The sequence below is a fragment of the Pongo abelii genome, chromosome 13 (genome assembly GCF_028885655.2).
Source record: "Pongo abelii isolate AG06213 chromosome 13, NHGRI_mPonAbe1-v2.0_pri, whole genome shotgun sequence".
NCBI classification, from domain to species: Eukaryota; Metazoa; Chordata; class Mammalia; order Primates; family Hominidae; genus Pongo; species Pongo abelii.
Window position 1 is genome coordinate 58,716,093 of NC_071998.2, and position 1,106,055 is coordinate 59,822,147.

General features: G+C 41.5%; 8 protein-coding genes, 5 long non-coding RNA genes, 1 other non-coding gene and 4 pseudogenes across 29 annotated transcripts; 9 read left to right on the plus strand and 9 right to left on the minus strand.

Moving 5' to 3' along the window:
- Positions 1-2,460: 2,460 nt before the first annotated feature.
- LOC112134965 (uncharacterized) lies at positions 2,461-64,425 on the minus strand. Of its 2 annotated transcripts, XR_008509708.2 has the most exons (6): positions 64,254-64,425; positions 14,727-14,820; positions 10,137-10,325; positions 8,870-9,023; positions 7,192-7,307; positions 2,461-3,391 (listed from the first exon to the last, which is right to left on the minus strand). It is a non-coding gene; the product is annotated as an uncharacterized LOC112134965 (long non-coding RNA). The 2 variants fall into 2 exon arrangements; XR_008509707.2 differs by lacking the exon at positions 14,727-14,820 and having other exon boundaries at positions 2,465-3,391.
- On the plus strand, positions 15,650-193,990 carry PGM5 (phosphoglucomutase 5). Its single transcript, XM_024252660.3, has 11 exons — positions 15,650-16,598; positions 36,171-36,333; positions 42,322-42,468; positions 45,375-45,500; positions 49,433-49,623; positions 50,218-50,372; positions 121,498-121,613; positions 139,459-139,594; positions 143,607-143,790; positions 159,284-159,418; positions 192,411-193,990. The coding sequence occupies exons 1-11, from the start codon at positions 16,338-16,340 to the stop codon at positions 192,498-192,500; spliced, it is 1,704 nt and encodes a 567-aa protein (XP_024108428.2). The 5' UTR covers positions 15,650-16,337; the 3' UTR covers positions 192,501-193,990.
- Positions 193,991-197,857: 3,867 nt separating this feature from the next.
- TMEM252 (transmembrane protein 252) lies at positions 197,858-203,735 on the minus strand. Its single transcript, NM_001133698.2, is given in 2 exon segments — positions 197,858-200,333; positions 203,389-203,735. Coding segments are annotated over 2 exon segments (513 nt in total). The 5' UTR covers positions 203,667-203,735; the 3' UTR covers positions 197,858-200,098.
- A 91-nt stretch (positions 203,736-203,826) lies between these two features.
- On the plus strand, positions 203,827-313,653 carry LOC134759777 (uncharacterized). Its single transcript, XR_010136519.1, has 5 exons — positions 203,827-204,082; positions 205,228-205,488; positions 294,885-295,091; positions 302,284-302,505; positions 312,809-313,653. It is a non-coding gene; the product is annotated as an uncharacterized LOC134759777 (long non-coding RNA).
- LOC100434038 (dermatan-sulfate epimerase-like) lies at positions 270,772-273,695 on the plus strand (annotated as a pseudogene).
- A 10,658-nt stretch (positions 313,654-324,311) lies between the features above and the next one.
- LOC129047731 (uncharacterized) lies at positions 324,312-327,010 on the plus strand. Its single transcript, XR_008509494.2, has 3 exons — positions 324,312-324,506; positions 325,521-325,720; positions 326,136-327,010. It is a non-coding gene; the product is annotated as an uncharacterized LOC129047731 (long non-coding RNA).
- Positions 327,011-379,106: 52,096 nt separating this feature from the next.
- PIP5K1B (phosphatidylinositol-4-phosphate 5-kinase type 1 beta) lies at positions 379,107-689,381 on the plus strand. 4 transcript variants are annotated; one of them, XM_054520016.2, is made up of 16 exons: positions 379,107-379,549; positions 417,427-417,583; positions 493,413-493,497; positions 497,556-497,624; positions 539,105-539,235; positions 551,935-552,052; positions 564,149-564,301; positions 569,530-569,829; positions 598,331-598,542; positions 600,285-600,368; positions 600,487-600,535; positions 604,104-604,188; positions 615,693-615,848; positions 621,733-621,877; positions 670,928-671,045; positions 688,652-689,381. In XM_054520016.2, exons 4-16 carry the CDS (start codon positions 497,556-497,558, stop codon positions 688,652-688,654), a joined length of 1,623 nt encoding a protein of 540 aa, XP_054375991.1. In that variant the 5' UTR covers positions 379,107-379,549; positions 417,427-417,583; positions 493,413-493,497; the 3' UTR covers positions 688,655-689,381. The 4 variants fall into 4 exon arrangements, with proteins under 4 accessions (XP_054375991.1, XP_063570308.1, XP_054375989.2 ...); XM_063714238.1 differs by lacking the exons at positions 379,107-379,549; positions 417,427-417,583 and adding an exon at positions 457,548-457,646; XM_054520013.2 differs by lacking the exons at positions 379,107-379,549; positions 417,427-417,583; positions 493,413-493,497; positions 497,556-497,624 and adding an exon at positions 509,408-509,611.
- Positions 454,999-457,611, plus strand: PABIR1 (PP2A Aalpha (PPP2R1A) and B55A (PPP2R2A) interacting phosphatase regulator 1). Its single transcript, XM_003780579.5, has one exon. The coding sequence runs from the start codon at positions 455,025-455,027 to the stop codon at positions 456,015-456,017; it is 993 nt and encodes a 330-aa protein (XP_003780627.1). The 5' UTR covers positions 454,999-455,024; the 3' UTR covers positions 456,018-457,611.
- LOC100433302 (AP-3 complex subunit mu-2-like) lies at positions 463,309-464,645 on the minus strand (annotated as a pseudogene).
- LOC112135089 (U6 spliceosomal RNA) lies at positions 616,675-616,781 on the minus strand. Its single transcript, XR_002916387.1, has one exon. It is a non-coding gene; the product is annotated as a U6 spliceosomal RNA (small nuclear RNA).
- Positions 651,056-719,455, minus strand: LOC134759776 (uncharacterized). The gene is made up of 2 exons (XR_010136518.1): positions 718,925-719,455; positions 651,056-652,720 (listed from the first exon to the last, which is right to left on the minus strand). It is a non-coding gene; the product is annotated as an uncharacterized LOC134759776 (long non-coding RNA).
- On the minus strand, positions 690,011-693,688 carry PRKACG (protein kinase cAMP-activated catalytic subunit gamma). The gene has a single exon (XM_003777385.5). It carries the CDS (start codon positions 693,613-693,615, stop codon positions 692,560-692,562), a length of 1,056 nt encoding a protein of 351 aa, XP_003777433.1. The 5' UTR covers positions 693,616-693,688; the 3' UTR covers positions 690,011-692,559.
- LOC100437834 (cyclic AMP-dependent transcription factor ATF-4-like) lies at positions 709,576-710,641 on the minus strand (annotated as a pseudogene).
- On the minus strand, positions 710,882-711,777 carry LOC134759775 (endophilin-A2-like; annotated as a pseudogene).
- On the plus strand, positions 719,184-799,678 carry FXN (frataxin). Of its 3 annotated transcripts, XR_008509709.2 has the most exons (7): positions 719,211-719,375; positions 729,690-729,787; positions 735,976-736,096; positions 747,457-747,554; positions 755,435-755,653; positions 793,598-793,709; positions 799,138-799,678. XR_008509709.2 is itself a non-coding variant. In XM_054520019.2 (5 exons), the coding sequence occupies exons 1-5, from the start codon at positions 719,211-719,213 to the stop codon at positions 755,583-755,585; spliced, it is 633 nt and encodes a 210-aa protein (XP_054375994.2). In that variant the 5' UTR covers positions 719,184-719,210; the 3' UTR covers positions 755,586-755,925. The 3 variants fall into 3 exon arrangements, 2 of the variants coding, with proteins under 2 accessions (XP_054375994.2, XP_024108604.2); XM_054520019.2 differs by lacking the exons at positions 793,598-793,709; positions 799,138-799,678 and having other exon boundaries at positions 719,184-719,375; positions 755,435-755,925; XM_024252836.3 differs by lacking the exons at positions 719,211-719,375; positions 793,598-793,709; positions 799,138-799,678 and adding an exon at positions 720,087-720,265 and having other exon boundaries at positions 755,435-757,361.
- On the plus strand, positions 755,543-942,979 carry TJP2 (tight junction protein 2). Of its 9 annotated transcripts, XM_063714236.1 has the most exons (26): positions 755,543-755,653; positions 782,624-782,840; positions 793,595-793,709; positions 841,708-841,828; positions 898,614-898,667; positions 902,378-902,502; positions 904,281-904,383; positions 906,993-907,590; positions 912,531-912,634; positions 913,245-913,398; positions 914,969-915,077; positions 915,185-915,318; positions 916,415-916,481; positions 917,306-917,456; positions 921,631-921,739; positions 922,880-923,090; positions 923,800-923,987; positions 924,747-924,842; positions 926,005-926,084; positions 927,112-927,322; positions 934,449-934,549; positions 935,776-935,988; positions 937,132-937,242; positions 938,797-939,126; positions 940,593-940,678; positions 941,996-942,979. In XM_063714236.1, the coding sequence occupies exons 2-26, from the start codon at positions 782,729-782,731 to the stop codon at positions 942,159-942,161; spliced, it is 3,849 nt and encodes a 1,282-aa protein (XP_063570306.1). In that variant the 5' UTR covers positions 755,543-755,653; positions 782,624-782,728; the 3' UTR covers positions 942,162-942,979. The 9 variants fall into 9 exon arrangements, with proteins under 9 accessions (XP_063570306.1, XP_054375984.2, XP_024108593.3 ...); XM_054520009.2 differs by lacking the exon at positions 755,543-755,653 and having other exon boundaries at positions 793,598-793,709; XM_024252825.3 differs by lacking the exons at positions 755,543-755,653; positions 937,132-937,242.
- A 41,856-nt stretch (positions 942,980-984,835) lies between these two features.
- Positions 984,836-995,258, minus strand: LOC129047863 (uncharacterized). The gene is made up of 3 exons (XR_008509712.2): positions 995,022-995,258; positions 993,103-993,244; positions 984,836-985,019 (listed from the first exon to the last, which is right to left on the minus strand). It is a non-coding gene; the product is annotated as an uncharacterized LOC129047863 (long non-coding RNA).
- Positions 995,259-1,014,271: 19,013 nt separating this feature from the next.
- On the plus strand, positions 1,014,272-1,080,869 carry ENTREP1 (endosomal transmembrane epsin interactor 1). Of its 2 annotated transcripts, XM_063714239.1 has the most exons (12): positions 1,014,721-1,014,908; positions 1,025,189-1,025,245; positions 1,059,937-1,060,047; positions 1,064,181-1,064,309; positions 1,065,812-1,065,919; positions 1,066,053-1,066,186; positions 1,072,075-1,072,204; positions 1,072,392-1,072,470; positions 1,074,200-1,074,352; positions 1,076,013-1,076,093; positions 1,076,574-1,076,866; positions 1,080,015-1,080,869. In XM_063714239.1, exons 1-12 carry the CDS (start codon positions 1,014,825-1,014,827, stop codon positions 1,080,216-1,080,218), a joined length of 1,563 nt encoding a protein of 520 aa, XP_063570309.1. In that variant the 5' UTR covers positions 1,014,721-1,014,824; the 3' UTR covers positions 1,080,219-1,080,869. The 2 variants fall into 2 exon arrangements, with proteins under 2 accessions (XP_024108088.1, XP_063570309.1); XM_024252320.3 differs by lacking the exon at positions 1,076,013-1,076,093 and having other exon boundaries at positions 1,014,272-1,014,908.
- The last annotated feature ends 25,186 nt before the right edge of the window (positions 1,080,870-1,106,055 follow it).

Here is a 1,106,055-nt window from a genome sequence, read left to right on the forward strand (position 1 = left end):
GATGAGCCAGAAGGCTCCATTCCGACAGCTTCTAATGGAGAAGCTACATTTACTGGACATGGGGAAAATTGCTGGGCTCTAAGGACTGTGCTCATTTCTTGAACTAGATAAATGGTCTTGGTGTAGCATAACACCAAAACTTCTTGTCTCAGCCCGTAAGGACAGAATTCAATGAGCCTGAAAAGGAAGTCAGTGACTCCGACTCAACAAAGAATGTTCTGTGATTCCTAAAGAAGGATGCAAGAGTGTGGCACAATTCAACCATAGTCTGTGGTCCCGTGCCTCTGCCTTAACATGAGCGGGATTTCCCAGCTGGTCATTTTCTTCTTATCTAAGACCTTGGGACAAATTACTTGACCTCCTCTGGGCTTCAGTACTCCTACTCATCAAATTACAGGACTGGGCAGTCGTTAGGCTCTCTTTAGGCATCATATTTTAGTTTCTGTGATTTTAAATTTGAGAAGGGGTGTCTAAGGGAGAATACATAGGGGAGGGGGAAAGGCTTATTAAAAGTGTAGTTAGACACTGAATTTTTAAGAATTGCATTTTGTAATAATACCTTTACCTAATCAGGACTGATAATCTTACCTGATGATAGCACCTGGAGGAATGGCTGCATTAAAAAATAAAAATGAAATAAAACAAGACCTTATTTGAACTTAGCAATAATGCTGATTGCTCTTTTTGATTTGAGGAGGTTATAGCTGTCGTAAATGCTTGAATTGGGTCTGCCCAGGCAAAATGGAGTCAAGAGTCCATGTCTGATGAATTGTAACAATGTAGACAATAAAAAGAGTTGCTTAAACTGCCCCTCTTTTACCAAAACACATTTACAAATGAAAGAACAACATTTCCATTTAAAAAAAATTTTTTTTGAGATGAAGTCTTGCTTTGTCACCCAGAGTGGAGTGCAGTGGTGCGATCTTGGCTCACTGCAAACTTTGCCTCCCAGGTTCAAGTGATTCTCCTGCCTCATCCTCCCGAGTAGCTGGGACTACAGGCGCCCACCACCATTCCTAGCTAATTTTTGTATTTTTAGTAGAGATAGGGTTTCACCATGTTGGCCAGGCTGGTCTCAAACTCCTGACCCCAAGTGATCCGCCGACCTCGGCCTCTGAAAGTGCTGGGATTACAGGCGTGAGCCAACACGCCTGGCCAAAAAATTTCCATTTTTAATTGCAGGGTCTGGGGAATTAAAATGCATCCATAATTTCTTGCATCTCTCCACTCGGGATTGCATGAATGCAGAGGGATGGGGAGGACTTCTTGAGGCAAGTATCCCCCTCTTGTCACCTGCCATCTGGAGAGAGAGGGCTGTGATTTATCTCACTTTAATCAGGAAGGACCCAATGGGAGGATGGAGAGGTCTGATGGCTTTGTTGCTCCATGTGGGAAAGAAACGGACAGAGTGAATTTGTGTATGATCCCTAAGGAGAAAGCGTCTTTGTGCTATATTTCTTTTTGACCTAGAGCCCCTGAAAGCAAGCTAGTTACAAGTTGAAATAGGCCGTTTCTAAAGTGTGATTTTGTTTGTGTATGGGCCTTGATTACAAAGGGGAAAAAAAAACCGCTTAATTTACATACACCAGATGTAGTGCAGGATCCCCCGGGCTATCTTTTCAGGTATCAGGAAACTTTGATGAAAGTCACTTGTCTCATCTAGGAGTCATTTCATATTGTTTAGCAGAGCCTGATATTAACATTTCCTTCCAACCGTTTACTGGAATCTGTGTGTTCCCTTCAAGTGATGCATACCAGGTGCACAGGCTTCCTGCCACTGTCATCCTAATCTTTCCGTGCAGACAGGAGCAGAGGGGAGAGCGCTGAGCCAGGCCCCAGCTTGCTTTTCTTTCCTGACTCAGCCCGGCTCCGCTGCACTTCTCAACTCTTGCTGTAGGTGGTGCTATTTGACCATTTTCTTCATGTGAACCTCCACTAGGTAATATAAATTCATTCGGAGGATGACCTGATATCAAAAAAATATTCCTTTTGATTAGTAGAATCAACTTATTTCTTCACACGATACTCTTCCCACTGAGACACATGGAGACAATTCTGACTCCAGGTTTGCAACATTGAGATTTCTCTCAGATGCAATTAAAAAAAAAAAGCATTTTGAATGGCACAGTGATGCCTGGTGCATGATCATGTTTGTCTGCTCAAACATAAAAGGGAAACTGGTGGGTTTGAGGATGCCCAGCAGCACGACAGCTGCCAATGTAAATGAGCGGTGTGGGGGGGGGGCGGGGGGGACTACTAACTTCAGAATATGAGCTGATCGTTTATATGTTTTAAAAAAAAAAAAAAAAAGTCAAAAGGGAGCCCAGGATGGTGCAGGAAAAAGGAGAAGGGAGGATTTTCCTTGCAGCTAATCGGGAGAGTTCAAAAGGGCTGATTACATGTGTGAAAGCCTTAAGTTATTTTTTTAAAAAATGTGAAAGTTTGCATGTATGTATGTATGTATAGTTTCGTGTATTACCATTATTATTGCAATCAGCAAATGGATTTACTTCCTTTATCTCGTGGGCTCCTTCCTACTCACTTCTGGCAGCCCTTTTTCCTTTCTCCTTCATCCCAGAACACCAAAGAACAGATGCGCTTCCTAACCCTGGCTCCAGGGGACTTTATACAATGTAAACAGTGCATCTCTAAAGTGGTTCACTGCTTAGAGAACTTGTGTCCCATTTTAAAACTGTGACTCCTTTATATTTTGCAGTGCTTATTTTAATAAGAGACATTGGACTTGTGACTTATTTTTCATGGAGGAGTGAGCTTAATGGCTGAAAGTAATCGATAAACTTGTTTTTCCTCTGATGCCATCAGCCAAGGTCCTATGGCAATAATAAGAGGATGACACTGGTCTGGCAACACTTCCATAGCATATTTGGACCATTTTTTCCCCCAGAATGCACATGCAATAGCTTTGGTTTGGTAAGAGAGAGATGGTGTACTTGGTTTCCTTCTGTCACACTTTTGGTGAAATGAATTAGACTTTTAAATCAGGAAATTCAGCGAGATGAGTTAGATTTTCACACAAGAGCAGTGGAGGACTTCCAGCTGGTTGGGGGAATGATACGGAAATATCTTGCTAAATCAGGGTCTGGTGGAATGCTGCTCCCCTGGCAGGCTCCTCTTCACAGGGAGCAATCTGTAGGTTGCTTATAGAACAGAATGAGCAGGAGGCATAGCATGGTCTTGCTCGTGGGAAGACCCGGTGTTCAGATGTTTGTCATTAGGAACTGGGTGTGGGCTTTTCCAAGTTAAACTGAAGCAGCAGTTCTATTAGGAAGAGTCTCCCAGATCAGCATCTTCTGTTTCTGGATACTCTCCCTTTGAAAAGCCAGATTTCAGCAAAAAGCTTTGCTAATGGTGAAATTGCACAATTGAAACCCTATGGGAGCAATGGGAAAGATGGAGAAAGAGGTGGTTATATCATGTACTTCAACAGTTTATTTAGAGGCTGTTGACATTAGAATAACAAGCCAAGACAAACAAGAATACTCATTTTGGATGAAAATATTGTCTTTTCATGTTATTGTAGATAGCTGAGTCCTAAGACTTATACAGAAACACACTTTCCTAATGAGTGGCTGATTTTTCTGGTTGTGCAAGTAATATCCAAATTATTATACAAATTTTTGGCTCAGGAGCAAACATTGTATTACATATTGAGCTAATCACTTGCCCTTTCTAAGGTAAGCCTTTACCTCTGCTTTCCCTTCATCTTGTCATTTCTGTTTGTTGGGTACAGGTTTCCTGTTGGTTCTTTCTATTGGCTCCGATGTAACATGAATGAAGTTCTTAACATCCTTTCAGACATAAACACAACTTAGCTCATTGTTTCTGAGTTCATATAGAGGTTTTCTTGCCCCTGAGACTTTCATGTCAGACAGCTGGATGTTGCTGTGTTCAAGGCTCTATATGTTGATTTTGTATCCTACAACTTTACTGATTTCACCTATCAGTTCAGTTCTAACAGTTTTCAAATTTTATTTATTTGTTTTTGTTTTTTAAATATTGTATGTTTCATTTTAGAGTCAGGAGGGTAGATGTACAGGTTTCTTACACAGGTATATTGCTGGTGCTGAGGTTTGGGCTTCTAATGATCCCACCGCCCAAGCAGTGAGCATAGTACTCCATAGGTAGTTTTTCAACCCTTGCTCCCACCATCCTTCCCTCCCACCTTTGGAATCCCCAATGTCTGTTGTTCCCTTCTTTGTGTTGAGTGCTAACCTTTTTTTAGTGAAGTTTGTAGGGTTTTCTATATGTAACAAGATCATGCTGTCAGCAGAGACAATTTCACTTCTTCCTTTCCTATTAGGATGCCTTTTATTTCTTTCTTTTGCCTAATTACCCTGAGAAGTGGTGTCCGTGGGCATCCTTGCCTTGTTCCTGATGGCAGAGGAAAAGTTTCAACTTTTCACCATTGATTATGGTGTTAGCTATGGGTTTGTCATATATGGCCTTTATTTTGTTGGGATACAGTCCCTCAATACGTGATCTGTTGGGTGGTTTTTTTTTAACCATGAAAGGGTTTCGAATTTTGTCAAAAGCTTTTTCTATATCTATTGAGATGGCCATATAGTTTCTATCCTTTATTTTTCTAATATGGTATATTATATGTATTGATTTGCTTATGTTGAACCATGACATGATCATGGTGAATGATTCTTTCAATGTGCTGTTGAATTTGGTTTGCTAGGATTTTGTTGAGGATTTTTGCATCTATGTTGATCAAGGATACTGGCCTGTAATTTTCCTTTCTTGTAGTGTTCTTGTCTGGCTTTGGAATCAGGGTAATGCTGGCCTTGTAAGATGAGTTTGGAAGTATTCCCTCCACTTCAGCTTTTTGGAAGAGTTTGAGAAGGACTGGTATTAGTTCTTCTTAAAATATTTGGTAGAATTAATCTGGGAAGCCATCTGGTTTTGGATTTTTCATTGATAGGAGACATTTTCTTACTGATTCAGCCTCCTTACTTGCTATTAGTCTGTTCAGATTTTCAAATTTCTTCATGAGTCAATCTTGGTAGGTTTTATGTGTCTGGGAATTTATCTATTTCTTCTAGATGATCCAGCTGGTTAGTGTGTAATTATACCTAGCAGTTTCTTAGGATCCTTTGTATTTCTGTGATATTGGCTATGATGTTTCATCTTTCATTTCTGATTTTTTGCTATATTGAAAACATGAGGCATAGCAGGTAGGGGGCACTGGTCAGTACTTGGGGTATAAACTGGCAGATGTTAAGGTGGGTGATTCTGGTTAACTCAGAAACCCCGAAGTCCCGTGTGGAAGAATTAACTGCCTGTACTCTCCTAGTAATGTATATCCTTGGTCAAAAAAAGACCCAGCTGAGAATGTTGGATGAAGGGACCAAATCAATATTCATCATTATATTGAAAACAAGTCAGATTGGCTGTGGTCTTTTGACAGCAGGTCAGTGTCTAAGTCTATTAGAACAAAGTTAGGGCAGGTTCAAGAGAGAATCCTGAGATCGGTATTCTTTGTTCCATCCAACCTTGCCTTTCAGTTTCTTCTCCCCATGCCTCCAGGATGTCCCTGCACAGCCCATAGGGCCCCCTCCTTCAGTACCTTGCCTTACGAAGGGGAGAAAATGAGTTTTCCAATGTTAGCATATATTTAGCCTTCCAAGATTTCTATTTCTATTTTAGGGGAGCTCTAGGAAAACAGCAGATGACTCTAAATCCCCAGGTAAAAATCTGAAATGGTGGAATTTCATATGACCAGGAGACATATTTTGGGGCAAGTGGGCTTTTCACAATCAGCTGGACATGAAGGCATCTGCTTCTTCTATGCCTAAAATATTCCTTCAATTTAGTAGTTTAATTCCTCTTCCTCTTTTTCAAATTTCAAGACAATACATGTAGTGACTGAACAATTTGAATCCAAGTTTCACTATTTAACTGCCAGTGTGACCTTGGGCGAGTCACTTAATCTTTTCAAGGCTCAATTTCATCATGTAAAGTAGAATTACAAAAAATCCCTGACTTACAATATTTTGACTTATGATTTTTCAACTTTAAGATAGTTTGAAGGCAATACACATTCAGCAGAAGCTGTACTTTGAATACCCATACAACCATTCTGTTTTCCACTTTCAGTACAGTATTCATTACATTACATGAGATATTCAAAGCCCACTTTATTATAAAATGGGCTTTCTGTTAGATGATTTTGCCTAACTGTAGGTTAATGTGAGTGTTTAAGGTAGGCCAAGCTAAGCTATGATGTTTAGTAGATTAAGTGTATTAAATGCATTTTCAGCTTACAATATTTTCGTAAGTTTATTGGAATATAACCCCGTTATAAATTGAGGGGTATTTGTAATAATGATATCTCTTCAAGGAGACTTTATGAGCCTCTCATAGGAAAATGCATACACAGATGCATATAAATATGCAATCTTTCTTTTCCATACATATGATATTCTTTAAGGATATTCAAAAATCTGGAAACAGTTGCCTCCAGGGAGATAAATGGTGGTGGGTTGGGAAACTTTTAACTGTATACGCTTTTGTACCTTTTGCATTTTGAATCAGATGAATGTATAATCTACATAAAATATTAAGATTAAAACATCACCGAATAACTTATCAGGAGTTTGGTAAACATAAAGGAAGGCCACCTATGGTGGCTGTATTTTATTCAGTGTTGGTCACTGTTGGGCACTTCCTAGAGCTTATTTCATTTCATCCTCACAAGTGCTGTAGGAGGAAGGGGCCCCAGAGGGATTCATGGTTAGAATAGCAGAGTGGGAACATTTGGCAGCTATATTCTGTGTAGGTGATAGCTTTAAAAATATTTTTGTTATAAAATGTTTCAAACATACAAAAAATATAGAGAAGCAGTTTTCTATAGTTATTAAATGTTCTTAATGGGTAGTCATATAAATTATCATCCAAAGTGGGATATTCTTGAGAGAAAAAGGAGGTTCTATTTATAACTATGGTGGGATAACAAACTTAAGATGAACAGCTCTAGACAAACTGGGTTGTATGGTCCCTGGAAAACAAGGATTACTGTAAATGTGAGTCCCACCTTGTGCTTCTTCCTGGCCCACGTTCTTTCTGTCCCACCAAGAAAATATGATCTTGATACAGATGTTCATTGTGTCAAGGCAACCATGGCAACCATGATCTAGATACATTGTTCAAGTTTTATGCTGATCCTACCTATATATGTCTCAGGAACTTTCCAGAGATTCCTTTGAGTGCTTCTAAATTTTGCATAAACGGTATGTTGTCCCTTGTCTCTTTTTTAAACCAGTAAGCCATTTTCCCTTCTTTTCCTGGAAAATTAAAGGAACAAGGACCAGGAAATAACAATGTATTAGCTAAGGTTCTGTTGATTGAAAGCAACAGAACCTAATTCTGGCTAGCTTAAACCATGCTAGGATTTAATGAAGAATACTGCAGAATCTTAGATATCTTATGACTGGGAAAGAAGTGGTTCAGGCAGTTCCTGGGATGTCAGCAACAGGTAGCTGTCAATTAACTGCCCCCACACCACCCACTGCTGCCATCATCAATATAGCACACCACAATGGCTCCCAGCCTCTGTGTGTCTGGGTTCCGGTGTTCAAATTCTAGAGACAGCAAGAGAAATCCCATTGAGTCAGGGATCCTTTCCTGGGTCACCCTCCCTGCATATGGTCAGAAATGCAGGATTATGTAGTAAAGACACAGCTACTGAGGGCCCACTTCACTGTATTGGGACCATTTGCAGGGGAGGCAAAATTGTGAGCTACGCACTTAAAGAGGTGATAACCATAAGTTTGCAGGAAAAAAAATTGGAGAAGAGAAGGATAACACTATGCTACGATTTCTTCTGAAAATGGACAAAGGGAATAGCATTTCCATTTGGAAATTCTCTCCTGGCATTTCAATATTTATGGATTCTGAATTCTGAGAAAAATCAGTTGAGAAATTAGGAAAATGGGAAGGAACATTCTAATTTTCCTGTGAGAATTACAGCTTAATAGTCAGTATAGAGAACTTACTGGCTTGAAGAAATGCACTGCCTTCAAGTCAAGCAAGATGAGGAAGCGCTGACATGTGGAGATGAAAGTTAAGGTGAACAGGACAGGAGCAGTAAAGGAGCCTCAGTCAGAATTTCTTGTTATCTGTTGCTGTGTTATAAGTGTGTGTTCATGGCCTTGTCCACTGCTAACAGTGAACCATTTCTGCAAATAAACCTTAATGTGTTCATAGACATAGTATATGTTTTACAAATCCTATGAGAGGTGTTCTAAGAAATGCCAAGTTTTAGAAACAAAATATGCCCTTAAATCGGCAATTTTGACAGTTGCTTCTTTCTAGTGCTGTTCTTCTTGCCAGGAGATCAGAATGTTACGTTATTTAAATAGTATTGGAGGGGATGATTGATGCCTTGTTTAACAGTGTCATGTAAACAATGATTAAAGCATTAAGTATTTGTGGTGTTACCTTTCGATCTTTAAAGGACTTTTCTTTAGCATTTTTTTTGTGATAATATTCATTTCTTTTTAATGTTTTTCTCTATTAATGCTATTGGATTTTATAATCTTGTTACAATATGTTGGCTCATAATAATTATAATAATAAATCATCATTTGTTATCATATCTTTTTAAAACAGAAGACTACTAAAACTTTTCATATAATCCTGTTACAGAAAAAACGACTATTTCTTGTTATTATAGTCACTTATTATTTTTCAAAAACTTGTTAAGTGAAGTGTTATGAAAATCACATGAATCTGGGAATTCCCAAGCATTCTCAGAAATTCTATTTCCTTGTTCCCAAATCCCAGTGATTAATATCTGCCAGGAGTCGGAAAACAGTGAAAGGAAGTAACATCCTATGTTGGATACCTGGTAGGGTTAGTGAAGAAACGTTATTGCTGAGCTCTGTGTTACGCTCATGAATGATGCCATTGAGGAAGTCACATTTGTTGAAAGGAATGCAGATACACAAAGAGTTTTGCTGCTGTCTGTTGGATAAGAACACCCCGGTCGATTTCAGCTCCTATTGTAAGTTAGAAAAATCAATCCAATGATAAATGAAAAGTGACCAGTGTACTGGGAAATAACTTATTTTTTGGTTTCAGAGGAAATTTTAGAAACAGTGCAAGTGAAATGTAAAAACAAACTATGAATAGGTTCATGAATTTCCCTCTGAAGCTGATAGCCGTATTTTAGCAGATGGAACTCCTACCATTAGCCCAACTCTTGGGTTGAAACAGTATGTCCAGGAAACCCTATGTTAAAACGCAATGTGTTGGGGATATTGTTCCTCTATTTGCTTGAGTTAATTTCCAAATTAGTGTACTCTCGCTTAGCTGTGCTCTGGGGGAATGAACAAAAGATTGGTAAACTCTGATGGAGAACACTGGTCAGGCAGGGCACATAGAATCCCTGGGGATGGTGGTTCCTGATAAATGAGAGAGGAGGACCTGAGCCAGGCTTGGGCTGGGTTGGAGGAACATGAAGATGGGATCTACTCACAACCCCCAAAACTGAGGGGTCCTGATAACACATTATTTCACCCTCAGCCATGCAAATTCATTATTTTTATGGATAAAATAGCTTTAAAAAACTAATTTACATTGGAATGTTAAACTATTTATATAGAGATTAGAAATATTTATATAGAGATTATTGGGAATCTCCTCCTAAAGCCCAAACATAAAAACTACCAAAAAAAAAAAAATTTCGTGTAGGCTAAGATTGCAAATGACTGATGGAATGTAATTTAAATTAAACATGGAAAATATATTTCCTCTTTAATAAAGATCTAAATTCTATTCTTTTTAGGAGGCTTCAGAAATGAAATTCAACTATTAAAAAAAGTATAGAGAAGCCTTTAGAAAATAAACTTTTCTTTTGCTGTATTATAAAATAAAGAACTTTGATGAGAATAGTTCTAAAGTTTTTAATAATCGATTACACTGATGTTTCTAGGTATTGTGGGAAACACCTAGAAATTAAATCTTCATCTTTGGCAGATCAGAGGCCTATTATTTTTAGGTAAAACAATTAAAATCTGCTTTTAATAAATCACAGATTTTGCAAGTTAGCCATTAATAGTAAGTGCTTTTCAAAGTTGGGCTCAATACATGAAAAAGCCAGAAAAACATACCTGCATTAGTTTTGCCCATCAACTTCTTATGCTGGCCTCAGGAGATTTATTAACAGCATTCAATATTTTAGGTAGGCTGGATGTGGTGGCTCAAGCCTGTAATCCCAGCACTTTGGGAGGCTGAGGTGGGAGGATGGCTTGAGGCCAAGAGTTCGAGACCAGCCTGGTCAACACAGCCCCTACGTCTCTCTGAAAAGAAAAAAAAAATTTAGGTATCCTGTGGCTACCTCCAAAAACAAACTCCAGAGGAATTGAATTTTTTTTTAATTTGTTTCATGTGTTGGGATAATGGATTCTTTTGCAGTTACTTACAAAGAATTTAGGGGTCAGTAAAAATATTTTTTCATCCTTAATAACACGAATTCTCTAATTTGTATGTGATATAATGCTAGCTGTTGTGCCAAAAGGGTTACATAGACATAATCCATGCCCATTTTCAAAGATAATACTAATATAGAGAATAAGAATCATTATTATTGTAGTAATTATTATTTTAGTAATAGTAATGATCATAACAATTACATCAAACACTTATTAAACCCTTATTATGTGACAGGTACTGTGTAAGCAATTTCCACATATTAGCTCTTTAAATGTGATCACCAACCCCATGAGGTAGGTAGCATTACGTCCATTTTATAGATGCAGAAACTGAGCTTTGAAGAGGGAAAGCAACTTGCCCAAGGCCATGCAGGCAGTCACTGATAAGGGTGGGAAGCAAGAAGTTGAAGTCTGAGATGTAAGTTCACAGACACAAGTACACAAACACATACAAGATACTCGTATGACATGTGGGGTTGCTTGAAATATGTAATTGACTTTCCCCAGCACCAGAAAGTGTTTGGACAGATTTCAAAGGGATCTAGCACTTCCTTAGAGGACTGCCCTGTGACATTTTTCCGTGTGCTTTTCTACCTCTTGTCCTATACTTTTGGCATTTCTTCTGCTCTTAGAGGCAATGAGTCAACAGCATATTTTTAGCACCTCCTGTGTGCATAGAAGTGGCCTCTGACTCAATGGGAGTGTATAACTACCATGGGCCAAATCAACATGCTTTCCTGTCAGCCAGGGGAGTATAGAAGAACACGCTCCCCTGATTCCAACAGAACTTGCTGCCACTCTGATGTCTTCATTGTAAGGCCTCTAAATGAATGTTCAAGAAATTCATGTTAAAGGCACGTGTCATATGTGTAACTTGTAAACATTTGTGTACTTGTCTCTGTGTCCTTACACCTGAGGCTTCAACTCTTGTTTTTACCTTTATCAATGACTACCTGTGTGCTGTGTGGCTTTGGACCAATTGCTCTCCCTCTCTAAAGCTCAGTTTCTGCATCTGTAAAATGGATATAATGCCATATATACATAGATATAGATATACATACACAAATATATGTACACATATATTTGTGTGTATATACATACATATAATATATATGTATGTATATACATATATATGTGTGTATATACATATATAATATACAAACTGAAATATGTAGTTATATAAATATTTCAGTTTAAGTCTCAAAAATCACTGGAGGGTATTTTTATAATACCCTTCAGCAATTTTACCTGCTGCCTTTGCACATTCTGGTGAATTTCTAAATGGAAGTCTGATAGAGATTAATCTTTTAATGTATCATAAATAAAAAGGAAAATCACAGAATGATGTAGCTGGAGAGGACCCTGGGGATCTAAAGTGTTTCATGAAAGATTAATGTCCTTAATCTGTTTGTAAGTATTTTGGAAAAATCCTCCATGGTCAAATAAAACTTGGCAATGTTGGATTAAAGTTAAATAGGTTTTTTTTCTGCAGAACTTCACAGTCTTTAATATGCTAATGTGTTTTGTGAATCTACAAGAAATGAAGTATTTCAATACTTATTTTACCCAGATTCTCATTTTGGGACAGGCTGGTCAAGCTGAGTCAGCTAGTGTATTCTCTAGATGGAGATGATGGCTGATGCCTTTTTGAGAGCAAGAGAGTCCCCAGGGGAAGCAAGGATATATCAGTTGCTCCTATTTCATACCAAGGATCCTCAGTCTTTAGAGGCTCAGAGAAGGCTGAAAGGCTACTCTAGGCTATCAGGGCTACCATTCATTGTGACCCAGGCTACAGAGAAGCTTTGAGCTCAGTGCAAAGGAGTGACCAGCCCTTGAGAATCAGGAACATTTATTTATTCCTGACCTAGTCCACTGAGGACATACAAGGAGTGGGGAAGGGGAGTGTCACCAGCTGTGGTTACAAGCTAGTCTGATTCTCTTTCACTAAGAAAATTGGTCCCTGTGAGTTTAGGTTGGGAAGCACCAGGTTAAAAAACTTTTAGGCCAGGAGTGGTGGCCACTGTACTCCAGCCTGGGTGACAGAGTGAGAATCTGTCTTAAAAAAAAAAAAGTTAATTGATGTCTTCTATTGAAGACCTCTCAGAACTTTTAATACGAAAGTGTGCATTGTGAAGAATGGCAGTAGAGTATACAGGAGTTTTAAAAGCTACTTGGTCATGAAACTCTTGCTTTGTGCAGGATTTGAGGGGCACTAACATTCTGAGGAAAATATTTTGGGAAACATTGATCTAATCCAAACTTCTCATTTTACCAGCAAACAACTGTGGGGCCCTCTAAGTTTCCTTTCTCCATCATTGTGACAAATTCATTGGAATTAATTCAATTAAACCTGGGGTCAGCTTTGAAGAGATTTATTTAGCAGGTAAATCTGTTTTGTACATTTTGAGGGAATTCTGAGTTTCCATAGTCAAAAACCATAGATCAATTTAACCAACCTTTATGGAATATCACCTATGGCCCAAAGACCCTTTAGCTACAGTGATGGTCTACAAAAATATAAACTGTAATTCTTGCAATACAGGAGATTAGTAATAATGGTAAATATAATGATGATGACACCATGAATAGCTAACATTTATTGAATGCCTTTCTATTAGGCACTTTATTAAGTATTTTAATCCTCCCAACAATTTATGTGGTAGGGATTATAATAATTCCCATTTTATAGTGAGGACGCTGAGGTTAGGAAATTATCCTAACCTAAACGTTAGGTATAAGCATGAATAGAAAGGTGTTATCAGCCTATAAGACATTCCTTTATGAGTGATACAAAGTGCTATATAAATTCAGAGAAAAGAAAAACAGTTTTAGAAAGCCTTAATCAGTGAGTGTGAAGCCCAGTTACTGTTTGGTTGCCCATCTGTCCTCCCTCTGGGGATCAGCACCCCCTTACTTTGGAAGAATTGTTTTCCTTTTCACTGTAAGGTTCTTTCTGGCTATGTGGTGGGGCACATTGCCTCAAACTAGCCCTGTTCCAGTCTTTGAGAACTTTGAAATTGGAACCAAGGGAAGAGGATTGCCTCTCGAATGGTAATTCTCTAAAATCTAGTCTGAGGTGCTGGTGCCTAGTCCCTGGGTCTGTGGAAGGAGCTGGGGTGTGAGAGGGGAGAATGATGTTGATGTCAATAAAGAGGCAGGTGCTAGGAGCAGAAAGATGGAGGCCTGGAGGGTTTCTGGGCATCTCTGAGGCTTAGGGTTTGGATCATTGTCTTCGTTACTGGAACAAAGGATTTACCATACCTGCTCTTCTGGGAATGAAACTGTCCTGCTTTGCAAAATAAAATGTCATTAGAAAGAGATCTTAAAAACCCCACACCATAGAGAGGTGCACAGATCCCTAGAAGTGTTAAGGTTCTGTCTGTTGGGTGCTAAGCCAAGACTCTTAAGTACGTTCTAAAGAGAAACTGGTGTGTGTAGGCTGTGCACTCCCAGGGAGATAAAAAGTTAGGAACTTTATGGGTTGGGCTTGGTGGCTCACACCTGTAATCCCAGCACTGCGGGAGGCTAAAGCGGGCGGATTGCTTGAGCTGAGGGGTTCGAGACCAGCCTAGGCAACATGGTGAAACCCCATGTCTACAAAAACTACAAAAATTAGCTGGGCGTGGTGGCATGTACCTGTAGGCAGGAGGATCGCTTGAGCCCAAGAGGGAGAGGGTGCAGTGAGCCATGATTGTGCCACTGCACTCCACCTGGTTGACAGGAACTTTATGGGGAATGGGATCTTGGAGACTGAGTAGAGACTAGAGGAAAAAAACAAAAAACAAAAAACTACCTCCCCGACTTGCCACACTATTCTTTTAAGAAAATGTTAATTGACAAATTAAAATTGTATGTATTTACGGGGGTATAATGTGATGTTATGATATATGTATACATTGTGGAATAATGAAATCCAGAGAATTAATAGATTCATCACCTCAAAACCTATCTTTTTTGTGGTGAGAACATTTGAAATTTATTGTCTTAGCAATTTTGAAATACGCAATACTTCATTGTTAACTACAGTCACCATGCTGTGCTGTAGATCTCAACAAAATATATCCTTCCTGTCTCAACTAAAACATTGTACTCTTTGACATTTCCCCATTCCTCTCACCCCTCCAAAAACACCCATTCTTTATGTTGAAGAGAATGGCTAAAAAGTCCCAGCACGTTTCAGCTGATGGCTTCAGTGGTTTTCCCATCACACTTCAATGTTATTAATAAAAAGGGGAGGGGCAATACATAATTCGGACAGGCTGAAAGTACCATTGTAACCACTTTCTTGACTTCACAGAAAAAGTCCTCTTGTTTTCATCTGTAACATGGGAACTGCATGAATACCATTCTTCTTTTCTTCAGCCTCCAAAGAAAAAACAGATGCAAAGCCTTTTATCAATTGCAAAACAGTATACAATGTGTGTTATTACTCACAGTTGTCTTACAGTGACCAAACACTTTATAAGCCTGTGGCAAGTCAGCCTTAGTCTCAGGAAGTGGACAATATTTGGGGAAGGAGAAGCAGCAGGATATTTCAGGACAGTAGCCATGGTGGGTCCAAAAATTCCTTGAGAGAAATGGGAGATAGAACTTTCTTCCTGCTTTGGGTTTTATCCTGTTAGTCTTTTCTCTCTTCACTCTTATTTTCTATGGAGAATTTGCTGGTTTTGGAGTTTTGGTGCGTTTTATGGAGAGGAGGCAGAAAATCTTTAGCTCCAGCAGAATGAAAAGATACATGCAAAGGAACCTAGCACAGTATCTGGTACCCAGTTCTCCTTTAACTTGGCTTTATTCATTCACTCCTGGTAGGGCATTAATAAGGGCTTTAGCCCCCTCCTATTGAAAATGATTAATTCAGGGAAGAGTTCAGACAGTGTGGACAAATACAGTGTAGGACAAGCCTGTTTCTAAGGCAGGAGCTGGGTAGGGAGGGTGAGAAGGGCGAGAAGAATAGGGAAATATGTGTCGTCTGTGTTGCTGCTGTTGCAACCACCACAACAAACAAACAAGTGGGAAAAAAAAAAGAATTGTCCATACCGGAAAGTGTGCTGTTTTGGAAGAGGCTGGGGAAAGTGTGGATGGCTCTAGTGGGTCCTGTTGGATTGAAGTCTGACAGTGGTGATTCCCTTCAACAAATGGTCGGGGTGGGAGGGTACACACACACACACACACACACACACACACACCCCCCCCACACGCAGCGCCCAGCCTCCGATTTCAGCGCTGGCAGGAGATAACCATTCTCAGCTCGCCTTTCCAGGGTTATTTTTGGCTGGGGCTGTTCGCTGATGGCAAAAGGTTTCAGCCCCCTCCCAAATCCCTCCCCGTCCTTGTTCTAAAGAGAAACTGGTGCGTGTAGGCTGCGCACTCCCAGGGAGACAGGGAGAGGGGCCGGGAGCCGGAGAGGAACCCGGACTCTGCCCAAAGTCTCGCCGCCCGCCGGCTGTTTTCTGGCGGAGGGTGTGCCCCGGAGGGCGGTGATCGCTGGGGAAGGCTGGGGCCAGGCGCGGGTGGAGGCGTCACCGGGGTCGGGCTAGCAGGCCCTGGAATCCGGCTTTCGGGACACCCCGAAAGTGAGTCCAACTTGGGGAGAAACTGAGGGCACCTCGGGCGGTCTGGCAGCAGAGAAGGTGGGCGGGAGAAAACTTTATAGGAAGGCAGAAGCAATCTCTGCTGAGGGAGTCAGCGAGCGGCCGCGCGGAGAGGAGGGGCGGGCGGTCCCCAGCCGGGCGGGTGCAGGGCGCAGGGCGCCGACCTGCTGGAGAGGGGGCCCGGGCGCGAGGCGGAGTCCCGGCGCGCAGCCAGGCTGGTGGGGGCCCCCGGCAGGCTGCAGATTCCCTCCGGCTCCGGGAGCCGCAGCAGGACCGGCCAGGAGGCGCCATGGAGGGGAGCCCCATCCCGGTGCTGACAGTGCCCACCGCGCCCTACGAGGACCAGCGGCCGGCCGGCGGCGGGGGTCTGCGGCGACCCACCGGCCTCTTCGAGGGCCAGCGCAACTACCTGCCCAACTTTATCCAGAGCGTGCTGTCGTCCATCGACCTGCGCGACCGTCAGGGCTGCACCATGGTGGTGGGCAGCGACGGCAGGTACTTTAGCAGGACGGCCATCGAGATCGTGGTGCAGATGGCCGCGGCCAACGGGGTGAGTGTCTGGATGCCCCTCGCTTCCCGCCGCGCCGCCGCCATGCCCTCTCCTAGCCCTTGTCCCCCTACTGTCTCCGGGCCCAGTTGGGAGGCCCCTGCCCGGCCCCGGCTCTGCTACCTCACTCTCGCGTCCTCACGCTCCAGCGCCCCACTCCCGCCGCGCTCGCAGCCTCCCCGGCGCACCCGGACACCGGGTTCTATTAGTACCCACCGCCCCCAAAAGCCTTGAGGGGTCTCCGTCGTTCCTGGAGCCACTCCGGGCGCCCTGGACTCTTCTCCGACTCTGCGCACATCCCGCACCTGCTCATTTTTCTTTCGGACATTCTCTTGCCCGGCCCTGTGGATTCCAAGGCAGCTCCCAGTTTTCCATATTGTTCCCAACGCGTTCACTGCCCACCGTCCCCACACAAACTTCTTTCGCAGGCTCACAACATAGTCCTTCTGCCTCGTGCCCTTTTTGCAATAATCTGCCAATCCCCTAAGTCTTAGCTCTGCCTATTTAACAGTAGTGGTGTCTCAGAACGAACACACACACACACACACACACACACACACACACACACACACACACGACCCCTGACATATTTGGCAAGAGTAGGCCCTGAGGTTTTTAATATTTTGGTTCTTTAACCCAGTGGAATTACTGAATGATTTATTTAATTAGGGTAGGGATGGAGTGGATCAATTTGTTTGATGCTAAACAGCCTGAGCTCGCAGTTCCCAGGAGGCATACCTCTAAATGGTCTGAAATGAGATTTGCAGTGGTTTTCTTAATGCAATTCCCAACTTCTCTCCAAATGCCTTTTGGCATTTGACAACATTTCATGCCTCTTCCCCTTTCGGTTTTCATCCTTGTTTTCTCTCCCTTCTCCCACGACCTTGGGAGTCTTCTTCTGCAATCCAGATTCTCAGACTTAGGGTTTTTCTCCCTCTGCCCCTTTCCTCTCTGTCCTATAACTAGAAGGACCTTTTGGCATAGCCCCATATCCCAGTTTCCTCTTTCCCAGGTCCGGCAGCATCTCAAGGACATCTACAAGAGGGATACCTAATTTCAGGGGTCACTGAATTATCTGTGGGAAACATCGTCTAAAAAAAGTAATTTCATCCTTATTCATGCAACCAGACCCACACTCATAGAACTTTTCTTTAAGGGAAGTGTCTTGCAGGTGTATAAATGAGTGTTAACATCTTTAAAAGCGAAACTGAACAATTCCCTGGCATTTGAATTCCCTCCTTCCTTCCCAACCCTCTCCTTTTCATTTTCTCATTTATTATTAAAAACATTTTTAAAGAATCTCCATGCTTCATATTTATCTACTATAATTCCTCCTTCTCAGTGTTTAAGGGATGGGGAAAGAGGATTTTTTAAAAAACATAATAAAAAGCAATTGGGAGAAACAGGGCCAGTGGTGTTGGGGTGGGTGGTGGAATTGTGATTTTTGACTCCAGTAGACAATGATGCTGGATATATGGGGTTTGATTTCTCTCTGGCTCCTCACTTGGGATTGATGAAGTTTGGCTAGAATCAGGGAGTTGAAGAGAGGTTGACAAAAGGTCTCTTTCACTCTTCTCTGACAGGCTGTTCCCGTGGAGTGATGGAGAATAATGAGCCTTGGGAGAGCTATGGGAGCTCTCATACTCCTTCCCGGGCCAATTTTTTAGGGAGTGAGAGAAACATGGCCTGTCCAATACTTGCTGTGGGTCAGGATATTTTTGAAGCTACAGTTGTTGATTTGCATGGGAAAATTATTATGTCTTATTATTTTTTGGCCCACTTTACCATAAGGACTCTCAGCTTCTTACTTCAATGGGTCTTCTATGACAAACACGCTTTATTAACTCTAAGAGTGGAATTTATTTTAGCAGATAATTAGCACAGGTCAATGTATGCTTAAAATAGTGTCAGATTTAACCTACTAGCTGTTATAAAGGACAGATAACAAATTAAAATCCACATAGAGGCATCAACTCTTAAATAATCTGAAAGTACTGCTTCTAAGAGGGGTGGGCATGGGTGAAGGGAATGGTGGACATGTTTCAGAATTTCAAACAGCCAACTTTAACCAACCTTTTCCTCATTTTGTTCACCTTCTTGGGGGCTTATGCTAAAGTGAAGTGAGTAGCCATAAGGCTGGCTTCAGGAGAAAGGTGGTCTAAAAGGACTGGATAATTATAAGCAAAATTGGTCTTGAATGATTGAAAATTGATGAGAATGTGCTTGTCTCCTGATTTGGCATGCTGAGTTAGACTCAGGAATACTGAACTTGGATTCCAAAGGCTTTGGTCTTTTTTGATATCCTATTGGATAGTCATAAACAAGCTAGAAAAATAGAAAACTAGAATTTATTTTCTTTGAACTGACAAATCTGACCAGTGGGCTGCATTCTCTATATCTGTAAAATCTAGGTTTTGATTGAAAAAGTTAATTTTACAAAGCAATTTTGTTTTTTTAAATTAAATTTCTTTTTTTTTTTTTTGAGACAGGGTCTCACTTTGTTGCCCAGGCTGGAGTGCAATGGCACAGTCTTGGCTCACTGTAGCCTTGACCTCCCCAGATTCAGGTGATCTTCCTACCTCAGCCTCCTGAGTAGCTGGGGCTATAGGTGCACGCCACCACGCACAGCTGATTTTTGTGTTTTTACTACTCATAGGGTTTCTCTGTGTTGCCCAGTCTAGTCTCAAACTCCTGATCTCAAGAGATCTGCCTGCCTTGGTCTCCTAAAGTGTCATGAACCACCATGCCCAGCCTACAAAGCAATGTTCTAGGAAAAACTACAGTTACTCTTTGATTATGTAATTGCTGGAGGAGAAGAAAAACATGGAATTTCTAAAATGATGAACTATATTACTTATATTTTAATATCTCATGAAGTTTGAAATAGACATTTCAAACATAAACATGTATAAAAATTTTTATAAATTAAAAATATAAAATTAAAAACATTATAAAATTATTATTTTATTATAAAATTATTATAGAATCAAAAAACATTATAAATTTAAGCAACTTTTTAAAAAATTTATTTTGGGATTTCCCATGGAGTGATGGAGAATAATGAGCCTTGGGAGAGCTATGGCAGCTCTCGTACTCCTTCCTGGGCCAACTTTTTTAGGAAGTGGAAGAAACATACCCTGTTCAATGTTTATTGTGGGTCAGGATATTTTTGAAGCTATAGTTGTTGATTTGCTTCAAACTTTAAAAAATTTATTATAAAATTATGGGATGTAAAAAAATTTATTATAAAACTATGAAATTTTCAAACTTTCAGAAAAGCAGAGAGATGAGATTAATGGCACTCATAGATAAACACAGAACATAGATTGTAAACATTTTGCTATATTAGTGTCATGATTTTTTTTGCTTGTGTTTGAAAGTATATTAAAGAAAATGATATTTTACCCCTAAATTTTTCAGTACAGATTTCTAAAAAATAACATTTTCCTGTATAGTTACAAAATCATCTTTTCAAACAAAATAAAAAATGGTTTTTTAATATCATTTATTACCCAGTCCACATTCAGATTTCCTCAATTATTATGAAATGTCCTTTTATTTTTTGAGACAAAGTCTTGCTCTTTCACACAGCCTGAAGTGCAGTGAAACAATCATAGCTCATTGCAGCCTCAAACTCCTGGGCTGAAGCGATCCTCCTGCCTCAGCTTCCTGAGTAGCTAGGACTATAGGTGCACACCACCATGCCCAGCTAATTTATTGTTTTTGTAGAGATGGGGGTCTCACTACATTGCCCAGGCTGGTCTCAAACTCCTGGCCTCAAGTGATCCTTCCAGCTTGGTCTCCCTGAAATGTCTTTTGTGGCTGGTTTGTTCAAATTAGTTTCTTCTAATCAAGGGACACACATTGGGTTTGATTATTTAGCTCAAGACTTTTTTAACCTAGAAAATACCCTCACTCTTTTGTTTATGTATTTATTTAATGAAATTGGCTTGTTGAAAAACTAGTCAGTTGTCCTGTAGAATATTTCCTCTTCTGGAATTTTCTAGTTCCTTTTTATGGTGTCATTTAACTTTTCACTCTGTTTTCTGTTTTTTTGTGGTTAACTGGAAGTTAGTTCTAAAAGCTTTTAGGCCTGCTATAACAAAATACCAAAAACTGGATGACTTATAAAGAACAGAAATTTATTTCTCACAGTTCTAGAGACTAGCAAGTTTAAGATCAAGATGCCCGCAGTTTTGATATCTGGTTAGGACCAACTTTCTGGTTCATAGATTGGCCTTCTTTCTGGGCCCTCACATAGTGGGAGAGACTAGCTAGCTCTCTGGGGCCTTTTTTATAAGGGCACTAATTCCAATTATGAGGGCTCTGTCCTTATGACCTAATGACCCCCTAAATGCCCCACCTTTTAATACCAGCACCTTTGGGGTTAGGATGTCAACATATTAATTTTGGGAAGACATACACATTCAGCCCATTGCAAGGTTTAGTTAGATTCAGGTTCAACTTCTTTTTTTAAAGAATATTTCATAGGCAATAATGTGTATTCACATCCCATCATTAGTGATGCTGAGAGATCCCAAGGTTAGGGCGATCACTGCCTATCTCCTCTGTTATATTCCCCCTTGGGTCAAGCCAGTAGTCTGTGATGTGAACTTTGTACCATGTGTATATTCAGTTATATTCTGTATCAATAGTTACTTGATTGTTTTAGCATTTATTAATGATCCTTGCTTGAGTTGATTATTTCATTAGGGGTTTCAAAATGGTGAATTTCTAATTCTCTAATTCTATCTACATGTTTTAGCTGGCATTTTTCTATAAGCAGACCATTTTCTTCACAACTGGGTTGTTTGGCTACCCTGAAACATAGTTCCTTCTGGGAAGGCAGAACTTATGTTTATTTCTGTCTTTTAAAAATTACTGGTGTTTGGAGTGAAGATTTGGTGAGTTGACTACCTCCACAGGTGACAAATGAATTTTGTTTTGTCTCACTTTTGCTTTTTTGAATATCACTGTGGATGCTTGGATTTTTATATTTAATTTGAATGGATTAGGGAATAAATGAGAAGATAGTTTTTATCTGTTTCTGTAGTTTTTATGTGGCTATGTGAACTTACATTTAAAAATTCCCAGAAATATTTTAATTCCTCTTTAAAGATATAAACTATGTCAAACTATAAAGCAAAAGAAAAACCAATCATGTGAAGAGTAAATAGTATCCTTTAAATGAATTGTGGTTAAGCTTAGTTTGTAACTAATTACTTTTTTATTTTCTTTCTATTTTTATCTGCTTCAGAGCCTCTTCAGCGGTTTAGATCTTCTATGTGTCAAATTATTCTAATCTCTTAAAAAGTTGAAGAGCTAAAATACAACACAATGACTACAGGAATGCCTTTGTCCTTTTCTGGGTGGGTACACCTAAGGCAACTTCTTTTTCTCTTTTTTGTTCTCTTCTTCTTTCTTATTCTTAAATCACCTTCAATATTGGACAGATGACAGCACTGTGCCTGCCTCAAGATGTTTCTAACTTTTTCTTTTTCTTTTTTTTTTTTTTTGAGACGGAGTCTTGCTCTGTCACCCAGGCTAGAGTGCAGTGGCACGATCTCGGCTCACTACAACTTCTGCCTCCTGGGTTCTAGTGATTCTCCCAACTCAGCCTCCTGAGTAGCTGGGGTTACAGGTGTGCACCACCACACCGGGCTAATTTTTTGTACTTTTACTAGAGACGGGGTTTCACCACGTTGGCCAGGCTGGTCTTGAACTCCTGACCTCAAGGGATCCGCCTGCCTTGGCCTCCCAAAGTGCTGGGATTACAGGTGTGAGCCACTGCGCCTGGCCATTTGTGACTTTTTCTAAAGTCTTCTTTCTCTGGAGATGACATTATATAATAGTACTGTTCAATAGAAGTTTCTTTGATGATGGAACTGTTCTATAATCTGCATTGTCCCAGCCACTAGCCATATGTGACTACTGAACACTTGAAATGTGGCTAGAGCAACTGAAGAACTGAATTTTGCATTTTACTTAATTTTAACTAATTAAAATAGAAATGCAAATAACCATAAGTGGTTAGTAGCTACCATACTGGACAGCAAAGATCTATAATTCAGCATTTAAAATCGGTTTTGTTTTGTTTTCAAAAATGGAGTCAGACTGTTACAACCCAAAAGAACTATAGGTTAAATTAAGGTAAATCACCAAATACTACATACACATTTGGGAAATCCAAACCAGATTTTTTCATGTGATAACCACACCCTCTTTTGACTTTAGCCTTGGAGGAAATGGAGTATGGCAGAAAAAACCCTGTATCAGCAGCTGGAAGACTCACCTTCTTTTCCTAGCTCTGCCATATATTGACCAAAAGAGTCAAAGTCCATTCAGATGGTTGAGGGGCCTTGGAATTTTGTTTTTGGTTTTCACATACAAGTTGGAGGGCAGATGCGTTAGCCACTTGAAATACCCAGAAACCACTTGTTTCCTCATCTAAAAATCAGGTATGACATGATCATTTAATTATCCTGGAAATCAGATGAAGCACTGCATATGAAAGCACTTTGTAACATCGATAGCACTGGGAAATGTAAAGACCTTTTACTGAAATATAAAGGCGTATGGTCAACTGAATATATCTCAGATAATTATGATTTGACTGTATGTATTGAATATAACCTGTAGTGGGCCCCTTGGTAAACAACTTACAGTTTTGTTGCAAGTTTTAGCCAGGAGAAAATTTATTTGTTGACTAGTCATGCCCTATATTGGCCACATGATGAGCAGCAATGATATTAACACACAGTGCACCTTGCAGAATTCAAGAATGTCTCAGTGTCTTGTGAACTAGGAAGCTGAAATGCAGTGGTATGCAGAAGGCTGACTCAGTCGGAGCCTTGGGAGTGTCCTCCAGATAGATGTTTGTGCACGTTGTATTTGATTCCAGTTGGCCATGAAAAGCTGGTTGCTCTAAAGAATGAGAATATACTTGGTTTTGCATTTACTAGAACTATCTGGGGAACAAATCTGGGGGTGGAAGAAAGAAGGGAGGGAGTGAAACCTGTGCTTCAATACCTAGGGCTTCTTTCCTGGAATGGATCTGAGAATCTGGGATTGGGTGGCTAATATCTCATCTCTAGAAGGGAGAAAGAACTGGGCGGTGATTGCTTTGTATTTTCTACTGGAGTTCACTACAGAATAGGTGAATGGAATGGGCTGCTATGATCCAGACATTAGGGAGGACAGGTTTGTGATACATTAGAAAATTTGAATGAGCCCTTCTATGATTCTCTCTTCCCTCTTTCTGCTTCCCTTTCTGAATCCCCATCCCCAAGTTGTGGAATTAGCAAATCTATCATGTGAGCAATAGCAAACTTACGGGAGCCCTTGGCTCCATCTATCTCCCTGTTTGTGTCAGTTCATTCTGGATGCTTTTAGTCTGTGGTCTTCATTCACTCTTTTTATGGGGAAGTAAAGGAGTGGGAGAGGTTGTGAGAACAGCTGGGTCCTCCCAGTTGCTGGGGTGGTTATTTTAAGCTTTGTTTAATGTGTCCAGAGACCCAGATGGCATTTTTAACTAAGCTGCTTTATTAAATCTTGTGATAAAGCATAGTGATGTTTATTGAAAACGCAGACACACATCAGCAACATTATGCGTGAAACTTGCTCTAAGAATTTTCTATAAAACATCTGTTCTCTTTGAGCCTTTTGTGAACTCTGGAAGTTTGCTAGTTTCTATACAGACTTGAGGACGAGAAGTTGGAACCCGCTTTTGGAGATGTCCAAGCATAGGTATTGGAGTCATTAATCCTAACCCTCTCAGTTTTAAGGCCCCGGATACCCTTCTGTTAGACAACAGTAACATGAGCAAGCACTGTAATAACATTTAAACAAGATTATTTGGAAATAATGGACAAGAAAAATTAGTATAAACTTTTCAGGGATTTTAAAATTAAAGATAAAAAGCTAGGGCTTCAATGACCTGTGTTAGCCTATAGCCTTAAGAGTCAATTTGCAAACACTCAAGATTTGGCCAATATGCCTCTACCACTTCTACTTAACAGTCAAAGGGAAATTTTTAGATTCTTTCATCTGATTTGACTCTCTTAGTTACGAATAAGAGGATATCTAGAATATATATGTGACTTGTTAAAATGAAAATCCACCTTCTCTGAGTCTTCAAATATCTTTCATATCTTACATTTTTAGTGACATCAACTTTTGAAGTCATGTCCGTAGTTGTATGAAAAGAAAAATTTCAGGAACATTCAACCTCAAAAGTTCTTTTTCTTTGTCTGAAGTCGTAGAAGCATTTGACTTTTACTTTCTCTTTTTAAGTTTGTACTAGTAGGTATTTTGTATAAATATAATATTTAATTATTGCCTTTGTATTGTTTTTCTCTAGTAAACATCCTGGTTTTTAGCTATCAATATGTAGTTTTACATTTAGGGATTCCTAATGGAAAGAGAAAGGAATCTGAAATCAGAGGACAAGAATTTATTCTACTTGACAAAACACATGCAAAATACTGGAAGGAGAGTTTTACAACAAATATTTAATATCTATGACATGTAAAAAGGTTTTCCAAATCAAGAAAATTCCAACAATTCAATACAAATATCATCAATAATAACACATGAACAGGTGGCCAACCTTATTAATAACCAGAGAAATATAAATTAAAACAATCCATCAACTTGTAAAAAAGATGAAATTACCCAGAGTTGGTGTTGGTGATGGAAAATTGTCATGTTTGTATACTGTTCATAGAAGTTAAATTGACACAACTTTTTGGTCAGGCAATTTGGAAGTATATATCTAAATTAATAGAGTAGTTTTCTAATAACCTGGGAATCTCTTAATCTAAGAATCTATACTGTAGATTTTTCTAGAACAAATGTACAAACATCTACAGTGAGTAGATGTACCCATGTACCCATGTACAGTGAGTACAAGGGTACTCACTGCAGCATTTTGCTAAGGAAAAACTCAGAAAAAATCTGTATGTTCAACAGAGAACAGGTACATAATTTATGACACAACCACACAATATACACCACTAAAATAAAGGATATAAATTTATATGTAGTATGAAAAAGATGTGAATGATCGCTTGTTGGTGAAAAACAGCAATGACTGGAATATTGTGTGTAATGTAATCCTGCTTTTCTGTATATAATGTAGGCATAGAAAATAGGATTGGAAGGACATACTCTAGTGAACAGTGGATATAGCTTGGGTGGAGGGAGTGTATAATGGGGAAGGAGAGTCCCTTTTCCTATCTATTCCATATACATCTCTGGATTTAAAAGATCATACATGCATATGCATTACCTTCAAAATTAAAACAATAAAGACAAAAGTAGAAGCTTTGGATTTGAATCATGATACTACTGTTTGCAACTTATATGACCGTGGGGAAGTCGCCTAGCCTCCTGGGGTTTATTTCCTCATTTATAAAAATAGGGAAAGTAATAATACTTGTCTACATATCTTCTAGGGTTGTTAGGAGGATTGAATGTGATAATGGGTTACAGCATTATGAATTATTTATTCATGTAACACAATTATTATAAAAATAGTTTGCTCTGATTAAAATAAAAGAAGGACGAGTTCATGTGTGTTTTTCAGTCCCAGTAGCTTTAACCAGAAAGCGCCTGCTGATGTGGTGATCACAGTTGCTTTGGTGCAGCTTCCTCTTGACTTTTGGCATTTCTCCATGCTGCTAGCTAAGGCTGAGGTGGCGACTGCTGAAGGTGTGATCTCCTCCCCCTCCCAGCACACATTTGTGTGCGTACTCACACTCATGCACACACACACACACGCACACTCTATCACAGTACATGAGGTGGCAGCAGCTGCTCCGGCATAGACTTTCACACAACATAAAGGACTTTTTTGGTGTGATCTGTGCATTATTTCCTGTTAAGCATGAGCTGAGTCAGTGCCATGCTTTTCCATTTGAAACCTTTCTGAGGCTCAGGCTGTGTTAAGAGCAAACCCTCTCCCCTCCATGCCCACCCCATGGCCCTCTACTGAAGCCAGATCTTAATCTGCTCATTTCATGAGGATTTTCAAACCGAATGGACTGGGCCATGTGAGAGATTACTGAAAGGAACAGACCAAGCAGAGGCTAAGAGCCTCCACGCTAATCTGCTGAGTCGTCTGAAAATGCACAGCTGCGGGAGCTCACGGTGCTTTAAAGTACCTTGGCAGGATGTTTGTCAGGGGGCCTGTTCCTGCAGCCCTGCTGAATGTTTGGTTAGGAGGCATAATCTTTTTTTGGACAGGATCTCCCAAATGTAAAGTGATAAATGCTAATGTGGAATATAGTACAGAAGATCCAGCTTGGGTGTCATAAATAACAATAAATTGTTTAATCTTGCTGAGTTGTAAATCTATGATTACCAGAGGTCTTTAGTTCACTGGAACATAGTATGGGGGCAGGGGCACTTAGCAAATAGGCAGTTATTATTTTCCAACCAGACAGAAACTGGTCTGATGGAATTTATCTAAAAATGCATACACATGTATTTTAATTAATTGTGACAATTACTCAGAGAAAACACATGGCCCTAAAGAGGCTGAGGGGTTTTTTTGTTCTACCTATAAATGTATATGTATATTCACTTATATTCTACCTATGTATAAGTAAGAGAAAGAGTTTTTGTTTTGGGGATATATATTTATACGTATCTATATAGATAGATATACACATACTTAATTTCTGTCTACCTATTAAGGTGCGGTGCCAGATGGAAAGTATTTTTAAGCATTTAGATAGTTTATTCTATAGCATATGTGTGCATATAGCCCCCCCATAAAGCTTTGTCTCTTTTCTGGATATATTTAACAAGAGGCTAGAACAGAGTCTAAAATATCAGAAATGTTTGAACATTCCATAGAAAAGAAGGAGGTGTTTCCAAATGACCTATGTTTTTATGGCAATAAATAGAACTTGTGCTGCGTTGGATGGGTCAGGAGTAAGGAATATAAACAGTGTAAGTATGACTATTCCAGGCAGAAATCTACCTTGTAAGAACAGCTTTGTGCGGTGAGCTCAACAACATTGATCAGTTAGCAGTCCGGTTCAGTACAACATTGATCAGGTAGCAGGCCGGTTCGGCAGTGCCAATCGGAGACACAGATGGGGACAATCAAAGAAGATGCAGGTTAGGACAAGGATGCAGACATGTACCTGTCACTACCATAGACTTCAACAGCTTCTTAGTGAGCAGGTTTATGATTAAAGAAGAAAGACATCGTTGATATGTAAGCATGTTACAATTAATTTGCTGTTTAGTTATTGGCAAACTACATCCAGTTTTTAGTTTTTAGGTTTTTTTTTTTTTCTTTTTTCTTTTTTGAAACAGGTTCTTGTTCTGTCATCCAGGCTGGAGTGCAGTCGTTATCCAAGCTCACTGCAGCCTTAAACTCCTGGGCTCAATGGATCCTCCCACCTCAGCCTCCCAAGAAGCTGGGACTACAGGTGCATGCCACCATGGCCACCTAATTTTTCTTATTTTTTGTAGAGATGAGGTTTTGCCATATTGCCCAGGCTGCTCTTGAGCTCCTGGCTTCAAGCCATCCTCCTGTCTTGGTTTCCCAAAGTGCTGGGACTATAGGTGTGACTCACCATGTCTGGCCTACGTCCAGTTTAATTTATACTACAGTGTTGGTTTAGTCCTCAAACATGTTTTTGTTTTACATATAAAAATTTGAGGTAAAAGAACATTTTTACATTGGTGAATAATGGTACATTTAAATAATGGACAACTGTATCCATTAAAATCATGTTGTGGAAGAATATTCAGTGACATGGAAAGATTGACTCAAGGGCAAGTGAAATGTGTCAAGAGTCTGTTAGGTACTAGACACTGTAAACCGGGTCTTGGCTGTGTTACTTCCTTACATCCTCCATCATGTGATCTTTTAGATAACAAAACCGAGATGCATAGGGATTTGGGATCTTGCTCAAAGTCACTCAGGCAGTAGGTGGCAAAGTCAATTCTTACATTCTTTCCCATTGAACACCAAAATCTCAGCTTACCTCAGGGCACTCAACTCTGCTTTCTTGACCCAGACCCAGGTAGACCCAATGGACACTTGTAGTTCTTATCCTGGGATCCAGCTGGGGTGGTCACCTCATAAAATGGCAACAAGCGGGACCCTTTCTTGTTCTAGTGAGTCAGACTCTATACCTTAAAGATTTCAGAGCACTTCCTGTGTACCGAAATTGCCTCATTACCAGGAAGGACATACTTCCAATTTTCACCACCTCCATTTTGCATCCGAGGAAGATTAGATTTCTTGATCTTCTCAATGAAATCTTGAGAAATGGGTGGGCCGATTGAAGAACAGAACTTGGGCCACACTTCTAGATGCCTGTGACTTTTCTGCACTTATTTAGATATTAGGAATTGATTATGAAATCCATGGTGGTTTGATGCTAATGAACGCTCATCTATCTCTCCAGCATGTGTGTAAAGACTTCCAGAGGCACAGGAAGTTGAGGATGAGCTCTCTTATTTCCATCTGCTCTCCATGTAACAAATCATATAACTGCACAATTATCCAAATGCAAATGAAGGAGTCCCTTGATGTTTGGATAACCACATTCATGCCTTGAGTTTGTTATTTCTTGAAATTGCCCTTATCCGTCTCCTGTTTACCCATGGACAACACTACTTAAGGGCTGGCACTCTGCAACCCATGGCAGCTTGGCTTTGGGGTTCCTTCCAGTGTTTTGTTTTTGTTTTTAACTGAGAAGACAGGAAACAGGCATCCTTGTGTATATGGCTTGCCACAGCCCTTCATAGATGGACATAGTGGAGGCTGTGTGGTCCTGGAGAACACTTCCTCTGTGAAGCATCAAGGAAGTTTCTGTTCATTCTGTCTTCACTCTCTCCAATTCACTTGGGGAGTGATAGGGATTATAACACAGTGAGCAGAGCATATTGGGGAATGTCATGCTTAATTTTCTTTTCTTTTTTTTTTTCTTAAATGGCATTTAAAGCTAAAAAAGAATCACAAAGGGTAAGTCTGATTTAAGACAGTTCACACATGAAAGAAATCCTGCTTTCATGCGTGTTATGTCACAGGAAAAACTCATTTAAGAGTCAACATTCTGCACCTACTCCGAAATTTTAGCCTGAGGGTTTAAATGTTACCTCGCTGCTGTCTAGGACTTTAATTTGAGCTAATTAGAAACGGAACTCATACTAAAACTAATTTAGGAAAGAAGCTGTTGATGTTCTGAAGAAAAACAGCTGTCAGAAATAAGATCATTAAAAAACCGTAGTTGTATGTGGCACAAAATGTAAAGGAATAGAAGTGCTGGGAGAAAGCTTTTATAGAATAACATTTTATCTTTCTTGGGACACTGGTCTAAGGCATGTGAAAGGGCATATTGATTCCCTTGGCACCTGCTATGCTCATTTGTGGGTGAAAAAGCCCAGTGACATAATTTAGGTGAGGTTTAAGGCTTGATGGGAGGCATTGGTGCCGTTAGAAGGATGGAAACAAAGTGTTCTTAAGTAACGGCATCATGGGAAATGATAATTGCACACTCCTTTTTACTATGTCTTGGTTTCCCCAAGCATTTAGAAGTCATGGCTGGGTAGGAACAAATTTATCCTGAGTCTGTCTGTGTGTTTGGGAATGCATATGCCTCACAGATGTGTCTGCAGGGGTCTGTGTGATAATGTTCGTATATGTGATAGATGTGGACCCTGGGAGCTGTATCTGTGTGCCTCCTATGTACGTGTGTGTGAGTGACAGTGGACTAGGGTCCACTTTGCCCCCTTTTCCGCGTGGGAGTTGAAGGAAATACCCCTTAATGGCAGTAACATCCACTTCTTTGTGTCTATTCTAGTAAGTACAAAGTGCTGCAACTTCCATGATGGAAGTGGCCCAAATTAACCAATCTACCACCAGGTAGCTGGCTGATCATTTGGGGAATGGTACCGTAAGGAGACTCAGTGTTGGTCCCTGCTGCTGGTAGGGTAGGTGCTCTGCAGTGGCCATAGCCAGGTCAGCCTTGGTGAGTGAAATTCCATATTGTTGAGCCCATGCATAGCCTTCATCCCGGCCATCACGGCCATGGTATTAGAGCATTCTTGAGTTGCTATAAAGAAATACCTGAGGCTGGGTAATTTATAAAGAAAAGAAGTTTCCTCAGCTCATGTTTCTGAAGGCTGTACAAGCCTGGTGCCGGCATCTCCTTGGCTTCTGATGAGGCCTCAGGAGCTTTTATGCATGGCGGATGACAAAGTGGGAGCAGCCATATCACACAGCAAGAGTGGGAACAAGAGAACAAAAGAGAAGGTGCCACATACTTTTAAATAAGCAGATCTCATGTAAACTCAGAGCGAGAACACACTTATCATCAAGGGCATGGCGCTAAACCATTCATGAGGGATTCGCCCCCATGATCCAAACACCTCTCACTGGGCCCCACCTCCAACACTGGGGATTACATTTCAACATGAGATTTGGAGGAGACAAACATCTAAACCATATCAGCCACTTTGCTGATGAGCCCATTGGACAATGGCAGGAATGGCTGGGGGAAAGACACTCATTGACATCCACAGAACTGGTCATCCTATTATTAAAATCCTCCTCTGCCTAGGTCACCATTTGGTGAGTGTCCATATGGGACACAAATATCTTCACAATTTTCCATGTCTTACCTTAGAAGCCCCATCACCCTCTCTTTCACATCTCCTCCAGTACTTATCCCTCAGATGATAGGACAATGTCCAGCCCTCTTCTCTCTGGTATTGATGGGTTAATGAGCAGATCTCACATAGGTAAAATTTCCAGATATCTAGAATTTAATCTTCTGTTAATTCTCCAATTATAACTAAAGTATTTCAGGTTGAAACTTTATTCAAGTGTAATTACTCACTTTAACCTTCTTAAACAGAATGTATATTACCTTTTCAAAAATAACTGAAATTTAATAAGATAAAAATTTGTCTATAATTGCTCCTACTTAATAACTTTACATGTTTATTTCTGCATTTTTCTAAGTCCTTGCCCCAAAGTGGACATAATTTTATACTGTAATAGCATAAAATAATTTTGCATTTGACATTTTTGATTTGGCATTAAACTATTGTTTATGTTTCTTTCGCTACTGCTTAAGAAAATGTGGTTGGTTGTAATAAATAAATCTGAAATGTAGGCAATTTTTATCACCTTAAAAACAATAGAATGTTATTTCTCACTCGCACAATAGTCCAATGAGGATGTCCCCGGTGGGCAAAGACTCTTGTCTACCAAATGGGATGGGGACCCAGATTCCTTCCCTCTTGTGACTCTGGCATTGCCTAGAGCCACACGATTACCTGTACTGAATCTGTAGAAAGAGAAATAAGCAGTGCAGAGATGATATGTCTGTTTTCTGATATCCTCAGCCTAGAAGAAACACACATTACTTCTGTTCTCATTCTCATACTAGTTTATCAGCCATTGTCCAAATGCACCATGTGGCCACACCTAGATGCAAGGGTGGGTTGGAAAATGTAGCCCCTGGCTGGGCAGCTGTTCCTCAGCATTGACTTTGTGCTGTGGAAGGGCTTCTTAAGTTTTTGTGGACTGCTATCCCAGTCTGTCACCACTATACAATCTTCATAATTTTCCCTGTAAATGGCTGAGAGAAAATTTTGAACAAAAGTTACAAACATTTTTCAGATTCTTGATTCTCCAGACTTATTACTTGAGGGCAGTGACTAAATTATATTCAGTTCTGTATCAGAAGGTTCTTCCATATTGCCGGTTTAATGGTAGATAATAAAATGAGTTGAATGACTACATAAATTTTAGCAAGAGCATATGGAAAATAATTTGTCATGACTTTGGGTAATACTATAGGTGTAATTATTGTCCTTTCTCTTTCCTGACTTGATTAATAGCACCACTATCCATTAAGTTATTAAAGGTAGAAAGCTGAGATTATTCTTGACTCCTTTTCTCACTGGTCCAGTATTAGTTATTTATTGCAGTGTAAGAAATTACCACGAAACTTAGTGGCTTAGTTGGGCTTGATGGGGGCTGGAGGATCCACTGCAAGATGGCTCAGTCACTTGGTTGGCAAGGTGGTGCTGGCTGTTAGCCTCCCATCTGATCCTCCTCTTTCCGCTCCTGCCACTTTTCAAGGTATTTTTTCCAGAGCAGCCATTCATCATTCATTTATTTTTTCCCATTAATTAATTCAACAGATATTTATTGTATACTTACCATATGCCAGATTTGTTCTAGGTTCTTGGAATATAGCAGTGAAAAAACAAAAAGTCCTCGGATCTTATATACAGTGGGGAAATAAACATATAATGTAGAAAATTAGATGGTAATATGTGTGAGCACATATATTTATTATTTCTCATCATTTCTATGAGACAGGAGATGGGTATTCTGGCTTGGGTACTCACATGAGGTCACAGTTACATGTTGGTATTGATTTGGTAATATGAAGGCTTGGCAGGGGCTGGAGGATCCACTGTGAGATGGCTCAGTCCCTTGGCTGGAAAGTTGGTGCTGGCTATTGTTGGCAGGCCTTGCTTCCTCTTCATAGGGCTTCTTGAGTGTCTTCATGACATGGTGGCTGGCCTCTCCCAAAATAAGCAGTCCAAGAGAGCAGGGCAGAGGTGTCCATGCCATTTATGGCCTCACCATGGAAGTCACACACAATCACTTCTGCAATATATAGTGATTACCCAGATCTGCATCGTTCAGTGTGGGAGGGGACCAAAAAAAGGCACAAATGCCAAAAGGCAAGGACCATTGGGGCCATTTTGGAGGCTATTTACCACAGCCCCTCTCTTCCATATTCCAGTCCACCTGCATATTCTGTTCATCCTCCTTCCAAAAATGTATCTCAAACCAAATGACTAATTTTCATTTCTGTTGGCTCTAGCCTGGTCCAAGACTCTAACAACACTTGACTTGAAGAGTCTCCCATCTGATATTCTTCTTTCTGCTCTTGCCCCCCTTCAAGGTATTTCTCCCAGAGAAGCCATTCATCATTCCTTCATTATTCCCCATTCATTAATTCAACAAATATTTATTGTACGCTTACCACATGCTAGATTTATTTTAGGTTCTTGGGCTATAGCAGTGAAAAAAAGTCCTTGGGCTTTACACACAGTGTGAAAATAAATAATATGGAAAATGTTAGATGGAAATATATGTGATCCAGAAAATTATAGCAGGGTGAAGGAAATAGGAAACAATAGAAAAGTTAGGGACTTCTGGCTATAGTATTATATAGGGCTGTCAAGGGTGCTATCTCTGATTAGCTTACATTCAAACAGAAACCCAAAAGACAGTAGAGGGCAGGTACGTTAATATCTGGGCAAGCATTCTAAGCAGAGGAAAAAGAAAATGCAAGGGTCCTGAGGCAGGACCATGTTTGGTGTGTTTGAGGAATAGCTGTTCTTTCTGTTCTGTTGTGGCTGGAACAGAAGAGGGAGGGCGGGTGGGTGATGGAGAATGGTAGGTGATGGAGGTCAGATTATGTAGGGCCTTGTAGACTACAATGAAGACTTTGGCTTTGTTTTGTGTTGGTGGGGGACAAGGAAAGCTATTGGAATGTTTTAGTGACTTGATGTGACTTACTTTTTAATAGGACCATTTGGGCTGCTCAGCCCATGATATTTAAAAATGCAGTCAGGTCACTTTCACTGTTTAAAACCTTTCGATGGATTCCGGTTGTACTTAGAATAAAATCTAAGCTCCCTTAGCTATTATTATTATATTATTATTAAAATTGACATCCTTTATTCTCTATTACAGCAGTCGAATTCCTTCCTAATATGTACCTCACTAGTAACTATTATTATTATTGCTTATTTGTTTGTAGTCTGTCTCCTCTACTTGAAAATATATAGCCTGGGGATCTTGTGGATTTCCATACTAAATCATCCCCAGGCCACTTTGCTTTTGAGCTGTGTGAGTGTGTGTGTGTGTGTGTGTGTGTGTGTGTGTGTGTGTGTTTTGATCTCTTCTGTATCTTTTTTTCCCCTGATCTTGCTAATTGTTATATTTGGTCAGTGACTGACCTCTAGCAATGATGGTGCCAGGGCAACTTTGCTGTTGAACTGTATGTTAAAGTTTGTTTTGGCTTGTGGGTTATATCAGTACTTATCAAATGAATTATCTGGGAAGAGAGGAGAGGATCTTATTAAAATACAGGTTCTTATTCGGTAGGCCTTGGGTGGGCCTTGAGGTTCATTCTTTCTTTCTTTTCTTTCTTTCTTTCTTTCTTTCTTTCTTTCTTTCTTTCTTTCTTTCTCTTTCTTTCCTTCCTTCCTTCCTTCTTTCTTCCTTCCTTCCTTCCTTCTTTCCTTTCTTTCTTTCAGACAGAGTCTCGCTCTGTAGCCCAGGCTGAAGTGCAGTGGCGCCATCTTGGCTCACTGCAACCTCTGCCTCCCAGGTTCAAGCAATTCTCCCACCTCAGCCTCCGGAGTAGCTGGGACTACAGGCGTGCACCACCATGCTCAGCTAATTTTTGTATTTTTAGTAGAAATAGGGTTTCACCACGTTGGCCAGGCTGGTCTCAAACTCTGGACCTCAGGTGATCTACCCACCTCAGCCTCCCAAAGTGCTGGGATTCAGGTGGCGCCACCACGCCCAGCTGAGGTTCTGCATTTCTATCAAGCTTGCAGGTGATGCCCATGCTGCCAGCCCTTTGAGTAACAAGCGGGCTTTATTACCAAGCTTGGCTGAACATTGGAATCATCTGTGGAGCTTTAAAACTACTAATGCTTGGCTCTTGACCCCAGAGATTGCAATATAATCAGTCTAGAATGCAGTCTGAGTACTGGGATTTTAAAAAGCTTCATAAATGATTCTATTTTGTAGAAATATTGAGAACTACTAGATTGGATGATATTGAATCCAATTTTAAAACAAGGTGTAGCAATAAATGTTCTTCAGCGCTGTGTTGCTGACTTTTTAAAAAGTCAGTTTTGTAGCTCTAGAAAGAATCTGGCTGCATCCATGGATGACCTCCAGATCTCTGCTTAGCATGACTGGGTAATTTCTCCAATGTCTCCAGCACATGCTGTCACTTAACAGCAGAAAGAGAATTCCTACTTTCAGGAGAACAGTCATTCCTGAAGATTACAGTTAAAATATGCCTACAGATGATGGGGTTGTAGTAAATCAGTCCCCTTGCTCTCTGAGCTTGTTCTAAGTTACAGGAAGCAGAAGAAGCAGAGAAGCACTCCATTTCTTTTTTCTTGTAATCTCTAGCGTGTTCATATGCATAGTTTCTGAGTCAGTAGCAAACTAAGAACTTCTTGTGTGATTCAAGCTAACCCCCCGATTATCAGAAGCAGATGTTTCAAACTACTGAAGATCAATGAGGCATATCCTATTTACAGGTTAATAATTGACTACTAGATGCAGGTGCACCAAATGGTCTTAGAGACATTAGATAGGAGAGACAATGTCAGTGCTCCCCCTACCCTGCCTCCCCTAATCTAAAGCCTACTCTGTTTCTTTTATCAAGTGATTGGCTGTATGTTAACAGAGCCTGGGGCACTTTCCTGTTGAAATGCCTTTAATCCCAAGCAACTGGATTGATTTCTTTTTTTTTTTGGATGGTTTAGATTGGACGACTGATTATTGGACAGAATGGCATCTTGTCAACACCTGCGGTCTCCTGCATTATCAGGAAGATCAAGGCAGCTGGTGGAATCATTCTAACAGCCAGCCACTGCCCTGGAGGACCAGGGGGAGAGTTTGGAGTGAAGTTTAATGTTGCCAATGGAGGTATGTGGTTCAGAATATGCCTTAATAATCACAATTTCTTTCCTCTTATATTATTATAGTCTCACAGTGACCCTTTGGTGATAGACAAGCAAGGTGAAGAGGACCTGGCTCAGAAAAATTTAGTGAGGTGCCCAAGGTGATCCAACAAAGAAGTGGTATGATGGGCTCATGAACCCATTTGGGTGGTCTCTTGGTCCCCTGTACTCTTCAGCATAAACTATTGAATAGTTGATGCTTATCTGGTATGGAAGGACTCTGAATTTTAAAATTAAAACATACCCTGAAGGTCATTGTCTAAATGACAATGACCCTCATTTTACACATGAACAAATCAAAGGCCTGAGAGGCTGAGTTACTGCTGAAGGCCGCAGGGTTGATCAGGGTCAGATTAATAATTTTTAGCCCAAATCCTGGGCTCTCTTTTTCCTACAGTGTTGACTTTCTCTCAAAATCATAGAATTATTTCACTTTTTCTTATATTTACAGCAATTTATAGTTTGGGGGTCCTTAGTGGAGGGGGTGGGATATATGTATAGGGGTAAATTTCTTTTAAAAATTGAACACACAAAAAAATAGGGAGAATAAGAAATAGATAACATGTACCCATTATCTTGTTTTTCTATTTTGCTTATCTCTTTTTTCTGAAGAATTTTAAAGCAAATTACAGCATGAGAACATTTCACACCCAAATATTTTTGTATGCGTCTCTTAAAAAGAAAGACACATTGCTGCATGACCGTGCTAACACACCTAACAATAATAACATTAATTCTCCAATATCACCTGAAAACTAATCTGTAGTCAAATTTTTCAATAATCCCCAAAATATTATTATTTATAGCTGTTTTATTCAAATCAGGATACATCTAAGGATGCCATGCATTTGCTTGGCAAGTCTCTTAAATCTCTTTTAATCTAGAACACTGAGTTTGCATGAATGTGGGTAGGAGCCAAATTTTAACCAGCAACAGTTACCATTATAAATTATTCCTCATCCCAGGCAAAGCAGTGCATTCTGAAGGGAAAACTTATTATCTATCCCTCCTTGCAGATGTTTTACACGTTATCCAAACAAGAAAGTGTATTCATGTTGAATATTTAAAAAACAATATTGTAACCACAAAGCAGAAAACTAAACCACCCAACCACAAAGGTAGACAACAATAGAGGAAGAAGAGAACAAATTATCTACAAAGTAACCAGAAAACAATTAGCAAAATGGCAGGAGTAAGTCTTTAACTATCAATAATAACCTTGCTGGTACATGGGTTAAACTCTCCAATCAAAAGATATAGAATGGCTGAGTGGATCAACAACAAGATCCAACTAGATGCTGCCTACAAGAGACCCATTTTTAAACTTTAAGAATAGGCATATACTGAAAGTAAAGGGATAGAAGGAGATATTCCATGAAAACAGTTATCAAAAGAGAACAGGGATGCCTATACTTATATCAGATAAAACAGACTTCCAGTAAAAAGCTGTTCCAAGAAACAAAGAAGGTCATGATTTAATGATAAAGAGGTCAACTTATCAAGAGGACATAACAATTGTAAATATATATGCATCCAACATTGAAGCACTTAAATATGTAAAGCAAATATTAGTGGACATGAAGGAAGAGATATACAGCAATATAACAATAATAGGGGACTTCAGTACCCCACTTGCAACAACGGAGAGATCAACCAGACAAAAAGTTAACAAGACGACACTAAATTTGAACTATACTTCAGACCAAATGGACCTACCAGACCTATATTCATCCAACAACAGCAGAATATACATTCTTCTCTAGCATATGTAGAACATTCTCTGGGATAGACCATATGTTAGGCCACAAAATAAATCTTAACAAATTCAAAAAGATTGAAATCATGTCTAGTATTGTTTCCAACCACAATGGTATGAAGCTAAAAATCAATAACAGGAGGAATCTTGGAAAATTTACAAATATATGGAAATTAAACAACATGCTTATGATGAACTAATGGGTCAAAGAATAAATCAAGAGGGAAATTTAAAAATATTTTGAGATTAATGACAATGGAAACACAATGTATCAAAACCTACAGTATGTGGCAAAGTCAGTTCTAAGAGAGAAGTTTATAGCAATAAATGCCTACATTAAAAAAGGAAAAAGATCTAAATAAGTAGACTAACATTATGCCCCAAGGAGCTAAAGAAAGAACAAATTAAACCCAAAGTGAGCAAAAGGAAGGAAATAATGAAGATCAGAACAGAAGCAAATAAAATGTAGTATAGAAAAACTATAGAAAATATAAATAAAATCAAAAGTTGGTTCTTTGAAAAAATAAAATCTACAAACTCCTAGCTAGATTCACTAAAAAAAAGCAGACTCAAATAAATAAAATCAGAAATGAAAGTGGAGACATTGCAATAGATACCTCAGAAATAAAAATGGTCATAAGGGATTATTATGAACAATTTTATGCCAACAAGTTGGAGGACCTAGAGGAAATGGATAAATTTCTAGAAAAACTAACCCATCAAGATTGAATTGGGAAGAAACAGAAAGTTTGAACACTCCAACAACAAATAAAGAAATTGAAGAAGTGATTAAAAACTTTCCAAAATAGAAAAGCCTAGGACCAAATGGCTTCATGGCTGAATTTTATCAAACATTCAAAGAGTAATTATTACCAACACTTCTTAGACTCTTCCAAAAATTAGAGCTACAGGGAATGCTTCCAAACACATTTTATGAGGCCAGCATCACCTTGATACCTAAAGCCAGACAAACATATTGTAAGAAAATAAAACCACGGGTCAATATCTCTGATAAATATTGACGAAAACCAAATTCAACAACACATCAAAGAAATTATGAATCATGACCAAGTGGGATTTATCCCTGACATGCAAGACTGGCTAAACAGAATGAAAGATAAAACCCACATGATCATCTCAATTGGTGCAGGAAAGGCATTTTACAAAGTTCAGCATTCTTTCTTAACAAAAACTCTTAACACTTTAGGTATAGAAGGAAAGAAACCCACAGCTAACATCATAATCAATTGGGGACAATGGAAAACTTTTCCACAATTTAGTACATGACAGGGATGCCCACTCTTGCTATTTCTATTCAACATAGTTTTGGAAGTACTAGCAAGAGCAATCAGACAAGAAAAATAAATAAAAGTCATCCAAATTGGAAAGGAGAAAGTAAAATAATCTCTATTTACAGATGATGTGTTCCTATATATAGAAAATTCTAAAGATTCTACACACGCACACACACACACACAAATTTTTAGAACTAATAAATGAATTCAGTAAGTTGCAGGATACAAAATCAACATACAAACATCAGTAGCATTTCTATACATAAATAATGACCCAGCTGAAAATAATCAAGAAAACAATGCCATTTATGATAGCATCAAAAAAATACTTAGGAATAAATTTAACCAAGGGGTGAAAGTATACTGAAAACTATAAAACATTGATTGAATAAGACACAAATAAATAGATATCCTGTGCTCACTGATCATGGATCAAAAACATTAATATTATTAAAACATTCATACTACCAAAAACAATATACAGATTTAACACAACCCTTATCAAAATTTCAATAACATTCTTCATGGAAATAGAAAAGCAATACTAAAATTTGTATGGAGCCACAAAAAACCAAAGCAATGCTGAGGAAAAAAAACTTGGAGGTACCACACTTGCTGATTTAAAATTATGTGACAAAACTAAAGCCAAAACTGTGTGATACTGGCATAAAAACAGAAACATAAACCAATGGAACAGAATAGAGAGCCCAGAAATAAATCAAGACATATATAGTCAACTAATTTTAGACCAGGGCACCAAGGGGACATAATGGCGAAAGAAAAAAACCTCTTCAATAAATGGTGCCTGGGAAAACAAAAATGTAAAAGAATGAAATTGGACCCTTATCTTATACTATACACAGAAATAAACTCAAAATGAATAAAAGAACTAAATATAAGATCTGAAACCATAAAAATCCTAGAAGAGAACATAGGAAAAAGTTATTTGACATTGGCCTTGGCAATGATTTCTTGGATATCACATCAAAAGCTCAGGCTACAAAAGCAAAAACAAATAAATGGGACTACCTCAAATTAAAAAGCTTTTTAGCTTTTCCATTTTTCATTTATTTATTTTATGCACTTTAAAATCTCTGGGTATTCTTTTTTAGCATTTTAAAATTTATTTTTATATGAGTGCCTGTAGATTTGCTGTATCATTTAAAAAACAATTATTTTAATATATATTATAATTGTACATATTTTTGGTGTGCATATGATGAAAGTCATTGGAGTGGAAGATATCAAGGAACTTGGAAATTGAAAAGGAATTCAGAAGTTGTTGATGAACTCTGAAGTTATCAGCATGGATGGTTGAATGGCATCATAGACGACTATCTAGAGAGACAGTACTTGCTTTACTTTTGGAAATCAGTGTGCTTTCACATTAAAACTCAAGGACTTGAAAATGATGGACACAGCCAAAGAATACAGTATGGTGCCTGGGGTGTAGGGAGTGGAGGGAGATATTCATGCATTCTATAATCTGGCAAGCATAAAATAATGCAAAAACGAAACAAGACTACCTATTCTTTAAGTTTTGTGAAGGGTAAAAAATGGAAAGGAGTGAAGCAAAGGGCTATGTTTATTTCTTTGAGGTCTTCACTTTTCCCACACAACAAGAAAATTGTTGGTAAAATCTTCTGGGCTGTCTTCTCTCCCACTTACTAGAATAGGACTATTGCTATTCTTTTTTACGAGCATTTATTGGGATACGGTGATGGTGCTACACTCTAAGGCAGCGCTGTCCAACAGAAAAATATTGTGAGTCACATACATACTTTATATTTTTAGTAGTCACATTAAAAAAGTGAAAAGAAACAAGTGAAATTCACATTGTATTTTATTTAAACTATTATATCTAAAATATTATTATACCATGTCATCAATATAAAAATTATTAATGCAATCGATTGCATTTTCTACTAACTCTTCAAAATTTGGTGTGCGTTTACAATTGCAGCACACCTCAACTTAACTAGCCACATTTTAAGTGCTCAACAGCTAAGTGTGACTAGTAACTACTGTATTGGACAATGCAGTTCTAAGCATTGAGATATTTTAAAAATCAAGAAACAATTTTTGTTCAGTAGAAACTTACAGTATAGTTGACAAGTAAGATTCATACAGAAAGCTAGCTATACATCTAGCAATCATTTATACTTTAGATCTTTCAATCTGCTTATTTGTTTCTCAACCTTGTTGAAAAAAAAAAATCTGAAATGGCTTGCATTAAGATATACAAGGTGAAAAAAAAAAAAAAAAAGCAAAACCCCAAAAGGTGAACAAGTATTGATTTCATGTTCAATTTATTTAAAGTCTAATACTACTTGTCAATTTGGCCTTCTGAGGAAATGCATCATATATTTTTAGTTGAGCTTCATTTTAGAAGTGACTAGAGATTGTGAGTTGGGGAAAATAATTAACTTACCCTGCTAAGCTCACACATCAATTACGCAGCAGAGCTGGGAATGGAAAGCATAGTTTCCTCTTCTAGATGCACTGGGGAAGCTGCATGTAAATCTGGAATCCCTCACTTCTGTCAAATGCATATCCTGTTTGTGTCTCATATCCTGAATAAAGCTGATTACGTAACCAGGTTTCCCTGGCAGGTGTGAAACTATTTTTAGGAAAGATGTGTCATTGCTTAGAAGTGGATTAAAACAAACAAACAAACATATGGGTTGTTAGTCTATATAGAACAGGTGAGGCTGATCAAATTTCCCCCATAGTGGATGAGTACAGTATAAGAAATATCAAGGCTAATCGAACTGTGAACCATTGATCATTGTTTAGAGAACAAATGAATCTTTCTCTGCCTGGTGGAGGAGGATGGTAACATTTCACTGTTTGAAACTCATGAGACTTTTAAAAACATGTATTTTTGGTGTTCAAATTTTAGGTCCTGCACCCGATGTTGTCTCAGACAAAATCTACCAAATCAGCAAAACGATTGAGGAATATGCTATATGTCCTGATCTCCGAATCGACCTATCTCGACTAGGAAGACAAGAATTTGACCTAGAGAACAAATTCAAACCATTCAGAGGTAACAGAGCTTTTATTTTGAAGAAGTCAGCGTAACTATGTGGATGGGGCTGACTGGTTTCTATAGGGAAGTACACTCGTGAAAATTATTGCATTGTTAATCTCAGGGGTGACTCTTGATAAATGTGTGTAAACTTAATATGGTGTAGAGAGAAGACATGAGAGCAGCCAAGATATTCAGAGCTGGAAACTTTCAAAAACCACTTCCCAAACTCGATATCATTTTCAACATAGGAAAAGTGTTATGGTTGACTTCATTATAGCATTCCAAAAATAGGCTGTGAGTTGCCAAAACTTGTCTAAGCAATTAAGGTGAAGATGCTGGAATGCCTTAGCTAGTTAAGAAGAAACCTAACAAGTCAATGGGTTATTAAATTTCTCATGAAAGGTAGGAGTTTCTTTTCCAAGCCATAACCAAGCTTGGAATAATTATGCATCGGCTTATTGAATGCATAATTATTGATCACCTGCCCTATACCGAGCACCGTGTCAGGAGATTTTACAAAGGAATTCAGTAACTACCAAATATATTTAGGCAAGTGATTCAAAAATTAAAGAACCAAAATGAGATTGTCAAAAATATTATCTTATATTGTAAAGCAAATATAACTTCTACAGTATTCAGAAGATAGCTTTTTATTTTATAGATTAATTTTAGACCATATGATGACGTTAATAACATGTATGTATACAACATTTTCCCCCTATATTTTATCATATTGCTTTTTCCTAGAAGGCATAGAATAGCAATAGATTTAACATGTTTTACTTTTTTAGTGCTTCTATAAGCTTGAATGCAGTTTGTGTTAAGATGGTATCCTCATTTTAGAAGTAATTTAACTTAGCCCAAAAGAGGAAATACCTGGTTTGTGTCCATGTGATATTTTAGGGACAGAGAAAAGATTAAAATGGATTGTGTGGGGGTCACAGTATTTGCCCAATGTTACCAAATCTTTCTTGAGAAGTTTTGAGTCAGTTGTTTGCTTAGGTAATGAGCAGAAATTTACAGAGAGCCATGATACTCACTGGAAGCAACAATGCCTGCTTTTGCTAATCTAGCTGGGAGAATGCATAGGCATATGTGTGCACACGCATGGGATGGCTGGACAATTGAAGGCAAGGGGTACATTATATTAAGCAAAATGATTTCAATATGCTGATTACATATGGTTGGAAGGACTAGGCTTATTTTTGGCATCTTCACAATTTTTATAGTTGTCCAAGAGACCTGAATCTTCGTGAGCTCTCATTCAGGCTCATTGCTGCAGCCACATTGCTAGTTGAATGAGTTTTCTAAAAATGTTACTGATACAAGGAGATGGGTAGAGGGATTCCCTGGCTTCCAAGAATTTGGAGATAATTGTTTGGGATAATTTATGTGCTGTATTCTTGCTGGTTTAAGTGTTGAGGAAAGCTTGAGTTAATTAGAAACAAATAATTCCTTTGCATTTCACTTTAGTGTCAAGAGCATGAACTATATGATGTGAACTTTCAGTTTTTACTGACTTCTTGTTTCCTCGTTTTTCACGTTTGTTTGGTACTGTGTGTTATCTATTGTAAATACCAAATGTATTTAGGCAAGTGGTTCAAGAATTGAAGAGCCAAAATGAAATTGTCAAAAACATTATCCTATAATGTAGAGTGAGTAAAACTTCCAAAGTACTCAGGGCATAACCTTTTGTCTTACAGATTAATTTTTTATGGTGGTAAAATATATATAACAAAATTTACCATTTTAACCATTGTTAGGTGTACACTTTATACAGATTAATGTTTAATTACTTTATAGAATATTATGCTCCTCATGTAAAAAGATAGTTTAAAAGTATCCATGTTACAAATATAATTTTATTTGAATGAACACATAGATTACATTGACTTAAGTGCAAGAAAATATATTTTTAGATATGTATTTGATCAGATGAAGGGATAATATTATATGGCATATTAAAATCTCATCCATTAAATATCACACCTGGATTTACTAAAAATTATTGAAAGTGGATTGGTAATGTCTTCCGTGCAAGTTTAAAAGTATTTCAGGGTTTCAAAGTAGTATGTATTTGAAAAATCTGAAAACAATACACGTAATTTTCAAAATTTAGCTATGAATTTTAAAAAGCAGGGCTCCTGGACAAATTTTAGCACCTAAAGAATTGATTTACTACTTCTTGGAAAAGTACTTTCTGAGCATTAATTATATACTGATTGACAAGTATGAGCTTTTTGGTATGTCACATAAATGAATAAAACTTTTTGGATTCCTGGTTACTGGGTGGTGCTAGATACTGGAAAGCATTTGTGTTTAATGAGAATTTCTAGATATTTGCCATTCACTTGGAAACTGGGTGCTAGATTGGGCATGAATGAGATTTCACACAAACCCAGGAATATATTCATCACCAATTCTGCACTTGAATCTGGTAGGCACAATGGCATTTGGAAAATAGGCGTCACTACTCAGGTCACTTGCTGATTTGTTTCATACCAGCTGAGTCAGTCTTTGGCCAGCCCCCACAAGAAAGGCAACTGGATATGCTAAAATGCCTCTAAACATTGAGATGTGTGCTGTGTGCATTTTTTTGGGAGGGGAAGTGGCAGCAGGAGTAACAGGGCACATTTTTATCTTAATTTATTCTTGTGGTTGATTTTTTCCTTGCAAAGAAGAATTTATAACTTGGTATCATTTATACCCATTGAGCACCTGAAAAGTTTGTAGTCTCTTGATTGTGCCCTGATTTGTGATTTTTGTCAACAAATGGGCACTTCGCTTCCCACATCATGTGTAGGGATATGATGGGCTTGTGACCAGAATTTCATGCTGTTAAGGTAGTGATTCTTTTTATGCTTCCAAGTATTTTTCATGGGTACAGTCAATGACATTTTCCTTTGTTTTTCTATCTTTAGTGGAGATAGTGGACCCAGTGGATATCTATCTTAACCTCCTTCGGACCATCTTTGACTTTCATGCCATCAAGAGTTTGCTGACTGGGCCCAGCCAACTGAAGATTCGCGTTGACGCAATGCATGGAGGTAAGCCTGTGATTTTCTCCAAATCACTGGGCAGGAAATATTGAGACCTCTACACCTGTTGGTTCAGAGGTTAAGAGGAAAGTTGGATTCATAGATATTCACACAACATGTGTATGTTCAGATATTTGGAATGCTCTGGAAAACTTCAGGACCCTTATTTCTGTCTTTGGATGTGAATGAAAACAAAAGTTGAACAAATGGGTTTGAGGCTATGCATGTTCGAGTGTGGAGTATAGTAAAACTGTTATTTATTTGATCATACGCATGGCATAGTTTAAACAGTCAAATAAATAGTTCAAGATTTATTATGAAAAAAATCTGTACCCAACTTCTATCTTCCCCCAATTTGTTACCTTCCAGAGTTAAATTTTTCAATTTTTTCAGCTGTTACTTTTTTGTATTTATCTCCCTATCATTAAATATTATGAATATACAGACCCTTGTTGATTTTTCAGTTTTGAGCATTACTGAATTCATACTACAGGAACTGGAGCTGCAGCTCTTTTTCACCCTCTCCACCTACCACCCACCTCTCCACCCACAGTTTCCACCCACCAGTTAGGGAATCCTAGCATGCTTCCCTAATTATATCATCAGTTTGGTAAGATCATTATCTGTTGTTTACATTACCACAACACTGCTGAGCCATGCAATATGCTATAATTATATTTCCTTTACAGTACAACTTTTTGATTTCCTTGGAAACAGCAATTATCTTGTTGTCTCATTCCTTGCTTTTAATCAAGTATATTTACCACTCTTAATCCTCAAGCTCTCCCCCAGTGTCTAAATCTTCCTTCACTTCATTTTCCTGGAGACTTTGATCTCCCCACTCTCCACTGGTTGCTCTCTGAGCATGCTGTCATCATGAAATCTCCCTTTATCACCATGGTAGTAATTCTTTTTACACATCTCTTATGTTAAATGTCCTGTTCCCTGATTTCTTTGTCTGACACCTTGATTTACTCGTACATTTTGGAGGAACACATTCTCCAGGAACTCAGTGAGAGAAAGCTCATGGTAGGTAAATATTTTGTGTATTGTATATCTGAAAAGGCCTTTTATTCTACACTTGCTCTTGATTTTGACTGATACGGAAATCTAAGTTGGATATTACTTTTCTTCAGAAGTTTGAGGGCATTGCTCTACTGTGTTATAGCTATTACATTAAACTTGAGAAATCCAGTGCTATTTTGATTTTTAATCCATTGTCTTTCCTTTTTCTTCTCTGGAAGCTTTTAGGACCTTTGACTTATCTTCAGTGTTCCTCTGTTTTACAATAATGGATCTTAGTGTGGGACTCTATCTTTATTATGTTGGACACCTGATGGACCCTTTCAGTCTGAACAGTTGTGCCCTTTAATTCTGGAAAAGTTTTTGAATTACTATTTAGTAACCATCCTGGTTATTGTTACTAATGAATTGATCCTATAATTATTCTATTTCACCTTCTCCTCCCCAGTTTTTCATCTCTTTATTTTATTCTACTGTCTGGGAAATTTCCTTGACTTTATCTTCCAGTCCTTTAGTTCTACCATTATATTTTTAATTTCTCAAAACTTTTGTTTGTATTTTCCAAAGATTCTCTCTTGTAAAAACACATCCTAGTTATGTTTCATGGATACCATATCTTTTTAAACTTAGGTTTACTGAGGTATAATTTATACACAGTGAAACTCACTCCTGGTAGGTATACAGTTTGGTAAGACTTGACCAACATATACAGTCATGTAACCACTATCACAATCAAGATTGAATATTTCCGTCACCCCAAAGAGTTTTTTTGCAGCCCTTTGTACTCAAACCTCTCCCCTTATCCCCAGCCCCTGGCAACCACTCATCTGCTTTCTGCCCCCATAGTTTTGCATTTTCCAGAAAGTTATATAAATGGAAGCATACAATATGTCACCTTTTGCTTCAAGCTTCTTTCACTCAGCATAATAATTTTGATATACATTCTTGGTGTTGCATGTATCAGTAGTTGTTCCTTTTACTGCTGAGTACAATTTTATTGTGTTGTCGATATGCCACAATTTGTTTATCCATTCACTGGTTAATGAAAATTAGGTTTCTTTTTCTTCTAGTTGTTGGCTATTATAAAGAAAGATACTGTGAACATCCGTGAACAAGTCTCTACGTTTTCATTTGTCTTGGGTAAACAGCTAGGAATGGGATTGCTGAGTCATATGATACGTGTATGTTTACCTTTATAAGAAATGGCCAAATCATTTTCCAAAATACCTGTTCCATTTGCACCACTGGCAATGTATGAGGGCTCCTGTTTATCTGTATCTTCACCAATACTTGGTACTGTCAGTCTTTTCCATTTTAGCCATTCTACTCTATCTTGTTAATCTCTATTAGGATATTACTGATATATTTTAAAAAGTTTTCTTCTCCCTGTATAATTTTTGTTTCCTCCAGGTTTCTCTTTACTTTTTGTTTATTTTCACCTCATCTCAAATACATTCCTCAAAATTTTGGTGATCCTTGGCTTTCTGGCATATTTAAGAATGAGGCAGAAAAATCTGCTGGGAGCTCTGAGCCTGCTGTGGGTCTTCTCCATGGGCCTTACTCTAAGGGCTTCTGGCTAGGCTATTCTGTTCTTTCTTGTTGAGCTGATCGTATTCCTCAGGAAAAGAACTTTCAGGTTCTTGCCTTAGTATTATCTGGCCTACAGGGAAGACAGCTTTGCTTTTTTTCCAAATAGTATGAGCAATATTTCTGGGTTTCAGCCTTATTACCTGGTTTATACTGTATGTCCATCTTTGAATCAATTGCTCTGGCTAGGAGATGGAGGACGCTGATTGGGCAGACCTAGGTCACCTCCTTAGCCTTGGGGAGGTGGAATTTAGCCATACCCAGACCCCAAGGGAAGGGAGTTTTTCTCCAATAGAAATCCCAAATGTTGTATCCAGAGGAAGAGGAAATGTGTGCTGGGCAGGCACAATCAAGAGATGTTCACTATTGGAGGATTGTGTGTTGCATTGGTGGAAAATAAGTGGAAAGCAATATCTTTCAGATATTTCAGCTAGGAGGATTACATGCTGTTCCCCAAATGTGCTTTATGTTCTACCTCAGGCTCTGTTCCCTTGCTCATAATGTTCCTTCTGTTTAGATGGGCTTCCCAGTCCAAACCCAAACGCTTGCCACCTTTGTATTATTCCTTCAAGTTCCACCAGAAATGCTGCTTCTTCCTTGAAGCCTTATGTGTGGTTATTGCTTCTCTGAAGCCATTGGATATAATTATTTCATCAATGTGCATTGTTTAGTCTTACCACTGCAGTCATTCATCTGCAGCTTTGACTCATCCCACTACTAGATTACAAGCCCAGGAATGTAGAAACTATGTGCTTTGCATCCCTTCAATATGATCCCTTCATTTCCCAGCAGAGCAGCTCCATGTTACGTACTCCATAATGTTCATTGAACTGGAAAATACTATTCCTTGGCATGTATTTTGGTAAAATGTGCTTGTTTTTATATGCTTCAGTGGTTTACAGTGTTTAATTATATACTTGGCAGAGTCCAAATGATTGCAGAGACAAAGAACATTGCTAGAGCCCTTTAATGCTTTTGCATATATTCAGCTAAAGCTTTTAATACATGAAAAGCAACAGGCAATGAATCATTATTACGTAGCTGATTTCTTTCTGGCAACCTTTTAGAAAAGTTTCGGGCGAAAAAATTTATGTAACTAGGTGATTGAATACATCTTCTGTATTCCTACCACAGTAACTGGCACATAGTAGATGCTCAAATAGTAGTTCAAGCAAATATTGATCTATATTGTGTCTTTAAAAAGATTGTAAATTTGTAAATTTGTATTTTTCTTCTGGGTTATTAAATGGTGTTTCCTGTACTATTCAGAACAAAATACTCTGGGGAGACGGTTCTGCAAATATTTAATATTGCTGTGTATCTATTTTTAGTTATGGGACCTTATGTGAGAAAAGTTCTGTGTGATGAGCTGGGGGCCCCAGCCAATTCTGCAATAAACTGTGTTCCCCTGGAAGACTTTGGAGGGCAGCACCCCGACCCAAACCTGACCTATGCAACGACTCTTCTGGAAGCAATGAAAGGAGGAGAATATGGATTTGGAGCTGCATTTGATGCTGATGGGGTAAGTAGGAAAGCTCTCTGTCTGCTGACCCTTTGACCATATAATGAGCCATGAATTGGAAAGCAGAGAATTAATGAACACATCTGGAGCTAACATGTATGGGACATGTGTGCTCTAACTGGCTCTGCATCTGCCCTTCTGTTTAATGACTAAGTATTGCAATTAAATAGCGATTACTTTCCTTGGTTCCAGATTTACTTTGTGGCGTACAAAGGTTGTTTATTTAAAAATATATATTATTCAATAAATCTTTATTTATGGCTGGTGTTGTTGAAAACACCAAGTTAAGAAATCAGCCATTTCTGCAAGAACCAGTGTTCTCTATTATGTTTGGGAGAAAGAAAGAATTAAGTATTTGGGGGCTTCTAAAGCTTGAGCCACATTTCAACAGGTGGAACATATTCCTGGTGTGTCAAGATTCTGGGCCCTTGGTACTCAGAGATTTAGAAGAATGTTTCCCATGTTCTCTTTGGCCTCATTCAAGTTGTTAGATTGTTAAATATAAGATGGCAGTAAAGTGGATTGTGATGATTATGGGAATGGGCTGCTAGCAGATGCTTCTGTCCGATCATTTTTACGCATTCCTTCCTACAGGACCGTTATATGATCCTAGGCCAAAATGGCTTCTTTGTGAGCCCTTCTGACTCCCTGGCCATCATTGCTGCCAACCTCTCTTGCATTCCATATTTCCGTCAGATGGGGGTCCGCGGGTTTGGGAGGAGTATGCCAACCAGCATGGCCCTGGACAGGTAAGCAAGGATGTCACCGTGAAAAACTTTATGGTAGACCTTTGGTGTCGATGTCTCCTTTGTTGGTTGCTGGCGCTTATTCTCCCCTGCTCCATTTGGGAATGTGTTGAAAGCATGGGAACACAGTGTAGTGTACTGGGTAGAAGGTGGAGAATCAGGTGGCCTGAGCTTAATTCTTGGTTCTGCCACTTACTAGCTGTGGGAATTTAGGAGACTTATTTAGTCTCTGTGCCTCAGTTTTCTTATCTGTAAAATGTGGATAATAATAGTGGTATCTTTATATGGATTGTCATGAAGTACAAATGAGGTGCTTCAAGTAGAACATTTAACATGGTGCCTGGTACATAGTAAATACTACATAAATGTTTAGCAACAAAACTTATTAACCTGAAAGTATGTATGTATAAGTGAGGGGGAAAAAGAATGGGTTTTGAGGTCAGATTATATTATGTTCAAATGCTAACTTATAGCCTTATTAGCACTGTACAAATAGAAAAATGATACTTCATAGGTATATTGTAAGAATGAAATGAGACAGTGCATGGAAAATACCCAACAAGAGATTCACTCAGTAGGGCTCTAACTAACCCTATTAGGTTTCATTCTTCTTGCTCTATCCATCCCTCTTGTCTATCGCCCTATATTATAAAACATTGAATTTCAGAGTCTGACATTTTCAACCAGCACGTGTTATTATAGAAACAGTATATGTGCCTGGTGGAAAGTTAGAAAACACAAATAAGAAAATGTAAACATCATATCCCCTTCCTTGGGTTACCTATGTTAATAGAAAAACTTATATTCCTTACTGTATCTCTTTCTATATATATACATTATACACATATATAATTAAAATACATAATATAATATACATAATATATATACATATATAATTTATTTGCCTGTGATAATACCAAAGATATCAAAAAGTACATTGCTTGTAACCTGCTTTTTCTTTTCCATCAACAATTGCCAACTACCAATTAATAAATTTTGGCCAGGCGTGGCGACTCACACCTGTAATCCTAGAGCTTTGAGTGGCTGAGGTGGGAGGATACTTGAGGCCAGGAATTCAAGACCAGCCTGGGCAACAGAGCAAAACCCTGTCTCTACAAAAAATTTTCTTTAATCAACCAGGTGTAGTGGCATGTTCCTGTAGTCCCACACCAAATGTTGATTAGGATAGGAAGCAACCAGAACTTTCATACATTGCAAACAAAAGTGTAGAATGGAAGACAGTTTGGCAGTTTCTTGTAAAATGGAGCCTACATCTGACCAACATTCCATTCCTAAATATTTACCCAAAAATAATGGAGATGTGTCCACAAAAGACCTGTATAATAATATACATAGTTGTATGATTCATAATAGCTAATAACTGGAAACAATACAAATGTCCATCAACAGGAGATTGCAAAAATAAATTGTGATATATTTATATATTCGTATACTACACAATAACAAGAAGGAATGAAATACTGACACATGCAGTGGGTGTGGATGAATAAAAAAATATATATTAAATGATAAAAAGCCAGTAACAAACAAATACATAATATATAATTCCATTTCTGTGAAGTTTCAAAACAGGTAAACATATATGTAGCAATAGAAATTATGACAATGTTACCCTATGCGGGGTAGGAAGAAGGCACCGGGAAACATTCTGAGGTGATGGGAATGTTCTGTGGCTTAATCTGGGTGGTGGTTACATGGATATACACACCGTTCAAAACTCATCGAATTGTACCCATCAGATGCCTTTCACTGTATATAAATTTTACCTTATGAATGAATCAACACCATGAGAAAATAGCCACAAAATCCAGAAAATGATATTCTATGGGACAAATTAGCTAGGTATGATGACACATGCCTGTAATCCCAGCTACTTGGGAGACTGAGGCAGGAAAATCGCTTGAACCCAGGAGGCAGAGGTTGCAGTGAGCCGATACCACGCCATTGCACTCCAGCCTGGGCAACAAGAGAACAAGAGTGAAACTCCGTCTCAAAAAAAAAAAAAAAAAAAAAAAAAATACTGAAGGGCCATAACACACGGTTCTAAACGAGATACTACATTGGGCAAACCATTAAAAAAAGACATTCTGGAGACACTGAGGGAAAATTTCAGTATGATCTTAGTTTCAGATGACATAAAAATTATTTATTTGTTTATTTTAGAGAAAGGGTCTCACTCTGTTGCCCAGGCTGGAGTGAAGTGGTACCATCATAGTTCACTGTAACCTTCAGCTGCTGGGCTCAAGCAATCCTCCCAACTCAGCCTCCTGAGTAGCTAGGACTACACATATGCCATCATACCCAGTTAATTTTAAAAACATTTTTTGTAGAAATGAGATCTTGCTATGTTGCCTAGGCTGGTCTCAAACTCCTGGCCTCAAGTGATCCCCCTCCTTCAGCCTCCCAAAGTGCTGGGGTTATGGGCATGAGCCACTGAACCTGGCTACTTTTAGTATTCTTATTAGTATCTTTTGATGAGCAGAAGTTTTAAATTTTGATGAAGTCCAGTTTATTTTTTCTTATAATTAATGGATTATACGATTATTATCTATGTCTTTGTCAACTACAAGAAATTTTTGCTTAGTCCAAGGTCAGAGAGATATTTTCTCTATATTTTCTTCTAGAGTCATTGCAGTTTTAACTTTTACATTTATGTCTAGAATGATTTTGAATTAATTTTTGAGCATGGTATAAGGTAGGGGTCGAGGTTCACTTATTTCCCTTATCCAGTTTTTCCAATCCCATTTTTAAAAAAGAATTTTCTTTCCCCTGAATAGCCTTGGTACCATTATTAAAAATCTGTTGACCATATATATGTAGATCTGTTTCAGGATTCTCTATTCTATACCACTGATCTTCTTGTTGATTCGTATGTAAATATTACACTGAAATTAGGTGAGCTTCCCAACATGTTTTTCTTCTTTGTCAAATTAAAGGGAAATTATGTATTCTAGGTCCTCTGCATTTTATTTCATTTTAGAACCAACATCTCAATTTCTACCGCAGCCTACTGGGATTTTGACTGGGATTATGTTGAATCTATAGAGCCATTTGGGGAGAATAGTATTTTAATAATCTTGAATCTTCCAATCCATGAATGTGGTATATCTCTCTATTTAGGTTTTCTTTAATTTCTCTTACATGTATTTCGTAATTTTTAATGTGCAGATCTTATACAATTTTTGTTAAATTTATTTCTGAGTATTTTCTTTATTTTGACGTTATTATAAATGTTTTATGAATTTAATTTTCCAATTATTTGCTGCTAGTATTTTTTTGTAAATTGACCTTATATTCTTCACTAGAGGGGAGAAGAATCACCTACCTTTTGGATGCCTCCCACTCTACTTGTCTCCCTGAGGTGATATGGACCTTAAGTCCATGATGGTGAACTAAACTCAGTTTAAAATTCTTGCCTAGCGGCACCAAAGAGTGGTATATGATTCCATGTTTTCTCCCATTTACCTTTGCCTACACCCTTCCTTAAAAAAAAAGACTACATAGAATTGTAGGGAACAAAGCAAAAATGGGACCATTTCTAGAAATTGAGAACTCAGAGTCATATAGGATCCTGAGTGGTATGTAGGGTATTTAATAATATGGGAGTATATTTAACCCTTCCACTTATACAGAATCTTATAATTTAGAAATAATTTGTAACATATCATCTCACTTGATTTTTGCAATGATTTTGTGAGGTAATTGAGATATGCATTACTGTCCTCATATTAAAGATGTTGAACCAATGATCAGAGAGCTTAAGTGACTTGTACAAGGTCGCACAGTGAATTAGAAATTGACTCAGGATTTGAAACTAGGTTTTCTGATAATAGGGTACTACTGTATCTGCCCAATAACTATAATTGGATCAAAAGGGTCCCTGATAATATTGAGAATATTGTCCCCTGTGGGCTAGCAAATAACCTTCCAAACCATGGCTAGGGGAGGCTGGTTTTACTCTGACAACAAAAACCATTTGTCCTTGTTTCTTGTGGAAATTTCCCAGTAGTTCTTGATTTCACTTTACCCCCCTTCTCAATAAATCTCTGTTTCAGTCAGAAACCAGAGGCCTTGCTTAGAAATTTCACAAAGGACCTGTTCTGATATGTAAGTGACCATTTAAAAGGATTATTCATGCTTGCTGGTTGGGATTCAGAATTCTGTGGGGCTCTGACGTGGCGATTTGTTCTGGGTATTTGATCTGTTGTGTAGGTCCCAGGTGGATTCTCGTGATGGACACTTTATAAGCTTCTTTCCTCCTAGGTAAAATCAATGCAGCTTCAAAATTTTGACCTTGACAGTGGTTTCCCATATAGCTTATTTTTTTTTAATTAGTAAAATTATAGGAATGTGCCCATAAATGCCAGGCCCTGGAAAAATAACAACTGAGGACACAGTTGAGACCCATTAAATGACACACTTGCCTAAACTCCTGGGATTTCAGAATAAGGGGAGGCCTGTACCCTTGAGGCTGATGAATTATTCAGACAAACTTTCATTGTTCGCAGATAATTGTGGTTCCCCAAGGGAAGATTTTCAGTGTCTTTAATTTCTACTCTTACAGTGTCACTAAAACAAGGATTCCATTTAGCCCAGAATAATACAGTTTCAGCCTTGAAAATGGCATTCTTTTGGGGCTTTGTCATTCTGAATGTGTCTGATTTGTGGTTGCAGATGAATCTGTGTTGCTGAAACATTTTGGTTCAAATGATTTCAGAAGTAAAACACATTGAAAATATGTTTGTGGCCTGAGGTCCGTCTCCACCCCATGTAGAGGTATTAAATAATCCTTTGTGTCATCATCCTTCAATAATATTTATGAAGCACCCATCTGTGCTTGGGGCTGTGCCGAATTCTGTGCAAAACAAGGCAAACACACGCAGACTCAAGCCCTATTCACTAGACATATTTACAATCTCAAACAAGGCTAGCATCCTTGAATACATCCCAAGAAGCCAGATCTAAAAAGTATGTTTTGACTATGAAAAAGGCCATCCAAGGTCCACCACCCATAAACAGGGTGGTGAATGGATTAGTGCTCATCTACCCTCTATTTGCTCTTATGCCACCCCTATGGTTCACCATTTATCCACTCAAGAAATATTTATTAAGGACCTCCTATGTCCTAGACATGGTCTCCATGGTGGTGCTTTCAGTCTAATGGGGAAGACAAAGAAAACAAGTAAGGAAAACATACGGAAACACAAATTGTAACACAGGCTAGTGGAAATGAACTTGGTGCAGTACTCATTGGTGGGTATGGAGCATCTTGCTTAGATAGGAGATCCAGGGAAGGACTCTTGGAGGAGATTAGGCATAGGACCAAAGATCAGAAACAGGTATCTGGACCTGACTGTGATGCTGGGATTAGAAATGACACCCACACATGTGAAAACACTTATTCCTCAGAAGGTAGTCTACAGCTATTTGTTGCCAATCCCCAATCTAAAATATGTACTATAGCTTCATCTTGAACATACTCAGCTGATCATTGGAATCCAGACAGTGTTAATCCTGCAAGTATGCAAGTATCTACTGATCTCTGGTGACCTCGATTCTTACCGCGTCCTTTAGATCTGTGCTGTTTCATCTCCCAGATCGGTCATGATGGATGACAGTGGTGGAAGAGATAGTGATGTGAGCTTATATCTAATTACTCAGTCTCCCATACATTGCTTCTGCTGTAGAATGATGGGAATTATTTTGATTTAGCAGATAAATATGTTCAAATGTAACCTATATTAACATAAAAGAAAAAAAGAAGAAAGCCCTTTATCCTGTAAGTTATTGCCCTGAAACTCTGTATAGCTGATTCAGTTAGGATCAAGGCAGAAAAGAGATGGCACCCTCAAAAAGGGCTTACTAAAGAGAATTTAGTAATTGTAACTTAATAACCTGGTCTAAGGAATGGATGAGATTAAGGAAACCAAAAAACGCAAGAAGGAATGGGGAGGTACCTTAGCATCAGCAATAGCAGGAAGCTGTTAACATCCCTAGGACTAAGAAGGGTCCAGGGGAGAGGTCAGGGTGACCACAGCCTAGTGAGGTCTGGAGTTGTGAAAAGTGGGCTGTCAGACAAGAGCTGAACTTGCCAGGGGGGAGAAATATCCCAACTTGTCTCTTCTCACCCTCCAACCTCCTGCTGGTGCCTCCTGTAACCAAACCACACTGGAAGCCAGAGGGCAGCCTATGGAGTTCTGCCTCCTGGGGAAGAGAACAGGGCATTTGATGAAGTGGGGACTTTGGGGTAGAAGGGGACAAAAAGCCACCAGCATAAATGGCACAATGGCCCATCTTTTTGCTAATTTCTACTTGCTTATCTCCTAGTCTCATCCTCTTCCCTCTTTTTTGGACCTCAGGCATAGAGAGTCGAGTTAATCATGCTCATCTTTGAACAATCCTTTAATAATTGGTCTGATTGAAGGCTCATTTCTTACTACTTTAAAAAAGATAATGCATTTCTTTTCTCTCTGTTTGACTGCCCCACCATAGACAACCACAAAAAATGTGTTTATTGGGTTTTGTGTGTATATTTTTTGCATATATTTTTATTTAATGTGACTAATACTATTTAAGAGATTGTATTTGATTTCTTACTTTTTTTCCACTAAGGACCACACTTTAAGATCCTCTTGATGGCTGTACATCCATCTAGGGTGTTGCTTCTAACTGCTGCTTATTTGTCCATGAGTGCATCCATGATATTTTGCCTCTTGATTCCCTCACCAATGAACACTCAGACTGCTTCTCACTTCCTATCACAGTGAATACTGCTGCACAGGCACCCTGTGGAGATGTGTGAGAATCTCTTCAACACGCGTATTCAGAAGCAGAATTGTTGGGCCGGAGGTGGTGTCTATACTTAATTCAGTCAATTTTGACCAAATACTGTCAGATTGCACTCCAGAATGCCCATCTCTTGCCTGCTTCTCCAACCAGTCTCAAAGTTCCTGCATCTTCAAATCTAGGCCAACACTTTATGTTGTCTAACTTTCTAATTTTTATCCAGTAGACTAGAGAGTAACATACCATTGCAATTTTAATTTTTCATGTCTCACATTACTAATGAGCTTGATCATCTCTTCATACACTTGAGAAATTTGGGAGTTTCCTTTTCTATTAATTGCCTATTCCTGTCCTTTGACCATTTTTTTTATTCTATTTAGGTTTCTTCTTTTTAGTCTGATGAATTTGCAGAAGTTCCTTGGATGATCTAGATACTAGACCCATTGTCAGTTTTAGGCACTTCTAATTTTCATCTTTTATCTTTAGACAAAATTTTACTCCTGCGTTTGATAGCGAAATTGATATCAGTAGACAGATCTGTTATAGACAACTCAAATTTAACATGTATAAATAGCAACTTTTCTAATTTTTCCTGAAAATTGTTTTTCCTGTGTTTAGTCTCTGCATGAGTCACCTATTATCTAAATAATAAACCTTGGAATAATCCCTCATTCCAGATGTACCACTAATCACTGGGTTTTGTTAGAGGGATCCCTTAAATGTTTTTAGATCATTATTTCTTCTCCATTCCTACTTTTCCTTTTCTACTTTAGGTTCTCATTATCTTTTGCTTGGACTATTGTAATAGTCAATAAACTGTTCCCACTTCCTCTAGACTTCCTCTTCTTCATTTCCTCTTCTGTGCTGTCCCAAGGGCGATTGTTCTAAAGCAGAAAGTTGTGCATTTTCCTCCCTTGTTTAAAATGGGTTGGTGGGCTTTGAATGCCTGCAGGAGATTCCATCTCCTGATTATACAACATGCATAATCTCCTGATTATAGAACACGCCTAATTCTCCTGATTATAAACACTTCAATCCTGCAGACATTCTTATCCTACACTCTAAATATGTCATGCTGCTTACAGTTCCCCAAATTCGATGCCCTCACATTTCTGTGCCTTTGCATGCACTTCTGTCCCTGAAATGTATTCTCTTTGCCCCACCTCATTCCACTTTGTTCTTCTTTATTTTTTATGGCTTGAGTCAAGCATCCCCTTCTCAGTAAGTCCTTTGATACCATGTTCCCTCCATCCCAATAGATATTTCAAAAAGTTAACTACTATGAGCTATCAACATGCTTCTTTTGACTTTTGTACAAAGAGACATTTGGTGATACTATCTGTTGATTGCAAAGAAAAATATACCCGAATAATAAGAAGAAAATGAATGGTGCATAATGACCCAATCTCCTTTGGGTATAATAAAACTATGCCTGATTTGTAGTTTTCATTTACATTTAGGTGAGTTTGTAATGAGTTGGATTTTTAGTAATGATATGTGGATACTGACACTCTTAGCAAATACAGCTTAATCAATGTGAGATGAAAGGAAGCAACTGCATTGTAGTTATTTCCTAGTCGATAATGAAAAACTCCCCACAGCCTGAACATAAGCACAAGGTTGTTTATTCCTTGCCCTGGCAAATTGAATGAGGACTGGATTCATTACCAAGGCATTTACAAGATGCATAATGTGGCCTTCCTTTACAGTTTGTGTGTTGACCTACTGGAAAGGATGCTGAGACTGGTTCAAGTCTGTAATTGTGTGTTTCTAAGAGTTGGTGTCTAATGGGAAATTGATCTCAGGCCTGTAGTTAGTAAAGAGCATTTATGTATTAACTGGCTAGAGTGAGAGGAATACATTGTTAACACTTAAGACTATAAACTGTAGGAGATTTGGAGATAGTGACTAAATCCTCTTGGAAATGCTGGATACATCATCTTTTATTCAATTTTTCTGAGCCATCTTGGGTTTCTGCTATCTGAGTTAGTCAGAAAAACACTTAGATGAATGTTAAGTAACCCAAGTGCTAAAATATATAGTCGTCATCACTCTCCCATGAGAACTGAAAGACGAACCTTTTTTGGAAGTCAGCTCTCTTTTATCTGCTGTATTTGTGAGGACTCTTTGACACTCAGATTCTGTCTCGGGAAGGTCATTGTCATTGTTTAGGGTGTCAAGCAGCCTATTGTCAGCCCTCCCACCGATGTGGCCCTTCTTGGTCTAAACAAGTCACTTTGACCAGTGGTGGATGGATCCAATACTGAAAGAAGCTCCTTAGAATCGCCCTGTCTGATTAGAGATTCAAGGCTACTTTAAACTGGGGTTTCAATGCCATCCAGTCTCAGTGCCACCCAGTCTCGAACATGTGGCATGCTGTTGTTCTCCAAGGGGAACATTAACTTCATGGCCTGCCTTTGTAATCTCAATTTTGGTCTTCGGAGGCTACATTTGGTTAAATAACCTCTCTCTTTTATTCCTTGTGACTTAAAATATTTATTCAATTTAAAAATCAATCCCATTGATTACTGCAAAGAGGCATGACGTATATGTTTTGAGCTGATAAAAATGTTCCATATCTTGATTACAGTGGTAGTTACACAGCTATATATATATATATAAATACATATATGTGTGTGTGTGTGTGTATATATATATTTGTCAAGGCTCATGAAACTGTACACTTAGAAGTGATGAATTTTGGCTGGGTGCAGTGGCTCACGCCTATAATCCCAGCACTTTGGGAGGCTGAGGCAGGCGGATGACTTGAGGTCAGGAGTTCAAGACCAGCCTGGCTAACATGGCGAAGCCCCTGTCTCTACTAAAAATGCAAAAATTAGCTGGGTGTGGTGGCGCAGGCTTGTAATCCCAGCTACTTGGGAGGCTGAGGCATGAGAATCGCTTAAACCTGGGAGGCAGAGCTTGCAGTGAGCTGAGATCTTGCCACTGCACTCCAGCCTGGGCGACAGGGTGAGACACCTTCTCAAAAAAAAAAAAAAGAAGTATTGAATTTTATTTTATATAAACTATACCTTGATAAAGGTGATAAAAATAATCAAACTCTATTTATTTAAAAATAAAACAAAGTATCTCTCTTGGAACTTCTTTTCTGACTAGGGGCAAGAATCATTGCTCTCTTTGAATGACTCTAGTTCCCAGCATAGAGGTGTGTATTTACTAGACCACCAATAAACATTGGTTAGGTTCAGGTGAATTGAGTTGTCTCTGGAATCACTGTCTACTGCTTTCCTTTTTGTTTGAACCAGGACATAAATATATGGCCTGCAATCTTGTCTTTGGAAAAGACATAACTTACAGAGTTGGAGGTTCTCAGATATCAGAGTCATTAGTCAAATTTATTGGTGATATAAAAGATATAAGGAAGATAGTTTAGCCCAGCCTAACTCTCAGTCATATGCTTTGTCAAGCCACCAGAGAAGTTTGGTGCTTGACAACGTTTTAAAATGAAGGAGGATAATGTTAAGTCATCTTAGGCCTGAAGGTACTTCTGGAGTGAAAGAGCATTGCAGTTCTTGTGTGTGCTTCATATTTCAAAATGTATTTTGTAGCTCTCCCCACCAAAAAAGTTTTAAAATGGATTTTAGCTTCAACTTTCTAGGGTAGTGTTGAGCTGGGTCTATTGAAATACTGCTTAAATGCTTGCTAAATATCACTGATTTCACTTTACCTGTCATGCTGAGGGAAAGATAGTATCTAAGATAGATGTACAGGGTGAATCAAGATGCTACCTGAAAGTTTTGTGTGCTCAGGAAAGCATTTTTATTTACAAGTGAACTCTATTACAGCAGAGATCACCAACCCCAGGCCACATAGCAGGTGAGTGAGCATTACTGCGTGAGCGCCACCTCCTGTCAGATCGGTGGCAGCATTAGATTCTCATAGGAGAGCAAATCCTACTGTGAACTGTGCATGTGAGGAGTCTAGGTTGCATGCTCCTTATGAGAATCTAATGCCTGATGATCTGTCACTGTCTCCCATCATCTCCAGTTGGGAACCATCTAGTTTCAGGAAAACAAGCTCAGGGCTCCCACTGATTTTACATTATGGTGTGTTGTATAATTATTTCAGTATATATTACAACGTAATAATAATAGAAATAAAGTGCACAATAAATGGAATGCTCTCGAATCATCCCCAAATCATCCCCCTCCCCCAGTCTGTGGATAAATTGTCTTCCACAAAACTGGTTCCTGGTGCCAAAAAGGTTGGGGACTGCTATGTTATATAGTATGTTGTTTGATTGTCATACAACCTTCAGAAGTATTTGAGGCAGGCACTATTATTGACATTGTATTTACAGAAAAATATGATGATGAGATGTTAACTAATTGCCCAAGGTCAGACAGAATAAATTAGTCAATATTGGTACCAGATTATCTGGCTCAAACCTCATAATCTCTTCACTATTCCTTATTTGTGAGGGCAGGAAAAGTTCTGATTATACTCCGAGTGAAAGTCATTCGTGTGGGTTGGTGTCGGGGTAGGGGTGGGGGTAGGGAGAGAGACCTGTATTACCCCCAAGGTGGTAGATGACATCAGATAAGCAGAATTAATTTCAACCCAATATGTCTGTAATTTTGACGTTGAGCATCACTACTGTTTAGTAAAACTCTGAAAGAAGCAGTCCTGGCTTTAACTTAAGACTTCCAGGAAAATGTTGACCATAGTTCAAGGTAAGGTTGGAAATTTACATCTTTGCCTCAGGATCTGCCTGAAGATCATCAGCAGCAGCTGCACTAAAAAGTATTTATTAGGCTTCAGCAGCTTTTCTCCCTTATATTCTGGGTAAAGTGGGTTAAGCAGGTATGATTCCTTCTAGAGGTTGTTTTGTTTTGTTTTGTTTTGTTTTGTTTTGGAGATGAAGTCTTGCTGTGTTGCCCAGGCTGGAGTGCAGTGGTGCAGTCTCGGCTCACTGCAACCTCTGCCTCCTGGGTTGAAGCAATTCTCATGCCTCAGCCTCCCCAGTAGCTGGGATTACAGGCATGTGACACAATGCCTGGCTAATTTTTTTGTATTTTTACTAGAGACAGGGTTTTGCCATGTTGGCCAGGCTGGTTTTTAACTCCTGGCCTCAAGTGATCCAGCCACCTTGGCCTCCCAAAGTGCTGGGATTAGAGGTGTGAGCTACTGCGCCCAGCCTAAGTTTTAAATCTGAGATAGACAACACTGATGACCAGAAACATAAAAGATATCGATTAAGTACAATGAGATCCTCTAGTAAATAATGTGTTAGCAATTGGATATGATATGCCTGAGCCTAGGAAAAAATGAAAACAAATCTTGTCAGCCCTATCTATATGCCCTACACAGGTGAGGGTGGAATCCAGACCTGGGAATCCAGTCATCTCGTCTCTGATCAGGTTGCTGCCTGACAATTAAATTTGTCATTTGGAGTTCCAAGTTCTTTTAGAGTCCCTGATGGCATTGGTGCTTTATATTCTGGTATGAGGGAAAACTCCTTGTAAGTTGATGCCTGTATTTAAGAATGCAAGATCCACCAGGACTCACAGAGAGATCATATCACTTGGGATCTTTGTGCAGCAAATTAGAGAAAACTAGCTGAAATGGGGCCTAAATAGCAAAAGGAATGTGTTGGCCCACATAACTGAAGTAGATTGGCCTCAGGTGAACTGTGATCCAGCAGCTCACATGATACTACCATTTGACCTGGTATTCCCTCTTGTCTGCTCTGCCTTAGATGGTATCACTCTTATGCCTAGGCTCTGAGCCTCTGACTGTCTGGTCCAGGTAGCAAGTGTTTGCAGGATTTCTAGACCCCATGCTCTTACACCAGCTTGTCTATGAAGATAGAAGACAAAGCTTCTCTTTCCAAGAAGAAACTGAAAACATCACCTCAAGTCTTGACTTTGGCTGGGGTTTGTACTTTCTCTGACTCATTGATTCTCTGGGGCTATAGACGATGGGATAGACTGACAGTCTTAAGCCTCCTTCCCCTCATTAGGTAGAGCTAGGAAGAGGGTCATTCCTTCCCAAACTAAATGACTGAGAACGGATACATTTGTCCTCCAAAGCAAGACCTTTCTTTTTTCCTTCCAGAAAGAGTAACTGCAGTAATTAGGATCCAATTGATGGCAAAGGGGTATTATCTAGGTGAGTCCATTGGGGTGCAGTTCTGGAGGGGAATTCAGGACCTTCTTCTTACCTCCTCCTACCCCTGCAAATACTCTGAGACTCACTAATAACTGACAGTGGTACTCAAACTGGAACAGTGGTTCTTGCCTCTGACCTTTGCATGTGCTCAAGTAGTCATCTGTCCTTCTTTCTCATCCTCCCTTCTTTATCCCTTTCTTCCTTCTTCCCACCCTTTCCCTCCATCTCTATTCCTCCCTCCTTCCCTTCCCTTCTCCTTCCCTTCTCCTTCCCCTCTCCCTCCTTCCTTCCTTCCTTCTTTCCTTCCTTCCTTCCTTCCTTCCTTCCTTCCTTTCTTATCTTCCCTTCCTCCCCACCTTGCCTACCTCTCACATTTCCATTTTCCGAAAAACCTTTTTTAGACCCTTTTGTGTGCCAAGCACACTGTGTGGTACTGGATATTCCTGATGGAGCTCATCTTCCCTTCCATGTTCCATTTTCCTTTAGCAAACTTCACCGCCAACAAAATGTGTTAATATTCTCTATGTAAGGTGTTCTGCTAGATTCAGGGAGGTCCGTGGCTTCAGCGTGAATCTCAAGGATAGAGCTGGGGAGTGTTTTTAAATCATGATGACATTGTTCATAAAGATTGTCTCACAAAGATTCTACTACCTATATTTTGGGGTGGGAGGGAGAGAGAGGGAACGTAGTTTAAGAAAAGCAAGCATTTATGTCTGCCAGTGTACTCAAATGAGCTCATGTACGAAGTGGGACATGGAACTCGCTGACCTTTATTGTCCTCTGTATTCAGACTACCTGCGGTTGAATTCTAACTCCTCTGCCTTCTGACTTTATGACCTTGGACTGTTTACCTAACTTCTCAGGGTGTCTTAGTCTATTTTTGGTTTCTTATAACAGAATACCTGAAACTTGGTAATTTATGAAGAAAAGGAATTCATTTCTTACAGTTATGGAGGCTGAGAAGTCCAAGGTCCAGGGCCATAACAGGTGAGAGCCTTCTTGCTGGCAAGGACTCTGCAGAGTCCCAAGGTAGGACAGGGGATGAGGGGGCCGAGCATGCTAGCTCAGGTCTCTCTTCCTCTTATAAAGCCACCAGACCCACTCCCGTGGTAACTCATTAATCCACTAATCCATGAATGAGTTAATCCATTCATGAGGTCAGAGTCCTTGTGACCCAATCCCTTCTTAAAGCCCCCACCTCTCGATACTGCCACACTAGGGATGAAGTTTCAACAGAAATTTTGAAGGGGATAAACATTCAAACCATAGCACGGGGTCTCGTACTGAGGATTAAATTAGGTAATTTATATATATATATAGTGCTTAGAGCAGTGCCAGTCCACAGTATGTGTTCAATGAAGTTAGCTATTATTGTCATGGCGATGGGGCTTTATGGATAAGAGAGTGAAGTGTAGGCAGTGGATTCTCATGAGTAGTCTCCCGTGCTTCCGCATTAAGGACTAAATGTTGGCCAGTGGCTGTGCTCAGGCCCCGTCTTCCACATGTGGATGCTAGTGAGGCAGGGGTGCTTTCTTGCTGTGTATATTCACATTTCAGAGTCTATCAGAGCTTCCGGAGGACTCTGCTGTATGAACCTCAGATATCTCTATTTTATTGTTTTTCAGATTACTTTGTAAATAATTATTGTTAATTTTCTTTAGCTTTTTCAAAATATGTATTAATATATTGAGCCTTTCAGTTAGTGACCTAGGAATAGACCTACGTTTTTTTGGGGTGGGGAAGGGGTCTGTCTGTTGCCTAGGCTGGAGGGCAGTGGCACAATCACAGCTCACTACGATGAACTTCCAGGCTCAAGTGATCCTCCCACCTCAGCCTCCCAAGTAGCTGGGAACACAGACATGCACCACCCTACCTGGCTAATTTTTTATTTTTATTTTTTGTAGAGACAAGGTCTCACTACACTGCCTAGGCTGGTCTCAAACTCCTGGACTCAAGCAATCCTCCTGCCTCGGCCTCTCAAAGTGCTGGGATTATAGGCATGAGCCACCATGCCCAGCCCCTATTGCCTTTTGATCCATACTTTTTGATTAATATCCTCTAAAACACGTGAAAATTCATTGTTCCCTCTGTTAGGTGCTTCCATAGAACACATATAGGACCCTAGAAGTCCCATCTCTTTGGAAAAATTATCTTTCTGGGAAAATACAGAGTTTCTTTTATAACACATCTGTGTCTCTGAATGCTGGCCAAAAGCCTCAAACCCCCAAACAGACCTGAAATGTTTATCCCTACCACTACTTCTGATAATAGGGGTTTGACTCTGTATTGCCCACACATCCCATTAAAACATATAATGTGACTTGTGTGCATATTGTAAGCATTTGTTCATTTTATAACCTGTTTAGTAGTTCAGTCAAAAGCAACAAAAGTGAAATAAGAGAAACATCCTGAGCAAAAGAATTGCTCTTTGACATACCTGTGCACCGGCATGAGAGGACAGAGGAGAGATTTGTGAAAGTGGACTTCTTTGTTACTAATATAACACTGGCTACTTTCTTTAACAATTAACATCTCAACCCCAATTTATCATTATTATGGCTGTTTTTTTGCTTTTATAATGACTTCAGAAAAATTCATAACATCGTCTGGAGTCCCTTTATCTGCAAAGCCATTAGTCAATTTCACTGGTACTCTAGGGAGAGACTTGGGAAGTAAAAGGTGGACATTTCCCCCCAAATGGGGTTTCTTTACATGACTCTTATCAAATCAGGTGGGTGTTAGGAGCATGAGAAATGTGAGAGTGAAGAAATGTGAAATGTGAGATTTGGATAAGGTCGTTTGGATTTAAAGAGGAAATTTCCATCAAGGGCCAACTGCTAGAGGAGATCACAGAGCAGAGGCTGGGGTGTGGCTGCAGGTAGGCATGCCATTGAGCCAAGGTGGGCTGACTCGAGGAAGAGCTCAAGCAGATGCTTTAGAACAAAGCAAAAAAATGTGAGTGTGTGACTGAGGTGGTACATCTGACTTTGCCACTGATTCTCATCACTTCTCAGGGCCTCACTTTCCCCATCTAGAAGGGCTGGGATAGTGGCTGTTCTGCAAAGAGCCCCCAGGGGCCACACTGTGTCTAGCTCATAGCTCTGCCTCCCTAGTAGGATGCAGCCCTTGTCCTCAGGGTTCCAGGCAGTGGGAGCTCCGGCCACTGTGCCCATATTTAGGCAGCAACTAGAGAGAGGATGAAGAAGAAGGGCAAAGGACCACACTATCTTTTAAGGAGATTCATGGAAGTGGATAGTTCACACTTTTGCATATATCCTAAGTGGCCAGGACTTAGTGATGTGGCCACACATAGCTCCAAGGGAAGTTGAGAAATGGAGTCTTCATTCTGAATGGCCACGAGCATGGCTAAAAACGAGGGGTTGTCTTATTAAGATAGAAGGGGATGAGAGTTATAGAGGGACAACTAGCTGTCTGTACTGTGGGTTTAGATGATCCTACACATTCAGTGTAGAATATTGCAGTCTTTGAAGATATAAAATATCTTTAATATTTGATTGCTAATTTTTTTCTTTAGACTAAAGAATTTAGATGCTGACATAAACTATGATGATGATATTTTTGATGATGGTGCTAAGGAGGATGATGATGAGGAGGAGGAGGATGAGGAGGAGAGGAGGAATATCTGCCAGAGAAAATACTCCAGGGTGTAGGATATAACAATTTACAACCCAATGAGAAAAGTATTTTTCCCATTTTACAAATAAGTAAATTGATGCTCGGAGTGGGCAAACCTCTGAGGCCAAACCAGGTCTTACCTGTGGAGTCATGATATAGCCACAAAGATTGGGAACAAGGTTTTTGGGAAGCAATGTGGCTCTCTGTTGCAAGTAACAAAAACTGAATTCCAAATGACATAAACAATAAGGAAAAAGTTACATCTCGTATTAAAATGTCTAGAAAGGGCAGCAGCAGAGGTGGGTAATTCATTGCCTCAGCAATGTCTTCAAGGAACCAGGTTCTATCATTCTCAGGATGTGGTCTTTGACCTTGATAAGATTTCCTCATGGAAAGGCCCCAGCAGTGTGAGCTATTACCCTCACATACGATGTGGTCTTATGGCAGAAAAGAGACTGCCTACTGTTTATGTGTCTTTTTAAAGTCAGGGAAACTTTTCCAGAAGTCCTCCTGTGCCATATTTGTCCTATTTTGTGTAAATTCACCTTTGCTGAGGACTAGGTACCTGAATAAAGTCATGATTCTCTTAATATGAAAAGCAGTGGGAATGATTTTGGGTGGGCAACTGTCAACACCTCTAATTCATTCATAGGTTATTTGCCCATTAGCCGGGTGTGCCTGTAGTCCCAACTACCCCAGAGGCTGAGGCTGGAGGATTGCTTGAGCCCAGGAGTTCAAGACCACCCTCAGCAACATAGAGACATACAGAGACCCTATCTCTTTAAAAAGTATATACAAATATATATATAAATATATATGTACACACACACACACACATATATGGGGTGTGTGTATGTATTAAATATATAATATGTGTGTGTGTGTATATATATATATATGATTTTCCCAATATTTAAGGACAATCTAGAATTCTAGAATTATGAATATTTCCCTGAAAATGTCATTACTTTTGGATGTCACTTGCTTATTACAACTTACTCACTTGCTTATCAATAAACATTTATTGAAAACCTTCTCTGGGTCAGATAGTGTATGAATAATGAAATTCATGCTTACTGTCAAAAAACATTTTATGATTTAGTGACAGAGTCAGATATCCTCAGCAACATTTACAATACAATGCATGGAATGCCACAATAGAGGCAATGAGGATGCTTAGAGGAAACCACTTACGTTGGCCTGGGGAATCGGAACTTGTGGCTGTAATAAAGCTTTCTTCTCTTAGATTATGAATGTTGCTCATGGGGAGCACTTAAATGAGCTCCCTGAGAACAGGGACCACAACTTCTTTGTTTTTATTTTTTAGTCTGAGTGTAGTGCTTTGACTATAGCAGTTGATCAATGTGGTGAGCAGACAAGGTAGCTTCCCTGCGTTACAGCTAGTAGTGGTGTTTGCTGGACTTCAGCAGGTCTTTATAAATTCAAAGCCCAGGCTCTCTAACACCATACATAGCACTTTGTTACTCACAATGAATGGTTTGCTACAGAATGCTTTCTCTTTTCTAATCTGCTTCTTGTCTGATTGTCATGCAACTTGAATGGGATAATAAATGTAAAGTAATTAGCATAGGAGAAGCACTCAGTGACTATTACCTGCTATTGTCACTTTATAATGTAGTCTGCATTATTTTTCTTCCTTTATTTAAATCTTCAACTTTGCTGAATTGCTTATTGAAGAAAATGCTGTCTCTAAACATAACATTACCGGCAGCTGGAAGTGAAACTTACACATTATGCTTCATGGTATCTGAGAGTCATGAAGTTTACAAAGACATTTCTGGTCTTATTCTGATAAATATCACATGCTAGTATTTCCTACATTCCCATTTACTCAGTATTCCTTACTTCCTAAAGGAAGGAAAAGCGCTGTCGAACAGTTGTCAAATTTTCTTCACAAGCAGCTTGGTTTTCCTTAATGGATGAAATCACCCTTCGTTGATGGATCCATTTGCACAGGAATTTCTAGATCATCTCAGGGCTCACACTCTGGGTCCTACCTCCTGCTCTGCTACAAACAGTTAGGTATCTTTATGCATCAGTATACAGCTGGCCATAGCGGCCCTGTGTCAGAAATTATATTTCCTCTAATTGGCTAAAGGGACCATTTTCTTAATAGTTTCTTTTACACATTCTGGAACACAGTATTCCAGAGCATGTTAATTGTTTAGAGATAATGGACCTAACAAATAGAATGGTGCGGTTAAGGAGAAATCCAGTTGCATGGAGGTCTTTGGTCTTTTGTGTGGCTTGAAGAGGTTGAGGATGCTGATGTGTTCTTTGGGAAGAGATTCACAGTTGACAGGAAACATCTGCTTTAATTTGCTCCAACATCAACAAGATCGATGTGGTAGGAAACCTGTTGTTACTGTGTGAGTTCCATTTATCAAGCCTGGGCTTGGCCCAAAATCAGGGCTATTTGGACAGGTACCACAATGGGTCAAAATATGGACATAACAAAGCAGCATTAGTCGAGAGTATCGTGTGGCTGTTTCTCTATTTAAAGGGAGTCATGTTCCTTCTATACCTGCCTGGCTATCTTCATTTCTTTCTATGTCTTTCTCTTTATGTTTTTCTTTCTCAGCACATTTCCATTCAGGGCCTCAATTACGAGTGCAACAGTTCTCACCCTAAATTCTGCCTCCATATCCTCTCTCCTGGGTAAGAAAGGCTCCCAGTGATGGCGACTCTCAATGGAGGGGGATTCTCCCCAAGGGTTTCCCAAATATTTTTAGAAGCAGCTATGCAAACACACAGACTCACACATGCTAGTACTCACCAAACCTTGGAGATTATCCACTACACCTAAGGTATACCTGCCTCTTCTGGTTAACCTTCAGAATCACTTACCTAGAATTAATTAAAGATGCTCTTACCTTCAGGAAAACTGCCTTGGTTTTCATTATTTGGAAAAGTAAAGTTTGTATCTGACACTTAAAATATGCCTCTGGAGAACTCAAAGAATTCAAAGCATTCTTATATCAGTGCATCTGTGATACTAATCTTTTAGAAAATTATTACACTGCTAATAAAATGTGAAGTGTGGATTCATGCCACTGAGCTCAGGTTATTGCTGCCGCTATTTTTGAAATGCTAGTGCCCATGATGTCTGATGCAGGAGCTCATCTCTTAACAAAACAACACAGCTGTATACAGAAAAAATAAGGTCCTTTTTCACCCATTCTGGTGTAGGTAGATCAATCAATTAAAAGAAATTGCAAAGGCTATATATGCTATGGTTTGGATGTTTGTCCTCTCCAAACCTCATGTTGAAATATGATTCCCAGTATTGAAGGTGGGGCCTAATGGGAGGTGTTTCGATCATGAGGACAGATCCCTCATGAATAAATTAATTCCATCTCTTGGAGGGGAGTTCTTACTCAGTTCCCACGAGAGCTGGTTGTCACAAAGAGCTGGTACCTCCCCACCTTCTTGCTTCCTCTCTCTCCATGTGATCTCTGCATGTGCCAGCTCTCCTTAACCTTCTACCATGAGTGGACACAGCCTGAGGGCCTCACCAGAAGCTGAGCAGATGCTGGCACCAGGCTTCCCGTATAGCCCGCAGAACCATGAGCTAAATAGACCTCTTTTCTTAATAAATTACCCAGTCTCAGGTATTCCTTTATAGCCACACAAAATGGACTAAGACACCGTATCACTGGAGTCCACTCAGACTACCAGGTGAGATAAATCCAGGAGCTTCCAGGTTCTTTGTTCTTGATTCTGGCAATGGGTCCAAATAAAAGACAATGAAGGGATATGCTATTGGCTACTTTGGCATTTCGTCTTCCTGCTTCGTACCTAATGACCTGAATGCACATGTGCTCCTGATGTCAGTCTCCCCACTGTGAACAAACTCTCCTTTCTCTTTACCAACCTCCTCTGCCCTGGTCAGGCTGGTGACCACACTGCTCTGGGCCAGATACTGTGCCCAGTACAGAGAGGAGGTGCACAAGGAAATGATAAGGCACATCTCTGCTTTGGAGAATCTCATTGCCGAAGAAGACATATAGACAAGTAAACCAGTTACAGAAATAATGGTTAAGGTACACTGGTGGTACGAAGAAGGGAGGAATCAGTTTTGCCTAAGATTGGAGGATGCTGGGCAAAAAAGGCTTCAGAGAGGAGGAGGTATTTGGAGAGTGCATTGAAGGTTGAATAGAAGGTTTAGAGAATCAGAATTTGCCTAGTGGACAGAAAGAAAAATTGAAAGGCAGTGGACGGCCATCAGTAGAAGGGTGTGAGGCACAAGTTACTGAGGTACATGAAGAGACTGACAGTCATGATCATTATGAAGCATTTGTTGAAGGGTCGCAGAGGTACACATAAGTATACCAATGGTAATGCTGCTGGAAGGGTAGCCAGGGGACTGGAGGAAAGAAGGCACCATGTTATGTGCTGGGACCTCATTCATTCTTCATGTCATAAGGGGCCAATTCTTCTCTGGACCTTTCCACATTCCATGCAAAGTCTGTCTGGCTTCTGTCCATTTACTTTCTGGTCATTCAAGGCCTAGCACTGTCCAGTGTCCAGTTGCTCCTCACATGCAGATGGAAAACCTGGGCCAGGTCAAAGTCTGAAGACCTACAGAACTGGGCAGAGCTCTGGGCAGTGTGGATCTGCCCACACCTCTCAGAGAGAGGAACTGAGGTGGTTGTTCTGAGAGGCAGTGAGCAGGGAGACCCCAAAGCCCAAGGCTGGCAGGATCCAGCAGGGCAGAGGCCAGCAGGGGAATTCAGGGAAGAGCCTCAGGGCTGACAATGGGGACACCTGACTACAGTCAAGGGGATTCAAAGCACGGCCTGGAACCTGGAGGAATCCCCTGGAACATGGACACAGAAATGTGGACAGCTGAAGCCATGACCTTGACCACAGGTAGGGAGCTTGCAGTTAGGGACAGGAGCCAACTTTACTTAGACATAACTCAAATTCATTTCATTTCTGAAGGAAATGAAATTTCCTTCATTTTCACCTGGTTGGAATTTATTCCTCTCTCCTTAATGGTGCATAGCACCTTGTTTATTTATGCTTTGAGTAATTGTAATATGCCTTGTTTTATAGTATTTTTATACATTTCTATTTCAACTCTTGATTATAAATTTGTTAAGGCAGGGAATATCTATCTATCTGTCTATCTATCTATCTGTCTATCTATCTATCTATCTATCTATCTATCATCTACACACACTAATGGTATTTTAGCTATAGCATACATAAATACATAGGTACATTTTGTTGAATTGAAATTAATTGAATTAATCCCATCCTCTTTCAGAATAGAAATTCTGTTTTCTGGGAGCTAGAAACTATTGTGAGAGATGTTAGTATTGCTGAAATTTAAAAGGGGCTGTCCAGTTCAGTTGTGGCCTGGTGTGTACTGAATGACATCCAAATTCTAAGTCAGTGGAATTGCTATCAGATCTGAAATAAATTAGCCATGCTCGTGAGAAGATGTAGAGAGTGAGGAATTCCTTACACAAATGCTCTGCTTATCTGATTATTGGTTAGCCAGTGATTTCCTGTCATCCACAAAAAAAGATGAAATAGTAAGAGAAAAGTAAATACTAGGTGAAGTGCTTTGAGCCAAAGGGAGTCCATATAAGAAGTGATGGATGGCTCTGTTGGGATTCCAGCAGTAGTGCATGATGATGTTGGTGTATAAATACGTCAGCTCCTTTAACCCTCAGGGGGACCCTGAGGCATGTGTTTTTCATGGGCCCCTAGTGTGCTCATGCGGGATTAAGTTTCAGTTGCCTACTGTGGTAATTGGCTTGAGAAGCCTATCTTTATTAATTTTCTTCTCTTCCTTGTCTTATTTTTCTTCTCCCCTACCTGTGTTCTTCTCATTCCCTTCCTCCCTACAAAATAAACTATGTGAGTTTGAATTCTTGTTTCAGGATTCAAGTTTGCTCCTGGGGAACCAAATTAAGACTAAAGAATATGTATTCTCTTTCTTCTCATTTGGTGTTGAGACATTTTAAAGCCTCAACAATTTTCCCTATATAAGCAGTTCCAATTATTTGTGCCTGACTTATAAAAAGTAGGTAATGAGAAAATTAAGGCTTGCAGACAAATCTTACACAATTGCAGCAGAATATCTCAGAAATGTGCCCAATTCTTGGGCTTTGTTTGGTCTCTTTAAGCGGGCAACCTCAAAGAGGTGTTTCTAGCTTTTGTGATTATGTGTGATTTTGTTATTTTACAGCCTACTGCTGTGGAACTCTATTGAGAAAAGACACTGATAAAGCTAATGAAATATACATCTGCTACAAAGAAAATTTTATCTCAAAAATGCTATTTCCTCTTCAGCTCTGAATGTTGACAGATTTTTTTTCCTAACGGGGTTCAGTAGGTTGGCTGGAAAGCCAAGATCAAATACCAATGGGAGGTGTGAAGACTGGCCAGCCCACGTTCAACAAGTTCACCATCCAGTTGCTAAGTTCTCCATGCTGATAAGACAAACACTCTCTGAATCAGATACGGGCCTACTGGTATCTTTAGGACCATCTGCAGCACAGCTAGGTAAAGTAGGCACAATTTTTAAGTTAGGTTTTGCAGAAGGTCCCATGAAACAGGGTTTCCTTGTCAAAATACAGTGAGACATAATGACAGAGCCATATTTGGAGGTCCGTTCATTGACAATGGGTTATGCCTTCAGCTTTCAGGCTGATACTGCTGAGAAGCATATGTGATTAGCCCCAAGAAGCTCTTTACTGCCCCCTAGATCCCTGTCAAATCCAGGAGATCTTGAGCTGTACTTCCCCTGGGCCTGGGGCACGTGTGAAATGCTTGTGTTGTATCTTCATTAGTGGAAATTTTTTATCAATTACCCTGGATGATCCATGTCATGGAACATTGAGCTGTGTATCCTTTCATTTCCATCATTCAGGGTGATATTCAAAATATAGGATAGGCATTTTTAACCGCAAAGTATATTGAGAAGTAAAATTAATGTTGGAGATTAGTACATTACACACCTCATCAAGCAGGAAGAGACAAGAAAGCATATAAATGCGACACAATTCTGGGGCAACTCCTGTCTTCAAAACTTATTTGCTTCAGCTGTAGCCACTAAGCCCTTACTCCTTTTCCTGCCTGTCTTGAAAGATTGTTCTATGCGGCCACCCAGATTTCTTGGGATTGGATGCTAGACCTTGGAGGAAGTCAGGAAAAGCTTTCTAGCTCTGCCTCAGTTGGACCATGTTTCTCCCCTGTCTCTGGTTTCTTGGGCTACTTTGATTTCACTTTCTGTGTTATGGAAACCTCTGGCAGTAACTGTTCCCTGTGTGCCTTACGCTTCACTTGAGATGCACAATTGCCAAAACCCTCTCTGATACCACCAGGGAGCAGCGAACTTAATTCTTCTGTCTTTGATCTCTCTCTTTTTTTGCAGTTTCTCCCCTGACAAAAGGCAGAGCTGTTTTGGGGGCCACCAAGGGCCATTCTCTCCACTTTGTCCTTCAATATATCACATCCCCGTATGTCTTCCTATAGTCACCTGCTGGCATGATTCTATTTTGTTTGCTGAATTTGACTAAAGGTGTCTTGAGCTTAGGGGTCATATCGGCCTGCCCACAAAAGTGTCCCATTTCACTGGGCAAATCAACTAGAATGCTGTTGTATTTACTCTGTGGACTCAGGAAGGGATCCTCTGGGAATTAGCCCCATGGGGTTTCTGTCACCTCCCATTCTACTTTGGCTTAGACAAGGTATCTGAGTTCAGAACCCGACTCTGTTCCTGCGCTCAGCTTTACAGACAACAAGTGGTATTATTTTTAGCCTGCAGACCTTTTAGTTAACATCCTGCTGCATTGAGGGTGTGAGAGAGAAGTGCTTTGGAAATCAGACTCTGTTACTGATAGCTTGTCCTAAACTGAAAAGGCGATAGGAGAAAGGATGCTTTGTGTTCAAGCAGAAGAAATCTCCGATGCTGCAGTTGCTGCTGCAGCCTTCCCCTGTGTTTCTCACCTTGCCGCGGCCTGCTGTTTGGCAGGATGACTTGCTGCCGCACTTGACTGGCTGCGCTGTGGTTTCTGTGCCTGTAATGGTTCCTTCTGAATGCCCTCTGAGCCCTGGGGGTCTTATCAGCTGGCTGCGGCGGGAGTGGGAGATGAACAGCTCCCTTGTCAAGCCCCCCTTCTCCTTCTCCTGGGAACCCCTGCCAGGTCACCAGCCTAAACCCCCTCTAGCACCCCATGGCCTCTTGCTTGGGGTGTCAGAGTCAGAGAGAGTAAGGAGGTGTTGGGAGATGAAGTTCAGAGGGTAAAATGATACAGCAGGAGGAAACAGGCTTATGTGAGCTTTATAGTCCTGAAAAAGAGAATGTGGTAAGGATCAGGTGGCCCGTTTCAAAAGGGCTGGAACTTTTACTTAATACTTTACAAGGTGCGCCCCTGCCCCAACGTATAGGTGGAAATAAACCTCTGCTTTAAAATCTCAACAGAAAAATCAGATCAAAGAAATCTGGTGAAATACCTTTGATTAAATGTAACACACAATTGATCTCAATTCCATAGCTGATTATTAATTTTTAATTAGGAGTGAGATACAGGCACCATGATGTGTAGATTTCGTTGTCTGAGAAAGAAGATGAATAGAAGATAATATGTTTTAACTTTTTTTTTCCACCAAGTTTTAAAGTTCTAAGATTGCTGGCAATTTTCAATGAATATATGGGGTCTCCATCACTGGCCATTTTATGGGCAAAACAGAAAAACACAAATAGGTTTAATACTGAGCTGCCAGCCCTTATCTTTGCTTCTCCTCCTCCATTTCCACTAGTCAGGTGTCTAGAAAAGAAGGGCATCCTGGTTGGGAGGAATTGGTTGTGGGGAGGATTTGGCCATGATCAGAGTAGGCATTGCTTCAGACCGAGCTGGGGCATTTTAAAACTGAGGCAGAAGAAGCCATACTTCAGGGGTCCGGCGGAAGAAAGTAGGACTAGGCTGGCTCCACAATTCCTCTGCTGATCCTCTCAGAGACTTAGCTTTGCTTAGAAGCATTCCCTGGTAACCAGTATCTATTGCTGTCTTTACTTCGCATTTAAATGCCCCCAGTCTGGCAATGTCAGTTATCTCAGAGCCAAGACAGAACAATTCTGTGGTAGAAATCAAAGAATTTTCAGTGTAACATCTAGGGCAGGATTTGTGCCTCTTTTGCAGTGGATGGCCTTTTCCCCTCTTGACAGAATTCTGTTAGAGCCTCACATTGTTGAGATATCCCCCTCATCTCCATTCTGCAGAGTGTTAATGCTGCTGGAAGACTGTCTGTTAAAATCAGATTCCCATCAGGCTTTGAATGCTTCCTACCAAATGGCATAGCTGCCTTTGATCTGTAGTCTCACTTAAGGAAGCTTTTCAAGTACATGGAAAATGTCTTGACCCCAGTGTTTGGACCTGTCACTGCTTGCACACCAAATCAAGGTATCATCAAGCTGAAAATGTACACCTAGAGGAATTCCTGCTGTTTAATGGGCTCAGCCATTCCTGCTGTATTGATGGTAGTCTCAGCTCAGCCCTCCCTCTGGGGGCTCTGAAGACTCTAGAGTTATGTTCCTCCCAGCAACAAACCTCTGAGGCTTGGTGTGGCTCAAAGACAAAGTCAGAGCTGCTTTGTCATCTGTGATTTTGTGGGTTGGAGGAGTAGTCAGAAATAGGTCACATCTGAAGAAAAATTCTCTACTTGTGATCTTGAGTACATCTGAAGGAAACTGACCCCTTTGAATTCATGAAGTAGGATGCAAGGTTCATATTATCTATGAGGACTGTAAAAATGGCTCCACTGACCTTGAGCTTATTCACTCACAATGCATGCCAGTTAGATATGGGTATTTATCATGCTGTATTTTAGGAATATTACATCAAATGTGGAAATACGGAGGCACATGGTAAGCTGTCGTGTACTATACAAATGATCATTGTGATGACGTTTTCTTAAAATGGGTTATATGAAGTATAAAGAATTGAGAGGCTGACTATTGCCAGTAATTAGTTTAGTATAGCCTTGTTTATTAGTCTATGGCCAGATGTGGTACCTTAGAGCCTATAGATCTTACTGTGCACACCCATGACCTTCAGATGTTCATTGGGAGACACAACATAGAGCCTGGACTTGGTGCTTGAGGAATCTGGGATGTCATACCTGACTCTTCGATGCATTATTTGGATACCTTAATCTCTCCAAATTTCCTTGTTTATAAAATGATGACGTAAATGCCTCAGTTGCCTCATGTAGTGGTTATGAAAGCTAAAATAAAAATGCACAGATGGTTTTGAATGTGCTTTGGGACAGTGGAGTGTTATAGAAGTGTAAGGTGTTATGATGATCATAGATGTAACTCGGGATGTATGCTTTGTCCATGGATGGTTTCTTATCTGAAAGGAAAAGCTGATGAAAGCTAGGTCAACGAATGATGTGTGATGAGTATATGTGTGCATATGCACACGTGGACATGCAGGTGCACATGTCCATGTCAGGGTACATAGTGTTACAAAGGGGAGACGAGGTGTGTACTGATCATTTTCACATTTGCACTCTGCCCTGTTCACTGATCTTCCCCTAATCTGCCCTGTATCTCCAGGAGTTCCACTGCATAGGCCTCTGCCTAGGGCCTGCTTCTTCTCTCACCTCTGGTGGCTGGCTGGGTCCTGTTAGGTGGCTCCAGCCTCAGGGGCTACAGCAGTTTCCTGATGTTGTTTATCTATAGGTGGTCTCTCTTCTGTTTGGTGTCTGAGCTCTTCCATCTTCTGGGCAACGGATTCTCCGTATTAAATTCCTTCTGTTTGAAATACTTAGAGCTGGCCAGGCATGGTGGCTCACGCTGGTAATCCCAGCATTTGGGGAGGCTGAGGGAGGCAGATCACCTGAGGTCAGGAGTTCAAGACCAGCCTGGCCAACATGGAGAAACCTGTCTTTACTAAAAATACAAAAATTAGTCAGGCGTGGTGGTGCGTGCCTGTAATCCCAGCTACTCGGGAGGCTGAGGCGGAGAATCACTTGAACCCGGGAGGCGGAGGTTGCAGTGAGCAGAGATCATACCACTGTACTCCAGCCTGGGTGACAGAGTGAGACTCCGTCTCAAAAACAAAACAAAACAAAACAGAAATACTTAGAGCTGATTCTGCTTTCCTGACTGGCCCCTGACTGATTCCAGATGCTTACTTTGTAGATGGATACTAGATTAAGACATGCATAGTACAATTTGTAGAGAAGAAAGATAATATAGAATCTAACTTTATACTGTTTATAAGAGACATGTCTAAAAAATGTGATTCAAAATGGTTTAAAATTAAAAATTAGGCAAATATATAAAAAACGAAGAGAAAAAAACAAAAATCAAGGTAATAAAATGTTTAAGCAATGAAGATCACTTTTATTTATTTTAAATAACTATCATAAATGTTTATGTATTGAATGACAGCATCAGAATATATAAATAAATAATTTTTAAATGTAAAAAAAAATTTAGAAGCTATATAGTAAGAGACTTTACTGTAATTTTCCTAACTTTTGATAGACCAAGTAGCCAAGTAGGAGGAACAATCTCAACAATAAAATAATAATTTATTGACCTGAAAAAACATTTAGTAGCATTGATTGGCTCGAAACTATCTATGTGGGGGGTTTGCCTGGGAACTCCATTTGCATAGCAAACACTCAGTTTTTATTCATGTTGAGTTATATTATTGGGAGGAACTGAAGGAGATTACTGTTGGGGCTAATGTCCCCATCCCCTACCTCTTGGTAACAAAACTGACCCTCAAGAGTCACTCTTTGTGTGGTGTTTTTTTTGTTTTGTTTTGTTTTTTTGAGAGAGGTTTCACTATGTTGCCCAGGATGGTCTCAAACTCCTAGGCTCAAGTGATCCTCCTGCCTCAGCCTCCCAAAATTCTGGAATTATAAGTGTGAGCCACCTAGCCGGGCCCGGTGTACTTTCTTCCCCATTCATTTAGAAAAGTAAGAAGGCGTATTGTTGTTGAGGTAATTAAAACAAATTAATTAGCACAACAATAAGAAAATAAGTAATATGATAAAAGCAGTCTGCAAGGGCATAATTAAAAAAATTTTTTTCCCATAGGTTATTGGGAAACAGGTGGTGTTTGGTTACACGAGTAAGTTCTTTAGTGGTGATCTGTGAGATTTTGGTGCACCCATCACCTGAGCAGTATACAGTGCATGCTATTTGCAGTCTTTTGTCTCTCATCCCCTTCCCACCCTTTCCCCCTGCGTCCCCAAAGTTCATTGTGCCATTCTTATGCCTTTGCATCCTCATAGCTTAGCTCCCACTTAGAAGTGAGAATATACCATGTTTGGTTTCCCATTCCTGAATTACTTCACTTAGAGTAATAGTCTCCAGTCTCATCCAGGTCCCTGCAAATGCCATTAATTCATTCCTTTTTATGGCTGCGTAGTATTCCATTGTATATATATACCACAGTTTCTTTATCCACTCATCGATTGATGGGCATTTGGGTTGGTTCCATGTTTTTCCTATTGTGAATTGTGCTGCTATAAACATGCATGTGCAAGTATCTTTTTCGTATAATGACTTCTTTTCCTCTGAGTGGACACCCAGTAGTGGGATTGCTGGATCAAATGGTAGTTCTACTTTTAGTTCTTTGAGGAATCTCCACACTGTTTTCCATAGTGGCTGTACTAGTTTACATTCCCACCAGCAGTGTAGAAGTGTTCCCTGTTCACCACATCCATACAAACATCTACTATACTTTTTGATTTTTGGATTATGGCCATTCTGCAAGGGCAAAAATTTAAAAGAACACACAAGAACCTGAATGTGAAAGAGTAAATGGTGGTGAGGCTCCTTTGAAGGGAGAGTGCTCTGAGGAGCAGAACTGAAAAGCTTGGTGTTGAGAATAGCATGCAGAGCTGACATTAGGTTCAATCAGGTTGTTTCTCTTCCCCTGGAATGGCAGCCTTTGGGAAATAACCCCAAGAGCACAAAATCTCTTTCTCTCTCTCTCTCTCTCTCTCTGTCTGTCTCTGTCTCTCTCTCTCTGCCTCCCTCTTTCTCTCTTTCTTTTGGGGGCTGAGGCCCTTGAAGACCCTTTGCAATTCCATAAATAGTCAGAGACATCCCTCAAATACTACACCATGTTCCTCTGCATGGGAAAAGTGTGGTTGCACATACACGTAACTCCATTCCCTCCCCTCCTTTCCTCCTTGCAATGGAAGGAGCAGGAAGTGGACAAGCAAACAGGACAGTATTAGAGAAACAGAATGTACCTAAATAGGGAAGACTGGGCTGAATTTGAGGAGGCTGAGTTTTACTTCCAAACCCACCCTGATTCACTACTGCTGTATCTCTTGACAAAATAAGTAGACATGGTCTGTGGCCGATTTTCTTCTAACTTCATCTCAGAACTCCTCTCTCCTCTCTATGCATATCTGCCCTCCACAAGCCTCAGACTTCATGATGAACGAGGAAGGTAAAGCATCTGGAAATGTTTCCTATGAAGAGCTGCTGAAAAAGCCTGAGATGTTGTTTAGTGTAGAAGAGACTCAACTTTGAATTTCCCACAAAGTGTTTCATGGAACACCCTTTGTCTTAGTCTGTTCCAGCTGCTGTCACAAAATAACACAGACAGTGTGGCTTATGAACAACAGAAATTTTATTTCTCACAGTACTGAAAGCTGAGAAGTCCAAAATCAAGGAGCTGGTGTACTGGGTGTCTGGTGAGGGCCTGCTTCCTGGTCTATACATGGTTTCTTCTTGCTGTGTCCTCACATTGTGGAAGGGGCAAGGAAGCTCTCAGGGGCTTCTTTTATAAGGGGTCTAATCTCATTCACAAGGGATTTGCCCTTGGGATCTAATCACCCCCTAAATGTCCCACCTCCTAAAATCATATTATTGATAACTAGGTTTCAACATGTGAATTTTGGGTCAACCAAAGCTATAGCACTACTCACGAGAAATGTTAATGGGTGTTCTTAAACAAGGCAGAAGGGTTCCATGGACAAAATAAATTTGGAAAAGGATGAAATAAATATAAAGCAAGTCTCTTAACTTCTTCGCTTTTCATAGCCTTTGACAGGTGGTTGTGATTCTCCAGTAAGGAATACAGAATGCAGCATTTCCCAAACATATTTGAGCAATGAACTACCATCCCAGGTGCACCTATTAATGTCTCTTAGGGAACTAGTGGGAGGTTGCACTGTTTGATTTTAAAGAACGCTTGCAAAACCTGACACCATGACTTCAAGTTGTCCTTATTAGTTAGGCGTGTCTTCTGAGGTCCGAAATTGACCTTCTTCTTCCTTTCTCTGAAATTCATATAAGTATATGATTAAACAAATTTCTACTAAGACAAATTTGGTATAATCCTCTAGCTCTTCATTTGCTATTCATTGTTTTAAAAGTTTCTTATTTGAAATAAACAATTTATTAGATAATTATAATAGGAGATCATCTTTTTTGAGGGCTTTTCTGTATGCTCTTTCTAGTATAAGTCACCTCTTTCTCTTTTACTGTTCCTTGGCAAGCAAAAAGACAAGTTTAGGAACAAGCCAGAGTTATCAAAACTTCTACAGGAGTGAGGAAAAAAAAGAGCAAGAGGAACGCAGGAGAGGCAACTCCCTTGATGACATGGTAGAAGCATCCAAGCTGCTGAATTGTTTTCAAAAGACGGCAGGCAAGGCCCACAGTGAAAGCATCCCATCTGGTTGTCCAATCCACCATGAAAGGGGTCGAGAGTGGTAAGGATTAGAGTATAGGGGATTCCCAGGAGCTATTGCTGGTGATGGAGGGATGTGGAGACTTTCCATTGTTTATGTACATTGGAGAAGATTGACTTGAAATTTCACAAATATATATCTTATCTTATATTCCTTGATGTACATAATGGAGAAAAAAAACCCAAGAGAGCACTCCAAGAGGAGTTTGGGTTTGGATCAAATCCTATCCTAAGCATTATCCTATTTTGGAGTTGAGATACCTAAATTTTAGAAATATTTTTAATCCAGAATAGGTCACATGCTAAATATTCTGGGTAAATGGTGTTTATTTGTTCATTGTTTTTTTTCTTGGCATGTGGAAGAGAAACCATCTTGAATCAATTGTGTTCATTGGCCAAACAGTATAATAATAATTTGTTAAATTTTACTGATTAATGATGCAAAGTCTTGACTTTCACTGTAAGTAAACTCAGGACACAAAAAGCACTAAGGGATGCCCAAAGTGGTTTTCTATAATTTAAATAGAAATAAATTTGTATTGGAAGTACACTAGATTTCACATTTCACATCCTTTTAGTTTTAGATTTAAAAAAAAGAGAAATACTTTCTGACTTCTCAGCTAAGATTTTTATAGTGGTAGTGGTTATTGATATTTGGTGTGTTAAACCTCTTTATGCTGCTTTAGCTATATGTTTTTAAAACTGACTTTACTGTCAAAAGCACTTGAAATTTAAAAAGTATGTTCACGATTAAAAACTTGCAGAAGTTGCCCAGCAACTATTTTCATTCCCCAGAGGCAGAGAGTATAATGGAAAGGAGGAATTTGGGGTGAGATGTCTTTCTTGTGTTTAAATTCTCTACTCTGAACTTGGACAAGTCATTTATCTTCCTAAATCCCAATTCCTCATGTATTTTTTAAAAAAAGAGGATGTCACAATCCTACTGCCTATTTTCCAGGGTTATTGTGAGTATCCAGTAAGGAAAATATATAAAAGACTCTTATAACCTTCAGGTTTCTTACACATGCATATAATTGTTTTTAGCACATTTCTGATCTTTGTTCATATGTATATATGGTTTCAATCACAGGACCCTATACATATTTGTGTTCCACTTTTCATATCTAATGTTGTAGTTGTGCCGTAATTTACTAGCCCTTTCCCTATTGATGGACATTTAAATGGTTTACAGTTGTTCCCTATTATAGTAGTGCAGTAATAAACATATTTGTACATTTAGGCTTTTGTCTTTCTCTCTTTATTTTTTTTTTTGGCCAATTTCTCTGGGACTAGTTCCAGAAGGGAGGTTATGGAGTCAAAGTGAATGACCATTTTTTTAACTAACCTGTCTTTTGAGCTTTTCACTTCATCCAAATATCTTTCCCTTGGTAACTTTCCTAGGATGTCACAGAGCACTCAAATGCCTTCTCGAAGGCAGCCAGAAAGATTCAGAATCTACATTTGGTGGCTGTATTTCCATTTTCAGGCTCTTTCAGAACCACTTGCCTGTGAGGCCTCCCCTAGACTGCAAGGCCCTTCAGGACAAGATTGTGCCTTAATCATCTTTGCATCCTAGTATGGCCTGGCTTGTCACAAGAACTCAGTGAGTGATTATTCAATGGAACTAGACTGAGCAGAAGGCTAATACACGATAGGCTCCTTATGGTCACCTGACTTGCCAAAGCATTCATTCATCAAAGAGTTTTTAACAATGTCAGGCACTGGTGCTAGAAACTGGAGACAGAGAGGCAAATGTGACACAGGTGGCCTCATCAGCCTAGCAAGCAGAGCCCCCCTGGCAGTGGAAGAGCTTAGTCTTGAATCTGAGAATTCCTTGAGAAGGGGTCCAAGGGTGGAGTTGACCTTGGCCAATGTAATGTGATTGCAGGGAAGGCCCTTGCTCTGCCTAAATATTTTAATCATCTACCCCTTAATATCAGTCATTCTGTAACACAGATCTTGTTACAGAGATTGAGGTGACAGAAGGGGCCTCTGCAATGTTATTTGACAACCATATCCTGTGTCAAAGAACCTCAAGCTATGTTGTCTGAGCCAGGATGTGAGAACAGAGTTCCTTGACACAGCAGGGTTAGGGAGGGTTTCCAAATCCCCTCTGGAGCAGAAAATCCCTGTTTGATCCTATCGAGCATCATAAGGCCACCTGCTGTGGGCATGAATGCTGGGGAGGGTGGGGTCTCCGGCCAACTCAGGAAAGATCTGAGTTCTGGGCTTTTCACTTGTGTATAAATAAATGTGTCTAAACATTATATGCTTCCCATTTGCCTATTGCTGGAAAATTTGATAAAGGGTGCAGAAATTGAGCAAATAGTTCTGCAAGGGGGTGTAGAAAGTTTTCCTTGGCCTCAGACTCTGGGCTGTCTTGCAACTAGTTCCTTGGAAGTCTGTGTAATTTACTTAAGGCTGGATGAAAACTAATCCTAGGTTTTCCATGATGCCTCTGGTAGTGCTGGCTTAGCTTGAACTCTGTGGGCAGAGATTGTCAAAGAGGCAGCTCTGCTCTAAATTTCTTGTTATTGTTCTCTGTGGAAACTCACAGAGAACTCTGATAAGTTTCTGAGACCCTAGGTTGTTTTATGTTGAACACTGCACTATTGAGTAAAGACTTGGAGTTCTCTTTATGAGTTAGAATGTTGTGGCTTTCCTTTTATAATGCTCTGTAAAGAGCTCTCCAAATTTGGCTAAAAATTTATACACTTTATGGCTATCCATTGTGGTACAACCATATGTTCAGTTTAGAACAAATAAACACACTTAAACTTATAAACAGATGAAACTCAGTTTGGTAATATTTATAATTTGTTCTAATTTGACCAGAAAAGTATTATGTGCCCAAGCCTGTCACTTAGTCAATGGTCATCTCTGGGACTGAGCACTGTTTCTGTGTTTCAGACAGAAACATTAATGATTTGTGAGTTTTAAATGTCCCCAGGGAGACGGCTCTAGCACTGTTGTGTTGCATGGGATATTGGAGGCAATTTCATATGTGCACATATAGTTAGAGGTTTGCGAGGTGTTTATTTTTTGGCTACCTGTAGATGGTTTCATTATCCCAAATTTGTATTGATGAGCAAATTCAAACTTTTTCATTTCAGTTCCTACTTAAAAAGCGCCTGTGTCTGTTTTTTTCTTTGCCTCTGTTAACTGGCTCTGAGGTAGGCATCCTAATGCCTGTTTCCCCTGAGCCAAGATCACATCTTGTGTTTCAGCTGCAAGCTAATAGCCTGTCAGGAGTATGGAAATATATATCTGAGGTTTGTGATTCTGCATGGAATCAGGATTTCCAGGAGTGCCTGTTGGAGAACACTCTGCTCTGTGCTTCTCATGTCTTAATGTTGGTTCTTAATGTTAATTCAAACCAGCTGTGGGAGACCCAGTTGTTCCTAGAAGTTGCTATCTCTATCTTTCACATTCTGCAATTTTATATGCACATACATTCTATGAAACTTCATGAAATTTCTATGAGTATTTGTGTTTTGGAGAATGCTCCTTATAACTCTGATTTCATGCAAAAAGTTACTGCCACATAAATGGGGAGGTGATATCAATTATGCAGTACTGGATTCAAACATCAACTGTGTTACTTACTAGTTGGGTGAGCTTGGAAAAATCTCTTAACCTTTATGTCCTTCGCTTTCTTGATCTGCAAAATGAAGATGAAAATGATCTTGGTTTGGAGTCTTCTAGTGGTCTACAGTATATGGATGAAACACTTTTAGGGTCTGCTCCAGTTACAGTACCAGGTTATAAGGATTGTACCGTCTTGTTTTAAAAATTATACAAAGTTAAACTCTGAAGCACTTAGAACAGGTCTAGCACATAATAAACTTTTAGTATGCATTAGTTACTACTATTACCATAAAAATCACAAGAAAATATTAATTCTCTGCTTCTGATATTGGACTCTAATTAAATCTGATGTATGCCTACTGTGGGAAGCTCACTTTTTTTCTGCATTGCTAGAGCAATAAATACAATTAAATGTTAAAAAAAATCATCAACCAACCAACCAATCAACAAAAAATCCAATCCAGATTCTAAAGCAGGAGAATGTCAATCATATTCACCACTAACACAAATTTCACAAAACACAAGCTTATATCAAAGAGTCAATTCAAACTTCCAATTTAATACTCTCCCTTCAGGAAGTGCTCATTACTCTTACAGCCTTCAAAAGACAGAAACTCCCCACCTGACCATGGTCTTTGTCAATGTTTTTGGAAGCTAAATGAAATAAATATGTTTTAGAATGAAATATGGGGTGACAAATATCCCCCTCTGCAATTTTTCATTGATTCCTACCAATTGCAGCATCTTGGATTAAGAAGCATTCCTTCTATTTGTCCTGACATCTGGAGAACAGGCCACAGATTTTCTCAGGCCTCCATCCTGGAGTTTAACAGCTATCACTATGTGGAAATCCTTCTTAGAGATAATCTCCACTGTTGCGATTTACGACAGTTTTCTTCTTAGCCATTCTTCCGTGCTCATCCTTTGAACGACAGCCATGTATGAACTTGAACCTCACAGTCCTCTGTCGCACAGGGAAGAATGCCAGTGATCTTGAATAAGACTCAGTTTTTGTGTTGCTGGAAGGAAGAACAGTATCTAGGTATCTGAGGTTGGTTTTGTTTCCTTTATTTTCTCAACATCTTTGAGCTTTGTTTGAAATGCAAAACCTAATTTTAAAAATTCTGCTGTTGGATATATCATTTGAAATGTAGAAATACTCTGAAAAAATAAACATAATTGAAATAGCTTTCAACAATTAATAATTTTAAAAATACATGGTTTCCTTTGTCTTCTCTATGGTTTTGAAATTTAACAATGGGATATTTGTCATCATTCTGCAGGTTGGGTTTTTCAGTCCAGCGTAGAGTGATTGTTTCTGTTTTTATTTTATTTCTAAATTTTTATGCCTGCAGTGGATGTGCATGAGCTATGGCCTTGGGGCCTAAACAGCTCTGGGTCTCATGGAGAGACAAATGAGTGCATTTCATTCTTTCCCTTTCCACAATGTTTATTCTGTTAAAGTAAACTCAACTTATGGATGTATCATTGGTTGTAATTATACCATTCACATGAAAGGTAAATAATTTCAAGTAAAATTAGAATGGCATTTTTGTAAATCCTTGTACTTTCCTCACTGACTTTCAAATTTTCCTCTTTCCTAATTTCATCCTAATTTTCTCCAGGCCCAAAGACATTAAACGCATCCATCAACTTTTCTGGAATTGGGTTTCTCTGGATACCGTTTCTAATTTGGAGGCTTGCAGCCATTTTTTTCCAAGTGTAAAAATGGCTTCAACTTTCCATAGTAAAGGAAATCTCAGATTTCCTCTTCCATACCCCTAAGTATATGCATTTTAATTTTCCATGTCTTGTCACTGTTATGATAAAAAAGAACAACAGGGTTTGAAAACTTTCAGTGATTGTAATTTTCTAGTTAGAAGTTTATTTTGTTACATGGTTCTTTCTTTGAATCTCAGCTGTCTTTTGTAATTAGAGTATTCATCGTAATATGCATCAACTATTTATATTTTCTCAATAAATAGTCCTTAGCAACCAATTTTGTACCTTGGTCTCTTTAAAGACAGTCATACAGGTATCATACCCACCTTTTCCTCTAGAATATCTTATAACCTGAATAAATCCTAGGCCTTATGTCACCAAGTTTCAGGGCAGTGTAACATTCAAAGAAACAACCAAAAGCAAATGAAACTCTAACTTTTGCTTGCAGTCCTCAGAACACATTAAAAGAGATTCAATTTACAGATCCTAGCCACATCGTCTAAGGTTCCCCCAACTCCACTTCCTCACTGTCACAGCCCATCTGGAGCCCTTGTTCTCCACTGCCTCCTTCCCACTACTCGCCAACACTGTCCACTTTTCTTTGCCTCTTGTATTCTGTTTTTCTAGTCCTGCCTCTTTCTTCGCATTCTCCTGTTTCTGTATCACAGGAACCCAGGAGTCAAGTTGGGGTAGACAAAGAAGAGAAGCTGATCAGGCAAAGACAAAGTTATCTTTACTGGGAAGTGGAGGCCTTGAGGGTTCAGAGTGAGGCTGCAAATACTCTGGTAGTAATATTTTTTTGTAATATTACTGTCACCAAAGCATTTTTGCAAAGAACACCAGGATTTAATGCAGCTATTAAAGTTCTTAGTTTACTTTGTTGAACTTTCCAAAAGAGGCAACCTGTCCACAGTTCTGAAAGCTGTGGCAATGGAGTATGCCCTCAGAGAAACCTCAGGAGATAAAATCACAGTCTTCTTCTAGAATGATCTTATAACAGCTAGAAGGGCAAAATACACTTTTAAGAGTTGGAGTCTATTCCATCTTATAAGGATGGGGGATTTATTAGGACTCTGTGCCAAGATTTTCCAGAATTTCTCTCTAGGAGTAGCTAAAGGAGGGAGCTGTCTGAGAGGGGATTGCTGGGGAGAATGAAACTTGGGTTTGAATAGCACTTCATGTCAGATGGAAAGAACATCATTTCTCACAGCAAAGTATTAGGGGTGGGGGTGGGGGTGGGTGATCAATATCAATGCAGTATCAAAACCTCAGCCCTCCAATCTACTCCTGGAAGCTCCCACTGCTCATGTGTGAGATGTTTGCAGACCAGGAGCCTTTCTTGCATTTATGCCTCAGGAAATGGGTCGTTTTATAATTCTTGTGGGGTTCTTTTTGTGGTGTTGTTTTTGGTTTTTAAAAAATCCCTCTTCCTATACAGAATCACTATTAACAGTGGTATGTGACTTTTCAGACATTGTATGTGCATACATTCACACACACACCTTTATGTTGTTTTTTATTTATTTGTTTTAATTTTTTAATTTTTTTTTTTTTTGAGACCAAGTCTTGCTCTGTTGCCCAGGCTGGAGTGTAGTGGTACCATCTCAGGTCACTGCAACCTCTGCCTCCTGGGTTCCAGCAATTCTCCTGTCTCAGCATCCCAAGTAGCTGGATGACACAGGCAAGCGCCACCACACCCAGCTAATTTTTGTATTTTTTGTAGAGACAGGGTTTTGCCATGTTGGCCAGGCTGATCTTGAAGTCATGGCCTCAAGTGATTGGCCCACTTCAGCCTCTGAAAGTGGTGAGATTACAGGCGTGAGCCATTGTGCCTGACCATGTTTTTAAACAAAAAAAAAATTGAGGTTATATTTACACTTTGATCTGAAATTTGCTTTTTTCAATTTACAGTTTGTCATGAATATCCATGTCAGAATATTTAAATGTACCTTTTTTTTTTTTTTTTTGAGACAGTCTCTCACTCTGTCACCCAGGCTGGAGTGCAGTGGTGCAATCTCGGCTCCCTGCAACCTCTGCCTCCTGGGTTCAAGCCATACTCCTGTCTCATCTTCCCGAGTAGCTGGGATTACAGGTGCCTGCCACCACACCTGGCTAATTTTTGGTATTCTTAGTAGAAATGGGGTTTCTCCATGTTGGCCAGGCTGGTATCGAACTCCTGACCTCAGGTGATCCGCTCGCCTTGACCTACCAAAGTGCTGGGATTAAAGGCATGAACCACTGTGCCTGGCCTAAATGAACCGTATTTTTTTAAACAGTTATTTTATTCCATTGTACAATGATGGAATCTTATACACAATAATTCCCCTATTGTTCAATATATAGATTGCTTCCAATTTTGCACTGTATATACAATACTGCAGTGAATACCCTGCTATGTATGTTTTTGACACACTTGCCTTCGTGTTTCTATACCATTGATTTCTAAACTTGTAGTTTCTAGGTCAAAGAGTGTGCTTTCAAATTTTTAATTGCTGATGCTACAACCCCCCTTCCTCCCCAAAGTTAAAAACCCTTTGTCCCAAAAGTCAGGGGGCTTAATCTGGATTCTGTTGCTGTTTAGTTGTTCATGTTGGGCAAGCTACTTCTTCACATCTCTGTGAAATGAGGAAAGTGGAACAGAAGATGACCTCTGTGTTCCAATGTCCCACGAGTCTTTACCTTTACAAATTGATTTGCCCAATTTCAGAGAATTATTTAGGGCTGTTTCAAACCAATATGAAAATCTGCTCTTTAAAAGATTGTTGAGAGCAGAGCTAATTTTTTTTTCTGATTAAGCTTTGATTAGTAAACAAATCCATTAACCTCCTATAGGATTATTTCGACATATTAAAGCTGTGACTTTTTCTTTCACAGTTTTTTGAAAGCTGAGAGCCACCACTGAGCAAACTCCCATTTAGGCCAGATTTTGTTTTATTTTGTCCAGTTCGAATCAGTTTGATTGCTGTGTGTTTATGCATGATCTTAAATGTTCCCCAGTACTGGGACAGGGCACATTTGACCTGTTGGCCGATGAACAGATTTGGTTTTAATCAAGTTCCAAGTCAGATAACAGCACTCATGTGATAGTGATCTTTCACTTAAAGGCCATGTTTTGTTCATGGAACCTTGTAAAAATCAAATACATAAATAAAATAAAGAGGTCAGGAAAGATGGCTTGGTTTCTTTCAACCTACTGCTTATTGAAGACTCAGGGCCAAAAGAAAAGGAAAGTAGAATGATAGGGATTTTGTTATTTACTGTACTTAACTGAATAAGTCTGCAGATGTCTGGAACTATCCTGTATAAAACATCCTATTCACCAGTTCCTAAGAGACCCTCAAGGAGACAATTCGAGTTTAACGCATAAAATATCAAAGTGGGCCGGGCGCGGTGGCTCACGCCTATAATCCCAGCACTTTGGGAGGCAGAGGCGGATGGATCACTTGAGGTCAGGAGTTTGAGACCAGCCTGGCCAACATGGTGAAACCCTGTCTCTACTAAAAATACAAAAATTAGCTGTGCGTGGTGGTGGGTGCCTGTAACCCCAGCTACTTGGGAGGCTGAGGCAGGAAAATGGCTTGAACCCAAGAGGCAGAGGTTGCAGTGAGCCAAGATTGTGCCACTGCAGTCCAGCCTGGGCAATGGAGTGAGACTCCGTCTCAAAAAAAAAAAAAAGAAAAAGAAAAAAATGTCAAAGTGAAGATTTGAAATCTGTTCACAGCAATACAGATATGGTTGAGAATTTTGCATTGATAGGGTACTTTGAGGTCCACTCTGCAAAATATTATTTGTAAATTATTTTGTTTGCTAGTTAGCCAAAGGTGTGAAACCTGGTGTTAAAATTGTGATCTTGGCTTGGTGCGGTGGCTCACGCTTCTAATCCCAATACTTTGGGAGGCTGAGGCAAGTGGATCACCTGAGGTCAGGAGTTTCAGACCAGCCTGGCCAACATGGCAAAACCCATCTCTACTAAAAACACAAAACTTAGCTGGGTGTGGTGGCAGGCGCCTGTAATCCCAGCTACTCAGGAGGCTGAGGCAGAAGAATCGCTTAAACCTGGGAGTCGGAGATCGCACCACTGCGCTCCAGACTGAGAGACAGCAAGACTCCGTCTCAAAAAAAAAAAAAAAACTGTGATCTTTCTGTGATGTAGGGTCCTGACTAGAGTGACTACTGCACATCACAAATAAATTATTCCTACTTATAGTTAAGATGCCAAAGACTGGTGTTAATTTGATTTTTAAATAAATTGGAATTAATTAAAAATTATCTTAAAGTCACTCAGAAACACTTGCATCCTAAGTGGGAGAGAAAGTGATGGCCATTCTCCTGATAAGTCCTGCCTGCCTCCAGGCCTTTGCTCAAGCTGTTTCCTCTACTAGGAGTGCTGTTCTCACAGCTGGTTCCTATTCTTCCTTCAGTTCTTGGGTTCTGTGCCACCTGCTTAGAGAGGCCTTCCTTGAGCACACCACCTAAGGAGAGCCCCTCCCTTTTATTCTTTATCTCAGTCTCATTTCCTTTATAGCCCATGCACATTTAATTTTATTAATTTTCTGCATGTGTTTAGTTTTTAGAACTTTAACAGCTTTATTGAGATATAATTCACACACCATACAGTTTGCACATTTAAAGTATACAATTTAATAGTTTTTAGTATATTCACAGATACGTGCAACTATCATCATAATGGTTGGCAATTTTCATTGGGTCAAAAAGAAATCCTATACCCTTTAGCTATCACCCCATCATACACCCATCACCTCTCCATCCCTAAGCAACCACAAATCTACTTTCTGTCTCTGTAGATTTCCCTTTTCCAGACTTTCATATAAATAAAATCATATACTATGAGGTCTTTTGTATCTGGTTTCTTTAACTTAGCCTCATGTTTTTAATGTTCATCAGTGTTGTAGCATGTATCAGAACTTTATCCCTTTTTATGGCTTAATAATATTTCACCATATGGTTATAGTGTGTTTTGTTTATCCATTTGTCCATTGATGGACATTTGGGTTGTTTACACTTTTTGTCTGTTATGAATAATGCTGCTGTAAGAATTTGTGTACAAGTTTTTATGTGAACATGTGTTTTCTTTTCTCTGTATCCTGTATCTAAAAGTGGGCTTGCTGAGTTGCTTATACATATTTTTGGATGTCTCATTTACTAGGGTAGAAACTCCATAAGAACAGGGACCACATCTGCCTTGTCACTCTTACTGCCACAGTACCTAGCATTCTGCCTTACAAAATAGGTGATTTGTTAGTAACTTGGTGAACTTTTCGGTAAACTAACATGCATTGCACCTGCCAGACATCTGGCATGGTGCTGGATGCCTATATTAGATATGGCCTGAAGGAGTTACTGTGCCAGAAATGTCAGCCCCAGCACCAACATCCTCACACTTACTAAGGGGACTAGCCCTGAGACCCACCTGCCTATTTCACACCTCATAACTTAGCTCCTACAGCAAAACTTCACCCTTGAGCCATAACAGATTAGCCCAAAGGTGGGCAACCAGCACAAATGTAGCCTATTACAAACTAGTCAGTGTCCTCTGAGGTACAGCAAAAAGCTCTACCCAAACAGGGAATTACCAAGCCTATCATATCTTGTTTTTAATAATCTTGAACCTAGTCATTTGAATATATAAGAAGTAGGTAAGACTTAGCGGGAGTAGTTTACAGGTCATCGGTGGAGGGAAGCTGGTAGGTCAAGATGATCGTGGAAGTTATACACAACCAGAATGATGAGAAAGCAGGACCCGGAAGATAAAAAATGTACTTATAGAATGAAGACGAGCAGCCAGAGAGAAGGAGTATCTGGGTCAAGGTGATGACAAGCCAATGACAAACTGTATACACTCCTTAGATTCTGAACAACATGAGGCTTTTTCGCTTTCTGAGACCTGGTTGTTTAGCATTTCCTGTATGTCTTTGAAGGCTTGGCCTCATGATTGAAATTTCTATGTCCTCATTGCCAAGTGTATTTGTACCAACCACTTCATCTCACAAAATCCTGCCCTATTATTCAAGGTTACTTGAGTTGAGGCTTTGTTCCTTGCAACCAGAAAAGCTGATTTTAAAAATTTCAATATTAACTACATTTTACAGAAGATGAAACCAGAGCTCAAGATCATGTTTTAGTAAAGTGAAGGTTGTGGAATTCAGAACCAGATTTATCTGACTCCAAGGTCCAAGCTTTTTACCCTCTACCATCCACCCAGATGTATTTCCTGACTCATTCAGGAGTTTAACTTTAGTTGTGATAGCAATATGCTCCCATCAGCTAAGTGAACCAGCTTGGAAATAAGTGTATTAATGAATTTCTTCACTAAAATTTAAAAATGCCTTTGTATTTATGCATAGCTAACTCTTGAGTTTCCATTATTGACAATAATTAAGAACTGGTTTGTATATGAAAATGTGTTTGTACCATACATTTGGCTTCATTATCTCCATCAGTTCACATCACTTTGAAATTAAAATCAAATGAGATCATGACACATACCTGTCAGTGACATGAAAATTAAAAATTCTTGGCAATATAGATTAATGATCACTTTTGAGATTTTTCTCTCTTTTACTAATTTTCTCCTCTTGTTTTATTACATCTGGGTACTTATCGAAGGAAGAGACTCTGATAGAGGATATTGCTAGTGGAGAAAAGGAAGCTTGGCAACTTCCATGAAATGATGTGCCTTAAAGAGGAAGGAATTTACAGTAATGCCTCAGGGAGCCCAATGCTTAGGCAACAGTCTACAAGTTGGTGAATATCTCTTTCAGATTGGTGTTGTGCTTTACACGATACTGCATTACAAAGTTGCTAAACAACAAATGGTTTTTCTACAGATAGGGGATCTCTAGGCATCTCAAGGATAGGAATCAATTTTTCAAAGGGACATACACACACACACTCACACACACACACACACACACACTCACACATTTTACCCACACATGCATGTACTGTATATACACACCCACAATACTTTGTAGAAATGCTGCCAGTATCTGTCTAGACTAAAAGTAGTAAACATTCTCTGCAGTTTTATTTTTGAATTATGTTGCTAACCTTTAAAAATGGGGATATTTCATATAAAAATCCAAGTTGTTGTGGTATTATTGAAAAATTGCAGTTCTGGCAGTACTGGGCCTACATTTCCCTATAGCAATATTTGTCTGAAGCTGAGTGGAGGCTGTTCCTAACAGCCACACAGGCTGTCTAGTTCATCATTGTCCCCATAATTCTCTGTTGTCATATATCCAGCTGGCTGCTTTACCACACATCACGTGCTTGACCCATGGAGACATTTACTCTCTGATTAAGAACCCAAAGTTTCTGGCCGAGCGAGGTGGCTCACGCCTGTAATCCCAGCACTGTGGGAGGCTGAGGTGGGCGGATCGCCTGAGCTCGGGAGTTCAAAACCAGCTTGGGCAACATGGTGAAACCCTGTCTCTACTAAAAACACAAAAAATTAGCCGAGCATAGTGGCACACACCTGTAGTCCCAGCTACTCGGGAGGCTGAGGCAGGAGAATCGCTTGAACCCGGGAGGTAGAGGTTGCAGCGAGCTGAGATCACACCACTGCACTCCAGCCTGGGCGACAGAGAGAGACTCTGTCAGAAAAAAAAAAAAAAAAAGATGGAATCTGAGCAGTTGAAAGTAATCTGTAGCTGTTTGACCATATTTTGAGACATGGCTGTCAACCTCAGATGTGTATCAACATTTCCTGTGGAGCTTTCCAAAAATCTACGTTTTATCTCCCACTTCCCAGCTCCCCTTTCAGATTCAGTAGGTCTACAGTGGAGTCAGGGAATCTGAATGTTGAAAAAGCTTCCCATTTAGTTCTGATTTGGAGTAAGATGGAGTAAGCACACTTCATCCACGATCTTCCCCATTGTATGCAGCTATAAAGTCTAGGCAAGATGTACAAAACAAGCTATTTGAGGACTCTGAAAAAGTAAATAATAGTAGCTAGATTGGAGAAGAAGACCAGAATTTAAGACACCAGTGAATTGATGATGAGTTTCTCTTTTGTCTGTGTCCGGTATCCTTTCACTTGAACCCAACATAGCCTGCAACCTGGAAGCAGGCATGAGTGCAGACAGGGAGAACTCCAGGAAAGTCCTCTAGTTCTGTTTCGAGGAACTTAACAGTCAGAGATATAGTCTCTGTGTGTATGTTGGGGGAGGAGGGAGAGATTCCTCATTTTTCATTTTGTTTTTTTCCCTTTCTCTTCTTTACTCTCTGTGCCATAGCTCCCAAACAATCCACGATGGCCAAAAAGAGCCTAAAACTTGGAGGGAGGAAAGCCTTCATTGCCACTTGAAGAAGTGGTGGTCCCAAGAGACTAGGGAGAAACACTGTTGCCTCTTTTTTCTTCTATGTTTTCCTACTCATTAACCCCATTTCTTTCAAAACATGGGCAGGCTGAGCATGGTGGCTCATGCCTGAAGTCCCAACACTTTGGGAGGCTGACATGGGAGGATTACTTGAGCCCAGGAGTTCAAGGCCAGCCTAGGCAACAAAGTGAGGCCCTGTCTCTGCAAAAAAACTAAAAAAATTAGCCAGGCATGGTGGCACACACCTGTGATCCCAGCTACTTGGGAGGCTGTGTTGGGAGGATTGCTTGAACACAGGAGGGTCAAGGCTGCAGTGAACTGTGTTCATGCCACTGCACTCCAGCCTGGGCAACAGGGCAAGATGCTGTTTCAATATATAAATATATATATCTTTATAAGTCTGCCTATATGTATAAATATATATAATATATAAATATATAATATAATATATATAAATATATATGTAAAATATATATACATTTACTCTGTTCTGCCATATACTCTCCATGTCTGCCCATATATATGAGTGTATATATATATTATATATATATATGACAGCTGTTTCTCAGAAGATGGTCAAACAGCTACAGATTACCCACAACAGCTCAGAGTCTACCCCAGCTCATTCTAATATTTTATATAAAATATTAGACATGAACATATATATATACATATATACACGTGTATATATAATACACACACACACACATATATATACACACACACATATATATATAAAATATTAGACATGGAACGTGTGTGGCAGAACAGAGTAAATAAAGCCCCAACTTTATTTCTGGTCAGAGAACAAAAAGAGTCCCAGGGAAGCCGAAAATTATCAGGGATATCAAGAAAGAGGGTGAAGTTAGGGAAAATGACTTTTAAAGTTTTGTAGAAACTCCTGGGCTCACCTCTGATCTGGGCATGAATAGATCTGACCCTAAACAGTATATATAAAACTTGAGAACTAAACTGCACTGCAAAGTCTTTGAAAACTGAAATCATGTTGGGTCAGTTTACCAAGAAGATCCAACGGTCCTAAATGTATATGCTCCTATTAGGATAACTTTAAAGTACATAAGCAAAAATGGACAGAACAGAAAAGAGAAATAGACAAATCCATAATTATAGTTGAAGACATCAACAGTCTTCTGTGAGAAACTGACAGAACAGACAGAAACAGATCTGATGGAAAATCAGTAAGATAAGGAAGTACTGAACACCATCTATTAACTAGATTTAATTTACATTTATAGAACACTCCAACCAACAGCAGAATATATACTTTTTTCAAGTGCATGGAGCATCCACCCAGGTAGACCACATCCTGGGTCATTAAAACAAACAAACAAACAAACTAAATGTAAAAGAATGGAAACCATGCAAAGTATGTTCCCTGACCATAATAGAATTAGACTAAAATTTAATAACAGAAAGATAACAACGACATCTGTAAATGCTTGGAAGGTAAACAATATGCTTCTAAATAATCCATCAAAGAAAAAGTTTCAAGGGTTATTGTAGATGTTCTTTATTTGGCTGAAGAAGTTACCTTTTATTCATAGTTTGAATGGATGTTGAAATTTTGTCAAATGATACTTTGAACTAAATTAAATATATTTTAAATGAAATGAAAATGAAAATACATCAAAATTTGTAGGATGCAGGTAAAACATTGCTTAGAAGGGAAATTCTTTAATATAAGCATTAAGAGCTTATATTTATAAGAGAAAGGTTTCACATCAATAAACTATGCTTCTACTTTAATAATGTAGAGAAAAGAGAATAAATAAACCGAAGAAAGGAATGGATAAAGATAAAAGTAGAAATCAATGATAATGAAAACAGGGAAACAGTTTAAAACACCAATAGAAACAAAAGCTGGTTCTTTGGAAAAGTAAATAAAATTGATAAACCTTTAGCAAGACCAACAGAGATGAAAAGAGAGAAGATACAAATTATAAACATCAGGAGTAAGAATACTACTATAGACCGTTTAGACTTTAAAATAATACTAAGAGGACGCTACAGACAACTCTTCATGAATAAATTCAACAACTTAGATGAAATGGGCCAATTCCTTGAAAAATACAAATTATCAACACTCACCCAACATGAAGTAATTTGAATATTTCCATGACTATTAAAGAAATTGACTTCATAGTTTAAAACCTTCCAAAAAGTCCTAGTGCAAATAAATATATTGGTGAATTATTCCAAACATTAAAAAAATACTAAATAATATTTTCCAGAAAAAGGAAGAAGATAGAAAATTCCCAACACATTTTATGAGGCTAGCATTACCTGACACTAAAACTAGACAAAGATAGAATTTTTAAAAAAGAAAAATATAAACTGATATTCCATAAATATAGATGTAAAAATCATTAACAAAATATTAACACAATATATCTAGCAATATATAAAAAGAAAAATCAGTGGGATTTACTGGGAAAGTGAGGCTGATTTAATGTTTAAAAATCAATCAATACAATCTACTTTATCAGCAGTTTAAGGAGAAAGACCACATTATTACATCAATTGAGGCACAAGATAATTTGACAAAATTTCAACATCCATTCAAACTAGGAAAAAAAGGTAACTTCTTCAAACAAATAAAAAGCATCTACAATAACCTTACAGCTAAAATAATATTTAATAGTAAAAGACTGAACACCTTTCCCCTAAGATCAGGAACAAGACAAGGATATCCACTTTCACCACTGTTATTCAATATTGCACCAGCAGACCCAGCCAATGCAATAAGGCAAGAAAAGGAATTAAGAGGCATATAGGGTGAAAAGGAAAAAGTAAAATGGTTTCTATTCATAAATAACGTAATTGTCTACATAGAAAATCCAAAGTAATACACACACAAAAAAACTCCTAGAACTAATAAAGAAAGGTCAGAGGATACAAAGTCAATACTTAGAAGTCAATTTTATTTTTATATACTATCAATGTTCAGTTGGAAACAATTGAAAAAAGCAATACTATTTAGATTGCTCAAACATTAAATACTTAGCTGTAAATTTATTAAAACACATACATGATCTATATGCTGAAAACTATAAAACATTAATGAAAAAAAGGTCTAAGAATACCTAGAAGGAGAGACATACAATGTTCATGGTCAACATAGTAAAGATGTCATTTATTTATAAATTGATTTATAGATTTAATGCAATTCCAATAAAAATTTCCACAGGATTTTGGTAGATATAAACAAACTGGTTCTAAATTTGTATTGAAAGGCAAAGGAACTAGAAGAGGCAGAACAATTTTCAAAAAGAAGAAAGCTACAGGAATCACACTTTATTTTTTTCTTTTTTTTGAGACAGCGTTTTGCTCTTGTTACTGGGGCTGGAGTGCAATGGCACCATCTTGGATCACTGCAACCTCCACCTCCCAGGTTCAAGTGATCCTCCTGCCTCAGCAGGAGCCACCACCATGCCCAGCTAATTTTTGTATTTTTAATAGAGATGAGGTTTCACCATGTTGGCCAGGCTGGTGTTGAACTCCTGACCTCAGGTGATCTGTCCACCTCGGCCTCCCAAAGTGCTGGGAGGAATCACACTTTATAATTAACAGAAAGCAATGTGTTATTAGCAAAGGCAGAGATAATGAAGCAGAATAGAGAGTCCAGAAATACACCTAAATAAATGTGGCTGACTGACTTTTGACAATGGTGCTAAAGCAATTCATAGGAGAAGATATAATCTTTTCAACATATTTAAAGAGTTAAAACAGTTAACCCAATTAGAATTATATAAAATGTTTGAACAGATACTTCACCAAAGAGGATATATGGGTGTCAAATAAGAACATGAAAATGTGTTCAACACCATTAACCATTAGAAGATGCAAATAAAACTGTGATGAGATACTGCTACATAACAATTAGAATTGCTAAAATAAAAATTACTGCTAATACCTTAGTGTTGATGAGGATGCACATCATCTAGAGCTGTCATATAGTACTGATGGAAATGCCAAATGGGCCACTCTGGAAAGCAGTTTGTCAATTGCTTATAAAACTAAACAGATGCTTACGATATGACCCTGTACTCCCACTCTTATTCTATAGCTACAGAATTAAAACTGTACACAAATATTTATAGCAGCTCTATTCATAATAGCCCCCAAAATGGAAACAACCCAAAGTCCTTCAACAGGTGAATAATAAACTGTGATATATCTATACAATGGACTACTACTCAGCAATTAAACAGAAGTACTGATACACACAACTTGGATGCATCTCAGATGATTTTGCTGAATGAAAGGAGCCCAACTCAAAATGTCACGTACTGTATGATCCCATTTGTATTATGCTCAAAAAGACAAAATTATGGAGACAAAAACAAAGCAGTAGCTGCCAGGGGCTAGGGATGGAGGGAGGTGTGTGACTTCATGAGGGAGTTTCTGTGGTTGATGGAAATGTTATGTTTCCTGATTGTTGTGCTAGTTCCATAAATCTACACATGTCAAAATTTATAAAACAGAACACAGCAAAAAGTCCATTTCACTGTAGGTTAATTTAAAACCTTAAAATACATTTTAAAGCTTCCCTCTTAATCCTAATGTGCTGTGCAGCTTGCATACCACTTCTCTGGAGCAACTACCAATGCTAGACCTCTTTATCAACTCTCCTCCAAAAAGTTAGAACTTATTTTGGAGAATCACAGTAAATGGCAAGTAACTTGCAGCAGAAGATAGACAGTCATTTCAAAGCAAGAGCAGTAGAGAGTCTGAGAGTCCTTTGTCCTGCCAAGTCAAACAGAAAACATAAATATTTGTATAGCTTTGTAACAAAAGAGCAATATGGGTTTTGGCAGAAAGACCTCTTAATGGCATTTAAGACTTTAAAGTAAGGGAGCCCTGCTCCTATTATGTGGAAATTGCATGCAGATGTAGTGTACATCAGGGATCAGGGTCCTGTCTGAGGGAGACAACATTAAAGGTAAAACCCAGACTGACAAGGAGGGCAATCTGTCTACTTGTGCAGATATAGTGGAGCCCATTTGCTTTTTGGCACTGGATCTTGACAAGATTGCATACATTACTTAGAAGAGTCTCTCTCTTTCTCTTTTTTTTTTGGATCACTTTGCAGTTGTGAGTTCATGACTTTCTATTTTCAGCTGCACAGATAGCCTTTTAGTTCAAAGATGGGGTGTTTTGGGATCAAAGACAGAAATATTGAGCTATTTGGAATAAGTAGAGTGGTGGGCATTGAGGGAGACTGGGATTTCCAGTACTGCCTCATCCCCACCCATCCAACTGCAAGTCTTACATCCTCTCTGCTTCCAAAAGGGAGATATTTAACCCTAACTTCTCTTTCCATAGGATTCAGTCAAATGCCAGTGCATATGGTTATGATATAAGGAAATGGGTCAAGTAGAATTATTGGGGTGCTAGTAGCAAGACCAATTTTAGATTACTTAAAAAGAATGCAATGGAAGGATAAGGAGTAACCCAGAATCAATGAAAAAGCTGGTCTCAAAAATAGTAGGAACCTAGGTGGTGGGAATTATGTATGGGCAATCTCTCCAGAAAATGGTCTTCCAGATCAAGGAAGAAATGACATACATTTCCCCCATTCTCACTTCACTCAAGATTCAGCATTTTCTTAGTATGAGTTGAGTCGCATGCCCACTCTTTGGCCAGGCAAGAGGAGATCACCTTGAGTGACATACACTGGGGAGGGGAAAAGTTGTACAAAAGTAAACCAGTGGTCTCTTGTCTTCAGCAGGGGTTGGGTATTTGAAAGGCAGAAACAACAGCTTTCAGATGACCATGGTGGGTTATTCTACATTTTAAACTAAACACCCCTGGAGGGTGTGCAGATAGGCATAGAAGGGGTACAGGAAGGAGTGGAGAGGGTGGTGGGTATTATGGCAGAAAGCAATAGTTTTGGAACTAGACCTGGACCAGAACTCCCACAGGGATTGGCCTTCAGCTGGCATTAAGACCCCAGGGCAAGTCGTTTACTCTGCCTGGAGCTTTGCTTTCTTCATCTAAAGATTGAAGAGGCTGAACTAGCTGTCCCCTAATATCTGTTTTTGTTACAAATCTTAAGAAATATGTACTTTGGGTCTAGGGCCATAACTTAATTTCTTAGTTGAGTATAAAACTGTGTTAAACGCAATAGGATTTTTTTTAGTGCCTATAGCAGTGGTCTTCAAATGTTAGAGTGCGTAAGAATCTTATCAGGATTAGATAGGTGGAAAAAAAAAAAAATCCCTTGTAAAATGCAGATTCCAGGGCCCCATCCCCAGAGATTCTGAACCATCCTTTCTGAATAGAACCCAAGAATCTGCATTTTAAACAAGATTGTCAGGTAATTCCAATGCAGCTGATCAAAGCTAAAGACCTGCATACCATCTGTTTGATTCCCAGTCCCCAGAAGGAAACCCCATCCGTTGGAGCTGCAAGCACTTAGAAAATGTTTAAAGTTGAACAACTGGACATACCCTTTGAAAGCTCCCTCCTAGGCTCCCTAGATAGTGTGAGGATGCTTGGAATACAGCAGACACCAGGGTAGCCAGGGGCTCCACTGCCTGCATATTGGGACACAACATGGAGATCTTGCATTCTCTCCTTACACTTGCTCACTCACTCTGACTCAAGTGTAGCCATTCAATAAACCCAAAGGGTAGAGAGTCTGCTGTGAGTACCTTGCGAGTTTTCCTTATTGTTCTGATCGTATGAAGACCTTAAATAGAACCTTTTCAAATTCTATGTATTTGGGCTCAGCAGTGCCTGCTTCAGTAAATTTCTGGTTTTAAGAAGTTTAACCTCCAGGCTAAACATTTATAGTAAACTCCTCTTATTTGGGGAGTTACACTGAAGGGAGTGTTGTCCATTGTTTTCTTAAGTGTAGTTATTTGTGCTCTACCATGTATCTGGGGATCTCCAAGTGCCTTTTAAAAGTAATCAGTTTCACATCAAGGTGTTTCTTACATACATGTGGTTTACAAATGGTGAAGGAATATTTTTTATGTGTATAAAATGCCTGAGTCTTTCCCTGTCCACTACCTTGTATGATGCTCCATTAAAAAGTAGCATGGATGCCAAGCGTTCCTTGGCTTTTTGAGGCAGGATAGGAGAGTTTGGTCATTTGGCCCAGTATGTCCTTCCAAATATATCCAGAGGCCTGACCAAATGAAAGTGAATTATAACAAGGGTGAAAGTAATTTAAATAATGTCACAACTTATACTCGGTTACATCCAAGAAAACCAGTTGTGTATTAAACAAAACCAATAAATAGTAATTTTAAAAGTAATAATTCTAGGAGGACATTACCACAATGTTTGAAATAACTATGGATATTATATGGTTTACAATGTGCAACAGACTTTCCCGTACATTCTCATTTCATACACCCTCTTGTCTTCGTTGGGTCCAGCCTTAGGATAGAGAGTGAATGGGGAAACTTGGTCTATAGCCTCTAACAACATGGCCAAGGCACATTAGGGAGAAAAACTCTCTGTAGAGGACTGATCCCCTATTTCTTTCTGTGTTCTGTGTAAAATGAAGTTGTTGTCTCTGTTCAGACGCCTGATTGGTTGTGTACGTGCTATGCGTGTATCTGTGTGTATATGTGTTTAATGGGGAAACGAAGGCTAGGAAAGGAGGGAGATAGATTTATGAAGGATGAAGTCTACAGGTTTTTATTCCTGCTTTATTTTTCACTTTCTGTAACACTGGGATGGAGAAGCTCTGCATATACTTTGGCTTCATGAAATGTCGACATTCAACAGAGGAATAAAAGTGTTTATTCTCTAGAGTTAAAAAGAAACTCAACTCATCAAGTGTGTGTTCTGTTCCACTTGGTCTCATAAGTCATTTGCCAGCAAGATGAGCTTTATATCGTCTCTCTGGTAAAACATCCTCCCATCTCCTGATCGGCATTCCTCCACTCCTTTGCTTCATAAATTAGAAGGGAGGATGCCATTGTAATACTTGACCATATAAGGGGGAAGAGTGGCCCAGCTCTTCTTTAGCTCTGCCCTCCTGTCAGAACTGTATACACTCTGGAGGCCTTTTAAGGGAACGTGGTGCGTGCAGGGAAAACATCCCAAGGCAGCCCATCCATTTTCTTTGCTACTGCAGAGTTGGTGCCTGCAAGCTCTGTGTGACTCTGAAGCATAAATCACAAGGGGTTGCTGGTGCCAAGCTGGAGGGAGGAAAATGTCTGAGGATCATGCTCACTGCCAAATGCAGCCGACCTCTTAGTTTTCACTAAAATCCCATCTCACCACTGGCCTTCTGACTTTCAGTGAAAATTTCACAGCTTGCACATTCTGACATTACTTGTACTTGCCTCCCTGTTGTGAATTATAATGATGGCTGCGGAGAAGCAACCACTGCCTTTTTAAGGTTTCGGTTTATCCTTCCTGCGCTGTACCATTCATTTCTGTATAGTGAGGCTCGAGTTTGGAGAGAGAGAGAGAGAGCTGGCTTTGAACCACAGGGCTTTTTTGTACTAGTTCTGAGGCCTTGGACAAATCATATAACCTCTCTGAGTCTCAATATCCTCTATTAAGAATGGGGAGGATGAAGGTGATAACATCCTTTAATAGGGTTTAGCACAATGCCTAATACATAGTAAATGCTGAAATGTTAGCTGTTATTATTATTATTATTACTGCTAGAAGAAGGCTATAGTTTTGGTCTTTGCAGCAAGTATTTCCTACAGTTCCACTATTTCAATCCAGCACACTTTTTATAAACAATTTTTTTATAGGCAAAACATATCCAGAAATACCCATAGAGGTCCCTAAGAACGTCTTGGTATGACTCAGTGTACAGAGAATGGGTTCTGGAATTGGGCAGGACAGGGCCTGACTCCCTGCCCAGCCACTTACCAGTTCGTAGCTTTGGACAAACTATTTAATCTCTTGGTAATTCAGTTTTCCAGTTAGTAGTCTGAGGATACTGGTTGTTTAAATACAGGCATTTGGGTTGCCAGGGGCAGAAACAAATTAAATTGGAGCAAAGAAAAAGAAAGGGTTTATTGCAAACCTATAGAGATTTCACTGAAATAAACTGTGGTTTATTTTACAAGATGGGGAAGAGGGAAGAGGAAAAGGGGCTTTGAGGGGAGGAGACGCTTCTACTTGTAGGCAAATAGGTTGTCTTTTCCAGTAGCTTCTAATCCTAGACTCACTTCCTTCTTTGAAATCCACCTTTTTGAAGTATATTTCCCAGTAAACAAAAGTCTGCAGGAGAGGCTAAAATCACAGAAATGTGACAGTATGTGTCCTCCAAATGTATGAACCCTCTGTTCTGGGACAGGTCTAGCAGTAGCAATGCTCTTCCCAGGGCACCCAGGTAGCCGAGTCACCCAGGGAGGGGTTGTTTGGGGAGACACTTAGGGAAGGCTGCGTGTAGCCTCTCTTGAGACCCCTGCACCTTCATGCACAGGCCTGTTCCCACTTAGAGGCTTCCACCCAGCACCCAAGAGTCATGCTAATTTCATTAACAAACCTGCATTAACCAGGACCTCCCTTCTCTTCTCAGTTAGCTCAGGGGTTCTCAAACTCTTTTTCTGTGCGCAGCCAAAGTCCACTTGCAGCAGGAGCACCACTTGCTACCTGCAGTGATTTTCAAAGCAGCTGGGGCTCTGTATATTAGAATCTCTTCACTTCTGAGTTTTTGATAATCCTTCTTACACCCATTGGTATGTAGCCCGGAGATCATTGTTCAATCAATAGACACCCCTCAAGCCCTGTTCATTGCCAGATCCTGAACTGAGTGGATATTCAGAGAAAAACACAACCCTTGTCCTCCTGAAGCTGCTAGAGATGCATGCGGGGGACAGCATAGTGTGAAAGGTGTTATGGCAGAAATGCTCTAGGTGCTATGGGACAGCAGATTGTGGGCTGATTGTGTCTCTCTGGGGAACCCCAGGAAGGACCTCTCATTCTAGACTTCTTCATCCACTTGGGCTACTATAGCAAAGTACCATAGACTGAGTGGCTTATAAACAACAGAAATGCATTTCTCACAGTTCTGAAGCTGGGAAGTCCAAGACCAAGGACCCAGCAGATTCAATGTATTGCAAGGGCCTGCTTCCTGGTTCATAGATGGCTGTCTTTTTGCTGTATCCTCATGTGGCAGAAGGGTGGAGGGAGCTCTCTGGAGTCTCTAATGTAAGGGCACTAATGCCATTTATGCGGGCTTCACCCTCATGAACTAATCACCTCCCAAAGGCCCTATACCACCTAATAATATCACGTTGGGGGTTAAGATTTAACATATGAATTTGGAGTGGACACAGATCTTTAGTCTATAGCCCTGGGGCTCTAGCGGTGCTTCCCAGAAGCTGAGACTGAAAGGACAGTTAAGACTCAGCTAGCCGAGGTGAGGGAAGCAGCATCACCAAGTTCTGGAGGGCAAAAAGCATGGCTTGTCTGGGAATTGCAAGCCTTTGGAGTCCCTGGAAAGTAAAATTGAGGGGTATTTCCTCAAGAGAGGAGAGATTCTTTTCCTCAAGGTGAACTTCAGCTATGGGTGCCCTCTGATGGGGACCCCATGGTCAGAGAGCTTTCAACTTACACAAGCACCTTCCCCTACCCAAGGTAAAGATTTCTGCCTGTTAATTGATAGCTGCATTTATGGAGTGTTTATCATGTGTCACAACTACCCCCATCTCTGCCTATGAGCACATGAAGGCTTGTAGAAAAGCAGTGACTTACCCAAGTCCCCAAAGCTAGTGAAAGGTGGGCATCAGGATATGAACCCAGGTTTGTCTACCCAAGGAGCCAGAGCTTGTTTCACTCTACTGCACAGCCTCTTTAATCTTAGATGCAGGAACTGAGGATAAGAGAGGATAAATGACTGGCTTACAAGTGTCACAGAATTAATAGTGTAAGAGCGGAACTTCAAACCCCAGTCTGTCAGATTTTAAATCCAGTGAGATGCTTACAGCTATGGGGGTAGGGTGGGGAGGACAGTTGCTTTGCTTACATTTAAGAGAGATGTCCAGGGGAGGCAAGAGTTGGACCTCAGCCTGCTGGGGTTTGACTAGTATAGTCAGCATGCTCACATGGTAGACTGTCATACCAGCACCAATGTTCAATGTCAGTTCAAGTGTGAACCCCTTTTGAGGACCTCTTAAACACTGTATAATACGTGCATCAAAATTCAGCTATTAAAATTGTGAATAGATATATACAATTGCGTATGTTAATTGATCATTGTCATTTGCGTAGTTTGTCTTAACTATTTTAAACTTGCCTAAAAACAAGAATCTCTAGAAATAAAAAATAAGAACAAAAACAAAAACAAAACAAACAAAAAAACCACTACTTTTAAGTACTGACACCTGGGATCTAACCAAGACCTGTAACCCAGAATATTCTAGCAAAGAGGCCTAGGAATTTGCATTTTTAATTAGCACCCCAGGTGGTTCTTATTATGAAGAAAGTGTGAAAAACTTTAACCTCTTCCAAAGGTGAATGATTAAGTACCACCAACTCCCCCAACTCAGAATGTTTTACAGCTTGCCAAAAAGCGGGGGAAACGCTGTCGAAGCTTGTTTGCTAGGTTAGGCCTTTAAGGCCACTATCTGGGAATTCCATATGTGTAATCATACTGTAAGTTTAATAAAAGTTTACATCATATGAAGTCAATTTGCTTCTTTTATTTGGATTGGATATGCACATTTGGTTTCATGAGGGGGGAAAAATCCACTGTCATATTTCATCCAGCTAGAAAATACGTTATAAGTGAAAGATCATTTCTTTTTTCTGACTCTTGGAACATTGTTTCAAGATTTTCAGAGAAACTCAGTCAATAGCTTAGTGCTGGGTTAGTGTGCTGGAATTGCATGTGTCTGTATCTCATATTCCAAATCTGCATAATTAACCGCATTGGAAATTGACAGAGAAAATGTGAGCTGACTGAGAGAATTCTGGGATGGAATGTTCAGAAATAAATTTATAGAACCTTATGAAAGTAAAAACAAGATATGCAGAATGTTGTAGGAATGGTGGAGGATTCTTCCTGAAACCTTATTGTGCAAGAGATAACCTAAGGTCCTGATGAGTTTAACTATCCTTCTGTGTCCCCAAAATACACAGCCACCTACCCACTCGAACATCCATACACAAACACATACAAGCATACACACACACACACACACACATGCATTTTATCCCTCATTGGCACTTTCAACCCCTTGCCTAGGACTCTTGATATTCATGAACCTACTTAAAGACCTGAAAACAATTATAAGCTCCAAAATGAAGACATCCGCAATGCCAACATAATTAACTGCGTAATTGAATATATATAAAATACCACATGTTGTCACTTTATTCTTAAATTTAATATTCAAGAAATCACCATAACACTTCAGAATAATTTGTAGGATATATTTTCTTCTTTTGAAAGGTTTCTGGAGTGTGCATGAGCAATATCATTGCCAATAGTTAATTAAATGAATGACTTGTAGCCTCATCATTTCAAAAGCAAAATTATAAAAATTCTTTCAATTTCTTTTGGAGCAAAAGTGGATTTTTATGTGAGATGTGGATATATTTTAATAGTTTTGGTATGATTTGGGATGGGGCCTCATAAACACAGATTCACAGAGTTTACCACCACTGAATGCTTTTGCACAGGGCACACAATTGGAAAAAATAAAATATGCCATTCAAAGTTGGGTCTTCAACAGCTCAAAGATGGTGAAAAGCTTTCAGGGCCTCTCTCCATTGTGTGACTGTCTCTGAAGGGTGTAGTCCACTTCCTGCTACACCAGAAATGTCCTTAGGGAACTTGAGGGCAGTAGGTTCTACTCTGCCTGAATTCAGGTGAGGCCAATGGTGAGCTGCTGCATCCAGTTGCATAGGATGTGCACTGTGTAAGGGCACCACATACCAAGGGGGCATTATTCCCATTGCAAACACCCTACACTTGAATATTTATTATGACAGCGCTTCAGCAGATGGCATTAAAGTGTTCTGTTCTGAGAAACTCAGTGTGCTACAATACTCTTTAATAGCCGTAAATTACTGGACCTTGAAGAAGGGATACCTTTAGCACAAAAGGCACAGCTTGGGCTTCAGCCCTGGCCTGACAGAGAGAGAGGTATTCCTCCTGCTACACTCACCTTTATCTCCCTCCACTGTAGGCTGTGGGATTTTGACCTAAAGGGACTGCTCACCACCCCCTTGCCCCACCACAACACTGTGCCCCTGAAGCAGTTCCAAGCTCAGAAGTCCTGGAGTCTTCCATTTGCTTTTCTACCAGCCCTTTGCCCTTCTACCACCAGCAGGCTTGCTTGTTTTCTGGCAGTTAGTCCCTGAAGTAAAAGCTCCCTGCCCTTCTCTTAGTAGGAAGTTTCTCCTAAGCACCAAGAGCCGCTACACAGAATAGAACCACACAGACCAACATGGCCCTTCCCTCAGTCTCCAGAGAAGGGGGGAGGGTCAGTTAAGTGGCCTTCTCATCTCCCTGGGGAGTCTCTGCTTCTCCAGTTGATCTCAGACACTGCCTGTTCTCACCAACCTATTTCGGTCTCTGTCTCCCATAGATGACTAGGACCTCTGAGAGAGGATGGGTCTCAGTGCAGGTAGCACTGCACGGGTGATCCTGAATGCAAACAGCTGCTCTTCCCATCTCCTTACTCTTCCCCTACCACCTCCCCTGGATCTGAACCCCAGAACCAGACTGCTCAGGGGAACAGAGAACACGTCACTCAGATACCAAACAGACTTACTGTCAGCCACATTCACTACCCATGCCTCCAGCTGTCCCCACTAGGCTAGTCCCAGAGTGGATGCTAAGGCAGGGCTGCCCTTCCCTGCTGAGTTCAGAGCTTAGTGCAAGTTAGGACCTGGAGGAGGGGTATCTCTGCTTCCAAGGCATCACCTTCCAACATCTCCTTTCTCAAGGCTTTTTGGACAAGGCATCTTGCTGGGAATCCTTGATGTGAGTTAAGAGCATTTGACATAGTCCTTCTTCTCCCTTGCTCTTCAAAAGTGTTCAGTGGCAGTAAATTCCCTTGGACCCCACCACTATCATAGTCTTATAAAGAAAATATTGGTTGGTAAATCTTGGCCAGTGTTTTCCCATGTGCGCTGAATGAAACCACCAACCCCACAAGGTACTCTGTGTAAATGTGAGAAATGCATACTCTACCCTCTTTGTGAAGTTTTACAATGAAATGAGCATTTGGTTTTGAAACATCCTGCCAAAGTAGAGAGTCCACTTTTACCATAGTCTCTTACCTTTTCATAATAAATTTACAGCACTGGACTTGGTGAATTAACATATAAGGGTATTAACCTTTTTAGCCAACCCTTTGTATGTAATTCCTTTGGAAGTTCATCCATCATCACTTAATTTTATCTTAAACTTTCTGGTTTTGTTTTGTTTTTTGAGACAGGGTCTTGCTGCTGCCCAGGCTGGAGTACAGTGGCATGATTATAGCTAACTGCAGCCTTGAACTCCTGGGCTCAAGCAATCCTCCCATCTCAGCCTCCCAAGTAAATGAGACTACAGGTGCACACCACCACAGCTGGCTAATTTTAGTATTTTTTCTTTTTTTGAGCCAGGAGTTTTGCCCAGGGTGGTCTCAAACTCCTGGACTCAAGCTGTCCCCCCTCCTTGGCCTCCCAAAGTGTTGGGATTATAGGCATGAACATGCTGTAATCTCCCTCCTTATCTCAAACTTTCAATCATCCCATGTATTTGCTTCCACTGGTATTTTAAGACCAAGTTCTGGAATCATCTTTATACTAATGTAGAAGGAGTCTGTGTTCTGATGGGCCCCATGAAGTTTGCATGAAATGAACAAGTGTCTTTAAGCACTTACCTTCAAGAGACCCACGGATTAGAGAAGGAGTTAGGTGTCCCAGCATCTAATGCAATATCCTGTGCTGAGTGTCTAACTCCTGGGGTTTGCAGTGGCAGTACAAAGAGAGGACTGGCCAGATAAACCTGGAAAGTAAGGAAGCGGCCTAAGTCCAGGAGGGGATGAATGAAGAGTGTACTGGTGTCTTTCATTTTCCTTCAAGACCTCCACTCCATCTCTTTCTCTCTGCTCCCCGTCCTGTAGACTGACCTATAGGGACTATCAAAAGACACCCCCACCCTTCCCTCCAGATTTTAGTTGGGCTTGGGCAATTGGGAGCACTGCAGTTACTAGACAGAAGGAGGAGAATGCAAGCAGGGATTTCTTTCTCCCCCTATAGGATTTCCATAGGCTGGAAACGTGACTCTTCTGAAGGTCAAGGTTCCTGCCAGGCAGCCCTATCCACACAGATCTGTCCCTGGATTTCAGTAATGAATCTAGGGATGGGATGCTGGTAGCCCTGATGTTACTTGCCCTCTCCACTAGCCACACCTGTGTAAACAGTGCCTGTATTAAACTCTCAAATTACTCAGTTTTGAGTGTGCCATCAATTCTGTTGGAGATCTCACTGATACAAGGAGTATCCCTACCTAAGTGAACGATGTGTGCAAAGAACTGAAGTGGCCTGGTGCTTGAAGGGGGCTCCATCTCAAAAATAGTTTGTTATGGCAGGAGGATGCAGCAGTAGCAGAGTTCATGAGGCAGATCACTCTTGCCAATGCCCACGGAGTGCTCTGGGGGTCCAGGGCTCCCAGGCCTCATCGCATTTAGTCCCCACTGAGTAAGGAGATGTATTATCATTCCATTTTGTAGGTAAAGGATCCAGGCTTATGGAGGTTAAGTAACTTGGCCAAGGTCGCACTGCAAGAAGGGGTGGAGCTGCATGGGGACTGAGAGTTCCTACTCTCCTCTGTGCTAAGACGTTAAACTTGATTCCACAGGCAGCGCATATTTGCCTGTCTTTCCTGCTCACTCAGCCTTAGCTTTTGCTGTAAAACTCTCACTTCCCACAAAAGAACATTGACCTTTTCAATATTCCCTTTCCTCGTAACTGTGTCATTAAACTGAAGTGTTTCTTTAAAAGACAACATTAGAGCAGAATTAGTATGGCATGACCTTTCCTTATGCTTCCTGATAAAATTAAACCCAAACCTGAGTGACCAAAGGAAACCCTGGGAAGGTAAATGCAGACTTGAAGATGGTTCCTTTCAGGCAGGGTGGCTGCCTGTGCATCCCTTGATATATGCTTGTCTTCTCGGAACCATGCAGAGAGAGCTGCCTGTGACCTGATTTGGCTTCATAGGAAACAGCAACCTGCGTCATCCATTGGGTCACAGATCAGAGTTACATGATGAAATGAAACAGGTGGAATGTGGTGTTCAATCCATGGTATTCCGAACCCACCATGGACAGCTGACACTCACATTCCCAAAGGGAAAGCAAAGGTTTGCATGTTGCCCTGCTCAGGGCATCTCCGCCTGGAATCGGTAGAGTTTTGGCCCGGAGAGATATTAATCTACTGTCCAAAAAACAGGAACTCTCTAAAGAGAGCCGAAAATAAGAACCATACCCAGGACCGATGAATTCTTTTCTGTGATATTGGTGGACAGGTTAGCGGGAGAAAAGGAAGGGGAAATGTTCATAGTACACAAAATATAAACACCATCTCTTAGTTAAAAAAAAAAAAAACAAAACAGGAAAGGTTTTGAGTTCTATTCATGTAAATAAAAGGCACTAAGAATCTTGGGAAATGCCCAGGCTAATTAATTACAGTCGGCTGCAGGAGCGTGCACAGACTTGCCTTCTGCCATCAGAGGCATAGTTATCGGGGAGGGTAGATCTTCCAAGTTCCTCCACAGCCCTGGTGGCATTGGTGGGTTCTGGCTGCTTCTCTGAGCCAGGTGGTGGTGTGTCTCTTCATTTAGTCTCATTAATTCTTCAGTGTTGCAGATATCTGAAACCTGTTATTAAAGAGTTGGAATGATATCCCACTAGGTTTGCAATATGGACTATTGATGAAGAAACAGTAATTGGAATAGCAGGGGTCTGAGATAATATTGCAAGACAGAGGTACATACAATTTCTTTTTTGTGGCTCTTTTGCATTCTATAATTTGGTGGCCTTGGACTACGGCTGTTTGTCGCTGTAGAAATAAACTACAGCTTGTCTAGTGCCTTTCTGATGGATAATAGGTTGCTTCTGATTTAGCTCTATTTCTCTTTCACATATAGTGTGGTAATAAACATCCTTGAACCTCATCTTCTTGTGTGCATGTGTTCGAGTTTCTCTAGGAAAGATACCAGAGAGGGGTTTGCTGGATTCTAGGGCATGATCAAGTCTACTAGGAATTCTCCAATAACTCTGAGTGTGAAGTGAGTGTACCAACTTATAATCTTGCTGCCTTTTTTTTTTCGTTTCTGTTTTCCCATGATACTTCACCAACATTTGGTATTAGATTTTTTCTTTTTTTTTTCTTTTTTCTTTTTTTTTTGGTGGGGGCGGGGGGGACAGAGTCTCGCTGTGTCACCCAGGCTGGAGTACAGTGGCGAGATCTTGGCTCACTGCAATCTCCGCCTCCCAGGTTCACACCGTTCTCCTGCCTCAGCCTCCCGAGTAGCTGGGACTACAGGTGCCCACCACCACGCCTGGCTAATTTTTTTTTTTTTGTATTTTTAGTAGAAATGGGGTTTCACCCCATCAGCCAGGATGGTCTGGATCTCCTGACCTCATCAGCCGCCTGTCTTGGCCTCCCAAAGTGCTGGGATTACATGCAAAAGCCACTGTGCCCTGTCCTTTTTTTTTTTTTTTTTCTTGAGACAGAATATTACTCTGTCGTCCAGGCTGGAGTACAATGGTGCAATCTCGGCTCACTGCAGCCTCCACTTCCCGGGTTCAAGTGATTCTTCTGCCTCAACCTCCCAAGTAGCTGGGATTACAGGAGCCCACCACCACGCCTGGCTAATTTTTTGTATTTTTAGTAGAAATGGGGTTTTGCCATCTTGGCCAGGCTGGTTTTGAACTCCTGAACTCAGGTGATCTACCCTCCTCGGCCTCCCAAAGTGCTGTGATTACAGGCGTGAGCCATGTGCCCAGTCTCTTTTTTTCTTATTTGGCTAATGTGATGCATGTGACATGATACCTGGCTGTTATTTTAATTTTCATTTCCCTGATTTAGTATATATTTTCATATTGGCCAATCAGTCTTCTTCCTCTGTGACTTGCTTAGGTCATCTGAGTTTTTCTTATCAGTTTGTAGGACTTCTTCATTTAGATTAGCCATTAATCCTTTGATTTTATGCATTGCAACTATCTTCTCTCAATCTATGGCTTACTTCGTTTTTTTTAGTGTCTTTGACAAATAGAAATTTTATAATTTTTAATGTGATTACGTTTATCTATCTTTTTCTTATATTTAGACCCAACTTGTAGAATATTCTGCCCATTCTTTATTCCCCCCTCATAGAACATGGGACAGACAATGAGGTCCCTGTGGCCTTGCTGAAACAGAATCCAATATGAAATACCACAGCAAGGAACAGGTATTTGCTTTGGGAACACTGATAATGCCATTGTATTTCAGTGGATACCCATGCCTCATAGAATTACTCTGTTACTCATAAAGTAGTGAAGCAGCATTATACAAATACTAGTCTTCTCTGTTCTTTCTTCTTCTTTTAGAGCGAGTATCCATTTATAGTTGCCATTTATAGTATCCATTTAATAGTATCCATTTATAGTATCCATTTAACGTCCAGTGCCTAGATGTGTCCTTTCCCTCATGTCTTATGACATAGATTCAATAAGATTTCTATAATACTATCTAAGAAAACCTGCTAATTGGATATAGAAAAGAGAACAAACAAAAATAGTTAAAGAAACATAAAAAGCTTTGTTTTACAGAAGTGCTTTATCTCCTGGGTTGGAGCTGTCATGTCAGTGATTACCACTTTTAGTTTATAGGAGTGAATGAACTGATTTTAAATCTTCCAAGAGTATTGTATAAGTCATTTTTTTTAAAGCTTCAACAAGAGGTCTGTATAACTTGGAAAATACAAAGCAAAACAAAAAGATAAGAAGATGATTCATGTTTTGCTAGTCTGGGAACAATCTCATGGAAGCCTGAAGGATATCTGACAATTAGCTCTTGACTATCTCTCAACTTAGCTGGAGCACTTGAGACTTAAAATTCCCCAGCCGTAGACCCTTGGCAATGTATTTTCTTTGAAAATAACCAGAGCCAGGAACAGCTTACATTAAAGTGCTCAAGCATCAAGGCTGTAAATACAGACACTTGTTAATTCCCCAGATGTAGGGGTCCAGATTACTTAACAGTTGAAGAGAGTGAACCTGTGGTAGTTTCAATTTTACATATTTTTTCTTGGATCTTTGGTCAATTTCCTAAAGCCAAGTTTTTTTTCTTTCAATTAAAGTCAGGATTTTCAGAAATCTGCCTGCCTATGTTGCCTAACAAAATTTAGGATCTAACTGGGAAGAGTCCTCTTCTTTTCCCCATGACACTTACCTAAAATGAAAGTGGAGAAGCTTCTAGGTAAAGCGGCAAAGGCCCACGGGGTTGGGGTCCCCCTTTATTTGTTTTATAATTGGTCAAACTCTAGAAGTTTAGAGATACTATGAGACATGCAGTTATCTTTTGCTTTTTCTTTTAAATATTCTTTAAATGATATATTTAGTTCCCTTTGGGTTAAGTGAAAGTTCCAGTACTAAGAGCAGTGATAATATTGCAACTCTGTAGGCCATTTTGCAAAATTATATACTATCCCATTTGAACCTTACAACCTCTCTGATAAGACAGGCAAGGAAGGATTTATTTAATATGTGGATTTTGAGGTTTAGACCAGGCTGAAATAATGGAGGCCCCAGGATTGAATAGCACTCTGCTAAAATTTATATATATGGTTGAAAAACTTTTGTAGTTATCTTATTATGATAGCCTCATGTTTTATGTTCATTTTATTAATACCTGAAAGTGTGAGTTGTTCCATCCAAAAAATGGGTTTAGGAGTAGATTCTAAGATTGCTATTAGAAAACCAGGTTTAGCTGAACTCTGCCTCATTCATATATGAACCAGGTAGGCTTTCTTAAAAAGGCTTTTAAAGTGCAAACTCATATAAGCCTTTTACCATAGAGCAGCCCCAGCCAGCAGTGCTAGACATCAAAGAAGGGATCTGGGAGTGAACTCATCGATGTGAAAATATTGAAGAGCTAACTTGAGAGCTGTTGTGTTAAATGTCTGTTAGACATTAACCAGCATATCCAGGATGCTATTAAACTCCATCTTCAGTAGTTTGTTTCTTGGGATTGTGTAAACATCACTAATTCAAACATGCACTTAGTCGTAAACACTGCAGAGAGCTTTTTCTTTTAAATAACCTTTTAATTGAAGTGTAATGGACATACAGAAAAGGCACAACTCATACATGTTTACTTCAAGGAATTTTTCACCAAATGAACACACGCATGTAACTATCATCTGGATCAAGAAACAGAATAGCAACTGAAGCTTCCTTGTTCCCCAATCTGATCATTTATTCTCTCTCCTCCTGAGACATAACCACTATTCTGACTTTTCCCATCAATGATGAGTTTTGTCTATTTTTGAATGATACATAAATGAAATCATAGAGTGTCTATTCCTCTGGGTCTGGCTTATTTTACTCCATGTCACGAGTATGACATTCATTCTTATTGTTTCATCTAATGGCAGGCAGTTCATTTTTGTCGTCCTATGGTACTCCTTTGTGTGAATATACCACATTGAATAAATACACCACAGTTGGTACTAATTTGCATCCCTTCAACAGTACGTTAGGGCTCCACATCTTTACCAGCACTTGGCCATACCACTCTTTCCAACTAGTCTTGTGGATACATAGTAATATTTCACTGTGGTTTTAATTTGCATTTCCCTGATCTCTAGCGATGTTGAGCATCTTTTCATATGCTAATTGTTATTTGAATATGCTCTTTTGTAAAGTGCCTGTTCAAAACTTTTGCCTATTTTTTTAAGGTTATTTGCCTTTAAAAAAAAAACTTATTTATAAGAGTTTTTAAAATATAAACTGCATGTAAGTCCTTTGTTAGATACATATGATGCAAATATCTTTTTCTAATCTGTGTATTTGAGGGTCTTAAAAGGGGTCTGAGAGTTCAGTGTGTAGAAAATGGTACCATGGGCCCTTCTTAGCTCTTAAGAAAGTGGACATTTGAAGATAGAGGAAAGGAAGAGAGACCTGGATCTTGTGCTCTTTAAATCTATCACAACTTTCTTGAAGTAGGATTCCAAGAGCAGCTGGATATGCCTCACACACTTGACATGATCAGTCTGTGTTTATTTGGCTACTCTCTTGCAAGGTAAACAAAGAGTCATCAATATATGATATTCCGGTAGACTCTTATCATACATAATGATATAGTGCTTTGGGTTAATAAATATTTGAATACCTACTATGAGCAAGCACTGGCCAGGACACTGGAGGCGCAAAGGTGGATATGTCAGCACCCCTATGCTTAGTGAGCTTTCAGGGCACTTTTAAGGTACTTTTGTATCTACCATCCTGTTTGATCACATAAAGGTAGGGTGACCATCAGACTGGTCAGATAAAAATAATGTATCCTTTTGCTCCTCAAACCTTTGAGAATCATTTAGTCACTGCCCCTCATTCTGTAAGATCTGTCTTTCTAAGATATGCCTTTGCCACATCCTAATAGCCCCACTAATTCATACCTGGAGAAATTCTCTTTTCTCAAGGTGACTAATTTAGATAAAGCATGCAGAAATGACTTTGTATTTTAAAGAAAGCTACAAGAGTCAAAGACCATAAAATAGATTTACTTAGTCCCCTGCTATTTAACAACCCTTTTAACAACTCCTTAAATAATATTTATTAGTCACCTGAAATCATATAGCATTTATTGAGGGCAAGTCTGGAGAGGCACTGTTTTATTCTAGACATTGAAGTAGCCATGAAGACATATAAGATGCAATTCCTGCCCTCATGGAAGTTCTAGCACATTGGTGGTGGTGATAGTGTTTGTGTGTGGAGGGAAAGTGTTCAGTAAGCACACAGCATATTCAAGGACAATGTGAACATAAAGACCCATACCACGGAAGCTCCGCAGCAGGAAGGGTCACGTTGGATTGATTTCAGTGATGAGGAAAGGACTATATTCATTAAGATAGTGTCGCTGCTACTATAAAAATATCCCCAAGATGTATAACCGCTCAAACACATAAAAAGGTGTTTTCAATCCCCTAAAGTTAAAAACAGGTGTTCCTGATTCATAGTTGACTCTGTTCCAAATGGTGATTCAGAGATCCAGGTCCTCCCCTCTCGTGGGTCAGCCGCCTTCAACACATGGCTTTTAAGATGGCTGGGCTTGTCCACATCAAGCTGGCAGAACGAGAAAGAACATGGAAAATGAAAAGATCTTATAACCAGATCTGAAAGAGGAGTTCCATTGCCTAGAACTTGAGTTTCATTGGCTAGAACTCAGTCACATGGCCACAGCTAATTTCAAGGGAGGTTGAGAACTACAGTCCACCTGTGTGTCTGAAAAGATGAAATGGATTGTTGACCACGTAGCAGTCTTTGCCACGGGCTTTGTTATGGTCTGGATGTTTTTGTCGCTTTCAATATTAATGTTGGAACTTCAATCCCTCCAAAATTCAGGTGTTGCCAATGTGATAGTATTCAGAGATAGGGCCTTTAAGAGGTGTTCAGGCCAGGAGGGCTCCTTCCTCATTAATGGCATTAAGACCCTTATAAAAAAGCCTTTACACAGCATTTGGCTAGCTTTTCCTGCTGCCTTTGCCATGTGCAGCAAGAAGGCCTTCACCACACCAGATGCTGGTGCCTTGATCTCAGACTTCCTAACCTCTAGAACTGTGGGAAATAAATTTCTATTTTTTATAAATTATCTAGTATCAGCTATCCCATTATAAGGGCACAAAATGGAATAACAGGCTTTATGCTGGAAAAGCATTTAAGGTAGGTCTTCAGGCAACTTGAAGTATTCTGACAGACATGGGAAAGGAGATTAATCCAGGAAAAATGAATAGCATAAAAAAGGACTGGGCAGTATACAACAACAAAATTTAAGGGCATATTTGGAAAAATAGGAAATCATTCATCTTGTTAGCAGCATAGAACACATAGGGAGTAGTATGGGAGAAACCGTTGGAAAGTTAGGTTGATGCAATTTCCAACCTACGTCACGTTTTAGGAGGTTTTAAAATTCAGACTAAAGAGTTATATCCAGCATAGTTTTCAGGCTTTCTCACTTGCAGGAAAAATGTGGCCCAGGTTACTTTCCTTTTTTTCCCTTCACACTCTGGCCTTTCCTAGGAAGTGAGTTTTCATGTTTATCTCCCCCACACAATGGCAAGCAGTTAGGGAGAAGGGTTCAGCCCCTCAGCATGGGCAGCTTCGTTTTCAGCTTTTGTACTAGAGAATTTCGGAGATTCCAGGGGACTTCTGCCAAAAACCCATCTAACGCATGCTATCTGCTGAATGCTGTGTTTGGGATGAATCCCAAGTTCAGGAGAGGGAGGAGAGAGGGAAATTCCTTTTTGACCCTAGAACACAATTAACTCATACCCAAGATCCTGGAATTTGATTACCCATATTGTTATTTTGGCTTGGATAGCTGCAACTGTGGCTCATAGTTATAAAAGTATCCGGTCCTTTAAAATCCAGCCACAGCTTTCAGCTTGATGACCTCCTGACTGATTAATTGGAAAGGGTGGGAGCTGGGGAAATCCTTTTCCCTCCCTTCAGACCTGCCAACTTGGCTTTGAACCTACAAGAATGTTTTGGTCAGAGAACATACATCCCCACACCCCGTACCCTCCCTCTCACCCTCACCTCTGCCCCATGTTGTTCATTTTATTTGTTATCCATATGCATTCATCTTTGTTGAATTAACTTTGACCCAGGCTTGACTACATGCTGCCCCAGAAGGCTTCTGTGTGACTTATTCTCTCTTCCTTGAGTTTCTGATGATGAAATTCATGTTATTCTGACCTTCTATAGCCTTCTGACCATGAAAATAATGTTATTATAAAGGTAAATGAAAATTTACCTTTGCTGTATAGTTTGTGGGTGGTTTCTTTCATTGTTCCTACCAGAATGTAAGCATGATTCTATATCTTTCTTAAACCAGTGAAAAAGAGAGAAGACAGAATATTTGAAGTAACAGCTGACCACCTGAAAAGTGCTTTTCAACGCAAACTGGAAGAGGCAGCCCACAGTTTTTCAGACCTGAGCACATTCATTGTATTTGGGGTTTGTGAAAAGGGAGGTGTTCACCTTCCCATGGCAAGAGTTTCTAGATGTTTTTTTTTTCCTTTAGTTGGCCACAAAGCCAACCTAAAGGAATCATTACTACGTGGCGTATTTTATCCTGTGTTTGTCTTTCTTCCTCTTCTTTCTCAAGACCCTCATTGATCCCACTCTATGGTCATCCTCTGCACTCACAGCCTTCAAATAACTAAATCTTGCTGTTCGTAGGCATTTGGTGTTTTTCTCTTTCAGTTGCTAGCATTGGGGAAGATGAAACTCTTCAGGCCAATGTCTGTGGTACCAGCTCATTCCCTAGCCTGCTTTGAGATCTACATCCCTCATGAAGCACTAAGACATTTGAAGAGACAGGACGGTGTAATGGAATGGAACATGAGGAGAAATTAAGCAGATCTGGGTCCCAATTCTAGCACTGCCCCTTACCTCTGTGAAACTTTGAACAAAAACTTGACTTCTCTGAGCCTGAAACTTGACAGCATTGATAAGTTTTGGCTGTTTTTTAATTTTATCTAAGTGGAACAATACAGTATATATACCTTTGTTACTGATTTCTTTTACTTAATACAGATGCTCTTTGACTTAAGATGGCATTGCATCCTGATAAACCCATCTTAAGTCAAAAATATTGTTAAGTCAAAAATGCATTTAATTCTGGCAACACAGCAGACAGTCTCTGATGTATGATGGTTCAACTTAAGAATTTTGACTTTATGATGGTGCAAAAGTAATAGCCATTCAGTAGAAACCACAACCCCACCATAAGTCATAGGAGCTCCTCAACTTATGATGGGATTGTATCTGGATAAACCAATCATAAAGGGGAAAAATTGTAAGTCAAACCATCATAAGCCAGATCCTGTCTGGGTTATATTTATGAGATTCATTCAAATTGTTGCATGCAGCAATAGTTTGCACAATAGGATTTATGGTATTACATTGTATATCACAAATTATTTGTCCATTCTACTTTGATGGACATTTGGATTGTTTCAGTTATTACAAATTGTGATTCTATGATCATTCTTATAAAATCTTATATATACAACCCTGTTGAGCAACATCGCACACTGGGTTCCCCAGGAAGCAGCTCTAAGAGATATTTGCTTTCAGGAAGTTTATTCCTTTCTGCCTTTAAGATCAAAGTTGCATTCAAGATCAAAACTTATAGGAGAGTGAGGAAGGAGGATTGAACACAGAGAAATTGGATTGAAATACAGTCACAACAAAGGCCTCAGCCAACCTGTGGGGAGCTCTGGAGCTGAAATGGTCCTCTAGAGTTGTGCAAAATTGGGGCAAGGAGGCCAGGTCTTTATATATCCCTTTATACCAGTCATTGCATGTGGATTAACCCAGGCATGGGAACATGATTTGGGGTGACACATGTCTCTTTGGCAGAGAATAGGGGCCACATCTGCGAGCTGTCAGCAATTAGCATTCCTAGTAGCTGGTAGAATGCATATTTTTATCCTAAAATGTCTAAAGTGTGTGAGTGTGTGCACGCGTGTGTCTAAGGGGGAGCAGGTGGGTGGGTGGGGGTAAATCTGAGCAGCACATCACGGTGTCCGCTACATGTCATTAGTAATTTCTAGGAATTGAATTTCTGGTTCATAGGATATGGGTAAGTTCATCTTTAGTAGATACTGTTAAACAATATGCCCAAGTGTTTGTGCCCAAATACCCTCTTAATTTAGATTCTGATATCCCCACATGGACTCTTTCCAAAAAGATAAAGAAAAATGTATAGAAGTGAAACAAATATAAAAAATATCCTGTATATTAACTTAATATTTTCTGTATGGTGGAGGAAGCAAAATTGAGAACCACTGAAATGGGTTGTTTATTATTTTCTAACTTACGGCTTGATATCCTGAAATCTGTCAACACTACCCAAGTGGTTCTGAAATCTAGCTATGGATTTAGTAGATCCTAAAGACTTCCTACTGTGCTGAGAAAAAAACAGAAAATGAAATATATGAATTGACTTTTCTCAAATTTCATTTTTCAGAGTGGCCAAATCAATGAAGGTGCCTGTATATGAGACCCCAGCTGGATGGAGATTCTTCTCGAATCTGATGGACTCAGGACGGTGCAATCTGTGTGGAGAAGAGAGCTTTGGCACTGGTAGGCTTTGTTGGGTTGATATTACTGCGGAGTTGTATTACAAACCTTACAAAAAAGGTTGATATTACAGCCTTTTGTGATCTCAGTTTGGAGATCTGTGAACTTTCTGTGAATTACAGAGGGACAGTTAAGTAGAGGCAAAAAATCAGAGAAACCTAGTAGAGTATGTGCTGTGATATGCTTACCTCTTTTGTCCATTTTGTTTCTTCTTTTTAGAAATTTCTCTTTCTTTAAAAATTTCTATTATGGAAATCTTTAAAGTGTATAAGAGTAGAGAGAATATCGCATTGAATCCCCATGTTCCTGTCACTCCCATTTCAACCACCATAAACTTGTGGTCAATCTTCCTTTATCTCTACCCTCATCTGCAGGGAAACGCTCCTCCCTGATAATTGTGAAGCAATCCTCTGTAGCTTATTGTTTTATCCATAAGCATTTCAAGATGAATCTTTAAATATGAGGACTCTTGTTCAGAAAAACCACATAACCACAGTACCATTATCACACCTAAAATGTTAAAAACATTTTCTTTTTGTACATACTTTAAATACGTCATCCAGTTGTTTTCTGGCTTGCATCATGTCCAAGAAGTCGGATTTAATTTTTATGTTTATTCCTCTATGTAAAGTACTCTATGTAAAGTACCCCCCAATCTCCTGCCTTTGGCTGACTTCAATATTTTTTAATCTTTGATTTTCAAAAGTCTAATCATATTAATAATGTGTCTAGGGGTGTATGCATGCATGTGTTTAACCCTATGTGGGATTCTCTTGAATTCTTGGTTCTGTTGTTTGTTGTTGTTCATTAATTTTAGGAAATGCTCAGCTATTATTTTTTCAAATATTTCTCCTTCCCCATTCTTCATCTGTTGTCCTTCTGAGGCTCCAATTACACATGTGTTAGATAATTTGTGATGACAAATGAGCTCTTACATTCATTGTTCTGATTTATTTCTCCCTTTTTTTCTTCTTGTGTTTCAGTTTAGATCATCTCTATTGGAACATCTTTAAGTTCACTGATTCTTTCCTTAGCTGTGTCCAATCTGCTGATGAGCCTGTTGAAGGAATTCTTCTTCTCTGATACTGTGTGGTTTTTTTTTTTTAGCATTTCTCTTTGACTCTTTTAAAATAGTTTTCAGCTCTCTGAAATTCCCCATCTGTTTATGTAATTGTTTATCTTTTTCATTAGATCATTTAACATATTAGACATGGTTGTTTTAAACACCCTGTCTGATAGTTCCAATCTCTGGTTCATCTCTGACTTTGGTTCAGCTGATTGCTTTATCTCTTGACAATGGTTTGGGTTTTCCTGTTTTTTGTAGATCTCATAAATTTTTATTGAATGCTGAATAATATGTGGATAAGAACAGTAGATATTCAGGTCAATTGTATTTGTGCCTAGAAATGGGTACAACCCTTTTTTGGGGCAATTAGTGTGGAAGGTTAAGTTAACCTAGTCAAGCGGTGATCTGGGTTTGGGTTTTACTGTTTCTGTTTTAACCTTCAGTGTACCACAGGCTTCAAATTCCCCCAGCAGTGGCATATTTTTACTGGGTACTGGAGAGGTTTTTAAGTGTTCCTGTTTCACCCTCAGTTTTCAGTGGTGACTGCAAGTCTGTAACACGAAATACAATTCTATCTCCAGACTCTTAAACCTTCCCTGGTAGCAGAGACCTCTGACTAGTATTGGTGCAGGATTCTGAGCACAAGGTTTCCTACCCTCTCCCCAGAGGAAGAAGAATTTGTACTTTTGCCCGTCTCTCAGAGACAATAGATCTCTTTCTGGACCTGGGGATGAGAAGGTTTTTAGCGTGTACACCTAGGAACGTAAAGCATTTGTTTCATATAAGAGAAGGGTTTGGGGGAGCAGAAGGGCTTCATCCTTGTCTCCCAGTGGCAGCTGATCATCACTTGCATACCTCTACCGCCAAGTTTCCTTCTTTGTTCCTAATTTTTTGTGAGGACCCAGTGGAAATCTGTGGAAAAGAACTTGAAAATGTGCCCCTTGTATCTGGAGCCCCAGGTGATTTTAAAGTAATGTGAAAGCGTATACTAGGCCTTTAAGAATTTTTTAAACTCTTACATGATTTCTTATTATCTGGTTTTTATGGCAGCCTCCTCTTTCTCCTGTGCTTTGCCAAAGCTGAGAGAATTTTCAGGATCTGTCTCTCCTTGGAGTGGCTTCTCTTTGGAATTCACTTGACTGTGTGGTCATCTCAGATCTCTTGAGTTCAAGAAAACTTACCATGTTTGAGATTTCCTGGCCTTTTACCATTGCTAGGATGGGAATAGCTTTCTCTTACTGCTTTGCATATCCTAAAGAGAAGTACACAAGTGGAACTCTAAAAGTAATTTCTTAATAATTTCCTGTATTCTCATTTTCCCCCTCCCCGTTAACAGTTTGTTCTAATTGGATCTAAAAGATCTTACACTGTAATTGGCTGATATGTCTCTTAAGTCTCTTTTAATCTACATTTCTCTTCTTTACATTTTGCCCTTATTATTTATTCATTGAAGAAACTGGGTCATATTTCCTATAGAGCTTTAAAATTGCTTTGATTTTGGTGCTGCTGTCCTAATTTTCCTTTCTAATTTGCTTAATGTTTATATGAAGAGAAGCTATTGATTAATATGCTTTTTCTCTGGTTTGCAACTTCCTTAGTTGCAATTATAGTAATTATTAATATAATTATCATATTAATTGTGGTGGATTTTTTCCAAAAACTCTATATTCTCTTGGGATTTTAAAATATATAATCATATAATCTATGAATAAAATATTTTTTGTGTTTTTCCCCTAAAATCTACAACCCACCCTCCCTTCCTTCCTTCCTTCCTTCCTTCCTTTATTGGCTCAGGTGCACATGTGAATATTTGTTACATAAGCAAACTCATGTCACAGGAGTTTGTGGTACAGATTATTTCATCACCCAGGAATTAAGCCCAGTACCTAATAATTGTCTTTTCTGCTCCTCTCTTTCCTCCCACCCTACTCCTCAAGTAGACCCCAGTGTCTGTTGTTTCCTTCTTTGTGTTCATAAGTTCTCATCATTTAGCTCCCACTTATAACTGAGAACATGCATACACCCTTTATTTCATATTCTTATCTTATTTCACTAGCTATCGTCTTCAAAATAATAAGTAATAAAAAGTTAATAATTTTAGTGGCATTAGATTTAGTATTAATATTTTACCATCTGCTTTGATAATTGCTTTTTAATATTGGTAAAATCTTTATCATGCTTATATAGACTATTGTTCCCATTCCTATTTACTTAGAGTCTTATTAGAAATGACTGCTGGATTTATCAGGTACCTTGTCAGAATCTAGTGATATATTAATATATTTTTTCTTTTTTGTTATATGAATATAGTGAAGTATCATAATTGGTTTCCTGGTATTAACTCATATGTGAATTTCTGAGAATAAATCCTATGGGTCATACTTAAACAGATTATAACAAATTCACTCTAAATGATCATAATGAGTATTTCAAGTCATGTTGGGCTTCATGAAGGAATTTTTCCTGGGATATTTTCTCTTACATGAATCAGTTGGACCCTACTAACACTACAATTAATAGTACACGAGAGATGTCACACATCTTTGTTTCCTAGGACAAAAAGAGACCATATCAAGCTTTCTCAAGTACTACTGTCTGAACTCAGGATATGCAGGTGGTAGTTCTGCTTGGGACAGCCAAAACTAGTATACCCTTTCTCTGCTGGGGCCCTAACAAATAGAGTGATTTCCTTCCTCTTTGGTGTGCTTAGACCAGTGACTATAACTCAAAAAATTAGAAATTATATATTGTATACAATAATTCTGCCACTAGTTAGTCAAATAAATCTAGCAACTGGAATGAAAACTGGTAAGTACAGGTTATCCCTTTTCTCTGTCTTTATAAGCATTTATTAAGTGTTTACAATATATTATAGACTTTTAGTTTCCAATTAAAGGGATAAACATTCCATGTGTAAGCCATGTTACTCTTTTAGTAATAAATATTTGCCTATTTCAATTCAATAAACATTTATTCAGTGCTGACAGAGTACCAGGCATTGTGTTGGATGGTGTGTAGAATACAAAATGCTCAACACTACACCCTTCAGAATTTCTGAGCACTTTAGGGCACATAAGAAAGACGCACTTGGGAGGCGAAAGAGGGAGGATCACTTGAGCCCAGGAGTTTAGGACCAGCCTGGGCAACAAAGTGAGACCCCATCTCTACAGAAAATAAAAAAAATTAGCCAGGCGGTGGCATGTGCATGTAGTCCCAGCTACTTGGGAGGCTGAGGAAGAAGAATCTCTTGAACCCAGGAGTTCCAGGCTGCAGTGAGCTATGATGAGCCATGCCACTCCAGTCTGGGTGACACAGCAAGACACAGTCTAAAAAACAAAAAAAGAAACAACAAACGAAAGAGAGATGCGTAGATAGTTGCTCTACAAAGCATAAACTTTGAAGCACCGCAGTTGAGGAGTAGAAAATGTGCTATGGGAGATGATGACAAAAGGAGAAAGTGCTTTTGGGCTGCAGGTTTAAAGCACACTTTATGAGAGATGGAAGTTAAACGACTGCTTACAGAAGGGTTGGGGCAGCGGAAGTACAAATAGAGAGGAAAGAGCAAGGTCTTGCCAGATGGAGGGAGTGATGTCAAGGAAGGAATAGAGGTAGGAGAGCAGGGAATGTGGGGATGTGTTCATTTCATGTAGTAAAGATACTGTTTTTGAAATGTTCCTGTGTGCATATAAATATGCATATGTGCTTGTATGGGTATAGTAAGCTGCATGGAAAAATGTGTTTATTGTAGGTCATAGTCAAAAAAGTCTAAAAAAGACTGGTTCTATAGCAGAGGTCAGCAAACTTTTTCCATAAAGGGCCAGATAGTAAATATTTTAGGCTTTGGGGGCCAAGAGGCCACAGAGATCTGTGTCACAATTACTCAAATCTGCCATTGTAGCACAAAAGCAATTATAGGCAATACATAAGCGAAGGAGCAAGCTTGTGTTTGAATAAAACGTGAATTACAAAAAATTAAGTCCAGAATTGGCCCATGAGCTGTAGTTTGCTGACCTTTGATGTATAGGGTAGGATAGGGGAGGAAGTTTCAAAAAGCAGTATTGGAAATACATGTGAGGGGCCAATTCTTGAAGCCCTTTGCCTGTGCATCTTGGATATTGGGACTTGAGCCAACTGGGAATAGGATGTCACATTCTGCGTGGTGGGAGGTCAGCTTACAGACACTGCAGCAAGCTTTGTGTTTAAATAGCTATGCCAATTGCAACATGTAGGCTGGACTGGAAGAAAATTTTAAAAGCCTCTCACTTTATAGTTATCTACCATTTTCCTTTAAAGGAGCACAAGAGAGTTTTCAGTGTATAAGGCTTTAAAATACTGCCTTCTCTGCCATTCTGCAGGTTACAGTGACTTTAGGCTGGGTTTGACAGGTAAGATAAAGCCCCGGAGCCCAGGACATGGTTAAATGACTCATTCAGTGCCCATGGAGCTTGGAGAAGTTCTCCACTTGAATTAAATTACAATGGAAAAGGCTGGGTGTGGTGGCCCATGTAATCCCAACACTTTGGCCCTGTAATCCCAACACTTTGGGAGGCGGAGGTGGGCAGATCACTTGAGGTCAGGAGTTTGAGACCAGCCTGGCCAACACGATGAAACCCCATCTCTACTAAAAATACAAATATTAGCCGGGTGTGGTGGCAGACGCCTGTAATCTCAGCTACTTGGGAATCTGAGGCAGGAGAATCACTTGAACCTGGGAGGCAGAGGTTGCAGTGAGCTGAGATCGCACCACTGCACTCCAGCCTGGGAGACAGAGTGAGACTCTGGCAAAAAAAAAAAAAAAAAAAAAATTTACAATGGAACTAAAAGACAAGGCCCCTGCCCTAAAGTGTATGCCACTTTCCACTGTGCTAATCAGTCTCTCCCATGAAAACAATGACTAATTCTCTCTCTCCCACACTCAGCAGTAAATGCCCCATAGAAAGTATGAAGGAATTAGGCCACTCAGCCCTGGAAGCAGAAAGTGGCTTTATTCTGCTCTCTGAGCTTCCTTACTGCCCTGAGCTGGCTGTGGCAGGATCACAAGGGAAGGTTGTTAAAAATGCAGATTTTCCACCCCACCCCGACTTTGAATCCCTGGCAATGTGGAGCCTGAGAACCTGCATTTTAAATACAGATCCTCAAGTAATTTCCATGTGCAACCAGGAATAGAAAACATTGCTTAAGGGAAAACCAGTAGTTTTGCTTTTCATGAGAATTAGTAGCAAGAATGTGCCTGGGATGCCACACCAGGTTTGGACCTGGCAGTACAAAGGCACAGGAATGTAAGGCTGACACCCCACATTCGAGACCCTTGCCTACTCCTTACAGACAAGCCATGTGGCCTCTCTGACCCTCATTCATAACCTGTAAAAGTCAGCTGATAATAGGAGCTCCCTAAGGATATGGTTTTCAGAATTAAATGAGCTAACTACAGGAGGAGAGATGGAAGATTGTAGCCTCAGTACAGGGGAGAAACTTCTAAAACTGATCCAAGCTTTCTCAACTGAAGGCCTTTTCCAGCATCTCTGGGTCATGAAGCTGAGTACCAACCAGAAATGTGTAGGTTCATGCCAAGAAAGCTTCAAAATATGGATCTGCCTCAGGCTGAGAATGCTAAGCTTTTGTCCAAGGATAGTCAAAAGAAGAAAGATATATCCTGAGTGAAAATTTCCCTTGCCAGCATCTTGAGCTCTCAGAACTTGCCAAGGTCATAAGCTAGTGATAGGTGTCAGTGCTGGGACTTCTCTCCCTTGGAAAGCTCCAGGTCCTGGAAAATAGGAAACCTGCATTTCTTGCTCTATCGAAGAACCAAGGTCATTTAAGAAGCCAAGTCGTCTTTTGTGCTGGGACCAGGTATTCACCCACTTCCTGGGAAGGGTCTCAGAAAACTGCTTCACAAGGGAAAAGGAGAACGTTTTGTCAATCCTCAGACTTAAATAGAAGAAGATTGTTCATCTAAATGGCATTCTGGCTACTCCTCTAAAGTTCCAAATTTGAAGGAATCTGGGCTTGTTTCCATACACAAAAAGGATGTGTTAAAACAGTAACACTAAGATCTGATAAAACAAAAACTTTGACGTTTTGGGGGGCATTTGTTGAAAATGTTCTATTGGTTTCCATCATTGTCATTAGTTTTCTAAGTAGTCATACCATTTTGAGAATATATAAATTGTCACAGCCCAGAGCTGTGTTAATACTCACAGGTAATACTGAAGAATCGTTCTGTTTGTGAATGCCTGGAAGATCTCTAAACTTGGCTACCATCTTCAGTATTATTATTATTATTACTTTGGAGATGGAGTCTTGCTCTGTCACCCAGGCTGGAGGGCAGCGGCACTATCTCAGCTCACTGCAACCTCTGCTTCCTGGGTTCAGGTGATTCTCATGCCTCAGCCTCCCAAGTAGCAGGACCACAGGCGTGTGCCATCACTCCCTGGCTAATATTTGTATTTTTAGGAGAGACCGGATTTCGCCATATTGGCCAGGCTGCTCTAAAACTCCTGGCCTCAAGTGATCCGCCCACCTTGGCCTCCCAGAGTGCTGGGATTGCAGGCATGAACCACCATGCTGGCCACTATTACTTTTTACTATGTGTTCTTTAAAAACTAATGTCAATAGTCATACAAATTTGCCAACTAAAATCAAGTGATGTAACAATGTTTATTATTTCCAAGAAAGTACTCTGTTGAGTCTTTCACAAAAATAATAGTGTATTTAAAAAAAAAAAAAATGAGCACTTAGTATGTACCTTTTGTATGTATTCATCTCTTTCTAGAAATTTGGAATTGAATCCAGAGCTGCTGGCATTAGCATGAGTTGTCCATACTTGTCACACCAAATTTTTCCACTGTGAACTCTGAAGTACAGCCTGGTGCTCTTGAAGTTGACTGTTTTCATATGTGCCCAATTTCTAGCACAAGAAGAGGCCCTGAGTGTGTATGTATTCTGTGTCACAAGGACTCCTGAGTATCTTTCCAGTCTTTTGAGGTTTGCTGGATGCTTCCATGCATGGATTCCATGCCGATATTGTAAATGCCCTGAAGACAGGGCCCATGTCTATCTTGCTCAGCTCTATTTCTTTGATAAATGGTAGGCCCTGAGTAAATGCTTGTAGGATGGGTGGAAAGATGGGAGAAGGGAAGGAAGGTTGGAAAGATGAAAGGAAGATAGGTGGGTGGAAGGAAGGTACAAAGAATTTTCATTTTGATATCTCTTCCTTGTATTATTAGCAGTTATCTTTTTGTCATTCTTAAATGGATGTATTTCTGAAGATCTGGGTATTTGGGTATCCCAAGATTTGGGAAGATTTATAAAACAAAATCACACAAATATAGACCATTTGGAAAGGGATGGGGAGAGATGTTATGAATGATAACAAAATTAGAATTATATAAAATATAATTTTTAAATATTTTTCAATCATCATAATTATTAGCACAAACTAATAGCTAACAACATGCTTCTAGGGAGATCTCCCTTCCTGAAACTAGTGTTAATAAACAGATTTTAAATTATTTATAATTTATTGTATTAACTTGTTTATTTCTTATGCCTGTAGTTGTTGACAATAACAGAAATAACCATGTTCAACAGTGGGCTAGGTTCCAGCTTTAGTGATCTTTTGTATGCAGCAAATTCTTACTGACTTTAGCATAGTCATTTTGTGCTCTGTTGTCTTATGGTTTATGTTATCATTCTCCAGTTACTTTGCGAATGAGCACTTTATTTCCCCTGAGAGTTGTAGAGTTTGTAACATGTTTAGGGCCATGCCTCTTTCTTCATTTATATTTCACATATGAATGATGTATATCCTAACTGAAGATTGGGTTCACAGTAGTGCTGTTGCACAAATACTGAGTAAGTTTAACTGTCTCTTATTTATACAATTATTACATTTACTATTTTATATTCCTCAAAAGGTAAAATACAGGAAAACTTTAGTCCATTCCCTATCTGGATGGTTATTCCCTCTACATTTGTCTGTTTTCACATCTGCCGACTCTAGTCTCTAGGAGAGAGAAAGAGGCCACATATCCATGCATTTCAGATTACTGAGGTCCCACTGCACTTCTTTTTCTTATTTGTGGCCAGTGTGTATAAATTTGGCTGGGTCGCAGATGTGCGGTGTGGAGGCCGTGATGACAGCATTATCAGTGCTAGATGAGCAGTTTCTCTGTGGGGCTATTTGAAACAGGCTGAGTGCATGTGTGCAGTTCAATCTAGGCTGGGCCAGAGCACAGAGGTGCTATGATTGACATCCCCGTGAGCCTTCTTATAAAGCCAGAAAATTGCAACTCCCTTCTGGGTCCTCTGTGAATGATCAACCCCTGTGCCGGGAAACAGAACTCTCACTTAGCATTGGAAGAATGTCTCCATCACTAAGATCCTTTTCTTGGAGTCTCAATGGTCCCAGTTCCATTGATCCTTCTATTAATCCTCCAAGCTAATGAAAAGTGGTAAGAGGGAGTGTTGTGTGACACTTAAGGGTGGAGCAGAAACAAAGGAATGGGGCTTCTGAAACCACATCTGTACTGACCAGAGTATCCTGGGACTGACTGGGAGTCCTGGGACATCATGGCCGTTAGTCAGAGACTGAAGACTTCCAAACAGACTAAGGGGTTCTTTTCCCAGTAAGGCACTTTTAACAAGGAGAACTGTCCCTTGGGATTTAAATACAATCCCTAAAGTTGTGCTTCGAGGCTTCCCAATCTGCATTCTAGGAGACTACTGGTTGCTAGGTGGCCCCAGTGAGAACACAGTACAGTGACTAGAAGTGACAGGTCTTCAACCTTAAAAGCCACTGGAGAGATTTTTGATTCAGTGTATGACCCGTCAAGGAATAATTCTTAAACTGGGTATGGTGGTTTGTGCCTATGTGGGAGGCTGAGGCAGGAGGATTGCCTGAGGCCAGGAGTTCAAGGCCAGCCTGGGCAACACAAAAAGACCCTGTCTCTTAAAAAGAAAAAAAAAAAAAAGAAAGACTGGGTGTGGTGGCTCATGCCTGTAATCCCAGCACTTTGGGAGGCCAAGGTGGGTGAACTCCTGAGGTCAGGAGTTCAAGACCAGCCTGGCCAACATGGGGAAACCTTGTCTCTATTAACAATACAAAAATTAGCCGGACGTGGTGGTGGGTGCCTGTAATCCCAGCTACTCGGGAGGTTGAGGCAGGAGAATCCCTTGAACCCACGAGGTGGAAGTTGTGATGAACCAAGATCGTGCCACTGCACTCCAGCCTGGGTGACAGGGTAAGACTCCATCTCAAAAAAAAGGACAATTCTTAGAGTCCTATTGTTCCTATCTGCCTTGATGACAAAAAAAAAAAAAATGAGTTGGGATGTATGAGTTAGGAGCATGCTGGTATGCTCTGTGAGGGAAGCGTGTCAGCTGGCTGGCCATGATATGGTTAATGTGCTCCCTGCTCTGGGTTGGATGGCTTGATGCCTCCTAAGTGATAGACACAATTCCTAATGCCTCCTGTACTTTATTTTAGAGTCTTCTTCACAATGATGGTATAGAGACCCTAATGACCCCATTTTATTGATGAAGTCATTGAGGTTTAGGGAGGAATGTCAAGCTGCTGGCCAAAGTCACACTGGCTGAGCCACAATTCAAACCCAACCTTGCTGGCTTCACAGTGTCTGCTGCTGATGTTTTCAGGTCATGTTGATGAGTCATTTCCCACCCTCCCCAACCCCCTCTTGGTTATTCTTTTGGATGAAAGTAGAAGGAATGCCAGGGGACTTGGGAGAATGGTCTCATGTAAACAGCATGGCATGAGAAGTTAAGGGACCCAGCTTCCATTTTGACTCCCCCTCTCTTAGACAAATAGCTTAGCTTCTCTGTGACTCAATTTCCTCACTGCGAGACAACTTTGTTTGAGGGGATGATCTGTAGGTTTCTTCCATTATGATATTTCAGCTTGCTTCTAACTAGCTACCCTTAGTGAGGAGCAAATCTGATGAATTATATGCACTACATACTAGAGAGGCATTCATTTATTCATTCAGGGAACATTTACCGCACACCTTCTATGAGCCAGCCCAGGGTAGAATGAGGAGTAATTTCAGACACAGGCCCTTCCCTCAGGGAGTTTAGAGGGTGTTGCTATGGTCAGGATATCAGCCTTGTGTGAAACACTATTTATTATTATTTTACTTATTAAATGTGTTGTGACATAGAATTATTCACTGGGAGCCACATTGCCTACAGCACGGGATGTGTCCTTTGCTGCTGTCTGACTCTTCTGCGCTTGCACCTGGCTCTGACTGACTTACATGCAGGAGAGCTTTGTTCTCTAACTGATGAACATTAGGTACATTTAAGAACATTTTTTTAAGCATAGAAAGGTGACTTTTTTTTTCAGTGAGGCTTGCTTTTTTGCCTGATGCCAAAGATCTGAACATAAGTGGTTTGAGAAATGAAAATCAATCTACCTATCAATCAGTCTACCGATCGATCGATCTCCATCACAATTCTGTAGCATGTTCTCAAATCTCAGATCCACCCAAAAAGAGTGATCCCACTTTAACCTCATAACACCACTATTTTTCAAAGACAAATCTTTGTCTTGAGTAACTGAAAAAAGGATGAGAATGCTGCAAATTAATGAAAACCATTTCTAAGTGAAAAAAGGTGAACTGGAGAAATAAAGGGAAAATTTGCAGCTTGTCCTTTAGAAAGCCTGCCCCAGCTCTCATCACATAGGATGCTTTACCTGCTTTCTTGCAACTCCTGAGGGCCACAGCATTGCTGGGATAATCCAATGGCAGTTAAGTCCATAGGCTTTGGAGCCAAATTGCCCAGCTTGGAACCTTCTTTTTACCAGTTAATAGCTGTGTGGCCTCATAGAAATGACCTAAGCTCAATCTCTTATTTGTAAAAGGGGGCTATCAAATTGTGGAAATTAAATAACAGATGCATAAAATCCTCTAGCACAGTGCCTGGTGCCTTGCTGCTTTCTTCTTAGAATGGAATTATCCTCCTTGTAATTGTGCTTCAAAAATAATCAGGAACCTCTTTGAGTGAGCGGCCTTTCTTATTGTGTGACCAACAATCCTGGTTTGTCCAGGACTGAGAAGTTTCATGGGATGTGGGATTTTATGTGCTAATTTCATGGGATGTGGGATTTTATGTGCTAAAAGTGGGAAAATCCCATGCAAACCAGGATAAGTTGGTCACTCCAAAGCTGGCAAAGTCCTCAGTTTTCCAGATGAAAATGGCAAGGAGAAATCTTGACACTGAAACTGACTCCATTGAGAACCCCCAATGTGAGCAAGGCCAGGGCCGTGCATTAAATGAGAGACCAATGGCTGCTTTCCCTTAGCACCACATTCAAGCAAAAAGAGGCAGAGGCCTAACTCACTACCCCCAGGTATTCTGCCCCAAACATGAGACTGCATACGGTGCCTTTCTGCTGAAGCGAGTGACTCTCAAGCCCGGCTGCCTGTGAAAATCACCCAAGGAGTTTTTTAAAAAGAAATACCAATGCCTGGGCGCCATCATTAAAAGTTTTTATTTTATTGGCTCAGGGTGAGACCTGAGCATTTGTATTTTTTTTAAATCTCCTTAGGTGATTCTAATGTGCAGTGCAGGGTTGAAAATTGCTAACCTATGTTACAACTTGGAGTTGGCAACAGGTGCAAATTGACTTATATTTTTCCTAATTGACAAATTTAGAATTTCCTTATGTGAGTTTCAGCTGTAATGGCTTGATCTGTTAGTAACGCATGGGATGCTTTATTGAGCTGATGTGTCCACACTGGTTTTTCCATGTGAAGAAAACATCTTTGGGATGATTGAGCATTCTCTTTATTTTTCCCTTTTCTTTTGTGAGGACAATATACTTATTAGTGTCCTGCCTAGCTCAAGTAGCATGGTTTTGAAGATTGAGAAAATTCAAAGTTTAATTTGGGTGGAGGGGGAACAGTGATATTTCTCTAGAAAAAAAAAGGCCTTCTTTTTTTGTACCAGTTTTTGCTGGAGTCATGGCAGAGAAGAGCTGAGCGCCCTCCTTCTGGTATGTGGGTGGAGATGGCTGCTTCTCAGGGCTGCTCAGAGTAAGATTGCATGGGCTTTGGGCTGGGCTAGGTTGGATGAGAAAGGCAAGGTGAGTGGTACTTACAGCTTTGGAAATATGGGTACATTCTCCCTGCAATGTCCTGAGCCAGGGAGCAAGCTTCAGAAATTGTGCTGGTGTTATTCAGTGCTAAAAAGACACTCACTCTCAAGCCATAAAAAGACATGAAGCAACCATAAATGAGTATTATTAAGCAAAAGAAGACAATAGAAAAAATACATACTAGATGAGCCCAACTATATGACTCTAGAAAAGGCATGTTTTAAATGTGAATTTCTATGCACCATTGACAACTTTCTTTACTTTATTTTTATTTATTTATTTTTTTGAGACGGAGTTTCACTCTTGTTGCCCAGGCTGGAGTGCAGTGGTGTGATCTCAGCTCACTGCAACCTCTACCTTCTGAGTTCAAACGATTCTCTTGTCTCGGCTTCCCAAATAGCTGGGATTGCATGGATGTGTCTACCACCATGCCCGGCTAATTTTTTTTTCTTTTCTTTTTTTTTTTTTTTTTTTTTTGTATTTTTAGTAGAGACGAGGTTTCACCATGTTGGCCAGGCTGGTCTCGAACTCCTGACCTCAGGTGATTCCCCCACCTTGGCCTTCCAAAGTGCTGTGATTACAGGTGTGAGCCACCATGCCCAGCCAACAACTTTAAAAATTTATTTTTTTCTTATGTAATGATACATTGTTATTGTGAAAATATTTAAAAGGAAAGAGAGGAAAAACATCTGCAGTTCTACCACTTCAGAGATAATAACCATGTTAAGAGTTTGGTGTATATTCTTCTGTTTACTTGTGTACACACATATATACATATCTATATTTTTTATAAAAATATACTGAATATTCTTTTTTAGTGAAAGGATACAATGTTTTCTATTTAAGTGATGAGTACACTAAAAGTCACTAGGCAATATATCCATGTAATAAAACTGGACTTGTACCTCCTGAAACTATAAAAATAAAATAAAAGGAGAAGAATTGAATAAACATGGTTTTCTGTGTTACTAAAAATTCTCATTTGATTTATTTTGTCTACCCACAAGGTTTTGAATGAATTTTGTTCAATGATCCTATTGTTCAACAATTAAGCCTGGGCAACATAGTGAGACCCCGTCTCTAAAAACGTAAATAAATAAATTAGCCAGGCGTAGTGGTGTGCACCTAGAGTCCCAGCTACTTGAGAGGCTGAAGTGGGAGGATCACTTGAGCTTGGGAGGTCGAGGCTGCAGTGAGCCATGATCAAACCCCTGCACTCCAGCCTGGGTGACAGAGCAAGACCCTGTCTCAGAAAAATCAAAACAATATTTTTGCAATTTTTCTTTATTCTCTTATCTACTTCATTGAATGTCCTATGACTTAAGGTTAAGAAACAAAATAGCTGTGTTGAAAGCTGCATGATATTTTTAAAGACTATTGATCATTATTGCCAAGTTAACTCTTCCCCTGTCAAACCTTCGCTAACCTGACGGGCCCCAGATGGTATCCCATTTTACACACTTTTCTTTGACCACAGTGAGGGTGAACATTGTTCCAATGTTGACTATTATTATTTTCCTCTGAAAATTGCATGCTTGTGCCCTTTCATGCCATTGTCCATTGAGGTTTCTCTTTCTCTTATTGACCTATGAAAACATTAAAAAATATCCAGCCTATTATCCGTGTCATGTATATAGTGTGAACATTTCTACTCCCATTTTTACTCTGTTTATAGTGGGGTTTTAGAAAACCATTTGATATCTTTGTGCTTTCTGGAATTTCTTGTTTAATCTGCCTGTCACTGATACAGCATTAGCGTTCACTTGCCTGAAAGGCCTTTTAAAAGGAGAGTTATAGCCCCCAAATCCACTCCAAAGTACACTATAACCATCCAGTGGAAACATCTGTGTAATTGAAGCATCATTAATGTCTCTGTCCCAAAGTTGAAGAACTATAAAGGGCATTGTTAATTTTACTTCATCATCAGCCCCTTATTAATCTTGGCAAATGTTTAACTTGTAGGCAAGGATGTCCAAGCCAACTCACAATTTACTATGCAATTGGCTACAAATGTTGAGGTGGGTTTTTTTGTTTATCCAACTAAAAGAACTTTATGTCCCTCTAGCACTAAATTATGACATCTTATCTCACAGATTTAACAGCATCTAATGGTTGTATCTCTAGGTAATGTAATCCAGCTGGAGTTCGAAGGTATGCAAAGCCCATGTTTTAGAACAAAAGGGTATTTTTCCCTAGCCAGTAAATAAAAGTGATTTTTTTTCAGCTGTAAAAGGACAAAAGGTTTTGAAGTGATCCCACTGGGCAGGATTTCCTAAACTTGTTTTTTGGCAGTTGGCCATGGAGCTAACTCAGTCTTCCAAACTTCTTCCATTTTTGTAGCAGTGTAAAGAATTCACTGCATGAGGCTAAAGACACTTCATGGTGTGGTGATTAATGCCCAGGGTCCTGTTAACCCAGAGGCAACCACAACTGGACATCCAACAGTGCCATTAGCAGACCCTTGATCAGTGTGTAGGAAGAACTAAAAATCTGACCGTTTTTCTTATTGATTTTAGTACCTTAACAGCCCCCATCAGGTTTGCATGTTTTCCTTATTGAGAAAAAAAAGTTTAACATTTAACACCATAAATGTCACCAGTACGGTAAATGGTCTGTAGCTTTAGTTAGAAGTTGTCAAAGATGTTTGACTTAAGTATTGTTTGATCCCATTTTCAGGGGTTAAACAGCTCTGTGGCATTGGGTCTCCCTTGTTGGTTTTCCATGTATGTTTTATAGTTCTGAAACCCAAGAACACTGTTGTCCATTCTCATTGCCCTGCTGCAAGAAGGTCCACCCCATGGACCCAGTCCTGTTTCTTAAGACATTACTATTGCTAGAGTTAGAGCATAAAATTACATGAATAACCAAGAACAATTTCTGAAAGCATGTATTGAGGAATCAGCACCTTGCAGTAATTCACACAGCTTTATTAAAATTACCAACAACAAGATCAACAGCAAAAATGTGTGCTATCCCAGTCACTGTTCTAAACATCTGGGCATATTTAGTTGCTTAATCCTGACAGTAACCCCATGGGGTAGGGGCTGTTATTGTCCACAGATTACAGATGAGTACCGCAAACAAAGGTAAATGGCTGAGCCAGGATTAGAACATGAGAAATCTAACTCTAGAGCTTGTCCTCTTAACTTGATTAAGTTGATACAACAACAATGCCACAAAATTGGTGATGGGGTCCCCATTTTACAAATGAGAAGCTGAGGCTCAGGGGAATTAATGACTTTGTAATAACTTTCCACACATCTGTGAAGTAGCAGTTTGGCTTAAGCCCTAATCTAAAGCTTTCCCCAGGATACCACACGTCTCGTACCACAACACATTTCTTTACATTCAGGGCTTTATTCACTTCAGAGAGAGCTTATAACTGGCTAACAGACAGATACCCAAATGGGTCTGTGACACACTCTTCTGTGTTCTCATTGCACAGGAAGCTGGCCACTTAGACTGCAGTCTTCATTTGTGTGCCTGATGCAATAATAACTGCCTCTAACTCTTTCTATATGAATAGCAGTGGGATTTAGCTTCTCTATTCATTCCTGCCTCAGGAACTTTGCTTTTTCTGTGCCCTAGCTTGGAATACATCATCCCCAGATCTTGGCATGTCTGACTTCTTCTCAGGGGTTAGCTCAGATGCCATTGCCTCAGTGGGGGCAGACCCTAACTATCTGTATTAATCTCCTAGGGCTGTCATAACAAATCACCACCAACTGGGTGGCTTAAAGCAGTAGAAATGTATTCTCTTATAGTTCTGGAGGCCAGAAGTCTAAAACCAAGGTGTTGGCAGGACCACGCTTCCTTGGAAGGCTGTAGAGGAGGATTCCCCTTGCCTCTTTGAGTTTCTGGTGGCTCCACACGTTCCATGACTTGTGGCGGCATAACTGTAATCTCTGCCTCCGTCTGCACATAGCTTGCCCCTCTGTATTTCTCCTCTTCTGTGTCTTCTCCTCTTCTTATAAGAACGTTTATCATTGGATTTAGGTGCTACCTGGATAATCCAGATGAGATTGAGATAATCTCACCTCAAGATTCCTAACTTAATTGTATCTGCAAAGAGCATTTCCCAAAATAAGGTCACATTCACAGGTTCCAGGTGGACACATCTGTTGGGTCGGGGGACCACCAGCCAACCTTAGGTCAAGCAGCTTTTGGTGCTGTTGTGCTCTGTGACATCATCACCTCTTTATTTTCTTCAAAGCACTTGTCCTTATTTGATGCATCTTGTTCTCTTATCTACTTTTCTTTGCCTGTCTCCACCTAACTCCATCTACTTGGATTCAAACTTTATGAGTAAAGAACTATCTTGTTCACTGCTTTACCCCAAGACGTAGAACAATGCTTGATATATTATAGGGGTCACTAAATATTTACTGAATAAATGAATAATCTCATTGGGCTAATGAGATGTCAACTTGACTCTCTGATCCCTTCAGAAATTTCCAAGTTTTATTTTTTGTTACTATTTTATTTGAATTTCAGTTGCATATTTTTCAGAAATGCAAATGTATTAGGAGACATATATTTAACATAATGGGTAAATGATCCAATTATTTCTACATAACATTCAATTGCTGACTGGTCTTCTTAATTCATTTAGCTTTTGCTTTGCTCCCAGATATGAATCCTCAGCAGAATTTTTCTTTCACATTTAGGCTCTGACCACCTCCGAGAGAAGGATGGCCTGTGGGCTGTCTTGGTCTGGCTCTCCATTATTGCTGCCCGGAAGCAGAGTGTGGAGGAAATTGTTCGAGATCACTGGGCCAAATTTGGCCGCCACTACTATTGCAGGTGAGGAGAAGGGGAAGGGTCTCTGTATGGACCCTGAAGAACTACTCCTAGAACAGGTTTCTAAAACTGATGGGCTAGAACCTTAAAAAGGAGGCATCTTCCCAGAAGATCTGAGGAACACAGAGGCTGGAGCTGAATCACCTCTTATAGATAGTTGGGGGTGGTGTCAAAGGTTACCAAGCTGGAAGGCACCAATTTCCTTTCCCCTGGTGACATCACTCTTTAATCTTTTCATCAATGCCTATAAGGTAGGTGGCCCTGTCAAGAGGAACTCTGAACTGCAGAGCTTTGAAAAGTTATTTGGTAACTATAATGGCTGTGAGAGTCGTGCAGTCAAACCAGAGGCATTTCTTGTTGGTTTTCCATCCATATTTATCAAGTAAAAAAGGCAGACACAGAAGCTGTGACAGGTTGGAGTGCTTTCGTAATCCTCTCTCTACCTCTGTCTTACCTCCTCACCAATAATCAGATTCAGTGTCCAAGATGCCTGAGCTGGCACCCTTTGAAGGAGCCTCATGGTTCAAGAGCCCCAGATATTGTTAAAGTTTTGTCCTCATGAAAAGAGGTACAGGCCGGGTGTGATGGCTCACGCCTGTAATCCCAGCACTTTGGGAGGCCGAGGCAGGTGGATCACCTGAGGTCAGGAGTTTGAGACCAGGCTGACCAACATGGTGAAACTCTGTCTCTACTAAAAATACAAAAATTAGTTGGGTTTGGTGGTGCACACCTGTAGCTACTTGGGAGGCTGAGGCAGGAGAATCGCTTGAACCTGGGAGGCGGAAGTTGCCGTGAGTGGAGATCGTGCCACGGCACTACAGCCTGGGCAACAGAGTGAGACTCCATCTCAAAAAAAAAAAAAACAAAAAACAAAACAAAACAAAACAAAAAAACAGGGAAAAAGAAGTACAGAAAAGGAAACCATTATTTTGGAAGGAAGAAAAGGAAAGATCAGTGGGTAGGAGCTTAGGGTTGGGGTCTATATCATTTTCCTGTCGTTTAAGTAAATGAAAGTAAGAGTATCCTGGAAGTGTGGTTACTTGCTAGGAGTGTGAACCTAGGTATGCTAGATATGTGTACATAACAAGAACCAAGCCGTGGGTTAGGAGGAGGGAGTAGGAAACGATGTTAACTGTAAAGAACTTGGAGGTGGGGCAAGGGCATCCTTGGGTAGTCTCAGAGACTCTGTATTAAAAGCAGAAAGATTGTGACTCATTTTGCTTTGTTTATGAATAGTTAACTACTTTGAATGTTTGGTTGTGTTTCAAGAGCTTAAGGGACAGAAAGAGAGCTTTAGACTTTCCTTATAAGGTGATTATTTCTTCTGTTAAGAAGCCTTTTACTTAGATATGTATCAGAGAATAAGGAAGCCCATGATTGTACTCGTTAAAATCAAAGAGATTGCAACCTTCTGGGAGATGTAGACAACAACAACATCATATTCTTAGTTCCCATTTAGTCAAGAAAGCTGGGGATGTGATAGCTGGCAAAACACCTCAAATTATTCAGTGTGTCATAAAAAATGAATTCTCAGGACAGGTAGAAACTTGGTTTACTCATTATTTCTAACAAGTACCAAAACCCCCTGATTCGTGTGTGTTTTTTTCCCCTGGCATACCAAGAGTTAATTGGCACATGACATTCTTCTATTGCATGAAGCTGTTCCAAAAAGTCCAGCCTGACAGAATATATTATGATTGACAACCTCTGGCCTAGTGAGATCGCTTTGAGTCAGAGATGTGTTCCTCATAATTTGTGGAATGATTATCTAGGTTTCTGCTGGTGTCTTGAATAATCGGTGTTATGGTAACTGTATTTATAATGTAGTTTATTTTTTGTGGCCAAGAGCTTACATGATAATTACTTCTTCATAACAAATACCATATTAGAGAATAATATGTGATACAGATTTAATTTCTTCTAGGACATTGAGTTATGTTTCAGATTTCTTTCCAAAAAGATCACAGAGATAAAGAAAAAGGGAGGAGAAAATACATAGAATGAAAGGTAAACATTTCCTTCATCCCCCAGCAAATGGCAAATTAAAAGGTGCTTGTGAAATGTAATTATTCCTAGCTTGGCAATTTTCTTGGCAGGCTGAAAATAATAAAACAATTTCACTTTAACTAATACTGAGCCTGAATATCTGAGAAAATCTTCCAGATTATTTTTCTTGTGCGAGTAGACCCCAGAAGGAATCCTCCATTTAAAGGTTTTTTCCTTGAAAGTGTGTTGTTATTGGTGGTGGTCAGACGGGGATTTGGGGGTGGAAGGCAGTGCTAGATCCTGCTTGTATATGAAGGTGAACGTTTGGGCAAATGGATCTGATGATTCTCAACCCTAGACTGAACGTGATCTATCATATTAGTGGATTTTTTTCAACTCCTGAATCTCTTTCTATCTCCTGCTAGACTCTCTTCTCCTGTCTTCCTGCCCCTTTCTCCTTGCTTGGGTCTCTACCTTCTCCAAATGTCTACCTTTAAAGTGACTGCAGTCTCAGAATATATGCACTGCTGAAAAAGAATGTTCTGAGGGAGTTCCTTTTTTTCCCTCTGAGGCTGAGAAAACAACATCTTGTGTAGGAGGAAGAGAATAAAAGAAAGGGATATAGATGCAGGGGACCCATTGCTAGACATGGTATTATTCCATATTTTGCATCTTGGCTAATATGCTGATGTTTACTGGATGTCTTAAAGATCTTAAGTGGAAAAAAGTAGTAACAACTATTCAGAGCTTCCTTCTTCCAGTTCACTCTGAGAACTCACATCCTTTCTCTATGTTACAGGAAGCCCAAATGTAAGATCCTCCAAGTGACTTGGGTGCAGCTGCCCCTCCTATGGCTTCCTTCTCAAACAGACACTCCTAGGTGTGCCATTAGGTCTCAGCCAAGACCATCTGACATTGTAAAATGTAGTTTATTTATGGTGGTGATGGCAAATAAAAGTTGTTAACTGTTTTTAAGCACCAGTGCCTGGCACTGTGCCAACTCTTGGTATACATCATCATATTTTGAACCCCACAATGACAAATGCAATTGGTATTATTTTTAGTCTTTTATTTATTTTTTTTTCTAATTGACTTCCAGCGCCATTGTTACATTTAATACTCTTGGCTAGGAGGACTTTTTTGAATGGAACAATTGTGACATTTCTTCCAAGTTTCCAAGAGTTCTATAGCATGCTCAGTTCCCCTTCTCGCTTTCTTTTTACCTTCCTTGTTTTTTCTCTCTTTCCTTCCTTCCTTTCCTTTCTCCCATTTTTCATTCCATTCTACTTACATAGAACTTACTATGTACCAGAAATAGCAGAGAACAAGACAGCTCCTGGAGCTCACGTTCTGGTGGCCAAAGACAGACAATGAATAGGTAAACAAATATACAAACAAGATACATACAGTTTGGGATAACTACCAAAAGAAAATATGAAGGGTGATGAGAGAAGAAGACAGAGTGGGGAAGCTGCCTCAGATAGATGGTCACAGAAGGTCACATTCTAATGGTGACAATGGGTTTGAAAATGGAAGGAAAGAATGAGCCTGATATTTGAAGAGCTGGCAGAAGAACGTACAAGGTAGAGGGAACACACAGCAAGTGCAAGGGCCCAGAGGCAGGAAAGGGTGCAATGTCAGTGCACACTGGAGAAGAGGCCAGTGTGGCTGGAGCCAGTGAACAAGGATAAAAAGACAGAACAAAGTCGAGTCAAAGAGGTGGGCAAGGGCAGATCCCACAGTGCCTGACAGACCAAGGTTAAAGTGTTGACTTTTCTTCTCAATGTGATGGGAATTTATAGAGGGATTTAATAGAAAGAAAGTGGCATGATTTGATTTTTACAAGATTACTCTGGCCACTGTATGGGGAATGGATTGTAAGGGTCAGATGGAAGAGGGGAAATGAGTTGAAGGTGCATTTCTGTGCTGTCCTTCCCTGGAAATAGAACCAATGATTAGATAACTGTAAGTGGGCCACCAAGTTGCTGGTTCTCTGATTAGGTTTCTGTTCCTCCTGTGTCCTCACCAGGTTTGACTATGAGGGGTTGGATCCCAAGACGACATATTATATCATGAGGGACCTGGAGGCCCTGGTCACAGACAAATCCTTCATTGGCCAGCAGTTTGCTGTGGGGAGCCATGTCTACAGTGTGGCGAAGACGGATAGCTTTGAATACGTGGACCCTGTGGATGGCACTGTGACCAAGAAACAGGTACTTGCTAGGAAATCACTAAGATGGGTTATCAGGCAGAACCAGTGGCCAAAATGTCCTAGAACTGGAGAGGTCCTTGGGGATGATCTAAGGTGACCTCATTTTACAGATGAGAACTGTGCAGCCAGGAAAGAGGGAAGCCCTTGATGAAGGACACCTAACAAGTTAGTGCACACGGTAGATTAGAACATGGGCCTTCTGTGGCCAGGCACAGTGGCTCATACTTGTTATCCCAGCATTTTGGGAGGCCAAGGTGGGAGGATCACTTTTGAGCTCAGGAGTTCAAGACCAGCGTGGGCAACAAAGTGAGACCCCCATCTCTACAAAAAAAAAAAAAAAAAAAAAAAATAGCTGGGCATGGTGGCACACAGTTGTAGTCCCAGCCACTTAGGAGGCTGAGGTGGGAGGATTGCTTGAGCCCAAGAGGTCAAGTCTGCAGTGACTCATGATCACACCATTGCACTTCAGCATGGGAGACAGAGTGAGACCATGTCTCAAACACACACACACACACACACACACACACACACACAAAACAAACAAACAAAAAACAAAAAAAAGAACTTGGGTACTCTATGTCCAGTATTCATTCCACTTGGTAATGGATAGACCAATATGTCAAATAAATACAGACCCAACATTTCCTTCTGAGATGTTTGTAGCCTGCAGGTGCTCATACGTGGTGGCCATTATTGGTGACGGATTCAGAAAAGTTACCAAGAACTAAAGATCCCTGTCCTTGGGGCCCCAGTGAGTCAGTCCTTGGAAATGTGAAGTCAGGAGCTCAGCTGGCATCTTTGAGCCCCTGTGCCCTGGATAGGTCTTTTCCAGTTTTGGACCACATTCCCACTTCCATTTTACAAACTTTTCTTAGATCCAAGTCTCATTTTGATGCAGAATTCAAGAGATATAAAATAATGTGCCTTTTAAAGTATCCTTGGGATATTTTTGCTCACCGACAAGGAAGGCTTGGAAACCATTCCTTCAAGGGAATGGTCTAATCCGCATTCAGTTATGGATTTTATCTACTTGCAAGAAGCTTGTCTGTTGAGCTTATTTGTTTTGCTGTTAATGCAGTATTCCTCTACCTTATATCTTCCTCAGTGTACTCAGTGCTTGGATACCTTTTCCTTAGATTTTCTTTAACTGTTCACATCAGGCCAATTCTACAACTGGATCTTAAGTTCATCTATTTATTTCATTTCCCCTCCCCCTCCATAACTCTGACCGTTGGTTTTCATTTTTACACTGGAATGTGTTTGATAGGGTTTGGCTGTGTCCCCACCCAAATCTCATCTTGAACTGTAGCTCCCATAATCCCCACATGTCATGGGAGGGACTGGGTGGGAGGTAATTGAATCATGGGGGTGGGTTTTTCCTGTGCAGTCTTGTGGTAGTGAATAAGTCTCATGAGATCTGATGTTTTTATAAAGGGCACTTCCCCTGCACATGCTTTCTTGCCTGCTGCCATGTAAGATGTGTCTTTGCTCCTCCCTCACCTTCCACCATTATTGCGAGTCCGTTAAACCTCTTTTCCGTTATAAATTACCCAGTCTTTGGTAATTCTTCATAGCAGTATGAAAATGGACTAATACAGTATTGATTTACCCCAACCTCTTCTACACTCTTCTATCTGAGCTCAAATGTAGCTATAAATAGATACATGCTGCCAGGATCTGCTCTTGGGAATTTTTCTGGTAAAGAAAGAAGGAAGTTTTTTGTTCCTTTTCCCAGATTCCAGGACCCAGGTGATATCTTCATTGGCTGGTGGTCCTGAGACACACTAGAGCTTCTCTGCACGTCTGGGTTTAGCTCGAGGGGGGTGATGAAAGACCAGTTACTTAATACTTAGCATCATCCCCATTGTTGGCAAGTTACAGATGGTTCCTTTGCCACCGTTGGTCCTGTTGGATAGAGGTGGAATCCCTGCATAGCAGTGCTGTTGAGACCCTCTCAGGATGTCAACATGCATCAGCATTCAGCCCCAGGGATAGTTGAGTCTGGTGCACACTTTAGGTAACATAGTGCAAAATAAGCATACTTTTCAAACTATAGAATCTGAAAGACATATTTGAATTTAAATAAACTAGTATTCTAAAATAGCCATTAAGTACCTTGGTGCATTCATTCAGTGGATATTTACTGAGAGCCTACCAAATGCATAATTTGCTTTTTTTTCATGGTACAGTTTTAAAATATAAATATATAGTATCTTTATTGATATATAATTCATATACCAGATGGTTCTCTCATTTAAAGGGCACACTTCAACAGTTTCTAGTATATTTACAGAGTTGTGCAGTTATCACCACAACCAATTCAGAACACTTTCATCACCCCAGAAAAGAAATGTTGTGCTCTTTAGCTGTCATCTTCCTTCCAACACCCCTCCAACCCCCAGCCCCTGGAAACCCCTGATCTTTCTGTCTCTATGGATTTGCCTATTTGGGACATTTTGTATAAATGGAATCATATAATATATGGTCCTTTATGACTAGCTTCTTTCACTTATTGTAATATTTTCAGGGTTCATCCACTTTGTACCATATATCAGTACTTATTCCTTTTATTACCAAGTAATATTCTATCACATGGATGTACCACAGTTTGTTTATCCATCCATTTGTTGTTGGACATGTGAGGTATTTCCACTTTTTGACTATAATGCTGCTATGGACATCCATCTACAAGTTTTTGTGCAGAGATAGGTTTTCAATTCTCCTGGGTACATACTTAGGAGTGGAATTGCTGGGTCAAATGGTATCTCTATGTTTAACCCTTAAAGAAACTGCCATATGGTCTTCATAAGCAATTGCACCACTTGACATTCCTGCCAACAGTATATGAGGGTTCCAGTTTCTCCACACCTTTGCTAACCCTTGTTATTATGTCTTTGTGATTTAAAAATACTGTTATTTTAAAACAACCTACTATATTATGGATTATTTTTAAATTAAGATAGAAGGAGATTTTATTTCTATAAGGATAAACAGAACTATATCTCTCTGTTAGCAAAGCTCAGAGGAGACATAATACTGCCAAGTGTCTTCTTCCTACAGAAGGCAGGTTGTTGTGGTTCTCTTGTGTTGGAGTCAGATAGACACAAGATTGAAAGCTTGCTTTGTCACTGCCTAGATTTGTGATTTTAGGCATATTATTTAACTTCTTTGAACCTCATCTTGAGGGGAGGAGCTAGTGATAATTATCACACATGCATCATGGGGAAAGTTTGAAGAGAAAGTCATGTGAAGCCTCAGGTACAGCAGCGAGTACCTAATTGATGCTCAAAAATATCAGTTCCCTCCCCCTGACCAGAATCCTTAATTTGATTGAGTATCGGTTCAAGAAAAGGATACAACTATTCTCTCTCTCTCTCTCTGTCACACACACATACACACACACACACTTACACAAATCAGGTGTATATTTTTAAAAGTAATAATCAGTGTGCCCTAGGGTTAGAAAATGCTCACCCAACTCTTCTATTTATTCTATTTTAAAAGTACTTTGCAGCAAAATTTGAGGCTCAGATTGATGATCCCAAGGTAGTGGCAGATTCCCAGTTGTCTCTTGTTTGGGTTAAATTCTATTTACTTAAAAAAAAGTAGATAGCAGAAATAATTTTCAACAATGAATTGTTAAAATTTGTGCTGTTCCTGTTTTATCCAGAAATTCTCTTCAAGTGCAGCTTTCTGCTCCAGAGCACCCAAGGCAACCTTGGTGCCACTGCAAATCATGTGAGCAATGGTTGGGTGTGCAGGCTTGAAGTCAGAAAGTTTTGGGTTTGAGCCTCAACTCTGCCACCTCCCTGCTGGGTTATCTTAGGCAAGCTATTCAACCCCCCTACACCTGCCTTTTTAAAATCTGTGAAATAGGAATAATAATTGTGGCTGTCTCATATAAGCGTTTGGGAGAATTAAGTGAGATGACACTTATAAAATCCTGGCACGTAACAAATGATAACAATTGGTTAAACAAAATTATTTATGTTTAAAAAAAAGCATCCTTGGGAAAGACTGTAGCATTGAATGAACCAGATATGATAGGAAAAGCAGAGAAAAAACACACGATTTTGCAGTGTCACATAAAGATCTGAGAAGGCCCCTTCAGTTTCTAAGTCATCTGGGAATTGATTCAAACTCACATTTCTCCCCCTCTCCCATCCCCCAGCACACACACTCTGCTTCAGAAAGCGAAAGGTTTTTTAAGGCAGCTTGGTCTCCTTTATGTCCTTGACCTGAGGTCAGAGTCAGGAAATCAACCATGGAAAAAAATGCTGTTTCACAAACATCTCCAGAGATAAAGTAGAAATGCTTCTCCATCCAAAATGAAATTAAAATCCTGTTCTGGTGATAACCACCCCACTACTGCCAACCCTGCTGCTGTGGAAATGTTGAGTGAAGTCTATCCTGCCTGGCTCTATGGGACCATTCAAGGAGGAAGAAGGAAACCCTGAAGTTCTCAACCCCTGACATGATTTCCCAGGGACCTCCCTGGCCTCAATGTGGCATGTTTGGTTTCATGGGATTTACTATGGCTGCCTCCAAGTGTCTGATGCGTATGTGACCTTGGATGTCAAGAGAAAAATTGATGTGTGCTTTCCACTATACAGGGCCCAAGAGAGACTGTTTGATTTAGAAAGCATTTTCATGAGGCATGGTTCAACAACTGCAGTTCTTCCTTCTATCTTCATGAGGATACGTCACTGTTTTCAAGTGAAATCTAGTCACATGAATGACTGACTGATGCTATTTTCTTCAAGTATGAGTGGAAAAAAATAAGCCTATAGCTACAATGAGAATAGGGGAGCACTTTGATCAAATGGCTAAGTGGTTAAAGAAGTTCCCAGTTCATGCCTTCTAAAGAGATAGGAGAGAGAGGAGTGTGTGATTCATGTGGGTTGCAGGGTGAGCCACTCTTTCTTCAGGGGCGACTTCATTGTGCAAACATCGAGGGTTTCCATCCATCATGCTAGGTGAGCTCTTTCTTCCCTTCACCATCGATACCCCAAAGAATATTATCAAGATTGTCTCTTACTATGATCTTTTCTCCATCTCTAACATGTGGCCTAAGTCCCGGAATCTCCACTCAGTGCCACAGTTGTGAGGCTCCCCAGCTCTGATAGAAGGAATACTCCAATCCTGGCATTGTGAGTGAAGGACAGTGTGACAGAAATGTCTCCACACTGAGAGACAGCATATTTCCACTATGGTGGGTATCAGTCCAGAACCATGACCTATATTTTGAAAACTGGCTTTGAAATGAGAAACCTTGACACTTCAGGAGCAAAATTTAAGCAACTGAGTCTCTTTTTATGACTCATCAAAATCCTATGTTGTTGTCGTTGTTGTTTTCTTTTTTCTTTTTCTTTTCTTTTTTTTTTTTTTAGACAGAGTCTGGCTCTGTCGCCCAGACTGGAGTGCAGTGGTGTGATCTTGGCTCACTGCGACCTCTGCCTCCCGGGTTCAAGCAATTCTTGTGCCTCAGCCTCTTGACTAGCTGGGACTACAGGCGTGCACCACCATGCCTGGCTAATTTTTTTGTATCTTTAGTAGAGACAGGGTTTCACCATGTTGGCCAGTCTGATCTCAAACTCCTGACCTCAAGTGATCCACCCACCTCAGCCTCCCAAACCAACTCCTATATTTCTAACAAGCTCAAAAATCATGAAACTCTTCCAGTGCTGAAGTCATTTGCAAGTAACAGTTCAGCCGATGGTTAAAAAGCTGATGTAAATAAATGCATACCAGTTAGGTGATGTGGAAAACCAAATCCAATTTGATTATGTCAGGCTAACTCTGAGCTGATTAATACCTCTTCAAGTTAAGCAGGCTGTGTGGAAACATTTTGATGTTGTCCTTAACCTGGAAAAAAAGAACCATTTGAATTTAGTTCAGAGAAAAAGCACACTTTGAAGACTGATTTTGAAGTCAGTTTTCTTTTAGAGTTGTTATTTTAATTTGCAAGAAGGTGTCTGCTCTTTTTAAATTTCAGTATTTAGAAATAGTAAATTGGCAATCTCAAAGTCACATTTTATTTCCAGCATGTGGTGTTTTAATATGTACCTTGATGCAACAAACCCCTGGTCAGCAAATATGAAGAAGCTCACTAAGGTGTTGTCCCCAGCACTGTATAAAAGCAACTGAATCATATCAGCTGGAGAATCTGAAGCTTTAAGATTGAGTTCTTCTCTCTTCAGAGTTAGCTAGTCATCTTTCAACTTCAACTTTTTGTTTTTGTTTTTTGTTGTTGTTTTGTTTTTTGTTTTTTGAGACAGTCTCGCTCTGTCACCCAGGCTGGAGTGCAGTGGCGTGATCTTGGCTCACTGCAACACTGCAACCTCTACCTCCTGGGTTCAAGAGATTCTCCTGCCTCAGCCCCCCGAGTAGCTGAGATTACAGGCATGCGCCACCACACACAGCTAATTTTTGTATTTTTAGTAAAGACAAGGTTTCACCATGTTGATCAGGCTGGTCTCAAACTCCTGACCTCAGGTGATCTGCCTGCCTCAGGCACCCAAAGTACTGGGATTACAGGCGTGAGCCACTGCGCCTGACCTCAACTTCAACTTTGATCACATTCTAATCAATGAACTAACTGAGAGACTGTAATTGTAACAATTTATCATTGTCCCTTTTGCTGAAGTGCCATTTGCTGGAGTATGGTTTGCACATCTGGAAGTAGAGCCTCAAATCATTGTAGTCACACTGATTAACCCACCTATAGAATTTAGTTAAATCTGAAAGTTGGCGTACTCACAAATAGCCCTTCTACATTGAGTCACAGAAATGTTTAAGTGAATGGGCTATTATCACATTTAGTTTATTGTGATTCGATGTGGGTTAAAAAAAAAACCCCTTTTTCTTTGAAAATTGTGATGTTGAAAAGAATCTCTGCAATAAACATATATTCCTTTCCTAACTTAGTCCAATATGGTGAAGATTGTTAAAGGCTGATTCATTTACATCTTCATGTATTCAGTGACTATTTACCAAACACCTACCAGACGCCAGTCAGCTCATTGGCACCAAGGATACAACAGTATTCAGGACAGTTGAGATTCCTGTCTGCTGCTTAAAATCCAGCAGGGACAATAAATTGATATTAAACTTTAATTACTGTAGAGTTTGTTGAACAGATGAAGAACTTATTTGGTGTGCATAGCAGGGGAAACTAGACTAGGGCTCTAGAAAGTTCTCCATAGAGAGGTGATATCTAAGTTGTACCCTGAAGAATGGGTAGAAGGCAGCCCAGGTGAAACCATTTTATCAGACTCTGTGTTTTTCTTCAGTCCAATGTGGTTGTTATACGGTTGTTTAGCTCTCCAGATAAAGAGCTAAGATTTCCTATAGGCATTCTCAATGGGATGCTACAATAACTGTGATTAGGATTCTCAACTTCAGTGCTCACTCTACAACACTGTAGTTGGGGAAAATAAAGACAGTCGGGCTCTGTATTGCACTATGCCTTGTGCTAGGACACTTTGAAAACCATAGATTTAAAACAATAATTTCTACTAGCCACTTTTCCTGTGATTTTCCTATTTGTCCTCTGAAGGCCAAACACATATTCAGTACTTTATAATGACCTGTCAGCTGATTTGAAAATAAAATGGGAAGCTGGGTGCAATGGCTCATGCCTGTAGTCCCAGCTACTTGGGAGGCTGAGACAGGAGGATTGCTTGAGTCCAGGAGTCCAAGACCACCCTGGACAACACAGAGAGACCTCATCTCAAATTTTAAAAAAAGCAAGAAAGAAAATAGAATGAGGGAGACCCTGTTTCTGGTTAGTCGGGAAGTTCTCATCTCCCTGTTTCTGGTTAACTGGAGTTTTGTTATAAAGAATTACCTTCTCCTGGCATAAGTTGATTGCTTTAGAACTATTGTCTAAAGTGTCAGTGTAAAATTGTCCTAAAATGTGTAGCAAGCGTGTAAGCATTCTCGAATGGCAACACAGTTACTTTCTATTGGAATACTAATATCTCTGTGTTGTCAGGTGGGTGAACTTCACCAGGAAATATAAATATAAAACAGAAAAGCTGCAAACGATCACAGGAACTAAGGGAGAAAGCTTTGCTGTTGTCTGGGTAAAGTGTGCCTGAATCCAAAATATCCCAGAACTGGGGTGGATATTGTGTGAACAGGGATCAGCAGTCATTGGCCAAAGAAATGGGGAAATAGAACGTGCATGATTTTGTTCCGTTGTTCCAGTTTTGAGAGTTGGAATTTGGATGAGGAATAGCTTTCAAGTCTTCGCCCTCCAGCAGCCCTCTCATCACCTAGTGTGGCTTTTCTAGGTGGGTGCTTTAAAAGAGCATGTAAGGAGTCACTTGACCTTGATTTCCCCAGATAGTTCTTTGCAATTGTTAGCACCCAAGTGGCCTGGTTGGTTTTTAAAAAAGGCTGGGTGAGAACTGCTCCCAAGAGCAGGGCAGCTGAGTATGGCTCTGCAGTCAGCACACTGCACAAAGGTACCCAGCCTAACGGGGAAGGAGAAGCTGAAGTCCAAGCCAGCCAAAGGAAGGACGGTTTTCTGCAATTTATCCATGCTAGGGGGAGAGGGGGGCACCTGTTTTTAACTCACACGAAAGCACTATATGGAGTAACTGCTACCTTGCTCAACCACTTTTGAACTCATGCTCACAGCTAACTCTATGAATTAAACAAAGAAAAATGGGTAACTCTAGGTGGGTTTTTTTTAGTGTGTGTGGAAATATACATCTGTTCAATCCAAATCTCCTGCTTTCTAGGCTGCATGCCCACTTCTACAAAATATGGTTCAGATGTTACAAAGCAGTATCTTCACCTTGATGCTTTCCAGATAAATCGTTGTGATTTCCTGTGGGAGATAAGATCTGAGTTAGGCTCGCAGAGTCTCTCTCTTCCAAGGCTGTCCTGTCTCCAGGTTCACATGCCTGGTATGGCCAACTGACTATATATGCGACACTATACCAGATTGCAGGGCCATATGCTGTTTTCCCCTGGAATTTATCCCAAGTCAGTATTTGATTAGATTGGATGCTGCCAAATAACTGTTGGTAATGTACAGTTCACCCTTCCCTGCCTGGCTGCAACATGTCCTACAGTCTCCACTCTAATATCTGGCAGTTCTGTGTGTATTTAGCAACTTACAGATTTCCCTGTATTGATTTACACAAGGGTTTATTTTTTAAATTTAAAAAAAAACAGTAAAAACCCTAACATTTATTTATCAAACGTTTATCAGATACCTACTCTACATAAGGCTCTGTGTCAGCTTTGGGAAAAACACAAAACATAAGATATTGTTCAGATATTTCGCATGAGAAACAATGTATGAATATCAGTAGTTGCACATGGTTCAACCTCAGATGGTAAGCCTAGAGTCAGAAGACCTAAATGGAAGTAAATGAAGCTCCTCCACTTACTGAATACGTTACCTTGAGCAAGTGTTTTAACTTCTCTCTTTTCAATAAAAAGAGAGATTGGCAAGAATGACTCTAAGATCCTTCTTTCAGGATGTTAAGGGTCTAAATTGACCAATTATGAAAGAGTAAGCCAGTTCAATAAGAGGTGCAGATAATATGAATGGCGAGAGACCCATGAGTTTAGTAGTGATTTCAGAGGGCAGAGTACAGTTAAAATTAATCTTAATTCTGCCTAATTTAAAAATAAATAAGTATGCACCATCACATCACAAACCATCAACTTTTAATGAAAATGGTGCTATGCCCTAAGTTTTCCAACCTTCCATATTTTGCAAATGATTACTAAATCCCTCATGCATAGCACCATTTTGATTAAAAGTTTAGCATAAGAATAATATTTATATAATGATAATTTTCAAAGCAGTTCTCATACATTTTCTGATCTGACACTCACAACAACCCAATAAGCTAGGCTGTATTATTTTTCATCTGCTTTTTAGGAAACTAAGGCTTAGAGAGCTTAAGTGACTCAAGACCACCAGCTAAAAAGTGACCAAGCCAGCATTCTAGCCTGAGTTTATCCAGTTGCTATTCTTGTATCATTTCCAAACTGACTCTTCATAAACAGTAAATCAAAGAGGGGGCAAATCCAGCGAGAAAAAGAGATGCTACAGTGATAACTGGAAGCACACTGGAGGATTTTTGTGTGGAGATAGCTGCATATGGACAAGGGATATGAAATCTTTTATCAATCATTCTTCACTGGGACAAAACCAAGGTGAGCAGAACTCCACTGTCATCATTAAAGCTCACAACCACAGGCACTGAAAAGTAAGGAAAACACTAAGCTGGAACTGAAGTGCTCTTTTGATACCCACCCTCCTCCCCACCACATGATTAACATTGTCTTCTAATAAAGGAGAGCATATTTTTCCCTTTTTTGAGTGTGTGGCTATGTGTCATCCTGCATATTCCGGCTACTCTAGCTGCTGTGGCTAGAGAGATATCATGAATTCTTTCACAGTTGCTCCGGGAATTCCTTCAAAGATTGTGCTAAAAAAATAAAATAAAATAATGTCAGATGGTTCAAAAGGTGGTTCTGCTGCTGACAAGGCCCCAGGGGGAAGGTTTCAGGACTCAGTGGCATGAAGTTGTTTTATTAGCCTCACTGTGTTAACAGCCCTCCTACGATCCCAGCCCAGTGACAGCCTATGTATGAAACCTTAAATCCTAAAGGGACCTTCCTTATAACGGACATATAGCACAGTCCAGTCACTTGATAGATGAGGCAAGTGATCCAGAAAAAAGAGGTTATTGCAATTAGTTACTGCACATTAGAATCACCCAGAGAGCTTTTAAAATCCTAATTCCCAAGTAACACCCCAAAAGAATTAAATCACAATGTTTGAGGTGAGAGCCAGGCACCACCATTTTTTAAAGACCTCCCACTGATTCCAATATGTAGCAGTTTGCAATTAATGAGCTAATGGTTTGCCTAAGGTCATACATCTGGGGACAAGAACCCACCATGGTTCAACTCCACTGTTTTTAGCCAAAACTGGCCCTTGTCTTAAGACATCTTGAGAAATGGCAGAGGAGCAAACAGTCAAGCCCTGCCATGATGATGCTATGCCAGGCACTTTCTATGTATGTTTATCTTTTGCAACCATTCTTCAAGGTAGATACATCAGCTCTAGTTCACCATGAAGAATGTGCATGTGTTTTCATGTAGCCTGTGGATCCTTGCTAAATGCGAAGGCAGGCTCTCTGAGACTGCCTCGGGGGACTGCAGTGGCGCTCACTTTAGTTGTCGAACATGCAGTGACATTCATTCGACAAGTGTTTATGGAAGGTCTACGGTGTGCCAGGCATTGTCCTAGGCTATGTGGATAAAATGATGATGAACAAGATATATAAGGCTCTGTCGTCCCAGAGCTTGTTAGCTAATGAAGAAGCCAAAGTCATAACTCAGCAAGTCCAAAATTTTAAGGTTAACACTGCGGTGGAAACTTGTTTTATTCATTTTCACTGAGCCTTGTTTCTTCAAGACTTGTGGCGGCAAAAATACACATAATGAAGTTGTTACAATATAAATAAGAAACATAAATCAAGACTAGGGAATATATAAGTAAAAGTAGAGTCAAGAACAGAAGAAGAAAAATTTATAGTCATGCAAGTCATAAGGACCCACTTGGGCTGAACCTCAAATTTGGCATTAAGTATCCTGGCAGCCATATCGAAAAGGGAAATGTGGTTAGTTACAAAGTTCTTATTGTCAGAAAGAAAAAGAATACAAGTTCCTTAGGGAAGGAAAGGCTTTCCTATTACTTGGCTCTTGAAGGAATGTCTCAGGCAGAGCTTCATACAGCCTCTAACAATATTCCTACTAGTGACTACAAAAGTAGATTTTATAAGACATAGCTTGTAGCATCCTGCAATAAAAGTGAGAACATAAAACTAAAGTGCAATTTAATACATTCATTTATTTTAGGAGTAGGTGGTGAGAGGTAAGTCGATTTGAGCCAAATACAGGTTCAGATGAACCTATGACTAGAAGCTGGAACACCAGGGAATGGAGGGATTTTATATCCTTATAACAGTCTTCATAAACATAATGTCTCTCTACTGAGATTTTGATAATTCAAATGGTTATATTTTCTATTTTCTCCTGTAGGGATAAAGGGCAAGTATTCTATGTTGTGAATAATGTAATGCCTTATACCAGGGGTCAGCAAACATTTTCTGTAACGGACTAGGTAGTAAATATTTTACACCTTGGGGGCTAGATGGTCTCTGCCACAACTATTCATCTCTGCCACTGCAGCACAAAAGCAGCCATAGACAAGATATAAATGAATGGACATGACTGTGCCCCAATACAGCTTGTTTCATAAAAGTAGGTGGCAGATCAACTTCTTACCTACAGGCTACATAGTGCCAACCCCTAGTATAACCTAAAAAATAAATGCAATTATTGGTATTCTTTCACTGAAATTCAGGAACAATTGGAAACTTTGCAAGTCTTGGTCAGTGGTAACTTTGGCTTCATAGTTTAAATGCTATTGGGCGATGACACATGATGGAAAGAACATGGCTCATGTCTGGGTTGCAAATTCATTAAGTTCGTTGAAAGAACATGCAGATCCCAAAGCAATCCAATACAGCTATTCACACATAAAAGGGGCCCTCAGCAGACATGGTGCTGGGATTGTTGCAGCACAGAACTAGGCTGGCTCTAAAGAAACCCTTACATTCCATGTGGAGAAGGAGAATTAATGATGTTCCTCACCTGGAATGGTCTTGAAAAGCAACATGGATTCTCAGTTAAGATCTCATGGTTAGTTTCCTAGGAAAGAGGGAAGATGCTGGACCATTTCCAGTAGGCTGATGCATGCTATTCACATCTTTATCATCTTTCCAAGTGAGAAATCTATTCCAGGCTACCAGACACAGGTTCTAACAATCTTCTAGGCATGTAGCATGTAGTACAGTCAAAGACATTATAATTAACCTCAGGGGAAAACAATAACATTATTTCATTTTTAAAAGGCTTAGTTATGAGCAGATAACACATGTTTATAGTTTGTTATGACCTGAATTCTTAAATTTCCCCTCATTGGCCAAAAATGAATCTGAGAGGTTAATTGTTTAATGGGAGGTACTTTAAAGGGTTGAGTCTAGGGGCTCTTCAGAAGAGGTAATCCCAAGTGACTTGGAATCTGCAACAGGTGGGTTAGGACCTCATCCTTAGATATTGCTTTAACCAATTTATGGGTAAGCCATAGTTCTGAGCAGAGTCATGTAGTCACGCGCCCCATATGTAGTGACAATGGGAATGTAGGCTTAAACGTACATAACAGCTTCAAAAGAGTTTGTAAAAACAAGGCTGTGAATATTAATATAATTGTGAGACCTTTGGGGATTTATCATAGGTTTGAACATAATTTGAATTACAGTGATTTGTAGACAGTCAGTAATTGCTTCACTTGCTCCATTTGGAATTTTGTAACTATTCACTTCTCCAGCAGCATAAGGTGGTTAAGAAGACAGTTTCTGTTCATTGTAAAAAACTACTCCAGCCTTAAGGAGGACTATTATTGTGTCTTTATATTCATATACCCAGGATTTAGCACAGTGCCTAATCCATAAGGGCCACTCTAAAATGTTTGCCCAATGAATAAATCCTGGATAATATCATCCTGTCTGCAAAGCCAGTATTACAGAGTGATTGGTTGCCAGTAGGGGAGATAGCTCCCTTTTGTTACACAAATTGTGGCAGACATTGAACCACTCCAAAAGAAACTAAAGCTTTTTATTTGGGGATTGAAACAAAAAAGCCTACAAAACTTGAAAAAAGCAGAAAGACACTCAGATGGAACCATAGTGTCCCCCAGCAGGTATCACCAGATGGGGGTGGGGGTAAATAATTGCAGTCACATATGCAGCAGGTATATATATTTTTACTAATGGCTTATTCTTAAACAGGACTTGAGGCCAGAGAAATTTCAAGGATAAATTGCTTTGGGAGAATGCCTGATATCAATGTCTCCTGAGACATATAAGTTTTCCAAAATAACAAGTCACCAGATATATTATTTTGTTCCCTCCTCTTCCTTCCCCTGGCCCCTGCCAATATGCTTATTTACAACAGTTACCTTATCAGTTGTCTTAGGAGAACACATTTCCTTCAACAGAAGTCATAGTATCATCTTATGGTCATAATTTTACAATATCCCTGCCTCTACTGAGAAGAGATACATAGCAAATGGAGATGTGCTGAGCCAATGAGGAATTAATCCTAGGCAGCACTAGTAGGTGTGGCCACAGCTCTGGCCCCACCCCACTCTGGTGGTCAGGCCAAAGAAGAAGTCGGGTAAGAAGTGTGAAAGGAAATTCAATCTTGGACCCCCAAACTCATTAAGCCACAGGGAAAATTCAAGCTGGGAACTGGGTCACGCAAACCTGCCTCCCCCTTTTGGTTCCTAAATAAGATGGAAAAGCTACATGATGAAAAGCTACAAGGTGAAAAGCTACATGCCTCCCCCATATTTTGCCCACAGGGGAATTCCCAGTGAGCTGCTAGATCTTTACTCTAAAGGTGTTTCTATTAAAATTTCACCATGGCAATATAAATTGATAGTTTATAGGTGCAGTCATCCCTGGCCCACCAGACACAAATGCATATCTGATTGTTCCCCTGGCCCAGTTTTGTCTGTTATCTTATATAAAATGCAGATTCCCTGCAATTTTCCTCTGCCTCATTTGTCTGTGTCATCTTGTGTTAAAAAAAAATGCAGATTCACTGAGCCAGACAAAGGCATGAATGACTCTTTTTCCCTACCCACCTCTTACATGAAAATTGTGTACTTCTCAATATCCTGCTCTTTCCCCTTTAAATTTGGAGCCTTCAAAATCATCTTTGGAGAAAGGCATAGACCTGTCTCCTAGGTGTGCATCCTTAACTTTGGCAAATAAACCTTCTAAAAATAATTGAGACTTGTCATTTTTCTCGATTGACAGAAGAAAAGACAAAGCCAAGAGGATGGCAGTGTACTTGGCTGCCCCCAGAGCCTCGCTGAGGCTCCAGCCCTGGGCACTTCACTGGAGGGTTCCCTTGCCAGCAGAGGAAACTGCAGCCTAACCTCATGCTGGGGTAACCTTAATATGGGCAATCCGTCTTACTGTAATAGATAAATTGCCTACTTCCACTTCGTCCACAGATTTACAAGGGACAAACTTTGGCCCTAGGAATATTTATTGAATATCATTTCATCCTTGTGACTTCCACTTCTTTCTGATTCCCATATCACCAGCCCAAGAGAACTTGAGTGTCTGTTCACAGCTTTGCTCCTAACTCTTTCCCCACATTAACCACAAAGCAACGGAAATAGAATAAAGAGACAAATGGGTAACTCTAAGTAGGTTCATCACATTCATTACATTTCCTGTATCCAGAGCCAATATAAATGGTCTTGATTCTGATTGTGTTGAGGTATAAAAACATGCTGATTTCTATGGCAGGTATTAATGATTATTACTTCTGTATTCATTTGCTCACTGCTCCATTCTGGATGTTCTCGGTCTCAGGGCCTAAGGATCATTTTCTCGGATGCGTCACGCCTCATCTTCCGGCTCAGTTCCTCCAGTGGTGTGCGGGCCACCCTCAGACTCTACGCAGAGAGCTACGAGAGGGACCCCAGCGGCCATGACCAGGAGCCACAGGTACAGAAACAGCTGTGCTCCCAGCAGTGTGTCTCGCAGCTCCTGGCAAATTTAGAGAGCTCCATGGGCCTTTAGTGGGGCTACTTTACCCCCTGGAAAGGTACATGATAATTTCAGCTGGAGGACAAGCTCAGGGCAACTCCAAGCAAGTTTAATTCGTTCATTACAGTGTTTGAAACAGAAAAATTGCTCTCTCGCATCTATCTGTAATCCATTTAGACCAGCATCTGCCAAACAACTGTCCTCTCTTGACTGTTGAGTGGTTTGCTAATTGGGGTAAAGAAAAGGCACCTTTTATAGACAAGGAAATTTAGCATTAGAGTCAAACTGGGGAAACTATCAGAGCCTTGACTATGCTTATGTAAATTTTGAATCTCCAGACATTTGGACCATGATCTTGAGGTGCCAATACAGATGGGATTTGTCTCTGAGATTGCTACATTGTCCACTCTGAGAGGAGAGGATATGGGTGGCCTTTTAAGTTAAGGAAGCACATTGACAAGGCTAGGCCAGACTGTGTTTGGCAAAGTCTCCTCATGTTTTCAACAATAAGGCTAATTAAGAACTCAGAAAAATCATAAATAACACAACCATAAGCCTCTCCACTCCCACATTCATTAAAGCTCCAGGCAACATTAATTAATACCAGAAATGACCCACTTTAATGTTGGGTACTTCAAGCTATACAGCTGGCTGCTCCTGTCTTCTTGGTGTCTTCAATCTAGGTTTTGAAGCAAGGTCCTTGATGAAATGATTTTTTGAGATGAAAACATTGGTTCTACCTGCCATACTTCCTTTGTGGAAAAGTAAAGAAACAGAGAAATACTCACTGCTACTCATTTTAGAGGTGCTCAGAATTTCTAGCTATAATTTGCCCTGATGGAGTAAGATACCTGGCAGGGTTTTCTTTCTTTGTCAGTAGTTTAGTGGATTTTTTGTTTTGTTTTGTTTTTTGTTTGTTTGTTTGTTGTTGTTTTTTTCATGGTCTGTTTCTTTGGAGAGTCTCAAAGAACTTGGCAATAATGGGCGCTACAGATCCTTACACCTGACCCTACAGCCAGGAGATCTGTCTGAAGTAAAATCATCCTAGATGGGACAGGAGAGGCTGGAGGAGGCTGAGAGCTGTTCTCAGGGTTACCAGGAGCATGAGTGGGCAAAGCACGTGGCCAGCATGAAGCCCTTGGCTCTTCCTCTCAGGATCATAGCCTTTCCATGCAGGGGATGGGCCACACTCTGCCAAAATAATTGGTTAGTGAGTACATTTCGCCCAAGATAGTACCAAGTCATGCAAGAATTTGAGGCTTACCCTGTCTTTCCGAATAAAACACTATTCTACATCTCATGTTGGGGAGGGAGAATAAAGCAGGGGAGCCTAAAAGTCCAGAGCTACGTACAGGGTGAGGAATGATATTCCTGGCCTCACCAACTCTGACTCACTCTGACTCCAGGCTATTTTTTCCTCAACATTCTTTTCCCTGTTTGCACAGGGTAAGTGGCTGTGATATTTGCTTATTTTTATTTACCTTCCGCACTGGACTGAGACCAGGCCATTAGACAAGTGTCACAACAATCCTATACACACATGAGTCTCTCCCTGAGGCAGTCCACAAAAGCAGTGCTTTTTTTTTTTTTTTTCTTTTCCCAAGGCTTCCTTTGAAGCTGAAAGCCTCCATCGGCCTGCTCTTAGAAGGTCGTTTGAGTAAAGGAAACATAAGTCATGCTGGTTTTGGTCCCCATGAATGCACATTTCTCATCCTGTTGGTGGAAAGAATTTGCCACTTTGAAGGGTTGGCGAATCCCTTCACTGACGTTGCTGTTGGAATTGCTGATTTCCCCTCCCTTCTCCTCAGAAGCAAGAGTTTTCCTAGACCTGGCTCGATGGGCCCCCGAGTATGTAGCACATGATCTAGCTAAAAGTTTTACATTAAAATAGAACTCCTTGTTAAAATACCATACATCATTCACTCACCAACTTAAGCCCTATTGCATAATATATTTGAGTCAGGATATAACATGGAGTAAGATTTTAAAAGAAATCTAACCACCTAGGGGAAAGCAAGAAGATTCTCTCAGCAGGCCAACCTGTCTTAATTACTGCTGAACTCTACCTAAGCCTTTAAGTTGGAGCATTTTGGGGGCTTCTTACAGGGTTGCTTTCCAGGACCACCTGCTTCTGCCTTCTAAAAAGCCTTTGATTCACTGTGAACAGAGATCAAAGTAAGATGTACTCCTGAAGCTGCTAGTGTTATTCCTGATCAGGGCCTGACTGGAAAGACCTGCTTGTGTTGCTTTCTCAGCTACCAAAAGAACCCCTTCCACCTTCTCTAATCTGCAGAGATTCCATTGCTAATCTTGTGCCAATTCAACAGGTAGTTTTTAATGTTTTACCCACTCTAACCCAATAGCCACCTACACTTAAATTATTTTGCAAGAGAACAGAGAGTTCCCTTCAACTGGCTTGTTAGTATCTGGCTATTTTACTTTGCCCATGGATAGTTTCTTTTCCAGACATTTTGAACACATGTGAACAGAGCATGTTTTAAACATTTACACTGATTGCCTTGCAGACATACTCATAACAATCCTAGTGATGCAACTAGGAAAACTTGTGATATAATCTATATGCATTTAGACCATACTCTCACATGTAGATTTTCCATTTGCATCCTTTTGTAGAACAGTGATTATGCTATTTGTTTTAAGTTAATATCAAATAATTTCTTATTTACATCAAAAATATTTTTTAAAAATTATATCCATATGTGCCTACGAATTGGTGGTAAGGAGAGGACGGGCTGGGGAGGGCCCTGATGAGACGGGCAGGTGCTTGCCCTGATCCCACTCTGTACCCTTGGTAAATCAGGAAGGAAAGCTTCCAAAGGCCTGTTGCTGGAAGACTACCTAGTTTTTTAAAATACAAGTTTATTTTAATTTTACCAGCAATCAGTAGGCCTTCAATGAGCCCTCAAACCAGCTGGTAATCATTTGGAAAAAGGAATGAGCCAAAAGGGTTTAAAATCACAGGTAACCAGAAACAGTACAATTGTTTCCATTTTCTTTCCCATCCAATTTATTAGCAGGGCTGCTAAATTAGCTTCTCATTGACCTTCTTCCCTTGTCCCTTTCAGCCTGTGGGTGGAGTAGTTAAGGAACAATAGAAGATCCAAAAGGAAAAGGAAGGAGAAGTTTTGTTAAGGGCTAGGAAAATCACAGACTGATAATCAGCCTGTGGCTAATCAACCCTCGGCTTTAGTACTTTCAGGGCAGAATGCAGTCACACCCGATCTCATCCCAGTCCTTGGGAGGGGCCTGATTTTCCCCCAGTCTTCCTGAAAATTGAGGAATTTAAGTATTTGGTTTTTTGTTTTTTGTTTTTTTTTTGAGACGGAGTCTCACTCTGTGGCCCAGGTTGGAGTGCAGTGGCATGATCTCAGCTCACTGTAACCTCCACCTCTTGGATTCAAGGGATTCTCCTGCCTCAGCCCCCCGAGTAGCGGGGATTACAGGTGACCGCCACCATCCCTGGCTGCTTTTGTATTTTTAGTAAGGACAGGGTTTCACCATGTTGGCCAGGCTGGTCTCAAACTCCTGACCTCAAGTGATCCACCCGCCTCAGCCTCCCAAAGTGCTGAGATTACAGGTGTGAACCACCACATCCGGCTTTAAGTATGTATTTTTGATAAGCTGTACCTAGAAGGCTTTAACAACTAATACCTAAGCACCAGGTCCCTCATATTTATTCACCTGTCAAACCAAAGGTCATCTGTCATTTTGTTCTACCTGTTCTTAATAAGACTTTGTAATCCAGAAATAAAGTATAGAGCCATTTTGTTTTACATAGGGAGAACATATGATTTGTCATCTAAACCAGAATACAGATGCTCCTAGATTTACAACAGGGTTACACCCCAGTAAACCCATCGTAAGTTGAAAATGCATTGAATACACCTAGCCTGCGGAACATCACAGCTTAGCTTAGCCTACCTTGAACAAACTCAGAACACTTACATTAACCTATGGTTGGGGAAGATCACCTAACACAAACCCCATTTTATAATAAAGTGTTGAATATCTCATGAAATGGATTGAATACTGTACTGAAAGTGAAAAAATCGGTGGATGGGGACTCACAGTGTGGTTTCTACTGAATGTGTATTGCTTTCACACCATCATAAGGCTGAAAAATCATTAAGTCGAACCAGCAAAAGTTGGGGATCAGTACTTTTGTGAGCGAAAGATAATAATTGTAGTTATGTTTAGATTGTCCCCAATAAACCAGGAGACATGATTACTCTAGCTACTGGCCTGCATCCTCTCTTAGAACCGCATATCTCTCTGGAGATGGCTTTCTAAGAAAACTAGCAATGAAACCTGGAAGGAAAGAGGGAACATACAGAAATGAGAAGAGTCAGTTCAGAGGTTCTCAGCCCAGGCAGGCTGCACATCAGAACCACTCAGGCAGCTTGGTGAAAGTACCCATGCTTCGGCCCCAGTCCTAGAGATTCTACTTTAATTGTTTTGAGGTGGGACCTGTAGTTTTAAAAAAATTTCCCAGATGATATTAATTAGACAAGTGTATCTCAAACTAATTACTGGCCAATCACCTTGGGAATGTGTTAAAATGTGGATTCTGACTCAGGTATGAGGAGGGCCAGAGATTTTGCATTTCTAACAAGCTCCCAGGCAATACTGTGCTGCTGGTCCAGGAGCCACCCATTGAATAGCAAAGAGCTAGGTGAACTGTGAAGTGCCAGCAGCAGGACCTTGAATTCTTTAAAACTGTAGAATGAGGAGCACCTGTTTTTAATACCGTTCCACACATCGATCTCTGTCTTCTGGACTTCTATTTCTGTTGCTTATTGGATTCCACCTGAATGTCTTATAGACATCACCAACTTGACGTGTGCAACACTGAATTCCCGCCAGCCTCCTGTGCACTCCTCCAAAACAAACTCCAGCATCCTGCTTCTTTCATTCTTCTCCATCTCAGTAAATGGCAGTTCCTAAAACATGTTAGACCACCTCATAGCTCTGATAAAATCCTCCCCTCCACCTCATTTAAAGAAGAGCCCAAACCCTTACCATGATCTTGAATGACATACTGGAAATGGCCCCCTTCTCCCTCTGACCTCATTTCCTATCTCTTTTCCCGCTTCTTTCTCCACTCCAACCACTGTTCGGTGAACATGACGAGAACGCTCTGCCTCGTGTTATTTACGATGGCTGTTCCCTCTGCCTGAAATGTTTTTCCTTCTGACTTCTGCATAGCTTGTCTCCTTACTTCTCAGTAAGGGTGTCCCTGGCCACCTAATATAAAATAGCCCTCACATGCAGGTACTTCTTACCTCCCTACCCTGCTTTGCTTTCTCCGTGGCATTTATCCTCATCATATATATATATTTATTTTATTTTATTGTCTGTCTCCACCCAGTAGAATGGAAGCACCAGGAGGCTGGGACTTTGTCAGATTAGTTCCCTGTATCCCCAGTGCACCTGGTACATGGTAAATGCCCAACGCAGTTTTGCCAAATTATCGCAGTATTGACCATTAATTACTTTGGAATTTCTCAGCCCAATTATATCATACAGGAAGCTGAAATATTCTGTACTCAGGATGAATGTTGGTGCTATCATCAGGTTTCCTCCTATGACTGAGGTTTTGAATAAAATAAATGCCATTTTTAAGGTCCCTACAATATGCAGGCTCCGTTCTAAATACATCCTTTATCTTATTCATCATTCCAGTGACCCCATGGCAGAATTATCCTGCTTTTGCAGGAAAGGAAACTGAGTCAGGAAGCAATTCAGATTCATGGAGTGGGTAGTTTCTGGATTGGAGGTTTAAACTAAGTCTTTCTTATAACAAAATCCACATTATCCATGTTAACGTTGAAGGCCCAGAAGAGAATTTCTTCTTATTTGTGCTTGAGTCCAAGGCTACCTCTGGAGCCTCAGTTCAGTGTTATTGAGAGGTTTTTTCCTCAGATCAATCAATTACATGATTCTCTGACACCAACTGGGTGCAACAGTTCTATTCAAGTCAGTTCTGACATTATCTGGATTTAGCACAGACCCCACAAGTTAAGGGCTCAGTCTCACAAGATTTCTCCTACTAGGAATGCCAGCTGCAAATGGGGTGCACAGGCTACCCACATTTTTGCCTTGTCAACTACAAATTTAGGGTTTTCTACAACCTCCCTTCAGATTTAATAATTCACTAGAATGACTCACTGACCTCAGGAAAGTGCTTCGCTTAGCATTACTGGTTTATTATAAAGGCTAGAACCCAGGACCAGCCAAATGGAAGAAATGCATAGGGCCAGGTGTGGAGAAGGAGTGTGGAGCTTCCATGCCTTCTCTGGGTAAGACAGCCTCCAGCACCTTGATGTGTTCACCAGCCTGGAAGCTCTTCAAACCCTGTTGTTGAAGGGTTCTTACAGAGTTTTCACTAGGTAATTATGGTTGATTAAATCATTGGCCCTTGGTGGTTGGATTTGGTCTCCAGCCCTGCTCCCCTCCCTATAGGTCACGGGGTGGGGCTGAACGTTCTAACCCTCTAACCACCTGTTTGGTTCCTCTGGCAGCCAGCCCTTCACCTGAAACTATGTTGGGGCCCACCAAGAGTCACTCATTAGCATAAAGTCTGCTGTGGCTGAAATAATAACAAAGACTCCTATCATTCAGGAAGTTCCAAAGGTGTTAGGAGCTCTGTGCCAGAAATTGAGGACAAACACCAAATGTATTTGTTATTCCACACTGTTAAAAGAAGTTTAGCCTAAAGCTGCCTCCTTACATAATTTAAGTTTGGCCTAAAGGTTTTTCCATACATAGTGAACTATGACCTAACCGGATGTGTAAACAGACTGTAACCTACTCTTGTGACAAGTAGCTGAGTCCCAGCCAATCACAGTGGCTGAGTTTCAGCCAATTACAGGCGGCCACTTTTTCCAAATGTGTTCAAATAAGGCAAAAACTGAGCTGTAACCAATCCAGCTGTTTCTGGACCTCACTTCTGCTTTCTGTACTTCACTTTTCTTTTTCTGTTCATAAATGTTATCTGACCTCGTGGCAGCTCCGAGTTGCTCTGAACCTATCTGGTTCTGAAGGCTGCCTGATTCAAGAATCGTCCTTTGCTCAGTTAAACTCTTAAGTTTAACTTGTTTAAGGTTTTTCCTTTAACAACAGTTATAAAAGTGAATAGTGTCTTAAAAACAACCAGTTTTCTGTACTAATTTTGAATTAGCAATGAATAGGATTTAGAAACATTATGAAAATAATAATGTTCTAAATACATATTGGATATCTTTTCTAGTTCATAAGGGATCTAGAGTGAGTAGTCAAAAATGTGGAGAATAAAGTAGAAATGGTTATAATACATATGATGTGAAAGAGAAACAGAATGGAGTTCAGAAGTGATGCAAATCCGCATTCACTTTCATGACAAGATAAAGATTTTTGTATATGATATGTGTGTACATGCATGTGAGTATGAGAGCATGATTTGGGGATCATACTAGGTATATATGATTTAAATAGCTAAAAGTTGTGCCTCGGTCCTGGTTTTGGGTCAAGTTTGGATTACACTTTATAGCCCCCCAAACCCTGAAAAAAAATTATATTTCCTCTGCTTACTTTCCCATATGCAGTTAAAAATGAAAACAAATTCAGCTTTAAAAGTAAATAAAAACATGTTGTTATTTAAAAAGAAAACCTGAGCAAGGATATATTAATAGCCATATATATGAGGGAAAACATGAGGAAATACCTCATTTTATTTTTCTCCTCAGAATTTGGTCGGTATTGCTGCACTTTGGAACTATGGGGGAGGGCAAAGTGTTGAAGAGAGAGTTTAGAAGAGAAACACTTGGTGAAGAGTTGGGCTCTAAACTCTATGACCAAGTTAAGGAGCTGGCTCATTCCGCTTAGACGCGAGGCGTGACTTGGAGGTCTTCAGGAATTTAAGGAATAATGTGAGGCGGGAAAGATGACCAGCTGTTCTCCATAACTAATGAATATGTAATTTGAGGAAATAAACTCAAGCTGAACTGGAAGGGATTCAAGTTGACTGTTAGAACAATTTCTCAACTTCCAAGACTCCTGCCCAATTAGGATGGCTGGTTTGTGCTTTTCTAAGTCTCTTTGCCTACATATATTCAAATAATTTTAAAATAGGGGCAACAGTAGAAAGTATTGAGCAGGATAATGTCTCAAAGTATGTGTCAGCCTTAAAATTTTAGTTCTGTAATTATAATTTTTTTTTTTTTAAAAAAGAAACAAGAAACAAGTTCTGGTCAAGTGGGTTAGATTTCCCTCTAGTGGTGTAGAAAGGAATTTAGCATGGCTGTGTTTTCATAACTGGCTCTTGGGGCGGAATTAAACTTGGAAAGATGCAAAGATGTATAGGTTTTTTTCTATTTCTACTTAGATGAGTACTTTCTGGAAAGGCAGACAAAATGCCAGGGCAAACAGTCCTTCTTTTTCTCCCTTAGATATTGAAATCTGGACTCATACTTTGCCGTTACTACATATTGTTTTCTCTGGAGCTGAGAACACTCCTGGGAGGGTTGGTCATCTGATGGCATGTGAAAAACTCCCTTGGTTGGGAATCTGGGAGATTCCCTCAGGGCCTAGTGTCTATCAGGGCTTTTTACAGTTTTGATGACAATAAGCCTTTTTATTGGCCAAACATTGTGATCATATCTCCTTTCAAGGTACTGAGTATGCGAAGCCCTGTGTATGCACTCTCCACACGGTCTAGGACTTGTGGGAAACTGGACTGCCACCGTGAACCACTCACGTTAATCCCACAGACGGAGCCCATCTCAAATCTCTCTTTACGGCAATATATACAAAAGAGGCCCTTAATTCCAAATCTTGCAAGAATATCGGCATTGCCAGCTTATCCCAAGAACCAGTGGTCTTAAGAACAGAACACTGAAGAGCCAAAAGGCATGCCTTGATCCTGGCTTTGGGTCAAGTTTGGATTACAGTTTAGAAAGCCTGGACCCTAAAAAAAAATTATATTTCTCTACTTTCTTATATGTCATTTAAAATAAAAAACAAAATTAGCTTTAAAAATAAATACAAGGAAACCTAAAAACGTTTTGATTTTTTTCCTTATAATGCTATTCTAATTTCCAAAATATTAAATATCAACTTCTTACCAAAATATCTTTTGTTTTGGTGCCGGTTTTACCGTGTCTAAAGCACATGCTTAACCAGCTATTGGTTAACCCAGTGAGGTTTATATCCACAAATCACTGAGTCTTGCTGGATCTTGTTTACTCAGCCTGAAAAAGGAGCATGAATGAATTTGCAGCAGTCACACAAGTCCGGAGGTCACTGGTCATCACTTCTCTTGCCAGATGAATGGGTTTGACAGGCTGTGTCCAGCACAATCTGCCTTTCCCAGCAGCCTTTTTGTTCCAGCCCAGATGCACAGCACAACCACATTTCCGTGCCTTTCAGGAGAAACCTACCCAGGTCTCATGAACTGGTGGTGATTCAGGTTTTCTCTGAAGTGGTGTCCTTCCTTGGCATACAGTAAATAATTTGCTTTGCTTATATAATAAATAAGAGTGTATCTTAACAAATGGGGACTGACAGTGAACCTGGAGGTTGGCTGTGGCCTTCAGAAGGAAGCTCTGGACTAGTGTGTGCAATTAGCCAGCATCTGGAGGCAGCTTTTCCTGGGCTTCCCAACACGGTCATGTTTCATTCACATGGGGAATACAGGATCTGAGCTGTCAAGGGGAGAATGTGGCTGTTTTTGCTCTCCTGTCTACTCTTGGCTGAATTTAAGTTTGATGCCCTAATCCCAGAATGAGAACTCCTGTTCAAGATGCAGGTGAGGGAGTTTCCCATCCCTTGTTTTTGACTCCCAGGAATGCTGGCAGGCCTGACAAACTCCAGGGAGGAGCATCTCAATGCCAGAATGCTTAGGCCTTGGGCAGGAGGGAAAGCTGTTAAAGGTTTATACAATTCTGGTGTCGTGTTTGCGTTTTTGGTTTTATTTTTGAGCCTTTTTGTTGGTACAAATCATCACTTGAGGCATACTTTGACAGGTTGGGCCTGTGTACTATACCATCATGATATGAGATGGAAGGTAGATGAGGCTGAGAGAGTGGCTTGAAATGTAGACTTCATTATTATTCAGGTATGGGGAGGCCAACAGATGATGAGATGACTGCCATTGAAGAGATAGTTTGTTACTCACAGTTCCCAAGAGGAGGGGGCACAACACGCCACACAGGGCCACACAGGGAAGCACCAGGGTCGGACAGGAGGCAGCATGAGCAAAGGGAAAATGTGGGTAAAGCCTTTTTGGAGATTCTGTGGGAAAGGTAAGGTAAAGCATGATGAGCAGGTTTAGGATTAGCTTGTTTGAATAATTTCAGCAGGCTCTGGGGCATAGGGACTGTCCCTAATTGGCTGGTACCTAGCCTTGGGGTGGTTAGGGCAGAGAAATAGTGGCCCAAGTGTGAGAGCCCTGTGAGGGTCTGAGAAAGGAAGTGTTTGGTTTGCACCTGAAAGGCAAGCTCCAGGGTGTGTTGTTTGCTGTCTCTAAGAATTAGCTAACCCTGGGAAGAACAAAACCTTCCAGAGTCAGCCAGGCCCCAAGATGTCAAAGCATTAGAATAAAAACACCAGCTTAACAGCCAGAGGAAAAGATAAAACCACTATCACTTTCTCAGGTGGGTAAAATTGTTAGGGAGCACCCCAACAAGATTTTGCTTTTCTCACATACCATCAAAGCTGGATGGTACAAAGGTTGGGCTTTGAAATCAATATATATTTTTTTTTTTTTGAGACAGAGTCTCGCTCTGTTGCCCAGGCTGGAGTGAAGTGGTGCAATCTCAGCTCACTGCAAGCTCCGCCTCCTGGGTTCACGCCCTTCTCCTGCCTCAGCCTCCCAAGTAGCTGGGACTACACGCACCCGCCACCACACCCGGCTAAATTTTTGTATTTTTTAGTAGAGATGGGCTTTCACCATGTTATTCAGGATGGTCTCAATCTCCTGACCTCATGATCCGCCCACCTCAGCCTCCCAAAGTGCTGGGATTACAGGCGTGAGCCACTGCGCCTGGCCGAAATCAGTTATTTTTGTTTTGAGTTCTAGTTCTGCCATTTTCCAGTTTTGTGATCTTGGGCAACTTAATTTCTCTATCAGTCAAATTGAGATAGATGTACTTCTTATTTTATATTGTTGTAATAATTAAATCAGATAATTCATATATGCAAAAAGGTTTGCACAATGCCTGTGTAAATCAAAGAAAATGACCAAGATGAGTCTCAATCGTTTTAGAGGTTTATTTTGCCAGGGTTAAAGGTCATGGCCTGTGACACAGCCTCAGGAGGTCCTGATGACATGTGCCCAGGGTGGTTGGGTTACACTTGGTTTTATACATTTTAGGGAGATAGAAGTTACAGGCAAAGACACAAGCAACACATGTAAAATATACATTGGCTTGGCCCAGAAAAGCAGGGCATGTCAAAGAAGGGGAGGCTTCCAGGTCATAGGTGGATTCAAAGATTTTCTGATTGGCAATTGGTTGAAAAAGTTAAGCTTTGTCTGAAGAGGTAAAGTCAGTATAAACAAATGCTTGAGTTAAGATAAAGAAAGTTGTGGAAGCTGAGGTTCTTGTTATGTGGATAAAGCCTCTAAGTAGCAGGCTTCAGAGAGAATAGATGGTAAATATCTCTTATTAGACCTCAAAAGGTGTCAGACTCTCCAGAAAAGATCTAGCCAGGGAAGGGGATTCTCTACAAAAGGCCAGTTTCCCCCACAAAAGATGGCTTTGTAGAGCCATTCCAAATTATGTCAAAGAAATATATTTTGGGGTAAAATGCTTTGATTTCCTTCAGTGCCTGTTATCTGTCATCTGATGCTATATCAGGGTCAGGTTGGAATTTGGTATCTTACTGCTACAAAGAGTCTGTTCTGTCAGTCCTAGAATCTCTAAATATCAACACCTAAAATCCAGAGAGGAGGATATATTGAGGCATATGCTACCCCCTTTTCCTGTCATGGCCTGAACTAGTTTTCTGCCATTTTCCAGTTTTGTGATCTTGGACAACTTAATTTCCTTTGGGGCAATGATTGGGGGCAGGGAGGAGATGTCCATTCTGTCAGTTTGAGGCTTAGAATTATATTTTTGGTTTATACCTGACATGTGAATAAATGTTCAATAAATGTTGATTGTCATTAATGTTATTGTTTTTGCCTTTTCTTTTTTTCTTTTTTAGATGGAGTCTCGCTCTGTCACGAGGCTGGAGTGCAGTGGTGCAATCTCAGCTCACTGCAACCTCTGCCTCCCAGGTTCAAGCAATTCTCCTGCTCAGCTTCCCGAGTAGCTGGGACTACAGGCATGCGTCACCATGCCTGGCTAATTTTTGTATTTTTAGTAGAGAAGAGGTTTCACCACCATTATTTTTATTAATAATGGTATTGACTCGTTTTCTTATCACATGAGGATAAAAGATTCCCAGATTACTTAGCAATTTGTTTTATAATGCAATTGACTTGTCCTTTTCCCTCCCATTAACATCTCAGAGACCAAACTGGATCTATGAGAAATGTCCCAAAAGAACTGACAGCTTCTAAAAACCTAGGTCGTCTCTGAGAGCTCCCAGGGCTCTCATGACATGGCATTTTAGATGTACCACGCTTTGTCAGAAGGTTCAAGGATGAAGTGGAGTTTCTCTACTTGTCTCTCCATTCATGGAACAAATTCACTGCCCTCCTGGCTTGGAGTAAGAGGTAGTGAGTAGGGGTTGTCAATGATTTCATTTCATCCAAATAATGTGCAATCTGTTGGTTGTTCCAAACTCTTTTACCAGAGAGAAAGGGCTTGAGCACTGGAGTGGGTGTGTGATGAAAGGCAGGTTCATTGAAGAAGGGTTGCCTGAAGTTTCTTTGACTAGCCAGGAGGCATGTGCTCTCTGGCTTCAAGGTGTTAAACAGAAAAACTGGTCCCTAGGAGCAGGAGTCAAGTTTTTTCTGAATAGGCCCAGAGAGTAAATAGTTTAGACTTTGCTAGCTGTATTAGTTTGCTAGGGCTGATGTGACAAAGTACCACAAACTGGGTGGCTTACAAAACAAGAACTTGTTTCTCATTCTGGAGGTTAGAAGTCTGAGATGAGTGTATTGACAGAGCTGGTTCCCTCTGAGGACTGTGAGGGAAGGATCTGTTGATCTGTTCCACACCTCTCTTTTTGGCTTGTAGATGGCTGTCTTTTCCCTGTATCTCTTCATATCATCTTCCTTCTTGTGTGTCTCTGGGTCCAAATTTCCCCTTTTAATAAGGACACCAGTCATATTGGATTAGAGCTCACCCTAATCATCTCATTTTAACATGAGTACCTCTGTAAAGGCCCCGTCTTAAAATAATGTCACATTCTGAGGTATTGGCAATTAGGACCTCAACATATGCATTTATGGAAGACAAATTCAACCCATAACATTAGTCGTATGGTCTGTGTTACAACTTCTCAACTGCCACTGTTGCACAAAAGCTGCCACAGGTAATACATAAATGAATTAGTGAAGCTATATTCCAATAAAACTATAGGCACTGTAATTGACTTAAGATAATTTTAACATGTCACAAAATCTTATTTTTTCCCCCAACCATTAAACATAAAAAGCATTTTTATGGCTGTACCAAAACCAGGTGGTGGCCTGGGTTTGGCCTAAGGACTGTAATTTGTTGACCCTTGCCTTATAGGTTTCTGAATATGACACATTGTCTACAATTTCTGATTACATTCAGTACAGCATGTATCAACATGAGTTTGGCTAAACCATACACACTGTAAATTTCAAAATTACATTTGTATTTGTGTATATTTGTATACATAGATGAATTGTGAAGTTTTAGGGAAAAAAATATCAAATCTCTCTGGAAATCTCCAGCATTAGGCTTCTGAGATTGAACTCCATAGCTTTTGATTGCAACCAAACATGAAAGGGAAATGATTATGTTTGTATTCATGAAATCAAATTCCTTTTTCAGGTCTTTTGTTTCTTGTCAGAAGGGTTCTTCGTTTTTCTTTTTAAAACAATTGCTTACACATGATTTTCAGAAGAGCAGCACTATGTCAGAAGAAAAGGGAAAAACGTTAAGAGATGAATGGGATGAAAAAAGAAAAATATGAATATGAGCCCTGGTGAATTCTTACAAAGAAAGGGAAGCAAACACGTGACATTCAGTAGTGACCCCAAGCCAGGGAGTGCTGTGACATTGCATGCCCGTGTGAATGGGGCTTCCAGGAGCTGATAACAAGGTTCTAGTGCATTTCAGTGACATTAACAGTGATCCTCAAACCCAGTCTCCAAGGAACCTCACCCCATTTCCCTAGGAAGTAGCAATTCTGTTGTTTTTGTTCTTTCTTTCTTTGCTTTTAATTATATTCTTGGGAATTACAGTCAGGACAGTGTGGTGTTTAACAAAAGCTAAGATACTTTGATGATATACTAAGATTTCCCAGTTATACATTTTATACTGTCTTTGACCATGTAAGTGTTTCTATATTGTTGAATCAAGCCGCTGGCTCTGACTCATATCAGCCCATGTTTTTCAGAATTTGCAGTCATTATGAATTCACTTTCCTTTTAATGGATAAGATTTTATAAAAAGTTTAAAAGAAAGTATGTTTACACTGTTTTTAACAGCTCTTTATACTTTTGCTACACGAAAGGTAGTTCTTGGACCAGCAGCATCAACATCACCTGGTTGCTACTTAGAAATGCAGAATCTCAGGCCCCAACCCAGATCTACTGACTCAGATTCTGCATTTTAACAAGTTCCTCAGGTGATTCACGTTCACATTAAAGTTTGAGAAGTCCTAATGCTGGGCGTGGTGGCATTAGCCTATAAAGTGCCATCTACTCAGGAGGCTGAGGTGGGGAGGATCCCTTGTGCTTACGAGTTGAAGACCAGCATGGGCAACTTAAGGAGTCCCTGTCTCTAAAAAGAGAAAACTGATGCTGGCTGTGGTGGCTTACACCTCCAATCCCAGCACTTTGGGAGGTTGAGACGGGTGAATCACCTGAGGTCAGGAGTTCAAGACCAGCCTGGCCAACATGGTGAAACCCCTTCTCTACTAAAAATATAAAAATTGGCCGGGCATGGTGGCAGGTGCCTGTAATCCCAGCTACTCAGGAGGCTGAGGCAGGAGAATCGCTTGAACCTGGGAGACGGTGGAGGTTGTGGTGAACCAAGATTGCACCACTGCACTCCAGCTTGGGTGACAGAGTGAGACTCCATCTCAAAAAACAAGCAAACAAACAAACAACAACAACAAAAAAAAAACTGGAGGAAAAAAAGGGCGAGAAGTCCTGTGATGGATGACCTTTGAGATCCTTATTTCCACCTCTGCTTAGCAGGACTGACATTGTCTCCAGACCAGATAAACCCTCTGATGCCAAACTAAATAGGATGCATTTATAGGGGTGCCTGGCCTCTATTTCTTCCTCATTTAGGAAAATCATAAAGCATGCAGAAAATAACCCAGACAAATGTGCCAAGATCCTTGAAGACTTGTTCCTGCTTCTCAGGTCAATTAACAAAAAAAGAAACAAGAAAATTAGTTTCAATTTGCATCTCCATAGAAACCCTTTCTCAATATCAACTCAGCAGTGTTAGACAGTTTTCTTCACACAATTATACTAGTTGAGCTGAGAGATTCAAAATAACTGTGGATGAAGTAAAGAAAATTCTAATCTGATTTTTGCCAAGGCACAAAGCCTTGCTAAAATTGTGGGTAGACAGTCTAGCATACTTCAATTACTAGGAAAAGATCAATTATTTAAAACCCTTTAAATATGTTAGGTTAAATGGCAGCTGAGTGTAAAGGCAAAGGCCATAAAAGAACATGTTCCTTTGTCAAAACTGCATTCATAAAGTGTGCATTAACCGTCCATTAATTTCACTAATAGTCTTTCTATTGTGGGGAAGAGTCTCTCCTCATTTACAGGGCTCATTTCCATGTTTTTAGTGCCTGGTGTTAATGACTGTCCCACTACTGCCTCCTCCATAACACTCAGGTGGCTCTCATGGCAGAAGTTCTCTTCTAGTTTGCTTCTGCTACTCAACTCTGCCACTCAGCTTTGCTCAGTGTGGAAGTCCTTGCTAACTTCTTTAGAATCTGATACACCCTTAAGGAATGTGTTCCAAAAGCTGTGATGTCTGTTCCTTCTGTTGTCAACATTGCCTTATGCAACCACAATCTGATTGTATTCTCTCTGGCTGGATATATATGGCCTGGTGCACATAAACAAAAATGCAGGCAAGCTTTCCCCCACTGGGTGTGTCACTGACCCTCTTGCTGACACAGAGAGATGTTGCCTCTGATTTGAGTGGCTTTCTCACTCCAAGAGCTGGGAACACCCCAACATTCTTAATCTCTTTTTATTTTATCTTTTATCAAAAAGATAACATGAACTTTATTTTATGGGCAAATAAACTTAAGCTAGAAGGATTGTTGACTATCTACCAAAGGTCAGCTTATTGGGACTGGTATGCGGGTCCACTCATCTGTAGCCTACTTTTCTATTAATAGCAAGTCAGGCTTCTGGCTTCAATGATGATAATAATGGTAATAATAACAATAATAGTGTTCATCAGCATGTATCAAGTGCTTGCCCTGTATGGGGGCTAGGCAGAATGCTATGTGTTTTGTGTGTGTTATATCTCATTCTCACCACAATCCAATGCTATAGGTAGTCATGCTATCCATCCATGTTTTACAAATAAGAAAACTTTGGCCCTGAGAATTTGAACAATCTACTGTTTCTAAACAGTGTCGCTGGTATTTGAACCTAGATTCGGGCCTCAGGGCCCAAGACCTTAACTAAGGTCCTTATTATGCGCCATCGAAAAATATGGGGGTGCTCACCCACCTATAAAAAGTAAATTGGAGTAGACCAGCATTCCCATCTTCAATCTGGCGTAGTTAACACACCTCAATCCGTCCTCTAAGAATGTTCTAGAGGCAGTTCTCAAGCCCCACAATTCCAGACTAGTAGGAAGTGTGGTCTCTCTTTCAGTCCTCCTATTCCCTTTTATGTCCTCAAATCCTTTCCCAAGGGCTACCCCTTTCTTAGAAGCCTGTACCCTCTGGAAGCTGGAGAATGCCACTGTGCTGCTTGTAACTGGTTACCTCAAGTAGGCTGTGGGGTGGCAGTTATGGGAAGTACAGAGAGACTGTGAACTCTTCTCCCAGAGAAGCAGCATCACCACCTGGGGTGAACCTCACCATGGGTGGGCCTGAGAGGAGGTAGTGGGGTTGGCCTCCACCATTTGGCCACTGAAGGTCCCTGCCTGGGCCTTGGCAGTCCCTCAACATGGGAAGGGAAAGAGCGCACACTCTCAGGGCTCCACTCAGCCAGGAGTTCTCCTTGCCAAAGTGGGCCTGGGGTCTCAGCCTCTTTGCTTTGTGACGTCCCTCGCACAGCTGCTTTGCCAGCTCTGGTGTGCTCCTAGGAGGGCTGGGTTGAGTGGAAACAGTTCCTGGATTTCGTGTTTATATAGTTCTGTTTTTTTGTTTTGTTTTGTTTTGTTTTTTGGGTTTTTTTTTTGAGACGGAGTTTCGCTCTTGTTGCCCAGGCTGGAGTGCAATGGCGCGGTCTCGGCTCACTGCAACCTCCGCCTCCCGGGTTCAAACAATTCTCCTGCCTCAGCTTCCTGAGAAGCTGGGACTACAGGCATGCACCACCACGCCTGGCTAATTTTTTGTTTTTGTTTTTGTTTTTGTTTTAATAGAGACGGGGTTTCTCCATATTGGTCAGACTGGCCTCAAATTCCCGACTTCAGGTGATCCGCCCGCCTCGGCCTCCAAAAGTGCTGGGATTACAGGCCTGAGCCACTGCGCCTAGCCTAGTTCTGTGTTGTAGTCATGAGCAGTTGAGTCCATGCTGAGAGTTTGCATCTCAGGGCATAGGCATAATAGGGGACAGGGAGGACTGCAGTACCTTTACTCCCCAAATGGTTGCTGGACTCCTTATGCAAATCTGCCAGCCCTCTGCTGAAGTCTTCAAGGCCCTCATAATACAAAGATCTCTATTTCAGAAAAAGAGAAAATTTAAATTAGAATGCCCCAGATTCCTGGATATGTAACTATCCAGGTAAAATTTATACTTATTAATATTAAAATTATTTCACTGCCTCTAGTCCACTATTGCTTGTTCAGTGGTGGCAAATTCAGTCACCCACCAACACAGGCAGTAAGTCCTAGATTGGGGCCAGTTTAAGACAATAGAGCATAGTGGGCACTCTGGTGATGCTCAGCTGTCTTTAATTATTGCATTGTTAATATGTGAGCTCAAGGTTGCCAGGTTTTCTGATTTTAAAAGAAGCAAGATATCTGGACTTTCAAATGAAATTTGATTTTTAAATATTGTCAGGAAAATGATTACAAAGCAACACAAATCCCATATGAAGGACTTCTAACTTTTAGTAGTGCTGGACTAGGTGATTCAAATTAACCTTCCCTCTGAAAAGAGCTGAAAGAAATATATTAAAGCATCTTATTAAAAGCATGGTTGACCAATGACCTAATAAAACAGTAACAAGAACAGGAAAAGAGTTGGCACTCAGGGAAATGAGCCAAAGCTGTTTCTGTCCTAGGGAATTTGTCTATCTAGGAGAGGTACTAAAGAAGAGGTGCTTTTGATGACTGGCACAGGGTAAAGGTGACCGGCATCAGGTCCAGGTGGAGGAGGATCTGGTCTATTACAATCTGCCTCTGCTAACCAGGAGACTAACCAAAGAGGCAGCAAAGAGGCAGACCTGTGTGGCATTTTCGTGTGGCCAAAAGAAACGTGGTTAGTTAAGTACACATCAAAAGCAGAGATCCTGGCTTAACAACCCCTGCTCTAGGTTGTAAACTTGAAGAAGACCATTCCAAAGGTGGTATACAGACTGTACTCCAGAGGATTATAAATCCATGGCTCTGATCTTCTGGCTCCCTCAGGAGTCTCATGAAAGGAAATGAAGGAAACTAACAATATTCCAGGTCTCCAGTTATTTCTATAAGCAATTTTTCAAACAAAATGGGCACCAAACAATAAAAGATTATAAAGCACTTGGATACACAAAGCAACACGTACCAGAATCAACAGAAACAACATACCACAGAAAAAGACCTATAGATACTGGAATTTATTCAATATACACTGTAAAATAGTTATTTTCACTATGTTCATGGAAATAAAGCACTGAATGTAAAAACATCAGCAAATAATTGAAAACTATAAAAATATATCAAGATGTTGAGATTAAAGAGCTAAGAAAGATAACTAAAATTAAGAACATAAATGGATTTAACAGGAGCTGAAGAATATCAGTGAACTTAAAATATTTCAGAAGAAACTATGCATCTGATTTTTCAGTTTGGTCCTTATGATTTGCAGAACAAAGAATATAAGATTGCTGCCTTTAGAAGATGAAAGATAATATTCAGAAAAATACAGAATAGAGGGTAAGAGACACAAAGGATACAGTGAGAAGTGCTGACATAATTTAGTTGGAGTCTCAAAAGAGGAGAGACTTGGATATAGGCAACACTGGAAAAAATGATGGGTGAAGATTTCCTAGAACCAATGAAGGAGGTCAGCCCACTGGTTCTAGAAGGCCAAGCAGGATATATAAAAATAAATTCACATCTAGACACATCAGGCTAAAATTGCAGAAAATCAAAGGCAAAGAATAGTTTGATTGACAACTAATTTTTCTATATCAACACTAAAAATAAGGAGACTGACAGCTTAGAATTCTTAATCTAGTGAAACTTTCCTTCTAAAATGAAAGCAAAATAAAGACATCTTCAGATAAACAAAAGCTGGGAGAATATCTACACAAAAAGAAATTCTCAAGGATATTCTTCAGGAAGAAGGAAAATTATTCCAGATGGATATTTGGAATAAAATGCAGCAAGGAATAAAAGAAATGTTAAAAATAGGAGTTGGTATAAATGAACATTGGCTGTATAAAATATTAATAATAATGTGCTGAAATATGTATATTAATTAATATGATGGAGAATTAAATTATACAACCACAATAACTAAACACCATAAGCATAATTGTAGTTAAGGTAAGATCCTTGAATATATTAGAAGAAAATAAAGGTATAGATAAATATTAGACTTTGATAGGTCAAGGATTCATGTAGTTTCTAGGTAACAATTTAAAAAAAATAGAAGAAAATTACATAACTTCTTAAGAGAGGAAAACATAGGAACTTTAAAAAATCAAGAAAGAAAAACAGCTAGGTCAAGTAAAAAGCACATAAGGTGGTAGATTTAAACTTGAATTTATTGGTTATTACTTTAAATATAAGTGAACTAACTGCTGTAGGAAAAAGACAACGTAATGGTGGTTCATACCTGTAATCCCAGCATTTTCAGAGGCCAAGGTGGTAGGATTGCTTAAGCCCAAGAGTTTGAGACCAGCCTGGGCAACATAAGAAGACCTTGTCTTTACAAAAAATAAATAAAGAAATAAAATTAGCCAGGTGTGATGGTGTGCACTTGTAGTCCTAGCTAATTGGGAGGCTGAGGTGAGAGGATTGCTCAAGCCTGGGAAATTGACGATGCAGTCAGCCATGATCATACCACTGCGCTCCAGCTTAAGTGACAGTGAGACCCTGTTTCAAAAAAAAAGACAACTATAAGGTCATTGTAAAAGATAAAAGATACATCTTTTATACATAAAAATATAGAAAGTTTGAAAGTTAAAAGATGGAAAAAGATATACAAATGATAACCTAAAAACTAGCTCTATTATTTCAGATAAAATAGACTTTAAGGTCAAAAGCATTGCTAAAGATAAAGAGAGACTCTTCAAACTGATAAAAGAGTTAAATCCCCCAGGAAGACACAGTAGTTTTAAATTTATAAAGAAAAAAAAAAAGAGGGAGAGAGAGATGAAAATGTAAGAAGAAAATAAATTCACAATTGCCCTTGAGTATTTTAGCACCCCTCTCAGTAATTATTAGAATAAGTATACAATTAGTAAGAACATAGAATATTTAAACAACTTAGTTAGCACACCTGACTTAATAGACATATATAGATACTACACCACGCAACATCAACTCAACGTGTAAATTCTTTTCATGCCACAGGGGACACGTATAAAAATTACCTATATGCTGAGGAATGAAAGAATACAGAGTATTATAAGGGCAACTGAATTCGAAAATGAAAACAAAATTGACACAAAAAAAGCATTTGATAAAATGTATCATCTCTTCATGATAAAAATTCTGTGAATAGGAATCAAAGGGAAGTCCTTTAATATCATAAAAAGGTATTGCTAAAGAAAAAACCTGGACGTAGGCTTTATGTGCTGACAGTATGCTAACAAGGGAGTATGCCATCAAGTCGTTTTTGATGGGTTCATTTAGAACTCAAATAGGCTTTGTCTTCAGAAGGACAAGCATCAGTTTTACATATAATTAGAGTATGTTAAATTTTTTTGCATTTCCCTGTGATTGTTATATTTCATAATCCTTAAAAAGGTAATTTTCAAATAGTATGCCTGGAAACAGGGAAACTTTTGGCATTAAGACAAATATATTTATAAACTTTCAGAAAATGAAAACTTTTCCCTCAGTATAAGGGCAGTCTAGGTAGTGAGATACAACCTAGCTTTGAGGTTAAAAATCACAGTACTGAGTAGGTTCAGAGCTCAGCTTTGCCACTTGATTGCCATGTGACTGCACAAGTTATGTAATGCGTCCAAGCCTCAGTTTCCTTATCTGTAAAATGAGAATAGTACCACCTACCTCATAGACTATTTAGAGATTAATTCAATACGTGAATTTGGAATAGCGCTTGGCACATTTTGGGTATTCAGTGCCAGCTATTACAAAATTACTAAAGAATCCAAACTTAGAATCCAAGGCACAAACTATATAAAATGGCAGTGAGGACTGAGAACACTGATCGTGGCTTCCGAAGTCTTTTGGAGAACAAAGGGAGGAAAAGGAGGAAAATGGATAATGGAGAGAGTCCTTTGAGTAACAAACTGGAGAGGCACAGGCCCTTTTGTTTTTTTAACCTGGGTTTCAATCTTGAAGTTTTATTTCTGCTAATCATTTGGTAAAGGCAGAGGAGATCCTAATTTCCCTTTGAACTAGCAAGCGTATTCCATGTGAAAGAAACCTGGAAGCCTAGTGTGGATATACCCAATGAAGAGAAATGTGAAGACATGTGAGGGACATTTGGGAGGGATGGGGATCTGAACCAATTAGTAATTCCCCATCCTTTTGCAATGTTTTGGTGGCAGAAGGTGAGGGAAGAGGTGGAAAGAAAGAAAGAAGAGAGGAACAGGGAAACCGTGCCCAGGGAAACAGTCTTAACAATTTAAACTGTCAACTCTTGCAGGTAGGTTTGTAGTATTCAGCAGCACAGTGAAAGGGCTCAGAGATTGTGCCTAAAGCCTCTCAGCTGCTCCCACAGACAGCAGCCAGTGCTCTTGCTCTCTCCCCTTCTCCATCCCCACAGGGCATGGAGCCAATTAGAGCTCACATTTGAATAAGAATATTGGGCCTGGCACAGTGGCTCACACCTGTAATCCCAGCACTTTGGGAGGCCAAGACAGGTGAGGTCTGGAGTTCAAGGCCGGCCTGGCCCACATGGAGAAATCCTGTCTTTACTAAAAATACAAAAATTAGCTGGGTGTGGTGGTGTGCACCTGTAATCCCAGCTGCTCAGGAGGCTGAGGCAGTAAAATTGCTTGAACCCAGGAGGCAGAGGTTGCAGTGAGCCAAGATCGCACCACTGCACTCCAGCCTGAGTGACAGAGTGAAACTCTGTCTCAAAAAAAAAAAAAAAAAATCAGCTTCATGACTCTTCTATCTTATTTTGGATTTGCAATCTAAATGCCTTCACTTCCTAAAGTCCCAAATCAATTGCACACGTGGGGAGGGTGGTGGAGAAGGAGGCCAAGCCTCCCTGGCCAGTCTGGTTTCTGTCAGGCAGGTCACTGCATTCCCAAAATGCTAGCTTAGTTTCACTTTGATGGGCCTCTTTGGGAGTATTTCATCTACTTCTGTCTTGGAACAGCTTTTTTCCTCCTCAGAAGAAAACTCCTGAGAAGAACTATTTTTCTGAAATTGACAAGATAGATTGATTCTCTCAGGGTTGGGCTCTAAATCCAGGTTTATCTATAGTCATTTATCATATTGTCTATTTTGGCTAATTTTAGGTCCATTCAGGATCAAGAGAGACAAGTAGGCTTATGACATGAAAAGGGGATTAAAGTTAGGATGGGGGTTGTATGTATTAAAATAAGGATCAACATGTCTACAATGTTTAGCATTTTCATTTAATTTTATTAGCAAAAATGTATTTGACTTCATTTTCAGTGATAATTTCTATTCTATAGGCTTCCAAAATGGATTTAAAATAGCTAGTCATCTTAGTTACCTAGAACCTGGGCTACTGTAAACATGCAGCATTTAGCCTTTAGGGTAAAATAGCATTTAGGGTACTTCTGTGCAGATTAGGAAAAGGCCCCCCACCATAGGTGAGCACAGGACAAAGGGCTGGTGGACAGCCTCTTTGTGAGAACGAAGGCCCCTTCCTCCCAGAAGAGGCAGACCCTTGCCAGGACTCCTGCTTGGCTAGAGGAGCTTGGGATGAATTCCCACTCCCCCTCCCTGGCATCCTGGTGGGCAGGGTTTCTTATAAAGTGGCCTTGTACTTGGCTCTCTCTGTTACATTGCACGGATGTTGAGGATTTGAAGGGCAATGTAATCAGAACCTGTCTCCAACACTGAGTTGTGTTGGAAATGAAGCCAGAGGGTGACTCCAGGTTTATCATCATAACAGGTAGGAATTGTTCCATGACTTTTGGGATGTGAGGGATGTCACATTGCTGTATTGTACAAATCAAACCATTTATAGCTCACCACCCCCTATGTGAATAGACAGGAAGCTCAGTAGTGATCCTGTGGGGCTCCTTTCCCTTTTCCAGATGGTCGAAGACAGTCCAGAGGAATGGAAGGCACAGGAGGCCTCATGCTGCCCTGGGGAAGAGAGTGGGTCTCTATGGTTGCCATTGCGATGGGGTTCCTTGCTGCTCAGCCATGCCACCTCTGATTGTTGACCCCCCGCCCACCTGTCTGCTATGCTGCTTTCGGCATGGGCATAGAGTTTTTTTCCTGGTGGTCCTTGTCACTGCCTGCAGGCCAGCCTCCTCCTAGTGCCTCCTTTCCTCTTGGATGCGGTACTGCATCCAAGAAGACTCAGGTTCACACCATTTCCAGAATGCACAATTCTTTTCCCTTCACCACATTCCTGGATTGGCAGCTTTCTTTTTCTTTTAGCTCTGGAATTATTAAGCCACCACCCCAGCCCCTTCTTCACGTTGCCATTCAGTGGCTCAGCTGGAACCACCCAAGTGCCTATTAAGCCTTCCCAGGCAGGTATGAGGAGCACAAAGGCCTGGACCCTTACTCAGATTGATGGGGAGGCACATAGGGGATGGGTGGCTAGCTTCATCTCTTCCTCGTGAATTGGGATGAATCTTGTGGATGAAGGCGGCACAAAGAGCAAGGTGGTTTCTCAGTAGATCACCCCAGTGCCTTCAACACCCAATAGCTCACTTTTGACAGAATATTCCAAACCCACCAATTATTATTTTGAGCATCTCCTATGGGCAAGATACGTGTGGTGAAGGAAACAAAGACTTTGAAGAAAAACTTTACCTCCCAGTAGCTTAGACTTTAGTTGAAGTGTGGTGAAGGAAGCAAAAAGCTCCCCAGCAAATACCTATAATTCAAGAAGAAGAAAAAAACCACAGGAATTTATTATAGAGAGGGGTCCAGGGAATGGAGAGGTCCTGCTTGTGTGGGGTAGGGGTGTTCAGAGAGATTTCATGGAGGTGGCCTTGAGGGAGGGTGAGATTTTAAAATCATTCTAAACTCAAAGAACAATGCATTAAAAAGTGCAAGAGAGAGAAAGTGAAAGGAGGGGCTGCTTCAGGCTGGGAGATCACAGCTTAATGGGGGTGGGCAGATGGGAGAAGGAGCAGGCAGGGGATTGGGGAGGAAGAGTGGAGAGGAAGGGTATACTCATTCCCTGTGGCTGCTGTAACAGATTACACAGACTGGGTGGTTGAAAACAACAGAAAGTTATTCTCTCATGCTCAGGAGGACAGGAGTGTGAAACCAAGGAGTGGGCAGGGCTACACTCCCTTTGGAGGCCCTAGGAGAGAATCCCTCCCTTACCTCTTGCAGCTTCTGGGGGCTGCAGGCATTCAGCGGCTTGTGGCCACATCACTGCTGCCTCTGCCTGCACCTTCACGTGGCCTTCTCCTCTCTCTGGGTGCATATGATCTCCCTCTGACTCTCTCTTATAAGAATAGTTTCAATTGCATGTAGGGCTCACTGAATAATCCAGGATAATGTTCGCATTGCAAGTTCCTTAACCACATCTGCAAAACCCCTGTTTTTCCCCAAATAAGGTAATATTTGTAGAGTTGGGGAAGTAGGACCTGATATCTTTAGGGGACCATTATTCTGCCTAACACAGAGGGTAAAATCTAAATGTCAAGAGCCTGACAGCCAGGCTGAGAGTGGCTGACCACAGCCTTGGTGAAGCCATCTGAGCCTTTTACATCAGGGGCTCACATGAACAAGTCTCTTGTAAAAAGAAGCTCTCTCTGATGAAACTGAGAACAGATAGCAGACTCATCCAAGCTCGGGATGGTGGGGTACTGTGTTAAGGAAACAATGGGGATGAGAATGAGGAAGTAGATGGGGAGAAATAGAATCAGAGGGTTTGGCAACTGCTTGGATGTACAGGAAAGGGAGAAGGATCCACCAAGGAGTACTTCCAGCTGAGCAGATTGAGGGCTCAGAGGGATCTGCTCCTAGCAGGAAAGAGAAGGTGGCACCATGGACTGGCATGGCTAGGAAGTTAATTTTGGTTTGCAAGATGTTACATTTCATAAGAAAAAAAGCTTTTGGGTTTGTTGGCGGTAGAATACTGCACCATGATGATACCTCAAAACAATCTAAGAGAAACATTTTGAGTGTTTATCTTATTAATTGTGGTTTTATTTTAATTTGCTTAAAATTTTTTATTTTAATACGCAAAGAGACCAAAGTTAGCTCAAGAAAGCCAAGAGTAGGGTCTGTCACATGTCCAAATCTCAGAGACTAGACCTGGAGTACAGTTACCACCTCAGTCCTTCCTAGTGGGAGGTAATGGATCTTTAGAGATAATTGGGAGTCATGCTATTGTTTACTGTCTACCAACTCCTTTATTATTTCCTTCTGCTCTCTTTAATTCTTCTCCTGGTTTCACCCTGCTTTCTTATAATTTTTTGTCATCTTTCTCAGAGTCTCTGCTTTCTCATAATCCAGGATTACCATGGAGTCTTATGCCCTCATGGTTAATTAATTATAACCTCGTGATTTAGTTCCCACTACTAACTGTCCGTTCTTTTATTACTTACAGTTCAAATCCCCGAGGCAAATAATCTGCTAGGCTAGGTGAAGTTTTTGCCCCAGGCTGTATTGTAGGTTGCTAGCCAGCCTCTGGATTGGCTGCCTGTAGGTCAGACAGCCACTTCTGGTCCAATCAGCTGCAGCCAGGGAGTGGGATCATGTGATGCAAACAATGCAGCCTGGGTTTGGGCTGGAGCAAAGCATTTGACAGGCACAATAATTAGCGTGCCTTAGAGCAGTGGTCCTCAGAGTGTGGCTCCTGGACCAATAGCATCCTGGGAAGCTGTTGGAACTGTCAGTTCTTGGGCCCCAACCTAGACCCCTTGAATCAGACACTCAGGATGAGGGGTGCTGCAGTCTCCACTTTAAAAGACCCACCAGGGGATACTGGTGCATGTTCAAGTTCAAGAACCACTCCCTTAGACTATGCAAAAGCATATTGACTAAAAATGAATGTTTGCATGAAATCTGGAGAGAAATCCTGGCATTCAGGTTTAGCAGGTTTTAAACAAAGTGGGAGTGTTGTTAGTTGATCCTAGGGATCAGGAGAAAGTAGCATTTGTTATAAATCTCTGTTTTATGGATGCCAGAATGTCAGTATATTCTGTTGTTGGATGACCTACCTGCATTCTCTGGTTTGTATTGCCTGCCCTGAAAGATGAACTATGGTAATTATCGTCATCCACACCTATTCACTCTCCACCCGTGGCTCCAATCCTTTCCCGACTGTACAAATGCACATTCCTCATAGAGACCAGCCCAGCACTAGGTTCCCTCCACAGATTCCGACAAATCTTGCTTGATAAGTGATTATGATTCTGGTTAGGGTATTGTTTTCCTCCGAAAAATCGGTTAACTATTTACTTTGAGTCTTGTGACATTCAGATCATTTACATCCCTCCTGTCTTTTGCTTGTCCCAGATAAGAAGTTCAGTTTGTTAGGGTTTTTTTTTTTTTTTTTTTATTGGATCTAATTTACATGAAAGTGGATTATAACAATGACATAAAGCAAAAGAGAAGATGGGAGAGAAAGTAAAAAGAGAAACTCTGTCTTTCCAGGGAGTATGGACAAGTTAAAATCTAATCTAGGATTTATGTGGGCTAGGATTAATGTGAGGTTAACTGGGTGCAAAATTTAAGTGGGCGTGGATGCCAAAATACTCAGTAATCAAGATAAATATCATAGTGCAATTTTAAAAAAATCAAAATCAATGTCCAAAAAATTCATGATAAACATAGTGTCAAAACTTTAAATAGAGAAAGGATCCAATTCCCCCTGTAGCCTGTCTACATTAGTGGACAGCAAACATCCAGAAAACCCTGCAAGGTGGCAGAAGATGCCATCTTGAAAGGATGCGTGGCCTGCTTGGTTTGGAGCAAGATAAGTGTTCACTGCTTCCTGCTCTTGACTGTAGAAGAAATATGTTAGGCACTCTAAAAAACACTGGAATTAGAAAAAACAATGCTATACTCTAACATAATTGATTAAAGTCTCTATTAATTTATTTCCTTTATTCACAAAGGGTTATTTTGGAGTTTCCAGGACATTCACATAACCCACATAACTGAGAACACCTCTTCTCCCACTGTCTGCCTGGTTTTGGTCAGGGAGGAAGACTGGTCAGTCCTACCCAACTCCTCATCTGATGTGGGACTCATCTGGTCCAATAGGGTGGCAATCCCATGATTTCCCTGCTCCTCCCCATTCAGTGCATTTTGTCTTTCTCTCTTTGTCCTTGTCACTCTCAGATCTTATATGCAGAACCGTATGATGGAAAGTGCAGTAGAGGAGGCCACTCTATGTTCTTATCCCAGCTCAGCCACCAAACAGATGTGTGACCGTGGGTCAATCCTGTGTTGCACTGGGCTTTAGTGTCTTCATCTGTGCCATGAAGAAATCAAATGACACCAATCCACATTCCTCTCTGCTTTTGAAATTCTGTGCTTCCAGCTCCATGTTAGAAAACTCACATCCACAGTTCATAACCTCTCTTTTTGCTCCTCGTTCCAACGGCCTCTCCAATTGCCTCAGGAAAATTAACTCCCACCCACCATGAGGCGTGGTCAATGATATGAGAGAAATGTTTGGGGCTTACGTGTATCAGAGGTGTGATTTCTAAAGAAAAACATGAGTAAAAACCCAGCACTGTTGACCCTCCCACATGCACACGATGTCCTCCAGGAATGCCCACAGGAGTCTCTATTTGCCTCATCATCTTTTCGTCAAATATATCATTCATTTACTCCACAAAGGTGTATTGAGTATCTCCTAAGCAGTAGATACTTTCCTCAGCCCTGAATAAGACAAAGTTTCTGCCCTCATGATGTGGCCTCTCATTCTAGCACGTATATACTGTCATGCACGGCCTAGTGATATCTCTGTCAACAACAGACCACATATTCCATGGTGGCCCCATAGGATTGGAATGGAGCGTGTATAGAAACCTGATACACGGCACTTGATATTGATGTTGTGAATCAAGTAGGGGAAATGATTGATATTTAGTGATGGTGCTGGGACATTTTGTTGCCCATATGAAAAACAATATCTAAATAAAAAGATATATACCATCTAGGTTTGTGTAAGTACACTCTATAATATTTGCACAAGGATGAAATTGCCTAACGATGCATTTCTCAGAATGTATCCCCATCATTAAGTGATACATGACTGTTTAATTTATACACTCAGGGAAGAAAAATATATTAGTTTATTAGTCTTAAAAATGGGATCTTGCCGGGCGCGGTGGCTCACGCCTGTTATCACAGCACTGTGGGAGGCCGAGGCGGGCAGATCACGAGGTCAGGAGATCGAGACCATCCTGGCTAACACGGTGAAACCTCATCTCTACTAAAAATACAAAAAATTACCCGGGCATGGTGGCAGGCACCTGTAGTCCCAGCTACTCAGGAGGCTGAGACAGGAGAATGGCGTGAACCCGGGAGGCAGAGCTTGCAGTGAGCCAAGATCGCGCCACTGCACTCCAGCCTGGGCGACAGAGTGAGACTCCTTCTCAAAAAAAAAAAAAAAAAAACCGAGCTTAACTTGAAGTTTCCTTTCCACAAAGCTGGCAAAAAATTCAAACTTGGGTATTTTTAGGGACTTCTTCCCAGGCCTTCCTGGGGTCATAGAAAATCTAAAGAAGTTCTGTGGTTCCTGGAAAGTGGCTGAAAAGACTGAACATCAGTGAGGTGGTTATCAGTGATGTGCTTCTTCCCAAACACTCATATTTCCCTGAAGGCAGATGACTCCACGGCGTCTGTGCTGGATTTGCCCAGGGCTCTCGGCTCAGGATGGGAGTCCTCATATTTAGGAGTTTCCTCATGTGGCATTTTCTTCCCTTTAGCTTGCATAAGCACCACGGAAGCCCTCTTCTCTGACATGAACAGAAGAAGGGACAAGTGCTTGGTTGATGAATCCAGAAAGAGAGTTAAGTAGGTCCACTATACACACAGATATCCTATTACATTTGTATCATAAAACATATAAATGTAAATGCATTTGCCAGTATATTGATTTTGGCCCAAGACCTTTTCTTTAATATGAGCATACTGTTTGCCATTGTGATCCTCTTTCTTCAAAAGATTCCCACTCATAATTCATCATCTATAATATCTGTCTTTGATTCCTGTATATTACAGTGGGAACTTAAGGACAATTGTGAAGCAACCTGAAAAAATAATTCTTCTACAATTTTAAAATTTCTCCCTAATATTTTGTAGTATCTCACCCACATCTAATTTGACAGGATTAGCTAATCACCATTATCGGTTCTTTCCAAAACACTCAACTTAATTTTCATAGAAAAAAAGTCTTCTTATTTGCATTCACATTTCATTGGTTTACATATAATTAAATTGCATAGTCTCAATAATCTGTACAATAGGCATTAACATATTGGGAACAAACTTAACTGACTCCTGATAAACACAGAACTCAACTGCTGAAGGTAGAAGTAGGTGAGCGTATTAGAAAGTGATCTATCGGTCACGGACATCTAGTGAGCTATGGACGTGAGTCAGGATGTTTTACTGAAGAAGTGGAAAGCACGCGTTAGTTTGTAGAGTTAAGTAGAGATCAGAAAAGAGAACTTCTCTGGTGTTTACAGTATTTGTTAAAACTTGCTTCCCCATCCTTTTGGCAATAGGTACCACCACTTAAAGATGTGGAGTCAAAAAATCTTGAAATTTACAATAATGTAGAACCAAATATGTTTTAATCCTTTAGTTCTGTAAGTTTCTAATTCATTTTCATTGCATTTTCTTAAAATAATAGGATAGTATATGTTTATCTTTATTCGCCCTCTAAAACCTCAGCTAAAGTGATTGAGTTTAACTTCACTCTCTTTTTCTGTCTGAGTTTAACTTCTTTGATAGGTGTTAATGAAGAATTACATAACCAAAAAGGGGGAGCAGGAAAGAGGGAAGAGAAGACAGGAAGAGGAGCAAAAGCTAATAATTGAATTTCTGTACCAAATGGGCACTTTGCTCCTAAAGAATAGAGATCCCTCTATCTTGGCATCACATGGGATATGTCCTGGCAAAATGTGCCAGTGTAAAATGTTTCTGGGCACCAACAGGGTTATTAAGAGGAAAAGAATCCCTTCTGTTTTTACGAATCAAGATGATCAACATGGAACCAGAGGAAAGTGCCACTTTCTTGTGTTCTAGATTTTCATTTTTCTTCCAGCTTCCAGGAATCTATGTGAGCTTGTCCATCTAGCCATCTTCATAGAGTAAGATAATTTAATACACGTAACCATAAATTGCTGCCAGATCAATATTTCCAAAGCACAGCTGTGATGTCACCTTTCAGCCCAAAACACTTCAATGCCTCCCCTTGCCTAATGAATTAAAACCTTACACCTCACCCTAGCATTTAGGTCCCTCCCAACAAGACTGGCTCACATCTCTCAGGATTCTTTTGTATCTACATGCCACTCAGGACACAATGGATTGCTTGTGCTGTCTTGTACCTTGTGCATTTCCTTGTATTCCTGTTGTGTGGACTGGAATGTGTGCACTCCCTTCATGCATGGGAATAGGTTAGGGCCCACAAGGAACTGAATTCCTCTCCCCCTCCCAAAATGCAAGCCTTCTTTTCCTGAATTACAGTATTTTTGTTTCTTCCATTATCCTAATATTACCCAAACTTCTTTTCTATCAGTATCTCTATATTAGTAGGTGTCTTTATTTTTTATTTTAGTTTTATTTTTTCTTTTTAGAGACAGTCAGGGTCTCACTTTGTCACCCAGGTTGAAATGCAGTTATGCAATCATAGTTCACTGTAACCTTGAACTTCCGGGCTCAAGCCATCCTCCCATCTCAGCCTACCGAGTAGCTAGGACTATAGGCACACACCACTGCACTCAGCTAATTTTTATTTTTTGTAGAGATGGGGTCTATGTTGTTCAGGCTGGTATTAAACTCCTGGCTCAAGTGATCCTCTGCCTCAGCCTTCCAAAGTATTGGGATTACAGGCATGAGCCACCACGCATGGCCAATATTTGTCTTTAAATTGACTCACTTTGTTTTTACCTCAATCTACTTATTTATTATAAAAGTACTCTACATGGAAAAAACAATACCACTTGATAAATATAAGCATATCCTGAACGTGAATTCAATAAAAACATTCAGTGACATTACATTCTAGCTGGGTAACTCTTGCCTGAGGCATGCACTATCTGGTTAAAGTGTTAAAGATTGGCAGCAAACAGAGTTTCTCCTTGATGAAATCACAAGGATTGAAGAAGAATGGAAAATAGACTGATTTTCTCACTGTTTTATTAGCAATACCATATCCATGCACCACTGAAAATCATTGTGAGTGTTGCATGCTCCACACCTCGGAAAACAATGCCTCAATCCCATGAAACAATAAGAAAGAAATGAGTCTTCCTCCTTCTCATGTCCTTCACCTTCCCAAGAACCTATTCCTTAGGCTTCTAAAGCATGCCCACCTCCTCCAGGGAACCCACTGAGGTGTCTCATAAGCCCAGTGTTATGTGATGGGAAGGCATGATCAGTGATTTCTGCAACATTGGCCAATGAATTGGTCTGTCATTTCAGAAACATCAGGATTGTAGGTTCTTTAAATCCATGGACCTAGGATGAAGAATGAGCTTTTATTCTCGTGTGTGTGTGTGTGTGTGTGTGTGTGTGTGTGTGGTGAGGATGAGGGTGTAGCAGCAGAAGACTGGAGTTTTTCTGAACTCCCTTAATTCACAATGCTGTCTTCATACAGTGCTCTCATGTTTGGTAGTTGGGTTGTACGTTTTCCTATTATAGATAGATTTCTTTTGAAGCTGGTTAAGACTTTGGAGATTACCTTCTCCCCCTACTCTCCTGCCCTGCCCATTCCAACTTCCATTGGTGGAGGAGGAAGCAAATGTCCTGCTCATGAAGACTGCCTGTAAACAGTGAATTGGAATCTGAGTCCAGATGCTTAGGGTAGAAATCCATCAGAATGCCCCAAAATGTAACTGACTTGAGTTGTTCACAGACTTTCCTTTTCCTTTTGCAGGCAGTGCTGAGCCCTCTCATAGCCATCGCACTGAAAATATCCCAGATTCATGAGAGAACTGGCCGGAGGGGACCCACTGTCATCACCTGAATAGAGGAAAGATCACTCACCAGGGCCAAAGAGAGTGCTCAGCGGGAGATGCTTCACTGATGCTTTCTTGCTACCTGTTTGTGCCTCTTATGACTTTGGAAAAACAAAAGATATTTTGCTTTTGGGGGATAGAGGGTGGGTGGGAAAAGAAAAAAAATCCGCTTGGTTTTGGTTTTGTCCTATTCCTCCAAATGCAGCAGGGCCTTTAGTTGTCTGTTAAAGCTGCACTATAATTTGGTATCTACATTTTATCACACAAAGGAACCTCCCCTTTTGACAACGACTGGCCTAGGCAGCTGTTAATCACAACATTTGTGCATCACTGGTGCCAAGTGAGAGAATGTTCTAAAATCACAAGAGAGAACAGTGCCAGAATGAAACTGACCCTAAGTCCCAGGTGCCCCTGGGCAGGCAGAAGGAGACCCTCCCAGCATGGAGGAGGGTTTAGCTTTTCATCCTAGGTCAGGTCTACAATGGGGGAAGGTTTTATTATAGAACTCCCAACAGCCCACCTCACCCCTGCCACCCACCTGATGGCCCTGCCTCCCCCATCCCATCCCCAACATCCCTGTACCACCTTCTCTCACATCTTCTAAAGCTTTCTACAAATCACAATGGTGCACTTCCAACAAAATATATCAATAGGTGTTTTCCTCTCTTATTTTGTAAATAATATTATTTTAGCTATTAAGCTGGATACCTTCTTTCAAATTCAGCCATTCAGTTGTAAAGCTGGGAAGAAGTTTCTTGACAAGACTCTGCAATTAAATGCTTAAAATTTGGGGAGATCCTTCCTTGATTACATCAAGTATGTTGGTACATGGGTTTATACAAGTTCCTCTTGAGAAGACAAAAAGACCACCATGTGTGAGAGCTCTTTGACTTTGCCAATAGGGGCCTATCTTAATGCACTTGTTTGGACACAGTTCTGATCTTATTTGTAATGCCCGCAAAAGGAGAGGATGAAATGCTGTAAAAGTAGGAAATGAAGTGGAAGCTGGAAGAAAATGTAATTGGTGGTACAGCTATGGGCCGGATGGTGGAGGGGAGGGTGGGGACCCCTGCCGGCAAGCAGAGTGTCACAGCTGGCTTTCCTCACTTGGGAAAAGGGTACTGCCGGTCTAGCAGCCTCCTCTGTACTCAGCCAGGACACCCGGCACGTGGGACCTGTTTGCGTCTGTTTTGCTTCCTTGGGAACGGCACAGTCACTCACCCTGCCATTTGCGGAAATGACCTGGTGCACTTTGACTGTTAAGCAATGCGTTATTGCTGTAGTCAAGGTTAGTGCAAGCAAGGAAACATTCCCAGTAAGGTATTTGTTTCCATTTTCTATCTGTGCTTCTGTCAGAAACTTGCTAGGATATTTAGTGGCCAATAAAAAAGGAATTCCTAATTTCAACCTTTTCCAAGGATTGTGGGTTTTTACTTATTTGTTTGTCTCGCCAGTTGAGAAACTCCAGTACTGGTCACCTATCGTGATAAATCTGCCTTTCAGAAAACCTACAAGGGCTGTTTTTCACTAGAGACATGTATTAAATGGAACAGAAAAGGTAAGTTACTCAAAATTGCCTTTGGGAGTCAGCAGAAACCGAAATGGCATCTAGACCTCCACTGTAACTGTCTTCATTTCAAAATAATAGGAAGGTGGCTTTAAGCTGAGATTCTAAAACAAAAAAAACCATTTCAAGATTGATCACCAATGGAATCAAATTCATGTTACAGCTTTGGTTCTCAGGTTCTTGTCTCATGAGTGGACATCCATGCTAGCCATCCATGTGTTCATTAATCACGGATGTCTTGGTTGGGACGCTCAGATGTATTCTTAGGTGTATCAGCTCTAGGTAAGAAAATATTTATTTTCTCAAGTTGCTGAAATTTTAATGATCTCTAACTTGTAAGTTCAAATGTAAGTTAGTCCTTACATAAAAATTATATTTCTTTATTTTGATATGGAGTCATGCATGGACAGTAGCCCAAATATATATTTACCCATCAGTCCATCCATTCATCCATCTATCTGTTCATTCATTCATTCAGTGAACATTGGTTGAGCAACTCCTCTAGGCAGAGTTCTGTTTTAGATGGGGCAGAGAAATGGATAAAACATTATTCCTGATCTTATAAGTTTATAATTTGGGACTAGGAGGCTATGACAAACATACACAAATAATCAGTTAGACAAAAATGTTACAAGAGGCACAAATAATGTGCTGTGGGACTACACAGAGAGGGGCAATAGACTCAGAGACGGTGGCACGAGAGTGGTTTCCCCTAGAGTTTCTTGGGACTTGTAAGCATTTATAGAATTTTACCAAGGATGAGTGAAGTCAGAAGACAGACTAGGAGATGAGGGTTAGGATGGCTGGAGAGGAGACTTGCTTGGGGTCTCCTGAGGAGTTGGCTTGGACGTATGGGATTGAAGCAGGCACAGGGTTGTGAATGTCAGGCAGAGCAAAGCCTTGGGCCCAGCCACCGGAAGAAGCAGCTGCATAGCTGCCTATTTTGACAGAGTTTTTTTCAGCTATGTTGTCAAGGGAAGGTCTTTTGGTGGGTCTAGGACACAGTCATTCTCTGGAACCTGCTCTGATTCACATTGCCAAGATGTTATTTCTGCCTTACTTGAAATCCAGACTTCTCTTGCCGAACTATATGTGTATGTCCTCTTGCCTAATTCTCGGGAGAGGAGAGAGGCAGGAAGTCACTGTTCCCCATATAATGTTCTTTATGTTCTTAAAGATGAAGCTCTAGGCTGGGCGTGGTGGCTCACACCTGTTATCCCAGCACTTTGGGAGGCCGAGGTGGGTGGATCACTTGAGGTCAGGAGTTTGAGACCAGCCTGGCCAACATAGTGAAACATTGTCTCTACCAAAAGACAAAAATTAGCCAGACATGGTGGTGCATGCTTGTAATCCCAGCTACCCGGGAGGCTGAGGCAGGCAAATAGCTTGAACTCAGGAGGTGGAGGTTGCTGTGAGCCAAAATGGAGCAGTGTGCACTCCAGCATGGGCAACAGAGCAAGACTCTATTTAAAAAAAAAAAAAAAAAGAGCTGTAGCCACTGTAGCCACTGATTTTTGAGAGTAAATGACTTAGCTAGGTGCAGTGGCTCGGGCCTGTAATCCCATCACTTTGGGAGGCTGAGGTGGGCGGATCACAAGATCAGGAGTTCGAGACCAGTCTGGCCAACATAGTGAAACCCTGTCTCTACTAAAAATACAAAAAATTAACTGGGTGTGGTGGTGTGCGCCTGTAATCCCAGCTACTCGGGAGGCTGAGGCAGGAGAATTGCGTGAACTCGGGAGGCGGCAGTAAGCCAAGATCGTGCCATTGCACTCCAGCCCAGGTGACAATGTGAGACTCTGTCTCAAAAAAAAAAAAAAAAAAAAAGTAAATGACTTTAAAGGCCCCAAATTTCAATTTCATGGGAACTGCAAGAGTCAATCATAGAGGAAACTATGGATAGAGTGTGGCAACTGCCAGGGCAACGCTGGTGATCTGCTGTTACAGAGGGGTTCACTCATTATACCACGTGTCTGCAGAAAAATGGCAAGCAACACTATGCATCACATGCTGGTTTTCAACCAGGGCGGGTGTTTGGAAATGTGTGTGTATTTGCTAGAGAGGCATTTAGTGGCAGTAGTAGGAAACCAAACACACTAAATATCCTTTCAGGTGTCAGCCAATCCCCCAGAACAAAAATTTGTTTTGCGTCACCCAGGAATCTTGAGTTTATTAAATGTCCTTGAAAATGGATAGGCAGTCATTATTAAAATGAGATCATTTGTCAACATTTACTGATCTAAGTGCAGCATACATCCACACTATTTGCGGGACAAATTGTGTTGCATGACGTTATAGGTGGAAGGGCTTGCAGATGGCATGCAGGCTTTCTGCACAGGAAGTCGAAGCTTGATGCACGGTCTCATGGATCATTGTAAGGCATGGGATTTACTTTGACGTTCAGATGGGTGTAGGGAATTTGAAAAGCACCTGCAGGAGCTGGTAATGACATAACTGTGTGACTCCATTCCATTGCTGGATCACGCACTAGATACTCTCAAAACATGTGGACACTGAAATCCCAGACACCTGTCTTAAGCAGCTTTCCATCCCTGAGTATAGAAGGGTCTGAGAAACGGTGTGCCTTTGGAAATAATGTAACTGCCAGTAAATCAGTCTTTGACCCTTTGACAGTTACAAACAGCAAGAGATTATCTGAAGCAGCAGAGCTTAGCAGAATGCCTATTCTACTCCAACCAGTTGGAGTCCTTACTAGAAGAAATAGCTCATGCAGTTGACAGCCCGCTTGGTATGTGAGTCAGCCTAGGTTGTCATGGAACCTTATAGAATATGGAGAAGATATAGATTATAAGTCCATGTCTTTATCATCTTTCCATGCCTATCTGCACCTAATATGTGCCCTGCAATGTAGGTGAGCTAGAGCAATGCCTCACCAAAGAAAGTATATTTAAATAGAATCTTAAATGATAGATAGGCGTGTCAGTAAAAGCACTGCTAAGGTTTTGCATGGAGGGTCGAAAATGAACACAGTACATCTCAGATATGCAAAAGATGCAGTATAACTTAATCTATAATTGAGGATAACTGACCTTATCCTCACCTTCTGGAGTGGTGCTAAGGCCTACTCAAACTTTCTGCTCAAAGGGACATTATGAGATTACAATACTGGAGGGCCTTCAACCCTGAGAACTTCCCTTCCCCATTGACATATGAACCTACCATCCCCAGTTGAGAGAAGAGACTGAGCAAAGACTCTTTGTAGTGGGGATTTTTCTCTTTTCACTTTCTCATGTTGCATGTGCTCTCCCTGTCATTCATGGAATTGCAGTTTCCAATCCATGACCATAAATTTTATAAACTTCAGAAGGAAGAGCAGAGGCAGTATCTATTTATCTTGAGTGAATCCTCTAGGGGATGACTACTATATTATTAATTATTATGAACCACAATCGGATACTTTTGTCTGATTTGTCCAGTGGATTTTAATTGCTGGGTCTCTTGAATGTAGAATTTGCTTTGTGTTCTACCCTTGTTCTTGACACATGATTCAGAGTACATATGCAGTCACTCTGTGGAACCTGCTCTGATTCACATTGCCAAGATATTATTTCTGCCTTACATGAAATGTTAAAAAAAAATCAACAAATAACTATTGGTATTTTATTTTCAAAAAGACACACCCAGGTTATTTTCCAAATCAGCAGTTAGAGTTCAGTAATGTTTGGGTTTGCAGAAAGATCAACTCATTCTGACACTGTGTTAAACCAGAGAATAATACTTTGACTTATGGTCTTTTATTGATTTTTTTTCTGATGCAAAAAAAAAAAAGGCAAAAGAGAAATTTAAGTACAAAATTTATTGCGGTAAAGAGATTAAAACTATTTCTTATGGAAACCAAAATCAACGTTTGTTTCACTTGACTACCAGTAGTTGGAAAAACTATCTATTACAAATGCAAACTCTGGACAAAAGACTAATGATGGTCCTTGTTCAAGTCAGTGAATGTGCTCAGACCACCAGGGAGAATTTCAGGATAACTGTCTTAGTAGAGGGATAGAAAGAGATGACAAGAGAGGAATAATAAATTACATTACTAATAAATGATCACTTCCTTATTGGACAACCATGAGTGACCTTCATATCTTTGTGCCCTCAATGCCAAGGATTCAAATAACAGATTCCCAAATTCATGCTTCATGGACAAGGATTTCCTTTTATGAAGCTTCTTATGCATTTGTCAGGTTATACTTAATCTATGCACTCAGCAATGATGGAGAAGATGAGGCCACAGAGGAGGCTCCATCCCATCTTGACCACCCTCTTCCTCTTTGAATGATCTACATCCTTCTCACCAACTGTCTAAAGCCCTTCCTGTGCCCATTCACCAAGGGCCGTCTCCGTTGGGAATCATTCTTCATCATCCATATAATGATCAGGGGGAAACTCTGCAATGAGGCAAGGGACCAGTTTCTAGGCAGAAAACCTGGAAGACATTTTACGTATTTTAAAAGAAGCCGATTAACCCTAAAGCAATCTCTGCCACTTCTCCAAGGGCTTTAAGATATTGCAGTAACCCTGGGGCTCCATTTTCTGTTACAGCCCATTTTCTGAAGGGAGAGAGAAATCCAAACTGTCTCCTAGAAGGAGAGAAGTTAGACAGGGCTACCTAGCTCAAAAGTGTGAAGTCAGTCAATCCTCCCATGTTCCTCTAGGGACCCTTCTCCACCCTCCTAGAAGTCATTGTGTTATTGGAAAAGTTTCTTAACTCCTCACAATCTCAGTTTTATGCATATGTAAAATGGGAATAATCATAGTGCCTGTCTCTTAAAGATGGAATGAGGGCTAACATGCATGGAAAGCTCATGGCACAGAGCCTGCCATATAACAGGCATTCCACAACTGTGAAGCCAGCATGAATGCCTCACTTGATAGAGGAGAAAACTGAGGCCCGGAGAGATGAAGATTCTTGGCCCAAGTTCAAAAGCATCAGGCTGCATCTCTCTCTACCACCCTGCAACCAGACTTGTCCTCTTGTATTTAAAAAAACAATAAAATATAATAAAGTTGAGGAGAAACCATTGGATTTAAAAATGAATGCCCTAAGTCTAAAAGTCAAGATCTGTATCTTGAGACACAAGAAATTTCCTATTAATGATGAACATACATCATTAGAGTTTCTTATCTTTCAAATTCTAGAGATTTATATGGGGATTCTTTGAATTACATACAAATATTTTTAACCTTTATAAGATTTATATCAAGTAGTATATTAATACCATCTATGGCCGGTACAAATTCTACCCTACACCCCAGAATTCCATGTATTATGAATTAAGTATTCTGTCTATTCCATTTGGGTCTATAAGCAATCTTATCATGTCTATTTGTTTAAGGGCCTCTTTTAAGAGACAGCTCATTTAATATTTTGTGTTTGAACCATCTTGAAGGCAAATATTACAGTCATTTTCCTTTTACATAGAAAAAATACACATCATGAAAATAAAATAATACAAAATAACATTCATGGGTTCCGAGGGCATATCTCCCAGGATGTGAAGTACTGCCTCACTGTGGTAGTATGGTCAGCTGGAGGTAACTAGGAAACAAGCTAACAAAACAAAAGGCTGAACAATCAATAAATTAAACAACAAACCTTCCCTTTGAGATTACTAGGTGATATAGAACAGGAAGGCGTGTGGCTGTCCTGACAACCAGCATCTATTCCTCCCTGGCTGGAGTTGAGGTGATGGGAGGGAAATTGAGTGAGAGCAGAAAGAATCTCTGTAAGCAGAGCTCTCAGAGTAACACCTTTGGGGACCCAAGGCCTGCTGGGGTTAAGATTAGTGTGAATCCTCTGAAATGTCTGCTTGGTGTTGGCCACACCCTTCCAGGGCCTCTGGCCTGCCCTGCCCTGGCATGGCCAATTATGTCTGGAATTCAGGGCTGTCATCCCCTCCCCAAGCTCTCGTGTGGGGTCCCTGGTGTGGCTTTTCCTCCCACAGTCCCTCGTTTGCCTTTATTATCAGTAGCTGCTCCCCACAGCGGTGGCATCATGAGTGCTGGAGAGCTTTCTCTGCCTCAGCACTCTTGGCCTCGCCTCTGGGCGTCCTCTGAGATTGCTGTCACCACCAGGCTGGCTATGGACTCTCTATAAGATGGTGGGGCCTCTGGGTGGGAGTCATTTCCATCCTGGAATTCCAGGCCCGTCTCTGTATATAGAGGTGGAGGAATGCCAGAGGCCTCTCTCTCTGCAGGACAGCTTTGCTTTTCCACCTCAAGGCTCTCTTCATAAGCTGGAGGGTAAAAGTCTGGCCTAGGGGACAAAACAGCACAAACATGCATGCGTTATTTAGGCATTAATGCCAAAGAGGCAGACGGCTGCCTCTCTCAGCTCAAATTGTGCGAAGCTAAACTGTTAAGAAACATGGATTTCTGAAACAGATGTACTTCTTCCTGGCATCACCAGTTTTTTAAAAATGTGCTGCTCTTCCAAAAGAACCTTTTTATCAGCCGCAGGATGCCTGCCTCTAGTCACATTTTTTTCCCAGTGGGTTATGCCAAGCTATTTCTTCTCTATTGCTCACTCACTCATGGAAGCAGGGCCATTCAGTGTGAGATCCTTGTCAACATCAGAGGAGGTGGGGCCTTTGGATAGGGAACTTCTCTCTACCGAGTACTTAGTCCATCCACATCCTTGCTCCCTTTCTCGCATGGCATCGTCCCCTCAATTGCACTCACTTTCTCTGATCATCACAGCCAACAAAATAATGAATGAAAACCAACTCTGTGCTGATCCCTGAACTATACCAGATGCCATGTCTCTATCCTAACACCCTTTCAAGACTCAGTAGCTAGTTTCAAAGAAAACATACAAACATATTCATTTCTCAAATGATATCAACTGACAACTTTACGCAGATTTCAGTTGCAGCCCTTTCTATGCCAGTAGGCTAAAGCAGCCATTCGTTCGGGGGCTGATGTACTCATTGGTCATCTTGCCCAGCATTTCTAATTGCTAAATCCTCCTGGCTTCTCCATCATGAATGAATTTGGGGGAGGGGGAGAGGGGAGGAAGAGAGACCGATGAGCTCGGCTGAGTTGTGTATTTATAGAGTGATCCTTCCAGTGCCTACAGGGAGTGTTTATGGTGTGTAACCACAACAGAACAGGGACTGCCATTTGTAGCCACAACTCCATTCCAAATGTTACCAGGCCCAAAGCCAGTAGCTGAAGAAGCTGTCTACTGTAAGGCATAAATCTCAGCCTTCACTCAGAATAGCCAAGGCTGAGTCATGGGGCACATGTGTAAAGGCATTTTACACAGAAAGGTGAGCTGTTCCCTGGAGTGATTTGAAAGGTTCCAGGATGACTGCTGCCTGCCCCAAATCCCAGCTAACTCTCCCAACCCCACCCTCCTTCAACTGCCAGCCACATTCCCAGTCCCCTGAATTCCATCATCGGAGACCCATTTGCTTTGATATCTCAACCTGGGTATCCATTTTGAGTGCAAATGCTTCGGAGAAATGTGACTTCCCAGGCTGACTTGCCAGCCATTCTGCGTGGGATGAGCATCTAATTACATGCAGCGAGAAGAGGCAGTAAAATGGGGGTGTCACGATGTCCATAATTTACTTTCAAACATTTCAGTATACTGTAATATTATGCAGTGTTAGTCAATTTAAGCTATATCCTAAAGGCAATCAGTTACATTTATCAGAAATTCACTCTAGAGGTAGTCCTCTAACATTTATACAAAAAGAAATCATCACCCTAGAGGCATCTTCTACAATCACTTCATTTCTCTTAATTTTTAATCAAACCCAGAAACTCTGCTGGTTAGTATAACATTGGAAATAAGTTTTGGTTTTCATAATTATTATCTTATTAATTAGCATAAAGGATGCCAAAAGTGGACCCTCATGGGTAAGATTACTTATATTCAAGATACATGGAGTAGCTAAAATATTTTAGATACTTTCTACTCTTGCACGAAGAGGGCAAAATAACTTATAGTCTTGTAGCCTGTATCTTGAGAATGATGCCTAGGGTGTTATCCCTAAATGGTCCTGTGGCTAGCCAAGAATTAGGAGGTTTCTTGTTGTCTGATACTGACTATAAGATTAACCGAATCTTTTTTTTCTTGTGGTAAAATATATATGACATAAAATTTACTGTTTTTAAGTGTATAGTTCAGTGGCACTAAATACACTCATATTGCTCTACAACCGTCACCTTAAAACTCTCTACTCATTAAACAATAGGTCCCCAGTCTCTCCTTCCACCAGCCCCTGGGACCACTGTTCTACTTTCTGTGTCAATGAATTTGTCTATGCTAGGTACTCATGTAAGTGGAATCATATAATATTTGCCCTTTGTAACTGACTTGTTTCACTTAGCATAATGTTTTCAACTTCATCCAAGGGGTGGCATGTGCCAGGATTTCCTTCCTTTTTAAGGCTAATATTCCATTGCATGTATATACCACATTTTATCTATTCACCTGTTGATGGACATTTGGGCTGTGTCCACCTTTGGGCTATTGTGAATAAATGTTGCTACAAGCATTGGTGTACAAACATCCATTTGAATCCCTGCTTTCAGTTCCTTTGTGTATAAACTCAGAATGCAGAATTGCTGGATCAAATGGTAATTCAATATTTAATGTATAGAGGAATCTCCACACTGTTTTCCACAGTGGTTGCACCATTTTAACATTCCCACCAGCAATGCACAGGGTTCCAATTTATTGACATCCTCACCAACACTAGCTGTTTGGTTTTGTTTTTTGATGATAACTATCCTAATGTATGAGATGGTGAGAAAGAATGAATCTTGCCTCTAGAATATTATCACCTTCCCCTGAAGGAATGTTTTATGCAAGGTGAGATCACAACACCTAAAAGGACAGTAAACTGGGACTTCTCTGAGCTCACAGAGATTCCAGGACTCATTTTATGCCTGCTTCCTCATTTGTTGTGAGGCAGAATTTGGTCTGGGACTTGCTTTCCTTAGAACCTTATAGCCAGGTTATGGGAAGTAACTAACCATCACCTGCTACTAATTAATGACAGCTGCCATGATATAACAAAAGAGCCGGGGTTTCTAAATTGGCTTAGGTGGGTTTTCACTGGGGGTGGTGGTAGGGTTTCTCTGAGATGAGTTGCCCCTACGTCATGGTTTTCCCCAGAGATGGCGCCATTCTTCCTTATAACAACCCCAGAGTAATTCCCTGACAATAAAGCTTTGGTTCTAGACAGACAGCCCATGGGACATGTAAGTCGCTCCATAGTAGGATCAGAAATTAGTCAGATGTTACACAACTCAGCCCATCTCAGCCCTTCTTGGTCCCTCTGCCTGTCAGCACGTACCTGTCTACTGTGGCCACGGACAGGGCCCCATGAGCAAGGTGTTGTCGGAGCATGTGCCTCAACACGCCTTTGCTTTCAGTCACCTGGCGGTAGTTGCTCCAGAAAATTCCACTCAGAAGGATCACAAACCCCAGAGGCAGAAGCAAATAGGCAGCAATCAGGCTCCCCTGACAGTCGAATATGGAGCCCCAGGAAATGAAGAAGGCCCCCAGGCAGACCATCAGGAAACCCATCAGGAGGGCAAGAGCACAGAGAATGAGGCCAGTTCTGTTCTGCATCCTTGCACCTTAGGAACCCAGCACCCTGACCCTGCCGCTCCTCTGCTTCCCTGCTTGCTCCAAGAGAATGAGCTCATTAGCCAGCTTGCAGCTTTATATGCTCTGGGACCCACTGGCCTTTGGACAATTAAATGAAACAGGCACTTAGAAGCTATTCATTAACCATTGAAAGTAAGTGTAATATCCTTGGAGAATTAGCCAAAAAACATAGCATTGTATACTGCAGGCAGGAGTGGCTTCGTGTAGCTGTTTTGCTCTTCAGAGTTGGGTGGGACACTCAGCTGTTCCCAGTTATTTGAACGTACGGCTCTCCTTTGATTAAAAGGCGCTGGTCTCTTAGTCCCCATGGAGGGCAATTCCCCACTAAAAGCTGGAGAAGTTAGCATTCTTTAAAGAATGATCTTCTTTGAGGTTTGGTAAGAAATCCCTTCTTGATTCCTTCTCCCTTTCTCTGTACTAAAAAGGCATTTCTTTAATGCTGTTAACATGTTTGTCTTGCCTCCCTCAATGAATCCCCACTTATTGCCCCCACACTATGATACTGGCATAATTCCAAGACAAAAGTTCAGAATGTGAACTCCGTGATTCCTGCTCTGTTGACAAGATGAAGAGCTTGAGTGGGAGGGGAAGGAGAGTGCTGGAGAAAAGGACTATAATAGACAGAGCCTCGGGAATTTGGGGGGATTTTGGGACTGTAATTCCTGCAATGTTTCCCCCTTTCATAAAGTACATATGAAATAGAATTCGTTTTAGAGGATGCTGCTAAAAATGTTCCCTGTCCTCTCCTCCACACCTCTGCTCTATGTAGCATTGCCTCAAAAAATCTTTCCGGAACCAGCCTTCTGTTTCCTGGCTGGAATTTGTTTTCTTTAGCTTGACTGTCTTTGATTGTGGATAGCTTATTTCAGACTTGCTTTATGCCCTGGCTCTGCCCTTTTTTATTTGATATTGTGGCACGTCTCTGCCAAAAGTCTCCTTCCCATAGGAACCCTGGGTTGCTTTTACTCAAGATAGCTTATCTTCAGTTCCTCTTTGCTGCTGTTCCACTCCACTACTCCATTACCATTATTTCCCATTTACTTTCCCAATGAGAGAAGCAGTTTTTTGTGCCATGCCCTAGTAATCCCTCATACAACCTTTAGTCTCACACCCACCATCTCCTTAGCTCTACCTTCATGTTAGGGCTGGGAGACATGGATATTAGAGAGGTAGACACTCTGGATCAAAAACTATATAAGGCACTTCTCCATTCCAACCTTTAGCCTTTACCTTTCTTAGCTTCAATTTCAACCTTGAACTACCTTGATCTTCTAGACTTGATATTGTCTTTGCAATCTTAAAACAGCTCTTATTCCCTCCTTCCCCAAACCGTGAGATGGAAGATTTCTAAGATGATCCCTAAGGATCCCACCTCCTGATATTCATGTCCTTGTGTAAGTAATCCTCTCCCCTGGGTGTAGGCTGGACCTAGTGACTTCATTCTAATCAATAGAATATGGTAATGGTGATAGGAAGTTACTTCCATGGAGGCTACACAAGATTGTGGTTTTCATCTTTCTAGCAGACTCTATTGCCCTCTTGGCTTGCACCCTTTGAAGAAGGAAGCTGCCATATTGGAGAGGCCCATGAGGCAAGGAATTGAGGGCAGGTTCTGGCCAACAGTCACTGAAGAACTGAGGCCCTTAGTCCATCAGCCCATGAGGAACTGCATCCTGTCAATGACCACGTGAGCTTGGAATCAAATCCTCATCCCACTGAGCCTTGAGATGACTCTACTCCCAAGGGTCACCTTGACTCAGTGACCCTGAAGTAGAGGACCCAGGTAAGTCATACTCGGATTCCTGACCCACAGAAACTGTGAGATAAAATGTTTCAGCCAGGATCCTGGATGCCACAAGATGGCAAGAGCCATAATTAATGAATGCATTATGATCAAATCATTTCATATATATGGATGTGACTATTTTAACAAATAAAAGAGGTCAAAAGTTTAAAAAAATGTATATTTTAAAAATATGCTAAGTTTTGTGGCAATTTTTTAGACAGCAGTAGATAATTAAAAAAATTCTCTTAGGACTTTGAAAATCAGAAGAGACAATCAATGTTAAGTATTTATCACAGTACCTGGCACAGAGAGTGCCCTGTGAAGGTTATATATAATCACCCTCACCAATGTTGTTATTTTCATTGCTGTTACAATTCCAAAAATCTGTGGAAGACCCAGGACCCCCAGCTGAAAGGTCTGCACTAGGAATTGGGTCCCAGGAACAGGTAGATGGTAAAGCTTCAGGATAATGTTAAGAATCAGGTGATGGAGGAACAGTACTCTCAATCGGAGCACCCATCAGACAGTTGGGCTTCTCTGTTTTAGACAAAAATGTAGGCAGAAATTAGACTGGGGATTATGACAAGTCAGGCCTCATTCTTGTGATCACATCAACACATGAGTAAATAAGTTTCTCTATACTTTTTCCTCCTCCATGCCAATAAAGTACACTAGAACCATTGCCTTATAGTTTGCCAGATGGTTTCTTCCCCTCCAATGCCCTTTGAGGAGGCTCCTGTCATTCCACAGCAGTGTTGTGGTGGTGGTGGTGGTGGTATGTTTTTGGTGAGAAATTAGGTATGGAAGAGCAAAATCCAGGAAGTGGCGGCAGGCTGGAAGGACTCAGTCCCTTTACATAAAATTTATGTGAAATTAAGAATAGTTCCTGGGCTCAAGGTATTTGAGGAATTTATTTTGGGCATCAAGGGGAAAGGGCTGGGAATATTTGCAGCATCTGTGGGAAGTAGACGAGAAAAGGAAAAAAAATCAATATGGAAATATGAAGTATCACAGGGAACCATATTTCTCCTTCAAAATGACTAAGAAATACTAATGAATACCACACAGTCCCTCTGTGCAATAAAACTGTACCTGAAATACCTCCTAAATCTGTACAAATAAAATAAACAAATTTAAAAGGCAAAAGAAAGAGAAATACTGGTGAAGTTGAGGTTATTTTGTATGTTTATGTTTATTATTAAATATACGTTACTAAATAATTATAATTTTTTAACTGTGACTCTGCTTCAGTTCCTCTTTTTGCCCATCATAAAATTTTATTATAAGTAATTAAAACTTTACTCGCTGGTAAGAAATTACCAATGCTTAAAATGGTAATTTTAATTATAAGAAAATTTAGGTTGAAAAGATAGTGTGTTCCCTCGCATTGTCAAATAATATACAATGCTGCAGATAAAAACAGAGATCAGCATAGTTTTTAGGAACTATGCTTCACCCTCAAATTTATTTGTATACCTGGAAATTCAGTTGCCATCATCAAGCTTAGGTTAATTGATTATAAACTGGTTAACACAATTGAGCATCATAGCATCTTGAGACAGTTCTAGTCTGCAAACATAAGCCACCAGCGTACTTTACAGTAATAACACGAAACCAACATCATACTGTAAGCAAAAGATGCTAAGTTATCATGTGTTATTATGAAGAGTTATTATGAAGGTTGTCATTGTTGTGCATACTTTCTTTTTTTCTGAAAATATTTGATCTTTACTTTTTATGTGCTTTGTAATATGTGCTATGAGTGTAGCCATATATATATGGAGATTATATATTAAGCTATATCTGTATCAGGGGTATGTGCCCACTTTTTAAACTTTTAAGTTCAGAGGTACATGTGCAATTTTGTTATATAGGTAAACTTGTGTCATGGGGGTTTGTTGTACAGATTATTTCATCACCCACGTATTAAGCCTAGTTCCCATTGATTATTTTTCCTGATCCTCTCCCACCTCCCACCCTCTACCCTCCAATAGGACCCAGTGTCTGTTGGTCCCTTCTTTGTGTCCATGTGTTTTGATCATTTAGCTCCCACTTATAAATGGGAACATGTAGTAAATACGTTTTCTGTTCCTGTGTTAGTTTGATGATAATGGCCTCCAGCTCCACCCACATCCATGCAAAGGACATGATCTTGTTCTTTCTTATGGCTCCATAGTATTCCATGGTGTATATGTACCACATTTTCTTTATCCAGCCTATTATTGATGGGCATTTAGGTTGATTCCATGTCTTTGCTATTGTGAATAGTACTGCAAAGAACATATGTGTGCATGTGTCTTTATGATAGAATGATTTATATTCCCTTGGGTATATATCCAGTAATGGGATTGCTGGACTGAATGGCATTTCTGTCTTCAGGTCTTTGAGGAATCACCACAATGTCTTCCACAATGGCTGAACTAATTTACACTCCCACCAACAGTGTATAAGCATTCCTTTTTCTCCACAACCTTGCCAGTATCTGTTATTTTTGACTTTTAACAATAGCCATTCTGACTGGTGTTAGATAGTATCTCATTGTGGTTTTGATTTGCATTTCTCTAATGATCAGTGATGTTGAGATTTTTTCATATGATTGTTGGTTGCATGAATGTCTTCTTTCTGCTTCAGTTCTAAACCACATGGATCACTGCTGTATAAGCATTATTCCCCTTTTGTGCCTCAAAAATGACCAAGAATCACTAAAACCAATTACTTTTAATTTTAAACAATTTTTATTACTTGCAGTTTCCCTCCTATTTATGTTGCAGTATGCCCTTTTTCCCCACACTCACTAGTAGTAATAACATTTTTGAAAAAAAGAAATGAAAGCAGATGTACACTTGCTTTACTCACAGTGAAACAGCACAGACGTGGAGAGAAAGCATCTTGTTCATCAGCCATCTTGAAGGTGTAGAAGAAACTCAAGCAGAAGAGCAGTTGTGATAACAGAAGAGAAAATCAGGCCACATTCTCAGGGCTGGGGCAAAATAAAAAGAATGTAACAAAGAGGCAGTCGAACACTAAGTTGCCTTGAAGAGTCGTTTCAGGAGACCTTTGCCCCTTTACCTGAGCTGTATCCTATCTTCTGGATCTGCCTTCTCTCCCATGCCAACTTTTCCATTTTCTCCCCCTTGCCACTACTCAGCACTGATTATGGGAGTAAGGGGCCATTTAAAGGTGGGAATACTGCAGAATAAAGAGACTGATGATTCACCGAAGTTCACAGACAGTATGGAACTGATGGGAAAATGGATACGCTGGAGGGGTATGGTTCACACCTCTAGAGAGAAAAGTTCTGGGATGCAGTGGAGGCCAAGCCAAAGTCCCCCATCACTGTTTCCATCTCCTTCTCAAGAGATCCACCAAGGAAATGATACCTTGCTTTTAAACTAGTCTATTTGCTTATTATTCTTCCTCTTAAAAATTCACCCATCAGGCTGGGCGTGGTGGCTCACGCCTGTAATCCCAGCACTTTGGGAGGCCAAGATGGGTGGATCATGAAATCAGGAGATAGAGACCACCCTGGCTAACACGGTGAAACCCCGTCTCTACTAAAAATACAAAAAACATTAGCCGGGCGTGGTGGCGGGCACCTGTAGTCCCAGCTACTCAGGAGGCTGAGGCAGGAGAATGGCATGAACCCGGGAGGCGGAGCTTGCAGTGAGCTGAGATCGCACTACTGCACTCTAGCCTGGGCGACTGAGAGAGACTCCGTCTCAAAAAAAAGACAAAAAAACAAACAAAAAAAACACCAATCAGCAGAAGTGTCTGACATGGTAGTAAGCAACAACATGTTATTTGGTTGACAGCCAAATTATCTTAAACCATAATCACTCTTTCAACACTGTTCCTTTGAGCATGACAGATCCATGAGGATTGTTCTGAACACTGAGTGCCTTACCTTGCACATCAGAGCCCCCAAAACCTCACCCTTCTTTCAGTCTCCGGTGCAATACACAAATACCTTAGAACTTCTCACAGCCCTATGCACTCTAGTTTCTGTTTACCAGGCACATGGGCCAATACCCTTGTTTCGAAAACAGGAAGAGTATTGCTGTGAATGAGAAGTCAGTGGGGACTTTGGAAGGAAACTAATGGTGTGTAGAAGCTGTTGCATAGGAGGGACATGGGGCCAAGAGCTGAGGCAGACTGGCCAGATTTCAGAAGGTCACTTTGGTTTAGGAAGTGAGGCTTTGTGGGAGGTAGGGAAGGTGCGTATATGCGTAGCAAGAGATGTCAGCCCTGCCTGATTTCACGGTGGTGATTACTGAGTGATTTCTGGATTAGCCTTTCACACTTGAGGGTTCATTGAGCACTGGCCACTTCCTCCTCTTTCCCATTCTTGTTTTCTTTGCTTTTGAAACTTTCCACCCACCCCTCCTCTTCCCCCACTCAGGAGAAGATTTATATGAAGGCATTTTTTTGGTTGGCAAAGAACAGCTTCTCACAAAGTGCACGGCTCAGTAAGGTAAGCTGATGTGAGGAGCAGCACGTGAGGCCCCACTCACCCTGGGCAGAACCTAGTGGGTCTCTGGGCCCGGGGACTCTGTGGAGACCAGGACTAGGTGGAACTATGGGGCAGTTGCCTAGAGTGCAAAATTTGTTGGGGGTTATCGGGGGTGGGGAGGGTGGAACTTAGTAATCAAGACAAATCATATTTTCCAGCAATGTTTTAAAAAATCTAATTGGCAGAATATGGCTCATGGGGCAGCAGCCTGTTTCTGTAAATAAAGTTGTGGTGAGGAAATTTGGTCCTGTCTATTGGCCAAACAGAAAGATAAATTTTGTTCTAGAGGGAGGTCAATTTAATCCACAAATAAGCCAGAACAAATTTAATTTCTTTGGGGATCCTTGGAAAACTGAAAAGACCACACTTCCATGGCCACTTTGGATCAGATCAGAAGCCTCAAGCCAGGGCAGAATCTGACTGCCTGCATTGACACCACCTGGCATGATGGGCAGGGACTTGTAAATATGAAGCAGTTTCTGTGCCCACTTTATGAAATTCTCTGTAATATTCTGTTTCCCTTTTCTCCACTTCCTAGTTTGAATACTCTTGAATAACTTAAGTGATAGCAAAATATGTGTTGCTCAAAGATTTAGTAGAACTCACTCATAAAACCACTGGGTCCAAGACCTTTTTTCTCTTACTTTTTTTTCCCTTGTAATTTTTTATTGACTGCTAGGTACTGTGTGTAGGACAGTAGAGACTGAGATAAATAGTAGATATGCCATGCCTGAACATGGGCACAACTCTGCCATTGCTCACCTCTCGGTGTAGGGAGTTGAGCGAATCTAGTCAAGATTTGGGCTGAGTTTGGGTTTTGTTGTTATTATGGTTCCCTTCAGTGCGCTACTGGCTTCAAATTCCTCTGGTATTAACTGGTGCTTGGGGTGAGGGATGGCTTGCTGAAGGGTTTTTCTTAATGTTCCTCCTCTATCCTCAACTTTAGACCTTCACTGAGCACTCACACCTGAGAGGGGTGGGTCTTCATACTCTTGCCTATTTTTTCAGCAGCAGACTATGCTTATTACCTGGTGCTTGCTAGCTGGGTGGTAGGGGGAGGGGGTTTCTCTGTTGTCTTGATCCACCTTAGTCTTATGCAGGCCTTAAGATCCTGGTGTTGGAGACTGGGGCTTTCTCAGTGAACCTACTCTTTGTCCAGCATTAGTTTCCTCTAACAATCTGACCTCAGGATAGTTCCCTGATCCTCCCTTACAGAGGGCTTTTTCTTTTCACTTTTTCCAGCCACATGGGTTTCACCTGTGCCCTGGGGGAAGGAGGGTTTGCCACCTCCCGACTCTAGCAGCTTAACAGAGTCCAGCTGGGGCTTGACACTTTCCTGCAGCAGCTGGGTGGAGATCCATTGGAGAAGAGCCCAGAAGTGGGTGCAAACCCCCATCATGTCTACAGCTCCTAGTGTTTCTGTTCTCCCACATTAGCCCACATTTGGCATCTAACAATTAGTTAAAAACTTCAGCTGAATTATTCTGTCTTGTATGACATTTGTGTCTCTTATACCAGGACTCTGTCATAGGAGAGCCAGGGCTTGTGTCCCAGCTTCCATTGGAGGCTCCTGTCTTTCCTTAAATTGAAGCTATTCACTTGCCCTGTAACCTCAGCTCCCTAATGGAGTCAAGAAACATTATGATTTTGTAGGTTATCAGGCATTTTCTGGTTGTTAGATGAGAGCAATACTCTTTCAGGCTTTCTAACTCCTGGGCAGAAAGGGGGATATCCTTGGCACCATTTCTTTATGGTAAACTTCAATTAGTTTTTCAAATTCTCCTAAAGGTTTTAAGGTTATCTCCTCCTGAAGTCAATTTTTATAATTTACAATTTCCTAAAAAACATTCCACTTATATGCCTACAAATTCTGTTCACACACACACACACACAACATTCACTTATAATATATGGTTATAATATTATATGCAGTATTCAATTATAATTTTAAAGTCTCATCTGATTTTCTAGGTATGTCACCTTTCCAATTCTTAACATTGCTATTTGTGTTTTTATTCCTTTTTTCTTTTTTTGATGAGACTAGCCATAGCTATTTCATTAGATTTTTCAAAACTACTTGTTCACGTATTGATCTAAGAGTCACCATTTGGTTTTATAATCATTCAGACTTTTTTTAAAGAAAGATTTTATTTTGTTTATAAATTTGTATTTCATAATTTTCTGAAGTTACCATCAATAATTCCTCTAGTGTACTTCGAATTTTTTGTCATTTTGGGGTAGTATCTTCAGTAAATCAGGCCTTTTTAAATGATTCTATTAGTTTTATGATTCATCAGTTTTTGCTTTAATCTTTAACAACTTCATTAGTCTACTTTTAATGACTGTTTTGTCATCCTTTCTGCAGTATGCTTAATTTATCTCCAATCTTGTTTTCAAATAAATATAATTAGTGCCACCCATTTGTGTCACTTTGACCCAAATCACACACATTTTTATAGGCCATGCTCTCATTGTCAGTCATTTCCAAATAATAAGTAATTTCACCTAATATAAAAATGAGCAAAATATATAAACATATAAGTGATTTTAAAAGAAGTAGAAAATAGCCCTTAAACAATTAAAATATGTTCAACCCCACTTATAATAAGGAAAGTACTAAAATACAATTTCTTGCCTATCAGATCAGCAAAAATCTCAGTATGACAACACACTCTGTTGGCAAGGCTGCAGGGCAAAGACACTCAAATATCGCAGATGGGAATACAACAGCTAGGAAACTTACATTTGCATTTTTCTTTCTGACCCAGAAATCACACTTCTGGAAATATATTCCAAAGATACATTGGCAAAAATAAAACATTTTAGATGTGCAGATTTACTTATTGCAACAGCATTGTTTATAATTACGTAAGACTGGAAACACTCAAATGGCCATGAATAAGGGCCCAGTTGAATAAACTAAGGTACATTCACATGTCAGAATGCTATTCAGTTGTAAAAAGGAATGAGTAATATCTCTATATTACTAGGGTATACTGATAAGATAACAAATCAAATAACAAAGTTTATAGTATAAAAAAAGGAGGGGATACAAATATGTATGAATATATGTCAATATTTTCAAAAAGAAACAATGAGAGTATCAAATAAAATTAATTTTTATAATGATTACCTTTAGAAGGAGGGAGGGAACAGGGTAGGAAGGATACAGGTGGAAGACAGATTTATCTGAATGTGTCTTTAAAATAGTTATAACATTGGAACTATATGCATATTTTACATAATTAAAAACCAAATTAAATCAAAACTAAAAAGCAAAGCAGTCCTTAAAATGTTTCTTTAAAAAAGGTAACAAATGAACCTAACTTCTTAACAGTTTGATTGCTTGCCATAAAAAAAATATTCTAAGTAAATTTAAATTGCAGTATTTTCACTCAGTGGGAAAGACTCTAGTGTAAAACAATACAAAAACAAAATCTACAAATAAATCCTAATATGCATTCAGTAGTCTTATGGATAGTAAGAATATGGGGTATTGTAATCCTAGCATTGTGGGAGGCCAAAGCAGGCAGATCACTTGAGTCCAAGAGATCGAGACCAGCCTGGGCAACATGGCAAAACCCTATCTGTACAAAAAAATACAAAAATCAGCCAGGCATGGTGGCGTGCCTGTAGTCCCAGGTACTCAGGGTTGGTAGGCTGGGGACGGGCTTGCTGAGGGAGGTCAAGCCTGCAATGAGCCATTATCATGCCACTGCACTCCAGCCTGGGCAGCAGAGTCCCCTTCCTTACAAACCCTTTAGGTAGACATAGGAGCTTCTGGAACTCTCTTTATCTCTTTGCACTGTGTCCTGAAAGAGTCAGACCCAATATTCCAGCTCACTAATTTAATACTCATTTGCATCCATTTGGATTTTCAGCCCGATTTTTAAAGTAACAGTGATTATATTTTCAATAATCCAGAAATCCAATTCTTTTTCTATTTTATGGCTGTGACAGTCATCCCAGTGAATGAAAGTTCTGATTATGGGAGCCATAATCCTCTAGAGTGTTGGGGTAGAAGCTGGCAGGTGTTCAGGTAGATGATGTTGATGTGAGGGGGTTTCTCTCCCCAGCATAAGTGGTCTGGGAACTTCTCACATCAGAAGCAGCTAATGGTTTCCTTTTCTTCCCACCACTCCTGCCACGCCTTGTTGTATATGTAGAGTTACTCAACTCTGCTCTGCTTCTCTGTCTAGAGTCAGCCCTTTTGATAGGAAACTCCCGAAGTTCACTGTTTAAAGCAGTTACTGAGGCTTTAACCAGAAAGGAAACACCACTCTTGCCAAAAATGCAGCACGTGAGAGTGATAGGAAGATCATAACAGGGCAGGCAATTCATAATGCAATCTTTCGATTTTATTTTTTATTTTTCTTGAGACAAGGTCTTGCTCTGTCACTCAGGCTGGAGTGCAGTGGCATGGTCACAGCTTACTTCAGCCTCAACTTCTCTGGGTTCAAGCAATCCTTCTGCCTCAGCCTCCCAAGTAGCTGGGACCACAGGCGCACACCACCATACCCAGCTAATTTTTGAATTGTGCGTGTGTGTGTATGTGTGTGTGTGTTTATAGTAGAGACAGGGTTTCGCCATGTTGCCCAGGCTGGTCTTAAACTTCTGAGCTCAAGTGATCCTCCCACCTCAGCCTCCCAAAGTGCTGGGATTACAGGCATGAGCAACCACGCCTGGCCCATAATGCAATCTTTTAATTTATTGATCAGATAATTACTGACAAGTCCCCTCCCTGCACTGTACGAATTAACCCTGAGCTTGAAATTTCTCTAGAACATTAGTGCACAAAACAGCCCTGACCTTTGCAGTAATCTCCTTCTAGTCTTTTTCTGCTTTGATTTCTTTGTCAATCAATTCTTTGGTCTGTATTCCAGGAAATCTTCAGAATTTCTGATCTTTGATTGTAACTTTTCTTCTTTGGTATTTTAATGGAATTTGAAGTCGGTGGGGGGAAGTAGACTGATGTGCTCAGTCTGCCAATTCGATCCCCCATTTTTTTCTGAGTGTATAAGGATATGAGTGGGTATTGTTTACAAAATTAGGATCACGTTGTATACATAATTTTGTATTTTGCTTTTTTACTATAATGACATGTGTTTTTTGAAAACACTATTTTCAATGATTATATTTTGAATGAGTCTTCACTGTTTATCATACTGAAGTATAATTACTGATATTCTTTTATTTCTTCCACACTAAATAATAAGGTCCTTGAGAAGAGAGAAAATGTCAGCACTGTAGATCCTTAAGACGAATTGAAATTTCTGGCTTGTAGTAGTTCCATAAGTCTTCATGATTCAATCTGATTTTTTTTTTTTTCAGTTAAATAGGTGAGGACCAAGGCAGAGACTTAGAGACGGGATGGATGGGAAAAAAGGGAGTAAGTTTGACTTGCTCATTCCTGTCTTTTGATTTTATTCCCGCTTTCCTTTTTTGCTGCTATTACAGAAACAGAATCCTTAGTTGAATTGGAAAATATGGTTGTTGAGATTTTCCTCCCCCTTATTAGAGCCCTAGAGACAAGAACCTATCTTTGGAACACAATGTTTCTTTCAGCGCATGTCACAATGTGTATAAAGTATTTCTGAGGGGATGTGTTTCTAAGTTAAAGGTATTCTAAGAAGTATAAAGATGGTGCTGATCTACCCAAGTTGCTATTTACTGCCTCAGAAAGATGAGTCATGCCCTGCTTATGTTGAGGGACTGAAGTAACGACTTCTCATAGCCAGGAGTATAATCAAGTCGTGAACATCCATAACAGTAACTATAAACTCTTATGGGATTGTGGCATTAGACGGTTAGAAACCTCTGTTTAAGTGTTTTGGGATGACTAGTTCACTGCACTTGAACAAGTGTTGGAAATCCAAATAAAAAGGCAAAACATTATCCTCACATAGATTTATCATCAAGCTCACATTTTTTTAAAGTTTTACAAATATAATTGAGTGCCTCAAAAACAGATGATTCCCATTTTCTAGCCACAAAAGCTTAAAAATAAATCCTGGGTCTTATTTTTATCTCTTTCTTTTTTTTTTTTTCAATGCATCTGTTTATTTAATGTGAGTCACTAATGCCTAGCCCAAGAAGAAGCTGAATAATTCATGACCAATATCTCTGAATGAAACTTAGACATAAATTATTATATCTTCATATACATATATAATGCTCATTATCTTTTTAAAAATCAATAGGGGCCCACATTTATTTAGTTTTTGAAAAATGGGTAGAAGAAGGAAGGAGGGAGAAAATTGCTGCTGATCTATAGGAAAGAATAGCAGGGAATATCTTGGTTTAAACTGAACTATGTACAGTTTCTCATGTTTTTCACTTTTCACATGGTCCAATATGAAAAATACACCTAAAACAATCATAATAATTATGTGCCAAGTACCACCATGTACCAGGCAATTTTACTTTTGCTATCTTTAATTATCACAACAATATTGCAGTGTAGATAAGTTCACTCTAAGACTGAAGGATGCTGAGTCCTAAGAGTATCAGTGACCTCCTTGAGGTCATTTACAGCCACTTTGCAAACCCATCCCTACGGGCTCTATGTCCTACACTCTTCATCTTACATCACAATGTCTCTCTTCACGGCTGATTTTAACATTTGCAATTTTACTTAATACATTTACAATTGATGATAAAATTATTAATTCCTGCTTCTAATAGATTTGCAAAATATTTTAGACTCACAGTATTTATCAAACACCTGTCATTTACAAGTGTATGAATCAGGATGGGCTAGGATTTGCTTTGTAGCAAACAACCTCATATCTCCATGGTTTTAAATGACAAAAATGTGTTCCTTGTTCTCTCACAGAGTCCATCATAGGTCAGCTAAATCTTTGCTCTAAGTTGACCTTTTCTTCACTTTAGGATGCAGCTGAGGGAGTAGCTATTTTCCTAAACATGAATAGTCACAACAGCCAAGAGAATAGATGACACTGAAAGGTCTTGCATTGACAATTAAAATTTTGGCCCACAGGTTTCACACATCGCTTTGTTATAACTCATTAGCAATAACTGGCCACAGGTCCCCAACCAACCACAGGGGACCAAGAAGTGTAAATCTACTGTAGGCCCAGAAGATTCAAATAGCTAGAAATATTTGGTGGGCACCATTAATTCTACCTCACCAGGAATGTAAGTAAGTGCTCGAGGGAACACAAAGAATAAGATATGCTCTTTGTCCTTTGAAAACTTACCGTGAGCCGTGCAAACAAGCAACCACAATGCAAAGCAGGTAAGAGTGAAACTGTCGTAAAAGCATCATGTTCAAGGAAGACAGAGGAAAGAATGATTAATTTAAAATGGTGAGATTCCAGAATCCCTTGCAGAGAATACTACAGATGCACTCCTAAAGTTTAAAGAGTTTTAAAGCATCAAAAGGTATTTTAGGGAGAAAAGTACTTAAACTAAGGGAACTGCATGAAAGGATCTGGTGAGTTCAAGGCAAAGATGAGTAGACTGATGGGACAGGACCAGCAGGTAAATGAGACTAGGAATGAAACGAGAGACTGAAAAGTCATCTGGGGACAGAGTATAAAAGTCTGAATGCCACACAAGAAAACAGTGCCCTTTATATTGAAATTGCTACATTTTATTAGAGCTAAATCAGAAATGTTGTCTCAAATTGATTAATGTTTCCATCTTGACACATTTATGTTTTTTTAGAAGAATGTGTTCTCATGTTAAGTAGAGTAAAATAACAAGATTGTCAGAACAGAGTATCTGGTACATAACAGGTAATCAATAAATATGAATGAATGTATGGGTAGGAAGAAAGTCAAGGAAGGCATTATATGTTAATCCTTTCATAATTTATCAAATTCTGAGTATGCACAACTGATTTTTTTAAATAAAGAAAGAGCAAATATTACTGAAGAGAACTGGTTGGGTGATGCCTCAGTAAAATGTTATCTAATTCTACGTGTTTAATTACTTCTCTTTCTTCCTTTCTTGAGCCTCAGGTATGTGAATGATTTTAACATTCCCTCTTAGGTTTGGTCCTCCCATTCTCTAAGCAAATTTGTTCTTCTCTGAAAATTTCCTAGGCTCTCTGTGTGTCTCTTAAAGCCTGAGAGCCTCAAACACTGGAGAGAACTTCCTGCATGTGAGCTTATTCTGATACTTAATATTTTCTGGGGCCTCGGGGTGAGGGTTGCCTCACAGTCCCTGTGTATAGAAGTTCTAATCTAGAGCATGCAATCTTGTGTACTAAGTAAAAGGAGCTATACTAAAAAATAAAAAAAATTAAAAACAAGCCAACAAAACCCCTAAACCCCACCTAGAGTTGTTAAATACAGAACTTTTCAGCAGCCAAGTGACCTTGTCAGACCTTGGCTAGAATTTCATGCCTCCCAGGAACAGGGTAATTGAAAGGAACAATGCTGATGGCTTGGGCTAGTCACAGCTGGAAGGTTGCTGCCTTTACACTAAGACCCTGTTCTGCCTCCTTCTGTGGAAAATGAAAGAGGACTTGTTAATGGAGCAAAACCTTGCAAAGCATGTGTGGTGCTGTGGGATTTGTGATGGAAGTACAAGTGGGAGAAAGAATGGACAAACAGCAGGGTGACCTGAGTCAACATAGCAGACACCATGGGCCCCCTTGCCGTCTAGGCCAGGGCTTCTCACACATGGCCACATGGATCATTTGGGGAATCCCAAGAAAGTGCAGACTGATTCAGCAGGAAGGGGGTAGACCTGGAAATTCTGCAACTCTGACAAGCTTCCACGTGATGCTGATGCTTCCTAGGCCACACTTTAAGTAGCAAGGAGTACAGTCAACAGCTTCCCCTTCCCAAGGAAGCTAACTCCTTCTTGTTATGAGAGCCTTAAGGTTCAGGTGTTCACCCTGCCGTGTGCTCAGGCAGCGTCACCCCTTCCCAGCCCCACAGAGCGAGGACTTTAATCAGCCTGAGCCAAGTGTGGTCATTCCACTCTTTTTGCCAGTTACTGGCTTGGACCTAGTTGTGTGACCAATCTTGGTGAATGAAACAAAAGGGAAGGTTGATGGGAGCTTTTAGAAAGAGCTTCCTTAGTCTACTGGAGCCCCAGGTAAAGACTTACTGCTCCTCTGTTTGGAAGTTACCTGGCTATCCTCAGAGCTGCTGTATTCATCTTACAAAATGTAAGGAGAGACCTTGCTGGTCCCTGGGTTCTTTCTGCTCACCTCTCCATTGCAGCCTCACTATCTTCTTCCAGGCACCGCCTTCTCTAGTTGACCCTACACAATAGACTTCCTCAGAGATCTACTTTGGCCCCTTTTTTTCTTCTCATTCTGCATTCCCTAAATTAGACGTTTCGAACTATGCGTAGCCACTCATTGATGGGTCACTAAATCAATGTGGAAGGTTGTCACCAGCATTAGGAGAAAGAATAGCATATGATTGAACATCACATATGGCCAGATTAAGAACTGTTCCGGCTAACCTTCATTTACAGAGTGTGCATGTATAATGCAAAACACATTTTACATTGTAGATCCCCTTCAAAAAAGCTAGGGAGCCACAGGCACCTGTGACCTCATTTATTTGTATGACTCTCAAATCTCTATCTCTGCTTCTACTTCTAGCTCTATCTGTATGTCTCCTATATCTATCTGTCAGTTCCAAGCTCATGTCTTCAACTATCTACTCAACATGTCCACTCAGAAAGCTCAGAGCAATTCAAAATCAAAGCCAGACTCACCATCGTCCCCTTCAAGCCTGCCCCCATCCTCATGCCACTGCCCACTCCAAACCTCCTTCTCCTGTGTTTCTTGCATTAGGAAAGGACACTACCATCTACCCAAACTAATGAGACAAGAACACTGGGAGTCATTCTTGGCCCTTCCCAGTCCTTCACATCCAACATTCTCTGTCTCCACATGCTGTTTATTTCACTCCCATTCACCTTTCCAAAAGGTAATTTTGAGATACCTTTTACCCCTCTCCACTACACGCTACCATCCTAATCTAAACCACTGTCATCCCACTTCTGGACAAGGACATTCGCTTCCTTAACTTGCCTCCTCATGTCATCTCTTCCTTCTTTCCAATTCTTTCTTCCCTCTGCAGACAGAGGGACCTATTAGCCATGTCACTTCCCTATTTAAATATAAGAGGAAATTGCAATAACCTGTCATGGAACTGGATGTGGTGGCTCATGCCTGTAATCCCAGCACTTTGGGAGGCCTAGATGGGAGGATCACTTGGGTCCAGGAACTCAAGACCAGCCTGGGTAATTGGCGAAACCCCAAAATTCAAAAATTAGCCAGGCATGGTGGCACGCCTATAGTTTCAGCTTCTCGGGAGGCTGAGGTGGAAGGATCACTTGAGCCCAGGGGGCAGAGGTTACAGTGAGCTGAGATCGCGCCACTGCACTCCATCCTGGGCGATAAAGCCAGATCCTGTCTCAAAAAATACATTTTAAAAAACCTGTCATGGAAGGCCCTTTGTAAAGGTCCCTGACTGTCTCCCTTGCCTAGCCCTCACTGCTTCCTGTCTGGGGCTGCTCACAGCTTTTCATACGTGCCACACTCTCTCATGGCTGGGACTTTGGAGGTGCTTCTCTTTCTAGGAACTCTCTTCTCCCCTCATCTCTTCATGTATCCAACTCCCCCTTATTCACTGAAGTCTCAGAAGGCTGTTACCTCCTTAGGGAGGTCTTCCTTGGCTCCTGAATAAGATTAAGTCCTCCCAGAATAACACACAAAACAACTGTAAGTATTTATTTGTTCTACGGTCTTGATTCCATATGAAACTACAAGCCCCGTCGAGGCAAGCACTCTGTCTCCTCTCTTCACCTGGGTACTCACAGCTCCAAGCCCAGGATCTGGTACTCAGCAATGATGGCATCATTATTTATTGAATAGACAGATGAAGGAAGCTGTGTCAAAGATACTTCTTAAATAATTATGGTGACCATTGCAATTTTATATCTTTAAAAGGATACCTGATTGTCTAAAAGTGGACTGTTGCCATTTGAAATATTCTGGACCTATTTAGCAGTCCAAATGACTGTGAACTCCAGCTGAAGTTCACGTGTTGAGCAGAAGCATGTGTTCACTAGGGGTCTGGTTTTACCACTCATCTGAGAGTAATGTCCTGGCAAATCCAATCTTTAAAGTGGTTCACCCTCAGTCTGACTTCACTATATCGCTGTTCATCAGAATACACATTTATAGATGTGACTTAGTGACACCTAGAATAGTGTGATCCGTTCTCACACTTCTTTGTGTTAATTTGTGTGTCTCTTCCACTCTCAGGCCAATGCCAAGTCTATAAATAGGCAGGAGATAACAAGGCTGCTGGTTTCTGATAATAGAGGCCTCACGTATTTTTCATATCCTTCAAATATTATTCCTCAATATGTCCCCAGGGAGAGATACTACAATAATCCCCTTGGCCTTGGCCTTGGCCTCTCTTTGAAGTTGAAAGTTAAAATGCATTTTCTCTGGTTGCTTTTAAGTAACATAGTTAAATATTACAGTGTGGTTGACCCCTGCCTCCCAACTGCTACCCTTTTGACGTGATTCCGGCTTGTGCTGACCGTCCTGCTGAGCACACAAGCATGGGTGAGCTGCCGAGGCAGGTAGCAGGGAAAGGGACACGTTACACTTTAATAAAAAAGCAATTTCACTTTCCCGGAAGAGTTACCTTGGGACACGTGATGGAGGTTCATGTACTGCATCCTATAGAAATGTCAAAGGCTAAACCTCAGCCTGCATTCATCTTCTCTTCCACACCAACCAGTGCGGTAGACAATGGAAGTACAGACTCCTTCCTGCTGTAGCTGGTCCTCTTTCCTAGCTAGGCTGGGTAGGTGTCAGAAGGAGATGAAGTGTGGTCTCCCTGCCATGAGCTGGGACTCTGGAAGCATCTCTATCCCTTGTCACCCAGTGCTACTCAGCAGGAAGGGAGCACAGGCCATGTTGCTATTGTCCCATGCCAGAGACCAGACGCAGATGGAAAAGGCACTCATCCCCTATTAGGCCATGGAGGGCCTCTGCTGGTGGAGCAAGTTCAAGTTGCATTCAGATAAAGTCCCTGGCAGTATTTCCCCTGCTGTCTTCATTTAGGCCTTTGGGTGCCAGAAAAGGCTGAGATGACTGCTGCGTCTTCTTGGCTTTGGGGAATGACACGTGCTGAAGTTCATAGAAAAGCTCCGAGGAAGTCATTGTGCTCTTAATGACCACTCTGCTTCTAGGTACTGTTTGCTTCACCTCCATTTAATATACCTTGTAGACTCTCCCAGTTATTCTCCCTTCCTCTTCACTTTGCTTTTACTCTTTGACCCTCATTCCTTTCCTCCCTCTTTCCGGTTGAACATGTTTTGGTGAACTTGATAGCGTTTGTATTTCTTTACTTATTTCATGTATAAGAGCAATGCTTTGTACATCAAACAAAGCAGGCTTGGCTTAGATTGGGTTCCTTGGAAACAGCCTCTGAGATAGAGAATTGCATGCAGAGTTGACTGGGGGTGCTTTAGGGAGCTGCACCAGTAAGGAAGTGAAGAAGGCAGAATTGGGTAAGGGGAGAAGCCGATCTACAAAGGGGCTGCCACCCAGAGGCTTAACCAATCCTGCAGAGAGTTCTGGAGCTAGACGGTCCTCCATAGGTGTACCAAATTGAAGCTAGGGGCCTAGCCTTTCCTTCCCTGCGTCAGCCAGCCATTGGTCACTGGCTCACCCTTGGGAAGGAATTTATTCTTGGACAAGGTATTTGCCTTCCGTTGGGGGGGAAGTTCTCAGTGAAAATGTGGAGCTGAGACTCAGGCCTTTGAGGAGGGGGAGCCCCCTGACAGTGGCTGGTACTTTCGAAGTGGCACAATAAGGCTGGTTCTGGGAGTGTGAAGGAAAGCAGGAAACAGAAACCAGCTGTTGCTTCCAGGGAGAAAGTAAGTACCGGGGTCATGCTGGTGGGTCTGGCAACCACGTACGAAGCTGTAAGTCCCTTCTCCCACAAACCTGCCACCCGGTCTCTCTCTGGTGCCCCCTGTTGGCAGAATCGAACACAAAGGCCCCAGCGTTTTGGAGCAGCATGTAGGAGGGTAGACAGTCGCTTCATCACCAGCCTGTCTGCAATTCTGCATCCACGTGCCTGCATGGTAATACCTGGCAGGAGCTGCACATGAGCTGCCTTTTGAGAAAGGGTCACATGCCCTTGAGTTCACTAGGTCCCCACCCAGCTGCTGTCTTACTCATCAACCTTTCCAACCAGGCCCTTGTTTGTTACCCTTGCGGAGGGGGAGGGGGGCGAAAAAAAACTGCTTCCCTCAAAAGGATCCAAATCATTTTTTGAGAAGGGTTCCAGGAATCAGTATGAACACAGGAATTCATGCTCAAAACTTTCATCACAGCTAACATAACTTCATGATGTTTTTTCCTGCCAGAACTAACTGACTCTTCCTCCTGTCTTCTTGAGCAAGCCACAGGCACCCCACCCAGCCCCCTTGCTGAGGGAAGTTTGGGGGTTTGGCATTGTGTTGCACCCCTCAGGGCTGGGTTTTTGACCTATCACTCAGCCTCCCGCGTTGTTTCCGCCCTCCTTCCCTTCCACTTTGGAGAGGCTGGGCTGCAGAGGCCAGGTCACTTTCCACAGCACACAGCTCAGCAAGCGCTGTCTCATGGAGTAAAAATTCTCTTGAGATAGACCAAAGCGCCAATTACAATTATTTTCTCTTTGTATGGATTTGTTTCTTGGAGTATGGTTGTAATCAGAGCTTGGCAAGAAAGTCATGTTCTTCTATTTTTTTAAGAAAGGCTACAAACATTTTAGCAAATTAATAGATAGCACTGAAGCCAATAATAATTTTGTAAATTAAGATCCTGGGGCCAAGATCATGGAAATATGGATTATAGGTCTCTAATGTCTCCCAGAAGATGAACAGATTTCTTACGTCGACAGCCCTAAAAGCATCTTTGCCTTGTTACTGTTGTCACTGCTGAATGTGTATTGTCACTCCCACCCACCTCTCCTCTGTTGGTCTTCTAGAACAAAATAAGTACAAGTGAGAGCCCAGATATAAAACACAGAGCTAAGATACCCAGCATACACTTTTGTCTGCCCCCACAAAGCGACCGTTAATCATAATGACTTACTGAGCACTTACTATGTGGCAGGCTACAGCTATATGTTGTATCTGAACCTCTGAAGTTGTTTGCATTTTCAGATAGAAAACAGAGGTGAGGTTCAGGGCAGTTAGATGACACAGAACAAAGAAAGGACAAAAACAGATTTGGAAACCTCTCATTCATTATGATTATGTTAAGGAGAAAGTCTTACTCTGGTATTAATATATATTTTTATTTTATTTTGTTCCTTTACTTTGTTTTGTATTTATATTTTGGATTTGATATTTTTAACACCCCTGCAACACTAGCCCTTCTCCACTGCCCCCCTTCCTCCCTTCCTCTTAACAAAAAGAGAGCCAAGCTATAATTTATTATTATTTTTTTTTTTTTGAGACAGGTTCTCTTTCTGCTGCCCAGGCTGCAGGACAGTGGCAGGATCACAGCTCACCTCAGCCTCAACCTCCTGGGCTCAAGTGATCCTCCTGCCTCAGCCTCCTGAGTAGCTGGGACTATAGGCGTGTGCTACCACATCTGTCTACTTTTTAATCTTTTGTAGAGATGGGGTCTCACTAGGTTACCCAGGCTGATCTCAAACTCCTCAGCTCAAGCAATCCTCCTGCCTCAGCCTCCCAAAGTGTTGAGATTACCAGCTTGAGCCACCATGCCCAACCTCAAGCTAGCATTTATATCATTGTTTTTCATTATTTGTATCCATTTCATAGTTATCTCCTATATATGACCAGTGATACTGATTTTCCTTTTACAGTAGAGACATGACATTCCATTTTAAAATAAACTTAAGTTAAAAAAACCAAGTCAGCTGGGCACAGTGGCTCATGCCTGTAATCTCAGCACTTTGGGAAGCCAAGGTGGCTGGATCACTTGAGCTCAAGAGTTCGAGACCAGCCTGGGCAACATGGCAAAACCCCATCTCCACAAAAAAATACAAAGATTAGCTGGGTGTGGTGGCGCACATCTGCCATCACAGCTACTTGGGAGGCAGAAGTGGGAGAATCACCTGAGCCCAGGAGGTCAAGGCTGCAGTGAGCTACGATTGCACCACTACCTTCCAGCCTGGAAGACAGAGTGAGACCCCATCAAAAACAAAAAACAAACCAAACAAACAAAAACAGAGTCAAGTTCTAAAATAATAAATAAGTACCTAATAGCCAAAGTGGTACTTGGCTGGGCAAATAATGTGAAAGTATGACCTTGCATAACGTTTCTGAACATCTCTGTGCCTCAGTTTCCCCCGGATAAGAATGGTACCTACCTCACAAGGTGGTTGTGAGGATTAACCGTGTTGACCTATCCCGAAGGCATAAAGCAGTACCTAGGACACAGTCAGCACTACATGAGTGTTAACCAGTGTTGTTCTTATGCAAATGCATGAATTCAGTTCTTGTGTGCCCTGGGAAAGACCAGCTGGTAAAAGCAAAGACAACCAGGGCATCAGACTTCTAAATGTAGATATATTGGTAGAGGCTTTGCCTAGCTTCATACTGCTTTGTAAAACTGCAGAGTTTAAGGGGAAATTTTACTGTGATGTATAGTCATTAACATGCAGTCTTTCTTTTTTAGTAATCAATTGTGTTTGTTACTATAAGAAACTTAAAATCTTTGAAGTACTCTATTTCTAACAAGCTTCCCTGCCACCTCCTCCCCACGTGTCTACAGGAAATTGAGAACAGTACGCAAATTGCAGAGATTGCTTCAATAATCATTTACTAGGTACAAAGCTTAAATTTTAAAAGTCCAGGGACTTTTAGATCATGCATTTTACTCACATGGATTATAATTATGATGAGATAAAACTTTGATGGTATCTTCTAAAACACACAAATTTCTGGAAATGCAATGTGGAATCAATGTGTCAAAGAAAACCTTTGAAAGAGTTTCTGGGGCTTATTTTTGTGTTATCATGGGGTTTTCATAAGAATAAACTTTAAACAACCCAACATCCCAACCCAATTTTGAAGGAGAAACTTGGTATGCGGTGTTGGTCATCAGAGACTGAAATGCAACTTCCCTGGGGTCTCAGGTGTGAGATATTTGGTGTACAAAGCATTACTAAGTCCCTGGTATAGAAAGCAAATGAGCATTCTCCCTGATATTTAAGGTACAAAGATCCCAAAAGGGCATGGAAGAGAAAGTATACAATCTAGGTCTGGATTGTTTATTTAGGGAACAATGGAAACAGTGAGATTGTTGAGGATTATGTAGTCTCCTGTCCGGCAGCAGCAGCATCAGCTGGGAATTTGTTTAAAAGGCAAATTCTCAGGTTCCACTCTAGAGCCACTGAATCACAAACTGTGAGTTGGGCCAGGCACAGTGGCCCATGCCTGTAATCCCAGCACGCTGGGAGGCCGAAGAGGGCGGATCACCTGAGGTCGGGAGTTCAAGACCAGCCTGGCCAACATGGCAAAACCCCATCTCTACTAAAAATGCAAAAAATTAGCTGGGCATGGTGGCGGGCACCTGTAGTCCCAGCTACTTGGGAGGCTGAGGCACAAGAATCGCTTTAACCCAGAAGGCAGAGGTTGCGGTGAGCCTAGATTGCACCACTGCACTCCAGCCTGGGCGACAGAGTGATACTCCCATCTAAAGAAAAAAAACAAAAACAAAAAAACTGGTCTGGGAGTTGGTCCCAGCCATCTGTATGTTAGCAAGCCTTCCAGGGCATTCTGTAATGTTGTAGAACCACCAGTTTAGGGGAAAGACATTGCATCTGTCTAAAAGTAATTGTTATACGGTGCCCACAGACACAAGTAAATGTAGAATGATCATTAGCTCCTTTTTTCATCTTCCCTTTGCATCCTGAGGAACATAAATACAATAGCCTTCTAGGTCAAAGAAGGACAATTTTGCTCTACTGACTCCAAGTTCTCCTTTGTTTTTGAAACAGAGTCTCACTCTGTCACCCAGGCTGGAGTGCAGTGGCACAATCTTGGCTCACTGCAACTTCCGCCTCCTGGGTTCAAGCAATTCTCATGCCTCAGCCTCCTGAGTAGCTGGGATTACAGGCATGTGCCACCATGCCTGGCTAATGTTTTTTGTATTTTTAGTAGAGACGGGGGTTTCACCATGTTGGCGAGGCTGGTCTTAAACTCTTGGCCTCCAGTAATCCACCTGCCTCGGCTTCCCAAAGTGCTGGGATTACACGTGTGAGCCACTGTGACCGGCTGACCCCAAGTTCTTTAGGGCAACCAGGGCTTTTCTGGTGGCCAAGGCTTGACTCACAGAGAGCAAAGAATAAGAAACATTCTGATTCTTATTTTAGCACCTCAAGACATAGCAACCCAAGATGTGGAGTCTGATGCAGATGGGTGCTCTCTGAAAAGATGAGTCATTCTATCACGGTCCATGACACATAACCTGGACAATTCAGAATGGGAAAGGGGTGCAGCTGGAAGACAAGCGAGGAGAGAGAGGATAGTGGTGGGGGGGTCACTTGCTTTGGTGAGGCTATTTGTCAGGAAGCCGGGCTGGGGGCCTAATCAGTGTGGCCGTATTCTCTCTCTTTATGGCTCTGCAACCTGTTCATTGGATGAACCTGGCTTTGTCCCTTCCCACCTCTGGGTATTAATATATTAAGAAAACAAATTACAGCCCAATCCCACAAAGGCTAGGGACCCTGCCTTTCTTCTTCTTCATTGTGTCCCCAGAGCCTAGCAGATTGCCTGCTACATAATTGATAAATATTAGAAAAAAATCAGTGAGGCTGGAGGTAGAGTTTGTTCTCAAGGTGAGAGGTAGGGCAGGATTTCCTCCCTTAAGTAACCAGGCAGGAAAAGAACAGAGTGTCACTCCTTACAGGGTACCATGGTCAAACCAAGGAAATCAGGATTAATTTGAAAGTCCAAAAGGAAGTAGCACAGATGAAAACTGGATATAGTCAGAGGTCAGGACTTGGGCAGAGGTGAACTTAAATGGGATCAAAGAAAGGAAATGAGGTAAAGATAGCCCTGCTGTCCACAAATTGCCCCATGCATAAGTACATTAAGTTGGCGTAAAGCTATGTTAACTAATATTCAACAAATATTTATTCAGTCCCTATTATGTGACAGGTACTATTCTAAGAGGCACTTGCAATTCTGCAGTAAACAAAACAAACAAAAATCTCTACAGCCAGGAAGTAGAGAGCACTGACCCCAAAGGGAATACTAATAATAGCTATTTGATGATTTAATAATGGTAATAAATAATTGCTTACCAGGTGCCAGGCATTGTCATCGTTATCATACATAGACCACCCAATCTGTTGATGTGGAAGTAAGTTCTATGCTTACGCTAACTTGTACTTGTCCAAAGGCCTTTCTTCTTCAGACCATCACCTGTGGGTGCAGAAACCATAGGAGGAAGTAAGGTCTGAACTTACAACCTGGGATATTACATTTCAATTTCGTTCTGGCCGGGCACCATGGCTCACGCCTGTAATCCCAGCACGTTGGGAGGCTGAGGCAGGCAGATGACAAGGTCAGGAGTTCAAGACCAGGAGTTCTAGCCAATACGGTAAAACCCCGTCTCTACTAAAAATACAATAATTAGCCAGGCATGGTAGCAGGCGCCTGTAGTCCCAGCTACTTGTGAGGCTGAGACAGGAGAATCGCTTGAACCTGGGAGGCAGAGGTTGCAGTGAGCTGAGATCACGCCACTGCACTCTAGCCTGGGCAACAGAGTGAGACTCCGTCTCAAAAAAAAAAAAAAATTGGTTCTAACAAGTAGGCAAGTCACCTCATGACTTATATCACTGGTTACTGAAAGATTGAGTAACAAGATTGCAGTTAATGAAATAATATGAGGCTTTTGATGGGTGTTTATATGAATAGTAGGTAAAGAAAATGGTTTTAAGAGAATGAGCATCAAAAGTCTTTCTCTAAAATCCTTTGTGGCATGTTGTCAGAGGAACATTAATAATGAACTATTCTAGGAATCCTCTCGACAATGCTTTCACAAAAACATAGTATCACTCAACTGACATGGGTTTAGTTAAAAATTCCAGCCAGATGATGATTATTAAAAAAGAAAATCCTTACCAGTTAGACATGCATGTAGACCCTTGAGTGTGTTTTTAAAAAGATAGATACATACAAACATTAGATATATAAAGATGTATATTCCAGCCAGAAGTGCCTGTAAGACAACAGTACTCCTAAACATAAAGTAAGTTATTTAGAAATTTTCAGATTTGACAAGGGGTTTTATTGTTTGCCTCATATACTTTATACACATAGAACTTGCTATGTTAAAAAGCCCTAATTCAATAACTTCAATTGTGTATTACTCAATGCCTTTCCATGTATTAATATTTCTGGGGCTGTCCCTGGTGAATGATTGTGTATGGAAGAGAATAAACTATTTGGTTAAGACCCCAGCCTCGGGAGGCAAGTTGCCAATGCTTAATTTCTGGCTCCATCACTTACTGGCTGTCTGGCAGGTTATTTAACTTCTCCATGCCTCGTTTTCCCTATCTGTAAAAGGGGGTACTAATAATGTGTCATAGGGTGGTTAAGAGGTTTCAATGTGCTTATAAAATGCCTGGAAAAGTCTCTGGCACATCATAAGTTCTGTGTGAGGTGCTGATGTTTTTCTGCTTCTGCAAGTGTGCCCTGCCTGTCCTTTGCCTCCTCAGCTGGGCCTACACTGCTGCTCTTCCCTTCTGAAGCTCACCGTCTTCCATCCTCAGATCCCCTCTTTCATGGTGCTGCTGACATCTCTTCCACCCAACCTCACCTCCCATAATTCCCCACCCCTCAGAAGAGCCAAGCTCTGCCATTGCACGTGGAGGTAGAAACTAGAGAGACAGCACCAAAAAATAACTTCCCTCCTTGACATAGGCCCACATCCATTTTAGGGTGGGTTCCTGAGCTGGCTTATGACATGGTGCTGGCATCTTCCCTGTAACCAGAGTCAGTTCTGCCCAACCACCCACTCCAGGCCTCCCCACGCCTCAGACCCTAGCTCCAGGAAAAAGGACCATGTTTTCCCCTCACCCTAGGCTAAGGCCCACCACAGTTCATTTCTTGCCTTTGGATTGACCTCTTCCTAGGATGGCTGGGAATAAGAGCTTCCCTTCCCTTAAGGACAAGCCCCACTCCACCCACAGGGCTGTGGGACAGATCTGAGGCTCAACAAGATGATCCCATTAGAGTCCGATTTAGGGATTGCTGGGAAGTGCAGTCATCACTGCCAGTGGGCTCCCACCAAGCACACTGTGCTCAATTCAGATCCTACTCAGGCAGCTTCTCTTTATCGAGGTTTCCACAAATCCTGGGGTCCAGTCTCACCCAGGGTCACCTTGAGCCAGTGGAGTCTGGGATTCTGAGAGGTCCAGGTGGTGATCTAGGGTTCAGTTTCCTGCTCTGTCAAGGACTATTTTAGCTATGTTACACTTTAGGAAGAATTTGTGAGTCCCTCTGGGAACTTAACTCTATTTATAACATTGTTTCTATGGGAAAGAGTGTTCCAAGTGGCAATCAATTTAAAACGGAATGCTTAGTACACAGCCTTTTCATCGCTGGGGGACTGCTGGTACTTTTTCTTCACATGTAGAGATTATATTGAAGTTTCAAAACAAATCTAGTATAAACAAGTAGAGCAAGGAAAAAGCAGGTGTTGCTTCTTGTATTTTTTAGGAGACATTTTAAAAGTTGAAGTTTTTTAAGAAAAAAGTTTATTTCACAGGGTAACATTTATTGAGCATTTACTGTTTACCAGCTACTAAATTAAAGACAGAGTCTGTGTAATCTCATTTAATCCTCACAGTAAAGCTCTATGGAGGTGTGATAAAGAATCACTGGCATTTTTGATGTTTAGCCAATGAAAGCTTTCAAACCCCACCAGACCCTCCCACTTCTGCCCCACATCTGGGCAAGCTGATGAAAGAGCACAGGTCTGCCCTCCTGGGGTGCTGGTGGGACATTCAATCCATGTAAACCCAGCTGCAAGAGTGAAGCTTCACCCAGCCCCACTCTCCCACCTCCACAAAACCCCAAAGCCAGCCTCCATTTCCCACTCCCTTAAACCATTCTTGGACCTCTCGGAAGCTCACTTTACTTCCCCCCAAAAGCCTTACTGTGTGAAATATAAAGCTTTTCACACCTTCTGTGTGTGTGTGTGTGTGTGTGTGTGTGTGTGTCATCATTAGTCCCAACATCCAAGCCAAATCTTCGGTGAGGGCTCGGTCCATCTTCTCTGCATGAGGTGACTATAGTAGGTGAGTATAGTAGTCTCTGTTTTACAGATGAGGAAACTGAGGCTCAGAGAGATTAAGTTGCTTGCCAACTAGATAATAGTATCATCTTAACCACTCTGCTCTTTCTTTACTTCAGCTCAGATGCTTCTTGCCTTTTGAAAATCAGCGAAGGAACTTACATTGAGGGCTTTTACCTCTTGCTAATACTCAACACCTACTGATTATCTACCCTGAGCTAAGCTTTTTTCATGAATTAACTCATGTTATTCTGTTTTTTTTCTTTGAGACGGAGTCTCACCCTTGTTTCCCAGGCTGGAGTGCAATGGCGCCATCTCGGCTCACTGCACCCTCTGCCTCCCGGGTTCAAGCAATTCTCCAGCCTCAGCCTCCCGAGTAGCTGGGATGACAGGCATGCACCACCATGTCCAGCTAATTTTATATTTTTAGTAGAGACGGGGTTTCACCATGTTGGTCAGGTTGGTCTCAAACTCCTGACCTCGGGTGATCTGCCCACCTCAGCCTCCCAAAGTGCTGGGATTACAGGCATGAGCCACCATGCCCAGTTAACTTATGTTATTCTTTTAATAACTCTATGAGCTAAATACCATTGTCAGTCCCATTTTTATAGATGAGGAAACCAAGAAACAGCAAAGTTCAACAACTAATACAGGGTCACCCTGCTAATAAATAGCGGAACCGGGATTTAAACACAGACTGTCTGCTCAGAACACGTTCTCTTGGCCATAGGGCTATAATACTTCTTATATAGTGCACAAGTAAAGCTGATAATTCACCCAGTTTTTAAGGATTGTGGTTTGACCACTGCTTAATTGGACAGCAGTTGTTTAAAGAAAGAAATCCTATATTAATGACACGTTTACTGGTTTCATTATATCTTGTATAGTGTTCTTATGTTATTCATATGTAGTTTACTCAATACAGCAAATGTCTATAAAGAAAAGGCAATGCTTCAGTTTCTCTGATATCTTCCTCCCCACCCGACTCCCAATAACTAGGACATTGCTTTTTAGGCAATGGGAACCCAACAAATGTCGTCTGAATGGCTTAAAATCAGTAGGTGTTGCAGAATGAAACCCCACAATTTCACCTTTGCCGTAGATACTACACTACACATCATTACAAAGAGGCCAGGGCTTTCCAACAATTGCCATGGAAACTGTCTAGAATTCCTGTTCCCTGTCTCATGCCATCTGTTTGACTAAAGGTATAACAAGGAAAATAATAATCTGTAATTTCTCATAGCAAAGTTCCCCAAATTCACAAAGACAGAGTATTTTTTTAACCACCTGCTTTCCCTTCAGGCTTTTCAGCAACTTCTGTGCAGCTAATACATAAAATTGTGTAACATTTATGAGGGCTGGTTCACCATATATGGTTTCTAGCTCTGAAAACTCAGTTATGTGGAAGGCTAGAATTAAACAACATCAAAAAACAAAAACAAACAAACAAAAAAACCATGATAACTCAAATGGAATCTTCATGATGAGTTACAGGACTGACAGTGGAAACAAATGTTGAAAGTAGTCTCTTATTTCTGTCTGGATACCAAAGGCAAAGCTTGCTGCTTTTCAGTTTGGCCCTGATTGTGTCTCTGTCAAATACCTTGGGCAAATAGATTTAAAATCTGCCCACGAACAAAGTTAGCTTAATAATGGCTTCCATGCAGAGCTGTCAGAAGATAAAAGAGCTCTATAAAGGATTCTGAGGAATAAAACTTTATGGAACTTAGTGTCATATATGACCATTCCTTTGAGGAAATACATCAAAGGTAGAGATGAAGTGTTTGAGCTGGAAGGCACTTCATTCAGTTCAGTGGTTTTGAATCTATGCTCCATGGAGCCCCTGGGTTTCCTCTGATTTCCCTCTGCAGCTGCCAGAGGTAAGAGGTTAGTAGAGTGAATGTCTGGAGTCACCAGCCCAACTTCCACTGACCACCCCTGCGTGTATTTGATTTTCTTTTGAAGATTCTCATAAAATTTATTTTAACAAAGGACTCTGTATTAGTCTCTTCTCATGTTGCTGATAAAGACATACCTGAGATTGGGTAATTTATAAAGAAAAAGAGGTTTAATGGACTCACAGTTCCATGTGGCTGGGGAGGCCTCACAGTCATGGTGGAAGGCGAAGAGGAGAAAAGTCAGGTCTTACATGGTGGCAGGCAAGAGAGAGAATGAAAGCCAAGCGAAAGGGGAAACCCTTTATAAAATCATCAGATCTTGTGAGACTTATTCACTATCACATGAACAGTATGAGGGAAACTGTCCCCATGATTCAGTTATCTCCCACCGGGTCCTTCCCACAACATGTCAGAATTATGGGAGCTACAATTCACGATGAGATTTGGGTGGGAACACAGAGCCAAACTGTATCAGACTTCATGGCTTAACAATACTTTAATAAGATTCTGAGATAATCCAGCTCCCTCATTTTGTAGACGAAGAGTTTCAGTGATTTGCTAAGGCCTCGGAGATACTCAGAGATGTGGCTGGGACTAGACAGGTGGTCTGGCTTCCCAATCTACTATTCTCTCAGTGGTCTTTAGGCTGGAAATAAATTGCTACTACACACCTGCAACTCAGGGACAGAGCGCTGAACGATTTCTTCAAGAGACAGAATTCTGAACTTCTTCCCAGTCCTTGGAACATCATTCTCCTGTCTCTTAACTTCTTGCTTCTCTGATTATATTTTTATCTGGCCAATTGGATTTTCTGCCTAGCATAACTTTTCCAACAACAACCTGTTTGCTCCCCAGGTAGATAACTGATAAATGTTTATATCCTAAAAAACTCCAGTGCAATATGTCCTTGGAGGGAAAACGCCCTCTGAGGCATATCAGTAAGGTACTGGATCTTGATGTCCCCAAGAAATGGTACTATGAAAGTTGCCCACTTCAAAGAAGATGTGATTTTTATTTACAGAGTGGAAAAATCATGAATGGGTCTCTGACAAAAGTTAAATAACGAGAATTATTGTATTATTAGTAATAACTTTTCATCAAGGTCCCCCGGAGAAAATAGTAATAATAGTAACAACAATAATAAAGGTGAAAAGTCCATGTTGCCTTTGTTAAATAGAAGCATCTCTGATCACAGCATTGGAACTGGAACTGGAACTGGAAAGGACCATGCAGACCAGTTCTCCTTCAAGAGAATTCATAATTTCCAGTAGGAACCATTATCATCATCCTCAATACTGCTACCATTTCTTGAGCACTTGCTATGGACCAGCCAACTGTGCTAAGTACTTCACAAGCACTGTCATTTAATCTCTGTAACCATTCCAGGCGTTATTATTCTCCCCATTCTACAGATATGAAAACTGAGGTTCAGAAAGTTTAAATCAGGGTCATGGCCTTGTACAACTACAGGGAACATTATTTACTTTGTTTTCTATGTAAATGGAACCTTCTGGAGCACAATGCAGCAGCCTTGGTTTAAGTGACTCCCAATTTCCCAGAACTGGTAAATGACAAATTCAGGAATCACCTCCAGGCCTGTCTGAAGCCAAAAGCCCCGTTCTGATCACTACACAAGCCCCTGCTTCAGAAATCCATATGTGTGCTCGCACTCTGGAGTCTTATATTGATGATGATGAGTTAAGAAGAAATTCGGTTGGCTGTTGTATTAGTCCGTTCGCATGTTGCTATAAAGATATACCTAAGACTGGATACTTTAAAAAAAAAAAAAAAAAGGCGGTTTAATCAGCTAATGGGTTCTGCGGGCTGTACAGGCTTCTGCTTCTGGGGAGGCCTCAGGAAACTTACAACCATGTCAGAAGGTAAAGAGGAAGCAAGCACATCTTCACATGGCCAGCAGAAGAGAGAGAGAGAGAAGTGGGGGGCCAGTGCTACACACTTTCAAACAACCAGATATGCTAAGAACTCTATCACAAGAACAGCAGGGGGAAGTCTGCCCCAATGATTCAATCACTTCCCACCAGGCCCCTCCTCCAACACTGGGAATTACAATTTGACATGAGATTTGGGTGGGGACGCAGAGCCAAACCATGTTAGCTGTTAAGTGGTGAGCATGACTTGAACTCAAGACAAATGCCCAAGAAGACTTGATTCGAACTGGTTTTCTATTTGTTTAGACATCAAGTGTTAGCTTCATAAGGTATAATTTTTTTAACTGTATTTTGAAATAATTTCAAACTTACAGAAAATTCACACCAATAGTAAGGAGCTCCCAAATACCTGTTACCCAAATCCACCAATTATTAACATTTTGCTGCCTTTGCTTTCTCTCTCTCTTTCTCTCTTTCTGTGGTGTGCGTCTGTGTGCGCATGCGTATGTGTGTGTGTGTGTGTGTGTCTGTCTGTTTGTGTGTGTGTGTGTGTGTTTGCGTATTTGGGAATTACATCCTGAATATATACATATATACACATATGGAATTTTTAGTGATCCTTGAGGTATGCTCCCTATGAACCAGCATTGCCTTGGTACTTGTTAGAAATGCAGATTACTCAGTCCCACCTCAGATGCACTGAATCAGAAACTTTAGGGGGTGGCACCCAGCAATCTGTGTTTTAACAGTCCTCCAGGCGATTCTGAAGCTCACCCATTTGAGAACCATTGTCCTATTAAAGAATACTTGGGAGAAGATTGTTCTGAGCAATAGGACAATACTATTATTTTAATATTTAATATTTTACATTAATGCCATTTTCTCATAAAAGGAGAGAAGTTGGGAAAAGCTGGGAAGTGTACTTTAGTTTTTCTGGGGGGTTGAGCATGACATAAAAGAATCATTGTTGGATTTTTCATCATCCCTGAACTAATTCATATAAAGAGACTCTATAGGCTAAGCTAAGTTTTAGGACTTAGTGTTCTAATTAAAGATTTAAATATGACTTTCCAAATTATTGGCTGGAATGGATTCATTTCTGTGAACCTAATCCCTTTGCAAGTGTCTAAAGCTTGCTGCTCACATTCATACAAAAAACTTACAGAAATACAAATACAGTCATTACAGAGAAGCTTACTGATTATGTAAATCGCCATGTCCACCAAAGTCGTTTAATATAATTTTCAGAGGGTGAGAGCCTGAACTGAATATATCCTTTCTAGAAAGCTGCTTAACAAGGTTGTCAAACATTGAGGTAACTGATAAAATCATCAACCACATAAAATTTCATTAGTCTTTACAATTACAAAATCAAATTTCTCCCTTTAAATAAGTGATGTGGGGTTTTATAACATGCAAAGTGAAGAAGACTCCCAGCTTCAAAGTGTGCCTGTGTGTATTCTCAAGTGTAGCCTGTCTCCCACAATAGGTTGACATAGTTACCAATAATTATTTCTTTCTGTAACCTGAGTCAGTTGCCAGCCATATAAAATGGGCTGATCATAACTGTGTCTAGAGGGAAGGGGATACATTTCTAAAAGAACACTGAACAATATTTCTCTGGGATTTTAAAGTCTGGATACCTCTCTATGAAGTAGTGCCTTGGGGGAGATTTCTTCTTAGTTAACATGACAATTAAGTCAAATTACAATAAACAAATATTCAAAGTCTAGATGCTTCATTTATTTAAGTCAATTTTTAAAAATATAAGAAGAAGAAAAGCAACTGGGAGGAGGGCAGTCTCTTGAAATCTTTTGAAATGAAACTAACTTGTATTTAGAATTGTGTAGGGAGGAGAGAAGGAGGTTTAGTATTCATTTTCTGGGGCTTATAAGCTGTGGAATCTTCACAGTATTTATATTTATTCTAAAACATCAAAGAGCCCTGTCTCACAACATCTCAGACAACAAAAATGGGAGAACAAATGAACCAAGGACACATCCTAATATATTCTGGGATGTTTACTCCCCCTACAGGCAAATCAATCTTTTGAAAACTATCTTTAATAATATCCTTGTAATTTTTACACTATGTTTCTTCCTTCCAGCAGCCCTAGCCATTATTTATAAGTCTTCTAACTTCTGTCTCCTACTACTCTCTATCCCATGTAGCTCTCTCTGTTTAGCATTTATTTTTATATTTGTCAACTCCTTTATCCTCTCTCCCAACTGTAAATGCCAAATCCAGCATTTGAAGGAATGCTCTACATCAAATCACATTTCTGATGAATGAACAGTGAAAATTTAACAATACGACTTTTATGACAATGTGATAGCAAGTGCCCTGAACTTGGGTGTCCAGAAACCTGAATTCGAGTTTGGGTTTGGCCACTAATTAGTTTGTAACCTTGGGTTCATTGTCCTTATCTATAAAATAACATGGTTGAAGTAAAATGAACTAGAAAATACCCTTGACCAACTCAACTTCTATATCTTTTCACATTATATTTAATATCTCAAGTGCTGCAAATCTAAGTTCTTTTTTTTTTCTTTTTTTTGAGAAGGAGTTTCACTCTTGTTGCCCAGGCTGGAGTACATTGGCACAATCTCAGCTCACTGCAACCTCTGCCTCCCAGGTTCAAGCGATTCTCCTGCGTCAGCCTCCTGAGTAGCTGGGATTACAGGTGCATGCCACTACACCTGGCTATTTTTTTTTTTTTTTTTTGGTTTGGGTTTGTTTTTTTTTTTTTTTTTTTTGGTATTTTTAGTAGAGATGAGGTTTCACCATGTTGGCCAGGCTGGTCTCAAACTCCTGACCTCACGTGATCCACGCACCTCAGCCTCCCAAGGTGCTGGGATTACAGGCATGAGCCACCGTGCCTGGCCTTGCAAATGTTAAGTTCTAAAAAGTTAAATGAATAAGAGTTGAAAAGGAAATCAACATTGTTAAAGCAAAATATACCAGAAACAGTGCTGAGTTGATGTCCCTGGATCATCTTATGTGTATAATCTTTACAACAACTGTGCAAGATGATTGGTTTTATCTCCATTTGTATACATAGAATTTCAGAGGCGGGTAAATAATTTCCCAAGATTACATGGTTCAAAATGGCAAATCTGTCATTTGAACGACTTGGGTTTTCGATCAAAGAGTTTCGAGTCTGTAGTTACAATTTACTCACTAATTGGACTTCTACTTATTGGACTTCTACAAATTGCCCTGGGTGAGTTTGTCTGTAAGTATATGTGTTTATACACATGTAATACTTAAAGACAGTTTGGATAGTAGGATCAAGTGTTTTTAGATAGTGAGGAAATTAACACAGAAGACAAGTAACTTAGTCAAGTATTAATTTTCTGGTAGTAGAATCAAGAATGAAAGGATTTTTAATTTTTATGGGTTCATACCAGGTGTATATGTTTATGGGGTATGAAATACTTGGACACAGGAATGCAATGCATACTCACATCATGGAAAATGAGATACTCATCCACTCAAGCGTTTATCCTGTGTTGCAAACAATCCAACGATTCTCTCTCAGTTATTTTAAAATGTACAATTAAACTATTTTGACTGTAAAATACTAGGTATTATTCATTCTTTCACACTATTTTTTGTACCCATTGTGCTATAAAATACTAGGTATTATTCATTCTCTCAAACTACTTTGTGTAACCATTAACCATCACCACCTCCTCCTGACCCCACGCTACCAGGAAGGACAGGATTTTTCATAAGGCGATTTTGGAGTTTCAGAAGTCAGAGTTCACAGTAGGTATTGGAGAAGCTACACAGCCATAAACTGTCTTCTAAGGAAAATGGCAAAATGCATACTGAGTTAAGCTTTAAAAAAATCAGATAGGGCCGGGCGCAGTGGCTCATGCCTGTAATCCTAGCACTTTGGGAGGCTGAGGCAGGCACATCAGTTGAAGTAAGGAGTTCAGAACTACCCTGGCCAAAATGGTGAAACCCCATCTGTACTAAAAATATTTTAAAAAATTAGCCAGGTGTGGTGGCAGGTGCCTGTAATCCCAGCTACTTGGGAGGCTGAGGCAGGAGAATTGCTTGAACCCAGGAGGCAGAGGTTGCAGTGAGCCAAGATCATGCCACTGCACTCCAGCCTAGGTGACAAAGCAAGACTCTCTCAAAAAAAAAAAAATTTCAGATAGTTATTTAAAAAGTTGTAAATGTTTGGTGTCATGTGAGATGCCTATTGAGGGATGTGCGGGTGGCATCCCTGCCTGAGATCCTCTCCTCTTTAAGAGCCATGCATATGTACTGGGATCATTTAAAGGAGAAAATCTTCTATTTTTTAAGAGTGTCAGAAGTGCAGATTTCACGCCTGCCAACAGAAGGTGCCATCAAAAAAAGACAGTGGAGATGGAGCTGCTCCTAATGGAAGACTGTCAGATGATGAAACTCACCTCCCATTTCCCATAGACCTCTGTCTTTGCTAGACAATGGAGGTTGCCAGTTGGTCAATCAAGTAAGCAACCCCTTGCTACTGGGTCAACCAGTCAGTGTTCTATTCTTGCAGGCAAGAAACATCCTGGGTAAAATGCCCATAGCTAGTGACTCATAGGCATTCAATATCTGATTATTTAATTAATACTGTTTTTAGAAATTTAAAAATAATAACTGCGAATGCCAACAGCTTTCGGGCTCTGCAGCAAACCAGTGGAGGCATCTGGGACTTTCTTTTTCAACTGTTCTCGTTGGGGCTGAGACTATCATCAAGAAGTACCAAATAAACATATTTTCAAAAATCGATGTTATTTTTAGATTCTTTGGATCCTTGTTTTTGGCATTAGCAGCAGGAAGAAACCTTGTGTTTTGAAACGTGTCTTTTCTAATTGTGCTGTTATACACACAGTTGGACAAAATGTCTAGTTTCCTTTGAGAGAGAACCATCAGCATAAACAAAGATGGTAAAACAGCTTCTTTCTTTTTTGTCATTATTCCTGTTCACTGAAGAGAAAGGATGGTCTACCTCAGAGGTTACACACTGGTGGCCTGTGGTTAGCATTTAGACTGGAGATGTATTTTGTTTGACCAGCACACTGTTAAAGCAAGCAAACAAACAAATGCAATTTAAAAAAGGCAAACAAACCCTGATGTTGAATGCCTTTTCAGGAGGTCTGATGGTCATCAGGCTTTTGCAATTTCTGTTTCTTGTATGACTCTTGTAGGTATTTTATTATGCAGCCCTGGGTCTGCTGAGAGCAATGTATACACAGCCAATTGTTTTTCTCTCATAATGAAGAATACTGATTGAGTGGTGGTAGAGGGTGGTTAAGGGAGTCAGCAGAAACCTGCAGGTAATCTACCTAAAATCATGACTCCTCCCTCACCGAGTTTCCACCTGCAACTATATTCTTTCTGTAGAAGACTTTGGCTAGCGGGGGGTTGCAGCCCACTTTACAGGACAGGCTACCCCCAGGGAGGAGGAGCTGTCACAGGATGGGTCCGTTGTAAGGACATTAATTAGACCATGGTTCTAGGGCATGATGGACGGGGAGGAGCGAAGCTCTGAGCCCCCTCAAAGGAAGTTTCTCTTTGGGTCCTTTGATCCTTTGATTGGTGCAATGAGGTGAGTCTGCACAGGGCCTCTAAAGGGCTTGTTGCTGCAGGCTTCACCAAGCAGCCTTTGTTGGCAATGGGAAATATTCCCCAAGGTCAGAAGCAGTGACTTCATCCACATTTAGAAATCAGAAGGTGAGAATTGACTCAAATGCTTGTGGCTTTCCTACTCAGTTCAATATTTTGGAACATGTACAAAATTTCTTTCTAGAAAGTTCCTCAAACTTTTAGCACACAGAATGGCTCTAATTCACTACTAATCCATCCTTTTTACCACAGATGTTTACACTCATTTTCTTAGGACCAGAGATTCCATCACATGTTTTTAATCCCCTGCCCCTGACCCCATAGCACTCTCCCCAAACGCAGAGCAAGGCAAACCATAGGGCCTAATAAGTGGTTAATGGGTTGAGTTCATTTTCAGTTCCTTTTATTTCACACTTATAGGTTGGGCTATGAAAATGTCAAACTTCCCTTGGTGATAGCATATTACTACTAGTGGTTGAAGCTCAGAAATAATAATAGTCTGGATTAACTGTACATTTTCAAACCATAGAAACCAGCTCAAGTTTGTGGTCAGGGCTTCTATTTCTGCTTCCTTTAAAGGGTGTGACAAGGGTTAGATGAGTTCTGGTCTTAATCCTTTTAATTCAATGTGCACCTGTCCACTGCAAGGACACGTGAAGCATACAGACCTTCTGGATTCAAATATGGCAGAAAGGAAATGGCCGGTGCTCCCTTCTGGAACATCACACACTGCAGCATCTCAGCCTTCCAGAGTGCCTTTATTCCATTCTCAACCCTGGGACCATAGTTGAGAATCAGAATGTACTATTTTTTTTTCCTTGTTTGTTTTTAAGACTTCAAAACACACAAGATTTTCATAACAATATCTGTATACCAGAATATTATTTTAGGGTATAATTTCTGTAATAATGTTTGCCAATTGTTGATTGTCTAGACTGGATAAATGGAGTGATATGTGATTATCCCTTGTATTCACATATATTTCTACTACATTACCATCTATGTTGAAGGTCCTTTAACAAAGACATAAGAAAGAAAAGTATTGACTGGTCACTGTGGCTCACACCTGTAATCCCAGCACTTTGGGAGGCCGAGGCAGGTGGATTACCTGAGGTCAGGAGTTTGAGACCAGCCTGACCAACATGGTGAAACTCCATCTCTACTAAAAATACAAAAAAAAAAAAAAAAAATAGCCAAGCATGGTGGTGCGTGCCTGTAATCCCAGCTACTAGGGAGGCTAATGCAGGAGAATCGCTTGAATCCAGGAGGTGGAGGTTGTGGTGAGCTGAGATCGCACCACTGTACTGTAGCCTGGGCGACAGAGTGAGACTCTATCTCAAAAAAAAAAAAAAAAAAAAAAAAAAAAAAATGGATTATTTGAACATTGTCACTTCAAGTAGGCAAACTTATAAAATTTCTACCAAGTAGTCCTACATATTTGAATTAAACACCCTGAATGAAGGTCATTCTGGTTTTAATGTTTACTCCTTCCCCTGGGCCAATGGGTGATGAGTACCTCTCTGCTCATGAGTGACAAGGACAGAGCTATCATGTTATTCTGAGTTTCTGAATTTTCATTTATATGTCTATGCCTTCTCTTCATCATCATGCAGGAAATTTACTGCCATAAAAATTATTTTTTGTAGACTCTTTATTACTGCTGCCGATGTGCCTGCTCCTCACAGAGATATCTAACATTGATCTCTTCTTCCTGCCTCCTCCATGCTGTACTCATGATCACCTTCTCAAGCTGCCAGAGGACCTCCAGGGTCCTAGCTCCTCTTTGGTCACCTACTTATTAGTGCAGGCCTGGGGTTCTCTTGTCCACTTGGATGCTAGGTTCATGACCTTACTGATGACATTTTTCTCTCTCTCATATTACACTTGTCATGCACTGGGTATTCCATTTCTTTAGAAGTTCTGACTCTGGCAACAGACTCAGTCCTGCTGTCTCAGCCATGAGAGGGTCTATTGCCCTAACGCCAGTGTGATGGTTAGTTTTATGTGTCAACTTGACTAGGCTAAGAGATGCCCAGATAGCTGGTAAACATTATTTCTGGGTTGTCTGTCATGGTGTTTCTGGAAGAGATTAGCATTTGAATCATAAACTGAGTAGAGAAGACCCACCCTCATCAATGTGGGTAATACCATCTAACCTATCCAGGGCCCAAACAGAACAAAAAGGTGAGAGAGGCAAATTCACACTCTTGAAATGTGAAAGGTATGATTTACTGAGGAAATGCTTCCTGGAGACAGGGACATTCATCTCCTGCCCTTGGACATCAGAGCTCCAGGTTCTTAAGCCTTCAGCCTCGGAGACTTCTATGAGCAGCCCCTCAGCTTCTCAGGTCTTTGGACTCAGGCCGAATTATACCGCTGGCTCTCCTGGGTCTCTCATTTGCAGATGGCATATCATGGACTTCTCAGCTTCCATAATCCCATGAGCCACTTTCCATAATGAATATTTTCTTGTATCTCTTTGTTATTTTTTATTTTTTGAGACAGGGTCCCACTCTGTCACCGAGGCTGGAGTGCAGTGGCGCAATCTCAGCTCACAGCAACCTCTGCCTCCCAGGCTCAAGCGATCGTCCCATCTCAGCCTCTCAAGTAGCTGGGACTACAGTCATGCACCACCATGTGTGGCTAATTTTTTGTAAAGATAGGGTTTCTCCATGTTGCTCAGGATGGTTTTGAACTCCTGGTCTCAAGTGATCTGCCCACCTTGGCCTCCCAAAGTGCTGGGATTACAAGCATGAGCCACCACACCCAGCCCATATCTCTTTATATATATCCTGTTGGTTTTGTTTCTCTGGAGAATTCTGACAGATACACCCAGTGGCCTAAATAAGGAAAAATTAGCTTTCTAGGTGAGCAATATTTCTTTAACAAAAGGTAGTCAATAGAACATTGGGCAATTGGGATGTAAATACACATAATATAAAACAAAAAAGTAATGCCCTATGTGTTAAAATTAGATTTTGGGGGCCAGGCATGGTGGCTGCCTGTAATCCTAGCACTTTAGGAGGCCGAGGCAGGCGGATCATTTGAGGTCAGGAGTTTGATACCAGCCTGGCCAATATGGCAAAATCCTGTCTGTACTAAAAAATACAAAAATTAGCTGGGCATAGTGGCATGCACCTGAAATTCCAGCTACTCAGGAGGCTGAGGCATGAGAATCACTTGAGCCCAGGAGGTGGAGATTGTAGTGAGCTGAGATCGCACCACTGCACTCCAGCCTGGGTAACAGAGCAAGACTCTGTATCAGAAAAAAAAAAAAAAAAAAAAAAAATCAGATTTTTCTATATAAAGAAACTTTTGGGGGTCTTCATTCATGAATTCACTTTTTGATGAGAGCTTTGGGAGACACCATTGAAACCTTCCCAGATCTCACTCCCCCTTGGTTCTGTGTGCCCACCACACCCCAGCTTCTGTGGGCTCTGCAGCTAACTACTTGCAGCTTTGCCCTCTTTCAGAGATTTGACTGTGGCTACTGAAGCTACTTTGTCCATTTAGAGAGTTGAAGTGCCTGGGAGTTTATGACCCACCTTAGGGTACCTGGTCTCTGCCACCATTGATGGACGGATGTTGTGGGAGGGGACATTCAGAATGCCAGCTAAGGCTGGGTGCAGTGGCTCATGCCTGTATTCCCAGCACTTTGGGAGGTCAAGGTGGGTAAATCACGTGAGGTTAGGAGTTCGAGACCAGCCTGGCCAACACGGTGAAACCCTGTCTCTACAAAAATACAAACATTAGCTGGACATGATGGCAGATGCCTGTAATCCCAGCTACCCAGGAGGCTGAGGTGGGACAATTGCTTGAACCCGGGAGGTGGAGATTGCAGTGAGCCAAGATCAGGCCACTGCTCTCCAGCCTAGGCAACAGAGCGAGACTCCATGTCAAAAAACAAATAAACAACAACAACAACAAAAAAAAAAAACCAGCTATGCCTCAGTGTGCCCCATGGGATCAGGCTGAGACTGGGACTTTCTCCTGGCATTGCTCCATTGCTTGGCTTCTTCCTCTACTCCACCCTGCCTCCCCACTCCCTTAGCAGTTTCTCCAGGAAGCACTTCCTTAATAAATCATATGCACCCACATTTTTGGTTAAGTGTCTCCTCCTAAGAAAACCGCATCTAAGACAAGCACCTTCTATGCACCAGGCACTGTGATTGTGTTCCAGTAGAAGAGGCCACTATGAACAAATTAACTAATACAATTAATGTATTTTAAAAGGCTATTAGGCATTACGGTTCTCTAATGAAATATATGGTGTGTCAGCCAGGGTCCTGGAAGGAAAGAGATGGCATACTCAGTTTGGGTAATTGGAGAACAGTTTTATAAAAATATTGTTTATAAAGGTATGGACAGGATATAGGGAAATTACAAAGAGGAGTGCAATGCCCCAGCACTAGCACCAGCAGGGTACCAGAAGCCCCTCCAGAGAGAAGTCAGCCTGACTGAAGTTACAGCCTTTGATCAAGAGATGGAACCAGAACAAGGTGACCTGGCAGGGGGTCCAGGGAGAAAGAAGGCAGAGTATGGGTCTGCATGGGTTAACAAGCTTTTCAGCACATATGCTGTGTAATTGCCAAAAGTTACCTGAATATAGAAAATAATTGTTATAGACCACCTACTGACAACTCATGGAACACTGGTGTTTTGTAGGATTCCATTTAACACTACAGGAGAGCCCTGTCTGAAGATGATTTCCTTAAGGAACACAACATCTCAATCTGAGACCTTTTTCTGTTACAAATATCCCCCATCCCACTGTCTCTGCCCAAGTAACTGCCTATTTCCATGCAACAAAGCCAGCACCACATTAAAATAGGACCACTCTTGATCTCCCTTGTGTACGGACTCTCAAAAAGTCAAACTCACAGAAGCATAGAGTAGAATGGTGGTTGCCAGAGGTCAAGAATAGTTGAGAGGGGTACAAAGTTTCAGTGAGACAGGAGGAATAGGTTACTGAGATCTAGTATACAGCATGGTGACTATAATTAATAACAATGCATTGCATACTTGAAAATGGCTAAGAGAATAGATTTTAAATATTCTCACCACAAAAAAATAGCTATGTGGGGGTGATGAATATGTTAAACCATTTATTTAATTATACCACAATATATACATATACTAAGACATCATGTTGTATACTGTAAAGGTATGCAATTTTTATTTGGCAAAAATAAATAGCTTATTAGGAAAAAAAAATGACCATTCTATCTAGCTCCCACTGCCCCGTCCTGGATCACCCGCCGCGATCTCCAGGTGCCGCATTACCACTTCTCACCCTGACATTTGCACCGTTGGTTACAGACATACACAACCTTGATTCTGGTTGAGATTCTCCTCCACTTATGCTGTCCTGGGCAATATCCGCTTAGCATTCTGTTTATCCACACCTGCAGAACTTTTTTTCTGAAACCTCAGTCCTATGTAGCACACCACCCTCCCCACCACCAGGGGACAGTGCTTCCAGCCCAGGGAGCAGAAACCAGGCCAAGGAGGTAAAGATGAAATCAGGCAGGGGACGGTGGCTCACGCCTGTAATCCCAGCACTTCGGGAGGCCTAGGCGGGTGGATCACATGAGGTCAGGAGTTTGAGACCAGCCTGGCCAACATAGCGAAACCTCGTCTCTACTAAAAATACAAAAATTAGCTGGGCGTGGTGGTGCACGCCTGTAATCCCAGCTACCCCGGAGGCACAGGCAGGAGAATCGTTTGAGCCCGGGAGGCGGAGGTGGTAGTGAGCCGAGATCGCACCACTGCACTCCAGCCTGGGCAACAAGAGTGAGACTTTGTCTCAAAAAAAAAAAAAGAAAGAAAGAAAGAAAGAAATCAGGGCTGCTTCCAAAGCTCCCAGCTCACAGGATCAGCTGCCCATCCTAGAGAAAATTCTTTTTAACACCTTCATTCTTTTAACTCTTTCCTACTCACTGGATAAGGATTACATAGGCACTAAAAGGCATGCGTGTATTTAGAAAAGAGATTTCGTATTTTGCAAAGGGGAGAGCATTTCCAGTATTGACGGGGGTCTGTTTATTCTGTTGATAAATTAGAATTATAGCAAGCTTTGTTACCTCACTTCTGATCCCACAGCAGGTTAGAAGGAAGGAAGAGGTCAGGAGTGGTGTTAGAGACTGGCAGCAAGACCGTGAGGGAAAAGGTGAAAATGGAAACAAATGAAAACCCAGAAAGCATTGCAGGCTGCAGGGAGTTCGCATACAGGCTTCATAGTGGAAAAAAAAGTAGAACTGTGATCAGACCTCAGCAGCTTCTGAGCAGTTACAGCTGTTTTTCATGGGGCCAGAGCCAATTTTTTAAAAGGAAAAATCTGAATCTCTGAGAAAATGGTTAATGTCGGTCATTGTACTCCAAGCAGGCAGCAAAGAATGCAATGCATTTTTAAAAGGCATACAGTCCTAAAAGAATGAATGAGAATTGACTCGATTCTGCTTTTAGGGAACGTTTGAGGGAGAGGAGGTAATTCTTCTTTAGCGTCTTTCACGCAGGCCCCGCTGGTGTTTGCCGGTCTACAAAGACCTCCTCCTGCCCTCCACAAGAGGGCGCCAGAATTCCCAGGACAGGACCCGGTCCGCGGTCAAGAGACCCGATGAAACTCGACATGACCACTAGAGGGGGGCAGTGAGGTCCTTAAACTGCATTCTGAGATTCCAATTTGTATTTGTTTATAATGTCATTTTAAAGATGCTTTCATCTAAGAGACATGCTTCGTCCTGTGTGCATGATGCCAGTGAAAAATGTGCTCTTCAAACCATGGGAGCACACTTCAGCTCAGCATTTCCATCGCGTCAGGGCTGGTCTGACGTAAGCAGGTGACTGGCGGGAGGTGGGGGGATTGGGGGGCGGGGTGGGGGGGGTGGTGGTGCCAGGTACTGTTTCCCCAGCAGAAAAGGCATTTTGTTCTGCTCGGTCTATCCACAACAGTTTGCAGGAAACATTAAACCTATTAAAGTGTGCCCTGTTTCAAGAATGCATGGCATGTAGATCACGAACAACTGCTAAAGATCGATCCTTGCCACTTCTTTTTGAGAGAATTGGAGTTAATACAGAATACCCAAAGATAACAGGAGGAATCAAGTAGGGGTGGATGTGCCCCCACCCCCCACCCCCAAGCAAATGAATCATCTCTGTTCCGAAGGAACCGTTCCATCCAATAGCACCACCTAAAGATCCTTTTGGAAGACTGCAGTATGCTCCACTAGAGTGCTCTGAAAAGAGCCCTGTAGTGATTAACGTAAGGACAAGAATGATTATGCTGGGATTTGTTTTTCAAGCACCCTGTTTTTGTGGCCAAGAACACATGCCTTGAATGGATACACTTCAGGTTTTTATATAGACAGTAGTGGGGGATTGGAGAAGGTTTAAGATGTACTTCAACATGGAATAATAAGCGATCATTTTTCAGGGGTCCCCAACCCTCGGGCTGCAGACCGGTATGGGTCCGTGGCCTGTTAGGAACAGAGCTACACACAGGAGATGAGTGGTGGGCGAACGAGCGAAGCTTCATCTGTATTTACAGCCGCTCCCTATTGCCGGCATTGCCGCCTGAGCTCCACCTCCTGTTATATCAGTAGTGGCGTTAGATTCTCATGGAAGTGCAAACCCTATTGTGAACTGCGCATGCGAGGGATCTCGGTTGCGTGCTCCTTATGAGAATCTAACTAATGCCTGATGATCCGTCACTGTCTCCCTTCACCCACCGCCCACACCCCCGCCCCACCGCCGATGAGACGGTCTAGTTGCAGGAAAACAAGCTCAGGGCTCCCACGAATTCTAAATTATGGTGAGTCGTATAATTATTTCATTATATTTTACAATGTAATAATAAGAGAAATAAAGCGTGCAATAAATGTAATGCACTTGAATCATCCCAAAACCATCCCCCACATCATCCCTGGAGAAATTGTCTTCTATGAAACCAGTCCCTGGTGCCAAAAAGGTTGGGGACCGCTCTTTTAAATGATGCTGAGGAGTACATTGACATAGATGGACAGTCGCAATATGTTGCTAAGTTTAAAAAAATAGGTTCTAAAACAGCATGACCCCATTTGTGTCATATATGTGTATATACACACATTTTAAAAAGTCTGACAGATATATCCTAAAATGATTATTCCTGGATGGTACAATTATAAGTAATAATAAATATTTCTCATTTTTCCCTCCATTTGGTTTATCTGTGTTTTCACATTTTATCTACCCAATCATGTATTACATGTGTAATTTTTTTTAAAGTTTGCCAACACATGCACTTTATATTTTTTCTTTGGTATTAAAAAAGACCCAGTCTTGGAACTTTTTTACACTATTATCATACACTAAAAGAATTTTTACCATTCCACATTAATAAGATAAATACAACAAATTCCTTTGTTATATTATTCTCCCATTTTATATATGTATATACAGACTTATTAAATCAGCATTTATTAGCACTTTAAAGAGTTATTTTTTAAGGAAGAGATAGAGTGATTCATCTTTTTGATTGCTTGCCTTCATCTAAGCCAAAATGATACATCTATAGAAATATTATGGGTGAGAATCAGAGTACACTCTTTTTGTTACTACATATATATATAGTGTATATATAGTAACAAAATATATACTGTATGTATGTGTATATACTATACTATGTACTATACATATACTGTATATTTATCTATGTTTCTTAACCATAATTTTACTAATACAATTTCTTAAAGGAAAACCTTTGAAAGAATCAAACTTGACTTCAATCATAACCTAAAGATGTTCTTTCAGGAAATTCTGGGATGATGTATGGGTTGTCGTGAAAATGATTCTGAAGCCAATTTTAGCAGCACTGAATTTCTTGTTTTTCTGTAATCAGTAAGAGGAATGCAGCGATTCATGAGCTTCTCAGCCTGTTCTTTGTCTCACCTGTGACACTAAAATAGTCCATTTTTTTTAAGTGCTCCAGCCTTCCCAAACTCAAGTATTAACAGATTAAATTTCTATGAATGTTTAAAAACAGTTGAGGTAGATAAGAGTTGTGATCCTCTGCCATTTTCCAAATAATAAATGTATATTCACTACTGCATTAGTAAGAAACTATTCTGTATTCATAGGCCCTTCAAATTTTAAAGAAATTTAGATTTATCTAAAGCTTAGGGTGTATAGTCAGAAAACTTTTTTTTTAATACTTTAAGTTCTGGGATACATGTGCAGAACGTGCAGGTTTGTTACATAGGTATACACATGTCATGGTGGTTTTCTGCACACATCAACCTGTCATCTAGGTATTTCTCCTAACGCTATCCCTCCCCTAGCCCCCCACCCCCTGACAGGCCCCAGTGTGTGATGTTCCCTTCCCTGTGCCCATGTGTTCTCATTGTTCAGCTCCCATTTATGAGTGAGAACATGCAGTGTTTGGTTTTCTGTTCCTATGTTAGTTTTCTGAGAATGATGGTTTCCAGCTTCATCCATGTCCCTGCAAAGGACATGAACTCATCCTTTTTTATGGCTGCATAGTATTCCATGGTATATATGTGCCACATTTTCTTTATCCAGTCTATCATGGATGGGCATTTGGGTCAGTTTCAAGTCTTCGCTATTGTGAATAGTGCTGCAATAAACATACGTGTGTATGTGTCTTTATAATAGAATGATTCATACTCCTTTGGGTATGTACCCAGTAATGGGATTGCTGGGTCAAATGGTATTTCCAGTTCTAGATCCTTGAAGAATAGCCACACTGTCTTCCACAATGGTTGAACTAATTTACACTCCCACCAACAGTGTAAAAGCGTTCCTATTTCTCCACATCCTCTCCAGCATCTGTTGTTTCCTGACTTTTTAATGATCACCATTATAACTGGTGTGAGATGGTATCTCATTGTGGTTTTGACTTGCATTTCTCTAATGACCAGTGATGATGAGCTTTTTTTCATATATTTGTTGGCCATGTAAATGTCTTCTTTTGAGAAGTGTCTGTTCATATCCTTTGCCCACTTTTTGATGGGGTTGTTTGGTTTTTTTCTTGTAAATTTGTTTAAATTATTTGTAGATTCTGGATATTAGCCCTTTGTCAGATGGATAGATTGCAAAAATTTTCTCCCATTCTGTAGGTTGCCTGTTCACTCTGATGATAGATTTTTTTTTTTTTCTGTGCAAAAGCTCTTTAGTTTAATTAGATCCCATTTGTCAATTTTGGCTTTTGTTGCTATTGCTTTTGGTGTTTTAGTCATGAAGTCTTTGCCTATGCCTATGTCCTGAATGGTATTGCCTAGGTTTTCTTCTAGAGTTTTCATGGTTTTAGGTCTTACATTTAAGTCTTTAATCCATCTTGAGTTAATTTTTGTATGAGGTATAAGGAAGGGGTCCAGTTTCAGTTTTCTGCATATGGGTAGCCAGTTTTCCCAACACCATGTATTAAATATGGAATCCTTTCCCCATTGCTTATTTTTGTCAGGTCTGTCAAAGATCAGATAGTTGTAGATGTGTGGCATTATTTCTGAGGCCTCTGTTCTGTTCCGTTGGTCTATATCTCTGTTTTAGTACAAGTACCATGCTGTTTTGGTTACTGTAGCCTTGTAGTATAGTTGGAAGTCAGGCAGCATGATACCTCCAGCTTTGTTCTTTTTGCTTAGAATTGTCTTGGCTATATGGGCTGTTTTTTGGTTCCATTTGAAATTTAAAGTAGTTTTTTCAAATTCTGTGAAGAAAGTCAATAGTAGCTTGATGGGATTAGCATTGAATCTATAAATTACTTTGGGCAGTATGGCCATTTTCACTATATTGACACTTCCTATCCATGAGCATGGAATGTTTTTCCATCTGTTTGTGTCCTCTCTTGTTTGCCTGAGCAGTGGTTTGTAGTTCTCCTTGAAGAGGTCCTTCACATCCCTAGTAAGTTGTATTCCTAGGTATTTTATTCTCTTTGTAGCAATTGTGAATGGGAGTTCACTTGTGATTTGGCTCTCTGTTTGTCTATTATTGGTGTATAGGAATGCTTGTGATTTTTGCACATAGATTTTTGTATCCTGAGACTTTGCTGAAGTTGCTTATCAGCTTAAGGAGATTTTGGGCTGAGACAATGAGTTTTTCTAAATATACAATCATGTCATCTGCAAACAGAGACAATTTGACTTCCTCTCTTTCTATTTGAATACCCTTTATCTCTTTCTCTTGCCTGATTGCCTTGGTCAGAGCTTTCAATACTATGCTGAATAGGAGTGAGAAAGGACATCCTTTTCTTGTGCCAGTTTTCAAAGGGAATTCTTCCAGTTTTTGCCCATTCAGTATGATATTGGCTGTGGGTTTGTCATGAATAGCTCTTGTTATTTTGAGATACATTCCATCAATACCTAGTTTATTGAGAGTTTTTAACATGAAGGGTGTTGAATTTTATTGAAGGCCTTTTCTGATCTATTGAGATAATCATGTGGTTTTTGTCATTGGTTCTGTTTATGTGATGGATTATGTTTATTGATTTGAGTATGTGGAACCAACCTTGTATCCCAGGGATGAAGCCGACTTGATCATGGTAGATAAGCTTTTTGATGTGCTGCTGGATTCAGTTTGCCAGTATTTTATTGAAGATTTTCATATCGATGTTCATCAGGGAAATTGGCCTAAAATTTTCTTTGTATGTTGTGTCTCTGCCAGGTTTTGGTATCAGGATGACACTGGCCTCATAAAATGAGTCATGGAGGAATCCCTCTTTTTCTATTGTTTAGAATAGTTTCAGAAGGAATGGTACCAGCTCCTCTTTGTACCTCTGATAGAATTCAGCTGTGAATCTATCTGGTCCTGGGGTTTTATTGGTTGGTAGGCTATTAATTACAGCCTCAATTTCAGAACTTGTTATTGATTTATTCAGGGATTTGACTTCTTCCTGGTTTAGTCTTGGGAAGTGTATGTGTCTAGGAATTTATCCATTTCTTCTAGATTTTCTAGTTTATTTGCATAGAGGTGTTTATAATATTCTCTGATGGTAATTTGTATTTCTGTGGGAACAGTGGTGATATCCCCTTTATCATTTTTTATCGTGTCTATTTGATTCTTCTCTCTTTTCTTCTTCATTAATCTGGCTAGTAGTCTATCTTGTTAATCTTCTCAAAAAATCAGCTCCTGGATTCATTAATTTTTTGCAGGGTTTTTCATGTCTCTATCTCCTTCAGTTCTGCTCTGATCTTAGTTGTTTCTTGCCTTTTGCTAGCTTTGGAATTTGTTTGCTCTTGCTTCTCTAGTTCTTTTAATTGTGATATTACGGTGTCAATTTTATATCTTTCCTGCTTTCTCCTGTGGGCATTAAGTGCTATAAATTTCCCTCTAAACACTGCTTTAGCTGTGTCCCAGAGATTCTGGTATGTTGTGTCTTTGTTCTTATTGGTTTCAAAGAACTTATTTATTTCTGCCTTCATTTCATTATTTACTCAGTAGTCGTTCAGGAGCAGATTGTTCAGCTTTCATGTAGTTGTGCAGTTTTGAGTGAGTTTCTTAATCCTGAATTCTGATTTGATTGCACGGTGGTCTGAGAGACTGTTATGATTTCCATTCTTTTGCATTTGTTGAGGAGTATTTTACTTCCAATTATGTGGTCAGTTTTAGAATAAGTGTGATGTGCTGAGAATAATGTATATTCTGTTGATTTGGGGTGGAGAGTTCTGTAGATGTCTATTAGTTCTGCTTGGCCCAGAGCTGAGTTCAAGTCCTGAATATCCTTGTTAATTTTCTGTCTCATTGATTTGTCTAATATTGACAGTGGGGTGTTAAAGTCTCCCACAATTATTGTGTGGGAGTCTAAGTCTCTTTTTAGGACTCTAAGGACTTGCTTTATGAATCTGGGTCCTCCTGTATTGGGTGCATATATATTTAGGATAGTTAGCTCTTTTTGTTGCATTGATCCCTTTACCATTAAGTAATGCCCTTCTTTGTCTCTTTTGATCTTTGTTGGTTTAAAGTCTGTTTTATCAGAGACCAGGATTGCAACCCCACTCTTTTTTTGCTTTCCATTTGTTTGGTAAATATTCCCCCATCCCTTTATTTTGAGCCTATGTGTGTCTTTGCACATGAGATGGGTCTCCTGAATACAGCACACCAATGGGTCTTGACTCTTTATCCAGTTTGCCAGTCTGTGTCTTTTAATTGGGGCATTTAGCTCGTTTACATTTAAGGTTAATATTGTTATGTGTGAATTTGATCCTGTCATTATGATGCTAGCTGGGTTTTTTGCCCATTATTTGATGCAGTTGCTTCATAGTGTCGATGGTCTTTACAATTTGGTATGTTTTTGCAGTGGCTGGTACCAGTTTTTCCTTTCCATATTTAGTGCTTCCTTCAGGAGCTCTGGTAAGGCAGGCCTGGTGGTGACAAAATCTCTCAGCATTTGCTTATCTGTAAAGGATTTTATTTCTCCTTCACTTATGAAGCTTAGTTTGGCTGGATATGAAATTCTGGATTGAAAATTCTTTTCTTTAAGAATGTTGAATATTGGCCCCCACTCTCTTCTGGCTTGTAGGGTTTCTGCAGAAAGGTCCACTGTTAGTCTGCCTATCAGAATAGGCTTCCCTTTGTGGGTAATGCGACCTTTCTCTCTGGCTGCCCTTAACATTTTTTCCTTCATTTCAACCTTGGTGAATCTGGCAATTATGTGTCTTGGGGTTGCTCTTCTTGAGGAGTATCTTTGTGGTGTTCTCTGTATTTCCTGAATTTGAATGTTGGCCTGTCTTGCTAGGTTGGGGACATTCTCCTGGATAATATCCTGCAGAGTGTTTTCCAACTTGGTTCCATTCTCCCTGTCACTTTCAGGTACACCAATCGAATGTAGTTTTGGTCTTTTCACATAGTCCCATATTTCTTAGAGGCTTTGTTTGTTCCTTTTCATTATTTTTTCTCTAATCTTGTCTTCATGCTTTATTTCATTAAATTGGTCTTTGATCTCTGGTGTCCTTTCTTCTGCTTGATCAATTTGACTATTGATACTTGTGTGTGCTTCACAAAGTTCTTGTGCTGTTTTTTCAGCTCCGTCAGGTCATTTATGTTCTGTAAACTGGTTATTCTAGTTAGCAATTCCTCTAACCTTTTTTTCAAGGTTCTTAGCTTCCTTGCATTGGGTTAGAACATGCTCCTTTACCTTGGAGCAGTTTGTTATTACCCACCTTCTGAAGCCTACTTCTGTCAATTCATCAAACTCATTCTCCGTCCAGTTTTGTTCCCTTGCTGGTGAGGAGTTGTGATCCTTTGGAGGAGAAGAGGCATTCTGGTTTTTGGAATTTTCAGCCTTTTTGCACTGGTTTTTCCTCATCTTTGTGGATTTATCTACCTTTGGTCTTTGACGTTGGTGACCTTTGGATGGGTTTTTGTGTGGATGTCCTTTTTGCTGATGTTGATGCTATTCCTTTCTGCTTGTTAGTTTTCCTTCTAACAGTCAGGCCCCTCTGCTGCAGGTCTGCTGGAGTTTGCTGGGGGTCCACTCCAGACCCTGTTTGCCTGGGTATCACCAACAGAGGCTGCAGAACAGCAAAGATTGCTGCCTCTTCCTTCCTCTGAATGCTTTGTCCCAGAGGGGCACCTGCCAGATGCCAGCCAGAGCTCTCCTGTATGAGGTGTCTGTCAATCCCTGCTGGGAGGTGTCTCCCAGCCAGGAGTCACAGGGGTCAGGGACCCACTTGAGGAGGCAGTCTGTCCCTTAGCAGAGCTTGAGCACTGTGCTGGGAGATCCACTGTTCTCTTCAGAGCCAGTAGGCAGGAACCTTTAAGTCTGCTGAAGCTGTGCCCACAGCCACCCCTTCCCCCAGGTGCTCTGTCCCAGGGAGACGGGAGTTTTATCTACAAGCCCCTGACGGGGCTACTGCCTTTCTTTCAGAGATGCCCTACCCAGAGAGGAGGAATCTAGAGAGGCAGTGTGGCTACAGTGGCTTTGCCAAGCTGCAGTCAGCTCTGCCCAGTTTGAACTTCCTGGCAGCTTTGTTTACACTGTGAGGGGAAAACCACCTACTCAAGCCTCAGTAATGGCAGATGCCCCTCCCACCACCAAGCTTGAGCATCCCAGGTCAACTTCAGACTGCTGTGCTGGCAGTGAGAATTTCAAGCCATTGGATCTTAGCTTGTTGGGCTCCATGGCGGTGGGATCCACTGAGCTAGACCACTTGGCTCCCTGGCTTCAGCCCCATCTCCAGGGGAGTGAACGGTTCTGTCTCTCTGGTGTTCCAGGTGCCACTGGGGTATGAAAAAAAAAACTCCTGCAGCTAGCTCAGTGCCTGCCCAAAATGGCTGCCCAGTTTTGTGTTTGAAACCTAGGGCCCTGGTGATTTTGGCACCCGAGGGAATCTCCTGGTCTGTGGGTTGTGAAGACAGTGGGAAAAGCATAGTATCTCGGCCGGGATGCACCGTCCCTCATGGCACAGTCCCTCACAGCTTCTGTTGGCTAGGGGAGGGAGTTCCCTGACCCCTTGTACTTCCCAGGTGAGGTGATGCCCTACCCTGCTTTGACTAGCCCTCCATGGGCTGCACCCACTGTCTAACCTGTCCCAATGAGATGAGCCGGGTACCTCAGTTGGGAATGCAGAAATCAGCCGCCTTCTGCGTTGATCTCACTGGGAGCTGTAGACCAGAGCTATTCCCATTTGGCCATCTTGCCAACCACTACATGGACTTTATATCTTTTGCATTTCAAGGGTTTGTTTAGGTAGAGCCTTCTGGTTTTTTTGTTTGTTTGTTTGTTTGTTTGTTTGTTTTTTTGAGACAGAGTTTCACTCTTGTCGCCCAGGCTGGAGTGCAATGGTGCGATCTCGGCTCACTGCAGCCTCTACCTCCAGGGTTCAAATGATTCTTTCCTGCCTCAGACTCCCAAGTAGCTGGGACTACAGGCATGCGCCACCATGCCCAAGTAATTTTTGTATTTTTAGTAGAGACAGGGTTTCACCACGTTGGTCAGGCTGGTCTCGAACTCCTGACCTCAGGTGATCTGCCTGCCTCGGCCTCCCAAAGTGCTGGGAATACAGGCGTGAGCCACTGCACCCGGCTGCCTTCTGATCTTTTTAAACAGGATGTTCTCATAATGATACGATTTCTATCCCTCTGTTCTTACCCTAGATTCTCAAGACTGAATAAAGAACTGGTCAGGTGGAATTGCTGCTTTCACGTAATCTTGAACTTCTCTGCTTTGCTTTTGGAATGAAGTGCTGTGGCTCCAAACTGTCCCTGGTCAGGGTCCTCCCTCACAGCACCACTCCAACCATCTTCTCTGTCCCAGCTTATTCTATTTCTTAACTCCCAGCCTTAACCTGCCTAGACCTCTTCCTCATCCTTGATCATCCTCTGTGTGTGGTGGGTCCCAGGCTTTTGCTGAGTTTACCTCCACCACCTGGTGTGCCTGCTGTTTCTGGCCTCACCTGGTAACGTCTCCATTCTTCCAGGCCACTTCACATGCCCCTTTGTTTGGAGACTTTCCTGAAGCCATATAGGACATGATCTCTGCAATGTTGGTAATGAAGGAGTAATGAAGCCAGATGGTGCCTCACGTGGTTGCCTGCTTTTCCTACAATGCAGTTTGAGTCGTTTTTAGGAACAGCGACCACCTCTGCAAACAACCAGCAACCCCACTGGTGCAGTGGGCATTTATAATGTTGAGTAACATAGTTTAGCCAAAAATACATACAATAAAGAAGAACTGGCCTCATACTAACATATTTCATGATGATTCAGAGATTATTAAGTGGTGCCAATTTCAAAAGCATATCTGAGCACACAATTTCATTGCAGGGGTCTCCAATCTTTTGGCTTCACTGGGCCACACCAGAAGAAGAAGAATTGTCTTGGGCCACCTGTAAAATACACAAACACTAATGATAGCTGATGAGCTTAAAAAAAAAAATTGCAAAAAAATCTCATGTTTTAAGAAAGTTTACAAATTTGTGTTGGGCCATATTCAAGCCATCCTGGGTCACAGGCGGCCTGTGGGCTGTGGATTGGACAAGCTTGCTCTAGAGCCATAGACAAGGTTTGTTGGTGGTGTAGGACGACAACAAAAGGTGACCTGGGCCCCATCACACGCAGGGCCAAGAGGAGCAGCTCCACTCTGCAGGCCCCACCCCCACCACCGGTGCAAATGAAGCTGTCCTCAGGCCTAGCAACTTGCCCTCTGCCCTCTTTAGCCTTAATACTATGCTGGCCTCTGTGGTGTCCTGGCCAATGGAGATGGGAACAAGGGGCTCCCCAGGGCAGCTGGAAGACAGCTCCTGCTAGATCACTACTCCCTCCCACCCAGCGGATAGGGAGAATCTCTAGTGGACCCATCCATTTTCTGGCTCTGTCTTATAGCCCAACCAGTGACACTGCCATCTTCTCCCATTTTCCAAGTTCCTCCCAGCCCCCTCCCCAGGCATCCCCTCTGTCAAGCAGTGAGGGTCTCCTTGGGAGGCAAGCAACCAGTAAGGACAGTGAGGGCCACTTCTGCGTTGGAGGGAGGCAGACCCTGATCCAGAGGGAGTCCTGCTCATGGGTCCTCCAATGCTGCATGTGATTCCCCACTCTTTCCACAGTGCTCATGCCATGACCCCCACCTGGAACCCCCCTACCTTAATTTCATCCCAACTCCTACCCATCCTCCAAGGCTTACTGAGGTCTCACCTCCCCTAGGGGCTTCTTGACCATTTCCCAGCCGCAGAGCATCTGTCTCCTTGTACTATCGGCTCTGGCTTTCATTTATTTAGTCCAGAGCTAAAGCACATGGGCTATAGTCAGGCTGCCGGGACCTAGGCTGTGTGACCCTGGACAACTTACCCACGGTGTCCTCAGTTTTCGTGTTTGTAAAATGGGAATACTCATTGTGCCTACCTTGTAGAGTTATTGTGAAAATTAAATGAACTGGGCCATAGGTCCAGCTACATACTAAGAACTTAATACATCTTATCTTTTCTCTGGATAGTCTGTATTTTTCAGGTCAGTTTATTGTTATTTAACTTTACATAGTTTACATATTGTCTTCTTAATGAGATTAGAGGCCCTCTGAGTGCTATAAGTAAGCTGTTGATGGTGCCTCTTTGTAGTCTTCACAGCATCTAGTCAGTAACCTACACACAGTAGGTGCTTAATACTTACTGTTTAAATTCAATATAGTGCTAGCTGTGTCATGTGGTCTGCAAAATAGATCATATCAAAATATAAGTCATGGATCAGTATAACTCTCAAAGGCTTCTAGTTTCAGGTAGACTTTGCTGCAACACAAACCAGCCTAAAACATGGTGGCCTAAAAACAACAATGACGGTTTGTTATTTCTCATGATTCTGTGAGTTGACTCGGGAGTTCTGTTAGTTTGCAACATTTAGCTGGAGGGTCAGTGGGGCTGGAGGGCCCAAGATGGCCTCACTCATGTCTAGCCCTTGGTTCTGGCTGATGGCTGGGCTCCATGGTTCTTCTTCATGTGACTGCTTATGCTCCAATAGGCTAGACTAGGCTTCTTAATAGCATGGTGGTGACTCAGGATTTTAAAAGTGTTACAATCAAAGGTATATTAGCATCCACGTCTAGGTTCTGGAACTTGCTATGTCACTTTTGTCATACTCTATTGATCAAAGCAAGTCACAAAGCTGGCCCCAATTCAAAGAGGTAGTGAAATAGATATCACCATTTGAAGGTAACACACCCTTGGTAAGAAGTTTGGTTAGCTTGTGAGATGACAATCTTCATAATCTTTCTATGTCATGCTTTACAGTTGAACAGTTGAACAAAGGAGTTCACAAGCATTTGCTATTTGAGCCTCATAACAACTCAAAATTCCTCTGACGCAGGAAGGAGAGATATACTATCTTTAAAATGTAGAGTAGAAGGCTAAATTTACACAGGTTCCTCAGACTCACACAGTCAATGAATAGAATTGCACTCATGCGGCAATTTCCTTTTTCTGTTTTGAAATATTTCAGTCCTACAACAAGTATAGAAAAATAATACTCACCCATGTGTCTTCCACCTCGCTTAAGAAATAGGATGTTAGCAATTCACTGAAGCTTCCTGAACATCAGTTACCAATCACATAGCCTCCATTTCCACTAACTGCTTTCTCTAGGATAATAGCCATCTTGGATTTGGTGTCTATCATGTCCATGCATAAAGTTACAACTTTTCCACATATGTTTTGTTGTTGTTGAGTTGTTTTTTGTTCGTTTGTTTGTTTGTTGTTTGTTTTAAGACAGAGTCTTGCTCTATCACCCAGGCTGGAGTGCAGTGGCACAATCTCGGCTTACTGCAGCCTCCACTTCCCAGGTTCAAGTGATTTTTGTGCCTCAGCCTCCTGAATAGCAGGGATTACAGATGTGCACCACCATGCTCTGCTAATTTTTGTATTTTTAGTAGAGACAAAGTTTCAGCATGTTGGCTAGGCTGGTCTCGATCTCCTAACCTCAAGTGATCTGCCCGCCTTGGCATCCCAAAGTGCTAGGATTACAGGCATGAGCCACCATGCCTGGCCTTTTTTCCACATATGTTTTTATCCATCAGTTACAACTACTATATTTCATTGTTTCTAAGGCACATTTGCTTTTTCGCATTTTCATCTCTCTGAAATCAGGATGCTGTCATCATTGGTGACATCTTCCAAAAGCAGTCAGCCAGTTGGCCACTGTATCATAACCATCATGGCCGTACATTCTCCAATATCACAGGGACGAGAAACAAACTTGCAGAATTGGTGTCAAAATGTGGGAAAAGATTCTGGAGACAATGGCAGGATACTCTTCTTACCTTGAGGAACCAAACAGCTATGAGGAGAGGGTAGGGGAAGAAGGGGTGGCAAATCAGAAATGTTTTAGCAAGATTCCAGAAGCAGGAACCAATAAGTTAGCTGTACCTAACTGCAAAAATAGCTTGAGAGTACAATGCCAATGACTTTGTTCTTTTATAGATTCTTTTCAGAAATGCTATATCACCAATACTCAATTTGGATGGAGGTTTTATTGTGCCAAAAAACACAGACACCAGGAAAGAATTCTAAGAAGTCAGATGTTAAATGTGGAAAAATTTACAGAATACCTTAATTGATTATGTTACTTATATTTTCCTCTTTTATGCAGGTATAAGAGTAATATATGGTTTAAAAAAACTGTCAAATCAGTGTGGAATTATAAGTGACAAGAAAACATTTTGTCAGAGTTTAATTCTCAGCATTTTTTCTGTCTTAATGGTGCACAAAATAATAGTCTATCTTACAAACTTTATTTTTATGTATTTATTTTTTTGGAGACAGAGTTTCACTCTTGTCACCCAGGCTGGAGTGCAACAGTGCCATCTTGGCTCACTGCAACCTCCACTTCCCTTGTTCAAGTGATTCTCCTGCCCCATCTTCCCAAGTAGCTGGGATTACAGGCACGTGTCACTGCATCCAGCTATTTTTTTTATTTTTAGTAGAGACAGGGTTTTCCCGTGTAGGCCAGGCTGGTCTTGAAATCCTGACCTCAGATGATCCGCCTACCTCGGCCTCCCAAAGTGCTGGAATTACATGTGTGAGCCAGCCCGCCCGGCTATCTTATAAGCTTTAAGTAAATACTGTTAAATTGTATCTGTAATTCTGTAAACCACACTTGTTTGCCTGACATTATGTTTTTGAGGTTTTTCAATTTGCTAAATCTAGGCCTGGTTCATTCATCTTAACTACTGTATAACATCCCATTGTATAAATATACCATGTTTTATGTATCCTTTTTATCCATTCCCCCATTTATGGGCATTTAGATTGCTTCCATTTTTTTAAATTTCAAAGAATGTAGTTATGGGTATCTTGTACAGAGCTCCGTGTGAATAGAATTTCTGAATCAAAAAGAATACATATCTGTGACTTAATAGACATTCTCAAATCATTCTACAATGTGTCAAATTTGCAATCCGATTATTCCTGTATGAGAGGTCCTGATTTCAAGGGCTTCTTCATTGAACTTCCATCCTCCTCTCTCCTCTTCATTGAACTTCCATCCTCCTCTCTAATTCCCTCTCACTCCCTTATATAGCCCAAGTGACCACTAAAATACACAGCAGATCAAATCACATCTCAGCTTTAAACCTTTCCATGGATTTCCACTGTGATTTCCAAGAAGACTGCAATGACTCACTGGGCCCTGACTTTGCTCCACAGCCTCAACTCTTGCTGTCACTACATCTGACAGACCCACCCTCAACATTACAACCAATGCTTCAGAATCCTCTTAGTTTCTTTTCCACAAGAGTCCTTTCTCTCTTCCTCTATATACACCATTTTCTCTCCTTGGAATGCTGTTTCTATTAAAACCTCTCCTGTCCCACCTAAGCCCAAATTTCCCTAATTAACTCTATTCACCATTTCATGTCTAAACGTAGTCACCTCTTTTCCCTGGGAGCCTTCTTTGGCTCCCACTCCCCCCACACCCACCATCATCACTGGAGTAAGTACCTTTCCCATATCCTCTGTAGCATATTTGACAGGAACTCCCCCATCACAGCATCATCACACAGTGCTAAAATCACCTCTTTGCTGGTTTTACTCTCCTACTAGACTTTAAAGTCCCCAAATTGAAAAGGAGGGGAACAGTGTCTATCTTGTTCACTGCTGTATTCTCACCCAATATGCAGTTTATACGGCACTCATAAATACTGTGTTTGTTGGATAAACAAGTACATGAAGCAAGTCAGCACTTGAATCCAGATCATTTGATCTGAATTCCCATTTCATCCAAGACAACTTCTCTTCCTAAAATACAAATTACTACACAAGCCATCATGAGGAGGAAATGCCAGAGATAAAATTTGGAATTGGGGTGTCAAATTATAAAAACTCCTCTAGGTTTGACTGCAACTTCAAGCCTTGTAAGTGGTCTCTTGGGTCTAAGCATGCCATTTACAGCATGAAGAGGGAGGGAAGGAAGGAGTCCACTGGGATGGTCCTGTTTGCAGCCACCTGTAATGCACAGCTTGGGTAATGGAAAGCACACTTGGAGATGTTTGAGAAGCAATCAGCCATTCCCAACATAGGATAGAAACAAAATGGAAAAGGTTAAAGTTAACATGGAGAGATTAAAAATCATTTGGAATTATTTCATAAGGATGTCCTGTAGTTTTTTGACATATATGTATTTTAAGACAAGAAATGAATTTGCCAGATCCTGACAGCTCTCTCTTACATCAAGAAAAATGAAAATATATTTTGTTTTTAAAATGCCTACATCAACTATGGGTCTTCAGCTGAATCATAGTATACTGAATTTAGGAAGCCAACAACTTCCTTCTGAGTTAAACATCAGAGACTGGCATCCCCTAAGTCAGTGGTTCCTAAACTCTAGCATACATCTAAATCACCAAGAGACTTACAAAAACACAAATTGCTGCCCCCACACACCTCTGAGAGTTTCTTATTCACTAGGTCTGGGTAAGGCAGGAAATTTGCGTTTCTAAAAAGTTCCTAGAACCATTAAAAAAAGATGAAATATTAATACATGCTACAACATGGATGAACCTCCAAAACACTATGCTAAGTGAAAGAAGCCACATACATAAAGTCATAGATTGTATGATTCAACTTATATGAAACACCTAGAACAGGCAAATCTGTAGAAATGAAAAGTAGATTCATGGTTTCCAGAGGCCAAGGTGAGGGGGAAATGGGGACTGACTACTTAATGTGTATAGGCTTTCCTTTTGGAGTAATGAAAATATTTTGCAACTAGATAGAGGTGATGGTTGCATAACACTGAGAATGTACTAAACATGAGTGGATTGTTCACTTTGATTGTATGTTATGTAAATTTTACCTCAACAACAAGAAGTTTCTAGGTAATGCTGATATGGTCCAGAGACCACACTTGGAGAAGCACTGACTTTAGTTACAAGCACAGAGAAGAGACTGAAGTAAGCTAACTTCCAAAATGGATGGAAGCCTCCATGTGTAATCCAGCAAGCCTGTCTACAGCTGAGAACTCAGGAAGGCTGGAACAGGCTGTTGCACTGGAAATCTTCACTCTCAATTTGGGCTCGGACCAATAGCTGGCAGCCACTTCCACATTCCAAATTGAAGTCCTGAACCACCCAAGCAAAGGACGGAGCTGAATCCAGTTGTACTCATCTCACCTGACCAATCACCTGTGGCTTATAAAGAGGACTTTAAGGAATGAGGGAAAGTTGGCAAATGGACAGATAATTTCTTTGGATATAGTCGCTGGCATTCTGTGAGGCTGCCCTCATGCCTTGGGGAAAGGGTGAGAATTCTTCCCTTTTCACTTCACATGTGCCCATCTACCCATCTCTGGATACTGTTTGCAGGCCTAGGGCCATTAATCTTTTTAAAGAGCTTGAGAAGGTGAAGACCATTTCACCCCCACTGCAACATGTAAAAAGAGAGATGGACCTGGAGCCAGAACAACGAAGCTTTGCTCTCAGTTCTGCCTCTCACTAATTCACTGCCTTGACGAATTATTTACTTTCTCTGAGCCTCAGTTTCCTCATCTGGAAAATGGGAATAAGAGTGACTCCTTCATAGGGCTTTTGTGAGAACTAAACAAGATAACCTTTGAAAGCACTATAATATGCTTTACGTATCATGGTTATTATTTTCCACAATTAGAATGTTGCTCTACCACTGTACCCACTGATCCAGTGTGCCTAAAAGGCTCCAAGGGATGCTCCTCCTCCTGAGAGGTGCAGCCCCCTATCTTTTTTCCTATAACTACTCATGAAAGATGGTATCTGCATGTGTCACAATGTAATGTGGATCTGGGTATTATTGGAGGAAAACCTATTCTGCATAGAAGACAAGAAAAACAAATAGGAAGTATGGATAAGTAGGTTGACACCTGCAAGACAAGTTAGAGCATAAAGAAGAGGTAAATGCTGAACATAGAAAGGAGAGAATGGAATGACTGAGAGGAACCTATTGTTCATGACACAGTCAATATCCATGAGGCCTCAAATCAACCCAACTGCTGATGGCCATTCTGGCCTTATATGTGGTCTGCCCAAGAAGCACATATGAAGACCTTAGTGCTTCTCATCAGGCTGAGGGGTGAGCTACAACTGCCTTCAGGAGTGCTTATTCCTGTGTTTCAGCAAAGGGACAAATGTGTGTGTTGCTGACTGTAGACATCTTTCATATGCCTGTCTCCCTTGCTTACATATCCACTCTGTACATACATACACGGGACATGGTGGGGAGGCTGATGCAGCAGAGAGCGAGAACAAATGAACATTGCTAGCACAGGGTGCAGACAGTGGGATCTTCCATCCACTGAGATCTTTCTCTAAGTGTATTAGCCTACTCCACGTGTCTGCTTGTTTCTCACTATGTGTTTTAAATGGAATCAATAAACCAGCTCATTCAAGTGTTTTACTTTGTTCTGGGAGGCTTTCTATTCCCTGTGTTTAAGAGAGCTTGCCTGGTAGTGTTCTGTGAGGCTGCCATTACATCAAGGTAGTTTCCCACATGGCACACTCCTCATGCCTTTGCACACATGGCCTGTGCCCTCTGCGTGGAATGCCCTTTGTTGGGCTCACACCATTTACTCTTCAAAACCACAACTGAATATCAGTTTTTCTGCAAAGACTTCCCTCATCCTTTCCCAACTGTCACCTCACCGTAAATGTCTGCCTCTTAACATTTTGTCTCCATCGTAAGACTTATCACACTGGACCATACATGTGTGTCTTCTCATTTTTCCCTCCTTCTGTATGCCATAATCAGCTTGAGGGAAGGAACCAGGTACAACTCCTGATGCGTAGTAGGTGCACGCAAGTATCTGTGCCAAAAATATCTGCAAAAAGGACTGATGTATGACAACTGATGCTCATAGGACCTCCTGCTGAGAGAGGTGGTGAAATCATTTAGAGCCAAAATTTTTCAGTCTGCTTCTAGAAGTTAAGCCAGAAAATATGGATACATTTTATTTTCTGAAACTTTCCATGGCAATAAAACACCACTGCAAAATTAGAAGACATTTGGCAAACAGGGACATTTTGAAAATTATATCACAAAAGGTTAATGTTCCTAATACATAAAGAAGTACTAAAAATAGATAAGAAAAAACCAATAATCCTATAGAAAAGTAGGGGGTGGGGGAGGGAGTAACAAGTAGACAGACCAGATAAGAATTGTCAGTGGTTGGTAAACTTATTACAAGATGTTCAACTTTACTCAGAATTAGGAAAATGCAAATTAAAACTCTTTGGGGATAACATTTTTTACCCACCAGATGAACAAGAATATTAATGTTTAGCAAAATGCTTTATGGCAAGGTTATGGGGAAACTGGCATTCTCATACGTTGCTGGAGGAAATGCCAAACATTAGAAACATTACAGGAGGGATCTTGTAGCATCTTGTGCACACTCCTTCACCCTTTGACCTAGTAAACACACTTCTAGAAATCTATCCCAAAGTTACACTGCAAAAATACAAAGGCAAAAAAGGTGTACGTGGAAACTATTGTTCATTGCAGTTCTATTCATAGTGGCAAAAGAATGGAAAGACCCAAATGCCCAAGTATAAAAAATTGTTTGATGAAGCTAGACAAATATACTCAATACAGTGCTATACAGTTGTGAAAAAGAATAACAAATTTCTCTATGTAATCTATGGGATCATCTCCAAGATATATCCCATATATCTGGAATCCCCTCAGGGCACCTTCTTTTGAAACAGGCAAGAATAATCAAATCTCTCATACAACAAAGTCCAAATAATACTTTCCCCTCAGGGAGTGGGGCAGAGCTCTCTATCCCTTAAGTGTGGGCTGCAGATGGTGACTTTCTTTCAAAGTGTACAATATGGAAAGAACAGAAAAAAGGGAACATTAGCATGGAAAGACCTGACAGAATCGTACCTCATCCATGTGAGCAAGGTCAACATCCATAGTGATCAGTCATGTTGATAGTATGTGTCCCTGATAAGATGTGGTGAGAATGGCATTTTCCCTCTGTGGCCTTCCTCCCAAAACCCATATTCCCAATCTATCAGGAAAACATTTGATAAGCCCCAGTGGAGGGACATTATACAAAATACCCGACTAGTACTTCTCGAAACTGTGAAGGTCAGGCCGGGCACGGTGGCTCACGCCTGTAATCCCAGCACTTTGGGAGGCCGAGGCAGCCAGATCACCTGAGGTCAGGAGTTTGAGACTAGCCTGACTAACATGGAGAAACCCCATCTCTTCTAAAAATACAAAATTAGCCGGGCAGGGTGGCGCATGCCTGTAATCCCAGCTACTCGGGAGGCTGAGGCAGGAGAATCGCTTGAACCCGGGAGGCAGAGGTTGCGGTGAACTGAGATCATGCCATGGCACTCCAGCCTGGGCAACAAGAGCAAAACTCCATCAGAACAAAAACAGAAACAAATGTCAAGGTCATCAAAACCAAAGAAAGTCTGGAAACTGTCACAGTTAGAGGAGCCTGAGGAGACAAGGATGACCAAATGTAATGTGGTATCATGGGTGGGATCTTGGAACAGAAACAGTGCATTAGGTCAACACTAAGGATCTCTGAATACAGTATGGACTTCAATTAGCAACAGTGTATAAATATTGGTTCATTAGTTGTGACAAATGTACCATACTAATAATGTAAGATATTAATAATAGGGGAGACTTCATGAAGTGTGTATGGAAACTCTATCTGCTATCTTTGAAATGCTCTGTAAATTTAAAACTATTCTGAAACAAAAATTGGATTCTAAAAAGTGTCACTTTTCAAACTTGGCTATAGCTTTAAAACAAGCAAATACATACATAGAAAAAGGGAACAATTTAAATTCTATTAACAGTAAGCTTGTTAAATAAATTATGGCATACTCATCTGACACACTGAAAAATAAAAATGAGGTAGGTACAATGTGAAAGGAGTTCCATAATATATTAAGGGAAAAAAAATCAAGGCACAGAACATTGTACATAGTAAAATCCCTCTTGTATAAATAAATAATTTTTAAAAGATAAAATATAGATCTATTTTTGTATGCTGATATACACATGAAAGATTTTCCAGAAAGATACTAGAAAATATACTTTTACAGTTGTTACTTCTGAGTTTGGAACTGGTGCTACAGGGTGGGGAGGGTCTTTTAACACTTTCATCTAACATTGAACTTTGTGTGCGTGTATTTTAATTTTTAAAAATCATCATCCTTTTGGATTACAACTAGTCTAGCTTCAGGATTACATACAGCTAAAATTGAAGAGAGGATTTGAAAGGATCTGCATCTCCATGCTATACTTTTTGAGTGTTTCCAAGAAACCCAGCCTGATATTAACCTCTGTCACATTACTCTTTTTTTTTTTTTTTCGAGACAGAGTCTCACTCTGTCACCCAGGCTGGAGTGCAATGGTTCAATCTTGGCTCACTGAGGCCTCCGCCTCCCAGGTTCAAGCGAATCTCCTGCCTCAGCCCCCCCAAGTAGCTGGGACTATAGGTGTGCACCACAATACCTGGCTAATTTTTGTATTCTTTTAGTAGAGACAAGGATTCACCATGTTGGCCAGGCTGGTCTTGAACTCCTGACCTCAGGTGATCCACCTGCCTCAGCCTCCCAAAGTGCTGGGATTACAGGTGTGAGCCACTGTGCCTGGCCAACATTACCCATTTTTGATGATTAATTTATGTGTCAACTTGACTAGACTAAGGGATGCCAGGATAGCTGGTAAAATGTTATTCCTGCATGTGTCTGTGAGGGTGTTTCTGGAACAGATTAGCATTTGAATCAGCAAACTGAATAGAGATTATCTTCACCACTGTGGTTGGGTATCATCTAGTCCGTGGAGGGTCCAAATAGAAGAAAAGTGTGGGAAAAAAGCAAATTTGCTCTCTTCTTGAGCTGGGACATTTATATTCTCCCACCATTGGACATCAGTGTTCCTGGTTCTCTGGCCTCTGGACACAGACTGGGAGTTACACCAACCGTACCCCGGTTCTCAGGCCTTTTGACTCAGACTGATTCAGACTAAAGTTACACCACCAGCTTTTCTGGTTTTCTAGGTTCCAGATGTCAAATCGTGGAAGTACTCAGCCTTCATAATTATGTTGGCTAACTCTTATCATAAATACATATGTATACATATGTATTCTGTTATATGTATATACGATTCTGTTTCTCTGGAGAATCCTAAAATAGCATTAAAGCATTAACATTAATTATCAATTGGATGCCATAATCTTAGAAATCTAAGAGGAATCTTCTGAGAAATTGGATATGAGAGATCTGCATACTGATGAGTGCATGCAAATGAGCAGTAGGGAGACTGGTACATGTGGTGGTTGAGCAAATGTTTCCAAGGGATAGCCTGTTAAGAGGAGATTCTGAGTTGACCAGGGGACACATTAGATCATAAGTTATTTGATAAGGCAGAGGAGTCTACAGATACAGGATGATGTGATTTGAAGGAGACAGATCACAAGCGAAGGGCCTAATATTTACTTTAATAGACTATTGAGCAGTTTTATCTAGCCCAGCGATTCTCAACTCCAGGGGTACATTAGAATCACCTGGGGAAGCTTTTTAAGACTATCTTCTTCAACAAGGGACTAGAGAAACAAATCGTGGCACGTCCATATGGAGTAACACTCAGCAATAAAAATGAACTATGGACACACTGTATCAACCAAACTGATGAATCTCAAATGCATTATGCTAAGTGAAAGAAGCCCACACTGAAAAACTACGTACTGCATGATTTCATTCCCATGTCATTCTGCAAAAGACAAGACTATAGGAAAAGAAAACATATCAACAGCTGCCAAGAGCTTGGGGTGCAAGGACAGCTTGACTACAAAGGGGCATAAAAGAATTTGGGAGAGGGCGTGGACCTGTTCTATATGGATTGTAATAGTTACATGACTGTACGCATGTGGCAAAATTTACAAAACTGTACCCTAAATAAGATGAATTTTATTGCATATAAATTATACTTTAATACAAAAGGCCTTTCCCCAAATATTAGAATTCATTTGGTCTTGGGTAGAGCCTAGAGATTATTTTTTAAAAGTTCCTCAGACAGAAAATATCTGCTTCGGTCTAAGATAGAGTATCAGGGAATGGATTTTCCCTCCCACCTGAGTCAACCAAAAAAAAAAAAAAAGAAAGAAAAAGAAAAGCAGAGAAAATATATGAAAGAATGGGCTTTAAGACACTGACCATCAGGCAACCAAGGATGGTGAACCCTGCAATTTGGAGGGATGGAATACTGCTCTTTATCTTGATTATAGGGATTATTCCATGAGTATATACACATATTAAAACTTAGCAAATTGTACACTATGTGTAGTTTATTGTACATCAATTATGCATCATTAAAGGCATTTTTCTTTAAGTTCCCCAGGTGATTCCAACCGTATAGCCAGAGTTAAGAAACATCAGCCCCAGCATATAACCTTACTTGGCCCTGGAATCTAACATCATAAGATTCTAATCATTTAAACTCAATGTAATGTGATTGAAGCACATAAAATGTTAAAGTTTATTACAGGACATACTTTACCTAAACAGAACTCATTTTAGGAACTAAGTTCACACTTGCAAGAATAGTAGTTTTTGATAATGATTCTTTTGATAGTGATTGACATCACTGTTAAAAACAAAAGAGAAACAGAGAGGCTGGGACCCTAACTGGAAAGATGTTTAAATGTTAGAACAAAACACATTAATAACAACTTCTAGGAAACTTAGAATATGCACAAAAAGCCTTAAAATTGTTCATAACATTTAACCCAGAATTTAAACTAAGGACATAAGAAAAGAGCATAAGTGTGCCACTACAGCAATGCTATAATAGCAGGAACATGGGAATCTAAAACAACAACAAAAAAGAAGTGGTTACATGAATTATGGTATGTGAGTAAAAAGAATAATACAAGGCCATCTAAAATAATATTGTACAATAATATCTAATGATATCATTATATCTAATGATATAATGATATCATTAGATATGATATTAGCCCGAGGCTGCAGCAGCGCATCCCCAGGCATGGCGCCCACCAACACTCATGGTAAGAGGGCTTGGCTTCGAGGGGTCTGGGAGCCCAGGCACCCTGGAGTGAGGGGGGCCAGGAGCGGGCTTTGGTGGCTGCGGAGGCGACGCCGGAGAAGACGGAGCCTCAGCAGGGAGCCGATCTTTTGAAGATGGTTTGGCTGCCTTGGAGATTTGGAGATCTGATGCCACGATGAGGACTCACACACAGGGGTGCTCCCAGTGTGTTTTTCGTATATTTGCTTTGCATTGTGTCAGCCTACATCACCGACGAGAACCCAGAAGTCATGATTCCCTTCACCAATGCCAACCACAATAGCCACCCCATGCTGTACTTCAGGGCAGAGGTGGCAGAGCTGCAGCTCAGGGCGGCCAGCTTGCAGGAGCACATTGTAGCCCGTCTCATGGAGGCTGTGCACACGATGCTGTGCAGCCCCTTGGAATACCTCCCTTCCTGGGATCCCAAGGATTACAGTGCCCGCTAGAATGAAATCTACGGAAACAACTTGGGTGCCTTGGCACTGTTCTGAGTGCTGTATCCTGAGGACACTGAAGCCTGAGACATGGCCAAAGTCTACATGGAGAGGATGGCAGTGCAGCCTATCTGGTTGGTGAAAGATACTCCTTGGGATGAGGTCCCGCTTGCTCACTCCCTGTTTGGTTTTGCCACTGCTTATGACTTCTTGTACAACTACCTGAGCAAGACACAACAGGAGAAGTTTCTTGAAGTGATTGCCAGTGCCTCAGGGTATATGTATGAAAATTCATACAGGAGAGGATGGGGATTTCAATACCTGCACAATCATCAGCCCACCAACTGCATGGCTTGCTCACAGGAAGCCTAGTCCTGACGAATCAAGGATATCTTCAAGAAGCCTGCTTGTGGACCAAACAAGTTCTGACCATCATGGAGAAATCTCTGGTCTTGCTCAGGGAGATGATGGATGGCTCCCTCTATCAAAGAGTTGTGTATGGAAGCTACACCACTAGATCACTCTTCCAATACATGTTTCTCATCCAGAGGCACTTCAACATCAACCACGTTGGCCATCCATGGCTTAAACAACACTTTGCATTTATGTATTGAACCATCCTGCCAGGGTTTCAAAGGACTGTGGCTATTGCAGACTCAAATTACAACTGATTTTGTGGTCCAGAAAGCCAATTAGTGTTCCTTGATAAATTTGTCATGCGTAACAGCAATGGTAACTGGCTAGCTGACCAAATCAGAAGGAACCGTGTGGTGGAAGGTCCAGGAACACTGTCCAAAGGGCAGCGCTTGTGCACTCTGCACACAGAATTTCTCTGGTATGATGCCAGCTTGAAATCCGTTCCTCCTCCAGACTTTGGCACCCCTACACTGCATTATTTTGAAGACTGGGTGTCGTGACTTATGGAAGTGCACTACCTGCTGAAATCAATAAATCTTTCCTCTCTTTCAAGTCTGGAAAACTGGGGGGACATGCAATATGTGACATTGTCCACAGAAACAAATACAAAGATTAGATCAAAGGATGGAGAAATTTTAGGGCAGGGCATGAACATTATGATCAAAACTCATTTACTTTTGCTCTCAGTTGTGTGCCTTTCATTATTGAGGCTCTGTATGGGCCAAAGTACACCTTCTTCAACAATGTTTTGATGTTTTCTGCAGTTGTGTCAAAGAGCTGCTTTTCTCCCTGGAATGGTCAAGTCACAGAAGACTGTTCATCAAAATGGTCTAAATACCAGCATGACCTGGCAGCTAGCTGTCAAGGGACAGTGGTTGCAGCAGAGGAGAAAAATGGGGTGGTTTTCATCTGAGGAGAAGGTGTGGGAGCTTATAACCCCCAGCTCAACCTGAAGAATGTTCAGAGGAATCTGATCCTCCTACGTCCACAGCTGCTTCTCCTTGTAGACCAAATACACCTGGGAGAGGAGAGTCCCTTGGAGATAGCAGCGAGCTTCTTCCACAATGTGGATGTTCCTTTTGAGGAGACTGTGGTAGATGGCATCCATGGGGCTTTCTTCAGGTAGTGAGATGGTCTCTATAAAAAGTACTGGATGGACAATACTGGCTACAGCAAGAAAGCAACATTTGCCTCAGTGACATATCCTGGGAGCTATCCCTACAATGGGACAAACTATGTGAATGTCACCATGCACCTCTGAAGTCCCATCACCAGGCCAGCTTACCTCTTCATACGGTCATCTATAGATGTTCAGAGCTTCACCATCCACAGAGACTCTCAGCAACTGGATGTGTTCATAGCCACCAGTGAACATGCCTACGTAACATACCTGTGGACAGGTGAGGCCACAGGACAGTCTGCTTTTGCACAGGTCATTGCTGATCATCACAAAATTCTGTTTGACTGGAATTCAGCCATCAAGAGCAGCATTGTCCCTGAGGTGAAGAACTATGCTGCTATTGTGGAACAGAACCTGCAGCATTTTAAGCCAGTGTTTCAGCTGGAGAAGCAGATACTGTCCTGAGTCCAGAACCAGCTAGCTTTAGGAAGACTGCTGACCACCTGCTGAGATTTTCAGATAAGAGACAGGCTGAAGAGGCCATCGACAGGATTTTTGCCATAACACAGCAACAGCAGCAGCAAAGCAAGTCAAAGAAAAACCAAAGGGCAGGTGAACGCTATAAATTTGTGGACGCTGTCCCTGATATTTTTACACAGATTGAGGTCAATGAGAAAAAGATTAGACAGAAAGCTCAGATTCAGGCACAGAAAGAACTACCCATAAATGAAGATGAAGAAATGAAAAACCTCTTAGATTTTGCAGATGTAACATATGAAAACATAAAAATGGGGCTTGATGAAAGGCCGGGTTGGACAGGCATGGATGGTGACAACCACTCGTAGCAGGGCCTCATCACTATCTGCTTCCTACACCAGATTGTTCCTCATCCTGAACATTGCTATCTTCTTTGTCATGTTGGCAATACAACTGACTTATTTCCAGAGGGCCCAGAACCTACATGGCCAAAGACGTCTTTATGCAGTTCTTCTAATAGATAGCTGTATTTTATTGTGGTTGTACTCTTCTTGTTCCCAATCACAATGTTAACACTGAAGCTATAAATAGCCTGGTCATTTTGTGATCACAAAAGTCCATGAAAAAAACACTTACTACCCCAGTTTATCAGATTTTTTCGCTCAGATTCATTTTAACAAATTAAGGGAAGATATTTTGACACAAGAAAGCAGGAATATGGAGAAATTGGAGCAGGGAAGGAATTTATCAAGGCAATAGGAATAGCTTGGTGGTCCTATGGTGTTTCTGGAAGTATTTGGCATTGCAATTCAGCAGTCCACATAGTACTACTTTTAGAAGAAACAAAAAGTCTGTTTTTTAATGTTTTTTCTTATGAGAAAAAGGTTTAGATAGAATTGGGTTTTATTAATATTAACTTAATGCTATTAGCAATTTCCATATAACTATATTATAGAAAAGACTGAAGAACACAATTCTGAGAAATATTTTAAAAATTTTAATGGTATAGTCACGTTGAAAGATAAATGTTGGCTGGGCACGGTGGCTCACGCCTGTAATCTCAGCATTTTGGGAGGCTGAGGCGGACGGATCACGAGGTGAAGAGATGGAGACCATCCTGGCCAACATGGTGAAACTCCGTCTCTACTAAAAATACAAAAATTAGCTGGGCATGGTGACACGCGCTTGTAATCCCAGCTACTCGGGAGGCTGAGGCAGGAGAATCGCTTGAACCAGAGAGGCAGAGGTTGCAGTGAGCCGAGATCGCACCACTGCACTCCAGCCTGGCGACAGAGTGAGACTCTGTCTCAAAAAAAAAAGCTAAATGTTGTAAGTCCTGGAATGATGGTGTCAGCTTCCTTGGGGAAGTACTTCTTTAGTTATGTAGCTAATAAGATCTTTTACTACAGATCTGGATGGCTATTCAGATAACACAGCAAAAATGATAGCAGAAGATCATCAAAAACTTAAAATATATTTTTTTAGAAAATGTGTCTATGAATGAATATTTCCTTGATGCTAGTCTCTGCACGCATATAATTGGTTATTTGTATGCATTCATTGGTTGTTCAATATGTAAGACAATTACAGATAATACTGTATTTTCTTTATATGGAAAACTGTTGTAGACCCGATGACTAAACCTTTCAAAATAAAATATTTTCTATTATGAAAAAAAAGAATATCTAATGACAAGAGAAATTCTGTTAGATAAGTTGCTTTTGGCTATCAGTAACAGAAAAATTTAAACAGCATAAACAATATAGCTATTTATTTTACCATCTATCAAGATGTCCAGTTTGGGAATGGTTGCAACATCAGTTAATTCAGAAGCTTAACAAAGGAACAGCAGTCCTGGTTCTGATCTTGTTCATCAGCTGATCTTGTTCAAGCTTGCTCCCTCATCCCCCATGTTTGCAAATTGGCTGCCATTGTTTCAGATACATTCAGACAATACCCAGACTTGAAAAGGGAAGTTTCTTTCTACAAGTCATTTTTTTAAAAGAGCAAAGAAACTTTTCCCAGAAGTTCCCTACAGACTTCCCTGATGTCTCTTTGGCCAGAATAATGTCACAAGGTTACTCCCAAGTCAATCACTGACAAGGTGAGAGGAATGATTAAGAATGACCCAGACCAATTAAGTTTCATTCCCTCGGACTGGAGAAGGCCCCAGCTTTCCCCACAGCACATGGCTGTCCTGCATCTCAACAAAATCAGGGTTGGCTCACAAACCAGATTGGAGAGAATTGGCTGTTAACTAGACTACTGTCAGGTAACAACAGTAAATGCAATATATTTCCATTTGTATAAAGAAAAGTGAATATAGATAGGTCTGTAAAGAATAAAAGCCTATGCATATTTTAAAATATTATTCATGTTGGGATTATAGAAAATATTTATTTTTCTTGTTTCTGCTTTTCTTTTTTTCCTAAATGTTCTGCAATGAATATGTAATATATTTGAAGTCTATTTGTGCCCTCCCCCCCGACAAAAATATATCCAAGAAATGTTATTTTAAATAAAACATTTATAGTCCCTGCCAGGTCTTTTTTTTTTTTCTTTTAAAGTAAGTATTAAGAGTAGTTATGTAAAATCAAACTCAGAGGTTTCATTCAGTTGAAGCTAGAATCTGTCTGATGCAGCCTCCAAAGACATGGAGCCTCCTGCACTCACATGAGTCCCAGGACCCTGAGGCCCCACGGAGACGTCAGCAATTTTATCCCAGGGGCTACTCTTGCTGCTTAGAAGACGGTGCTCTGTGACTTATCTTCCCAAACTGGAAGTTTGGACAGTACGAACCAGATTCTAAACCAGTCCTCAGTGTCAAGGCCAAGAAGATACCACAGACCTGTCTAGGGAACAGGGTTACACTGAAACTTCAGTTCCACCACAAGCAGGAAGACAGAGCTGGAGGAATGAAAACAGAAGGCACAGCAAAGAAGACAATTAAAGAGCAGCGAAGTCACTCTATGCCTCTAGACACATGTCCAATAACTTGGCATAAAAGCACATGCATTTTGTGACCAAGTTGGACTGGAATTCTGTCCTGGTGTACTCTGCATGTCACCTATAGACACTTCTCAGCCTGTACCTAGGATTCAAAAAGATGAGGGCAATCAAGAATGAGGAAAGATATTTCTGCAGCCAAAGCAGGGACAGTCCACATTCACTCAGCAAATCTCTGACCCTCTGCATGAAACTCCAATGAACACCTCCAGCCCAGTCCTGGCGGCACAGAGCAGGCAGTGCCCTCAAGGTGATCAGAGACGCAACCCAAGTGGAAAAGACTCGAGCTTTAGAGCAACACAGACCTCAGCTCCAATCGGACGTCACCAACTGCTAGTTGTGCAAACTTCGGCAAGCCGCTTCACCACCTTGTGCCTCAGTTTCTTCACGTGTAAAATGAGAATAAGGATTTTTAAGTATTCATTGAGTTCGCTTCTGCAAAGTGTGACAAACCCCAGCTCAGCATAATTGAGTGAAGAAGCTGGAAGGGCAGTAATGGCCGCCAAATGCACCTCCAACAGCCACCCAGGAAATCCCGCCCTTGCTTTCGCCTCAGACTCTGGGCACAAAAATTAATCAAGAGCTCTAAGGCCAGAAGTCTGGACCTGTCAGATTCACTCTTCTGGATTGAACTTTTAATGGAGGTGGATCACTGGGGCTTGCTCTTGCCAGATAAATAAATGGTACTTGAAAAATTATACCCAGCTAACATCACCTGCTCACGGCCACACCACCTGGTGCTGGGGAAGCGAGCTCTGACTCCGAAGAACAAATCACACCTGAGGGGCCTGAACGGAGAAAGTAAGGTTAAATCACCGGAACCACGTATCCATCTGCAACGGACTGTGTGGGTGGTGTGCATGAAAAGAACAGAGAAGAAGGAAGGAGAAGCTGCAGGAGGCAGAAACTGGAGGGGAGGCTCTGTCTTAGAGCAGCTGTGACTTTGATATCTCTCTTTTTTTGGAAATGCTCTCTGCCGTTACTTGTTTGGGAGTTTAGCATAGCTAGAGAAATGGCTCATGAAGCTTGAGGTGAGGTGGAGATGAATTCCCTCTAATGAAAATCTCTGAACCGTCAAAGTGCTTCATTAGTTCCCCACAAAACCTCTAAGGCGCGCAATGGACACACGGGGCTCTTCAGTGAAAAGATTATTCCCCGTGTGCTCATCTGGACACTAATTCTGGTTTAATCACTATTAAAACTGTCCTGAGAGAAAAAATGGGGCATATGAAAATGAGAACACTCAAGGTCATATTTATCCACATTGTTTAGAGTGAAAAGTGTAGCTCATACAAAGCTTGCCTGGCTACTGAAACCACTTCATTTAAAAAAAAGGCCAATAAATATGTCCAAGCCTTTGTACTTCCATTTTTGTAATCTAAAATGTCTTGGTTTGTTTTAGTATTTTATCTAAGAAAAAGAATGTGTTTGGGGCCAGGAGCAGTGGCTCATGCCTGCAATTCCAGCACTTTGGGAGGCCGAGGTGGGCAGATCGCCTGAGGTCAGGAGTTCTAGACCAGCCTGGCCAGCATGGTGAAACCCTGTCTCTACTAAAAATACAAAAATTAGCCAGGCATGGTGGCACATGCCTGTAAACCCAGCTACTTGGGAGGCTGAGACAGGGGAATTGCTGGAACCTGGGAGGCGGAGGTTGCAGGGAGCCAAGATTGTGCCATTGCACTCCAGCCTGGGTGACAGAGCGATACTCTCCGTCTAAAAAAAAAAAAAAAAAAAAAAAATGCAAATAAAAAGAATGTGTTTGTAAACTTTCAAGATATTTTACAAGTTTGTGTTTTGATGATAGTGAATTAGTGATATCTAATATTATCACTTGATAATAGTGATGGTGGTACAATAGCCAGAGAGTTCAAACCTTCTGCTTGCAAATTGGGAAACTGAGACCCAAAGAGATGAAAGGACTTACTCAGGTCACAAAATTTGCCACTGGCTGACCTAGGTCTGGAGCCCAGGGCTTTGTGTAAATATGTAAATATTTATGGATTTAGGTATGTACTTATTAATTTTTAAATACTAACTAATCTTCATCTCACAGTGAGTACATGTCCATATTTTAAAGAGTCAAACAGCACTATGTGGTTTATAACAGAAAACAGTGGTCTCAAACCCTAAATGCAGGCAACTCCTTTCAAATCTGTCCCATGCTTCCTCTGACACATGCCTCCCTTTTTTATTATTATTATTTTTTGAGATGGAGTCTCGCTCTGTTGCCCAGGCTGGAGTGCAGTGGTGCGATCCCAGCTAATTTTTCATATTTTTAGTAGAGACAGGGTTTGGCCATGTTGGCCAGGATGGTCTCGAACTCGGGACCTCAGGGAATCCACCTGCCTCAGCCTCCCAAAGTTCTGGGATTACAGGTGTGAGCTATCATGCATGGCTGCCTCCATATTTTTAAAGAATCTACTGATAGTAGATTTCCTGTTTTACCAATTTTAGGCATAATCTATTGATATCCTAATTTGAAAAACGAAGAGTTAGCCTCTCCTGACTTCTCCTCCCCTGTTCTACCTATATTTGGCAATTATTTTTAAATTTCTGATTCAATCAGTAATTAGTAAATAAATTATTACAACCCTGCAAACCTTCTCTGCTGAGTCTATTATGACTTCATTTTTTTTTGAATTTTTTTCTTGTTTATGGAGTTAGTAATTGCCTTATGTATATATTTTTTTCCTTTGCTTATCTGTGTACTGTCATGAATTCTTCTCAAACTCTCCAATAGAATGTACTCTCCCTCTCAGCCCTATTTTCCGTATATGTCTGGTTCCCTAGCAGTTTAACACTGTTCCTGATTATGTCTCCCTTTGAGTCCTGTTCTCCTGCTGCAGACTAGCCACTTACTTACAAGGCTCTGCCCAGACTTCAAGCTGGGAAAACCCTTCACAGGAATCCCCTCTGTCTTAGGTTGGATTCTCCTGTTTCCTAGACCACATGTATTCTCCTTGGACAAATTATTCATTCATTTTGGTGAAGTACTGCCAGAGAAAAGATGCATAGCATACAAATTTTTGTGAAAATGACTGCATTCTACCCTCATATTCAATTGATAGTTTGGCTAGGTATAGACTTTTCTACCTAATTGATAGTTTAGCTGTATCTAAACTTTTCCTTCAGAAGTTTGAAGGCTTTTCCCTTTGGATATCTAGCTTCCAATGTTGCATTTGGGAATTTTGATGTCATTCTGATTCCCATTTTTTTAAATATGTTTCTAGAATATTCTCTTTATCCCTTTGGAGAGGAAAAATGTGTTAAATATTTCTTATGTATTAGACCTATTCAAAGCTATGCACTTATCTTGATAGTCCTTACAAAAAAAAAACTAAAGTGAAAATTACTTTTCCTCTTTTTCGATAATAGAATTGAAACTTAGGGAGGGTATGTAATCTGCCTGATGCATGGGGCCTGTCAGTGTAGGTTATGCTGTAGTGACAACCCCAAAACTTCACAAAACTTGCTCATGCATATTATATGTTTGACGTGAGTTATTAGCGGTCTCAGCTTATCAAAGTCACTCACGGACGCTAGTTCTGGAGGTTCTAACAACATATGCATCCATGCTCAATGCCGCAGGGAAAAGGAAACACGGCAAGTCACTTAATCATCGTCAGAGTTTCTGCCTGAAAGTAACACAGACCACTCCTTTCCATGTCCAATTGCCTAAACCCTGTGACATGGGCACACATAACTTTAAAGGCAGTGGTAGTATTTCCATGAGGGAATTACTTCCTGGCAGTTTTCTGTAAATGTATATGTTTTTCCAAATCCCAAGTCCCAGTGAAATTTAGTCGACAAATTGGGAAAACAGAAAACGAGTATTATAATTCTTCCATAACAATTAAAGCATAGGAATTAACATAGACATGTTACTCATGTTGATTTGAAAAGCAAGACCAAAAAATGCTAATGGAGAAAATCAAAGGTTAAGGTCAACATTTCCAGGAACCAGGATAAGAGGATGGACTAGAGAAGTGAGAATCATCTAATCAGTCTTGTTTGTAGGATTGTTATATTGTAAGTGTGTATTCATGGCTTTGGCTGCTGGGTGACTCATTCTTGCAAATAAAATAAACATCAGTAAGTTTGTACGTGTAGTGTGCTTCATACAAATCCTATGAGTGATGTTCTAAGAAACCAGTTTTGCAAGATGGCCGAATAGGAACAGCTCCGGTCTACAGCTCCCAGCGCGAGCGACGCAGAAGACGGGTGATTTCTGCATTTCCATCTGAGGTACCATGTTCATCTCACTAGGGAGTGCCAGACAGTGGGCGCAGGTCAGTGGGTGAGTGCACCATGCTCCAGCCGAAGCAGGGGTGAGGCATTGCCTCACTCGGGAAGCGCAAGGGGTCAGGGAGTTCCCTTTCCAGGGGTGACAGACGGCACCTGGAAAATCGGGCCACTCCCAACCGAATACTGTGCTTTTCCGACGGGCTTAGGAAACGGTGCCCCAGGAGAGTATAGCCCGCACCTGGCTCAGAGGGTCCTACGCCCACGGAGTCTCGCTGATTGCTAGCACAGCAGTCTGAGATCAAACAGCAAGTCGGCAGCGAGGCTGGGGGAGGGGCCCCCGCCATTGCCCAGGCTCGCTTAGGTAAACAAAGCAGCCAGGAAGCTTGAACTGGGTGGAGCCCACCACAGCTCAAGGAGGCCTGCCTGCCTCTGTAGGCTCCACCTCTGGGGGCCCGGCACAGACAAACAAAAAGACAGCAGTAACCTCTGCAGACTTAAATGTCCCTGTCTGACAGCTGTGAGGAGAGCAGTGGTTCTCCCAGCACGCAGCTGGAGATCTGAGAACGGGCTGACTCCCTCCTCAAGTGGGTCCCTGACCCCTGACCCCCGAGCAGCCTAACTGGGAGGCACCCCCCAGCAGGGGCAGACTGACACCTCACACGGCCGGCCAGGTACTCCAACAGACCTGCAGCTGAGGGTTCTGTCTGTTAGAAGGAAAACTAACAGAAAGGACATCCACACCAAAAACCCATCTGTACATCACCATCATCAAAGACCAAAGGTAGATAAAACCACAAAGATGGGGAAAAAACAGAGCAGAAAAACTGGAAACTCTAAAAACCAGAGTACCTCTCCTCCTCCAAAGGAACGCAGTTCCTCACCAGCAACGGAACAAAGCTGGACGGAGAATGACTTTGACGAGCTGAGAGAAGAAGGCTTCAGACGATCAAATTACTCCGAGCTACGGGAGGATATTTAAACCAAAGGCAAAGAAGTTGAAAACTTTGAAAAAAATTTAGAAGAATGTATAACTAGAATAACCAATACAGAGAAGTGCTTAAAGGAGCTGATGGAGCTGAAAACCAAGGCTCGAGAACTACGTGAAGAATGCAGAAGCCTCAGGAGCCGATGCGATCAAATGGAAGAAAGGGTATCAGCCCTGGAAGATGAAATGAATGAAATGAAGTGAGAAGGGAAGTTTAGAGAAAAAAGAATAAAAAGAAACGAGCAAAGCCTCCAAGAAATGTGGGACTATGTGAAAAGACCAAATCTACGTCTGATTGGTGTACCTGAAAGTGACGGGGAGAATGGAAACAAGTTGGAAAACACTCTGCAGAATATTATCCAGGAGAACTTCCCCAATCTAGCAAGGCAGGCCAACATTCAGATTCAGGAAATACAGAGAACGCCACAAAGATACTCCTCGAGAAGAGCAACTCCAAGACACATAATTGTCAGATTCACCAAAGTTGAAATGAAGGAAAAAATGTTAAGGGCAGCCAGAGAGAAAGGTCGGGTTACCATCAAAGGGAAGCCCATCAGACTAACAGCGGATCTCTCGGCAGAAACCCTACAAGCCAGAAGAGAGTGGGGGCCAATATTCAACATTCTTAAAGAAAAGAATTTTCAACCCAGAATTTCATATCCTGCCAAACTAAGCTTCATAAGTGAAGGAGAAATAAAATACTTTACAGACAAGCAAATGCTGAGAGATTTTGTCACCACCAGGCCTGCCCTAAAAGAGCTCCTGAAGGAAGCGCTAAACATGGAAAGGCACAACCGGTACCAGCCACTGCAAAATCATACCGAAATGTAAAGAACATCGAGACTAGGAAGAGACTGCATCAACTAACGAGCAAAATATCCAGCTAACATCATAATGACAGGATCAAATTCACACATAACAATATTAACTTTAAATGTAAATGGACTAAATGCTCCAATTAAAAGACACAGACTGGCAAACTGGATAAAGACTCAAGACCCATCAGTGTGCTGTATTCAGGAAACCCATCTCACGTGCAGAGACACACATAGGCTCAAAATAAAAGGATGGAGGAAGATCTACCAAGCAAATGGAAAACAAAAAAAGGCAGGGGTTGCAATCCTAGTCTCTGATAAAACAGACTTTAAACCAACAAAGATCAAAAGAGACAAAGAAGGCCATTACATAATGGTAAAGGGATTAATTCAACAAGAAGAGCTAACTATCCTAAATATATATGCACCCAATACAGGAGCACCCAGATTCATAAAGCAAGTCCTGAGTGACCTACAAAGAGACTTAGACTCCCACACATTAATAATGGGAGACTTTAACACCCCACTATCAACATTAGACAGATCAATGAGACAGAAAGTCAACAAGGATACCCAGGAATTGAACTCAGCTCTGCACCAAGTGGACCTAATAGACATCTACAGAACTCTCCACCCCAAATCAACAGAATATACATTTTTTTCAGCACCACACCACACCTATTCCAAAATTGACCATATACTTGGAAGTAAAGCTCTCCTCAATAAATGTAAAAGAACAGAAATTGTAACAAACTGTCTCTCAGATCACAGTGCAATCAAGCTAGAACTCAGGATTAAGAATCTCACTCAAAACCGCTCAACTACGTGGAAACTGAACAACCTGCTCCTGAATGACTACTGGGTACATCACGAAATGAAGGCAGAAATAAAGATGTTCTTTGAAACCAACGAGAACCAAGACACAACATACCAGAATCTCTGGGATGCATTCAAAGCAGTGTGTAGAGGGAAATTTATAGCACTAAATGCCCACAAGAGAAAGCAGGAAAGATCCAAAATTGACACCCTAACATCACAATTAAAAGAACTAGAAAAGCAAGAGCAAACACATTCAAAAGCTAGCAGAAGGCAAGAAATAACTAAAATCAGAGCAGAACTGAAGGAAATAGAGACACAAAAAACCCTTCAAAAAATAAATGAAACCAGGAGCTGGTTTTTTGAAAGGATCAACAAAATTGATAGACCGCTAGCAAGATTAATAAAGAAAAAAAGAGAGAAGAATCAAATAGATGCAATAAAAAATGATAAAGGGGATATCACCACCGATCCCACAGAAATACAAACTACCATCAGAGAATATTACAAACACCTCTATGCAAATAAACTAGAAAATCTAGAAGAAATGGATAAATTCCTCAACACATACACCCTCCCAAGACTAAACCAAGAAGAAGTTGAATCTCTGAATAGACCAATAACAGGAGCTGAAATTGTGGCAATAATCAATAGCTTACCAACCAAAAAAAGTCCAGGACCAGATGGGTTCACAGCCGAATTCTACCAGAGGTACAAGGAGGAGCTGGTACCATTCCTTCTGAAACTATTCCAATCAATAGAAAAAGAGGGAATCCTCCCTAACTCATTTTATGAGGCCAGCATCATCCTGATACCAAAGCCTGGCAGAGACACAACAAAAAAAGAGAATTTTAGACCAATATCCTTGATGAACATTGATGCAAAAATCCTCAATAAAATACTGGCAAACAGAATCCAGCAGCACATCAAAAAGCTTATCCACCATGATCAAGTGGGCTTCATCCCTGGGATGCAAGGCTGGTTCAATATACGCAAATCAATAAATGTAAACCAGCATATAAACAGAACCAAAGACAAAAACCACATGATTATCTCAATAGATGCAGAAAAGGCCTTTGACAAAATTCAACAACCCTTCATGCTAAAAACTCTCAATAAATTAGGAATTGATGGGACGTATCTCAAAATAATAAGAGCTATTTATGACAAACCCACAGCCAATATCATACTGAATGGGCAAAAACTGGAAGCATTCCCTTTGAAAACTGGCACAAGACAGGGATGCCCTCTCTCACCACTTCTATTCAACATAGTGTTGGAAGTTCTGGCCAGGGCAATTAGGCAGGAGAAGGAAATCAAGGGTATTCAATTAGGAAAAGAGGAAGTCAAATTGTCCCTGTTTGCAGATGACATGATAGTATATCTAGAAAACCCCATTGTCTCAGCCCAAAATCTCCTTAAGCTGATAAGCAACTTCAGCAAAGTCTCAGGATACAAAATCAATGTGCAAAAATCACAAGCATTCTTATACATCAATAACAGACAAACAGAGAGCCAAATCATGAGTGAACTCCCATTCACAATTGCTTCAAAGAGAATAAAATACCTAGGAATCCAACTTACAAGGGATGTGAAAGACCTCTTCAAGGAGAACTACAAACCACTGCTCAAGGAAATAAAAGAGGATACAAACAAATGGAAGAACATTCCATGCTCATGGGTAGGAAGAATCAATATCGTGAAAATGGCCATCCTTCCCAAGGTAATTTACAGATTCAATGCCATCCCCATCAAGCTACCAATGACTTTCTTCACAGAATTGGAAAAAACTACTTTAAAGTTCATATGGAACCAAAAAAGAGCCCGCATCGCCAAGTCAATCCTAAGCCAAAAGAACAAAGCTGGAGGCATCACGCTACCTGACTTCAAACTATACTACAAGGCTACAGTAACCAAAACAGCATGGTACTGGTACCAAAACAGAGATATAGATCAATGGAACAGATCAGAGCCATCAGAAATAATGCCACATATCTACAAGTATCTGATCTTTGACAAACCTGAGAAAAACAAGAAATGGGGAAAGGATTCCCTATTTAATAAATGGTGCTGGGAAAACTGGCTAGCCGTATGTAGAAAGCTGAAACTGGATCCCTTCCTTACACCTTATACAAAAATCAATTCAAGATGGATTAAAGACGTAAATGTTAGACCTAAAACCTTAAAAACCCTAGAAGAAAACCTAGGCAATACCATTCAGGACATAGGCATGGGCAAGGACTTCATGTCTAAAACACCAAAAGCAATGGCAACAAAAGCCAAAATTGACAAATGGGATCTAATTAAACTAAAGAGCTTCTGCACAGCAAAGGAAACTACCATCAGAGTGAACAGGCAACCTACAAAATGGGAGAAAATTTTCGCAACCTACTCATCTGACAAAGGGCTAATATCCAGAATCTACAATGAACTCCAACAAATTTACAAGAAAAAAACAAACAACCCCATCAAAAAGTGGGCGAAGGACATGAACAGACACTTCTCAAAAGAAGACATTTATGCAGCCAAAAAACACATGAAAAAATGCTCACCATCACTGGCCATCAGAGAAATGCAAATCAAAACCACAATGAGATACCATCTCACACCAGTTAGAATGGCAATCATTAAAAAGTCAGGAAACAACAGGTGCTGGAGAGGATGTGGAGAAATAGGAACACTTTTACACTGTTGGTGGGACTGTAAACTAGTTCAACCCTTGTGGAAGTCAGTGTGGCGATTCCTCAGGGATCTAGAACTAGAAATTCCATTCGACCCAGCCATCCCATTACTGGGTATATACCCAAAGGACTATAAATCATGCTGCTATAAAGACACATGCACACGTATGTTTATTGCGGCATTATTCACAATAGCAAAGACTTGGAACCAACCCAAATGTCCAACAATGATAGACTGGATTAAGAAAATGTGGCACATATACACCATGGAATACTATGCAGCCATAAAAAATGATGAGTTCATATCCTTTGTAGGGACATGGATGAAATTGGAAATCATCATTCTCAGTAAACTATCACAAGAACAAAAAACCAAACACCGCATATTCTCACTCATAGGTGGGAATTGAACAATGAGAACACATGGACACAGGAAGGGGAACATCACACTTCGGGGACTGTTGTGGGTTGGGGGGAGGGGGGAGGGATAGCATTGGGAGATATACCTAATGCTAGATGACGAGTTGGTGGGTGCAGCGCACCAGCATGGCACATGTATACATATGTAACTTACCTGCACATTGGGCACATGTACCATAAAACCTAAAGTATAATAATAATAATAATAAAAGAAAAAAAAAAAGAAAATAAGAAATGAAAAAAAAAAAAAAAAAAAAGAAAATCTAGAAGAAATGGATAAATTCCTCAACACATACACCCTCCCAAGACTAAACCAGGAAGAAGTTGAATCTCTGAATAGACCAATAACAGGAGCTGAAATTGTGGCAATAATCAATAGCTTACCAACCAAAAAAAGTCCAGGTCCAGATGGATTCACAGCCGAATTCTACCAGAGGTACAAGGAGGAGCTGGTACCATTCCTTCTGAAACTATTCCAATCAATAGAAAAAGAGGGAATCCTCCCTAACTCATTTTATGAGGCCAGCATCATCCTGATACCAAAGCCTGGCAGAGACACAACAAAAAAAGAGAATTTTAGACCAATATCCTTGATGAACATTGATGCAAAAATCCTCAGTAAAATACTGGCAAACAGAATCCAGCAGCACATCAAAAAGCTTATCCACCATGATCAAGTGGGCTTCATCCCTGGGATGCAAGGCTGGTTCAATATACGCAAATCAATAAATGTAATCCAGCATATAAACAGAACCAAAGACAAAAACCACATGATTATCTCAATAGATGCAGAAAAGGCCTTTGACAAAATTCAACAACCCTTCATGCTAAAAACTCTCAATAAATTAGGAATTGATGGGACGTATCTCAAAATAATAAGAGCTATTTATGACAAACCCACAGCCAATATCATACTGAATGGGCAAAAACTGGAAGCATTCCCTTTGAAAACTGGCACAAGACAGGGATGCCCTCTCTCACCACTTCTATTCAACATAGTGTTGGAAGTTCTGGCCAGGGCAATTAGGCAGGAGAAGGAAATCAAGGGTATTCAATTAGGAAAAGAGGAAGTCAAATTGTCCCTGTTTGCAGATGACACGATGGTATATCTAGAAAACCCCATTGTCTCAGCCCAAAATCTCCTTAAGCTGATAAGCAACTTCAGCAAAGTCTCAGGATACAAAATCAATGTGCAAAAATCACAAGCATTCTTATACATCAATAACAGACAAACAGAGAGCCAAATCATGAGTGAACTCCCATTCACAATTGCTTCAAAGAGAATAAAATACCTAGGAATCCAACTTACAAGGGATGTGAAAGACCTCTTCAAGGAGAACTACAAACCACTGCTCAAGGAAATAAAAGAGGATACAAACAAATGGAAGAACATTCCATGCTCATGGGTAGGAAGAATCAATATCATGAAAATGGCCATCCTTCCCAAGGTAATTTACAGATTCAATGCCATCCCCATCAAGCTACCAATGACTTTCTTCACAGAATTGGAAAAAACTACTTTAAAGTTCATATGGAACCAAAAAAGAGCCCGCATCGCCAAGTCAATCCTAAGCCAAAAGAACAAAGCTGGAGGCATCACACTACCTGACTTCAAACTATACTACAAGGCTACAGTAACCAAAACAGCATGGTACTGGTACCAAAACAGAGATATAGATCAATGGAACAGAACAGAGCCGTCAGAAATAATGCCACATATCTACAAGTATCTGATCTTTGACAAACCTGACAAAAACAAGAAATGGGGAAAGGATTCCCTATTTAATAAATGGTGCTGGGAAAACTGGCTAGCCATATGTAGAAAGCTGAAACTGGATCCCTTCCTTATACCTTATACAAAAATCAATTCAAGATGGATTAAAGACTTAAACGTTAGACCTAAAACCATAAAAACCCTAGAAGAAAACCTAGGCATTACCATTCAGGACATAGGCATGGGCAAGGACTTCATGTCTAAAACACCAAAAGCAATGGCAACAAAAGCCAAAATTGACAAATGGGATCTAATTAAACTCAAGAGCTTCTGCACAGCAAAAGAAACTACCATCAGAGTGAACAGGCAACCTACAAAATGGGAGAAAATTTTCGCAACCTACTCATCTGACAAAGGGCTAATATCCAGAATCTACAATGAACTCCAACAAATTTACAAGAAAAAAACAAACAACCCCATCAAAAAGTGGGCGAAGGACATGAACAGACACTTCTCAAAAGAAGACATTTATGCAGCCAAAAAACACATGAAAAAATGCTCACCATCACTGGCCATCAGAGAAATGCAAATCAAAACCACAATGAGATACCATCTCACACCAGTTAGAATGGCAATCATTAAAAAGTCAGGAAACAACAGGTGCTGGAGAGGATGTGGAGAAATAGGAACACTTTTACACTGTTGGTGGGACTGTAAACTAGTTCAACCATTGTGGAAGTCAGTGTGGCGATTCCTCAGGGATCTAGAACTAGAAATTCCATTCGACCCAGCCATCCCATTACTGGGTATATACCCAAAGGACTATAAATCATGCTGCTATAAAGACACATGCACACGTATGTTTATTGCGGCATTATTCACAATAGCAAAGACTTGGAACCAACCCAAATGTCCAACAATGATAGACTGGATTAAGAAAATGTGGCACATATACACCATGGAATACTATGCAGCCATAAAAAATGATGAGTTCACGTCCTTTGTAGGGACATGGATGAAATTGGAAATCATCATTCTCAGTAAACTATCGCAAGAACAAAAAACCAAACACCGCATATTCTCACTCATAGGCGGGAATTGAACAATGAGAACACACGGACACAGGAAGGGGAACATCACACTCTGGGGACTGTTGTGGGGTGGGGGGAGGGGGGAGGGATAGCATTGGGAGATATACCTAATGCTAGATGACGAGTTGGTGGGTGCAGCGCACCAGCATGGCACATGTATACATATGTAACTTACCTGCACATTGCGCACATGTACCATAAAACCTAAAGTATAATAATAATAATAATAATAATAATAAAAGAAAAAAAAAAAAAGAAACCAGTTTTGAAAACAAATGTCCTTAAATTGGCAGTTTCAATGCATGGTTCTATTTAGTGCTGTTAACTTTGCTAAGGGATCTGAATGTTACATTATTTGAATACAACCCAGTAATGTTGACTGGTGTTTTTCAGTTTTTGAATATTCCCTCTAGGCTACAGTTCTTTGTAAATATTTTAACTGAAGAAGTGCAAGAAGCAAATGATATGAATGTTGTGGAAGACTCCAACAGGAAATCAGAGACTGTACAAAAACCTGAATTAGCAAAAGCAATATCAATTTCAATGGCAAAATCAAAACCAGAACTAGCAGACAAGAAAAGCAAACATTTTTATTTTCATTATTAAAAAAACAAATAACTTACATGAAGCAGTAGGTGTTCTAAAGCTCAGCTTGAAGATGCTTTTGTATGCAATCCTCACAATTGAACAAATGTACATGCAAGACAGGAAATTGGCTAGGTAAATAATTCTTTGTGGGTTCTACATTTTCATTTTAATAATGATAACTTATAGAAATATTTGTGGTAATATATTTCATTTTAGTAATAATTTTTACTTGCTATTTATCTTATGTTATTATCTCCATCTTTTAATATTTTCTAGTATCAGATGTCTATATGAAGAAGATTATTTTTACATGTTACTGAAACATATATTCTTGTTGCAATAAATCAATTCACAGTAATAATAAGCCATGCACTTATTATTATGTCATTTCTAATAGAAAACTTCTGATAGCATAACCCTATTACAGAAAAATGACTTAGTATTCACAATTATGGCTGCTCATTATTATACAAATACATGTAAAAAAAGATCATGAAAAATGAATAATTTATGATCTCAGAGTTCCTGAGAATTAAAAATCCTGACTTGTTCCCCAATCCCAAAGACGTATGCCTCTTGGAAATTTGAAAATACTAAGCAGTGCAAGATATAATACTACCAAATGCCTGAAATGACCACAGCCATAAATATTTGGTGAATAGTACTAAGTACAACCCAAATAATAGTGCCAGAATCCAAATCCAACTTTCTTATTCTAGAACTCATGTTCTGTCTTCTACTCAAACTTCCTCTATTGTCAATGATTGTGTATTAGTATTTATTTGCTCATTAGATTATTCCAGGATTCATTCATTTATCCAACAAGTATTTGCTAAGCCCCATGTGTATAGGAATCACATTGGTCTCACACAGTGATGTTCATAATTATTTTTTGAATACCTGACTACCAGACACTAAAGGTATTATATAGCATGAAACAGTAGTCCTAAAAGAATGAGGCACAGGCCACTTTCGATTGGGAATAGAAGGTAAAATCTAGAAAACAGTGAGACAGTTGGCATCTAGAGTGTGGTAGATGGCCAGGCGCGGTGGCTCATGCCTGTAATCCCAGCACTTTGGGAGGCCGAGGTAGGTGGATCGCCTGAGGTCAGGAGTTCCAGACCAGTCTGGCCAACATAGTGAAACCCCATCTCTACTAAAAATACAAAAATTAGCCATGTGTGGTATTAGGTGCCTGTAATCCCAGCTATTCAGGAGGCTGAAGCAGAAGAATGGCTAGAACCTGAGAAGTGGAGGTTGCAGTGAGCCAAGATCATGCCTGGGAGACAGAGAGAGACTCTGTCAAAAAAAAAAAAAAAAAAAAAGAAAAGAAAAGAAAAAAGAAAAAGAAAAAAAAAAAGTGTGGTAGATGGCTTCTGAAGTCACACCTAGCAATGTAAATGTGCGGGCGGAAGGAAGGAAGGAAGGAAGGAAGGAAGGAAGGAAGGAAGGAAGGGAAGGTCCTAAAATGAAGGAGGTGGGCTTCTAGGAGAAAGATGAGAGCTTGCCGAGACATAACAACACACTGAGTAGGAGCATGGTGTTTGACATCTGATAGTGCTGCTTTTAATTCCTAATTTTTTGGGCCAGGCATGGTAACTCACGCCTGTAAATCCAGCACTTTGGGAGGCTAAGGTAGGAGGACTGCTTGAGCCTAGGAGTTCAAGAGCAGTCTGAGCAATACAGTGAGATTTCATTGCTGCAAAAAAAAATTAATTTAAAAAATCCAAATCTTGTGATCTTAATCAAGTTGCTGAAGTGCTCTGGGCCTCAGTTTTCTGATTTGCAAAATGGTAACAAAATAATTCACTTTAAAGTTTATCGTATGCATTAAATACAAAGAAAACTCTTAATATAGTACCTGGGACACAGTAAATACTCAGTAAGAGGTAGCTATTAATCATACTTTATCATTCTGCCTGGCTCTCAACATTCTTGAGGATTTTTAAATATTTATAAGAAATGTGCCTTATAGATTTTTAAAAGTTTCTTCAATGGACGAAGAGTTCTGGCCTAAGGAGAGAATATTTAAAATGTAGTCTGACTTTTTGGAGAGAAAAAGTAGCCAAGACTTCATATTTCTCTGCATGTTTGTCCCGAAACCACAAATATAGCATAAAAACAGAGGAATGTGCTTGCTCTGAGATTTGGGATGCACATGCTAGTCAGAAAGTGTAAACAAATAGGCCAGGCGCAGTGGCTCACGCCTGTAATCCCAGCACTTTGGGAGGCCGAGGCGGGTGGATCGCCTGAGGTCAGGAGTTCAAGACCAGCCTGGCCAACATTGTGAAACCCCGTCTCTACTAAAAATACAAAAATTGGCCAGACATGGTGGCAGGCACTTATAATCCCAGCTACTTGGGAGGCTGAGTCAGTAGAATCACTTGAACCTGGCAGGCGGAGGTTGCAGTGAGCCCAGATTGCGCCCTTCACTCTAGCCTGGGCAAAAGAGTGAAACTCTGTCATATCCAATGTGTTTGCAATATCTTTTCTCTCAAGATATTATAAATGTGGGCTGGGCGCAGTGGCTCATGCCTGTAATCCCAACACTTTGGGAGGCTGGGGCGGATGGATCACCTGAGGTCGGGAGTTCAAGACCAGCCTGGCCAGCATGGTGAAACCCCGTCTCTACTAAAAATACAAAAATTAGCTGAGCGTGGTGGCAGGCACCTGTAATCCCAGCTACTCGGGAGTCTGAGGCAGGAGAATCACTTGAACCTGAGAGGCGGAAGTTGCAGTGAGCTGAGACTGTGCCATTACAATCCAGCCTAGGCAACAGAGCAAGACTCCGTCTCAAAAAAAAAAAAAAGATATAATAAATGTGGTAGCCATTCTTATTCAAGCCCGTTGTGAGATCATGGTGCATCCCGTGGTTGCTTATCTTTTTCAATGGCTTCACCTGTCCTGAAGAACAAACTGTTCAAGGTACTTCTCTTCCAACTGAGAAGAGGATCCACAGCTTGGGGACAGCTTTATCCGGTTAGAGTCCTGGAAATGACCAAGTCAAGATTGCTTCCATGATTTCCTAAGAGATGATTACTTCATATGCCTACAAAACACATTCCAGACATACGTCAGCTTGTGCCCAGCTTGATCTGTCTGGCCAGAAACAAGGCAAGAAAGAGGTGCCATGGTGGAAATTTCCTTCCAACTCTGTGTTGTAGGGAACTTCTACACCATGTTAGAGAGTTTAGACTTACCACTTTAACCAATGGTCCTTAAAGCGATGGAGAGCTACCAAAGGGCTTAATGGGGGTTGGGTTTGGGAGGACATGATCAGATTTATACTTCAGAAAGGTCACTCTGGCTGAAGTGAGAAGAATGGATTGCAGCACAGAAAACCTTAGAGGCAGGAGGAGAGGCAGGAGGAGAGGCAGAAGGCTATTGCAGAAGACCAAGTGAGAGGTGAAGGTAGCCTAGAGCAGGTGGTGGTAATAGAGTTGGAGAAAGGGGGGACAAATTCTTGGAGATGTTTGGAAAGTCTCATCACACAGGATTTAGTTGTTGATTAGATGTGGAGAAGGGGGAAGAGGAAGGAGTAACAGAATGCTGCTCAGATTTTTGGCTGGGGCATCTGAGTAAATGGCAGTGAATTCACTGAAATTGGAACGCTGGTGTAGGCACAGGTTGGTAGGAGTCAGCAAGTTCAGTTTAGGACATGCTCATTTAGAGCAACCCGTGGAACCTCCAAGTGGAGATGCAGGTTGTCAGCTCTCTGATTCTCAGTGTAGGGCTCTCTTTGCTTCTCCATAGCTGCTTTATCCCCCAGGCACATCTTAGACTTGAGGATGGAGGCGAGGAGATGCTATCAGGGATCTTTAGTCATAGCTGGCATATATTGGCCCAGATGGTTTGGCTGGGGGATCTCGTTTGGTGTTAGGGGAGATAATGTGTGGGGGTGGGGAGTGCAGCGAGGAAACCTCGATATGACAATATTCTCATTTCCAAAAGCATTGATCCACTATAACAATATTGTAATTGATTCAGGCAAGGGCCATTGATGGATGCTAAAACAAGTTTGTTTGTAAACAAGCTATTTACCCAGTCTAAAATTATCCTCCTGAAGATTATTACCACAAAGGAAAAATGTTTTAGAGTGAAGAAATCTGGGTGACACCACCAGTACCTCCCCATGGATTATTTATTATAAAGAGGGAGAGATTCCCCAGAAGTGGAGCAATCACACGGATACTACTTTAACCACATGATCAAAGTTACCTTCACCACCAATGGGGCAAACTGACATCAGGTGCCCCCTAATGTGACACACTGAGAAGGACACAGTGTGTGCATAATTTGAATCTCACACCAGACAAATCCCAGAGACATGTTAGAGAACAATAGGCCTGCACTCTTCAAAAATGCTGGTGTCTTAAAAGACAAAAATTGGGAGCCTTTTCATTCTCAAATAAAAGAGACTAAAGAAGCATGACAACTGGCTGGGTGCGGTGGCTCACGTCTGTAATCCCTGCACTTTGGGAGGCCGAGGTGGGCAGATCACGAAATCAGGAGATCGAGACCATCCTGGCTAACACGGTGAAACCCCATCTCTACCAAAAATACAAAAAACTACCTGGGCGTGGTGGTGGGCGCCTGTAGCTACTTGGGAGGCTGAGGCAGGAGAATGGCGTGAACCCGGGAGGCGGAGCTTGCAGTGAGTCGAGATAGCACACTGCCCTCCAGCCTGGGCAACAGAGCAAGACTCCATCTCAAAAAAAAAAAAAAAAAGCATGACAACTAAGTAGATCTACAAAGTCCTGGGTTGGGAAAACATGTTATAAACCCCAATATTGGAAAGACTGGCAAAACTTGGATATGATTGTATTCAGTAAGAGATTCAAAGCTGTGTTAAATTTCCTAAATTTGATCATTGCACTATGTCTTTGTTTTTAGGAGACACTTGCCGATGTGTTTAGGTGGGAAGGGTCATGATATCTGCAACTTATCTCAAATAGTTCCTAACAATAATAATAATAATAAAATTATTTTTAATACTAAAAATAATAAAAATAATAAAAATAACAAATTAAATTATTATTATATAGAGAAAGCAAATATAGCAAAATGTCAATAACTGGTGAATGTAGGTGAGAGTATACAGGTGTTTGACATATTCTTTTTGCAACTTTTCTGGGAGTTATATATTTTTTTTCAAAAGGAAAAGAAGCACAAGCAGAGGGAGTTCTAAACATTGAAGGCTCTAACCAGTGTTTTTTTTTTAAGGTCAAATATTTTAATATTATTTTTTCTAGCCACTAAATTCCATCTTAATGAAATGTCAAAATAGGAAACAGGTGAAGGAGTAATTTCCTGCACTGCCAGGCTCATAAGAATGTACAGTATTTGCTTCAATTTCAAACCTGCAGTGTTTAGAAAGGAATTTGTTTTCTTTTAAATCCAGGTACCAAAGTTGAAAGCCCCGAATGCCCACAGAGCAGCTGGAACAAGAATTACTGCCTGCAGGCACTTCTGTCCACCAGCCACGTGTCAGTGAGTGGCCCTGGACCCAGCCAGGTTGTGTGTGCACCTGTGGTTCCTGCCATGGGGAGCAGGAGCCATTTGGCTGCTCCTCTTCATAGGGCACCACCTGCAATCTTTCACTGCCCAGGTGAGCACAGCAAAGGAAGTCAGGGAATCAGAGCAATGAATGGATCTTGGAAAGCACCCAGTCCAACTCTCCCCACCTTCCCATCTGTGGCATTAATCACCTCTATAACATCGTAACCAACTGGTCAACCAACCTCTATTTGAACATACCCAGTGGCTAAAACGTCTAAGCAGCTCATCCATTTTTGAATAGCTTAAATTGTTTGAATATCCTTTCTCTTAAGAATAAGTATCAGTACAAAATGCCTACTTCCATTTTGTAGGTATCCGGTAAATTTTTTTCAATAAAAAAAGTCAAGTCAGAATAACAAAAATTGTGGAACAACTTGAATATTTACAGTCAATAACTAAAGTCATATATTTCAGATCCTTCAACAGGGCATCTCTGTAAAACAACATTTGGAAATCACAGAAATTTACTCTCAAAGGGACTTTCTTGTTCATTACATTCTGAGATATACCCATTTTATGGCCATATATTTGAAAACAAACAAAAATAGAGGAAATTTATATGGACGCGTAGTAGGCATATGTGTATGTATGGACAGCACGTTTGCATGTGCATAGATACGGGACATGGGAGGATAGATATCAAGGGTATTCCTAGGGAGTGGGAGTGGGTAAAGGAAAAGAGGCTTTTACTCTCCACCTTAGATATTTTGTTATTGTTTGATTTTATTTTTTACAAAGAGTAGGTTGCTATTTCTATCACTTAAAACCATTTTCTCAAAAATTTACAAACGACGAAAAAGAGAAATCACTTACATTGAGCTGAAATCTGATTGACCAGAGTTTCCATTTTCTACTGCACCCTGGACAACTTAAGATAAGCCCACTCCTTCTAGCACACAGCAGCGAGTCAGCTGTCTGATGCCAGTTCTTGAGGCCTCCATATTTCTCTTCTCCAAGACAAATGTTCCCATTTCCTTCAGCTGTCTCTCATTTGGCAGGAATTCAAGTCTTCTTGATTTCTTGTCACCGCCCCCCTCCCACTGAAGTAGAGCATATCAAGTGGGCTCAGAGAAAAGCCCATTCAGAAGTTCAGGTGGCAGTTGGTCATCTGTTGAAAATTAGCGAGTCCATGGTTCTTTGTGTTCTTGCACCAACTTGGCCTAACTTTCTGGGGTCTCAGGTGCTGTATTAAAGGTGCTCTATTTCATGCATCAATGATGGATGAAAGCAGGTCTGCAGGACACGCATGCAGTTATAATCAGAACACCATGGCGAGCTTTCCCAACACTTATAAAACCTGGCTGATTTATCAATGCCAAATCAGCACAAGAACAGCAAGGAAAATGTATAAAGGGAATAGTAGGAAAATATGTTCACCTGGCAATCAGAAGAATTAACAATGGTATAGCCAAGATACGCATGTTATGGCAGCACATGACCAAGATAAGAGCACATAGCAAAGCGGTCAAGAGGATCAGCTCTTCCACATATTTGCTGTGTGACTTGGGAAGGTTTCTTAACCACTCTGTGCCACAGTTTCATTATCTATAAAATGGGGATAATAGTGGTCCCTACTTGATACAGCTAACACAAGGTTTAAATGAGCTGTTCCTTTAAAAATGTCTCTGGCACATAAGATACGCTACATAAGTGTCTAACAAACAAAAAACAAATGAGGTGACTTTGATTTCATGGTTTCTGACTGGAATGGTCAGAGGAAATAATATAAACAAGAGGTGTGCAAATGGACCTGCTTGGCAAATTTGAGGACTAAACTGTGCTCTGTTTAGGAAACATAACAAAGAATACAGTTCTATCGGCTGAAGCATTCCACCTGTTGCAAACACAGAGGAAACTGTCCTTTCATAGATTAGTGCTTTGGACACCTGCCTGCCTGCCATTTCTTCCTTGTCAAAAAAGGCTAAAATAGACCAACCTCATTAGTACCAGGAACATATGAATATGTTAAACAGTTGGTACAATGACTCCTATTCAAAAGTACAATGACTGAGAGGGAAACAACTACCACTCCTAGTTATTGCCATTCCTTCATTTACATGGGGCCCCATGGAGTTTATTTAGGGCACACAATTGAAGTACATTTCTCTATAATTTTCTCCTGCAATGGATCAGCAACTTTTGTTTCTTATTTTTTTTCTTTTTGAGATAGAGTCTTGCTCTGTCGCCCAGGCTGGAGTGCAGTGGCGTGATCTCGGCTCATTGCAAGCTCCACCTCCTGGGTTCATGTCATTCTCCTGCCTCAGCCTTCTGAGTAGCTGGGACTATAGGCGCCCGCCACCATGCCCGACTAATCTTTTTGTATTTTTAGTAGAGACGGGGTTTCACCGTGTTAGCCGGGATGGTCTCGAACTCCTGACCTCATAATCTGCCCGTCTTGGCCTCCCAAATTGCTGGGATTACAGGCATGAGCCACCGCACCCAGCCCCTGGATCAGCAACTTTTGTACATGAGGCAGACCGGATGTTCGGCAGAGCCAGAGTTCATACTATGGTGAACATGTCAGTAAAATACAAATTATCCTTGAACTGGGCTTGTTCTAATTCCAAGTTCTTCTCCCACTTTCTTTAGCTTTACCTGTGTTCTAATTCAAATCCCTGAGAGTGTAATGACCTTCACCCAGACTATGGGTCACTAAGAATGTTCAGTGTAGGATGTTGATCTTGATGTATTGAAAATGGCACTGGTTCTGCTAATTATTGGTGGGGGACTCCTCTGGAAAGACATCTTGCACTACTGAGCACATTTCTTCATCAATCTTTATAAAATCTACCATTTCTCCTATACAGTCATTCTGAGTATCAAATGGTATTGGTAAAAACACTTTTTGGACACCAAACCTGGAATTGCAAACTCGAATGCCTGTGGTGGCCAGAGAAGTAACATAAATATGTGATTAGTGGCAAGCGTAACACTATAGAGAGTGGTGGTGACTGTTGACAAAGTGGGAAGTGTATGTCCAGCCTAAAGACACTCAAATTCAAGGGTTAAAAAAAGTGATACTGGTGAAACAATATTGCCTAATGTCAGATTAGTTCATGGACAAGATTTGACCTACAAAACACCTGCTTACAACTCTCAGAAATAAAGAGCAATATGGTATGGTAGAGGGGAAGAAAATAGATTTTGGAGTAAAACTGGCCTATGTTGAAACTGGTGGTATGACCTCAAGTAAGTTAATGAAGGTCTTTAAGACCTAATTTTATGTATCTACAAAATCCTGTCTCCAGGATTGTTATGAATATTTTAGAACAATGTAAACTTATTACCAATAATTATTAATTGAAGAAGTTCAAGTCTTTCTATGTAAATATCCTGCTCACTTTATCTAGAGTGCTCACAGCAACACTTTTCCCCCAGTTTATTCTTGTTCAAAGTGTTGAGGTTTCCAAGTGCATGCTGAAGTTGGAAAGATAAAAGCATGAAGATACAGTGGGTGAACCTAGAGGAAGGCTGCCAAGACTGCGCTGGCTTTGTCTTCATGTTATCCCATGCTCTGAGATCTGACACTTGGCTTCCCGGTCCAGCAATAACTTCATTACAACACTCAGAAACGAGGAGACACATACTAATGAACTCCTGTGAAGTTCACATGCAACTGGGACATGAAGCCGAATGTCTATGTGTTTTTTTCTTTAGGGTGGGTATTGATCTCCAGGTGGAACTATTTATATCCTTAAACCAAGGCAACTCACTCTCAATATTGGAGTGTCCAAGAAACTGCAGACATCTCACTCGGCCTCCCTTGTGCTACATCTGGTTGATTATAGTTTTTACTTGTTTTACATTTTTAAAAAATATATGTGATACCTTTGTGAAGGAAAAAAATAAAAACAAGAAAAAAAAGAACTGCTTTATTTCTGAATTTAGAACCAGACATTAATTCCTGTTTCAGACTGTCATGACCACAAGGAAATGAGAAATATTTGCTCATGATTTCTTTCAGATGCTTCAAAATATTTAGAAGTTTTAGGACTTTCTTTGGCCAAAATCTGGCTGAGGTCATATATTTTCTCTGTTCCTGAGTCTGGGGTAGTAAAGGGGGAATAAAGAACAGCAGGAATCTATTCCAACTAGGGTTGGCAGATTTAGCAAATGAAATTTGAATTTCAGATAAAAATGAATAAGTTTTTAGTATAGGTATGCCCCCATTCAAATTGGCAATATCTGCAATTTATGGGATATAAGTTACACTAACAAACTACTGTTGCTTATCTGAAATTCAAATTTCACTTAACATCCTGTATTTTCATTTGGCAACCCTAATTACAACCCACAAGGCAAAAGCCCTCATCAGTGGCTTCCAAAAGTGTATATGGAGAGAGAGCTCTCTCTTTCATTAGTGTTGGGGTGTTGTGGAGGTTGAGGAGGTATATTTTCTTTGGAGACTGATTTCTGATAGGTAAGGGCTGAGCCTTGAGCACTAATAGCTGTTAGATCTCTATGGTCTTCCAGCCAACTATCATAGCATCTGGTGATGGGGACAAAAGAGGAGGGAGCTGAAGAAACCCTTCCCTCTATGTGCTTTTAGAACAGAGATGAGTTGCTTTTAGACATAAAATATAGCATATTAGGACGATCAAAGAGAAAGTGTCAGGATATAGAATAAATTATCTGGAAAGTCAGAATTATGTATGTAACCATTACTTATAAATGGAAATGATTTTGGAGACAATCTCCTCTCTTCCTATCATTTTACAAATGAGAAGACAGAGACTCAAAGCAGTTTCCTTTCTGGAATGTGATGGAAGGGGTGTGTGTCTGTCTGTGTGCATGTGTGTGCGTAAGCCTAGTTGTAATAGTAGCAGTAGTAGCAGAAGGAGATGGTGAAGGAGAAAAAGGAGAAGGGAGAGGAGATGGAGGAAGAGGAAAAAAGGGGGGAGGAGGAAGGAAACTGAGGCAAAAAGACCTGAAGTACAAATACCTTTTCACTACACCTGTCCTGCTACACGATTATGGGTTTCTACAACTGTTTTTCCTATAACTTTTTAAAAACTTACATAAATAATATACATTCTTTAGAGAAATTCAGGATTACATACAAACAAACAAACAAAAAAAAACCTCTTCCATGAATCCAACATGGATTCTATTGTTAACATTTTAGTGTATAGAGAAAGTATTTTGGTATGAAAGACCCAGCATTCATTCTGCCTTCTCCAGGGAGCCACACCCACATTTTGCTCTGGGGATAACCACTCAATCAATGGAATATCATTTCTAGTGGGACTACCAACCCAGGTGTCAGGTCCTCTGCTGGCAAAGCAGTAGGCAGGTGACCAAGCTGTGATTTCAGTCTCTAGCTAAGTGACCCTCGAAGACTGAAAATGCTGGAGTTTCTTCCTCCTGACAGGGGAACACTAATGAGATCACTCATTGGCATGTATCATTCAGACACCTGGAGCAGCTCTGGGTCCTGGGCCTCCTGAGAACTAATTCTTCACCTTTTCCTTCAATTCTAATACGGGAAATTGATTGTATTCTTGGCCTCAACTAGTGGCCTCCATACCATGCCCTGGGCAAGAGACAGAGGCCCATCAAGAACTGAAGTCTAGTTCTCCACCCCTTGTATCTTGGATGCATTGCAATTTGCTTTAGCCAGTAGAATGCAGGAACAGTGAAGTGTGTCAGCTCAGAGCCTCAACTTCTAGAGGGCTTGTGTGCTTCCAGTCTCTCTTGGAGCCACAAGAACAAAACTGATGTCAGCTGCTGGAGGATAACAAACCACTTGGAGGAGAGCACAGGGGTCTCGGCCAACTCTCAGAAGTAGAACCACCTCATGCACACACAGCTGACCTCAGATACATGAAGAAGACGACCTTATATCATGAGCTAAATAAATGTTCTAAGCCTCGAAGTTTGAAGTGTTATGTTATGCAGCAATACCTAACTCATACTTCTATGAACTTCCACATCTTTCCGATAAATTCCTTTTTTTGTGAATTTCTACAGCTACAAAGAACTCTATTAGACACTTTCCAACTAGTGTCTCATTCTTTTAACAGAATGTGATCATATCACACATGCTCTTTTGTAATCTACTTTATTTCACTTTGCAACTGATTTTGAGCATCTTTCCCAAACGATCAAATGTACACAGTTAAAGAAGGAAAATCTCCCAAATGCCACTTCTGAGCCTCTGCCCAAAGCAAGTTTCATCATGACATTATGGCCACCAGCCAAAATGCCATTTGTAGGCAGGCCTAGCATGATCTGTTCTGTCCAGAAGGAAGTGCCTTTAGCTTGTTTCTCCATGAGATTATTGGACAGCACTGTGACTTTTCACAGCTTGATGACCAAGAAAAGGACACAGTCATGCCTCAGAGGTGCTTGAGAACATTAACCTTCGCAGGCACTGTTTACCTCTTTGGAGAAAGAAAGCAATAATTGCATTCAGAATGTTCTATTATTTTCAAACATATAAAACATATGGACAGCGAAGACAGAAAAAGAGATAGACATTCCCCATAATGATTTTATCTTCTGACCCAAAACTAAGTGATTGGAGCTCTCCAGTCCTTTTATCCTGGTCATCGTATTTCCATTATCCTTTTTTTTTTTTCCCACCAAAAGGCAGCTTTAATTTGAGATATTATTTGTTTGGCAAGTAGGGCAAGGGGAGGGTGCAAAGCCAGCCTCATTACTCTAGTCTCTAGTCTCCACGCTAATGAAAATACATTAATATTTTCCAAGGAAATTAATGTTTGTAAAATGGATCCCCTGCAACTGTGCACACATTTCTATTGGAAGGAATTTTCTGAATGCATTATCTGCTTTGATCCCTTCCAATAAGCATACAACTGTAGGTCTCGCTTGCTTTTCCTTTGGATTTGATTTTTTTGTTGCTAACAATAATTCCTATGGCATTTATCTCATTTAATCTTCATCAAAACTCCATGAGGTAGATATTGTTATTATTCTCCTTGGAATAAATTGAGGCTTAGAGAAGGCAAGTAAATGGTGTGAAGTCTTGTAGCTAATAAATGACAGAGCTGCGATGCTAGCCTTGTCTGTTAAACTCCCAAATCAGGATGTTTTACCTTGACGTTTTCATGTCCCAATTCTTACTGAATTTTAAATACAATAAAGACATAAAAAATCAATCACCAAAGTATGGGTTACTTTTTTTTTAAAGTAGGAAACAATAAGTGGCCTTAATGAGTTTCCTTCCAATCCTAAAAGAGTATAATGTTGAAGTCCCTGTCTCTTTTCTCCCTAGGCAGCGTCTTCAGACTTCCAAATAAGCCTGAAGAGGACAGGAGAGCAAGCAATGTCTCCCTGAATGGGACTACAGGGGACGCTGGTAACCACGCCTCGTTCAGCAACTTGAGAAACATCAGCAATAATACTACAAGCAATCGCTTAGGTACTTGACTGTGAGCAGGAATATGAGACAAGTGGAAGACACTGGCTCTCATTTTTTAAAGATGATTTCACCTTAAGAGGTAAATACTTACGGAAAAAAATAAAGCACCTACAAGAAGAATTACGATACAAGTCAGCACTGTCCAACAGGACTTTCTGTCATCATGCAAAGGTATTATATCTGTGCTGTCCAAGATGTGACATATCCAATATATTACCCATCTATGGCTATGGAGCACATGAAATGTAGCTAGTATGATGGAGGAACTCATTTTTAAATTTTAATTATCTTTCTTAGCTTAGTTAACTTTAATTAACTGAAATTTAAATTAAAATAGCCAAATGCGGCCAGTGGCTACCATATTGGGCGGCACAGCTATAGATGGCCATAGAAGTATGGTGAAGTGGTCAGGGAAGTCCTCATCAAGAAAGTACATTTTGAGAAGCTTTTGAAGTGGGGTACAGAGGGAAGAAAATGCAACTGGATTGAGAAAGACGGGAGGAAATGAACAAAACACAAGGTTTGTTCTAGTAGAAGGCCTGGGGTTACAGATTCAAATGCCTACAGAAAGAATCATAAGGTGGGCTAGTAGGCCAGGCACGGTGGCTCATGCCTGTAATCCCAGCACTTTGGGAGGCCAAGGCAGTCGGATCACTTGAGATCAGGAGTTCAAGACCAGCCTGGCCAAAAGGATGAAGCTCCATCTCTACTAAAAATACAAATATTAGCCGGGTGTGGTGGCGCCTATAATCCCAGCTACTCAGGAGGCTGAGGTGGGAGGATCACTTGAACCTAGGAGCCAGAGGTTGCAGTGAGCCAAGATCATGGCTTTGCACTCCAGCCTGGGTGACAGAGAGGATTGGTGGGGGTTATGGGGATTATGGAGATTAGAGACCCTACCCCCATCTAAAGTGGCAATCACTAGTCAGCTCCAGCCAGTTATTGCCATACAGAAATGCAGGCTCAATGTTGACTATCTTCTTATTTTTTGGAGGAAGTCAGAAACTCCAGTTTATGTTAAGTCACCTAATTTTAAGTCTTGGCCACAGTGTGTGCTAAACATTCTTAGCAGATGCTGTTTGTGCTCCACTCATATCCACTCAGCACTCCCCTCTACAGGTGAGGCGGCCTACTGTGACTGCCTTCAACTCTGCCTGAAGACACTGTGCACACACTTGACCTGCACTCAGCACATGTAGGAATGCTAAAACGTTAATGCCCTTGGAAGCAGCTCTCAAACAATGAGAGGAAAGTATATAAATATGATAGATAGTCTTACCTCTCAGTTAGGATAGCTCTGAGATATGTTCTGTATTGCCTCCCAGAGTTTCCTTGTGTGACTGAGCTCCAGCTGCCACAGTACAAACTGGTAGATAATGTGCCGTTCATTGGAATCCATCCCTGTTCCTTCTCACTCTGCCACTTGCCTGTATACTGATGTTTCCTGGGATCACCTCCCAATAAACTACTTGGACACCAATCCATATCTCAGAACCTGATCCTGGGAGGAACCCAAACAAAGACACTGTTGCAGCAAACAAACCCAAATTCCAGTGGCGAACACAATGACGTTTCAATCTCACTCACATCACAGTCCAATGAGGGTCATTGGGGAGACTGTTCCACCATCCAGGGAGCCAGGCTCCTTTCATCATGTGGCTCTGCATCTTCTATGACACCTTCCTTCTCTGCATTCAGTTGCAGATGGGGACAGATAGAGAACGTGGAGGGCTGGGAGGAGGATTTTTACCGTCAAGGCCTGGAAACAGTGACCAGCACTTCTGTTCATATCCATTGGCAGAACTCGTCATATGGTTCCTCCTACTTGCTGGGGATGCTGGGAAACGTAGTGCAGCTGTGCGCCAACTGTAGAAGGAAATAGATTTGCTGAACACATAGCAGTTTCAGCTGCTGCAACTTACTTATTTATTGAGACAGAGTCTCACTGTGTCACCCAGGCTGGAGTGCAGTTGCGTGATCTCAGTTCACTGCAACCTCTGCCTCCAGGGTTCAAATGATTCTCCTGTCTCAGCCTCCTGAGTAGCTGGGATTACAGGCATGTGCCACCACACCCGGCTAATTTTTGTATTTTTTTAGTAGAGATGGAGTTTTCACCATGTTGGCCAGGCTGGTCTTGAACTCCTGGCCTCAAGTGATGTGCCTGCCTCGGCCTACCAAAGTGCTGGGATTACAGGCACGAGCCACTGTACCTGGCCTGCAACTTATTTAGATTTTGTAAAAATACTGTCGGGGCCAAAGAAGCTGTGCCTGTGGACCAAAGTCAGCTTGTGGAACACCAGTTTGGAAACTGTGGCCCAGATATTATTCCCTAGAGTTAAGGGAGAAAAATTTTGCTAGCAAGCCACCCAACAAGTTCTTAACTTGCACAGAAATAAGTGTGCCACATTTTATTCAATGTCCAAATATGTACTGAGTGCTCCACGCACAGTGCTGCAGTGAGCAGCCTCTAGAGATGTGTGTGAAACATGCAGATATTGCATGACTATATGAAATTAGTCTATATGAAATTTGAAATGACTATATGAAAATTGAATCAATTCTCCACTGACTGAGTTTATAATTTCACAGAGAAAATGATCATTTCATTTCTGATAGTTCTTATATGAGCAGTGGGTCCCTAACCAGGTAGCTGTGACTTCCTTCATCCTCTGTCAAGTGATTATCTCTCAGTAGGTCATGTCAATGTAGCCCCACTTCCACCTCATCTTCAACCTCTCCCCCTGATTCCCTATGCTCCAGCCCCACTGCTTGTTTCCCAAACTTGCCAAACTTTTTACACCTCCAAAATTTTGCAAATGCTGTTCCTTATTCCAGAAATGCGTTACTGCTCTCCTCTCTTCTCTTTGCTTCATTCTTTACCCAGCTGGGTCCCCGGTATCCGTCAAGTCTTGGCATAAATATTCTTCCCTCATAGAAGCTTTGACTGACCACCCAAAACAAAGGGGGTTTCTCCACCTACCATTATTCCCGCTCCTTCTGTCTATCATGATTCATAACCATATCTGCATGTTTCACACACATCTCCAGAGGCTGCTCACTGCAGCACTGTGCGTGGAGCACTCAGTACAGTGTTTGGACATTGTCAGAGCTCAAAGATATCTGTTGAATAAATAAATGAATACCAAGACAACTCCACTGCTTTAAAGAAGTTTGTGTGGATACCTTTTATAATTAAAATAACATCTCCCCATCTGTCTTGAAAGTTTAGTTAAACTTGATTAGGATTTAATGAAGAGAAATATTTATATATTGAATGCTACCTGAGGCAAAGAAATAAAATAAAAATCCTCTTTTTATCTCAGAAATCCCTGAACTTAGTCTCTTCTAAAAATAACCTAGATAAAACTCAGTGTGATCATTTATGTCAACAGGGGTGGAGAGATGAAAGCTCTTTGAAAAAGTGAAAGTGATATTACAATGCAAAATTTTAATTCCTGAAAGCATCGTTGACCTAAATAATCTAACAAGTTGCTCAGGGAGAAAAAAATAGGAATCATCTTTGATTTTTCCCCACCCCTTCCAATCTCTCTGCCATCATTATGAGCTGTACTTCCAAACACAGCTCAGCTTCACCTCTTGCCTCTTCCCCTTTTGCTCAAGATTGTGTCAGTCCAAGCTACTGAATGTGTAATGAAGCTATCTGTCTAAGAAGCACAGTTACTTGTTTAGTTAGAAATGTAATTTTTGTTTTGGGGTTTTATTTGGGAGGGATTTTTTGCCAAGCGGTAGAACTTGAAAGTGTTTTCCCTATAGGAGGCAGATTCGGAAGTCTGGCCTACGACTCTTTTGGAAGCTGAAACTAATTAAAATATTTATTTTTCGCCCCTATAGCTAAGACCTGGCAGGGGAGATAGCATTCGTTTCATGAAGGTGTAACTATATCCACTAACCTCTTGTGTACCACATTCAGCGTCTGCCCCAAGGCTGCCACACCTGCTCAAACACCTGCCCGGTATGTGAGTATTTGGTAGAACAGTTTTTAATGGTTTACCTAAGGGCACCCAGGGTCACCCACCTTTACCTGAGGACAGTAGAGTCTTGTTCCACATATTTATTACCTATATACTCACCTCTGAGTGAAGTACTTTCCTGGTTTCACCTTCAGTGAGATCTGAAAAGCTATGCAAAAGACAAATAGAAAAAGAGAAAGAGAAAGAGAGAAGTTAAAAAATAATTGTGTGTCATTCAAAAAAAAAAAAATCACAGACCGGGCATGGTAGTTCACACCTGTAATCCCAGCAGTTTGAGAGGCTGAGGCAGGCGGATCACAAGGTCAAGAGATTGAGACCAGCCTGGCAAACATGGTGAAACTCCATCTCTACTAAAAATACAAAAATTGGCTGCGTATGGTGGCACATGCCTGTAATCCCAGCTACTCGGGAGGCTGAGGTAGGAGAGTCACTTGAACCCAGGAGGCAAAGGTTGCAGTGGACTGAGATCGTGCTACTGCACTCCAGCCTGGTGACAGAGTGAGACTCTGTCTCAAAAAAAAAAAAAAAAAATCACAGAGGTTGAGAAAGATACGAGAATATGTTAAGTGTCCTTCGTACTTCCAGAGTGTCTACAGAATCCTCAAAGAAGTGTAAAGCCATAAACCAAGACAGAGCCAATTTTAGCATTCACTGTTTTTGAATGGCAAAAACTAATAATGATGCTTCTTCTGAATACTCAGTGTGTCCAAGGACGGGCTAGATGTTTTACTTACATTATCACATTACTTCTCCCTACTCTCTACCATAGGAGACCATATGAATATTCATGAATATTTTATTATATTTATTTAATATTCATTAAATATTTATGAATGCCTTGCAAATGAGGAAACTAGAGCTCCAAGAAGTCCAGTGAGTTGGGAAGTAGTAATGCATGGGCTAAGAGAAGACTTGGAGGTCACATCATCTGGGCTGGGGTCCCAGCTCTGCTATTGACCAGCAGTGTGACTTTAGACAAATTACTGAATCTCACTAAGCCTCTGTTTTGTCACAAAAGGGCAGTGGTAATAGGTAATGACCCACCTTACTTGTGAAGATGCAATGACTTAACACACACACAATGCCTGGCACATCATCTAACACATCACCTAGCACACAAGACATGCTGAACCAAGGTTTGCTATCATCCTCCTCAAAGATCACACACAGCTAGAGGGTTGAGAGCAAGGCTGCCAACCCTGGTTGTTGTATCCTGCTCATAAAGCTTCTGTATCTTCCATTTGCGAAAACTAAATTCAGAGAAAAATAATTGGAAATAGAAAAGGGTGGTCAAGGAGAACACCAGAACCAGAAGGAGGCGAAGACCAGTTCCTTCTGTATCTGGAACTTGCCCTATATGGGTCCTTTGCCTCCTATACCAGGTCCTGGAGGAAAATCTGTTTGGTGAGCTAAGAAGTATTTGTTTTTCTAATCAAGAGAAGTCTTTATAAGCCTTCTAGAATTCTCATCCTCGATGGTCAAAGAAATTACAATGTGCATATTCTATTGTTACAGGCCAACTCCCCATTTTCCTTCCCCCAAGACTGCCTTTTCCCACACCTTATTCCTCATTCTCCCACCTCTCCACTTCTTGACATTGGCCTGGTTCTTCAAGGGCCACCTGAAATCCCACTACCTCCCCAGTGAAGGTTTCCCCTTTCTCTGGAGGCTGAAACATTTATTTTTAGTTTAAACATTTAATTGGTTTTCCTGTTTCATAGGGACTAATACCCCCCAAACAGATGATGTACTTCCTTTGTGTACTCCACAGGGATTGATACTAAGTTTCAAACCTAGAAAGGTCTAAATAGATATGCACTTTGTATAAATTATTGTTGAGAACCGGACTGATTGTAGCATTTGTGAAACTCCCGCCTGGTAATACGGATGCAACTGAAAACTTGGCACAGAGTTTTAAGGCTTGGTCCCCACCCTCAAGGTGCTTTCATCCGTAAAGGGAACAAAGCCCGACCAGGTGTGGTGGCTCACGCCTGTAATCCCAGCACTTTGGGAGGCTGAGGTGGGTGGATCATCTGAGGTCAGGAGTTTGAGACCAGCCTGACCAACATGGGGAAACCCCGTCTCTACTAAAAATACAAAATTAGCCGGGTGTGGTGGCGCATGACTGTAATCCCAGCTACTCGGGGGGCTGAGGCAGGAGAATTGCTTGAACCTGGGAGGCGGAGGTTGCAGTGAGCCAAGATCGCTCTATTGCACTCCAGCCTGGGCGACAGAGTGAAACACCGTCTCAACCAAAAAAAAAGAGAGAGAGAGAAAAAAAAAAAAAAAAGCCCACAGCCTTTTATAACTGGGAGGCACTGAGGCAGAAACGTTAGCATTATGGGTTATTTAATTTCCCTTTTTTTTTCTTAACAGTAAAATGGGTATAACAGTCGTACCTACTTCATGGAGTCTTTGTCAGGTTTAAATCAAATAGTGCAGAGCCTAGCATATCCTAAGAGTTCAAATATAGCTACAGGTAGGTTCAGAAATTAGAAAAGCAATTGTTCAAATGCCAGGGGGAACAACAAACATCTTATAATTAAAAGGCTCAACTGGGTATATTTCCAGAGACAGCTGAGCTGCTGTCAAGTTATTTTAAAGGTATTTTATGCTAAGTACATAGTTCACAGTAGAGATAGACACTTCTACTCATGCTAATTTCTATGCAGTGGGGCAGGGGAGAGGAATTAAGAGTTGAAGCAATGGAAAGGAGTGTGCTTCTGGGCCTGGGAAGTCCCAGGTGGGAGGTGACTCTGGAAGTCAAGGCCATCATTGCTCTCTCCTACCTGAATCAAAGGAATGAGTAAATTGCAGACAAATTGATAGAGTTCCAAGTAATGAACCCGAAAGAGTTTCATTGCTTTATATTCCATTATGAGGAGAGTGTAGGGTTGAGTATGCTGACCTGCAGTGAAACTGTGTTTTATTTTTTCCAACAAAGGCCCCATTTCAACACAGGCAACATTTCCTTTTTTCTGAGGCTGCTTTAGAGAAAGCAGAAGGGAAAACAAGCAGGCAGATTGGACATTACTGAGCTGAAATCATCTGGGCTCAGAAGCATCTTGTGAGATAGCAGACAGACTCTATGAGCCCTTGTGTCCCACTTTGGCACAGGGGGCTAGAGGGTCCCACTCTTTGGGAAATGACTTTGGTCCACACTAATGTGCTCTAGTAAAGGAGCTCCAGGAATCCTTTGAATAGGATTCTAGCAGTTTCTAGCAGTTGCTGGTCCTGTTGGAAGTATCGTAACACTAAAATGCAGCTCCCCCAACCACTGCATTTAGGGTAAGGGTACCACACATAGCAACCAGGAGCATCTTGTTCAAAGCCTCCTGTTCCAAATTTAACTTGTGTTTTTGGTGAACTTGGTTGTGGGTGGAGTTAACACCTGCCAAGAAGGTCCCAGGTTGATCCTATTAATAGGCATGACTGTAGCTAAGGAAGTTACAGTGCTAAGTTGCACTTGGTTGAACTATAGCTTTGAATGTGATGATCCTCCTCGCCTGAATGAAAAGAAAAGGGAACCACCTGCAATTAGATTCTACAGAAGCATGTGCTGAAATACATACAGGAAACTTTGCAGGCTCAACAATGACAAGCTGAAAGTATTAGGAAGATGATAAGGTACACATCCTAATAATAGTAACTAAATAGTGAACATTTCCTGCCTCCTTACTCTGTGCCAGGTAGTATACTCAAGACCATAGCTGTATTATGTCACAGTCCTTGCATCATTCTGTGTGGTCGGTACTAAGGTCTTCCTTTCATAGTTGAGGTACCTGAGGCACTGAGAGGTCAGGTGCCTGCCTAGGTCACATAATCAGAAAGTGCAGAGGCAGGACGTGAACACAGACCAGGTTCCAATGTCTCCACTCTTTCTACCAAACTGCCACTGTTAGTCTCTAATGTAAGCTTCATTGAGCCAACTCACAAAGCACCTGCTGGGTGTGGGGCAATGTATAAAATCCCTGGGGCACAGAAAAGAAGTATAAACTTGACTGTGCTTGCAATATAGTTCCAAAAAACCAATGAACTATTTGTGTGGTTAGTAATTGGATTAGAATAAGGGCCATCTCCCAAAGAAAATAGAAATCCTTCCCAGGGTGGAGACCACATCTGTTTTCCTATCCAGAGAGCTTTGCTCAAAGGCCTATACCTCCCAGGCTCTGGACAAACATCTCTTGATGCTGACGGGAGGGACATGGTGTCATAGAACAAATCAGGTCTTACGGCTGAAGGTCCTGAGTACTGGTCCCAGAACTACCCCAAATTTGTCCAGTGCCTTTGGCAAGTTAACTTACCTCTCTGGGGGTCAATTTCCATGTCTACAGAAAAGAAATAATAAAAATAAAAGTTAATGTATGCCCTAGCCTACTTCACAAAGTTTAGTGGCGATGAAATGCAGTAACTATACAAATATGCTATGGCTGGGTGCGGTGGTTCATGTCTGTAATCCCAGCACTTTGGGAGACCACGGCGGGTGGATCACTTGAGATCAGGAGTTCAAGACCAGCCTGGTCAACAGGGGGAAACCCCGTCTCTAGTAAAAATACAAAAAAAAAAAAATAGTCAGGTGTGGGGTGCACGCCTCTAATTCCACCTACTCAGGAGGCTGAGGCAGGAGAATTGCTTGAACCCGGGAGGTGGAGGTTGGAGTGAGCCAAGATTGCACCACTGCACTACAGCCTGGGTGACAGGGCGAGACTCCATCTTAAAACAAAACAAAACAAAAACCCAAAACGTGCTATGCAACACTATAAGGAATTTCTTTATGAGCTTTATTCCTTGAAAGTGCTGCAGAAAATCACTGGAGTGGATATCCCTGAGAGCTGAGCACTTGGGTATGACTTCATGAATGAGGGTGACAACTGAAGCTATAGAGTCTTGTGGATTCTAGAAGCCTTAAAGTGGCCAATTCTCATTTTATGTTTGAAAGCCTAGAGTGGGATGTGAAGGATGTGATACCAAGTTGTCTCCAGCTTTGGGTTCCAGGATCTCCTTGTTTGGTGAAAGGAGCCTTGACATTTTTCCTTCCTGTAAACTTTGCCATCTTCCTTCTCTGCTTGGCAATTCATGCCTAACAAGTGACATTTCCTAGGGGCAAAATAGCATAACTGTCAAGAATAGGGTCTGGATTGGAATTCCTATTATTAATTTTTTTGGTTTACTTGTAACCACCCAGTGGGTTCACTTTGCGTGCTGCCTAGACAAAGCCAATTTATCAAGACAGGGGAATTGCAATACAGAAAGAGTAATTCACGCACAGATGGCTGTGTGGTAGATGGGAGTTTTATTATTACTCAAATCGGTCTCCCTGAGCATTCTGGGATCAGAATTTTTAAGGACAACTTGGTGGGTCAGGGGAGGCCTGTGAGCCAGGAGTGCTGATTGGTCAGAGATGAAATCAAGGGAGTCAAAGCTGTCTTCTTGTACTGAGTCGGTTCCTGGGTGGGGGCCACAAGATCAGATGAGCCAGTTTATCGATCTGGGTGGTGCCAGATGATCCATTAAGTGCAGGGTCTACAAAATATCTCAAGCACTAATCTTAGGAGCAGTTTAGGGAGGGTCAGAATTTTGTAGCCTCCAGCTGCCTGACTTCTAAATCATAATTTTTAACCTTGTGGCTAATTTCTTAGTCCTACAAAGGCAGTCTAGTCCCCAGGCAAAAAGGAGGTTTGTTTTGGGAAAGGGCTGTCATCATCTTTGTTTTAAACTATAAAGTGTTTCTCCCAAAGTTAGTTCGGCCTATGCCCAGGAATGAACAAGGACAGCTTGGAGGTTAGAAGCGAGATGGAGTTGGTTAGGTCAGATCTCTTTCACCGTCTCAGTTACAATTTTGCAATGGCTGTTCAATCATTCTAAATCTCAGTTTCCTCAGCAGAAAATAAGGAGATGATAATAGTACCAACCTTATAGGATTATTGTAAATTTTTTATGTGAGGTAATTCCTATAAGGAGCTTAGCCCAATGGCTGGAAAATATATGTAGGCCATTGTTAATATGCATATATAGTTATAATTACGGTGTAGTTCTGTTTTTCTTCTACCAGCCCTATCTTCAAATATACTTGCTGTCAGTTAAAGTTCAATATCTCATAAAGAGATTTTAAGGCCTTGGGAAAGATTAGTGAAATCAAGAAACTGGGAGTTGCTAAAAAGTTACTTATAAGGCAAGAAGCCAGGAACATCACCCTCCCTGGATTCAGGCTGTTCCCCAATAATCTAAAGTGAGAAACATAAATAGGGCAAAGATAATCTACTTCATAAGATTATGAATAAATGACATGCAGGATTTTTTTTATTCTATAGCTCCTGTCACAGCATTGAGAAAGCAAACTTTTCGTGAGGCAGTCACTGTCATTTGCTCTTTATTGCCTTAAATTTCCAGGCTGTGGAACCCCAAAGTCAACCCCCAATCATCCCCAGAAGAAAAGTACACTTTGAATAATTACAGTCCTTTAACTTTCCTGATTCAACTTTCAAAGGCCACGAATTGCTTCTAACGAAGAAGCTGAAGTGAAAGAAGGAACGTCAACAAAAATGTCTGTTTGTGTTATCTCTTTACTTTCAGGGTTTATAGGTTTGGGGGAATGTTTTTATTTTCGGTGGAATAGAAGAAGGGAAGAAGAGAGACTAAAAAGCATTTCTTAGATTTCCAGAAGCAGTAATGGAAAATCCCGACCCTAGAGTCTTGCTTTCTTCCTAGAAATAGAATGCTCCTGAAGTTCCCAGGAGAGCCCTTGGCAGACAGATGTCAATCATTCCATCGCTTGTTTTGCTGGGTGGAGTCACTGGAGCTTAAAGAAGGGGAAGTAAACTCAAGGGCACATCCTGGTGACCTCTAGTCACGGGTCAAATTTCACTGATGTCAATTAAAAATGACCAAAGACCCGCCCCTGTGAAAACCATGTGGGCAGCCATTTTGTCTCAGGGAAACTGCCCAGATCTGATGTAAAGTATTTCCGGACGTCTCTTCGTTGTATATGGCATTTCCCTGAAATAAGCAACTCTCTGAAAAATATCATAGCGCAGATCAAAATGAAGTACTCTGTGGTGAAGTAGAAGTACACAGTCAACAAAGAAACTTGCTCTCAGGCTGCACAGTATGGAAATCCCAGCGCAGCAACTTGGAAATCCCATCTGCTACATATTTGCCTGAGTACTTTAAGGTTCTATGGACAATTGTCTCTCTGCGTAGATTAACCTTAAACTTGTTGCGTTTTGAGATGGTATTTCTTGTTTCATTTCTCTTGCTTTTCTCCCCTGTTTTATAATAAGTTTCATTCACTCTGTGATACTTTGAGAAGAGATAATCTTCTACTAAGGGATGTTGCTGTGATAACCTCCAAGCCACAAACACAGGTTTTAATCTTACCTCAGGGAAGTCCTGCCTCTCTTGCAGACTAGTTTATGTCTGAGTGGATTTGCCTATCAGCGTCTTTTCTGATGAGGCACGTAGCCCAGCACAGCAGCAAAGAATCCTGCAGCAGGCAGATAAAGCTTTCTAAAAATGTTTTAATTTTACTTTAAATTGACAAATAATAATTGTATATATTTGTGTGGTACAATGTGATGTTTCAATACATGCGTACATTGTGGAATGATCAAATCAGGCTAATTAACCATATACATTACCTTACATACTCAGTTTTTTGTGATGAGAACATTTAAAATTTAGTCTTTCAGCAATTTTGAAATATACAATCCATTCTTGTTCTAGTGACTACACTGTGCAATAGATCACCAGAACTTATGCCTCAGATAAAGCTTTGAATCCTGTGAATCCTGTTACCACAGAATAGCAAGTGACCTTAGACCAGTTACTTAACCCCTCTAAACCTCAATTTCCTCATCTCTACTAGTAAGACTATAATAGCATCTACTTCACAGGGATGTTGGAAGGATTACATGCTCTCAAGAAGGCTTAGTAAATCCTAACTCCTACTACATTATTTTACTGAGGTCTCATCGAATTAGATACCCAAGAGAGAGAAAATGAAAGGGAAGTGCTTAACATTTGTGACAACCTTAACGTGATCTGCACATTTTCTAAAAATTATACACTTGTATGACTTCATTTCCCCCAAGATAATATATTAGTACTTTGGAAAGTGTGAGATGAAAAATTGTTATCCTGAACTGCAATATCCTACTTTCTGACTTCAAATCCTTATCTATCCTGCACTTCTCACTATACCGTCTCTTAGACCTCATTAGGGTCATCTCATGGCCTGTGCTTTGGTTCCCATATCCTCCCACATTTCCAGAAACTTTCCGTGTATCAGTTACCCCTTCTCTCCTCTCAGCTGGGTCCTTCCCATAAGTAATGAAGCCCTAGGTCACTCTAAGCCTTTCCATATTGCAAAATAATATGGAAAGGGCCATATTTTCCCTCTTGCCACTACTGTATTTCTCTCTTTTCCTTCAGAGCCAGTCTTTTAACAAATTATGTACGCACTGCTGCCATTTTTTCAAACCTGCCTCACTCTTTAGCACATTACAATCTGGTTTCTAGCCCAAATATTCCACCAAGTCGCCCTCACAAAGATCTCTAGTGGTCTCCATGTTGCTAAATCCAAAAAACTTTTTCAGTCTTTATCTCATTGACCTTCTTGCTGACAATAGCCACAATCCCTCTTGCTTGGACTTTATTGCCTCTGATACTACATCTTGGTTTTCCTTCCAAGTCTCTGACTGCTCCTGTTTTGTCTCCATTTCTGCCTCTTTCTTCTCTACCTTCGATTAAATATTGAAGTTCCCCACGTCTCAGTCCTAGACTCTCTTCTCACTTTGTATACTCCACTCTATCCTGACAATCATTATCAATCATGATTTCAGTTATGTGATACCAACTTACATCTCCAGCCCAGACCACACCTCTGTGTTCCAGACCCAGATGCCCCATTATTTGTTGATCACATCTCCATTTGGAAGGCATTCCTCTTCAGTTTGCTTAAGACCAAGTTCATGATCTTCCTCAGCAAAACTGCTCCTTTTCCTTTGTTCTCTGTCTCAATGATTGATACCATTATCCATCCAGCATATATCATTCTTGATGCCCTCTTCTCCCTCACTCACCATACTTAATTCATCACTAGGACCTATCTCTTTCATTTCTTAAATGTCTCTCAAAACAATCTTGATTCCAATATTTCCATAGTCATCATCATAGGATAGTCACTGTAGCATCAATCTGTGCTGCCATCATCTCTCTTTATTCTCCTGAGTTTTCTCTCCATTCACTCTGCTTTCCCAGCCCCAATTCCTTTCTCCACATTGCAGCCAGTCCCACCATGTCCGTCCTTAAAACTTGCCAATAACTTCCTATGGATCACAGGAAAATGATCAAAATTTTTAACACTGTGTTGCAAAGACAGCCTTCCACAATATCTGTTTTCTCCTTCTACCTCCCAAAAATCTTTTGTTATTGGGACAGCAATATATCTCAGACACAAATAAAAAAAAAGATAATTCCTAACTTCCTTTACAGAGAGGAATAACCTGTGCGATATAAGCAGAAGTTGTTAAACGGAGTACCCAGGAAAGTCCTTTTATCCTTGCCCTTTGGGTTCTTCATGTTTGAAATATGGTTGTGATGACTGGCACTCCAGCCTCCATCTTGAGACCTTGAAGGAGGCTAGAACCAGAAATGGTAGGGCAGAAAGATAAAAGAGGCGTGGGTCCCAATGACTTGGGAGAACCATGCTACAAGACTTGATTTTCTACTTCCGGGCTTCTTCTATGCAAGAGAACAAAATCTTTACATATTATATTCACTAGTTGGATTTCTGGCACTAGGAGTTGCAGTCAGTTTCTAATTGATACACACAAGATTTGCAAGGCCCTACACAGTCTTGTCTCTGCTGTACCTCCCAAGCTGCTTCTTGCCCCATTGTCACCTGTATGCTCTTCAATACAGCCACATTGGCCTGATTTTAATTCAAATGCACCTTGCTGCATTTCTTTTTATGTTATTTATTTATTTATTTGAGATGGAATCTTGTTCTGTGGCCCAGGTGAGAGTGCAGTGGTGCGGTCTCGGCCCACAGCAACCTCCACCTCCCGGGCTCAAGCAATTCTCCTGCCTCAGCCTCCCAAGTAGCTGGGATTACAGGCACCCATCACTACACCCCGCTAATTTTTGTATGTTTAGTCGAGACAGGGTTTCACCATGTTGATCATACTGGTCTCAAACTCCTGACCTCAAGTGATCCACCTGCCTCACCATCCCACAGTGCTGGGATTACAGGCTTGAGCCAGCACACTTGGCCCCTTGCTGCCTTTCTGCACAGGGCCTTTATACACTCTTTTCTTAGTCTATAAATTTTCCTTTCCAACCCCTCATCCTCCAGCCTGACCTAACTTATCTCTACTCATCTTTCAGATTTCAGTTAGAGCAGGACTTTCTTAGGGAAGTCTTCCTGAGCCTCCCTCTTTTCCTCTTCACTCCCGTTTCCACCAATCTAGAATAGGTTCCTTTGTTCTGTGCTGTCATGGAACTATATTCTTTTGCTTCAGAATATTTTCCTTAGGTTTAGAAATTAGATATTCATTGATGTCATTATTTGATAAATATCTGCCTCCTTTATTAGATTTAAGCTTTATGAAAGCAAGGGCCATGTCTGTTTTTGTTCAACATTTTATTCCCAGCACTTCGCACAGTCTTTGGTATATATTCTATGCCTGCTAAATAATAGTCAAATGGGCTGGGCACAGTGGCTCACACCTGTAATCCCAGCACTTTGGGAGGCCAAGGTGGGCAGATCACCTGAGGTCAGGAGTTTGAGACCAGCCTGGCCAACATGGTGAAACCCCCATCTCTACTGAAAAAACAAAAATTAGCCAAGCATGGTGGTGCATGTCTGTAGTCCCAGCTACTCAGGAGGCTGAGGTGGGAGAATCACTTGAACCCAGGAGGTGCAGGTTGCAGTGAGCTGAGATCATGCCATTGCACTCCAGCCTGAGCGACAAAGCAAGACTATCTCAAAAAAAAAAAAAAAAGAAAAGAAAAAAAGAAAAAATAGTCAAATGAATGAATAGGGACCTCTAGTCCCTTTTTTCATAATCTATATCAGGCCCTTTCATTCTCTCTTGCCTTACGCACTCTCTTGCCAAAACTCATAACTTTACAGTAATGTTTGCATAATGTTTTATGGCTTAAAAACAACTTTATATAAATTATCCCATTTTCAGTATCTACAACAACTATATAAGGTATGTAAATAGTGACAAATCTTATTCAAACAAGGATTTCAACATAAAATCAGTCCCATGTAATCTGTTTAAGTAGTCACCAGAGTTTTTGACTTCATTCTCTCTCATTTAAATCTTGAGCCTCACTAGCAAATTACAGTTTTGAGAATTATCCAACTGATCTGTAGCCATCCAAAATACATATTCCAACAAGCAACAAGGAAAGACCAGCTAGGAAAGAAATTCAACATCACCATTGCCTTGCCCCTCAGATATTGTATTCTGTATTCAATTTGATTCTCCTGATCTTAATCCCTTAGCAAAGTGGTTCTGAAATATGAGCATGCATCAGAATCACCTGGAAGTCTTGTTAAAGCACAGATTGCTGGTCTCTGATTCAGGAGGCCTAGAGTTTCTGATTCAGGAGGTCTGGGATAGGGTCAAAGGATTTGCATTTCTAACAAGATCCCAGGTGATGTCAATGCTGTTGGTTCAGGCACACTTTGAGAACCTCTGTTTTATTGGCTCCTCAAGAAAAGAGAATCTGTTTCTTTAAGAACCTAGCAGTGGATAAATTTGCTGTTTAGCATTTTTAACAGCAGCCTGCAGAGCATGTCAACAAGGGTATAATTTCCAGCTTACCGAGGGCAACACAGTAGAGTTGTGACTATCCTGAGAGCCGCTGAGCCACTGCATATTACCCTATAGGTAATGAGGAAGAGAAGTCATCTAACCTTAGTGGGTAAGCCCTGGTTGTTGTGTGGCCTGCCCAGACCTCTGAACCTGCCTATCTCTCAAGACTATGGATGATAGCAGCAGCTGTGTGTGCTGATGGGTAGCCTGCATTTCACTTTCTATCTCAGCAGATCAAATAGCTCAGCCCAAAAAGCACTAGTCCTCGAAACACAAAGAGCATGAAGAAAGCAGGATGGCATCTCCAGCTCCACTTTATCCCTACTGATGATTTGGAAGGTAAGATGATTTATTCTGTGATCGTAGCCATCCACCCTCCTGTGAAACCCTTTCCAATCATAAAATCTGCGTATCTTCCAGCTGTGTCCCACCAAGATGCTTGTGTTGTTTTACCTTTTCATCCTCATTTTCTTCCTAAAAGGGCTTGGGGAAATTGTTTTATTCCTAAAATATGATTGCGCCTGTTTTCCTAATTGATTTTGAAATCTGTTTTGGATGTAAAGTTAAGGGCCAAAATAAAGACTGGTAAGGTTTAACTATCATTTCATCCATTCAACAAATCTTTAGGATAGATAATAGAGACACAAAGAAAGAAAAATGTCCTCGTTCTTTTTTTTTTTTTTTTTAAACAGAGTTTTGCTCTTGTTACCCAAGCTGGAGTGCAATGGCGCGATTTCGGCTCACCGCAACCTCTGCCTCCCGGATTCAAGCAGTTCTCTTGCGTCAGCCTCCTGAATAGCTGGGATTACAGGTTCCTGCCACCATGCCTGGCTAATTTTGTATTTTTAGTAGAAACAGGGTTTTTCCACGTTGGTCAGGCTGGTCTCAAATTCCCAATCTCAGATGATCTGTCCCCTTCGGCCTCCCAAAGTGCTGGGATTACAGGCATGAGCCACCGCGCCCAGCTGAAAAATGTCCTCATCATTCTTGTTAAGGAAATTTTCTGAAGCCTCACTCTCCTCACCTAAAAACTGAAGATAATTATAATAACCCCTATCTTTTGCAGTTACTGTTGTAGTTAAAGAAAGTAAAACTATTAAGTTTTTAGCAGAGTATCCAGTGCATTGTAAATACTCGATACAAGCTGGTTGTTACTAAATTAGGTAGAAAGATGATAATACTGGTGTTTCAATAGATAGGCAAAAAGTATTGTTTTATCACAGTTTTGAATAAGGAAGTTCTTACAGAGGAAAGTGTAAAATTTTATTACATCTCCCATTGCCAACATTACTATCCAAATATTTACTTATCTTAATCACAGGCCTCTGCTTAAGGTGAATTGCGTATTGCCTATAAGCCAGAATAAGGTGTATTTTTACAGTAATTCTATCTACCACATGTATGATGACCACTGCTACTAAGTAATAATAACTACAATATTCCTCCAGCCCTTGCCATGTACCATGCACTATTCCTAAGTGCTTTACAAGTATGATCTCATTTAACCCTCAAGATCACTCAAGGAAATAAACACTACTTTTCATGGTCCTTTTACATATGAGGAAACAGATACCCAGAGAGTTTAAATGACAAGGAAAACTTCATGAAGGCCAGGCACGGTGACTCACACCTGTAATCCCAGCACTTTGGGAGGCCGAGGCAGGTGGATTACCTGAGGTCAGAAGTTCAAGAGCAGCCTGGCCAACATATAGTGAAACCCTGTCTCTACTGAAAAATACAAAAATTAGCTGGGTGTGGTGATGCACACCTGTAGTCCCAGCTACTTGGGAAGCTGAGGCAGGAGAATTGCTTGAACCTGGGAGGCAGAGGTTGCAGTTAGCTGAGATCTCACCATTGCACTCCAGCCTGGGCGACAGAGCAAGACTCTGTCTCTCAAAGGAGGAGAAAAAGAAAACTTCATGCAGCTTTTACTACAAACATGTGGGTATACTTTTCAGATATGTGCATGTGAATCTGTTGGGGGAAAATTATCAGGCATGTAAGTGTTTCTAGGTCTTACACGAAAGAGGATGCTGGCCCCACTGCCCCATTTCTTCTCTTTTCCCCATCTAAGGAAGGTCACAGTTTGCCAGATGGTCCACCATGTTGGACTTTTGTGCTGCAAAATTATTAAGAAAAATGGAGGGATGAGAACTGAAGCTACCATGATAATCCCTCTTGTCTCTGACGGTTGCTGTTATGGAGTGAGAAGCGTATCTCCATTGTAGTAGGATTCTTATCTACAAAATGGGAGCTACACTATTTGAATTTCATGTAAGGCCCTCAGTACACTTTATCTGTGTTGATCCCATTATGCCACAGCTTTCTCTTTACCTCACTGTCTCCATTTGTGAAATATGGTTAAGAATGTGGCGTACCTCACAGGACTGTTGTGAGGAATGACTCATGGCTATGAAGGAGTTTGTACAATGCAACATTCTATTTAGGGCTTCAGTATGTTTTTTATTGTTTTCAAGGACTAATTTTCAAAGCAATATGACAAAGTAGATAGAAAGCTTTTCAGAAATGTTGGAGAAACTGATTACTAATGTTAGTCAACAGTCATCATTTCGTCACCTAAAAATAGATGCAACTATGACCTTTGATCATGCAGCAAATATAATATTTCAGAACCTGAAGAAAAAAAAGAAAGATGGAGGGAGAAAAGAAGGAGAGAAACGGGTTAGGGCTGTGGGAGGGGTTTGGGGAGTGACGAAAAAAGAAATATGGGGGTTGATGCAATGTATATTGAAAATGAGTGAAAGATAAAGGAGGAATTCTGAGAGGTATATATTCTTACGTGTTCTCAATAAATATCTTCAGTTCTTCTTCAATGACTTTTTGGATGCCTAATTGGGTTTCTTTGATTGACAGACTGCTTTGAAACTGGACCATATAGGTGGACAACTTTTAAACATTACAGGGGCATATTTAAAACATTATAACTTTATCAAAATTATTCCAATTATATGTGCTTGTTTGCGATATAATATGCTGGTGACAACAAAATTCGTAAAACTTCATTCTGTGATGTTTCTTACATTACTCAGGGATCAGAACACCTAGAAATTATAATTTCCTTTACACAAGGCCATGGACTATTGATTTATCTAATTCCCTCAGAGAATAACCTTAACAAAGATGTGAGGTTGGAGAGAGATTAATGGATTTGAAAACAGGAAAATAACTTAAAGAGATGGAAACACTCAGGGTCATAGACAGGTTTATGTCTGGAAACAAAGACCTTATTACAATAACTCTGTGTGCATCTCTGCATCTTCACAGGAAAGTGTACATACAATATCCTTAACAAATCAAGTTTATGAATTTTTCTGTTACTATAAGTTTCCTACTAATTCATTCATTTTTAAAGAGTAGACCACAAGCAATTTTGGGTACACAAATATTAAGAAAAGATTATGGGGACATTTTTTATAACTGAGAAAATTGGTATTCTAAAAATTGGGAATAAGCTGCCACTATTTTATATTAGTGGTAGAACATTGTGGTTCTGATTATTGAAACTGGCCTTCTGTGACAACAAAATCAGAATCACTATACTAAAAACAAAGGTAGTTACAAAGAGATCAATTTGGGAGCTGTGTCTGCTAAAGTGGGGTATCGATGTGCCATTAATCATATAAATGTTTTGAGAGGGTCCATCTGATTGTGGAATGTAATTAACTAACATTTTCACTCTGAAGAATCCCTTATTATTTTCCCCACAGGAATCATCATGTCTTTTGATGCTATCAACTGTCAATCAGAATGTCTGAGCCACTTGCTAAAGCAATATTTTTCTCATCAAAAGCTTAGTGTTTTGACTAGCCCATATAGACTATAATGGGTTTAGATTAAGTTTTTGGAAAAGATGAAAACAGAGACTGGATTTCTGCATCTGGTGGTATGCCAAATTACATGGCCTAAAAACCCTTTTGGTACAGAGCACATAGAAATTTCAGATAAACTACAAAAACATCCCTTTAGATAGATAGTGCTTGCAAAGAAGAAGTAAATAAAAATAAGCAAGGAAAATTTCAATGGCCAAAAATGAAGAGGGAATTGACAACTAGAGTGATAAGCAAATCAGTTGACCTCATGGAAACTTGGTGGGGGAGGGTCTCAGTCATTTACGGTCTTATGTTTCAACCACCTGAAACCCCTGAAAAATGAAGAGTTGAAAATGAAATCACTGCACGCAACCAAGACACCGGAAAGGGTGTAAATTTTCCCATCTGCACAGGGCAACAATATGGAAACTTCTTGGTTTCAATCTAGGTATTGGTGTGGGGGAAATATCTCCTCTAAGAATTCGTGACCACAGGAATGTCCTCACATAGGTTTGGGTTTTAAGTTCACACAGTTCATATGACTTAGGAAGTCCCAAGCTGAGAAATAAAAATCAAAGCGGTTCTGGTGGGTCATACCCCGTCCTGACAGGTAGGTCTCTGGAGAGACACAGCAGGATGAGATCACTGGAGTTTCCAATGGTCAAACTCTTTGTTAGAGACCATAAATAAACTTTCAAAATGAGTAAGACTTAAAGGAAAGAATGAAAATATGTGAAAAGAACAACTATGAAAACTGAACAGGCTGAATTGAAAATTAACTAAAAGGACTTCTAAAAATTTAAATGTAATCCATAAAATTAAAAACCTGGGAAAAGGGTAAGTACAAGTAAAATGCAACTGAAAAAAACATGAACCAACTGGAATATAGATCCTAGGCACTACTTAGAATGTAGCACTGAGAAATAAAGAGATTAAAAATATTAAAATGAGGATAAAAAACAGTGTTTAAAGAATGAAAAGGTCTAACATACATTTAATAGGACTTTCAGAAGGGCAGAATAGAGAGTAGGAAGATGCAGTATTGAAAGCAGGATGCTTAGACACATCATAGTGTAAGTGTAGAATACCAAAGGCAAAGATAAAGAAACCAGAGAAACTCTGTCACTGAAAATACTGAGAAACAATAACTACATTTTATCTCAATAAGTGCCACTTTTTTAAATGCAAAATATCAATTTGCACTGAAATAAGACATAGAAGGCTAATTCCAGATCTGTTCGGAAAATATCTAAAATGAATCTGGGATATTTTGTCATATGAGCAGCAAGGAACTATCAAAGACTATGAAGTCATATCAAAATGACGTGGAAGCCAGCCTGAATAAACTTCCATTGGCCAAAGATGGGACAATTTGAACACAAATAAGAATAATAACTGAAATGGGTTAAAATAGATCAAATGCGTAAAACCCGTGACTTCATACTGATACTGCATAGGCCCTCTGTGATCACCTTGGAGGATGCCAGGGTATGATCATAGACATATAGAGCAACCATATTGTTTTGAGATCTGGTATAAAAAAAGAAAAATAATCCGTAATTTATCCTAACATTACTGTATGAACTGCAATGCAGAGCAAACAAAAATATTTGCGAAATAACTTATGCAAGTGTTTAGCTAATAGCTGAAGAAGGAATGATAGAATGTCATCATTTTACATGACTTAGGAAATAATGGACCTAGACAATGGTCATCCATAGCTGCTAATATGACAAAAAGAGAGACAAACAGACATTATATACTTCCTTATATCAACACACATCACCAGCTGTGGAGGAGTCTTGCAAAACACAAAACAAAATGAAATATAAACTGAAGGCTCTAGATTAACTATCGGCTTACAGGAAATAAAAAGGCAAGGGAAAAGAGTTAATATCACAGGGTTGCAACCAGCAAAATCCAGATTGTGGGGAATTTAAAAGAATGAATCAGATTCTTCAACAAAAAATTTTAAGAAAAAAACGTGGAAGAGGAATTTATAGATCGAAAGAAATTTAGAAGAACTACAAACTAATTGCAATGAATAGATTGTATTTGGTTCCTAATTCAAAGTGTTAAAAACATACAATACAATCAGATGTAAACACAGACAGGATATTTAACAATATTAAGGTATTACTATTAACTGTAGATATGTCCTTTTTTTGGAGGGCAGCAATCTAGTCTGCAGATGCTGTATCCCCTCTGGCACTTCCTGCTGCAGCCAATAAAGGCCGTTCCTACCATAGTTTATTTTATTTTTTAAAATGTTATTTACTTATTTAAAGACAGAGTCTTGCTCTCTCTCCCAGGCTGGAGTACAGTGGCGCAATCTTGGCTCACTGCAATCTCTGTCTCCCAGATTCAAGCGATTCTTCTGCCTCAACCTCCTGAGTAGCTGGGACTACAGGTGCCTGCCACCACGCCTGGGTAATTTTTGTATTTTTGGTAGAGACAGGGTTTCACCATGTTGGCCAGGCTGGTCTCAAATTCCTGACCTCAGATGATCCACCCACCTTAGCCTCCCAAAGTACTAAGATTACAGTTGTGAGCCACTGTGCCCAGCCCCATAGTTAAAAAAAAAAAAAAAAAAAAAAATAGGTGTATTGATGTATGCTGGTTATGTTGAAATGCACATGTGTACACACAAGGAATTCTTAAAATATCTCAGTTGAGCATAATTTGTTGTCTTGTTTAAGACGTTAGAATGATTAAAAATAATGTAAAAATATTACATTAGGAATATCATGATAGGAAAATACCATTTAAAGAATATTAAAGTAATCATATACATAGGGCAGAAGTTATAAGACTTAAAGGGGGAAATTCAGACTTAGAAAGAGTGATATTGCTTCTTTAAGTTATTCTAGGTTGATATGTTAACAGCCAGATATTTCAGTTGTTTTCTTCATCTTTCCTTAAATGCTCATCTGTTGTGAAGAACTTTATCCTTTTAGAATTGTAGGGGTTTTTATGGTCATCAAAAAGCACATCCTCATAATATGCTATTGTTAAGAAATAAAATTTTAAAAAATCTTTCAAACACAGATCTGTAATTAATTCAGGAGTCAAAGAAGAAATTATAACGGAAGTTATAATTATTTAGAATTAAATAATTAATAAAATTTAAAACTCATTGGAACAGTAATATAAGTAAAAGCAGCTGAAAGGAACATCAAGTAATCTAAAGAAAGAAAAAAAGGGACTACATAATACAAAAACAGCACAAATTAGTAAAATTAAAATCAGAAATTTGTTGGAGTGTAAGAGAGCCAAATAAATAACTTCCTTGTTGTCTCTTAAACTCTGAATCCGCTGTAAGATCAACAGAGTCACAGATCTGAAGACCAAATTATCACTTTTATTGATGATAAATTATGTTAGAGGGTGTAACTAAGAGTAAGAGCCAAACAGATCTACTGACACTCCCTGTCCACCCTCTAGTTTGTAGAACTTGGAACTACATACCAGAGAGATGCAGACACACACACCCAGGACTGTTATCTTGCACTGCACGGGAGGGTGAAAAGAAATCTCATTCTCCATGCTTAGGATTTTTGATGGTTTACATCAACCCAACCAAGAAGTGAGGACCAATGGCTGTCACCCGACAACAGATACTCAAGTTAACCTTCATGCAGAGAGTAAGAAATGGGGAAAGAAATCTGGATTATTTGGGGAAATCAATTCATACATAAATCATAGGAGTGGAAAATAAGTTTTTCTTCCTGTTAAACACAATAGAGAAAGTCAACCAAATCAAATATTTTGTTTAGTAAAATGGATACATTTGGGGGAAAATTTTTAAGAATTAAAAAGACAGTACAAATAGATGAAACAGGGAACATAAACTAAGATAAAGCAGATATCAAAATAGTAAAAGAATCATATGGACTTTATACAAATAAACTTGAGCATTTATACAAAGTGAACAATTTCCAAGGAAAATACAATTTTGCATAACTGAGTCAGGAAGAAATGGAAAACCAAAGGAATCTATAATCATTAAAGACACTGAATCTATAATTATATAAAACTCTATTCTACCACCCCAAAAAGGAAGAAGAAAGAGGAGAAAATGGAAGAGAAAGTGGAGAACTACCACCAGGTTGAAATTATTTTAATAGCGAGTTCTACCAAATATTGGAACAGGCAAATCCAAGCTTACATAAATGCTTCCAGACAATGCAGGCCACCCAAATTGTTCTCAAAGATGATTTTACTTTCTTCTCTGAGGAAGAACAATTCTGTTTCTTCTCAATTTCTTGAATTTGCTTTGGTAACTTTTACTTTCTTTTCATACAACATTCAAAGGGAGGAGAACGGGCTGGAAAAATATTATTCTTTATCTAATTGAAGAATGGTCAATATGAAATCAGAGATACACACACACAGCCTCCATTTTAAAGGGAGTGTCAATATTGATCTTTAAAAAATTAAAAGGGAAACACTACATATCTGCTAGTATGGCCAAATTCCAAAACACTGACAACACCAAATGCTGGTGAGGATGTGGAACAACAGGAACCTCCATTCACTGCTGGTGGGGATGCAAAATGGTACAGCTATGATGGAAGACAGTTTGGCAGTTTCTTACAAAACTAAACACACGATTAACCGTTGTGCTCCTTGGAATTTGCGCAAAAGAGTTGAAGACTTACATCTTACACAAAAACCTGCACATAGATGTCTATAGCAGCTTCATTTATCATTGCCAAAACTCAGAAGCAGCCAAGATGTCCTTCAGGAGGTGAATGGACTAATAAACTATGATACGTACCGACAATGTAATATTTCTGGGAGCTAAAAAGAAATGAGCCATCAAGCCATGAAGAGACATGTAGAAATCTTTCCTGCATATTACTGACTGAAAGAAACCAGTCTACAAAGGATACATACTGTATGAATCCAACTATGTGACATTCTGTAAAAGGTAAAACTATGTAAATAGTAAAAGATCAGTGGTTGACAGAGGTTGAGGGGAGGGAAGGGTGAATAAACAGAGTACAGGATTTTTAGGGCAGTGAGATTACTCTGTATGATACTATAATGGTAGAAATGCATCATTATAAATTTGTTCAAACTCACAGAATATACAATGCCAAAAGTGGCTCCCTAATGTAAACTATGGACGTTGGGTGACAATGATGTATCAATGTAGGTTCACCAGTTGTAATAAATATACCACTCTGGTAGGGGATGTTGATAAGGGGAAGGCTATTCATGGGGATGGGGAGGGAGTATGTGGAAATTCTCAGTACTTTCCATTCAATTTTGCTGTGAATCTACAAGTACTCTAAAAGTTAGCCTATTAAATAATTTTTTTAAAAAAGGAGACAATATATCCATAATTAAGGTCAATTCATTTATGTATCTGTTTAAGGCCAGGTTCATTCATAGGTGACATGGGAGGAAAAGTTTATGTTACCTATTCAACTAAAAAAAAAGTCAAGGAGTCTTATTCTAAGTTCACTGCCATAAATTATGTATATATATATAACTTATATATATAAAATATATATATATTATATAATATATTATATATATATAATTAAAAAGGAAAGACTACACATTTGCTAGAATGGCCAAATTAAACTGACAACACCAAAAGAAATATATATATGCATATATATATTTCATTTTTGAGAGTCTCACTCTGTTGCTCAGAATGGAGAGTAGTGGCTGATCACAGCTCCCTGCAGCCTCAATCACCCGGGCTCAGGTGATCCTCCTACCTGAGCCCCCTGAGTAGCTGGGGCTACAGGCATGTACCACCATGCCTGGTGTCTAAATATGAAATTCAGAGCCTAGCATCCCAGTTAAAAGCCACCCATCTCCAATGACAGAGGGAAGGGAATTTGGGAATGCTTAGAGCTGTCTCCCTACTCCCCACCTGACCCTCCACACAACCCTCTCAGGCCTGCTTGCTGCAATAGAAGAAAGAACATTAAGGAGGAGAAAAAAAGACATGGGTGATGCAATCCCAAGCAGCCCACTACAGTTTGACCTTTCCAGCCAGGAGGAAATTAGTAAAGACAGACACACACCAGTCCATGTACTGCCCTGGAACCCATTCAGGGTTCCGTACAGCCCTGGAATTTCACCCAGTCATTGTTGGGAAAGCTGATCAAAGCAGGTTAGCACAATCTCTCCTTGGAGTAGAATGAAAGGGGTAAGAGAAGAAGCAAATGAGAAGCTATTCTTTTCTTAAAGGTCAAAACTTGCCTATTATGTCATTTATACATTAATATAAGTTAATTTGTCACAGAAAGTTGGCAACATATACATGCCCTAGGAAAGGATAAGAAGAAGCGATCCATCCAGGGAAAGATGGGGAAAACCATGGTGGTTTTGCTATGTTAGTCTCTTCAAAGTCCCAAAGCTAGTAGGTGGCAGAGATTTCTATCAAGTTTCTTTAGACTTAAAGAAACTCTTTTTACCATCCAGTGTATTGGAAAATGGCATCTAAGAAAGACTTGAATGCATCTATGCTACCTAAGATATTATCACACTAAGAACTACTTGAAATAAATCTCTGTTTGGGGCTGACCTAATTCTTACTGAGTATCTTCTCTTGAGAATCACCAAAAGAGAACACACCACTTTATTTGATGTTAAAATAAACATGTCAGAAAATGGATCAAAGACCTAAATGTAAGACCCAAAACTATAAAGCTACTAGAAGAAAACATGGGAGAAACATTTCAGGACATTTATCTGGGAAAAGATTTTATGGATTGGGCGCAGTGGCTCACACCTGTAATCCCGCACTTTGGGAGGTCAAGGTGGGCGGATCACGAGGTCAAGAGATCAAGACCATCCTGGTCAACATGATGAAACCCTATCTTTACTAAAAATACAAAAATTAGCTGGGCATGGTGGTGTGTGCCTGTAGTTCCAGCTGCCTGGGAGGCTGAGGGAGGAGAATCACTTGAACCTGGGAGGCAGAGGTTGCAGGGAGCCGAGATCGCACCATTACACTCCAGCCTGGGCAACAGAGTAAGACTCCATCTCTAAAAAAAAAAAAAAGATTTTATGAGTAAGATCTCAAAAGCATGGGCAACAAAAGCAAAAATAAACCAGTAGGATTATGTCAAACTACAAAACTTCTGCACAATCAACAGAGTGAAAAGACAACCTACAGAATAAGACAAAATATTAGCAAACTACTTATCTTATAGGGGATTTATATTCAGAATATATAAGCAATTCAGATATCTCAATAGAAAAAATATGATTTAAAAATGGACAAGTGATGTAAACAGACATTTCTCAAAAGAAGATATACAAATGGCCAACAAATATATGAACAAATGCTCAACATCACTAATCATCAGGGAAATTGAAATCAAAACTGCAATAAGGTATCATCTTATCCCAGTTAGGATGGCTGTTATCAAAAAGAAAAAAATAACAATTGCTGGCAAGGATGTGGAGAAAAGAGGACTCTTCTACACTGTTGGTGGGAATGTAGACTAGTACAGCCATTATCAAGAACAGTGTGGAGGTTCCTCAAAAAAGTACAAATAGAACTACCATGCCATCCAGCAATCCCACTACTGGACATTTATCCAAAGAGAAGGAAATCAGTAGATCAAAGAGACATTTGCAGCCCCATGTTCACTGCAGCACTAATCAATAGCCAAGATATGGAATCAACCTAGGTGTCCAGCACCAGACGAATGGATAAAGAAAATGTGGTGTATATACACAATGGAATACTATTCAGCCATAAAAAATAATGAAATCTTGTTATTCATGGCAACCTGGATGGAACTGAAGGACATTATGTTAAGTGAAATAAGCCAGGAACAGAAAGTTAAACACCACATGTTCTCACTCGTAAGTGGAAGCTAAAAACAAAAGTTGATCTCATAAAAGTAAAAAGTAGAACAGAGCATGCCAGAGACTTGGAAGCGTAGGGGAAGGGAGAGACAGAGACAGACTTTTTAAAGGATATAAAATTACAGTTAGATAGGAGGAATACGTTTTAGTGTTCTATAGTGCTATAGGATGACTATAGTTAACAGTAATGTATCATTTCATTTTTAAAAATTTTTTTACTTTTATTTTGAGACAGAATGTTACTCTGTCACCCAGGCTGGAGTACATTAGTGTGATCTTGGCTCACTGCAACCTCTGTCTCCCGGGCTCAAGCGATTCTCAAGCCTCAGCCTCCCAAGCAGCTGAGATTACAGGCATGTGCCACCACGCCCAGCTAACTTTTTTGTAGTTTTTGGTAGAGGCAGGGGTTCACCATGTTGGCCAGGCTGGTCTTGAACTCCTGTTCTCAGGTGATCCACCCACCTCAGTTTCCCAAAGTGCTGGGATTACAGGCATGAGCCACTGTGCCTGACCAATAACATATCATTTCAAATAACTAGAAGAAGGACATCAAATGTTCCCAAGACAAAAAAAAAAAAGATAAATGTTTGAGATGACGGATATATTAATTAGCCTGCTTTGATCACTATACATTATATGTATCAAAATATCAGTATACCCCGTGAACATGTGCAATTATAAAAATAAAATTAAATTTTAAAAATTAAAAATAAACGTGTTGGGAAATTTCTTGAGAGAGCTGTTTTCTAATCCTTCAGGCATATTTTCTCTTAAAACAGAGGATTCAAAGAGAAAAAATGTATTATTATACATTGCAATTTAGCACTGCATATTTCAAATCCCTTTTAATGATACAAGTTGTTCTGTGTTGCCAGCTGAAACCTCACAGAGATTTCAAATGGCTACATTGCCTTCTGAAGAAGCTGATGAGTGTTCTGCGTGTCTAGGAATGGTTTTCTTGAGCCTCTAAACGAGGCAAGCCACCACATTACCAACAAAAAATTTCACTAGCTAATACATCATGTGATGCTAGCAGTATGTAGGGATACAATAAAATGGCACATCTTGTCACTTATTTTCAACAGGAAGAAGGACTGCCATGGAGTTTATTGTTGGAAGGGGCCCACTGTGCCGTCCTATTGTCGACTGAGAAATCTGTTTCCCAGAATGCCCTCTCTGTAATGATTCTGTGTTAACATCAGCCAAGAGTGACATTGCCCAAGATTTGGGAGGTGAAAGTAAAGCTGTTGCCATTATACTTTAAAGATCATTGTTTGTTAGAGGTGATGAGAGACCACCAGACAAGGTCATTGTTAGAAGTCTAATCCCCTTGGAGACAAGTTAGAACCTTCTATTCTGACAAAAGCCATTTTAAAGATAGCCTATTAGAAATCACACTGGGGTGAGAATCAGAAGCCTATCTTGCTACTACAATTAATAACATAGCACATTTATTGTTTGCTATGTACTACTGCACTCCATGCTTGACATTAAATATCTCCTTTAGAGCGATATTTGCAACCACTCTGTGAGTAGGTAATGTCATTATCCTCATTTCACCTCATTTTACAGATGAGGAAACTGAGGCACTGAGAAGTCAAGCAACTTGCTCATTTTGATTATATAGTTTGTGAAAGGAAGGGCCAGGATATTAAACTTCACTGAAACTCTAAAATTTCTAGTTGTGTGATTGTGGTCCTATCACTTCCACACACAAAGTCTCATTTTCCTCACCTGTCAAATAAGAGGCTTGTACTGCATGGCCTCTCAAGTCCCTTCCTGGCCAGCTGTTCTATTATTCGATGTCCCTTTTATCAGGGAGTGATATTCTCCCCAGCAAGTATTTGATGCACCCATTTAAAAGTCCTTCATCAAAAATCTCCTCTTAACTAGCAGCCCAGGGAACTCATTCCAGCTAATTTAATCTTGCATTCCCATCTGGACAGTGAGCACCTCAGGAAAGGGACACCACATTCATCTTTGTGTCTTTTCATACAGTTCCAAAATGCAATGGAGGTCAATGAGAATGTGTGATTCTATATGTGAGTGCTTGTTTGTTTTTAGACAGAATTTTCCTAGGAAAGTACCCAAAGTGAATATCTGAATTTCATTATAACCTTGGCATGTTTTGCTCTTCCACATTCCAGTATGCAACATAATCCATAGATTCACACCATTCCCTGCCACGAAGTACCTGTTGTGTAACTTGTTTTTAGAAGTCAAATGCTTCTAATATTCCTGATTTTCATTTTGATAAAAAGGAGTTACTAGGCTGTGCCGAGAAAAAGGAATAAAAGGAGATCAGCTGACATTCCACACCACCGATGGAAATAGTAACAAGGCATACAACATGGGAAATATGTGGAGTCTTTCAAATTCAGCAGGTTTCACAACCCACCCTTTACATGGGCTCCAGGATGACAAGTGCCCCAGTGAATGCTTTTCCATATACGTCTTAGTAAAGACCATCAAAAGCCCTTTGCTTTCAGCTGGCAAGTCTCAGCTGTGCACATTCACTGCCTGCCTCAAGACTCTGTGAACTCTCCAGTCCTCTGTCAAAATCCAGTCTGGATTTTGTATTGCATCTTCAATCCACAGAATATGACGCTGGCCCTCTACATTATGGCATCATGCTCCTTGGACCTGCAAAGTAGGAAATAGCCATTACCCTAGACAGCACGTCAAGACACATTCATGCCAGAGAGTGGGATATATCTGGCAAAAACTCAAGGGCCTGCCACCTAGGTGAAATTCTTAGGAATCTAGTCGTCTAGGCCATGTCAAGATAATCTTTCCAAAGTGAAGGACAAGTTGCTGCACTGGGTCTTCCTACCACTAAGAAACAGGCATAATGGCTAGTGGGCCTCTTTGAATTTTGGAGGCCATATATATCTTATTTGGGGGTGCTCTAATCCATTCATCAAATAATTGAAAGGTTGTCAGTTCTGATGGATGTCCAGGCTGCCGTTCAAGCTGCTCTGCCACTTGGGCCATATGACCCAGTAAATCTATTAGTGCTTAAAGAGTCTGTGGCCAATATGGATGCTGTCTGGAGCCTTTGGAAATGCTCCTTTAGGTGAATCATAGTGCATATCTTCAGGATGTTGGAGTAGATATACAATCCCCTGTCAGCAACTATTGTCCTTTTGGGAAATGGTTTCTGGCTTGCAATTGAGCCCTAGTATAGACTGACCATTTGATCATGGGCCACCAAATGGACATGGGACTGAGTTGCCCATCATTCATTGAGTGCTATCTGACCCACTGCATCACAACACTGAGCATGCAAAACAGCACTTCATCGAGTGGAAGAGACTCAGGCCCGTCCTGAAGACAGAAGCAAGTTGTCTAAACAAGTGGCTCAGAATGGCTTCTACTCTTGCTACTCACTTCTTCTTTACCAACCTGCACCCACATTCTCATGGTATTTTCCCTACAACTGAATGACTGAAGAAGAATTATTTAGGTCTGGTTTACAGACCATCCTGCCCAATATGCTAGCATTACTTGAAAGTGGGCAGCTAGGTGAGCATGACACCTTTTCTCAAAGCCCTTAAGGATAGAGGCAAAGGGAAATCCTTTTATTGGCAGAATATTGAGCAATGTATCTGTTTGCTTATGCTTTTCTGGAAGAATTGATAATCGGGAGTATGCCTCATGATAATCAGTGGTATGACTCACTGACTCATGGGAAGTAGTTAAATGGCCAGAGACTTAGAAGGAACACATTTGGAAGACTGGTGACAAGGAGACCTGGAAAAGGATTATGTAGATAGATTTCTCTGAATAAGTACAAAGCAACCTCAACAGAGGAAGATCTCAATAACCAGGTGAACAAGGCACCCTATTCTGTGTCAATCAGCCTTCTCCTCCAATAACTCCTGTCTGCTCAATGGGGTCATCAGTCATGACACCATGGAGGCAGGGATGGAGGTTACCCATGGGCTCAGCAACATGGACTTACATTCAGCAAGCCTGCCAATAGTGGAGACCAATACTGAGCCCCCATGCAGCACCGTCACCTGGGGGTGCAGCAATTCACCTGCCAGGAGGTTGATTACACTGGACCCCTTCCATCATGGCAGGAGTAGCAGCTATAGATTTACCTTTTTTATCCACGATTCTACCAAAACCAGTACTCCTGGACTTACAAAAATGCCTCATTCATTGTCATAGTAACCTATACAGGGTTGTCTCTGACCAAAGAACTCATTTTGCAGCAAATCAAGTGTGGTGATAGGGTTGGGCTCATTGAATTCACTGGTCTTACCAGGTTCCTGAAGCTGCTGGCCTGACAGAATGGAGGGATGGCCTTTTAAGGCACAGTTATTGTGTCAGCTATGTGGCAACACTTTTCTGCGGCAACACTTTTCAGGGCCAGGGTGATAACTACCCGGATGTAAGATATACTCTAAATTATCAACCAGAATATATGGTCATGTTTCTCCTATAGTCAGAATTCCCCATAAATAGGCCCTGAGGTTGTCCCCAACTTTTTATAGTATAAATAATGATCCAGCAAACATCTTTGAAAATATATCCTTTGCTCTTTCTTGTTTACATGTGTTTTCCCACCACCAATCTGTAAAGCCCTCAAGGAATTTTAGTCTCCCATCTTTGTATCCTTGGCACCCAGCTCGGTGCCTGGGACACTACAGCACTGGAAGCATGCTTGTGCATGAACGGATGAATGAATGCATGCTACATGGTTTTAGTTACAGTGTTGCCAACGTCAACCAGCCGCAAACCCTTCCCAACTGCTGGTTCTGCTGACCAACATCTGACCTAGGAAGCCATTTCCTACAATCACTTCAAGCCCAGGAAATACATAAATGTCCCCAAGATGCTAATTTTTATCTTAATATCAAGTCCACGCTTTTTATGCCTCCTCCACCATTCATTCATTTCTTCAACAAGCATTTTCTTCCCCTGTGATGGGGATTCATAATGGAAAAGACCTGGCACTTGTGCTCAGAGAGGTTACAGCCGATAAAGAGAAAACCAGGGAGGCCATTACAATGCAGAGAGACAAACACTCTGATGGGATAAGGTGCAGGTGTTGTGGGTACATAGGAGGCCCCTCAATGCAGTCCTAGCAAGAGGCAAAGGGACAGGGACTTCTTCAAGGGGCTAGTTCCTCAAAGTTGTGGAGGAAGGTAGAGGGGATTTCCAACAAAAGAGAAAGGGAGGAGAGAACAGGCCCATTCGTGGAGAGTGAGTTCTTCTCCAATTGTCTGTACCCGGTCTTAACTCTCTTGACTCTTGTCCCTGATTCCTGGTGACTCAGTGGCATGTGCTGTGATGGTTCAGACTCCCAGACTCACTTCCTGCTGTGTCTTTCCCCTTATGATGTTCTTCATGCTCTCTCGCTGCCCCATCACTCTCCCTAAGCTTGGACTGTAGCACGTTCCCTTATTCAAAGTTTGTGTTGGTTTCCTGGGGCTGCTGTCATAAAGTACCACAAACTGGTGGCATCAACAACAGAAATGTATTGTCTCACAGATCTGGAGGTTAGAAGCCTGAGATCAAGGTGTCAGATGAGTGGTTCCTTCTGGGGGCTGTGCGGGAGTCTGTTCTCAGGCTGTCTTCTCCCTGTGTTTTCACATGGTCTTCCCTCTATGCGTGCCTATCTGTAAGTCCAAATTTCCTTTTTATAAGGACACAGGCTCAGTGGATTAAGACCCACCCTAAGGACCTCATCTTAACTTGGTCATCTGTAAAGACTCTGCAGTTGGTTCTCCATATCCATGGGTTCTGCATTCTTGGATTCAACTAACTGCAGGTCAAAAATAGTTGGAAAAAAGAAAGAAGAGTTGCATCTCTACTGAACATGTACAGACTTTTTTCTTATTATTATTCCCTAAACAATACAGTGTAAAACTATTTGCATAGTATTTACCTTGTATTCGGTATTATAGTAATCTAGAGATGATCTAATGTATACGGGACGATGCACGTACATTAGAGGAAACACTATGCCATTTTATATAAGGGACTTGAGCATCCATGGATTTTGGTATCCACAGGGATCCTGGAACCAATCCCCCGTGGATACCAAGGGATGACTATATTTCTAAAAAGTGTTATACTCACGGGTCACAATTTTTGGAGAGACACAATTTAATCCTAAATAGAAGCCAAGATTCCAGATCCTAATTTTTTCTACTCTGCTTCCACATCCCGCAATGTGACAATCAGGAAAGCCACCATCAAAAAGTCCTGATGCTCATGGTTGGGTGATGTTGTTTTTGTAAATTGCATTTTATCATTAAGGTCCCCATGTTGGTGGTTGTTTGTTGCTTAATGAAATTGCCTCCTCTGTGGGCTTTAATTATAAGGCAGAGAAATGAACAACAGAGAATACAATCTGAGGTGGCAGCCAGGCCATTTCCATTTAAACTTTTTGCAGGTTCCCACTGTGTGCTTTATTCTCATAAACTACAGAATTAAACACATGAGTCCACTGGGCTGGGCCTTGTCACTCACTGCTGTCAGAATGAACATCTAGAGTAAATAATGATAGCTCCATCAGACCCACAGATGGGGCTATGTTAAGCTATGTGGCTGGTGCAGTCTCAGCAAGGATGCCTGCCACAGGCTGCTTGGAAGAGGACTCCCTTAAATATCTGCTTGAAGAATTAGGCCTGAGAGTACAAGCAAGTTGTCCACTGCGAAAACTGAACAACAGGCTACTATAGCTGGAAGGATGTTAGTAAGCCTATTCCAAAGGCTCTTAACCTGGGTGTGTAGATTAGCTTTTAGGAAGATACAGCAAACAGTGTTCATGTCCCCCCACCCCCACTCCTCCATCTCCTCGGCCCACCCAGAGGTTACCTTCAGCTTCAGTGAGTAATTCCATAAACCAGCCAGCCTTCCTGGTTGCTGAGGGCTTTGTGTGGCTGCAGGAGCACACCTGCCCAAGGTCAGAGCAGGCTGGGATGGCCTGAGAGTTAACACTATGACCTCCAGCCAATAAAAGATGTGAGTTGGTGAATAAGCACCTAGCTTCTTCACCCCTCAGTGGGACGATTCTGAGGTATGTTCTGCACGTTGTCTTGGAGGGTCCCCAGAGCCAATGGGCCTCTGTTGTCCACAGTGGTACCTGCTGATGAGCACACCTTTCACCGGCTTTCCTCCCTTTCCTGTCTCAGGCCTCGTCATGTTCCCTGGGATTGCCTCCCAGATGAATGACTTGTTCCCAAACTCTTTTCCTCAGGGTCTGCTTTTTGAGGGAACCCAAATCAAATCAGGGTATACAAGCCCCTGAAGCTACATAGGAAAGTATGCATATCTGTGCCATTTTCTGAAAGAGGGCACACAGCTTTCATTAGATCCTCAAAAGCTCTTAGCTAAAACCAAAAAAAGAGGGGTAAGAACCACTGCTCATTATTCCACAGTGAGAGCAGCTATTTCTTCCAGGTCTAATCTAATCACTCTCAACCTGGGAGGCCAAAGGAATGGAGTCAACTTTCAACTAGCTGACAAGTATGCATGACAGGAGGTGGGGGGAAGAGGTATGCAGAGAGAACAGCCCTGTGTGTGGGAGTGCAGAACAGCAAGGGCCTTTCCCAAGGCCAGCATGGTCTCAGGCTAATCTGATGTTTGTGCATGCATTGTATTCTATATCAAAGGGGAAGGGCCAGTTCCCAAAAGACAAATATGTGATTCCACTTATATGAGGTGCCTAGAGTAGACAAATCCATAGTGACAGAAAGTAGAATGGTGTTTGTCAGGGACTTGGAGGAGAAAGGATGGGAAGTTGTTGTTTACCAGGTGCGGGTTTTAGTTTTCCAAGATAAAAAGAGTTCTGGACCGGACGCGGTGGCTCACATCTGTAATCCTAGCAATTTGGGAGGCCAAGGCGGGAAGATCACTTGAGCCTAGGAGTTTGAGACCAGCCTGGGCAATATAGAGAGACCCCATCTCTACAGATAGTAGTAATAATTTTAAAAATTAACCAGGCATGGTGGCAGGTGACTGTGGTCCCAGCTGCTTGGGAGGCTGAGTTGGGAGAATCTCTTGAGCCCAGGAGGTTGAGGCTGCAGTGAGCCATGATCATGCCACTACACTCCAGCCTGGGAGACAGAGGAAGACCCTTTCTCAAAAAAAAAAAAAAAAAAAAGCAAATAAAAAGAAAAGAGTTTTGGAGATGGATGGTGGTGACAGTTGTACAGGAAAGTGAATGTACTTAAAGCCAACAAACTACATACTTCAAAACGGTTAAGATGGTAAATTTAAGTTATGTGTATTTTACCGCAGTTGTTAAAAAAAAAAGTGTTTAAAAACCACTGATCTCAACTGATCTCAATAAACAACAACAACAACAAAAGTTGTTGTAGCAGGAACTGTGACCCACCTCATTGGTGCTATCTTTTTGCAGGGTCTGGTGCTCTCACTGTGTGTAATTGTGACTGCAGGGACCCACCTATCAGAGTAAATATGTAAAAGGAGGTGAAGAGATGGGCCTGATCCCTGGCCCGAGGAGTGAATTCAGGCAAAGCCCTTGATGTCTTTGTGCCTAAGTGTCTCTCCAGTTGAGGAAAACAGTCGCCATTGTTAAGCCTCCTGGGTAGATGCCAAAAGAATGGCCACTCATGAGGAAGAGGGCTGCATTAGGCTGAGAAAGCTGCAGGAAGTGACTGAGAGGGAAGAGAAAAAGGTCAGTGTGTTTGTTGTGTGAAGAGTTGGAGGTCAGTTCTAAGAGACAGAAAAGCAATAAAATCTGGAGATTGAAAATAGCTAGGAAGGAAGTAAGATATGAAAAGACCCGTAGCGCATACCACTGGCAAAGATGCTTCCTGGCAACAGGTTTCTCAGACTTTGTCCATGAACTCCTGCGGGCCTTCAGACAGACTCTTGGGGATCCTCAATTCTCAACAGAAATTTTCTAATGTTATTTTTTTCTGATTAGGATAATCAAAAAGTGATTTAAGAATGTTCTGCATATGACATTTATATATGTATAATTGTTAAGCAATTTCCACAAATTAGAGATTTTGACTTTTATTGACTTTTAGTGTCTGAGCACTATTATTATGGATAGCTATGTTCCAATGTCAAATTGTCAGGAAGAAGGCTGTGCCCGCCTCTGTCCTCATATCAAAGTCCTGTCTGGTGATGATTTGCCATCACAAAACCTATTTCTAGAGTAATATTTTAGTCTCTCATGTTATTCAATAACTTGAGATTTTTAGATTTGCCATCATTTACACTAACATACTGTGGTCAAGCAGTAACATATGGCTGCGACTGTTCTAGTGGATGTGAAGTGTAAATGAGGTGCTACAGCCAATGAATGGCCAAAGGACATGGGACTCCTCTGGATGAGCAAAGCTTTCACAGGAGTTTAAATATCCTAGGTAAAGTCAAAGTGACTGCGATAGAAAGAAAACTTGACTGAAGATCAAATTATTCATAAAATTCTATTTCTGATATGTACAGGATTCTGTCAATATTCTTATTATCAACTCTTTAATAAAAGTAGAAATTTGTTTTTGACATCTGCAAGGAAAAAAAAACCCAGATATACTGATGCCACCAATAACTAAATTAGACAAACACATTTAGTACACATTTGGTAATTCAGTAAAGCTAAGAAATTTTAAGAGAATGTAACTTTTCAGAGTTTATAAAGCAGTGTAACATTAGATTTGCTTTTTTGTTTTGTTTTCTTTTTTCTTTTCTTTTTTTCTTTGTTTATTTTAAAATTGCTTTTTAACTTAGGTTAACTATAAAGTATAATAACCCTGAATTAGCAAACAAAAGCTTATTAATACTGTTTTGTACAAAATATTTTGCAAATAGGCATTATTCACACTGATATTGTTGAAATAAAAAAAACAAGAGCAGGATAAATGTAGATATGGACTTGTTTTCTTTTTAGTACTAAAGCCTACATCGACAATTTAGTTTTAGCCAAGCAATAATTTCTGTAACAATAATTTAATATTGTAAATATGAAATTGATTACTTTTCTTGTTTTGGTTTGCATTTGTACTCCTTGCCCTTTTTTCTAGTGTGTAAGAGCTACGAGCACAATGAGAATACACCTGGGCTTACTTGTACTTAAATAACATTACAATATAAGTGCTTAAGAGAACCCTAGGGGGCCTATGAGAATTTGTTTTCTCAGAAGTGCTTTGCACATCACTCAAGCTAGACAGATACTGTTTTAGAAACACAGAGGAAGGCAATATCAATGTAGCCTGGGTTGTCAGTGTCAAAAGACCATTCTTCATGGGATTCTTGTTTCCATATATCTTGTGAGCGGGGGCATGGACTACCTTTGTTCTTGGCTAACTTTTCAAGGATTTTTGTGTAGTAAACACATTGAGAGAGAGAGGTAATGTCTTTCTAGAAGCATCAAGCATTGGATGTTAGAGATAGTAAAAGGGAAGCATGTTTACCATCCATTATAAAAGATGAGGCTGTCCTAAGTTCTCTCTATTCCTCTCCTCATAGTGCAGCTTACTGTGTGTGCTGGTGTCACTTGACCCTCTCCACATTACCCCAGGGGCATCAGGACTTGAAAAACTGGCCCAAAAATGCTGCTACTCTGGCTACTACCATTGCTGTGAGTTAAAAACTGTCCTTTTTCTCTGACCCAGGAGTTCTATGCCTTTTACCAGCATCCATGAAACTTGGCTGGCTAAATTGTTAGCTTGCCAGTAGCTATTATGAAATCTCAGGCCCTTTGTGATTTTTTGTTTGTTTGTTGGTTTGGGTTTTGTACATATTTATGGGGTACATGCAACATTGTGTCACATGCGTAGAATGTGTACTTCTATTTCAGGATGTTTAGGAGATCCATAACCATAAACTTTACCGTTTCTATGTGTTGAGAACATTTCAAATTCTCACTTCTAGCTACAATACATTGTTGTTAACTGTAGTCACCTTACTCTATAATTGAATATTACTGCTTATTCCTTCTGTATAACTGTATGTTTGTACCCATTAATCAGTCTGTCTTCATCCACACACCTAAATCCTTCCCAGTCTCTTGTCACCACCATTTGATTGTCCACCTCCATGAGATCCACATTTTAAGCTCCCACATATAAGTGAGTACATGCAATATTTATTTCTGTGTCTGGCTTATTTAACTTGATATAATGACCTACAGTTCCATCTATGTTGCTGTAAATGACATGATTTCATTCTTTTTTTGGACAAATAGTATTCCATTGCATAAATAAACCACATTTTCTTTATTCATTCATCCACTGATGGATACAAGTTGATTCCATATCTTTGCTATTGTGAATAAACATGGGGGTGCATGTATCTCTTTGGTATACTGATTTCTTTTCCTTTGCATAAATACTCAGTAGTGGGATTGCTGAATCATATGGTAGTTCTATTTTCAGGTTTTTTTTTTTTTTTTTGAGAAATCTCTATATGGTTCTCTGTAATGGTTGTATTAATTTACATTCCTATCAACAATGTATGAGAGTTCTTTTTTCCACACACCCTCACCAGCATCTGTTATTTTGGCCCATGGAGGAAGTGGGGTTTGAGGTGTGACCTGGGTATAATTTGGCTAGATGGATGTGCAGTAGTGCGGGAAGAGCAATCCAGCTAGGTGAATGTCACCAGGACTCAGAGACAGGAAAGGACTGTGGTCTGTGGTAGAGTGATGAGTAGGTTAGACAGACTAGAATAGAGAGTTTGAGCTGAGAAGTCCCAATTAGAAATTAGGCCCTAAATTAGAAAATTAATTTGGGGCTAAATTGTCCTGTGTTTAAATATTAGGGTAAATGAAATCCTATATATAATAAAAAACTTTTGAAGGTTTCTAGCTCTCCTTCCCTGAAGTCATTGATTTATTTGCTTATTTATTTATTTACTTAAGTTCCTAAGCAGGGAGATGATATATTGAATATTGAAGTCTGATGTCATAGAAGAGTGAAGTATGGAGTGATAAGAGAACATCAACAAGTTTCTTATCTTGACTCTGCCACTTACTAGCTGTGTGACCTTGGACAAGTTATTTTCTCTGAGGCCAGTGTCCTTATCTGTCATAGGAGGAATAATAGAGTCCTCAGCTTAGTGAGGTGTTGCAAAGGTTATAGATAATATCTCTAAAATGCTTGGTGTATTGCCTAGTACACAGGAAGCCAATAAATGGAGAAGATTTTTCAGCTAGCTATGTCCAGCACAGATTGATGGAGAAGAAGTGAGGGCATGAGTCTCCTCTCTTGTAAAGTAATCACAACTACATGGGGTTAAGATCATGAGGAGTTGGGCTAAGATAGTCATGGTAGTAAGAAAAACAACCTTAAATATATTAAAAAAACTACTAGAACTTGGAAACCAATTGAGCATTATGATAGCTAATGTTTACTGCGTGCCTAGTATGTGCCACAAGCTATTTTAAACACTTCAAAATATTAGCTCAGTTCTAAAAGTGCTCTGAGGAGGTACTATTATTGTTGCCATCTCAGAGTCTATCATCTCAAACAGATGCTCAACGAGATAGAATAACTTGCCTGAAATCACATAACTAAGGCCAACAGGAACTCAAACCCAGGCAGCACAGTACCAAAGCCCATGTGCTAATCTACCAGACTATATTGTCTTGCACCTCAGGAGGAGGTTAGGGAGCAATTGGTGAGGATTCACAGTTCTGGAGACCAAGGAGGGCAGGAGGAGCAGAAGTGTGCTTTGAGAAAATGATGCTGTGTGTCCTGACATGTTGAGTCTGAGCTTCGGGAACATCGAAGTGGATGTAGCCTATAGAGAATTTGAAGTTGGGGCCTGGAGCTTGCCCGTATGAGAGGATCAGTTTGAAGACAAAGATGTGAGAGTCATCTACTGCATAGGAGATAGCTGAGTAGTTTATCAGCATTACCCTTTTGAGTGGTCAAAGGTGTGGTGACTCAGGTCAGAGACTGTCTGGCATAGCTGACTAGGAATTGGAGAAGCGATCAGTGGCACTTTTCAGACTGGGGTTTCAGCAAGTGTTGTTATTGTTGTTATACCAGGGCATTCTGTCTTTGCAGAAAGACACTCAGGCACCTGCTGCCACCAACAATTATTTCCCAAGATCTGGAAGGTAAAGACATGGGCTTTTCCTTTTAACCTTATCACTGCCCTGTCTGCCATGCTTGACTCTTCTCATTTCTCTATGATAGACATCATGATATAATAGAAAAAGTTCCAGAGTTGGAGTTACACCTGAGTTGAAATCACAGCTCCATAACTCACCAGCTCAGTCATTTTGTGTAAGTTAATTAAGTCATTTAATCTTAAATGTATTTTTTAAGCTGTCAAATGGGAATAATACTTTTTTCAGAAGGTTGTAGTGAAATAACTAGTAAAAACCTTTAGTAAATGTTGGTTACTTGCCCCCAACAATTCCATCTTCTTTCCCCTGGGGTGGTTTAAGCATGGCCACAAATTTTTTGATGTTTCCTCATTAAGAGTTGGGGGTTACGTTCCCTCCGCTTGAATCTAAGCAGGCTCATGACTACTTCAACCAGTAGAGTAGGGTGGAAGTGTCTGTATGTGACTTCTGGAGTTACATCATAAAAAGGTGATGTAGCTTTTGCCTGTTTGTTGAACTGCTTGTTCCTGGAGCCCTGAACCTTCATGTAAGAAGTCTGACCATCCTGAAGCCAGATGCCGCAGCTGAGCCCAGCCTTACGACCGTACCCACCAAGACACCGGGCATATAGTACAGCTGAACTGGACCTTTAAAACCAGCCTGTCTGCCAGCTGAATACCACCAAGTCATCTCCATTGACACTACATGGGACTGAAGGATCACCCAATCAAACCCTGTCCACCAAATGTCTAACTCCAAAAATCATGAGATACAATAAAATGGTTGTTACATTTCCGAGTAGTTGATAACTCAGCAGTAGTGAACTAGAACAACCCCTTTTATTCCAATCCCTTTAATTCTCCCTCCTCCACCTGCCTGCTTACTGGAAATAGCCAATCCTGAGTGTATTCTGATTTGAATCCTGTTCTAATATTTCATTGTGCAAAATGTGATTTGAGGGTAATTCATTTTATCTCCTTGAGCCTCCTTCCTTCCTTTTTTTTCTCCCTTGCCTCCACAAGAATTTTCAGAGTGTCTTCATTGTATCAGATGCTAGATTGGGCATGGTCACTTTCCTCTATGTCAGGGATTAGCAAAATTGTTTAAAAGACCAGAAAGTACATAATTTAGGTGTGCAGACAAGTACCCAAATGTGCCGCTGAAGCATGAAAGCAGCTATAGATGTAAACAAATAGTTGTGGCTATATACTAATAGATGTTCATTCATCCAAATGAGTTTTGTATTCATTTACAAAAATTGGGAGTAGGTTAGATTGGGCCCCCAGGCCATAGCTTGCTGACCCCTGCTCTAGGTGCCCAACACCTGGTTGGGAACACATATATGTCTTCAGATGTCTTCCCAGGCCATATCTGATACGTGGCAATGCTATTCAGTAGCTAGAGAAAGAGCTTCCAGCCACCCCAATTCAAAAAGGACCTGGAATTTAAGTCAAGTCTTGGCTGACAGAGGAATGGATGTTCATACTCGGAGATGGAGGTGCAGAGGCATGTAGCCCCAGAGCGCAAACAGGGATGTCAAAGCGGCACATGGAGCTGGAGATGAGGATGGGCTGAGCAGAAAAGTGAGAGCTCAGGCAGAAATGCTAGAGAGCCTCATTTTCTAAAATTGACGGAATGCTTCTTCTGCTCACTCATTTTTCTCTCCAAGGAGTTGAAGGACAAATCTGATAAGGTAAAAATGGCTGTGAGCTCTGCAGATGCCTGCCAGGTATTATTGAAGCTATCATCTTTCCTTTTCAGAAAAATAGCTACTTAAAGTAGATGTCTTTGGAACACAATGTAAAACCTCTTCCCCTCCCTCTGACATAGCAGGAATTCACAGGAGGGAACCAGAATAGCATGTCATGTTCTAACAGCTCTTCCAGCAGTGAGGCTAAATACACATAAACTCTTTTAAATTTGTGTCTGCTGCAAATATGAACAATGACATCTTGTCATTCTGCTACGAGGTTCATCTGGACAAATTATATGCAGCAAAGGACACACTCCATCACTTTCCTGACTTTTTCAACTTCAACATCAGACCTTCATGTCCCAAAAATATCTCTGGCTTCCCTTTTATTCTCCTTTAATTGATAGCACTGTCATGAAGTCAATGAATCCAGATTGAGAGCGAAATAGAAATAGAAACTTTGGAGGAGATAAAACGCAGGTTTTTCTGATTATCTCGGCTTTGACTCTTCAAATCAGCACAGTTTATCTCAGTTAAAGGGGTTTATTTGAATGCTACCCATGGCAAAAAAGAAGGGAAGACATCTCAGAAGCTGCAAAGCCAGAGAATCTCACGAAGAACTAATGAAGTGGAGGGTATAGCAGTGGCTTTAAGCCTGCAGCCAAAGTTCTGGAATCTCAAAAGCAAGTGAGCTGCGGTCCTGACTCAGTTCCTCCATCCACCTGCTTCCTCTCCTGACCCTTCTCCCTGCTTCTTTTGACGGGTCAGTTTGTCTTATTGTTTTCTTACTGTCTTCTTCCTTCGTGTCTTTTGGTTTCTACTCCCACTGCCAACTCTTCACTCTCCTAGCTCTCTCATTCAAACTTCATATGAGAAAGGATATGAGCAGGATAGTCAATCCTATCAGAGTAGAACATACTGGTGGGAGGAATGGTGCAGGACTGGCTAGCCTATAGGCCATAGCGTAGGAGCAGCACTCATCCTCGGTTCCATCAGCTGAGGCTGGGGGTGCAGGTCAGGAGACACAAAGCCTGACGGCTTGCATGGCTTTCCTCATGGACTCTTCTTCATGCCACAGCCCAATATACCCACGCCCCACTGTCAAGCCATAGGCACCAACAGGCAATGCTCCGGGACCTACCTCTCTTTCCCCCCTTCTGATCCTGAGCCCACCAGTTACCTGACTGAATCCTCTCTTTATTTATTTTTTGAGACAAGGTTTCACTCCCGTAGCCCAGGCTGGAGTGTAGCGGCATGATCTTGGCTCACTATAACCTCTGCCTCCTGAGTTCAAGTGATTCTCTTGCCTCAGCCTCCCAAGTAGCTGAGACTACAGGTGCACACTACCATGCCCAGCTGATTTTTGTATTTTTAGTAGAGATGGAGTTTCATCATTTTGGCCAGGCTGGCGTCGAACTCCTGACCTCAAGTGATCCACCCGCCTCAGCCTCCCAAAGTGCTGGGATTACAGGTGTGAGCCACCATACCTATACAGAATTCCCTCTTTATCATGATTCTATTTCTGAATGCTTGTATATTTGAAGAGACAAAGCTGAGACAGCCAGAAAAAGCTGCATTGTATCTCAACTAAATTTTCTATTTCTTTCTCAGTCTGGATCGCTGTCTTCATGACAGTGCTATCAATTAAAGGAGAATAAGAGGAAATCTTTATCATGATTCTATTCCTAACTACTTGTATATCTGTCTCTCCAGCTTCTGACTCTTCAATACCCTCCAAAGGCTTTGAGTCAGGCGTACTCTGCCAACTGTCTCCGTTTCACGTTGCCTCTGAAGTAAACCCTGACCCAGTGAATCCAATGGGAGAGAAAAGCAGAGGCTGAGCTGTTGTCAAAAAAAAGGCCCCCAAAGTACAGAGGCTTAAGTAAACATGAACTTGTATCTCTCTCAAGTAATAGTGCAGAGGGAAGTATATTGTGAACATGGCTTCTGTCTCTGGGTCCAACGTGGCTGCTCCCAGCTAATGCCTTTTGTCAGCCAAAAGAAAGAGGGGAAATAAAAAAGGGGAGCACACACTCTTGCAAAAGGGAAAACCCAGCAGTTGCTCATATTACTTCTGCTCTCATCTGACAAAAATGTCCTGGTGGCTGGGTGCAGTGGCTCATGCCTGTAATTCCAGCATTTTGGGAGGTTGAGACAGGAGGATGCCTTGAAGCCAGGAGTTCAAGACAAGCCTGGGCAACAAAGTGAGACCCCCATCTCTACAAAAAAAAAACAAAAAAATTGCCAGGTCTGGTGGTGCACACCTGTAACCCTAGCTTCTCGAAAGGCTGAGGTAGGAGGAACACTTGGACCCAGGGGGTTGAGGCTGCAGGGAGCTGAGATTGTGCCACTGCACTCTAACCTGGGAAACAGAGCAAAACCCTGTCTCAAATTTGTCCTGGTCACATGCCCCACCTAGCCTCTAAAAAGGCTGAGAAATGTAGACAGACATGGGCAGACATGCCTTTCTAAAACTTGGAGTGGGGTGGGTGGTTAGATCATTCAATTAATGAAAGAGAATAGATCCTAGGGAACAATTAGGGGGCTCTGCCACAGGACAACTTATGGCTGAAGTCCATGGGCTGATCCAGATTTGATGGGACTAAAGTTTTTGCAACTCCCAGAGTCCTCTTTAAGATACAGAATGTAAACTGAAAACCACAAAATTATGAATACAAGGCCTTTGAAGGGGCTTATGCTAGCGAGGGGCTAGGAAACTTAAAGTTTTATTAGCTTCGTGATAATAGCACCTCTGCTTGGATTTGCTAATCAATGTCCGAATCACGTTCTTCTCACTCCCACAAAAGGTAGTTTAGACCATTTTATAGGATGGATTTTGTAAACTTTCAAGGTCAGTGCCAAATGTGGCAGCAACATTTTGCAAAAATGCTGAAAAATGCTGCCTCTAATGGCGTAACTGCGTTATAGTCATACAACCTACTGCTGTGATTTCTCCTTGGGTGCAGCCTACTTCTCAGCCCCTGATTGGTGGACAGACCCCCTTATTTATGGGCAATTGTTCTGTACGGACAAGATAGCACAAGAAGCCCATCTGGCAGCTGCTCATGGAAACTCTTGCTGTGTCTTCATTTTCATATCAGTAAGCACGCTGTAGGAGACGAAGAGCAGACTGAGGACTATGGCATTATCCTGTGCACAGTCAATCAAGACCAGGCTAATTAGATTTTCCAGGTGCTTGGACTCTGTGGGACCGCATATTACACAAATACATAGATAAACATTCCCATCCACGAGGACCAAAGAATTGTTGAAGATGGCTGCAAAATAAGTCTCTAGCAAAGGCTTCATTCAATTCTCTGGCTTATGCATTCTTTCCCTCTCTTTTAGGAAACATAATGAAACCTCAATACAAATGAAGTGCTTGGACTTGTGTATTATTAATGAGTTTCACCTGGCATAGCAGTGTTCCCCCCAAAATGAAAATCTGAAAACATACATACCTGAGGTTAGATAAATATATAAATACTAGCACATTTCAGAAAATATTTAAGAATAGTTTGCTGCAAGGGATAATGATTGCTATGCATATCTATGTTCATGCCATCCCTCAACTACATTTAATCTCTCTAACTTTGTTTTTATTTTTATTTATTTATTTATTTTGAGATGGAGTCTCACTCTTTCACCCAGGCTAGAGTGCAACGGCATGATCTCAGCTCACTACAACATCCACCTCCTGAGTTCAAGCAATTCTTCTGCCTCAGCTTCTCGAGTAGCTGGGATTACAGGTGCCCGCCACCACACCTGGCAGTTTTTAGTAGAGACGGGGGTTTCGCCATGTTGGCCAGGCTGGTCTCGAACTTCTGACCTCAGGTAGACCTCAGGTAATCCGCCCACCTCAGCCTCCCAAAGTGCTGGGATTACTGGTGTGAGCCACTGCACCCAGCCATGACTTTATATTAGAAACAAAATTATGTTCTTCATTCATTAAAGCTAGAGCCTACTCTAGCTACTGAGAAGCCATTGGTCTAATGATGAGCATATGGCTCACACATAGGCAATCCTGCTTCCAATAGCCTTAGCATACCCCTGAAGGCTACACCAATATCTGTGTATCTAGGAGCATTATGGTTTCATGATTCTTTCACTGTGAAGATGGACACCTGGGTACTTCATCAGCATGTCTTCTTATGCCTTGCATGGATTTTCCTCAGGGACCTGTCCTTAGTCCTTCCCTCCTCCTCTTTCACTTAACATTCATATGTTGATTGCCTGTACTTTATCTCCAACTCAGAGTTCTTTTTTTTCCTCTCTGAATTTTGAATAGATTCTATGGGATAACACCACTAGCATACTAGTGCTACAATCTCCAATAATTTCCAAATATGAACTCATTCTTTTACCCCTCTGGCCTTCATCTCTCATATTCCGTATCTGTATGAATGGCTCTGTCATTCTACCAGTCTGGGAACCAAACTTAACCCTTCCTGCTTGTTTATCTTTATGTTCAATTAGTCACTTCACTGTTTAATTCTTCCCCACTAATTTATCTCACATCCCCTAATGTTCATTCTCCACTGTAGAGGTCTCTAGCTAGAATTCCATTATCTCTCACCTAGATAGATGACTGAACAACTCTCTTGTCTCCCTGCTTCCTACTCCCAGAGTGATTTTTTAAAAGACATGTTACTGCCTTATCTAAAAATCCTTCACAGCTGGGGAGTTTATCCTCATCTTTTAGGATAAAGCCAAAGGTTCTTAGCATGGCAAAAAAAATGTCCATCATCTTCTGTCTCTTGTTTACCTATTTGGCAAAATCAAGTTACGTCATAGCTCAGAAAAGTCAATGATCTTTTTGTTTTCTGGAAATGTAGGTGCCTGTCTCTTCTTCGCTTGAAAGACACTATCACTATCACCGCCTCCAAGACATTTGCTGTCACCCTACCACACTGGGTTTGGTGTGTTTCTCTGTGCTCTCGTAATCCTTGAGTCTTCCTGTTCCATGGTTTCTGTCACAATGCGTGTTCTTATTTGAGTCCCCTGCACTTACACTAAACCCCTGAACAGACTTGCTCATATCAGAAATAGACACTAAGCCTTCTTTGTGTTGACCACATCTTAGCATGATACTTATTCATAAAAGGCACTCAAGAAATGCCTGTTAAATGAATGGATTTTGCAGAAGAGAATCATGGACAGATGCTCCTTGACTTATGACAGGTTTATGTCTCAGCAAACATATCATAAATTGAAAATACTGTAAGTAAAAACACACATGACTTATGACATTTTCAATTTGCAATGTATTTCTCTGGACATAATCTCATAAGTTGAGCAGTGTATTATTTAATGGGTATTGCTTTCACACCAGCCTAAAATCAAAAAATTGTAAGTAGATCCATCATAAGTCAGGGGTTGTCTATATTAGATAGATGATTGGAATTGATGGCTAGAAATTTCAAGAAATTATGCATATAAAATTCACTGGGAAGATTCTGTTCTATTGTTTAAGCTATCATTCTCATACTCTCAAGTCATAGTTTCTTATCCCTCAAACAATAAATGCTCAGTGAATAGTTCAATGAACTATGTAGTGCACCAAGAAGGCATAGGATGTAAAATTGTCTACAGCACTCTCTCCACCCTCAAGAATCTCACAGCCCAGGTTAGAGACATGAATAATAACAAATAATTATATTACAATGAGACAATAGCTATATAATACAGTTAATATGGGAAACCAAAGAAGGAACCCTTATTTTTTCGGGAAAGAAATGAGGAAGAGGTCATATTTGAATCTTGAAGACTAGGTTGGAGATAAAGGATTTGGGTCCCAGCTGAGTACATGACACAGAGGAAAATCAATTCCCACATTTGGAATATGACTAAAGTCAAGGACATGGGGGTGGGAGAGCTCAGCTGGGACAACCCTGAATGGTAATGCAGGTTATGCCAATTAGTTTGGACTTTGCCTTTTAGGAGATGAGGAATCATTGAATGGTTTTGAACAAGTTTAATCCAACCTTATTTAATGAGGAAGCTTTTGAGTGGCTATATGGAAGATTTTAGAATGAGAAACAAGAGGCAGCAATAAGAATGAGGAGACTTTTGTATTTCAGGCTAGAGATTATGGGAGGCAGCATATCCTAGTGGTTACATATGTGGACTTCTGCATTCAGATCCCAGCTGTGTTTGTTACTGGCTTGGGCAAGTTACTCAACTTCTGTGTGCCTCAATGTCCTCATCTGAAAATGGGGATTATAATAATAATTGGTGAGATTGACTGTATAAAATTAAATGAAAAGGTATACAAGGTGCTTAGAACAGTACCCACCTAAAAATAAAAACATTTACTCTTTGTATCCTATGAGAGTCTGAACCAAAGAAAAGGATGTAGCATGGAGGAGACACGTCCCAGAAATATTTAGCAAGTAAAATGGAAAGCATTTGGAGTACGATAGAATATGGGAGTGATTAAGATGGAGAAGTCCTAGATGATCCCTTCTTTCTGGCTTGAACATCTGGGTGAGTGATGGTACCCTCCCCAGGAGGGAAAGCAGAGATGTTTTTTGAAGGTCAGGGGTTATTAGTGTGTTTGATTTTGTAAATACTGAATCCAAATCGCTTGCAGCACATTCAGGAGGATTTGTCAAATAGGCTGTTGGGAATACAGATCTGTGGTTCTGAGGAGAGCTCTTCCAGGCAGAAGAAGGAAATGTAGGTTCCATCTGTCCCCAGGTGAGGATTGAAGCTATGAAAGTGTGGTTTCATAAACTAGATGGTTTAAGAAGACAATACAAACTGAGAAGGGAGTTAAGAGCAGGACTCTGGGGTACACTGACCCCAAACCTGTAGCTGGGGTAAAACACCCCAGAGAAGCAGACTGAGCAAGATGAAACAGGAACAAGAAAAGCATCACAGCAGAATAAACTACAGAACGGGTAAGGCCACCTGTTGCTTAGCAATGGCATGAAGAGTAGATGCCTGATAATATACTGTACCAGAGCAGTGGCACCCAATTTCAAATTTTATGAAAATGCTTATTTGCTGCAGGCTGTTTTGTTGAATCCAGCCTCAAATCTTTCTAGCTATAGATTTGTACTAATTTGCATGGATAGTTTGTATCCTAGAAACAAAGCAAATCTATTATATTGCAGCTGCAATAGTTTAATTTTCCATTCCAGAAAGCAGGTTGTAGATAATTTAGTTTTCTAACAAATGCTTATTCGTTGTTAAATCAAGAACTAAAACACCTATGAAGATTAAATCTTCAAAAGTGCAATTATACAAATGATGGAGAAAGAGCCATGCGATTCTTTGGTTTAACTTTTTAATAGTTCAGAAATTCCCCAATGCAATTCATTTGAGCCAACCCTTAGTCTAATACACAGGAAAAAAAAGTATCAATAGGTGATACTTTCTCACAAGGAAATCAGCGATCCCATAGAATTCTCATAATTAGAAATTATCCTTCTTAGGGTTTAATAGAAGGTGGAATCAGAAATTCTCCACATAGAAATGCATCTACCAAGAATTCTAAGATTTTAAGAAATTGCAATTTAATGTTGGAACATGCACAGTGAACCTGTGTGTATAATTTTGACTTTCATTTACTCACCATGCATATATTGAAATACTGCTTTCGCCAGGCACTATCAGAGTTCAGGGCAAACTATAGCATGCAAGACTGATAACTCCATGTCTTTATGGAGCTCAGCCTGCTGCAAGGACAGCAACTCCAAAAACAAATAGAAAAACAAACAAAGATTGTTTTAATCTGTAATAAATGTTGTGATGGAAACAAATCTGTAATAAATGTTGTGATGGAAACAAGGGGCTAAGTAAGAGAATTACAGAGAAAGCTTATTTTAGTAAGGATGGTTGAAATGGAGCCTTTCTTAATAAGAAGGAAGTAAACCCTGGAAAGAATGAGTGAAAAGATTCCAGGAAGTGGTAACAGCATATGTAAAACCCCGTTTGGCAATTCAAGAAACAGACCAGTGTGGATAAGATTTAGCCCATTGCAGGGACTGAGCAGGGTAATAGGAAAAGGGGGTCATAGAGGGGAGATTTCTGAGAAATCATGGTAAAGATTTGAATGTTGGCCGGGCGCGGTGGCTCACGCCTGTAATCCCAGCACTTTGGGAGGCCGAGGCGGGCGGATCACGAGGTCAGGAGATCGAGACCATCCTGGCTAACACGGTGAAACCCGTCTCTACTAAAAAAAATACAAAAAATTAGCCGGGCGTGGTGGCGGGCGCCTGTAGTCCCAGCTACTCAGGAGGCTGAGGCAGGAGAATGGCGTGAACCCGGGAGGCGGAGCTTGCAGTGAGCCGAGATCGTGCCACTGCACTCCAGCCTGGGCGACAGAGCAAGACTCTGCCTCAAAAAAAAAAAAAAAAAGATTTGACTGTTTCCCTAAATGCAATGGGGAGGGTTTACACAGGGAGGAATGGGGCTTAATGTTTTAAGAACTTTATCATTCACTGGGTGCGATGCTCATACCTGTAATTCCAGCACTTTGGGAGGCCAAGGTGGGCAGATCACTTGAATTCCTGGCAGCTCAGGAATTCGAGACCAGCCTGGGCAACATGGTGAAACCCCAGCTCTACAAAAAAATACAAAAATTACCCGAGCGTGGTGGCATGCACCTGTGGTCCCAGCTACTCGACAGGATGAGATGAGAAGATCTGGGAGCTTGGGAGATCAAGGCTGCAGTGAGCTGTGATCATACTACTGCACTCCAGCCTAGGAGACACAGCAAGACTCTGCTCAAAAGAAGAAAGAGGAGAAGGAGGAGGAAGACGAGGAGAAGGAGAAGAAGGAGAAGAAGAAGGAGGAGGAGAAGGAGGAGGAGGAGGAGGAGGAGGAGAAGTTGTTATTTCAGAAGTTGTTTCTAATTGCTTCTCAGAGGAGAATGGATTGGAAGTAGGGCAAAAATGGAAGAAAATAGTTCAATTAGGGGGCTGTTACAGGAGTCCAGGCAAGAGATCATGATGGCCAAGACTGAGATAAAACAGTGGGAATATAGAGAAGAGAATGGCTTAAACAGATATTTTGGAGATGCTATTGATAGGACTTGTTGTGGAATAGATGTGGGGGAATGATGAAAGGGAAGAATCAAGGAATGAAGAGTGACTCCCAGAATTCTGTCTTAATTAGGATGGTTACTTAATTAATGGATGGTGATGCCATTTATAGAGATGCAAGGTGACAAGAGACACGATGGGGAGCAGATTGCTCAAGCTGTGTTTGATCTATCTGTGTGACATCAAGGGGAGATGCTGAGAAGGCAGTTGGTGGAGTGAGTCTGGAGTTCAGAGGGAAAGTAAGTCTAGGAATGAAAATCCCCAACTTACACTTTTGGGCAAACAGAGTCCCTGGTGGAAAATTATTTATTTATTTATTTATTTATTTATTTTTAACTTTTGAGATAGGGTCTTACTCTGTAATCCAGGCTGAAGTGCAGTGGAGTGATCATGGCTCACTGCAGCCTCAACCTCCTGGAATCCAGCGATCCTACCAGCTCAGCCTCCTGAGTAGCTGGGACTACAGGTGCGTGCCACCATGCTTAGTTGATATTGTTTGCTTTTTATAGAGATGGGGTCCTCAACTCCTGGCTTCAAGCAATTCTCCTGCCTCAGCCTCCCAAAGTGCTGAGATTACAGGCGTGATTCACTGCACCCAGCACCTGGTGAAAAATTTATTCCAAACTATGCTCTTTATGTGTCCCATTTGCAGAAGCAGTTTAGCTTTATAAAGAAAGTTTCCCCTGCCCAACTTTTAGAGCCACATGGAATCCCTCAGTCATGTTGACAATACCTGCAAGGATGAAAGGGGAGTCAGTCCATTATCAGAAACAAATGGCAATTGTATGTGGAATCCAGGCAATGGAATCAAGCATTTATTTTTCCCAACATATCACCCTATCAGCTTGCCCAGTGTGTATCTAGAGTGGGTATTAGGACACCCTCTTCTCTCTGATTTTCATCTTTCTTCTTTTTCCCTCCTCATCACCTTTGTTTATTACTCTCCATGAACCTGGCCCCATCCCAGAGGTCCAAAGTCTCTAGGTGTCATGTAGAGGCTTCTATTATGTATTTCTACACTGGTGCTTTGTCAACATTAGTGTGCACACAAATCAACTGCGGATTTCATTAAAATGCAGACTTTGATTCAGTAGGTCTGGGCTGGGGCCTGAGACTCTGCATTTCTAGTAAACTTCTAGGTGATGCTGAGGCTGCTGGTCCAGGGACCACATCTACAAATGGTAGCCACGTCTCAGAGCATAATTTTCATGGCTTATACCAATGGAAGTGTAATTTTAACTTATTTCTTTGTGGAAGTGAATAAATGGACCAGGCTAGGAAAGAAGGAATCAATATGAGAGAAGAAAATCCCATCCTGACACCTGTATTTGAGCCTCTTTTCTTCACATTTGGTCCTCAAAAAGGCATTAGAATGAAAAATAATCTTTGGAATCTAAACTCCAAAAGATCACACACCTGCTTAATGAAATGCTTTTCATAACTTGAAAGGTTATTTGAATGTGTCCATGTGGACCAGACCTGGGTGAAATGTTCAGGCTGTCCAGATCCTGCAATGCATCATGGGCTGTAGGGGCAAGATTCTTTCCTCGCATGCCCCCAATTGGTGACAGGTGGTTATGAACCTAATTAGCAGCTAAGAGCACTAGGCACTGCTTTGAAACTTCTCATACCTTATATTGGTCAGATATTTACTCTTGTTCTTGACTAGTTTGGGTGGGAGATTCAGTCCATCAGAAAGAGAGCTTCCTCATTTCTGAACTGCTAAGTTGGGAAGGCTGCACCTCCATCAACCCAAGTAAGAGAGGCTCACCTTCAAAAGTGCATTGATGGGCCAGGTGCGGTGGCTCACACCTGTAGTCCCAGCACTTTGGGAGGCCGAGGTGGGCTGGTTGCTTGAGGCTGGGAGTTCAAGACCAGACTGGCCAACATGGTGAAACCCTGTCTCTACTAAAAATACAAAAATTAGCCATGCGTGGTGGCACATGCCTGTAATCCCAGCTACTACTTGGGAGGCTGAGACACGTGAATCACTTGAGCCCAGAAGACGGAGGTTGCAGTGAGCCAAGATCACACCATTGTACTCCAGCCTGGCCAACAGGGTGAGACTCTGTCAAAAACAAAAAAAGAAAAATGAAAAAAAGTACATTGTTTAACTGGAATGGCTCTAACAGTCCTATAAACAAAATTTTGAGAAAGGAAATGGATTTTACAAGAATGTAGTTAGGGTTCTCTGTTACATTTAGTGACAAATATTGTTATTGGTTTCAGCATATAGCTTAGATAGTAGGTGCTAGCTGACTGGCTGGCTGAGTGAGTGAATAAACTTGGCATGAATTGGGAGGCAGGCTGGTATCATCGAAGGCAGCTGTACTTTAGAGGCAGACAGACTTTGCCACACTGGGATTCTCAGACCCTCTGCTTTTGCATCTGTAGTGCCAGAACAATGATATCTCTCTGGGAGGGTGGACTGAAGATTGGAGATAATGTATGGAAGCATCTGGCTAACTAATTAGCATGGATAATTGGATTGCTATTTTTATTATCATCATCTCAGGCTCCTTACTTGGCTCCTTGGGCTGTCATCCATCCCCTAAATCGCCCAATTGGGGTTTCATCCTGCCCCCTCCTGTCTCTATCTGGTCATTCATCTGCTAGGCTGAGTGGTTTCACTCAACACCACCAATCCCTGCCCACCCTTCACCCCAGCCTGCAAAGCCACTTCCATCCTTCAGACCCTCCAACTTCCCTACCATTCCTCCAAGTAATCCAGATTTTGAGATAGTTCCTTCCTGTCTAGCACTATTTTGTCTTCTTTCTTTTCCTTCTCATCTCTCAAGTATAGGTGATATTTGTGAGGTAGTAGGTTGAGGCCCAACATCTGAGTCTTAAATGAAAACAAGGAAGCAAATCCATTGCAGTCTCATTTCCTGTTGTATTTACCAAAGGTGCTTACTGGAGGTCTGTGGCTATCAAAGATACTTTCATATTTTGTGACTCTGCAAAGAGTCTAATGGTTTGGTGATTTTTCATATCCGTCCTCATGAAGCCATATTTTAGAGCCCAAAGTTACAGAGGAAAATAATGCTTCTGGGAAATATGAAGGTTCGCTAGTATGTATTGGGGAAAGATAATTTTGGGAGTCATAGCATTTGTCAATCTAAGACACATCAATAGTAAATTGAATTGGTGCACCTCGCATGCTCATAATAAACAAGAGGATGTGAAGCTTTAGGAACCTATGAAATGCCCTATAGTTAAGAAAAACTGAAAAGCTTAGTCAAATAAGAGCCCCCTTAACACTGGATCATTAAGCTTACCAATGAAGCCAAAGAGAGGAATTCAGGAAAGCATCCACCAGACAGCAGTGTAAGTAGGGAGTCATCTGTCCTCTTCTTTAAGCTTCCTTGGAGCTGTGCGAAAGTGGTTCTGTATGCATTGACTCTTTGTGGGAAAGGATTTGTAACTCAGTCAGTTTAAATAAAAAAGAAAGAAAAGAAAAGAAATTAATGAGAATGGGAACCATACCAATAACAGAGAAATTAAGTGACCCTAAGTATTTGGAGTATTTAGCTACTGCACCAGTCAGCCTTAACTATTTTTAAGTGCACAGTTCAATAGTGTTAAGCTCATTCACATTGTTGTGTAACGAATCTCTAGAACTTTTTTCATCTTGCAAGACAGAAACTATATACCCATTAAATAACAACTTCCCATTCCTCCCTTTCCCCAGCCCCTGGAAAAACCACCATTCTACTTTCTGTCTGTGTTAGATACCTCATATAAATGGAATCATACAGTATTTATCTTTTGTGACTTAGCATAGTGTCCTCAGGATTCATCCATGTTGTAGCATGTGTCAGAATTTCCTTCCTTTTTAAAGTTGAGTAATATCCCATTGTGTGTGGATGTATAGATGGATGGATAGATAGATGATAGATAGATAGATAGATAGATAGATAGATAGATAATAGATAGATAGAGTCTGTACATATACATACACACCACATTTTGTTTTTCCATCCATGCATTAATGGACACTTGGGTTGCTTTCCGCCTTTTAGCAATTGTGAATAATGCTGCTATGAACATGTATATACAAAAATCTCTTTGAGACCCAGGTTTCAATTCTTTTAAGTATATACCTAGAAGTAGGATTGCTGATTTATATGGAAATTCAATTTTTAATTTTTTTAGGAACTGCCATACTGTTTTCTACAGCAGCTGCACCATTTTACATTCCTACCAATAGAGCACTAAGGTTCCAATTTCTCCATATCCTTGTCAACACTTGTTATTTTCCATTTCTAAAAAAATTTACAGTATTCACCCTAACAGGTGTGAGGTGGTATTTCACTGTGGTTTACGCTGTTCTCGAAAGCTAAGGGAATCCATGGTGAACGTGGAAGACATTGATTGGAGAATGCCACTCTCTTAACCACACTTCTATAGGACATCCAGAGTCTGGGCCATCCTACACCATTGCCAGATGCCCCACCTATGACAATCCATACTGAGTTCACACGAAATTTCCATTTGTCAGGTGGAACTATGTGAATCCTAAATCTTAGCACCAAACTTTACCAGTGATTCAAATAATACAGGTAAACACCAGGCACAAGAGAACATTTCTTTCCTGGAGAGTCCCAGAACAATCAGCTTAAGAAAAGTGTCTGTGTCACATATTAAGACACATTTTGGTGCCAGATCAACAGATGAGCTTCGAACCATGTTTGCAATTGCTCCCAAAGGAATCTGTGTCTGTTCTAGAGCCCCTCAGTTTTATAGTTCATTAATTATACAGGTAGGAAATGCTTACTTCACTACCCTGAGCCCCATTCTCCAGCCAGCTATGCTCCTCAATCTATAAATTCCATGTTGATTTACAGAGACCAATCTAAGCAGAGCAGGTAGTTCCTGTAGACTTTCTGCTCCTAAATGCCTGGTTTACAGGGAGGTCTGGCTGAGGCATCCTCCAGTAGGGAATGGGTGAGTTCCAGGCCTGTGTTAACCCTTTCTCTCCCCCTTCATTCTAGTGCTCATTTATGACCTTGCCCACTGAATGCCTTAGAAAAGGCTCTTCTACATGCCCAGGGACTCTGGAGGCACACTTGGCTTGGGGACTCTGTTCAGCTCATCTTTTCCCGGAAGTCTTCATCTAATAGAGGTAAGATTGCCCTGTCCTTTCACATCTAGGTTTGTGCTGCTACTCAGTATTTTAAAACCACACGTTTTGCTTAGATACACAAATATAGTTGGTCCTCTGTATCTGTAGACTTGACCAATCACAGATTAAAATATTTTTTAAAACAATAAAACTAACAACACAACAATTAAAAATAATACAAATTTTAAAAATACAGTGAAACGTCAATTTACTTTTTTTTTTTTTTTTTTTTTTAAACAGAGTCTCACTCTGTCACCCAGGCTGGAGTGCAGTGGTGTGATCTCGGATCACTGCAAACTCCATCTCCTGGGTTCAAGCGATTTTCCTGTCTCAGACTCCCGAGTAGCTGGGATTACAGGTGCCCACCATCATGCCAAGCTAATTTTTATATTTTTAGTAGAGATGGGGTTTCACTATGTTAGTCAGGCTGGTCTCGAACTTCTGACCTCAAGTGATCTGCCCACCTCAGCCTCCCAACGTGCTGGGATTACAGGCGTGAGTCATTGTGCCTGGCCATATTTACATATTTTTTATTCTATTAGGTATTATAAGTAACTTCAAGATAATTTAAAGTATACAGGAGGATGTGCAGAGGTTACCTGCAAACACTACCCTATTTTACATCAGGGATTTGAGCATCTATGAATTTTGATATCCACATGGGACCTAGAGCCAATCCCCTAAGGATTTTGAGGGATGACTATATAACTAAGAGACCTGTAAAGAACAGCAAGGGAGTGATTACCCCAAAAGTAAGGAAAATGCTTGCTTAGAGGTGGGAAGGAGAGGATGTGATTAGGGAGGGATGCACAGGAAGCTTCTAAAGTTCTAGTAATGACCTATTTCTTAACCAGGATATTGTATGCACATGCACATGGATCTTTATCATTTTTCGAACTGTACAATTTTATACTCTTCTGAGTGTATGATATGTTTCACAATAAAAATAATTGAAGAAAGTTTAATATTCTGGAGATACCACAGTGGTTAGAAGACATACTAGTATATTGCCAAAGCGAGACCATCATTTTGACCTACATATACTGTGGCATGTTCTCCCAAATTAGCATCAAATAGGATAGTAAAGAAAAAAATTCTAACTTAAAAAAACTCTGACCCTCTGGGAACCTGAGGTCCTGTCCTACACTCAAAGCTGTGCTTCATTGGTTGAGTCACTTACTCTCTGTGATTATTAGTTTATTCATCTGTGAAATGGAACACTAATACCTGTCCTCAAAATCAATTGTATTTCTATATCCCACCAATGAACAATTAGACACAACATAATAAAGTACCATTCACTATCACACCCCAAAAATAAAATACTTATGTATAAAGCAATAAAATACATGCAGAATCTATATGCTAAAAACAGGAAAATACTGATGAAAAAACAAAGAACTACATATATGGAAAGACACATACAAAAATGCCCGTTCTCTCCAGATTCATCTACAGATCCAACACAATCCTAATCAAAATCTCAGCAGGATTTTTTGGAAGATATCAACAAGCTGATTCTAATATTGATATGAAAATGCAAATAAATTAGAGGAGTCAATCAGTTATTAAAAAGAGGTACAAGGCTACGTGCAGTGGCTCATGCCTATAATCCCAGCACTTTGGGAGTCCAAGGCAGGCAGATCACCTGAGGTCAGGAGTTTGAAACCAGCCTGGCCAACATGGTGAAACCCTGTCTCCACTAAAAATACAAAAATCAGCTGGATGTGGTGGTGCCTATAATCCCATCTACTCGGGAGGCTGAGGTGGGAGGATCACTTGAACCTAGGAGGCAGAGGTTGCAGTCAGTCAAGATTGTGCCACTGCACTGCAGCCTGGGTGACAGAATGAGACTCTGTTTGAAAACAACAACAACAAAAAAAAAAAACAGAGGAACAAATTTGAGAACTCACGGTGCCTGATTTCAAGAATTACTATAAAGCCACAGAAATCGAGACAGTGTGATACTGAGAAAAATATAACATATAGATTAATAAAACAGAACAGAGAGCCCAGAAATTGACCCACACATAGATGGTTACTTGATTTTTGACAAAGATATGAAGAAGGTAGAAAAATAAGTCTTTTCAATAAACAGTATTGGAACAACTGGACATTCATATGCTAAAAAAAGAGAACTTCAACTTATATCCTGTATTGTATAATACAAAATAGTTAACAGTTAACTAAAAATGCATTGTAGGCTATCATAGGCCTAAATGCAAGAAGTTTTAACCATAAAAATTCTAGAAGATAACATAGAAAAAAAATTTGCAAAGATTTAAGCAAATACTTAAATCTTTGGTTTAAGCAAAGTTTTCTTAGATATGTCACTAGAAATACGGTTTATAAAAGCGCACGCTGATAAATTTAGCTTTATAAAAATTTAAAATTTCTGCTCTGCAAAAGACACTTCAGAAAATGAAAGGACAAGCTACAGACTGGTGGAAAATATTTGCAAATATTTTCCTACATAAATGACTTGTGTCCAACAAATGACTTGTTTCCATAATACATAAAGAGCCCACAAAGCTCAATAATAAGAGAATCCAATTTTTTAAATGGCCAAAAGATTTGAACAGACACTTTATCAAAGAGGATATATATGGAGAAAAACACATAAAAAGATGCTTCTCATAATTATTCATTAGGAAAATGTAAGTTAAAACTATGATGAGATACAATTTTGTATCCACCAGATATATAAGTCTGACAATTCCAATGGTACTGAAGATGTGGAAACCGAAACTCTCAAGCACTGTTATTGATAGGAGTATAAATTGAAACAATTTGTTTAGCATGCAATTTGGCACTATCTAGCTAGGTTGAAGATTCACATAATCCATGACCCTGCTATTCTACTTCTAGATAGAGAATAATTCTTGCACATGTGCACAAAGAATGAATACAAGAATGCTAGGCACAGCATTTTGTGGTAATGGAGGAACAATGTAGAAAATGTCCATGAACAGGAGAATAGACAAATTGTGGTTTATTCATACAATGCATGCTACACAGCAAGGGTTAGCAAACTATAGCCCATGGGTCAAATCCAGCCCATTACCTATACGTATAAATAAACGTTTATTGAAACCCAGCCACACTTGTATTCACTGATGTATTGTCTGTAACTGCTTTCATGTTACAACAGCATTGTTCAATAGTTGCAAGAGACCATATGACCCACAGAGCCTAAAATATTGTCTGGCCTTTAATAAGAAAAGTTTGCTGACCCCTGATCCATAGCAAAACAAAAAAAGTAAATCACAGCCCAGGCAACATGGTGAGACCCCATCTCTAAAAAACATTTAAAAATTTTGCCAGGCATGGTAGTGGGAGCCTGTAGTCCCAGCTATTTGGGAGGCTGAGGCAGGAGAATCGCTTGAGCCCAGGAGGTCAAGGCTGTAATGAGATATGATTATGCCACTGCCCTCCACCCTGATAGAGCAAGACTCTGTCTCTAAAGGAATGAATGAATGAATAAAATGACAAGTATATTGCATCAGTCAGAGCTCAACCAGAGAAACAGAACTAGTGAGAGATATATATATAAAGAAGTTTATTCCAAGGAACTGGCTTGTGTGTGATTGTGGGGGCTGGCTAGGCATGTCTGAAATCCATAGGGGAGACTGTCAGGAAGGGCAGGCTGGAACCATCAGTCATAAGCTGAAGCTTGGTTCACAGGCAGAATCTCTTCTTCTCCAGGGAAGCCTTGGCTATGCCTTTCAATTGCCTTTCTAATGCCTTTCAACCAATTGAATGAAATCCATTCAGATTATCTAGGCTAATCTTCTTTACTTAAAACCAATTGATTACAGGCTTTAATCACACCTACAAAATACCTTCACAGAAACACCTAGTGTTTAACTGATTAACTGATCTACCCAAGCTGACACGTAAAACTAGCAAATGTATCCGCATATATATCCACAAAGATAAATCTCATAAATATAATGCTGAACAACAATAAAAGTTGCAAAATGATACATAAGATAAGGTAACATTTATATAAAGGTTTAAAATGGGCAAAAAATTTAACAAAGTTTATGAATATATGGATCTATAAAACCATGTAAAGGAATGATAAACAGTTACTTTATGTTACTGAGTGCCACTGGGAAGGAAGGAAAGGAGTGGAATTGGGAATAGTTTTACTGTATTTATAATATTCTGTTTGTTTGTTTGTTTTTAAAGGCAAGAGACTCCAAAGTAAATCAGGCATTCAAAAATCTTATAAAACCTGGCCCTGATATTGTAATTGCTTAATGTATTATTGTTAATACTTGGGTGCATGTGTGCGATCTTGCACAATCATTATTTTTTAAAAAGCATCATGATTAACCCCCTTTGCACAAGCCTAAAAAGTGGTGTTTATACTGGGTGGTCAACTTTGAATCAGAACTACACTGGATAGGACCAGACAGTAGAAGCTTCTTTTTTGTTTTCTAAATGCTAAACACCACTTTGGTGGATGCTCTGGGTTTTCTTTCATGGTCCAGTGTTTCAGGGAATGAACCTCACCTCCTGGGAGTTGAGCCTGGAAAATCACAGCATTCATCATGCTCCAGCCTGTGCCCAGTGGAGAGCGCAGAGCAGGGTGAGTCATTCTTACTTGAGCCCCGACCTTGGCTGACCTTCGTGGTGCCAAGGTCTGGAGCCAAATGAAACTCCTGACTTAAGGAGCTAGAGATAAAGAGGCAGGTGGCTGGTCACATGGTACGTGGCCGCTGATGGAATGTGACTTGTCAGACCCCCCCAGGGGGCTTTCAGTAGGGCCTGCATTTGTATTTATTATACCAAGAGACATAATGCTGAGAGTTCTTCCTGAAGAACGTCAGATGACTTCTGATTTAAGAAGTGGTTGTATACAGATCCAAAGATTGTAATCTGCAACATGCCTGCAGAAATTTATCAACTGACATTTTTGTATGGCATGCCAACATAAGTCTTTTTGCAAAAATTAAACTCTTTTAGGATTAAAAAGAACGCATGCTATTTGTAAAAATTTGGAATATGTGAAAAGCTAGAGAGAAGAAAACAAACCTCTGAAGCTCACTACCCAGCATTATCAGTGATTATCTTTTAGCCTTTTTTTCCCCAGTGTCATACTTTTTTCTGTAGTTAATGTACCCTTTCAACAATGGTTATTGAACACCCAGCAAGTACCAGGCTTTACTCTCGGTGCTAGAGATATGGAAATGTACAAAACAGCCAAGGTCCCTGCTCTTGGGGAGCTAATAAGAAAGAAGGGTAGACTAACGATTGAAAATCAGTATATAAATATACAAGATACATTTAGATAAAAAATGGTATTATGGAAAAAATGATACCTAACAATATCAAAGACTTATAATGTGCTGTTCTAAGCTTTTCACTCATATATATCAATACATTGAATAAAACTAGTGTCTGTCTGTGTGTGTGTGTGTGTGTGTGTGTTAGAGGGAGACTTATAATGTGCTGTTCTAAGCCTTTCACTCATATGTATCAATACATTGAATAAAACTGGTGTGTGTGTGTGTATGTGTGTGTGTGTGTGTTAGAGGGAAAGTTAGGCTATTATAGGAAATCTTTCAGTGCAATGATCAGGAATGTCCTATTGAAGAAGACAACATAGAAACCAAGGTTTACGTAAAGGGAAAAAGATGGCCATGGAAGACCCAGATTGAGAGCCTTCCCAGCAAAGGGAACAGCAAGTTTAAATACCTTGAGCATAAAATAGTTTGGCATGTTCATGAAACAGATAAAAGTATGTCTGGGACTTCAAGGAACAAAAGGCAGAAAGGTCTGCAATGAAACCAAAGATTGTCCTTCTTGGGTTCTTCAGGGAACTCTTGAGAGCAGCAGAAACAGGCATTTTTTTTTTCCAGCAGTTTCATTCTCTTCTTATCCCACCCACTACTTTCACACTCTCATTTCTGTATGAGGAAAGGGCTGAGCTTTTGTTGCAGCTGCTACTCTTGGAACAGTTGAGACCATTAACTGACACATCTCCTGCACCTGACATGCCAGCAGCCTACAGACAGAATTTAAAGCTTTGGGGCCCTCTTTGCTAAAACGCTACCCACTCTTAAGTCCACACGAAGTTGAAGGCAGCTTTGCAGTTGAGTTTTACCAACAATCTTAGGACCCACATTATTAATTGCTACACAGCAACCACTCCTCACTCAGCACTTCTTCCTCAGCTGAGAGGCTTCCCTCTACTGTAAAGGCTAATGATGCCAAATATTTTTTTCTCCTCCTTTGCTTCCAGATGACCAACCTCAGAGTAGTGTCTTGGCCCTTAGATTTGCTACCTAAAGCCCACACGGTGGCTGTCTCAGTTTCCTGACTATCATTCCCTACAATCTGGATTTTGCAGCTTGAATCTTTATAGGGTAATTTATTGTAGCCCTTTGTTCTATTGCCTCTAAAATGGTGGTCATAAGCCTCAATACATATAATCTTTAAAACAACTCAATAAGGCAGGGCCATTCATGTCCCCACTTTACAGACTAATAAACTGAGGCACAAAAAATTATGTACTAGAGGTCATGTAGCTGGAAAGTGGAGGAGCTAGTGTTGGAATCCAGGCAGAGGCTTCTAACCACTATGCCGCACACAGAGAAATTATTTAAAAGACATTTTAAAATTATTTTAAATGAACACACAGTAATTGTACATATTTATGTGGTACAGTGTGATATTTTGATACCTGTATACAATGTGTAATGTAGAAAGACATTTATGCAACCCCCTTTGGTTGAATATTGTCCAGGAACAGATTATTGGTTTGTTTGTAAGTCTAGAAATCAATTAACTCAATTAGCAAACAGTGATGAACCATCTACAGTGTGTGCTGGGCTAAACCATGGGATACAAAGTTGGGCAACATGACACTGAAGATGATGATAACTGGTGTGCTGAGAGCTTACTGTGCACCAGCCCCTGACCCAGGTGCTATGGATATCATGGGGCGCATCACAGTCCAGGTGAGTTTAATCACAGACATCAATCTTGTAAGAGAGAATCAACCATGAACCAAGCGCTATAATGGGAATTGTCTACAGTTGTGCGGTCCAGTCCGGGCATCACCAGCCACATGGGACAATTTAAAAGCAATTAAAATTAAATAATACTTACACATCAGTCCCTCAGTCACATTAACCACATTTCAAGTGCACATATGGCCCGTGGCTACCTATAAATAGCACAGATTATGGAACAATATTCTTGCTGAACGTTCTGTTGGATGGCACTGGTTTAGAGTGTTTGGAAGCACAGAGAGACATTTCTCATTTAAATGTGGAGGTGAGGAGAGGTGTCAAGAAAGGGATCCTGAACAAAGTAATGTTTAAGCTGACACCTGAAGAATGACTAGTTTTAATCCTTACTATAGTTCCGTGAAATATTTTATATCTCTACTTAATGAATGAGAAAATGGTCTCCAGGAAGTTGAGAAACTTGCCTGAAGTTGCAAGAAAGGAGTGAGAGAGAATATTTGATTCCCAAATCCATTTGTCTGCAGTGCCATGCTTGAAACACTAACAGTCACTAAAGGAACCATGGACAAGAGACCTCTTTTGAAAGAAAAGGTAGCAACTTCACAAATAATTGTTTAAACACTTTGTGCTGTATTTTAAAGCACTCTGTTAAGTATTAATGTAATATGAAGTTTCCAAAAACAATTTAAAAAACACAGGGCTTCTCACCACATGGAGTTTGCCATTTCACGGAGAGATAGACAGGTGTCTATGAAATGTTGGCAGAACAAGTGAATTCTAAGCGCTATAGGAATTACAAGAGGTGGTAATGTCTTCCTGTGAAGACTTCTTGGAAGAGGGAGGAATTAAGAGGGGTCTTAAAACTGTGTAGAATGGGCATATCAGAGCATTTCAGGCAGGAGGAAAGTTTGTTAGAAGGCTTAGGATGGGGGCCTGCAAGATCAGTGCTGAGAACGGGAATAATACCTTAGTCTTACGTTGGGGGTTTGTTCAGATGAGACAACTCAGTCTTTTCTGCAGGCATGGTCTTTCAACACAATTTCTTCTTGAACAATATTTATGGGTGTGTCTATAAAGAGATTGGTTCAGGGGCAGGGCAGAGACATCACTATTTCCCCTTCAGGGAATTTCCCTCAGAGAGTATTATTGACATCACAGCAGAATTCGTGGCTTCCCAGAGGACAAGTCTTCAGGAACACACAAGAGAGATTTTCCAGGCAACCATTCTTTGCTTTCAGCGTGTGTCTAACAGTTCTTTCCCTTTCTCTCATACCTTTCAAACCTGCAAATGAATCCCAGTGCTAGAGAGTACAGAATTACTTGTGGGAATTTAAAATCAATACATTGTTATGTACTTAACTTCATGGGAAAAATAATCTAATTAACAAATATCTGCACTGACTTGTGAGCTATGTGAATCTGACAAATTAATACTATACATGGCATTTTATATACTCGGTTTGCTGTTCACATACTATCTGTTGGGTTCTACTTTTTTGTCTTAACATTGTCTTATGTACAATTTTTTTGGCACATCAATATAGTCCAAATAAGACCACTTTTTAATGACAGTTTATAACAAAATCAGTCTTCAATTATTGGCTAGTAGATTTATTTCCTGATAGCAGTTTAAAAATATCAGTGCAATTAACAGTTTTGTACAATCATTTTTTAATTACATATTGTTGTTTTTAGAGCATATTTTCTAAAATGGGATGACTGGAACCTAGGTTTAATCATTGTATGCCTCTTGTTAGTTGTTCTCTAGGAAGATTATACCAATATTTATCTAGTGTATCTGTCCTCCCAAATCCTTGTCAACACTAGATTTTGAATTATTACTTTGCTCTTGGTAATTTAAGGGACCTTACTTTGACTCTCTGTCTCAGTTGCTTTATCTGTGGATGTGGATAATGAGTTTTCAGGGTTGAGGACTGAATGAGATAGTGCAGGCAAAGCATCGGCACAAGGCACAGTATATAGTAAATAGGCTGCTAATGTCTATTCCTCCCTTGTAAGGAGTAAGCAATGGGAATTTAGAGCTGCTTCACTTTGGGTTTTTTGTTTGTTTGTTTGTTTGTTTGCTGCTGAGGTTAAGCATTTCTTTCAAGTGATTATCTATCACTGGAATACCTGGGGTGTGTCTTAAAGCCACTCTCCCTTTCCACTCTTCTCTATCTCCTCTGTCCCACAGTATGCTCCAGTCCTGAACTAGACTTTACCATTCTCTATTCACCACCTGGTCCAAGATCCAAAATAATCACCATGACTATACTTGAGATACAGTGCTAACAGGAGACAGCAGAACATCCCTACAAACTCAGAGTTCTAGAACCACAAATTCTCCATGTGGAAAGGAAGTCCCAGTGGTTGTCTGTCCAACTTTCCAGTGGTCATCTGACAGATTCTCATCAGTAGATGTGTTCTCTTCTTACAATATGTTAAATAACACCCATCGAGTAAATTCTATGAAGAATTTACGGTGAGGCTAGAATTTGGCCTCTTTATTCTTGGTACCTAGGCAACATGGTCAGTACTCTTACCTGCTATAGTCAATTCTCAGATAATCGTGTTATCACTTAGCCAAATTTTGAAACATCTTTGAGAAACATTGAATTAAGTTCTTAATGTCATAATTAAACCGAGTAGAGAGCATTCTTCTGTTGATAGAACACAATATTTTATTTAATGGGACTTCTCCCATGTAGTTTATAGCCATGAAACATTTAAAGTCTACCTTCTTCTAGATAAGAGCTGGTGTCTGAAATTGATAAATCAAGAAATAGAAGCTTGAGTATGTTATTTAAAGTTATAAAAGTAGAAACTATTACCAAAATAAATTCAGAAAAATTGGAAAGCAGAAAGGGAAAGAGGATGTGGGAGACAGTCAAACTGTGTCAATTTTCTTTTCTTTTCAAAGTTGAGTGTTAAACATACTTTTAAAAACGACAGCTCAATTAAGAGATTGAATTATATATTAAATAATATATAATTATATTATTTAATGTTAAAACGGTAACTACTAGAAGAACAAAAAAACAGAATCTTCTAACAGGGGTCTTCCCACGAGGCTAGAACTACAAGTTGGAGGGTAGATAAGAAGAAAAACCTTATGTTTAATTTTAGACTCCTCTATATGCTTTGAAATTTTTGATACATGCACATTATCTTTTCCTTTTTCAAAAAGTGCTTTATTGAGAAATAACTTACATATCATTCCATTCACCTATTTAGAGTATACAATTCAATGGTTTTCGGTATATTCACAAAGTTATGCATTCGTCATTAACTGTAGAACATTTTTATCACCTTCCCTACCCCCAATCCTGTACCCGTTAGCAGTCACTCCTCATTTTCCTATTATGCCCCCTCTCCCCAGCCGGAGGCAACCTCTTTCTGTCTCTGCAGATTTGTCTATACTGGATATTTTCTATAAATGTAATTAAACAACATGTAGCCTTTTGTGTCTGGTTTATTTCAGTTAGCGTAACAATTTCAAGGTTCATCCACATCGTAGCATGTATTGATACTTCATTCTTTTTATTGCTGGATAATATTCCATTGTATGAATATACAATATATTCTTTATCCACTTCAGTTAATGGATATTTAAGTTGTTTCCACTTTTTGGCTATTGTAAACAATGCTGCTGTGAACATTTGTGTACAAGTTTTTGCGTAGATGTATGTTTTCATTTCTCTTGGATAGATATGTAGGAGTGGAATTGCTGGGTCATATCTTAACTCTACATTTAACCTGTTGAGGAACTGCCAGACTTTTTTCAAAAGTGGTTGCTTCTTTTTCAATTCTCACCAGCAATGGAGGAGAGTTCCAATTTTTCTGCCTCTTCACCAACACTTATTGTTATCTCTCTTTCTGATTCTAGCCATCCTAGTGGATATAAAGTGTTGTATAGTAGATGTCTTTGTAGTTTTAATTTGCATTTCCCTAATGACTAATAATGTTGAGTATATTTTCAAATGCTTATTGGTCATTTGTATATCTTCTTTAAGAAATGCCTATTTAGATCCTTTGCCCTGTGAACATTATTTTAATCTAGAAAAACTGTAAGATGTTTGACAGCATGGTAAGCAAATAACAAATGTTGGACCTGGCAGTCTCTGGGTGAAGAAAATGAAGAGTGATTTCTTTTTTGTTTTTCTAAATTTTCCTAAGTTTTAAAAACAAACGTAACTTTTTGTCATCTTCAAATATTTACATCTTTCCTCAATTTATCTTTTTCTGATTTGAAAAATTAGCACAAGAAAGTTTTGTTAAAGAAGATACAATATTAACCTAGAGGCAACAATAGCTAACATTTCGGAAGATTTCTTTTCAGGACTTTTCTCAACTTTGCGTACTTTTTTGAGGTTGTAGTATATGTACATGTTCAATTTATGCCTTTTATTCTTATCAGGATATCACAGACAAACTCTTGCATATTAAATAAACCTCTTATTTAATTTTTTCTTCTGAAAGTCTCTAGAGGAAATGCCACCATATCGCTTGGCATGCAGTATGGTCACAAAGAAGGGCTTCTTTCATACATTCATTACTCCAAAATTAAGAAAAAACTACACAAACGTGCAACACTTACTGTTCCCAACCTATAGGAAACACAAACCAAGGACACAGCAGACTTTTAAGAGGTCATCGCCTAGTCCTTTGCTGTAGTCTGATGTTCTCTGCCTGCTTCACACTGGAAAAGACAAACAGTTTTAAGTAGTATGAAGATGCTAGACAACTCTCCAATACTTTCTAACTTGTATCTTCACAGAATAGCTTTGCCTTTTGGGTTAAATTATTTGTAATCCCCAAAGCACTGCCAACTCCCATATTTTTCCTTAAAATATGTGCTATAAAAAGCTGTATTCCTCTTGCTTGCCCCATCCTGTTTCTCTTTCCCTCATTATAATTATTATTCCTGAAATCACCCATGCCATCAGGACAAGCTGACTGCAGGTAGAGGGATGAGTTATGTTTCTCTTCACCTTTTTTCCTATCCCAAAGGCTCCAAAGTTTCTGGTTGCAACAACTTTAAAAGCTGATTGCACAGATTCCATTTTCTCCTATGGTAATGAAATTAAATAGTCTCTCATCCTGGCAAGAGCTCCAGAAGAATACTTCTTTTACACTTGCTTTAAATGTTCAATTTTCTGTACCAATATAGGCTGCTGACTCTTTAAGCTCCCATGTATGTCCACAAACACTTCAAGACAGCAGTACCATCCAAAACCACACACATACAACAGGCTGCTTCCAATGTGAAAATCCAGGGGAAATACCAGGATATAGCACAGGAGAAGAATCCTGACTACTAAAGACTCTCCCTCATAAGCCTCCAGTCATAGCCGTGCAAGACTAAATGTAAGATGAATGGCTCGTGTTTAATTCAGTGCATGGGGCTGAGAATACAGTGCTCCCCAGTGTCCAGGCTCTTTTCTTCTTCCCAGGCACAGTGCTTACATGGAGTTTTCCAGACCCCTTGCAAGTAGGTGGGGCTGTGGGATCAATGTCTGGCCAGTGGGATGTGAGTGGACGTGATGATTGCCACTCCTCCATCTGGCATTCTATTCTGTCTTGCAGTTCAGGAAGGATTTCAGAGGCCACTTGTTGAAGATAATGGCACCATGAGACAGTAGGAGCCAGGATCTCTGGCTGATTGCACGAAACCAGCCTCACCACCAAATCACACTGAATGTTGACATGAACAAGAAATGAATCTTTATTATACTAATCCACTGAGGCTTGAGGGTTGTATGTTACATCAGTTTGCATACCCTGATTAACACAGCTCCTTTTGCTTTTCTCCCATCCCAGCCAAATATTTTAGGTTGCTGTGACAGCTTGCTGACAACATCTTATAAGGGGTGTCAGAACAGGAAGCTCCATTTTGCTAGCAAAACATTCAAATTCAAATATTGTCAGGAGGAGACAGTCTTGCTAGTAAGGTTCCACCTAAATGGTTCCAAGTCAGGAGAGTCACTAAATGTTTGGAGAAATAAAAGTGAAAATCAATGTGTCTTCCCAGCGTATTCACATGGCACAGTGTCACAGAGGGCTTGAGCAGTATGAGTGTGGACTTCACTGGTTGACTAACGTTAACATGCATGTCTGTTCAACAAGTGTTTGTGGTGTCCTCGGTGTCACACATGCTACCTTCCTTCACAAAACAAAGCTGAGAAAGTCTGAGTCTTTACCCTGGAAGTTTCCCTCCACACAGGGTAGGATCTGCCTCGTCCACTGTAAGCACCTGAGCCCTCCCCGAAATGGCCCCAGGAAGGTGTCAGCTATGTCTTGGGTGGACAGCTATTGCCTCTACTTAGGAAGTTTGAGTGACTTTGTTGAATTCATTACCTTTCCTTCTTTTGCAGCCATCCCAGGAGCTGAAATACCATCATTTCTTGGTATTCTTCCTAGACCAGTCACCCTTTTATTTGGACTAATTTGATGTCAAATGTTTCACAATTGATGAGGATTTTTTAAAAATGTTTTGAGTAGGTAGAAAACAAACTACTTTGCATGTTATAACAAAGAAGGGTTGAGCATGAAAAATCTATGCTCAATCATGAAGACCCCTGGGCACATTCTGCTGATCACTTCCTGCTCTGGGGATAAAATGGCAGCCTGGGGTTTGACTCCTGGTTCCACAGATAATTTCTGTGACCTTAGGAAAGTTGTTTCGATACTCATGGTATAATGATTGCAATAATTATTTTGGTGTGTGTTCAGGAACACTGCTGACTCACTTCTGCCTCTTTCCTCTACCTCAAGCTTTAAAACTGGCCTTTCCAACCAAAAAGCGGGGGGTGGGGGGGTGCGGTGCGATGGTTCTTTCTCCCTTATCAAGGCCATGACGTTCAAATTCCTTAAAACCCAGGTTCAGACTTGATAGAGAAAATGTGTGTATAAATTTTGCATGCTTTAACAATCTTTCTGAAATGCAGCTTGATTCTCTATGCTATCCCGGCAATTCTCTATTTTTTTGTCCTTCTTTCTCTCCTCCATTCTGATATTCTCTTGCTGCTTCTTCACTCCTCGAATCAATCATTATTTGGTTCATGTTGTTTTCGTAACTTGTGGGCAAACTGAAAACTCACCTTTAAAAAAGTATGCATGTGGGTCAGTTTGTAATGAGAAAAAAATGTTAAAGAGAAAAGGAGTAACTGAATTCAAAAGAAAATAGATGATACAGGCTGGTGGAAATTAGACTGGTATTCTTAATGGTGTATATATATTTTTAATGTTAGAAACAACATAACATCAATTTTTTTTAAACCTTAGAATTCTCCCACCCTGGTATACTATGCAGCCATAAAAAAGGATGAGTTCATGTCCTTTTAGGGACATGGATGAAGCTGGAAACCATCATTCTCAGCAAACTATCGCAAGGACAGAAAACCAAACACCACCTGTTCTCACTCATAGCTAGGAATTGAACAATGAGAACACTTGGACACAGGAAGGGGAACATCACACATGGGGGCCTGTCATGGGGTGGGGGGAGTGGGGAAGGATAGCATTAGGAGATATACCTAATGTAAACGACGAGTTAATGGGTGCAGCACACCAACATGGTACATATATACATATGTAACAAACCTGCATGTTGTGCACATGTACCCTAGAACTTAAAGTATAAAAAAAAAACACAAAAAATTCACATGTGCTCTCTAGATCAAGCTTATCTGTTACCTTCATGCAGCTATTGAGTCGGTTACTGAGGATGAAAAATAAATAATATTGACAAAAATATTACAAAAAAAAGAATTTTCCCACCCTAACGTGAGAACTTTAAACATTGTTCTTTTCCAGGTATTTATCGTTCATGTGCATTATTTTTTACATAATTATAATCTCCATATATATAATTTTATGTTTTTGCTGTGAAATTTTAGGGGCACATCGCTTAGCTCTTCTTCCTGCTTCCTAGATGGGTCACCAGGTATTTTGGAGAACTTTTCCAGGGTCAGACCTGTATGCCTGCTAACACTGGGCCTCCAGTTTTCTTATTGTTCCTAGCTGAATGTAAACATCAATGAGTTTTGAGAAGAGCTAGATAATACCAACCTCTGGGCAAAGAACAGTAAGTTAAATAAGACATGTGTCTGGTATATTTGCATATATTCTAGCTTTTAAAAACTCAAGAAAAAAGTACTGAGAGGTATTGTAAATCACTCATGAAGGCTTAAGATACAAGTGCACCTCTTCTAAAGGGTTCTGAGTCTTTAATATGCAAACTCCTCCAAGCCTTGGCACTAAATGTATTGCAGAAGGAACATTCCTTTGGCATGTTAGGCATGTAAGGGACTTTTCAGAGCATCTTGTCTAACACTCTCATGGTGCAAACAAGGAATCTGCAGCCAAGAAAGAATGCAGATTTCACTGTTGTGGGGACAGAGCTGGAGTGACAAACCAGGTCTTACGGCTCCTAATTCAATGCTCTTTCCAATCCTGAGAGGAAAGAGGAACAAGGGGATGGATAGGATTAAGAAAGAAAGAAAAAAAAAGGCAGCAAAAAAGAAAGCAAAGCTGGATGAAAGAGAAGAGGGTACAGGGAATTAAGAAGAAAAGGAAGGCGACGCATATGAGGTTGTCAAGCCTTGAATGTAAGGTTCCCAGGGTAAACTGGTCCTCTGAAATTAGTGTCTCAAGCTATACAGGGGCATCAGCTAAGCGTTTAGCCTTTCTTGTCTGCTTAGATATGAAGTTTCTAGAAAGAGAGGGCAATGTGGCAGGAGGATGGTCCCTAGAGATTTGGGAAGGATGCCGGCTCTACTTCTCTACTCTTCAATGTCAATGAATGCAATGCATGCCTTTCATCTGGATTCCTGTTTTTTTCTCATTGGAGAAAAAGTAAAGGACAGATGAACAGGTGGAAATATCCATAGCTCACCAATGTTCCTCAAGTTCCCTCTGAATATTTATTGGACTTCAGTTGCTCTTGAGACATCACCAAAAAAAAAAAAAAAAAAAATGCTAAATGTGCATTAGCAACTTAGAGAAATGCAACCTCTGGCATTTCATAGAAAGGTCCAGAAAGAATGTGTAACTGGTTCAAAGTGGCGTAGCTAAGAAGTATATATCGATGATCTGATGTGGTGTCACAAAGCACCCAAACACGTAGTGGATGAAGTAGTCTTCAAAAAATGGCTGCTATCAGCTCTTTTATTCCTGAACATACACAGTACCCCTCAAGTCAGAAGGCAGAGTCTATTTCCCCTCCTCTTGAATCTGACTGGCCTTGTGACTTGCTTTGACCAATAGATTGAAGCAGAAATAACATTCTAGAACTTCCAAACTCAACCCTTAAGAGAAGTGGCAGTTTCTATTCCTCCCTCTTGGAAGCAAGATGCCATAGAAGAAGTCTAACCACCTTGCTGGGAGGAAGTCCAAGCCAGCTGGATGGACAGAGAAGAGGTCATGTGGAGGAGAATTGAGGTGCCTGATATGTGAATAAGGCCTTCTTGAACCTTCCAATTCAGCCCAGCTGCCAGTGGCCAGTTGAATGCCATCAAATGAGTGACCCAGGCCAGGCACAGTGGCTCATACCTGTAATACCAGCACTTTAGGGGTTGAGGTGGGAAGGCTGCTTGAGCTAGGAGTTTGAGACCATCCTGGGCAACACAGTGAGACCTTATCTCCACACTAAAAAATAAAAACAATTAGGTAGGCGTTGGGGTGCATGCCTGTGGTCCCAGCTACTTGGGAGGCGGAGGTGGGAAGATTGCTTGAGTCCAGGAGATCAAGGCTGCAGTAAACTATAATCATGCCATTGCACTCTAGCCTGTTCCAGCCTGTGTGACACAGCAAGACCCTGTCTCAAAAGCAAACAAACAAACAACAACCAACAACAAAAACAAACAAAAAGACCATGAATGACCTTAGGCAATACTCAGCTAGGCTTAGCTGACCCACTGAATCATGAAAAATAGTAAATGACTGATGATTTTGGCAACTAAGTTTTGGGATCGTTTGTTAAGCAGCAATCAATATCTGAAACAGTGGCTTTAAACAGCAACCATTTATTGTTTCTCATGAATCTATGAGTTGGTAGGGTGGTTCTGGTGATCTGGACCAAGCCTAGCCAATCTCATTCAGACTTGCTTGTGCCTCTGCAGTCAAGTGAGGGCTGACTGGTCAAGGATGCCTCAGCTGTTATGACTCAGCTCTGCTCTACGGGGTCTTTCATCTTCCAGCAGGCTTATTCTGGTGATGTCAGAATTCCAAGACTGGAAAGAGAAATGTGTAAACATTTTTCCAGCATTCATTTACATCAAGCCGGCTACTGTCTTGTTGGCCAAAGTAAATCATATGGTTGAGCCCAGAATAGGAGGGGACTACAAAGTTAGAGGGAAAGACCTTGGAGAAAAAAGGAGGTCATTTGTTGGGGACCACTAATACTATCAAATGTACTATTAGGAACCCATGCATGTTTCTCATAGTTAGAGGAGTATTCAATAGCATTATTAAGTTTTTGGACTGAGGTCAGGAATCAATTGAAAAAATTACATTTAAAATTAAGCAAAATAATTAGATGAACATTTTCTGATTTTTAAATAGGTTTCCAGAATTTCTGGCCAAGTCACTATTGCTCACAATATTGATGTTGTTGTATTATTTCCAATACAGGATGACTTTCCTAAATCCCTGTTGATAGAGTTGGAGATAGAATCAGGAAGAAATACCAGTCTCACACTACATGGTCATTCATTCCATTAATCAATTCACAGTAATAATGCAATCGTAAGGCTCTTGGTAGAGTTCCTTAGAATCCTGCTTCATAAAGTTAGCTCTCTAAATAGCCAGTGGGCAGTCTGGTTTGACACTTCTCTCTGGAAACCTAAGGCTGTTTGCTTTTGGGTTTTACAGAAGTGGCTCAATACCAGGCTCATTAATGGGAAAAGGGTCATGTGTATGGATACATGTATTTGGACATTTATACGTAATGCATGATCACTTTTGATCCACTGTTTGGTTTTACCTGTCTTCATCTCCCCTGCATTACCAGAAACTGACTTTGCACTTTCACTTACCACCACCTCCCTGGGAGGCAAATTCATTTTCCACTCTGGATTTCAGAGCTGAAGTCTGAGAAGCAGGAAAGGAGAGACTGGGATTACCATTCCCAGATCCCAAGCTAGCCTGCTAGTTACAGCGGTATGATGCTGCCCCCTATACAGTGATTCGTACCAGTCAGATGAACGGTTCTTTGATCTGTTCTTCTGTCCTCCACCACTGGTCTATCCACCCCATCTTGAACTTTGTTAATGCAATATTTCTGCTAGTTATTGTTCAGGGATTGAGAGTCAGGGAAACTGTGTTCTGGTCCTTGGGTTACTTAATGTCTTGAGACCTTACTTTCCTCATCTGTAAAGCGGGAGGGCTGGACTAGATGTATGTTCCTCCTGCTCTGAGCTGTGAAGCGTCTAGGAGAAAAGTAGACCCAAGTCACAGGGTTCTAAGCAAACCATACCTTAGATCTCTCAGTAATGGCCAGCCACATCTGGAAGAAGCAGGCTGGGAAAACAGTTGAAGAATAACAGATATTTGTTTTATTTGTCAATTATGCCTCAGTAAAGCTAAAAAAATAGATATTTCTGTTATCAAGAAATTATTGCACTTGATTCAAGGCTGATATTAAACCATAGCAGACTCACTCAAGGTGGGGGGTGAGAGAAACAAAGAGATTACAAAACTGAAAAGAGGTGTTCATTTGCAGAGAACTAAGGGAGTATCCTTCAAACAGAAATTGGAAGCCAGAGATCTCTGAAGATAAGGATCATGAAATGTTGTTATTCCCCAGACAGAATGTATCCCACGTTTTCCACCGGCGTTGTTTTTGGTAAAGAAGGGTAAGTGGAAGGAAGTGATGAGGCTGAAAAATACCATTTGCTTCAATTCAGCCGGGAAGGATCCGCTACCTTTTGGTTCCTATTAAGTGAATTTAGCTTTAGCTTTCACGATAGCATTTTCCCAAAGGAGTCCTTTAGATCTGACCCCTACCCTCTTCGCAGCTAGACTGACATCAGGTGACGTTGCAAGTGCCCCCAGCCCACTAAGCGCTATCAGTAGGAATTGGCCCTCAGCCCCGTCACAGCGCTTTCCCATGACATCCCCCAGCTTCTCTCTCCTAGGACCTCCTCGCCAGCCTACCCCTACCTGTTGGGTAGGTCTTACTTGCTGAGAACACCTGCTGTCCTTAGAATGGGAGCAACCGACGCCTTGGAATCCTGGCCTGTCCCTTCCTCGTGAAGGGGGCGCCTGCGCTCAAGTGCCGGCTTCGCCGCCTCAGGCAGAGTCTAGCAGGCGGGCGACCAGGCGTAGCTGAGTTCTGTGGCCTGGGGAAAGGGGACGCCCTATCCCCACAGCCCTGTTTCGCAGGGCTTCAAGACGCTGAGAACGGCCGGGAACCCCTGGGCTAGCCCTGGAGTCTTGGAGGCACCCGCCAATTCCAGGGGCCCACCCCAACCTCGCTCTCAGTCTGGGCCAGCGGCGGCGGGACAGGCGCCCGGTCCCCACACACCGGCTGGGACGCCCAGCCCACTGCGGCTGAAGCTCCGGCCGCTGCCGCTCCGGGTGCTGCAAACCGGTCTGGCTTCGCTGCAGGGCTTGCGGGGATGGGGCAAGTGGGTGGAGAGAAAAGGGGAAGAGCCTGGGCGGCCGGCGGGCGGGGCCTGCAGCCTCCCCAGCCGCGGCAGCCACCGCGCAGCCGGCTCTCTCTGCGCCTCGCTCCGACTCCGGCGCGCACCAAGCGGGAACCCGCGCCCGAGCCCGGGGGGCGCCGCTGCTGCTCCTCTCGGTCCCCGGTTCCCGGTTCCCGGTCCCCGAACGCGCCGCGGCGAGGCTGCGCCCGGCAGTGGAGCCGCTCGGAGCTGCTGGGCTTTGGCGGCCGCTCGCTGCTCCGTCTGGCCGGAGGACCGGCGGGGAAGGAAGGGGAAAGCGGGGACACACACACTCGCCGCGGCGCGCGCGCACTGCACACTCGTAGCCGCGCGACCCCGCCAAGGCGCGTCCGGAGCGAGTTTGGCCCGGCGGCTCCAGCCCCGGCACCTGCCCGCCCCCGGCGTTGCCCCCGGCGTTGCCCCCGGCCCGGGCCCCGCCCGCCACCCCCTCCGCCCTCCCGCTCCTCCTGCCCCTCCCGCTCCTCCCGCCCCTCGCCTGCACTGCTCTCCCTTCGCTGTGGGGAAGCGACAACGTCCCGATAACTTGCAGACTGTGGCGCAACTGGTCTTGGTAGCGGAGGCACCCGAATGCTGCCCGGGTGAGGTAAGTTTCCTGTGCGTCCCCGGCCCCTTCCCACTAGACCCTTCTGAGGGGCTCGCGCTTGGGGGCTCTGCATCTCTGCTGAAACCCGTCGGTGTCTCTACCCTTCCACTTTGCCTGTCTGCGTTGTGCTGGGGGTGACGTGGAGAGGGCGCCCGTGGCCACCGAAGCGGACCTTCGTTCCGCGGGGGCCACAGCTGCGCGCTCCCAACGGACACCCACCCGCTCGTCACCCGGATCCCCGGGGCCGCAGTGACACTCGGAGATCACTCTGGGTTCACTTAAATAGGAGTCCTCTCCCCTTTTCAGGGGAACCTGCAGAGTTTGGCAGCGGAAGGAAAGGTCTCCCACCACCCTCCCCCGGTACGAAACAGCGGTGAACTTGTTAGGCGCCCTGGTCTCTCAAGAGGGGCTTGCGAGTTGGTGTTCTGCTCATTTCTGGCGCTGGAGCCGGATTGAACAGGTGCGGTATGGTTCCAGTCTAAATGCAGCAACAGACTTCTGCCTTTCCCAGGCTTTCTCCTCCAGCCTGGTCAACGTGATGCTTCAACATCTGGGGCAGGGGCTGGGAGTGTGGGGGCACTGGGGAGAGGGAGAATGCCCGGGTTTAATTTACTATGCCGGTGCCGGGAGTCGCCAGAACAGAAGACAACAAATGTCTGCTTATCTGGCATCTATGCAGATGAGCGTGTTGTCATTTCTTATCCCCCCCAACCCCCAGCTCTCTTGTCTGGTGCCCAGAGTGGTTGAGTAGAAACCTGTTCCGGAGAAGTTGTTTGGGTAGAGTGATTAATTCTTTCATCGAATCTACTGAAATCAGGGCTCCGAACAAGGCAATCCTAGTTACTCTGATGCTTTTTTAAAGGGAGCGTGTTGCAGACCAGAAATAACACCCACTATCACTACCTCTCTGTGACATTCTCAGATGCAGGAGGCCCTAGCTCTAAGGTGAATGATCCTTAAGGGACCGGTAGGACCTCAGAATGTGTTAATCTCGTGCAAGGAAGAAGCGGTCTCTGTCAGTACTTCTGAGTCTTGGTTTGGGGAACCCCTTTTGTCCCTCTAATGAAGCACATTCAGCCAGAGACTTCTCCCCTGTTCTGCGAAGAGACTGAAGCGTTCTGCAGCTGTTGGAGTGGAGAAAGGCGAAAGGATTGGTTTCATTAGGACTCTAATGTGATGAAATAAGGATTGATTTCATTAGGACCTCTAATGTGATGAAGTAGGGTAGTGTTCATGGAAGCTTTGCTAGAGCATTCCCAGCTGAAAGGAGACGCTGGGAAAAAACCTTAATCGGCCAAGTGTAAACCAGTGGAGGTTGAGTGAGTTTCATGTGTGATCTCTGAGCGGAGGGAAACGGTGGTTCTGATATGGTCCTGTGGGCAGAGACTTATGAGGACTGATGAGAAAGCTGGTGAGTTTGAGACTGATGTATGACGACATCTTCCCTGAGAAGGAAAACTGTAAAGCACTAAATGATAGAACCACATTACATTTTTGTCCACGTTAAGACTAGAGAGATTTAACAATAACACCTTACATTTGCATCAGTGTCTTGCAATTTGTAAATTCTTTTGAGTGTTCTCACCTAATTCCAAACATTTCTGAGGGAGGCAGGGCAAAGACTATTTACCATGTAAACACAGAAGGAACATGAGGCTCACAGATTCAGAGATTTATCAAGGTAACAAGTGCTGGTATTAGAATCACAGTTAGGTTTTCTGTCATAACCAGGTGCCTGCTCTGTACTTATATCAGGTGGTTTTTTGAATGGCAGAGTTCTTCTGCATTTATTGTGGTTTGCATAGTCTCACTGTAAATTACTGTTTACATTTTACAGATGAGGAAACTGAGGTTTAGACAAGCCGTGGGAGTTTTCCATGCATTTACATCTAATTTAGTGGTATTTACAAGACTGGAACTTGGATCTTCTGATGTCCAGTCCATTGCTTTTTGTATTCTGCCATCATTTCAGTTCTGATAGCAATGAGGACACATCATGGAAACTGCAATACACAAAGGACTGTTAAGCATGCCCCCAGTGACCTGGGTTCTAGTTCTGGGACTACATTTGGCTGTATGACCTGGGCCAAATCATATCACTTCCAAGTCTCAAGTGTCTCACATATAAAATAAAACGTTTGTATGAAATTATGTTTTTTCTTTCCAACTTTAGCATTCTGTGATGTTTACCAATGTGTTTGTAATCCAATGTTATCATTTTCTCTAGAGGAAGGACATCTTTTTACCCTACATCACCTAAGAGACCTAGCTAATTACTCTTTCACCTTTAGTTTATCCCTTCCCACCTTTACTACATACCACTTCATCAAAGGAATGAAACTTAACAAGTGTATTTTAGCTTAGCATCTACAGTATATTGTTTAGTTTACTGTTTGACTTGAAAATATTCCGAGGGGCTGAAGTACTGTAAGGTACATGTCAGGGCTTACTTGAATATTCTAATTGTAAGCTCATAACTTTTTTTTTTTTAGCTTTGTGGTTTGCATAAAGTACGTACTCAGTAAATAGCTGTTGAATTAATGAAGGGGGTGAATGAAGTCATTCATAAGGAAGACATATGCTGTAAAACATAGAAAGCATCTTACCATGTAAATTCCCAACACATAAGATAATTTGCCTACAGGCATGTGCCTCCTGAAGCTGGCGGGTACAGAGCCCATTGTTGCTCTCTTTTCTGAATGCATCATATAGGGAAGAGCTTTTCTTTCTCCCTATAGACAATAGACTCATGTCATCTATGTTATGCTCTTTTATTTGCCCCCCCCTTTAGTTGTTAGTAGTACAGGAATGAAAGATACATTCCTAGAAATTGACTTGTCCCATTTTATGAAACGGTATGTCTTGAGATGGAGAAACCAACCATTCTGTTTTTAAAACAGGGTATTGAATACATTTCAGGAGATGCTAATACTGGCTCGTGGTTTCAGAGGGGGAACCTAATTAACAAAACCAACCTAGTTTCTGTTCCTTTTAACAATCTTCTCTTTCTACTCCTCCTCTTTATATACAGACAAGTAGTGTTTTTATGTTTGGAAGAATGATAATAAAGAATATAGTGATCTTAAATATTATTAATGGATCTGCAATTTATATTGGGGATTGATGTATATTTCCTTCTGATAAATAATTTAAATATTAATTAGTTTAGAAGTACTTTTTATGGGTAAGAAAACTAAAACTTAGGTGAATTGACTTACTTGTGATCACAAAGATGATAGCAGGAGGACCAAGATCAATGTGGAATTCTTAAGAAGGTTCATATTCAAGTTTGTCCCAGGAGTTCTATGGTGAAGTTACAGTTTTGACTTTTAGAAATGATAGAGATTAACAGAAAACTTCTGTTTACTATCATTATTAGAGAGTTAGTACATTTGCAAATGGTTTAGCATTTATATGTTTAAGTTTTCTTGCCCAAGCAGGTGCCATTAAAAATAATATGGTTTTTTTTCTCTTTACTTTTTTTTTGTTTTTTGAGTCAAGGTCTCATTCTGTTTCCCAGGCTGGAGTGCAGTGGCCCAACCATGGTTCACTCCAGCCTCAACCTCCCCAGGCTCAGGTAATCCTCCCACCTCGGCTTCCTGAGTAGCTGCAACAACAGGCACGCACTACCATGCCTGGCTAATTTTTGTATTTTTGGTAGAGACAGGGTTTCACCATGTTGCGTAGGCTGGTCTGTAACTACTGGATTCAAGCAATCCACATGCATCGGCCTCCCACAGTGCTGGGATTACAGGTGTGAGCCCCTGCACTCGGCCAAAATGTTTGTTTTTATCTATTCACTGTGATTCTTCTGGCTTATATGCATCACCAGACTCAAATAATACTTTGCTCCAATCAGTGCTGGGAGAGAGGAAACTGTTCAAATAGAAACCAAAGTCCTGTAATCCCATGGGAGGCCGAGGTGGGAGAATCACTTGAGCCCAGGAGTTTGAGACCAGCCTGGGCAACATAGCAAGACCCCATCTATACAAAAATAAAAAATTAGCTGGGCATGGTGGCACGTGCCTGTGGTCCCAGCTACTTGGGAGGCTGGAGTGAGAGGATCACTGGAGCCCAGGAGTTGGAGGTTGCAGTGAGCTATGATTGCACCACTGTACTCTAGCCTGGGTGACACAGCGAGGCCTTGTCTCAGAAAAGAAAGGAAAAGAAACACAAACGTATGCTGGTATTCTCAACTTCTCTTCCTGGTATATAAAGCCAGAAGCCAAAGGTAGCCTTGTCATGCAGCTGGTAAAGTCATAAATATGTATACATTCAATCTGCATTTGCATTTTGCTTGTACTTCTGTTAGATGGTGAGTCAGAACATTTAATATCCTGGAAATTTTTTTTTTCCCCTATGGCCAGAGCCTTCAGTAGATTCTGTAAAACATCAAGTCCTAAATGTATTTGTTGCTGAAACATGTTCTCTTTGTATCAAGTGCATTAATGGGAGTTGGAAGGAATCCTTCATTTTTTTTTAGAAGCTGGCCAGTTAGAACTGTACATTATGTAGCTCTACTGTTCATTTGTGGTCTTATCAATAGAGCAGGATGTGTTGCTTTTTGCTGAGTGCCAGAGAACTGGGGTGGGAGGAAACCTAGGCTTCTGTTTTATTTTTTTTCTTTTTAAAAATCAACTTTAAACTTAATTTATTGATGAAATTTTTGTGGTACTGTGTCGTAAACAATCAGCTGCTATTGACAGAGAATTGTATTCAGTCAGGTTCCTTTTAATATATAAGATTAGGTCAGGGAAAACAGGCTTGGTTTTGTACATTCTATTCTCAATTGTATTTACTTCTGTATCGCTTCATCAGAGGTGTATAAAGGAGATGATCACACAGGAAAACACAGGAATCCTGCCCAAACTAGATTACTCTTGGAAAGATTTGAAACAGAGTGATTGGGACAAGATTGCATGTTCAGTAAGCTGACAGTGCCATGGTATTATCATTTTAAGTTAAAACAAACTAGCACTGGAATGAACAACATGAAGTGTGTGTTCTTGTAGGAAGTTTTCTGTATTGTTTATGAGACTCAATAAACAATGACTATGTAACATGTTTGGATAATTTACATGATGGATGCACAGTAAGTTCTTGAGACTCATTTTCTCTAATATTTTTAGAAAATCAATTGTGAAATTGCAATGAAATATAAAGCATTGAGTGTTTGGTATTGCTCCCGGTTTTAAAATGGGTGTGTATGTCTTTCAGTGGAAGTTCAGGCAAGGGTTGGAATTGTAAGTACTAGGGGCCCAGAGATTATAATTATCTTGAATTGGAGCTAAAGTTCAGACAGGACTGCAGAAAGTTCATTCAGTTTGTAAGAGAAAAGGTGATATTTAAGCCTTCACCATTTAGTCATGCTGAGCAAGGGGTTTGTGGGGGAGGATAAAATTAGAGCGAGCCATAAAAATGTGCTTTCCTTGCCTCATAGACAGACTTGAGACATGCAGTGGATTCAACATGTTTCGTAGTGGGTTTTTAATTTAATATACACTTTTTTTCTTTCTTTTTTAAACCATGCCCATCATTGTGCTCTCTGGATCACTTGATCATATGTTTGGTGATAAAGTAAGGAAACAAAACAGCAACAACAACTAAAAAGCAATGCAACGACCTCCTTGAGGGAGTAGTAAGCACATCATAGGTGTTCAGCAAATATTTGTCAATGGAAAAGGTTAAGCATCATGTTTTATTTATATTTGTATTCTTGGAACTTGGCACTGTGTCTGGCAGATGGTGAGGATTTAATAAGTGTTTACTGAACAATTTATATATCCAAATGAATATCACTCTTCAAAATCTTGGGATGTTCCATAATTATTGTAATGATTCTATTATTTTTCAAACCATTTTAGAAATATTAGGCAGTCTGATAGATACTAATGTTGATAGTTTATAGTAGTCCTTTTTTTAAATCATAAATTATATTTATTCACTAGACTACAACTTTTTTAACCAAAATGCCTAGGAATAATTTTGCATTATTTATCTTCTTTAGGAGAAAAATAAATATTAAATATATTCTGTTTTTATTTGAAAGTATCCAGTAAGCATAGTTTTCAAATGCCCAGAGTGGCTTAATAGTGAGTTTGGTTCAGGGTACGGAGACAAGAATGGACTTTAAGCTTCTCGAAGTTAATCAGCTTAAATATCACCTCCTCCTGGGGACTTTTCTGTTCTTCCAACCTAAAGGAGACCTTCTCCATATGTTTTGTTCACTTGTCACAGGGATACTGATATAGTTTCGATGTTTGTCCCTTCCAAATCTCAGGTTGAAATGTGATTCCTCATGCTAGAGGTGGGGCCTGATGGGAAGAGTTTGAGTCATATGGATGGCTTAGTACCCTCCCCGTGGTAATGAGTGAGCTCTTGCTCTGTGAGTTTACATGAGATCTGGTTGTTTCAAAGCGTGTGGCATCTCCTACCCCTCCCTTGCTCCCTCTTTTACATGGACTCCCACTTCACCTTCCGCCATGACTGTAAGCTTCCTGGGGCCCTCTCTCACCAGAGGCAGATGCTGGCACTGTGCCTTATGTACAGCTTGCAGAACTGTGAGCCAAAATAAAACCTCTTTTCTTTATGAATTATGCAGCCTTAGGTATTCCTTTATGGCAATGCAAAAACAGATTAACACGGATACTTATTCATTTATGTATTTCACTGGTTTCCCTGTGCCCAAACTCACATTCAACCCAAGATTATAAACTCTTTGAGGGCAGAAGCCATGGTTCATAACACTGTTTTTCTAGTGTTTGGCACATAGTAGGTCCTCAGTAAATATTTAAATGAATACATGAATAAGCCCCATCCATCCTGTCAAGATGAAGTGGGCCATCATTTAGGTTACTCAAGCTGAATCAGACTGAGAGGACAGTGCTTACATGTTAGCTATGGCAGCTCCTTTACAATGATGACTGAACCCTTTAGGATGAGAAAACACTTGTTTAGGTGATAAATTCTGGCATGATTATTAAGAAAACACTGTCTCTATTTAAAGACTGATTTCTTTCATTTACTTAGAAATGAATAGTAGTGAACAAACAAGAGGAAATTATCAAGCACAAAACAAAACCTTCCTACACTGTTAAAATGGGCTCTAAATATACCTAAATCATAAACATATTCATTCCTAATTAAGACACTTTGGTGTTCATATACAAGGCAATTCCTATGATGCCTCACATAAAGTTGATATTTGAACTGGTATTTATTTGGACATCAGCTACATCAGCAGTCCCAATACCATGGAAGAAGCCAGGGCAGTGACTCTCAAAGTGCGGTCCTTAGACCAACAGAGTCATCACTACCTGAGAATTTGTTAGAAATGCAGATGAGGCCAGGCGCGGTGGCTCACAACTATAATCCCAGCACCTTAGGAGCCCGAGGCAGGTGGATCACCTGAGGTCAGGGGTTTAAGACCAGCCTGGCCAACATGGTGAAACCCCATCTCTACCAAAAATACAAAAATTAGCTGGGCACAGTGGCAGGTGCCTGTAATCCCAGCTACTTGGGAGGCTGAGGCAGGAGAATCGCTTGAACCCGGGATGCAGAGGTTGCAATGAGCCAAGATCGCACCATTGCACTCCAGTCTGGGCAACAAGAGTGAAACTCCGACTCAAAAAAAAAAAGAAAAGAAAAGAAAGAAAAGAAATGCAGATGAACTCTGTGGATGGAAGACAGGCCTTCAGGTGATTGTGCTGCATACCCAGTATTGCCAGTAAATGGTAAATCTGTTGCTCCAAGTATAAGCCTCCTGAAGTGTTCAGTATTCCCAGGTAAGCCCAGGATGTGTTGAGGGAGTGCTATCTGCCTGCTCCTTCAGAAATAGGAGGGGAGAAATGAAAAATTCTCCCTCTGCCAGTCTTGGCTTTTCTCAGAACTGTGTGGATCACAGGAGAGCAAAGTATTGTAAATGGATTGGGTATCTAGGACTTTAGAAACAATATAAGGAAGCTTTTGGTAGTCACAGAGCCTGCCAAGTGATGGGTATTATGGGGTATACAGAAAGTGTTAATATAAACATGGTCCTGGCTGTCAAGGAGGCTGACTGTGCTGAGAGCTTACTCTGTTCCAGGCACTTCTCAAGTGCTGTTTCTTTTCATCACTATGTGCTTCCAAGCTTCAGCATTTCTTCACTGAAGAGAAGGAAATGGAAACCTAGTCAGGTTAGTAGTAACTTGTACCAGAACCAGAACCAGTAAGGGATGGCATGAAGGTTCTAGCCCTGGCTTTTCCGACTATGAAGCCCATACTCTTTTTCTCTGTTTCATGGTGTAGCACCTCAAAGTATAGTTTTGAAATAAGAGTTTTAAAAAGGAGAACATAAGCAAATCTAAAATTTATATCTCCAAACTAAGTCTTTCTCTGAACTCTAGTTTGCATAATTGACATTGCATTTGGATATCCCAAAGGCACCTCAAATTCTATATGTTCAAAACCAGAATCATGATCTGTTTTCTCCACATCTGATACTCCTGCAAGGTTCCCAGCTCTGTGGTGGGCACCGCTAGTCACCAAGTAGCACGATCAGAAACTTGGGAGCCATCCTTGGCTCCACCCTTTGCACACACCACATCTAATCCATCACCAATGTCTATTGATTTTGCTTCCTGAATATCTTTCCCATTCCATCTGCTTCTCATCATTTGTGTGGATTCTATCCTAGCCCAACTTCTTGTCTCTGCAGGACTGAGCCAGAACCTCTCTGGTATCCTGAGTCCACTCTGGGTCTCCTAGAATCCATTACCCATATTGTAACCAGGGCACTTGTGATGGTTGGAGGGCACCTGAGGCTCTGCTGGCCAGATCTCTACCTCCTGCACCCCGCCAAGCCCTCACGGAAGCACAGAAATTCTGGCCCCAGGGCTCTCCACCTCAGTGGCCTTTTGAGCTCTTGGACAGCCTCTGAGGACTTGTTTTTCTAAGTAGCTTTCTACCCTGATATTTTTGCTCTCCTGGAGTCCAGTCAGAGGCAGGTTCATAACTACAGTCAACTACTTTTAAAGGAACAAGATGGAAACTCCAGTGTAGCTCTAGGGACTTACCCAACCCTACCGCAAATACCAATTTCTTAAGAGTTCTCCGGCAGTTCCCAAGGTGCACTCCACTTACTCCAACAAAGAACCAAAGACTGCTGTACTTCCACAGTTGCTTATACACTGCCCCTGAGTTCCCCCAGGACCCTGCAACATCACATTTGTGGCCACCATAGCAGAGAAATTCACCACCTGTGGTCTAGGAATAAAATCTAAGCCTCTCCCAAAAAGGCACCTGTCTCTGACTGTTGACTGTGGCTTATCCTGGCAGCTTTGAGGAAAAGGCCTGGGTTGCTTTGCATAACTGGCAGGATAGATAAAGAAACATGACTCAAAATCATTCTCTCTGTATTTCCTCGTAACAGCAACCAGTTGACATAGGTGCAGGAAAACTTCCTAACCAAGGGGTGGGGCCTGGGGCTGGGGATGCTGGACAGAGAGAAACACAGGGATCTGCCCCAGACTCTTCAATGGCCTCACTTTGTGCCTGGAGTGAAGATCTGGGTCATTGACATGGTTCCAGGGCTCTGCACGGTCCTGGTCCTGCTGCCACTCCAGTCTCAGATCCACCACTCTACCCCTTGCTGTTTCTGAGCTACACTTGCACCTGCCAGCTTCACACCCTCTGTGCGGCACACTCGTTGCCCCCTTTGGAGTGTTCTCAGCATTGGCCGACCACGCTTCAGGTCAATTCTAAGGTTACTTTTGAAAGGAGGCCTTGGCCACCCGTCCCCAGTCTAGGACAGGACCAGCGGTTCCCTCTCCAGGAGGGCTTCAACAGTATGATTATTTGACTCGTTTCTTCGCCCCCACCAGCTGCTAATCATCGGGGCCCATTGCATCCCCATAGTGTCGGCACATGTAGAATTGTCTTGAGTGAATAAGTAAATGAATACCAATACTTTTACCTTAAAAAAATCCTTTTTGTAAATTCCCACTAAAGAAAGGAAATGCACAGAGATCATGAATGAACCACTTCATATTGCCGATCCTGCCCATGAACTTGATCTTCAGCTTTCATTACCACTGCCTAATTTCACCTGTCATGATCCACATTTCTATAATGGTAGCTGCAGGTATTATCCCCAAGGAAGGTTGCCCCAAAGGCATGATATAAAATATTTCTGGAAGAATACCTGAGATACTAGTGTCTTTGTTTGCCTCTGGGGAGGTGAATTGGCTAGCTGAGGGGCATGGATGGGAGGGGAATTTTCATCCCATACTTATTTGTACCTCTGAATTTGGACCCATATGTGTGGATTACTTATTTTAAAAATTAGAATTGTAAAAGTAAAAGGAAGGAAAGCATAGCAAGAGATGTGAAGGAATGGGAATGATTATTTAGAGGAAAGAAGATGGACATGCAGTTGAAAGGGGGTTGTCCTGAAAAGAACTCCTGTCTTCAAGGATACAGCCAGTTAATCTGACTTGCTCTGCACATCTATGGAGAACTATATGGCGTCAACTTAAAAGGGATGCCATACCATATATCTTGACTTAAAGAGGTTTGCCTGATCTCTCCCATCACAGAATATAACATTTAATCTAAATATAAAGGCTAATAGAACCTAATTATTTAAGAGGGAAGCAGTTGTTAAAGAAGAAGTTAGTTGGAGGCTAAAGCATTCTCCTTGAAGACATACAAGTGCCCAAGAAACATGAAAAAATGCTTATCATCACTAATCACCAGAGAAGTGCAAATCAAAACCACAATGAGATACCATCTCATACCAGTCAGAATGGCTATGATTAAAAAGTCAAAAAATAACATATGCTGGCAAGGTTCAGAGAAAAGGGAGTGCTTATGCGTGATTGGTTGGTTTGCAAATTAGTTCAGCCACTGTGGAAAACAGTTTGGAGATTTCTCAAAGAACTGAAAATAGAATTATCATTCAACCCAGCAATCCCATTACTGGATATATACCCAAAGGAAAATAAATTGTTTTATCAAAAAGACACCTGCACTCACACGTTCATTGCAGTGCTATTCATAATAGCAAAGACAAGGAATCAACCTAGGTGACCATCAATGATGGATTGGATGAAGAAAATGTGGTATATATACACCATGGAATATTATGCAGCCATAAGAAAGAACAAAAACATGTTCTGTAGCAACATGTGTGCACCTGGAGGCCATTATCCTAAGCAAATTAACACAGAAGCAACCAAATACCGCATGTTCTCCCTTATAAGTGTGAGCTAACCATTGGGTACACATGGACATAAAATTGGGAACAGTAGATACTGGGAGCTCCAAAGGGGACAGGGAAGAAGGGAGGTAAGGGTTGAAAAACTACCTATCAGGTACTGTGTTCACTACTTGGGTGATGGGTTCAATTGAAGCCCAATCCTCAACATCATGCAGTATATCCAGGTAGCAAACCTGCATGTGTAACCCTTGAATCTAAAATCTGAAAAAAAAAATTCTCTTTTATGAACCAGGTATTTTTAGAATAGAATAAGAGACTGGAGGGTAGCATCCTATAAAAACTGATTAATATAAGTTGGCATAACCCAAGCTTGCATTTAATCTTTGCACATAGCTTTTCCAGTTAGTCAAACTTGAACTGTAAATAAGAGAAAAATACCAACTTGTCTTAGGTGGTTCAGGCTGCCGTAACAAAGTGTCAAAAACTGGGTGGTTCATAAACAAAAACAGTTTATTTCTCTTGGTTTGGAGGCTAAGAGTCCAAGATGAGGTGCCAGCATGGTCAGGTTCTGGAGAGGGCTGTCTTCCAGCTTACAGATGGCAAACTTCTTGTAGTACCCTCACGTGACAGAAAGAGGGAGAAAGAGCTTTCTGGGATCTCCTTTATAAGAGCCCGAATCTCACCCTATGACCTAATCACCTCCTAATACCATCATCTTGGGGTTAGGATTTTGATATGAATTTTGAGGGGGACACATTCAGTACCTTGGATAGTCCTTTGTAGCCCAGTCAGTATGCTATAAGAAACACATCCTGTGTTGAAACCTAGTATATACATAGACATATAAATAATAAATATGACAGAAATAAAGGTTTCATGAAACAGTACTTAGCCATACCACATGAAATGTCCTCTGTTATTTTCTGTTGTGTTCCCTCCCAACTCCAACTTCCACCATACAGTGGTCATGAGCCACTGAAATGACTTTACTCCCTACTGAAGGGCAGAAACCTGCAATTTATTTAGAAAGCATGAATGCAATCTGCCATCCCCGTGGCACTGCCTATGATGTGTGTCAGCCTAGAGGTGTGCATTTACTGAGGAGCTGACAGGACTCCACATATAGTGCTCTGTCCACTCCTATGAAACCACAGAAAGTTGTGAGTTTAAAACCCCCTAAAGACTCCCCTTGCAAAGTTTTAATTTATCAAGAAGGCATAGTGAAACTTGGAGAGTAGACATACGATAGAACTTTGAGCCGGACAAAAGTGACTCAGATGGCTGCCTTGTCTGTCATAAAACATATGTAAGCTTCAGTCATCAAACATGGCCTTTAAACTGGGAAATGTCTATATTTTTTCCTATAGTGCTCACCCTAAAGTTCACACTAATTTATTTTAGTAAGAACCTAAATACTGTAAGGAAAACAATCTCTGACTTTAAAAATATGTGAAGAATAATTTGACAGTGTAGTTTTTTTCTTCCTGAAATTCCTTCAGACATTAAGCCTGCTCATTTTCATTGGCCACTCAAGCACAAAATTGAAGGGACTCAAAATAGGGAACCCCTGGCTATGCAGAACCTTTGGGCAGGCTGTTTTACTTCTAGAAAACATTTCCTGATTGCTTGCTCCTTTAACTGCCAGCAATTATTATGACCAAGTTTTGTATAGAAAATTTTCCCAACATTGTCTCATCTGTCCCTGATTCTTTAAAAGATTATACAGAACAGAGTGTATCTTTTATGCTACTATAAAGTGATAGATTTAGTATTCATTAAAGAATGCAAGGCTCTTTGCCCCTAAACCAAATGGCCCTACTTTGCTGTCTTCTAAAATCTTGTCTGCTTTTTCTTGATAATTTGTTTTTTGGCCCTACCTCTGTGGCTCTCAGCAGTGAGCCCCTTCACTCATTGTTGGCTATTGAAAGTCCATTGTGATTTTGGGAACCAGATAACCATACTGTCTGAAATGTGTTTGCCAGATAGACTCATATTATCCATTGAAACTGAAATTTTAAAAAAGAATCAAAAGTAGTTTTTGAGGGAGGTCTTCAAGAGTTCTATTGGTAAAGCAAGCAAGCTTTAGTTCTTTCTTGTTCGCTTCATTCATAAGCCAATAGCATGTTTTCTTCTGCCCTGTTTTTGGGTTGTTCAGATAAAGTGATACCTTTTCAGGCTGTGGTAGGCATGCTTTCTTTTTTCTTTCTTTTTATAACATATTGATAATGTGTTTACTATATTATGGTCTAAAGCAAGATTTCATAGACTTTTTCGTTTAAGTTAAACATAGTGGCAATTGATGAGTATTTTGGTAACAGCTTTATTTGCAATGCTTTATGCCTTTAAAGGTTATAGATTACTGCATTTCTCTTTTCCTTGGAGAAACTGCATAGCAAAGTTCCCCAGATTTTCCTGATTTCCATCTTCCGTTGGAAAACAAGTTCAATATCCACAATAAAACAAGGAAGCTGAATACTGAAAAATTAACTTATTTTTAAGGAGTGATGTGAGCCAGACTGTTCTTAGGTTTACGACTGCATTGTATGGGAACAAAAAGAAGCAATGGTGTCATTGCTGTGGCAAGCTGTATTTAAATGATGCCCTTTTATTTTTTTCAAGATGTGTTGTTTAGACTCAGTTGTGAAGATTATGGAAACTGGAACAAATGGGAAATCAGTCTCTCCTGCTAAGGGTTAAGAGAGAAATACGACTTTTGTTTACATTTATTTATAGAAAACAGAATGGAAGTTCAGCTTTTAAGATGTATGTACAGTTGGGCTTCATTATTTAGTTTAGCAGTTTCTCAGAAACTGCCTCTCCTACATGACAATTTATAATGCAAACATGATGCATCATTTCATTTTGTGTAAACTTTATAGAACGAATAGTCTTTTCCACATATGTCAAAAGACTTCTGGAAGCATTTTAGAACTGAATGCTAAGTATCCTACACATGTGCCTGGAAGCTTTAGAAATGATCAGCAGCAGCACTTTCTGACCTTACATTTTTGTTTGTTTCTTCATTTGTCCGCCTCCTTACTGAAACGTAAAGTTTCACAAGAGCAGGAACTTTGTTCTGTTTACTACACTATCTCCAGCACCTGGAACAGTGTCCAGCACAAAGACAGCCTGCATTATCATTGTTGAATGAACTCATTCTTAAGCTACAAAAACAAATTCTTAAGCTGTAACTGTTTTTCCCTTGACTTCTGAGCTCCCCCTTCCTTTACAAAATTTCAGTAGCCTAGCATCTAGCCTTGCCACTGCTTCAAGTTCCTTCCCCGAGGAGCAGCCTTGTTTGTTGCCAGATTACAGTCTTTTTTCTGTCTCTTGCTTTTTACACCTTTAACAATCTAGACCAATTTAATAACCCCATGCCCCATGGTCTCTTTGCTACTCAGCTGATTTTTTTATCCCAACTCTTACCTCTTTGAACAAACTCTATACTGCAGCTGTGCAGTCACCTTTTAAAAATTCAGTCCACCTCCCCTCCCAAATACTGTTTTTATCAAAGACACCCTCATTTATTTTAACCCACCTTTGAAATTTTAGCAGTCTTTTTACTTTGGTCATCTCTGTCTTTGTGCAGCCACCAATTTTTTAAAAATGTTCTCCTCTATTCTCACTTCTGTCTCTAGATACGTCTCTTACCTGGGCTGGTGTAGAAGCTTCCCAAATAACTTCCATACCTCCCTATCTACCCGCTTTAAGCAATTGTAATACCTGCTGCTAGAGAATGATTTTGTCAGTGCCGTGGCAGGAAATCCTTAGATCCTTTACCATGTCTGAAATCTGAAATGCTTTGGTTTGGGTACATTCTGGCCCTAGTTGACTGTTGATCATTGTCATCATCATTGTTGTCATTGTCATAGCTGTATAACAGTGACAGCAGCTACCATTTCTTAAACTCTTACTCTATACCAGGCATAACACATATGAAGCATGACATCATGAAGCTTGTTAGTGCATTTTGGAGCTGTATAATGTGATAATGGGTAGGGTGGCTGTGGGTGGAATAAGATAGGGCTGGAGAGGTGTATCGGGCCAGACCATAGACATCTTGTCGGCTGTGCTAAGGAGTTTGAACATTTCTTCTACAGGCAATGAAGCAACAACTAGAAGAGTTTGATGGAGAAGTGATGAGCTCATATTTTATTTCATAATGGCAACATGAGCTATAGTTTAGGGGATGAATTAGAAGGGTAAGAGACTGGAGATAGGGAAACTAATCACAGGAGAGATGAAAAGGACCTGAAGTAATGTAGTGTGGATAGGGAAGACTGAGTAGATTTGATATTCAAGAGGGAGAATTTCTAGGACTTGATGACCACCTGGATATGAGTTTTGGGGAATGGTAGTAGTAGATGATTCTCTGGCTTTTGGCTTGAGTGACTGGAGAGATTGGGGAATGATGCTCAACTGAGAGAGAATACCAGGTAGAGGCATCGTACGTATGGTAGCAGAGGCAGGAGGGCTGTGATGGTGAGTCCTATTTTGGACATGCATTTGAGATACCTGTGGGCTATCCAGGTAGGATGTGGCTGTAAGATCAGTCCATGATGGAGACACTGGCTGTGTTATGGTCATATCATCTGGGCTGTGGGAGAGCATGAGATTGAATGAGATTGAGATACAGGACATGAAGGTGGAGAGTCTAAAAAGAAGCTGTGTGTAAGTGTGGAAGAGGCCATGATGAAGACACAGTATTATGACCTCTTGCTAGCAATTAAAACCATGAGACTAAATGAAATGTTCCTGAAATTGTATAATAAGAAGACAGAAGATCACTTCTTGATCTTCACTTGCAATTTCATTTCCCTATAGCGTGGCTCATTCCATTGTTTTCTTTTCTCTGTTTAAGGAAATGGCATCAGATTTTCATGATAGCACGTACAGCCTACTGTTCTGGAAGGCCTCTCTGAGCCCACTGATCCCCACTCTGCCTCCCTAGAAGTGATTTCTCAGGCACACATTCTCTTTGGTCCTCTTGCCCCTGTGACTCTTTGGGAACTTTCCCTAGAGGCTTCTGTTTCATTTGTTCTCTGCTTATCTCGCCAAGCAGATTCAAGTCCTGACGGCAGGGATCATATCTTTGCCTGCTTTGTCTCCCCCAACCAAAACCTAACAGCTCTTTATTTTTTATCTTTATTTTTTGAGATGGAGTCTCCCTCTGTCACCCAGGCTGGAGTGCAGTGGTGCGATTTTGGCTCACTGCACCTTCACCTCCCGGGTTCAAGCGACTTTCTGGCCTCAGCCTCCTGAGTAGCTGGGATTACAGGTGCCTGCCTCCGTGCCAGGCTAATTTTTGTATTTTTAGTAGAGTCAGGGTTTCATCATGCTGGCCATGGTTGGCCAGGCTGGTCTCGAACTCCTGACCTCAAGTGATCCGCCCGCCTCGGCCTCCCAGAGTGCTGGGATTACAGGTGTGAGCCACTGCGCCCAGCCCTTAACAGCTCTTTCTGTACTCTAGCTGCTCCTGCTACTTTTTTTTTCCCCCTTTTTCCTCTTTGGAAGCTCATTTGCTGACCATATTGTAGTTATTTTAATTTCATTTATTATAATTATTAATTTATTAATTTTATTTATTACCACATATGTATTTATTTATTATTAATATATAATATAATATATAATAGTTGTAGATATGTTTGGGGTACATGTGATATTTTGATACCTGTATGCAGTGTGTAATGATCAAATCAGGGTAATGAGGATATCACCTCAAACATTTTTCTTTGTGTTGGGAACATTGTAATTCTTCTAGCTATTTGAAATATACAATAAATTATCATTAACTATAATTTCTCTACTGCACTATAAAATACTAGAACTTTTCCCATCTATCTAACTGTGTTTTTATATCCTTAACCAATTTCTCTTCATCCCCTCCTCTCCCCTACCCTTCACAGCCTCTCATAACTATCATTTTATTCTCTACCTCCATGAAATCCACATTTTTAGCTCCCACATACGAGTGAGAACATGCAATATTTGTCTTTCTGTGCCTAGCTTATTTCACGTAACATAATGACTTCCGGTTTCCACTATGTTGCTACAAATGACAGGATCTCGTTCTTTTTTGTAGCTGAATAATATTCCTCTGTGTGTGTGTGTGTGAGAGAGAGAGAGAGAGGGAGAGAGAGAGACATTTTCTTTGTGCATTCATCCACTGATGGACACTTACATTGATTCCATGTGTTGACTATTGTGAATAAATGCTGTAGTAAACAGGGGAGTGCAGATATCTCTTTGATATACTGATTTCCTTTCTTTTGGATATATACCTAACAGTGGGATTGCTGGATCAAATGGTAGTCCTATTTTTTTTTCTTTTGAGGAACTTACATCTTGTTTTCCATAATGGCTGCACATCTTTACATTCCCACCAATAGTATACAAATATTGCCCTTTCTCTACATCCTCTCCAGCATTTGTTACTTTTTGATTTTTTTGGTAATAGCCATTCTTACTGGGGTGAGATGTTATCCCATTGTGGTTTTGATTTGCATTTCCCTGATGTTAGTGATGTTGAGCTTTTTTTCGTATACCTATTAGCCATTTGTATGTCTTCTTTTGGGAAATGTCTATTAAGGTCTCTTGCCCATTTTTTAATCAACTTATTTTTGTTTTGTTTTTCGTTGTTTTTTGCTATTGAGTTGTTTGAGTTTCTTATGTATTCTGGTTATTAATCCCTTGTCAAATGGATAAATGGATAGTTTGCAAATATTTTCTCCCATTCTTTAGGTTGTCTCTTCACTTTGTTGATTGTTTCCTTTGCTGTGCAGAAGCTTTTCAGCTTGATACAATCCCATTTGTCTATTAATATTTTGTTTTTGTTGCCTGTGCTTTTGGGTCTTACTCAAAAAATCTTTGCCCAGACAAATATCTTATAGGATTTTCCCAAATTTTTTTTTCAGTAGTTTCATAGTTTTAGGCCTTACATTTAAGTCTTTAATGCATTTTGAGTTGATTTTTTATATGGTGAAAGATAGGTATCTAGTTTTATTCTTCTGCATATGGATATCCAGTTTTCCGAGCACTATTTATTAAAGAAACTGTCCTTTCCCCAGTGTACATTCTTGGTGCCTTTGTTGAAAATGGGTTGGCCGCAAGCATGTGGATCGATTTCTGGGTTCTGTATTCTGTTCCGTTGGTCTATGTGTCTGTGTTTTTTGTTTTCTATTTTTGTTTTGTTTTGTTTTGTTTTTTGCCAGTACCATGCTGTTTTGATTACTCTAGCTTTGTGGTATAATTTGAGATTAGGTAGTGTGATGCCTTCAGCTTTGTTCTTTTTGCTCAACATTTCTTTAGCTATTTTCAGTCTTTTGTGGTTTTATACAATTTTTAGGATTGTTTTTTCTATTTCTGTGAAGAATATAATTGCTATTTTGGTAGAGATTGCATTGAATCTACTCTGTATAGTGATGTACAGATTCAATTGTTAAATTGATATACAGATTTAATTGTTAAAATGATAAACATTTTAACAATATTCTTCCAATCCCTGAGCATGAGACATCTTTTCATTTTTTGTGTCCTCTTCAATTTCTTTCATCAATGTTGTATAGTTTTCCTTTCACTTATTTGGTTGAGTTTATTACTAGGTATTTTTTTGTAGTTATTGTAAGTGGGGTTGATTTCTTGATTTCTTTTTTGATTTGATCACTGTTCACATATAAAAACTCTGATGACTTTTGTATGTTTATTTTGAACATAACTCTTGAAAGTGGGTATGCTTGTCTTGTTCCAGATCTTAGTGGAAAGGCTTTCAATTTTCCTTCTACTACTTTTTATTGATTATTTTTATTCTCCTCTAGAAGAATAAAGAAACAAAGGGAACAACTCGAATTTTATACAGGTTTATGTCAGTTGATGTACCTCAAACTAAAAGTGGCTACTTAAAATGTGTTTGTGACTGAATGTTCTATTTCTGACTAAAAAAAAAAAAGTGAATTAGCAAGAAGATCTGCAACACCCAGTGTAGAATTCTTGTCATTTATCATTCTCACTATTTTAAACTCTATAGAAGAAGAATATATCTTTTGGCAGGTCCACTACACCTACTATAGCTTCTCCTGAGCAGAGTTTATCTTCTGATCTCATTGGTCAAACTTCCTGTGTTTTAAAATGGCATTTTGCATACATTTGCACAAGTTGAATTTGGATGCAGTGAGAGCCCTTATCCAAGAAACACGGATTCTGTCTGACTCATCCGGCCTCTCTGCTAACACTTTGGTGCACCCTGGTCAAGTGACTTGACCCTATTTGTGCATTTTTCTTTTTCTCATCTATGGAATGAAAATCTAGCCACTGGCTCCTGACCTCATTCAAAGGCATGTTGTGAGGCCAAATGAACTGAGGACCTTTGAGGTCCTTAGAACAAAAGCATTGCACACATTAGAGAATTTATTTTGTAAGAATTGCAGAAAGAGATCAGGCTCAGGGTAGCCACCATTATAGGCCACGAGTAAGCAAATATGAGCCAAGAGGTCCCCATAAAGGAGAATTCTCTCCCATCCCTAAGGCCAAAGATATGAGTGGGACACTTTGCTAATGTCTGATTAGAGTTCCAGAATTTAAACATCACCTTCAGCATGGATGAGGAGAGCAGCATGCTTTTATCTTTAAAAAGAGACGAACCCTGAATGTGGACGTTTATTGAAGAAAGCAAAACTCATACTTACTTGTTAAAGAAAAATAATGTTAGTGAACTGCAAACAATTCGTGTGAGAGGGTCCAAACTAGGACATAATTCTCTTAAGTATTAAATAAGTTTATTGCTTATTCCATTTAATTTGTATGGTGTGTGGTAACCAACTTATCATATCTTCTGAGTGCCTAATGCTCTGCCTTACATACAAAGATGATTAGTGTTTTATTTGGTGCTGCCCATTTAGATGTAATATGAGAATCTCCTAGAAGTCACCCAGAAAACACTTTTAACACCTATGGAATCTTTCAGTTTGTTTGACTTTAACTGGACATTTCTCAAATGCTAATGAAAATCTTATTTAATAATAGAAATATTTAAACTAAAAGGGTGTAATTGGATTGTTTGCAACACAAAGAAAGGATAAATGCTTGAGGTGATAGATATCCCATTTACCTTGACGTGATTATTACACATCATATGCCTGTATCAAAATAATCTCATGCGCCCCATAAATATATACACCTTCTATGTACCAACAAAAATTACCAATTAAAAAAATTGAAATGATTATAGTCTGATGACCTATACCAAGCGACAGAGGAATCTGACTGGAATTACCTGACCAAAAATGAGGGAAACTCATAGAGTATAACACCATTGGCATAAGTGTCACAAAACTGGATCTGTACTCATGACATTGGATTTATAATAAGAGACCCAAATCTTAATTCTTTAGTTAGGCTGGCAGTGAATAGAGTGGCATAATCATAATCATACAGGTGCTGTTTCTCAGTTTTCTGCTTTTAGAATCAGATTGTGGACTAAGCATGGCAGACTTGGTTATGATTGCCGGCTACAGTACAAATATTAGCAACTTCAACAAAAGAAAAAGTGTAGTTGGCAGGAGGTAGGATGTGGCATCAGGGAGGACAGGGTGCTAATATCCTCATTTCTTAAAACAGCAAGATAAGCTATAGCTGTTAAAAGTTGCTGGAATTCCACAGTGGTTGTGTCATCTTGCATTCTCATATGAGAGTTTCCGTTGCTTCAACTCTTTATCAACGCATGGTATGATCGTTCTTTTGAATTTAGATATTCAAATAGTTGTGTCATGGTGGCTTATTGTAGCTTTAAATTGCATTTCCGTGATGGCTAATCATGTTGAGCATCTTTTCATGTGCCTATTTGCCAGTCTTACATGATTTTTGGTAAGGAGCTAAACTCTTGTATTGATTCTAGTAAAGTTTTTTTTTTTTTTTTTTAGCACACAGATATTTTTTATATAGACAATCATGTTGTCTATGAATAAAGATAGTTTTACCTCAGAACAGATGTTGGCAAAAACAGAAATGAAGACTTTAGTACTTAACATTGCAAATAAATTAAACAGAAGAATTAGAAGAATATATTAAACTTCAGGAGGAGGCCAGGGCAGTGTGAGGAGAATCCTTGATATGGGTCAAGACCTAGAGATTCAAGCATGTTATCAACAGTTTGTAAAGAGAACTATCAAGAGATTAAAACAAAATTTGAAGAACAGTTACCTTGGGAGAATGAAACTAGTGGCAGGGATAGGAAAAGCAAGAGCTGATCACTCTCACGAAGTCTTCTATCTGGTTTAATTTATTGCCTTGCACATACGTTTCCCTGAAAAAAGTAAATTATTGGCATATTGGTAATTAGGACATAAAGATAAAAACAATATGAAGTAACTATAATAGGTAGAGGGTAAGACTGAATAATATAAAATAAAGAATATGGTGAAGTGGTCTATGTTTAGAGTTATATAAAGAAAGGAGGGGCCCTCAAATGACAGTCAGTGCTGATAAACACCTGACACTTACTTAGGCTCTTGCTGCATTCTAGGTACATTCTAAACAATAAACATGTGACACTTGTTTAATAATCACAGCAACCATGGAGTGGATACTATTATCACCATTTAATAGAGGAGGTAAGGAGACCTAGAAGCACTGATACTAAGTATGTTATTTGAGGTGACACAGTCAGGTTTCAGAGCCAGCTGGCCCAGCCCCAGAGCCATCTCTCTACCCTACAGAACTGCAGTGTGTCTCATGGAAGGAAGGTAGCTGTGATACCCCACAGTACAGACAGTGGGTGCTCCTTCATCCTAATTAGACTTGGCTTGTTCTCTGAGGCCATGCCCTAAAGAGACACTTAACTTTAGTTCATTCATGATTCAGCAAATATTTGAGTGCCTATTAACACAGCTCTAGGTACTAAGACTATTCCTTTCCCCAGTCAGTGGCAAAGAAAAATAAGTGCATTATTTGATACAAGACGCTATGGGGAAAATAAGGCAAGATAAGGAACAGAATGATGGTAGTGGTGGTGGTGAGGTGTTATTTTAGAAAGGGAGGTGAGAGAAGTCCTCTCTAAAGAGATGGCACATGAATATTGTCTTTGCCCATTCTGGCTGCTATTACAAAATATTGTAGATTGAGTGATCGAGTAGCTTAAACAACGAACATTTATTTCACACAGTTCTGAAGGCTGGGAAGTCCAAGATCAAGGTGCTGACAGATCCAGTGTCTGGTGAGGGCTCACTTTATGGTTTACAGATGGCCATCTTCTGGTTGCATCCTCACATGCAGACAGCAGAGAGGAAGTGAGCTCTCTATGTCTCTTTTATGAGGGCACCAATCCCATTCATGAGGACTCCACCCTCATGACCTCATTATTCCCCATAGGCCCCACCTCGTAATACCATCGTATTGGGGGTATGGTTCCAATATATGAATTTATGTGGGGGAGGGGGGCACAAACATTCAGTTCATAACAGACAAAGACCTAAATGAAGTGGAGAAACAAACTGTGCAGATATGGGGAAAACATTCCAAGCAGAAGGGATGAATAGTAAATGCCAAGTCCTGAGGCACAACTTGTTTGGCCCACTTGAGATACTGGGGGAAGCCTGAATGGCCAAAGCTGAGAGAAGTAGCAGAAGGGGAATACTTGGGACTAAGGCAAGTAGAGCTTTATGAACCAGATAATGACTTTGGATTTTATTCTTAGTGTGACGGGAAGCCATTAGAGGGTTGAGTGAAGGGAAAGGATATCCAACAAGAACCTCCTGCCCTGTGTCTCATGAAGAGGCAGTATTTCAAGAAGAGGCTTAAAGCTGAGAGTTTTGCTAATCAGTGAAGATGTGACTAATGAGCTGCTGGGGAAGTCAAGCCTTCTTTAAGTGAAAGTGTTTGCATTCATTGTACTCATAGGTACCTTCCCTAATGGTGATTGTGAGCCAGGACACTAGTTAAATTGTAGCTACTTAGAAGTGGTAATTCATGGCACACTTAATGATTTCTTCCTATGTTTAATGACATTAATATGTTCAATCATCATTTAAAAATTATCTTTCTTAGCTCTAAAGTAATAATTGCAAGAAATACATTAGGGTACTGGTATATGGGGGTTGCATAAGGAGAAGGAAGGAATTTTGAAGAAAGGTTTAACAAGAATTTAAAATATTTCGATGAATGGAGATATTTATATCCAAATATATTCATGTTCTTATAATATCCTTCTTAGAAGAACTTTTCAAATTCTTCTACTTGAAATATAAATTTTTAAATAAATGATTATTGAAGAGTAGGAGTAAACTCTTGCTTTCTGTTACCTAGGGCAAAGCATATCTTGGTTCATTTCTGGGAGATAAAAAAAGCTCTAGCCTAATTGATTTTTCCAGAATAGAAAAGGAAAATAATTTCTTAACATGTTCAACTGTATTAAAATTTATATTAAAACCAATATAACTAAGATTATCTAAAAAGCAGTGAGATAGGGAACATATCTATATCTGTACACACATAATGGTCAGTATCCAGAATATGTAAGGTATGTGTATAATTATACAAGAACTAACCTTTATTTGGATAAATGGCCAAAGATTAGGTACTGTCATTTTTGTACATGAAAAGGACCAGCATAGACAAAAGTAATCATCCATAGTAACAGTAAAAGCAATACAATCTGAAGTAACTGAGTCTTAAGAAATAAAATGATAAGTTACAATGTTGGCATGGCTGTGTAGAATTTGGTATTTGTAGATTTTTGTTAGCTTTCAAATTAGTATATACTTTCTAAAGGGTACCAACGATATTTAACAAAAGCCATTTCACTGAATATACCCTTAGATCCAGTAATTTCCCTTTTCAAGGGAAAATAAGTCAAAGGAGGAAAAAAAAAATCTTGTTAGAACAACATTCATTATAGTCATGAAAGGCTAAAAATGACTTCAATATCTAACTTTTGGGGAAATGATTAAACAAACCATAATAATTCATAACAATAGAATATTACTTGCAGATAGAATATTATGGAGAAGTCTGTGTGAAATTAAGTGAAAAAAGAGACATAATGTTATTAAAGACTGTTTATAAGCAAGTACACTGATCAGGATGAAAAAGCATAGAATGGTTACATACAATTTGCATTGATGATTTTGTTTACCCTTTAATTGTGTATTTGGCTGCATATGAATATGGCATGAAGAACAGAAGAAAATGTAATTCACTTAAAGGAGGTATATCATAGGACATAGAAAGTAATACCCAGAGTCAACAAGATTTGGAGCACCTGATACGAACAGCCAGGAAATGGGATGCCAATGAGGGTCTACTCTATGCTTCCAATGAAAGTGAGGATGGAGTAATTGAAGAAATACTCCTCAAGACTAATTGAAACTAACATTCATTCCCAAAAAGTAAGCCATATCAGCAGATGAGATTTATTTTTGGATTAAAAAATTACTTCAAAGAAAGTTTTAGATCTGTTATCGCGGCCCATATCCAGTTACAACATTAAATTTTTTTTCTATATAGAAACAGATTTCTCAATTCTTAACAGATATCACACTTTAAGTAATGTCATATACAAGTAAATTCCAGAAAAGCAGAGAATTTCAGCCAACAGAAGTCACTGTAGTGGACTTTGACTTGGACTTTGTTGTGAAATAAAACTCTTGAGCTTGTCACACCAAGTTGTATTGGAATGGGACAATAAATTCCAAAGATTCATTGAGTCCTTAAAATGGGTGGGTAGGCTTTATGTATATGCTGGGCACAAATTCAAATCGACTAGGTTGGAAACAGGAAAAGGATGAATGGATTTCATGATTGTTTTAAATTTAGAATTTTGAATACAGTTATCCAATATTTCTTCTCCCTGCTTTTCATGAGAAAGGATTACCCTGAAATGGGGCCAGGCAGGCCACTGGTTTCCTTGAAGTCTTAGTTGAAATATGCTTCTTCAATCATTAACCAGTAAACAGATATGACTTCCATAATCTTCACTGTCAAGGAAAGTTACCTTTAGCACATGCCTGTGGATCCCTTTCACTATGTGTGATAATTTTGGTTTCAAGGGTCATGTGTTATGGTCAAGTGCTGCTTCAGAATCTTAGAGGCTGTTCTAGAATGCTTGATGTCTAAAGCTTGCCCTGTTTCAATTTAACATCAGTTTGCGAATATCTGTTGTGCCAATATGATTTCTGGTATCCCTGATGTCTGGATAGGACGTATATATTTTGTGGGGAAAACAGAAGAGGTGAAGCTAACACTGCATTGTGTACACTGGACAGGATCAATGATGATCCAGTTCCTTTGTCTTCCCAGCAAAGAACAGCCTCTGAAATGAGGCTAATGTTGACCACTTCCATAGATTATTGAGAGGGTTAACCAAGATAAAGGAATATGGGTGGCAGGAACTAAGTAAATGCTACTTCCTTTCACTTTTTATGTGCAAAGTATTTTGAAAGGTGCGGAGGGCAAAGGGGCTAACATTTTAGACTGAGTGGGTGGATGGGGAAGCAATTGCAAAAACAAATGTGTGATCCTTGCCATCAGGGAATTTGCAACAGATTGGAGGAGCCGGGCAAACACACTCAATTAGGGGAAGATAATGCAATTAAAAGAAAGGTGGTAAAAGTACTGAATGTGGCTGGAGTTAGACAGCCTTAGGATTGCAAATTAAGCCTTTGAGGTTAGTGCATGTGATGGTTTGTATAACCCAGATTTGAAGAAAGGCTGGTACACAGGGCAAATGCATGCTAGGAAAATACTCTGAGAGACAGTCACACACTTTAAAAAGTGATAAAATGTTGTAATTATACTCTTTACTTTTGAAAACTGCCTATTGTTCACTTCACTGTATTTCAGGAAGCATTTTATAATAAGCAAACTGCAACCCTTTTTTAATGTGTGTGGAAGGAAGTGTGGGGAAGTAATGGCGTTGACTCTCAGCCACTTCTGGCTGGTCTCTGTCTTCGAGGGATTCCTGAGCCTCCACCGAAGCACCATAGGTGGGGCTCCTGTGAACTAGTCACGAGCTAGATTCGCTTGCTAGCCACTCCTGAAATTCTTACTGTGATGTTGGAATAGGGAGGTGGAGGAAATAAGTATTTTATTTATACCTCTCCTTTGGGACTTACCACCTTTCAAGGTGTAGTTTCAGTTATTTGCAGGTGTGTCTTATCTTCCCTGTTGGATTGTAAATTGCTTGAGGGAGGAAGGGTCTCTTGTTTATTTTTCAATAAACAAAATGTTGTCAAAAGGAATTCCCTTTACTCCAAAGTCTTGCTGATTGAATTACATGGATCTTTTTTGTTGTTTATTTAATAGCACTATTCAAGAGTATCTGAAACTATATCAGTATTCATTTAGTCTTTGGCATATTTGGGATTCAAAGGAAATTCATTCTCTTCCCACGTCTAACTTGTACTCTCCCGGTGTTAGGGATCAACCACGGCATGTTTTAGAGTCTTCATCTATATCCCTCTGGAAATTCAGAACTTTGACCACCTACTGTTTGTGCAGAGGAGATCAGAGGAGGCACTTGTCTCACATCTGATAGCTAAACCAGACACGCGGGTCTGGTAAACAGAAGCAGGTGGAACCCAAAAGAAGACAAATTGACACATCTAACAAATGTAAGAAGGCCATTGTTTTCCCTGGACATGGCTTTCTGGGAGAGCTCAGAGTTAAGTAGCAGTTGACGTGACAGAAATGGCAAGAACACAGTGGAGTAGAAAGGTCTGCTGTCCCTGAGGCAAAGCCGGGTAATTCTTTCTTGGAAAGAGTGGGCATTACAATTGATTACTGGCACAGTGGGCAGGCATCCATGAAAAGCTCATAATCCATTGCTAGTGATGTGGAGGTGGGTTGGGGGGGGCAGCGTGGTGGGAGATGATGATGATGATGATGATGATGACGACGACGATGATGATGTGGATGGAACCTGTACCAATTTTGATGCTTTGCACATCCATTGAATTTTGGTGCCCTCTTCCTCATAGTAGAAGGGAAAGTTATTTGATCTAGGTGTGGGCCGCAAGGTGATTGTAAATACTCATGTACTTGTGTAATTGAATTGGTGGTAACTTATTTTTAGAAGTCCTCTGAGAAGCCAACCATCCAACCACAAAATTTCCAGTGGGAAATGAGAAGCAGATTGCTGAAGAGAACCTTGCTGCTTGCCGTCTTGTACACATGCAGTACGGCACTGGGTGCTGGTTATTCCTCCAGTACAATGGCTAATCTCTGGCCAGTTCCACCAAAGCGTGTGAGCCAGGCTGGCATTGAGCTCCAAACTGCAGAGCCTTGCATATTTTGTTTTTCTCTGTTTGTTCATTTTGTGTCTACCAGTCTAACTGGTTGACATGTGAAGCAGTGTGAAGAATGAGGGCTAACTGCAGTGCTTCCCAAAGAATTTTTAAAATTGCTCTTTCCCTTGAATCCTATTGTTTATACTATGCACAAACTCTGTGTGACATTTAGATTTGGGGGAGAACCATTGAATAAAATTTTTCTCAGTCAGTTTGAGGTCACAGACCAAGGATTTTTCTCTTTTCTTCTGAGATCCCCACTTACTGAAATACTTAGACTCTTTTTTTTTTTTTTTTTTTTTTTGAGACGGAGTCTTGCTTCTTCACCCAGGCTGGAGTGCAGTGATCTCAGCTCACTGTAACCTCCGCCTCCCAGGTTCAGGCGCTTCTCCTGCCTCAGCCACCCAAGTAGCTGGGACTACAGGTGCAGGCTACCATGCCCGGCTAATTTTTGTATTTTTAGTTGAGACGGGGTTTCACCATTTTGGCCAGGCTGGTCTCGATCTCTTGACCTTGTGATCCACCCACCTCGGCCTCCCAACGTGCTGGGATTACAGGCGTGAGCCACCGTGCCCAGCAATACTTAGACTCTTTAAAGGATCATTTAACTAGTATATTTATTAGGAGGCAGTAGAATGCACTGTGGTGATTAAGAGCTTGAATTTGGGCTGAAATTCTGGCTCTGCAACTTCCATGCAACCCCACGAAAGTCACTTAGCTACTTTATTCTTCAGCATTTTCAGCTATAAAATGGGGGTAATTATATTCCTACCTCATTGACTTATTGTTAAAAACTCAATGTTAAGTACTCAAATTCTTGCTAATATTTATTGGACAATTTGATTGATCAAGGCACAAAGTATATACAGAAAAGTAGATGAAGTTCACCCCATTAAAGAGTTTACTACAGTGTTGTTGAGGAAATATGCATGTGAGATACAACCAACTGCCTGGGAACTCAAAGTGAGACAGGTTTTATTAGAGTTCAGAGGAGAGAAAGATCACTCCTATGTAGGAGGCACACAGAATTAATAAAGCTAGAAGAAACAATAGAAAGGGAAAGATGTCTTAACTGGGAGGGAAGGACCACAAGAACAAAGGCTCAAAGCTATGTCCAACATATCTCTACTGCTTTGTTGAGTGGTTGACCAGTGAAGACTGCTGGTAGCAGGCAGATGGGTCCAGAATGTATAAAATGGACTGGATATAGAAGATCCTCCTCCTTTTTCTCTCTACTTATTTTTCCTCTAATGTGATGACTGCTACCTGCTCCCATGACATTTTGCTCAAATGGTCTTGAAACTCACAAGGATAAGAATGTCCCTCCAGTCTATACAAAAGGGAGAAACAGGATTGATAAGGAAGGAAGAACATGCTTATCTATAAATCCACAATCTGATGGAAGAACTATTCTGCAGAATATTTGGTGAGGTTAAAAGAAAAAGAAAAGCAGCCCATCATTTGATTGTTGTGGGAACTTTCTACCAGCCAAAGGGAGGCTGAGGCTGATCTGTTGATACTATGCAAATGGCAAAACTGGAAAAGGCAATAGGAGGTGACCATCTCAGCTTCTGCTGGCTGAGTAATTGGGCTAAAAACAACCTAGTACCTTTTGGCCTATTTTTGTCACTTTTCAGAATACAACAAATAAATTGCTGTGTTGGATTTAACACCAACCATTAAGAAAGAATGACTTTATGGCATGGAAGATGGAGGAGCCTTTGATGACAGTGGTCCTGATCTCTTGGAAGTTTTTTTTAACAAACTTTTTATATGAGAACATGTTTAGATTTAGAGCACTATTACAAATGTAGTGAGAGAATTCTTATATACCTCATACCGGTTTCCCCTGTCTTTATCTTATATTAGTACATACATTTTCCACAATTCATTAACTAATTTTGATATACTACTGTTAATACTTTATTCAGATTTGCTGTTTTCCCCTAATGTCCTTTCTTTTTTTTTTTTTTGGTGGTTGTTCTTGTTCCAGGATCCCATCTGGGATACCACGTTATATTTGTCATTAGATTTGTCATGTCTACTTAGGCTTCTCTTGGTTATGACAGTTTCACAGATTTTCCTTGGTTTTGATGACCTTGACAGTTTTGAGAATTACTGTCAGGTGTCTTGTTAGAAAGTCCCTTGCTTGGGATTTGTCTCATGTTTTTCTCATCATTAGACTGAAGTAATGTACACAGGAGTGTTTGGGGGACATCATATGAAGGGTAATACTATCATATCACATCACATCATATCAAGGGTAATACTGTTAATATGACTGATCACTGTTGATGCTGATCTTGATCATCTGGCTGAAGTAATATTTGTCAGGTTTCTCCACTGTAAAGTTGTTCTTTTTATTCCCTTCTCTTTTTATACAGTAGTCTTTGGAAGCAAGTCACTCTTTGTAGCCCACATAGAAAGAGTGGAGTATCCTTTAGGGTGAAGTATCTATAAAAATTATGTGCAGTTATTCTGCATGAAAAATTTGTTATTCTCCCCATTTATTTACTCATTCAGTCATTTATTTATGTCATTATGGACTCATGTGTTTTATACTTTGAGTTATAATCCAAATACTGCTTCATTTTCTTGCTCATGTTGTTCCAGCTTTAGGTAGTTTTTTGCCTCCTGTTGCAGTTGGCTCCTGTAATCCTTGATATATCTTGTCATTTTGGGGCTTTGTTAGCTGGCTTGCCTTGTAGCGCCTTCTTACTTTCTGGCACCACGAGATGCTCTTAGCTCACTTGGTATATATTTCCTGTCTCAGATCTCTCAGAATTTGTAACTATGAAGAAAAAAACTCTGGTCAAAGACATATTACCAGGGCTTTAGGAGAGCAGATTTAAAAACATTCAATGAAAATAAATCAGATCTCACAGCTTTTTAGGGATATGTAATTCAGAAGGGATGAGAGTTTCTGAAAAATGAAATCCTGATTAGACAAATATGATGAAACTTCATGAGAGGTATGGGGAGATAGAATCTAAAGGAACCCATGTGGCTTCAGAGGACACTTTATGATTAATTTGTATTTTAAAAAGACATGCACAGAAGATGAAGAAAGGACTTATGATCGAACTAAGTTTCTAAAAATATCGCCAAAAGTTACTTAGCTGCTGGTTTGTTAAAACAATTATATCACTCTACTAAATGAAGTTATTTGGCTCACCTATAAAGCAGCTATATTAAAACGGGTGCTCTTGTCACTTCTCTGAAGTAATCTCTGGTCATCATTCATTTACTTAATGAATTTCACTTGCCCACTGTGTGAATTTGTTTTTTTGGTTTTTTTTTTGAGACAGAGTCTTGCTTTGTTGCTCAAGCTAGAATGCAGTGGCATGATTTTAACTCACTGCAACTTTCCCGGGCTCGGGCGATTCCCCTGCCTCAGCATCCCAAGTAGCTGGGATTACAGGCACCCACCACCACACCTGGCTAGTTTTTGTATTTTTAGTAGAGACAGGGTTTCACCATGTTGGCCAGGTTGATCTCGAACTCCTGACCTCAAGTGATCTGCCCACCTCGGCCTCCCAAAGTATTGAGATTACAGGCGTGAGCCACCACACCTGGCCTACTGTGTGAATTTTAATGCCTATTATATGAACTCTTAGGCTCTGGGGATGCACAGTGGTAGATTTTTGGAGCTACCAAGATCTGTGCTCTCTTGGAGTTTATATTTGAATTACATATTATATATATATTATTTATTTGTGGGTTGTTTTTTTTTTGAAACACAGTCTTGCTCTGTTGCCCAGGTTGAAGTGCAGTGGTGCGATCTCAGCTCACTGAAACCTCTGCCTCCCGTGTTCAAGCTATTCTCTTGCCTTAGCCTCCCAAGTAGCTGGGATTACAGGTATGTGCTACCACGCCCAGCTAATGTTTTGTATTTTTAGTAGAGATGGGGTTTAGCCATGTTGGCCAAGCTGGTCTTGAACTCCTGGACTCAAGTGATCCACCCGCCTCAGCCTCCCAAAGTGCTGGGATTACAGGCATGAGCCACCGTGCCCAGCCACAAATAGATATTTTAAATATGACAATAATACATGCTTTGGAGAAAGGTAAAGCAGGATAAGGGAGTGAGGGGTTCTGAGGTGGAATGATGGGACTGTTATTTATATATGGCAGTTGAGGAAAGCCCCATTGCTAAGGTGGCATTTGAGCAGAGACAGGGAGGAAGCAAGGGAATGAGCCATGTGCATACCACTAGGAAGAGTATTTCAGGCAGAGGGAACAGACAGTGCAAAAGCCTGAAGCAGGAGTGGCTTGGAACACTCCAGGAATAGCAGGTTGGTCCATGAGCCTGGAGTGGGGTCAGCCAGGTAATGAGCTGGAGTGACTGAGGACAAACACAAGTTTGGGCAGGTGGTGTCTGGAATGGAATCACGGAAAGCGTGTGTGAGTGGCTGTCGTGGGAGCTGTGTACTGCTGTGGAGTTGGGCTATGGAGGTCCTTGTGAGGACTTGGTCTTTTTCTTTGAGGAGAGAGGAGCTATTGGAGGCTTTTGAGCAGAGGAATAGGGTCATCTGATTTCATATTTGAAAAGGACCACTCTGGTCACTCTGAATGTTGCAGAAGTAGAAAGACCAGTTAAAAAGTCTTTTACTCTACTAGTATATTTTGTCTTAATCTATTAATCTTGATCTATTCGTATGCATATTTCACATGTAGTAATTGTGTACATACAGTTTTGCCATCTGTGTATTTTAACATTTTTCTTCTGTTGCTCTGTAGTCCTCAGGTTTATGACATTCAGTGGCTGCATAATAGTTTGTGTATTAGTCTCCTACTGCTGCTGTAAAAACTTACCACAAATGGAATGGCATAAAAGGATACAAATTTATTATCTCAAAGTTCTGGAGGTCAGAGTCCTAAAATCAAGGTGTTGGCAGAGCTGCACTCCTTCTGGAGGCTCTAGGGAGAATCCATTTCCTTGCTTCTTCCATCTTTTAGAATCCACCCTCACTCCTTGACTCATGGCCCCTCACTCCATCTTTAAAGCCAGCAGCATCTTCAAATCTCACCTCTGCTTCAGTCACCACATCTCCTATTCTGAACCTCCTGTCTCCCTCTTCTACACACTTTTGTGATTACTTTGGGTCCATTTGGATAATCTCCCCATTTTGAGACACTTAATTTAATTACGTCTCGAAGATTCCTTTTACCATGTAAAGTAGTATATTCACAAGTTCTGGGGATTAGGGTGTGGACATCTTTGCGGACATTATTCAGCCTATCACAGCTGATGTTTTATAGTTTACTTAACCGTTTCCATTGTTGAATACTTAGAAGGCATCCAGTTTGTGGTCATTTTGATATTCCTATACTTCCTATATTTATATACTTTGACCTTCTTTTCTTTCAGGTTGTGTCTCTTAAGATAAATATCCAAGTTTAGGTTTCCTGGAACAAACAGCATGAACATCTTATGTATTTGCTTCCAAATACAGTTAAATTACTGGTAAATATATAAGGATGTCCATTTCCCTACAACCTCACCAGGTTCGCTTTCTGTCACTTAAAGGTGTGTTTCCAGTTTTTTACAAAATGACATTTTATTGGTGTGTTTATTTTATTTCCTTGCTAGGTTGAACCTTTTTGGAGTGTTCATGGTGGCATATGTCATTTGTATTTTGAGAATAGTGTTATGTTTATTTTGCTTTTTAGTTGTATCTGGAGCTAGAAGAATGGGGACAGGATTAGACTATTGCTTAAGTAAGGGCATAAGGCTAGCATGAATAGATGATGTATGCAGAACTATGTTGCTTTCAATTCTCCATCAAAGGAAATGATTTCCAAAATTAAAAGGGTGTTACTAAAAGGGATTTGGATGACAATGAAAGAAAATCCAGGTAATTTGAATGCATTTACCTCTCTGGGGCACACTGGATTGTATCTCAGGGTTAGCAGGGTTGAAGGAGTTAGCAGGCATCATCTTTGAGCCATTGCTGGTGATTGTTGAGTGAACTTGGAGAGTGGCAGAGGTTCCAGAAGACCAGAGATATGCAAATGTTGTTCTATATAGCTTTTGACAAAGTTGAATTCCTAAAGCTTTCAATGTATGAAATGCACCCTTGCAAAATTTCTGAACTATCATCGTATAAATTATTTAGGAGTCCAGAGAAGAGATTGCATTGATCCTTAGGAACCAGCATAAATTTACTAATGCGTAGTGACCAATTGTCACATTTTCTTTTATAAAAGGGGCTTCTATATTGGAAGATAATGCCAAAGACATCAAAGCATTTGACAAATATCTCTCGCCGGTCTCCTTAAGCACATAATAGAGAGATGTTGGAGGATGACAGAATAGTACAATAAATTCATAGCTGATTCCATTCATATGCCATAACATACGTAATGACTGAGTGTTCATCGGCCTAGAAAGAGGTTTCTAGTGGCAGGTATTTAGGGTTTTCTTGGCCCCAAACTGAAGAAGGATCCTTAGAACTTGGATAGAAATCTGAAAAATTCGTATTTATGTGGCTGATGATGTAAACCTATAGAATAAATCTTCACAATATGAACTATGAAAACAGGCCAACACCAACTAGATACATTTAACAGAAATAATGAGAACTTCTAAAATTGAGGTTGTATTTATAGTTGAAACAACAGTTGATTTTCTTTATTTTTGGCCATCTTGAATTTCACCAATTAAAAATAAAAACAGTAACACTTGTATAGTGGAAATGACTTTTTAAGGTTAATTCGTGAATGATAGGAGAATGCTGGGTCCACCTACATATGGTTGCTATGAGAGCATGCTATAATAAAGAATTGCTGGACTGAGAGGAAAAGATGTGAGTACTGTTCCTGTCACCACCATAAACTAGTTGTCATCTTGGGCCAGCAGTTGGCATCACCTTCCTTGGATCTGCGTATTCTCATCTGAAAGCTGGAGATGACAAGGGGTGGGGTGAAGTTAATCACTTTGCTCCATTCCCTCTCTCATGTGATATCGGGCAGTACAACTTGAGTCTCATGTCCCTTGGCGAGTTTGGCCAAATTTCTAGACTTTTAAATGGACCCTTCCAGATATTTCTAGCTTAAACAGACCCTTTCGGGCCCTCTCTGAGAAGGGGCCCCTTTTCTTTTAATCTGCAAGTTCCTTCAGATCACCCTTCTTCAGGATCATATTAAACTATCCACATTTTCAACGCTTCAATCCAAGTTTCAAACAGCGCACTTGAGCCCACTTTGATCTCAGGAAGGCCAACATTTTTTTTTTCTTTTTTTTGGGCTCAGGCCCATGCCTAAACATTTCTGGATGAGCCTATAGCCTCTTCTTCACCAGCCAAAAAAGTTCTCCATGGCTTTACCATGGGGTCCAGCCTTCAGTTTTTCCATTCTCCGTCACCCGACCCTGAACAATCCTGGCCACCATCAGCATTTGATCATCGACTGTTTCTCTAGCTTCCTCCCCAGCACCACTATTTTGATTCCGCTGTAATCTTTATGGCCATTTAATTTTGAATTTTTAAACTTCATATTTTATTTTCCTATTTCATGTCTTCACATTATCATTTGTAAAGGAGTTTAAAATATTCCATGTGCCTCAGTTTACTCTTGCTTAGTCTGATTTTCCCCTCTTATCAGTACTCAAATATCATCAACTCTTTGTTTTCTGCTGTTATGGGACACAACATTTGTACATCTTCATACAATCTATGAAGAAGATTGTATGTATACTTTTGTCTGTATACTTAGATTAACCTCTCAGAGTTGGAGATCTTTGACTGAGGGATATAGTAGTATAGTTCTTGATCCATTTTGTGTACCTTTATTTTGACTGACAAAGACAAGAGGCCACGTTAGCACATTATATTCTTTCCTTAAAACTTTAAAATATTTAAGAAGTCAGCATTTATATTTAAACATAAATTTCAGCCTCCTTCTTGGGGCTTCCCTTAATACCAAAGTAATTTTGGTTGGAGGAATGTTTTGCAGCCTGTGATATCTCAGATTGCAACACTTCTCAGCCTGCCATTTCCTGCGCTTCTCCTCTAGCTCCTTCCACTGAGAATTCTCCCCAGGCAGCATTTTCATGCTTTCAGTGCTCATTTCAGGCATTCTCTGCTCTGCTGTGCCTATGCATGCTTGAGGCTTTGCCCTAAACTCACGTGACCTGCATAGCTAATTTCAGGTTCTCAGTCTAGGCTTACTACTGCTGAACCCAAGAAACTGATGTATTGCCCAGACTCCTGCACGCTGTCTGCCAGCCACAGGTATATTCTGGGGTCATGTATTATGCTCCTGGTTAGCACATTGGGCAGGGAACAAGCTACCCATTGTGGCTGTGACCAGGTGTAGAGTCTCTGCTTATCTGAAAAACAGTTCTTTGACCTCACTACCTGCGGCCAGTGCTTCCTGCTACCGTGTCCTTGATAGGCCAGCTCCCCACCCTTTGCCTAGAAAGCATTCCCAATCCCTACCAGTAAGATAAAGGGAGCAAAACAGGAAGCCAATTCTGTGTGGCTCTGCTATACATGTGTTTGCATCCAGTGTCTGAATTTTCTCCCTGAAGAAATGGAAGATCTTGGGACGGATCTTTTGGTAAGATTTAGATGTTGCATAGCTCCTAACAAGGCTTTATAAATAGAAGTACTTAAAGCCTTTAGGACATGGATACTTTCAGAAAGTGTTTTTAGTTTATCTGATTTCTATACATGTTTTTGGGCTGACTAAATGTTAAGTAGTTCTAATACAGTATGATACAATGGGTCTCTGCAGTCTCTTGGGTTCAATGGAAGTTAAGTGGCTGTTATATGTGTAGTTCACAACAGTAGAAGACAGAAATAACCTATGTCTTCACAACAGTAGAAGACAAATAACCTATGTCTTCTCCATAATCACAGAGATACCTAGCATAAGGACTAAGGTGCCTTTTAATACATTTTTATCGTGCAGCTCTCTGATAGTGGTCTTCTATGCAATGCAGGAGTTCAAACTTCATAACTAGCACTCTGGTTCAGTAGCTCTGATGAAATCACTGGAGCTTCTTTAGCAACTGAATTGTTTGCATGTCATAAAATTATGATATGCTTCAAAGGCAAATATTTATTTAGTGAGAAATATAGGTGTGCACAGTAAGGCTTGTGCCTTCCTCATGGCGTATTTCCTTATCAAGTTCATTAGTCTCTGACTCTAGGCAACGTGATATTATGGGAGTGGCACAGACCATAAATGTCACAAGATCTGAGCTCAAGCCATGGTGTAGCTAGTTATCCCCGAATTGGAAGACTTCAGGCTCAGAAGCCACTTGGTGTGCCAGAGGTCTTTTACCTACAAACCTGAGAGGGATTGGGGGAAGTTTTAGATCAGGTCATTTCTAAGAAGTCTTTTAGCTTTAAAATCTCAAATTAGTATTTCTAAATGCCATTTTACCCACTTTTATATAATTACTTGCCCATTTAACCAAACTTAGAAAATTATGAAGAAAAAATATATCTACTCTTTCATTCTCTAACACAGATAAAATTATTGTTCATGTTCTGGAGTATTAGCTTCCTTTTTTCTGAGCAGATATATCTAAGAATGCCTAAAACAGTGTGTGTACATACATTTCAAAAATTGGAATCATATTTTTTCATAAGTTGATTTTTGTTTCATTTAACATTATCCCATGTCATCTGAGTAGGACTTAGAGTTTTTATCCAAAACTAGATTTCCTTGGTCACTTTTGCAGTTTCTTTGGAATTTTCCATATCGAAGGCAATGTTATGCACTCTCCAAACTAAGCACCCTTGGCTTCTGAATGTGCTGTAAGTACAGTCATTTGATTCCATTCCAGAGAACAAGCAGTAGAAATATCCCAGAGCACTCTGCCTTCTTGCTGTCACTGCGTGGGTAGAGACTGCCATGGCCAGGGGTCAAGGTGGAGGATGAGGGGTGACCCCTAAAAAATGATATTAGCATGTGACCAAACAGTGTCTCAAATTGTCTCGAAAGCCCAGCAATCCATTGTGGAATGACCTCTACAAATAGTTTTGCTTCTGCACAACCAGGTGAGATGGGGCTAACTCTAAGCAGAGATAAAGAAGAGAAACTTGGTAACCAAGCCTTTTCTTTCTGTTCTCTGCCTCCCTTCTCCACGCCTCACCTCTTCCTCTCTTTGGCATTTCTCTTCACCCTCTCTAGCCCCCCAGTTATCACTTTCTCCTCCATGGGCCCGTTACATTTTGTTCATGCTGCTGATAGAGTCCTTATCACGTATTACTAATTGGAAGATTTGGGTGGTAGTTGTTGGGGGTGGAGAGAACCAGGGTAAGTTATCATGGCCCTACTCATAAGAAGTTTATGTCTCCTCACTTCTATATGAGTTTCAGAATTGGAAGGTAATCTTAGCTGAGGTTAGAAGAACATGTGAAGCTGAAATATTACTGAATATTTAAAAATTATTTTCCACTATTACTTGTTTCCTTGCATGTGGTTTCAGTGACATTATGGGTTACATTGGTTTTGGTGGCCTTGCTTACAATTTCAACATCAGAGAGCCTATATTAAGAAACCTTACATTTAGTGGGAAGTTTTACTACATCACTAGATGTGCTGTAAGGTCATCTAGTTTCTGATTCTAAAGTTCTATGATTTGTAGCACTGTTTCCATGGGAAAGTGCATTCCAAGTTCTAAACAGCTGAGTTTTGGATCTCAGCTCCTTTGAGAGTTGTGGACCAGTCAGACACAAAATTATCTTTAAATATACAGATAGGGGTATGTAATTTGCGTTGTATGTAGAACTAACCACCATTTGAGCCCTTATTATGTGTCAAGGGCTATAATAAGAGCCTTCATACATTCACTTATTCCCCTCTTCACCATGATTGTTTGAGGTAGGCATTATTATTTCCATTTTACAGATGAGGAAGCCAAGGCCCAGCAGAGCTGAGATGTGACTGCAGAGCCGTCCAACCGCAGTCCTGTGACCTTTCTCTGGTGCCTGATATCTCTCAGCATTTGAGGGCCCTTTCTCTTTCTGCTTCATCTCTGAAGGTCCTTCTAGGAGAGAGGTGAAAGGTAATTCTTTTGAAAATACCTATTTTAAAGCAGTATTATTCCCTTCGAGAGACCCATTGATTCCCTTTGATGGAGCCCAATACCATGTTGGATCTTTGCTGTTTCTGAATGGTGTGAATGGGCAGCTGAAGTGGGTGGCCTCAGGAACCTGTAGAAAGAGGTGCCCCAGGAAAATCTTTTACACAAAAGAACACTACAGCATCTGACTGCAAGATTCAAATAAATGCACTCAAAATGGTCTGTAGAGAATAGAGTGGTCAACAATGATGGATAGCAGGTCTCTCTCTTTTTAAAAACAGATTTATTTATAGTATTCACACAAATCTAACTGAAAATATGAGCCAGAATGTTCATTTGTTCACTCACTCACCAGCTATCAGAATTTGAATGAACCCACATATGTACCAGATTATATACTAGGCCCTAGGAGGGTACAAAAGTGGATGAAACATAGTCCCTGCTTCAAGGAGCTCAGAACCTAGTGGGGAGCAGGCCCAGAAACCTTCAGATCCTCTGCTGTGCATTTTTAAAATAGCCCAAATACCAAAACTTTTTTTTTTTTTTTTTTTTGAAACAGGGTTGTCGCTCTGTCTCCCAGGCTAGAGTGGCACAACTATAGCTCACTTCAGCCTTGACCTTCCAGGCTCAAGCAATCCTCCTGCCTCAGCCTCCTGAGTAGCTGGGACTACATTTCCATATCACTATGCCTGGCTAATTTTTTATTCTAGTATAAAGTTGGGGTTTCGCTGTGTGCCCAGTCTGGTTTCAAACTCCTGGGCTCAAGTGATTGTCCTGCCTCAGCCTCCCAAACTGTTGAGATTACAGGCACGAGCCAGGCTTGGCCCAAAATGTCTTTTAATGTCAGTTTTGAATGAGCTTTCATAAAAACAGTGCATATGTGTGAGGAGAAATCCCTTTCACATGGTGTAGATTTGGTAAGCAATATTTCCAATATCAGAAAGGCTTGGTCAGTGTATGCTGATTTGCTAAAACCCACTGGCATATAAGGATGCTGTGGCTGTTGACTTTTCACATCTGCTTAACCAAAGTGCCAGTTTATTGAAGATGAGTTCTGTGTCATGTTTTACTGCCCTGAATGTTAAGATTTGCTTTTCATGACACTAAGACAATGGGAGATTGAATGGGTAGAGTTAAAGAGGCCCCTGTCCTTCCATTGATTCTCCTTGGGTTTCCTGCTGAGTATGGGTTGAGGCTCTGGCCTTCTCAACTGGGTGCCAGATGAATGTACTGGGAATCTTGTTAGGGTGACATCTAAGAAGACGACTCATAGGGCACAATATTGGGAACTCAATCAGAGCTTGTTTCAGGAGGATCAGAGCTGAGCTTGGTGGGGGTTCCTGGTGATAGGGATTCCTTCCTGAAACACATTTGTCTTCCTGGAAAAGGAGGAAGGTGTAAGAACGAGAACCACTGATGTATGCAGGAGGTCTGTAGCCTCAGTTGCCATAGATACTGAAAGCTCTGCATGGCCTGGCCAAGGATGGACAATGTTACAAGGTGGACCCACAAACCACAGTGATCTTCATCCTCAAGCTGGGGCTTGCTGGGCCTCATTTTTGGAAAGTACATTTTCCATGAGATGTGCTAGCACAATGGGGTTCTATGTATAATCTGCCTTGAACAAATAGGTTTCATGGGAGGCCATGAAAAAACAACTTCATCAAGTCTCCCACTCTCCCATTAAAATTTATTCAGTGGAAAGCATTTCCCCTGTTTTTTGGATGAAAACATATCACGTGGCTATTCTGATTCCTCATATATAATAAAAAGCCCCACTTTAATTTGCCAGATATTTAAAATGTCTAGTATCATGGGATAGTTAAAGCTTCCAACTTCATTAATATTTATAACTGCTCCCCTTCCCCTGGCTAGGGCCTGTTGCAGGGAGAGGGGGCTGTGGTTGGAGGCTTTTTCTCTTGCTTACTCAGTAGCTATGACTTCTGGACTGGGGTAAGGGGCTGGGTGGGGAACAGGAAGGAGTGTAGGAAAGCTTTTACTAGGCAGGCGGTATCATAGGAGAGCTCTTTTTGTGTTGTGGGTGTTTAGAGTTGATTCGTTCTTTTGTGGGGCCCTTTTGTGGGTTCTTTGGAGATATCCTCTCACCTTGTCTCTGGGGGCCTCTCACCTCCAGTTTCCTTGGTGGGGCTGCTGCACTCTCTTCAGCCTAATTGCAGACTATTTCCACAGTCTCTAGAAAGCCCACCAATCCATTCGTACTCCTGTCTGCTGGGTTCTATTGCTGTCCAGGTGGCCCTTGTTGGGAAGACCCTAATATATAGCCCTGTACATATGCTCATGGTGTGGTCCATGGGAAACACTCACACTTCCTTTGTTCCCACCAACTGGGAGAGGGCAGGCTGCTCCCAGGGCAACTGTTGTTCCCTTTGGCTTGTCTTGTCAGCATCCAGCCAGCTCTCCAGTTCTTCAGATTTCTTAGGCAGAAGTCCCAAACAAGGTCACAGTGCCTTCCACATCATAAGAGCCTCATGCTCTCCAGGTAGTCCTGTTGAGCCCCCTCACTAGGCTGGAAAGGGGAGAAGCAGGGAGGCGCAGGTACTCTTATCTCTTCCTAAGCTTAGTCCTTTAGGCTAGGACCAGACTGGACTGCAGCCTGCTTGCTTCAAACATTCTCTCCTTTTAGCCACCAACAAACAGTCTGACCTACTTGTAGCCACACCGTAGGTAAGAGGTTTAAGACCAGTGAAAAAGGTTTTGGGCTATGTTCTTTGAAAAACTGCATCTAGGCCTGGCACTTCACTTTGGAATCTGGTATCTCATCCATCTTAGTGGCTTGTTTGACACATCCCATTTTGACATTCTGTAATACTTTCTTGGGAAGCAGGGCTTATCCTTAGCTCTTGGAGATGCACATGACACACAGCATAGAAAGGGCTCTTGGGAGTAGACAGGAGTGTCCACTTCACTCCAGCCTCTTCCTCTCCTGTCCTCCATCCTGCTCCAGGGCCTGTGCTCCACCTGAATCTTCCATCCAGGAAGCTGCCTCTCTGCTGCCTGCTCCCACTCTGTGTTGCCAGCTCCTTCTGTTTCTTCAGGATTCCTTAATGTTCCTTCCTTAGTAAAGACTTCTTTGTTCAAACCCCACCTAAGTAGATCTCCCCTAATTTTCTGTTTTCTGTTACTGCAATTCCGTTTATTTCCCTCACAGTACATCTTACATTATAAATGATAATGTTTCCAAATAAATTATACAAGCTATTTAGTGTCTTACTCTCACATCAGATGGTAAGCCCCATAAAGGAAAATTCATATCTGTTTTATTCAGAAACTAACCAGTGCTCACTAAATATATGTTGAATAAATGAATGAAAGCATGAATTAAAAAGTTACTTTTGTTTAAGCTGTTCTTTCCCCAAATGTCTCTCTTCTTTTGTGTTAACTCTTTTTTTTTTTTTTTTGAGACATAGTCTTGCTCTGTCACCCAGGCTAGAGTGCAGTGGTGCGATCTCGGCTCACTGCAACCTCCACCTCCCGGGTTTGTGCTACTCTTGTGCCTCAGCCTCCCGAGTAGCTAGGACTACAGGCATGCATCACCATGCCTGGCTAATTTTTGTATTTTTAGTAGAGACTGGGTTTTGCTATGTTGGCCAGGCTGGTCTTGAACTTCTGGCCTCAAGTGGTCCACCCACCTCAGCCTCCCAAAGTGTGTTAACCCTTAACAAACAGATTCTTAGTTACATGGCATGCACAGAGTTTTGGAAGTACTGAGACAAGGCTTAATTTTTGGTATATTTTTCTGTTCATCATCATCTCCCCTCACCCTTTCTCTCCTCTCTCTGTCTCACTTTCTCTTTCCCTCTGGCTCTGTCTTTTTCTCTCACTCTCTTCTAACAAGAACTTAGTTTGAGGCAAGTGGAGCAGAGGTGCCACCCCATTTTACAGATACCCACACCAAGGAGAGTTAGCTGTGATATAACCTAAGGGGTTGATGGCAGGCATGGCCCAGAGCTCAGCACTTCCATGTCTCTTCTGGTCTTGTCCTCTCTGTGCCTCTCCTGCAGTCCTTTGTGTCCAGCTGTCCTCTGGCCTTGCAGCAAGGCCTGGCTTACCACTTCCAGATCCTGCCGAGGTAGCAGCAGCCTGGCCTCGGGCTGGAATGGAAAGACTAGTTCCCAGCCCAGAATCTATCTTGCATGGTACACAGCAAGAGAAATTCTCTTCAAGATGCAGCCCCATGAAAGCAGCATGTTTACAGGTAGTAGATCCCCAAAGTTGTCATAACCTCCCCTAACCCCCTCACACCGGACCTGTCCCTGCCCTTGGCCCACACAGTTGGGGATTCTTGGGCTATGGGAATGTCTTTCTCCTTAGGAATAGAAGCTGGATTCTGAAGGAAGGCGTTGGACTTGAACTAGGCTTGACGATCGCCTTCCCTCTCATTCTTTCCCTGCCTACTCCATAGACAGTCCTAACTCTGGCCACAAGTCAGAGAATTTCACAGTCCTCCCTTAACAAGTTTTACTCCGTATAAGGCACTGGGGGCAGTCTAGACTTCCTGGGCAACAACTTGGGTGTACTTGCTTCAGGAGGAGGAGGAGGCTTATCTCATATGTGCACATTCTTCTGGTGTGTCCTATCTGGTTATTATCAAATCGAAACTGCAGCAGTTGAAGTTTGTTGCTTAATTACTGTCTGTTGATTGTAAAATAATAGACCACCAATTTTGTTGGTTAGTTATTACTGCCACGTCGTTATAAAGTGTGCGCTGTAACATGGCAGTGTTTTCCTTTATGCTGTCTTTTTGATGAGTATCGTTATTTACACTAATAATAATGCCTTGCATTTGAAATATGCTTCAGAGTTAACACAGTACTTCCATTTTATTATCTCATCTGGCTCTGTTATAAGGAAATGCAAGCAGGCAACTAATTTTAGGAGAGTGGGAGGTAAAATTTTTATTCTAGAAATTACTTTACTATAAATTTTGGCATAATATAGCTTCTTTTTACAGCAAGTACTTATTACTTTGGTTAAAAAATTAGAAGTGAATTTTAAAATTGTATGATTTGCTGTTTTTTACACCTTCTTGTCATAATCCAAAAGGTAGAGTACTAGAAGACATATCCAGTCCAGGGTCATATAAAATCATAATATCTTAGCTAGAAGCCACTCCTCTAGAATTTGATCCACAGTATGGTTTAACACTACATTGTAAGGAAATGGATTGTCTACCCCAGAGTTTGCTTAGCATAGAGGCCTCATTTATGTATTTATTTAGGTAAAACTCATAGAACATAAAATTAACCATTTTATTATGAAAAATAGAGGTGAACACCACCTCTATCTAGTTCCAATATATTTTCACCATTCCAAAATAAAACCCCATCCTCACTAAGCAGTCACTCCCCATTCCCTACTCCCTGTAGCCCGAGGTAACCCCTAATCTGCTTTCTGTTTCTGTGGATTTAACTGTTCTGGGTAGTTCACATAAAAGGAATCATACAATCTGTGTCATTTTGTGCCTGTCTTCTTTCACTTAGCGTAATGTTTTAAGGTTCATCCACATTGTGACTTGAGTCAGTGCTTCATTCCTTTTTGCAGCTAAATGCCCAATATTTTTAATATCAAAACATTTCTGGGATTATGGAAACTCCAGCCCCACAGACACACAGTCCCACCGTATCCTTCTCTCCACTGGCAATGACTTCTTCTCACAAGTGTGGGATTTTAGTCCATAATAAAGTACAAATGCTAAAGAAGCATGTGCAGTTATAGCTGTAATTTGCTGCATTTTACTTTAGACTCAGGAAGAAGGCTCTAGACAGTTCTATGCAAAGATTACAGGTGATTGTATTCTTCAGACACTCATATCATGAAAGTTTGTGCCATCATAATTTTTACAGACAGTGCTTAGAATACACCTGGATTTGTAGTTTTCTTGCAGTAGGCCCCACTCAGAGGCTGGGTTTCAGATTTCTTTTCTTTGTTTTTTTTTTTTTTTGAGACAAAGTTTCACTCTTGTTGCCCAGGCTGGACTGCAATGGCACGATCTTGGCTCACTGCAACCTCCGCCTCCCAGGTTCAAGCGATTCTCTTGCTCCAGCCTCCCGAGTAGTGGGATTACAGGCATGTGCCACCACGCCCGGCTATTTTTAGTAGAGACGGAGTTTCACCATGTTGGTCAGGCTGGTCTCGAACTCCCGACCTCAGGTGATCCGCCCACCTCTGCCTCCCAAAGGGCTGGGATTACAGGAGTGACCCACTGCACTCGGCCGGGTTTCAGATCTTTTCTCCAGCCTCTGTAGGTGACAATGAATAAAAAAAAAAGAATGAGCTTCTGAGGTGGACAGATCTGGGTTCAAATCCCACCTCTACCCCTTGTTAGCCATTTGTCCTTGGGCACATGACTTGAAGTTCCCTCATGGTAAAATCAGAATAATAATATCTACTCATGGTCCCCCAAAGATATCCACATCCTAATTCTTAGAACTTGTAAATGTTACCTTATTTTGAAAAACAGTCTCTGTAGAGTTGTGGTTGAATTAAGAATTTTGAGGGGATTACCCTGTATCATTCAGGTTGGGCCCTAAATATTTTACAAGCATCCTAACGAGAAACAGGCAGAGGGGAACAGAGAGGGACATGCAGGGGAAGGTGATGTGAAGACATAGGCAGGGAGTGAAGTGATGTGGCTACCAGTCAAGGAGTGCCAATTCTGGCAGCCACCAGGAACTGGAAGGGGTGAGGGACAGAGTCTCTGTGTAGCCTCCAGAGAGAGCATGACCCTGCCAGCACCTCAGTTTCAGCCCAGTGACATTGGTTTTGGACTTCTCACCTCCAGAACTGGGAGAGAATAAATTTTCATAGTTTTAAGCCACCAAATTTAGTGTAATTTGTTACAGCAGCCTCAGGAAATGAATGCACTTCTCTTATAAGGTAACATGACCACCTGTAACCACATGTTACAGTTTGTTTTCCTCCTAAAAAGGACAGAAGTCCTTCTATCAAAGGTGTTTCTCAAGCTTTAAGTACAGAGGTTAAGAGTTTGAGAGCAGGGTTTCTCAACCTCGGCACTAGTGACGCTTAGGGGCCAGAACATTCTTTGTTGTGGGGCAGTCCTCTGCCCTGAGGATGTTCAGCGGCATTCCTATCCACTAGATGCCAGTAGTTCCTTCCCCCTAGTTACAATAACCACAAATGTCTCCAAACATTGCCACATGTCAACTGGGGGACAAAACTACACCCTGTTGAGAAACACCAAGGTAGAGTACAAATTAAGTACAGGTTAATCCCAGCTCCATCACTAAGTAGCTGTGTGGCCATGGGCAAGTTAGGCACCCTCTCTGAGCCCCGGTTTCATTATCTATAAAATAATAACAGCCCCTGTATCACAGGGTTGTTGTAAGGATATTCAAATGATGTAATATGTGTAAAGGCTTCAGAACAGTGCCTGGCAAATTGCAAAGTATTTAATGCAGGAAAATGGTTATTAACCCATGCTCTGCCATACTACTTTGTCACACTGTTTTCCATAGTTTCTGTTATAGAACTAATGGCCATTGATAACATTTTCCAAACAGTAACTTCTGTTATAAAGATGCACATACGTTTTAATATTAAACATCCTTCCTTCATTGCCCTCCCCTCTCACCTTTCAGCTTCCCAGGATTTGTATGCATAGATTGCCTGTCAGTTATGCTAACTCACTGAACTCTTTATATAATTCCCTGGATAAGCTGTAACAACAAGCAAAACCCTTCCATCTGTCAGTGATAGTTCTATTATTCCATAATTACAGCTTTCTCCTCGGTGACGTAGCTGTTGCATTCACTTATGAATGTGTCAGTGTCTCCATTCAAATGTGTGAAATATTTAGCAGCGTTTAGCAGGTTTTGGTGAAATGTTAGAAAGTGATTTGAATAGATACCATCATATACTTTTGTAAGGAAGAGGAACGTGCTCCAACTGTGACCCAGGTCACTGTATCTCTAAACACTGGAGACACAGCAGTGAATAAAATGAAGATCCCTGTTCTCAATGAGTTTGCATTCTAGCACACTAGAATACTTACATGCACAATCAATTAGTAAATGGTATAGTGTTTAGATAGTGATAAGACTATGGGAAACCAGCAGTTTAGGGAAGGGGGTTGGGAGTGCTGAAGGTGGCACAAGGGGGCAGGTTGTGATATTAGAGGGGACAGTTTTTAATCCTTTCTTGGGGATAATGAAAATATCTTTGACATGGATTGAAAACCAGTGTTTGTTGATGCACCTCTGCTGATGACTAATGGTTGGAATTCCTAAGTCTTTCAAAGGTGGTGAACCTTTTGCTCCTTCCCCACAGACTGCCTGGGAGTGCCTTTCAAAGTTAAGCCATGTGGCTTTGGTTTATCCCAGCTGCTGTGGGAATTCTTTATAGAAACGGTTCAGGGATCATTATAGGCAATGCGGTCTCAGGGAAGAAGTATGCCTGGTATTTACTGTAAAGTGGATGACTTTGGGCAAGTCATGTAACCTCTAAGCCGCAGTATTGTTGTAACGGTTGTAAGGTTCAAATGAAATAATGTATAGAAATCACGTAGACCTGTGTCAAGAGCATAATAAATTCTCAGAAAATGTTGGTAGTTGTAATTTTATGATTAGCTTAAAAGCATATTTCTAAGGTACTATGTAAATATTCATGGCAATTGTCATTTCTTTCTAAAGCATACCTATAATTATCAGCTTTTCATAGGCAAACATTTCTTGCATAAACCTTGCCTGCCAAAGAAGGATCTGCATAGAGAACCTATGAATTGATCTCTTGTGAGCTTGGACTTGGACACTCTTTGAATACTCTGTGCAAACTTTCACAAAGATTGAGATGAGAGAATAGAGGCAGGGAGTAATTCAGGTAATAAAAGTCCAGCTACTAAAAATGCAGTTTTGTGATTAGTTCTCATGGATGACTCCAGAGATTGACTTTTCTGGGTAATTATATGGCCCTTCATTTTGTTGGTAGAGATTTACATAGACATTTGTTAAATGATTTTAGAATGGAATGAGTTGCCTAGTTATGCTGAGTGAATTGAGAAATTCCTCAAAGAGTCATGGGCTTCATTGGGAAAAATGGTCAAGATCAAGGATGGAGCACATCTGGAATTCATTGCTGCACTGCAAGGAAAGTTTGGGAACTGGTAGAAGTGGTAGTTACACAACATTGTGAACATACTAAATGTTTACTTTAAAATGTTTAGTTTTATGTTATATGAATTCAGATAATAATTTTCTTAAAAATGGATTTCTGACAGTGCTAGACCTCAAGCTCAGATTCCCTATTTTCGTATCTAATTATTTAAAAGAATTGTTAAAGAATATGATAGTCCTTAACATTTTATATATATAGAATAAATTTTCTTTAATTTTATAAATGTATTAAAGGTTGTATATTTCAGTATATCCAACATGCTTGTTTGCTCGTTTATAAAATTCAGTTCTTCCAGCTCTAAAATTTTATGGTAATAAATTGATTACACAAGTAGAGGCCAAAGCTATATCCCCACAGTGTCTATTATGGTATCTTGCCCATAGTAGGTGCCCAATAAATGTTCACTGAATTGTATGTAGGTTGTTTTCTGAGTTGCCCATAACTCTATAATGTCATACATTAATGCAAGTGGGGTTAAACTAGACAGTGTTAGAGATCTTCAAGTTCAGCTTGCTCTAAGATGAGCAACAAGGCCGAGAAGTTAGGTCACTTACATAGTTAGTGCAAGGGTAGGATATTGCTTTTTAAGTTAACATTTGTAGAAACATGCAAAAGTAATTCATTCAGCCATAGCCATTGGAATATGGTTTGGTTTCCTTTTTATTCTTTCTTTCTTTTTTTTTCTTCCTTTCTTTTTCTTTCTTTCCCTCCCTTGCTGTCTCCCTTGCTCCTTCTCTTCCTTCTTTCTTTTCCTTTCTCTTTTTTTAGATCTACAAACATGATAATGCAGAAAAATCTTGTTTCTAGGAGACTGCAAAGCCCAGATTTCATCTCATCTTTTGCCAGGAGTTACCAACGTATCCTTTAGTCAGTCTTCTCTGGATTTTTCTTACCTCACCTATTATATGAGCAGGGTAGTGCTTATTTTCAATGGAATGCTCTGCTTTTGAGGTTAATTTACAAAAACTCTTTATTGGTTAAAATTTTAACTCTCTTTCTGCCATATGGTGCAGATATTTCCTTCAATTTGCTTGCCTTTCAGTTTTGTGAAACAAAGATTTAATCTCTGAGATTAGTTGTTAGATCTAATATTTTTCTCTATGATTTTGGCTGTTGGCATGCTAAGATAGGTCTTTTCCATCCCACCATTACATAAATTGTACCTTAATTTTCTTCTAGTATTTTTGTGGTTCCATTTTTTACATTTAAATCTTATTGCATCTGATATTTATTTTTGTATAAGGTGAGAGGTAGGGATCTAACTTCATATTTTCCAAAATGAATAGCCAGTTAGCCAAACTGATTTAAGAATCCATCTTTTTGTTACATTAATTTGAAATGCCATAATGTATACTGAATTCTAGGCTTTTTTTTTTTTTTAAACATTTTAAAGAACAGAATAGGTAAGAACAGAATAGGTTTAAATTCCTATAGCTTTATGACACATTTTGATAACACATTTTGATATCTAGTTGTGCAAGCCCTATCTGCATGGTTAAATATGGTTTATTTCCCCCCACATTTTCTTGATTTTTTTTTTTTTTTTTTTGAGACTGAGTCTTACTCTGTCACTCAGGCTGGAGTGCAGTGGCATGATCTCGGCTCACTGCAACCTCCACCTCCCGGGTTCAAGCAATTCTCCTGCCACAGCCTTCCTAGTAGCTGGGACTACAGGCGTGTGCCACCATGCCCAGCTAATTTTGTTTTGTTTTTTTTTTTTTTTTTTGAGATGGAGTCTCGCACCGTCACCGAGGCTGGAGTGCAGTGGTGCGATCTCACCTCACTGCAAGCTCCACCTCCTGGGTTCACGCCATTTTCCTGCCTCAGCCTCCTGAGTAGCTGGGACTACAGGCGCCCGCCACCACGCCTTGCTAATTTTTTGTATTTTTAGTGGAGACGGGGTTTCAACGTGTTAGCCAGGATGGTCTTGATCTCCTGACCTTGTGATCTGCCCACCTCGGCCTCCCAAAGTGCTGGGATTACAGGCGTGAGCCACTGCACACAGCCTAATTTTTGTATTTTTAGTGGAGATGGGGTTTCGCCATGTTGTCCAGGCCGATCTCGAACTCCTGACCTCAGGTGATTCACCCGCCTTGGCCTCCCAAAGTGCTGGGATTACAGGCGTGAGCTACCATGCCCAGCCCTCCTTGAATATTCTTCATGATTGTTCTTCTATAAGAACATTAGAGTAATTTTGTCAAGTTCTAAACAAAAGTGCTAGTGAGATATTAATTGTAACTCCGTTGCATTTCTGCGTTTATTTAAGGGAACATTGTTATCTTTACAATTAAGCTTTAACATTCAGCAGGATGGTGAATCATTTTATTAATTTAAGTCTTCTTTTATGTTCCATGATTTTTTTTTTTTTTTTTTTTGAGACAGAGTCTCGCTCTGTTGCCCAGGCTGGAGTGCAGTGGTGTGATCTCGGCTCACTGCAAGCTCCACCTCCCGGGTTCACGCCATTCTCCTGCCTCAACTTCCCAAGTAGCTGGGACTACAGGCGCCCGCCACCATGCCCAGCTGATTTTTTGTATTTTTAGTAGAGATGGGGTTTCACCATGTTAGCCAGGATGGTCTCAATCTCCTGACCTCGTGATTCACCCGCCTCGGCCTCCCAAAGTGTTGAGATTACAGGTGTGAGCCACCGCGCCCGGCCGGTTCCATGATTTTTTAATGTTAGTTCTGTGCACCTATCTTTTGAATGTATTCTATTTGTTTATACTCTTTCTTTCTTTTATGAATGTGAATTTTTACCCCATTGTATTTTTTACCTGGCTCTTTCTAGAAATTAGGGAAGCTATTGATTTTTGTATATTGGCTCTGATTTTATTTTCAGGTGATTCTACTGAATTTTGTCAGTGGATTTTCGTAACATTTCCAAATAATAATTTTATCTTCCAGTTTACATCATTTATAATTTTTACTGCTTTGGCTAATACTTCTAGAAAGATATTAAAATAACAGAGGTTATATGAGGCATCTTTTTTTCTGACTTTAAAGAGAATGTCACTAGAGTTTCACTATCATAAATGATTTGTGGTTCTCTTCCTACAGTACTCTGGCAGTGCTAGTCTCTTTTTTTTAAGTAACATGTTATCTATATGTGATCTTCTTGACATGTAGCAGTTGAACTCTGTGAAAATGGCAACTATATTTACCTGGAACTCTATGTCTAAACAGTGACCAACTGATCAATAAATAAATACATTTTATTGTGTTTCTCTTTCTGCCTTGCTGAACTTTGAAAGATCTGTAAGAAGTAATTTGAAGTGCATCATAATTGTTAGGAAAGTAGATCAAACATTTACGTAATGTAAAGCCTTAATTTTTCATGCAGCATTGTCAAGACCTTAGATGTATAGTATAACTGAATGGTTGAAGTTTACACTCATACTTCAAAAAAGAAATGTTTTCCTTTTATTGTTTTCTAACTTTGGAGACTGCTTTCCTAAAGAATCCACTTTTGTTTTTACTACTGATCTGTGTTTTTGGATAGCACCATGGCACCTTGAAAGCATGTTTATGAGTATACCTCTGCTTACTGATATCACAAGAAGTTTGCAAATATCACAAATATATTAGGTGCTAATGTCAGAGGAAGATACTAATTCAAAATGTATTCATGTACTTTCATAGATATAGACCCTTTTTGTTTCTTACTACTCCCTCATACAAAGAATAAATTGCTCTGTATAAGTAACACAAGATTTTTCCTCCTTAAAATGTGGAAAATATTGAAAAATAGAGGGAATATAAGCCTGTTACTAGGGATAACCACTGTCAATATTTACAGTTGTTTTGTGTCTGAGTAACTGCTAGGACACTACATACTGGTTTGTATACTGTCCTTTTATCTAAACATTACAATCACATGTGTTTTTCCTAGATGGTGGAACATTTAAATAAGAAAACTAAAGTTATTTAGGCTAGTTGGGCTGTGGGAATCTGAAGTAAGAGGTGGTCTGTGCAACCTTAGAAATGGGTGGAGCCAGAGGATGAATCCCAGGATGAACTCAGCATGGTTCACCCACAGTCTTCAAATAGTCATTGATCCAGGTGTCCTCAGAGAGCCTGAAAAACAATGCTTAGATCATCCTGCCTGACCTCTAGGAAGCTTAAGGTCACCTGAACAAAATAATCCTTTTCTTTCAGCAACTGGGTGGCCTCTGAAAGCTGGCCCTACTTTGCCATCTTTGATCAGTCGTCTGGCACTGATTACAGACTATTAACAGTGTAGACTCATTCCTTTTGTGCACAAAGAATCATGTGGAGAAGGAGGCTGCATAAATTGTCTTACTCCTAAGACCAAATTCCAGGGACTTTTTTAGGGCCTTTGGCCATGTGTTATTTCATGTAAATATTTTTTAAGACCTCCCCGTTTGACAGGTCAGCATGTCTCCTTCTACTGTGTAATATTAATTCTAGAAACTTATAGCAGATCCATTTCCATTTCCAAAGCCGAAAAAGGAAGAGCTTGAATTAGAATTTAATGTGAAGAGTTTGTAAATTGCTTATATTCTTATTTTGTCAGCTTGACACATTTGTGGAAAAAATAGATGTCTAAAAATGTATAGTAGCTGCTATGCAGTCTGCAGTCTGTGTATTCATTCTTCGTTTACAGTTTTTGTTTTACAAGGTCATCTGTAAATTAACAGCCTACCAACAAACGAAGATAGTATTGCAGAGAGTAATTTTGAACATCTTTTTGTCCTAATCATCTTTGCATTTCAATTAATTGAAAATAAAGAGAATTAGAAAAGAATTTTATTTTATCTTTCACCTTGTTTGAGGATTCTGATCATGTGTACATATGTTATTCTTCTCTCTATATGTTTTCTCTATCATTTCTTCTTTGTACCAAACAAATATCTTATATTTTTGCCTATATTTCCATTTTCTAGAATTTCAGCTTAAAATACTTGTATGTATCTCAATCTTTAGAAGAGATTTAGAACAGCATTGTCTGATACAAATATAATGAGAGCCACATATGTAATTTTATATTTCATAGTATCCACATTTAAAAAGTAAAGAGAAACAAGTAAAACTAATCTTAATGATATATTTTATTTAGCCTAATATATCAAGAATATAGTTTCGACATGTAATCAACTATGAAAAATTATTAATATATTTTCTGTTTTTTATTCAGACTAAATCTGCCAAATCCAGTGTATATTTTATACTTATAGCACATATTAGTTTAGACACGCAGGTTTCATTAGAAATACTTAATCTGCATTTAGATTTCATAACTTTCATAATTGAAAAAGTAGACTCACATTCCCAAGTTGTTCCAACATACTTAGCAGTTTCCCAAGAACAGAAACAAGCATCAATTTTTTTAAAACTTTAATTACCATTATATAAAATTTAAAGTTCACCCTGTCAGTTACAGGCTTATCAAATACTAAGTAGCTGCATGTGGCTAGTAGCTAGTGGCTATAGTATTTGGCAGCACATTTCTAGAATTTTAATTTTCTATTTTAAAAGACAAGATTAAAATTTCAGTAAAAAATTACATTTGTGACATGGAAGGTGGCTTAAAAGAAGGAGGTTGGCATTACTGGCCAAGGTAGCAAAACTCAGATAGGAGAAACTTCAGAGACCTAGTTTCATTAAACTTAGCTCTGGTTTATTGTGACTGAAGAGAACTAGGGGGCTTCATTATGTTAAAAAAAAGAAAAGGCCTTGAAAAATGTGAGTTCCTACCTCTTTCTCTCTGAAAGAGTCGGTAGTGGAGGATGCTTGTTTTAGACCTTTGGTTATACTCCTGCTCTCTCTTGTAAATTCTTTAATATGACTTTCTAAGAATGCTCTGACCATGTGTGGATACTAAGCCCTTTAAAGAGTGGCTGAAATATGTGATTTTAAAATTATTTTTAATTTAAAAACTGATAGTTATTAGAAAACATTTATGTATGTTTAGAGCAACTGGGTATATGAGTCTACTTTTTCAACTGCAAATTTTATGAAATCTAAATATAGTCAGAAGATTCCAGTTCCAGATAAGATGAAGTAAACACAGTTTACTCTGACTCTGCCACCGAGTGCAGCAATAAAACCTGGATAGAATGCATGAAGCAGCTATTTGAGGACCCTGAAAAGTAAATAGTGGCAGGACAATGAGGGGAAATGACCAGAATTGGAAGTTCCACCAAATTGACAAAAGAGGGGTAAATCTGGTTCCTGTTACTTCATTATGGCCAGAAGCGGAAGTCTCTACAAAGGCTTTGAAAACTAAACTGATGTTGCAGACATAACCCACAGAAAGAGGTTTAGAACTTGAAGCCTGAAGCTATTCACGACAATTGCCTGCTAAGACAAAAATAGCAACATTCTCAGTAGGATTGAAACAAAACTCAGAGTCTTGTAATAGAGTGTTCCAAATGTCTAGGATACAACCCAGAATTACTTGGCATATGAAGAACCAGGAAAATTATCCATTTTTATGGGGAAAGACAATTGACAGAGGCCAATACTGAAATGGCAAAGATGTTGGAATTATCTGACAGACTTTTAAAGCAGCTCTTATAAAAATGCTCAACAAGTAAAAACAATCACTTCTGAAACAAAAAGAAATTCTCAGCAAATGAATACATGATATAAAGAAGAACCAAATTAAAATTTTAGAATTCAAAAATGCAGTAACCGCAATTCTTAAAACTCACTAAGTAGGCTCAATAACTGAATGGAGGTGAAAGAGAGGAAAGTCAGTGAATTTGCAGATAGCTCAACAGAAATTGTACAATATGAACAACAACGAGAAAAAGGATTGCGGGGAGAGGGGAAGCAGAGCCTCATGGACCTGTGGAATAATAATAAAAGATCTAATGTTCATGGCATCAGAACCCCAGGAAAAGAGAGGAAAAAAAGTATGGCACTGGAATAAGATTTGAATAAATAATAACTGAAAAATCCCAAGATTTGGCATAAAGCTACAGATTCAAGAAGCTCATAAAACCCCAGACATGAACCCAAGTAAATCTCACCGAAACACATCATCATCAAACTGCTGAAAACCCAAGACAAGAAAAAATCCTGAAAACAGAGGAAAAGAATGCATTACCTATAGAGAAACAATGATTTGAATAACTGTGTATTTCTCATCACGGAGAAAGTGATATAACATTTTAAAACTACTAAGAGAAAATAATTGTCAACTCAGAGTTCTATATTCAGCAAAAATATCCTTAAGGAACTTTCAGACATTCTCAGATGAAGGGAAACTAAGAGAATTCATTGCCAGTAGTAAACCTTGTATAAGAAAATTGCTAAAGGAAGTTCTTCAGACAGAAGGGAAATGATGCCAGAAAAGAATTTTGAACATCTGGAATGAAGGCAGAAAAATAGAAATGGTGAATATCTGGTAAATACACTAGACTAATCTTCTCCTCTTTAGTTCTCTAAAATATGCATAATGGTTGAAAGAAAACAAATGTTGTCTGATGAGATTTTCAATGAATGCAGATGTAATATATGACAACTATAGCATAAAACAGGGAGTAAGGGGACTTATGGGGTGTTAAGATTTTTACATTCCAGTTGAAGTGGTAAGATACTCTGAGTAGACTGTTAAAAATTGAGTACAGCATGTGTATTATAATCTCTAGGGCAACCACTTAGAAAACTATAAAACATGTCAAAAAAACACAATAAAGTGGAATACTAAAAAATATACAAATAACCCAAAAGAAGGCAGGAAGGGGGAAACCAAGGAATGAAAAACAGAAGAAACAGAAAACAAGTAATAAAATGGCATCCCTAAATCCAACCATGTCAAAAAGTATACTAGATATAAATGTTCTAAACACACCAATTAAAAAACAGATTGTCAGAATGGATAAATACAATCAATATTTTCAAAGAAAATTTAACACCTGAAATGAGATGTGCAGTAAGTATAAACTGCAATCCAAATATTGAAAACTTAATAGAAAAAAAATGTGGAATCTCATTACTTTTTATATTGATTTCATGCTGAAATGTTTTTTGTGTACTGAGTTTTAAAATACATTATTAAAATTTCACCTATTACATTGTATATTTTAAAATATGACTACCAGAAAAATTTAAATTACTTGTATGGCTTACATTAAAATTTCCATCAGACAGCAATCTTCTAAGGTATGGCTTTTGTAAAAAATGAAAAATATTTCAAGCAGAAAACAGCATTGGTCAGAAGCTACATTTTTGTATTATCTTAGTTAAGACATTAGGAGATCTGGATTACCCTTTATTAAGGCTAACAAATGTAGGGCTAAATGTATTAAATTTAGTAATACAATATAAAACAATTTTGGTGTGCAAAACATCTGTGGCTAGCTACAAGCTCAGCTCTGTGGCACAGTTCATGTAACTCAGCCATGAGTACAGCTCTCTTTTGGGATGGATCATCCATCCATTGCTTTACCTAGTACTGCTCACAAATCAATAAAAACTACTCTAGTTAATCAGAACTAAAAATATTGTTGTCAAACTACTCTTTCTCTGAAAAAGTTACTTTAACCATACATTCCAACCTGAAGCAAACAGAAGTCCTCAGTGAAAAAAACAGACAAACAAACAGGACTATTCCAATGAAATGCAATGGAGGTGGACAGTGAAACGTGGAAGTTATCTATGACCAGTGTCTAGTGGTGTTTCTCGTTAGCTGCTGAGGCTGCAGTTCTGTGAAAAGGAGAATTCATACCCACATTTCTCAGAGTGAGTTGTTGGCCTATCTAGTTGTTAGGACTTTGGGACAGTCCATGAGTCAGAGACAAACCATGAAGGTCAGCTCACTCTGCTGGACTCTTCCTCTAAGTTGTGGTTTAACGTTTAGCTAACAGAGACCCCATTGCTTATCTCTCTGTCCTCACCTCCAGACTGTAAGCTCCTTGAGTCCAAAAAACCATGACTATTTTGCTTAAAGCTCTGCCTCTAGTATTAGCATAATAATACATAGGAGCTCACAAATATGCTAAAAATAAATGAGCATATGCCAAAGTCTCATCTCAGCCAAGCCTTGCTGGCAGGGGGTGGAAAGGTATTTTTGGCTTCATTCTAAAGAGTCCTATTCTCAAATTTTCCTATTGACATGTTCTACCTCATAAAAACACATACATGTTTTCTGATGGTTGTAATCTGGCAGATACTGATCATTTTGGTTTTAGTTTTAGTTTTATGTGTAGCATTTAATCCTAGCTACTAGTAGCATAAGGAATTGGAGAATAATTGGAGAGAGAGAGAGAATGAAGATTCTTATATTGGCTATGCAACTAACTAGCTGTGAGGCCTGGAGTATGGTATTACCCAAGCCTTCTGATGCGGATATTTTCATTTGCACATTAATTACATGGAGTGGACCAGATGTTCTTCTCTGAGGTCTCTCTGGCTCTTGTAAAATGGAATGAATCTTGTATGCACAAAGCCTCAAAATTCCATACCAATTTGAATATATTTCAGACCATTGCTATAAAATTGCTGCAAAGTATTATGGTAGAGAAGGCAATGATCATTAAGATATGGTAGTCTGCTGGAGCTCTTGGCTCTCCTTTGGGGGAAGAAATATTCACATGCTTTAGAGATTACAGAAATAATTTATTTCTTCTCTGAGGTGAAATTTCCTATATTCATTTCTTATTGCTGCTGTAACAAATTTATACAGAATTAGTGGCTTAAAACAATGCAAATGTATTATGTTATAGTTCTGGAAGTGAGAAGGCCAAAATTGGTCTCACTGGACTAAAATTAAGATGTCTACAAGGCTGCCTTCCTTTTGGAGGCTCTGGGGAAGAATTCCTCTTCTTGCCTTTTCCAGATTCTAGAGTTAGGCTGCATTCCTTGGCTTATGGCCTCCTTCCATCTTCAAAGCTGCAGTAGCTGGTTAAGTCTTTCTCACATCATACCATTTGTACACTGACTCTTGTGCCTCCCTCTTAAAAGAACCCTTGTGACTACACTCTGCCCACTGCATAATCCAGGATAATCTTATTTTGAGGTCAGCTGATTAGCAATCTTAACTTCACCTGCAGCCTTAATTCCCCTTGCCATGTGATAGACTATAGTCACAGTTTCCAGGGGTAAGGATGTGGACATCTTTTGGCAGCCATTATTCTGCCTATCACATTGCCATCTTTCTGAGTTTTTAAAGTTTTAACCAATAATTGCAGAGCTAGTAATTTATTTTCCTCTGTTCCCTTTTCCCACTCTGAATTAGTTAATGGATGGCAGGAATCAACTGAAAAAATTAGGGCTAAGTAATGTCCTGGATTAACTGAAGAGATTCTCTTCAGGGAAAGCCGTCACAATCTCCAGCTATTTCTTAAAGCTGGTTATGTGTAGAAGGTTCTTCTACCTAAGATCATGTTCCTGTCCACAAAAAGACAGAAACTGTGTCCTTTTAAAAGAAATAGAATGTATTATCTAAGCTTAATTTTTTTTATTTCTAATCGAAAATATCATAAATGTTTGCCAAAGTTCATTGTGAAATTTTTTCTCCCTGCTGAGCAGGTGGCTGAAAGTCGTGGAATGTTGTTTTTCTGAATACAGATTCATAATGCCCACAGTGAACATGCTCATTAAAATAGAAAAATCAGACTGTATTAATCTGCATTTCAGTTCACTCTTGGGTAGATTTTTTATGTGTAGTTCTCACTATAATTATTTGCATCTTTGGAAATGCCACATCTATTTGGAGATTAATTATGCCATTATCAAAGGCTTAGAAGGAAATCTTCAAAATTCATTGTTAACATTTAAAGAAAATGCACAGGAAGCTGATACAGAAGAGATAAACCAGAGATTTTTCTGAGTGTACTTATAGTGGGCAACAGAACTAACACTTATCTTTAGGTTAATTGTATTATTTAGACTTGCACTTATGAAGTGTTGGTTTAGAGGATAATACATTGGTTAAGAGGGCTCAATGGTTAAGTTCCATTTCACATTTATTGTGATCTCTGTTTCAGCCACTTAGTCACTTAGAAACATTTATGAGTGTATGGGATGTGCCACTTCCTTTAGAAGACAATGGGGATACTATCCTTAGAGCTCCCATACTGTACAACTCCACGTGTTAACATTTTCCTCACTGTGTAGTCTATATGAGTGGTACCCTCTGGAGTAGTACAGTTATCGAATATGAGGCTTTATGCAAGGACCCTGGCATTCTCTATGAGAGAGGCTGTGCACAATGGGGAACAGATTCACAAACAGACTCATGTTATGTGTGAATGGGTACATATGGTAATAAGAGCACAGAAGGGAGCATCTGACTTTTCTTAGGATGGACCGGGATATCTGGGTTTTTCAGAGGAAGCTTTGCTCAAACGGAGTCTTGAAGGATCAATAGGAAATGGTGAGACAAGAAAAAGTTGGATGATTTTCTGGGCCAAGCCAGCAGCCTGTGCAGAGGAAAAGAGGTATGCAAAAGCATGCTCCATTTACAAGACTTGCAGATATTTGAGTATGACTTAAGTGTGAGATTCATGTGGGCATGTGAATGAGGCAAAGCGTTTAACCTTCCTGTGCTTTACTTCCCCATTTAGTAAAACCAATAAACCAATACTACCTACCTCGTGGGGTTTTGTGAGTTTTAAATGAGATATCATCAGTAAAATGCTTAGGTTAGGCTTGATATATAAAAAGCACTCAACAAATGTCAGCTGCCTTTGTAGACAATGATGATGATCACAATGATATTACATGAGGTTGAAAAATTAGGCAAAAGCTACAGAGCCTGTGCTAAGGAGTTTTGACGTAATACCGTTGGCTGGGGAAATTGTGAAGGATGTTAAAAAAATAATACAATTCACAGCTCTATAGATTTATAAACTCCGTGTCATCATTTAGCAAGGCTGATTACACCCCATGAATTGACGCATACTACTCGAAATCATTTAGAGAGACTGATGAAGAAAAACACCATTTTATCAATTTACACTCAAAATAGAAACCACTCAGCATGCTGTGATAATTAAGGCAATGAGGTGGTGTATTTCCTTCCTATGGATTGGTAAATCTCCTTGAGCTCCTGTGTGAACATGAAATGGTTTCTTAAGTGAGGATGAGGAGAGTCAGAGTAAATGTAGTGAGTGCTTTGAAAGGCTGGTGGATTAGCCTTGCTCACTTACTACCTGTCTGGTAGGGAGATGAGAAACAGGACCTGGTTGGTACCTTCTCTGGAAATGCTGGTCACACTCTGATTTTCTCCTCCCTCTCCTTTTACAGATATCCCTTTTTTGGACACCCCTCTACTATAACTTCTTCTTTTTTTTTTTTTTTTGGAATCATCACCTTTGTTTCAGCATGCTTTCAGGAGATGTCAGTGGTTTTCCAGTTCATCTTGATTTTCTTTAAAGGTGGCTGCTCTTTGGTGATATTTTGGGGTTTACTTTAATCTCAACAATAAATGGTCTCCATAGTGTTCATCTATTCACTGCATTCAGCACCTAAACAGTGCGTTATTTTTGGGAACAGTCAGTTCAACCCATCCACTGTGGGAGAATTCACAGTACTATTGATTATATAGGATGGCATTTTCACTTCTAAATGTCATCTTATTTTCCTAACTTGTTGTTTTAATCATCTCTTACATTAGATTTTGAGATCCATTCTGTTTGAGGACCTGTAGTTCAATGAATGAGTTGGGAGTATAAAATTTGTCTCATGAAGTTGCTATATTTGTATAATAATAAACTTAACTCATCAAGGTACTACTGTAGGCCTTTAGAATTTGGGTATCTTTCTACTGAATGCTTTAGGGAGATAAACATTTATTTTACTGGATTTTCATACTACTGTTTAATGCTATAATGTTACCTTATACATTCTACCAAGCATTGTAAGCTCAGACAAATTAGGCAATAATTTGTCAAAACAAAAAGTAATAATGCTAGCAAAGACAAAGAATTTATGTTACAGGTGATAAACTAAAGCTTTCCTTGTCCTCACCTTCATTCTGTGGTCTCTTAACCATAAACATCAATGTAGCAAAGAAAAATTGATTTTGTAATTGATTTTGAAATTGTAATTACCTTGATTTCTTTAGTGATGGTTATTTAAAATACTGAAGCATTTTAAGCATATTTGACATTTGCATTTTAAAATAAAACTAATTTTTTTTTTTAAAAAAAGTGGAGAAGGCCCATGTAAATTCCCTGCCTTTTAGAACATGCATTCTGAATATTGTTTTAAAGCATTTCAACAAAAATGCTTTGATGGAGTGCTACAATCACTGCTCATTATCTTGAATTCACTTGCAGGTCATTTGTTCTTAAATGTTTTTTTTTTTAAAGTGAGTGTTTACATGTTTTTACTCCAAAGGAAATCAGTTACAATTGTTCATAAGGGGTGCTTATTTAAAAACGAAAGCTCTGAGAAAAACTGTGCTTCTAATTTTTAATATTTCAAACATTACAGATGTTGGCATTGTGATGAAACAAAACTTGCCACTAGTAACATTTTAATGGTCTTTTCCATGGAGCAGTTGGAGATGAAACTGTGTCATAAAATATTTGTTAAAATGCTTATACTTTACTGAAAATTTGAGGGTGTACCTGTGCTGTACTGAATTCTGTCTTCTAGCAAATATTTCATAATGATGCCTAGTACAAATTTTTATTAATGCAACATGGAGAAAATGGTCGTTCTCTTGTCTGAGTTGGATTAAAGCAAAGTTCCAAGCAGAAGTGCCAGAGCTATTTTTAAATGTACAAGGCATGCATTTTTTTCTTTTAACATAAATTCTCCATCACAATAGGACCTAAGATTTTAAGAAACAAATATAATTTATTATGGCTATTTTGTGTTTAGAGAAATACTAATAGATTATAGAAAGTGATTTGCCATTTATTGAGAAGGGCCAAAAATTACATTAAAATATCTAATTTGTTAGTAACTTTTAAAAATGCAAACTTAAAAAACAAAAAAGTGCCACTTTTTGTTATCTAAGTCTAAGGCTAAGAAGAATGATCATACCAAGGTTGAAGTAGAGGTGGAGAACAAGCACTGTCAGATCTGTTGGGAATGACAATTGATGTAGACTTTCTCAAGGGTGATGTGTTTACAAGAAGCCTTGCTATACATATCCTCTGATCTAGCAGTTCCACTGCTGGGAATATAACCTTAGGAAGTATGGACAAGGGGCCAAAAAATAAAGACAATGATATTCATGATAGCATTGTTTCTAATCTCAAATATTGGAAACACCTTAAAGTTCCATTAGTAGATAATCAAATTATGGCTCTTTTATCCACTGAGTACCTGGTAGCTATATAGAATGATATTGTGTAGGAAAAGATGGCATAGTATGGTAAGGAGGTGACAACTTGGTATGTATAATATGGTTAAAAAAGAATGTGCACTAAGACTTGGTGGATATCTATAACAAAATGTTAACAGAGGCTACCACTGGATAATGGATTGCAGAAAACTTTCACTTTGTTTTTTGCTGCTTTTTTTGTATATGAAATAAAGACATCTCTTATAAGCAAAAACTATTGTTATAAATGTATCTATCTTTGATTTAGCACTTCTACTTTGTATAATCTGTCCAACAAAATGAACGTACAAAGATCTTATATAATGTTCAATGCAGCATTGTTAAAAATAGTTGAAAAAAATTAACCTACCTGCTTATCCCCTATTAGAAATATATATAAGAAGGTCATGGAATAGCCATACTTCACAGCCATTGAAATTGAAAATGTAAGTCTATATTTACTGATATGGAAAAGGTGTTCACAACAAATATGGAAAGGGCAAGTTAAACATTGCATTATGTAGATAGGTAGGTATGTACACAGATAAAAATCTGGAATGCTTTTTATTACAATGTCAAAAGTAATTGTTTCTGGGTGATGGGATTGTGGGTAATTTTCAACTATTTTTTTCTATGTGTCTGTATTTTAAATTTTTTTTTACAATAAATAAATATCTATTACCAAAAAAAGGTAAAAATCAACAATATCAGATATCAAAAAGGAGAATTAACCAAAAAATATTGTTAGGTACTATACGAAACACTATGGAGATAGGTGAACTAAGTGGTATTTCTAGGAAAATTTACTTTATTAAAGTGGTCCCAGGAGAGAGTCAGTAACCATGAAAGAAATGAAATTGTTATCAAAAGATGCTTTCTAAATTCAAAGTGCAGGCCCCCAGATGGCCCAAGTAAATTCTTCAAACATTCAGGGATATTGATATTAAGTAGGGCAACTATATAGTTTATTGAAGGGAGCTTTAATTGAGAGAACCAGTGTAAACTAGAATGCCCCATGTAAACCTGACAGATGGTCACATTACTATTTCAACTTTTTCTAAGTATAGAGCAAAAGACAGACTTTCAAGATTTTTTAGGATACCAAAATGATCTTAGTACCAAAACTTCACAAAGATAGCTGGCATGGGCATGTGCCTGTATGTGCACACACTGCAGATGCAAAACCCTTTCATAAAATACCATCAAATAGAATTTAGCAATGCAGGCTAAATTGATTGATGCAAAACCCTTTCATAAAATACCATCAAATAGAATTTAGCAATGCAGGCCGGGCGCTGTGGCTCACGCCTGTAATCCCAGCACTTTGGGAGGTCGAGGCGGGTGGATCACTTAAGGTCAGGAGTTCGAGACCAGCCTGACCAACATGGTGAAACCCCATCTCTACTAAAAATACAAAAATTAGCCAGGTGTGGTGGTGCACACCTGTAATACCATCTACTCAGGAGGCTGAGGCAGGGGAATCGCTTGAACCTGGGAGGTGGAAGCTGCAGTGAGCCGAGACTGCGCCACTGCACTCCAGCCTGGGTGACAGAGCAAGACTCTGTCTTAAAAAAAAAAAAAAAAAGAAATAAATAATTTAGCAATGCATTAAATAAATACCATGATCAAGTAAGTACATCACAAGAATTTAAGCTTGGCTCAATAATGGAGAAGCTAGTCCATACATTAGGTGAAAAAAGAAAAACCTGTATGGTCATCTTAATAGGTGCCAAAAATACTAAAATTCAACATCCACTAGTAGATTAATTTGGGCAGTGGTTACATGACTGTTTAAGTTTGTCAAAACTAACTGAACTGTATTCTTTAAAAGGGTGAATTTTATTGCACTAAATTATATGCCACTAAAATGAACTTTTAAAGGAATAAATAAAATTATAAGTTTATAGTAACAAAAAAAACTGACACACATTCCCAAATAAAAAGAAAAAAATTAAAACTTAGTGAAATAAGTAGAATGCATTCCCATTTAAATCAAATATATAAGAATGCTGACTTTCACTGAAATTATAAACTTTACATGGAAAGTACCAGTCAGGAGATAAGGAAATAATAGACATAAATATTGGGGAGGAAGTTGCAAAGTTAACATTATTTGCAGATACTTCAATTGCACAGCTAGAAAGAATCAACTGAAAAATTATTGGAAACAACAAGAGAAATCAGTAAGATGGATGGCTAGTTATAACTGTGCAGGTGGGAATAGAAGTGGGAAGAAAAGGAAAAAGTGGATGTATACATGATTCGAAGTTTCCACCATCATTCATATGTATGTGACGTACCCCAGGCCCTACACTAAGTGCTGCAGGACAGTTTACCTACAAGACACAGTGGCTGCCCTTTCTCAGAGACCATGTAGCCAGAGACAGAAGTTGGGTTTACATAAAAATGACAAAGGACTTTATGGAGCAGTGATCATCAAGGGGCAGAAGAGGAATTCACAGTCCTGGGGAAGGAAGGCACAGACTGTAAAGTAAGGAGAGAGAAGAATGGGTTGTCAGAGGTCACAGCTTGTCCTCAGAGCCTAAGACAGCCTTTAGAACCTTTTGATTAGGTCTACCCTATGTTTTACTTTTAAATTTGTTTTTTAGTTGAACATCTACAAATTGTAAGCATCCACATTTTTAAAAATCTAGATTTTTAACCTCTATTAAAAAATTAGAAGCTTGGGCAATGTATGGCATCCTTTTCTGCAAGGGCAGCTGTTGGGTGGAATTGAGCAGTGGCTGTCAGCCACCTTTAGGTGCCTGGGTCTCTCCAGTCTGTTAAGTGCAAATGCTCTATTCTCTCAGTACTGTCACCCATTAGTTATCTATCTGTTGTTGGCCCTTGGAGGCATTTCAATAGAAACCCCTGGTGCTAATAATAAAGTAAAGATACTGGGCAAACCTTCTCCACTCTTGGTCATACAACAGTACTTTTAGAAATTAGCTAGTCGTAGTCGCCCTGTTGGGAAAAGCCACAGAAGCATTTGAACAAATGATGAAGTGTTTGCCTCAGTAAATGTACAACCTGTTTATTCCCAGTAATGCATCCCTATTTCCCCTGTATTATTTTTTAGATTGAAAAATTATTTTAAAAATTGAAAAAGAAGATTGAGAGGCTATCTTTGTGGGGAACTGGCCATTGTCTACATCTTCCTCAATGCATTCTTTCTTTTGAATTCTGAGGCATGTGCAGAATGCTTTTTAGCCCAGGGAAATCTTTCTGTTCTGTGACACATCATTAAGATTAATTGAGCCTTTCGATTTTACATTTTCCAAGAGCAAATTAAGTAGGAAAAATGGGACAGGTTTTCACTGTCACTTATACTGTGTTTTTTTTCTAGCTTATATTCTACATCTGATGGTCAGATCTGTTAGGTATTCGAAAAGCAGTAGCATTAATTGCATTTTCCCTTCCTTTTTGCTGAATGGCAGATGTTTTCATGTTGTTACTGATGGGTTGGGTTAAACATAAGCAGCACAGTGAAAGTGTAACTAGCTATTATTTATGAGAAAAGAACAATGTAATTCCCCAGATTTGGCTAATCTAAAACTAAGGTTTATTTTATAGACTTTAAATAAATAAATATTTATAACCTATAATTTTGCCCTTAGTTCTATGCCCTCAATACACTCTAGGCTTTTGGTCCCATTTGTCTTTCCTTTTTTGTATCATCGGTATTTTTCTTACCTCTAGTTACTTCTGGGGAAAGAACAAATGTTTAAGGAAATTCTGTCCTCAAGAACACTTCCGTGGCCTGTCACGGTGGCATGACGTTGCTTGCTTTCCTCTCGTTCTTCGTGAAAGTGCCTAGCAGGGTACCTGGCACCCAGTTGGAACTTGAAAAATACTTTTTCAATTTGAATTAGCCAAATTCTGGAAAACGTAGCCTATCTCACTGCCTCCAGTTTCTTACCACCTGCCTACGGTGTGGCTCCTCTCATCTGGGTTTTGCACGCCTTCTCTCCTAGGCCTCTACTAGAGCCATCTCCAGATCACCAGTTCCTGCCCCCACCCCTGAAAAATCAACAGTCCTTATTTCTTCAGCATTTCTCACAAGTGACCTCTGTCCTTCTTTATGCAACAAGCAGCACTCATGGAATAGAAAGGTTTTCCCTGGCTTCTGAATGAAAATTCAAGAACCTTTCTTTCTGCTCACACTTAGGCAATAAGATGTCCCACTACCATGTCAAATCACTGTTTCAAGCTGGTATCCCAAGTGTCCAGTGCTATGTAATTAGCTAAGCCTCCAACTTCATTATACCTACTCTTCTCCCTCAGGAAGGGGAGTGGCAAGTTTAAAATCTCAGCTCCTAAGGAGGGGCATGATTCTCTTCCTCTCTTTTCTTGCCTTTTGCCACCAGTCCTCCTGCACCTTGCTGGGGTCTGACTTCTCAGGGTAAAAATAAGGATGAAGGAGACAAAGATCTAGAATAATTTGAGTATTGACTTGGTTGTCTGGAGAGATTATTGTGCAGTTCATGCTCAAAAGAAGTGGACTGGTACCAGTCTGTGGCCTGTAAGGAACCAGGCCACACAGCAGGAGGTGAGCAGCAGGCCAGTGAGCCTTACTGCCTGAGCCCCGCCTCCTGTTGGATCAGTGGCAGCATTAGATTCTCATACAAGCGCAAACCCTATTGTGAACTGTGCATGTGAGGGATCTAGGTTGCTCACTCCATATGAGAATCTAATGCCTAATGATCTGAGGTAGAAGAGCCCCCTTCCACTGCCCACCCCATCCCATGGGAAAATGCTCTTCCATGCAACTGGTCTGATGCCAAAAATGTTGGGGACCGCTGCTGTAGTGGGTTTGGGGTAGAACTGAGTTCATGTGTAGATGCTTTTGAAGAATCTGTGGAACATCTAGTGGAAATGTATGTAAGTAACTATGTGACAGTCTGGAAATGTCAGCCCTATCTAGAGATAGAAATTTGAGAGATATCAGCATATTGATCATAGTTAAAACCATGGGAGTGGTTACTGTTTCATAGAGAAAGAGTTTAAAGTGAAAGAGGAATCTAGAGACCAAACATTAGGGAGCAATCCTTACAGACTTCATCAAGCATCCTAGCTCTCTCTTGGATGCCTTTTTCACCCTGAAGAAATCATTGGCTCCTTCTGAACCTCAGACTCCCTGCTGATAAAAGTTAGTGATTTCTAAAGTCCCTTTCAGATCTGACATGCTGTGGTTCTATCCCTTTGCATTAGTTTTCACAACTGCTTTGGGACAACTAGGGCATTTACTAATTGCTTAATTTTATAAACTCGCTAGTATCTGTAAGCCCACACAATTATATGGACCCCTCATCTATCTTTCTGATAAGCAGAATGGCTGTGCTGTACACCTCAACTCTACCAATAGTCTTCAAAGTAAACCTGGAACACCATGAAAATGACAGGTTTGAGGAACCGAAGTGTATTTCATGTGTGTCAATAGGGAGTGATGAATAAGAGCTCAGCTTCTGAAGCCAGACCCCTGGGCTCAAATTCCTCTACTGTCACCTCAGGCAACTTAGTTAACCTCTCCTCTCTGTGTCTCATTTCCCTTATCTATCAAATGAGGGTAAGAATCCTAGAAATCGAATGAGTTAATATACACAAAATACTTAGAAGGCTCTGGCTGGGTGTGAACTACCATCATGTGATAATGATAATGATAAGACAGCCTTGTCTGATGAAAAGTGTCTTAACTGTAAGGGCTGAAGGTTACTATCTTAGACTTTTAGTCTTCAAAAGGAGAGTGAAGAAAAAAAAATCTGTACTATTTCCTAGTAAGTGGGAACTATCAGATGGCTGAACTCTGTGGGTGATAAAAATTCATTTCCTACTATCAAATTGAGCTACAGGTGAAAAAGTTGTGGATACTGAAATACAGTTGTATTCAGTTTATAAATTTGTATGAGGTAGGAGGAATTAGAACACACCCACCCTTAATATTTTTTCTTTTTGTTGCATTTACTGGTCATATTTAGCTCAAAGGAAAGCTGCCTGAAAAGGGAAGAAACTGCCCGCTTTCTCCATAATACTCCTTTTTATCTTAAAGTGTCTTAGAGGCTAAGGAATTCTTGGCTGTGAAGTTGTCACCTTCTAAAACCAAAAAATTTCCCTAAGGCATGTTGCTTATGAATCTCTAGGTTTGCAGCAGCAGCTTCAAACTTCTTTTGAACATTTGACCTACTCCTCCAAACATCCCTCTGGATGTCAACTACGTGGAGGGAAAGACACACCTTAAGGAGCAGTAACTACTGAGACTTCTTGAATCTTCTCTTAGTTGCTCTTCTTATTTTGTCTGAGAGAGGCTGGGTTCAACCTGTTTGTCAGGCACAGCCAAATATGTGTCCCCCTGCAGTTTATTGTATTGCCAAGAAGGATGGTGACATGACAGCAGTAATTCAAAATGGGGTTTTAAGTGAATAAATAAGAATAAGCCTCTGGGATTAGTCCCAATTGAAAAGTTCAGCGCTACCGGGGAGGGCAGCCGCTACTGTTGGGGATTAACAAATGGCTTGCTGCAGGGAATAGTATTCACTGATCGAGCTGCATTTTAGTTATTGACGGCCTCTCTGCCCCAGTGCCCATCTCTCTTCCCAGACACACAGATTCTGCTGGCAAAGATCTTAGAAATGTGGTTTTGCCCAATTATTCTACTCAGAAACTGTACCTGCTTGTATATGAACCTTCCAATTCACAGTTTTTAGACCACAGAAAATGTGTAGCTCTATAATACAATACAGCCTTAGGGAAGAAGATGAAGAAAGAATTTCCTTCCACAGAATCAAACTGAAAGTAAGAGAACAGAAGAAGCCTTCTGGTAAGAGTAGTGGAAAAAGGGTAGGATCATTTTGTGATCACAGCGCTGAATATGTGAAAAAAGAACTCTGTTATAGGCCCTTTACTGTTCGCAAGGCCTTTTATGGACACCATATTATTTTATCTTTACAACAAAAAGGCTGCATCCCCACTTCATAAGTGACAAAAGTGAAGCCTAGAGAGGTTGACAGACTTGCCCAAAGTCCCACTGCTGGAAGTACGATAATCCGACTCCAAGTTTGGTTCTTTCTTTGCTATGTCTTGCTGTGCACTAATACACTGAGCTCTTAAGTTTCCCAAACACCCACCCAGCTGAAAGATCCAAGTATATAAATCCAACTAGATTTGCAGCCTTTGCATGTTTTAAAGTTAACTTTATACATTATCCATAAAGCCATCAGTTCCTCCACCCCCTTGGCAAATGGATTAATCCTTCAAGGGAAGGAGAGCAGACAGACAGAAGCATTTCACCAAAGAAAGGGCTATCGATTGTACTCTTCGATTATGGCCTAGGAGGGTTTTAATGTCAAAGAGAAGGCACCAAGGAGGAACCTTGAGGTTCCTCTGAGGTTCCACTGAGGAACCAGGAGAGATATCAATCCTGTTTTCTATTCTATTCAAAAGACTTAAGGGATTAGAGACTGGGGGTTAGATGGCTATTTTAATTTAATATCTTCCTTTATAGTCCCCCATGGAAAAAACTGAACAAAGTAACTACAATCCACAATTACTTGTTTACTTGAATTGTGCTGAGGGCCTAGCCTGTAAGATTCTTCCATCAAGTCTTTGAGGCCCCTTTCTATCTGTTCACTGTCTCCATAAGAAGGATATGTCTCCGTGTTGTGATGCCTTTTCACTTTATCAAAGTTGAGAGGGCTCAGTAGCCGCTTTGTACACTTCTACCTTGATTTTCTAATCTTTGCTGTTGCTCTGAAGTTTTAAGGATTAGATTAAGCAATTTTAAGGTAGATAACATAGAGGGTGTCTGTACTTAACGGGCCCTCAATAATTATTTGCAAATTGAATGGTTGGTAAGTTTCTGAGATCATCTATTATTTTCTTTCATCAGAATAACCAAGTAAGTTCTTGGTGGCCAGAATTGTGTCCTCAAATACAATTCTTATTCTTCACATATGTTCTAACAGCCCACGCTGAGTTCCTATGATGCTACTTTAATTCTGTTCCATTTCATGAATTATTCTAGGAGGATACCACTGAGAAGGCAACAGAGCCGACTTTGCTTGAACAAAATACACAAAGCTTGCAGTTGAGAAAATAAAAGGCAATAAAATGGGCTTCATTTCCTCCTTATTGCTTTCTTAGAAGTAACTCACTTTAAGGGTACTGTGGGAACAGGGTCAAGAAAAGCTGATGGTTCTATTCTTGGCGATCTGTAACTGGCTTCAGACAAGTCTTCAGAGTTTATGTGAGGTTGCTGGAGTCTACTGGTGTTTAGGGCCCCAATGAAATGCAACTTTAGGGGTGTGTGTGTTTCTCCTTTCTCTCTACTGTCAAGCTAGCTCTCTTCCACTGATACTGTTGTGTGACAGAGAGATTTGGAAGCTCAGCATTCCAGTTTAGATTTCTGGTTAGTGTTTGAATAAGATACCTTCCTTCCAATTGAAGTACATACATTCTTATCCAATTCTGTCTTTCTTCATTTACATTCCATGCTGTTTTTGTCCATATCAACAACATTTTAAGATCTAACTTTATATAGAAACGTGTATACATTTCAAATAGTTTGATAATGTTTTCCATATGTGTACACCCATGTAAACTAGCACACATATCAGGATATAGAACATTTTCTTGTAGCCCCTTTCAGTCAGTCCTAAGGGTAACCACTATAATAGTCCCCCTCATCCAAGGGGAAACATTCCAAGACCCCAGTGGATGCCTGAAACTGCAGAAACCAAATCCTGTATGTGTATTGCTACATAGTACTAGAGCTAATTCATCCTTCCATGTTTTATGTCTGGTGCCTCTTTTGTACTTTTATCAATGTAGATTCTACTGGACATCTTCCAGAAGAGGCCAGTTTCATTGCAACTGAATTCTCACTAGGATAGTATCTTTTTTCCTTGATCAACTTCTTCAACTCTGCTAGAAATGTGGTGGCAGCTTCTTCATTGGCAGACAAAACCTCTCTAGTAAATTTTATATTTGTTATTCCAAACCTATTCCCAAATCGGTGTAACCATCACTTATTTGCAGTAAGTGGCTTGGTTTCACTCATTTCAGGTGATCCCTTGCTGAAATCTTCATATAGGCTCACTGCTTTCTGATGCAACACATTGCCATCAATTGGAATGCTTTCTGTTCATGTCTTCCACCCACAAATTTAATGCCCTTTCCATCTTCACTAAGCATTTATCACACACGGTCACCGTAACTTCTGCAATTTGAGGTGCAACAGCAAAACTAGCACATATTTCTTTTTCCTTCTTCACAACTTCATGGATAGAGGATTTGTTCTTACCACAGATCTTAGCAATCTCAGCATATTTTTTTTCACCTTTTCACTTAGAGGAAGCACTTTACAGCTTCTGTTTGGCATATTACAATTGCCAGCATCACTACTCTTGTGCTTTGGGGTCACTATTAAGTAAAATAAGAGTTACTCAAACATAAGCACTGCTACAGCAGTCAATCTGGTAACTGAGATGGCTAGTAAGTGACTAATGGGCAGGGAGCATAGACAGCATGGATGCACTGGTTGTAGGGATGATTCATGTCCCAGGTCAGATGGAGTGTGACGGCACCAGATTTCATCATGCCACTCGCTCACAGCAGCATGTAATTTAAAACTCATGAATTGTTTATTTCTGGAATTTTCCATTTAATATTTTTGGACCAACATTGGCCACAGGTTAACTGAAACTGTGGGTAGGAGGGGACTACTTATTTTGACTTCTAAGTTGGTTTTGGCTGTTTTGGGACTTCATAACACTGAAGTCATAGTGTATGTATTCTTTTGTACTTAATTTCTTTCATTCAACATTATATTGTAACTCATCCATCTTGTTGGGTAAAGAGTTCCATTGTATAATTAAACTGTTTATGGTTGAGTCTGGAGCTATTACACATAATAATAATAATGCAAGAAACATTCTTGTGCATGTCTTTTAGTAGACATATGCCCTCATTTCTCTTGGTTATATTGTCAGGAGCAGGATTCCTTAGTCGTGGGCTATAAATATATTTTCTTTTAATAGGTACAGCAAAATATTTTTCCTAAGTGGTTGTAACAGTTAACCCTAAGTTCCTATGGTTTTAGAGTGCAGTTTTTTCTGCAATATTTTTACTGTAGGTTGTTGATGCTAATTAATGTGGAACATTGAGGTATTTGCCAGCCCATCTTAGATTATATACATACACACATTTTTGTATTTTACATTCATTAAATTTGGATTCAGAGGTGGAAATTTGCCTTTTCATATATTTGGAAATTTAATAGTGAAAAATTGCCCTCAGAAATTAAAAGAAAACAATCTAATAATAATATTGTTCTAAGTGCCTACTCCCTGCTAGTCACTTTAAACATTCTAGTTCCACTTATTCCTCATTGAGATCTTATAAATTAGATATTAGATTGGGACTCTGTCCCAATTCTAGATATTGTTATGCTCATTTTTAAGCTATTTATTTATTTTAATTTTATAAGATGAAGTCTCTCTCTCTTGCCCAGGCTGGTCATGAACTCCTGGACTCAACAATGCTTCCACCTCAGCCTCCCAAAGTGCTGGGATTACAGGCGTAAGCCACCACAGCTGGCCCTAAACTATTTATTTTTAACCTAAAAATAAGTAATATTTTTTTATATATAAGTAATATTTTAAAAATCTAATATTAATCACAATAAAGTTTAACTATGGAATAGATGTCTGGTTTTGTGGCTTCAGAGTGAGAATGAATCTTGACTAAGTGTAGTATTTAATTCATGGAGTGAAACCGGAAGGGGGAAATGAGCGAGGGAGGTTCCTTGGACCCTGCCTCTGGCATTATTCATTTGCAGCTGGCTACATTGCATTTTATGGCTGCTATTTTCTCTCATTTGTCCTTGATTCCTTCGAAAGGAAGTAGTAACTCAATATATTAAACACTGCCTAGAATCCTCAGTGCTGAACATTTTAATTCTATCAAATTTTTATCAGCATATCGTTGAAAAAGAAAGAAAATCTAGGGCTTCAGTTTCTTAGGTCACATAATGGGTAGTTCCAGTAACACACCTGCATGGGTTGGAGGGCACTCTAAATAATAATAATATTCCTGATCTTTAAAACATATATCAAGGTATGGAGCTCTTAGAATCAGTGTAGAAAAGACTGTTAGACTGGATTTTCAAATAATAGAGTTCTCTTCCCTTTTAGACAAAGCTATATTAATCCATCCTTTCATTCATTATCATGCATTCACACAATGATTCAACAAGTACTTATTGAGTACAATGTGCCAGGCCCTGTTCTAGATATTAAGCATATTACAGAGGACAAAACAAAGGTCTTTCCCTTGTAGAGCTTACTTTCTCAGGAAAGAAACAGGCAAAAAAATGTATACATATATGTCATGTGGTACTCCGGAGGAAAATAAAAACAGAGTAAGGGGCATGCAAATGTAGATTTGGTGTTGAGAACTGCAATTGCTTTTTATAAGGAACAATTATGAAAGCCTCTCCGTCAGTATTAATATTTGTGCCAGGACCTGAAGGCACTGAGTCGTACACGACTCAGTCAATTCTCTGTCCCCAGCTCTACAAGGACAAGGGTAGAAACTGGGAAACTAGCTAAGATCTCTAATAGGTGTGTTCAGGCAAGAACCAAATAGCATATATGTTTTATTTTGTGGGCTCATCACCATCCTTGTGTTCTATTAGTAAAGGTAATTATTATGTTTATCCGGACATGGACGAACAGTATCTGGCACATTTGAGCCACATTGGTAATAATGTAGTAATATGCAAGTTAACCGTAATATGCTGTGGGTATTATAAATTGAGTTCTGTATTTAATGTTCTTTTGTACTTACCTAATATTAATTTTTTTGTAGACATTTCCTCCTCTCTCCTGTTTTTATTGAATAATTTGTAGCATTCTTTCAGCCACTTACAGTTGAACTTCAGTATTTGTGTCTCCTGTTCATCCTCTGCACAGCATGCTGTTAGGTTCTGTTGTTGCCTTGTCTCCCAAATCCATCTCCTCCTTCTGCCTTTCCCAACTTTGGTTTTAGACCTTTCTTTCGTCTCAGAATTAGCCATCCTTCTCTAATTCATGTGAAATTCTCTCTCTTTAATCCATGTGAAATTCAGAAAAAACAATCAGGTTTTCAAAATGAGTCCTTGATTCAAATTGGTTCAGATCTTTGTTCTTCCATGTACTGGCTGTAGTGCCTTTTGCAATTTTTGAACCTCGATCGTTCCTTTGTAAAATGAGTATAACAATATCTATGCAGTGAGGATTAAGTGGGATTATGGAGTGTTTAAAGTGCCTAGCAGGGAGTAGGCACTTAGAAAATGTTGGTTCTTTCCACCTTCTGTTCTTCTGCTTCAGATCTCTTAATTTCTACAACTCTAAATGTGCTCTTTTCCTCTCTCAGTAAATAATACTACCATCTCACCAGTTTAAATAAAACAAGCTATGAGTCCCCTTCGAATAATCTATTTCTTTCACAATCTAAATTTAATCCATCTGCAAATCCTGTTGGTTCTAACTCAACACATATCCTCAGTCTGCTTCTCCCCATTGACACTGCTACAACCCTAGTCCAAGAATCTTATCTGTACTGTTGCCATAGGTCCTGAATTCATCCTTCTGCCTCCACTCTGGTCTTCTTTCAGCCTGTTTTCCACAGAGCCTAAGTGATATTTAAAACATAAACCAGATAATATCAGTCCCCTGCTTAAAACCCTCCAGTGGCGTTTCATCATACTCAGAATGAGATCCAACTCTTACCCTCTCCTAACACTCCCGCTCTTGTGCTTCAGCGGCACTGCCCTTTTTTCTTTTTCTGCTAACTCATCAAACTCATGGCTGCCTCCGGTCTTAGCACTTGCTAATCTCTCTGCTTGGAATACTTATTCCCCAGATGTCCACGTGACTTACTGCTTCTTGTGATTTAGATCTCAGCTCTAATTGTCCCCTGACTTCTATCAGTGGTGCTCCATCACACCATCTTACTTTTCCTAAGGCTTACCACTATCTGAAAATAGCCTGCGTTTCTCTATTTTCCCCTCAGTAAGAATTAAAAGTTCATACTAGGGCCCATTTCCTAGCAGTGTTTGGCACATAGTAAGTATGCTGAAAAAAAAACCTTGACTGACTGAATAAATGAACAAATAAATATAAACTCACTTTTAATGAGATATCAAGGTTTTATATTAATTACATGAGCCAAGAATTGTGGTTTCATTTTTAAAATGTGAGGACCTACTGGTTTTCCTTTAATCCTTCATACTTCACACATATGCTTGTGCTGGAACTATGACTGTAAATCAATAGCAATACCATCCTGTTTTGGCTTTTTCCCCTAACCTAAATAGTTCTCAGATTTACTTTTCTCTCCATCTCCACTGCCACACTGTCACCTTAGTGCAAATTACCATCCTCTCTGGCCTTTTTTCTGTAAGGTTTTAATCTCCCAATATCTATTCTCCAGACTGCAGGCCAGTGAGCTTTTCAGTTGCTGTTACGCCCATGCTTGAAAACCCTTTAAGTTTTCATTGTTCTCAAGATAAAGACCAGAATGTGGTCTGGTCCACCACCTCACGTCACGCCAGCCCTCACTCTCCACTCCAGGCCACACTTTCTCCTCCCCTCCTGGTTCCCGCCTGCCACCTGGCTGGGTAGCCCTTGCTTCCCGCTTCCTGCAAAGTTCTACATCGCACCCATTTCGCCCACTTCTTCAGATTTCAGGAGATTGTTCCTTCTTCGAGGAAGCCCTCCCTGATTAGGCCAAGCGCCCCTCCACGTCATACAGCCCCACATCACCATGGGCCTCTCTTTCAGGGCTTTGTTTTATGAGTATGCACTCCAGAATATGACAATCTTATTGACGTGCGTCAGTGCGAGCTTACGCTCAATAGCTATTTGCCGAAGGAATATACGGACTAGCGGCCCGACCACTCCTCGCCCCTCCCCACCACTGCCGCGCACATATTACGCATTAAGCAGGCGCCGCGAGGACGGACATCGCGAGCGCCTGCGCGAAGGGGTACGCATGCGCAGAGGGCCCAGCCCGCTGACAGATTCTCGGTGGTGGCGGCGGCAGCGGCGGCGGCCCTGGACTGCGGGGAATGGGAATCCTAGGTCCCTGACTGAGCACCTCCCCCGCCTCCCTGCCCCCGACATGGCTCAGGAGAAGATGGAGCTAGACCTGGAGCTGCCTCCGGGTACGGGCGGGAGCCCGGCGGAGGGCAGTGGCAGCGGCGGCGGCGGGGGCCTCAGGAGGTCTAACAGCGCCCCCCTGATCCACGGCCTCAGTGACACTTCGCCGGTGTTCCAGGCCGAGGCGCCGAGCGCCAGGCGGAACAGCACAACGTTCCCGAGCCGCCACGGCCTGCTGCTACCGGCCTCCCCTGTCCGCATGCACAGCAGCCGCTTGCACCAGATCAAACAAGAAGAGGGCATGGACTTGATCAACCGAGAGACGGTCCACGAGCGGGAGGTGCAGACCGCAATGCAGATAAGCCACTCCTGGGAGGAAAGTTTCAGCCTGAGTGACAACGACGTGGAGAAATCCGCTTCCCCCAAGCGCATCGATTTCATTCCTGTGTCACCAGCACCGTCACCCACTCGGGGAATTGGGAAGCAGTGTTTTTCGCCATCCTTGCAAAGTTTTGTAAGTAGCAACGGATTGCCTCCAAGCCCTATTCCCAGCCCAACGACCCGATTTACCACCCGGAGAAGCCAGAGCCCTATCAATTGCATTAGACCAAGTGTTCTTGGACCATTGAAAAGAAAATGTGAAATGGAAACTGAGTATCAGCCAAAGAGATTTTTCCAGGGCATCACCAACATGCTTTCTTCTGACGTTGCACAGCTGTCAGATCCTGGTGTGTGTGTATCTTCGGATACCCTTGATGGAAACAGCAGCAGTGCCGGATCTTCTTGTAACTCACCAGCGAAAGTCAGCACTACCACCGACTCTCCTGTGTCACCTGCCCAAGCGGCTTCTCCATTTATTCCACTAGATGAACTTTCGTCTAAGTGATTCACTCATCCTGAGACTTCTTTTTGCAGTGGAGAGAGAGAATAATCTAGTTGGGGCAAACACTGAACTTTGTCAATTAATTTGAGGCTATTTCCTATTTGACCCCTTTTCTTTTTTGAAATTCCCTGAAATGATGTTATTCTAGAGAACTTCTATGTCAGGTTCCTTTGGATACCCTTGAATTCAGTGTAGTAATATTTTCAGACGTTTCCCCAATAAGTGTGTTGAAGCATACATCTTTACGCTGCTAATATGTCTAAATACATATGTTATCCCTTGATTTTTTTAAATAATTGAGAGCTCTATTTATTTATGGGATTATTAAGTTCTGATGAAAATATAAATGTTGACTTAATCAGCATAGTAAACTGATGTTTAAAATTCCATACTTCATGCCCACACTAATTTTTAATGTTATTTTCAGTGGTTGCCGATTTCCATTTGATGAAGAACTATACAGCTTAAAAAAAATACGTTAGTTATATCTATCTAGTGGTTATCTGTTTTACCCAGGAATTCTTGGATATTTAGTTTTCTGGGTACTGAAGTGGATGGGAGGAGGAATGATTAAAGAACAAATTATAAAAGTTTGCAACAAATCTTTTCAAATTAAGTATATAAAAGTAAACTTTTAAGAAAAACATTTTTAATGAGATTTTAATAGTAATTCTAGTCAGTCATACAACTATAACTACTATAGAGAAAATAAAAATTTTTCCTTTTTTTTTTAACCAGAAAGTGCATTTGCTTGGGTGTAATCCTAAAGTGAAATGGGACAGTGCCTTGCAGTCTTTGCCCACTGTACATACGCTAAGGCTAAGCTCTTTGTACTACTGCAAACTTAAAATTTTTCAAATGTAGGAAACGTGTGGGAAGGCTTGTTGAACTTTGGCGCACCCAGGTAAACAATACTCTCTCAATTGTTGATATACTTTAAAATATTTAGTTGTGCCTCAGTTCCAGAAATTATTGCCAAACAGGAGCCAGAGCAATTTTTGGCTACTTTTCTGCTCTGCCCATCTGTCACCTTACTGGTTTTCCCTTGTTCAGGAAGGAAGCAGCTGTTTCCTTGCCAGCAGGTCCCTTCCTCTCCATCTCCCACCAAACTAGGGCATCACTGATTAGACAAAGGTACAGTGTAACTTGGGTTTCTGACAGCAACAACAGGACTGTGAATTGTTTAACCTCTGTGGTTAAAGCTACAGCTTGAGTTGACCGCCTTGGGGTTGTCAGTTAATTAAGGGGTGATGATTTGCAAGAGAAAATTAGTGGAGAGTCACATAGGTAAATCATTATTTAACTTAGGTTTTGCTAAAGTTAGAATAGTTGAATGTTCTTTTCTTTACCTTTACAATTAAGACAAAATGTTTAATAAGAATAGCAAATTTTTTTTAATGTTATGCTTCCTTATACCTCATATATCTTCCTTAACTAGTTAGTTTGACAGAAAGAATGGCATACAAAGAGGAAAGGGGAAAAATGACTCAGAACAAGACAAAAGCTCTGACTTTTTAAAGTTATCACTTACAGAGACTTTAACAATTTTGTGGAATTTTTACAACTATGAGAATAAATGGAACTGGTCAACTCTTGACAGTTGCCTCAAGATGGAGTGAAATTGCATGGAGGGTAAGACTGTGTCCACAGGTTTAAAATTCTCTCTTCTGAGTAATAGTGTTCATGTGCTCCCATTCTCGACCTTGCTGTTCAAATTCAAACTTAAATAGCCTGACCTCTTGTTGGGTAACTTGCCCTGCCTCCAGAGGTATTTGAACTTCATTATCTTCAACACAGGAATTGTTAATCTTCTCACTTCACCTGTTCTTGCATTAGCTCAATTGATGTCATCACTGATTTCCTAAACTAGAAACCATGGAAGCATCTTTGACTTTTCCTTTTCTCTGTTGGGTTAGCTTAATCACCAAGTCCTGTCAACTTCTGAAATGAATCTCAAATTTCTTCCCTTCTCTATCTGTTGCCCCTGATTTTGCCTTAAGTTCTTGCCTAAGTGATCTCCCAGCCTGTTTTCTGTCTCCTTTTGGTTCAGTCTTTATACTGCCTCTTGAGTAATCTTTCTAAAATTTAAACTTGATATTTTTCGCCCTCTTGCTTGAAAATTTCGCTTGCTTGCCCATTTCCTACTCTTTAAGGAATGATTTCTTTAGCCTCAGGTAGAAGGACCTTTATGATCTGGCCACATTCTGAAATAGCTTCAATCCTCTCCTCATCTCTGTTCCAGTATACATCCTTCCTTCTTATTCTGCAAACATTAGACTACTTGATATTCTTTAAATATGTCATGTACTTTCATGTGCCTGTACTTTGGGATAGATTGTTCCTTCTCCCTAAAATGCCATTCCTATCCTTTTCAGGGAGGCAAATTGCACATTGAGTTTAAGTATGAAGGCAATGTATACCTGTTGATTATAAAGTATTTAAACAGTGTACATATCTGTGTGGTTTTAAAAGTCTGCTTTTAACTATGTAAAATTCATCTTCCCTTTCCACAAGTAACTTCTGTTAACAACTTGGTATATATTGTACAAGATGTGTTACTGGCATTTCCATGTATATATGTATATAAATGCAGGAAACCAACATGTCATTGACACCTCTCTTCTTTTCTTTCCCCCATATCTAATCATTCCTCAAGTCCTACTGATTTTTATCAGCTAGAATCTATCTCCTTATTTCTACCTCTATTGCCACTCTGATCCAGGCTACCAGCATTTCCCTCTTAGACGTCTGAAGCAACTTCCTAACTCCCACTTGTGCTCATCACACTCACTCTGGTTGGCTATCCATTCATTCTCCATACAGCAACTAGAGTCATTCTTTTAAATTGCGGACCTGATCCTTCCATCTCCCAGCTGAAAGCTTTTCATTTGCTTCCTGTTCTCATGAGTATGCCAAAATGTATTAATTCTGGGCTAGGAGGCCCCGAGGAATTTGGTCTTTCCCTCCTCCTCCCTCCTTTTCTGTGCTTCGCCCTCACTGGCTTGCCTTTCTTTTCCTTAAATACATCGTGTTCTCTCCTATTTTAGATCCTTTTCCCCGAAGGTATGGAAACATTATTTCTGTAAGCTTATTCTTCTATATAGATGGGAAGTTTTTAAATCAGATAAGGTTCTAAGGACATATGGACAATTTACGTTATCATAGTATTGTTCATAACTTGCATCATTATTCTGTAGACTGTAAGGGCTTACTTAGCTCGTGTAAGAATTATTCTTCAAAAAGCATTTTTAAGGTATTAGTATTGCTAATCTATAAACTTTGTGCAAGAAGTCCTAAAGTCAATAGCAACATTTATTTAAAGTACAGTTTGTCATACTTAATAAACCTCTGGTATATTTTCCTTTATTATGTTTGTTAAAAACACAGTATAAATGGGAGAAATCATTAAGGATCATTAACTCCAAGGCTACTAGATGTTAGGACCCTTAAGTGTACTTAAAAGATTGATTGTAATCAAGAATAACTTGTATCAGATTGCCTTCCAGTGATTCACATTTATTAGTTCAACCAGTTACATACCTGTAGCAAGAGACCAGTTTATTTGGCAATAAAATTGGGGAAGGAATCAAGACTTAAATGAGGAAAACAGGTCTGAGAACATTTTTTTTTTCAGGGTATATTTATAGATTAGTAGAACAATTTTGAAGATCTAACAGAGGTGGGAGTCAGGGGAATGGTTGCCAGACAATTGAACCAAGAAGATGATGAGCATTTCTTGAGTAGCACCAGAGAACAGAAGAAAGAGTTGGCCTTGGAAAGGTGGTCTGGAAACTTATTTTTCTTCTGAAACAGGAAGGAGAGTGAAAAGGCTAGGCAAAGATATCCGTAAATGTTGAATTGATTTGTTATTGCAGGGGTTTAGGAGTATGGAGGTAGGTATATGAAAAGTAGAATTTGTTTCTGATTGTGCCTATTTTCCAATTATTGAGGAATCTAAGATACATGAGGATAGGGACAGGAGATCATTTGGAAGCTTGAGTGCAGTAAAGGTTTAATGTTGCCTCTGAAAATCTAAAGGAGTAAGTTAAGGACAAGTAGAAGGCTTATTAGGCTATGTTGGATGCCAGGTTGCAGTTGGATGGCAGGCACAAGGAAGTGGGTTGGATTGCCTAGGTTTGGGAATTGGTTAAGTGGGTACTAGGTAAAGCCCAGTGTGTGAGGCAGTTAAGGGTTCTGCTGAAAGTGTAGTTTGAATGATTGGCTGAGGCATTGAGGATAAGAGAGAGGAGCAGAGGCTTATGGACTAGACCACTTTTTTCAGGGCTTTACCTTATCAGCCATGACAAAGTATAGAGAATCTGGTCTCAATGTAGGTCTCTCACTCTAGCAGTTTTGCCCACATTTTTCATGGCTGTTAGAGAATCAGGGCTGAAGGCAAGCCTTGAGTGCCACTTATTTGGTAAAAAATTGTGTCAGATTGCTCACTGTAGCCAAGACAGAGTTCTTTGTGGCTTCTGTAACTTGCCATCCAACTAAAAAAATTTTCTTAAAAGTTGAAATGACCTTTGTATAAAAAGTAATAAAATACTTGCTATGTGTCAGGGACTGTTCTAAGTGCTAAGCAAATATATCAATGCATTTAATCTATCACTATCATCTGAGGCAAGTACTATCATTATCCTCATTTTATAAATGAGGAAATGGAGACACAGAGAAGTTGAGTAACTTGCCCAGGATTCCAGAGCTGGGAGGTAGGCAGCAAATTGTGTTGGTTAGGAATATAGACAGTGGAACAGGGTGGCTGTGGTGAGGATTGAATGGGTCCGTACACAATGTGCTTACAAAGATGCTGGGCAATTAGCATCCTCGACAGATGAAACTCCTGCTTTCACACTCAGTTAACAGTACAATATCCTTCAAAGCAGGCTATCCTTTTATGAAGTGATTGTTTCTGATGTTAGCCTTTCTTATAGTGAACAGACATTTCCCTCTAACTTCCACCATTTAATTCAAGTCCACCTTTGGCAAATGCAAAACAAGCCTTATTCTTCTTTTTATAGGTGATAGCCGCCTTCTAGAAATCAGAAATACTGATCCTTCTCTAATGACTACTTCTTCCTTCCAGATTTTAGAAATCTTGAGCCATGTCTTCAGTATGCTGTCTGTGAAATAAGGCTATCATTGCGTGGCAGCCAACATTTTCACCAGATTGTGATTCCCTTATGACCATTTGCCTTCCTGGGTAGGAAGTGATAAATGGCCTGATAACGTGAGTTTTTGCCAGTAATAATAATAATGATGTGTTAATATTTCTTGAGCATTCACTATGGGTCCAGACACTATTTTTAGTGCTTTACATTTATGAGTGTTTAAAATCCTCATGACAATCCTGTGAGGCAGGTGGTATGGATTCCCATTGAAGAGATGAGAAAACCAAGGCCATTTTCTCAAGTCCCTATTACTTTCTATTTTTTTCCTTTTGAATTTAGGCCCTTTTGGTTTTTTTATTATTATTATAAACTTTTTTTTGTTATTACTTGAAGACCATTTCCCAGCTAACTTTAGCAACTTGCTTTATTTTACTAGTGCTGCTACTTCTGTTTTGAATCAAATGATAGGAAATCATTCCTTAAAACAGTATTATATTAAAGGAAGATACCAGGAAGTTTTTTTTTTTAGTAATAGGTAAAAAATTAAAGTGTATAGAAGGAAATCATGGTTCCACAGCTTTATGTATTTTTTTCCCTATAGCATTAATTTTATTCAAAGATTTAGGGGAAATTTTTTGTTTTAGAAAGAAAAGGGACTGGTAGCTAACTGTTATAAATACATGGTAGAGTAGAGTACAAAACAAAAGTCTATGAGGAAATGACCACTTACCAAGCAGCTTCAAGGAGCAACCATACCCTCCACGGTAACCATTCTCTTAAGGCGATTGATGGAAGAGTTTCCGACCAGAAGGTTGGGATTCAGTGCCACCCCAGCATGGACAAATGCAAATGTGAGATCACTCACAGCCATGTCTACCTTCATGGAAAATGAGTCGGCCCTCTCCAATACCATGACACACAACCTCTGGCTGCACTGGGGGTTATGGGACTGGCTTCTCTGAAACTCTCCTACTTTTTAGAAAATCCTGTGGAAGGATCAGGTAATAGGAGAAAGGCTGGTGAATTCTGTAAAGGGAAGTGAGTAGAATTGAGTTGGGTTAGGGAAGGAAGCATTTTAGGCAGCCACCTTGGAAAGAAGGCAGGCCACCTTCTCACTGACGATGAGACCCAAGTGCTAAAGGCCAACAACAGGCAGTGTCTGAAAACTAGTCTTGATATCATCATAGTCTTCGAGGGAAAATATGATTCTACTAGGGTTTTCATATCAATAGTGGACTCGAATTTAAGAAGTCTCCAGTCCTTTTGTAGAAGTGCAAGTGTTTCTTATATATGAGCAGAAGGATCAGAAAGAAACCAACTCTTCTTCCATCCCTCCTTAATACAGAGTTTATTTACTTTTCTTGCCAGTCTTTCTTTTAAAGATGTCTCGTAACTCTTCTTTAATTCTGTTTCCTCCTCCTTCTCCTGCATAGATCAGATCCTTAACAGGCCTTTCCTTGACCTAACATTCATTTTTCTTCCAATTTTTCTTTCTTTCCAATCTTTCTTTTTTTTTTCAGAGACAGAGTCTTGCTCTGTCACCCAGGCTGGAGTGCAGGGGTGCAATCTTGGCTCACTGCAACTTCCGCCTCCCGGGTTCAAGTGATACTCCTGCTTCAGCCTCCTGAGTAGTAGGGACTACAGGCATGTGCCACCATGCCTGGCTAGTTTTTGTATTTTTAGTAGAGATGGGGTTTCACCATGTTGGCCAGGCTGGTCTCAATCTCCTGACCTCTGGTGATCCACCCGCCTCAGCTTCCCAAAGTGCTGGGATTACAGGCTTGAGCCACCATACCCAGCCTCTTTCTAATCTTTCTACCTTGAAAAATCAACAAAGAAGTCTGTCATCAGCTTCAGATAATTAAAGCCAAGCAAGCAACAAATGTTGGTCTTTTTCAGTAGAAACCATGTTAAAAATAGTTACACAAGCATCAAGCATCTCTACCCCCATCACACACCTTGTCCTTGAGAACTGGTTTTGCTGTGTTTCAGTTCTGTCCAGTTCTCCCTGGTGACCCTTTCCTCCCTTGATTAGTTCCACAGCACTGCAGGCTAAGGAGAAAAAGGAATGTGTGGGCCCAGGAGGGGGGACCGTCCTAGGAGACAGGCTGATACTTTTTACTTTTAGATAAGAAATGAAAAAGTGTTCATGACTTTTCCCTCTGCAAACTCTCCCTTCAGGTTCAAACTTGGAACTTTCTAGCTTTGGTCATGTATTTTATGCCCTTAAAGGGTTTATACTTTTCTCCATACATATCCAGATGACCGTAAGTCCAGAAATAGCCAGCTGCTGCATCTTAACTACAGGTTAATTTTATCATATTAGAGGAAGATATCAGAAAGATTTTTTTTTTTTTTAGTAATAGGTAAAAAATTAAAGAGTATAGAAGGAAATAATGGTTACACAGAACCATGGTTCTGGTTTGGAATCTCCAACGTGAAGACCCATTATCTTCCTTAAACTTGGTAGCTTGTGGGGATTTGTTTTTCCCACATCCCAAAACAGCATCTCTGTGACTGGGCTGAACGTGTACATCCTTTGTCGTGGAGTCAGGCTCATGTTTAGGACCCCTTTGGGCATCTGGCTGGTGACTGTCACTCCCTCTGTGATCTTCCCCATTGCCTGCTTGGGTCCCACCATTATTCCAAAGCATACAAGTGAACTACTGTCTCAGAAACTGATATTATGTTTGACATACACTGGGATTGCAACCAGTTTCTGTGCACTGACAGGATAAGAGAGCAGGCGGAAATTTCCATCAAGAGGGATGAAAGAAAGGATATGCTCAGATTTCCAACACTTAAACACAAGGATGGAAGCTGACATCATCCAACCACCTGGGGTTCATGAAAGGAAGTGTAAGGTCTGGCATTCCAATCAGCTTGATACAGCATCAATCACCCCCTGGGTTTCAGCAGCAATTGTAGAACCTGATTTATCAATAATGGCATCAATCTGTTCAATCACATCAAAATAGGCCTCATTGTTGGTGTATTTCACCCCAGTACCTCGCCAAGGCACCACTGACAGTTATCCAGTGGGAAGTTGGTCACCCACATTGGTGCTTCCTGTGATGGTGTTGACAACTGTTCGAAGGATAGTGGGAGGCTTTATCAGTTCTTTGAGGATATTTGACTCGGTAGCCAGTGAGTCAGCTTGGAAACCCATTGCCAAGCGTCTCTTCTAATGCCGCATAAACCACAATCCCATTGTCCATCACTAATTCTGAACAGACTCCAAAATAATCCTGAAATGTGTCCGCTACTCAGTGAAGAAACTCTGACAAATAGAGGGGAGACCTCCTTCTGGATCACAGCCACAAAAAAAGATATTGTGGTGGTAAACACTTAAGAGACAGTGGTGAGGGATAGGGATAACTGGAGGCACACTTTCTGCCTCAGTAGCTTGCTCTTGCACCTCAAAAAAGTAATCACAAACAGAACAGTGTACCACACTTTTCCAGTGTTTCTCCAGGAAAATATCTCCAGAGGAGTTGATCAAGAAAAGTCTATAAATCATGATAGACTGTGATTGTCAGGTGAGAAAGGAAGGCCTTTTTCAGTCTGAAAGCCTCAGGACTCTGCAGATTTTCGACCCCATCTTTCAAGACCAGGCTCAGTCTTCCTCTACTGCACAAGCCTGAAGTATCCCTCCCTTGAATACCCGGCCTCACTCCTCGGAGCACCTGATGCTTGCTCCGCCTTATGAACAGGTCCCGCCCTGCTCTGCTTTACATATTTTTTAACTGACTTTATATTGAAATTTGAAATTACCAATCCCACAAATTTTAGATTTTTTTGTTTTCTTTAAATATATACGTATATATAAACAGAGCTATATTTAATTTATACAGTATCCTTGGTTGTTCCTAGATTGTCATTCCTAGGGAAACAAAGGCAAGAACCAGTTTGACCCTTCCCTCCCCTCCTTTCCCCTAAAAAACTCTAAGTTAAAACTGTGGCATTTTTTTAAAGGAAAAATGTAACACCAAGATTCAAAGAAGGATCACGCTTACCTCTTCTTTCCCTGTGAGAGGCTCTCCCCAGAGGTAGAGATTTAAATTCAGAGGAATTGAGCAATGCTTGAGAAACTTTACTTTTTAAAAACTTTTCTTCATAGAGAAATCAATTCACTGGTGAGAAAGAGGATCCAAAAAAGGAAAACCTCCCTTTGAAAACGTTCTAGAATTGGTGATTAGACTTCCAGTTTCATACTATCATGTCCCTACATTAGACATTTTGGAACAAACCATCAAAAACCACAGTTGGTTCCAAAAGGTTAGTCTTATTTTTAGAAGTTAAGTAAATATTTAGAAATCACTTCAACAGTGACTTTTAGTTCTATATGTAGCTTGTTTGTGATTTATAACAGAATAAGTTTAGGCAGATAATGTCAAATAATTGGGTCTTGTGTATGTACACCCAAACACACATGAGCACGCACACACACACATACACACATGCACGCACTCACTCACCTTTGTGGACCTTTTTCTGCATTCCTGGATCCATATTTAGCTTTCCTGCCATTTTAGATTTTCTTCTATTTTTCCCTTCGTTTTCTTAAACAGAAGCTTGGGCTTTGTAAATGATACTGAACTATGCATATACCTATGTAGGTACTATATAGATAGAAAGTGTGCTATGCTTTGATTTTGCATCAGCGGTTCAGATTTCAAGTGCTGCCCTAAGAGAGAAGTAAGTATTTGGTACTTGTACCTAGGATCTCTTTGTGCCTGATTTCTGTTTCTCCTTTTTGAATTTCTAGAATAAATACTCAGGGAGATGTAAAAAATACTCATTTACAAATTTTAATGCAACAGGACTGAAAGTAGAGAACAGAGAACCTGTTGCTTTTGTTTACCTGCAGAAGTTCGGTTCTGTATCAATGCCAGGTATAATTCTGGTTTTTTTCCAGTTGCCTACAGTGGTCCCCCAAACCAGACTAACCTCTTAAGGCTTGGCTAGCAAGGCATGTTGTGAAAGAATACAATTGAGAAAGATCTTTTGTGCCGCAGCAGAGTAAAATGGTTGTTTGAGATAATCGCTCCTGGGATTCAGCAATCCTTCTCCCTTGCTTTAAGGACAAAGAAAGATTTTAATGTTGAGATACCAAGAGGATTGTCAGAACTTGGGAGTGACAAGTAGCTGTTGAGTATTGGTATCCTTTGGGAAGGAAAATATGAGATGTTTGGGAGGGAGTGGGAGTGAGGGGATGATGGATGGATTGGGTATTTCTTTTGGCACTGTAAATGTTCTCTTGGACTATTATTGTGAGCTCCCTGTTGAGTAAAGAATGGCATTGAGGGTGGTTTTCTTCATTGTTTGTTTCACTTCATTTAGGTTTTGGATTTGAATCAGGATGTGTTTAAGAATTTCTTTGAGTCTCTTTCCCTTAATGCTCTCTTCTTTTGAGTCCTCTGGGGGAAAAAAGGTAAATAATATAATTATAATTGTCAGGTTACTTTGAGTCAAGAATTAAAATTCCTGATCCTCTTTACCAATTTATATTGCATTTCTAACTCTGAATTTAAATTTCATACCTTTTCTATATAGTCTTTCTCAAGGCCCCGTTTACCATACTGCTTGCTTTCAGATATTTCTAAAATACAAACTTGAGAATGCAACTGTAATGGCTACCACGTAAGTTCAAGTTTAAATCAAACTATGCGTATGAGTAAAAGACCTCTCCACTTCAACATATCCCCTGGATTCCAGTACTCTAGCTAACTGAGCTGCCTGGAGTTCAGTGTTTTCTGTATATGCTTACTGGCTGTGCTTTCAGACAAGCTGTGTCCTCTGCTTAAAATGGCATCTTCTCCCTCCTTCCTCCACAACGCCTGCCAACTGTTTTTCCTTAACTAACTCCTTAAAAATTTAGTTCAAGGGGCACATCTTTCCTGATGGCCCCTGCCTCTACAACCTTGGTCAGTTAGGTGCTTTCTTCTGTGATCCTCTTGTTCCCAGGGCTTCCCTCTGTAAAGGCAATTAATAGTCTGAATTGTATTTATATGGTTTCTTTTCTCTTTGCCCCATGCAAAAATAGGGACTAAGCCTTTTATTTATGTCCCTAATACAGGGACATAATGCAGAGCACATTATAGTTACCCAAATTTATGTTGAGTAGATGAATTAGTAGATGGATAAATGGATGAACAAATGGTACACAGTTTCTGTTTTGTTTTGTTTTATTGAGTTCATGATATTTGTGGTGAGATTTTATTCCATTTACAACACAGTCATTTAGAAATTCATTCAACAAGCATTTATTCAGCATTTACTGTGGCACATGTGTTTTTTTGTTGTTGTTTGTTTGTTTGTTTTTGAGATGGAGTCTCGCTCTGTTGTCCAGGCTGGAGTGCAGTGGCGCGATCTCGGTTCACTGCAAGCTCCGCCTTCCAGGTTCAGCCATTCTCCTGCCTCAGCCTCCTGAGTAGCTGGGACTACAGGCACCTGCCACCATGCCTGGCTAATTGTTTTGTATTTTTAGTAGAGACAGGGTTTCACTGCGTTAGCTAGGATGGTCTCGATCTCCTGACCTTGTGATCTGCCCACCTCGGCCTCCCAAAGTGCTGGGATTACAGGCGTGAGCCACTGCGCCCAGCCCACATGTTTTTTAAGAGAAAGGAATGTAGTAAGATTCTTAGTGGAACAAGTTCAGTCACATGGCTGAGCCCTTTATAGTTTACTGAGACTAGAAATTCATTCATTAAGCGATGTTGATTAAAGCACTGATTATGTGCCTCACACTGGGCTAGTCTCTTAGGATACTTCAGTGTACAAAACAAAGACTCCTGCCCTGTAGAACCCACATTTTGCATACATTCTAACAGGGTAGAAGGAGGGGCAGTAGCAAACATAAAAAATAAGTAAATTACTATGTAAATTTACACATATAAAGTATGTATGTGTGTATGTGTATACACATATAGTATAAGGAACAGGAGCTCAGGATGGCTGAAGCAGAGTTGTTGAAGGGAAAAATAGAGGAGGGTTAGAGAGGTGGGCAATAGTGAGGATTATTGCAAACATAGGTGGCATAGTATCTTGTATGAAGGACACTGGCTTTATGAGTGAGATGAGAGCCATCACAGAGCTTTGAGCACAGGAGTGACATGATCTGTCTTAGATTTTAATAGGAACACTCCTGCTGTGTTGAGAATAGACTCTGAGGGCATGGTAGAGGCAGGGGGACCAATTAGGAGGCTATCCAGCAATCCAGGTAAGAGATGATGATAGCTTAGATGAGGGTGGTAGAAGTGGAGGTGGAAGAAGTGGCTAAATTCTAGATATATTTTGAAGATAGAACCAACAGAATTTGCTAGTAGATTTAAGGTGGGCGTAAAAGAGAAGTTAAGCATAACTGAAAGGTTTGAGGCCTGAACAACAGGAAGGATTGGAGTTGCCATCAGCTGAAATATGGAAATCTATGGGTGGAGTAGGATATTTTTTGGCAGGGGAGAGGGGCTATGGCTGTGGAGGTGAGTGGCATTAGCTGCTGAGTTTTGCATATGTTAAGTAAGCAATCTTTATTAGACATTCAAGTGGAGGCATCAAGTAAGCAGTTAGATACCTGAGTCAAGTTCAGGAAAGAGGGCTGGACTGAAATACACAATTGTGAGTCATCTGCCTGTGGATAGTGAAGTCAGGAGAGTAGATGGGATCACTAAGGGGAAAGTGTCATTAAAGAAAAGACTAAGAACTGAACCTTGAAGCATTCTATAACAATGAAAGATCAGGAAAAGGAAACCAAGCTAGAACAATCAGACAGGTAGGAAAACCAAGAGAGCACGGCACTTTAGAAACCATGTGAAGAAGACATATGAGAGAAGATGGAGTGATGGTGTGTCAGTTGCAGCTGATCTGACAAGTGAGATGAAGTCTAATCACTGAGCGCTGCATTTAGTGACATAGAGATTACAAGTCGCCTGTGTGAGAGTCATTGCGGTGGAGTGGTGCAGTTGGAGCCTGTCTTGAGTGGAGTTAAGATAGAATACAGTGAGCACAATTGGAGACAGCCAGATGGCTAAAGAAGGATGTGGGTTCTTCTAGATTCTTGAGGTGAAAAAGGAACTGAAGCGAAAGGTCATCTTCCTCCCCTTTTATTGGTAAATTGGTATTAAGTGTTTCACAAGAAATACTCCTTTACACGTGTATGATTATAGCTTGGGGGAACAATCAAGGATAAATGACAGTTTCTTTTCTTTCTTTCTTTGGCATTATTGTGAGAGGGAATAATTTTATAAGTAAATGTTTTTACTCCAAACATGAGTAAACTGTTCAAGCTAAGGGCTTACTGACTTACTTCCTTCATGGGTTTGTCTGGTCCATCTTATTCCCTTGTCATCTATTTCTCCTGATGACTTTTTTCCATTTATAAATTGAAATATAGTTCCACACCCATGACACAATTATTTCTGTAACTTTGGCCCAGTTTCCTAACCCAGAGACATTTTTCTCTTCAGTGAGTGCTGTAAATTTAAAAAAAAAAAAAAAAAAAAAATAGTTCATTGTCCTCTTAGATTTTATTCAGCAGCAGATTTTTCCCTATTCCTTTGCAAAATTGTTGCTGAATAATGGACCAGTAATGATAGGAAACAAACAATATTTTCCTCACTTTGAGTTGCTAAGATTTCCTTCTAATCATAGAATATTGTCAGGTTCCTTCTTGTGGGTTGGGAACTCTGTCTGGATCCTTTACAAAAGAGGACTGAGGGACATCCAAGCCATATTTGTAACCAGCAGGAAAAATGCCTTCTCCTGGAACTGCTTATCTCTCCTGATAATGCATTTCTATCTTTCAAGACGTCAGTCAAGTGCCGTGCACTCCATGGAATGTCCTCTTATCCTTCCGGCTCTAGGTAGTATTGGTTTTCCTCTGAATCAGCATACTACCTTCTGCCTGTACTCCTTACTTTGTAAGAGAGAGAGAGAGAGTGTGTGTGTGTGTGTGTAAGAGAGAGAGAGAGTGTGTGTGTGTGTGTGAGTGTGTGTTTTAATGGTTAAAACATCTGTGTCTCTACAGGCTGGTAGAACTACATTCCACACCTAACCTTGTGACTTCCAAGCTTTCTGATTTTAGGCAAATTGCTTAATCTTTGTGTGTCTTAGTCTTTTCATCTGTTAAATGGGAGTGGTTCTTATCGCAAAAAGTAGTAAGGATTAGAAAGGAATTCTCTATAAAATTGTAAAGTTATTTATTCAGAAAACTGGTAACTTGAATAAATGGAAACCCGAAGAATATATATAATATATGGAATAATCGCCTATCTTTAGGGCAAATTTCCTGAAGGAAAGGGGCAATAGTTTATCTGTCTTTACTAATACCAGTTGACTGAGAAAGAACTCAGTGAATGTTTATTAATGGTGATAGATAACGCTTGGAAAATATGTGGAATGGTTGCTCACAGAAATCTGTGATATGTGTCTTAAAATATTTGCACATTAGCAAATGTTTTAGACTTTAGGAAATCTTCCAGACTAAAACTCTTGCTAGGGAAATGATGTTGTAATTTTGATGGTATATGAAGTCAGTGAGCTTTCCTTTTAGTTTTCCTAACATTCATGAAAATTTCTGGGTTTCTCCTATTTCATTCATATTTTTCATAGAGAATTCAGAAATCTGCTTTAACACAGTCAATCTACCTTTTTCTATAATTAGGATAAGAAGTTAAATGACATTTACTTTTGAGCAGACTTTCGTAAGACATGTATTTTAATCATGTGAAAAAAAGATTAGAAGAACAAAATATACTGAAACAGGCAAATTACACCCTCTAATGAGAGAAGCGATGCAGGTTCATTTTAGAAATTGTAGAAAATTCTGATAAGCAAAAGTAGTACACTTCACTGAGACGCCATTGTTTTGCACTTCATGTATATTGTTCCAGGCTTTTTCTATGTCTAAATATGCATATGTGATTTCATACAATGATAGCATCCTGCTGTATATTCAGCTCCATAAACTGCTTTTATTCCCCATGTAATATACAGTGAATGTTTTAAATATGCTTCTGCATTTTTTTGATAGTTGCATTTTTTTTGATAGTTGCATGTTATTTTTTTCTGTGGATGTACCATAGTTAATCCACTGTTACTCTTTAGTTTGTTTTCAATTTTTTCCTCAATTACAAACAATGTTCTGATGTACATCTGAACAAACTTTTAAAATTTAAAGACCACAAACATTTCCTAGACTTGCCAATATAAAACACCTAATTCAACTTTGTTCATTCTTAAAACATTCCTTTCTGAACCAGTTTTGTTATTTATTTGATGGTCATGTTTGGAGCTCCTGTGTATGACTGAAAAAAAAAAAAGAAAAGTGTAGTTTTCTGAAAATAATCTGCATTTCAGATTTTTTCATGAATCTAAGAGCATTTTCCTCATTTGATCCAAACTAGAGAGTTTTGATAATGTCATCAGGAAATGATGCTCCGAGGTTGTCTTCTCCCCAACCAGAGCAACCTGTAATTCATGGCTAGTGAGGTTGCCAGGAAGTCAGTGATCCTTACCATTGTGTCATTTGAATGAAAGAAAGGCTGGAGCATAGGAAGTGGGGAGATGAGAAAGAAGCCAGAGTTAGATATCTATCCCACAGATTTAAGGTCACCACCATTTCCATCTTTCATAGCTATGGCAACTTGAGATTCCATGTTTTCTAGGTTAGTTATCAAATATTCCCTCCAGTTGCCCAGTGAAACATCTTAGAAATTCTAGTATTTGGACATCAAAACTAGCATATTTCTATTTTATGCACCTAAAAATGACACCAAAACCCTTTATGACATCATGGTTGTCAGTTTTAGGGTTATAAAATATGGTGACCATATATAGATCTTAGGAAAAGGAATAAAAGAGATGAGTTAATTATTCATTTTTTCAATAAATGTTTGGTGAATGAATACTTACTATGTACCTGGCACTGTCCTAGGGCCTGGGCTTACAAAGACGAGTGGACAAGTCCTTAAATTGCTCTTGGTGTGGTACACACATATATGTTTAATGTCTACGATGCTTTGTGGTTATTTGTTGCTGTGTAAAAGACATATGTCCAAGATGCTACAGGAACCCAGAGGAAGGAAATGCAAAGGTTTTTACAGAGGAAGCAACTCTTTAGCAGATTGATAAGTGGATAGGCATTCCCCAGGGAGACAAGGGGTACATGATGAGTTTCATTCAATGTGTGCGAAGAACAGAGTATATTCTAGGAATCTCCAGCAAACAAGAATTGCAATGTTGATTTAAAACATTTGGAGTAAGTATTGGGTTGAATTTTTTGTTGGTGATGGTGCTAGTGTTTGCTAATTGTTTTTATTTTTCCATATTTCTCAGTTTTTTAAAATCTTCATTGTTTGTTCCTTTTTAGGGAATTACTAAACCATTTGACCCTGAAAGATCAGATGAAATGGACATGGCTTATTAAGGAGTTCTTGTAACTACTTCTTGTCTCCATGACATACTATTTTCCTATCTTGGATTTAATTGCTTAGAAATTAAGGCTACAGATTCACAAACAGATTAGAAGAAAGAATAAAGAATACATAGTTCAAATTATCTGCTAAATTTTTTGTGCTGTTAGTAATTAATACTCCAAAATGTGGTAAAGATCACTGTACCCTTTTTTTTTTTTTTTTTTTGGTTTTAGCATTGGAAAAGCCTTGGGCTGTACATTCTGAGATTTCAAACAAAGTAGATTTATAGTGGAAAGGAACCAGAGGTTTAGACTAAATAGATATGCTGTAAGAGAGCCATAATGATCTTATTTAAATATTTTCCACATTAAATAAGGCATGAGTACTGTTATGCTACTGCCATTTTTTTTTAATAATTGAATTTGCATCCATGATGGTTTTTTTTCATTCCCCATGGAGTTCCACTTGATAGCCAATGTGAATATTTGAAGAAAATAATCTGTTGGAGCCCAGATTTGAATTAAACTTCCTCAAAGTATAATGAAAGTTTTGAGTTTGTCTTATGAGAAAGAAATTTTTGTTTATGCTTTAGAAGCTTAATTGATAGAAGTCTGGAGAGCAATAATTGGGGTGAATTTTTAAGATGGTTGTAAGATTGTTCACTTGGTAAATATTTCTTGAGCACTTACTATAGACCCTATGGACCAGACATTGAACTGAATTAACTTTCACTCTAGTTCCTAATAGACATGTTAAGCTGCTGGCTTCATGGAGTTTACATTATAGTGAGAGGAAACAGACAAAAACAATAAAAGGTAGTTAGTAGTTAGTAAAATCATTGCCAATTACAATAAGTGTTAGTAAGGAAATAAACAATAGGCTGAGAACTTGAACCACAGAGAAGCACCTGCTTTGGGTAGAGTGGCCAGGGAGGAATCATCATGGGCAAGGGGGAGGCATGTGCATGCACTTAAGGAATTGAAAGGAGGCTGGTGAGCGAGAGGAAGCATAGCATCAGATGAGCATGGAGAGCTAGGCAGGCAACAGACCACACAGGGTCTTATAGGCCAAGATCAGAAGTCTGGATTTTATTCTAATGCCATGAGAAGACATTAAAGGGTTTTATACAAAGCCTAACCTTAAATGATTTCCTTTTTAAGACCATTATTGCCTTGTGGAGAATGGAAGCAGGGAGAACAAGTAGGAGGATGTTATATTAGTCTAGGCAAGAGATATTGGTGACTGGGCTGAGGGGTAGCAATTAGGATGGAGAACAAAAGATGGTTTTGAGAAATCAGCAAGATTTGGGAGAGGGCATACTAAGGAGAAAGAGAGAGAAATCAAGAATGACTGATTTTTGTAAATGAAGTTTACTGACTTGAGTAAAAATGGGAATGAAGTGACATTGAATGAGATGGGAAAGTTCTCAGGGGCAGAAATAAAGAGGTGTTTGAGCTTTATTTAGGACCTATCTCTAATATGTTTGTGAGGATTCTAAAGGGAACTGTCAGTTGGATATATAAGTTCAAAGCTAGGGAAATCTGGATGCAGCTAAAATTATATTTGAGATAAGCACACCTTCCATCAGTATGTTGGCTTTAATTTTAAAAAGCATTTGGAGTATACTTGAAAATACTGAAACTCTCTATCTGTAGTACATATCTTCTGTTCATCAGTGACTAATTTTAGGGTACACAACAGTTGTGCAAAAGAATGAAGTCCTCTTAGTTGCACTTCTTATCAAAATCCCAATGGTATTGTTTTATAGAAATAGAAAAAAATTAAATTCATATGGGACCACAAAGGAGCCCAAATAGCCAAAGCAATCTTGAGAAAGAAGAGCAAAGTTGAAGGCATCACACTTCCTAACTTCAAAATATTACAAGCCACAGTAAACAAGAGTATGGCACTCTCATAAAAACAGACATATAGGCCAATAAAATAGAATAGAGGCCCCAGAAATGAACCCATGCATATACGATCAATTGATCTTCAACAGGTGTGCTAAGAATACACAATAGGGAAAGATAGTATCTTCAACAAAGGGTGTTGGGAAAACTGGATATCCATATGTGAAAGAATGAAACTGGACTTTTATATCACATGCAAAACCAACTCAAAATGGATTAATGACTAAAACATAATACCTGAAACTGTGAAACTCCTAGGAGAAAAGCCAGGGGAAAGGCTTCATGACATTGGTTTTGGCAGCAATTTCCTGGATATGACACCAAAATCACAGGCAACAAGAGCAAAAGTGGACAGATAGGACTAGGACAATATCAAACTCAAGAGCAAAGGAAATGATCAACAGAATGAAAAAGGCAACTCATGGAATGAGAGAAAATATTAACAAACTATACATCTGAAAAGGGGTTAATATTCAAAATATATAGGGAACCCCTACAACCCAATAGCAAAAGAAAAAATAAGGAGCCTGATTGAAAAATAGGCAAAGGACTTAAATAGATATTTCTCCAAAGAAAACATACATGAGCCTGGCCTTCCCATATCAGGTTCCTTAGAGAAACTGAAAATAGTGATGGTGAAGGGGCTGGTGGAGATACCTGTGGGCAGCAGGTGCCCAGTTTGGGCCAGTGAGTGAGGAGAAGCCTCACGTACAGCATGTGGTATGTGGCTACCCTTTTTTCTCTTGCTTAGGCCCTGCAAATGTTGGGGGTAGACCTTTCCTTTCGAATGCTGTAGTCCTTGAGGTTTGTACCATGCTTTTCATCCAGCATCTAGACAGGGCCTGCACATGCACAGGTGTTTGTTAAATGGATGAGTAATCCAGTTTTCCTTGGTTTCTGTGGCCTGGGGATGAAACATGGGTTGCTTGAAGTACCTTGGGTTCAACAGACCTCACCATTTCCTTCTTACTGATGTAAGAAGGCCTTGAAGACCCATCGCAGTCAGTCATCCATGGATAGAATCTATGTCAAGAGGGTGTCGGGTCTTTATGTGTGATTCTATAGTTAGTGCAGTGCACAAAGGGGCTCCACTGAAGGGTAGATGGAGGCTGATTTCCAACCTATTCTCAGCTGCCACGCTCTGTATCTGCTGTTGAAAAGGGGCCTTTTTCTTTGCAGGGTTAAGTCTGCCCAGAGGTGGTATCTTTTTCTCATTTTTCTACAAGGGCATAGGCATTTGCTAAATCAGAAAGGTTGCCTTTTTGTCATTCAAACAAAGGTGTCCTAGGCTTCCCAAGGTCATATTTGGGTACCCTTGCTCCAAATTTTTCATGACTGTTAAGTTCTTGAGGAACTTGAGCTGTAAGCACTCCAAGTGTCAGAATACTTTGAGCAGTTGTCTCCCTGTGCTTGCATCTCTTCTCCCCCTCATATAGAAATCCCAGATAGGAAGAGTGTCAATCCAAGTTGCAGGCTTCCATGCCCATTCCTAGGGCTCTCAGGCCTCGCTGAGTCAGCACCTGCTGCTACCACACAGGTGGATTGGTCCATAGATATTTTAACCCATTGCTCTGTGCCCAGACGCCCCTGCCTTCCTTCTGATAAGGCAAATTTAATTTGTGTGTGTGAGAAGGGGATGGAGAGGGTGCTTTGCTTGAGCCAGGATGTAGTCGTTTATATTCTGCTGAAAATTCTCAAAGGAGGGCTATCCAAGGGAAAATAACAAGCCCGGGCATGAGAGAACTTAGAATTCCAGGGATACTTAGCGGTATTAACACTAGGAAAAGGGCACATTTTTTTTTTCATATTGGATTGCTAATAATCACAACAATGCTAAATACTTCCTGGATTTCTTTCAGTTGGGCTGAATTTAAGAATTATAGGTTTATGCTGTTCCTTGATGCTGAGAAAAGAGGGTACGTGTAATACTGAGACATCTGCACAGTGGTGGGTGTTGAGGCAACCTGCCAGGTGGGAGAGATTTGAAATATATTCCAAGACTAAAGATTTGGGATTGTTTTTTCGTACTTTCAAAACCATAGGAATTGACAGAGTTTAATAGTAAGATTACAGAGTTACTCCTGTGAATATAATATACCACTTGAAAGAAGTACATTTGGTCAGGCTGGACTGAATCTCATCAAAGAGATAAGGGAAGGCCCGGAAGACACACCTGAGTATGGTTTGAAGCCAAAGAACAGCATGCTCCAAAATAAGCCCAATCTCAGGTTAAGAAGCCTTCATCATTTAGAGTGGCCACCACACGGACTCTCCTTGTTTTGTCTTTTGACTGTTAGGTTGAGTTCTGTTGGAATGAATGATGGGGGTTTGCCCCAGCATATTAGTAGCCCATTTCGGTCCTTGTGCCAGTCTGGAAACAGGTGATAGAGAGTGAAGTCAGTGTGTTACCATCACAGAAAACAGATTAGAAAAAGATACCCCACCAGATAAATAATGGGCATCTCTGGATGAGAAGATTGATGGCTCCTTTTATTTTCTTTGTGATTTTCTGTCTCTTTCTAATATTTCTAAAATAGATATGAGTTGCATTTATAATGATTTTTAAAGTTATTCTAAAAGAGAAACTATTCAAAGAAACTGAAACTTTATGGAATGAACCTGGAACAGCAAAAAAAGATATCTTATGGAAGTATTCGAAATACTAAATTGATAGCCATCCTTAGTTTTTCATGTCAGTTTGATGCTTGAACATTGATTATCCAATGCTAAAAGGAGGAAGGAAGAAAACATTTATGAAGCATCTACTTAATGTGTAAGGACTAAAAATGAGACATCCTTTCTGAACTCAAGGTAGCTTATCTAAGAACAACAGAAATACACATACGTGCATTAAACTTTCCATTTTTGTGTCTATTCATGTGCCAGGCACTGTGATGGATAGAAAATGAATGGATGGATGGATAGATGGATGGATGGATGGATAGATAGATAGATAGAGGTTATTGCCCTCAAGGGGCCAATAGTGTACTAGAAAGAGAAGAAATTTAAACTGAGAATTACAATATAGTCAGTAAGTGTCACAATAGAGTTAGTCCCAGAGCACGTAAGTACAGAGAAGAAACGCTGCCCTTTGCCTCAGGAGGGGTAGGAGAGGATTCATACGAGGAAGTCATGCCTGAGCTGCATCTTGGAGGACAAAGAGCACTTAGCCTGAGAGTGAAGGGGATGTGCCAGGCATTGAAGTGTGTGCAAAGGTAAGATGCAAAGAGAACCACATATTCTGAGAGCTGACAGTCATCCCATATGGCTGCAATTGTGTTGGGGTGAACTGGGAGGAGATATGAGAGTCATGAGAGGTCATACACTGTGCTAAAAACTCTGAGGTCTGCCCTGAAGCAGTGGGAAGCCCTTGCAGGATTTTAAAGAAGGAGAGTGGTTAGATAGATTTGCATATAGAAAAGTCCCTTTAGCAATGTTGTTCACCAACAAGGCAGACTAATTAGGAGGCTAGGGCAGCAATCTGTGTTAGAAATGATGCAATCTCAATTAAGTTTGTATAAGGGAAAATGCAGAGAAAGACTCAGAGTCAAGGAGCATCAAGGAGATTGATTGGAAAGAGCTTAATTGATGGGTTGTGGGGAGGATGTATTGAGGAGGAATTGGGATGGCCCCTTGATTTCTGGCTTGGACAACTGGGTGCTAATGGTGGCATTCTTTGAGCGGGATGGGATACGATAAACTGCAATTGAAGCATTTTAAATTTATAGTGCCTGCGAGATACTATAGAAACCCTAAAAGCAGCTGGGAATATAAATCTTGAGCTCAGGAGAGACTGGGCTCAAAGAGTTATTTGGGAGTCATCACAAGTAGGTTGCAGTTAAACCCATTGGTGATGGAAGAGATTATTCAGAAGCAGTGAGAAGAAAATAATTTGGAAGACCATGAGGAACAGGAACATTTAAGAAACAGTCAAAAAAGGTGGAAGCCCAGAGAGCCCAAGAAAAAGTGTTCAGAGAAGTGGAGGAAAGCCAGGCATACCAGGAAGGCAAAACCAGGCATATATGGAGGCCCTGCTCATGCTGTCTCCCAAGTTCATCATCCGTGGAAGAAAGGGCAAAGAGCAAATGCCAAGTGGCAGACATACACTTCCCAACTGAGTTTGCTTCTAACAAATCTCTCTGGACATAAATGTCTGTTGATACCTCAGTGCTAGAATGTCTGGGAATACACGTTTCTTGTTTGTTTAACTGGGAACATTACCTTCCTAAATAAAGCTAGGATCCTGTTAATAAAGCACATGGGGAAAGGGGATTTGGGGTATTTGGGGTAGGCAAATGACAGTGTTGGCCACTTCAGGTAGCCAAGGGAAGAGGGACAGTCAGTGAAGAAGGACTGGTCATTCATCAGTTCAACACAGATTTGAGAGCCTGCTGTGTGCAGGGTATTCAGTGTCTGTGCTTCAGAGAAGTTGAGGAAGGTCATGAATGAAATGACTGCTTGGGTGAAGCAACGAGGAATCCACCTTTGAACTTGGGGTGGTTATCCAGGAGGCCGGATTGCTGTGCCCCCATGAGCGTATGGAGGGGTGGGGGTGAAGATGGAGAATGGACAATAGTCTTTTGAGGAGTTGACTTTGAGCATAAAGGGAGTGGGATGATGCCGCAGCCAGGAGGGAGCATCAAGGTGAGGAAGAGGTTTCAGGAGCCAGGAGGAGGGGTCTCAGGAAGGAGTTCACATGGTCATATTCTCAGGGTGAAGAGCCAGATGAGGGAAAGTAATCGATTCAGGAAAAAGAGTATCTGATAGAACTCCAGACAGGTATGTGTTGTGGGGAGTGGAGAACATACCTTAGCTGTGCATCAGAGAGGGACAAGGATGGGTATGGGCGCTCATAGTTTACAGGTGGGAAGGCAGGAAACAAAGGGCCCACCATTCCTCAGGGAGGCAGGGGGCAGGATGCAGAGATTGTCGGGTAGTGGACTTAAGGAAATAAGCCAAGTCTTCAAATAGGCAGTATTAGCAGAGAGGTTAAGAGCCACTTTGGAACTGGACAGTCTGTGCATTCCCATCCTGGCTCCAACCGTATGACCTTGGGAAAGTTATTTATATATTTTATTCTTCTAGTTTTCCATTTTTTTTTTTTTTTTTTTTTTGAGAGACAGGGTCTCACTCTGTCATTCAGGATGGAGCACAGTGGCATGATCATAGCTCACTGCAGCCTTGAACTCCTGAGTTCAAGTGATCCTCCAGCCTTCACCTCCCAAAGCACTGGAACTACAGGTGTGCACCACTTCACCCAGCTAGAGGCAAGTTATTTAACCTCTCTGTTACCTTCGTTTTCCTCTGCAACCAAGCAATGAGGATAATAACAGAAACCTGTTACTTGGAGTTGTCGGAAGAATTAAATGAGTTAATTCATGTAGTACTTGTCTGAGTGCCTGGCACAAAGGAATGTTTCATATGCATTGGCTGTGATCATTATTATTTATAGGACAGAGAGCACATGCAGTCCAGGGTCACCTAAATGCCTAACTGGTTCAGAATGCAAGTGCGTTGACTGAGGGCTGTAAGGGCACAGCAGATGAAGCATTGCATTCTTCAAGGAAGTCCTCAGGGAGAGGCATTTGAGATTGGCACAGCCCTGGAGAGGCTAGCTCAAGCAGAACAAACACTGTTGGTGCAGGCAAGAGGCTGTCAGAGCACCTGCCACATTTGCAGAGGAAGGAGCCCTCTGAGACTTGAGAGAGAGCATGTGGGGCACAAGGGGCCCTGTGTGTAGAGGCTCCTTCACCTCGAGGGCGGGAGGAATGGTGGAGGAGCGGCCAGAGATGAGGGTGAGCACCACACTTTGCAAGGCCTTGAATACCTGGAGTTTCTTCTGTAGCCATGAGAAGGTTGGGAGCAGGGCAATGAGGGTCTACTCTGTCCTGTGGTGCTCCTTCTGGTGAGAGTAGCTAAAAATAGTCATCACAATGCTGAATGCAGGGACTGCGTATGGTGTGCCGGGAACATTGGAGTGCTGTAAATCTTGGACATTACTAACAACTGCCCTGTGAGAGAGGTACTGTTATTTGTTCTATTTTTCAGATGAGGAAACTGAGGCACACAGAGGTTAAGCCACTTGAGGATGCCTTACAACTGGTGTGCGGCAGAGTCAATAGTGAAGCTGGGCAGTGTTGTGACACCAGAGCCTCTTCCTGTGACCACCACGCTGTCATCACCTGTCACATTAGGGTGTGGCTCTCCAGAGGGGGTAGTGACAAGTGGATATTGGAGCAATGACCCCTGCTAGGCTTATGGAAGCTTATTGATAAAATATTTTCTGTCTTAGTCAAGGAGAGTTTGGCTGTAAGGACTAGAAGCTCCTGCAAAGAACTCAAGTGAATGCTGAATGGATTGTGAAGATACAGGGGTGCTCCCAGAACCCAGTTGCTTGCTAGGGAGTATGGCTAGACATTACACGGCTGGAGAGTTTTCAGGCTGTAGCAGTATCTCTGTCTGTCTGGAAACACAGGGCCTTCTCTGTGCATCTTTCTACAGTCTGATTAAATTGCAGCTTTCCTAGTTTCACTCTCCGAGGACCTTGGCTAGCCCTGACTCTACCTGACCTGAAAAGTCACTTGACTCACTCAGTCCCTGTGTTGTAGATAAAGTTCTAGCTTTGGATAATCTGCTGGTTTAGCCTAGTTCAAGTGTCCCTCCTTGGTTCCTTCTGCAGCTGGGATAAAGGTGGCACAGGTTATGACCAGGCAGGGAGAAAGCTGCTCTGAGAACTCCATGATCTTCAGTGGTTAGTGAAGCTTGCACACTTTGCCATCTTGACTTAACTCCTAACCCTGCACTCCTCAGTCCCTGGCTTTGCTCAGGTTCTGACAATGTTTTTGTTGTAAACATCTTGTGGGCCTCCTTCCTTTCAGCCTGCAGCTCTGCCCTGGTCTTTCAGGTCTTCATCCTCATGACTATTGCAGCAGGCTCTAGAGTCACCCTTCAAATCTGGTCTTCTCTTCCCATTTTATCTTGCCTTCTTTTAAGCAATATTATTTTTACAATTTTTATTGGCCTCCTGTTCAAAAGCCTTCAGCAGATGTTCCTTAATTTGTCACATTCATGGCTGTCTCCCAAGGCCATCTAGCCTGCCACTAATCATCCTCTTCCCTTGAATTCCCATCATATCAGCACAGGATAATTTTCTCTTACCAGACATGCCATGGCCCTTCCCTTCTCCACGCCTGCTCCTTCCCTCCTGCTCTGACATCTCATCCATGACTTAAGAATGCTGACCGTAGACCCTGACTCTAGACCACTGTCACCTCCCTCTCCTCTGAACTCCTTTTAGTTTTGATTCTCTAGGGAAATTGTTGGTTTGTTGAAAGCAGCTGCCTGCCCAGTATGTCTTGAACCTGCACACAGCCAAACACATATCAAACACTTGGAAAATTTAATATTCAGTGATTAGTGGCTGATTTATTATCTCTTTTGGCCTCGGTTTTTTTTTTTTTTTGCTTTTTAATTTTTTATTACATATTAAAGAACATTCCATATAAGCTCTCTGACTGTGATGATTGAATAGTTGTTAGAGGCAAAGCTAAGTAAAAGTATTAACTCTAATCCTGTTAAAGACTTTCCCATTATTACGTGCGCTTGAGTTTTGGCTTCTCTTTTGTGTGCCTTGAAAACAGGGACCATCTCATTCATCTTGTATACCTCAAAGTACCTCACATAAAGACATCCGGGAATACATGTTTGAGTAAATGAATACCCTCCTCATTGAAGAATAGATCTTAAGTGGTCATTTCATGACTGCTTCTATCTAGGCATTTACATTTGTGCCTAGTTTGAAACCACTTTCATAACTTGTTACGAATTAAGCTTATTCACCCAAACTACAGAAAGGCTTTTAAAAAATTTTTCCATTCGACAAAATTTGTCTCCTGCTCAGTCCTTTTCTGCCCATAACAGCATTGGCCATCCCCTCCAATGATTGTAGTTATTTAACAGTTCTTCCTGCTTCCTTGCTATGGCCTTTCAGACTTCCCCACAGTCACAGAGCCCCCAGACACTGTGGCAGGGTAAACTATCAGCTGTTCTTTGTATTTGGGGCGTATAGGGGATCTATGTGGCTTTGGTTTCTCAATAGAAAATGACATAAACCCAGAAATACTTTGCAGGCTGCTACAGGAACAAAGGCAAACAGACTTGTTTATTTGTTTCTGAGACCAAACATTTTTCTGCCAATCAAAACTGGTTTTATTTGCATATGGTGTATAATAATTGTTGTAATAATTGAATAATTCCCAAGGCATGTACTCTTAGGAAAAAAAGAGGAAAATAGCTTAGAAATAAAATGTGGACAAAAAGCATAAGCTGGTGAATGAAAAATGAGAAATATTGCCATGTAGTAAAGATATAATATTGTGAAGTCTACCCAGTATCAAATGTATGGTAAAAACTAGGGAAGAGGCTGGCACAGTGGCTCACACCTGTAATCCCAGCACTTTGGGAAGCCAAGGCAGGCAGATCCCTTGAGGTCAGGAGTTCGAGACCAGCTTGGCCAACATGGCAAAACGCTGTCTGTACTAAAAATACAAAAATTAGCCTGGCATGGTGGTGTGCATCTGTAATATTAGCTACTCAGGAGGCTGAGGCAGGAGAATCACTTGAGCCTGGGAGGCAGAGGTTGCAGTGAGCAGTGATCATGCCACTGCACTCCAGCCTGGGTGACAGAGCAAGATTCTGTCTCCAAAACAAAACAAAAGGGGAAGAAAAAATGTAAGCAAGTTATAGAGGCAAGAAGTTCAACTATGTGAGATTATTTGTGATTATCCCAGATGTGACTGGGAAGAGACAGAAAAGTAACAGTGTTAGTTAAATCTCCATGGATTCTTTGCCTCCATGCCAAATATCATGACTATCTAACTAATTACTCCCCCTGAGTCCCAGCTTCCCCACCACCCCCTGACACTACCACCAAATACACACAGACACATACTATGTCTTTGTATATGTAAAATGAAAATCATTGCAGGAGAAGATCATGCAGTAGCAGTGTTTTTCATGAAAGGCTGTGAGTTACATTGGTCTGAAAGCAACACATCCGTCATGGCTGTTTTCACTGGCGACTTTCTTCTGTCTAATGTTTGCAGTGAAGGCTTGGCTTGAAAAGGCTTATGAATTCTTTTAGCACAACCTTTGTTAGGAAAATGAATTACAAGTGGTTCATTTGATGCTGATCCTTTTGTCATTGCCATTTATAGCTATTCTGTTTATTCACTTTGTGAGAGCCATTCTGAGAATTGATGAATGTGTTTTATGAGAGAATATAAGAGCCCTGCAATTTGTTTTGATTGGTCTCCATTTGGATTCATAGCGAGCAGGTGCCATCGTTTGGAATTGGTTTTGACAGTGGCTTGGTTATATAAATATTAGATACATGAAGCGAAACCTCATTTAAATTATTTTCATCAGTAAGAATAGGAGAGCTTTACATTGAATGTAAGACACCATAGTTCTATTTTTACAGCTTCTAAGCATACAAATGTGTAACGTACCATATGTCTGAACATATGTATGTAGAAGTGGCCTCCATTGTACAAATATTTAACATACAGATTTTCTGCATTTCTTTGAGAGTTTATGCAAATATTCTTTAAAAAACTCTAAGCCTATGGTTTCTTAATATAAGAATTTTTTCTGGTCTGAAAAATACAGGCATTTCTGCTTTGGAAACTATGTTAAGGATTGTTTCAGTTTGGTGTATTTTTTTTGTTTATATTTAAGCCTCAGAAAATAACCCAGCACATTTTAAACCTTTGCTTTCTCCTGCTTTTTGTTGTTGTTGTTACTGTTGTTTTTGTTGCCAAACCCACATTAAAAAAAATACCACGCCTCTTTGTAAGGGCTCTAGAAGAAGAACTATAATACTTCCTATCTTCCCAGCAAAACTGTTAACCAGGCTGACGTTTTCCTAAGAATAGCTCCCTAGGTTTTCATGAATCCATATAAATTTTCACACATTTGTTATTTATTCTGGCACAAGATTTAAGAGGGACTTACGATCATAGGTGGAAGGAGCAATGAGGAAGTCTGTTGGTAACCCTTTAGGTAACATCCTAAACCTCGTGCTACTTGCGGGCAAATTCTTAAAATGCAAGACTCATGATCTCTGAGTACACCCATGAAAATTTAAATACCCTTCATGGTGCTGGGTCTTTTTGTAAGCAAGCCAACATGGTGCCCAGACTCTTTTCCACCCTCTACCTCTCAACCTTATGTCCCCAGCAAACGGCTCTAAGTCCAATTTCAGTGTTCTTCATAAGTGAAGCTTTTCATGAGCCCCACAGGCTGACTTATGCAGTTCCTCCTCCAAAAACCCAGAGTAAAGGACATGTCATGTTGTAAATTGTAGCCACTGCAAAGCCTGTCTCTCCTGCTAATAGGATTTCTTTGAAGACGAGGACCTGTCCTTGTCATTATGGCCCCGGGCCTAGCTTACTGCCTGACATGTTATGCTCCATAAATGTTCATTGAATGAATGAAAGAGTGAATTTATTTGGTGTTAGGTAATAAAAATGAATTCAAAAGAGCATAAATAAAACAAAAATGATTAACTTTAACATGCAGGTGTGACCAAGGCCCAAATTATCTTCCAATTGCTTTGTCTTTTGGGAAATGCACTAGGAAATGTTAACATACACAGCCTGAATGGCATGAAAATATTTGAATATGGCTATCCTATTGGAAGCCCAGTTCCCATAGGGCAAGTTGCACTCATAATGACCGAATAATCAATGAGTCCTCTCCTTGTTCCAAAGAGGATTTGAAGTGAGGCCCTACCTAAGAAACTTGGCAGAGGCACCAAAACAAAAGCACTATCTAATGGAGTTAGCACAATTTATAATCGAAGAGAAGTGGACAGCAGCAGAGATGGACATGAAACCCAGGCCTTCAGAGGCCTATCCCAGTGTTCTTCCAATTAATTCTTGTTGCTTCACTTTATCAGTGTTTAATAAAGTGTTTGTTTTTATGGGAAGATGAGTAAGGACTCATGGCTAGTGTCCCTTACCTCTTGTGTCTACAGATTGGCCTACTTAGTTAAGTGATTAGGTAATTAGCAATTCTCCCACTTATTTGGCCATGTATGAGAAGCAAACTCATCTGTGGCAAATTAAAAATACTGAGTTGTATGGCCCTAGTTGGGGAATTAGAGGTTGAAAGGGTTGCTTCTGACTCACATATGGCCCCCAGGCACAATATATCTAAAACTTTCGGTAACTATAGAGTTTTAAAAAGCTCCTCTACCACCTTTTCAATTAAGACATGCCCTCTGGGTTGAGGCTCACTGATGTAGAACAAGTTTTATAGGAAATAATTATGTAAATTAATATAGTTGGCTAACCTTTTGATTGCATTTACAAATTGAAAAATGCGGTGCAATATTGATTAGACAATCTTCTCATTGTTTTTATGTAGGAGAGAACAAGTAAGAGAGAGAGGTTTATGGTGGAAAGAACATTAGTTTTGAAGTCAGACAACCCTGGATCAAATCTCAGCCCTACCACTTGACTGGACTCCAGGAAAATCATCCCAAGTCACAACCTCGCTCCTCTCCTTCCTCCTAGACTTAATGCAGGGGCTGCGGTAGACCCTGACTACTTGATAGTGATCTATTTAAGCTCTTAACGGATTCCCAGAGCCATAACAGTAGAAACATGTGTACCAGTTCCTAGCCTACCCCCCAATCCACATTTCCATTGAGAATCATGTTTCTCAGGCTTATTCCCCTACTGCTTTCCCACTTTCCTTATAATTTCTATTTTGTTTTATGGCCCATCATTGGCTTGTTTGTCCTCAGAACCATTCCTTACTCTTCCCGTGTTCTGTATCACAGGGAAGTCATCCCATATAGGATGCATTTCTCAGGCTTCCTATGGGCTCAGTTGCTTTTCATGAGGTTGGCCTCTAGGAGCCATAGACAGGGATTGGCGGGTAGAAGGTAGACGAGAAAAACCAGGATATTCTCCCCCAACCTATGTGTCTTGGGTGGCATCTCCAATAGTGACTGTCTTCTCCATGCTTCTAAACATACCCCTCCTACTGCAGTTCCAACTTCTGCCAGTCAGCCCCCGTCCTGATGTTCTGACCCCAGCTGACCTCTGCTTTTGAGGTCTGTTAACACCACCTCCTCTTGTGCCTGCAGCCCTAAAAGCAATAGTGGCATCATGTTGATTTTAATCTGTTTCATCACCATCTCTTGCTTAGCTTTTCAGCTCACCCATCACTTTTATAACCAATTCCATGTATTAAATTTCCCCTCTTTAATATACCCAAAGTGGTTTCTGTTTTCCCTAATAGACCCTGAAAGCAATCCTGAAGTGATAAACTCTCTTTATTGCCTTTACTGGTCAGAGTAGCTTAGATGATCCCAAGCCTGTGAAGCGTGCTGAAAATACTGACTCCCTAGGTCTACTACGCAGAGGTAGTGATTCCCTGGTTTCAGTGTCTGGCCCCAGAAGCTGAATTTTCAAAAAGCTTCCCTGGTGGTTGTAATGCCCAGCACTGATTTAGAGAATGGCAAAGCCAGGCTGAGATGGAGGTGTGTGGGGTGGGAGTGGATGGTTGCTAGGTTCATTTACCAACTAAGGGCTTCACTTTTACAAACCAGCCTCACAGCAAGAGAGCCCAGCTCAGCAAAATTAAAATGACTGCATCCCATGGACTTTATAGGACAGTTACAAGTGTCAAAATAGCACATGTTAAATCGGGGAGTGCCAACGGATTATTTGCAAGAATAAATGAAATCACATATGTGGCAGCATTTCACACATCGTAGTTGCTCAATACATGATCTTCCCTTCTCTCAAACTGAGTGAAAACATAGAACTATAGAAAGCTATGAAATAGTATAAATTATTTATTCCTTAAGGTCACAGAATCCAGATGCTAAATACCAGAAATAATAGATAAATAACTACATAGTCAAAAAAAAATTCATTGTCTGGCACGTATTATTGCTCACTGAGCTGGTGCTAAACAGTCCAAACATGTGACACCATAGGTTAGCTCTCTTTCATATCAGAAATAATTTTTGAAAATAAGTTTTAAATGGGACTCTTGTGTCAGATTACATAGTAACATCTTCTAAGGAGACCTGAACCTTGTGAGTATGTCCTTACTTGGCCATTGGAATTTCTGCATTCCAGGCTCTTGCCAGAGACTACAACTTTGAGTACTCCACTGTCCAATTCTTACCAAAAGACTGATTAGGAGAAATAACCAGTCATGGAGGACTGCCTGAAAGATATGCAGCCTGTTCATTCCTCATTGAGATAACCTAAATTCTATTTGTGGTTTAAGTCAGGTTATCACATAGCTGCCTATTTGGATATCCATGTATTTACTTCTTGTCAGTTTCTCTTTACTGGGGAAGATGAATGAAAAAAGGCACATCTATCATTATGGAATTTTGAACAATGTTAAAAGAGAAAACCCTCAGAGATTTCCAGACAGAGAAAACCAGCATGCTTCCAAAACCAGCATGCTTCCAACGCAGGGAGCATCAGACTAACATGAAACTACTCATCTACAAACTGGGAAGTAAGCAGTAAGCAATACAGTATTTACAGAGAGATGGGACAAAAGTCCTGTGAGCCAAGAATCCTGCATTGGCCAAGAGCTCTATTCCTACATAAGAGCAAAAGGAAGACATTTCTGGACATGGAGTTATTCAGAGTGGGCCATCTACATGCCACTTCTGAGAATTGAATCAGGACATAGGTGTCAAGGTAGGAGGAGATGAAGAGCCAAAGAAAGAGTGATGAGCAATGAACGTTGCAAAACTTATGGTCAAGTCTAAATAAATGATCATAATGTGGCTATGAAGTCTAAATTGTTCATTAAGATTTCTTAAAATGGAAGAGACATGTTGACCATGAGGAGATATTTAGTAGCTTGGAGTGGAGCAGGCAATGAAAGAGTAAAAATATTCCAAGTATCTCTACCTATGGACAAGAAAGAGAAAAGAGATGTCATGGATTGGGTTCTCTGGAAGCAAGCACTGGCACACAGTTTTGGTTGCAAGATGCTTAGTAGGAATTAATACCCGTGTATTATGTTCCCCAGAAAGATATGTTGAAGTCCTAATTTTCAGTACCTGTGCATGTGACCTTATTTGGAAATAGGGTCTTTGCAAATATAATCAAGTTAAGATGAGTTCATGAGGGTGAGCTCTAACCCAGTATAACTGGTGTTCTTATAAGAAGAAGAAAATGCCGCATGAAGAGGGAGCCACATGGAGAGAAGCGCTAAATGGTGACAGAGGCCAGGGCTGGAGTAACACAGTGGCAAGCCAAGGGACTCCAAGAAAGAAGCTAAAAAGTAGCAAGGAAGAATTCTATGGAGTCTCAGAGGGAGCATGGCCCTGCCAGTACCTTTATTTTGGACTTCTAGCCTCCAGAACTGTGAGAAAATAAATCTCTGTCATTTGAAGCCACCCAGACTGTCGTACTTTATAGGGACAGCCCTAGGAAACTGATAAAACCTGTAAAAAGATGAGGGAAGGAGCACAAAATCAAAGTCCCATGCAAGACACACAAAGCCTGGGCCACCTTGATGGGGAGCTGGAGGAAGAGTGCCACCGTGCCACTCAGTCACAAGAGGTGACTGCCCCAGGAAGGCCATGACCTAGGCTAAACTGGCTCCCTGCAGAGGCATGCAGTAAGGGAGTCTTCCCTTCTTACAGGAGATCTGGGTAGCTCATCTCCATGTCTACACAGCAGGCCGAGGGAAAAAATGGGCAGTGAAAATAGTGTATAGTCATTTTGCTTTCTTAATTGAAAAACAGGTTTTTAAATGATTTAAAATCAAAAAGATAATATGAGCAAACCAGCAAAGAAATAATGAGTAAAAATAAGTATAGTAACAACAAATGTAATTAATAGTAAACAAAACATTGTTATAGGCATTGCCTTTGTTTCCTGACCAACATAGTTCTGGAATGTATAAGGCAAAAAAATGAAGTAGACATACAGGAGAACATGGCAAAACTATAATTATATTAGGGAATTTTGATATAATTATTTCATAATTTGGCTGGGCACGGTGGCCATGCCTGTAATCCCAGCACTTTGGGAGACTGAGGCAGGTGGATCACGAGCTCAGGAGTTTGAGACAAGCCTAGGCAACATAGTGTGAGACGCAATCTCTACAAAAAAATAAAAAAAATTAGCCAGGTGTGGTGGCGTGCACCGGTAATCCCAGCTACTCAGGAGGCTGAGGTGGGAGGATCGCTTGAGCCCAAGTGGTGGAGGTTGCAGTGAGCTGAGATCATGCCACTTCACTCCAGCCTGAGCAACAGAGCCAGACCCTGTCTCAAAAAAATTAATAATAATTATTATTTCATAATTTGACAAAGTAGACAAATAATGATACAGGTTAGTATTTGTATATAGTGTTTATACCCTATAAACACAGAATCTGCATTTTTCTCTTGTGTCTACAGAACATTTACAAAAATCTATTTCTATGGCCACAGGAAAAAACTAAATGAATTTGGGGGGAAAAGCTGTTTTACTCATCCCCTTTTTTATCCCACTGTGATAAAACAAAAAATTGACAGTGAAATAATAATAATAAGTAAAATGTAAATGTTTGAAATTAAGAAGCCTTCTTATAGATGATTCCTGGATCAAATTGAAAATGAAATACAAAATGACAAATTCTCTGGAAGTTAATTAAAGAGAACATTTCACATCAAAACTTATGAAGAAATTGTTAATGCATTTAGGAATACTTTATAGCCTAAATGCTTTGGATACTATTAAAAAAAAAAGAATGAAAAATAAACTAAATATTGCATCTAAGAAATTTTTTTAAAAATCAGAAGAAAGAAGGTATTATTAAATGACAAAAGCTAAAATTAATGTAATTGGCCACAAAACAATTAAAAGGAGAGAATCTGACTAATGAAAATATGTATATAATATAAAGAAGTATATATACACATGCAACATTAGGAATGAGGAAAAAAATTGCCCAGATCCCAGAAGGATTAAAATAAGTCAATAAGACAATGTTATGTTCAGGTTTATGGCAATAAATTTTGAAATCTAGAGGAAATTGATGTTTTTCTAATAAACTGTAAATTACCAAAATTTGATTCAAAGAAAGGTTATAAATCCCGAGAAGAGTAATAAACAGAAAAAAACGTGAGTGCGTATAAAGAAAGCCTTCCAATTTTATGAAAAGTATAAATTCTTTCATACCAAAAACTGATAAAGATGGCCACAACCATTGTTCAATATCACTTATGAAAATATGCTTTTAAAAAGATTAAGAAATCAAATCAAAGTTAAGATTTAGTCTAGAAATATAAGGATTTTTAATTTTATATTTTTATATTTCTAGAAATATAAGGATTTATATTTCACTCTGTTTAAAAGAGTGACAAATGAAAATATCCAGGAGTGAATTTAGTAAGACATAAGACAAATTTTAAAAAAAAGGTTGTAGTAAAAGACAAACTAACATTTGAAGAACTAGAGAGCTATACTATCTTTTCAAATGAGAAAACTTATGATCCTAAAGATAAAAATTGTTCTAAAATAACTATATATAATCCCAGTCAGAATCCCAACTTGGAAGATAAAAGTGTTGTCAGCTCAGTCAACACGATTTTTTTGTTTGTTTGTTTTTGTTTTTTGTTTTTTTGAGACAGAGTTTCACTCTTGTCGTCCAGGCTGGAGTGCAATGGCCTGATCTCGGCTCACTACATCCTCTGCCTTCCAGGTTCAAGCAATTCTCCTGCCTCAGCCTCCCGAGTAGCTGGGATTACAGGCACCTGCCACCCCACCCAGCTAGTTTTTGTATTTTTGGTAGAGACGGGGTTTCACCATAATGGCCAGGTTGGTCTCGAACTCCTGACCTCAGGTGATCCACCCACCTCGGGCTCCCAAAGTGCTGGGATTACAGGCGTGAGCCACTGTGCCCAGCCCAATCAACATGTTTTTAAAGGCCACATAAAAATATAAATGCAGGAAAATTTCCAAACTTGAAGGAAAAAGAGTCAGCATGGGGAAGTCGTGCCAGCAGGCATCAAAGCATACTATCATGTTACTGCATTTTAAGCAATATGGCATTAGCTTAGGAATCCACAAGTCAATGTTTGGAACAGAGTAGATGCCATAACTAAACCAATGTATATAGGAAAACTTAATGTATGCTAAAGGTGCCTTTCCAGTAAGGAAAATATCATAAAGTAAATGATTTGGGGGCAATTAGCTGTCCATCTGGGGCAATATTCCATTTGGATTAGATTCCATTTGAAGTAAGAGCTAATATTAAAGATGGACCCATAAAGGTATCAAGAGAAAATATGGGAGAATACATGTATAACATCACGTTAGGGGGAGCTCTCTTTCATAATCCATCCTCCAAAAAGGAAAAATTGCAAGATAGTAAATTTATAATCCATAAAGGAAAAATTGGCAGATTTGACTGTGTAAAAATTTAAAATGTCTATAATGACAAGACACAATAAATAAAGCCAAAAGAAGAATAATACTTGCAACCTCTAGGACAGAGCTAATGTTTTAAATACTAAGAGTTCTCACAAATTGTTTATAAAAGAAAGATAAAACAGCCCAGTATAAAAATAGTCAAAGGGCATGATCTGGAATTGTAAATCACTAATAAACCTGTGAAAAGGATCAGCCCCATTAGTAGTGAGAGAAGGCGAATTAAAACCAGAGATGCCTATCAGGTGAGCAAACACTTTTAAAGATGGCGAACACCAGTGCTGATCAGTGTGTCAATAAGCAGGCACTCACCATGCACATTTGGGCTGATTGCTTCAACCTTTGCACCAGAAAGAAATGTAGCAATAGTCATTCAAATAGTTAACATGCTTATCATGTTTGGCCCCACAGTTATTCCACTTCTAGGATTCTTTCCCACAAAAATAAAAGTACTGGAACATTAAAGATGTTTGAATAAGACTGTTTATTCCTGCTCTGGTTAAGGTAGCCAAATTTGGAAACAGTCTGAATGTTCATCCACAGAAGAGTGATTGGTTAAACAATGGTATGTCCATCTTGTGAATATATGCAGTTATTTTTAAATGAGGTAGATATATAGATTTTAAAAATATATTGATAAGAGCAAGTGGCAGAAATAAATGTGTGTGTGAAAAAGCATAGGGAAGATTTTGAAAGGCTATGAAACAAACAGATGTTCATATTGGCTATTGCACGGTGGGGGAGATAAGACCTAATTCTTTTTTTTTTTTTTTTTTAAGAGACAGAGTCTCACTATGTTGCCCAGGCTGGTCTCAAATTCCTGGCCTCAAGCAACCCTCCCACCTTAGCCTCCCAAAGTGCTACGATTACAGGCGTGAGCCGCCATGCCTAGCCTAATTCATTTTTACTTTATACCTCTCTACATTTTTAAATTGATTACAGTAAGCAAGTATCTCTTCTGTATAAAACACAATTATAGCACAACAGCTTTTTTGAACTTTTCTTTGAAGTTGTGTCATCTAATCAGCCCTTATGGAAATCACAGGTAGTTTATCATAGGGATAATATTGAAAAATTGTCCACATGTCACATGGTGTCTCCTCTATGAAGATCCATGGGAGAATTTTCCACTCCAGCTTGAATCTCCAGATACCTGTGGTTCATTTGAGCAACTGCTTTGCTTTTATCTTTTGCTCATTGTGCATCTGGTAACTGATTGTATTTTCCTTTCCTCTGGAAACCAGGAATTTCAGAGTCAAGTTGTAAAGTTTATTCAACAACCATACCAGACCCTGTGGCTTATGTTCTATGCACAGCCCTTGCTGATAGAATCATCTTGCTCTCCACGTTTATTTTCCCTTACCCACATTCCTTCCTTTGTTTTAATTTTAACTGCTTATATTGCATGTATCCCTATAGCTACCTCTGATCTTTTTTGGGAGATGTAGTAGGGATATGAATAAATAATGACCAGAAATTTCGATTTTAACAGAAACCTGGGAAAGAAAACGGTCTCAACAATGAGTAGGCCACCCATCACTACCAACTACAGATGACTTGCCATTTCATTTACAAAGGTAAGGAAATAAAGTCTGTATTTTTAATTAATTCTGATCAAATCAGTATAGAGCCCTTACCTTTTTATTGTAAATATTTTTACAAATATTCTAAAACATATATCTAGCTCATAACCTTTAACTCTGATATCAAATTTGAAACAAACATCAAGCAAACAGAAACAAGAAATTTTATGAATTTTGGCATGCCAAAAGGGTTAAAAAAAAACCAAGATGTGGTCTCTGTTGTTAATTACTATGTGTGGTTAAATTTTTAAATAGTATTTTCCTTATTTTTAAGTGTGGCAGTGTTCACTGTAGAATACTTGGAGAATCTAACAAAATATAAAGATGAAAACCTAAAGCATTTATAATCCCATCATCTGTAGATAATCACCAGAACTTCTGAGAATGTCTCCTCCTTCCTTTTATGTGTACATGGAAAATACACATGATTATAACTTCAAAAAAATTTTTTAGAGACGATGTCTCGCTGTGTCTTTCAGGTGAAATTCATATAACATAAAATTAGCCATTTAAAAATGAACAATTCAGTGTTCATTTTTAGTACAGTTTAGTACATTTACAATGTTACACAACCACTGCCTCTATGCAGTTCCAAAACATCTGCATCACCCCAAGAGGAAACTCAGTGCAGTCAGCCCTTGGTATCTGTGGGAGATTGATTCCAGGACCTGTGGATACCAAAATATACTCAAATCCCTTATCTAAAATGATACAGTATTTGCTTTTGTTTCTCTTTTTGAGACAGGCTCTTCCTTTATTGCCCAGGCTGGAGTGCAGTGGTGTGATCATGGCTCACTGCAGCCTCAAACTCCTGGGCTCAAGCAGTCCTCCCACCTCAGCCTCCTGTGTAGCTGGGACAATAGATGCAAGACATTGCACCTGGCTAATTTTTTATTTTTTATAGAGATGAGGTCTCACTGTTTTTCCCAGGCTGGTCTCATACTACTGGCCTAAAGCGATCATCCCATCCCGGTGTCCCAAAGTGCTGTGATTACAGGTGTGAGCCACCATGCCCAACATGATTATATAATGTTTTTTAAAACAATGTTTTTAATTCATACTTACCTTGACTTCGTTAGTTACAGATGATGTGGTGCAGAAGCATAGCAAGTCTAAGAAGAAACACTAGTCATTATTGTGACCATTGTAACGGCCCTTTGCAGTTTACCAGTACATCCCCAAGCATCTTATTTGTCCCTGCTACATGGCCTCTCCAACTCCAATGTCCCTGGTTAATAGGTTTATGTGACCTTTGTTAAACATCACTCTACGGGAAAAATAAATAAATAACCCTTGAATCCAGATGATAGTTCATGGCCTTCATTTATCATTATTATATGTTTTGTGCTGCTTAAAAGGAAGTGTTTAAAAAAAAATAGAAGTTTACCTGTTTTTCTCCTCCTCTTCCCTACTGTGAAGTCAGGGATGATTCACAAAGTAATAAAAATACTTTAAGACCATCTCATCCTCCGTCCTTCATTCATGCCAGTTAGTTAACCTCTCATTAAGGTTGTTTTTTTAAGCACCCTTCAGAGTTGCTCTTGTAGTTTTTTGGTTTTAAAAGCTGCAAAGTCTTAAAAGTGAAATTACTGGAATGGCATTCTTTAGGGAGGTCTTCATTCTGTTGGCTCTGTTAAACAATTGAAGGCCTGTATTTTACCCTGAGCCTGATATATAAACCATTTTAATTCTTCTGGCATTTTTATTCAAAACTTACTAAATATTGTTATAAAGAGACTAGAAAAATGAATTATTCTTTAAGTCAGTTTAAGCTGATACAGCATGGAAAACAATAGTTTGTGAAACATCTGTCCTTGAAGACTCTATTCTAACACAGATTAAATAGATGCAAATAGAATTGCAAAATTATGTAAGAGGGTGGTTTGATTGGTGGGCAGTACTAGATCTGGTGAGGTTGGCTCACCGTGATTCTTGCATTTATTTTCCTGAATGGTTTTTAGTCATATCAAGCTCATGGCAGTGTGGGTAAACTCAGTCACTTAGTTCCAAGGCAGAGAAGTGGTTGATGAATTCCTAGGTTTAGCATATGCTGTGTTTATTAAAAGCCCAGAATTTAAAGCATGCTTCAAAAGCATAAAAGAAAGTCAGAAATTTTACCCTTCCTTGGTGTATTAAATGTTCTGCATGCAGTTTAAAGTAAGACCCTTAAATTGTGGTTCCCTAATTATGAAGTTACCCTTGTTTACCACAGAAGTAACATAACTGGCATTAAAAATTTAGATGAATTATAGGTCACATGAAAATCTTATCATTAGGAGGAGAGAGAAACACATTTGAAGATCAGATCTCCCAATGAAAAAACATATTTAATCTTAAGGCATTAGAATTCACAAAGATACGCAATAGTTTTGAGTGTGTAAAAATGTAAACTTCTCTATATCATAATTATGAAACAAGTTAAAAGGACACGGTAAACTGGGCACAGTGACTCATGCCTATAATCCCAGCACTTTGGGAGGCCAAGGCAGGAGGATTGCTTGAGCTCAGGATTTCGAGACCAGCCTGGGCAACATGGCAAAACCCTGTCTCTAACAAAATAATTACAAAAAATTAGTCCCAGCTACTTGGGAGGCTGAGGTGGGAGGATTGTCTGAGCCTGGGAGGTCGAGGCTGCAGTGAGCTGTGATGGCACCACTGTACTCCAGCCTGAGTGATAAAGTGAGACCCTGTCTCAAAAACAAACAAAAAGGCAGATAGTAACACAGAAGAATATTAATAATGCACTTGGCAAGCAATTAATGACCTTAAAACATAAAAATAAGCAAACCACTAGTATGAATAACCATAATAGGTAAAAATCAATATTGGAAACATTAAGACCTCCATAGATAAATGGACGAAACAATGGAAGACTCGAAGAAATACAAAGAACTATAACTGATGTGAAAATGATGTTAACCTTCACCAGTAATTTTCACAGATGCAAATTAAAACCAGGAGATGATTTCTTTTTCCTGTCAGATTAGCAAAGCTGTTTAAGATGATAACAGTCATTACTAAATGTGTGATGAAACAAGCCCCCACTCGCTGCTGATAGCAGTGTGAATGAGTATACTCTTCTGGAAATAAATTTACCAATATGTAGTAAAAGCTTTAAATTTTTTAATACCCTAGTATGCCCTAGCAATTCCAAGAATCGAGTCCAAGAAAACATTGACGTTAGATAAAAATATAAGCATAAACTAATTATTGTACTATTTGCAGGAGCAAAACTCTTTGAGCTGCCTCAACTATCCTTCAATATTAGCATTGACTAAAGTATTAACACACAGTGGTGTCCACACAGTGGTATATCTTGCAACTAGAAAAAAATTATTCTTACAAAGATATTTTTGTAATCAAATGGGAAAATGTTTATTACATAAATGTTCAGTGAAAAATACTGGGTAAGATAGTATTGTAAGTTTTTTCATATGAAAATACACATAATAAAAGGTAGAAATAAATATGACAAAATATGAATAGAGGAGTTGCCCAAGGGTAGTAGAATTGAGTAATTTTTTTGTTCTGACTCATATTTTTTGGTACTTCCCAGATAATTTTACAGTGAGCATGTATAACCAGAAGAAAAGTTTTTTAAAAGGCTATGTAGCCTGGGCACGGTGGCTCATGCCTATAATCTCAGTTACTCAAGAGGCTGAGGTGGGAGGACTGCTTGAACTTGAGTTTGAGGCTGCAATGAGCCATGATCACACCACTGCATTCCAATTCCAGCCTGGGTGATAGAGTGAAACCCCGTCTCTAAAAAAAAAAGCTTTGTAGAAAGAAACTTATACACATGTACATGCTTTCTTAGAGCATATGGGATAAAATATATTATGAAAATGTTTTAGATTTATTTTTGAAAGATTAAGGAATGCAGATTTCTTTTAGTATTCGGAAATGTTTCTGTCTTCGTTTCTTAGGAACAGCAGCAATAGCAATAACAAAAACATACTTAACTAAAATAGATCCTTTGGTTAGCAATATTATTAATATATTGTATTTCAGAGTAGCATTGAAGTTCAAAGGGCAGTGTGTTTCTCTTGTAGATGTCGTCTGCTGCTGAAAATGGAGAGGCAGCACCTGGAAAACAAAATGAAGAAAAAACCTATAAAAAGGTGAGTGTTCTTTTTTATTTTCTAAAGAGGAACACTGTTTTGCTGTTTGGCACATGAATATTATCAAAGGCCTTTCTTTCTCCAAAGCAGTTGTAAGTTAGTTACTATCTTAGTTTCCAGTTGCTGCTATAACTAATTACTGCAAATTTAGTGGCTTGGACAACATACATGCATTATCTTATAGTTCAGTGAGTCAGAAGCCTGACATGGGTCTCCCTGGGCTGAGATCCACGTGTTTGCAGAGCTGTATTCCTTCCTGGACACTCCAGGGGAGAGTCCACTTGCTTGTCTTTTCCGGCTTCTAGAGGCTCCCTGCGTGCCCTGTGTCATGGCTCCCTGCCATCTTCAAAGCCAGCAATGGCCGGTGGAGTCTTTCCCAGGCTGTATCACTCTGACACTTTAAAGGGACTGTGTGATTGCATTGAGCCCTCCTAGGCTCATAGAAATATGGAAAAATATTAATAAAAATTAATATTCTTTATCTAAAAGGTAAGCTGATTAGCAATGTTAATTTCCTCTGCAACTTGAATTCATTTTTGCCTTAGAAGGTGACATATTCACATGTCCCAAGGATTAGAGCATGGGAATCTTTGGGGGTCAATTCACCATAATATAGAATATTGAGTGAAGAGAGTTGTTTGAAGACCCTTCTTATTCCTAAGAAGAAGGCCCCTGAGGGCATGCGGTGTTCTGTGTATAATATATGAATCCTTTAATGGACTCACTACTTTCCACCAACATTTAAAACATTTCCTACCTTCATATTTTAAAACTTTTAAAATGTGAGATGCTCCTCTTCCCCACCTTTTCTAAGCCACTCAGATTTTATGTCTTCAGCCCATTTCACAAAAAGTCTTTTTCCAGACTTCCTAGTGTATCTTAACTTACCAGTCTTTGACTGATAAATTCTCGACTCCCAGCTACCAAGCTAATGTTCAAACACGTTACTGGGTAAAATATGTTCCCAAGCACCTCTACTCCTGATTATAAATTGACTATACATTTTAGCTTTTCAAAGTTCTTGCTATGTTGCCCTCTTAAGAGTAGGAGGTTTGTGTATTGAAGGTTTATTATTTCTTAATTTTTCCTTTTATACTTTGATGGATAGCCTGCAAGACGTTTAGTCATAAAGTACATGAGCTATGTGCTCTGACCACATATTCAGGTCATGGAACTAGCATGATGTATTTTCTGTTCCATTTTCATATGGGAGAATGTGCCCTTTTTCCTGGTATATCTTCTTTATCTGATTTTTCCACTCAGCCAAACCTTGAAATACAAACTGGGAGGTTGTCATTCAAAGTGGTGGTGTGGTTGGAAAAGAGTTGGGCAAAGATTCAAGAGCTCAGAAGTGCCGTAGTATATTTTATAAAATTTGTACATTGGGCCAAAGGCAACAATACACCATTATTTATTTTTAGATACAGGTGAAAAACCAAATCCTGTCTCGTTTACCCAAGATTCCATGTACATTCATTCAAGCATGGACCAACACAGAGATGATTACGTTGCTAGCCTGTTATTACTTCAGATCAGTTTCAGGCGGTATTCTCAATCAGCATCAAGATGCACTGAAATTCTTGACCAAATTCTGACTCACAGGAGATCCTTTGTTGCTGCAAAAGTTACAGAAAAAATGTGACCATGACATCTCAGAGTTTGCTAAGTGTACCCTGCCCAAGAATTTATTTAGTCAAGCAGGTTTTCAATAATTAGTATAGGTAATTCTATGATTAATGTCTCTAGTAGGATATTTAACTCAGCAATGTTTTTTAGGTTGTAAAAACTAAAAATCAAATTCTATGGTAGGAGAAATAAGGAAAGACACAGAAAACCTAAGGGGACCAGAAATTTTTTTAATGAACAATTTTTTATGTGTAATAATATCAGGATCTTATTAATGATTTCTGGTTTTAAAAAGTATAAGCAATGGAAGGGGATGTACATAGCTTCTCTTAAAAAGCACCAAGAAGACCAGCACAGCACTTAGAACTTCAGCTCTTAATAAATATGGTATTGATATGCATAGCAAGAAGAAGGAATCACTTAGAGAAAGTGTTGTTTTACTGACAGGTAAAAGCTCAGCTGAATTATTCAGTTTAATTCTCTGATCTTCAAACTAGAGAAGGTATTCATGGTGGACTTAGGAGTGAGCTATTGCAAATGTGTTTATCTCTAGGTCCAGATAAACCATTTCTCAGATGAAAGAACTTAAAGCTAGAATAGGAAAACCTCTGAATGTGAGCTTTAAATGAATTTGGGAATGGGAAAATTGTCAGAAAACAGGACATAAGCAAATATTATTCCTATTTTCAAAAATGAGGAAGAGTACATTCTGGAAACCAGATTATAAGTGAGACATTATTCCCCAGTATAATTTGAGCATTATTATTAAACATATGGTTTATACATATTTAGAGAAGAAACATATCTTTTACAAACCTGGAGAAGTTCATAAAGATGTAGTTTATTTCAAACTAACTGCATTTCCTATTTTGAGAGAGTCATTAAATTACTCATAAAGAGTATGTTCAAATTTAATGAGTCTTGATTTAAAGGTGTCTAAAAGATTCGCTAGTCTCCTTTCAGACAAGGTGGATAAGTATGGGTTAAATATTACATTTAGTGTGTTTGTATCTGGTTGGACTAATGGTCTCGAAAACTGGCAGTTTTGCTCCCTATTCACTTGGTTTCCACCAGCATGATGCATGAGTTGGCCCTGGGTAGCTTACCATGTTCATCCATGACCTTAATGAAAGCATAAAAGCAGTGCTTTGCAAATGCAAATGACAGAAAAACTGTAAATGATAGCAAACAGACTACACGGGCGTTGTCAAGGCCACCATACATCTTATTCCCTTTACAAATACCTTAAATTTCTTTCCCAGTCCTGAAGCCCTGACCGTAAGGTATGCACAGATTTACTAAGAAGCTTTGATGACCCATTGTGTTTTTGCATTGGCTGAAGCCAGTCCATGGATCCCAGGTTAAGGCCCCTGGTCCTTTACGCTAGGAGTGAGAAATATACCACAGGAGTTTATAAGTAGCTCACAGTGGAGTAGGAAAGGCAAGACATGAAAACAGTTTTAGAACACAGTAGTCTATAATGAGGAGTTCAAAAGGGAAGAAACCAATATTGTTAGAATTAAGCGGCAGGTTTAGGCTTTCTGTATGGAGCCCCAGATTTACTGGGCAGCTGCCAGCAACATTCAGCATCATGAGTGCTATGATTTCCACGTGTTATTAGGGAACACTCAGTGTTCATGAGACAACTTTACTTTGCGTCTCAGCTATTTGCATGTGATTATTGAGGCTGGCTGCCTTTTGTCTTGCAGTTGACCATTTCCTGAATCCATTCTCAGTTCTTGGCAAGCCCAGGAAGAACAGCTAACATTGGTCCATGAGGTTAATAATGTCTTCAGCTAATGGCTAAAATAAGAAGTTTGATTTTAGCTGCATAAAACAAACAAGTTACCCATTAAGACAGGCATTAAAGGCTGCCTGGCTGTATCTACAGAGTGGAGTATTTCCATTATCAGTTAATTTATTGAGTGCTTTCCGCAAGAGTTGTAAATGCAGAAGCCTACTGGGGCCAGGCAGCTAAGAAGGGAGTGAGAAAACGAGGGGACCATGGTAAACAGGAGAACCCACGCCTTCCTTAAAAGGGGCAGCAGGCAGTCAGCTCTAGCCAACAGAGCTATGAATGAATGCTCGCCCAGGGTTGCCAGATACTCTGATGTTTTTCAAGAAAAGAGAGATGAAAATTTTGATGTGAAATCTGCCATTTTTAAATAACAGCAACTAATTCAAATGTTTTTAAAAATACAGTCTGGACAAAACAGTTTGCCTGTGGACCCAATCTGGCCCCTAGGCAGTGGCCGGTTAAAACCTCTGACCTCCCTGTTGGTGTAAAAAAGTGAGAAGAAAAAAGGAGGATGCAAAAGAAATGTAAGAACTTGTCTCTGCCTCCCCTGACCTTACAACTTATTTGGGAGAAAAAAGAGGGACCCACATGAAAAAATTAAATCTTGACCCAAATCGGTGTTGAGTAAGTGCCAAGACAAGTGGTATTTCCCTTTTATTTTTATTTTTTTGAGATGGAGTCTCACTCTATCACCCAGGCTAGAGTGCAGTGGCACGATCTTGGCTCACTGCAACCTCTGCCTCCCGGGTTCAAGCGATTATCCTGCCTCAGCCTCCCGAGTAGCTGGGACTATAGGTGCACGCCGCCACGCCTGGCTAATTTTTTGTATTTTATTTGAGATGGGGTTTCCCCATGTTGCCCAGGCTGGTCTCGAACTCCTGAGCTCAGGCAGTCGACCCGCCTCGGCCTCCCAAAGTGCTGGGATTACAGGTGTGAGCCTCTGCGCCCGGCCAAAAATTCCACTTTTTAAATGACTGTGCATTCTGATTTACCTACTTGTTTGTCTTGATGTCAGGGAGTCCAATGAGCACAGGCACAGAAACAGGGAGGAGCATGATTTGTTGGCATTACGGGAGAGGCTGGCCTGGACAAAGCTAAGTGGCGGTGTCTGGAGAAAGTAGTAGGCAGTTTTGGAAGTATGGGCTGGCTCTAAATGACAGCTACCCTTGGGTGCTGGTTTGAGGTGTTTGGATTTTATGTTCTAGGCCAGTGTTGTCCAATGGAACTTCCCGCAATGATGGAAATGTTCTATAATTTGCACCAATGCAGTAGCCATAAGCTATTTGTGGCTATAGGGCATTTGAAAGGTGGCCAGTGTGTCTGAGGAACTGTAATTTTTTATCTTAATTTTAGTTAAATTTAAACTTAAATAAGCACGCGTGGCTGATGACTGCCATGCTGGGGAGTGCAGTTTTCAGGCGGTGATGTACTGTAACATTGTTGTAGGGGCTAGTGACAAATGAAAGGCCTGTGCAAAGCCAGTGGCAAAGCACAAGTTGCACAGGGTTGAGGGAGATGACACGGGAAGGCTTTTGTGTTAGTTGAGCAACAAAGTTAGATGCAAAGTTGAGTAGGAAAAGATGTGGGGAGTATTTTTGAAAAGAAAATTACATTTCCAGTCAGTGCAACTACCAGAAGTTTTCTGCCATTGGTGGAACTAGGAAAGTTTGGGAAAGAGTATTGTGTTATTTTGGGGTTTTGTTTGTTTGTTGTTTAAAAAGGCAAGAGACCTAAAAGGAAGCAGGAGGCAGGGCATGAGTTTACTTGAAAGCGCATGGTCTCAATGCAAGTCAAATACTGATGCTAGACATTCAAGTTTTGTCTGTTTTATATGTGAAGAAATGACCCAGCCCCACCTCTCCAAAACAAACAGATGTCAGGGTGGTTCAATGACATATGCCAGGTTACCTTGCAGTTCTTTGTTAGGAAGATGATTAGAAGCTCCAGTCACATGATGTCCCATGTTGTCATTTGTCCGTTGGGTGGGGTCAGTGTTTCCCAACACCAGGGCCTTGACTGTCATGGGAAACGTGCACTGCCATTTGCCTTTCTTCTTGTCTCACCTCTTCACCCTAATGTTGTCGTTCTAGGCCCCTCACCCCTTCCTCTTCTGTTTCTCCCTCCTTTCTGGGCCTGCCCACAATAGGCCTCCACTGGGAGATTCTGGTTTTGATGACCGCAGGCTGCCATGGGGGCAGAGGCCACCTGCCTGTGGCACCGACACCTCGCCTACAGTGTGCAGAGTCTTTTTAGCTGGTTTTCACTGTGACAGGCACACGTGCTGACAGCACTCAGAAAGCTCTAGTGGGAAACTGACCAGACCAGGACACCCACAGGATCCTTGACCCAAATGCCCAGTTTTTTTCACTTTTGTTTTATCTTTGAAGACCTTGGTTGTTGCTTCATTCCAGTGTCTGAGACAGTTTCCTATCGGTGGAGGCAGGCAGTGGTGAGGTAGGAGGAAATAGTACCTGACCCCGACCACATTCCAAGGAAAGATGCCTTTTATTGCATTTTCAACATGAGTAAGATAATAGCTCAGAGACACTTTGATCTAAAAGAAAGTATTTCTTTAAATACAGGGTCTTTTATAAAATGTTTCTGACGGCTGGTAACACTGTCTGTCTCCGGGGAGAACCGGGTAGTAGGGTCCTTAGTTGGTGGGAAACTTCTCTGTGTAAACCTTTCTATGGCCGGGCATGGTGGCTCGGTGGCTCTATGGCTGGGCATGGTGGATTATGCCTGTAATCCCAGCACTTTGGGAGGCTGAGATGGGTGGATCACCTGAGGTCAGAAGTTGGAGACCAGCCTGGCCGACATGGTGAAACCCCATCTCTACTAAAAATATAAAATTTGCTGGGCACGGTGGTGCAAGCCTGTGATCCCACCTGCTTGGGAGGCTGACACAGGAGAATCACTTGAGCCTAGAAGGCAGAGGTTGCAGTGAGCCGAGATCACGCCACTGCACTCCAGCCTGGGCGACAGAGCAAGATTCTAGCTCAAAAAATAAGTAAATAATACATCTTTCTATGCATATTTAATTTTGAACTACGTGAAGGTAATACTAATTCAAAAATTGAACAAATAACATTTCAGGATTTTGGAGGGAAGAGGGGCTGGAGTGTGTTCTCTGTCCTGACCATTCTTCTTTTCCTTCAGATTCTGGAAAGCCGCCACTTCCATAAAACAAGCAAATTCATTTGTGCTAAGCAGCAATTGTCATGAATAGCAGCTATGCTGGTCTCTAGGATGAATGACCCTTTGGTATTCTAAGTGTGATTCCTAATCCACCTTAATCCAAAATACCCTAACCTGCTGGTTCTCAACCAGCAATTTTGCCCCCACCCCCCGGGAAGATTTGGCAATATCTGGACATATTTTTAGTTGTTACAACGTGAGGGCTGGCACTACTGGCTTCTAGGAGATAGAGGTCAAGGATGCTGCATCTTATGATGCAGAGGATGGACCCCCAAAACAAAGAATTATCTAAACGTTGTTAGTGCCAAGGCTGAGAAGCCTTGTTCAAATCAAACTACCCTTTTTAAGAAGAGGGTGGATGTGAGTCCAGCTCTTCCAGATACTGGTGGATAACCGTAGGCATTTTTCCTAGTTGTTGTGAACCTTAATTTTTCTCATTGATAAAATGTAATTAATTAATATCTACCCAAGCTGGCTTATAGTGCTGTGAGGATCAAACAATTTAACAGACATGAGCAAATACTGGGAAAAGTAGAATACTAATGAGTGAAGTCACTGTTTTGATGAGCAAGAATGCAATCCCTGAGCCTCTGATTTCCAGATTAGTTCTATGGGGACGGAGCACTGGATTCCCGGGGAGAAGGGTTACTTAGTCTCCTGGGGGTAGCTGCAGTCAAGCCTGGGCATGGGAGGTGAGCTGACAGTACTGGGGCATGATGCTGTATTCGTCCCAACAGCAACAGGTGTTTAAAATCAGAGAGAAAGATGTGCTCTTAATAGTAAACGGGTGCCACTGCACTGCAGCCTAGGCAACAGAGCAAGACTCCATCTCAAAAAAAAAAAAATAGTAAACTGTTGTGTTTTAAAAAATTAAGCAGCAAGGAGGTGAGCTGCATCATTTACAGAGGGGACATTTTTAAAATAATTCCGTTACACTTAGGAGCATGTGTAATCATATCACATTACCATGCACCCCCCGCCCTGTCAGATCACCCCTCCAAACACTTGTGCTTCTGTCGCCTTCCTCACTAAGTACTAAAGCAGGTGATCGCAAACCTGCCTTTATGAGTTTTAAGCAGGACATTACAGATAATTAAGCAAAAAGAATTGGCAGCTTCAGATTAAAACAGCTGAGCGAGCCAACCCTCTCATTAGTCTGTTGCCCAGAATGGTTCATTCTGAAGTGACCTCTTTCAGCATTCGCTTTGGAGGCGGCCTCCATACGTTAAGTTACCCAGGTTTGTTGTACTTCTGCCTTCTCATTAACTGTAGACTCTCTGTGTTTTGGTCCCTAATACCAATAAACGTCACATTGCTGTCTCTAAAACGCGAACTATAGGAAATCGTATTCTACACCCAAAACTTCCTGCATGGCTTCCTTCACGGGCAAAAAACCCCACAATGTTGTTGAGTTTGGTGTGAATGGCAGGCGAGGAGGTTGGGGTGTTCAGTGTTACTGCAGCCAGTGGGGCCATCTGAACTGTGGCCCCTGTTCTCAGGGCACAACGATGCTTTTGTTTTTCAATTAAAAGGCTTAATATAAGCAGGTGTTCACTTGCTTCCCTGCACAGCTCAGCCAACCTGATTCTGATCTGGCCAGCAGGCCCCCTTTCCTCGAGGCCTGTGGCTCATCCACTTTCACCGCTCACTACCTGCCCTTCTTTGCCTGAGCACATAAAATTTTTTTTAAGGTGGCTCTTAAGTTGCAAAATAACATAAAAATTTAAAATTCTAAAGTTCTCTGTTCTGAATTTGGGAAAAGATGACAGCAATGTAATTTAGGTTCTAGTGTTACATCTACTTAATAGTCGTAGGGAACATACCTTGTGCTTATTCAGAGTTTTTGCTGTTTTATGGAGTTAGAATCATTGGCTGATGGAAGAATTTTATTTATCAAATATGTTGAGTTTATTTTAACGAGAAGCCTACTAATTCAGTGAATTAAAGCCTAATTATTACCAATCAAAAGCAATTTTAAAAGCAATGCTAATAATAAGAGTTAACATAAGTGCTTAGTGTATGCCCGCTATCATTCTAAGCACTTTAGAAAATTCATTTAATCTTCCTAACAACCTTATGAGGTTATACTATTACTACCATTTTACAGATGAGAAAACTGAGGTACAGAGAGGTTAATTAAATGCTCTAGGGCATAAAGCAAGTATGTGGCAGAATAAGTCTGGGATTTTAACCCCAACTGCCTTTCTTCAGGATCTGTAAGACCCTACCCAGTGCATTATTGTCTGAATGCTCTGGTGTCTGGAGGGCAGTGCTGCTCAAGACATTAAAACAGTGATTCTCAATTATCTGCAATAGTAGCAGGGGGCAGTAAGATAAACTCAGACAGCTTTGGAATGGGAACAAATTAATAGAATTTAACTTTTTTTTTTTTTGACGGAGTTTTGCTCTTGTTGCCCAGGCTGGAGTGCAGTGGTCTGATCTCAGCTCACTGCAACCTCCGCTGCCCGGGTTCAAGCCACTCTCCTGCCTCAGCCTCCTGAGTAGCTGGGATTACAGGTGCCCACCACCATGCCCAGCTAATTTTTTTTATTTTTAGTAGAGACAGAGTTTCGCCATGTTGTCCAGCCTGGTCTCGAACTCCTGACCTCAGGTTATCCACCTGCCTCAGCCTCCCAAAGTGCTAGGATTACAGGCGTGAGCCACCATGCCCCACCTAGAATTTAACAATTTTAAAATGTTTTCCCTGATTCACTGGTTCCAAAGCCATTTTTCTCATCAAAGTGTATCTCACTTCTGAACACAGAATCTGAACTGTAGCCTCAAGAATAACTTTTTCTAGAAAGTATGTAGTGATTTTAAAATGAAAAACAAAAAAATCCCTTGGACACTGTGCATAACACTAGAAATGGGAAGATGACTAAAGTGATCATTTCAAAAATTATCCCTGAGTGCAGAACTCAAAATTGACAGTAAAGAATGAGATCCACTTGACAGTGGTGACATATCTTGGATTGTCAAGTTAGGAGAAGAACACATTTTAAAACCTAACTGGCAGTTCTGTAGACTGTCACAGAAAGAGTCACAACTCAATAATAATCATCTCAATCACTTAAAAACATCTGGTAAAGAAAGCATTAGCTAGGAGGATGACTATTTTGAAAGTTATTTTCCTCTGTGGGAATCCAGTTCTCCCAAATGGTACACTGTATTTTCTGGCAAGTTCTGTTTACTGCCTGGTCCCGTGTCAGCTGCTTTTATTTTGCCAGAGAAAGGAAGATGTGGCAGCTCAGTCCTCTGCATGAAAGAGGCAACTCTTCAACATATCATTAAGGAAGGAAAAGAAGATGGGCCGTGGGCTCTGTGGGGGCTGTGAAATTAAGATTCTCAGTCCTGTATCTGTTCTGCCCAACTTCTGACATGCATGTACACCCAGACACTCAGAGACAGAAATTGGGTTCAATTACTAGGAGACTTCTAAAGTATTCATGAGGTCTTGCTGCAGTTCTTTCCAGCAGAGTTGGTGAGCTACTCTTCCTCTTAAATCAGTGTTTTGTGCTCATCCAAGATGCGCTGCTGTCTACTTCATTGCAGATCAGGAAGTGTTTGGTTATTGAGCACAGGGCTGAAATGTAGACTGTCTGGGTAACATTCTAATTTTCCTGAGCTAAGTTTTCATATTGTGACCTTGCCATTTTTATGGGTGTGCTTAGTGCCTAGAATGTACGACATACATTTGACTTACGTCCATGTACTCATTCATTTCTCCAGTTGACAAGTATTTATTTAACTTGGCATGGTGCTAGGCCTTAGGGGTGGAACAGAGGCCAAGACAGACATAGTCCCTGCCCCTAATAATGCTTTCATTGTTATGGTACAGACAGATGAGAAAGAGTATGCACAATCAAATAATTACTAACTTTTAAAGTACTATGAAGAAAATAAAGATAGGCAAAGGTACTGCTGCCTTTTAGATAAGGTGTTCAGGGGACCCTCCCTAAGGAGGCAGCACAGGGGCTGGGATCGCGAGTGTGTGAAGGAGGCAGTCAAGAGAAGAGTGGAAGAAAGAGTGTGCTTGGCAGAGAGAATGGCCTTTGCCAAGCCCCGAGGCAGGAAGGAGCTTGGTGGATTCAAGGAACTGAGGTGGAGGCCAGTGTGATGCAAGGTTCTGAGCAGGGAAGAGTGGCCAAGTAGCATGACAGCAGCAGTTCCCAGTGGGGGCAGATTTGTCCCCCAGGAGACATTAGACAGTGCTGTCACAACTGAGGGGAGTAGGTGCTACTGGCACCAGGTAGGAGGCCAGGGACACTGCCCCCTCCGACAACGAATACTCATCAGCCCCAAGTGTCAATAGTGCTAAGTTGAGAAGCCCTGAGTTAGAGAAATAGGCAGCAGCCTAGACAAAGGTAGTGGACTAGAGGAGAAAGAAGAAAACAAGTTTGAGATTCATTTCAGAGTTGATGTTGACTGGACAGGGCCATGGTTGGATGTGGGGGCGAGGGCATGGTAGGAATTATTGATCCCAGGATTCTAATTTGAGCACCTGGGTGGATGCTGTGACCATCTGTTGAGACAGAGATGAATGGTAGGGGGGAAACAAGTCTTCCAATTTGGACATGTGAGTTTGAGAATGTCAGAGAGGCAAGTGGGTGGCTGGACATGGATTTGGGACTCAAGGAAGAGGTCTGGGGTTCAGCTTCAATTTGTCAAATTGCAGATTCGTAGGCACTGGTGAAATAGATGGAGAAGAGAGGCCTCAGGAAGGGGGAACATCCATATTTTGATGTTGCCTCCTAAGATCCTTTTCCACAGTTATATTCCTAAAATACACAAAGCTGGCCGAGTCACTGCCTTATTATCTTCCATTGGCCTTCTGATACCTTCAGAAAATATCCATGCTCCATAACGTAGCATGTGAGTCCTTCACAGCCATCCCCAGTGGGTGTGTCTTGACCATCTCCTGCTGTTATCTTGGACACGCACCTAACTGCAGCTGCACTGAATGCTGCACCTTCCTCTTTTCCATCCCCATTCCTTCACACACAAGCTGATCACTCTGTGATGTCTTCATTCCAGAAACAGCTCTCCCATTGCCTTTGTCCACCCTCCCAGGCAGTGGCTGTCAGTCACCCTCCCCAGTCTCCCTCAGCACCCTGCACTTAACCCTGTTATGTCACAGGTGACTTTGTTTTGTAATAATTGTTGGCAGTTATGTCCTGCCAACTGCACTGTGAGTGGCTGGGGAGCAGGAGCCTTGCCCAATTATTTTGACATCCAGAGGGTCCCACACAGCATCTGGTACAGCATCCAAAGGATGTATCACTTTTTTCTTCCTAATTCTAAGATTGCTATAGATTTTCCAAAGAGATATGTTCTTGAGCCTACAGTTCTGGAGGTGCAATTAGAGGTGAGATATGGGGTGGGGCTGGGGGGCTGAAGAGGGATAGAATTTGTACTGTGGATGTTCACAGAAAGAACACTTTGAAGGAGCTCAGTTCCATTCCCTTGGCTTTTTCTGTTTCAAAACAGTAGTGATTACCTGAGTTGTGGGTCACTGTACCGGCATTTGAAAGTTGGCTCTTAATGATGTGGCATCCTGAAGTCCCCTCATCTGTAGTCTACAGATGGCTTGTGATCAGCTGTTCCTGGAAGAACTTCAGCAATGAATTTAAAAAGGCAGTCTTTTTCCAACACTGTCACTTAAAGGTTCTATTCTTTCCAGATATTGGCTCAATTAAAGGCAGCCCCTAGATAGATGACAGTAACTGTCAGGGGAGGTCAGGATTTGGGATCATTTGGCAGCCCATTTCTCCAGAACAAACATCATAGTCAATGCCCTTTTCTTTGTAACATGAAAGAAACAAGATCAATGATTGTTCAGGTTTGCTATTTCAAAGAGAGTGAGAGGGAACAATAGCCTAGCAGTTTTAAAAGCAACTGTATCCCTCTCAAAATCATAGAGCAGTGTAGACTTTAAAGCTGCACTTAGGACCCAGAAACAGGCATTGATGAGAACAGACAGAACATTGGACCTTACTCTCCCTCTTCCTTCCTCACCAGCAGTGGACTGAGAAGGGAGTGTGTGGCCAGTGCCATCAGGCTGGCTGTGCCATTGATGAGCTCATCCTTGTGCAAGACAATGTCTGAGCATAGAAATATTATAGTATGGCTTGAGTATTAAATCTAACGCTGTATGAGAAGGTACCAGGAAGATGGTAATTGGCTGTACAAATACCAAATTGCTACTATTGATGCTGGCTCCCCACCTACTCCCAGTGGAATTTAAGCCCTATGAGAATAGGGACTTGGCAGTCCAGGTATTACTAGAATTCAGTACTTAGTGAAGGCCCCAATAATACTGCCACCTACTTCATATTGGGATACTGTTCAAAGTATGGAATTGGACATTTCAAACCCATTCCAATTGCAGATTGGGACCCCATTCTCCTTCTGTGGTAGTCCTTATTATTGAGGATTGAAGGTGAAAGGTTGTTTCAAAAAGCAGTGGAATTCTGTGGCAAAAGGAAATCTAACCTTCATGCATTAAAGACACCTTTTTAAAAAGCCTGTGCCTAGAAAGTGAATTTTTTTTTTTTTTTGCTTTCCATCATATTAAATAAAAATGACAAATTTTCTGTTGTAGCTTTACCATCTCTCAGTGTCTGATTTAGTTTGAGGAAGCTACATTGGCTTCAAGAACCCTTTTTCCTCATCTGTCTCTGACTACACATTCAAACTGTTCTTCCTGGGACAATAGAGTTTTTCTGGGGAGAAGCAAGTGCCACCCTCTTGAAGGACAGAGAGTACAGTAGAATGGGGTGAGGGTGTATGGTTGAAGACAGCAGGATAAGGGAAGGTGGAAGTGGGCAGACAACATCTAAAACCCATTCATGGGTTTTAAAGAAAATCATGAACAAACTAAGCTGCACAATCAGCATAGTCCCTTGCCCCAGGTTATTTCTTTATTTTTAACTTATTTATTAATTATTCTAATCTTGGAGACAAGTCAGTTCCCCCATTCCTGTCCCCCAACCCAATGTTCTTTGGAATATTTGATTTGGATATAACTTTAAGATTACAAATTAGAGGGGTTTTAAAGTTGTAAATACAAAAGAGATTTAAAGCAGTAAAGTTTCATTTGAGAACAAAATCAAAGGATGGAGTCTTCTGAGATTCTGCTTCATAAAAAACAAAACAATACCCTGTTTTCCAAGGAAGTATTCAATGTAATAAAAACATCAAACGTTTCCATTTCCTTTGGAATTTGGGGTATGCCAACTCAAGCTGCATTGATGTTTATCTCTATGCTTTTTATTCATTTTTTGGAGAAAATTTTGTTTTTAGCATATGGGATACTTACACACATACACACACACACACACACACATACATATATAGCTTATTTTTAAGTGTGCATTTTTTTTTTTTTTATGAGGGTCCTGAATTGCTTCAGAAGAGTTAATAGATGGGTAGGAAGAAACTACACTTTATGATAAAGCTCCTGATTTACCTGGTCAAGGGGAGGCTGTCTTACCAGAAGCCAGGTGGCTATGCCGAGCAGATGCAGCATGTCTCAGACATCCCTTGGCCCTCAGAGTCCCTAGTGGGGACGCACAGTGGCTGGTATACAAGGCAGAGTCTGGTCAAATCTGGGGCACCAGGCCGAAGCCCTTTCCCCTGAGGCTTCCATTTCCATGAGAGAGGAATTTAAACCCACAGTCTACTCCTGGAATAGGAAATGTTACAGACATCCATGCCCTTCCTGCTTATTGACCCAAATTCAGCCTTAGCGAGGTCACTTGGGCCGGAAAACGTTCAGCACCCAGATGGCCTGGAACAGTATCTTTGTTTCCAGCTTTCCAGCCTCAGAATGCCTGTCTCCCCACATGTTCTCCCTCAGTAGATAAATCTGGGCACCTGTTTGTGTTAGGCAGGGATACAGCAGTGAACACAAGGAACTTGGCCCATGACCTCAGGAAACCAAGTTAAGGGGTCTGTGCATTTTAGCACTTTACTAAATTACCTTTAAAAATGGTTATCCCATCTTAGACGTCCCCCAGCTAATTAGGGGAGCCCTGTTTTTCCGAGTCCTCAAGAGCACTAAGCATTGCTCCTTTAAAAATGTTTTAACAGCTAGATAGGTGAAAGTGCCTTAATTTTCACTTTAATTTGCATTATTATTGTAAGTTAGACTTTTTCAGATGATTTTTATTGATTTATGTGTATTATTATTTATGAATACCCTTTGCTGTCTGATTTGTAAGCACTAATATATTTAGGGCCTGCATTTTTGTTGCAGATGCTTTTCCATTCTTAAATTAGACTTTTACTTTTCCTTACTTTGTTTTTTGTTTTTTTTTTTTTTTTGACCCAAGCTTTTATATAGTCAAATTTGTTAATACTTCCCTTAAGGCTTTTATCTTTGCTCTTATTTTGTAATTTTGTGCTAGTAATGCCTTGCTTTAATTTTAATAATTTGTAATGCAAGACTGCCCATGGTATTCTTAATTTTCAAAAATTTCTTAGTGATGTTTTTACATTTTTTCCCTCTAATTGAACTTTAGAATTATAAGGTCACTATCTCTAAAAAAAATTTCTATTGTGATTTTTGTTGAAATTATATTAAATTAATGAATTTAGAAAGAAGCATCTTTAAACTTGTATTTTTCCTTCCAAGAATGAAATGTTTATATATTTATTGTCTTTTATGCTCCTCAGTAAACTTTTATTTTCTTCATAGATTTTATACCTATTTTTAGTTGAGTATATGTCTGTGTAACTTATATGGGGTTTTTTGTTATTAATGTTTTGAGTTGTTTTTTTTTTTTTTTCTTTTGCACATGGGATTTTTTTTTCCATTACATTTTCTGACTGGGGATACATTAGATCTTGATTCATGTGAGTTTATTTTGTAAACTGACAACCTGTTTTTTTTTTTTTTTTTAACTATTCTACTCGGTTCATAACTGATTCCTGGGTATTCTAGGTAGCAATCATATAATGTGTAAATTATCATTTTTGTCCTTCTAACCAATATTTTGTAATTGGCTTGTCTTATTAATTTGATATTCAAAAACAGTATCAAAGAATTCTTGTGATAACAGCACAGCCTTGTCTTACTTGTGTTTTAAAAAACAAATGGCTCTTGTACTGTTTCCCAGAGTGCATTCTTTGCACACACAAGTTATTAATAGATACATAAATAAAAATCCCTTGGTCACGTACATTTGGGAAGTGTCACTCTAGTGCTTCCATTAGTATACTGTTGTCTTTTAGCTTGAAAAATTATTTTCTGCATTAAGAAAGTTTCTTTCTGCCTCCAGTTTTACTAAAACTTTTTTTAAAATCATAATTGAAGGGAGAGGAAGAGAGGGGAGCAAGGGTTGAAAAAACTACTGAATACTGTGCTCAGTAATGGGGTGACAGGATTGATTGTACCCCAAACCTTAGCATCGCACATTATACCTGGTAACAAACCTGCACTTGTACCCCTGAATCTAAAATAAAAGTTGAAATAATTTTTTTAATTAACTAAAATCTTTATTGAATATTGACTTTTTCATATAATTTAAGCTGACCATGGAAAGGCAATTATTGTAAACACAGTTAGCTTTTTGAGATACTCCAAGTACTAGCAAACAATAAAATCATGTTTCTCTTAAAATATTATTTAATTCAGATTTTATATCAGTTTAGATGAATGGGATCATTTTATTTCCTTATAGTTTGGAGAATGTCTTAAAATTTCTTCCTATAGGTCTACTGATCACTTCCCCGTACCAGAGTAATGTGTGGAAATTATCCTAAGAGTTAGTGCTTTTTGCAAGTTATTTTGGGGTGGGCAGTTTGTTGAAGTCATTGAGAAATTTTGGTTTTGGCAGAGGGGAAAAAGCTTGTGTTTCTTTTGCCTGAAAGTCTGTGCTTTTTCATCTCTGTTTTCCTTTTGTTGAGAATTTTAATGTAATTTCATGTTATATTTGGGCTTGTGCTTCTTCATTTGCAAAATTTGAGGTATGGTTGATTGCTGAATGCCGTTGAAGTCTCTTGATTTCTTGGTGGTGGTGGTTTTGTTTGTTTTATTCTGTGATCATCTCTTGCAGCAGTCATTTTATGAAGGCCAGGCAGGATGCCTTGGGGAGGGGAAAGAGAAGAAGGTAAAGAGTGGGGAGAGGGTTACATCTCTTTTTGAGAAAACCTGAGTTGGTTTCCCTTTGGTGCAAAGGCAATAATATCTTGCATATTTTCCCACCCTTCCTTAAACACCCTGTGGATTAGGAACTCAAATGACTCTATCGGTTTAGGAAGATTAATCCTCTGTGGGAAAACATAGAGATTTTCTCCCCCTTTCTATGTTCTTGGCAAAGTGAATACAACAGAAAATTATCAAAATCTGTCATGAGAGTTTGAATTTAGGAAAATTAACTTGAATGTGTATAAAACACGACACTGTGCTGCCATCCCACCGGCCCTTCAAGCCTAGGGGAGCCCTGATGTAACCAGAGCCTGAGACGGAGACGTCTTGCAGAAAGAGGAGGAGAAATGCCAGGGTGCTGTATTCCTGTTAGGTCCAACCATGATCGTCTCCATTCCAGAGAGGTCCTGTCAAGACCATTTTCTACCCAGATGGCCAAGTGTGTACTCTTCCATGTTATAAACTCATCACCCATTCATTTATTCAACAAATGGTCCTCTAGGACCACTTTCTGGGACCACAGAGATGCAAGCCAGTCTCCTTCATTTCAACCCAGTGCCAATTAGCATCAACTCTTGGGGCTAGTGGGACAACGAGTGAAAATGTTCGGGTGCCTCAAGTAAACAGGACCTTAAAGTATTGAAAGTATTTCACGGCCCGGCACAGTGGTACATGCGTGTAATCCCAGCACCTTGGGAGGCCAAGGTGGGCAGATCACCTGAGGTCGGGAGTTCGAGACTAGCCTGACCAACATGGTGAAACCCCGTCTCTACTAAAAATACAAAAATTAGCCAGGCGTGGTGGCGCATGCCTGTAATTCCAGCTACTTGGAAGGCTGAGGCAGAAGAATCACTTGAACCCAGGAGGCGGAGGTTGTAGTGAACTGAGATCGCGCCATTCCACTCCAGCCTGGGCAACAAGAATGAAACTCCATCTCAAAAAAAAAAAAAAAAGAAAAAAGAAAATATTTCACACTTGCTATATGTATTAGTTTCTTATTGCTGCGGTTGCAAATTACTGCAAACTTAGGGACTTAAAAACATTTATTATGTTATAGTTCTGTAGAACAGACATTTAATATTCTTCTGGCTGGGCTAAAATCAAGGTGTCAGTGTGGCTGTGTTCCTTATGGAGACTCTAGGAGAGAAGCCTTTTCCACAGGGGCCACTTACATTTCTTGGCTCATGGCCGCTTCCTCCACCTTTAAAACCAACAATGGCAGATTGAGTCCCTCTTACATTATGTCTCACTCACCCGCTCCTTTGCCTCTTCTTTTTTTAACTCTTAAGAACCCATATTATTACATTAGGCCCACCTGGACAGTCTAGGACAATCTCCCTAACTCAAGGTCAGCTGATCATCAACCTTGATTGTATTTGCAACCTTGTAAAGTAACATATTATATTTTGCCTTCTAAGGTTACATATTTGCTGTCTCTAGAGGTTAGGATGTGGACATCTTTGGGAGACATTGTTCTGTCTGCCACTATATAATTTCACAGTGTCCACCATATAATTTCACAGTGCAGCTCTTTGTTATGCCTTTGTCATTACTGTCAGTCTGTCTGGTACTCTCAGTAGATACCAACTGTGATCCTGAGTTGTAGACATCACTGTCTCAGGTCTGTATTTCCTTCTCCTCTTCTCGTTCCCTTTTCTACTTCACTCCCTCCATAAAATCGATGTGCGCAATAAATGTACCTTCAATACCTGTCTCCCTGTAATCAACTTACATAAATAAGAAATCATTTTCTGGGATATAAGCATGAACCTGGCTTCAAATGCAACATGTTGTGACTGAAAAGCAAATGTGGCTCAGGTTACTACTGTTAACATGAAGCAATTCATGTTTGAACAGAATTTTCAAAATCAAATTTTGAACTCACTGCTGGAGACGATGTGGCCCCCTTCGTTTCCTGAATTATTATGCATCTCCCACAGAACCATTTGCTATATTATTTCTTTGGTGTTTACAGAGGCAGATCATGTTTATGAAGCATGTCCAGAAGAAGGAAATGATATATGGAAAATCTCTACATGGGGTATAGAGTCAAGTGATCCCTAGGTTACAGTTGAGAGCTATAAATAGGCTAGTGACTTCATATGTACCATGGGACTGGTATTTTCCATCTTTCAGCCCACAGTTTGGATAAACTTAGATGGATTTTTTAATAGTTCTTTGAAAATGGAACATTAGCTATCCACAGAGATTTAACTTTGGACAAAAAATAGGAATAAAAGTCATCATTTCTGATGACAGGATTAGACAGACCTTTTTTCTTGAAAGTAATTGAATATTCTGTGTGTTTTTCGCAGTTTCTGTTGAATTGAGAATAGTGACCATCATTTGAGGTGGAAATAGCAGAAATGATTAATTTAGAAAGAAGAAGGATTGTGGGGTGGGTGGAAGTGGCATTTTCTGCATTGTATTCTTAGAAACTTAGACTGTTAGAGTTGGAAGTGCTCCGATAAAACTGTTCTTTAACATATGAGAAAACAGAGGCCCAAATACCTTAAGTCCCTTGGCCAAGAGTATGCTGAGTGCAGAAAGCCACACTGTGGCTCATGTCCCGGGCCCTGGCCCTCAGCGTTTCTCAGCCCACTGCACTCATCTCCAGCACCTCTGATGGACTCACTGGGGTGACACCATCAAACCATGTGCCCCAAAGATGCCTTCATGTTGATTTCCACTTGGGCATTTCTCATTCTTGGATGGCTAATATACTCCCTGCCTGGTTTACTCTTGAGAACCCGGCTTTCATCTGCTGTGGGACACAGTAGCCTTTGCGTCAGTGCCTACGTGCACATGTGTCCATGGAGGCAGGGAGGGTGGACAGGCATGTTTGTACACACACTACACCAGCAGCACTTTTAAAGACAAGGATCATGACAAAAGCAACAGCAAGTGCACTTTCTTTTCCAAATTACCCAAGGTTGTTTTTTAAAAATAGTAATATCACTTCAAGTGTTTTGCACTTGGCTTGGTGAAACAAAATGTGAGTTAAAACTGTGGAATATGAAAGCATTATTCTTGACACACCTACAATATGAGACACTCCATTGATGTGGGTAGCATATACGCAGACAACAAGCATTGATGCTGTACTTCCACCTATAGATAGAAGGGGGATGTACCTTGGTATGGGAGTTTTGCACTTAGACAAAGTCTTAGTTCTCAACCAGAGCTGATTTTGCTCACCACCCCTCCAGAGGGCATTTATTAATGTCTGCAGGTATTTTTGGTTGTTACGTCTGGAGGAAGTGGTGCTACCGGCACCATTTGTAAAGACCGGGGATGCTGCTGAACATCCTACAATGGACAGCTCCACACATCAAAGAAGTCTCGAATCCAATATGTCAATAGTGCCAAAGTTGAGAAATCCTGGCCTACAGGAATTTATGACTTATCTGATACTTGGCTTTGAAGGCTATATAGAGAGTTGATTAATTTAGAAACAGCTTGGCTTGTGGAATAAACATACCTGGTATAGTCTGCGAACTGAAGTGAGCCAAGGTGGTCCCAGTATTGCTTCCACACTTGCTCTCTCAGATCTCTGTTCTCAGTGACCAGAGTTAAAAACCAGCTTCCCTCTGCTCTTCACGTCTGTGGGTCCTATGGTTGAGGATTTTTATGTATTGTTTTTCTTTGGGGTCCTGATAATGCTTAGATAACCAAACATAGAATTTTTAAAGGTGATTGTGAATATAAAGAACTAAGGAAGGCCTTACCCTGATCCGTTCTTTACACAAGCAGCCCCAGTCAGGGAACCCTATGCCCGGGGAGGAATTGGGCCTCAGCATGGCCAAGCCTTGGCAAAGACCACTATGGCAGCAGTGTCTGAAAAAGGAGAAGAGTCCAAGGAGGGAGGAAATGGCTAGGAGGCTGCTAGAGCCTTCCCTCAGTGCCATGTTCTACTCACGGACCAATGTACTAAAAATGATTTGTATTTCCTTGTTCCTTTTTAAATTTTTGAAAAAAAAATTCCATATTGTTTGGGGGTTTTCCCCATTGCCAGGTGGTTACATTCCAAAGAAATTATATCATGGGATACAGACACAAGTATTTCCAATCATGCTTATTGTGTAGGGCTGATGGCAACGTGATTCCCCTCCATGGCAACACATCATAACCACACAAGCCCAGAAGTATCAGCAGCCGGAAGTCCAGCATCAGGACCACCCATCTCTTTGTCAGGCAGCCCCGGTTGGTGGTGGTAAATGGAGGAGACTGAGGTCTCTTTCACTCACTTAAATTCAGAGAGTGAGCCACTCTACTCCTGTTGGGAAAACCTATTTCCTTACCCAACGAGACTGTAGAAAATTCCCCTCAGCCATATACCATGCCAGGTTTCTTTTACAAGCCAACCTGTTTCCAAGCAACCCTTCTTGTAACCTTCTGGAGCCAAGTATCTGATATTCGTGCTGGGAGAAAGATGAACGGATTCTGCACAGACACGGGCCCTGCCAACATGGGCCTGGGGAGAGGGGAAGCTGGATGTGTGGCTCAGGAGACAGGCCGAGGTTGTTAGAGGAAGCACAGAATATTGGAGGTGAAGATAAAGTCAGTAGTCGGCCAGGCCTTTTGTGCAACGGACTCAAGAAACATGTAAGAGAACAAAACATTTTTAGACTGATAACTGATTACTTGTGTACATCTTGAAAGTTGGCTGCTGCAGGGCCTAAACAAGAGAGAGGCCTTACAGTAGGGGTTATGTGTCCGTAGGCTCATGGAAGCTTGGCATTCAGATGATCTTCATTCATTCAGTATCGTCTACTCAGTCATTCAGCCAACACTGAGTTAAGCTCTGAGCAAGGCATTGTGGTTAGATGGCAGATAGGTTAGCATTGTTGGAAAGAGTGTGGGGTCAGAGGTCTGGGCTGCAGAAACCCATCACAGTTTCCTCTAATCATGCCTGGGAAGGGGGAACCAAGGGGGAAGGAAGCAGCCCTCTATTGAGCAATCAGCTATGCATCGGGCACTTCCACTTGTGTTGTAGCAGCAGGAGCCAATAGTGGTGCATTTGGGACTGGGCCACTAGAAGACTGGTTTGTTGGGATCAAGTCAAGGGGTTCTTGGAAACCTGCTGAGAACACGCCCATCACCTGACAGCCCAGAAAGATGTCCGAGTCTGGTGGCCAGATCCAATGGGGGAGATCCAGTGGGGGAGATCCAATGGGGGAGATCTAATGGGGGAGAGCCAAAGGTGTTTGTTGGTAGCTCTGACGCCAACTTTTATGACCTGGGCAACAACCAAAACAATTTAATAACGCTCTCTCAGAGTTCAAGAGAAAAGGAATAAACAGAAATAAGCAGCAGCCCAGCCTCTACCCAGCTGGTACTTCTGGAAATTGCATATGGGTGAAGCAAGGCTGCTTCCTCCTGCTCCACTTGTGAGAAAAATGACTGCCTGTTCTCCTTTCTCGGTATCAGTCTCTAAGAGTTGTAATCCAAAGAAGGCAAAATACAATTACTTTCTGTTGCATTTTTAGAGCAGCAACTGTAAGTGGGAGGGAAAAAAAAACAGACATTGAGAAAATGGTGGAATGAAATATGTTAAACTATACAAAACAAGTGGCTTCCAGTGACCACCTATACTGAAAAATAAATGAAATCAGAAAGTCGTATATCGTGTAGAATTTTAGAGGAGGAAGAAATTTTGGCAATTCTCTAAGCCACCTGCCTTCATTTTCTAGAGGAGGAAAGTGAGCCCCCGTGCTATAATGAAGCTGTCTCAAAGTCTCACAGCCCCCTGGTGGCAGAAGGAGCCTGAAACTGATTGTGCTACGTGTTGGTGATCCTAAATGTCTGTCCATGTTTGTAAATTAATGTGGTGGGGCTTATGAAATCAGGACCATAGTCATTGTCTGTGAATAATTCTCTTTTTCTACCTTTGGTCAAAAAGCTGGTTGGTAGAAGAAGAGCTAGAAGCCTAGAGCCAGGGCCGTGGAGCCGTGGGGGTTCTTTTTCATCCTATCTGCAGCTTGGGTAGCCAGCTGGGTTTTGGAGGAGAGTGCATCTCTTCCGAAGACCTTAGTTGCTTTCCTTGCGGAAGGGCTGATCCTGGCCTCTGGGAACAGGAGAAACATAGTAATTTTAAAGGTTATGAGGAAAGGAGGATAGGGATCCAGAAGGCCAGGGAGGAAAAGCCAGTGAGTTTGGAGCGTGGGAGCTGCAGGCAGGTGGGAGAAGCCGAAGGCCTAACGTGGCTGTTTTATTTGTTTAAATATATAGGGCTCAGAAATAGAGGATTTTGGAAACTGTATTCCACTGTTCTAAAAGAGAAAGTGTGTAGGGGGAAAATAGCATCTTGACTACACTGTAATCCTAGATCTTGAAACGTGAGGTTACATGGACAAAAAATGCTTAATCCAAACTTGAAAGTATGGATAATATTCAAAATTATCCCCCACCTTCAGTGCTTTACCCAGGTTATGGAGATTCTTGAAAAACATGTAAATGAACTTTGTGTATGTTAGTCTATGTACACATTTAGGAAGAGTTCCATTTAATAGTCTTTTTGTAAAACATGATCTAGGATTTATCTTTCATATGTACAATCCATCTGAATTTAAGTTTCCTCATCTGTGGGGGTAATATACGGGTTGTGGTGAGAAATAAATGTTGCAAATAACTTAATCTTACACAAAATAAGCACTTAACACAATAAAATATATGTGTATTAAAATATCTCAATGGAAATCATTGCATTAGAGTCTTCAAATACTCAAAACCAGTCTTTTTCTACCCAGGAAACACCTACATTCTAAATTTTAAAGCCCCTTTAGGTAAATAGTGATATTAATGTTTCAGATTGTTTTATTTAAAATTCTCTTGGCATTGTTCTTCTGTGGTTTTCCAGAAATATGGCCAGAACTACAAAGCACATGATACTGTAAACAATTGCTATGCCAGTCATTTAAAATAACTCAATTATTAAAGGAGGGATGTCTTCACCCCCACTCTTTCAGAAAAGACAGCTTGGCCTCTAAATTCTTATGAATTTAGAGAGAAGGCATTTTCCTCATCCCTTCTTGATGTCATTCCTTAGTCCTTACATCTGCTGGATCTATTCTATAAGGAGTGTTTAGGGCTGGCATATGGAAAAATGATTTGAGATTGGTAAACAGCAAGTCACAGCAAGTGATGCCTCTCACTGTCAGTCTATAAAATCACTGCATTGTCAATTTGAAAGTGTTTTTGTTCTATGTATGATTCCATCTCATTTAGCAACAGTAACCCTGCCCCTTTCTTCCTTCTAAACCTTGGATCCCTGAGCTTTGCTTTTCTATTTCATAAATGTTATTTATTCCTCTAACACAGATAATGACATCTGTGATATAATACATATATGTATAATTCCCTATCATCAACCCTTAGAGCTTATTATGAAAATTAAGAGGAGGAAGAATTAAACTGGTAGAGATTTGAAAGGAAGAGAAAAACTATTTGGATTTCTTCTAGGCCTGTTTCAGTACAATTTATTATATTCCTCATTATGTCTTTTATATATCAAGAAGATTAGTTAGAAAAAAGCTACATGACCAAAATTGAGGCACAAGTGGGAAAAAACATCCAGTGATCCCTACCCCAATAAGAAGCTTCATTTCTATTTTTTTCTCTTTGTTTGGGTAAATGGATAGCAATTAAGTCCTCCTGTCTTATGAAGTCAGAGATTTATCTCTTGAATTAATTAACTGCAGAATAGTGACCAGTGGCCCAGTGAACACTATCAGAGCACTGAGAGATGCTGAGTGATGCTGGTTTATTTCCCCTCCTTAGCTAAATACATTCTTCTTTTTAAAACTGAAGAGGTCAGTTGGTGGGATGAAAAAGAAAGGTTTGCAGTCTCTTGGGATAGGTGGTAAAAGATAACAACCAGATCTTGTATGGCACTGATATTTCCAGAGTATATGAAGTTTCCATGCTGGTTTCTACCTTTTTAAGGGAGTTATAATCATCCCCTCTCATTCCCTAAATCAGCAATAACAGCAGTGGTGTGTGTGTGTGACTTCATATGAAGCAAGAGTTTGGTGGCTAGGGGTTAATATCCTCTCAAAGTAGGTGGGGATAACATTAGGCCAGAAGGGATGGATGAGAGGGTGGAGGTTGCTGAGGGTTTCTTTGAGGGGAGGGTGGTTGTCCTAATCTTGTTTTACTTAAAGCTGGTAAACAGCCTAGATTCTAATTCCTATTCTAAAGATTCCCAATGTTATAGTGAAACCTTTCCACTTTGGCCCCATATAGGACACCTTTTAAATTAGTGCCCATGTGTCTGTGCACCTGACATGGCAGAGGGCTGTGATATGCCCCTGGAGAACTCTGTAGAGCAGAGGTTTGACTTTGGCCCTGACCCATCTCCACACCTATGGGCAAAGAGTTAACCATGGATTTGCCAGTCAAAGGAGAATGCAAATTAAAAGAGTAGAAGCTGGCTTGGTATTGCTTGGAAACAGGCCCATGTAGCCAATAAACAAGCAGTTGGAGTAGCCACATAGTTTAGCTGGGCCTGTGCTAAACTGAAACACAAAACTACAAAGCTGCTATTTCTGTAATTCTATGTGGGGTTATGACATCAGGTATGACGGTTATGAGCATGGACTCAGGGTTAACAGATCTAGGTTCAAGGGCCAGCTTTGCCACCTCCTCACTGTGTAGCCTTGGATAAGCTGATTTGTCTTTCTGGGCCAGTTTTGTCTTATGTAAATCAAGAGTAAGTAATTTTGTACAAGGCTTGGACTACAGTAAGTACTCAGGAAAGGCCAGCTAGCTAATAGAATGGTGAAAAGAGCCATGAACATATTCCACTCATTCCCCATCAAAAGAAGAGTGAGTGGAGTTATGGCAAGAAAGGTACTACCATAATGTGAAAAGATTCCACCTAAAGAATACCTGATCATTTCTTACTTCAGGGAAGCCCATCTTACAGGTCCTTTCTGGCCCTACAGTGTAAGACTTTAAAAGATATAGGTAGGCAGGCACAATTGCAGTTTCTCCATATCTTTCTGCCTAGGTGTGTTTCTCAACCCCCACTTCACCCACAAGCTGCTGTTACATGTTCCTCCAAGAGTCCAGCATCCCAGTGAGCCAATTAGGGAACACACTCCTTATTTGTTATTGCAAAAGTATATATTTAATTGTGAATATGGGTTTAAATTCTTCTAAAGGACTATTTTAAATTTTAAATGAAAAAGGCTAGAGAAGTGTAAAATTTTATTATAAAAAGGAATCAACAAGAACCTTATTTGGTAGATGATGAAGAATAGCTATAGTTTCTGCCCTGTGAGAGCATACAATTTTAATAATCAAAACTCTTAAGAGAAGGCATGGAAATTTTATTGTTTTAGAGCTTCCATGGAGACTATTTTACAAATGCAGTTTAACTTTAATTGCTGTAAAATAATGGAACATGACTATTAGTGTATAACCGTAAAAAATGAAAATTATAAAGTTAAGAGCAAATAATACAGTTAATACACAAAAAGAGAATCTGTCTCCCTAGTGATCAGGAAAATGGAGACTAAAACAACAAGACTGGCAAAAGTTAACCATATTGATGATACTGGTATTGGTAGGAGTATGAGGATAGAATCATTCTTACACAGCACTCTGTGGGTGGGTATGTAAATTGATGAAATCCGTAGAAGACATCTTGGCAGTACCTACCAAAAGTATAAATGTGCATTTTTTTTAACTCATCAGTTCTTCTAGGAATCAAAGCTGCAGAAATATTCAAGAAATAAGTGTATAGGAATATATGAACAAGGATATTCATCACCACATTATTTTCTGTTAAAGAGAGAACAAGAACCCTAGTGTCTATCAATAAGAGAGTAGTTAAAACAATTGTGGTACATACAAGCTATGAAAATCTATGTAACCATTACAAATAATGAGATCCGTATAGATGGAAGGATAGTATTTGAAAAAAAAAAAAGCAAGCTGAAACAAAGCATGAATAGTAGAGTCTCATTTTAATTTTATTTTTATTTTTGAGATAGGGTCTCCGTCTGTCATCCAGGCTGAAGTGCAGCGGTGCGATCTCAGCTCACTGCAACCTCCGCCTCCCAGGCTTAAGTGATCCTCCTGCCTCAGCCTCCTCAGGCAAGAGCCACCATACCCAGCTAATCTTTGCATTTTTTGTAAAGACAGGGTTTCACCACATTGCCCAGGCTGGTCTTGAACTCCTGAGCTCAAGCAATCCACCCACCTCGGCCTCCCAAAGTGCTGGGATTAAAGGCATGCGCCACCACACGCAGCCTCATTTTTATCTGTAATGAATGTATAGAGACATGTATTTTTCAGTGTTTAGAGAAAAAAGCCCCAAACACACACTAAACAGTTGACAGTAGTTAACCCTGAAGAGTAAGTGTGAGAAGGGCACATTGGTGTTTTACTTTCTATAGTTAAGAGTTTTTTTTAACTTTTTCTCAATGAGCATGGGCTACAATTTACCTTTCTAAATTGAGCAATGGTATCTTTATGGATATTTATCTTTCAATCTGATATATTTTTGAGCCTATATTGTTTTTCAGTTAAAGAGCATTTGGTTATAGGTCCATAGGGTATATGCACTTGGAATATAGATCAAAACAAGAACCAGAATGACTGTGGCTTAAGCTAAGTTGAAGTTTATTTCTCATACGCATGAAGTGCAGAGGTCATTTACTTGCCTCTGCAGGGTATTCAGGGGCCTAGGTTTCCATCTTGTTTTTCTACCATTCTCAATGTATAGCTAACAAAAGCGATTAAAGAAGCCTGCTTCATCTCTGTCCATCACATCTGTACATAGCACACCCCTTCCTGGTGAGGATGTGACCTGGGAGTTGGACACATCATTTCTTGTCCCAGCTCAATAGCCAGAAAATGGTAATGTGATGATACCTACCTAAAAGAGAACCAGGCAAAATACCCAGTTGAAATCTATTACTATATCACAAGGTTTCCAAACCTCAGCACTATTGACATTTGGGCTAGATAATTGTTTGTTGAGGGGGGCTGTTCTATGCATTGTAGGATGTTTAGCACATCCCTGGCCTCTGTCCAATCAGTGCTAGGAGCACTGCCCAGGTGTGACAACCAAAATTGTCTCCCGACACAGCCAGATGTCCCTGAGGGCACAGTCAAGCCTCTTGAAGAACAACTGCTAAGTAAGAAGAGGATAGATGCTGGAGACAACCAGTAACATCCACTATAAGCATTGTGTTATTTCCCCCAAAACAGTGCTTAGCACTGAACTAATATTTCACCTTTCAAATAACAAGTCCTCTACCAGGAAATCAAACATCCTAAGATTGTGTCAAATTTTATTTTGGTTGATTCTAGGATGAAAAGTCAATCCTGTCTTATTTTAATCTGTTGAATCTGAATTGATATTTATATCAAATAATTTTTATTTGAATACACAGACAAATGAAATATTCTTCCCTAGTGTGTAAGAATAGTATTAAGGATATAATACTGTGTTACATTTATAATGAATATCTCAGTTTAAAGTGTAATATTTCTGAAAGACTAATATAACAGCAAATATATACAGCAAATATAACAGCTCTATCCTAAATCAAGAATTTCATCTGCAGTTGATGGCCTGTCTCTTTTTAGGGCAATTAAGTGTGCATAATTTGATGCTGCTGTATTATGAATACTTTAAGAGTACGGTATTTTTCTGTTAATGAGGAGTGTTTACTTAACATGCTCTTCCTTTCCAATGAGGGAACATGCTTCGCTGCCAATCAAATTAAGGTGGAGATCATTTCAAAGAAACCATGAAACACTTTCTCTTTATTCTGCCTTTCCTATTAAATGTTGAGAAGCAAATCTTCTATCAAACAGATGGATACACTGGGATCTTGTTAAAAGGCTGCTTGATAAAGAGGGAAAATTAAATATAAAGTGGATCTGTGTTGGGCTTCTTCCAAGGTTGTTTAGTGCCTAGTGTGTCAGAATAACCTTGTTATAAGGCAAGTTCACCACATGGAGTGTTCGTGCAAGCCTAGGGAAGGCCATCATTTAATGGAACTCCAGTATTCTTATTTTTGAAAATGCAGATGCTGCAGAAATTATATCAGAAATGTCGTTGCCAATCATGAAAATAACGGAATACCCCAAAAGTCATGTATGAAATGATTCATACTGGGAGAGGGGAGTAACCACTTTTAGCTGCTATAATGAACAGAGGCTGTATAGAGGCACGATTGGTAAAGCTGGACCTGGAAGAGTGGGTAGGATACTGAAAAGAGAATGGAAAAGGACAGCATGGAAAGCCCAGAGATCAGTGGATGCAGAGACCAGAAATCGCAAGGCAAGTTTAAGTGGGACAGTTTGGCTAAAGTGGTGGATTTGCATAGAGGCAAGAGGATCTCTGGCTTGTGGCCAAAACAGTAACGTCCACCAGAGTTTGTGCCCCCTCTTCCGAAGCACAGCTGGGTCTGGAAAGTAGCTGCAGAGCCAGCCCTCCTTGCATCTGAGCTGGGCCATGTGGCTTATCCTTGCTGGTGTACTATGAATGAGTCATTTTCTGTAGGACCTGGGCAGTTAAAGGATGGCACACTTAAATCAGATAATTTGGAAGGAATTTAAGAGGGACTCTGTTTATGAGAACACATGGACACAGGGAGGGGAACATCACACACCAGGGCCTGCTGGCGGGTGAGGGACAAGGGGAGGGAGAGCATTAGGACAAATACCAAATGCATGCAGGGCTTAAAACCTAGATGACAGATTGATAGGTATAGCAAACCACCATGGCACATGTATACCTATGTAACAAACCTGCATGTTCTGTACATGTATCCTAGAACTTAAAGTAAAATTTTAAAAAAAGAAAAAGAAAGACTGTTTGCAAAGATGTGGGAGAAATGCAGGGAAACCATAAGGGGTAGTTCAGTGTCTTGAGGCAAAATGTACCTTGTTACCCGCCTCCCCCACACCGCCCCCCAAGCCATGAAAAGGTAAGAGAATGGCACTATTTCTAGATCCCAGAGTACGAATCATCTGGAAAGATCCACAGAGAGGAGCCGTAACCTTTAGAAGGACACAACCAGACTGAGTCAAACCCTCAAGGAGGGAGGGATGGAAGTAAACACTTTGACCTCACTCTCAAACCTCCCTCCAGTCTTCTGCCATGGTGTCCCATTGGCCAAACCCAACTAGAAGCCAGAGGGAGCCCTTTGATGTGGCCTTACTGATGGTAACCCAGGGCACAGAGCAGGGTGAAGGAGGGTTGAGGGTTGAGGCCTGGGGTAGATATCCTGCACTGTCACTTCCTGGCAAAGGTAGGAAGAAGTGGATATTCTCTCACTTCTCCTATCAGCCAGCTGGACTGGGGGGATTTTACGATCCTAGGGGCTACTAGAGCTACAGGGTTGCAGGAGCCAGGCTCTCTGAATCACCTGACAAAGGCAAGTGGATTATCATTCAGAGACACTCACTGTGTACTGTGTCCTGTCAAAAAATAAACTTCTCTTGAATCAAGACATCGAATTTTAGGGGTGTGTTTTTTTTTTGTAGGACTTGGCATTTGAGGATTGATTTATTACAGCATTTAGCATTAACAGGAACTCCATTGTAGAAAGTTTTGAAGGCCAAGCAAAGAATTTGGATTCATTTCTACAGATGGTCAAAAATTAGTGGAGGCTTCTATGCTGGGAGGTGGTTTTAAAAGGAAAAAGAGAAAGCCTTGCAATGATGAGTCTGGCAGTCACATGGCAGGTGGAATGGAACACAGTGAGCAATCCATTGATGCAGCTGGCCCAAACCCCATGTGATTGGCAGGACCTGTGAATCAGTCCCACACAATACAAGCTGAGGGGATGGAAGCATAATCACATTCCAAGGTCAGGTGCCAGCCTGCCATGTAGAACTTGGGGAAGGAGGTGGTCTAAGACCAGTCGAATGATCACCCTCCTCTATGAAAGGGCCTGGCTGGCCCACTGTGAGATATGGAAGAGGAAATTTGGAAAGAGTTGTTGATATGTCATAAGTAACTCACATAAGGGAGAGGCTTGGGAGAGGGTCTGCCCACCATCTCAAGCCTAGGGAAGGGGGCTTCTGTGAGACCACTGAAGAGTGTGCTGTGTGCTCCCTGGAGCCTGGGGGATGCAATAGACTATAGTATTTTTCTGAAAAATCAGAAAGTTTTCAGAAGAGAAGTTTTGGTCAGCTGCTCTGATGATGGCAAAACCAAAAAAGGCTCCTTGGGGAGGGTGGGTGTTCCAGGCAAATGATATGTGACCATTGGAGGGCACTGAGCTCTAGAGAGAGCTAATGTGGGGTCACCCCAGTCCTGTCTATGTGAGGACCTGGAAAAACAACAGGAAACTACCAGGCAGAGGAATGCAATAGCCATTTGGAGGGGAGAACTGCAGACCCCATGAGAGCACCTCACAAGAAAAAAAGATGCATACCTGGACAGCCTTTTCAGTACCTGGCACATTTTACAACTGTACTCTTCAAAAAAAACCTTTCCTACCTCTTTTCTCCTCCCTCTAGCAACCAGTCAGAAAAGAGAAGAGAGTCTCCCAAGCCCCTCCCACTGCTGGAGGCTGGCTTGTGCCAGGCAAGCTGGGGGAAGAGAGAGATGGCTACCAAAAGCATATATAAGTTTTTTTTATTATTATTATTTAGCTGGACTATACATACCAAATGTCTAGATGAGACCATTTTTACAGATCTATGACTGGGAATAAACAGAAGATTTTTTTTTCTTTTTTTTTTTTTTTCTTTTTTTTTTGAGACAGGGTTTCATTCTGTCATCCAAGCTGAAATGCAGTGGCACAATCACAGCTTGCTACAACCTTTACCTCCTAGGCTCAAGCAATCCTCCTGCCTCAGCCTCCTGAGTAACTGGGACTACAGGTGCCACCACCATGCCTGACCAATTTTTTGATTTTTTGTAGAGAAAAGGTCTTACTATGCGGCCCAGGCTGATCTCATACTCCTAGGCCCAGGTGGTCCTCCTGCCCTGGCCTCTCAAAATGCTGGAATTACAGGTGCAAGCCACCATACCTGGACAGGACCTTTTATTCCAGAAGCCACCAGAAGGGTCATAGACCTGCCGTACATTTCATGCTGGGGCAGAAGAAAAATCTAACCCCAGAATACATTTAGAGGAACAGTGGGAGAAAAAAATAAACTTGTTATGATTACATTTTATAAAAGCACAATCATTACATAGGTTTGTTGCATTAAGGCCTTGACCTAAAAGAAAAAGCTGAAAAGATGAGCAGCTCCTAAACATGCCTTTGTCATCCCTCAAAATGTATTTTAAAACATAGTAGCAATACCTTCATTGGAGGACATTTCCTTCCCTATATATAAAACATAAAATTTAGAAGACTTGGGAAGTACAGAACTTGAAAGCAAAAATCACCTAATATCCCACTATCCAGAAATAGTTGTACATTTTGGTATATTTCCTTCCTGTCTTATTTTCTTCCGTGGATATGTACACATGCACTTGGTTTTTCTTGTTTAAATTTTATGATCTGTATTGTGTCCTGCTTTTTAAACTTAACATACTATTTTATTTTTCTAAGTTAAGGATCACTTCTAAAATATGATTTAAGTGATGGCATAATTTGATGAGTCCATCAAATAATTTTGTCAAATACTCTAGATCCAGATTTAGGTTTATATATGAATTAACAATATGAATGAGAAAAATATAGAGAATTTGACTCATAGCTTTAGATATTCCATCAAGCTGTAGCATTTATATTATCAGATGAAAGAGCTACTTGTGGAGACGGTTGTCACTCCTTTCTTCAAACTCTCTTTTCTTCGTTTCAGTGAAGCCATATTTCCCTGATTTTCTTCTACTGTGTTAGTCACTCCTAAGTCTCCTCCAAAGCTTTTCCTTCTTCCATCTATTTTCTAAATGTTGTTGTGGTTTAGGACTCTTCTTGGATACTCCCCTCTCTCTCTTGGTTTTCTCATTCAACCCCTTGGTTTTCAATATCATTTATAGGCTAACAACTCTCAAAATGAAATATTCTCTCTAACCCCTATCCCAAGCTCCAGACTTGTATGTTAGCATCTCCAGTTGGATGTCTCATTAGCATCTCAAATGGAACTCTGACTCTCTGCTCCAAAATAGGTACCTTCTTCAGTTTCCTCAGCTTGGTAAAGTGACTTCAGTCCTCTCAACTGCTGAAGGAAAATGCCAGCAGGCGTTGCTGGTACTTTTCTCTCCCTCATTTCTAGCTTGTAGCAAGTTCTGTCTCCCTCCCTCCAATATATCTGAAATCCACTTCCTCTGCCCATCCTTTCATTAATCACCCTTCTCTAAGCCATCAGTATCTCTATATGAACCCCTACAACTGCCCCCAATCACTTTCCTGCCTATAATCCCTCCAATGAAACTGGTTGTAGGACTATGGAAATGATACAGTTTGTAGGTAGGCAAACCTCCTCCTCTCTGAGAGGAAGTGGGCAACCTCTTGCTTCTGAGTTCTTCAAATCATTTCTCAAGTTCTTTCCTGTATTAGTTTTCTGTTGCTTCTACAACAAATTACTACAAGCTCAGTGGCTTAAATCAATGCAAACTTATTATCTTATAGTGCTGGAGGTCAAAAGTCCTAAAATCAAGGTGTTGACAAGGCTGCGTTCCTTCAGAGGCTCTAGCAGGGAATCAATTCCTGCTACTCTAAGTAGCAGCCAGAGTGAACCTTTTCAAATAAGAATGCTGTTCCCTCATTGAAACACATCAAACCATTAGGATGGCCTATAAGGCCCAGATCTCAGTCTGTCCAGTCTTTCCAGCCTCCAGTTCTGGCACTTTCCCTGTTACCCGACTAATGAACTCATATGATTTGCTTTCAGGTCCCTGAACTTTACTGCTTCTCTATCCCTGGAAATCAACTCCCCTAATTTCCTAATGTGCTTTGTCTTTCTTCACCACACATAGTAGTCCAAAATGTCAATTCCTTAAGGGCAAGACTCTGTTCAGGTCACCTTTATGTCCCCAGTTTGTACAAAGACACACAGCCAGTCTTTGTTGACACGACTTGTTGACTGGCCCATTCTCACTTTTCAGGTCTCAGCCTACAGATCATTCCTCAGAGAGACCTCTGAGACTCCATCATTCTTGAGTGGGTCTCCGCCCTTCTGACCTCAATTATTTCACACTGTTCTTTCTGTCACTGACTTCATTTGTCTTTATGCATGTGTGTCTTTGTGTGTTTCATGTCTCTTTCCCCCACTAGACTAGAAACTCCCATGAGAGCAAGAACCATGTCTCTTTTTTGGCTTGTGCTTCCCACAATGCCTAAAATAATGCCTGGCTCATACTAAGTGCTCAGATCTTTGCTAGCAGAATGAACAGCCTCTGACTGAATGGGGTTCTGAGGGAACCTCTTCTCTCTGCTGGGGGCAACACTGGAAAAAATGCCAGGGTCAATCCTGAAGTAGAGGAGTGTGATCCACAGAATAATGGGACCCCAAAGAGATCCATGTCCTAATCCCTGGAACCTGTTAAGAAGACATTGCCAATAACTTCACACACTTGGCAGGTGTGATTAAGTTAAAGATTTTGAGATAGGGAGGTTATCTTAGATTATCCAGATGGGTCCTTATAAAAGCGAAGTGAGAAGATCAGAGTCACAGAGAGAAGCAGAGGTCAGGGGGAGACAGAGATTTAACAATTCTGCTGGCTTTGAAGATGGAGGAAGAGGCCACAAGGAATGCGGGTGGACTCTAGGAACTGATTCCCCACTAGAGTCTCTGAAGGAACGGAGCCTTGTCAAAATCTTGATTTTAGGACTTCTGACCTCCAGACTGTAAGATAATAAGTTTGCATTGTTTTAAGCCACTGAGCTTGTAGTAATTTATTATAGAAGCAACAGAAAACTAATACAGGGAAGAACTTGAGAAATGATTTGAAGAACCCAGAAGCAAGAGGTGGTCCCACTTCCTCTCAGAGAGGAGGAGGTTTGCCTACCCACAAACTGTATAATTTCCATAGTCCTACAACCAGTTTCATGCAATCTCTCTCTTTTTCCTTAATTCTGTCAGTGGGAATCTATCCCTCTTTCTTTCTCCTTAATTCTCTCAGTAGGACAAATAAGTGGACTATGCCTTGTTTCTTGAGTATAGGTTCAGGGAGAGGAGGGAGAACCTGGAGCTGGGTTTGAGCTGTAGAAATGAAGGAACGTGGACCAGGTGTGGCGGCTCACGCCTGTAATCTCAGCACTTTGGGAGGCTGAGGCAGGAGAATCTCTTGAGGTCAGGAGTTTGAGATCAGCCTGAGCCACAAAGCGAAACCCTATCCCAACAAAAAATTGAAAAGATTAGCCAGGCATGGTAGCATACACCTGAAGTCACAGCTACTTGGGAAGCTGAGGTGGGAGGATGGCTTGAGCCCAGGAGTTTGAGGTTACAATGAGCTGTGATCATACCACTGCACTCCAGCATATGTTGTAGAACCGGGGTGGTTACTGAAGCGGAATGAGGGAGAAATAATAAATAAATGGGGAGGCTGGTCAGCATCTCCCTTCCCATACACCCATATAAGAATTACTCTCTTGCTGTTTTGTTGTGGTTGTTGTTGTTAAGACTGAGTCTTGCTCTTTCGCCCAGGCTGGAGTGCAGTGGCGCCATCTTGGTTCACTGCAACCTCTGCCTCCTGGGTTCAAGTAATTCTCCTGCCTCAGCCTCCTGAGTAGCTGGGATTACAGGTATGCGCCACCATACCCGGCTAATTTTTGTATTTTCAGTAGAGACGGGGTTTCACCGTGTTGGCCAGGCTGGTCTCGAACTCCTGACCTCAAGTGATCCACCCTCCTCCGCCTCCCAAAGTGCTGGGATTACAGGCATGAGCCACTGCACCTGGCCCTCTCTTGCTGTTAACAGGTGATGCTGAACCATTTCTTTATGGCCTAGTCTAAGGCACCTTGTCAGTGAATATCTCTGATTTAGAATTAGACTCTCAAAATCTATGGTTTTGGGAAAATAGATCTTCTCAGAAACAGAGAAAGCATTGGACCTCATCCCTGGTAAAAATGCACACAAGCGAAAATTTTCACATGTAGTTTTTAGGGGTTCATAAGGTCAGCTTGCTCAAAGGATAGAGTATTTGGTTTTTAAAATATATATCAGGCGTGGGAGTTGGTGGGAAGCAGACAGGGAGTAATATTCTAAGATAGGCTTCCAGTGTTAAGCTAAGGGGTTTTGACTTAATCCTCCAGGGAGGGTGCTGAGAACCCGTTAGAGGGCTTCAAGCAAGGCACTGACATGATCAGATTTGTACTTTTGAAAACAATCACTCTGCAAACATCTATATTGGCCATAATCCCAAAATTAGTTCATCCATTCACCTTAGGTGGAAAAGTGCTGTTGACAAGAAATGTTTTAATATTTCCTTTTAAAGCCAGTGATATCAGATGGCATATTAAGTGACCTAATTTTATAGATAGTGTGTTGTAGAAAGCAATTTCCTGTAAGGACATCAAAATCTTGTCAGATCATTGCTTTTCTAAGAGTGGGTTTGCTTAGGCACTTGGTCTTATTGTAACTTTCATCATTATTATCTCATTGTTCGCTGCTTCTCAGCTTTTATCAGATCCATCTCTAGCAGAGAAAACTCAGGTAAGTGAAGCAAAATTGTAGAATGCCACATTGGGAGCCTTCTAGAAGACCAGAGTATGCACACACTAGCTAAGGGATTTAGACCAAGTTCATCTCCCGGAGCCACGGTTTCCTTATCTATACTATGGCATTAGAAACCCTACCTAGCTATGTAACAGTTGTGACAATCAAATGTGATCATTAAAAGACAGTGCTTTGAAAACCATATTATCCAAATGCAAGCTGATATTCATTTTCCTCTTAGTATTACCATGATATCTGAACATGTTTGGGTTAATACAGAGGAGCTGTGAAACTAAACGTTTGTGGTTTGCCTTTTTGATATTATATGGTTTTCCCTTTCTCCAAGTATCAAATGCTTTAGAGGTTTTTCTAGTATCCAGGCAACATATTGCCTCCACTTAGCCCTTGCAAAAACCTGAATTAAAAATAGACTCTGTTTGCTGTGTTCTGAAACCTAAACCTATATGTTTTAAAGGAGTCAAAGTTTCCCCTTGGCACTCAAAAGGGGAAGTAGTCCTGTCCTAGCACTTTTAGAGCATATGCAAAGCCATGCAGACGAAAGCGGAGAAGCTCAGTTGTGCAAAGCCGGTGACCCACCACTGTGTCACTGGTCTGTTGGTGGTATCCTGGAGGAAGGAAGGGAGTTCTGGTGGCATAGAGTTTTCAGGGAAAGGACAATTGGTTCTAGTACTGCAATCACCAACACTTCACACAGAAGGTTCTTTGTCATCATCATGATTTACTAATCTCATCAGAGACACTCCAGGTAGTGTTTCAAAGTGTTTTTTCACAGTTTCAAAGTACATCTGGCGTAATATTAGGATGTGCCTCAGACATTTCCACAAAGCAGACAAGATGCTTTTTTTCTATTTTATTTTTTTAATTGACAAGTAAAAATTATATGTATTTATTGTGTACAACATGATGTTTTGAAATATGTATACATTGTGAAATGGCTCTGTTGAGTTAGTTAATTGAGGTAATGTGCATTTCCTCACATAGTTATTTTTTGTGATGAGAACACTTAAAATCTACTTTCTTGGTGATTTTTAAAATACGATCATTGTTATTAACTTAGTCACCATATTGTACAATAGATCTCTTGGAATTATTCCTCCTATCTAACTGAAATTTTGTCCTTGGACCAATGTCTCCCCAAGCCCCCAGCCCCCAACCAGCCCCTGGTAACCGGCATTCTACTTCGAGTTCAACATTTTTAGATTCCATATATAAGATGCTTTTTAGTGATACCCAAATGTATCACTATTAAAGCATTTAATTTTTACACAGACCTGGGGAGGAGGAAACTTTGAGGTGTCATTCCTAGTATGTCAGCAAAATGCCACCTTTTGTTAATAGTCCCTATGTTACCAGTGGTGACATTAACGATGGTGTTTGTATAGCTTTACCAATAAGTTTACAAGTTTTTCTTTGGCTTACCCATGGGTGGGTATGATTGGAAGCAAATAAAATTTTTACCCTTTTTTCACCAAAAGGAATGGCTCTCTCAGAGCTTTTGCTTTGTTGAGGTCAAACATCCAGACTTAAAAGAGAACTTCCGACTTTGATTCTAGGCTCATTTTGCAAACACGGATATATGGAGGCAGCCTGGGTTTGGCAGTCAGACTCCACCACATACTAGCAAAGGGACTTGGGCAAGTCATTTAACCTTGCTGAGCCTTATATCCACCTCTGTAAAATGGGAAGAGTTGTTACTATGCCTCACGGTTCTGGAGAGGGTCAAATGAGTGAGGAGATTCTGATTTAGAGGCAGTGGAGTATAACTTGGGACTCTGGAGCCAGCCTTCCTAGAGGTGAGTCCCAGCTTCACCTTGTCGGTAGCTGTGTTACCTCGTGTAAGTTGCTAAACCTTCCTGAGCCAATAGAAATAGTAAGAGTGCCTACCTCATAGAGTCGTGAGGATAAAAGGGTTAATATAACCAGAAAGCACTTAGAACAGTGCCTGCCATTTAGTAGTAAACACTACATTAGTATGTGCTATGATTATGATAGATTATGATCATAATTGTTATTATTCATATATCAAGTGCCTGGCATAAATTAGTTGGTCAAAAAGATTAATAACTACTTTTATTATTTCTCCCATCAGAGCACCTGAATTTTAAATGCTCTGAAAGGAAAGTAATATTATTACCAGTCTGTTTTTGATTTAACTAAATATATAACAGCAGGGTTCTTTTCTTTTTTTTCTTTTTTTTTTTTTTTTTTTTGAGACGGAGTCTTGCTCTGTTTCCCAGGCTGGAGTGCGGTGGCGCGATCTCCACTCACTGCAAGCTCCGCCTCCCGGATTCACGCCATTCTTCTGTCTCAGCCTCCCAAGTAGCTGGGACCACAGGTGCCTGCCACCACGCCTGGCTAGTTTTTTTTTGTATTTTTAGTAGAGACGGGGTTTCACCGAGTTAGACCAGGATGGTCTTGATCTCCTGACCTTGTGATCCGCCCGCCACGGCCTCTCAAAGTGCTGGGATTACAGGCGTGAGCCACGGTGCCTGGCCCAGCAGGGTTCTTTTCAAAATCTTACTCCTCAGGGCTCAAAATTTAACCTTACACCAGAGGAGAAAGATTTTTTCTTAGAACAAGAGCATATATTTGGTCCTCACTCCAGACCTTGGGAATCAGAAATTCTGGGGACATGACCGTCATCTGTTTTAGCAAGTGTATCCAGTGATTCTCATGTTCCTGAGGTTTGATAACACTAGGTGGAGACTAGTAACAGCTTTGACTACCTTCTGTTGCCAGGGTGGAGACGACAAAGAATTGGATACTCTCTTTGGCAGGCTGTTCCAGCCCAAGAAGTGTTAAAATGATGTTATCGTGGTGGTTTTGTGAGTTAAGCAAATACAGACAGTTCTGGAAAGCAGCGTCAGGGGTGTGGTACGGGGGGTGCAGAGCACTTGGGCAGCATGTGAACCGTTGATAGATCTGGTTTAGAACAGTGTGGCGTATCGGGCCCTCTGGGAAGTGCTCATGTCACCTCTTGTTCCTTACCAGTCTGAGTGACGCATGGGAGAAGAGATGCCTTTTGAATTTTTATGCAAGGTTAAAATGAAGAAAATCCATTTCAGCCTTTAAAAGTCAGAGCTACTGGTACAAAAGGTCACTGACGCCAATTGGTGGCATTGCAGAGCTCCGAGAGGGAGCATTAAAATAGCAGGGGGTTTTTTTGTTGTTGTTGTTGTTTTTTAAGAAACACTGAATGCACTGTGGGCTTAAGTCTTAGTCTTTTGCCATCTTGCTGCCCTAGGATCTTAAATAAAAGGGCATGTGAAAAAAGAAAAACACGAAGACATTTTTCTACCTCCTTAAGTGTCAAGGATATAGATAGTCGTCCTCACACTAAAGGTGACATAATCTTTATTGTAGAATAAGCAAAGTGATGAAATCATGCCCCTATGAGAAAGTAGTCAATAGATGGACTAGAGACCTAGCCCTGCTCTAGATGTAGTCTGTTTGGAGGTCAAGTTTGGATAACTGAAGATGGCACTGCCTTGGGAAATGAAGCCAATCTCAGAAGTGGTGTGGAGAGGTTGTAAGATATTAATTTGGCTCTGTATACACTGCATTTGTGTTGACAGAACAGCATCCCAATTGATTGAAAAGAATCTGCGAGCCATCTGAATAGAAACAGTATGTAAGTCATTAAGAATGGATTGATTACCAGGGCAATTAAGGAGACCTGAGGATCAAGGACCAAATTCTGGGGACACTGCAATTATAGCAAATACAATATGAGAGGTCAGAGAGGAAGTGACAGGAGAGACTATAAGAAAAGCTGGAAGTAGGCCAGGCATGGTGGCTCACACCTGTAATCACAGCACTTTGGGAGGCTGAGGTGGGCAGATCACATGAGGCCAGGAGTTTGAGACCAGCCTGGCCAACATGGCGAAATCCCATCTCTACTAAAAATACAAATATTAGCCAGATGTGGTGGTGCATGCCTGTAGTCCCAGCTACTCAGGCGGCTGAGACATGAGAATTGCTTGAACTCGGGAGGCAGAGATTGCAGTGAGCCGAGATCGCACGACGGCACTCCAGCCTGGGCGACAGAGTAAGACCCTGTCTCAAAAAAAATAAAAAATAAAAAATAAATTTAAAAAAAAAAAAAATATATATATATATATAGAAGTGGCTCCAGGACCATATTCTATCATAGAAATCAAGAGAAGAAATTTTTTCCAGAATAGACAGGTGTTCTCTGGTGTTACAAGCTTGAAGAAATAAAAAGATATAAAGCACATGGGGAGGTGGGGATGGGTCTTAGATTTGCTAAGTAAAAATATTAAATCAGAAAGAAAGTACCTTTTCTATAAAGTAAATGATCTTTATTACATCCATTCATGTCAGGGTTTCTTAACCTCAGCATTATTGACATTTTGGTCTGGATGATTCTTTGTGGTGGGAGCTGTCCTGTGCAGCATCCCTGGCCTCTACTCACTAGACGTAATGCCACCACCTCCAGTTGTGATTACCAAAAAATGTCTTCAGATATCGTCAGATGTTCCTGGTGAAGAACCACTGATTTAAGTATTTAATTCCTACCATGTATGTAGCACTACATTAGGCAGTGCAAGGCATAAATATTATGACACACTTCGCCATAAAAAAATATATTCTAATTGTCCTAAATTTAGTTATTCTGTTATTTCTCCTATTATGTTGGTTAAAACTATATATGTGTATACTCATACACACACACACACACATATATACAGTAGTTATTCTCCAAGTTAACATTACATCAGCTTAATTATTGGATGATATTAGAAAAGTAGTAAATGGAAAATATTGGTGTCCCCATGCTATATGTTTTAGCACAGATCAATGTAAGAAATTATTATGGATCTATGGTGAGACTAGTAAGCAATTTCCAAATTAAATTATAAGAAACATTATCACAAAAAACGTATGAAAAGAAAGAGCTTTAATGTTTGGAATAGATTCTGCATCAAAAGAAGCAACTTATCATCTTGCCAAACCTCAGCCTCGTCATTGTTTTGGAGCAAGAAAGAGAACTGAACCTCACTCACGTTTTGTTGCCTGTACCATTGAACAAGGCCCTGACTGTTAAGACTAATGTTGAGACCCTTGTTTTCTTTGCAGACTGCATCATCTGCTATTAAAGGTGCTATTCAGCTGGGAATAGGATACACAGTGGGTAATCTCACTTCCAAGCCAGAACGAGATGTTCTTATGCAAGACTTTTATGTGGTGGAAAGTGTGTTCCTACCCAGGTAAGAACATTTTTATTTGTGATGATTTCCATGTTAATGAACCTTCTTTGTGACAACCCCATATTGAAGGGCTTTTCTACTACACAGATGTGAATATTGGGCCTTTGGCAGGGCCAAAGGCAGTCCAAATGATGTTTACTTCCTGTTTCATCAGGATGTCTCGCAGTTTTTATGTGGAGATGGTAAATGGGTTTCATCTATGGACCAATTCTAATTAGTTGTGATGAATGCCTGGAAGACCATATGGAGAAAGATTTTGAGGTTCAGTGGGAAAGAGTGCAGTAATCACAGAGTAATGTCCGCCAAGGATTTATAGAAAGAAGGCTTCCATGAAGCAGCAACTGGTGCTAGGTTTTTGCTCCCCCTAATTTAAAAGCATGGGCTGGTAGGCCCATAATTGGGCCTCAAATCTGAGTTTACTCTTATCTCTTCTCTTTTATGATGACTTTAACTTAACTTTCCTCCAGAAAACATAGATAATCCTGCTGTTTGCAAAAATACCAAAGTTACCCATACATGTTGTCTCCAGCTTTCATCATTTTAGGGTGAGAAGATCAATTATTTAAAAACAAATACATCTGGAAATGAATGATGGTAATATGAATGTATTAATGCCACAGAACTGTACACTTAAAAGTGGCTAACATAGTAAATTTTATGTTGAGTATATTTTACCACAATAAAACTAATTAAAAATTCTATTACTACCTTCATTTAGGAAGAAAAGAAATAATCATTAAATAAGAAGTATTACCACAAGTGACAGAATTTTTCAAATGATCTAGAAAATAAAAATAAAGATAATCAATTTGGGGACTTGTCTTGGGAGCTGTGAGAATTGATTTTAACATTTCTCTTCAAAATAAGCCATATTATTACCAGGCTTGGGTAAACATAGCTAAAGTGACACTTTGTTTACCACTAGTGTCCTCATCACCTTATTAAAAAAATCTATATGTATCTTTAGAAGAATTGTCTTTACACATTTATCTCTGTGTCCAGGTGTCAACTGCCTAAAAATAAAACCTGTTTGTGGACATACAGTAACCCCCACATAGTCACCAAGGAGCGGAGCCCATACATTTTTAAAAGTCAGCTACCTCGTTTTGCTTTAAATGCTCTTAGCTGCAGAATAAAGTTGGTCTACTGGCCTTTTGAAGTCTGCTTGTCTAGGGTCCTCTAGCAGCCATGAGAACCAGATTCCAGGCAGAAAATGGACAACCCCAAGGCCCAAGATCTAATCCTTGCTCATGATCCTACTCTTCTTTCTATAGTTGGAAATGTTCTCTGTGTTCGTTTTTAACAGTCTACCATTCCAAAAAAAAAAAAAAAAAAAAGTATGTATTAACTACATGTTTTTCTCTTAAAAGCCAGGGGGTCATGAGTTTATCTTCATCTTTTGGTATGATTTTTTTCAGCTCATAATGCTTGTAAGTGTGTTTGCAGGATGTCTGTTTGAGCTCTCATGGTCTCCAAAGGTCTCTACCCAGACATTTCAACTTTGTTGTTCTTTGGCTACAAAGAACAGGAGAAATGGAGGACTTTTGTGGGAGTGTGGAGACAGTGAGCTCAGGGTGCTGAGAGCATTACAGTTGAAGGTGGGGTTATAAAGACGTTCCATGTGCTCCCCCTATCCTCACTGACTGACCTCTTCTATTTCCAGTGTCCAATCAACACAGCCAACCATTGACAGGCACTTGGGGAAAGCATGGCTCAGGCATGAGGTCACCAAATCCTAAACACCGGCACACCTGGAACTTGCTAGATATGCAGATTCTTGGGCTCCACCCAGACCAACTGAGTTAGAAACTCTGTGGGTGGGAACCAGGAATCTGTTTTAACAAGCCCTCAGGGTGATTCTCAGCACAGAAAGGTTTGAGAACCACTGGCCTTGCCCATGACTTTCCACTTCAGAGAGAGAATCTTTCTGGTAGATAACAAATTTTGTTCTTGGAGTTATTACACGACTCTTACAACTAATAAAACGCAAATCATTTTTTAAAAGCATCTTAAATGTCAAAATGACATCTATTAGCACTTTGCATCTTTGGCCTTCACTGTCATCCAAGGTAGCAGCAGCAGGTGTGTCACTGGCAGAGGAGTAGCTAGCTGACTTTCCCTTATTTAGAGGCATCCGTTGTCACATTTAAAATATAGCATTTTAGAGTATTTGCAGCCTATAAATGTGCACACCTGTAATCCCAGCTACTCAGGAGGAGGCTGAGGCAGGAGAATCTCTGGAGCCTGGGAGGCAGAGGTTGCAGTGGGCTGAAGTCCTGCCACTGCACTCCAGTCTGGGCGACAGGGTGGTACTCTGTCTCAGAAAAAAAAAAGAAAAAAGTTACCTCCCTCATTTTCTTTATAATAATATTGTGTAAAATGAGTAAAAGTCTATAAGAAAAACTTTAAAAAGTATTAAGTGATACGTGTGTGTGTGTGTATACATATACACACATATATATACACACATATGCAATGGAGTAATAAAAATACTACATAATAAATATAAAATAGATTAAAACTATTTAAAATAGATGCATGAAATAGAAAGGCTAAATAGATATTGATGTTTGCATGTAGGCACATTTAGTTGGATTAAGTTAGATTTAAATGGTCCGATAGAGAACTGTGCATACAATTACAATTACAAATCAACCCTTTCTCTGGGCTGTCTAAAATAATCAGGTACTAGACCAAAAAATGACATGCTGTCTGCCTTACCTTTTAGTGACGATTTGTAGGAAGAGGAAGGTGGGGGCTGGTGAGTGGAAAGATAGTAGAGTTTGTGAGGGAATGTTCTGTGTGACTGAAGACAAAGGCTGGAGATTCATGGACCAGAAAGTGTGAATCTGCTCTGAAAGACAGGCAAGAGTCCAGTCCAGGGAAAAAGGTGCAGATGGTAGGATTTTGATGGGTACTCGAATTAAAAAAATGGATTTGTGAGGCAATATTGCTGGGGTCAAAACCAAAAAATCAAATTGACCAGAGTGAAAAATAGCCTGGGTCCTGGCATGGCTCTGCTGCCACGTAGGATGACTGGACCGTCTTTTCAGATTCGTGTAACGATCCATACTACTTATAGTATACATGAAATGCTTTCTATTCATTCAAGCAACCTTACTAAAAACACCCATGAAAATAAAAGTCTATATCTTCCCTTCAAAAAAAAAATGGCAATACAATATTTTACATTTGATGCAGTTTTTTTCTTGTTATTTTTAAATGAAAAAGAATTATTGTCCCGGCTTGGCTCTACACCCCTGGACTCCGGCTCCCATGCCACCATGGCAGGTGCCGGCCTCAACATTTGATTCAGACCAAGAATTTCTTTCAGCAGATGTTATCTTGTTTGTTTAAGTAACACAGGCACACCAGATGGATTTACAGTAAACAGAAGAAACTTATGTTAGTCTTGCCTCAGTTTCATCATCTGGACTCAGTGTCTTCATGGATTTAGCAAAGGGATTTGGCCCAGTGTTTCTCAATGGAGGTGCTATTGGCTTTGTTGGATAAGACAACTCTTTGTGCAAGACAGTACATTTCAGGAGATCTGTGGTCCCCAGGCCCTGCCAGTAATATCTCCTAGTTGCTGTAGCAGTCAAAAAACCCCTATAAAATGATGGATAAATTTAGTATCGTGATTGTGGTGATGGTTTCACAGGTGTATATACACATGTGAAAAAGTAACAAATGGTATACTTTCTTGTATGTCAATTAAACTTCAATAAATCAGTCAAATAATGGTTTCTCTCTAAGTATTTCCAAGCCCATATGGGGATGAGGAAAGGGGTAGGTGGGCAGGACAGGCCCTGGTTGTAAGCATCCAAAACATTCTGCAGTCTCTGATGGCTCCAAAACTCAACGAGTCTATCTGGGTCATAGAACTAATTACTTGAGGTACCTTGAGATGTTTTAATTTACTGCTTTCTGAAGTTGCAGAATCCATTTCCCCTAGCAACCAAATGCATTGTGTTTTTTTCTTATTTGTGTATTTTGAAGCTGCTCAAAGTTATTTTTAGATATCAAGTACATAATTTGTCCTATGAATTATTTCATTTTGGAGATGGAAAAAGCCCTGGGCCTTTTTAAGATTTGAAAGAGGATATAAAAAATCTCTTTTAACTGTTTGGCTCCATGATCTTCCAAAATGTGTTCCAAAATCTCAAAGTAGATGAGTAAGAAAATCATGATCATATCTTAATATTTTGACCCCAAATTCTGTGTTGGGATCAGAAGCTCAAGGTTGTAGATAGGTTTCATGCATTGATAGGATAAAGAAGAAGGAGGATGGTTTATAAAGCTTGTACCATGTAAACAAGAACCTAAGGTGGCAAAGGGAGGCAAAATTTTTAAGAACTAATTGTGAATCAAGCATAGTTTTATTCATATAGTAAATTGACTTATATAACATATATTAACTTTTATTATCTTTCATCTTTATAAGAACACTATTTGGTATATGAAATAATTTGACCCTAAGACATTAAGTCACTTAGCTCAAGGCTATCCAGCCAGTAAATGGTAAAGCCAAGATTTTAACTCAGGGTTAGCTGGCCCCAAAGTTTTGTTTTTCTCTGCATTGTGGCAATAAAGCATGGGAATGGTATTTCTGCTTTATTGAATCAGAACAAGTGTCCAGCTTTTATCTTAGAATTATAGACCTCAATCTGCTTCTTTGTTCCCCTAAGAGCCAGCCCTAATCTGTTCTTCTCCAGGAGACACTATCACTACCTTACCTGGAAGTGGCAAAAATGGTTTAAAAGCTAATGGTAAAAGTGTAAATGTCTTTCCATATTCAAGAATAATTATACAGCTGAGGAATTTTTAAAGCCCCTATATTTCATTCTCTTCACTTGTAAAACAGGAGTTTACCTTGATGTAAAGATCATTACAGAAAACAGACTGCCCTTAGGTTTGACCCACGTGCACTTCAAGATTTATTTGGACAGCCAGGGAATACCCACCTTTTGGAAAATAATTCCAAGAAACTACGGCATGGGTAAAACATTATCCTAAATGATAAGCAAACATATATGTCAAAGATTCATATAAAATATTGCCTCATGTCATCACTCAATGTTACAGGTTTGACAAACTAGCCAACTGCCTGCATTTCAAGGCAGAATGACATAAATTTATCCAAGAGTCCATCTTATACCAGGGATTGCCAGTCCCTGAGCTGCAGACAGGTACCAGTCCATGGCTTGTTAGGAAGCCAGCAGCACAGCAGGAGGTGAGCAGAGGGCAAGCAAGTATTACAAGGGCGACCTCCGCCTCCTGTCAGATCACTGGCAGCATTAGATTCTCGTAGGAGCACAAACCCTGTTGTGAACTGTGCATGCAAGGGATCTAGGTTGTTTGCTCCTTATGAGAATGTAATGCCCGATGATCTGAGATGGAACAGTTTCATCCCAAAACCATCCCCCCATTTCCACTGTCTGTGGAAAAATTGTCTTCCACAAAACTGGTCCCTGTTGCCAAAAAGGTTGGGGACCACTGTCTTATACCATGTGGGTCAGCATACAACAGCCCATGGGACAGGCCCCACTTACTGCCCGTTTTTGTAAATAAGGTTTAATTGGAATAAAGCCGCATCCATTCATTTACAAATTGTCTGCGACTGCTATCTACAATGGCAGCAGAGTTGAGTAATTGCTACAGAGACTGTATGGCCCACAGAGCTCGAAATACTATCTGGCCCTTTATAGAAAAAGATTGCCAAGGCTGGGTGCAGTGGCTCACGCCTGTAATCCCAGCACTTTGGGAGGCCGAGGTGGGAGGATCGCTTGAGCTCAGGAGTTTGAAAGCAGCCTGGGCAATATAGTGAGACCTCATCTCTTTATATTTAATAAAAATAAAAATAAATAAAAAATAAAAAGATTGCCAACTCCTGATCTATACAAACATTCTGCACCAGTTTTTATGTACATGTGGGTAGAAGACAAAGCTGCCAGCTTAGTCTTCTTGGGAGAAAATGAGAAGTGACTGCTGCTGGGCAAGCCATAATATGATGCTCCTTCAAACCAAAACTCTTTACGTCTTTGTTCAACATGTATTTGGTGAGGATGGGGAGAAACTGATTTCCTATTAATAAAAGCCATATACCTCTTCCTTTAGCTCAAAATAAAGGATTTATTGCATGCACTGGATATTATACAATATTCTACTTTATTTGAAATTATCTTCAAGCACAGTTTTCCAGTATGGTAATAACTTCTTGGATGGTTTAATGTTTATATGAACGATGATGTTACATGTTCCCAGTAAATGACATCCCGGAATGCACTGTTTGGTCGGAGAATTTCAGATGCTGACTTTTAAAGATTGGCTGTCAGCTGGTTGGTCTCTGAAGATGGTGCAGCCTCGTCTTATACAATGCAGTTCATGTGTACCCATCACAGAACTGCTCAGCAACAGGAGGTTGGCACCAGCAAGGAGTGTGTCTTTTGTTTTGCTTTGTTTTGTTTTTCCATTCATGAGCACTATCTAATTTGGCAAAAAAGAGGACCAATTTCTGTCACTCTCTCTAGTTACATAAAGAACTGTATGTGGAAACCAAGGGATCTCCACCTTGGCTGAATTGGCAGAGGCAATTAATAATACCTTAAGGCCGCTTTTACGGACTGCTGTATACGAAGGTGCAACTTGAAGACTGGGTACCATCAGTAGTTTGTTACTGGATTGTAGTGGCATTCACCCAACTGTAGTGCCACTTAAGCTTTCCTAATGTCTGCACATCAAGACAAAGCACCCTTCATTTATCCTGTCATACAGAGGGTAAGGTCATGTTTGTTGAACAAAAGTGAGGGCATTTAGCATCCTTTAGCAACACTGACCACTATCACCCAGGAGTCGCGTAAGTACTAGTTTTGTCAAAAGTCCCCAGAGCCACTGCTGATGGTTTGGTTACAATTTGAAATAAACAAAGCTCACTAAATGGAAAATGCTGCTCTAGAGACAAGAAAGCTCTGAGTCTCAGCTCCAAAACTGGTCCCCTTGTGTTGTCTTTGAGATGCTAAATTAGTTTTACCCCATTGCTTACCACCACATCTCTCAGTCCAGTGCCACCAAAACTAGCACTTGGTCATCAGGCTCTAAAACCCCATAAACAAAGCTGTGTTGTTATTAGTACATAGAGAGGAGAACACCAGCTGACCAAAGCTTCTGTAAGTGAAATTCTACCCACCAGCCCCTGTGGTGTGAGGGCCTCATGTGGAAGTAATTGGGATATTTGGGCAGGGAGAAACCCCTGAAACTTGTAACAGAATCCTGAAAAGGAGGAATAACAGAGGAACATCAAGTCTAAGTTAAGCCATTCATATCTGCTTGTGACTTTTCTGCTGTTCTGATGTGAGTCTAATCTCCCAATCTGGTTTGTTCCTGATCAGTTTGGGCCATTATTTTCCCTCCCTGGACTATGATTTATCTGCTAAATGGGGAATTCCAGGTGGTGGCTAATGCTTCCTCAAGCTTCAACACTGTGTAATTCTGAACATACGTTGCCATTAAGATATATGTATTTTTAGACTAAGACAAGCAGTAGCTTTGGCCTTAAAAATGAACTTGCCTCAGAAGAGGTGAATATCAGAATGCCAGAGCTGGTCTGTGATTGAACTTTAACTGCTTCTTAGTGAATAAGTGAGGAAGAGGACAGAGAAACTTCTGTTCTTTGTTTGAAATTTCTTTCTCCTTTTTTGGAGCTAAAAATGCCCTGATGTGGTAGGGATTGTAACGTGTGCTTGCTTAATTGTTTAGGTTCTTACTTGGGAAAATAAAGTTGGAAATCCAAGGTTGGATTCCAAACTTTTGTTGTCAAAATTTTACTGGCCCATGGGATCCAAGCATCTAGAACCACTGCTCAAAACCCCATAGCTGAGATTTCCAAAGCTTCAACTTACGCCAAGACAAGAAAGTCAGTTGTTGGGTGGTTTTTTTTTTTTTTTACACCCTACATAAGTGCATTGAAGAAATATAAGGTAAATCTTAAACTGTGAGGTGGTCTACTCTTTTTCTGACTTCATTTTTGCTAAGTCTGGATGCTGAGCACAGTTACTCAACAGGTAACCCCAGTCTCAGGCAAGGAAAGCCTGTGGACTTCAGGAGGCAAATGTTGATTGCAGTCATTGTGTTTGAATGTTGGCAGTTCTGCCATGCTGGAAGTTGCTAAGCACTTGGTACCTGTGCTGTGGAGATTCTGTGCTGAACGTCTGTGGGCTGGCACCCACATCTACACACAGTAAATGTGCCAGCGTGGGGCCTCAGAGAACCAAGGTTGTTGCCTGCTGGCTGACCTTCACTGGACTTGCTGTTGTGTTCTCTGCACTCGTGCTCCCCTGACAAATATCCGGGCCCAGCAGGGACCAGCGATCTCATTAATTTGCATTTCCTTCACTAGAGCTTCATTCATGTCAAGCTGGTATTTGTTACTCATTGGAACAGCTTAAATATGCAGAGGTAAACAAACCTGCTGTGGTGCTGAGCACGGAGGGCTCAGTTTGGGGGAAGAGGAATCAGTTTATGGCTTTTAACCTCTAACTTTTAAAATTTATTTAATTTTGTGAATGATAATACATAGCAAGGCTTGTCCTGTTCTTAAAAGGAATACTGTGAAGAGTTCCTTTTGTCCCTGTTCCTTTTTTCAGTGTCCAACTCCAGTTATCACTGTTACTTGTGGCTGTTTTTTCCTTCAAGGATTTTTTATGTATATGCATGCCAAAAGAATATTTGTTTTCTTTTTTATGCAAGTGGTGACATCCCCTACATAGCATTCTGCATCATGTTTCATCGACTTAACAATTTATCTTAGAGATCTTGCCATGTCAGTACATAATAAGCACCCTTATTCTTTTCTTAATACCACATAGAATTCCATTGTGTAGCTGAATCATAATTAATTAGACAAGTTCTCTCCTGAAGGCCATCCAGGTTGCCATAATGAGTAACCATGTTCACATATATTGTTTTGGACAAATGCTAGTTTATCCATAGGATAACATAGGCATGCATTTGCTGGATCAAGGAGTTACATGTTTGTAATTTTGATAGAAGTTGTGAAAATGTCCTTCATGGAGAAAAAAAAAATCTGAATTTACATTCCCACTAACAATATTTCAGAATACCATTTCCCCTCAAGCTACATCACAGTCGTGGATTTTCACCAATCTTCCAGTAAAATGGTCTCTTGGTGACATTTATTTTATGAATGAGGTTAAGCATCTTATGGTTGAGTCATATCTTTTCATTTCTGTGAAGTGCCTGATCATATCGTCAGCTGTTTTTTTAAGTTAACTTTTTGATCTTTTTTTTTTTTTTTTGTCTGAGACAGGGTCTTGCTCTGTTTGTTGCCCAGGCTGGGGTGCAGTGGCGCAACCTCGGCTCACTGCAGCTTCAACTTCCTGGGCTCAAGCGATCCTTCTGCCTCAGCCCACCAAACAGCCGGGACTACAGATGTGCACCACCATGCCCGGCAAATTTTTGTATTTTTCATAGAGACACGGTTTCACCATGTTACCCAGGCTGGACTTTTTGGACTTCTATGCAGTTGATTGGAGCTCTTTATATTAGGAGATTAGCCCATTGTCTGTGATATGAGTTGTAAATATTTTCCCATTTTGTCATTTATTTTTCTTATTTTTTTTAAACTACTTTTTCAATACATTCCTCATGTGAAGTGTTTAGCTCAGGGCTGTTTCCTATGTAGTCTCAATCATCCAAATGTGTTTAGGGCTCCCTGCATTCAAAGTACTTTACCTTTCACCTTTTCATTTACTAAGCCACTTAATTTGTAGAGGTTCTGTACTGGGCCTCATGAAACTCAGCTTTTAAATAACAGTGGCAACTTGAACCCAGGTCTCCCTGGACTATAAAATCCATCATCTTAACTACCACACAGTGTATCCAGTAGGACTTAAGAGAGTACAGCCCAGTCTTAATATTAACCAAAGGAAAACAGAAGCCATAAAATAAAACCTACTAGGAGAGAAAACAAACAAAAAGTTTTGATGTACTATGATCCTAATTTACAGAAGGCACTATTTGAGGATTTTCCTTTCCATTCACGCAAATACAGAGGTTCAAGATTGTGTAACCTCAGCAATTAATTGTTATTTCCTATATGTTAATTATGCCATGAAGCAACATCCATTCTGTATGATGCCTCCATTAAGTATTATGCCCACTCCTTTTCATTTTCTCTGTTTATACAAATATAACTTCTTGATTGTCCCATGTAGGTAAGCCTGCCTCACAGTTGGCCCATACTTTGCCATATCTTAATATGGCCCAAAGCTAGCTAGATTTAATTCTTTTTCATGGAATGATTTAGTGGTTTTTTAAATCACCAAACACCTATTATTATTTCTGTATGCCTAAGGAAATAAATGTTCCCCTTCTCTACCTGAAGCTGCTCTGCTGTGTGTACATGAGCATTCTTGTGTGTATGGGTGTACGTGTGTCTGTGTGTCTGTCTCACCTCCAGGGAAACCTAACACTATCGTTTTATACCATAACTGAATAAATCACAGTAGTCAGAGAGATGTGAACCCAAGGAAAATTATTATAATTAATGGAAACTTCAGGGAAAGATGAATAATCCAAGGAGCTCAGAACTAACCCAAAATGAAAATAATAATAGTAAATGCAGCATCCTCTCTGATAAAATCTTGGGCCCAAAACTGCAACAAAATGAGAAACTCCATTTAGGTGGAACATGGGTGTTTTATCTTACCTCTTTGAATGTTGAAGGAAATCTGCTCCAGTAGAATGAGTTACTTTGTATGAGATAGAAGGTGAAAAAGAGAGAAGAAATTGGCAGCACTCTTAGCCCACTGAAAGCAGCCTGCTTCAGAACCTAAGGCCTTGTGGTTATTTTTACTCGCTTGCAAAAGTGAGGAAGGATGTTATAGGTCTCTTTGAGCCTCTTTGCTTTTACCCTTTATTTCTATATTATCTACATTTATATTAATAAATTATTACATGCCATAAAAGTTCCAGAATCATTCCTTTTGACAGTCCCATGGGATTGAATCCCCTCCTAAATCCCAAAATATAGAAAGAGAAAATGTTTGGATACAGCACTGGGGCATCATGCATACTGAATATTCAACTATGCTTGCTTAGAGAAACAATAACCATTTGAATAAGTGGATGATTTGGGGGTCATTCCTTACGATGTGACTGCATGTGACTGCTCTTCTCTCAGGCAGTCTTAGTCCCTGTGTCACTCTCCTAGTGTGTAGCCCTGCTGCTGCCTGAGTGTAATCCTAGCCTTTCAAGATAACCATTTATTATATGGTGCTGACCCCTAACAACACAAGCCAGCTCCATCCTCTGGTACTCAGCAAAAAAAAAAAAAAAAAAACAGTCATCTGTAATCGTGCAGGAGGAAAAACTAGTTGCATTGGTTATATTGAATAGATACTTCCTAAATAGTTTTCAAGGGTGACCTGTGACTATGCTGAATTTCTGCCTTACATATTGATTTTCTAATGTAAATTCCATGTAATAATCAAATCTTCTCTATTAACATTATGTTGAAGACTCATTCCTTCACTCAACAAATACTTAGAGTGTCTGCTATGTGCCAGGCATGATGCAAGAATCTGATTGATCTCAACAACTCACTGTAGTAGATCCAAAGTGTTTATTCTGTGCTGAAAGCCTTTGTCATTTGCCCAGTCCTTTTTGTGTGGTATCCATAAAAAGCAGACCATGATAAACTTGCATAGGGTCTCAATGGCCCACCTAGAATGTAGAACAAAGAGATTTTGAACCTTTACATAAAATTCTATTGCATTGTTCTAATTTTTCTGAAAATTTTAAGAATGAAAACACTGAAAAATTTAAGAATGAGTGGCTTAGGTGGTTTGACTGAGCTCATGTATTAGGTAATATTGTATGGAGTCAAAGAATAAAAAGGATGAGATTGATAAACATCAACTTTTAGGCCAGTGGATCCCTCTATGGATCTGACCAGTAGAAAGTACAGAAGGGGCTTCAACTGTATGGATAATGTTTTATGTCTTAAGCAGCATTTTGGATTCATTGATATTCACTGGTTTATTCTTTGTACATTTTATATATCATAAATATTGTGTATAATTTTTCAAAATGAACCCAGAAAAAGGAAAAGAAGATAATGGTATATTGAGGAATGGAAATCAGGTTTTAAATTTTTTAAATATATAAGGTCTCCTCTTTTGGAAAATGTAAATAACAGATTGGGGTCCTGTTCCGTGTGATGGTGCTCTCTGTTGGTAGGATGTTTTAAGAATTATTTCACTTATCCCTGGTTAGCAATGTTTGTCAAATATCCAAAATTCGTGGTTTAAAAAAAATGCATTTTTGAAATTGCTCCACACTCTAAGGCCTAGATCTTTTACCCAAAGCATTACAATGTGGTTACACTGGTAATAATGGAGTGATCTTCTCAGGAAGAAGGCACAAGGGGATAAATGAATTTTCAGGCATGTGACACTGATTGACAGGGAAAGCCTGCATGGAGTGACCTCACTAACTAGCATCTTTTTCTGCCTGGTTATCATTGGCCTTTATGACATGAACTTTGAGAAACCCACTCTCAGGGGATGATTTTTCTAGAGATAACATTGGCCCAGGACTAATAGAGCTACAATTTGCGGTGAAAATTGTCCTTGCTAATGTGTTCTTTCTTTCTCTCTCTTTTTAATATTTTGACTTCAGCGAAGGGAGCAATCTGACCCCAGCACATCACTACCCAGACTTTAGATTTAAGACATACGCTCCATTAGCATTCCGATATTTCAGAGAACTTTTTGGTATCAAGCCTGATGATTACTTGGTAAGAACCTGTCATTTTTCTTCCTTCTATAGAAATGTGTGATGTAAACATTTGTCTCATAGCAACAGCAACAAGTGACTTGTGTCTCTCATTTTATAAAGCTCTGGGGCATAGTAAAAGTTCCAAGTTTTATAATGATTATAAATTTAGCTTCAAGAAATTTGATGTGACTCTGTAGCTTTTACTGATAACTGCAAAATCTGTGATGGTAATTGATATTTAAATAACTATAATATCAGTTGTGACTTCAGATAATTATTCTAACAAATATGTTATAATTAGTTCTAAATACTCCTGTGAATTTTGCTGATTAGATTCTATTTGAAAGCCTTTCTATGTTAATTGCCTTATTTGTACCATTCCTCTCAACTACCTTGGCCCACAATCATTTCACCTTGACCTACAAATTTGAATAAACATTGTAAAGAATCTGGATAGTTTTGTTCTCAAGATCTCTTCAGGCAGACTTTTTAAACATATTTTTAGTTGGTACAAGTGCATATTTTGTCCTCAGATTTGTCTGTGCTCTTCATCTGCCTTCTGGCACACAAGAGGTACAGACACAACAGCCTTTTTGTAAGAGGTAGTCTGACGTGACCTCAGAGTTTTACCTCATGCCTGTTCAAGGAGCCAGGAACTTTCTGTTACAAGTGAAAAAATGGTTTGTTTCATAATTTGATCACTGTCAACACCCTGGGGGCTCTTTAGAATTGGTTTCAAAAGACTGTAGAAAGAATGCCATCAAATATTTATTGTTCATCCCATTCTGAATGATCTTAATAAGACTTGAGCCAGATCCTGGGATAATGCTTTTCAGAGGAAGTATAGCAACACGCGTAACAAAGAGTGCTTAATATGCATCTTATAATTTGGATAAGATGTAAATAATTAAAAGCTGATTCTACTCTGTGCTGATGAAGACTCTCAAATGTCTCCTCTGAATCTTCTTGTAAAAGAAAAAAGAAAATCTATGAATGATCTTCTTCTTTATTTGGTCCCTAAGAAAATCACGTGACTTCTGCCTAATGAAGCAATACTGCTTCCTCAAGGCACATCAATAAGTCTCCAAAGAATAGTGAGTGCAAGGTTGAAAGTCTCTAGCATACTGCTGCCCTTAAATGTATATATTGCTCTCTTTCTCTCACCACTCCCCTTTCATTGAAGCCGCAGGTGCCTCTACCCATCTCTACCAATGCAAGTACACAAGCACACGCATTTGTTCTGTGTGTGTGTGTGTGTGTTAGAGAACATCCTTTGGTTTCTAGCCATTCTGTAATTACTGAGGGCTGCCATCATTCAGGAAATATATTTGAGAAACCCAATGGGGTTTTGATATTATATTATGGAAAACAAGATCTCTCATCTTCTGCCACACACTCAAATTTAATGGATTCCGTTTCTGAATTTCCTTGAACTTCTCACCAGCTGAAGAGATGCCTTCCAGTCAATATGACCAGATGGATGCCTGTCTTTAGCCCTCCCATATCCATTGCCCCAAAGGCTGGAAGTCCATTCTTTCATTCATTTGGACCTCACAAATTTGCTTTCTTTGGGGAAGATCCTTTTCTGAACAGCTTCCCACACAGCCTCCCCAAGTTTCCTAATGAGTCTTTAAGCTGGAAAAATTATTTTCATAATGTGGTTAGGGTATTTACAAAGGAGCATAAGAATCTAAGCTCATCACTTCTCACAAGAAAAGTCTTTGTCCCTGTACCTAGCAAAAGGTAAATTAATCAATCAGTGGACACTTTGAACACCAATTATATCTAAAATACTTTGCTAATAGTTGTAGGGAAATTCAAAAAACTGCAAGTCATGACACACAAAGAACTTAAAATCAAACTGGAATACTAATTTGTCTATATAGAAAACCAATCAACTCTACCAGGCAATAAATGTAAAAACTGAAGCAAAACATGAAATACTCTAGGGCTGAGGTAGAGGTCATTCTCTTTGTTGGGGTGATGATTAGGAGGTCTTCTTATGAGCATGATGTGGTTTTAACCATGCGTTAAAAATTACAAGGGATTTTAAAAGGTAGAAAAGAGATGGATGCTCAGGGGGTGAAGGGTTGGAAGGGGCACTGTAGAACCAGAGATGTGGATGTGTTCAGTTTTCAGAAGGACATTTAGTGGACCAATATGGCTGGAGGAGAGAGTTTTTATCAGGAACATTATTAACATTATTAAGAGATAGGTCCAGGCAACTCAAATAAACAAGCTTCTAAATTATAGGAAACTAAGGAAATATAAAGATTGACAAGATATTTGATGGTGTTGAGAAGTAACTTTTTTGTGGGATAATAATATCGTGGTTCTATTTTAAAAGGAGAATCCTTGTCTTTTAGAGGATATGCTGAAATATCTATGGATGAAATGGTTTGATATCTAGGAGGTACTTCAATAGCATCTGAGGAGTTGGTCAAAGCATACAAAATTTGAATTAGACAGCCAGGCACGGTGGCTCATGTCTGTAATCCCAGCACCTCAGGAGGCCGAGGTGGGAAGATCACTTGAGGTCAGGAGTTTGAGACCAGCCTAGCCAACATGATGAAGCCCCGTCTCTACTAAAAATACAAAAATTAGCCGGGCGTGGTGGCATGTGCCTGTAATCCCAGCTACTTGGGAGGCTGAGGCAGGACTGGAAGGCAGAGGTTGCAGTGAGCCAAGTTTGGACCTCTGTACTCCAGCCTGGGTGACAGCAAGACTCCATCTCAAAAAAATAAAAATAAAAATAAATACAAAACAAAATTTGAATTAGAGAGGAGGAATAAATACAGGAGATCTATTCTACGTGGTGACTATAGGTAATAATAATATATACTTGAAAATTGCTAAGAGAGTAGATTTTAAAGGTAAATGTTTGAGGTGATGGCTATCCCAATTACTCTTATTTGATCATTACACATTGTGTATAGGTATCAAAATATCACATGTACCTCCAAAATATGTATAACTATTATATATCATTTTTTAAAAAAAGTTCCCACCACAAATAAAGTGATGAATATGTGAGGTAAATAATATGTTAATTAGCTTAATTGAGCCATTCCACAGTGTATACATGTATCAAAACATCATGTTGTATACCATAAAAATATACAATTTTATTTATCAATTCAAAAATTAATCGGAAGGATTGCATACTCTAAATGGGTGAATTGAATGCTATCTGACTTACATCTCACTATAACTGTTAAATTGAATGCCCCCCCCCCCCGCCAAAAGAAAAATCTGAGGGAAGTAAGGTAGCAGAGTGGTTGGAGGTTTAGAAGAAACAAGATTGGCCATGAGTTGATCATTGATTGATCATGAATGAGTTGTCCATGAGTTGACGCTGGAAGATAGATACATGAGTGTTAATTTCACAATTCTTTTCACTTTTATGTATGTAAATATAACTTAAAATGTAGAGAGAGGCCAAGTGTGGTGGCTCATGCCTATAATCCCAGCACTTAGGGAGGCCAAGGCGGTTGGATCACCTGAGGTCAGGAGTTCAAGACCAGCCTGGCCAACATGGCAAAATCCCGTCTCTACCAAAAATACAAAAACGTTAGCTGGGCATGGTGGCATGAGCCTGTAGTCCCAGCTACTTGGTAGGCTGAGGCAGGAGAATCACTTGAACCCCGGAGGCAAAGGTTGCAGTGAGTTAAGATTGTACCACTGCACTCCAGCCTGGGCGGCAGAGCAAGACTGCGTCTGAAATACACACACACACACACACACACACACACACACACAAAATAGGGGGAAAGATAGAGCCAGGTATGTAAGTGTGCTTTTGTTTGATTCAATTTGTCCACCTCCCTCATTCACCACATACGTGGTTCAGTGACTAGACACATCTCTGGGGCTTGCAAGAAACAGAACAAAGGCAGTGGCCTTAGCTAAACATGACTACCTGGTCCCCAACAGCTGCTGCCACCCACCTGTGCCTGCACTGGGGACACCTGCAGCACAGGACTGAGGCAGCTCCCCAACAAACTTTGGAGTCTCTGGAAGCTCACCTCCAGACTGCTCTATCTGGGACCACACCTAATGATCTGGAGTGTGATAGATGAGGAAAGGGTCGTTTGCATGACACAGCATGCTTGAGTGTCAGGTATAATAACCTTCAGCGACTTTTTAGCTCAATCCTTCATTTTACAGATGAGGAATCTGAAGCTGGGATCAGCAAAGGGAGATGCCCAAGGTTACACACATTGATGGGGGCAGAGCCTAGACCAAACACTGGTCTCCCAATCCTTCCCCAAGAGCTTGAAGACCCTTCACCAGCTGGCCTCATGCTTTCCATATTTGATGAGAATCACAGACCTTTTACCAAATATGTACTCAAACTAGCTTCTTCCTAGCCCATAGACCTGTGATTGTCCATTCTGAAGAATACAGCTGAAAGAAGTCAAACACCTTTAACAAAACACATTGTGGAAGAGTTTAGCTAAAGGAAAGCACAGAAATAGGAAATAAGACATTGCTTGAAAAACCCTGTGAAGAAACAAAGGATACAATGCCAATCACAAAGTGCATCGTGGTGGCTGTCAAACTGGGGCTACTCAAACCCACACTTGTGAAGATACAGTGAGTTAAGTTGGAGGTGTGGGAACAATCTCTAGCCATTGGTAACTCCATACTTAGGTGTGATATTGAATACCTGCAATATGTGTGTATTTCTACTTAGTTTTTTGCTGTTGCATCTGGATTCCTGCCTGAATTATTCTGTTTATGCTCTCCGTCCCATTAAAATTCACCCTGTGCATGCTGATTACAAGTTTCATGTTGAAACATGCATAATTTGGATTGTGAGACAGTATGGTGAAGGGGCTTCTGCACATACAGCAGTGCAAACTTTCCTTCTTCCTTATTCCTAGGCAAACACCTCCCAAGGCAAAGCCAAAGGGCCCCAGAGCATTCGCATCTCTGCTGGGGCAACCAGCCATGGGTTCTTTCCTTCTCCATCATGTGCCTGGATATTCAGAAATCCAGTAGAACTTATATGAGTCTTTTCAGTCTCACCTGCGCCAATAAGAAAGAGAGCAGAGTGAATATTTCATACTATCGGGGGAAGAAATGGCACATAAAATTATCTCCACCACATGGGGCAAGTTTACATTGTTAATTTACATTGGCAGGGCCCAGCTGGGTTGTGCTCTGCTTTTTCTTTTTCTCCAGTGGGTATAGCAGGGAGACCCTGCAGGAAATAGAAGCAAGAGCATGAATACATTAGAACAGCTTGCACAGATGACAAGTGCCTGGAAGGTGCGTAAAACCCAGGAGCACACATGGGGGCTTTTGATCATGACTAATTAAAATGTTCCCATCTCTCCTCTTCATTTGCTCTTAAACGGCAATGTTGCAAAGAAGGTGGCTTAGAAGAGAATGTGGTAACCGAGTTGTAGAGTGAGCAACCATAGAATTCTACAGCATAATGGTGATACTCCTGTTCAGTATCATAATCACAGTTTATTGCACATTGATGCTAGGCTATGAATAGCCCCCAAAGGGTTATTAAAGTGGATCAAAACAATTTATTGTTTCATTCATGTTATGTATAAATGACATTATAAAAGAATATTTGACAATGTAGTAACCAATGAAATAGTCTTCATATTATGTCACTGCATTTTTTTCTAATGTCACTGCTTATAGAAGAATTGGAGACTTTAATTGGGAGCAGATGTTCAGGTCTGAATCCAGTTTTTTCTAGACACCTCTTTCTGGATCACCCCCTAATTTCTCAATTTGCAGCCTCTAATTTCTGCATCCTTTGTTGTTTTCGTATTTTCACAACATAAACTCCTACCCATAAGGAAGTTCTGTGTCAGGAATTCACATGCCATGGAACAAAGAATCCAAATTCGTAAAGAGAGTCTAGGGTCTGCCTTTACTTTTTATGAGAGCTTGGAGTTCACACCTTTATATTCCAGGGTCCCAAATTCGTAAGTAAATGAGAAACCCAACATTTTCTTGCTTCACTCAGAATGTTTTAGTGTCTCTTTGGATCACCCTGAAGTCATGGGCAGTAGGCTGAGAACCTCAGTGTATCCTAGGGTGGTGTCAGCTCTTCCTTACCTGCCTGTAGAATGAGTATATTGTAGGCCGTGTGCTTCTCTCACCTGTGTGTGATCATGTCATAAAATTAACAACAGCAATACGTGGTCACTCTTTGCCAGGGTTTTCAAAAGCATTCACTTTAAAAACTTCCAGTAACTTTCCAGTAGATATTATTACCTTTATTTTAGAAATGAGACTTCTAAAACTCCAAGATGCTAAATTCCTTACTCGGGATCACATAACTAGCAACTGGTACAAATCTCACGCCCTTTTCACAAATCGCTCTTCCACAAGGACACTGCACACATGGCTGGGCAAGCGCTCTCTGATTCCTCTTGGTTTTTGTGGTGTCCTGTCTGCAGTCTGATAGCTATTTTTGTTTTCCTAACTTATCCTCAACTCATCTGTAGGCTTAGGCCCTAATGCTGTTTAGCAAGAGACTGTCAAGAAGCAAGGCTAACAGAAAGAAGGGGAAGTGGACGATGAAAGTTGCCAATGACTTAGGAAGCCAGCAGACACTTGCTTCTTTCTTTTCTGGGATAATTTTGTTTCCTTTATCCTCAGTATTTTCAAAGCAAAATAATGTAAAAGATGTATCTAGAAGCTACCTTTTAATCATGTTTCTGCTACTTTCTCTCTCCCTCCTCTCCCTTTTTCTTTCACTCTCCCTCCTTTCAGGTTTCTCTATGATAGGGACTTAAATATTCACAAGCTCAGAACAAAAATTTTGGGATTTTTAGCCTTGATGTTTTTTCAGATGCCTACATCCTCAAGATATGGCTGTTTATATTACAAACCTGCAGTAATCAAAACAGCATGGTACTAGTATAAAAACAGACACATTGACCAATGGAATAGGATAGAGAGCCCAGAAATACACACACACACACACACACACACACCCTTATAGTCAATAGACTTTTGATAGAAGTGGCAAGCACACACAATGGGGAAAGGATAGTCTCTTCAAGAAATGGTGTTGGGAAAACTGGCCGTCCATATTCAGAAGAATGAAATTGGACCCTTACCTCACATCATAAACAAGAATCATCTCAAAATGGATTAAAGTCTTCAATGGAAGGCCAGAAACTGTAAAACTACTAGAAGAACACATAGGGGAAAACTGCACAGTATTGATTCGGGCAGTGATTTCCTGGATGCAACCCCAAAAGCACAAGCAAAAAAGTAAAAATAGATCAAAAGAGTTGCATCAAACTAAAAAGCTTCTGCACTGCAAAGGAAACAACAGAGTGAAGGGATGATCTACAGATTGGGAAAAAATATTTGCAAATAATGTATCAGGTAAGGGGTTGATATCCAAAATAAATAAGGAACTCAAACTACTCAATAACAAGAAAACTAATAACCCTATTTAAAAATGAGCAAAGGACCTAACTATACATTCCTCAAAAAAAAAAAAAAAAAAAAAAAGATACACAGGCCAAGTATGGTGGCTCACTCCTGTAGTCCCAGCACTTTGGGAGGCTGTAGCAGGTGGATTGCCTAAGCCCAGAAGTTTGAGACCAGCCTGGGCAACATGGCAAAAACCCATCTCTACAAAAATACAAAAAAATTATTCGGGCATGGTGGCACATGCCTGGGGTCCCAGCTACTCAGGAGGCTGAGGTGAGAGGATCACCAGAGCCTGGGGAGGTCGAGGCTACAATAAGCTGTGATCAGGCCACTGCACTTTAGCCTGGGTGACACAGCAAGACCTTGTCTTTAAAAAAAAAAAAAAAAAAAGACATACAGATGGCCAATAGATACATAAAAAAATGGTCAACATTCTTAATCATGAGAGAAAACCACAATGAAATATTACCTCGTACCTGTTAGAATGACTGTTATCAAAAAAGATAAAAGATAACAAGTGTTTGGTGAGGATGTGGAGCAAAGGGAACTCTTGTATACTGTTGGTGGGAATGTAAATTCATACAGCCATTTTGGAAAACAGTAGGGAGGTTCCTCAAATAGCTAAAAATAGAGCTACCATATGATCCAACAACCCCACCACTGGGTATCTATCTAAAGCAATGGAAATCAGTATGGCAAAGAGATGTCTGCACTCCCATGTTCACTGCAGCATTATTCACAATGGGAAAGATGGAAACAACATAAATGCCCATCAAAGGACAAATGGATTTTTTTAATGTGATGTATATACACAATGGAATACTGTTCAGCCTTTAAAAACAACAAAATTCTGTCATTTAGAACAGCATGGATGATCATAGAGGACAATGTGCTAACTGAAAGGAGCCATACACAGAAAGATAAATATCACATGATCTCACTTACTTGTTCAATCTAGAAAAATCGAACTCGTTGAAGTAGAGGAGAATGATGATTACTAGAGGCTGAGGTGGTAGGGGGTGGATAGAAAACAGGGAAAATGTTGGCGAATGGATATGAAGTCTGCTCGATGGAACAAATCAGCTCTGATGATCTATTTACAGCGAGGTGAATATAGTTAATAATAATGTGTATCTTTCTAAATTAATTTAAAAAGTGGATTTTAAATATTCTCACCACAAAGAAGTGTGTATGGTGATGGATATGTTAGCCATCCTGATTTGATCATTCTGCAATGTATTCATGATCAAAACATCACATACCCAATACATATATACAATTATTATATCTCATAGAAAAACAAATACTGCATGTTCTCACTTCTAAGTGGGAGCTAAGCTGTGCGTATGCAAAGGCATGCAGAGTGGTATAATGGACATTGAAGACTTAGAAGAGGGAGAGTGGGCAGGGGATGGGGAATGACAAACTGCCTATTGGGTACAATGTCCACTACTCAGGTGATGGGTGCATTAAAATCCCAGGCTCCACCACTATACAATTAATCCATGTAACCAGAAACCACTTGTACCCCTAAAGCTATTGAAATAAAAAAATTAAAATTAAACAAATCATTATTTGTCAATCAAAAATTTAAAAATAGAAAAATTTGGCCAGGCGCGGTGGCTCACGCCTGTAATCCCAGCACTTTGGGAGGCCAAGGCGGGCGGATCATGAGGTCAGGAGATCGAGACCATCCTAGCTAATGCGGTGAAACCCCATCTATACTAAAAATACAAAAAATTAGCTGGGCATGTGGTGGGCGCCTGTATCCCAGCTACTCGGGAGGCTGAGGCAGGAGAATGGTGTGAACCCGGGAGGCGGAGCTTGCAGTGAGCCGAGATTGTACCACTGCACTCCAGCCTGGGCGTCAGAGTGAGACTCCGTCTCAAAAAAAAAAAGAAAAGAAAAAGAAAAATTTAAAGATGATGTGGTTCTTTAAGCCCTTGCTTCTGCCAGGCTGGGTCTATCTCACACCTGCATGGCCTCCTTATCTTTTTCTCTGCCACCCAGTGTTTCTCTAGTCAATTATGTGGCTTATTAATTAATAAATACTGAGCTTAATAAAACCAAGAACAGACTTCTTTGCTGGTTTTAGCATTTTTTGGTGATATTTACAGCCATACAATTGTTGGTGGAGTTCAGCCATCTGACGGAAATTTCTTGAGTACCAACCATGTATGTAGGCACCTACCATGTTCCAAGTCACAGGTCCTGGAACTGTATCACAGTGTAAGATAGTCATGGTTTCTGCTGCACAGAGTTTTACAGTCTCTGCAACTCGAGGAAAAGGAAACAGGCAATTGCAGGATTTTGTGGTGACTTCTGTGATGAGAACATCCAGGGCCAGGAAGCAATTGATCTTTTATCCGCGGAACCAGGAAGAGTTTTCCAGAGCAAGTGCTGTCTCAGCAGGCACTGAAAGCTGAAGCTGTGGCAACAGTCTATGAATTATGCTCCCTACATCTTCCCTTTGTCCTTCTACAGTGGTTTCCTAACCCAACAGAGTGGTCCTCTGCTCCAGACCCTCCAATGGCTTTTCGGCCCCCTTAGAGAAAAGAACAAAGTCCTTCCAGTGGCCTATAGCACTGGATGTGGTCTGTCCCCCTGACCTCTCTGGCTCCATCCCTTTCAGGGCTCCTCCTTGCCCTCTCTGCTACAGCCACTGGCCTCTGCTGTGTCTTGAGCCCACCACATCTCAGGCCTTTGCATTTTCTCTTCCCTCTGACTGAAGTACCCGTTCCCCAAATAGCCATGTGGCTTGCTGCCTGGCTCCAATGTCACCTTTGCAAGGAGGCCTTCAGTGACCAGGCTATTTAGAATTTACTGCAACTCATTCCTCACTCTTTGCTGGTGCTCTCCGCTGCTTTTTCCATGATCCATTTTTTCTCCACTGCACTTACCACTTTCTGACGTGTAATGTATTTACTTGTTTACTGTCTGTTTCCTCCTACTGGGATATAAGCTTTAGGAGTGCCTGGGACATAGCAGATGCTCAATAGTTATTTTTTAAATACAGCAATGAGTGGTAGGCAGGTGAAAGTAGAAGGGAGGTTGTCGCAGGCACAGGAAAACACAAAAGCCTGGGTGTTGAGAGTATGCGGCACTTTTCAGAACATGAGAAGTTAGTCTCTGTGGCTAGAGCTAAAGTTGAAGGAGGAAGTCATGAGAGAAAAGGCTGGGGAGGAGGCTGGGTCATTCATGGCCTTGAAAGCTCTGTTAAGAACCATTGATTTTTAGATCTCACAAATAAGTGAGAACATGCAATGTTTGTCTTTCTGCAAAAGATGTGAAAGCCCAGAAAAACATGAAGAGATTTGCATTTCAGAAAGATGCCTAGTTTCCTGGTGAATGTACTAGAGGGGATGAGAGTGGACAATTAAGACCAGAAGCTTGCCATAACAATCCAGGCATGAAACGATGAAACCTTTGAACTTAGGGTGTTGGCAGAAGCGGGCAGGCAGCATCAACAGTCTGGTTAGGAAAGATGAGGAAATGTGAGGAATCAAGGATGATGCCCTAGTTTCTGGTTTGGGGAATAAGGCAAATAATGCTTCCATTCTCTAAGGGAAAAGAGGGAAAAGGCAGAGAACAGGGGGCAGAGGATCTAGGGTCACCATATGCAGTTGGGCAGGCTGTGCACTGCTCAAGCTCTCCTACCTGGCCAAGGGGATGGAGTGGAGACTGGAATCCAGCCTTTCTTTTTTTTTTTTGAGCAGAGTCTCGCTCTGTCGCCCAGGTTGGAGTGCAATGGTGCGATCTCGACTCACTGCAACCTCCACCTCCCAGGTTCAAGCAATTCTTCTGCCTCAGCCTCCCGAGTAGCCGGGACTACAGGCGCGTGCCACCACGCCCGGCCAATTTTTTGTATTTTTTGTAGAGACAGGGTTTCACCATGTTAGCCAGGATGGTCTCAATTTCCTGACCTCATCATCCACCCGCCTCAGCCTCCCAAAGTGCTGGGATTACAGGCGTGAGCCACCACGTCTGGCCCCAGCCTTTCTTCTACTCACCAACTTTGTATCCTAGCCCAGAGCTGCATCTGCCAAGATAAAAAGTTGCATCTTTCTAATTACCACAAAGGCACTATATGGGCTAACCACAGCCTTGAGATGAACTTGATTGTGAACTTATTGCATATAAATTGTGTGTGGTATAACCAAAATAGAAATGTCTATTAAAGTGTTAGATATACAGGTCTTGAGCCCTAGCGAAAGATCTGGGCTAGAGATACAGATGTTGACGTCATCTCCTTGTTGAAACCATGAGTAGATGACATCTTCTGGGAAAATCATGAAAGGAGAATAGGGTTTGTGTTCAAGTGATAAAACACAGTGCAGATCACATCTTCACTTGTTATTTTATGGACATTTGCTGGAAACAAAGCACCTTAGTCAACACGACTGTTTGAATTATCTCATTGGACAGATAGGATGATTCATGATTCTATCGCATGACTCTGGGGGTTAGGAGTGTATGACTGTTTTTCATCATAGAATTATTAAGATAAACAGACCAATTAAATCTTTAGAAATCTCAAAAAGAGCCTTCTCGGTATACGTGGAGCCTCTTTTAAAGCCCGTAGAGAGGCTTCTTGTTTCAACATAGCTAAGATGTGCAATGCTATGATTGTCCTCCTTGGAGGCATCACGTACATCAAGTATATGTTTTAATGTTTATTCATTTACACTTTTAGTATTCCATCTGCAGTGAACCTCTAATAGAACTGTCTAACCCTGGAGCCAGTGGATCCTTGTTTTTTGTGACCAGTGATGATGAATTTATCATCAAAACAGTTCAGCACAAAGAAGCTGAGTTTCTTCAGAAGCTACTGCCGGGCTATTACATGGTAAGGATCATTAACGCTTCTACTTGAAGTTTAATTACTTTCCTCAACAGTTTTTTTCTATTATTTTTTCAGTGACTCAGGTGTGTTTCTTTCTCTTTGGTAAGCTTTATTCTGCATTTAAATTATGTTATGACATTCATTGAATAGATTTTTTAAAGTAAACTAGAACTGAATGGCAGAGCATACTTGTTGAATCCCACAATCCTGAGTTCAAATCCCAGCCCAGCCAATAATTAACTGTGTGACCCTGAGTAAGCAGCATAACTGGTCAGCCTTAGTTCCCTCAGTCTTTAAAAGCTGAGAAATACTTGGGATTACAGGCATGGTGGCTCACGCCTGTAATCCCAGCACTTTGGGAGGCTGAGGCAGGCGGATCACAAGGTCAGAAGATCAAGACCATCCTGGCTAACACAGTGAAACCCTGTCTCTACTAAAAATACAAAAAAATTAACCAGGCATGGTGGCGGGCGCCTGTAGTCCTAGCTACTCGGGAGGCTGAGGCAGGAGAATGGCGTGAACCCGGGAGGCGGAGCTTGCAGTGAGTTGAGATCCCGCCACTGCACTCCAGCCTGGGCGACAGAGCAAGACTCTTTCTCAAAAAAAAAAAAAAAAAAGCTGGGAAATACTTATCTTACATAGTTGTTGTGATAAAGGAAGGATACAGGATATAAAATAAAGGAAAGATAAAGGAAGCAATGTGTTGCAAAGCTCTTTGCAGCCAGTACGCAGTAATAGTATAAATGGTTAACTTTCATGGATTGCTTACTACATGTTAAGCAAGGCCTTGAGTGCTTTGCATTCATTAACTCATTTAATCCTCACAGCAACCTTGGATACTATAATTATCACCTTTTTATAGAAGAGGTAATTGAGGCAAAGATAAATTAAGTAACTTGCCATGGGTGATTCAGCTGGAGAGCTGCAGAGCTGGGGTACGCAAGCAAAAGGGCTCCAGAGAATGCATTTTTAACCCCTACACTAATACACCAGAACATATTCTATATTTGCTGTTCTCAGCTACTAGACTTCAGAATTTAGAATTTCATAGGTAAATATGATAGTGTGAAAAATCACCTTTCATGTAATATTTTAGAGACAAAGGAACAGTAACTTAGCCTAGATGGATTTACTACATATTTACTCCAAAATTTTCAAAACTAACCCCACTTTTCCTAAATAGTCCAGTCGTTTTCATACCTCCAGTTTCATTGTACTTTTATAACAGTTCTTAATTTTCTATGATTGGAAGGGCTACATGAAGCTGTCTGGATTTCAGAAGCCCAAGTTCTGCCAGTCACTTGCTATGAGTGGTGATAAATATCATCTTCGTTTTTAAAAATGCATTCATGAGATGTCATGTAATCTTTTGTTTTTAAAAATGCATTCATGAGATGTCATGTAATCTTTTTATGTAAAAATATTATTTTAATTCCAAAATCTGCTAGGTATAGCATTAAATACTTAAATTAATCTCGTATAGAAGTATAAAAATAAAAAATCTCAATAAAAATCTTAGTGGCATGCAGGCAGATTTTAAAATATTTCAATACTGAGCAATTATTTTTTTTCAGAGGAACAGAAAATATAGAAAAGCCAAAAAAAAAAAACTAACTATAGTTTCTTTCCCAGAGATACATATTACTAAAATATGGTGTATATGCTTTCAGTTATACTTTGTTCATGCACACATTTTAAAATTATCTAAAATTCAGATCAAATTGATATAATATTATTTGATAACCTGCTTAATTAGTAAATCTTAAAATTCCATAATTCTGAGCTCAGATATACTTGTCCTCTTGTAAAACTGCATTGGCCATATTTGACTACTTATATTTAATTAAAATTAGATAAAAAGTTAAGGGCCAGGAATGGTGGCTCACACCTATAATCCCAGCACTTTGGGAGGCCAAGGTGGGTGGATCACTTGAGCCCAGGTGTTCAAGTCCAGCCTGGGCAACATGGTGAAACCCCATCTCTACAAAAAAATAAAAAATTATCCAGGCGTGGTGGCACACACCTGTGGTCCCAGCTACTTGGGAGGCTGAGAAGTGGGAGGATCACTTGAGCCCTGGAAGGTTGAGGCTGCAGTGAACTATGATCAAGCCACTGTACTCCAGCCTGGGAGACAGAGCAAAACCCTGTCTCAAAGAAAAATTAAATTTAGCTGAACAAGTGATTTTATCCCGATTATGTAAGATAGTATAACAGTATAATCCATCCCATTAACAGGAAAAAATGTGAACGTCATGTGGTTACCCAAATAGATGTTGAGGAGAAGCTAAGGCCCTCAAAATTCAACATCTTCACTTAATTAAAATTCTAAAAATTGGCAGGGGAGTTTTTTTTTAAAAAAACATAATAAGTAAATAAATGATTATACAAGTTGTACATTTATCAGTCTTCCAAAAGTTCACATGATAGCTCATGAAAAAATACAAGAATCCTTTCTCTAGAAACAATAGGAATAGACCAGAATGCCCCTCCCATCAATAGTCCTTTCTGATAAATTTGCTAGAAATTATGGCAGTCGAGTACAAAAAGAAATAGAAAAAAGTACAAGCACTGTTCTCTTTAAATGACAGAATTCAAAATAAGAAAACCTTCAAGAAAGTAAATCAGGAATTTTTAGAAGTGATATGACTCCAGCAGATTTGCAGGATAAAAGATAAATCTACAAAATCCATTATATTCCATTATATAGATGATATAGAGTGCGAGAATATAAGGGAAAAAAGAGATCCTGTTCATTATGACAACAACTTATAATGAACATTATTAGAAAAATAAATAAGTAAATAAAGTCATGTGAGTACTGTAATTCTGATTGGGAAAGCAAGATATAGTAAGTGGAAAACAAACAATCAGTTCAGAAAGAATGTAATAAGAAAAATTCTAAAATACTTGAATCTATAAAAACAAATGTTACAAGACCAATATGAAGGAAACTACAAAACGTTATTGAAGGACATAAAGAAGATTTGAAATAATGAAGAAATCTGCATTGTTCCTGAACTCAGTATTGTAAAGATTTCAACTGCTCCCAAATCAACTTATAAATCCTGTCTAATTCCAAGCAAAAATTCTAACAGGATTTTTCACATAGCTTGACAAAGCCAATTTCTTTGAAAGTGAGAGCAAGTCTCATTTGAAGAATGTTTTTTAAAATGAACAATCACACAGAAAGATTGTAAGAATGGAGAAAACATTTTTGAAAAAGAAGAAAAATAGTAGGCCTGCTATAGCATATACAAAAAATATATAAGGCTGTAACTAATGTTAAGGATGTAGGATGAGTACAGTTTTAGACAGATAAATTAATGGATTCAAATAAAGTGTCCAGAAACAGATCTATGTGAATTTGTCTACTTACTGTATTGACATGGGGGGATTTAAACTCAATTGGAAAATGTCAGACTGTTCAATAAGTATCCATTTGAGGAAAAAGTTAAATTCTCTATTTCAGATCTTTCACATACACACAAAATTAATTCCATATGGAGTAAAGACCAAATGTAATGACCAAAACTATTAAAAATTTGGAAGAAAATAAAAGTTTATGACTTTGGGATATAAAAAGGCTTTGTTAAACAAAAACAAAAAGCAAACACACACACACAAATAAGAAACAAGTAAATAAATATGACCGCATCAAAAGGCAACACATTTAGGCCAAGTGCAGTGGCTCATGCCTGTAATCCCAGCACTTTGGGAGGCCAAGGCGGGAGGATCACTTGAGGTCAGGAGTTCGAGACCAGCCTGGCTGACATATAGTGAAACCCTGTCTCTACTAAAAATACAAAAATTATCTGGGCGTGGCGGCACACACCTGTAGTCCCAGCTACTTGGGAAGCTGAGACAGGAGAATCACTTGAACCTGGGAGGTGGAGGTTGCAGTGAGCCGAGATCATGCCACTGCACTCCAGTCTGGGTGACAGAGTAAGACTCCGTCTCTCAAAAAATTAAAAAAAAAAAAAAAATTTAAGGCAACACATTTATATAACAAAAAATACCAGACATAAAGTTAATATAAGCACATTGAATATTTCTGGAATGAAATAAAGTGAGAGCAGTGGTTTTCTCAAATGTTGAGAATTGGGGGAAGAATCAAGGATAGCAGAGACACTTTTCATTGACTACATGCCGTTTTGTAAACTATTTTAATTTCTTATCTACTTTAAAAGGGAACAAAAGTAGGCATGTATTCCCTATTTTTTTTCTTTTTTTTCTTTTTTTTTTTTGAGACAGAGTCTTGCTCTGTCACCCAGGCTGGAGTGCAGTGGCACGATCTCGGCTCAATGCAACCTCTGCCTGCCGGGTTAAAGCAATTCTCCTGCCTCAGCCTCCCGAGTAGCTGGGATTACAGGCACGCACCACCAGGCCAGGCTAATTTTTTTATTTTTAGTAGAGACAGGGTTTCACCATGCTAGCCAGGCTGGTCTCGAACTCCTGACCTCGTGATCCACCCGCCTCGGCCTCCCAAAGTGCTGGGATTACAGGCGTGAGCCACAGCGCCCAGCCTCCCTATTTTTTTAAATAATAAAAAAGACAACAGACTAGAAGAAACTACCCCATATAGATGAGAGAAATGATAAATATCCAGAATATATCAAGAATTTCAGCAGTGACAAAAACCTACAGAAGAAAATGAGCTAAATTATCTTTAAGGTGACTAAAAATACATAAGTAATCAATGGCATTCAAATTTTTAAAAACAGGTTTCTATTTTTCACTAATCATGCTTACAAAGATTTTAAAGTTTGGGTCCTATTCAGCCCTGGTAAGAGTAATGTGAAAATCTATGTACAATCTTACATAGTGTGGTTGTAAATTGGTCTGCCATTTTGGAAGACAGTTTCGCAGGAGCTATTAAAATTTTAAATGTTCATCCCTTATACCTTGGCAATTCGTTTTCTCTTTAGCTACCTTAGAGAATAGTCACTCATGGCACCAGTCGATTACTTGCCTGTTTTTAGTTGGAGCCAATTTGGGACATTATGTCCCATTCAGTCACTTTCACTGCCCTGAGTTTAGAATAATAAAATTGCTGTCCAATAAGCAGACTTAAGAAATAGATTAGAAACAGCAAAATTTTAGTAATTAACATTAATAAAGATAATCACATCCCATTTTTAATTATTATATCAGCATGAAAACACATCTTTAGTGGAGCATTATTTTGTCAAAATAGAAGATTGTAAATATATTTTTCTATTTTTGGTTTCTAGAATTTAAACCAGAATCCAAGGACTCTTTTGCCAAAATTTTACGGACTGTATTGTATGCAATCAGGAGGCATTAATATCAGGATTGTGGTGATGAACAATGTTTTGCCACGCTCCATGAGAATGCACTTTACATATGACTTGAAAGGCTCAACGTATAAGCGAAGAGCATCCCGTAAAGAGAGAGAGAAATCCAACCCCACGTTTAAGGACTTAGATTTCCTGCAAGACATGCACGAAGGGTTGTATTTTGATACGGAAACATACAACGCGCTTATGAAAACACTTCAGAGAGACTGCCGGGTAAGGAAGTTTGATTGTTGTGATTTCCTTTGAACTCTGTGCTCATGTAAACTGTGGCTGCCACTTATTGAAAGCATAGAAATAAGGAATGTCCAAAGTGGCAGACATGTGGAATCCTATCTTTCCCAATCCTGGTGCCGAGCCATGCTTCCCTGATATTGAAGGAATTGGTAGATGATAAGGGAGTTATCTCGAGTCTTTAACCTACATCTCTGTTGATTTTACTAATAAGCTAAGTCAGCTTTCTTTGATAAAATGAAACAAGAAAGCTTTGTTTTCTTTTCTCTCTTCGCTGTGGGGAAGATAGTTTAACTAGAAAGAAATAGAATTTAGGTTTAATGTAGTGTTGAGTAAGAAAAGCCATATAGAAATCTTGGAAGAAGTAAGACTCGAACTGGGGAGACAAGTTTAGAGAAAATATACTTGGGATTCATAATGGCTCCCTAGAAATCAGCGTGGATGCAAAACTATGATGTGAACAGCACGTTTGCTGATATTATTTTATGTGGTCTGAATAAGAGGTGAGCAGGAATGAAGCTTGCCAATTAGGGCAGACACCATTCCATGCAAACTTAGCTGGAGTGATTGTCCAAAGTGAGGGGGAATTCCCCCAGGCTGCAATGCTTTAAAAAAAAAAAAAAAACTAAGGGAAGATTTTTTCTAACATGGTGAAAAGAGATAAAAATTTTTTTGGAGAAAAGAAAAATGCAGTGCTAATAGCTTCTGAAGGATAATGATCATGGGAGAACCGTCCAGCCACTTGGCTAAGTTGGGTAGTGGAGGTGGGCAGAAAGCATGATGGCACAAGCTGTCATTTTCTGCACTTTCCTTGGGCCTGGAAGGATGACCCATGTTGTTATAGGGGAGGGGGGACACTTCTCTGCCAGACCCAAACTCACGTGAAGGTGAGGAAGACAGTCTGACACCCCTTCTAAGGTATAAAGTAGGGAATTTTCACTAAGGAACACAGGCCTACTGTTTCTGTTTTGTTGTTTTTTTTTTTTATTTCTTCCTTTCTACCTGTTATAGCTTGCATGATTGTGCACAAAAATGTGTCCTTAGAATTGTTTTTCTTTATTGACAGAGATGTTACTCCTATTGTTTAGCTACCATTTATTGAATGCTTACAGTATGCCAGGTTAGTCTAAGATTTTTTAATGCATCATTTCACTTAATTCTCTCAGCAACTCTTTGAAGTCAGACTATTCATACTTCCATTTTAATTGCTGAAGAATTGGGTTCTTAAAGAGATTCAGAAACTTATCCAGCATTACTTACCAAGTCAATAACAGAGCCCACATCTGTTTGGGTACAAAGGCATGTGCTTCTAACAACTAAAACTTAAAGTTTCACTCTGAGGATTTTTTTTAAATTATCTTTTCAGAAGTCAGGGAAGGAGCAGTAGGAACCAAGCAAACAGATGAACAAAAAACGTCCAGCAGATATTCAGATATCTGAGTGGATTTGAGTGATGCATGTTTTTCTATTCAAAAAAACGTAAAAACAGAACACACATATTTTAGTAGAAACCTTTTTCCTGTGTTTTTTCTGCCCTTTACAAGATGTGGGTAAAAAGTGACTCTCAATTCCCCAGAGTTTAGTGTCAGCCTCTCCAGTTTTAGGTTTGCTTTCTCTTTTGTGTGCTTCTTGCCTCTTTAGTATGGAAAGTCTTTATCTGCTGCCTTCTAATACCACATGCTTCTCTGCCAGAAAAAAAAAAAAAGGCAAATGTAAAAGAGCCATTGCTCAGGATTTGTCTATTTATTAGTGTTTCCTGAGCTCAGGACTGAGACTGAGAGGTCAAACCAAACTTTTCATCACAAGTGAGACCCTGGAGATTTGCCTTTTTATTTTTTATTCATTGGCAGGTTTGTTGTTCTAAGGAACATAAAGGTCAAGGTAGAGGTATCCTGAGGCTAACTCCCTCTTACTCACTGCATTTGCAGTTGTACAAGACACAGATCCCGGACATTCTTTAAAATATTTACATCTGCCTTCAGAAAGGCTTCTCTTGGGCTGGTATGGAAGTGTGTAAATGCTGAGCTGTAGGGGAACTCAGCTCCCTTCCCTGATCTGTCCTGACCATGACCAAGTCCTCTGGGATCTGGATTCAACAGCTAGTGCTCTGAGCAGAGCTGCCTCAAGCAAAGCCTATTTCTCGAATGGTGAATATTAATATTTAATAGTCAAGGGCCTCTTAGTAAATTGTATGAATGCTGTCAACTGTCCTCCCCCCAAAAAATGCCCATCCTCGTGATGGATCATGAATCTCTTGGAGCCCATTGTTCCTTCCCTTCCTTCTTCCCCAAGGCTCAGAATCCCCTTCCTAGAGTTACCTCTCTCTCTCTTCAGGTCATCCTCTGAAAGGCCAACTCACTGGATGACTGCAATAGGATATGTGGTTGACATTACCCCAGTATTGCCCTTGCTTTGCAGAGCTGAGCCTCAGTGCTGGCTGAGGGGCTGCAGAGACCCAGAGGATCTGCAAGGTTAGTCTGAGCTAAGGCCAGCACCTATCAATCAGGAATCTCTTCTGCTAAAATTCTTGTGAGACAGTATGGCTAAGGCTCTAGAAACAAACCAGTTAGAGAAATGTATTACTGTGCCAGCACCCCAGGCAGAGAAAGGTGAACTAGACCTATATTAGGATATATGCTTCTATTCACTTATCAGCACATATTGCAAGCACACTACATGCCAAGCATGAGGTGCATGACCTTTATTTTTTATCAATTGCCATACAGTCTAGTATGTGCAATTATATTATATTGTGAAGATTAGAGTAGGGAACATTGTAGCTTGCTTTTAAAGGATGAGAAGCTTTCTCCGGGTAGGCAAAGCAGTAGAAGCATATTTCTAGGATAAGAGAACGATAGGTATGAAACAATGGGTGTGAAATAGCACGATGTGTTCCGGGAGCTATAGTTGTTTGGTTTTGGGGCAGTTAATAGGGAGAGCATGTGGGGTAGAAGAGGAAAGTGGCCACATAATATGAGAGCCACATATTGTCAGAAGACCCTTTCTGGTGGTGCCAGGGAGCTCTTAAGGGCTTAGCAGTAGCAAATCCAAGAATCCCAGACCTTTGGACCCCAGCTTCTTTGTTGTTCCCAGACGGATTTGTTAAGCCTCTTAACCTATGGCTGACCTCCCCCTGCTTCTTGGCGCCCCCACCTCTCCTTTCATATTTTGGCTTGACATCTCAGACCCTGGGATTCTATTTCCTTTAGCATGAGTGCTGGCCGGAAGGGCCAGCGTGACCTATCTTATTCCCCGCTCCCCATGGACTGCTTCCCTGACTGCCAATCAGAGCTGCCGTTTCTGAGCTCTGCGTCTGAAAAGACCTGAACAGCCTCATCCTGCACTGAGTCCTCCTGACACATGCCATCTTCTCCTGGCATCCTTGTGGCAGCCCCTGAGTCCCTTTGCCTGACTTCCCCAAGCCCAGTCCCAGACCCCTGTGTATAATAAGCCTGCCCTTTGGGATGGTTCATTCCTGACCAACTCCTCCATTTAGCACATTGGCCACTTGGAACTGTTCTAGAAAACTGATCTTCTTTTATGCCTCAACCCTGCTGAGCCCAGTTCCCCCACAGGATCAGAGGGCTCTTTCCAAAAGCAGGCATCCAGATGTCAGGTTCTGCACCCCATCTCCACATTGCTATTTCCCATTGGCTGTGTGTGGTGGGGGAGAAATGGATATGTAAATGATGAGTCCCCTTTCTTGAAGGCTTTCCTATCCCTTGGTCTGACCCTTTATATGCTCACTGCCACAGCCATCCATACCCACAAGTGAATTTGACCCAAGAAAAGAGTGATGACATTGAATACTACAAAGACATCACAGATCACTTGCTATCAAAACCAGAAAGCAGGATTTATTCAAACCATCCCCAATGGCTCCCACATGACAGACAAGCTGAGATGCATGTCCTATTTGAAAACTGCTCTTCCCAGGTACCCCTTCATCTTCCACCAGGCCTGCACCTCTTCTAGTCTTCTGTGACCCAGGGAACATGACCATCGTGCAGCCAGATACCCATATCGGCACCCTGAAGCTACTCCTTCCTCCCTCCTCTCCCTCTTTCCCTGTGTGCAGTAAAATCACCATGTCCCAGTCTGTCTACCAAATAACTCATGGCTCTGCCCCCTCCTCACTGTAGGCACAGCCACTGCTTTTATTGAGACCCTGGTTATTCATCACCTGGAGTTTTGCTGTAGCCTCTTTGCTGGTTTTCATTATCATTGCCTTCCATCACATCCCCACCACTGCTGCCAGACTGATCCTCTGATCAGAAGACTTAACACTCTCTGGCCAAGGTTCCCCACTGCTTTTGGGCGAAAGCCAGTGATTCCCAGCTTGGAACATTAATATCCTTCCTGATCTGGTCCCTGCTACCTTCTCCAGATGCCTTCTTCAGCTTCTGTCTCCAGCCTTCTCTCTCCCCTCTCCTCTGATGCAGATCCCCACTCTCCAGCTCTTCTAATCTACTGGCCACATTCTCTAAAGGTTTTGGTTTGTTTATGCATGCCTCACTCTGCTGGACCGTTCTTCCCCTCTTCTACACCTGGCCCTCACCTGCTCATCTCAGGACTACTCAGGGATCAGTTCCTCCAAGACCGTGCTGTTGTGGTTGCCCATGCATCCTGGGCTTACTTCTTTCATGGGACTTAATGCACTGTTGTTTTTTCACATGTAGATCCTGAAGCCTGAGGAGCAAGGCTTAATCTATCTTTATATCTACATGCCTGGTTCTTAGTAGGTACTTAGTAAGTGTTTATTGGAATATATATTTGAACAAAGGAATAATCAGCTGTCTAATGATTTAAAAAAAGAGAAAGAAAGGTTTAGGTGCACTTCGAAGAAACCTGTCTTTGGTGACTTTTGTGTATCTAGCTATTTTTTAAGTTCTGCCTATTTTGGAGGAAGTATCCAGTTTCACTGCAATGCCTGCCAAAAATGGCACTGAGAATTTAATAAAGTAGATTATCTCCATTTTGAATCACTTGGGATTATTTGAAAAGTTGTGCTGGTTGTCCTCCTATCAAGAGTCATTTGTGTAACAAAAGTACATTTATATTGCAGTGAGTTTTCCCATGGAAGCAATGTTGTAAATGGTCATTAGACTTTTTTTCTTTCCAACTTTTATTTTAAGTTCAGGGGTACATGAGCAGATTTGTTACATGGGTAAATTGTCATGAGGGTTTGGTGTACAGATTATTTCATCACCCAGGTAATAAGCATAGTACCTAATAGGTAAGTTTTCCATCTTTCTACCCTCCTCCTCCCGCCCTCCACCCTCAAGTAGGCCCTCGTGTCTGTCGTTTTCTACTTTATGTTCACATGTGCTCAATGTGCAACTCCCATTTAGAAGTAAGAACATGCAATATTTGGTTTTCTGTTACTGTGTTAATTCACTTAGAATAATGGTCTTCACCTCCATCCATGTTGCTGCAAAGGACATGATTTCATTCTTTTTATGGCTACATAGTATTCTGTGTTGCGTATGTACCATATTTTCATTATGCAGTCCACTGTTGATGGGCATCTAGGTTGATTCTATGTCTTTGCTATTGTGAATATGGACTTTATTTTATTAGCACTGACCCCTGTCTTCTTTAGGTGTATGTACTGTCTCTCCAGCAAGACTTTAAATGTCTCAAAGGGCAAAGCTCATTCTTTACACCTCTCTGCAGCTGCAGCACCTGGCTTATTCTATACACTCAGTACATGTTGCAAGATTGTGATTGAAAACTCTTTTGAATTGAAAATGTATATATTAATTTTAAAAGAACAATTAGGATCTATTTTTGTATTCATTGTAATTTACCATGATTATTTTTTCTCTGACATGTTATCTATGTAAAATCTAGAATCCCATATCATTTAATTAATTTGATAAATTTTTATATCCTGAAATATTTATTAATAACTCTGGGAAATGACTTTGAGACAAAGTATATTAGTGAGAATTTGTGTTTACAACCCAATATTTTTAATCCTTCAAGTGAGAGTCATTTCAGAGACAGTCTTGATAATTAATGACCTAATTGACTTATTTTACATTTTTTATCATTTTTGTTGAGCCGCAAGTTATTAATTTTTAAAGAGTATGGAACCAATTTTCTTTTTTCACACAAATGATTGTAACCATAAATATTAATAAGTTCTCAGAATTTAATGAAACCAGTCTCAAGAATACTGAAACTTTCTGATGTGCAAAGAAGGGTCTTTCTGTGTGAGGCAAGTTCTAAATTTATGGATCAGATTCTTATCAGCTATGGGCATGTTTGCATGGGTTACAAAATGGGTTATTTTATATAATACTTAATTTAACATTATGGCTATTGCTTACCATTCAACTATAATTTTGCTAGTAGTAAACTTTTTACATTTTGTTCAGACAGTTTATTTTCTTTTTTTGATATTGCTTGCCTTCTCAGTTATCACTGGGGAAGAAAAAATGCTTTAGACCTAATACGAAGGAGACGTACATATCCTGAAGGTAGAAATACTTCAATTTAAATTATCCTCTCATCAATAAGGAATTCGATTTTGTTTTTAGACTTCAATCAAAACATGAAAAGGGTGCAGGGACGTCATTGACTCCACACTCCTTAATTACTTGTTTTGTTTTTGTTTTTTGAAATGAAGTCTCACTCTGCTGCCCAGGCTATAGTGTAGTGGCATAATCTCGGCTCACTGCAACCTCCACCTCCCAGGCTCAAGGGATTCTCCTGCCTCAGCCTTCCAAGTAGCTGGGACTACTGGTGTGGACCACCACACCCGCTAATTTTTATATTTTTAGTAGAGATAAGGTTTCACCATGTTGGCCAGGCTGGTCTCGAACTCCTGATCTCAAGTGATCCTCCTGCCTCAGCCTCCTAAAGTGCTGGGATTACAGGTGTGAAGCACCATGCCCAGCCAAATCCACTGTCTTTCAAAGTGTGTTTTACAAACACTGTAAACCCATGAGATATTTGATTTGCTCCATTGTCTTAAAATTATGAGTTTTGGCTATCTATAATAGTTTGATATCATAGCAGTATAAGCATAAAGCAAAGTTAAAGTTGGTGAACAAATAAAACCAACTCATGGAATCAAAGATTGTTCGAGCTGGAAGGAATCCTTAGAGTTCCTAGGAAACAGTAAAAGAATGCCTTCTACTCTCTGGTCTGAGAAAAAATGACTTTGGACTTACCTAGCCAAGCCAGGTTTTATTGTGAGAACAGAAATAATGATGTCATCATATCATATATGCAAGGGCTTTGTAAATTTTTCTACCTGTAAATTTTTTTACTTCGTATTTTGAGATAATAGATTCATATGCCGTTGGAAGCAGTAACACAGAGAGATATCATACACCCTTCACCCAGTTTCCCCCAGTGGCAATATCTTGCACAATTTTGCACAATCTTAGTACAGTATCACAATGAGGAAAATGACTTTGGTACAACCTACTGACATTTTTCAGCTTTTTACAGATTTCACCAGTTTTACATGCACATGTGTGGTGGGGGAGGTTCTGTGCAATTTTAGACGTACATAGATTTATATAACCACCACCATGGTGAAGTACAGAACAGTTCTTTCTCAAAGATGCCTAATGGTACCCTTTTATAGCCACAGCTACCTCCTTCCCTCACAACTCCTTCCTAATCCTGTGCAATTACCAATCTGTTTTCCATCTCTGTAATTTTGTCTTTTCAAGAATGCTGTATAAATGGAATCATACAGTATATAACCCCTGAGATTGGCTTTTTTTTACTCAGCATAATGCCATTGATATTCATCCAAGTTATTGCCTGTATCAGTAATGTGCTCCTTTTTATTGCTGAGTGATATTTCTTGGTATGGATGTATCACAGTTTAACATTCACCCGCTGACGAACATGTGGGTTTTTTCTAGTTTTTGAGTGTTACAAATAAAGCTGCTGTGAACATTTGTATACTGGCTTTTGCGTGAGCACAAGTTTTCATTTCTCTGGGATAAATGCCTGAATTCAATTTCTATGTCATATGGTAAGTGCGTGTTGAATTTTTTAAGAAACTGCCATACTCTTTTCCAGAATGGTTGCACCATTTTACATTTCCACCAGCAGTGGATGAATGATCCGTTTTTCTCCTTATCCTCACTAGCATCTGCTGTTGTCACTATTTTTTATTTTAGCCACTCTGATAAGTGTGTATTTAAGTCTCTTGCTAAAAAATTACTTGAGTATATGCCCCAGAAGAGCAAAAGATAATTCTAATAAAGCAGTTTGGGGATATAGAAAAGAGTGGTGAAAAGAAAGCAGAAAAACTCAATGGTTAAGTTTAGTGCCTGGTAATATGCCTGTGAGACTATGCAACTGACAAGATTCCTAAGAAAAGGCCTATGATACAGGAGTTTAACGTGTGTGTTTCTAGTAATAAGCACTCCTGTGAGACTTCATCTAAATCTATTCTACAGCCATTGGTATTGCTTCATTATATTGTAATTACTTGATTACATGTTTAACATTTGCTACTAAAAATCTGCTCTGTGGGAACTGTGGAACCTCATTTTCCCAGTCTTAGCTCACTCGAGAGTTCTTACACAGCATTTCTCTTGGTGTCAATCTTCTGATGAAGCCTAGGAAGTAGCAACAGCAAACATTCTTGGAACAGTGAATCTTACCTACTCAATGAACATAATAAAAGCAGGTTTTAGTAATAACCTACACATGGTTTGTCTTGAAAGAACCAAGGTAAATCATGTCAACATTGTGAATTTGTGGATTAATTGTTTGGAGTACATTTGTATTGCTCATTTGGCCAAGGTCTGTTAAAGGCCAGTGAATTACTAAATTGCAACTGTGTTGACCTCTTCATCCTCTGTTTTTATTTAGATGGCGACTGGTGTCCCCATTTAAGACCATCCATACATCACAACTGTTCAGTAGTCTTGGGAGGGGGCTGGTGTTTGTCTAGGCTTTTGCCGCTTGCTGCAGTTTAGTTCTGCTCAAAGTGGGGAATGGAAATGAGCTGCTGGCAGCAACAGAAGGAACACAATAATCCGTGCAAGATAGTGTCAGGGTAGCTACAAAAATCAAAATACTCTATGCTGTTGTTCATGCCTGACTTTCTACTAAGTAAGACAATTCCCAAATTTTACAGAATATGCTCTTCTGGGTTTTGGTGGAGAGAGGGTTCCATCTTGGATATAACCTATAGATACCAAAGTAACTTAACATGTAAATCAAATCATATGTAATATGTAATCATCAAATACGTATATACAATACAATACATAATACTTTATTGCATGGACAATAAGGATGCATTTCCAAGGCTTACTTTATCTGTAGGTTGGTTCAGATAACATTTATTTGGACTTACTTTGAGCCAGACAATCTATTACATATAGGTTCTCTCATTCATCTTCACAACAGCCATGTGAAGTGAGTGGTATGATTACCTTTTGACAGGTAAAGAAGTGAATCCTCAGGAGAGGTTCAGCCTCCACAGGTCCACAGAGCTCACAGTGCTGCATCCAGAATTTATATCCAGGTCTCTCTGACTCCAAACCCATGTTCTTTCATCATTACACTCTCCTTAAGGAGCTTGTGTGTAATGGTGGTAAGGCCACTGAAATGAAAACATTAAGTAATAACATGGACAGATATAGGCAGCATGGGCTAGAAATGCTCAATGACTGGTCCCCTAACTCTGACAAGGAGATATAGGGGTAGGTGCTGTAGGAGTCAGGAAAGGGCTCAATCCTAGTGGAGAGCTTGGTTTGGTCAGGACAATGAGTTCATGAAATCTTGCAGCCTATTTCAAGGAAGGAACACAGTGCCAAGTGACCAAGGAACACAAAGTAAAATAAATAATCCAAACATTTAATTTTAAAAATTTAATGAAAAGCATAATCAAGCCCATTGACATTTGCCAACTGTTACCAATGTGCATGCACACGAAATCCTATTAAGTTAAAAGCGAGGCTTCCTTCTGAGCAATGCAGTGGTTACAGGGGGGTTGATTGTTTTTGAAATCTTGCAGGGGAGGAGATTAGGGACTCAGTGTGTGACGTTGAATCCTGTGTGAGCAGCTTTTGAGAATTCTGATTCACTACAGAAACAGAAGGATTATCAAGTCAGTAGTTGGCTTTTTTTTTTTTTAAACTCTCACTGCAAAACAAAGTATTATCAAAATTTCTATAGAAAGAATGAAAATGGGAGACTGAAGGTAATTTCCTCAGCTCTAAGAAATAAACTCCTTTTCCTTTCTTCCTAAAAGAGATATTACCTAAAGATTGGAGAGCTGAAGCATTTCCTGAGTTTGTTGTTATATGTCTAGCAAGTTTTCATTTTAAGTAACTTGTCCCACAGAAAATTTTTTTATTTTATTTTATTTTATTTTATTTTATTTTATTTATTATTATTATACTTTAGGTTTTAGGGTACATGTGTGCAATGTGCAGGTTAGTTACATATGTATACATGTGCCATGCTGATGCGCTGCACCCACTAACTCGTCATCTAGCATTAGGTATATCTCCCAATGCTATCCCTCCCCCCTCCCCCCACCCCACAGCAGTCCCCAGAGTGTGATGTTCCCCTTCCTGTGTCCATGTGTTCTCATTGTTCAATTCCCACCTATGAGTGAGAATATGCGGTGTTTGGTTTTTTGTTCTTGCGATAGTTTACTGAGAATGATGATTTCCAATTTCATCCATGTCCCTACAAAGGACATGAACTCATCATTTTTTATGGCTGCATAGTATTCCATGGTGTATATGTGCCACATTTTCTTAATCCAGTCCATTGTTGGACATTTGGGTTGGTTCCAAGTCTTTGCTATTGTGAATAATGCCGCAATAAACATACGTGTGCATGTGTCTTTATAGCAGCATGATTTATAGTCCTTTGGGTATATACCCAGTAATGGGATGGCTGGGTCAAATGGTATTTCTAGTTCTAGATCCCTGAGGAATCGCCACACTGACTTCCACAAGGGTTGAACTAGTTTACAGTCCCACCAACAGTGTAAAAGTGTTTCTATTTCTCCACATCCTCTCCAGCACCTGTTGTTTCCTGACTTTTTAATGATTGCCATTCTAACTGGTGTGAGATGGTATCTCACTGTGGTTTTGATTTGCATTTCTCTGATGGCCAGTGATGGTGAGCATTTTTTCATGTGTTTTTCGGCTGCATAAATGTCTTCTTTTGAGAAGTGTCTGTTCATGTCCTTTGCCCACTTTTTGATGGGGTTGTTTGTTTTTTTCTTTTAATTTGTTTGAGTTCATTGTAGATTCTGGATATTAGCCCTTTGTCAGATGAGTAGGTTGTGAAAATTTTCTCCCATTTTGTAGGTTGCCTGTTCACTCTGATGGTAGTTTCTTTTGCTGTGCAGAAGCTCTTGAGTTTAATTAGATCCCATTTGTCAATTTTGGCTTTTGTTGCCATTGCTTTTGGTGTTTTAGACATGAAGTCCTTGCCCATGCCTATGTCCTGAATGGTAATGCCTAGGTTTTCTTCTAGAGTTTTTATGGTTTTAGGTCTAACGTTTAAGTCTTTAATCCATCTTGAATTAATTTTTGTATAAGGTGTAAGGAAGGGATCCAGTTTCAGCTTTCTACATATGGCTAGCCAGTTTTCCCAGCACCATTTATTAAATAGGGAATCCTTTCCCCATTTCTTGTTTTTGTCAGGTTTGTCAAAGATCAGATAGTTGTAGATAGGCGGCGTTATTTCTGAGGGCTCTCTTCTGTTCCATTGATCTATATCTCTGTTTTGGTACCAGTACCATGCTGTTTTGGTTACTGTAGCCTTGTAGTATAGTTTGAAGTCAGGTAGTGTGATGCCTCCAGCTTTGTTCTTTTGGCTTAGGATTGACTTGGCGATGTGGGCTCTTTTTCGGTTCCATATGAACTTTAAAGTAGTTTTTTTCCAATTCTGTGAAGAAAGTCACTGGTAGCTTGATGGGGATGGCATTGAATCTGTAAATTACCTTGGGCAGTATGGCCATTTTCACAATATTGATTCTTCCTACCCATGAGCATGGAATGTTCTTCCATTTGTTTGTATCCTGTTTTATTTCCTTGAGCAGTGGTTTGTAGTTCTCCTTGAAGAGGGCCTTCACATCCCTTGTAAGTTGGATTCCTAGGTATTTTATTCTCTTTGAAGCAATTGTGAATGGGAGTTCACTCATGATTTGGCTCTCTGTTTGTCTGTTGTTGGTGTATAAGAATGCTTGTGATTTTTGTACATTGATTTTGTATCCTGAGACTTTGCTGAAGTTGCTTATCAGCTTAAGGAGATTTTGGGCTGAGACCATGGGGTTTTCTAGATATACAATCATGTCATCTGCAAACAGGGACAATTTGACTTCCTCTTTTCCTAATTGAATACCCTTGATTTCCTTCTCCTGCCTAATTGCCCTGGCCAGAACTTCCAACACTATGTTGAATAGGAGTGGTGAGAGAGGGCATCCCTGTCTTGTGCCAGTTTTCAAAGGGAATGCTTCCAGTTTTTGCCCATTCAGTATGATGTTGGCTGTGGGTTTGTCATAGATAGCTCTTATTATTTTGAGATACGTCCCATGAATACCTAATTTATTGAGAGTTTTTAGCATGAAGCGTTGTTGAATTTTGTCAAAGGCCTTTTCTGCATCTATTGAGATAATCATGTGGTTTCTGTCTTTGGTTCTGTTTATATGCTGGATTACATTTATTGATTTGCATATATTGAACCAGCCTTGCATCCCAGGGATGAAGCCCACTTGATCGTGGTGGATAAGCTTTTTGATGTGCTGCTGGATTCGGTTTGCCAGTATTTTATTGAGGATTTTTGCATCAATGTTCATCAAGGATATTGGTCTAAAATTCTCTTTTTTGGTTGTGTCCCTGCCCGGCTTTGGTATCAGGATGATGCTGGCCTCATAAAATGAGTTAGGGAGGATTCCCTCTTTTTCTATTGATTGGAATAGTTTCAGAAGGAATGGTACCAGTTCCTCCTTGTACCTCTGGTAGAATTCGGCTGTGAATCCATCTGGTCCTGGACTCTTTTTGGTTGGTAAGCTATTGATTATTGCCACAATTTCAGCCCCTGTTATTGGTCTATTCAGAGATTCAACTTCTTCCTGGTTTAGTCTTGGGAGAGTGTGTGTGTCGAGGAATTTATCCATTTCTTCTAGATTTTCTAGTTTATTTGCATAGAGGTGTTTATAGTATTCTCTGATGGTAGTTTGTATTTCTGTGGGATCAGTGGTGATATCCCCTTTATCATTTTTTATTGCATCTATTTGATTCTTCTTTTTTTCTTTATTAGTCTTGCTAGTGGTCTATTAATTTTGTTGATCCTTTCAAAAAACCAGCTCCTGGATTCAGTAATTTTTTGAAGGGTTTTTTGTATCTCTATTTCCTTCAGTTCTGCTCTGATTTTAGTTATTTCTTGCCTTCTGCTAGCTTTTGAATGTGTTTGCTCTTGCTTTTCTAGTTCTTTTAATTGTGATGTGAGGGTGTCAATTTTGGATCTTTCCTGCTTTCTCTTGTGGGCATTTAGTGCTATAAATTTCCCTCTACACACTGCTTTGAATGCATCCCAGAGATTCTGGTATGTTGTGTCTTTGTTCTCGTTGGTTTCAAAGAACATCTTTATTTCTGCCTTCATTTCGTTATGTACCCAGTAGTCATTCAGCAGCAGGTTGTTCAGTTTCCATGTAGTTGAGCGGTTTTGAGTGAGATTCTTAATCCTGAGTTCTAGCTTGATTGCACTGTGATCTGAGAGATAGTTTGTTATAATTTCTGTTCTTTTACATTTGCTGAGGAGAGCTTTACTTCCAAGTATGTGGTCAATTTTGGAATAGGTGTGGTGTGGTGCTGAAAAAAATGTGTATTCTGTTGATTTGGGGTGGAGAGTTCTGTAGATGTCTATTAGGTCCGCTTGGTGCAGAGCTGAGTTCAATTCCTGGGTATCCTTGTTGACTTTCTGTCTCGTTGATCTGTCTAATGTTGACAGTGGGGTGTTAAAGTCTCCCATTATTAATGTGTGGGAGTCTAAGTCTCTTTGTAGGTCACTCAGGACTTGCTTTATAAATCTGGGTGCTCCTGTATTGGGTGCATATATATTTAGGATAGTTAGCTCTTCTTGTTGAATTGATCCCTTTACCATTATGTAATGGCCTTCTTTGTCTCTTTTCATCTTTGTTGGTTTAAAGTCTGTTTTATCAGAGACTAGGATTGCAACCCCCGCCTTTTTTTGCTTTCTGTTTGCTTGGTATATCTTCCTCCATCCTTTTATTTTGAGCCTATGTGTGTCTTTGCACGTGAGATGGGTTTCCTGAATACAGCACACTGATGGGTCTTGACTCTTTATCCAATTTGCCAGTCTGTGTCTTTTAATTGGAGCATTTAGTCCATTTACATTTAAAGTTAATATTGTTATGTGTGAATTTGATCCTGTCATTATGATGTTAGCTGTTTATTTTGCTCGTTAGTTGATGCAGTCTCTTCCTAGTCTCGATGGTCTTTACATTTTGGCATATTTTGCAGCGGCTGGTACCGGTTGTTCCTTTCCATGTTTAGCACTTCCTTCAGGAGCTCTTTTAGGGCAGGCCTGGTGGTGACAAAATCTCTCAGCATTTGCTTGTCTGGAAAGTATTTTATTTCTCCTTCACTTATGAAGCTTAGCTTGGCTGGATATGAAATTCTGGGTTGAAAATTCTTTTCTTTAAGAATGTTGAATATTGGCCCCCACTGTCTTCTGGCTTGTAGAGTTTCTGCCGAGAGATCAGCTGTTAGTCTGATGGGCTTCCCTTTGAGGGTAACCCAACCTTTCTCTCTGGCTGCCCTTAACATTTTTTCCTTCATTTCAACTTTGGTGAATCTGACAATTATGTGTCTTGGAGTTGCTCTTCTCGAGGAGTATCTTTGTGGCGTTCTCTGTATTTCCTGAATCTGAATGTTGGCCTGCCTTGCTAGATTGGGGAAGTTCTCGTGGATAATATTCTGCAGAGTGTTTTCCAACTTGGTTCCATTCTCCCTGTCACTTTCAGGTACACAACTCAGACGTAGATTTGGTCTTTTCACATGGTCCCATATTTCCTGGAGGCTTTGCTCGTTTCTTTTTATTCTTTTTTCTCTAAACTTCCCTTCTCGCTTCATTTCATTCATTTCATCTTCCATCGCTGATACCCTCTGTTCCAGTTGATCGCATTGGCTCCTGAGGCTTCTGCATTCTTCACGTAGTTCTCGAGCCTTGGTTTTCAGCTCCATCAGCCCCTTTAAGCACTTCTCTGTATTGGTTATTGTAGTTATACATTCTTCTAAATTTTTTTCAAAGTTTTCAACTTCTTTGCCTTTGGTTTGAATATCTTCCCATAGCTCGGAGTAATTTGGTCATCTGAAGCCTTCTTCTCTCAGCTCGTCAAAGTCATTCTCTGTCCAGCTTTGTTCTGTTGCTGGTGAGGAACTGCGTTCCTTTGGAGGAGGAGAGGCGCTCTGCTTTTTAGAGTTTCCAGTTTTTCTACTCTGTTTTTTCTCCATCTTTGTGGTTTTATCTACTTTTGGTCTTTGATGATGGTGATGTACAGATAGGTTTTTGGTGTGGATGTCCTTTCTGTTTGTGAGTTTTCCTTGTAACAGACAGGACCCTCAGCTGCAGGTCTGTTGGAGTACCCGGCCGTGTGAGGTGTCAGTCTTCCCCTGCTGGGGGGTGCCTCCCAGTTAGGCTGCTCGGGGGTCAGGGGTCAGGGACCCACTTGAGGAGGCAGTCTGCCCGTTCTCAGATCTCCAGCTGCGTGCTGGGAGAACCACTGCTCTCTTCAAAGCTCAGATGGAAATGTAGAAATCACCCATCTTCTGCGTCGCTCATGCTGGGAGCTGTAGACCGGAGCTATTCCTATTTGGCCATCTTGGCTCCTCCTCCTCAGAAAATTTATATATGCAATAATTCAAGTTAAGGAGAGCTAAAATCTTTGGGCTTATGAAATAGAACAATGTTATATCTACTACTTAAGAGTTTCTGGCTTTTTTGTAAAAAGAACCTACTGGTCTCTGATTAGATGACCCTACGTGTAGGAGTAAGGTCAATATAGGCCCCAAGTGGAAAGACCCACAAAGTATCTGGGGGAGGGAGCAAAGGGAAGGAAATGCCCCCAAGGACCCCTCTCCTCTTCCCTGTTGAGAATCCTGGGAGTGCAGAGAGGAAAGCTATGGCAGGAAGGGGAGGTGGCCACACGGGGCCTGACGATAGCAACTCTGGCTTTGAAGATGTATCTGGAAAGGCTTTGAGGTTGGCTGCTGTGGATCTGGTTGTGGATTCTGACGTAAGCCAGTCATACAGATCGTGATGCAGAACAAAGCAGGGTTGCCAACAGCCAATCCAAAAGAGATGTAGGGGCAGCAAACCCTGGTGATTTACAAAATGGAGTTGAGGCTCCATACCTTGGGAGGAACTTCTGGAAGCTATTGAAGGACTGAGTTACAGAGATTTAAGGCATATTTGAGAGTTTCCAAGGTCTAGGAAAATATTACAAAGTTTAAAAAATGGTTCAGAAATGTGCCTTGTGATACATTGCCCAGTGCATTGTGTACCTGTCAAACATGACCTTGTCTTCCTCTCAGAAGCTTTCAACTTAGGCTTAAAGAGTAAAGAGTAAAATCAGTTTGATTTTATAGGGCTTAATTTTATTCATTCAACATCCAGGGCACATTTATGGAGTACTGATGGTGCTGTAGGACCAGGGCCTGCATGATTACCTGGTAAAAAGTAAAGTACTTTGGACATCCAGTGGTTCTGAACCTTTCAGAAAAGATCACCCCATACTGGCTTCTGAGAGGTTTGGGGCCACGTATATGGTTCTTCATCCCTGTCAGTATCAGTCCACACTCTTTACATGCCCTTCTATCCTGCAACTGAGTGTCCCTTTGATATCACCAGTGTTCTTCCTTCAAAGACATTTTTCAATTTAGTGTTTTTTTTAAATTTTGAGACAGAGTCTCATTCTGTTGCCCAGGCTGGAGCTTGGTGGCATGCTCATGGCTCACTTGCAACCCTCTCTCCTGGGCTCAAGCGATCCTCCCACCTTAGCCTCACAGGTAGCTGGGACTACAAGCACATGCCACCACACTCGGCTAATTTTTGTATTTTTTGTAGAGAAAGGATTTCACCATGTTGCCTAGTTTGGTCTGGAACTCCTGGGCTCAAGCAATCCACCTGCCTTGGCCTGCCAAAGTGCTCAGATTACAGGTGTGAGCCACTGTACTCGGCCAAATTTAGTGTTTTGATCGAGCAAGGATAACTCTTCTCTCCTCATTTTTGTCCCTTCAAATACTGTACGTCTAAGTGACAAGGTAGAAAATGTTCTTGGGGGGAATGTCTCCCTCAATGAGAATGAAATGGCCAAGGACAATCTGTTATTCATGAATTGATATATAACATTCAACTTTTCATAAAAAGGATACATCTGCGAACTTTCTGTATGTATACATCAGAAATGTGTTTTAAAAGGGATATGTACTTCACTGGACAGATCAGTTGTCCATAGCTGCTCAGGCTACAGAGAAGTTAAAACTGAACATTTATTTAAAATATCTTCATCCAGCCTTAATGCGAGCCTGGCTAGAATGATTCGACATCTCATTAACTTCCTCTCTTCATTTCTCCACACAAAGACCTCATTTGTAAACTTTGCCCATATTCAGCCAGCTCCAGATGTTCCAAAGACAAACCATTATAACGACCAACTCAGTGTTTGCTGCATTTTCATAAGCACCTGGTGATCTCTCTTCAAATGATGACGGGAGTTCTTTAGACATAGAGATTCTCCATCCTCTGATATTCCTCTTTCTGAATTGGCTATCCAACTTTTTTTTCTAGTTTGTTAGCAATTTCAGAAAAAGGTCTACAATCAAATTTTCAAAGACCAGAGAAAGCAGTGATTCCAGATTGCAAATTTACTTTCTGTCCACTCAGATGTGTGGGGAAAATGTAGTTACTTAATTATCTATGAATCCTTTTCACTACTAGCATCCACTTCTTCAAACTTAAACTTATCAATTAGTAATATTGCAGTCTCTTCTGGTTTAGACAGTCACCCCTCCAATTAAATATTCTGTGTATTCAAAGTTGAACTCTCTCAGAGTAGGTGTGAACTGTCCCTGTTTTATCCTCCATTTTTTAGGTGAGCACCATTGGAAACATAGGGTCCTTGTCCCATGTGGACACACAGAGCTGAGAACATTGCCACAGGCCTCTCCATACTCATGCATTCCAGCTCTGCCTTAACTGTCACCCTCATGCTAAGTGTGGCTTTCAACTGTGTCATGTTGAGCCACTCTTGTACCTTCTTTAGTTTTGATCATGTGCATATATTAAAATAAATATTTTTTAAAATATTAAAATAAATATTAAAAAGTAAATAACTCAAGACTCCAAATGATTTTTTTTTCTAATGATAATTCTCAGAACCTGGATTTTCCATCACTTCTTTTAAAACTCACTCTGTAGGTACTTGCTGTTCTTAGATATTGTTTCTCAATACCGATGGTGACTTTCCTGGGCCTCAGATTTTTCCTGCTCTATGAAAGCTTCGACAATCCTAGAGCATGGATCAGCCAGTTTTCTTTAGCCTTAAACAACCACAGGAATCTCAGTTGATAAATTCTGCCTTACCTTCCTGCCAAATTAATTACGTGTTGTTCAGCAAACAGTTCCGAATTTTCTCTCTGTAGAAGGCTCTGTGCTAAGACCTATGGGAGGTACAAAAAATGAATAGGATGTAGTCCTTTTTCTAAGAAGCTTAGAGTTTAAACACAAAGTCTAAACCATCAAGGTCTTATTTATCATGGACAGATTCTTCCATTCTTCTTCTCTTTCTTTGTCCATAAGAGTAATATGAAAGGTGAAGGGTAAGTACTTTTTTCTTTTTACCAAGAGAGGCAGTTTACCAGAGTTGGTGGGCTGTAGCAGACAGTGGTGAGGGTTCCAGAATTTTACCTCACACATGGATGTGGATGTAGGGGCTTGCACCAAGTGTAGCCTCTGAGTCTCACGAGACAGCTGGCCTATGCCTGGGCTCTCTGCTGTCGTACCAGTTAAGCCACAATGAAGTAAATCATTCATGGTAAAGCCAACAAGAAGATATATCCTATAATGAGAAGGACGTGACATTTTAACATAAGATATTACTTTTAAACCTGTTTACAAAATAATTTATGAAGACATCTTTATTTGAAGAAATGAAGTGTTTATAAAGAAAACAAACCAAATTCATCCAGTGTAGGAAGCTGGTGAATATATATATATATATAGACACACACACACATACATACACATTATATATATACATGTATATGAAAATCTTTTTAAATGATGGATGGCTACTTTTAATGCATATAAGGTATATTTTTATTACTTCAAGTTTTTTAAGTATGAAAAAAAAAAAGCCTTGGTACAGGTTAATCCAGTACAGCCCAAGTTCTAAATCACGGCATAGACACCATGAAAAACACATTATTGCCAAAACTAGGCTAAGGATTTAATATTTATTTCATTCTGCTTTGCCAGCCAAAATTGTATGGCTTGTCACAGCCTGTATTTTCTCATTATGACATTAGCAAAGAACACTGAGCTTTACTGAAGAAATTTAATTAAATTGAAAAGAAAGTGTTTGGCTCTAACTAAACTGGCACAATACAAGGAATTCTAGAACTATACTCTGAGGGGTCTACTTTGTGAGGAATGGCAGGCCCTTGGATTCATTTTTCCCTAAACCAGTATTTTCAGAAATGTCTATTTGCATAAAATCTCCAGGACACTATTTTGAATTTTCTTACATTATTGAATTAACAAAAATGTATTTGCCAATCATTAACTCCTTGTTCAGGAACTAGATTCTAGGCCAACTGGAAACATTACTCAGGACCCTTGATACATCTTCCTGTCAGCTCCACCTTTTGTTAATTTGGTTATTTGGCAGATCTTCCATCAAAGATTGATCAAGTGAGATGGAACATAGCAAGTTTTCTGCTTTAACTGCTTTAGTTAAGATTACAAATTATTAATTTCTGTTTTTTTCTCTGCCATCTCTAGCTCATCATTGGCAAAGGGTAAGTTAATGCTAAACAGGTATAGACATGCATTTTATCTAAGCATTTCAAAATAGCACACTAAACTTTAATTTTGAAAAGTTTATACAATAAAAATATATAAAAGTAGACCGAATATTGTAATGAATCCACATATACTCTGTGCTCTATTTTTAACTCATGGCCAATCTAGGGTTTTTTTGGTTTTTTTTGTTTTTATTACTGCCTCTCTTCCCATATAATTTGAAACACATCCGAGACATCACATCATTTTACTCATATGTATTTTAGTAGGAATCCCTAAAAGCTAAGGACTCCTTAAAAAAAAAAAAAACTACAATACCATTATAATGGATTAAAAATATTAATAATTCTTACTAATCATCAAATGTCAGTGTTCAAATTTCTAATTGTTTCAGAAACAACTTTTTTGTGGTTTGGATCAGGATTTAAATAGAATCTACTTGCTAAGTTCCTTGTCACTCTGATTTTTTCATTTTGAAAGTATTTATTGAAGATATTGGTTTGTTTATCCCAGAGCATCTGGATTTTGCTGATTATACTGCATTGTTTCATTTAACACACTCCTCTCTTGTGCGTTTTTTCTGTTAATGGATTGTAGGATCCTACAGGTTGAGTCAGATTTAGGTCTGACTTCATATTTGATGTCTCCCCTCATCAGGAGGCATATCATGTCAGAATGCCTTTCTTTCTGCAATGTTAGTACCTGTTGATGACCACTGATTAGACTCATTCATTCATCAGGAGTGGTAAAATGGGGGTGTTCTAATTTTATTATATGTCTGCTAGACTGCACAAAGAAATTTTAAACAAAAGAGCACCTGTCACATAGTAGGTGCTCAATAAAATATGTATTGAATGGGTTAATTTCCATAAGAACCCTTATGACAAGGGAGCAGAGGACAGGAAAGCTAAGAAGGCCTTGAGATGTGTTCCATCTTAGGGCCAGCACCAAGCATTCTTGGATGATTAAAGAGCCTTCACAGTTGACCAAGCCTGTGACATGCTATTCTTGCAAAGGCTTCCTAAAGAAAAATGTGATAGTCTTACTAGACTCAAAGCTCAGCCTAATTTATAGCAAAACAACTTTGCATTTTATCTGCCATTTAGCTGTATGCCTACTAAACAGTAAATCAAAAGAATCTTTATAAATATCAGCTTGATTTTTGCCGTTGACACAGTGTATATAAAATACCTATGGTGTGGGTAGGTTTGAAAGCACTGTAGGCTTTTATCTTTATTTTTCTGACAACACAGAGCACATAATCACAGTAAATGTTTTAGTGCCAAAAATTTGTTCATGGGCATTGTAATCATGATGCACAGGTATCAAGTTCTTATATTTAAGATACAGGGTGTAGTGTTTTACATTCTCTGCTGCTGAATATTTTGGTTTTCACTTACTTATACATGTGGAAGGCAATATAACAAATATTCATTCCTACTGTGTTCAGAGCACACAGCAAAATGCACTAAGTCAAACCAGTCTTTGTTGAGAAATGAAGTCTTGTATGTATGATACAAAGAATATAGATGTAACCTGAGGTAGAATTTTATATGACAGAGGGACACTAATAATGTGCTTGGGTCTTCAGAGGGGAGACATATCCCAATAGTTTGTTGAAATCATTAGTAAATTTGCATGGAGTGGGGACAGGCTTTGAAAAAACAGAAGGATTTGAAAAGATGGTAAGGACCACCTAGAAGAAACGACATGAGCAGAAGCATCAGAGTTTACATCTTCAGAGCACATTCAGGGGTAAAGAGCTCCAGTTAGACTAGCCTGGCAAATGTCTCTAGGCAGGCATTAAGTAACAAAAGGACATTGGCTGGGGCCATATTAGTGAGGACCTTCTATGTCAAATTGAAGCACTGGCACCAAGCAGTGGTGAGAGACTGAAGGCTTTGAGTAGGGATGTGATGTGACCTGGTCAAGCACAGATGTCAGGAATGGGTTCGTGAGGAAAGAATGGGAAACTGGGCCAGGTGTGGTGGCTCATGACTGTAATCCCAGCACTTTGAGAGGCCAAGGCAGGTGGATCACTTGAGGTCAGGAGTTCAAGACCAGCCTGACCAACATGGAGAAACCTCGTCTATTAAAAATACAAAATTAACCAGTCATGGCGGCACACGCCTGTAATCCCAGCTACTTGGGAGGCTGAGGCAGGAACATTGCTTGAACCCGGGAAGCGGAGGTTGCAGTGAGCCGAGAACATGCCATTGCACTCCAGCCTGGGCAACAAGAGCGAAACTCCATCTCAAAAAAAAAAAAAAAAAAAGAATGGGAAACTGAAATTAATTCATTATCATTAGAGAGAAGGAATGTTTTGATAATAGAAGCTGCAGGATTGGGTGACTCAGTGAAGGAAAAGGAGCCGTGAAGTATGAAATCACATTAGAATGATTTCAAATAAAAGAGGGAAGTGAGGAAAAAGAACTGCTTTGGAGTGAGATAAGAATTTAGGGTTATAGCATGGCCATGTGTAGACATTTAGATGGTCATGGTGGCTCACGCTTGTAATCCCAGCACTTTAGGAGGCCGAGGTGGTTGGATCACTTGAGCCCAGGAGTTCAAGACCAGCCTGGGCAGCAAGGCAAAACCCCATCTCCACAAAAAATTAGTCAGGTGCGGTGGCATGTGCCTGTAGTTCCAGCCACTCGGGAAGCTGAGATGAGAGGATCACTTGAGCCCAAAAGGTCAAGGCTGCAGTGAGTCATGTTTGCACCACTGCCTCCAGCCTGGGTGACGGAGTGAGACCCTGCTTCAAAAAAATATTTTTTTAATTTAAAAAAGAAGTTTAGAGATGTTCTGAAGGAAATATATTGGGCTGCAGCTTAGGAATGAAGTCAGATTAAATGCAACAATTTAGGAATTTTCTGTAGAAAGACGGTAATTGGAATCTACCTTTAAGAAGATCTCAAATCTATCCACTTCTCCCTCGAGCTCCCCAGCTGCCCCTACTCATTCAAGTATTACCATCTCTTACCTGGACTGTTGAAATACCCGCCAGTCGAAAGTAGGTACTTCCTGTGGGATCTTCCCACAGCTCTCTGATTTTTCTCTCCAGGCCTTATTACAATGTGTAATTCGGGCTTGTTTAATGTTGAGTATGGAATAGTTATCTGTTGTATTTATCCCTGAAGATCCATCGACTTCCACAGTGCGTGGCACTGAAACATTTTTTTTTCCAACAAAAGAGTCAATGAATGTAAGTACTAGAAAGTAGAGAAAACAGAGAGCTTTGGTGGACATCTTTAGGGCACAGGAAGAAAAAGTGGAAAAGTCAAATAGACAAAGAACCAAGAGAAGCCAGGGCACAATAGCTAAGGGAGAGGGGAGATTCAAGGTGGGGTGGTCATAGGTGGTCATAGGTGGTCATAGGTGGTCATAGGTGATTCTGCAGGTGGAGGAATAACATGAATAGCTGACATTAATTGAGTGCTTTTTGTGTGCCTAAGACTTGGCATGGATTAACTCAGTTAATCTTCACAATAACTTTGGTAGGAATTATTTGGTAGGAATCCCTATTATAGAGATAATACAGGTGAGAATAGATACCAGAAATGTTAAATACTTTGCCCAAAAACAAGCAAGTGGGGGAGCCATGAGTCAAACCACGCCATCTGGTTCCAGAGCAAGGAGACTTAACCACCCTGCAGCCACACCAGCTCCTGCTAGCAGTGAGACAGAAGATAGTTTGCAGTGTGGTGTGGTGTTAAAGATGTAAAAGCAAAAGGAGGACCAGCTGCTCTTTGTAGCCTTTAGTCATGAAGAGAGGATGGCAATGCCCATGATTCTGAGTTAGGATATTTCCACATTAGGTCCTCAAATCTACAGAAGTTACAGGAGCACTCATGCATCACCAGTCATGAAAACCTGAGGAATATGCTCTCATTTCAAGAACAGGTAGTTTTTGATCATGTCTTCAGGGTACTCTATCAGCTGCTTTGACATTGACTTTGACGTTGACTTTTTTACTACATTCTAATGTTGTTATTGACTTAAATTAGTCCTTGAGAGAGAAGGAAGAAATAATCTGACTTTGGCAATAGAAAGCCTTGCAGTATTCCAACTTGCTTTCAGTTTTAAATAGTTCTGTGAATCATTCCTGTTTCCTTTTTTTACAAGTGGGGAAGTAAAGTCCTGCCAGAGCTAGACAGAAAGGCACCTGTATTTGCATTGTAACCTGAGTTTTGAATAGTAAATGCACAGGTACAGAATACACTAGCAACAGCAAGGTCAGGCAGACATTCTGGAAATGTGCACCTGAATGATGAACTGGACCAACTGGTGTCTGTCATGTTGCAGAATGTCGCTGACTCTTAAAGCTCACACATGTTAAGTTCTTGGCAGATTTATCAATTCTTTTAATTAAAGGACTGGGATGATACGAGTAACGGAACTATTTTGTTCCTAATTGATGCAAATCTTAAGAATACGTGACTAAAATCTGTTCCCAGAGTTTCTCATTACAGAAGCCTTTTAATTTGTTTTAAAATATATGCATATACATTTCTCTTTTTGTTCCTTCAGATTTCTTAATCGGTGGTGATTTTTCCCAACCCAAACTCTAACTGCAATGGCCAGCTTTCCACATATGGGGATAGAATTTCTTTTTTTAAGCCTTCCACACTGAAAGTAGGGGTCTTGGCCTCACGAGGACAACTCAGCACGCTTCCCAGATGCTGGCAATCCAATAGAAGAGTACAGAGGAAATGAAGCTCTTTTAAATATTTTTTATCACTTTTTCAAAAGTTAATTCTCTCTTGGAATTTATTCTTAAAAAAAAAAAAAATCGGACCCCTTGCAGGATCAGGATAGTGTCTTACTTTATCCAGTAGTTCAGTTTGGACCACACAGCCTGACTTTGTCTCACCTGTAAAATTGCACAGTTCTCTTAGGCCTGTTCCTGGGCCAGGAAAAAAGACTGCAAGTACAAAACACATGGTTCAGGTTGAATATTGCAGGAAAAATGTAAGAAAAAGTATTTCATTTTTTAAAAAATCTTAACAATTAATTCATGGATGCTTTGCTGAGGAAAATGCTTTGCAGAGGTTGAATATTGCATGACAATATAAGAAAAGCATTTTTTTTTTAAGAAAGGTTTTTAACAAGCAGAATTAATTCATGGATACTCTGCAGAGGAAAATCATGGTGTCAGGAATGTTTTTAAGCTTGACCACTCCTGACTTGAGTAAATGATTCTGGGTGCCTTTTGGGAACATCCACAGTATTGTCAGAGTCTTCTTAGGACCTGCTTTTGAAGCCAGCTTACTGCTTTGGAGGATGCTTTGGGCTGTGCAGGGCAGAAGACTGTGTTTTTGCCAATTGAAAACTCCTGGCCAGGCACGGTGGCTCACGCCTGTAATCCCAGCACTTTGGGAGGCTGAGGCGGGCAGATCACGAGGTCGGGAGATTGAGACCTTCCTGGCTAACGTGGTGAAACCCCGTCTCTACTAAAAATACAAAAAATTAGCCAGGCGTGGTGGCGGGTGCCTGTAGTCCCAGCTACTTGGGAGGCTGAGGCAAGAGAATGGTGTGAACCCTGGAGGTGGAACTTGCAGTGAGCCGAGATCACACCACTGCACTCCAGCCTGGGCAACAGAGCAAGACTCCATCTCAATAAATAAATAAATAAATAAATAAATAAATAAATAAATAGAAAAAGACAAAAGAAAATTCCTGTGTTGTCAGCCATCCAGGCCATACCCCTTGGTATCCACAAACCCAGAGCTTCTAAAGGAATTAGGATTTGCCAAAATGACACTGGTAAGCAGGCCAGCAATACAGTTCTATTTTTGTTGGCTAATTTAGTGACATTTGTTTTCAGAAGTGTAATTCTAGGAATGTTTACTTCAAGCTGACACCTGTTGTCTCTTTAGCTAGTGTGAGGGATGAGTCACCATGAATTATAATCATAGTGATAAGAGCTAGCAATTAATTAAGCACTTTATGCTAGACACTTTTCTAAGCACTTGACTTGCATTGCCACATTTAATTTTTACAAGTACCCTATATGATAGGTAATATTGTCAGCATTTTACACATGAGGAAACTGAGACACAAGGAGATGATGTGAGCTGCCTAAGGTCACAGAGTCCATGCTCTTCATCCCTCATCCCCCAGGTCCTTATCCAAGTGTCTCTGAGAAAGGGAGTGCTAGCACTGATCAATATGAGTAGGGAAGTTAGCATCTGCAAATGGTCATTCATTGTGAAGAGCTGTTGAAGCTGTCTGGGAGGGTACTGTTCCCAAGCCATCATTTCAGTATGGTTGAGAATTAGAAAGGTTAAGGCACTTCTACCACTTGTTTCTGTCTGAAGAAAGCATCCAATATCTGTTAGTGTTTTCTTTTAAGAGTCTAGTCCTTGGTGCTTCTGACGTAAAACAGTCTTTCTTTCTCCCATCGTCTGTGCTACTGTATGGTGCGGTGAGGCACTGATAACACCTCCATGGAGAACCAGCCAAAGGGTCTGGTACTCAAGCATTGGATCAGTGGTAAGAAGGATTTCCTATCACCCCTCCCTTCCTCCTCCAACTTGACATCACGCCTCCTTCCATTAGGAAGGCTGGTTCCACATTGTTAGCAGGCCGCTCTTAGATCACTTGGGTTAGGAAATCCCACAGCCCAAACCTCTTAAGTGATAAGATTCTACTCTGAGCTCCTGCCTGACTCCCTTCTGAACTTGACTTTTTGAAAGATGAAGTGTGAACCCTCTGGAATAATTGATACCCATTTGCAGCCCACTCTCAGTTCTCATTGATGGCAAAGATGCCTGTAATACAGAATAACCTATTGCTTGAAGACCATGTGCCATACTTCACAAAGCCGTTTCTCAGGTGGCATCCATGAAGTGGCAGCCACAGGTAACTGACTCTTCAGGCCTGATCCCCTCTTTACTACATCATAAATATCAAAAGGCAGTTGGGCTGAACAAGAACAAGAAGCATAAGAAATTCTGGATTATTTTATCCCTAAACAATTATCTATAGGCTATGATCCTTCAGGGTGTTTCCTAGCTAAAGTATAGGAACAGCTTCTCATGTTGATTCAGAGACAGCTGTTCTGACAACCAGGGTTGTCTTACTTTTCTCAGCAGCTTTGTGTGAGAAATACCAGGTATTAAGAAGTCTGTTGTAGGGGAGAATCATATACAAACTAGTAGAAAAAGAGCTTTATCATAGAGGAAAACACCCAGTTTGCAGGCATTCTTCCTGAACACTGCTCTTCAGTCTGAAAAGGTCCTGAGTGTCAAAGCCCCACCTATACCCTGAAGCCATCTCAACAGACTCGGACCTAGACCTTTGTCTCCTGTCATTTTCTTTTCAGAGCATTGCCATCTCTTTTGTCTGGCTGCATCCAACTATTTTTAACTCCCTTGCCTCCCCACTGTCTGCTGAGTGGATAATTAAACGTGAAGTACTATGCTGTGTTGAGATTATTTTTAAAGGACTTGCTACAGGGAACTGAACGGCACCTTCGAAAGACAGACTTTGAGGGCTGGATGTGGTGGCTCACACCTGTAATCCCAGCATTTTGGGAGGCTGAGGCAGGCAGATCATGGGGTCATGAGTTCGAGACCAGCCTGGCCAACATGGCGAAACCCTGTCTCTATTAAAAATACAAAAATTAGCTGGGCGTGGTGGCGGGTACCTGTAATCCCAGCTACTTGGGAGGCTGAGGCAGGAGAATCGTTTGAACGCGGGAGGCAGAGGTTGCAGTGAGCTGAGATTGCGCCAGTGCACTCCAGCCTGGGCAACAGGGCAAGACTCTGTCTCAAAAATTTAAAAAAAAAGAGGTTTTGAGAAGAAGACCACTAACTTCCAAGAAGTGTATGAGGACAGAATTCAAAGATACATTCTAGCTGCGTCTTCATGCTGAGGAAGATACAAGCGTACAAACTTACAAGCTTGTAGAGACTATTGGTTGTTGGTTTCTCTGCTCTACTGCTTAAGAGTGTGGACACTGGAGTTGACTGCTTGGGTCTCTGTCACTTATGTGCTGTGTGATATTGAGCAGATTACCTTATCTCTCTGTGCCTCCAGTTTTTCATCTGTAAAATAGAGACAATAGTAGTACCTAGCTTATAGAGTTGTTGAGATTGAATGCAAATGAGCTTTGTAGCACTGGCACATGGAAAGTACTCAATCCGTGCTATTAGTGAAACTTTCATGGAGGGTTGAGAAAACATGTGCTTGTTTCAGATTTGCATAAAATTCCCATCTTGGAGCCATTGTGATTATCCTTCCTGCATGTGGCCTAATAATAACCTCAAGTGTTTTTATTTTGATTCTTCATCTCTCAGCCACCCTGCTGGGAGGAATAACAGGAGCTGTGTGTCTGTGTATCTAGAGCTCTGTGATAATGAGTAGATGAGACGAACAGGCCTTTGGGTTGACTGGCTTCCTGGTTCTTTTTCTCATTCAGGTGCTGGAAAGCTTCAAGATCATGGACTATAGCCTTCTGTTGGGAATTCATTTCCTGGACCATTCCCTCAAAGAGAAAGAGGAGGAGACCTCACAAAATGTGCCTGATGCTAAGCGGCCTGGGATGCAGAAGGTTCTCTACTCAACAGCCATGGAATCTATCCAGGGTCCAGGGAAATCTGGAGATGGGATAATCACAGAGAACCCAGATACGTAAGTGCAGCCACACACCCACCCACCCTCTTGACTGTGGCGGCCCACGTCACTGGGTGATTATAGACAGTCACATTCACCTTAGGGTGGGACTCTAGGAATTAATTTCTGCTTGGTGCTAAAATGGGTTAAACTGGTCTCCATTTCTGTTCATCTAAAGATAACTAGATGAGTGGCATTTTCTCCAGTTATCACTCCTTCACCCACTTGGTTTCTTTTTTCAAATGCCTCCATTTTTTTTTTAACAATGGCTGAAAATGTTTTTGTCCCCATTACCTACATATTCAAAACATTCACCACAAGAGGAAGGAATAAACTTTGAATTTGAATAAACATGTTTTATTGTTTATTTATTTATTTTTTTTGAGACAGAGCCCCACTCTGTCACCTAGGCTGGAGGGCAGTGGTGCCATCTCAGTTCACTGCAACCTCCACCTCCCGGGTTCAAGCGATTCTCCTGCCTCAGCCTCCAAAGTAGCTGGAATTACAAACATGCACCACTACACCTGGCTAATTTTTGTATTTTTAGTAGAGATGGAGTTTCACCATGTTGCCCAGGCTGGTCTCAAACTCCTGGCCTCATGTGATCCACCTGCCTTGGCTTCCCAAAGTGCTGGGATTATAGGTATGAGCCACTGCACCCAGCCTGAATAAAGATGTTTTAAGCAAATACACAATAAGAATGATGTTCGCAATTCAGAGCTTTTTATCTGCCTAAGGGGATTCTGTTGTTCTAGTCCTGCACCCTGGCAGATGTGGTCTCTCGTCTTAGCCAGATGTGATAGTAACTACAGGATTAATTTGCATGTGTAAAATGCATATTGACTAACAGAAACAATTGCAACCAAAGTAAGTTATTGAAATGGCAGACTGCATCAGGTGTGTGTACTAGCTGAGCAAGGAGACTGAAAGAAAGAAATCATTTTCCAAGGCCATAAGTGCCTGCCTTCTAGAATTCTCCAACGATGACTAAACCATGGGCGTATTTCACTTTTGTAAAGGAAATTAACACATATTAAATATTTTTTGAAAAGTTCTTTCTTGCAAATCAATCTAACTGTCCGATAATCAGTTAAATCATCCTATATCAGTATGGTGAAATACAATAAGGCTATTAAAAACCACATTAGCATTGAATATAAGGAAATGTTTATCATTTAGCAAGTAAAAAAAATCAGGTTATAAAACATGATAAATAATACCCTTTCTCGACTAATAAATACACACACACACACACACACACAAACACTAGAAAAGTGTACCAGATATTAAGTAGCTATCTTTGCATCCTAGGAATAACTGTTTAATTATATTTTTCTTTGTGTTTTTCTGTATTTTATTTTTAAAAGTAAAGATACATTACTCTTTTGATCAGAAAAAAGTATTGCATTTTTTAAAAGGAATATTTTATAATGGTCTAAAAATTCTTGCTCATAGTTTTAAAGTAGGAATAAGTTTTAAATTGGATTCTTCCCATCCACCTCTTCACAGTTAGCAGCTACGATATTATTCTCCTTTGTAGGGAAGTATTAATACATCATTCTGGATTCCCAGGATGACCGTAACTGATGGCCAAAAAACAAAAACAAAAAGGAACAAACAAAAAAATGATGAATGGGAGATAGCCCAGAATTCTTAAAAATTGTCAATTTTTATTTTCAGTCTATTTATTATAAATGATTTTTTAACTTCCTAGTCTTATAATATGTAATCAAATATTTTCTCTTTTGCTCTATCAACAGAATGGGAGGCATTCCAGCTAAAAGCCATAGGGGAGAAAAACTACTTTTATTTATGGGCATTATTGACATTCTGCAATCATATAGGTAAGAAGTTTGAGGAGTGGTCTTTTATTATTTCAAAATCAATTTACAAAAGGTTCTGAAAAATCACCAAATGAGAGTGATTTTACATTCTCATTTTAATTTTTCCATTTATATTTAGGTTAATGAAGAAGTTAGAACATTCCTGGAAAGCTCTTGTTTATGATGGGGTAAGTGACTTGTTTTCCTTATTACACTGTATATATTTCTGCTTTCTCAGAGACCTCAGAGTATGTGCAGGAAACTGTGTTGCTAGACTCTAGGAGGAAATGAAACAACGGTCTTTATAAACTCAGAATCTTAGGCTAGTAGATCAGTTCAAATCTAAGAATAAGGACAACATAAATTTGAATAGCTCTTCAAATATATGACATCCAGCCTAGCGGCCAGAAAAACAAAATGATATCTGTGTCTATGTGAAATCCAAAGGACCTAACTTTGAGAGGGGTCTTTTTTCGTAGGGATGATCAGTAGGGCATTTGAAATGAAGTTCTCACACAACCAAGCTACAGTAAGTGTGAGCCCTGACTCTGATGGTGAACAGCCTGGATTTGAACTCTGCATTCACTGCTGAACTAGCCATGTGACCAGGCACAATGCTGGTTATTTGGCCTCTTACCCTTGTTTCTCACCTGTACCGGGGGATAGTAATGACACCTGCTTAGTGTGAACGTGGGACAAAATAATGCATTTCAGTGTTCAACACAATGCCTAACAAATACACAGAAAGTGAAAACTTTTTAATTGGTATGGATTTCTACATTAACATTTATACATGCTGGCTGCCTGAGGATGTCTTTTTTTTTCTTCTGAGATGGAGTCTTGCTCTGTCACCCAGGCTGGAGTGCAGTGGTGCAATGGTGCAATCTCGGCTTGCTGCAACCTCCGCCTCCCAGGGTCAAGCAATTGTCTTGCCTCAGCCTCCCGAGTAGCTGGGACTGCAGGCGCGTGCCACGACGCCTGGCTAATTTTTGTATTTTTAGTAGAGACAGAGTTTCGCCATGTTGGCCAGGCTGCTCTCGAACTCCTGACCTCAGGTGATCCACCTGCCTCCGCCTCCCAAAGTGCAGGGATTACAGGTGTGAGCCACTGCGCCCAGCCAAGAATGTCTTAATTGATGTAACTGAAGAAAAAAATCAGTTAACAAAGAGCAGTTTCTCCCATCTTTCTCTCACCTTCTTTGTCCCGTTCTGTCTCTGTCTCTGTCTCTGTCTCTCACACACACACACACACACACACACACACACACACACGCAGTCCCATCTAGACATTAGATTTCTACTTCCTGCTACTAACAACATTTATTGGCCTAAGTTAATAACTCGAAGTAGCAATTCCAAAGAATATTTTGGTCAAGGATTTGGTCACACATTTCCTTTTAAGATGTTAGCAGATACTTTCTTTTGAAAGAGAATAAATTATAGATGATATTCTTCTTCTTTCTTGGAAAGGAGCACATAATTTCTCAGTTCTGTGGAAGACTGTTAATAACCTTTCAGCATGAAAGATCTACATTTTGTCCACCGGCTAAGGACTGACTTCAGTCATAATGCACTTTTAAACAACAGGTTCACACATTTATTTCCAAGAATTAACCTCTAAGCTGGGTGTAGGGGCATGTGCTGGTAGTCCTGGCTACTCAAGAGACTGGGGCAGGATGATCACTTGAGCCCAGGAGTTCAAGTCCAGTCTTGAATATAGCAAGACCCTGTCTCTAAAAGAAAATTTTTTAATTAAAAAAAAAAAAGGAATTAACCTCAATCTTACTGAGATCAAAAATTCCTCCTATGAAAGAAGGTCAATATGGTAGGTTAATTTTATGTTTCCTTCCAGCTGAGAAAGGAAGGGACTGCATACATAGTACCTCGAACATTGAAAGGGAGAGAGTGAATACCCTCATTCCATTCCCCTCCTGTTTTCTGAGACCATTTCAATTTCCTGTTACCAGATGGATCTGAATCGTCTAGTCTTGTACCAACTAGGTGCATCTAAGGGCCCCCAACCTTTGTCTATTTAAAACCCAACACTTTGGGGGGAGACCAAAGCGGGTGGATCACTTGAGGTCAGGGGTTCGAGACCAGCCTGGCCAACATGGTGAAACCCTGTCTCTACTAAAAATACAAAAATTAGCCGGACGTGGTGGCACATGCCTGTAATCCCAGCTATTAGGGAGGCTGAGGCAGGAGAATCGCTTGAACCCAGGAGGCAGACGTTGCAGTGAGCCAAGATCGTGCTACTGCACTCCAGCCTGGGCGACAGAGTGAGACTCCATCTCATAAATAAATAAATAAATAAGTAATAAATAAATTAAAAATATATACCTATCATCTGTTTTTCTTTTTTTTTATGAAAATTTCTGTGCTGGTTATATATCATGAACCTATTTTTCTTTGTTTTCAGATATGGCTCTTACTTAAACAATGTTTATTCATGCCAAAGCGAACAACAATGTAACTTCTCTTTATAGGCAAGGGCTGAACCTTAATCCTCTATGGATACCCCTCAGGCTCTTGCCTTCTACTGATATTTCTAAATTACTGCCTTGTTGGAAGAATGTGTCCACTTCAGGCAGATACTGACAGGATACCAGAAAGAGTACATTTTAAAAGATGTAGCAGGGCCAGGTGCAGTGGCTCACGCCTATAATCCCCGCATTTTGGGAGGCTGAGGAGGGCAGATCACTTGAGGTCAGGAGTTCAAGACCAGCCTGGCCAACATGGTCAAAACCCCTCTACTAAAAATACAAAAATTAGCCGAGTGTGGTGGTGGGTGCCTGTAATCCCTGCTACTGATGATGCTGACGCAGGAGAATCACTTGAATCCGGGAGGCAGAGGTTGCAGTGAGCCGAGATCTGCCACTGCACTCCAGCCTGGCGACAGAGCAAGACACTGTCTCAAAAAAAAAAAGAGATTTCTCTATTGGAATCCATAAGGCTGAATTCAAAATGAAGCATTATAGAAGCAAATTTACTATGTCTACAAGTGTACAGCTTGGATACATGATTTGGATAAATGATTACTAAATAAACATAGAAAAGTAGCTCCTTCATCCACCTCCTTTCCCTTCATCCATCCCCTTTCCTGGATTTGTAATCAAATGACCCTTCAGCCCTAAAGACTCCTGCCAAGCATGAGAGAAGAATGGAGTTAACAATTTAATTCAATTCAACTCTATGCAATTAGCAGATAATTCAGTGCACAGGAGTCATCTGTTAGCCTTGTCTCCTAGGAATCCTCCTAGCATCTCCTCACCTTGCTATTGGGAGATGAAACCAGAACTTTTTTTAACTTAAACGTCAATGTCACTCTTACATTAGGATAGTTTTGTTTATGTCTCCAATTTTTGTTCATGGTTAAGGGAGTTACCCTTCATTCCAGATGACACTTGATGCACTGATTGCCTGTATGTAAAAAAAGAACTTAAAAACTCCTCCTGGGACACAATGTTATGAATAAGGGCAGCTGTTTTGATTTATGTAGCACAGTTTTTTTGCTGACTCTCCCCTGCTCAGTTTGATCTTGAGTGTCTAGAATCTTTGTTCCGATTGAGTCTGTGCCCTCCTCCCTCAGCCCCAGACTCCTGGGCCCCGCGGGATACAGGGCATTCCTGTTCTCTATCTCTGGGCCACCTTTGGTTAAGAATGTTGGCTAACAGAGAACCAATTGCATAGATCTCTCTTCTGACTTGAGATGAACATTAAGAGGTGACCCTGTGATCCTGTTTTTTTGTCTTTTCAGGACACTGTTTCCGTTCATAGACCAAGCTTTTATGCAGACAGATTTCTCAAGTTCATGAATTCCAGAGTTTTCAAGAAAATTCAAGGTAAGATTCTTATGAAATTTTTTTTTACTTTTAGCGGCTAATTTCATTATGTATCTTTGCAAGACTTTTATTGGAAGAACTAACCCATTTCTCTCCCTGCAGCAGTAATCACTTAGTAATTACGGTCAAGTATCCCAGTCAGGTGTTTATTGATGCCATAATCATTAGAGTCCTGCTTAGTGGTGAAAAAATTTAGAAGGTATCTAAATGTCCAACCATATAATATATTGGTTAAATATATTATGATACAGTCAAATAATGGAATAGTATGCACCCAATAAAAAATGATGTGTTAGCACATTTAGTTTGCTAAATATAGATGTATTTACCTTATATGTAGTTATCAGTCTGTATGCCTTAAATGCACAGCAGAATTCTAAGGGAATATACAAAACAGCAGTTATTCTCATAGGACATTCTCTAGGATAGATCATATGTTAGGCCACAAAACAAGGCTCAATACATTTTAAATGATTGAAATCATACAAAGTATCTTTTCTGATCACAGTGGAATGAATCAATAAACAGTGAAAACTGAAAACTTCACAAGTATTTGAAAATTAAACCACACACTCTTAAACTAGCAATGAGTTAAAGAAGAAATTACAAGGAAATTAGAAAAACCTCAGAGATGAATGAAAAGGAAAACAAACATACCAAAAATTTATGGGATGCTGTGAAGGCAGTGCTCAGAGGAAAATTTATAGCTATAAACTCTTACCTTTAAAAAAAAAAAAAAAAAAGGAGGCCGGGTGCGGTAATCCTAGCACTTTGGGAGGCTGAGGCGGGCAGATCACTTGAGGTCAGGCGTTCAAGACCAACTTGGCCAATATGGTGAAACCTCATCTCTACTAAAAATACAAAAATTAGCCAGATGTGGTGGTGTGCACCTGTAATCCTAACTACTTAGGAGGCTGAGGCAGGAGAATCGCTTGAACCCAGGAGGCGGAGGTTGCAGTGAGCTGAGATCATGCCACTGTACTGCAGCCTGGGCAACAGAGTGAGACTGCACCTCAAAAAAAAAAAAAAAAAAAAAAAATGAAAAAAGAAAAATCTCAAATCTATACCCTAACTTTAAACCTTGAGTAACTAGAAACAGAAGAGCAAACTAAACCCGAAGCTAACAGTGCTTATTCCAGATCAAGGGAGTATGTGGGCTCTTATTTTCCTTTATATTGATATTTATTAAATTTTCTACAATGAATATGTCATATCTATGGGAAGTTTTTTAGATATGTTAAAGGAGAAAATAACCCTATATATAGTTATTTTATCATTTTGCTATTCTGTGGTCCAATTTCATAAACTAAAACATGATAATTTAGCCATACACAACTGAAAAAGTAGAATGTTCATGTTTTATATTTAAATAAGACAAATTTTCCTGGTAATATTTATTGGAGATTTTTTAATTAATGAAAGTCAAACATTTGCAATGTAAACATTTTGAAAAATAAAAGAAGATGAAAAAAAAATGAAAATTCTTGAAATGTCACAACCCAGAGATATCCACTGCTAATATTTTGATGTACTTTCTACCAATCTTTATTTCTATGCTTTATGTATTTATATTAAAATGATACCATAATGGTACACAATTTTAGGTATAGTCCTCTTTTTTCACATAACATTATAACATGAATAGTTTATAATGTTATATTTTTCATATCATTGTATATTCTACAAGGCACCATTTGAAGTTGCAACACATTAAAATTGTATGAGTGTGACATAATATATTTTTTTTTTTTGCCAGAATCTATTTAACTATTCTTTCAGTATTGGGAATTTACATTGTTTCTCCTTTTTCTATTTCTTACTGGTTTATGAACATAATTTCAGATAAACCTTGTGTCCAAATTTAGGATTATTTCTTTAGAATGGATTCCAAGAAAGGGGTACTAGGGTAATAAAATGCACATAACTGCACAGAGAGATTGTGCCACAGAAGGCTCCCATGAGAGCCTGTATTCTACCAGCCCTTAGCCAGCATTGTGGTTTTTAAATTATGCCACTCTGATAAGTAAAAAATGTTATCTGATTGTTTTATTTTGCATTTCTTAAGTACTGGTAAGGTTCAACCCTTATTCATGTTTATTAGCCATTTGTAGTTCCTCTGAGAATTGAGCTTTGTAACATTTGACCATTTATATTGGGTGTTTGTTATTTTTCCAAATTATTAATATCAATTCCATGTATTAAAGATATTAACCCCTTTTTTAACCTTATTTCACTCTAAGGGAAACTTTCTTCCACATTTGGCTCTGTCAGTGGTATCTTAAAATTGCTGTCAAATTGACATCACCATAAATTATTTGCCCAAGGTTTCTTTGGCCTAAAATAGACTATAAGATAGTGTTTATTGAGACTGCAAGCCTACATGAATACCAGCTTGTGGTTCCAATTTTTTTTTTTTTGAGACAGGGTCTCACTCTACCACCCAGGCTGGAGTGCAGTGGCGCAATTTCGGCTCACTGCAACCTCTGTCTCCCGGGTTTAAGTGATTCTTCTGCCTCAGCCTCCTGAGTAGCTGGGATTACAAGCATGCACCACCACACCCAGCTGGTTTTTGCTTTTAGTAAAGACGGGGTTTCGTCATGTTGGCCAGGCTGTCTTGAACTCCTAGCCTCAAGCGACCCACCCACCTCAGCCTCCCGAAGTGCTGGGATTACAGGCTTAAGCCATCGTGCCCTGCTGTGGTTCCAATTTTTAAGAAAGATTTTTTTCACCTTTCTTAGCCCTGTACCAAGGTTGGAAAAACATGGGTTTCACTGCAGCCCCTGGTACGTTTTGGAAGATCTAGCCCTTTAATGTTCTAGCTTTGGTGAGCCTCCCTTAGGAGACTCCCCATCTTGGGAGGTTTTTCTTTCTTAGGGGTATATAAATTAATGGTACAATCAATGGCATCTTCAATTTCATAAAATATGGCATGTGTCGCAGATTTTTCCAGTTTGGATAATTTATCAGGTTTTTAATGGAACAAGTTTTTTAACTCATGGGTAATCAAATCTATTGACATTTTCTCATTTTGATTTTATTATCTATTTTTTAATAATAGCTTTGTTGAGATATAATTAAGATAGGTATGCTTCACCCTTTTAAAGTGTACAGGCCTGTGATTCTTGATTTATTCACAGTTATGCAATCATCACCATTTTCTAATTTTTTTAATTAATTAATTTATTTATTTTGAGATGGAGTCTCACTCTGTCGCCCAGGTTGGAGTGCAATGGCGCAATCTTGGCTTACTGCAACCTCCGCCTCCTGGGTTCAAGTGATTCTCCTTTCTTAGCCTCCCAAATAGCTGGGATTACAGGCATGAGCCACCACACCCAGCTAATTTTTGTATTTTTAGTAGAGATGGGGTTTCACCATGTTGGCCAGGCTGGTCTTGAACTGCTGACCTCAGGTGATCTACCTGCCTCAGCCTCCCAAAGTGCTCAGATACAGGCATAAGCCACCATGCCCAGCGATTTTCTAATTTTAGAACATTTTCATTACCCCAGAAAGAAACCCCATACCCATTAGCAGTCACTCCCCATTCCATCCTCTTCCCAGCCCCTGGCAACTACTGGTTTACTTTCTGCCTCTATGGTTTTGCCTATTTTGGCATTTCATTTAAATCATATAATGTGAACTTTTCTGTTTGGCTTTTTGCACTTAACAGAATATTTTTGAGGTTTATCTGTAGCATCGTAGCATGTACCAATAATTTATTCTTTTTATTGCAGAATATTCCATTATATTGATATACCATAGTTTGTTTATTCATCAGTTGATGGATATTTGGGATGTTTCCATTTTGGCCATTACGAATAATGCTGTTACGAACATTCATGGACAAGGTTTTGTATGGGCATATATTTTCATTTCTTCTGAATATGTACCTAGAAGTGGAATTGCTGAGTCAGATGGTAACTCTCTGATAACATTTTGAGGAACTGTCAAACTCCTTTCCAAAGCAGCTGTGTCATTTTACAATCCCACCAGCAACATATAAGGGTTCCAGTTTCTCTACATCCTCACTGACATATGTTATTGCCTGTCTTTTTTTCTTTTGGCCATCCTGGTAGGTATGAAGTAGTATCTCACTGTAGTTTTGATTTGCATTTCTCTAATGACTAATGATATTAAACATCTTGTATGTGCTTATTGGCAATTTATATCTTCTTTGGAGAAATGCTCACTCAAACCCTTTGCCCATTTTTAGTTGAGTTGTCTTTTTATTATTGAGTTGTAAGAGTTCTTTGTATATTCTGGACACAAGTCCGTTATCAGATATATGATTTGCAAATATTTTCTTCCATTCTGTGTGTTGTCTTTTTACTTTTTTGATAGTGTCTTTTGAAGCACAAAATTTTTTAATTTTGTTGTCCAATGTTTTTCCTTTTGTTGCTGGTGCCTTTGGTGTGATCTAAGAAAGCATTGCCTAACCCAAGGTCATGAAGATTTACTCTCATGTTTTCTTTGAAGAGTTTTATAATCTTAGCTCTTACATTTAGGTTTGTGATTCATTCTGATTTAATTTTTTTGTATATGATATAAGGTAGAGTCTATCTTCATTCTTTTGCATGTGGGATAGCCGGTTGTTTCACCACCATTTGTTGAAAAGCCTATTCTTTCCCCCTATTGAATTATCTTGGCACTCTTATTGAAAATCATCATGAGAGAACATAAACCAGACAAAAAAAAAGAAAAGAAAGTCGATTTACCACAAGTATAAGGATTTACTTCTTGACTCTCACATCTGTTCTATTGATCAATATGCCTACCCTCATAGCAGTTCCATACTATCCTGATTACTTCTGGTTTGTATTGTTAAGTTTCATATCAAGAAATGTGAGTCTTTCAACTACTCTTTTTCATACTGTTTTGGCTATTCTGGGTTCCTTGTATGTCCCTATGAATTTTATAATCAGTTTGTTAATTTCTGGGGGAAAAAGGGTAGCTGGTAGTTTGATAAAGATTGTGTTGAATTTGGGGAGTGTTGCCATCTTATATCTTACATTCCATAAATGTGGGATTCTTTTTAGTTAAGCCTTATGCTTACAAAGGACTTCACCATTGAATAATCAGATAAATGTTCACCCGTATTTTTCTTTTACCTTTTATAGATTGTTTTTTATGTTTTTTTTTCTTTAATCTATGTTGTATTGATTTTGGTGTATGAAGTGAGGGAGATCTAACCTTGTTTTTTCCCAGGTAGTTAACTATTGTCCTAATACCACTTACTGAATAAGATATTTCACTTCAAAGCACAGTCAAGTACTTTATCACTTTTGTTTATTGTGTAGATAGTAGTAACAATGTTTATAGTCCTGCTACAGTGGAAAATAGTCCTGCTACAGTGGGAAAGGTGATTCCTACCTACTTTTCTTGCTTTATGTTTTCTAACATTTATCATGACCTATAATGACCTACACTTTAGGTCCTATGCTATAGGTTTTACTTACTTAATGCCTATCTGCTTTATTTAAATGTAAGCTAGCTGGGCGCGGTGGCTCATGCCTGTAATCCCAAGACTTTCGGAGGCCGAGGTGGGCGGATCACGAGGTCAGGAGTTCGAGACCAGCCTGACCAACGTGGTGAAACCCCGTCTCTACTAAAAATACAAAAATTAGCCGGACGTAATGGCACATGCCTGTAATCCCAGCTACTTGGGAGGCTGAGGCAGGAGAATCGCTTGAACCCGGGAGGCAGAGGTTGCAGTGAGCCGAGATTATGCCCCACTACACTCCAGCCTGGGTGGCAGAGCAAGACTCTATCTAAAAAAAAAAAAAAGTAAGCTGACTGCTGTATCCCCAGCACTCAGTGAAGCCGTGTGGGTTTGGAGGGTGCACATACTGTAATTTTTATCTGTTGAATGGATGAAGATACCATGTATACTGGGTCCGATCTTCTCCTTAAGGTCCAGGACAGATCCCTGTAGAGATTACCTCCACTACAGGGTAATTTTAACCATTCACTCCCTCTTCTGGCTCCACACCTCATCCTTCCATCTGCTCATTCTCATATATCATAGAAACAAACCTCCTCAACACTCCATCTCTCTCCAATTCCTGGTGTATCTTTTTCCTCCTTCACCGTCACCCTATTGGAGATGAGAGTTGGATGTACTTGCTATCTCACTTTTTTTGTTTCTTGTCACTATTCAGTGTTCTCCAGTGGCTTTTGATCCCACCACTCTACCAAAATGTTCTTTTTGAGGTAATCAACAATCATTGCTCAAGCCATTGAACAACTTTCAGTTTTTTTTGTTTTTGTTTTTTGTTTTTTGTTTTTTTGAGGTGGAGTCTCACTCTGTTGCCCAGGCTGGAGTGCAGTGGCACTATCTCAGCTCACTGCAACCTCTGCCTCCCAGGTTCAAGTGATTCTCCTGCCTCAGCCTCCGGAGTAACTGGGACCACAGGCATGCGCCACCACACCCAGCTAATATTTGTATTTTTAGTAGAGACAGGGTTTCGCCATGTTGGCCAGGCTGGTCTTGAACTCCTGACCTCAAGTGATCCACCCACCTTGGCCTCCCAAAGTGCTGGGATTACAGGTGTGAGCCACCGCACCCAGCCTCTTTCAGTCTTCTTAAAACTCTCCAGCATGTGAGACCACTGATGGCAGCTCTCTGTGAAATACGCTCTTCACTTGTCTTTCTTAACTCAGGACTTGCCTGGTTGCCTTCCAGCCTCTCTTCTCCTCCCTCTCTTCTCCTCCTTGGTATCCTTTGGAAGCTTTTCATCCCTGCTTACTCTTATTGTGGTTGTTCTTCAGGGTCTAGGCTCTGACTTGGTCTCTTCTTATACAGCACTCTGGGTAATTCCCTATTCTCCCAAGGGTTCAGTTACCATCTGTGTACTTGCAACTTACTCCCCACACTTCTAGCAATTCCCCTTGCCTGTCCACTCCCCAAACTTAAGCATCCACTAGATTCCATAAGCTCAGCATGCCCAAAATTGAATTTAGCCACTTACCACCCCAGAGTCTGCCTCTCTACCTGGGTCCACGTCTTATGGGAGGCCACCACAATCCACCCAATTACCCAGCCAGAATGCTGGCATCATCCCTTGACCTCTTCCTTCTGCTTACCACCCACGTGCAGTTACTCAGCAACACCTATCAGTCCTCACTCTGCAGTATCAGGAGTGCAGCCCCTTCTCTCACAGTACCTCTCCTGATTCAGCCACTGTGTTTTTTGATTTGCAGGTTTTATTATTATTTTTTTTTTTTTGCATAAAGTTGTGGCCCCAAACAGGTCTCTTTGCCTCCCATCATGTACCCATTCAATCCAATTTCCCCCCACACACACTGCAGCTAGAGGAATCAGTTTAAAATATAAATCTGCTCTTGCTGATTTCTGTTAAAACCCTTCCATGCTAATAATAAAAATAATAATGCTAAAGGAAATAAACGTCCATGGATTCCCTGGTGCACAAAGTCCTTAACTTTCATCTAGCACATTTCCTGGCACACAGTAGACACTCAATGGTTATTTGATGAATAATGCAATGAATTAATGGAATTTTTATCTAACACCACCATTTCAAAGAGTAATTAAATTATTAGAAAAGTAGACACTTGAAAACACAACTTGAAGATGTTTCATCAACCATGGTTAATTTAAAGCCCTTAATGCCTAAAGGCATACTCCCCTCCCACCAAGAAAATAGTACCTGGTCTTCAAGTTTCTTTTTTGAAGTCAGTGTTTTTTAACCTTTTTAAATCCCTTCATCCCACCCACAAGTGAGTCATGCTGCCAGTGTAATAATGTCTACAAAATCCTATAATATTTCCTGGAAATATTAGTCACCATTATGTTGAAACTTCACTGAAATTCTCCATACGAATAATTTGTCTAAAGTACTAAAGCTCAGTTTCCTGAATAGAATATAAGAGTTAAATTAATTTGTTAAAGAAAATTAACTGTTCTAAAATTTCAGAACAATAATGTATTCATGAACAAACACTCCTGCACTTATTATGTATCTAGTACTACACTAAGCACTGATGATATAGAAAGCTTTTTAAATATTGATTAGTTCCTCCCTCAATAATTTAATAGTCTCTTTTGAGCCAGAGATTGAAACATGTGACAGATCTGTAATGAAACAATTGCTAATATTTCTGCATATGCTACTATGGGTACATGGAGAGAAATAAGAGAAAAAAAGACCAATTCTTCCAAAAGAGAGCTCACAGAGAAAAAGATATTTCAACTAAATCCTGAAAATGTAACCCAGGGTTCATTAAGAAGAGAGACAAGAAGGGCATCTCAAGGAGAAAGAACAGCATGTGCAAAGACCTAAGGGCAGAATGAACATGGTAGGTTCCAATATGGCAGAAGGGTGAGCTGAAAAGTGAACATGGAGGCAGTCGAGTGGCAGAATGCAAGGCTGGAAATGGGCACAGGATACCTACTGCCAGCCGTGGTTGAGCCAAAGACAAATCCAGGCATTTCTGCCACACAAAAGGAAGCAACCCGCCACCCAAACCAGCTCTCAATGTTACCCAGTCAAAAGAGATCCTGAGAATTAAATTTCTGCAAAATCCAAGCTCTTATCTGCTGAGTGAGATCATTCCTTTAAGGAAGAAACTCACCACTTGAGACAAAAGTGAAGTCTTTGTTGTGGTGCTATGTGGTCTTGGCAGAGGTTTGTTTTCCGGTCTTCTCTGCTCCTCATTATATGTGATGCTGATAAAGAACAAAGAGTTACTTCTTTTTCCAGTCTTTTGGCCCTCACTCCATGAAATGCCGTGAGTATAGCTCTCCTGAGTATCTTTTCCTCATTACACGGCTCTCACCCTGATCGCATTTCCTTGGTGCTGCCGAAAACCTTTTGATCATAGCTGTTTCTTTGTTTAGAGAAACAACATTGACCTAAGAACTATGATGTAGAAAAGCAGTTCTCAAGCCTTTTGGTCTCAGGGCCACATTACACCCTTAAAAATTATTGAGGACACCAAAGAACTTTTATTTATGTGGGTGATAGCTATCTATATTTCACATATTAGAAATTAAAATTGAGAAAAATTTAAAAATATTTATTAATTCTTACCAGTTAACAAAAAAATTGCGTGTTAACATCAGTCAATTTTTAACATAAATAATTACAAAATATAGTTATATTTTCCACAGATTAGTGAGAAAAGTGGAATTGTTTTACCTTTTTTTTTTGAAATCCTTAACGTCTGGCTTAATAGATATGTTGGAGTCTCACATCTGCTTCTGAATTCAATATGTGGTGACATCACAGGTCATGTAACATCTAGAAAACTCTACACATGTGAGAGAATGAAAGTGAAAGAGGCAAATAATGTCTTATGATGATGATGAAAATAATTTTAACATCACAGATCTTCTGAAAGGGTCTCAGAGACCCCTTAGTTTCCAACCCATATCTGAGATCCTGTGATTTAGAAGTTTTAAAATACAGCTGGGCACAGTGGCTCATGCCTGTAATCCTAGCACTTTGGGAGGCCAAAGCAGGCAGATCACCTGAGGTCGGGAGTTTGAAACCAGCCTGACCAACATGGAGAAACCCCGTCTCTACTAAAAATACAAAATTAGCCAGTCATGGTGGCGCATGCCTGTAATCCCAGCTGCTCAGGAAGCTGAGGCAGGAGAATTGCTTGAACCTGGGAGGCGGAGGTTGCAGTGAGCCGAGATTGCGCCATTGCTCTCCAGCCTAGGCAACAAGAGCAAAACTCCGTCTAAAAAAAAAAAAAAAAAAAAAAAAAGAAGAAGCAGTTTTAAAATACTATATTGAAAGACAGGAGTTTATTAAAGGTCTATAAAAGTTAGCAGATAGAGATGACGAGTTGATGGGTGCAGCAAACCACCATGGCACATGTATACCTATGTAACAAACCTGCATGTTCAGCACATGTATCCCAGAACTTAAAGAAAAACAAGATAAAATAAAATAAATAAAAGTTAGGAGATAGAATGTTAAGGCAGAGGCCAGTGTGACAATAACGGCTTCTTCCTTGTAAAACAAGTGTCACCACTGTTTGAGAGAGTGGAGAATTAAGGTAAACATAACTTATTTTTTAAACATTCAAAAATTTCTTCCCCTCAAAGAAAAACAAATTCAAGGTTTATCTTTTTCTCCCCTCAGTTTAACCAGAAAACAGAATGCTAAAGAGCTAGAAAATGAACCACCTAGAAAGCAACTTAAGAAGAAAAGAAAGACACCTGAGAGTCATGCTTGCTAGTTCTGTGATCTTGGGCAAGCCACAATCTTTCTATTCTCAGTTTCTGGACCTAAAAAGGGCCTTCCTCTTCCTCATACATGTGGATGGTTTGAGATATGCAATGTGAATGTTGGATTCGAGACTCTAAAGCCCTCCACAAATGTTATTTATTAGGATGATGATATTATTATGATTCTAAGACTGCTCGAGGGACAAATAAACCTTCCCTTCTCTTTAAGTGGAGAGATTGTCCTCCATTCTTCTCTCATTTGTGTGTCCCAAAGTCCTTCTCCAATTAAGTTCTTGCAAGCAGCCTCTGGGAAGGCCCCAGATGAGCTGTGTAATCTAAGCTCTGAGAGTCCCAAGGCTAAACACAATTACTCTAATACACTTACTATCAGGCTACCCCTTTATGCAAACCTCTAAAGGAAGAGAGACACTGCCAAAAACATATTCAGGGGAAAGCATAAACAGGCCTCAACTTCCCTTTCCCCCTCCCTCCAAGGAAATTCTCTAGCAATATTAAGCCAAGAAGAATTATTGCAGCAAATAGTGAATGTAAATAAGAATGGCCTGGCTGCCACTTAAGCAGCTTCCATGGACGTGTCCTCCGTGAAGTCCCAGGCTTCAGCAAGCATGATTGATGGTGAAGTACATTTTCATTAGTTCAGGTTCCCAACACACTTCTGAACTTGTAGACTGCTGTTTAGACAAAGATTGGAAGTGAATTGTATGTCTGACATAAAACCATGACCTAGAAAAGACCTAAAGGGTAGGAAATGTCAGTGGAAAGTCACAGAAAGAAAAAAACAACCAGAAGTAACTTGGCTAAATTGGGCAACATGAGTATAAGATTAAACATTGGCATGTTTAGAAATTCCCAGTCCCAAGTTAATAAAACCAGGGTCGTGAGAATTCTGTATACTTTACCATCTGTGCTTATCAACTCACCCATCCTCCTCCCAGCACTAGAAAAACATTGTTTGGAGAGGGGGGAATGATTCTTTAGCAATAAAACATTTGAATTTTACCTCAAGTAAGACTTTATTGCAAAATCTGGAGAGAAATTTTAACTTTTAATTTGCTCTAGGATATTCTGATTGAAGTCAAGTCATTTTGGACAAATAATATAGCCAATTCGTCGTATTCATCAGATGAAACAAGTTCATCTCCCTTTCCATATATATAAAATAAGCCTCTTGTCTTCTATTCAAATAATAACTAAAATGTTAATAAATAATAAAATATTCACTTTTAAATAAAATAGTAATGTGATTTTACAGTAAATATCTGTATTTGTCCTTTTCCTTTCTGTCTAGCTTTGAAGGCTTCACCATCTAAGAAACGGTGCAATTCAATCGCCGCCCTAAAGGCCACTTCACAGGAGATTGTGTCCTCACTTAGCCAGGAATGGAAGGACGAGAAGCGAGATTTGCTGACTGAAGGACAAAGTTTTAGCAGCCTTGATGAAGAAGGTAAAGATATGTAACTTTTTTAAAAAGACAAATGTTCTTGTAATTTATTTATACAAGTAAATTTGCAGAAGAAAAATTTAAAAATACCTGCTCTAAGAAATAAAATATATTAATTAATTTTTTAAAGGATAACTACAGTGGCCAGGCGCAGTGGCTCACGCCTGTAATCCCAACACTTTGGGAGGCCGAGGTGGGTGGATCACTTGAGGTCAGGAGTTCGAAACCAGCCTGGCCAACATGGCGAAACCCTGTCTCTACTGAAAATACAAAAAATTAGCCAGGCGTGGTAGCGGGCGCCTATAATCCCAGCTACTCGGGAAGCTGAGGCATGAGAATCACTTGAACCCGGGAGGCGGAGGCTGCAGTGAGCTGAGATTGCACCATTGCATTCCAGCCTGGGCAACAGAGCAAGACTCTGTCCCAAATAAATAAATAAATAAATAGGATAGCTACAGTAAGATGCAGTTCATGCACATTTTAACTACCACATAAAAAATACAATTTATGGTTTATGATAAAAATTAGACAATACTAATTCAAAAAGAAAAATGTCTGCTTCCACTACCTGATGGTAACAAATACTAACATTTTGTTGCTTTTACTTCTAGACCTTATTCTGTGCATGTACACATACACATATGCACGAGTACGCATGCACACACATATACTTAATGTAACAATAAGTTGTCTCTTCATTTAGGTCTTTTAATGATTTTTTTTTTTGGTACCCACTGGTAATACTCGGGAGGTACTACATGTTCTTTACTTTGAAAGCTTCATAACCATGAGCAGGTACCAAGAGAAGGAAAGAAAAGAGGCAGAAAGGAAAAATATGGAACGTTTCACAAATTTGCATGTCATCCTTGCATGGGGGCCATGCTAATCTTCTCTGTATCGTTCCAATTTTAGTATATGTGCTGCCAAATTGAGCGCTTTAATGAATTTAAATAAAGTTTTACAATATTTTTCTTGTGTGGCTTGTACATATACCTTTTGTTAGATTTATTTCTTGGATAAATGCAGAGATATTGATATAGATTTTTTTCTGGATTTTTAAAAATAGTACCTTTTTTAAGAATTGAGTTTTCTGGCCATTTGTTGCTATTGCATAGACTTCACACCCTTTTTGTCTTTTTTTCTTTCTTACTTGCTGGCTAGGACTTCTTGTACAATGATGAATAGAAGTGGTGATTGTAGACAGCCTTGCCTTGTCCTGATTTTAAAGGGAGTACTTCTAATGTTTCACTGTTGAAAAAGAAGTTTGCTGTATTTGATACCCATAATCAAGTCAAGGAACTTCCTTTTTTTATTCCTACTTTGCTAAAAGTTTCTTTTTTAATTAATCAGGAAGGAGTACTGAATTTTATCAAATACTTTATCTGCCAAGTTAATCATTTGTTTTTTCCCTTCTAATCAAATATGGGAGAATGACATTTTAGATTTTTCTATTAGTATATTCTTTGGAGAATCTCAGCATTTCCTGAAAATGTCTTCTACTTTCTACAGAAGTTAAGACCTCTTCTAGGGATTTTCTTTTCCTCAGAGTCTTTAAGATGTGGTGTTATTTCTATTCCTTCTTCAGCAGCACTTATCCATACGTGCTGTTTGGTTTTTTTCTTTCTCATCTTCCCATAAACCAGCTTTTACCTGGAGTTAGTGATTTCATCAAGAGAGTTACAGAGGTGCCCTTGATCCTCTCTGAATTGATGTCTCCAGTTCCTAGCTGACATTCATCCCCTTCTCCTAAGCTCCCCTGCACTGGCATCTCCCCCACTATACTACCTGGTTTTCTGATAGCACATGCAAAACTGCAGGTGCCTGTAGTCTGGGAAATAGGATAAACTTATTTTAAAATTATATTAGTTTATTGATTTGCATATGTTGAACCAGCCTTGCATCCCAGGGATGAAGCTGACTTGATCGTAATGGATAAGCGTTTTGATGTGCCGCTGGATTCGGTTTGCCAGTATTTCATTGAGGATTTTGGCATCGATGTTCCTCAGAGATGTTGGCCTGAAATTTTCTTTTTTTGCTGTGTCTCTGCCAGATTTTGGTATCAGGGTGATGCTGGCCTCATAAAATGAGTTAGGGAGGATTCCCTCTTTTTCTGTTGTTTGGAATAGTTTCAGAAGAAATGGTATCAGCTCTTCTTTGTACCTCTGGTAGAATTCAGCTGTGAATCTGTCTGGTCCTGGACTCTTTCTGGTTGGTAGCCTATTAATTACTGCCTCAATTTCAGAACTTGTTGTTGGTTTATTCAGGGATTCGACTTCTTCCTGGTTTAGACTTGGGAGGGTCCAAGGAATTTATCCATTCCTTCTAGATTTTCTAGTGTATTCGCATAGAAATGTTCATAGTATTCTCTGATGGTAGTTTGTATTTCTGTGGGATCAGTGGTGATATCCCCTATATCATTTTTTATTGCATCTATCTGATTCTTCACTCTTTTCTTCTTTATTAGTCTGGCTAGAGGTCTATCTATTTTGTTGATCTTTTCAAAAAACCAGCTCCTGGATGCATTGATTTTTTTGAAGGGTTTTTTGTGTATCTATCTCCTTCAATTCTGCTCTGATCTTAGTTATTTCTTGTCTTCCGCTAGATTTTGAATTTGTTTGCTGTTGCTTCTCTAGTTCTTGTAATTTTGATGTTATGGTGTCAATTTCAGGTCTTTCCTGCTTTCTCTTGTGGGCATTTAGTGCTATAAATTTCCCTCTACACACTGCTTTACATGTGTCCCAGAGATTCTGGTACGTTGTCTTCATTCTCATGGTTTCAAAGAACATCTTTATTTCTGCCTTCATTTTGTTATTTACCCAGTAGTCATTCAGGAGCAGGTTGTTCAGTTTCCATGTAGTTGTGCCGTTTTGAGTGAGTTTCTTAATCCTGAGTTCTAATTTGATTGCACTGTAGTCTGAGAGACTGTTATGATTTCCGGTCTTTTGCATTTGCTGAGGAGTGTTTTACTTCCAATTATGTGATCAATTTTAGAATAAGTGCAATGAGGTGCTGAGAAGAATTTATATTCTGTTGATTTGGGGTGGAGAGTTCTGTAGCTGTCTATTAGGTCCGCTTGGTCCAGAGCTGAGTGCAAGTCCTGAATATCCTTGTTAATTTTCTATCTCATTGATCTGTCTAATATTGACAGTGGGGTGCTAAAGTCTCCTGCTATTATTCTGTGGGAGTCTAAGTCTCTTTGTAGGTCTCTCAGAACTTGCTTTATGAATCTGGGTTCTCCTGAATTGGATGCATGTATATTTAGGATAGTTAGCTCTTCTTGCTGCATTGATCCCCTTACCACTATGTAATGGCCTTATTTGTCTCTTTTGATCTTTGTTGGTTTAAAGTCTGTTTTACACCGCATATTCTCACTCATAGGTGGGAACTGAACAATGAGAACACATGGACACAGGAAGGGGAACATGACACTTCGGAGACTGTTGTGGGGTGGGGGGAGGGGGGAAGGATAGCATTGGGAGATATACCTAATGCTAGATGACGAGTTGGTGGGTGCAGCGCACCAGCATGGCACATGTATACATATGTAACTTACCTGCACATTGCGCACATGTACCATAAAACCTAAAGTATAATAATAATAATAATAAAAATAAATAAATAAAGTCTGTTTTATCAGAGATTAGGATTGCAACTCCTGCTTTTTTTTTTTTTTTTTCATTTGCTTGGTAAATATTCCTCTATCCCTTTATTTTGAGCCTATGTGAGTCTTTGCACGTGAGATGGGTCTCCTGAATACAGCACATTGATGGATCTTGACTCTATCCAATTTGCCAGTCTGTGTCTTTTAATTGGGGGCATTTAGCCCATTTATATTTAAGGTTAATATTGTTATGTGTGAATTTCATCCTGTCATTATGATGCTAGCTGGTTGTTTTGAGCTGGGCTGAGTTCTTATCAGGAAGTGCTGAAAATGAATCCTCTTCCAAGCTCATTCATGTTGTCGGCAGAATTCAGCTCCTTGTAGCTGTTGGGCGGAGATCCCTGCTTCTTTGCTGTCTGACAGCCAAGAGCCATGTTTAGCCCTGGGGTCCATCCACATTCCCTACCATGCTGCCCCTCTGTCTTCAAACACAAAATGTCCTGCAAGTCAGCCCCAACACTTTACATCTCTGACTTCTTGTCTCTGACCTCTAGACCAGATTTAAAGGGCTCATACAATTAGGTGAGGCTCCCCTGGATAATCTTCCCTTTGACTAACTCAGTGTTAGCCAACTCAGGGTAACCTGAGTTACATCTGCAAAATCCCTTTTGCTAGGTCACATCACATAGCCACAGGAATAACAGCTCATCATGTTTGCAGGCCCCACAACAAAGGGAGAATTTACAAGAGTGTGGGTGATGACGGGTCATCTTAGAGTTCTACCTACCACACTGGCTTTAGAAAAAAAGTGAAGGATATGGGAGCATGAAGAAACACTTCTCTCCCTCAAAGAGCTGCTCCTAATGGGTTGAGGGGTCACCTTCCCAATGATGTGTGACCTGAGACTGAGTCACTGGACAGATGTGTTTTGCTCTGTCACTCAGGTCATGTCTACTTTGTGAAGTAAAGCTGGTATGCCCAAAACCTAGGTCGAAGACCAGCTCCATCTACTTTATAAGGAGTGGCAATTCATTGGAATCTGATATCGGGTTATTTTTGACACCCAGTTTTCAATGTTATGGAGAGTTTTCATGTTTTTCTTTCCATTTAATGAGAAGTTGGGATCAAGAATATTGAAGATTGCAAGCCAGGTGTCACATTAAAGTTGAAGCCTTTCTAATTTTTGAAGGTTGAGCCCTTTGGTTATTCATGGTTTTATATGACGAACATCTTTTATCCATCACTGCAGTTTTCTATTTTGACTTGAATTGGAGGCAGAGCTCCACCACCCCAGTGTGTCGTCTGATTTCCCAGACCAGAGTCCAGCCTTTCCTGTGCTTGCCTGGCTTCCCCTCCATGTTGCTTCCTACCCCACCATCTATACCCTTCACATCCAAAATCCAAAACCTCACACTCATACGAGAATCCCTATTAGGGTTGGTTTATATTTACACACTAAAAATCTCTAATTTTGAATTTGTTGTGCCTATAAAGGAATACCAGGAACACCTTAAAGTTATAATTGTATTTATTAGCATCTATTTTAGGTCAGTCTGGGGGAGTGATGGAAAGAATCCACATAGACTCCAGAGAGATGGGCAGGGTTTACTGCTCAGCCTTGAACATTCCTCTTTCCTCACAAGGATGGGATCTCGCATAAGTAATTTCAGGGGCCCCTAAGTTTTAAAGAAAAAATAAGTGTTTCTCATTTTTAAAAAAGGCAGCTTTGCTGTTAAAATATGTCAATAAGAGTCCTGGATACTGTTTAAAAGTATTTATGGGCTCAGATGGGGTTAAGGTAGAGCTGACTGTTAGTCAGTTGAAGTATTTGTTTCCCAGCTCTTGAAAAGCCTGGGTTCTTATATCCAACCTGAGAATCATTGATATGTGCATACCACAGGGAGGGCAAAAAGTTTCACTGTCTGTTTATACACTTGCCAGTCATCCTTTTAATCTCTGTCAAATTGTCTGCTTAAACTCCTGTGAGTTTTTTTATGCCATCTTTTTGAAACAGTAAATCACTTTATTAGGTTTTTAAAAGAACATTCATGTCATTTCCATGAGCCATTTTTTAAATTAATGCAATTTCCTTTCTGTTTAACCTGTTTACAAGAAGCTATTTTACATTTCTGCTGTAATTCAGAAAAAAAAAGTGCAGTTAATTCATAATTGAATTTGCAGCCTGATAGGTAAAATGAATGCTTTTGACTCATTTCAATTATTATAGATGCTAAAGCTGCATTTATTCTTGAGATTCATGAATGTGTGTGTTGCTTTCGTTCCCAGCCCTGGGATCCCGACACAGGCCAGACCTGGTGCCTAGCACTCCGTCACTGTTTGAAGCTGCTTCCTTGGCGACCACAATTTCATCTTCTTCCTTATACGTCAATGAGCACTATCCACACGACAGGCCTACACTCTATTCAAACAGGTAATCCTTAGTGCAGTCAAATAACCCATCAGGCTGTTACCACATCAACATCAGGCCTGAACCAGTATCTCTGAATGTGGACACGTCTCTAACAACCAGGATGTGCCTGTCATCTGCCTCATAAGTCGGAGAGAGAACATGCTTGATTTTTACTGTGGCAAAAGAACACTGGAGGGAAAACCCTCATGATTTTTCTTTACAGTTGATCATTATGTCATGTAGAAATTATATACTTGGCTCAATGGAAGAAGACAAATCTTTCATCATTTTTATTTTAGTAAATTTTTTAGGAATGGGTTTCTTCAGAGTGAGCACTCTTAGTTAATATTACACAGGTAGCTGCAAAGATATTGTAATATTCTCTTTTGGTATGTGTGATCTTAGTGACTGTGGTAAACAGAATAATGGCTCCCCAAAAGCTGTCCACATCCTAATTCCTGTAACCTGTGAATATGTTACCTTATATGGCAAAAGGGACTTTACAAATGGGATTAAATTAAAGATCCTGAAATGGGATGATTATCCTGAATTATCCAGCTAGGCCCAATATAATCACAGGCCTAGCTGTGATTATAGGGGCCCTTACAAGGGGAAGGCAGAAGAAGGGTGAGAGTCAGAGAAGGAGACACAACATCAGAAGCAGAGGTCAGGATACCCCATTTGCCCTGATATGATTATTATTCATTGCTTGCCTGTAATCAAAATATCTCATGTAACCTATAAGAGTTTTGGAAATTGTATGCTCTCTAGCAACTTTGTGTGAATTTTTATATAAGCACTGTTTTATAAGTTCTACGAAGTGTTATAAAAATAGAAACAAATTTTAAAAAATAAGTAAAATAACAATTATCTGTTAAATGTTAGACTAGTTCTTGTTGAAACCTAGCTCTCAAGAATCAAGATCAGATTTATGCAGGTGAAGAATTCCTTATGCTTTAAGTCATTTTCTATCTCCAGGCTAGCAGTTCGGTTGATTTCCAGGAAGAGGAATCAATAAGGTAGATTTATTTTTAATATATGGATATCCATAGAGTCTGGCTTAGTCTTTTGGCAAGTTAAAGTTTGCTAGTCGGACCTGCTATAGGAATTCTTTTTTGTTGCTGTTTCCTCCTCTCTCAGCTAGATACAAGATTAGGTAGGCAGCAGGTTAGGTGGCCAGTCTAGGTCCAGAAAAGTAGATCAAGTGGGTAGCAAGGTGAGCTGCAAATCTTAGCTGGGCCTGAGTTTGCACTTATTTGCCAACAAATAAGGCTCTATTAAAAATTATTTAACTCATCTAAACTATACAAAGTTATTTGATTTGGTCAGTTTCCTTGGATTGGAGAAATTTAAAATGACTTAAATTAATGTGTAATACTTAATATGAATGTCAAATGTTTAAATCTGGTATGTAAATTAGTCAAGCAACAGCCTTTCCTGTCTGTTTGGTGCAGCTGAACACATGGGTCTATATAAAGTTCTTTTGCTCTCAAATATAAATAGCAGCTCAAAAGATAGCTGGAAGGTTGCAGGAAGTTCTTAGCAAGGTCAAAAACAATTCTCATGTGAAGCCATGGTGATTTCTTACAGTTTGCTGTCATGATAATTATTGGGGCATATAATCGGATGTGCTCTTAAATCATTTAGTGAGATTTTCAGCCACCAATAAAAGGGTTTTGATTTGTTTTGTGTTTTGGTAGCAGTGGTGGTGGTGGTGGTGGTGGTAGGTAAGTATCCAGTCTCTTGACCAGGGGTATTAGACTCTTGGGTATTCATAAGGTTTTCCCGGGGCCTGGCAGGGCCTCCTCCTGACTCCCAATCGCTCCTGGCCATCCTGGAAGCTACCTCTGCATGCTCCACCTCCGCATGCTCCCAGAGCTGTGCTGTCATTCTTGATACTTTTATTTACGCCGATACTGACTAGCATATAGATTTGGAGGGGGAAAATAAAAAGTTAGTTATCTATGATATTTTTCCTTTCTTTTAAATATTTATTTAAAACAAATGCATTGTTTTAATCTTCTTTGGCACTGTATCTCCAAAATGCAATTTGATATCTTATATTTCACTATCAATCAAGGTTCACTTGCAAGAACAAGAAACCACTTCATCTTAACCAGAAAGGAATTTAATCTAGGGAACTGGGTGCCTACAAAGTCTGTGGAAAGGCAGTGGGCCTGGGCTCCAGGCTGGCACCAGGAAATCCATCCTGGAACATGCCACCAAACTGAACCACCAGCAGCACTGTAGCAGGAACCACAGTCAAGGTGGTGCCTGCCAATGAGATGCAACCCAGACAAAAGCATTTCAGGGAGCCTAGAATGTTTTCTCAATGAGCCACCCTTTAAAAACCAAACAACTTCGCTAAAATACCCAGATTCTTTTGCAATATCAGTGTCTTTGTCACCATATAATTTTGGCTCTGTTTCCTCCTGGCATTTATCAGCTGGAGGGGAAAACCTGAGACCCCCCCAGGTGACCACCCTCTTCTTCATTCATCTGTGCTGTCACCTGCCTGCTCCTGTAGGTATGTCTGCTTTTAGCCTTGATGTGTACAAGAAGCTGACAGAAGGGCCTCGGGTCTTAATCAGACTTAGGGAAATCATAAGGAAAAGAGGCATGAAGGTGCTAAAAAATCTTAAAGACAACAGTTTGAGAATTCCCAGGAGTCAATATCCCTATTTCCCTGATCCACTGTGCCCAACCCTCATTATTCAACTGGCAAACTTCACCAGCAAACCAAAAAAAAAAAAAAATTGTCATATTTTTGTTTCTATCATTTTTTCCTTTAGAGCCCACCTAGTCCTGTGTGGCAATAAATAGACACTACTCTAAATCTCATCTGGCCAACTGAGTTTCAAAACCTAATCCAGAGAGCCTGGAAAGAAAATGCATTGAAAAGAAAAAAAGAAAAAGAAAATATGTTGAATATTGATGTTATAATTTACATGTGAGATTTTTCTCTCTATGAATCATTTTTCTGTTCAGGCAAAGTGGTCTGTTTTCCGATTTTGACATTATGTTATACGTATCTGTGCTAAAATAAGCTGCAAATACTTCAACTAGCAGTTGTCATTCTGTCAGTCTTTTTAGAATCCTTAAGTTGGCAAGGTATTGATTAGTGCCTGGATGCCTCCACACCTAAATTATATACTGCAGTGGGAAACTGCTGTCTCTTAGAATTATTCCTTTTTTTAAAGGATTATTCTTTGTAACTTCAAAAACTCTAATAGCAACCCATTCTTTTTTTAATGTACTCCAAAAATTGGCTAGGAAGGAAAGGAAAAAAAATAGTATCACCTTAAAAGTATGTATCTAACCTACTGATTGGGAGTACATATTTTCAAGTTGCACTGTGCAGTCTTGTGTTAGAGCATGCAGATCATAGGAATAAAGAGAAACTGTCATGGGCATTGCTTCCTAGTCAACTAGCAACATTTAAGTTCCGAATTTTTGATACTTGCATTTTTCTTTACTAGTAAGAAGTCCGTTCTTTAAAAAGAGGTATAAATTGAGCACTAAGAAATATAGAGGCAAATGTGTTTTACCTCAAAGTTAAGAACAATTTCACTTAATGTTGTAGAAATAGGTTACATTTATGAATATTTTCATGATTGCCTGCATAGTTGGTAGCAAAGCCAAAGCTCTGGTTATGCATAAGGAATTGAAAGTCACACTTCATTCCAGTGCACCTATGCTTTCCCCATCAAAGATGTCTTACCAGTGTCACCACTCTATCCAGTCTCAGGTTTGGTTAGTGGCTATTTCCAACAGTTGGGCTCACCCTGCAGACATTTGCAGTATTGTGAGAAGGGCAAAAATGTCAGAGAAAAAGCCACTGTTCATTTGCACGTAGAGTGAAAATTGGCAAAGGCTCCCTAAATGATGAGTCCAACATTCTAGATCTCAGAGGCTAATCCATCAGATCTAACAGTCTTGTGCCCTCTTCTTCCTGCCATTACAGTGTCATAAACCTAGAACAGGGGTGGAAACACTCTAACCAGAAGCCCTTCCCCACAAATTGCTTACCACTAAGGTTTACAGACATGCAAGTAGAGCCATCCCAATGGTTAGAGATCTTTCTTTAGATTTGTCTAAAATATCAGAAAATGGAAATGCAGAAACCTTACATGATATATCCGAGCATGTTAGTAGGACTTCAGTTGAACACAGGTCTCTAGGGTCTAAGCCTCTTGTCTTTTCCACTGTACCACTCCTGCATCATAGCCTCCAAAAACATATAACATTGGTTGGTTGGTTTTTTTCCTAACATGAGTTCTGGTCCTGTGTTTGAGACTTTTTTTTTTTTTTTTTTTTTTTTTTTGCTGCTTAATAACTGAAATATTTCTAGCAGGCAAAGTGGTGGGCTTATGTTTTGGTTTTTGGATTTTGGTTTTTTGGGTTTTTTTGAGAGAGTCTCGCACTGTGGCCCAGGCTGGAGTGCAGTGGTGCCATCTCGGCTCACTGTAAGCTCCGCCTCCAGGGTACAAGTGATTCCCCTGCCACAGCCTCCTGAGTAGCTGGGATTACAGGCACCTGCCACCACTCCTGGCTAGTTATTGTATTTTTAGTAGAGGCAGGGTTTCACCATTTGGCCAGGCTGGTCGCGAACTCCTGACCTAAGTGATCCACCCCACTCAGACTCCCAAAGTGCTGGGATTACAGGTGTGAGCCACCGTGCCCAGCCAATGGGCTTATGTTAATGTCTATCTATAGTATTTGTTCTACCAGTTATTGGTGAATTTTGCTTATTAAAAACAGCATTGCAAGGGCAACTTTTCTATCATAATATTAGTCCTACTTCAAACCACCAATAATCGAATACAATAGCAGCTAATTATTGGACCTTATTAAGGGCCATATTAAGCCCTTTATACATATCAAGTGATTTAATTCTCACAGCAATTCTGTAAAGTTATTATATTTATGGTCTCCATCTTACACATGAGGAAATTGATGCTTAGCAACATGAGGTAACTTTCTCAAGACCACATGGCTAAAAAGTGGAGGCATGACTTCCAGCTACAGCACTGATATAGAATATACAGTTTCAGATGATATGTTTTAGATGATGCTTTTAATGGAAATTTGGTGACATCCATACAAGTTCTCTTCTTCATCTTTTTGCCTTTTCTTTTTCCATGGGATTTTGAGTGAGGATTTTCATTTTCAAAGATGTTAGAGACAGAATGTTCAAACACTTTAAAAATTTAACATTAATTTAAATTTATAAGAAACCTAAAATAGCTATTTCCTCAAGTTATTATTTCCAACTCTCCAGGTGGACTCCAAATCACTGCGTAATCATCGAGAAAAGACTTTTATTAGATATGTTCCTGCTGGGTTTAGAAAATCCTATATCTTCTGTTGATACAGCAAGGTCAGCAGGAATCTTTAATATTTACAGAATGAAAGGAGAACAGCTAGTTGCAAAAACTTCCTAGTGATTCCATTCCCCTAACCCTAATCTCAAGGGAAAGACAGCACAACTGTGTTACCTGCTGTGAACTTCGCAGCTACCTGCCATACCTAGACACCAGTCTAGGGCTACACAGCCCCTCGTAGGCTGATGCACTCGTTGATGCTAAACATTGAAGATGACCTCTCCAGACTCTTTGTTCTTTTATGGTTTTTTTTTTTTGTTTTTTTTGTTTTGAGACAGAGTCTCTGTCACCCAGGCTGGAGTACAGTGGCGCGATCTCGGTTCACTGCAACCTCCGCCTCCTGGGTTCAAGCGATTCTCCTACCTCAGCCTCCCGAGTAGCTGGGACTACAGGTGCGTGCCACCATGCCCAGCTAATTTTTTTTTTAGTAGAAACGGGGTTTGGGGTTTCAACGTGTTAGCCAGGATGGTCTCGATCTCCTGACCTCTTGATCTGCCCGCCTCAGCCTCCAAAAGTGCTGGGATTACAGGCATGAGCCACCACGCCCAGCCTGTTCTTTTATGTTTCTTAATCTGCTGACTCCTGCCTTGCAAACAGACCTTCCTACCCCCACCACCTCAGATGGTGGTGAGTAAAGATGCTCATGCGTCTTGCTAAATCATCCCTTAGGACATTAGCTCTCAAACTGCCACTTCTAGTGATCTAACACTGGGCAAGTTACTTGCTATTCATGTGCCTCAGTTTCCTCATTTGTAAAGTGTGAATTACTATACTACTGCCCCCAAAGAGTTGTTATAAAGATTAAATGAAATAACAATTAGAAAGCATTTATACCTTCTGGCACATAGTAAGCCCCATAAAACATTTGTTGAAATAAAATAACCAAGTGATTTGAGACACTAACACCTTGCAGCTGCCGCATAAGTCTCACTGTAAGGCGCATGATGTTTTTGGCAAAAAGCCATCATGGAGTGCTTTGTTAGAGTCCTTTCAGGAAACGGAAAACACACTTGGAATTTCAAAGGGAATTGGTTACAGAGTGAGAGGAGGCTGGAAGACTGAAGGGGGAAATTGCAGAAACTCAGGTAAATAGCTGCAGGAGGCAGCTCCCACCATGAGCTCTGCCATGATACCTGCTGCCGCCTTGGAGAAGGGACAGTGGCAGAGGATGTTACCTGAAGAGCTGGGATAGTGCAAGAACATAGCCACCTCCAGAGACACTGCCCTGAAATGGAAGAAAGATAAATGAGAGCAGAAAGCCAGCAGCTTCTGTCCTCCTGCCACCTTCTCATGCAACTCCTGCAATGCCTTGACTGACAGGACCTAGTCAAGGGGCCTATGGGATATCGTTTGCAACTCTGGGCCCCAGCAAGTAATCAAGCAAATGATACCACATGTTTAGAGAAGCAAAAACCTTCCTTATTCTTCAGTCTCTTGAAAGAAAGATATTCCATTTTAAAAATCAGAACCATTATAGGCATGCCAGCATTACCAGTGAACCTGAGTGGTGTCACATCTCTCTCCAGTTGTGGCTGAGGCACATGCTGAAAAAATTGGAACCTGGCTGCGAGTGATGGCTCATGCCTCTAATCCCAGCACTTCGGGAGGTGAGGCAGGAAGATCTCTTGAGCCCAGGAGTTCGAGACCAACCTGGGCAGCTTAGCAAGACCTCATTTCTACCAAAACAACAACAACAACAAAAAACACACCTGAGCATGGTGGCACGTGCCTGTAGTCCCAGCTACTTGGGAGGCTAAGATGGGAGGATTGCTTGAATCCAGGAGTTCCAGGCTTCAGTGTGCTATGATCATGCCACTGCACTCCAGCCTGGGCAACAGAGCGAGACCCTGCCTCAAAAAAAAAAAAAGAATAAAAAGGAACCTGCAGAAGCTTTATAATATGCCTGTTAGTTTAGTTTTTCCTCCCCACCTCCAGAAAAAAAAAAAAAAGTAGAAGAAAAAACATGGATTTACATCACATTAGTCTGCACCTGGATTTTGCCAGATGTCTTTTTTCCTTTTTGACAAATTATAGAATTACTTCTGAAGTGATTAGCTTTTCAAATGATCCCTCATGTATTTCTGCCAGGGCAGGAAATTGAAGTGAATTTTTCAGATATCTGACATTATATGAAGAATAATTTAGGATTCAGCATTAATTCAAAGAACATTCACATTTTTTGAGGAATTCGTGTGTGATAATATTTCTAGGTGCTTTTTGTGTGTTACTAAGATTTTTAAATTGATTTAGTTTATGGCTAAATCATATTGCCAAAAAAAGTGGGAAAACTGTTGGCCAATTTTTGAATATTTTAACTGACAAAAAAAAAAAAGACTTCTTTATCCATTCTTTGCCTCTTAATTCTGGAACTACAACACCACATCTTTATTTCCCTTGACTTAAAACACTAGTGCTATGTCTCTGGAAGAATGGTTTGCTGGTAGTGGATGTACCTTTGTAGACACTCTTCAATTTTCTGCCCTCCTTCATGGAGCCTCTAGTGAAATGCTTCTCAGTGTGACTAGCTCCTACATCAGGGTACCTACCTCTAGAAATGGAGCCCTGAAGTCTGCATTTTGGCAAGCTCCTTAAGAAATTCTTACCCACACTAGGATATAAAAGTTCTTTGGAAATAAACTCTTCCCTCTCTGTTCTTTCTGAGTAGTGAAACAGCACCTGTCTGTGGTTCAGCTGAGACACAGCTGGACTCTTTCAAGAAATTAAGAGGACATAACATGTAATGCCAGAAATATAAAACCATAGCAAAGTGGATATGTTTTCAGATTCTAGTAAGGAGAACAGGACCTCAGTTCCTTTCTCATACTTCAGACATGCCTGGACAGGCCCTAAGCAAAAGTGACTTTTTGCCTTAAAGGTGTTAAAAGAAAAAGTTCAGCTGAATTAAATTTAAAGGAGTTTACTTGAGCAGTGAACAATATGTGAATCGGGCAGCCCCTAGAGTCATATAGCAGATTCAGAGAGACTCCAGCGCCGACACGTGGTGGAAGAAGATTTATGGACGGCAAAAGGAAAGTGGTGTGCAGAAAACCGAAGTGAGGCACAGAAGCTACTGGCTTGGTCAGAGCTTGGCCTTTGCCTTCTTTGAACACTGTCCGAACAGTTGGCTACATTTGATTGGCCAAGACTCAGTGGTTGGCACAAATGTAAACTATGGTTGGTTTACACCTCCGCTTGTTGTAGTTATCAATGTACAGAAAAACCTTTAGGCCAAACTTAAATATGTAAGGAGGCAGCTTTAGGCTAAACTTCATTTAACAAAGGTATTTTAGGTTAGCAACACCTCTGGGAAATGCTTCAGCCAGCCCCAAACCTGCTTCCCAGTGTGGTTCCTCTGACCTGAAGCCAACATACATTTCTGCCCAGCAGCTATTCGTGACCTCCCTGAGTCTACAGAGATCCTTGGTTTTGTAGTCAAGCAGGGTAATTCTCTTTCACATTCCTTGGCCTCCACTGACTCCCCCTCTTTGCTTAAAGGTCAGTTTGGTCCTTCTGAGCCCTGAGAGTCCCCCTCTCCACCCTGACCATTTCACTCTGCTGTTTGGTTTGTCCACGTGACAGTTGCACTCTTGGGTGAAGCTGGCCTTATGCAAATTTCGTCTCACCCTAGGGAGCCCCTGGCCAGCAGCCTCACACAGGGCAGCACCCTTCCCAGGAGCTTGTCCCTACCCATTCAGCTGCCTTCCCTGCCATGGCCTCTCTTCGACATGTTTCCCTTTGGCCCAACCACTGTATTTCCATTTGCCTTCTGAGCCTAGCTCTTGTGTTGTATACAAAGTAGTATTCCCTGTGTGGGCCTGGGATCTGTAACAGGCGAACTTCCAGGTTCATGTTACCAGTTCTGGCCATGTCTCCTCCACCCAGAGGCCCTCTAGTTGGGGGGTCTACAAGAATCCCAAGATTCATTTTTGTTTCTCTGATATACTTCAAACATACACAAAGAGTAACAAACAATTTCTTCCAAGGCAAGTTGGTCCTGACATCCTCTGTTTAATCCTTCTGTTATCTGTGGAGTCATCACCACAGTAGTGAGCCTTATCTCCTGTAATTTAAATGACTTGTTGATTTGGGAGGGAAGGAATTTCACTGGGGAAGTCCACTAACATAAACCTGCTGCTGAGGACTCATTCACTTCACAGCACCAAGCTGGCCCAGCCTCCCCACAGACAGACCAAACGCCTCTACCACAACCTGCCTTTGTATTTAGTTCATGATAGTTATGGGTGCAGGAGAATTAGGTAAGTGTAAGGAGGGAACTAGGAGACAATGTTAAACTCTCCATTCAGAATAATATTAATCTAAAATTGAATCATTTAATAACCTGTTTTCAAGGTTAAAGTAATAAAGGTGAAATGTGTAATGATGTAATGGAGCTCATTATTTTTGCAGCCAGCCCTATTAAAAATTGGTGTGTGGAAGGTCACAAATAACTTAAAAATGACCAGATTTGTTTTCAAAACAAAGGATTTGGCTAAAATGCAAATTTCATCCTGAAGGCTACATGGGGAAAAAAAATAATGGTAGAGTTTCTCTGTCTTTCATTGCTTCTCATCACACTGGAAGAATGGTTCTGACTAAGCACTTTGTCTGGGAGAAGATTTTTTGTCTTGTATTTATATATGAGTGCATTTCAGTTGGTGTCCTCCTAATTCCAACCACCCTCACCTGCTGCTTTCTGTGTGGCCACTGAGTTGTGACAGGAGAGAGGCCAGGTATTCCAAGGCCAACTCAAAACTCATTTGGGGAACCGGTCGAGCCTTCGCCTTTTCCCTGTCCACCCTCCTGCCTTTCCAACCTAAGTAGTAAAACTCATCCTGAAAGAATCACGAAGCTTTGGAGATGAGAGGGACCTTTGGCCATCATGTCATCCAGCCCTTTTATTTATTAAAAAATGTATTGATTGATTTTAAAATTTATAAATTATTTTTGTAACAAAATTCTATGCCCAGAGTTTAACAAATAGTCGTGTAACATGTGTTAAGAAAAAGAGCAAGCCGTAGTCCACCTCCCCCTACGTCTCCATGTGCAATCACCTTCAACTCTTTGAGCTGATTCCTTTGGCAATTAATTTGGTTTTTCTAAATAACATGCTTATATTGTTATTGCTTGATCTATTGGGTATAGGCATTAGCTAATAACTGCCCACTATAGAAGACGAAGATTTAGCTGTCTTTTCTCCACCCCACATACACCACGTATGTGTACCCACCCCCTCCTCCTACACCCTTCCAGTTTCCTTGTATAGTTACATCTTGACTGTAGTCTGATCGATATTGAGTGTTTTATTATGGCTGTGTGAATAGTGTCATATACTATGTTTCAGTTTCCTTTCCTGTGTGACTTTTTGGTTTTATTGTAATAAATAACTGCCTTGTTCTTCGGTTTGCTTAGTTTTCTGTGTATTTTTCCTTAATGGAACCCTAAGCTTTCCACCAGTGTCTTCATTGCTTCTCAGACCATTTAAGTGCATGAGGTTCTGTTCCTTTTATTGTCTTGCAGAAGTTTCCACCAGACACTTCTGACCAGCCTGGACTGAACTGGTTGCCCTCTAGGACCTGATGTACAAATGTTACTTTGGGGCCTCTCTGCTCCATCATTCTGGGGATTCTAGTCACCTCTTGTCTGTATCAGTTCCGTTGTTTGTCGTCTCCTACATCTTCCTCTTTGCTACTTCCTCTTTCTTGGTTTACCCCCTCATTTTGGTGGAACACATTTTCCAGAAGAAAATCCTCCAGTATGAAAAATATTCATTGCAGGCAAAATATTTGAGATCTTGCATGTCTTACGTCTTTATTCTAACCCTAACACTTGATTGATAGATTAACTGGTATAGAATTCTAGATTGCAAATATTTTAGGTTTTTTTTTTTCAACATGGTGAAGGCTTGGCTCCATTGTCTTCTAGTTTCCAGTTACCAATGAGAAATCCAGTGCTGTTCTGATTCCTGATCTTCTGTAAATGGCTTGCTTTCTTTGCCTGCCTGCCTGCCTGCCTGCCTTTCTTTCTTTTCTTTCTTCCTATTATCATTATTATTGCAGAAACCTATAAACTCTTTGATTTTCTCCCAGAGTCTCAGTATTTCATGATGCTAGGCCTTGGTGCAGGTCTATTTTCAGCCAGCATGCTAAGCACTCAGGGGACCTTTTCAACCTGCAAACTCATGTTTTGAGTTTGGGGAAATTTTCTTAACTATTTTCTTATTTCCTCCTCTCTATTTTCTTTTTCCTTTTTGTAATTCCTTTTATGCATATAGAATATCCTGGATTTGTCTTCCAATTTTCTCTACTTTTCTGTCTTCAGTCCCATCTATTTATGTTTCTGTCCTAGTTTCTGAGAGATTTCCTCAACTTCATCTCCTAATCCTTCCACTGAGTTTTTAATTTCCGTTACCATGTTTTATAAGAATTCTTTTTTTGTTCGCTGAGATTTTATTTTTTAGCAATCTTTCCTTTTTTCATGATTGTAATTTCTCTTTTTTCCTGAAGATATTAGGATTATGTTTTTTGTTTTGCCCTGAATTTTGTTTCTTCTCCCTTTTTAGTCTCAGTTTTCATCCAGGCTGCCTTTTTCTCTTTGTAGTCTACATGTTCTGTACTGGAGGTTTTCTTCAGATTTTTGGAAATCTTCATTTGTCTGCTCAACTAAGGTTTGAGTGGGAGACTAAAAAGCTGATTAGATGCCAGTGTGGTGGTTCACACCTATAATCCCAGCATATTTTGGAGGCCGAGGTAGGAGGACTGTTGGAGCCCAGGAGTTCGAGACCAGCCTGGGCAATACTAGTGAGACCCCATCCCTACAAAAAAAATTAAAATTAGCCAAGTGCAATGACACACCTGTAGTCCCAGCTACTCAGAGGCTCAGATGGGAGGATGGCTTGAGCCTGGGTGGTTGAGGCTGCAGTGAGCTGTTATTGCACCACTGTACTCCAGCCTGGGCAACAGAGCAAGACTCTGTCTTAAAAAAAAAAAAAAAAAAAATCCCTGACTGGAAACTTAAGCACCTGAGCAGAGCTTGTTGACCAGCAAGCTATTGAGCTGGTCAGACTCCCTATAGGAGATGCTTCCAGTTTCTTGCTTGGAGGAGAAAGGCCTGGCTGTCAGCCTTCTGGGACATCTGGCAGGAACAGGTGTCTTAGCATCTAGTATATACATATTCACTTTCTCTCTTTCTTTTACCTCAATTGCTTCTGGTGTCCCTGGGTCCACATATCCTGTTCTGTGTCTTCTGCAGGGAGAAAAAAAATCAAATCCTCCAGTCTTCTGTTGGAATGGAGAGAGGTTTTTGCCTGGCTATATATATCTTTGCTTTTCCCAGCTCAGGATTTTCCTCTCGAGTTTGCTAAGTTGATTACTACCTGTTCATATGCCTTTCAGACTCCTAAATTTTGTCTCTCTTAGCTTCTTCCAATCTTCTCCCCTTTTTATAGGTTTATGTCCTTTTTTAACCCTTTATTGTAGTTGTAGAGGGTTGAGTGTGTCAGCAAAATTAGATGGGATGTGTTTCATCTGCCTCTGTTTCTTCGTCTACAGATCAAGAGAGGCCCAGAGAACTGCTCAGTGAAGATTCTAAGGTTTGCAGCATAACTTAATAGCAGAAGTGGAGCTAAGACCTACAATTCCTGACTCCTTGTTCAGGGCAGACTCTTTCAAAATAGACAAAGTCATTAATAATGAGTTAATCCATAATCAATATGTTTCTGACTGGGTGTGGACGAGTTGAAAAGGCTATTTTTCAAAGAGTTCTTTGTACCTTAGCTTTGATTGGTATCTCGTCATGAGACAGTAAATCAGGAAATGAGGACTTCCCAATGCCAACATGCCCCATAGACAAGCCCCATGTGAGAGAGGACTAGTGAAAAATGTTGATACGACAGCAGTGGCTGTGCTGTTATACTGCTCCAGGTCCCTGGAGTTGCACCAGATCTCCTCTACATATGGGAACAAACAGGGTTGCAGTCAAATACCCAAATTTCACTGGCTCTTGCCCCATCTGCTGGGGGGCAGGTCCACTGTCAAGTGCTGTCCAAGTAGATCTGTAAGTCCCCAGAGGTGTCTCCTTGGTGCTCACAAGTCTAAACAAGATGCTAGAAAGGATGGAAAAGATGGAAAATCTTTGCCCTTGAGAGACTATAGTATTTGTATAAATAGTCACAATAGAAAGCAAATGGTATTCAATGAAAAATCTACACAAAGTGAGTTAGGCAGACAGAGTTAGGAAAAATGACTTGCCTGGAGCTGTGTACGATGCCTGCAGTAAAGGAAGAGTGCTACAGGGTGAAAACTGCACATCCCCGATCATATTGCTCATTGTCCTTGGCATAAGTGCTCAGAAAATGTTTCATAATTATCCACATGCAACATTTGAGATGCCCATGCTTGGCTGAACCAAGAAGTGATTCCATAAGTGACAATGTCGCTTCATAAAGGGTTTAATTCCAGGAAGATGTACATGGATCACTTTTATTTGTGTTTGTAACAATAATTAGTACATCTGACTTTTCAAGTGCAAACAGATGTGTTGAACTCATCAGCCCAGGCACTGTGAGAGAGAGCAGAGCTCCCCAATTTGGTCTTGTCATTTGTCCCGTGTGTCATTCTGTGGTTAAGACAGATTTAAAATTCATTTCCTGGCCTCCCATGACATAGAAACCGTTCTTAATAAACAAGGGGCTCCCACATAAAGCCCTCTCAGTGTGATCTCTGGAAAAGTGGGGAACTGGATATTTTTGTTTAAGAATACACAGCTCTCAGATGTAACCAGAGCAGGGCACTTCTTTACCAAAACAGGAAAGTGGGTCACCTGAGAGCTGGCCTCGGGTTAAAATAATTACATGAGTTCTGGGGAGTGGTGAGAGCTTCATATTTTTACAGCACTTTTATAGTAATGTTTATGTAGTATTTTACTGTATCCATATGGAAGATATTTTGTATCCAGTGAGTTATGACTACCATTAATTCATGCACATTCTTTTTACATTTTTGTTTATAATAATCCTAAGAACTATGTCTTTGATGTGTACTGTATGCAATGTAGTCAGCCAAGAGCTTTACAGATATTATTTTATTTAATGCACCCATCAACCCTCTATGGTAAGCACTGGTGGAGCTGACAAAAGGGACTTGCTTAGAAACATTAATGTCAGGCTCATAGAAAAATCAATTATTGCCAAGGGCATTGTGTACCCAAACCTAAGACCATATAAAAAACATAATAACTTGACCCATAAGATGAACTTCTAGATAAAATGAAACTTTTTTCCCTAAAATCTATAATTCTTCAACCATTATGAATGTACTCTCAAATGCATTGTTTGAAACATTCCTATAGGCCGGGCAAGGTGGCTCACGCCTGTAATCCCAGCACTTTGGGAGGCTGAGGCAGGAGGATCACTTGAGCCCAGGAGTTCAAGACCAGTCTAGTCAACATGGCAAAACCCCATCTCTAGAAAAATACAAAAATTGGCTGGGCATGGTGGCAAGTGCCTGTAGTCCCAGCTACTCAGGAGGCTGAGGCAGGAGAATCACTTGAACCCCAGAGGCAGAGGTTGCATGAGCCAAAATCGTGCCACTGCACTCCAGCCTGGGCGACTGAGTGAGACTCTGTCTCAGAAAAAAAAAGAAAAATTTCTATGTTTGGATCTCATGAAATGTGCCTGTAGTTAATCAGGAAGTGGCCCCATTACTGACAAGAAAGAACACGAGTTAAATAGCAAATAGTTCTGTCAGTAGAATCATATGATGTGATTTGGGCTAAGATCAGTATTTTTTGCATATTCATATGTTGCTAGAGAATGTATGATATCTTATAAATCTCGTCACTTTCCATTGACAAGCAGCATTGAGTCCAACTTTTACTTAGAAGTGCATTCAGCCAAGTAACAGGTAAGCATGGCTTAAACTAGAACTTTTCAACGTGTATGGTGAGGCCCATTGATGAGCCACAAAGAGATGTGCAGAGATATGTATCCCCTCAGGCTTCAAGGTAGGGAGGAGTCCTGGGGCAGCTGAAGCCCCCAGCATAGTTCACCTCAGGTGCTAGCAGTCTCCTCTGTGTTCCCCAGAGGGCAGCACAAATATTACCACCCACTGTGAATGTCATGACACAAAAAAGATGGAGAAGCACTGGCTTGAGATAGAATAAAGGATATTTGTCATTTACTTAAAGTCCAGGTATATGCAGTCTAGGGTGGGTACAGCTGCACAGTGACACTCTTATGTATCCAGGCTCTTTCCATCTTTCTGCTCTGCCATGCTTCACTCTGGTTTTTGCTTTTCTTGTTTGTGGCCTCATAGTTACAAGATGGCTGCCATAGCTTCAGACATCACATCCTCTCTCCAGGGACTTCTGCAGGAAGGAAATAGAAAAAGCAAAAAAAAAAAAAAAGGTGGGGAGGGAGAAATTCCTCATTGCAAGGCTTTTTATGGGGGAGGTTGCCCAGTTGTGCCCCCAGCAGCATCCTCTTAGCAGCTCATGGCCAGAAGTGGATCGCATGACTACCTCTAGCTGCAAAGGAGGCTGGGAAGAGGCCTACCTCCCCTGAGACTACTTCAGAGGAGAGAAAGATATCTTTTCTTCACCCATCGCTAGGTTTATGCCTATAACCCTTATAACAGAAGACATATTAACAAGAGAAAGGCATACAAATGTATTTAATGTTTTATACGACAGAGGAGCTTTCAGAAATGAAGACCCAAAAAAACAGGCAAACCTGTGTAGTTTTATGCTAGAGTTGATGAAGAAGTGGAAAGTATGATTGGCTGAAGGGCTTATGATCTAATAGTAAAAGATTGGTGAAACTTAGCAAGGCTTCTTTGTTCAGATTGGTCACCATGTCCCTGTGTCTTCAGAGATAAGTATATTTCCTTCCTCCAGTTATAGGGAGGGCACCTCTCAAGTGGGGTCTTACGGACTACTACAGAGGCAGGCCAGAGGATTCTTTTATTGCCTGCTTCAGGGAAGAAGGGTGAGAGAAGGTCAGAGAGTGACCTTCCTAAGTTTATTACCCGTTTTCTTTTCTTTTTTTTTTTTTAGACAAGGTCTGGCTCTGTTGCCCAGGCTGGAGTGCAGTGGTACAATCTCAGCTCACTGCATCCTCTGCCTCCTGGCTCAAGCGATTCTCCCACCTCAGCCACCTGAGTAGCTGGGACTACAGGCATGCACCACCATGCCCGGCTAATTTTTGTATTTTTTGTAGAGACTGGATCTCACCATGTTGTCCAGGCTGGTCTTGAACTCATGAGTTCAAGCGATCCACCCGCCTTGGCCTCCCAAAGTGCTGGGATTACAGGCGTGAGCCATCACAACTGGCCAAGGAGCTGTTTTCTCAAATGCTAAGCTGCCATATAATGGGTAGAATATCCTGAATCCCATCACTACAGATCTCCACCTACTACCTAAACTCAAAACCTAGGATTCTGTTAGCGAAGACAGGACACTGTGGCTTTTATACAGGCACCAGTGATTGTGCCAAACACAGACTGTAAGGAAAAAGCCAGAATGATTTTTTTTAATAAAACATATTTTCTGCTTCTTAAGTAAGTGTTTAGACTCTTTAAAATACCACCCACCAGATCATTTACCCCTCAAACTAAAAGCCTATTCTGGAAATGGATTTGAAACAGAGCATCCTACGGACAAGAGAACGGTTTGTGCAAATCTTAGAGAAATTTTTCTCAGTATTCATTTTTATTGAGACATGCAAGCAACATTCATGATTTTGTAGCTCTAAGTTATAAACTAGATATAATTTTTTGCTTTTTTTCTCCTATTCAATCGCATACTTAGACATTAATATTTTAAATTATTTTTTAAATTAGATGGGCTCTGTGGAATGTTGCATGAGATGCCTCAAGAATCAGGCCACAGTGTTGGAAAGTTATCATAATGCAAATGTCTCACACCACAAATTTTAAAAGGTTAACTTTTTTTGGTTCAAGCAGTATTAACCTTGGATATTTAGAAGGATTTTTTTTTCACATTTCCTCAGAATTGGTGACAGAGAAAAGTATTTTTACGGTATTGCAAATATTATGTCAGAAATGTATGGCACTGAGAGGAGAAACTAAGTGTAATCGTCACCTTTCATCAATTTATAATTTTTAGAAAGTTGGTTCATAGTACTCCCAACATTGACTTGTAGGAAAGAAAGAATAAGAAAGAAACCATTCAGGATCTTCCCTTGATAACTTGAAAAATCATAGATTTGAATGACAGAAATAATTGTGAACCAAGTTCCAGTCTATAATGAGGAATAAACTTTTTCTGCTTTGTGAATTCATTTTCTGATTATGAAAATTATATAGGAACTTTATGATAGAAGAAATTTGGAAAAGACAATGGTTATTCTTAATTTCACTACCTTAATACCATCATTAATGCCTCTGTAAACCCCATCAGACATTTTCAGATGTGTGTCATTCATTATATGATTGTAATCATAGTGTGATTGCCATTTTACATTATACATATTTCTATGGAATGAAATACTATATTCTCTTCATATTTTTCTAGGTTTTATTTTTATGAAAGTCAAATAGTTCTTCCAGGACTATTATTAAAACTGCCAACCCCATTCCATTCCCCACCCCAATTTCCTCCTCACCAAAGGCAATCACCTTTTTCATCTGATTTTTTTAGTTATTTCTCTAAACAAAATACTTGAGTTGCTATTTCTAGTTTTTTTGTTCTCACTTTGCAAGAGGATGATATAGCTCCCTTTTATCACCCCACCTTCACACTAACCCTTCTCATCCTCTCTATTCTCCAAGTAGAGTTGCATCATAATTTCTATTAGATTGTAATTTACCTTATGTCATAAACATATTCGCAACTGTGCCCTGTTGTAAAGTTTCATTATATTTCCTTATACTTTTCCCCAAAATGATGTTCCATTCTGTTTTGTTTCTTTAGTTGTCTACATATTTATTAATAATTGAATCTCAAACTCTTTAAAATGTCTAATTGGTTCAGATGCATCGGATATTTCAGCAGAGTTACTCAACTGAATAATCTCTCCCCAGAGTCTTCTGACCTTGTCTAGTCTGCTAAGTTTGGTGCACAGATGTTATCCTGGGAACTTCTTTCACCTTTGTTCTGGGAATTCACTTTGTCTCTAAAGTTGGCTCCACTGCTTCATAGTGTTTATATTTCCCTCTTCTTGTTTTAGTCCTTTGTTTCTGCAGAGCACATCCCCCAGTATCTTTTTAAGAAAAGGACTCATGGGAAGTTAGTTTTTTGAGATCTTGCAAGTCTGAAAATGTCTTTATGCTAAAGTCACTCATAAGTAATAGTTTAGCAAAGTATAGAATTTTATTTCAGAAGTGATTTTCAAAGGCATTATTCCATTGTCTTCAGGCTCCCTAAGTTGCTGTTCAGAAGTTAAGATTTATCCGTTTCCTGGTCATCTGCATGTTATCTATTTTCTCCCCATCTCTGAAAGTTTAAAGATGTCTTTTTCTTAATTGTCTTGGAGTTGGTCTTATTTTCATCTGTAGTAAAGTGTTGTATTCAGTGGACCTTTTCAATCTGCATACTCAAGTCTTTCAGGTCTAGAAAATTTTCTTTCTTCCTTTTTGGTCTTTTTTTCTTAGGTCTAGGAAATTTTCTTGATGATTTCATTGCCTCTGTTTTTTCTTTTCTCTGTGTATCTCATTTGAAAATTGAAGCCGCTAGACTAGTCTTCTATGTTTCTGTTGTTTTTTCTCTGTCTCCCATCTGTTTGTCTTTTTACTCTATTTTTTGTGGGATTTCCTCAAATTTTCATACAGCCCTCTAATTCAATCAGTTCTACTGTTACATTTTTACTTTCCAGGACCTCTTCTTGTCCTGATAATTTCTTCCTTTAGTATCCCGTTCTTTTTTTCATAGTTGCTGTAACTTATCTGAGGATGTAAATAATAGTTGGGGTCTAAGGGTTTTTTGGGATTTTCTAATCCCTGCATAATCTTAGGTTATTCTAGTTAGCTTTTTTCGATATTTTCGATCTCTTTTACAATAGTAGCTTTTCTCAGATTTCTCGTAATCGTTGGTTGTCTGTTCATACTTAAAAGCGTGTCACCACAAATCTATCAAGACAGAAAGTAAGTTAGCAGTTACCTAGTGCTGGGGATTTTGGGGAAATGGAGTAACTATTAATGAGCACAGTTTTCTTCTCGGGGTGATGAAAATATTCTAAAATTGATTATGGTGATAGTTGCACAACTCTGAATATACCAAAAGCCATTGAATTATATACTTTAAAGCAACTAATTATATGGTATACGTATGATATATCAGTAAAACTATTTCAAACAAGAAGTGGGGCACTAACAAAATGATTAAAAGTTCAAAGTGCGTGGCTGGGGCTTGTCATCTGTGGGTTTCACTGTAGGGCGATTTGGCTGGGCTGTGTAGTTGGAGAAACCTGGTATTTGTCTTTCTTCTTGGGTTGATTAGATCCCCAGAAAAGGCTCTACCAATCTTTCCAGCCTGGAGGAGAAAGGCTGGCTGTCAGCCTGATGGAAGCCGAGTTGGGGAAGAGACCGTCTCTGAATCTGGCAGGCTAGTACCTCCTTATCTCCTTATTTTCAGTTGGTGCCTTATCCTTGTGCTGTGACTAATGATCCCCAATCTAGAGACCTTCTGTTCCACCCACTCCGGAGAATAAACCTCCATTCTTAAAATAGGGTTGAGAAAAGGCAGTTGCATGTTGGTAGAAGTTTTGGGAGATGATTTACCTGCTGCTTAACCAGACTTTCAACCACAGACACTTAGCTGCCTCCTCTTACCCCGACACATGCTATTTCATGGATTCCCAGTGCTTCTAATTCTTCAGCCTTTTGAGAGTTTTGTGAATCAGGTGTGTTCTAGGCTTTTCCCTCATTTTTATGAGTTTTTAGAAAAAAAGTGGGAAGCATGTGTTCTGTTCATTTTTACCTGAACAGAAATACATATTTTGCTCTCTCCAATTATTCAAGGTCATTACAGTATGTACTATCAAGATCTTTTTTTTAATTTAAAATACTGATTTGGGAAAATAATGACATCAAATAAACGTTTCCTTGTACACAGAATACTCCTGTTTTGTGTAAAATCAAAAGATTTGAGCACATTTATCCCCTACTAAAGGCAGAAATATTATTTTTCATATGCAAATAGAAAAATCAATCCTCTCTGAATTCAGAGAACTGGTTAAATGCATTCAAAATCATAAGACTTATGATTAGCTGTTTTAAGATGAATAGGTAAAGTAAGCTTCTGGCCAAGTCATGAAGCATTTCTTTCCCTTTGCAAATGATTTAAAGTCCTCAAATTCTTACTGCCTCATAAAGAACAGATAGATTTTATTGTTGTTACTTGCTGTAGAAAAATTAGAGGTTTACTAATTGCTTTACCTACTCTTCTCACATGGTTCTTTGATTTTAAGGGAGTCATTCAGTCCATCTAGACTGAATTTGGAACTCAGAGGATTAAAATTATGGGCAGGGGGACAGTGGCCAAGCTTACTATTCTGTATGATACTTGATCTTGCAGCTGACTTAATTCCTGTTTTCATTTCTGGTCCCTAGAGCTGCACCGATATTCTTTTTATATTTCTTAAATGTTTATCAGGTAAATAAGAGAGAGAACCATTCATAGTTAACAGCACAATTGTCATATATATTGACAACTTCAAGGCAATTCTAAATTGTCTCCTTCTCCAACGAAAACATTTCAATATGACAAAACCTTGATCCAAATTCTGCTTGTTAATTACCGTGATTTCTAAGATCTCCAGTCTCTAAAACCTTATGATTCTATTTCTTTCTCAACCTAAAATGCCACCCTTCTTTTACTTTTGAAAAGAACCTTTATCTCATTGCATTGATGAAAGAAACTTATATTTGATTTAGATTATTACTCATAATAACTTGACCTTTCCAAAGCATCACAGCCATTCAGAACAAGCTACATTTGCAGGATCTCAAATAAAATTGTGAGGACTAATGTGCAAAAATCATTAACAGTTTCAAGATGGCAACATCAGAGCATTAAACTAAGCAAGCAGTCCTGTGTGGTGGCTCACACCTGTAATCCCAGCACTTTGCGAGGCCGAGGCAGATGGATCTCTTGAGTCCGGAAGTTCAAGACCAGCCTGGGCAACATGGTGAAACCCCATCTCTACTAAAAATACAAACATTAGCTGGGCGTGGTGGTGCATGCCTGTAACCCCAGCTACTCGAGAGGCTGAAGCAGGAGAATCACTTGAACCCAGGAGGCAGAGGTTGCAGTGAGCTGAGATTATGCCATTGCAGTCCATCCTGGGTGACAGAGCAAGACTCTGTCTCAGAAAAAAAAAAAAAAAAAAAAGGAACCATTCTAAGCCCAGGAATCCATGCAGTTGCATAGGTCACATGACCCTGTAGTCAGCCCTGAAATTATCTGTGGAAGGAAGACACATTTGATGTCCCTGCCAATGATAATTTGCTTTGGTTCAGCTATTACAGTGACTAACACTTCCCCAGATCAGGGACCTTAACAATGGTAGTGGGGGCATTCATTATACAGTCACTGCCTGAAATTCCACATTTCAGGTATATCCTGAGTTAAATCACACAGCTATTACACTTTAGACAATAGATCCTTCGACCGTGGGTGGTCAGTATTGGGTGGTGGTGACTTCAGGTGCTTTCTTCCTGCTCTGACAGTAGCTTTCAATGGGTCAAATTCTTCAAGCCAAATTAAATGAAAACTTGAGATCTGATCCACAGAGAAAAAGAACTTGAATAAATATATATCTCCGATTTCTAAGCTCCCGACATTTTGTAAAGCTATTTAATTTCCCCCATCTCACTTGTTTTTCAGTTCAATCCATCTGAGCACCTGCTATTCATATCAGAAGGAAGTGAAATCAGTAGCATTTTCTTCCCCAGTGGCAGTCTTAAACTTTCTTCTCTTTTGCCAGTAAGTCATCATTCTTCTTTAAGACTGCTGTTGTATCCAGGCATGTCCAAGATTTCCTTGACTTGTTTGTTTTGAACTTTGAACCTGATAGACACTTAGAAATTCATGTGGTTCCACCCTCACCCATAGAGCATGTTATACTCACACAGTGGACTGAAATGTTTCTTAAGGGTTTATAAAAGGATGATTACGATGCCATTAAGAGAAGTAAAGGCCCCTAAAGGAAGTAAAGAGCTAATATTTATTCATCATGAGTAAACATCCGATCTTAGCTATCTCAGAACAGGACATGTATTAATACATTGAACTTAGAATAAATTGGCATCTCACTTCTGTGGTTGCCTTGCTGTGAAGGGTACTCTCCTGGGTCTGCCACAAAATAAGCAGAATCCGACCCAGGCTGACCTGACTCCCCATGCAGCCCAGGAAGCTGATGAGCCTGGCATGTCATCTCAGGCTGAGAGTTCTCCCCAAGAAAGCAGAATCAAAACCCATGCGTGGAAGTTACAAAGAAAGGATTATTCTGTATAAGGAAGAGTTTAATAGTGTGGTTAAAGAAGAAATAGGCTACCCTGAAAATGCTAAGCCTCTCACTGTAGCTGAGCAGCCATCTGGGAAGACTGCCGTAGAGGGGAGAGAAATAGCACAGAGCTTTTTAAACTAGAATGCCTGTAGGTTTCCTTGTAAACGCTGCAATTCTGGAATTCTCTTAGCTCCCAAGAGGAGGTTGATTGATCACAATAAATACAGAGCCTGATAGAAGGAAAAATAAGCCTGTTATATGTGTACAAACCTTCTCTCCCTTTCCTTATGAGCAAAGTGAAACCAGACCTGCAGGCATGTGGCCTTATGTAGGCCTGTGCCTTAAGCTGCCACCATTTGGCAGGATGTGCATCCTTTGAGGAAATTGTAAGGTTATATGGCCATGGTTTTCAGCTTGGACAGGTAACCTAGCATAGAGGCTTTTGAATTAGAATGCCAGTCCGCTGTTGACCAGCTACACTACTTTACCTCCCTGCACCTTAATCACCTCATCTACAAATAATATCGACTTCACAAGATTATTGTGAGGATGAGATAGGAAAATATATATGACTATCTAGTACAATGAATAGAATATATATAAGATACATATTCTATGACTCAATTAGTTCTGTGATTTAATTTGAAAGTCTAAGGTGAAGATGGGGGCAGAGGGTGTCCCTGGAAAGGCTAACGTTCTAGTAGAGTTTAACTCACCATTGCCACTTCTGATGGATAGTCTAGTTCTGCAAGACCAAGCCTTTCTGCCTGAACTCTAGTACCAATCACAGGCTGGGAATGACTTAAGGGAACGAAGCCAGTTCCAAACCCTAACACATAGCTGTCGTACAGATTTTGTCCCACAAATTAACAATGAAATAAATGTAGTCAATCTTAAACTTCTGAATTAACTGTAAAGTGATACAAGAGCTTTGTGTTTAAGGATGAGAAGGTTCAGCCTAGTTCTTCAGTGGTTCCATACTTAAACCATCCAAAAATACAGGTATCTATTCTTATCTATTGAAAAGAAGAAAAGGCAGCGGGGTGCAGCGGCTCACACCTGCAATCCCAGTGCTTTGGGAGGCCAAGGCAGGTGGATCACCTGAGGTCAGGGGTTCGAGACCAGCCTGGCCAACATGATGAAACTCCGTGTCTACTAAAAATATAAAAATTCACCAGGCATGATGCATACCTGGCGCATACCTGTAATACCAGCTATTCAGGAGGCTGAGGCAGGAGAATCGCTTGAACCCAGGAGGCGGAAGTTGTAGTGAGCTGAGATTGCACCGCTGCACTCCAGCCTGGGTGACAGAGTGAGACTCCATCTCAAAAAAAAAAAAAAGAAAAAAAGGCTATTTGTATTCAAAAAAGCAAAACAGTGGGGGTATGTCAGAGGGCACAGGAGCCGACTGAAAGAGCTCTGAATGGCTAAAATTGAAACAATTTGAGCAATAAAATAACACAGTTTTGAGTTATAAGCCAAAGAATAAATATCCAAGAGGCCATACTAATATTAATATATGATTGAATAAATAAATAAATGGAGGAGAGGAGACAAAATTCCCATACAGAAGAATTCCAAATACTGTATGTAGCTACTCCACCCTGAAGGCAGTGGAACACAACACCCCGTCCCTTAAGTGTTGGCCACACTTAGTGGCTTGCTTCCAAAAAGTACAGCATGGAAAGGGAGGTTGGGGGTACCTTTGCAGTAGAGAAGCCTGGTAAACACTACCTCAGCCAGGTAATCAAGGTAAACATCATCAGTGATAAGTCATGTTAATAGTGCATAACCTTGACTTAATATGGTACTTTACCTCTGTGATCTTCCTTCCAAAAACTTACAAATACTGTGTCTAACCATGAGAAAAACATCAAGCAACCCAAATCGTGTGGGACATTCTGCAGTATACCTGATGAGTACTCTTCAGAACTGTCAAGGTCATCAAAAACAAGAAGTCTAAGAAACCATCACAGTCTATGAGAGCCCAAGGAGATGTGACACCTAAATGTCACATGGTATCCAGAGTGGGACTCTGGAACAGAAAAAGGCATTAAGGAAAATGAACAAAATCTGGATATAGTATGGAGGTTAGTTATAAACAAAAAGGCATGGGTGCTTCCTCTCTCAAAATGACATTACAGAAACCTGTACCACAATCATGCATTATAGTAACACTTTGTTATAATGTAAATGTTGGGGGATTGTGTTCTACAACTGTCTCTTGAGGCTATACTTGAAAAGATGGGAAACTCAGTATACAGCTGTATGCAGAGAAGATGAATAAGTAATCTGTCAAATATTAATACCATGGGTCTTTTTGCAGCTGGCTTTAACTATGATTGATTTATTATGTAGATCACATTTTCACCTGCCATAGAATCCCAATCCATATAAGGTTGAATATGTACAATTTTGAATTTTGTAGTTCAAATTCCCAGTTTCCAGAATTTGGGGTTGGGTAAAAGTTGTTTTTCATGCATATGTGCCATTTTTGGATACCTGTGGTAGTTGTTTCAACCTATGAATGAATCAAGGGCACTGTGGGAATAAACTACTTCCCCACATATTGTAGCTGGACTTTTTTGTGGGGACCTTTACACAACCTAATAAATGATCTCTCATAACAGATTGTAGTTCCTTGATGCTCCAACTGAGGAGTTTTCTAGAGCTTCCTTCCTTGGGTGAGAATAGTAGGTGAAGGGCATTGCTGTAGACAAACAGAACTCCATCAGGCTGGGTCCTCAAATATTTTGGCATATGTAACATCTCTGTGGAAATAATAGGTATCAGATAGAGTTCTCTGCTTACAAGCAAGAGAAACTGAAGTAGCAAAGGAAATCATGAGGAAGCTAAGAATTAGTTCACATAATCTAAAGAAAAACCTAAACTACCAAGCCAAGGGAAGAGTATGAAATACAGCAGCTCAGAGGATTCAACCATTCATTGAGTAATATTTATCGAGCCTCTACCCTCTCCCAGACACTGCTACAGGGTGAGAATCCAGCAGTTCGGGGAATCTGTCATGCCATGCTTTCATCAAGCTTGCTTCTAGAGAATCTCAGACTCGGGGACAGCATCTTCTAGAAGACATTCTCTTTCTCTGGGAAGCTTGAGACTCATGGAAATACTGGTGTTATTACTCAGCTCCTACCACTTGACATTATTCATCACACTGCCTAAGGTTCAGATTTCTCTGAGAGTATGATGAGCCTACATTGATGAGTCAAAGGCTCACCCCCATGGGGGTGAGGTGCTCTGATGTGCATTCCCAACAGGACTACACAGAATACCGGAAGGATTGCTCCCCAAAAATCCAGTGAGCTGCTCTTACCAACAGAAGAAAGGAGTGCTGAGTGGGCAAAAAGTTCACTATAATTTGTATTAATAGTGTGGAGAAAGAAAAGAGAAGACTCAGATCTGGCTCAGAATTCTGGTTACAGCTATTTATGTTAGTATAACCTTGGGCATGCTTCCACAATTTCTCTAAAAGTCCCTTTCCTCATCTGTATAAAGTGGAATCATAATCCCCACACCATAGAATTGTTTTGATGTTTAAATCAAGGATCAAACTAGCTATTTAAGAACCTGTTCTGGGGCCAGGCATGGTGGCTCACACCTGTAATCCCCACACTTTGCGAGGCTGAGGCGGGTGGATCACTTGAGGTCAGGAGTTCGAGACCAACCTTGCCAACATGGCAAAACCCTGTCTCTACTAAAAATACAAAAATTAGCCAGGTGTGGTGGTGCATGCCTGTAATCCCAGCTACTCGGGAGGCTGAGGCAGGAGAATCGTTTAAATCTGGGAGGCAGAGGTTGCAGTGAACCATGATCAGCCTGAGAGTGCAAGACTCCGTCTCAAAAAAAAAAAAAAAAAAAACAAACCCTGTTCTAATAACTGCTTAATAAAAGTTAGCTGTATTTTCACACAGTTGTGAAACATACATAGTATCTACAGATTATTTTCCATGCATTTCTAGCACATGATATTTCTATACATTCTGCTTTTTTTTATCTTAGCATGAAAATACTTGTAGGGTAGACAGTGTGTTAGGATCCTTGTTTATATATATATATATATATATATATATATATTTTTTTTTTTTTTTTTTTTTTTTTTGCATGTGTTGACTATAAAGTTTTGCTTAGTAAATGTGACATCGGCCACTTCAAAAGAGGCATCCTATCTCAGCTCAGTCTCATGAAAGACTTTAAGAGTGAAATCTCCAAGCACTGAACCTCTCCAAGATTCTCTACTGGATTTCACGCTGCCTGTCTTGCCTGTGTCATGCTGGGGGTTTTATTTGTAGAGGGAGGCATTGTAAGGGAGGTTATATATTTACTATCCGGCCAAACCTGGGTTGGAAACCTGTGTCTTTGGGCACAGTGCTTAGCTTCTGAGGGCCTCATGTGCTTCATGTGTGCAACTGGGATGATAATACCTACCCTGATGGGTTGTTAAAACTGTAAATGAGGCTGGGTGTGGTGGCTCACGCCTGTAATCCCAGCACTTTGGGAGGCCGAGGCGGGCAGATCATGAGGCCAGGAGATCGAGACCATCCTGGCTAACACAGTGAAACCCCATCTCTACTAAAAATACAAAAAATTAGCCAGGCACCTGTTGTCCCAGCTACTCGGGAGGCCGAGGCAGAAGAATGGCGTGAACCCAGGAGACGGGGCTTGCAGTGAGCCGAGATCACGCCACTGCACTCCAGCCTGGGCAACAGAGCGAGACTCCGCCTCAAAAAATAAAAATAAAAACTGTAAATGAGATAATATATGTATGTAAAGTGGCAGGCTCAGAGCCTCAATCAGGGGAAGCTATTACTATTATTAGGGGTGTTGATTGTGTCATCATTTGATCGCAGGCACAGTATGCTTGGAAATGTAGAATTTTTTATTCAACAGTACTAGGGGAAGAAAAAAAAACCACAGACTCAGATTTTTAAAACAAGACTTTGCCATTTATAAGAAATTGCCAGAAGGTAGAAGAAAAATGCTCACAAGCCCAGAGTCTAGGACCACCCATTTTCTTAATAGGTCAACACTGTGAGATATCTTCTGTACCTGAGCATATCCTCCCACCCGAGGCCCTTCCGGGAATTGCTTTATGATCTACCGGAAAGAAAGCCTTGTTCTCATAAGTAAACAAACTTCAGTGGGGAAGACTGATAATAAACATTGAGAAAAGGTCAAATATACATTTGGAAACAAGGGGAATCAGTGTTTGTTCAGAAGAACAAAAGAGAATGTGACTTTAGAAAATCCATAAAAGGGTCTTAATGGCTGTTCAAGTGAGTAACATTGAGGACATATTTGTTGAATTTCTAATTCACAGGACATGAAATTTTTTTAGTTGTGGAGGTTGGATTTTTTCATTAAAAAATAGCCCTTACTTACCCCAACACCCTTACTTTAGAAATTGGAAAACCAGGGTGCATAGAGGTGACATTACTTACTTAACATCACACAGATAGGTAGTAGCAGAATCAAGACCAGAATCTAGTTCTTCAACTCTGAATCCAGTGACTTTTCCATTGACATGTTCTTATATGTTATAAAGGATGATGGTAACTTTCTAAAATCATTGACTGATAAAATCTAAAATTGTTTAAAGGAGCATGTGGTTTTCCTTAAATTGTTTCTCACTGAAACTCTGTGCCATCCAGAATTATAGCTAGGGTTAATTACATGTTGTCAAGACCAGGCACTACGCCAAGTCTTTTAGATGCGTATTCATTGTGTACTTGTAACAGGGTTGGCCTAAGCTTTGATGATTACCACTAGGGTTTGGTTGTTCCTGGCAATTAGTAGGAAATTGTCCTACCCAAGCAATATGCATGCAGTCATCTGAGATAATCTTTCCCGCAATATGTGGAAAAGTGTTGGTAAGGCAGAGTAGGTCATGAATACCAAGACGGATGGAACTTTTGTTCACCCAAATGTGAACTTTATTCCCTCACTATATATCGTATTCCATACACGATGGTGTGTACCCTTTTTCAGGTTTCCATTTTTAGAATTGAAGAAAACAGGCTGTTGCTTTTAAAAATCATGTTCATTTAAATTGTGTTTTTACTCTCTGTTAAGAAATCACATATGAACATATGGATTTGAGCACCCCCTGCGATTTTTCTGGGGTCCCACCAGGATCTGTGGCTCCCTAACTGATATCCACCTCTCCAGCATGTTGCCAGCAGCCATAGTGACTCCAATGGAAGCAGCAACTTCAAAATATTATGCTAAAATTGGCTCCTAATGTTTTTCTCTTGCCTTCATGCAGTGGCATGCCAGAGCCCACATCTTCTTCCTTGCTAGAGTCAAATTTTGCAAGCCAGTTGTTAAGAACAGCGATTTTTATTATTTATGTATTTATTTATTTATTTTATTATACTTTAAGTTCTGGGATACATATGCAGAATGTGCAGGTTTGTTACACAGGTATACATGTGCCATGGTGGTTTGCTGCACCCTCAACCCATCATCTCCATTAGGTAATTCTCCTAATAATAGAGTGCCCCCCACTCCCCGACAGGCACCAGTGTATGATGTTCCCTTCCCTGTGCCCATATGTTCTCATTATTCAATTCCCACTTACGAGTGAGAACGTGCAGTGTTTGGTTTTCTGTTCTTGTGTTAGTTCGCTGAGAATGATGATTTCCAGCTTCATCCATGTCCCTGCAAAGGACATAAACTCACTCTTTTTTATGGCTACATAGTATTCCATGGTGTATATGTACCACATTTTCTTTATCTAGTCTATCATTGATGGGCATTTCAGTTGGTTCCAGTTATTTGCTATTGTGAATAGTGCTGCAATAAACATACTTGTGCGTGTGTCTTTATAGTAGAATCGTTTATAATCCTTATGGTATATACCCAGTAATGGGATTTTTGGGTCAAATGGTATTTCTAGTTCTAGATCCTTGAGGAACCGCCACACTGTCTTCCACAATGGTTGAACTAGTTTACAGTCCCACCAGCAGTGTAAAAGCATTCCTATTTCTCCACATCCTCTCCAGCATCTGTTGTTTCCTGACTTTTTAATGATCGCCATTCTAACTGGCGTGAGATGGTATTTCATTGTGGTTTTGATTTGCATTTCTCTAATGACGTGATGATGAGCTTTTTTTACTTTTTTTTTGGTCTCATAAATGTCTTCTTTTGAAAAGTGTCTGTTCATATCCTTTGCCCACTTTTTGATGGGGTTGTTTTTTCTTGTAAATTTGTTTAAGTTCCTTGTAGATTCTGGATATTAGCCCTTGGTCAGATGGATAGATTGCAAAAATTTTCTCCCATTCTTCTCCCATTCTGTAGGTTGCCTGTTCACTCTGATGATAGTTTCTTTTGCTATGCAGGAGCTCTTTAGTTTTATTAGATCTCATTTGTCAATTTTGGCTTTTGTTGCCATTGCTTTTGGTGTTTTAGTCATTAAGTCTTTGCCCATGTCTATGTCCTGAATGGTATTGCCTAGGTTTTCTTCTAGGGTTTTTATTGTTTTAGGTCTTATATTTAAATCTTTAATCCATCTTGAGTTAATCTTTGTATAAGGTATAAGGAAAGGGTCCAGTTTTAGTTTTCTGCATATGGCTAGCCAGTTTTCCCAACACCATTTATTAAATAGGGAATCCTTTCTTCATTGTTTTTGTCAGGTTTGTCAAAGATCAGATGGTTGTAGATGTGTGGTGTTGTTTCTGAGGCCTCTGTTCTGTTCCATTGGTGTATATATCTGTTTTGGTACCAGTACCACGAAGAACAGCCATTTGATTGTTAATAATGGGAGATCGAGGCGGGTGGATCACCTGAGGTCAGGAGCTCAAGACCAGCCTGGCCAACGTGGTAAAACCCCGTCTCTACAAAAAATACAAAAATTAGCTGGGTGTGGTGGTGTGTGCCTGTAGTCCGTTACTTGGGAGCGTGAGGTAGGAGAATCACTTGAACCTGGGAGGCAGGGGTTGTAGTGAGCCAAGACCATACCACTACACTCCGTCCTGGGCGACAGAGCAAGCAAGACTTTGTCTGAAAAAATAAAAATAAAAAAATAAAAACTTTATGTACATACATATATGCACATGGGTTTTTTCCTAAATGCTGGTTGTTAAGCCTTTACTTGTACACAACTCCTTCTGAGCCAGTCAAGTCTATAACATGTGTTTCTTCATATAATTATCTTCAACGATAATACTAATAACAACTAAAATGTATTGAACACAAGGGACAGATTTTGTAACAGTCAGCCTCACTGAATTCTCCCAAATGCTCCAGGGACCAGGAGACAATGAGGAGGGTAAATTCAGGCACCTCCAGCATGAGCAAGGACATCTAATAGGTGCCTCCCAAAGGCAAGCAGATGGTAGACACTTGCACATGTTATTATTTACATCAACCCTGTTGTAAATAACGAGAGTGATTTTTATCACTGTGATAGAGATAAAGAACAAGGTCAGAAAGATAAAGTGACTGCCCAAGCAAGCCCCAGCTAAGTAGTGCTGGTTAGATGGGGAGACTACAAGGCAAGAACTAAAGCCTTCCAGTGCCTGCTCCCACAACAGCTCAGACGTAATACAACAACTTCATCTGTTGCAGTGAACTCCAGCCTGGGCGACAGAGCGAGACTCCATCTCAAAATAATAAAATAAAATAAAATAAAACAAACACATTAACAAGAAAAAAAAATCTAAGGAGAGGCTGTAGATATGTAGATACATCAATGATAAATATTTTGAGAGCATTTTTAGTAATAGCCATTAAGAAATTTTATGTAAATAGGATTTAGACATACCTATGAAAGATAGACATTATCCAAAATAACTAAAGCTTAAATTGGACTCCGAAAATGGATAATTTAGACTTTTTAAGAGTAGGTCAAAAACACAGGAAAAGGGTATATAGTTTCAGTGACAGCTTGTAAACATTAATATTTGTATTTACAAATGGCTAAGCACATTAATACATAACAAGAAGTCAGGTCTATAAACAGTGTAAAATTATGGGGAGCGTGTTTGTGGTTCTTAACCAAGGGCCTAATCATTTATTAGTTTACATATATGTGCTTTCTGGAAGGTAGGATTTATTCAGTGTGATGTGGTAAATGGTTACATATCTGACCTAAGGGTGGAATTCAGAGCTCCTGAACACCAGCCAGGCCCCAGCCTCCTAAGCCAGAATGCTAACCCCTGCAGACACTCTAAACACCAGCACCAGAGCAGTTAGCACCAAGCCAGGAGGCACAGGCAGGGCCTTCAGCAGTGCCCTTTGACCCATATGTTACTCAACATTTTTTTCAGGGTAGGGGAGACAGGGTCTCACACTGTCACCCAGGCTGGAGCACAGTGGCGTGATCTTGGCTAACTGCAGCCTTCACCTCCCGGGCTCAAGCGATCCTCCCACCTCAGCTTCCCAAGTAGCTGGAACTACAGGTGTGTGCCACCGTGCCTGGCTAATTTTTTGTAGAAATGGGGTTCCACCCTGTTGCCCAGGCTGGTTTCAAACTCCTGGACTCAAGAAATCCTCCCACCTCGGCCTCCCAAAGTGCTGGGATTACAGGTGTGAGCCACCACACCCAGCCTTCCTCTTCATTCTTGTTAAGATGGATCATTCTGGTCCTCAGTCATTCTTAGAAGCATACTATGCTGTTTCTAGACTGCACATCTCACTGCTTTACCATCTCTCTAAGCCAGCATTTCTTAAAAGTATAGGCTCTAGAATCACCTGCTTCAGAAACAAGTTGTTTAAAATGCAGCTTCCTGTTGTCAATTCTAATGCACATTAAAGCTTGAGAACCACTATTTAAGCAATTGGAGTGTTACTAACGTCAGATTCTAACATGCCTAGCCTTGATCCTTAACTTATAGGAAGGGTTTGGGTATATAAAAGAACCACTGCCAGAGATTACTAAAGCTGTACCATGATTTAGAAACCAGAACAAGTATGTCTATCATACTAAACCTCTTATGTTCCTAGTGACTCACGACAGGTGTCGACCTGTATAGCAGAGACCAGTAGCTTCTGTGACATTTTCTGATTAGTCAGATCAGAACTTGTAATTCGTTTGGTGTCAGCCTAGCCACGAATGAGAGAACTTTCCTGTCATTCTGCACCTCTCTGAAGCTAGCAAGGACAGAAAATCAATTCTGCTTATCATTTTCCAATAGCTCTGAACAGTTATAATTACAGTGTACATCTGTGAGAGTGAAGCTGCTTTTCTAATCTGTTTTCATATTATTTTTTCCAGCAGCTTCTGCAGACCTAATAGTAATTTGGGTTTTGACTGAAGGATACCACTTACATGCTGAGGGTGCTCATTTCAACCCTGTGTGTTTTTAGCACATTGACCTGGTGACGACCTGAGTAGAGTCTGAAAGCTAAGGCACAAACACTATCTAGCAATTCCTGGTCACTAATAAAGGTTTAAAAAATGTTTGTTGGGTTTTACTGAAGAAGGGCCTTGCTTTTTGTTCTGGGTTTTTGTTTGTTAGGTTGGCTGGTTTTGAGACAGAGTTTTGCTGTGTCACCCAGGCTGGAGTGCAGTGGCGCGATCACAGCTCGCTGCAGCCTCAGCCTTGTGAACTCAAGCAGCCCTCCCACTCCAGCCTCCCAAGTGACTGGGACTATAGGTGTGTGCCAGCATGCCCAGCTAATGTTTATATTTTTTGTAGAGACAGGGTTTCGCCATGTTGCCCAGGCTGATCTCAAACTCCTGGACTCAAATAATCCACCTGCCTTAGCCTCCCAAAGTGCTGGGATTACAGGCATGAGCCACTGCACCCAGCCAGGTCTTACTTTTTAAAGACAGAAAATGTAGTGTTTAGCAAGAAATATGAATTGTACTTTTCTTCAGCTGCCTAAAATATAAACTTCCTAAAAGTTAAGGTGTTTATTTATGAATGCATGTCAGTGAGAAGTTCTTTTTTCCCAAGGTGGTGTTATGGAGGGAAGGTCAGTGAGTCAGCCTATTTGCCGAGGCCAGCTTGTCCCTCAGGCATTTATAACACCAGTATTAGTTTGCTAAGCTGCCCTTACAAAGTACCATGAACTGGATGGCTTAAACAACAGAAATTTGTCTCACCATTCTGGAGGCCAGGAGTTTGAAATCCAGATATCAGCAGGGTTTTCTTTCTGAGGCTGTGAAGAAGAATCTGTTCCATGCCTCTCTGCTAGCTTCTGGTGGTGTGCTGGCAATCTTTGACATTCCTTGGCTTGTAAATCTCTGCCTTTATCTTCCATGGAGCTTTCCTTGTGTGTTTGTGTCTCTATGTCCAAATTTCCCCTTTTTATAAGAACACCAGTCATACCGAAGTAGGACACACCCTATTCCAGTATGACCTCATCTAAACTAATTATGTCTGCACCAAACTCATTCCCAAATAGGGTCACATTCTGAGGTACTGGGGGCTAGGACTTAAACATATGAATTTTAGGGAGATGCAATTCAACACATAACAACATTGCTCTGAATAAAGCTTTGTTTTTCTGAGTAATTTTTGTTTGTTTGAATCTGACAGCAGCAAGTATAGAGATTGCAGAGTATCTGGCAGCAAACCACTATCCATGGGAATTATGCCATTGAGGTGTAGTACAGAGAAATAATAGTGCTTAGGCCAGGAATCGTTTCCTGTTCACTGTGTCTTAAACCTTTATTGGTTCCATTAGCTTACACAGCAAAAGGCATTTCCAGTTCAGCATATTGTATTTCCAATATGCCACTCTGATCTCAAACTTTAGTTAGAGAAGACCAACTAAGGCTAAGAATCAAAACTTTTGGAAGCTAGCAAGACCTGATCAAATCCAAACTCCTGATTTTTACAGAGAAGGGAACTGTGGAGTACAGGAAAATTCAATGTCTTACCCAAATACAGCACTCACAGCTACTTAGTGCCACATTGGTACCACAACCCCCACTACCCTGCCTCTTGTTCTAGCTCATTCTTTCACATATTGTACTGCTCCTCTGAGCCACAAGGGCCATCAGTGCCCTATGACAGTGGTCCCCAACCTTTTTGGCACCAGGGACCGGTTTTGTGGAAGACAATTTTTTCATGGATTGAATGGGAGAGTGGGGATGGTTTCAGAATGAAACTGTTCTACCTCAGATCATCAGGCATTAGATTCTCATGAGGGGCACAAAACCTAGATCCTTCTCATGTGCAGTTCACAAGGGAGTTCACGCTCCTTTGAGAATCTAATGCCGCCACTGATCTAACAGGAGGCAGAGCTTAGGCGGTATCTCTCTCACCCACCACTCACCTCCTGCTGTGCGGCCGGTTCCTAACGGGCCACAGACCAGTAACAGTCTGTGGCCTGGGGGTTGGGGACCCCTGCCCTATGATTCAAAAGGTCCCAATTCCTATTGCCTTCGTGGTGCTTTTCTCTAGCTAGAGAACACAGTCAACCCTGTTTTCAATGTGTGCTGTCTACCTGGGAATGTTTCATGGATGGCCCATACTGCCGTTTTTTAAATCTACCTAAGCCTCACCTCTGGGATCTACCTAAATATATTCTCTCTTAATTCCATGGATATGAGCTCTAGGAAGGGAACTAATTATGATGTTAGACTCTGCCAAATATGAACAGTAAAACACATTGTCCTAGAGAGCAGAAGCCATCCAGTATTGTGAAGCTTAATAGAAATTACTTTGATGGGCCCAGCATGGTGGCTCACGGCTATAATCCCAGCACTTTGGGAGGCCAAGGCGAGCAGATCGCCTGAGGTTGGGAGTTGGAGACCAGCCTGGCCAACCTGGGGAAACCCCGTCTACTAAAAATACAAAAATTAGCCAGGTGTGGCGGTGCTTGCCTGTAATCCCAGCTACGTGGGAGGCTGAGGCACAAAAATCGCTTGAACCCTGGAGGCAGAGGTTGCAATGAGCTGAGATTGGGCTACTGCACTCCAGCCTGGGTGATAGAGCGAGGCTCTGTCTCAAAAAAAGAAAAAGAAATTACTTTGATGGTCAAGGTTTTTATTTTGGTTTGCTGTTGTTGTCGTCTTGGGTGTTATTTTGGTGGGGTATTTTTTTGCATTTATATGTTTCATAATCATATAATTATTGGCTTTTTAACATTTATTATTAATATATATCTCCTCAACTTTGGGGGATTTTTAGGGTTTTTCCCCAGCTTTATTGAGATATACTTAACAAATAAAAATTATATATATTTAAGGTGATACATTGTAAAATGATTACCACATCAAGCCAATTAACATATCTATCACCTCACGTGGTTATATTTTTTGTGTGGTGAGAACCCTTAAGATCAGCTCTTCTAGCAAATCTTAAGTATACAATACATGATTATTAACTATGGTCATCATGCTGTGCCTCAGATCTCCAGAACTTCCTCATCTGGCATACATTTTGGCCAACACCTCCTCACTTCCTCTTCTCCTTTCCACCAGTAACTATCATTCTAGTCTCTGCTTTTATTAGTTCAGCTTTCTTAGATTTTACAAATGAGTTCACGCAGTGTTTTTCTTTTTGTGTCTGGCTTATTTCACTTAGCATAATGTCCTCCAGGTTCATCCATCTTGTTGCAAATGGCAGAATTTCCTTCTCTTTTAAGGATGAATACTATTCATTTGTATATGTGTACCACATTTTCTTTAACCATTCATCAAATAAGGCACACTTAGGTTGTTGCCCCAACTTTTTGGGAAGCTCCCTAAGTTGGTGTTCTGACCATGTCTGCTTATTTTTTGGTTTAAGCCCAGCACTTGGAATGAAGTAGGCACACAGTATACATTTGAACGGATGATTGGTAGTTTTGTAGGGAGAAAAGCAGATACTGTTTATTATGCTGACAGTTCATTATTAAAGTAAAATTTATATATAGTAAAAATGCAGAAATCTTTATAGTTCCATAAATTTTGAAAAATATGTACCCAAGTTACCATCACCCAGATCAAGATAAAGAACATTCCCCCATCCCACCAGCAAGTTCCCTTCTGCCCCTTCTTAGATGTGACCCCAATGGCTTTTCTCCTTTGTGTTTTCCTGGAAGCTTTCTAGGTTAGCTTTCACATTTTGTCGGTGATCCATCTCAAATTAATTTCTGTATATGATATGAGTGGGGGTGTCAAAGGTTTCTGTTGTTACGCTTTAACATCTATTCCTTGTTCCTTTGATGAAATCAAATAATCAAGACTTGTCTATAGAAATAGATTTGTCATTGGGAAATGGATCTCTGTATCTCTTTTTCTCTTTTATAATTGAACCGTGGTTGCTGAGGATAACTTAGAAACACAGGAAAGGGCTAATTTTCTGCAGTGATTGGATGGCTCAAGGCAATATGTGTAGGACATGTTACTCCAGTCAGACATACGTTCAAATCCAAATGCCACCAGAGGTGAGACAAGATAGTCTTAATACTCGAATGTACAAAATAAATAGCCAGAGACCTCACCTAACAGGGTTCTTTTTAATGAGTAAATGACATAACATGTGTAATACAGTCATCGCAGTATAAACATCATAGTCAATGATGCCTGCTAGCTTTACACCTGTGCTTGTGTGTGTACATGTTGGGGTATGATATTGGAAAGAAAAACAAATCTCACAGAGATATATGATGAAAAAGGTCCCTGAACTTGGATGAGGGTTCCTCTTTGAAAAGGTTTGTCCCTCCAGCCACCCCCACACACACAGTCACTCCCCTCAAAGGGAGAGGAGGCCCTCTTCTCACCTCTGAGGCTGCTCATGGCAGGAGCTCAGTCACTGCCAGTTCTCTGAACCATCGTGGCTTCTGTCCTCACAATGAATAAACCTGGAAACACACTGTTTGAGTCTCTTCCTGCCTATGGGTTGTAAGTGCTGCTGTCTGAGCTGTGCCTGCAGCAGGCTTCATGCTTCTGGTGCTCACTGAGGGAAGGGGAGCCATTGGTTGATACCAGGAGAGAGCCTGCTGCTCTGCTGCCTTCATTAGAAACAGGCAGTCTCCTTGTCTAAAAATAGCAAAAGTGGGAGAGTGGGGAAGAGCAGCAGCCATGCTCAGGGCTGAAAGTGAGAAAGGCAGAAATAAGCAGATCTCTGAAAGCCTCTTGTATGGTGGCAGGCGGCTAAGCATTCTGGGTGCAGTGACTGTGGTCAAAGCTTTTCTACTTCCCTGGGTCCGTGTTGGGGGGGTCTTGTAGATGTGCCCACACACTCAGCCAAGGGCTGAGCATGAAGGAGCCGCTCTGTCCTGGCCCGAGCATGAGATGTGCCACACTCTGATACTGTCCAGGCTGCCACAGGAGCTCTAGTGCTAGTGCTTGAGAATTTCCACACCCTGTAGTATCCTCACCCACTCCCTGCCCCAACCAAAGGTGAGCTTTTTCCCAGTGGGGCACAAGGTGTTGGTTTGACCATCACTTCAGAAGCCCCTGGGTCACGCTGGAATGGGCTTGCCCATAAGCAGAGTGTGGCTCTGGTACTAAACAAGTCTTTGCAGCCATTAAGTGAGACCAGGCTGTATTTGTGGGTTTTCTCTGCAGGTAGAGCTTTCCTGTCTACATTTGTTATCAGTTAATGTTCTGGTAGCTAAACTAAGAGCAGAAAAGGAATTCTTTCCAAGGTCTTACGATAAATCTGTCTATGCAAGCAGACCTCATCAAAGCCCCATGAAAACAGGCAGAGTCTCAGAGGTAAGAGTCCTGTTGATACTCCTGTTTGCTTATCCAAAAGAGCTTTACCCTGTCTTGGCCTTTCTTTCTCTTGCACTATCCAAACTGATCCTCTTGCTGGCCTTGTGAGATGGGCTGGGCATCTTTCCCACCCACAGATGAGGAACCAGGAGCTTAGTGTCATAACTTGCCCAGCATTGTAACCAGTAATCAGAGACGCAGAGCTTGTATCGAGGCCTCTGCCCTTCGCCTGGATATTCTCTGAGGTTTCTTCCCCACATGACAGTTTCTGAAGGGCAAAAACCTCCTAACATGAAGCAGCCTAAAATGTGGCATGAATTTAAGCAAACTTAGGGGGAAAAAAAAAAGACTCCATTTAACTTTGATTTGGGAAACATTTTTCTTTGCATGACCCAGCAATTATGACTCTGAACCCAGAGAGGGAAATATAACCCTAACTCACTGTTGGCCCGGCAGTATACAATATTTATATAGTCACCATACTATAAACTCTATGTGTCAATTTTCTAATTTTAGAGCCAATCTGTGGACAAAGAGGGAGCAATTTTGTTATAGCTGCAAGATAGGATATAAATATGAACAGCCCTGACAAAGTAGAGATAAAAGTTGTTTGGTTTTTTTTAAGTGTGTCTAATATAAAGTGAGAGGGGAAAGCAGGGACAAAGACGAAATAATGTGGGGAGTTAAAGGATATGGTATGTGGTTGATGGAATTAAAAAGCTCACTAGGTATGTTATTTACAGTTACAAAATAAAATATAAATAGCAAATGTTGGGAGAAGACATGGGGTAGAAGAGGGTAAATGTCCCTCATAGTGAATCAATGGATGCTCCCTTAGGTTAAGAATCTTTTAACCATTCATCAAAAGACATGAAGGGAATCTCCAGAAAATATTAAAAGAGAAATCCCAAAAAGGGCTGCTGCCCCTAGGGAATGGCGGAGGGTGGGGGTGGGGAGGAGGGCAGGAGGTTGTTGCTTTTCATCAGAAGTCATCTGTGTTGTGTGCTTTATTATGATATTTATTACTTTGATTAAAACAAACTGAGGCAGTGAGAGAATGACTTTTAAAAGGCAAAAACTGTGGATAGTACCATATGTTCCCTCAACAAATGCTCTCATGAGAATTAGCTATAAAACACTCATTAGGTCTGCAAACAGAAATCAGAGTGTTCCAGGCTATAAAATTATCAATGACTGTTTTCAGCAGTCCAGCCAGGCTAATGCTCTCCAATGAAGCCAAACTAATACTGCTGATAACCAAAATAATCTTTTTTTTTTTTTTTTTCTGTAAATGACAGAGGCCTGTGTGGCATCAGGGTGCCATTAACGTTCCCTCCTAGAGAGACAGCCAGGAAGAAAAATCGCTCCTCCTGTACTGCTCTCACCCGTGAGAAGTTTATGACTTGTTCGGAGAGCAGAGCACAGAGCCGTGGAAGAGTATTGGCAGTTTCTGTGTTTTTACAAGGGAAGAACATAGCTGAGTAGATTAACAGTTTCCTGTGTGGCTTGTTGCAAATTACATGCAATTAGCCCTCAGACAGCCTGAATCGAGAGAATTGTGGCAAAACTTGATGGTGCAGAACCTAGGCAGGCAGCCAGACTCCTAAACCCAGTCACGTAAATTTGCTTCTATAACTGGATCTTCCCAAGCCACAAGTCTGAGAAATGGTGGGCACTCTGACCTGACCACTAGATTTTCAGGACATTCCTCCCAAGAGAGGTATCCTTGCTTCTAAGTGACCCCTAAAACAGAACCTAGGAAACTCTCAGCCAGATAAATTAGAAATTGATTCTAAATAGGCTTGTGCCCAGGAAATCAACAATGCAGTAAAAATATCAGGATAAAAGCAAGAATACTTCCCAAAGTCAGAACTGAGGAGCAATGAATATTAAATTGATCAATGGCATAGACATTTAAATGAAAATCCTTTCTTTAAATGTATATTACTGGCCAGGCACGGTGGCTCACGCCTGTAATCCCAGCACTCTGGGAGGCTGAGGTGGGTGGATCGCCCAAGGCCAGGAGTTCAAGACCAGCCTGGCCAACATGGTGAAACCCCATCTCTACTAAAACTACAAAAAAAAAAAAAAGTAGCTGGGCATGGTGGTGCGCACCTGTAGTCCCAGCTACTTGAGAGGCTGAAGCAGGAGAATCGCTTAAGCCCAGGAGATGGAGGTTGCAGTGAGCCGAGATTGCACCACTGTACTCAAGCCTGGGTGACAGCGAGACTCCATCTCAAAAAAAAAAAAATTACATTACCTTTACTGCTTGGGGCATCTTCAAGAGAAGACTTTGCTGTAGACTATGGATGCGTTTATTTGAATTAGATGACTTATTCTTGCGTTATCTCCTTACTCTTTTGATAATTACATTTCATTATTTTTTAAGCCACAATGGACATTCACATACATATTCCTGCGTACAGTTTATAGGTTCTTAGGCCTAGGTAAGACTTTATGTCCTATGTGAAACATTTCTTGATTAGGAAAGTTACACCTTTCTCTTCAGTAATGCATATAACCTTTACTAATCTCTCTTTGCTAAAAATAATGTGACAATGTTAAACTGAAATATTTTTAGTATCTGTTTTGGCTGAGGCCCAAAACAAAAGTAAATGTGAGACTATAGCACTTGCAAAGGTCAAAACTGGTTTTTGAATGGCAGAAAATCAGCTCTACAGCTCTCAGCTGACTACCCACCTCCAGCCTTTAAAAGAGGTTATTGAGGCCAAGAAAAGAGTGGCAGTTAGAATGTGATCTTTAGAGAGAACTGTTGATCAGAGGTGTCTGTCCCCACCCAGGGACACTTGAGAGGGCTTGATAAGTGTCCTGTGGAGGATGTGGCTCATGCCTGAGATCCTGTGATGGCAGAGCAAAGAGAGTTTGCTGTTTGGAGTTGGCCTCTGCTACTCACTTCCTATCTTTTTTCTGTGTGTGTTTTTCTTTTCTCCTTAGCACTTTTGACCAACATAATACATATTTTAAATACTTATCTCATTGTCTGTCTTCTTTAATACTATGTAAGTTCCATCAGGCACAGACTTTTAAAATTTGATCTCTGTATTCTAGGTGCTAGAATCCATTCTAGGTGCAACGTGCATACATGGATACTCAATAACTATTTGCAGCTGGGAGCAGTAGTAGCTCATGCCTGTAATGGCAGTGTATTACAGGCCTGTGTGGCTTGTTGCAAATTATGTGCAATTAGCCCTCAGACAGTCTGAATCGAGAGAACTGTAGCAAAACTTAATGGTGCAGAACATCGGCAGGCAGCCAGACTCTTAAACTCTTGGCCTTTGGGATGATCACTTGAGCCCAGGAGTTTGACACCAGCCTTGGCAATATAGGGAGACCTCATCTCTACCAAAAAATTTTTAAAAAGAAAAACCAGGCATGGTGGCACATGCCTGTAGTCCCAGCTACTTGGGGGCTGAGGCAGGAGGATCATTTGAGCTCAGGAGTCCAAGGCTGCAGCGAGCCAAGATTGCAACACTGCACTCCAGCCTGGATGACAGAGCAAGACCATGTCTCTAAAAAAATACAAATTAAATAACTAAATATTTGCATCCTACATTCATTACCACAAATCACTCCAACAACCCTACTCGTTCTGTATTATTATTCTCATTTTACATATGGGAAACTGGAGCTCTTACTCAGAAGGGTTAAGAAACTTACCCAATATCTCATACAACTAAGTCCAAGAGCCAGAAATGAAAGTCAGATTCATCTGATTCCAAAGCTTATGCTCTGCCTGTTAATGCTTTCTCAGCTCAGGTGTTTGTTTCCTGAAAATGTATTCTCATCCTTTTTTGGGTGCTAGATAGTATCTAATCTAAGATTTTTAGGCAAGTAACATGCCATTCTGTGCTCTGGTCTCACTTGGTAGATCCTGCATAATGAGGATAACAAATAGAAAGATTAATTAATCGGTTATGTAGCTTACACTCAATACCAAGACAATAATAATTTCAGATTATTCAGAATACATTTAATGGTACTTTACTATATAAATGCCTGATTATTCATTTAGGGCTGTATATTCTCCCAAATTCTTTTATATGTATAATTTGGTTTAAATATTAAATTGTTGGAAGCTTAAGTAGCGTTATTTTCATTGTTCAATATTAATATCCATTGTTTTAAATATGTTGTTTTGGAAAGCATATTTTGCTTACTTTTCCTCAAAACTTTCTGTTCATTGTTACTCTTCCCAAAAGAACAAAGATCTCCATAGCTCACACCAAACATCATATACCATATTTGTTTTTGTGGGTATTCTGTAATTATTTTGCAAGCTCCTAGGCACATTTGCCTACACTACCTTTGTTTCTGCAATGACAAATTTCTAAAATGTTAGCAGCAATGACTGTAAAAAAGGGTAGTTAATTGGAAAACAGAGTTAAGATCCTAACTGTGTTTAGGGACCATGTAACCCAGGCAAGCCGCTGCACCTCCCTGGGTCTCATCCTGGAAGTAGAGATGTTGGGCAGACACATGGGGAGGGATGGTGCGCATGAGTGTAACAGGCTGGGTGGGATGCTCGAGTGAGGTGGGGACCCTGCAGCAATGCAGAGGACATGCTCGGTCTAGGGAAGGCAGCTGCAATCTCACTGCTACTCAGAAATGTAGGCTTACAGTTGGCCACTCTTCTCATGTCTCAAAAGAAACTGGGTTTTTGTGGGAATTTCCTTTTCCTCAATTTGGCAATAATTCAAACTAAAATCTCTTCTTTTTTTTTTTTTTTCTGAGACAAAGTCTCACTCTGTCACCCAGGCTGGAGTGCAATGGTGCGATCTCGGCTCACTGCAACCTCCGTCTTCCAGATTCAAGCAATTCTCCTGGCTCAGCCTTCCAAGTAACTGGGATTACAGGCACCCACCACCACGCCTGGTTAATTTTTGTATTTTTAGTAGAGACAGGATTTCGCCATGTTGGCTAGGCTGGTCTTGAACTCCTGACCTCAGGCGATCCGCCTGCCTCAGCCTCCCAAAGTGCTAGGATTACAGGCATGAGCCACCACACCTGGCCAACAGATCTCTTCTTCAAAACATAGTTCTTCCAGCCAGACTGGGTTTGTGGGACAGCAGTGTGTAACCTCTGGGCAGGACATCCCCAGGATGGAGGTGCTCTGGCCCATGCCTGCACTATACCAGCATGTACCCTGGGACATTGCAGATGGCTTCCCAGGCCTCCACGGGCCTGCACTCACAGTCTCTTCACCAGAGAGCTCGAAATCTCAGAACCCAACTCTCGCTCATGTCATCAAGCCAGAGACATGAGTCTGCTTTTCTGTCTCCTTAGATTTGTCTGTTCTTAGACATTTTGCATAAATGAAATTATGTAATATGTGGTCCTCTTATGACTGGCGTCTTTCACTTGGCATAATGTTTTCAAGGTTTCCTCATGTTGTTGCATATATCAGCGCTTTATTCTTTTTATTACTGAGTTATATTCCATTTTATGAATTATTTGTCCATTCATCAGTTGGTGGACGTTTGAGTTGTTTCCACTTTCTGGCTACTATGAATAATGCTACTGCAAACATTCATATACAAGCTTGTGTGTGGACATGTTTTCATTTTTCTTGGATATGTATGTGGGAGTGGAATTGGTGTATCATATTGCTTTGAGGACAGACCAAAGAGTTTTCTGAAGTAGCTGCACCGTTTTATCAAATACATTCCCATCAGCAGTGTATGAGGGCTTCAGTTGCTCTACCTCCTCTCCAACAAGTTGTATTTTCCTGATTTTCTATGATAACTATCCTAGTAGTTGTGAAAGTGGTATCTCACTGTAGTTTTGATTTGCATTTTCCTTATGACTAAGGATACTAAGGATCTTTTTATATGCTTATTGACCATTCATGTCTTCTTTGGAGAACTCTCCAGATTCTTTGCTCATTTTTAAATTTGGTTATTTGCCTTTTTATTGCTAAGTTATAAGAGTTCTTTATATAATCTGGATACATGTCTCGATGAGCCTCATTTTTGTCACCCAAATTTAATGATATTCAAAATATTCTACTTACTAAGATAGGAAACTATTCTGTGTGAAAAACAGTATAAATAACAAAGTTTAAAAAAAAAAGAAAGATGCCCATTTGATTTTATCAAATTTTGACCTTATGATACTAAGTAAATCTGATATTTCTTTTTTCTGTAATCATACTATATTTTAGCTAAAATAATTGATAAATGTACCTGTCAAGTCTCAAATAATATTCTAATTAATTTTTGTATGTTAATTTTGTCTTAACCATGCCAGTGGCTTACTCATAGCTTCCAAAAATAAAAGGTAAATCTTAGATTGAAAAATACTTTCAAAGTGGGTGGGTTTGCCTCTAGGGAGGAGAATGCTGGATCACAAGAGGGCAGGAGAAAGAGAATTACTTTCTGCTATATTTTACACTTATATGCATGTAGCGTCGTTTAAAAAAAATAAATTTTGGAGGCTGGGCACTGTGGCTCATGCCTGTAATCGCAGCACTTTGGGAGGCTGAGGCGGGTGGATCACCTGAGGTCAGGAGTTCAAGACCAGCCTGGCCAATATGGCAAAACCCCGTCTCTACTAAAATATGAAAATTAGCTGGGTGGGGTGGCATGCGCCTGTAATCTCATTTACTCAGGAGGCTAAGAGAGGAGAATCACTTGAACCCAGGAGGCGGAGGTTGCAGTGAACCGAGATCTCGCCATTGCACTCCAGCCTGGGTGACAAGAGTGAAATTCTGTCTCAAAAAAATTAATTAATTAATTAATTAATTAATTTTGGGGCCAGGCGTGGTGGCTCATGCCTATAATCCCAGCACTTTGGGAGGCCGAGGTGAGCAGATCATTTGAGGCCAGCAGTTCGAGACCAGCCTGGCCAACAGTGAAACTCTGTCTCTACTAAAAATACAAAAATTAGCCAGGCATGGTGGCAAGTGCCTATAATCCCTGCTACGGCGCCTGAGGCAGGAGAATCACTTGGACCTGGGAGGCGGAGGTTGCAGTGAGCCAAGATCGTGCCATTGCACTCCAGCCTGGGCAACAGAGCGAGACTCCATCTCAAAATAAATACTAAAACATAAATTTTCAGCAAAATTTAAATGTGGACTATTGTATTAGTCCATTTTCACACTGCTGATAAAGACATACCCGAGACTGGGAAGAAAAATAGGTTTTATGGACTCATAGTTCCATGTGGCTGGGGAGGCCTCACAATCATGGCGGAAGGCTAAAGGCACTTCTTACATGGCAGTGGTGAGGGAGAATGAGACAGAAGCAAAAGTGGAAACCCCTTATAAAACATCATATCTCATGAGACTTATTCACTACCATGAGAACAGCATGGGGGAAACTGCCTCCATGATTTAATTATCTCCCACCAGATCCTTCCCCCAACACATGGGAATTATGAGAGTACAATTCAAGATGAGATTTGGATGGGGGGGACACAGACCCAAACCAGATCAACTATAGATCAGATCATAGTATTATATCATTTTACATTTCCTGATTTCGATAATTGTACTGTATTATATAAAAGGATGTCCTTGTTTTTAGGAAATTCACACTGATGGGCTTATGGGTAAAGGAATGACTTGTATGCAATTTAGTCTCCCCAAACAGTTCAGGGAAAAAATGCTTATGGGTATTTATAAATAAATAATGACAAAGCAAATATGGTCAAATGATGGGAAGGGTATCCTGGACTTTTCAGCATTCCTTCCCTTTTTCTGTGAGTTTAAAGTTATTTCAAAATTAAAGTTTAAAAAAATAAAAATTTAAAAAGAAAGATACTTCCTGAATATTCTTTTATATATAAGAGCTTCTAGAATATTCTTTTATATATTTGATATATATTAACATATTTGATACACTTAATATTAGGAAAGAAATAAAAATCATAAATAAAAACTCAAGAATGGAAAAACCTAGTTTTTTTTGGATTTTGTTTTTCTTTTTTTTTTTTTTTTTTTTGAGATGGAGTCTCACTCTGTCACCCAGTCTGGAGTGCAGTGGCGCAATCGTGACTCACTGCAACCTCTGCCTTCCGGGTTCAAGTGATTCTCTTGCCTCAGCCTCCCGAGTAGCTGGGATTACAGGCGTGTGCCACCACTCCCAGCTAATATTTTGTATTTTTAGTAGTGACGAGGTTTCACCATATTGGCCAGGCTGCTGTCAAACTTCTGACCTCAGATGGATCTGCCCGCCTTGGCCTCCCAAAGTGCTGGGATTATAGGCGTGAGCCATCGCGCCCAGCCTCTTTATGACTTTTGTAATCAGGAAAAATACAAGTGAACCTTACTTCTTAAGATCCACACAATTTGCTGTGCATGGTGGCTCATGCCTGTAGTCCCAGCATTTTGGGAGGCCAAGGTGGGTGAATCACGAGGTCAGGAGTTTGAGACCAGCCTGGCCAACATGGTGAAACCCCATCTCTACTAAAAATACAAAAATTAGCGGGACGTGGTGGCGGGAGCCTGTGATCCCAGCTGCTTGAGAGGCTGAGGCAGGAGAATCGCTTGAGCCCAGGAGGCAGAGATTGCAGTGAGCGAAGATCGTGCCATTGCACTCCAGCCTGGCTGACAGAACAAGACTCCGTCTCAAAAAAAAAAAAAATCCACACTATTCTTTTAACAAGTTTTTTTTTAATATTAAAAAGGTAAGGGCTTCTAATATTTCACATATCTTCAATTAATAGGTAAATATATACAAAGACAGAATTATGTGCAGTTCCCAGGTTCCCAGACTCGGGAAAGACAGAGATTATAATGTCCTCAGTGGCCTCCTGTTCAGCTTGGAGGCTTAGACAGGAACCTCAGAGGATGACTTTAGATGGGGAGTTTTCAGAAGAGGTGAGCTCTGATCTAAACCTGGAAGGGGTCGCAGAGGAAGAGGAGAGATGAAGCCCACCTTCCCCAGCCCTGCCCTCAGCTCTACCACGCAGGGAAGACCATAGGCTGCTGTTGGTTCCCTCCACATGGCCAATGGCCAGCCTTCTGCCAACAATCCCAACACCAATATCACACTCTTCTCCATTTTTTTTTTCTCAAATATTTTGTTCCTGCAAAACCTTTCCATGGCAAATTTCCACAGGTTAAAAACATAACTTTGATTTCAATGGGGAAAAATTTTGTATATCCATGAGCCCCTAAATTAATACCCAATGTTAACACTATAAAAATGGAGCAAGCTGGGCACAGTGGCTCACATCTGTATTTCTGGCACTTTGGGAGGCCGTGGTGGGCGGATCACCTGAGGTCAGGAGTTCAAGACCAGCCTGGCCAACATGATGAAACCTCGTGTCTACTAAAAATACAAAAATCAGCCAGGCATGGCGGTGCATGCCTGTGATCGCAGCTACTCGGGAGGCTGAGGCAAGATAATCACTGGAACCCAGGAGGCGGAGATTGCAGTGAGCTGAGATCACGCCACTGCACTCCAGCCTGGGCAACAGAGCAAGACTCTGTCTCAAAAAAAAAAGAAAAAAAAAAGAGGACCAGTTACTTCAACAGTTTCAACAGTTAACACTGGTTATATCACAACAAAACAACGGTGGCTTCTCTTCAGATGACTCTCCAATATAATGTCTACCTGCATTCCTTTGGCTTTTGGTATTGTCGTAGTTACTAAGGGTGTGCTCCAGCTATCCTCACAGAGGACGTAACACAATGCTCTGTGTTTGTATGGTTCACTGCTACTCCAACCAGCAGCGTTAGCATCACCTGGGAACTTGTCAGAAATGCAAATCCATGGGCTCTATGCCAGACTCTGGCTCAGAAGCTTTGTGGGAGGGATCCAAGAAATTTCATTCTAACCAGCCCACCAGGGGATTCTGAGGCACATGTAAGTTTGAGAACCACTGATGTAACTGAAAAAGAAAAAAAAAAGAGTAAAAAGGGGAAAAAAAGAAAAATCATCAGTGCTAATGATGCACAAGGTTATCTTTTGTAAACTAGGGTAGTGTAAATACTGTAAATTGAAGCAGCAAGAACCAATCATTCAAAGTCAAAGATAACTAATGAGCCCCTAGATTCACATCCTCCTGCCACTCACAAGGCATGGGACCCACAAATCCCCTCTCCCAAATGCAAGGAGGTATCTCATGTGCTGGTAGAGAGAGAAAATACACTTCTAGTAAAACCGAATACTTTTTTTTTTTTTTTGAGACGGAGTCTCACTCTGTTGCCGGGCTAGAGTGCAGTGGTGCGATCTCAGCTCACTGCAACCTCCGCCTCTTGAGTTCCAGCGATTCTTCTGCCTCAGCCTCCTGAGTAGCTGGGACTACAGGTGCACGCCACCACACCCAGCTAATTTTTGTATTTTTAGTAGAGACAGGGTTTCACCATGTTGGCCAGGATGGTCTTGATCTCTTGACCTCGTGATCTGCCTGCCTCAGCCTCCCAAAGTCCTGGGATTACAGGCATGAGCCACCACGCCTGGGCTAAAACCGAATTCTTTAAACTCAAGTGACCACGTCTCCAGGCATAACCATATTTCCTTCAAATTCTCAAAATTGTTTATCCCCAAAAGCTGCCCACCTCACCCTCTTTAGGACTTTGGAGGTGTCTTTAGATTTTGTTCCGGGGGCCTCATGCTCATCATTCATCTTTATTTTTCCAGCAAAGGGTTACCTTCCAGTTCAACATTTACCTTGGAAGAGGGGACCATCTACTTGACTGCTGAGCCCAACACTCTGGAAGTGCAGGATGACAATGCTTCTGTGCTTGACGTCTATTTAGTAAGTAATTTTTTAGTTTACTCTCCTCCGCTTTTGGTTTGTAAATGGATCCAGGCCATGGCTTACACAAGAACAAGTTCAATAAAACCAGGCATGCTTGGGTTTTAAAAGAAATGATGGCACCCTTTCACTTATGCAAATGGTGCTTCTTTTCACAAGCAATGTTTTCCTACAATTTATTACACAAAAGAACATCTAGGTCAATACGAAATCACCACGTATAACAAAGGGGAGAACGAATCCTCTAAAGTTGAGGCAAAGTAGGGATCCTTAGTGTTCTTCCCAACGAGGTAATGTTTCCCTTTGACTCAGCCGTGCTCCCTGATGTTTGAATCTTCTGCGTGTTGGCGTTGCTCCCTTGGTAAGTTAGTAGGCCAAGAGGCGCAGAACTGGGTCATGGGAAGAACCCAAATTCAGTGCTGGAGAATCTTGGCTGATTCTCTCCTCAGTTGTCACCAACCAGCTGTGTGATTTGGGCAGGAACCTTTCTGACTGCCTAAGGAGGGAAATAATGCCCACCCTGCCTACCTTACAGTGCTGCGTTGAGGATCATGAGTGACCCTTTAGTGCCTGTCAAATTACCTGTATCAGCTTAATCAAACTCTTAGATAATGCCTAGAAAGATACCCTGATGGGGTACACTGTAAAAGAGTATTTTCTGTGCCAAGTGCATCTTGCATGTATGCTACGTCTTTGTACACCTGCACAAAAAAATTTTTTTTTTTTTGAGGCAGAGTTTTGCTCTTGTTGCCCAGGCTGGAGTGCAATGGTGCGATCTCCGCTCACCGCAACCTCCGCCTCCCAGGTTCAAGCGATTCTTCTGCCTCAGCCACCCTAGTAGCTGGGATTACAGGCATGTGCCACCACGCCTGGCTAATTTTGTATTTTTAGTAGAGACGGGGTTTCCATATTGGTCAGGCTGGTCTCAAACTCCCGACCTCAGGTGATCTGCCCACCTCGGCCTCCCAAAGTGCTGGGATTACAGGCATGAGCCACTGCACCCGGCCTACCTGCACAAAATTACATAAAACAGGGGAAGTGTTCTTTTGGAATTTTCTGAGTTTTTTTAAGTTTTGCTAAACCTGAGCGAATACTCTGTGTCGCTCCTGGTATACAAGTGCAACTTCAGGAATCAGCACCGAGTGATGCATGTCTCACAGTGGCTCCCTGAGCCTCTTTGAGCCTGTATTTTATGCTTTTCCATATCCCTGACCTAGCACTGTAATTCCTCATAAGTGCTCTGCAGGGCATCAGTCACCTAAGATGCTACTCCCAGCAATTCTGGAGTAGTATCCAAAGTCCTGGCCAGGCACGGTGGCTCATGCCTCTAATCCCAGCACTTTGGGAGTCTGAGGCAGGCAAATCACTTGAGGTCAAGAGTTCAAGACCAGCCTGACCAGGATGGTGAAACCCCATCTCTACTAAAAATAGGAAAAGTAGGCGGGCATGGTGGTGCATGTCTGTAGTCCCAGCTACTTAGGAAGCTGAGGTAGGAGAATCACTTGCACCTGGGAGGCGGAGGTTGCAATGAGCCGAGATCATGCCACTGCATTCCCACCTAGGCAACAGAGCAAGACCCTGTCTCAAAAAAAAAAAAAAAAAAAAAAAAAGCCCTGGCCGGGCACGGTGGCTCACGCCTGTAATCCCAGCACTTTGGGAGGGTGAGGCAGGAGCATCACGAGGTCAGGAGTTTGAGACCATCCTGGCTAACAGAGTGAAACCCCGTCTCTACTAAAAATACAGAGAAAAATTAGCCAGGCATGGTGGCAGGCGCCTGTAGTCCCAGCTACTCGGGAGGCTGGGGCAGGAGAATGGCGTGAACCCGGGAGGCAGAGCTTGCAGTGAGCCGAGATCACGCCACTGCACTCCAGCCTGGGCGACAGAGCCAGACTCTGTCTCCAAAAGAAAAAAAAAAGTCCTCCAGGCCCTGCATGGTCTGGTCTCCCCTGCGTCTCCGACCTGCCCCCTCCCTGGGTCTCCCTCTACCTTGCTGATGCTATTCTAGCCACACTGGCCTCCTTGGTGTTCCTCCCACAGACCAAGCACATCTCTGCCTCGGGACTTTTGTGTTTGCCATTCCTGTCTGTGTATTCTTTTCCACCTATCCCATGCTCCCTCACTTCCTTCAGGTCTCAGCCCAAGTACCTCTTTTTCAGATAGGCTTTTCTTGACCGCCCCCTACATAAAACAGCAGGTCCCCCACCAACCACTGTAAAAAGATTTCTTCTCTGAATATCCTGGATTTTGCATAAACAAATTTTTTTGCACTGAGCAATGCTCCTCCCTACCATTGCCCCCGCTTTAAAAAAAATGAGGTTGTAGCAGATCACAAAATCCTTACAGAAAAGTTGGTCCACCCCCAACCAAGAAAATGGGGAATTAAATAGAGAAAAAAATACATTTTTGGTCCCATGTTGGATTCATCTGGAACCAGAAATCAGGAAAGCCTTTCAGAAAGAAGCTAAGTAAAATGTCATCTTCATGAGCTAAGGATTCATGCCACTTTCATGTGTCTTTACAAAAACTAGATTTTCACCAGTCAGGGAGGTGCAATATTCCTGAGTGAGCCAAAACTCAAATTCAGCTCCATGTGTGGTCCTGCCTAAACTTGAACCCAGGAGCACCCTGTTGTTGTTATTGACCATAAATATAAGTCTCACATCCATCTCGTTGGAATCATGTGTCTTACAAGAGTGAGGGAAGGATGCAGAAGGGAAGGAATGAGGGGGTTTTATTGAGAATATTTTTTGTAAAATTCTTTCACTGTTTTTTCCTGAATTTTTTTTTTTTGAGATGGAATTTCACTCTTGTCGCCCAGGCTGGAATGCAGTGGCGTGATCTCGACTCACTGCAACCTCCACCTCCCAGGTTTAAGCGATTCTCCTGCCTCAGCCTCCTAAGTAGCTGGGATTACAGGGACCTGCCACCACGCCCAGCTAATTTTTCATATTTTTACTAGAGACGGGGTTTCGCCATGTTGGTCAGGCTGATTTTGAACTCCTGACCTCAGGTGATCCGCCCGCCTCGGCCTCCCAAAGTGCTGGGATTACAGGCGTGAGCCACTGTGCCTGGCCTCCTGATTATTTTTTAATGTTCTAGTATAGCAGTTCTCAGACCTTTTGATCTCAGGTCCCCTTTAAACTCTTAAAAATTATTGAGAATTCTGAAGAGTGTTTTGGTATCTAGGTTGTATTTATCAATATTTTGTGTTTTCAAAACTAAAACAGAATGTTTTTGTTTTTTGAGACAAGGTCTTGCTCTGTTGCTCGGGCTGGAGTGCAGTGGTGTGATCTCAGCTCACTGCAATGTCTGTTTCCCAGGTTCAAATGATTCTTGTGCCTCACAGCCTTCTGAGTAGCTAGGACTACAGGTGCATGCCACCACACCTGGCTAATTTTTGTGCTTTTTTGTAGTGATGGGGTTTCACCATGTTGCCCAGGCTGGTCTCAAACTGCCCAGGCTGGACTCAAGCAGTCTGCCCATCTCGGCCTCCCAAAGTGCTGGGATTACAGGAGTGAGCCACTGCACCTAGCCAAAATTGTTTAAGTATTCATTAATTTAAAATAGTAATCTATTATACATTAAATAATGTTTTTATGAATATTATTATATTTTCCAAAACAAAAATAAATTTTGTGAGAAGGGTGGCATTCTTTTATATTTCTGCAAATCCCTAATGTCTGGCTTAATGGAAGAAAAAAGATTCTCACATCTGTTTCTGTATCTGTCTTCTTGATATATATAATACATCATTTCATTTCTAGAAAGCTCCATTGTACATCCATGAAAGGGAATGAGAATAAAAAGGCAAACAACATCTTTGTATTATTAGGAAAATAGTTTGACCTCATGGACCCCCAGAAATGATCCCTACAGAGTTTTTCTCATATTTTAACTTAGTCTCTTCACCTGTTGCAAAACCAAATGAAGCATAAATTAATTAGAGAGAAATAGGCACCTGGAGTCTATGCTGGTCTCTGCCTCTCATTAATCATTTCCCTTGAATTCAGTGATCTCAGTTTTCTCATCTATAAAATGAATTATTAAACTAGGTTCATTCTAAATTACGAAGAGCTATAGAAATAAGATTTTCCAAGGCGGGAAGATTGCTTGAGGCCCAGAGTTCAGGACCAGCCCAGGCAACACAGTGATACCTCATCTCTACAAAAATTTAAAAAAAAAAAAAAAAATTAGCCATGCTTGGTGGTGCATGCCTGTAGTCCCAGCTACTTGTGAGGCTGAGGCTAAAGGATCCCTCAGGCCCAGGAGTCTGAGGTTGCAGTGAGCTATGATCTTGTCACTGCACCCCAGCCTAGGCAATGGAGTGAGACACTGTCTCTAAAAAAATTGAAAGAAAGAAAGAAAAGAAGGAAAGGAAGGAAGGAAGGGAAGAAGGGAAGGGAAGGGAGGGGAGGGGAGGAAGAAAGAGAGAGAAAGAGAAAGAGAAAGAAAGAAAGAGAAAGGTTTCCAAAGTATCTACTGTTGTTTCTCCAAATTTTGCTGTTTAATCACCTCCTGTACCATAAACTTTCACATTCTTTAAACTTAAATTTTATGGCAATACATCTAGAAAGTCCTGCACCATTAACTTGTAATTCCAGAATGTGTTTTCATGCTGGAAATTTTTATTTTTTGTTTTGCGTGCTCTTCTAGATCAGAAAGGGTACAGCTCATTGCCCTCCCTTCAGTATTTTCATTTGCAACTGCATTATGAAAAAACAAATGGAGGCCGGGCACAGTGGCTCATGCCTGTAATCCCAGCACTTTGAGAGGCCGAGGTGGGCAGATCACCTGAGGTCGGGAGTTCGAGACCAGCCTGACCAACATGGAGAAACCCTATCTCTACTAAAACTACAAAATTAGCTAGGCGTGGTGGTGCATGCCTGTAATCCCAGCTACTCAGGAGGCTGAGGCAGGAGAATGGCTTGAACCCGGGAGGCAGAGGTTGCGGTGAGCCAAGATTGCGCCATTGCACTCCAGCCTGGGCAACAAGAGCAAAACTCCGTCTCAGAAAAAAAAAAGAAAGAAAATGGAAAAGAAAAGCACAAGAAAGGAAAACCAATCTTGTCTTTGCATTGTCTCTTTTTTCCTTTTAACATAATTTTAATGCTCTGAATCACAGCCATCTTTATCTGAAGGGCAGTTGGAAGCTTCTCTGGTGACCTCCTGTTCAGTGTTGTCTCCAAACGTGGTCAGGTTTCTCTTGTAATGCTTCTCCTCCTTTAAGATAGCATTTCTCTATTAGTAGTTGTAGCCTAATCCCCTAGTGCTTTTATTTATACAGTAATGTATAATACCATTTACCTTTGTGTAAAAATACATAAGTTTAAACCCAAATGACGTATGCCCACCAGATAACATATGAAATATCCTTTTAAGGATCCATCCACACATTATGTGTGCGTGCATTAGGCTAGCTCTCCTGCTTTTTCCTGTAACTCAACATGAAATTAAAAAGGATCGGTGAGTTGAGAAGGCAGCTAATTGTTCCATCATCCTCAGTGAGACATTTAGTTCAGATTTTATGTACCTAGTTATTCTGCATGGTTTTTTAAAGGCCATTCACCTTCACACTGTAGAGTTCCAAGCTATTTGACTCATTTTCAAATATTCAAATCAAGGGAAGTGTTTTCTAAGATGATTTTATCCAGTGACCAAAGATGTGTTTTTCATTGAATTTTGAGTTGATGACACAGATTAGGGTATTTAAAAGAATACACAGAGATGAGCAGGCTGTATTGATTTAAAATGGGCAATCATGCAGTCTTCATAATAGCGCAAGATTCTACTTTGTAAATAGTCCCAGATATTCTAAGGCACCGGATGCTGTCAGAGTGGCTGTTATTTCCGTTTCTAAGGCGGCTTCTTTGCCTGATGTAGAGTGCAATTTGGTTTTCATGGAAAGAGGAACAACCAACAAAAAGCCATTTCTGTTGAAAAGTGTATTGGGAGAGAATATCCTTTTATGACTAGCTGGGAATGGCTGGGTAAGTGGGAGATAATGGGATTGCTTTTTTAATAATATAGAAGTTTGAAAGATGGCTGCCACAAAACAGTGACTTCCTTGCTTCTACTATTCAGACCCAAGGTTATGCCCTTACACTTTCCATATTAACATCCTCTCAATAATATGTACTTTCATCCAGTTTTTCTTCTCTGCAAAATTGCTGTTTGAAATACAAAAATAGCTGTGAGCGAAGGAGAAGAAACAGTTAAGCTGTTTTTGAGCCACGCCAGTATTGGAGATTAGCGCTCTGATGGGCAGCTGTTGGACAGCTTGATTATTTAATGTGTTTTCAGGGTAGTTAATAATACTCTTTGATCATGGGAAGAAGGGTGGCAGAGAAGTGAAAATGATTGAATTAACAGCTTATCATACTATTATGTATGGAAAAAGCATGAGAAAGAGAAGAAAAACACTTTAAATTAGGTCACAGGGGTCTTAGAAAATTCAGTGGAACTTTTTTGGCAAAAGAAACTACATTTCTGGATTTGAATCCCTCGGCGTTGAGGTTAATGACTTATATTGGGTCTCTGTAATCATTCCTTGTTGGAGCCAGTATCGGCTGCTGGAAGGGGTGTGTATTTGAAACAGTGGCATTTCCTATTCCTTCTCAGGAGAGAATTCGATCCCCTACCAACCACAGATGCTGCTCAGGTTTTTGGTAGATTTTAGGGAGAGCAGAGTAGGAAGGAGAAAAGACAAACACTGCGTTTGGTGTAGAAGGCATTTGACCAGAAGCCCCTTTCCTTCTGCCACGTGATCACATTATTGAGAAGTGAAGAGATTTTGGAAAGGATAAATTAGGGCCCTTGTTTATTTCCAGAAATGCTTGGCCCCTAAGTTATTGACAAATAATATTTCTAAGACATGTGGAAGAGCTGAGAAAATGGACCTCCCATTGCCCGAGTCTCACAGCATCTACAAGTTATTCCCATTCTTGAAATAAAAGTGACGCAAGCTTCAAATTAATGAGGCAACCTGTCAGTCTAGATTAGGAGGTCACCCATAGGATTTTTTTTAAAAACAAACAGCATTAAACTGCTGTTTAAGGATTAGCGCAGAGAATTCCAGCTGGAGTTATAAAGGCATACTGGCTTTCCAGTTAAATTAGGCTCAGAGTTAGCAATTGAATGACAGTTTGCAGGGCTGCAGTAGATTTTTTTTTTTTTTTTTTTCTGTCAGGTCCTAGCTTTACAGTGAATCTTGGCTTGCAGGCTAGCTTGATTTCTACTTTCTTTCTTTTTTCTTTTTTTTTTTTTTTTCAGACAGGATAATCTCTGTTGCCCAGGCGGAAGTGCAGTGGTGCAATCTTGGCTCACTGCAACCTCCGCCTTCCAGATTCCAGTGACTCTCCTGCCTCAGCCTCCCAAGTAGCTGGGACTACAGACTCACGCCACCATGCCCGGCTGAATAGAGATGAGGTTTCCCCATGTTGGCCAGGCTGGCCTCGAATTCAACCTCAAGCGATCCGCCCACCTCGGCCTCCCAAATTGGGATTATAGGCGTGAGCCACTGCACCCGGCTGATTTCCACCTTCTTAAAAGCTAGTTCTGCTCCAGTTTGCCTGGGTCTTTTATTATTATACATCCAGGCACAGGTTGCCCCTCATTTTTCATTCTTTGCCTCCTGCGACTGGCCTCTCTTCCCTTCCCTTATTCCTCTAGACTCTTCCTATTGCTTCTCTTTGTGGTTTCTATTTTTGTCTTCCTTGTCAGAGAAAGCCAGTGTTTGCCATTCTCCAGAGACTTTCCAACTCTTGGGAATAGTGTTTGAAGAAGAACAGCCTCTAATGGTGTGAACTTGGGGTCTGCGAGCCCTGAGCCTGCAGGAAACAAACAGCAGACTTAGAAAGAACCAGATTAGAACAAACAAGAACTTTTAGGAAAACAAGTTTAGATCACACCCATGGACTTGGTAAACAGGACTGTCCTCATTCACGCCATTTCCCCTCCTGGGCTCTGAGGGGGAATGGGAAAATGCTTAAGGACTGTTCGGTTTATAAAAAATAAAGCCCCCCAAGTGTGATGAATGGCACGAGTAGGAGTAGGCAGTTGAGGGCCTGGCTTCCCGTGGTCTGCTTCTGCCTATGCTGGTTTCCAAGGCCTGCTATCGCAAATGACCACAGACAGAAATGGATTGTCTCACAGTTCTAGAGGCCAGATGTCTGAAATCAAGGTGTCAGTAGTGCCACACTTCCTCTGAAGGCGCCAGGGGAGGATCCTTCCCTCCCTCTTTCAGCCTCTGGTGGCTCCACATGTCCCTTGGTCCTTTGATCTGCGTCACTCTGGTCTCTGCTGCCATGTTCATATGGCCTTCTTCCCTGTGACGTTCTGTGCCTCTGTGTGGCCTCTCTTCTTATAAGGATGTCAGTCATTTGATTTAGGGTTCACCCTAATCCAGTATGACCTCATCTTAACTAATTACATCTGCAAAGACCCTATTTCCAAATAAGGTTACAGTCTGAGGCTCCAGGTGGATAAGAATATTGGGGGGACACAATTCAGCCCACCCCTCTACCTTACCGAGGGACCTGTGAATTAAATGCTTCTTACCACACACAGCCTCATTTTCCTGTTCACTTCCCTTCTCCCTGGTTAAGTCACTGTGAGGTTAGGTAGATGTTTCCAAATTAGTTTGTATTCCTCACAAAGAGGTATCAGGTAAATGACTATATGAACAGAGTCAGTCACCTGTTGGGGACATAATTTGTGTTCGAAGTAAAATCCCTGGGGGTGGACCGAGGCATTGGTATTTTTTAAAGCTCTACACACATCCAGAGCTGAGATCCCCTGAGCTTGTTGACAGGGTCCTTCAGCTCTGAGCATCCTGGAATTCTTGTATGCTAATGTAAGGGGGAACCGTGTGACTCCCCTGGCAAGACAGCTGTCCCATTACACATGCCTCTAATGTAGAAGCAAAGCCTAGGAAGCTCCTACACCCTCAAGTTTATGAACTAGGCTTGCCATTGAGTTGCTGCTTTCAGCAAGCCCTCTACTGCCACCTACTGATAATCAAGGCGGGGAAGGAGTGATGGAGCCCCTAGAATTGAAACGTAATGAAGAGCAAGTGTGTGTCTCAATGGAGTTCCCACTCCATGTACTTTATTATAGCCTTTCAGTGTTGTACGTGCAACGTCAGCAGAGGGGGGTATGTCCTTCAGAGGTCAAAGGCAGCTCACTCTGACAGGCCCAGCTCCACCACCTTTCAAGTTGGACTGGAGGCTACAATTACAATGTGGCGCAAAAATGAAGGTGCTACCTTCCCTCAGGTCCAAGTGTGCCCCCCTCATCCATCAAGGCCAATTCCGCTTGAGCCTTTTTGAAAGGCTCCCTTGGCAAATTGGGGATTCAACACAGAAAATGCTTCTTTCTACTGTTTAGGCAGCAATTTTAACAAAGTATCAACAAATCTGGGGTGGAGAAAGCCATTCTCCACCTTCAGTCTTCCACAGGTCCTCACCTACAGCCATGGAACTCCCAGGTGATTGTGGCTTTTGAAGTAACTTTAGTAGATAATAGAATTAAATATAATAAAAATACGTGGGGTTTTTTAAAAGACTTCCTAAATCCCAGTGATTGCTATTTTATTAGTTTTCTAGAGCTGCTGTAACAAAGTACCCCAGATTTGGTGTCTTGAACAGAAATTTCTTTTCTTGTCGTTCTGGAGGCCAGAAGTTCAAGATCAAGGTGTTGGCAGGGTGGATTCCTTCCGAGGGCTGTGAGGCAAGGATCTGTTCTAGCCTCTCTCGCTGGTTTGTAGGTGGCCTTCATCTCCCTATGTCTTCACATCACATATTCCCCCTGTATATGTCTGTATCCAAAATTCCCCTTTGCATAAAGACATCAGCCATATTGAATTAGGGCCCAACCTGTGGCCTCGTTTTAATCTGATTACCTCTATAAAGACCCTGCCTCCAAATAAGGTCACATTCTGTGGTGATAACAGTTAGGACTTTTAACATAGAAATTTTAGGGGAACACAATTTAGCCCATAACAGCTACTTGGGTGTTTTTGTAAAGAAAAATGCCACCAAGGAAAGTGCTGAGATGGAAAAGGCTTGATGGGGGCACAACTTTTTTTTTTTTTTTTTGGATGGAATCTTCCTCTGTCACCCAGGCTGGAGTGCAGTGGCGCAATACCGGCTCACTGCAACCTCCACCTCCCAGGTTAAAGTGATTCTCATGCCTCAGTCTCCTGAGTAGCTGGAAATTATAGGCGCACGCCACCACACCCGGCTAATTTTTATTTTTATTTTTTTTTTGTAACAACAGGGTTTCACCATGTGGGCCAGGCTGGTCTCGAACTCCTGACCTCAGGTGATCCAGCCGCCTCGGCCTCCCAAAGTGCCAGGATTATAGGTGTGAGCCACTGCACCTAGCCTGGGTGTGCAGCTTCTAATTTCCACCCTCTGGGTCTTGGCAGAGGGCCTCTGGTGCATTCCTTCCTGTGAGTGAGAGAGAAGCCAGTGGCGTTGTCCTCAGGCAGTGCTCCTTTTCAAATGAAACCAGTACCATATTCCTCCCCCCACATTTTCCAAATGTGGCCGAAGCAGGGGTCAGAGTGGATTGTGTTGCAGCAACAGATCTATGTGATGTGTTAGATGATAAGGTGTATCAGTCCATTTTCACACTGCTATAAAGAACTACCCAAGGCTGGGTAATTAATAAAGGAAAGCGGTTTAATTAACTCGTAGTTCCACATGGCTGGGGAGGCCTCAGGAAACTTACCATCATGGCAGAAGGTGAAGGGGAAGCCAGGCACATCTTACATAGTGGCAGGAGAGAGACGGAAGTGGCAATCACCAGACATTTATCAAACAACCAGATCTCGTGAGAACTCTGACATGACAACAGCAAGGGGGAAGTCTGCCCCCATGAATCAATCGCCCCCCACCAGACCACTCCCCCAACACATGAGGATTACAATTTGACATGAGATTTGGGTAGGGACACAGAGCCAAACCATATCATGAGGTAACCACCCAGATTTACAATTAGCAGGAGTCACTCAAGTGCTGAAAAGTCCACTGCAGAACTGTCTGCCAGTATAAATCACTGATGCTCTCAGGCTTCTCTTGGGTCCTTAGAAAACAAATTAATCAGTCAGGGAACTGTGTTAAAATGTTACCACACTAACAGTTTTGAAATGAGAGGCCAAATCTTAAATCCATCCCAGGAGAACGGCACAGACGAGTGTCAGCTGCTTCTTGGGTCTGCTCTCACCTTATGGCTCATCTACCTGCTGCTTGGTGTGGGATGCTTTAATGAGGCATCTGGAGGCCGGCAGGAGGCCTGGCACTCCATGTGCTGCCAACACCCCAGAATTCAACCAACAGTCTACCAGATCAGGAACAAAATAGCTCTTTATCCCAATTGTACACGTCCTTCAAGGATGGCAAAAGTCCTGCCTTCTGCCTCAAAGCTTCTCGGTTGAAGCCTTGTAGTCCCTGGTCTTTGGAAGAGAGTAACTTCACCTCTAATGCTGAGTCCAAATATTTTTTAAGTACAAAGGTAGGAAATTTGGACCTGAGCGTGCCTAAGTTTCCTTTCAGCAATGCAGTTCCATAGCAGTGTGATTTTCTTCTGTTCACACTGCTGTGTCCTGATTCTGCAGCACTAGCACATGTATTTATTTGCTTCCATGCCTAACAAAATGGTGAGCTTTTGGGTCCCTGCTACTACTGGAATCCAATGCGACGAGAAATCCCCTACTGCACTACATCCCCAAATGATTATGCCTTGTGAAGTAACTCCCAATACAGGATAGGTATAAATATAATAAAATATAGAGCTTTATTTAAAAAAAAAAGAGAGAGAGAGACTCTGGACTTCCCAGAACCCAAAGGTGATACCTTGTGTTCAAAATTCAGGGATCTCAACCAGGCATGGTGGCTCACGCCTGTAATCCCAGCACTTTAGGAGGCCGAGAGGGGCCCATCACTTAAGGCCAGGAGTTCAAGACCAGCCTGGGCAACATGGTGAAACCCCATCTCTACTAAAAATGCAAAAACTAGCTGGGCATGGAGGCGCATACCTGTAATCCCAGCTACTTAGGAGGCTAAGGCACGAGAATCACTTGAATGCAGGGGGCGGAGGTTGCAGTGAGCCAAGATCATGCTGTTGCTCTCCAACCTGGGTGACAAAGGGAAGCTCTGTCTCAAAAAATAATAATAAAATAAAATTCAGGGATCTCCGGGAAAGAAATCGGGTGAACCCAGAGATGAGGGGGACCCTGGAGCCAAGGAGATGATGTTGGGGTGAGGTATCCTGAGCCTTAGTATGGATTTGTGGTGATGCTGTGAGTTTTGACTAACGTGGGCAGAGGGAGGCGGGATGAGTTGATGTGATCTCATGGCAACCAAAGGAACATCAGACAAAAGAATCAGGACAAGAGAAATAGAAAGGAAACAGAGCAGACCTGGAAAAAAAGAGAATTCAGAATTGATGACAGAAACAGGAGCTGTGTGTAGGAAAATGAAACACGGGACTAGGCCTACAATGGCCGAGAGAAAAGCTGATGCTTTCGTCAAAGATATTTGGAACAAAGAATTTCAACTTGAAACCAAAGTGAGGATTTCCTGGACACCAGAGAAAGCTCTTGCTTTAATAAGGCCTCAGGACTGAAACCTGAGGTAATTATAGCTTAAAAAAAAAAAAAAAAAAAAAAAAAAGGGATATCACCCCAAGGGTTGACTGCTCAGGGATCATGGAGACCTCACGGGGCCTTGTCAGTGCTGTTCATCTTGGCCAACCTAACTGTGGTGAAGCTCCGCCTCTCTCAGCACTGCCCTAAAGCTCCCTCACACCACATCCCAGATGTTCAGAAATTCTCAATATGTTTGTAAGCCAGTCGGTTGATGGGGGAAGGGTGTCAAGGGAAGGCTTGAGAAAGGCAAGCAGGAGTGGAAGGAATGAGTCTAGGAAAAGTCTCTCGGAAAAGAAACTCCTCACCTTCTCATGCCCTTCCTGTGGCTCTGAGAAGTCAACCGAGGCCGTCCGAGTTGGGAAGCCCTCCTGGGAGCGTTTCCCGCCTGGGTTCCCTCCAGGGGATCCGACTTCACAGTGCAGTCAGCCCCCTAGAAACGGCTCCTGGGTTAATTAGTGGACAGATTGCTTTTGATTTGCTGTTTTCCCTTATTGCTCTGTCTTAGTGTTTAATTATTTAATTTTAAATAATTTTTTAAAATGTTTAAAATTATTTAATTGTAATATTGAAAAGCTTTGTAATCTATGACCCCTTGTGTACGTACTATTGTGTAGTTTCAATCACAGAATCAAGCATTTTATTTTAGGTAGAAATAAAAATACACCTTTCTCTCTCTCACACTCCAGCATATGTGTGGGATGAATAACACTGGGATTTAGGCTGAAATACTCTACTTTTACTTTTTATGTCAACTATTATGACACTTTTTACTGTCAGGTATCAGAATTTTAAATAGTTATGAATTCTCAGAGTTATCTCAGTGCACAGGCAAAAATGCTGCACCTTTGTGGGTGTGTGGGTGTGTGTGTGTCTGTGTGTGTGTGTACAGAGGTTCAGCTGGGGACAGAGCTGAAATGTCACTCCAGGGTCTGTAGTCTCTGAGCTCCTCTGCCAAAGCACCAGCGCTGAGAGAGGAGGAACTTCACCACAGTTAGGTTGGCCAGGATGAACAACACTGACAAGTCCCGTGAGGTCTCTATGATCCCTGAGCGGTCAAACCTTATTTCAGTCTCTACAGCCATTCGGTCAGGATGGGTCTGAATCTTGGTTGACCTTGAGGAGAAGCTGCTCATCTTTTGGGCAATAATGCCCTGAAGAGTCCATCTGCGTGCTGGGGAGCAGAAGGGACTTCTGCGCATACCACACTTTGAAGAATGAGCTCAAGCTATGAGTTTCCTTCCAGGGTACAGAAGTGATGTTTGTGTCTCTGCAGTGATGGCTAATATAGGACTCCTGAGTTATGAATTTGAAGGAAGGAAAATTATAGCACATTTTATGCTAAGGAAGGAATAATAAAATGGTTTCTGCATACTTCTCACTGTGGCCATGTTTACAAGCAAGAAGACACTGTGCTTTCAGATCCCACAGATACCTCTCCATCTCATTTTAATAGGGTTATAAATTAATGCAAAACAGACACGTTCATGTATCCAGATCATGTCATCCAAGAATTACATTACAACATGGGTGGAGAGTTGGCAGTGCTCACCCAATTTTGACATTCTTGAGCCCTGTGGGTGAGAGTGAGTGTTTATAGGAGCTTATAGAAACTTCTATGACATCCTTAGTTTAAAAAAAAAAACTAAACTAAACTTACTGTGTGAACGCAAAGGACATTTTATGACCAAAGCTGGAAATCATTCTTTAATACTGAGGAGAGTATCTTTTGTAAGACTCTGTGTGTTTTTTTATTAAACTATAAATTTAACCAATTTTATGAGCGACATCAAGGTATTAAATTCTTTTCAGATCGTTCCCGTTGCATAAGTCACCAACTGTTTACAGTATTCTGAGTTATTCAGTGGTATAAATTTACAGACAATTTATTTTATTTTATTTTTGATACGGAGTTTTGCTCTTGTTGCCCAGGCTGGAGTTCAATGGTGCGATCTCAGCTCACCACAACCTCCGCCTCCCAGGTTCAAGCAATACTCCTCCCAAGTAGCTGGGTTTACAGGCATGTGCCACCACACCCGGCTAATTTTGTATTTTTAGTAGAGACGGGGTTTCTCCATGTTGGTCAGGCTGGTCTCGAACTCCCGACCTCAGGTGATACGCCTGCCTCGGCCTCCCAAAATGCTGGGATTACAGGCATGAGCCACCACGCCTGGCCTTTACAGACAATTTTTAATAGGATCTTGTGGTTGAAACAGAACTTCATAGTTATCTGGCCCAAGCTACCCACAAGTGCCCAAGTCCTCTCTACTGACCACCACAAGTGCCTTCTGGGTGCTGGGTCAGGATAAACAGTTTCTGCCTCAGCTCTCCTGGGGCTGATCCCTAAGTGACAGCAACTGCTTCTCCTTTAGTGACCACTCATTTCTTTCTTCTTTTTTTTTTTTTCTTTAGAGACAGGGTCTCTCTCCGTCACCCAGGCTGGAATACAGTGGTGTGATCATAGCTCACTATAGCCTCAAACTCCTGGGCTTAAGCAATCCTCCCACCTTAGCCTCCTGAGTAGCTGGGACCACAGGCACATGCCACCACACCCAGCTAATTATTTTATTTTATTTTTTATTTTTGTAGAGACAGGGTCTCACTATGTGGCCAAGGCTGTTCTTGAACTTCTGGGCTCAGCCCCACAAAGTGCTGGGATTATAGACGTGACCCATCATACCCAGCCCACTCATTTTTTTTACTCCGGCTAGAAAGCACCTCTAGCTTGAGAAAAAAAACTGGCTTCCATGCAGTTGTCCTGGTTCTAGCTTCTGGGATCATTCTCAACCACAGGGTCTCAGCAGATGGCATACTGGGCCCATGTATCTAGGGAGGGCTTGCGTCATGTACACATGACATGTGCTGGGGGAGGACATAAATTTCAGGATCCTTAATGAAGAAAGAGTGGAGGGGGTGCAGCTTTACAACTCTATGCCCTTCACACATTCTGAGATTCCTCACCTCCCGACCCCAGGATCACAGCATCTGTGCCACTATTGCTGGTGACAGTGTCACATCTTTCAGCAATACTGGGACTAAACTAATACCTAAGCCTTTCTTCCCTGAGGCTAGTCTTCAGAGACTCAAAGACAACTATTATGCCCTGTCTCTACCTCTCCTATTTTCTAGACCAAAAAGCCCAGGCCATTAGCCATTCCCCTAGGGTCCTGGCTCCAGGGCCCTTCACTGGTGGATCTCCTCAGGCATCATTCAGGTTACTCACTGTCCCTCTCAGAGTCTGGCACTGGAAGTGAGACACAGAACTCCAGTGTGATCTATAGAACGAGGAAAGCAAAACTATCACCTCTTTTTGTTTTTGTTTTGCTTTGTTTTTTAAGAACGCAGGACTTCTAAATCTAATCAGTAGGACCTCATCATTTTATGTGGGTTATTTTGTATGTCACTGGTTTTGTGAGTAAAGACCTGCACCATACATCAAAGTTATCAGACTGAGGCTGAATGAAATCCACAAGTCCACCCTAAAGACAGCTGTCCTGGGAATGTGGGCAATGTCCCACTTGCCCACTGCTATAGCTTATAGCACCTTACACTCACCTCTTCCTAAAGATTATTTTTGAGTAAAAGCATGACCATGTTGTGCATTTAGGCAAGCAAACCTTTCTAGCTTAGGTGAATGAGAGGGAGCGGCCAAAGTATAAAACAAAATAGTAAGTTCATAAAAATTACAGTGCACAATAGGCTCAGATAAAATATTGTTGAACAGGAATTCCCTGTATGTGACATGTTCTCTTTCCTAATAATTTTCAGAGTTATTTCAAACTTTTTACTCAAGTTTTTTCAGCCTCCAATTAAAGGTGCTGAGCTGCACCAGTCCCTGTGACCCCCAGCTCCAACCTTCTTCACTACAATTTTGGGGGTACTAGCACATGCCAGGTACAGTACTCAATTATAAATATATGATTTGTGTATATCGTGTGTGTGTAAAACACTTCATTTTCCCCATGGAAAAATTTATCCCTCACCACCACCCTATAAAGTAGAGTTTGTTACCTCCATTTTACAGATGAAACAATAAGGTTCCAAGAAGATGTTGCATAATATTCTATAGATGAAATAATTAGGAAATCAGGCCGAGTGAGGTGGCTCACGCCTGTAATCCCAGCACTTTGGGAGGCCAAGGTAGGCGGATCATGAGGTCAGGAGTTCAAGACCATCCTGGCTAACACAGCGAAACCCCATCTCTACTAAAAATACAAAAAATTAGCCAGGCATGATGGCAGGCACCTGTAGTCCCAGCTACTCAGGAGGCTGAGGCAGGAGAATCTCGTGTACGTGGGAGGCAGAGGTTGCAGTGAGCCGAGATCTTGCCACTGCACTCCAGCCTGGGCAGCAGAGTGAGACTCCGTCTAAAAAATAAATAAATAAAAAATAATAGGAAATCAGATGATTTGACCCAATGTGTCTGTCTCTAAAGGCTGAATATAATATTGCTTTCCCCACATATATCATAGTGCTGCTGTCACAGGTTGAGTTAGCTGGCTCTGATTTTAAATAGCTACCATTTGCTGAACATATTGTTACCACCCAGCCAAAGTGATATTGTTTGGAAAAAAACATTTACAAGTTCAAGGCCATGTTCAAGTTGTACTTTTTGGCTTCAGGTCTAATATACCACAGCACATCCCCTCATCCCTGCACACTTGGAGGGCAGGAGGGTGTCTTAGTCAGTGTGGCTTCCTTCCAAGTCCCGAGCACAGTGCTGTGATGTAGTCAGGACTCAATCTTGATAAACACTGGTGTAATTAACAGGTTTCAGGTCCACCAAAGCAGCACATGCTATGCTGATCATTGCAGAAGAATCCCAAACATAATGCACCCCATTTTCCAGACACAAGTGATTGGGAGAAATAACAAACTTATGTTGCGACTCATGGGGAGAGGTTACAAATTGATGCCAAAATCTAGTCTCACACCTGCTTTCTTTTTTGCTACCCCCCAGTAAGTGAAAATGGTGACCACCTAAGCACATGGATGAGATGTGAGCACAGTTATAGCAGAGAAGTTTCTCCGCTCCAGAATTATCCACAGCAACTTGACTGAGCCCCACTACACACAGAGAAATCATCAACCTGACTTAAGAGTTTTCGAGATGTCAACTTCAGGCTGATCAGCAGATGGGATGTGAAAAATACTACCCTATTCTATCATTTGCTGTTGCTTGCTGAACTGTGAAGAACTGCATGAACTATATTTAAGCTGCTTTCTATACCATTGCCAATCACCTTTTTGGAGTTGGAAGTGCTATTTTCCTATGGACTTTTGCATTATTTCATTGTGCATGCATCCAGTGATTATACATAAGCAACATACATAATCTGCTTATATAATTTTAAAAATCCATCCACGCAAATGGTAAATTAAGTATAAATTCTTTTGCAAAATTATAGTTCATGTCATTGAAAGTTTAAATTGGTTTCATTTAAAGATCAATATACTAGGTCTGCCTATACTTTATAGAAAACTAGCTTCTATAAAGATTTTTTCACTGTTTACTAGTGAAATGAGAAAAGCAAAGCTATTTATAAAAGGCCTTATGTCGTGTACATACATCGTCTTTGAAATATTTGTGATCTAGTTTATTGCTTGTAAAAGAGAAATTATGTAATTTATTTAGTAAATACTACTGTAAACTATAGTTTTGTGAGAGAAATAAAATATTTTGTTCTCAATTGTGGTGGTACATTAATTCCAGTGATTTATGGTCTCTACATTTCTTTTATTAAAAATAACCCAAATACTCCTCATTTGAGATATTCAGAAATCCTAAATAAACTGAATTTCGTGATGGATAAAAATGGAAAAAACTTCAATAGCAGCTTCTGCTCAACTCATCCAAAAGACTTTCCCAAATGTCCTGGTATATTAGTCAGCTTTCACTATGTTATGCTATGGTAACAATCCCAAAATCATAGGAGCTTTCACTAACATAGTTTTACGTCTCCCTCACATGTGGCGACCAGCTGCAGCTCTGCTCCAAGAGTCTTCTTCACTCTGGGGTCCAAAGCAGCCCCTATGTGGGACAGGCAACTTTCATGGCAGTAGAAAAAGAGCAATGGTGGAACCAATGAGAGCTCACAAAGCTTCTGTCTCAGTGCAGCTGACAGCATTTCTACTTGCATTCCATCCACCAACGTGAGTGACATTGACAGGTCTGGAGTCAAAGGTGTGGGATGTACACTTCTCAGATGGGAATGGACTCAGCAATGAATATTTTAATCAATTAATACAGTTTACACCACCTGGTAAGTGACCCTAGCAACAGAGACATAAGAGGCTGAGAGAAAAATCATTAGAAAGCAAAATGATCATGGCTGCAGAAAGATATTCCTGATGAGTAAGATGCTCAGTGTTAAATGCTTCAAGTTAAAACAAGCTGATTCTTGTAAGCAAGCATGCTGTAAACTTTTGTAAATGTAGCCCAGAGCCATAGTTACTCAGCATAAGTAGCAGTTTCACCTTCAGAGTCAGTGCTGGAAAGCTAGGATGTCTTACATCCTAGGTTAGGATGTCAACAGGGAATTCTGCAGAAGTAGATGATTGAGGATTCTCTGCCTCTCTCTCTCTAGTATTTATATGTGCTACCACTCTCCTTTACTACATGGGTTTTCATAGGTGAATCCCACTCTTCCCCCCTCCCATTTGTAAATCTACCCATTTAAGCAGGGTTCTTAGCCTAGGACCCACTGATTTCTAGAAGAGTCATAGATAAATGTTAATAGGGCCATGAAATCATACACACAAGTTGGGTATGCTTTTGTGTATATGGGGTGTTTTTTTTTTTCATGAAGAGAAAGACTATACTTTTTATCAAATTCACAGTGACCTGGACCCAAGAAATGTTAAGAACCTTTATTTTAAGACCTAACTCAAAAGCCATTTCAATACCATAAGGCTGTGATCCTCAAAACTGTATCCCCACTTGAATCACCCGTGGCCTGCCTGTGTTGTCTCACCTGTCTCAAAAAACCTCAACATTTTCAACCATTTTTTAATGACTAAGGTATAACTTACATATGCTAGAGTGCACAGCTATGAACTGTATAGTCCAGTGAATTTTTACATATGTGTAGACCCATGTGCCCAGCACCTAAAGCGCATATAAAACATTTGCAGCTAACCTGCTGGCTCTTTTTTTTCTTTTTTTGAGACAGAGTCTCTGTCACCCAGGCTGGAGTGCAGTGGTGCAGTCTCAGCTCACTGCAACCTCTGCATCCCGGGTTTAAGCAATTCCCCTGCCTCAGCCTCCCAAGTAGGTGGGATTACAGGCACCTGCCACCATGCCTGGCTAATTTTTTGTGTTTTTAGTAGAGACAGGGTTTCACCATGTTGGCCAGGCTGGTCTTGAACTCCTGACCTCATAATCCGCCCGCCTCGGCCTCCCAAAGTGCTGTGATTACAGGCGTGAGCCACCATGCCCAGCCACCTGCTGGCTCTTTCATGTCCCCTCTCCACCAATGCCATCCTCAAAGGTAACTATTATGACTTCCAGCATCATAGATGAGTTTTGCCAGTTCTTTTTAAACAAAACTTTATTGGTAATAGTTGGTTTTTTGTTTTGTTTTATTGAGACAGAGTCTCATTCTGTCACCCAGGCTGGAGTGCAGTGATGCGATCTCGGCTCACTGCAACCTCTGCCTCCCAGGTTCAAGCGATTCTCCTGCCTCAGCCTCCCAAGTAGCTGGGATTACAGGCGCATGCCACTACGCCCAACTATTTTTGTATTTTTTAGTAGAGACGAGGTTTTGCCATGTTAGCCAGGCTGTTCTCAAACTCCTGACATCAAGTGATCAGCTTGCCTTGGCCTCCCAAAGTGCTAGGATTACAGCACCCGGCCTTATTGGTAATAGTTTTGACATATGTTTACAACAGCACACTGTTCAAGAGGAAATCTCATCCTTTCACAGCAAGCAGGTCAAATCACCCTGAGCCTACCTGGGGCCCCACCCCAGGCCTGAGAGCTCCTCCTGGGATGGGGAGAAGTGATGAGAGGGGGAAATATGAAGATGAATGAGGTGGCTTGCCAGCGGCTCCTCACTTTTCTATTAAGAAAGAAAACAGGCCAGGGGCGGTGGCTCACACCTGTAATCCCAGCACTTTGGGAGGCCAAGGCAGGTGGATCACCTGAGGTCAGGAGTTCAAGGCCAGCCTGGCCAACGTGGCAAAACCTCATCTCTACTAAAAATACAATAATTAGCCAGGGGTCGTAGTGGGCTTCCTGGATTTGTTAAAATGGATCTGGGGAATGGGGAGACACGGGAAGGTGGGAAGGTGGGAAGGGTGGGAGGGGTGGAAGTAGAGGAAGGAGGAACGGGGACACTGGTGGAACTTAAGTAAGATTTTTTTTTTTTAATTTTTTATTCTAGCAAACAGCCCACTGAACATGGCACTAAACCTCTCTCCTTCCCAGGCAGTATTACTCCGAAGGACAGGTGTGCTTTTCACTCATCCTCTCTTAGTAAGTGGTGCCTGTTAGGGGCTGGAGTTAAGTTTGAGCCCCTCTTTCCACACCCTGTCCCTGGATACACCAGCAAGACCTGGCCTGAATAGAGCTGACAAACTCATTTAAAACACGCAGAAGTGAACTGGGGCAAGGGGGACCCTGTGGGAGGAGGAAGAGAGAAGCATAGAGGGGCCAGGAAGGCATAGGGGGTGAGGGAGCAGCTGGTGTTTCTGTTCCTCCAAATATCTGGGCTTCCTGCTCCCTCAACCCTGGAGGGTGGGGTGAGGGTGAAATTAGATACAAGGAACTCTGGGGCCCTCTGGCTGTTCAGTCCAACCCTCCCATCCCCCAACCCACCAAAAAGAAAAAGAAAAGGAAAGAAAACCCACAGGGGCACAAGCACACCCCTAAAACTCAGAAAACTCCTTGGCACACTTCTCATTGATGGAGATCCGGAGCTCTTCCTCCTCGTAGTCGTCAAAGTTACTGGCATCCCCAGGGCCTGTGTACTTCGGGATGAAGGGGGCTTCCACCTTCTTCTCATAGATGGCGATCCAGCTGGTTGTGGCGAACCACTTGTGGTTCTTGATGTCGCCAACCCCGTTCCTGAGGTTTCCGAAGCGCTTGGTGAGGTCCACCTGGAGCAGGCTCCGCAGCAGATCCTTGAGGTCAGAGCTGAGTTTGGAGGGAAACCGCACCCTCCCAGAGACGATCTTCTCGTAGATCTGGATGGGTTCGTCGGCGTAGAAGGGTGGGAAGCCCACAGTCATCTCATAGATGAGCACCCCTAGGGCCCACCAGTCCACGGCCTTGTTGTAGCCTTTGCTCAGGATGATCTCGGGGGCCAGGTACTGTGGGGTCCCGCACAAGGTCCAAGTACGGCCCTTCACGCGCTTGGCGAAACCGAAGTCCGTCACCCGCAGGTAGCCCTGCTGGTCGATGAGGAGATTCTCGGGCTTCAGGTCGCGGTGGATGAGGTCAAGCGAGTGTAGGTACTGGAAGGCCAGGACGACCTGGGCGGCATAGAAACAGGCATGGGGCTCGCTGAAACTTCCGACGCGCCGTAGGTGGGAGAACATCTCCCCACCCGGCACGTACTCCATCACCAGGTACAGGTAGGAGTTGTCCTTAAAGGAGAACTGGAGCTTGACGAGGAACGGAAAGTCGATCGCCTGCAGGATGCGCTTCTCGTTCAGTGTGTGCTCGACCTGCTTCAGCTTCACCAGCTTCTGCTTGTGAAGGATCTTCATGGCGTAGTGGCCGCCGGTCTCCCGGTGCCTCACCAGCATCACCCGCCCGAAGGAGCCGGTGCCCAGCGTCCTGAGCCGTTCAAACTGATCGGAGCTGGCGGTGTTTTGAGCGGGGTTTCCCCATCTGTAGAGGAAATCTCCTCTGGCTTTGACTAGGAACTCCGTCGCGCTCTTCTCCTGCTCGGTGTCCTTCTTGGCGGGGGCGTTGCCCATGGCAGTGGTGGCGGCCGGGGCGGGGGTCTGGCGGCGGCGGCAGCGGTGGAGGTGGCGCCCCCTGGGGCTGGCTGCGGCGCCGCGACCCCCGCTGGGCCTCCGCTTATATTCCCAGCTACATGGGAGGCTGAGATGGGAAGATTTCTTGAGCCTGGGAGGTCAGTGAGCCAAGATCACGCCGCTGCCCTCAACAATATGGATAAATCCAAAAGGCATTATGCAAGTGAGAGAAGCCAACTCTAAAGGGGACTTACTGTATGAATCCATTTCTATGACATTCTAGAAAAGGCAAAACTATAGTGTGAGAGAACAGATCAGTGATTGCCAGGGCTTGGGGTTAGGGGACGGTTGGACTATGAAGGGACAGCCTGAGGGAATGTGGGAAGTGATGGGACATGTTTGTATTCTGATTGTGCTGGTGGTTACAATGTGTTGGGTGGTGGTCTACATTTGTTTTAAAACTCATAGAACTGGCCGGGCGCAGTGGCTAAAGCCTGTAATCCCAACACTTTGGGAGGCCGAGGAGGGCGGATCACAAGGTCAGGAGTTCGAAACCAGCCTGACCAACATAGTGAAACCTCGTCTCTACTAAAAATACAAAAAATTAGCCAGGCGTGGTGGCGCATGCCTGTAATCCCAGCTACTCAGGAGGCTGAGGCAGGAGAATTGCTTGAATCTGGGAGGCAGAGGTTGCAGTGAGCAGAAATCGTGCCACTGCACTCCAGCCTGGGCAATAAGAGTGAAACTCCATCTCAAAAAAAACAAAAACAAAAACAAACAAAAAAAACCTCATAGAACTGTATACTTCCCCCCAAAATTCAGTTTTACTGCATGTAATGTTTTATTTTAACACATACATATGACTTCCTTTCTTCTGTTTGCTTTGGGTTTAATTGCTTTTATTTCCTAAGGTGGGAACTAAGGTCATTGATTTGAAATCTTTCTTCTATTACAATCACTTAGTGCTATAAATTTCCTCCTAAGTATTATTTTTGCAGCATCCCACAAATTTTGGTATGTTGTATTTTCCTTTTCATTCAGCTCAAAATATTTTCTAAGCTCTCTTTTCATCTTCTTTGACCGATAAGCTATTTAAAAGTATATTATTTCATTTCCAAATACTTGGGGATTTTTCAAGAATTTTCCTATTGATTTCTGATTTAATTCCATTGTTAGAAAGCATACTCTGTGTGACCTAAAATGTTTTACACTTCTTGGGGCTCATTTTATGGCCCAGAATATGATCTATCTTGGTAGATGGCCCACATGCACTTGAGAAGATGTATATTCTGGTGTATTCTGCTGTTTGGGGATACAGTGTTCTACAAATGTCACTTAGGTCAAGTTGGCTAGTAGTAGTGTTCAGGTCTTCTATATTCTTATTGACTTTCTGTTTACTTGTTCTATCAATTATTAAAAACATGCCATAGGAGTTTATGAGAAGTCAAAGTACATAGATGATGGGCCTTCCATCACTCCCCCAGGCCACCATGTCAGCCCCACACACCCTCCAGAAGACAGCCAGCACTCAGCCATCACAGGGTGGGTTCTGAGCTGCTCTCCCCAGTCAATTCTGTACAAAGATTCTGTCCTACATCATAAACACTCAGCTACAGGAATATCCATTTATCCTCCTATTTTCTCTCCATCTTGCCCTTTAAGTTTGACAGCTAATTCTGCCTACCCACCCTGGCTATATCGCCTGTACCTAGTGCAAGTAAACAACACCCTTTCACCCAGCCCTGCAGGCTGAAACCATGCAAATTGGAGAGGAATTCCTGATTACTTGACTCCAAGTAGAAGGTTTCTATTGTGACTGTGAATTCTTGCCACTCAGTTCAGCAGATGTTGGTCAAGCAGGTGTCTATCGTGTGCAAGGCCTGGTTCCGAGTTTACGGTTTAATCTGGCCAGGACTTGGGTACCGAGTTTACGGTTTAATCTGGCCAGGACTTGGGTACTGACTGTATATTCAGAGACGGTCAGGTTAGAGAGGAAGAGGAGGAAAGGAGAAAAATCTACTGTTGATCATCTGAACTTCCACAAAAGGGAAACCCACATTCCCTCAACAAGAACATAGCAGGGGGGTCAATTGCCCCTTGTGCTTTGGGTCAAGGCAAATCCCTGGCAGATGGAAATTCCACGACTCCCCCATAATCTCAGTGATTTCCTCTTCATTTTCATCACAGTAGGTCTGCTAAAATTCTGCCCATTTCTGACTTACCTCCAGATTATTCAGTAGAAATTTATACACAAAGAGCAATTAGTGTGAAGCCATTCTCTTGGACCCATGCCTTAGAAGTGGGACAGTTTAGAAGCAGCCTGTGCCATTCCATGACAAATTCTTGTGGCATTAATCTCTGAAGTTCAATTAGGAAGACACAGGGGTCTAGAGGGAACATATGCTGCACGCTAGAAATGTCCCCATGCTTCGTTTACAGGTCAGAACATCAAGTATTTATCCCAGAACAAGCTGCAGAATAATTACATTTGTTATTTCTCTCCACTTTCCATTCTGCTTTTCTCCATGGCCTTCGGGAGCAAGGGAGTCCTTAGCATGCCAAGGAAACAGGGATCCTTTTGCATTCAGATAAACCGTTTCAGAAGGAAAAGATTTGTGTAGCAAGATACAATGCCTCTGCATGATCTGCTTGGAGCTTGCCTAGGGGGCCAAATGAAGAGGTGAAAGCCAACTCTGTTTTCCTGTATGCCCAATGAAAGGCAATCAAGACCATTCTTCTCCCAAAAAACTGCTCACTGGCAGTCATGCCAGCTGATTCTCCTCTTTACTGTTTATATAGCAGTTTCCAAATGGCTAATTGCATAAGGCTTGGATCATTCAATTCTAACTTCCTCTCTATCTCCAAAATATTGATGGGAGCAAAGAAAAGAACAAACTCGACCAGGATTCAAACAAGAAATAAACTACAAATCTCTATCACTCAGGGAATTATTTACATAACACTGCATGTTCTGGTCCAGAAATACTTATCATACCTGGATTTTGACAAGCCAGCTTCTATTAATAGTTTGTTTTCTCCTTATTAGCAGAACAGTGTAAAAGAACACTTTTGAACACAAAGTTTCTATGTCAGATTTATGATCCATAAAATGTTGATTTAAAAATTGGCATGGCCTTTGTTATATGAAAGATGAAAAATTATGGGAGTCAGGAAGTTCAGAAATAACTTAATGACAATAATTTATAAAGTACTACATTTATTTAAAGTTTGGGCAATCATTCATCCCTTGGTACCATTAATTTTGCCATAATTTTTTTTTCTTTTTTTTTGAGACCGAGTTTTGCTCTTGTTACCCGGGCTGGAACGCAATGGCATGATATCGGCTCACCGCAACCTCCAGCTCCCGGGTTCAAGCAATTCTCCTGCCTCAGCCTCCCGAGTAGCTGGGATTACAGGCATGTGCCACCATGCCCAGCTAATTTTGTATTTTTAGTAGAGACGGGGTTTCTCCATGTTGGCCAGGCTGGTCTCGAACTCGCAACCTCAGGTGATCCGCCTGCCTCGGCCTCCCAAAGTGCTGGGATTATAGACGTGAGCCACTGTGCCCGGTTGCCATAATATTTATAGAAGTGGCTTGACACACATGATAATGAGCACTGTAATGTTGTTGGGACCTGAAAAGAAAGTAGTCCTAGAAATAGGCCCACCTTGCTTACCTAAAAATATTTCTTCTGACATATAAGAACTGCCAAAAGTGATTACCCCTAGGGAATAGCACTAGGAACTTAGAGAAGCATAAATTAAAGGAAGGAAAATTTTTACTTCTCACTTTATAAGCTTCTGAACTGCTGAAATTAATTTTGAGCATGAATTACTTTACTTATTAAAATAAAAATGAGGTAAAACATTGGTTTCTCACAAATGCATTTACTTATATTTTATGTGTCACTTTTATATATTGTTTAAATCCACAAAAGGGAGACAATTTTTATAAAATTATTTTCCCCATATTTTGCAGTTCTCCTTCTTTTCCTGGCAATAGCACACTGTTTTATCTTTGAGGGATTACTTCTATCCCATTTCATCTAATTCTGTTGGGTTCCCAATCTAACCCACTCACCTGAGTCAAAGTCAGGGTTGGCCACAGGACCCAAGATAGATCAATCAGTTTCCCTCTCTCAGGAATTGAATCTTGAGCAGAGACACAAGGGGACTTGAGGCATTTGTAAAGGAGCCATCCAAATACAGCATCTTAGAAGGCTGTCCATGTTTCTACAGCTGTTGGCCAATAAGTTCCTTGCCTTCTGTCCTGAGCCCTGGTTTTTCAGTTCTTCTTTTATGTGTCTTTCCACATAAAGGAAGCAAAGCTTTTTTTTTAAGCAAAGCAAATGGGACAAGGCAGCGGTGGGGAAGAGAAAGAAAGAAACAAATTTATTGAAGACAATAATGAATTCAGGATTGAACACATTGAGTTCATAGGTCCTTAAGACATTCAGGTAGAGATGTCTAATTAGCCATTGGAAATTTGGGATTGAACTTAGTAGATAAGCATTGGCAGCACAGATTTAAGAGGTATGAGAGTGTTAGCCAAGGAATGTGAGCCGAGAGAGAACAGAGTCAAGGAGGGGGATTGTGGGAAACTCCACTATCTGAGGATGGGGGTAGGAATGTCAGGCACTGCTATTTGCCCACCATGGCTGTGTCTTGTAAGGCCTGCCGTACTCAGTTCTTCTGAGACCTTGAAGAGAATTTCTTGCGCACATCTACACAAGAAGTGGGCATTGTCACATGGTTGCAATGTGACTGCACATGTATAATGCCTAGTAATTATCACGCAACATACAGACAATACAGCCAAGTGGCTGAATGGGAAACTGTACCCAGGACAAGATGTTAGATACAGATAATATGGACTGTGACAGGAGCTTCGGCACTCATGTGAAGTATAATGGCATATGAGTTTCTTAGTGACCTCTTCTGCTATCACTGTAACAACCCACATTTCATGATGAAGAGTTGAGGCCCTCAAGAGAAACAGAACAGGAGAGCGCTTGATGATTTCCTCTGAAATCTCGTCTGCAGCACTTACCATCTGTGATACAGCACACCTGCCAATTAACAGAAGGCCCAGGTGAAACATAACAGTCACAACATCCTTCTACCAAAATATGCCCTATAAATCAGAGCTCACAAACCGACGCACATCAAAAGCAGTGGTTCTTAATTTTAACTGCACATTGAAATCACCTGAGACATTAAAAAAAAAAAAGAATACGGGGTTGGGCATGGTGGCTCACGCCTGTATTCCCAACACTTTGGGAGGCCGAGGCAGGGAGCTCACTTGAGGTCAGGAGTTCGAGACCAGCCTGGCCAACATGGTGAAACCCCATCTCTACTAAAAATACACAAGTTAGCTGGGTGTGGTGGCAGGTGCCTGTAATCCCAGCTACTTAGGAGGCTGAGACAGGAGAATCGCTTGAACCCAGGAGCCGGAGGTTGCAGTGATCCAAGATTGCACCACCGCACTCCAACCTGGGTGACAGAGCAAGACTCAATCTAAAAAAAAAAAATACTGATGACTGAATCTGCCTCCAGAGATTGACTTAACTGCCCAGGCATGTGACTTGAACATTGGGACTTTTAAAAGCTCCCCAGGTGATTCTAATGCACAGCCGAGTTTTAGAACCACTGGATGAGCCCATGAACACATTTTGTTTAACCCAATATAGTGGCCTAAACAGAATATTTTAAATTTTAATAATTATTTTCTCAATGTAAAGAGCAGTCAGTTTCATATATCCCAGATCATCCAGATTTCAGTCTCCTGTTGTAATATTTGTGCACAGTAGGCCTGCATTTCCACAGGACACCATTCAGCTATGCTGAGTTGCGATTGCATCTTATGTAAGCATTTTGTCTGCACTTCACAGCCCTTCCTGCCCTCCTAACTATCACCACTGCACAGAGTTAATGACAGTTGCTGCTTATCATCCTGTTGGCTCTGTGGGGTTTTTGTTTTTTTTTTTCCACATTAGCCTTAAAAGTAAAATAGTGCTTATGCCATGTCTCCAGCAGAGCAAGAAAGAAAAAGCAGCCCAGGAAGGCTAAGTGTTCCATAGGGCCTGCCACTCATTTCTGGCACCTGGCTGGCCCCCGCAGCATTTGGGTGCATGCCCTTGATTTAAATCGATTAATGTTTTCCCAGAAGGAGCCCCAAAATGCTTTATAGCCTATAGAACAATGAGCTGAGAAGTGAGAGGTCCCAATTCAATTATCTTAATAATTAGATAGCTCTTGAAGACAAAAGAAAGCTACACAAATACAGCAAGGAAAAGGGGGCATCCAGTGACCAGTTCCATAATTCAGGAAATGCAGGAGGTTTGAAGAGTTTGTATGCATTATAAGGGACAAAGAGGGCTGGAGCTGAACCTGAACTGTGAGGGACAGAAATGCCTAACCTGGAGTTAAAAAGAACAAGAAGATTGCAACCCTAGGGGTAAACTGCAGACCTTTCAGAACTGCAGAACCCCAAGAGCTAGGGCCCAATACAGCCAAGCTTGAGTCTATTTGAGAATCTCCCTTTTTCAGCCTCTCCAACACTGTACTAGATGAGGACATCTGGCCTCTGGGTCTGTACATACTGTCCCCTCTGCTATGCTCTTTCCTCCTTGCCGTCTTTCACCTGGCCAACTCCTCATCTCTCTCATCTCAGAAACTCATGCTGTCACCACCCCCACCAAGTCAAGACCAGACCACTCTCATATGCTCCTGTAGTATCCTATAATTACCCCATCATAGCACTTACGTGACTTTGTAAATACTTTTACGTTATCATCTCTCTCCTGCGCAAGACTGTGAGCTCCATAACATGTTGATTATCAATCTTTGTTACCACTGTATCAGCAACCACAGTGCCTGGAATTATGGACGCTCAATAAACAATGATGGATGGATGCCAGGCGCGGTGGCTCATGCCTGTAATCCTGGCACTTTGGGAGGCCGAGGCGGGCGGATCATGAGGTCAAGAGATCGAGACCATCCTGGCCAACACGGTGAAACCCCATCGCTACTAAAAATACAAAAATTAGCCGGGCATGGTGGTGCACGCCTATAGTCCCAGCTACTGCGGAGGCTAAGGCAGGAGAATTGCTTGAATCCGGGAGGTGGAGGTTGCAGTGAGCCGAGATTGCGCCACTGCACTCCAGCCTGGTAACAGAGCGAGACTCCGTCTCTCAACAACAACAACAACAAATGATGGATGGATATGTAAACCAAAATTAAAATTCAAAGCCCCCCAACTGACTAAATGGACCCCCCTCTTGGCCAAGGGGAGTACAACCCTGAAAAACTAATTCAGGCCACTCCACGAAGGGGTAGTGGTCAGACATGCCTCATTAGACCCTCTCCCTTTTGGAGTTTGTAACCGCCCAGTGGGTTCACCTTGCCCAATGCCTAGACAGGGCCGATTTATCAAGACCGGGGAATCGCAATAGAGAAAGAGTAATTCACACAGAGCCAGCTGTATGGGAAACTAGAGTTTTATTAGTACTCAAATCAGTCTCCCTAAGAATCGGGGATCAGAGTATTTAAGGATAATTTGGTGGGTACAGGCCAGTGAGTCGGGAGTGCTGATTGGTCAGGTCGGAGATGAAATCATAGGGAATCAAAGGTGTCCTCTTGTGCTGAGTCAGTTCCTGCTAGGGAGGCCATAAGATCAGATGAGCCAGTTGATTGGTCTGGGTGGTGCCAGCTGATCTACTGAGTGCAGGGTCTGCAAAATATCTCAAGCACTGATCTTAGATTTTACAATAGTGATGTTATCCCCAGGAGCAATTTGGAGAGGTTCAGAATCTGGCCGCCTTCAGTTGCATGACTCCTAAACCATAATTTCTAATCTTGTGGCTAATTTGTTAATTCTGTAAAGGCAGTCTAGTCCCCAGGCAGGAAGGGGATTTGTTTTGGGAAAGTGCTATTAACATCCTTGTTTCAAAGTTAAACTATAAACTAAGTTCCTCCCAAAGTTAATTCGGCCTACGCCCAGGAATGAACAACGACAGCTTGGAGGTTAGAAGCAAGGTGGAGTTGGTTAGGTCAAATCTCTTTCATTGTAATAATTTTCTCAGTTATAATTTTGCAATGGCGGTTTCAAGTTCAGGCACAACTGACCAGCATTCACATTAAAACAAGTCTTAAGACTGATAAAACAGATTCTTTGTAACAATAAGATACCAAATTCCAACCTGAGTCTAGTATAACATCACATGACAGATAAAGAAGGAAATTAAAAATATTTTACTCCAGAATATGTTTCCTTGCTATATTTTGAAATGGCCCTGCAAAGCTTTCTTTTGTGGGGGTTGAATTTACATCTGTAAAAAATCTCTCCTTTTTTTTTTTTTGAGATGGAGTCTCACTTTGTCACCCAGGCTGGAGTGCAGTGGCGCCATCTCGGCTCACTGCAACCTCCGCCTCCCAGGTTGAAGTGATTCTCCTGCCTCAGCCTCCCGAGTAGCTGGGACTACAGGTGCATGCCACCACGCCCAGCTAATTTTTGTGGGGTTTTTTTGTATTTTTAGTAGAGGCGGGGTTTCACCCTGCTAGCCAGGATGGTCTTGATATCCTGACCTCGTGATCCACCTGCTTCGGCCTCCCAAAGTGCTGGGATCACAGGCGTGAGCCACTGCCCCCGGCTCAAAAATCTCTTTTAATAAGTGGATCTTTCCTTTTCTAGGCCCTCCAAACTCCTGAAGAGATTAACTGAGAGTCTAACACCTTTTAAAGATCTGCATAGGAAATATTTGCATCTATAATCTCTAAGCTACCTATGAGACTTGATCTATATAATAAGAACCTTGGTCTCCACAAACCATTATCTTAACCCAGACACTCCTTTCTATTGCTTCCAGGTCTTCAGATAATAACTTAACTCTCAACCAATTGCCAATCAGGAAATTGTTGAATCCACCTAGGACCTGCAAGCACCCTCTGCCCTTCAAGCTGTCACTCCTTCTGGACCAAACCAATGTATACCTCACATGTATACATGTATTGATTGATGTCTTAATGTCTCCCTAAAATATATAAAACCAAGCTGTGGCCGGGGGCGGTGGCTAACGCCTGTAATCCCAGCACTTTAGGAGGCCGAGGTGGGTGGATCACAAGTTCAGGAGATCGACACCATCCTGGCTAACATGGTGAAACCCCGTTTCTACGAAAAATACAAAAAAAAAAAAAAAAAACTTAGCCAGGCGTGGTGGAGGTCCACTCCCAGCTACTCAGGAGGCTGAGGCAGGAGAATGGCGTGAACCCGGGAGGCAGAGCTTGCAGTGAGCCAGTAAGCCGAGATGGCGCCACTACACTCCAGCCTGGGCAAGAGCAAGACTCTGTCTCAAAAAAAAGCTGTAACCCAACCACCTTGGGCATATATTCTCAGGACCTTTTGAGACTGTGCCTTGGGGCCATGTTCACTCATATTTGGCTCAGAATAAAACTCTTTAAATATTTTATAGAGTTTGGCTTTTTTCCTTGACAGGTTGATGAGTAAGTGGGTGGAAGAACAGAGTGGGTGAACAGAGCAAACATGATAAATGGAAGAAAGGACCTGAGATTAAGGAACTAGAGATTGTAATCAGAAAGCAGGATCCTATAGTTGAAGATATCTGAGAAAGAACAATTTAAAATGGCAATAAAGTCCAAAGTACAGATATGAATATCAGCTGGGGTCCAGCCTCACAAACAAAACCTAGGTCTGGCAATTCACAGAGATAATCTAATGCAGGGAATTTGTTGCAAAGGTGATAGAAGGACTGAAAGAGCTACCAGGGAGGATTAGACAAACTCAAAATTAAGAAATGCAGAAAAGTTGCATTTACCATGACTACGCAGAGGAACAGAAGGAAAAAGGTGTTAACACAGCCCCGGAGCAGAGACTGAAACCACAGTGGTCTGTCTAGCAAGAGGTGGAGCCACGGAGGAAACCCAATCACTGCTGGAGATGGTGCCTGAAGGGAATGACGGAGGGGAGAAAAGGAGGGCAGAAATACCTGCCTCTTCTCTGCCACCCACCTGCCAATCTCCCACAGGCGCCTCTCGTTGGCTGAACCTCTCTTGAAACAAACTGGCAAAGGAGTTTAGGAAACGTAATTTGCACGGATCAGGTTTCCTTGAAAGAAACAGATGAGGAGCAGAGAACGGATGTAACATCAAATAGGAAAACAAGCAACCCAAGATGAGAATGGCTTGCTGAAGCCTTACGAGAAGTGAAAAGTGGATTCCAGGAACTGTAAAATGGCATATGCCATCCCTGTGGATACTGTAATCACTATTTGATGCTCCAGAGGGGAAAGGGAGAGAGGACTGTGGCCACAGCCAAGGAACTCAATGAATGTCAATGTTGAGGAATGACTAAAGGACGAGAGATGAAATGAAAGGCAAAGGGTGTTAGTGTTATGTCCCAAGCCTGGTCTGGAAAGAGCCAGGGAGAGGTAGAATAGCAGCACAGTTAAAAGGCCCAAGTTTGAGTCCCAGCTTGGACTCTTATTAGCTGGAGGATTTGGAAAGGTGAATTAGCCTCTGAGCCTTGGTGTATAAAATGGAGATAATAATAGTACCCTCAGTATGGCTATTAGGATTAAACGAGAGTGTATATAAAGCACTTCCCACAGTGCCTAATAATAGCAGTCATAACAGAGCACATTCAGTCTACATTCTCAACTCTAGGGCATGAGAAAAAGGCTTTCTCCAAGGTTCTGGGTCAGGGTTCCTCGTGAGGTTGTGGTCAGCTGTCAGTCAGAGCTGCAGTCATCTGAGGCAAGAGGACCCACTTCCAGCTCACTCATGTGGTTGCTGGAAAGCCTCACGTCCTTGCTGGCTTTGGGCTGTGTACTGGAGGTCCTCACCAGGGGCCTCTCCATAGATTCTGACAGCATGGCAACCAGCTCCCACATAGCGAGTGATCAGAGAGAGAGAGAAAGCCGCAGTCATCTATAACCTGATCTTAGACACGACAGACTATCAGCTGGGTCATCTGCTATTGGTCACACAGACCAACGCTGGTACACTGTGGGAGGGACTACACAAGGGATGGAATCCCAAGAGGTGAGGGGCCTTTTGGAAGCTGGCTACTACACCCCTTCTCCCTCTTCCTTGTTTTTTCTCCACACCACTGATGACCAACACATTGTTTTTTGAGACAAGGCCTCACTCTGTTGCCCAGGCTGGAGGTGCAGTGGCACCATCACAGTTCACCATAGCCTTGACCCCCAGGCTCAAGTGATCCTCCCACTTCAGCCTCCTGAGTGGCTGGGACTACACGCACATGCCACCAAGCCTGGCTAATTTTTTATTTTTTATAGAGATATATGTTGCCCCAGGCTGGTCTTGAACTCCTGGGCTCAAGCGATCCTTCTGCCTCAGCCTCCCAAAGTGCTGAGATTGCAGGTGTGAGGCACCCGGCTTCTAACACATTGTTTACCTTAGTTATTTTGTTATCATCAGTGTCCCTGCAATAGAACATAAGAAGCAAGGGATGTTTGCCTGTCTTGTTCACTGCTGTATAATCAGCACCTAGAACAGTGCCTGACACACAGTAGGGCTCCATTAATATTTGCTAAACGGTGAGTGATGTGCCACCATAAGAAATTAGCCTGGGCCAGGTGCGGTGGCTCACGCCTGTAATCCTAACACTTTGGGAGGCCGAGGTGGGTGGATTACCTGAGGTCAGGAGTTCGAGACCAGCCTGGCTAATATGGTGAAACTCTGTCTCTACTAAAAATACAAAAAATTAGGTGGGTGTGGTGGCAGGCACCCGTAATCCCAGCTACTCGGGAGGCTGAGGCAGGAGACTCTCTTGAACCTGGGAGATGGAGGTCGCAGTGAGCTAAGATCGCACCATTGCACTCCAGTCTGGGCAACAAGACTGAAAGTTCATCTCAAAAAAAAAAAAAAATTAGCCTGAGTTCTCTCAGAATAGCATAGCGTAAGTCCTGTTCCCACTTTCTAAAAATGTTTGTACTTGATTCTCACAATCTAGGAGGAAAACAGGACAGTGTTTGTATCCCCATTTTGTCCATGAGGAAACTAAAATCCAGGGAGGTTCAGGTCTTCTTGCCCAGGGTCGACCAATGGTGTGGTGGGTCTAGGACAGGTCGCCCTTTCTTTTGCATACAGCCTCCCCCTGATGCCCCATAACTCCCACCTCATCCCACCGGGTGCCCTACTGCCTGGTGCAGCATTTAGCATTACTGGCAAGTCACAATCATCACAGATGAGTGATGTTCATAGAGCTTTCATTCAGCAAAGTCAGGCAGGCTGGGATGAAAGAGGGGAGCCAAGAAGCCGGGAGAGAAGACACCATGTGAATGCTCTGGCCTGATTCTCCTTTCCCTGCAAGCAGTGACATCTCCACTATGCAACAATGTCAGGCTCAGAGCCTCAAGCCCAGTCTGCCTGTTAGTGTTCTATAATAAGCAGGGAATGGCCAGGCGTGGTGGCTCACACCTGTAATCCTAGCACTTTGGGAGGCCGAGGCGGGTGGATCTTCTGAGGTCCGGAGTTCGAGACCAGGCTGGCAAACATGGCAAAATCCTGTCTCTCCTAAAAATTCAAAAATTAGCCAGGCGTGGTGATGCACACCTGTAATCTCTGCTACTCAGGAGGCTGAGGCAGGAGAATTGCTTGAACCCAGGGGGCAGAGGTTGCAGTGAGCCAAGATCACACCACTTCACTCCAGCCTAGGCAAAAGAGTAAAACTCCATCTCAAAAAAAAAAAGCAGGGAAAGGAGAGCAAGCAATTATCCCCCACAGATGGGAGACGGCTGTGCCCTGCTTAGGCTGAACCACTCTGAAACCCCAAAATAACCCTTTCCAGAGTCCCAGGCCCCCAGACATGGACATTCTCTGTTGGATAATGCAGTCCCACAGGGGGATCTAGGCTGATCTTAAAGTGGTTTTCCAAGTAAACGCAGTTGTCTCCCCATGAGGCGAGGGCCATCAAAGCTCCTTTTCCCTCAATGCCTACCAAGCCACAACCTATTTTAACAACACACACATAAATTAGCTCAGTTCATCAACAAGATCACCTCTGAATAGCAGATGTAGAAGGTTGAAGGTTAGCAATAAAGATGCCAGTTACACTTTCATGTGGGATTCCTGACCCTATATTCTGGTACCATACTGCCTAAGGCAAGAGACAAAGCAAGAAGGGTTCCTCCAGCAAGGGGTACATCAGGTCCCTGAGCACTGGAAGAAAGTAGTGATAGGGTTGATAATTGCATCAGGTTAGAGGCAGAGAAGAGAACTGGCCTGCAGTGACGGCCAAGGGTGAAGGGAGGGGTATTGGCTCCCCTCTTCTCTCCTAACTCTTGTCAAGGCCACCCACTCCTCTGTCCTGCCTAGTGTGTGAAGGGAGGCACCCAGCTCAGCTGCAGGGTCCTGGCTTCTTGGTGATCTGTACCAGCCTGCAGTCCCCTGAAAGCCCAGACCTGGATGTGTGTGCCTGGCTACCAAAGTGGCCCCAGGGGTGCCCTCTGCCCTCTGCGACCACAGGTGTATAAACATGCCTCTTAAAAGACACCATGACCAACCATGAGGCCAAGTGTGGGGCTAGCATCCGCTGATGTCTGTGTTTTGCACATACTAATTCACTTAATCCTCATGGAAATCTCTGAGGTAAAGAAGTATTTGCTTTAATTTACAGATGAAGAAACTGAAACTCAGATAGGTTAAAAATAGACCAAGGACACACAGGTAGTTGAGAGGCAAAGCAGGGACTTGAACACTGTTATGAAAATTATCTAAAACTTGAAAATAAGGCAAAAAGATTGCTTTGGATATTTAATTCAAAGTTAGACCAGAATAGTGGTTCTCAACCCGGGGCAATTTTACTCCTTAGGGGACCTTTTCACAATGTCTGGAGACATTTTTGATTGTCACAATTGAATGGGAGAGCAGATACTACTGCCATCTAGTGGGTGGAGACCAAAAATGCTGCTAAACACCTTACAATGCATGGGACAACCACCACGACAGAGTTAGCCATGTGTTGCTTAACAACAGGGATACATTCTGGGAAATGCATCATTAGGTGATTTTGGGATCTTGCGAACATCATAGAGTGTACTTACACAAAGCCAGATGGTCTAGCCTACTATACGCCTAGGCTATACAGTCTAGCCTACTGCTCCTAGGCTACAAACCTGTACAGCATGTTACCATACTGAATACTATAGTCAACTGTACTACGGTAGTAAGTATTTATGTATCTAACATATCTAAGCACAGAGAAAGTACAGTAAAAAAATATAATCTTAGAGGACCATTATCACACATGTGGTCCATCAATGACTGAAACAGCATTATGCAGCACATGACTACAACCAGTAGAAACATCAATAGTCACCACTGAGAAACTGTTCCAGCACAGTGTGACTATGCTCGACCTATTATTTGCTACTAATTAGGCCTCAAGAATGTCAATTTTTAGAAGACAATAAACAAAAAAATTAAAATAAAAAAATAAACAGCAAGCACAGTAGCTGATGCTTTTAATCCCAAAACTTTGGGAGGCCAAGGCAGCCTGGCCAACATGATGAAACCTCGTCTCTACTAAAAATACAAAAATTAGCCAGGCTTGGTGGCACATGCCTGTCATCTCAGCTACTCGGGAGGCTAAGGCAGGAGAATCACTTGAACCTGGGAGGCGGAGGTTGCAGCGAGCCGAGATCACGCCATTGCACTCCAGCCTGGGTGACAAAACTCTGTCTCAAAATAAATAAATAGAATCGCTCCTCACTTCCTAGACGGGGCAGCCAGGCAGAGACGCTCCTCACATCCCAGAAGGGGTGGTGGCCGGGCAGAGGCGCTCCTTACGTCCCAGATGGGGCGGCCGGGCAGAGACGCTCCTCACTTCCCAGACGGGACGGCCGGGCAGAGGCGCTCCTCACATCCCAGACGGGGCGGCTGGGCAGAGGCGCTCCTCACATCCCAGACGATGGGTGGCCAGGCAGAGAGGCTCCTCACTTCCTAGACTGGGTGGCGGCCGGGCAGAGGCTGTAATCTTGGCACTTTGGGAGGCCAAGGCAGGCGGCTGGGAGCTGGAGGTTGTAGCGAGCCGAGATCACACCACTGCACTCCAGCCTGGGCAACATTGAGCATTGAGTGAGTGAGACACCGTCTGCAATCCCAGCACCTCGGGAGGCCGAGGCGGGCAGATCACTTGAGGTCAGGAGCTGGAGACCAGCCCGGCCAACAGGGCGAAGCCCAGTCTCCACCAAAAATACACAAACCAGTCAGGCGTGGCGGCGCGTGCCTGCAATCCCAGGCACTCGGCAGACCGAGGCAGGAGAATCACGGGAGCCCAGGGCAGGGAGGTTGCAGCGAGCTGAGATCACTGCAGTACAGTCCAGGCTCGTCAACAGAGGGAGACCGTTGAAAGGAAGAAAGGAAGGAAAGAAGGACGGAGCAGCCTTCATGTTTTTATCTCTAGCCATTGCAATTTCTAAAATTGGTGTAGGCTAAGTCTTTCAGTCTCTGACCTGAGGTAGGGCTTTTGCAGGGCTAGAGGCAGAAGGCACGCCCATGGAGAAGGGTTTCAGCACAGAGGAGACTGCTGCCTTATGCTCTCAGTTGAACGAAGGCTTGGTGTAGACAGTGTTTCCCGCCACCTTCTCAGGCCCCTGCACTATGTGAGGCTGTTCCAGCTCCCTTGGGTCTGTACCCTCAAGCCTTTTTTCTTTGGCAGCATTGTCCACAAATGCCTGGGCATGCTGTTCTTTCCTAGTGCTGTGCTTTCCCACCTCTTTGAAGTGCCTTTTCTGGATGCTCCTTGGGCCCGTGAGGACTCTGTTTACTCTCTGAAGGCTTTTGCCTAACTTTGAATCTGCCGGCTGTTTTCTTGTGGTTGGACAGTTTTGTTTTGTTTTTTTTTCCCTACAGAATAATTTATTGGAACACACAGCTACAGCAATGTACAAGCACATTGACGCTCCTGACTACCCTCAGCTAGGGGACCCTTTTCTTCCCCCTTGCCTTGCGGACCTCTTCTATCAAATCTTTCAGGCACTGGATCTCCTTGGCCAGGGAATCCGCCCTCCCTTTTAGAGCCTCGTTCTTCTTTTCCAGCTCTTTGCACTCGCCAGTGAGAGCCTCCGCTCCACCCTCTTCTTCTGGCGGTACCTAGTGGCTGCTGTCTTGTTTTGCTCCATTTTTTTCAGCTTCTTCTCCAGTTTCTCACCCTTTACTTTTGCTGCTATCATCTTCTCTCCAGGAGGATCATAAGGTTTGGGGCAGGCAGACTCTCAGAGAACACCTGGAGATGGGATGCTCCTATCTGGAGAGCCCCTGGTAGAGGGGCTATGGTGAGCAGACCCTAGATAGGACTCTGGGCTCATAGAGATGCCACTATCATTGTCTGAAGGGGTGTCTTCCTCCTTTATGCACTGAGGGATCATGGTATCGTAAGCAGTGGAGTCTGGCTTCCTATCTCCTTCAGGATATCCACTTCACTGCCCAGCTCTAAACTAAAGGAATGATCTGGAGTGGAGGACAGGACCCCTGGGGAAAGTGGAAGAGGTTGCAAGAAGGTGAAGGGGGCAACCTAGTAGGGTTTTGTTAAACTTTCTGGGAGATGGTCAGTTGGGTTCATTGTCTGGGGGTGCTCCTTATTAGTCTCCTGGACTAGGGGGGCAAAGAGATCACAAGTGTCATCCAGCGTGGTCAAAAGGTCATCTGGCATGGTTTCCAGGTCATCTCTACCCAACAGGGCATCAAAGTCGAACTCCTTCAAATCCATTTTCTCCAACATCCAATCTGTCCCAGAGAAGGCATCCTCCTTGCTGTTGTTGGAGGGACTCCCCAACCCATCCACAGCCAGCCATTGGGAGGAGCCCGCCTTAGCCTTGTCACTGGACAACCCATGAGGTTTGAAATCCTGGGCCACCTCCAGGTAGTCATCTAAGAGAACTAGGCTTCCTTCTGCCCCCAAACCCGACTGCTGGAAGGGGGGCATCAAGTCCCCCACCAACACCTCGCTGCTCAGGAAGCTCATTTCGGTCATGTTGCAGTGCATTGCTGGAATCAAGGAATGTGCTTAATTCGAAGGTGTCTTTGTCGGTTACAGCAACGCTGCTGCTGAATGCCATGAGAAGCGCCATGGCTTAAGCCTCTGGGGGGTGCCGCTGCAGAGCCTGGTGCTGCTGCCGCTGCTGCAAAGGCCAATGCTGCCGCAGGCACTGCTGCCCTTAATACACCATGGTGGCCGTGGACCCTGAGGGCGGGGAGGTGGGAAGGCGCGCACGTGCGGAGAAAACTACATCTGCGGGTGGGTGAAGTAGAAATGCGCTTGGACAGTTTCTAGTTTCTTTTCAAATATTTGATGTGAGGAAGATTTCCGCATCCTGTGCTTGAGCTTCTCTGTCAGCTCGTCCAGGATCTGCAAAGCCTGCCAATGGTAGTCCAGCTGCGCCTCTACCAGGGCTGGGAGTTGACTCACCTGCTCAATGTTGGTGTCCAGGAGGTTGTGCATGCTGGTTTCTTCCACCTCCTTGGAGTCCTCAAACTTCTCCAGTGCCTGGCACAGCTCCTCATCGGGGCTCTTGCCCTGCCACTTCTTTTATTCTAAGTCCAGGCGGCGGCCGTCCAGCTTCTGCAGGTGGTGCGGGATCCCCTTCAGGTCTTTCTCACACAGGTTCTGGAGGAGGTCAATGAAGTTCTGCTTGACCTCTATGTCCAGGGAGTACTTCACCTCTGCCAGGTGCTTCATGGATTCACCGGCATCGAGCAGTGCATCACTGAAGTTGGACTCGTTGCCCAGCTCCTCCTGGTGGCGGATCAGGCACTCACTCAGGAGCCCCTCCGAATGCGGGTAGCCGGGGTTCTTCACCTGGCCCCGGATCTTGCACACCGTGTTGAGCATGGTCAGCTTAGCCTGCGAGGCTGGGTTGGGCTGCAGGTACTTGATGGTCCTTGCCAGCATTTCCATCACCGCCTTGCTGATGACATCTCCATCTCTTTGAAGTTATCGTCCAACTTGGTCCCGTCAGCCCCTCCGACCTTCTCACTGACCAGCTGGCTCGCCTTGTAGAACTGCTTCTTCAGCCCTGCAACTGACATGCTGCCTCCCACCGCCGAACCTCCCGCCCGGACTCCACCAGCAACAGGCTCCCAGGTGCTGCAACCCTCTGCACGCCTCAGAGGCCCCACCATGTGCTTGCCAGCTCTGCACTTGCCCCGGCACCGCCTCGAGTTTATGATTCTTTAGTCTCCTTCAATATAGATCTGTTCCCAGGATTGTTTTAAAGTATACTGACAAAACTTTGAGACTGCAAATGACCTGAGATATACAGTATCCTTACTTGAGAATAGTAATTTTTCAATACGCATTAAAGATCATTACACATGAGCCAAAAAAAAAAATAAATAAATAAATAAATAAATAAATAAATAAACAAAAGAGAAAAGAATGTCAGCTTGTAGAAAACTGGCAAGATGCAAATGACTCTTGTCTAAGAAAGTAACCCCAAAGATTATAGTTTTATAGACCTGAAGGACACTACCCAGTTGTGTATCTCACTTAGCAATCTTACTCCAGAATGCTCTTTTTATCACTGACTATTATAGATCAGTTTCTTCCAGCTTCCTCTAAACCAGTTTGTCTTCCCGCTGGCTCCCTCTTGTATTTTGCTAGGCCTGCCATAACAAGATACCACAGACTGGCTGGCTTAAACCACGGAAATCTATTTGCTCAGAATTCTGGATAATGGAAGTTCAAGATCAAGGTGCTGGCAGGGTTGGTTTCCTCTGAGGCCTCTCCCTGTGGCTTGCAGGGGGCTGCCCTCTTGCTGCCTCTTCCTGTGGTCTTTTCTCTGTGCACATGTGCTCCTGGTGTTTCTTTCTCATTTTATAAAGACACCACTCCTTTCACATTAGGACCTACACTTGAGACCTTATTTAACCTTAATTACTTTTTTTTTTTTTTGAGACGGAGTCTTGCTCTGTCACCAGGCTGGAGTGCAATGGCGCAATCTCAGCTCACTGCAACCTCCGCCTCCTGGGTTCAAGTGATTCTCCTGCCTCAGCCTCCTGAGTAGCTGGGATTACAGGCACCCGTCACCATGTCCAGCTAATTTTTTTTTTTTTTTTTTTGTATTTTTAGTTGAGACGGGGTTTCACCATGTTGACCATGGTCTCGAACTCCTGACCTCAGGTGATCCACCTGCCTCGGCCTCCCAAAGTGCTGGGATTACAGGCATGAGCCCCCATGCCTGGCCAACCTTAATTACTTCTTTAAAGGCTTTATCTCCAAATATAGTCATATTCTGAATGTCCCGGCAGTTAAAATTTCAACCTATGGACTTTGGGAGAACACACTTCAGTCCATAAAACTCCACTAATTAATTAACCTTTGATGCATGCTCACTACAAATTTGCATGAGGATTGTTTTTAACTTTTTGAAAACTATGCTTTGCAAATACATTTGTCTGAGCCCACAAAGTCTACTTGTTTCTACTATACTATACTTCTTGCATGCTGGACAGATAGAGCCAATTCACTGAGACAGCAGTATTGCAGTAAAGAAACAGTTTAATTAAGGCAAGGGCTGGCCACATGAAAGACAAGAGTTCATTATTCAAATCAGTTTCTCTGAGAATTCAGAGGCTAGGGTTTTTATGGATTAGTTGGTAGGCAGGGAGTTAGGGAATGGATGCTGCTGACTGGGGATAAAGCATGGCAAACAATCCTCATGTGCTGAGTCCACCATAGGGTGGGGGCCACAGGACTGGCTGAGTCATGAGTCGCAAGTCTAAGTGAAGTCAGTTGGTATCCAGAATGCACAGTTCTGAAAATCATCTCAAAAGACCAATCTTAGGTTCTACAATAGTGATGTTATTTACAAGAGCAAACAGGGAAGTCACAAATCTTGTGACCTCCAGCACAGATTATAGAAAGGCAAGCTATGCCTACATCTTAGCAGAATTCAGACCCCTCCTATAATCCTAATCTTGTGGCCTTTCATTAGTTTTACAAAGGCAGTTTCAGTCCCCGAAAAAGGAGGGGCTCAGTTTTAGGGAGGGACTATTATCATTCTTGCTTCAAAGTTAAGCTATACACTAAATTCCTCCCACAGTTAGCTTGGCGTGGCCTTTGTTATATGCCCAGGAATAAGTGAGGACAGCCAGCCTGTGAGACTAGAAGCAAGATGGAGTCAGCCAAGCTAAATTTCTGTCACTGTCATAACCTTTACAAAGGTGGTTTCATTAGGCATATTAATACAAATTCCTTAGTTAACACAAAGAATGACTCTCTAAAGGCTATATTTCAGATACATCACACGCTTCTTTCCTCTTGTCCCCTCAAACAGTAACCAAGAAGAGTATTTTTGTACAACAGAGACAGGCCTCTTCCTGAAGCTCCCTTAATCTGTCAGATCACAGATCAAAAGCTATCACACACTGCCCAAGGGACCCTACAGGGAGCCACTCTCAGAAAATAAATCCAAACCTCCTTTTTTCTGGCCACTGAAACGTTCAATAATTCGCTCATTATCTACATCATTCACATGTTTAATATTTATTGACTTTGGAATTATTGATTACTTTGCTGAGTATCTTATTAATTTAATCTATATTAATATTAAGGTGATGTATCAAATTGCATTCCAGAGTGTGGATTTGACTCTAGCGCCATAATCAGTCTCCTGGGACATACAGCTGTTTCTCTTCCCTCATTATAGAAAAAAATTGCCCCTGGCAAATGTCAAAGAACATCCTTTTATCAGTCTCTCTTACCAATCAATCCAAGCAAATGCAGTGGGCTTTCCTTTCCCCAGAGCTGAAGTCACCTCCTGACAGGAAGTTAAGTCTTTAGGCACTGAATCATAGCACTGAGCTGAAGCCTAGGACTAAGCAAGAACGAGTGAGAATCTGGAGACTTAAGGTTTGGTCATCTGTAGAGGACTGGGTTTTGTCTTGTTTTGTTTTTGTTTTGGTGTCCTGCAAGGTTTCTCACTGCCCTTCATTAGGTAATATGCCCTGCTCCCTGAACTGGCCAATTGTGTTACCCCATTCCCTTAGCAACAGTGATTGCTACTGAAGAAACAGGAGGCCAACAAAGAGTATCACTCATTCACCAGTAGAGTGTTTATGTCAGAGATATTAGATAAACCGGAAAACTAACAATTACACTGCAGGCTGTGGAAACAGAGAGAGGTACCTAAGGCACACCTGTAGGAATATGGAAGTTTGGTTTCATAAAAAGATTCTGGAGGAAGTCACCTCTGACATTTGAGTTGAGTCCTACAGGATATGGAGAAAGTAGCCCCATGTTCCAGTTACTATGGCTGTGTAATAAATTACCTAAAACACACTGGATTAAAGCTATGAAAACATCTTTTCTGCCCAGAGATTCTGTGGGCCTTAAATTCACATGGAACACATAAGGCATACCTTGTTTCTGCTCCATGATGTCTAAGGATTCAGCTGGAAGACTGGGAGGCTGGGGGCTGGAATTTATCTGAAGAATGACTCATTTACACGTCTACTGGTTGACCCTGGCTGTTGGCTGAGGGGGCCTCAGCTCTCTCTACATTGTCTCTCTACTTTGGCTAGTTTGGATTTCCTCAGAACATGATGGCTGGTCCTCAGTGTCAGCATCCCAAAAAGAGGGAATGCCAGACACAGTGGCTCACACCTGTAATCTCAGCAATTTGGGAGGCTGAGGTGGGAGGTTGCTTGAGTTCAGGAGTTCAAGACCAGCCTGGGCAACACAGTGAGACTCTGTCTCTAACAAAAATTTTTAAAATTTTAAAAATTAGCCAGGTGTGGTGATGCACACCTATAGTCCCAGTTACTTAGGAGGCTGAGGCAGGAGGATCAATTGATCCCAGGAGGTCAAGGTTGCTGTGAGCTATGACCACACCACTGCATTTCAGCCTGGGCAACAGAATGAGACTCTGTTTCAAACAAATAAAAACCCAAACAAACAAACAAAAAACAAAAAAAAAGAGGGAGTTCGGAGGAAGCTGTATCCTTTTTATGACCTGGACTTGGAAGTCACCAAGCATCACTTCTGCAGTACCCTATTGGTTGGAATAGTTATAGCCCCAACCCGAATTCGAAGGGAGGAGAATAGATAACATCCCTGGGTGACAGGAATGTCAAAGTCCCAAACAGCATATGACATGTGACAAATATTGGTGTGGCCTTCTTTGGAAGATCCAATCTTCCATACCAGGCAAAGGGATGGAAGACTAAGGAACAACATGAGGGATAGCCAGAGAGGGAAAAAGCATCACTTGTTCTAGGAACTACAAACAGCTTGGAGAAGCAAAGATGTCTAGATGCCTCCCAATATGCAGAGTGGGGTGTACAGAAGAGAGTGGTAAGGGCACTGGGAGAGCTAAGGTGGGCAAGAAAGCTTCCTCTGTCATGCTAAGAAAGCTGGAATTTGTCTTGACGGTGGTGAAAGCGGAGGGCTATGGTTAGATTCACATTTGAGATTTAGATTTTTAGATTTAAAATGATCACCCTGGTGACACTGGCTTAACTCACAATTTTGCCCAAGGCCTATGCTACTGCAGTGCTTCTGAAACTTTAAAGCACATTAGAATCACCTGGAGGTCTTGTTAAACCATGGATTGCTGGGCCTTGAAACCCCAGAGATTCTGATTCAGTAGGTCGAGAATAGGGCCTGAGAATTTGTATTTCTAACAAGTTTCCAGGTGATGCTGAGGCTGCTGGCCCAGGGACCACATTTGATAATCATTGCCCTCTGATAAATCCTATCAAAATATCCTAATGGCAGAGCATGGGAATTCTGGTGAAATCCTCCCCTACCCATAACCTGACAGCTATTAGGACCTGCCTACTTGAAGCTAAAAGCAACCAAGAGAGGAACAGGTACAGTGTACCATAGGGTCCCTCAACATCTTTGTCTGCCCATGCCACAGTGCCCCAGCTTCTTACCAAGTGTGCCTGATTCCTCTTGACTACCTCCAAGGAACTGGAGAAGGACAAGTTCTTGCAAAGCCTTCATCTTCTCTGATCTGCTACTCTAGGTCTATTTCTTTGGCCAAAAAGATGGGGCAATGATATCAACTTTGCAGGGAGCTGGAGCATTTGCTAGTGACCTTTCTATGCCAGAACTTGCTAAGCATGATAGCTAATAATGATGTAGCACAGGGTGCGGTGGCTCACGCCTATAATCCCAGCACTTTGGGCGGCCGAGGCGGGCGGATCACCTGAGGTCGGGAGTTCGAGACCAGCCTGGCTAACATGATGAAATCCCGTATCTACTAAAAATACAAAAATTAGCCAGGCGTGGTGTGGGCACCTGCAATCCCAGCTACTCTGGAGGCTCAGACAGAATCTCTTGAACCCAGGAGGTGGAGATTGCAGTGAGCAGAGATGGCACCACTGCATTCTAGCCTGGGCAACAGAGCAAGACTCTGTCTCAAATAATAATAATAACTAATGATGCAGCTTTCTCTCTCTGAGTATATAATGCAGTTCTGATGATGTGAGGAAGGGCCTCACTGTTGGTGTGGCAGAGTCTGAGACCATGGCTGGCAATGAAAACACTCCCCTTTGATGCCTATGGGCTCTCCCTTTATGGCTTCAAGGAGGGCTTCTCAATCTTGGCAGTATTTTGGACTGGATAGTTCTTTGTTGCACAGGTGGGGGGCTGTCCTGCACATCACAGGATGTTTCATCCCTGGCCTCTACCTACTAGATGCCAGTAGAACACACCCACCCCACAGCTGCCCATTGTGACAATCAAAAGCATCTCCAGATACTTTGCAGGGGGAAAATGATTTCTCCAGGCCTGGCATATACATAACAGTATTTAAGCAGCTGCCTAGAATTAATTAAACACAGAAGGATGTCTCTCATCCAGAATGCCCTGGACCACCTCTTTGATAGGCAATCAGATCCCACCTCCTCCACCCTATTTTTGAAGGCCCTGTGCCAATGCCACTTCTTCCATGAATACTTCCTTGGTTCCCCCATCCCTAGCTCTATATAAATCTCCCACTCAACACTCATACCTGTTAGTTTACATTCCTCTTGACACTTGTCATTTAGCATCCTAAGTATGTAAAGATGTCTCTCTTCACGATTCACAAAGTGGCTTTGGAAGAACTTTAGTACCTTCCCATCTTCTCTGCCATGAAAAGCGTACACAATTGACATTTTCTTTTTTCTTTTTTTTTTAAGACAGTATCTTGCTATGATGGCCGGGCTGGAATGCAGTGGCTATTCACAGGCACAATCATAGCTCACTGCAGCCTTGAGCTCCCAGGCTCAAGTGATCCTCCTGCCTCAGCCTCCTGAGTAGCTGAGATCACAGGCATGCACTACCACACTTGGCTCACATTTGACATCCTCTAAAGCATATATAAAATGTGAAGAAAACTTTCACAATTTGCATCCCTTTGTAATATGTAACGGAAATAAAATTCTCTTTTAAAATCTATCAACCATAGGCAAGGCATGGTGGCTCACGCCTGTCGTCTCAGCACTTTGTGAGGTGCAGGCGGGCGGATCATTTGAGCCTAGAAGTTCAAGACCACCCTGGGCAACATAGCGAAACCCCCTTTCTACAAAAAATACAAAAACTAGCTGGGCGTGGTGGCGCACACCTGTAGTCCCAGCTACTTGGAAGGCTGAAATGGGAGGACTGCTTGAGCCCGGGAGGGGGAAGTTGCAGTAAGCCAGGACCGCACCACTGCACTCCAGCCTGGGCAACAGAGTGAGACTGTCTCAAACAAACAAATAAAGGAGGCGGGTGGATCACGAGGTCAGCAGATCGAGACCATCCTGGCTAACACGGTGAAACCCCGTCTCTACTAAAAAAAAAAAAAAATACAAAAAATTAGCCGGGCATGGTGGCAGGCGCCTGTAGTCCCAGTTACTCGGGAGGCTGAGGCAGGAGAATGGCGTGAACCCGGGAGGCGGAGCTTGCAGTGAGCCGAGATCGCACCACTGCACTCCAGCCTGGGCGACAGAGCGAGACTCCGTCTCAATAAATAAATAAATAAATAAATAAATAAATAAAATCTATTACCAATATTTATTGTGCACTTAACAGGAACCATGCCCTGTCCAAAAAAAAACTTTATAGGGCTTAACTCATTTTATCCTTACCACAATCCTATGAAGTAGGAACTTTTATAAAACGCATTTTATAAACAAGGCACAGAGAGGTTAACTAACTTGCCCTCTGCTCACACAGCTAGGAAGTGGGCAGAGTACAGATTTACACAAGGCATCCGTCTCCTGGCCCCACATACGCAACTGCTGTAAACCCATACCGGCGGCCAAGCAGCCTCAATTCGTGCATTCACCCACTTACCAGCAAGACAGCAACTCCCAAGTTCCTCCTGTTTAGAATTCTGGAAGCGGCGGGCCACCAGGCTGCAGTCTCCCTGGGGTCAGGGGTCCTGGTTGCAGTCCGTGCTTTGCACAAAGCAGGCTCTCCATTTTTGTTAAATGCACGAATAGTGCTAAGCTGGGAAGTTCTTCCTGAGGTCCAACCTCCAGCTGTTTCCCCACAGAAGAGTGCCTACGGCCAGTGGCCACCAGGGGTCGCCGCAGCACCCCGCGCTGGAGGGCGGAGCCGGCGGCAGACCCGAAGCAGCATGTGGACTCTCGGGCGCCGCGCACTAGCCGGCCTCTTGGCGTCCCCCAGCCCAGCCCAGGCCCAGACCCTCACCCGGGTCCCGCGGCCGGCAGAGTTGGCCCCACTCTGCAGCCGCCGGGGCCTGCGCACCGGCATCGCTGCGACCTGCACGCCCCGCCATGCAGTAAGTATCCGCGCCGGGAACAGCCGCGGGCCGCACGACCTACGCCGCACGCCGCACGCCTGCAGGCGCAGGGAGGCGCCGCGCACGCCGGGGACGCTCCGGGGACGCGCGCTGGGCTAGCTCACCCCGCTCCCTCTCAGGGCGGCCCGGCGGAAGCGGCCTTGCAACTCCCTTCTCTAGTTCTCCCGGTTGCATTTACACTGGCTTCTGCTTTCCGATGGAAAAGGGGACATTTTGTCCTGCGGTGCGACTGCGGGGCAAGGCACGGGCGAAGGCAGGGCAGGCTGGTGGAGGGGACCGGTTTCGAGGGGTCTGCGGCTGTCTCCATGCTTGTCACTTCTCTGCGATAACTTGTTTCAGTAATATTAATAGATGGTATCTGCTACTATATACATACACATAATGTGTGTGTCTGTATCTGTATATAGCGTGTGTGTTGTGTGTGTGTGTTTGCGCGCACGGGCGCGCACACCTAATATTTTCGAGGCTGGATTTTTTTGAACGAAATGCTTTCCTGGAACGAGGTGAAACTTTGAGAGCTGCAGGATAGCTAGAGCAGCAGGGGCCCTGACTTTTGGAAACTGACCCGACCTTTATTCCAAATTCTGCCCCACTCCGCAGAGCTGTGTGACCTTGGGGGATCCCCTAAACTCTCTGAGACGTGGCTTTGTTTTCTGTAGGGAGAAGATAAAGGTGATGCCCATTTTGCGGACCTGGTGTGAGGATTAAATGGGAATAACATAGATAAAGTCTTCAGAACTTCAAATTAGTTGCCTTTTCTTCCCTTGGGGGTACAAAGAAATATCTGACCCAGTTACGCCACGACTTGAAAGGAGGAAACCCGAAGAATGGCTGTGGGGGTGAGGAAGATTCCTCAAGGGGAGGACATGGTATTTAATGAGGGTCTTGAAGATGCCAAGGAAGTGGTGGAGGGTGTTCCACGAGGAGGGAACCGTCTAGGCAAAGGCCAGGAAGGCGGAAGGGGATCCCTTCCGAGTGGCTGGTACGCCGCATGTATTAGGGGAGATGAAAGAGGCAGGCCACGTCCAAGCCATATTTGTGTTGCTCTCCGGAGTTTGTACTTTAGGCTTAAACTTCCCACACGTGTTATTTGGCCCACATTGTGTTTGAAGAAACTTTGGGATTGGTTGCCAGTGCTTAAAAGTTAGGACTTAGAAAATGGATTTCCTGGCAGGGCGCAGGGGCTCATGCCCATAATCCCAGCACTTTGGGAGGCCTAGGCAGGTGGATCACCTGAGGTCAGGAGTTCAAGACTAGCCTGGCCAACATGGTGAAACCCAGTATCTACTAAAAAATACAAAAAAAAAAAAAAAAAAGAAGAAGAAGAAAGAAAAGTTAGCCGGGCGTGGTGTCGCACGCCTGTAATCCCAGCCACTCCAGAGGCTGAGGCAGGAGAATCGCTTGAACCCGGGAGGCAGCGGTTGCATTAAGCCAAGATCGCCCAGTGCACTCCGGCCTGGGCGACAGAGCAAGACTCCGTCTCAAAAAATAATAATGATAAATAAATAAAAAATAAAATGGATTTCCCAGCATCTCTGGAAAAATAGGCAAGTGTGGCCATGATGGTCCTTAGATCCCCTCTAAGAAAGCAGACATTTATTACTTGGCTTCTGTGCACTACCTGAGCTGCCACGTATTGGGCTTCCACCCCTGCCTGTGTGGACAGCATGGGTTGTCAGCAGAGTTGGTTTTTTTTTTTTTTTTTGAGACACAGTTTCCCTCTTGTTGCCCAGGCTGGAGTGCAGTGGCTCAGTCTCAGCTCACTGCAACCTCTGCCTCCCAGGTTCAAGTGATTCTCCTGCCTCAGCCTCCCGAGTAGCTGGGATTATCGGCTAATTTTGTATTTTTAGTAGAGACAGGTTTCTGCATGTTGGTCAGGCTGGTTTCGAACTCCCAACCTCAGGTGATCCGCCCACCTCGCCCTCCCAAAGTGCTGGAATTACAGGCGTGAGCCACCGCATCTGGCCATCAGCAGAGTTTTTAATTTAGGAGAATGACAAGAGGTGGTACAGTTTTTTAGATGGTACCTGGTGGCTGTTAAGGGCTGTTGACTGACAAACACACCCAACTTGGCGCTGGTGCCCAGGAGGTGGACACTGGGTTTCTGGATAGGTGGTTAGCAACCTCTGTCACCAGCTGGGCCTCTTTTTTTCTATACTGAATTAATCACATTTGTTTAGCCTGTCTGTTCCACAGTTCCCTTGCACATCTTGGGTATTTGAGGAGTTGGGTGGGTGGCAGTGGCAACTGGGGCCACCATCCTGTTTAATTATTTTAAAGCCCTGACTGTCCTGGATTGACCCTAAGCTCCCCTTGGTCTCCAAAATTCATCAGAAACTGAGTTCACTTGAAGGCCTCTTCCCCACCCTTTTCTCTATCCCTTGCATCTACTTCTAGAGCAGCTGTTCAACAGAAACAGAATGGGAGCCACACACATAATTCTACATTTTCTAGTTAAAAAGAAAAAAAAATCATTTTCAACAATGTATTTATTCAACCTGGTACCTACAAAATACTATCATTCCAACATGTAATCAGTATTTTAAAAATCAGTAATGAGACCAGGCACGGTGGCTTATGCCTGTAATCCCAGGACTTTGGGAGGCCGAGGCGAGTGGATCATCTGAGATCAGGAGTTCGAGACCAGCCTGGCCAACATGGTGAAACCCCATCTCTACTAAAAATTAGCTCAGCATGGTGGTGGGTGCCTGTAGTCCCAGCTACTCGGGAGGCTGAGGCATGAGAATCACTTGAGCCCAGGAGGCAGAGGTTGCAGTGAGCCAAGATTTTGGGGGATTCTGTGACACAAAAAAAAAATCTGTAATAAGATATCTTGCATACTCTTTCATACTCGTATACTTCCTGCATGTCTCAATTCACAATTTCTAAGTAAATGCTCGATCTGTATTTAGTTTTATAAAATTCACAATTAAAAATGAAGGTTCACATAGTCAAGTTGTTCCAAACACACTTAAATGTCTCCTAGGCCGGGTGTGGTCGCTCACACCTGTAATCCCAGCACTTTGGGAGGCTGAGACGGGCGGATCACCTGAGGTCAGGAGTTTGAGACCAGCCTGGCCAACATGGTGAAACCCCATCTCTACTAAAAATACAAAAATTAGCTGGGTGTGGTGGCACTCGCCCGTAATCCCAGCTACTGAGGAGGCTGAGGCAGGATAATTGCTTGAACCCGGGAGGTGGTGGAGGTTGCAGTGAGCCGAGATCGCACCACTGCCCTCCAACCTGGGCAACAGAGCGAGACTGTGAAAATCCAGGTCCTCAGTCCCATTAACCACATTTCTAGTGCTCAGTAGCCATGGGAGCTCGTGACCACCACATGGGACAGCATATTTAGTACCTGATCATTGGTTCTCAGATCTGGCTACTCAGCAGAACCAAGAATCCACAGAAACGGCTTTTAAGAGCACAGCCCCACACCCCCCAGCCCCAGCCTTACCTACCTGGAGGCTGGGAAGGACTCTGATTCCACGAGGCAGCCTATGTTTTTTGATGGAGGGATGTGACAGGGGCTGCATCTTTAACATTTCCTCTGAAATACTGGAGACAGCTTTGAGGAGGAGATAACTGGATGTGTCTTAGTCCATTTGATGGAGGGATGTGACGGGGCTGCGTCTTTAACGTTTCCTCTTAAATACTGGAGACAGCTTCGAGGAGGAGATAACTGGATGTTTCTTAGTCCATTTTCTGTTGCTTGTGACAGAATACCTGAAACTGGGCAATTTATATGGTAAAAAAATTTTTTCTTACTGCTCTGGAGGCTGAGAAGTCCAAAGTCAAGTCCCTTCTTGCTGGTGGGGACTTTGCAGAGTATTGAGGCGGCACCGGGCGTCATATGGTAAGGGGCTGAGTGTGCTACCTCAGATGTCTTTTTCTTTTCTTATAAAGCCTAACTAGTTTCACTCCCATGATAACCCATTAATCTATGAATGGATTAATCCATTATTGAGGGAAGAACCTTCATGACCCAGTCACCGCTTAAAGGCCCCACCTCTCATTACTGCCACATTGGGAATTAAGTTTCAACATGAGTTTCGGAGGTGACAAACATTCAAACCATAGCATGCTGCCTCTTAAATGACTCAATAAGCTCCTGTGGCATCCACTTCTGCATGCCTTGGACAGCTTTTAGACATCTGTCCATTTTCCTAGAGGGACAAGACCGTCACCTGTGACCCTATGACCTTTTGGCTTTAGGCCTAACAAGCAGGTTATACCCTCACTCACTTTCAAATCAAATGTCTTGCAGACAATTTACCCAAGTTTACACATAGAAAAGGATATATAAATATTTATATGCTGCCGGGCGCGGTGGCTTACGCCTGTAATCCCAGCACTTTGGGAGGCCGAGGTGGGTGGATCAGGAGGTCAGGAGATCGAGACCATCCTGGCTAACACGATGAAACCCCATCTCTACTAAAAATACAAAAAATTAGCCAGGCATGGTGACGGGTACCTGTAGTCCCAGCTACTCGGGAGGCTGAGGCAGGAGAATGGCGTGAACCCGGGAGGCGGAGCTTGCAGTGAGCCGAGATCGTGCCACTGCACTCCAGCCTGGATGACAGAGCGAGACTCCATCTCAAATAAATAAATAAATAAATAAATATTTATAGTGCTTATAAACTAATAATAAATGCTATGGTCTGCTTGTTTATGTCACCCCACAATTCATATGTTAAAACCTAATCACCAAAGTGATATTAGGAGCTGGGGCCCTTGGGAGGTGATGAGGTATGAGGGTGGAGCCCATATGATTGGGATTAGTGCCCTTCTAAAATAGCCCAACGGAGCCCAGTGACAAGGCATCATCTATGAACCAGGAAACTGGCCCTCACCAGACACCATAGCTGTTGGTGCATTGATCTTGGATTTCCCACCCTCCAGGACTCTGAGAAACACATTTCTATTGTTTATAAGGCACCTAGTGGCTGGTACTTTGTTATAACATCCCAGACTAAGACAAATAACAGATACTTGTATCCCTGACACCAGGTTAAGAGATAGAATTTGTTTGTTCCTCTGGAGGCCCTTGTCTTCACCTCATCACTGCCCTGTCCTCCCTGGAGGAATCTGCCAGCCCAAATTCTGTTAATTGTACCCTCCTTTTCTTAGAGTTTGACCTCATCTGTATCTCCCCCAATCCATGTATTGTTTATATACGAGGTGTTCTGCCGTATCTATTCTGCTATGGCTTGCTCCTTTTGTTCAACACTGTTTTTGAGCGTCATCTGCATCGATGCATGCGGTTGTCCTTTATTTGTTTTCACTGCTGGATAGTATCTGGTTGGGTAAATATATCACACTCTATCCAGGCTCCTTTAGGTGACATTTGGTTGATTGCAGTGTTCTGTTGTTATGATGGTGCTGCTGTGACTGTTCTTGTGCCTGGACAGAAGTTCCTTTCAGATGAATTTCTCAGAATGGAATTGCTGGGCAAAGGGGCAGCCAATAATCAACTCATTTGATGCCAAAAGTGGTGGTACCAGTTCATCCTCCCCTGCGAGATATGGGTCCTGATTCACTCTTCAAGTGCTGTGGTTTGACAGGGCCGGGGGTGACAAGGGGACACCTGGGAAGGAAAGCTGGGCTCCCTGCTGGCAATCCAGGCCAGTCCTTACCAGGAGGTGGGCAATGATTGGGTCAAGTGGTTCCTGAACCCTGGGCCTGAGACTTTAGGTCCAGAAACTATCTAATATTTCCTCAAATGCATCCCATGAGCAGGCATTGTGTGAGCGAGCACACACATCTGAAGCCTCAAGCTAGGCAAGCCTACCATGACTTGTGGTCCAAGGGCTCACGGGTGACCTGGAGTTAGAGGGAGAGGTGGCTGCCGGTTGGCTTTAGAAAGAACACTCATCCTGGCCAGGTGCGGTGGCTTACGCCTGTAATCCCAGCACTTTGGGAGGCCAAGGTGGGTGGATCATGAGGTCAGGAGTAAGACCAGCCTGACCAACATGCTGAAACCCGTCTCTCCTAAAAACACAAAAATTAGCTGGGCATGGAGGTGCACGCCTCTAATCCCAGCTACTCAGGAGGCTGAGGCAGGAGAATCTCTTGAACCCGGGAGGCGGAGGTTGCAATAAGCCTAGATTGCGCCACTGCATTCCAACCTGGGCGACAGAGCAAGACTCCGTCTCAGAAAAAAAAAAAAAAGGAAGAACACTCATCCTATGACCTTGACCTCCAAGCTTTGCCTCCCTCAAGCAGAACAGAATGGAGCCTCCCTCAGGCAGAGGCCGAAGTTTGCCTCTCACCTAGGTCTCCATTCTTTTGTTCAGAGCCTGAATACCCTCAGGTTCTGTACTTGGGGTATTTCTGTTCTCTTGTTTTATGCTCACGGTTGTGAGGTTTGTTGTGAGTACCACGATCCCTTCCTTCAGAGGATTAAACTGAGGTTCCAAAAGGTTTAGCAGTTGCCCAAGGAATATTAAATTGGCAAAAGCAGGTAAAATATAAAGCAAGGAGTATTTGGCAACGGTTCTTTTTTATGATTAAAAACAGCCGAAGAAAGGCTTCTACTTGTGCCTTTGAATGAGTAACCTGCATTTGACCCTCCCACCAATAACAACCATCAAATCTCTGTTAAATTAAACACACACACACACACAAACAAAAACAGCTATTGTGAAGGTATCAGCGACTAAGACAACTAAGGTTTGAGGGGCCAGGATCCTGGAAAGACGGGAACTTCTCTGAGGTGAGCCCCACATTCTCAGATACTTTTCCTTGGATGTTTTGAGCACTGCTTTAATTCCTGGGAAAACAATTCCTTCCACTGTGCACAGACTCTGGGGCCAGACAGCTTGGATTCAATCCCAGCTCTGCCACTTAATGTCTCTGTATCTGTGTAGGCAAGTTATCCTTTGGTGCATCAGTTTCCTTATCTGTAAAACACAACTATAGTTGATCCTCATTCGTTAAGATTCTGTACTTGTTAATTTCCCCACTTACTAAAATTTGTTACCCCAAAATCGGTACCCCTGGCCTTTTGCGGTCATTTCAAAGATGTGTGCAGAGCGGCAAAAAAATGTGAGCTCCTCCAGGCTCATGTTCCCAGCCAAGGTCCAACAAAGTGCTGCCCTGCCTTCTTATTTCAGCTGTCATAGTGTAAACAGTGTCCTTTTCACGGTCTGGTTAGTGCCATGTTTTTCAGATTTTTATGCTTTTTTCTTGGTTATTTCTCTGTTAAAATTGTCTCCAAGTGTAGTGCAAAGTTCAGCACGAGGAGGCTGTGATGTTCCTTACAGAGAAAATGCATGTGTTAGAGAAGCTTTGTCAGGCATGAGTTAAGGTGCTGTTGTCCTGAGATCAATTAATTTGTTATTGTTGTTGTTTGAGACAGGGTCTCCCTCTGTTGCCCAGGCTGCTGGAGTGCAATGGTGTAATCATAGCTCACTGCAGCCTCTACCTCTCTGGCTCAAGCAATCCTCCCCCCTCGGCCTCCTGAGTAGCTGGGACTACAGGTACACCCCACCACACCCAGATAATGTTTTTGATTTTTTTTAAGATGGAATTTTGCTCATCGCCCAGGCTGGAGTGCAATGGTACGATCCTGGCTCACTGCAACCTCCACCTCCCGGATTCAAGCAATTCTTCTGCCTCAGCCTCCTGAGTAGCAGAGATTACAGGCACATGTCATCACGCCTCGCTAATTTTTGTGTTTTTAGTAGAGGCGGGGTTTCATCATGTTGGCCAGGCTAGTCTTGAACTCCTGACCTCAGGTGATCCACCCGCCTCTGCCTCCCAAACTGCAGGGATTATAGGCGCGAGCCACAATGCCCGGCCTCATGTTTTTTATTTTTCAAGTTGAAATGAGGTCTCTCTGTGTTGCCCAGGTTGGTCTCAAACTCTTGAGCTCAAGTAATCCTCCCACCTTGGCCTCCCAAAGTGCAGGGATTACAGGTGTGAGCTACCATGCCCAGCCAAGATCAGTGTTAATGAATCAACTATATATATTACATAAGGTGTCTTTAAACAGAAATAAGGTTATATATTGATCGATTGGTAACGTTGTGACTAGCAGCTTACAGGGGACCTAGCCTTGTATTTCTCCTATAAATAATTTGCTCGTTGAGTGTTTGTGGCAACTACCAAGAATAAGGACTGTAGTAAGAGTACGTCCCTCACAGGATTGTAATGAAGACTGAGTCTATTTACATAAAGGCTGAGAGCGGTGTCGAGCAGACGGAGAACACTGTAGAATGTGCGATAGCTCTAACAGTGGTTATCATGGCTGCCCTCTCACTTCTTCAGAGACATGTGTTTCTAAGGTCTGCACTCTGCCCCACCCTTCCCCTCCACTGTCCCCCAGCCCGTTTCCTCCTCCACTCACTTCCCATCCCTGTGCCTTCTGCCTTCTCTTTTCTGAGTTTGCTAAGGGCACTGCTGCCTCAAGAGCAGTAACTAACAGTGTCTCGCCTCTTCTCTGCATGGCAACCAGTGACCTTTGGAGAATGTAAATCTTATCACCAATCTCTTAAAGCCCTTTGGTGCCTTCCCAGGATGACGTCCAGCTGAGGTCCTTGGCAAGACCCAGGCCGCCTCCGCCTCGATCCATCACCTCCCCTGTCATCTCCCCTGCATCTCTCCACTCCAGCTGCACCACTCTTGTGGCCCAGTGGCTCTTGTCTGATTATTTCCTTCATCTCCCCAGCTGGTCAGCAGAGCTGGTGGTAATCAACTCAGACCCTGTCACCTGGATGTCCAGCAGTTAGGGACTAAAAAAAATCAACAGGTCACATTCTGTCCCGCAGATCATGATAATAAGATCTGTCAGACAGCAGTCAGCAGTCAGAGCCAATCTTCTGGACTTCAGCAGGATTCTGCCTCTTGCTATTTCCTGCTGCCTCTCTTAGTGACCTTTTAAGAGCATTGTGGATGCCTCCCAGCCTCCTGCTAACCACCCTGTAACCTGAACAGCCTGCAGCAGTCCTGCCCAGTAAAACTTCCTGATGTGATGGAAATGCTGTGTCTGCACCACTAGCCACATGTGGCCACAGGATTCTCGAAACTGGTGGTGCAGTTGAGGAGCTGACTTTATTTTATCTCATTAAATTTAAATGTAAATAGCTACATGTGGCTTGTTGGCTAGCCTATTGGACAACACAGGCTTAGAGAGACACAGGGAGAACTCACTGCAATGCACTAAAAGAAGGTCAAAAAAAAATCCTAAGAAATATTCCTAAAAAACTTTAACATAGGGCCGGGTGCGGTGGCTCATGCCTGTAATCCCAACACTTTGGGAAGCTGAGGAGGGCAGATCACTTGAGGCCAGGAGTTCAAGAACAGCCTGGCCAACATGGTGAAACCCCGTCTCTACTAAAAATACAAAAAATCAGGTGTGGTGGCGGGTGCCTGTAATCCCAGCTACACGGGAGGCTGAGGCACGAGAATCACTCGAACCCGGGAGGCAGGGGTTGCAGTGAGCCGAGATCGCGCCACTGCACTCCAGCCTGGGTGACAGAGCGAGACTTCATCTCAAAAACAAAAAAGCAAAAACCAAAAACAAAAACTTTAGCATAATTATGTAACCAAAATGCGGGTTAGTTGTTTACCGGATGCAGAGTCCAATTAACAAGAGCAAGGCCTGGTACCAAAAAAAAGTGAATTTATTCCGAAACTAGCTTGGGTAAGGGGTACAAAGCATCCTGCCTTTCTTTAAAAGTGCTGCTTCCCCTTGGAAGCAGAAGGTGGACACTTTTATAAGGTAAGGGGGGAAGTGTGCAAGGGCAAGTAGGGGGGTCCCTCTGCTAGTTCCGTGCCTACTCTACAGGACAGTTGACTTGGCACCTTCCTGGTTAGTAATAAGCTGTAGCAGTGGCCAAGTGGGCATGCTTTCAGTATGCCCTCCCAGTGAATGAAAGTCCTGAGGCAACCCCCGAGGGTGGAAGTGTCAGGCCACCACCCGCTGGAGGTGAAAGTTCCGTGGTGGGTTTGCTTTGGTCTGCAAATCTACTGTCATGTGGAGAGATCTGTGCTCTGGAAGAGCACACAGTTAGAAAAGCTTGCCCTGCAGGGAATGTATGGTGAAAGGGAGGTGAAAGGTTGTATTTGCATTTCTGAAGGGCTAAGTAGGAAACCGGGAGCCAGGGGAGAGGAGAAGAGAAGAAAGGATAATTTTTTTTAAGAAAAGTAACATATTCCCTTTTTCTTAGAAAAAATGGAGCACTCGGTTACAGGCACTCTTGAATGTAGAAGTAGCAATATATAAATTATGCATTAATGAGTTATAATTCACTGAAAAATAGTAATGTACTTCTTAACTTTGGCTTTCAGAGTTCGAACCTCCATGGTCTCAACCAGATTCGGAATGTCAAAAAGCAGAGTGTCTATTTGATGAATTTGAGGAAATCCGGAACTTTGGGCCACCCAGGGTAAGATAGAACACCTTCCACGTCATAGGTATCTTCCTCTCTCCTTCCCTGCCTCTCCCATTAGAACCTGGTTTTCTTCCTGAGCAGCAACAGTCTTAGGCATCTTTCCATGTGACTGAGTATCCACCACATTATTTTTAATGAAATAGTTTAGATTGTATGGATGTGACATAATCCATTTAACCCATCCCCTATTGTTGGACATTCAGGTTGTTTCCAGAGTTTCGATATTATTTTATTTAATACCCTAATAGTTAGATAGCCCATGCTGCTATCACAAATAGACCCAAATATTTAATAGCTCAAACCAATAACGTTTGTGTCCTCCTCTCTGGGCAGTACAGGGTTGGCATACCTCATGAAGTGAATTAGGAACTATACTCGTTCCAGCTTCTAGTTTGGTCCTTATCTGTCAGTGCCTTACTGTCCTCTGCATTGTTGAGTCTGAGTCACCTGGTCCAAGTTCCATTTGCCAGAAAGGGCTAGAAGCACAGAAGGGCTGGAAGTAGCATTTGTTCCTCACTCACATTCTGGTGGGAAGAACTTAGTGGCGTGGCCTTAGCTAACTGTAAGGGAGGCTGGGAAATATAGTCTAGCAAGTGCCCTGGAAAAAGCCGGCATGGCATTCCCCATGGAAAGCTGTCAGGCACGGCTACAGTCTACTCCCTGCCAACCAGTATCTGCATGGACCCTCCTTCCACACTCAGATGCATTTACCCCCAGCCCCAAGAGAGCCAACCGGTGCCCATGTGGTCACCACAGCCACCTCTGAGTCCAAGATTTCCAGGTGACATGCAGTCTTCTCTCTCTCAGCTTTAGGAATGGCTTCTTCTGACCTACACACAGAAACACACAGACACAGACACAGACACAGACACACACACACACACACACACACACACACACACACACACACACACACACACACACGATGGAGAGGGGCAGGATAACTGCAACTGTAACTCCATTCAGAAAAGAGGCACAGCACTAGCTGCCCGCAGCACTGGAGCCCTGCTGGGCAGCACTGGGTCAACCTCTGCCCTGGCAGAGGAGCATGTTCCTCCACAAATCCCTGCTTCAGCCTCCCGAGAGACTCCTCCTTGTCTGTTGTTTTCCTTGGCCGCAGGGGAGGCAGGCAGTGGGAAGTGTGCCCTCCTCCGGGGCAAGCAGCCTTCACGGCCCACTGCCTGCTGGTAACAGTTTGGGGTTCCACAGGCTGTTTTAAGACTCCAATCAGCTATTTTAGGCCAGACTCATTTCTCTCTCTGTCTTTTTCTTTTTTTTCTTTTATGAAATCACACCCTGTGACCCAGGCCGGAGTGCAGTGGTGCTATCTCGGCTCACTGCAGCCTCCGCCTCCCGGGTTCAAGCAATCCTCCTGCCTCAGCCTCCTGAGTAGCTGGGACTATAGGCGTGCAGTGCCACACCTAGCTAATTTTTGTATTTTTAGTAGAGACGGGGTTTCACCATGTTGGCCAGGCTGGTCTTGAACTCCTGACCTCAGATAATCCGCCCGCCTCAGCCTCCCAAAGTGCTGGGATTACTGGTATGAGCCACTGTGCCCAGCCCAGACTCATTTTTCTTTGAGAATAGGCTTTTCCCAAAAGTAGGCTTCTGAGCTATTCACTTTCAGGCAGTCCCATGTGCCAGGAACCACATCCAAATTTCCTCCCTGGATGGGAGCCTCAGGCTGCCTTATCTCCTTGCATGCCCCCATGCCCAGCTGTCTCAGCCTAAGGGCAGGTACCTTGAAGTCATGTTAAACAATAAGATTGGAGACCAGCAATGCCCTCAGCCTGGTTTTTGCAGCAGGACTGGGTCCCTTGTTTTGGCTCAATGGGAAGCCTTTGCTGTTCAAAGCCTTAGCTTCTCTGGCTGAGTGCGGTGACTCACGCCTGTAATCCCACCTCTTTGGGAGGCCGAGGCGAGCAGATCACTGAGGCCAGGAGTTCAAGACCAGCCTGGCCAACATGGTGAAACCCTGTCTCTACTAAAAATACAAAAAGTTAGCCAGGCGTGGTGACGGGCACCTGTAATCCCAGCTACTCGGGAGCCTGAGGCAGAAGAATCGCTTAAACCCAGGAGATGGAGGCTGCAGATCATGCCATTGCACTCCAGCCTGGGTAACAAGAGCAAAACTCCATCTCAAAAAAAAAAAGAAAAAAAAAAAAAGAAAGCCTTAGATTCTCCCTTTGACTTTCCACGTTTGTGCAGCCTTTTATCTCCAGTGCTCCATTTCATTCCATCTCCTGGCTTACTCTTTTCTTGTCACATCTACTAAAAGCAACAGAAGCCACCCGTATTCAGGAGCATTCTAACTGTCCCCAGAGCTGTATGTTCAGTAGGCATACAGTTGGCCCTCCAGGTTATCTGAGACTCAGATTTCCAGTGGGCTTTGCATGGCTCACAAGGTCTGAAGAACCTCTGAGCCTCCCAACCTGCGGTGTCTGTTCATTGACTTTGCCACAGTCTCAAAGGGGCACTGCATGCTGCATGTTTGAGGTTTTTGCTTTGGTGGTATCCATTTCCAGCCTCAGCTTCCAGCATTCCCACCCCCAGCAGACTCTCTGCCGCTTTCCCCTTACTCCTTCTGGCAGTCCTGGGAGGTTGCATAGAGCCCTTGCAGGATGCCCCAAGTCCAGCTGCCTCTGGCCTCTGGGAAGCACACCCTTGACCTGCCATGTGTAGGAAGACAGCCCGCTTCTGCCAGGGCCCAACTCTCTGCTGGCAGGTAGCATCTTCCAACCTCTTCACTTTGGACTTTATAACTTTGGACTTTATAACTGTCAGGTATAAAGTCGGTTGTGTCCTTACGTTTCTCAAATTCTTCCAAGACACATCAACCAACCTCTCCTATGCATTCTCTCCAGCTCACTCTCAAAACACACCCTCTCTAGCTCAGTCTCAAAACACACCCTTTCTCTCCAGCTCACTCTCAAAACACACCCTATCAGGCCAACCACTCTTTTTAAAGGACAGCTCCTCACCAATCCAGTCAGGTAGCCTTCCCCACATTGTATCCTGAAAGTGGGTGATGGACTGGGTGGGGAAGAGGGTCATATGGCAAATCTGTATGTCTTACAGTAATTGTCTAGCAGCCCCTGGTGTCTTACTTTAGGCCCCCTGGAAACTTTCAGATAGTGGAGTTGTCTGATACATATCTTATAACCTACAGATATTAATATATCCTCACAGGGGCACAAAAGCTCTTACAAGGATGTTTATTATAACAATATTTTTATTGTTATAATTTACATGCCATAAAACTCACCATTTTAAAATGTATAATGCAAGGGTTTTTAGTATATTCACAAGATTGTGCAGCTGTCACTACTATCTAATTCCAGAACATTTTCATTATTCCATAAGGAAACCCTATTCGTATTAGCAATCACTCCCCCATTCCGCCTTTCCCTAAAACCCAGCAATCACTAATCTACTTTCTGTCTCTGTGGATTTAAAGTAATTTTAAATTTGAAAAAGAGTATCCATAAGGAAATGTATCTAGTCACAAGCATACAGCTTGATGAATTTGTAAAAATTGAACAGTCCTATGAACATACCCTGTAAGCTCAAGACATAGAATGTTACCAGCCCCTGCAAGGAAGCTGCCTGCTCACTTCTAGTCATTAACCCCTCCCTCTTTTCCTTCTAGTCATTAACCCTTCAGAGTAACTATTCTGATTACCAATAGCATAGATTTGTTCTGCCTGTTTTTCTACTTTATATAAACTGTCTCATTAAGTATAAACATGTTTGTGTATACTTGTGTATTTCTTTCTATCACAATGATGTTTGTGAGATTCATCCATGCTGTTCCCATAGACAATTCTGTTTTGCAGTGTAGTATTCCATTGCATGAATATACCACAATTTATCTATGATATTACAAAGGAATACTTGGGCAGTTTCCAGTTTGGGGCTATAGGATAGTTATGATACAAATATTTTAGTATAGTACATGTCTTTTGGTGAACCTGGGTACACATTTCTGTTGCGTATACCCCCTAAGAGTGGAACTGATGGGTCATAGCATGTAAATGCGTTCAACTTTAGTAGATACTGTCCAACAGTTTTCCAAAGTGATTGTCCAACTTACTTGCCTGTCAGCAGTATCTGAAAAGTCTAGTTGCTTCTTTTCTTGGCCAACTCTTTTTTATTTTATTTTATTTTGCTTTAAAGACAGGGTTTCACTTTGTCACCCAGGATGGAATGCAATGGCATGATCACAGCTCACTGCAGCCTTGACCTCCCTGGCTTGGGTGATCCCTCCCACCTTAGGCTCCTGAGGAGCTAGAACTACAGGCATGTGCCACGCCCAGCTAATTTTTTAATTTTTTGTAGAGACGGGGTCTCTGTTGTCTCAGACTCCTGGGTTCAAGTGATCCTTCTCCCTTGGCCTCCCAAAGTTCTGGTATTACAGGCATGAGCCACTTCATCCAGCCCATGGCCAGCTCTTGATACGATCTGTCTCTTTCTTTTCTTTTCTTTTTTTAATGTGAGAAGTGTTAAGTAATCTTTTTTTGACATTATACATAAACCACACTAAAATGTCTTTCAGTAAGTAAAATGAACCCTTTTAGATACAGAAAATTCTAATTAGATTGGCATAGTTAAGGCCAAAAATATAAAGTTGACATTGCTACCTTATCTTCAGCCCTTGCCTTTAAGAGGCAAATGAACACAAAATACAGGTGAATCTTGCTTGATTCTGAGACAGTGAAGGAATTTCCCCCAGTATTTAAATATATTTACATAACCAGTTACATAAATCTAAATATTAAAAAAACTCCAATAGATTTTAAGATGGCATTCACCATCTTTGTGAAAAGTTGAACGTTACTAATGAAATCTGATCACATCTTTAGAAGGATAAACAGTGATAGCATTTACTGAATCAGAATAACTGTTTTTTGGGTTTTTTTCGAGATGGAGTTTTGCTCTTGTTGCCCAGCTGGAGTGCAGTGGTGCCACCTCCGCTCACTGCAACCTCCGCCCCCTGGATTCAAGCGATTATCCTGCCTTAGCCTCCCGAGTAGCTGGGATTACAGGCTCGCCCCACCATGCCCAGCTAATTTTTGTATTTTTAGTAGAGGCGAGGTTTCACCATGTCAGCCAGGCTGGTCTCGAACTCCTGACCTCAGGTGATCCACCCGCCTCAGCCTCCCAAAATGCTAGGATTACAGGCATGAGCCACCAGGCCCAGCCTATTTTTTTTTTTCTTTTTTGAGACGGAGTCTCACTCTGTTACCCAGGCTGGAGTGCAGTGGCACAATGTCAGCTCACTGAAACCTCCATCTCCGGGATTTCAGCGATTCTCCTGTCTCAGCCTCCCAAGTAGCTGGGAGCTACAGGCATGCACCACAAGCCCAGCTAATTTTTGTATTTTTAGTAGAGACAGGGTTTTGCCGTATTGGCCTGGCTAGTTTCGAACTCCTGACCTCAGGTGAGCCACCCACCTCAGCCTCCCAAAGTGCTGGGATTATAGGCGTGAGCCACTGCACTGCCTGGCCCAGAAAGGACTATTAATTGTAGTTGCCTCTGGGAATGGGGGCTGCCTGCTTCTTTCTGTAACCCCTTCTGTGCTGTTTAAATTTTTTTTTTTTTTGACACGGAGTCTCTCTCTGTCGCCCAGCCTGGAGTGCAGTGACACGATCTCGGCTCACTGCAACCTCCGCCTCCTGGGTTCACGCCGTTCTCCTGCCTCAGCCTCCTGAGTAGCTGGGACCACAGGCGCCTGCCACCACGCCCGGCTAATTTTTTGTATTTTTAGTAGAGACGGGATTTCACCATGTTAGCCAGGATGGTCTCGATCTCCTGACCTTGTGATCCGCCCGCCTCAGCCTCCCAAAGTGCTGGGATTACAGGCGTGAGCCACCGCGCCCGGCCTTTAAATTTTTACTTTGGGCCGGGCACGGTGCCTGATGCCTGTAATCCTAACAGTTCGAGAGGCTGAGGCACGTGGTGGATCACTTGATGTCAAGAGTTCACACCAGCCACTGCACTCCAGCCTGGGTCACAGAGTGAGACTCTGTCTCAAAAAAAAAAAAAGAAAAAGAAAAACTTTTACTTTGTACATGTTATTTTCATCAATTTAATGAATTTAAATAACAAATGTGTAAATTTGATATTAATAAAATGGAAGCATTTGGTAATCATATGTTTTGGGTTTTGTGCTTCCCCTGCAGCTCTCTAGATGAGACCACCTATGAAAGACTAGCAGAGGAAACGCTGGACTCTTTAGCAGAGTTTTTTGAAGACCTTGCAGACAAGCCATACACGTTTGAGGACTATGATGTTTCCTTTGGGGTACCTCTTGACTTTTTCTAATTTTTCTGTTTCCCCCTCTAAGAATTTTAGTTCACTAAAATGAAGAATTTCCCTCCAGCAGAGCTAAGCATCAAGTAGCATGGAGTTGTAGGTAGGACTAAAAGACTAGGGTTCTGGGAGGCGGAGGTTGCATTGAGCCAAAATCATGCCACTGCACTCCAGCCTGGGTGACAGATTGAGACTCTGTCATTCATAGATAGATAGATAGATAGATAGATAGATAGATAGATAGATAGATAGATAGGATAGATAAGATAGATAGATGATAGATAGATAGATAGATAGATAGATAGATAGATAGATAGATAGAGTAGATAGATAGATAGATAGATAGAGTAGATAGATAGATAGATTAGATAGATAGATAGAGTAGATAGATAGATAGATTAGATAGATTAGATAGATAGAGACTAGGCTTCAAGCTGCAGTCCAGCTCTACCAGGCTTGTTGTGACTCTGGGCAAGTCACTCAGCCTCTCTGAGCCTCATTTTCCAGCTTCAGTGGATATCCATGAAGGCAAATCAGAGAGGGGCCTGAGTGTGTATTTGTCCAGCAGGCAGATGGAAGGAACAACAAACTAGACCGGTAGTTCTTCAGCAGGGGTAAGGTAACTGCCCAAAAGTTATTCAGATTACAAAGACGTGAGCCCTGCTCCTGTGAGACAGTGATGGGGTAGGTCGGGTGCATTCCTGGGAAGCATATTTTTTAAAAGCTCACCTGGGATTCTAATGTGTATCCCTAGGTCTCATTCCTAGAGATTTTGATTACTTGGTCTGGGGTGTGGCATGACCTGGGCAGGGCACTGGGATTTTTAAGCTCCACAGATGATTCCAATGTGCAGCTAGTATGAGAACTTGTTTTTTTTTGTTTGTTTGTTTTTTTGAAGGAGTCTCACTCTGTCGCCCAGGCTGGAGTGCAGTGGTGCAATCTTGGCTCACTGCTCCGCTTCCTGGGTTCAAGCAGTTCTCCTGCCTCAGCCTCCTGAGTAGCTGGGATTATAGGCACCTGCCACCAGGCCTGGCTAATTTTTGTATTTTAGTAAAGACGGGGTTTCACCATGTTGGTTAGGCTGGTCTCGATCTCCTGACCTCAAATGGTCCACCCCCCTCAGCCTTCCAAAGTTTTGGGATAACAGGCGTGAGCCACCAGGTCTGGCCTGGTGTGAGAACTTCTGAGTTGGATGAAACATTAGCCCCAGATCCTAGAAGCCAGGGAAGTGCTGGTCTTTATCGACTGGCCACCAGGTGGCAGATTTGGGCAAGGGTCTGCCTTTGGGTTTAGAATTATTGCTTAGGCCTTAGAGTAGTTCTTTTTTGCCAGTGGGAGAAAATCCCTTGAAGATGGTTTTCTGGGTTGGTTGGTTTGTTTGTCTGTTTGTTTGTTTTTTGAGACAGAGTCTCCCTCTGTTATTCAGCCTGGAGTGCAGTAGCATGATCTCACTGCAACCTCTGCCTCTCGGGTTCAAGCAGTTCTCCTGCCTCAATCTCCCAAGTAGCTGGAATTACAGGCACACGTCCCCACACCCAGCTAATTTTTGTATTTTTAGTAGAGACAGCGTTTCACCACGTTGGCCAGGCTGGTTTTGAACTCCTGAACTCAAGTAATCCTCCCACCTCAGCCTCCCAAAGTGCTAAGATTACAGGTGTGAGCTACCGCGCCTGGCTCCTCAAAGATGTTAATCCTCTTGATGGCAGTTAACTAATACCAGGAAACGTCACGAAGCGTGCATTTTGGATTCATTCATGGAATTGTTGAGGACAATCAGCCATCAGACTAAAGCGATAGAAATGATATTGGAAATTGCAGCGGGAGCACTGGATGGAGAAGGCACTCCACATAATGGAGGAGGCAACCAAGTCTTAGAGAAGGTATCAAGCCTGACTATAAGGACCGTGAGGGAATTGAAAAAAAAAAAAAAAAAAAAAAAGGAGCAATGGAGCAGGGAAGGATTGAATGCCTTCCCAGTAGATTCAGTAATTGCTGTCAGCAGCAAAAAATGCAGTAGTGTCTGGGCAGGGCTTTAAAAGTGCTTGCACAGGCAGCCCTAGAGGGCCGGGCTGCTTGGGAACTCTTACAAACTGACCTGCCAACTTGAGCATCCACAGCCTGCTGAGAGGTTAAGGGCCTCCTCTCCCCTAGCCTCTACTAGAGCTTGTAACTGCTGGGAACCAAGTCGCAGGCTAAACTCTGCCCACACATGCAGACATTGATTAGCAAGCCCCGAAAACAGTCATGAAACCTGTTTTTATAGGATTAGTGAAGCCCTAGTTTGACCAGAGTACTTTGCATGAATGTTTTGTTAGAAGCAAATGTGCCAGTATTCTAGCAGCTGCATTTGGTTTACTTCCTTTTTTTTTTTTTTTTTTTTTTTGAGTTGAAGCCTAGCTCTGTCACCCAGGCTGGAGTGCAGTTGTGCAATCTTAACCCACTGCAACCTCTGCCTCCCAGGTTCAAGCGATTCTCCTGCCTCAGACTCCTGAGTAGCTGGGATTACAGACATGTGCCACAATACAGGGCTAATTTTTGTATTTTTAGTAGAAATGGGGTTTCACCATGTTGGCCAGGCTGGTCTCAAACTCCTGACCTCAAATGATCCACCCGCCTCAGCCTCCCAAAGTGCTGGGTTAACAGGCATGAGCCACGGCACCTGGCAAAAGTCATCTTTTGGTTTACTTCTATTGAACTGAAAAAGTCACAAATGTATTTATATTTAATTAAATATATTTATATAAAAATATAGTATTTAGTATTATTATTTTTAGAGACAGGGTCTCGCTCTGTCACCCAGGCTGGAGTGCAGTGGCACAGTCATAGCTCACTGCAGCCTCAAGCTTCTGGGCTCAAGTGATCTTTCCACCTCAGCTTCCCTAGTAGCTGGGACTACAGGCACATGCCACCATACTCAGCTAATTATTTTATTTTATTTATGGGTCTCGCTATGTTTCCCAGGCTGGTCTCAAACTCCTGGCCTCAAGCGATTCTCTCACCTCAGCCTCCCAAAGCACCAGGATTACAGGTGTGTGCCACCACACCCAGCCACAAATCTATAAATTTAGAAAGGAGGACTATTTTTAAAGAGGGTCCCACTACTTGTAGGCAGGAAGCAGAGCCTCTGGCCATAACTGAAAAACAAGCACTTCCAAGAAGGGGCAAAGGGAACATGAATTTATGCTGAGAGGCGTAGCTAAGCATACGTATTCAGCAGATTATGGGAGGATCTATGAATATTCACAAAGGGATGGTGCACGCATGAGGAGTAAGCTAACATGCAGCATGTCTCCCATGTTCACCTTCGGCAGAAACTTAACACTGAAATGTATTACAGGGCAACAAAATGAGACCGCATATCTACATAACCTAGCTATTTGGTAGGCTGAAGCAGGAGGATCACTTAAGCCCGGGAGTTTGAGGCAGCTGTGAGCCATGATCGCACCACTGTTCTCCAGCCAGGGTGACAGGGCAAGACCCTGTCTTAGACCACTCTGTGGTCAGTGGTTATCAGGAAGGAATGCTAGTCAGTTGCGCTGAAACCACGAAAAAGGAAGGGCAGAATTAGGTGATTGGTTGATACCAGTGGTGAAGTGAGTCTTTTTTTTTCTTTTTGAGATGGAGTCTCGCTCTGTTGCCCAGGCTGGAGTGTAGTGGCACGATCTCAGCTCACCACAACCTCTGCCTCCTGAGTTCAAGCGATTTTCTTGCCTCAGCCTCCCGGATGTCTGGGATTACAGGCGCCCGCCACCACGCCCAGCTAATTTTTTTATATTTTTAGTAGAGATGGGGTTTTACCATGTTGTCAGGCTAGTCTTGAACTCCTGACCTCAGGTAATCCACCTGCTTCGGCCTCCCAAAGTGCTGGGATTACAGGTAGCTCCAAAGTGCTGGGATTACAGGCATGAGCCACCATGCATGGCCTGAAGTTAGTCTTTTGAAAGGGCTAGTTTCTGTTTAGCCCTTGGGGGGGAAAAACTAATGGCAGTTAGGGAGGGAGTAGAACGAGTCCTGTTTGAACTCCTTTCCCATCATGGCCAAAACTTAAATATTTTTTTAGGTATCTCTGGGCTCCCCTTGGCCAAAAGATGGTTTGTTGAGTCAGTTGGGAGCTTAGAATTTTGTTTTTATTTCTCACATCATTGAATCAATTTGAAACAGGTGACAAAACCTTCTGCTCCCAGTAGTGGGTCAGAGAACCTTCCTGATTCCTGCCCTGAGAGTGTCTCTCTGAAGACAACATTAGACTCGTAGGCTTTCCAGATTCTGTAACCCATTCTTTCAAAGGAAGAGGTACCTATATTTTTCTAGCCAATTCATATACTTTGAGTATCACTCAAGAGCAAAATTATTTCTAACAAATCATTTACTAATTAGCAAATGCTTAAGTGTAGATTTAGAAAGCTAAAGATATATAGTGGCTGCCATCTATAGTTTGGACTTGTGATTGACTACATTGAAATGCTAACTCTGTACCCTAGAGTATGAATTTCTGATAGAGTCCTTCAGATGCTAACTAATTTATGTATTTCATGTTTGATAATATTATTACTTCAGCTTTGTGGGAGGGCAGTCTTTTCCTCCCCTGAGATATATCTGGAAGTTACCTCCTTTGTGAAGCCTTCCTAAATACTCCAAGCAGACACAGTCCTTCCTTTCTCCCTTACCCAGCACTCTGAGGATGACTCTGTGAGGCACTGATTCCTCTGTGTTATAATGGTCTGTTTACACGTCAGCTACCACCTATAATACACTGAGTTCCTCAACAGCAGGGACACTGTCCATTCTTTGATCCCAGTGTCTGGAACAGTGCCAAGTACATAGTAGGGACTTAATAAATATTGATTCATATGTAAATGAGACTTTTCCAAAACATGCTTTCGTTGATGCCTCTCAGCATTTATACACCTTTTACCAACTCGCTACTGGCCAAATAGACAAATGAAAGTAGTAATCCAGATACATCCAAGAGGACATCTGTTCTTTTTTCTCCCTGTGGAGTGGGAGACTTAAGTGGCTTCTTAACTGGTGTGTCATCTGATCAAGTGGTCCAGGTAATGGGTGGATGCCAATGTCTGGCCCAGGCTTCACCCCTTACTGGCACTGGTCGTTACAGAAGACACTCTACCAGAGCTGAAAGGACCTCTTGTCACTAGGCAACTGTGGAGTCTGCTCTACTTGACCTAGTAAAATCTGCCTGGAGACTGTTAGAGTCACCATACTACCTGAAGTTACCTCCAAGCTGCCGTCTTTTTTTTCCTAGGTGGAGTCCTGGCCTCTTAGATATTTTAATAAGGATTTGCTTGTTGACATGTTCTTTATTCACTAAGGTGTCAGCATATTACTGTCTTAGAACTGAGGGTTCATCTTTTTTGGATCAGGACCTCCCTCTAAGAATCTTATGACTACTATGGTCCCTCTCCCAATAAAAACTTCCATACTCACCTGTTAAAAAAAAAACAAAAACTTTAAACATATTAAATTTAACAGTTTTATTGAGCAAAGAATGATTCATAAATCGGGAAGGCTGCAACCAGAATAGGTTCAGAGAGACTCCAAGGTGTGCCACGTGGTTGAAGAGGATTTAGGATTTATGCGCAGAAAAAGGAAAGTGACATGCAGAAAATGAAAGTGAGGGCCTGGTGCTGGTGCGGTGCCTCACGCCTGTAATCCCAGCACTTTGGGAGTCCGAGGCAGGCGGATCCTGAGGTCAGGAGATTGAGACCATCCTGGCTAACACGGTGAAACCCCGTCTCTACTAAAAATGCAAAAAATTAGCCGGGCATGGTGGCGGGCACCTGTAGTCCCAGCTACTTGGGAGGCTGAGGCAGGAGAATGGTGTGAACCTGGGAGGCGGAGCTTGCAGTGAGCCAGGATCACGCCACCGCACTCCAGCCTGGGTGACAGAGCGAGACTTCGTCTTAAAAAAAAAAGAAAAAGGAAAATGAAAGTGAGGTACAGAAACAGCCAGGTTGGTTACAGCTTGGTGTTTGCCTTAAACTTCGTTTGAACAGTTGGCTGCCTTTGATTAGCCAAAACTCGGTGATTGGTACAAGAGTAGATTACAGTTCACTATGTACAGAGAAGCCCTTAGATCCAAACTTAAAATATGTAAGGAGGCAGTTTTAGCTACACTTAAGTTAACATACTCAGGAGTACCATTCCAGCTTCAAGCTGGAAGTGTTTGCAGCCCCCTGAGACCACTTAATCCCAAGTTAAAAACCCCTGCTCAGAGGCATCATTTTTTTTTTTTTTTTTTTTGAGACAGATCTCGCTCTGTCACCCAGGCTGGAGTGCAGTGGCACGATCTCAGCTCACTGCAACCACCACCTCCTGGGCTCAAGGGATTCTCTTGCCTCAGCCTCCCAAGTAACTGGAATTACAGGCATGTGCCACTATGTCCAGCTAATTTTTGTTTGTATTTTTAGTAGAGATGGGGTTTCACCATGTTGGCCTGGCTGGTCTTGAACTCTTGACCTCAAGTGATCCACCAGCCTTGGCCTCCCAAAGTGCTGGCATTAGAGGTGTGAGTCACTGTTCCTGGCCCAGTGAGGCACCATCTCATTGGATATGGAGACAAAGGATCTGGCTTAGCATCCTGGATTTGTATTTTCTTTCCAAGAGTCCTTAAGTGATATCTAATTTTTGCGAGCTGCAGGTTCCTCAGCTATGAAATGAGTGACATTAATCTCCTCTCTTCAGATTTATAAGAGGATCAATTAAAATGGCATAGGTAAAAGTGCATCCTAGCAAGTTGGTATCTACTTTAGAAATGAAGGAGGTCATATGTATGTGAAGTCTTCAGACCCAACATGCCATCTTATATGTGTCTATTTCTACAAGTGAGCTGGTGACAACAGTAATCACTATTTTTGCTCCTACGTGGGTAGGGCTGATCTTGACTAGGAGGAGTCAATAAGACTCACCAGCCGGGCGCGGTGGCTCACGCCTGTAATCCCAGCACTTTGGGAGGCCGAGGCAGGCGGATCACAAGGTCAGGAGATCGAGACCATTCTGGCTAACACAGTGAAACCCCGTCTCTACTTAAAAAATACAAAAAAATTAGCCGGGCGTGGTGGTGGGCGCCTGTAGTCCCAGCTACTCAGGAAGCTGAGGCAGGAGAATGGCGTGAACCCGGGAGGCAGAGCTTGCAGTGAACCAAGATCGAGCCACTGCACTCTAGCCTGGGTGACAGAGCGAGACTCCATCTCAAAAAAAAAAAAAATGACTCACCAGCTGTGGCCACTGTCTGTGCTGATTGGCTAGTGCCTCTGTCTCAGAAACTGCTACATATTTTGACTATTCCCCCTGTACTTAAGGGCATGCAAACTCCCAAAATAGACTCAGATTGTCTAAGGAATAATAATGATGATGAAGAGAAAGCCCTCTTTATCTGGTCTATTTGTAGTCAGTTCCAAAAGCATTAAGAATTTCTGCTGAACTAATGCAGCTAGTTTCTTTCCTGTCACCACTTTCCTTCCAAAATAATTTCAAGATCTGTGGGGGAAAAATCTAATTACAGTGAACAGACTGGTGGGAGGAAGTTGAGCATTGGAGTTTTCTGCCCTGTGTAACCTTGCCCTAAGTTGGGCAGATGGTATCACACTACCTGGTCATCATCTGCTCATTCACTATTTGACCAGTTGGTCATTCATTCACAAATGTCCTTTTTGCAGGAGGGATGGAGGTGCTAGACCTGCAGATGCTAGCATGAAAAGACAAATCTCCTGCTGCCAAGGTGCTTAAAGTAGTGGAGGTCAGGGGACAAGCAAGCAGTCAGGCAGCTCTGAATGCAGAGGCAGGAAGCACCACGAGGCAGTGGGACCCACAGAGGGGTAGCAGGGTAAAGGTGAGTGGGTCTCATGTGGGGAGGGAGGAAGTTGACTGCAGAGAAGGTGCCAGGGGATGAAAATAGCTTGAGAGCTGTGGAGCTAGAAGGGCTCTCACATTTGCTTATTAATATGCCCTTTGCAAAAGAGTGGCCTGATGCCCGAAGTCACTCAAAAGATGTCCGATTCCGATAGGAAAAAGTCAATTTTGGCTTCAGTGGTTGCATGTGCACCCCCTGATTTGCTGTGTGCTGATGCATTGTGGTGATGGACGCAAGTGCGGAGACCTTGAGCACGCATCTGCCCCTAGTTCTTGCCCTGAGTCCTCGAAGGAGGCAGGAGAGACATCATGGGAGACAGGCGCCGCTGATCAGTGATGAGACGAGACCTGGAACTCACATCTTATACTCAGTCCTCTGCCCTTTCTGCTGGATTGTGGCCCCCTCAGTATAGGGTGCAACACACAACTGGAACATTTAAGGGCCACAAAGAGGACAAATTACCAATGATTGTGTGTTGATTCTTTGAGCTCTTTATCTCATGGAAAAATAATTTATAAAACTCTGTATGGGATGAGTGGGAAATAGGGAATATTAACGGGTGCGGGGTTTCTTTTTGGGACAATGGAAATAGCTGGAATTAGATAGTGGTGATGTTTGCACACTTTGTGAAATACTAAAAACTCCTGAATTGTACAGTTTTAAGAAACTTTTATTTATTTGTTTTTGAGACAAGTTCTCTGTGTCACCCAGGCTGAAGTGTGGTGGCATGATCACCAGTTATTGCAGCCTCAATCTCTGAGGCTCAAGCAATTCTCCCACCTCAGCCTACCAAGTAGATGTGACTATAGGTGCGCACCACCACACCCAGCGAATTTGTAATTTTTTGTAAAAACAAGGTTTCACCATGTTGTCCAGTCTGGTCTTGAACTCCTGGGCCCAAGCGATCCTCCCACCTTGGGCTCCCGAAGTGCCAGGATACAAGCATGAGTCACCACACGCAGCCTCAGTTTTAAGAAACTTTTAAATAAATGAAATATAGTCATACCAAAACAGTAAAAATGGGTTTCAGGAAAAAAAATGTTTTTTTAAACAAACTTATGTGTAGTATAATCCTATCCCTTTTAAAAAAAAATGCTTTCAAAAACTGGCAGTCAACTCATAAAAGGCCAAATACTTATGATTCCACTCATGAAGTAGTCAAAAGTAGTCAAAAATCACAGAAACACCAACATAAATGTATAATTTTTATTTTCAATTAAAGATGAGTCAAAATCATAGAAATAGAAAGCAGACAGGTGGTTACTAAGGGCTATGGGATGGGGAAATTAGTGTCTAATGGGCATAGAGTTTCAGTGTTACAAGGTGAAAAGTTCTAGAGTTACGCTGCCCAGCAGTGTGAATATACTTTATTGTTCTGTACACTTAAAATGGTTAATATGGTAAATTTTGTGTTATGTGCTTTTTACTATAGTAAAATAAAAAAAAAAAAGTGGGGCTGAGTGCAGTAGCGCACACCTATAACATAATCCCAGCACTTTGGGAGGCCAAGGTGGGAGGATCACTTGAGGCCAGAAGTTTGAAACCAGCCTAGTCAATATAGCGAGACCTCATGTCTACAAAAGAAAAATGTTAAAATTAGACAGGTGTGGTGTCTGTAGTCGCAGCTCTCTGGAGGCAGGGTCTGAGTCAGAGGATCACTTGAGCATAGGGGTTTGAGGCTGCAGTGAGCCATGATCCTGCCACTGCTGCAGCCTGAGCAACAGAGCAAGACCCTGTTGTAAAAACAGACAAACAAAAACTGGCAACTGATACCTGAGAGTGAATATCTTTTATCGCTGGTTAATGGGATCGAGAGAATGCTTCATGTTATAGAAAGAACAGTGTCTTTGGACCCACAGAGACCTGGATTTAAGATTAGCTCTGCCAGTTACTAAGTACTGTTTACTATGAACCTCTGTTTTCCTCATCTGTGAAACTGGAATAATGAATCCTACCACCAACAATTGTAGTCAAGTTGGAAACAATTTACACAAAGTGCCAAACACCAAGCCTGGCACAGTAGGAACTGAGTAAATAGTGGTTAATATTTTTATCAGTGTCTGCATTGCTGACGTCTCCATCATTTCTATACATTTGTTTTTGAATCAGAAAAAGATGTTATTTTAAAAAAAAAACCCAGTAGTGCCCCTTGTCCCATTCCTATCAGTTATATTATTATTGTTACTACCCTCTGGAATTTCAATAGCTCTTTGTTTTTTGGGTTTTTTGTTTTGTTTTGCTTTGCTTTTGAGACAGGGTCTCACTCTGTCGCCCATTCTGGTGTGTAGTGGTGTGATCTCAGCTCACTGCAGCCTCAACCTCCTGGGCTCAGGTGATCCTCCCACTTCAGCTTCCCAAGTAGCTGAGACCACAGGCGTATGCCACCACACTTGGCTAATTTTTGCATTTTTAGTAGAGACACGGTTTTGCCATATTGCCTGGGCCGGTCTGGAACTTCTGGGCTCAAGCCATCTGCCTGCCTCGGCCTCCCAAAGTGCTGGAATTTCAGGCATGAGCCATGCCTGGCCTAAATAGCTCTCTGTATTTGCAAAGGTGTGTTATAAGAATCATTCAGAGCCTCTTGATTGGAGTGAGGCTCTAGAATGCACAGAAAAAGCTGCCGCCATGGATCTCTGCAAGTCATGCACAAGATGGGGAACAGCAGGCTCCCCCCTGCTTACCAGTTCCAATACAGAGAACTAGCCCTGTAGCAGTTTCTTTCATATCTCACCCATTCTAAAGAGACCACAGGCCTTAGAAGTAAAGGACTCTTTTGTTGAGAGTGTTTTCAAATTTAAATGAGCATTTATTGGTCAAAGATGGACCAACTAGTCTTTTGAAGAATTCAAGGCTCTTTAGAGAAAAATAAAGCCTTGGAGGAGTATCTGAGAAGCTTGTTAGATGCGTGGGAAGAGTCTGGAAATAAAAAACTTCATCTGGAGTTTCTGCCTTCTACCAACAGAGCTGAAGCTAATGCTCTTCTAAGATAAGCAAAGCAGATGGTTTGCATACTTCCTTTCCTTCCTTTTACTTCTTCTGTAATAGACTTGTCGTGTCTGATGTTTGGGCTGACGTGGTACTTTAATAGAGTTAGAGTCTGCAATTTTTTTATGTCCTCTAGTATGTTCTGGTTGATGGTTGAGGGCAACAAACCAGCAGTCCCAGATGCCAGCACCAAGACCTGAGACAGGTCACTTAACTCTCTGAGCTTCATCACCATTCTCACCTTGCAGACCTCACAGGGAACAGGGAAAGCTCTATGAGATACAACACCAATGTGATTAATCCTATTCTGATTCTGAAAGCAAAGCTCTTCCTACACAAACTCCCATTTCTAAATACTAAATTAAAGACATTTCTTTATGGTGTATTTTGTGTACTTGTAGAAATGGAAAGTGTTGAGATGAAACATGAAGCAATGATGACAAAGTGCTTTTTCTTGTTTTAATTTCTTTATGCTTTTTTCCACCTAATCCCCTAGAGTGGTGTCTTAACTGTTAAACTAGGTGGAGATCTAGGAACCTACGTGATCAACAAGCAGACGCCAAACAAGCAAATCTGGCTATCTTCTCCATCCAGGTATGTAGGTATGTTCAGAAGTCAACATAGGTAATTCTTAAAGACTTCCGAAATGCGACATTGTGGACCATTTAAGAAATGTCAGCTGAGCACGGTGGCTGACACCTGTAATCCCAACACTTTGAGAGGCTGAGGTAGGAGGATCACTTGACAGGAGTTCAGAACCAACCTGGGCAACATAGTGAGTCCCTGTCTCTGTAAAGAAAAGAAAAATAAAGTCACGGCTGGGTGCGGGCTCACACCTGTAATCCCAGCACTTTGGGAGGCCAAGGCCTGTGGATCACTTGAGCTCAGGAGTTTGAGACCAGCCTGGGCAATGTCACAAAGCCCCACCTCTACTAAAAATATAAAAATTAGCCAAGTGTGGTGGCACACGCCTATAGTCCCAACTACTTGGAAGGCCGAGGTTGAGCCTCAGCCTGAGCCCAGGAGGTAGAGGTTGCCGTGAGCCAAGATCGCGCCACTGCACTCCAGCCTGGGCAACAGGGCCAGACCCTGTCCCAAAAAAAAAAAAAAAAAGTCACCGTCTTATGTTAGCATCCTTATAAGTGAGCCTTTCCTGATATTTTGTGGCCTGTCTCATTCTCAGTAGAAAAGTTTACTCTAGTTACATAACTTCTCCCTGCTGACAATTTGGATACTGTAAGCAGGCATCAGGATATTAAGAAGATCTGAAGTGAGTAACTTATAACTTTTCCAAATTCAGCCTAGACAGTTTTCCTCTATTAAATTATTGCCCTGACTTTAAAAAAAGCTACTTTTGACCTTGTAGCATTTGAACAAGTTGCACTTTGTCTTCAAAGCAAGTTAAAGTTTGACCTCTACTTGTTTTGAGCCTCTCAGGTAAAGGGTTATTTGAATTCCCTTCGCAGGATGGGGTTGTGTACCCTGTGGAGGTGGTAGAGTGTTTTATATTGCTGCTCCAGGGCATTTAATCCCTTCTGCCTTTTCCATTGATGTGCTTTCAATCTAGAGGAATAAAAGATTGTGTTGGAGACACAATGTGGCCTGCATAGCATCTGAAAGCCTGAGAACATGCAGGGAGAGACGTCCCTCATCCCTCAGCAGCCTGGCTGCTGTTGAAGTGGTTGTAAGAAAGTAAAAGAGAAATGCCCACAAAAAGTTCTCAGATCCAGTCATTCATTAGCACTTCCAAAGAGAGCATGTTGACTGTGAATTGGGAAAGGGCCAGATAAAACCAGCATAGAATTATTTGAAAGACTAACAGTATTTGCAGTTTTTAAAAATTATAACCTTACTCTATCCCCTAACATTGACATCATTTTTAGGCAATTAATATTATACCATTTATTATTCTGTGCTCTCTCATGCTTTGTTCAGAATAAATAGTGTTATGTTTCCTTTCCCCACACTCTCATCCAGGAAGTGTGCTAGAGTTCAACAGAAACAGCACTAGAAATCACTGTCATTCTAGGAAGGCCCTAATTCACAGATTATATTGGTTTTTAGACCCAGTTAGTGTGCTGGAGGTTGGAGGATTTTAACCTCTGTGGGCAGCTAGCCTGTGTGGCCTCAGTCATTCTTCCTGACCCTTGCTGTGCTTGAGCCTGTGTGTTCTTATCCTTCATCTCCGGGGGAACGAAGTGGATCAGCTCAGTCCAGCGATCACTTTTGGGGATCAGTGGCTTTGTAGATATCGGGCAGGCACTTACCCCAAAAGAACTTTCCCCATATCTGAAGACTGAAAACGTCCATATCGTATTTGGACACACTGCCCAGCGATAGGCTCTTACCCTAGCTGTGTTCAGAAGCATGAGAATTTGGAAAGATCTGCTGAGCATGCCGTTTACTGTCACAGATACTATCTTCCTCAAAAAAAAAAAAAAAAAAAAAAAAATATATATATATATATATATATATATATGGGGTGGGGGGGGCAGGGTGAGACTGGGTGAGACTGAAGAGGTGCCTTGGCCGGAGCAGGCCACACCCAGAGACCACAGGCTCCCTGTTCTACCTCAGGCCCTTCCCCTTCCTGCACCCGGTTTCCGGCAGATCCAGAGTGGCCACCGCTGGATGGGAGTCCGGGGAAGGGAGGCAGAGAAGCGGGCCCTGAGGACAAGCTCTCAGTCTTCTGTGGGAAGTGGCGGCAAGACGGCAGCTCCCAGCGAGGGGTGGAGGCCGAGTCAGTCTGCTGGTCACTGGAGGCCAAGATGCTGCCTAACACAGCCGTCCCGCTCCGGTCCTCATCACCAGGGCAGCTCTCCCCACTCCCGGCCTGCTGCCCACACAGACTGCGGGGTTCCAGGGGAGCAGGACCCAGGCCGTCCCGAGCCTGTCTTCTTGGAAGGAGCAGGCCGGAGCGCGGGAGCGCCTTGTAGCTGTACCTGCGAAGGCACAGGATTCCGCGGGAAGATCCCGCAGTTTCGGGCCGTCGTCATTGTTTTTATACCTGTGGCAAATGGCATGACCAGACATACGGTTATGTCTGGAGAAACCTCTGTAGAGAAGCAGGAGGTTGTGGACATGCTGTGGCCCGGACAGTGGCTGCCGAGCAGTTGGAGCCTGCACCCGCCCAACTTAGCTAAAGAAGCCCCCATACTCTCTGTGGAAAAGATTTCCAGAAGCTGTTGTGTCAATAACAAAGCCTCAAAAAACAACAACAACAACAACAACAAAAACATAAAATTATCAACAATAAAGATCATCCTTGAGTCTGCTTTGAAAAGTATGGTGAAATTCTGCAGAGGCATTCACCCGGCAAGATACCATCCTCATAGCCAGATCTGCAGGTCCCAGCCATCATGCCAGAGAAAATGCTCCATTCACCACTCCTCAGCTTCTGCTTCTGGTTTCAGAGGTCGCTGTATTGGAGGGGCTTTAAAGCGAGAAGGGTCTTTACCCACTTACTCTTATTCACAGATGTGAATATGGAGGTCTAGTGAGGAAAGTGACATGTCCTAAGTCAGAATAGAGTCAACAAGAAAACAGGACCAAAAATGACCTAGCCTCTAGTGTATAATGGGCATTGATGAGCTACTGGAAATACAGAGATGAAGAAAACACAGTCCCATCTTCAAGGAGCTCAATCTAGCAAGGGAGACAGACTCTTTGTAGGTGGGACCGGGCTTCCCTGCGGCAGAAGGAAGCTTGAAATTGGTAACGAGCCTCAGCAGGGACAGAGGCAGGCCACCACGCTACCCTGAGAGGATCGCATGTGGACCCTGAGAGGACCAGGGAGCCTGTGGTCTCTGGGTGTGGCCTGCTCCGGCCAAGGCACCTCTTCAGTCTCACCCAGTCTCACCCTGCCCCCCTCACCCCATATATATATATATATATATTTTTTTTTTTTTGAGGAAGATAGTATCTGTGACAGTAAACGGCATGCTCAGCAGGGGCTATGACCTGGCCCTGCTTTGACCCACTAGCTGTGCTGTAGGGCCAGGTGGGGCCTGGAGTGGCCTGTGCTAAGGGGCTACTGTGAGCTCTTTCCACTCCCCCAAGGCATTGCATAAATAATGTCACTTTCTGTTTGCAAAGCAAAATCAGGGCACAATTTTCTAGAACATGGGGTGCCTCCCCTCCCCCCAGCCCAACAGAAGGTCTACAATGACTGATGGGCCCTTGTTTTTGTTTGAAATGGAACACCCCACAGGGTTCCGAGTGGTCATTTGTGGCCCACAGGCCACTGGCAGGTGGAGGCAGAGCTGCGGAGCCCTCGGGAGCCACAGAGGGCCTGCTGGCTGCCACAACATGCCAACTCAGCTGCTGCTGGCCCTCCTGTGGGCGGCAGTGCTAGTGATGTGCAGAATCCTGGGACTAGTGCCAAGGAACCTATAGATACCCTGGGTGACCCAGGCGTGCACTGCTGTGGTGGCCTTCACAGTCAGAAGATGACAAGCTGAGAAGGGGACAATCAGCCCAGGGTGAGATCCACAGAAAGGCCAGGGCCAAGATGCGGCCAGCATCTCAGGCTGGTGGTGGTCTTACGTCAACCATGCCAGAGGCCAGTCCTTGATTGCTCCAAACTGTCTGCTCGAGGGTTCCAAATGAAATGAGCAGGTCCTCCTGTCAGGACCTAGGTTAGTTTCTGAAAAAGCATGAAAAGCAGGCCTCCTGAACTTCCCCAAGTGACTGATGCAAAGCGCATCCTGCATGCTTCACAGCACCATGGAGAGGATCTTCAGGGGCAAACTGAAGACTACCTGAATGACAGCACTGACCGTCAGCAAACCGCAGAGCTGCCTGACCAAGAAATTGCGAGACAGAAGCAATGCTTGCAGGCAAAGAAGAAGAAGGGGCCAGACACAGTGGCTCACGCCTGTCATCCCAGCACTTTGGGAGGCCGAGGCAGGCGGATCACTTAAGGTCAGGAGTTTGAGACCAGCCTGGGCAACATGGTGAAACCCTGTCTCTACTAAAAATACAAAAAATTCGCCAGGCGTGGTGGCGGGCACCTGTAATCCCAGCTACTCGGGAGGCTGAGACAGGAGAATCGCTTGAAACCAGGAGACGAAGGTTGTAACGAGCTGAAATCGTGCCACAGCACTCCACCCTGGGCGACAGAGTGAGACTGTCTCAAAAAAAGGAAGAGAAGAAGGAAAGGCCAAGGCAGGAATGAAACAGGCCACGAATGTTGGAGTTAAGCAACTGGCCTCCCCGTGCTAAGCGGCTACTGTGAGTTCTTTCCACTCCCCCAAGACATTGCATAAATAATGTCACTTTCTGACACTCACCACGCTGAATGTCCTGCCTGTGCTCGAGGGTGGTATGATGGGGACTTGGCAGTAGAGGGGAACAGGGAAACCAGACATGGTGGTCCCCCAGCTTCCCGGCTACAAATCCCTCTGAAGAGTGTGGATGACAGTGGCGACCTTAGGTGCATCTTTCTAATGTCCTGAGGGGGCAATTGTAGAAGCAAACATGCAAATGTGGTAAGAAATCCAAAAGAGTAAAGAGCTCGGAGAGTAGTAGGCCTCTACAGGGTGCAAGGGCATGGCTGGAGACAGAGCTCCCGAGGCTGCAGCTGATGCTGCCCGCTCTGCCTGAACTGCACCAAAAACGTGTGATGAGGCCATAGCGGGAGTCCACGGAGGAGGACGCCTACTGCCCGACCTCTAGCAGAGACTAACCAAGGTGCGTGAAAACTTGAACCGCATGTGTCACACCCATGACCACTACAAGAAGATGGCCCAAAACCTGGCCCAGGAATTGAAGAAAGACACTTCCAATTTGCTGTAAGAAAACGGCCCAGGGGCAAGCATGGTAGCTCACACCTGTAATCCTAGCACTTTGGGAAGCTGAGGCAGGCAGATGGCTTGAGCTCAGGAGTTCCAGACCAGCCTGGGCAACATGGTGAAACCCCGTCTCTACCAAAAATACAAAAATTAGCCAGGTGTGATGGTGCATGCCTGTGGTCCCAGCTACTCAGGAGGCTGAGGTGGAAGGATTGCCTGAGTCTGTGGGGCAGAGGTTGCAGTGAGCTGAGATCGCACCACTGCACTCCAGCCTAGGTGACACAGTGAGACCCCATCTCAAAAAAAAAAAAAGAAAGAAAGAAAGAAAACGGCCCAGGAAGGCTGGAGGGCCACCATGTCCATTGAGAGAGTGCTCCAGGCACTCCAAAAAGAAAATGACCACAACAGGAAGAAACCGGCTGGCTATGAGATCAACTTCCAACCTTTTACAAGTGGCCTTTGGCTCCTGGCACCCCGCCCACAGCTAACGGGCCCAGAAGTGCTAGGGGGACCATGGGCCGCCAGGGCCCCCAGGAGGGAGGCAGATAACGATGCGAGGGCTTGGGTCCAGAGCACCAGCTGGTTTGATTCTGTTTTCCATGTACCTGGGTCCTGAATGCCCAGAGACTCGGGGGAACACCAGCCGGTGCTGCTCCCTTTAAAGCACTTTTGATTGATCTCTTGTTAATTTAGCAACTGTTACTGGTTGATGCTGCAGTTGCTCTCACTGAAGTTTGATTGATAGCGTTAGGATGGTAAGGCACTGTTTTTCAAATAAAGGTTGTTTAATATAAAAAAATTTTTTTTTTCTCTCAGCCTTTCACATTGGTTCAAAATATCTTTCATCTGGCTGCATTTCTGATTTTTGTTTTTTTTTTTCTTTTATTTATTGTTAATTTAAAATAATTTTTTTTTGTCAACATGGGGTCTCACTTTTTTGCCTAGGTTGGTCTCAAACTCGTGGCTTCAAGCAATCCTCCGACGTCAGCCTCCCAAAGTGCTGGGGTTATGGGTATGAGCCACTGCAGCGGCCTGGTTTTTTTGTTTTGTTTTGTTTTTTAATTTGACAACTTTTCAGGTCCTGTGAAATCAGCAGTCTTTCCTCCCACCTTCCCCACCCTGAGAAGATTGCAGAATAAAGGAGAGTTCTAGGGACACTTGGGCATCAGTGCCTGTGCTCAGAGCACCTCAGGCAGTGTGGAGGGGTCTGGAGGTTACTCAGGCTCTGCCTGGCAACCCATAGCGGTATCAGAGTATAGGGCCAAGGGGACGGTCCTTGGACTTGGTGTGGTTTATTAGTCCTTTTCCTGTGACCCTGATGGTTTGATTCACTCATTTTTATCTCCATACTGGGAACAGGTTCAAGCCCCAGCATTTGGTTGATAATGCAGGAATCCTTGATACTTTTATTGCCCAAGCTTCCCTTCTTGGTGACCTCCTCCTAGCCTCAGTCTTTGGAAAAGCCCTCCTTGAGTGCTCAGGCAGACTCAGGTGCCCTTTCTTCTGGGCTCCCGTGCACTCTGTTCTTACTCCATCAGGGGGCCACATGCACTAGTGTTACCTGCTGCCGTGGCCACTCATCCACGAGGCCATGAGGGAGTGGAATGTACATCTGGTATAAGAAGACATGGCAGAAGCCAGCCTCCAATCTGTCCACACGAATATGGCATTCCCAAAGCGATGTGCCTGTGCCGTTATTCACTGGATGAGCTTGAGGTGGATGAACTAGCCCACCAGGCTCTCAGTGTCATGAATTTAACATTGAATTAAGAAAAATATTTTTTAAAAATAATAGTTTAGGTGATTGCTGGGGTGCTAGGAGACGAAGGAATGGGGAATAACTGTTTAATGGGTATAGTTGGCCTTCTGTATCTGTGGGTTCCACATCTGATTCAACCAACCATGGATCAAAATATTTGAAAATAAAAAACAATAAAACAACAAAAATGATACAAATAAAAACCAATATAACAACTATTAACAGCATTTACATTGTACTAGGCATTATAAGTAATCTAGAGATGACTTAAAGCACACAGAAGGATGTGCCTAGGTTAGATGCATGTATTGTACCATTTCATATCAGGGACTTGAGTACCCACGGATTTTCGTATCTGCAGATCCTGGAACCCCTTCCCCATGGATACCAAGGAACAACAGCACTGGGTCTCCTTTTGGGGTGATGCAGATGTTTTGAAGCTAGACAGAGGTAGTGGTTGCACAACATTGTAAATGTACTAAATGCCACCAAATTATTCATTTTAAAATGGTTAATGTGTTATGTGAATTTCACCTTAACAACTAATAATATTATAGGTAAGGCACAAGTTACATCTGTAGCACAAAAATGGTCCTAATTTTTAAAAACACTGCTCTAGCATAGCAGGTATCACATGTGAGGTAGCAAAAGCTGGAGATCAAAGTGTGATACCTGGAGACTTATCAGTAAGGGTCAAATGTTTTTTCAGGTTTTGAGAATCATTCTTGGAATTGTTCCGGAAGATATATTGTATAACTCTTTTTAGATGCTAAGATAAGAAGGCAGATATACACTGTAGCTCATTTTGTGTTATTTTCTAGAGCTTTACTCCAGTCAATTTCTTGGGGGCAGCATTTGTGGAATCAGTGGTTCATCTGAAGGGCTGTGCTCTGGAATTACTATGTATTTGTTTTGTCTTCCAGTGGACCTAAGCGTTATGACTGGACTGGGAAAAACTGGGTGTACTCCCACGACGGCGTGTCCCTCCATGAGCTGCTGGCCGCAGAGCTCACTAAAGCCTTAAAAACCAAACTGGACTTGTCTTCCTTGGCCTATTCCGGAAAAGATGCTTGATGCCCAACCCAGTTTTAAGGACATTAAAAGCTATCAGGCCAAGACCCCAGCTTCATTATGCAGCTAAGGTCTGTTTTTTTTTGTTGTTGTTGTTTATTTTTTTTCATTCCTGCTTTTGAGGACAGTTGGGCTATGTGTCACAGCTCTGTAGAAAGAATGTGTTGCCTCCTACCTTGCCCCCAAGTTCTGATTTTTAATTTCTGTGGAAGATTTTTTGGATTGTCTGATTTCCTCCCTCACATGATATCCCTTATCTTTTATAATGTCTTATGCCTATACCTGAATATAACAACCTTTAAAAAAGCAAAATAATAAGAAGGAAAAATTCCAGGAGGAAAAATGAATTGTCTTCACTCTTCATTCTTTGAAGGATTTACTACAAGAAGTACATGAAGAGCAGCTGGTCAACCTGCTCACTGTTCTGTCTCCAAATGAGACACATTAAAGGGTAGCCTACAGATGTTTTCAGGCTTCTTTCAAAGTGTAAGCACTTCTGAACTCTTTAGCATTGAAGTGTCGAAAGCAACTCACACGAGAAGACCATTTCTTATTTGTGCTTTGTGAATGCCAAGGTGTGGCCTACACTGGGTTGTCCAGGGAGACCTACTGCTGTTTCTCCCACATATTCACATATGTGTCTGTGTGTATATATATTTTTTTCAATTTAAAGGTTAGTATGGAATCAGCTGCTACAAGAATGCAAAAAATCTTCCAAAGACAAGAAAAGAGGTAAAAAAGCCGTTTTCATGAGCTGAGTGATGTAGCGTAACAAAATCATGGAGCTGAGGAGGTACCTTGTAAACATGAAGGGGCAGATAAAGGAAAGAGATACTCATGTGATAAAGAGAGCCCTGGTCCTAGACATAGTTCAGCCACAAAGTAGTTGTCCCTTTGTGGACAAGTTTCCCAAACTCCCTGGACCTCTGCTTCCCCATCTGTTAAATGAGAGGATAGAGTGTGGTTGATTCCCAGCATTCAGTGGTCCTGTCAAGCAGCCTAACAGGCTAGTTCTAATTCCCATTGGGTAGATGAGGGGATGACAAAGAACAGTTTTTAAGCTATACAGGAAACATCGTTATTGGTGTTGCCCTATCATGATTTCAGTTGAATTCATGTGAAAATAATAGCCATCCTTGGCCGGGTGCGGTGGCTCACACCTATAATCCCAGCACTTTTGGAGGCCGAGGTGGGTGGATCACCTGAGGTCAGGAGTTCAAGACCAGCTTGGCCAACATGATGAAACCCCATCTCTACTAAAAATACAAAAATTAGCCGGGCATGATGGCAAGTGCCTGTAATCCCAGCTACTCGGGAGGCTGAGGCGGGAGAATCACTTGAACCCAGAGGCAGAGGTTGCAGTGAGCCGAGATCGTGCCGTTGCACTGTAGCCTGGGGGACTGAGCGAAACTCTGTCTCAAAATAATAACAACAATAAAATAATAATAATAATAGCCATCCTTTATTGTACCCTTACTGGGTTAAGCCTATTATACCACATTACCTCATTTTAATTTTTACTGACCTGCACTTTATACAAAGCAACAAGCCTCCAGGACATTAAAATTCATGCAAAGTTATGCTCATGTTATATTATTTTCTTACTTAAAGAAGGATTTATTAGTGGCTGGGCGTGGTGGCGTGCACCTGTAATCCCAGGTACTCAGGAGGCTAAGACGGGAGAATTGCTTGACCCCGGGAGGAGGAGGTTGCAGTGAGTCAAGATCGTGCCTGAGTGACAGAGCGAGACTCCGTCTCAAAAAAAAAAAAAAAAGAAGGGTTTATTAGTGACAAGTTTGTATTAATATGTAGCAAAGACTTTTCCAATGGGTGAATAAAAACACATTCCATTAAGTCAAGCTGGGAGCAGTGGCATATACCTATAGTCCCAGCTGCTCAGGAGGCTGAGACAGGAGGATTGCTTGAAGCCAGGAATTGGAGATCAGCCTGGGCAACATAGCAAGATCCTATCTCTTAAAAAAAGAAAAAAAAACCTATTAATAATAAAACAGTATAAACAAAAGCTAAATAAGCAAAATATTTTTTCTGAAATAAAATTATTTTTTGAGTCTGATGGAAATGTTTAAGTGCAGTAGGCCAGTGCCAGTGAGAAAATAAATAACATCATACATGTTTGTGTGTGTTTGCATCTTGCTTCTACTGAAAGTTTCAGTGCACCCCACTTACTTAGAACTCGGTGACATGATGTACTCCTTTATCTGGGACACAGCACAAAAGAGGTATGCAGTGGGGCTGCTGTGACATGAAAGTGGAAGTTAAGGAATCTGGGCTCTTATGGGGTCCTTGTGGGCCAGCCCTTCAGGCCTATTTTACTTTCATTTTACATGTAGCTCTAATTGGTTTGATTATCTAGTTCCCAAGGCAGTGGGAGATCCCCATTTAAGGAAAGAAAAGAGGCCCGGCACAGTGGCTCATGCCTGTAATCCCAGCACTTTGGGAGGCTGAGGCGGGTGGATCACCTGAGGTCAGGAGTTCAAGACCAGCCTGGCCAACATGGCAAAATCCCGTCTCTACTAAAAATATTTAAAAATTAGCTGGGCATGGTGGCTCGTGCCTATAATTTCAGCTACTCAGGAGGCTGAGGCAGGAGAATCACTGTAACCTGAGGGATGGAGGTTGCGGTGAGACGAGATCCGCCACTTCACTCCAGCCTGGCCAAAAGATCCAAACTCCGTCTCAAATAAATAAATAAAGGGACTTCAAACACATGAACAGCAGCCAGGGGAAGAATCAAAATCATATTCTGACAAGCAAACTGGAAAAGTACCACCGTGTGGACCAATAGCCCCCCCACCACAGACCCTGGGAGCATCGCCTCATTTATGGTGTGGTCCAGTCATCCATGTGAAGGATGAGTTTCCAGGAAAAGGTTATTAAATATTCACTGTAACATACTGGAGGAGGTGAGGAATTGCATAATACAATCTTAGAAAACTTTTTTTTTCCCCGTCCTATTTTTTGAGACAGGATCTCACTTTGTCACTCAGGCTGGAGGACAGTGGTACAATCAAAGCTCATGGCAGCCTCGACCTCCCTGGGCTCAGGCAATCCTCCCACAGGTGTGCACCTCCATACCTAGCTAATTTGTGTATTTTTTGTAGAGATGGGGTTTCACCATGTTGCCCAGGCTGGTCTCTAACACTTGGGCTCAAGTGATCCACCTGCCTCGTCCTCCCAAAATGCTGGGATTACAGGTGTGTGCCACAGGTGTTCATCAGAAAGCTTTTTCTATTATGTTTACCTTCTGGAGTGGGTAGACCCTCAGCCACATAGAAAATAAAATGTTCTGGCATGACTTATTTAGCTCTCTGGAGTTACAAAGAAGCAATGAGGTGTGTAAAAGAGAACCTGGGTTTTTGAATAACAAATTTAGAATTTAATCGAAACTCTGCCTCTTACTTGTTTGTAGACACTGACAGTGGCCTCATGTTTTTGTTTTTTTTTTTAATCTATAAAATGGAGATATCTAACATGTTGAGGCTGGGCCCACAGGCAAAGCACAATCCTGATGTGAGAAGTACTCAGTTCATGACAACTATTGTTCTCACATGCATAGCATAATTTCATATTCACATTGGAGGACTTCCCCCAAAATACGGATGACACTCTCTACCCAACCTTGAACTTAATCAAAATACTCAGTTAACTTCATATTAGATTCTGATTCCCTGGAACCATTTATCGTGTGCCTTACCATGCTTATATTTTACTTCATCTTTTGTATACCTTCTAAAACTATTTTAGCTAATTTAAAATTTGACAGTTTGCATTAAATTATAGGTTTACAACATGCTTTATCCAGCTATACCTGCCCCAAATTCTGACAAATGCTTTTGCCACCTCTAAAGGAAGACCCATGTTCATAATGATGGAGTTTGTGTGGATTAACCATGCAAGGTTGCGAAGGAAAAATCGCTTTACACTTCCAAGGTACACACTAAGATGAAAGTAATTTTAGTCCATGTCCAGTTGGATTCTTGGCGCATAGTTATCTTCTGCAAACTAAAACAGCTATATGCCAGCAAGGGAGAAAGGGGAAGGAGGGGCAAAGTTTTGAAATTTCATGTAAATTTATGCTGTTCAAAACCACGAGTTCATAACTTTGTGTATAGAGTAAGAAATGCCTTTTCTTTTTTGAGACAGAGTCTTGCTCTGTCACCCAGGCTGGAGTGCAGTGGCGCGATCTGGGCTCACTGCAACCTCCGCCTCCTGGGTTCAAGCAATTCTCTGCCTCAGCCTCCCAAGTAGCTGGGATTACAGGCGCCTGCCACCACACCTGGCTAATTTTTGTATTTTTAGTAGAGACGGGGTTTCACCATCGTGGCCAGGCTGGTCTTGAACTCGTGACCTTGTAATCCACCTGCCTTGGCCTCCCAAAGTGCTGGGATTACAGGTGTGAACCACTGCACCCAGCCAGAAATGCCTTCTAATGTTTGGTTTATTTTAATTAGCCAGGACACTTGGAGTGCATCCCAAAGTACCTGATCAGTGGCCCCTTTGGAATGTGTAAAACTCAGCTCACTTATATCCCTGCATCTGCTACAGAGACAGAATCCAAGCTCATATGTTCCATCTTCTCTGGCTGTATTGTTTAAGGAATGGAAGGCACCAGAACAGATTTATTGAAATGTTTATTAGCTGAAGATTTATTTAGACAGTTGAGGAAAACACCGGCACCCAGCAGTAAAATTGGCTCTCAAAGATTTTCTTCTCCTGTGGAAAGTCAGACCTCTGAGGCCCCATCCATGTAGAAGTACTAGTGCAAGAAGGACCTCTGCTGTCCACTTGTGTTTCTGTGATCTGTGGGAACATTGTTAACGCCACATCTTGACCTCAAATTGTTTAGCTCCTGGCCAGGCGCAGTGGCTCACACCTGTAATCCCAGCACTTTGAGAGGCTGAGGCAGGTGGTTCACCTGAGGTTAGGAGTTCGAGGCCAGCCTGGTCAACATGGTAAAACCCCGTCTCTACTAAAAATACAAAAATTAGCTAGGCGTAGTGGCACATGCCTGTTATCCCAGCTACTCGGGAGGCTGAGGCAGGAGAATTGCTTGAACCTGGGTGGTGAAGGTTGCAGTGAGCTGAGATTGCACCACTGCACTCCAGCCTGGGCGACAAGAGGGAAACTCCATTAAAAAAATGTAACTCCCGCGTCTGCCATTTTAAGTGTAAAGGTGACTAAATTATATAGAAAAATAAGACAATATCATTTCCCAATTACATTCCTTTCCTACCGCACTCTACAATGCTAGTTGAGATTTTTCCAAAAGAAAATGGCTTAAATAAAACCCTAAGAGAAAGAAAAACTTTAAATCCCTCCAAAGCTCAAAAGTAATAGAAACAGATGAGTTTGGAGTCAGGATTTGTGTGTAAGGTTGCCTAGGCTGTGTACTGCACATCTCCAGGTGCCACTGTTCACAGAGATTATAACTACAATGTGAGGTGAATGGTGCCACTGACAGTTATGCAAACCATCCAGAGCATAGCCACCTGATGCTGCTGGGATTCCTCTTGCCAATCCATCAGCAGTTCCCCTTGAATGTTTCACCAAACTTCCCTTAAATCTGCCCTCTCCTGCCCATCCCCAGTGGAGGTCCTCATCATTTTTCATCCGCATTTTTGCAGGAGCTTTCTTACATCCACCTTCCTCCTTTTCTCTCAGCCCATCATCTATCTACACAGTCTCCAGAGTAAGCTTTCAGAAAGGCAATCTCTTGTCTGTAAAACCTAAGCAGAACCAAGGCCAAGTTTCTTAGCCTGAAAAATGTGCTTTTCTGACTGAACTAACTGTTCAGACACTGACTCTACATATAATTATGCTTTTCTACCCCCTCACACTCAACACTTTGACTCCAACAATCCCAAATCCCCAGATCCCTAAGTGTGCTGTGCTATTTCACATGGCTCTGATACTTGGCCAGTGCTGTTTCCATTTTGGTCTTTATTCCCCACATCTCTGCCTGGGGGGTAGATTCTACCCTGAAAAATGTTCTTGGCACAGCCTTGCAAACTCCTCCTCCACTCAGCCTCTGCCTGGATGCCCTTGATTGTTCCATGTCCTCAGCGTATCATGTTTGTCTTTCCCAGCACTGACCTACCGTGTGTCACCCCTGCTTGGCTGTACCTTCCATGAGGCTAGGACTATGTGTCTCCTTTGTTGACTGCTGTTGCTCTAGCATCTCGCACAGTTCCTTGCAATTAGAGCACTATAAATGTCAAATAAATGTGTTATAATTATATATTTAAGATTGTTGTTCAAATAAACTCTAAATAACCCCAACTCCAAGAGTGTTAGCAAGAAATATAAATTTTACAGAAGAATGGTTGGAGGTGGGGAGGGTGTCCATGGAGTGAGTTACCTCACACAGGCACGGAAAAACTTGAACCTCCTAAGGACATTTTTAAGCTCTCTTTCCCATTTTCTCTCCTGGATTCCCATTGCCTGGTCTCATTTCTCTCTTCTCCACCACGCCACTTCCTCAAAAATTCCTTTAGGGTTTGTTCTTAAGCTTAGATAGGTTTCCCATTCTGAAATACAAAGGCCTGGTAATTAGCCAACTTACCTTGTTGCGGATGTGGAGGGCAAGACTCTCAGACTCTATGACTCAACTATATTGCAACAATTAGGCTGAAAGTTCCTTGAGAGTAAGTGTCCAAATCTTTTCATGTTTGGTTCCCAGGGCTCACTACAGTTGTTGGTGTATCATAGGCACTCTAATATCTTCTTAAAGAATCAATATCATTAAAATGGCCATAACTGCCCATAGCAATTTACAGATTCAATGCTATTTCTATCAAACTATCACGGTCATTTTTATTTTATTATTTTTTTCTTTGAGACAGAATCTCACTATTGTCACCCAGGCTGGAGTGCAGTGGCATGATCTCGACTCACTGCAACCTCCACCTCCTGGGTTCAAGTAATTCTCCTGTCTCAGCCTCCCGAGTAGCTGGGATTACAGGTGCCCACCACCACACCTGGCTAATTTTTGTATTTTTAGTAGAGACGAGGCTTCAATATGTTGGCCAGGCTGGTCTTGAACTCCTGACCTCAGGTGATCCACCTGCCTTGGCCTCCCAAAGTGCAGGGATTACAGCATGAGCCACTGTGCCCGGCCCATGGTAATTTTTCACAGAATCAGAGGAAACTATTCTAAAATTCATATAGCGGCCAGGCAAGGTGGCTCACGCCTGTAATCCCAGCACTTTGGGAGATGGAGGCAGGAGGATCATCTGAGGTCAGGAGTTCGAGACCAGCCTGTCCAACATGGTGAAACCCTGTCTCTACTAAAAATACAAAAATTTGCCAGTCGTGATGGTGGGCACCTGTAGTCCCAGCTACTCAAGAGGCTGAGGCAGGAGAATTGCTTGAACCCGGGAGGTGGAGGTTGCAGTGAGCCAAGATCACGCCACTGTACTCCAGCCTGGGCAACAAAGTGGGACTCCATCTAAAAAAAAATAAATAAAATAAAATAAAATTCATATAGAACCAAAAAAGAGCCCAAATAGCCAAAGTAATCGTAAGCAAAAAGAACAAAACTGGAAGCATCACATTACCCAACTTCAAACTCTACTACAAGAGTATAGCAACTAAAACAGCATGGCACTGCTACAAAAACAGACAGGTAGACTAATGGAACAGAATAGACAACTCAGAAATAAAGCCACACACCTGCAACCATCTGATCTTCGACAAACTCAACAATATTAAGTAATGGGGAAAGGACTCCCTATTCAAAAAGTAGTGCTATCCATATACAGAAGAATGAAACTAGACTGCTACCTATCCCCATATACAAAAATTAAATCAAGATGGATTAAAGACTTAAATGTAAGATCTCAAACTATAAAAATCCTAGAAGAGCCAGGCGCGGTGGCTCATGCCTGTAATCCCAGCACTCTGGGAGGCTGAGGCGGTGGATCACCTGAGGATAGGAGTTCGAGGCCAGGCTGGCCAACATGCTGAAACCCTGTCTCTACTAAAAATACAAAGATTAGCTGGGCGTGGTAGTGTGTGCCTGTAATCTCAGCTACTCAGGAGGCTGAGACAGGAGAATCGCTGGAGCCTGGGAGGCAGAGTGAGACCAGATCGCACCATTATACTCCAGCCTGGGTGACAGGAGCAAGATTCCATCTCAAAAAAAAAAAAAGAAAGAAAAAAAAATCCTAGAAGGAAACCTAGGAAATACCCTTCTTATCAGCCTTGACAAAGAAGTTATGACTAAATTCTAGAAAGCAATTGCAACAAAAACAAAAATTTACAAGTGGGATCTAATTAAACTAAAGAGTTTCTGCACAGCAAGAGAAGCTATCAAGGGAGTAAACAGCCTACAGAATGGGAGAAAATATTCACAAATTATGCATCTGACAAAGGTCTAATATCCAGAATCTATAAGGAACTTAAATCAACAAGCAAAAACCAAATAACCCCATTAAAAAGTGGGCAAAGGACACGAACAGACATTTCTCAAAAGAAGAAATACAAGTGGCCAACGAACATGAAAAAATCCTCATCATCACTAATCATGAGAGAAATGCAAATCAAAAGCACAATGAGATATCATTTCATACCCGCCAGAATGACTATTAAAAAAGACAAAAAATAACGTGTTGCAAGACTGCAGAGAAAAGAGAACATTTATACACTGTTGGTAGGAATGTAAATACATTCAACCACTATGGAGAACAGTTTGGAGATTTCTCAAAGAACTGAACTGAACTACCAGTCGACCCAGCAATGCCATTATTGAGTATATGCCTTGTTCTATCAAAAAGACAAATACACCCATGTGTTCATCGCAGCACTATTCACAATGGCAAAGACATGAAACTAAACCAGGTGCTCATCAATGGTGGATTAGATTGTGTACATATATACCACCATGTGGTACATATACACTGTGGAATACTATGCTGCCATAAAAAAGAACGTAATCATGTACTTTGCAGCAATATGGATGTAGCTAGAGGCCATTATTCTAAACTAACACAGAAACAGAAAACCAAATAATGCATGTTCTGACTTAAAAGTGGGAGCTAAACACTGAATACACATGGACATAAAGATGGGAACAATAGACAGTGGGGGCTATTAGAGAGAGAGGCAAAGGCTGAAAAACCACCTATTCAGTGCTCTGCTCACTATCTGGATGACAGAGTCATTAGCACTCCAAAGCTCAGCATCACTTAATATACCTTTGTAACAAACCTGCACATGTACCCCTTGATTCTAAAATAAAAGTTGAAGGAAAACAACAAAAACAAAAAGAAATATCTGTTGAGTTGGGGTCTCCATCTCTTAGTTCAGCGTATTGGCAGTCCCCTTTTTTAAGTTCTAAGGAGGCTGTACTAGACTACTCTTCATTTAGTCCCATCATAATCCCCTCTTTCAATTATTTTGCCTTCAAACCTATAGGGAAGGGATTGGAAATGAAGTTTTTTCAGTCATTCCTTAAGTAAAATGTATATACATATTTTAATTGAAACAGGATTTCACTCTGTTGCCCAGGCTGGAGTGCAGTGGTGTGGTCATGGCTCACTGCAGCCTCAACCTCCTGGGCTCAAGCAATGCTTCCATCTCATCCTCCCAAGTAGCTGGGAATACAGGCTCTTTAATTTTTTAGAGAACAAAAAACACAGTCTTTAGATTTAAACATGTGAAAGCAGAAATTTTAAAAATACAATGAAAGAGTTGGAAGACAGAGTTGAAATTGTTCAGAAATTACAGTAAAAATACTAAGAGATAGGAAATAGTCAACTTCCAAATGAGAAGAATCACAAAAGAGAGAACAGAAAAGATAGAAAAAAAATTATCAAAGAAATAATTCAAGAACATTTCCTTAAAGTGAAGAGCATGAGATTTCAGGTATATTCCACATATAGAAAAATATCCCATACAAAATCACATCATTACGAATTTTCATAACATGAGGGACAAAAGAAGATAATACAAGTAACCAGAGAGGGAAAATATAAACAAATAAACAAAACAAGACAAATAGGTCATATACAAAGTAATATGCATCACAATAGCTTCATAGTTCTCAATAATAACAAAAAGCCTTTAAAATTCTGGTTGAAGCAGTTCAGACAATGCCATCACCCAAAAACATGCCATTTTGGCATACTGATTATTATTAGCTGAAAGCACTTGAGAAACAGCAGACTGTACAGGAAGGGCTTTCCAACCTCCTCTTTTCTACCTAAAAACAGGCTAGAAAATTTCCCATGTTAAAGGTGCCTTCCCTCTATTAGAAACAGAAAAACATCCTTATCACCAGAGATAGGGAATCAATGCCAAAATGGATCTGAACAAACTTATTGGAATAACCCTTGTCTTCCACTACTTATCCCCAATATAGCTCTTAGTAATTTCCCGAAGCCCCTTTGTCCTGTCATTTCTTCACAAATTTATCATTTCTTTGTCTAAAACATATATAAACTTGTCTGCTATGGTGACTTCTTTGGGTCTACATTTGCTTGTGAGGACTCCCAGGTACATGTAAAATTGTAACAAGACTTGCATGCTTTTCTCCTGTTAATCTGTCCTGTATCAGTTTAATTCTTAGGCCTAGCTGGAAACTTAAGAGGGTAGAACAGAAATAAATGTTTCCCTTCCTACATGGTGAAGGGGCATTCTGTAATAAAACTAGCCTCAACATTTAAAAAATGCGATGTAATAAAAAACAAAGGAAAAAGAAAACAAAACAGAAAAGCAATTAATAACACTAGGAAACACGAGGCGTTGTACAGGATAGGAAACGTCCTGTTACGTTACACAATGCAATAGTGGATATTGTTTTCATCATTATTATAATGAAAACGCTAAATAGTGATTTGACCAACAATCCAATTTAAACATTTGGAGGAATGTGAATGTTTATGGCCAGAAAATGGGGAGAAAAATGATTAAGGAAACAAAATTTCATCATCTAGAGTGGGAAGGAGACTGATAATTCCTAATATGAACCAAAAAAACTCAAACTTTTTTTTTTTTTTTTGAGATGGGGTCTCGCTCTGTCGCCCAGGCTGGAGTACAGTGGCACGATCTCAGCTCACTGCAACCTCTGCCTCCCAGGTTCAAGAGATTCTCCTGCCTCAGCCTCCTGAGTATTTGGGACTACAGTTGCACACTATCATGTCTGGCCAATTTTTGTATTTTTAGTAGAGATGGGGTTTCGCCGTGTTGGCCAGGCTGGTCTCGAACTCCTGACCTCAGGTGATCCGTCCGCCTCGGCCCCCCAAAGTGCTGGGATTACAGACGTGAGCCATTGCGCCTGGCCAGAAAACTCATTTTATTTAGATACGTTAAGGGAAATCTCAAAATAATCAGCTAGAAAAATTGAAAATGGTTGCCCATGAGGAGGGGAGAACTGTTATTATTTATGTCAAATAAAATTTGTAGGAGGCCATTGATTTGGACTGTGCTCCTGCACTAGGCCCCAGTAGACCAAACCACATGGAGTCACTCTTGCTAAAGTTCCGTGTCACCAAACCAAAGCTAAGTAGTTTATCTTACCTTCTGGGAAATTAGGGGAGAGAAATAATACACAAATCCCCAAACAGGCCAGTTTTAGCTGGCATAGTAAGGAAGTCCTCTCTGTTTTAACCGTATTAGGAGAGTAACTTTAAAAAGACTGTCCACTTTTTGGTCCCTGTTTCTGTTTTCTTCTGCCTTTTCTGCCTATAAAGCTAACCTCCTCTGCCCAGCTCACTGGAGTACCTTCTCTGAATTTTTAGAAGACATGCTGCCCTGATCCATGAATTGCAAATGAAAGCCAATTAGATCATTTAACTAAATTCATTGTAATTTTGTCTTTTGACATTTGTAAACAAGCCTTGTAGTACTTGCTAAACAATGGGCTGGGTGCGGTAGCTCACACCTGTAATCCCAGCACTTTGGGAGGCTGAGGTGGGTGGATCACCTGAGGTCAGGAGTTCGAGACCAGCCTGGTCAACATGGTGAAACCCCGTCTCTACTAAAAATACAAAAGTTAGATGGGCATGGTAGCTTGTGCCTGTAGTCTCAGCTACTCAGGAAGCTGAGGCAGGAGAATTGCTTGAATCTGGGAGGCAGAGGTTGCAGTGAGCTGAGATAGTGCCACTGTACTCCAGCCTGGGCAACAGAGCAAGACTCTGTCTCAAAAAAAAAAAAAAAACTTGCTAAACAACATACGCTTATTATTTGATAAATTATAAACAATAAATTCAAGACTTTAAAAAGAAAACATTTTATTGATAGCTCACTGAATACAAATTTATAAAATATTATTTATGCATTAAGTTTGAATTATACATTTTCACCCATCATTACAGATGTTATATGGAATTGCTGGAGTATGAGAAGAGCTTCTTCATCCCAACAGCTTTCAAAGTGAAGCGGCAGCTCATGCCTGTAATCCCAGCACTTTGAGAGGCAGAGGCAGGTGGTTCACTTGAGGTCAGGAGTTTGAGACCAGCCTGGCCAACATGGTGAAACCTCATCTCTACTAAAAATACAAAAATTAGCTGGGTGTGGTGGTGCACACCTGTAATCCCAGCTACTCAGGAGGCTGAGGCAGGAGAATCACTTGAGCCTGTGAGGTGGAGGTTGAAGTGAGCCAAGATCATGCCACTGCACTCCAGCCTGGGTAACAAAGCAAGATTCTGTCTCAAAAAAAAAAAAAAAAAAAGGTGAACCTCTGGGTTCCCCAGATCTTTTCAGAGATATGTAATGTTCTCCTTTTTCCAACTACATAACTCTTTAAGCTGGGTTTTCTTCATATACTCCAATGAAAACAACATATTGCAACAGATGGAATGAAGAGGCACGTAGAAGAATCCAGCTGTTTTCTATTAAGCCAAACATTACAGTTGTCAGCTGAAGAATTCTGAGATTCATAAATTTGGAAAGAAAAGCTTCATTTCTCATAAAAGATTGCAGCCTGCAGGGCGGCCATTCTGACAGGCTAAGAAATGTAGTCTCTGGCCAGAAGCCAAAAACAGACATTGAGGGTCAGAAGAATAAGATGGGCATTTATGCTGAATAGGATGGCCAAATATACGTATTCAATAAACTACAGGAGGAGTCATGAATATTCATGAAAGGAGAAACATGCACATGCTCAACTGAGCTTCATGCCTCTCCATGGGACATGTGTGCAAAAAATGGCAGCATTAGCATGATCAGAGGGTGGAGTTTTCTGTCCTCTGACATCAAAAGGTGAAACAGAGGACACAGAAACCCTCACTGCACATCCTCTGTAAACTGGCCAGAACCACTCCATTGTGGGCAGTCTGTTATCAGGAAGGAATGCTGGTTAGTTGTGCAGAAACTGCAGAAACTGCAAAAGGAAGGGGCAGTGTCAGACCATTGGTTGATATCAGCGGTGCAGCTCGTCTTTCCAAAGGGCTGATTTCTGTTTAACCTGTAGGAAGGAAATCCTAATGGCGTTTAGCAATGGAGAGGATATAACAACACATCATGGCAAGAACTCAGTTTTCAAGGTTTCTCTGGGGTCCCGTTGGCCAAGAGGTGGCGCATCCGTTTAGTCAGCTGGGGGACTTAGGATTTCATTTTTATTTCTCAGAGTTTTATAAAACTCTAAAATAATTCTTTGACAGCCAGGTGGGAGGGGGTCCCTGGAGAAACTCCAACCAGCCTGCCTACTAGGGTGGAGCCTCAGGAGTTTGCAGCAGGGAGGAGCCTGGCGCCTCCTCTTCCTATGTGAACCTGGGATTCTAGCAGCCTGGTGGGAAGCACTCTAGCAGGAGACTCTGGCCTTGCGGAGGATCCCTGTTCCCCTCACCCCTTTATTTCCCCTTTTCACTTAATAAAACCCTGCTTTACTCACCCTTTAAAACATCTGCAAGCCTAAATTTTTGTGGCTGTGGGATAGACAAGAACCTTATCTTTAGCTGAACTAAGGAAAAGTCCTGCAATGATCCTATTCTTCACACCAAATATGTTTTGTTTCGAAACTATAGTTATTTATCATAAATATGTCATTCATATTGTTAAATCAAATTTTTCCTAAAGCTGCCTCCTTACATAGTTTAAGCTTGACCTAAAGTTTTCTCTGTACTTAGTGAATTGTAGCCTACCCAGATGTGTAAACAAGACTGTGGCCTACTCTTGTGACAATCATTGGATTTTGGGCAATCAAAGGAGGTCAACTCTTGACCCTGCTTTCAAATAAGGCAAATATTGAGCTGTAACCAATCTGGCTGTTGCTATACCTCACTTCTGTTTTCTGTACGCCACTTTTCTTTCTGTGTCCATAAATCTTCTTCCACCACGTGGCTGTGCTGGAGTCTCTGAGCCTACTCTGGCTGAGGAGGCTGCCCAATTCTCAAACTGTTCAATTAAACTCGGTTAAATTTAATTTGTCTAAGGTTTTCTTTTAACCGTATAAACAGATGTGTTTATGATTGTTATGTCTTTTTTCTTTTCTTTTTTTTTTTTTTTTTTTTTTTGAGACAAGGTCCCACTCTGTCCCCCAGGCTGGAATACAGTAGCATGATCACGGCTCACTGTAGTCTCGCACTCCCAGGCTCAAGCGATCCTCCATCTCAGCCTCCTGAATAGTTGGGAGTACAAGTGCATGCAACCATGCCTGGCTAATTTTTTTTTGTATTTTTTGTAGAGAGAGAGTTTTGCCACATTGCCCAGGTTGATCTCGAACTCCTGAGCTCAAGTGACCCTCTTGCCTCAGCCTTCCAAAGTGCCGGGACCACAGGCATGAGTCACCACACCCAGCTATTATTTCTAAATTAATGAACAGATGAACATTTTCAAAATTTCTCAGTTTTAATTTTAAATATGATTAAAAGGATAGATATAACACACAAAAGCTCTTTGGAGTCCTCTATAACTCACGAATATTAAGGGTCCTGAGATTTTTCTTTAAAGAGAACCACTGCACTCTCCTAGCCTACTAGCTCTCCGCAATCCATCCTGGTTCTCCTCTTGGCAGGGGAGACCTGTTCTAGACCCTCAAGGACCCCTCATGGCATCCCGTAGCTATTATCTAAGGAATCTTTCTCCATTTGGACTTCCCATTTTTTTCTTCCCCCTTTAAGATCCCCTTATTCTTTTCATCTAATTTTGTGTGCCACCTGCAGAGTCCTTCTTCTTCTTCTTCTCCTTCTTCTTCTCAGAGTCTTGCTCTGTCGCCCAGGCTGGATTGCAGTGGCACAATCTTGGCTCACTGCAGCCTCTGCCTTCCAGGTTCCAGTGATTCTCCTGCCTCAGCCTCCTGGGTAGCTGGGACTACAGGCACCCACCACCATGACTGGCTAATTTTTTGTATTTTTAGTAGAGACAGGGTTTCACAGTGTTAGCCAGGATGGTCTCTATCTCCTGACCTCGTGATCTGCCCACCTCGGCCTTCCAAAGTGCTGGGATTACAGGCATAAGCCACCATACCTGGCGACTAATTTTTGTATTTTTAGTAGAGACAGGGTTTCGCCATGTTGGCTAGGCTGGTCTTGAACTCCTGACCTCAGGTGATCCGCCCGCCTTGGCCTCCCAAAGTGTTGGGATTACAGGCATGAGCCAACGCGCCTGGCCTGAGTCCTGCTTCTTCCAGATCTGGTGCCCAGTCCTGACACCAGAAAAGGCGTCTTGTTCCAGACCCCAGGAGTGTTCTTGGATCTTGCCTGGGAAAGAATTCAGGGCAAGTTGAAGAGTATAATGAAGTTAAGATAGTTAATTAGAGGCTACTCAATTACAGAGTAGGGCGTCCTCAGAAAACAAGAGGAGGAAAGCACTACCTTAAATGTAGTGCTTGCTTATGTAGGTTGTATAAGAATTGTGTACTTTATTACAAAGGCTTGTGATCAGCTTGTGACAGGCTATTGGTGCTGTTATTTTCCTGATACTATTGATTTCAGCAAGAATTTATGAGTACACTATTATATTTAAAGCAAAACCTATTCCTTAAGAATGCTTTTTGTTCTTAAAATACTGGGACATTTCCATAAGTTCTGAGTCTTTAGTTAGCAACATTAACTCATTCCCTCAATCATAAACATCTCATGACCAAGAGTGCCCAGTTCCTGGGAAATGTAACCCAGCAGGTTTGGCTTTATTCGGCCTTTATTCAAAATGGAGTCACTCTGGTTAGGACACCTCTGACAGTCCCTGGAAACCCAAAGGAACCCTTCTGTGTGGCACGGGGAATGGAAGAAAGAAAGAGATGAGGCAGGAAAATAGGGTCTGGAGGCAGAAAACATAAGCCGATTCACACTTCAGCTATGACAGGAAATATCCTCTCCATAGGGCGTACGCCTGTAACTTTACTTCATCCTCTTCATTTACATAGGACGTATCCTAAGTAACCAATGGAATTGTCTAGAGGGTATTTAAACTCCCAAAAATTCTGTAACGGGGCCTTTGAGCCCCTGTGCTCGGGCCCGCTCCCACACTGTGGAGTGTACTTTCATTTTCAATAAATCCCTTCATTCCTTCCTTGCTTTGTTTGTGCTTTGTGCGTTTTATCCAATTCTTTGTTCAAGACGCCAAGAACCTGGACACCCTCCCCCGGTAATAGAGAGATGAGCCTTTCAGATGACCTGACTCCTTTATCCCAGCCAGGTGTGTGCCCGACCCTGAAAGGAGGAATAGGGAGGGGGACGTTCAACCCGGCCTCCTGCTCTGTGTTAGCAGCATCTGGATGGGTCAGGGTGGAGGTGGGGGTGTTCTACCCTGCTGTTTGCTCCCAGAGAAGCTTCTCTGCTTCACTAGGCTCACCGTTCTAAAGGCAAGAACAGCCCTAGTGGGATGTTTCAAGGATTTTAGAAAAGAATAAGGGAAAAATTAAAATATTGCAGGGTGCCATAAAAACATCCCAGTAAAACAAACACCTTTCTAGATGCTCGTTGGAATGTAAATGGAGCTCAGCCCCCATCCCTTCACACCAGATCCAGTCTTCATCTTTGTGGTTCACTGCCCCCTCACCACTCAGGAGGAAAACCCCAGCTTCTGTTCTGGCTCCCCTCTTCTCACTTAGAATTTTTCACCAGAGTTTCAGAAAGATTTGTCAGGACCACTCCATGCCCAGGGTAAAAAGTGTAAGTGGTACAAAAAGGTAGAAACTCATCAGACCCCTAAAGAGTGTCATTTAACCATACAAAGCCCTGATAAACTCCAGGGCAGAAGAAAAAGCTGCATCCTTGACTAACTCCACGGGGGCATTCTTGTGTAAACTAAGATCCAACAACTGCATCAGGAGAGAAATCAAGAGCCCTGGGGATGTTAGGATAAGCCCTAGAGATGCTAAGATGGGTTATTTGAAAAACCAAAAAGTAGACTGAGATTCCCTTCCTTTTCAGGGAAGAATTGAGACCTTTCATTTCTTACTGTTCAGAGTGAGGGCTGATAAGGGCAATTATTTCCTGGAGCCACTGGCTACTGCCCTGGGAAGGAAATCCGCTGGGCTGGGGGAGGGAGGAAGGCAGAACCAGGCATTAACTCTCCCTCCACTACCTCCCTTTCCCGTACCCCTCCCCTCCTCTCCTTCCCCCCACTCCCTGCCCCCGCCCTCCGAAAATGACACTTGCCCTGAGAAAGGAGGAAAGTAGAATAGGTGGACACTTCCCTTGTCCTGCTCCAGGGGTGTGTCAGTGACAAGGAGATGTGAAAAAAGAAGGAATCCCAAGGCTCCCCTTGGAAAGAAGGGAGATCTCCAGGGGCTTTGGGAAGTCAGGTTAGTACTGGGAAGGCTGAAGACTCTCAGTAGATAGCGTTCAGGGCTGCATTTGGCTGCAGTCCTATAAAATACATTCTTCTCTAAGGTTGGATACAAGCATTTAGAAGACTGGCCATTAAAAAAATAAACAGTATTAATAATATTAATAATCATGAGTGTCAGTAGTGTTGAAATTTTTCTGGAATCCTTTCCCAAGTTGCCTAATGCCCAGAGAAGGAAAATAACAGTGTTTAGTAGACATAAATTATAGGATTAGTGCAAGTAGCTATTGAGATGATGAGCCAAGGCTTGTAAATTGGTTTTGTTTTGTTTTTCCTAATTAGATGTTTGAGCCTATCTGTGTGTGTGTGTGTGTGTGTGTGTGTGTGTGTGTGTGTTTGTGCGCACGCGCGCGCTCGCATGTGGTTAATTTCATGACTTTTGCCTCTGGCTCTTCCTGATTAAAAAAAATACTTAAAATGGTAGGAAGTGGCACACACCCTTGATGGACCTGTGTTTATATTAAAGAATTGGCTTAGTAAATTTAACTGGGACAAGGAAACTGTGAAGGACTGTATTTTTGCTGTTATTTAATAATTCGTATATTCAACCAACTGTTATTGATTGCCTATTTTGAACCAGGCCACGTGCTAGGATACAATGGTTAACAAACACATTCCCTCCCCTCAAGGAATTCATGGTCTAGTGAAATACAGAGATAGAAAAGAAATAGAAAAGTATATCAATAAAATGCATTGTGGAAAGAGTTATGGTCATAGTGTGTACTATAAGCTTATAGAGGCTGCCTTTGTACAAACATACATAAGACTGCTTTTTAAATTATAAAAGGCAGTACATAGGCCAGGCGTGGTGGCTCACACCTGTAATCCCACCACTTTGGGAGGCCAAGGTGGGTGGATCATCTGAGGCCACGAGTTCGAGACCAGCCTGGCCAACATGGTGAAACCCCATTTCTACTAAAAATACAAAAATAAATTAGCCAGGTGTGGTGGTGGGCGCCTCATCCCAGCTACTCAGGAGGCTGAGGCAAGAGCATCACTTAAACCCAGGAGGCGGAGGTTACAGTGAGCTGAGATGGCGCCATTGCACTCCAGCCTAGGCAACAAGAGCAAAACTTCATCTCAAAAAAAAAAGGCAGTACATAGTACAAACTGCTTGGGTTTTGTTGTTGTTGTTTTACTGTACCATATACCTTGGAGATCATTCCATCTAGTAGCTGAACATTTTAAACAGATCATCTGGCTACAGACAGTGAGTAGGATGAACTGGGACAGTGATGAGTGAGTTAGAGAGTTAGGGAGGGAGGGTGCTGTCGGAGTGTTACCGGAAAGGGGTCCCGATCCACACCCTAAGAGGGGGTTCTTGGATCTCGCACAAGAAAGAATTCAGGGCGAGTCCATACAGTAAAGTGAAAGCAAGTTTATTAAGAAAGTAGAGAAATAAAAGAATGGCTACTCCATAGACAGAGCAGCCCCGAGGGCTGCTGTTGCCCATTTTTATGGTTATTTCTTGATAATATGCTAAACAAGGGGTGGATTACTCATGCCTCCCTTTTTAGACCATATAGGGTAACTTCCTGACGTTGCCATGGCATTTGTAAACTGTCATGGTGCTGGTGGGGGTGTAGTAGTGAGGATGACCAGAGGTCACTCTCGTGGCCATCTTAGTGTTGGTAGGTTTTGGCCGGCTCCAAAACCGGCTAGTTGTTTTATCAGCAAGGTCTTAATGACCCGTATTCTGTGCCCACCTCCTGTCTCATCCTGTGACTTAGAATGCCTTAACTGTCTGGGAATGCAGCCCAGTAGGTTTCAGCCTTATTTTACCCAGCTCCTATTTAAGATAAACTTGCTCTGGTTCATACACCTCTGACAAGAACATCTTCATGCCTATGCCTGGTTGAGAGAGGGAGGCCTCTAGGCTGCTGCTGGATCTAGTGAAGATTCACTCAGTCTCTCATATTCCTCTACAGTTTCTCTAATGGAAGAGAAAAGTGGTGTTATTGCTGCTAGGGAGCAACCTAGAAGTTATTTTATTTATGCCATAGATATGGTGGGCTAAGCACTGTGCCGGTGTTCAATAAGTCACTGCAGATTCTCCATAAATTATTGTGACAAGTACAGTTGTTTGTAAGGCTTAGATCTAGGTGTGTAAGTCCATAGGAGGGTGTGAAGCATCTGTATTTCTGTTATGTAGTTATTAGGAAAAAGGATGTTGGGGCCTTAAAATGGCCATTTTTAACATTTCCAAACTTGTGTTCATTCTAAGATTTTATAATTGTATGTTTCCAGTTGAGAAGAACTTTGATATTGGTAGCTCTAAATAAATAAATACCATTGATCTGAAAGAGAAGGTAAAGTTTAGGGAGAGGCCTTTTTTTAGCTTTATATTTAAACTTTTTTTTATAAATGTGATTCATGGGCCAGGCCTGGTGGCTCACACCTGTAATCCCAGCACTTTTGGAGGCCAATGCAGGTGGATCACTTGAGGCTAGGAGTTCGAGAGCAGCCTGGCCAACATGGTAAAACCCCATCTCTACTAAAAATTAGCCAGGTGTGGTAGCACACACCTGTAATCCCAGCTACTCAGGAGGCTGAGGCAGGGGAATCACTTGAACCCGGGAGGCGAAGGTTGCAGTGAGCTGAGATTGTGCCACTGCACTCCAGCCTGGGTGACAGAGTCAGACTCTGTCTCAAAAGCAAAACAAAACAAAATGTTATTCATAATGCTGGGGTTGTAACTATAGTACTTATCTAGCAAAAGCTTGCCTTTTTTTTTTTTTTTTTTTTGGCTTTGACTAATTGAAACTGCAAGAGCTTACTGGCAGAGTGGTGTACTGGTCAATATTTAACCAGTTCTCCAAAGGGGAAAAACTCTGTAGGATTTGTCAGTTTCCATGGTATAAATACTCTTCCCACGGCTGGTAGGGTGACCAACTTGTTCTGGTTTGCCAGGGGCTTTCCCGTTTTTAGGCCTGAAAGTCCTGAATCCCAGAAAATTCCTCATTCCCCAGGAAATAGGTTGATTGGTCACCCTAATGGCTGGTTGCAAGCTCCCGATATGACAGAACTGGACGAGGAGTTGGGCAGAGATGTGCACATGGTACCAGCCCATGCCAGGAGCAGCGGCCTCCAGCACCCCACTGTCAGGGAGTCCTTGGTCCAGTAGAGGATGGTTAGCAGGGCCAGGCTGTTGTTCATATTAGCTCTCAATTTACCACCAACCCTGTATTAGTTTCCTGGAGCTGCTATAACAAAGTTCCACAAACGGAGGTCTTAAACACAGAAATCTATTATCTCACAGTTCTGGAGGGCAGAAATAGAAAATTAAGGTATGAGCAGGACTCTGCTCTTTTGATGGCTCTAGATAATCTGTTGCATGTCTTTTCCTCAGCTTCTGGTTTCAAGAGTAATCTTTGCGACCCTTGACTTGCACCTGTGTAACTCCAATCTCTACCTCCATCATCCTGTGGCATTCTTCTTTATTTTTCTTTCTTTTTTTCTTTTCGAGACAGAGTTTTGCTCTGTCACCCAGGCTGGAGTGCAGTGGCGTGATCTAGGCTCACTGCAACCTCCACCTCCCAGGTTCAAGCGATTCTCTTGCCTCAGGCTCCCAAGTAGCTGGGATTACAGGTGTGCGCCACCACACCCAGCTATTTTGCATTTTTAGTAGAGGCAGGGTTTCATCATGCTGGTCAGGCTGGTCTAGAACTCCCGACCTCATGTGATCTGCCTGCCTTGGCCTTCTAAAGTGCTGGGATTACAAGCGTGAGCCAGCGCACTCAGCCCATGGCATTCTTCTTTTGGTGTCTTTGTCTTCACTGACTTCTTGTAAGGAAATCAGTCATATTGGATTAGAGGCCTACCTTATTCCAGTATGATCTCATTGTCTTAATTTAACTAAAACATCTGCAACAACCTTATTTCTAAATGAGGTCACATTCTGAGGTACTAAGGTTTAGTACTTCAACATATGTTTTTTTTTTTTTTTTTTTTTTTGAGACAGGGTCTCACTCTGTCACTCAGGCTGGAGTGCAGTGGTGCAATCACAGCTCGCTGTAACTTTGAACTCCTGGGCTCGAGCAATCCTCCCATCTCAGCCTCCCAGATAGGTAAGATTACAGGTACATATCGCCATGCCTAGCTAATTTTTCAAATTTTTTGTAGGGGCTGGGCCCAGTGGCTCACACCTTGTAATCCCTGTAATCCCAACACCTTGGTAGGCTGAGGCAGGAGGATCACTTGAGGTCAAGAGTTTGAGACCAGCCTGGCCAACATGGTGAAATCCCATCTCTACTAAAAAAAATACAAAAATTAGCCGGATGTGGTGGTGGGTACCTGTAATAACAGCTACTCGTAAGGCTGAGGCCAGAGAATCCCTGGAACCTGAGGGGCAGAGGTTGCAGTGAGCCGAGATCACGCCATGTACTCCAGCCTGGGTGACAGAGCAAGACATAGCCTTAAAAAAGAAAAAAAAAAATTGTAGAGATGAAGTCTTGCTGTGTTGCCTGGGCTTAAGCAATCCTCCTGCCTCAGTATCCCAAAGTGCTAGGATTACAGGCATGAGGCACTGCACCAGGCCTACATACCCCTTTTTTTTTTTGAGACGGAATCTTGCTCTGTCTCCCAGGCTGGAGTGCAGTGGCGCGACCTCGGCTCACTGCAACTTCCACCTCCTGGGTTCAAGTGATTCTTCTGCCTCAGTCTCCAGAGTAGCTAAGACTACAGGCATAATATCTCCCTTAGATATGACGAATAATATCACAGAGTGTACACCGTGATGTTAGGAGTAATACCTCCCTATGATATTACAAATAATATTACAGTGTGTACACACACTGCGATATTACAAGTAATACCGCCTTTAGATACTATCACAGGGTGTACATCTACTGTGATATTAGGAGTTATATCTCCCTTAGATATTACAAATAATATCACAGGGTATACACCCACAGTGATATGAGGAGTAATATCTCTCCTAAGTGATCCTTCCACCTCAGCCTCACAGAATTAAAGGAATTAAAGGAAGAGCTGCTATACCTGGCTGGATCTATATTTTAAAAAGATAACCCAGATAACCCTGTGGTCAGTGTTTAAGATGAATTGGATTAGACCAAGGGAGAAAAACTAAAGATGGGAATAGTAGTTTGGGACTTTGCTTGCTTGCTTGCTCTCATTTAGAAAACATTTAGTAGTTCTACAATGCTCAGGCACTGTTCTGGGAGTCACAAATATAGAATTGAATAAAGTAAATAAAGCACTTGCTCCCCTGGAGTTCACTTTTCACTGGGGCAATGCAGATAGTAGACACATACATCTACAATATCAGTAAGTGCTAAAAGAAAAATGAAGCAGGTGAGATGGATCATGCTGAGTAGAATGTATCTTCTTTTTCTTCCTTCCTTCCTTCCTTCCCTCCCTCCCTCCTTCTTTCTTTGCTTCCTTCTTTCTTTCCTTCCTTTCTTCTTTTCTCTTTCTTTCTTTCTCTCTCTCTTTCTTTGTTTCTTATTGTCTTAAAATGTACATAACATAAAATTTACTTTCTTAACCATTTTTAAGAATACAATTCAAGGCCGGGCATGGTGGCTCACACCTATAATCCAAGCATTTCGGGAGGCTGAGGCAGGCGGATCATGAGGTCAGGAGTTTGAGGCCAGTCTGGCCAATATGATGAAACCCCATCTCTACTAAAAAATACAAAAATTAGCCAGGCTTGGTGGCACATGCCTGTAGTCCCAGCTACCCGGGAGGCTGAGGCAGGAGAATTGCTGGAACTTGGGAGGCAGAGGTTGCAGTGAGCTGAGATCACACCACTGCACTCCAGCCTGGACAACAGAGCAAGACTCTGTCTCAAAAGTAAATAAATAAAAAATAATAATAATAATACAATTCAGTAGCCTTAAGTACACTTGCATTGTTATGCAGCCACCACCACCATCCATCTCCAGAATTTTTTTGAGTGGAGCTCTTTTTAATAGAGTAGTTGAAGGCCTCTGTGACACAGTAGCATCTGAGCAGAAGCTTGAATGAAGTGAGAGAAGAAGCCTTTTGCGTAGTTTAGGGGAAGTATGTTCCATTCCCGGTGCTGGAAATAGTTAAGACTATCACAATAGCGCAGGGGAAAGATGATACAATACAGTTTGTGTAGCTGAAACCCCATCTTCAGAATGTAAAGGAGAACAGATGGGAAGTCATGTTCCTCCCAGAAGTAATTCATGTAGCAGAGAAGCCAATGCAGATCCACGAGACAGACAATTCAGTGCTCTGCACAAGAACTGTGCTTTAAGCATGGAGAGGATTTTTGTATCTGTCCTGGGATCCTACATCAAACAGCATGTGGTGATTGTGAACATAAATGTACGAGACTGTGAACCCTACCAAGTTTCCTTTCTGAGTTGTGTGACTTTCTTCCATTAGATATGAATGAGTCATGAGTTTCCTTTGGAATGTCCTTTAGCCTGTTGGTACATGTTTTGCCTGTAACGAATGCAATTACTCATAAATCATTGAGCACATTGGGTACAGAGGGCAAAAGAGAAATTCCTATATTTCCTCTATTCGGTCAACAGAAATACCTCCAGGCCATAATCCATTCATCCAATCTAATAATTTTGCCATCCATAAAACCTTCAGGTGTTCTGAATTCGACATCTTTTTTTTTTTTTTTTTTTGAGACAGAGTCTTGCTCTGTCACCCAGGCTGGAGTGCAATGGCAGGATCTCGGCTTACTGCAACCTCCGCCTCCCGGATTCAAGTGATTCTCCTGCCTCAGCCTCCCAAGTAGCTGGGATTACAGGTGCCCGCCACCACGCCCAGCTAATTTTTTGTATTTTTAGTAGAGACGGGGTTTCACCATGTTGGCCAGGCTGGTCTCAAACTCTTGACCTCAGGCAATCCACCTGCCTCGGCCTCCCAAAGTGCTGGGATTACAGGCGTGAGCCACCATGCCCGGCTGAATTCAACATCTTGCACCTAATTCCTGTTCAGTTAAAGACCCAAATCATGATCTCTGACTTACCTGGATATTTGAAAGATTAACTTGCTGTGGTGATACCATACCAGAGTCACAAAATCAAGCCCTACCCTGCCATAGCCACCTAAAGGAAATTAGGTGATATACAAAAGAAATTGACCATATTGTTGTCCTTTTAGTGACTCTCCTAATTTTCTTTCCCTGAAAACTTGCAGAGAAATGTGAGTATGTTTGCCTTAGGTGGATGCTTGTTTTTTTATTGATATGAAAGGCAGTAAGAGGAAATGGAGTTTTTTGGCCTGTTAAGGAGGGGCAGCCACTGTAAACACAGTTCAGTGCAAATTCACAGTGTTAGAATGTTGAAGTGTATATAATGATTTTGCAAAATTTTCTACAAGGCTGATACAGTATCCAATTAGGGCTAGGATTAGATATATTGTCATGTATGTTTGGGCAGGAAATGCAGAGACTCTAAGGTGCTACAACTGCAATTTGACATGTGGGATAGTTCACTGGTAACTGTTGATCTCCCTGAGGTTTTTTGTTTTTTTTTTTTGGGACAGAGTCTTGCTCTGTCGCCCAGGCTGGAGTGCAATGGTGCGATCTCAGCTCACTGCAAGCTCCGCCTCCCGGGTTCACGCCATTCTCCTGCCTCAGCCTCCCGAGTAGCTGGGACTACAGGCGCCCACCACCACGCCCGGCTAATTTCTTTTATATTTTTAGTAGAGACGGGGTTTCACTGTATTAGCGAGGATGGTCTCGATCTCCTGACCTCGTGATCTGCCTGCCTTGGCCTCCCAAAGTGCTGGGATTACAGGCGTGAGCCACCACGCCCAGCCTCTCCCTGAGGTTTAAGTTTACAGTTCCACAGCTCTATCTGAAACTCTTGGGCTATGTGTTATGGAATTTAGAATTTTTTCGGAAATACGTTGCATATATTGTATATTATGACATAATACCTCCAAGAAAGACTTGGAGTCACATCCTATAAACAAACACATGAATATATCCCAGTGAAATGTATGACTATTTTTACTAACTAAAACAAATAAGAATCATAAATAGGCTTACATTACTTCAGGTCAGATTTTGCTGCCGAATTAGTTTGGGCATCAAACTTTTGGTTTCAGAGACAAAACTGTGAAATTTTAGATTATATTATGGGGTTGTGGACCCATGTAACCCTCCTCTCCATAACTCCTAAAAGCAAGCAATTGCATCAACCAGTCTCATGAGTAGCTGCGATTCTAGAAATCAAGAATCTGGATCTGAAATTAGCCGGGCATGGTGGCAGGCACTTGTAATCCCAGCTACTGGGGAGGCTGAGGCAGGAGAATCGCTTAAACCCAGGAGGAGGAAACTGCAGTGAGCTGAGATCGTGCTGCTGCACTCCAGCCTGGGCAACAGAGTGAGACTCTGTCTCAAAAAAAAAAAAAAAAAGAATCCGGATCTGGGCAGGACCGAATTGCTGACATGCCCCCGGTATAGCAGAGACATTTTGCCTACATGTTACACACCTGAATAATAGTTGTCAGCAGCTGATGAAGAAGATGAATGTGCTCTTAATGTCCATCTTTGATTTCCAGTCATTTTGCTTCTGGGTCTTGGCTACCTGAGGAAAGAAGTCTCCAGTAGGTGAATGCAGTGATACAGAGAATACTTTCTTCTGGCTGCGTGCAGTAACTCACACCTGTAATCTCAGCACATTGGGAGGCTGAGGTGGGCAATGCACTTGAGGTTGGGAGTTCAAGACCAGCCTGGCCAACATGGCAAAACCCCATCTCTACTGAAAATACAAAAATTAGCTGGGCATGGTGACAGACACCTGTCATCCCAGCTACTCGGTAGGCTGAGGCATGAGAATCGCTTGAACCCGGGAGGTAGAGGTTGCAGTGAGCCGAGATCGTGCCTCTGCACTCCAGCTGGGCAACACAGCGAGACTCTGTCTCAAAAAAAAAAAGTGAGAGAGAGAGAATACTTTCTTCCTGTTTCCTCATAGGCCAGTTATCTCTGGCATGTGAGTTTAACATCACATCCTTCACACAGAGTGGGTGCGTTCGTAATAGGAGGTCCTTAGCTGGGAGTTTTTAGGGCATATCAGTGGGGCGTGAAAACACCACGTTGGAGCTAATATATCTTTGCTGGCTGCTTTCTCTGGCTCTGCAGCAGACAGAAACCCTATGAATCATATCCAGGGGGCAGCTGCAGGCAACAGACAACCAATATCTCCCAAGTGAGTTGAAAAGGATCTTGTTACACAGCATCCTAAGGAGGTTGTAGCCTTGGGAACCACAGGCAAGAATAATTAACTCAGCTCCTTGGTTAGTGCCTCTTCAGTTCAAGTGGAATTTATTTGCAGGCATGGCTTCTTAATATGCCAAACCCATGCTCGAGACATACTCCTTCTCCTGGAAGGTTAACGTGGCTCCTGTGGCTGTTCCATCCCTGAGGAAAAGTGAGGACCATGCTCTCCAAACAGGCCATGTGCTGGACTACCTCTGTTTCTGTCTCCTGGGATTCCAATCAGCAAGTGAGCAACAAAGCAACCCAGACAGTGTGGTTCATAGGATGGCTGGGTGAGTGGCTGTTTGTTTTTTCCTTACTGTGGATATGTATCAGTGAAGGAATCTGTAGAACATTCTTGATGGGAACATTTAGTCATATCAAGTCAATAAATTAATGTTTAGGCTGGGTGCAGTGGCTCACGCCTGTAATCCCAACACTTCGGGAGGCCAAGGCGGGCAGATCACCTGAGGTCAGGAGTTCGATACCAGCCTGGCCAACATGGTAAAATCCCGTCTCTACTAAAAATACAAAAATTAGCTGGGTGTGGTGGTGCATACTTGTAGTCCCAGCTACTTGGGAGGCTAAGGCAAGAGAATTGCCTGAACCTGGGAGATGGAGGTTGCAGTGAGCTGAGAGTGAACCATTGCACTCCAGCCTGGGCAACAGAGTGAGACTCTGTCAAAAAAAATAAAAAAAAAGAAAAATCAATATTTTATTTTTGACTTATTATTAATATAAATAATTATATCTTGGCCGGGCATAGTATCTCATGCCTATAATCCCAGCACTTTGGGAGGCCAAGGCAGGCAGATCACTTGAGCCAAGAAGTTTAAGACCAGCCTGGGCAACACGGTGAAACCCTGTCTCTACAAAAAATATAAAAAATTAGCTGGGAGTGGTCAGCTTGCCTGTAGCCCTAGCTACCTGGGAGGCTGAGGTGGGAGGATCACCTCAGCCCAGGAGGTAGAGGCTGCAGTGAGCCATGATTGTACCACTGCACTCCAGCCTGGGTGATAGAGTGATGAGACCTTGTCTCAAAAAAAAAAAAAAAGAAAGAAAAAAGAAAAGAAAGGAAAAGAAATAATATATTGGTGAGGAGACAATTCAACACGTATTTTTTATTGAACATATACTATGTGTCAGGGTACCAGATATAAACTCTATCTACAAGGATTTTAGGAGCTGGAATATGTGTATGGGAGGGATGTGTGAGTGTGTATAACAAAGATGACTCCTGGGGAAGAAGAGGAAGACAAGCCCCAGAGGTATACTGCATAGGCATAATATGCAACAGGCTAGCAAAGAAGCAAACCATGGGTATAGTAGAGAGAATCAGAGGATGCATTGGGGACCATTTCTAGTGAGTGAGGTCAGGAGAGACTTCAATAATCTGAGTGAATTTAGACATGGGCCTTGAAAGGTGGACAAGTTTTTTTTTGTTTTTTTTTTGAGACGGAGTATCGCTGTGTCGTCCAGGCTGGAGTGCAGTGGTGCGATCTCGGCTCACTGCAAGCTCTGCCTCCCAGGTTCACAACATTCTCCTGCCTCAGACTCCCGAGTAGCTGGGACTACAGGTGCCCGCCACCACACCCAGCTAGTTTTTTGTATTTTTAGTAGAGACAGGGTTTCACCGTGTTAGCTAGGATGGTCTCGATCTCTTGAACTCTTGATCTGCCCGCCTCGGCCTCCCAAAGTGCTGGGATTACAGGCGTGAGCCACCACGCCCAGTGACAAGTTTTTTTTGTTGTTGTTGTTTGTTTGTTTGTTTTAGACAGAGTCTCGCTTTGTCACCCAGGCTGGAGTGCATTGGCACAATCATGTCTTACTGCAGCCTTGAACTCCCGGGCTCAAGGGATCCTCCCGCCTCAGCCTCCTGAGTAGCTGAAGTACAGATACGTGCCACCACGCCCTGCTAAATTTTTGTTTTAGAGATGGGGTCTTGCTATGTTGCCCAGGCTGGTCACAAACTTCTGGGTTCAAGTGATCCTCCTGCCTTGGCTTATCAAAGTGCTGGGATTACAGGAATAAGCCACTGCACCCGCCCCTGGTGGACAAGATTTTAACGGCTAGATTAAAGGGAAGAGGGTGCCTTAGTAAAACCATGAGAAAGGGTGAGTTCTTCTGGGAGAAAGGTCCAGGTTGGCAGAGTGTAGTTTGTATATTCACATTAGTAGGAAAATGCCTTGAGCTGTTAGGTACCCTGGGTGCCAGGCTGAGGAGTTTCACCTTCTTCTAGGAGGGCAGAAAGAGATATAACCTGGAGAAGTCTTTCAAAGGAATTTAAACTAGAAAGTGACGTGGCCAAATCTAAAGACCTGTGTGTGGACAGGCTTGAAGTTGAGAAGCTGTTGAGAAGCTCTCAAAGTCAGCCGTCAAGATATAAGGGCAAGGAGAATAAGGAGGTGAGGGCACTGCAGAAAATTTACACTTAACAACTGATTGAACATGGGTCAAGATTGTGTCAGATTGGACACGTTTGCCTGCTAGGACCAGAAAATCTCAAACTGGTTTAAACAAAAAGGGCATTGATTGGCTTATGAAAATGCAAGCCCAGAAAGGAGACAGGCTTCAGCATCAGTCTAATCCAGGGGTTCTGGCTCAGCTTCCCTGCACTTCCCTTGGTGCCATCATCTGCATCCTGAGGCAGCTTCCAACATGGTAGCAAAATGGTTAAAATGCTGTAAAATTGTTGGCTTTACAACGACACAGCAGCTCACCCAGGAAAGGAAAGAGACTGACTTTTCTCATGGCTCATTCTCTTTTTAAAATGTATCCTTTTTATTTTTGAGACAGAGTTTCACTCTTGTTGCCCAGGCTGGAGTGCAGTGGCACCATCTCAGCTCACTGCAACCTCCGCCACCTGGGTTCAAGCAATTCTCCTGCCTCAGCCTCCCAAGTGGCTGGGATTACAGGCGCCTGCCACCATGCCCAGCTAATTTTTTGTGTTTTTAGTAGAGATGTGGTTTCGCCATGTTGGTCAGGCTGTCTTGAACTCCTGACCTCAAGCGTTCCGCCCGCCTCAGCCTCCCAAAGTGCTGGGATTACACGCGTGAGCCACCATGCCTGGCCTCCCTTCTTATTTTTTTAAAAAACTTTCTAAATTGCGAAATGTGACACACAAATGGAAAAGTACATAAAACAGATTTAAGACCAGGTGTGGTGGTTCATGCCTCTAATTCCAGCACTTCAGGAAGCTGAGGCAGGAGGATCATCACTTGATGCCAGAAGTTCAAGACCAGGCTGGGCAACATAGTGAGAACCCGTCTCCACAAAAAATTTAAAAATGAAGTGTGTGGTGATGCACGCCTGCAGTACCAGCTACCTGGGAGGCTGAGGCAGGAGGATTAGGAGTTTGAGGTTGCAGTGAGCTGTGAGTGCACCACTGTGCTACAGCCTGGCTGACAGAGCAAGACCTATTGAAAGAACGAAAGAAAGGAAGGAAGGAAGGAAGGAAGGGAGGGAGGGAGAGGGAAACCCCACAAATTTAATTACAATTCAGTTAATTTTTATAGAGGAAATACCCATGGAATCATCACCCAGATCAAGAAACAAAACTTTGCCAGCATCCCAGAAGCCTCCTATGTATGCAACTCCTTCCTTCCTCCCTCCCTCCCTCCCTCTCTCTCTCTTTCTTTTTTCTTCTTTCTCTTTCTTTTCTTTCTTTTTCTCTTCTTCCCCTCCGTCCCTCCCTCCCTCCCTCCCTCCCTCTCTCCCTTCCTTCCTTTTTGACAGGGTCTTACACTCTATTGCCCAAGCTAGAGTGCAGTTGCACAATCACCACTCACTACAGCCTCTACCTCCTGAGCTCAAGTGATCCTCTTGCCCGAGTAGCTGGGACTACACGCTCGCTCCACCAAGCTCGGCTAATTTTTTAAATTTTTGTAGATATGGAGTCTCCCTATGTTGCCCAGGCTGGTCTCAAACTCTTGAGCTCAAGCAATCCTTCCTCCTCGACCTTCCAAAGGTCTGGGATTATAAGTGTGAGCCACTGCCAACAGCCAACTCTTTCTTAAGAGTGAGGAAACACACCAACCAGAAGTCCAAGGCAAACATACCCTAGAGTTTCATCAATAGAAATCAGGTCCCTGGCTCAGTTGGGAAACCATCACCAGAGGAAGGTCACTGATGAAGAATGGGTGCTTGAGCCAATTACTAGTAGGAGAAGTAGGACCCCACTTAGAATGATCATTAATTGTCCGAGGAGCTAGGAATAGGTCACATTTTTCTGAGACCCGGAGCTGCAGAAAGAGTAGATACACAAGAGAAAAATTAAAGCTCTGGCCAGGCGCAATGGCTCAGGCCTGTAATCCCAGCACTTTGGGAGGCCGAGGCGGGTGGATCACCTGGGGTCAGGAGTTCAAGACCAGCCTGGCCAACATGGGAAAAGCCCATCTTTACTAAAAATACAAAAATTAGCCAGGCATGGTGGCAAGAGCCTGTAATCCCAGCTACTCTGGAGGCTAAGGTAGGAGTAGGAGAATTGCTTGAACCTGGGAGGCAAAGGTTGCAGAAAGCCAGCTTAGCAACAGAGTGAGACTCTATCTCAAAAAAAAGACCAAAAAAAAAAAAAAAAAAAATCCAAGCTCTGTTAGGAAAGAACCCAGGAGGAAGCAAGGCTGGAGAGCAACCAACAATGTCCATTACAGTGAGAAAGCCCGCAGACATTACTCAAAGACTATAAACCTGGGTTACTGCTGACAGGCCTGAAAACAAAGTTGATAATGATATAATAAATATTAAATCAATTGTGAACCCAGTGGTTTTCAGTGAGGGAGAGGGTTGTCTCAGAAACTCTTAGGCCACTTATAAAACCTGTGCAGTGTTTTTTCCCCGCTCAGCTGCCAGATTCAGGCATATTTGAAAAAACTAAAAACAGCTGAGGGCACAGTGGCTCATGCCTATAAGCCCAGCACTTTGCGGGGCTGAAGCAAAAGGATCACTTAAGCCCAGGAGTTACAGACCAACTTGGGCAAAATTGTGAGACCTCATCTCTACAAATTATAAAAAAAAATTAGCCGGGTATGGTGGTGCTTGCCTGTGCTCCCAGCTACTCGGGAGGCTGAGGTTGGAGAAGGGCTTGAGTCCAGGCAGTCGAAGCTGCAGTGAGCCCAAATAGTACCACTGCACTTCAGCCTGGGTGGCGTAGTGAAACCCTGTCCCCCTGAAAAAAAAAAAAAATCCACAACCACACCATCTGAGAGCATTATTGTTACCATTTTGGTATGTACCTGATAAGCACTGCTAGTTACCAACCCTATATCCATGTTCTTCTGTCTTTCTAACATAATCATAATTTTGTTTGGGAATCAATAAGCCCAGTTTAACAAAAACAAAACAAAACAAAAACAAAAAAAATTTTCTCAGAATTATTTGCAACTCTGAAAATCCTTAGGACCCAACTTTGACTAATGTAAGGTAAACAGGAAAGCTTGCAGTAGAGCGGACAAGCAGGCTCAGCTGGCATAAGCTTTTGCCTATATGATGCACTAGATGGTTGAAGGTGGAGGAAGCATCTTGGACCCATGAGGGTCAAAACCACAGACAAAAATGACACAGTAGGGAGATTGGAAAATCTTTCTCCCTTGTTGTCATCGTAGAGGTGCTGTACCAAAACTGTACTGTCTGCCTCCAGATATTTTGTGATGTGAAAAAAAATAAGGCAGGGTGCAGTGACTCACTCCTGTTATCCCAACACTTTGGGAGGCTGAGGTGGATGGATCACCTGAGGTCAGGAGTTCGAGACCAGCCTGACCAACATGATGAAAACCCGTTTCTACTAAAAATACAAAAATTAGCTGGGCGTGGTGGCGGTAACCTGTAGTCCCAGCTACTTGGGAGGCTGAGGCAGGAGAATCAATTGAACTTGGGAGGCGGAGGTTGCAGTGAGCCAAGATCACGCCACTGCACTCCTGCCTGGGCGACAGAGCAAGACTCTGTCTCAAAAAAAAAAAAAAAGAAAGAAAAAGAAAAAAAAATAAAGGTCTAATTTTGTCCTTTAGTGGCCTATAGTTTGGCCATTGTGGTTGAGATTCTGTTATCTGTAGCTGATTATAATCCTCATACAATCTCCTTCTCAAGTTTTTCCTATGCATTTATAAATACATACTTTTTAACACTTACCAGAAGTCTATAAGGCAGGTTTTTTTGTTTTTGTTTTTGTTTTGTTTTTGAGACGGAGTCTCTCTCTGTCTGTTGCCCAGGCTGGAGTGCAGTGGTGAGATCTCGGCTCTCTGAAGCCTCCACCTCCTGAGTTCAAGCGATTCTCATGCTTCAGCCTTCTGAGTAGCTGGGACTACAGGCACCCACTACCACACCTGGCTAATTTTTGTATTTTTAATAGAGATGGGGTTTTACCATGTTGGCCAAGCTGGTCTCGAGCTCCTGACCTCAAGTGATTTACCCACCTCAGCCTCCCAAAGTGCTAGGATTACAGGCATGAGCCACCACGCCCGACCAAGGCAGGTAATATTATTCTCATTTTATGTATTTATTTTTGTTTTTAAAATCATGTTTGTTACTCTGGTCAATAGTTGCCCATGTAATATAGCGGTCTTCAGTTTTTATTTTTACGTGGTTATATAGTCTGAATGACTAGCTCATAGTCCAAGGTAGTTTTACAAGTTTCACTCTTTAAAATGGTGTTACTGTTGTAGGAGAAAAAGTCTTCACTAACAAAGATATTACACTAGTGAAAACAAAATCAAGAATGATCTGCTGGTACCACAGTTACAAAGCAACTCTCAGCAAGCAGTTCCCCCACCTCTCACATCTAAGGGGATCAAGAGTTAAAAATACCTTGGAAAAATCAGTTGACAAGTCTGGGTGAGGTGGCTCATGCCTGTAATCCCAGCACTTTGGGAGGCCAAGGTGGGCGGATCACTTGAGGTCAGGTGCGCCTGTAATCCCAGCTACTTGGGAGGCTGAGGCAGGAGAATTGCTTGAACCCAGGAGGCGGAAGTTGCAATGAGCCAAGATTGTGCCACTGCACTCCATCCTGGGTGACAGAGTAAGACTGTCTAAATTAAAAAAAAAAAAATCGTTGACAAAAACATACAACAGGGAAAGAACAGCCTTACCAATTAAATGGTGCTGGGAAAATTAGATTGCCATTTGCAGAGGGATGAAACTGGATCCCTATCTCTCACCATATATAAAAATTGACTCAAGATGGATTAAAGACTTACGTGTAAGACCTGAAGCTATAAAAATATTAGAAGAAGGCTGGGCATGGTGGCTCACACCTGTAATCCCAGCACTTTGGGAGGCCAAGGCAGGCGGATCACGAAGTCAGGAGATCGAGACCATCCTGGCTAACACGGTGAAACCACGCCTTTACTAAAAATACAAAAAATTAGCCGGGCGTGGTTGTGGGCGCCTGTAGTCCCAGCTGCACGGGAGGCTGAGGCAGGAGAATGGCGTGAACCCAGGAGGCGGAGGTTGCAGTGAGCTGAGATCGCGCCACTGCACTCCAGCCTGGGTGACAGAGAGAGACTCCCTCTCAAAAAAAAAAAAAAAAAAAACTGGAAGAAAACCTAGGCAAGGCTGGGAGTGGTGGCTCATGCCTGTAATCTCAGCACGTTGGGAGGCAGAGGTGAGCGGATCACTTGAGATCAGCAGTTTGAAAGCAGCCTGGCCAATATGGTGAAACCTCGTCTCTACTAAAAATACAAAAATTAGCTAGATGTGGCGGTGCATGCCTGTAATCCTAGCTACTCAGGATACTGAGGCAAGACGATTGCTTGAACCCGGGAGGTGGATGTTGCAGTGAGCCGAGAAAAAAAAAAAAAGAAAACTTAAGCAAAACTCTTCTGAACATTTGTCTAGGCAAAACATTTATGACTAAGACCACAAAAACACAAGCAACAACAATACAAATAGACAAATAGGACATAAACTAAAACATTCTTCACAGTAAAAAGAAACAATCAACAGAATGAACAAACAACTTGCTGAGTAGAAGAAGAAATTTGCAAACTAAGCATCCGACAGGGGACTGATATCTAAAATATACAAGGAACTCAAACAACTCAACAACAAAAAGAGAATAACCCTATTAAAAAGTGGGCAAAGGACTTCAATAGATATTTTTCAAAAGAAGACATACAAATAGCCAAGAAGCATGTGAAAAAAAAAAGCTTAACATCACTAATAATCAGAGAAAGGCAAATTAAAAGTACAATGAGATAGCATCTTACACCAGTCAGAATGGCTATTATTAAAAATTCAAAAAAATAACAGATGCTGGCAAGGATGCAGGGAAAAGGAAACTCTTTTTTTTTTTGAGATGGAGTTTCGCTCTGTCGCCCAGGCTGGAGTGCAGTGGTGAGATCTCGGCTCATCACAACCTCCGGCCCCCGGGGTTCAAGCGATTCTCCTGGCTTAAGTAGCTGGGACCACAGGCACATGCCACCACACCCAGCTAATTTTTTTGTATTTTTAGTTGAGACAGGGTTTCACCGTGTTAGCCAGGATGGTCTTCATGTCCTGACCTCGTGATCTGCTCGCCTCCTCCTCCAAAGGTGCTGGGATTACAGGTGTGAGCCACCATGGCCGTCCAAAAAGGGAACGCTTATACACTGTTGGTGGGAATGTAAGTACAACCTCTATGGAAAACAGTATGGAGATATCTCAGACAACTAAAAATAGAATGGTCATTCCATTCGGGCTAGCAATCCCACTACTGGGTAGAAAGGAAAATAAATCATATAAAAGAGATACCTGCGGCTGGGTGCAGTGGCTGACGCCTGTAATCCCAGCACTTTGGGAGGCCGAGGCGGGCGGATCAAGAGGTCAGGAGATCGAGACCATCCTAGCTAACATGGTGAGACCCCGTCTCTACTAAAAATACAAAAAAAAAAATTAGCCGGGGGTGGTGGTGGGTGCCTGTAGTCCCAGCTACTGGGGAGGCTGAGGCAGGAGAATGGCATGAACCCGAGAGGCGGAGCTTGAGCTTGCCGTGAGCTGAGATAGCACCACTGCACTCTAGCTTGGGCGACAGAGCGAGACACCATGTCAAAAAAAAAAAAAAAAGATACTGCACTTGTGGCCGAGTACAGTGGCTCACACCTGTGATCCCAACACTTTGGAAGACCTGAGGTCAGGGGTTCGAAACCAGACTGGCCAACATGGTGAAACCCCGTCTCTACTAAAACTACAAAAATTAGCTGGGCGTGGTCGTGGGTGCCTGTAATCCCAGCTACTCGAGAGGCTGAGGCACAAGAATTGCTTGAACCTGGGAGGCAGAGGTCACAATGAGCTGAGATCGCGCTACTCCACTCCAGCCTGGGCGACAGAGCCATCTCAAAATAATAATAATAATAATAATAATGAGATACCTGCACTTATATATTTATTGCAGCAGTATTTACAGTAGCAATATGGAATCAACCAAAGCATCCATCAATGGATAATTGAATAAAGAAAATGTGGCGTGTGCGCGCACACACACACACACACACACACTGCATACTATTCAGCCATAAAAAAGAATGAAATAATGTCTTTTGCAGCAACATGGATGGAACTAGAGGCCATTATCCTGAGTGAATTAATGCAGGAACAGAAAACCAAATACTGCATGTTCTCATGTACAAGCGGGAGCTACATAATGTGTACACATGGACAGAGTGGGGAATGACAGACACTGGAGACTTGGAAGGGTGGGAGGATGAAAGGGAGTGAGAGATGAGAAATTACTTAATGGGTACAACATACATTATTCAAAGGATGGTTAAGATGGTTACACTAAAAGCCCAGACTTTACCACTACCCAATATATCCAGTAACAAAACTGCACTTGTACTGCTTTAAATTTATTTTATTTATTTATTATTTATTTATTTATTTTGAGATGGAGTTTCGCTCTTGTTGCCCAGGCTGGTGGAGTGCAGTGGTGTGATATCAGCTCTTTGCAACCTCTGCTTCCCGGGTTCAAGAGATTCTCTTGCCTTAGCCTCCTGAGTAGCTGGGATTATAGGCACGCGCCACTACGCCCGGCTAATTTTTGTGTTTTTAGTAGAGATGGAGTTTCATCATGTTGGCCAGGCTGTACTCAAACTCCTGACCTCAGGTGATCCACCTGCCTTGGCCTCCCAAAGTGTTGGGATTACAGGTATGAGCCACTGCGCCCGGCCTAAAGTTATATTAAAAGAAAAAAAAAAAAAGCAGTAAAATCAAATGGTACCTGCAACACCCTTACCTAAAGACCAAGCTTGTAAACTATTCATCTGTGCTGCTCAAATGTGACAGAATTAAACATAAGGCTAGGCTGGGCGCGGTGGCTCACACCTGTAATCCCAGCACTTTGGAAGGTCGAGGCGGGTGGATCACAAAGTCAGGAGTTCGAGACCAGCATGGCCAACAAGGTGAAACCCCGTGTCTACTAAAACTACAAAAATTAGCCGGGCACGGTGGCAGGCACCTGTAATCTCAGCTGCTTGGGAGGCTGAGGCAGGAGAATCGCTTTAACCCTGGTGGCAGAGGTTGCAGTAAGCCGAGATCACACCACTACATTCCAGCGTGGGCGACAGAGTGAGACTCTGTCTTGAAAAAAAAAAAAATCCACCAATAAATACTTGGTGTTTTGCTTTGTTTTGCTTTGTTTTTGAGACAGGGTCTCGTTCTGTCACCCAGGCTGGAGTGCAAGGCACAAATACAGCTCACTGCAGGCTCGACCTCCTGGGCTCAAGCAATCCTCCCATCTCAACATCCGGAGTTGCTGGGACCACAGGCACACACCACCGCGCCTGGCTAATTTTTTTATTACTTGTAAAAATGAAATCTGGCTATTTGCCCAGGTTGGTCTTGAACTCTTGGGTTCAAGTGATCTTCCTGCTTCAGCCTCCCAAATTGCTGGGATTACAAGCATAAACCACCGTGCCGGGCTATCGACAGCTTTTGATGCCTGGAAGGACCCTTTCCCATGACAGCACAGGTCCATAAAAGATTGCCCTTGGCTGTGCCGTGCAATGTGGGTGGGTATCTTATAAGAAAGTGCTCATTCGCCCAGTTTTGCGAAGTTCCTCACTCTCACTTATCTGTCCAGCAGGGCTTCTATCACAGGGTGAAACTTCAAACTGGCTGGGACATTCCTTATCTTCCATCTCATCCTGGGTGGCAGAAGAGTCTATCCTCATTTTTGAAAGGGAAAGCAAGTTCAGGTAGGTCCAGTGAGATTACCTCAGTCACATAACTGAAATGTGAAAACATTGCGACTTATGCCCACTGTAGGACTCCAATGCTCATGCTTTCTCTTGTACCATGTCTCTCTCTCTCTAGGGTTCTTGGATGGGCAGAAGAGGCTTCTCTAAATTTGTTTTATTTATTTATTTATTTATTTATTTTATTTTTTTGAGATGGAGTCTCGCTCTGTCGCCCAGGCTGGAGTGCAGTGGCGCGATCTCCGCTCACTGCAAGCTCCACCTCCCAGGTTCACGCCATTCTCCTGCCTCAGCCTCCCAAGTAGCTGGATCTACAGGTGCCGCCACCACGCCCAGCTAAGTTTTTGTATTTTTAGTAGAGACGGGGTTTCACCGTGTTAGCCAGGATGGTCTTAATCTCCTGACCTCACGATCTGCCCGCCTCGGCCTCCCAAAGTGCTGGGATTACAGGCGTGAGCCACCGCGCCTGGCCAAGTGAAAGAATTTTTTAATCAATTAGCCTACTTATATAACCACAGTTTACATCACAGGGATACTGTGCCAAATAAGTACTCATTAAAATGTGAGCCCATTATTTTGGTCATGCCCCTATTATCTCTACTATTACCCTATGGATAATAAGCAAAGGTGCAATTCAGCTGTATCTCTAATTTCAATTATTAACCTATACGTATAAATACCAGTTGTATTATTACAGAACTATATTATTGTTCACAACTCTTTGAACATCACAATGAGTAAGTTGATTTTTACATTATGCACTATCAGTAATATTACCTTCATTTTCTACGAAGGCATCCAATGAATATATCTATGTGTATGTCTATCTATATCTATATCTGTATAGCTGTGGCTTTCTCTCTGGAAATTCATAGGTAATCCCAACTCCAGAGAAACTATGCTTTTCTATGTGAATTTAAAATTAGTTGTATTTGCCAGAGGCTTAAATAAAACTACAGTGATCTTTGGACTGTTAACAAATGGCTAACACAAAATATTTATTTATGAGTTGTTTGCTAAAGTCCAAATGCCATAAAGCAAACAGTATGCCACTTACTTGAACTGATATTTTCTTAGAAAAGCTTTTTAAAGATGGCTTTAAAAGAGAAAAAAAAAAGCTTGTTAAAAATGTCTTTTAAAGCTATTCTAGCCGTGAATCTAGAGGTAACCACTGACTCTAAACTCCATGGAGATTTGTAAATTGAATGACTTACAACATCATGTCAAAGTAGAGTGGACTGTAAAGTGTGTTAAAGAGGACCAAAGTAATCTTTCACCCAGTGATTGCTGAGCATGGAGGAGGGATTGTCGTTGGCTATTCCTCTTTCCTTTCTTCTCAACACCTGACTGGTAGTCACAGGTCAGGTGTTTACCTATTTGTGCCACTCCTCAGAGAGAAGGTGGAGCTTCCTGGGAGGAGGGACCCAGGTGTTCCCCAGGCTCAGAAGCAGCCCTGCCCCTCAGGCCAGGCAGGTGTGGCTGGGGAGGGGTAAGGAGTGCCAAAAGAGCACTCAGCAGTCATGTGACCCTTGTGACCTTGACCAGCCTGTTTCTGAGAGGTACAGCTGCCCCTATTTAGTCTTCAGGAAATACCAGAACACCCTAACAGCAACCTCTCACTGGGTCCCCTTCAAGACTTTCTCCATCCCATTAGGATCCCTGCAAGTGTCAGCCAGTGGTAACTGGCAGATTTTCTAGTCCACCCCATATGTTTATTTTACTGTATTTGGCTTTTAATTAAATTCAAAAGAGTACATTATTAAAAAGTACAGGTGTGGGCTGGGTGTGGTGGCTCAGGTCGGTAATCCCAGCACTTTGGGAGGTAGAGGTGGGTGGATCACTTGAGCTCAGGAGTTGGAGACCACCCTGGCCAACATAGCAAGACCCTGTCTCCATTAAAAATAAATAAATAGCCAGGCACAGTGGCTCATGCCTGTAATCCCAGCACTTTGGGAGGCCGAGGCAGGCGGATCATGAGGTCAGGAGATTGAGACCATCCTGGCTAATACAGTGACACCCCGTCTCTACTAAAAATGCAAAAAATTAGCCAGGCGCCTGTAGTCCCAGCTACTCAGGAGGCTGAGTCAGGAGAATGGCGTGAACCTGGGAGGCGGAGCTTGCAGTGAGCTGAGATTGCACCACTGCACTCCAGCCTGGGCGACAGAACAAGACTCTGTCTCAAAGAAAAAAAAAAAAGAAAATTCATTCAGCTTTGGTGCTTATCCAAGGACTTATAACGTAAATTTCTGACATAAATCATAACCCTCAGTACATATGTATTTTCAAAGGAAACAAGTCATCTTAAAGTAATATTTTTCTATATGCTAATTGATACATTTTTATAGTAAACTGAAAATTATGAGTAAACTGAAAGTATGCTTAACAACAAAATAAATACAGCATATATGGTTAGCATATACATTTCTTAGTGTAAAGGCAGCAGTGAATTTGTACCTTACAACAAATCTGTAATTCCAGTAGCTTTTTTTCTGGAATTTATATAATGTCTCACCGTGTTCCACAATGCTAGAAAAGTCTTTTTTGGCATCAATCTATGCAAAAATTTCTGACATTTTCCCCAAATTACATGTAACTTTTTTTTTTAACTTTTCCAGAAAAATATGGAAACTTTATCAACCACTTATTAACTGAACAAAAAGTTAGAGTACTACCAAATGCTTTTTTAATTTTGCTCTAACAGATGTTTTAAAAGTTCAGACATAGCTGATGTTTTTAAGGATAACTGCATAAAACACACCAGATGATTTCAAAGGATGAATCTTAGTATCTGACTCATTCGAGACATCCTTAGTATCCAGAAAAAAATCAGTAGAAATAAAAGTAATATAATTTTCAAAGAATTCATACATACTGGAAGTCTTAGAAAAAGCAGCTTCTAAATGCAAGGACTAGGAGGTTTGCCCATCGTACTATTAATAGTTACACACATTTCTCCTCATGAAGTAACTGAAGCTTTCTGGCTTGTTTGTGGAACTTTAGTTTGTAGGAAAGCATATTCATAGGGCCAAATCTTGTTGGTTTCTGTTCCAGAGAATGTTTCCAACACCCCTTTTTTTCTGGTAATATTCCAGGACTGGCTTTGTTTGGGCTTCATGAGCCTTTAGTCTCATGATAACCATCTCTGGTTTATCATCCTCACGCTGAATGAGAGGCTCCCCGGTTAGATCATCAATGCCCACAGTTTTGGGAGGGTTGAATTCAATGTTGTAGACTTGGCCACTGGTGGGATGAATCCCCAAATTTTTATATAGAAAAAATTTCAGCCGGGCACGGTGGCTCACGCCTGTAATCCCAGCAGTTTGGGAGGCTGAGATGGGCGGATCACCTGAGGTCGGGAGTTGGAGACCAGCCTGACCAACATGGAGAAACCCTGTCTCTACTAAAAATACAAAATTAGCCGCCGTTGTGGCACATGCCTGTAATTCCAGCTACTCGGGAGGTTGAGGCAGGAGAATTGTTTGAACCCGGGAGGCGGAGGTTGCGGTGAGCAGAGATCGCACCATTGCACTCCAGCCTGGGCCACAAGAGCAAAACTCTGTCTCCGAAAAAAAAAGGAAAAATAAAAAAAGGAAAAAATTTCAAACATACCAAATAGTGGAAAGACTAATAAATGCCCATAGACTTTCCACTAGGTTGTTACCACATTCATTGACTGCCATTAATATCTGATAGGGTTATGTGGTTTTAACACGAGAAGTATATGAAAAGAAGCAGAACTCATCAAGTCTCAAAGTCTTAAGAATTAGAAAGAAAAGGCGCGGTGGCTCATGCCTGTAATCCCAGCACTTTGGGAGGCCGAGATGCGCAGATCACCTGAGGTCAGGAGTTCAAGACCAGCCTGACTAACATGGAAAAACCCCCGTCTGTACTAAAAATACAAAATTAGTTGGTCGCGGTGGCACATGGCTGTAATCCTAGCTACTCGGGGGGCTGAAGCGGGAGAATCGCTTGAACCCAGGAGGCGGAGGTTGCAGTTAGCTGCGATTGCACCATTGCACTCGAGCCTGGGCAACAAGGGCAAACCTCTCGTCTGAAAGAAGGAAAGAGAGAGAGAGAGAGAGGGAGGGAGAGAGGGAGGGAGAGAGGAAGGAAAGACATTATCAAATCATAAGAGCCAAAGGAATGTAAAATCCACTTAACTGACCTGGGTGGAAGGTACAAATTTCTATGGGTAGAAACCAAATTAGTAATCCTGGGAGGTGGGCTATATGGTTACCCCTTTTCGAAATTATGAAGCGATTTAAGTACAAACAGGGTTTAGTGAGTTCCAGCCAGATGTACTTGCTGGTAGCTGTGCAACTTCAAACATACTTAGAATGCAAAATCCACAAATTACTGGAATGATACATATATTTCCTTAGTGAGTGAAAAGAAGACTCACTCCTATGGTATACAAAATCTAATCTTGCAGTCATCTGAAATCTTTTCTTTAAAGTTCACTAAGAAAGTAGTTGTCTGGCCGAGAGTGGTGGCTCACGCCCGTAATCCCAGCACTTTGGGAGACTTAGGTGGGTGGATCACCTGAGGTCAGGAGTTCGGGACCAGCTTGGTCAACATGGCGAAATCCTGTCTCTACTAAAAATACAAAAATTAGCTGGGTGTGGTGGTGCATATCTGCAATCCCAGCTACTCATGAGGCTGAGGCAGGAGAATTGCTTGAACCCAGGAGGCAGGGGTTGCAGTGAGCCAGGATGGCATCACTGCACTCTAGCCTGGGTGACAGAGTGAGTGAGACTCCATCTCAAAAATAAAATCAAAATAAAATAAAATAAAATAAAATAAAATTGAAGGTAATCATCCACATAGAAGGTAGGCATCTTTTTATCCAAAGGAAAATTTATATATTTATTTATAAATACATAAAATAAAAATAAAATAAATAAATAAAAATAAATTTTCTGGGCCGGGCACGGTGGCTTACACCTGTAATCCCAGCACTTTGGGAGGCTGAGGTGGGCAGATCACAAGGTCAGGAGTTCAAGATCAGCCTGGCCAACATAGTGAAACCCCGTCTCTAATAAAAATACAAAAATTAGCTGGGCATGGTGGCCCATGCCTGTAGTCCAAGCTACTTGGGAGGCTGAGGCAGGAGAATCACTTGAACCTGGGAGTTGGAGGTTGCAGTGAGCCGAGATCGTGCCACTGCACTCCAGCTTGGGCAACAGAGTGACACTTTATCTCAAAAAATAAATAAATAAATAAAAAAGAAATACAGCTATATCCCAGAATAAATCTTGGAAATATAATTTGCAGCGAAAAGAGCTGGTTGCAGAAGACTATTATATAGAGTGTGATTCCATTTTTATAAAGAAGCTCAAAACCAAGCTAATCCAAACAACATATTGTTTAGGAAGACATGCATGTTTGTTAAAACTGTTTTTTTTTTTTTAATGAATGCATAATTTAGGATGGTGATTACCTCGAAATGGATGGAGAAGATGGGTTGAGGATTTGGAAGGCACATGGTGGATTTAAAAGCAATGGCAATGCTTTATGCATAAATTGTTTGGTGGGTTCATGTATTCATTTTATTATATACTACCAAGCTTACAGAGATGTTACTTATATTATTTTATATATATCAAATATTGTATAATAAAATGTAAGTGAAAAATGCTACTTTTATAAAACAGAATAATCAAGCAAACATGTTAAGTTAAAACCTAGAGAACTAGGGTTTTAGACTTGTAACTTTAACTAATTGGATATTCATTTTGGAACCAAAGCAAACATCTGAATAGTCCATAGAGAAAGACATTTAACATATCATATAGTATACCATTGTTTATCCTGCCATTCTTTTGGCGGCTAAAAATGTAATTTTAATTTTTGCTATTTCAGATACACAGGAATAAGCATTTTTGAACTTCTTTCCTTCTTTTTTTTTTTTTTTTGAGATGGAGTTTCACTCTTGTTGCCCAGGCTGGAGTGCAATGGCATGATCTCAGCTCACTGCAACCTCCACCTCCGAAGTTCAAGCGATTCTCCTGCCTCAGCCTCCCGAGTAGGTGGGATTACAGGCACCTGCCACCACGCCTGGCTAATTTTATTATTATTATTATTATTTATTATTTTTTTTTTTTACTAGAGATGGGGTTTCACCATGTTGGTCAGGCTGGTAGCAAACTCCTGACCTCAGGTGATCCACCCGCCTAGGCCTCCCAAAGTGCTGGGATTACAGGCGTGAGCCACCCTGCCCAGCCTATCTCTTTCAATACTTGTGTGAGTATTGTTTTTTGAGATAGATGCTTAAGAATGGAGTTGCTGAGTCAAAGGTTGAGGAGACTGAAGTTAAATGCATAACTCACATCACACAGGCAGCAGGTGGCAAAGCCAACAGGGCTCCTTTTGGGGCTCCACATCACCCCCATTACAAAGAAAACCATGGTCCTGGCCAGGCGCGGTGGCTCACGCCTGTAATCTCAGCACTTTGGGAAGCTGAGACGGGCGGATCACGAGGTCAGGAGATCGAGACCATCCCGGCCAACACGGTGAAACCCCGTCTCTACTAAAAATACAAAACAATTAGCTGGGTGTGGTGGTGGGCGCCTGTAGTTCCAGCTACTCTGGAGGCTGAGGCAGAAGAATGGCGTGAACCTGGGAGGCGGAGCTTGCAGTGAGCCGAGATCGCGCCACTGCACTCCAGCCTGGGCGACAGAGCGAGACTCCGTCTAAAAAAAAAAAGAGAGAAAACACTGGTCCTGCCCAGCACGGTGGTGCCTGTAGTCCCAGCCACTCAGGATGCTGAGGTGGGAGGATCATTTGATCCCTGGAGTTCAAGACCAGCCTGGGCAACATAGCAAGACCCCATTTCTAAGGAAAAGAAAATGAAAACATTGGTCCTGTCAAAACGAGTGCTCCACTTTCCACTTTGATTTGACTCTTTCCCATTCTTGTTTGTCCAGACTGCAGGTGAAGCTCAGTGTTGATTTCAGGACCTCAGGCCACAGAACACAAGAGCTCCCTGTCAGAAGAGGCACAGAATAGAGCTTTGTCTCTTAAAAAGGCTTGATTGCTTCTACGGGACTGTCTTGCTGCCAGTGGCAGGGAGGGAGGCTCTGCTGAGCACCAAGTCAGAACTCAGAGTTCCTGCCCCATTTTTTATAGTACTGCCCTTGTAACCCAAGGAGGCGTCCCATTTTATTTCCCTGGGCAGATTTTGCAATGCTCAGTCGTCAAAGTGGAAATGTTTACTAGCTACAGAAAATGCTGTTTTGCTGATTACAGAAAAATACAGACAAAGAAATACATACAACATGCACCTACAATGACAAGAAAAACAAAGATGTCAGTTACCACCTATGCTTGCCAGAGTCCGTTTCTTCCTATCTGAACACAGTCCAGAACAATCCAATTCTTCTTTGAAATGTTCATTTTATTTCAGATACAGAAAGAAATTAAACAAGGTTGTGTGCGGTGGCTCATGCCTGTAATCCCAGCTCTTTTGAAGGCTGAGGCAGGCCGATCACTTGAAGTCAGAAGTTCCAGACCAGCCTGGCCAACATGGCGAAACCCCCATCTCTACTAAAAATACAAAAATTAGCTGGGCATGGTGGCAGGCACCTGTAATCCCAGCTACTCGAGAGGCTGAGGCAGGAGAATCACTTGAACTTGGGAGGCGGAGGTTGCAGTGAACTGAGATCTCACCACTGCACTCCAGCCTGGGCAACAGAGCGAGACTCCTTCTGAAAAAAAAAAAGGCCAGGCACGGTGGCTCATGCCTGTAATCCCAGCACTTTGGGAGGCTAAGGCGGGCGGATCACGAGGTCAGGAGATCGAGATCATCCTGGCTAACACGGTGAAACCACGTCCCTACTAAAAATACAAAAAAATTAGCCGGGCAAGGTGATGAGCACCTGTAGTTCCAGCTACTCAGGAGGCTGAGGCAGGAGAATGGCGTGAATCTGGGATGCGGAGTTTGCAGCAAGCCGAGATAGCATCATTGCACTCCAGCCTGGGCGACAGAATGAGACTCCGTCTCAAAAGAAAAAAAAAAAAAAAAAAGCCAGGTGCAGTGGCTCACACCTGTAATCTCAGCACTTTGGGAGGGTGAGGCGGGTGAATCACCTGAGGTCAGGAGTTCAAGACCAGCCTGACCAACATGGCGAAAACCCGTCTCTACTAAAAATACAAAAATTAGCTGGGCGTGGTGGCCAGCGCCTGTTAATTCCAGCTACTCGGGAGGCTGAGGCAGGATAATCTCTTGAATCTGGGAGGTGGAGGTTGCAGTGAGCCGAGATTGTGCCATTGCGCTCCAGCCTGGGTGGCAGAGTGAGACTCTGTCTCAAAAAAAAAAAAAAGAAAAATTAAATTAATATGCCACTCAGACAATGTAGTAGCAACGTCAGTTCTATATACTAAATCAATGGTATGTGAATAAAACATGCCATTAAATAATTTTCCTAAAATTTTTACCAACTTAGAGAATATAGAATTTCTTCAAATATCTCATAATTTTTCCCAGAGGTTTTTTTTTTTTTAACCCAAGACCCAAACAAGATTTACACATTGTATTTCATTGATCTCTCTTAAGTATTTTAGTCTATAGGTTTCTCCTCCATCTTTTTTTTTTTTTTTTTTTGAGACGGCATTTCACTCTTGTTGTCCAGGATGGAGTGCAGTGGCACGATCTCGGCTCACCACAACCTCTGCCTCTTCTGCCTCAGCCTCCTGAATAGCTGGGATTACAGGCATGTGTCACCACGCCTGACTAACTTTGTATTTTTAGTAGAGATGTGGTTTCTCCATGTTGGTCAGGCTCGTCTCCAACTCCTGACCTCAGATGATCCACCCACTTTGGCCTCACAAAGTGCTGGGATTACAGGTGTGAGCCACCACGCCCAGCCTCCTCTATCTTTTTTAATGCCTTGCTACATGTTGAGGAAACTGGGTGATTTGTCTTTTTTCTTTTTTTTGAGACCGGGTCTCGCTCTTTCATCCAGGCCAGAGTGCAGTGGTACGATCACAACTCATTGCAGCTTCAACCTTCCCAGGCTCAAGTGATCCTCTCACCTCATCTTCCCAAGCAGCTGGGACCACAGCATGCGCTACCACATCTGGCTAATTTTTTTTTTTTGAGACAGGGTCTCACTATTTTGCCCAGGCTGATCTTGAACTCCTGTGCTCACGTGATCCTCCTGCCTCAGCCTCCCAAAGTGCTGAGATTATAGGCAGGGGCTATCACACCCAGCCTGAGTGATTTTTCTTTTAGAGTTTTTTTACATCCTGGACTTCATTTATTGTACCCAGCAGTAGTGTAGTGTTGTTTAACACATTCCTCTATTTCAAGAGTTTTTCTAAACAGTTAATTGGATCTAGATGCTGGGTCAGACACTAGTTTGCTCTTTTTGGCAAGAATATGTCATCTGTGGTTGTATATTTCTATCAGATGGCACATAATGCCTGGTGATCTCCTTTTCTGTGATGTGAGTGACTATTCAATGACCACTGCCTGGATCCATTATTTTATTAGAGTTTTACACAATGCTGGTAATTCAAATGTCATTCCTTATTTATTGGCTGACATAATTTCCTCATCAAGTCTTCAGTTACTCTGAGATACAAGTGGGACATACACATCTAGGTATGCGATCTCGGCTTACTGCAACCTCCACCTCCTGGGCTCAAGCAATTCTCGTGCCTCAGCCTCCACACCTGGCTAATTTTTGTATTTTTACTTTATTTATTTAGAGATGGAGTCTGGCTCTGTTGCCCGGGCTAGAGTGCAATGGCATGATCTCAGCTCACTGCAACCTCCGCCTCCTGGTTCAAGCGACTCTTCTGCCTCAGCCTCCTGAGTAGCTGGGTTTACAGGCAGGCACCACCACGCCAGGCTAATGTATCTTTAGTAGAGACAGAGTTTCACCATGTTGGTCAGGCTGGTCTCGAACTCCTGACCTCATGATCTTCCTGCTTTGGCCTCCCAAAGTGCTGCGATTACAAGCTTGAGCCACTGCGCCCGGCCTTATTTTTTGTATTTTTAGTAGAGATGGCCTGTTACCAGGCTGGTCTCAAACTCCTGGCTTCAAGTGACCTGCCCGACTCGGCCTCCCAAAGTGCTGGGATAAAGAGCATGAGCCCTTTGTCCAGCCCAAATAATTAATTGTGTCTGTGTGTGGTTTTTTGTTTTTTTGTTTTCTTTTGAGACAGAGTCTGCCTCTATTGCCCAGGCTAGAGTGCAGCGGCCTGATCTGGGCTCACTGCAACCTCTGCCTCCCTGGTTCAAGTGATTGTCCTGCCTCAGCCTCCTGAGTAGCTGGGATTACAGGCATGTGCCACCACACTCGGCTAATTTTTGTATTTTTTTTAGTAGAGATGGGGCTTCTCCATGTTGACCAGGCTGGTCTCCAACTTCTGACATCAGGTGATCTGGCCAGGTCGGCCTCCCAAAGTGCTGGGATTACAGGGTGAGCCATTGCTCCTGGCAATAATTGTGTTTTAAAATCACTTTATATAATTTCCCTTCACACTGTTAAGCTACCAACTTGATGCCAGCATTCATGTGTTGCATTTTGCTTTTTTTAAATTTAATTTTGTTTCATAAGAATGTAAGAAACATATCATTCCAAAGTCAAATCCACAAAACATGGTATATTCTTTTTTTTTTTTTTTTTTTTTGAGACGGAGTCTTGCTCTGTCACCCAGGCTGGAGTGCAGTGGCGCGACCTTGGCTCACTGTAATCTCTGCCTCCCGGGTTCAACCAATTCTCTGCCTCAGCCTCCTGAGTAGCTGGGATTACAGGTGCCCACCACCGCGCCTGGGTAATTTTTTTTTGTATTTTTAGTATTTGTAATAATTTTGTATTTTTAGTAGAGACAGGGTTTCACCATCTTGGCCAGGTTGGTCTTGAAGTCCTGACCTCATGATCCACCCGCCTCCGCCTCCCAAAGTGCTGGGATTACAGGCATGAGCCACCGCACCTAGCCAAAACATGGTATATTCTGAGAAGTCTAGCTTCGATCCTTGTCCTTCCATCCTGGTCCCTCCCTCCCTTATAGGTTTCCATTTTATTTAATAATTTATCCTTCCAAAAAAAAAGCACATGCGCTTACGTGTGTTTCTGCTTTCCTAGGTAAACAGTAGCATCCTACATACACTTTTATTACTTTGTTAATACCCTAGTTTCTGACAAATTATTGTTCATCTTTCTTAAAATTGCAGTGTTCTTCAGGCTTGATCTTCCCTCTTGTTGAAATAAGTTGTTGATGGGTATCATCAGAAGTCTAACCTAAATGAAAATGAGTTTTTGTTTTTGTTTTGAGACACTGTCTTGCTCTGTCACCAGGCTGGAGTGCAGTGGCACAATCTCAGCTCACTGCAACCTCTGCCTCCCAGGTTCAAGCAATTCTCTTGACTTAGCCTCCCAAGTAGCTAGGATTACAGGCACGCACCATCACGCTTGGCTAATTTTGTATTTTTAGTAGAGACAGGGTTTCACCATATTGGCCAAGCTGGTCTCGAACTCCTGACCTTGTGATCTGCCCGCCTTGGCCTCCCAAAACGCTGGGATTACAGGCGTGAGCCACTATGTCAGGCCTGAACCTGAGTTTTATAAAAAGTACTGTTATCCATTCTATTACTTCTGGCAAAAGTTTGCGTGGGGAAGAAGAGTTTGGCAGTCCTAAGCAAAGTTGTCTGGCGTGAGTGATGGCATCCTACCCAGGATTTTGTGTGTGTGGTAAAATATACACGGCATAAAATGTACCGTTTTAACTTTTTTATTTTTTATTTTTTGTTTGAGACGGAGTCTCACTCTGTTGCCCAGGCTGGAGTGCAGAGTGCGATGGCGAGATCTCGGCTCACTGCAACCTCCGCCTCCCAGGTTCAAGCAATTCTCCTGCCTCAGCCTCCTGAGTAGCTGGTATTACAGGCATGCGCCACCAGGCCTAGGTAATTTTTGTATTTAGTGGAGACGGGGTTTCACCTCGTTGACCAGGCTGGTCTTGAACTCCTGACCTCAAGTGATCCACCCGCCTCGGCCTCCCAAAGTGCTGGGAGTACAGTTTGAACCACCCAGCCCAGCCCTTTTAACCTTTTTTTTTTTTTTTTTTGATACGGAGTCTTGCTCTGTCGCCCAGGCTGTAGTGCAGTGGCGCCATCTCGGCTCACTGCAAGCTCCGTCTCCTGGGTTCACGCCATTCTCCTGCCTCAGCCTCCCGAGTAGCTGGGACTACCGGCGCCCGCCACCACGCCTAAGTAATTTTTCTGTATTTTTAGTAGAGATGGGGTTTCACCATATTAGCCAGGATGGTCTCGATCTCCTGACCTCGTGATCCACCCGCCTCGGCCTCCCAAAGTACTGGGATTATAGGCGTGAGCCACCAAGCCCGGCCCGTTTTAACCATTTTTAAGTGTACAGTGTAAGGCACTGAAACTGCCTTTGCAAAACTATAACTGAGGAAATTATGACAGTGAAAGAAATCAGACCTAACTGACTCTATCTTGCTTCTAACCCTTAAGCTGTCCTTGTTCATTCCTGGGCATAGGCGGAACTAACTTTGGGAAGGAATTCCGTTCATCATTTGACTCTGAAACAAAATTGCTAACAGCCCTTTCCTGAAAAGACCCCCTTCTTGCCTGGGGTCCAGTCTGCCTTTGCAGGACTAACAAATTAGCTATAAGATTAGAAATTACAATTTAGGGGTCTTGCTGCTTCCAGATCCAAGAGTCTGAACCTCTCCAAATTTGCTCCTGTGGATAACATCACTATTGTAAAACCTAAGAGCAGTGCTTGAGATATTTTGCAGACCCTGCACTCGATGGATCAGCTGACACCACCCAGACCAGTAACCTGGCCCAACCAGTTCTGCCATCGCAGATAGGAACAGAAGACATATGAAAACCTAACTTCGACCCCCGCCGTGATTCCATCTCCAACCTGACCAATCAGCACTCCCCACTTCTCAAGCCCCTACCCGCCAAATTATCTTTAAAAACTCAGGGCGGGTTGCGGTGGCTCATGCCTGTAATCCCAGCACTTTGGGATGCGAGGCGGGTGGATCACCTGAGGTCAGGAGTTCGAGACCAGCCTGGCCAACGTGGTGAAATCCTTCTCCATTAAAAATACAAAAATTAGCTGGGCGTGGTGGCGGGCGCCCCTAACCCCAGCTACTCAGGAGGCTGACGCGGGAGAATCGCTTGAACTCAGGCGAAGGTTGCAGTGGGCCGAGATCGCCCGTGCCACTGCACTCCAGTCTGGGCGACAAGAGCGAAACTCGGTCTCAAACAAAACAAACAAAAAACCGAAAACCAACCAACGAATCAAACAAACAAAATCTGATCCCCGAATGCTCAAAGAAACTGATTTGAGTAATAATAAAACTCCGGTCTCCCGCACAGGCGGCTCTCCCTGAATTACTCTTTCGCCATTGCAATTCCCCTGTCTTGACAAATCTGCTGTCTACGCAGCGGGTAAGGTGGACCCACTGGGCGGTTACAGCATTATTAGGTATATTAACACTCTTGTGCAAACATCCCCACTCTCGGTCTCCAGAACTTTTTGTCATCCCACACTGAAACTCTACCGATTAAACACTAAGTTCCCATTCCCTTCCCAGGGTTTTTAACAAGGCCACGTTAAACAGAAGGGGCACCTGCTCGCCAGGTGGAGGCCTGGGCACTGCCAGGGTTCTGCCCTCTCGACTGAGCAGGGGCTCCCGAGGTGACTAAGCAGGCTCTCTGGGTAGCGCTCCCGCCCTCACCTATTGTCCGGGTGGAGGAACCGGTATTTCCGGATGGGGGCCTCAGATCCAGTGATCCCGGCTAAGGGCGAGGCTGGCGGGGGAGGGGAACGGAAGCGGGCCGTAAAAGTTAACTTTACACTAAAATCATTAACTTTCCTCACACCCCCCAATAAAAGCAGTCACCTCCCCCCTCCCAAGAGCCCCCCACGCACCCACAGTGGCCCACAATCATGCTTCCCGGGGGCTTTGAAGGGTAGAGGAGCTGACCTCCTCCTTGCTCACACCTTGGAAAAGATTAGGAAGCGGACCTGGGCACGCATAGAGAAAGAAGCCCAGCAAATTCCTCTTGCACCCGCTCTGAGAGGAAGCTCAGCTGCAGTTCTATGTCGAAGAAAAGAGGCGGCAAAGTAGGCCCGCGAGCTCCAGTGACAAAGGTCTCCCAGGCGGCCGCGGCCCCTGCCCCACCGCTGAGTGGCGTGCGTGCAGGCCCACCCTCTCCGCCCTTCCCGACACCCCAAAGTAGCGCTCCGAGCAGCTGCGTCTCCCTCCCGGGGCTCGCGCGCCCAGAACCCTCCGGTCTCAAGGAAGCAGGTGACAGCCGCCGCCCACCTCCTTCCCCTCCCGGCCTCCGCTCTCTGGCTCGCCACCGCCCAACTCCCCCTGCCCCCACCCTGGATTTTTTCTTCCCCTTCTCTCAAACCTCTAAACAGGAAATAGTCCGAGTCACAATAATATACGGGAGCAGCCGCTGAGGCCGCTGGCGCCCTCCCATTCCCGGGGAGCTTCCCGCACTCCGGCTCGGGTGAAGTGCAGCCAGCGACGCGCGCTGGGAGCGCAGGGGGACACCAGCCCAGTAGCTAGCGCCGCGCCGCCCAGTGCCCCGGAGAGCCGCCTTCGCCCTCGCCCAGCGCCCGACACCGCCGGCCGCGGCTGCCAACGGCTCTAGGCGAGTACCCTCCTCTTTCTCCCTCCCCGGCCCAGGCGCTTCCTGCCGCACGCCCTGGGAGAGCCGCCGAGGCGCAGCAGCCTGTGCCCAGGCGTCGCCGGGATGCCTTCCTTTCTGCCCCGACTTTGGCCAGGGAATGATTTGGTGGGCGCGAATTCGCGCTGGTGCCCTGGGTCGTTTGTGCAGGCGGGGGTGAGGGGCAGCGCGATTAAATAGGGGTTGACATCCCCTAGGTTTCTCTGCAGAGTGCGCTGTGTACTTCATCGGGCATTTACTTTTTTCCTGCTTCCCCATCGTCCCCGGGGCGGCAGCGCCTCACAGGGTCTCTCTGGGGGAATCATCAACAGGTGTGCCTGAACACGCACCTGCGGCAGCCACAGGTGTCTGGGAGCCACCTTTTTTCTTCTCCCTGGCCTGGCACCCTTTCACTCAAGGGACGGAAACTGTTTCACTTTCTGCTGAGCTTCTCTTTTACCCGATTAAAAAGGCCTTTGAGTTTCTGTTGGCGCAGCCAGCTGTATCGGGAGGGGGCAGGAGCCGGTGCCTTGGAGTGACGCGGGCGGAGCGCGGCGCTGGTTATTGGAAGCTGGTGGGGCTGCTTGAGTGCCCGCTGAGCCTCCACGGCGGGGCTTGAAAACTCTGCACTCCAGAAAGCTTGACCGTACAGCCCTGGAGGTGCTCGCCCTGCCCGCGTAGTCCGCAAAACGGGGATGTCCTCCGCCTAACGCGGCAGAGCCTTAGAAAACATTTAAACAACAAAAAAATTTTCACTTTCTGACCCATTTGTAAGGGAGGGGCCGAGCTTGTCAGCATATACAGGGCGTTGTAAGTTTCCAGGGCTGCATTGCAAGGTTCTTCTATAGGGAGCTCTCAGTCAAAACCGAGTTGGAGATCTTTATGTTGGAAAAAGGCCACTGAATTCCAGGCATTCTTCGAGCTTGAGAAGGGCATTTTCAAGACTGTTTTGAAGTTTGCACGAGGGCTTTCTGCGCAACTGAGTGTCTCAACTATCCTTATTGTCTGTGGCTGCTTCCCAGTCCCAGAGGTGGGCGGGTTTCGTAGGGAGGCCTCCGCAGGCAGGTCTTATGTCCAGGTTTCTGAACGCATTTCCACAAACGTGGTCGGTAGGTAAGTTAAGTCCTTAACCAATTCACTTGAGAGATACTACCTATCCTCTTCGTTTCCTGGTGAGGAGCCTGTTATTCTAGTTGGTGATAGGATGCCATTCTGTGTACTTTCAAGTGTTCAGGTGTCTTGCCACTTTAAGTAAGGTCCGTGTTCACGGGTGCATTACCTGGCGGCCTTTTGAAATGCAGGATCTCAGGCCCCACCCAGATCTGCTGAATCAGGATCACCCAACGGATCCGTTTGCTGAGAAGCACTGGCCTAGGTATGTGGGAGTGAAGTTTTCTGTCCAGTGTCAAGGAGTGCTTTACATTTCCATCCAGTTATGTATTTGAATCTGTTTTGCCCCCCAGGACACCCTACAGCCGCATGGGTTAGAGCACCTGCACCCCAGGGTGACAGGATATGTGATTAACATACTGGCCGATGATGTTTTTGATTCTGTGGTAAAATATACATAAAATAAAATGTACCATTTTAACCATTTAAAAATGGACCCTTAATTCAATGTTGTGCCACCATCACCACTACCCATTTCCAGAACTTTTTCATCATCCCAAACAGAAAGCCATTAGAATACCCTATTTTCTCCTTTCCCCAGCCTCTGGGCTTCTGGATACTTTTAATTATTATTATTATATTTTTTGGAGGGAACAGAAGATGTTGACTAAGAATGTACAGTAAATGTCTCAAAAAATAAGAGAATGTATAGTAAATGTGTAGTAGAATCACGCTGGCAGAATATGAACAAATATTTGGGAATTCCTGGGTAGACAAAGCATTATAGCTCAAGGTTCTTAGAGTGCACATACTTTCTTTAATAGAGACTACTATAAACCTTCAAGCGTTTCCTATTTTGACTGAAATGGAATGGAGTTACCCAGTGCTCAACCTGCTCTAATTAACTAGGCATAGATGCCTGATGATCTCTAACTCTGTGCTTCTTTTAGCTGGCCTCATTTTAGGTGTCCTGTTGATATTGGGTTTAGTTTGTTTTTGTTTTTGTTTTTTAATTATTTTATTTATTTGTTTATTTATTTATTTTGAGACGGAGTCTTGCTGTGTCGCCCAGGCTGGAGTGCAGTGGCGCGATCTCGGCTCACTGCAAGCTTCGCCTCCCAGGTTCACGCCATTCTCCTGCCTCAGCCTCCAGAGTAGCTGGGACTATAGGCACCTGCCACCACGCCCGGCTAATTTTTTTGAATTTTTTTTGTTTTTAGTAGAGACAGGGTTTCACCCTGTTAGCCAGGATGGTCTTGATCTCCTGACCTCGTGATCTGCCCACCTCGGCCTTCCAAAGTGCTGGGATTACAGGCCTGAGCCATGGCGCCCAGCCTTATTTTATTTTTTGAGACAGAGTCTTGCTGTGTTTCCAGGCTGGAGTGCAGTGGTGCAATCTTGGTTCACTGCAGCTTCAACCTCTCAGGCTCAAGTGATCCTCCCACCTCAGCCTCCCAAGTAGCTGGGACTACAGGTGCAAACTACCATGCCTGGCTAATTTTGTTTATTTTTGTAGAGGCTAGTTTAAATTATTATTATTTTTTTTTCTGTAGATCGGGTTCTCGCTTTGCTGCCCAGGCTAGTCTCGAACTCCTGGCTTTAAGCCATCCTCCCACCTTGGCCTCCCAAAGTGTTGGGATTACAGGTGTGAGCCCCCGCTATTTTTTCTTGACCCTTGACTCTTCTTGTGTTATGACTTTCATCACAATGAGGTTATCAACTTGTAGTAAGAATTTACAGCTTCCTTTGATTGAAAAGTCCCTTTGGAATGGTGAATGAAGATACTTCAAACCGCAAGATTTGGCAGAACATTCTCTCTTAAGATTCCTGCATTCACAGACTTTCAGAATGTTATTACTTCCTTTTAATTCTAGTAAGGCAAGAGAGAAAAGGTTTGCCCTCCTAGAGTATGTTCTTTTCTGAAATAACAACATAGTTCGGAGTTTTATTTGGTAAATGGATGCATTTTGCAATCTACATGAGAAAACATTTCTTAGAAAATGTCCAGAGAATGGTTTTATCAGTGATTCAGTGATGTTTGGGGAATCACCTGGTAACTTAATAAAAATGGAAACTCTCCAAATATTCCAGATTTACTAAGTCAAACTCTTTTTTTGTTGTTGTTGAGACGGAGTTTCGCTCTTGTCATCCAGGCTGGAGTGCAATGGCGCGATCTTGGCTCACTGCAACCTCTGCTTCCCAGGTTCAAGTGATTTTCCTGCCTCAGCCTCCCAAGTAGCTGGGATTACAGGCATGTGCCACCACGCTTAGCTAATTTTTGTATTTTTAGTAGAGATGGGGTTTCTCCATGTTGGTCAGGCTGGTCTCAAACTCCTGACCTCAGGTGATCCACCCACCTCGGCTTCCCAAAGTGCTGGGATTACAGGTGTGAGCCAAGTGCCCGGCCAAGTCAAAGTCTTTATATACTACAATCTGTGCGTTTAATAGCACCCTGAGTGATTTTTTTTTTTTTTTTTTTTTTTTTTTTTGAGACAGAGTCTAACTCTGTTATCCAGGTTGGAGTGCACTGGTACCATCTCAGCTCACTGCAACCTCTGCCTCCTGGGTTCAAGCAATTCTCGTGCCTAAGCCTCCCAAGCAGCTGGGACTACAGGCATGCACCACAATGCCCAGCTAGTTTTTAGTAGAGACGGGATTTGTCCGTGTTGGCCAGGCTGGTCTTGAACTCCTGGCCTCAAGTGATCTGTCCACCTCGGCTTCCACCTTCCAAAGTGCTGGGATTACAGGCATGAGCCATTGCACCTGGCCCACCTTGATTCTGATATGTAATTAGGTTTGGGGGTCACTAGAATAAACACGCATGCACACACACTCGAACGTGAGTGCAAACCAAGATATAAAATTAATCTGAAGTTACAAGATAACCCAATTTTATATACAACATGAAATAAAATTAACAATAGTTTCTTCCTTATAATTAGGTAGACAGTTCAAGTTTGGCAAATCTAATTAGCACCTTTTGATATTGGTCATCACTGAACTTTAGAATCCCCAGTGTCCAGAACTACTGGTCTCCATAGGAGATATCAAGCTATTGGACTAGTATTTGATTTAGCATTAATGAACATTAGTTGTGTGCCCATTGTGAAACAGGGATTTTCAGATATACTGTCATTAAATCTTTACGACAACCTTGAGCATGGTATTTCTTTTTTTCTCATTTTACGGAAGAGAAAATTGAGGCCACTTTGGGTCTTCTTGCTTGAAACCATGGTTCTTTTCGTGGTCCTCCCATGTAGAATAAGAACAAAAAACCAAACACTGCATATTCTCACTCATAGGTGGGAATTGAACAATGAGAACACATGGACACAGGAAGGGGATCATCACACTCTGGGGACTGTTGTGGCGTGGGGGGAGGGGGGAGGGATAGCACTGGGAGATATACCTAATGCTAGATGACGAGTTAGTGGGTATGGTACATGTATACATATTTAACTAACCTGCATGTTGCGCACATGTACCCTAAAACCTAAAGTATAATAATAATAATAAATTAATTAAAATAAAAAAAAAGAAATTCCTACCTACTCACTCCCCTTCACGTCCAACAGTTATATTGAGATGTAATTCATGACAAGCTACGTACAGTATTCATAAATTCTTCATGCAAATCTTTTGGAACATCAGGTACTGTGCTAGGCCCTGAGGCAAATAAAAAGATGAGCCAAAATGGAAATAAATTTCAAAAGAGCAAAGGACTCAAGAGCCAAAGGTTCTTTCCATGGTACCCTCAGACCTCTGATGAGTTAGATTATACTTGAATGGGGTCTTAGGTTGGCTGGGCCAGCTCCCCAGAAAATCAAGTCGTGGTCATTTTCTTATTGAGATGGGTCAGAAGTGTCATCTCTGCATGACGGTACCTACCTGGCACCCTGAAATGCTACACAGTGTAAAAGAAAGGACCCAGGATTTAGGTGCGGAAGAACTGACCTCTGCTACAACCAGCTGAATGAACCACAGTAAATCTCATAAACTCGAAGCTGCCACATGCTGGTATATAAAATAAAGGAAATAATTATCTTGCTCCTGAATGATAGTGAAGACTCAAAAAGACCTTATTTGTACAAGGGCTTGTAAAATGTAAAATGATAACAAAGGCTACTCACCTCCATTTGGGAGAAATTTATAATGCAAAGGAAACAGAAAAAGCCATAAATTTACCTAGCACTTTTCGGTGTACTTTTTAGTTAACCTGAGGCTGTTTATAATTCTCTTTTAGCTTTGGCCATTTTTGTTTTAAACAGTTACATTGAGATATAATTCACATCCTATACAATTCACTTATTTAGTCTGCAATTCAATGTCTTTTAGTGTATTTGTGGAGTTGTTAACCATCACCACAGTCAATATTAAGACATTTTCAAGGCTAGGTGTGGTAGCTCATGCATGTAATCCCAGCACTTTGGAAGGCTGAGGTGGAAGGATTGCTTGAGCCTAGGAGTTCAAGTCCAGCCTGAGCAACATAGGGAGACCCCTATCTCTTTTTTTTTTTTTTTTTTGAGGCGGAGTGTCGCTCTGTCGCCCAGGCTGGAGTGCAGTGGTGCAATCTCGGCTCACTGCAAGCTCCGCCTTCCGGGTTCACACCGTTCTCCTGCCTCAGCCTCCTGAGTAGCTGGGACTACAGGCGCCTGCCACCACGCCCGGCTAATTTTTTGTATTTTTAGTAGAGACGGGGGTTTCACCGTGTTAGCCAGGATGGTCTCGATCTCCTGACCTTGTGATCCGCCCGCCTCAGCCTCCCAAAGTGCTGGGATTACAGGCGTCAGCCACTGCGCCCGGCCGCAAGAGAGACCCCTGTCTCTACAAAAACTTTAAAAATTAGCTGGGCATGGTAGTTTATGCCTATAGTCCCAGCTACTCAGGAGGCTGAGCTGGGGGATCACTTGAGCCCAGGAGACTGGGGCTTCGGCAAGCTATGATCATGCCACTGGGCTCTAGCCTGGGCGACACAGTAAGATCCTGTGTCACAAAAAAAAAAAAAAAAAAAAAGATGTTTTTAATGCCCCCCAAAGAACATTTTCCCCAATAAACCCCCTCTACCCCTTAGCTGGCTCCTGTCAATATTCCCCCTCTACCCCCGACCAGGCTACCAGGAATCTACTTTCTGTTCCCTATAGATTAGCCTATTCTGAACATTTTATATAAATGGAATCATAGACTATGTGGCCCTTCATTGTCTGGCTTCTTTCACTTAGCATGTTTGCAAGGTTTATCTATGGGAGCTGTGGTTCACGCCAGTAATCCCACTCCTTTGGGGGACCGAGGTGGGAGGATCACCTGAGTCCTGGGCAACATGGTGAAACCCGTCTCTACAAAAACAAAAACTAAAGGCTTATGTACATTGTGGTATGTATCTGTTCCTTTTTTTTTTTTTGAGTCAGGATCTTGCTCTGTTACCCAGGCTGGAGTGCAGTGGCACAATCATGGTTCACTGCTGCAACCATGAACTTCTGGTCTCAAGCAGTCCTCCTGCCTCAGCCTCCCAAAGTGCTAAGATTATAGGTGTGAGCCATCATGCCAGGCCAGTACTTTATTCTTTCTATTGCTGAATAATCATCCATTGCATGGACATGTCATAGTTTGCTTATCCATTCATCCATTATGGGCATCTGGATTGTTTCTGCTTTCTGGCTATTATGAATAATGTTGCTATGAACACTCATGTACAAGTTTTTATGTGGACATATGTTTTCATTTGCTTGAGTACATACCTAGAAGTGGAAAATATATGGTAACTCCATATTTAATATTTTCAGGAATTGCCATAGTGTTTTCTAGAGTGGCCATATTCTTCTACAGTCCCACCAGCCAGGTATTCGGGGTTCCAATTTCATGTCTTCATCCACATACATTATTACTGTTGTCTGTCTTTTTAAATTTTAACCACGCTAGTTGGTGTGTGATTTTGGTTTTTACTTCTCTGATGGCTAATGATGTTGAATATCTATTTTTTCATGTGCTTATTAGACCTTTTTTTTTTTTTTGAGATGGAGTCTGGCTCTGTCGCCCAGGCTGGAGTGCAGTGGCGCGATCTCGGCTCACTACAAGCTCTGCCTCCCAGGTTCACACCATTCTCCTGCCTCAGCCTCCCGAGCAGCTGGGACTACAGGCGCCCGACACCACGCCCGGCTAATTTTTGTTGTTATTTTTCAATAGAGACGGGGTTTCACCATGTTAGCCAGGATGGTCTCGATCTCCTGACCTCGTGATCCGCCCGCCTTGGCCTCCCAAAGTCCTGGGATTACAGGCGTGAGCCACTGCGCCTGGCTATTAGACTATTCTTCCTGGACTTTTTTCTTGATTCTTTTCCAAGGGAAAAGGACATAGGGAAAAGGAAATTTCTGTTTTGAATAGATTCTCCAGTTTCAATGGTTTAGATTAGAAGAATACTGAAAATGTAAATTGAGCCCTTTGCTCTTTTGGAATTTATTTTGGCTTAGGCCTCTGGGCCTAGTGTAATACCTGATGTTCCTAAAGATTTGAATGAAGAATTAATGAATACGTAGTTTCTTGGGGTTGATGGGGAGTAAGTAAGCAGGGACTTACTATTCTACCTGCTGATTTAATGTCCATGAAAATACTCATACACTAAGATGTTAATAATACACACACACAAATGGACTAGTGTACATGGTGGACATTTTAAACTCTTTCACCAAAATATTTATTGATTAACATCTGTCAGGGCCAGATGAGGTGGTTCACGCCTGTAATACCAGCACTTTGGGCGGATCACTTGAATCCAAGAGTTCGAGACCAGCCTGGCCAACATGGTGAAACCCAGTCTCTACTAAAAATATGAAAAATTAGCCAGGCATGGTGGCGTGTGCCTGTCCTTCCAGCTACTCAGGCGGCTGAGGTGGGAGAACCCTTTTAGCCTGGGACGTCCAGGCTGCAGTGAGCTGTGATTGCACCACTGCACTCCACCTGGGCAACAGACCAAGACCCTGTCGCAAAAAACAAACAAACAAAAAACAAACAAACACAAAAAACCCCATCAATTCTACTTACTAAAATATACAATAATATAGTTTAAAAATCATATTAATACATTGTCTATATATTTTATTAGGGTACTCTTTATTTTATTCTCAAGTACTGCCAAAAGAAGAGTAGACTAAGGCTGGGTGCAATGTCTCACGCCTGGAATCCTAGCACTTTGGGAGGCTGAGCTGTGCGGATCACTTGAGGTCAGGAGTTCGAGACCAAAGCCCGGCTCATGCCTGTAATCCCAGCACTTTGGGAAGCTGAGGCAGGAGGATCACCTGAGGTCAGGAGTTCGAGACCAGCCTGGCCAACATGGTGAAACCCCGTCTCTACTAAAAATAAAAAAATTAGCTGGGCGTGGTGGCGTGCCTGTAATCCCAGCTACTTAGGAGGCTGAGGCAGGAAAATCGCTTGAGCCCAGGAGGCGGAGGTTGCAGTGAGCCAAGATCGCGCCATTGCACTCCAGCCTGGAGGAGAAGAGCGAAACTCTGTCTCAAAAAAGAAAAAAAAAAGAGTAGATTAATAAGACATTTTTCAGGAGTCAGTGCATTTTTGTTCTTTGTTTCCCAGGCTGCACGGCAGTGTTTTTCCTTTGTAGCCATGGAGAATTTTCATCATTCTCTACAGTCACAAGCCAGTATTGAGTTTCTTAAATATCTGTTGTGTTTTGGAGGCCCGCTATAACCTGACCTCAGGTTATACTGTTTGGATCTTGTATTATGGGGAAATGTTGGTAATAGCAGAGAACTAGGGAAGTCAGCTGGATTTAGAAAAAGAAAACTTCCATTTGAGGATTCTTTGAGACAGTAGTGGGATAGGTGAGTGGAAGTGTGTAGCGCAGTGATTCTCAAACATTAGTTTGCATCTGAACCATCTGGAAGGCTTGTCAAAATACAGATCGCGGGTCCCCCCTCCTGGAGTTTCTGATTGCGTAGATCTGGGGTAGGGGCTCAAGAATCTGTGTCTCTAACGAGTGCCCACCCAGGTCATGCTGCTGCTGCTGATCTGGGAATCGCACTTTGAGAACCAGTGGTTTGGAGGCCTTTGGAAGTGCAGGTCTGGAACTCGCATGAGGGAAGGGGCCGGGCTTGAGGCTGGTCTGGACATCCTGTGTGTGCAGGGGCTTGGTGGAGCCGTGGAAGTGGGTACCAGCCAAAGCAGGGCGCATAGACAAGTGCTGAGGACGAATTCAGGGATACTGTGGGGGAGGGGTGGCTGCGAGGAAGAACAGAGCCGGCTAAGAGATAAGGAAGGAATGGACAGAAGGTTATGAGGAGACCTGGGTGAGTGAAGACCCACAAACTCCTGTGTAAAGGTTCAGGAGAGTGAGGACGTGTATGGGTATTGGTGTCAGGGGAGGGACTCAGCGGTCACCCGGATGGTAGGTGTTGTAGCTGTGCAGGCGTGGCCTTTCCACCATTCTTTCAGGAAGGGCAGCATCCCCGGGCAGTGGGATGTGCTGCTTGTGGCCACAGGATCACATATGGACTTTCCTGTAAGATAAGGGAATTCCTTCAGTCTTTCTGGCTGTAGTCCCAGGGGTCATGACTAAGTTCTCTCCCTCTTTCTGCCTGTCACTGATAATTAACCTAAAACCAGGATGAGTTTTGCAAACCAGAAGCAAGATTTCTTTGTGCGAGGAGTGACTGTCATCTCTAAAACTGGAGTTTGTGTCCTTGTGTGCATTTGCCTGCTCAGCTTAATAGCTTTAGGCATCCAGTCGTCTTAGCATAACTTGATATAAGCCGATTCTGAGAGTGGGTGCTGACATATGGAAGTGTTTTTGACAATCCACGTTGTGAAGGTCAGGAGGTTTGCTACAGGAAAGGAAATCCAAGAAGGGCAGTGGCCCACTGGTGTTGGGTCCTCTGAAAGTGAGCTGTGTGCTACCCTTCCCACTCACATCACAAAGTCAAGAGAAACATCCCCTAATTTGATTGTATATTTCATTTTAAAGGAATCCTCATTGCGTCTGAGGATGTAAAATATTTCTCTTGGGTTTCGGAAAGAGGCCAAAGCCTTCCCCAAGGTGTTCTCTGTTATCATTTGGGGCACCTGTTGTTAGTAGAGAGCAAAGTGATTTAATATCAGTGCTTGTAAACCAACTGCCTGGTGACTTGCTGTATGGTCAGGAACTGAGTAGCAGCTCCTTAGTTTATACTTTCCAATTTGCCTTTGATCCCACTCAGCCCTTTGCACACATGAACATTCCTGCTGGCCCCTGTAGGCCCTGGGTGTGTGATTCCTCTGGTTAATGGACAGGACTGGAAAGGAAATATTTCACAACCCTGCATCTGTGGTGAGGGAGTGTCCTGGAATCCCCAAGACCACCCCCAGGTTCAATGATTCACTAGGAGGACTCACAGGACTCAGCATAGAGTTGTACTCATGGCTATGGTTTATTATGGCTCAAAGATGCAAAGCAAAATAAGCCAGGGGGAGAAGTACTGGAGCGAAGTCCAAGGAAAGCAAGCACAAGCTTCCAAGGCTCCTCTCCCAGTGGAGTTACACATGATGTGCTTAATTCCCTGGCAACTAGTTGTGACCACACGTGTGAAATGTTATCAACCAGGGAAGCTTATAAGGGACTCACTGCCCCGGGTTTTTACTGGGGGATTGTTACACTGGTGTCCTCTGCCTACCAGCTACCCAAATTTCAGACTCACACAAGGAAAGCAGCTGTTCAGCATAAACCACATGGTTTGTACAGTTTAAGGACAGTGTGAGACTCTTACCAGTCCTGGCAAAGGTGGGAATCCAAATTCCCAGGCATCAGCTGAGAGCCACCTTGTAAGTGGATCTGTCAAAGGATAACAGTCAGGCTTGCTATGTTACCTTTTGGATGGGGATGAGAGTGGCAGGTGAGGATGGTGGTGGGGACCCCTGAACTTGGAGAAGGGATCTGTTACTGCAGCCTCAGGGCCTGGTGCTGCAGGAGAAAGTGGAAGGAAGTGAACTGAGGTTTTGCACCTAGATCTTCGGTTCAGACTGATAACTGGGATTCCCGCACTACACGGATAGAGAAGGGTGGAAAAGAGTTCAAAGTCCTGTGCATTCATTCATCCGTTTATTCATTCATTTTGTGTGTGTGTGTGCGTGTGAGATGGAGTCTTGCTCTTGTCGCCCAGGCAGGAGTGCAGTGGCGCGATCTTCGCTCACTACAACGTCCGCCTCCTGGGTTCAAGCGATTCTCGTTACTCAGCCTCCCAAGTAGCTGGAATTACAGGTGCCCGTGACCACGCCCGGCTGATATTTTTATTTTCAGTAGAGACGGGGTTTCCCCATGTTGGCCAGGCTGGTCTCGAACTCCCTACCTCAGGTGATCCACCTGCCTCGGCCTCCCAAAGTGCTGGGATTACAGGCGTGAGCCACCATGCCCGGCCCATTTATTCATTCTTAACAGGGGCTTATCAATGCCTATGCCCTTTGAGGCACTGTGGCAAGGTGCTAAGGATACCACGGTGAGCAGGGTAAATTCTCTGCTCTCATGAGACCCACTTCTAGAGGGAATGAATGAGGAAAGGGACAGTTAAATTCATTGCTATGGGGATATACCAAGGACCCTAGGGTACTCACCTGGTAGGCTTAGTGGGAGTTCAGAAGGCATGAATTTTATAATCAGACCAACCTGGGTAGGAATCACACCTCTACTACTTATTACCTGTGTGCCTTGGGCAAGTTACTTAGTCACCTGGTGCCTAGATTTCTTCATTTCTTCATCTGAAAACAGGGAGAATTTATAGCCTTTTTTTAAGATAGGGTCTCACTGTGTTGCTCAGGCTGGAGTGCAGTGGTGCAATCTCGACTCACTGCAACCTCTGCCTCCTGGATTCAAGTGATCCTTCTACCTCAGCCTCCCAAACAGCTGGGACTACAGGCATGTGCCATCACACCTGGCTAATTTTTGTATTTTTTGTAGAGACAGGGTTTTACCATATTGCCCAGCCTGGTCTCGAATGCTTGAGCTCAAGCAACCCTCCTGCCTCAGCCTCCCAAAGTGCTGGGATTACAGGCATGAGCCACTGTGCCCATCCTTTCTTTTAAGGCTGTTGTGAGAACTAAACAAGGCCGTGTATGTAGAGTGCTTATTTCAGGGGCTGGCACAGTAGAAATGTTCACTAAATAACGGCTTAGCGACGCCTAGCCAAGGAGAGGTGTGTATTCTCCGGAAAGACTGGCATCTGCTGCATCTTCACTCTGCAAGCCACTTCAGAGGCATCCCCTTCAGCCGTGGGCTCATAGGTGCACACAAACCTGCATTCCTACCACACTGCTCCGCTTACTGGTCTAAGAATGCTTTCCTGTTTCATTTTTCTGGCTTTTTTTTTTTTTTTTTTTTTTTTTGAGACAGGGTCTCGCTCTGTCACCCAGGCTGGAGTACAGTGGCGTGATCTCGGCTCACTGCAGCCTCCGCCTCCTGAGTTCAAGCGATTCTCCTGCCTCAGCCTCCTGAGTAGCTGGGACTACAGCGTGCACCATCATGCCCAGCGCTAAGTTTTATATTTTTAGTAGAGACAGTGTTTCACCATGTTGCCCAGGCTGGTCTCGAATTCCTGACCTCAAGTGACCCGCCTGCCTCAGCCTCCCAACGTGCTGGGATTACAGATGTGAGCCACCATGCCCAGCCTCATTTTTCTGGCTCTTGAAGGCACTTTTCTCTTTACCTGGATGCCCCAGATTTCTTTTGTCAGCCTAAGGAATGTGTACTCCTATTATTAAGACCTAACTCAGGTACTTTCTCTTTTCTCTCTTTCTCTTTCCCAAGCCAAGTCCCTCAGACAGGATTGTTCATGCTCTCCTTTGTCCTACCCTGGTTCCATGGTCACTCACATCCATATTACAGCATGCTGGGTCGCAGTTGCTTGTTGCACCATTAGACTGGGTGATTTTTGAAGGCAAGGATGGTTTGGTATTAACTTGAATCTCCAATGTCAATCAGACTGTTTGATAGGGACCAGCTCAGGGGATGTAGAGGGAGTGAATGAATGAGTGTGGAGTTGGACTAGAACACCCAGCATGAAGTGGATACAATGTCAGCAAAATAGGTCTCTGCCCTCAGAGCAGAGCTTATAGTCTGGAGGAGGCAGATGGTGCACAGGTAAACATAAATAAACAATTAGAGACTAAGCAGTGACACAAGTCCTGCAGCAGGTGCAGGGAGTCTCTTCCAGGAAGAGGGAGAAATAGGAAGTTGGAATGTTGATACCCTGGGCAATGTGGGGCTGTTGTCTGGAGTGTGGGTGGTGTTGGAGGCCTGAAGGGCTGGTCCTGTGGGTGCACACCTGGAGAGCTAGGAGACAGATAGTGAAGCAGCGGTCACTGGCACTTCAGCTGCCAGAGGGCAGGATTGCAGCAAGATCTAAGTGTCCACTTGGAGGGCTGAAGTGCTCCACTCAAGCAAGACAAACTGGGTTCAAGGAACCCAGGGTCGATAGAGGAAGTACGACCCAGCGAGCTGAAAGACCTGTCTGAGCTGGGCCTATGACCTGTGTCTTAGTCAGCTGGGCTGCTATAATGAAGTACCAATGACTGGGTGAGTTAAGTAACAGACATTTGTTTCTCAGTGCTCTGGAGACATGAGGTTTGATACCAGGTGCCAGCATGGTCGGGTTCGTGGTGAGGACACTTTTCCTGGCTTGCACACAGCCACCATCTTGCTGTATGCTCACATGGCCTTTCCTGGATGCATTTTGTATGGAGACAGAGAGAAGAGAGAAGAGAAAGAGAGAGAGATCTGTTTCTCTCATTCTCTCTCTTGTTGTAAGGATGCTAATCCCATCATGAGAGTTCCCCCACCCTCATGACCTCATCTAAACCTAATTACCTCCCAAAAGTCCTATCTCCAAATAGCATCACACTGGAGGTTAGGGCTTCAACATATGAATTTTGTGGAGATACAAACATTCAGTCCTTAACAACCCAGGCCAATAACGATTTGCTGAGTAAATAATCATGGCTGGCACTCTAATAGCTCTTTGAATGGGACAGGACCTAAATGTTTTGCATATAGTCATCAAAATTCATTCTCAAACAGTCTCACTAGGTATGGCCATTATCCCCAGTTTACAGATGAGGAAACCCAGGCCCTGAAGAGTTTAAGTGATTTGCTAATTAAGTGTGAAGCTGGAATTCTGACCAGGCAGTCTGCTTCTAGGGTCTAGGGTTTTTTGTTGTTGTTGTTGTTGTTGTTTGTTTTTTGAGGCAGAGTCTCACTCTGTCACCCAGGCTGGAGTACAGTGACACGATCTCAGCTCACTGCAACCTCTGCCTCCCGGATTCAAGTGATTCTCCTGCCTCAGCCCCCTGAGTGGCTGGGATTACAGGCACGCACCACCACACCTAGCCAATTTTTTTTTTTTTTTTTTGAGACGGAGTTTTACTCTTTTGCCAGGCTGGAGTGCAGTGGTGTGATCTCAGCTCACTGCAACCTCCGTCTCCCGGGTTCAAGTGATTCTCCTGCCTCACCCTCCCGAGTAGCTGGGACGATAGGCTCGCGCCACCATGCCCAGCTAGTTTTTGTATTTTTAGTAGAGACAGGGTTTTACCATGTTGGCCAGGATGGTCTCGATCTCTTGACCTCCTGATTCGCCCGCCTTGGCCTCCTAAAGTGCTGGGATTACAGGCATGAGCCACCGTGCCTGGCCTAATTTTTGTATTTTTAGTAGAGATGGTGTTTCGCCATGTTGGCCAGGCTGGTCTCAAACTCCTGGCCTCATGTGATCCATTTGCCTCAGCCTCCCAAAGTGCTGAGATTACAGATGTGAGTCACCGTGCCCAGCCAAGTCTAGGGTCTTAATCATTATACTTGCCTGACTCTTAATTAAGAAGTAAACTCTAATATTATTGGACATTGGTCAAGTGCTAGTTCCTGAGTAAGGAGAGATATTAGAGATAGAAGGATGACTATGACATCATACCTACCTTTTAGGCTATCTCAGAATACTCAAAGAGACATTATTTTTTGATGTCAATTCAAATTTGATACTACCAAGAAACTTTTATCTTTGTCTTGTAACTGTGGTCCATAGAACCAATAGCAGAGGAAAGTGTTTTGCAATTTCAAATGTGTCTTGTGGCTGAACTGCTGACAGAAAAATATGTTTTTTAAGAATAATGGGTGCAGTGGCTCATGTCTATAATCCTAGCACTTTGGGAGGCCAAAGCGGGCGAATCACTTGAGACCAGGAGTTTGAGACCAGTCTGGGTGACATAGTGAGACCTCATCTCTACTGAAAAAATGAGTGAGTCATCAAGTTAAAATGTACAGTTCATTTTAGTAGAGTGTATACTATAATGACAATAACTTCAATGATGGTAAAAGGTATCCTAAAATTTATAATACTAATCAAATCATAATACAGTTTGATAAAATGTGGAACCATTTATGTAAAAAAGGTTTTTTTTTAGCTAAAAATAAATGTAGATGATTTGGAAATATTTTATAGGAAAATTTAGAACAAAATGTCTTAAATACTTTGTGGTGTTTCTGGATCTTGACTACTAGTGTGTCCGGAATTCTAAGGGTTCTTGGTCTCACTGACTTAAAGAATGAAGCCGTGGACCCTCGCGGTTACAGCTCTTAAGGTGGCGCGTCTGCAGTTTGTTCCTTCTGATGTTCGGAGTTTCTTCCTTCTGGTGGGTTCGTAGTCTCGCTGGCTCAGGAGTGAAGCTGCAGACCTTCGCGGTGAGTGTTACAGCTCTTAAGGCAGTGCGTCTGGAGTTGTTCGTTCCTCCCGGTGGGCTCGTGGTCTCGCTGGGTTCAAGAGTGAAGGCTGCATATCTTCGCGGTGAGTGTTACAGCTCATAAAGGCAGCGTGGACCCAAAGAGTGAGCAGTAGCAAGATTTATTGCAAAGAGCAAAAGAACAAAGCTTCCACGGTGTGGAAGGGGACCCGAGCGGGTTGCCAATGCTGGCTCGGGCAGCCTGCTTTTATTCTCTTATCTGGCCCCACCCACATCCTGCTGATTGGTAGAGCCAAGTGGCCTGTTTTGACAGGGCGCTGATTGGTGCGTTTACAATCCCTGAGCTAGATACAAAGGTTCTCCATTTCCCCATCAGATTAGTTAGATACAGAGTTTCGACACACAGGTTCTGTAAGGCCCCACCAGAGCAGCTATATTCAGAGTATCAATTGGTGCACTCACAAACCTTGAGCTAAACACAGGGTGCTGATTGGTGTGTTTACAATCCTTGAGCTAGATACAGAGTGCCGATTGGTGTGTTTACAATCCTTGAGCTAGACATAAAGGTTCTCCAAGGCCCCACCAGGGCAGCTAGCTACAGAGTGTCGATTGGTGCACTCACAGACCTTGAGCTAAATACAGAGTGCCGATTGGTGTGTTTACAATCCCTGAGCTAGACATAAATGTTCTCCAAGGCCCCACCAGAGCAGCTAGCTACAGAGTGTAGATTGGTGCACTCACAAACCTTGAGCTAAACACACAGGGTGCTGATTGGTGTGTTTACAAACCTTGAGCTAGATAGAGTGCCGATTGGTGTGTTTACAATCCCTGAGCTAGATATAAAGACTCTCCACGTTCTCACCAGACTCAGGAGCCCAGCTGGCTTCACCTAGTGGATCCCGCACCGGGGCTGCAGGTGGAGCTGCCTGCCAGTCCTGCGCCGTGTGCTGGCACTCCTCAGCCCTTGGGTAGTCGATGGGACTGGGCGCCATGGAGCAGGGGGCAGCGCTCGTCGGCGAGGCTCGGGCTGCACAGGAACCCACGGAGGTGGGGGAACGCTCAGGCATGGTGGGCTGCAGTCCCGAGGCCGGCCCTGCGGGAAGGCAGCTAAGGCTCGGCGAGAAATCGAGCGCAGCACCGGTGGGCTGGCACTGCTGGGGGACCCAGTATACCCTCCACAGCCGCTGGCCCGGGTGCTAAGTCCCTCATTGCCCGGGGCCGGCAGGGCCGGCCGGCTGCTCCACGTGCGGGGCCCGCCAAGCTCATGCCCACCCGGAACTCCAGCTGGCCCGCAAGCGCTGCACACAACCCCGGTTCCCGCTCGCGCCTCTCCCTCCACACCTCCCCCTCCACACCTCCCTGCAAGCTGAGGGAGTGGGCTTCAGCCTTGGCCAGCTTAGAAAGGGGCTCCCATAGTGCAGCGGTGGGCTGAAGGCCTCCTCAAGTGCCACCAAAATGGTAGCCCAGGCAGAGGAGGCGCTGAGAGCGAGCGAGGGCTGTGAGGACTGCCAGCACGGTGTCACCTCTCACTAGGGTCATGTGCAAGCTCAGTGAATGCAGGAGGAAACTACATCCATTTCCTGGTTGGGGGTGTCTGGGAAAAACTCAGCCCAAGAGGAAGAAGGAGAGGATGAGGAGGACAGCGGCCCTTTGGTGAGAAGCCTGGTGATGGTGGTAGGGGGTGTTCACTCAGGCTTCCTGGAGAAGGAGAAGGAAGAGGATATCCTCTTGTCATGAACTCTACATTTGGATTCACTGGAAACAGATTTGGGAAAGAGCAGGAGGAGAGGGAAGAGGTTGGGAGTGTGGGACCCTCCTGTCTCCGAGGAAGCAGCACCACTGCTCAGAGCAATGCTCTGTGTGTGTCATCAGATGCTAGAGGATCCACTTCCAGAAGGCACTGAGCAGAGTGGAAAGAGTCAGCCCTGCTGCGTAGGAGCTGTGCGATCCAGGCCAGGTTCCTTAGCTCTGCCTGATCCCTGAATTATGTGGCTTGAGTTTCATTGTTCTGTTGGTTATTCTCTGTCTCAGGCTGGCAGCCTCTTGTCATGAACTGAGGTTTTGTCCAGCTGCCCACACTCTTCAACCAATGACCATGAGCTTCTTTGTTTTCTTTCCTTCTTTCTTTTCTTTTTTTTTTTCTTTTGAGACAGGGTTTCGCTCTGTTGCCCAGGCTGGATGGAGTGTGCAGTGGTGCGATCACAGCTCACTGCAACGTCTGCCTCCCAGGCTCAAATGATCCTCTCGCCTCAGCCTCCTGAGTAGCTGGAACCACAGATGTGCACCACCAGGCCCGGCTAATTTTTGTATTTTTTTGTTGAGACGGAGTTTTGTCATGTTGCTCAGGTTGGTCTCGAACTCCTGGGCTCAAGTGATCCGCCCGCTTTGGCCTCCCAAAATGCTGGGAATACAAGCATGAGCCACTGTACTCAGCTGAGCTTTTTTTTCAAGGGACAGAATCTGGCCTTGAGAAGAAGAAAGAGACTTTCCAGCTTTTCTTCAGGGTCTTTGAATCTCTTTCTGTGGGTCCCCAGATCTCCTGGTCACAGCTCATCTTGTTATTTGCCTCAGATCTTTCCTCCTCTTCCTCTACTTTGACAGGTAATATCCCAGCAGGCTCCATTTCTTTCTCGTGACAGTGTACGGTCATTTCATTTCCTCTCTCCAGAAGACTTTGGGCAGCTCAATCCAGACATCTTAAGGTGCCCCTTTGGGTCTGCTTTTCTGTTCTGTTCTTCCACAGGGTTAGTATAGAATTGATTTTTCCCTCCCATTTGGTTGGTCAGAGGCATGCTTGACTTTGGAACATCAATCACTTTCCGGCCTCATTGTTCTGCCTGTCATCAACAGGATCTCCATCCTGATTCCAACTTATCAGCCCTGTTCTCTTCTCCAAGAGGCATTGCCAGTTCTCTCATCTTGAACCAACATTCCGCCCGTTCCATACCCAGACCCTCCGTGCTGTCTGGAGGTCCCATGTCTTTCTTGTTTGCTCATAATAGTTGTAAGTGGGTTTTAGCTTCTTCCTCTTGAGTTTGGATGGATTTGGCTTCTGCTGCCGGAGCCTAGAGTGTTCTCACATATCAGGCATTGGCTCATCTTGAGGGTGGAGGATTTTCTTTTCCCAGCTGATTTGCTATAAAGTATATGATGGGCCCAGTCACAGGGCTGGACAGATCCAGGCCATCAGGAACTTCTGGGCTTTCACCTTTTTCCATCACAGGACAAAACTGGATGAGAACTTTACAAAAAAAAAAAAAAAAAAGCGGGGGGGGGGGCCAGGGACCATGGCTTATGCCTGTAATCCCAGCACTTTGGGAGGCTGACGTGGGTGGATCACTTGAGGTCAGGAGTTCTAGACCAGCCTGACCAACACAGCAAAACCCCGTCTCTACTAAAAATACAAAAATTAGCCAGGCAGCCAGGCGGCTGGGCATGGTGGCTCACACCTCTAAGTCCCAGCACTTTGGGAGGCCAAGGCAGGAGGATCACCTGAGGTCGGGAGTTTGAGATCAGCCTGACCAACATGGAGAAACCCCATCTCTACTCAAAATACAAAATTAGCCAGGCGTGATGGTGCATGCCTGTAATCGCAGCTACTTGGGAGACTGAGGCAGGAGAATTGCTTGAACCTGGGAGGCGGAGGTTGTAGTGAGCCGAGATCGCACCACTGCACTCCAGCCTGGGTGACAGAGTGAGATTCCATCTCAAAAAAAAAAAGGGGGCCGGGTGCAGTGGCTCGGGCCTATAATCCCAGCATTTTGGGAGGCCAAGGCGGGCAGATCACCTGAGGTCAGGAGTTCGAGACCAGTCTGGTCAACATGGTAAAACTTCCGTCTCTACTGAAAATACAAAAAAATTAGCTGAGTGTGGTGGCTCGCACCTGTAATCCCAACTGCTGGGGAGGCTGAGGTGGGAGAATCGTTTGAACCCTGGAGGCGGAGGTTGCAGTGAGCTGAGATTGAGCCACTGCACTCCAGCCTGGGTGATAGAGTGAGACTTCATCTCAAAAAAACCAACCAACCAAACAAAATGTTTTACTTCAGTCAGTGTTATGGGTTGAATTATATTTCCCACCTCCAAAATTTATATGTTCAAGTCCTAACCCCCAGTTCCTCAGAATGTGCCTTTATTTGGAGATGCAGTGTTTATAGAGGTAATCAAGCTAAAATGAGATCATTAAGGTGGCCCCTAATCCAATCTGTTCTTGTGAGAGGAGGAAATTTGGACACGGACACATACAGAGGGAAGGTAATGTGAAGACATAGAGAAAAGATGGGCCTTCCCAAGCCAGAGAGTGGCCTGGAGCAGCTCCTTCCCTCACAGCCCTCGCAGGACCTACCTTCCCAGCACCTTGGTCTTGGACTCGCAGGCATGAGATAATGAATTTCTGTTGTTTAAGCCACCCAGTCTGTGGTATTTTGTTGTGGCAGCCCCAGGAAACTAATTCAGGCAGAATAAAAAATTCTACCTAAAACCAAGAGAGCTATTAATGCAGCAGCTCATGGCACAGCCACCATCTCCCATTGATGAGCAGCAAGAGTGAGACCAGGTCTCCTGTAGCCAGGTCCTTCTATCTCGAACTCGGCCGTGTCTCCTAGGTTTACCAAGAGCAACAGCTCTGTAGCAGGACAGAGTTCCTCCATAGGGCCCTATACTGCCACAGAGTCCCCTGGGGCCTTCCTGGCCAGCAGGAAGGTCACAACACTGTGGTCACTGGGCAGGCTTCTGTCTGGAGCCAAACCTTCGTCTAGAGCAAGTAGGCGACCGCTGCCGTGAGCGTTGGGAGCAGGCTTAGATCAGTATGGAACTCAAACACCCTCAGAGCTGCCCTGGCCTCCTTCTTTCCTCTGCTTAATCTTCCATGGCCTCAGAGCACCCACCCTTTCCTCCACAAGTGCTTAAACACATTTTAAGTCATCATGTTCCAGTTTTAATTGAAGCCCAAAGTATGTGAGAGGGCAGAATAGGAACACCAAACCCAGTCTGGGGATTCAACCAAAGAAAGCTTTTTGGAAGAAATGAAGCCACAACTAGTCAGCAAGGAAATTAAAATACACTTAGACGGTGTATATTATGTGCTGGATGTTACATGTGCTCAGTGCTTTCCATGTAATAACTGGTGTAATTTTAAAAACAACTCTATGAGGTAGGCACTATTATTAGCCCTGCTTTACAGATAACTGAGGCAGAGACATTGACTCTTCCAAAGTCACACAGCTAGTCAGTGATGGAGCTGGACTTCAGTCTCAGGCAGTGTGCCCCCCCCCAATTCATGCTACAGAGTGGGAGGGGTGTGTCAGCAGGTGCAGCGTGGGATCACGTGAACTACTCTCTCCAGCTGCTGTCAGCCGACTGCTGTATTTCAACACATCATACCCGGTATAGTCACTACCAAGTTCCCAATTCTGATGTGAGGGGTGTTCCTTTCCTAAAATTCCAGAGCAGAGGTGACTGATATTCCCCTCACCCAATGAATGGCCAAGCCACACTTGTCTTAAACAGCTCCTGCCAAGATTGTGAATTCTGTGCAACACCTCATTGCTCATGTGCTCCCAGGCAAGGGAACTGCTAGAATCCTACAATTCTAGGCTCATAGTAGAAACAGCGTAAGATCAATTTCTACCAACAGTAATAGGGAGCGGTGTTCCCTCACATAAGGAGTTCAAAGTTTTTTATTTCTCTTTGTTTTTTTTGGGAGACGGAGTCTCGCTGTCACCCAGGCTGGAGTGCCGTGGTGCAATCTTGGCTCACTGCCACCTCTGCCTCCCAGGTTCAAGTGATTCTCCTGCCTTAGCTTCCCAAGTAGCTGGGACTACAGGCGTGCACCACCATACCCAGCTAATTTTTGTATTTTTTTAGTAGAGATGGGGTTTCACTATGTGTTGGCCAGGCTGGTCTCGAACTCCTGACCTCAGGTGATCCACCCGCCTCAGCCTCCCAAAGTGCTGGGATTACAGGTGTGAGCCACCACACCCGGCCTGAAAGTTTTTATTTCTTAGGACTGAGAGTACTCAGAGAATCCATGAATTATTATATATATGCAAGTTGTTTGGGAAGGGCAGTCAATTAAGTGATTTTAATGTTGGTTTGAACTATTCAGTAGCAGGGGCTAAAAATCTAGGACGTATCACAACCATAAGGGAGGGCCTCCCCAGTTGGCCCACCAGAGCCAGGTCCCTTTCCTCTGCTCCCCGCAGCAGGACTCAGGAGCCTACTTTCCTTTCTTTGTGGTGTTTTCCACTGCCCACTCCAGCCCTTGGGTCCCTGTACCCTCCAGCCAGCCTGTCTTTCAGTCTCACTGTTCTTCCCACAAGGACCACTCTTCCTGAAGAGGCATTAGGAATGGAAAAAGAAGGACAGATGGGAGAGAGGAAGGGAGGGAGGGATGATATCCACCGAATGTATATACATTATGGCATTATTTATTCATTTATTTTGAGACGAAGTCTCACTCTGTCACTCAGGCTGGAGTGCAGTATCATGATCTTGGCTCACTGCAACCTCCACCTCCTGGTTCAAGCGATTCTTATGCCTCAGCCTCCCGAGTAGCTGGGATTACAGGTGCCCACCACCATGCCTGTTTTTTTTGTATTTTTAGTACAGACAGGCTTTCACCATGTTGGCCAGGCAGGTCTTGAACTCCTGGCCTCATGTGATCCACCCACCTCGGCCTGCCACAGTGCTGGGATTACAGGCGTGAGCCACAGTGCCCGGCTGCATTTATTATTTAAAACAAGCCCTGTGTTGTGGTCTTAGTCTAGCTGTACGAATGATGGAACAGAGGTTCAGAGAGGTCAGTAACTTGTTCAAGGTCACCAGGTCTTAAACAGTAGAGGTGGGATTCAAACCAAGTCTTTCCCCTGTGTCATGGGGTTGGTATGACTGGGGACACACAGGAATGGGTGAGGGTGTCTTCAAGGTCTCATGCTGGGTAACCAGGAGGTGGATGCACAGAAGCAGGAAAAGGCAAGGGGCACTGTAGCTGGGTCTGGGCACATGGGTTATTTCCAATAGATACTGGGTTGTGCCAGAGGACAGGATTAAACGATAAATTTGATGACATCCAGTTGAAGGTAATAGTTTAAACCTAGTAGTGAATATGTTCTGAGGATGAATGACTCTGAGGAGAAAAGGCTAATTTGGGCTGAGCGGGTGAGTCTAAAAGAGCCACACTAAGCTTTATTAACTCTTTGGTAATTCTTTTACATCACGTAACTGCTTTTCTTACAGTGTATTGGTGGGGCATCTGAGTAGCAAATATGTAAAGATATTATTTATGAACATATTAAGGAGGAGAGAAATGAAATGCTTTTTTCAGTGGAGCTAAAAAAGCAAAAACAAAAAAATTGCTGTTTCCCTAACTCTTCTACTTTTAGTTAAAGCTTTTTTCAGCTCCTGAAAAGCAGACCACGCCCTATAAAACAGACTGTACAGGGCATTAGTTCATTTCCATTTTTATACTTCCAAAGCACAGTAACTGTTAAAACACCCAGTGAAGAAGCATGGCCACTGTCTTTCTCCAGAAGAAATAAAGTAGAAATATTAGTTGAAAGGAAATGTCAGTCTGATCTTGAAGTTTTATGTTCAATTTTAATCATCCAGAAAGAAAACTTGAGCATCCTGACTTAAAAGCTTTTTTTGGATCATTATATTTAAAAACATTTTTAATAGATAAATGATTTTTAGTTAATAGTTCCAGTTATAAACAATTTCTAGAATTTTAAGGGAATTAACCCAATATATGCATATTTCTAAATAATTTCTAGAATTATAAAGTGTCATATCTGGAAGGAGTATTTTGGCTAGATTTGTTATTTCCTGTGTTATTAACCTTATTTACAATTATGAGAGATTCCACACAAAGATGACAATTTTAAGAAATGAATAAATGAATTAGCAAGTTGAACAGTCTGATTTATGGAAGAAAAGCAAATTCTTTCTAATATTTGCTAAGGCAGAATTATTTTCCTAATGAAAGGCGCAATTTTAATTTTATATGAAATCATCATAGATAAGAATCACTTTGTAAGAGCTGCATGTTAAATGCATCAAAAATTCCAATAAAAGATGAAACTTTAAAACATCCCATTTGCAAAATATCATGTCACTTTTCACTGCAGGCGAACAGCTTCCAATGGGTAACAAGTTTAAGCTGATTTTTTCTTGTTGTTAGCTCAGGCTTTGTTTCTTATTTGAGAGTGTTGTATAGTAATTTTTATCATGAGTCATCAGAAATACAATTTGTTAGAACAATGACTGTTGTGTGAGTGTAATTACATCTTCCTGTATGATTAAATGAGGGCTGTATGGGACCTTTACTCAGAGGTGGCAGCTGTAGCCAAGTTCAGCCTATAAAAGAATTCCTGGGACTAACTGGTACTAATTGTTTGCAGAACAACCAGTGGGAGTAATATTCATGAATACTATGGAAATGAAATATTCCAAGACCAAGTGGTTTAGCCTTTGTGTTTTACTTTATTGTGGTCAGATTATATTAATTGCATAATCAGGCCAAGCGAAGTGGGAGCTCTTGGTCTTTTGTTTTTAGAAGAAAACTTAGCCTTCATCTATTCAGTCCTCTCATCTTATAAACAGGGAAATTGAGGCTTAGGGAGTAGTTGAAGGGTTATTTAAAGTCACCAAACTTTAATATACCCTGTCAGAGTTTTAAGTCCACTCATATACCCCTGTCAGATTTTTAAGTACACTCTACCATATACATGAATATATTAGTTTGTAAATAATGTACCTTATTACAATTTAAAATATATTAGTTCCCAAGGTAAATATTATGAATATTTAAAACACAAACATTCATTTTTTTTTTTTTTTGAGACAGAGTCTCTCTCTGTCACCCAGGCTGGAATAAAATGACACGATTATAGCTTACTGCAGCCTTGAACTTGTGGGCTCAAGTGATCCTCCTGCCTCAGCCTCCTAAAGTGCTAGGATTACAGATGTGAGCCACCATGCCTAGCAACACTCAAATTTTTAAAGCATGAGAGAAGAAAAGAGGAAATAGATGGCATAATACTTTTTTCCCACATCCCAAAGATTGTTGGTATGTGCGCCTCACTTTGGAGATTTAGGTCATTTAGGTCAAAAGAAACTTGCTATTGAGGAAAGAGAATCTGTAGAAGTAGGGTTTAAGATTTGTGGGGATGGGGAAGGGTTTGGGACACTCACTTTGGACATCTAGGTTAATCAGAGTTACTGCATAATGGCTCCCCTTCTATTTTGCTTCCCTTTATGTATGGGTTTGTTTAGACAAGGAGCAGCATGACTCTTGTATGTTGCCATAGCACATCAAATAGGAAAAAAAAATAGCTTGAAGAAGTTTGGTGAGGAAGGAGCTATTTAAGTCAGAACTCTCAGAGTGACAAACTCAACTAAAATTAAATTTCACAAAAGTCAATTTATTAGCTTTCATAAACGATAACTGTAATCTCCTAGGGTGACAGTGGCCGCTGGCATAGCTGGATCCAGAAGCTCGAGTGATGTCATGACATTTCTCTTGGTACTGTTTTTCTCAACTATTGTAATACTAGTGAAGAGCCCTCTCCATGTGGCGGGGCACATGACTGCTATCAAGAGCTCCAACTTCCTATCAGCCCTGGTTAGCAAATCCAGTGGAAACAGGACATTTCCCTCCTATAGTCATATGTTCACCCCAGGGAAGACTGGTTGACCCAGTATGTGGATCATGTGTACCATGGCCCATTGAGTGGGCCACCATGATAGGTGGTCCACCTTTACCCATGGACAAAGGGTAAGGAAGGTCTTCAAAGCCAAGAGGAGACTTAAAAAAAATGGAGATGAGGTAGATTCTGAACCTCTCCAAACGATATATTTTCATGATGGCAGGGATCACACATGTTGGGTTCTAGAGGTATTTAAAAAGATGTTTTTAATAATAATTTTAAAAACCCACCAAATTGTTTCTTAATTAATTAATCTTTGCTATTGACCCAAGCAAGGAGTTTATAGTATTTAGAAATGCATTGCTATAAAATGACAACTAGAATTCCTTCCTCGTTTATCAAAGCACAGTCTTTTAGAGAGAGATATATTTGTAGAAAGAGCAAATCTGCTTCTGATTTTAGTTCATCCAGCGGCAGGCAGGCTTTTTGGACCAATTATTACCAGACCTTGAGATAAATCACCTCATGAGCCATTAGTTCTTGAAGGATTAGCGACCTCAAAGATTTATGTGCGGATTAATTGGCGTGTACATTAGATAGCCGTGTTTAAAACCAGTCATTCCTGCAAATCATTTTCATTAGTGCTTTATTCAGAATTATTTAGCCTTGTATAATACTGCCATTGCAGGGAAATCTGAAAGACATTCTCTTTATTTTTGGTCTGCTCCCCCTTCACCACGGTTGTGTTTAATAGATCTAGCTAGGGCTACATAGAGAACATCCAAAGGAACAGCAGCTTCCAGTAAAGATTAGTTCAGTTGCTTCAGGTGAACAGTGACTGAAATTTACAGGACCTTGTACCGAGAGACACAAGATGAGGTACAAGAAATATATCGGTATTCTGGAAGCAGCAGTTGGTATTACCCCACTTAACAAAAGAGAACTTCTACCTGAGAGCAGAAGACACGTGAATCTTTGGCAACAACCTGGGTAAGCAGAGGAGGCTGGAAGCTTCTCACTATAGATGTAAATACTTTTTGGCTGTTTCGGGGACCCATGTAGAAAAAAGGGTCCTCTGTCTTGTGGGGATAATAAATGAGTTCTTCATTGAGAACTTGTTTCTTCTTGGTGGAGAATGGAACTCCTAGACTGATTTAAAAATAGGAATGAAATTGTTGGATAATATTCTAATACCCAGGGAGATGAATAATGGGTGTGTCTAGAGCCCATTTTTACAATCTAGATATTTAATTTTCTGATTTTGAAAGTGTTTTTTTTACATGGTTTACAAATGTAGCAATTCTTAAGAATGAAGAACATATGCCTTATTACTATAATGTTTTTCAACAATACAAGTGTTTTTCTGATTAAAGTATATGTGCAGAGTATGCTTCGGGGAAATACTTTGCTTGAAACAGCAGTTTTCATTCGACATCTCTGCAGCCCCACTGATTTACCATGATGAAGACAGGTTGAGAAGTTCTTTATGCATAGCTACAAGCCTTAGTTCTAACTTTCTTCTCTGAAGATGTGCTTTTTACACATTAAAGACAAGTTGAATTTAAGGTGCCTGTATGGTAGACAGTATTTTTAGGGTCTGAATTTAATTTTTTTTTTTGAATTTAATTTTTACACTGAATGAGTCACACAGTAGCATGTACTGATCAACTTGCATCTGTGTAGCAAATACTTCTTTTTAACAATTAGATAGTTACTAGCTTATTTTTATCATATGAACAATGTTCATTATAGAAGATTTAGAAAATACAGAAAAATAAGGGGGAAAATTACCCATTGTCCTATCTCCCCAAGAGAACTACTAGAATCATTTAGGTCAGTGGTTGTCAACGGGGAGGTGGAAATAGGGAATTTTGCTCCCCAGGGGACAACTGTCAATGTCTGGGGACATTTTTTTGTTGTTATAGCCCAGGGGTTGCTATTGGCATCTAGTTGGTAGAGTCTGGGGATACTTCCCAACATCCCACAATGCACAGGACAGCCCCCTGCAACAACGAATTATCCAGCCCACAGTGTCAATAGTGCCACTGGTGAGACATTTGATTTAGGTAGATTTTCTTCCCATCTGTAAAAGGGTACATTTTATTAGAAAAAAAAAATATTTCTTTGGGAAATCTTAGGGATGCTTTAGAATGGAATTCTGAGGCAACATTTTAATTATATCATTCTACTGTTATTGTCTTGAAAGTAAATGGAAGTGTGTATATGTGTGGAGAGGGCAGGGGGCATATAGAGACTCTATCGGAGTCCACGTAGGTTAATGCTGTTCAGCCAGGGCTGTGAAAAACATTGTAATGACTAAACCGTGATTCTCCAAGTAGCCTCTCGCGATTGGGCATGCTGTAGCCTAGACCTTAGTCTCAGAATGACGAAAGTTTAGAACTGGGAGGACCTTTGCCAGGGATGGCAAACAGGTTTCATGTGGAAGGCAGGTGCCAGTTGATGGTTTGCTGCTTGGAGTATCTAGCTAGGAGGACCCCGAGGCCAAACCTGGACTTAGTGGGAAAGGAATATCGCAACTGATTAGGGATGTTTGTTCTGAACCTATGATTAGGGAATTGGGGAGATGCAAGCCGTGGCCTATATATTTACCATTCCTGAATTCTAGTTTAGTGTTCGAATTTTACAAGTGGGAAACTCAGCCTCATTGGAGTCATCCTGATCCAAGGGCCTGGCTCTCAGACAGAAACGGGATGTTCTTAGTTTCTGCCTCAGGGTCTTTCATGAAGGGATTCGGCCTAAACAAGCTCACACAATTCAGATGTGCAAGTTGATTGCTAGATTATTAATTTTTGTTCAGAGATAACCTCTTCTAGTATTTGGAATAAGTACCCTAAGTAGACCTAAATAGATCACTGCCTCTCCTCATTTCCCCATATCAAACCAAACAGAAGTCAAATTATTACAAAGTGGCCCTTAATAAGGGAAGTTGAATGTGCCTTTTTTTTGAGAGAGAGAATGTTTCCTTAAGCTGGATGAAATAGCATTGGATCAGAGGACAAACCAGATCTTCCTTGTACCTATAATACTCTTTGAGTTCTGTGAATACACAGGGACGAAACATTTCACTGATCACTTTTTTTTCTTTTTTTTTTTTTGAGACAGAATTTAGCTCTTGCTGCCCAGGCTGGAGTGCAATGGCGCGATCTTGGCTCACCGCAACCTCCGCCTCCCGGGTTCCAGAGATTCTCTTGCCTCAGCCTCCCAAGTAGCTTGCCTCAGCGTCCCAAGTAGCTCGGATTACAGGCATGCACCACCACGTCTGGCTAATTTTGTATTTTTAGTGGAGATGGGGTTTCTCCATGTTGGTCAGGGTGGTCTCGAACTCCTTACCTTAGGTGATCTGCCCACCTTGGCCTCCCATGTGCTGGGATTACAGGCGTGAGCTACTGTGCCTGGCCCTTTCTTTTTTATATATTTTTTAATATATATATATTTTTTGAGACACAGTCTTGGTCTGTCACAGAGGCTGGAGTGCCGTGGCGTGATCTCAGCTCACCACAACCTCTGCCTTCCAGGTTCAAGCTATTCTCCTGCCTTAGCTTCCTGAGTAGCTGAGACTACAGGTGCGTGCCACCACACCCAGCTAATTTTTTGTATTTTTAGTAGAGACAGGGTTTCACAGTGTTAGCTAGGATGGTCTCGATCTCTTGACCTCGTGATCTGCCCGCCTCGGCCTCCCAGGGTGCTGGGATTACAGGCGTGAGCCACCGTGCCCAACCTCTTTCTTTATTAAAAAAAAAAAAAAAATAGGGAGAGAGTCTTGCTGTGTTGCCCAGGCAGGAGTGCAGTGGCTATTCACAGGTGTGACCTCACCATTGATAAGCCCAGGAGTTTTGACCTGCTCTGTTTCTGACCTGGGGCCAGTTCACCCCTCCTGATTAATCTTGCACTTTCTGATCTTTCTGATGGCTTTTAGTTCCAATACCTCCCCTCTCAGCAGCTGTTAAAGATATCAGCAGTAGGAGAGTAGGTTATTGGCTGAGCTTCTATGGAAAGAAGTTGTCCTACAAACATTTTAACCAGAAATTTCTGTTGGCCTGGTTGACTACTGAGGCTGATTTTTTTTCTTCCAAGAACTCTGTCTCATTCATTCTTTTCAAGAAGTATTCTGATTGCTACAACATACATGTAATACTGCATAGTTTTTAGGAGCAGCTGCTTTTGCATTTTAAAACACAACTGAGGCCGGGAGCAGTTGCTTATGTGTGTAATCCCAGGACTTTGGGAGACCGAGGTGGGCAGATCACCTGAGGTCTGGAGTTCGAGGCCAGCCTGACCAACAAGGTGAAACCCCATCTCTAAAAGTACAAAAATTAGCCAGGAGTGGTGGGGGGCACTTGTAATCTCAGCTACTCTGGAGGTTAAGACAGGGAGAATTGCTTGAACCTGGGAGGCAGAGGTTGCAGTGAGCCAAGATCGTGCCACTGCACTCCAGCCTGGGCGACAGAACGAGACTCCCTCTCCAAAAAAAAAAAAAAAGCCACAGTTGGAAGTCAGGTTATAATCCAGTATTTAAAACCTCAAGGAATTCATTCATTCTTCTCATGCTTCCCCCTCTGTAATACTTTTTTTTTTTTTTTTTTTTTTTTTTGAGACGGAGTCATACTTTGTCGCCCAGGGGGCTAGAGTGCAGTGGCAGGATCTTGGCTCACTGTAATCTCTGCCTTCCCGGTTGAAGCAATTCTCCTGTCTCCACCTCCCAAGTAGCTGGGACTACAGATACCACCACGCCTAGCTAATTTTTGTATTTTCAGTAGAGACGCAGTTTTACCATGTTGGCCGGGCTAGTCTCGAACTCCTGACCCCAAGTGATCCACCCGCCTCGGCCTCCCAAAGTGCTGGGATTACAGGCATGAGCCACCGCCCCCCTCTGTAATACTTTTTCTTGCTGTCTGCAAGCAGGGATGTGCTTGGGCTTCTATTCTGCAAACTGTACAGTTGCATGATTGGCCAAAACGAATGGCTACCAACCGACAATTGACTGAGTCAATTGTCTGACTGAGTGTTGCAAGTTCATTGAAACGGAGATTGGATGACTTATATATGTGTATATTTGCCCATTGCCCAGCACATGGTAGGTGCTCAGGAAATATTTTCCAGTGCTAACTCAGTTTCAGTATAGCCACAAATGGAGAAAGATAGAATAAAAATAATTGATACCCAAATACTAACCTAAAATACCCAGCCACCTATGAATCTTCCTTTTGAAATCTGTAAAGTTTTTCAGCTTTAACTCATGTTACCTGACAATTTTCCATTATTTGTCAATACTATTGAAATCCAAGAATATATTTTATTTCTTTCTGCCAAGTGTTCTCTTAATTTAGAGGCCCTATTCAATAATAGTGTATTTTAGAAACAACTGATTGTTACTGGGGGTTTGTATAGATGAAAAAACTCCCTGGATTATTATAGAGAAAGTTAAAGCCAGGATGCATTAGAAATGCAGAAAACTCCTTGAATTAAAAAGCAAGCCATTTTAATAAAAGAAATAAGCTCTCCTTGGAGCTGATACCTGTAGAAAAGTTTGCATATGAAGCCAAAAGCATAACTAAGCACCTCTCGATTTGTAAGCCATTTATTTATCTTTGGAAGTAATAATAGAAACCATGTATGGGCTGGGCTTTAATCCTGTTGCTTGCTTTGTAGGATGTCCAGATGGCCTAGCTTTAGCCTTTGCCTACATTTCCTGCTGATCCTGGGAGAAGGGAAATGTGCCTCCCGCCTGTACAAATAAAATTGACACCATCTTTTCTTTCTATTTCATCGTGTAGGGAGTGGAGTGTTTTGCACAGCGCCACAATATCACTTTGTCTAGCAAACAGAAGAGTATGTCCAGAACTGGTGAGAGGCTGCATTCTTCCTCCCACTGAAAGTTTTTCCTGTGACTGCCCGAGTGAAGCTGCCTTCACAAGCTCAACCCAGAAAGGAGCTTGCCTCCTTGTGGTATTAGAAGGGCACATGCAGGCTTCATAAGAATTTGCAGAAGGGGTATTTCTTGGGTTTTCTTGGTCTCAGGGGTAAAACGAGAAAGTATTTGCCATCTTTCCTGCTGGTGAGCAACCCATAAATATAAACACAAGCCTAGGCCAGGTGCGGTGGCTCATGCCTGTAATCCCAGAACTTTAGGAGGCCAAGGCGGGTGGATCACCTGAGGTCAGGAGTTCAAGACCAGCCTGGCCAACATGGTGAAACCCTGTTTCTACTGAAAATACAAAAATTAGCTGGCCATGGTGGCATGTGCCTGTAATCCCAGCTACCTGAGAGGCTGAGGCAGGAAAACCGCTTGAACCCAGGAGGCGGTGGTTGCAGTGAGCCAAGATTGTGCCACTGCACTCCAGCCTGGGCGACAAGTGAGACTCTATCTCAGAAAACAAAACATTAAACACAAGCCAGTATTATAAATGCTATGAAAAACAAATTCCCTTTTGGTTTAAAATGTTTTCTCTGTAGTATACTTTGGAATGGTAAATTTTATGTTATGTGTATTTTACCATAATAAAAATTTTTTTTTTTTTTTGAGACAGAGTTTCACTCTTGTCGCCAGGCTGGAATGCAGTGGCGAGATCTCACCTTGCTGCAACCTCTGCCTCCTGGGTTCCAGCGATTCTCCTGCCTCTGCCTCCTGAGTAGCTGGGATTACAGCACCTCCCCACCATGTCCAGCTAATTTTTATATTTTTAGTAGAGACGGGGTTTCACCATGTTGGCCAGGCTGGTCTTGATCGAACTCCTGGCCTCAGGTGATCCGTCCGCCTCAGCCTCCCAAAGTGCTGGGATTACAGGCGTAAGCCACCATGCCCAGCCTAAAATATTTTGTTCTAGCTATTTTCTCACGTGCTGATATTTGTTTAACCTGAAAGGCGAATTCTTATAAGATCTTGTCTCTCAGAGTGACCCTCAGGTGGACTGGTGATACCAAAGTTTAGGCGGCAATTCACTTTCTCCATTTTTTGAAGACTGAAAACATGAGGGGCAGCAATTCCATTATTTCTGAGAGAAATGAAAACATATGTCCACATAAACAATTGTACACAAGTGTTCATAATGACCAAAGAGTAGAAACAACCCAAACCTCCACCAACTGAAGAATAGATAATAAAATGTGGTATATCCATACAATGTAATATTATTTGGCCATAAAAAGGAATGAAGTGCTGATGTATGCTATAACATCAATGAACCCTGAATACATTATGCTAAGTAAAAGAAGGCAGTCACAAAAGGCCTCATATCATATGAGTCCATTCATATGAAATATCCAGAATAGATAAATCTATAGAGTAAAAAATTAGATTGGTGGTTGCCTAGGGCCAAGAGGCAGGGAGAGAATTGGGGGCTCAGGGAATGATGGCTAACGGTTATGGGGCTTTTTTTGTGGGGGTAATGAAGATATTCTAAAATGGATTGTGGGCCAGGCGCAGTGGCTGACGCCTGTAATCCCAGCACTTTGGGAAGTCGAGGTGGGCAGATCACCTGAGGTCGGGAGTTCGAGACCAGGCTGAGCAACATGGAGAAACCCCGTCTCTACTAAAAATACAAAATTAGCCAGGCGTGGTGGCGCATGCCTGTAATCCCAGCTACTCGGGAGGTTGAGGCAGGAGAATTGCTTGAACTCGGCAGGCAGAGGTTGCAGTGAGCCGATATCACACCATTGCACTCCAGCCTGGGCAACAAGAGCAAAACTCCGTCTCAAAAAAAAAAAAAAAAGGATTGTGGTGACAGTTGCATAACTCTGTGAAGGTACTAAAAGCCATCCTAAAAACGGGCAAATTGTATGGTATGTGGACTTCAGTGCATTTCCCAAAATCTTACCATTGCAGGGAATAAGCATGTTGGATTTTTAACAACACTGTCTTTTCCAGGGTGCGAAGTACCACATTACTGTCATCTCCCTGTGAGTGGGATTGGCACCCCAGCTGCAGCTCCAGGCGAAAGTACTCCAGGAAGCACAGAGCTGTACCAGTACACGGCCCACGTTGCCAGGTATTTGCTTATTTAATCTCTCATCAACCTAGTTACTGGTCTCCCCCAAAATTTGTTCTAAGAGTTACCATTTTCACATCCTAGAGGTAGTCAGTTAGTCAGTTACCATTTTCAATGTTGCTGATATATACATTTTCATAGAAAATTTAATGGTAATGTCCTATTTACTGAAGAATAGAAACATCTTACCTGAATGAATGGACTGAATTGATAGGTATAACTTTGCCATGGTTGGTGAATGCTTATTGAGGATGACCTTCCTGGCATATAAGTACAACTTCTGTGGTTCAAAATAAATGCCTAAATTGGCATTTGGTGCTGATGATGTCTGGGATTGGAGGTCATTTTAATAGGTTATATTTTTTCATTATCATTGAGGTAGTAAAATTATATAACAGTGGTAAGCACTTTGATGAAAAGATAAAGGACATCAGTCACACTGGCTTCTAAAGATTAATTATGTCCAAGCTTTTAGTGAAAGAGCTAGGAGCGAGTATTATCTATTTACTGGTTCACTTTTAAGAATGAATCAAATGAGATTTACAAGGTCTTAAATTTTGACAGATGTGGGATGTATTTGTTTTTTGTTACACTTTGACCTCTGTTTATACGCCAGTCCATGGCTAGCTGGAATGGGGTTGTAATTTTTTTCATGTGTTTTATAATTCCTGTCTGTTGAAGTTGGCAGCCCCTACCTGGGTGGATTCCAGATAAATGTGTGAATTGGAGTTTAGTGGAGTGTGAATGGCACACTCCAGAAGAGCAGATAGTCGTTCAGATCCTAGTCTTGCTGCCTTCTAATTGTGTGATCTTGGGCACGTCTTAATGCTTCTGAGCCTCGGATCCTTCATCTGTAAAAAGGGAATGTCGACATGAAACTAAATGAGTTAATGGGCCCAGCAAGTACCAGGCCCATGCTAAGGCCTTTCTCAGTGTCTAGTTGTCCAAATGAGGACATTCAAGTGGGGGAAGTCCTCGTTTTCCACTGAATTCACAGGGCTGGATGTGGGTTTTGTTTACTGAAATGTTCTCTCTGGAGCTCTTAAAGGTCCCAGCCAGGCAAGGCAGCTAACACCTATAATCCCACTGTTTTGGGAAGTAGAGGTGGGAGGATCGTTTGAGGCCAAGAGTTTGAAACCAGTCTAGGCAACATAGTGAGACCCTGTCTCTATTTAAAAATAATAATAATAATAACTAAATAATAATAACTTGCTGGGCATGGTGGTATGCTCCTGTAGTCCTAGCTACATGAGAAGCTGAGGTGGGAGGATCGCTTGAGCCCAGGAATTCGAGGCTGCAGTGAGCTATAATTGCACCACTGCACCCTAGCCTGGGCAACAGAGTGAGACTCTGTCTCAGCAACAAAAAAAGTCCCAAACATGAGAAGACAGATACCTGCTCAGACTCCAGAAATTGTTTTCCTTGGCTGGGCGTGGTGGCTCATGCCTGTAATCCCAGCAATTTGGGAGGCCAGTGTGGAAGGATGGCTTGAGCCCAGGAGTTTGAGACCAGCCTGGGCAACATGGCGAAACCCCATCTCTGCAAAAAATACAAAATATTAGCCAGGCGTGGTGGTGCCTGCCAGTAATCCCAGCTACTCGGGAGGCTGAGGCACGAGAATCACTTGAACCCAGGAGGTGGAGGTTGCAGTGAGCTGAGATCATGCCACTGCATTTCAGCCTTGTGATAGAGAGAAACTGTCTCAAAAAAGAAAAAAATTGTTCTCCTAAAATCTTTAGATTTCTAGATAGGATCTGTTGATTATTCAAATAAATTGGAGGGGTACTATAGAGTATGGCAAAGAGAGATTGGAGCTAGCATTGTCTGTTGGAGGAAAGGCTCTTTCTGACTCTAGCCAGCCCCTCCTGATAAACACCTCCCGTGTTCTGGTTCCCTGTACCTGCACTATGAAACACATGCCTTTCCAACGTCAATTTGATTGCCTAAGTCAGTGCCTTACTCCAGAGTTCTTTCATGTGTAAACACTTAAGCTTGGCTTTCTGGGACGAATTAGCCTTGGGCGAGCTTGAGTGATGAGGATTTTTTTCCCAGGCATCTCCCATCACCCTAGTTTCAGATCCAGCAAACACTCATTAAGGGCCTTTTATGTGCCAAGCAAGGGGCAAGGTGCTTTCACCCATATTGTTCCTCCTCACAACAACCCTAAGAGGAAAGTATTAACTAGCTCCCATTTGTAAATAAAGAACTTGAGATTCAAAGATTTTAAATGATTCCCTTGTGGTTGCACAGCCCCTGACTTCCAAGTTCAGTGAGATTTCTATTTCTACACTAATTCTACAGAGCTTGAAGACTTAACTCCTTAACTCAGACGAGTAAAAAGGTTTCTCTCTAAGGCCAGTTTGGATCAATTGCTAGGTGGCTGCCTGGAGTTAAGGATTTGCAAGTGCCGCTCAAGTTTGTTGAGCAAGAATGTTGTGATCAATTGGCAATGTCCGGTGTGGGTGGAGCAGGTGTCTGTCAAGCTGCTCTGGACCTGAGGTTTCTAATCATCAGCCTCTACTCATTCTGCCCTCCTCTGCCATTCTGGAGTCTCTCCTTTGATGAGCACTGTTTGCCTGAGGCTGGATTTTTGCTACTTTAAGGGGCTTTGATTATCACCTTACTAACTTGGCAGAATCATCTTTGCCTTCAGAAATAATGCTAAGGCTTTGGGAGGCTGAGGCGGGAGGATTGCTTAAGCCCAGGAGTTCAAGAGCACCTGGGTGACATAGCCAGACCCCGTCTCGATTAAAAAAAAAAAAAGAAGGCCAGGCATGGTGGTTCACACCTATAATCATAGCACTTTGGGAGGCCGAGGCAGGAGGAGCCCTTGAGCCCAGGAGTTCAAGACCAACCTGGGCAACATAAGGAGACCCTGTCTCTTTTTCAATTTTATAATTTTATAAAAAAATTAATAAATAAAAATAAAAAAGAAAAAAGATGCTAATAGTCTGGTGAAGAGCTTCATTTTCTAGATACGAAATCTCATTGTTAGGCAATTTAGATACCTTAAAGTTATCACTGACTCACCCCATCATATAGGCTTAGACAAGTGAGTTGAGGCTGGGCTCAGTGGCTCACGCCTGTAATCCTAGCACTTTGGGAGGCCGATGTGGGTGGATCACCTGAGGTCAGGAGTTCCAGACCAGCCTGGCCAACATGGTGAAACCTCGTCTCTACTAAAAATACAAAAATTAGCCCTGGTGTGGTGCTGGGCACCTACAATACCAGCTACTCAGGAGGCTGAGGCAGGAGAATTGCTTGAACCCGGTGGGCCAGAGATTGCAGTGAGCCGAAATCGCGCCACTTCACTCCAGCCTGGGCGAAAGAGTGAAACTCCATTTCCAAAAAAAAAAAAAAAAAAGGAAAAGAAAACAAAAGAAAAGTGAGTTGAAGGTGAAAGCTCGTAACTTTTACTTCTGTGCACCTGGGAGCCCCTCTATAGCTTCTTTCCCTCTTCCCTAGGGGCTCCTCGGTTTACAGGAATTCTCAGGGAAATCACTCCAGCAGCCAAACTTCCATACTGGGATGGACAGACCCAGAGCAGTGACACATCGGTATCACCTGGAGGGCGTGTTAAAACACGGATTCCTGGGCCCCACCCCCAGGGTTTCTGCTTCAGGCAGTCTGGGGTAAGTCCCAGGAATTTGCATGTCTGGTTTCCACTACTTTGACAACCACTAACCTGGAGAGTACTTGTAATGGCCGGTTTAGAGCATGGGCTTGTTTACAGATGGTGTGTGGCCAGTTCCTCTATCTGTGGGGAAGGGATTCTGTCCTCAAATATTTAATGAGCATCGCGCACTGTGCTGCTGAGGGAAATGTAGAGGAATATTAAGCTTGTCCCTGGTAGACTTTGGAGCCTAATTTGGAATCAGTAAATTGCATTGCTGTGTGTAAAGTACTGCCCTCTCCCCCTTAAGAGGATGTAGCAGAAAGCCTGAAGCAATGACTAAGTCAGGGGAGGATTCCTGGGGCAGGTGATATTTGAAAGGAAACCTGAGGCTAAAAAGTTATTGGCTATGTGTGCTTATGGGGGAAGAGAAACTCAGGGAGCAGAGCCTGTACATTAAAGAGTCTGGAGATGCTGCACTAGGTGAGAAGAAAAGGTTTGTGTTTGTTCTGAGAATTCCATTGTGACTCCTATGTGTAAACCAGAAAGTATCAGAGACAAGTCTCAATCAACTTAGAGAGTTTGGCCAGGCAGGGTGGCTCATGCCCGTAATCCTAGCACTTTGGGAGGCTGAGGCCGGCAGATCGCTTGAGGCCAGGAGTTTGAGACCAGCCTGGCCAACATGGTGAAACACCATCTCTACTAAAAATACAAAAATTAGCTAGGTATGTGGTGTGTGCCTGTAATCCCAGCTTCTTGGGAAGCTGAGGCACCAGAACTGCTTGAACCTGGGAGGCAGAGGTTGTGGTGAGCCGAGATTGCCATTGCACTCCAGCCTGCGCAACAGAGCGAGACTCTGTCCCCCCCCCAAAAAAAAAAAAATTTAGAAAGTTTATTTTGCCAAGGTTACAGGACATGCCCATAACACAGGCTCAGGAGGTCCTGACGACATGTGCCCAAGGTGGTCAGAGTACAGCTTGCTTTTATACATTTTAGGGAGACATAATACATCAATCAATACATATAAGATTTACTACATTGCTTCCATCTGGCAGAGCAGGACAACTCAAAAGGGGTGGAGGGGCTGCTAGGTCATAGGTACTCTACTCTAAGGGTACCTAGGGGCTGCCAGGTCATAAGTACTGCTATTCTAAAGCCTCCAAGTAACAGGCTTTAGAGAATAAACTGTAAACATGTCTTATCAGACTTAAGGTCGGTGTTGATGTTAATATTGGAGGGATATGATGGGGCATGTCCAACCCCCACTTCCCTTCATGGCCTGAACCAGTCTTTCAGGTTAAATTTCAGGGTTCCCCGGCCCAGGAGGAAGTCCATTCAGATGGTTGCAGGGGCCCTTCAAATTTTATTTTTGGTTTATAGATATGAAATGAAGATGCAACTATATAATGATAATGATGAAATGTGGGTGCTTACTGTGTAGTTGGTGCTGTGCTAAATATGTTATTTAAACATGTTACTTCCATAGTCTTATTTCCCATACCCATCCCATGAGGTGGAGGTCCAACTCTAATCCCCATTTGTAGTAGTTTGCCAAAGCCACGGTAACAAAGCACCATAAACTGGGTGGCTTAAACAGAAATTCACATAAATTATTGTCTCATCGTTCTAGAGGCTAGAAGTCTGAACTCAAGGTGTCTGCAGAGTTGGTTTTTTTTTGAGACAGAGTCTCACTCTGTCGCCCAGGCTGGATTACAGTAGCATGATCTTGCCTCACTGCAACCTCTACCTCCCGGGTTCAAGCGATTCTCCTGCCTCAGCCTCTTGAGTAGCTGGGATTACAGGCACATGCCACCATGCCTAGCTAGTTTTTGTATTTTAATGGAGACGAGTTTCCCATTTTAGCCAGGCTCTAACTGCTGACCTCAAGTGATCCATCTGCCTTGGCCTCCCAAAGTGCTGGGATTACAGGCGTCAGCCACCACGCCTGGTCCTTATTCTTTCTTACTTTCTAATGACTTAGTTAAAGCTAAACATATTTTCCAAACAGAAATCAGTGTGTGCTTTTTTACTCATGAACCAACAAGACAGAGTGCTGGTCATTTGGCCTATCCTTGGAAATCTGCGATGTCTGGACATCTTAAGCATAGCATATAGATGAGTAATACTCAAGCTAGGTTCTGAAACATAATTTAATTATACTCCTGCATGTTTAAAATAATTCAGAACCTAAGAATTAAAAGCTGACCCAGAGGCAGGCACGGTGGCCAGCCGGGTGTGGTGATTCACTCCTGTAATCCTAGCACTTTGGGAGGCTGAGGCGGTGGATCACCTGAGGTCAGAGTTCCAGACCAGCCTGACCAACATGGCAAAACCCCATCTCTACTAAAAAACAAAAACAAAAAATTAGCCGGGCATGGTGGTGCACGCCTGTAATCCCAGCTATCCCAGCTACTCGGGAGGTTGAGGCAGGAGAATCGCTTGAATCCAGGAGGTGGAGGTTGCAGTGAGCCTAGATGGCGCCACTGCACTCCAGCCTGAGGGACAGAGCAAGACTTCGCCCCCCAAAAAAACAAAAACAAAAACAAAAACTGACCCAGAGCCCTAGATCTCTTAACTTTTCACGGCCAAATCTTAAAAGGCTTCTCTGTGCTTTTTGTTCCTTTTCCTCACTATCACCTGCCCTTCTGACACTTTCTCCTCTACCTATGCCAGAAACTTAGAGGCCCAGTAAGTGGTTTCAGGTGTCCTATGGGCTGGGCACAACACTAAATAAAAGCTCTTCCCTTAGGAGGAACTGCAGTCTAATTGGCAATCAGCAGTCACGTTGCTGTTTAAGGAAGCTTATTCTTACTATTATTTTCAAGACAGGGTCTTGCTCTGTTCCCCAGGCTGGAGTGCAGTGGCATGGTCATAGCTCACTGCAGCCTCCATCCCCTGGCCTCAAGCAATCCTCCTGCTTCAGCCTCCCAAAGTGTTGGGATTATAGGTGTGAGCCACTGCACCAGGCTGGAAGCTTATCTTATGATTTCCATTTCATCTGAGAAAATTGAGATGAAGAATTTGCTTCTAGTTCTGGCTGGAATGGGGGGTTCTTCACTCACATCAGTTTTGATTCTTCACTCACATCAGTTGAATGGTTGGTGACAAAACTTTTCAGTTCAGTCAAAATTTTTATTCATTTAGAGGTAATCTGATTGTGTAGTGAGATTAGGCAATCCCCTTGGGCAGGATTCACCGCCCCCACCCCATCAAAATTATTTGATATTTGAAAAAAATATGCCAGGCACGGTGGTTTATACCCATAATCCCAGCACTTTGGGAGGCTGAGGTGGGCAGACTGCTTGAGCTCAGGAGTTCCAGACCAACCTGGGCAACATGGTGAAACTCTGTCTCTACAAAAAATATAAAAAAGAAAAAAAAAAGCTGGGTGTGGTGGCAGGCGCCTATAGTCCCAGTTACTTGGGGGTGCTGAGGCAGGAAGATCACGTGCGACCAGGAGGTCCAGGCTGCAATGAGCCAAGATTACGCCACTGTACTCCAGTCTGGGTGACAAAGTGAGACCCTGTCTCCAAAAAAATAAAATAGTGATGTTTGAAAAAATATATACAATTTTTATTATAATTATTGCTGTTTGATATTGATATTTGAAATATAATATTGATATACAAGTAATCAAAATATTTATGCATATAAAAAATTATTTTTACTTCACATCTTAAGACTGGTTACTTAAAATAATTAACTCTGTCAATACACTTTGAAAGAGGCTTTGTAAATTGTTAAAGTTAAATTTGTCTCTTCTGATAGCTGTAGCTCAGCAGAATAAATATGGCAATAGTTGGCTGGGTGCAGTGGCTCACGCCTGTAATCCCAGCACTTTGGGAGGCCAAGGCGGGCAGATCAAGAGGTCAGGAGATCGAGACCATCCTGGCTAACACGGTGAAACCCAGTCTCTAAAAAATTAGCCAGGCATGGTAGAGCGTGCCTGTAGTCCCAGTTACTCAGGAGGCTGAGGCAGGAGAATCGCTTGAACCTGGGTGGCAGAGGTTGCAGTGAGCTGAGATCACGCCACTGCACTCCAGCTTGGGCAACAGAGGGAGACTCTGTCTCAAAAAAAAAAAAAAAGAAAAAAAATATAGATAGCAATAAAGAGGGATGCTTTCCCAAGACTTAGAACAAGAAATCAAAATACTTCAGCAACTGAAGGATGATTCAAGCAAAGGCAGAACTCGATCAGGAAGGGAGATGATATGTAAAAAATAAAGTGTCATTGGGAAGAATAGCTAGGATTGGCTCTGGAAAAAATAATAGAAAAACATTCTGCTTATGTGATTTAGTGTTTACAATGTAAATCTGAAGGACGTCTGAATCTTTTGGAAATAAACCTGGATTGACTTGTTTAAAAACTTAGATCATGTCTCAGTGACAGAGCTCAGCAAAAAAAACACACACACACACAAAAAACCAGAAACAAACAAAAACTTAGCTTATGACTTTGGAGGTAGGAAAAGCTGAAAGCTCCCTACATTCCTGAAATTAAATGAAAGATTTCACTCTTGTGTTTAACCTGGCCCTCAGATCCTAGATTAGCAAAGAATCTGATGTATCTTCTGCAAACCTGATTTTATTCATTATGATTCCCTACCTTGCTTGCTTTCCTTCACTACTCTAGGAATGTGGAAAAGTTTAGCTGGATGTAGTCCTGGCCTACCAGCAAGCTCTCCCAGAGATCATGGGACAGAAAAGCTCAGAGACCAAAACCAGGTGTTACAATCACACGATTCACTTAGTGAGAAGCAAGGGGAAAAAGATGGTGTATTAGTCCATTTTCATGCTGCTTATAAAGACATACCCGAGACTGGGCAATTTATAAAAGAAAGAGGTTTAATTGGACTCACAGTTCCACATGGCTGGGGAGGCCTCACAATCATGGCAGAAGGTAAAAAGCACGTCTTACGTGGCAGCAGACGAGAAGAGAGCTTGTGCAGGGAAACTCCCTTTTTTAAAACCATCAGATCTCATGAGACTTATTCACTATCATGCGAACAGGATGGGAGAGACTTGCCCCCTTAATTCAATTACCCCCAACTGGGTCCCTCCCATAACTTGTGGAAGTTCAAGATGAGATTTGGGTGGGGACACAGCCAAACCATATCAGATGGAGACTAACATAGGTAGGTGAGGATACAAATGGGGTGAGAGATCCACACTTCTGGAACTCTGTGCTTGCAGTGTCAGCTTTCCCTGCTGATGGTGTGGTCACAAAAACCAAAGTTAAGGTTGAACAAGGGGCTTCAACAGATGGGAAGTATCTGAAGTCAGTACATGTGTGCTCTGTCGGAGGGATGCAAGGCAATATGCCTGGCCAATAGCTGTAGGTCATCAGTGATGTGTTTTTTTTTTAAGATGGAGTCTTGCTCTTGTCGCCCAGGCTGGAGCGCAATGGCACGATCTCGGCTCACCGCAACATCCGCCTCCTGGGTTTAAGCAATTCTCCTGCCTCAGACTCCCAAGCAGTTGGGACTACAGGCATGTACCACCATGCCTGGATAATTTTTCTATTTTTAGTAGAGACGGGGTTTCACCATCTTGGCCAGGCTGGTCTCGAACTCCTGACCTCGTGATCCACCCGCCTCGGCCTCCCAAAGTGCTGGGGTTACAGGTGTGAGCCACTGCGACCGGCCTGATCTGTGTTTTATCTACATTTTGGGGCAGAGTATATGTGGGGCCAGAACTGAACATGATGGATGTCACTGATGGGTGATCAATTTAGGAATGCCATAGCTGTCAATCTTGGGGTAACATGAGCTGAGCACTATTATATATTATTAATATTTATGAAGTGTCTATTAACAATGTAAATCATAATCTAGAAAAATATTTTATATATAATTATATATTATATAAACAGTATATAATTGACCAGGTGTGGTGGCTCACGCCTGTAATCCCAGCACTTTGGAAGGCCGAGGCGGGTGGATCACCTGAGGTCAGGAATTTGAGACCAGCCTGGCCAACATGGTGGAACCCCGTTTGTACTAAAAAATACAAAATTAGCCAGGCGTGGTGGCACATGCCTGTAATTCCAGCTACTTGGGAGGCTGAGATAGGACAATTGCTTGAACCCAGGAGGCAGAGGTTGCAGTGAACCAAGATCGTGTCATGGCACTCCAGTCTGGGTGACAAGAGCAAAAACTCCATCTCCAAAAAAAAAACAAAAAAACCCATAATTATACAAATTATATTTTATAAAATTGTATTATATATAATAAATATAATTTTTATATATTATATATGAATATATATGCCTTTATATATTATATATAATATACATAAATATATAATTTTGTATTATATATTCTATATAAAATACAATTATAAGTTAAATATTTATTAAATTTACTATTAAGTAAATATAAGATTTAAAATTTATTTCATTCTTCCATTTATTTGTTTTTATAAGTAAAATTCTCATTTGTTTCATTCTGTTTATCTTTAACATATCTTACAGGTTATTATCTTACATGTCTTACAACTTACTGTCTACACTGAACACATTTTATGTATTCTGCATGAGTCTTACAAGCTACTTATTTTCTCATTATCTATGCTAAATAAATCAGTTTCACTCATCTGATTTTTTTTTTTTTTTGAGACGGAGTCTTGCTTTGTTCCCCAGGCTGGAGTGCAGTGGCGCGATTTCTGCTCACTGCAAACTCCGCCTGCAGGGTTCACGCCGTTCTCCTGCCTCAGCCTCCCGTGTAGCCGGGACTACAGGTGCCCGCCACCGCGCCCAGCTAATTTTTTGTATCTTTAGTAGAGAGGTTTCACCGTGTTAGCCAGGATGGTCTCGATCTCCTGACCTCGTGATCCACCCACCTCGGCCTCCCAAAGTGCTGGGATTACAGGCGTGAGCCACAGCGCCCGGCCTCACTCATCTGATTTTTAAATTGTTCTCTATACTAGTTTGAAAGAGAACTTTAAATGAAAGTATTTATTCAGCCAATTATGGTATATTCATACAAATGGAATATTATGCAGTTAGAAAAAATGATGATATAGATCCAGTTCATGAAACAAATAGTCAAACTCTATTCTTATGTAGAAATAGGTTGCAAAAGAGCAAATCTGGTGTATCCCAAGTGTATACCCCAGGTGTCTAAGTTGTGTACAATATGTACCTACTTATCTGTGCAGAGAGATAACCTGGAAAGGTGCTCAGTAGTTGGTTCTGGATGGTGACATTTTAGTTGCACTTTACCACTTTTTGGTGATCTACTTATAGTTTTGAGTGAATAAACAATTATCACTTACATTAAAAACAAATCCAAATGTGTGTGTGTGTGTGTACAAACATATGTAAATAACATAAAAAGAATTGTAAGACCATACTCTTTTCTTTTGAAAGCCGTACACAGCATTTTGCAAATAATTATTTTTTAAAAAGTATCTTTATTTTAAAACATTTTTAGCCAAGTGCGATGGCTCAGGCCTGTAATCCCTGCACTTTGGGAGGCCAAGGCAGGTGGATTGCCTCAGTTCAGGAATTGAAGACCAGCCTGGGTAACATGGCGAAACCCCATCTCTACCCAAAATACAAAAATTAGCTGGGCATGGTGGTGCACACCTATGTTCCCAATTACTTCAGAGGCTGAGGTGGGAGGATCACTTGAGCCTGGGAGGCGGAGGTTGCAGTGACCTTAGATTGTATCACTGCACTCCAGCCTGGGCAAAAGAGTGAGAGGCCCTGTCTCCAGGAAAAAAAAAAATTGAGATGGGGTTTCACCATGTTGCCCAGACTCATCTCAAATCCCTGAGCTCAAGCGATCCATCCACCTCAGCCCTCCCAAAGTGCTGGGATTACAAGGGTGCGTGAGCTGCCACGCCCAGCTGCAAATAATTATTTTTTTAAACTTCAAAATGTTTTACCTGACTTCAAAATTGTAATCTTTCTGTCTTGTGTCAGAGAATTGTAACAATGTCCCTTTAGCAGAATTTCCTAAACCTCTCCCATGATGAGAATCACCTGGGGGTGCATGTGAACGCTGTCAGATCCCAACGCCCTTCTCAGACTCACTGAATTGGAATCTCTAGCAAGCGAGCTAGGACACTGGTTTTAGCAAGTGCCTCTGGTGATTCCTATCATCAGAGAAATTTAGGACACTGTCTTATAGAACCATAAATTTTATGAACCACATTTTCAATTTTTATTGAACATCTCCTGGAGGTGTCTTTCCAGGCGAGTTTCCTTTGTTTAAAGAGGCCCATGCAAATTTGCATGGCTACCCTGGAAAGCTGTTTGTTTGCAGGTTTTTTTCTAAGGCCACTTTCAGATCCGAAAACTCTTTGTGAATTTAAGATACTCTTCAACTTTAATCTGTGTTGATCGAGGATCCTGAATTCTTAGAGCTAGCCGATTCTGGTCATAAGTTTTTTAAAGCAATTCAGGAGTGCAGAGGGCCCTCTGGTTTCCCCAGAGTACTGGACAGTCCCCTGGGCCTTGCTCACCTTAGATTCCCTCTTAGAGTCCCTGAGAGGAGGGCCTTTTTATTTAGTGAAAATTTTTGTTTACTGAAGTGTTTTTCTTAAAGTATTTTGGGGGTGAAGGGAGCTCTGAAATTCAGTTAGACAACAGAATGGCATTTGAATCAAGGATTCTCTCGTTGGAGGGAGTCAAATCGCATTTGTGGCATCGACCTTTTTAATATTTCATAGGAAGAGTTTCACAAACTTGATTCCCCAGCATTGCTTGGATAAAACTCACTTTAGTTGCTGTGAGAGCAAAAATTATCTTGCATTCTGTTAAAAGAAGCTAAAAGGAAAGCAACAATAACAGCCACACCTCTCCTCCCACCCCATGCAATTGTTTTACTGGGTAGAGGCAAAGAATAGAGGGGCCGGAAAGCCGGGAAGTGAATGGGCTTTGAATCTGACAGACCTGGGCTTGGATTTTTTTTCTTTTTTTTGAGACGGAGTCTTGCTCTGTTGCCCAGGCTGGAGTGTAGTGGCACAATCTCGGCTCACTGCAACCTCCGCCTCCCAGGTTCCAGTGATTCTCCTGCCTCAGCCTCCCGAGTAGCTGGGATTGCAGGCGCCCATCACTACGCCTGGCTAATTTTTATATTTTTAGTAGAGACGGGGTTTCACCATGTTGGCCAGGCTGGTCTTGAACTCCTGGCCTCAAGTGATCCGCCTGCCTTGGCCTCCCCAAAGTGCTGGGATTATAGGCTTGAGCCACGGTGCCTGGTTGGATTCTTTCTTTTTTTGAGACAGGGTCTCACTCTGTCACTGAGGCTGGAGGGCAGTGGCACAATCACGGCTCACTGCAGCCTCAACCTCTTGGACTCAAGTGATCCTTCTGCCTCAGCCTCCTGAGTAGCTGGGACTTCAGGTGTGTGCCATCACGCTGGCTCATTTACTTTTATTATTTTTATTTTTTGTAGAGACAGGGTCTTCCTATTTTGCCTAGGCTGGTCTTGAACTCCTGGGCTCATGCGATCCTCCCACCTTGGTCTTCCAAAGTGCTAGGATTACAGGTGTGGCCACCATGCCCGGTGGGTTTGGATTCCATCTGCTTGAGGATGACCTTGGGCAAACTGCTTTCTCTGAAGCATAGTTTCTTCACGTATAAAGCAGGGACAATAATACTGACTATATAGTCACTACATTGAATTACTTAGTGTAGTATATGAAAAGCTCTTGGCACATAATATGCATTTAGTCAATCATTGTTTATCAGAGTTTCTGTTTCTGTTTGTTTGTTTCTCAGTGGAGGGCTAACAAGGGGTCTCTATCCCCGAAAAAGAGAGTGTGGCTTTCATATATTCTCCAGTGTAAACAGCAGTAAAATAGTAAAAGCTGTCATACTTTGGAGCACCTTGGAGTGCCTCTGAGGACCCAGGGTGTCCTGCCAGGAAGAAGTGCTCCTCCATGTTGCAAAGCACACTCTCCAGCAGGTATGTCTAAACTAGAACGTGTGCCATAGGATGCTTCTTGGCTTTCCAGGAGTGGATCTGGGTTACGCTCCGCCTCAGCCCCAAGCGGAGCACCACCGTGGCCTCTGCCCACCAGCCTGAGCATATCCAGATGAGCCCTATAAGTCACCTAGGAGTCTGCATGTGGTCAGCCTAGACTACAGTCATCTCCTTCCAACCCACGACTCTCCCCAAACACCAGTCTAGGGCACCCCAGCTTCTTAATCCATTCAGGTCATAGCTGACTCTGAATTGCACAGCTACTCCTTTTTTATTTTTTTTGAGGCAGGGTCTTGCTCTGGCACCCAGGCTGGAGTGCAGTGGTACGATCTCGGCTAGGCAGCCTCTGCTTTCCAGGCTCAAGCCATCCTCTTGCTTCAGCCTCCCAAGTAGCTGGGACTACAGGCGTGCACCACCAGGCCCAGCTAAGTTTTTTGTAGAGATCAGGTCTTGCTGTGTTGCCCAAGGCTGGTCTTGAACTCCTGGGCTCAAACAATCCTCCCATCTTGGCCTCCCAAAGTGCTGGGATTACAGGCGTGAGCCATCTGCCTAACCTTATTTACCGTTTTTAATTAAAACAACACAGGGCCAGGCACCGTGGCTCATGCCTGTAATCACAGCACTTTGGGAGACCAAGGTAGGAGGATAGTTAGAAGCCAGGAGTTTGAGGCCAGCCTGTGCAACATAGCAAGACCTCATCTCTACTAAAAATAATTTTTTTTCCCGAGTAACTGGGATTACAGGCGTGCGCCACCATGACTGGCTAAGTTTTGTATTTTTAGTAGAGACGGGGTTTCACCTTGTTGGCCAGGCTGGTCTTGAATTCTTGGCCTCAAGTGATCTGCCTGCCTCCCAAAGTGCTGGGATTACAGGTGTGAGCCACCGTGCCCAGCCTTAAAAATATATTTTTATAAAAATTAGCCAGGCCTGGTGGCGTGGGCCTGTAGTCCCAGCTACTTGGGGGGCTGAGGTGGAAGGACTGCTTGAGCCCAGGAGTTGGAGGTTGCTGTGAGCTATGATTGTGTCACTGCACTCCAGCCTGGGCTAGAGTGAGACCTTTTCTGAAAAATAAATAAAATAGGCTGGGTGCAGTAGCTCACGCCCATAATCCTAGCACTTTGGGAGGCCAAGATGGGAGACTCACTTGAGGTCAGGAGTTTGAAAACAGCCTGGCCAACATGGTGAAACCCCGTCTCTATGAAAAAAAAAACCCAGAAAAATTAGCTGGGCGTGGTGGCACATGCTTGTAATCCCAGTTTGGGAGGCTGAGGCAGGATAATTGCTTGAACTCAGGAGACGGAGGTTGCAGTGAGCCTAGATCATGCCACTGCACCCCAGCCTGGACGACAGCAAGACTGTCTCCAAAAAAAAAAAAAAAGAAAAAAGAAAATAAAAATAATACTGTAGTAGGATCTCATTTTTGTAAACATTTTTCGTTTCTTGATAGTCATCCGTGTGGTCTTATGTCTGTATATATGTCTGGAATGCTCACCTAATGTCAAAAATAGGTATTACGACTTTAGTTTTTAAATTTCTTTGTGCTCTTCTGAACTCCTTAGATGCTTTATAATGAGCACCTTATTCTTGCAAAACTCAGTGGTCTAAAAAATTAACAAAAATGAAAATAGTTTTTAGTAACTATAGAACAATGTAAATAGCCTTACACCTTAAGTTACTTGCTTTACTAAATAGAAGAATGTCTACCTGGCCTGGTGTGGTGGCTCACGTCTGTAATCCCAGCACTTTGGGAGGCCGGGAGGCCGGGAGGCTGAAGCAGGCAGATCAATTGAGGCCAGGAGTTCAAGACCAGCTTGGCCAACGTGGTGAAACTCCACCTCTACTAAAAATACAAAAATTAGCCGGGCATGGTGGCACATGCCTGTAATCCCAGCTACTTGGGAGGCTAAGGCACGAGAATTGCTTGGACCTGGGAGGCAGAGGTTGTGGTGAGCCAAGATTGCACCACCGCACTCCAGCCTGGGCTACAGAACGAGAGTCTGTCAAAAAAAAAAAAAGAAGAAGAAGAATGTCTGCGTAAAAATTTGTTCTGTTCTTTGAGATACTAGAAACGTAGATACCAACATATTGGGTTTAATGGCAAAAACCACAATTACTGTTGCACCAACCTAAAATAATTGAAAAGTGGCAACTTAGAGCAGCTTTGTTCTTTCTACATAATATCAAGATGTGGGAACAATCCTGAAGACAGGTAGTCTGAAAATTACTTATGAGTGATCCACAGAATGTTTCTAAAGGAAAAGCAAGAATCTTCAGTTGCCCAAAAGATGGAGGAGGCCTGAGAGTTCTTACAGTGGTTTAGAATGTGTTCCTCTGTGCTGGAAGATAGCTTGAAAATACTTTGCTGTCTTTGTAATCTTTACACATCTATGATTGCTATAAAGTCGGCTTTGTTCTCTATTTCTAGAACCATCATATATTGGAATGAGGAGCATCAGGGCATATGGCATTAGAAGCAGCTCTGTGTACAACTGAAAACAGTCTTGTAGCTATTTAGGATCTGGGAAGTGTACAAGTTAACTACCCCCACCCCCAAAAAAGAAAAAAGAAGAGGACTTTAACAAACTTTGAAAGTGATCATGAGGGCCGGATGCGGTGGCTCATGCCTGTAATCCCAGCGCTTTGGGAGGCCGAGGCAGGTGGATCACCTGAGGTCAGGAGATTGAGACCATCCTGGCCAACACGGTGAAACCCCATCTCTACTAAAAATACAAAAATTAGCCAGGTGTGGTGGTGGGCGCCTGTAGTCCCAACTACTTGGGAGGCTGAGGCAGGAGAATCGCTCGAACCCGGGAGGCAGAGGTTGCAGTGAGCTAAGACTGCGCCATTGCGCATTGCAATCCAGCCTGAGCAACAAGCGCGAAACTCTGTCTCAAAAAAAAAAGAAAGTAATATATAATAACTAAAAGTGAAAGCATAAGGGGGCAAGCAGAACGTTAGATGCCGCTCTCCTGGAGGTAATCACGGGGGCCATTGAGTGGGGTGATTATTGTGGGAGGAAGCCTGCAGGTGAACCGGGTGGTAATTGTTAACTGGTGTTTGGACCGAGGAAGATGGGTGGAGCCAGGAGAGGAGATGAGGCTACCTGGAAGTGGGGGCGGGGACGGGGGAGGACACAAGGCCTTTACTGAAAAAACATCAGGTTTTTTCTGGCGGAGTTTTAGCTTCTGGCGGAGTTTTAGCTGCTGCCTCAGCACTTTAGTCACCTCTGCAGTTAAGCAATTCTCCTGACAAGCAATGTGTTTACATATCTTTGTCTTCAACACACTGTGAGCAGGCTCCCTTTTATAAATTGTCATTATCTTCTCTATAGCTCCCCCAGGGTATATGGTAGGCATTCAAGAAAGGTTTGTTAAAGGAGAGTTACGATTCCAGTCTACTTTACAGTGTACACGTTAACTAAATTTTTTGGTGAACCTATAAACTTTTCTTTTTTTGGGGGGGGCGGGGGGACGGAGTTTCACTTTTGTCGCCCAGGCTGGAGTGCAGTGGCGTGATCTCGGCTTACTGAAACCTCCACCTCCCGAGTTCAAGTGATTCTCCTGCCTCAGTCTCCCAAGTAGCTGGGACTACAGGCGCCTGCTACCACACCTAGCTATTTTTTTTTGTATTTTTAGTAGAGACGGGGTTTCACCATGTTAGTCAGGATGGTCTAGAACTCCTGATCTCAGTTGATCCACCCGCCTCGGCCTCCCAAAGTGCTGGGATTACAGGTGTGAGCCACCGTGCCCGGCTGAACCTGTAAATTTTTCAATGTTAGTTTTCTTTGCTCCCAGTTGATGATACTTTATAACCATATCGCAGATATATACATATATATATACACACACACATATGTGTTTCTCAAGAATCTCCACATTCTTGAGAAAATATGACTAAAAGGCATTTAGTTTATCTCATTAAGGTCTTCTGACCAACTTATTTCTTATTTTTTGAGACAGTGTCTCTCTCTCTGTCACCTAGGCTGCAGTGTAGCAGTGCAGTCATAGCTTACTGCAGCCTCAAACTCCTGGGCTCAAGCAATCCTCTCCCCTCAGTCCTCGAGTAGCTGGGACTACAAGCACATGCTACCATGCCCAGGCAATTTTATTTTATTATTATTTTTTGTAGAGACAGAGTCTCACTATGTTGTCCAGGCTGGACTCAAATCCCTAGGCTCAAGCAATCCTCCCATCTAGCCTCCCAAAGTGCTGGGATTACAAGCATGAGCCCCTGCACCCAGCTGACCAACCTATTTCAGAGACCTTATATATTGTAATATACGCTGAAAAGTGTTGAAAAAAACTGTCCATTGCACAAACAATAACTAAATTTAAAAAGAAAAATATATGCACAAGCCTGTCTTTTCATGAAGTCATTTTTTTGCATACTTTCCAGTTCTTTTTTTTATAATTTTATCATTATCATCATACATTAGATGTAATTTGTGTTTTTTTGTTGATAATTATAGCATTATCATTCTCGTTGTATAGACTTCCTTATTACAATTTTAAATGATGGTCTGCTATGCCAATTATGTTGATTTACTGTAATTTAATAGCCCAGTCCACCATCATTGGACATTGGTGGTTTCCATTGTTCATTATTAGATATAGGCATATAGCGAAGTGCTGCCTCACACCTAGTCATCCACTGTAATCTAACCTCCAGTCCTATCTTTCCATTGAAACAGCTCTGGCCAAGATAAGCAGTGGTCCTCCACTTAATGAACATCATCAGTTCTTACCTTAATTGACCTCCTCGAAATTCCATGTTGTTGGCCTCTCCCTCTTTCCTGAAGTTTGTTCTTTCCTTGGCTTTTTGGACACTCTCCTCCAGAGGCGTTTTCTTTCCTTTCTGGCAGCTCCTCTTTGGTTTCTGTTCCGGCGACTCAAGTCTGCCCCCTAAATATTGGCATTCCCAGAGATGAGTCCTGTCCTTAGTCCTCTCTTGGCTTAATCTACATCACGTCTCTGAATGTGGGATTGTCCCCTCCCAAGACTTCAGCCTTTATGATACATTGATGATACCCAAATCACTCCCAAAACTCTCTACTCAAATACTCATCAGTGCCTAGCACATAGGAGACACTTGATACATATTTGTTAAATTATTGAACATCTTCACCTGGATGACCCTTAGCACTTGAAAATCAGTCTGTAACTAAACTCATCATCCTTCTTCAAGCTCCTCCCAAGATCTGCTCCCACTCCTGTGTTCTGTTTTGATAAAAGCCACCGTCATCTCCTTTAAGTAAGCCAGAAACCTGAGAGTCAGCGTAGGCTCACTTCCCTCTCGCGTCTCCCCATATCTAGTCAGGCAGTCATCCAACCTGCTGATCTACTTCCTTAGTTTCTCTAGAATCTGGCTCCCTTTTGTCTAACACTGCCTAACTTCATAGCCACGTCATCTCTCACCTGCATTCCCACAAAAATGCATTTTTTGCTGGTCTTGTCATTCTCACTAACATTCTCCTCCCCCCAACCCCTGTCCCCACAAACTGTCAAATCCATCTTTATACTTGCCTGGGCAACTTCATCTCCTGGCACCTCAAGAGTAAGCCTGCTGTCTCTTCCTTCCTTCCTTCTCTCTGTGTTATTTGTTCCCCTTATCTGGAAGGCTTTTTTTCTTCTTTGTGTCTTAAAAACTCATTCCGACATCTCCTTTAGAATGCATAAGCAACCCCATCTCTGGAAAGCCTTCCCTAACTCTCTCCTGCTAGACAACTCTGAGCCTGCCAGGAATCTCAGTACTTACACAGTTTATCATTACTTGTTGATCGTCTACTGCAATAGACTGAGTTTCCTAAGGCAGTATCCTGAGTATTTTATCAAGGAGTTGACAGAGGTGTTCAGTAAGTACCTGTTGAGTAGAAGATTTTTTTTTTTTTTTTTTTTTTGAGACGGAATCTCGCTCTGTCACCAGGCTGGAGTGCAGTGGTGCAATCTTGTCTCACTGTAACCTCCGCCTCCTGGGTTCAAGCGATTCTCCTGCCTCAGCCTCCTGAATAGCTGGGACTACAGGCGTGCGCCACCACGCCCAGCTAATTTTTGTTATTTTTAGTAGAGACGGGGTCTCACCATGTTGGCCAAGATGGTCTTGATTTCTTGACCTCGCAATCTGTCCGCCTCGGCCTCCCAAAGTGCTGGGATTACAGGCATGAGCCACCATGCCCTGCCGAGTAGAAGTTCTTTGGACAAACACATTCTAGGAGTGGGGTTAAAATGTGCAAACCCACATGTGAAGAAGATGACTAATAAATTGCTTCTCCAAAGAGTTGTATTGATTTACACTGCCACCAGCAAAAAAGCCAGTATATCAACTGAACCATGTTTCTAACAACCATTTACTGAATGCTTATCATCTGTCAGGTGTTGTGCCAGAAGAATGGAGTTTCTGTCTATAAATATTTCATCATTTCGAGTAGTGCAGTCCAACAGAACTTTCTGCAGTGATGGAAATATTCTATATTTGCACTGTCCAATAGGGCAGCTATTAGCCACGTGGCTTCTGAGCCCTTGAAATGAGACAAGTGTGACTGAGGAACTGAATTTGTCATTTCCTCTAATTTTAGTTAATCTACATGTAAATGTAAACACTCACTGGTGGCAAGTGGTCATCTTATTGAACAGTGCCGCTCTAGAGAGAAAAAAGGAAATCATTCAGTAGATGTAACTGCCACATTCTGGATTATTTAAATGTTAGGGGCTCTAAGCTCACATCACTAAGGTGTGGCCACCTCTCAGGTGCTATCATTTTTATTAGCACCACCTAATTTGGGAAATATTTTATTTTATTTTTTCCTTTTTTTGATTAAAACAATTTTTAAAAAATAGAGATGGGGTCTCACTATGTTGCCCAGACTGGTCTCAAACTCGTGGGCTCAAGTGATTCTCCCGCCTTGCCCTCCCAAAGTGCTGGGATTACAGGCATGAGCCACCGTGCCTCGCCAGATTTGGGAAACATTTTATAAATAGGTGCTTAGATCAGGAGAGCAACGCCTTACATCAGGAATACAACCAAAATGTCTAAGTCTGGAGACTGGAGGCAAAGTGGGAAACGTTACTCACAGTGCTTTTTATCCAGAAGCGTGAACTTAGTTACTCCAAAGGAGGCCAGAAGCATAACACTTCTGGAGAGGCATCTACTGGACTTGTTTTTCCACGAAACTGCTAGACTTGTTTTGATCAGGCAGGAAGTGAAGCAACTTTTCAGGGAGAGAGCCCAGCATCTGCATCTCCTCTGGGGCAGACCACACCTTTTACCTTCTACTTGTGAGCCTAGGTCGAGTTTTGCTTTCCAATTAAGGGAAAAGCAGGGCAGGCAAAACTATTCTTTTACAAGATGGTTTTTTAAGATTTCAAACCCAAGGTTATATCTTTAATCGGTACCTGTTTGGATTCTCCAAATTAATTTATATGCTCTTAAAGACACTTACTTCACTGCACAATTCTTTGCACATGGAGGACTTCGAAACGAATAAGCACACTGAGTTGCATTAGATGAATCCTGTCAGATAAGCACTTGTGACCTACCGGCAACCTTTTATAAGCTGATGATGGGAGAGGAGTTTCAATCTCTTTATTGGAGTTGTTGGAAATGTGCCAAAGAGATAACATGGAATATATTGTCCTGAAAAGTCCTGTTTTAATATTTAATACGAACATCTTATACTCTCGGAATTCGGGTAGGCAGTTGTTGGGCTGAGAAATGTGGGGTACAAGGCCGTGTATGTGTTGGTTGGCCGGGCAGGCCTCTAGACAGGACCTAAAACTTTGAGGTTTTCCCAGTTAGACTCTTCGTAGGAGAACTGAAGTTGCCTGTGTGAGGCCCTGCGAACCTCGCCGAAAAGTCTTCCTACAGGATGCCCCCGCGACCTCACCGGGGAAACACCGCGGACAGTCGGGCCAGCAGCGCCCGGAGCTCACTCCAGGTCTCCAAACTTGCAGCGCTTCCCAGAGCGCGCGCGCTGGGAGCGGGACCTGCTTGCCCCAGTGCACGCCGCGGAGCGAACCATCGGGCTGGCGGGGGTGGAGGGGTGCAGGCGTGGGGGCTGCGGGCCGCTCGGGCCTTGGGCTTCTCCTGCCGCCGCCTCCCGCCTCTGGCCAGGAGTCGCGCGTGACGCGGTTCGCCGCGGGAGCCTCGGAGGCGCGGCGCCGGCCGTTCCCCGGCAGGCTCGTGGGTGGTAGCGGCCAATTTGAGAGTTTCCCGGGCCAGGCGGCCGGCGCGGAGGCGCAACGCTCGGGTCGGGGGCGGGCCGACGCCGCTGCCGCCGCGGGAGGAGGGACAAAGGCGTGGGTCCCCGCGGGTCGGCACCCCGGCGGCTGGGGCTGCGGGTCAGAGCACTGTCCAGTGGTGCCCAGGAGGAGTAGGAGTAGGAGCAGGAGCAGAAGCGGGGCCCGGAGCTGCGCGCCTACGCGGGACCTGCGTCCGAGATGCCGGTGCGAGGAGACCGCGGGTTTCCGCCCCGGCGGGAGCTGTCAGGTTGGCTCCGAGTAAGTGCCTCCTTGCGCCGCGCGGTTGGGAGGAGGGTCGTGAGCGTGAGTGTGGGAGCGCTGGGGGCTCTGCTCGCGTGCTGCTCTGAAGTTGTTCCCCGATGTGCCGTACGAAGCTGGGATTCTCCCACCCGGACGTGGGACGCAGGGGACGGGTAGGTTTCACCGTCCGGGCTGATGGCTCATGGCCTCCGGGGCTCCTGGAACCTTTACTCGGAAGTCACTTGGGCTGGAGATTAAGGCGCGAGTAGGGGACACTGTCTTGAACCCGGTGTCCTGGATTTCTGCTGGCTTGGAGGCATCTCGTGTCTGTTGTGTCGCTTGCATATCTTTGTGTTTTCCTTCTCTATTTCAAACCACACTCGGTATTGATGCAGTTACAGGCTTGTGTATGTGAGAGAAACTGAAAACTCATCACAGAGCCGAATCCCTTTTCCTTGTCAATCAGCTGCATCTGTAATATAAGTAAAAGTTTTGTTTTTTTTTTTTCTCCAGTAGGGAATGGGGATGGAGATTTGGAAGGACCCATAAAAGAGTGTGATGAATGCTTTGTATTCTGGAACTATGCTACCTGTCACCAGTTCCTTTTATTTTATGTCTTCATTTGTCAAGTTTCTGCTTTTAGACGGTAGTTTAAGTAATCAGGGGTTTCTACCACAGAGTTTTAACATTCTTGAAATGTGGACAAACTTGGGAGTGAGTGCTCCCGCGCTTAGTAATGGAATACAGCTTCGTACCTCTAGTTCAGCTTCAGTTCTTAGGCTAGGCTGCTTTTCTGGCAGCTGTCTGGCCTGAGTAATGATGGTTGTGGTTTCCCTGAAGTTCCCAGCGGAGAGTCATCCCATGATAGAAACTGCCTTGCGCTCCTCACTCCCGCTCTCAGCCCGGGGAATCCCAGCGGGGAGGAGGGAGGCCGTTTTCTTCAGCTCCCCAGGTGGTCTGTGCTGGGTGTGCTGACGGTCCTCTTCGGACTTGCCAGCAGAATTCAGAAAGAGATGTAATTTTCTGAGAGCGCACACCTGGGCAGGAGATCGCTTGAAGTGAGAAATTCGTAGTGGTAAATGTATTTGTAGCAAAGTACCACTGCATATCCTGCTTGAGAGAGTGAAATTTGATTATTCGGTAAGTTTTCATGAACAACTCCACTTCAGTGTGGGGATTACGCAGATGGGCAAGAGCGTGCCACGGCTCTGTCACACAGTCCCGTTGGGAAAGCCTGCAAGTCATTAAGAATCCGATGAGTGCCATTTAGAAATATGGACAGGGTACTGGAGCTTCCTCACTGTGGGCAGATGGCAGAAGCGGAGGTGCTTTACTAAAGCAGCGGTGGCTTTTGAGGTGTTTCTTGTGGTTTTTCAGAGCTACTTCTGCAGTGGGGCCACTTTAGTTCTTTTCAGAGCTACTTCTACAGATTGATGAAGGGGAACTTTCCCCCCCCTGAAATGCTGCTGTAACTTTTTCAGTACCATCCAGCTATTATAATACTGAATGAGGCGCTACTCCTGCCAGTCACTGGGGGGGATACAAAGATGAACAAGATTCAATTTCTGCATTTAGGAGTCTAGTGGACTTGAAACTGTTAGACTTTACTCTGCAGTCTCTGTCGGGATTCCTGAGACTGAGCGAGGGAATGTATGATGCCGATGGACACTCTGCAATACAGAAATTTAGCAAAGAGTGGGATTGGTCCTATATGCATTCCCTTCAGGGATTCTTGCTGGGAATAAAGGGCATTTGAACAGATACCTCACCGAGCAAGCCATTATAGAAAATGGGGCCAGTAATGCTCCCACCTCACCGGGCTGAGTGAGGTCTGAATGAAATGACGTAGAGTACAAGGCATGTGGTGGATGCTAAGTAAATGGTAGCTAGTAATATGAACCAAATGGGTGCTGAAAACTCTTAAGTGCTGGGTCCTGGGTTGATAAAGGAGGTGAGATCTAAAGATACAAGTAGGAGGTGCCAGGTAGGTGTCCAGGAAAAAACTGAAAGAGTTGTTGTTCACACTCTGTTGAAAGGCCTTGAAGGCCATAACGAAGCTTTGGGTGAGGAGAAGTCATAGAAATCCCTCATGTATTAAATGACTTGACTTTCCCTACAAAAGAAGCGAACCAGTTTCCCAGTAAACATCCCACCCCATAACTATTTTTGAGGCATTCATAGGCTGAAGACCAATGAATTTTTACATCACCCCCGGGGGAATTGCATTTGCAATGACTTCTGCCTACATTTAACTTTTGATCTAGTTCTTTGTACACTGACAAAAGTTCACAGCCAACCATTTCTCTTCAGGACAAGTGTGAGAACTTTCTGCATACTGCTGAAGGCAAGGGAGATTTTGAGGTTAGCAAGGTTTTCTCTCCTTAAGAAGGTTATCTTTTTATGAGACACAAGTTCTTGAAACTAGGCGGGGCAACTTTAGTCCTGTGTATAATAATATGTGTGGTAATATAAATAGTAATTTAAAAAGTCATGCAGACTTGGTTGGGGAGAGGCATGAAGTGTGGGGTGTGGTGGGGGCGGGGTGAAGCAGTAGAAGGGTTCACAATCACTGCTGAAACTTTCAACATATTCTACCAACAATGTGAGCCACCAGGGAATTCCTTGCCTCATCTCTAGAACGAATCCCATTAAGCAGTTGTGGCTACAGATGAATTTATCTAGGTTGAGAGCTGATTCCCAATAACATGCCTCATTGATTTGACTCTAAGTAGTAATCAGGGGCCCAACAGTTGTTGGACCAACCAGCCTTGATTTTCCAGAGAAGGTGATTTGGTATATGGTAGTGTCTGAGGGTGAGATTGCCCCAGATGGGAGTGGAGGGAAGCAGAACAGTTTTCTCTGGTGTTTTACTGAGTTTGTGTCTTGATCCTAAATCCAAGGGTTAGGGTCAGAAACATAGACTCAGAGGTTAGATTTAACACCCATTTAGTGGGTTAAACAAATCAATGGTTATGTGAACTTTGTTAAGGTTTAAAAAACTATTTAGGGCCTATTTCATCCTCATAGGAACTTTTGCAATCAGCCTTTTTAGTAGATGCCCATATAGAAAGTGAATTTGGGAGGGTCTAAGTTGGTATTACTATTAAACTTTTTTGAAAAGACTATGTGATAGCAATGGGAAAAAAAATTCAGGCATAGAAATCCAATATGCAGTATTGCAATAGCTAGTTTTAATTTTATTTTTGTTTTTGTTTTTTTTTGGAGATGGAGTCCTGCTCTGTTGCCCAGGCTGGAGTGTGGTGGCGAGGTCTTGGCTCACTGCAACCTCTGCCTCCTGGGTTCAAGCGGTTCTCCTGTTTCAGCCTTCGAAGTAGCTGGGATTACAGAAGTGAGCCACCGTGCCCGGCCACTAGTTTTAATTTTGGATGGTATCTAGGAAAGCAGTTGAGCTAGTATGCTGCATACATTGTAGTGTGAGAGGCAGAGTTCCAAGTTGGAGAGTGTCTGCTTCCAGTTTTTCCATCTGATTAGGAAAAGCACTTGTTAGAACTGGGTGACTGACAGCTAGAGCCCCAGAAGACCTGCGCAAGCTGGGGCAATGGCTACCCATAACAGTGACGGTTCCATTCTGTTTTTTAAAGGGATTCGTGTCTCTATCATCCAGCTGGCCATTAAACAACCAAAGCTTCATCATCCTAGATAACCTGTGAGCTCTCAGAGGAGACAGAGTAAGGACTGTCATACCCCCAAAATACCTAATCATTTAATAAAGCATTTTCTCTACCTTTTATGCTATCCCCAAAACAGTGCTTTCCAAAGTCTGGTATACAGACAGACTTACAGGTGGTGCAGAGAGATAAATATTCTATTTTTCAGTTATGATGCATGAATATTATATGTTAGGAATAAAAACAGAAAACCAGCTACCACATCCATTTATTTCATGGATAGATTGCTTAGAATGAGGCAAAAATAAATATTAAGTAAAGCAGTGAGTTTGCTTTAAGAAAAATTATCAACTCTGGGAATGAGTAATGTGAGGCTAAGGCAAAAATGGTAAAGCTAGCCCTTGACATCTGAGGTGTGCATAATACTGCTTAAAATATGAGTGTAGTGCTTACTTATAGAGAGCCTGGTATACCTCGACCATGCCTTCAAGAAAGTCAAACACAGAATGGCCCAGAATAGCCAGGAAAGTTGAATTTGTCTTAAGCGTGTCTTAAGCGTGTGCATCCTGCTCTTATCCACTCAGATCTCTTAGATGTGGTTGCAGACAGTGTATTTGTAGAGCTAGCTGTTTGTTTTAATGTCTGGCCCAATTCTCATTCCTTCCTCTGCTTCCACAAGCCATTCTGCAGTTTTCAAAGGTCTGTTGGTATGACATTTTTGATATGATAGAGTGATAGGGGAGGAAGTATTTTGGCACTGATGAAGGACAGCACTCTATTATCAAGTGTCTCTTGCTCATGATTCATTGCCGAAGAATGTGGACAGCCAAACAGCCTCACCTGTAAATGCATTTAATTTCTCGAAGTCTTTCAGAAGAATGCCAACTGGATGAGTTGTTTTTTTCTTTTTTTCTTCTTATTTTTTTTAATATGAAGCTTGTATTGGTCTGTAAAATAGGCTTTAACAAGGATTTTCTTAGGAACAGGAAGCCTTGAGGTAGAAAACAAGTATCCCTATTTTGACCTAGAGAGATGCATGCTCATGGCAAGCGAATGAATCAAGGAGAAGAGAAAATACTGTTTCAGTAGACTCTCTAGTGATGTGTGTGTTCACACCATTTATGAGAAATCCTAAGCTTTCAATTAGTAACTTGTACTTTAGTCATTTAAAATCAGCACAAATATTTGTTTAGTGCCTCTGCCAGATGGTTAAAGTTAAATCAAGTTTTTTAACCTGAACAACCTAATGTAGCTTTCCTTAACCATTTACACACCATTGCATATTGTAGACCATAGTCAGATACATTTTGTTATAATGCATGTTTATTTTACCTTTTAGCTCAATTCGAATATCAGTGGTTTTGGTTTCTATTTTGTTTCTCTTCCTACAGTTACTGTATGGGGGTGCAGTAACAGCAGTGGTGGTGAAAGTAGATTTCTTTTCCTTTTTTTTTTTTTTGAGATGGAGTCTCGCTCTGTCGCCCAGGCTGGAGTGCAGTGGCGCAATCTTGGCTCACTGCAAGCTCCACCTCCCGGGTTCACGCCATTCTCCTGCCTCAGCCTCCCGAGTAGCTGGGACTACAGGCGCCTGCCACCACGCCTGGCTAATTTTTTGTATTTTTAGTAGAGCCGGGGTTTCACTGTGTTAGCCAGGATGGTCTTGATCTCCTGACCTCAAGGTCCACCCGCCTCGGCCTCCCAAAGTGCTGGGATTAGAGGTGTGAGCCACTGCGCCTGGCTGAAAGTGAATTTCTTAATGGATCTTCCATGAATCAAATATTTGTGTTTAGGAAGTTAGGCTGACCAAAAGATTTCAAATCATACCTTTAATCATGGCAAAGATCTTATGTCACATTCTTGAGTACACATGTTTACTAAATTTTACGTATATGTGTATGTGAACATGGACTTCAGAATTAATTAGTGTGGTAATTATTATTTCTATTGTAGACTTTAATCAGCCGTATTAAATATATGTATTATGTTCACAGAGAAAACATGGTATCTTTGGAAACTTTATAGTATGCCCTATATTATAGATACCCTATATAACTATGGGACTAAACACACGAGTTAGTGACAAGTCAGGCATTTGGAGGGAATGTTTGTAACCCATTGTGGGAGACAGTTATTAGAATAGTTATTCTTACTGGTAGGTAACAGTTATGACTGTAATGAACAGAACGTGACTAAAATCCAGTTATGCCTTTGCCATCGTATTAAAAGCTTTGATGGAGATGCGAGAACATTGCAGATACTTTGGATTTTGTCACTTGAGTTGAAGGTAAACAGAGAAGACAGTGCTTTCTAGTCATCAGTAGGAATTAATGAACTCTTCCAGGACATGTAGCTTCAAGGACCTTCTAGGTTCTTTTGAGGGGAAAATAATGTTCCACTTGGAGCCATTTTTTCCATTTGTTGAGAGTCATTTGTTTTCAGAGTATTAAAGGAAGTGTTCCGAGTTCTAGGTTGTGTTTCTTTGATGCCTTCTAAAGCCAAGCACACCTGAGACCCTGGGTGGAGCTCTACAATGGGAACAGGAGGAGTAAGTAATGTGGGCTTCGAGAGACAATCATTCCACTCTCAGTCCTTGGAAGACGGTTCCTAGGTATATATGGCAAAGCAGATGAAATTATTTGAGGGAATTAATTAGCAAAACTAAACATTTCTGTTTTTGAAAGGAATGAATCATTTGGAAGGAACTTCCTGGTGAGCTCAGTTTTAGCAGGCTGGTTTCTCCCTTACCCTTCTGCAGTCTGGCTGAATCAGTTGTGTTCTTGCCTGTGATTGGTGAGGATGCACATGCTAGTATTTATTCTAGCCCTTATCACTTCCCATCAGCCATGAGCCCCTCCCTGGTCTGAGTCATCTTGGTAACCCCAGAAGCTAACAGAGCACCAACACATCCACTAAACATTGGACTGACTTGATTTGGGGCAGGCTTGTTGTATAAGCTAGTAGGAATAAGAGACTAATTGAGAAATTAGGACAGTGGATTCCTGACATTTATATGGTGAGTAGATGATCGTTTGTTAGAATTGCGAATTTCATCCAGAAAATTTTGTCCAAAAAAAATTACAGAATTTCATCCAGACCATTTTTGTAACGGCGTGGAAGCAGCATCAGCTGCACCACTGATTAGCTGGGTGGCTTTTGCTGTCTTGTGACTCTAGTTTTCAATTTCTCTCTCTTTTTTTTTTTCGAGATGGAGTCTAGCCCTGTCGCTGAGGCTGGAGTGCAATGGCCCGATCTCAGCTCACTGCAACATCTGCCTCCCAGGTTCAAGCGATTCTCCTGCCTCAGCCTCCCAAGTAGCTGGGATTACAGGCATGCGCCACCATGCCTTGCTAATTGTTTGTATCTTTAGTAGAGACGGGGTTTCACCATGTTGGCCAGGCTGGTGTTGAACTCCTGACCTCGTGATCCACCTGCCTTGGCCTCCCGAAGTGCTGGGATTACAGGCATGAGCCACCGTGCCTGGCCTAGTTCTCAGTTTCTTTATCAGAAAATGAGTAGTTACAGTTGATCGTCTCAAAGTCTTTTGTGCTTAAGATTCTGAGGGTTTTGAAGTTTGAGTATAAAGCCTAGAGAACATTCTAAATTATTTCTATTGGTTCTTATCATCTTAAAATGTTTTTGTGCTCCTTAAACTACGTTTGTGTTTGTTTGCTTTCTTTCTTCCTTTTGTTTTTTTCTCTCTGAAAAGCATTTTTTAAAAGACAAACAGAGCCCAAGAGTGGCTGGTAGTTGTTTCGCTCATGAAGTGATGGAAAGATCTATTATTCAGTTGCAGCTTAAATTATGTACCAGCACCGCATGTGCTGGATTCGCTTCCTTACTTTGCAGCCTAAGCCGGCAACTGCAACCATCTTGCAGAGCTTCTTGAGAATCCTTCTTTCTCTTCCTCTTCCTCTCCACCCCCATGGACTTCTTCCCGGGCCTCATTGCCTGTGACATACGCTTGGAAGGAGGGACAGGCCTGCAGCTGGGAGCCCTTTCTTATTTGTTCTTCACAAATGTGTTGAAGATGAGCCTACTGGTCACTACTGCAAAAAAACACATTGTTCACTGGTGTAAAATCACTGCTGTCATCTGAGTTTCAGCATAACTTCAGGCATGTTGGAGTTTTTCAACCTTACCTCAGGCAGAGCACTTTGCTTTCCTTGGGCCGGTCTGTTTAGTGTCTGGGTGAGTTTTAAGAGGGGAGAGAGATTGTGGCATCTTAGACACTCACTGAAATTTTCCAGAAATGGAACTGGAAACATTTGTGCGTTTCCTTCTGGTGTTATTGTTAAAGACTAAAAACAAGGGCAAGTGGCAACACATTGAAATGAAGAGGCCCCAAGTTTGCGACACATTGAAAGGAAGAGGCCCCAAGTTCATTTTGAGCCTAAATTGAATTTTAATCAAAGGTCTGGGAGAAATATTTAGTCTACTTATACTATTTAAGTGCATAGTTTGGCAGATGACTTTGGGCAGTGAAGGATCTGGAAGAGGCAGAAAAGGTAGACTCAATTTGCCAGACTTAGAGCTAAAAAAATTTGCCTGATATGTTTCCATGAAGAAAGTTTTCCTGTAGAAGCAGTGGCATGTCCTCTGTTACAAGTCTATTTCTTGATAATGAAGTTTTTTCTGTATTACCAATTTCATTGACGTTATATATATTATATGTGTGTATATATATGTATATACACACACACACACAAATCTCAAGTAGAGAGCTTGATGAATTTTTTTTTTTTTTTGAGATGGAGTTTCACTCTTGTTGCCCAGGCTGAAGTGCAGTGGTGCCATCTCGGCTCACCACAACCTGCGCCCTCCGGGTTCAAGCGATTCTCCAGCCTCAGCCTCCTGAGTAGCTGGGACTACAGGTGCATGCCACCATGGCTGCCTAATTTTTTTTTTTTTTTTTTTTTTTTTTTTTTTTTTTTTAGTAGAGACAAGGTTTCTCCATGTTGGTCGGGCTGGTCTTGAACTCCTGATCTTGGGTGACCCGCCTGCCTCAGCCTCCCAAAGTGCTGGAATTACAGGCGTGAGCCACTGTGCCTGGTCAATGAATTTTATTTATTGTGGTAAAGTACACATAACAATAAGTGTACCATTTTAACCATTTTAAAGTATAAAATTCAATGGCATTTAATACACTCACAGTATTTTGTAAACATCATCATCACTCTCTAGTTCCAGAGGTGGATGAATTTTTACATGAATGTATTCACCTGCATAATTACCACCTAGATTAAAAACCAGAATTTTCCATTGCTCTGGAAAGTTCTCTCTTGCCACTTTTCCAATGATTACCACAGCTACCTAAAAGGGAACTTCCCTTCTGACTTCTCTCACCGTGGAACACTTTTGCTTGAACTTGGGAGAGGACCCATGTATAAATAAAATCAACATTTTATGTCTGCCATCTTTCACTCAACCTAACCTCTGTGAAATTCATCCATATTTGTTGCGTGAGATTCAGTAGTTCTTTTTTGCCGCTGAGTCATATTCCATTTATATGCATCTGTCACATTTGGCTTATCTCTTCTGTTGATAGGTATTTGGGTCATTTTCAGTGTTTTTCCTATTATGAATAAAGCTGCCATGAAAAGCACCTACACATTGCCTTGTGGACATGTGCACCCGTTTCTCTTGTGTGAATTCCTAGGACCATAGGTTAGGGATTTTTAAAAAAACTTATTTTAAATTAAAAAAATGCTTTTTGAGACAGTCTCACTCTGTCACCCAGGCTGGAGTGCAGTGGCGTGATCTCAGCTCATTGCAACCTGTGCCTCCCAGGTTCAAATGATTCTCCTGCCTCAGCCTCCCAAGTAGCTGGGATTACAGGCATGCGCCACTACACCTAGCTAATTTTTGTATTTTTAGTAGAGACAGGTTTCTCTTCAACTCCTGAGTTCAAGCAGTCTGCCCACCTTGGCCTCCCAAAATGCTGGGATTATAAGCGTGAGCCACCACGCCCAGCCAGGTTATGGATGTTTAACTTTGATTCTTTACTTCTGAAGTCAGATAAACCTGGGTGTGAATTCTTTTGTTCTGCCACTTGCTTGCTTGACCTTGAGCAATTTACCTTTTTCTCATGTTCGGTTTTCTCAGCTGTAAAATGGGCCTACCCTATCAGTCATGGTTCAGTCAAGAAGACATGTCATTCTAGCTATTTCAAGTAGAAGGGGATTCAATACAGAGTATTAGTTGCCTTCAGAACAAAGAAAAGGCGAGATGCGCAAAAAATGGAAGCCCACCGCTGGCTTTCTGATTTGCCGCAAAAAAAGTTAGAAAGCTGCTGCCACCCAGAGCAGACCCAGAAGGTCTTGACCTTCCACCTTCTCAGCCTCTCCAGCCTTGAGGCTGGTGAAAGGGCAGGGAATCTGGACATGCTGTAAAGCTCATGTCTGAGGAATCCAACTTTTGCCTGCTACTGCTGCTGTCTGTAGGAAGAAGAAAAACAAACGGCTTCTGCTTTCCTTCATCCTTCCAGATCTCAAACACGTGTACCTCGCTGGTAGAACCCTGTTGGCAAGAGAGTTGGGGGATCTCTGGTAGAAACAGAAACTCAGTGCCAGCAAAGAAGAAATGGCATAGATGCCACCTGGGGTTGCTTTGAGGTGCTCAGTAAATGGTAGTGGTTATAATTTATTATTTTCATCATTATTCCTCAAGAACTGCTGCTGCAGTTCAGACTGATTTCTCTCTCTCTCTCTTTTTTTTTTGAGACGGGCTTGCTCTGTCACCCAGGCTGGAGTGCAGTGGTGCTGTCACAGCTCACTGCAGCCTCGACTTCCCTGGCTCAAGTGATCCTCTCACCTCAGCCTCTCGATTAGCTGGAACCACAGGCATGCGCCACCACACCTGGCTAATTTTTAACTCTTTTGTAGAGATGAGGTCTGTCTGTGTTGCCCAGGCGGGCTTTGAACTCCTGGGCTCAAGCGATCCTCCTACCTCGGCCTCTGGAAGTGCTAGGATTATAGGCGTGAGTCACCACGCTTGGGCACCAGACTGATTTCTTTTTTTTTTTTTTTTGAGACAGAGTCTTGCTCTGTTGCCCAGGCTGGAATGCAGTGGCGCAATCTCAGCTCACTGCAAGCTCTGCCTCCTGGGTTCAAGCAATTCTCCTGCCTCAGCCTCCCAAGTAGCTGGGATTACAGGCGGGTGCCACCACACCCGGCTAATTTGTGTATTTTTAGTAGAGGCAGGGTTTCACCATGTTGGCCAGGCTGGTCTCGAACTCCTGGCCTCAGGTGATCTGCCTGCCTTGGCCTCCCAAAGTGCTGGGATTATAGGCGTGAGCCACCGTGTCCGGCCCAGACTGATTTCTGTAACGCATGTTCATTCTTTTCACTTTATAGTCACGTGGATGCCACTGTAAGAGCTCCCTGCCACATAAGGTGTTGTTTTTCTGGAAGGGCCTTCCAGATTCTGCATCTATTGCTCTGTGATTCTAGGTACTTTTCTAAAAGCTTGAGAAATTAGTTTTCAAGCCTGTAAGTTAATGTAGAGCTGAAAGGTGACTTAATTCTAAGAGCTGCTGCTTTAATGTATAATTTTATGGAACCTAATGAGTGTTTTCTTTTCAAAGTCATTCCACTTTATTAGTAATAAAATAAAAGATAATATATAAATCTGGCTGATAGATGGGGTTACTTTTTTCCCTGTCTTTAGCTTCCTTTGTCTTTTCATAAATGAGATGGAAGATTTTTATCATATTTTGTACCTCAAATCTCTCGCGGAGGGAACACTGTAGTCTACCAAAACAGTTGGCAGAAGTGTCTGTCCTATTATGAGCTTATTTTATGAAACATGAGCTATAATGTAGTGCTTTTTTTTTTTTTTTTTTTTTTTTTTTTTCTGAGACGGAGTCTCGCTTACGCCTGGCTAATTTTTTGTATTTTTTAGTAGAGATGGGGTTTCACCGTGTTAGCCAGGATGGCCTCGATCTACTGACCTCATGATCCATCTGCCTTGGCCTCCGAAAGTGCTGGGATTACAGGCATGAGCCGCCGTGCCCGGCCAATGTAGTGCTTTTAAGATATTTAATAATCTTGAATCAATGTTGGCAACAGCCTGTCTGTAATGATGTCACACGTGGAAAGAACCGAGTTTTTCTTAACTTTAGAATGTGAATTTTTTCCTCCTTCAAATACTTTTTCCTATAACCCAGACCTATTTTACTTTCCAGGGACCCTGCTATTACTGCCCTAAGGTAATTTGCTAGAAACGGAGTGGTCAAGATGTATTGATTAACGTTTTAGGCTTACTTCTGTAGTACTACTTCTGAAGGCTCCTTGCAGAGAAATTTGAAGTGATAAGGAAAGCAAATATTCGAAGTGGAAAGATAAGTATAACCAGTGACTATTTCAGCCACTGGTTTAGCGGTTCAAGTGAGCTGGCTGTTTGTAAAGCTTGCTTAGTAAATGAATGTGCTAGAAATATATTGACAGAATTTGGTTTTATCTCTTTTTCTCCAGACTTTTAGTCAGCCAGGGCTAACAATGGATGTCCAAACAGTTTACAGTGGCTGATATACAATGCACAAAGGGCTTCACTGTTTGGAGACTGGAAAATAGAGCCAGAGGGGAGCTTCTTATGGGCATTGACCTAATTCACTCCTTTTGGCAAAAATGCTTGGTTTTAAATCAATATACGTATTTCTGACCCAAATATCTATAAATATTTCAGCTAGTAGTGTTACAGCTGGAGGAAGGGACCCGTGGTGTTGCTTTGTGTATTTTTATAAAGTACAGCCTTTATTTTGATTTGACAATATTTTTTAGAAATAAATTGTCAAGTGAACTAATATTCCACAAAAGTTAGGGAAAGTTAAGAGAGGCAGCTGAAATTCCATCAGTTTCCTCCTTAGTCCCTGGAACCTCCCCACAATCAGGAATTTGTTAGTCACCTGGTTTTTAAAGATAAATTTCTCTGTGGGCGTTTCTGCTGAGAAATGTGGGGAAACAGGACTGGGCTAAAAATAAAATTAGTTCAGGCATTGCTAAACTTCTAAGTATCATGTTTGTGATGTACTTTTCCAGGAAACATAAATTGGCAATGTTTTGCTCCTTTTTATTACCACAGAAAGAATATTTGCAGTCAGCATGCACGGCCTGAAAGAATATCTCTCGCCTATTAATAGAACAGAAGGAACATACACATGTCTATGTGGGGGAAAAACATCTCATTTGGCTTAGTAGTAAGCTCCAAGTAACAATTGCATTGTTGTTCTGAATTGTCTTTGAGTGCGATTGGATGATTAAATATAAATGTTGACCTGATTGGATTATATCACAGCAACGAACTGTCCTGAAAAAACAGCTGTAACATACCACTCCAGACGGTTACCAGACTTAGTCGGCTGGCTTTATATTTAAGTGTTGTAGAAACTGGGATCCTGTCATTTCTGTTTCTCTGTCTCTTTCATCTGTTCCAATTTGAGATATACTGACTATGTTAGTGTAGTCTGCTACATGGATAGTCCTTTATCTTTCAGCAACATAAGCAACATAAGCTTTTTGATTGAGACGAGCATAATCAAAAAGAATGCTGGGAAACAGTGAACTGTAAAAAATGTCCTCAATTAGATACAGGCTTCAGTGCATGTGTTTATTCTTTCAGAAGATCAGTGTGTTTTCAGTGAGGGTCTAAACCCACTGGCCTGGATTCCACCTCTTGTTGGATGGGTGGTCAGTTTTAACATTAGGGGGTGTTGATTGTGAGCTCTTGAGAGCAGGGCTGGTTCTTTGCATTCCTAGGTAGGCATGAATGTAGAGTAGCTGCTCAGTAAATAGGGGAAGGTGAAAGGAAGAGAAGGGAGAAGGTGAGTCTCAAAAGACTGGAATGTGATAAGCACACGTTTATCACACTGGGTGTGTATTCTCTCCCCTTTCTTAGAGTATTCCTTGCCTCCTGAAAAAAGCACTTTGCAGGAAATATGGAGATCTTTTGAACCTGTGGTTTTGTATTATTGGACTGAGAAGTCCAAAATATGCATTAGTGGAGCTTATAGAACTGCTCTGAGAATGTGTTCTTGAGTTCTACAAATATTATGGGGTGTGTTGGGGGCTGGCTCACTCCAGCTCAGTTCCCATGTGTTAAGTGGAACTTCTGATCTGTTGAATGCCTAACCATGACAGAGCCCAGGAGACAAAGTAAGGTGTGGTTTGTTTTGCTGTAAGACCACATTTGGTTAGCTTTTCTCTAGCAAAGCTGGGGAAGGAGATCACAGGGCTGATATAGTGGTAGGCCCTTGGTGTAGATCTCACTGACTTTTCCCAATCAACTAGAGGTAAATGTTAACCCTATTTTATAGGTGGGAAACGGAGGCTCAGAAACATTAAGTAAATTGCCCAGTGTCACACGGCTTGTGTGACAGGGAGGGGATTTGAGCCAAGGTCCATTTGACTAATTTGAAACCTGTAGATTCTGTCAATTCCACCAGTCTCTGCTTTTTAGAATCACAGTGGCAAGAGAATAGGAGAAGCTCAAGGCCCTGTGTTGATTATTAGGAGTTTAAACATCATCTCTGAAAGTGCATAGACATATTTGTATCCCCAGAGAATCTTGAGTAAAAGTAACATATCAATGTCGTCAAGAGATGTCTTCATTCATCAGAGACTTCTGTGTGTTCAGTACTGTATGAGACCCCAAAGACTCTTAAGTTGCCTCTAAGACACAGCCTTATAGGGGGGTATTAAGCGATTACGTATACAGCTAGCTAAAACCACAACTTTATTATAGAAATATTAAGAATATGTCTTATCATGTGAGAGTATTCTTTCTTCAAGTCCATAGCCTCTAGTTAGAAATGGCTGTGTTGTCCCATCAACTCCTTCACTCAAAAACTATCATTAATATCAGGAAAAACTTATGGTTACAAACTCCTGGGTTATAGAATTGGAAAGAACAACTTAGATATGCTGTGTTTGGGAGCTTGCCTTGAGGATTGGAATTCCATTGCAAGTTTCCTTGGGGTCAAAGTACATCTCCTAAAACATCAAATACCTCCAAGAGGTTTTAGGCTATCAGACAGCCACACTTTAATGTGGAGTAGACTAGTCAGCTTTCTTCTACTATCTAACTGACACCATACACATTATTAAAGAGATAATTTTGATTGGGGATGAAGATAGGGAATTTTGAAGCCAGAACATTCTGGTGATGGAGCAGATACTGCTGAGATGTTGGCCTCCGGACAGGGTGGAGGAGGAGGACACTGATAACCAGAGCAATCAGCCCAAGGGGTAGAAAGACTTAGAAAGTCTCCACATACAAATTTTGCTTGTTTCCTGTTTTTCCACTGAACCCTGGGAAGGGTGCTTATTTTTCTTCCTCACTGTCTTTCCTCAGGACCCAGAATTGATAGGTTAGTCGAGTTTCTGTGGGCAGTCTAAGGTTGTGTTACTATTTAAAATGTTAGTAACATTTTCAGATTCACTGAGATTCTTTCTGAGTGTGGTGGCATATGCCTGTGGTCCCAACTACTTGGAGACTGAGGCAGGCAGGAGGATCGCCTGAGCCCAGGAGTTGGAGGCTACAGTGAGTTCTGATTGTCCTGCGAATAGGAATAGCCACTGCAGTCCAGCCTGGGCACCACAGTGGAGATGCCACCTTTTTTTTTTTTTTTTTTAAAGTTTAAGAAAGTTTAAAAAAAAAAAAGACAAAGAAAAAGGAAAGTTGATTTTTGGTTCTAACTCAGTTGTGACAAACAGTGGATATATGGTTCTGACTACGTTCTAAATTGGACTTGATGGTGAGCAAGGGAAACTTCCAATGCCTATCCCCTCACATTAAAAAACTTCTCCTGGGCCAGGTACGGTGGCTCATGCCTGTAATCTCAGCACTTTGGGAGGCCTAGGTGGGCGGATCATGAGGTCAGGAGATCAAGACCTTCCTGGCTAACATGGTGAAACCCCGTCTCTACTAAAAATACAAAAAGAAATTAGCTGGATGCGGTGGCGGGCACCTGTAGTCCCAGCTACTCGGGAGGCTGAGGCAGGCGAGTGGCGTGAACCCGGGAGGTGGAGTTTGCAGTGAGCCGAGATGGCGCCACTGCACTCCAGCCTGGGCGACAGAGCGAGACTCTGTCTCAAACAAACAAACAAACTTCTCCTATAGCAGTTTGCTTTGAGTTGTGGGTGCCACCTCCCTCACTGTCTTTTTCTGAGGGTACATAAATAAATTGCATCCTAGCTTGAGATCAGGAGCCATGGTTTTTACTTCTCTGTGTCCAACACAATTCTTCTACACAGTGTCTTGCCCAATACATGTGTTGGTAATACTGACATAGTTAATCTTCTTCTTTGAAGATTATCTGAAGCAAGATTTTGACCTTAGGTCAGCTTCCCCTGCAGTATGTGATTGGAAACTGTGAACAAGTTCAGATTTTAGTTTAGGTAAAAATGTAACCAGAGAAGTTGCTACCAAGCATAGTTGACTTTGAGCTGACCTAACTTTTGGATTATGTACTCACTAAGAACTTACCTCTTATTAATTAAACAAATACAAGGAAATAAATAATCCAATAAAAACACTCAAAACAAGTTTATCCCCAAATAGTGTACTTGATGCTAAGGACAGACCTAAAGTTTGTTGAGGATAGAAATGAAAAATGAGGCAAAAGAAACCAGGAATTGAGACGTGTGTGTGCCTGTACCAGCACCCATGTGAGCCCCTCGCAGGTAAGGACCCATGGCCCCTACACATCAGTCTTCTGTTACTAACTTTTGCATAAATTGAGTCTGGTGGTTAGCAAGCTACATACAGCCAGCTGCCTGTTTGTTGTTTTTTTCTGCCTGCTAGCTAAGAACAGTTCTTGCATTTTAAATGGTTATATAAGTATCTATATGATCTCCTTGATTTTGCCTCTTGTAGTGGAAAGCCTAAAATATTTATTGTCAGGCCCTTTGAGAAAATGTTTCCTGGCTCCTGCCTCAGACCTCCCGGAAGCAGGGTGTTGGCTTGATTTGTCTCCTGTTCTGCAATCTGGGAATAGTAGATCAGGATGCTGACTTGTGGGAAGATGCTGGCTGCATGAGACGCCCCTGTCTGCAGTCACTCGTAGCTTGGAAAAGCAAAAAGGAAAAATGGTTGGATCTGATCTCTGACAGGCAGGTTTGCTTCTGGTTTCAGTGTAGTAAGGTGACCTGATAACAAGGGCCACTTGAGAAGTTGCAAATGCAGATTTCCTCCGTGTTAGGTGGTGGTCAATAAAAGCATATTTTGTTTTTAGGATGTAGAAAGGCTATAAAACTGAAATGTCTTTCTATCTTCAAACATTTCTGTGTTTTTGATGTTTCGGATGTTCCTATTTCTCTGGATTGCAGGATTTCAACTTTGCAACACGTACTGTTGTGTTTCTGAGTTGTTGACTATTTCAGTTCCAAACAGTTTGTTATTTCCTGTCAGAGGAAACTTCAGAGTAACAATAAAGTGCTGGTGAAGGTTCAAAGGCTTGGAGAAATGAAAAGCAGTGGAGAAATTTTGTGAGGTTCCATTGGCTTAGAAGGTTCAGAAAGGCTTTGTATATATCAGTCATTGTTACTCCAGGTCCATTAGCTGTTTCCAGGCCTTTCTGTGTCCTAAAAACCAACATCATTTTGAGGGTGGAGACTGTGTCCTATGTTGACAGGTCTTTGTTTTCAAAGTTTGATGTACAATAGAGACTAAATGTTCAGTGACTGAATGCAGTTCATTTTTATTTTATTTTATTTTTTTTGAGACAGAATCTCACTCTGTTGACCAGGCTGGAGTGCAGTGGCATGATCTCAGCTCATTGCAACCTCCAACTCACAGGTTCAAGCGATTTTCCTGCCTCAGTCTCCTGACTACCTGGGATTATAGGCATGTGCCACCACGCCTGGCTAATTTTTGTATTTTTAGTAGAGGCAGGGTTTTGCCTTGTTGGCCAGGTTGGTCTTGAACTCCTAACCTCAGGTGATCCACCTGCCTCTGTCTCCGAAAGTGCTGGGATTACAGGCGTGAGCCACCATGCCCAGCCATATGTTTTAAATCTTATATTAAGCTTATACCACTGTTGATTGCCCTTGCTACAGTGGGGCTTATATTAATATTAGAAACACCCCTCATTTGAGTGGTACTTTACAGTTTATAGCAACCTCTACATAAAGCTGGGCATGGTGGCACATGCCTGTAATTCCAGCTGCTTGGGAGGCTGAGGCAGGAGGATTGCTCCAGCCCAGAAATTTGAGACCAGCCTGGGCAACATAGCAAGAACTTATATCAAAAAAAAAAACAAAAACTTTCATATTAAATTCTCACTTGATCCTCACCAAGAACCCTGTAAGATGAGTGTTATTCACCGGATGCTCAGAGAACCTAGAGATCATACAGCTGGCTAGTGCATACCAGGAACTTGAACTACTTATAAACTGGAGCAGTCGGAGAAAGCTTGGTGTGTTTGACATTGTCTGTCTCTTGGTCTCCAGGCCCCAAGAGGAAGCAAAAGCCTAATTCATCTTGGCAAATGCCGTAGAAGTTCTTCCTTGGATTTTCTTTCAGTGGACAGTTTTTGGTAGTGGTTTGTTGCTCTCCTTCAGATAAACATTTCTTGATAGTGCAGTTTCTTCCTTCAATATGTTCTTATTCTGGTGTGTACGTCCGTTTCTCAGAATGTTTAGTAAACATTTCTGTTGCATACCCTAATGCCAGTTTCTTACCTACTCCTCAGTAATGTGCTGCAGCAGTGGCTTTGGGACCTGGTGTAGACATTATGGGTTGCTTTATTCATTCCTCACAGTGACAAGGGGATCTTGATTGGTGCTAAGTCCTTGGATGGTTCCCTTGGCCTCAGTGACTCTGAGAGAGCCATCACTGCAGGTGTGATCAGTGCCAGGGTCTTCCTTTCTTACTTCTCTCTCACTTTTTTTTTTTTTTTTTTTGAGATGTGGTCTCACTCTGTCACCCAGGCTAGTGTCCAGTGGCACAGACTCAGCTCACTTGAGCCTCCTGGGCTCAAGCTGTCCTCCCACCTCAATCTCCTGAGTAGCTGGCACTACAGGCATGCGCCACCACGCCTGGCTAATTTTTGTATTTTTAGTAGAGATAGGGCTTCACCATGTTGCCCAGGCTGGTCTTGAACTCTTGAGCTCAGACGATTCACCCACCTTGGCCTCCCAAAGTGCTGAGATTACAGGCATGAGCCACCGTGCCTGGCTTTTATTGTAATTTTTAAAGTCTATTTCTAATTTCATCTAAATTATGTTTTGAAATTTTCAATTCGTTGGGAACCGGCTGTCTCTCCTTTTTTATTTCTGCATGACTGCACCACCTAGTGGATAATACATCTGTTATCAGGCAGTGGCCTTCGATGATTTCCTATTACTACAAATTCTACAAAAAGGAAAATTGGGTGCCTTTTTATGCTTTTAAATCACATATAATTTCTGCCAGTAATTTTTGTTTCTAGGCAAGTACGGACTTTTTGAGAGGAGCTTAATAACGTTTAATTCAGAATTAAAAAAAAAATGTCAGCCCATATCTGAAGTTTCCCGTGTCACCAATGGGATAAAGATGCAGACTGTCAGTTTCACTCAGTTTATATGATAATGGCATACAAGATAGAAAAATGAGGTCTTTTCTAAGTTTAGAAACAAGGCTATTTCAAACACCTGAACTTTTTTTCTTTATAACTTGCTTCAATTTCATCTGCTCTGTTTTATTAAGTCAAAAGAATTAGGAAGGCTTGTTGATTTGCATTTTCATTATTTTTAGTAGCTTGGCTTTGGCTCCACATTTGATACAGGAAACCTCACCTTTCCCCTCCCTGTCTCTTGTCTTTGCTGCCCCCTGCTTGGATGGAGTATGTTCCAGTATGAGGGAGCAATTGTTTGTTTTTGTCTGTTGATTTCCATTAGGTGCAGTGGGCATTGGTCATTGTGCTAAGTATACCATGCAAGAACACATTCAGTTATCATGTTTATCGTATTTTAAATATGTAACATACTTATGCAGTTGAAACCATAAATTGTAAGATTTTTAGTCTTGTCCATAGATTAACGGTTTAAAATAAAATTATTGTGTCTCTTACAGCTGGTTAAATCAGTATTTTCAAAGTATCAGTTTACTAAGTTTTGTCATGTGCCTCTATAAGGAATTCACAGTCTTTGTCTGTGCTCCCACAGCGTTTTTATTTTTCCTTCCTAGGAAAAATTTTAGAGATTACCAAAAGGATTCTTAAAGTATAAAAATGAATTTCACTGTTTTTGAAAATAAGTACTATTTTTTTCTTAATACCTGGCATTCTGCTCATGGTTGCAGCACTGTAAATTGCTGAAAGTTATAGGTCATTACACATGAAGAGGCTTAAAAATGCCCTTTGATCCATAGTTAACTACAAAATATGGAGAGGGAGCTATATGCACGGTGTCTGCCATGGCATTAGTTATACTAGCAAAAAAATCGGAAATGGCTTAAATGACTGCTAGGGATATGGTTAATTATATAGTAAATGTTGCTATTTACAAATTTAAATTAACTAAAATTAAACATTGCATTCTTCAGTTGCAGTAGCTGCATTTCACATGTTCAGTAGCCACATGTGGCTAGTGGTTACTGTGTTGGACAGCACAGCTATAGAACATTGTCACCATGGTAGAAACTTCTGTTGGAGAGTACTGCTAGACAGGTGCTTCTCAAACATTTTTTTCCCCGTCACCTCCCTGATGGGAGGTGCTTCTCAAACGTTAATGTGCATATTAATCACATAGGGGCTCTAGTTAGAATGCATATTTTTTTCAGTAGGTCCAAGTTAGGGCTTGAGATTCTGTATTTTTAACAGGCTCCCAGGGGTTGGCTATGTAATACCCAAAGGGTGGGGTTCTTGCATTTATTCTCCAATTCTAATAGCAAAGGCATGTGTTTGAAGCTCAGGGCTCCATATGTAGGCTCACTGGCTTTATAGGATTAACCAGGCTCATTGCTAGGTGGTACTAATGTGTCCCTCTTTTCTGTAGGAACCATCCTCTGATGGTGCCCCAGGTCTGGGAGGGAACGGTTGACCTTGTGTGTTTCCTATGGGGCGAGCCTTGATGGTGACATTTAGCTGAGCAGCTCTAATAATTGTTTTTTCAACCTGCCTTTTGACAAAGCCGTTTATAATTATCTTTATCTTGGTGCCTATTATGGGGGTGGTGGTTTGTATGTGTGTTTGTTTTCTTAAAGTGAAGCTATGTTTTAGCGTTATATGAACTTAGTCAGGTTTAAAATCATAGGGTAGACAGGGCTGTGCCTGTGTTGCCAAATTAGCACCTTCCTTTTGGCTTATTAATGGCTTCTTTGTAATTACAAATAAGAATGATCTGTTTATAGGTTAGCTTAGTGTATCAGAACTAGGAACATAGAGGTCTTAAATGTAACTATCACTGATTTTTTTTTTTTTTTTTTTTTTTTGCCTCATATCTTATGAAAACTGGACTCATGCAAATTTGTATTCAAATTGTGACCAGGCACCTGTTAGCTGTGGGGCCTTGCCATGGGCAAGTTCCTTGAGATCTCAGGCCTTCTATTTTTGTATGTGAAAAAATCAAGAGTAGGGTTAGGGTATAGGGTTTTTGGAGGATTAATAGGCAATAGCCATGAAGTACTTAGCACGGTGTCTGGCATATTGTTAATGTCCAATCAGTGATGATGTGTTTCAGGCCCCCCCTTTTCCATGGTGTTCACAAAGGCATAGGCATGAGGGAGCTTGTGCGTGTATACCAAAGCAGACTATTCCAACAGCCAGAAATAAAATCTGACCCGCCTCCCTTCCTGCACCCTCTCCTTACCAACTCACTGCAGAAGACTTATTGAGCTGTGTCGACTGGACCCAGGCCAGTGGCGTGGAAATAGCTATCATGCTTGTGAAGATGTTCTGAGTTGTCAGAGTGATGGAATCCGTGATTGGTCTGGTGCCCAGGCACCAACAATCATGTTTTTGTTTGTGTGTTTGTTTGTTTTTTAAGAGACAGGGCCTCACTTTGTCACCCAGGCTAGAGTGCAGTGGTGCCATCATAGCTCACTGCAGTCTCAAACTCCTGGGCTCAAGCAGTACTCTCTCCGTGGCCTCCCAATGTGCTGGGATTACAGGCATAAGCCACTGAGCCCAGCTGGGATTTCTTTTGGTGTGAAGGCCAGTGATCAGTCACTAGTAGGTTTTGGAAGGCACAATAGGTGTATAGTGGAGTGGCAAGGTTCTTCAGTGGAAAGGGTATAAGCTTTCTAGTCACACCAGCCTGAGTTAGAATCTGTCCTCTGCTAATTTTTACTTGTATGACCTCAACCAACTTACTTTACTTCTGACTTCAGTGTCCTTTCTGTAAAATGAGTCTATTAATAATGATATTGATAATAGCTAAAATTGAGCATGTACTATGTGCCAGGCATTACCTTGATTTCTCTACATGCACTGTCTGATTAAATTCTCACAACAACCTGAGAGAGGTGGGTCTTGTTACTGCTACTGCCTCTGCTTTACAGATGGAGGAAACTGAGGCAAGGAGAAGTTAAGTAACTCGCCCAAGGTAAAGGGTGGAGCATGGATTTGAATCCACACTTTCTGACTACAGACTCTACGATGCGATCTTTTTTTTTAAACAGCTTTATTGAGATATAATTCATATACCATACAATAAAAGTATGCAACCATTGGCTTTTAGTACTATATATTCACAGAGTTGTGCGGCCATCACCACAATTCATTTTAGAACATTTTCTTCACCCCAAAAGGAAACCACATACCCATTAGCAGTCACTCCTCATTTCCCCCAAACTCCCGTAGTCTTAGGGAACCAGTAATCTTTCAGCCTCTGTGGATTTGCCTCTCCTTGACATTTCACATAAATTTGTCATTTTATGTCACATCATTTGTCATTTTATGTCTGATTTCTTTTGCTTGTTACATATATATATACACATATATACACAGATATACACATATATATACATATATACATATATATACACATATATATACATATATACATATATATACATATATACATATATATACACATATATATACATATATACACATATATATACATATATACATACACACACACACACACACACACACACACACACACACATACACACACACGTTTTCTGGAAGCAGAGCCTCACTCTGTCGCCCAGGCTGGAGTGCAATGGCACAATCTGGGTTCACTGCAACCTCTGCCTCCCCAGTTCAAGTGATTCTCCTGCTTCAGCCTCCCCAGTAGCTGGGATTACAGGTGCCACCACACCTAGCTAATTTTTTGTGTTTTTAGTAGAGATGGGGTTTTACCAGGCTGGTCTTGAACTCCTGAATTCAAGTGATCCACCTGCCTCAACCTCCCACAGTGCTGAGATTACAGGCGTGAGCCATCGTGCCTGGCCCTGCTTATATTATTTTTAAGGATCATCCATGTTGTAGCATGTGTAGATACTTTGGTCCACCTTATTGTTGAGTAACAGTTCATTGTATGGATATACCACATTTCGTTTATCCAGTCATCAGTTGATGGACATTTGGGCTGCTTCCACTTGTTTGTTATTTTAAATAATACTGTTATGAACATTTGTATACAAGTTGTTGCGTACACATGTATTTTCAATTTTCTTGAGTTCTGTGATGTACTTGTTGGTTTTGTTTTTCTTTTTTTCTACCATGTGTTCATAATGCTCTTCTGAGAGGAAGAAAACAGACTTTATTACTTGGGAGTGGTCAGCTTATTTGCTGCTACAAGCATCATGACTTGGGGTGATTTGTCTTTCTGTCCACAGGGCCAGGTGCATGGTTGCTTTTGGGTCTATGAATATGGAAGCTAGGAATCTTTGAGAAGGCACATCCTTAAACCCATAAGCTCTTCTCATGGAGGTAGCTGTCCACCACAAAATGTCCTTCTGATGCCACTGGTAGAACAAGTACTGGTTGGAGCAGGCTGCAGTTGTTCTTATGTTCTGATGGCCATCCTCTACTGTCCCCTCCCCCTTTTCTTTGTCAGGTCTTTGCCCTGTGCTATTCTTTGGACCCTGAACAAACCCTTTTCCCCACCCCCCTAATCCTGTCCTTTCCTTCAGACCTCATCTCGGTGTCCCTGGCTCATGGAAACCCTCCCTGGCCAACCTGCCTTGATCAGACACTGGCTCCTGCAAAGCTTCCTGAAGGCAGTGCTTTATTTGTTTTGCTCTTCATTTGTTCCTCAGAGCACATTGCACTTGATTGACATTTGTTGAATGAATGAGTAAAGAATTAGTGATGGCATATTTGCATACCCATGTTCATGGCAGCATTTTTTACTATAGCCAAGAGGTGAAAGTAACCCAAGTGTCTGTTGACAGATGAGTGGATAAACAAAATATGTCATATACATACAATGGAATATTATTCAGCCTTAGAAAGGGAGGAACTTCTGACATACACCACCACGTAGACGAACCTTGAGGACATTATGCTATGTGAAGTAAGCCAGTCACAGGAAGACAAATCCTGTGTGAGTCCACTTATATGATGTGTCTAATGTAGTCAAATTCATAGAATCACAAAACAGAATGGTGGTTGCCAGGAGCTGAGGGGAGAGGGAAAAGGGGGGTTGTTTGATAGGCAAGAGTTTCAGTTTTGCAAGATGAAGGATTCTTAAGTTCAGTATATTTTGAAGTGTGAATATACTACTGTCTTAGTCAATTCCTACTCCTGTAACTGGGAAATTTATAAAAAACAGAAATTTATTTGCCCACAGTTTTGGCTGGGAAGTTGAAGATCAAGGCAACAGCAGATTTGGCATCTGGTGAGGGCAGCTCTCTCCTTCCAAGATGGTGCCTTGTTGCTGTATCCTCACATGACAGAAGAGGTGGAAAGCAAGGGGGTTTAGCTTGGTCCCTCCAGCCCTTTTGTAAGAGCACAAATCCCATTCATGAGGTTGGAGCCCTCTTAATCACCTCCTAAAAGCTCCACCCCTTAACGCTTACTGCATTGGGTCTTAGGTTCCAGCATATGAGTTTTGGTGGGACACATACATTCAAACCTTAGCAGGTGCTACACTGTGTACCCTTGAAAAATGAGAGGTTAGGAGTGCCGACCCTCACACAGTCAGAAATCCATGTGTAACTTTTGACTCCCCAAAAACTTAACTAATAGCCTGCTGTTTACCAGAAACTTTACCGTAACATAAACAGTCAATTAACACATTTTATATGCTATATGTATTACATACTGTTTTCTCATGATAAAGTAAGCTAGGGAAGAGAAAATACATTTATTACTCACTAAGTGGAAGTGGGTAGTCCTAAAGGACTTCATCCTGATTGTCTTCATGTTGAGTACGCTGAGGAAGACGACGGTTTGGTCCTGCTGTGCCCAGGCGGCAGAGGCGGAAGAGGTGGAGGAGGTGAAGGGGAGGCAGGGGAGGCAGGCACACTCTGTATAACTTCTATTGAAAAAAACCCATGGATAAGTGGACCAGGGCAGTTCAAACCTTGCTGTTCAAGGGCCAACTGTACTTAGAAATGGTTAAGATAATAAATTTTAGGTTATATATTTTTCAGCACAATTAAAAAAAAGAATTAGTGCTGCTAGAAACTATGAGCTCTGGAAATCACTGTAGAAGAATCTGGAATTCTTAAATTCTAGGACACCTCTGACTTCTGGGTAGTATGCATGAACTCAAGGGAAAGAAGTATTTATTTCCTCATGAGGGTAAGCTCAGGTGTTTTCCTTAGGACTGTCAGAGTGAAGGAGTGGGCTGGCCTGAACCCTCCCCGAGTTGCCTGGGTTCTCAGGCTCCTCTGCACCTGGGGCTAGTGAGCCAGCCCATGGGCCGAACCTGGCTGGTGTGTACAGAGCCTGCACATGTCTGTAGCTGGGTTGAGGTTCGGACACTTGCTTAGATTCCAAGGTCCTCCTTTGTACCCATTTATTTATATAATAAATAATAATGTATTATTATTATTTTTTTGAGACAGAGTTTCACTCTTGTTGCCTAGGCTGGAGTGCAATGGTGGGATCTTGGCTCACTGCAGGGTTCAAGTGATTCTCTTGCCTCAGTCTCCTGAGTAGCTGGGATTACAGGCACCCACCAACACGCCCGGATTTTTTTTTGTATTTTTAGTAGAGACGAGGTTTCAACATGTTGGCCAGGCTGGTCTTGAACTCCTGGCCTCAGGTGATCCTCCCACCTCAGCCTCCCAAAGTGCTGGGATTATAGGCATGAGCCACTGTGCCCAGCCTGGATATTTTTTTTTTGAGACAGGGTCTTGCTCTATGGCCCAGGCTGGAATGCAGTGGCCTGATCTCAGGTCACTGCAACCTCCACCTCCTGGGCTCAGGTGATCCTCCTACCTCAGCCTTCCAAGTAGCTGGGACTACAGGTGTGCACCACCATGCCCAGCTAATTTTTCTATTTTTAGTAGAGATGGGGTTTCACCATGTTGGCCAGGCTGGTCTCGAACTTCTGGGCTCAAGCGATCTGCCCATCTAGGCCTCCCAAAGTGCTAGGATTACAGGCGTGAGTGACTGCGCCTGGCAAAGTGTAGGATTTGAAACATAAACTTTTATTCACTTTTGATCTCATTTAACTGTCACAACACGAAGAACTCAACTGAGAACTTACTCTCATAGACTCTTAGGGAAGGACACACACATTTCCCAGTGCCTGTCCAGCGCCAGCATGAGTGCTTTGTAGAGATTGCCTCATTTCTTGCCGACATTGCCCTTCTGAAGTGTAGATGGTTTTATCACCACTGTATAAAGAAGGGTATAGTGTATCCAACGACCCACAGCTAAGTGACAGGACAAGGATCTCACTCCAGATCTTGTGACTTTAAAAATCACTTTCTTGGCTCTGCTTCGCCTTGTTTCCTAGATGGTGGCCATCTCGTGGTCCAGATTTATATACATCTCAGCCTCAAATCAAATGGCACACTTTCCATTTGCAAGCTGTTTGGCCCAGCCCATTGGCAAAAAACATACACTGTGGTAGCAAGAATTGGCCAGAGGCTCCCCAAGACCAGGCTTCTGAATTCCTAACCCCAGCTCCCAAGCCCCAGGCATCCCATAAAACCTTTGCTAGATGTTCAGAAACGTAAAATTTGCTTCTCAACCCCTCCCTTCTCCCCAGGTGGTAAAGATAAAGAAAAAGACGGCTGGGCTCTTTGTTATTCTTTTATCTGCTAAGTTTACAAAAAGGTTAGATAGTGGAACTTTGCTGAGCAAGCATTCTGTCCCTGAGTTGTCTCTGAGCAGCACCAAATGAGTCTTATCTTCCCCTTGTTATCTCCAAGGATGTAAAACATTTTCTTTTCATGCTTTTTAATTTCTATGTAACATTAGCCATTCAGTTGACCTGAAACATTGCTAGTTTATTTCTAGCTGGCGTATGTGTGTGTGTGTGTGTGTGTGTCTGTGTGTATCAGAGGGTCTATACTGTATAAATAAATACTTCCCTAAATATTCTTTTCCATAGTGTTGCTCTAAAGTGTCTCATTTACTCAATACTGTCAACTTAGATGCTGAATCATTTTATGTGCCTAAAAGAAATATCTACTCGGATGCTCTAGTTCCCTGGCAAGGGAGAGAGAGGGAGAAAAAGAAAGCTGTTAAAGTAGTGCAAATCCAAACTGCTTTCTTTTTTGCTCATAAGTAGTGCTTTTCAAAGCGTTTGGCATCCCTGCCGTATGGATGTGTCACTGTGTGAGATGACAACAGGATTTGCTGGAAATGTGGGCCACTATTGTATCCGCCTTACGTAACCACGTGGAGTGATGGAAATGGGTGAGCAGCCCGGGATGTAGGCGGTGGCCTGGCCCATGCATCTCCAGAGACCATGAAGACTGCTCAAGCCCTGCATAGGATGTGGATCCAGGCTGTTAAAAAGTTGAGGAGATGGAAAGGCCGTGTGAGTCCCTCTGCAAATTCTCCCCTTGTTTCCCCCAACCTTTCCTCATGGGAAGGGGAGGGAAGCAAAACCATTCTCACAGTGACTCCTTTATCCTCAGATTGATTTGTGCTTCTGGCATCTTTCAGCAACAAATTGTGAGATTGTAGGTTGTAGTCACTGGTGGGTTTTTAAAAATACTTGCATTAATTTTAGCAGATCTATGTGAAACTGATAGCCTCTTACTGGATCTGTGGATCAAAGGCTGCTGTTTTCCATGTGCTAGGAATCTGTAATGGTTTTGCTTCCTGGGTAGAGCTTAACATACCGGCTTTTGTGTTTGTTCATGTTTGAGAATTTCTTGTTTTGGGATAAAACTTTTTGCTTTCTTACACTGCAGAAATCTATATTCTTATGTCTAGGCTTCTAACTTAGAAGAAAAAGTGTTTTTCACATGTTCTTTTTTCCTCTTACAGTTTGAACATGTATGAGTATTTACTTTTATGGCTTGAGACTTTTATGAAGCATGTCCCTTATGTGGACAGCTTTCGATTAATCTTTGGTTTTAGCTTTGACCTCCTTCACTGGGCAGCAGCAGTCTGTGGATACAGAATCTAAAAGCCGCCTGTTCAGGGGGACTTTGGGCAGTGAACACTTAGGTATCTGTTTTGGGGTTGGCTTTTAACACGTTTCTACATTCTTTATGTAAAATATATAGGACTTTTACTTGTCTGGCCAAGATTTTTCAAAGGAAAAAAGCTTTATAAAAAGTAGATTAAAAAAACCACAACAAATAACTATTTGCCTTAGTTCCTTTCTCTTCTTTTGTCACACAAAAACCTTACTGTTAAAGCATTAAGTTTTTTTGTTTATGGTAGAAAAGTTAGCTCACTTTTAACTTTCCATGAGGTCTAAGAATGACCTGTTACGATATAAAGGGGGTTGTCACGAACACTACTTACATGAAAAGTAAAAGTGATAAGGAAAGATGATGAAAGCACATTGAAGATCCTCCTGATGGATAGAATGTTGATACTTGGATTAAAAAGGTGGCTTGGCGTTTTCTGCACGCACCTCCCCCGACAGCTCCCCAGACCTAACCTGTGTTCCCATTCTGCCCACCGCACCTGCCTTGCTTTACACTCTTTGCCCCTTTCAAATTACTGGTACTCACCATCCTTCCAGTTGAAATTATTATACCCTCTTCACTTTTTAAAATTCTAACTGCATTTAAAAATTTGCTGTTAAATATACTTGTACCTCTTGGTATTAGATCCTTCACCAGGAGTCAGTATTCACTTTGGTGTTCACCCACTCATCTCTCTATTTTTTATTTATTTATTTATTTTATTTATTTATTTATTTTGAGACGGAGTCTTGCTCTGTTGGCCAGGCTGGAGTGCAGTGGCGCGATCTCGGCTCATTGCAAGCTCCGCCTCCCGGGTTCAAGCCATTCTCCTGCCTCAGCCTCCCGAGTAGCTGGGACTACAGGCACCCGCCACCACACCCGGCTAATTTTTTGTATTTTTAGTAGAGATGAGGTTTAACCATGTTAGCCAGGATGGTGTTGATCTCCTGACCTCGTGATCCACCCGCCTTGGTCTTCCAAGTGCTAGGATTACAGGCGTGAGCCATCACGCCCGGCCTCATCTCCCTATTTTTTAAACTGATGAAATGTTTGGTACTATAAAAGAATTAAATATCTAAATCATGGAGCATAATAATTAAACAAATGCCATGAGCCCATTACACATATCTGCAGACCATCACCAAGACCAAACATGAGGGAAATTTGTGTACCTCCTACCACACTCTGCCTCCTGCCCGGGTAACCTCATCCTGAATGTTATATTTTTCATTTCCTTGCTTTTTCTTTATATTTTCACTGCATGCATGCGTACACACACACGCCCCTAAACAATATAGATTAATTTTGTTGGCAGTTTTTTACTGTAGTGAAAAACGCATAACAAAATTTACTGTCTTTACCATTTGTAAATATACAGTTCAGTAGTGTTAAGTATATTCAAGTTGTTGTAAAACATTGTTTTTTGAACTATATAAAAATGGTATCACACTCTACAAATCCTTCTGGGGTGTTTTTCGCTCAACTTTATGTTTGAGATGCATCCCTTTTGTGGTGGTCTATGTGACTGGTTTGTTTGTCTTCATTGCAGTATAACATTGTATTTTAATAATGTATCAATTTGTCCATCCTGCCCTTGAGAGACACTGGGATATTTTCCAGGTTTTGGCCGTTGGGAGCATTGCTGCTGTGAATACTCTATACATGTATCCTTGTGCATTTAGTCACACAGTTCTCTGAGGGCCTCTGCCTGGGTAAAGGACTGGGTCGTGGAATGTGCATACCTTTAATTCTGATATATGCCTGCTCTTTCTGTGGGCCTGCCTGTAAAGCTCCCCGTCGTGCTAAGCAGCTACCTGCTGTCATTCAGAGAGAGGTCAGATATTGCTAGCAAGTCTGATCTGCGCATAGCCAAGCACAAGGTGGATGGGACCAGAGCCCGGTGGCCTAGTTTGAATGTCATGACCACAGCTCTCAGCTAAGCTGCTGCACCCTGGCAGTCTGTGCCCAGGGATGTTCCTAGAGCTGATGTTCTGAGGAATAAGGATGATTATGTGGGGTGCTCTGTGTTTCTGAAAAATTATATAAATGAGGCAGGAAAGACACTGAGTAGTTCGCTCTTTGGGTACACTTGTAGTTAGTTGGTAAGCTGCCCAAGGGCTTTGGCGATTTTATTCACTGATGTCTCTGAAGTGCCACAAACCACTTGCTTGGCAGAAGGTGGATGCTTAATAAATGTTTTTGCGTAAATGAACAAATGAGTGCATAGTGAAGAGTTTTCTGTGAGACTTTCCCAAAAAGTCACAGTTCTGTAGGCTAAATATACATAGTTATGGTGTATTTTTAATGCTCAACAGAGCTACTAAAATTTATTTTTGCTCTAGTTCCCTACCTTTACAATTAAGATTTTCTATTTATCACTTGGCTTAGCGGAGCATGTATTCTTTGAATATTATGTTAAGTAGCTAATGGCTAATTTTACTACCTGTTAACCATAGGTAAGAAGAAGCCTTGCAGTCTGATTGGTTTCAGGCACCAGGCAAGTTAATAGCAAGGTCTGATTGGTGGTGGTAGTGGTAGGAGATTAATCGTCTCTCTGACAAATTTAAATTACCCTTGCAGGCAGCACAGGACGCTTAAAGATAGTTGCATCCCATTATTGAAGGGCTGTGAATTTCAAAAGCCAGATTCATTCTACTTGAGCCACATTTAAAAAATAAAATTTTCAGGAACTCATTTGGCTAAATGATAAACAAATTTAAATCCAAAACTTTGAAGAGTTTGTAGTTTTAAATTCCAAAATATAAATGTATTTTAAAAGTAATGTACTCATAAAAATATTCTCTATAATAGCACAGCTCCTTGGGATATTTAACTTTTTTTTGGTATGTAGCATTGCCCAATCCTGGGGATGATTGTCATAGTCCCAGTTAGGTTTTTTTTCCTGATAATTTTAAAGTAAGTTTTGTGGGGAGGGTGCCATGTGATTTTTTTCCCCCCTTAATTCATGGGGCTATAACTATATCCAAAGAAGGGTTGGCAAATATATTTATTTTACCACAACTTCTAGATTAATTCACTTTGTTGAAATTTGACAGCTTTAAGGTACAAGAAGGCATTGAGAAGATGAGCTTGGAGAAGTGGGCATGCTTATAAGGTCATTTCTAGGTGGTAGTGGCTTAGTTTTACTAAGGCGACATCTAAAACTGAAGTTGGCAAGGAGTTAGTAAGGTGTTCTACGGAAATGGAAAAGGGCAACCAATTCTGACTTACTGCAGGAGTTCAGTTGAGTATCTGCTTTATTTTTCTTTTCTTTGTTGTTTTTTTTTTTTTTGAGACGGAGTCTCGCTCTGGAGTGCAGTGGCGCAATCTCAGCTCATTGCAACCTCCACATCCCAGGTTCAAGTGATTGTCTTGCTTCAGCCTCCCGAGTAGTTGGGACTACAGATATGCGCCACCACGCCCGGCTAATTTTTTGTGATTTTGGTAGAGACAGGGTTTCACCATGTTGGCCAGACTGGTCTTGAACTGCTGGCCCCAAGTGATCCACCTGCCTTGGCCTCCCAAAGTGTTGGGATTATAGGCGTGAACCACCACGCCTGACCCGGTTTCTGCTTTCTGTTTCCATTTAAGAAAACTTTTTGGCCGGGTATGGTGGCTCACACCTGTGATCCCAGCACTTTGGGAGGCTGAGGCAGGTGGATCATCTAAGGTTGGGAGTTTGAGACCAGCCTGACCAGCATGGTGAAACCCCGTCTCTACTAAAAATACAAAAATTAGCTGGGCGTGGTGGCGCATACCTGTAATCCCAACTACTCGGGAGGCTGAGGCAGGAGAATCGCTAGAACCCGGGAAGCGGAGGTTGTGGTGAGCCCAGATCGTGCCATTGCACTCCAGCCTGGGCAACAAGAGCGAAACTCCATCTCAAAAAAAAAACAAAAAAAACAAAACTTTTTAACAAATATGTACAACTTCATTAAAATCTTGGAAAATTTGTTATGCTGCCACATATTGGAAAATGCTGTTTTAGACACAGACGGAATTCCAGAGAGGTATGGCTATAGAGCACATCTAGAAAGTCAGACCATGGGCACCTGAGTTTTTAGTCCACCCACCTCACGTATGCTATCAAAGAAGCAGAGAGCCACGAATTGGATAGAAACTTTCTTTAAGAAAATTCGTAGGCTGGGCACGGTGTCTCACACCTGTAATCCCAGCATTTTGAGAGGCTAAAGGCAGGTGGACCATTTGAGGTCAGGAGTTCGAGATGAGCCTGGCCAACATGGCGAAACCGTGTCTCTACCAAAAATACAAAAAATGAGCTGGGTGTGGTGGCGCACAACTGTAATCCCAGCTACTCGGGAGGCTGAGGTATGCCAATGACTTGAACCCAGGGGGCAGAGGTTGCAGTGAACCTAGATCACACCCCTGCATTCCAGCCTGGGTGACAGAATGAGACCCCGTCCCCCCCCCAAAAAAAAGTAAGTAGCAGCAGTCAGTGCTTCAGTTATATTAATTGAATGATGAATGAATAGTGTATCCATCTCGATGTATTAAAAAGAAAAAACTTTGAGTGCCTACTCTGTGTGCCAGACACTGTTGTAGCAGATAATGGGACAAAGATGAGTAGCATATAAAAATTTCACCTGAAAATTCACTTTTATTTTTTAAAATTGAAGGACAGTCGTCACAGTGAACACACTTTAAGTAATTGGGGAGTTTTACATAATTTAGTTAATAATCTTTTGGAATGTTTACATATTTCCTTGTGTTGATGGGCCTTCATTTAATGTAAATCTTGCACTTTTGGGCTGCTTGTGTCCCTGGCACCCCAGGCCCCATTCACCACCCAGTCCCAGGGTTGCTGGTAGCACAGATCTCTCGTTCTGGTATTCTTTTTCAGGTATTTTGAGTTCTTTTTTTTTTTTTTTTTCTTATTAAATATACAGATTGGGTCTCACTATGTTGCCCAGGTTGGTCTTAAACTCCTGCACTCAACTGATCACCCCGCCTCAGCCTCCTGAGTAGCTGGGACTACGGCATGTGCCACCATGCCTGGGTAACTTTAAAAATTTTTTGTAGAGATGTGGTCTCACTATGTTGCACAGGCTGGCCTTGAACTCCTAGGCTCAAGCGATCCTCTCGCTTCAGCCTGAGTGCTGGAAATACAGACGTGAGCCACTGTTTTAATTTCTTAAAACATAAACACATAGTCCGGGCGGCTCGGTGGCTCACGCCTGTAATCCCAGCACTTTGGGAGGCCGAGGCAGGTGGATCACGAGGTCAGGAGTTTGAGACCAGCCTGACCAACATGGTGAAGCCCCATCTCTACTAAAATACAAAAATTAGCTGGGCGTGGTAGTGCGCACCTGTAATCCTAGCTACCCAGGAGACTGAGTCAGGAGAATCCCTTGAACCTGGGAGGCGGAGGTTGCAGTGAGTGAAGATCACGCCACTGTACTCCAGCCTGGGCGACAGAACGAGACTCCGTCTCAAACAAAACAAAACAAAAAACCAACATATATACATATTATAAATACTCCGTTTTTGTCTGTGGCTGGTATTTCAAATATTTAAAGTCTTTGATTTTTCAATTTATGTTTCTTTTACCTCTCACTCATGGTGATGTGGATGTTTAAATTTTGGGCTCATTTCCTTGGATACATACTGTCTGGAGAATCTTTGAGGGCTGTGTTTGAGTATAATCTCTGGAGAGGATTCGTATCTGCCTCTGTGTACCTGGTGGTATGGCCAGTGCAGAACCCCAGTAGGCATGAGTGTTTGGCAGGGGGTGGTCACATCTGTAATATGAATGCCCAAACCTGTGTGAATACAGGTCTGTTGATAGAAATTCTCCAGGGTTTTATTTTTAGTTATTTCCACTCTACCCATAGCCAAGGATGAGACAATCACTGCATCTCCATCTGTGTGCTGGTATTTTTTTCCCCTAATAGATCCACCCAGACCTGATCTCCCACCCTGTTTGGATCCCCAGCCGCCTCTAAATGCCTGCTTCAGTGCTGGCTTATCTCTGTGGTTCTGAGTGTTCTTGGCATTTCTAGCTTTCTCACAGGCAGCCTGCATTTAATGGATTATTATTTTTAAAATGTTACCACCAGTTTTAGTTTTTTCTGGATACCTACTTTGGAATATTGTCAGAGATGGAAGTCCCAGTGGTCCATTTATGAAGACATTGATCTTTCATACCCAGTGATACAGATGGAGAAAAAGTCAAAAGATCCTGCAGATCACCCAATTGGGCATACCCTATGATAAGGCTAAGGATATTTTTAGACATAAACATGCAGAAAACTTGCCTACGAGGTCATCTTTGACAGGAAGAGGGGGAGAATGATTTAAAAAAAAAGAATCTATTTGAAACTAGATATTTTTAAAGGGTTTTATGATGACAATGTTTTGGAATAGTGATAACAAAAGGACTCAGCACTTAACATTCCGTTCTTTTTAGGGTCTGTCTCTCACTGTGTATTTCACTTACCTTTCAAGTATTGTTTCTAGTTTCATTTCATTGACGGAGAGTGTGTTTGAAAATAGGTAGCATAATGAACAAATATTAACTCTTTTTGGTATAGAAAGTGTGAGCTGGACTTTATGTCGAGGCATTTTGAATGATAATTTTATTTCTAGCATTGAAAAGGTTGTGGTTTTCATCAGATTGGTTTTGTTCTTTTAAAACAGGCCCCAGGCATGGAAGAGCTGATATGGGAACAGTACACTGTGACCCTGCAAAAGGTGAGTTCTGCACATTTTATATACTCTACAGTCATGTTCTTGATTTTATGGATCATGGATCTTATTTATTTTTGCCTACACACAGTTTTGGCTTTTTTTTCCCTTGAGGTGCATAATGCATTATAGATACTAACTGGCAATAATTGCTGTGTTAACAGAGATTTGCATGCTGTTGTATTTTTTGATTAAGGACTGTTTAATATAGAACATTTTAGAGGTTATTTAGTGTATACTCTTATCTCCAGATAGAACAGGTTATGAAAGAGAGAAAAGAAAGGGAAGAATGAAAACGACCTGTACTGTTTAAGGATGTTGAGGGAGCTTTTTACAACTTCTGTAATTTTAATTATGACATATTATACATACCTTATAACTCTTAAAAAGTGTAGCATCCAAGAGACTGTAAGTCATTTGTGTGAGGCTGAGCTGGAGAACTGCACTCGTGGTTCCGCATTTTTTTTTTTTTTTTTTTTTTGAGACAGAATTGCACTCTTGTCGCCCAGGCTGGAGTGCAGTGGTGCAATCTCGGCTCAGTGCAACCTCCGCCTCCCCGGTTCAAGCAATTTTCCTGCCTCAGCCTCCCAAGTAGCTGGGATAACAGGTGCCTGTCACTACGCCCGGCTAATTTTGTGTTTTTAATAGAGACGGGGTTTCTCCATGTTGGTCAGGCTGGTCTCGAACTCCTGACCTCAGGTGATCCACCTGCCTCGGCCCCCAAAGTGCTGGGGTTACAGGCGTGAGCCACCGCGCCCAGACAGTTCCGCATTTTTATTCCATCAAGCTGCCTTCCAGTCATCATCACTGTGTTTTTCCTGGTTTTTCTGCAGGGTTTCTTCTTCTGGCTCTGAATTCCTCCAAGGTCTGTCATCTCCTAGAGGGACCATAAGTTCCTCATAGGAAGAGTTTTCCTTTGACCCTCAGAACTGTGAGCTTCCAGCTTTGTCTTCTATGAAAATTAAAGACATTCCTGAATTTAATGTTTATTGAATTAATCCAGGTAGAAAAAAATGTCTGCAGGCCAGTGCCCAGGTGCCCAGACTTCCAGATCAGTAATCACAATTTCTTCATTTGGGGGGTTTTGTCTGCTTAGGTCTTATTTTTCAAGTCTCCTCATCTTTCTGACTCTCTTCTGCCCTTTCCCTGAGCATTTCATGCATTCCTTGAGTTGTGGACCCAAAATTGGCAGAGGTCAGAGATTTTTTTAGGCTTGGCATAGAGGATGGAGCTGCCTCTGTCTAAAACCAGGTGCCGGCTGGTGGTGCTGCCAAATCCAAAGCCGTGTGATTAATAGACAACACCCCCAACCTGTTTTGAGTTTGTAATTGTGTATAATCAGTCAGCATAGTGGGCCTCACGTGGGAAACTTTCCTTGGAAAGGAAGATTTTCTTTTAGTCTCGGAGTAAATTTTTATATAATTGAACCTAGATTTAAGAATATACAGTCACATATACTCATATTATCTGGATGTAACTGGGCTTAGATATATTTTTTTTTTTTGAAATGGAGTCTCATTCAGTCGCCCAGGCTGGAGTGTAATTGCATGATTTCAGCTCACTGCAACCTTCACCTCCTAGGTTCAAGTGATTTTCCTGCTCCAGCCTCCTAAGTAGCTGGGATTACAGGGGTGTGCCACCACGCCTGGCTAATTTTTGTATTTTTAGTAGAGATGGGGTTTTGCCATGTTGGCCAGGCTGATCTCGAACTCCTGGACTCAAGCAATTCACCCTCCTTGGCCTCCTTGGCCTCCCAAAGTGCTGGGATTACAGGTGTAACCGCACCTGGCCCAGGCTTAGCTTTTTAAAACACAAATGAATTAGGATTATGTATTATCTATGCTCACCATTGTGCATTGCTAGACCGATCATGGATGTAGTAAATCTTATTTCCGATCTTCCATGCATGTAGAAAAGGGTTTAGTGCTTTGCTTTCTCATGAGAGCTCAACACACATTTTATGTTCAAATTTTATCTTTAAAATCCATTTATGGGCCAGGCGCAGTAGCTCACGCCTGTAATCCTCACATTTTGGGAGGCGGAGACAGGCGAATCACAAGGTCAGGAGATCGAGACCATCCTGGCCTACATGGTGAAACCCTGTCTCTACTAAAAATACAAAAATTAGCTGGGCGTGGTGGCCCATGCCTGTAGTCCCAGCTACTTAGGAGGCTGAGGCAGGAGAATCACTTGAACCTGGGAGGCAGGGGGTTGCAGTGAGCCAGCACCACTGCACTCCAGCCTGGCAACAGAGCAAGACTCCGTCTCAAAAAAAACAAAAACAAACAAATCCATTTACTTCTTTTTCACTGTATGTTGAAATGAAACTACCAACTCATCTACTTTGAAGTTAAAGGTATACTTTAAAAATAAAATTTTAGGCAGCCATAAGAAAGAACGAAATCATGTCCTTTGCAGCAACACGAATGCACCTGGAGGCCATTATCCTAAGCAAATTAATGCTGAAACAGAAAACCAAATACTGCATGTTCTCACTTAGACGTGGGAGCTAAACATTGGGTACACACGGACACAAAGATAGGAACAGTAAACACTGGGAATTCCAAAAGTAGGGAGGGAGGGAGAGGAGCAAAGTTTGAAAAACTACTTCTTGGGTACTGTGTTCGGTACTTGGGTGACAGGATCATTAGAAGCCCAAACCTCAGCATCAGACAATACCCATATATAACAAAACTGCACATGTACTCCTGAATCTAAAATAAAAATAAAGAAAAATAAAAAGGATTGGCTAGCACTGTTGTGGTTTTTTTTGTTTTTTAGAGACTTCTCCAGTTGCCCGGTTTAAAGTGCAGAAGCTGCCTTGGCTTGTTGCAGCCTTGACCTCACAGGCTCAGGTGATTCTCCCACCTCAGCCTCCCAAGTAGCTGGGACTACAGACGTGCACCACCATGATCAGCTAATTTTTTGTATTTCTAGTAAAGACAGGGTTTTGCCATGTTGTCCAGTCTGGTCTTGAGCTGCTGGACTCAAGCAATCTGCCTGCATTGGCCTCCCAAAGTGCTGGGATTATAGACATGAGCCATGAGCCTAGGCAGAAGGTTTTTTTTTTTTTTTCTTTTTAAATATGTCAAAACATCATAATATACAGAAGAATTAAAAATATTTACAGTACAGGCCAGGCACAATGGCTCCGTGTTGTAATACCAGTGCTTTGGGAGGTTGGGGCAGGAGGCTCATTTGAGCCCAGAAATTTGAGGCTGCAGTGAGTAGTGATCACACTGCTGCACTTCAGCCTAGCAACAGATCAAAACTCTGTGTCTTAAAAAAAAATACAATAAGGAAATCTGAAAATTAAAAAATACAGTTTTAGTACAGATTCAGTTTTTACTGAAGTTGTTACAGCTCAGGCCAGCAAGATGCAAAGAGGTACAACTGGTGCTTCAAACAGTACATCCCTATTTGGACTGAAGACATTGTTTCCTATCCCTGCCAGCTTCTAGTGATAACTCCAGTCTGCACTATCAATCTTTTCCAGCCTCCACAGGCTGTTTCTTTCAGATAAGGAATTTCCCTTTATAAACCTGTCAGCTGACTATGACTATGCTTTATTTTGTTTCTCATTTGTTTCTGTAAGCCCATCTGTTCCTGAACAGTCTCTGGTTATTGATTTGACCTTTATTTTATTGAGTGCTTGTAATAAATCCTGAAAGCCACTTATTGAAGGATTTTTAATATTTCTCCTCTCTGATGTACAGGATTCCAAAAGAGGATTTGGAATTGCAGTGTCCGGAGGCAGAGACAACCCCCACTTTGAAAATGGAGAAACGTCAATTGTCATTTCTGATGTGCTCCCGGGTGGGCCTGCTGATGGGCTGCTCCAGTGAGTGTCCTCCCTCGCCCCGCAGCCCCTACCAGCCCTACTGGTTGGCCCTAGACAGGGTATTTTGGTTGGTATCCACTTTATTAACAAAAAAAGAAAAAATAACAAACTTTTATATAATATTTGAAAAGTCTTCAAGCTGGAATGGAAACCATAACACACCATGTTTGAGTAATGCCCAAACCTTGGGAACACCCCAGCTTTGGAGCGAGGAGGGCAGTTGTTTCCATAAGAAGATAGTTCCAAACATCCTTCCTAGGTTTAGGAATCATTTCTGAACATGGGAGTTTTAAATTGGTATGCTTCTCAACCCCAGTGCTTAACCAACACTGTTTATGTTTGTTTTAATTTATATTCTTTTAAGAATTTAATGAGGAGACTTTGGTTTATTGATTATCTTATTTGTAAGAGTGAGGTGGAAGTTGGGACGATTTACTATAGGAAAACCACAAGTTTTCCAACTGCCAGCTTTCTGACCTGAAGAGGTAACACCATTTTATTTTAATTTTTAATAGTTTTTTTTTTTTTTTTTTTTTTTGAGACAGAATCTTGCTCTGTCACCCAGTCTGGATTGCAGTGGTGCGATCTCAGCTCACTGCAACCATCACCTTCTGAGTTCAAGCAATTCTCTGCTGCCTCAGCCACCTGAGTAGCTGGGATTACAGGTGCCTGCCACCACACCCAGCTAATTTTTGTACTTTTAGGAGAGACGGGTTTTCGCCATGTTGGCCAGGCTGGTGTCAAACTCCTGACCTGAAGTGATCTGCCCACCTCGGCCTCCCAAAGTGCTGGGATTACAGGCATGAGCCACCGTACCCAGCTGGTAACACCATTTTAAATGATGCATGCCTGATTCCCACAGGATAACGTCTCAGTACGAAATCTAAAGTTAACTGTATGGCTGCATTGGCTAAATAGCTCAAAAGTTTAGGTTCTGTTGGTGTTTAAAGCCTTTGTGGACTAAGCACAGTGGCTCACGCCTACAGTCCTGCACTTTGGGAGGCTGAGGTGGCAGGAACGCTTGAGGTCAGGTGTTCAAGATCAGCCTGGGCAACATAGTGAGACCCTGTTGGGATGGCATGCACCTACTCGGATCCCAGCTGAGAGAATCCTTTGAGCTCGGGAAGTTGAGATTGCAGTGAGCTATCATCAGTCACACTACTGCAGTCCTTCCTGGGTGAGAGAGGGAAACCATGCCTCTTAAAAAATAAAATTATAATTAAAAAAGCCTCTATAGTTTTATCAAAGTTAGTAGTCTTTCATATGGAGAAATGCGAAATTTTAAAGTAATATTTGGGATGAACTGGAGCAATAGGATTCTGTGATCTCAAAATTTCTTTAAGAATCCGAGGCAAGCTCTTGGCCCTTTTCCTGCACAAAAGCACAAATGGATATATACCTACTTGGAGGGAGTGTTTTTAGACTTTTCTGAAGCCCACTGTGCACCTCAGGCAATAGGGGACTGATAGAGAAATTCCTTTTGGTGTCCAGACCTCACCATCATCAAGTACCTCCTAGGTGACCCTGTGGTTTGGGGAGATCAGGCCTCTCTTCCCAGATGATTTCCTTTTAGACACTCAGAATTGAGCTGTATGGCCCCCAGTTCCTTTCTTTGGAAGATCTCAGGCCAAGTTGACTGGGCCTTGGGCGCCACCAGACACTGAGCCCTTTAGAAAGTCTTTCAAGTCGATTTGCTGCTTCTATTTGTTCCTAAATAAATAATTTACAATGAATAGATGGGAGTTTTTCATGACCCATTTTTTTTTTCTTGTTTACAGAGAAAATGACAGAGTGGTCATGGTCAATGGCACCCCCATGGAGGATGTGCTTCATTCGTTTGCAGTTCAGCAGCTCAGAAAAAGTGGGAAGGTCGCTGCTATTGTAAGTACTGGGTTTGCTTTCAGCTTGCCTCAATAGCATTTTGTTTTTTTGCCCAGAAGAAAATTACCCCTTGCTTTTAAGCATTTGACAGAATTACATAACCTAGGGACCGCTGTTCTTGGATCCTCAGTACTTTTGGAGGGGTGTGAAGATGTGTGTAAGTTACCCTTCCTACCTTTCCTTGTGTCTTCTCCTGAGGCCGGTGATTGTCTGATCTGAGTTAGTTTGCCTTAGGAACCAAGTTAGGCAATTATTCCCTAAGAGAATTAGCTACATTCAGAATACTGGTAAAACAGTATTAATTTAGAAAAAAACTTTCAGCACAAAAACTCACTTGTAAAGGCCCAAGCAAGGTATATTATATCTTCGTAGACTAAGAGTTTCATTAGAAGACTGTCTATAATCTTCATTCATCTATTCATTCATTCATTCACTGGCTGAGAATCAACTATGAGCTGGATGCCATTAGGCCCTGGGGCCAGTCTGTGTTGCAAGGTGTGTTCACTCCAGTGGGGCAGGTAGACACAGAAAGTGAGAATGGTAATAAAGTGTGCTTAGGGGCAATGCTAGTAGGGATATACCCACATATATGGTTGTGTGTGTGTGTGTGTGTGTGTGTGTGTATATATATATGTGTATATATATATATATATATATGTGTATATATATATATATATATATGTGTATATATATATATATATATATATTTTTTTTTTTTTTTTTTTTTTTTGAGACAGAGTTTTGCTCTTGTTGCCCAGGCTGGAGTGCAGTGGCACGATCTTGTCTCACCACAACCTCCGCCTCCCGGGCTCAAGCGATTCTCCTGCCTCAGCCTCCCGAGTAGCTGGGATTACAGGCATGCGCCACCACACCCATCTAATTTTGTATTTTTAGTAGAGACGGGGTTTCACCATGTTGGTCAGGCTGGTCCCGAACTCCCAACTTCAGGTGATGTGCCAGCCTTGGCCTCCCAAAGTGCTGGGATTACAGGCGTGAGCCACCTCACCTGGCCACATATATGGTATTTAATGTTTTTCAACTTTATATTATGAAGATTTTCAAACAAAAAGGAAAGTTGAAAGATCAGTGTAATAAACATTTATCTTCTAAAATATTATGATTCTGCCATCTTTACTTGGTCTCTGTATGTATATAAACACTCATGTCTTTCTGGCCAACCATTCGAAGGAAAGTTACAGACATGGCAGTTCATTTCTACTTACTTCACATGCATTTCCTATGAATGAGGACATTCATCTATATAATACTATTATCCGATCTAAGAATAGTAATAATTTTACAGTATTATCTAAAATCCAGTCCATATCTCAAGATGTCTTTTTCATTTTTAGATATGGGATCTTGTTGTGTTTCCCAGGCTGATCTTGATCTCCTGGGTTCAAGCGATCCTTCTACCTCAGCCTCCCAAGGTGCTGGGATTACAGGTGTGAGCCACCATACGCAGCTCTCAAAATGTCTTTGATATATGTTTTCTTCCCTATCCAGGATCCAAAGTTCACTCATTGCATTTAATCATTATCTCTTTAGTTTCTTTTAATCTAGAAGGGTTCCTCTTTCCCCTTGCCCCTCTACCCCATCCCCCACTTTAAAAATGGCATTGGGCCAGGCTCAGTGGTTCATGCCAGCACTTTGGGAGATGGAGGCAGGCAGATCACCTGAGGTCAGGAGTTCAAGACCAGCCTGGCCAACATGGTGAAACCCCATCTCTACTAAAAATGCAAAAATTAGCCAGGCATGGTGGTGTGCACCTGTAATCCCAGCCATCGGGAGGGTGAGGCACGAGAATCACTTGAACATGGGAGGCGGAGGTTGCGGTGACCAGAGTACAGTCCAGCCTGGGCAACAGAGCGAGACTTTGTCTTAATAATAAATAAATAAGGCATTGACTTTTCTTCCTTAAAATTTTAAAAATTTATGCATAATGCATAGTTATAGGGTATGTGTGATTAATACATTAATATCGTTTGTAAAATTCAGACGAGATCAGGCGTGTTCAGGATGGTATGGCTGTAGACATGATTTGTAAAATTCAAATCAGTGTATTTGGAATATCCATCACCTTAAATAATTGTCTTTTCTTTATGGTAGAAACGTTCAGATTATTCTCTTCCAGTTATTTTGGAATGTACAGTAGATTCCTGTAAGCTGTAGTCACTCTACCGATCTAACATTAGGTCTTATTTCTTCTATCAGACCATATATTTGTACCCATCAATCAACTTCTCTTCATCCCCCTTTGTCCCCTAGGCAGCTATGTATAGAATGTCACACTTTCTGGATTTTTGTTTGAGTTTTATAACTTAGTGATTTGGGCCTCTGAGACTTTTCAAACTTCAGTAGAAGCAGATTTTGGAGGTACTATTTTATTATTACCTTAATTCAAGGCACTGTACTCAGAGCTTCACCATCATTGTCTCATTCTAACCCTGTAAGATTTTTATTGTCCGTTTCCCGATGAGGAACCTGAACCTTAGTGAGTTGGCGGGGATACAGTTTTCCTGAAACCAGAACCAGGGCTCTTAACCACTGCCTTCTCCACGTTCAGTTGTGATTGTCCTGCGTCGACACTGAGTTTGTTTTGACAACAGGTGGTCAAGAGGCCCCGGAAGGTCCAGGTGGCCCCGCTTCAGGCCAGCCCTTCCCTGGATCAGGATGACCAGGCTTTTGAGGTGATGGACGAGTTTGATGGCAGAAGTTTCCGGAGTGGGTACAGCGAGAGGAGCCATGGGGGGCGCAGCCGCAGCTGGGAGGACAGCCCGGAAAGGGGGCGTCCCCACCAGCGGGCCCGGAGCCGGGAGCGGGACCTCAGCCAGGACCGGAGCCGCGGCCGGAGCCTGGAGCGAGGCCTGGACCAAGACCATGCGCGCGCCCGAGACCGCAGCCGTGGCCGGAGCCTGGAGCGGGGCCTGGACCACGACTTTGGGCCATCCCGGGACCGGGACCGCGACCGCAGCCGCGGCCAGAGCATTGACCAGGACTACGAGCGGGCCTATCACCAGGCCTACGACCCAGACTACGAGCGGGCCTACAGCCCGGAGTACAGGCGCGGGGCCCGCCACGACGCCCGCTCTTGGGGGCCCCGAAGCCGCAGCCGCGAGCACCCGCACTCACGCAGCCCCAGCCCCGAGCCGAGGGGGCGGCCGGGGCCCATCGGGGTCCTCCTGACGAAAAGCAGAGCGAACGAAGGTAGGCATGCTTGATGTAGGAAGAAAAGCACTGTTGTGATATGAATAACTAACTTTTTTTCTTTCTTTCTTTTTTCCCAAAAGAGTTGCTTTGTCGTCCAGGCTGGAGGGCAGTGGCCTGATCTCGGCTCACTGCAACCTCCACCTCCCGGGTTCAAGCGATTCTCCTGCCTCAGCCTCCTGAGTAGCTGGGTGTACAGGCACCCGCCACCACGCCCAGCTAATTTTGTATTTTTAGTGGAGACAGGTTTCAACATGTTGGCCAGGCTGGACTTGAACTCCCAACTTCAGGTGATCCGTCCACCTCGGTCTCTCACAGTGCTGGGATTACAGGCATGAGCCACCGCGCCTGGCCAGGAATAGCTACCTTTTTTTTTTTTTTTTTTTGAGACGGAGTCTTGAGTCCTGCTCTGTCACCTAGGCTGGAGTGCAGTGGCGTAATCTGGGCTCACTGCAACCTCCGCCTCCCGGGTTCAAGTAGTTCTCCTGCCTCAGCCTCCCTAGTAGCTGGGATTACAGGCACACACCAACACGCCTGGCTGATTTTTTTTTATTTTTAGTAGAGACAGGGTTTCACCGTGTTGGCCAGGCTGGTCTTGAACTCTTGACCTCAGGTGATATGCCCACCTCAGCCTCCCAAAGTGCTGGGATTATAGGCATGAGCCACTGCACCCGGCCAGCTGTTTTTTTTTTTTTTTTTTTTTTGAGAAAAGAGTCTCACTGAGACTCCAGCTGTCACCCTGGCTGGAGAGTGCAGTGGCATGATCTCGGCTCACTGCAACCTCTGCCTCCTGGGTTCAAGTGATTCTCCTGCCTCAGCCTCCCAAGTAGGTGGGATTATAGGTGCCTGCCGCCACGCCCGGCTAATTTTTGTATTTTCAGTAGAGACAGGGTTTTGCCAGGTTGGCCAGGCTGGTCTCAAACTCCTGACCTCAGGTGATCTGCCCGCCTTGGCCTCCCAAAGTGCTGGGATTACAGGTGTGAGCCACTGCGTCTGGCTGAGCTATCTCTTAATTGCACTTAACCAGCATTGTACCCAGCACTGACCTAAATGCCTAACACCAATTAGTTCGTTTAATCCTCAGAACTACCTCATGAGGGAGGACTCTTGTATCTCCATTTTATAGACAAGGAAACTGAGGCACAAAAGGTTCATTGACATACACAAAGTTGTGTCATCAGTGGAAGAGCCAGGCTCCAGAATTTTGGCTTTAAACTAGGAAACCAGTGGTTCTCAAAGCAGTGCATCACCTGCACCTGTTAGAAATGCAGACTCTCAGGCCCAGCCCAGTCCCACTGGATCAGAAACCATGGGGTGGGGCCGGGTGCAGTGGCTCACACCTGTAATCCCAGCACTATAGGAGGCCGAGGTGGGCAGATCATTTGAGGTCAGGAGTTGGAGACCAGCCTGGCCAACATGATGAAACCCCATCTCTACTAAAAATGCAAAAATTAGCTGGGCATGGTGGTGGGTGCCTGTAATCCCCACTTCTCCGGAGGCTGAGGCAGGAGAATAGCTTGAACCCCGAGGGGCGGAGGTTGCAGTGAGCAGAGATCATGTCACTGCACTCCAGCCTGGGTGACAGAGCGAGACTAGGTCTTGAAAAAAAAAAAAAAAATAGAAACCATGGGGTGGGCCCTCAGAGTCTCTGTGTTAATAAGCTCTCCTAGTGGTGGTGCTGGATCTCAAGTGGAAAACCACAGTGGAGGACAGCACTCCGCCTAATCATTGTTGAGTTTCTGCTCTATGCAAGGGGCTATGTTGAATATTCTTTTACACAGTCCTCACGAGAACCCTGTGTGTTAGGAGGCTTTGTTTCTGTTTTACAAGTGAGGAATACCACGACAGAGAGGGGTTTTATTTATTTATTTTTGATATGATGTCTCACTCTGTCACCCAGGCTGGAGTGCAGTGGCATGATCTTGGCTCACTGCAACCTCTGCCTCCTGGGCTCAAGCAGTCCTCCCACCTCAGCTTCCCTGACCCACAGTAGCTAGCTGGGATTACAGGTGTGTGCTGCCACGCCTGGCTATTTTTTTTTTTTTTTTTTTTTTTTTTGGTATACACGGGGTTTCACCATGTTGCCCAATCTGGGATCCACGTGCCTTGGTTGGGATTACAAAGTGCTGAGATTACAGATATGAGCCACTGTGCCAAGCCATACAGAGGAGTTTATAGGGGACATTGATAGGTGAGGATTCTGAAACTCAGACTGGGGAAGTGACTTGCCCGTGTCTGGAAGCCAGTAAGTAAAGGTGGAGCTGGAACTCAACTCCATCCTCTGGAAATAGGTGATTGGAAACAAGTAGGTAAGTGAACAGGGCTTTTGAGCCTAGTGTTGAGATACGCCTAACACTATATCTTGTCTTCTGACTTACGATTTTCCTTGTAGCATGTAACGTCTTTAATTTCCTTTTGTTCTCTTAATTGTTCTCATTTTAAGAGGAAAAAAGTTAAAGAGCACCTGAGAATGCAAAGGAAAAGACTTGCGTTTTAGGTTTGGGATTTGCATTTTGATAGCCTATCAGATGAGAGGGTTTGTTTTCTTTAGTTTTTTGTGAAGAGTTGAATTATGTAACTAAGTGCCTATTGAAATAACTGAAGAATAATGCAAAGATGTGAATAGTGAGATACCTGGAGTCCAGTCCATGAAAATAAATGGGAACGTTGAGATTGCAATATCTCCCTGAGGAGTGTGCATCTTAGGAAGTGTAAGGATTTCACAGTGTTATTTATTTATTTATTTATTTTTTTGAGACAGAGTCTCACTCTGTTGCCCAGGCTGGAGTGTAATGGTGCGACCTCGGCTCACTGTAACCTCCATCTCCCGGGTTCAAGTGATTTTCCTGCCTCAGCCTCCTGAGTAGCTGGGACTACAGGCGCCCGCCATCATGCCCAGCTAATTTTTGCACTTTTAGTAGAGATGGGGTTTCACTATGTGGGCCAGACTGGTCTCAAACCCCTGACCTCAGGTGATCTGCCTGCCTCAGCCTCCCAAAGTGTTAGGATTACAGGTGTGAGCCACTGCACCTGGCCAGTTCCACTTTGTAAAAGAAAAATTTTTGCTACCTTTTGTTAAGATTGCATAATAATTTGGCTATCATTGGCTAGGGTTGTGTAAGAATTAATCTTTAAAGAAATTCCACAGTAGGTAAGACCTACATTTGATTAAGAAAAAATATGATCCAGCTATTACATTTCACGGCACCAGTTGTCTTTCTTAGAAGCTGGTCAACTGATTTTTGTATCTTCATTTGTGAAATGCCCACATACACACCAGTAGATCTATTTGCAAAATTATAATGAGTGCATTTTTTAAGAGGATTGAGGAATTGTTGAAAAATGCCAGAGAGACGTTATCACTCAAGCTTGTCTCACTCAGCCTTCTGTTCTGGGCTGTGAGGCTGTTTGACCACTAGGGGGTCGCCATCCATGGAAGTAGCTTTGCCCTTCCCTTTTTCCATTCTTGACTGTCAGCTTCCTAAAGGACTAGGGCATGGGCCACAACGCTTCTAATCTTTGTGGTAAGATCTGGCTGACAAGTTTACTGTAAATCATTTAAAACTTATTTTAAAATTGACTTCATACCTTTCCTGAAGTGTAGAAAGTTACTTAGTTTTGTAATTATAAGATTTTTAGTTTGAACAATAATAAAAAATTTTGTGCCTGTTTTAAAACCTGCTCTGTTGTGGTAGTTTCCTAAAATGTGAAAATTTATTCTTAAAATAATGTATTTTTACAAGTTTATTAAGTAAAACCAGAGTAGTCTAAGTAGCATTGAAAGTATTTAAAAATATGCATACTTAGTAATTACAATGTTTTTGCTTTTGATAGCAATTCAGAGTCCATAAACTCCCAAAGCTATGCTGGTTTTAGTTAAATGCTTTATTAATTACTTTGCCTGACTTCTTTACGCCTTTTCTTCACCCACTGAATTCCTTTCAATGCCAAGCTTCATATAATCTAAAATGCTAGATTTTTTGCAGTGCCTTCCTGTAGAGAGCCTCATTGTCAGCAGAACATGCGTATTAAGGTGTGCTGAATTGTTTTTTTTTCTCCCCAACATTTTATTTGAAAAGTGTTTAATTTGGCCAGGCGCGGTGGCTCACACTTGTAATCCCAGCACTTTGGGAGGCCGAGGCGGGTGGATCACCTGAGGTCAGGAGTTAGAGACTAGCCTTGCCTACATGGTGAAACCCTGTCTCTACTAAAATACAAAAATTAGCTGGGCTTGGTGGTGGGCACCTGTAATCCCAGCTACTTGGGAGGCTGAGGCAGGAGAATCACTTGAACCTGGGAGGTGGAGGTTGCAGTGAGCTGAGATCATGCCCCTGCACTCCAGCCTGGGTGACAAAGCAAGATTCTGTCTCAAAAAAAGAAAAAGAAAAATGTTAATTTTATAGCAAATACACATGTAACCTTCATCTAGTTTTACCAATTGTTAACATTTTGCCACACTTACTTTTGTTTTCCTCCTCCTCCTTTTTTTTTTTTCTTTCCTTCTACTCCATCACCCTTCCTGTTACCTCTCTCAGTGGGTTTTTTGGTACTATTTAAGAAAGTTGCAGGCAACTCACCATTACCCATAAATATTTCAGAGGTATCTTCCAAGGATAAGAACATTCGCCTACATCAGTCACCGTAATACCATTATAACACTTAAGAAAGTTAACATTAATATCCCTTTCATATATTATAGTTCATTTTCAAATTGCTCCAAATGATGTAACTCATTCTGCTCCCACCCTAGAACAGTTTCTCTACCTTTTTTGTTTTTTATGGCATTGACTTTTTTGAAGAGTTCAGGCCAGTCATCTTACAGAATTTCCCATATACAAAATTAAGTTTTTAATACATATTTTAAAATAGTCCTATAAACCAGACTAAGTTTTTTGAACAAATTGATGACATACGTATATGTTTATGTGTTTGTCTCCTAGAGTATGGTCTCCGGCTTGGGAGTCAGATCTTCATAAAGGAAATGACCCAAACGGGTCTGGCAACTAAAGATGGCAACCTTCACGAAGGAGACATAATTCTCAAGGTGGGTAGATGAGGGCAGAGAACGGTAGTGTGCATATTGCTGTTCATAGCCTGCATGACCACATGCAGCACCAACACAGTGAGACTTAGATCCAATGAGAGTCAGTGGTAAGACAGAGGTGGCAAGAGCAGCATGAGATGATTTTTATCAGAAAAACTGGACATCGAGGGTTGTAACAGTTTAATGTCAGTTTAGAAAACAAAAACAAAAAACTCCATGAATATTGTCTTCTTTCCTGTTTAAAGTTTAGATCCCTATTCCCTAAACTAAGGAAAGATGAGAAGGAAAGTTGGTGGTATATGAATGCTGAATATTTAATAGGTCTTGTAAACCTCTCCAGTCAGGAAACACGTTCCAGTAGTAAACCAAACCGTTGTCTTGAGCTTGGAAGTTAAATAAATTAGCAGAGTAACTTACCACCTGTATTTGGGATCCAGCATGCAGGATTATATTTAATTTAAAGGACAATTCATTTTTATTGAGTCATCCTAAAGCCAATATCTGTTTGAATATCTGAGCAAAGCCTTTACATTTTTAGAAGGGGAAAATATGAATTTTCTACTGTGAATAATTTTATTGCATTTAACGTTACCATTCTTTATAAACACAGATCAATGGGACTGTAACTGAGAACATGTCTTTAACGGATGCTCGAAAATTGATAGAAAAGTCAAGAGGAAAACTACAGCTAGTGGTGTTGAGAGACAGCCAGCAAACCCTCATCAACATCCCATCGTTAAATGACAGTGACTCAGAAATAGAAGGTAAAGGAAGAGGAGGCTGTGAGCTTAGCTGGAAGTAAGGAAGGCCGTTGCTTCCCCATTCTTCTATTTAGTGTAGCTATCCAGCTGGAAGTTAAATTTCTAAGGAAAGACCCCTTGAAACCTTAATCCCCAAAGGTCACTGGTTGGTTGTTATTTGCTTATTAAAGTGCCTATTGAAATTCGGTTCCCAATATAAAATTCTGGTGCACTTGCAAACTCTCAGAGAACTATTCATTAGGCAATTGAAAGCAAAAGTTGTCAGTAAGAAAATGTGTGTTTGAGTGGTTCGAAGAACTAACCATATCATTTATATATTTGCTAATTGCTTATTGTTTGTTTTTTGAGACAGAGTCTCCCTCTGTTGCCCAAGCTGGAGTGCAGTGGTACAATCTTGGCTCACTCTGCCTTCCAGGTTCAAGTGATCCTTCTGCCTCAGCCTCCTGAGTAGCTGGGATTACAGATGCCTGCCACCACACCTGGCTAATTTTTGTATTTTTAGTAGAGACGGGGTTTCGCCATGTTGGCCAGGCTGGTCTCGAACTCCTGACCTCGTGATCTGCCCGTCTTGTCCTCCCAAAGTGCTGGGATTACAGGCGTGAGCCACCAGGCCCAGCCTTAATTGCTCATTCTTTAAAAGTGGCTATTAATATTTCTAATAGAGAAGACAATTTGGAGGATAGCTAAAACAAGTAGATGCTCAAAAAGAATCAAAATGGCTAATATTGTGGCATTCTGCATCACCTCTTCCCTTTTAAAGAGCTGTATTCATTATTTGAATATGATTATACATAGGATAACATTTTAACATTGTAAAAATTGCCAGTAAAAATAGTTAATCACAGTATATCCTACTGAACCATCTACTGTTGCTTTTATGCAGAGAAGTTTAGAAAATATTAAGTTACCAAGTTGTAAAGCAGACTTTTGTTGATTTTTTTTTTTTTTTAAGGAATTGCTTTATAAAACCTTAAAACTAATTGAGTTTCCAGTGTATCAGAAGTTGTTGATGACTGTTATGGGTGCAGTGCAGGAAAATAAAAGGAGCATGAGAAATAATGCCAGCATGTTAGGGGGTTTGCAGTTTATTTCCTTGCTACTCAGTATGTGGTCCTCATCCCCCCAACCTCTGACCCCAATAGCATCTGCATAATCAGGGAACTGGATAGAATTGCAGAATCTCAGTCTCCCCTCAACTGCCCCACAACAACTGCATCCTGACAAGATTTGTATGCACCTTAAAGTTTGAGAAGCACTGGGCTGCTTGGGAAGAATTAGTGTATACATCTATGATCCAATAATAGAATTTTGACTCTTCTGTAGCAGCTTTGATGGAAAATGAGACAAAAGAGAAATACACAATTCTAAATTTGCCTTCCCCTTTATTAATTAATGCCTTTCCCTTAAAACGAGCAAGTTTTTCTCCAGGGGAGGACTATTAGACTAATAGCACATTTCCTGCCTACCTCGCTTCCATTTTCATGTTTCCTACCCAGAGAATAGTGCAATTTCTCTGGGTAGGAGAATATTTTAAGTATTTTATTTAAAAGTCTTTTCTTATTTTTGAAACTAGATATCTCAGAAATAGAGTCAAACCGATCATTTTCTCCAGAGGAGAGACGTCAGCAGTATTCTGATTATGATTATCATTCTTCAAGTGAGAAGCTGAAGGAAAGGCCAAGGTAAGGTGACATGCATTTTCTCTTGTACATGTCATTGTGAATGTGCACACGTATGTGTTTATGAAACTGTTATCTGTTGAGACATTAACATATGACATGTGCTTCAGTTCCAGGGAGGACACGCCAAGCAGATTGTCCAGGATGGGTGCGACGCCCACTCCCTTTAAGTCCACAGGGGATATTGCAGGCACAGTTGTCCCAGAGACCAACAAGGAATCCAGATACCAAGAGGACCCCCCAGGTGAGCCTTTTAAAACCACTCAGTTTCAACAGTTGTATTCAGAAGTGTGTGCTCGCACAGCCGTAAGAAAGAGTGAAATCATGTCCTTTGCAGCCACGTGGATGCACCTGGAGGCCATTATCCTAAGCTAATTAACATGGGAACAGAAAACCACATAGCACATGTTCTCACTTTTAAGTGGGACTAAACACTGGGTACAAATGGACGTAAAGGTGGCAATAACAGAAACTGGGGACTAGTAGGTGGGAAACTACTGAAGGAGGAGATGGAAAGGGTTGAAAAACTATTAGGTACCATGCTCACACCTTGGTGACAGGATCAGTTGTACCCCAAACCTCAGCATCATGCAGTATACGCATGTAACAGACCTGCATGTGCACCCACTGAACCTAAAATAAAAGTTGAAATTATACACATATGTGTAAATACATATATATGTATACTTATATGTATGTGTGTATATATGTATGCATATATACGTATATATGTGTATACAGATATGTATGTACATGTATATGTGTATGTATAAATAAGTGTGTACTTAATTCCAGAGGGTGGCTGAAAGGGAAGAAGGAAATAAAAAATTATGTATGGAAGAGGTCCTCCTTTCTCTCTCTCTTTTGACGTTGACAAAATATAAAATAATAGCCTTGTCTAAATGCCATTAGAATTGGTCACACTTTGTCATATTTGATGAGTTGAGGTCATTGTTTTCTCCCATCCTCGATCCTGACCTCTTCCCCCAACCCTTCCCCACCACCCTACAATCATCATCGTAATTTTATATTCATAAATATTTAAGGGGAAACAGTATCATTATTATATGTTTTTTAAGTTATTAAAAATTCGATGTTCTTGTACACGTGATCGTACACCTTGCATTTTAGAGGTTCATTTTTTAATCTCTTGTATTTTGAGAAACCATTGGCACCTGCTAACGCTTCAGAGTTAAACTGCACCTTAGAGACTTCTTTTTGTTTGTGATGACATATATGTGGCATAGACTTAATTTTTTTGTGGATTTTGTGATTTTTCTATTTAGAAACGCACTCTTGTTAGTCCAGATTGATAACAATAGATGTTTTTTAACCTACAGCTCCTCAACCAAAAGCAGCCCCGAGAACTTTTCTTCGTCCTAGTCCTGAAGATGAAGCAATATATGGGTATGTATGTATTTCCATCTCTCTTTGTTTTCCCTTCTTCCTTACAGCTCTGTCTCTGTAACTGAAATCCAGAAGAGTGGTGGTTTTTGCCTAGATGGTGATTTTGTACACTATCAGCCACCTTTAAACAACCCCCATTGGTAGTGCTTATGAGAAAGAGGAATTATTTGTAGGAACAGCAAAATGTGGAAGTGGGTGAACTTTGTGATGTTAATGTTGTCTGTTTGCCTACCTATCTAGCTACCTTTCCAGAGTGTTACCCTGAGTATCTGCGTTTGTCAGATAAATTCACTCCCAAATAGGTGAAGTATTGCTAAACTATGGTGCCCCGTGGTGACTGCACTGATGTGATGGTCCCAGTGTCAGTCCATGTGGGGGAGGGAGGAGGAGTGCTGCTGCGCTCTTCACTTGATAATCAGAACCCCTAGTTCAGCAGGGATCAAGGGCAGCAGCCTCCTGGATTAGGATTCTGCTTCTTTGTACCCAGACTGTGTCTTTATTTGACAAGAATGCAGTGCAAGCAGGCCTTCCTTTGGAAGAATTTTAGCCCTAACTCTGCCCTTTATTTGCTTTCTCATCTTGAAAGAGTTGCTGTAAAGATTCTATATGTCTTCACCAGTAACAGGGACCTACTGATACTCATCTCATGGTCCCAAGAAAGATAAAATTGTAGGATATATGAGATAGATGAGAAAAATGAGAGGGCTTTGTAAACTATAAATCACTCTGTAGCTAGAAGAAATTAAATCTCTCATTTGCTAATGTTGTTCTCCCCTTAAAAAAATATCTCCCATCTTTCCTTTCTGAAACGGAACCTATTGCAGCCCTAATACCAAAATGGTAAGGTTCAAGAAGGGAGACAGCGTGGGCCTCCGGTTGGCTGGTGGCAATGATGTCGGGATATTTGTTGCTGGCATTCAAGAAGGGACCTCGGCGGAGCAGGAGGGCCTTCAAGAAGGAGACCAGATTCTGAAGGTAAGAACAGCCCAGCTCTGTTTCTAGAAGTTACTTGTAAGGAGTGCGCTTTTCTGGGTGTTCTTTCTGTAACGGAAGACAAAGTGGTTCAGCTGGTGAAATAGAGCAGCTGCGAGTTTGTTGATGCCCAGCATTGAAGTCTCTGTATTCCTGAAATGGGTCCTGTCTTCTCAGTCTTGGAACCCAGAACTCATCCGTGTATCCGTGAGAACTGATCGTGTTTCTACCCTTGCCAAGATTTTATTAGTCTGATTAATGTGAAAATATTGAGACTCTAAGTAAGCACTTACAGGAAAGATTTTTCAAAAAGATCTTTCTGATTTTTGCTTTTTTCACTGTGTTCCCCCTGCCTGCCATCTTTCTTAAGGCAGTGTCCTGTAATTGAACAAAGGTGAGTGTTGGCATCAGACTGGGTGATTGGAATTTTGTCCCAGCCTCTCATTAGTTCTGTGACCCTGGTTCACCCTGAGACTCACGTTTCTGTATCTGTTTAATGGGGATGAGAATACCTGCCTCGCAGGGACCGTGGGAAGATTAGACCAGGTAATACTTATAAGGCACCTAGCAGAGTTCCCTGGCACAGAATAGGAAGGTCAGTGTCCATTCTTTTTTCTTATTGGAAGATAACAAATAGCTGCTGCTCAATGTTATTTACATCTAAAATTGTCCAGGAAAGGGAATTCCTGGTTAACCAAATATTGATACTTTTAAAATTACTATGTGTTTGTATAATCTGTTAAGGAATTAAAAAATAACTTGACATTTGTGTGTGTGTGTGTGTGTAGCATTCTTTGTTGACTTCGGAATAAATTTCAAGAACACCGTATATCTTCTTACAATAAAAATATAGAGTACTAGGGAACTGTTTTTTTTTTTGACAGTCTCGCTTTGTCACCCAGGCTGGAGTGCAGTGGTGCTATCTCAGATCACCGCAACCTCCGCCTCCTGGGTTCAAGCAATTCTTAGTCCTCAGCCTCCCCAGTAGCTGGGATTACAGGTGAACTCTTAATTTTTGTCTTTTTAGTAGAAACAGGGTTTCACTATGTTGCTCAGGCTGGTCTCGAGCTCCTGAACTCAAGCAATCCACCCGCCTTGGCCTCCCAAAGTGCTGGGATTACAGGCGTGAGCCACTGCGCCCAGCTGGGAACTGTCTTCATTGGAATTTCTTTCTGCTTCTGCAAACTTGCAGTTCATATATGTGAGTTTTTTTTTTCTTGTTAATGTTAGTAAAAAATCCATATATAGTAAACTAAGGGGTCTGGTAGGGGCTTCTAGGCTCCAAGGAGAGGGGAGAAAAAAGTTCTAGAATTCTCAAGGAAGCAGGCAGCAAAGTACAAAAGCAGGTGGCCCCCTTTCTGCTTGGCCCCATTGCAGTAGTTCAGATTTCATTTCTGGAGCAGATGAAGGGCAAACCTTGATCAGGAGCTTTGCAAAAGCTTTCCAGTGAAATTCTAGACCCTCCTTGGCCCTGGTCAGGATCTAGAAGACTATGTACCTGCACGAACCTCATGTTGCTGTATGATCCTAGGAAATACCACTGACCAAATGTTACTGATGAAAACCCATCTGAGTGCCAGCTGATACCAGTTTACTCTTTGCATATATGCTAATGAAGGAAAAAGGTATTTTTTCTAACTATTGTGAGGCCATAGGATGATAGCTAGAAATGTGGAGCTTTTGCTCATTAAGGTTCAATGATAAAATATTTTCGTACATTGAGGGGCTGGGAGATTTTCTAAATTTCCATGAAGAAAACTAGTGAATTCACCTAGAGGCTTGGCAGTCAGATCTCTCTGTAAGTTGTCGTTAGATGGGGAGAGTCGCTTTGGTAGATAAAAAGTCATGGTATCCGCATTTATACTTAAGGTGTTTTGTTTCTTGTTATCACCCTGGCAACATGGAAGGAACTCTGGGAACTGGCTTCTTTTGCAGTCATCCCATATGGAGGTCAGGCAATAGGTGGTCCTCATTTCTTGGGTGCGAATAAATTTTCTGTTGACTACAAAAGAAGCTTTCAGTTCTAGAAAGGGGTGGAAAAGATTGAGTTTGCCTACGAGGGCGGAGAAGCTGCTGCACAATACTAAGCTGTGGCTGATACAGGATCCTCTTCAGGCTCACAGCAGACACTGCTAGACCCTGTAGACTACTAAATAGCTAATCAAAGAGGATATTTATTGGAAAGGACTGTTCAGTGTAACCTTCAAGTAGAAAAGTGCTGCCCTAGCCTTTTTTCACTTTAATTTGTTTCAATGCTCCTTTTCATGGCCAAATTGAATATATAAAGTGAGCCTTATACACATGCTAATCACTTTCTTCTGTTGTGGGGTTTTTAAGTGTGGCTCTTTGTTTTGCAAAGGTGACAGACAGCCTGATGTGTGGAATGAAGACGTGAGCCGGATATGTATATTCCTTATCGATAATGGGGATATATGTGCTTTTGCTTATTCCTGCTTGGCTTAACTACATCTTTGCTTGTTATTTATCTGATACAGTTGTCATTTCTCTTTCAGAAACTTTTATGGGATGGAAAAGAGAAAAAAGACTTCTAAGTTTGGTTATTAACCATGTAGATTTTTAAAATGTAACTACCGTGTGTGCTTTAATTTTGACCATTATAGTTTTTGGCTATCGAAGACTGTGATCGAGACTGATCTGAGGTTAATCTCTTGTGGCCAGAGAGATGGACTGAAGGACTCCCAAGGTCCTCCCACGGCCTTGTGGCCCTGTCTATTTAAGTAAACAAATATAAGCATATATAGTACATGTGAAAATATACATATGGCTATATGTAGATACAGATGTAGATAAACAAATGGCACAAGAAAGGGTACCAAAATGGGATGATCCCTAATTGGGGGACAGAAGGGTACAAATGACAGTACCTTAAATACTAAACACTGTTTCAAAGGAAAAAATAACTCAATTGCTTTAGCACATCACTTTATTTTAAAAGCACCAAATTAGTTTTAGTCTAATGCCGACTTTCACTTAATCATAAATTTTGGCCTTAATTAAGGCCCACCCAACTAAGGATAAGTTTCTTCTTTAATAAAGCATTACCCCTGTGATTAAAAGGATTCTGTAATTGTCAATGACTGAAGAAAATATTTCACAGGAATTTTATATCTTTATTTCTATAAAATATTATTAACATATCAGGTACTTTAATATGGTTTTTGCATTTTACTTATTTATAATTCTGTTTTAAAATAGGCTTAAAGATATAGAACTATGGGCCAGGTGTGGTGGCTCACGCATGTAATCCCAGCACTTTGGGAGGCCTAGGTGGGCGGATCACCTGAGGTCAAGAGTTCGAGACCAGCCTGGCCAACATGGTGAAACCTTGTCTCTACTAAAAATACAAAAAAAAAAAAAATTAGCTGGGTGTGGTGGCGCATGCCTGTACTTCCAGCTACTTGGGGAGGCTGAGGCAGAAGAATTGCTTGAACCCAGGAGGCGGAGGTTGCAGTGAGCCAAGATTGCGCCATTGCACTCCGGCCTGGGCGACAGAGGGAGACTACATCTCAAAAAAAAAAAAAAAAAAAGATACAGCACTATGATTTCAAAATGTCTTGTTCTTTGTGCTACATTTCAGTTTTCCTTGCTTTGTAACTATAAGGCTGGTGCTCTTTAATTTGATTTTATAAACACATGTTAAACACTTTTAGGTGATAGAAGCTATAGGAGAAGGGTAGAATTGGTCAGAGTCTTTATTTGCACACTTTTATTTGAACCAGTTTAAAATTAGTGTGAATGCTGGGCCAGCATGCTCAATTGTCAAAGACCCCAACACTCCCCATTGCGTTATAGTTATCTGTTTCATGCTTGTGTATTACCTTCTTGGCCACCTCTGTGAGAGACTCACAGAAGGGAGATGGATAGAAACAACCACAAGAAATTCTAATCTGATCTGGTGACAGATCCTTGCTTCAATGGCTTATCTCTAAGGTACGGTTGGCAGTATGGGGAGGCAGAAAGGTATAGTGTGCAGGCCCATAGCAAGGTGCTGGGCGGGAGGACTTGAATAGTGACATTAAGGACTCATTTACGTCTTGGCTTTGCTCTGGGCAGGCCCTGATGAAAACAAACAAAAGGGTCAGTGGCATCTTACTATAAACTTCTCTGTTTTTTTCCTTTTTTTTTTTTTTCTTTTTCTGTTTTTCCTTCCTAATAGGTGAACACGCAGGATTTCAGAGGACTAGTGCGGGAGGATGCCGTTCTCTACCTGTTAGAAATCCCTAAAGGTGAAATGGTGACCATTTTAGCTCAGAGCCGAGCCGATGGTGAGCAAGTTTGGTCATTTAGTTTCGTTGGGGTTGGGGGTGGGGAGTGGGAAGGATGAGAGAGGTGTCTTGGTACCAGAATAGGCAAATCTGGGTGTTAAAAAATTGAGATGGATCTCAACACCTAATCCTTGGGTCCTAGGTGTGTGAAGAAAATGTGAGTGCTGTTTAACTTTCCATAAAAATGTTTTCTATGCATGCACTGAAATAATTTTACTAGTTGTGTCAATTTGGAATAAAACTGCCTTCCTGAACAGTGATGCAGCCTTACATTCTGCGTGGAGTTATTAGTGAGTTTACATATGACAGGTGCAAAGGCCATGGCTGCTGGCTGGTGTGCCTGTTACCCCTGGCCAGTCTGACAAGTTGTTTCACCTTTCCAGGCCTTGTTCCCATCTGTGAAGTGGGGGTTGAGAGTATCTTCCTTGTCTGCTTCAGAGCTCGATTGGCAACTGTGTTAATCAATGTTCTCCAGAGAAACAGAACCGATAGGAGATATTGGAATCAATAGGAGAGGAAGAGATTTATTATAAAGAATTGGCTCACATAATTACGGACACTGGCAAGTGCCAAGATCTGCAGTGAAAATGGGCAAGGTAGAGACTCGAGAGCCAGTGATTTAGTTCTATCTCTGTCTGAAGGCCTGAGAACCAGGAGAGCCAATGGTGTAGTTCCAGTACAAAGTCAGGGAAGAGAGCTGATGTTGCCTTTTGAAGGCCATCAGGCAGGAAGAGTAGTTTCCTCTTAGTTGAGAAGGGGTCCAATTGTTATTCTCTTCAGGCCCTCAACTGATTGGATGAGGCCCACCTGCATTGGGGAGGGCGATCTTCTTTGCTCGGTCTACCCATTTATACGTGACTGTCATTCAAAAACACCCTCAGAGAAAGACATAGAAGAAAGTCTGACCAAATACCTGGTTATTTCATGGCCCGGTCAAGTTGAAATAAAATTAACCATTGCAGCAAGCCATGAAGCTGGTTATTTGTCCTTGTTCCTACTGGAGCTGTGACTACCATAGGACCTGTGCACTGAATGGAAGGAAGGTAAAGGGGAGATCAGAGATAGGAGAAGCTGTGTTGAGTGTCTAATACTTTAACTTCTACTAAGCTGAATGCAACAAACGATGCTTTTGTCTTGCAGTGTATAGAGACATCCTGGCTTGTGGCAGAGGGGATTCGTTTTTTATAAGAAGCCACTTTGAATGTGAGAAGGAAACTCCACAGAGCCTGGCCTTCACCAGAGGGGAAGTCTTCCGAGTGGTAGACACACTGTATGACGGCAAGCTGGGCAACTGGCTGGCTGTGAGGATTGGGAACGAGTTGGAGAAAGGCTTAATTCCCAACAAGAGCAGGTAACAGAGATCACATTCTCACATACCCCTTTTAATCTTTCCCCCTGCAGAAAACTACAGAGATCCCCCCACCCTCGTAAAAGGAAACCCCACATGATGAGTTCATTACTTGTCATCATCTATTTCTTGTTTATGGAGAGTGGCCTGAACTGTAAATAGCCACCAGCCAGTTTGTTGCGAGTAAATTTAGCATCATGTGGTTGGTTGTTGAATGTGGCTGTTTGAACAAGTTCCTAAGGAGCATCCACTGCCTTGTACCATGTACAAGAGATATACTGAATGGCCGTAGCACGCCAGCACACCTCTTAAAGACAAGGTACCCTTGTCTGGTGCCCAGTCTCCATCCTTGGAGAAGTTTATGCACCCCAGTGAATACTTGGTATTTGGCTGACAGTGCAGGAACCTAGAAAAGAGGCGTGTATTTGAGCAGAAGTTCCAGGTGTGTGTACTGTGTACCTGCATATGAGAATGAGCCAAATTTCACATGTTTATTGCTGAGCCACTTCTGGGAGATTTCGTAGAGACCCAGCCTTTTTCTGCTCCCATTTGGAAGTGAAGGTCCCCACATTTCCCACCCTCTGAAACTTCTTCATTGTCAAGCGGAATTTTCTCTGAGCTCAGAAGTAAAATTGACTGGATTTGATTAATGAAATGCATGTTTGCTGCGTTTTCTGGCTTTAGAGATTTACTTCGCATGGTTTCTTCTCAGAGCTGAACAAATGGCCAGTGTTCAAAATGCCCAGAGAGACAACGCTGGGGACCGGGCAGATTTCTGGAGAATGCGTGGCCAGAGGTCTGGGGTGAAGAAGAATGTGAGGAAAAGTCGGGAAGACCTCACAGCCGTTGTGTCTGTCAGCACCAAGTTCCCGGCTTATGAGAGAGTTTTGCTGCGAGAAGGTGAGGAAGTCACATGGGGCCTGGAAATGAACTGACTGGGCTCTGAGCCTGTTCACCTTTATTTTCAGACCGTATGGTCAAGTTCTAACTTATGTATGTCAGTTATGCCAAAGGCAGTTCATAGAGTTGAAATCAAATTCTAACAAGGAGCATGATTTATAAAAAGCTATTTCAGTTCCTAAATTGAGGCTTATTTCTGCAGCTTAAAAAATGTTTTAATACCACTGTTAAAAAGTTTCGGTATATTGGCTGGGCACTGTACCTTACACCTACAATCCTAGCACTTTGGGAGGCCAAGGTGGGAGGATCACTTGAGCTCAGAAGTTCAAGACTAGCCTGGGTGATATAGTAAGACCTCATCTCTGCAAAAAATAAAAAAAGTTTCCATATATTATCAATGGGAAAGTTTGTGTTTAAAAATGATAAGGAGCTAGGCAGTGTAGTCCCAGCTACTCAGGAGGCTTGAGGTAGGAGGATTGCTTGAGCCTAGGAGTTTGAGTTTAGTCTGGGCAACATAGTGAGATCTTGTCTCCTAAAAAAAAATCTAGGTTAGCGTGTGGTTGAATGAAAAGAAAAAAATTGTTTTAAATGGTGAGGATAGTGAAGGCATATTCTTCAGAACAGAGCCAAGCTGAGATGGGGAGAAACCACAGTTTCTTTCGTTTAGTTACGTTATCAAAAGCCCATACAATACTTTTACTGCTTATCATAACAGCTAGGCAAGTGTGTGTGCTTTAACGGCCTTTCTTGTCATTTCAGCTGGTTTTAAGAGACCTGTGGTCTTATTCGGCCCCATAGCTGATATAGCAATGGAAAAATTGGCAAATGAGTTACCTGACTTCTTTCAAACTGCTAGTAAGTCTGTCAGTGTTTTTTTTTCCCCCAAATTTTTATTTTGAAAAATTTCTAACAGATAGAGGAGTTGGAAGAATCATGAACACCCACGTACCCTTCACCTGGAATCACCAGTTGCTAACATTTTGTCACGCACTTTCTCTCACCCACTGCCTGCACCATAGAGACACACACACACACACACACACACACACACACACACACACACACACACACACACACACACACACACACACACACACACACACACAGATAGAGGAGTTGGAAGAATCATGAACACCCACATACCCTTCACCTGGAATCACCAGTTGCTAACATTTTGTCACGCACTTTCTCTCACCCACTGCCTGCACCATAGAGACACACACACACACACACACACACACACACACACACACACACACACACACACACACACACACACACACACACACGGAATCACCAGTTGCTAACATTTTGTCACGCACTTTCTCTCACCCACTGCCTGCACCATAGAGACACACACACACACACACACACACACGGAATCACCAGTTGCTAACATTTTGTCACGCACTTTCTCTCACCCACTGCCTGCACCATAGACACACACACACACACACACACACACACTCTTTGAAAAATTACTGCAGAATCATTTATAACACTTAATCCCTGAATACTTGTGTGAATTTCCTAAGAACAAGGACTTTCTCCCACATAACTGCAATACCATTATCACAGTCAAGAAAGGTAACATTGATACAGTGTGATTTTGTATATAGTCCATTTTCCACGTTTTCTCAATTGTCCTAGTTACGTGCTTCATAGCTTTTTTTTTTAAATTGAGAATACAACCAAGGGTCATTCATGACATTTGATTTTTACGTCTTTTTGTGATTTTTATGTCTTTCCAGTCCCCTCTTTTTTTCTAAATAATTTTGTTACACTGATATTTTGAAGAATCCAAGCTGGTTGTCTCCTAGAATGCTTCCTGTTGGACTGGCCTAACCATTTCTTCACGATTAGATTTCCACTAAGCAGGTTATGTGGGTCCTTCCCACTGAATCTTGTTAGGAGACACTTAATGTCAGGTGTGCCATCATTGCTGATGCTAGGTGAGAGTATTTGGTTGTCACTGTTTTCTAAACAATTATTTAGCTCCTTGTTTTTGCTTTTGCAGAAACGGAACCAAAAGATGCAGGATCTGAGAAATCCACTGGAGTGGTCCGGTTAAATACCGTGAGGCAAATTATTGAACAGGTGAGAAAATTCATCCACAGACCGTTTTTTCAGAAAGAATTAGATTATGGTTTGCTGCAGTCACTTTTAGGATAGTATCTGTACTTTAATCATTGAATGTTAATAATAAAAAATTGGCCGGGCACAGTGGCTCACACCTGTAATCCCAACACTTTTGAGAGGCTGAGGCAGGTGGATCACCTGAGGTCAGGAGTTCGAGACCAACCTGGCCAACATGGTGAAACCCTGTCTCTACTAAAAATATAAAAAATTAGCCCGGCACAGTGGCAGGTACCTGTAGTCCCAGCCACTCGGGAGGCTGAGGCAGGAGAATCACTTGAACTCAGGAGGCGGAGTTTGCAGTGAGCAGAGATTGCACCATTGCACTCCACACTGGGTGACAAGAGTGAAACTCCATCTCAAAAAAAAAAAAAAAAAATTTAATGTAAATGCAAACCATTTCACTGTGTGGAAACCAGTCACTGTTCTCTGGCAGTAACATACTGTTTTTTTTCAGAGTTCCCAGCATTATACCAAATAATGTGTTAAGTCATTTTATCAGAAGTTCTAACACATTGGTAATATTGAAGTGGGCATTAGGTAGAAGGAAATGTGTTCTGCTTCTTGATTTAAATTTACAAGATAGGCTGGGCACGGTGGCTCATGCCTGTAATCCCAGCACTTTGAGAGGCAGAGGCGGGTGGATCACCTGAAGTCAGGAGTTTGAGACCAGCCTGGCCAACATGGTGAAACCCTGTCTCTACTAAAAATACAAAAATTAGCTGGCCATGGTGGTGGCGGGCACCTGTAATCCCAGCTACTCAGGAGGCTGAGACAGGATAATTGCTTGAACCCGGGAGGCGGAGGTCACAGTGAGCCAAGATTGTGCCACTGCACTGCAGCCTGGGCAACAGAGCAAGAATCTATCTCAAATAAGTAAATAAACAAACAAGATATATCTCATACAGCCTTTACTTATTAAAACAAAGTATTTGATGCTATATTACTTTATATATCCATTTCTCTAACTTTTCCCCTTTTCTAATAGGATAAGCATGCACTACTGGATGTGACTCCGAAAGCTGTGGACCTATTGAATTACACCCAGTGGTTCCCAATTGTGATTTTTTTCAACCCAGACTCCAGACAAGGTGTCAAAACCATGAGACAAAGGTTAAATCCAACATCCAACAAAAGTTCTCGAAAGTTATTTGATCAAGCCAACAAGCTTAAAAAAACGTGTGCACACCTTTTTACAGGTAAGTGAAATGTAAATGTAGTCATTTTGCTAAAAAATGAGAAATAGAGAATTGAAGAATAGATGAAATAATTAATCTGAATAGAGAATTTGAAATCGTGTTCATGACTCCTTGAAAAATAGTTAATCCTATAAAATGGGATATTAGGCCAATGGCATTTATATATTGAACTTTGTAATTTTGTCTATTTGAAAATGATCATAAAGATCCATGATGTGGCAATAATTAGTCATTTTGATGAAGTTCATATTTTCCTGTGAGACGATAAGGCTAGTGATTGAGCCAGGCCGAACACCTACGTCTCTCTAGAGATTGTGTCATTGTTCTCTACTCACCATCAATACATGCATTAACTTACAAAGCGAAAGGAACTTGGTTTCGTTATTTAAAAATATTCCTGTCCAGCACGGTGGATAACACTTGTAATCCTCCCACTTTGGGAGGCCAAGGCAGGAGGATCACTTGAGCCCAGGAGTTGGAGACCAGCCTGAGCAACATGGTGAGATCCCGTCTCTACTAAAAGGCCGAGCATGGTGGTGCATGCCTATGGCTGAGGTTGGAGGATCGCTTGAGCCAGGAGTTCAAAGCTGCATTGAGCTATGATGGCACTGCTGCACTCCTGCCTGGTGACTGAGTGAGACCCTGTCTCTTCAAAAAAAAAAAAAAAAATCTAGAAACTTGGACACTCTGAATATTGGATGATTTAAAGATTTATTACTTCTCTTTGTTAGGTGTGATAATAATGTGATTTTTTAAAAACAAAATTCTTTTAGGAATGCATACTATTAAAATATTTATGGTTGACCTAATATAATGTTGAGAATTTGCCTAAATAGTCTGCAGTGAGGGGAGTAGATGGGATTATAGACAGGACAAGACTGGCCAAGACTTGGTAGTTGTTAGTTGTTGAACTGGTTGATATGTACATGGGAGTTCATTAAACTGCTATCTGTACTTTTGTACATATTTAAAGATTTACCTAATAGAATATATTTTTAAGTCCATGAAATAAAAAGCCATTGCTATTACTCATGAAAGTAAAATGGTCTAAGAACATGACATATTTTAGTAACAATATATGTATTGTCTATATAAATGATTAATTCTGTGCATATGGGATTATTGAGAGTTTTAAAGGGTTACATAAATTTTGTGGTCATGCAGGGCATTATTTTGTCAGGGCAACATGAGGAGACTGCAAGGATATGATACCCTCAGGATGAGGATGGCTCATTGAGTTCATTGCCCATCATCATCCACCCATGTCATTTTTAGCATATCTCTGATACTGGAGAGGAAGGGGGTGAATGATTGTGTTCACATTAGATGCTTGTTTTAGTGTAACTTGGTTTTTCTTGTTAAAGAGAGGTGCACTACTTACCACTGTGGCCAAATGAGAGAGAGTTTAACCAAATGCAGAGGAGGAAGTGGTCCATCATAAACTAGATTTCTGTGAATGTAGTCTTAAGTACTCATACTCTTGGTATATTTATGAATATCCTTTCTGTCCTTTTTACTACTAGTATTATAATTATTATGATTATTACTATTATAGCAACAGTGAAGAGTGGTACAGCCTTCCATCTGTGCCGTCTTATTAGGTCATAAGAAAGGCCAGCACTTTTGCATGATCACAATTCTGGTGTATGACTGAGCCCAGACTAAACTATGGTGTCCCTAACTGTCCAATATTGTACATATGTTACAACACAGACATATTCTAATCCCAAAAGGGGTCACGTAATGTAGCCCTTCCTTTTGACAGATTAAAAAACTGAGGCCGAAGTGATTATAAATGAAGTTAAAACTATCTCCACTTTATTTCCCCCCTGCCTTTGTCTGAGTACACTGAATAGCGAGCGTCTTCCCTCAGAGAGTTAAATTTGGGGTTCGCGTGAGGATGTAGGAAATCGGGAAGGGAAATACAGTGCATTGTAGAGGAAGAACTAGGCTGAACGCGGCTGGACGAGGAGAGCAAGGCAGAAGAAGGCAGCCAGTGACTGTGGGGCTCTCCCTTGACCTAACCTGAGTCCGCATCATTTGCTCTTGGGAGCACAGGCCACGGTAGCTGGTTGAGTCTGAGTGAGGATCTGGAGGGGTCCACGTGTGTAGAAGGGGTTAGCAACACCTCTGTTAGCTCCATAGATGGATTTCAAGATCCTTGAAGGCAGAGCCTGAACATTTCCCAGCGTTGTGTGCCTGAGGTCAGCATCAGGACTAGCACATGGGCAAGGCATAAATGTTTGTAACTTACATTAGAACTGCCCCTGGCACACCAAGCCATTTCTTGCCTAAACTCATCAGGAAGTTGAAAGTTTTAGAATAACTCAAGTCAGAGATTGGAATGGAAGCACACACTGTAAGCGTTGAGTTTCATCTAGAACATTGAAGTGATCTTATCTCACCAGAAATTGCCAATCTCTTATGTAGAATTGTGCAGTCTTCAGGATAGATGGTGCAGGGTGTCGAGCAACTTTGACCAGCAAGCTCCGATTTTCTAGCAAGTGGTCTTTTACAGTACTCTTCCAGACTTCAAAGTTTGACTCCCTACAGCTGTGTGGATGACTGCACTAATTGCTTTTATTCCTCATCTCACCCTTGTCCCTCTTAGCTTGACCAGGTTTTGACTTGAGGCTGTGTGCCATGGCCAGAAACACTAGTCTTTACATTTGAGCAGTAGAACTTTCAGGCAGAATTAGAATTTTATAGTTTTTGTTTGTTTGTTTGTTTTTGAGACATAGTCTCCCTCTGTCGCCCAAGCTAGAGTGCAATGGCACGATCTCGGCTCACTGCAGCCTCTGCTTCCTGGGCTCAAGGCACCTTCCCTCCTCAGCCTCCCGAGTAGCCGGGATTACAGGCACACACCACCATGCCCGGCTAATTTTTGTATTTTTTCTGGCAACGGGGTTTAACCATGTTGCCCAAGCTGGTCTCAAACCCCTGGGCTCAAGCAATCTGCCCGTGTTGGCCTCCTAAAGTGTTGGGGTTACAGGCATGAGCCACCATGCCTGGCCTATTTTGTAGGCTTTTAAAATGATTTTAAGTGTATGGCATTTTTGTGAGTTAATAGTTGAGAATAATAGAGTGCTTTGATGAACACAGTAATTTGAAGTCAAGCTTTATGTTGCATTAGTCTCTTTAGGCTCAATATCCTTTTGTTTTCCTTTTTGCAAAGTAATAAGAAAGCTCCTCTTCCTCACGAATATTTATGACAATATGAAAATGGTTCTCCTTACAAGTCTTACAGTACTTCTCAGTTAAACAAGAGAAGCTTTATTCTGAGATTTGCCCAAAGGCGAGTTGACTTGTCATAATAAGTTTAAGTGTTAGGTTTGCCTCCCCCACTACCAATTTTTAAAAATTTTCTATAAAATACATTTGCATATCACAAAATTTTTTTTTTTTTAAACAAAATTTGAGTTACATGTTTTCTTGGAGTCTTCAAAGCACTCAGTGCATGGTTCCAAGATCATTTAAGTTGAATTATGGATTTAGAGACCCAAATGGGGCTACCCTTTTATGCTAATTGTAGAATTTTGATTCCTGATTTCTCAAAAGATTATATAGACTAGCTAGTTGACCACAGAAAAGAGAAGGAAAATGCTGGGCCCCCTAGCTGGATACCTTTGCTGTTGCATGCCCATTTAGAGGGGGTCTAGCATGCCACTGTTAACCCAGCCACATGAAAAGCTTAATTGAGTTTTGACTTACATACCATATAATCCACCCGTTGAAAGTATACGGTTCAGCTGGGCATGGTGGCTCACGCCTGTAATCCCAGCACATTGGGAGGCCAAGGTGGGCAGGTCACTTGAGCTCAGGAGTTTGAGACCATCCTGGGCAACATGATGAAACCCTGTCTCTACTAAAAATAAAAAAAATTAGCTGGGCGTGGTGGTGGGTGCCGGTAGTCCCAGCTACTCGGGAGGCTGAGGTGGGAGGATCACTTGAGCGCCCGGGAGCTGGAGGTTGCAGTGAGCCAAGAGATTGCACTACGGCCCTCCAGCCTGGGCGACAATGAGACCCTGTCTCAGAAAAAAAAAAAAAAAAAAAAATGCAATTCAGTGGGTTTCAGTATATTCAGAGTTGTACAGCTGTCATCACAACCAATCAATCAATCTTAGAACATTTTTATCATCCCCAAAAGATACCCCATACCCATTAGCAGTCATTCCCCATTTGTCCCTTTCCCTAAACCCTCTAGTCTTAGATGTTACCTTTGCTGTTGCTCTTGGTGCTTCCAAACCTCCTTGGCTGGGGAGGGGGAAGTAGCACTGACCATACATGTCAGGGCTGGGCACACGTGCCCTCAGAACCTCAGTACTCCCAACTAAGGCAGTGGCTGAGTCAGCATCCTTTCAGTATTTCACTTTCTTGAGCTCAAAAGATAGAGTAAGTCTATCCAAGGGGATATAGGCATAGCCCAGAGGTTGGGAGCAACAGATAATTAACTACTATTGCTCTAAGGCAAAGAATCTGAGAAGCGGAATGAGAGAATCCAATAATAAGCTAAAGGTACTTAATTCAGCAGAGTCAAGGGAAGGCAGCCTCATGTCTGTGCACCTGCCTGTTAAAAAGAGGTCAAGTGCATGAGTTGGATGTTACCTTTGTATGCAGCTTAGGAAGTTAGCTGCTGTGAAGCTCTCAATTTTTATTCATAAACTTGACTGTTAATGTGAATTCAGTAAGAGGTTTTGTGATTTTCTTTATTTTATCAAGGGGCAAGAACATATTTCCTGCATCTCACAAAATGCCGTTTTAACTTTAGATTTTCTTTATGATGAACACAGATCATACTTATCTCAGACAGCTGCAACATAAAGCTTTAAAAGACTGCTTAACATTTTGTATCTATTTAGTGTAAATCACTCATTTTGTCTCTGGGGTACAAAATCTCACTTCTATTTTTAAGTATCATATTTTAGCTATGAGATGATCACAGTAATCTTTGCAGAGTACCATAATAGGAATACAGAAGTCCGTGGAATCAAAGTTAATTTTCTTCGGGTTGTCCAATGGATCAGTTTATTTCAGTGCTGTAAATAATTAATAACCAAGGAAATTGTAAGCTCATTCAGGATATTCTAAGGTCACTGTTAGAACTTCTTAAACAGAGGAAAGCTATGTTACTTGGAGGAAAACCTGAAGCACCATTGCTCACAAAATCTGCTTAATGGTTCTTTTTGGCTTTAGAAGTGATAGTACAATAAGAGGCCATGGCAATGTAGTTTAAAAGAAATCCTAATTTACCTGCAGTCTGATAATTTTAGGGGTACAATTTAATTTGTTATTTTGGACCAACTTGCTTGTCTAATTTATCTCCATTAGGTCCATAATACATATTGCTGAAGAAATGGCATATGTTTTACTTTGTTGGTATTTTATATCTGTGCTCTAAATTTCTGTTTTTAGATGGGCCATGTAGTGTGGTGGCTGAGGCCATAGGCTCTGAAAGCAATCTTCTGAGCTTGCATCCAAGCTTCACACTTGCTTGGTGTGTGGCCTTGGGCTAGTTAATTTCACTACTCTGCCTTGGTTTCTCATCTATAAGATGGGCATCATAGCAGTACCTACCTTGCAAAGTTTGTGTAATCATGAAATAAACTAATCCAGGTAAGGTACTTGGAAAGTAACTGATTGATGCATAGTAAGTGCTATTATGTAAGATACACTTTGTTCTGAGTAGAAAATGTATATTCTTTGAATACACACTGGTTGGGTTTATTTAATCCATATGTATATTCTAAAATGTGTAAGTCTATCAAAGTGATATACAGTCAGCTCTTCATATCTGTGGTTTCCACATCCATGAATTCAGCTAACCATGTATAGGAAATATTTGAAGGGTAAAATGGATGGTTACATCTAAACATGTGCAGGTGTTTTTTCTTGTCATTATTCCCCAAAAAATATAGTATAACAATGATTTGCGTAGCATTTACATTGTATTAGGAATTATAAGTAATCCAGAGATGATTTAAAGTATATAAGAGGATGTACATAAGTCATATGCAAATACTGTGTCATTTTGTATCAGGTACTTGGCATCTGTGGATTTTGGTATCCAAGTGGGAGATGTCCTGGAACCAATCCTCTACAGATACCAAGGGACAACTTTATGTTTAAGTGTTACTTTTAGTATTTTATTGGAGGTAGCCAACAGTATATTAGTGTATATTTTTCTTATTTATAATATACATGTCTGTGTAAATGATCTTTAGAGTCTTGCTCTGTTACCCAGGCTGGAGTGCAGTGGTGTGATCTTGGCTAACTGCAACCTGCACCTCCTGGGTTCAAGCAATTCTCGTGCCTCAGCCTCCTGAGTAGCTGGAACCACAGTTGTGCATCACCACACCCCGCTAATTTTGATATTTTTAGTAGAGACCGGGTTGGTCAGGCTGATCTCAAACTCCTGGCCTCAAGTGATCCACCCACCTAGGCCTCCCAAAGTGCTGGAATTACAGGCATGAGCCATGGCAGCTTGCCTATATTTGTTTTAGATGTTTCTTTGTTCCTGAAAACACACTATTTTTTTTTTTTTTTTTTTTTTGAGAAAGAGTCTTGCTCTGTCACCCAGGCTGGAGTGCAGTGGTGCAATATTGGCTCACTGCAACCTCTGCCTCCCAAGTTCAAGGGATTATCCTGCCTCAGCCTCCCTAGTAGCTGGGATTATAGGCACCTGCCATTATGCCTGGCTAATTTTTGTATTTTTGTAGAGATGGGGTTTCACCATGTGATGGGGCTGGTCTTGAACTCCTGACCTCAGGCAATCTGCCCACTTTAGCCTCCCAAAGTGCTGAGATTATAGGCGTGAGCCACCACACCTGGCAGAAAACACACTTTTTAAAAACATTTTTTAAAGTTAGCCTTTCTGAAAATAAACATTCTAAAAATCTATTTTTAGCTGTATCACATCCACCTATAATGTGAACTCAAACAGCTACATGATTAATAGTTTTAATTGCATTCATTAAAAGGATTTTAATATTCAAAGATGTGTAAACATTTTCTTGCATCTGCCAAAGTCTTAAATATCACAGAAATGAGTATAAGTTATGTCAAATAGCATCCTTAATAAACATGCCTCTGGAAATTAATGCAGACCTTTTTGTTTGTATTTCTATAGCTACAATCAACCTAAATTCAGCCAATGATAGCTGGTTTGGCAGCTTAAAGGACACTATTCAGCATCAGCAAGGAGAAGCGGTTTGGGTCTCTGAAGGAAAGGTATGTGGCATAGATATGCTGCTATGAGGTGAGAGTCCCTGTTCTGAAACTTTTCTCAAGAGGGCAGTGAATGTAGTCAGTCAAGCCATGCCCGTTTGAAGTGATGCTCACATGTGTGCTAATCAAGTTTGAAATTTCATAAATTCTCTGACCAAGTAATAAAAATGAAGGGACTTTTAAAATAAGAGCGGAATGTGACGTGCGCAGCCCTACATTCACTTCCCTTTCACTTTTAACGTAGTAACTAGTGTTATATTCCAAGTACACTAATCAGAGCTTACAAGATCTCATGCTGAGCTCCACAGCTTACTAAGGACGTGGGAAACTTAGAGTGCAGATGAGAGGTGAGGTTGAGCAACTTGGAGAATACGGCTAAACATTAATAAAAAGAAGAGAAGCTAATGGAGTTGGAATTACTTAGAAAAAAAGGTTGGTTGAGAATGTGCCATTGTTCTGGGAGTTTGAATGGGTGATATGAGAGCGTTAGGGAATTTGTCTAGGCCTCTAGAATTGGATCGCTTCTCCCTCGGGGAGATAGCTCACACACGGCTCTGCTGCAGGGAGGAAAGAGGGAGATTCTATTACCTGTGGCCCCTTTTATTTTAGAAGCTTTTGGTGCTAGTATCCTGTACACCAGCTGAACTAAGTAGTTTTGTGAGACTTTACAGTGACTATTTTGTTGCAGAATTGACTAAGTTTTGCTCTTTGAGAACTAGATGTGTAGTCAAAGTATCTGGCATCTATGGAGCACTTCCAGTTTGGAAGGCTCTATGCAAGCTTCCCTGGGGAGGACAGGTTGAACAGGACATAGCTTCTGCCTTGAGGGTCTGAGAATCTTGTAGAGGCATGGATGTGAGTGTAGCACAAGGCAATGTGCATGTGTTGATATTACTAGGAGAGTGGTACCAGGAGAACAGGCTGCAGAGGAGCTGGATTCAGAAGAAAAGCAAGACAGTCTGAGAAAGTGTGGCTCAGCCGCGGTATGGAGGATGGATGGTAGCACAGATAGGCTGCAGGGCCCCTAATTTGAGTTCCTGCCCAAAAATGACCATAATATCAACATTGTACCAAAGCCAAGTGATTTCAGGGAGAAAAATAAAAGATGCCTTCCCTGGCGAGCACATCAAGGTTTCAGTCGCTTGGCTGTGTCCTTGGGAATTTTCTTGAGTCCCCACTCCCAGGAGCCACATCAGACCCCACTGACCCTCCAACACAAATTCCTCTAGATGGAAGGGATGGATGATGACCCTGAAGACCGCATGTCCTACTTAACCGCCATGGGCGCGGACTATCTGAGTTGCGACAGCCGCCTCATCAGTGACTTTGAAGACACGGACGGCGAAGGAGGCGCCTACACTGACAATGAGCTGGATGAGCCAGCCGAGGAGCCGCTGGTGTCGTCCATCACCCGCTCCTCAGAGCCGGTGCAGCACGAGGAGGTGAGGCGAGGCAGGCCACGGGCAGGAGCAGGAGAGCCTGGTGTTTTCCTTGCACTCTCGTGGACAGCTGTGTGTTCAGGATGCTGTGGAAGGCATTCCTAAGGGTTGGAGCAGATGACTTCCAGGGAGTCTCTCGCTTTGAGTCCACGCTGGCATGGTTGCAGTCTGTGGGAAAGTGGGACAGGCAGGTGGACTTCAGAAGAGCTTGAGGGGTCAGCACTCTGCAAACCCATGCCCTCAGGTGTGATGGATAAACAGAATGGCTTTATGTGCCGGCTGTCCAAATTACCAGTGGAATATTCCTTCCCATGCAGTATTGTTGTATGTACTTGTAACCTTTGATTAGGTTTCTCTCTGTACTCTTAGATGTCCTTGCTTTTCTTCCCCATCCTGCCTCTAACCTTTCTAATCTTGCCAAAGCTCTTGAGTGTTTCCCCATCAGTTTCCTTCTCTTATATTTCAGTTTTTTAATTGAGTTCATGATCAAACCTCCATCTGATCACATGTACTGTGCATCCACTGTGATTAGATAGCTTATGGGATCCTTGAAATCACATTGACAGGCACTGTAAAGTCACAGCTAAGTTAGCAATTATTAGTTGCACCTCAGAGAATGTTGGAATAATGATCTTTGAAGATGGGATTGTTCATATATTTGGATAATTATTGCTGTGGATTTCTCTCTAGCATTTTAGCTCATTCCAGTAAATGATTTTTTTCTTTATGAAATAGAACTACCAAAAAAAAAAAGAAAAAAAAAACATTCAACAACAACCTGAAGGGGGAGAAAAATACACCATTACCACAGCAACAAATTAGTTTATGCTAGACAAGTTGTAAAGAATAAATTAACTCCCAAATGCCTATAGACATGGATATTAGTGACACAGGAGATTTTAGACTTTTGGAGGGTTCTTAAAAAATTGTACTTTAAAGGAAGAGACTCTACATTGGATGCAGCCAGTTTTTAAAAATGTGTCTGAAGCATTTGGTGATGGTTTCTGCCTGTTCAGTAAAGAAGCACCGGCTCAGAACCTCAACTTCTGGACTTACTCAAGTTTGCAGAACTCCTCCAAAGCAGTCGAGTGCTCTGTTCTCTCTGCTTGGATGTTCTTGTTGTGAATGAACCTTTATGTCTTGTAGAGCATAAGGAAACCCAGCCCAGAGCCACGAGCTCAGATGAGGAGGGCTGCTAGCAGTGATCAACTTAGGGACAATAGCCCGCCCCCAGCATTCAAGCCAGAGCCGCCCAAGGTACGTGGCTGGGAAGCCCAGGATGGGAAGGAAGAGGAAGCAGATGCCTCTGAAGCCTCCTGGACGGCCAGGGAGGAGCATGCACACTGAGATGGTGTTTAATTACGGTTCTGACTCACTGTGTTCTCTATTAGAGCCTATCTTTTGGCCTGTTGGGTGAACTCCCAAATAAGGGAAGGGCAAAAAGGAAGGAAAAGCAATATTAGGAGAGCATATAATTTAGGACTGTTAGTGTTTATTTAATTTACTTTTTTTGTTAAAAAAAAAATTGTAAAGAAAAAGATTGAAAAATACTGTACCGTGTACCCAGAATCACCAGTCGCAGAACATGTTTTTCTTTTGCTGTCCAGCTAAAGTTTTCTGCCCGCAATCTGATTTAGATGCACCAGATAATTCTTACTGGTGATTTGTTAAAGAGAATAATCATCACCACTGCTTACAATGCTTCTCATTAAGAGAGCTGCTTATTTGTTTAATAAATCATTATCCAGAACAGAATCAATATAAAGACACAAGGGCTTATATCAAAAGATTATTTACCTCCAGTCAGAATCAGAGCTGTGACTCTATGTTTTTTCCTTATACCCGAATAAAATCTATTTAACGTAATAATTTATTATTTATTATTACTATTTTTTGAGACAGAGTCTCACTCTGTTGCCCAGGCTGGAGTGCAGTGGTGCAATCTCGGCTTACTGCAACCTCCACCTCCTGGGTTCAAGTGATTCTCCTGCCTCAGCCTCCCGAGTAGCTGGGACTTAGAGGCGTGCACCACTATATTCAGCTAATTTTTGTATTTTTAGTAGAGATGGGGTTTCGACATGTTGGCCAGGCTGGTCTCGAACTCCTGGCCTCAGGTAATCCACCCACTTCGGCCTCCCACAGTGCTGGGATTACAGGCGTGAGCCACTGCGCCCAGCCTAACTCAATAATTTAGATGAGAAGAAAGCCATAATTGATTGAGCCATCAGAAGTAGTAAATGTGATAGGTACTAAGTAATAATAATAATAAGTGACATCATGAAATACATCAGCGAAAATTTGCAAGCCGAGCAAGACTGGAAGTGTGAAGGAAAAGTGGCTGTTAGCGTGAAGCAGTGCTCTCCTCGCTCCCCACCCCAGTCTCATTCCTCAGCTGGACAAGGGTCTCACCTGGGCCGGCTCATGTACCCTCAGTGCAGCAGTGACCTCAGAAGCCCACTCTTCCAGTCCCAAAGCCTGAGTTGTTCTGAGATCTTCTCCAAGATGCTAATCTCCTCTAGAACAAAATTATTCCAGGTCTGATCTTACCTCCAGCAATCACAGCCCTCCCAGCACTTTCCCTACTCCTTTTTGGCTTCCTGGCATTCCTAATAGACTAGTATAGGAAGGGAGGTAGGGCTCAGGAAGCCTGGCCAGTGGCTGTTTGCCCTGGTGTATTACATTCCTTGTCAGAATGGTATTTGTGGACCACCTTTGGAAACTGATCAGGAAATGGAGTGTATTAAATCACTAATACAGATTTGAAAATAAACCTAAAAGCCCAAGGTGAAAACGTGTCATTGCTCTCCGCAGGCCAAAACCCAGAACAAAGAAGAATCCTATGACTTCTCCAAATCCTATGAATATAAGTCAAACCCCTCTGCTGTTGCTGGTAATGAAACTCCTGGGGCATCTACCAAAGGTTATCCTCCTCCTGTTGCAGCAAAACCTACCTTTGGGCGGTCTATACTGAAGCCCTCCACTCCCGTCCCTCCTCAAGAGGGTGAGGAGGTGGGAGAGAGCAGTGAGGAGCAAGATAATGCTCCCAAATCAGTCCTGGGCAAAGTCAAAATATTTGAGAAGATGGATCACAAGGCCAGGTTACAGAGAATACAGGAGCTCCAGGAAGCACAGAATGCAAGGGTAATTGTTTTTAAACTACACATCATCAATAAGGTTTTAAATAAGTTTGATTTCAGTATAACAGCGAACAACCCCTTTTCCACTGCTGCAGATGTGACAGAGATGTTCACATGCACTGCACCAAAGGCAGGTGCTGTGTATGTCACTTCAGATTGCCAGCTCCCAGCATGTCCCTTGTTCTTCCAATGAAGAAAACTTGACAATATAGGGGAAGAAGATTCTGCTCTTTATACACGGAACTTTGTATAGGGCTCTGGAATGAGGAAGTGTGAGGAGAGAATCAGTGCCTCTCAGAAGTCATTTTAATTAGAATGTGATTTTTTTTTCTTTTCTCTTAAATGTGTCTTCACTGGCTCCCAGATTTGCCATAGAAACCAAGCAAACTGGTGCTAAAACAGAAAGGCCCATAGATTGTACTTATTGAGCTGTTTGAATTTGTACACCATATGCACATAGAACTTTTCAAACAAAGAAGAATTTAACTAAAGGTCTGTGGAGTATAGTTGCCCAGTAGATGTGGGAGTTTTCTTTCAGGTCTAGCACAACAGCAGCAGTACATCTGAGCATTTTTCTTTTCTTGTGGTAAAATATACATAACATAAAATTTACCATTTCAACCACTTTTTTCTTTTGTTTTATTTATTTTGTTTTGTTTTGTTTTGAGACAGGGTCTCCCTCTGTCACCAGGCTGGAGTGTAGCGGTGTGATCACAGCTCACAGCAGCCTCAACCTCTCAGGCTCAGGAGATATTCCCACCTCAGCCTCCTGAATATCTGTGACCACAGGCACATGCCACTGCACCCAGCTAATTTTTCATATTTTTTGAAGAGACAAGGTTTTGTCATGTTGCTAGGCTGGTCTCGAACTCCTGGGCTCAAGCAATCCACCCTCCTCAGCCTCCCAAAGTGCTAGGATTACAGTCATGAGTCACTGCACCCAGCCTCAACCATTTTAAAACGTTCAGTTCAGCGGCATTAAGTACCTTCACATCGCTGTTCAGCCATCACCACCATCCATCCCCAAACTTTTTTATCCTCCCCATGTGAAACTCCGTACGTACCCATAAAATACTAACCCACCACTCTCCTCTCCCTGCAGTCCCTGGCGCCCACCCCTCTACTTTCTGTTTTTTTGTGAATTGGACAGTGTAGGAACCTCCTATAAGTAGAATCATACACTATTTGTCTTTTTGTGATTGGCTTATTTCCCTTAGCATGATGTCCTCAAGGTTCATCCAGGTTGTAGCATGTGTCAGAGTTTCATTCCTTTTAAATAGTTTTCCTGTCTGACGTGTACTGCACATAACCATGGAAATGAGGAAGCCGCTTCTGTGTTTCCTCTTCTTGAAATGGGATGGGAAAATAAGTAGGATATGGGGAAAGGGTGGGACCGGCAGGAAACCAGCAAGCAGAGTGCCCAGTGGTTCATTCTTTCACTCTTATTCTTTTCTTTTTTAATTACCACAGATCGAAATTGCCCAGAAGCATCCTGATATCTATGCAGTTCCAATCAAAACGCACAAGCCAGACCCCGGCCTGCCCCAGCACACAAGGTAAGGGCTGCCTAGTGGGTGGTGCAGGTCTAAGGCAGGGACTTCTCAAGGACTGGGACTTGAAGAAAGAATTTCCTTTACCCAAACTTCAGAGTAACAGAAGGATTTTTTTTCCCACAGATTGACTGTTTGCCTTACTCATTCCATCAAATTTAATTGTAAAGATTACAGAGTCAAAACTTAAGCATAGTTTGCTTGTGTGCTAAAACCCTGACAAAGTGTAATCATTGATGTTTCAAGCCAATACATTTGACACATTGGAGCCTAGTTATGTTACATTGCACATGGTTAGCACGTGAGCAGAATTCCTAGGGCTTAGACCTGTTTTGTCTTGTTTGCTGACTCTCAGCCAAGCTTCTTAATTCCTTTGCATCATCCAGCAAAGTCAGACCACTTGTGCTGCCCTGGGGTCTAAAGGGACCGTGACAAGCAAATGAGCAGTCTTGGTAAATGCCACACAAACAGTAGGAGTGTTCACAGTGTCTTCCTGTTGAAGTTTTATACTGGATTGCTTCCTGCTTCCGAGAATAGAAAAAAAAAAAAAAGTCACATTTTCTTGTGGCCATTCTTTTTTTTTTTGGAGACAGAGTGACTGTCGCCCAGGCTGAAGTGCACTGGTGCAATCTCGGCTCACTGCAACCTCCGTCTCCCAGGTTCAAGTGATTCTCGTGCCTCAGCCTCCCGGGTAGCTGGGATTACAGGTGTGTGCCACCATATCCAGCTAGTTTTTGCATTTTTAATAGAGACGGGATTTCACCATGTTGGCCAGGCTGGTCTCAAACTCCTAACCTCCGCCTGCCTTGGCCTCCCAAAGTGCTAGGATTACAGGTGTGAACCACTGTACCTGGCCTCTTGCGGCCATTCTAACTGGAAGCTGAGGTCTAGTTTTCCAGCGATAGAAAACTGGAAACAAATTTCTTCTTTACCAGTTGAGTGGTAACACAGTCAACCAGGTTGCCTCTGGCAACAAAGAGTTCTTGCTTATGATGGACTGAAACTGGCAGAGACCTCTCACTGCTGGGTGGGACTAGCCAGGGAGCTTAGGGGGTAAGGAGGGCACCCCCTGTCCAACAGGGAGATTCTTAGGTCAGGGATCACCTGGCTGGCTTCCTCACTCACCGCCCAAGTGGGCATCGGATTTGACCTATTAGGAACCTGAAGCAGGACCAGGGATGCCCTGGTTGCTCTGCAGAATGTGGCTCAGAGGTAAGTGATCTGCTCGGGATGCTCAGTCACTGTGCTCAGAGCCATGCCTCCCCGGGCAGACGGAGGACATGGATGTGCTCTGGAATGTCTTTAACACCCTTTTTTTGTTAGTTCCAGACCCCCTGAGCCACAGAAAGCTCCTTCCAGACCTTATCAGGATACCAGAGGAAGTTATGGTAGTGACGCCGAGGAGGAGGAGTACCGCCAGCAGTTGTCGGAACACTCCAAGCGTGGGTACTATGGCCAGGCTGCCCGATACCGGGACACAGAATTATAGATGTCTGAGCACGGACTCTCCCAGGCCTGCCTGCACGGCATCAGACTAGCCACTCCTGCCAGGCCGCCGGGATGGTTCTTCTCCAGTTAGAATGCGCCATGGAGACGTGGTGGGACTCCAGCTCGTGTGTCCTTATGGAGAACCCAGGGGACAGCTGGTGCAAATTCAGAACTGAGGGCTCTGTTTGTGGGACTGGGTTAGAGGAGTCTGTGGCTTTTTGTTCAGAATTAAGCAGAACACTACAGTCAGATCCTGTTACTTGCTTCAGTGGACCAAAATCTGTATTCTGTTTGCGTACTTTTAATATGTATATTAAGAAGCAATAACTATTTTTCCTCATTCATAGCTGCCCTTAAGGACTGTTTCAGTGTGAGTCAGAATGTGAAAAAGGAATAAAAAATACTGTTGGGCTCAAACTAAATTCAAAGAAGTACTTTATTGCAACTCTTTTAAGTGCCTTGGATGAGAAGTGTCTTAAATTTTCTTCCTTTGAAGTTTTAGGCAGAGCCATAATGGACTAAAACATTTTGACTAAGTTTTTATACCAGCTTAATAGCTGTAGTTTTCCCTGCACTGTGTCATCTTTTCAAGGCATTTGTCTTTGTAATATTTTCCATAAATTCGGACTGTATATATCATAGCTATACTTGATAGTTTGGCTATAAGTGCTCAATAGCTTGAAGCCCAAGAAATTTGTTGTTTGTTTAAAACCAAGTGCTGCACAAAAGCAGATACTTGAGGAAAACACTATTTCCAAAAGCACGTGTATTGACAACAGTTTTATAATTTAATAAAAAGGAATACATTGCAATCCATAATTTTCTTTGTGGTGGATTTGTATGCTACTTCCTATTTTTAAATGCAACTTTTATTTCAGTTACTAATCATAGAAGTGAGTACTAACCTCCTTGTCGAACATTGGAAAATGGAAACATGTGAAAAAGAAAATTATACCCATAATCCCATCCCTCAGATAATTTTGGTGTATTTTCTCCAATTACGTATTTGTGGATGTCTGTGTGTATGATACTTGAGGATGTACTGTGTTTGTAGTTCTATTTCCTATTTTTTCTGTTTATCATTCTATCACTAACGTTTCTCAGGTGGTTACAACTGTGCAGCAAGGTAGTTAAAGCGTGGTGTACACATCATCGTTAACAACCACAGAGCAATATATCCCATGACTGCTTCATAAGTGAACAATTCTGTTGTTGGCTGTTCGGATTATTTCCAGTTTTTTGCCTTTTTTTTTTTTTTTTTTTTTAACATGAAATGCACCTCTTTGTATGTAATCCAGTTTTGTGTATCATTGATGAGCATTTCAGTATTTTTCTGCAGGCAAGTTCTCAGAAGTAGAATTACTGAGTAAAAGTACAGGAACATTTTTAAGGCCCTTGATGTTTACTGCCAAATGGCTTCCTAGAAAAGTTGCATCAATTTACACCCCCACATCTACTCTTCCTCTTCCTCTTCTTCCTCCTCCTCCTCCTCCTCTTCTTTGTTTTCTTTTCCTTTCTTTTCTCCTCCCTTCCTCTCTCCCTCTCTTCTTTCCTTCTTTCCTTCCTCCTTCCCTCCCTCCTCTCTCTCTCTCTGTCTCTTTCCCTTTTTTTTCTTTTTTTTTTTTTTTGACAGGGTCTTGCTTTGCTGCCCCCAGGCTGGTCCTGGTCTTGAACTCCTTTAGCAATCCTCCCACCTCAGCCTCCCAAAGTGCTGGGATTACAGGCGTGAGCCACCATGCCAAACACCACTTCAATTCTTGAAGTACTAAAATAAATTTAGAACTTAAGCAAGACAGATTAGGAATTTAGGCTTGTATTAATAAAAAGAACAATGAATTTGGAAAAGGAGAAAAGAGTCTTGGTTCCATTAAGGGTCTTTTATGTTATGAATTGACACAAAGGAGTTAGGCTTGTGTTTTAGTGGTGGTAGAAATTTGGCTTACTGGTAACTGAGTTATACTATAAAGGTGTCCTTGTTTATGTCTCTTCCAATATGCGTGCTGTCACTTATAAATAATTTAATGTATCTTGAATTTCTGAACACTCCTCAGGGCACTGACTAAAATTTGCATATTCTATAAATAAAAGCCACCTTTTGTGAACAGGAGAAAAATGTACTAGTTAACTATATGATAATACTGTTTGCTTGTGTTCTTTAAATCCAGGAATGAGCCCTTTGCAAACATAGGTGGGGAGGGGAGGAGGCTTTCAGCAGGAGCTGGGTTGTCATCTGGTTCCAGCAATTTTGTGATGCGGGTAGTGCCACTGTTCCTGAGAATGTCCAGCATTGTGCCTGATGGACCCCTAGTGGCTTCGCCACCCCTTTTTATTCATATCCTTTGTTCTGGGAAAGATTTAAAGCTGCCTACAGTATACATGGAACATAATGAAAAAAAATGATGCTAAGCAAATGAAGAAACAGGGAGAAGAGTATCAGGAGAGGGAAGATAGAGCCATGAGTGAGAGCCATGTTCACTTTCTGCACCGCCAGGACTCTGCAGCTCTCCAGAAGCCAGTGTGGCCCTGGTGGCACCTGCATCTATGATAGAATTATGCCTGTGCTTTTAGCCCAGTGAGACAGATGAGCGATAGGTCTTCCAAAGTGACATCAGATGCTACTGATGTCACTAACATCAGTAGTAATTTGACACTAACAAATTCTTTATGTGAAGAAAAGTTGGTTAGGAACAGTCCATTTAAGCAATTGCAGCTGTCTTTTAAGAGAAAGGTTCCCAGTCAATCTTCCCCCTCCTTTTCAAATCTCTTTTCAGTTGGGGTCATTTTGCCAGTTCTAGCTTTCATATACATATGTGAAGAGAAAGATTTACTTTAATGAATTGGTATACAGGATTGTAGGGGATCGGTAAGTCTAAAATCTGAAGGGTAGACCAGCAGGCTGGAGACCCAGGAGAGAGATGTAATGCAATCCTCCTAGCTAGTGTGAGGTCAGTCTTTGTTCTGTTTTAAGGCCTTCTCAACTGACTGGATGAGGCCGACCTACATTTCAGAGGGCAGTCTGCTTTACTCAGAGTCCACCAATTTGAGTGTTAATCTCCTAAATAAAACAACAACAACAACAAAACTTTTACTGAAACAACCATAATAATGTTTGACCAAATATTTGGGCATTATGGCCCGGCCAAGTTGATGCATCAAAATTAACCATCGCAGTCCCTCATCCTGTTTACCATGTAGGCCACCCTGCAGCCGTCCTTTTTGTTTAGTGTAAAAGCGTGAGTGAATGAATGAAGCAGAAAAAGGGAGAATTATTTACATATATTTATACATATGTATAGGTTTTATACAATATATATACTCTGGATATACATATATTATAAATTTTGTTTTTGTTTTATTATTTTTTGAGACACAGTCTCACTCACCCGGGCTTAAGTGCAGTGGTACAGTCACAGTTCACTGCAGCTTCGATCTCCTGGATTCAAGCAATCCTCTCACCTCAGCCTCCCAAGTAGCTGGGACTACAGGTGTGTGCCAGCATGCCCAGCTAATTTTTGTATTTTTTGTAGAGAAGAGGTTTCACCATGTTGCCCAGACTGGTCTTGAACTCCTGGGCTCAAGTGATCCATCCACTTTGGCCTCCCAAAGTGCTGGAACTACAGACTACAGAACTACAGAGCCACCACACCTGGCCTATATTTTGTTTTAAATAAAGATAAGCAAATTTGATGAATAGAAAAGCATTAAAAATGGGCCGGCGTGGTGGCTCATACCTGTAATCCCAGCATTTTGGGATGCCGAGGCAGGTGGATCGTCTGAGGTTAGAAGTTCGAGACCAGCCTGGCCAACATGGTGAACCACCGTCTCTACTAAAAATACAAAAAATTAGCTGGGCTTGGTGGCAGATGCCTGTAATCCCAGCTACTCGAGAGGCTGAAGCAGGAGAATCGCTTGAACTCGAGGGGCAGAGGTTGCAGTGAGCTGAAATGGCACCATTGTACTCCAGCCTGGACAACAAGAGCAAAACTGTCTCAAAAAAAAAAAAAAGAAAAGCCTTAATTAAAAATGAAGAAACGAAATGAATGAAATTTGAATAATAGAGCGGAAACTCCAATAAAAATAAAATACTTCATATTTAAAAATAATAGTGAAATAAATGAGACAAAAGGCTGAATGGCAAATAATACGTATATATGTTTGTGTATATATACAGAGACAGATAAAACATATTTCCATCCTGCCTTTTATTTTAAACCTCATTTATATATACATAGATAGAAAATTGGCACATTTTATATTCCCCACACTAGTGACTGCAAAGGCAATTATAGCACTTTGGCATTTATTTTGTGCAATAAGAAGTGAAATGTGGTTTGATTGCTTCTGCACTGTCCTCGGATGCCGTTCCACCTTCAAGAGTCCAGGTTGCTCTGTCCTTCTGAGTTTGAGTCTCTCTAGGAAGGATAACTGGGGAAGAAGATCCTGACTGAAAGTATCCTGGGGCCAGGTGCGGTGGCTCATGCCTGTAATCCCACCACTTTGAGAGGCTGAGGCAGGTGGATCACTTGAGGCCAAGAGTTTGAGACCAGCCTGGCCAACACGGTGAAACCCTATCTCTAAGTAAAATACAAAAATTAGCTGGGCGTGGTGGCAAGCACCTGTAATCCCAGCTACTCAGGAGGCTGAGGCAGGAGAATCCCTTGAACCCAGGAGGCAGAGGCTGCAGTAAGCTGAGATCACACCACTGCACTCCACCCTGGGCAACAGAGCGAGACTCTGTCTCAAAAAAAAAAATACCAAAAAGAGGCCGGGCACGGTGACTCACGCCTGTAGTCCCAACACTTTGGGAGGCCGAGGGGTGTGAATCACCTGAGGTCAGGAGTTCAAGACCAGCCTGGCTAACATGGCAAAACCCCATCTCTACTAAAAATACAAAAATTAGCCAGGTATAGTGGTGCTTGCCTGTAATCCCAGCTACTCAGGAGACTGAGGCTGGAGAATCGCTTGAACCTGAGAGGTGGAGGTTGCAGTGAGCCGAGATCGCACCATTGCACTCCAGTCTGGGTGAGAAAAGCGAAACTCCATCTCGAAAAACATAAAAACAGAAAGAAAGTATCCCGAGAGACATGGGTTGAGCTTTGAAAATGCAGCTGTCCCTTGGTATCTGTGGAGGATGTTTCCTATGACCTCCCATGGATACCAAAATCCAGCCATGCCCGGGTCTCTGATGTAATGGTGTGGTAGGCCGAGTACAATGGCTCATGCATGTAATGCCAGCATTTTGGGATTTGGGAGGCTGAGGGGGAAGGATCGCTTGAGACCAGGAGTTCACCTGGGCAACATAGTGAGACACCACCTCTAAAATAAATAAATAAATAAATTAGCTCAGCATGGTGGCGCGTGTCTGTGGTCCCAGCTACTCTGGAGACTGAGGTGGAAAGATGGCTTGAGTTCAAGAGTGTGAGGCTGCAGTGAGCTATGATCACACCACTGCACTCCAGCCTGGGTGGCAGAGCTAGACGCTGTCTCAAAAAAATAAATAAAATAAAATGGTGTGGTATTTGCATATAACCTACATACATCCTCCTGTATACTTTAAATCATCTCCAGATTACTTATAGTAGCCAATACAGTATAAATACTGTGTAAATTTTTATCTTGTATTGTTTTTCTATTTGTATTTTTTATTTTTTTCCCCCCTGGGAATATTTTTGGTCTGAGGTTGGTTGAATCCGAGGATGCAGAACCTGCAGGTATAGAGGGTCCAGTGTCCAGGAGACCCATCTCTGAGGTTCAGGGGAGAGAGGAATGGAGAGAACCCGGACCTGGAAGAAACGAGGGGAGGGCTGGAGCAGGGCAGGAGCTTCCCCTCCCTCCTCCTCCCCCTCCTTCCTCCTCCCCCTCCTTCCCTAATCTCCCACCACATGCTCTTTCTTTTCTGCTTTAATTCCCTGCCGTCTGCCCCCCTTCCATTCTCACACATTTCCATTAGGAAGCACAGAAGGGCCCACCATAGGATCTGTGGGAAATGGAAATGGTGACTCCACATAGGAAACACGGCTCCACCTCATGAGAAGCCTGGGAAACGGGCATGACAGCAAGACAGTTTGGAAGGGTATTAAACAGGGAACGGCTAGATCCTGAATGCTGTCCAAATGAATGCACCTTTGAGTCCCAATGAAACATATGATTCTCTGGGCAAATCTAATATGTAAATTATTCACACTAGATATTTTAAAATATTAAAATGATGTTATACATCTATAAATACACTGGCATTTTATTACTCAAAATAATATGGTGAGTCAGAATATAAAAATCACGAATGAAGTGCCTATCCCAAATCAGATGTTAGTTCCTCCCCAAAGCTGGTTTCTTTATTATCCCCATCCTCCTGAGGCAGCCCACAAAAATTATGAACTCAGATTCTGAAATCAAAGTGACTTTCATTCAAACTCCAGCTCTGTCAGGTACAAGCTGTAAAACCTTGGGCAACTTACTTAAATGTTTTAAGCCTCAGTTTTCTCATTTATAGACTAGGAATGGAAAACTGTAACTAACATGATGCCCTAAGTTTTTTGTGGCATGTTAATAAGATCGCATATATAAAATGTTTGCAATAGTGGCTGGCACAAAGTAAGTGCTCAATAAAAGCAGCTAGTATTATTATCACTGTCCATGGTTTTGCCATATCAATTTAGAAACCTGAGTGGTGTCTTTGATTTTCTTACTCTTCCTCCAAATGATGACCTACTTTATTATACTTAATAACTATTTTTAACTTGTCCCTCTGTCCCTTTTCCCACAGCCACTACCCTAGTTCAGATGGTTGTAAACTTTCTAATCCTCCACTCAGCTAGCAGGCAGAATCATCTTTCTAACTTAGATCTGAGAATGTCTCCCTCCTGCTTGAAAAACAGTGATGACTTGACTTCCCCTTGCTTAGAACCAATTTCTTTTTCTCTTTTTTTTTTTGAGATGGAGTCTCACCCTGTCACCCAGGCTGGAGTGCAATGGCGCCATCTCAGCTCACTGCAACCTCTGCCTCCTGGGTTCAAGCGATTCTCCTGCCTCAGACTCCCGAGTAGCTGGGGCTACAGGTGCGTGCCACCACACCCAGCTAATTTTTTGTATTTTTAGTAGAGACGGGGTTTCACTGTGTTAGCCAGGATGGTCTTGATCTCCTGACCTCATGATCCACCCGCCTGGGCCTCCCAAAGTGCTGGGATTATAGGCGTGAGCCACCGTGCCCAGCCTCAATTTAATTTTATTACAGCATTCAAAATGATTTTCCACACCATCTGTCCCTATAGTAGATTGCATCACTGGCTTCAGTTCTTCATCCCTCTCTGTCCTCTATGTATCTGTGTCCTCTGTCCTGTGACTTTATAGCTCCTCCCACTAAAGGTCAGAAGATATTTCCTTGATCCTTGAGTTTGGATTGGCCATATGACTTGTTCTCTTGCACCTCTGCCACCCATGAGAGGTGCTGTGTGCCCAGGGCGGCACGAGAGAGATGTAAACAGAAGCACTCTAGCTGAGTCCAGCCTAGATCAGCCAACCCACAGATGTATGAGAAATAATAAACAAGGGTTGTTTTGAGCCACTGAGTTTGGGAGTGAGTTGTTATGTAACAATAAACCTCCAAATCCTTTCCATGTAACTTTGTCCTGCAAAACTCATGTATGCTCTGATTCTATGGAAGCACTCCCTGAATTCTCTGTGGCTCCCTCCACTGGAGGATATCCTTCCTCTTTCTTTACCATCTTTTAAAACCCTATCATCCTTCTAGGTCCAGTTACTATGTCACATTTTCTGTCAAGCCTTCTCTGATGCCCCCAATCAAATTTGTCATTGACTTCTTCAAAAAGCTCCCATATCCCTTTATCTATATCCTCTGGCATTCTAGTTATTGATGCACAAATCTGCTTCCCACTAGCTGCTTCTCCTCCTCCTCCTTTTCCTCCTCCTCCTTCTCCTCCTTCTCCTCCTTTCCTCCTCCTCCTCCTCCTCCTCTTCCTCTTCCTCCTCTTCCTCCTCCTCCTCTTCCTCATGGAGTTTTGGTCTTGTTGCCCCGGCTGGAGTGCAATGGCACGATCTCGGCTCACTGCAACCTCCGCCTCCCAGGTTCAAGCAATTCTCTGGCCTCAGCCTCCCGAGTAGCTGGGATTACAGGCACCTGCCACCATACCCAGCCAATTTTTATATTTTTAGTAGAGATGGCATTTCACCATGTGGGCCAGGCTGGTCTCAAACTCCTGACCTCAGGTGATCTACCCGCCTCGACCTCCCAAAGTGTTGGGATTACAGGCGTGAGCTACCATGCCTGGCCCCCACTTGCTTCTAAGTTCCATTAAGGGAGGTGTATCTGTATTCACCTATGTATTCTTATCAGTGCCGTATATGAAAAATGGAGTGAATTAATAGGGAGAGAAATAAATTGAAATCCACTATTTGCTTTTATGACAAAAGAGGGTTGATGACATAATGATTTTCTCACATCATGCCTGGTTTAAACTTCACACTGACACAAACTGGAGAACATTAGTAGAAGTGGAGAAAATCAGCTAAGATCTTAATTTGACCAGACTAATGTTAAAGTGTAATTTTCAAAGGGGTGAAATTATTCTCATGCAAGTATAAAATGAACTCAGTACTAAAAGAGGGAACCAATAAGATGTTAAGACTCATTTAAAGAGCATTTGAGGAACTAGGTAATATTAATACATGCAATTTAAGAAATATTCGGATAAGGACTTTGAGTTGACACAAAATTGATTAATTACCTACAGAACAGTAAATGATAACCTTTGTAAATATCTTTTCCACTAGACAGAAATTATTTGCATCTCTACTAGACAAAAATTTACACACTAACATGTAATTTCACTAAGTCTGGGAATTTTGATCAATAGTTTTAGCACTAATTTGTTATTATGGCATTATTATGCTTAGTAATCACCTAAACTATTTTGTTGGTCATTTAATTCTCTAGATTTGGATTATAGCAGGAAGGCATGTTAAGTCAATTAAATATTTATTGACTGCCTCTGTGTGCAGATAAACATAGGCATTATGGACTAAATATGACTTATTCTCTGCCTTCACGTTTAACATTGTAAATTTTTTAGTTTGCTTTATTCTTTAGAGTTTATGATAAAATTTCCTGAATAGTTTGATTTGTTCTTTGTAACAGCCCTGCATAGTAAGAATGGCAGGTGTGACTATGTCCATTTTATTAGTAATCCATACCTTAGTTCTGTAACTTGGTTGGAGTCCTTCAGATTATAAGTCACACATACAGTCTAGATTCAAAACAGTTTCGTGCTTTTGAGTCAGTGTCCCTCTCTTTCCATCTAGAGCTCCCTTCTGGAGGATCTCTTGAAACAGTTTGTTGATCACGTCTTATGGTTTTCTATTTACATTTTTAAAAAGCACTTTAGAGCTGAGTCTGCAAACTGACAGAACCCATGGAACTAACCTAGCTCAAAATACGATTTATTTGGCCTGCGTGAGATGATGACATTTTTAAATTTAAAAATTAAGTCAAGATTTGGGACTTTTCTTTTTCTTACTTTTCTTTCTTTCTTTCTTTCTTTTTTTTTTTTTTTTTTTGAGATGGAGTCTATCTAGCTCTGTTGCCCAGGCTGGAGTGCAGTGGCGTGATCTCAGCTCACTGCAACCTCCGCCTCCCGGGTTCAAGCGATTCTCCTGCCTCAGCCTCCCAAGTAGCTGGGATTACAGGCAGACGCCACCAGGCCCAGCTAATTTTTTGAATTTTTAGTAGAGACAGGGTTTCACCGTGTTGGTCAGGCTAGTCTCAAACTCCCGACCTCGTTATCCACCCGCCTTGGCCTCCCAAAGTGCTAGAATTACAAACGTGAGCCACTGCGCCCGGCTGGGACTTTTCTTTTTAAAAATGGTAAGTTTTGGCTGGGCACAGTGGCTCATGCCTATAATCCCAGCACTTTGGGAGGCCGAGGCAGGCTGATCACCTGAGGTCAGGAGTTTGAGACCAGCCGGGCCAACATGGTGAAACCCCGTCTCTACTAAAAATTTAAAAAGCCAGGCATGGTGGTGCATGCCTGTAATCCCAGCTATTTGGGAGGCTGAGGCATGAGAATCGTTTGAACCCAGGAGGCCAAGGTTGCAGTGAGCTGAAATCACACCACTGCACTCCAGCCTGGGCAACAGAGATAGATTCCGTATCAAAAAAAGAAAAACAAAAAAAAAGGTAAGTTTGGTGGTGCTGGGTATCCATCCTTGCATGACAACCGTAGGCTGGAGCTGGGTGGCTGCTGCTCCGTACAGACAGCACTCACCCAGACTGACTCACTCATAAGGCCCTCCTACTGTCTCTGGGCATTGAGTTTGCAACCCTTGCTCACCTCTTTGCTGCTTCCTCTTTCCCCTTTGAGTCCCATGCAACATGCAGCACCCACACAGCCTTAAGGAGAGCCAGCATTTTGAACGCACATGCAGAAGGAACTCCGCAGCTCCCTGCGTGGGTCTGCGGCTTCCTCTGGAAGACAGGCTCTGTCACCAGGCTCTGGTGGGAACTAATGAGCATATGTTTTCAGGTCCTGTTCTCTGTGGCTATTACAGTTTGAATGGGTTGAAATAAGACATAGAGATTCGGGGGAACATGGGGAATTTATTTTTGTGGTTTAGAATTTTATTTCCCAAAGCTGTGCTTTCTGAAAGATTGCTGTTCACCTGTGTTAGCAAAGGTTAGGTTAGGCTAGATTAGGTTAGGTTTGGCAAAGGTTAGGTTTAGCAAAGGTTAGGTTTAGCAAAGGTTAGTTAGGTTAGAGTTGTGGACATGGTCTTGGAAAAAGCATTCTGATAATTCTCTAAAGAAATAGAATGTTCTCTAGCACATAAACAGGAAGATTAGATAATAATTTTAAGTGCAGCTGCAGGGCTCCCTGTGCCTAGCCCTAACCCAAACCCCTAACCCCTAACCCTAACCCTAACCCTAACCCTAACCCTAACCCTTTAAAACTAAGTTAATTAACATCTCCTAAATTGAACACTAGTTATTCATCAATAGATACGCATGTGACAGAGGCAAAAGGAAATTAATTGGTCTTCCCCATTTGGACTAACTTGTCTGAGAGGAGTCGATAGAGGTTTATTTAGCCAAAGTCTGAGGATGCACCCAGGAAAAAAACCTGCAACCTGTGCTTTCCTAAGAGAGTTTTGGGAACTCAGTATTTAAAGGGAAAAGGACAAGCAGGAGGGAAATAAAGGAGGAAGGGTGGGAAGTCAGGCAAATGGTTATGTTCTCCTGAGGCTCTGATTAGTGCTCAGTAAATCTACATTTTACATATGATAAAGTAAACGTGGAGAGGGAGTAGCTGGAAAGTCAATTATGCATTTGTCTCAGGGTAGGTGGAGGGATGATTTCTGGTCTCATCCTTGATAAGCTGGGCAATTGACATTGTCAGGGTGTGATTGAACAGAACTTGGTTTTAGGGCTAGTTTATAGGGGGTGATATTTATCTGGAAAGATTTAGGGGCTCACAAGAAATTTCCTTGTGAGCAAATTCTGAGAGAGGCCATCTGAAGAGATACGTGGCCTCCTATCCTTGTGGGAGCCTGGCTTATGGATGAGGCTATGACACAGGTCTTGAAATGACACCTATCTGAGAACAAACGGAAGGGCAGTATTGTGTGACTCAGTTCCCAGGCTTATCTTTCCCTTTGGCCTAGTGAGTTTGCGGTTCCCGAGATTTGATTTACTTTCACATCCCAAGGGATAGCAATGCTCAGTGGGACGGGAAGGGGAGGGGGGTGCCTCGTCCCTATTCACCACTTTGTTACTTGCTGCACAAATGGTTGCTGTGTGCGAGGAAAAGGGCCTTGTGAGAGGGAGCCTGGGAGGCTGCGAGGCTGGTAGACAGCTAGTCACCTCATCCTGGGTTCAGAGCAAGGGCCGACATCTCAGCAGATCTGGCTTCAGCTCCTCACGGGTCCTGTGCCCTGTCAGTTGCCTACCCTTTCGGGGCGTCAGGCTTTTCATCAGCAAAATGAGGAAAGCAGAATTTCTTTCCACAAAGTGTGGTTGTGAGAATTCAGTGAGGAACCTGGGTGAGTGACTGGCTAGAGTAGACACTACAGAAATAGTAGCCCCGCCCCTCCCGCCAATATACATTAGCTTCCTTTCTTCTCAATGCTTAGAGCGTGGAATCCCTCCGAGGGCAGTGAATGGACAAAGTACAGCGATGGAGAATGTTGGCCCTGGAGCAGACTGCCTGTGCTTGAGCCCCTCCCTGAAAATTGGTGATGATGCGACCTTGAGCTAACTGTACAACCTCTTTGTGCCTCAGTTTATACTTATATACTAGGTATAAAAATTGTACCTATCTCAAAGGGTTGATTGTGAGGATTATATACTATATTGCAGGTAAGCACTGAGCACAGGGCCAGGCATATAGTAGAGGCTCAACAAACATCAGTCTTTTTTTTTTTTAAAAAACAAAAAACAAAACTAGTTGCAGCCAGGTGCTGTGGCTCGCACCTGTAATCCCAGCACTTTGGGAGGCTGACGCGGGCAGATCACCTGAGGTCAGGAGTTTGAGACCAGCCTGACCAACATGGAGAAACCCTATCTCTACTAAAAATACAAAATTAGCTGGGCATGGTGGCTCATGCCTGTAATCCCAGCTACTCGGGAGGCTGAGGCAGGAGAATTACTTGAACCTGGGAGGTGGAGTTTGTGGTGAGCCGAGATTGCACTCCAGCCTGGGCAACAAGAGCAGAACTCCGTAAACAAACAAACAAACAAAAAAACTGGATGCAAAAGTTCATCTCTTTTTTTGAAAACTGAAGTAAAAATTACATAATATAAGTAACTATTATCCATTTATTTATTTATTTACTTATTTTTGAGACAGCGTCTTACTCTGTCATCTAGGTTGGAGTTCAGTGGCACGATCTCGGCTCACCGCAACCTCCGCCTCCCAAGTTCAAGCGATTCCTCACCTCAGCTTCCTGAGTAGCTGGGACTAAAGGCATGTGCCACCACGCCTGGCTGATTTTTGTATTTTTAATAAGGACGGGGTTTCATCACATTGGCCAGGCTGGTCTCGAACTCCTGACCTCAAGTCACCCACCTGCCTCAGCCTCCTAAAATGCTGGCATTATAGGCGTGAGCCACTGTACCTGGCCTATTATCCATTTTAAAGTGTGCAGTTCAGTGAAATTTAGTGGGTTGACAATATTGGGCAAACATCACCTCTATTTAATTTGAAGACATTTTAATCATCCAAGAGGAAACCCTTTACCCATTAAGCAGTCACTTCCTATGCACCCCTCCCCCAGCCTTGGCAACTACTGATCTACTTCCCGTCTCTATAGATTTGCCTACTCTGTATATTTTATATAAAATGATGCATACAATATGTAACCTTTTAAGACAGGCTTCTATGGTTCACCATAATATTTTTGAGGTTCAAAAGCCATTATTTCGATTATTGCTATCCTCTGAACTCCTCTGGCTAATATCCCAGAATTATTAGCTTACTTTTGGGGGGTGAAGATACTTTTAAAAAAACAAACAAGTTAATGGTTAAAACGCTCTTTCTGGACAAATGGAGCCTCTTTCTGTGCATGTTTAAGTGTCAGACACCTTGGGGTAAGTGGGAGAGAAAGCTATCCCTGGGTCACTGAAGCCCCACAGTGGCACAAGTGACAGGGCGGGATGTGCCTGCCTTGCTAGTGGGAAGACCCAAAGGAACAGGTTAGGGCTGAATTGTTCCTTACCCACAGCTACAGTTTATGAGGCTGGAGAGCAAATACCAACATTTAGGGAGCAGAATGCTGAAGACCAGCATGAAGAACTGTGTCCACATTTCTCCATGTCACTGGGCCTTAGGCAGGTGTTGAGCATTGAGGTAGCAGGCAAAGGGGTCGACAAACAATGCCTCACACTAGGAGCAGGAGAGAGAAACTCCAGGGATGGTAGCCCAAAGCCCTTGCCCAGGGAGAAGTTCCTTTTAAAAGAAAGTCATCAACCTGACAAACCAGTCATAGGTTCTCTCCTGTAACATGCACTTACTGAGTGCCTGGCTACCAGGGTCATGAAAATTAACAAAATGAGGTCGTAGGAATGTCAGTGTCATGAGGAGCAAATAAGTGAATCCACATAAAGGGCTTAGAGCAGGGTCTGGCATATAGTACTCAATGAGTGTTAGCTGGTACTATTGCTGTTATCATGGTGGCTGGATTGATGGATTATTTTCTGATTATTAATTAGTAGTAGTAGCAGTAGCAGTAAGACAGGGAAATAAATGGGTAGATAGATACATACACAGATAGACAAATAAATAAATATCAATTCAGTCCTTTGGGGATGGGGGATTCTGTCAGTTGCCGTGTAGATCTTGTGTTAGGCCATTCTTGCATCGCTACAAAGAAATATCTGAGACTGGGTAATTTATAAAGAAAAGAGGTTTAATTAGCTCCCAGTTCTGCAGGCTGTACAAGCATGGCACCAGCATCTGCTTAGCTTCTGGTGAGGCCTCAGGGAGCTTTTACTCATGGCAAAAGATGAATTGAGAGCAAGAGCATCACATGGCTAGAGCAGGAGGAAGGAATAGAGAGTAGGGAAAAGTGACACACACTTTTAAAGAGCCAGATCATTTGGGCGCAGTGGCTCATGCATGTAGTCCCAGCACTTTGGAGGTCGAGGTGCGTGGATCAACCTGAGGTTAAGAATTTGAAACCAACCTGGCCAACATGGTGAAACCCCGTCTCTACTAAAAATACAAAAATCAGCCAGACGCTAAAATTAGGTGGTATAAACCTGTAGTCCCAGCTACTTTGGAGGCCGAGGCATGAGAATCACTTGAACCTGGGTGGCTGGGGTTGCAGTGAGCTGACATTGCGCCAGTGCACTCCAGTTTGGGCGACAGAGCGAGACTCCATCTCAAAAATAAATAAATAGCCAGATTTTGCAAGAACTCACTATCGCGAGGAAGGTACCAAGTCATTCACGAGAGATCCGTCTCTATGACACAAACACCTCCCACCAGGCCCCACCACCAACACTGGGGATAACATCTCGACATGAGATTTGGAGGGGACACATATCTAAACTATATCAGATCTATTCCAATTATGCGTTTCCAAAATGGGAAAATAACCACAGATGACTTCAGGGACCCACCACCATTACTGTGAGCAAACCTGAGCTCCATAGATCACGGACCTCCATAGGTCCTCTCTAACTGGTGGGCAACAGTGGCATTTGGGTCTCCAGAAATTAGTGTCCATTCAAAGCCAGTGACTAGTAATCCCTCCCAAAGTCTGGTTACTCCCCCTTTTCCAATCCAAAGTCACTTAGTAGGTGACCTCAGGTGCCTTGGGGGAAGGCTAGGAGGTGTAAATTTCTGGTGGTTTAGCAAGTTTTTTCCTCAAGGGGCCCTGGTTCTAAGAACTGGTGCAAGTGTGGAAATTGACTAAGGGACCATGTGTCTCCATTTTGATGATTCTAATCCGACTTCTCTTGACCAAACTTAGAGCTTTTTAGCTTACACAAACAAGTAAGACTTCAGAAAGCAAGTCATGTATATCAATTCTAGGGACAGCCTAATCAACTAACCCATTACTAAATCACCGCCAGTCTGGCTACAGATTACTGTTCCACTCTACGGCCTATCCTTGTAACCACACCCATCCCTGTAACCATGCTCACCATGTCTTTGGCAATCAGGTATAGCCACGTGGCCTCTACCATCCAGAGTTCCCATCACTTCCCTATCAGAGAAGCCCACCAACAGGGAAAGGATCAGAAATTGCAGCCGGACTTTTTAACTCCAAATGAATGTTTGAAGGCTCAGGTCTAAATTTCTGGTTATTGATATAATATAAATGTGTGGTTAATACCTTGATTTATTCTTTAAAAAAAAAAACCAACTTCCTTCAAATCGATAAGGAAAGCTGAAAGCCCAATAGTAATATGGGTAAGGAATAAAATTTTTGAAAAAGCAATACAAATAGCAAATGAATATATGAAAAAATATTCAGCTCCACTAATAACAATATGAAAATAAGAAAACAATGAAATAATATTTTTCATCTGTGAGGAAGGATACAGAGAAAGAACCCTAGAGTCTCATGTTTTGTTGTTGGAAGTATAAGTTGGCACAAATTTTCTGCAGGACAACATAGCAATATACATCAAAACCCCTAAAATAGATTCACCTTTGATCCACACTTCCTTTTTGTGATATAATAGATTAAATATATAAGTGTATTAAAATGGCCGGGGACAGAGGCTTACTCCTGTAATTCCAGCACTTTGGGAGGCTGAAGCAGGCAGATCACCTGAGGTTAGGAGTTCGAGACCCGCCTGGCCAACATGGCAAAACCCCATCTCTACTAAAAATACAAAAATTAGCTGGGCATGGTGGTGCATACCTGTAATCCCAGCTACTGGGGAGGCTGAGGCACGAGAATCACTTGAACCTGCAAGACGGAGGTTGCAGTGAGCCAAGATCATGCCACTGCACTCCAGCCTGGGTGACAGAGTGAGACTCTGTCTCAAAAAATAAAAGTAAAAATAAAAATAAATGTATACATGTATAAAGATGCCACAGAAATGTTTTTATGAGAAAAAACTTGGAAACAACCTAAATGTTCAACAATAGGGATTTGTTTTTAATAAATTATGGTAAATCTATGGAATATTCAGATATTCATTCATTCATTCAACAAGCATTTAATGAGCACCTACCTTGTACCAAATACTGTTGTAAAATTATCTGTTTTTATGGAGAGTTTGGAGACACAGAATAAATAGATAAATGTTTAAAGTTTAGGTCATATGAGTGCTGTGATGAGAATTAAAAGGGTGATGTGATAAAGAGTGACTGGGGGTGGAGTTACCTTAGGTAGGTAAGGAAAAGTCTGAAGAAGTGTCACTTAAGGAGAGATGAAGATGGCAAGAGGGATTATTAGAAATCATTATGTATATAAGCTTGTATTTTTTTTTTTTTTTTTTTTTGAGACGGAGTCTCACTCTTTGCCCAGGCTGGAGTGTGGAGTGCAGTGGTGCTATCTCGGCTCACTACAACCTCTGTCTCATGGGTTCAAGAGATTCTCCTGCCTCAGCCTCCTGAGTAGCTGGGACTACAGGTGTGCACCACCACACCTGACTAATTTTTGTATTTTTAGTAAAGGCAGAGTTTCACCATGTTGGCCAAGCTGATCTCAAACTCCTGACCTAAGGTGATCAGCCCACCTCGGCCTCCCAAAGTGCTGGGATTACAGGTGTGAGCCATCATGCCTGGCCAAGCCTGTATTTCTTGACATGAAAATATATTAGAAAACCTACTTTTCAGCACTTTGGAGGCCAAGGCAGGCAGATCACTTTAGGTCAGGAGTTGGAGACCAGCCTGGCCAACATGGCAAAATCCCATCTCTACTAAAAATACCAAAATTAGCTAGGAGTGGTATTGGGCACTTGTAATCTCAGCTACTCAGGAGGATGGGGCATGAGAATCACTTGAACCCGGGAGGCAGAGGCTGCAGTGAGCTCAGATTGCACCACTGCACTCCAGCCTGGGTGACAGAGCAACAGTCTGTTTCAAAAAAAAAAAGAAAACCTATTTTTTTTTTCATGAAACCGTAAATATGAGGGTAAGATGGGGTGGGAGGTGGGGAATATGCTGTAAAGATGTCTGAAGGAACTGACTATGGTTAGACTGCTTTCCCAGCTGCTAGTACCTGAAAACCCGTCTCAAAGCTCATTTAATAATATAGGAAGTTATTGATCATGAAACTGAAAAGTTGAGGCTTCCAGGGGCTCAATAATGTCTCAGAGGGGCTGGTTTCTTTCTGTCTCTTCTGCATGCTGGGGAGTTGCTTCACCTCTCATGATCCCAAGGTGGTGGTCAACAGTTCCTAGGGCTACATATTTCCTCATTCAGGGGGAGTAGAGAATATCTTTGCTTCAACATCCTAGAAACAGACATGAATGTCACTTTGATTGGACTGGCTTGGGTGGCATGACTGATCCCAAACCAAATTCCTCAGCCGGGGCAGTGGGCTATGATGATTGACTTAAACCATTGAGGACCCAACCACAGAGCTGAGAGTGAGGCAATCTCTGCACCACCAGCCTGAGCACTGGCAGGGAGAGGACATTTCCCAAAGGAAGGGTGGGGAAACCCTTCCTAGATGAAAGGGGGAAGGAGCTGCATAGCAAATACTAGTAGTTGAGTATAAAAAAATCACCAAAAAACAAATAATGGTTGTATCTGAGCTGTGGGTCATAGGATAACTAGAGATTTTCATTTCCTTTTCTATACTTTACAATATGTCTGAATCTCTCTCTCTCTCTCTTTTTTTTTTTTTTTTTTTGAGATGGAGTTTCACTATTGTTGCCCAGGCTGGAGTGCAATGGCATGATCTTAGCTCACTGCAACCTCTGCCTCCCAGGTTCAAGCGATTCTCCTGCCTCAGCCTCCTGAGTAGCTAGGATTACAGGTACCTGCCACCATGCCCAGATAATTTTTTGTATTTTTAATAGAGATGGGGTTTCACCATGTTGGCCAGGCTGGTCTCTAACTCCTGACCTCAGGTGACCCACCCCTCTCGGCCTCCCAAAGTGCTGGGATTACAGGCGTGAGCCACTGTGCCCGGCCATCTGAATTCTTAACAATGAAAATATATTAATTTTATAACTACAAGACAACATAGTTACTTCCACTTTTTAAATCTAGCAAAATGAATGGCGTGCAATAAGTGGGTGAAGATATGTTTTTTGGTTTGAACTTGCCTCTCCTCCCCTAAAGTATTGTCCTCGGAGCAAAACCGGCTATTCCGGTCTTTTCCCTAAGTTAAAAAAAAAAAAAAAAAGGACCTGGTCACTTCTGGGCTTAAGGATCTTCACTGTTCAAGAATCTCCCTCCTATCCGCTCTGTCTCACTTAACAATTTAGCAGTGCCTGCGCTTGTTCTTCCCCGCTTCACTGTGCTATTCTGGGCCACGGTAATTATTCAGCCAGTGGAGAGTTCTCTTCTGTGACAACTGAGATACCTCAGGCTAAGAATAGGATTCTGACTGATGAAGGAAGGTGACAGCCGTGGGCTGGGAGGAACTTTGCTCTTTGCCAGGGCTTCATTAAAAGGCCGAAAACTCAGTTTAATTCTTTGCTCTTCGGTTTGCCATCAGCCTGTGGTTTTGCTGTTCCATGTATTTCTGTGAAATCTTGTCAGCTGTGTAATCACACAAATAATATGGGCTGGAGATGCTTATGGAGAGTTGCAGGGAATGTTTCTTCTCAGTAGGCTTCCAGCTTGGGACCCTGGGTCTAAGTTTGCCAGACAATTCTCTATTTCACCTTTGCGAGTCTTTCCTCAGAGGCATTTTGGTTTGAGGCCCAAAGGATATTTTTGCATTTTCTAAAAGCTTCTAAGAAAAACCAGTGAAGTTCTCTGCCCCCTTTGCGCAGTAGGTGCTGTTGTAAAGCAGCAAATTATCTTGAATTTAGAGGATGGGGCTCCCTCACTGCCTCACTCTGTAGCTTTGGACAGTGTAAGCTTTTAGAACCTCAGCTTTCTCATCTGTGAAATGGGGGTTATTTAAACCCCACTCTTGGTGTTGTTGTGATGATTAAATGAGTGTTTGGAGCATATCTAACACAATAAGTGCCCAAAGAATGTCAGCCAATAGTCTCCTACAGAGAAGAATATCCACGTGTTTCTCAAGAAGTCCCTTGGGCTTAAGCTCCAAGGCCCAGTGTAGCAACCTCAAAAATGCACCCTTAGACAGTACTGGTTTCTCCTTCTTCGGGATCTCATGCTCCTTCCTCCCTCTGACTTCCTTGGATCACCTCTCACGTAGGCTAACCTGTATGAAGATCCTTGTCTTGGCCTCTGCTTCAATGAACCCAAGGCGAGATGGCCATAAATGAACAAAAAACAGCAGAGTATTCTGAAGTTGTTCGTAGCTACACTTCACAGGAGTTAGCATCATTTGGTCACATGAAAGATGATGATAACAACAATGTTGACAAGAATTAGGATGATTTGGTATTCCACTCATTAGATTCTACAAATCTTGATTTTAGCAAACCAAGGAAGAAAGACTGGATGTGCATGAGTTGCAGGAGGCCTTAAGGGAAGCCAAAAGCTGGAGGTGATAAAGCACAGAGGTATGGACTGATTCAAACTCCCCATACCCCAAATACCTTCTGTTCTTTCTTTAAAAAAAAAAGTGTGTGTGTGCGTGTGTGTGTTTGTGTATGTTAGGGGGATTATAAAATACCAATGCCCAAAACAGAGTCCTAGTAAACATAACATCAGGATAAGAGATGGTCTGTGTCTCAGTCCGTTTTCTGCTGCTATAAGAATACCACTGACTGGGTAATTTATGTAAAAAGGAATTTTATTTGGTTCATGGTTCTGGAGGCTGGGAAGTCCAAGAGCATGATGCCAGCTTCATGCAAGGGTCACCCCATGGCCAAAGGCATCATGTGCCCAGGAAGCGCAAGTGAGAGACAGAGAGAGGAAGTTGGGTAGAATTGAGCCTTTTTTTCAGGAGTCCGTTCCCAAGCCAACTAACCCAGAACCTAGATAACAGCATTAGTCCATTCAAATAGCCTTCACAACCTAATCACTTTTTATTTACTTTACTTATTTATTTATTTTGAGAGAGAGTCTCACTCTATTGCCCAGGCTGGAGTGGAATGGCACAATCTTGGCTCACTGCAACCTCCGCCTCCTGGGTTCAAGTGATTCTCCTGCCTCAGCCTTCCAAGTAGCTGGGATTACAGGCATGTGCCACCATGGCCAGCTAATTTTGTATTTTTAGTAGTGACGGGATTTCACCATGTTGTCCAGCCTGGTCTCAAACTCCTGACCTCAGATGATTCGCCCGTTTCGGCCTCCCAAAGTGCTGGGATTACAGGCATGAACCACCACACCTGGCCCCTAATTACTTCTTAAAGGTGCCACCTCCTAATTCTGCACAATGGCAATTTCAACATGAGTTTTAGAGGGAACATTCAAACCATAGCAGTCAGTGTTGGGCAAATTACATTTTATTTACTGTAGAGTCAATTCCCAATTACTCTTATGATTCTGCAAGTCTCTGTCCATTTTCCACGTCTTTGCTTCCCACATGGCTGAGCTGGCTGTGGCAGCAGAAGTATACCCTTGGTTATTCAGACAGTATCCCTGCATTGCTACAGTGCCACAGTGAGTATGACAAGGAGTCTACAGATGTTGAGATAATGAAGGCACCTGGGAAGGCTCAATAACATTGTATGCTTGTTTTGCTGTTCTAGTTACTATGGCTGTCTAACAAATTACCTCAAAGTTGCATGATAGAAATGACCATTTATTATGCTCATGCATTCCCTGGGTCAAGAATTGGGACATGGTGCAGAATAGCTTGTCTCTGCTCCACCTTGATGTCTGGGGCCTCGGCTAGGAGACTCAAAGGCTGGGAGCTGGAATCATCTGAAGACCACTTTGCTTATCTGCCTAGCAGTTGATGCTACTGTTGGCTGAAATCCCAGTTCTTCTCCCCTCTTTTTTTTTTTTTTTTTTTTGAGATGGAGTCTCACTCTGTCACCCAGGCTGGAGTGCAGTGGCGCCATCTCGGCTCACTGCAACCTCCGTCTCTGGAGTTCAAGCGATTCTCGTGCCTCAGCCTCGGAGTAGCTGGGATTACAGGTGTGCACCACCATGCCTGGCTAATTTTCGTATTTTTGGTAGAGACAGGGTTTCACCATGTGGCCCAGGCTGGTCTCGAACTCGACTCAAGTGATCCTCCCACCTCGGCCTTCCAAAGTGCTGGGATTACAGGTGTAAGCCACCACACCCAGCCCCATGAACTTTCTCATGTGGTTTATCTGTAGGGGCTTCCTCACAGAGCAGTGGCTGGGTTCTGAAGGTCAGCCTTCCACAATAGGGAAGCAGCAGGAAACTGTGTTTCCTTCTATGACCCAGCCTCACAAATCATACATCGTTATTTCCACTACCTTACATTCACTGAAGCAGTCACAAAGTCCCACCCAGGTTGAAGAGGAGAGGAAACAGAATCTGTGTCTTGATGGAGAGAGGTAAGGTTCTGGAAGGATGTGGGACTGGAAATACGGCTGTAACCAATTTTGGAAAATGCTATCTTCCACATTTCCACGTTCCTAAGGGAATGCCCCACTGTGCTTCCAAGACTCTGGATAATGATTATTTGAAATAGAGCAAGGGTGATGGTGTTGGAAAGGAACAATGGCTGGCTCTACTGTGACAAACAAGGGTAGATGTTTGATCTAGCTTCCTTCCACCATCCCTGAGAGAAACTCCAAGAAAAAGGAAGGTCAAAGAAGGATCCTAAGTAAAAAGTGGACACCCGGTAGGTTAAAACACTCCCTCACAACAGAGTTGTTAAGTTTAAATAGTGAATCTTCTGACAAAGTTGAAGAACAGAGCTCCATAAAGGCAGGGACCAAGTCTGCCTCTTTCTAATGTGTGTTCAAAGAGCCTCCCACCTACAGCTCCAGCAACGTGTGAACAAGAGGGCCATAGAGAGGGCTGGGTACTGTCAAAGATCTGAGAATAAAGACTGTGTCCCTAACTTGCCCAGTAGGGTTACATTCCAAGTGTCCTAAGGGAGGGCTTACGCTCTCAACATGTTGACATTCCACAGGCAGCGCAAGGATTGCAAACCTCTGGGGAGCCCTGTGAAGAGGACCCTTGAGACTTGTATGTGCCTTTTGGCCCAGTTCTTCCTTCATCCTGTGTCTTCAGGAAGGGGCCTGAAAGTTGCAGATGATTCCATTAGAAATTCTGTCTCTGCTGAGAGGGAACATTATTATTATTATTATACTTTAAGTTCTGGGATACATGTGCAGAACGTGCAGGTTTGTTACATAGGTATACATGTGCCATAGTGTTTTGCTGCACCGACGAACCCATCATCTACATTAGGTATTTATCCTAATGCTATCCCTCCCCTTGCTCCCCAACCCCCTGACAGGCCCCAGTGTGGGATGTTCCTCTCCCTGTGCCCATATGTTCTCATTGTTCAGCTCCCACTTATGAGTGAGAACGTGCAGTGTTTGGTTTTCTGTTCCCCTGTTAGTTTGCTGAGAATGATGGTTTCCAGCTTCATCCATGTTCCTGCAAAGGACATGAACTCATCCTTTTTTATGGCTGCATAGTATTCCATGGTGTATATGTGCCACATTTTCTTTATCCAGTCTACCACTGATGGGCATTTGGGTTGGTTCCAAGTCTTTTCTAGGGAACATTATTAATCATGTGGATTTGCGTGCATGTATTGAGTGACTATTTGGCACCAGACATTGAATAGGGTAGGAATGTGTCTTGCTGACTCCATAGCCCCAGCAGTTGTTCAGAATTGATGGGGAAATGCTAACACAATGAAGGAAGAACCAGAGACGAGCAAGGTTGGGAGAGGCAACCTAAAGAAAAGGAAGAGAAGAGTGGGGCTGAAGCCTCAGCATCCTTCCTCTCACTGCAACTTCTGGGCTACCCTTTAACAATGAAGTCAAATAGAAGTTAGCATCCAGTAGAAGAATGATAGGCTGGGGAGGGGGTGCTTCTCTTCCAGAAGGAAACCCAGGCTTTACAGACTCTTTCTTGTCTTTTCTTTCTTTCTTTTTTTTTTTTTTTCTTGAGACAGAGTCTTGCTCTGTTGCCCAGGCTGGAGTGCAATGGTGCAATCTCGGCTCACTGCAACCTCTGCCTCCCAGGTTCAAGCGATTCTCCTGCCTCAGCCCCCTGAGTAGCTGGGATTACAGGCACCTGCCACCATGCTCAGCTAATTTTTGTATTTTTTGGTAAAGACAGAGTTTTGCCATGTTGTCCAGGCTAGTCTCGAACTCCTGACCTCAGGTGATCTGCCCACCTCGGCCTTCCAAAGTCTTGGGATTACATGTGTGAGTCACCGCGCCCAGCCCCACTTCCTCTTTCAATATGACCAGTTTTGTTTTTCAGAAGTGCTTCCAACTGGATTCATTAGTGCTGTTCTCTCTTCTTTAAGTATTATCTTAAATGTCACCTCCTCCAGGAGGCCTTCCAAGGCTGAGTTAAAAGTCCCCACCATGGGATCCCACAGTAGCTTGTGCTTCTCCATAATAAATAATTGATCAAATTGCTGAAAATGCCGATTACTGCCCCTATTTTGGACTGTAAGCTCTGTGAGAGAAGAAAATCCATTTTCTTCCATTTTAACTTCAGCACAGGGCATGTGGAGGGTGTTCAATAAGTACGTGTTGGGTTCAAAACAGGAAAAGAGATACGTATTCATTTTCTTCCCTTTAGACTTTCCTGGAGCAAAAGAGAATGGGGAGAAATGCTGGAGAACTTTCGTAAGGAAAATACACATCCTACAATATTTTGTTTCTATTAAATAACATTTGCACCAGGATTGGGGCTATTATGTTGTAGTGAAATATAGTTGTATTAGTCTGTTTTCACACTGCTGATAAAGACATACCCGAGACTGGGTAATTTACAAAGAAAAAGAGGTTTAATGAACGCACAGTTTCATGTGGCTGGGGAAGCCTCACAATCATGGTGGAAAGTGAAAGGCACATCTTACATGGCGGCAGGCAAGAAAGAATGACAGCCAAGTGAAAGGTGAAAGGGGAAACCCCTTATAAAACCATCAGATCTCATGACACTTATTCATTACCATAAGAACAGCTTGGAGGGAACCACCCCTATGATTCAATTATCTCCCAGTGGGTCCCTCCCACAACATGTGGGAATTATGGGAGCTACAATTCAAGATGAGATTTGGGTGGGGACACAATCAAACCATATCAGTAGTTAAACGTTGGCAGTCCCCAAGATTTGAGACATCAGGGTCTGAGAACACGGAGTGGGTCATTCTAGACAGGTAAGCAGTCATGCTATGTGTTCTTCCATCGGGGAATAGTCAGGTGCACAGCAAGGATAGAAACTGACAGGACTGGTCCTTATTTGGGGAGACTTTCTTGCCTAGATGTTGAGTGCTGAGTTTTCTAGATATGATTCCTAGAGAAAATGTTTTGGTTTTGGTTTGACCTTTTTTAATAAGAACTTAATTTTGATTGTTGTTAAAGTAATGCATATCTATGGCTTTTTTAAATCAAATGTTTTGTAAAAACATCTATAACAAAATTAAGCAGCCTTTATCTCACCTGTCCCCATCCCCAGTTCTGCTCTCTGAGCCAATCACTTTCAAACTCAGTTAGCTGGGGTTTTTTTGGTGGTTGTTGTTGTTATTTACCCCCCTATTTCTAAAGATTATGCTGATGCTGCTATTTTTTATTTATGTATTTTGACACTATCTATCTGATGATTTATTTTTATGCAGGATGTGCCTCACTTAATCTCATTCCTACGTAAATTCCCTTATCCCATCTTCTCAGTAGGGTTATTTTTATCAGAGATGATAAGATTCCATTGCGTATAACAGGAAATGCAAAACGACAGTGGTTTTAGCAGAATTTTCTTCTCTTTTGAGTAAAAGCAGTTGGGAAGTAGGCCTTCCAGGCCTGGGATGGTGCATCCACAGGTACCTGGAAGGAGGCTTCCCCAGTCTTCCCCACTCTGACTTCCATCTTCCAGGAGAAGGAAGGGGGAAGGGGCTGCATTAACGAGGATAAGGTAGGTTACACTGCTGTAATGAACAGGCCCAAATCTCTGGCTTACAAGAAGCAGTAATTCTGTCACATGACACACCTGTCACTGGTTGGCAGCTGCTCTGCTTCTCTGGCCTTCCCTCTGGGACCCAGGATGATGGAGCAGTTTCTCTCTGGGACTTTATGGATCATCATGGCAGATCAAAAACCAACATATACTGTGCACTACCTGTTAGTACTTTCTAATTGGAAGTGACTTGTGTCATCTCTGCTCGTATATCACTATACAAAATGAGACACATGGCCAAGCCTGAGTTGATGGGGTAGGGAATGATAATTTTCTCCTAGGGAGGGCCAGTGAATATTTGTGAGCACCATCTCAGACAGGAGGTAAGGGGAAAGGCAGCTCATCTCTCAGCAAAATCGGCGCCTATAAGGAGCCTTCTCAGCAGTCCTACACAGTATCCTCAGTATCCTCACTTACATCTCAGTGGCAAAACTTGGCCTACTTAACTGCCAGGGAAGCTGGAACATGTTGTATTTTTAGCTTGGGACATTTTACCTAAATAAAAGTTGGGGTTCACATACTACAGAAGGTGGGGGAAATGTATATTAGGTAGGCGGCTAATAATCTCTGGTAAATCTCTATCACAGTTTTGAGTTAAATCATGTTTACGTGATGATGCTCATGCCATTTTTATGATACGTTGACTCAGAGAGCATTCATATTGCTTATCCTTTATCCTTAATTATTCATTTATTCCTGGAGTTAGTAATTACTTCATTTTTTCCACTTGTTTAGTTGTCTATATGTTTCCTAATTCTCTGATAAGTCTCTTAATGGGCCTATCAGTCATTTCCCAAGTGCTGAAACACTCTGCCAGCTCATTTCCCCCCCAGAGTCCTACCTCCTGTAGCTCTTTGTGATGGTGCCCTGATGGACTGCTTCTTCCCGAGGCCTGATTCACAGCTGTCATCTGGATTTTCCCTTTCTGGGTACCCATGTTAATTCTCCCATGTCTTTCATTCTTGGTTTACTTACTTGTTTTTTGCTTATTTTTGTGAGAATATTACCTTCCAGTAGCTTCTTGAGACAGTGCAAGGCAGATACATGTTTAAAGACTTTGCACGTCTCAAAATAATTTTGCTCTGTCTTTACACTTCATTTTTATTTTTATTATTATTATTATTTTTTGAGACAGCGTCTCACTCTGTCGCCCAGGCTAGAGTGCAGTGGTGTCTTCTCGGCTCACTGCAACCTCCACCTCCCAGGTTCAAGCAATTCTCCTGCCTCAGCCACCTAAGTAGCTGGGATTATAGGTACGCCCCACCACGCCTGGCTAAATTTTTTTGTGTGTTGTTAGTAGAGACAGGATTTTGTCATGTTGGCCAGTCTGGTCTCGAACTCCTGACCTCAAGTGATCCACCCATCTCGGCCTCCCAAAGTGCTGGGATTACAGGTGTGAACCACTGCACCCAGCCATTACACTTCCTTTTGTTTGTTTGTTTTGTTTTTGAGATGGAGTCTCACTCTGTTGCCCAGGCTGGAGTGCAATGGCATGTTCTCCACTCACTGCAACCTCTGCCTTCTGAGTTGAAGCGATTCTCCTGCCTCAGCCTCCCGAGTAGCTGGGATTACAGGTGCGCACCACCACACCTAGCTAATTTTTTTGTATTTTCAGTAGAGATGGGGTTTCACCATGTTGGCCAGGCTGGTCTAGAAGTCCTGACCTCAAGTGATCTGCCCGCCTTGGCCTCCCAAAGTGCTGGGATTACAGGCATGAGCCACCGCGCCCTCCCCCATTGCACTTCATTTTCAATGTGGGAGTAGAATTAAAGTTGAAAACATAGTACCCAGTGATGCTAGAAGACCAGGGCCATTCTGATTCCTGATTCTTCACGTATGAACAGTTTATTTATTTTGGATCTTGGGATGCTCTTAGGCACTTTATTTATGTCTGATGTTTTAATGTTTCCCAAAGATATATATGTGGGTGAGCACTTTTTTATTCATTGCACTTGGGCATGTTGTGGGTCTTTCAGTCTGAAGGCTTAGGTTTGTCAGTTCTGACTTTAAATAATTCTTTGTTGATTTTCTTCCTTCTTTTTTCTCTTTCTGGACCTCCTATTCATAAGATATTGGATCTCCTAAATTCATTTTCTAGTTTTTCTCATATTTTTTCTCTTATTATCCATCTCTTTTGTCTTTGTGTTTTTTTCTGTGAGATTTTCTCAAATTTTTTTTGTTTGCCAAAAGAGCATCAATTTCTCAAAAAATTATTTTATTTTATTTCTTGCCATTGAGATTTATTTTATTTCTTGCTATTGAGATATTCTCAATGTTATCTTCTAAATATTCTAGTAAAAATATATTGCTATTTCACTTTCTTATTCTTCATTCCTTTAAAGAAATCCTCTCCCAGTTTACCATTGTCTGTCATCGCACTGAAAATAACAGTGTTTTGTTTTGCTTTAATCTTTTCCTGCTTTCTTCATTGTCTGTTTCCTCCGAGCTCCTTATTCCTTTGTTTCCTTAATCTCCTTCTTGTGAAAGAGGCTTTCCTCAAGTGTTTGGTGATCCTTGGCTGACCATTCATGTTTGAGAATGAGTCCTAGTGAAGGAAAGTATGGAAGACATATCCCAATGCAAAGACATGCTGAGAGCAGAACAAACGGAACAGAAATGCAGAATAATAGGCGGATTGGCACCACAAACCTGCTGGGCTTTAGTTTTGGGAGCAGGCATAGTCAGCCACGAGTTTGACTCCAATAAGTAGGGGTAAGAAAAAATGTTTTTCATGAAATCCATAGTTTTTATATTCATCTCAACCGTCAGAAAGAGTGAAAGCAAAATGTAGATTATTCAGACATACAAAAACAAAGATGATTTAATACTCCCAGACTTTCACCAAAAGAATTATTAAATGATGTGTTCAGCTGGAAGTGAAGTTAATCTAAAAAGATAAACAAGATAAAGTGGTAAACACAGAAACTGAAACAATATGTCAGTGAATATAATTAATTATCAACTGTAAAAATTGGAAAGCATTTTATTTCTTCTTTGCCCCTCACCCCCCGACAGGCCCCGGTGTATGTTGTTTCTCTCTCTGTTTTTATTGTTCAACTCCCACTTATGAGTGAGAACATATGGTGTTTGGTTTTCTGTTCCTGGGTTAGTTTGCTGAAAATGAGGGCTTCCAGCATCATCCATGTCTGTACAAAGGACATGATTTCATTCCTTTTTATGGCTGCATTGTATTCCATGGTGTATGTGTGCCACATTTTCTTTATGCAGTCCATCATTGATGGGCATTTGGGTTGGTTCCATGTCTTTGCTATTGTAAATAGTACTGCAATAAAAATACCTGTGCATATGACTTTATAGTTGAATGATTTAAATTCCTTTGGTTATATATCCACTAATGGGATTGCTGGGACAAATGGTATTTCTGGTTCTAGATCCTTGAGGAATTGCCACAGTCTTCCACAATGGTTGAACTAATTTACATTTCCACAAACAGTGTAAAAGCGTTCCTATCTCTCCGCAGCCTCACCAGCACCTATTGTTTCTTGACTTTTTCACTAATCGCCATCCTGACTGGCATGAGATGGTATCTCATGTGGTTTTGATTTGCATTTCTCTAATGATCAGTGACGTTGAGCTTGTTTTCATATGTTTGTTGGCCGCATAAATGTCTTCTTTTGAGAAGTACTGTTCATATCCTTTGCTCACTTTTTGATGGGGTTGTTTGTTTGTTTTCTTGTAAATTTGTTTAAGTTCTTTGTAGATTCTGGATATAAGACCTTTGTCAGATGAGTAGATTGAAAAATTTTTCTCCCATTCTGTAGGGTGCCTGTTCACTCTGATGATAGTTTCTTTTGCTATGCAGAAGCTGTTTAGTTTAATTAGATCCCGTTTCTCAATTTTGGCTTTTGTTGCAATTGCTTTTGGCATTTTCTTCATGAAATCTTTGCCCATGCCTATGTCCTAATTGGTGTTGCCTAGGTTTTCTTCTAGGGTTTTTATGGTTTTGGGTTTTACATTTAAGTCTTTAATCCATCTTGAGTTAATTTTTGTATAAGGTGTAAGGAAGGGGTACAAGTTTCAGTGTTCTGCATACGGCTAGTCAGTTTTCCCAGCATCATTTATTAAGTAGGGAATTCTTTCCCCGTTGCTTGTTTTCATCAGGTTTGTCAAAGATCAGATGGTTATAGACATGTGGTGTTATTTCTGAGGTCTCCGTTCTGTTCCATTTGTCTATATGTCTGTTTTGATACCAGTACCATGCTATTTTGGTTACTGTAAGCTTGTAGTATAGTTTGAAGTCAGGTAGTGTGGTGGCTCCAGCTTCGTTCTTTTTGCCAAGTATTGTCTTGGCTGTATGGGCTCTTTTTTTGGTTCCATGTGAAATTTAAAGTAGTTTTTGCTAATTCTGTGAAGAATATCAGTGATAGTTTGATGGGAATAGCATTGAATCTATAAATTACTTTGGGCAGTATAGCCATTTTCACAATATTGATTCCTCCTATCCATGAAGATGGAATGTTTTTCTATTGGTTTGTGTCCTCCCTTATTTCCTTGAGCAGTGGTTTGTAGTTCTCCTTGAAGAGGTCCTCCACATCCCTTGTTAGCTATATTCCTAGGTATTTTATTCTCTTTGAAGCAATTGTGAATGGGAGTTCATTCATGATTTGGCTCTCTGCTTGTCTGTTGTTGGAGTATAGGAATGCTTGTGAATTTTGCACATTGATTTTGTATCCTGAGACTTTGCTGAAGTTGCTTATCATCTTAAGGAATTTTGGGGCTGAGGTGATGGGGTTTTCTACATATAGAATCATGTCGTCTGCAAAGAGAGACAGTTTGACTTCCTCTCTTCCTATTTGAATATGCTTTATTTCTTCCTTTTGCCTGATTGTCCTGACCAGAACTTCCAATACTATGTTGAATAGGAGTGGTGAGAGAGGGCATACTTGTCTTGTATCAGTTTTCAAAGGGAATGCTTCCAGTTTTTGCCCATTCAGTATGATATTGGCTGTGGGTTTGTCATAAATAGTTCATATTATTTTGAGATATGTTCCATCAATATCTAGTTTATTGATAATTTTTAACATGAAGGAATTTTGAATTTTATTGAAGGTCTTTTCTGCATCTATTGAGATAATCATGTGGTTTTTGTCTTTGGTTCTGTTTATGTGATGGATTATGTTTATTGATTTGCATATGTTGAACCAGCCTTGCATCCCAGGGATAAAGCAAACTTGAACATGGTGGATAAGCTTTTTGATGTGCTGCTGGATTTGGTTTGCTAGTATTTCATTGAGGATTTTCACATCGATGTTCATCAGGGATATTGGCCTGAAATTTTCTTTTTTGTTGTGTCTCTGCCAGGTTTTGGTATCAGAATGATGCTGGCCTCATAAAATTAGTTAGAGAGGAGTCCCTCCTTTTCAGTTGTTTGGAATAGTTTCAGAAGGAATGGTACCAGCTCCTCTTTGTACCTCTGGTAGATTTCAGTTGTGAATCTGTCTGGTCCTGGGCTTTTGTTGGTTGGTAGGCTATTAATTACTGCCTCAATTTCAGAACTTGTTATTGGTCTATTCAGGGATTCGACTTCTTGCTGGTTTAGTCTTTGGAGGAGGTGTGTGTCCAGGAATTTATCAATTTCTTCTAGATTTTCTAGTTTATTTGTGTAGAGGTGTTTACGGTATTCTCTGATGGTAGTTTGTATTTCTGTGGGGTCAGTGGTGGCATCCCCTTTATCGTTTTTTTGTGCCCTATTTGATTCTTCGATCGTTTCTTCTTTATTAGTCTAGCTAGCGGTCTGTTTTGTTAACTTTTTCAAAAAACCAGCTCCTGGATTCTTTGATTTTTTTGAAGGGTTTTTTGTGTCTCTATCTCCTTCAGTTCTGCTCTAGGTTTTTAATTTTAAAGCAGTTGCTCTAAGGATTATAATATGATATTTAACTTCTAATAATCTACTCCAGATTAACACTAATTCTGCTAAAATATAGCAACATTGTTCCATGATAGGTTCATACCCCACCCTGTGCTATTATTGACATATATGTTCAATCCATATGTGTTATAAACCCCAAGATATAACTATGTTTTGTTAGCGGAAAAGATAAACTAAAATTCAGGTCAACAGTAACATGAAAGAATGGAAGTGGGCAAAAGGATTTCTGTGTATAAATCATAGGCCTTTTTCAAGTCTTGCAGTAGCATCAAGATACTGAATAGCTTTCAACATTTACAAAAAAAAAAAAGGCTGGCCTTAGGGTAATACTAAAAGCACAAGCCATGCAAGTATAGAATACAAATCACCCTAGGGAGAAAGGAAGGGAAAATGCAGAAAACGTTATCAATCCATCAGTCTAGAAAAGAGAAAAAAATAAAAATATTTTGAGATAAAATAGACAATATATGGTAGGAAAAGGTCAAAATGAATCAGTAGATACAACAAAGTTAAATATATACTACATTTGTTTATTAAAGACAGACATAATCAGACTGGGTCTTTGAGGTATAACTATGCTTATGCCAGCCAGGTGCAGTGGCTCAGACCTGTAATCCCACCATTTGGGAGTCCAAGGCAGGTGGATTGCTTGAGCCCAGGGGTTCAAGACCAGCTTAGACAACAGTGAAATACCATCTTTACAAAAACAAAACAATTAGCCAGGTATGGTGTTGCATGCCTGTAGTCCCAGCTACTCGGGAGGCTGAGGTGGGAGGATCACTTGAGCCAGGGAGTCAGGGTTTGCAGTGAGCTGAGATCACACCACTGCATTCCAGCCTGGGTGACAGAATGAGACCCTGTTTTAAGAAAACAACAACAACAACAACAACAAAACAAAACCTATACTTACAACAGAGACATCTAAAACAAAGACACACAGGAAAGTTGAAAACAGATGAATGGCAAAAGATATAGCAAGCAAATACTAAACAAAAGAAAGCTTCTTAAAGCAGAAAAATTTAATAAACAAAAGCATTAACAGGGGTAAAGAGGGACCACTGTACCTAACAACTACAAAATATGAAACTGACAGAATTACAAGAAGACATGTACAAATCCACAAATATGTTAAAGATTTTAGCATAATTCTAATAGAAATATATACATTTTTAAAAAGATAATGATTTAAAAGATTTAACAATCAAATTAGCAAGCAAACTTGATTTAGACATTCTTTTGCAATAACATGGGATATTTACAAAAGATTGCCCACTCACTATTTTCAGAGGAAATCTCAACACACTTCCAAGCACTGATATTTCAGCTCAGATGACATTTTACTAATCATGATGAAATTAAAGTAGAAAGACATTTTAAAATCACCCATGTATTAGGAGGTTTAAAAATGATCTCTTGAGTATCTTTTGGGGTTAGGAGGAAATCACTGGGAATTACATAATATTTAGAACTAAGTGACTAGGAAGGTAGTATATATAAACTTATTGCCTCTAAAACAGTATGTATAGTTGTTTGAGATAGGAAAAAACAAACTGTTTTTCCTACTCTAACTCCCAATACATTCAATACAAAATACTTCACCTCTAATCAACAAAATGTGTGGGGATTTCCCCCACCAACAACCAGTTCTCCAGCAGACAATGAGTGTCTTATAATTTAATTCAATTCTGACACTACTTACCTGGAGCTAGCATCAGATCTCACAGATTAAAGGCTCAGTCTCACAACACTGTTCCCACTTCAGATGCCAGTTACAAATCCCAGGTCATATTTGACCCAGACTTTTTTTTTTTGTTGTTTGTTTGTTTATAGGTTATATCAATTTACTTCACATAAGAGCATAATTCAGGCCTTTTCCATTTAATAACAAAAACAATCTGTACAGAAAACCCAAAGGCAACCACATAGCATATGTAAAATGTGCAAATACACTTTAAAATGCAAGTTATTCTATAGCATTTGCAAGATAGAATTTCATTGTAATTAAGGAATCTAGTTCATTCTAACTTAATAGTCTTTTGCATGTATAGACAATGCAGTTCTACAAGGCACAACTTAGCGTTGATGCTAAAGTATGAAACACATCCTCAGATTATTTATTTGAAAATATTAAAACGGCATCATGTTTATTATTTTTTAATGAGTCATGAGCTCATTTCTAAAGCTTCATAAAGCATTACACTGATAACATATGTGTGGTCAGGACAAACTGTTCCCTGAACTTAAAAGGTGAAGGACAAGACCCCATATTATTATCCTGTATTAAAAAAGGAAATATACATATATGTACACAGACACCCCATTATCACAGACAAGAAACTTCCCATAATCCAAAGGGAGACCATTTCCTTATTAGCAAAGGTGCGCATTACAGTATTTCATGACAGTTAAAAATTACACACTCACCACCTGTTTTGGTCAATCTTGCTACAAAAAGACACTGAACTAGACAATTTTCTTCTTAAGGTAAAGACAATGTCTAATTTAGAAAATCTTCCTCTTGAGATTGCACAGTGAAAGGTATCATTTAATTAAATATAAAAGCTGACTGTTTTTGTTTTTTTTTGAGACAGAGTTTTATTCAGTCGCCCAGGCTGGAGTGCAATGGTGCAATCTCAGCGCCCAGGCTGGAGTGCAGTAGCGCGATCTCGACTCACTGCAACCTCTGCCTCCCAGGTTCAAGTGATTCTCCCGCCTCAGCCTCCTGAGTAGCTGGGATTACAGGCACTCGCCATCATGCCCAGCTAATTTTTGTATTTTTAGTAGAGACGGCATTTCACCATGTTGGCCAGGCTGTTGACCCAGACTTTTGACCAACCAGCTATAAACTGGGGGCGACCATGACCTTGTCTTTGTGTTTAATTAGTTTGCAAGAGCAGCTCACAGAACCGAGGGAAACATTGTACTTATGTTTACCCATTTATATAAAGGATATCACAAAGAATGCAGATGACCAGCCAGGTGTCTTCTGAAGATGCATAGGGCAAGGCAGATGAGAAGGGGCGTGGAGCTTCCATACCTTCTCTGGCTGCTCCATCCTCCAGGCACCTCCACATGTTCCAAAACCTAGAAGCTCTCTGAATTCCGTTCAGGGATTTTTGTGGAGGTTTCATCAGGTAGGCATGATTATTAACTCAGTCTCCATCCCCTCTTCCCTTTCTGGAAGATGGGGGTTGAAGCTGAAAGTTCCACTCTTCTAATTATGGCTTGGTCTTTCTGGTGACCAGCCACCATCCAAGAGCTCACCAAGAGTCACTTCGCTAGAACAAAAGATATGCCTATCACCTGGGAAATTCCACGGGATTAGGAGCTATGTGCCAGGAACCAGGGGACAGAGACCAAATATGTATTTTTTCATTATTTCATAGTACCATGATAGTCTAATTCCTTGTTATTTTTGAAAAACAAGTTTGAAAATAAATGAATTATGTATTCAATTCAAGAACCTAGAAAAAGAACAATAGAATAACCTAAAGTAAGCAAATAAAATGAAATAATAAAGGAAAAATGCAAAAACTAGAAAATAAGAATTAGTAGAGAAGATTAACAATCCTAAAGGTGTTACTTTGACACAAAATATGAGACAGACAACGTGCTAGCCTGACTGACCAAGAAAAGACAGAAAGGACACAAATATAAAATATTAGGACCAAAGTAGTGAAAATAATTACTGATACAATTGAGATTTTAAAAACAAAAAGAGTGCAATAGTTTTGTACCAATAAACCTGAAAACTTTAATGTGGTTGAGACTGCTGGTTTTCCAAACCCATTCTTCTGTTCTTCCTCAATAATGGAACTTCTGATTTTTAGTTAGATGCATGGTGATATGGTTTGGCTCTGTGTCCCTACCCAAATCTCACCTTGAATTGTAATAATTCCCACTTGTCATGGAGGGACCCGTTGGAAGGTAATTGAATCATGGGGGCATGTCTTTCCCATGCTGTTCTCTTTTAAGTAAAAAAGTCTCAGGAGATCTGATGGTTTTATAAAGGGGAGTTCCCCTACACATGCTCTCTGGCCTGCCGCCATGTAAGTTGTGACTTTGCCATCAAAAAGCTTATCCACCATGATCAAGTGGGCTTCATCCCTGAGATGCAAGGCTAGTTCAACATACACAAATCAATAAATGTAATCCATCATATAAACAGAACCAAAGACAAAAACCACATGATTATCTCAATAGATGCAGAAAAAGCCTTCGACAAAATTCAACAGCCCTTCATGCTAAAAATTCTCAATAAATTAGGTATTGATGGGACATATCTCAAAATAATAAGAGCTATTTATGACAAACTCACAGCCAATATCATACTGAATGGACAAAAACTGGAAGCATTCCCTTTGAAAACTGGCACAAGACAGGGGTACCTTCTCTCACCAGTCCTGTTCAACATAGTGTTGGAAGTTCTGGCCAGGGCAGTCAGGCAAGAGAAAGAAATAAAGGGTATTCAAATAGGAAAAGAGGAAGTCAAATTGTCCCTGTTTGCAGATGACATGATTCTATGTTTAGAAAACCCCATTGTCTCAGCCCAAAGTCTCCTTAAGCTGATAAACAACTTCAGCAAAGTCTCAGGATACAAAATCAATGTGCAAAAATCACAAGCATTCCTATAGACCAATAACAGACAAACAGAGAGCCAAAACGTGAATGAACTCCCATTCACAATTGCTTCAAAGAGAATAAAATACCTAGGAATCCATCTTACAAGGCATGTGGAGGAACTCTTCAAGGAGAACTACAAACCACTGCTCAATGAAATAAAAGAGGACACAAACAAATGGAAGAACATTCCATGCTCATGGATAGGAAGAATCAATATCGTGAAAATGGCCATACTGCCTAAGGTAATTTATACATTCAATGCCATCCCTATCAAGCTACAAATGACTTTCTTCACAGAATTGGAAAAAACCACTTTAAAGTTCATATGGAACCAAAAAAGAGCCTGCATTGCCAAGACAATCCTAAGCCAAAAGAACAAAGCTGGAGGCATCACGCTACCTGACTTCAAACTATACTACAAGGCTACAGTAACCAAAACAGCATGGTACTGGTACCAAAACAGAGATATAGACCAATGGAACAGAACAGAGCCCTCAGAAATAATACCACACATCTACAACCATCTGATCTTTGACAAACCTGACAAAAACAAGCAATGGGGAAAGGATTCCCTATTTAATAAATGGTGCTGGGAAAACTGGCTAGCCATAGGTAGAAAGCTGAAAATGGATCCCTTCCTTACACCTTATGCAAAAATTAATTCAAGATGGATTAAAGACTTAAATGTTAGACCTAAAACCATAAAAACCCTAGGAGAAAACCTAGGCAATACCATTTAGGACATAGGCATGGGCAAGGACTTCATGTCTAAAACACAAAAAGCAATGGCAACAAAAGCCAAAATTGACAAATGGGATCTAATTAAACTGAAGAGCTTCTGCACCTCAAAAGAAACTACCATCAGAGTGAACAGGCAACCTACAAAATGGGAGAAAATTTTTGCGATCTACCCGTCTGACAAAGGGCTAATATCCAGAACCTACAAAGAACTCAAACAAATTTACAAGAAAAAATCAAACAACCCCATCAAAAAGTGGGCAAAGGATATGAACAGATGCTTCTCAAAAGAAGACATTTATGCAGCCAAAAGACACATGAAAAAATGCTCATCATCATTGGCCATCAGAGAAATGCAAATCAAAACCACAATGAGATACCATCTCACACCAGTTAGAATGGCAATCATTAAAAAGTCGGGAAACAACAGGTGCTGGAGAGGATGTGGAGAAATAGGAACACTTTTACACCATTGGTGGGAGTGTAAACTAGTTCAACCATTGTGGAAGACAGTGTGGTGATTCCTCAAGGCTCTAAAACTAGAAATACCATTTGACCCAGCCATCCCATTACTGGGTATATACCCAAAGGATTATAAATCATGCTGCTATAAAGGCGTATGCACACGTATGTTTATTGCAGCACTATTCACAATAGCAAAGACTTGGAACCAACCCAAATGCCCATCAACGATAGACTGGATTAAGAAAATGTGGCACATATACACCACGGAATACTATGCAGCCATAAAAAATGATGAGTTCATGTCCTTTGTAGGGATGTGGATGAAGCTGGAAACCATCATTCTCAGCAAACTATCGCAAGGACAGAAAACCAAATGCCGCATGTTCTCACTTATAGGTGGGAATTGAACAACGAGAATACATGGACACAGGAAGGGGAACATCACACACTGGGGCCTGTTGTGGGGTGGGGGGAGGGGGGAGGGATAGCATTAGGAGAAATACCTAATGTAAATGACGAGTTAATGGGTGCAGCACACCAACATGGCCCACGTATACATATGTAACAAACCTGCATGTTATGCACATGTACCCTAGAACTTAAAGTATAAAAAAAAAAAAAAGATGTGACTTTGTGCCTCATTCGCCTTCAGCCTTGATTGTAAGGCCTCCCTAGCCATGTGGAACTGTGAGTTCATTAAACCTTGTTTCTTTATAAATTATCCAGTCTCAGGTAAGTCCTTATTAGCAGCATGAGAACAGACTAATACACATGGCTACCTGAATAAAGAAGACGTTTATTAGCAATCCTTGTAACTAGGAGTTCTCATCAATGAATTAGAGTACATATTGTATGACAACTTCTGGGAAGTTCTCTAAAAAGTCAGCTGGTATCTACCACTTTTTCTCTCTTCATTACTTCATCAATCAGCTAGCTGGAATGTGGACATGATGTCTGGATCTGAAGCAGCTACGTTCCACCACGAGGTGGAGTCGTGTGTAGAGGATAGCAGAGCAGCAACATAAAATGAACCTAGGTCCCCAATAACTTTGTGACACTATCTGCCAGTCCTGTACAGGCTACCTCTGGAATTCTTTTATGTCACTGAAAAATGAACTTATAGCTTGTTGAGCCCATGTTATTTTAGGTTTTCTGCTACTTGCAGCCATCAGGAGCATTTGTGATGTAGCATTTCTCAGTGCTGAACTATTGATTACAGAATTTTTTGTCAAGCTTCTGACACCCATCTTGAGAAGTTTCTTAGTATGTGTTGGGCAATTCTTCTGTATACATCTCAGTTAAAATGTAACGCAATGTCATCTAATTCTTTCTTGAGTCTCATAAAGCACAAGTCTGCAACGGAAGTATATATTTAGTCAAAGTCATTTCTCCAACAATGAACATCTGTTTCACAAATATCAACTTTCTACCCAATTGATCTGTTTCAGCACCTTTCTGGATACACAATAACTTCTCATTTCCATGATGAATTGTAGTATAATCTTTTTGAAGATTGCTTAACTCAACGCACACATATAATAACGCACACGACTCAATTGAAGTTATGATAATGTGAACAGCCATGATGAAGTTCAGTTTTGTACAGGCAGCAACAAATGTCATGACGACTGCTGGTGAACAGCAAATTGTACAATGTCATAGATTGCTAGAGGCAGCCTCATTTCAAAGATAATAAAATGGCTTAAAATCAATGACATATAAATAGGTTTTGATATCTAACAGGGAAAACTCTTTCATCGTGATGATTGTTTTTTTAAGCCACTTAATTTTGGGAGTGATTTGCTACGCAACAAAAGCCAAGGGATGAAATCATTGACAAAGTAACTGGGAAATGCCTCTGTCTGTAAAATTAATTATACAAATTCCTCATTAAATAAAAAGTTGGACATCTATCTGTACAACATCAATTCGTGACTGTACATTTTTTGTGCTTATGACAAAAGTAGAGATAACTTCTGAGTCATTCTCTTTAGTTTAATGTCAACTTGTTCTTTCTGTAAATAACTACCTAGCTTGGGAAAGCTGAAAGTCACCCAGACTTAGGCCAGACAGGAAAGACAGGTGAGCTCAGACAAATCACGACTCACATTTGTGGCTGAGAACTCAGACTGATATTTATGGATTCAGTCATTTAAAAATCTGTGCTTTTAGTGATGAGTAATACACCTTTCCAGAATTAAAAGGTTCTCCCTGTTGTCACTTCCATTCCAGTCCCTGTCCTCTCTTACAGAGGAATAAAGTGTCATAGTATCATTTGAATAACCTAGCACTTACATTTTTAAAGAGAATATCATTTTGCTATGGATAGAATTTGAAGCTGGGTGATGGCACATTGAGGTTCATTGTTCAATTCTCTCTAGTCTGTGGCATGTCTGAAAATTTTCATAACAAAACATTTATTTAAAAGGCTGCCAGGCCAGGCACCATGGCTCACGCCTGTAATCCCAGCACTTTGGGAGGCTGAGGCAGTCGGATCACCTGAGGTTGGGAGTTTGATACCAGTCTGACCAACATGGAGAAACCCCGTCTCTCCTAAAAAATACCAAATTAGCCGGGCATGGTGGCATATGCCTGTAATCCCAGCTACTCAGGAGGTTGAGGAGGGAGAATCACTGGAACCTGGGAGGCAGAGGTTGCGGTGAGCCGAGATCGCGCCATTGCACTCCAGTCTGGGCAGCAAGAGTGAAACTCTGTCTCGACAACAACAACAACACAAAAAACAAAAGGCTGCCACTTTAAACATAGTTTCAAAGAATGATGATTGATTTTTCAATGAGTATTTACACATATTGGTGTTTAATAATTAGGCACTCATAATATATGTTATTCTTTAAGAAGCATCTAAATCATTTCTGCTAGAGGTAGACTCTAAAATATTTATGAGTGAAATGATACGATGTTTTCAGTTTGCTTTAAAGAGCTCCAGTGGTGGAGGGAGTAGAGTATGGAGGCAATAAGTTTGGCCATCAGTTGGTAATGGTTGAAGCTGGGTTATGGGTACATGAGACTTCTTATACTGTCCTCTCTACTCTAGTGGCTGTAAAAAATGTTCAGTTCATAAAAGTGTTCATAAAAACACTTTTAAAAATGTCCATGGGGCCAGGCATGGTGGCTCATGCCTGTAATCCCAGCACTTTGGGAGGCTGAGGTTGGGATCACTTGAGGTCAGGAGTTCGAGACCAGCCTGGCCAACATTGTGAAAACCCATCTCTACCAAAAATATAAAAAATTAGCCAGGTGTGGTGGCACGTGCCTGTAATCTCAGCTACTTGGGAGGCTGAGGCAGGAGAATTGCTTGAACCCGGGAGGTGGAGATTGCAGTGAGCTGAGATCGTGCCATTGCACTCCAGCCTGGGTGACAGAGTGAGACTCCATCTCAAAAAAAAAAAAAAAAAAAAAAATTCATGGTCATTTCATTTCTAGGTATCTATCCCAAATAATTGAAGACAGGAATTCAAACAGATAGTTGTACACCCACCGAGTTCATAGCAGCATTATTCACAATAGCCAAAAGATGAAAACAACCCAGATGTTCATCCACAGATGAATGGATAAACAAAGTGTGGTATATATATATACAATGAAATAGTATTCTGCCCTAAAAATGAAGGAAATTCTGCTATATGCTACAACATAGATGAACCTTGAAAACATTATGCTAAGTGAAATAAGCTAGTCCCAAAAGGACAAATACTGTATGATTCCACTTACACGAGATACTTACTAAAAGTAGTCAAATTCATAGAGATAGAAACTAGAATGGTGGTTGCTAGAGGGTAGGGGAAGAGTGGGGAACTGGGAGTTATTGTTCAATGGGAACAGTGTCAGTTTTGCAAGATGAAAAAAGTTCTGGAGGTGGATGTTAGTGATGGTAGCACACAGTGGGAATGTACTTAATGCCACTGAACTGTATACTTAAAAATGGTAAATTTCATACTACATATATTTTACCACAATAACAAAACATTTTTAAAAAGATAAGTCTAGTTTTTAGAAATGATATGAAGGAGAGAGAAATAACAGAAAAAACTGAGACTGTAAGTGAAGGGAACAGACATTGCTTGATGTCTAAAAAATATGGTAATCCTCACACTATCCTCCCACATAGCCATCATTTTCCTAAACAGGGTGTCTGGTTTACTCTCCTGTCTCCACCTTTTTCCCCCAAAGTCCCTGTGTTTCAGGGACAGGAGCTGATGGCCTCATAGAGCCAGTCACAGACAAGATTGAAAAGTAGGGCCAGGCCCAGTGGCTCACACCTGTAATCCCAGCACTTTGGGAGGTGAGGCGGGTGGACCACCTGAGGTCAGGAGATCGAGACCAGCCTGGCCAACATGGTGAAATCCTGTCTCTACTAAAAATAAAAAAATTAACTGAGTGTGGTGGCATGCGCCTGCAGTACCAGCTACTTGGGAGGTTGAGGCAGGAGAATCACTTGGGAGGCGGAGGTTACAGTGAGCTGAGATGATGCCACTGCACTCCAGGCTGGGCAACAGTGTGGGACTCCATCTCAAAAGAAGAAAGAAAGAAAGAAAAATAAAGAGAGAGAGAGAAAGAAAGAAAGAGAGAGAGAGAAAGAAAGAAAGAAAAAAGGAAGGGAGGGAGGAAGGAAGGAAGGGAGAGGGAGGGAGGGAGGGAAGATTGAGAAGTAGGGAGAGCTACCCTTCCATGTGAGTCAGCTAGGCTTGGGTTGCTCCCCCAGGGAAAGTTCCATACTTGTCCTGTCTTTCTCTCTTCCTAACCAGACCTAACTAGTAAGCAGCTCTTCCCATTTTTCTGATGAGAAAACTAAGTCCCACAGGAGAAAGTGGAGCATGTACCCCGACCAAGGGAAGATGGCAGGAGGAAGGGGCTGACACTTCCCACACAGACCTCTGGCTCTTCCAGTCCGTCCTGCTGATTTTCACCGCAGCCCAGGTTTGTGGGCGCTCCCCATAGCTACCTAGAAGTCAGCTTTGTCTTGGGAAACACTCCCAGAGTGCTCTTATAGAACTCAGTAGAAGCTCTTCGTGGAACATCACTTGGACGAAGGCCAATAGTCGCCTCCATCGGAAGTTAAAAATACCAACGGTCATTTATAAACATGTTCTTCACTCAACATAGCAGATGTTAGTTTGCAAACACAGCCATTTAAAGACAGACAAGGCCAGATTACTCCTCCCCCAACTCCAAAAAGGGAGTAAAAGTATTTTAAACCAAGTTATTTCTGCCAATTACCTGTCTGATTTGTTGGTTCACTTGTTTATATGTTATCTATCCCCCAAGGAGTATTTTTGTGGCTTGCAGAAATGTGCACAGTAAAACAGGATTTTTTTTTTTTTTTTTTTTTTTTTTTAGAAAAGAGAGAGAACATCATCACAATGAAGAAAGCCTGGTGCAGTAAATGAAGGTGGTGCCAGGGATGACTTGCGTATATACAACGTTTGCCATGGAGTCCTGTGCTCTTTGCAGAGGTGAGATTCAGGTTTGACTCTGAACTTCTCAGCAGCTGAAACCAAAGTAGACAATGGCATCAATAACAAGAGCCACACAATCATTAGAATAAAAAAATCCCAGCTATCAGGAGAAACAGAAACTTTCCAGGAACTTCTGTTCTTATCACTCCCAGGAGGCCCTTGTGTGATATAAAAGGGACAATACCTTCAAAATCACTCCTGCAATAAAAACAATAGGTGGTTTCAAGAGGTTCGTTCTGAGTGTGTCTCTCAAAGGAGTAACCAAGATGTAAAGGTAATTAAGGAATCTCCAGGAATGGCCAGGAGAGTGCAGTCAGGGTACATAGCTCCCAGACAACCAGACATTGCTCAAAGACAATGTTTTAGGTCATCAAACGGATTGCAAACAGTGCAATACTCCCTGGCTATTATTTTCCACAGCAATACCTTTGACAAGAAGTACCTCACTTTGCCTCAGGGACTTGTCTATGAAACGCTGTGCCTACTCCTTACCTAGATCCTGTCCCTGGGTCTTGCAAGCCTTAAATTCAGCTTTTGTGAGCTAGTTCACTTTCTTGCACGTTGTATTGGCCCAGGCTCCTGCATAGTCTGTGAGGCAAACCCCCTGAACCGCATAGTTGTCTTGGAACTGGCAGTCTTGCAATGCTTTGATCATACTGTCAACTAAGATATTCAAAGACACTGCTCAGAGAAGGCTCAGCCTCTCTGTCTCTTGACAAAGAGGTTTGTGCCAAGGTCAAGTCTACTTTCTCTAGTAGGCCCTAAATTGCTTTGTTATCTTCCCAGCAGTAGAAGTGATAAGATTTGGAACTAGAGCAGATATGTTTACGGGAGTGGAAAACCATAGCAATTGTTTCTTCTGCCACCTTCATTAACATGAACAAAAACGTTTTCATGCAAAATTCAGAACAGAAACCATTTTTTTTGTTTGTTTTCTAATTTTGTTTAATCAGCGTTTTGTAGATCAGTAGTCATTAAGAAAAGTTCAGTGTGAGGCCAGACTTGGGCATTTTGTTCTGTCCTGCACACTTGCTATTTTGAAGGGCCTGATCCTACATCGCCTATGGGGCTCTGAGTGGTGGGGGGAGAATGACCAGACACCACCCATTACTGGGAGGATCTGAAGCAAAAGGTTCTCTAGGGGCCAGGCACAAGCAAAGTGGAACATCTTCTTGAAAGGACCCTGATCTTAAAAAGCTTGGCTGGAGAAGACTGATCAACAGGTATTAACTTGTCTTTGGGCCTTCTGAGGGTTGAAATGAGGGTCTTAAAGGGGCCATTGCCTCTTCTACAACAGATACTGGGTTGAATCAAAGAGCATATAACTGGCTACCAGCAAATGCGATGGCTCCCATCCTGCCCCTCACAAGGGGCATGGGAATCGCATTGTTGGTTCCACTTGGCCCCCTTAAAGCAGCACTTTCACATGGGACCCACCTTTTGTGCTTTGGGTGGTCAGGAGCAGGTTGTACAAAGGGGTCTGTACATGACTTTCCTCAGCTCTCTGCATGGGCCTATCACGTAGACATTTTTATTGTGGTGACTTCACAAAATCACCAAGTTTGAAGAAAAAACACTTATAGTTTGAGCAAATGAAAATTCTGGCACATTAAAAAATTCATCTGTAGGCGCAAGCTTCAATACACAGGCATCCCTTGAAGATATTGAGGGTTCAGTTCCAGACCACCATAACAAAGCAAATATCACACTAAAGCCGGTCACATGAATTTTTTGGTTTCCCAGCACACATGAAAATTATGTTTACACTATACCATAGTCCATTAAGTGTGCAGTAACATTATGTCTGAAAAACCAGGCTGAGCCCGGTTGCTTACACCTGTAATCCTAATACTGTGGGAGGCCAAAGTGGGAGAATCACTTGAGCCCAGGAGTTTGAGGCTGCTGTGAGCTATGATTGTGGTTCTGTACTCCAGCCTGGATGACAGAGTGAGATGCCCTGTCTACAAAAGATACAAAAAGTTAGCTGGGTGTGGTGGTGCGCACCTGTAGTCCTAGCTACTCAGGAGGCTGAGACAGGAGGATTGCTTAAGCCCAGGAGTTCAAGGCTGCAGTGAGCTATGGTCATGCCACTGCCTTCCAGCCTGGGCAACAGAGCAAGACCCCATCTCTAAAAAAAAAAAAGTACATATCTTAAAAATATTTTATTGTTAAGATGCTAATGATCATCTGAGCCTTCAGTGAGTTGTAATCTTTGCAGGTGGAGGGTCTTGCCTTGTGTTGATAGCTGCTGACTGATCAGGGTGGTGGCTGCTACAAGTTGGGGTGGCTGTGGCAATTTTTAAAAATAAAACAACAATGAAGTTTGCCAGATCAATTGACTCTTCCTTTCATGAAGGATTTCTCTGTGGCATGCAATGCTGTTTGATAGCACTTTACCCACAGTAGAACTTCTTTCAAAATTGGAGTCAATCCTCTCAAACTCTGTCATTGTTTTATCAACTAAGTTTATGTCATATTTCAAATCCTGTGTTGTTATTTCAACAATGTTCACACCGTCTTCACCAGAATTAGATTCCATTCCAAGAAACCACTTTTTTTCCTCATCCATAAGAAGCAACTTCTCATCTGTTCAAATTTTATCATGAGATTTTAGCAGTTCAGTCACATTTTCAGGCTTTTAATTCTGGTCCTCTTGCTGTTTCCTCCACGTCTGCAGTGACTTCCTCTTTTGAAGTCTTAAATCCTTCAAAGCCATCCATGAGGGTTGGAATCAACTTCTTCCAAACTCTTGTTCGTGTTGCTATTTTGACCTCCTCCCACAGATGTCCTCAATGGCATCTAGAATGGTGAATCCTTTCTAGAGGTTTTCAATTTACTTTGCCCGGATCCATCAGACGAATCACTGTCTATGGCAGCTATACTCTTACAAAATGTCTTTCTTAAATAACAAGACTTGAAAGTTGAAATTACTCTTTGATCCATGGGTGCAGAATGGATGTTGTGTTGATAGTCGTTAAAACAATATGAACCTCCTTGTATATCTCCATCAGAGCTCCTGAGTGACCAGATGCATTGTAATGAGCAGTAAAAAATATTTTGAAAGAATCTTTTTTATTATTCTGAGCAGTATGTCTCAACAGTGGGCTGAAAACATTTAGTAAACCATGCTGTAAGCAGATGTGCTGCCATCCAGGCTTTGTTGTTCTATTTATACAGCACAGGCAGAGTAGATTTCACATAATTCTTCAGAGCCCCACGATTTTTGAAATAGTAAAAGAACATTGGCTTGTCTCCAGCTGCATTAGCCCCTAACAAGAGAGTCAGCCAGTCCTTGGAAGTTTTGAAGGCAGGCATTGATTTCTCTCTAGCTATGAAAGGCATGAATGGCATCTTCTTCCAAGAGAAGACTGTTTCATCTATAACACAATTCTGTAGTTTAGTGTAGCCACCTTCGTCAATTACCTTAGCTAGATCTTCTGGATGCTTTGCTGCAGCTTCTACAGCACTTGCTGCTTCACCTTGCACTTTTATGTCCTGGAGAAAATTCCTTTCCTTAAACCTCAGGAACCAAACTCTGCTAACTTCAAACTTTTCTTCCGCAATTTCCTTACCTCTCTCAGGCTTCATAAAATTATGAAGAGTTAGGGGTTGCTCTGGATTAGGCTTTGGTTTAAGGGAATATTGTGGCTGGTTTGATCTTCTCTCCAGACCACTCAAAATTTCTCTTTATCAACAATAAGACCATTTTGTTTTCTTATCATTCATATGTTCACTGGAGCAGCACTTTTAATTTCCTTCAGAACTTTTCCTTTGTATTTACAACTTAGCTGTTTGGCCAAGAGGCCTAGCTTTTGGCTCATCACACCTTCCTCACTAAGCTTCATTTTTAGCTTTTGATTTGGAGTGAGAGACATGCAACTCTCCTGACTCTTTCACTCAAACACTTTTTAGGCCATTATAGGATATTACTTGGATGAATTTCTTTTTCTCTTCTTCTTTTTCTTTTCTTTCATTTTTATTTTTATTTTATTTTATTTTTTATACAGGTTCTGGCTCTGTGCCTCAGGCTGGAGTGCAGTGGTGCTATCATAGCTCACGGCAGCCTTGAACTCCTGGGCTCAAGTGATCCTCCTGCCCCAGCCTCCTGTGAAGCTGGGACTACAGGTGTGCACTACCATGCCTGGCTAATTAAAAAAAAAACTTTGGCTGGGTGCCGTGACTCACACCTGTAACCCCAGCACTTTGAGAGGCTGAGGTGGGCAGATCACTTGAGGTCAGGAGTTCAAGACCAGCCTGGCCAACATGGTAATATCCCGTCTCTACTAAAAATAAAATTAAAAAAAAATAGCTGAATGTGGTGGTACGTGCCTGTAATCCCAGAAGACTGGGAGACTGAGGCAGGGGAATTGCCTGAACCTCGGAAGCAGAGGTTGCAGTGAGCCAAGATCACACCACTATAATCCAGCCTAGGTGACAGAGCGAGACTCCATTAAAAAAAAATTTTTTTTTTTTTTTGTAGAGATGGGGGTCTCACTATGTCGCCCAGGCTGGTCTTGAACTCCTGGGCTCAAGTGATTCCCCCACCTCAGCCTCTCAAAGTGCTGGGATTATAGGTGAGAGCCGCTAATTGGCCTAATTTCAGTGTTGTTTTGTCTCAGGTAATAAGGAGGCCTGGTGAGGGGGAGAAGGATGGGAAATGGCAAGTTGGTAAAGCAGTTAGAAAATAAACAACATTTATTGATTAAGTTTGCCATCTTGTATAGGTGTGGTTCATGGTGCCCCCCAAAAAATCACAAGAGACAGATTGTAAGAATTAGCAAAATGTGGCACAAAGACACAAAGTGACTACATGCTGTTGAAAAAATGGCGCCAACAGACTTGCTCAATCCAGCTTGCCACAAACCTGCAATTTGTAAAAAACACATTATCTCCAAAGTGCAATAAAAAAAGGCATGTCTGTATGTAAACTGTTACAACTCTGGTGAATTTGCTTGATAAAAAAGTGTACTTTTTAAGCATTCTATACCACTGTAGTAAACAATAATGTATAGTTGCAAATAGCTAGGAGAATGTTGAATGATTGAATAATCCCAATACAAAGAAATCATAGGGTAAGATAATTAGCCTAATCTGATCACTATGCATTGTATATATCAGAACATCACTATGTACCCCATAAATATGTACAATTATTATATGTTGATTTTAAAAGGTTACTTTTGATATGTGAATTTAATTTCCTAAGAAATTCTGACACTTGCTGTTCAACCCACAGGCTCCCCTGTTACAAAAACCTTCTAGTGATTTCTATTGTGGTTGTTTTGTCCATCCTTCTTCCTACTGCTCTGCATCCCATTCCTTGAGCCTGGCACTTCTCAAGGCTTATAGAGAGAAGCCTCACACCTTGCAGCCCATATGGGTTGGATTATATTGCCTGAGTTGAATTAAATAACTGATAGAACATTCTTGGATAGAACATTTGTGTATGTGTGCTTGCCTAGCTGAGGGATGGGTCACCTTTTCCTTCTCAGAACGTAGTAAATACCTAGATCCCTCTAGGGTGGAAGATGGCGAGGTAGAGAGAACTATATGAGGCTGCCTGCCCAGCTTGTAGATGGGCCCACCTTCCAGTGCAGGGTAATGTGTGTGAATGGGCTGTGCAGGTCCCCAGAACTGGAGGAGCTGAATGAGGGGATGGAGGCTGCAAAACCTACATAAGACAGAACAGAACTACCCACCCAGGGAAGGAGAGGGCAGCCTCAGACCCTGGGCTTTGAGGGAGGCAGCAGCTCCTGTCATTTCAGAGCATTTTCTTCATTCACCCCTTCCTGTGGGTAGGAAAAAGAGTTACCTAGTAGACTTGATCTCAAGTCAGTAATATGTCATGCTAAACCTAGGGACTTCCAGATTGGGTGGCAAAGATCATTCTGGACACTTCTTCCCATGCTACTTCCATCCAATGAGGCCAGTCTGACTTCAGAAATCCATACTCTTTGCTTTTTGTTAACACAGATGTTTCCTTAACCTGAATCCTCTGCTTATCGGCTGTGATTAGGCTTGCCTTTTAAAAAAACTTTCTGTTTTGAGCTCATTGAGATTCACATGCAATTACGGGATTCCACATGCCTTTCACCCAGTTTCGCCCAATGGTAACATCTTGCATAATTATAGAACAATATCACAACCAGAAAATGGATATTGGTACAATTGATCCATCTTAGATTTTACCAGTTTTTCATGGACTCATCTGTGTGTGTGTGTGTATGTGTGTGTGTGTGTGTGTGTGTGTATGTGTGTGTATGTGTGTGAGTGTGTGTGTTTTATTGTATGCAGTGTTGTCACATGTGTAGGTTCAGGTGACCACGATCACAGTCAAGATACCAAACAGTTCCATCACAAGTGTCCCTCTTGGGTTGGTTTTTTGTTTGTTTGTTTGTTTTGAGACAGAGCTCACTCTGTTGCCCAGGCTGGTCTCAAACTCCTGACCTCAAGTGATCCACCAACCTTAGCCTCTCAAAGTGCTGGGATTATAGTCCTGAGCCACTGCGCCTGGCCTCTTGTTGCTTTTTTGTAACTGTATCTACATCCTCCCTCCACTCTTATCCCCTGGCAACTACTCATCTTTTCCCCATTTCTATAATTTTGTCATTTTAAGAATGTTACATGAATAGAATCACACAGTATATAATCTTTTGTGATTGGCTTTTTTCCACTCAGCATAATTCCCTGGAGAAGTTGTGTGTATCAACAATAATTCCTTTCTTTTTGTTGCTGAGTAGTATACCACATGGTATCGACGTACCACAGTTTGACCATTCATTCACTGAAGGAAATCTGGATTGTTTCCAGTTTGGAGGTACAAATTATGCTGCTACAAGCATTCCTGTGTAGGATTTTGTGTGAATATATGTATTCGTTTCAATGCAATAAGTACTCAAGAGTGCAGTTGCTGGGTTGTGCAGTAGTTGCGTGTTTAGTTTTTCCAGAAACTACCAAACTATTTTCCAGAGTGGCTGTACCATTTTACGTTTCCACCAGCAATGTATGTGTGATCTAATTAACTGCATCCTCATCAGCATTTGGTGTTGACTCTGTTTTTTATGTTAGCTGTTCTGTAGTTGTGTAGCAATATTGCATTGTGATTTTCATTTTCATTTCTCCAGTGGCTAATAACGTTGAACATCTTTTCATGTGTTTATTGACCATCTGTATATCTTCTTCAGTGAAATATCTCTTCATATCTTTTGCTCATTTTTCTAATTAGATTGACATTTTCTTGTTGACTTTTGAAAGTTCTTTATATATTCTGGATATTAGTCCTCTGTCAGATACGTGATTTGCAAATCTTCTCACAGTCTATAGCTTGTCTTCTTACCTAATTTTTTTCCAGCATTTTTTCTATTTTTATTTTTATTTTTTGAGATGGAGTCTTGCTCTGTTGCCCAGGCTGGAGTGCAGTGGTGCAATCTTGGCTCACTGCAAACTAAGCCTCCTGGGTTCAAGTGATTCTCCCACCTCAGCCTCCTGGGTATCTGGAATTACAGGCACCCGCCACTATGCCTAGATAATTTTTGTATTTTTAGTGGAAATGGGGTTTTGCCATGTTGGCCAGGCTGGTCTTGAACTCCTGACCTCAGGTGATCCTCCTGCCTTAGCCTCCCAAAGTGCTGGGATTACAGGCGTAAGCCACCGTGCCCAGCTTGCATTTTTTCTTTTTTTTTTAAATTTTAGTTTCAGGGGTACATGTGCAGTTTTGTTACCTGGCCAGATTGTGTTAAGCTGAGGTTTAGGGTATGAATGATCCTATCACCCTGGTACTGAGTATAGTACCCAATAGCTAGTTTTTCATCCCTTGCCCCGCTTCCTCCCTTCCCTGTCTAGTAATCCCCAGTTTCTATTATTGTCATCTTTATGCCTGTGAGTACCCCATGTTTGGCTCCCACTTATAAGTGAGAATATGTGGTATTTGGTTTTCTGTTTCTGCACTAATTCACCTAGGATAATGGCCCCCAGCTGAATCCATGTTGTTGTAGATGACATGATTGAGTAAGCATATCCTGCATTCCTACGCAAAGAGTTCAATGGCAATATATCCTACAGCAATAAAGAAAAAGGAGCAAAATTATCCCAAGTAAACTAAATAAGAAGGCTTACCATGAACTGGGAAACTGTTGAAACCAAGCTGATATGTGGTTGCTAGCTGATTCCAATAGAGGCTCAGAATTAGAATATTGATCCAGAGTTTTACATTACTCATCCCTCCCTCTTGTTTCTTCTGAGCAGCAGCCAGAGATCACTGGTTGGTTCACAGGAATAAGCAGAGTTAGTCTCAGTTGCAGAAATAAACTTAAAAACAACTGATGAGACTAGAATCTAATAGGTTCTTGAAACAATTTTTTTCTCTCTCTACTTTCCCATTTTTACTAAAGACAAATCATAATAGGACTGATTTGTTTGCAAACATAAGCTATCCCCAAAAGTATATTCCCTACCTAGTTATTACACACCAAAGTTCTCTCATAATATGAAGCAATTTCTGAAATCCCCAAAAGTCAAAACCATCAGATAATGCAATGCAAAATAGAACAGAGCCTTAGACTTTGAGAGGAATCTATCTGCTTTCCATTCCTAGGGTTCCATGAGAAAAACAGAGGTTTCCCCCAAAATGAGGTCTATGGAGCTTCCTCTGTTTTTCCCAAGGAGATCCAGGCTGTTACAGCTTGAATATCCACTTTTAATTAAGCTGACTTTTAACCATAGCACTCTAAAAAAAAATTCTTTTAAATCTCTTATTACCTGACTTTATCCAAGCCAAACGGCCAATATTTCTGGGTTTTGAACTTTACCAAAGGTAACCTCCTAGGTGCTCAGAAAAGGAAAATTCCAGACAGTTTGTGGACGGGAAGAGAATCAACAAATTGTAAAGGTCACACAGATATCAAACCAGAAAGAACTCATCCCCTAAGCCAGGAATTGAACCCTGGACTCAGGCTGTCATTGTGAAAAGACAAAGCCTTAGTCACTAAGCTACAGCATTGGGCAGTTTCCATTGCTCTTCCTAGAAGAAGTCTAGAGCTTGCAAAGGCTTTTAACTGCTCAAGATAATTTTTAGGGCTAACTATGACATGAACTCCATGTTTCTTGTCCGCTGGATGATGGAGACCAAGAGAAAATACCACCATGTGGTTACAAGGTCAAGCTCCCAAGGACATGAAACAAGACGAGAAGGAAACTTCATCCAGCTTTTTCCGTTTCAGGGTCCTGCAGCAAAGTTTGTTACTGAGGTCCTAAGCCCATGTTCTATCCTAAGGTACTCCTCTTTATGACAGAGTGATACAGAAAGACAAATTTATAGCACAAAGTACACCAGGTTTGCTACAGTCGCTACTCCACTCAGCACCCAAAATGGAACTGGCAAGGCTCAAACTTGCTCCTGGATGGACCCTGTCAGCTTTCATCCAACCTCTGACCAAGAGTTTCAACATGATGTTTCTGGGCAAGATGATCGCCCTGAATAACAGAAAAGATAAGAAAGGGAAAGGAGAGAAAGGAAGAAAAGCATTGCCTGTAGCAGGGTGGGGAGGCGAAGAAGTCAGGGAGGCCAGAGAAAGACCCATTGCAGCGACACTGAATCAAAAGTTTAGGTGGCCACTTGTCAGTTGTGAAGGGATCTTTTCCAGCAGCTCCGTCAGCTCTCAAGTTTCCCCTTTTGGGGAGGAAAAGACTCTTATGTCTCATGATCCTGTACATGTCTAATCCTGTTACGCACAGCCATCAGCAAAGAGTGCAAGGCAAATTAATCCAAAGAGAATAATGGTTAACATCCTGTAATGCCAAATCCATTTTTAGCCAAGTGGGACTTTACTGACAGGGGCCTCTAACCCCCTAAATCTTAGGAAGAACTCTAACCTTCCTAAGTTGGGTCTCAAACCCAAGTCCGGTCAAGCATCCTTACCTTTTATTAAGAGGGTCCTTTAACCCACACTGTCTTAGAACTGAGACTCTAACTCCTCTAAGTTGGGCCTCTAACCCAATCCCATCTTTACCTGGGTAAAATGTACCCCAACACTTACCCAAAGTTGGCCCATTGGTGCTGCAGTCTATTTCCTTAGGGTCAGGGGTCTCTTCAGTATTGTCCCTTCATGGTCACCAGGAAGATGTTACCAGAAAAGGGTCCCAATCCAGACCCTACAAGAAGGTTCTTGGATCTCACACAAGAAAGAATTACAGTTGAATCCGTAAAGTGAAAGCGAGTTTGTTAAGAAAGTAAGGGAATAAAGAATGGCTGCTCCATAGGCAGAGCAGCAGCGTGGGCTGTTCCACTGTTGATACTTATGGTTATTTCCTGATTATATGTTAAACAAAGGGTGGATTATTCATGAGATTTCCAGGAAAGGGGTGGGCAATTCCTGGAACTGAGGGTTCCTCCCCCTTTTAGACCATATAGGGTAACTTCCTGACATTGCCATGGCACTTGTAAACTGTCATGGCACTGGTGGGAGTGTCTTTTAGCATGCTAATGCATTATAATTAGCGTATAATGAGCAGTGAGGACGGCCAGAGGTCACTTTCATCACCATCTTGGTTTTGGTGGGTTTAGTCTGGCTTCTTTACCTCATGCTATTTTATCAGCAAGGCCTTTGTGACCTATATCTTGTGCCGACCTTCTGTCTCATCCTGTGACTTAGAGTGCCTAACCACCTGGAAATGCAGCCCAGTAGGTCTCAGCCTTATTTTACCCAGTTCGTATTCGAGATGGAGTTGCTCTGGTTCAAACATCTCTGACAGAAAGACTACGGTAGGAAAGGGAATGGAAAAAATTGATCTGCATACTTGCCACTAGGTGAAGTAACAATGTTGGGCTGTCATGTGATTCTGCAGAGTGAGGGTGGTGAGGAGTAAAACAGTGTTCAGGTGGGTGTTTGGGGAAGTTGTAGGCAGCTGGTGATTAGATTTCTGGGAAGACGTGGTCTCCCTTCAGGTAGCATCACAGACTACAGCGGTACCAACACCTCTTGTAGGGCACCCTAACTTCTCCAGGACATGACCAAACTTGGCATTTCATAGAAGAGAAATACCAGGCCTGCCTCAAGTATTCTCCTTACTGCATTTGCCCCTCTTCAGCTTCCCTGTGAAGCTGGAATGTAACTACTTAAGTACTCAAGAGGCCTTCCACAAGAAACACAAAAGCTTTGCATTCCAGCTCTTGGTTCCTTGCCACATGACTGTCTCTAAGAATTTCCATGTTATTTTTGGAATGGAAAAACCAGACACAGTGTGGCTTCTTTGAAAAGACAAGGTGATTGCTCTCCAGATTGTTTTCAGAAAATAAACACTCTAATGCTTCTGTTCAACAGGCATTTAAAATTCAAGAAGAATGAGGGCATGAAGAAAGAACTGTTTGGACACAGTTAATTCTCTGTATGTGCCTTATATTAGTGGTTGTAGCGGAATTTGGAGCAGAATATAATCAAACACATTAGCACTTATGTGGAAGGAGCAAACAATGAGATGGGCAATATGGCCCACTTTGAGATCTTTTGTTTAAAACAACAACAAAAAAAGAGCCACCTGGCTACTTTTTTTAGCTCTGGAATTTTCCCCAGGTGGGCTATTAACATGACAGAGTGGAGGAAGGGAATATCTAGCTGGTGATGGTTTATTTTCTGTCTTCTTTATAGATCATTTCGGTGGTGCCTGTAACATATATTAAGCCATGCACTTCTTTTACAGCTTTTTAACATGATCTTCAAACATACTTTCCTGACTGAATGGTGCCCCACCCTCACCAAAATATGTGTTCACGCCTGAATCCCTAAAACCTGTGAATGTAACCTTATTTGGAAAAGGATCTTTGCAGAGGTAATTAAGTTAAGAATCTTGAGATAAGATCATCCTGGATTACCTGTGTGGACCATAAATCCAACAGGTATCCTTACAAGAGACAGAAGAGAAGACACAGGCACACAGAGGATGAGGTCATGTGGAGATAAAGGCAGAGATTGGAGTGATGCAGCTACAAGCCAAGGAACACCTAGCACCACCAGAAGCTGGAAGAAGCAAGAATGGGTTCGCCCCTACAGGCTTGGGAGGGAGCATGGCCTCGCCAACACCTTGATTTCATACTTCTGGCCTACAGAACTGTGAGAAAATATATTTCTGTTCTTGGAGGTCACGAAGTTTGTAGTAATTTATTATAAAGGCCCTAGGAAATCGACATACATATTAACTTCTGTGCTGTTGTCAAGAAAATTTAGGAGAGATGAGGATAGTGTTTACAATGAAGCGAGCATTAGATATAGGTCCCTGTGCCTTCTTCCGGAAGGAATATTTATGTCAGGACACTAACAGTATAGACAAAGTCTTAGCTTTTTATGGCCAAGAGGATCCTTTGATACCTGACCCAGGCCTCACATTTTACCGATGTGGACTCTGAGATCCGAAGAGGAAAACTGCTCTACTTCAGGCCACACAGGCAGCTAGTGGCAGGGACAAGAAGAGACGTCAGCTCTTCTGATTCTCCCTCCACCAGACTCCTTTTGCACACAGTGAGCCACTCCACAGAACTTTGTTCACTTTTTCACACCACATTATTTCTGCAGGAGCTAACTGCCTCTGTTACACCGTATTCTTTCAGTTTTAAGTGACAGACATCCATCAACGTAGGTCAAACAATAAAGGAGTCACTGGCTCACATAACTGGAAAGGCTGAGGGTAGGTTTGACATCAGGTACTGAATCTAGGCCCCAAGCAATGCCACCAGGGCTTCTTTGCCATCCCTCAGTTCTTCCTCTGTAAGCCTCTAATCTCTGTGTTTTCCCTCATCTTCTCTGATAGTGGATGTGCTTTCTCCATTGCTAAGGGAAAAGGCTGCTGACAGCTCCAAGTTCACATCTTTCCTGCACCTTGACTCCAAGGCCAAGAGAGAGCTTCTTGTCAGATCCACAGGAAAGCCCCGGGGAAGAGCTTCGAGTGGCCTAATTTGGGGCACATGTCTAGTCCTTTTGTGGAATGCCAAGGGTCAGGGTCTGTGGGGTGGAAGCTGCTGGCTGCTCCCCCAAATCCATGTTTTCCTCTTATTCCAAGGCACTCAGCCACAGTTCTTTCCCAGCCTCCTGTAGCGAGGCATGGTATGACAACTCCATTGTCATCAATGGAGTGTGAGCAGATGTGATGTGCCCCACTTCTTGGTCTGGCCCCTCAAAATCTCCTATGTGCTCCTCCACGCTCCTTTTCCTTTCTGGTTGGCTGGGAGAGGACCCCAAGGCAACCTTGGAAACTTCATATTGAATACGCCAATGATCCCACCACTTGGCAGTCACCAATCTGAATGACTGCATGGAAGAAGGCCACCCTGCTCACCTATTCATCAGTCTTCTACTGTTACGTGAAGAAAAAATTAACTTCTATGGAATCTGAGCAATTGTAATGGAGGAGTTTATGTTTTCACAGTTAGCCTATGTTAGCAAACACAATATGTTACCAAAAGAAGGTGCAAGGGGCAAAACCTTTTTGGCCACCCAAAACCATACCAGCCATGTCAAATATACTAGTCAGGTAGGCATGGTTATGCCATGGTAACCACCGACCACAGCTCTCAGTGACTTAAAACAACAAAGGGTTATCTCTTACTTGGGCAACCTGTTTATCCTGGGTTGTCTGGGAAGGACTTTGCCTTAGTCTTATTCTCACTCAGGGACGCAGGCTGAGAGAGGCTCCATCTTCGAGTTTCCATGATTGTCAAGACAAGATGAGAGGTGATGGTGATTCATTCCCTGGTTTTTAAAGCATCAGCTCCAAAGTGATGTTTAACTGGCCAGATCAAGTCACATAACAATTTCCAACGTCAAGAGGGTAGAGATGTGTGGTTTTACAATGTCCCCACAAGGAGTATGTTTGGTAAAAGAAAAGACAGTATCACTTGCCTTTGGGTAGAGGAAGTGGGAGAAAGGGAGAGAGGGGTAAGACGGATACTTTTTGTTGACTTTTCTTATGAAGGAGGGTTATGGGTACAAACCCTTTGAATTTTTATTTGAAATTAAAAACAAAATTGTATTGTGTTTTAGGATTGCCCAGGCTGGAGTGTGGTTGCTATTCATGGGTGAGATAATCAAAATGCAGCCTAAAGCTCTTAGGCTCAAGTGATCCTCCTGCCTCAGCCTCCCAAGTTACTGGGATTACAGGCATGGATCACCATGCTTGGCTTCTAAACATTTGTATTGTTGTAAAATATAACATAAAATTTACCATCTTAACCATTGTAAGTGTACAGTTCAGTAGTATTAAGTATATTCATATTATTGTGTAACCAATATCCAGAACTCTTTCATTATGCAAAACTCAAATTCTAAATCTGTTTAATGACAGCTCCCCCTTCCCCCACCTTAGATCTTGGTAACCACTATTTTACTTTCTGTTTCTATGAATTTGACTACTCTAGGTATCACATATAAGTAGAATCATGCAATATTTGTCCTTTTGTGACTGGCTTATTTCACTTAGTATAAGGACTTCATCTATGTTGTAGCATATGTCAGAATTCTCTTTCTGCAATCAATAGGCCTTTTTTTCTTTTTTTGGGGTCTCACTCTCTCACCCAGGCTGGAGTGCAGTGGCACAATCTTGGCCCACTGCAATCTTCACCTCCCAGGCTCAAGCAATTCTCTCATCTCAGTCTTCCCGAGTAGCTGGGACTACAGGCAGATCCACAATGCCCAGCTTATTTTTTGTATTTTTTGTAGAGACAGGGTTTTGCCATGTTGCCGAGGCTGGTCTCAAACTCCTGAGCTCAAGTGATCCACCCACCTTGGCTTCCCAGAGTGCCGGGATTACAGGTGTGAGCCACTGTGCCTGGTCTCAATAGGCCTTTTAAGGCCCTGAAGAGACTCCGTAATATTTGCCCTTCTTATCTGTGACTGTTAACAGTTTTTCTTACTGCGGAATTTCTCAAGACTAATCATTATTAACAACTTGGTGACATTGACTACAATGCACCTCCTCCTCTGTGAGCTGAGGTCTTCCTGCTATACAACAATACATGAATTTATCATGATGTCTGAGAATACTGAAATGTTTTTGTGGCCAGAGGCATAAATCCAAATCGAAGTAGATAGAAAGGAAGAATTTGTTGGAAAGATACTAAGATATTCAATGTAATTAAAGGAAGAATTGAACAACTTGACTGCAGGAAGTGTGATGTGCAGCTGGAACAGCTGGAACCAGAACTTGAAGGCCACCAGGACACACACACCTTCTCTCTCTCAATCTCTTTTTCTCTTTCTCTGAGTCTTACCTCTGTTTCTCTCTGCCCGTCAGCTTCTTTCTCCATACAAAGTGGATTCCTCCACACAGCCCAAGAAAAAGCCAGAGACAGCTTGCAAGACCTTAGACTGCAAGGTCTCACTACCAGAGAAAACCAACCAAGCAAGGACTCTGATTGGCCAGCTGGGGCCATGAGCCCTTCTGAATTGCTGAGCTTTATGGTAACTTTGAGGGAGGGTTTTACTTGCAGAAAAGACTCTTCAGAAGTTTACTTTTGGTTTAAGCACATTGTTTGCAATTTATTATTGCTCTAGTTCTTACAGAACTTTTCATTCTATTTATTAATGTAGCAATTGTTAACAGTCCCTTTTTAAGGAATATTTAAATATTGTTTGGTCTGTTTAAAGACTCAGTTAATCAAACTGCTTCAATACTTCAAACATAATCAATTTGACATATTTTATATTATTCTTAAATATTTTAATTGCTCAACAAAACAAAAAAATCTTCCTGAGCACTTAAATAGCTAGTATAAATACAATAAATTAACCTTGTAAATAAGAGGAATCTGAAGTTCTCTTAGATGTTCTAATACTATGAATGAACTTGGTAGGATTTCAACATAGTACCATAAGTCTAACTTCATAATTCAATTGTATTTTTAAATCAGAATTAAAAGACTGTCACTCTACTAGGTTAAACTCTCATCAATATTACAAACACAAAGGATTCCAAATATATAGGGTCTTTCCAAACACCAGAATATTAATATCATGGTTTTGATTCCCTTGAACTTTTTAATACCTAATTTTTAATATTCCCAAAATTAAAACCTGTATCCACTGAGAAATACTAGCAGAACTCCAGGGATCTCCGAAGACTTGATTCTAAATTTTTCTAGGGTTAAAAGATGTTCACCCACCAATGTAACTTTATTTGTCCTAAGATGTACCTTATTTTTCTCTCACATTTTTATACCTCTGAAATAGGGATGTATCTTATACTCAATGGCACCTCACAGTTAATTGGCAGCAGTTAGTCTTTCTTAGTGATACCCCAAATAATAGTGTCTTAAATTAGATGAGATGTGGTACCAATTCAGTTAAGGAGTGTATTAGTCTGTTTTCAGACTGCTATAAAGAACTACCCGAGACTGGGTAATTTATAAAGAAAAGAGGTTTAATTGACTCACAGTTCCACAGGCTATACAGGAGGCATGGCTGGGAAGGCCTGTGGTTACAATTGTATTGAAAGGGTGAAGGGGAAGCAAGCCCATCTTCACATGGCAGTAGGAGAGAAAGAGAGAGAGAGAGAGAGAAGGGGAAGTGCTACACAGCCAGATCTTATGAGAACTTATTCACTATCACAAGAACAGTAAGGGGGAAATCCACCCCCATGATCCAGTCACCTCCCACCAGACCCTTCCTCCAATACTGAAGATCATAATTCATCATGAGATTTGGGTGGTGATACAGAGCCAAACCATATCATTCCCTCCCAGACCCTCCCAAATTTTGTGCCCGTCTCACATTTCCAAACACAATCATGCCTTTCCAACAGTCCCCCAAAGTCTTAACTCATACCAGCATTAACTCAAAATTCCAAGTTCAAAGTCTCATTTGAGACAAGGCAACTCTCTTCCACCCATGAGCCTGTAAAATCAAGAGCAAGTTAGTTACTTCCAAGATACAATGGAGGTACAGGCATTGAGTAAATGCTCTGGCTCCAAAAGGGAGAAACCAGCCAAAACAAAGGGTCTACAGGCCCCATGCAAGTCCATGTCTCACATCCAGGGTATGCTGATGCAAAGGTTGGGCTCCCAAGGCCTTGAGCAGCTCTGCCCCTGTGGCTTTACAAGGTACAGCCCCCATGGCTGCTTTCACGAGCTGGCATTGAGTGCCTTTGGCTTTTCCAGGCGCATGTTGCAAGCTGTTGTGGATCGACCATTCTGAGGTCTGGAGGATGGTGTCCCTCTTCTCACGGCTCCAATAGGCAGTGCCCCAGTGGGGACTCTGTGTGGGGGCTCCAACCCAACATTTCCCCTCTGCACTGACCTAGTAGAGGTTCGTCATGAGGGCTCCACCCCTGCAGCAGACTTCTGCCTGGACATTCAGGCATTTTTATACATCCTCTGAAATCTAGGTGGAGGTTTTCAAACCTCAACTCTTGCCTTCTGTGCATCTGTAGCCCCAATACCATGTGGAAGCCACCAAGGCTTGGGGCTTGCACCCTCTGAAGCAATGGCCTGAGCTGTACCTTGGCCCTTTTAGTCACGGCTGGAGCTGGAGTGGCTGGGATGCAGGACACCATGTCCCAAGATTGTACAAAGCAGCTGGGCCCTGGGCCTGACCCATGAAACCATTTTTCTCTCCTAGGCCCCCAGGGCTGTGATGGGAGGGGCTGTTGCAAAGGCCCTTAAATGCCCTGGAGGTCTTTTCCCCATTGTCTTCGCCATTAACATTTGGCTCTTCTTTACTGATGCAAATTTCTGCAGCCTTGAATTCCTCTCCAGGAAATGGATTTTTCTTTTCTCCTGCATGGTTAGGCTGCAATTTTTCCAAACTTTCATGCTCTGCTTCCCTTTTAAATATAAGTTCTAGTTTCAGGTCATTTCTTTGTTTATGCAAATGAGCATAGGCTTTTAGAAGCAGCCAGGCAACATCTTAAATACTTCGTTGCTTAGAAATTTATCCTACCAGATACCCTAAATCATCTCTCTCAACTTCAAAGTTCCACAGATTTCTACAGCAAAGGCACAATGCCACCAGTCTCTTCGCTAAAGCATAGCAAGAGTGACCTTTACTCCAACTCACAATAAGTTCCTCATCTCCATCTCATGACCATCTTATCTCCATCTCATGACCACCTCAGCCTGGACTTTACTGTCTATGTCACAATCAGCATTTTGGTCATAACCATTCAACAAGACTCTAGGAAGTTCCAAACTTTCCCTTATCTTCCTGTCTTCTAATCCCTCCAAACTGTTCTAACCTCTGCCCATTTACCCAGTTCCAAAGTCACTTCCACATTTTCAGGTGTATTTACTGCAATGGCCCACTTCTCTGGTACCAATTTTCTGTATTAGTCTGTTCTGATATTGCTATAAGGAACTACCTGAAACTGAGTAATTTATAAAGAAAAGAGGTTTAATTGACTCACAGTTCTACAGACTGTACAGGAGGCATAGCTGGGGAGGCCTCAGGAAACCTACAGTCATGCTGGAAAGGGGAAGGGGAAGCAAGCCCATCTTCACGTGGTGGCAGGAGAGAGAGAGAGAGAAAGAGAGTAGGGGGAAGAAATGCTACGCACTTTTAAACAACCAGATCTCATGAGAACTCACTCACTATCACAAGAACAGCAAGGAGGAAATCCACCTCCGTGATCCAGTTACCTCCCACCAGGCCCCTCCTCCAATACTGAAGATCACAATTCAACATGAGATTTTCGTGGGGACACAAAGCCAAATCATATCAAGTGGGATTACTTAAATCTGGAAATAAAGGCTGACTCTGGAAATAAAGGGTATGAGACCTGGAGCTATAGACATCCAGGCATTGACACCACGGAACTGTTGATGTTGTCTTCTTTGGTGTCTGTGATAGGGTTCAAAACTTAAAAAAATAAATGTGAGTTGGGTAGACAACTAGCTGGATTCAGTTTATCCAAATACCTGAGTCACTGCTTACTCATGAAATCTACAAATCCCCACTCAAGAGGTCACTTGATTGGTTTTGCAGTTGCATGGCTTTTTTTGTTTTGTTCTGTTTTTTTTGAGACAGCCTGTTGCCCAGGCTGGAGTGCAGTGGTGTATTCACAGTTCACTGCAGCCTCAAACTCCTGGGCTTAATGGATCCTCCTGCCTCAGCCTCCTAAATAGCTAGTACTACAGGCACAAGCCACCATGCCCATCTAATTTAAGAAAATTTTATTTCTTAAAAATTTTTTCTTAAAAATTTTTTTAGCCTGTGTTGCCCAGGCTAGTCTCTAACTTCTGGTCCCAAAGGATCCTCCTGCCTCCGTGACTTTTATGTAAAATGAAAGTCACATCCAACTTTGAAATTGTTAGAAACCTATGATACTTAAATGTGCTTTTTATTTAACTTTAAAGATATTTGAATTGGATGGATTCTTCTATTAATGCACGTTTTGGATATTTGGTGTTATCCTACTTTTTTCCCCAGGCATAAGTCATGTATTTGAAGCTATGATAATTATTCTTCTTTCAAATATTTGTCATCGCCTAGCTAAATGGCCTAGAAAAATATTTAAAGTGGTGACAACGACACTCTAAACTTCTAAATTTAATGAAAACTGTTTTACATGCTCTTGAAGATGTTGAGATCAATAATAACATTAAGAAATTATGTCATTTGTTTTATTAAGATATTTTTTAAAAAATCAAGAATACATTTTGAACAGCTTTATTGAGATATAATTCACATAGTATACAACTGACCCATTTAAAGTCTACCAGTCAGTGGTTTTTAGTATATTCACAGATACCCGCAACCATCACAGTAGTCAATTTTAGAACATTTTAATCACCTGAGAAGAAACCCTATACCCTTTACCTATATCCTGTTCCCCCCAGTCCTAAGTAACCAGTAGTATACTTTCTGTCTCTATAAAATTCACTTTTTCTGGACGTTTCATATAAATGGAATCATATAATATGTGGTCTTTTCATGACTGGCTGTTTTCATTTAGAGGAATGGATGTTAAATTTGATTAAAAAATCTTTCTAGGAAATATGAAGAGAGATGTCCCACTTTTTGATTTGAACTTCTCTCACAGATTTGCCCGATTTGAGTTCACAATGGTGACGTCATTGTGTTGGCACAAACCAACCTCTTATGGCCCACAAGAGAGATGCTAACAGGCCTTCTCGGGTCAGGCATTGCCTGCCTCAGATCCAATCTCTAGACAGAGAGGCAAAGTCAGTCAGGAACACGGTAGCCCTGACTGGGGCATGGTTGGGGCAGAGCAAAGAATAATCCCAGGAAAGGGACAAACAGACAGAATTGAAGATGTCTTCTTTAATTAAGCCATTCAAGGGCCTTCTGCCATGCTTTCCTGAATCATGATGAAATTACAAGCAAAATATTGCTGTGATATATGGGGAAACGGACTGAATTAAAAGTCAGAAAGCCTAGGTTTTTGCTTTGGTTTTGCAGTTTGACTTTAAGAAAGTCACTTTGTCACACCTTTAATCCCAGCAACTTTGGAGGCCAGGGTGGGTGGATCACTTGATCCCAGGAATTGGGGACCAGCCTGGGTGACATGGCAAAACCTCATCTCTACAAGAAAAATGCAAAAATTAGCCTGGCATGGTGGCATGCATGCGCCTTTAGTCCCACCTACTTGGGAGGCTGAGGTGGGAGGATTGCTTGAGCCCTAGGAAGTTGAGGCTGCAGTGAGCCATGATCATGCCACTGCACTCCAGCTGGACGACAGAGTAAGACCCTGCCTTAAAAAAGAAAAAAGTTGCTTTGTATCTCTGAACCTCAAGTTCTTCACCTTTACGTGGGTAAAAATTAACTGCCTGCCATGGTTGTTGCTGGTGTTAGATGAGATAATGTGCCTAAAGTCACATAAGACATTAACATTAGAGGACATTAAGTGTCCAGTAACTATCTTCTCTCTCCCTCTGATTCCTTAATGCCCTCCATGGTTTCTCTACAGGCCACTGCTTTCTGGAGCGGTTTCAGATTTAACTCTTGGTTAAGCCCACTCAGCATTTCTACCCTTCCACTTTGTGCTGCCATTGGGGTCTCTGTTTACAAGGTCTATGGTTAATGGCCTTATTTTAAAATTCAGTTCCTCAGGGTCTTCAGAGGTTTTCCCCAGACTGCATCCACCCGCCACTTCCAAGAAGCTGAAAACCATGCACCACTCCCCGCCCTGCCCCCACCTCTACCTTAAGCCTCCACTCAACCTCCCCATCCCTGCAAACATGGTTTGATTGGTAGTTACATTGGTCCCCTCAGAGGTCTTTCATAGTCAAGCTTATCCTTAGTCATATCCTAAGCTGCAAAACCCTGAGTTGAGGAGAGGACATGGTCCCTGCTGTCTGGGGTTAGAGTTCTGAGGCTGGCAGGTAACATAGCCTCTGTGAATGGGACACCTGATATTCCAGTGGCAGGTAGCCTGACACCACGGCTTTGGGGCCCTGAGTTCCCTTTCAGCTTCACTTACACACACACACACAAACCCACACACACACACTCACACACACACACAAACATTTTTCTTTGTATTTATGGCAATGATTCATAATCAGGATATTCCTATTCAAAGAAGACCAAGGAATCATTGAATGACATCAAGAAGAGAGCAAAGACCTATATATTCCTGGCATTTAGAAATGTACGTTGGAGCTGGAGAGACCTTGGATATAGTCCAGGATAAACCCCTCCTTTCCCTCCCGCCACCACACCTCCATTGATGGAAAAAACTGAAGCCTGGACAGGTGATGTGACTAGTCTAAGATCTCTAAATAAGAAAAAAGGCAAAGACCATCCATTTATTTATTCATTCAGTAAAAGTTTATTGATTCCTATTTATCAGGCACAACCCTATGAGATGAGAATATCAGGTTATTCAGTACAAAGTCCCTGCCCTCATGGAGCTTACATTTGTCATACTGTCACGAGACTGTGATAAACAATGTAATGTCAGATGGTGATACGTACTAGGAAGAAAGCCAGAATAAAGGGATAGGGAGGAAAGAAGGAGGAGAAGTGACAGATTTGACAAGGAGGTCAGAAAATGTTTCTCTATGAAGTAAATGGAGTGAGGGGGTGAGACATATCTGGGGGAAGAGCACTCCAGATAGAGAAAACAGCTGATACAAAGGCCCTGGTGCAGCAACAGAACCAATCTGACCAAGAGGTCTCGATTTTCCATGTACAGCTCCTTCATCAAACCACATGCTCTCTAAGTCATCACTGTGGCCCAAGGGGCTTCATGCGACATGCAGTGTCTAGGTTTGACAGTGACTGTGAGAGCCCAGAAGGCACCATTCTGCCCAGATTGGAACAAAGCTGTGTCCCCTACATATATGACATTGACTCAGAACCTCAGCATAGTGAAATAGAAACAGCTCTGACTCAGAGATCCAGAGACCTGAGGCCCTGGTCTCTGGGGGGGCCTTGTGGGGATATCAAGGAAGACTTCTTGAGAAAAATGAGCTCAATCTGTAACCTAGGGATGAGTAAGAGTGCCCTGGGGAAATGTGTGTAGGTATTGGGGACTGAGGGGTTAGGCACACAACAATGTTCTTAACAGATGGAACAGTAAGTTTAAATGCCCCAAAGAAAAAAGGCACCTGACACAAAAGACTGATCTATGTCAGGATGCCAATTTATTAAGTGAGAACAAGGTGAAAGGCTTTCTAATGCACAGAACTCACATCTGCTACCAAGGGCAGCCCGTTTCTTGGGTCAGAATGGCTGGGAGGGTGATTTTGTATCAGAAAATCGCTTGGAAAGTGTATTAGTCTATTCATGCATTGCTATAAAGAACTACCTGAGACTGGGTAATTTATAAAGAAAAGAGATTTAATTGGCCCATGGTTCTGCAGACTCTACAGGAAGCATGGATGTGGAGGCCTCAGGAAACTTTCAATCATGGCAGAAGATGAAGGAGAAGCAGGTAGTCTTACATGGCCAGAGCAGGAGAAAGAGAAGGGGGAGGTGCTACATAATTTTAAACAACCAGATCTCATGAGAATGCACTCATTATCATGGGAAGGGCAAGGGGGAAGACTGCCCCATGATAAAATCATCTCCCACCAGGTCCCTCCTCCGACATTGGGGATCACAATTTGACACGAGATTTTGACGAGGACACAAGTCCAAACCATATCAGAGAGAAATCTTGTTTTTCTGCTATCCCAGGGACTGTTGAGAAAGGCAGATAGAAACTGTGGGTGCAAGAAACACAAAGGTGAATAAATTTCCCTCTGTTCCTTTCTCTTCTTTTCTGGCCTAATTAAAACAAAGACCTATTTGATAGAGCTGTTGCATTAGAAATAATGTACACAAAGTCTGAATACAGTAGGCAATCAAAATCGGTAGCGAGGATTAGCAGGAGACCCAGGCTGTTCCTATATCCTCAGCTTCACTTCCCTCAGTTCTCATTTCCTTTCCTAGGAATAACCACTGCCAGGCCAGTTAAGAGCAGTTATGCCCTCTCCTCTTAGGGGTCATCCCACCTCTCTCTCCCGGGGTGACTTTGTGGCCTTCAGCAGGATAATGACCAAGATATTTTAAATTTAGCAAATTTGTACATTTCCCACAGTTAAAGTTTGTCAATCTTAAAAAAGCCTAGCATATAGGGACATCCACAGCTCAGTCTACATGGGCTGTGCGGAGCCCAAGTTAAGTCCCTCTTATTGTCTTTCCTCCAGCTCGACTGGCAGGATATCTTTGGGGGGCCTGAGGTCCTCTCTTTCATGAGTAGTTCCCAGGAAGAACACACACACACACTGCACACATGGAGGTACTAGAAACCCCTATCTGGAAGAGGAGTATTGGTCTCTGAGACACGGCTTTAGAGGACTGTGCATCTCAAACCTTAGGGGAGATGTTGCCAATATATCTGTATAGACCACACCCCACTGCAGATCTTATACATCAGGATATCTGCAACTGGAAGCTTAGACTTTGTATATAGTTTTTGAAGCTTCCCTAGTGAGTCTGACAAGCACCTTAGACAAAGAGCTCCTTCGTCAGGGAATGGGTGGCTCTGTTCACAGTATTACAAGACAACCTCTGTCGTTAACATAAAGCTGTCTCCTAAACATCTGTTTCAGGGGGTCTGTGTTTCACATTTGATTAACTAAAAGACCTGTTCAACAGATTTCTCCAGAACAAAGAAACAGCCTCCATTGGTGAATTACAGCTTTGACTTCTACAGAAACTTGAAACTGCAGGAAGCTCTGATATAAGGTTACCCATAGATATACACACACTCACATATTTGTAGGACACACTTTATTTTATATATATATATGTGTGTATATATATGTATATGTATGTGTGTGTGTATATATATATGTGTGTAGCTTATCTACTCTAGAAATTGATCAGCCATGAATAATTTTTAAAGCAGCTGGCTTGAATTATCTTTTGTGGGATTTGCATGATAAGAAGTTTTCAGTATTTAATTTGAACAATGAGAAAAATATGGCTACAGCTCGTCTATTTGACAAATAAGTCTGTCTTGGGGCCAGAGGCATTAGGAATTCTTAACAACCAGTCTGTACCATTATTTCAGAAAAACCTAGTGCCTGATTTGCCCAGCTTTGCTCAGGGTTTCTTTCTTTCTTTCTTTTATTCTTCTTCTCTCTCTTAATTAAAAAAAGCCTCACACAGCCCTTTCTCTGCAAAGTGAAATGTTATAATTGCTCTTACCACTCATCAATTTCCTCAGGGAAAAACCTAGGACCATGGAACTTGAGGCCTTAAAGTTTAGAATAGTGAGTTTTGGGTTTTGTCGGGGAATTTTGAGTCTATAAATTTATTCCACCCCCAAATTTACCTGCTTTTCTTAGTCCTTGTTCTCTTGCTGGTCATCTGAGAAATCATGGTGATGAGAATAGCTGAATTTCAAAATCGCAGGCCTGGGGGTATCCAAATGATTGCATAGCCCAACCTCAGGCAGATGATACTCACAAACCCGTATCTTACAGATGAAGCAGTTGAGGCCAAGAAGCTCCTGACTGGGTCAAGGGCACAGAGTGGAGGAGGGGCTAGAACCCAGTGACTCGTTTCTCCTACGATACCTTTCCCATTAGAATCCAGTAGTCTAACTCCTTCTGTGCATAAAGATCACCTGGGCAGTGGAGCGCCACTGGGGGCCAGCAAAGCCACCAACATATTTGCATGTATGTTTGCTTTCAAGTCAAATCCCCTACCTTCCTCTTCCATATAAGCATTCCCATATAAAAATTCTGGAGTCTAAACAGTACCGTCTACTAACGTTTCTTTGCATTTGTTAAAATGCAGGTTCCAGGCCTTCAGTCCAGAGTATCTGATCCCGCAGGTGTGGGGGGAAGTGAATGAACTTGACATTCCCCTTCCCTGCCCTGGCATGATCCTGTGGTCTTTGGAGCACACTTTGAGAAGCTGCTCCAGCCAGCATATTAACTGAGACTTCTAGAGTCCACTATGCCTTAATTCAGAGAAGCACTTCCTTTTTTGTAAAATATAAGACCTGGAGGATCTTGCCAGGGAACAGGTTTTAAAGAAAGAGTTTCTTCAGCAGCTCTCAGTCCGATGTGGAACAGCCTCCTTTAATTAGCTGACAAATGGGGTCTTCTGAGAAGTGTGGAAGGAACTGAGGAGTTTTATTTAAAGGGTCCTTGGGAGGCTGAGGCGGGTGGATCACGAGGTCAGGAGTTCGAGACCAGCCTGACCAACATGGTGAAACCCTGTTGCTACTACAAATACAAATACAAAAATTAGCCGAGTGTGGTGGTGTGCGCCTGTAATCCCAGCTATTCAGGAGGCTGAGGCAGAAGAATTGCTTGAGCCTGGGAGGCGGAGGTTGCAGTGAGCCGAGATCAAGTCACTGCACTTCAGCCTGGGCAACAGAGCGAGACTCTGTCTCAAAAAAGAAAAAAAAAAAAATGGTGTCCAAGAAACCTGGGCAAAGAGGCTGAACTCCTCAGTGGAGGAGGCTCCTAGTGCAAGGAGTGGAAAATGAGAGACAGGGAGGGGAAGCATTGGTAGAAGGTGTACGAAATCTGCTTGGAGTTGAGCTTTGATCTTGAGGAAAACTGGCAGCTGGGTTCCACCAAACAACACACTCCAGCTATTGTTTCCTTGAACTTTGGCCTACATTAATGAAGAATCTGGGGCAAATTTTTCACAGGTTCTTCCTCACTTTATTTATTTTTAAATTTTTTGATAATAACTTTATTGAGATATAATTCACATACCCTGCATACAATTCACCCATTAAAGTGTACAATTCACTGGTTTTAGTACATTCACAGAGTTGTACAATCATCAGTACAATCAATTTTAGAACATTTTCACCACGTTAAAAAGAACCCACATATCCTTTAGCCATCATCCCCCCGCAATCTCCCCATTTCCCCAGCCCTAAGCAGCCGTAAGCTACTTTCTGTCTCTACAAATTTCTCTATTCTAGACAATTTAGATAAATGGAATCATATCATATGTGGTCATTTGTGACTGGCTTTTTTCACTTAGGATAATGTCTAAAAAATTTTTAATTATTGTGAATACATAATAGTTGTACATCTTATGGGGTACATATAATATTTTGAAACTTAGTATAATGTTTTTAAGGTTTCTACATGTAGCATAGATGAGCACCTCATTCCTTTTTACTAACAAATATACTCCACTGACTGCATATTCCATGTTTTGTTAATCCGTTCATCCAGTTGATTGACACTTGGATTGCTTCCACCTTTTGGCTGTTGTGAATAATGCTGCTATTTGTGCACTGGTTTTTGTGTGAATATGTTAATTTCTTTTGGGTATATACCTAGGGGTGGAATTAGTGGGTCAAATGACAACAAACACTATACTTGACTTCTTGAGAAATTGCCAGACTGTTTTCAAAAGTCTTCGCTTTTTTTTTTTTTAATTTTTTTTTATTAAGACAAACGGAAATCAATGGCTCTGAATTATCCTATAAGAGCTTAGTTACATACAGGTTGTTCAGATCTAACTAAAGACTTAATGTAAGCAGGGTTTGGGAGATGCAAAGAATCAAGCTTGGTTTACAAAAATACCAAGCCCAAATACTTGAGATTTTTATTGGCATAATTTTAAAGGTTGGGGTAGTGTTACATGGATTTGTGTTTATAACCAGAAAAAGAAACTCAGTTATAAATGTGGCCAACAACAACAACAAATGACTGTACAACAACCCTTAATTAGTAGCTTTGGAAAAGTTTTAGTCACCTTGTAAGATGAGGAAAGCCTTTAAGATGATAAAATCATCTGTGGATTTCAATTATTTTTGCTGTCATCTGTTTCTGCATGGGGAAAAAGGCTTTAAAAATTTTAAGAATAAAGTATTTGGAAATACTTTACAGTATTTAAGTATGAAATATACACAGATATGCACAGAAATCATAACTGTAACTCCATGAATTTTCACAAAATGAACCTTACTCATGTAATTAGTACCCACATCAAGAAAGAAATAGTCACCAGCACCCCTTGAAACCCTCTTTCCAGTCATAATCATGTCCCTCCCCAAGGACCAGTGGATATCCTGACTTCTAACAGCAACATTCTTAGACACAAATAATATATTTTTAATAGTAAGTTTCAGGTGTCAAGAACTGGCCAATGAAATAGATTTGTTTAGCTGAGAGAATTTCTTAAGACTCAGTCAGACTTACTATATTGCATGGTGTAATACATTGTTAAAAATTAAATACTGTTAAGCTTGTATATAAAATAGAGTATAACCTCAGCCCCAAGAAGATTTTCATTTAACATCAGCAGCAATTTAAGAGCATATACTGTATGGCATTTTTAAAAACTGCATGAAGCCGGGCGCGGTGGCTCACGCCTGTAATCCCAGCACTTTGGGAGGCCGAGGTGGGTGGATCACGAGGTCAAGAGATCGAGACCATCCTGGCCAACATGGTGAAACCCCGTCTCTATTAAAAAATATAAAAATTAGCTGGGTGTGGTGGCGGGCGCCTGTAGTCCCAGCTACTCTGGAGGCTGAGGCAGGAGAATCGCTTGAACCCGGGAGGGGGAGGTTGCAGTGAGCCGAGATCACGCCATTGCACTCCAGCCTGGGCAACAGAGCGAGACACCATCTCAAACAAAACAAAACAAAACAAAAAAACCCTGCATGAATCAACAGACTTTAAACACTTACTTTGAAAGACATCTCCCTTTTCCTCCAGAATTTGAATTTATTCATGGGAGCAGTCTGTAAAGGAAGTCCGAGGCACCATTAATGACATGTGCTTTAATAATTTAAGAAGTGTATATGTAAACTTGGGCACATTGACAGTATATCACATTGTGGGTTAAAGTGTAACGACCAATATAAATACAGCTTCCATAAGCAGAGCATAAAAACTGACACACACTTTTCTTGGTTTATTGGGTAGGAGGATGTTAAATACCTTACGATAAGATAAGCTTTCTAATACTGGAACTGACTAACTGCAAAGAACACTGCTCTGGTTCTTATCAGGAAAAAAAGTCCATTATAATCATTTTAGGCACGAAACTTTCTACGCATTAGAATTTTTCCGAGGTGAAAAGTATATTATTAAGGGAATTCACTTTGCAAAGAGGAATCTTTTTTTTTTTTTTTCCTCTAAAGATTTTTCATAAATTACCAAAGCAGTTTAGGATTTTATTAGGATATTTCCTCGGAAGTTTGGGGGTTCCGTGTTCTATCAGGTGATGCCTAATAGATGCCTGATATAGCTCATAAGTCAATGAGAGGACAGAGCGTTACCCTTGCCATGCGCTCCGGGCTGCCCCGGGTACTTTCTTTACGGATGCTGGATGCTTCCAAGGTAACCCAGTCCTTTCATTCCCGCTCCTACCGAGATGCCGGGAAAGGACTCCCGCGCCGATGCGGGGTAGGCAGGTCCTGCGCCCTGTGAGCGGTAACTGCGCTCGGCGTCGTCCTTCCCGAAGTCCTTGGCTTACGCCTCTTCCCATCGAGTCGCCCCAAAGCCCCTCCTCCAGGCATCCCCCTCCTTGTGGGGGCAAAAGTTTAAGGGCCGGCTCCCTTCTCATTAAAGCGCGCCGGGGCCTCTCTCGTGGCTGGAAGTAAAGCGGCTCAAGGGCCTACGGCGCTTTCCTCGCTCTTCTCTAGCCCCAGCTCGGCGGGTGGGGACAGACGCTGAGACTCTCGCTGACGCGTCCTGGCCGTGGGGTGCCTCCCACCTCGAGGAACTTATTTAAATATTCGGGGCAGGGCACCCTCCCAGGACCCCTGGAAGCCAGCGCAGGTTCGGCGGGGACCTTGAGGCTGTGGCACATTTGCCCCGGCACAGCGCGAGCAAGGAGTGCGCGTGGGTGAGAGTGAGGGTGCGCCCAGGGCCAGCGGGAGGCGGACCCGCCAGGCGGCAGGTGGGTGCGGCCGGCTGGAGCCAGGCCAGCGGCGGCGGCGGCGGCGGCGGCAGCAAGTGGTTGGGCCGTGCACATTTCCTTCCCTCCCCCTCGGCCTCGGAGCCCGCCTGCAGTGCCCAGTGTGCGGCGCCTTCGGCTCCGCGTCCTCTGCCCGCCGCAGCCGGCCGCACCCTTCCCCGTCCGTCCATGTCCCTGCCCGTGGTGCTCCCGGGCTCCTGCTGCCCCGTGGCTGGGCTTTCGGGTGGGCCGCAGGCCGGGGGCCCGGGCGCCGCTGCCGCCGCCGCCCAGGAGCCGCCGCTGCCCCCGCTGCGGCCACGCTGGCCCCGGGGCGCGCTGCAGCCCCCGTCGCGGCCTCGCTGCGCAGCCACCGCGGCTGCCGGGGCGCTGGCCGCGCCGCCGGCGCTCTCCTCCCGCCGGGCAGCCGCCGCCGCTGCCGCCGCGGCCCCGGGCTCCGCGCTGCTGCCTGCCCGCCCGCTGTTGTCACTCGGGCTGCTGCAGCTGATCCTGGGCTGCTGCATGGTGGCGCTCAGCTTCGGGGCGCTGTCGCTGAGCAGCTCCCCGCAGGTGAAGAACTCGTGCCCGTTCTGGGCCGGCTCCTCGGTGAGTACCGCGCGCGCGCGCCCCGCTCGCTCGGTCATCCCGGTGATAGGGGGCTCTGGTCGTTCCTCTCCATTGCCCCTTAGTTGGCCTCCAGGGCTGCAGTTGGGGGAGCCTCACGCCACCTGAAGTTTTTGGAGGCTGGAGAAAAATGTTCCGCGATGGTCGAGTTCAGCGGTGAATTGGGTTGCACCTGGGTAGCGTATGTTGCGCGCAGGCTGAAGGATTTTATTTTCCCTGTCAAGCTAATAGAATTAAACAAAGACACCCAGCTCTTTGGGAGATTGGAAGGACAGGGTGTGGGTGGCAGGAAAGTGGGAGGAAAATGATTAAACTTCTTTTGGTCATTGAGTATTTGCTGCACTGACAACGTCTGTGCTGGGAGGGCAGGGATTTTGATCATTTTTGTTCACTGATGTATCAAGAATGCCTGGCACATAGTAGGGGTATTTGTGGGATGGGACAGTTTGGCTGGGGCACATCGCTTGTTTTATTCTGCATTAAGACACACGTAAATGTGAAATGTGTGGGGTAGCTTGAACCCTAGACGAGTTCAGGAGGTAATGAGAGGGTGTGTGTGAACTGGCGCTTGTACCTGGTCATTAAAGGAAGGCCTTAACCCCACTGGGTTCCTGGAGCCATGCAGGCTGCTGTGCAGAATTCAGTTTGTGAGAACCGGGACCTGTCATTATGGATGAGCTGGCCAAAGGTCCTGGAGCACCCAGCAGCTAGCTAGAGATGTCTGCTCTCTAGGACCCACTCCTCCCTCCTCCAACCCGGAACGCTGAGCCTGGGGCCAAAGAGTGCCCAACTTCAGAGAAAAGCTGCTGCCAGCCAGTATTTATGGACACCGGGTGGCCACTCCCCCCTGCCTCCTAACAATCTTACAATTTCCAAGGCATCCAACCCCTTGAAGTTTTCTGGGTGTTGAGAGACTTGGAAACACATCTTTGTGGAATGACTCTGGAAGATGAGTACAGTAAAGTAAATAACCTCTCTTTATATCTTTTTTTTTAAATTTTAAATTTTTATTTTTAAGGGACAGAGTTTCCCCATGTTGCCCAGGCTGGTTTCCAACTCCTGAGCTCAAGCGATCCTCTTGCCTCGGCCTCCCAAAGTGTGGGGATTAGAGGCATGAGCCACCACAGCCGGCCGTAAATAACCTTTCTATGAACTCACTGTGTAAATCTGAAAGTCTAGCAATGCTGCTAGTTTTTAGTAAGATCTATAATCAGTGTATGTCCTGAATGGTAAGAACGGGTTTTGCAGTTTCACACATACTGCAATTCAAGACCTAATTTAAAAAAAAAAAAGGACTCGAAGAACGAATTGAACCCAAAGTAATTGTTTGAATAAGAACATTAAGAACGTTAGGTTCCTTGAGACTCGCCTGAAATTGTACACTTCATCCAGTGCCAGTTTGCTTTCCTTTTGAAATACTTTCATGTTGAATGAACTTATTGGGGTACATGCTGGGCTGTGGTGAGTGAAGGCCATGATTTGTGCCTCATGAAAAAATGCCACCCTGGCGGCTCTGCCTGTGGGCTCTGCCACTGGCCTCTACGAGTGTTCAGGAAAACTACAGAAGGATGGATATTCCAGACGAGGTAGGAATTAGACCCGTTATGCCACCTATTCTGTTTGTCTGACTAAATCCAGCCAAATGGTGGGTGCATTTCATTTCTCTAAATACCATGGGCCAGTAATGATCTTGCATATATTTTTAGGAATTTGCTCTTTATAAAATCATAATCTATTGTCTTCTCAAACATAGCTAGTTTAGGATTCTTAAAAACTATTTTTTTGTCTTCTAAAATTAAAAGCTGAAATCAGCTTACCATTATGAATCATTTCAGAGGTAAATGCACTTAGATATCGGTCAAGCCACAGTTGAATTTGATGAAGTACCAAAAGAAACAAGGCCTTCCACCAGAAGGTGAAGGTTAATACTCCTGGTCTGCTGGCTGGGTATGTCCTTGTCTCCAGGTCTGGGCACACCAGAGGAGAGAAAGAAATCAGTGATTTGGAACTGACAAGTTCTCTGCTATACGTCTTTCCCCATTCTTCCCCATACCCTCCAAACCCAGGTCTATATGCAACTCTATAACTGTTGGTTATTCCTACTTTTTGTGACTTGTTCCTGAGATTGACCTCAGAATTTGCAAAGTGACAACAGAAGCAATAGATACTATATTTATAGAACAATTAACTAAATACAAATTTAAGAGGATGGCTTTAGGCACCATGAGACTCTCGGTGCTTTAGGGGAAAAAAGCCTTGTATCACAGTATCACATGTTTTGAATTTATTCATGTGACAGAGGTTGTTTTTTAAAAACCTCATGTTATGGAAAAGTTTACATTTATGCAGTATACGATGAACCCACATATACCTTTCACCCAGCTTCAACAATGGTTTCATCTGCTCCCCCTTCCTGGGCTCTGCTGCTGGCCTTGTGTCTTCTGATAAACTTCAGAAGGATGAATATTCCAAGCAGGGTGGGAATTAGATCCTTCGTGCTCCCTAGTCCATTTGTGAGATTAAATTCTCTTATTGTTTGGAAGCAAATCTCAGGTGTCACATTTCATCTATATATATTCCAATGTGTGTATTTTTATCACAAGAAAATATAACCAGCATAGGATTGAGTGGGCAGTCCGAAGAACCATTCCCTTCAATTTTAAATCTTTTATTATAAAAATTAAAAAACTCAACAAATGTAGAAAGAAGGGTGTAATGATCCCCCATTTTACCCTTCACCCAGTAGCTATCAACACGTGGCCACTTTATACCTAACGCTGCTCCCCCTTCCTAACACCCCTGGATTATTTTAAGGCAAATTCCAGGTATCACAACTTCAGCCATTAGTATTTTAGTATGTATTTATAAAAGAAGTGGGCTTGATAGGACATTGTAACTAATTCAAAGACAGCTAAACTAAGGTTTCTATAAAAAAAAAAGTTGGAAGATTATGAGTTGAGAACTGCAGAATTAAAAAAAAAACCACAGCTTTGACATATATTCATATGCCATACAACTTACCCATTTAGCATTTAAAGCGTACTGGTCAATGGTTTTTAGTAAATTCACAGTTGTGCAACTATCACCACAATTTTAGAAAATGTTTATCACCCCTAAAGTTTTGAGTAGTTACTCCCCATTCTCCACCACCCCCACCACTAGCCACCCACTGATTAACCCACTTTCCGTCTCTGCAGATATGTCTGTTCTGGACATTTCATATACAAGGGATCATATAATATGTGGTCTTTTATGATTGGTTTCTTTCACTTAGCATGTTTTCAAGCTTCATCCATGCTGCGGCAAGTCTCAGTACTTCATTCCTATTTTATTGTATGGATATGCCATGTTTATTTATTCACTCACAAGTTTTATTGGCATATGAAGCTAGGTAGTTGAATGGAAGTGCTAACTTATGTCTAAGGTTACTTCGAACCCACATAGGAACACAGTAGAGGAATATCCTCATATTTCAAGCTTTGACCATTAGGATCTTTAGCCTGCTATATCAACTGAACCCACACATCTTCTTTAGGCTTCACTGAAAATTTTGCTTGTATATTTGATACAAAATTAGGTTCAAGAGACAAATATATTTATTTGAAATGACTATTTGTTGAACACAGTATAGTTCAAGGATGTTTTTTCATACATATTTCCTTAAGAGAGCTCTGAGCCTGAGATTTTGGAGGCTTCTTTCACTTGTTTGAACTTTGAAGGTATATTTTATATATTTAAAAAAACACTTAAGAATTAACAAATTCTATAAAGCATCTTTTTTCATAGTTTTCATTCATACTTTCAGCAACTTGAAGGGAGAGTTTTTAATGTAGTCTGTGTTTTTGAGCACTCTGAGCATTTGATTTCTTCCTGGTATCACTGGTAAATCACTCAATATATTATTATTCCCAAAATTCATGAAGCTAAGAGATGAGCCATCTTGAAAAACAACCTGGCATTTGACTGGAGGTGAGTGGCTAAGGGAGGATCTCAGTGTCCGTCTTCAGCTGTGCTGTCCCAGCTCTTGGTGTGGGGGGTGCGTTTAGTGTTAACTAGATTCCACTGGGGTATGGGAGTTAACTAGATTCCACTGGGGTATGGGAGTTAACTAGATTCCTCTGGGGTATGGGCGTTAATGTTAACTAGATTCCACTGGGGTATGGGAGTTAACTAGGTTCCGCTGGGTTTAATTAGACTCCACTGGGGTATGGGAGTTAATGTTAACTAGATTCCACTGGGGTATGGGAGTTAACTAGGTTCCACTGGGGTTAACTAGATTCCACTGGGGTATGGGAGACTCAGTTGGCCACACTGCACTAGATTTAATGAAAGAGGAGAGAGAGTTGCATTGGGTTGTCTCTCCTCCTTCAGAAACAAAATTCCTACCTTTGATGACATGCATGATCCTTGGGAGATATTTCAGATGAGTGGCAGAGAATTGGTTGTTTTTTGTTCCTCTCTGAGTGCCCTATTATTCTTTATCAGTTATATACATTCATGTCTGTGCTTTAAGTCACTGATCTGAATTCATGATCATCCTTCTTTGAGTCCATGATTCTTTGGCAAGGTTCTACTTTCATATAAAGAGACAGACATTGGTGAACTTTAGGGTGAACCTTTGTAAAAAAAATTGCAGTGAATAAACATAAAGAAAAATCAATGGACCAAACGAAAAACTAACATAAAGATTATGGTTACTACCAGTTAAATGATAGTAAATATTTTTTTTATCATACTAATCAAATACTACTTTAATATTTAAGGGATATTTAAAATATAATTTTGGGGATGAGTTTTATTGATTTCTTTGGTCCTTTATTTTGCATATCAGCAGAGTCACATTTATAAGTTCTGTGCCTCTTGGCCTCAGTTACTCATCTGTAAAATGGGTGGGATGCTTCTTCTTCTTCAGTACTGATTTTGTGAGGGTGTAGCTAGAGTATACATAGGAGAGTGCATCACTGCTGGACCCAAGCACCAGACCTGGAATACACGAGAACCTGTATCAATGGTTTTTAAATACCGAGGTAATAGTTAATCAAAGTAAAGTGAACAGGCCAGTATTTTTGTAGGACATTATAGTTACCATCATGTTTTCATTAGAAATATTCAGTTGCCCACTTTCTCAATTTGTTTTTTTAATGAGCTGTGCTAGACAGATAGGGAAGAAATACACACACATACACACACATTTTTTAAGAGCTATAGGGCATCGTAAGAGCTATAGGGCAGGGTAGGTTGTTGAGAAGTTTGACATATTATTTTCTGCTTATTTACAAAGTAACACAGGACATTTACAACATGGCTTTTTAAAAATCTCTGTGTTTACATACAGCAGCTTTTGATAAATGATTCAGAACATTTTTGCCCTAACACAAGTTAATGGATTAGCAAAGGAAATAGGGCAGTAGAATTATAAGCTTCTGATCTTAACGATTTGATTTTTACGTTGGAAAATGAAAGCATATTAACCATTTATGGTGGGTAACAATGAGTCTTCCCTGGGGTATCTCAGAGCCCTTCTTTGCAGTATCAGAAAAAAGGAAAGGCCTCTGCTTTTTCCTGTAAGTTACAAGAAATGGGTTATCAGTGAGTGAAACAAAAATTGTAATACCTCTCATAATAATATAGAGATTGTTTGGTGTTAGAAAATAGGTTCTTACCTGTTCATTCAGGGCAAGTTTCATCTTGCACTGGATGGAAAGAATGCTGATGGAGTTGCTTTTTGTTGTTGCTGTACTCTTTTAGGAAGCACAGGGGATGAAAAGTGTGTTTAGTCTTACATAGTCATCTTTGAGCAAGGTCATCTCCTGTTTCTGGCCTCCATTCATTCATTCACTCATTGACTCTTGCCATAACTAACTGAGTGCCTTCTGGGAACCTTTAGTGGTGTGTGAGTGAGTACGCACAGGTCCAAGCCCTCATCGTGATACAGTTAAACATGTGATAGCATTGTGGCATAATGGGAGCCATGGAAGGACATTAAGGGACCTTCTTGACTCATTTCTAATGGAGCTCCAGCTACTGCTGCCACCAAGGGAGGTGGAGGCATTGAATACTCTGCCTCCTTCTCTTCTTCTTTTCCCAACCCCTTTCCCCGTCTGTGAATTCTGCCTCCCTTTCAGATGAAATGGAAGCATCATTCCTTAAGTCTTGAGCTCTTAAAAAATTTATCCCCAACTGTAGCACCTCTGTTCCCATTACCATTCGAGAGGCTTCTAACCGTCCAGGCCTACTTCCTCTATTTGCTTTTCTCCCCATCACCACTCACAGGGTTCCCCAAGTGCCTCAGGGCTTCACTGGGCTTGAAGAGAGGGAGAAGTTGAATAAAAGTAGGTGTGTGCCTTTGTTGCGGGGTTCAGGAATGAAGAGCCGCAACTATAGCTCCCGCCTGGAGCTGGAATATAGTTTCTTAAAACTTTGTAAAGAGTGGTAGCTTACAAGAATCCTGGTGGGATTTAACTTGAATATGTGCTGAGTCTGTAAAACAATTTAAATGGAAATGACATTCTTAGTTTGTCTTCAATCCATAGACTTGGTATATGCTGTGACTTACTTGGCTATTCATTTAATATTGTGCAATAAACTTTGTATTTCTCCTCAGTGAGGCCTTAAAGATCTTTGTCATATATATTTTGAGATTATTGATGTTTCTCATTTGTCAAGTATTTGTACACATATACATTTTGTACATATTTTTTAACTTACATTTTCTATAGTTTGTTGCTACCATATGCAAACAAAATACCTCCCCTCCAAAGGAAGAAATAAAGATAGCTTAGTTCTTTGGTTTCAGAGATACCTCATTTGAAATGACAGTTGACTCTGTCATGATCTATTAAAATAAAAAAAATAGAAATACCTTTCAACTTAGAAACTTCACTCCTGGGACTTTTTTCCACTGAAATAAAAGCATTTGTTTTAAAAGATGTATGTTCATAGATGTTTACTGCAGCATTGTTTGTGACAGCAAAAAACTAGACATAGAATGAATGCCCATTAATATGGAAATGATTGAATACGTTAAGTACAGCCACACAATGGAATGTTATGTAGCCACTAAAGTAAAATGAATTAGAGCTGTTCCAATGCACATGAAGAGATTTCTATGAAGTATTTATTGAGAGAGAAAAGAGGCAGGGAAAGTATATCTTTTATGATTTTTTTTTACAAAAATTACATCCCTGTTAGTGTGTATATATACACATAGACATATGTGTGTAGTAAGAATTTAGAGAAAAATACATACATATGTAAAATATGTAAACATGCTAGATTGTTAACGTGGAGGAGTGTGGGGTGATGTGGCTGGGTAGGTGAGGTGGGCAGAACGGTTTAGGCATATTGCTATTTTATGGGCTTTTATGGCTGGGGCTGGACACTTCCTTTTAATAATATTATTATTTTTTTTTGAGATGGACTCTGTCACCCAGGCTGGAGTGCAGTGGTGCGATCTCGGCTCACTGCACCCCCTACCTCCTGGGTTCAAGTGATTCTCCTGCCTCAGCCTCCCAGGCAGCTGGGATTATAGGTGTGTGCCACCACACCCAGCTAATTTTTGTATTTTTAGTAGAGACAGGGTCTCACCATGTTGGCCAGGCTGGTCTCAAACTCCTGACCTCAAGTATTCCGCCTGCCTTGGCCTCTCAAAGTGCTGGGATTACAGGTGTGAGCCACCGTGCGTGGCCAATAATATTGTTTTAATAGAAAAAATACATTCCAAAAAGCTGAACCGCAGGGTTCTCTATTAATAGAGACCAGTAGCATTAATGTCAAATGCTAACTAATAATTCAAATCATATTTTTTACTGAATTGGGAGATTTGTGTTTTCCTTAAGGGCAGTCAAATATGAAGTTATGTTTTCACAAGAACAGCTTGAATTTCCTCAGCTAAGTCCAGTAGGCACCAGAGTGGGCAGGTGGGATGCCCATGCACAGAGGGATATACACATGCACACACATGCAAGCACGTGCATACACACATACATGCACAAGCATACGTGCCTGCACCCTGAGTCACAGATTTCTGAGGAATCACTGTCATCACTATAATGTAAGTCTTTTGAGCTAGAAGAGACCAGGAGATGGTTTCCTTCCCTTACAGCATTTCTAAGGAAATAAGTGAGGACCTGACAAGTGAAATGACTTGGCCAAGGTCTCATAGTTAAGTCTTTAGAAGCTGAATGGGAGCCTGGAACCCAGGACCTCATGGATTGCAGTCCCAATTTGTAAAGTAGGTACAACTCACATGCTCTGAGTCACATACGCCCTGCCCTGTGTCTTCAGGCAGAAATTGTTTAGGGTAAGGAAATTTCCTATTGGATTTAAAGGGATTGCAAGGTTAAAGTGCCTGGTGGGCAGGCAGCTAGTAGTACCTTTAGACGTAGATGGCACACAAAGAAATTGTCGCCTATCTGCCTGTATATGGTTTTTGATCCTTGATATGAGTGGGTAGACTTGTCCTCTGCTGGTCTGATGCTGCAGAATGATTACTCTCAGCTAGTGAGAATGGAGAATATTGCAAGCAGGCCTGTGGGTTTTGAATTTGAAGGGACACTGTTAAGTCCTTACTGATCTGTAGTTGATAAACAGTGATTGTGAAGTGGTGCATTTGAGCAATTTGGACAAGTATAATGTGCTTGTAGAGGAAAACCCTCATGGCTGCATTTGGTAGACACACTTTATTTTACAAAGCTCAGAGTGCTCAAATGGCATCAGCATCTTCCAGGCTGAAAAATTACTTTGATTATCCTTTCCTAATTGTTTATCAAATTGTGTTATCCAGAGGGCTGACCTTGGTTTCCAGTTTATGTTTTGGCAAAATACTGGCCCCTTCCTTTCCTTTTCTTTTTTTTTTTTTTTTTGAGACAGAGTCTCATTCTATTGCCCAGGCTGGAGTGCAGTGGCGCGATCTCAGCTCATTGCAACCTCTGCCTCCTGGGTTCAAGCGACTCTTGTGCCTCAGCCTCCCAAGTAGCGTCACCATGCCCAGCTAATTTTTTGTATTTTAGTGGAGATGGGGTTTCACCATGTTGTCCAGGCTGGTCTCAAAGTCCTGGGCTCAGGCAGTCCACCTGCCTCGGCCTCCCAAAGTGCTGGGAGTAACAGGAGTGAGCTACCGCGCCCAGCCTGTTTTTTCTTATTGAGATTTTTTAGCTCGTTTTTTATTGAAGTGTCATTTTGCAACATGAGCTCCTTCTCACAGTAGTTCCTCCCACTTTGTGGAATAAATGCTCTAGAACATATATTAATTGCCAACAATTGGGGCACAATGCTGGGAACTAGGACTTCAGAGAGACAAGACAGGAGTTCACAGTTAGTAGGTAATTCAGAGACACATCCCTCAATTATTACAATAGAGTTTTTGGAAAAAAAGAAGTGTGTGCAGAGGGCTTCCATGAGTGTGGAGCGGTGGAATCAGTGAGGGCTTCTCAGGGTAGGTGACTGCTAAATGGGGCCTTGCAGGATGGATAAAAGTTCTCAGGCAGCTAGGAGGGAAGCTGGGAGGACACAGCACTTCAGCAAAGAGAAAGAAGCAAATAGCCCAGGGATGTCAGGAGCCTGGTTGGCCTGAGGGAGGGCAGGTACTTGGTAGGAAGGTATGTGGTGGAGGGGCCAGGGTATGTAAAAACCAGGCTTGAGAGTAGGTAAGAGAAGATCTTGAAGGGCCTTGTTTCCCATTTCGAAGACTTCACCTGTCCCATAATGGATGGGTACCTGATGAAGGGAAGGATGCCACCAGACATGCATCTGATGAGGCTGACCCTGGCAACAGATTGGGTGCTGCTAGGAACAGGGAGCTTGACTGAGAAATAGTGATTCCTCACTCACCAGAAGGAGAGGCTAATTTCTGATTGTGTGTTCTTAATTGACATTAAGAAAAAACAGGCCAGGTGTGGTGACGTGCGCCTGTAGTCCTAGCTACTGGAGAGACAGAGGTGGGAGGATCACCAGAGCCCAGAAAGTCAAGGCTGCAGTGAGGCATGATCGCGCTATTTACTGCAGCCTGGGTGGCAGAGCAAAGCCCTGTCTTTAAAAACAAAACAAAATTAAACAAAGTCAATAAAAAAGCTTTGAGGGCTTGGAAGTAAAAGTCCAAAGTGGTCTACCAGAGTGAACCCTGTAATCCAGGAGGAATATTAAATGTTTGATTTGGAATGCTTTGAAATTTCAGTATCTTTAAAAATATGTACTTTTGTGACTGAAGATTTGTTTATTGGAATTGGTCCATTTTCTATATTTATGATAGTTTATCCTTACAGGTGATACTCTCTGGAATCATAGGATTAACAACTTGGAAAAGGCCTATGATACTGCTGGTATGTACTGATCTTATAAATTGCTACCCTTTATAAAATGTGCTAGGTATGAAGTCTGTTCATATAAACCACTGAAGAAATGCTTAAGCTTCCTTGTTCATTAAAAAAATAAGTTAACAATAGATAATATTAGAAGTCAGATGATCATAACAAGTAAGTAAGATAATTTGCTGGTTTTCTGATTCACTTTAAGCTCCTTAAGTACCCAGTGCTATACAAGTGTCTTTAGTTCCAGCATTAAACCCATCCTAAAGATAGAATTTTTAAAAAACTACTTACTATGGGCAGTTTTAAATATTCCCTCCACAATAGTGGAGGGAATAATATAATGAACTCCCTGTACCCATCGCCCAGGTTCCATAATGATGAACTTCCAGCCAATCTTTACAGCTATACTCCCACTCATTTCCTCTCATATTTTTTTCTCTATATTCTTTTTATTTATTATTGTTATTGTTATTATTTTTGAGACGGAGTCTCGCACTGTTGCCCGGGCTGGAGTGCAGTGGCGTGATCTCAGCTCACTGTAACCTTTGCCTCCCGGGTTCAAGCAATCCTCCCAAGTAGCTGGGATTACAGGCGCCCACCACTGTGCCCAGCTAATTTCTTGTATTTTTAGTAGAGAAGGGGTTTCACTATGTTGGTCAGCCTGATCTCAAACTCCTGACCTCGTGATCCTCCCACCTTGGCCTCCCAAAGTGCTGAGATTACAGGCGTGAGCCACCAAGCCCAGCTGTTATTCCTTTTTTTTTTTTTTTTTTGATACAGTCTCACCCTGTCGCCCAGGCTGGAGTGCAGTGGCACGTTCTCAGCTCACCGCAACCTCTGCCTCCCAGGTTTAAGCAATTGTCGTGCCTCAACCTCCTGAGTAGCTGAGATTACAGGTGTGCACCAACATGCCTGGCTAATTTTTGTATTTTTAGTAGAGACGGGGTTTCACCATGTTGGCCAGGCTGGTCCCAAACCTCAAGTGATCTGCCTGCCTTGGCCTCCCAGAGTGTTGAGATTTCAGGCGTGAACCACCACGCCTGGCCTCCTCTATATTCTTTTGAAGCACATCTCATGTATTAATCATGAATATATGACTTTTTATTGTTATAATGTTTGAGTTGAACAACCGTAGAATTTTGTTGCATAGATTTGCTATATTATCTCTTTATCACATAAATATTACATTCTCTTGGTAATAATATAGACATATACTGGTGATTTTATCCTTTTTTTGTTATTGAAGTAAAATTTATATAGCAAAATGAATCATTTTAAAGTATACAATTCAGTGGTATTTTTAGAACATTTCCAATGTTCTTCCTTTGTTTTTATTTGCTATGTCATTTTGATTCAGTGACTGTAAACTTATTCACAGTTTTAAATAAGTTTAAACTTATCATTTACAATTTTAAATGGTAAGTTTAAACTTATCATTTGAAGTGAATCAAAATAGACAACGCTAATGGAGTTTCCAACTTTTAATGATAAAATAGAGGGTCTAGGAAATTAGATTTGAATTGTGGTATACTTAAATTTTTTTTCTATATAATATCTCTTATTTTTATTTGTCTCATCCATCTTGAAATGGAGTTAAATAATTTTCTAAAGTCACTTTGTATATATGTTTAACAGTTCATCTTAAACAGATCGTTGTTTGCTAGGCAACAGGCAATCAATACAAAACTCCTTAAATTTTTAAATACATAGAGAAGAAGCACATTGCGGAATCTTTGTGTGTCAGAATAATTAATGGATCCCAATACTGTGTTGATGGTCTTGAAAAACTAACCTGAAGTGTTTTTAGGCCCACAAGATGACATAGGCAACATTTTACAACTCCATCAATGATTGTATTTCATGAAATTCCTTTAATAATTTTGGAAAGAATAAATTTTTAACATACCATTTTAATAAACAGCAGGATGAGAGAAATTGAGACTTTGGATGAGTTGTATAGCCTGTGTTATAAGTGGCTGAAACTTGTTTCACAATGACTGTCTAGGTTTACGGTCTCTATGAAAAATTTTGGTTGGTGTTTAGTGTTTATATGAATATTTGGTAACAGGAACCTCCTTTGCACTGTCTTTTTCCATTGAATCAATATTAAATTGCTCAGTAATACAAATCTCCAGTATTTAAATTGAATTAAAAGAAGAAAATCTGCAATGGTATTTGTACTTTGAAAATTCCAAATGATGAAAAGAGTGTAAGTGTGTTAAGAATAGATTCAACAAAGTATACCTATTATGACATTTATTTCTTTGACCTTGTTGTCTTTTAAAAAGCTGCCTCACATATTTATTATGTAAGCTTGAGCAGCCTTAAATGAAAATGGCCATGTCTTATTACATTCTTATCCATTTATTTCTCATCTTTGTTAAGTATATGCACTTTGTCACAAAGTTGTAACCAGTGTGTACATACTATGTCATGCACTGCTTTTTCTGTTTAATATAAAATTAAGCTATTATTAGGTTTCCATGTATGAGGAGTCTACATGCTTATCATTTAAAACTGTAAGCAGGCTTCTGCCTTATTTCTGTATCATCATCAGTTTTTACCCTATTGTTGGACATTTGAGCTTCTGTATTTTGGCTGCTATGAGTTATGTACTTAGAAGGTCATATAGAGATTGTCTTGAAATGTTAATTAGCATCAATTTATAAAGAAGATAAATTAATTTGTAGGGATTCTACAAGGGAAAACTTTGTATCTATTAATAATTGGAGACTTAGTCAATATCATAAATGAGAAATCCTCAGTTCATATGTGTCTTTTATTTTTTTTGAGAGAGGGTCTTTCTCTGTTGCCCAGGCTGGAGTGCGGTGGTGTGATCACTGCTCATTGCAGCCTCAAACTCCTGGGCTCAAGGGATCCTCCCAGCTTAGTCTTCTGAGTAGCTGGGACTACAGGCGTGTGCCACCACACCCAGCTAATGTTTAAATTTTTTGCAGAGTTGGGAGTCTCACAACATTACCCAGGCTGGTCTCAAACTCCTGGGCTCAAGTGATCTTCCCACCTCAGCTTCCCAAAGTTCTGGGATTACAGATATGAGCCACTATGCCTGGCTCATATGAATCTTAATAGTATACCATTATAACTCATGCCAGATGCTTGTGTTATGTCAAAAAATGGAAAAATGCCAGTCAGATATTCCTAGCCCATCCTTTTAAGAGTAGCATCCCTGTGTGCAAGCCACTGAACTCTTCTGAGCCTAGTTTTCTTTTTGGCACAGAGGGGATAATTTAGTGATACCAAGGGAAGCTCTACCCTACCCCTCCCTTAATGGATATTTTTTCTCCATTTTCCCCCTCAAGCCCCTTTGCCTCAGTTTTCCGAGTTTAGGGAATGTGCCATTGCATGCTTTTTGGTGGGAGGCCATGCTCCATTAGGAGCCAGAGGACCCCATGGGTCTGTGTTCTTGCAGGCCTGGGCTTGGCTGATTAGAGTTCTGTCCCCTTCCCCTTCTCATCCATGCTGTAGGCTCAGGGGGCACCTTCTGACTTGGGACTTTCACCCCCCAGCTGGTTGTTTGGCTGGCGCCTTTTCTTCTGGCTCTCAGCTCAGCAGTCACTTCCTGCCAGAGGCCTTTCCTGACCACTGTGATTGCTGTGACTCCTGCCTTGCCCCTAGCCATATCCCAGCACTGAATTACTGGCTTTGTGGCCTGTGATTAGCCTATGTACCTTACATTTGTTGCCCCTCTCCCCAGACTATAGTCAGTTCCCTGAGGACAAGAGTCTTGCCTTTTTCACTCTCTTTCTGTAGGGCCAATGTGCTCAATACACATTTGTTGTTGACTGTGGAGTTAATTTGACAGCCAGTAAGAAATTTAGGTCCTGGGTGAACTCTCAAAATTTCTTTTACTTTTGTCTCAAATTTCTCTCACTTGCTTTTGTTCTCCAAAACCTTGTATTCATCCCCTTTGAACTTCAAGGTTGTCAGGGAGTATTTTGGTGGTAGAGGTTGGGAGGGGAAGGATGCTCTTTTTCAGGGCCCTTTGAGAGGCGAGTCGTCCTCGTTTTTAGTTGTTCACATCAGTCTAGAACACATGAATATTCCCTTTTGAGAACTATTTACATTTGGGCTTCCTCTTTTGTGGTTGTTACCTTGATGACATCAGGTTTTTTTACTGGTTTGAACAAAAAAGGGTCACTGTGACCTAGTTCCTTCAAACTCAAGTTTTCATGGAAATTCAGGGTTGGAAGCCTTCACTTACTGGGTCATGTTTCTTATACTAACATACTCATGTGTTCAGAACAAAAATGATAATATTGGAAAATAGTTGGTAAATATTTGTAGCTATTTATGGCTATTACTAAGAATAAGCTAGGAAGTATGTGTGCATGCATTTGTGTGTGTGTGTGTATGTGTGTGTGTGTAGTATTCTAGGTTGTGTGTTTTCCATAAAGAGCTAACATTTTCCATTTTTAAAGAATGTTTTTATTTCTTCTAGACATCATTCCTCTTTCATTCTAAGAAAATGTTCTGTAAGTGTTTACAAATGATAGACAATGCTGGAAACAGCCTCAAAGATTGTCTGGTCTAGGCACCTCAGTTAGAAAACAGAACGGTCTTAATAAGATTTTTTAAAAATTTTTCTTTGGTGGTACAGGCATTTTTGGTGGCAGGTATTTTTCCTTGGTGGTACATTTAGTAAGAATTGCTACTGTGAAAATCCAGCTAGCTCTATGCCTGTATTTTTGGTTCCTTATGAAGTGGTGATGTGAGCTTTGTTATTTTTTTTTTTTTTGTCAATTAGATGGGATAAGTACGACCTAAAAATGATAAAGGGACAGCTCCATATTCTTTAGCATCAACAATGAAGGTTCTTCCCCAGAGATGTTCTTGGATCACATGTGGCTTATTCCCAACTGTGGCTCCTGTTGATTTGCACCCCAGACCAAGAATAGAAGAGGGTAAATGTATTGGCTATTTAAAAAATGGTCTTTCAGTTTATTTTCTAACCTCAAGATTATAGCATTTAGGATAAAACCTCATTACCCAAAGAGACTACAAAATGGCTTGGGTATGCTTAATTTTTTTTTTCCTCTAAGAGTCCATATAGGCTAGGTTGGTAAGATAATTCTGCTCACAAAGCCATTTGGGGAGCTAGGAATTTTTCATCTTATTGTGTCTTGGACGGAGAGTCATAGAATACTTAGACACTTTGTCAAAAGTCAGAAATAGTTTTAGGTGGATTATGCTGTGAGGTAGATTGTGGTCTTTTCTTTCCTGAGGATATGGAGAGCTGGAGTGGTCAGAATACCCAGGTGCAGTTTAGGAATCCATGCATTTACAAAATGAGCTGTGAAGCTCTCTGGCTTTGGCAGTTGAGTTCTTTCAAGTACATTTCAATAAACCGAAATGAACCCTTGTTTGATGGTTCACAAAACCTGGATTTTAATGCTGACACGTTACCACTAATTGTCAGGTGACCTTGGGGAAATCTCTTGACCCAAAAGTCAAGAGATTTTCCCAAGGTCTAAACCAATAAGTGGCTTAGATCAGAATAATATTTTAAGATTCCTTCCAGCTCTCATATTATAGATTTCCAGAGTCCTCTTTAGTTACCTCGATGGTGTTTTAATTTCAGATGGACATTTCAACTGGTCACTATAAGCTCCCTGTATATAAACTGAAATACTATGATTATTTCACTCTGTTTTTTAAGGCATAAAATGGAAGACTTTTCTTACTCTTCAGAATTGTTAGTAATACATTCTCGCATGTATATAATGCTTAAGAATTTTCCAGGTTCTTTCATATACCTTTTCTCCTGGCAGATATTATTCCTTTTATGTAGATAAGAGAATATTAGTTCAGGAGTTAATTGGCTTGTCCAGTTCACAATGAGTTGAATGATTGTTAGAAAGAACCCAGGGATTTGGGCTCCTAGTTCATTGCTTCTTCCATTGTAACATTTTACCACCTCCTCCATTAGCCAATCGGTAGCCATCTCACTGTGGCCAACAGTGGCTTTTTTGTGGTGTAGAATATAAATTACATAAGCTGTTATCTTATTTGTGAATGTCCAATTCTTTTTCAAGATCTGAAGTGGCAAACGTTTTGGGAATTTTATCTTTCACTCAAAAGAGCCAGAGGCAGAAATGACCAAGGTAACACAAGGTGTAGTTTTGAGTCTCAGTCCTATCAATTTCAATCAATGAGTGGCTAAGGAAATGATCTAATTTGTACGCTCATCTGTACAAATGGGATTTAAGGCTGTGTAAACACATTATGAATTATTTTTTAATCATTCGTTGAGAAAATCTCCAAGAGAAGATCTGGCCTCTCAATTTGATGTGTCATTATGTAACAACCCATGATAGAAAAATGTGCACTTAGGTATTGTGAAGGCAGCTTAGGCTGGGTTCAGGCTTCTCTGTGATCACAGTGCATTTAGTCTGTTGGCAACAGATCTTTGATTTCTCCCTCTCTGATCACCTTATCCCAGGAACTGGGCATTGGGTAAGAACTTGGGATCCTCAGAAATGGAAAGCAGTCTTGGGTGATTCATCTACGGTTGGAATCAAGACTTGGGCAGTACCTTGTTTTGCAGACTGACCTAAGCCAATTTGGGTATGCTTTAATTAGTGGGTTTAGTTTGGTAGCAACAGGTAATTGCCAAAGCTTAGAAGTAACCTTTCTGCCAAGTTAATTGTTAAAATGAAGTTGATTCTCAGATCAAATTCTGCTATCCATTTATTAGCCTTCAGACAAAAGAATTGTTCATGCCCTTTGTTCTGACGCTTAAAGTATAGAGAGTTGAGATTTGTATCATGCTTACAAAATAGAGTGTATGAACAATGTTTTTGTCTCTCATTTTCACGTTCACTTGTCTTGAATACCACTGTGGATTCCTTGAAAACCTGTTGATCAAGCAAAGCTAAGTTTATAAGACCCACTTCAGTAAGGGAGAGCACCTCTTTGCCAGTTCTCAGAAGGGATGAGCCAAGGAGAGAATATTTACAGGGTTTTAGAGCCCCTGCTGGATGACTGTTTTTTTTGAGACAGGGTCTCGCTCTGTCACCCAGGCTCCTGAGTGAAGTGGCACCATCACAGCTCACTGCAGCCTTGATCTCCCTGGCTCAGGTGATCCTCCCACCTCAGCCTCAGCCTCCTGAGTAACCGATGTTGAAAAGGTAGTAATTAGCTTGGTCAATATCGCTAGTCACTAGGGAAATGAAAATCAAAACCACAATATCAAAACGTCATGTAATATACCTTTAATATAAACAATTAAACATAAGAACCTGTTTTTAACATCCATTATGCTAATTAAACAAGGTAATAATTTCATCAATGGCATCTCATTTCCATATTCACTCTGCTAATTTAGCAAAATCAGTTGGGTGTTGTTGGGAGATAAAGATAAGGGAAGCAAGCTTTTGGAGTTTGGCCTTTCTCATAAATGCTAGCTGACTATCCTGGAATATGAATTGTTGACTATTCTTGGGTGTAGCTTGGACCAACCAAAGTATACATATATAATGTCACATTGCCAGTGATAAAGTGCATTATAGACTATTTTGTGATTTAAAAGTAATGGCAAAAACCGCGATTACTTTTGCACCAAATCTAACAGTAGTATGTATGTATTTGGGTTGCTAAAGGGAGCCCTCTGACCAGTCCTGCATCCAGGTTGTCTGAGCCCAACAGACTACAGTGATCAATTTCTGAATATGACTATGAGAAAATTCTCAAATTATGAATGATTTGGGGCAAGAGGGGAGACCATTTTGAATTGGGGAACATCTTAAAATTCATGTGTTGTCATGAAATGTTGCAGAATAATGTGTACGGTCCTATCTCTGTGTGTGTGTGTGTGTGGTGTGTATGTTAAAAAACACCAAGTGATCATACATGTGTGTTTGTAGTTACATGGAAAATTTCTGAAAAGATGTACAAGAAACTGTTTACAGTGGGCCCCTCTGTGGAGTGAAATGGGAATGGGAAGGAGGAAGACTTTCTTGCTCTCCAATTTGTATTTGGAGGGAACAGTGCTATATTGTGTGAAGAGGAGACTTTTAGTTTAGTTATCTTTTGTTTGATTTTTCGCCACCCTGTACCTGCAATGTCTGAATTCCCTTTTTGGAGTTGGTGTCTCTGCCTTTGCGTGTGTCTTGGTGAGCAGTGGGGCCCTGCCTCTGGCCATGAAGCTTCTGAGGCCACGTGCTTATGTTTCTGAATGCCAGCAGCCAGCCTATGAGCCTGTGACCTCTACCCCCTGGAGCTCTAGCCCAGGACTCTGAATCTGGAGCTGTGGATGCACTGGGGCCACTTGGAACTTATTGGGCAAAGGAGGCAGCTTGTGTCCAAGGCTGACAACAAGGGACCTGGTTTTCCTGTGGCATGACCTTGCTAGAAGTTCCAGCTCCCGGGTTCTTTGGCTCCTTCCTGGGTTCCTGAGCCTCGTTCTTGTGGATTCTGTGAGCTACCTGATAGTCTTGCAAGAAATTCCTTTTCTTCTTAAATAGCCTGAGTTGGTTTCTCTTGTTCCTAACATAATCAAGATCTCTGAATGCTTAAGACCGTGATTTTTCTTCTATGAATATTACTTTTATAATAATTAAAAATAGTTCAAACTAAATAGATTCATTTTAAAACATTTGGACACTTATGTTAACTCAGTTGAAAAATAAGAAATCCAGTGGGCATGCAAAGTAGATGGATTGGTGGTGAGCTCAGCATTGGTGGGAAGTGTTGTGTGAAGGAGGCTGGGTCGGGGTGTCAGGGCTTGGGTGGTGGTAGAACTGGGTCTTATGAGCTGTAATGTCTCAACGATGATACCAAAGAGTTTCCTGGTAAAGCTCTTTTGTGAAGAGAAAATAATGATCTCTAAATGGACATTATGTGTTAGCAGGCATCCTGCACATTGATGGAGAAGAAAGAGTATAGATTTGGGTCAGACCCAGATCTGACCTGGGTACTGTACTTAGTTGTATAATTTGGCATAATACTTTACCTCTCTGAGACTGTTTCTCATTTATTTCATATTTATAGTTATATATCTAAATATATTATCTATCCATCTACCTATATCTCAAACACACCACAGTGATATTTTATAATTTAGTAAGTGCCTTTTAAGAGGGAAAATATTTTTTATTAAAAAAATGGGAGCTCATTAGCCTCTTACTCTTTTTAAAAAATTTTTATCTTTCGAGATGGAGTCTCACTCTGTCACCCAGACTGGAGTGCAGTGGCATAGTCTTGGCCTTCTGCAACCTCTGCCTCCTGGGTCCAAGGGATTTTCGTGCCTTAGCCTCCTGAGTAGCTGGTATTACAGGCATGCGCCACCATACGTGGCTTAATTTTTGTATTTTTAGTAGAAATGGGGTTTCACCATCTTGGCCAGGCTGGTCTCGAACTCCTGACCTCAAGTGACTTGCCCATCTCAGTCTCCCAAAGTGCTGGGATTACAGGTGTGAGCTACTGTGCCTGGCCTACCTTCTTATTCTTATTAAAAATAATTAGACCTCTGCATTTATCCCACACCTGACTTACATGCCACACAAGTAACACTTTTTTTTTTTGAGATGGAGTCTTACTCTGTTGCCCAGGCTGGAGTGCAGTGGTGGCGATCTTGGCTTACTGCAGCCTCTGCCTCCCGGGTTCAAGCGATTCTCCTGTCTCAGCTTCCTGTGTAGCTGGGATTACAAGCACATGCCACCATGCCCGGCTAATTTATATATTTTTAGTAGAGACGGGGTTTCACCACGTTGGCCAGACTGGTCTCGAACTCCCGACTTCAGTTGATTCGCCTACCTAGGCCTCCCTAAGTGCTGGGATTACAGGCGGGAGCCACTGCAGTTGGCCAGAAATAACATTTTAAACACTTTCTGGTTTTAGCATTCTTGGTGGTTGTCCTACCTTGTTAAAAGTGAGGAATTTGCCACACGTATGTTAATCCGCTTCCCTCCTTTCTTGTTTTTTAAAAAGTTATTTTTGTTACTTCTATTGATGACTTTATTGTTGTAGATAATATTGTAAGCTTCTATTTCTTAATTTCTGAACTTTGGATAGTATCTTTTGACCCTCTCTTATATAAGATAAAGAAATTATGACTTTTTTTTACTTCTTTCCCTGCTTTCCCAGTTTTTGATAGTGATATTTTACTTTTATGTTGTCAGTGTCTTAACATTTACATTTTGCTCTTAAACTATATTATATCATTCAAACTTTGCCTATAAATTATTTCTCAGATAATGAAAACCGCTAATGGCATTTATTAGATTCTTTATTTCCAGATTCACCTGAGGCCTTGGTATAGGGGATGCCAACATTCCAGTGTCTGTGTTAGACTATCTAAGCAGGACTTGCAAAGCTGCTGGGTGAAAACCAGTTTTGCAACCCTTAGCTGATCTCCATCTCCCAGCCTAGAAAAAGATTAGGGATTAAAGAGACAAATGTTTTGGAGAAAGTTACTGAATTGCTGTGGCATTTTGAGTTCCACCTTCTCATGGGGGAAAGGGGAAGTATTTAAAGATAAGCAATTGGAGAATATGATAGATTCTTTGGTGTTTGACTGGACCATTGTCGGCTACACCTGGGGATTCTAAAGGACGGATTGGAGCACCCTGTGGCCTCAGAGTTAAAGCCTGCAGTTGGAAAATAACTATGTTCATAGACTAAGCACAACATGAATATACTTCTAGCTGACCAGATGGGCCTCCCAGGAAATAGCGGGCGTGGGGTGAGCTCACATCCTGCCCAGAGAGGCCATAGGGAGTGAGCAGACCACAGCAGAAGGAGGCTGGGCCTGGACTCCTGGATGCTCAGGCTAAGGGAGCTGGAAGCTCAGCAGCAGGTATCTCTGAGGAGCCAATGGAAGCTCCATTCCAGAGAGAGTCCCCTGTAAACACTTGCCAAGTCCCAACATAACAGGCAGATGAACTCTCCCTGCCGCTTACCTTGCCTACCAACATGGCTGTGGCCTTCCCCACACCCGCTTCTATCAAACCCAACTGTGTTGTAGGGGGAGCAGTAGACCTACACGAAAAAAGGGAAACAGAGCAGATGGAGGCCATTCCCTTGCCTTCCCACGGCAGGCTTGCTCCCTGCCTAGAGTAATAAGCCTGGTGGCAGAGAGAGAAGCTTACATTCAAATGAAGTTCCAAGTTTTGACTGGGACACAGGCTTGGACATTGTAATTACTGAAATGAGTTGTTTTGTGACTTGAAGTGACTGGAGGACTTTTTGTACCTGATATTGATCAGACAAGTCATGGTCCTGGACTCAAATTTCATCTTAAACAATCAGGAATAATGAGCCCTACAGAGTGGCCTTGAACAACATTGCAGCAAGGAAAGAAAGTGGTTTTCTGTTGACCTCCCTAAGCTCTGCTTGTTCAAGGGATCAGCTACATTATTTACTGCAACACCAGGAAGAATGATTGATATTAAAGAGAAGGAAATGTAATTCCATGTTATTCAAAGGAAGACTGTTTCCTTCGCCAAGTCAAATGCATTATTTTTTCTTATTCTCTAGTATGTGCTTGGTATCATGCCACATTCTAGTTTGCTTCATGTTTGGACCATGACTTTGATGTATATGTTTATATTTTTCTGAGATGTTCTAAATGATTCTTTTCTTTCTTTTTGTTGACAAAAAGGCACCTAATCTCAGAGATCATCTAGCTGCTGCTTCTTTCTGTCTTTCTTTTTTAAGAGAGGATCTCACTGTCACCCAGGCTGGAGTGCAGTGGCGCGGACACAGCTCACTGCAGCCTCGACCTCCTGGGGTCAAGTGATCCTCCCACCTCAGGGCCAAGGAACTGGGACTACAGGCATGTGCCACCATGCCCAGCTAATTTTTTTTAATTTAATTTTTTGTAGAGACAGGGTTTCACCATGTTGCCCAGGCTGGTCTCAAACTCCTGAGCTCAAGTGATCTGCCCAACCTGGCTTCCAAGAGTGCTGGGATTACAGGTGTGAGCCACAATACCCAGCCTGCTGCTTTTTTCTTTATTGAGATGTAGTTGACGTACCAAAAAATTCACACATTTAAAGTATACAATTCAATGGATTTTTAGCCTATTCCCAGATCTATGCAAACTTCACTACTATCAGTTATGGAATATTTTCATCAGCCTCCAAAAAAATCCTGTACCCATTAGAAGTCACTCCTGATTTCCTCTCAATACCTTAAGCCTCAGGAAACCACTAATGTACTTTTTGTCTTCATAGATTTGCCCATTCTGGATGTTTCAAATAAATTGAATCATACAGTATGTGATCCTTTGTAATTGACTTCTTCCAGTTAGCATATTTTTTAGCTTAATATTTTTACGGTTCATCCATGCTATAGTATCTGTCAGTACTTGTCCCTTTTTTATTGCTGAATCATATTCCATTATATGGATATATCACATTTTATTTATTTATTCATTAGTTGATGGACATTTCCGCTTTGGCTATTAGGAATAATGGTGGGCCAGGCATGGTGGCTCATGCCTGTAATCCCAGCACTTTGGGAGGCTGCGGCAGGTGGATCACCTGAGGTCAGGAGTTTGAGACTAGCCTGGCCAACATGGTGAAACCCTGTCTCTACTAAAAATACAAAAATTAGCCAGGCGTGGTGGTGGGCACCTGTAATTCCAGCCACTCAGAAGGCTGAGGCAGGGGAATCTCTTGAACCCAGGAGGCGGAGGTTGCAGTGAGCCAAGATTGCACCATGCTACTCCAGCCTGGGCGACAAAAGTGAAACTCCATCTCAAAAAAAAAAAAAAAAAAAAAAGAGGAATAATGCTGCTATGAACATTAGTGTACAATTTTTTTGTGGATATGTTTTCATTTCTCTTGGGTATATGTCTAGGAGTGGAATTGCCGACTCATATGGTAACTACATGTTTAACATTTTGAGAAATTGCTAAACTGTTTTCAAAGTGGCTATATCATTTTATATTTCCACCAGCAGTGTTTGAAGGTTCTAGTTTCTCCACGGTTTTGCCAACACTGATCGTCTGTTTTTTTGATTGTGGCCATTCTTTGGGGTGTGACGTGGCATCTCATTGTGATTTTGATTTGATGTTCAGCATCTTTTTGTGTGTATATTGGCCATTTATACATCATCTTTGGAGAAATGTCTATTCAGATCCATTGCCCATTTAAAAATTGGTTACTTGTCTTTTTATTATGAGTCCGTTATCAGATACAGGGGCTCCCCATTTACAATGTGGGTTAAGTCCAGATAAACTCATCATAAATTGAAAATACTGTAAGTGAAAAATGTATTTAACATACCTCAAGCATCATAGCTTAGTCAAACTTACTTTAAAAAAACTCAGAACATGTACATTAGCCAACAATTGGGCAAAGTCATCTAACACAAAGCCTATTTTATAATAAAGTATTACGTATCTCATGTAACTTATTGAATACTGTACTGAATATGAAAAATGGAATAGTTTTATGGGTATTTGAAGTACAGTTTCTATTGAATGCATATGGCTTTCACACTATTAAAGGCAAAAGATTATAGGGTGAACCATTGTTAAGCTGGGGACTGTCGTATATGATTTGCAAACATTTTCTTTGATTCTCTGTGTTGTCTTTTTACTTTCTTGATGATGCCCCTTGAAGCACAAAAGTTTACAATTTCGAAGTTCAGTTCATCTATTTTTAATTTTGTAGCTTACACTGTTGTATTTAAGAAGGGCTTCGTCTAACCCGTGGTCATGAACGCTTACTCCTATAATTTTTTTCTAAGATTTTTATTATTTTAGCTGTTTTGCTTAGGACTTTCATTTTTTTTGAGTTAATTTTTGCATATGGTGTGAGTCAGGGGTCCAAGTTTATTCTTTTGCATGTGGATATACAGTTGCCCCAGCACCATTTGTTAGAAAGACTCTTCTTTCCCCTTTGAATTATCTTGGTACCTTTGTTGAAAATAAGTAGACCCTAAGTGTGAGGTTTATGTATCTGGCTTCTTGATCATATTCTTTTTGCTAGTTGTTCCACTTTCCCTTTTGGATGTTTCTTGGTAAGACCACTCACTTCCTGTTCTAGTCTGGACTTCATTGTTTTCTGGCATGCTGCACAGATGTCATCTGAATATTTCTTTTCCTTGTTTTCTTAAGTTAGATCCGTTTTTCTTAGGTCTCATGCATTCTTCTTCTTTGGGTTCTTTTTTCATTTGCCAGAGAACATTCTCAAGTAATAATTTTCAGAAAGAATTGAGGGAAGACAGCTCTCTCAGGGTTTGAATACCTTGATGTATCTTTGTTCTCACCCTCTCACTTGAATAATAGTTAGGCTGGATATAGAATCCTGGGTTCAAAATAATTTTTCTTCCAAAAAATGAAGTCATTGCTTGATGCCTTTTGTCATAGATGAGAATCTTGATGCTGATCTGATTCTTGTTCCTTGCTAGAAAACCTTTTTCTTTTTCTATCTGGAAGCTTTTAAGATCTTTTCTTTTCCTTGAAAATCAATAAAATTTGATTTTCAAAAAGATAAAATAATGAGTCTCAGGCAAATATAAAATGAACATGAGTGATTAATGAGGGAGCACTGGTTCAAAGAGCATTTGAGAAACTAAGCATTTATTGGCAATCTTAGGAGAAGATTGCTGGGATAGACACAAAACTGATTAATGTACTCCAAAGCCATGAACTGTAACTTCTGAAGTTCCAATTGAACAGAACCTTATTTTCATCTCTACTGAAATAACATCTACAACTTAAACTCTGTTCCTACAGATGTAAAGTAGCCATTTTAAAAAACAGATTACCCAGTAATCTCTTCTGCCTATTTTCAAGTTTCAGATAATTTTTCTGAGTCTTCTGAAGTTACATGAAGTTATGTCTAGGTGGAGTCTCTTCTCCTTCATCCTTTTGAGTATTTAGTGAGCTTTTGTGATTTGAATATATGTGCCTTTCTTCAACACTGAGAAATTTTCTTATTTCCTTGATGATGATGATGATGATTGTGATTATTATTTTGAGACCAAGTTTCACTCTGTCCCCTAGGCTAGAGTATAGTGGCATGATCTCGGCTCACTGCAGCCTCCACCTTGCAGGTTCAAGTGATTCTCTTGCCTCAGCCTTTGGAGTAGCTGGGATTACAGGCATGCACCAACATACTCAGCTAATTTTTGTATTTTTAGTAGAGATGGTGTTTCACCATGTTGGCCAGGCTGGTCTCAAACCCCTGACCTCAAGTGATCCATCCGCCTCGGCTGCCAAAGTGCTGGGATTACAAATGTGAGCCACCGTACCCAGCCTCCTTATTTCCTTCCCTCCATTTGCTCTGTTCTTTCCTTCTAGAACATCTACAAATCAGATGTTGAACCTCTTGGACTGAACCTCTTTGTTTCTTAACTTTTCAAAGTTTCACATTTCTGTTTATTTGTCTTTTTAATGTATTTTCTTAATTTTTACTCCTGTCATTCTATTGAAGTGTTTGACAATTATATTTTTTAAAGTTCAAGAACACTTTTTTGATCTCTGATTTATTCTTTTGCTTAGCAGCTGTTCTTGTGTTACTATGCCGTATTTTCTATTTGAAGATCCATATTACATATATTTAACATTTTTCTTTTCTATTCTCTGAGTAATCTGTTTTCTTTTTTGGGGTCAGTGATTCCGATTGACATCTAGGTCCTTCTTTTTTGTATTGTTAGTTTTTTTTCTTCTTTTGAGACAGAGTCTTTCTCTGTTGCCCAGGCTGTAGTGCAGTGGCGCCATCTCAGCTCACTGCAACCTCTCCACCTCCCAGGTTCAAGCAATTCTCCTGCCTCAGCTTCCCAAGTAGCTGGGATTATAGATGTGGGCCACCACACCCGGCTAATTTTTGTATTTTTAGTAGAAACTGAGTTTCTTCATGTTGGCCAGGCTGGTCTCGAACTCCTGACCTCAGGTGATCCACCCACCTCAGCCTCCCAAAATGCTGGGATTACAAGCGTGAGCCACTGCGCCCAGCCATGTTGTTAGATTTTTGAATGTCTGTTGATCCTTGATCATTCATTGTAGTCATAACTAAAGGCTAGATTGGTAATATTTATAATATTTGCAATAATAATAACATAACTGAGATGCATGTACTAATCGACTAATCACATGAGGTGTTATTAGTATCCTCATTCTGAGGAAACCAAGACACAGAGAGGTTAAGTGATTTGCCCAAGGTCACATAGCTAGAAGTGGCAGAGCTGGGCTGCAGTTCCAGCAGGTCTGTCTCTAGAGTCTTCTTAATCACTACCTGGTTCCACAGCAAGCTTGTTTGGCAGGGCCAGCTAGCTGTCTGAGAGCTCTGTGCAGCTTAATGGACCATAGTAATTGATAGGCTTCATTTTAGTGTGTGCTTGAGAGAAACAAGCCTATGACCCCCAATATGCCAAAAAGAAGAAGACAAGGCTGGATGTGGTGGCCCATGCTTGTAATCCCAGTACTTTGGAAGGCCAAGGTGGGAGGATCATTTGGGGCCAGGACTTTGAAACTAGCCTGGACAAAAGAGCTAGACCCCTATCTCTACAAAAACTTAAAAAATTAGCTGGTCATAGTGACACATGCATGTAGTCTCAGCTACTTAGGAGGCTGAGGCAGGAGGATCACTTGAGCCCAGGAAACTGAGGTTGCAGTGAGCCATGATTGCACCACTGCAGTCCAGTCTGGATGACAGAGTGACACCCTACCTCTAAGAAAAATAAAAGTAAAAGAAGATAACACCGCACCAGGACCCCTGCACCCCAAGGCAGATTATTTCACTCTCTCAGAATGAAGTTCACTAGTACTCGCTGGTGGACAAATGCTTGTACTGTCTATTACTTTTGCATCTTTGAAAGTCTCTTCAATATTTTTTCAATGTTTTATTATGAAAATTCTCAACAGAAAAGTTGAGCAAATAGCACAATAAACTCTGATGTGCCCTTCACTTGAATTCCAAAGCCACTAACATTTTGCCACATTTGCTGTCTCTACATAAATAGATATTCTATATTCAACTATTCAAAGTTGCAGATTTCATGGTAATTCACCCCATATGCTGTAGGAAGCACCTTCTAAAGATAAAATGTTCTTCTGCATCACCGTAATAACATGATCATGCTTAAGAAAATTTTCTAATAATTTTCCTAATGAATTTCCTAATGTCATCTAATATTCAGCCTATGTTTAAATTTCCCCACTTGGTTCAAAAATCTTCAAATAACTTTTCTTAATCAAAACCTTTGTAACGGAAGTATGATTTGTGCACATTTCTGTATGTATAATGTGCAAAAAAGTCCAGGATTCTATCAAGGTTCGCTTATGGCATTTAATTAGTCTGTCTCTTTAGTCTTCTGTGTTCTAGAATACTCTTCTTCTTCCTTTTTGTAGGAATTGACTTAGTGAAGAGATGACTCCAATTGGCTTATATGTTATTGTTGTTCTTCTTTTTCTTCTTTGATATGAAAAATTTCAAATATACCGCAAAGTTGAGAGACATGCAAAACCCCCCATGTACCCATTGCCCAGCTACAAAAATCAACACATGTCCAGACTTGTCTCATCTGGACCCCTATTTCCCTTCTCTTTTGCCATTAGATTATTTTGAAATAAATTTCAGCCTTGACAACATTTAATCCTTAAATATTTTAGTATATATTTATAAAAGATACATAATTTGTCAGGCTCATCAAGTATCTAGGCATTGTCTTAAATATTTTTTTCATAATTGGTTTGTTTTAATTTGACCCACATTGCATGTAGCTGATATGTCTCTTAAGTTTCTTTTAATCAGTAAGTCCCTCTTTCTCTTGTTTGCCCTATTGCAACTTTTTTTTTTTTTTTTTGAGATGGAGTCTTGCTCTGTCACCCAGGCTGGAGTGCAGTGGTGCCATCTTGACTCACGGCAACCTCTGTTTCCTGGGTTCAAGTGATTCTCCTGCCCCAGTCTGCCTGAGTAGCTGGGATTACAGGTGCCCACCACCAGGCCCAGCTAATTTTTCTATTTTTACTAGAGACAGAGTTTCGCCATGTTGGCCAGGCTGGTCTTGAACTTCTGAACTCAGGTGATCTGCCTGCCTTGGCCTCCCAAAGTGCTGGGATTACAGGCCTGAGCCACTGCACCTGGCCCATTATAACTTATTTGTTAAAGAAACTGAGTCCTTTGTTCCATTGAGTTACATTGCATCCCCATGGTGCTGTTCAACATGTTTCTCTGTCCCCTTTATTTCCAGTAACTGGTAGTTAAATCTAGAGGTTTGATCTGATTCAGGTTTGGTTCTGGGGTCAGAACACTTCACCAGTGGTGGTGGGTATTTCCAACAGGAAGCACACGTTGTTCAGTTGTCTCTCTCTTTGTGATGTTGGCAGTCAATGATGACACTTCCTTAGATCACTTGGATAACTTGAATCTTTTGTGTTAAAAAATGTCAATAAATAACAGTTACAAGCAGGAGTCTTTAAACCATTGATCCCCACACCATATCCATTAAACCGTTCTCTCCTTTGAGATATTAGATTGGTATCCTTGGAAAAGGGGGTCCTTATATAAATTCAAGGAGTGCCATATACTGTGATGAATTATTACAATGTAAATACTCCCATGTAGCCTTGCTTTAAAAAAAAATCCAGGATGTTATCAAGGTTCACTTATGGCATTTCATTATGATAATTTAGTTTACCGTAAAATTTTAACGGCTCTTGGAAGTGCTAATTGTTTAACTTTGTTTAACTTAAGGTTTCTCAAATTTATCTCACTTCACACCTCCTTCTCCACAGACTACCTATTAAGCCCTCCCAGAAAAGTAATCAATGGAAAGTTATTTGGAAAACATCTTAAATCATTTGTTCAGTCACTCAATAAACATTTTTTGAGCACCTGCTTTGTGTCAGGCATTGTATTAGACACATATATAGAAATGGACTCTCAAGCTTTATTGGTTCTTTACTTGTCTGGTGTTAGAATATTTCAAATGTCACAGGGAGAGAAATACCTGACTTAGCAGATTATAATGATCTGATCACTGGGGCATACAGTATCTCAAAGTAGGCAATATCCCTGTCTGCAAAGAGTCGTATAGTCTGGCTTTCATTCCACTGCTCAGTCAGGAGTTGAAGAGGGGAGAGAAAGGGTCAGGCACTCCAATTATCCATGACTGACTGCATAACAAACCACCCCAAAACCTAATGGTTTCAAACCACAACTTATGATTGTCTCTTATGGTTTTGTGAATCGACAGGATTCCTGTTTGGCGTCTCTCATGTGATTGCAGTTAGATGGCAGCTGGGTTGGGAATCATCCGGAGGTTTGACTGCCCCGGACCTCTCTGATGGCTCTTTCACGTGACTGGCAAGTGATACTGGCTGTTGCCTGGGAGCTCAGCTAGGGCTGGTGACGAGAGCATGAACATGTGACCTCCTCACGTAACATGGTGGCTGGTTTCTGAGATGGAGTGTTTCAAGTGAGTAGTGTTCCAGGAGGCCTACTTTTTTGTGTGTGTGCAATTTTTTGTTGTGGTAAAACATATATAACATAACATAAAACTTAACATTTTAAACATTTTAAAGTGTACAATTCAGTGGCATTTTAAAGTGTACGTTTAGTGGCATTAAGCATGTTCACAGTGTTGTGCTGCACCACTGTCCATCTCCGGAACTTTTTCATCATCCCAAATAGAAACTATACCCATTAAACAACAACGCCCCATTTCCTTCTCCTCCGAAGTCCGTGGCAACCACTATTCTACTTTCTGTCTCTATGACTGTGCCTATTCTAGGTATCGCATATAAGTAAGTGGAATCATACAATAGTTGTCCTTTTGTGTCTGGCTTATTTCACTTAGCAAAATGTTTTCAAGGTCTATCCATGCTGTCGGAGCATGTGTTAGAACTTTATTCCTTTTCATGGCTGAATGAGATTCCATGGTATGTACTGGACCTCACCTCGTGATGTGGGGAACGCCATATGAGTACAGAGGGAGAAGGACTTGCTGTTGGCCATCTTTGGAGACTGCTGACCCTGGTTTGCAGATTCTTCTTAGGAACTGTGATCTTTGTGGTTGGGGAGTCATATGATCTGACTCTGTAACCTGCTGAACCTTGAGAAGCTAAAAGCAGCAAAGAAGGGGCCAGAAGTAGAGAAAGAAAGAAAATTAGAGAGGCACAGAGGAAAGGATAAAAGAGGAATGAAGCCAGAGAAGTGGAGTCTCAGGAACCATGGATATGCAACTTTGTTTACAACGAACTTTCTGCTGCCTTTCTAATCTTCAAATCAAAATTTATTTTGGCCACCTTATTCCCAAGGGGCATAGCAGATCTGGTTCCTGACCAGCTCACCTTATTGGAACAATAAATCTCATGTGTCACATGATCCACTGACTGTTTCTCTTGTGACTCTGCCCTGGTCTTGGTCATATTCCTAATGAGAGCTTGTTAATGTAGGGGTGATAGTGACGCCCAACTTGAGTTGAGGAATTATAGAGTAGATATGTGCTGAGGGTCCCATCTTCTCTGCAGAGGCTGATTGCTTGGCTTATAAGAAATCACTTTTCAGCTGGGTACAGTGCTCATGCCAGCAACCCCAGTGCTTTGGGAGGCTGAGGTGGAAGGATTGGCTTGAGACCAGGAGTGTGAGGCCAGCCTAGGCAACAAAGTGAGACACTGTCTCAACAAAAAAAAAAAAAAAAAAAAAAAAATTTTTGTTAAAGTCACTTTCCTGAGAAATGAGAGACAATGTGCTAAAAGGAGGGACTGAGGGACCTGGGATAGGGCAGAATTTGCTGTTCACAAGAGGCTTGAAAGTGCCCTTGAGACATGTATGTTTTCACTAGGACTAAGCAACTCTGGCTTATAAGAGCTTTTAGCTCTCCTGAAAGTTGTGTCCCCAAATGATAAATATTTGTGTCTCACTCTGGTAGGAGAAGCAAGAGGCCTTTCACCCCTGTTGAAAGAGGAGTGAGAAAGCAATGGTTATTATTATATCTTAAACACTTTATAGAAAGAAAATCAGGGACTTCCATAATATGAGTAAACCTGGCACTTCAGCATGCTGGAGAGGAAAGAGCAACAGTCGGTTCTGTTCACAGCAACGGGCCTGTGTTTGGCTTGTTGGCAAGGAGAGCTGGTCTGGGCGATGGTAATGTATCTGCCAAACTTCTGGCAGAAGTTTAAAGGGTGTCAAGGGACTGAAACTGGGAGTAGGTTCTGTTGGGGTCTAAGGATTAGAGGTGCACAGGCAAACCAAGTCAGTGCATGTGGGAGCTCCTGAAATAGGTTGACAGTGGTGAGAGTGTGGGCTTTGTGAGTGGTTGTGATTTATGATGTTTTGTTGGTTGCTGTGGTGCTGGGCTGTCAATCCAAGCATTCGTTTTGCTAAACCAGTTCAGAAAAATTTTAGTTTGGTGCCTTGTCTTTAATTATTTTTTTTCCAGCGCCATTGTGTTGTGTTCAGATGACTTTGCTCATGATTCTAGATCTTTATATTGAAATGCTTCCCCAAATTGAATTAAAACATAAAATGTTAAGAGTTAAATAAGTGGTTACGTTAACTGTCACGGGTCCTGTGCCATTTGTCTTATTAATCAGTGACTAATCAGGTTTTTTGGTACTTGGACTCCATGGCTCTGAGGACATACATGTTAAATAGCAGTTAGAGTCTCAGCAAGACCACACAATTGTTCTTGTTTCAGTGGGAAAATGGAACTTGAATTCTAAGGAACAGGTATTTTGTTCTTCCACCCACCTACCATTCTCACTTCTTCCTTTGACATAATGGAGTTGAAGTCCCAACACTTCCTGTCTTCTTTCTTGAGGAAGTGATGAGTTCCCAGCAGAAGCAATGGTGGTAGCCATTTTCATGCTAGCAGTGATAGTCAAGCAGGTGTTTGCCTTTGAGGCCTGTCTGTATATGTCCTAGAATATTAGTAAGAATGTATGATACCTGTATGTAGCACTTATCAGAAAGAATAGATTTTCTTTCATTTGTCCATTGATTGGTTGACTGACTCATTCATTCAGTATTATTTACCACCACTTAGGTTTTTGTGTTCTTGTTTCAGATTTTCTACCCCACTGGAGAAAAGGATTTTTTAATATTTATTTTTGAGCAGTATCAAAAGGCTGCATATGAGGGGGAAAAAAGGGCACAATGATTAAATGAGGACCAGTAATATTTTCTTGGGGAATTAAAAGACAAAACAGAGTGTGAAAGAGAAGAATTCTAGGGTGGGATTAACACCTTTTGAAGTAAAAGTTCCTGCTTTCTTAGAAGTTTCTTCTCATGAGGAAATAATTTGGTGAACTGCTCATATTTAAATAAAAACAATACACGTACATGCACAAATTCATTGTTAACATTTAGGAAAAATATGTGTTATTTCTGATAATTTAAAAAGAAGCATCACATTTGTTGAACATATTTAATTGTTAAGGAAAAATTTTTTGAAGCATTAATAAAGCCTTTTTTTCTTTTTGTTTCTTTCTTTCTTTCTTTTTTTTTTTTTTTTGAGACAGAGTCTTACTCTGTCACCCATGCTGGAGTGCAGCAGCACGATCTCGGCTCACTGTGTAACCTCCACCTCCTGGATTCAAGCGATTCTCCTGCCTCAGCGTCCTGAGTAGCTGGGATTATAGGCGTATACCACCATGCCTGGCTAATTTTTGCATTTTTAGTAGAGACGGGGTTTCACCATGTTGGCCAGGCTGGTCTTGATCTCCTGACCTCAAGTGATCCGCCTGCCTCAGCCTCCTAAAGTGCTGGGATTACAGACGTTAGCCACTGCGCCCAGGCAAAGCCTTTCTTTCTTATTAGAATACTGCATGTGATGCCAGACAGATGTGATAGAGGCCAAACCCAGTTGGGAAGTTGGTTTATACCCACATCCACCAATGAGCATACTAAGAACTTGAGGTGAGATGGTGATATGGTTAGGCTTTGTGTCCCCACCCAAATTTCATCTTGAATTGTAATTCCCATAATCTCCACGTGTCAAGGGAGGGACCAGGTGGAGATAATTGAATCATGGTGGCATTTTTCCTTATCCTGTTCTCATGGTAGTGAGTTCTCATGAGATCTGATGGTTTTATAAGGGGCTGTTCCCCCTTTACTTGGCACATCTCCTTCCTGCTACCTTGTGAAGAAGTTGCCTTGCTTCCCCTTCACCTTCTGCTGTGATTGTATGTCTCTCCAGCCATGCTGAACTGTGAGTCAATTAAACCTCTTTCTTTTATAAGTTACCTGGTCTTGGGCAGTTCTTTCTAGCAGCATGAAAATGGACTAACACGGATGGCAAAGGTCAGGGACAGGTGTGAGGACTGAGAGTGGGACAGTGAGGACAGTTACAGGCTAGATGGGGATGACAACTGCATGAAGGGAGAAGGAAAAAAGTGCTAAGCTGGAGGATAGGCACGAAGACAGAGAGATGGCCATAGTTCCTGATCTATTAAAAGTTTGTGAATTGACAAGTACATTTGTTGAGGAGAGATGTATTGAACATATTCTACATGTTGGGCACTGCTGTGGGCAGCTTTATAGACATGCTCTTATTTTGCTTTTTTTTGGTTGTTCCTTTCAACAGCCATTTGAGGTATCACTCATTTTTTATAAGTAAATGAGACCCAGTGAGTTTCAGTAATTTGCTCAAGATTATTCGGCTAGTAAGCCAATGGGCTAGAAATTAAACACACATTTATCTCACTCCGAGTTCATGTTTTTTATTCCATTTTATGCTTTAAACTTAGTTTTTCCATTTGTCAAGGTTATATGTGCACATAGTTTAAAGGGTCAAATAGTGCTGTAAGTCTGAAGAAGAAATCTTCAGTTCCTTATCCCATTTTCAAAACACAATCACTTCAACCAATTTCCAAAGGCAATCAGTCACTTAGGCATTGTAGACAAGTAGGAAATCTTTCTCTGTTACATTTCACCCCTCTGCCCCAACACATACTTTTATAGTCCCTTTCTCAATAAAGTTATATCATGATTTTGGTCAGAGCAATTTTCAGTGTTTATTTTATTTTGACTAACCTCTTTCCTCTCCAGTAAAATATTTTATTTTTCTTCAAGTTAACAAAAGTTAACTTGTTCAAAGGTCCTTCTTCATTTGCTTCATTTTTCTGTGTATTATTGATACAAATGTCAACCATCCTCTTATTGTTTAAGTCCCTCTTCCATATATTCAAATACGTCTGTTGGATATTCTGTCACTTTCATCCTTCCTGGAGCCTTTTGACTTGCTCTATCTGGACTGGCTGCCCAGTAGGCTCTTCATGTTACTATCATCTTTATCATCCTTTCACCATTATCCTGGGCGTTCCCTTAACCTCTCTTGAGTTGGATCCCTGTTTCCTGGATTCTGTAGCTTCTTTTTTTCCCTTGCTCCCCACAAATTTTGGTGGAGCATCCTGTAGTAGATTTCTGAGAAAAGGGTATGTTAAAAACACATTTTAAAAATCTTCTATGTAAATTGCAAAAAAAAAAAGTAAAAATATTTTTATCCTATTCAAACTTGATCAACATTTTTAGCTAAGTATAGGATTCCAAAATTGGAATTCTCTCTCAAAATTTTGAAGGCATGGCTCCATAGAATTTTGGCTTTCCAGTGAAAAATCTTTCAGCCTTTAGCTGCGGTTGAGATTTTCTTCTGGGTCCAAAGCTGTGGTCAGAAAAAGGAATCAGAAGTTCTAAGTGACTTTTTTTTAAAAGGGGATAATTTATATATGGTACCATGCACAAATCTTAAATGTATAAATTGCTGAATTTTTATACATGTATACACCTGTATAATCATTATCCAGATCAAGATACAGAACTTTTTCAGCATTCTATAAAGTTTCCTTATGCTTCTTCTCAGTTGATTCCTCTCTCTCCCTGCAAGAGAAACCACTGTTCTGATTTTTTTCTACCATAGGTTATTTTTATGTGTTCTAGAAGTTTTTTTAATATGGAATCATACAGCACATGCCTTTTTGTGTCTGGCTTCTTTCAGTCAATATAAGGTTTCTGAGATTCATCCATGTTTTATATGCATCCATTGTTTGTTTCTTTTTATTGTTGAGTTTCATTCCACTTACGAAATGTACCATAATTTGTTCATCCATTCTTCTGTTATTGGCATTTTGGTTCTTTCCAGTTTTGGGCCATTATGGCATGTGCTGTGAACATTCTTGTCTATGTTTTTTTTGTGAACATATGCAAAGGTCATAGAGTGGTATAAATTTAACTTTGTTAGAAACTGCTGATCATTTTCCATTGTGGTTGTACCATTTTCTAATTCTTTTTTTAATAGACTCTTGTCAGTATTATGTTGAGGCTCACTTTCATTCCGAAGAGTATCTGGTGCCACCATTTCTGAACATCTGGGGATTCTGAAGAGTAAATCCTGTTGAGTTTTGGCTTTCTTCATTGCTTTTGTGGGATTCAGTTTTCTCAGGACCACTGAGTCAATTCATTCTTGTCCACCAACTTTCTACCTTCTAAAATTTTGTTGCTGTTCTCATGTTCTGTCTATCCTTAAGGATTTCTGCATTAAAAATATTTTCTTTTCCTGTCATTTTAGTGGGTTTTCAGGAGCTAGTAGAGCTAAATACTTATGCTCAATTCACCATTGAAAACCTATTCACTTTTAAACTATTCTGCCTTCCCACGGTTACTGGAACTATTTATTTATTTAAACCTGCACAGTGAGTTTAAGTCGCATCTTGAGATTGGAGCAGTGGGGAAGTAAGGAGCAAAATAAAAGTCCTTAGGCAGAAGGGAAAGGTCAGCCTATTTAAAGAATGAAATCTTGTATCAAACAATACCAAGCTGTGATAGGCATAATTATTTAATGATATTATGTGACAGGGATTATGAAGAAATCTTAGCAGGGAGGGATAGGCAAATTGAAGGTGATGTTGCTTCTTGATAGCCTCAGGTTCCCCAAACATTCTTTCATTGGGTCAGTTAATTGAGACCTGGAATGAACTGGGGGTACAATTACCAGAGATCAGAGCTGAGGTGAATTCAAAATACTGAATTGAAAAACATAATTCGTTTTGCATAAAGGCACCTGGTATAAGTATCATAAAGGCACCTGGTATAAATATCATAAAGTAGTCATGATTCAAATGAATAACAAAAAATAAGAAAAGCATAGAAGACTTAACTCATCGTGATGGTTAATACTGAGTGTCAACTTGATTGGATTGAAGGATGCAAAGCATTGATCCTGGGTATGTCTGTGAGGGTGTTGCCAAAGGAGATTAACATTTGAGTCAGTGGGCTAGGAAAGTCAGACCCACCTTTAATCTGGGTGGGCACCATCTAATCGCTGCCAGTGAATAGAAAGCAGGCAGAAAAACGTGAAAAAGCTAGACTGGCCTAGCCTCCCAGCCCACATCTTTCTCCTGTGCTGGATGCTTCCTGCCCTTGGACATCGGACTCCGAGTTCTTCAGCTTTGGGGCTCAGACTGGCTTCCTTGCTCCTCAGCTTGCAGACAGCCTATTGTGGGACCTTGTGATTGTGTGAGTTAATACTACTTAATAAACCCCCTTTATATATCAATCTATCCCATTAGTTCTGCACCCCTAGAGAACCCTGACCAATACACGCATGTTGCTAGTCCCTGTGAGAGCACTAGCTCTTTAGATCTTGGATTTTGCAATGTATCCTTGAATAGTTGGATTTTGCATCTCACTTTTAAAGACCACAGGGCGATGTGGGGCAAGCCCTCTACTTTTTGGCGCCCACTGTCTCTCACGGTCTAAAATACAAGTTCTAGAAAGACAGTTCTCTGTCAACTTTGTGTTTTTCTGTTTCTTGAGAGTAAACCCCAATGATGCATTGGCTTTAGTAGAATTCAGGAGCAGTAACCCATAGCGTTTACTTCACTGGGCAAGTGATGATTAATTTGAAATGAGAACAATAGGAATGGGGCTTAATGAGCAGGAAAAAAATTAGGTTAAATATTAATATAAGGAAAAATTTTATAGAGAAGTTGTATCAGTCAAGCTCCCAGCAGGAAACAGATGACACAATACAATTACAATTGACAAGTGGTTAATAAAGGGATGACTCACAAAGATATGTGCAGGGTATGGGGAATGGTGAAACTGTTAACCTTTTCTAAGCCTGCAGGGAAGAGTGGGGGTGGTGGCAAGAATCTGGGAGTCAGAGTCAGGTTCAGAGGACCCCTGAGAGCCTGTATGGCTTTCCTTTGAGGGACACAGCCAGCCTGAGGCTGCAGAGAAGGAACCAGGAGAATAACTCCCCCAGCCTCACTCTCTTCCCTCCCTGTGGTCTTCTTTCCATCAGGGGTCCCTGTTGGTTGAGCTTCACTGGAGATCAGAGGGCAGAGTAGCCCCACTGAGCCAGTCTGCATACATCAGCCTTCCCCATGGGTAGAGTAAAGGAAGGGTAAGTGTGGAGAGAGGCTGTGGCAGAGCAAACAAGAGATGCCCCACACGCAGATGTCAGTGGTCCAGTGTAGAGCGAGTTCCTAAAGGAGGCTGCAGACATCATTCTTTTTGGACACGTTTTGGAAATAATGTAACTGCAGATTTATCTTACAATTTGAGTGTCCCTTCCAGCTGCCATAAATTCAGATGTCACAAGCAAAATAATGAAATTCTGGTACCAAACCTAATGAAATGTGTTTTGTGAAATTCACTTTGCAATAACAAGCTGCTCCTGCAAAGAGGAAATACCCAGTAATAATAACACTGTGTGCATTGTATTTTGCAGTTAATAAAGGACTTCCATATAAATAATTTTAGGTGACTCTCATAATAATTTTGTGAGGTAGTTGGGAAGATAGACCCACTTAATGGATGAGAAAAGTCTCACAGAATTGGCCTAAGATATCACAGCAAACAAGTGGGAAAGCCTGAATTTGAGCCAGGTCTCCATATTTCAAATTCAGATTTGAGTTTCAAGAGAAACTCTGATCACCTGCTATGATTTTTTTTTAAGGCAAGTGTAATTTCTTATGAGAAATATAAGAAATTCTTCCCCTTCCCAGATGTTGCTGAGTCGTCTTTGTGACTATAATGTGCTTTGGCAGCTGATATTTTATTGTCGTCAGTTTAAGGAGGATGCCATCTGATGAAGCTTGAGATACAAATTTGGGTCTTGGAAGTGATCCCATTATAACCAGGTTAAAGCTAGAGGCATCCATTCTGAAGGTCCCTGTAAACCCTGAGTTCTTTATGACTCCAATATTTTGTATCCTGGAAGATGATCCAACTTCTTAAAGAGCTATGTCTCATATATGCCACAGTTGTCTGTGCTAGAGTAATTCAGGTGACCATTTGGCTAAGTTTGACCAGAGTTTTAATAACATAATAGTAAAGTCATATGCCGGAATAAAGTTGAAGAACAGTGCATGGCGATTTTGTACACAGTCTATGTGTACAAATGAAACCCCGGGTCTTCCTTCTGGGTTTTGCAGGAGTGGCATTCTAATGATTTGACTTTGACTAGTACTTGGCAGCCCCTCCAGTATAGGAGGGAAATGAAGCCTACCAGGCAGTGACTCCCTGGAGCATTCTCTCAGCTTGTCTGTCAGTCAGACATTTTAGAAGTAGCCACATTCATTGTATGATCTCAGAATCCTGCCTTGACTGCTGGATTTAGGATTTTCTTTTTAAAAATAAGGTAAGTATGTTTTATATACAGTGCTGTTACAGATTGTAAGTGTTCAGTTAGCTAAATTTTGACAATTTGAATAATGCATGTAACTACCACCCAAAACAAAAGGTAGAACATTATCACCCCAGAACATTCTTTCATGTGTTTCCAGTCAATCTCCTCCCTCCCTGCCGTCCTCACAAATAGGCAATCACTCTTCTAATTTCTATCAGTATAGATTATTTTTTCTATTCCTAAACTTTAAGTAAGTGAAATCATACAGTATCTGGCTAATTTCACTCAATGCAGTTTTAAAAAATTGATACATAATATATGGACATATGGGTTAAACGTGCTATTTTGTTACATGGATAGCAACAAAATAATGATCATATAATGATCAAATCAGGGTGTTTAGGATATCCCTCACCTTGAGTGTTTATCATTTCTATGTATTGGGGACATTTCAAGACTTCTAGCTATTTTGAAATATACAATATATTTTTGTTAACTATAGTCACCCTACTCTGCTTTCAAACATTAGAACTTATTCCTTCTATCTAATTGTATGTTTATATACATTAACCAACCTCTCTTCCTTGATCCTATCCCCCACACCCCACATGCACCCATCTCAGTCTCTGGTTACTATAATTCTACTCTCTATCTTGATGAGATTAACTGTTTAAGCTCCCACATGTGAATGAGAACATGTAATATTTATCTTTCTGTGCCTGGTTTATTTCCCTTAACATAAGGGCCTCAGTTCCATTCAGGTTGCTGCAAAATGACAGGATTTCATTCTTTTTTATGGCCAATTAAACATTTCAATGTGTATATATACCATATATTCTTTATTCCTTCATCTGTTGATGGGCATTTAGGTTGCTTCCATAACTTAGCTATTGTGAATAGTACTGCAATAAACACAACGGTGCAGGAATCCCTTTGATATACTGATTTCTTTTCTTTTCCGTAAATATCCAGTAGTGGGATTACTGGATCACATGGTAACTCTATTTTTATTTTTTGAGGAATCTCCACACTGTGTTTCATAATGGCTCTACTAATTTACATGCCCACCAGCAATGTATAACAGTTCCTTTTTCTGCACATCCTCACCAACATGTGTTATTTTTTGTCTTTTTGATAATAGCCATTCTAACTTTAAGATGTTATCTCATTGTGGTTTTGATTTGTATTTCCCTGATGATTAGCGATGTTGTGCACTTTTTCATAACCCTGTTAACCATTTGTATATCTTCTTTTGAGAAATGTCTATCCACAGTCTTTGCCCATTGGTACAATTGGTAATTCCAACTGGGTTTTTTTTTTTTTGCCATTGAGTTGTTTGAGTTTCTTGTATATTCCGGATATTAGTCCCTTGTCAGATGAATAGTTTGTTTTCTCTCATTCTACAGGTTGTCTCTTCACTCCATTGATTGTTTCCTTGGCTTCACAGGAGCTTTTTAGTTTAATATAGTCTCATTTGTCTATTTTGTTTTTGTTGCCTGTGCTTTTGAGGTCTTAGCCATAAAATCTTTGCCTAGACCAGTGTTCTAGAGTATTTTCCCTATGTTTTCTTCTAGCAGTTTCCTAGTTTCAGGTTTTATGTTTAAGTCTTTAATCCATTTTGAGTTGATTTTGTATATGTTGAGAAATAGGGGTCTAGTTTTTTCTGCTGAATATGGTTATTTAGTTTTCCCAGTATCATTTATTGAAGAGAGTGTCTTTTCTCCAATGTATGTTCTTGGTGCCTCTGTTAAAACTCAGTTGGCTATAAATATTTGGATTTATTTCTGGGTTCTCTATTCTGTTCCATTAGTCTACATTTTTAAAATTTTAATTTAACTTAATTTATTTTGAGACAGGTTGTTGGCCTGTCACCCACGCTGAAGTGCGGTGGCATGAACATAGCTCACTACAGCCTTGATTTCCCAGGCTCAAGCAATACTCCCACTTCCGCCTCCCAAGTAGCTGGGAATACAGGTGCACCCCACTACACCTGGCTAATTAAACAATTTTTTTTTTTTTGTAGAGACAAGGTCTCACTATGTTGCCAAGCCTGATCTTGAAGTCCTGGGCTTGAGTGATCCTCCCACCTCGGCATCCTAAGGTGCTGGGATTACAGGTGTGAGCCATCACACCTAGTCTATATATTTGTTTTTATAGCAGTACCATGCTGTTTTGGTTACTATAACCTTTGAGGTCAGGTAATGTGATGCCTTCAGCTTTTCTCAGGATTGTTTTGGCTCTTTGGGCTCTTTTTTGGTTTCATATGAATTTTAGGATTTCTTTTCTGTTTCTGTGAAAAATGTCATTGGTATTTTGATAGGGATTGCAGTGAATCTTTAGATTGCTCTGGGGAATATGCTCATTTTGACAATATTAATTTTTCCAATCCATGAACATGGGATGTATTGTTATTTGTTTTTGTCTTTTTCCATATCTTTCATCAGTGTTTTTAGTTTTCTTTCTAGAGGTCTTTTACCTCCTTGGTTAAATTTATTCCTAGGTGTTTTATATACACACACACGCACATACACACACACACACACACATATATATATACGCATACATATATATATATATATACACATACATATATATATATATTTGTAGCTATTGTAAATGGGATTGCCTTCTTGATTTCTTTCTCAGCTCATTTGTTATTGGTGTATATAAATGCTACTGATTTTCTAAATGTTGATTTTGTATCCTGAGACTTTACTGAATTTATTTATCAGATTTAAGAGTCTTTTGGGGGAGTCTTTAGATTTTTCTAGCTGTAAGATTATGTCATCTGCAAAGAGGAACAATTTGACTTCCTCTTCACTAATTTGGATGCCATTTATTTCTTTCTCTTGCCTGATATTGCTCTGGATAGGACTTCTAGTACTGTGTTGAATAGAAGTAGTAAAAGTGGGCATCCTTGTCTTGTTCCAGTTCTTAGAGGAAAGGCTTTCAGCTTTTCCTCATTCAGTGTGGTGTTAGCTGTGGGTTTTTCATTTATGGTCCTTATTATGTTGAGGTATGTTTCTTCTATGCCTAGTCTGTTGAAGGGATGTTAAATTTGATGATCATGTGCTTTTTGTCCTTCATTCTCATGATGCGATGTATCACATTTATTGATTTGGGCATGTTGAACTATCCTTGCATGAATGGAACAAATTCCACTTGATCATGATGTATATCTTTTTGATGTGCTGTTAGATTCAGTTTGCTAGCATTTCATTGAGGATTTTTGTGTCTATGATCATCAGGGACATTGGATATTTTCTTTTTTTGTTGTGTTCTTGTCTGGTGTTGGTATTAGGATAATGCTAGCTTTGTAAATGTGTTAGGGAGAATTCCCTCTCCAATTTTTTGGAATAGCTTGAGGAGAACTGGTGTTAGTTCTTCTTTATAAGTTTGGTAGAATTTGGCAGTGGCTTCATAAATTATTTGCACTTCTTCTGCATGGGAGATTTATATTTAATTTTTAAGAAACTGACAAACAATTTTCTTTTTTTTAAATTATACTTTAAGTTCTGGGATACGTGTGCAGAATGTGCAGGTTTGTTACATAGGTATACACATGCCATGGTGGTTTGCTGCACCCATCAACTCTCAACTACGTTAGTATTTCTCCTAATGCTATCCCTCCCCAGGCCCCCACCCTCGGCAGGCCCTGGTGTGTGAAGTTTTCCTCCCTGTGTCCATGTGTTTTCATTGTTCAACTCCCACTTATGAGTGAGAACATGCGGTGTTTGGTTTTCTATTCCTGTGTTAGTTTGCTGAGAATGATGGTTTCCAGCTTCATCCATGTCCCTGCAAAGGACATGAACTCATTCTTTTTTATGGCTGCATAGTATTCCATTGTGAATATGTGCCACATTTTCTTTATCCAGTCTGTCATTGATAGGCATTTGGGTTGGTTCCAAGTCTTTGGTATTGTGAATAGTGCTGCAATAAACATACTTGTGTGTGTGTCTTTATAGTAGAATGATTTATAATCCTTTGGGTATATACCCAATAATGGGATTGCTGGGTCAAATGGAATTTCTGGTTCTAGATCCTTGAGGAATCACCACATTGTCTTCCACAATTATTAAACTAATTTACACTCCCACCAACAGTGTAAAAGTGTTCCTATTTCTCTACATCCTCTCCAGCATTTGTTGTTTCCTGACTTTTTAATGATTGCCATTCTAAGTGGCATGAGATGGTATCTCATTGTGGTTTTGATTTGCATTTCTCTAATGACCAGTGATGAGGAGCTTTTTTTTTTTTTATCATATGACAAACAATTTTCTAAAGTGGTTGTGCCATCTTATACTTGCACAAGCAGTGTCTGAGAGTCCAAGTGTTCCTCATCCTCACCAACACTTGGTTTTGTCAGTCTTTTACATTTTAACCATTCTAGTTGGTGTGAAGTGGTATCTCATTGTGGTTTTTACTTTGCACTTGTGACAACTAATTATTTGAAGACCTTTACATGTGCTTATTGGCTATTCTTATATTTTTTATGTGTCTGTATGAAATGTCTATTTAAGTCTTTTGCCCCAATTTTTAATTGGGTTGATTGTGTCTTTATTATTGATTTGAGGAGTTACTTGTATATTCTGGACACAAGTTGTTGTTTGTTCAATATATGCATGAAAATATTTTCTACCAGTCTGTAGCTTGCCTACTATTGATTTTCCTAACTGTGTCCTTCAGTGGGCTGGCTTTAAGATTTTAGTGAAGAGATTTTGGGTTCAGTGTTAGGAATAATGGGCCCTCACCCATTTTATAGTTGATAATGTTAATTTTTATTGGCGTACTGATGGGCATTATAACCACACTTTTTTCTCAAGGCATTGTATATTATCTTAAAAGAAAATTTCCAAAGGAAAACTCAAGACTTTTCCATAGTAACAGTGATTGTGTTATTGGGTATAAGGATTACAGATATATTAGATCTCTTTGAGCAGCAACTGCTAGTGTGTAATAGAAGCCCATGTGGGAAGGTCAAGCCCTGTCCCTTGCCAATTATGTATTCTCCTTTTCCAAGAAACTGTGGCATAATCATAAATGATACAGTGCAAGAGGGGACATATTCTATATGCTGCCCAAGTCAAGTCCAGTAGACACTGGAGAATCCAGCCTGGGAAACAGTAACAACAGCAGCTTACATTAGTATTTTCCCCAAGATCTGATGACAGGCTGCATCCAAATTAACAGTAAAAGGAAAGAAGCCAAACTTCTCTTGGAGAGAAGAAGGAATTCCACCTAGGTAAAGTGGCATCATGTGATATTAAACATTGACTCATAAAATGGGTCTCGGGAAATGCTTTCAAGCTTGACTTGGAATAACAATAGTTAAAGAACAAGATTTCTCCCTTAGAGTTCATATGTGAACTTATTTACCAGCCAACTCTGACATATCAGCTACCTGAATTGACGCTTGGTTCTAACCCTGATAATTATTGCCTCTAATCTTTTATATTTGCTTTTATATTTGCAATAAGATTTTGATTTTCTTAATAATCATGGCTCTCAAGTTGAAAAGCCTGCATAATCTCTAACTTGTACTAAGTAAATACTGGCTTCTCAGTTGACTACTATCGATTTTTTAATTATTTGGAGTAATATTTGTAATAATTAACTTTAGAGAAAAGCACATGGAAAATCTTTGTGTGCATATTCTTTAGTACCTAAAGTGTTCAGAACTGAAAAAAATACCCATTTTTATGTCCATCTGCGTACTGTGATTTCTGGATAGTAAAGGCTCTGAGCTCCTTGATGTCCCTGTGTTTCACTTATATTCCGGAGTTCTGTATTTGTTTATTTGCTGCTGATCCCACAAAACTAAAGGAAAAAAAAATAAGAGTGGCTCAAGGAGGAAATAGCTAGGGCTTAGTGTAATGTGTGGGTGGAAGATAAGGGAGTAAGAATTATTTTCAAAGAGGAAAAAAATAAGGACTTGAGGTTATTGAGAAGACTTAAGAGTCAGTTGCATCCCTCAGCACAATTTTAAGAAGTCTAAAATGTGAAAAAAAAGTTTGTACATTAAAAACACGGTTCTGATCTTTTCTTTAAAAAATGTTCTCTTGGAAGAGAATATGAGTTTTTAAAATCAGGTAAAACTCTGTCTGAATTTAGCTGTTATCTTTTACTGACTGTCCATTCTCTTGCCATTTCAGGTAAACCTCTTCGTGCTGCTCTCTGTGGTTTGTGTCCTCTTAAATCTAGCTGGATTTATCCTAGGCTGCCAAGGGGCCCAGTTTGTGTCCAGCGTGCCCAGGTGTGATCTGGTAAGCAGTCCTAAAACATCACTGTGCATCTAGGCAGACCCTGGCTTGTCAGGTGTTCCTGGCGAGACTTGCAACATTCAGCATCAGGCAACTGTCCTGAAGTGAAACCTGAAATGGGTAAAGGGAAGTGGGAAAACAAAACAAAGAGCTGCCTGCTGATTATTTCACCCAAGTTGTCGATTACTTTTTCCAAAGCAGGGACCAGCCAGCAAAACACCGGAACCATAGTGATATAATGCATCTTTAGTTAGTGAATGAATGGATCAGATGTCCACAATCAGTCTCTGACTGTCCTCATCTAAAGAGAAAAAAATGGATATTGCCAGAATACAGGTCAACAGTCTTTTATCTGAAACCTTTGGAGGCCAGATGTGTGTCAGCATTTAGAGTTTTTCCAATTTTAGAAGATTAAATATTTTGCATATACTATTTATTATGTAGCATGCCAGTGGAGTCTGGGACAGTAGGCTGTTATCATAACTTCTGGTTTTCAGAGCTTTTTGGATTTCAGCATTGTGAGTAAGAGGTTGTGCACTTGTACCATCTCTGAACTTAAAAAAAATTTTATTGTGGTAAAATACACATAGCATGAAATTTACCATCTTAACCATTTTTAAGTCTACAGTTCAGTAGAGGTAAGTATATTCACATTGTTGACAACCAATCTCTAGAACTCTTCATTTTGTAAAACTGAAAGTCTATGCATATTTAACACCAACAGCTCCCCATCCTCCAACCCCTGGCAATCACCATTTCACATTCCCTTTCTATGAATTTGAGTACCCTAGGTACCTCATACAAGTAGGATAATACGCTGTTTGTCTTTTTGTGACTGGATTATTTCACTTAGCATCATCTCCTCAAGGTTCATCATGTTGTAGCATGTGTTAGAATTCCCTTCCTTTTTAAGACTATGTAATATTCCATTGTATGTACATGATACCTTTTGTTTATCCATTTATCTATGATGGATATTTAGGTTGGCCCCCACTCTTGGTTATTGTGAATAACATTGCCACGAACATGGGCATGCAAACATGTCTCTGAGATCCTGTTTTTAATTCTTTTGGATATATAACCAGAAGTGATCATTTGGTAATTCTATTTTAAATTTTTTGAGGAAACTTTGTATAGTTTTTCATAGCAACTGCACCATTTAATATTTCCACCAACAGTGCACACGGGTTCCAATTTCTGCACATCTTCACTGACACTTGTTATTTTCTGCTTTTTTTTTTAAGTGGCCATTCTAATGGGTATAAGGTGATACCTCATTTGGTTTTGATTTGCATTTTCCTTATGATTAGTGATGTTGATAGTCTCTTCATATGCCTGCTGGCTATTTGTATGTCTTCATTAAAGGAAGAATGTCTATACAAGTCTTTTGCACATTTTAAAATTGAGTTGTTTTTTTGTTATTGAGTTGTAGAAGTTCTTTATATATTCTGTATATCAGAATATATATACCACAAAACCAACACTGTGATTATTTCTGATGTTGTAATTATAAAAGTTTGGGCAAGCCATGAAAAGTATAAGGCAGAACTTAAATATCATTTGAATTCCCACTATCCCTGGATAACAATTTGGCCATGTGTTAAGCATCTCTTTATGCACAAAAACGGACATAATCAACAGGATCATGTTATAAGTGTTGTTTTCCTTTGGGGAAATTATTGACAAATGAAACCTTTTTGGGCAAGGGGTTGCTCTTCTCTTCTCTTTCCCACTCTGCCCATACCTGTCACCCCAAATCCTTAGTAACAGGCTGGGGAATTATATTTCATAATGTTTTCATGGTCATGTAATCTTACATAAATATGTGTGGAGTGGGGTTGTTCATGATTTTTTTAAAAATGGGGTATATTGTATGTACTTCCCTGCATCCTGTTTTTTATCACTTAAAGATGTATCACTTAGAGATAGATTAAATACAGACTAACACCCTTAATTTCTTTTACCAAATTAGTTCCTTATTTTGTTATTGCCTGTTGTGGCTTGGGTTTTGACCAATAGACACAGTGCTGCCATTAATATCATTCTGTATATCCTCAGGGAGATTTTAGTCCTAAGCAGAGTAGGTTCCCAGGACAAGGAATTGTTCTCAGCAGTATCTTTTCTCCTGCTTATCTCATTTATTATTACAAATTCAACCATTTTATTGTTCTATCCATTGCTTTTAAATTGGGGTAGAAGTTGCAGTGAAAAACACAAATCTTAAGTGTACAGTTCATTATAAGTTTTGACCAATGTATACATTCATTTTGACAAATGTATACACTCATGTTATACTCCAAACAATTTCTATACTCCAAACAAAATATTGTTTGTTGTACTCCAAACAGTATTTCTGTCACCCTAAAAAGTTCTTTAGTGTCTCTTTTCAGGCAGTCTCTACTCTCTCATAGGCAACCACTGTTCCTATTTCTTTCACCATTTGTTAGTTTTGCATGTCCTTGAACTTCATATAGATGGAGTCACATGGTTTGAAAATTTTTGTGTCTGAATTATTTTTCCCAGTGTAATGTTCTTGAAATTCATCCATATTTTTATATGGTATCTGTTGTTTGTTCCTTTTTTCAGGACACTATTTCATTTTATAAAAATACCAGAATTTGTTTTTTGTTTTTTTGTTCTCCTGTTGATGGACAGTTAGGTTGTTTCCAGTTTGGGGGTATTATGAACAAAGCTGCTGTGAGCATTATTGTTTTGGGGAGGCAGTTTTCATTTTTCTTGAGTGAATACCTTGGCATGGAGTTGCTGGATCATGTGGTGCTAAAGAGTTTTCCAAAGTGGTTGGGGAAGTGAGTATTTTTAATTTAAAATGGATAGTCAGTTCCTTCATTAAAGGGCTTAAACTCAGCAGTGACTGGTGAGTTTCTACCAGTGGCTCTCCACGTCTCCACCAGCAAAGAGAGTTTCTCTCTTTTTAAAGTTTTGCCAGTCTGATGAAGCCAAAGTGAGAGCTTGCTGTCACTCTAATTTGTAGTTCCCTGAGTGCTTAAGATGGCATCATCATTTTTTAAAAAGCTCTCCAGAAAATTCAAATGTACAGGTAGGGTTAAGAATGCTGCTATTGAAAGACGACAGGGGGAAGACAAAGACCTGACCTCTTCAGGCAATAGCACCAAGAATGCAGGGTGGATGTTCATTATTTAGGATCAGGGAGACTTCTACAGATTTGTTTGTGGATAGGCTAACGTGACTGATGAGAAATGAGAATAAGTTTTGATGAGAAGTGAGAACAAGTTTTTAGAAATATTGGGCAGAGATGGGATTAAGAATGGAGGTAAAGGTATTAGATTCTGCAAGGATCAGGAATAGGGGAGCAGGAACGCACGGTGCACAGTTGCCTGGAATCATTTTGCACAGAGTCTGAGGACTTCTTTGTATCCAGTGGGAAAATTAATTGGTATTCGTGATCATTTGTATAATGAGTAAACTTTCAAATAGGGTTGTTTAAAGGGACTAAATTTCACCCATCTGGAAAATTTTGCCATCCAGACTGGCTCACTCCAGAGGTTCCAGGTAACTGAAGTTTCTGAAGAGCTGGACATCTATGTTATATGGTGTGTGCAGCCCACATAGGCCTGGTTTCCCACTTAACTAAATGCTTTGTATCAAGAATGGACTTGTTTGGGAAGGGAGTATTTTGTAAGATGATGCCTAGTATTGTCTGAGAGAGATAGAGCTTTCAGGTTAAGATCTTGAGGCTTGCACCAATTGCAAAAAATGAAAATCAGAGTGCATTGTGTTGGAAAAAAAAAGTGAGTTTGGTTCCTTTTGAGGAAGAGTAGGTCATGTACACGAGCAGAGTGGAGGCTGATACTTCATCTCATTTAGCTGCTTATTTGTCAGTACTAAACAGGATTAGTATGAAAACAGGAAGTTCTCAGCTGGAGACTTTAAAGGAGAAAGAAGGAATATTAAAATTCCCTTTGTTTTGTTAAAGCCACTGAAATTTAGGTTTTGGTTGTTACCATGCTATACCCTAGCCCATCCTGACTGATAGAGTCATTGCCTGACACAGAACCCTGCCTTTATCTCATTCTACAGGATTGGTGCTCCATGGTAGAGCCAGGGTATTTTTTCTTAATAATTAAAGTATTTTTTTTTACCTTTCCTCCCTTAAGGTGGACTTAGGTGAAGGCAAGATTTGCTTCTGTTGTGAAGAATTTCAACCAGCCAAGTGCACAGACAAAGAAAATGCCTTGAAACTCTTTCCGGTTCAGCCCTGTAGTGCTGTTCACCTTCTACTTAAGGTACCTCAAACAGATTCCCACCCCCACGGTAAATACACCACGGAGCCCCCAAAGAAGGCAAACCTACTTGAAATATTCCTGTTCTATTACCTCCCTCAAACAATTAAGCTGCTGAAAGCACATGTGAGTGACCCCAGAGACATAATTGAATGCAGAAAGAACCACAGATTATTGTGTGTGTTAAATTATGTATGGACAGCTTTCTCTGTGTTGAAGAACTGTAAGATAGTAAAAAATGGAAAGGAGCCTGACTATATATATGTATATGTATACACATACACACATATTTCCGCATATAAACATATGCATATGTATATATGTATACCTACACACATATATACGATGTAGCTTTTAGTAAAACCTTTAAGTCGCACACTCGTGTCATTGTTCTGATGCTCATTTGTTTGCTTATATGGGTCATATGGGCCACTGAGTACTACCAGTCTGCAACACGTAGACTAAGGAGAGAGATTGGCCAGAAAATGTGGGGGAATTGAAGCACCTTAGCTCTTGTTTAATAAGCAACAACTATAATAAGCCAAAGGGATTAAACAAACAGATGATCTCAGTTGAAGAGAAATACAAAATTAGCCTTCATCAGGGAATTGGATAAAAATTGTGCCCTGACTTAAGGAACATTAGCTCAGCGAGTGACAAATCAGCTGGTGAACCCTGAGGTATGGCTTTTAGAGAGTCCACTCTCACCGGTTTTCTTTAGATACTTGTTTTGGGTTTCATTTTGGTAGGGAGGAAGAATCTCCAAGGAAAGAGAGAACTGTTCCAAGCTACCAGCTCTGGGTTGTGTGGGATGTGGAAATGGCCTGCTTTCCATGGCTTCTGCATTTTTCGTAGCTGAGTCACCCCCAAACTTTCTGAGCCAGGACTTAGCTTGGGGAAAGCCCCACTCAGGGAGCCAGGACTGTACCAACAGAAGCGTTTGGAATGGCCTTTGCTATTTTGAGATGTGTGTTTAGTGGAGAGAAGTCCTATTTACACTCTGGCTGGGCCAGCCCCTGCAGCGTCCTCATCGTGTGCATGGGGCAGCGCAGCCAATTGCTCTTGAAACAGAATTAGTGGCCACAAATTAAGCAGTGTGCTGTGCTGGTGGGAGGCTGTGGGAGGGAGGAGGCTGGGAATTGCTATCCCTGGGGAAATCAGCTTCAGAAGAGAAGCTCACTGCTCTCCTGGAAAGAATGTTTCCAGACAGTATTCTGATGCTTGCGAAAAGAAATACTGTCATACCAGGTTGTTCTGTGACAGAAAGCTTCTAAGATAAGTTTTTGGAATTAAGAAGTACACATTATTGCATGAGGGTCATAATAATAGCCAGCATTTATGTGGGCACTTTCCATGAGCCAAACACCATCTAAGTCCTTTACATGCATCCTCTCCTGAGAATTGTCTTATGGAGGCAGTGTTATTATTATTTTAAAGATTTTCTACATTGTATTCTGGTGATGTGTGTTGAAGTACTTAGTGGTGCTATTGTTTCCTTGCCCCAGAAAGTCCTCTTTGCGCTATGTGCCTTGAATGCCCTGACCACCACCGTCTGCTTGGTGGCCGCTGCCCTCCGCTACCTCCAGATATTCGCAACCAGGAGATCCTGCATCGTAAGTCTATGCAAGGGCATCATGGCCATGTTTCCGCTGAGCCAGCCCATGGACCCCTTCGTGTCATCCACTGCCTCTCTCCCCGTGCCTTTGTAATGAAGGCTGTTGACTAACCGAGCTGCTGTTTAATCAGGATGAATCCCAGATTTCTGCTGAAGAAGTGGAGGATCATGGACGCATCCCGGACCCTGATGATTTTGTGCCGCCTGTGCCTCCCCCTTCCTATTTTGCCACATTTTACTCGTGCACACCCCGGATGAACCGCAGGTATCGTTCCTCAGTTCCCCTGCAGTCTGAGTGGGGTGCTGTGGGTTCTGAAGACTGAAGTGTCTCCAGAACTCACAGCATGAGATCTCACTTTTCTTTGAAAAAGAAAAAGAAAAATTTTTCCTGACTTGAGGAACATTAGCCCAATGAGCGACAAAATCAGCTAGTGAACCCAGTGGTATGGCTTTTAGAGAGTCCACCTCTGCCAGCCTTCTTTAGAAAAATGAAAAACAATTATGCTGTTTTTCAGGGGTTTCTATTCTCTCTGTCTCTCTCTCTCTATTTTCTGTCTTATTTCCTCTTTTTGTCTGATAAAACAGATGAATCCAAAGAAAAGTTAAACTTTGACCTAAAGATAGACATTTTCAATTTCAATTAGCTTTCTAAGGGAAACTGACACCCAGGGAGATAACAGCTGTAATTTGACATGATTGAGAGTCGCTGTTGCCTTGGAAACACTCCCAGTTAGGCCAAATCGATGTTTCATTGTAATACCATCAGCAGGTCTCAACAATCATGAAATTCTTCCTAGCCATTAAAAAGAGATTAATTATTAATTGTCTCTCCCTGGTCTAGAAAAGATAGATACCGTACTTATTTTCCTTTTCAAATTTCAAACTCAAACTTTTGACCTTCTTAAATATCAAGGATTTTTATTGGTACAGTGAAATGCTGCATACATTTGTCTGATTGTTAGCAATTTCTAGAATCAAACCTTTTTCTAAAGAATGACTTCATTTAGGCCCGGTGCGGTGGCTCACACCTGTAATCCCAGCACTTTGGGAGGCCGAGGTGGGTAGATCACGAGGTCAGGAGATCAAGACCATCCTGGCTAACCCCCATCTCTACTAAAAATACAAAAAAATTAGCCGGGCATGGTAGCAGGCGCCTGTAGTCCCAGCTACTTGGGAGGCGGAGGCAGGAGAATGGCGTGAACCTGGGAGGCGGAGCTTGCAGTGAGCTGAGATCGCACCACTGCACTCCAGCCTGGGCAAGAGCGAGACTCTGTCTCAAAAAAAAAAAAAAAAAAAAAAAAAAAGAGTGACTTCATTTATTTATTCATTCAACAAACATGGAATCCTCTGTGCTGGGTTATTGGAATTCAAAATGAGCTAGACCTGCTTCCTCCTCTAACATTAAGGAGCTCACAGTCTAGGTCATTAAAATGTGTGTTGGAAGGATCACAGTAATATTCAAAAGAGGGACTTTGGGTGCACAGAGAAGGTCCACCTAACCCAGAGTGGCAAGGCAGTCAGAGATGGCTTCCTGGAAGAAGTGACCTTAAGCTGAGTTTAAAGGATAAGCAAACATCTGTTGAACTTTCTGAAAGAGAATCTCTTAATTCCACAGAAATACTATTGTCTTCAGCTTCATATTCAGAGGGCCAGAAATTTCTATTTTTTAATCCCTGTAGTACATGTAGAGACTTATCAAACTAACTTGGTGCTGAGCTTGAGGTTTTTAGAGAAGTATTTTCTAATGTCCAGGGTGACGGTATGTGACTTTGAGATAGGTCACCAGTGGGGCCGCCACCCAGACACTGTTAGTGTTCTTTTCAGTGGCTTAGCTGCTGACTCGTCCCTCAGTTATACCTGAACCCTACCTCTATACCCTCCCCAGCTCACTTGCCAAGGCAGGGGCAGAGATGACTGCAAAGCTGGAGGGAGTGTCAGCTGGGTGACAGGTGGCCTGGGCTAGGCCTGTGGGACAGCTTGGCCTCTCTGGTGTTCAGGGAGTGGCCTCTACTGGAATTTCAAAGCCTCAGGGGCTGGGATGGCTTCCTTAATCTTTCAGGAAATGAGCCAAGAATGACAGAGGCTGAAGAGATATGGCAGCAAAACACATGTTCTTTCTGTACTGAGGACACATTGGCGAAAATCTTAGCACCGTCTCAGGCTGTCTGTAGAGGGTACATTGGAGGACAGTAAAAATGACTGATATTTCATGGTGGGGATGAGAAATACCCTCTCCAATAAGAAGAATTCTTTGACACTGAGGTTGCGGATGAGCACTCTGTTGACCTAGAAGGAGGCAACAGACAGATTTAGTTTCTGCAGTGGCAAAAAGGGAAAGTGACTCATGTGGGTTTAGGAGCCGAGCCATCCAGCAGTGTGCTCTGAGCTCTCCCGACCTTCCTGTCTCCTCGCTTTCCTTTCTCTTCTCTGCTTCACCATAATAATGCTCATCACTGCAGATGTTTCCACTCTTTAAGATCTAGGTGCATCCTCGGATTTGTCTCTCTGAGTCCTGAGACAGCCTCTGGCCAAATCCAGGTTGGAAGAAAACAGACAAGCTTCTCATCAAGGGCTTTATCATTCAAAACTTTCTAGAAAGAAGGCCGAAGGAGAGAGTTAAAGCAAAACAGTCTTGTGAGAAAGACATTGTCCAGTCTAAAATACGTGCCTAGAGCCCTATAATCATATTGCCAATGGGCAAACACCTTTATTTTTGGAAATTTTACCAATATCAGAGTGCAGTCCACTTTCCTTTTCAAAAGGGCTGAATTTATTCACATTTAGATACATGTCCTATCAAAAATATTTTACAATGTGACCAACTTTTCTAGATTCACAGTATAAATCAACTTTATAGACACTCATGGCTTAACCTCAGTTGGTAATTTTCTTTCTTTTAAGCAGGCAGGCAAGAATATTCATGATTGTTACTATTTCTATGACGAGTTTTATCCAGAGTTTTCACACAACAGAGACTCCCCATTTCCTGTAAGGTATTATGACCTCTCAGAAGAGGTTTATTTAACTTCTATAAATATAACCACTTCATGCGTTGGTATCTCCTTGAGAAAAGGCTTCTCGAGTTACTGTCATAAACGGAAGTCTGATTGCAGTTGAGGTTTCTGTCCAAAGATGGGTTCGCTACTTTGTGAACTGATTTGTAATACAGGAGGGGGCCGTACACTCCACCCCACCTCCGCTACTCCAGGGTGTCTCTGTTCTCAGAAGTTGGCTTGAGCCAGGAATCAAGGAGTCTCCAACCTATTTCTTGAACATGGATCTGGTTTTTACTCTGGGGATGTAGCCTATTAAAGAAAACCGAAGACTGAGGGGGTCTTGGGCATTGACGTGGTTGACATGGGCATTTCTTAAAGCAGAGCCCCCCCAAACCCCACTCATTTCCTTTCCTAAGAATTTCCAAACCCAAACTCAAGTGGAGCTGGGCGATGCTTGGGGTTGAGTCAGTGCTCAGCTATAGATGGTGGGGGGGAGGGCCCTTCCCTCTCTCCCCCTCCGCAGGCAGCAACCCTGTACCCAGTCACAGGGTACAGTTTTCCAGTACAGGAGGAGGAGGATTCTCTGGTCAATGGTGTATTCGCTGCTGCATTCCCCCTGAGTGAGTCTTCAGGGCCTATTTGTAGCCTGAAAGCAGAACATGCTTTGAATTTCCATCTTCAGTGCTCCTGAGCCTGCACCAGTGAAGGCTCCCTGTGGACTTGGTGATGGACTCGAAAGAGCCCAGGCTCTAGAGTCTCTGCAGAGGGTGACCCAGGATGAGTCTCTCACCATTTCTGAGCCTCAGTTTCCTCATTCACCTTCATTGTCATGTGGCTTCAGGAAGTATTGTTATGAGATAATGGACATAAGAAGCTTTCTGAAAAGAAGCAAGACCCTCATTCTTAATAAAAATTTGATCAACTTTCCCAGTAGAACAGGGCTTTAATTTCAATCACCATTATCCATTTCCTTTTGCAGTGGTGCTCAATCTTGGTGGTGCATTAGAATCCCCTAGGAGCACTGACAACGGGCAGATTCCTGGGCCCCACCATAGGCAATGAGAGCAGAATTTCTAAAAGTGAGGCCTGGGCCATCCAGAGTTTCAGAACCTCCCAAGGTGATTCTACCTACCTTGCCAGGACTGAGAGCCATGGGGATCTGGGGAAAGAAACAGTAGTTAAAAAAAAAAAAAAAAAAAATCAACCTGCCAGTATGTAGCAGACCCATTTCCCTCCACAGACCCTTGTTAACACAAATGAGGTAAAATAAGAAATTGCTTAATAGGAAAGGAACTTTTCTTCTATGTCAACTCTAGCGCATCTTCCTTCAAAGTGAGGCTTTTATGGGCATTATCAAAACGACCATAGAAGCTGTTTATTCTGTGGTCAACTTGGATAAAGTATGCCCCCTCTTTCCCCAGTTGTTCTTCTGGAAGAAATTCTGCAATAGTTTAGGATCTAAAACAGAGTCCGTTACTCTGATCTCTTGGCCCTCAGCAAGCCCTCTCCTCTCTCTGGACACATAACAAACAGGCAACGGGGATAGAAACTTTCCAGGCAGGGGACACAGCAGCGAAGAAATACAGGTGTCATTTGTTGGAGAGAAAAAGTCAAGTGTTTATAAGTGCTAGGAAGGTGGCTCATGGGGGCTATGCTCATTAAAGATGGAAGGCTGGCCCTCTGGAGAGGATAGAAGTCCATAGGTCTCATTGATGAAAGCAAATCGCACTGTTCATTTGCCAGGAAAGAATCGTCACTCTTAGATCCAGGAAGGGTCTGGCTTCTCAGAGTCACTCAGCATTTATAGTTCTTAAACAGTTTCAGTGGAATAGGGGAGTTGGAATGAAGCCTGTTGGCAAGTCCTGCTGTAAGGGGGAGAATCTCCTTTCATAATAACTTTGCCAGGACCCCTCCCCCACGAAGGGACCCTTTGTGCTAGTGCCTCGCTTCCAACTGGAGGCTTGATGGATGTGTTGCGTGCTGAACCTGCAAACATCTCCACTTCAGGCATTAGCTCATCACCTTCTGCCTTCCCCTTCAGGTCAAGCAAGGGATGAAAGCGTCGCTTATGAACAGACAAATATAGAGGAAAACGAGGGAGTGCTTTCTCATCTTTTCATTCAGGTTGCAGAGTCTCATTCTTCTCAGTCCCAGAATTCCAGAAGTTTTATTGTTAGGAAGAAAGAAGTTGACATCCTTTTCAAATTTTTCTTCCACCAATCACATTTTGTATATAGCCACAAAGAATAAAATGAAACAACTGTAAATTCAGAGAACACCGCTCCCCAAAAGGCAGTGCCTGCAAGCAACTAGCCCCAGAATCTGTTTTCTCATCCATTTCTTTTAGCTTTTTAAAATCCTTTTTTTGTATTTCAAGAACAAACTTTTGCTCTCTGTTTTTTTTTTTTTCTTTCATTCTTTGATACTCCATAGCAGAATACAGGTGTTCTGGCTTTTATATGTATTTTATAAATTATTTTAAAACTTAGGTTCATCATTATTTAGATCATCTGGTACCTTGAGCAGAGATTTGTGGAATTTTCTATCAACATTGGTGAGAAATCTTGTGGAGGATTTTGCTATTATTTTGAATTTTGCTGTTGACGGTTCTTCACCCACAGGACAAAAACAAGAGCCATGTAGAATGTAAAACATAACTGAATTTTCCTGAGTCCTTAGCTGTTTTTTAAATTGAGGTGAAACTCATATAAAATGAAATTAACCAAAGTATATGATTCAGTAGCATTTAGTGCATTCACATTATTTCATAACCATCATCTTTATCTAGTTCCAAAGCATTTTCAGTACTTCAAAGAGACCCCATACCCATCAAACAGTCACTCCCCATTCCCTTCTCCCCCATCCCCTGGCAGCCACTAATCTGCTCTGTGTCTCTATGGATTATTTGCTTTTTGGCTGATGGGTTTAAAAGCAATGATGGGGTTGCATTTTATACACTGTCATTTGCTTAAGGAACTCTGGCCACTTCGTCGGAGAGCAGCTTCTATTATTCTCCCTCTCCTGGCCAAGGAGACCATGGTATGGAGAGGTGAGTGGTTTTCCCCCCAGTTTAGAGCAAAGCCAGTATCCGGGCATCACTGCAGTCACGTGGCCAGTCTGTAGAATGTGCTTTCTGACGCCAAGTCGCTTTTCATAGGATGGTTGGTCCTGATGTTATTCCCCTGCCACACATCTACGGAGCTCGAATCAAAGGTGTGGAAGTGTTCTGTCCTCTGGATCCCCCGCCGCCATATGAAGCTGTGGTGAGCCAGATGGACCAGGAGCAGGTACTGTCTGTCCTGAATCTCTCTAAGTACATCGACTGCAAGGGGGAAAGACAGCACCACCCCACCCCCCGCCCCCAGAGAACAGCAGGGAGACCGGGCCCCACACATCTTTTTAAGGAGTTCACTGGGTCTAATGAGGGGTGAGTTAAACATCAACAAAATAACCCTGTTTTTTCCTGTGATGCAGGGATCTTCATTCCAAATGCCAGAAGGATCAGAAGCTGCTGTGATCCCACTGGATCCGGGCTGCACACAAGTGACTCAAGGTAATAGATACATTGTGACATGATTCAGTAGATTAAAACATGATAAAATAGGCTGGGCAAGGTGGCTTATCTCTGTAATCCCAGCACTTTGGGAGGCCGAGGTGGGAGGATCACATGAGGCCAGGAGTTTGAGGCCAGCCTGGACAACAGGGAGAGGCCCTATTTCTACAAACGGAAAAAAAAAAAATGATAAAATAATGATCCTGTCTGGTATTGTGTTAGAGGGCAGGTATTCCTGGAGCAAATAGTTCAAGCTACACCTTTTTCTCCAGATGCAAAAATACCATCAACTATGAGGGCTTATAAATGGGAGAAAATATGTGAACTGAAAAAAGATATCCCTGGAATTTTTTGTGAACCAGACTATTCTCAGGAACCATGAAATAGGTTACAGAGTTTGATTGGTATTCCTGTGTTTTCTGATCTATGATTTTCTTCCTCCTATTAAAATTAGCTAGACTTTTGGCAGGGGAAAAAAAATTTCCTCTATTGCAGAGTGATTTGTGGTGAGATTGTGCTGTGTCATTTATAACCTAGGGCCCAGGTCATGCTGCCCGAGCAGCTAGTGAATTCTGATTTTCAGTACTGCAGTAAGTACTAGAGTCAGTTTACATTTATCCTTGTAATTTAAGGGAACATTGTTACAAAGGGAACCTCTTTGGGGAGGTTTTAAGCGGCCCAGAGAATTGTCCACCAGGACAAAATCACAATGGTAATAAATAATGGATCAACTCTTAGCAATTTTAGATGAAGGTAATTTTTCAGCAGTACTATTTGTAATGTAATACTTTGTGTTCCGTTCACCTTCCATCCTAAGTAGAATTATGAAGCAGTGTTCTGTCTGCTAAGCATGTTCATAATTTTTCCATTTTTTATTTTTTAACTTTATTTATTTTTTCTGAGACAGAGTTTTGCTCCTTTTGCTCAGGGTGGAGTGCAATGGGATGATCTCAGTTCACTGCAACCTCCACCTCCTGGGTGCAAGTGATTCTCCTGCCCCAGCCTCCCGAGTAGCTGGAACTACAGGCACCGCCACCATGCCCAGCTAGTTTTTGTATTTTTAGTGGAGACAGGATTTTGCCATGTTGGCCAGGCAGGTCTGGAACTCCTGACCTTGGGTGATCCACCCGCCTCAGGGGATTACAGGCATGAGCCACTGCACCCAGCCAATTTTTCCATTTTTAAAAACAGTTTCCCGAATTACAACTCAGGCTCACAATTTTATTTTCATGAGCATAAATTATCCAATTCCAGCTGGGTTTTATGGATTTGTTTAGTGGCCACTTGACTCTCCCTGACTTAGCCTTCCTGGAGTTCTGCAGCCCACAGAGCAGCCACCTCACCTGTGCAGGTATTACCTTCCCCAGAACCAGGCTCATCCTGAGATGTCAGGGTGCTTTTCAGTACTGCCCCAGAATGCTTCCCTGGAGAAGATTCTAAGCACCTTTAGGAAAAAAAACCCTGCCATTTTGGCATGGCTCCTTTATTTTGCTCTTGGATTTAAATTTTTCTGTTTGTTTGTTTTAGGTGTGGAGGGGTGGTTTGGAAAGGCAAGTTTTCCCGTAGTGCAGTGATATAAAAACTTACTGGGCCAGCAGCCTGAGTAAATGTTATTAACTGCATTACCCTTGCCCTGGCAGGTTTAGGCTCACAGGTGTTTCCTGCCCATTTTGAGGACTGCAGCTGGTGAGATAATTTATGTTTCGCCTCTTTTTTTTTTTGAAATCAGGTGGGGACATTCCTAACATACCTGCAGAAGAAAATGCATCCACGTCAACTCCCAGTTCAACCCTGGTGCGTCCTATGAGAAACCGGAGAGCCCTCCCACCCTTGAGGACCAGGTCAAAGAGTGACCCTGTGCTCCATCATTCCGAGGAGAGAGGTGATGTCATTCCCCAAGCTCTTCGCAGGGCTGTGTGCTTATTTGTCTAAAGGAGCCAGGTGAAGGCAGGTGGCTCTGGCCAGCTCAAGACCCTGCAGTTTAAGTGGTCATTTGAAGGAGCTTATGAGGTCTTGGGAAAGTAAAATATTCTACGTCCATGTTAGGAATATATATCTACCATGTCTTTTAAGGATGGTAGGGTTTTGTTTTTTTTTTTAAGTCATTGTCATCAAAAGAATTTGGTTGTACATGATACTATGCTAGGTACTACATGAAGACAATTATGCACACCTAGTTCTGATTTCTAGATGCTGCAATCCTATGGGAATATGCATTGTCTTAAAAAAAGTCAAAAGGATTTTTGTATACTCCCTCTTTTATAATTTGTTATATTTTTACTACGTATGAGTAGATGATTGAATTATTGAAATCTGACCTTGTTTTTAGAACTTTGGATAGAATGAAGTACACACACCCACACACTTCACCTCTCTCTCTGTGTTGAGTTTGTGTATAGATGTTACCTGAATAATTAAAAATTAAAATAATAACACTGACTTTTTTCTGAATATATGAATACCTGAACATCTCTAAATATCTCTTCATTGTAGAAAATTATAAAAAATAAAGAAACTAAAGGAAGAAAATTAAAAACTCCTGTAACTCCACCAGCACCAGCTTCTTCTTGTGAAGTAGTCTAGCAGAGTTGACCTCTGCTGTTCTAAAACACCTATGCAAATAAAACTTCGATAATTCTCCACCCTGCTCTCTCTAGGGTCCTGTCTTGAGCCCTTGCAGTCTCGGTTCTACCTCTCTGACAGTGTGTGTTATTTGCCACAGCTCTGGACTGACCATGTGCGAGCCAGAGAGAACATTCCTCTTGTCTCTACAGCAGCTTCTGAGTGGAGAGGAAGTCCTGCCACCTGGTACTGAGTGTGTCTCTGAAACACAGTGGCCGGGCAGCCTGGCTTCTGATTCCCAAGACCTGCCTTCACTGTGGGTCTCCTACACCCTCCCTGGCAAGTTGAGGACTCCAGCCTCAACGGGAACTTAGCCGTTTGCACAGCTTAGGGAAATCTTTCCAGAACCCCTTCTCATTCTGCAGACCTGCAGGGGCAAGAACAGCAGCTGCTGGAGCCCTCCATTGTGGAAGGTGCCAGGTTGCCTTCAAGTGGAAGAGTGGAGACCCTGACTCTGTCCTCACACATGAGTGTCTTTGGCGAGTGCTTCTGGAAGACTCTTGCTCTCTGTGACGTGCATACGGCTGCCTGAGAGGACAGTCTCGAATCCTGGTTTAGAGCTCCCCACACCTGCCTTTCTCCAGAGGAAAAGGGGTGCTCCCCTTCTTCCACCTGCTCTCTTGCCCCCTGCTTCTTGTCTTCTTTGAATTTCTAAATTGCTGCTTATCAGGCCTTCATAGACTCAAGATGCCAGTGTTGTGTATGCTGAAGGCTGCTGGCTGACTTCTGGACACATAATGACCAGATCTGAGTTTTGCGTCACACACTTCACAGTGCAGAAGCATTCTGCTGGTCTTTACACCCTTGCTGATATAGGTAGCCATGGAAATTAGAGCCTGCAATGGATTTCCCAGGCTCTCTGTTGACTTCCAGAATGATGTGTACTTTTTTCTGCACCTAAATTTCTCTTTCTGTAATAGCTATAGATCTACCTCATATCCATGGTGTGAGCAGCGATAACACAAGTCAGTACAATGTCCTTGAGGACGTTTGGGACAAAGGTATAGTCAAAGTGATCAGAGCATTACATTCATCTGACAAGTCTTGTCTCTCTTCAGCCCCTTCCTCTCTTAATTGACTGCTTCATCCTTGCTCCTTGGAACATCCTTTCATTGGTCAGCCACATTTTTCCTGCTTGGCCCATCCATCCCCATCTATTTGTCATACCCCATGAAACTTAACTTCATTATGGTTTGCATTCTGGATTCTCCTCTCCACCATCTGGCTTTACCTTGGGGGTGGTGTTGTACATGACACAATGACATGTTTCGGGCCATATCCTATTGGAACTGGACTTCAGGGAATAACCTTGTGTTATAATTGTTTTCCCTCCTTCTGCAAGATGAAAAGCAGGATGTGCATGGCTATCAGCATTTGTCAGATGCTTTCCATGTTGAGTTTTGTGGTCTGTGCTTTCAGGTGCAGGCATGTGTTCAAAAGGGGTTGGCCAATGGGTACATGTTGTTTGTTTCTGCCCACAGCTGCCCCAGTGCTCAGCTGTGAAGCTGCAACACAGACTGAAAGGAGACTGGATCTGGCTGCAGTGACTCTGAGGAGAGGTTTGAGATCGAGAGCTTCGCGATGCAGACCGCGGTCTTTGATAGATTACAAATCCTACATGGACACCAAGCTGCTGGTGGCGAGGTTCCTGGAGCAGTCCTCTTGTACCATGACTCCAGACATCCATGAACTTGTAGAAAACATTAAATCTGTTTTGAAGTCTGATGAGGAGCACATGGAGGAAGCCATCACAAGTGCCAGTTTTCTAGAACAGGTAATTTTATTATTAATCTCAGGCATGAATCAGATGATTCATTTTCATAGCAGCTAAAGTAGCTTCTCCGCTTTCTTGTCCAAGGCAGAGTAAGTTCATGGTCACAGTCTTCAGGGAAATTGGGTTGAGAGGTCTGGGGAGGGAGACAGAGGAAGCCGGGGAGCTTTCCTTTCAAGTGTGGTAACTTTCCCACATCATTCTTGGCTCAAGGGAAGAGAACCCAGTTTTTCTGGGACGTGGAAGCATGTCTGGGAAAATTAAAGAGTGCATCCTAGGAATAAAAGCGGAGGATGTGGACAGTATGGAGTGCATTCAACATTTGATTTCCTGAATTGAAGGTTTCCTTTGATGGGGCACATTTTCTCAGCCCTTTGGAAATGATGACATAGGTGAATTTTAATATCGACAAGATTCTAAGAGGCTGTTCACATTCCCATGAAATGTTTGGCAAGATAAATAAGCCAACAGGTCCTAAGGGAATAAGCACCTTTTCTTCTTCTGGATTAAAAAGTACAAGGCAATCCCCAAAACTGAAGCCACTTGGGGAAAAGATAGAATTGGGCATGAACATAATCCAGTTGGGTCTCAGGTTTCTCCTCTTTAAAGTAAAGGGTTAGACTAGGTAGTCTCTATACCTTTATTTTTGAATGAATGGAGTTTCCTTCTGGTAAGAGCCTTCTCTCCACCTCTTTTAAGAGCCATTCCCTTTTAGGTGCTGGCTTCATTGCTGCAGGTAGTGGGGTGGATGTTATAAACAGCACCCCACAATGGCGTGTGGATGTTATGTGGCTCTGTATCTTTGTGCATTAAATGGCCAACAAATACTTCCTCAATTGAAGTGGGCTAATTTCTCAGGGTGTACCAACTTCAGGATGTAGGTAAATTTTTAATTCAGATTGAGTAAATACCCTCTCACTGCCTCTTCCGTTTCCCCTTTCTACCTGCTGGCCTCTTCTTACAGAAGCCAGAAGCCAGACTCTCTGCCAGTCCCTCAGGGGATTCAGCGGGGAGGAATGATCTGATTACTTGCATGAAGAGGTACATGAACCACAGACCCTCTTGGGTTTGCACTCTGAAAGAGTGCTCAGTTGACGGTTCTGGGTCAGGCTCCAGTTACTAATCTATGTAGGGGAAACATTTTACATCCTGGTGTCCCTTAGCTACTCCAGATGTCATTGTCTGTCACCTTCCCTCTGTCTGGCCCCAATAGCCCAATAATCAGGAGCCACTTCTGGAAGGCTGCCAAGCTCTGATGAGCTAAGAGCTGGAGCATTCACCAGGTAGTGGGCCTGGACCTTCTGCAAAGTCTTGTTCCCTGAGAAATAGCTCTGGGGAAGAAGAACAAGCACTTATACAGTTCACTAGATGCTATCATCACAAATGTTTGCTAGATCTTTGTGCCCCAGGCAGGTTAAAAGTTCAGGTGCTGAGATTGTTGTGATAGATTTTGGGCCATCTCCTGGGCCTTCCAGGACTGGAACCTAGAGGTGAGGTTTCACAATTCCATACTTTTTCCCAGGTAGAAGGAAGTAAGGACACCAGAAGGAGGTAAGGACAGCAGAAGGAGACCAGTTATTTCTGACTCTAGCTGGCTTCGCATATTGGAGTTTTTAGATCCATTTTGATTTTCACTGATATCAAAACCACTTGTCCTAACTTACTACATAGCACAGTCAACTTCTATGAATGTTGAACTTTTATTCTTAATCGGGAGACAAGGACAGATCTTAAAGACAAATGTAATTAGTAGACTGTTAATAAAATTTAATTTTCCTTCTTTGGGGGAATAATCTTTTAATGACCTTAAAAGCTCAGAATGGTACAAATGAAACAAAAAGTCATCCAAATGATTGTGCTGTGATGTTAGGTAACAATAAAGCCCCAAGTTTTTCCGAAGCTGCTGACAGTATTATAGGTCAAAGAGACACGGCTGTGCAATTTTTAAAAAATTGACCGGACAGTTCTCTCCTCTTCAATCCCAGTTGGATGAGGAATTTTTCATATTTTTGCCATTTTTACAGAGTAAGTGATATTATTATATATTCAAAATTATGTTTGTGACTCATTGCAAAATAGATCTAGCAAAAATAATCATTCTTAAAGACTTTACAAATAAATTGGCCTAGTTTTTATATTGTTTATTAAAGGATTATCAGATCCATTTGAAGCATCATTGGATGGTTTGGGTTGACTGTTTCTTTTTTGAAACAAGGCCTCCGTCTGTCACCCAGGCTAAAGTGCGGTGGTGTAGATATAGCTCACTGCAGTCTTGAAATCCTGGGCTCAGGTGATTCTCCTGCCTCAGCCTCTCAGGTAGCTGGGACTACAGGCGCACACCACCACGCCCAGCTAAGTTTTCTTATTTTTAGTAGAGATGAGGTCTTGCGATGTTGTCCAGGCTGGTCTAGAACTCCTGGCCTCAAGTGATCCTTCTGCCTCAGCCTCTCAAGTAGCTGGGACTCCAGGCATGAACCACCATGCCCAGCTAATTAATTTTTTTGTTTTTTTGTAGAGATGGAGTCTCACTATGTTACTCAGGTTGGTCTCAAACTCCTGGGTTGAAGTAATCCTCCTGCCTCAGCCTCCCAAAGTGCTGGGATTACAAGTGTGAGCCACTGTGCCTATACTTGGTTGACATTTTATAAACCCATCACCTGGTCCCAATCCCAGACCAGTGGTTCTTACTTGGATTCTTGTTAAAAATACAGATTCCTGAGCCTGAGTCCAGGCTAACTGTCCCCATTGCTATGGGAATTTTGTGGCAATTCAGCTGGGAATTCATGTTTCTGACAATACCCATCCCTCCCTGACCCAGTAGTAATGTTCAGATGCCAGCAAGGATCACTGACTTAGACTTCAGAGAAATTAGAGAAAAGCATTGAGAAGAATGTTAAAGAAAGAAATTGCAACGGACAAACCAGTTTAGTGCGGTTTACGGGTCTACAGCGGACATGGTAGAACATTTGGAGGATTTACAAAAAACCTCTGGAATTCCAAGTGAGTTCCACTTTGGGAAAATGCCTTTTTTTTTTTTTCTTTTTCAAAGCAATTACACATTAAGATAGGTGGATGGACCTAGGAGGTAGGTCAAAGGGCCACATCTGGTAAAGCTTACTTAACTTCTCCCCACCCCTCTCTTTTCCCAAAGATAATGGCCCCATTGCAGCCTAGCACATCCAGGGCCCACATGCTGCCCTCGCGGAGACAGCCTGGCCTGCTGCACCTCCAGAGCTGCGGCGACCTTCACACCTTCACACCGGCGGGGAGGCCCCGAGCCGAGAGGAGGCCCCGGCGAGTGGAGGCTGAGCGGCCACACAGCCTGATTGGGGTCATCCGAGAGACTGTCCTGTGAACCCTGGAAGACAGAAGGCCACTCCAAGGGGAAGGATCCCTCTTCTCTCTGCCGTTTCTTGGCTGGGAGCTGTGGTCCACCTCAAAAAAAGGAGCACTCTGGAGGACACGTTTTCCCACCTGTTGGCTCCCGTGTCTGCTGACCGAGGGCATTCAGGAGTAAATACACAGGTCGGTCCAGGCCCATCTGGGTTTGGGATGCACTGAGTTGGAGGTTATGAAAGCACTGATCCTCTCCTTCCTCTGCTGGGCCTCGCGGCATTCCCAAGGGTCACGTGCCCTGGCATGGGCAGAAACTGGGCTAATGATTCTTTGCCCACTTCACCCCTTGTGTCTCTCTTTGTTGCTAAGTTCTTTCCCTCTTGGAAGGACAGATCTGCCGGGCTGCTATTTATAGTTGCCTTTGGCCTTTCACTGCTCTGTGAATTGGCAGGAAATAAGGCGATTAACCCTATGTGTCCACAAGCCTCAAGCCTTGTTTCAGGTCACCCTCAAATCACACTCTCTTTAGGCAAAACAGGAAACTTCTTCAGTGACAAATTTTAATGCCAGACATTTAAGGAGAGGATTACTGTTGATTCCATTTACTCATGCTTGCAAAACTAGAGATCCCTAAGGCAGAACTGAGAATAAACATGTTTACTTTGGGCCACTGGGCTTGATGTGTAATATTTGTTTACACTTAGGTGGCTAGGCCTTACCATACAGAGGGCTGGGAACTTGGAGCTGTGGTGGTCAGGCTTACCGGGCAGGCCACTGAACCGGTTTAATTTATAAAGCACCTGAAGCCCGTGGATAACATGTGTCCTTCGTTCATTCAGCAAGCACTTGGCTGGATGGCTTCATGGAGCTGCCTTCTCATGGGATCATGAACAATAAATCAATAAGTAATTACAGATTGGGGATTATTGCTGAAAAAGAGCAATAGGTGGTTAGAGGGGCTTCTTCTTAGAGGAAATGGCACTTGAGCTGAGTCACGACTTAGTGGGTCAGGGAAGAATGTTCCAGGTAGAGAGAGAGAGGCGAAGAACACCAGAGGCCACTGTGACCACAGCCCCGAGTCAGGGCAGCGGTGGGCAGTAGCTGCACAGGCTGCCTGTTGTGCTAGCAATGAGATACTGTTGAGTTTTCAGCAGAAGAGTGATGGATGTCAGCATATTTTCAAAAGATCACCATGCTGCATGGAGAATAGTTTGGGCCAGACATGAGTGGAGGTGAGGAGCTGAGTAAAGAGGTTACATAGGAAATGGAGTACTGCTTCTTGCTGGGCACTGCCTGTGCACCAGCTACTATGCTAAGAGCTTTGCACACATTCCTATTTTGTGCTCATGACAGCATAGGCGGTGGAAGCTGTTATTGTCCCTGTTTTACAGATGTGGAAAATGAGGTTCAGTAATTTGCGCACGGTCCCTCCGCAGCTAAGGGGTGGAGCTGCCATTCACACCCAGGCAGTCCAACTCCAGAAACTGCATTGTTCCTCGACCTCCCAAACATGAAAATTGGTTTGCCATTTCATGCTTCTGTGAGAAAGGGCTGTTAAGACTTCTAGCTTGCCTCTCCAGACCACAGATTTCCTGGGTCCAAGCCAATGAACCATGCCAGAGTGGGAACTGTGGTGGGGACAAGGGATGGAGGAAAGGAGGGGAAAGACACTCGTGTGGAGGTGCTGAGCTGGGGTGGGAAGGGGGCTGTGGAAACAACCCTAGAAATGGGAGAGATGGAGGGCTGTGAACAGGCTGGGGTCAGGCTCCTTGCCTGGGGTCAGCTGTGTTTGGGGAAGATCTACAGTGACATCTCAGAATGACATTTTCTCCATTCTTATCCGCCCATTCCCAGAAACTGAATTCCCCTTCAGGCTCATGATCTTTCCATTTCTCTAGGAGTCCTCCTGTCAGCACCATAGCTGTCCAGTGGGGTCTGGCCCACTGCCCGGGGTAAGCCCTTGCCTTGTTTGAGGGCCTCACCGTAGCTCTCCGACATTCCGTGGACTGCCCATGCAGCCCAGTCTAATTTCTTCTCTCCTTCACAGCTGCTTGTGTACCCCCAAACTGGTTTCTCCAAGTGAGGCCCCACAGCTGTTAGCCAACCACTTTGTCCCACTCCCATAGCCAGGCAAGAGAAGGGACTGGCCTTTCCTTCCTTCACTCAGGCCTGGCTGCGCCTTTCTCACCGCTCTGGAATCTTTTTTTTTTTTTTTTTTTTCCCAGCTGCATCCCTCTCCACCTTCCCTTCTGAACCCTATTGCTCACCTCCACCTGCCACCGCAGGCCTCCCTGTGTACCTGAAAGGCTCAAGGAAGACAGGTGGGCACCACAAGTGTGAACAGTGTCTGGCTTCTAGCTTTGGGGGGACAGTCACAGAGATGGCCTCAGCCATCCCGAGGAATGAGAAATTGCCAGCGACAACTGGAAGAGGAAAGGAGGCATAAAGCCTGAGAGCATCAGTTAGATGGACACCAGGAGCAAGTGGGGGCCTGTCTTAGCTTCACAGAATTGTCCCTGCAACTTCAGAAATGGCGAAATCTGAAAACCTATTTTTGCCTTCCTTCCCTGACTTTAAGGAGTATTAAAGTAAAAAAAAAAAAAACACACAGAAACATTATATATAACAATAGTTTACATATATTTGGCATGGGAGGGAACTCAGAAGTCATGTGATTTATCTCCTTGCTAGTTCATCTGGGTAGTAATATACTTTTAAATACTTAAGCATTAATAATGATACACATGCTCATAGGTTAACTGAACATATATAGCGAGGGCAGCTGTTTCGCCTTTGGAATTCCTTAGGAATCCATAGTCCAAAGGTTTTAACAAAGCATTTCAAATGTGGTTATCAAAATTACACCAGAGGGTTGATTAATTAGCATAAGGGATGTTTGAAATAAGTTTTCACTGGTGAAGTAAATAATGTTCACAATGTGTGGCCAGCTAGGAGCACTGCACAGTCATTGTTGCCTTTGTACCAGTGAGGCATCAGAATCTGGTCCCCACTTTGTGAGATTGTCACAGGATGGACTGAGATTCAAGCTGCTCCTTCAGAACCCCAACTTTTCAAGCAAGCTACGTGTCTGAGAATCTGAGGACAGCGAGGACTTCCCCAAGCTTACAAACTGTTTTGTGCAGCCTTGCCAATGAGCATGGCTGGCTGGCAGAATTGCCCAAGACCTGCTTTCATTGGAGCATCTTGATGGTGAGGTTTGGAGGAGGAGTCTATGGCCCCTAATTTCCAGACGCTGCCTGTGTTTGTCAAAAGAATCAGACATTTGCAGAACTGTCTAACTGGGTAGGTCAGATCATGCTACCCCCTCAATTTGCAGAAAAGGAAACTGAGGCCCATTGCTAAGAATGGGGCAGGGGTAAGGGACCAGCATTTCTGGCTGGAGTCAACCTTTGGTGTCATCCATTCCATGAATTTGAACAATGCATGATGACATGTATCCACCACTGTAGTAGTATACAGAGTAGTTCCACCGCCCTAAAATCCTCTGTGCTCCACCCAGTCATGACTCTCTTCCCTAACTCCTGGCAACCACTGGTCCTTTGACGGTCTCCATAGTTTTGCTTTCTCCAGAATGTCATACAGTTGGAATCAGGTACTATACAGCCTTTTCAGACTGACTTATTTCACTTAGTAATATGCATTCAAGTTTCCTGTAGCTTTCCATGGTCTGATAATCCATTCAAACCCTTGAAAAATTATTTGATTCAGTAGTCATAAAAGTACTCTATCATGTTAACATCTCAAAACACTTACCCTCATTTTCGGAATTTACTCATGTCAGGGACCAGGGAAAAACAGGTCTGCAGTCCACACTGGATTAGTGTTCACCTGGGTTCCCACTCAAGACGGAGTCTCCCAGTTTCATTTGTCCTGTGTGATAGGCCCTGGGGACACTGATGAAGAGGACTGGGAGGGAACAGGTGGGGACCCCCTCTTCCCTCTGCACCCGTGTCTGTCTCTGAGGCTGTGAGCTGAGGCCCGTCCTCACAGCGAGACCCACGGTGTGAAGATCCAAGGCTTTGGTGAGTCCCTCAGGATTAGGAAGAACTGGCAGAGGAAGCAGGGGGCTGCAGCCAGGCCTCCACCCAGTGGGAGCGGAATTCTGGAAGCAGAACAAAGGGGCCCATTTCCACCTCCCCCCAGGCCGCTGTAGGATGCAGAGGAGGACGGTGGGGCAGGGAAGGAAGGGCCCAGGACAAGGCCATCTTTGTTTCCGTGTTGTTCCTCCCTGAGGCCTCTGCAAGGAAAGCCAAGTCTGAAGTCAAAAGATGCCACTTTTCTTCCACTCTCTCTCTGCAGAAGCCTTCATTCTCTCATTCACTCAACAGGTATTTATGGAGCTCCAGGGTACCAGGCCGTGCGCCAGGGGCTGTGGGTAGAATGCAGAGCAGGAAGAGGGGACACACAAATCACAAATTACAAATGCAAAGCCATTTTCCTCTTGGCTGCTGAACCATGCCCAGGCCCCAGCAAGGAGGAGGAGCCAAGAGAGGGTGACTTTGAGACCAACAGGTACACGCCTGGTTTCTCACAGGCTGGTGTGAAGGATCCCTCATCCCTGATTATCAAACAGGCTCACTTGGCAGATGGTTCACCATCCTGGGAATTCTTAATGAAAAGTTATTCATGACTATTGTTAAAGATGGTAACAGGCCGAGCACTGTGGCTCACACCTGTAATTCCAGCACTTTGGGAGGCCGAGGCAGGTGGATCACCTGAGGTCAGGAGTTCGAGACCAGCCTGGTCGACATGGTGAAAACCTGTCTCTACTAAAGATACAGAAATTAGCTGGGTGTGATGATGGGTGCCTGTAATCCCAGCTACTTGGGAGGTTGAGGTAGGAGAATTGCTTGAACCCAGGAGATGGAGGTTGCAGTGAGCCAAGATTGTGCCACTACACTCCAGCCTGGGCGATAGAGCGAGTAGAATGAGACTCCATCTCAAAAAAAAAAAAAAAAGATGGTAAGGAAGACTTATTCAAGCAGGAGCCACCGCAGTGGGGTTCTGCAATAGGGGAGAAAGGTCAGACTCAACCCCAAACATTGCAGGACAAGTGGAGATTTATATAGCCAAGGAGCAATGGTGGGGTCAGTAGATAGAAAAGTACTAAGAGGAAACATGGGGGCTGGGGCAATTCTTGATACACCAAGTCACTAGGAATCTTGCTGAAGGCAGGCCAGGGTGATAAGCTATCAGGGCAGGGAATGAGGAATGTGATCAGATACCAAGGATAGGAGATTTTTGCTAAACTGACTCAGCAGAATTCTTACTAAAACTGGACTAAGAGTCCAAGAGTCAGAAAGAGGACTCAGGCAGGGTGCACTAGCTCATGCCCATAATCCCAACACTTTGAAAACTGAGGTGTGAGGATCACTTGAGTCCAGAAGTTCAAGACCAGACTGGGCAACATAGTGAGACCCCATCTTGAGACCCCATCTCTACAAAAAAGTGTAAAAATTAGCCAGGCATGGTGCATGTCTGTAGTCCCAGCTACTCGGGAGGCTGAGGTTGGAGGATCACTTGAGCCCAGGAGGTTGAGGCTGCAGCGAGCCATGATTTCACCACTGCACTCCAACGTGGGTGACAGAGTGAGACACTTTCTCAAAAATACAAAAAAAAAAAAACAACAACAACCAACAACAACAAAAAACATCAAAAAAAGAAAAAGAGGACTCAGAGGAGCCTTACTCAAGTTTGGTCAAGGGGTGAGTGTGTCAGACTCCAAGGAGCACCTCTGTTTCTGAGTGGGAACTCTCATCACACTGTGTCCCTTGCCTCAGGCTTGTCACTGTCTAAAGAAAAACGCTCCTTTCATTCCAACAGCTGGCAGGATTTCTGTTTTGCCCTAACAAAGAAGCTAGAGCCAAAATTCAGGATGAATCATCGTTCTTCTCTGGCAAAGTGGCTGTAGGTCCCAGGTCTATGGAGGCTTTCCCAGAATCTTTTAGATACTGTTCATGAATTCTGATCCAAAAGGAACATTTCATAGTGCGGGCAGGATCACATATTAGGCAGAAAAGAATTCCAAGCAAGGAGAGTTGCTGGGATTATTCTGCTCTGGTCTCAAGCTGTTTCTCCCGCTGCTCTGTATCTGCTTGGTGGAGACAAGCAGGTGTTCAACAGTAATCATACACCAAAATATGAGAGGTATCAGGCATGGAGGCCTCTCTCCTCATTTTGTAGATGAGGAGATCAACATCCAGAGTAGTAAACAAATTTGCTTGGTCTCATACGAGCTGCAGGTGTCAGCATGCCACAACTTTAGCCTGTGTCTCCTGCCTTCCATTACAGCAGACTGCTTGCTCTTCTCTAGACTGCTGTGGCAGGGAACTATGGGGAGGCGAAAGAAACACACCGTTGGAACTCATAGGGAGCTGAAATGGTAACACCAGTGTGTCACTTACAAATGGTGATAATGAGGCCAGGCACAGTGGCTTGCACCTGTAATCCCAGCACTTTGGGAGGCTAAGGTGAGAGGATTGCTTGAACCTGAGAGCTTGAGACCAGCCTGAGCAACATAGTGAGACCCTGTCTCCACGAAAGATAAAAAAGCCAGGCATGGTGGTGCATACCTGTGGTCTCAGCTACTCAGGAGGCTGAGTTGGGAGGATTGCTTGAGTTCAAGAGGTTGAAGGTGCAGTAATCTGTGATGGTGCGACTGCACTCCAGCCTGGGTGACAGAGCAAGACCCTGTCTCCAAAAAAAAAAAAAAAGATAATAATGAGTAGCACTTATTGTGAACCCTTCCAGAGCTGTCCTATTAACTTAGTTCAAGTAATCTTCACAATAGTCTTCACAGTTCTTTACCAAGTCTTATGACTCTACTTGATTTCTCTTGTTTAATTACATTTGACGGACATCTCTACTACAATGTTGAAGAGTAGTGGAAATACAACATCTTTGTCATGTTCCTGATCTTAGAGGAAATGCCTTTGACATTTCTCCATTAAATAAGATACCAGCTTTAGGACAAAAATAAATAAATAAATAAATAAATAAATAAAATATAAAAATAGCATACCTCAGTCCCTATGTTCTTGAGGGTTTTTTTTTTGTTTTTTGATTTTTGTTTGTTTCATGAAGGGGTACTAGATTTTGTAAAAGGCTCTCTCAGCACCTCTGGAAATAATCATATTATTTTTCCCCCTTAGGTTTATGAATGTGGACTACGGTATTAATGGATTTTGAATAGTGAACCAACCTTGAATTATTGAATAAATCCCATTAATTCATGGTGTATTATTTTCTTAATGTGATGTTGGATTCTGTTTGCTAATATTTTATTTCAAAAATTTTCAATGCTATTTATTAATGATGCTGGTTTGTATATTTCTGTATACTCTTTATCTGGTTTGGGTATTGGTATTTTATTAGATTCATAAAATGAATTGGGAAGTTTTCCTTCTTTTTCAGTGCTCTGAAATATTTTAGAGAACACTGGTCTTTGGAGGTATGGTAGGATTTCCTGTCGAAGCCCTTGGTGCTTTTGTGCAGAATAGTTCCTTAATACATTTCTCTATTTCTTCTATTAAAATTGGTCCATTTAAACTTTCCAACTCTAGTGAGGGTCAATTTTGGTAATTTTTATCTCCCTGGGAAATCGTCTATCTACTTCACCCAGTTTTTCAAATTTATTTGCATAGAAATTTGTCATCTCTTATAATTAAAAAAAATTCTTCTGTTCCAATGGTTATTTCCCACTCGTCATTTTAAATTTTATATATTTATGGTTTCCCTTCTTTTTTCTTGTTAGCTGTTTTTTTTAAAACCTATATTTTATTTATTAATTATATCCACTGTTTATTCGCTTTCTCATTAATTTTTGCTTTTAGTTTTTAGGTTTTTTTTTTTTTTTTTTGAGACAGGGTCTCACTTTGTCACCCAGGCTGGAGTGCAGTCGTGAGATTATGGCTCACTGGCTCACTGCAGCCTTGACCTCCCCAGGCCCAGTGATCCTCCTACCTCAGCCTCCTGAGTAGCTGGGACTACAGGCACACACCACCATGGCCAGCTAATATTTGTGTTTTTTGTAGAGATGGGGTTTCACCATGTTGCCCAGGCTGGTCTGGAACTCATGGGCTCAAATAATCCTCCCACCTCAGCCTCCCAAAGTGCTAGGATTGCAGACGTGAGCCACAGCACCTGGCTGCCTTTAGCTTTATTATTTTCTTTTTTGTGCTTTCTTTTGTTTTACTTTATTGTTCTTTTTTTGATGCTTTGAGCTGGAAATTTAATTCGTTTCGTGTTATTTTCTTACTTTCATTGATAAAAAAGTGTTTAGCGCAATGGATTTTCTTATCACTGCTTGAATTGAATCCCATAGAATCTGATATATTTTCATCGTGATTAGGGACCCCCTTGGAAAAAAAAGAATACAAAATTAGGAATACAAAATTAGGTACAGGGCACTGAAAAGGGCTAATTATGGGATAATCCATGATACTTGAATTTCAGTGGCTTCACAATAAATCCACCGCTGTTCAAGAATAAGACTTCGGAGTTTACACCTGAGTTTTGGGTAAGTGGTTGGCATTTTTGAGATGGGCAGCAGTAAGAAAAGACCCTGAGACCATGAGTAACAAGAAAAAGGAACTGGGAAGAGAATGAACTATAATGTGTAGGCAGAATTAATCTCAATATAATCTTATCATATGCATGATTGTCTTACTATCACCAGTTGCAAATGATTAAAAGGAGTTTCTGAGTGTTAAGTAATGTGTTTCAGATCACACATGTGGTTAACTGAGGCTACATCCAGCCCAGTCCAACCGTGAAGCCTATGTTTTCTTTGCTACATGCACCATATTGCTGGTGCCAGAAAGGACTGGCTTCAGTGCTCCTCCCATCTTCCTCCACAAGCTGTGAGCTGAGGAATTTCTTATAGAAAGTCACCTGGAAAGACAAGTACTGGCAGTGTGGGATTACTTATTGCAGGGAATTTGACAAAACATGGTGACCTTATTAGTCATCTATTGCTGTGTAATGAACTATCCCCAAATGACAAACGTTTATTATGTCACAGGCTCTGAGGGTCAGAAATCCAGGAGCAGCTTAGCTGGGTGCTTCTGGCTCAGGGTTTTTCATGAGGTTGACATCCAATGGTTGGCTAGAGCTACACTCATCTCAAGACTCAACCGGGGTTGGAGGATCTGCTTCCAAACTCACTTATGCAGTGTGGATGGGCCTCAGTTTCTCACTGGTTACCAAGACTTCACCACATAGACTTCTTACCATATAGGCCTCACTATGTAGGCTTCTCCATAGGGCTGCTTACAGCATGGCAGCTTGCTTCCCAGAGTGAGATGAGAGAGAGAGAGAACAAACCAGAAAGCCCACCCAAGATGGAAGCCACAGTCTTTTTATAACATATCTTAGAAGTAATACACCATCATTTATGTTTATTAGAAGCAAATCACTAGGTCCTACCCACACTCAAGGGGAGGGAAATTGAACTGTACCTTTTGAAGGAAGGGGTATTTAAAATATGTGTGGATATTGATGAGGTTCAGGACACATGTCTCAGTCTGTTTTCTGTTGCTATAACCAAATACCTGAGACTGGGTAATTGTTTTTTGGATAGGGTCTTGCTGTGTCACCCAGGCTGGAGTGCAGTGGTGCATCTTGGCTCACTGCAGCCTCCACTTCCTGGGTTCAAGTGATTCTCCTGCCTCAGCCTCCTGAGTAGCTAGGATTACAGGCACATGCCACCATGCTTGGCTAATTTTTGTATTTTTAGTAGAAACGGGGTTTCACCATGTTGGCCAGGCTGGTCTCAAACTCCTGACCCCAGGTGATCCACCTGCCAAAGTGCTGGGATTACAGGAGTGAGCTACTATGCCTAGCCTGAGACTGGGTAATTTATACAGGAAAAAAGTTTATTTGGCTCACAGTTTTGGAGACTGTGAAGTCCAAGAGCATGGTGACAGCTTCTGGCAAAGACTTTTGTACTGTGTTGTTACATGCAGAGAAGTGAACAGGGAAGTGGGCATGAGCAAAAAGAGGGCAAAACATGAGGGGTGGCCTCGCTTTATAACACCCTGCTCTCACAGGAACTAATCCAGTCCCTTGAGAGCAAGAACGTACCCCCATGAGCATTAACCCAGTCCTGAGAGAGTAGCGTTAATCCCTCCTAATGACCTCATCACCTCTTAAAGACCCCATCTCCCAATACCATCACACTGGGACCAAATTTCCAACACATGAATTCTGGGGAACACACTCAAACCACAGCAACACACTACCCCAAAATATGCCAACTTGGCATCTGAGAAAACAGCAGAAGCAGGAAACTCACATTCACCTTCTCCTCACTCTTCTCTCCTAAAGTGGGTTACAAAACCTTCATTCTAGAGGTTCCCTTCTTATACCCAAGGAAAGGAATGTCTTTATCTCTAAAGATGCAAGGACACAGAGAGGAACATGAACAACCAGGTCTTGCTTAAGTTTTCACCAGTTTATTACCATTAGAGCATAACTTCTTTTTTTTTTTTTTTTTTTTTGAGACAGAGTCTCGCTCTGTCGCCCAGGCTGGAGTGCAGTGGCGTGATCTCGGCTCACTGCAAGCTCCGCCTTCCGGGTTCATGCCATTCTCCTGCCTCAGCCTCCCGAGTAGCTGGGACTACAGGCGCCGCCACTGTGCCCAGCTAATTTTTTGTATCTTTAGTAAAGACGGGGTTTCACCATGGTCTCGATCTCCTGACCTCATGATCTGCCCGCCTCGACCTCCCAAAGTGCTGGGATTACAGACGTGAGCCACTGCGCCCGACCTAGAGCATAACTTCTTTGTCCAAACATACTTGTCTACACCTATCCACTTCTTTGTCGAACTTAGCATAAAAATACAAAATTTCTCTGTTCCTTTGGTTCTTCAGTTTTGAAGGCTTTCATGTCACATGAACTTTATACATTAAATAAATTTGTATGCTTTTTCTCTTGTTAATCTGTCTTGTGTTACAGGGTGCTCAGCTATGAAGCTAGCCATGGGTGAAAAGAGGAATTTTTTCTCTCTTACAATGTATTTTTAAACCCATCACACTGTTACTGGCTATGTATGCAGACCTTTCAGAATTTATTCCTGCCATGGGATTTGTAACAAGGGGATTTTGCCTAGGCTAAAGCCATCCTCCAAAACCCGTTCCTTGCTCTCCCTGTAAATCTAAGCCTCATCATGCCCTGTGGCATATAGAGAAGAGGTCACTCTCATTCATGCCTGCATTCATTCACTCACTCAGCAAATATTCATCAAGTGACAACGAGATGTTGGGCATAGCTCCAGGTACTGGGGATAGAGAAGTGGAAAAAGCACATGAAGTCTCTGCCCTCATAGAGCTCACATTTGAATGGGAGGAGCCAGACAATGAATAAAAAGATAATTGAAGTAACAGCAATGGTAGTAAGGACTATGAAGAAAAATAATGGATAGGAGGTGATGGGCACTGCTACCTTAGAGTGACCATGGTAGGTCCTCTGCACTGTGTTGGAGGAGGTACTCAGAGAAATCCCCTCTGCTGAGGTGACATTTCAGCAGAAATTTGAATGAAATGAGAGTCAGCCACAGGGATATTGGGAGAAAGTACAGCAGGGGCAAAGGCCCTGAGGCAGGAGTGTTCTCGGTGTGTGTTCAGGGAGTAGTGTGGTTGGAATGGAGTGAGCAAAAGAATGATGAATAGGAAATGAAATCAGAGAGGTAGCCAGGCATCAGATCAGGGCTTTGAAAGGTCCTTGGATTTAGTCTAGTGTGATGGGACTCACTTGGAGGGTTTTGAGCAGAGGAAAGATGCAATCTGATTTCATCATGTTCTTGGGGTCACTCTGACTGCTAAATAAGGGATGGGATGAGGGAGAAGAGAGGAAACGGGGGGCCAGTTAGGGGACTGCTGTGGCCATTCAGGTAAAGAAGATGGTGGCTTGTTCTGAGGAGGACACAGTAGAGGTAATGAGACATGGTCAGCTTTGGATGTGATACCTTCCACACTGCTGTTTCCAGGAAGTGGTGCTGATGACTTAAGGATGTTTCTGCTACTTTTGTATGTTTCCAGCTAACTGGTGGTCGTTCTTTTAACAAACTCCCATGTTATGTACTATGTTCCAGGTGCTCTCCTGGTGTAATGGGTAAAGAAGTAAACCAGACACTGTCCCCACCCACAAGACAATCACAGAACATCAGAGAGGCAGAGCAGATACATCACATTCCAATGTGCTAAATGCTGGAAAAAATACTAGAGGCATCACAAAGCAGCAAGCCATTCACCCTGCGAGCAGGCGCGAAGACTGAATAGGATTTGCATGGGCAGGAAACGGGTGGCAGGTGTTGCAGGTGCAGGATAAAGCTGTCCATGTCCGGGAGCAGTGAGGAGCCACAGAAGATGAGGCAAGACAGAAGTTAGAGGCTGGGCGCGGTGGCTCACGCCTGTAATCCCAGCACTTTGGGAGGCTGAGGCGGGTGGATCACTAGGTCAGGAGATCGAGACCATCCTGGCTAACACGGTGAAATCCCGTCTCCACTAAAAATACAAAAAATTAGCCGGGCATGGTGGCAGGTGCCTGTGGTTCCAGCTACTCAGGAGGCTGAGGCAGGAGAATGGCCTGAACCTGGGAGGCGGAGCTTGCAGTGAGCCGAGATCGTGCCACTGCACTCTAGCCTGGGTGACAGAGCAAGACTCTGTCTCAAAAAAAAAAAAAAAAAAAAAGTTAGAACCAGGCTTGTAAAGACCTGGAATGCCAAGCTAAAGCCATTAGACTTTATTCTTGGAGGCACATGAGGAGGCCCTGAGTAAGCCCAGTGACAGCAGAGAGTATGAGCTGGAGTGGAAACAACTGGAAATATGAATTCCTTTTGTGATGCTACTGTTAATACTTTCACTTGCATCCCTGTGAAGAGACCACCAAACAGGCTTTGTGTGAGCAATAAAGCTGTTTATTTCACCTGGGTGCAGGCGGGCTGAGTCCGAAAAGAGAGTCAGTGAAGGGAGATAGGGGTGGGGCCGTTTTATAGGATTTGGGTAGGTAAAGGAAAAAGGGGGGTTCTCTGGCAGGCAGGAGTCGGGGTCACAAGGTGCTCAGTAGGGGAGGTTTTGAGCCAGGATGAGCCAGGAGAAGGAATTTCACAAGATAATGTCATCAGTTAAGGCAGGAACAGGCCATCCGGATATGTACATGCAGGTCACAGGGGATATGATGGCTTAGCTTGGGCTCAGAGGCCTGACATTCCTGTCTTCTTATATTAATAAGAAAAATAAAATGAAATAGTGGTAAAGTGTTAGGACGGTGAAAATTTTTTGGGGGTGGTATGGAGAGAGAATGGGCGATGTTTCTCAGGGCTGCTTCAAGCGGGATTAGGGGCAGCGTGGGAACCTAGAGTGTGAGAGATTAAGCTGAAGGAAGATTTTGTGGTAAGGGGTGATATTATGAGGTTGTTAGAAGAAACATTTGTCATTTAGAATTATTGGTGATGGCCTGGATACAGTTTTGTATGAATTGAAAAACTAAACGGAATAAGAGAAGGAGAGAAACAGGTATTAAAGGACTAAGAATTGGGAGGACCTAGGACATCTAATTAGAGAGTGCCTAAGGAGGTTCAGCGTAGCCTTGTCAGCAAAGATCATTTATTTACTTCAAGAGTTAAGCGTGGCGGTTTGGGGATAGCACCAGGAGATATCAGCTGTAATGGCTTGGAGAAACAGTGCAAACTGGCAGCGTAAACAAGAGCAGGGCATGTGTGAGTAGTTGAGAACGGTGAATAGGAGTATGACTAGACAGAAGATAGTAGGGATGACAAATTTTTGGGGGCACAGTCCAAGTTGGTCTGGTGTCTGGAATGAGACTGGGGCCTAATAAAAAGGAGCGTCTATACAGGAGCTCAAATGGGCTGTACCCTGTAGCATTCTGAGGACAGGCCTGAATTCTGAGAAGGGAAAGTGGTAAAAGTATTTTCCAGTGCTTTTTAAGTTGGTGGCTAAGCTTGGTGAGGTGTGTTTTTAAAAGACCATTAGTCTGTTCTACCTTTCCTGAAGACTGAGGACTGTAAAGGATATAAAGGTTTCACTGAATACTAAGAGCCCGAAAAAATGCTTAGCTGATTTGACTAATAAAGGCTGGTCTGCTATTGGACTGTATAGAGGTGGGAAGGCCAAACCGAGGAATTATGTCTGACAGAAGGGAAGAAATGACCGTGGTGGCCTTCTTAGACCCTGTGAGAAAGGCCTCTACCTATCCAGTGAAAGTGTCTACCTAGACCAAGAGGTATTTTAGTTTCCTGACTCGGGGCATGTTGAGTAAAGCTAATTTGCCAGTCCTGGGCGGGGGCAAATCTTTGAGCTTGATGTGTAGGGAAGGGAGGGGACCTGAATAATCCCTGAGGAGTAGTAGAATAGCAGATGGAACACTGAGAAGTTATTTCCTTGAGGATATATTTCCACGATGGAAAGGAAATGAGAGGTTCTAAGAGGCGGGCTAGTGGCTTGTACTATAGCATAGCCTGCCTTTGCTGGTGTGTGGCGATTAGGCCTGGTGGAACTGTCATCAATAAACCAAGTGTGATCAGGGTGAGAAGCAGGGAAGAAGGAAATGTGGGGAAATGGGGTGACCGTCAGGTGGATCAGAGAGATGCAGTCATGAGGGTCAGGTGTGGTATCAGGAATAATGTGGGAGCCAGATTGAAGTCCGGGCCAGGAACAATGGTAATTGTGGGAGACTCAACAAAGAGTGAGTACAGCTGAAGAAGCCAGGGAGCAGAAAGTATATGCATCAGGTGTGAGGAAGAAAATAGATTTTGGAAATTATGAGAGCTGTAGAGAGTGAGTTGAGCATAGTGTGTGATTTTAAGGGCCTCTAAAAGTATTAGGGTGGCAGCAGCCACTGCACGGAGACATGATGGCCAGCCTAAAACAGTAAGGTCAAGTTTGGACAAAAAGGCTATAGGACGCGATCCCGGTCCTTGTGTAAGAATTCCGACTGCACAGCCCTGCACTTCAGCTGTATGTAATGAAAAGGGGTGGGATGAGTCAGGGAAAGCTAGGGTGGCGGCAGTCTCTAAAGCTGTCTTCAAGGAACGGAAAGAGGAGTGGGGAAAGGATTTAGGATCTATGGGGTCAGCTAGGTTTCCTTTTCTGAGTTTATATAATGGTTTTGTTAGGATGGCAAAACCAGGTTTCCAAAGGCGAAAGTATCCAACTATGCCCAGGAAGGAAAGGAGTTGTTGTTTTGTAGAAGGGGTTGGGGTTTGAGAGATTAGTCAGACACGATCGGCAGGGAGAGCACGGGTGTTTTTATGAGAATTATGCTGAGATAGGTAACAGATAAGGAAGAAATCTGGGCTTGACTGAAGTAATGGGGGCTGTCTGTGAAGTTTGCGGCAGTACAGCCCAGGTAATTTGCTGAGCCCGATGGGTGTCAGGGTCAGTCCAAGTGAAAGCGAAGAGAGGCTGGGATGAAGGGTGCGAAGGAATAGTAAAGAAAGCATGTTTGAGATCCAGAACAGAAGAATGGATTGTGGAGGGAGGTATTGAGGATAGGAGAGTATATGGGCTTGTCATCATGGGGTGGATAGGCAAAACAATTTGGTTGATAAGGCATAGATCCTGAACTAACTTGTAAGGCTTGTCTGGTTTTAGGACAGGTAAAATGGGGGAATTGTAAGGAGAGTTTATAGGCTTTAAAAGGCCATGCTGTAGCAGGCGAGTGATAACAGGCTTTAATCCTTTCAAAGCATGCTGTGGGATGGGATATTGGCATTGAGCAGGGTAAGGGTGATTAGGTTTTAATGAGATGGTAGTACATGATCGGTCGCCAAGGAGGGAGTAGAGGTATCCTATACTTGTGGGTTAAGGTGGGGGGATACAAGAGGAGGACGCAAAGGAGGCTTTGGATTGGGAAGAAGGGCGGCAATGAGATGTAGCTGTAGTCCAGGAATAGTCAGGGAAGCAGATAATTTAGTTAAAGTGTCTCGGCCTAATAAGGGAACTGGGCAGGTGGGGATAACTAAAAAGGAGTGCTTAAAAGAGTATTGTCTAAGTTGGCACCAGAGTTAGGGAGTTTTAAGAGGTTTAGAAGCCTGGCTGTCAATGCCCACAACAGTTATGGAGGCAAGGGAAACAGGCCCTTGAAAAGAAGGTAATGTGGAGTGGGTAGCCTCCGTATTGATTAAGAAGAGGATGGACTTACCTTCTACTGTGAGAGTTACCTAAAGCTCGGCATCCGTGATGGTCTACCGGGCTTCCGAGGTGATCGGGCAGCATCAGTCTTCAGCCGCTAAGCCGAGAAGATCTGGGAAGGAGTCAGTCAGAGAGCCTTGGGTCAGAGTTCCAGGGGCTCTGGGAGTGGCTGCCAGGTGAGTTGAACAGTCCGATTTCCAGTGGGGTCCTGCACAGATGGGACACGGCTTAGGAGGAATCCTGGGCTGCAGGCATTCCTTGGCCTGGTGGCCAGATTTCTGGCACTTGTAGCAAGCTCCTGGGGGAGGCGGTTCTGGAGGAATGCCTAGCCACTGCAGTTTCGGCGTTTGGAAGTTCTTGTGTGCTGGAGATGTGGCTGGGGTTTGTCTCACAGTGGAGGCAAGGAATTGCAACTCAGAAATACGTTGCTACTTGGCTGCCTCTACTCTATTATTGTACACCTTGAAGGCGAGGTTAATTAAGTCCTGTTGTGGGGTTTGAGGGCCGGAATTTAATTTTTAGAGTTTTATTTAATGTCGCGAGCAGATTGGGTAATAAAATGTATATTGAGAATAAGACGGCCTTTTGACCTTTTAGGGTCTAGGGCTGTAAAGCATCTCAGGGTTGCTGCCAAACGAGCCATGAACTGGGCTGGATTTTTATATTTGATGAAAAAGAGCCTAAATGCTATCTGATTTGGGATAAAGAAAAAGGAGCATTAACCTTGACTATGCCTTTAGCTCCAGACACCTTTTTAAGAGTAAATTGCTGGGCAGGTGGGGGGAAGGGCTAGTCACGGAACGAAACTGTAAGCTGGACCGGGTGTGAGGAGGGGAGGTGATAAAAGGATTATAGATAGGGTGGAGGAGTGGAGGCTGAGGAAGAATTGGGACCTAGCTCCGCCTGGCGAGGAGGGGAGAAGTCAGATGGGTCTGCAGAAAAGGAAGATTAGAAAGACTCAGCGACGCTTGGGGTTGGGACTGAGGGGACAGGTGGGAGGGAAAGAAGGCAGATTTGAGACGAGTCACACTGAGAACAGAGACTAGGGAGGGACCAATGTGTAAAAGAATGCCTGGACGTCAGTCACCTCAGACCATTTGCCTATTTTACAAGAATTATTTAGATCTTGTAGGATGGAAAAATTGAAAGTGTCGTTTTCTGGCTATTTGGAACTACTGTTGAGTTTGTGTTGGGGTCAAGCGGCATTGCAGAAGAAAATAAGATGCTTAGATTTTAGGTCAGGTGAGAGTTGAAGAGGTTTTAAGTTCTTAAGAACACAGGCTAAGGGAGAAGAAGGAGGAATGGAAGGTGGAAGCTTGCCCATAGTGAAGGAGGCAAGCCCAGAGAAAAGAGAGTAGAGACATGGAGAAGGGGTGGGGGGTTCTTGCCCTCTAGAAAAGCAGAGAAGGGGTTGGGGTGCAGAAATAAGGGGTTGGGGTGCAGAGATAAGAGGTCAGGGCATGGAAATAAGGGATGGGGCACAGAGATAAGAGGTCGGGGTTCCTGTCCCTCCCCCAGAAAAGTGGGACTTGCCGCTAAGGGTGAAGGACCAAGGCAGGCGTCCCTGCGTGGTCTGACACCTCTGAAACCTGGGTGAATAATCAGAGACGTGTCCCTGCAATGATTAAACACCAAGGGAAGGCTGCCTTCCCTAGTCCGTGACCGGCGCCGGCGTTTTGGGTCCACGGATAAAACATGTCTCCTTTGTCTCTACCAGAAAATGAAACGAATTGAAAGTAAGAGAAGGGAGAGATTGAAGTGTGGTGCCAAGATTGAAAGGAGAAAGAGGTTGAGGGATAGTGAGGGAGGTTGGAGAAGAGAGTAAAAAGAGGCCGCTTACCAGATTTGAAATTGGTGAGATGTTTCTTGGGCTGGTCGGTCTGAGGACCTGAGGACATAGGTGGATCTTTCTCTCGGAGCAAAGAGCAGGAGGACAGGGGATTGATCTCCCAAGGGAGGTCCCCCGATTGGAGTCACGGCACTAAATTTCACTCACGTCCACGTGAAGAGACCACCAAACAGGCTTTGTGTGAGCAATAAAGCTGTTTATTTCACCTGGGTGCAGGCCGGCTGAGTTCGGAAAGAGAGTCAGCGAAAGGAGATGGGGTGGGGCCGTTTTATAGGATTTGGGTAGGTAAAGGAAAAAGGAAGGTTGTTCTCTGGCAGGCAGGAGTAGAGGTCACAAGGTGCTCAGTAGGGGAGCTTTTGAGCCAGGATGAGCCAGGAGAAGGAATTTCACAAGACAATATCATCAGTTAAGGCAGGAACAGGCCATTTTCGCTTCTTTTGTGGTGGAATGTCATCAGGAACCAGCCATCTGGATGTGTACGTGCAGGTCACAGGGGATATGATGACTTAGCTTGAGCTCAGAGGCCTGACAAATACCATTAGGAAAGATTTAGGATTTAAAATAGCAAGAAAAAAAATGGAAGTATGCCTAATATCCAGCAAGAAGAATAAATTATTTTGCATTAACATTTTAAAAAGTTGTATATAAGCAAAAATTAGCCAGGAGTGGTGGCACAAGCCTGTAATCCCAGCTACTCGAGATGCTGCGGCATGAGAATCGCTTGAACCTGGGAGGTGGAGGTTGCAGTGAGCCAAGATTGTGCCACTGCATCCAGCCTGGGCAACAGAGTGAGACTCCTTTCAAGAAAAAAAAAATTGTATATAAGTAGCATAATATATTGCTGTTAAAAATGTTTTTAGGCCAGGTGTGGTGGCTCACGCCTATAATCCCAGCACTTTAGGAGGCCAAGGTGGGCGGATCACTTGAGGTCAGGAGTTTGAGACCAGCCTGGCCAACATGGTGAAACCCCATCTCTACTAAAAATACAAAAATTAGCCAGGCGTGGTGGCAGGCGCCTGGGAAATACATACATGGTCCACACAGTTTAAATGGAAATATATTGAAGGGCCACAGTGATTCTCTCTGGATATTGAGATTATATGTAAAGATTGACATCTGGCTCTGACCATGTCTCGTGATCTCCGTGTCCTCCTCAGAACAAGCCACCGCCTTCTTTACCCGAAGATCGCTTTTTCCCTTTTTACAACGTTTCTAAATTTCTGTCAATTTTCATGTGAATATGCATTTGTTTTACAGTCAGAAAAATTGTTTCTAAATAAAGATTGAAAATTGATTTAAAATAAGGATCTGCCCAATATGATGGAGAAGGGGGGCCTGAAGAAGCCGATTTCGAGAAGAGGACAAACTACTTTGGAAGCAGGGGGCAGAACTTGCTCTCTGATTGGGTGTGGGAGAGAGGCAAGAGTCAAAGTTAAATTCAGCCTCACCTCTTCAGCCCTCCTCAGAGCAGCAGCCCGAGCGGTCCTGTTAAAACAAGTCAGATCACATCCTCCTCTGCTTACTGCCCCCCAGTGGCTCCCACCTTGCTTGGCATAAACACCACTATTCTTAGAGTCACTTCACAGCATAAACTTTCCCACTCGTCCTAGGGTTCTCTCTCAATTCAGGGCCTCTCCCCTCTCCCTCTCACCATCCCTCCCTCTGCTCTCCTCACTTCCTGGAACAAGCCTAGGAGTTCTTGCCTTGGGGCCTTTGCACCTGCCAGTCGCCTGTCTGTTTTCCCTGTCTATTTTGCCCTCTCAAACTCCTTCAAGTCTTGACTCCAGTGTACCCTTCTCAGTGAGGCCTTTTCTGGCTGCCCTCTCCAAATACATCCCTCTAGAACTCTTATCTTTTCCCCGCTTATTTTTTTCTCTTTGCATGCTCCACAACTTAATATAACTATCTCTTTTACTTATTTAACTTGATTTTTTTGTCTCCCTCGCTGGAATATAAATAGCAAGAAAGCAGGGATTTTGTTCAGTGAGGTCTTCTCAGCTCCCGTCACAGAATTAACCGCAGTCAGATGTTTGCTGACTGAATGACCATAATCTAAGAACCCAAACATTCCATTTACCACAAAAAGACCATCAGATATACTCATCGTTTAGTAAAAGACATTTATTTGATGGCTAGACTTCTTTCAATAGTAAACTCTCTTGGTAACATTTTCACATTATTTCTTGGTCATTTTCTTTGTTTTCGGGGACAGCATAATTTAGAGACTAGAAATTGCGGGGAGGTGTTGGTAACCGGGGTCCGGTATCCGGCCGACGGGAGGATGGGGGCCACTAGGGCCGTCAGATCTCGCCGCGAAGGCGCAGTGCTTTGGCTTGCTGGTTCCAGCGCGGTTCCCACCTGCTGGGGAGCGGGGGGCGGTGCTGCTCACAGGGCGCTCGCTGCTCCCGTGGCGGTTTATGGCCTGTGTGGCCTGGACGTCGCGATTATTGTCCAGGACATTCTCCTAGCAGCAGTGGCAGTTCCGGTTCTGTTGGCGAAGGTGCTGGTCTAAGAGGCGTAGACCGTTTTCTCCTGGGGGCTTCTGGGGATCCAGTGCCCACCGGAGAGGCGGCTGCAGGCTGACTCCACGCGCCACTCGGGCGAGCTGTGCTCGTGTCTCCCCCGGCCCTCCCCGCTTCTGGTGCAGAATGGAGCCTCCCGCGTCCCAGGCCGGGAAAAACGCGACCCCCATCAGATTGGCTGGGACCCCCAGGATCCCGGCTATTGGGAGCCGCTGCGCTGGAGGGAACGTTCTGGAACGCGGGGTGGGGTCGGTGGACGCTTCCCTCCTGCCTCTGGGCTCCAGCCTGATGTCTCCTCCCTGCCTAATTAATTTTAGAATGGAAATAACCTGAGGAGTAAAGCAGCAGAAGCGGTCGTTTTATTCCACGCTCACCCTCGACTACTATAGATCAGCCGAGAGAACACGGGGGATGGCTTTCTCTATTACTAAAGGGAACTGAAGATGGAGGGGGAAGGGGACTGGGCAGTCCTGGGGGAGGGAATCTAGACCATGCCAGGCCCCAGACTCCTTGCAGGGCCGACGTCCTGGGGCTTATTGAAATCGTTGCTGTATTCCCCTGCGGCCCACCAGGTGGCTGTAGCGGGTCACACATTGGGCTGGAGAAGGCGAGGAAAGCCAGGGCTGGAGAAACGCCTCGTCCACCTCCAAGCAGGGCGAATCCCAGTAGCCTATGGGGACGCCAGACTAGGACGTGGGCCACCGACGCTCCTAGAATCATCGTGGCTAACAGCCATGGAACGATCGCCACGGTCCTTGCATCCGCAGCTCCCAGCACCGTGGCTGGCACCAAGCAGTGCTCCGAAGCTTCTTTCTGGGAAGGAAGGCTGAAGGGTGAGAATGCAAGCGAGCAATGAACAGCACAGTTTCCAGCTGCCATCACCCAGAGCTCTTCTTTAGTCAAGAGTGAGATAAAATAGAATAAAATGGAACTGAAAATGGACTTGCTCCCTTGGGCCCCATGTCTAACTCTAGCCTATCTTTCCTGTCAAACTGGGTTGGCTGTGCTTCCCACGGCCAAATCATCCCTCTCCCTGCCCCCTGTTCACCGGAGGCTGCCCATCCGACTCCCGCAGCTCCATCCACCTTCCCCAAGCTCCCTGCAGGTTCTGTTCATCTTCTTCCTGAGATGTCATTTGTGCTGAGCATTCTGCTTGGTATTTCAGCTACCTGGGTACCTGTGGGTCTCACCCCTGAACACAGGCTTCTCAGGGAAGAGGGGATGGGAAAGTACAAGACAGAATCAAGTTTGTGTCATCACTCTGGGATTTTGGGCAAATTACCTAGCACATCTGAGGTCAGTTTCTTCATCAGTAAAATGGGGATAATACCTGCTCTGTGATATTGCTGTGCAGTTAGTGATAGAGCCTGTGCAGCTCATTTGCCTGGCATCTTATAGGTGCTCAAGGAATGTTAGTTCTTATCATAACTGTTAGTGAGCTTGGTTGGAATGGTGAGTGTTTTTTTTAATCACATTTTTTTTCTTTTTTTAAATTTTATTATATACTTTAAGTGTTAGGGTACATGTGTACAACGTGCAGGTTTGTTACATATGTATACATGTGCCATGTTGGTGTGCTGCACCCATTAACTCCTCATTTAGCATTAGGTATATCTCCTAATGCTATCCCTCCCCCCTCCCCCCACCCCACAACAGTCCCCAGTGTGTGATGTTCCCCTTCCTGTGTCCATGTGTTCTCATTGTTTAGTTCCCACCTATGAATGAGAACATGCAGTGTTTGGTTTTTTGTCCTTGCCATAGTTTGCTGAGAATGATGGTTTCCAGCTTCATCCATGTCCCTACAAAGGACATGAACTCATCCTTTTTTATGGCTGCATAGTATTCCATGGTGTATATGTGCCACATTTTCTTAATCCAGTCTATCATTGTTGGACATTTGGGTTGGTTCCAAGTCTTTGCTATTGTGAATAGTGCCTCAATAAACATACATGTGCATGTGTCTTTACAGCAGCATGATTTATAATCCTTTGGATATATACCCAGTAATGGGATGGCTGGGTCAAATGGTATCTCTAGTTCTAGATCCCTGAGGAATCGCCACACTGACTTCCACAATGGTTGAACTAGTTTACAGTCCCACCAACAGTGTAAAAGTGTTCCTATTTCTCTACATCCTCTCCAGCACCTGTTGTTTCCTGACTTTTTAATGATCGCCATTCTAACTGGTGTGAGATGGTATCTCATTGTGGTTTTGATTCACATTTCTCTGATGGCCAGTGATGATGAGCATTTTTTCATGTGTTTTTTTGGCTGCATAAATGTCTTCTTTTGAGAAGCATCTGTTCATATCCTTTGCCCACTTTTTGATGGGGTTGTTTGTTTTTTTCTTGTAAATTTGTTGGAGTTCATTGTAGATTCTGGATATTAGCCCTTTGTCAGATGAGTAGGTTGCAAAAATTGTCTCCCTTTCTGTAGGTTGCCTGTTCACTCTGATGGTAGTTTCTTTTGCTGTGCAGAAGCTCTTGAGCTTAATTAGATCCCATTTGTCAATTTTGGCTTTTGTTGCCATTGCTTTTGGTGTTTTAGACATGAAGTCCTTGCCCATGCCTATATCCTGAATGGTATTGCCTAGGTTTTCTTCTAGGGTTTTTATGGTTTTAGGTCTAACATGTAAGTCTTTAATCCATCTTGAATTAATTTTTGTATAAGGTGTAAGGAAGGGATCCAGTTTCAACTTTCTCCATATGGCTAGCCAGTTTTCCCAGCACCATTTATTAAATAGGGAATCGTTTCCCCATTGCTTATTTTTGTCAGGTTGGTGAAAGATCAGATAGTTGTAGATATGTGGCATTATTTCTGAGGGCTCTGTTCTGTTCCTTGGTCTATATCTCTGTTTTGGTACCAGTACCATGCTGTTTTGGTTACTGTAGCCTTGTAGTATAGTTTGAAGTCAGATAGCGTGATGCCTCCAGCTTTGTTCTTTTGGCTTAGGATTGACTTGGCGATGCGGGCTCTTTTTTAGTTCCATATGAACTTTAAAGTAGTTTTTTCCAATTCTGTGAAGAAAGTCATTGGTAGCTTGATGGGGATGGCATTGAATCTATAAATTACCTTGGGCAGTATGGCCATTTTCACGATATTGATTCTTCCTACCCATGAGTATGGAATGTTCTTCCATTTGTTTGTATCCTCTTTTATTTCATTGAGCAGTGGTTTGTAGTTCTCCTTGAAAAGGTCCTTCACATCCCTTGTAAGTTGGATTCCTAGGTATTGTATTCTCTTTGAAGCAATTGTGAATGGGAGTTCACTCATGATTTGGCTCTCTGTTTGTCTGTTATTGGTGTAAAAGAATGCTTGTGATTTTTGCACATTGATTTTGTATCCTGAGACTTTGCTGAAGTTGCTTAGCAGCTTCAGGAGATTTTGGGCTGAGATGATGGGGTTTTCTAGATATACAATCATGTCATCTGCAAACAGGGACAATTTGACTTCCTCTTTTCCTAATTGAATGCCCTTTATTTCCTTCTCTTGCCTGATTGCCCTGGCCAGAACTTCCAACACTATGTTGAATAGGAGTGGTGAGAGAGGGCATCCCTGTCTTGTGCCAGTTTTCAAAGGGAATGCTTCCAGTTTTTGTCCATTCAGTATGATATTGGCTGTGGGTTTCTCATAGATAGCTCTTATTATTTTGAGATACGTCCCATCAATACCTAATTTATTGAGAGTTTTTAGCATGAAGGGTTGTTGAATTTTGTCAAAGGTCTTTTCTGCATCTATTGAGATAATCATGTTGTTTTTATCTTTGGTTCTGTTTATATGCTGGATTACGTTTATTGATTTTAATATGTTGAACCAGCCTTGCATCCCAGGGATGAAGCCCACTTGATCATGGTGGATAAGCTTTTTGATGTGCTGCTGGATTCAGTTTGTCAGTATTTTACTGAGGATTTTTGCATCGATGTTCAGCAAGGATATAGGTCTAAAATTCTCTTTTTTTGTTGTGTCTCAGCCAGGCTTTGGTATCAGGATGATGCTGGTCTCATGAAATGAGTTAGGGAGGATTCCCTCTTTTTCTGTTGATTGGAAAAATTTCAGAAGGAATGGTACCAGTTCATCCTTGTACCTCTGGTAGAATTCGCTCTGATTTTTAGAGTTTCCAGTTTTTCTGCTCTGTTTTTTCCCCATCTTTGTGGTTTTATCTACCTTTGGTCTTTGATGATGGTGATGTACAGATGGGTGTTTGGTGTGGATGTCCTTTCTGTTTGTTAGTTTCCTTCTGACAGTCAGGACCCTCAGCTGCAGGTCTGTTGGAGTTTGCTGGAGGTCCACTCCAGACCCTGTTTGCCTGGGTATCAGCAGCGGTGGCTGCAGAACAGCGGATATTGGTGAACCACAAATGCTGCTGCCTGATCATTCCTCTGGAAGTTTTGTCTCAGAGGAGTACCTGGCTGTGTGAGGTGTCAGTCTGCCCCTACTGGGGGGTGCCTCCCAGTTAGGCTACTTGGGGGTCAGAGACCCACTTGAGGAGGCAGTCTGTCCGTTCTCAGATCTCAAGCTGTGTGCTGGGAGAACCACTACTCTCTCAAAGCTGTCAGACAGGGACATTTAAGTCTGCAGAGGTTACTGCTGCCTTTTGTTTGTCTGTTCCCTGACCCCAGAGGTGGAGCCTACAGAGGCAGGCAGGCCTCCTTGAACTGTGGTGGGCTCCACCCAGTTTGAGCTTCCCGGCTGCTTTGTTTACCTACTCAAGCCTGGGCAATGGCGGGCGCCCCTCCCCCAGCCTTGCTGCAGCCTTGCAGTTTGATCTCAGACTGCTGTGCTAGCAATGAGCAACGCTCCATGGGCGTAGGACCCTCTGAGCCAGGTGTGGGATATAATCTCCTGGTGTGCCGTTTGTTAAGCCTGATGCCTCTCCCTGCTTTGGCTCACACACGGTGCACTACACCCACTGTCCAGCACTCCCCAGTGAGGTGATCCTGGTACCTCAGTTGGAAATGCAGAAATCACCCATCTTCTGCGTTGCTCATGCTGGGAGCTATAGACTGGAGGTGTTCTTTTTCAGCCATTTTAATCACATTTCTAATAGAAATTGAATATTGGAGGATTTCTAGTGAACTTGTGCAGGGAAAAAGATCAAAAGATTGCTTTGAACTGGAAGCAGTTCACTGTGTTTGTGCTGTGGTTGGAGACTTCAGTAAGATGGGAGCTGAGCAGAGGCCTACTGTGTCCTGTGAGGCCACTGCACTGGAGGGGACCTCGGGTGTCACTCAGAATGCTGTCTCTTCTCCCTTAGCCAAGGCAGGTCCTGGAGACCTTCAGAGCCTGTTTTCTAATGCTGTGGCAAACACTTAA

Bases quoted from the DNA above. Each gene is read 5' to 3' on its own strand.
- PGM5 (XM_024252660.3), top strand. From the start codon at position 16,338: ATGGAGGGGAGCCCCATCCCGGTGCTGACAGTGCCCACCGCGCCCTAC. The intron at 42,469-45,374 runs GTAACAGAGCTT...TTCTATCTTTAG, and splicing joins CAAATTCAAACCATTCAGAG to TGGAGATAGTGGACCCAGTG. The intron at 121,614-139,458 runs GTAGGCTTTGTT...TTTCACATTTAG, and splicing joins AGAAGAGAGCTTTGGCACTG to GCTCTGACCACCTCCGAGAG.
- ENTREP1 (XM_024252320.3), top strand. From the start codon at position 1,014,495: ATGTCCCTGCCCGTGGTGCTCCCGGGCTCCTGCTGCCCCGTGGCTGGG. The intron at 1,060,048-1,064,180 runs GTAAGCAGTCCT...TCCTCCCTTAAG, and splicing joins GCGTGCCCAGGTGTGATCTG to GTGGACTTAGGTGAAGGCAA. The intron at 1,072,471-1,074,199 runs GTAATAGATACA...TTTTGAAATCAG, and splicing joins CTGCACACAAGTGACTCAAG to GTGGGGACATTCCTAACATA.
- TJP2 (XM_063714236.1), top strand. From the start codon at position 782,729: ATGCTCTCCAAACAGGCCATGTGCTGGACTACCTCTGTTTCTGTCTCC. The intron at 898,668-902,377 runs GTGAGTTCTGCA...TCTGATGTACAG, and splicing joins ACACTGTGACCCTGCAAAAG to GATTCCAAAAGAGGATTTGG. The intron at 913,399-914,968 runs GTAAAGGAAGAG...TTTTGAAACTAG, and splicing joins CAGTGACTCAGAAATAGAAG to ATATCTCAGAAATAGAGTCA.
- PABIR1 (XM_003780579.5), top strand. From the start codon at position 455,025: ATGCGCAGAGGGCCCAGCCCGCTGACAGATTCTCGGTGGTGGCGGCGG.
- PIP5K1B (XM_054520013.2), top strand. From the start codon at position 509,519: ATGTATCACTTTTTTCTTCCTAATTCTAAGATTGCTATAGATTTTCCA. The intron at 600,536-604,103 runs GTAAGTGACTTG...TTGTCTTTTCAG, and splicing joins AAGCTCTTGTTTATGATGGG to GACACTGTTTCCGTTCATAG. The intron at 604,189-615,692 runs GTAAGATTCTTA...CTTTCTGTCTAG, and splicing joins AGTTTTCAAGAAAATTCAAG to CTTTGAAGGCTTCACCATCT.
- FXN (XM_054520019.2), top strand. From the start codon at position 719,211: ATGTGGACTCTCGGGCGCCGCGCACTAGCCGGCCTCTTGGCGTCCCCC. The intron at 719,376-729,689 runs GTAAGTATCCGC...TTTGGCTTTCAG, and splicing joins CCTGCACGCCCCGCCATGCA to AGTTCGAACCTCCATGGTCT. The intron at 736,097-747,456 runs GTACCTCTTGAC...CTAATCCCCTAG, and splicing joins ACTATGATGTTTCCTTTGGG to AGTGGTGTCTTAACTGTTAA.
- PRKACG (XM_003777385.5), bottom strand. From the start codon at position 693,615: ATGGGCAACGCCCCCGCCAAGAAGGACACCGAGCAGGAGAAGAGCGCG.